General features: G+C 41.6%; 7 protein-coding genes, 6 long non-coding RNA genes and 3 pseudogenes across 84 annotated transcripts; 8 read left to right on the forward strand and 8 right to left on the reverse strand.

The window, feature by feature from the left end:
* The first annotated feature begins 20710 nt into the window (after window positions 1-20710).
* On the forward strand, window positions 20711-91272 carry PTCH1 (patched 1). 10 transcript variants are annotated; one of them, XM_072834814.1, is made up of 24 exons: window positions 20711-20841; window positions 30853-31045; window positions 50371-50560; window positions 53816-53885; window positions 53977-54068; window positions 55676-55874; window positions 56172-56293; window positions 57088-57235; window positions 58037-58168; window positions 58565-58720; window positions 59364-59462; window positions 60027-60152; window positions 66112-66230; window positions 66869-67271; window positions 67695-68004; window positions 72696-72838; window positions 74834-75017; window positions 76453-76733; window positions 78426-78563; window positions 81613-81755; window positions 84827-84926; window positions 85469-85723; window positions 87342-87897; window positions 88386-91272. In XM_072834814.1, the coding sequence occupies exons 1-23, from the start codon at window positions 20839-20841 to the stop codon at window positions 87894-87896; spliced, it is 4161 nt and encodes a 1386-aa protein (XP_072690915.1). In that variant the 5' UTR covers window positions 20711-20838; the 3' UTR covers window position 87897; window positions 88386-91272. The 10 variants fall into 10 exon arrangements, with proteins under 10 accessions (XP_072690915.1, XP_072690907.1, XP_072690901.1 ...); XM_072834806.1 differs by lacking the exon at window positions 20711-20841 and adding an exon at window positions 28991-29185 and having other exon boundaries at window positions 87342-87910; XM_072834800.1 differs by lacking the exon at window positions 20711-20841 and adding an exon at window positions 28991-29185.
* Window positions 23773-26440, reverse strand: LOC140638087 (uncharacterized). Its single transcript, XR_012035268.1, has 2 exons — window positions 26360-26440; window positions 23773-25933 (listed from the first exon to the last, which is right to left on the reverse strand). It is a non-coding gene; the product is annotated as an uncharacterized lncRNA (long non-coding RNA).
* LOC140638122 (uncharacterized) lies at window positions 47498-49650 on the reverse strand. 2 transcript variants are annotated; one of them, XR_012035303.1, is made up of 3 exons: window positions 49568-49650; window positions 48118-48196; window positions 47498-47665 (listed from the first exon to the last, which is right to left on the reverse strand). It is a non-coding gene; the product is annotated as an uncharacterized lncRNA (long non-coding RNA). The 2 variants fall into 2 exon arrangements; XR_012035301.1 differs by lacking the exon at window positions 47498-47665 and adding an exon at window positions 47745-48026.
* Window positions 91273-94256: 2984 nt separating the features above from the next.
* On the reverse strand, window positions 94257-122856 carry LOC140638128 (uncharacterized). Of its 3 annotated transcripts, none has more exons than XR_012035320.1 (4): window positions 118927-122856; window positions 104735-104877; window positions 101156-101292; window positions 94257-94569 (listed from the first exon to the last, which is right to left on the reverse strand). It is a non-coding gene; the product is annotated as an uncharacterized lncRNA (long non-coding RNA). The 3 variants fall into 3 exon arrangements; XR_012035313.1 differs by lacking the exon at window positions 94257-94569 and adding an exon at window positions 97583-99689 and having other exon boundaries at window positions 118927-122852; XR_012035312.1 differs by lacking the exons at window positions 94257-94569; window positions 101156-101292 and adding an exon at window positions 103472-104100 and having other exon boundaries at window positions 118927-122836.
* Window positions 122857-123272: 416 nt separating this feature from the next.
* On the reverse strand, window positions 123273-126275 carry LOC140605655 (metal transporter CNNM3 pseudogene; annotated as a pseudogene).
* A 44771-nt stretch (window positions 126276-171046) lies between these two features.
* FANCC (FA complementation group C) lies at window positions 171047-460628 on the forward strand. 10 transcript variants are annotated; one of them, XM_072835235.1, is made up of 18 exons: window positions 171048-171265; window positions 179077-179163; window positions 266694-266812; window positions 269377-269618; window positions 271355-271439; window positions 276240-276334; window positions 353619-353732; window positions 354657-354721; window positions 379003-379167; window positions 405041-405197; window positions 415853-415905; window positions 417205-417304; window positions 427626-427701; window positions 430147-430228; window positions 432928-433102; window positions 437109-437315; window positions 446951-447106; window positions 459589-460628. In XM_072835235.1, the coding sequence occupies exons 4-18, from the start codon at window positions 269454-269456 to the stop codon at window positions 460141-460143; spliced, it is 2250 nt and encodes a 749-aa protein (XP_072691336.1). In that variant the 5' UTR covers window positions 171048-171265; window positions 179077-179163; window positions 266694-266812; window positions 269377-269453; the 3' UTR covers window positions 460144-460628. The 10 variants fall into 10 exon arrangements, with proteins under 10 accessions (XP_072691385.1, XP_072691336.1, XP_072691327.1 ...); XM_072835226.1 differs by lacking the exon at window positions 266694-266812; XM_072835245.1 differs by lacking the exon at window positions 179077-179163.
* On the reverse strand, window positions 451356-454413 carry LOC140638274 (uncharacterized). Its single transcript, XR_012035388.1, has 2 exons — window positions 453971-454413; window positions 451356-452504 (listed from the first exon to the last, which is right to left on the reverse strand). It is a non-coding gene; the product is annotated as an uncharacterized lncRNA (long non-coding RNA).
* AOPEP (aminopeptidase O (putative)) lies at window positions 458327-791267 on the reverse strand. Of its 50 annotated transcripts, XR_012035333.1 has the most exons (21): window positions 791177-791267; window positions 747441-748376; window positions 734927-735093; window positions 715265-715418; window positions 706634-706879; window positions 603288-603477; window positions 598952-599058; window positions 598244-598351; window positions 577385-577487; window positions 576452-576559; window positions 565952-565995; window positions 556750-556810; window positions 533399-533461; window positions 533082-533156; window positions 499903-499990; window positions 479979-480095; window positions 463345-463487; window positions 461930-462068; window positions 461514-461658; window positions 459211-459372; window positions 458327-458858 (listed from the first exon to the last, which is right to left on the reverse strand). XR_012035333.1 is itself a non-coding variant. In XM_072834943.1 (19 exons), exons 2-18 carry the CDS (start codon window positions 748235-748237, stop codon window positions 461518-461520), a joined length of 2712 nt encoding a protein of 903 aa, XP_072691044.1. In that variant the 5' UTR covers window positions 748238-748376; window positions 791177-791267; the 3' UTR covers window positions 458327-458858; window positions 461514-461517. The 50 variants fall into 50 exon arrangements, 23 of the variants coding, with proteins under 23 accessions (XP_072691044.1, XP_072691092.1, XP_072691007.1 ...); XR_012035351.1 differs by lacking the exon at window positions 461930-462068 and having other exon boundaries at window positions 463345-463431; XR_012035336.1 differs by lacking the exon at window positions 461930-462068.
* Window positions 686016-692310, forward strand: LOC140638276 (uncharacterized). Its single transcript, XR_012035389.1, has 2 exons — window positions 686016-686198; window positions 686459-692310. It is a non-coding gene; the product is annotated as an uncharacterized lncRNA (long non-coding RNA).
* A 31504-nt stretch (window positions 791268-822771) lies between the features above and the next one.
* LOC140619417 (uncharacterized) lies at window positions 822772-833980 on the forward strand. The gene is made up of 3 exons (XR_012019344.1): window positions 822772-822819; window positions 831674-831940; window positions 833688-833980. It is a non-coding gene; the product is annotated as an uncharacterized lncRNA (long non-coding RNA).
* A 48154-nt stretch (window positions 833981-882134) lies between these two features.
* On the forward strand, window positions 882135-907596 carry FBP1 (fructose-bisphosphatase 1). 2 transcript variants are annotated; one of them, XM_072835344.1, is made up of 7 exons: window positions 882135-882392; window positions 892434-892596; window positions 895108-895200; window positions 900876-901016; window positions 904271-904408; window positions 905476-905595; window positions 907267-907596. In XM_072835344.1, the coding sequence occupies exons 1-7, from the start codon at window positions 882223-882225 to the stop codon at window positions 907456-907458; spliced, it is 1017 nt and encodes a 338-aa protein (XP_072691445.1). In that variant the 5' UTR covers window positions 882135-882222; the 3' UTR covers window positions 907459-907596. The 2 variants fall into 2 exon arrangements, with proteins under 2 accessions (XP_072691445.1, XP_072691435.1); XM_072835334.1 differs by lacking the exon at window positions 882135-882392 and adding an exon at window positions 882490-882515.
* Window positions 907597-918317: 10721 nt separating this feature from the next.
* On the forward strand, window positions 918318-951015 carry FBP2 (fructose-bisphosphatase 2). Its single transcript, XM_072835358.1, has 7 exons — window positions 918318-918704; window positions 923009-923171; window positions 925417-925509; window positions 937359-937499; window positions 939635-939772; window positions 946698-946817; window positions 950598-951015. Exons 1-7 carry the CDS (start codon window positions 918535-918537, stop codon window positions 950790-950792), a joined length of 1020 nt encoding a protein of 339 aa, XP_072691459.1. The 5' UTR covers window positions 918318-918534; the 3' UTR covers window positions 950793-951015.
* A 31194-nt stretch (window positions 951016-982209) lies between these two features.
* LOC140605698 (tyrosine-protein phosphatase non-receptor type 2-like) lies at window positions 982210-991461 on the forward strand (annotated as a pseudogene).
* A 6344-nt stretch (window positions 991462-997805) lies between these two features.
* LOC140619456 (procathepsin L-like) lies at window positions 997806-1001128 on the reverse strand. Its single transcript, XM_072802898.1, has 7 exons — window positions 1001003-1001128; window positions 1000556-1000678; window positions 1000311-1000457; window positions 999904-1000128; window positions 999293-999455; window positions 998561-998678; window positions 997806-998070 (listed from the first exon to the last, which is right to left on the reverse strand). The coding sequence occupies exons 1-7, from the start codon at window positions 1001126-1001128 to the stop codon at window positions 997971-997973; spliced, it is 1002 nt and encodes a 333-aa protein (XP_072658999.1). The 3' UTR covers window positions 997806-997970.
* A 9417-nt stretch (window positions 1001129-1010545) lies between these two features.
* Window positions 1010546-1011947, forward strand: LOC140619509 (methylsterol monooxygenase 1 pseudogene; annotated as a pseudogene).
* A 36329-nt stretch (window positions 1011948-1048276) lies between these two features.
* On the reverse strand, window positions 1048277-1051026 carry CTSL (cathepsin L). The gene is given in 8 exon segments (XM_072803133.1): window positions 1048277-1048391; window positions 1048890-1049007; window positions 1049659-1049824; window positions 1050158-1050161; window positions 1050290-1050410; window positions 1050413-1050509; window positions 1050681-1050827; window positions 1050928-1051026. Coding segments are annotated over 8 exon segments (837 nt in total). The 5' UTR covers window positions 1051012-1051026; the 3' UTR covers window positions 1048277-1048291.
* Window positions 1051027-1060553: the final 9527 nt, after the last annotated feature.

The following is a 1060553-nucleotide window of genomic DNA, read 5'->3' on the forward strand; positions in this document are numbered from 1 at the left end:
TTCATTGCAGCAGCTCCTGGAGAGTTGCCCTTTAGATCAATTGTACTGATTAAGAAAAAAAACATTTATGACTCAATTGGTTAAAAGGCCTAAATCCTGCTGGCAAGAATATTCCTTGTAAGAATTTCAGGACCTGGACCCGTATAAATAGGCATGACTGAGTCCAACATTAACAATGAAAATTCTTTCCTCGTGTTCAAAGTGAATGTCTTAATGTATGTTCCTCCAGAAGTGACTTCGAGGAAGGATTTGGGTGTAGGGAGTGTACTCGGGACTGGCAAGTGGGGAAGTGCAGCAGGGAAGTGCAGCAAGGGAAGACAACTAACAAAAGATCCATCGTCACGAAAGTCATCCTTGTGGGTTACTGACACTCAACCCCATGGGAAGACTCTGGAGCCTGTGGAAAGCATGGGATTCAGATTTCTTCCAATCAAAAGGTAGGAGACCTGGGGTACGTATATGCCAGTCAAACCTTACTTGAAGGCTACTTCCAGTTCATTCCTGGGCTCCTCCAGCCCGCTGTGAGGGCAGCAGAGCAGGTCTGGAGGCCAGAGGAAGCCCTGTGGCATAGAAATGCACCCACAGTTGGAAGTTGGGATGGCATGGGCTGCCCTGGTAGGGACGGGGTAGCGGGCGGGGTATGGCCAGGGCAGCAATTCCCATTGACTGAGTGCTTGCTCTGGGCAGAGCCCTTTACATTTATGATTTCATTTTCCAACTCATCACAGCCCTGGGAGGTAGATATTATTATGATGATTTTACCACTAAAGACAGACGGTAGTTAACGTCTCCAAGGTCATGTACTAATGTCCAGCTCCAGAGTCTAAGCTCTGAACCACTACCCTATACTGGAGGGATTATCCCTGCACCTCAGTGAATATATACGTACCACCCATTCCACACACGGTGGAATTCACCAAGACCAGCGTATCCTTCCTAACTGTCGGGCCATTGCACTCTTTGCCTTTACTGGTTCTTTCACATTGGCATCGAGAGCTGTGCCAATTATTCAACAGTCAGTTGACCAAATACAGGACAACTTTGTGCAGGGTAGCGGAGCTCTATGGGCCTTTCACTGAAACTTCCAAATGAACATTCCGTGTGGCCAAGTGCTCAGTGAGAAAGCAGGTCTAATGAATCTCCATGGTGTATGACTGAAAGCAACGCCTGAACCACCAGAGCTTGAATACAATTATAAGGGGGTCGTCTCAGTGCTCGAGGCACAAAGTAACTGTTATCTGAAGTTGGAAAGGAATTTCCTGAAATAGCTGGTAATTGTACAATGAATCACATCATAAAAGCTTGCTATCCCCCAGTCCCTGATCACGACACAAAATTGGACCAGTTAGGGCATTGATCTAGACCATGAAATTATTTTCAGAGACTTTCCCTGCAACAGAGAAAAATCCACCTACCTAAAATAACCTCCCTTTAATAGACTGTTACAGTAATAAAGGGATTTATTTGATGGAACTTGCTCTGTATACTCAGTGAATGAGAACCAACCAATTCCCATCCTTCTGTTAAAGTGTGGTAATAACTCCCTACGTATTTATGCATTAAAGTGATAGCACTTTTATTTTATTTTGGAAAAAAAACTGAGTTATTTTAAAGTTCTATATCTAACTTCTCAGAATCCTCACTTTTTCTTTTATAATTGTTCAAAGAATCTCCCTAAGTTCTCTGACCCTATAGAAAGCCCAATACTAAGGAAAAAAAGATAATTTGTCCCATAATTTCTTTTAGAACTACAAAACTATTAAAAGATAACTAAGGAGGTAACTAACAAATACAAGATCAAATATTTAGAAGATACAGGAGTGAGGAGCTCAGCTGACACAAATCTTCCAGGTTCTGCCTAATGCTGGTAACTTTCTCTATCATGCAAAGTTTCTACCACAGTTTGCATTCTCTGGAGACAAAAAAAAAAAAAAAAGTGTAAGCAGACTCCACTGTCCACAACAGTTAATTACAAGGAGTGTTGTTACAGAGAGGCATCTGGAACAACTTGAAAATCAAATTAGATCATGAAACATAGGGTCTCCTGTATTCCAGCTGATAAGGAATCCCCTGAGATTACCTCTTCACTTCTTCTAGAGGGAATTTGGTTTCTGGGCAGGGGTGTGGGGGGTGTGGGGCGTGGAGGGGGTTGGTTTTTGTTCTAATGAGGGAGCAGGGAGAGGGACATGCAGACCCCCTGCTGAGCACAGAGCCCATTGAGGGGCTCAATCCCACAACCCCAAGATCATGATCTGAGCAGAAACCAAAAGTCAAATGCTTAACCCACTAAGCCACCCAGGAGTCAGTCTCTTGCTCTTTTAACCTAGAGGCTGTAAAAAGGCCAATTTACAGTAGCATGAAAGAACATTTAAGCTATACCCCTGAGAGGAAATCACCAAAACACAGCCTTGGGAAGGATTATTTTGTAAACACAGCGATGGGGATGCTGAGGTTCCTGTAATGTCCCCTCCCATTTAAACAGCCACCATCTCCTTCTCCCCCAGCCACAACAGGCTTCCTTTAGAGACACATTCCTCTGAAAACCGACTCAAATGCACTATGGTTCATGCTTGTTTTCTTTTAAAAGGATTCCCTTTCTCTACTAAAATGTTTTGCTCCATAAAGCAATGGAATAGCTGTAATTGTGAGATGCACTAGGTAGGCTTCACATGTAATAATAACTCCTGACTCATAAAAACTCGATCAGATCAAATAAATGTGTATGAAGAGTTTGCACTGAGAAGAAAATCATGAGGTGTTGGTACTGCCATTGTCAGTGTTGACAAACTACATCACCTGTAGCACAGATGTGGCGATAAAAGGCTCTTTTTAGGCTGTGCTAAAAAGATGCTAAGAAATAAGAAGCTCACTGTTTTAAAAAAGGGGTGAGGGCAAAGCTACAGTTGATCTCAGACCTAAAGACATAGGAATTCCCTATCTTCAAGCTTAGCAGATAAAGGATAATGCGAAAAAATTAGAAACCAGGGCAGCCTGGGTGGCTCAGTGGTTTAGCGTCTGCCTTCAGCCCAGGGCATGATCCTGGAGACCCAGAATCGAGTCCCACGTCAGGCTCCCTGCTTGGAGCCTGCTTCTCCCTCTGCCTGTGTCTCTGCCTCTCTCTGTGTGTCTCTCATGAATAAATAAATAAAACCTTTTTTAAAAAATGAGAAACCATGTATATTGATATAGAAAGTAATATTTAAAAATTTTTAAAGTAGAAGATAGAGTGGTAGTTTGATACATATACAGGCTTAATTATATTTTTAAAAATCTTAAGAGAGAAACAAAAATCCTAAAATGATATCTGCCTTTGGAGATGATCAGGAAGATTTGAGGTCAAGAGTAGAACAAGGACACTTACTTGTCATTATATATATATATATATATATATATATACCCTTTCATGCTGTTTGGCTTTTTATTGTGTCTTTGTATTTCTTTGTTTTAAGTACTGAATATTTGGAAATGCATAGCCTGTTGAAAAAGCAGGAACAGAGAAACAGAATATCCAACTTCATAAATATTAAAGTTCCAAAAATTACACAGATTGGAAAGAATAAGTGGCATGGAACTAGAATTCATTTTAGGAAAAATTAAGATATTGATAACCTACTATTGAGGAGGGTGGGTTGTGGGAGGCAAAATACTGGCTCTCCAAGGATATCCACATCCTAATTCTGTGAACTTTGTGAATGTGTTACATCACCTGGAAAAAACATGCCAATGTAACTAAGTTAAGGCTTTGAGATGGGCAGTGGGTAGGTTAGGGAGAATGAAGCTTAATGCTGCAGGGAAACTGGGCACAAAACACAAGCCTCAGAATTATCAAACCCAAACTGAGGGAGTTGGGTACTGATGCACCAACCTCTGGGAGTCCATCTACAACAGTTAGACTCAGCTTTGAGCTGCTCCATGAGTGGGGATGATGGGGGGAGGGGGGAGGGTGGTTCCTGGATTCTGTGAGGCAGTGTGGATTTGGCTCTTGGGAGGGAGAAGAATCTTCAGGCACAGTACTATGATCTGTTTCTACTCACACTTCTGACACCAAATGTGTGGTGTTTCCCCACCAAGCAGTTCTCTAATTTTCTATGGACACCAACTGGGTGTCCCACAAGTTAATTCAATTCTGACACTAACTACCCAGAGTTAGCACAGACCCCACAGGTTAACAGTTCAGTCCTCTAGGATGGTCCCCCTCTTCAGAAGCCAACCACAAGTGGTGGGTCCCCAAGTTACCCACACCTCTGTGTGGGGTTTCTACAGCCCTCTCCTCAAGTGTGACAATTTATTATAATGGCTCTCAGGATTCAGAAAGCTGCTTTACTTACTATTTCCAGTTTATTATAAAGGATACAAATAAACAGCCAGGTGTAGAGGTACATCGGGAAAAGTCCACAAGGATCTTAAGTGCAGGAGTTTCTATTCCCATGAAGTTGACACATGGATTTGTTCACCAGCCTAGAAGCTCCCAAAACTCCAACACCTAGGGGTTTTGTGGAGGTTCCATCATATAGACATGGTTGATTAAATCACTGACCATTGGTGATTGAGCTCAATCCCCAGCCCCTCTCCCCTCCCTGGAGATGGTAAAACACTACTGATACAAGTGAAGATGGGGAAGCGGGGTGGTCTGAAACTGCCACCCATCTAATCACATGGTTGGTTCCTCTGGCCACCAGCTGCCATGCTAAAGCTCTCCACGGGCCCATGAAAAGTCACCTCATTAGCATGAACTCGGGTGTGATTGAAAGGGGCTTATTATAAGACATTCCTCTCACCACTATCGCTCAGGAAATTCCAAGTGTTCTAGAAGCTCTTGTGCAAGGAACTGGGGAGGCAAAGCCCAACAACACCCCAATGCAATATCACACACAGAGACGCAGATTCTAGCAGCTGGAAACCGAAAGAGCACACTGCTGAGTGTGAGTGGTGTGCCAGTGCCTTACGGCACCCACCTTTGAGGTCAACGTAGTGACCTGCCAACCATCACTGAGTGTCTCTGGAAGCTACCTTTGGAATGGTTCCTAACGTTTGCATCTGACCAGATAGAGCTTTGCTTGTGCTTCTCAAAGTTGTCACCGGGGGCTCTGTGGAAAGCAAAAAAGGAAATAAAAGGATTGAAAGAGAGGGTGAATGGTGAGGCCAGAACATCAGTGGCAAACACAAAGTCTATGTCCGTGTGCTGTCACCTCATCCACAGCAGACACTTCTGATCAGTCACGTCACTGTCCTGTTTGACCTGACTGGCTCAGAATCCTCAACATCAGACCATTGGCAGCCACTCTCAGGCTATCAGATTTGGCTCTTAAATTTTTCAACTACAAACTTAGTAGCTTAAAACAACACACACATATGATCTTATTGTTCTGTAGGTTAGAAGTCTCATTGGGCTGAAATCCAGGTGTCGCTAGGGCTGTGTTTCTTCCTGAAGACTCAGGGAGGGCAGCCCGGGTGGCTCAGTGGTTTAGCACTGCCTTTAGCCCAGGGCATGATCCTGGAGACCCCGGATCGAGTCCCACGTCGCGCTCCCAACATGGAGTCTGCTTCTCCCTCTGCCCCTGTCTCTGCCTCTCTCTCTCTCTGTCTCTCATGAATAAATAAATAAAATCTTAAAAAAAGAAGAAGAAGAAGAAGAAGAAGAAGAAGAAGAAGAAGAAGACGACGACGACTCAGGGAAAACCTGTTTACTTGCCTTTTCCAGCTCCTAGAGTCTGCCTGTAATTCTTGGTTTATGAATGGCCCCTTCCCTCATTGAAGCCAGCAGTAATAGGTGTGGTCCCTCTCAAATGGCATTCGACTTCTTCTCCTATCCCCCTCTTCTACTTTTAAGACTCTAGTTTAGGGATGCCTGGGTGGCTCAGCAGTTAAGCATCTGCATTCGGCTCAGGGTGTGTCGAGTCCCACATCGGGCTCCCTTCAGGGAGCCTGTTTCTCCCTCTGCCTGTGTCTCTCATGAATAAATAAATAAAATCTTAAAAAAAAAAAAAGACTCTAGTTTAGACCCACTCACTCAAAAAAAATCCAAGATAATCTCCCCATCTCAAGGCCTTAACTTAAATTACATTGGCAAAGTTTCTTTTCTCCAGGTGGTGTGACATACTCACAAGTTCACAGGATTACGACGTGGACATCTTTGAGGAAACGGTATTTTGCTTCCCACAATCCACCCACCCCAATACTGTTTTATCAACATCTTAATTTTTTCTTAAAGTGAACCCCAATTCCATGCCACCTCACTTAGTCTTTCTAATCTGTGTAATTTCTGGAATTCTCACATTCACAAAATGGCATAAAATTTTTACCCAAGTCATTACTGGGTGAGTCAGCAGAAGTGTTCTAATGGTTTGACTAGCTATCCATTGTAAAGGCTAACCCTAATCATAATGTCATCAAAGTATTTGAAGTAGACAGACTCCTTCAAATATGCAGATTGGGTCAGAATCTGTCTTCTAAAATTAGCTTTATTATAGAGGATCTGGCACCAGCAAACACTGGCCTAACGAAAATCACCCTGGTGAACACAGAGTACCTCTGAGTACCTACAGAGAGGTATCTACTCACACATCCATGCTCATCAAAGTGTGAGGAGCAGCAGCCAAAATTTAGAAGCACCCAAGTGTCCATCAAAGGATGCAAGGATAAAGAAAATGTGGGAAATCCAGAGAGGGGAATACCATTCAGCCTTGAAAAAGAATGAAATCAGCACAGGCTACAACATGGATGAACCTTGAGGCTATTATATTCAGTGAAATAGGCCAGTCACGAAAGAATACATACTGTATGATTCCACTTCCATGAGTACCTAGAATAGCCAAATTCATAGAGACAAGAAATAGAACAGTGGTTTCTGGGGAGCTGGGGGAGAGGGGAATTTTGAGGAGTTAGTGTGTCACAGGCACGGAGTTTCTGTTTTATAAGATGAAAAGACCTGTGGGGATGGATGACGTGATGGTTGCACATCAGGGGGACTACTTCATGCCACTGAACCAATACTTAAAAAATGGCTGAAGTGGCAAATTTTATATTTTTTTAAGATTTTATTTATTTATTTGAGAAAGAGAGAGAGAGAGAGAATGAGCTGAGGGGAGTGGCAGAGGGAGAGAGAGAAGCTAGCTCCCGGATGAGCAGGGAGCCTGACAAGGGCTTGATCCCAGTACCCTCGAACCACGACCTGAGCTGAAGGCGGATGCTTAGTGGACTGAGTCCCCCAGGCACACCAGCTATTTTTATCTTATGTGCATTTACCACAATTTAAAAAATGATTTTCAAAAAGAGCTTAAATATATTTGAGCCTAGTTGTTTTTAAAATTGTTTGCAAGGGACGCCTAGGTGGTTCAGTCCATTAAGCGTCTGCCTTCAGCTCAGGTCTTGATCTCAGGGTCCTGGGGTTGAGCCCCACATCAGGCTCCCTGCTCAGTGAGGAGTCTGTTTCTCCCTTTCCCTCTGTGCTCTCTCTCTCTCTCTCTTTCTCTCGCTCTCTCTCAAATAAATGAATAAAATCTTTTAAAAAATTATTTGCAGAATTGTTACAAGGTTTCTCATGATAATACAGGAAATTTCCTTCCTATGGGGAAACATTTTGTAGCAACTCAGAAACCAGAAAGTGAGATTTGCATACACTTCCAATGCTTAAAAGTCTGGAGAGAAGCTACTATTACACTGTCTACTCCAGCCCCCTTGTCCTTTACACAGAGGAAGGTGAGAAAGCCCCAGAAAGTCCTAGAGTCTTGTTTTAACTTATAGGCTGTGGCACAAGACCCAGGCAGTGAGTATTGGCCTCTGTGCATGAGCACAGGTGAGAAAGCAGGACATTGATGGGACAGTGCTGGCATTCTCCCCTCATTCAGTAAGTGCTGGGGACCTACTGAAAGTTTCTAGCCTAGGGCTTGGTTGAAAAGAACTGAGTCTTAGGAAGGGGACTTTGTCATCATGCCTGGGAACCAGCTTGAAGACTATTATAATAGTCCACGAAAGAAATCCTGATGGCCTGGACCAGAGACGCCTGGGAGGGAAAAGAGTGAGTGTGAGCAAAAGGACAGTAGGAGAGGAGGTGGGACAGTGATAGCTGCATGACTGCTCCAACAAGGGTAGGGAGTAAGCTGGCTGAGGGAAAAGAATAAAAAGATGTGTGCACACATAAAGCCAGGAGTGGACTGGTATTGATGCCTCCTGGGTGGGGGAGGGGAGGGAGAGGAAGGCTATTTTGGCAAGAGCATGATGGTTTCCCTTTTGACATTTTGAGTTTGGGGTACCAATAAACAACTCAGATAGAGATTACAAAAGTCCTAAATCATCAAGGAATTGAAGGACTAGAATATCTGGCTGCCACCTGCCCACATCCTTGGACGACCGCGATGTGTCTGCTGGAGCTAAGTAGTGCCAGCTCTGCTGGACAGGACTATGCACCTAACCACACTGTCTACCGCTTCCCAGTGTTTCCTCTACATTAAACTTGTATTTCTCTGGTTACTTAATTTATTATATTTTTTACCATTCAAAGTGGGTTTTTTTGGTTTAAATGTATCTTTCTTTTTTCTTACAGACTGAATTTCCTACTTCTGCTAAAAAGGTTTCTTAAATCCCTAAGTCATGTTTTATGTCTTAAATGCATTATTTTTATTGTTTTACTTTTTGCATGTAAACACATTGTCTAGAACCCATTTTTTTAAAGATTTTATTTATTTATTTGACAGAAAGAGAGAGAGCACAAGTAGGGGGAGCAGAAGAGGGAGATGGCGGAGATCACGTGACCCTGAGATCACAACCTAAGCCGAAGGCAGATGCTTAAGCAACTGAGCCACCCAGGTGCCCCTAGAGCCCATTTTTGCAAATGTTTGAGATAGGGATACAAGTATATTTTGGTCCAGGAGGTAGCTAATTGGGTCAGCACCATCATGTTTCATGTTAAATCTTTCCCACTGAAGTCAATTATCTCCTCTGTCAGATATTAAACTCTCATACCTCCTGGAATCTATTCTTGTGTTCTTGACTCCTTTTTACTAAATTATTTTACTTTCCTTATGATTAGAAGCAAGACAAAGCTCAAAAAGCAAGTTAGAACATAAGCACGAAGCCAGGCTCTGTCCAGACAATCTGTCTCTAGGTCCTTTACAGGAAGGGAAGTAGGATGAGGGAGGATCAGACACACATGGCTAGTCTGGAGGTGGGAAACCTGGGCAGTTTGGGTGACATGGTGTTTTACGTTCTGGGAAGTAGCCATATGGTGCTGGCCAGTTTGAATGAGAAGTCAGGAAAGCAACTGATCAAGTAGAAGGCCAGTCATTTGAAACCAGGAAAGTTCTAGCAGTGAGATGGAAAAAAGAAAAAGAGATGAAGAGTCTGGTCCATAAACACCAACTTTCTGATACTGAGACAATTTCTGTCCCATCTGGGGAGCATTTTATAGTCTTTTTCACTAGATAAGCAAACAATCTTGGAATATTGGGGTGAGTCAGTCAGATTAGTGGCTGAACCTGAGGAAGGGACAGGAGAGAAGTTTAGGCTATGGTTAAGGGAAGCCCCATTTAGCTACCTACAGAGACCAAGTTTACCAGGCCTCTTCCTTTTCCCTTCAGGCCAGATCTAGACTAATGGCCCTCAAATCTTAGCAGGCATCAGAATCACTTGGAGGATTTGCTAAAACACAAATTGCTGGGCCCCACCTCCAGAGCTTCTGACTCAGTAGGTCTGTCCAGGGGAGGCTGATGCTGCAGACCCAGATACTCTACTTTGAGGACCACTTCTCTAGACTTTAATATCAAAATGTCTGATAGTTATACTAATGACTAATAATTTAAATTACTAATAACACTTGAGACATTTAAAACATTAAATCATTTAAACATTAAAAACTTACTTGTAAACTTTTTCCTGACCCCTTATGCAGAATTGATGCCATCTCTGTGCACACGGAAGAAGGGATATTCGAGTTGTGCCTCAAAGAGTGTATGTAAAGGTAGAAGGTATAGGAAATAGATAGAGGGAAGAGCAAGAGCATAGGCCCAAGAAAGTGAAAAAAACAGAAAACCACACATAATTCCATTTGGCTCAGGAAGTGTGGTAAGGTGTGGAGCTACAGCTGGAGAGGAAGGCAACCAACCAATTCACCAGGGACCATATAAACCACACCAAGGAATGTGGACATGATGCCTGATAAACTCCTTTGGGTAATGGAAAGGGAATCATCAAAGGTAATTTCTGGCTGGATAACTTGTTAATGGAAGATCCATTAACTGAGTCAGAAAAGCAGGTTTGGTGACAAAGAATTCAGCCGGAGGAGGTAGGCAGGAACACTTTCAACTCTAGGCACCTGGGAAGCATCCATGTCCAGGAGGGAGTTAGATGTAGTCTGAAGTTCAGGGTAAATGGCTGAGAGGGAGACTGGGGTGGCAGTGGGCTCACTGCCCAATCTACAGGGGTAAAAGAGAAAGCCTGCAAAAGGAACTGAGGTCAGCACTGGCCCCTGTGGAGTGTTAACACTTAGGAAGTAGATGGAAGAGCAGGAACCAGCCAAGTAAGCTGGGGTGGTGGGGGGGAGGCAGGGAACAGTCAGAGAAGTAGAAGCAGAACACAGGCGGAGGCAGGAGAAACAACATACATGAGTGCATCATGAGGAGCTGTCAGAGGTGTTTCATGGGAACAATCTAATCTGTCAGTGCTCTGGACAGCCTGTTGGCCAAGGAGGCTGGAGCCCAGGACAGTCTCTCTATCCAGAAAGCAGCCTTAGCTGGAATTCCTGGAGTGGAGAAAAGTAGGGTTAGACCGCTGGGGTCCCCAGTCATCTCCAGCACTTGCTGCTCCATCATGACAGTGCGGCGTGCGTAGCCTTGGGGGTGGCCAGCTGTGGTGTACCCCTTGAACAAGGTTCCATGAGTTCCGTGGAGCAGCGCAGGTTTCACTTGTAGCTGGTTGGTTTTGAGGGTGTGAGACAGAAAACAGATTCCAGGAATCCCGCATCTGTCTTCAGGTATATTGCATGGGTCTCTTATTTTTGCACTGGTGCACTATTTCCATGGTGTCAGAGTTGGCTCTAACCATACACTGCCAATTAGAGCTCCACTGTCATTTTAAGATGCTTGCTTTGACAACGTTCCATGTTATGGGTTGAATTGTGTCCCTCAGGGAAGAGAGGTTGAAGTCTTAACTCCCAATACTTCAGAACGTGGTGATCTTATTTGGAAATAGGGTCATTGCAGATGTTGTTAGCTCAGAAGAGGTCATACTGGAACAGGGTGGACCCCTAGTCCAAGGACTGGTACCCTTATAGGAAGATACCAGACACAGAGACACACAGGGAGAATGCCATGTGAAGATGGTGGCAGAGGTCAGAAGCGTGCATCTATAAGCCACAGAATGGCCGGTTGTCAGCCATTGATAGAAGCTGGGAGAAGGGCCTGGAACACATTCTCTCTCAGACCTCATGGAAGGAAACAACCCTGCCAACATCTTAATTTTGGACTTCTAGTTTCCAGAAATGTGAGAGAATAAATTTCTGTTATCTTAAGCCATCTTCTGTGTGGTATTTTGTTAGGACAGCCCTAGGAAAAAAACATACATAGAAAACTAGAAATTCATTTACATTATCATATGATAGTTCAGTATGATATTCATCAAAGCAGGAAAAGGAAGTCTGTCCAACCAGGAATGTGTTAGGTTCTTTGAATATGATTTCAACAGATGTAAATTTTGTGTTTCTTTAAACTTTATTGACAAATAAAATTGTAAGAAGTTTAAGATGTACAATGCGATGATTTGATGTATGAACACGTTGTGAAGATAACCCTCATCAGGCTAATTAACATCCATCGTCTCACACATTTACCTTCTGTGTGTGAGAGAGAACATATAAACTCCACTCTTTTAGCAAATTTCAGTTACACAATCTAGTGTTATATGCTATAGTCACTATGTTCAACGTTAGATCCTCAGACTTATTCATCTTTTAATTGGAAGTTTGTATCCTTTTTACTGGCCTCTCCCTAGTATTCCTACCTACCAGCCCCTGGTAACCACCATTCTACTGTTTCTAGGAGTCCCACTTTTACTTTTTTTTTTTTTTTTTTTTTTTTAGATTCGACATATAAATGCTACTATGCAGTTTTTATCTTTCTTTTCTTTCTGGCTATTTTATTTAGTATAGTGGCCTCAAGATCCAGCCATGTTATCCCAAATGGCAAGATTTTCTTCTTTTTAAAAGCTGAAGGGACTCCTGGGTGGCTCAGCCGTTGAGTGCCTGCCTTTGGCTCAGAGTGTGATTCTAGAGTCCCAGGATCAAGTCCCGAATTGGGCTTCCTGTATGGAGCCTGCTTTTCCCTCTGCCTGTGTCTCTGCCTCTCTCTCTCTCTGTGTCTCTCATGAATAACTAAATAAAATCTTAAAAAAAAAAAGCTGAATAATACTCCATTGTTTATATATACACCACATTTTCTTGATCCATTTATCCATTAACAGACCCATTTAGGTGTTTCCATACTTTGGTTATGGTGAATGATGCTAATGAACATGAGAGTAGCACAGATATCTCTTCAAGATAGTGATTTCATTTCCTTTGGATATACCTAGAATTAGGATCCCTGGTATGGTATTTTTATCTTTAATTTCTTGAGGAAGCCCCATACTGTTTTCCACAGTGGTTGCACCAGTTTACATTCCTACCAACAGTGCATGAGGGTTCCATTTTCTCCACATCCTCCTCAGCACTTGTTATATTTTGCCCTCTTGATAATAGCCATCCTTCCATGTGTGAGGGAGATATCTTACTGTGCTTTTGAATTCCATTTTATTTTTTTTAAAGATTTTATTTATTCATGAGACACAGAGAGAGAGAGAGAGAGAGAGGCAGAGGGAGAAGCAGGCTCAATCAGGTAGCCCGACGTGGGACTCGATCCCAGGTCTCCAGGATCACACCCCAAGCGGAAGGCGGTGCTAAACCGCTGAGCTACCGGGGCTGCCCTTGAATTCCATTTTAACAAGTGTACATTTCACATGCTTAAAAAATGTTTTTACATTTCTGTCACCTGCTCATACAAAGTTTTTTTTTTTTTAAGGTTTTATTTGTTTATTCATGAGAGACACAGAGAGAGAGGCAGAGACATAGGCAGTGGGAGAAGCAGGGCCCCGCAAGAAGCCCAATGTGGGACTTGATCCCAGGACCCCAGGATCACGCCCTGAGCCAAAGGCAGATGCTCAACCGTTGAGCCACCCAGGTGTCCCCATACAAAGTTTTAAATCGTGGTACCTAGAAAGAATTTTAAGAGATCATCATTGAAACATCTTGAACAGATTATTATTCACATTTTACTCTGAGACTTTTCCTCAATCATCTTAGGCATAAAAGCTGACATTAAAAAAAAAAAAAATGGTGCTCCTGGAAGGCAGCTCAAGTTTCTCAATCAAACACTTGAAAAGGTTTCATTTGGGGACACCGGGGTGGCTCGGTGGTTGAGCGTCTGCCTTGGTGATCCTAGAGTCCCAGGATCAAGTCCCGAATTGGGCTCCCTGCATGGAGCCTGCTTCTCCCTCTGCCTGTGTCTCTGCCTCTCTCTCTGTGTGTGTCTCTCATGAATAACTAAATAAAATCTTTAAAAAAAATTTACACATTCCCCTGACTTTCAGCTTGTACAGCTTCATTCCCTTGGAAAACATTACCTGGGTTTCTAGTCTGTGCCTAGGGAAAGAATGAAGGTGGTAGCTCAGAGGTTGGCCATGCTGGGGTGGGGAAGCAGAGGCTTCTAAGGACAAGATTTGCCCTGGGGAACCTCTGGGTCTCCCCCTCTCCCTCTCTTCTTTGCTCTGATCAGCAGCCCCTCTTCCTTTCCTCAGCATCCCTCCTCACCACACTCTGCCCTTCCAGGGGCCAGGCTCAGGCTCACACTCCCTGTGCTCTTCCCGGCCCCATTCCCACCCTGCTCACACACTTGTCATTTGTTCTCATACCCTGTTCTTCATACCCTGCTAGACCATAAGTTTGTCCAGGAATATGATGGTGTCCTTTTAAAAAATGTTTTTATAATGAAGCAGATCTACATTTTCAAGAACAAGGATAAAATGAATTTTTTTCTTTACAATTTTTTTCCATAGGCTCCACACCCCACATGGGGCTTGAACTCACAACCCCGAGATCAAAAGTTGCATGCTCTACTGACAGAGCCAGCCAGGCACCCCAAAATGAATTATTTTTGAAGTTTCAAAATTAAATAATTCATTGCTTCCTGAAGCCCTAGAAATAACGGCTTCCCTGAGTGGGTTTGTCATGCTCTGGCTTTTCTAAGTATACCTGGTTTTGACCTTTGTGTAAATGGAATTTATGTGTGCACTTTTATGAGATTTGCCTCTGACCCAGCTATTTCACCCAAGATAATGTTTGTAAGATTCATCCTTGTTGCTAGAAGGTAGCTAGCTAGGGCTCACTTATTTTCACCTCTTGGTAGAATTCCACCATGTGAATTCTCCAGGTTCTCTTTGCTACTTTGATGAACATTTTCATCATGTCCATTTTATGCCATTACAAATGCTGATGTTCTCAACTGCTCCTCCCAGGCGTCATCTTTCTCTTAGAGATATATCTAGGAGTGGGATTCATCTTGCTAGACAATGCCAAATCACATTGCAAAAATAATTTTCCAGCCTGTACTCCACCCAGTGGTGTCCGAAAGTCCCCACTATTTCAGTCTTGTTCATACTTGCTAAGAATTTTGGCAATCTAAAAAAAAAAAAAAAAAAAAAAATGAATGTTGCCCATCTGAAGGGTATGAAATAGTTCATGGTGCTTTTAAGGAAGATGATTTTTTCATTCCCCGGTTCCCAGCATCTAACAGAAGGCTCTGCATGAAGAGCTCACAAACCTTTTACCAATCAATCAACAGCAATAATGCAGTGTGACAAGTACCATGAGAGAGGACAATGTTAACATATTTGTAAATTAGCTGTCTCTTAAGTCTTCCAAGCTAGTTGCATATCAGGATCACCCAAGTATCCTTTTATTTTCCTGACATTTTATTATGAAAAACATCAAACATACAACAAAGTTGGAAGGATTTGACAGTAAATACCCAACCTGGATCCTACCATTAACATTTTACTACACTTGTTCTAAGGAGATTCTTTAGAAAAATGTCAATTACCCAGCGCTGAGATTCTGATTCTAGAGCTCTGGGATGGGAGCAGACTCTATTTTTGTTTTTTCATTTTTGTTTTTAAACTCCCCAGGTGATTCTGATGAGCAGTCAGCCTTGGAAACCACTGCCTGAAGGAACTTGTTGCAATAAATAAAGAAGACAGATTTATAATTAGCCTAGCAGGGCTCATTCTTTGTGGGGGGATTAAAGTTCTGCTGGGTGCCTTAAGCCATTTTCTTAGACCACCAGCATTCCTAGGAAATGTGTCACCCGGTGTCAGATTTGTGGAGGTGTGGGCAGGTTCCTTGGAGGTGGCAGGTCAGGTCCTCCTTGCGTCAGAAGCGAAGAAGCAGCCAGGTCCTCTCCATCCCACTCCTCCCTCTGAATGTCACAGGAACTTGCCCTTTGGATCCATGCCAGGTCCTTTCAATATCCAAGGGTTTTTATGGGCTGAACTGTATATCCCCCTAAATTCCTATATTGAAGCTCTAACCCCCAGTACCCCAGAGTGAGACTGTACTTGGAGTTAAGGTCTTTAAAGAGGTAATCAAATTAAAATGAGGTCATATGATGGGCCCCAATCCAATACAACTGGTGTCTTTAGGAGAAGAGGAAATGTGTGCATACACACACTTACATAGGGAAGACATGTGATGACACAAGACAATGACCACCTACAAGCCAGAGAGAGGCCTCAGAAGAAACCAACCCTGACAAGATCTTGATCTTGGACTTCTAGCCTCCAAGACCATGAGAAAATAAATTTGTTGCTTAAGAACTCCGTCTGTGATACTTGGTTATGGCAACTCCAGCAAGCTTATACAGGTGTGAAGGGAAGGCACTAAGCCTGGGGTCAGATGGCAGGGCAGGCAGACTCGGGCTTCTACTCCCTACTCCCAGGAAACAGGCCTCCATCAACAAGTGGGCATGGTTGCAGGAGAAGGTGGCCCTGGCCCCAGGGCCCTCCCCATGCGGCTGCTGGGAAACAGGAACACACATTCTCTCCAGACCCTTGCTCCTCAGAGGGGTCTTCCTCACAAACACAAGGAGGTGAACTGTCTGTATGCCAGTGGTCTTCAGAGCTACCGACAGTCCCGCACACTTGTGGCCGAGTGGCCCCCAGAACACAGCAGAGTGACAGGGCTCAAGGACATCTGAGCCCTTCCACCTCAAACCTGCCCCTTGAAATCTCACCCACACCTGCCTTTGCTTCACACACCTCTCTCTCTCACAGCACAAAAATGGATCATAGCTCACCCTCCAGATTTTGAGTCCTGGGGCGTGGGTAGGTGCATTCCGGTCCTGTGCCTCTTCCTGCTGATCTTAATCAACACAAATGACGAATTCTGAGTGGCAATAATGCCAATTGTGTAAAACAGCACTTTTGGTCAGGCAGAGGCTGTTTTTTATATTTACTACATTTAATATATTTTTTTTTAGCCTTCCTAGGTACAATTAGAACCTTGATGGGAACTTTTCTGACCTGCTTGATTATAATAAGCTGTTTCTCCAGGCCCTGATCCACCACCATCACTATCCTCATCCCCACCATCCAGCCTGGCCACACCTGCTTTCCACAGTTTAAAAATCTCCTTTGGCATTTCATTCCTTACCACGTTCTTCATTTGGCAAGGCTTGGCCCCTACAGGTCTTCTGGAGAGTAGATTGTCATCAGAAGGAGTCCTATGCGGACATCACTTGCAAGAGTAAACAACTTGCTTAAGTTTCGTTTTTTAAGATAGGGGTTGCATCGGTATCTTTCTCTTCCTGTTTCTTCTTGTCCTGAGATTGCTGTCCTATGAATACTTCATCACCCCCATGAACCTCCCTCCTCAGTAATCAGGTCCCTTGGAGCCTTTGGTTTCTGACTTTCCAGATCTCACCCCACCCCTTTGGTTTCCAAGCTGTTTGTTCAGATTTTTCTGTTCTGCAATCCTGTTTTACCTCTTGTTGCTGTATAAAGAATTCTCCTTTTACTGTTTCAGCATATCTCAGCACTGCTATGCAATTGCTCATCCAGTCTCCTAATTCAAATCAACCACCTTTAAATATTCCTTACCCCTCCGGTCTTCATAGCCCTAATTCTCCAGGTTGGCTTGGCTGTGGGTATCTTCCTGACAGGAAGGAGGCAGAAGGTGGGGGTGGGTAATCATTTTAGAATTGGAATCCCTACACTGAACAAAATTGCTTTTTATGAGAGCTTGATCCGTCTGATCCAGGATCAAAGAATGGCTGACCTAAGATGAGTGTGTACAAGTGGTGGATAGCTTCTTAGATGTGGACAAATGTTTCTTCTGAACCCTCAATTATTCATTTGAAGTATTCCAGTTGCTGGAAGTTACTCCGAGAGAGGGACTGGGTAAAAGTGGCACCCATATTTAGCAGGAGCCAGGGAAGAGGGGAACACAGAATGAAGACTGTGTCCACGTGCATGCATGTGCCCCTGTGTGTGTGTGTGTGTGTGTGTATGTAACAAGGGTAACAACGGTATCTCAAGTAGCAACAGATATTCACAAAGACAGAGCCAGGGATGACCTTGCCCAGCCACAGACTCGATTATACCCATGTGATTTGTTTCAAAGCCATTTCATAAAGTCCTCTCCTGTCCCCTCCTTTGGTATGTTTCTAATGGCTCCGTCTAGTCCTGCCTGATGCCCTGAAATCTCCAACTTTAGAATTATTCCTCTGGGTATGGTTCCACAAGTCCAAGTTAACTTGCAAAAATACTGTCTAGTAGCCTGGTCGACCATTAACACCTTGGTGCCAATTGGCTTATCAGACCGGCAGGCTAGAGCTGAGCTCTGGGTCTGGAAGCCTCTCAGTCATTGACACCTCCATGCCAAGTCGGTTATCAGACTGGGCAGCGCCAGAGGGGGTTTTGCAGGAAAGGGCACAAGCAACTTTAGAGGGGTGGAAGCAGCTGTTTGATGAGGAAGAGCCCGCCCTGGTGGGGAGTCTCAGAGAAATGCCAGAAGGTAACATATGGGGGTCTGGGCCCTGCAGAACACATATCTCACAGTTGATGATTTAACGTTTCTAGCATCTTAGAGGGAAGAGAGGCACAGCACTGAGACGATTCACAAAGACTGATTTCAGAGGAAGGAAAAGACGGGCTGGCTGCTCTTGTCGGTAGAGAAAGGATTTCCAGTGAGTTCTCCTTGCTGACCTTTGTTCCAACCCCAAAGGCGGTCTCCCTGATTCTTTACGTCACCACTAGCCAACTCCAACTTCTTGCACTCAGATCAAGCTGTCTTCACTCCCAGTCATAAAGCATTTGACTAAAATAGGACATAATATGAACACATTCAGTCTTAACTAATGGATTAAAAAACCCACGAAATCTGGCTAGCTCTGTAATCTTCCTGTCCTGCACCATTAAGGGGGACAGGAAGCTCACACAGCTACAGGGCTCTTGCCTGAACAGACCCCTTCCACAGCCAAGTACTATTTTGCGTTTGTAATTTTGAGTTCCTAAAGAAGCCCCTACCCTTCCCAAACTGCATAAGCCTATACTAAACCTGGATCCACCCCTGATTATCAGCCTTGGCCACCTACTTGAGGAGCCTGTGCTCAAGCTTGCTTGCAGAGGGTGAGGTTGGGGGTGCCATTTTAATTAGGAAAAGCAAAGCATGCTGGAATTTCTCTGCAAAATCAGCATACTTACGACAAGCTATTGTGGGCCATTTTAATGTCCTTTGCTAAGCAGTTTCTCTTTTTTTCTTATCTTCCCCTTTCTCTTTCATATTCTAGACTACTCTATTTGGAGATGTATTTTTCCTTCCTCTTCCTTACCCCATCCAAGTTTATAGCAGGGTATGAATAGATCTTTTGATATGACACCAAAAGGTAGTGTTTCTTAGAGAAATGTTGATGGGTTTATTTTTCCAATTATTATGACTCTTAGAATCCATGTTCAGCTTGAATAAGTGGATAATATCCATTTAAGAACATTTTTTTCCTAAAGTCAATTGGTATGAAATGACTTTCTGGACCTACGTAATTCACAGGGCTGCCCAACATTCCAATGCTTAATTACTTAATGCAACTCAAACATAAGCACTCTGGAAACTGAAATAACCTTATTTAAAAATGGTATATCGCCTTTGGGGGAAGGGAGACCAACTGTGACTCCTAGGTTGGTTGTGTGTGTGTGTTTTAATATCACACACGTGCGTGCGCGTGCACACACACACACACACACACACCTAATCACACTGTCAACCTAGGAGGAGGTGAGGAAAGGCTGGCTTTATTTATAGACCAGCCGGTTAACTCTTTATATTTTCAATAAATTATCTTACTTTCCCCCCATCTGTCATTCATCTATATTCATAATGTGGACCATTTAAAATAGCACCTTTCAGCCGTGTGTGAAACACAAGTCTACCCTGCAGGTTTGAGCAGATAAAATGTTCAACACTGTAGCAGGGTCTCTCCGGAACAGGACTTTCCATTTAGGGCAAGAGGCTAACAGCCCTTGGGCACGGAGGCACTTCCGTCTAACCCCATCACCCAAGCTTGCCACATTTGGGAAGGCAGCGTGGGTGGGAGCATTTGGGTGGCATACCCCAAAAACCACAGTAATTGGAAGGGGAAAAAAGCAAATATCAATTAGTAATTCCTCAGCCAGCTACCAATGAAGCTGGGACTCCACCTTGGTCTCTTCAGAAGTAGCAGCTTCCCAGCGACCTCGGACAGAAACGACGCGAATCCACTTACTTCTCGGTGCCCTGAACATTTCCCCGGGGAGGCTCTTGTTATCTGCCCGGCTTCCCTGGCTCCCTGCCTCCCCGTCAGCCTGGGGCCTGTCAACCCGAATGCTCCCAGCTTCTCAGGGCTTCCGTGGGAATGCGAGCAGGAAAGGGCTTTGAGAATTGAGGACAGGCAAGGTGGTGGTGTTCCGCAGCGCTCGCGGCACCCCGCATTTCTCGGAGCTCTAGGGACGCTGCAGCGCGGCTTCCCCGCGCCCCAGGCGACCCCCGCCCCCGGGTTCGGGCAAGTGGCTCGGTGTTAGCAAATGATGCGTGTGCCTGTGCGTGTGCGTGTGCGTGTGCGCGCGCGTATGTGGTGGGAGCGGCGGTGGGAGCGCGCAAGGTGGGGAAGGCGAGGTGGCGCGCCGAGACCCCCCGCCCCGCGGCCCCCCGCAGACAGGGCGGAGGGGGGCCGGGGCTCGCCGGAGCTCGAGCGACCCGGCGCCTCCCAGGAAGGCGGGGAGGGGAGCGCCTGTTTACCCAGGAGGGCAGTGCTGATAGCACGTTCCTCGAGTTTACTTTGCTTTCCTTGAGTTTATTGTAAAGGGGTAAAGTTTTCGGATCCGTCACGTGACCCTGACAGGTCCTGCCTATGGCGCGGCAGACCACCCACGCCGAGGGCCATGGAACTGCTTAATAGAAACAGGCTTGTAATTGTGAGTCCGCGCTGCACTCCGCCGAGAGCCTCCGGCGGCCCAGCGCGCCGAGGTTTTTACACTTTCCGTTCCTTTTGTAAAGACGGAGGAGGAGGAGGAGAAGACGAAGACGAAGACGGAGAAAAAGACGACGACAGGGAAGACAAAGAGGCCCGCAGCGACGAGGCTAGGGGTAGACGAGGGAAGACGGGGAGAAGACGGAGGAGCGCAGGACCAGGACAGGGGGGCGAGGGGGAAAAAGGAATTGATGTGAAACTCAAGCGCAGCGTCCGCGCCATCGGCACCCGCGCTCCGGGCAGGGCTTGACGGCCGGCTATGGTGAGTGCAGCCGCCGCCGCCGCCGCCGCCGCCGCCTGCGCCCCGGGGCCGCGGGGCTGGGGGGCGGGAGGCCGGGCGCCCCGCGCGGCGGACGGAGGGCCGGGGCCGGGGCCGGGCGGGAGGGGCGGGCGGCGCGCCGGGGCCGCGGGGCTGGGGGCGGGGGGTGCGCCGCCGGGGCGCGGGAGCGCCGGCCGGGTCTCCACGCTCGCTCGCTCGTCGCGGGCCCCCGCCCCCCTCCTCCCCGAGGCCGGCCCCGCGGGGCGGGGAGGGGGCCAACTGCGGCGGGCCCGGCCGGGGAATGGCTCCGGGGGGAGTTCTCACGGAGGGGGTCGCCCGGGATCCCATTTTCACGCTTGAAAGGGTCGCCACCTTGGCTTCCGCTCCGCAGCCTGCTGGTGGCTCCCGACTCGCCAGCGGAGGCAGAGCTGGGCTGGGAGGGCGGGTGCGGAGAGTGACAGCACCGCGGGGAGCGTGCGGGCCGGAGCGCGCTCCGGAGCGAGCCCCGCGCTCTCGGGGGCGCCCGGGGAGCCCCGCTGGAGGGCAGGGGCGCGCGCTCCTGCTCCCGCACGCGCTCCCGCACCCGCACCCGCACGCCCGGAGCGCGACGCCCAGGGCTGGCCGAGAAGCACCTTAAAAACCCAGCGCTCACACATCCCCCTCCCGCCGCCGTTGGTGGGAAAAGAGGCCAGAGGTGCTTTTCTGGGTTCAGGAAGAGGCCGCTGGTGGGAGATGCACGCGTTGACTCTTGCGCCCACGCAGTGGGGCGTTCTGGTGCCTGCCACCCATTAAAGAGGTCGGCGGCCAGCCGGTGCCGAGTGTGGCCTCATGGGAATCCTGAGGCGGGGCAGGCTGATTCAAACCCCTTTAGACCCGATGCCAACACTGGGCCCACAGGACCTCAGGGACTGTACCTCTGGGATGACGTGGGTTAGGCCTCCAGATATTTAGGTTCGTGTTAAAAGTGACTTCTAGGGTGTGCTTGAGCGATCAGTCCCAAGTGTTCAGACCTCCATGCCCAACACCTAAGAAGAGCCATATGGATTGTTTTCTATGGAAGACACCCAGAGACCTCCCTTTTCCTAGACCTGGGAGAGAAGACTATCTTCTTCCATTTTTACCCTCTTTCCTCCCTGGGGAGGGGAAAATCTAAAAGAACTAGACATAAACAAAAAAGACTCACAATGGGCGGTCCTACATATTTCATAATTGTATAACTGAGGTCTTGAACTACAATAGTCCTTTTTCAGCATTCTGTGTGCAATTCTTTCTTCCTCCAGTTGTTCAACATGCAATTAATTGCCTTGACAAAGAAAGACAATGCTTTTTGGTGTCATCCTTTGTTACTGTAACTTATTATTTCTGGGTGGTACCTCAGGATAAATTGTTGCCTCAGGTGCATTGTGCACCCATGTTGTAAAACAAGGGGCTTTCAATTGCGAGTTTGTGTGTGTTCCAGCTGTCATCCAGCTTCCTTCCACAAGGCTGTGTAAAATGTCTTTGAGTCCAATATCTTTTTATATTAAAATGTTGAATCAAGGTGGACACCAATAGGCCCATTCTCAATTTGGGGTATTAGCTTCATTTCAAACTCACTGTGAGAAGTGTATCTAATTTCTGGTTATAATCTAGTCCTAATCTAACAAGCTATTTGAATAGGAGTTCACACCATTTGGAATAATTTTGTTGGTGGGAGAGAGGCTGCTTTTACAAATTGTCTTCAACTTTCTACAGATAGAAAAACTGATGAAGCAAATCAATATGGATTAAACTATCTGTCTTCCCTGTTTTTATCCTCATTCCTCTCCTCTCTCCCTCCCTCCCTCTCTCTCTCACACACACACACCTTTTATTTTCTCCCGCCTCTGCCACAGTGTATAAAGCCCTATTGAGACATGTAGGCGTGATGTGTAAACCGGATTAGCAGTATGAAAGAAAGACACACAATAAGCTGGAATTGTTTTACTTCCCTTTCATTTCTCATGCTTATATCTCTAATAAATTTGTTGCTCCAGCAGTGGGTCAAAGGGATCATGTTGCTCAGCTTCTTTTTCTTGCAAGACCCAATGGCAGAGATCACCAAAATGAATGGTGTGCCTTCTGCCAAATGCAAAGCTTGATATAGATATATTAGATGGGGAGATAGAGATGAGGCAAGAGAGAGATGAAGGGAAAAAAAAAATGTTCAGAGTCTGGGTCTTTCCAGACTACATCTCTATCCACTGGAGATAGATGTGGTTTGGGGGGGGGGGGGCACATCAGTACAAGGATCAATGCTATGTTTTCTTTCAAGTTCATTGTAGGCTCTGAACATTTTCTCTGTATTTGGTGACCAAAAGTTTTGGTACCGCATAAAGTCTAATTCTCCTTTTCAAGCTAGTATTTGAACCTGGAGTAATAAATGTGGAGATTTCTGGGACCTACTCTGGACATCTCCCCTCTACCACCCTTTGCCCCCATCCTAAGCTCACTGCTGGCTCAAAAAATGCCAGTGCTCCTGGGTTTGTGCTGTAGACATCTCATTTACTCCTTTGTGGGATTGGGAGCAGCTTCCCATTAAAGGAGATCAGGGGTAATTAGCAGCATTATTTTGACAAGTTGGCTAGAGCTGTTCCCTTTCCTCCAGTCCTGGAGAGGAAGGAATAGGGGAGGGAACAGAAGGTAGAAGGGGAAGGGGAGGAGAGTCATGCTTTGGAGTTTCTCATTCTGTGGCTGCTGAATCTTTTTTTTCCCCTCCCCCCTGAAACTTCTTAGACTCATTTTCTACCATCACCCCTTTAAGTAAATACAAAAGCTGCCAATGAGAAAATAATAAGGCATTCTTAGGGAGCCAAGAAAATGTGGTGGATGGTGGCATACTGGCTTGAGCGGAGTCAAAGTACCTGCTTTCAAGTGCTCAAGCTCTGGCCCATCACTCACATCCTGTACCTTGGGCTCCCCACCCAGAAATAGAATATTACATCAAATCCCCAGTTCCTCTCCCCATCGCAGCCTCTCAACAGGCATACTGTGGGACTTAATGTAACATTTGCAATTCTTTGCATTTATGGAAAAGAATTATTAAGCTCAGGCAAAATTATAACAAGACCCAGAGTCAACTTACTAGAATACATTTACCCCTTTATTCATTTCTACTCTGCAAAAATTAGCTAAATTACACTAGATCTTAAAGACCCATTTCATTGGATCTGAGAAACCAGTGAAAAGTTAAATCTCACCATGGTTTCTAGTTACCCAACCAAGTCCAGCTCCCACAATTGCTTATCGATGGAATGTCCGAATACAAAGGGCAGATGTTTCATTTCAGTGTTATCACTTGGATAATCAGATGTCATTTTTGAGATGTATGTAGTGTGGCCACAGATTCGAAGTACTGGAGCAGAAAAGGGGAAATATTTTTCATATTCATATTTTAAAAGTTTAAGGAAATCTGTTTGAAAACTACAGATTCCTATGAAGTCTTGGATCATAATGGGATGACCTAAATGACAATTGATGCATTGAGATGATGCATTCCCCTTTACCTGGAAAGGGGAAACAGAACACTCTACTGTTGCTCCAAAGTGAGCCAGCAACTCCTGCTGGTTGAAAAGATCCAAGCTCTCACTTATTTGGTAACTCTCAGGAGGGGAGCCACACTCCAGAGAGGCCATTAAAGGGACTGTTCCCAGCAGACACCTTCACAGGCCTGGCTCCTCCAGCCAGCCTCATCTCAGGTCTGGAGAATTCTTATGGTTAGTTGAAGTTAACAAACCCGGTGTGGCGCAGCGGTCCCCTGCACAGGGCATGCATATTAAAGCCGACAACGCTTACAAATGTAAATAAGGGCAGATTGATTAGGAACAACATTATCGCTGGGAATGTCGCACTCGCATGCATCAGCAATGAGGCAAATTGGGGGCAGCCTCAGCCCTGACCACCCAAGTCGAGCAGGCTTTTACACTAGCTCCTCTTCCCTTTCTTAAAACGTTACAGAAACAAGGCCAATTAGATCCTCAAAGTAATTCATCTCTGTGTAGGAAAAAAGCAGACCACAGGGGAAGCGGTGGGTGGGGGTGGGGAGATTAAGATAGCGCTCGTTAGAGCCCTGGCTGCGGACTGCGTCCTGGAACCGATGGGTAGAATTTACAGGCAAGGACTATTGTCTGAGATGCTGAAAAGTTAACCTATCAAACAGCGGGTGAGGAGGCTGAGGGCGCTGAAAACCCGGGAGATCAATGTTCAAAACGTTTAGGAATTAAGTCAAACTGAGGGAAATGAGCCCGAGTGGAAGAGCTTTGCCATTCAAATGGTGCAGCAGTCAGAACGAGGATAGGCAGCTGCGTGCAGAGAGTAATAAGGACCCATGATGTGTACATAGCCTATCATTTCATTTTAGAAGTCCATAATCCAAGTAGCTAAACTGAAATTGCTGTAAATAAAAGACTGGGTGGCACAAGTAATGTTTGGTAAAAAAACAAACAAACAAACAAAACGCTGTAAAGGAATTTGAAAAGACAAACATAGCAACCTATCACTACATGGTTACTTTGCTAGACAGCACGACTCAAGTATTAAAAAGACAGGTAAAACCAGGGGTACAACCCCCAACTCTCTGAAAAATGTCCAGTGGTAAGCACTTAATAGTTTGACTTGAAACTTCGTCTGCAGAACCGCTCAGTAAGAAAAGTTGGAATAAATCACCTTTCCTACTTTATGTTCTTTATCAAACATAATAAAGGTCAGGACATCGCTTCAAGATTAAACTTGCTATGTGTCGAGCCCAATCTTCCCGCGATATTATTTATTAATGTGTCACTTCAATTGCACGGTGCTTGCCTTCTCTTCTGGACTTTAACAGCCCTCCCAGAGCGGCGCACGGAATCACGTGCTCCTTCGGAGTTCCGAGTTTTGAATTTCCGCGCTGGCCGGGTCCTCCGGTCCTCCTCTTGATCTCGTAAACACCCTCAGACACCTCTACCGTCTTTGTCTCTATCCTGCGGGGCACCCGACCTCGCCCGGGGTGCTGCACACGTTCCGCCGGCTTGGAGTTCAGGAGACAGGGCCTCCCGCTGAATCCAGGAAGGAGAATAAGGCTAGAAGGAAGGTGGTGCGGCTGGATCGAGAGGAAGAGAAACGGGTGGAAGAGGAAGGAGCAAGGAAAGGGGAGACGGAAAGGAGGGAGGTGGAAGCCACCAAAGAGGAAGGAAGAGGGCGGGGAGGGCGGCCGACAAGTCCCCCCCGGGAGCCGCGTAGGCGTCCGGGTGACCTGCGCGCGGGGCTGCAGTCCCCCCGGGCCGGGGCCGCGTACACCGGCCGCTGAATGGGAAGGGACCCGTGCGCTCGGCCATTGGCCGGCCGCGAGGAGGCCGCGCGGACATTGGGCAACGTAAGGGGGCCGGGCCGCCTTCAGGAATGTACTACGGCGCGTCCGGCACGTCGGTCCGCGCCGGCGGGGCGCGAGCCGTGTCTGGGTTCCTGGGAGGCCGCGCCGGAGCCTTAGAATCCGCCGGGCGCGAGCCAGGCGCACCGACTCCCCTACCTGCTCCGCCGGGGCCGCGCGGGGAGTCCCGGAGCTCGGGTGCGCGCAGGCGGACGCAGACGCGCGCGCTCAGGCCTCCGGCCGCCCCGCGCACCGCCCCGGCCCGGCCCTGGGTCACGTGGGCGCGTGGGCTCCGCCTGCTCTCTGCTCCTCCCCCTTTCCCTCCATCTGGGTTTCTTTCTTTCCTTTCTTTCTTCTTTTTTTTCAATGAACACACACCGTGTGCATCTTAAAGCCACACTGCCCCATTTCACGGCTGCAATCGGCTTCTGGCTGACGCGGGTTCCCCTCTGCAGTTCAACCACGTTTTTAAAAAAGAAAGGCAAAAATACTAAAACGAAACAGAATCGAGAGTGTGGGGGTCTGGTCCTTGTCTCAGGGAGGGACTTAATCCGCAAACAAGAAAAACAAGTTACACTCTTAATCATTTTTATGATATTTAAATAAAAAACGGAACTGTGTAGGGAGTTTAATTCGTCTCTGGCCCCAGGATCCACTTCAGAGGGTCGCGTGTTTTCTTCCCCAACGGGAAGCGAATCCCTGGGATGTCTCGGTGACACTGGCCGCAGTGTCCTGACAAGTCCTCGCAATCAGCGCACAATTTGTTTCGAATGAATCCAACATCAAAGCCTTTATTCTCCCCAACGTCACGCTATTATTAAATATAACAGGATGCGTACCAGTTTTTGAAAAAAAAAAACAAAACGTTTTAAACGGACTTTAAATAAACAAGGACATGTGGGCGATATGAGGGGGGAGTCCAAGTGAACCCCAAATAGGAAAACTTTCTTTTTTTTCTCAATGAAACAATTCCTTTGCTCCTGGCTGTTAAAAGGACTCTGTGTTTCTCTTTTACATATGTCATATTAAAGATTCAAATAAAAACGCCTCTGCTTCAGTGTCTCGATTCCACGTTTTTAAAACTCTGACTCCTTCAAACGGGGACTGTGCTGCCATGGGTATTGGGGTGGGGGGGGGGAAGGATTTTAAGAAAGGGTGGCTTTTCTCAACGTCCTTACTTTCCTCTTTAACTTTCCATTTTGTTTATCTTAATGCGAGGCGTTGTTCCCTGCGAGAGCCTAAGTCTTCTCTTTAGTTAAAAAAGAAAAGAGGAGAAAAAAAAAATCTGGCACACACTGGCGCACTATCCACCACCCTGTCATTATTGGTGCAGGCCTGGGAATTCAAGCCGGACCTCCCAGTGTTTGCTGCAGCTGGAGGCCAAGGTGCTTCTGAAAGGGTTTTCTTTGAGGAATTTCAGAAATTGTTTAAGCGCTTAAAAAAATATTACATTTCCCCCCCTGTCTATCGCGAGGCAAATGCTCGTGTGTGTGTGTGTGTGTGTGTGTGTGTGTGAGTGTGTGCGCGCGCGCAAAAGGCGTCTTACAAAAAGAAGACACTGTAGAAAAGAAAAGGAATAAGAAAGAAAAGGGAGGGGGAGCATTCCTTAATGGAAGTATTGCATGCAAGAAGGTTGGCGCTCTCGGAGGCTCCCCCCGAAGCCGGGGATGCACACACTGGGGTTGCCTACCTGGGTGGTCTCTCTACTTTGGTGAGCTGTTGCTAAGCAGCTAATAATAGTCATGTTTGCTGAGTAATTTCTGCCCTCCGCGAGCCAATCGCGTCGCAGAAACCCAAGCCATCTGACAGCCCCGGGGGCGGGAGCTCCAGCCTTTTTCTCTTTCGCTCGGTCTCTCCCCCTCCACCCCCTCCCCTCCTCCTCCTCTTTCTCCAAATGGAGAGAGTTCTTTTTTTTCTTCTTCCATCTCATCTATTGAATCAAGGAGCTGCTGCGGCCGCTGCCCGCTGCACACACACAGAGCGGAGTCCCCAGGTCCCGGGAGCGAGAGAGGCGCGCTGCACTGGGGCAGAATGGTCCAGCGGGTCGGCGAGGAGCACGAGAAAGCAGAGTCCGGGACCGAACAGCCACCGCGAGCCCAGCAGCCAGAGCCCGAGCAGCCCGAGCAGCAGCTTCAGCAGCCGCCACCGCCAGCAGCACCCGCCGCGGCAGGAGCGGCGGCGGCGGCGGCCCCGGCCAGGCAGCGCTGAGACCCGCCAGGCACCCACGGACCGCGCGGCGGTGGCTCCGTGCTCACCCTCCGCGGCCGCTCGCGCGACCCGGGAGGCGCCGAGGGAGCCGGCGCGGCCGGCGGGAGCCGCAGGGATTTGCTGGCGCTTTCTGCAGTGAAGGGGTCGCGGCGCGGGGCGGGGGGCGGGCAGGGGGAGTCGGGGATCTCGAGGAGCGCCGCGCGAGCGCCCGAAGGACAGGCTGGCTCCGCGCGCCGGCTCCCGCCCTCCCGAGAACTGGATGTGGGCAGCGGCGGCCGCAGAGACCTCGGGACCCCCGCGCGATGTGGCAATGGAAGGCGCAGGGTCTGACTCCCCGGCAGCGGCTGCGGCCGCAGCGGCAGCAGCCCCCGCCGTGTGAGCAGCAGCAGCAGCAGCGGCAGCGACAGCGGCAGGTCTGTCACCCGGAGCCCCAGCCCGAACAGCCGGCGGCCAGCAGCGTCCTCGCCGGCCGAGCGCCCGGGCGCGCCGGGAGCCCGCAGCGGCGGCAGCAGCGCGCCGGGCCGTCCGGGAAGCCTCGGTTCCCGCGGCGGCGGCGGCGGCGGCGGCGGCGGCGGCGGCAACATGGCCTCGGCTGGTAACGCCGCGGAGCCCCAGGACCGCGGCGGTGGCGGCGGCAGCGGGGCCCCCGGCCGGCCGGCCGGCGGCGGGAGACGCAGACGGGCCGGGGGGCTGCGCCGCAGCGCCGCGCTGGACCGGGACTATCTGCACCGGCCCAGCTACTGCGACGCCGCCTTCGCTCTGGAGCAGATTTCCAAGGTGCATTTCAGACTCTCTCCTCTCCTCCCACTCTTCCCTCCTCTTCCTCTTTGGGATCGCCCCCGCCACACACACACACACGCACACGCACGCACGCACGCAAGCACTCACACACACCTCTCCAGCAAAAGCAGCAGACAAGTGGGGATTGAAAAATTCAAACCCTCCCTCTGGTCCTGGGAGGAAAGGGCTGTCTGAGGTCCGCAGGGGGTGGAGGGTGTCTGTGTGTGTGTGTGTGTGTGTGTGTGTGTGTGTGTGTGTGTGCGCGCGTGTGCACGCGCCCTCCCCGGCATGCCTTTTCCGGAGCACTGGAAAGCGGTCCACCGCGGACCACCTCGAGGGCGGCCGCCGCGCGGCAGCGCCCGGTGCCCCCGGCCCGGGAGACCCCAGCTCCCGCGCCCCTGCCCCTATTTGCAACCCAAACCCCTGTAATGCTGCCACATTTCTTAACATCTTGGAGGGGGGAGGCGGAGTGGAGAGAGGCGGAGAGAGGAAGGGGGGGAGGGAGCCGAAATAAAGGTGGTTTCCTTTTTTGGCAGCCGGTTTTGCTTTTGTTGAGCACGAAATCTCTGCCCCCTTAAAAATTATCCTTGGAAGAGGGCATCTCCCCTCTTCCTTTTCAGTTTTTGAGTCGCCTCTTCCCAGAGCCTGGGGGGAGAGGGAAAGTTGTAAACAAATTGCCACCTTAAGTCCGCGGTGCGGGTCTGCCAAGCGGCCGGGTTCATTGTGTTTACGAGGCTCGCTGCAATGTGTGGAATCCGGGGAAGGCGAGCACCCAGACGGGGGCCCGCCGGGGCAGCGGCCAGCGCCGAGATCACGCCGCCGCCGGGATCAGCCGCAGCCCAGCCGGGACCCCTGCCTGCGCCGGCCGGGGCCCTTCCCCCGTGCGCTTGGCTACTTTTTACGTTTAACCAGATGGGAAGGGAGAGGAGGGAAAGATCCATGTGGCTGCCCTCTTCCGATCACAAACACTGTCGTAAGTTGCAGATGGCTGCCCCACTTCCTAATTCAGCTCACACAGCGTCTCCCGACGCTAGGGAAGTGCGTCGCGAGTGAGCCCCGGCGGCCGCGCTCACCACGTGTGTCCCCACTTACTACCACCTCGGGCGGGGGCAGGATCGGGGAGCCCGCCGGACGGCGTCCCCAGAGTGCGCTCGGCTCCCAACCCCAGTCCCCAGCCCGCCGGGCACCCCGGGCGGTGAAGGATGGCGCCTGGCCCGCGGGGAAGCGACCGTGGCTTGGTCCTTAAATGGTGGGCTCCTCCGCAGGGGTTGCGCGGCCCCTCCCGTCCCAGCCCCGGTGTGAACGTTGCCCGTGCGGAGTGATTTCTGCCCTCCCTGCCTCGGCTCCCCCTTCCCTCTGTTCTTGCGGCCCTCATCCCCCGCGCCCCCAAGACCTCCGGGGATGCGGCGCGGGTCGCGCGTGGGGGCGCCCTGCTGTCGCCGAGGCGCAGCTCCCACGCTGCCGCCCGACTCCGCTTCCTGCGCAGGCCTCCCCACGCCGCTCGCGTTACCGGGCGGGCCTGGGCTCCAGGCCGCAGGGCACCCCCTCCGCACGGCCGTCGCGGGGTCCGCGGGCGGGGGCGCAGGCGGGCGGGGGCGCAGGCGGGCGTGGACGCGCGGGCCGCGACTCCCCGGCGCTCACTCCTCCTTCTGCTTCGTCCTCAGGGGAAAGCTACTGGCCGGAAAGCGCCGCTGTGGCTGAGAGCGAAGTTTCAGAGACTCTTATTTAAACTGGGTTGTTACATTCAAAAAAACTGCGGCAAGTTCTTGGTTGTGGGCCTCCTCATATTTGGGGCCTTCGCTGTGGGATTAAAGGCAGCTAATCTCGAGACCAACGTGGAGGAGCTGTGGGTGGAAGGTAAGAGACCAGCGCGCCGCGGCGCCCTCGCGCCCCCCCGCCCGGGCCCCTTCGCCATCCTCCTCCCAACTGATAAAGATATTCGCCGAGCGTACACCTAGGGCCTTGCTGTGGCGACGAGAACCCCCTGCCCGCACCAGGGGGAATTGTTTATTGTTTGGGCGCCTGGCCCGGAGCCAGGCCCGCCCGACAAAGGCCGCGCTGTAATCTACTCGGGGCGCTGCGTTTCGCTAGGTGTTGTGAGAGCGAGCGGCGAGGGCGGGCCGGCGGGGGCGCGGGGCCCCTCCGCGGGACAGACCACTGCCCGCGCCCGGGGGCGCCCGGGGGCCCCCGGGGCCCGCCGCCGCCGCCGCCCGCCGCCGCCGCGCCCGAGACGCGGCCGGAGGAAGGCCTCCCGACTCCTGGCTCGGGGCCTCGGCGCCCTGCCCTTCCCCGCCCCCACCCACCGCGTCCAAAGAGAAAGAGGTGGGGGGGCCGAGAGAGGCCACCCCTTCGGCTGCAGGGAGTGCGCGCGCCCCCGGCGGCCGCCGCTCGGGGAGGGCGGGGGGCGGGCGCAGCGCGGGCCTGCGGAGGCGGCGGCGTGTGTGGTCCTGTTTTTGGACAGCTTTCAACTCTGGGGGAAAAAAACATTTGTCTCAAGGTACCAAAAAAAACGGGGGGGGGGGTGGGGAGGGAAAGAGTTGAAAAAAAAAAAAAACAGGAAAGCATAGATTGGAACGCATGTTTGCAAAATAGATTAATGTTTCCTCGAGGGTGGGGGCTTTTTAAATGGAATGATTTCGGGGCAAGGCTGCGATTTGCAGCATGAGATAAGAAATGTGTTTTAAGAGCTCGGGTTGGGAGGGAGGGGCCACACAGGAGCTCTACAAGGCCTTCTACCAGTCTTTTATCCAGATTCCTCATTTTGGGGGTTCTTAAAGCCTTTTTTTTTTTTTTTTCTTTTTTCAATCAGTTGTAAATTCAAAATAGATCCCCTCCCCCCTTGAGACGGGAACGTTTTACATTCTTATGGTGATGCGGGGGTTTTTGTTTTTTGGGTTCTTTTTATGGGTGGTGGTTTTTTAAATTCTTTTTCTGGAAAGTAGCAGTCTTGCTTTTTGGAAACATTTTAACCCCTAAATACTGCCCTTGGATATCGCTCACAGTGGGTTCGGAAGGAAGAATTGAGGTAATTATGTAGATGTTTTGAACCAGAATATCTGGAGCATTCCTAGCCAAAGCTGCCTAACAAAATTTGGAAGCCTAAGAGTTGTATTTTGTAATTACGTCAGTGATCTTTCAGGATGCTGTTGGAGAACTAGAGAATATTGTAACTTTGCCTTGTTTGTGAAGATTCAGCTCTGGGTGTTTTGCAACCTTATAGTGGAGTCTTTAATTGAGAAGTGACAATTAATAGTGCAAATAATTAAGACCAGAAAATATTATTTCTTTAAATAGGTTGGTGATATATACAAAAGTATTCTTTGTATTGAATCCTTGGGGGTAGTAATTTACCTCAGTTGAGCACTTTGGTGTCGTTAGTAGGCAAAAGAAGGGTTTTATTGAGCACCTAGCATGTCTTAGCACCGAGTTTACAGAGTACCTACCCTGTAAGGGTCATTGAAGTCTGTGAGACGCTCTCTGTACACAAATCCACACACTTAGAAATATTAGTTGGGTGGGCTTGCAGTAAATTTGGGCTCACAGTTGAAGTTGGCCATGAAAGTCAAATGGGAAGAAAAAATAAGCTTCTTTGGAATTGGTGAGGCAAATTAGGATGGCCTGGAGAGAGTGGTAGGGAGGCATGTCTGAGCAGGCCTCAGAAAGGGGGTCAAGCAAAGGCCCCAGCGGAGGAGAAGGCCCCTGGTGTAGTGGGAGTAAGGTGCAGTGTGACTGGTGTGCCCTGGACGGTAGGACTGTACTTGAGAGATGTTATGATTAACCAGACTCTGGGGAACTACTGGAGGTTCTAGGACAGAACCAGGTGAGCTGAGGGGGCCTCCCAGCTCTGTTGGTCTGTTCACTTTATACCACTCGGATTGACACGTCTGTTAGGTATCAGTGGTGATGACAAAAGATAATTCTGTGCTGTTTTGAGCAAGATTTTTCAGTAGATCTTTAATAAGTTAAAGAGAAAAGATGTGATATATTTTCTCAACATTGTATATTTCTGGAAGCAACCATGTTTCTGCCTTACACCATTAGTTTCATTCAAGCCCTGGAAGGAGGAAGAACACCATCAGTCCATCAAGTCGCAATCTCACCTGAACTCTAGCTTAGGGAGAGAGTATGAAGGAGTGACTGACGCTTCAAACAGGACTCATTTTGCCAACTTTGGGCCTTTGAGCTATTTTTCTTCCCATTCTGTTTTGGTAGCTTCAGCGTGTTCCACTGGTTCTTTAACCAAATGTTACTTAATGCTATCACTTGTTGCTCAACTACCATTACTGTTCATTATCTATTATCACATGCCTTACAACTCAATAGAGTAGCTGTCTATTATTATACTTACTTTTATAATGTGATAGTGTATGTGATGTTTTTACATGTAGTAACAAGTATTGTTCCATTTTAAATGTCTACTTTGCCTCATAATGACTTAATAAGTCAACTTGGTCTCTTGATTTGTCATTCATTCACTCATTCATCATTCATTGTGTGCTAGTTTCTTCCCCTGCAGAAGAAGCATAGTTTCATAAACCCAAGTAAACACAACAAGAGATCCGATGAGGCTGCTATACCATTTCATAATTTTAACTTAAATTCAAAGAAGAGGTAACAGTGAGGAGGTCTTATTTATGATGTAGTAGGCTTGGTGTTCATATCAACAGTAAGTGGTGTAAGCACATGTTTTCAGGAGTTGGAATTTCCTGCTGTCCTAGACTGTAGCAGAGTAAAATGAGTAGCAACTCGGAATACAGGTTAATTTGTACTTTAATCTTTGATAAATTCCTCATCACAATCAGCAAAGAAGTCTGTTCGATGGTTGTTTTCTTAATAATGTTCTGAGCATAAACAAGGTTGCTACGCTAAAGAAACCCAATGAATAGAGATTGCATACTTCCCTAGTTAAAAAGCAACAGACTGAGAAAACATAAGAGATTTTAAGGGGAGAGGAATGCTCAGAGACAGTTTGGGAATATGCTTATTCCTTTGATTTTTTTTTTTTTAAAGGCATATCACACAAACTACATAGAAGTATACAAAGGCCAATGGAGATAGGTATATCTAGATACCTATACACAAGCACACATATATACTAGTTGACTCTTGAACACTGAGAAGTTTGGGGTGCCACTGACCCCAGTGCAGCTGAAAATACATGTACAACTTTTGATTCTCCAAAAACTTAATAGCTTATGTTGACTAGAAGCCTTACAGATAAAATAAATAGCGAGTTAACACATATTTTATATGTTATATGTATCATAGACTGTATTCTTAGAGTAAGCTAGGGGAAAGGAAACATAATTGCAAAAATCCAGAAGCAGAAAAAATATATTGACAGTACTATACTGTATAAAAAAAAATCTGCATTTAAGTGGATCTACAGAGTTCAAGCCTGTGTTGTTCAACAATATATATATCTTCACCTACCTTTGTGTTTGTGTGTCCACATGGACTTACTGTGTATATCCTTGTATTTGCCAAAATAATTGTTACCTTTTTAATGTAGCTAGCAAATTAAGTGGATCCACTTGATAGGCTGCATCATTGATTTGACTTTCATGCATCAACATGCTGGGGAAATGTGGCTCTTTATAAGACAGTTTGAATACATTGGCCACACTGTGCTGACCAACATAAGCTAGATAAGAAAGACTCTTCTATTTTTATCACATCGATGATAAGAATTCTTTGATTCTTATACACTGATTGTTGGAATCTTTGCAACAGCAACCAGTTTCTTTTGAGAAAGAAACTCCATGTATGTGTTAGGCGCTACCCTAGGTCTTAGGGTTATAGTATTTGCAAGTCAAAAACATCTATGTAGTTTACTTGTGACTGGAGTCATGAGGTTGGGTACAAGAGTCTGTGGAATCGTGTGGTGAACATCTGCCATTCCTGAAATACACGTCAGTGATGGCAAGGTCAGGGAGAAACTAATTGTTACTTAAAAATATTTCTGCTGGGACGCCTGGGTGGCTCAGCAGTTGAGCATCTGCCTTTGGCTCAGGGTAGGATCCCAGAGTCCTGGGATCGAGTCCCACATCGGGCTTTCTGCATGGAGCCTGCTTCTCCCTCTGCCTGTGTCTCTGCCTCTCTCATGAATAAATAAATAAAACCTTTTTAAAAAAATATTCCTGCTGCACATGCTCTCTGTGCCTGCTCTGTGCCAGGTGCTGTACAAAGCTCCCGAGAGGGCTTGGTAAAGGACCACAGTCTCTGCTCTCAGAGGACCTGCCCCCAGCAGGATTCTACAGACCAGAGACAGGATGGCAGGACAGCAGAATAGCAGGGACGCCTTCCAGGACAGCCTGGACCTAGAGGGACAAAGCCAGGCACAGAGGTGGGGGTGCTGGGGCTCCAGGACCAAGGCTCAGACCAAGGGTGGCCTCCAGGAGAACTCCCAAGTGCTTGCCTCCCTCCGGTTGCTGAGGCTCCAAGACCAAGGCTCAGAGGACAGGGGTGGCCTCCAGGAGAACTCCCAAGTGCATGCCTCCAGTTGGGATTCCAGGTCTGAGGTGGTCCTGAGGCCTGGAAAGCCAAGCTGCATGGCAGGAAGGTCTCTGAGGTGTCCAGGGCATGTGACTGAGTGTTTACCAGCTTTTCCTTTAGCCCTTCTTTGCCTGTCTCCTTCTCCATCCAGGCATATTTGGTCTTCTGTGCCCTCCCTGCTCCTGACACGCTTCACCTGAATTGTGCCCTTCTGAGCACAGAAGGGAAATCCTTTATTTGTAATCTTGCCCATTTCTCTGTTGGCTTTTCCTTTTTTGCTCAGCACCTTTTTTTTAAACTTTTTTTTTTTTTTTAAGATTATATATATTAGAGAGTGCATGTGAGAGACAGTGAGAGGAGAGAGAACGCAAGAGCCCCGAGTGCATGAGAGAGCAGGATAGGGAGAAGCAGACACTTAAAGACTGAGCCATCCAGGTGCCCCTTGCTTGGCACCTTTATCCTCCTGTCTCCCATAACATCTGCCCCCACTCTAACCCTCCCAGACACAAGTTTGTTGTGACAACTCTTTGGTGACAGAACGTTCATTTATCTTTTGGAGCTTCCCCCCCACCCCCACCCCCCAAGCTTTGCCCAGCCCCTGGCTCCTTTATGGCAAAGGGTAATTAACAGCCTTGAAATGAATCCATATTGCCTTGTGTTTGGTTATTAACATCTCTGGAGGGCTAGCAAGGGAAGGGGACACAAGTTGTGACTTTGATTTTTTTTTCCCCCTAAGGAAACTTTTTAAAAAATGTTTTTAATGCCTGCTTGATGTTTTATAAGTGCTTTCAAGTTTGTTCCTTGCTAGTATGATGCCTTCAGTGTTCTTGGCTTGAACTCGGGCAGTTGTAGGAGATAAATGAACTTCACCATCCTTTCTTTCGGTGTAGAGCAAGTCTTCTCACTATTGGCATTTTGCTGAATAATTCTGTATCACAGAGACTGCTTTGTGCATCATAGGATGTTTCACACTGTCCCTGAACTCTACCCAGTATATGCCAGTAGCAGCCTCCCAGTTGTGACAACTGAAGATGTTTCTAGTCCTTGCCAAATGTGGCCAGGGGCCGGGGGGTGGGGCAGAAGGGATGCACAAAATCACCCCAATTGAGAAACACTGGTTTTGATGATAGATTCCAATTGGAAGACCGGTGCTGTGCAGATGGAAGGCTTTTGTGATGATGGAGTATGGCTGCAAGTGCACAGCCATAAATGTAAAAGAATTTTCTTCTTTAAGATAATACTCCCTCCTCATCTCCATACTTACTGCTTTAGGTAACTAATGGTAACTATTTTTTATACTAATAACTTAAGTTTGTTGTTTTTCTTAGAATCACATTAAGTATCAAATAAAAATAACGTGACAAGTTGACAAGGGTTGGGGGTACAGTGTGGGTGGGGGCAAGCCATGGAGAAAGAAAAGGCTGTATATTAAAGTATTTTCTTCCTTCAGGTAACTTAATTTTGAAGACAGACCTTGTTGTATTTCAAGAACAGTAAGGTGAAGCTTTTAGCATGAGGATGACTTTGTAAAAAGCAGGAAAAAACACCACTAGACTATAAATTCATCTTGAAATAAGAGCTCCTTTTGGCAGCCAGTACAGTACATTCACTCTTCGGTGGTCTAGCTCTCCTCCAGATGCTCTTGCAAACCTCTTTTCCCCGGGTGCCCTTCTGCAGCAGAGCCAAAGGCACAGTGAGGGGCTGAAGTCTTGAGCCTGGATGGGCCACGTGGGCTCTGATTTCAATGCCCGTTTTCAAAGCTGTCCCCCAGGGCTGAGGTGCCTTTCACAAGGGATAGAAAGACTTTTCTTCTCCTTGGTCCCCTGTGTACTTTTAGAAGATGTTTATTAGGTAGGCATTGATTAGATTGCAAGAGCAGGTGCCCACATACAGGTGCAAGTAGTTGTGGTTTTTCTTGCATATCTGGAAAAAATGACTGAAAAATCAACACTCAGTAATCATTGCTTTACAATACCAAATAGCCTCAGGTGCCTTCTCCCCAGGGCACCTGACCCTCCAGGTCCCTCCTGTCTCTGTGCTGCCAGCCACTCCTGACCTTCCCTAGGAGTGTAGAAGCCAGTTTGGAAGCCAGTGACGGACTATATCAGATACAGGGACGGCCGCTCGGAGGCTCCAGAAGATGACAGCTTCCAGATGTACAAACCGCCGGATCCGTTTGTTTAGATTATGCACCACAGCTGATGGCGAGATTAACGCTGGCTGGACAAGCTATGGGAGATTTGTCTGGTTTCCACAATGCTGTGTTTATATTTCATTGGGATTTCTCCTTCAAAGCTGACCTCCCCATGACCCCCAGAGCTCTGTCCACTCTGGCCAAGCTGTAACTTGTCTGCCCTTTTCGTGGGGGGGGGGGGGGGCGGTGTTCACAATTGTGCAGCAGAAGGGGCTGCTTTCCTGGTTTACCAGCCTGTGCCCCCCTCCTCCCTGCCCTGCTTCATGCCAGCTGTCTGCCCAGATTTAGCCCCAGAAGAGTAATCTTATCTTATGGGGGTGGGAGGTAGAGAAGGTGGAGGGGGTTTGATTTTAAAGGTCTTTTTAACTTTTAAAAGAACTATGGAAATATTTTAAAATTATTATAAAGGAAACCATATTTAATAGAGGCCCTTTTGCAGTAGTATAGTATTTTCTTTTTTTAAAGATTTTATTTATCTATTCATGAGAGATGCACAGAGAGAGGCAGAGACACAGGCAGAAGCAGAGGGAGAAGCAGGCTCCTTGCAGGGAACCCAGTGTGGGACTCCATCCCGGGTCTCCCGGATCATGCCCTGGGCTGAAGACAGAAGCCCAACCGCTGAGCCACCCAGGCATCCCAGTAGTATAGTATTTTACCTCAGCATTAGTTTGCTACCATTTTGAAAAAAAAGTACATCCCTAAATAATCGCCAGACCTGTGTGATTCTGTTATTATGATACTATTTCCTTTGCCCCTCACTGGCTCTCAGAGTCTCTTCTCCTTGTCCCCTTCTCTCCCTCTGACCCCTCTTTCCCCCAACTTACTTCTAAACTGCCCTAATCATTCTCTCCCAGTGGATCTCTGGAGTAACTAGTGTGAAATCTGAAATGGTAGTAAATCTGGTTAATCACAAACTGACGGGATGGAATTAGAAAATGTATTATTTCAAACCAGCTGTGGGAGATACCAAATGCAAAGCTGCCATTTTCATCCTTGGGGTTCTTATCTTGATAAGGGTTGGTTCCTAGACCTTACTCTTTGATGAGGTCTTGTCAGCAGAAGATGTACTTCCCCTATTGAAAGGGTGTGGCATTTTTATGGACTTTTGAGGTGCCTCAGAATTCACTGACAAATGGAGTGCGAAATAAGTCTTGGTCCCCTGTGTTTAATGTGTTGTACGAAATATGGAAGAATTGGGCCCTTTCACGTTTCTTGAGATGGTAAGTGAAGTGTAAACCAAGACATTCCAACCCAAGGCACCATACTTCAGGTTTTCCCGGGATGGAACTCCCACCAAAACCAAAAGGAACATGGAGCTTGGATATGGATGGAAGAGGACAGAATTCCTTAGCCAAATTTTGGCCAACTCTGCCACTTGAGATGGTGCATCCACATGAGAGGTCCCAGAGAGCAGAGGAGTTTGCATATGAAGGACCTTCTAGGAGTTCATGAGGAGGAAGCTCCTTGGGATTTTCTTAGTGAGAACCTTCCTTGACTATACAGATACTGTGAGGGTTATCAAAATATAAGCACTTTTATTACTTGTTCTTTGCTTCCAAACTCTGAATTTGGGTCCTTCATGATAAAACCTAGTGTATTTGTTTCTCTTAAACTGAATTTAGGGTTGTTTTTTTCCTTTACATGGCAATACCTGTTTTTCCACATGTGTGTAATCTTTAGGTTTGACACAAATAATTTCATCTTCCAAAACCATGGAATGCTGCCATTGAGAAACCCCTCTTCTGTTGCAGAGAAAGATTTAGAAAAGATGCATCCTGTCCCCAGTCCCTTCAAGACTATGACTGTTTTGTTGTATTTGGGTTTAGAGCATAGTTGGAAAAACAGCTGTCACATGTTAGGGAAACTTGTGTCGTTTGGCGGGGGGGGGGGGGGGGGGGGGGCAATCAGGTACCTGCTAATGAATGACAGGTTTGTTGTCGGAGAGATTTATAATGTGGAGGTAGGACCTTACTTCTAGAAACCCAGGTGTGAGTTGGCTCAAATAGTCCACACTGCATGTGGGTCCCAAAATACCACTGGCTGTGAAGGTGAGGCTAGTGAGAAGCAAGTCTCTGTACCACCACACAAGCTTGATTTATTATCATTAGGATAAGTAAAAAGAAACAGTAGGTTTCCCCAGTTTTCCAAACAAGATAATTTTCAGTTATTGGTGAAACATGTACAAAAGTAAGCAAAAGGAACTGGAAGTGGGCTTTGTTAAGTCAATGCGCGTGATTTTTTTCCCCTTAAATCATTGCTTAAGGGCTTCTGGCCCCTAGCTCAGGAATCCTGCCCAAAAATGCCAGATGTATTACACAGTCAAGTACTGCAATGTAAACAGTGCTCTGTGCCATGAGGCAGGGTGGTCCATCTCCTATTAAAGAAGAGTGAGAGATCGGGAGGGAAAGAGAGGTGAGCCCTCTGCTCTACAGTGGCACAGTAATGGTCGTGTTGTTTGGATTTTTGCCTGAATGGTCCACATTTGGAACTACAAAAACCTAGATGAATTAATACTTTTTACTGGCAAACAAAAGCCACTTGAATGGGGATGCCAGAGAGCAAGATGTGGCTTGGATAATGTTGCTTCATTGGGTCAGATAAGTTTATAAAATGTTGAACAGAATGGGGAGAGGCTGATAGGAACAAAGCTGTTGTTTTCATAGCAGCATCTGTGAGCATCACCCTTTTCATCTGCTGTAAGTTAAATTGCAAGGTGGAAGCAAGGCAAGGAGTGACCAGCTTCTTATGGCCACCCTCTCCTGGGTCTGAGAACGCCTGCTGGGTCAGTGCACCTTCTGTGTGTAAACCTGATTTATCACAAAGCTGCTCTGGTGTTTTGTAGCACTGGGGGGCAGCCCCCAAGATACATGTGCAAAATAAATGGCCTTCCAGTCTGCTCCCAGTTTCTAGATTTCAGTAAAGCATCCAGTAAAGATGCTCATTTGGAGGTGAGAGAGTATCTGGATGCTTTGGGCCGCCCCTCCATGTTTTACAGTGCTGCAGGCGATTCGAGGAAATTGGAATGCCTAGACATTATCTGTACATCCAAATAATCTAATACTGAGCAGCCCTTAAGATGACAAAATTTAGGGTTTTTAAACATTAATAGGAAGGTATTCTGTGAATTAGGAGGAAATGGGGTTTCAATTTGAACTTGGGGAATTGTTTAAACAATCTGCAATAATATTCTCTCGGTTTTAGAAATCCATGCTATAGAATGATCTGAGAACATTGCTTTTAGAAACAGGGATGGTAAAAATAGGAATTTTGAGATTAAGGAAAATGCAGGCTTCTTGACTCTTGACCCCTCCCCCAGAACTTTTTTTCTCTGTTTTGAATTCTCCCATTTCCCCACCCCCATTGCCTGATTTCCTTTGCTCCTTTAAGGGAGAAACCAGAAAACTTCACAAAATAGGTGCAAATATCACACAGTGTCTTTTTAAATAGAAGTTTTCTAAGAGAGCATAACAAAAGCATTTTCCCAGCTGCCTAAGAAATTATTTCTTTCCTCTTACCTGATTTTTCCCCCCATGAGGTTGATACACTGTTGCAATAAATTTAAAAATGATAAATATGATGCCGTCACTTTAGTCCACACATGATCCAGAAAAAAAATTGCACATGTTTAATACCTTGCTTAATTGCAAACAAAGCCTGCAATTTGAGAGAATTGGGATTAGGGCTAAATATCTATTAACTGCTCTTTCTAGAGATTTGGGGAATAGGATGACCCTTTTTTTTCTTTTTTTTTCTTTTTTTTTTTTAAATAGGCTACAGTTTCACATGGCTCCCAAAAGAAATCTCTCTCCCTTTTTGTTTCCCACACCAATTGATTTATCATTTTGCTTGCAAGCAGATCCAGAATGTTAGGGCAAGAACACACTCACTTTTTTCTCGTAACTTTTTTGTTGCGGACCGAAACCAGTTGACTTGAATAAATTTTTCTGAGGCCTGAATGTAGCCAGCAACGTGGAAAAATCTTGCCATTCAGGGCTGTCTGAATGTACATTTCAGCCACACAGTAAGCTGTATTGGTAGGCACTGGAGTGCTAAATACAACCATTTTTCGCAGCAGCGAGTTAGACAGGTGATTAGCATAATTAGCACCGAGCAGCCATACATATGGTAATGCTGAGTGTGTAAATGCCAGCTGCGGTGTAAAATTTATGTCAGGGGTCGGCAGGGCTGTGCGAAAGTATTGTGTTCCAGCTGCAGGTCAGGGCCGCCAAAGCTTACCTCCTTTTCTCTTGTTGGTGAATACGCCAAACAGAAGAGAAAGACAGAAATATAACAGATACGGCTTTGATGGAACAGCCCCGTTCTGTGCAAGAGGGGCTGTTCTATAAAACACACACACACACTCGCACACACTTGCAGAAATCCCATTGCTTTCTCTATAAATTGTGTTTACTTCAGGAGCAGCAGCTAGGATGCGGTTTTGGGTAGGTACAAGGGCCAAGTGATTTCTTGGGAGGAACAGTTTCAGTCACTGAATTTTTGAAAGGGGTTAAAGACCTTCCTCTTTTCCTCTGTTTCTCACCATCCTCTTACTGCCCGCCCCCTACTCCAGCCCACATTGTTTTCCTTCAAATTAAATGGGAACACCCTCCCCCCCCCCCATGGGATAGGACCATAATATAAAGTTCCAACAGCGCAGCTCTCTCTTCCCAAATTGCTTGACTGGTTTTAGCAAAGGACCAGAAGTTTCTTTGTGTTGTTTTTCTGGGACACCTCTGCTTAACCACTCCACCTACCGCCACTATCAGCCATTTCAGTAGGGCTCTTCCTTGAAAGTCCTGAATTGTTCACATCCTTAGAAATGCATGTTGGGGGAATTTGTAGCTGTGACTAGTTCATGCATTTTGCACTCAAAGCATTTTTCCTGCTGTCCCCTCCCCTTTTTCAGTTGGTGGCTATAAGGAGTGCTGGTGGTGACAGAATACAGTTCACACCACGCTGACCTGGTGATGAAACTTCCTCACAGCACCAGGGGGTCCTTATGCATCAGGACCTAATCCAGCTAATCCTGATGGCAACAAAATCATGAAAGTAGCCCCCAGTGAGGGTGTGGGAGATAAAGCAGGCCAGCGTGATGTTCCTCAGGGCCCTGGGAGCCTGCCTGTGGAGGTGGGGATTCACTTTGTCTTCTCCCCTGTGCGTGTTCAAGTAGGAGGCCGTTGCAAAGAGGCCCAGGCTGGATAATGGCAAGAAGACTCTTTAGAGCAGAGAGGTGATGTCAGCCCCACAGAAGCTGGGAGAAGGGAGCTGGGGTTAATGTCATGCAGCAGCCCGAATGCTAGAATGCTAGAATGCTAGAATGCTAGAATGCTAGAATGCTAGAATGCTAGGGTAGCGGGCCTGCTGCTTTGCTGCCATGCAAGCACTTGGCTTTTGTTGTTGTGGTTGGGCTATGTGGTTTTTGTTTTTTTAATGAGGACTCTAGGAGGCCTTTACTAAGAATTTAGGACTTGATCACAACATTGTCTTTGGTCCCTGGGTTCTGCTTCTTGGTCCAGCATTGCCTCTGATTGCTGCTCTGCTGCTGCAAAAGGACTGGACTTGGGTTTGCATCTACTTGCTTGTAGACTTGAGCATGCATGAAATCATGGTAGGCCCTGGGACAGTTGGCAGTGGGGCAGGTACGCACTCAGTGATAGAGCAGAGCTCCATTCTTTTATCTCCCACCGGATGCCGGGAACATCCCTGAGTCCACAGGCTGTGACTTCACTCAACCTGTCTTTGGGGGGGTTGACCTCAGCCCACATTGGCCACAGCAGGAAGTGACCAAGGAAGAATGGGTCTCCCAACAGATGCAATGTCATCTTGGGAGCTGATGGTCCTGGAGAGAATACCAGGTGGGGGGAGCTGTGGCAGGCAGCAGGTCTAGTGTGGGCACAATGTTGGGCTGACCTGATTGTGTCTGACAGGGTGAGTGGGCAACTTCAGTGAGGGAAAGCCATTCAGAGAAGCAGCCTGGGCGGTAACAGATGGCACCACAAACAGCTGGTGTGGGGGCTTGTGGCAGGCGCATGCTCAGGCCTGCTACCCCTTCTACTGAGTTCCACCCTTCTTAGCACCCTCCAGCCCCCCTCCCCCCAAGCTGTCCCTGGGGAGGTGTGGGGATGTGTCCTGCTCTTGTCTTGTTTTTGTGGTTTTTCACTCACTGGGCTCACTTCATGAAGGCAAATTCTCTTTGGGCTATCTGATTCTAGCATTTTCCCATGGCAACACTCAAGGGCAGAATCCCACGAGGAGAAAAACAGCCCAGAAGCTTAAGCAGCAGTTGGCTAGTCATGAATAAAAGAGATGGCTGGAAGAGTGACTAAAACTTACAGCTCAGGAGTTTTCAGCCAATTGCCCAAATTACTGAATCTTCATTTTTTTCAATTTAGAAAATGAGCTGGTGCTAATAATTTCGCAGTTACACCCTTTTGGAGATTTGCAGTTTTTCACCCTCACAATAACTAATCGCAACATTGAAAGAAGGACCTGAAGTAACTAAAGGAGGAAAAAAAAAATCTCTCTAGAGGCTGTTAGATAATACATGGGATTAATCAAATGCAAATGCTCAGCTTGCATATACACAGACCCCATTTTCCTAATTGGACTCTGAGTGGGTACTTTTCAGGCTGAAAGGGTCATTTGTTTTGACTGATTGACTTTTTGAGGCTTTGGGAAGAATTAATATCTTATACAGATGACTGCCTGTTCCCAAGGCTCTGTATTGAGGCTGTTCATTCATTCATTCCTCTGACACGCTGAGTATACGCATGCGCCTAGTGTGCCAAGGTAAGTGGGCAGCGGGGCAATGCCTCCCTGAGAGGGCTTGGAATTTACTGGGAACAGCACTTCGTTGGATTCCTCAGATCACCTTTATGTGGATCACAATAAGCTTTTGCTAAAAGCTTTTTGCATGAATGCGGCAGGCGTTTATTAAGCTCTGCACAGAGGCCGTGCTGAGGGACGGTACACAGCGGGAGAGCATCATGCGGGGAGCATCTTGTCCACCGTGGATTGGAATAACATTGGCCCAGAGGTATGGACCCCTGGGTGGAATGGTTTCCCACCTGTGCTGGCCCTTCTTCACCTTGGAAAGCCATAGTGTTTTGATTTAGGGAGCAAAGGATCCGCAGACCTTGAGCAAGAGTTTCTTTGCTGAAGTGCTGCTTAAGTGCATCTCATTCAAAGAATTGGTTTAAGCCTCAGATCTCTGGAGAATTTGCAGGTAGAGGCATAAAGCAACATGTTTTCTGTGTGCCCTCATCTCTCTGCTCCCCCCAAGACAGGCCCCTCCGGGGACCCAAAGGAACTAGGGGCCTGTCTGTGGCCACCCATGGGGCTTTACTGAAAAAACTATCTCCTCAGTGGTGGTCAGCACTCTGGGAGACAGTGTTGTTGTCCTTTAAATAAAAATACCAATTGTTTGTGCTGTGTAATACTTTTATGCATTCTGAAAGCTCTAGCTGTGAGCTTGATAGAGTCTGGTCTGTGGAATTTGACTCTCTTAAAGTCTTATCCTCAACAAGTGCTCAGAAGCCATAGGGCTCTCTCAGGGCAGTCGGACTCGGACTCGGACTCAGCCTTGGGGTTGAGGGCAGGTGCTGCCTCCTATCAGCTGGGTGACCTTGGGCAAGTCACCCAAACTGCAGCTACTTCTCTCCTGTAAAGTAAGGGTGATGATATATCCTGTGATAAATGAATAAATGACCAGACAAATGGATGCCTGCTCAGCTCCTGATTGAGGGTTTGGGAAATTTCACACACATTGTTAATTATTCACACCACATTACGAGGTTAGTAGTAGCATTTTCATCCCATTTCACAGAGAAGGTTAGTGAGGCCCAACTGTGTCTGGGACTTGTCCCCGTCAAGCTGGGACTCAGAACCCAGCCCTTCTGGTCCTGCTTCTCATTGCCTGACTGTCCAGTCCAGCTTGCCCCAGCTTGACTGGGGAACAGCACCGAGCAAAATATTTATAAACAGGTAAAGAATACATGTGAAATGGCCTTGCAGATGAAAAATACACACAAATATAAAAGGTTATTTTGTGTCCCAGGATCCTGAGATAACATTTTTCATGAATCTTGTTCTAAGGTTTGGTTGTTGTTTTATTGTTAAAAGTTGTTGCATTTGGAAGAAGGAAAAGAATATAAGAGGACTTTCAGAGTATGATGAATATGCATGTTGTTTTTGCATTGGGCTTGTTTTTAATTCAGATCCTTATCATTACCTTTCATATTTTTCTCCTTTTGTCACATAGAAGTCTTTAATTGTACTGGTTCCTTGCAGAAAAATTAAGAAATAGCGATAAACCCCAGAAAGGAAAATAGGTAAAAACTATGCATAAACCACCACACACATAGCAGTAGTGGCTGTTCACATAGCTGTCAACATACCTGTATCTACATCACAATGTTGAATCTTGAGGAGTCAAAGATAATCATGCAGTATTTCATGAACAGTAAATTTTTTTAAAAAATAATTAAGGACTTTGACCTTGAAAATAGGACAGAAAGGGAGAGAAACCATTTTCCCCCAGACTGCACCTGTAATTTCAGCCACTGGAAAGGGGTTCCATGGAACTTACTGACCGGTGGAGCTTCACACTGATGCCTGACGAGGAAAACTGGCAAGATAAGGAACAGCTCGGCTGGCACTCAGTTGTGATTTAGATAGACATTTGCTAGGACAGCAAAAGTCAGGTGAGTCTGTAAAATTGCTCCATCCACAGAGGTTTCTGTTTCTGGTGCCTTGTTCCCGAGCACGGTGGGTGAATGATGATATAAAAGCATGTGAATGCTGTGCAGGTTATGACACAGATACACCGGAGGAAGAGCGGGGTCTACAGGGGCATCCGAGTCCATGACACAATTATGGTCTACATCAGCCTCCCTTCTCTTGCTGTAGCAAGCCACACCGTGAGGGCTTGCTTGACAGTTGCTGGTTCCTCTGCTGAGGGACTGTTCCCCTAGCTCTTCGAAGTCAGTCTAAATGTTACTTGCATTTAGATCTTCCCAGACCACTCCCTCTGAAGTGGGTTCCCCCTTTCCCTACCACCCAGAAACTCACATGGCATCACCATCTTCTATTTCTACTGTATACTTGTCAGGCCATGAAATTATCTTACTGATTTGCTTGTTGCCTGTGTGCTTCACTGGCCAGTGAGGCTTTTGGAGCAAAGAACGCACTGGTCTCGCCCACCATGGCACCACACGGTGTAGCCCACAACAAACACCCTGAGATGCTCACTTGCATGAGTAAATCATGTTACAGTTGTTTGTCCGGTAAAGTGGATGTCCGTGAAACTTTGTTATTTATTATTATTATTATTATTATTATTATTATTAAAGATTTTATTTATTTATTTGAGAATGAGCACGAGTAGGGGGAGCAACAGAGAGAGGGAGAAGCAGACTCCCATCTGAGGCTGAGCAGGGAGCCTGACAGGGCCTTCATCCCAGGACCCTGAAATCATGACCTGAGCCGAAGGCAGATGCTTAACTGACAGAGCCACCCAAGTGCCCCTCAATGAAACTTTAAACTCACTGAATAATTTTCAAAAGCGTTCATATTTGGTTAAATTTAAGATGAAATGTTAAATAAGATATGGCCATGAACTATGTAAGTAAAATTGAATTTACCAGTACTCAAAAGTAGGATACAGCATAGGTGGTTGAGGACACTGTAGAATTCAGGGTCTTTCAACTCTAGTTGCTCTACCTGCCTGCAGTGATAGTCTTGTCTTGGTTGAAACTGGTTGTCACGGTGGCAAAATACTAAATTTCTCACTAGAGCAAAGAGATGGATGAACAAAAATACTTTCAATTCCAGAGATGACAAATACACTCTTTTATTAAAATATATGGATTTATTTAAATATACATCTTCATCATCTAAAAAGTGACACTATGAAGCGCCAGAGGTACATTTTATATCTTTTAGGAAATATCATTTCTGAAAACTCCTGTAATAAAATAATTGGTCTAGGGATCCCTGGGTGGCGCAGCGTTTTGGCGCCTGCCTTTGGCCCAGGGCGCAATCCTGGAGACCCGGGATCGAATCCCACGTCGGGCTCCCAGTGCATGGAGCCTGCTTCTCCCTCTGCCTCTCTCTCTCTCTCTCTCTCTCTCTCTCTCTCTCTGTGTGTGACTATCATAAATAAATAAAAATTAAAAAAAAATTGGTCTATTTTTGAAGTTGGTCTGGAAGAGTGTAGAAAGTTCTTTTCAAGAGCACAAACCTTGTGTGTGATTTCTATTTTTGTGTGCACTCCTCTCTTGAGTCTTGACCTTTGTGGGTTATAGTCTCAAACAGCTGCTCTGGGGAAGGGAGAGAAGGGCGGGGGTGTTCGGTTTTAATTCACCTGAAGTCCTAAGCGGCAGGAAAGATAAAAGGAAGTAGGACTTTGTAAGCTGAATGAGGGATCATGTGCTATGCCAATGCAGGAGGAGCTGGTGGAAATATAAATGATTTATAGGTGTGGGACATTGATGCCATATAGTCAGAAAAAATGGGAGGAGTTGATTCTCCCCCTCCCCCTAAAAAAAAGCCTATTTGGAGCTCCTGGGCTTGGAGTTCTGTAGCTTTTCACAAGAGACTCATAATTGGCTTTTTAGCCTCAAACAGCCTTTTTAGCCCCCTGAGAATGTGGATTGAGTCTAATTCAGTTCACTAGTTAATTGGTTGAAATGATGCATTGTGATTTGAGCCAGAAGGAGCCGGACCCTGCCTGCAGGCAGCTTTAAGGGAGCATCCTGAAAAGGCCTGTGACTTCATGTAAATTTATCCTTTGTTGCAAATTTCCTGTTTCCCTCTGGTCTTTCTTTGACTTCAAATTGCAGTCAGGGTCCTCAGCAACTCCCCAGATCATTTGTCAAAGCCCCCCTCCCTCTGCCAAGGAGTCTTAATACTTTCTGTAACTAACTGATAATTCCCTGCCCTCTGCCCCTCTCCTTCACCTCCACCCCCCACCGTTTCTCCTCCTCTGTGACACACCCCGCAGTATGTTTGGCCTCATCTCACAGTATTTCGCAGTGGCCTTGGCCATCTGCATGGACCCGCACAGATGATCCTGCCAGTCTGTGAATCTGGACTAGCTTTCCTAATGAGGGCATTATTTGCTTTCTAGCCTGCCCCCTTGTTTATAAAATATGCCAAGAGAACTAAACAACCCGCTGTTCCCAGTACTTACTTACTTGCCCAAACCAAATGTTTATGTCCTTGAATACTAAATTTGAAGAAAAAGGATTCCTCCTCATGGGAAAGCTTAGCATGATTGCTGAAGGGTCTTTCTACACTGTAGCTGAAGGCCTGTTTTTCGGTAAACATGCAACTTAATCAGTTATTTCAGGAACTATTGAGACTCACCATCCACACACATCAGCTGGCCTTGGGTGGGGGGGGCGTGTAGGGAGCAGGGTGCTGTCCTAGGATTCTCTCTCTGCTCTGATCCTATTGGATCAAAGCACCTTCTCCTAGAGCACTCTTCCTAGAGCACTCTTCCTCACCTGCAAGCCCCCCCCCCACACACACACACATACCCTGTTGGGAAATGAAACTCTGCCCCTCCCCCCCAATACCTCCCAGCCTGGTGGCAGCATTTTGAGCTTGGCTTGTTGTAAAACCATGATTGGAATATAACGTAGGTCCTGAAAAAGAAGACAAAAAAGCAGTTTGCAGTAACCGTATACCTTGTTGCCCAGGCCTGTGGCCTGCCTGCTGTAAAGCTGGTTGGTACTGGGGCAAGGTTCTGGCCTCAGCAGCCGGCTCAGAGTCACATGGTAGAGATTCTGGAACACAGGCTGCCTGCTCCCCGGCAACTCAGAACCTAGTACCTTGGTTTCCAGGATGCTGACCAGGTGAGGCTGATAGAGCCAGGATCCAGAGGCAGAGCGTCCCCCCAGGCCATGGCTGATGTGTTTGGTTCCTCTCAAGTACATCTGACGTGAATCACCTTATTTATCTTCTGGCATGTTTTGTGCTGAAGACACATTTGCCACCTTTCCTTGTTTCTTTTTCAACAGGGAGAAACATTTACTTGTTACCTTTGCTAGATTATTTAGGAGAAGAGTGTAAATTGAAGCCATATATCTTGAAACATGCTGCAAGGGCCCATTGTTTACACAAGTGAAAGAAATTGTAACGGGGGTATTTGGTGTAGTCTGCAAGGAAAAGGTGTCTCAAGTTTTCCTTCCCCTCCCCCTCTATATGCGTGGTGTATTAGTTAGAAGGTGCACGAAGCACATATGCAATGGCTTTGCACATGCATCGGGCAGGTTCATGGGTTTAGTGAATAATTTTTTATGTATTTTAGTGGTGAAATGAACATTGCCAGTAATAATAAAGTGAATGTTACCGCCTCCCCCCAACATCAGCCATACATTCTCATGACCAGAGGTCATTTATCATCCGTCTTGTAACTCCTAGTGAGATAACAGAACGTGAATTTGTGGGGACGTTGCCGTTCTAACTGAAACCTGTACATGTTTGTCAGTTGGTGGACGAGTAAGTCGTGAATTAAATTATACTCGCCAGAAGATTGGAGAAGAGGCTATGTTTAATCCTCAACTCATGATTCAGACCCCGAAAGAAGAAGGTGCTAACGTCCTGACCACAGAAGCTCTCCGACAACACCTGGACTCAGCGCTCCAGGCCAGCCGGGTCCATGTGTATATGTATAACAGGTAAGTTGGGAAGAAGCTGCTGGCTTTAGAAAGTAAGGTTGCCCTGGAAATATGCCTAGAGTGTTAGTTCAGACTGTTTTCTAATGAAGTGATTTTTTTTTAATCCTGATTTTTGTTTCTAGAGTTTGGTAACACATAAAATACATGATAACATATTTTCAGTAAGTATCTTGGCACTATGGACCCAAATGAGTATGATCCTTCAAGCAGCCATTTGGGCGGCTATGTACCTATTCTGAAGATGTTTCATTGCTTAAGATATTTTTGGAGCAGTTACATTTGGAATTGCCTTTAGACAAATTAAGAATGAGAAAAGGAAAAGACCTTGCTTCTAGCTTCTTGCTTTATATTCACCATAGATTCTGACAGCTGGTATGTGTCACAAAGCCTATAGTAGGTTGAGCCACTGTGGTGAATTCTTACTGACAGGTAGGCAGATAAGGTGGAATCTGACACAGCTTCACAAAACACTACCCTTTAGCTTCATAGCTAATTTAACAATGCTATGGGTGTGGTAAAAGCATACAAAGAATTCTGGATCAAAACTGACAGTCCTTTATTCTTCTCTATTTAAACAGTGAGTTGTTCAGGGCAGGGACCATATCTTGTTCATCCTTACACCCCAGCGTTTAGATCAGGGAGGGCATTCAGAGTTTGTTGATTGACTAACCATCTAGACTAAATTTGAACTAGGTCTTCTCCCTGAACTATTGAAATGACTATCCCTAAACCTGTTTTCAGAGGACCACTGAATTGGCACTTAACCTGATCTCATCCTGTCCCTCACCAAAGGCTTTTAAGCACCTTTTTTCTTTTTAAATATTTTATTTATTTATTTATTTATTTATTTATTTATTTAGAGAGCACAAGCAGTGGGGGGGAGGGGCAGAGGGAGATGGAGAAACAGAAAATCCCAAGCAGACTCCGCACTGAGCATGGGGTCGGACACAGCTTGATCCCACCACCCACAGGATTGTGACCTGAGCCAGAACCAGGAGTCGAACGCTTAACTGACTAAGCCACCCCAGTTAAGCACTTCTTAACTGAGTGGGTGATGATACAGTTTTTCACAGGACAGGTCAGGAAGTGGCACGTGGACATACTCAGTGGCCAGGGAAGATGAGGGGGGAGAACAGAAGGAAAATCGGTACTTGTCCCAGTTATGACAACCTCTACTCTCCATAGTCTTACCTGGATTGGCTCTAAGACCCATCTAGCTGAAGACAGAGCCCTAAGGTCCAGCAGGAGTCACATGCTCTTGTTTCCTCATATGTAAACTAAATTACTGATCAAGTGTGGTCTACTATCCTTAGTAGGTTCTGAGAACAAAATGAGATATATGTAATGTATGAAAGGGAAAGAGTAAGGAGATATTCTAGCACTTTTGTCAGGCAAACTTGACTGGCGAGCACACGCTGCTCCTTATCAGCGCATCCCTCTGTAGAGGAAGTAACTGCCCAGTGGAGTTTTGCAAAATTTGTAAGTAGAGGCCTTATAAAGAACCTGCAAATGGGCATTCCAAGGCCACTGTAAGCATGCTGACCCATTTTTAACATAATGGGACCCTATCTTGAAGGGACTTGTCACTTACACACTTACAGAGATGTGAGTGTCTGTACAAAGTATACTCTTAATCTGAGATGGAACCAGAGAACATTTATGCATTGGAATGTGCTTTAGAGAACACTTCATTTAAGCCATCTCATTTTTTAGGTGAGAAAACCAGGAATTAGATTAATTAGAGCATTTGTCCGACTTCATAAAATTATTAAACACTCCAGCCAGGTTTCAAACCCTTTCTTCTGGCTCCCAGACAGGTTTTTCTCATGTACAGCCACTCCCTTCTCAAGGAAGTCTACATGAGTTCATTGACTAAGTGATATTAAGAACCTAACTGATGCTAGATAGTCTACGCTGATGCTGTGGGGAATTCAGTATAAACATATACATAGTTGCATGACTAGGCAGGTGGGTGAGTGGATGGAGGGATGGATGAATAACTTGAGCCCTGCACTCAGGAGCTGACAGTTTGGTTAGAAAGAGGGAAGAACCCGTATTGATGGGTGTGTACGAAGCCAGGTCCAGGTGCTCCAGGCACCAAGCAGATCAGACCAGACGTGCTCTGGCATTCAAGAGAAAAGGGCAGTTTTCAATAGCACTGGGCACCCTGAGGTATAGATGCAAAGGTTCCACAGGGAAGCGGGCTAAGTCCAGAACATTCCTTTGGGTGACCAATAAAAAAAAGAGAGAGAGAGAGAAAGGAAACCAATAAAATGGTGCTGTTGGGATCCCTGGGTGGCGCAGCGGTTTGGCGCCTGCCTTTGGCCCAGGGCGTGATCCTGGAGACCCGGGATCGAATCCCACGTCGGGCTCCCGGTGCATGGAGCCTGCTTCTACCTCTGCCTATGTCTCTGCCTCTCTCTATGTCTCTCTCTGTGTGACTATCATAAATAAATAAAAATTAAAAAAATAAATAAATAAAATGGTGCTGTTTAGAGATATTTAAAAATAATTTTTTCTTCCCTTGGTTTTCCCATCCCCACCCTCTTCAGATTTCTTTTTTCAAGTTAGGTTTACGATAGGGATAGAAAGGCATGGGCTTAAGAGCATTTTTCCAGATATGACAACACTCTGTAATAACAGGCGATAGATAATAGAGGTAATTGCTGATCACTGTATTTAATATCATATCTATAGAACAAGAATAAAAGACTGTAAAGTAGAAATGTGTCTACCTGGCAGTGTGGTTTACAGCACTCATGGTTAAAGAGAAGGAGAATTCATTTTGAACACTATCTGTTCATAAGGACGTTAACTGCCAGTAAAAATATATATATATGTATATATTTTCTCACCTGAATATATTTTAATACAATATAAACCTTACTAATTAGTCTCCACTTATTTTGAATTTGTGATAATTCAACGTGCCCTGAAGTTGTTCAGTGTATGTAGAAAAGTAGATTAATGGTGTAAACAAGATTATTGGGAGAACACTTAAGAAAACAAGACTTTTCAAGTACTTTGGTAGCATTCATTTACATAAACACCCACATGTTAATTACAATTGAGTATTATCTATTCATTAAAGCAAGCTTGTTGAGTCTTTACTTGGCAAAAGTTGTGCTCGTTTTGACAGATACTTAAAAGTGATCGAAATTGCAGTTCTTTCTATATGTTCTATAGTTCTGATTTTGCACTGATTTCCTTAGGTTATTACAATGAGATGTTTGTCTCTGTTTCCTATTTTACTAGGCAGTGGAAATTGGAACATTTGTGTTACAAATCTGGAGAACTTATCACAGAAACAGGTTACATGGATCAGGTATATATTCTTTTTTTGCAAAAACTTGTCAAAAATTCCTCAGTGGTATGCCTTAGCCTAACTTGTAGCCTCTTCTTTTTAACTTTGACAGATAATCGAATATCTTTACCCTTGTTTAATTATTACACCTTTGGACTGCTTCTGGGAAGGGGCAAAGTTACAATCTGGGACAGCATACCTACTGTAAGTGTGTGATCTGGTTTTCTGGTGTCTGTGATTTTTAAACTTTAGAATGTTTCTGGTGTTACTTTATCATTGTTTCTTCTGTTTCAGTTTTGAACAAGAAATAAAAACATTGAAATTCCGTGGGCATTTTTTGAGTGAAATTCCATGGGCATTTTTTGAGTGAATAGTTGCAGAAGAGAGGGGTTCAGCAGAATGTTTTTCCTCTTTTCAAAATAAAGTTCTAAAGGCATCATTAAATTTCATTCACTTTTACCCATCTTTTTATATGCAAATAAAATGCAAATTATTTCAGAGTATGTATGTTTTTTAACTCTTTAATAAAATGTTTGCAGTTTTACAGACCAAGCACTTCCACAGATTTATTTGGGCCTTGGGTGGCTCAACGGTTGAGCACCTGCCCCTCCCTAGCTCAGGGCATGATCCCCGGTCTCAGGATCGAGTCCCACATCGAACTCCTTGCCTGGAGCCTGCTTCTCCCTCTCCCTGTGTCTCTGCCTTTCTCTGTGTCTTTCATGAATGGATAAATAAAATCGTTAAAAAAAAAATTTGAGTTATTTTTTTTTTAAGGAGGGACAATTTATTAGTGTGTACACATCAGAGTTAAATATATTGAGTTAAAATTCAAGATCCTCCTGCAGAGTAAAATACTAAACCTTTCTTTGGATCACATTAATGACATTTAAGGGGGAAATCCACTGTCTTTGAAGGCCATGGTAGGGGATGCTTCACAGTTTAGCAGTTGGATATTATATATACCGCATCATTTAAGGAATAATTGTTAATCAATGTAGACATCTTCAGTTAATTATGCAAGAGTTCGTGCTTAGGTTATTGTTTCTGCCCTAGCTTGCACATATCTGCAAAAGCAATTTGCAGTGGCCATACTCTGACCTTCAGTGTACAGTTTTAGATGGGAAATAAGGGGTTTTGTGTTTTCTGGTTGGGAGATTCTGAATAATGACTTCAGCCTGGTTAAGCAGCTACAGTGTGGTTTGAACTACATAACAGGCAGCCAAAAGCCTTTCTGGTCTGTCAACAGCACAAATTCAAAAGTGAGTGTGGGGGGAAGTGGCCTTGATGGTGGTGATGGCAGAGGCAGCAGGGGGCTTTTGGGGTCGACTGCCAGGCTGTCAGAAAGAGCTCATAAGTATGAGATTATTGAATGTAATGGAGATCAAATATTTTGATTGATGACATTTACAAAGCATTTATTAGGCTGGCAAGTGCTAGTTTGGCATTGTGATTCTCTCTTCTAAAATATCCTCCCCCCTTAATTTTGGATCTCAGTCTTCTGCTTAGAAGCACTCTTTGGCTAATCTTGATCTCAGGTATGAAAGATGACATACCAGCCAATCACAAGTCTTTGATTTCTTCATTAATTTACAAGCTCTCTGCTTGCCATTTCCATTCATGAATTATTTTCTTGACTCAGGTTTGCATATAGATCCACAGGAAAGGAGCATTAGTTTTCCGTGCCGGGGTCCCAGCCTTGCAGCGCTACCAAAAAGCCTCATGCGAGCCAAACATAGTATATATGATCTGTGCAGGCTCGGAGGCTTGGAAAAGCCTCTTTTCATGGTCGTACCTTCTAATTTCTTTCACAGAGGTAAGCCTCCTTTGCAGTGGACAAACTTTGACCCTTTGGAATTCCTGGAAGAGTTAAAGAAAATAAACTATCAAGTGGACAGCTGGGAGGAAATGCTGAATAAAGCTGAAGTTGGTCATGGTTACATGGACCGGCCCTGCCTCAACCCGGCTGATCCGGACTGCCCCGCCACAGCCCCCAACAAAAATGCAACCAAAGTGAGTACAGTTGTTGATTCTTCTCGTGGGGACCAGGAGAAAAGCTCAGGGTCTTTCCCCCATCCCTAGTCCTCTTATTTTCATTTTTATGATTTGATTTTCATCAACCTTTTTTGTCTCTGGAGCTACGTTTGTTTATAGAGCTAAATTTTGCTGTAAGATTTGCCATACGCCTCTCATTAGCCTTGTTATTAATGTTCTCTCTGAAACAAACAAGCCCTTAATGCACTGGATTTTAACAAGGCATGTGACCTGCCTACTAATTCCCATAATTATGTGGCTGTCTTTTTATTTTAGCCTCTTGATGTGGCCCTTGTTTTGAATGGTGGATGTCATGGATTATCCAGAAAGTACATGCACTGGCAGGAGGAACTGATTGTGGGTGGCACAGTCAAGAACAGCACCGGGAAGCTTGTCAGGTAATCCTGCACATGGAAGAGAAATCCAAGCCATCTATTTTTTGTCCTTTCCTGGGAAACTACTTCCCTTCTGACATCTGCAAGTGTATTTGTATTACTACTTAGCTGTTATCCTAGCTAGCCATCTGCTGTAATAGAATATTAGGAAACATTAGTGGACCAGACCAGCTTGAAAAAAAACCACCTTTCGGGGGATATTTTAAGAGGAGATGTGTTGTTTTCATCGAAACCATAGTTAGTAACTGTAGGTTTTTGGAAGATCTCTTATATAGGAAGTCAAGGCAGGTGTAATGCAGGCAGGTCACAGTGGTCACAGCAAGTAGAGTGGCGTGGTATGAGCTAAGCTCTGTCACAGACTGACCAACAGCTGACGGCTAAACAAGAATTACCCTCTGTGCTCTTGCGGATTCTGCTCCGTCAAGCGCCGGGCCCTCTGTCTGACATTCCTCCCTGGGGAGAGCCGTCGTCTGGGATTTTTGCACAGGCGAGCATTCAGTGTCGAGCCCAGCATCTCTGCTCAAGCTATCTATTCCCCTATCCTTCCTGTTTCACGGAATAGGAACTGAGAAAGGAAATTGCTTATTAATTTAATTTTGGGGTGTATCTGTAAAAGGTTTGTAAGGTTACACCTTTAATATGGTACATCAATCTATTAAATAAAATAACCATCCTGGTCCTGTTTAATGGAAACATGTGCTCATGTGGAAGGCGAGTTGGGGGCGTCTGTCTGGGGTTTTCAGCAGCAAGAAAACTTTCTGGAAACACTGATGTGTGTGTTTGCCACCCTGTCACAGCGCCCACGCCCTGCAAACCATGTTTCAGTTAATGACTCCCAAGCAAATGTACGAACACTTCAAGGGGTATGAGTATGTCTCACACATTAACTGGAATGAGGACAAGGCAGCAGCCATCCTGGAGGCTTGGCAGAGGACATATGTGGAGGTAAATCTTTGGCATTCCAATGCCCCCCTTTGAATCTGGGTATAAACTGCAGACGTACTTCATTTTCGCAATGTTTTAAGACATTTTTTTTTTTCCCGTTAGAATATCTTTTCAAAACCTAATTGTCCTTTTTGGGAGCCTGGTGGGATGAAAAAAGTTTATTCCCTCCCTCAATATTAAAAACCTTAATGTCTGGGTGATGGCTAATTCTTATTGGGATGCCTGAGACATTTGGAGTAACCAGTCGTGAGGTCCAGAGCTAAAGCATAATAGTGTTTAAAAAACACTTGGTGAGCAAGAAAAGGTGTCTGGAAAACATTAGCAAAGCATAGAATCTGTTCACAGCTGCAGTCCCCTTGGTTAGGTCATGTGACAGGAGCTGGCCTTTGTTGCCCAAGCAGTGACCTCTACTGAGCTGCATGTGACCTTTTAAAAGTGGCCAGCAAATGAAGGGGGGAGGAGTGGCCATAAGAATGAGTTGTTTTGGATTAGTGGGGAGCCAATGGGACCGCAGACATATTGCAGAGCGATGAGGAGAAGAACAGGCCAAGGTGCAGGGTGCCCGAAGGCGCCATAACTCCAGCTCCCCGCAGTACCGCATTCTTACCTGAACACTGTGGCTTCCATCATCCCGGGCCCAGGGTCGCTTCACCTCGGTCCATGCCCAAACCTGAAGCACGTAGAATTCTCTTTAGTGTATTTGAAACAAGTGAGGGTTGAGTGGAGGGGACATGTCCCCCAAGCTCTGTTATTGAAGCTCATTGAAACACTAATTCCATTTGGGACCTGATGTGACCACAGGTGGTTCATCAAAGTGTCGCTCCAAACTCCACTCAGAAAGTGCTTTCCTTCACCACCACAACCCTGGATGACATCCTGAAGTCCTTCTCTGATGTCAGCGTCATCCGAGTGGCTAGTGGCTACCTCCTGATGGTAACAGTCGAGTCACTTCTCCCAGGGGTGGGGGGCGGGGGCCATGGTTGGATTGGTTTTGAGTTTTTATCTTTCCATGACCGCTCTTGCTTTTTAACTGCTCTTAACACACACGTGCGTCCAAGACACAGAGAGCTCGGCTTCATAACGATTTCAAAAGTGGTCGTGTAAAGCATTTTCTCCCATTTGCAGTTTGCCCATCTTTGACTTGTATCATTTCATGTGATGTCTGTAAGGTACATTGTTGTTGTGGTTGGATTTAGTAAGTTCTACCTTTTGATTTGGGGTGATGGGTGGGGGAAAACATTAGAATCCTTACCCATTCTAATGTTTGGCTTTTGTTTTGTGTCTCCCCTCGTTCCTTCCCCTGCCCCCACCCCATTGTTCTGCTCGCAGCTTGCCTATGCCTGTTTAACCATGCTGCGCTGGGATTGCTCCAAGTCCCAGGGTGCCGTGGGGCTGGCTGGCGTCCTGTTGGTTGCACTGTCAGTGGCTGCAGGATTGGGCCTGTGCTCATTGATCGGGATTTCCTTTAACGCTGCAACAACTCAGGTATTAAAGGAACCATCCATCCATTGTGTGTTGACAAATGCCCCTCCCCAGATGTGGCCCAGCAACCTCCTCTGTGTCTGTGTCACCTAAAGGGTCTTCTGGCCTTGGCCACCAGGATGCCACACTTCAAGGGGGGAGGTGCTGTCTCAAAAATGGAGCACTTGGCTGTGGGTGGAAGGTCTACATGGGCTTGTGGATGGTAGAGATGCTTCACTTATCAGTACATTGATTAGAGCTACGATTCTCAAACTTGAGTGGCCTGAAGGGTTTGTAACTCCTCCGACAGCTGGGCCCCATCTTCAGAGCTCCTAATGACCAGTTCTCAGCAATACCCTCCAGGGATCACACTCTGAGAACCACTGCTTTTGCAGAGTTAGCTTCCTGCTCATTTATTAGCTTTAAAAAAAATAGTGGAGCTTAAAAATAGAAATGTCCAAGACTTCATGTGAGCTTAAATGGCTAGATGCAGGGATTTTTATTTATTTTTGCGGGGGGGATTTTAATGCTCAGAAGTAGATTGTTCCCATGAGCTGGTATGAGTTGTCCTTGGGGTAGCTGCTGGGGACAATGTTCTCAGTGGCTCTGGAATGATCACAAATTGGACTTCACGTGTCTACTGTACTGCCCTCTGTGTTCGTTGCAGGTTTTGCCATTTCTCGCTCTTGGTGTTGGTGTGGATGATGTTTTCCTTCTGGCACATGCATTTAGTGAAACAGGACAGAATAAAAGAATCCCTTTTGAGGTAATAGAAAAACAAAAGAAGAAAGCTTTGGGGATAGCCCCAGTCCCCTCCGTTCTTGAGTGTTCTTTAATTTTCCTTAATCTGTCCCAATAAATATTTCAGTCTCAAGTCAGTGATGACATGTTGCTGGCTGTAAATAAGTAAAAGAAATTAGAAGAATCTCAGAACACTTATTCCAAAGCCCATATTTGCTTTTCTAGTTTTTTTTGTGGGTTTCTTTTTGTCACTTGGTCTTGATCTCCCCCCACCCCCGACACACACACACACACACACACACACACACACACACCTTTTAAATCTTAAAAATTTATTTAAATCTTTATCTTGCAGCTCTGTGTTTCGGATGTGGTAGCCAAGAACGACACCTATGTCGATAGTAGTACTAAAAACTTTTTGATGCCAGTGTTAGGGGGTTGGAGAGATAGCCCTTTACTATACCATGATGTCAGAGTGATAACCTGTCTGTTGTCTCACTTGGTCATGTATTTGAACTGTTGACATGATCGGAGATCTGAGGGGACCCTGCACCATGCAGTTCTCAGCACGGTGATTTCTCATTCTCAGGATAGGACTGGGGAGTGCCTGAAGCGCACAGGAGCCAGTGTGGCGCTCACCTCCATCAGCAATGTCACAGCCTTCTTCATGGCTGCTCTGATCCCTATTCCCGCTCTGCGAGCCTTCTCCCTTCAGGTGAGTTTGCAGGGATGAAACATGTGGTGTGCACTGCCCTGACACCAGCATCCTGTCCCATTCTCCACTAGCATGCTGATGGCACTCCTGCCGGGAAGTGAAGTACCATGTCTGCATCCGGGGCTCTTCCGGGTGGAAGCTTCTTTAAGCAATTACCCTGACCCTCCCTCTAAAATACATCCCAGGTCTCTTCCCCTCCTCCCAGTACTATAGCCCAGATGCCTGGGGTCCAGGTATCCTCAAGACCTGGTGCCTTAGGGAGTGGCCCTTTCCTTTACAGTTAGACTAGAACGACCCTAAGGCTACTCCATGTAGGATGCTGAGAAGCCTCTGTTCCAGATAGCCAGAAGTCCTCTAGTTTGATCCACGGTATGGCCAGCTCTTGGCCAGCCATGCTTCTAAATCCCCACTGTCACGCCCCTTCCCTGCTGGCCACCTCAGTCCCAATATGCCACCCTCTCTCTCTGTTTCCCTAAAGCAGCCCCAACAGGCAGTTGTACAGAGCAGACTTCACTGACCAAGAACAGGTTGCAGTATAGACCAGGCTAGATGGTAACTGAGTAATTGGTAATTGATGGTAATTGAGTACGGTGGACCCTTGAACAACATGGGGTTTCGGCGTGCTGAACCCCCCTCCCATAAGTCAGATCTTCATATAACTTCTGACTCCCCCAAAACTTAACTTCTAATAGCAGCTGTTGACTGGAAGCCTTTCTGATAACATGATCAATTAACACATATTTTCTAGGTTACATGTGTTATAAGCTGTATTCTTATAACAAAGTCATCTAGAGAATAAAATGTTATTAAGAAAATCATAAGAGAGAATACAGTTCGAGTGCTGTTCTGTATTTACTGGAAACAGCCCGCCTATAGGTGGGCCCATGCCTCCCACACACCTTGTTGTTCAGTGGTCTGAACCACAGGCTGAGCTTCCACTGTGCAGATGGGTTGGCCATCCTCCACCTGCAGGGGGCTCATTGGCGGGCCCTCGCTTCCCACCTCTTTCCTTAGTTGCTCCAGTGTCTTCCAGCCCTTCTCTCTTCTTTTGGCCTCCTCCTCCCCTCTTAGGCTACACAAGAAAACTCAACATTCCTCTGCCTTTCTTCTCCAGAGCAGTTTGCCTCCTGCACTGTTGTGCTCTTTCTTCCCAAACCAGGCCCTTCCACACCTCGAGGCCACCAAGATTTTTGTGATGTTGTTCTTGTTGCACAAAAAGCCAGCTTATATGAATGGTGAGGATGGAGAGCTCGCCAGGCTGGAGACCTGGCTGTGGTCCATTCTGTGCTCAGCCCAGAGCACTGACACTGCTTCTCAGCTGCTTGAAATGCAAAGGAATCCTGAAATCGATCAGGACAGCAGATGAGGAGAGTGAACTGACCACTCCGGGATGTGGTCTTCTAAGCCCAAAATGGTTTCAGGTTTTGATATGTCAAAGATGTTATTGAAGTTCTGTGAATTAAACTCAAATTTTAAAGCTTCAAGTATTTTCTAAGAGAGGAGTGGTGCTTCCCTTCGTTCCTTTTTTTCCTTACATTATATTATAACGAGATGGCCAGGTTTTTTAAGGAAACTACTTTTTTTTTTTGAGATGGACTGGGGCGGGGGAGAAAGAGAAAATGAATGAATCTTAAGCAGGCTCCACACCCAGCACGGAGCTTGATCTCCCCGCCCTGACATCATCACCTGAACTAAAATCAAGAGTTGGGGTCGCTTATCCAACTGAGCCACCCATGTACCCCTTGGTGTCACTTTTTAAGATGTTACTACATCAAACTTCTTCCTGCTGCTATACTCTTGGTAATCCCCAAAAGGTTCCTGATTGAGTTCAGGAAGAGAAACTGACAAATCATAAACCAGGTTTCTCTTTATACTTTCATCAACACTTTTGTAGTCTTCGTATTTGAATTCATTTCGCCAATGGGTGATGAAGACCTGAGCGACTAATGATCTGTTTGGGACACTAGACTTACTTTATATTTAGTGTAAGATAGAACATGGAAAAAGATTTTTGTACAATCACTGTGACCACCACTCCCAAAAAGAAAAATACTAAAAAAAAAAAAAAAAAAGAAAGAAAATGAGTTTATTATAAATATCTAAAAATAAAAGTAGTAAGTGAAAAGTGAATTAATAAAGTTAAATCTGAATGACTGAAGCTCAAGAAAATGAAAATATATATTTAACTGCTTCACTGATCAGTGATGTGAAAGGTGCCTGTGAAAGTATTGGTGCAGTTACAGTTCTAGAATGCCTTCGTGCACGGGCATCTGCACACCCACCTGCGGTCTCCAGGTCTCCCCGCATTGACACACAGTAGGCTCTGGTATTGAGAAATTGTCCTACCCTGTTAGCAGTTGGATGCTCTCCCACCTCTCCTTTCCTGCCTGCCTTTTCCTTGCTGCTCTTTATCTCTGCTTTGCCACACACTCCTTCATTTCTTCTTGTGTGTCTCTCTCATTTTCTCCTCTCCTCTCTCAGTACACACTGATGATTCATGAAGGCATAATCTCCTTTAATGATATCCTATGGTGTGGTGGTCTGAAAAGCTACATGAGTTTTCTTACGCCTTTTAGAAAATCCAGTAACGCTAAAGTTCTCCCAAGGTAAGTACCTTACCTAGTCGAAATGGGTACTGTGAATTTTGCGTTTCTATTCTAGGCCACTAGGGTATCATGTTAGAAAATTGAGGACTTCCAGGGGTCCTCATTTATTAAAGACTGGCTTCCCGTAACATTGGCTCATTCTCTGTCAAAAAACAAAATAACAAACCAAGGAAAAGGAAAGGAAATAAAAGAAAACGTAAAGAGAAAACAGAACATACCACGATTTTTGCAGTAACCATCAGAAATTTATGCTGCTTTCCTTTTATTTTATTTTATTTTATTTTATTTTTGGCTGCTTTCCTTTTAAATATATTGATATTCAGAGTTGACCGTGATGTAGCTCTCTTTCTTTTAGTGAAAACTGTGTCAAGCTGTCCCTCTGGGTATTCATTCATATTAGTGTTTGCAGTATACTATAGATTAAACTTTGAAAGAGAGAGACCCACAGTGGTTCTGTCCAGTGATAAATCCATAATAACTTAGGATTTTTCTTTGTGGAACTTTTCCATCGTCTAACATTACCAAAATAAATAGAAATTTTTTCCCCCAAAGAAAGTGTCTTAGCCTTCCTTGTCAATCTCCATCCAAATGCCACCTCTATCAATCAGAAAGCAGTTGCACCGTCTAATTCTTTGGGAGCCAATGCCCTGAGCTGGGGCTTTGCTGGTAACTGAATGCTATTTGTTCTTCAATGAAAACCCCCAGAACAGAACACCTTATTGTTCCAAACAGTAAGGGGATTTAGATGAGGGCTCCGCTACGCAGGGTCACTTTGTCTCTTGAGCTCTGCAAGTGTCTCAGCAGGGCCACCAGGGATGCTCCCCCAAGGGTGAGGTAGAGCACAGGGCATGGGGACTTCTCCTTTAAGCACAGTAATTGGAATTGATTGACAGTGCAAATCATCCCCATCATCTTTTCAGATTTTTGTAGAATGTCTTAAACCCCTTTTTGCTCTAGTGATGCTTGTCCCTTGCTGAGAAGTCCTCGCTTCTTGGTTTTTACTCTTTTGGTGCACTTGAGTGGGACGTGGAGGTTGGGCCATTTTCCTGTCAGAATTTGTTCTCCCTTTGCATGTAATACACCATTTGATGGTAAGCATGGATGCGATGCTGCACTTCAGGGTTTTGGGGGTTCTTCATGTCCTCCATGGATTCCTCCGGTGGATAAAGCTGATCTCAGGTGCGTTCCCCAGCCACTGTGGAAGCACCAGTGCTGTTCATGTCAGAGCACCTGGGCCACTTACGTTCCTCGTCCTCAGGAACTTTTGTCCAGAGTAAGATGCTTGGCAGTGTTCTGTCTGCATTCTACCCCTGAATTATAAACATGCTCGTAATAGAAAATGAAAGGATTCCATCTCCAGGACTGAATTTTCCTGAAAAATCTCCTTGAGTCTCAGACCCATCCTTCCCAGCACCCCTGTGGTCAGATTGGTCAGGAGCCCAAATCCAGCCATGTTCGTCCCCTCAGGAGGTGACCAGGAGACAAGAACCCCCAGGTCTCAGGCTGAGGGCTTTGATATCAAGCTCATGTTTAAATTCGGTTTACTTAGTAACCCCTGCCAGGTGACCATCCTCTGCACTACGGAGTCTCTGTTAGTGTCAAGAGCAGTAATGATGACTATCATTGGTTGCTGTGGGATCGAATGAGTCCTGTATTCATAACTACCTAGAGACCCCCTTTCTCCTTTCTCTTCCCCCAACAGAATTCTAGGTCTCCCTCTCAGACACAGCTTGTCGAGTTCCTCCAGGTGGCACATCCTTCCTCCCTGGCCCCACCAGAGTCCTGTTCTTTTCTCCCTGAGAACCTACCTTGATCACCATCTGCCCTCCCCCCCAACCTCCACCTGGGTACTCTAACCCCCTCTGAGCTGCCCTGGAACCCTCTGCAACCTTTTATTACTATATCTGTTAGCCTGAACCGTAACTTTGTTTATAGGCTGAATGCGTCAGTCCTTGAGAAAAGGATTTTGTCGTCTCTCTCTCTCTCTGTGTCTCCCATACCCAGCTCAGTGTCCTCCCTTTTTGTCTTTGTCTCTTAGTATTTGTCTCTTAGATGAATCCTCTAGTCAATATAGTGATTTTCTTATTAAAATAGGCCAATCAGGCAGGTCTTTAAAGGACCTTCCATGCATGAGAGTAGTTAAGTTCACGGGTTCCATATATTTCAAGTTGATGAGGAATTTCCAAGCAGACTAAGAAGAAAGGGGTTAGGTGATTTTTAGGAGACTCTAGATTCTTTTTTGGCTTTGTAAACTTGACCTTGAATTAATTATCGAAAGGTACCTTACCAGACCTCGGGCTTGCTCTTTAACTATAAGCATAAATTCACAATTACTATCAAAACCTCTTTGCAAAGTTCTCCTCTGATTGTCAGATATCCTTTATAAGCAGGTTTTCTCTTCTTACCTGGAGACATTTACCCAATTGGAGGACATTTTAGAACTAGGTAGTTCTTTGGAAAACTTCCTGAGAGTTTTTAATTTTCAAAAAAATTTTCTGATGATTTCTTGGTTACTTAGCATTTCAGGTGCTTTTTTTTTTTTTTTTTTTTGTGCTGCTTCCTTCCATTCCTGTCTGAATTGGAGAGCCTTTCAACTGTCCTCTGTTGACTTTCCCCCATTAACAGCCTAATTGTGTAATTTTTACTAGGTCGGCAGGAGATTTGCCAAAGCACTACAGAATCTAGCCCCGTGTTTATTCTAGGTTATGGAGTGACTTTTGAATCCGTACTTATTTATTCTGCATACTATAATCACACACAGGAATTTCTTTCTGCCTTATTCTCCTTGACCTTTTCTGTTACTGTGCTTGCACACCCCACAGGCTACTCTGGAGACTATTTGGAATGTGCCTATTAAAGACCTCAGGGGACGTGTTTGAAATTTTATTTCATGTTTTAAAGGTGACATTTTGATATACCCAATCCACTTTATGTATAAATATTCTGAGCATAAAATCAGAGTTGCGTGAAACTCTTAGAAATGTTCTGAAAGGGGAATGTTTGTTTTCAATTAAAACGTCTCAAGTATATTCTGTATTCTGCCTTTGTAGATTTGGTTTGGTTAAGTTGCTCGCAAGACGTTCATTTCGTTCCCGTGTTTGTTCATCATAGGTTTGTGAAATTCTAAGAGATGGAAAGGATCAGAGAATGATGGGGCCTGTTTTAGTCAACTGGTCCCTTAATGGTGGCAGAGAAGCAAAAATGATGAGAAACTCCAACATCTATTTCAAGTTTAAATACTTGAGAAGGGAATTAAAAGAAATATGGTGTTTAAAACATCTTTATTTTCATAGCAGTCCTCTGACTGGGAGGAGACATATTGGTGACCTCTGCTTTTTTTTTCCTGCTTCTAGGCGGCTGTAGTAGTGGTATTCAATTTTGCTATGGTTCTGCTCATTTTTCCTGCAATTCTCAGCATGGATTTGTATCGACGTGAGGACAGGAGATTGGATATTTTCTGCTGTTTTACAAGGTACAATTTCATGAGCTGCTGCGGCCTTTATATGTTGGGTACAGAGTGGTAGGGTTAAGAGAACTCTTTAGTCTGTGGACTTGGAAGAAAATGTAGTTAACAGGGCTTGTACCAGTGTGATGGAGGCATAGGAAATAGTGGACAGAGGATGCCTTGTTGGGAATATCGAATCATTGAAGCTTCCCTCCCTGATTAGAGGCTCACAGCTCTGGGGTTGTGATGCATGTGCTCATATTTCTGTTGTGGATTAATTTTGCTGATGATTGAGCGTGTCATATCTGTATGGATTCAGGCAAACAAAGGTTTGAAAACCAACCATCCAGAAAAATATAGCCCTTTGGGTGTCATGGGGTTTTTTTGGGGGGGAATCGTGTGTTTTTAGGAATTGTGCTTCGAAGGGGTTCATCAGCATGTAACTTGATTTTGCCAGCCAAATTCATGATCAACTATCCATTTGGCCTCCTTTGACTTAATACTATCTGTGTCCAGATGGTTAAATTAGGTGATGTTTGTGGAGTTCAACAGTATGATATTTTCTTCTAAATGAGAGCTATGTAAAATGGATGTCAGTCATTGGCAAAAATGAAAGCACGTTTCCCTGTTTCAATATACCATTGTGACATATTTTCCCCTCTCAGCCCCTGCGTCAGCAGAGTGATTCAGGTTGAACCTCAGGCCTACACGGAGACTCACGATAACACTCGCTACAGTCCCCCGCCCCCCTACAGCAGCCACAGCTTCACCCACGAAACCCAGATCACCATGCAGTCCACAGTACAGCTCCGCACAGAGTATGACCCCCACACGCACGTGTACTACACCACCGCCGAGCCACGCTCTGAGATCTCCGTGCAGCCCGTCACCATGACCCAGGATACCCTCAGCTGCCAGAGCCCTGAGAGCACCAGCTCCACGAGGGACCTGCTCTCCCAGTTCTCTGACTCCAGCCTCCACTGCCTTGAGCCCCCTTGCACCAAGTGGACACTTTCATCTTTTGCCGAGAAACACTATGCTCCTTTCCTCTTGAAACCAAAAGCCAAGGTAATCTACCAAAACAGAAGACTCTTCCTGTCTTCAAGAAATAACAAAACTGTCTCTTTTGGAATTCATCAGGTTGCTTCTTTGGGTGTGACTTATTTCAGGCCCTCTAAAAAGTCAGTCCATTTAGCATGTGGGGCCATTTTAATGAGCTCATCTTCTATGGGAGTGAATCTCTACCATAACAAATGTTTCTGTGAATTTAGATCAACTCCTTAAATTTTAAACATTTTATTCTTCATGAGCTTGTTTTAAAATAAGATTACTATGATTACCTGTTTTTCCCTCTGGGAGGATGACCCCTACATGCTTCATCAGGGCCATTGTGGGGGTAAAAGTGAGGTCTGGACCAGACAGCTTGCCTCTGTCAGGGGAGAGTTGGTCCTGTCCTCTGGCTCTAATCTTGTGCCTCTTACTGTGTTACAGGTCGTGGTCATCTTCCTTTTCCTGGGCTTGCTGGGGGTCAGCCTTTATGGGACCACCCGAGTGCGCGATGGGCTGGACCTCACAGACATTGTGCCCCGGGAAACCAGAGAATATGATTTTATTGCTGCACAGTTCAAATACTTCTCTTTCTACAACATGTATATAGTCACCCAGAAAGCAGACTACCCAAATATCCAGCACTTACTTTACGACCTTCACAAGAGTTTCAGCAATGTGAAGTATGTCATGTTGGAAGAAAATAAACAGCTTCCCAAAATGTGGCTGCATTACTTCCGAGACTGGTTACAAGGTGAGATGCTGCGAGGGGGCGTTCGCCCTTTGTAAACATTCCCCATTTGGTCTTTGGTACGTTCAGCTTCCACAAGTTCCTTTTGTTCACTTTATTAAAGTATTAGATTATAACATAACACTGACATGTTTCATTGACTTCTGAGTATTGCTTAAAATTCTTATATAGACTGTTTTGGGGGCAGCCTCCCAAATCTGGCTTTTGCCTATAAAATGATGCAAACAATTCCAGTGGAGGACTCATTGGAACTTCTGTAAGAATTTATGGATGCACATTAGGAAATGGAAACATATGTTATAAAATAGGGACCTGGATGCTTCTAGGGCTCTTTTTTTGGATGGTGGTTAGTTTGATGATCAAAAGTGTCAATGGAAATTTCTAGACTGACTTATTGACAAACTTTGGCATACTACACCAGTAGATTTTTGCATCATTGGTGATTATAATGTACAATTCCATATTTTGACCATCTCTTGGTTCAGCATATGAAATAAAGTTATCAGTGCTTAATCACATCTCACAGTATTTCATAAATAACCAAATTCTGCTTTTAAGATGCCTTTCTTAGCATGTTATCTTGTCCTTAGATACATGTCTGGGAAATAGTAGTCAATTGGAGAAAAAAAAAATGGCTTAAATTTGCTTCTAACTGCTGACTGATATGAATGTATTCAGTGATTCCAAGAACATCTGTTCATTTATTCCATGTTGACACATGCAAAGTGAAGTGGGGAATCAAGATAATTATCCACACAATTCAGGCAAAAATGCTATTACTGAAATACCCAAATAATTATGGCCCCCAACATTTTTTTGGCTTAAGTTATCCAAATGATTGTCTTAATTTCCCACTTAATTAGGCTTGTTTAAACACAGATTTGAGTGCCTTTTTTGGTCTTAAGTCAATACACTTGTATGTAAAGATTAAGCAGCCAATTTCCCTGTGAGTTTGCATAAAATGGTAAACTGCATGAGTTTGACTGAAAATCCTTCAGTTCAGTTTCTAGCCTTGACTTCTGTTCCTAGAATTTTGTTCATACATGTACACCAGATTTGACCTCTTTTTTTGAGGAAGGGAAAGAGAACTAACTACATGACATTAATATTATTTTTTTAACATGCTCATGAGATTAACATGAATTAGTTCTAAGTCTTACTTTTTACAGTAGTTTTGGAGGCTGTGTTTTCCAGATAATGAGTCAAAACAGGACCAGACAGTTGAGAGATTCCCTGCTTTTCATTTTTCCCCCATTGGCCAAAGATATGCAAATAGCTTGCCACAAATGACAAAGAGATCGCCAGTGCTGCCTGTATCTGAGCAAAGGAGGGTTATTGTAGAATTGATTTCAGTCTTAGGCCATTCCTTTGGACGCTCAATATAGCATGTTAGGCGGATCTTGGGAAGAGGGCAGAGGGTATTGTCTCCAGGCAGTGGCAGGGCTAACCTTTTTATAGTGCATTGTAAATTATCCCTATGCTTTCATTCCTTTAAAGACCTAAAGCAGTTGGACTTGAGAATCACACTTTTTTGAAGGTGCAATTGAATCATGTTGTTTTGATTGCTAAGTGAACAGCACCCACCTCGACCAAGTGAGACCCATTCATGCTCCCAAGTCGAGGTCCCAGCCAGCTCTAGAACTCTGCGTGTGACTCTCAGGAGGTCCAGCAGAGAGCACTGGACACAGAATGGCCAGATAATGGGACCGCCAGGCTGCCTACACGGTTTTCAGGCCTGTCAAGTGGCTAATGGGGTCTTTGAACACTTCCTGCAAGGAGTCAGCTGTCCTTGAATTGTTCAAAACATTTTGTGTGGTCATTAAGTGTTGGGACCCTCATTGGTTTTCAGTGGAATTGTCACTAAAAACCGTGTTGTGCTATTGGTCTTTATCAACATTCCACTAGTTTGCGGGGTGGGGGTAGGTGCTAACTCATAAAAATACATAATGGCAATATCATGTGTCATCTTTAAACACACATGCAAGTAAGGTGAAGTTGCAGGTAACAACCTCACTGCATCATGTACAAATGGTGTTCGTTTGTATTCAGCTCTGCGTTATGCAGATAAAATTTAAATTAATGTTCTCTTTAGGGGCTCATTATCAAAGAGAAACTTACAATTGATATTTCCCTAGAAAATAGTATTTAGTATAAAATTTAAAATGAGATAAGTTTTAGTTAACACTTTCACGTTTTGCTGTCAAATAGGTAAAATGTCATCGATCTTGTCTACAGTGTACACGTGTTAGAGTATAAAACGCAGGCCAAGGGGCAGTGGAAGCAAATCTGCATCCCTCATTTTGTGCACAGAAATCCTATGTTGTACACATACTCTCAGGCCATTTCTTTGCTATTTGAGCTTTTTGGTAATTAGAAAATAAAATAATCTAAGAATAAAAACTTAACTTTTTCATGAGGTCAACTATTTCTTGTTCATGTTTGTATTCTGAGTGCAGTGAGTGGCACGGGAAGGCTAGCAGCGTGGATGAGGGGGTGAACAGAGTTGCCTGCAGGGTGGACCCCCTCAAATCCAGTCTTTCTTCCTTTGGTTCACTCAGGGTGTCCCCAGACTCTTAGTGCATAAAAATCTTAAAACCACACTCACATTTTTGGAACACTCTATTTGCCACTAGATGTCAGGGGTGCCCTTGGTACCTCTGCTGATCTTATTTGTGCCTTCAGCAAATAACTTCCTGAGCTCCTCTGTGTGTCCAGGGCTATTTGGAGCAGCCATGTTTCCAGCTGAACCTGGAACCCAGCTGCCTGGATCCAAAGCTTAGCTCCATCCAGCCCTGGTCTCCTGGGTGGCTTTGGTTAAGTTGCTTTCCACGCCTCGGTTTTCTCATCTGTATAGTGGGAACCATGGTTCTAGCAGGGCTATCTCATGAGGTGGTTCTAAGAAGTACATGACTGGTGATCATTGTGAAATGCTGAGACAGCCCAGTGCTCCCTGAGCACCAGTGGCTCCTTAGGATTGACGGGTCAAGAGGGAAAGGGTTAAAGTACCATACAGGCCATGAAGTGATGAAAATTCTATTAAGGTGAGGAAAACAGACCAGGTCTCTTTTGGAGTGGTAGGGGGTGGGGAGGAGGGTTTGTTTTCCCTCCCCTGTTTATTTATTTATTTTTTTTTTCAAAAACAAAAAAGGCTTTTGGTAATAAAATAACATCTGTTCAGTACGGCTTGTTGTGTGCATGCCTCACTATGAAAAACAGTCTGTGAGAGTTAGGAGCCTGGCCGTCGTGGTGGTCCCTCCCACCCACCGCTCCCACCGCTCCTTCACACTCGCCCCTAAACATAGCCTTCTTTCACCACCCAGCCTAGGGCCTCATCCCCACATTGTTCGTGTAAAAACAATGCCCACAGCGATGTCGGCAGGAAGGCTTGAGAAGAGAGAGAGACAGAGACAGGGTCCTGTGCTCCCCCTCTGCCCCTACGTCAAACCCCAAGAGCTTCATTATTTTGAGCACTGAGGAGACCAGTACTGGGGCACGGTGGGGGGGGGTGTCTTTGAATTCACTCAAGGCCTGTCATGAGATGAAATGAACTCTCTTCCCTTCTAACTGGCCATGTCTAACCCCTGCATACACAGCTTGTTCAATAGATGTGGTTTCCTGAGCTCCTGGGGGCCTGGAGTTCTACTTGGGAGGGGATTTGGAGGGGAGCAGGACAGTGGAAAGGAGACAGGGGTGTCGGGGGAGAGTGTGTGTATGTGGGATCACTCAGCCCCTAAGACCGGGTCACCAGGGCCCTGTTTTCTCTTCCAGCACGCTTATCTCTTTACAGCTGTAGCCAAACCATCAGGTCTGTAATGATGGTTTTGATTACAGAGGCCAAGCACAGCTGTGTGTGGTGGGCTGGTGGGCTCGCCCATCCCCCACACCCAGAGAGCCCTTTCCTTCCCCTCCCCGTGCTTGCGGTTTGTCATCTGTTCTCACAGAGCCCCCTTGTATTGGCCTGTGGCTTCCTGTTTCAATCTGATCCAAATTTACCCCGTGAGGCATTTCCCTGCACACACGGACGCTCACGAGGTCCCTCCGCCCCCGCCCTGCCTTGTGAGGAAGGGTGGCAAAGAGGAACAGTCGAGAGTGAATAGGTGTTGGCTGTGATCTTTACACAACCTGGCAGCCGATCCCACAGCTTGTATTAGCTCCACAAGTCGAACAGATGGAACAAATTGACAGAATCGTGTTCGCTCACCCTGGGCTGGAGAAGCAGCTGAGTTACTGTTTGAAGTTGGGAGTTTGAAAGCCTTCTCCTCACTCTGAGTGGGATTTCTGGTTGGGTTGAAGAATCCCAGGCTCTAGCACCCAACAGTGGCCTGAGATGGCTAATGAGCCTATGTGTCCCCTCACCCGGCCAGACAGTGCACTGTCTTCCTCTCCTCAGAATAGTCATTGAGGGAGAAGAAAGGGTTTCTCTTTTATGTAAAAGTAAAACATGTAAATTTGCTTCCTAGAAACAAGAATTCCCCTCTTCCACCTTTGAAGCAGTGATTATCAGCAACCTGACACTCATTCATGAAAAATTGAATAGTGTCACTTGAATCTGAAATAGAAAACAAGTATAATACAGAGTGTTTGAGGTTGATGTCAAGTACTCCCTTCTGCTGGGTGTCCTCAGCCCACCACATCAGGGCCTAGATCATTCTGGTTAAGAATCATAATATCTCATATACATTTGCCTTTTCTAGGACTTCAGGACGCATTTGACAGTGACTGGGAAACTGGGAAAATCATGCCAAACAATTACAAAAATGGATCAGATGATGGGGTCCTTGCCTACAAACTCCTGGTGCAGACCGGCAGCCGCGATAAACCCATCGACATCAGTCAGGTACTGTGGCTGCCCTACATCCTGGGCGTTGCGGAGGGCATCGCTGAGCAGATCTTGGGGCAGCTGCCATCCCAGCCTGCGCCCTCTGGAGACCCGAGGCATCGGGCTGATAGAATGTCGAGTTGGCTCTACTTCACTTCATCCTGTCGGCTGGTTGTGTGACTGCAGGCAAGCCTGTGCCTCAGTCTGCCCGTTTGTCAAGTGGGGTCGTGTGTTACTGCCTGCCTCCACAGCCGTTGTTCCCACCAGGAACTCTCCAGGCAGTGCAGGCTCTTTCAGATACGAGACATGCTGTATTGTGCCATTCTCTTTTGAATTCTAGTGCTTGTTACCATGTTGATCTGGGTTATATTCACACTTAAAAGGATGGTAGCAGTCATTTGAGTGAGCAGAATTTGAGGTGGATGGATGAGTTAGGAAGTCAGAGAGGTTACTAGAAGGATGGGAGGATTGATTGCATTCGTTTCCTCGGGGTCACCCTGGCCCAGCAGGTGGAGAAGGGGGACAGACAGATGGCTCTGCCATGAGTGAAGCAAACAGAATTGCCAGTCCCCGAAACCTGAGAGCGCTCGCCGTTCTGCTCACTTCCCCGGGTAATAAGAGCGGTTTCTAGTTGGTAATCATATTCTCCAACTACATTTGCATCTTCTCTGTGATGCTCGGATTCCAGCATACTCCCTTTTGATTCTTCAGGCAAGTTGGGAGTGTGTTGGGACCCTTCAGATTTCAAATGAGTCCAGCACTACTGCCGGCTCTCCCAGATCCCATTCCCTCTGCTCCTTGTAGCTTGCTTGCTTCCCCCTCAGGCAGAAAACCGTCATGCTAATGATCTTCCCAGCAGCTCTGTTTATTGTCTCTCCTTTTTCGCTGGCATTAAAGGTGACAGATTTACAAAGTACATTGTTCAGAGTTATTATGGAGTGTGAACTTGGTGCTTTATGGCCGCATGCGGCACACTGTCAGGTTTGACAAGGATGTGGGCAGAAGAGCCTGTGGGAGAGATAGCAGGGGGATGCCGGGGGCTGTGCCAGACCTTAGGGACCAGGGACAACTGTGGAGCAAATGTGATTGGGCCAGGCCCCCAGATATCACTTCCTCTGCCTGGGAGGGAGAAAAGCATGCTGCGTGCACGGAGGCCATGAGCCGTGCTATGTAATTCCAGAGACGGCTTGAAGACATGCAGTTGTTACATATCCTGGGGATTAATTGAATCCAGACCCCTGAAATTTCGTTTTGTCACTCGACTGTTTCTTCCTTCACTCTTTCTCTATTAACTGCTGTCACTGGTGTTTTTCATTTTGTTAAGAAGGCCAAACGCATTGGAGTCAGGCCTGAATCTAAAGTAAACAGGAAAAATGTATTTGTTTGTATCAGTATGTGTGTAGTAGATAGAGGGAGTGTAGTATCCCATGGCCTATGATGGGGCTTGCCAAGCGGGACCACCTCTCTCAGAAATAGGGGTACCCAGAAAGACCGTGGCTGTGCATCAGCCCCTTCCACTTCCTGGCGATGGGCATTTTGTGAATACACAGGTCATAGGAGGCTAGTGTTAGCAAAATTTATACAGATGTTGTTTTATTTTTATAGCTCTCCTCCATTTACTGGGTGGCATTTCCTTCAGTGTTAACAGCAGAGGTTAACTGCATACAGACGTGTATGGGGGTTCTTGCCAGGTTTTTTCCTCCTTCTCCTCCTATAAATATGTTTCTCCAGATTGTTCATTCTCTGCCTTGGCTGCAGACAGTCTTTTAGCATTCAGATTTAATTGGTTCGTTCAGTCAATTCCTGGACCATCTGCAGAACTGTGTGTGTGTTAGAAACACACTGATTATTGCATCCTCTGATAAGTGCATTTGGAAAGAAACCAAAGGTGTTCTGACGGGATTTTATTATGCATTCAAAGAGGGGGCATTCTCATCTTTGTTGCAAATGCTGGTGCAGGGCTCTCCTTCCCCAACCCCATTCTGAAAGACCCCTCTTCTCCGCATCTTGCAGTTGACCAAGCAGCGCCTGGTGGATGCACATGGCATCATCAACCCCAGTGCATTCTACATCTACCTGACTGCCTGGGTGAGCAATGACCCTGTGGCTTATGCCGCCTCCCAGGCCAACATCCGGCCTCACCGTCCTGAGTGGGTGCATGACAAAGCTGACTACATGCCCGAAACCAGGCTCAGAAGTAAGTAGCCCTCCACCAGGGTGGGAGCCTCACTCCATTCTCCCAAGCTCGGCCACAGCCCTCGTCTGCTGACGCTACCCAGGGTTCTAAAGTGTAAACAGAACAATCTATTTCTTTGAGTTTAAAACTCTGGGAGACAGATGAGGGTGTGCAATGGAATACAACCCATGCTCTATCACGCTGGGAAATAAGAGTCCCTAATCTCCGTTTGTAGCTTTCACCCTTGGACATCCACCGGGCAGCTCTCTTTCATGCCAGCTGTTCCATGTGAAAGCTGGAGACGCCTCCGGGTTGAGTGTTATTTTACTATTGCAGAGTTTTATCGCTGGGGATTATATGTTTATCTTCACTTTGTCAACTCTGGTGTTGAAGGAATTTTTGGCAAGTTGGGTCATTCCTATAAGCCACCAAGCACCTGTACTCTGTCAAAGCTGTTTAAACCGGAGCAGGATAGTGTGTATACGCAGTGTCCTCTTCCTTTCCCCTCTCAGCCTTGACTTTGAAAGGTGGTCCTGTATGGATTTAATTTGCATTTGTGTTAGAGATGTGAGTAGCTTCCACCTTGGATAGGCCGAGGGAGAGGGAGGACGTGACAAAGAGGACGGGTCCCTTTGCAAACATGGCTGGAGAGGAAGCAGGTTGTGCTTCTCTGTATCTAAACCCCAGAGCCTGGTGGCAAGCAGCCAAGGCTTGTCTTAATGAAAATTTATAGTTGAGATTATAATAGGGCAAATCATGTTTAGCAAGTCAACTGAATGACCCCAAAGGGTCTGGAACACACAACGGCAGTAACTAAATGCTTGTTGTGTAAGGATTTCTTCCCCTGCTGCTGAAGACTTAGCATTGCATTAAAAAAGAAGCATGGAAGGTTTAAGTGTGTTAGATCACTAAAAGGATAAGAAAGTTAAGCGTTTTTCTCAGGAAAGCATGACTTTCGAGTTATTTTGTTCTCATAAGTGAGTGAGTAAAACAGTTTGAACTTCGTATTTTCCCTTGTGTCAGTTGAACAAAAAATGCTCCTGCCATTGAATTCTTAAGTTGTTTAGACCCATTACAAAAGTGACTGCCCCTAGAAGATTAAAATCAAAGGTTAAATGAATACACAGGCCTTAGGCTGCTCCCCTCCACCACCAAAAAAAAACCAAAAACCAAAAAACAAAATAAAACAACAACAAAAAAAACCTGTTGGTTATTGCTTAAAGCTTTTTTAAACCAAAGATTAAGATTGTAAAGACCAAAGACTGTCCTGCATACTGTTGTCTTTCACATTGAAAGGAGTGTGGGCAGGGAACTTGGTGACAGGGTCCCTTCCCTGTTGGCTGCCATCGTGGAGCCCGCGGGGTGTGGGTCTGGGCTGGGCAGTGGCTCCTCCCTCCCTGGGTCCCATGGCCCTGAGCCTTCAGCCATGGCCTCTTCCCTCTGTCCCCCTGTCCAGTCCCAGCAGCAGAGCCCATCGAATACGCTCAGTTCCCTTTCTACCTCAATGGCTTGCGGGACACATCTGACTTCGTGGAAGCTATTGAAAAGGTCCGAAGCATCTGCAACAACTACACCAGCCTGGGGCTGTCCAGCTACCCCAACGGCTACCCCTTCCTCTTCTGGGAGCAGTACATTGGCCTCCGCCACTGGCTTCTGTTGTCTGTCAGCGTGGTGCTGGCCTGCACGTTCCTCGTATGCGCCGTCTTCCTCCTGAACCCCTGGACGGCCGGGATCATTGTGAGTTCATATGAAGGGGTTTTGTGCAAGCCAGATTCCTTTCGGCCTGGCTCTTGCTACAGCCGGGAAGTTGTGTTTATGTCTGGGCCTCTGGAGGAGGGTATAGATTGCATCACCCTTGTTATATTTATTCTGTGGGAGGTGGCGAGGTTCATGGTTAGGTAGAGCCTTTAATGGCCTTCATCTTGTGTCTCTTCTCCTACAGCTTTAAACTTGCTGTGTAAAGACAGGGAAGTTTTAAAACACACTTTCTGTAACAGCTCCTAGCATTTATTAAATACAAACACTCTGCATTTATTAAATTCGAATATAACTTATTTATTTATTTTTACTTAAATGGTCCTTTTGTGACTACGTCCCAGACCTAACATAGAGAAGATTCTTCTGAAAAAGGGGCGGGGGACAATTAGAGAAGTTTAGGACAATGGTATATGGGTAAAATGGTTTTTGAGATGGTTTTGTAGTATTGTGTGTGTGCTTTAAAGCTTGGAGGACATTGGTGAACTGGTATTGCTAACCTATTTTTTGGTATCCTTCTGTCCAAGTGTAATACTCTCAGATCTGAAGTAAGTTTCATGTAATATCTAATAAAATCATGGCACTGTTTAAACATGAACTGTTTACCATGAACTGTGGTACAGCCTTCAAAATGCCAAAATTATAAAAACAGAGACCAGGTCTCATTTATGTACCATATGTCTGTGCAGCAGGTATGTTAAAGGTAAATGTTTAGTCTGTAGGGGTTTTCATGGTACTTAAGCAATTGACGTTGTCCATCTTTCATTAGCTTATTAAAGAAAGCAAACGGAACTGTTACTGGACCTGTCCTTCCCCTGCCACCACTGCCCACTGCCCCACCCCTGACAAGGAAAGAACAGCCACTCCTCTCCCATCTCTGTAAAGTTGGCTGTTCTAGTTGTATTTTCTTCCCTTTGGCTCAACAAACTCCATAGTCTACCTTCCAGATTTTCTTTCCATCTCTGTGCAAATTTTTACAAGGCAGATGAAAGGCAAATAAGAGCTTTTCCTGGGTTTAACTGCTTGCTGTGTCCACCCGCCTTGCTCCTCATTTCTTCAAAGTGAAAGCGCCTGTAACCTGACCCATGTCAGCTGACCAGAAGTCCCCTTTCTCCCTAGTCATCCTCTCTTAACAGAACAAAAGAAAAGCTTCTATTCACTCCTCCTATCTGCTTTCTTTAGGATGGAGGGTAGGGCACAACCAAAAACTCTGAAGTTTCAATTCTGTTAATTGAAGGATGGTTTTTGATGATTAAGATTAAAACAGAAGGGAATACCTTATTTTAAACTATATTAAATTTGTAGCTAGTTACAAGTCCATGTTTCTGTAATTCTTAGATGACTCAAATGGAATAGTTGTGAAATTTTTTATTTTATATATTTTTGCTTTCTAGAGCAGGCGTATTGGAAAGACAGCTTATGGTAGTAATACCAAACTTTGCCTTTTTGTACTCCTTAAACAAGCTGCTGTCCCAAAGCAGCTATCCCAAAATTGTCCCAAAGTCTCTCTTCTCGGCAGCAGTGCAGTGATTTTGAAAGTAAAGACAGGTGTTCAGAGTAAAAGCAAGTCCATGCTTCCGTTGTATGTGGGTCCTGGCTGTTTCTCTCCCCTTGATCTGGAGTGAGTCCTGTCCTGTCTGTGCCCATCTGCTCATTGCGTGCATTTTCTTAAAGGTGACGGTGCTGGCTTTGATGACAGTCGAGCTCTTTGGCATGATGGGCCTCATTGGAATCAAGCTGAGTGCTGTGCCAGTGGTCATCCTGATCGCTTCTGTCGGCATAGGAGTGGAGTTCACCGTTCACGTTGCTCTGGTATGGGAGACCCCTTCATTGAGAACTTTATGGCAAGGCCAGACATTCATTCTGGCCCTCATTAGTCTCTGGGTTGGGGACCTTTGCGTTTTTTCCAACATCAAGGAACACACGTAACACGTGTCATAATGAAGAGGCTTCAGACCACAGGCCTTCCCAGCGAGAAGTGGCTGAAATTTAGGTGGATTCCTTCCCTCTGGGACAGTCTAAGGGCAGGGCATCGGAGGTAAAAGGGTTGGCAGTGGGCCGGGAGGGATTCTGCTTATTTGGTGTCATTAGTGTCATGACAGGTCAGTAAGTTGTCAGTTTTGTTCCTGAGTTAGATGGTATGAGTGTGTGTGAGTGTACACAAATACACACATTTTTTAAAACCACAGTTATAAAGAGGAGATAAAGTGAGACCACACTCACAGGCATGGGGCAGCATGACAGAGGAACTGCTTTCTCACCTGAGCCCACCCACCTTCGACCTATTTGCTTCCAAATTCATGAGAGCAGGAAGTACGAGGACCAGGGTTGCTCTCAACAGGATTTTTCCCCTCTCTCTTTCTGTGCCCAGCCTGTGAGCAGGAGGAAGTTAAACGTCAGGGGGAGTCTTTAAACCAAGAGACAAGGGACGCCTAGGTGGCTCAGCAGTTTGGAGCCTGCCTTTGGCCCAGGCTCCCTGCATGGAGCCTGCTTCTCCCTCTGCCTGTGTCTCTGCCTCTCTCTGTGTGTCTCCCATGAATAAATAAATAAATAAATCTTAAAAAAAAAAAAAACCAAGAGACAAACCCATCATGTACATTTATCAGAAAATTACTCAAAAGCCTCTGAGTAGTGTGTGAATTATGTTCTGTCCACACTTGTGCTTATAGCCTAAGTCCTTGAGGGTGTTGGTAGGCACTCAATAAATATATATTGGCTGAAGAAATACTGATGTTGGAATGCCCTAGATAGGAAACCTAGCATTGAACCTGGGTCAAATTACTTTCAGTCTTGCTTTTGCAGTCACTAGAGTTGATTTTCCTTGGGCTCAACACATGGCATGTGCATGTCTGCACGTGTGCATATCCGCACATATGCTCTGTCTTGTACCTTCTTAGTTTCTCCACAAGGAGTCTTTCAGGGGCATTTGCAGGCAGCTTAGAAACTGTAAACTGTGTTTCAGAAAGCATGTTTTGTTGAAGTCCCATTTCAGCAAAAAACTGATAATACAGAACCAGTATTCTCTAGGTTTTGAGCCTACCCAAATTATTTTCCTCCATTGAGCTGGGAGGAGGGAGAGGGGATTTTTTATTTAAAAGAAGAGTTCACAAAAAAAAAAAAAAAAAGGAGAGCTCACAGCCTAGGACCTAGAACATAAATAATTCTTAATATCTCCAGAATTGAGAAAACTTTCCATGAGAGTTAAGAATCCACCAGTCCCTTTATTCTGATGCCAGTGAAAACCACTTTTTTTGGTAGCTAGCATTGCAAACAAGAGCATTCTAGAACAGGTTTTCATGGTGGAAGGGAAAACTGCAGCTTGTTGTGGCACTCTGGGCTTTACACATGAGGTGGTACGAACATCAGTGTGCACACCAGTGCTGGATAAACGATTAAGGAATGCTTCCACCGCTCATACAAAATTTAATTCCAAGAATTTAAGGAGTCCCAAAAGCCACCTTGGCTTTGTGAGCAGTAATCCCTGCTCAGTGCTCATAGCCTACACTTTCCTTGAGAGACTGTCCATGTGCAAAATACGGTGTCCTTACCTGAGCATGTATGTGAAGGTCTACTTAAAGTGGGTCGGTGCTGCTCTTTTGGGCTTTGTAAAATGATGGAATAAGGCTGGTGAGGAGCACTATTCTTCTATGAACATCTTGAGAGAATCAGTAGGTTCCTGTCAGTTCCCTGTTCCCCCACAACATAAGTTGTATGTGAGATGATGCAACCCAACTTGACCCTTGTTGCCTCATGGCCCACGTATGGCACAAAGTAACATGGTTCCAAACCATCTTGGTGCTTTCCTCCCAAGACAGAAAGGCAATTCTGCTGAACCTAAAGCCTTCCCCACTTCTGAAAGAGTATGTGCTTTCTAGAGCATACGCACTTTAGAGAAAAGTATGAAAACTCATAGTACATTTTTGCATACTTTTCTTTCTTCCTCTGTTCAAGAGAACAACCTGAGTGTTCTTCCACAAGTTACGCAAGGGACGGAGTGTACCCAGTGTGTGGTTGGTCTTGATTTTTAAGGAACTGTGGTCTGCAGAGTTCCCAAGCCTTCTTTTCTCAGCATATCCCAGAGCAGCCTTTTAACTTTCAGGCAGAGAAAGGGCTTGTGCCAGGCTCCTGTTAGGGTCTCACCAAACGGCCAGGCAAGGTTTAATAGTAACTGACTCACATTAACCCAGTCCTGGGTCACCCTGCAAAGCCAACAGTCTGATATGCTGGGGCTCACTCTATAAAGTTGCCATTTGGTATCAAGAGCATTCTTGACCTAGTGGAGCTTTAGGACATGAAGGAGGTGGGGATAGGACCACATAGAGGTAGAACTTTTTGAATTTTGAGTCCTAAGTTTTTCCTGTGACACTTCCATGGCACATTAGTTTGAACACAGCAAGGGAAATCCTGCCTCATCGTGAGGAAGAAGGTACTTAGCACCCAGTTGCGTGCACCCCTCAGCTGGGCCTGCTTGGAAGTAAGATCTGAACCTTCCACAAAATCGAGAAGGGTGCTCTCATCTTCACTCTGTGGGCCCAGATAAATGCCAGAGATCATGTAGGGTGGGGAGGAAAGCCCAGGGCAGCCACAGCAAGAAAGAAAAGAGGACATTTTGCTCATTTTTGTATCATTTCTGTTTGGCTTTTAATTTAAAGTAAATATGCTTTCTGTCTTTTTTTGTGGCAGTTCAAGATTTACATCAACACCAAATATGACACGGTATCACGAACAGGTCACATTAGCATAAGTCTAGGTTTGGCGTCTTGAGCCATCCAGATTAAATATTCCAGAAGCTAAAACAGAAGCTGTTCTGAGAAGGTCTGTAGGTCCGGGTGCCCACTCACCTCCCCTTGTCCTTGCGCAGGCTTTCCTGACAGCCATTGGTGATAAGAACCGCAGAGCCGTGCTGGCGCTGGAGCACATGTTCGCGCCCGTCCTGGATGGCGCCGTGTCCACTCTGCTGGGAGTGCTGATGCTGGCGGGCTCGGAGTTTGATTTCATTGTCAGGTAAGCAGGAGGGGAGACGGTTCTCACTCCTAAGAATCATTATCACTCCTGTGATCTCCATTGCATATTTCCTTCTGTATCTGTACATAGCTGCCTGTCTTCATGGTGACTATACTCTCCCCCACCAGATTTATTTGAGCTATGACCGACACATAAAAATCGTATATTTTTAAGGCATACAATGTGATGTGTGGCTGTACGAATACATTGTGAAATGATCACCACAGTCCATGACTCCACTTCCTATTGAGTTTTTTAACTCAGAGACCTGCTGAGCGGTAGAAGGACAAGCTCTCTTCTAGAGCCATCTTAGGGAACAGCTTGGGGAGGAGAGATGGAGAGTCTGTGACCAGTAGCAAAGAGCTCCACAGCGTGAAACCAGGGGGCCACCCAGTACCCCAGTTCTGACCTTGGTTCCCCTTCACTGACCTCCATTTCTCTTCAAAACGATAGAACACTTACAGATACCTAAAATTGTCAACTATATTTTAGTCTTCTAAGAAGCAGAGGTAGTGTGCCCAGACTTCACGTTCAGGTTCTTAGTAAGATGTAGAGAACATTAAATGTGTGAGTTTGGTGTCAAATCTTGGTAATCGAGACCTAGTTTGGATACTTCTTTTTGGATCCCTAGGCAAGAAGTTTCTGGTGGATTTATGAAGAATAAGAGTTTTTGGCTTAGAAAAGGAGTTTTCCCTTCTGAAAAGAATTTGAGAACTGCAGGGAAAGACTATTTTCTTCTCTGCCCCAGTGGGCAGCAGGGCAGCAGAGATTAAGCCTTCCTCGAAGGCATGCCAGAGTTGCATCAGCGTAGTTAGCACAGGGCAAGTGCAGAGGTGGCACAGCTATCACGGTGTGGACCAGAACTTCTCCGACCACATCATGCTTCTGAATCATCCAAGGCTCTGCAAATGCAGCTTGGATGTCGCTAGGGGTAGGGAGGGTGCAGAGCAGAGTTTGTAGTTCCAGCCAGCTCCCAGGTGATACCCATGCCACCGGTCTTCTCAACCCAGCGCCGTTAATCAGCTAACAATCCAATTAGTACATTCTTGTTTGCCAATACCAGGTAAATGTGTGCCTGAATTAGATCAAGCTTTTGGCCTGAGTTTTATTTTCAGCTCTTAACTTTGACCTTTCCTTTATTTCCATAGCATATGCGTATTTGGGCATTAGTAGATGTTTCTTTATGGGGTAAAACCCCTATGTCAAGGAGAGTTTCTTTTACATGATTTCTTATGAGGTGCTCGTTACACAGTGTTGAGTGAGAAACATGTAACGAGCACCTTGTAAGTGCCATCAAAGGCAGCAGCAAGTAATGTGGACCTCATCCCCCTCCATGTAGCGTACAGTCTTGGAGGGTAGAGGGAGCTGATAGGTGGTGCAGCAGCATGGGGAAATGATGGGTATGATGGGATCTCAGAGGATCTCAGCCTTGCAGGGATGCTGAGTGAGCCACAGTGGGGGTATCTTTGCCAGAATCAGCGCAACCAGCTGGGAACCAGGATGGAGGGCAGAGTCCCACCTCTCCTCTAACCCATGGCTTCCTGTTCTCTCCCAGAGATATCAGGGTTCTTGTTTCAAGCACTTAAAAGGGCTTCCCATTTTCTAGAACTGGATGGATTAACCAGATAAAGCCCTCACTGAGGTCAGCTAAATGAGCAGACATTGTATACACTAAGCCGTCAGAAATCTAATTGGTCTGTTTATTCTACAGTTAGATGGATGGGATGCAAATGTCTTAATGCTGCTGCTGATATATGCTTCAGCCTAAAGTTCCAGCAGTTTACATTAGAGCAAGACATTGGCAGCTTGCTTTTTACTAATGCAGCTCAGAAGTTTCTAGTGTTTACAATAGCTGCGAGGTATTTGTATTTTTATAGGGATTCTCACTCCTTTCATCTAATGTCGAAACATATAGTCATGGCAAAGTTTGATGCCTGTTCTGTTTTATGATCAAGAGGACCATTAACAGATAGATATCTTGCCTTCCTCCCTCACAGAACATCCTGAGCATCCCCCCCCCCCCCGCCCGCGCCAATTCTAGCAAAATTGCCCTAGATATCATTAGTTCCAGAAGACATACACTTGAGTGGAGCCCACTCCCTCCAGCTGTGTGGAGTGTCCGCCAGCAGCTCTCCTGAGCTGACAGGTTTACCTTGGTATTCATGAAGGATCCCAGACCTTAGCCCTCAGTGGTGGGAAAGCAGGGCCACTTGTGCACTCTCCTCGTCTTCATGGTGCTGTGGCCTTTATGTGTGAATTGGCTGACGCAAAACAAGAGTATTCAGAGATGCTAAATTGTTCAACAAAAGATTGGCCCACAGAGCAGCCCCCTCATTGTGGACCGCCCTCCCCCGCAAATACCCCAGCAACCACAGAATGGGCAGCGTTTTCTTTGGAGAAAGCTGGTTCTTGTGTGCTAAAAAAAGGTTGCAATTGGAGCCGTTTGGTAAAACTGGAACTCACAGAATTCTAGGCAGAAAGTTGTGATTAATGAAAGCCCAGGGAAAGCCTTACCTGATACGCTAGAGACTTAATTAGAGATTCTGCTCTAAGATGCAGAAGCATTTCACAGTGGATTAGCTGCCTGCAGAAGTGGGCTGCTTTTCCTCCTGAGCTAAATTGTTTAAATTCTACACCCTTCACTTCATTTGTTTGCTTCTGCTGGGTTTTCACGGACAGGGCCCCTCTGCATTGTGTTTGTGCTTCCAATCTGCTCAGCAATTCAGCTCACATTCCATATTTTTGTGTTTGTGTAACACATTCATAAATAACATTACATGCCAGGAGATTTCAGCAAATTAACAAACTAATTTTTCTCTTTTCCCTTCACAAACTAACACTTTGGGTTGTGGAATGTAGACCTCGACCTTGTAGTCACAAGGTAAAAAAAGGGGGGAAAAAAACCCCTAATCTCCTGCTGAATTTGAACCACAGTTTTATAACCACCTTTTCAAACATGTGGGCTGTGTTAATTTCTGGTTTTGACATACTACGTAACATTTGGGCACGTGAAGGCTAGCTTCATTTACTTTTGTCACAGTGAATGTTCCTGTTTCTCTTTTGTCTTCAAGGTATTTCTTTGCTGTTCTGGCGATCCTAACAATCCTGGGTGTTCTCAACGGGCTGGTTTTGCTGCCAGTCCTTCTGTCCTTCTTCGGACCGTATCCTGAGGTCAGTAATTCCCAGGAGTAACGTACCATCCTCAGGCCGCCTGCATGCTGCCCTTCTTAGGGTCACTGTTGATTTAGATACGTAGGTAGAGCAGCATTACTGACTGTTTACCGTTCCAGTAAAAAGTCAACAACAATAGCTTTTTTTCTCTTCAATTTAATAGTTTGGGGGATGTAGTACTCATTTTGGTTCAGTTTGGTCTGGGTATTTTAAACCACTTAAGTGATTGGCAGCCTGAGTCTTGTAGTTCTCTATCAGTGAAGCATTTTCCACTCAAGATGAGTATCCGGGCTTAAAAAAACAAAAGGGCATAGGCTGCTTCTCAGAGTGTAAAAGCAGAGGGCAGTTCCTTTGCTCCAGCCAATAGGCCTGATGGTCCTCGCGATGGCAGTGTGGGTATGGTGAACATGGGATAGTGGGAGAGGCTGGGGCCATGGGGGGCCAGGTGCAGAGACCCCCAAGTGATACTGTGCTTTGTGCTTTGAACGTGACCAGCAGGTAAATGAATGATAATACTTTTACTGTGGAATCTCCTTAAATAGGTATCTCCAGCCAATGGGCTGAACCGACTGCCCACCCCTTCCCCTGAGCCACCCCCCAGTGTGGTCCGGTTTGCCGTGCCACCCAGCCATGCAAACAATGGGTCTGATTCCTCTGACTCGGAGTACAGTTCTCAGACTACAGTGTCGGGCATCAGTGAAGAGCTTCGGCACTACGAGGCCCAGCAGGGCACCAGGGGCCCTGCCCACCAGGTGATCGTGGAAGCCACAGAAAACCCCGTCTTTGCCCGCTCCACTGTAAGTCACCCAAGGGGCAGCCCCCGCCTCCTCCGAACAGCAATTCCCAGACAGATAGGATTTTAAAATAAAGTAGAGATTAGGTGGAATCATGAAATTGCTATTGTTTGACTCCCTAAACTATAAAAACATCAGTTCCATGTGGTCAGATGTTTTATGGATTGAAAAGGGCAGTGGCCAGTAACATTAGCTATGGGAAGCATAGGTGTGCATCTCATTCAGGCTGAGTACAATTGGAGCTTAAGAGCCAGAGGTAAAGTGTGCTTTGCTGGGACTTCTGTGGTTTTTGGTTGTTTTGTTTTTAAGCTACGTGTCATTTTAGAATAACACTTTTTAAAAATGTAGTGGTATTTTTATTGCCAACAGAGTGATTTTTCTCCTCCCCCTTCTGTTACATTTAAATGCCCTTGGTACAAAATGATTTCAGTTACTGATGCCTAAGACGTTACCACAAGTAGCTGGAGAGAGCAGAGGAGCTCAGCCCTCAGTCATTCAGGAAAACCATGAGAACCCAGGAGCCCCTTCTCAGAGACTCCAAGAGCCATAGCCATGTCCTGCCCTCTCTGTGCTCCCCAGGATAGCCTCAGCTCCCCAGGCCCAGAGCACAGCACACAAAACCCAAGGAAGGTTCTAAGACTTGTATTACTCCAACTGAGGGCCTCCTGCTGTCCCTCCAGGAAATGGGTATTCCAGTCCCAGGCCACAGCAGCCCTAGCATGAAAGAGAGAGAGGCCAACCAAATAACCTAAATTTTCCTCCTCTTACCCCCCGTGACGATGCCTGCTGAGCTGCAGTGTGAATCTGGTTTTGTTCAGCGGGAGCCTAAAAATAGGTACAAGCTGAACGACTTTGAAGTTGGTCACGGTCCTTTTGATTGATGTGGCCACTGTGTTGCTCCATGCTTTGTATAGAGACCCAGAAACCAGATTCCTAACAACCGGACAGAGCAGCGCTGCCCCATAGAACTTTCCGTGATGATGGAAATGCTCCCTCTGTGCTCACCGATATAGTGAGCACTGACCACATGTGGCTGTTGGGCAGTTGAAATGTGGCTAGTGCAGCAAAGGAACTGAATTTGGAATTTTGTTCATTTGAGTGTAAAGAGCCATATGTTCCTAGTGGCTACCGCGTTCAGCAGCGTACATATAGACAGTCCTGCCAATGTACTGCGTTTGGGTGAGCCAGAGCCAGATGTTCAGCAGTTTACAAAGAGGAGGACCTTGAGATCTGACCCTGCAGCACAGGGTGGGGTGGCATGCTGGAGGAGGGAGGCAGCCCCGGTACCTCCAACCACAGCCCTGCATTTATGGGCAGTAGCCATATGTGTCCGGCCAGCTGTGCTAGAGAAGGCCTAGATGCCAGGTCCAAATGAGGCCTTCCTCTGCCACGTCAGGGAGGTTCTAAAAGAACAGGTTTTTCTTTTGTTGGTGGGAGGCCCCGTTGGTTCCCCGAGGCCTCTCCCAGCCATTTGTGGGGTTGACTGAGCACTGGGTGAAGAGCTGTGTGTGGGTGGCCAGCAGGAGCCTGCGCCAAGAAGAGAAGGCTGGGCGCTGCAAGGGGTGATACCCCGCCTGGGGTGAGCGTCCCGCCTGTTGTAACCTGCCCTTGCCCTCTGCAGGTGGTCCATCCCGAAGCGAGACATCACCCACCCTCAAACCCTCGACAGCAGCCCCCCCTGGACTCAGAGCCCCTTCCTCCTGGGCGACCAGGCCAGCAGCCCCGGAGGGAACCCCCCAGAGAAGGCTTGCGGCCGCCCCCCTACAGACCGCGCAGAGACGCTTTCGAAATTTCTACTGACGGGCATCCTGGCCCTGGCAGTAGGGACCGTGCGGGCCCCCGGGGAGCCCGTTCTAACAACCCCCGGCACCCAGTGTTCACTGCCATGGGCAGCTCCGCGCCCAGCTACTGCCAGCCCATCACCACTGTGACGGCCTCGGCGTCCGTGACTGTTGCTGTGCACCCCCCGCCTGCGCCTGGGCCTGGCTCTGCTTGGAACCCCAGAGGAGGACTCTGTCCGGGCTACGGGGACTGCCCGGAGACTGACCACAGGCTATTTGAGGACCCCCACGTGCCTTTTAACGTCCGGTGCGAGAGGAGGGATTCCAAGGTGGAAGTCATAGAGCTGCAGGATGTGGAATGTGAGGAGAGACCCCGGGGCGGTAGCTCCAACTGAGGTGCGTGTGGCAGGTGGGCGGCCCCGGGTGTGTTGGAGGGATGCTCGGGGCAGAGCTCCTTGGGGCTTCTCAGACTGCCTTCTCCAGGAGCCAGACCGAACCCCAGTGACCTCTGATGCCCAAGCTTTGTCATCCTTGGGGAAATGGTCGAGTCCCAAATTGGGTCCCTCATCTTGCAGCTAACCTGGTGAGCGTTAGTGCAAGTTCACAAGGATGCTGGCAGCTGCATCTTTCACCTGGTTTTCAGTCTCTATAAGGCACCATAACAGGTACATATGATGCATAGCTTGGGGAATGGACACATCCATGTCTCTGGCCCTCCAATCACAGAAGGGTTCGCCACCTGTCCCTGGAAGCCCCTCATGCCCTCACTCAGCACCCCCATCCTGATCCTAATACCGTTGACCAGTTTCCTTGATTTTGTGCTTTCTTAAATATATGGACTCGTAACACCTGTTGCCTCATTTGATTTCTTTTTTCTTTTAAAGGATGAGCAGAATCTGATGCAAAGAGGCCAAAGATTGGAAGCCCCCGACCCCCACCCCCAAACTGCTTGAAGAGAACTGCTTAGAGTTACACAGATGTGCACACCAGAAGAGCAGTTCAGCGTTACTGTAACCGATTGTATTATTTTGTGAAATAGTTCTATAAATATTTAAGAGGTGTACACATATGTAATATACAAAGGAACGAACGGATATAAAGTAGTGTGATGTGGGCCTTCGCCACCACTGCCCCCAGAGCAGGCGGTGGGGAGGCCGCCGCAGGGCCCCTCCCGAATTGTACATGGATCTCTGTGCCACAACCAAGCTTAACTTAGTCTTAAATTTCAGCATATGTTGCTGCTGCTTAAATATTGTATAATTTACCTGTATAATTCTATGCAAATATTGCTTATGTAATAGGATTATTTTGTAAAGATTTCTGTTTAAAATATTTTTAAATTTGCATATCACAACCCTGTGGTAGTATGAAATGTTACTGTTAACTTTCAAACACGCTATGCGTGGTAATTTTGTTGTTTAATGAGCAGATATGAAGAAAGTACATTAACCCCGGTGGCTTCTCCAGGTGTAATTGGATGTGATTCTGTTTGGCTGTGTGTGTGTGAACACGTGCGTGGTTTCCCAATGTACTGTACTGTGATTTTATTTTTTTCTTTTTCTTTTTTTTTTTTTTGTCTCTTTTCACTGTCTGTAATCCTTCATGGGCTCTGCCCTAGTTAGGCTGGAAGAGTCAGGATATCTTTATTGCTTGGTGCTGGTGGAAAGCTAGCCTTGAATGTCGCCTTACCCTTTGCCAGACCTGCTTCAGGTCCAAGGCATCTCTTTCAATCATGGCTGCTATCCAGACACTCCCAATTCATGCCTCAGAGGAGACGGGCTGTGTCACGTGGGTCACTGTGGTGGACATTGGAACCTCAGGATTTAGAGCTAATATCTGTTCATCTTCATTGGTATTAAAGAGTTAGAAGACACATTTAGTGGTGAGCTCCCACCGGGCCACAAACATATACTCTAGAGATGCAGCCTTCATGGTACCTCTTGTCACACACACACACACACACACACACCTTCAAAAGTTTAAGAGCAAATTGCAAATCTTTCAGAAGCAATGACCCTGCTACAAGTAGAAAAACCTGTTAATTCAGCGCCCACTGTCAACCTAGAGGTGATGTTCCGAGTCCCTACGGTTTAAATTCCCCCTCTTCCTAAATTGCATAGTTGGTTGGGGCTTTTTGCATCCATTTGTACCTTCTTTAAAAATAAATAGCATCTAGTGTGGTGATACAGCGTCAGAAGTTCTGATAAGAGCTTCCAAAGGATCCTTCTCAGTGTGCTACTATTAATGTGATGGGTACACACCTCCTAAATCAACGGTGTCCCTCCTCCCAACCTTAGTAGTGTTCTTTCCATGTGACACTGATCAGAGAGCAGGGAGATAGATGGTAATTGCATACACCCCACTGAAGATTGGATATGGAGGCAGATCTCTCAACCAGGCATTATACTTACAGATCTGCTTCTATATCATCATTCGTCTTGCTCTGAGGTTTGGTCTTCCTCCGCTCTCAGCTGGAGACCTGCAAGTGTCGGGGAGGCAGTCGATACCCAGACTAAGCTACTGTAGGAGCACAAATGGCAGCTCCCATTGTGCCCTCATGTTTCACACAGAAAATCTCAGTCAAAAGGCAATGGGCTCCCAGCAGTACCCAGCAGTATAGTGACCTCAGACCCTAAAACTTGCCGCAAAACTGTAAGATACTAATTGGAAGCCACCTGTGGCCACCAGGTGTGTGTGTTCATGTGCCAGGGGCCCCAGTGGGCCCGCCTCTACTGTTCAGAGCCTCTGTCAGCCACACTGTCACCTAACACCTAGCTCTGCTCAGAAAACTTATGTCCTGCATTCAAGAGAGAGATGGTGCAAAATTCTGAGGTCTGCTTCCCTCTGGCGCGTGGCATGCCCTCTTCACTCCTTTCCTGAGCCCAGCTTGTGTGGTGCATGACAGCTTGCATGCCCCCGCTTCTGCACAGTGTAGAACTCTCTCCCATGGTCACATTTGCAAAGGGAGAACTTGGGGACAGGCAGGCAGCCAGAATTTCTCTCTCTCTCTTTTTAAAATAGTTTTATTTTGTCTGTCTTGTTTGTTAATTTGGATGTTTTAATTTTTTAAAAAAATCTTTGCTGATATTTATAATTTTGTATCATAAGAATGTTTTCCTACACTATTTGTCATGCCAGTTTATAACAAAAAATGCAGGGATTTTATTTCTATTGGAAACACTATTACAGCTGTTTTACTTTTGAACAGAATTTTTATTTGTATAGAGTGCTTACTAATGTTAAATAGTTCAGAGTATATAACATTTTCATTAAGGACTCATGGTAGGTGTTAGTGTAAGGAGTTTAAAGGAAATAAATATTCAAACTGGGTCTCATTGTCTGCCAGTTTGGGCAGAAATGGGTTTGTGTCATTTCAATTACAAAGATAAAAGTATGCCATATAATTTATTTATATGAAAATTTATTTTTGTAGTGTATATAGTAGTCATCAAGTCTTTTGACAAAAGTATATTTTTAAAGAATTTATATGTGATGAATCCATAATGTCTGGAACTTTGCTGAGACATGAGTGGGGCACACTTTTCATTGTAAAGTACAGCAAGGAAAAGAAAATGTCTAACAGTGTTAAGAGAGTGAGAGATCGAGTAAATATTCATGCGATTGTGAAATATGTATTAGTTACCATTTGTGACCTAGTGTGGTTCTCATTTTAAACCTTGGAAGGCAAAAATGTACAAACTCTCTAAATATTAATGTTCAAACACTGATAGAAATTCTAACATGAATAAAAATAATATAACTTGTTGGTTATGTGTTTGTTCATAGAATTTTTTTTTTCAAAGATTCTACTTGTTTGAGAGAGAGAGCGGGAATGGGGGGAGGAACAGAGGGAGAGGAGGGACAAACAGACTCTGCGCTGAGTGGGGAACCCGACATGGGGCTCAATTCCCGGACCCTGAGATCGTGACCTGAGCAGAAATCAAGAGTTGGACACTTAACTGACTGAGCCACCTGGGCGCCCCTATTCACAGACTGTGTTTTAATTATATTTTACAAAGGCAGTTAGCATGTCAGGCCACCATAAACTTCATTGTTTTGTCTTAGTAACATTGCTAAAGAATCCCTCCTTGTCCTACCTCATGGAAGCATTGTTGATAGAAGAACTGTAGGTTTTTATTTTCCAACATCAAGAGAGTTCCTAAATTATTGTTCAAAATTATATCCTGTCATCTCGTACCAATATTTTTTACGTTATGCCTGATAATTAGAGGGAATATTTATAAAGACAAATGTGATGATTATCAAAATAAACGAAGGTACCACACTTTTAAACAAGGTAGCTGACCATATGGGGCTGATTGAGCCTGATACAGAGTGGCTCTTCCTGAATTTCCATGATCTGATTATGTCTCATCTTCATTGTAGCCAATGGAGAAAAATAAGGCCAGGAATATCATACCCAACTGAAAGCAAGGAATGGTGGGGAGGAACTTGAGACCCAAATTGTCACGAACACATGGTGAGAGGTCAGCAAACTGCAGTCCACAGGCTCCCTCCTGTTTTTGTAAAGGTTTAGCAGAAGACAGATGCACCCATTGACATCCAGATAGTCCATCCATGGCCGCTTTCCAGCTACCACGGCAAAGATGGGTAGTTGTGACCCAGTGTAGCCTACAAAGCCTCAAATAACTTACTGGCCCTTGAGAGAGTTTGCCAACCCAGTTTAAGCTAGGGTTATCCTAGGCCAATGATACTTGGGTGGGGTTCATGGATCCACAGCTTTGACGTGCCTTGGAAGCTTTCCAGAAAGGCAGAATCTTCAGTGCCCCCCCCCCCGCCCCCGAACTACTGAGTCAGAATCCCGAGAGTGAGGCCCAGGAACCCGTGCGCTAACCAGCTGTCCTGGTGGTTCTGAGCACCAGCGGAGACTGTCCCTAGACTCTTTCCAGCTGAATGTGTTCTGGGACCATAATCTGGTCAGGCTACGGCTACACAGCCAGTGCAGGCCAGATCTGAAAATGACGTAGAGATGCCAACTCCTGTGTCATCTTTCCACAAAAGCACATGTTCACCCGTGGGAAAGAGTGGAGACCTGTCAACTGTCTGTATCTGGGAGTCCAGAGAGAGGAAATCCTTTTCAGGGCTCTGCCACCGCAGGAGCAGGATGCCAGTGGAGGGTGTGGGCTTGTGACTCAGGCAGGGGAGGGAGGCCCCTCCAGGCCAGAGCCTGTCCCCCCTTCCAGCTGACGGGGGTGCAGGTGATCCGCTCTGACTTGGGCAGGTCGCTGGAAACCTTGGAGCCTCTGTATCCTCATCTGCATAGAAACTAAAGATAATGCGTGTCCTTTGCAGACTTCTGAAGGTGGAGAGCAGTGATGGTTGTGATGAGGTCTGGCCCAGAGGGGACAGTAGGAGTCAACTGAAAGAACTGGAACCCCTGTGGACCCCACACTGAATAAGATGCTCCAGTAATAAAATGTCCTTCCTTAACAGATCCATCATCTACAAACAACAGTCATAAAGTGTTAAGCAGAGTTTCCTGCCTTAGAACTTCATCATTTCACCTCTTAGTCTAATCAACAATCTCTTCCTAAAGCGCTTCGGTGGTGAACTTCATACATAATGCTCACTTGGTCATGGGGAATAGGTATCCCCTGAAACTGAGCATGGAAAATATTAATTGCATTAATTAGAATTCAAATTGAAAGACTCTTAGACATGTTTTATACCACCAAAATGAACATTCATTGCCATCCAATTTTATATTCTTTATAAATTACATATACCTAACTAAGTAAGCTAATTTAGTTTTTCATGTTGGCCTGGGGAGAAGTTTTTAATCAGATTTGTGTCCCCAAATCCACCATATTTATTCAGGACTTAGGTAAACCTAAGGCCCCATTATTTTTGGCACGATGGGTATATTTAACAGCTTTGGGAATGCTGCATGCTGCTAAATTTCGGGCAGCAGCCACATTGATGTAAAGGCAGGTGTTTCATTTTTGGTAACTGGCAACTGACCTCCCAAAAGAAGAAGTGGAGATGGCCTATTAATCATCCAAAAAGAATATTTGCCAAGTTTTAATTACTCTTAATGAAGGTTGTACCTAATGAGAACACGCCTCAAACACCAATCTGTCTAAGCATTCACATTGTCATGATGGAGAACATGTTGGACACCATTTTCTGCTTAGGTTCCCTGCCAGGAAATAACTGCCAATTAGGGATCTTGGAGGGAATTCTGATCTGTTAGGAACATGTTGGGCCTCAGGAAAACAGAGGGACCCAGGACTCTGTTACATAAAGAAGGGAGTAGTAGAGAAGACCCAAATGGAGCTTGGCCTGGCCAACGCATGTGCGTTCTACATGACAGGGTGTTTTTACTGTCATTGTTCTCACCTACTTTTTAGGAATTCCCTTTCTTGGGGCAAAGAGAATGGGCCTTTCAGCTGAGAGGGAGCCCTTGCCCTGACAGACACACCCCAGTGAGCACTGTCACTAGAAGAGGCAACCACAGCCACAGCTTTCTCAAAGTCAATTGAACCCCTTTACATTCCTTTTTTCTGGAGTGTGTTCCTTTACTCATCTGCTCCCTATCCACAGGACTTAAGAGCCAGGGTATAGGCGTATGATATAAGCTACCACTGAGGCAAAAATAAAGCCAGATAAGAGTTCACACTACAGCAAGCCCAGGAAATATCTCTGTCAATGGCAATATCTTTGTACAAAATGGACAACAGCTTGTATTTTCATGGAAAGGGGGGTGGTGGATCAGAGCCGGTTTTATTTTTGTAAAGAGAAAAATCATGTAGATGGAGGAGAAATTGATGAGCAAGTCCTGACTGGTGAGGACTGCAGCCTTAAGCCCACATTTAAGATGCCAAAAGAATAATCTTTGTAATTACAAATTTCAATCAGCAGCAGCAGTAGGTAGACTCCCGGTGAGAGCCTCTTATGCAGCAAGACGAGAAGCGAGATGAGGCAGGAGAAAAGCAGGAGGCTGTCGGCTATGGGCTGAGAGAGAACACAGCTCCCCACTGGGGGCCCGTGCTCAGGTGTCCACAGAACGGGGCCAGTACTCTGGAGAAGGCCGAAGTGCCACCAAAACTAGGAAAAAAGACCATTACAATGAGGAAGAGGCAAGCAAAAAAGAGTGGAAGAGAACACAAAGAGACAAAGATCTTCAAAACATCCATGGGGCCGCAAGAGCCATAGCCAGCCCATAAGACTCCTGTTGGTACCAAAGCCTCAATATGTGCCCTCGGCCCTTCTATCCCTAGATGCTCTTTCTTTCCTTATTCAGCTCCCACCTTACCTGGAACCGAGGAAGGCTATCACGAATCATGGGGATTTGTCACGAATCATGGGGATTTGTCACGAATCATGGAAGGCTAATGCCATCTGACACCTTGGACAGATTAGACCCCAGAAGTGTGGGGGCAGTGATAGGACATTTTTTTTTGGGGGGGGGGATAGTCACACAGAGAGAGAGAGAGGCAGAGACACAGGCAGAGGGAGAAGCAGGCTCCATGCACCGGGAACCCGACGTGGGACTCGATCCTGGGTCTCCAGGATCGCGCCCTGGGCCAAAGGCAGGCGCCAAACCGCTGCGCCACCCAGGGATCCCTGATAGGACATTCTTAACAGGAGCCAGCACCCTCGGGAGGCAAGTCAGATTTAGGACCTGGATCTACGGCGGGCTCGGGTGTTCTCATTCTCTCATGGCCTTCCTCTTCCCTGTTTGTTTCACATGGTAATTTCGAAGGTACAGGCGACCGCCGTCTACACCCATCCTGCAGGGAAGAGCTTCTGGGCCCGAGCTGCCATGTGTGCGCACCAGGTACACACCAGGTGCACACGAGTTTACGCCCGCGCTGAGGCTAACCGCCGCGATGGAGGAAGCAATTAGCAAATCTCTGACTTACCCTTCTGATGACACTTAAATTCCAAAAGCTAATTGGCTAAAATGTTTCTCCTTAATTAGAAGCAATTAATAGGTGAGGCTAGGTTTGCATTTCACAAGAGTTTGCATTTCATGCCCAAAGTCGCATAGTTCCTTCACCAACGGTCCCTAACGGCCGTGACCCGAAGGCGCACAACCGCAGCGGCGCGTCGGCCGGGCCCGTCCCAGGGAGAGCGCGGCCGGGCGTGAGCCGCCCCTTGGCCCAGCGCGCGCGCACCCACCTGGGCTGCAAAACACACGCCCTCTCGTTGCAGGTCCTGCCTGCCCTGCCCACCTTGACCCCTTCCGAATTTCCTCCTGTCTGGCCGGTTCCCTCTCCCGAGAAGGCGCGCCCGCCCTCCCCTCCTCGGTCGGGCCAGACTCTGGACACCGAGGCCCAGGGGACTCCCTCCAGAGTCCACAGGCTGAGGGCGGGGCGCACCCCGTGAGCAGTCGTGCTAGTAATCAGACCGCGGGTCAGGCCAGAGGTCACTGCGCCACACAAACCCACGGGACACGACGGGCCGGGCGCCGTGGGTGAGCAGGAGGGAGCACCGAAGTGCAAGAGGCCACAGGGAGAGATGGGAGCAGGTGGGGAGGAGACAACGAAGCCGCAGAGAAAGGAGAAAAGACCACGGTGAGTTAGGAAAGAGGAGACCGGCAAAGCCCGAGTGGGACGCAGCCCGGCTGGTGGAGGCCCGGCTGGTGGAGGCCCGGCTGGTGGAGGCCCGACTGGAGGCCCGACTGGAGGCCCGACTGGAGGCCCTCATCACACACCAGGCAACGCCGGGGATCCGAGGCCAGCGTGGAAAGCATAGAATAGAGGAGCAGTCCTTTGGGTTTATGTGTTAGTTTTGTCCTCTATCTCCCTTTTAGTCTCCAAAATCTTAGAGGGAGAACTGTATTCAGAGGAAGAGTTGTCCAACTCCAGCCTCCAGGTCAAATCCAGACTGGGCACTTGTTTCTGTAAATAAAGTTTTATTGGAACACAGACATGTTGATGCACTTTTGTATGGTCTAGGACCGCTTTCATGCCACCGGGGCACAGTTGGGCTGTTGTGACAGACATCATTTGGCCTACGAAGCCTAAAGTATTTTCTGTGTGGCCACCCCTGGCTTGGCATATAATGTCTCCACGTTAAATCCTGTCTGCACTCTAGCCACCATACAGGCAATGGTGCTGATTCTTGCTATTTCTCAACACACCAGGCAGTCTTCCTTCAGGGCATTTCCACCTAATTCTTCCCTCCACCAGGACTGGACATTTCGTCTCCCAGACAGACAGACACACGGCTCATTCCCTCATCGAATTCAGGTCTTTGTCAAAACATCGCCTTCTCAGGGGACCCCACCTGCTCACCCGCTTTAAAACTGCAAACACAATCCACACCCCCACCCCAGCACCCCCATCTCCCTCTTCTGCCTAAGTTTCTTCACAGCAGTTCGTGTTTTCTAACATCTTCTATATTTTGTCAACTTCTTTGTTTATTGTCTTTCTCACCCTAGCAGAATGTTGGCTATTTGAAGACAGGGATTTGGCTATAGTATTTACTACCGTGTCCCCAAAGCTAGATCTGTGCCTGGAACATAGCACTCAAGTACAGTATTTGTTAAGAGAACGAACCGTACAAAGTACCTACTACAATTTCTCCCACTGTACGGATGAGAACACCAAGTTCCTGTGAGGTTGCAGGATCTGCTAGAGGTTGTAATGCAAGTAATGGATTTCTGAGCCTCCAGGCTTAAGCACCACCAGCGCAAACGCTATGGCAACTGTCTGCCTCTACTGTGCATCCGTGTCACAGCTGGTTACAGAGCGTGGCACCCTCTCTAGAGCCAGGCACCTTTCCAGATTGTGAGCAGGATAAAAGGAGTACCAGGAGCACAGTCCCTGATATGAAGAACCTTAAAGTCTAATTCTTTCTATTTCCCTACAAATATACGTAAATATAATGACACATGTATGTGAATTTTTTGTTTTACTTTACTTTTTACTAGAGCAAAATTTCAAATGCACCAATATAGCATAGAATAATGAGCCTCCAGGGTATTCAGTTCCAACAATTGGTAATGCTTCTCAGATTCTATTTTGTCTGTCCTCCTCCAATTTCTCATTGCCTACTGGAGTATTTTAACACAAATCCCAGACATCATCCCATTCCACCGACAGATACTTCATTATATATCTCCAACCAAGGATTTTTTTTTTTATTGAAGTACAGTTGATACACTAGGTTACATTAGTTTCAGCTGTACAAAATGGCAGTTTGACAACTCTATACATTATGCTATGCTCACTACTGGAGTACTGTTTATTTTCTCCTATTTTTTCAAGCAATCATTTATATAATTATTCAAAATCAAGCAAAAAAATGTTGGGTGCCTGGCTGGCTCAGTAGGTAGAGCATGCTTGCTCTTGATCTCAGGGTCATGAGTTTGAGCCCCACACTGGGTGTAGAGATTGCTTAAGTAAATGAACTTCAAAAACAAACCAAAAAAAAAGGCAATTTTTAAAAATATTTTAAAAAGAGATAAATGAAGATAGATATACAACTAGAATACGATGCATAATTTTTTAAAAAGGAATAAATCAAGAAAAATGAGATTCAAAGGGATGAATAAATTAGGAAAGATGTCATGAAGGAGCTGCCACTTGAATTTGGCCTTGAAGGATAGGTAGAGACTGTGAGTAGGACATTATCAATAAATGAAAGAGGCTGGCTAAGTCCCAGAAGATAAGAAACTGAGAATGTGTCTGGAAAATGAGAGGTCCCTTTTGTTGGAGCAGATGCCACCCATGAGCTATGCTTCTCAGAGTTCGGTCCTAGGACTATAGTAGCTTCAACATAACCTGGGAAATTGCTAGAAATGTGAAACCACAGGTTCCCCTGTGTGCAACTTCACTAAATCATAATCTCTGGGTTTGAGGCCCGGGAATCTGTTTTAATAAGTTCTCTAGGTGATTCTTTTTCTTTTTTCTGTTTTTTCTTTTTCAATTTTATTTATTTAAGTAATCTCTAAACCAACGTGGGGCTTGAACTCAGGACCTAGAGATCAGTAGTCACACTCTTCCATCTGAGCCAGCCAGGTGCTCAGGTGATTCTTCTTCTTCTACTTTTTTTTTTTTAAAGATTTTATTTATTTGTGGAGCAGGGAGCCCCATGCGAGGGTTGATCCCAGGATAGTAGGATCATGACCTAATCCAAAGGCAGACTCTTAACCTACTAAGCCCCCCAGGCCTCCCCTCTGCAGGTGATTCTTAAGCTCTCAGAAGTTTAGGAAGGGCACATGTAGGGCACATGGGAAGAATGTGACCTTGAAAGCTAGCCTTATCTGTTTTCCCTCATGAATACTGTTAAACAGAGACATGACTGTGTCTGTGTTTCAGAGCTCTGAAGGATGGATGAAAAGTACAGAAGTAAAACTTTGAAACAGGAAGAGTGTGGGTAGCTGTTGCAGTGGCTGTCAAATGCAATGACAGCTATAATCTATTGCTTGTGTTTCCCAACATCCATTCACTGATTGGGTTTCCAACCCAATTTTCTGAAGAAACCACCCCCTTCCCGACCCTCAGTCTATCTGCTTCAATGTACAGTTCTCCTGGCTTCGGGGTTGATCATGTGACTCCAACTGTCCAATAAGAGCATCATTTCCTGGCCACAGTGATTGATTCAAGGAATCTGTTAGATGTTGAGAGGCTCCCTCTGAAACTTCTAAGAGAAAATGTACTTTCCTAGGATTTGCTTTCCAAAGAGAAATGTGCAACCTCCTTGTAAGTGGAAAGGTAGAAAACTTTTCTGAGAAAGGAGCCTACTTCCATGCTGCTGGTGTCGTGGGGGCTGAGATGGCCCTTCCGAGTTGGATCAATTTACATCAAGGAGGCTCTAGAGCTCTCCACTCTAACATTGACCTGTCACTGGATACAGGCTGTCACCAGGAAAAGATCATGATATCGACCCAAATGTCTTTCCTCCGCAAGCGCAACTCTCAAAGAGAGACTGAGCTAAGCCTCCAGCCGCCGACATCCCCACGGCTGGGGAAGAGCTCCTCGGAGTCTCGGGGGGAGCAGCCCAGCCTTCCCACAGCGGGGCTCCTGCTTGAGCGCGGCTGTGAGGACGGGAAGGCCTGCAGGTGAAATGCAGGAGTGAGGAGGAGCTGACGCAGTCCCAGAGATGGTGGAGTTTCACTCACGCTGTGTAAATACTCGAGGAGATGCTCCCACCCAGAGGTCCTGACCGACATCCATCTGGGAAGGGTCAGAATGGAAAGCATAGTTGAGGAGCACCTGCCAAGAGAGAGAGGAGATGGAAAGGAGGGAGGATGGAGGCTGAGGAGCTTCCCGCTCAGGGGGCAAAAAAAGGAAAAAGAAGCCACGAAGGAAGAAAAGAGGAGCAGTTAAAGAGGCAGCAGAATCAGGTGGCACTGCAAATTCCAAGGCAGTAACAATAATAGCCAACATGGTTATTAACGTTGTGCCAGGCTGTGAACATCGCTGGCTGGGAACTTAGGGTGATGGCGAATGAGTTGGGTGGGGGTTAATCAGTTGATGAGCAGTGACATTAGGGGAAGACTCTGGATTCTGCGGATAGGACAGGTGGACTTGAAGCATGTGTATTTGCTAGCTGAAACAAAAAGTCATCAAAAAAGAGAATATATTTGTGTGAATAAATTTTATCCCAACTCTCTGTTTTCATTTACTAGCTGTATTGGGATATAATTCACATACCATACAATTAAACTATTTAAAGTGTACGATTCAATAGTTTTTAGTATATTCACAGACTTGTGCAACCATCACCACAGCTGGTTTTAGCACAGTTATATCTCCTTTTAGCCCTACTCCCTGATCCTCCACATCTCCCTCAGAGCAAGCAACAATTAGCCTATTTTCTGCTCTGTTTTGGACATTTCATATAAATGGAATTACATAGAATGTGGTCTTTTTTTTTTGACTGGCTTCTTTCACTTGGTGTAATGTTTTTAAGGTTCATCCATGGTGTAGCAGGAAATAGTGCTTCCCTCCTTTTCAGGGCCAAATAATATTCCGCTGCCTGGCTACCCCACATTTTGTTTATCATTGGCCAGATGATGGACGCTTGGGTCATTTCTGCCTTCTGTGATAATGAATAGTGCTGCTATAAACTTTCATGTGCCAATTATTGTATGGACATACTTTTTTCATTTTTCTCAGATATTTGCTAGGTTATGAGGAAATCTATGTTGAATCATTAGAGGAGAGAGATATACAGGAAGATAGGGAGTGTTTCCCATCTGAAAATCAAATAATAATAAAACCAAACAAATGATCATCCTAAGGAGTGACCTAACCTCTGAGATTCCAAGTCTTCAGTACTAAAGAGATACCCCATTTGGTCTCAGAGTAGCCATGGATATAGCTGTATCCCTGCCCTTTCCCATCATTGCCTGTTCTTGGGGGGTAAGCTGAGGAAAAGAAGAATAAAATAATGTACATATTTTACTTGCAAAGAGTATTACATAGCTTATGACAGAATCTGAGTTGGAGCAATCTAACCAATCTATGCCCTAATCTTTTGGGGTACCTTGGTGGGAGTGAGGAGGGACTAAATGATGCATAATGGTATGTATCAGATGATTACAGGATGCTAAATGGCAAATGGGGTTAGTCTTTAGCAGAACCTAGAAATTCAGAAGCAGGAAGGATCATTGTGAACTGGCAGGGTCATTTTGGTATTTCTGCAGGGGGCAGGACTGGTTTTTGAGATTACTTACCTGGAGACTTATTGGCACCCTGTGAGTAAATGTCCAGGATCAGATGGAAGGAGCAGAGATAGTGTCCAAAATAGAGTTGACAACTTTGCAGGTCCTGGGCTTTCCATGCACTTTCTTACGTCACTCGAAAAGCAAGCCTGGTATGAGACATTAAGTTCCCTCATGTCATTAATCACACCAAGGCTCACAGAGTATATCAGTTAGGATCCACAAGAGAAGCAGAACCAATAAAAGGAATGAGAGATAGATGATAGATAGATAGATAGATAGATAGATAGATAGATAGATAGATTTATCACAAGAATTTTTTTTTTACGCAGTTGTGAAGGCTGGCTAAGCAGGTCCACAGTCCTCCTTAGGGCAGAAAGGAAAGGCAGATCATGAGCACATGAATCCCCAGAGGCATGACCTGAAGAGACTCAATCTTTAACCCCCAGGAAAGCCTGGATCCTCTGTTGAAGGTCTTCCAACTGATGGGTCAGACCCATCCATGATAATCTCCTTTTTAATCAACTTGAAGGTGAGTGATTAGCTCACTCATTACAGCTGATCACAGCTGTAATATTCAGAGCAGCCCCTATGTTCGTGTTTGATGAAATACTGGGAGCGTGCTGTAAAATAGCCACCGATTCCCTTCCAACCCCCCGTTCCTGAAGTAGAAAACCCTAACCAGAAACTACTGATCTTTTTTTTTTTTTAAGATTTTATTTATTCATTCATGACAGACCGAGAGAGAGAGGCAGAGACACAGGCAGAGGGAGAAGCAGGCTCCATGCAGGGAGCCCAACGCGGGACTCGATTCCGGGTCTCCAGGATCACACCCCAAGCGGAAGGCGGCACTAAATCGCTGAGCCACCAGGGCTGCCCAGAAACTACTGATCTTTGGACCATTAGGGAGCTGATCCAGGATTCAAATCCACCTCAGGCTCTTACACCCCATAGAACACTTCCCGTGATCCAGAATGATCTTTCTTACCTTTTGAGATTTGGTGCTCTTTCCTGTCTGGGACTTGTCTAGAAATATCTCTGCTCTCTACTATCTAAATTTGCATTTACATATTATATCCACAGTTTCCGTTGTTGTCAGTGGTGGCAGACTTCTAGGAAATCACCTATACAGGAGCAAATGAAAGCAACCCACTGTGTTTCCACCTGTTCACATTGCCTCAGGCACGGGTAAGGCTGCAGTGTGTGGAACCCTTCCTGCTCCCCAAGCCAGTCACTTCAAAACCTTCTGCTTATAGAGCTAGCAAAGTAGTCACTGGGCAATTACACCCTGTGGTCTGAGTGATACTTGGAATTATAGGAAGCACTTGTGAAATAAAACAAAAAACAAAACGCAGCAATAATAGGAAATATCTGCAATGAAAATCAAGTCTTCCTTGGATCTTCTATTTGTGTCCTGGTCACATCAGTCCTGCACCCCAAATTCCTAAATAAATCCCAGTGAACACACCTAGGCCAGCTCCTGGATAAGCAAAGAACCATGGCCATTTACTGTGCGCAGTTCATAAATGAAGAAAGATTTACACGTGTGTCAGTATGACTCCTTTGTAATCATCAGGAACTCTGAAATAGACATTTTAAAGTCTCGAGAGAGAACCAAACCTGCATTCCTAGCAAATGTTCTCGGTATCATAGTTCTAGATAAATGATACCTAACTCCATAAATCTAAACTAATGGATTTTTCTGGCACAATTGTACTTCTTTCTAGGGAAGAATCTGCAAAGTAAGCTCTTGTTTAAGAGAAATAAGCTTGCTTCATGACGTTTGTTCAATAAATACCACACACATATATTTGGCTGTATACGTATAAGAGGCCTGATAAGTGACACAGCAGGACCTATATACATATTTATTCATGACGATTTGATTTTCTGCAAGATCAAAAAAGTCTTTGTGGGTCTGCAGAGACTATATGTTTAGAGACTATATGTTTACTGACATTGAAAAAATTCATGATCTACTGATCAATTAAACTGCAGATTATGAAAAAAGTAAGTACATTATACTCCTCTTTCTGAGAAAAAGTATCTTTATGTAGAGCAGAGGCAAAGTCAGAGAGGGTGTACATTTTCATGATATGATTCTTACAAATAATTTTTTTAAAGATTGTATGTATGTATGTATGTATTATATTTATTTACAAGAGACACACAGAGAGAGGCAGAGACACAAGCAGAGAGAGAAGCAGGCTCCCTGAGGGGAGCCCGAGGCAGAACTCGATCCCAGGACCCCGGAATCAGGACCTGAGCCAAAGGCAGATGCTCAACCACTGAGCCACCCCGGTGCCCCACAAATAATGTTCAATATCATTTTTGATATTAATGTAATATTTTAAAATATTTATTACATTATTATTCAATCTGCTGCATTATTTATTATTTATTACATTATGTCGTTTCAGTCTATCATTGTTTCCAGGGATTTTCTATTTTATGTGTATCTATGTCTTCATTACTCCAGGAGAAATAGCTTGCATGTTATGAAGAGCTTTCATCTCGAGCCTTCTTTCCTCTTTTCCTTTTCAAACCCGCACTTTGAAAACCAGCTTTCTTCAGGGACTACACACAAGCAGCCCTGGATCATCACAGAAGCTAGGAGCCTCCTAGAATATCGCGAAGGCTCCAGAGGTGCTCTGGTAGAAACGCAGGGCTGGACCTGGGGAGCCGGCGGTGCTGGGAGATGCTGTGGGGGCAGGGCCAAGCCTCGGGGAGCCCTGGGAGATGCTGTGGGGCAGGGCCGGCCGGGTCTGCCATCAGACAAAGGGGCCGCTGCACATGGGAGGCGAGCAGATGCCAACAGACAGCTTTTGTGAGTCCCTTCATGTTAATTAACTTTTGTGAGAACCTTCATGTTAATTAACTTTGCTTGAGCTTTCCCTGGACTTGAAAGCTTTGGAATGGTTTGTTTTTGTAAAATGCTTTGACTCCAGGGAGAGCCGCTTCAAGAGGGAAAAAAGGAAAAACAGAAAGAAAGGGAAAATTTTTAAGTGGGGTTTTGCTTACCGGGAAAGTTCCTCCCTTGGCTCCGTCCCTCCCCTCCCCCCACGAGGACCGGCTCCACCATCAGAGAGAATTTTAATGGCCTTTTTTTCTTACCCTAAAAAATAAACCAGAACCAGACTTCCATGCAGTTAAGAACTAGCTTTGCCTCACCCTGGCGAAGACAGGTGTGCGTGTGTGCCTGTGTGTGTTTTAAAGGAAGCGAATTCAAAGTCTGAAGAGCCGTGGCCTAATTTATTTCAAGCTGGAGGAAGAGGAAAACCGAGCTAGATTGTGGGGCCCAGTTCTGGAGGCGAGACTCGCCCATCCACAGGGCGGCAGACCCGGGGGAGACATGCGTGCGGATGGAGCGTTCCTGGAGTTTCCAAGACTTTGTGTGACCAGTCCAGGATAGTGGAGGCTGACAGAGACCAAGGGAACAGAGAAGGTGCTGGAAAGTGGGAAATCTAGTCAGCCCTCTAGTTATTCATAAAGTCTACATGACATCAAACTACTGACATACTTTGTCTTACTGCCATTTTGTTATGAACATTTCCAAACATACAGAAAAAGTCGAAAGAATCGGGTACCCACCACCTGCATTCTGTGATGAATTTGCTTTAATCGCCTGTGGAACTGTCCATCCATCTCTTTCACATGTTCAGCAGGTCATCTCATTCTGGGAGGACTTGAAAGGTGCGGCTGGTATACTTGAGGGCAAGCACCTCAGCGTGCAGCTACCAACGGGAATTTAATCTTTGTTTATGGTTTGCAGAATTATTTGGATAAAATTTACATACCGAGGAATGCATAAATCTCAAGTGGACCTTTGGATGAGTTTTAGCCAATACATACAACTTACCTTTTTTTTAAAAAAATGACTTCTAATTTAACAAAAAGTTATAAGAATAATACAAAGAGCTCTCATTTGCCCTTTAACCAGATTCACCACTTTTTTTTAACTAGTTGTGAGTCAAATATGTCATAGACTTTTACTACTTAATAATTCTGTGTATTTCCTAAGAGCAAGGCTGTTCTCTTATTTAGGAAGTTGGACTTTAATACGACACCTTTTATCTAAACTACAGTCCATATTCCAAAATTGACAATTTAATCCCAATAATTTTCTTTATGGCATTTTTCCCCCTCCAATACAGATTGCAGTCCTTTGTGAATTATAGGTTTAACTTTACTGTGCCTTTATCCTGTTTAATGCCTTTTGGCTTAAATTCTACTTTGTTTCATATCACAATAATGATCCTTGAATTCTTATTGTTTCCTTAGCCTGGTAAATTTTTGTCTATTTCTTTAACTCTTTTTGGTTCACTGTGTTAAGGGTATCTTTCTGATCACTGCATAGAGTTTGGTTGTGTTACATAAGCCAATTTGAAGATCTTTTGACATATAGGCAAGTTAAACCTATTCACATGTAACAAGATGACCAAAGTTGGTTTCAACTCTGTCATATTTTTTATGTTATGATTACAGTGAATATTAATACTGTATTTGCTATGCTTCTTTCTGTAGGTCTATCCTCTATATTAATTTTAAAGGTTTTTTGGGTACTTTTTGTTCTAGCTATTACCTTTGTGTTTATATATTGTATCGTTTCCCTAAGTCCTTTTATTTTCTTACTTATCCTGTTATTACCTGACCCATCAGTGATATCTTCTGACTCCCACTTAACTACAAGAGGCAACGATCTTATTCTGCTTTCCCCATCTTTATCGTCTTCTCACATTTTTGGATGTTTTCTTTCTACTTTGTCAGAACATATAATATTTATATGTTTGCTCTCTTGTTTTACTCCTAGCTCCACAATTGACTATATTAAGTGTTCACCATTGGTTATTTTGTTAAAGTTTCCTCTGTTATCAGTTAGTTGGATGAAGTTCATTCTCTCCTATGTTCTTCAGGAAGGACATACACACAGTATACCATGGTTTGGATAGCTGAGGTGGGTATAAAATCTTTAATTAGCACTTTCTTTCCTTGAGCATCATAAAAATGCTGCTTCACTATTGCATTGCTTCACATGTGGCTGATGAGAAGACAATGCCCCACCTGGTTTTCTTACCTGTAAGTCACTGGATCTTTCTGCCTGGAGGCTCTGAGGATGTCTTTTGTTTTTGTTTGTTTGTTTGTCTCTTTTGTGGTCTTAAAGTCTAATGGTTTTAATAGGATATGTCTCAGAGATAATTGTCTCATGTCAATTTTCAAGTTACACTGTAGTTCTATATGTTCTTTTATTTGTTCTTTTATTTCTAGAAAATTGTCTTGGATGATAAATTTAAATACTAGTTCCATTCCAATGTTTTGTTTGCTTCTTCAGAGACCACATTATTCATGTGTTGGACCTTTGTTGTCTGCCTTCCATTTTAGCCACTTTCTCTTGGATATTTTTAACTTCTTTATCTCATTTTAATTCTCTTGGTTGTTGATCTACTCTTTTTCTATGTCCCTTGTTACATTGCCATTGAAATTTATAGTCCATTGAGACTTGCAATTTATTCTTAATTTCTCAGATAATTGCATCTTTTTCTTCAATATCTCTCAATCTGTGTTGCATTTCTTTTTGTTTAGCAATCATTTCTATTCTTAGGCTTTAAAAAAATTATGATTCGAGGATTTAAAAACATCTATTTCCATATATTTGCTTTAAGATACTTAATATAGTTTAGAGAGTTGTGTTAAGTTTTCTTCTGCTTTATGAATGGGTTTTGGAAGGAGAATTTTTATCAGCTCAAATGTGATGATCGACATGTTCATTTTCTTTTTACAGTTGTCTTAGAGGAAATCATCTTGGTCTTTTTCAATTTCTAGCTATATTGTGGGCCCGGTTCCTAGATAAAGAATGCCTTCACATGCCAGCTTACTAAAGTGCAGTTGTTTTATTTTTTTAAAAAATTTTTTTAAGTTTTTATTTATTTATGATAGTCACAGAGAGAGAGAGAGAGGCAGAGACACAGGCAGAGGGAGAAGCAGGCTCCATGCACCGGGAGCCTGATGTTATGTTATGATTACAGTGATTTAGATGGGTCTCCAGGATCGCACCCTGGGCCAAAGGCAGGCGTCAAACCGCTGCGCCACCCAGGGATCCCAAGTGCAGTTGTTTTAAAAGATGATGTTGACAGTGGTGGTGGGGAGGGAGAGAGGGAATTGATTGGTGCAGTGGTGTGCTGATAAATGTTGAACTAGATCCCCAGGGGGAAAGAAGACTGAATTGTAGAGATTGCCAGTTTCTGTGATGTATACTCTCCCTCCAGGGTGGATTTCAAGCTACTAATGGTACAACAATGAATGCAGAGTTGGGAAGAGATGCGGTCAGTCTTTGTGAGCCAGTATGTCTCCTGAACACCTTGTTTCTTTTTCTCTACCCCTACTCCCCACTCATGTGCTCTCTCTTTCAAATAAGTAAATATAATCTTTGAAAAATAATAAAAATTACTTTTATATCTGTTGAATTTTTTAAAAATTATTTTTTAATTCAAATCCAATTTAAGGGACACCTGGGTGGCTCAGCAGTTGAGCATCTGCCTTTGGCTCAGTGTGTGATCCTGCAGTCCCAGGATCGAGTCCCACATTGGGCTCCCTGCATGGAGCCTGCTTCTCTCTCTGCCTCTGTCTCTGCCTCTCTCTCTATGTCTCTCATGAGTAAATAAATAAAATCTTTAATAAAAAAAAAGAAATCAAATTTAAGTAACATATACTGTATTATTAGTTTCAGAGGTAGAATTTAGTGATTTATCAGTTACATACAACACCCCATGCTCATTACTTCAAGTGCCCTCCTTAACGCTCATCACCCAATTACCCCACCTCCCCTCCAGCAACCCTGTGTGTTTCCTAGAGTTAAGAGTCTCTTATGATTTGCCTCCCTCTCTGTCTTCCTAATGAGAAGAAGAATTTAAAGTTATTTTTAATTTTGGTGTATAATGGATTAAGACATCTTCAGTTAAAAGCTGTTCACTCTTCCCATGGCTCTCAGTATTCACAAATGCATTTAATGTTCATTTGTCATTGAATCTCTTTTTTTTTAATAAATTTTTATTTATTTATGATAGTCTCACAGAGAGAGAGATAGAGAGGCAGAGACACAGCCAGAGGGAGAAGCAGGCCCCATGCACCGGGAGCCCAACGTGGGATTCGATCCCGGGTCTCCAGGATCACGCCCTGGGCCAAAGGCAGGCGCCAAACCGCTGCGCCACCCAGGGATCCCTGTCATTGAATCTCAACGCAACATGTTCCACAATGAAGATTCAATTGCTAGCACAGATCCATGAGTAAAAATGATCTGTTGATTTTATATTTAAAAAAATTTTTTTTGAGCACCAACAGTCATAAAATCAGTGACTCAGCAAAACTCATAGGCTACAACACACAATCTGCAGCAGCACAGGCTACTCACATGTGCTCACACACAAATTCACCCCTTCATTTAGTCAGTCCATAAACAAAGATATTTTGAGCACAAGCTCCAGGAACTGTTCAAAGGATAATAGAAAGACAAAATGACTCTGACACAGACTCTGACCTGAGATAGCTGGACACTCAGTTCCTTGCTGCCTTTTGTGCCTTCAATTTTGCTTTTAATTCTGAACACTTACTGTGTCTATATAACATGCGAGGAATTGAATAAAAAGTTGAAAGTCCAATTTATTGTCTGCTTTATCTTCTATGTCTTCATATTTTTTTTCAGATACTGAAGCAACTCATTGTTTTTATGTATCTGTCACTAGAATAGCAAATGATCCAAATTTGACTTCACTTTCATTGCTCTGTTTTGATACAGACATAACTGTGATTTTATAGACCTGGAGAAAAATTCAGTTTTCTAACTGACTTTCAATGGAACATCTGCCACTAAACACATAAACACTGACAGAATTTTAACTTTATCATAAGGAACTTTTGTAAACTCTTATGTGTTATTTTAATGGAAAAAGGCAAATATGTGTGGACAAAGATGGTAATAGTTTAAAGATCTTAGTCTAAGGTTGCCTTCTAGCAATGGGGAGAAAAATAGACAAACTATCTGAACCTACAGTAGTTGTGGTTAGGTGAAATAACATTCCAGGAGGAAATTCTGAAATTGGAAGAGGGCGACACCACTAAGACGTCCATCCAAGGGATTTTTAAATGTATGTGTCCATCTAAATACATCCTTTGGATCTTCAACAATGTGATTTTCTTTGCAGAGATTGTTCTGCACATGACATAGGCCAATCCATCATGCTCAGCTCCTTAGATCTTGTAATTTTTTTTTGCTCATGATACATTTACCAAAATACCCCCTTAATTATACATGCTGCTGCAGAGCCTTATTATGTGGCTCCAGCTTCCTTCACTGGGTGAAGGAGACCCCATTAGATTTCCTAGCTTCCTTGAAGTGGAGAAATTCTTCACTACCCCTCATCTTAAATGTACAGCCTCAAAGCTGTCTTGCTTGGGTTGTATTAAAAAGTTTATAGAGAAGCAAGATGATTAAAGCTGGAAGGAGTCCACTGGCTTTTGAGATTATGGATGATTATTTTTTATACTTCTGTATAGTTTCTAATTTTTTTCAATCCATGTTTATTACTTTTTTCAAAGCCACATCATCAAATTTATTTTAAACATACACACACTAAAATTTGCAAGGAAATATACCAAAATTATACAGTTAAGGGAATTGGAGAGATTTTTATATTCTGCATGCTTTTAGTATTTTCTAAATATTATTTTTAAAAATAGAATAATTATATACAAAAGTAGCCTATGAACTACTGAAAAAACTTCTCTTTATGAAAATCAATAAGCATTATGAAGCAATATTAAAAATTCTGATCTTTGGGATGCTTGGGTGGCTCAGTGATTGAGCATCTACCTTTGGCTCAGGGCATGATCCTGGGGGCCTAGGATCTAGTCCCACACTGGGCTCCCCGCAGGGAGCCTGCTTCTCCCTCTACCTGTGTCTCTTTCTCTGTGTGTGTGTGTGTGTGTGTGTGTGTGTGTGTGTCTCATGAATAAATAAATAAAATCTTTAAATTAAAAAAAAATTCTGGTCTTTTAGCATTTATATTCCCATTGTTTACATACCCTATTTCAGATAACCCTTGTTGATGAATGTAAAGATTTAATCTAAGACCTTTCCAGCTTTCTTGACTATTTTAATATTTTCTATACAAGACTATTCCACTGCATTTCTGAGGTTTCTGAAAAGCAAGTCTCTCTCATCTTTCTTCTGAAACACACACACACACACACACACACACACGTCATAATGGTGATCTCTAGGTACTAGAAACAGGATTTTGGTTTGTTTTTACTTGTTTCTATTTTCTAATTTTCTTCAGAGTTGCTTCCATAACAATAAATAGTTTAAGAAAATAAATTGATCATGTTAGTAACTGCATCCCAGGCAAATAAATAAAACATTGCTCCATATCCTTACCAACATTTGGTATGATCAGAAGTTTCCATTTCTGGAAATCTGGTGGATATATAGTATTATACAGAGTGATGTTAATTTGTATTTCCTGATTATTAATAAAGCAGCCATTGGTGTATTTGTGTAGATCTGCACAAGATTTACATGTCTTAGTTACCACATTATAAAATATAAATAAATAAAATTAAGGAGCACCTGGGTGGCTCAGTCAGTTAAGCTTCCGACTCTTGATATCAGCTCAGGCCTTGATATCAGAGTCGTGAGTTCAAGCCTTGAGTTGGGCTCCATGCTGGGTGTGGAACCTACTTAATGAATAAATAGAATCTTGATACCTGGTACAGCAGCTTCTCTAACCTTGGTCTAAGTCTGCACTGTTCAATACAGTAGCCACTAGCCCCACATTAGCCTTTGATATGTGGTTAGTTCAAATTGAGATGTGCTTTAAGTCTAAAATACACTTTTATTTAGCAAAAGACTTAGTACCAAAGAAAAATGAAAAATATTTGTTAATAATTTTTATATTGATTACATGTTGAAGTGATAATATTTTGAATATACGGGTTTAAATAAAATGCATTATTAAAATTAATCATACTTGTTTCTTTTTTACTTCTATAAATATGGCTACTAGAAAATTTCAAATTATACACATGGCTCACATTCTTGGCTTATGTTATATTTCTCTTGGACAGCACTATTCCAGAATAATCTATTTTTTCTATATTTTTAAATCAAAATTAATGTTATATTTTTTCCTAGAAATGTTTCCATCTTGTAATTTTTTAATGGATTAACATAAAGTTGTTCATAATACTCTCTTACAATCTTTTTAATGACTACACCATCTGTAGAGATATCTCCTCATAAAATTCCTGATTTTAGTTATTTGTGCCTTCTGTCTTTTTTTTTTTTTCTTGATCAGTCATGACAGGAAATTCTCAAATATTAATCTTTTCAAAAACCAACTTTTGATCTTATTGGTCCTCATCTTATTTTTCTTTAACTTTTAAAAAAGGATTTTTATTTATTTATTCATGAGAGACACACAGAGATGCAGAGACATAGGCAGAAGGAGAGGGAGAAGCAGGCTCCATGCAAGGAGCTGGTTGTGGGACTCGATCCCAGGACTCTGGGATCAAGACCGGAGCCAAAGGCAGACGCTCAACTGCTGAGCCACCCAGGTGTCCCTATATGTTTGTTTTATATCTCACTAACTTCTGCTCCTATATTTATGACTTTCTTCTAGCAATCCTCTTCATGTTTATTTCACTGTTCCTTTTCAAATTCTGGAGATGTATACTTCAATTGTTTATTTTTAGACTTTTTTCTATTTTAATATGTTTTATGTTCCATATGTTTTAATACACATTATTTTTGTTCAACCTAAATATTTTCTCATATCCATTGCAATTTCTTATCTGATTCAATATATTTAGGTGTCTTTATCATCATTTCCAACCAAAGGAAAATGTTTTCTTTTAATTACTTATTTAACTGTTAGTGACCAATTTCTAACATAACTTCACTGCAGTCTGAGTACATTCCTCTGTAAAAGTTATTAAGACTTGCTTTTATGGCCTACGAGACTGTCAATTTTTGTATGTCCCCAGTTTGCTTGAAAAGACTAGATACTCTACAGTTGCTGGAGATAGGGTCCATATATAATTCAGGTTGAGTTTATTAATCATGCTCAAAATTTTTTTTTTTTTTTGGTAAAGATTTTATTTATTTATTCATGAGAGACACACAGAGAGAGAGGCAGAGACCTAGGCAGAGGGAAAAGCAGGCTCAATGCGGTGAGTCTGATGTGGGACTCGATCCCAGGACTCTGGGATTATACCCTGAGCCGAAGGCAGATGCTCAACCACTGAGCCACCCAGGCGCCCTCTTTTCTTTTTCTTATAAAGATTTTATTCATTTATTTGACATAGAGACAGAGAGAGAGAGAGAGAGAGAACAAGCAGGGGGAACAGCAGGCAAAGAGAGGGAGGAGCAGATTTCCAGGCCCCTGGGATCATGACCCAAGCTGAAAGCAAATGCTTAACTGACTGAGCCACCCAGGTGCCCCTCTTTTTCTTTTTTTTTTTTTTTTTTAAGATTTTATTTTTAAGCAATCTCTATGCCCAATTTGAGACTCAAACTTAGAACCCTGAGATCAAGAGTTGCATGCCAGGTGCCCCTTTGTTCAAATCTTCTATATCATTTTTTTTTTTCAGCTATGGAGAGACATGTTTTTAAATTTCCTCTCAGGACACTTGACTGGCTCAGTTGGTTCTTAAACAGCACATAGTTGAGTGTTTGTTTTAATATATGACAGACTGATGATCTTTTTCTCTTATCTAAATAATTTAGTCGATTTATATTTGTTATAATTATTGGCATATTTTTAGTTAAATATACAATCTTATCATGTGCCTTTATTTATCCCACTTTTTCTGCATATTTTATTGAACTTTTTCCCATTTTTTTTTCTCATGGATTCACTACAACACTCTCATTTCTCTTCTTTTGTTAGCTTAGAAGTTATACATGTTATTTCTATTTTATAGTTATATAAAACATTACAATGATCATATTTGATTGGTGAAAGATAAAGTTAATAAATACCATTCCAATCTCAGCTTTTCCAGTCTCAATTAAAAATACCCTCATTTTCCATTTAGCCAGGCCTAAAACCTTGGTCCGGGTTGGCTTCATGGGTTTGTGACCTATGCAGTCATACAGGGCCCCACTGTAAAAGGGTTTTGAGATTGATTTAGTGCCTGATGTAAGTATCTTGAAATTCTTCATATATTTTGAACGGGAGGCCCTGAATTTTTATTTTTTCCTGAACCCTGCAGATTATGTAACCAGTCATGACCTTAATATATACTTGACTCCTCTTTTTCCTCATGCCTTTTATCTATTCCATTAGCAAATCCTATCAGCTTCACCTTCTAAATTTATCCAGAATTTGACAATTTCTCTCCACCTTACTTTCCACTATCACCATCCTAGTCCAGGTCACAATAATCTTTTCACTGAATTATCAATTTAGCAACCAAGTAATCCTCCTCAAACTCAAGTCAGATCATGCCAAAAGCTCTGAAGGCATTCTTTCTTATGCAGGGTAAAACTCACCAAGTCTTTACCATGACATAAAAGGTCCTACAGCATCTGGCTTCCTATTCCCTTTCTCATTGCATTCCTTTCTATTCTCCTCCTCTATTCAGATCCAGTCACACTAACATTCTTCCTTATTTTGAGCCCTCTAGGCATGTTCCCATTTCAGAGCTTTTGCAGCTCTTCCTTCTTCTGCTTGGAATGCTCTATTCCTCTATCTACCCCACCACCACCACCTAACCCCCTTCCTCATTCATACCTGGTATCTATATAGCTAGCTTCTTCAATTATTTCAGATTGACTCAGCAGTCACCTCCTCTGTGCAATCTTCCCTAGCTACCCCATCTGTAATTTAAAAGCCAAGACCCAATATTTTACATTCCTCTGTCCTGCTTTAATTACTCCTGTCTTATCACTTTATGATACATTTTTTGCTTGTATTTCTTTTTCATTTTCTTTATTCTAACTAGAATGTAGGTAAGTTCTATTAAGGTAAGGGTTTTGTCTGTTCATCATTGCACTCCCAGCCTAGAACAGTGCAAGATGCATAACAGAAGCTCAAAAACTTTTGTCAAATGAATAATTATTAAATGAATAATAAAAGAATCTTTGAACACTGTCTTCATGAGTTACTCCAATATATCCTTGTTGTCTTATAGTTTAATTCTATTTATTCTTTTTTTAAAAAGTAGACATTATTGTTGTTTCCTTGTAGTCAGTGTTCATTTAAACTTGCCTACATTTTACCCCTTTCTTTGCTCTTCATTCTTTCTTGTATTTTATTTTATTTTATTTTATTTTATTTTATTATTTTATTTAAGGATTTTGTTTATTTATTCATGAGAGACACAGAGAGAGAGAGGCAGAGACATAGGCAGAGGGAGAAGCAGACTTCCAGGAGGGAGCCGGATGCAGGACTTGATCCCAGGACCCCAAGATCAAATCTGAGCCAAAGGCTGATGCTCAACCACTGAGCCACCCAGGTGCCCCTTTCTTGTATTTTAGACCTACCATCTAGGATCAATTTCCTGAATTGCCTGAAGTATAGCCCTTAGAATTAAAGTTAGTAAGTGTGAGTTGGTTATAAAATTTCTCAACTCTTTTCTCTAAGAATGTTTTTATGTCTTCCTCCTTTATCGAAGATAGTTTTCCTACATATTGAATTCTAGGCAACAGTTACCTTCTTTCAGCGCTTCCAAAGTATCATTCCTCTGAATTCTGCCTTTCTTTTTTGCTGATGAGCTTTCAGTCTAACTACTAATCCATTGAAAAGAAATCGTCTTTATTATTTAAACTGTGTGGTAGGCTGAAAATCTCCCGGAAAATATGTCCATGTCTTAATCTCTGGAATGTATCATGTTACTTTATTTGGAAAAAATAATGTTTGCATATGTAGTTAAATGAAGGATCTTGAGATGAGAATATTGCCCTGGATTATTAGATGGGCCCTAAATGCCACAGCAAATTTTCTCATGAGAGAAAGGCAAAGGGAGATTTGACATACACACAACAGAGGAGCCAATCTCTGTAGAGACAGAGATTGGAGTGATGTGTCCATAAACCAAAGAAACCAAGGAATGGTGGGAGCCATAAAAGCTTAAGAGGCAAGAAATAGATTCTCCCCCAGAGCTCCCAGACAGAGTACAGCCTCACTTGACATCTTGATTTCAAACTTCTGGTCTCCAGAATTGTGAGATAATAAATTTCTGTTGTTTTAAACTACTATGTTTGTGATAATTTGTTCAGCAGCCACAGAAAATGAATACAACATGCTTGAGGTTCAGTGTACCTCTCAAATATATGAATCCTGTCTTTAGACAGTTCTAGAAAATTCCTATCCATTATCTTTTCAAATACTGCTTTTGCTATGTTTCCTTTTTCCTCTTTTGGAAATCAAATGCATGTTAGATTTTTCTCAATACATCATAACTCTTACCTTCTTTTCTATATTTGCCATTTTCTTTTTGTTTCTCTGTTACATCCTGGAGAATTTTTTTGTTTTATATTGTAGTTCATGGATTCTGTGTTCTATTACTAAACAAATCTTTTATTTGTTGATTTTATTAAAGCATTTTTTACTTCTACAAGTTTTGTTTGAATCATTTTTATGTGTGTGATATGTTTGTCATGTTTTAGAGTCTCCTATTCCATGTAGATAAATAAGTTGGAATCTAGAAGACCCATTAAGCTGGATAACAGAACTCCTAGAAACCAAAGGGTGCAAGGTTCTATAATAGCTTCACGTGCCCTAATAGTTAATAGTAAAGTCTGGAGAGAACGGTATACCTCAAAAAGAATGTCATGTGGCTTTTACAATGGAGTGGACTGGAATGAAATACACAGAAATTGATATTAAGTTTTTATGTTTATATTGGTTAAAGTGATGCCAGTTCAGGCTAAAAGAGGAGATTGGTGCTATGATAGTCCTGTCTGAAACTGATTATAAAATTTTAACTGGGGCTGATGGATTCACTCTCATTCCACTACTCGTTCTGTGTTCCCTTTTAATTGGCGGCTTACTTTTCAGGGTTATTTATCCAGTGGACTGGTTCAAATCTTTATAAGCAGAAATATGAGCCCTTTGTCTCTCTGCACAGGGTTGCTATGGTCTTCCACTGATTTTTACGATTGAACATAGTCAAACCGGGCAGCCCGGGTGGCAGGGCAGTTTAGCACTGCCTTCAGCTCAGGGCGAGATCGTGGTGACCCAGGATCAAGTCCCATGTCAGGCTGCCTGCATGGAGCCTACTTCTCCCTCTGCCTGTGTCTCTGCCTCTGTGTGTGTGTGTGTGTATGTGTGTGTGTCTCATGAATAAATAAATAAAATCTAAAAACAACAACACATGGTCAAACCAGTAGGTGGGTCCTCTGAGTTTCACCCATACTCCTCCCTGTTCCCGATACGCGATGTGAATTCTAGTCTCCAGGATAATCAGAATAAATCATCCTAACCAATGCTTAGTCCAATTTTTTCTTGATTTACTTAGTGGTGTGAGGAGCCTCAAATGATCAAGATGAAAGTCATCTTCCAATTCAGTGGTTGTGTGCCTAATGAGAACATTTCTTTCTTGAATATGAAGATTCTAAATCAATAGACTCTAAAATAACAGCACCAATAAACAAAATTTGCAAGTGGCAATAAGGAAAAAAATTTTAAGTGGATGATAAATAGAATAATGAGAAGTGTCATGCCCTCTTCAACTCACGAATTCTGGCAATGGGAGAAACCACAGTATTGGTCATAGACTCCAAGTCTATAATATATCCCATAAGACAACATGCCAATTTCACACATTTTTGGCAACACACCTAATCTTTAATTGGTTACTTTGTTTCAAAGTCAAATGCATATGTGGGAAATGAAACCTATTTTCATTTTTCCACTGCCTTGCTTCTCTCTATGGAGTGAGCTTCTTTATTAAAAACACAAAGATACATAAGATATTCAATAAGTCCATGAATCCAGTTGCTGGAAGAAACATGAGGTCTAGGGAAGCAAATCCAAACTCAAAGTATATTTCTTTCTTTTTTTTTTTTTCAAAGTATATTTCTATGTAGGTTCATCAATTGTAACAAATGTACCACTCTGGTGGGGGATGTTGTTTATGCGGAGATTGGCTCCACAGGTAAGGCAAGGAGTACATAAGAAATCTCCATACCTTCTGCTCAATTTTGCTGTGATCCTAAAACTGATCTAAAAAATTAGAGTCTATTTTTAAAAATGAAAAAATAAAGTACCTATTTCATGCCCCCTCCACTATAATCAACTGGACAGAGATTGGTCTGGCTTGTCCTCCCAGGTTTGTGTTGATCGTTTATGGTATCAGTAAGGCTTCTGATCAACAGCAGGCTATTAGAAGTCATGTTTTTGGGGAGTCCAGTTATATATGGACTTTTGATTGCACAGAGTGGGGGTGGGGGAAGCGGAGTGGGATTAAGCAGCACAAGGGAACTTTCTGGAGGATAGAAACTTTATATATCTTACTCAGGGATATTCGTTTGTCAAGCCCTCCTGAGCTATACTATTAAGATCTGTGCTTTTTATGGACTATAAATGGTACCTCAATAAATTTAACATATGATGTTATGTATGTTACATATGTAACATATGTATGTGTATGTATGTAAATATGTGTGTGTGTTTATCTGTTCTTTGCCCCACCCCTTTCCATTCCTCCCTTGAGAAGATACAATATCTAGGAACTAGATAATAGAATCCCAGAGAAAGGCAAGGCAAGTCCAAGGATGACAAAAGAAGTCTCAGGATGATAGTTATGCCACAGACCTAGATGGAGAGAGAATGGAGGTCTGCGGGAGGGAAGTTTCTAAGTAAATAATGGAACAGATAGATTCCTTCACAAGGAAGCCTGAGGACTGTGGAAAGTTGTAGTGAGAGGTTAATCAAAGGTGTGGGAAAGAGAACTAAGGAAAAGAAAAAGAAAGGCAATCATTAACTTCAAAATGGAAAAGTAAGGAAGGTACAGTGATCAAACTATTATATAACACCCAGCTGAGAATAATAGTAACCAACTCTAAAATTTGTGACATAATTATATTGGAGGGAAGGCTGACAAGATGGATCCTCTACAGTAATATCAAGTGAGTAGATAAAACAGGTGAATGAAAAGAGATCAGGTTACATGTAATAGAATTAGAATTATGGGCATGTAAATTTCAGAAAAAAATGCTTAAAAAGTTGAAAGTAGTTGTCCCTAAGAAAGAAATGGAGCAGGCAGCCCGGGTGGCTTGGCGGCTTAGTGCCGCCTTCAGCCCAGGGCCTGATCCTGGAGAGCCGGGATCAAGTCCCATGTCGGGCTCCCTGCATGGAGCCTGCTTCTCCCTCTGCCTGGTGTGTCTGCCTCTCTCTCTCTCCTCTCTGTGTTTCTCATGAATAAATAAATAAAATCTTAAAAAAAAAGAAAGAAAGAAAGAAATGGAGCTTGAAGAAAGCAGAAAACACTATACTTTGGCATGAATTACTGAATGCTACTTATCTATAAAAATTGTTGTGGACTTTAGCCTTTTCTAACAACAAAGTTCAACCTTCTAGGGAGATTTTTAGAGTAATTTGAAAAAAATCTGAAGCCATTTACTAAGGTAGTTTATTAATTTCAAGAGGTCATGTAGCAGACACTGCAATTTAACCTTTACAGATTTATTTACTTGTTTCAGAGGTTCAAACTAAAACCACATAAACAAACAAAGAAACACACTGAAAGCAGCTCAGCAGCAAAGAAGAAATGAGAGCACTTACCAACCTGTTGTGAGCAATGCAGATTCCCTTGTCATGCCCAAGATTGCGAATCCGAGGAGCCGACACCAAAGCAAACACACGAGGGTTTATTTACAAGCTCGAGCTTGGGTCCAAGTATACCTGACACAGTGGAGCAGGGACTTGGACCCTGAAACCAAAAGGCATAGCAGCTTTATAGGGACCAGTGGCCAATGGGATACGCAGAAAGTTGCACAGTCATGTGGGTCCACAAGCAGGTGGCCGATTGAATTACATTTTACCCTAAAGTATCCATTTGAACTGGCCTATCACTGAGCGGATTTCCGATTAGGGTATGCCCTGGGCATGGTCTCTGCTTGTCCAGGGGTAGGGGATTTTTGTTAAATTTCCTGGGCCCCACATTCCCCCCTTTTTCAGAGGATCCTATGCAGGACCCAATCATGGGTCCAGGTTGCTCTCAGAGTGAGCCAGGGGGAATGATTAAACCAGGATTGTAACCAACTTTGTTGCTTTTCTCGCTCTCATTTACATTCCAGCAAAAAAGCAACATCCTACGCTTAAGGCAGCACATAACCCCTCCACCCCCACCCTTTGTTGTAAGAAGACTAAGTCTAATCCCCTTCTATTTTGAAGGACAACCTCAGACTAGGGAGTCTTGGAGGTGGGAAATAAGTGAGAACGGCGCAGTCTTAGCTTTTAGGGGATTGTCCTTGTCCAGTTGGCTTTTCCATTCTGGAACAAAGTCCTTGAGAATGGCGTGTGGGTCAGCTGGCTGGACGTGGGTGTAGTGGACCCAGGGAGTAATCCCCGTAAACCTTGAGAGCGGTGGGAGTGGTTCAGGATCACGATGTAGGGTCCCTTCCAGCGAGGTTGAAGTGTCCAGTGTTGGTATCTGTGCCCGTATACCCAGTCACCTGGCCGATATCGATGGGGGTCCGGGAGTGGCCCAGTCTCATAGAGGGCCCTCAGCTTAGGCCACACCTGCTCATGGGTTATGGAGAGTCTGTTCTTAAACCTTAGGGTTTCTTCAGTGTTGGTAACTAAAAATCCCCTGGTCCAAATTTACCATGTCTCTGAAGGCCTTAACTGAAGAAATGAAATGCACACTGAGGAAAAAATTGGGCCTTTGTTGCAACAATAGTTTCAGCTCAACAATATCAATGGAATTAGTTTTTCAAACAGAAGAAAACAAAGGACTCTGGAGCACCAAAGCCAAGGAGACCGTATGAGCTTTCCCAGTACCTTGGTTTCATCAGCCACAGCGAACCTGGGGATAAGAAGACATGTCCTGAACGTAGGTACACTCGTCTTCTTACATTATCCCTGGTGGGATGGCTGGTCAGCAGGACCCTCGCGAATCTGCAGGGGCACTAGAACGGGCCACAGATCAGGCTGGGGCCAGGAAAAAGCCTGAGTACGAAGAGGGCAGGGAGCGGGGCTCATGAGAGATTTCAACAATATCAATGGAATTAGGATTCCACACACAGGAAAGCAAAAGAGTCTGAGGCACCAAATCCAAGGACAGCACGCCAATTACTAAAATGGAATTCGGATTCCAAGAACGTGCTGCAAAAGATCGTGAACCTCGAGAGCAAGGAGAGCAGGCCCTCGCTGTGTACTTAAGGCTTCAAGCGGCCACAGTGGAGCTGGGTACGAGCCATGCCGCACACGTCGTCCACGTATCAATCTCGATAGAACGAGGTGCCGAGTGACTCCATGGGACTCCCCTGGAAGCACAGCCATGTCCACAGGTCCGGTCAGGAGCAAGGAATCCACCCTCGGGATGCTGTGACCAAAGAGCACCCTTTGGCCAGGCAAACGCGCGAGCCTCTGGAGCAGCCAAGAAGGTGCAGCAAGGACAAAGCCCCACAGCTCTGAGTTCCCGCGGCTTCCTCCGGAAGGGGGGCGGGGTGCTGGCGGTGGTAACGGAGCCTCTCTGCAGTGCCTGCCTGGCAGCAGGCGTCCGAACACAGCCATCTTGGGACACCAGGCTGGCCTTCCCAGAGAGCCTCTCCTCTTGCAGAGGTTTGAAGACCACTCACGCACTGCGTCTGCGATGAGTTTACTGCTGGGCTGGCCCTGCGGGCCGGCAGAGGCCCTGAAGCTCCTGGCAAGCGGCCCAAGGCAAAGGGAAACACTGTCCCGTCCCCTTGCCTCCTGAGCTTGGCAAAACCCCCTGGGAGGCCGGCAATGGCCGGCACAGGCTCTCTGCCCCAGCTTGCTGCACCTCAGCCCATCGACATCACCTCGTTGAGCAAAGGGCCAATGGCTGCAGCACCGCTTGTGGCCACGTCCTCTGGCAAGACCGTATGTCCCCTCACTTCACAGGAGGGGAGCGTGCAAGTCCCCAACTTCTGCTTTCAGCCGTGGCAGTCTCAGGCCAGATGCCAACGTGGAGGAGCTGCTGCTTTCAACATTCATTCAGAAGCTGGCTTCCGGGCATGCGACTGACCCACGAGACCTTCAATAACGAGGCCTCTACCTGCCCGCAACCTCCGGGTCCGTCACGTCCTTTCTGAGAGGAGACAACAAAGCAGTGCACTGCTGTGGCCTCAGAGTGACCTCGGACAAGACGCCGCTCCGCCTGGGAGGACACGGACCAGGCAGCACCTCTGCGTGCTGGGAAACCTCCACTCCATCCCGCCCAGGAGCTTGGGTTCTGGGTCCCAGCTCTCCAGGTTCCACTCAGACGTCTGACACTTCTTTATCCTGTGGCCTAAGCAAAGTCCTTTCAGACCCTCAGTTGCCAGCACCGCGGCACCGGGCCTAGTTGTACACCTGGCCCCCGAAGAGAAACGTGTCACAGGCAATCCACAGGGCCTTCGGCCATCCTGTACTTGGGGGCACCACAGTAGGCGACGTGAGTCTTCCTCATCATTCTAGGAGACCTCAGGGAGCGTGGCGTACCCCTGCCGAGCCATGCCCAGCCCTGCCGCCAACTGGCGGTGTGGCCTGAAGAAAATTAGGTGTTTGCGATCCTCGGTTCCCTTCTTGCAAGATGGTCACACGTTCATACCTTGCCCAGGCTCTGAAGCTAATCAGAAGCACGGAGGAACGGCTGGAGGCAACGTGGTTCTGTGAGAAGCTCTCCCAGGAGGCCTTGAGAGCCGAAGTTGGAGAAAACTACTCTCTGCATCGCTTCCTTTTGGGAATCTCAACATTCAAACTGCACGAGATTTGGCTTCAACGTTCCACTTTTTGAAGAAGGACATCAGAAATGCCTTGATCAGGCCAGCACAAAGGGAGCAGGCTGCTAAAGAGGCCAGGACACCAAATTCAGAAGAGGCATGTCATGTACAGGAACGGAATGGGGATACCAGATACACGAAAGAAGGGTCGTTTGCATCAGCAAAGCCAGCAAGTGCAACTGCTCTTCCTGAAGCCTGTGGGTTCCGCTGCCACAGGGAACATGGGGTCGGGGCAAACAGACTGCCAAGTGCTTACGTGCTCCCATATACCCGGCCCCAGGAGCCCTGCACTCCACAGATCAGTCTGCAGGGGGCAATCGGCCTGCGGAAAGGGGGCTAGGCCATAGCTCTCGTAGCTTCACGTCAGATAGTCCAACAATATGGATGGAAGTAGGATTCCAAGTATGGAAAACAAGGGATTACGGCATAGCAAAGCCAAGGAGAAAGGCATGGTTTCCAAACAATTTGCTTTCATCAGACACTGTTGCCTCTCAGACATTTGTATGGAATAGCAAAACAGATAAACTCCTAACCAGGCAAAATACACTTACATGTGTTTATGTTCACTTGCTTAGAGCTGTACCATTGGTAAGCACCACCCCAGAAAATGAAAGTGTTTGAAATCCAACTGTTCAAACATTTCTATAGTGTTTGCTGGACAATGGTATGGAATTTGAGAAAAGCAGCTGACAATTATCAAAGAAGCATTTTGGCAATCTTAGTAAAAGAATCATAGTTAACTGTTCTGGGTCACAGCCCCCTTTGAAAACTTGCTGGAAAAAAAAAAAAAAAAAACTTGCTGGTGATGGATCCTCATTCCCCAAAAATTCACACTCCCACTATTTCTGCATACAATTTCAAGGAGTTTAGGGGGATCTCCAACTTCAATCCAAGGTTCCCAGGTTCAAAATCCAAGAACTGGGCAATTGCTAACTTTTCATACAACTCAAAAAAAAAAAAAACCCCTTTGCAAACAATAATCATCCCTTACGTACATACCAATGCTTTATACTTCACAAACATTGATAGGCAGAGTAGGAAACTGAGGCGCAAATTACAGAGTGATTTGCCTAAGGTCACTCGGCCAGCTGGTGGCTAGGCGGGGAAGCAAACCCAGCTCTTCCGACTCCAGGGCTTATCTCCCCACCCTGGAGTTGCCACCAGAGCTCCCACCCCTCACTAAGGGGGCATAAGGAGAAAAAGGCAAAGTAGAAAGCCCACCACCAACCATCCCCCGGCACCCTCTTGCTCCCCCAACTGGGTCTGGGCTCAAGTGGCCAGGAGTGCATTGAGGTACTGCAGCAGCATGACCTTGATGAACTGCAGGTCGGAGAGGGCCCTCACGGTGTAGTCAGGACAGTATGCAGCCAAGCAACCATCAGCTGGCTCTGGCTGCAGGTCGTGGTGGAAGGACTGGAGCGAGGACACTGGGGACTGGTGAACCCAGGACGGCGTTGTCAAGGTGGACACTCCGTAGTAGGTGAAGGCTCCATTCTCGAACTTCAGGCCCTCTTTCCCGATCTCCACCTCAACCCTGCCCTGCAGAATGAGAATGAAATAATCCACCGGCTGGCTGCGCTGGTACAGGTAATGGTGTGCAGCCAGATGGTTGCTCTCGTCAAACCTCACTTCCTGGTTGACGCTGGGAGGTGCAGCAGGACCTTCTGGGAGATTCGCAGGGGGCTGAATACATCCATCTCTCGAGACAGGAAGCGCTGGGTGGCCAAGAGCAGCTGAGGTGAGATTTTCACTTTATATTCATCGTCAGACACCTTGAATAAGGAGAATTCCTCTTTTCGCCGGAGGGGGACACTCAGAGGAGCAGGCTTCTTCCTGACGGTGGCATCTCGGTAGTCCTCAGACTCATCCAGGATCTCAGACTTGATGATCTCCTCAATGACGTCCTCCAGGGTGACGAGGCCCAGCACCTCGTAGAAGGGGTCACCTTCACCCTCGTTCACCTTCTGCGCGATGGCCAGGTGAGACTTCCCTCATTTGAACTCCTCCAGGACGGCGTCCAGCTTGGGGTCGTTGAAGACGAAGTGGAGCGGATGGTTGTAAAAGCGGGTGATGGCGCTGAGCGGCGTGCAGTCCTCGGGATCCACGAAGGCCAAGTCCTTGAGGTACAGCATGTCCACGATGTTGGAGCGCTCCCCCTCGTACACCGGGATGCGCGTGTGGCCACTCTGCATGATGCTGGCCAGGACGCCGAAGTCCAGCATGAAGCAGTCCTCGAGCGGCGTGAGCACATCCTCCACGGTCTGACAGCACAGCACGCCCTTGCTGAGGTCGCTATAGGTCGCCGCCGCCGCGGGCCAGCTCCAGCACGCGCTCGGGCAGCCGCCCGGGCCGCGCCGCCAGCTCCAGCAGCTGGCCCACGGGCAGCGCCACCGGCAGGGTCAGCAGCGCGCGCGGCGCCAGCGCCCACTCACGGCGGCCGGCACCACCTCGCCCACGAGGAACACGAGCCCCGCGCTGCCCAGCACAGCGGGCACGGCGTGCTGGCCGGCCGCGCGGTACAGCAGCACCGCCTGCGCCAGGCTGGCCAGCAGCAACAGCGCGCCCAGGGCGCAGCCGGCCCAGCACCCCGCGGGCTCCAGGCGCCGCGCCTCTGCACGCTCGGCCTCCGTGCGGCTCTCGCGCAGCCCCTGCACCTCGGCGGGCACCAGCGCTAGCGTGCTCAGCAGCAGGCCCCACGCCAGCGCCGCCAGCGCCGCCAGCGCCAGCAGCCCCGCCGCCCCCAGGCCGAGCGCCCAGCGCGGCGCCGCCTCCTCCGCGGCCGCGCCGCCCGGCTCCACGCGCACGGCCAGCAGCGCCTCGGCGCGCAGGCGCAGTAGCGCGCGCCACTCGCCCGCGCCACTCGCCCACCCTCGGGGCAGCCCGCCCCCTCGGGGCCGCCCAGGACCAGGAGCTGTTGGCCAAGCCCGAGCGGAAGAGGCGCAGGCGGAAGGCGGCCTCCGGCGGCCCGCGCCTCTCCTCCACGCGCCCACCCCGCGTCCGCATTTCCATCTTTCTCCAGACAGACGCCCAGCCCTTGCGGGCCCGACGCTGCCTCGGCGGAGGCGATGCCCAGGCACAGCGCCGCGGGCAACCAGCCTAGACGAGCCGCCCCGCCGCCATCGCCTGCTGCCCCCTCTCCTTCTGGAAATAGTTATGACAGTTAACAAAGACACAGTAACACAGACCAGCGCGCAAAACAGGTAACAAGAACACGGTAACAGACAAACCTTCCAGGGCGGCCGCGGAGACAAAACAGAAAGTAACCCGAAGGGCTGGCAGCCGGCCCTCCTCATAGACGAGGACCCCGTCCTCCTACAGATGAGGACCTCCGTCCTCCAGGCAGGGGCAAGGGACGACTCCTCAAGACCCCCGGTCGACGGCCCGCCAGCGCGTCCACCTAAGCCAATGCCGACCTAATACAGATTGGAATTCCTACAGGTTAGAGCTCTCAGAGAATATGCGCGCAAAAGGTGGAAAAAGTTGAGTGCACTCACCACGCGTGAAACCCTCCGGATAGGGTCCTGGGGGTCCCTCGGATCCCGGAGGAGCCCCCAAATGTTGTGCCCAAGATCGCGAATCCGAGAAACCACCAAGGAGCCGACACCGATGCAAACACACGACGGTTTACTTACAAGCTCGAGCTTGGGTCCAAGTAAACTCGACACTGGGGAGCAGGGACTTGGACCCTGAGACCAAGAGGCATAGCAGCTTTATAGGGACCAGTGGCCAATGGGGTACGCAGAAAGTTGCACAGTCATGTCGGTCCACAAGCAGGTGGCCGATTGAATTACATTTTACCCTAAAGTATCCATTTGAACTGGCCTATCACTGAGCGGATTTCCGATTAGGGTATGCCCTGGTCTTGACTAGGGTGGGGCAGTGCCCTAAGCAGGTCAGCACAAGGCGGGTACAGCACAAAATGGAGTCAGTCCTGCTCTGCTTGTCCAGGGGTAGGGGATTTTTGTTAAATTTCCTGGGTCCCACACCCTCTCCCTAGGCACTTTACAGACTGGAAGATCCCTGTACCTCCATGAGCCAATACACTAAATACAGTATTTCCTCAGTTCTAAGATCACCTATTCTAGTACCTGTTATCAATTTACTAACAACTTTGGGGCAGGCATGGTTGCTCTGGGCTGCAATGATTGGCAAGCCTGCTTTGGCATGAATTGCAAGATGCATCCTGATTTTAGAAATATTAATATGTGAAGACCGTGTATCTCTCAACTGAGGGATACTTTAAATACCCGTTTATTGGTCTTGTTCCACATGTCTCATCTGCAGCCTGTTGGTTTCAGTATTTTTATATAGTTGTGCAGTGGATGTGTTACCTAGAGTCACCACCCTGAGGTGATGATTCATTCCCTCAGCTAAAGCCCTGCTTCCCTCAGCTATACTGAGTGTTGGCCGCCAACAGCCCTTAAGGGAATACTTTCCTATGATCTGCCTCTGGCTCAGAAGAGACACTTTTCCCAAATTCATGCCCCTTTCCTGGAATGCCTTGCATCCAATGACTGTTGGGCCCAAGGTATGAAAGCTCAGCCCTCTGAGAACCCTTTCCACTCCAGAGCTGTCTGGGGGTTGGCTAAGGCCTTTGTTGAGATTGCCTGGCTGCTCAGCTTCTCCCTCTACCCAATCTTGCTTGGAGGATCCCCTCCATGGATGTAGATCCTGAGAGGACTCCCCAGCAGAACTCCACCATGCAAATCCCTCAGAGCCTGCTCCCTGGGATGTCACCCTGGGATACAGCTGAATTTCAGACTTTGGCCTCTCCTTTCATGCTAAAGGAATCGGCACTTAAGGTTTTTAGGCCTGAGAATATCATCCCTCTCAGTGTAGAAATGAAAACATCATAGCTGAAGCTTTGGCTTACTTCCTAAGGCTCAGGGCTGGTGTTTTTCTGGGCCAAAGCCATTCTCTGGGTTCCTGAAGATGTGACTCAGAAGCAGGCTACCATCCTGTTATACCACTGATGTGACATCTGACTTCTTCAAATTATTTACTGTCTCTGAGCTTTCATATCCTACTGTGTAAAATGAGGATAAATGAGAGAATTGCTGGAAAGCATTTAGCACAGGCCTGGCATGTGGCAGGGACTCAAGAAACATTCGTTCCCATTCCGTCATCTGGCTTCACCCACTTTGCTCTGAACATCTTATGTAGGGTCAGGGAAATGGGCTCGGCCTGGCTCAGAGAGGTTGCCAGTTGGGGCCTGCAGTGAAGGATGGATGCAACCAGACAAGACTTTCAAGGTGTGGCACACCATGCCGGGTCCCAGCCACAGGGAAGAGACCACTGCATTCAATGACCCAAGAGGCGCTGAGGGGAAAGCTCAGGCTGCCTCTGGTTCCCTTGGGAACTGGAGGTTGTGTCCGGATGTGTCCCCTTTCTGCTTTCATCTGGGAATGAGCTGGTGGAGAATTTTCCCCTCCAAGCCTCTGCTCCTCCTCCGCCCCTCCCCCCTCCACCCCACCAGTTCTCTGGGCAACCCTGGTTAGAAGTTTGGGCCTTTCTTTCTGCACACAATTGACATGGAGCTCCTGAATCTGGTCCATTCAAACACCACATGGAACACTGTTTTTGTCACTCAGCTTCTAGAAACATGATCTTATCCAACACAGACAAAATGGATCTGGCTCATCTTCTCCCAGTGACAGTGTGCTTCCTCTTGTGGCATGGCGTTTTCTGTAACTTTTAGATTTAACATTTCAAATTATTTTTAATGGGGGCTCCTATAGATGCTGGGTTCTGGTTATTTTTTTCCCAAATGCTGAAAGGTTTGATTCTTCCATCTATCCATCAACAAATCGCATTGAATGACGGTGCTCAGTGACCCAGGATGCCACTGGAGACAAAACAGACCATACATATTTTCTGGTCTCCTTGGAAAATTAGTGCAAACACTTTCATCACTGCAGAGAAGGAAAATATGCACCGGGAGGTAAAGATTTGCTTTGTTTTGTTTTCCTAAGAAGAAATTTCCCTCTCCTCCAAACAGTGAAATTCATATTGTTCTTGTCTGCAAATCAACCAGCTCACTCATTTTCTGTAAGCCAAGACCCTTGTTTCTCTCCACCTCATCATCATACGTATTCTAGGATCACAATCTTTCTCCCTCCAGGAAACTGTTTGGAATTCATTCTGGTTTTGCCCTGTCTTGTTAAAAGTAGCATTTAAAATATTTTAACTCAATTTCTTACCCCATCTGTCCTCCTTTTTCTAACCCCATTTTAAAGAATCTCCTTTGCTTTATGAACAACCTGCTTTTAATTCGCTGGAAAACTGGTTGGGTCGCTCAGCCCCTTTTCTCTCCTCCTGCTAAATTTTCCCTTTTATGAGGAGATACAATCTAGCCCTCTGGAAATGAAGCAGGAAGAGAACCAGGAGCTCCGGACCTCACTGCAGCCCTCACTTTGGGCTGTCTGTGAAGTCGTCTTCTCTGTGAGGTGGGGAGGACAACTAATCTCTTCCTACACAGAAGTGGTGCCTGAGTGCTTTAAGATGAAAATGTTTGTGTACAGGGTGGTCTATTTAAAACAGTTCCCTTATGATGCAATGCAACTTGAAAAGGAAACTCAGATGACTTACCCAGTTAATAATATTTAGCATTGAGGAATCTTGCTTAGAACACCCAGCAGAATATTTTATGATTCCTTAAGAGTTCACACTCTGCCTAGAGCTTTAATCAAGGCAACATATCGAAGACTGACATTCAGTTTCACTTGTGTAAGTTTGGAGAAGAGGAGATCGAGTTTAACAACAATTCAAGAGAAAAGGACTTCGGGAACTGAGGAGACTTCGATCCAGATAAGGTATTCGTGCAACCTATTTTTTTCAAACAGCTAATAAAATGTTGGGATGTATTAATGAAAGCCTAATGTCTCAAACAAAGGAGGTCATGATCCCATAGTACTCTTTTGATGGTCAAGGCCATATTTGGAGTATTTTTTGTTATACGCGATGAATTTTTAAAATGTATATCAAAAAAGCATCCAATGAAGACAACCTGAAAAATGAAAGATCTGGAAACCATACAAAATACTCATTTTTAGATAAGCTAGGAGAACAAGGTTCAGAGTTAAGCAGAATTGAGTTTCAGGCCCAGCTCTATAATTTACCAGCTTTGACCTTGGACAAGTCACTTAACCCTGCCTCTGTGTCATCATCTATAAAAATGGGGATAAAAAAAATGGGGATAAAAACACCCATATCACAAGGTGATTCTGTGGATTAAATAAGATCATCATGTGTACCTTGTGCTCAATGCCTGGCATATAACATGAGCTCAATAAATACTAGTGTTATTGTTAACACTGACAACAAAAATAGTTATTATGATATTGCCTTGTAGTTGTGCAGCATTTTCAGTTTCTAAATTGACTTTATAGCATTATGTTTTCTAATATTCACATTTAATGCGAGTTAGGCATTATTCTCATTTTCAGAAGTAGAGAACCTCATGGTCTCCACTGGATCCTTTGCTTTATGCTCAGCTACCAAGAGTCAATCGCCTCCGCCACCGCCATACAGTCCTCACAACCAGAGCAGCATCTCAGCACCTGGCAGCTGATGGAGGATGCCACCTACACCTGAGGAGAGGGCTGTGGTGAGCCCCTGAGGGAGGGTCCCTGACAACAGATTTGGCCAGTCATTGTGACCACAGAGCCTCTGGTCAACCCAGTCTTTTTGTGAATAGCTGTGTCTGTAAGTAATAAGCTGTATCTATAGGATCACTGTGCATTAATGTCATGCTTATTTCCTTGAGAAAGGAGAGCCCCAACTTGGGCAGCTGCGGAGACTTGAGCAAGTGATCTAACTTCTATACATCAGTTTCCTCGGCAGAAAAACAGAGACTTCCTGTATCAGGCAGTTTATGAAGCAAGTGTGGAATGACATCAAAGTCTTCTGAAAAATCTAGAGAGTGCCCACAACAGCCTTGCTAAAGTAACTTCAAAGCAGATGATACTAGCTTCTAAACATCAAAAATTCTGTAAGTCAAGGCTACATTAACTATAGCAGACTTGCATAAGTCACTAGGTGGATATTCACCATCAGACATTCATAAATGGAATCACTACTGGCCCAGGAACTTTACCTGAACTGGAGGCCCCCACCTTTTCTCCTGAGCCCAGAGCCTTCTAGCACAGCAGCTTGGCTCTCTAAGCCCTGCCTTGGCCACCCACCCTAAACTTGGGTGGCCAGGGCCCCTTGCTTAGCCTACCCCTTCTATTTGGGGACCCCTGGACTTTTCTGGCATACTGGTGTTTCACCCTACCTCAGCCCTTTTGCATTTCTGGTTTAGGCACCCTTCTTACTTCTGGTCATTTTTATGGCACAAGCTCTGACCCCCCACTCAGGCCAGTTTTCTGTCCCTAGGGCAGGGAGCAAAGGGATTCAAATCCCACTGACCACCTTCACCTTAAATGGCACCTCAAGGTCACAGCATCTCTGGAATTGAGGTCTGAACCTGAAAGTGACATCTAGGGGAAAGCTCATGACATTGGCCTTGGCAATGATCTCATGGATAAAAGACAAAAGCACAGGCAACAAAATCAGAAATAAACAAGTGAGTCCACATCAAACTAAAACATGTCTGCACAAAAAAGAAATAATTAAAGGAGTAAAAAAGCAGCCTACAGAATGGGAGGAAATATTTGCATATTATGTATCCAACAAGAGGTTTAGTTCCAAAATACATAACTATAACTCAAAAACAAAAACTCTAATAACCCCATTAAAAAATGGGCAAGGGGCGCCTGGGTGGCTCAATCAGTTAAGTGTCTGCCTTTAGCTCAGGACACGATCCCAGGGTCCTGGATTTGAGTCCTGCATCGGGCTCCCTGCTCAGCAGGAAGTCTGCTTCTCCTTCTGCCCCTTTCCCCTATTCTCTCAAATAAATTTTAAAAATTTAAATAAATAAATAAATAAACAAACAAACAAATAAATAAATAAATAAAATCCTTTTAAAAATAAATAAAAAATAAATTTAAAATGGGTTAAGGACTTGAACAGACGTTTCTCCAAAGAAGACATCCAAATAGCTAACAAGTATGTGAAAAGATGCTCAACATCACTCATCGGAGAAATGCAAACCAAAGCCACAATGGGTTAAGGGGGCTATTTTGTAACCTGTGCGTGGGAATGCAAAAGAGTACACAGCTATGGAAAACAGAAGGTTCCTCAAAAGATTAAAAATAAGAACTACCACATGATCCAACAATCCCACTTCTGGATGTTTATCCAAAAGAATTGAAATCAAGATCTTGAAGAGATAGTAACATTGCCATGTTCATTACAGCACTATTCACACTAAGATATGGAAACAACATAAATGTCCACTGATGGATGAATGGACAAAACAAAGTGGCATATACCTACAGTGGAATATTATTCAGCCCTAAAAATTGAGGAAATCCTGTACATGTGACAACATTGGATGTTATCTATTATGTAATGCTAAGTGAAATAGACCAGTCACAGACAAATATGCATTATTATCTAAAAAAAATCAAACTTACAGAAGCAAAGAATAGAATTATGGTTCTATTCTTCCCTCTGTCCTTTCTCCCACTAGTGCACTCATGTGCATGCTCTCTCTCTCTCTCAAATAAATAAATAAAAAAAAAGAAAGAAGAAAAGAAAGAAAAAGAAGAAAGAAAGAAAGAAAGAAAGAAAGAAAGAAAGAAAGAAAGAAAGAAAGAAAAGAAAAGAAAAAAAGAAAGAAAGAAAGTCCACAATTTCCAAAAGATGGTGAGTTAGCAGGACCTGCTGGTGCTGGTGTCCATCTAATATCCACTCACTCCTTCCTCCTTACCATCAGCCTGAGACTTTATCTGGGCTGCTCTGGGCCCAGAAATCACTCACTTTTCTCTGCATCTAGGAATAGTCACATAACCCAGTTTTAACTGAAAAGATATGAGCAGAAGTCACTGGATGGGTTTTAACTTCATTCTTACTATGATCGTCTTCTATTATATGGTTGTAGCGACAGAAGTTTGTATGAAGCATGAATTCAAGCATTTTTCCTACCTAAGCCAACTAATACAGAACTAAAGATCATGAAGTCCAGGTGGGCAAACACCTGGAAATAGCGTATTGGACAGAATCCCTCTCCCCTTTGCCCTCATCACAAAAATGTACAACTGTGGTTAGGACTGCAAATTTGGGGGTCTTTTCAATTGATCTAGACAAAGCAGTGGGAAGGGAGACCAAGGGAGTAGACCAAGGGAAGGGAGGCAGGTGAGATGAGTCTTTTCCTCTCCTAAATTTGGTAGTTCTGAATGTCACAAAGGTCCTTTGTTTAAGAACACTGCATGTTCCAAGCTATTCCTGGAATTTTTTAAATGGCTTCCATTTTCCTGGAGGAGTAGCTTGTAATGATCTGCTTGGCTCTCTGCCTTTATGGCCCTCTACTGGAGTCACTTAACCCCCCCCCCCCCCACTTGCAGATTCAGCCCTGCTCCCAACCCTGTCTTCAGGCAGAGGGAAGGCACAACTACTGTTTCTCCTGCTTGTTTTTAGTGGTCTCTAGCCCATCCCTGCAAGGATCCCTGTTAGTCTCTGGTAAAGATGGGCATTTACTCCTGGGTAGAAACAAACAAACAAAGATGTATTATTTTTAAGTGTCTGTTTGTGAACATAAAACAAAGGTGAAATCTTAAAAAATAAGTATTCCCAAGCACTTGCCAAGCATCAGCACTCCCAGGTGGTCAAGACATTCAGTGCATGGGGATCTTCTGCTTTCAATTGGTCACCGGAGGCTTAGGGGATCCTTTAGGGTTTATCCCAATTTTCCAGGAAATATCCCATTAAAAGGGAGAAAAAATACTTAAAAAATATAATTCTGTGAAGCCTCCATTATACAACCCTTAACATATAGCCTCTTCCTTTCAGAGCTTACAGATTTCCATACTATCCTATTTTCCTATCCTATCCTATTCAGACTGGTCAAAATTGTGCTTCTTTATATTCTTATTATATATAATAAGTATATATAATAAGTGCTTATTATATATAATTGTGCTTCTTTATATTATATATATAATATATATATATAATTGAAAGAAAGTAATTTGATGAAATTTAACAGCCTAATGAATTAAGCTGAGGAAAATGCAGAAGGCTTTAATAACAGCAAACCTATTGAAATGAAAGAGCCTATACATTGTTCTACTGACAGACTTACTAGCAGAGCAAACCAGATGTAGGTTGCCAAGGGAAGTTCAGCTTGTAAATTGTAAGAAAAGAATATATTGCCAGGCTCTGCTGGGCTCTGTTATTTCGTCATTAAAATGCACTGTCAATCAGGTTGAAAAGAAATGTCTAATTAACACCATAGGGCACCAAAAAATTTGGTGTCAGAAACTCAGCTCCTAGCCCCCTTTACAACTGTATCTCTCTGAGCGACTCCATTCCTCTCTTTCAACCCTCCCCCCACCATGGGACCCCTCCCCCAAATCCTAGTTTCTTGTGATCAAAAGCATCAGAGAAATTGCAAAATGCATTGCATCACACAATTCAGTCTTTGTAGCTATGAATCAACTAGAACTAAAATTTCCAACAGCCTCTCTCCTTTGTATGCCCAGTATCCACACAAGGACTCAAATACAATGGAACATAACAAAACCCAACAGGTTCCATCTTGAGATCTCTCCTTCCAAGATGTGGAAGAATGAAAAGAGTTCTCACCCGGCAGAGTCTCGTCCTGGCTTTACCACCAAACTGCTTTTGTGACTTGGGGGATGTCCCTTCATACTGCTGAGCCTCAGCTTCATCACTCATAAAATAGAATAAGGTAATAAAAGGTCTTGTCAGTCCATTTGAGGATTGCTTCAAGGATCAGATAAGACAAGGTGTATAGATGGGCTTTGTAATATTTAGTGCGTGATTATTATTGCCCAATAATATCTGCTGATATTACTATTATCAGTAGAGTTGTGTCAAGTCCATGTGTACCTCGTTAGTAGGAGGCTTATTGTATCCTGATGCCTCCAGAAGGACTGTGATCCCTTGACTTTCATCCGTTCACACATTGCTCATGCCCAGCAATGGGCACTGAGTGGAAGACTGACTGAGTGGAAGTGGAGGGTAAATCCCACAATTTGGGTTTGGGGGAAGTTCTAGAAGGAGGAAATGTAAGATTTCAGAGATTCTAAGGCTTAGACTAGAATCTTCCCCACCCTTTGACATCCAGTACCAAATACTGTTGGTTTCTCCATCACCATGCCTCTCCCCCTTCCACACATTCTTTCCATTTTCATCTGTCTCAGGATCACATGCTGGCACTCCTGCCAGGCAATTGTTGATTGCTTTTTGTATCATCTTCTCCCTTCTAGTTTCTTTTGCACACAGGTACCAGATTAGTCCTAATTAAACCACATCAGCCTATGTCAGTCTCGCTTCTGAAGATTTCAGTGGTTCAACTGTGTCTCTATACAGAGGACTGCTCTTCATCTGGCATTTGAAGCTCCCACAGTTGGGCCCATGTGTCTTCCAAGGCTCACTGCCCATCACTATCTGCCTGATCATTTTGACCTTTTTTTGTTCTTTACTTATACACATAATAGCCCTTTTCATTTCTTCAAATACAATCCAACATAGTGTGTATTTTGTGTGTGATCATTCGAATGTGTGGTATCCTTGCTAATCTGGTTCTATTGTTCGTTTTGCTGACTGTCTTTTGTGGTACCTTGTTTTCTCACATGTTCTCTGATTTAAAAAAATGGACTCACATTCTCTGTAATTTTATCTAAAAAATTATTTGAGATCTGAATTTAAGTTTCCTCTAGAGAGAATTTTAGTTTACATCTGCCATGTATTTGGCACACAATCAACCCTGGTTTGCTTTGAACAAAAATTACTGACTTGAGGTTTAACTCTCAGCCAGGTAGGGGCATCTTGGCTGGCTCAGTCATAGAGCATGTGACTCTTGATCTTAGGGTTGTGATTTTAAGCCCCATGATGGGTATGGAGCCTACTTAAAACAAAAACAAAAACAAAAAAAATCTCAGAAAGATAGGAATACGGGGAATTTCCCTGACTTGGTAAAAAGTATCTACAAAAAAGCTGTAGCTAACACCATATCCTGTAGGGCTGTTCTCAGTCTCCCTCTGATACCACAATCAAGGCAAAGATGACAGCTCACATCTATCTTACTCAACACAGTACCATAAGTTCTAACCACTGCAATAAGACAAGAAAAATAAAATGTATACAGAATGGAAAGGAAGAAATAAACTGCTCCTATTTGCAGATGATATAATTAGCTATGTATCCCAAGGTATCTATAAGAAACTCTTAAAACCGATAAGGAAATTCAGTAAAGTTCTAAAATGTAAGAGCAATATATAAATATCAATCATATTTCTATACGTTAACAATGAACATATGGGAAATGATATTTAAAATGTGGTATCATTTATAATTGCTGTAAATAAAATGAAATATTTAGGTATATGCTTGATAAATCATGTGCAGGATTTGTATGTTGGAAATTACAAAATGTTGATGAAATAAAAGCAAACTAAATAAAAGGGGGATGCCTGGGTGGCTCAGTGGTTGAGCATCTGCCTTTGGCTCAGGTCATGATCCCAGGATCCTGGGATCAAGTCCCACATCAGGCCCCCTGCAGGGAACCTGCTTCTCCCTCTGCCTGTGTCTCTGCCTCTCTCTCTCTCTCTGTCTCTCTCATGAATAAATAAATTAAATATGTTTAAAAATATATAAATAAAATGTGGATACATACAACATTCATGAATTGCTTCCAATTGAACAATATAGTAAAGATATTATTTCTCCTTGAATGAATCTGTAGGTTTAATGAAATATTATTAAAATATCCAGAAGATTTTTTGTAGACAAAGACGAGTGTGTTGTAAAAATTAAATGGAAAGGTACAAGCCTTGAAATAACTAAAACAATCTTGACAAAGAAGAATAAAGTGGATAGACTCACTCTATTTGAGGTTTATCATAATAGCTATAGTAAGACCATGTGATATTGGCAGAGGCATAAACACATAGGTGAATGAAATAGAATAGACAATTGACCCATACAAATATACTTAATTGATTTTTGACAAAGGTACAGAAGCAATTCAATGAAGGGAGGATAGCTTTTTCAATAAATGGTGGTGAAGCAATCAGACATAGACGTAAACCTTATAACTGATGCAAAAATCAACCACAAATAGATCAGAGAATTAATTATAAAATATAAAATAATAAAAATTGTGAGGAAATCTTTAGTATCTAGAGGTAAATGCAAAATTCTTACACTTGATAGTAGAACAGTACACGAAAGGAAAATTTGATCATTTGGATGTTACAAATTCAAAACCTTTTTTTCCTGTGAAAGCCCTTATGAAGAACACAAAAAGATAAGTTACAGACTAGGTGAAAATATTTGCAAATCACATATCTGACAAAGGACAGGTACCTAGTCTACATAAAGACATCTCAAAACTGAAGAGTGAAATGAATAAGTGAATGAATAAATAAATAATAAATAAATTCAATTAGAAAATAAGCAAAAGACAAAGATATTTAAATAAAGATAAAGAATTTACAGATAGCAAACAAGCACATGAAAAAGATGCTCAACATCACTAACCATCAGGGAAAAGCAGAAATTTAAACTACAATGAAATATCATTATAAACCTATGATATTGGCTTAAATAAAAAATAGTGAAGGGCACCTGGGTGGCTCAGTTTGTTAAGCCTTGGACTCTTGGTTTCGGCTCAAGTAATGATCTCAGAGTCATGGGATCTCAGAGTCATGGGATCTCAAGTGGTGGGATCCCTGAATCCAGCTCTATTAGTAGGGGTTTACTTGAGATTCTCTCCCCCTCTCTCTGCCTTCTCCCCGCTTGCATGCTCTCTCTCTCTAAAATAAATAAATAAATCTTAAACTAAAACAAAAGAATAGTGAAAACACGGAATGCTGGTAAGGATGTGAAGAAACTGGAATCACTCATACATTTCTAGTAGGAATGTAAAATTGTAAAGCTGCTCTAGCAAACAAGTTGGTAGTTTTTTACAAAATTGAACATGCTATCACTATATGCCTCAGCACTTGTAGTTTTGGGCATTTATCTCAGAGAAATGAAAATTTATATTTACACAAAAACTTGTACATAAATGTCAACAGCAGATTTATTTGTAATAGCCAGTATGTGGGTGATTAAAAAAACTTTACTACATCTATATCATGAAAAACGTGCTCAGCAATAGGAAGGAGCTACTGATACATCAACATACAAGTTGGATGACTCTCCAGGGAATTATGCTGAGTAAAAACAAACAAACAAACAAACAAAAACAAAACAAAACAAAACAAAACAAAAAAACAATTACCAAAGATCATATACTGCATTATTCCATTTATAGAGCATTCTTGAAACGACAAAATTATACAAATGAAAACAGATCAACAGTTGCCAGGGGTTGAGGATGAAAGGATAGGGGGACATGTGTGTGTGGTGGGGGTGGAGGGCACTACAAAGGCAAACAAGAGAGATCCTTATGGTGATAGAAGTGTTCTGTATCTTGACTGTATCAACATCAATGTCTTGGTTATGATATTGTAAGTAGTTTCTAAAGATGTTACCATTGAGGGAAACTGTATAAACACTACACAAATCTCCCTGTAGTATTTCTACAACTGTATGTGAATCTACAATTATCTCAAAATTTAAAAGCTTAATTTAATTTTAAAAATATCTGTGCACACACATGGTAATAGAAGACAGAAATGTACACAGAGGAAGGAATGTAATTCTTCCAGCGTTAAGTGGGTAATTAGGGACATTTTCATGGATAATATGGCCTTTGGCCTGATTCTTGCAAGGTGAATGGATATTCTCCAGATGGACAAAGAAAGAGAAAGAGCATTGAAACAGAGGAAGTATTCCTCCCAGAGGGATAGACAAATTTGTCCACAGAGGAAAAAAGGTTTAGGATATATTATCTTTTTAAGTGGTTTCCAGGGGTGCCTAAAAGCCTCCAAAAGAAATCATCCAAGAAAAGTGGTAATCAGAAAATCAACTTAGCTTGAATGAAACTGTGTCTGTTCCAATCTATTTAATAAAGTAAATTAACTTGCTGATGTAGAATTAGAAATTTGGAGGTAACTTTTGAATTATGATCAATGTGATTATTTTGTTGGTGAATCATTTTTTTTCTCAATTATAATTAGGAGAAATAAATGGATCAATGCTTTCACTTGAGACTCTGTGATACAAGAGATTTCTACCATAGTGTATTTATTATAGGGGTATTTAGTTTTTAGCAAAGTGGCAGTGCCTTTAAGGGAGTCTCACTCCTCTGTTTTGCCTAACTCTTCCATAGGGAGGTCTGAGATTCCAGAACACATCATTGTTATGAAACACAGGTTAACACAAAGATGGGATTAAGATAAGCAAATTAGCTTAATATTCACATTGGAATGCAAGTCTTCCAAACAGTGGAATATTTCTATGCTTACTATGATCTCATCATCTCATTTTCCTATCACGAATTAATCAGCCTACAGAAGAGCCTTGCTGACCACCGCGGTAACTGGAGAAAGATTCTAAACCACAAAATCTGATGGCACTCGAAAACTGGTTCATAAGACTCCTCTCAGCATATCTGACTATCTACGAACAAAGGAATATTTGCATTGTTAGATGTAAAATCTGCAAGTTATTTCATCAGCTCTTAATACATCTATCATCAGTAGGGATGCTAGCAATCTGAAGCTGTCAAGAATGTGGACCTCAGCAGGCCAGCAACTGCAGGAACTTCACCCAGGGCAGGGGCATGTTTTTAAATGTTTTTCAGTTATCTTTTTGTTTTTAGATTATCTAGAATGCTCCATTTATTTTCAGACCCCAGACTGAAACTTACCTATTGAGTTTTATCAAGGCTGACTGGCCCTAGGAAAATGGAGAGACGAGCCTTGTGTTTGGCCTCCATCTCCTCTTCCAACAGTTTATTTTTTCCTTTCGCCTCTCTTTAAACTTCTCATATTTCTGAGCCACCCCTCGCAATCTACCTGCCTTCTCCTAGAAACCTCTTAGAAATCTGGATTTGACGTGTCACCAGCCTGACCAGGGCAGAGCATCTGCAATGCAGTTGAGTTGTAGATGAGCTTTTGTTTTATTTTATTTATTTATTTTTAAAGATTTTGTTTATTTATTCATGAGAGACACAGAGAGAGGCAGAGACACAGGCAGAGAGAAAAGCAGGCTCCATGCAAGGAGCCCAACGTGGGACTCGATCCCAGGACTTCAGGATCACACCCTGGGCCAAAGGCAGGCACTAAACCACTGAGCCACCCAGGGATCCCCCTGGGCTTTTGTTTTAAATCAACTTTGAGAAAAGGCATGAAGCAAAATGTGGGGGGGCCTGGAGAGATTTGGTGGCTAGATGATCATCCATCCAATGCAGGTTGATTCCCAATTGTCAAGTAGCATATTGGTGGGCTTCCAACACACAACAAATAGTTAATAGGCATCTTCCCTGTTCCAGAAACTCTGCTAGGTACTGGAGATAGCAAAAAGAAGATGTAATCCATGCCTTCGGTAGCTCAAGTTCTATGAAGAATACAAGGATTAAAGGAAACAATTAGAAGACACAATTAGTTGCTCCATCTTTCCATTGCATTAGGCACAAACATCTGTTGGCACTTACCTCACACCATGGTTTCTCCAGGTTCTAACCGTGTCAGGCATATAGGCTCTCAAAAATATTTTATGAAATAATGAATGAATAAACAAATGAACAAACAAAATATTATTCAAGTTACCAATATAGAGTGTGGTAGAAGTAATTAACTCTGGCTGGAGGAAAAAGGAAGTCTTATAAGAGATGGTAATTAGAACTGAGACTTAAAGCACATCTAACACAGTGCCTGACCTTGAATGAGCCCATAATCAAAGGTAATTTGATTAAGTGGAAGTTCAGGTAGAGAAGAGATATTTGGAGGCAAGGGTATTTCAGGCAGAACTACATTCAGTATCTAGAAGTGCCTGGCACATGGTAGGAACACAAGAAGTACTGAATGAATAAATGAATGAATGAATGAGTGGATGAATGTAACAAATAGCATATACAAAGTCACCAGTATTGTGAAAAAGTAGGAATATTTAGGGAATGTTATATTTGAAGAATTGTATAATCATAAAAGAGAGGTAAAGAGATTGTTAGAACAAAAAGAATGGAGGATACAAGAAAACCACAATGCAAGGAACAGAGCTGCTTAGAAACTGAGGAACAGGACAGAGAGAAAAGAAATTTTTAAATGAGAACGTGGGAATAGTTCAGGACTACAGAACTGAAAGTCTGTTTTTTTTTTGAATAATTAATTAAGAAAAGACAAAGACTCTAACAATCATGGTCCAGGAAGAGCTGACCTATAGAAAAATAAAAATAGGAAAAGTCAGAAAAAAATTGATTGTCTCTAAGCTGAGGCAAACCTGAGCGAGCTTTATTAGACTGTGTATTAGTTATCTATTGCTGGATAGCAAATTACCTCAAAAGTTAGTGGCTTTATTTTTTAAATTTATTTTTATTTATTTATGATAGAGAGAGAGAGAGAGGCAGAGACACAAGCAGAGGGAGAAGCAGGCTCCATGCCGGGAGCCCGATGCGGGACTCGATCCTGGGACTCCAGGATTGCACCCTGGGCCAAAGGCAGACGCGAAACCACTGAGCCACCCAGGAATCCCCAAGTTAGTGGCTTTAAACAGCAATAAATAATTATTACCTCATACAGTTTCTGTGAGTCAGGAATTCAGAAGCTGCTGAGTTGGTGCTTCTGGTCCAAGGTCTCTCATGAGGTCACAGTGAAGGTGTTGGCTGGGGCTGAGGTCATCTGAAGGCTTTACTAGGACTGGAGAGTAATCTGTCACACATTTGTGTGTGTGTTACCCTACATGGGAGTCTTCACAAAGCTACTCGTGTCCTTAGGGCATGCAGCTGCCTATTCCTCAAGCAAGTATCCGGAGAGAGGACAAAGTGGAAGCTAAAATATCTTTTTTGACTGAGGCTTGGAAATCTAACTCCCATTATTTCTGTAATACCCTATTGGTTACACGGATCAGCTCTATTCAAAGCACGGCCTCCGAAATGGTGAATAGCAGGTGGCAAGAATAATCAGGGGACTCTCTTAAGAGACTTTCTTGGAGGCTGGGTTGGAGGCTAGTTATTGCAAATTATGTTCTATAATTGCCTAATGTGATGTAGTCTCTTAGATTTATCAGACAGGTGGGTTCAACAGCGAGTGACAGAAGTAGTCATGTACAGTTCTGAGCATATCACATCTTTCTCATGGCTGGTAATCCTTTAAAAGGAAAACATTGCTTCCTAATAGTTCTAGCCAGGCTTTCAAAGATGAAGCTCAAACAAAAACAAAAACAAAAACAAAAACAAAACAAAACAAAAAAACAAAAACAAAGATGAAGCTCATTGGCCTGGCTTGGGTCCAATAAACAACTATGAACCAAATTGTTGTGATGGGGTGGGGGCGGAAGGGGTCTACACAGGAATAATTCCATCTGTACTGCATGGACTGAGCATGAGGGGTCCACCAGCAGTGTGGCTGGTTCTGGTTCTGGCCTGGTTCCCCCAAAAGGAAGAGATGCAGGGCAAACAATAGAAAAGATGGCAGATGCCCTCTATAACCCCAGTATTGTGGGGGTTTTTTGCTTTGTTTTGTTTTATTTTTAAAGATTTTATTTATTTACACCTGAGAGACACAGAGAGAGAGGCAGAAACATAGGCAGAGGGAGAAGTAGGCTCCCCGCAGGGAGTTCAATGTGAGACTCTATCCCTGGACCAGGTATTATGCCCTGAGCCGAAGGCAGACACTCAACAGCTGAGCTACCCAGGCATCCCTAACCCCAGTGTTAAAAAAGACTCACACTGTCCATATCTAAGGTCTTCTTTGGCTAGTATAACATCGCATATGTATTTCCTTGTCTTTTTTCATGAGCATATTTTTACCATCTAAGTATATTGCAAATATGGATATATCATCTGACAAAAGATGCACAAGACCTGTACCCCAAAAACTATGAAACATGGTTGAATTAAAGAAAACCGTAAACAATGCAGATATACTTTGTTCATAAATTGGAAATCAGAATATTATTAAGATGACAGTTATTCCCAAATTGGTCTATTAAGTTAACGCAATCCAAATCAAAATCCCAGATATATCCTTTTTTGGTTCAAATTGTTAAGGGGATTATAAAATTTATTTGGAAATTCAGAGGACCTAGAATTGCCAAAAACAACAATAAAAATGAACAAAGTAGAGAACTTACATTATCTAAATTCATAAAGCTACAGTAATCAAGACAGTGTCTTATTAACATGAAGATAGACAGATTAATGGGAGAAAACATTCCAGAAAGAGGCCTGGGTACATATATATATATGACTTTCTTTCTCTCTCTCTCTCTGTGTATATATATATATACACACACACATACATTACACATATACATATATATAGTCAGATGACTTTCAACAAAAGTACAAAGGTAATTCCATGGATAAGGACTGTCTTGTCAATAAATGGTGCTGTAACAGTTGGCCATCCACATGTTAAAAAGTGAAATTCAATCCATATCTTACACAATATACAAAAATAAACTCAAAATGGATCACAGACCTAAATGTACATCCTAAAACTATAAACCTTCCAGGAGAAAATCTTTGAAACTTTGGGTTGATCAAAGCAGCAAAAGCATAATATATTTTTTAAATGATGTTAGACTTCATCGAATTAAGATCTTTTATTCTTCAAAAGACAGTATTAGGAGACTGAGAAGACCTTCCATAAAATGGGCCAAAGCATTCATAAATTACATATCTGATAAAGGATTTGTATCCAGAATATGAAAAAAAACAACTCTCAAAACTCAATAATAAACCATTTTTCAAAAGTCACCAAAAGAGTTGAACAGACTAACGAAAATATTTAGATGGCAAATAAGCCCATGAAAAGATGCTTAACATGCAGATTAATGCAAATTAAAATCACAATGAGATACTAGTACACACCTAATTAGAATAGCTAAAATTGAAAGGAGGACCAACTATACCAAGTGTTGGTGAGGAGCAGCTGAACCGCTCCTACTCTTCTGATGGGAATATAAAATGAACAACCACTTTGGAAAACAATGTGGCAGTTTCTCAAATTGTTAAGCAGATAATCTACCATAAGGCCCAGCCATTTGATTTCTAAGGATCAAAGATCTGAATTTCTTGAGATTTATTCAGAGGACATGAAAGCATAAAAGGAACTATACATGAATATACCGAGCATCTTATCTGTGACTGTCCCAAACTAGAAACAAACCAAACATAAATCAATAGGTGAATGAATTTAAAAATTGTGAGATTATATGTATATTATATATGCCGGCTGTTGAATACTATTCAGGGGTAAAATGGCATGAATTATTGGTATAATACAACATGGATGAAGCTCAAAATAATCATGCTGAGTGTACACCCTCTTCCATTTTTTAAAAAAGTCTAGGAAATTCAAACTAATCTATAGTGTCAAAAAATACCATTGGTTACTTGGGGAAAAGGAAGAGGCACTGGAGGACCAGGAAGGAAGACCAAAGGGCAGGAAGACTTTTGGGGCAATGGATATGTTCATTGTCTTGATTGTAGTAATGGCTTCACAAGTATATATACATGAAATTTTTTAAGTCAATTGTACATCAAGTAAGCTGTAAAAAAAAAGAATACAAAATCTTAAGCTATCTTCTTTTTTTTTTAATTTTTTTTTTTTATTTATGATAGTCACAGAGAGAGAGAGAGAGAGAGAGAGAGAGAGGCAGAGACACAGGCAGAGGGAGAAGCAGGCTCCATGCACCGGGAGCCCGATGTGGGATTCGATCCCGGGTCTGCAGGATCGCGCCCTGGGCCAAAGGCAGGCGCCAAACCGCTGCGCCACCCAGGGATCCCTTAAGCTATCTTCCTTGTTCCTTTCTCAACATGCTACTGGAAGGGGGCACCTGAGTGTCTCAGTGGTTGAGCATCTGCCTTTGGCTCAGGTGGTGATCATGGGGTCCTGGGATTGAGTCCTGCATTAGGCTCCTCCTGGGGAGCCTGCTTCTCCCTCTGCCTATGTCTCTGCCTCTCTGTGTGTGTGTCTCCCATGAATAAATAAATAAAATTAAAATTAAAAGAAGCTACTGGAGGATGTACTCCCCCCAAATAAGGGGATAAACAAGAAAGGGAAAGGCATGGGATCCAAAATATAGGGAATTTAATGCAGAGAAAAGAAAAGGGAATCCCAGGATAAGGGTGAAAGATTATGCGAGAAATCTGGAGAGCAACTAGGTCAAATATGACCAGGTTAGAAAGCCTTTGGAGAGATTTCTTTAAGACGAAACTGATAGAATGGTCAATATGTCCTAATATATTGAGAGGAGAACTGTTTAGACTGAGAAGAGTCTAAGGACAACTTAGAGTTATCCCATGTACACAGAAAATTTATCATATAATGAAATAAGAAAATTATCAACTACAGAGAAAATCAAGAAAGTGTTTTCTACATGGTTCTGCTTTGGATGCTCTTCTATCCAAATCTACCATTGTGAAAATGTCAATGATGCATGTTGATCTCCGGTGAAGCTGCTTTTTCTTGTTAAGCACTATTGTAATAATAGTCTATCTCCTCTTATTCTGTGTTGATTTGACTTAAATATCCAAGAGCAACACCAGATTTTGCGGAGGGAGGGTTACCTGGGATCTTCATCACCCCAGGCACGATTACCTATATCTGACACATCAAGCCAGGAAGGTCTGCTGTATTTCCCATCTCCTCAGTGAAATCTCTGACCATCCGAACTTGGAGGGAGGGTTCATTCTGCCCCACTTGTCTCATGTATATTACAATCTAGAATGTTCTCCTGATTCTTCTAATGCACTGATTACTTTGTTTTATTTTGAATCAGTCAACTTATCCCTGGCCTTGTTTTCTTTTTCTTATTACCTTTCATCTCCATCATCCATTTTTCACACTTCTCACCCTCAGCCTTTGACAACCACTAATCTGTTCTCTGTCTCTATGAGTTTTTCTTTTTCTTTCTTTCTTTCTTTCTTTCTTTCTTTCTTTCTTTCTTTCGTACTGATACCTCTGCTCATTGTTCATTTAACTTTCGTTTTATCAGGCACCTACTATGTTGCATTAAACTAGCTGTGGGGGGAGAAGATAGCCATACAAACTATCACAGTTAAGAGTGAAAGTATTGGAGAGTCCAGAAAAAGGTTTGATTAACACTTTTTTTTTTTAAGATTTTGTTTATTCATGAGAGACAGTGAGAGAGAGAGAGAGAGAGAGAGAGGCAGAGACACAGGCAGAGGGAGAAGCAGGCTCCATGCAGGGAGCCCAACATAGGACTCCATCCCAGAACTCCAGGATCACGCCTTGGGCTGAAGGCAGGTGCTAAACCACAGAGCCACCCAGGGATCCCTGATTAACACTTTCAAGGAAGGAATTACCTGAGGAGGGTTGTGGACAGTCGAGCTAATTCTTAAAGGATAAATATGAAGTTTTTTAATGTCATAATCTTTTATCATCTATTAAATTATAAGCAATTCAAGACAAGTACAGTGCTTTATACTTCTCAGATTCCCCTATACCTGCTCACCTTGCATGGAGTGAATAATGACTATATTTCTGTGAATTAATCATTACATTCATATGGATGGACAGAGGCCCAGACTTCTCAACTTAGAATTTCCATTTTTACCAAGCAATTCCCACAGTTGTCATTAAGCTTTGCAAATTTGTGGTCTTTGACCCACATTGAGATAGTCTAATTTGTTAACCTTTTTTGAGTATGTGATGGTGATGTTGCCAAAATGAAAATGAGGGCTGGGCGCCAGGGTGGCTCAATTGGGTGTCTGCCTTTGGCCAAGCAACAGTCAGGCTCCCTGCTCAGTGGGGAGCCTGCTTCTCCCTCTACCTCTGCCACTACCCCCTGCTTGTGCTCTCTATCTCTCACTCTCAAATAAATAAATAAAATGTTTTAAAAAAATAAGTAAAATAAATTTTTAAAAATGAGGGCATCTGAGACAATATGGAGATAATAGCTGCCCCTCTGTTATATTAAAGTGCTAATCTTGCTCCCTTTAAACATTTTCAATTTGGGAGCAGAAGACATTCATTAAAATGCGAATGTAGTCATATGCCACTAAGGTGTGAAATATTTCAGGGTCACCTTTCACAATCAAAGTCCACAATGACCCTGTGGGACAGGTCATTATTGTTAAAAATAACTCATGGGTGTCCACCTGCTTATCCCTGCAGCCATGCCTCAGCTGAGAGCACCTCAAGTCTACTACTTACATGCCTGTGAGAGCATCGGGTACCAGCTCAATGAAAAAAAAAAGTGTTAGTGAACTTGTTAACAAATCTGTAAGACACAATTTGTAAATTCTGCTTCCTTCTGTGGGTGAGTGCCTCACACACCTACTTGTTATTTTTATCTCTGGATGTCTCCTGAATCGAGAGAGAGAAAGAAATATGGGTATTGAGGACACTGCATGTTTAAATGGTAAAATCCCACACCCCAACAGCCCCAGATGGTGAGGGGGAAAGGCGTTTCTGGCCTGTGGTAAAAAAAACAGACTGATACTGGTTATTTCACTCTATTTTAACATGGAGAGATGATAAATGATACATGTTATTAGCAATGGTTTGTCCCACAGTGGTTTCTGGGAAACTAACACAACAGTAAGTAACATCTGAAATATGAAACTAGCACGCAGTGCTCCATGTCATTCAACACTTTTAGAATTGATTATCAATTTTATTTATGAATTCCCTCCCTCAATGTTTAAGAAATCACCAGATTTCAATGTTAAATTATCAAATCTATCTGGCTCCTAGCTACTTGAACTTGTTCAAAGTAAGATTTTTTTCCTGCTACTGTTAGACATGTATGCAAATAAGTATGAAACTGAGTACAAAACAATCGTACTTCCCACTGCTAGTTTGAATTCTCACTCTTTATGCAAGGCAAATGCCAACAATACCTAAACAAAATAGGCATTTTGTCAAAAAGTAGTTACTCCTGAAAGATAAGTGCACCTGTTAGATGGAGACATTGTGAGTGTTGGTTGTAAAACCTGATTTTAAAAGCTGATTCCAAAGCATTTCCCAGCATTTGTGCCTGGTCATTGAGAAGAAACTCAATCTCAGGCTCTCTGAATCTGCCAGCATGAATGCTTTCTTGGTGATTTTCTAGCCTGGTCCCCAAGTGGGGTTCCCCAAGGGTGGAGTGCACAACGTCCAGAATAGATCTTCACATTGCATGTTGAGTTTCCACAATCACTTTCAAAGCATCCAAGTGCATCTTGTACACATAGGACGGGGGCATATTTATGCAGGACTCTCTTAGACCTATAGCTTGCCAGCCTGGCTAACTGCCCAGGCATTTCCTCTCTGAAAATATCCAGAGGAAGTAGGCAGGGATGGGCACAGTGGAATAGAGGTATGGACAGGTTCACGCGGCTCTAGGAGTGATGAAAGGGATGCAAGAAAAGGTTATTGAGGCTTGGAATTTTGGAAACACTGGAGTCTGCAGAGGGAAGGAAATTAGGGTTTTATTTCATTACTTGTATTAATATCAAGACATAGACTCTGAAAGCATCTTCTTACAACGGATTCAGGCAACATGTATTGAGTCTGACTGAACCAGAAGATGTGTGAGGTGCTAGGATCCAAAGGTGTTTCTCTTTGGGCAGAAGTTAAGCAGCCAGAAAATTACTGAGGAAACCCTGATGGATATACAAATACCTGAAGTAGGTATATGAATCAGCTCCGATTCTTCTGTTTGGAAATAATAGCATGACGCAAAAAAGGCTGAAATGATCAGTGAAATCTACTGGCTCACAGAACTGAAAAATCTAGAAGCAGGGCTATCTTAAGGCTTGAGCCAGAAGCTAAGTCATGTTCATAGGCCTCAACTTCTTTCCGGTTCCCAAGGCTGCTTTCTGCTTTATCCTGACATTTGGTCCTCTCATGGTTCCAAGATGGCTGCTGCCAGCTTCCAGGGCTACAGTTTTGCCCACATCCGGCAGGAAAAAGAAAGTGATGTCACATCATTCCCCTAAATGTCCTGAGGACAATGCTGACTGAAGCAGCATGGGTTATATGACTCCTACTCTCTCCCTGAAACAATTACTGTGGTCAAGAAATGATATGCATTATCTGAATAACCTCTAGGTCACATGTCAACCACAAGGGTAGGAAAATAGTTGGATTTATCAATAAATACTTTGTTGCGGATGCTGGTGCAAAAGAGTGGGGAGGAGATTTCTGATTCTCCTGGGGAGGAGATGATGTGGGTGGGAGAGAGGAGGTTGGGGTAGTGCTTCACCAAAGGAGAGATGTCAGGTGGGACCAGAATATAAGGAACTTTGAGTGCCAAGCTAAGAAATGTGGACCTTCACAGTATGAGGAAAGAAGCTGGTAAAGCAAATCCATGGCATAAGCCAGATGGACTTACCAGTGTCAAAGTATAATTTTCAAAAAGTTAAAACATGACTCATATGAATATAGGACGAGAACGTGTCAAAAATTTATTCAGTTCATTAATTAATGAGGAATCTGCTAAGCATGTAAAGAGTGTAAAGCTGGTTTGAAGAGCATATGAAGGACGGGATTATACAGCTCATCAGGAAAGGCGCTTAAGAAAATAAAAAGGATATTAGAGGAACATTACTAGGCTAGAAATAAAACTGGTTACTGTGCTTCAGAGCAATGAAATCATAGTCCTCAGGGTTATCTTTTCTACCTGAGAGAAATAACTTGCATTTCTACTGCACAGGACACAAGTTATACTTAAGTTTGCATAGTCTGAGTCTTTAAAAAGAAATAGCAAGCGAAGTGAAATAATAGTACAACCTCCTAGACCCAGATAATTAAATAATCTTTCCATGTGCCTGTTAAACAATGCTTTAGTACGATATTAAAAAGGTGGTCATCTCCTTGACTTTCTAAGTTTTCGATAATTTTCCTTAACATTTAGACAGTTTGGGGCTTTTTCAAAAAATGGACTTTAACATTATGGTACTAGCATGCCAGCGAATACTGCTAATTATAATCAGTTTTAACTAGTCATTAAAAGAGGTTTGAGGAAATCTGCTCAAGGAAAGACATTTTGGTTATTTCTGGAGTGGAAGGTGGTTGAATTCAGCCCCTGCCTCCATCAAAGAAGAGACAAGAGAAGCCAGCAGAAAGGAGGAGGCCTGGGGCCTCCAGCACCCACAGAGACAACTTTTCAAGGGGGTTATTCAGAAAGCAACTGGAGTGGAAATCAGGGCCTGCTTCAACACCGCCAGTCCAAGAGACATCAATTCTGAACCCACGCTAGGCTACAATTAGCCCACCTCCTGGCCCCTTTCTCACCCATGAAGTATTTTGATTAAAAAGGAGAGACATTCTATACACTCAATAATTAAGTATGGCCAAGCTAAGCCATGTTTAGACCCACATTTTTGGGTAGCAGATTTATTAATGATCTGGTTGAGAGAACTGAACCATTTTGTGTTTGGAAAAATTGGAAATGTTTAAAATAGATACTTGGCATCCCTTCTCTCTGACTGTTGCAATATGTTCAATTATTCTTAGAGGGACAATGTCCGTATCAAAGATTAATTTCATAGAAATTGCATAACAGATTTTTACTAAAAGCATGGCACAAAATATGAAAAGGCTAATACCCATTTTTATAAAATGGAAAGCTTGTATTTCAAAAATGTTCACCAGTCCAAAGACAATTTTTTTGTTTATTGTTTGAGTCTCAGGTGTAATATTTATCATGGCATACAAGATATACCCCATTGACAGGGTTTCTACATGTAGTGAATAAAAATACAATATTCCCAGTTAATTTGAATGCTAGAAATACACTGAATAATTTTTTAGTATAAGTATGTCCCATGATTACTTGGGACAAACTTGTGATAGAAAAATGGTCCACTAAGACTTCCACATTATATGGGCAGCCCAGGTGGGTCAGAGATTTAGCACCACCTTCAGCACAGGGCCTGATCCTGGAGACCCAGGATCGAGTCCCATGTTGAGCTCCCTACATGGAGCCTTCTTCTCCCTCTGCTTGTGTCTCTGCCTCTCTCTCTCTCTGTGTGTCTCTCATGAATAATAATAAAAAAAAGGATGTCCACATCTGATCTCTGGAACCTATGAATATGTTACCTTACACAGCAAAAGGGACTTTGCAGATGGGATCAAAATAAGGCTCTTCAAATGGGGATAATCATCCTGGATTATCTGGGAGGGCCCAATGCCATCCCAAGGATCCTTATAAGAGAGAGGTAGGAAGGCCAGAGACAGAGACAGATCAGAAGATACAAGAAGGAGCAATAGGGAAACTCGTACAAAAATTATACTAAAAAATTATTTGTTGTTCATCTGACATTCAAATTTCATTTAAGTGTCCTGTATTATACCTGGCAACCTGCTTAGACGTGGTAGCAGTGGGATGTAGCAGAAAGCACTCATGGAGGAGACAGGAGATGACTGCAGGGGATCAAATCCTTACCTTTGGGACTGATTCCTCAAGTGTAAAATGAGGGATTTTGTCTGGAGGATCTCTGTGGTCTGCTTATAGTCCGTGATTCCACTGAAAAATTATTCTTTTGTCAATACAAAATAGAACAAACAAAATTTTTAAAGGTTCATAAGTCAGGACAATTATCTTCATTTGCTGGATGCATTTGGACATTCATGTGTTTGTGTTCTGTTTTCTTGATCTTTAACCACTCGCTCCAATATGGATTACCTTTGGTACTGTGTATGTGTGTTATGTGATGAGGCATGCCCCTTCTGTAGTGCTGTGTCCTCATACTTCTTTCTTTCTCTTCACTGTAGCCCTACTCCTTCTGAGCTCTGTGGCAGACAATACTGACAGATACTGTATTAGTGTCCTACGGCTGCTAAAACAAATTACTGCAGTGACGCCTGGGTGGCTCAGCAGTTGGGCATCTGCCTTTGGCTTAGGGCATGATCCCAGGATCGGGATCAATTCCCACATCAGGCTTCTTGCAGGAGGCCTGCTTCTCCCTCTGCCTGTGTCTGCCTCTCTCTCCCTGTGTCTCGCATGAATAAATAAATAATCTTAAAAAAAAAATACTGCAAACCTAAGTGGCTTAAAACAATGCAAATTTATGTTACAGTTTTGAAGGTCAGAATTTCAAAGTAGGTTTCACTGGACTAAAATCAAAGTGTCACAGGACGCATTCCTTCCAAAGACTCTAGAAACTCCATTTCCTTGCCTTTTTCTGCTTCTAATAGCTGCCCACTAGCCTTGGCTCATGGCCACATCACCTGGACTTCTCCTTCCATCATCACATCTCTTTCTCTGACTCTGACCCTTCTGCCCCCCTCTTCTAAGGACCCCTGCAACTATATTGGGTCCACTCAGATAGTCCAGAAAAATCTCTCCATCTGAAAAGCTTCAATTTAATCCCATCTTCAGGGTCCCTTTCACCATGCAAGGTAATAATCACAGGTTCCAGTGGTTAGGACACAGACATCTTTGGGGAGCCATTATTCTGCCTATCACATATACCCAACATCTATTCTCTCCTTCTTCCTTTCTAATGGAGCATATGTTTGTTCACCCAGGGGATAAGCTTGACTTAAAAATATATTTCAATCCCTTGAAGCTACATGCACCACTGTGACATAGTCTGGCCAACAAGATGTTAGCAGTCCACTGGGAAAGGGAAAACATCATGGGAGCAGTTTTTTTGTTGTTGTTGTTTTTGTTTTTTGTTTTTTTTAGAGAGAGAGAAAGCATAAACAGGGGCAGGAGGTGGGGAGGGAGTAGAGGGAGATGGCAGGCTCCACAATCAGCGCAGAGCTGGGTACAATCTCACAACCCTGAGATCATGACCTGAACTGAAACCAAGAGTCCGGCGCTTAACTAAAGGAGCCACCCAGGCATCCCACAAGGGAGCCACTCTCCAGATTAAATTTGCCCTCTTAAAAACTGTTTTGTGTGTCTTAAAATTTAACTGATATTTTGAATAGGTAAATCCAAAAGGTACAACAGAATATACAATGAAAAATCTCCCCCTCCTTCAATCCCTCCCTCTAGTGGTCAAGTTTCTCTCCCTCAGGCAACCACTGTGACCAGTTTCCTGGGAATCTGACCACATGGGAACTTTGCAGGTTGGAAGAGGTGAAGAAATGCAGCTGAAAATCAAGAGTCAGGTGTAGATTGCTTTGAAATACACTTGCAAATATACATTAAAATTAATCTTTCTCGTCATCCAATTGCTTTCTATTAAGATCTTCTGACATTTAATTTTATCTATCATAGATAAAATATCTGTCAAGTACAGATGATTAAGGAGATAGCATTTATAAATGCTTTATAAGTCTCAGAGGAAAGCTCTGAGTAAACATGAGTGGTTGTTATGACTGTAGCCCCCTTTTACATAATTTGCATGTTATAACTGTCCCCTCACTCTCAAGCCTACCACACACTCCCTTTCCCACCAACCCAGCAGCTTCTAAAGGTGAGAGGTTAATAAGAAAGGATGATTGATGTAAGGCAAGGTTAAGTAGAAGCTTAAGGAGAATGAAGTTTTTGTTTTTTTTTTTAAAGATTTTACTTATTTATTCACGAGAGACCCGGGGGAGGGGGAGGAGCACACCGACACAGGCAGAGGGAAAAGCAGGCTCCATGCAGGGAGCCTGACATGGGACTCGATCCGGGGTCTCCAGGATCACACCCTGGGCCGAAGGCAGGGCTAAACCACTGAGCTACCCGGGCTGCCCAGGACTTTAGTTTTGTTTGCCTAAAGCTTCCCAACTCATCTGTTCTCTAAGAAACCTGGAACGTGGAATCCCTGGGTGGCGCAGCGGTTTGGCGCCTGCCTTTGGCCCAGGGCACGATCCTGGAGACCCGGGATCGAATCCCACGTTGGGCTCCCGGTGCATGGAGCCTGCTTCTCCCTCTGCCTGTGTCTCTGCCTGTCTCTCTCTCTCTCTGTGACTATCATAAATAAATAAAAAAAAAAGAAACCTGGAACTTCTTCCAAAAGAGAGATATCTAATTGTGTAACTTCATAGTTGTGTGGCCTTACTTAATAATTCAAATAATTTGAGAATATTCACCATTCTTTTTTTTAAAAATAGTTTATTTTAACACTTTTTCTTTTACTTAGTAATATGTCATGGGCATCTCTGTTCTGAACAGTTACATTGTATAGCATTTGAAAGTAAGAATGCCTCCTGTGTTTGAAGATACATACATGGAGGCTTGGTTCACATTTACACAGTTCAATCAATATGTGTTTTGGAAGGCCTACTGTGTGCTGAAAACAAAGTGGACACTGCAGAGACCCAGGATGTTTTTCTGGCTCAATACAAAGCTTTCAGTGATAAGTGTGAAATTGAAAGATTCAGGGGGAGTTCTCTGGGACCTGAGAAATGTGGGTGAATGCTTAAAGTGTAGTGGTTTGAGAAGACTTCTTGACCTTGTCCTAGACCATTTTGAATATCCAAGTGGACTTACAGACAAATGTCTAAACTTTTCTAATCATAAGCAACTGAAGTAGATAGAAATTAATAGCCTTTATGTCCTTATTAAACACAAGACCTTTAATTATAGCATCGTTGGGCAGAATGCTGAATGAGGGCTTAAACCATCTGGTAGGCCAATGTACAAAATGATCACTGCCATGTACATTCCATTAAAGGGCATGGCCCATAAAAATAGTATTAAGAGTTTATATTTCCTTCTCCTTAATCTGGTACTATAGTTAACCTCCTAGACCCAAGACATTTCTAGCAATTAATGATTGGTTGAGGTTAATAGTTCTGACAATGCTTTGTTGTCAGATGGTCATTAACCTCTAGAATCTGGTCATTAACCTCTAGAAACTGCTAAGTAGGATGCAAAAAAAGCATTTTACAAGTACTGTTTAAAAGGTTGTATAATTATTTCATACATATAGTTCAAATGTAAGAAAATGTCTGCCTTTTATTATGTATGTATGTACATGATAGATTAATGCTTTTCTACATTTTTATTTCTAGGATTTTCTTCCAATATGAAAGAAGAATTTGACATAAATACACTATATAAGTAGAGAAAATTATCACCAAGATCTGGCATCCTAAAATGCTTGCATTGGCCCAAAGGAAAAATAGTGTAAAATTCACTTTTAAAAATGGAAGTGATTGGTTTTGTCCTTAATACTTTGAATGAATTTATTAAAAGTTTCGGTCAGGGTGAAAATTGTATTGTAGGTGAACATCTCCTTGAAAATAATGCTGTAAGGCAGCCCGGGTGGCTCGGCGGTTTAGCACTGCCTTTGGGCCAGGGCGTGATCCTGGAGACCCGGGATGGAGTCCCACATCGGACTCCCTGCATGGAGCCTGCTTCTCCCTCTGCCTGTGTCTCTGCCTCTGTCTCTCTCTCTCTCTGTCTCTCATAAATAAATAAAATCTTAAAAAAAAAAAAGAAAGAAAAGAATTCTGTATGTTTCTTAAAAGAATGCAATATAAAGTATAATTGAAACATCACGAACATAAACCAGTTTATCATTGTAATCACAAATCATATTTTTACAGTAATTTGTTCTGATGCAGGAATTTTCATAAGGAAAGATACTAAGTCTCAGTGGATCATAATGTTGCTCACTCCTGATTTCACATTTAATAGGCTTTACTCTGATTTTTACATCCTGAGTCCATAATGCTTTTTAAATGATACTTCAAAATTTCTTTCGATGGTGGAAGCTCTGGTTAAGTGAAAAAGTCTGTTGGGGTTTTCCCCCTGTAGTTTCCTAATTAGGGCTTCCTTATTACATCACGAACATTAATCACCACATTATTCAGTAACAGATCAGACTTACCCTATCTTTCAGATCCTCATTAATCTACTAGTAAAGTTATGAGCTCCATTAATATGGTTACATTTAGAATGTCTCCCTGAAGCACGGTCTATTCATTACTGGGCTCAATAACTCAAAACCCACACGTCTCCTTCAGTCTGAAGATGTTCCTGAAATGTCAGCTCTGGCAGAGTAGCCTTCCCCATACCCTCCACATAAGATTCCTATAGAATGTTTACTTTATTTACTGCTTTGTTTACTATCTTACTAGGAGAAAAATCCTCCAAGCAGGATCAAGTGTGCATCTTGCATAGACTAAACCATGTGTTGCTGTCCAGTTTGGCTGTTTTCCATTTGGAAAACACTTCAAAAAGAATGTGAGATCCTCCTATAGTGGGATCACCCCATCAGGCAGAGGGAGCATTGCTAGTTCCTTATAACCCTAAACTTACCAACACTTCCCAAACACAGATTTTCCTAGGATGAGTGACAGTGAAAACAGCAGAGCATCAAGTTCACCTGGCCATGTTCACATCGCTGAATGTGGCCAGCTCAGATACAGAGCCTAATGTGATCCTGCAAGAGTGCCAGTCACGGGAATCAAAGACTTTTCAGCCATTCACAGTCTGTGGATCTCTCATAAATGCCTATCATTTTATTGGGAATGTGGGATTTTTTTTTAAGAACATGACAGGAAGAAGTCTCTGAGGCTCTCAGCTTACCTTAGAGTTCAACTCGCTGCATTCATGGCTGGATTCAGCGACTACTTTTTGCATTCTGTCTATGGATTTAAGCATGCTATTTACTACTACAGGATGTAAAAATGATTAAGTAGTTAAGATATATACTATATTCATACAGTGTTTATCCTAAGACTCATCTCAGAGAAATTGAATACAGAAATTTAGAAAATCAGATATTTTTCTGAAAAGAAAATAATGAAGTCAATAATTTTTTCCAAAATGTCACATGAATAACAGAATTCCAAGACAGAGAAGGTGAAAGAAGGGAACTATCAGCAAAGGCTGAAGACTGTTAAAACAATCTGGTGATCACTTTTTAAAAGACTACATTTCAAAGACTAGAAATTATAGATTTGTGAGTAGAGTTATGTGAATTTCAAAATTTTCAGCAAAATAAGCTAGTCTTGGAATTTAGGGGGCTCATTTCATTGTTGCGATCAAGGAAACCCCTGTATTCTTTAGCAAGCTATAATGAAAGGTAAAGAAAAAGAAATCAGTCTGGAAATAAGTGAACCATTTCTTGGCTTCAGATAGGCACTTCTCAAAGTCTTTCATGATATTCTTGTGGAGCATATGGAGAACCGAGGCCTGGATAATGGTACAGTTTGGTGGATTCACAGGTGATCACACCAAAGAGGTCAAAGGGGCAATGTATCAATGTTATGTGGAAAGAAGATTTTTAAAGGAGAGCTCTGGGACTCTGTATTTGACCTTGCACCCAAGAAAAATGCCTCTCAGATTTGTAAAGTAAGACTCGGGATTCAAAAAGATCTCTCAAGACTACACAGATGGACAGAAATCAACAAAATGAAACAAAGCAAACAGATAAAACTCAAAAATGCCACTGTAAAGTACACAAACTGGCATAAGAAGTTTATATGAAAAAATGTACATAGGCACATGCAAACATGCTCTAGGTGTTTTAGTCGATTTCAAGGAGAAAAATGAGTCAAAAGTGTGAGATGGCAAATCAACTACCTAATGAGATCTTAATTTATATTAACAGAAGGACGGCATCCAGATCAAGGGAAATAATCATCCCAATGGGCGCGTCTCTGGTCAGTCCACATCTGGAGTTGCAATTCTGTGTGCCACCCTGGGGAGGCCAGGCTGGGCCGGAGGGTAATGGAGAACAGGCAGAGGTCAGCTACGAGGGAGGTCGAGGGGATGATTAGGGGGGATGGTGAGAGAAGCGGGCTAATGACAATCTAAGTCTTTGAAAACTCAGGAGTTTCCCCTAGCAGAAGACAGACTTATTTCTTCCAGAATGAAAGTGGAATGTTAAAAGGGTAAGAAAAAAATGTAAAATAAAGGAAATTCATTATTAGATACTCCTACCACTCCAACGTAATACAACAGTAATGTGATGCACTAATTAAAGGGCTTCTTCAACAAATCAGTGACATGAGGAAGAGAAGGAAAATGGATGTGGTTTTTTTTCTTTTTAAGACTTAATATTTATTTATTCATGAGAAAGAGGCAGAGACACAGGCAGAGGGAGAAGCAGGCTGCATGCGGGGAGCCCGACACAGGACTCCTTCCCGGAAGGCCAGGATCAGGCCCTGGGCTGAAGGTGCTGCTGAACTGCTGGGCCACTCAGGCTGCCCAGAAAATGTATGTGTTTTACAAGAGCCTTTAAGAGAGGGGCACTAAGTGGCTCAGTGGTTGAGTGTCTGCCTTTGGCTCAAGTCGTGATCCCAGGGTCCGGGGTTCGAGTCCCACATTGGGCTCCCCATGGGGAGCCTGCTTCTCCCTCTGCCTGTGTCTTTGTGTCTCTCATGAATAAATAAATAAAATATTAAAAGCCTTTAGAGATTTATCAACCAACCAAATCGTGTGGATCTTGTTAGATCTTGATTCCAATGACTACCTGGTCAATCAAAGAAGTCTTGAAGTATTTAGGGAAATTACTTTTTATTTTTTGGGGGAAATTATTTTTTAATAATAGCTTTGCTGAGATATAACTCAACATGCCATAAAATTTACACTTTAAAAGTGTACAATTCAGTGATTGTACATCACAATATTGTGTACCACACACCACTACTTAATTCCAGAACTTTTTATCACTCCCCAAAAAACACCCATGGTCATTAATAGTCACTTACTTCCCTTTTCTCCATCACCCCAGCTCTTAGGAAGAGTTAATCTATTTTCTCTCTCTGTGCATCTGCTTTTTCTGGACATTTCATATAAATGGAATCATACACTAAGTGGTCTTTTATGTCTGGCTGCTTTCATTTAGCATAATGCTTTCAAGGTTCATTTATATAACATTTTATCAGTACTTCATTCCTTTTTATGGCTGAATAAAATTCCTTTGTATGGATACACCACCTCTGTTCATCTATTCAGAAGTTGACATACCTGTGGGTTATTTCCACTTTTTGACTATTATGAGTTAACACTACCATGAACATTCATGTGTAAGTTCTTACATGGACATATGTTATCAGATTTTGGGGGCTATGTACCTAAAAGTGGAATTGCTGGGTCATATGATACCTCCATACCTGTCATTTAACATTTTGAAAAACTACCAAACTGTTTTTCCAAGGTGGCTTTCCATTGTATACCCCACCGGTAATGTGGGAGGGTTCATATTTCTCCATATACTAACCAACACTTGCTATTATGCCTTTTCTATTACAGACATCTTAGTCAATATGAAGTTGTATCTTATTGTGATTTTGATTTGCATTTCCCTAATCAATGTTATTGAGAATTTTTCCATGTGTTTATTGGATATATGTATATATTCTTTAGAGAAACGTTAATCAAATAATTTGTTGATTTTTATGTTATTCTATTTACCTATTAGTTATTGAGTTGTAACTATTTTTTTAAGATTTTATTTATTTATGATAGACATAGAGAGAGAGAGAGGCAGAGACACAGGCAGAGACATAGGCAGAGACACAGTCCCGGGACTCCAGGATCATGCCCTGGGCCAAGGGCAGGCACAAAACCATTGAACCACCCAGGGATCCCCAGAGTTCTAACTATTCTTTATATATTCTAGATACAAGTCCCTCATCAACTATATCAAGTGAAAATATCTTCTCCCATTCTGTCAGGTTTGTTTTTTTCACTTTCTCAATGATATCATTTGAAGCATAAAGTCTTAAATTTTGATGAAACCTTATTCATATAATTTTTCTTTTTTCACTTCTACTTTCCCCTATATTTCTATAATTGGATTTTAGAAATAACTTTTCCACCAATTAATATAATGTAGTTAAATATGCTATTAAAAACATGAAATAACAATTGCATTGTGGTCGTGGAGACATTAAATGCAGTACATTTAGTTTTATGATGATAACTTATAATGGGACTGCTTTTTGTGATGAAGAAGTATATCTAGTTGTTCAGTTTTTAGATACACATACTGTCAGCAGTTCAATTTCACAGAACAGTTACATTCATGAATAAGGGGGAAAAAACACATTGTTTTAAAAATTATTCTCAGCATAGTATTACCAACCTGGGAAGCTCACCTGTCCTTCCTCCCACCCCCAGCAGGGGGACCTAATTAGAATATGGAAAAGTGAGAAAGTGATTTGAAGTACTATATATTCAATACTTTATATTGGAAAATAAAAATAAAATCTTAGTTTTATAATTCAAAATATAAAAGATAAACCTTAACAAAAATATCTTCTAGGCTCTTAAGAGAAACACATCAGAGGGAGGATGGGTGCAGAGGGTGAAGGGGATGAAGCGTATGCATGCACCACGATGAGCACTGACTAATGTATAGAAGTGGTGAATCAGTACATTGTACATCTGAAACTAATATAACATTGTGTATTGATTATGCTTGAATAAAAAGAGAGAAACTCATAAAAAATGGCAAGGATGGGGGAAATGGTGAATTTTGTATTTGTCCAAAGTGACGGGAGTTTTAAAATGTTGGGTAACAGTGTCCCGGTGGAATAAATAATTGTTATAAAGGGTCAAATCACAATGCTTCCACCCATCACTTAAACATGTATATAGTCTCTAAAGAGTAGATACTTAAGAAGATAATATTAAAAGATAGTATTGCACAAATAGGTATAAATGGAGTAAAACTCAGTTTCATTCGATAATCAGTGTCCTCACATAAACTCAGTTCCATAATCCCTGGGTCATTATATATAACTGCACTAAAAATTACATAATGCTTTAAGTACTGATATTAATCTTAATTAAGTCAGTGATTCATCTTCATAAAAAGAGTATTTTTTCGAGTAGTTTTTTATAATTACTATAACTAACTGCTCTACTTTAACTTTGTTCTATGGCTGAAGTGTTTTTCTTTTATTTTTACAGAAATATTATTTATATTGGACATAACACAAATCACCTGCAATTAAGTATGGTGACTAATAAATTTTAATTATTGCTCCTTCTCAATATCCCACTAAACAGGGCAAAATAAATTGAACAGGCATGAACCCAGAAGAATAAAGAAAGCAGAAGAGGCAACAAAGGTGAGATCTCAACAAAACTTTATTTTTATTTTTATTTTTTTTTTCAACAAAACTCACTGCCGATCTTCCCTGTGGGCAGAATTTTTCATGTCCTGTTTACTAAGACAGAGGCCATCCACAGATTGTGCTTGTCAGCTTTTAAAGTTTTGTTGAATGTTTTTGGATCTCAAAGCATCCAGTGGAAAGCAGGAAAAGAGAACAAAGTTAACAGATTCAGGGATATGTAACAAGCTTTGAATTTGTTGATTTTATTTTTATTTATTTCTGACTGGTCCATATTTCCTCAAAAAATCCATGTGACCTTTTAAATGTTAAAGAGTTTGCTTTTGCCCTCAGGGTCAGGTCCTGTTGTGAGTCACTTTGGAAAAGCGAACCTGAACCCCTGGAGCCACCTCACCTGCCTAGAATTTGGCATATAGAAGCAGAATTGGGGTTTAGGGGAGGGGGTGGCTAAAATGAGATGGAAGGAGGTGGAAGCCCACCTCTGTGATCTTGCTCGTTAACAGGTTCTGCAGACCTTACTCAAAGTTTCCCTCCCTGAGGTGTTCTCAGCACCGGGCTGGCTCAGTGCTTTCCACAAACAAGGCAAGACGCCTAGAACTGGGGCCACAGACTCAAATACTTTCAGGGTTAGCCAAGTAGCAGATGTGACAAGGTCAAAAATGTTCAGTCATCTCCTTACTTGGGAGCATAGATAAAATAGACACAGGCCTGGAGGGCAGCTTTTGTGTGTAAGTGGTTTATTAGAGGAGGCCCCCTAAAGAAACCAGGAAGGGGATGGAGGAAGGACAGGGGAGGGGAAGAAACCGAGCAAAGGTTCAGTGTCAGAGTGTGCACCTGCAGGTGAGGTGACTGCAGGGTCCAAGTCCAGTTTTCCAAAGCAGATCACTGCACGGTCTGAACTTTACCACAAAGGCACAGAGGCCAAAAGAGGGAGCAGCACCTGGAATGGGCAAGCACTGCCACACTAGTGCAATCTCTTTGATGCTATGTAATCTGCCCTTCTTTGTGAATCCCTACCCATTGGTTTATGGTGACAGACTAGAGGAGTTTAAAAATTAACTGTTTATGGGGCACCTGGGGGACTCAGTAGGTCAAGCATCTGCCTTCAGCTCAGGTCTTGATCCTGGGGCCCTGGAATTGAGCCCTGCATCAGGCTCCCTGCTTGGCGGGGGGTCTGCCTCTCCCTCTGCTGCTCCCCCTACTTGTGCTCTCTTGCTCTCTCGAATAAATAAATGAGATCTTAAAAAAATTAACTGTTTAAAAATTAACTGTTAGCTCTACCTGGCTTAAGGATTCTTATCTGTTCACTTTGAAGTATCAGTCTCTTCAGCTGTAGCTCGGCCTCCTCAGGTAGAAGATAGATGTTTACAGCTCAGTTACCCCTCCTCTCCTCCTTGCTTCTCTTCCAAAGATGGCATCTTGAGCTATAGAGAGTAGAGTATGTCTCATAAAACTCCTGTGATGACAGAGAAGGGCTGGCAGTCTCCATTTGAGATGTCCTTTGACTTCTCCGGCCTCTGGAATGATGCTTTTTATTGCCTCTGTTTGTAGTTCGCTCAGATGTCATTCATCTCTGGTTTGATCTGTGTCAGTTTGATCTCAGTCTGGGGTGATTTCCTCCTGACTTGGCATCACACTGGGCACCCTCAGCCATAGACCTTGGGGTCTGCACTAATTTTTCCTCCCATCCCTTGGGCTCAGCAGGCTTATTTACTACTATCCATGGACTCTGACCATCAAATCTTAACTCACCCACATTTGGCGTGGGAAGTCCCAAGGGCAAATATATTGTGCCTCCTGTCCTACGTATATATATTTATTGTGAAGAAAAATAATTTTTTATTGTGGTAAAAATACCTACAACATAAAATTGGTCATTTTAACTGTTGTAAGTATACAATTCAGTAGCATTAATTTGATTTGCTGTATTATACAACCATCATCACTCTTTCCAAAACTTTTTCAATATCCCTGACAGAAATTCTCATTACCCCCTTCCCCCAGCCCCTGGTCACCTCTAATCTAATTTCCATCTCTGTGAATCTGCCTATTCTAGATATTTCCTGTAAGTAGTGGAGTCATATAATATTTGTCCTTTCATGTGTCTGAGTTATTTCACTTGGTATAATGTCCTCAAGGTTCATCCATGTGGTAGCAAGTGACAGAACTTTATTCCTTTTTATGATCGGATTATATTCTGTTGTGTGTGTAGAACTCATGTTTATCCATGCATCTCTGGTGGACACTTGTGTTGGCTAGTCCAATATTGGGAGTAATATTGCCATGAACACTAGTGTACACGTATCTGATTGAGCCTCCAGTTTCAATTCTCCAGGGTAAGAATTCTTTGGGATAGTAGCAGATTGTTGGGTCATACAATCATTCTCTGTTTAGCTTTTGGAGGGACTGACGAACTGGTTTCCACAGCAGCTGCTGTGGAAATTATTTTACGTTCTTACCATCAATTCATGAGTTCCAACTCCACATCCTCACCAATGCATGCCATTTTCTGTTGTTGTGGTGGTGCTTGTTTTATAATAGCCATCTTAGTTGGTATGAAGAGGTTTTGATTTGCATTTCCCTGTTGAATGATGAAGTGGAACACCTTTTTAGGTGCTTATTGACAATCTGTGGATCTTCTTTGGAGAAATGTCTCTTCAAGTTATTAACCCATTTTTGAATCATGCTGCCTGGGGCACCTGGGTGGCTCAGTCGGTTAAGCATCTGCCTTCAGCTCAGATCATGATCTCAGGGTCCTGGGATCGAGCCCCTACCCCCACCCCCCCACCCCTTCCCTGCTCAGTGGGGGGTCTGCTTCTCCCTCTCCCTCTGCTGCTCCCCTTGCTTGCTTGTGCTCTTTCAAATAAACAAATAAAATCTTTAAAAATAAAAAATAAAATATATTGTGCCTTCTGTCCTTTTGTGAGAGGCAGATTTTAAGAGAAGTGTGAGGATAAAAGACCTTTGTGCCTTCAGTGTGGACCTTATAGAAGCCACACACTCACATCCTGAACTGAGTATCTCTCATGCCTCTGTATTCTTCCCTCAGTTCTCAGTGCTAAAAATGGTGGTACTTTCCTTTTCCTTTCCCTATAATGTACCATCCTTCTGCCTTCAAGAATAGCAGGGGCACCTGGGTCACACCCTGAGCTGAAGGCAGATGCCCAACCACTGAGCTACCCAGGCATCCCAATACTATTCAGTTTCTTAAAGAGAATTGGGATGTACAAAATTTTCTGGGAAATCCTTTGATTTCTTAATGTTTTCAATTAATTTTTTCCCAAGCACCCTTCAAGCTAAACTAAGTCTGTTGGCCAGATGCAAACTTTGGGGTGCTTGCTTCCTCTCTCTGATACAGTATTTTGCTAGACCCTGGAGAGCTATAAAAGAAGAGGACTTGATTTTAGCTCTTAAGATGAATGTGGCCTTGTTGGGAGCTAAGATGGATGCATATGAAGTAGCCAGGAAACAACGCAAAGATATGTGTCTGCAAGTGTGAGCCACTTAAGGAAGCTATGAAACCAAGCCCCAGTGAGACTGTAGATACTATCCTGGGGCTGAATCTTGTGATTTGTAGAAATGCCCTTTGGGTGGGAAGTAGCTCTTTATCTGGTCTCAGCGGGTTCATTAGTGCTGATGGATAGACAGTGAGGCTATTACTGCTCAGTACCAAATTGATAGTTAAGCAGGTAACAATAACTTGGGACAATTCTGGTTTAGGAAGTAGATTCATCTGCAAATATTAGTGGAATGTGCCATGAAAACCACAAGAAACATAGTCCTTGCAGAACAAAAGACATTTTCTAAAAGTTATATGGTTTGCAACTGCCTTCAGTACTATGGAAACAACAAAAAAATTGTATTATGAATCATTATTTGAAATGAAGTCATGAAAATTCATTTGAATAAACAGATATGTGTGGTAAGCTGAATAATGCCCCATCCTCCTCATTTCCCAATTCCTGGAAAGTGTGAATCTTACCTTATGTGGCAAAAAGGACTTTGATGGTGTAAGTTAAGGATGGTGGGGAGATTATCCTGCATTATTTAGGTGGTACAATGGAATCACAAGGGTCTTTATAAGAGGGAGGCAGGAGGGTCAGAGTTAGAAAGGGAGAAATTGGAGGATGGGGCCATGAGCCAAGGAATGCAGCCACCCTCCAGAAACTAGAAAAGGAAACAGATATTCCCCTGGGACCCTAAGAAAGGACTAACCCTGCTGACACCTTGGTTTTAGTCCACTGAGATTATTTGGGACTTTTGACCTCCAGAAGTACAAGGTAATAAATTTGTGTTGTTTTAAGCTACTAAGTTTGTGGTCATTTATTATTGAGGCAATAGGAAATAAACACAGATGATGAAGAGATACAGAAGACAACAAGTATGGAAGCTTCTGAAACTTTTTGAGTCCCAAACATAAACAGAGGAAAGTGATTTTCTATTAATGATACTCTATCATTATATATATATATATATATATATATATATATATCATATAAGTTTTATATATAATATATATATTTTTTGTGATATATACTTATATATATATATAATTGTATCTTTATGAAGTATTCTGAATCAAAAAAAGATCATACAGGAATCAGGCACATCCAACAGAAGACTTTTACAATTGTTTACATTTCCTTTTTATTTATTCCTTGAAACTGCCCATATTGCAGAATTCTCATGGATGAAATATGGAACTGAGCAGATTCTTTTTTTCTATACAATTATGGTATAAACTTACTCAATTTTCTATCTTATTGCTAATAAACCTTACAGGCGCACAGTTTGTAAAATAAACCCCTTAAGGACTGAATGCATAGAGCATGCTGCAAGGTACAAGAAATAAGCTAAAAATGAGCATATAAACCTACATCTGGACCAACACAGTACTGAATGCCGGCAAACATTTATCACGACACAAAGGATAAACATATATATATATATATATATATATATATATATATATATATATATATAGTGAAATGACTATTACATGCAATTAGGGTTAGTTAACACCTCCATCACCTCACATAACTACTTTTCTCTTTCTTTCTTTCTTTGGTGAGAACATTTCATATTTACTATTTTAGCAGTTTTCAAGTGTATAATACAGTATTGTCAAATATAGTCACCAAGCTGTACATTAGACCTCCAGGACTTATTCATCTTACAACTAGAAGTTTGTACCTTTTGACTAATATCTTCTCATTATCCCCACCCCAAGAAACTGTTTTATTGTAGGACATGAATGTACTGAAACCTTAATTTAGTACATGAATAAACAGAAAGATGCAGTTAACAGGTCTTCTTGGAAAACACAACAATTAAGGAGCCAATCTGAAATAGACACAAGAATGAGATGAACTTATTTTTGACTTAATAGTTGCCAGAATTAATCAAATCATAAATGTGCATAATTTCTTTTCATTTGGAATTTTAAATATTTATTTTTAGCAGTTAATATTAATTTCATGTTAAATGAACTACTATGAAATACTTATGAGGAAAAATATTTTTAAGCCATGTGCTCATTTAAAAATATAATTTATTGCTTTCTACAGGCAATAAAAATTTGCTATATTAGTTACAACACACCATGATTGGTGAGAATGCACATTCTTAATACGTGTATATTTTTTTGAAGTAGTATATTATTGCTCAATGAAAAAGGAGAGATTTTTGTTTTCTGGGAATTCTTTGTCAGAGATCGTACAACAATAAATTTGTTTCCCCATTCTACAATGTTGACAGAATTTTAGCAAGTGGTTAAGGAGAGTCCGTTGCCTTCTTCTCTCTTGGTGTGGTTTAGGTCCCCTCCCCTCCTTTTATTGGAATGAAACTTGCTATTCTCTTGGGAGTTTATCTCATTTTAACAAATCTATGTCTATTGATCTATCCTGCTGGAAGAGAAGATATTAATTAAAGACAGATTCTCTTCACTAGAATAAACTTTGCAAGAGCAGAGAATATGTTTTTTTTTTTTTCTTTCTTCACCACATTAATCTCAGACCCTACCATAATGCCTTAGCTGAGTTCAGCTGCAAGCAACAGGGCTCTAAACGCTGGTTGAAACAAAAGATTAAAAAAAAAAAAAAAAAAAAAGGATTTTTCTTTATTGTAAAAGCAGCTCTGTTAGGCAAACTAGGTGGCTCCCATGATTACTGGGGACCCAGAATCCATTTCTTTTGATCTGCCATCCTTATTCCATAGCTATCAGCCTCAAGGGTACCTTATGATTCAACACTACTGGAACTCCGGCCATTTTGTCCTAATCTTAGTTAGAAGCAGTTGGAAGGGGAAAAGGGCTAAAAAGCTCTTCCCTTGCTCTTGTCTTTTATTTTTATTATTATTGTTTTTTTGTCTTTCTTTTAGAAAGCTTTCTTGAAAGTCCCATCCAACAGTTTCCACTTTTGTCTCAGGGGCTACATTTAAGTTAGAGGGCCACTTAATAGCAGGGGAGTCTGGGAAATTTAGGGTTTTTAAACTGGGCACATTGCCATGCTAAGTAGTGTCTTCATACTAACAAGGGGAAGAAGTGGTAAAAGATCAATAAAGACAATTGTAGAGCTTTCTGTGAAGCAAATTTATTCAATTTTCAGGACTATTCCTTGTACTCATACCCCCTCCCTCATCTTTTCTTTTTTCTTTTTTTAACTATTTTATTTTTTTAAAGATTCTATTTATTTATTCATGAGAGACACAGAGAGAGAGAGAGAGAGAGAGAGACAGAGACAGAGACAGAGACACAGGCAGAGAGAGAAGTGGGCTCCATGCAGGGAGCCCGACGTGGGACTCCATCCCAGGTCTCCAGGATCAGGCCCTGGTCGGAAGACGGCGCTAAACGGCTGAGCCACCCGGGCTGCCCTCCCTCATCTTTTCTTAAATTTAAACATGTTTTTTAAAAATTGAAATGATGTTTTTTTTTTTTTTCCTTCCTGAAGTTTTTACTTGATCAGATAAAAAGTTAACTCTGCTAGTCCTCTAATATTATTGACATTTTATTGGTCCAAGAAATTCAAAATCTAGGGAATTCCTGGACTATATAGGTGATCTGTGAGATTTCTCCAGCTCCAAGATCCTCAGATAGATGTGTCTTCAATACAGCCAATATGCTTCATGCTTCCTGCTCAGAATTCTCACTAGATAATTCATGGATTAATTTATCACATATCTCAGCCAAAGTGCTAATGCCTAGAGACACAAAGAAGACCTGCCATCTCCAGATCCTTAGTCAGGGCTTGTTTTTGTGAAACTGAATAAATTTCTTTTAAAATGGAGTCAGGAGGCCAGAATGGGGAGCTCTCACCCTACCATTTGTCCTCCCTTGGAGAGCCCCAACAGGAAGAAGCCTATAGTTTCTTACCTCAGCAGGAGGAAGAAATATTTTCTCCTGGCCTAGCAACAGCCCAGCGAATGAGAGACTGTCCCAACTCAACCAGTGAAATGTGACTCCACTTGAACTCCCAATTTGGACTTTTTGTTTATAACAGCCCCTCAAAGTCCTCCTCCACCTTTTGAGTATTCCTCTAATTCCTTTGTTCTCCAGATTTGCCTATGGTTTTGCAGAAGCTTGCATGTCCCCAATTGCAATTCTTTTGCTAGTCTCAAAGAAAACCATTTTTTGCTAGTCAAATAACTGACAGTTTATTTTTAAGGTTGACACTCTGTAGCAAGAGAGAGAAACTCATGGGGGCACCTAGGTGGTTCAGCTGGTTAAATAAGTGTCCAACTCTTAATTTTGGCTTGGGTCATGATCTCAGGGTTGAGAGATCAAGCCAGGCATTCAGGCTCTGTGCTCAGATGAGAGTCAGCTTGGGATTCTCTCTCTGCCACTCCCCCTACTGTCACATGCATGTGTAAGCTTTCTCTCTAAAATAAAAAAAAGAGAGAGAAACTCATTGAAAGATTAGATAAAAGGGTAATTGTTATGAGGATGTAGGGGAATTTCACAGATAGCTAAGAAAAATAAATATAGTCCTTTTGCCTTAAAATCGGGCTTAAAAAAATTAGGAATGGAGGCTACTACTATTTCTTATGGAATACCATAGCCTTTCAACTTCTTTTTTGCTTTTCTCTGTGAACCAACTTTCTTTACTACTTATATTTTTTCTTCTCCTAGTAAGTTTGGTTGGCATGGGGGTTTAGTTCCTGTGGTACCATCTCAGTTTTGCCATTCCAAATTCCTCAGCAATAGCTTCTTGATTCGGTGAGGGTCGGGTTACCATTCCTAGTTCAAATAGCTGTGGCAAGGAGTAAGGCAATTAGTACAAATATGTCCTCCTAAGGTGCATTTTTTCAGCAGCCCCTAGAGAGTGAGCATGTGAAGGGTGGGAGAGGTACCTGCAAAAGTTACATTTCCTTTATTCCATTAATTTCCACTCTGGCTGCCCTTTGTGTCCTCCTGATCTCAGGTGCTTTTCCTCCATCAGGGTGGCAGATCAAAGACCTTTCCTATTACAGCACCATTTCTTATAGCATTCTGTGCACAAACATTCTTATTGTTTTCTTTTCTAATTCCATGCACATTTCCTCAGAATGTTTTAGGAGGAAAACAATGTGGTGATTACCATATATAAACATCTAGGGTCCCCCTTCCCAACTTCTGCTCCACCAAGAACTTAGGAAGTGGTCTAGTGTCCAGCCTAGGGCATGAGCAAGAGCATAGCAAGTGGTAAGAAGCAAAGCCCCAGAGTAAATCTATCTGGATTTGAAGGTACTTCACCTACTAGTAAAGACTACCCTATGCATCAGTTTCTATAGCTGTGAAATTAGAATATTACCTACCACATGAGATCACTAGAATAATTAAAGAAAATAATCAGTCCAAGGCATCAGCCCAGTATTAAATACTCACTAAATATTCACAGTTGAGATAGCAAAACAAGTATCACAGCCATGGGCAATACAGTGCTGAGGTGCCTAATGAAAGCTAAAAACTAAGTGGACTAATTCTGTAAATATGAATCTCACTATAATGGTTAGATTCCAAGACAGTTGATTCTATTTGCTGAATTTTCAAAGATTTGATATCAAGTACTTTGTAGCACTTACCTGTGATGTTTACCCCTCTAGAATATAAGGATTCTAACGGATATATATCATTAGAGTAAATTCTAATTATTTCTAAGAATGAGATAATTTTCACCTATGCATGCCGTTTTTCATTTTTGCCACGTTATTTAAGTATGATTAGACTCTGAACTATAACTGAAAGTGTTTCTAAGGTACACACACTCAGTGTTATGATATGATTAAAACTAGGATTTTTTCTAGGTATTTCTCAGAAAACTTTTCAGGCATTTTATAAAATGTTCATCTCCTTACTGTTTAAAGTATTAGGACAGTTCCATACATACGAATGCCAAATAAAATGAGCTTATCTACAAACCTCCATAAATTTACATCTATATATTTGTCCTAGACATGCTACCAAATTAGGTCTAAAGTAGGCCTAAACATGACATCCTTTAATCTACAGTAAAGTTGCATTAGCCTAGCAACACTTCATTAACCACTGAATCAAAAAGACGGCAATATGGCAAGACCTCAGTTATTAATACTACAAATACCAGAAATGATATTTCCGGTCCTTCAGTGAAAGGACCTGAGTACCACAATAGATATTTCCTCTAAAGAAAGATGGCTTGTCTCCTTTGCCGGCAGAAGCAAGTCTTAAATATTAACTTGCTCACATCTGTCACCACAAACACAATGACTTTCTTATGGCCAAAGTGCCACGATGAGTCATACAAAACTCAAAGCAGAGTTTGTCTCTACACAGGCTCTGCTTTGGATTTCTCCACAACGAACTACGCACCCATCAATACAGCACAGACCTCTTTATTGGGCAGGGAATATTTTCAAGAATGGATTTAACACCTGACTCCTTAATATGGCTGCAGATCCCATCAATTTTGTCGCAGGTTCTGGGTTGGGGTCCTTTTGTATCTCTCTATGAAAAAAAGATTGTTCCTCCCACCAGCCTACATGCTAAGCTTGCCATTTACAACCTGTGTAAGCTGGATGTAACCTAATCCCTGTATTCAGTTTATTCTTAGATAAAATGAGTATTCCTTCACCACAGAAGACTGTAAGTGTTTGAATATTTTCATTACATGCATACACTGCCTTGCAGTTAAATTTTTATGCAAGCACCCCTGACGTTGTAGCTTTCAAATTATTAGGCACTGCTTTTAAAAGTATCTAAAGCTTAAGGTTACGTTCCTCAGATTGTGTTTTCACAATTTAAACATCTGTGAAAACCCTCCATGCCCTGCTAAGTTGCAGGATAAAAAGGAAAAAAAAAAAATCATCAAGACAAGCTAATAATGAACAGGAATGAAGTTTACAGAAAATGCTTTAAGTGGTTTCAGTGAACTGATATGAAACCGACTCACACTGAATGGTACTGATTGGGAGGGGATGGGAAGGACTATTCACCCAGAAAAGATCCTTTTCTGTGTACGACCCTAGCTAGAAAACCATACGCTACGCCTTGTTAAGAGGTTTTACCCCTGACAAAGCCTCGATTTTTCTTTTTTAAAAACCGATTTCCATTTTACTTCCTGCGCATTTCGGATTCAATCTTGCAATACCTGGGCAACAGGCTGACTTAAAAGCCCCGGTTTCTGTTCCCCGGGTCCTGGTCGCCGCCTGGCTCGCGCCCGCGACCCCAGCACCCTCCGGGGTACACCTCAGGCCGCCGCCGCCCCCCCACCCCCCCACCCCCGGCGGAGCGCGCGGCGCCGGGAGGACTTCCGGCCGAACCGGCGCGAGGTCTCCGCCCCTCCCCCACGAGCGCGAGATTCGGCGCAGTTTTCCCGCGAGGCCGCGGGGGCACGCCGACCGTGGCCAGGCCCCAGAGTGCATTGCGGGCTAGAGCGCGCGGGCGCCGCTCCACTGTCGAGCTACCGCGGGAAAATTCCAAAAACGTCAAACAAAACAAAACACCAGTACGAGGCAAAGCCAAATTCGCAAGCCACAGAACCCGGGCGGAGGCGTCCTTTCTGCCACTAGCCAAACTGCTGAAGCCGCTCTGGCGCAGACCACCCGGTAAGAGGCCGCAGAACGACAACGAAGGTGGCTGCTCCCCTCGGGGGTCTGGGCGACACGTCAGCCCAGGAGTAGGGGTGGGGCAGGGGGAAGGGAGGGAGGGAAGACTCGCGAGAACGTCCGCAGCGCCTGGCGCATCTAGGTGGGTGAGCAATGCCCTCGCCTTGTGTTGGGGCCGAGGAGGGAGGTGGGAAGGGGCTTGAGGTGGCGCCAGCCCGCGAGGGGGCGTGGCCAAGGGCGTGGCTGGCGGGGACGGAGCCGGAGCGCGCCGGGCGTGGCCAGGGGCGTGGCGGGGTGCGAGGGGTGTGGTCAGGGAGTTGTGGGGCGCGAAGGGCGTGGCCAGGGGCTGGACAGGCTGGGGAGGGGCGGGGGAGCCCGGGAGGGTGGAGCCGGCGCCGGAGGCACGCGGAAGGGATCTCCTAGAGCGGCGAGAATTGGGTATTGGCGTTTCGATTCTTTTTGTTCATTGAGCACCCGCAGCTATGTCTACGTAAAAGGAGAGAGGCAAGGTGGGCCTTCTATGCCCCGGATCCGTGGGAGCTGTGCACAGCTCGCCTCCTCTAACCCATCACCCCGTACAGCTGGCCGGTCGCTCTCCGATCTCCTGCACCCTTGGCGCTAGGAGGGGGCGGAGGCCGTTACCCCTCCCGCCCTCCAGTCCCTTCATCGCACCGGGGAGGAAGTTCTGGTGGGCGACCGTCTCTCCGCAACTCCCAGGCCAAATCGGGTCCAAAGCCCTGAGAAGGTTTTGGGAGGTGTCGCTTCTTGGCTTGCTTGTTTGTATTTACGTGGGAGTTTTTACAGCCGTGAACGTTCTGTGGTCTTGTACAGGGCTGCAAGTCTGGAGGGGTAAAGATTAGGAGTTTTTGAAACATGAGAGATTTGGGACAGATTTGGGACCAGAATTTGAAGGAAAGAGGCCGAGCTATTTTCCGGCGAAGACTTGTATGTGCCAGTACTTTTGTCCTCATCTGAAACTCTTGGAAGGCTCCCTAGCTCCCCGTTTCATTGTAATCTGTCCGGTTTAGTGCATCTCAACTGTGATGTGATTGACTTACCATTTATCACGTGAGCAGGGCATTTCTGGGCCACCCAACTTCAGCTCTATAAAGCGCATCCATAAGGATGTTACTCACCTTCAGAGATGTGCAGCTCAGAACTTTATCTCGTTATTCCCTTAAAGAGAGGAAAGGTTGTTACAAATGATAGAATTCATACCATGTGTTGGGATCATTTATTACATAAACTTGATAGAAAACGTGTTCATCTTAAACTGATGTTTCAATATAATGGACTGTGCCAGATTCACATGGAAACAAGCATTCATCTGCATATACAAGAATAACTGCATCAAAACAGAATTTGCTTTTGTTCTATCAAAGGTCTCTTTCCCCAGGGTTAAAATTAGGTCCTGCTTATTTAGAATTGGACTAATTATACTAAGGTATATATTACCTTTTAATTCATTTTTTCATTTTTCAATCATATTCCTCTTGATTTCTTGGAAAACATTTACTAAGGCTCCAGAAAAGAAAGATAAACTATATTGGAATTTTTCGTTCTCTAATAAAAAACATTAACTTGATTGATTGGCTGGGTGTGAAGATGTGTTACTGCATGTATGTGACTCTGTGCATGTACATTTTAAAATAAATGGTATTTCAAACCAGTTCCATATTTCAGCAAGTACTTCCAGTAACAATTATACAGATTTTGTATTTATGAAAACCAGCTACAAGGAGGCCAGCCTAGCCAGTAGAAAGTTGGATTGATTACCTAGGCTACAGAGAGTGCCAGAAAAATCTCATATGGTGTGGCAGTTCCAAGTTGGTAGTGCTGGAGCCTCAAATCAGGCTCAAAATCAATACCAAATGGATTTATAAAATTTTAGGCTGGGGTATGTATATTCTCCATTGTTCTGGATCCTGAATGACTGAATTTACTATGAGAGAACACTTATTGGAGAAGTACATTGAGTTTGCAATACTTTAATAAAAATGTAGTAGAAGTAGAGAAGAAAATCCTTAAAAATCTATCAGAAAAGTTAGATAACACTAAATCTTGAACATTTTATTTTCTACTAAATATCTTTTTTTTTTCTTACTCTGTTCCGAAGAGACCTTGCAATGTTACCTGGTCCATTCTCTTAGAACTCTTTATAAGCTCTGCTAGGTATGTAGAAATCATTTCCCTGTTAAGATCTCTGATACAGAAACATCTATAATCATCCTGGTACGTTTCTCTAACTTTAGGAAGGCAGAGTTCATATGGAAATCACCTTTTTGACATTGTATACTCTGTTTTCTAAAGAATGAAGTGACTTTTAGTAAATTTAGTAGGTTTTTGGAATTGTGCAGTGATTACTATTCATTTTTAGACCATTTATGTCACCCTAACAAGTTGGCACATGCAAGTTCATAGTTGATCCCAGCTGTGGCTTTCAGCTAGGCAATCAGGCAACCATTGATTTGCTGTCTCTATAGATTAGCTTTTGGCCATTTCATATAAATGGATTCATAAAATAAGCGCTGTCTTATCTCTGGCTTCTTTCACTTAGCATGATGTTTTTGAGATTCATCCATTTTGTACCGTCTATCAATAGTTATTCTTGTTTATTGCTAAATATTATTCCATTGTATGGATATACCATATTTTGTTTTATCTGTTCATCAGTTGATGGGCACTTGAGTTACTTCTACTTTTTGGATATAATGAATAATGCTACTCTGAGCATTCATGTGCAAGTCTTTGGTCATATGTTTTCATTTTTCTTGGATAGATACTTATGAGTGGAATCGCTGGGTTGTATAGTAAACTTGTGTTTAACTTTTTAAAACTACCAGACTTTTCCATTGAGGCTGCACCATATTATAGTTCCACCAGCAGTGTATGGGAGTTTTAATTTTTCCAGAACTTAATTTGTTAATTGTGTCTTTTTAAAATAGCCGTCCAAGTGGGTGTGAAAGTAGTATCTAATTGTGGTTTTAATTTCCCTATTGGCCAATGATGTTGAATATATTTTCATGTGCTTCTTAGCAATTTTTATGTCACTTTTGAAATATCTATTGAAACCGTTTGTACATTTTTTAATTGGGTTATGTCAACTTTTTAACAGTAAAAGGTAGATGATTCAGGCAGCAAAATCAGGTTTATTTGGGAACAACAGAGGGATTACAATTCAGGACAAGCAAACTATGGTGAATCATAGGCAAGTCTTGAGAACAAAATAGGAGTGTCCTTTTATAGAGGAAAGGAGGAAGTTTGGGAGGGTGTTTTGAACAAAAGTTCATTGGAAGAAAATGAGAATTTGAAATGGTGGCAGCTTCTCATTGGCTGTAGGTGAGGGCAGCTTGTTGCTGGGCAGAGAACAAACCTTCTTACTGCTGGACTGTGCAAGCTGGAACAAGTGATATGTGTGTGAGTCATCTCTTTATGGTTTCAAAATTCCAATTTTGAGTTAGGTTTCCTTTAACACATTATCACACCTTTCTTAGCATCACTGATCAAGAGTTGAGCCATCTGTTGCTTGTTAGAATTGTTTTTATCCTTTGGTGCCTGGAAGGTCCTTTCCTGTATTTCATGTCCCACATCAGAGGGAGGTGCACAGATTGGAAACCACTGAAGCCACATTTGAGTAACAAGATACAGTGGGAGGGAGAACTCTAGGGTGTTTTCCATCCAAAGTCTGTATCTTACCAAGATTGTAAGCATTGGCGGTATCTTGAAATGTTGAGGTGGCATCACCCTGTTGGATATGTTGTTTCTACAAGGTTTTGATATACAATAGGTACAGAGCTTAAAGATGATTATACAGAATGATATAAGGACAGAATAACGATACTAGTTCATGGGCAGCCCGGGTGGCTCAGCGGTTTAGCGCCGCCTTCAGCCCAGAGCCTGATCCCAGGATCGAGTCCCACATCAGCTCCCTGCATGGAGCCTCCTTCTCCCTCTGACTGTGTCTCTGCCTCTCTCTCTCTCTCTGTGTTTCTCATGAATAAATAAATAAAAAAATCTTTAAAAAAGTGATACTAGTTCATATAATAGTCCTAGGCAAGGAGTCCAAATCTGAAAGTGACCTGCTAAAGAGATCGAAGGATCTTAGATCGTCAGGTGGAATTTATTGTAGCCAGTATACTTGTTCCCTAATTTTATGTGATTGGGTTTGTACTTTGGAGGATTTATCCATGTGCAACCGGTGGTGTTTGCTATTGCGTAAATGCTTCCTTGTTTAGTGAATAGGTAATCAAAGGCTATATACATACCTCAAAGATACTGTGGGCTCAGTTCCAGAAAACAGCAATAAATTGAATATTACTAAGGCGAGTCAGATGGATGTTTTGGTTTCCAGTGCATATAAAAGTTATGTTTACAGTATACTGTAATCTGTTAAGCATATGATAGCATTATGTCTAAAACAAGTACATATTTTATTTATTTTAAAGATTTATTTATTCATGAGACACACAGAGAGAGAGAGAGGCAGAGACACAGGCAGAGGGAGAAGCAGGCTGCATGCAGGGAGCCTGATGTGGGACTTGAACCCTGGACTCCAGGATCATGCCCTGGGCCAAAGGCAGGCGCTAAACCGCTGAGCCACCCAGGGATCCCCGTAAAACAAGTACATATTTTAGTTAAAACACTTTATTGCTAAAAAATGTTAACCATCTAGCTTTCAGCAAGCTATAATCACTGGTCACAGATCACTAAAAAATATAATGAAAAGTTTGAAATAGCACGAGAATTACTAAAATATGACAGTCACAACGTTAGCAAATGCTGTTGGAAAAATGACATTAATAGACTTGTTTGACACAGGGTTGTCACAAACCTTCAATTTGTTAAAAAAAAAAAAAAAGAAGCAATATCTGCGAAGCACAATTAAATAAGGTATGCCTGTACTTTAGCCAGTGATCAAGTGACTGTTGTTGGGCTGCTATTGCCTTAGAACTGGGTTTGGCAAGTTTTCCCAGTTCCAGGGGAGAGTTTTAATCTTTTGTTAATTGTCATGAAAGTCCACAAAAGAGGTAAGTACCCTTTTGATGGAGGCAAATCCAGAGTCATGTTTGCCTCCTGGGGGTTACCTTTTAATGTGGTAATGAAGTTTTAGCGGTGAAAACCAATGTAAGCACATGATTGTTTTCAAGGGATGTAATTAGACCTTTGTGATACTGAAATATATCTCCTTTTATCAGGTGTGGGTCAAAAAGTGTCGAAGCTAGGTCGGTAGGGCACTCAGTAATTATCTCAAAGGTGAGAATTTGTAGATTCTGAAGGGAGCAGATCTAAGATTAGGAAGGACTAAGGTAATTCTTTTGGCCAGGGTATTTGGAGGTTTTCCACAAATTTTGCCAATTGAATTTGATAGTGCTGTTGGTTTGTTCAGCTAGTCCTGAAGACTGAGGGTAAGTGAAAGGTGGTAAGTGACCATGAAGATGCTATAGAACTAGCCAGACATCACAGACTCACGGTAATATTTGACCAATAAAATGAATTCCTTGATCACTGAAGAGCTTAAGAGGTGTTCTCAGGTAGGGATGATTTTTTTTTATCCAGTAGGATTTTAGCTACTAAAGAGGCAGGGAGCTTGTCTACATGTAAAGGCTTTGACCCAGTGGGAAGACATAGGAATCATTGTCAAGATGTATTTGTACCCATGATATGGGGGTAGCTGAATAAAGTCCATTTTCCAAACCTCGAATGGTCCATTAGACTATCTATCTATCTATCTATCTATCTATCTATCTATCTATCTATCTATCTAATCTATTTATTTATGATAGTCACACACAGAGAGAGAGCGAGGCAGAGACACAGGCAGAGAGAGAAGCAGGCTCCATGCACCGGGAGCCCGACGTGGGACCCGGGTCTCCAGGATCGCGCCCAGGGCCAAAGGCAGGAGCCAAACCGCTGCGCCACCCAGGGATCCTGCATTAGGCAATTTAAAGTGCCGGGAGCAGTAAGGACAGGTTTTCCTCGATTGTATTTTGGGCAGGTGGGGCAATCAGAGGAGGCCTTTTTTGTGGTTTTGTTAATATTTCCCCACTAGTATTAATTTAAAAACCTATCATTTTATCCATAGATCAATGTTTAGTATAGGTACAGTGGTCAATAATGGGAACTTTAAAAATAAACTCGGGGACGCCGGGGTGGCTCAGCGGTTTAGCGCCACCTTCCGTCCAGGGCCTGATCTTGGAGACCCGGAATCGAGTCCCACATCGGGCTCCCTGCGTGGAGCCTGCTTCTCCCTCTGCCTGTGTCTCTGCCTCTCTCTGTGTCTCTCTCATGAATAAATAAATAAAATCTTAAAAAAAAATAAAAATAAAAATAAACTCAAAATGGATTAAAGACTTAAATGGGAGACCTGAAACCATAAAATTCCTAGAAGAAAACAGCAGTAATTTCTTTAACATTGGCCAGAGAAACTTTTTTCTAGGTATATCTCCTAAGGCAAGGAAAACAAAAGCAAAAATAAACAATTGAGACTACAACAAAATACAAAGCTTTTGCATAGCAAAGGAAACCATCAACAAAAAGACAACCTGTGAATGGGAGAAGACATTTGCAAATGGTATATCCATATTTGCAAAAGGGGTTGATATCCGAAATACAGAGTTTGTACAACTCAACACCAAAAATAATCCAAAAGAAAATGGGCAGGAAAAAAAAATGGGCAGAGGACCTGAATTCCTTCAAAGAAGACATACAGGGATCCCTGGGTGGCACAGCGGTTTGGCGCCTGCCTTTGGCACAGGGCGCGATCCTGGAGACCCGGGATCGAATCCCACATTGGGCTCCCGGTGCATGGAGCCTGCTTCTCCCTCTGCCTGTGTCTCTGCCTCTCTCTCTCTCTCTCTCTCTCTCTCGAATAAATAAATAAAATATATATAAAAAAAAGAAGACATACAGATGGCCAATAGACACGTGAAAAGATGCTCAACATCATTAACCATCAAGGAAATGCAAATCAAACCCACCATGAGATATTACCCTCACACCCGTCAGAATGGCTAAGATAAAAAAGACAGGAATTAAGAGTTGATGAGGATGTGGAGTAAAAGGAAGCCTTGTGCACTGTTGATGGGTATGCAGATTGGTGTAACCATTATGAAAAACAGTATGGAGTTCCCTCAAAGTATTAAAAATAGAATCATCACATGATTCAGTAATCCCATTACTGCTATTTACCAAAGAAAATGAAAACATATATTTTGATAAGATATATACCCCCTATGTTTATTGCAGAATTATTTACAACAGCCAAGATACGGAAGCAACCTAATTGTCCATCAATAGATGAATGAATGAAGGTGTACACACACACACACACACACACACACACACACTGAAATATTATTCAGCGATAAAAAAAGAGATCTTGCCATTTGCAGCAACATAGATGTATCTTAGAGGGTTTAATGCTAAGTGAAATAAGGCAGAAGAAGACATACCATCTGATTTTACTCTCACGTGGAACTTAAGAAACAAAACAAAAACAAATGAACAAAGAATAAAAGAGACAAAAAACCAGACTCCTAAATACAGAGAAAAAACTGGTGGTTGCCTGAGGGGTGGTGGGTGAAGGGATGGGTGAGATAAGTAAGGAGATTAAGAGGCACTTATCTTGAAGAATATTGAACAATATAGTGTTAAATAAATGTATTGTACACCTGAGACTAATACAACACTGTATGTTTATTGCATGTTAATTTATAAAGGGAATTAAAAAATAGAATTGCATAATTTCTTGTGGGACTGAGTTTTTATTTGGCCCAAAACACAAGTTTCTCTTTTTCTTTTTATCATACCAGCAACCATTTGATTGCCAATATTGTTCTTCCTTTTCTGGTGCTGATTATTGGTGTCTCTAGTCAATTTCTCCAAGCTACCATCTGGAGGTGAGTTTCTTTAGACCATTACAGAGTTTTTTGACTTTTAGACCCTTTGAAGGCAGCTTTTTTTTTTTTTTTTTTTTTTTGTGGAAATGTCAGGGAAGTGATTACATTTCGAGAGTCCAGCATAGTATGCCCCTGGACCTTAATGATAGCCAAAGCAGCAAGTAAAAATGTGGCATCCAATAATTACTGAAGGTAAGGGCTTGCTTTAATTTGATCTCTACTGGAAGTAAAAAAGCCATGTTGTTTAGATAACATTGCAAAGTTGTGAGTCACTCCAAAGGCATATCTATTCCCAGTGCAAATGTTGTAGTGTTGCCCTTCTCTTGCATGCAGGCCTAAAGAGTACATATGATTTGGCTTGTTGGGCTGAAGTAGGCAAAGGCAGAGGTGCTGCTTCAGTTATTTCAAAAGTTGGTATTGCATACCCAGCACAATATTTGCCATTTTAATCTTTTAAATAAGAGTGATCAGTGAACCAGGAAAAGTTAGCATTATCTGAAGTTTTCTGTAAATCATCATGTGGGTCAGAAGGTAATTTGTCAGTATTTAGCAGTTGTGAGGGCTTTCATCAGAGGAGGGGAGAAGAATAGCAGGGTTAAGGTTATTGCAGCAAATAAGAGTGATATAAGGGGCAGTTAATGGGACAGTGTTATAGGAAGTGAAATGGCTTAATGAAAGATGTTGAGTATGATGAAAATTAAGAGCTCTGACAGCATATGGCACAAAGACAGTTAAAGGGGATTCCATGGTTATTCCCTCAGTGGCCCTTTCAAGAAGGGCAGTAACAGGTATAGCTTTGAGGAAGGAAGATATCCCTGGGCTACAGAATCTAGTTGTCTGTGATATCCTCTGGGTTGGTGGTGAACCTTATGTTTTTGGGTGAGTACCCCAAGGGCATTCCCTTTTTCATATACAACAAGAAAGGGAGTTGATAATTGGTGTGTCCAAGGGTGGTGGTGGGGGATATTAAACTAAATCTTTTAAGATTTGAAAAACCATATCATCTCAATCTTCCTGGATTTAGAAATTTTTAACAAGATTTATTTAGGTTGGGCTATAAAGCAAGAGTTTTAGATCCAGTTGCAACAATAGCCTGCCAGCCTAAGAAAACTTCACAGCTGATGTTTGGTTTTGGGCTTTGAGAAGGTCAGGGTGCCATGAAGACTGTGTGATCTAAATGAAGTCCTTGTTCTAAGGTTAAATGTCCTAAATATCAAAATTAAGTTTGAACAAATTGTAATTTTTTAAAAGAGACTTCATATTCTGTTTGGCTTGTAGTTTTAGCAAATGGATGCTGTCTTCTTGGGAGGAGGCTTGGGAAGAGGAGCAGAGAAGGCATCCACATATTGTATTAAAGTGGAGTCTCCAGGGAACTTGATAATGTCTGGGTCAGCCTTCAAGGTTTGTGAGAAATAAGGGCTTTCCATGAAACCCTGGGGCATTACTGTCCAGGTATATTGCTGTTCTTCACAGGTAAAGGCAAAAAGATACTAACTAGTTTTATTTACTGGGATACTGAAGAAAACACTACATAAATCAATCATGAAAGAAAATTTGCTCTCAGAGGTGGAGGCTAATATTAGGTGGGATTGGGGGCAACAGAGTGACAAAGCAATAACAATATTGTTTTATATAGTTCAAGGTCCTGGTGTGCCTCCATCTGTGGCCATTTGGTTTCTTCACAGGTAAAATGGTTTTGTAGTGCTGGTGCAGGGGATAATGAGGCCCTGGGTCTTATAGCCTTCTATTATTGGCTTAATGCTTTGAAGGGCCTCTTTACAGATTTTTACAGATTTTGAGGAATCTGTTTGGATCTTTAACAGGAGGTACTCTGGATTCTGTAAATATCAGTTGATGATTTTGCCATAGGGAGGATGGTAGCTGATCCATTAGGGATAAATGATTAGTGTTCTTGGAATAGCTGTAGTGATGTCAGAGACAGAAAATAAGAGATGTTGAAGGGTCATTTGACTTATTGTCTATTTTGGTTGATGTTGTCAAATTCTAGAATTGTTTCCCCCTTTTGGGAGAAAAGTCCCAACATATTTTTCTAAGAAATGTTAGCCCAATAAATGAATAAGTTCAGAGAAACTAAGGAGAAAAGGATGGGTATCTCAAAAGACCTAAGCAAAAAGGGATAGGTTTAGAGCTAGGAACCTGTTGAGATTTATTAAAGACACCTACTATTTGAACTCTTTTAGTATTCTGAAGCAGTGGCTGTTTAATGGCAGTGGAGCTGAGCACTGAGAGTGCAGCTCTAGTATCAATAAGGACAGAGAGATTCATTCCCAATCTGGAGACTGGTTTCTCCAGGTCAATTAAGGGAAAGGACTGGAAAAGTCCCTGTAGTTCTTTGGAGTTCCATCACTGTTCCTTAGGAGGACTTTGGCTGTTTAGAGGACTGAAGGTGCCTGGGGCACTTAAGCTTGTAGCAGTCTTTTTTCCAGTGTTTTGGTTTTTTGCAATATAATGGCAGAGACCTGGAGGGTTTTGGTTTTGTTTAGGAGCCTTCATTTGTTGAAGTTCAAATTAAGGCATTTAAGTGTCTTCCTTTATTTGAATCATCTAAGACTTTGCTAAATCAGCTGAATTTGCAGTGGACATACTTTTTCATTCTGTTCTGGTCCTTTTTACTAGACTAAAAAAAATCTCAGTTCAGCCTGTTAATGAACCTAGAGTTAAAAGCTGTCCAGGTGGACTCAATATCCAAAGGAAGACCAGAATTTTCTTTAAAGATAATTTGGAGTTGACTCTAATAATCATGCATGGGCTCATTGGACTTCTGGGTACAAGCCTAAATCATACTCCAATCAGCTGGCTTTGGGAAAGCCCTGAGAATTACCAAAAGGAGTCACTTGGCAGTTCCCCAAACCTGATCATATATAAGGCAGCAAGGGTTTCTTTGTCTTCATGTAGTAATTCTAGACTTCTTGGGATCATTCCATTTGGTAGTTTGCATTCAGTGTTGATCCTGGCCTTCGCTAACAAGCATATGGACTAGCTGATCGAAACCAGAGAAACCAGGTTGGTAAGTTTGAATGACTGTACTAAATTCCTTAGCAAATCTATGGGGATCTTCAGATACTTTGGGAAAATCTTTGACTATAGCTTGTAATTCAACTTTAGTCCAGGTAACATAAGAAATTAAGGGTTTAGCATTTGGATCGACAGAGAGTCTGCTTTTAAAGGGGCAGGTTTTAATAGGTTCAGGGAGCAGGAAGTGGGGAGAGATTTGGGGAAAAAAAATTCAGTGAGGGGATCAGAATGAGAAAGCAGAGGGTATAAAGAAAATGGGGATGCAGAAGGAAAAGAAGCTGGCAGCAGAGACAGAGAGCACAAGGGAAGGGAAAAAGAGGCCCTGGAAGCTTTTTTGGGTCTTCTTTCAATTGTTCACCTCTGTTATTTTGAAAATGATATTTGGAAAAGAAAACTTTAAAATCTTGGATACGTTTGGAAGCCTCCAGGTATCAATTAAAATAGGCATCCCATTTAGTCTAATTTCAAAGCTGGTCTTTTAATTTGGTTCTGAAAAATACAAGTTTGGGTGATTGAAGGTTCCCCATAATGGCCATTGGAGTTGTAAGTTATCTTTGGCTAAGTTGTTCCACTTAAGAATGCACAAGAGGAAGGACTATTGTTTTTGAACATAAAACTGACCAGAGTCCCAGAAGGAGGACTCTCTTGAGAAAATTTAGGGGGTTGGGATTTCATACTTCAAAACCAGAGGTTTAGAAAATAAACAAGTATCACTAAAAGGACTATACCTTCAAGAAAACACATCACCAATAAAATTGGAGAGCTCAACTAAAAGGAGGGAGCTTGAATTTAAGAGACTTACCAGGGATACCTGGGTAGCTCAGTGGTTGAGCATCTGCCTTCGGCTCAGGTTGTGATCCTGGGATCAAGTCCCTCATCAGGCTCCCTATAGGGAGAAGGAAGAAGACAATTCAAGCAGAGAGCATGAGAGGCACAAGTGTGTGCCACACATGGTTCTAGGGGTCTAAATTCCTCGGGGGTTCATTGCCTTTGGATTCCACTTCTGACACCATGAAATATCAACACTTTTTAAAAGAAAAATGTCTTGATCAGCCAGCAAAATCAAGTTTATTTGAAAATAGAAGAGGAATTGCAATTCAAGAGAAGGAAACTATGGTGAACCATAGGCAGATCCTGGGAACAAAGGAGGGGGACATCCTTTTGTAGAGAAAAGAAGATATTTGGAGGGGTTGTATGAACTCATTGGAAGAAAATGAGAATTCATTATGTTGGTGGCTTCTCATTGGCTGTAAGTGAGTGAAATGGTGATAGCCTCTCATTGGCTACAGGTGAGGATGGTTGCTGTTGTTGGGTACCTGCAGCTTGTTGCTGTGTGGAGAGGAAATCTTTCTTTTTCCTGCTGAACTAAGCAAGCGTGCAATAAATGGTGTGTACGTGAGAACCCTCCTTTCATGGCTTCCCAGTTCCAATTTTGACTTAGGTTTCCTTAACACATTTTCACAGTTGTTTGTCTTATTATTGGGTTGTAAGCATTCTTTGTATATTCTGAATAGAAGCCCATTATCAGACGTGTGTTTTGCAAATAATTCCTCTCATTCTGTTACTTGTCTTTTTCTTCATGGTATCCTTTGAAGTACAAAAGTTTTAGTTTTGAGAAGTCCAGTTTATCATTTGTTTTGGATCATATCCTAGATTTATGATTAATTTCCATGAACTTTTGTGTATGGCATGAGATATGGATCTAAAATAATTTTTTAGACATATATATCTGGTTGTGCCAGCACTATTTGTTGAAAAAAAGTTTCCTCACTTTTATTAACAATCAGTTTGCCATAGGGGTGCCTGAATGGCTTAGCCACTTGTGTCCAGCTCTTGGTTTCGGTTTAGGTTAGGATCTCAGGGTCATGAGATTAAATTGTGCATTGGGCTTCATGCTCGGAGTCTGCTTGAAAGTCTCTCCCTCTGCCCCTCCTCCCCAAATACTCGTGTAAGCTCTCTCTCTTTCTCTCAAATGAAATCTTAGAACAAAATCAATTGACTGTAAATCATTCCTAGACTCTCATTTCTGTTTCAGTGATCTGTATGCCTATTTTAAGACATTACACTGTCTTAATTATGGTAGCTTTATAGTAAACTTTGAAATTCGGTAATAAAAGTCTTCCAGTGTTTTTATTCTTTTTAAAATTGTTTTGGCTATTCTGGGTTCCTTACATTTCCAAGTAAGCTTTAGTATCATCTTGTCATTCCCCCCTCCCCCCAAAAGCGTGCTCTGATTGATATTGATAGAAGTTGCATTGACTTTGTAGATCTCTTTTGGGGGAGAAATGTAATAACATGAATATGGAATGTCTTTTCATTTGTTTAGATCTTTAATTTCTTTGAGCATTGTTTTGTAATTATCATTGTACAAGTCTTGCCCCCTCCATTTTAAAGATTTATTTATTTATTTATTTATTTATTTATTTATTTATTTATTTAAAATTTTCATTTATTTATGATAGTCACAGAGAGAGAGACAGAGAGGCAGAGACACAGGCAGAGGGAGAAGCAGGCTCCATGCACCGGGAGCCCGATGTGGGACTTGATCCCGGGTCTCCAGGATCGTGCCCTGGGCCAAAGGCAGGCGCCAAACCGCTGCGCCACCCAGGGATCCCCAAGATTTGTTTTTTTTTTTTAGAGAGCATGTCCCAGGTTGGGGAGGGTGGGAAGTCTTAAGTACACTCTGCACTGAGCGTGAAGCCCAGCGTGCGGTTTGATCCCAAGACCCTGAGATCTTGACTTGAGCTGAAACCGAGAGTCAGACACTTAACCAACTATGCCACCCAGGTGCCCCAAATCTTGCCCTTCTTTTGTTAATTTTATTTCTTATTGTTTCATTTTTGATGCTATTGTGAATAGAAATAGTTCATTTTTGGATTGCTCATTGCCATTATATGAAAATACAGTTGGTTTTTTTCTTTGTTGATCTAGTGTTATGCAGCCTTGTTTATTCAAGTAGGTTTTTTGTGAATTCTTTAGAATTTTCTACATACACTATTGTGTCATCTGTCAATATAGACAATTTTGTTTCACTTTGCACTTGGATCCCTCCCTCCCTCCCTCTCTCTCTCTTTCTTCTTCTTCTTCTTCTTCTTCTTCTTCTTCTTCTTCTTCTTCTTCATCCTTTCTCCTTTCTCCTCTCTTCTTCTTTCTTCTTCTTCTTTCTCCTCTTTGCCTAAAACTTCTAGTACCTTGCTGAATGGAAGTGGAGAGAGTGGACATTCTCGACTTGTTTCTGATTTTAAGGGGAAAGCATCTAATCTTTTACCAATAGATATGATGTTAGATATAAGTTTTTCATTAATGATCTTTATCAGGTTGAACTTTCTTTCTTATATTGTTGAGAGTTCTTATCTTGAACTAATGTTGGATACACAAAATAGAAAGGTGAAAAAGAAGATATGAAAAGATAAAATGTTGGTAGGGTAGGAAAAATCAGAGTTTTTAGAATGCATTCAAACTTAAGTTGCTACCAACATTTTTATATATATATATATATATATATATATTTATAATATACATTTAATATATATAAAATATAAGATTTTATATATATATAAAAGTAGCTGTTACATGTGAACTTCATGGTAACCAGAAAGTGTAAACCTATTAATATATGTACAAAAGATAATGAGAAATAAATGTAAACCTAACTCTGTGGAAGTTATTGAACCACAAGGGAAGAGAGTAAGAGAAGAAAGGAAAAGAGAGAAACTACAAAAACAGCCAGAGAACAGTTAACAAAATGACAATGCATACTTCTCAATAATTACCTTAAATGTAGATGGGTTAAATTCTCCAATCAAAAGGCATAAAGTGGGGATCCCTGGGTGGCTCAGCGGTTTAGCACCTGCCTTTGGCCTGGTGTGTGATCCTGGAGTCCCAGGATCAAGTCCCACATCAGGCTCCCTGCATAGAGCCTGCTTTTCCCTCTGTCTGTGTCTCTGCTTCTTTCTCTCTCATGAATAAATAAATAAAATCTTAAAAAAAGAAAAGTCATAAAGTGGCTGAATGGATTAAAAAACAAAAGAAGACTTATCTCTCTCTCTATAGCTTACAGAAGACTCACTTCACATCTAAACACTTATATAGACTGAAAGTAAAGGGATAAGGAAAGATATTCCATATAAATGGAAACAGAAAGAAAGCTGTTGTAGCTATACTTACATTAGACAAAGTAGATTTAAGACAAACTGTAATAAAGGACAAAGAAGGGCATTACATAGTGACAAAGGGGTCAATTTTAAAGAAGATAGAACATTTTAAAATATTTGTACACTCAGCATAGGAGTGCCTACAAGTAAATATAAAGCAAATATTAACACACTTAATGGAAGAAATTGACAGCAATGCAATAGGGGGCTTCAATATCCTACTTACATCTGTGTGTAGATTATCCAGACCCCCCCAAAAAAATTAATAAGGAAACATTGGTCTAAAATGACACATTAGGCCAGATGAACTTAATACATACATATAGAACATTCTATCTAAAGCAACAGAATACACTTTTTTCTCAAGTGCACATGGAACATTCTCAGGATAGATCGCATCTTAGGCCACAAAACAAAACTCAAAATTTAGAAAGATTGGAATCATATGAAGCATCTTTTCTGACCACTGTCAGAAAAGCCACCAAAATGTGGAGATTAAATGTGCTACTGAAAAACCATTAGCTTGACAAAGAAATCAAAAAAGAAATGAGAAAATACCCTGAAACAAATAAAGATGGGAGTAGAACATTGCAAAATCTATGGGATACAACAAAAGCCGTTTTAAAAGGGAAGTTTATAGTGATACAGGCCACCTAAAGAAACAGGAAAAACATCAAACAATCTTAATTTTCACTTAAAACAATTTGAAAAAGAAGAGTAAATGGAAGCCCAAAGTTGAAGGCATGAAATATAGTAAAGATCGGGGGAGATAAATGCAATAGAGATTAAAAAAAAAAAAAAAAAAGAACAGAAAAGATTAGTAAGGTTAAGAGCTAGTTCACTGAAAAGATAAAATACGGGATGCCTGAGTGACTCAGAGATTGAGCGTCCTTCTTTGCCTCAGGGTGTGATCTAGGAGTCCCAGGATTGAGTCCTGCATCACATCGGGCTTCCTGCTTGGAGCCTGCTTCTGCCTCTGCCTATGTCTCTGCCTCTCCCCTCTGTGTCTCTCATGAATAAATAAATAAAAATCTTAAAAAAAAAGATAAGATAAAATATACTCAAACTCTATAGAAAAGAAAAATAGAGGGCTCAAATAAAATCAGAAATGAAAGAGAAGTTACAACTGAAACCACAGAAATACAAAGGATCTTAAAAGACTGCCATGAACAATTTTATGCCAACAGTCTGACAACCTAGAAGAAATAGATCTATTCCTAGAAATATAATCTTCTGGACTGAATCATGAAAAAATAAAAAATTTGAATAGGTTTATTATTAGTAAGGAGATTGAATTGCTAATGAAAAAACTCCCCACAAACAAAAGCCCAGGACCAAATAGGTCCACTGATGAATTCCACCAAATATTTAGAGCAAATTTACTACCTGTCCTTCTCAGATTCTTCCCCAAAATTGAAGAAAGAATACTTCCAAACTCATGAGGCCAGCATTACCTTGATATCAATACCAGAGAAAGACACAGTAAACAGAAAATTACAGGCCAGTATTTCTGATGAACTTAGTTGTAAAAATCCTCAACACCATATTAGCAAGCCAAATTCAATAATACCTTAAAAGGATCATACACCATGGTCAAAGAGCTTTATTTCGGGTATACAAAGGTAGTTCAGTAGCCACAAGTCAATCAGTGTGATACACCATATTAACAAAAAGAAGGATAAAAATTATATCATTTCAATAGGTACAGAAAAAGTATTTGACAGAATTCGACATCCATTTGCGATAAAACTCTCAACAAAGTGGGAATAGAGGGTATGTACATCAACATAATAAATGCCATATATGACAAATTCACAGCCAACAGCATACTCAATAGTGAAAAGCCGGAAGCTTTTCTTGTAAGATCAGGAACAAGACAAAGATTCCTACTCTTGCCACTTTTAATCAACATAGAATAGAAGCCCTAGCTGCAGCAATTAGGCAAGAAAAAAAAAAAGGCATCCAAATTGGAAATGAGTAAAATGTCACTATTTGCAGGTGCTGACATTATATATAGAAAACCCTAAAGATTCACAATATAAGTTAGAACTAGTAAATGAATTCAGTAAAATTGCATGATACAAAATCAATTATGCAAAAATCTGTTGTGTTTCCATACATGAATAATGAAATAGCTGAAAGGGAAGGAATCTCATTTAATTGCAAATGAATAAAATTCCCATGAATAAATTTTTTTAAAGATTTATTTATATTAGAGATAAAGAAAGAGCATGCAAGCAGGGGGGGAGGGAGAGAGAGAATCCTTAAGCAGACTCTCTGCTGAACATGGAACTGCACATGGGGCTTGATCTCAGGACCATGACCTGAGCTTAAATCAAGAGTTGGATACTTAACCAATTGATCCATGAAGATTCCCCCTAACTATTCCCCCTAACTTCTTTAGCCAGAAGGTGAAAGATCTGTACACTGTTAACTATAAGACATTGATGAAAGAAGTTGAAGATACAAATAATGGGAAAATATTCCAGCCTCATGGAATAGAAGAATTAATATTGTTAAAAATGTCCATACTACCCAAAGCAGTCTATAGATTCAGTGCAGTCCCTATCAAAATTTTGATGTTTTTCACTGAAATAGAACAAATAATTTAAAGATTTATATGGAACCATAAAAGACCCTGAATAGTCAAAACAGTTTTGAGAAAGAAGAACAAAACTGGAAGTATCTTGCTTTCTGACTTCAAACTATACTACAAAGCTATAGTAATCAAAACAGTATGTTATTGACATGAAAATGGGCACATTGATGGAACAGAATAGGCCAAATTAAGTCTACACATATATCACCAATTAATTTCTGCAAAGAAGCCAAGAATCGCAATGCAGAAAGTTTCTTTAATAAATGGTGTTAGTAAAACTGGACAGCACATGCAAAAGAGTGAAAGGTGTACAGGATAAGAGCACTATCTTAATCCACTAACTCAGTGGATTAAAGGCTTGAATGTAAGACCTGAAACCATTAAACTCCTAGAAGAAAACATAGATGATAAGCTCCTTGACATTTAATTTTTGGATTTAGTTTCAAAAACAAAAATAAACAAATGAATACATCAAACTGAAAATCTGCACAGCAAAAGAAACCATCAACCATGAAAATGCAACCTACTAAATGGGAGAAAATATTTGCAAATTACGTATCTGTTAATAGGTTAACATCCAAAATATATAAAGAACTCAAGCAAGACAATAGCAAAAAAGCCAAACATTTTGATTGAAAAATGGGCAGTGTATCTGAATAGATGTATTTCCAAAGAAATCAGATTGGTGGCCGCCAGGTACATGAAAATATGTCCTATGTCACTATCAAGGAAATGCAAATTAAAACCAAAGTGATATATTACTTCACACCTGTTAGAATAGCTATTATTAAAAAACGTTTTGGAGAGCGTGTGGAGAAAAGGTAACCCTTGTTCACTGCTGGTGGGGATGTAAATTGGTGCAGCCACTAAGGTAAACGGTATAGAGTTTCCTTACAAAATTAGAAATAGAACTACCATATGACCCAGCTGTTCTGTTTCTGGGTGTTTATCTGAAGAAAATGAAAACACTAATTCAAAAAGATATATTGAAAAGAAACAAAAACAAAAAGATATATTGAACTTCGTGTTCATTACAGTTATTATTTACAATAGCCACGATATGGAAACAGTGAAAGTTTTCATCAATAAATGAATGGCTAAAGAAGACATGGTATACTACTCAGCCATAAAATACTACATAGAATAATACCCAGCCATAAAAAAGAATAAGTCATGCCATTTGTAACAACATGAATGGATCTGAGGATACTAATGAAATAAGTCAGAGAAGGAAAAATAGATGATTTCATTTATATATGGAATCTAAAAAATGAAACAAAACAAAAATTCATGGAGAATAGTTTGGTGGTTATCAGAGGGCAAGTTGGTTGTGGGATGGATAAAAACAGGTGTGATGGGTGGTAACGACTTATTGTGGTGATGATCACTTTGTAGTGTGTACAAAGATCAAATCATTTTGTACACATGAAGCTGAAGTAAACCATTACGTACCAATTTTATTTTAAGAAAAAAAAAAGAATCCTGTTGAATATATCGGCATAAGTTGTAGCCTAATTGAAGCATTAAAAAAGTTACCAAAGTTCTTTTCTACCTTGTAATAGTATTTTAAATATATCTACATAAAAGAAACATAATAAAGCAGAGAATAGATCTATTTGCAGTTAGGTTTCGTATGGCTTGCATGATTAAAATTTTTTGTCATTCACTAACATTTAAACGCTAAGCAGTTTCACCTTTAAAAATATATATTTTTTAGGTTTTTATTAAGGTAGTCAATGAAATCTGACTTTTTCTTTGACAGTAGCTGGCAGGACCTAGGTTCTGGCTGTCTTCTTTGGATGGTGCTTTGTCTTCCAGTAGCCTCAAGCCCTTCTGATTGCTTTACTCATTTAACTTACCCATTATGGACATTTGAATTTATGACCTTTGTCTAAAGTAATTTAGTAACACTTGAATTATTTTGAAATGCATTCAGTTGTCAGAGTAATACCTAGGGGGAAAATGGGTAATTCTGAACAAATTTATCATCCTTCTCATGGAAATTACTACAGTAATGTGTGTTCTTTGGTGAGTTTGAAGTTTCATGCTAATAGAAAAATTTATTATTATTCCTGAACAATAATATGTTCTATATCTTTCAGAAATCCGAGTTTTTGTCCTATTGATTTTTTAAAAACTTACTGACTTTATAAGCATGGATTTTTTTTAAACTTATTTTGTTTTCTTGGTTTATTTGTAGCAGCACTTTGGTCATAAGCCCTGTTAAATGTGTTTTGTACTTTCCAAATTATTCTCACATAGATTGTATGTGATCTTTATAGTAACCACATGTGCCAAGGTAAGAGAGGCATGAAAAAAAAAGAGGAAAAATAGAGTGGAGGCTTTTCAAAAAATTAATTTCTACCAGGATTAGGAGTTCCTGAGAGTTCAAAAAGGATGGTGCTGAAGAACTTGTGGGGTTACTTCTGTTTTTGCAAATTTTAAATATGCCTTAATTATTGTGGCATTATAACCCAGACTCAACTTATTTTAGCAGAAAACCTTCACCTTCAGTGATAACTTCTCTTTGAAATGTTTTCAAAGAAAGAAACTGAGGTTAGTGGCAAGGCTGTTGAATGTTAGCCCTGGAAATTGACTCTGGTCTGGTGCTCTTCTCATTGCACCAAGCAGCCCCAATGGCCAAGGATTGCTGATGCTCCTTGTTGAAACATTCTTAAGCAAGTCTTTGGCAGGCTTTTTTGTTGCATCTTTCTACTGTATAAATAAAGATATTAGAAGAAATGTAGGTTTTGAATACTGCCTAACCAATTCCTGTTTGGTAACTTGCCCCCAAGACCCTCCATGAATGCCTGCAAACAAATTAGATACACAGTGTATTTGATATGCATATCTTCCCTCCCAAACAAAATTTGAATTCCACAAACAGAAATTGAGTCATTTTCCAAGTGTTTGTATGTGAATGGAAGTTTTTGTCCTATTTTTCTGTAACCAATACCATAAAACTTCTGAAGGTCTATGATGTATTTGTTGTACAATGTTAATCCAAAACAAAACTTTATTCTGACCAAATTTGTAGCTATCAAGAGATACCAAACTCATTTCCATTGATCAGTACGACATGTTTGTACCAACCAGATCTAAAAAATGTGTAAAGGAGTGCCGTGCTGTAAAGATCTTATTATAGTTGTAAACACAAATGCAGCTGTTACAAATCTAGCAAAACCTCAGATTAAACAATTTAAAATTTACTGAAGATGACATTCCAGAGCCATTTTTCATAATTTAAACACTCTGGGACATGCCTTTGAAATGAGTAGGATTGTCATTAATATTAATGCCACTAAATTCAAGGGTAGAAAGTCATTTCTTTTTGAGCTTATTTTCACTTCTAATTTTGGAACAGAATATGCTTTTAACCTGAAGTATGGCATGCTTATTCACATTCTGAAAAAATTTGATTCTGTTGCTTTTGAACTGTAGGGATACAAAAATACAGTATAAGTATTCTTTCTTTTTGGTCTTTTAACTTAAATGAGTTTGTTAGAATTCAGTTGGTCAAAACTTAGCTGTTAATGGGATCTAATTGCATTAGTCAATTAAAAAAGGAGTAAAAAATAGTTGATATTTTAGAATTGTATCAGTTTGACAATTTAAAATGCTGTATTTAAGTAAAGAGTTTTATTCTAAATGATTTTGAGCATGTTTCTTGTGAACTTGTCTTTCCCTTAGACCACAGTAGGATAAGCTTTCAAAATCTACATTATTCCAATTTGTGTTTTTCCTCATTTTCCATTTAGTGTGATTACTAGTGAGGTATCAGTTAAGCAATATAGTATTTTCTACAGCTATGTCCTGTGCTTTGATTTCATATGAAATCTTGTATGATTTTTTTTTTTTTTTTTTTTTTTTTGGTGAAATTTAAAAGTATATGGGAGGGTCTTTGAATGAACGGGGTCAGTTCTAAGAGTGTGTGCGATTGTATTAAGATTTTTTTATTTGTTTTTTTTTTTTGTTTGTTTTAAGATTTTATTTATTTATTTGAGAGAGAGAGTTAGAGCACATGCAATGGGGAGGGGGCAGGCAGAGGGAGAGGGAGAAGCAGACTCCCCATTGAGCAGGGAGCCTGGTGTGGAGCTCCATCTCAGGACCCTGAGATCATGACCTGAGCTAAAGGCAGATGCTTAACTCACTTAACAGGCACCCCTGTTTGCTTGTTTATTGGTGACTACATTTTATTTTATTTTAAAGATTTATTTATTTATTTTTAGAGAGAGCACACGTGCACGCAAGCATGAGCATGGGGAGGGACAGAGGGAGAGAATCTTTCAAGCAGGTTCTTCACTGAGCAAGGAGACTGGTGTGGGGCTTGATCCCACACCCCATGAGATCATGACCTGAGCCAAAACCAAGAGTCAGACGCTTAACCAACTGAGCCACCCAGGTACCCCTGGTGACTGCATTTTAAAATTCATTTACTGAATTTCTCTACTTGCCTGTTGAGGAAGGCTCAGAATTGGGTAATGAAACAGTTGAATGACTATTGCTAAACTATCTTTTAGTCCTTGATTAAAAAGAGGCAACATTTATCAAAAGAAGGCAGTTGGCTTTCCCTTATTTACATTTGTTCTTTAATTTCTGTTAAACTTTTTCCTGATCAGAAGAATTGAAGCTGACCGTTGTCAAGTGCCATATTGTAACCTAAAGTTGGTAACTGGAAGCACAGAGCTGATCAGAAGAACTGGCTTTTTTCTATTAATATAGATGACTGGTATACCAAAATGACTGCTGTTGCTTTTGTCTCTCCTTTCTTTATTCTCTCCTTTTTTTTTTTTTTTTAATTTAAGAATTTGTGGAGGTCTTGAACTCTTTCAGCATTTACATAAAATTCTATATTTTGAGAAGGAAATCTGGGCATATACAAAAAGGCTCTTCCTGTTTAAAACCTTTTTTCAGTCAGCCTAGGATTTTCCTCCGTTATCATGCATTTTTCTATCCTTTCTCTGATATTATATCTTCTTTTTGCTTCTCATTCTACATTTGTTTCCTGTTTTTGGTGGTGGACATCCTCTAATATCTTCTTAAAATGGTGTGTAGTACGTGAATTATTTTCTGTGTGTCGTGATTCTAGTCACACTTGATCAATAGTTTGATGGATATAAGATTCCACGTCAGAAATAATTTTCCTTCAGAATTGTGAATTCAGAATTGTTCCATTTCCTTCTACCATCCAATGTTTTTATGGTTTTAAGAATACATGCCATGGTGTGCTACAAGCTACAATACTCTTCATCCATTGTATTAGACATTTGGTTTGCCCTTTCATTCTGGAGACTCTTGTCTTTTAGTTCTAAGAAAATTTGTGTTCACTGTATCCTCCCTTCCATTTTCTTTGGAGCCACTTTATTGGAATTTGACCTCCAGGACCAATCTTCTTTCTCCTGTTTTCTATCACATTGTCTTTTTGCTCTACTTTTGAGACATTTTTTCAATTTTAAATTCTTTCTTTTCTATTGAGTTTTTTCCTACTGTTATATGTTTAATTTCCAAGATCATTCTTTCAATATTCATTTTGTTAATACTCTCTCCTTCTTTCATGCATATAGTATTAACCTTCTCTGTACTATAAAGATATTATTTTTTTTTTCCAATTTTTATTTATTTATGATAGTCACAGAGAGAGAGAGAGAGGCAGAGACATAGGCCAAGGGAGAAGCAGGCTCCATGCACCGGGAGCCTGATGTGGGATTCGATCCCGGGTCTCCAGGATTGCGCCCTGGGCCAAAGGCAGGCGCCAAACCGCTGCGCCACCCAGGGATCCCTGTACTATAAAGATATTAATGTTGCTACTTTCTTAAAAAAGATTTTATTTATTTTTTTATTTTTTTTATTTTTTTTTTCATTTATTTATGATAGTCACACAGAGAGAGAGAGAGGCAGAGACATAGGCAGAGGGAGAAGCAGGCTCCATGCACCGGGAGCCTGACGTGGGATTTGATCCCGGGTCTCCAGGATCGCGCCCTGGGCCAAAGGCAGGCGCTAAACCGCTGCGCCACCCAGGGATCCCTAAAAAAGATTTTATTGAAAAAGAGAGAGAGAGAGCATGAGCAAGAGCAAGCAAGAGGAGCGGCAGAGGGAGAAGAAGGCTCCCGGCTGAGCAGGGAGCCCAAAGTGGGGCTCGATCCCAGGACCCTGGGATCATGACCTGAGCTGAAGGCAGGCACTTAACTAAGTGAGCCACCCAGGTCCCCCATGTTGGGACTTTTTGAAAAAGTTTTTAACGTCTCTCCTCCTCCCATGTGACTTCCATCTGTATATTTTGATGTATATTTTATCTGTATGTTTTGGTTTTCATCTTTTAGGCTTGAGGTTTCTTTAGATGTCTTGTTGAACAGAAAACAGTCCTTGGTTGTATGCTTATATTTAAAACAGAGAACTAAAAGTCTTATTGGAAGTTCTGAGTGCATGGGAGATACTTAACTTAGATTCCCCTTAAGATGATCTGACTTGGCTGTGTTTTGGGGAACTCTCTCTTACCAGTATTTTTAGATCTTTACTCTTAGGCTTATCAGAGTTGCTTGTCATCTGTAAGCCAGACAATCCTTGTTCTAGAGCTTGAGTTGGGTAGAAAACTCGGGGTGGGGGTACAGATTTCAGCATTCAGTATCTCAGTTTACACATTTATTTAACTCCCAACCTCCCACATCTACCCCACTTCATCCACTGTCCCTGTTTGTGGCACTGTAACTCTACTCTCAGCCGTGTCTGTTGACTTCTGGCCCAGAGACCTTCTGTTTTATCATCTCCAGAGAATAAACTGTCTCTTTTTGGTCAGTCTGGGGGGTGGGCTACCAGGATTTGGAATGAAGATGTGTATTTCTAACTGCCTCTTAGATGGATTTTAAACAAGTTGACTTTATTTTAGGTCTCCCTTCATCCCTATTTCCAGATGTCCCAGATTTCTTCATTTTCTGATCCTATTAGGGGTCCACTGGTATTAAATGGAATGTAAAATGGGCTGGGTTTAGCTTTGTTGTTGTCCCGCTCAGATTCCAGTTTCTCTGGTCTATTAAATCAGTCCTCATTGGTCTATCACTTTCTAGCTTGTGAGATTCTATTGCTGTTTTCTCCTTTTCTATTCTCTTCATCCTTACAAGTTTATACCTTAAACAAATGAAAAGTGAATTCACTTATTGCCTGCCATCTTTGTACAGTTTTCAGGGAGGAATGAAACCTATGTTCAGTCTGCCATTCTTATCTGGAAATTCCTCCAGTGAACACTTCTCTTCTTTTTTTTCTTAAATGATTTAATTTTTAAAGTTTAAACCTTCATATATATTTTCTCCCTAAAGTGGCTAGCTGGTTATTCTAAACCGTTCTTTGAAAATTCTGATTCATATACAACTAATAAATTGAGATTACCAGTAGTGACATTTCTACATGCAGCTGAGCTACCAGCATAGTGTTTCATCTTGTTGGCTGCAGGTCTCATAGATGGATGATATTAATTTTTTGAATGAATATTTATTAAATGGCTGGTGTGTGTGTAGCTTTGCACCAGGCTTTACTGTAATAGTGAACTACTAAATAGGAATAGTATAGGCTGAAATACCGAAAAGACAGGTTAAGGAAAGAATTCAAATAGTCTGTGTAACTTTGAATTGCTGTAATATAGTAGCTATAGACATATCAATGGAATTGTAAAGCAAACAGACCTAGATGATCTTTTTGAATAAAAGTGTCAAGAAGACTATCAGTTTGAGTAATCACTTACCAATTGGTAAGAATCATAGATGTGTATATCCTGAAGGTGTATATACAGAAGAATCTTACTCCAAGATTAAGTAAGATTAATGGGGCTTAGAGTAAGATTCTGGGGCTTAGGACTGGTGACAGAGCTGAAGTCAAAGATACATGGATTGTAGATAGAAGCTCAAGTTAGGAAAGTAGGGGAATGATCTGTGGGAAGTGAGGTGAAAGAGGGTGGAACATGGAGACTGGTGGACCACTGACATTTAAGGCTATTTAGAGGAAGAAGAAGCCTACGGGCAGATGGAAGGAGTGCTTTACAGCTTTTACCCTTGCAGAAAGATCAAGTAAAATGAAGCTAAACATCAAGAAGTGCCTGGGAATGCTATTTTTACTAAAAGATTTAGGAAATAAACACACACACACACACACACACACACACACCTGCTGCTGTCTCTTGGAGAATATTCACCCTAATTACAGAAGCACTGATATACAGAGAGCTGATGGTTATCTTAGCCTGAGTGATTGTAATAATTGTAGAAAATTGGATAAGGCTGGGCCTGGGAGAATTATGGAACCTGGGAAGATTAAAATATAGGAATATGAGGTTCTTCTACTGGGTGTAGATATTTGGTGATGTGAATTAAGAAAGTGGATTGATTGAAGTGTCAGATGTCTTCCAGACTACTCCAGCTTTGATGATTCACTAGGAAGACTTCACATAATTCAGCGTGTAGTTGTCCTTACAATTACGATTTATTATAGGGAAAGGATACCAAGCAAAATCAGCAATGGGAAAAGGTGCATGGGATAACGTTGGGAGAAAACCAGGCATGAGCTTCTAAGAGTCCTTTCCCTGTAGAGTCACACAGGACACATTTCCTGTGCAAAATTATGATAACATGTGTGAAATGTCATCCATTAGGGAAGCTTATTAGAGTCAATGCCCAAGGTTTTTATTGGAAGCTGGTCACATAGTCATCCTCCACCTAGCAGGTACCAAATTCCAGACCCTCAGAAGGAAAGCAGATGTTCAGCATAAATCACATTGTCTGTACAGTTTAGGCACTGTGAGTCCCTCTTAATAGTTGGGGAGGTGGGAACTCTTCTAGTATCCAAGTTTCCAGAGCCAGTGTTACAGTCCTTTTTGAGGAAAGCAGTTTTAGGTCTGCTGTGTTGTTAACTCATTTTTGTATAATCATTTTAGGTGTTAAGCCATTTTTGAGGCTCCAAGTTAAGTTTTAATCTCTGTAAATTGCAGAAGTGTCTGATAGCAGGGTTAAAGTCTTCCACAGGTGTAAACTGGTGGTATGGTAAGAATAGGCAAAAGATTAAGCCTCTAGGAGATTATGAATTAAGGGTGAGAAATATATTCCATGGAATATTGGGACTCATGATAAGAAAGCTAGTTATGGGTGAGTGGAGGATTGTGATATGGACTGAATTTTGCTCCCCACCCCTCATTCATATGTTGAAGCCCTAACTCCCAATGTGACTGGAGATTGGGCCTTTAGAGAGGTAATTAAGGTTAAATGAAGTCATGAGGGTGGGGCCTAATCTGGATTGGTACAAGGATTGGTACCTTAAAAGAAGGAGGAGAGATCTTTTTCTCTGCATGTGTACAAGTAAGAAGTCATGTGGGCATACAGAGAGATGATGGCCATACACAAGCCAGGAAGAGGAACCTCACCAGGAACCTCACCATCTAGAACCTCGATTGTTGGCTTTCCAGCTTCTAAAACTAAGAAAATATATTTGTGTTAAGTTACCCACACTGTGTGATTTTTTTCTGTTGTGGTAGCCTGAAGAGGCTAAGGCAGCTTGGGATCAGACCAGGACCTCAGCTTTATCAAGGTGAACTCTGTGTGGATCGGGAAAATATCAACATGGCATAGGTTTCTGTTTCTGTTGGTTTTTGTTGCTCTGTGCCACCTAGTACCATAGTCAATAGCCACATTTTATCATATAAATTTAAATTAGAATTAAATAAAAAATTCATTTCTTGATTTACACCCACCAAATTTCATGTGTTCAGTAGCCACATGTGGTTAGTGGCAGTTGTAGCGGATGATGTAGACATGGATAGAACATTACCATCATTGCGTAAAGACTTGCCAGGCAGCACTTTTCTAGATTGTTGCTTCACACCTCACTTTTCTCTCCTTTATTTTCTGTCTCAGTGGTTCTGAACTTTTCCAAATTTAAGACATACTTATGAATACTAAAATTTTTGGAAGGCATCTGTAAAGGTTGTAAAACAACACTAAGAAATGAACAGTTACAGTGCAAATTCTGCTACGCATAATATGTCAAGCAGAGTCTATAACAGTATTTATGATTATGCTATTCATTTGGTCACTCTTCTGCAGTAAGTGCCTTTAGAAGAGATGTTTTCTACCTCTGCTGGGTTTGCTTATGTATTTGTAGGACAAAGAACTTGGATAAGCACATGTTTGTTCTCTGACACCTGCTTTCCTGTTTTATTCTCCTGGAGGTGGTGAGTACAGATCCTTTGAAAGGAGGCATCAGTAGCCAGGCTGCTTTGCTGAACACTGATTAGTCTAAGGAGCCATAGGCCAAGAGGAGGTCAGTGAAAGCTGCAATTAATCTGGCATTATTCGGAACATATTGTTTCATGAGATAATAAGTATAGTAGTGGTCAAAAGGGTCATAATATTTCTCACTGGCACCCATTCCACCCATCCATGTCATATGTGGGAACTTTTCTCGAGAATCCTCAAAACAGCCCTGTGAAGTATGTATTATATCATTGCTGAAGCCAAGTGAAGGCAGCACTCAGAAATTTCATATAATTTGCCCTGGGTCACCAAGCTAGTAAATAGAGATTCTGGAGTCACATCTTTCCGTTGGTCTTCATAGCTCATGTTTTTTCCACCATAATACAGCTAGGCTTGGCTCATGGCCCCATTTCCCACTGGGTGGGAGTAGGTCTCTCAAAGCTGTGGTCTATATGAAAGGGGTTCTTTGTAAGTTCCATAGACACTTAAAGTAAAGACTGAATGACCTGGAAGGGGATATTTTTCCTTTTATTTTAAGAGATTGTTGTTTATTTTAATTACATTGAAAACACAGAAAAATTTTTTTAAAGGAAAAAGGACTCAGTACCAGCCTTACCTTAGAATAATTTAAAGATTTTTCCTGTGCGGATGTATTTTTACAAAGAATGTTATCATGTATCATACATATTTGTCTGTAGCTTCCTCATCTGACTTAAGAATTTAGGATGGACATCTCTCCAAGTCAGCCAGGAATAGTCTTTGTGTAGTTAAATGCTCTGTTACTTTAAAAATGTAATTTGTTTTTTAAATGGTTATTGTTATACCCACTTTAATGATTCTTCTACATTTTAGCCTCTAGGTCTGTTTTTTCTTTGTGTGGTGTTACTAAGAAACAATTGCAAGACAGGAACAAAGTCTTAAATTTGGTGGCACTCAACACCAAATAATTCCAGATGTTTGCTTTTCCCTGCATATAGAAGGAACTCAGTCTGATGCTGTGTTTGCTCTTCTCATTCTCCCTTGTCTTTATTTCTCTCCCATTTCATTTAATTTTAACCTCAATACCAGACTTGTTTTGTGCAGTCCTTGGCCTGCTGTTGTGCCGTCTTTGCCACTGGCTCTCCCTCCAGGCACCCCCCCCCCCCCCGCCCCGGCCCCCACCCCAGTCGCTGATGTGTTTCTTGGCAGGGAACAGAAATGATGGTGGTCCTCTCCGTTGACTCAGGAGCACCCCAAGTCAGCAGTAATACTTGGCATAACAAGTACCAGGGTGGGGTAACCACACATCCCTGGCCTGGGATTTAAAAGTTATTAGTTGTCCTGTGAGCTGTGGTTTAGCGATCGACTTAAGCAAGAGATTGAATTTATTTCTTACAGGCTTTTTTTTCTTGATCATCGTCTGATATTATTGCCTCATTATTATTTATTTTATTCCCTTTTATTATCTTTGGCTCAGATTTTCCTTTTAGTTAATTTTCTTTTGATTATTTATTCTTATCTTCGCTTTCCCCTTCTGATTCTTTAGACTTCTTCCCTTTTTAAGATCATCTTGTGCTAATCAGGTTTTCCTTCTGAATCTAATCTGATTTTTCATTGGATGGGGACAAGGGAGGGTGAGGTGAAGAAGGTGGGGGTAAATATGCCTCCTGCTAATTGTTTAAAACAAGGTATTAAGGAACCTAATTCCTTTTTGAGTCCTTGTGTTTGGAAGACCACAGAATCAGCTGGACACTAATATCATGTCGCTTTTGTGTACAGTCTTACAAAAAGAAAACTAGTGGGTATTTATAATATCTAGCAATAGTTGTTAATGAAGAACTTAAAGAAATACACAGATGAATCATAATTTCTTAACATGTTTTTCGTCTTTGGGGAAATCCTAGTTAAAACTGGAAAAATTTCAAGTTTTATTATCACTCATTGTAAATTTACCAGGATTTTGATATTGTCCAGCAAAAAATTTAGTAGATTTTAGGAACTAGTTATTAATTGACCTTAGTTCTGCACACTTCTGTTGTTTTGCAAGAGTACCCTTAAGGTTCAAATCAAGTTAAAAGTAGGGTAAATCGTGTGTGCCTATAAGGTCAGACTGAATCTATATTTTTTCCTGTCAACGCTTGAGTAGAAAAAAATAGTGTAAGAACTTGACTGCATTTAGAATCTTAAAACCGCATATACTATTGTACTTTTAAAGCTTGGAACCAAAATGTAGAATCATTTGGTTTTATAGCACTTAAAACTACATTTGATATTACTCTATGTCTGTGCTGTCCTGATACCGCTTTTGGATTGCATTAGTGGTACAAGAATGATTCTTGTATTTAAGTAACATACATTGCTTGACTGCACAGATGGTATCAGTTTTGAGTCTACTAAGTAAAAGAAAACTAGAACAACAATGATTTTGCCAGTTCATTTTTACTGATTTTATTTATTTTGGATGACTATAGTCTTTGTAAAGGTGGCAGACTGAACCTGGAAACTAGAGCCAAGAACAGAGTGGGTGGGCGCCCCTCCTGTTCCCTACCATGCATCTGCTAATTTTTCCCAGGAGAACTAGTGCAAGTTCTCTCTGGGTCCAACACTTTGCTCCCTAATATAACTACTGTCATGATTAGCCCCCTTCCCCTTCTTGTTTCTTCAAGTAAATGTCAGATCAATTAAACTCTCTGTAGTTCTTACATCCCATTTATCCATGGCCCAGTCTTTTTTTTCTCATCCTCCCCAGATTATGTCATCCATTTCTGTGGCTTTAATTAACTTCTATGTGTTGATGGTTCCCATATCTATTTCTTTAGCTAACATCTGTCTCCTAGCCTTCATACTCATATTGCTTATTGGACATTTTCACATGGATGCCCCAAGTATCTTATACTCAACATGCCCTAAACTGAACTCATCTTTCTATCCAAGTAAATCCTTAGTCCTCTCTTCCCTCCTTTAATACGTGATGGTACTGTGTACCTCATTCCTTGATCAGAAACCTGAGCACCATCCTATATCCTCCCTCTTCCTTTTTTTTTGCTGTGTTTAGTCAGATGCTGAACATTATACACTCTACCTCTCTCATACCTAGGAACTTTTTTTCCATTCTTTCATGCCTCAGGTAATTAGGAGATAGTCTCCCTGTCTCCTATGGTAGTCCTTTTCCTACACTGCTTCTGTATGATCTCTCTAAAACACAAATCTGATTGTATCACTTTTATGCTAAAAATTCTTCAGTGGCTTCTTACTGCTCTTACAGGAAAGTCCAGGGTCCTGACCACATCTTATAAGGTCCTTTCAGTTCATCTTACTGCTTGCCTGAGCAAGATGACAGTCTTGGTTAGATTTACTTTTGTAGCCTGAAGTCCCCCTAACACCATTCATGATTCTTTTCTTATGAGAAGTAAATTTTTACTGTGGTCTGTTGTCCCTTAGGAAGCCCCTGTCAGATCTGTGCACCCTTCTTCTTACAGATCTATCATACTTATTGCAGTGGGTAGTTGTAATGGTTGGCAGATTCCTCTGAGAAGTCTCCATCTAGAAGTTATGCTTGATGTTGTTTTAAGGTTTTTATTGCAAACTATAGAAAGCCTGTCTACTGATCCTGACTCAGACAGTAATGGAGGTGATTAGATGCCACCACGGCCTGTCATTTTTAGTTAATAAATAAAACAGGTAATAAAAGAATTAACCATCTGCTCCTTTTTTTTTTTTTAATCATTTCCTTTTGAAGCAGTTTTCTAAAAGGCCAACAGAGATTGGCTGTAGGATATGGATATTATTTCTCCCCCAAGAGAAAAGAAATTCCTGAAAGTCTTGGGAAGAGAAGAAGGAAGGAAGGAACAAAGGAAGGAATGTCACCAGTAGAGGGATAAAAATGGTGAGGTCACAATACAAAAGCATTGGGATACCTGGGTAGCTCAGTCAATTGAGCATCTGACTCTTGGTTTAAGCTCAGGTCGTGATCGCACAGGTCATGGAATCAAGCCCCCCATGTCAGGCTTCACACTCAGCAGGGAGTCTGATTGAAGGTTCTCTTCCTCTGGCTCTCCTCAACATGTGTGTACACATATGCACTCATGTCCTCCCTTTCTCTAAAATAAACAAATCTTGGGATGCCTGGGTGGCTCAGTGTTTGAGCATCTGCCTTTGGCTCAGGGCATGATCCTGGAGGCCCCTGGATCAAGTTCCACATCGGGCTCCCTGCATGGAGCCTGCTTCTCCCTCTGCCTGTGTCTCTGCCTCTCTGTTTATGTGTTTCTCATGAATAAATAAGATAAAATATTAAAGTAAATAAATAAAATAAATTTTAAAAAAATTAGTAGAGTAATCCTTTAGTTGGTCTCTATCTCTAGATGCCCTAAAATGTTTGTTTTCACTATTGAAAAAGAAGTCAACTATTGGCCTCTTCCAGAGAGAGGAGTAATTCCTGATTTTGGGAAGATAGTAAAACAATTGCATTATGTCTTGTTAGTCTATCTGTCTAAAGACAGATCCTCTTGCCTCAGTGTTTTACAAATGCTCCTCTCTCTGCTTGGAACATTCTACCTGCTGTTTACTTAATGAACCTTTGCATATGGTTCAGGTCTCTTTCCCTGTAAACCTTCCTTGACCCTCTAAGTCTGGGTTAAGTGCTCTGCTGAGTCTCCCATATCATAGAATGCTTCTTATACTGCAACTTTTTATATTTTAAGCTCAGTGACTATAACTAATTTTATCATTTGAAATGAAGGGAGTTTCAGGAGTGTTTTCAAGAGGATTGAGTTATGAAACATTTCTCCACTCCCAAAACCACTAAAGCCATGAATTTTCTTTGAACCTAATTACAATTTTGCAATATTTGTAATGTAGCATACCGTAAGATAGTCTCTGAATGAGAGTGGTCTCCATAGTCCAGTTGTGAACGTCTTGAATGTAAATGCCAGTGTTCTTGTGTGATATTTTTTATTTTGGTATATATTCCACCTGTCAAGCCAGCCTAATCTTATCCTAACACAAGACATGTGCTTTTTTTGCTAACTTAATATATCCTGCATTTTTCTCTTTCTGTTTAAACACCCAAATTCTGCCTAAAACTTCTTAGCCTCTTTAACACTTAGGCTCCACCTCTCCTCCTGATAGAATGGATATTTACTTTCATTAACCACATATTTTTCCTAAGGCAGCATTGTCTGGAACTGCTGTTTCTGAGAGTAGTTTTATTCCTTTTTTTTTTTTTTTTTTTTTTAAGATTCTATTTATTTATTCATGACAGACAGAGAAAGAAAGAGACAGGCAGAGGGAGAAGCAGGCCCTGTGCAGGGAGCCTGACACAGGACTCAATCCCGGGTCTCCAGGATCACACCCTGGGCCAAAGGCGGCGCTAAACCACTGGGCCACTGGGGCTGCCCAGAGAGTAGTTTTATTCTATGCTCAAAAGAATTTAATATTCTTGAAATATTGTGAGCCACAAACGCTGTGTAATTTCCTAATTTATACTTTGCTTAAAACCCTCTTGTAAATTACCTTTGGATAGGGGCATCTGGGTGACTCAGTGGTTGAGTGTCTGCCTTTGGCTCAGGTTGTGATCTGGAGTCCTGGGATTGAGACCCACATCAGGCTCCCTGTGGGGAGCCTCCTTCTGTCTATGTTTCTTTCTCTCTCTCTCTGTGTCTCTTCAGAATGAATAAATAAATTAATCTTAAAAAAAGAATTACCATTGGATAAGAAAAAATGTCTTAAGAAAGGAATATGGATTTGATACATTATCTAAAGGAACAGTGGAGGAAAGTATAGTTCTTTCAAAGACAAGGTGTTTTTCACTTACTTTACCAAAGTCATTGTTGTCCAAGAGAAATCTGGCTCTTCGTTATTTTTCTGGAAATGAAGCCTCCTCATACATGAAATCAGTATACTTTTACCCTTATGTCATTTTAAATTGGAATTAATATAGATTTTAGTATTATGTATAGCAGACTTGATATTTTTCAGATTCAGCTTATGCAGTTTTTGACTGTTTGCAGTTGATCTCAAACATTGATGACATACTAAATTTTGGTTTTGCTGAGATTCATATTTGTATAATAGGTACTATGAGCCATGTTTGGGGGCATGAGACATTGCCATAGTCAGTAAGCCTATTTCACCCTCCAGAATCTGCCTCTCAAGACAGTTTTACTATCTATATCATCAGAGCTTATATGTTAGTTCTCATGAAGTAATAAAGCATTTTTTCATGATTTCGTAAAGAAAGCCAACTGCTAGTCCTATTGATGAAAGAAGAGAAAAACCTTACGATCTAAGAAAATGCTTGTTCTTGGTATGAACAGTAAAGTTTTGGATAAATTAAAGATTAAGATGTCTAATTAAATTGTAGTTGTGAACTAAAATGTCAGTGAGCCCATGAAGTCATCAAGTTGGTGAACTGTTTCAGTGAGTACCCTCACAGGTGTGAAAATCACTCAAGTGAATGAGAAAATGTAGAGGTTGGGTAGATGATTAGTTTGTGTTCTGAGGATTTTAAGAATTCATCGTTCTTTGTGGAAATCTCATTCTGTAGAAAGTCAGAGGGTGGATAACATAGGAAATATCCAATATCGAAGGCATTTGTCAGTTCCTAAAATAATCTTTAGTGTGAGTCCAGTTTGACCTCATAATTTTGACATGATTTTCTTTGTGTAACACAAAGTTAACATGAAACATCAACCAATCATAGCGTTAGGGACAAGTTTCCTCTTGTACTTTAGAAGATGAAGATGTTATAGACTGGAAATGTGCTTCACACAGATGACAGAGATGGAGACAAAGATGGTGATGAGGACTATGAATAAGCTGTATGTGATGTTCATAAATCCAGTGAGGTAGTCTAATATTATGGATTGCTAACGGACATGTTCATCACTTGTGATGGATTAATGAAGTGGAGCTTTAAGAATGTCTAAGCAGTAAATTTCTCATTAGCCTCATGTAAAGAAATTTATGAAAAGCTAGAAAGTGGAAAAATAGTTACTAAGTACTCTTTAAAAAAGCATCTACCACTTTTTTGGTTCTCCTTTAAGCTTTTCACATTTTGGTTTAAAACGGTCTATCTTTTTTCCACTGGCTATTTTGTTCCTGATATCATTGCTGATGGCCACCACGAGGTCTGAGGGACCTCACGGCAAGTTTATAATGTGCTCTTTCGGATGTTTCATCTTGGGTGCAGCTATAAGGCATGAATAGCCATATAAAGCATTGTCTTTCATCATTTAGAATCACTTTGGTACCTCTTAGTTCAGTGAATGAGTGCTTCATCCATTTGTCATTGTGATGTGATATAACATTGAGTTGATTTTAATGGCAGAATTTTATATGACTTGGCTATTTTTTTTAGGCTAAATTCACAAGGATCACTGTTTTAGCCATTTTGAAGCATATTATCTAAGTGCATTCACTTTGTTGTGCAACCAATATCACTCATTCTAGAACATTTCCACTGTCCCCCAAAAGAAACCCCTTACCCAGTAAGCAGTCACTCCCGATTCTCCTCTTAACCTCTTCCTTACCCCAGCCCCTGGCAACCAGCATTCTTCTCTATGAATTTGACTATTCTAGGTACCTCAAAGAAATGGAATAATAAAATATTTGTCCTTTTGTGTCTGGTTTATTTCACTTAGCATAATATCTTCAAAGCTCATCCATACTGGAACATGTCAGAATTTCATTACTTTTTAAGGGTAATATTCCTTTGTGTGTGTGTGCATGTGTACACTGCACATTATGTGTCCATTCATCTGTTGATGGACATTTGGACTGTTTCATGTTTGGCTGTTGTAAATATGCTGCTGTGAACCCAGGTGTACATGTTTTAGTCCCTGCTTTCAGTTCTTTTGGATATGTATGCAGAGGTGGAATTGTTGGATCAGAGGGTAATTCTGTGCTTACCCTTTTGAGGGAGAGTCATACTGTTTCCACAGTGGGAGCACCGTTTAAGGTTCACATCAGCAATGCTTAAGAGTTCTAATTACTCTACAGCTGGGCAGCCCGGGTGGCTCAGCAGTTTAGCGCTGCCTTCAGCTCAGGGCCTGATCCTGGAGACCCGGGATCGAGTCCCATGTTGGGCTCCCTGCATGGAGCCTGCTTCTCTCTCTCTCTCTCTCTCTCTCTGTGTGTGTGTGTGTCTCTCGTGAATAAATAAATAAAATCTTTTTAAAAAAAATTACAGCTTTGTCAGCACTTGTTTTCTGTTTTGTTTTGATAATAGCCATTGTAGTGGGTGTGAAATGGTATCTCCTTGTGGTTTTGATTTGCATTTCTCTAATGATTAGTGATGTTGAGCATCTTTTCATGTGCTTACTGGCCATTTGTATATCTTGTTGGGGTCTCCTCTACTCAAGACCTTTGCCCATTTTGAAATTGTTTGCTGTTGTTGCAGAGTCAAAGGAATAAAATGTATTTTGGATATTAACTCATCAGTTACATGATTTCCAAATATTTTTCCCTCATTCTGTGTGTTGTCTTTTTTTTTTATGTGTTGTCTTTTAATTATCTTGATAATGCTCTTTGATGCACAAAAGTTTTTAATTTTTATACAATCTAGTTTATTTTTTCCTTTGTAACTTGTATGTTTGATGTTTGAGTGAAAAAAAATCATTTACCAAATCCAGTGTCATGAAGCTTCCCCCTTTGTTTTCTTCTAAGAGTTTAATAGTTTTTGCCCTTATGTTAAAGTTTTGATCCATTTTAAGTTAATTTTGTGTGTAGAACAAGGTTAGAGTACATTAATTTTGTAGCCTTTAAAAAAATAAACACATTTGTAGCTATAAATGCTTTAATTACATCCCACTCATTTTGATTATGAAACTTGGAGTTTTGTTAGTTTTTGCTTTATGTAGTTTGATTCTATATTATTTGATATATACAAATTTTAAGTTATTATAGCAATTATAGCAATTCACCAGGTTGTGAATTGAATTTTATCATTATTACATGACCTTATTTCTCTAGTAATGATTTTGCTGTAAAGCTGACTTCATATAGAAATAGGTATACTACCTTTCTTTTTGTTAATGTTTGTAGCCGTATTTAGCATTTCTTTATCCTTCAGTTTTAGTTGTCACTCAGATCAACACTGTATATTTAAATTTTAAAAATTCAATCCAATCATCTTTTTTAAACTACATCTTTAGTGTATTTATATTAAATGTGACTGGTGATACAGTTGAATTTAAGTCTGCCTTTTATTTCCTTTTTTCTTCTAGCTCCAACTATTCTCTCATTTTTTCCTTTGTTGCATCCTTTTGATGATTTTTAAAAAATCATTCCATAGTTTATTTCTATTAGTTTCAAAATTACATACTCTGTTCTTTTTAATGGTTAGCCTAGAAATTACAGCAGATATATTTAATTTACAAATGCCTACATTACCTCTTCTCTGGGACATTATAAAGACAATAACAGTTTAAATCCTAGTTTATGTGCTTTTGCTGTTACTAGTTTTCTACATTTTATACGTAATTGCTTTTTTCTTTGTTATTTCTTCTGCCTCCCGACTTTCCCCTGGGATAAATTTCCTTCTACCTAAGGAACATTCCTCATGGGGCACCTGGGTGGCTCATTGGTTGAGCATCTGCCTTCTGGCTCAGGTCATGACCCCGGGGTCCTGGTATCGAGTCCTGTGTCCCTTATGGGGCTCAGGCTCCCCGCAGGGAGCCTGCTTCTCCCTCTGCCTATGTCTCTGCCACTCTCATGAATAAATAAATAAATAAATAAATAAATAAATAAATCTCTCATGAATAAATAAATAAAATCTTAAAAAAATTCCTCAGAATTTTCTTTGGTGGTTTGCTGGTGAACTCTCACACTTTTAAAAATCTACCTGATAATGTTTTTATTGCATCTTTATCCTTTAAAAATATTTTTGTTGGGTATAGAATTCTGGGTCACCAGTTTCATCTTGAACATTTGAGGCTCTACCTGCTTTTAGGATTTCCTCTTTGCCCTTAGTTTTCCGCAGTTTTACTATGTATTTTGTTTCTGAGGAGTATGTTGGGTACCATTCTCCATAGAATTCTCTTGGACTAAGCTCCAGGTACCAGTTATCCTCCTGATAATTGGCTTAATAACTCTTTCTTGTGTGTTAGGTGAGCGTGATGACCACTAAACTATGGAAACTGCTTAATAACTCTTTCTTTATTAGCTCTCTTTTCTTCCCTCTTCATCTCCACTTCCCTAACAGTGTTTACTTCCAAATAAATGATCTCTACTCAAATTCTTTTCTCAAGTTCTGCTTCTAGGGAACTCAAAGTAAGGCATTAATCTTTCTGAGAATAAATTAGGCTCCTAAGATTTGTGGATTAATATGGATATTGGTGACAAAAAGGTAAACTCGGAAGATACTTGGTTTCTTTAGTGGCAAAAAATTTGGGAACTTTCGAATCAAGGTAAAGCCTACATGAACCCAGACAGAAGTATAGGCTCCTCACTTGCCCCAGAATTTCCCAAATGGTGGATCTACCATGCATGAGAAACCCCTTTAGCAGCTCTCATGAGGTTTTACACATTTCTGATCATCCCTCCACCCCTTGCTTATTGTTCTGGAACCCAATAATATGCGTGCCCATCAGTAGGAGTAGTAACTGATGCACATCAATTCCCAATCTTCAGAGCTTACTGCAAGATTAGATATACATGAAAACTAGTTTCTTGGGAGCCATCTCTTAGCAAGCTGTCTCTTAGCAAGCCTAAACTTCAGGCATATTTCAGTTCCATTCTGAAATATGTGTGCTACATATAAGGTTAAATTTTTTTTTAAGGTTAAAATTTTTAAAAATGTTTTTTTTTAATTTGAATTAAACATGGAGAATTCATATATTGGGGTTTATGTGAATTTTGTGGAGAGGAATGATTTATGAATTTTAGCTCATTATAAACTTTAACTTATCAGTAATAATGCATGAAAGTATTATTCTCCTCTGAAAGACAACTACCTTTATGTAGAGTGCTGTCTTTATTGTATACTTGTGTATTTCTTCAGGGTTCAGTAGTATAGGTTTAGGTTCCCACTCCAACCCAGTGGATATGCAGGCACTAACTGATTATGTGAAAACCATACTTGTCAATTTATTTATACTTCACTGTCAGGAGACAGGTAGATAATACTATATATAAGAATTATATATGCATCTGAGCATTTACCTTGCCAGTTGTTTTTAAGGTTCAGAAAATTTTACAAAATTGAAGTACCTGTGAGAAGCTGTAGAAGACACACACTATATCTATCTATCTATCTATCTATCTCTGAAGATTGGGGATTGATGTGCATCAGTTACTACATATACACGCTGTATATATAAAGGAGAAACCATAGATTGAGATGAAACTCTTAGATGAAATAAAACTCTTAGACAAACAGAAAATAGTGAAGAGAAGTGTCATAGGAAATAAGAAAAAGAGTGAAATGCTTTAGGATCAATCAAGTTGAAGCACAAAATGTAACTATTTAACAAACTGTCCTCAAGGTGGAAGAGCATAGGAAATGTCTGTTATGGCAGGAGCTTGGTAATGCAGGATGTCAGGGACCATACTTAAACACATTGAATCCATGTGCTAAATGCTGTGACTGTTACCTGTTAGGAGAACATGTAAAAGGGCAATGTATGGAAAACATAAAACCATAAATACCTGTATGAAATTACAACTTGCCAATGGAGTATATTATATCAATGCATGCTAAGATTAAGTCACTGCCTTGAAATGATCCAGTAGTTTTCAAATATGTGGACAGATAAAATATATCAACATTTATAACTAAGATCTTCTGTAACAGTTACTACACTAGCCATAGTAAATTGAATTTTCTTCTATATATGGTCTTAGCAAAGACAGATGATTTTATATAAAAAAGACATCAACGTGGACATTGAAATTATAAACAAAACACTACTTTGCAAATTATACTTTCTTGCTGAAGTATTAGCCTGTGTTTTAGAGAAAGTAAGAATGTTTTGAGATAAAAAGAAAACAATTTCTTATCCCACTTATTAAATGCCAGGCATTTTACTTTTCTGATATCCTTTTTCTAATACATAGATTAATAGGAATTTAGAACAGAAATCTGCAGCTAAGAATTAGAATTTCAGAGCTCTTGAGAGAAATTGTGCATTGAACTGGGTGAACGGAGGAAACTTACCTGCTGGAAAAACTGATTTTTACTATTACACAGCAGTAGTAAAAAAAATCGACATCAAACCCTTATGTTGGAGATCTATCTTGAATTTTCAGCAATTTGAATGATATCCATTTTGGAAATTATACAACTTCATATTAAATATTGAACAGTAAGGTAGTCAGATGGAAGTCTTCACTTCATCCGGCATCATCACGTTGGTTTGACAAATGCTTTTATTTTTTATTTTTTTATGGAATTAAAATTTTTTTATTTATTTATGATAGTCACACAGAGAGAGAAAGAGAGGCAGAGACACAGGCAGAGGGAGAAGCAGGCTCCATGCACCAGGAGCCCGATGTGGGACTTGATCCCGGGTCTCCAGGATCGTGCCCTGGGCCAAAGGCAGGCGCTAAACCGCTGCGCCACCCAGGGATCCCCTGACAAATGCTTTTAAAGTATGCGGAAAACATTTTGTTCCCTTTCTCCTTTGGCAGAGGCAGACATTGTGGTTTCCCTGTTGAAGTTTGGGTGAATAAACTTGGGATGTGTAAACAGAAACAGTAGATAGAGAGAGCCTCTCACAATTGGAAGGACCCACTGAGCAGTTAGCATGAGGAGATGGGATGAGGTGGAATGGGATTGTTAGATTTAAGAGAGGAATTAAGCAATGTGGACAGAGGTGAGGAATGCGACTGCTCAGAATAACATAATAGTTCTTTCTCAAGAAAGAAGCCGAATATTTCAGGTTGAGGTTCCTGAAAAGTTTTGCTTTTGTTATGGATAAAACCAAACAAAAGTTACTCTTCATTTTCAGCCTTTATCTCCTTTTGTGATGCGTTATCAGTGATTTGTAACGTGGATGAGTTTCTGATGTGTTTCTCAGTGAATGGCTCTATCTTACATAGAGCTGTGTGACCTTGGGCAAAATCTTTAACAGCTTTTTGTCTCAGTTTCCTCATCTATAAAATGAGATTGTGGGGATTAATTGAGCTTTGTCTAAAGCACTTACAATTGTTGTCCTAGTAAGTCCTATATGTTAGGTGCTATAATAATAATAATTACCATTATCATCATTTTATTTGAGTAGAGTAAGAAACCCTATTGAGGAAGAAGCTATTTACTTCCTCTAATAACCTTAGTATAGTTGATGTATTTTTATAGAACGAATCAATGATGAATTCTTTAGTGTTTAAGGTGATTTATAATGTCTGTGTTACCTTTGAAAAATTAATTTTTTAAAGTTTTATTTATGTAAGTAATCTCTACATCCAATATGGAGCTCAAACGCACAACCCCAAGATTAAGAGTCACAGACTCCTCTGACTGAGCCAGCCAGGTGCCCCTGAAAAATCAATTTTTGAAAAATATTAGTAACTGTGGGAGATTTCTATTTTCATAGCATTTTTCCAAATTAAAACATGAGCCAGTAAATGTCACATAAAAAACATAGCCACCTGGGGCTATTTAGTGTAGGAGCAAAGATTATACATACCTCAGGGATCCCTAAGGGCATTATTATAAAATTGTACCTTAATGTTCAGTTAGTGTTCAGGGTAGGCAGCCCCTGAGTCATCCAAATTTTAGGATGCTTTTTTAAAAAGACAGGGAATTGTATAATTGCTTTCAAAAAAGATTTCCATTATGAATACATAAAAGCAAATTTTTACACTTCAAATTACACTGTGATTTTAGCAACTTCCATTATCATTAGTATATTCCTAGGTGCATTGAAATGAAAGATTCGCATGGTTTTTACAACCTTTAAGTTAGCATGAGAGAAATAGAACCCTTAATTTTCCTTCCACACTATTCCTCTTGTCTTTTCTAATACTGTCCATAATGTGTTATATGGCAGTGATGGTTTGAAACTATCTTGTCTTGTTTTGTTTTGTTTATATGTGATCAGTTGGGGTTTTTGTTGTGGTAGGTGTGTTTTGTTTTCTTGTACAGTACCACTGTTTATCCAACAAATTCTCTTTCCTGTGAAGAGGAAAATGGAATATGGTGGAAGTCAATGCAAAATACACAAACCTTTGAGAATTTCTTAAAAGAAGATAGTGTTTTTTTTTTTTTTTTTTTTTTAAAGATAGTTTTATTTGAGCCTAATTAGGACACCTGCCCACACACACAATCTTCACAAAGAAGAGAGTACTGTGGTAAAGGAACATTTGGTTTAGGGTCATATACATTTTTATATACGATGTTACAAATCATTAGACAAAAGACATTTCAGAAAGTTACAGACCTTATCTTAGGTTTCTAGCATATGCAAGGCTGTGTGACATTAATCTTAAGGGAATAGGGAAGTTTCCTTTTTTTACCTTTTGAGTTCAGAATGTTCCTTTTTGGTTATTTTCTTTAATGAAGCAGATGTACAGTGTGTGCTCAGGGCACAAATAGAGCCCATGCTTTGAGGTTTTGTGGAGTTATTTTGACCTTGATAAATGTTAAAATATAGCTTCTCTGGGAGCCCAGGAGAAGTGCCTACAAAGTTAAGTTGAAAATTTCCTTTATCAATGATAATTACGATTTTTTTATGTAGCTACTGAAGTTACTATATTAAGACTCCTGGAAATAATAGCAACCATTATCTCCATATTGAGAGATGGCTCAGGAACTGCATAGTAGGCATTCAGGTAAATGTGTATTGAATGATAGTTAAGTGAATTATATCTAGATGTAGCCTTATTTATTTATTTATTTATTTATAATATTACAACACTGAGAGTTTTTTTTTTTTTAATTTTTATTTATTTATGATAGTCACAGAGAGAGAGAGAGAGGCAGAGACACAGGCAGAGGGAGAAGCAGGCTCCATGCACCGGGAGCCCGACGTGGGATTCGATCCCGGGTCTCCGGGATCGCGCCCTGGGCCAAAGGCAGGCGCCAAACCGCTGTGCCACCCAGGGATCCCGATGTAGCCATATTTAGAAGAAAGCAACACCTCTTTTACTTTCCTTCTCAGGAGCAAGGGAGAAGGGAGCCTTTCCTGGAAGCTCCTGTTCTAGGTGTCTCCTTGTATTTCCTCCGTGGCCAGGATACAGTCATTGACAGAGGAAGTGTGATTCCTCTGACTGATTTAGGTGGAATAGGTGTTTTGGGTATAAACCACAAAGACCACTGCATTGGTTATAAAAATAATCCATGATTATCATAGGAAATTTGGAAAATAATGAAAAGCATAACATAAAAAATTTAAAAACTATCATCACATAGAGATAGCTATTGTTAAACTTGTGTTTAGCTTTTCCGTTTTTATTTTTCAGAAAATTGTAGTCATGTTGTGCATAGTGTTTTATAGTCTTTTTTTTTTTTTTTTTTTTTAATTTATGATAGTCACAGAGAGAGAGAGAGGCAGAGACATAGGCAGAGGGAGAAGCAGGCTCCATGCACCGGGAGCCCGACGTGGGATTCGATCCCGGGTCTCCAGTATCGCGCCCTGGGCCAAAGGCAGGCGCCAAACCGCTGCGCCACCCAGGGATCCCTATAGTCTTAAGTTTAGTGATCTAATACAACCATTTTTTCATGCCATTAAACCATGTTCAGAAATGAGATGAGTGGTCTGTGTTCTTTCATATGGTGATATTACAATTTATTTACAGATCTGATTTGTTTATTTGAGAGAGAAAGAGAGAGAGAGAATGAGAGAGAACAGAAGTGGGAAGGAGATGGAGAAGCAGGCTTCTGCCTATGCAGGAACCCAGTGTGGGACTCGATTCTAGGACCTTGGGATCATGACCCAAGCTGAAGGCAAGCTCTCAACCACGTGAGCCACTCAGGCGTCTCTATTACAAATTATTTAAGTAATTGCTTATTGTTAGAAATTGAGATAAAAAAAAAAAGAAATTGAGATCATCAGTAGTGTTTTACTATGTGTATGAAGACCTGTTAGTATTTGTCATTGTGTACATCTGTGGTGAGGAAAATGGGAAAGAGGACATAAATACTTTCAAAGCTTTTGGTGTACTTTCCTTACCCTCCAGAAAACGTGTGCCATTTACACTTACACAAAGCTGTATATGAGTGTTTCTTTAACTGTATTCTTGTCAGCTTTGGGAATTATTTTATAATTGCTACTTTAATAGACTAAGTGTGGTATTCTTTTGTTTTTCTCTACTTTTTTGATTACCAGTATTACTGAATATTAACAACATAGTAGATACCTATTGAATGAAAGAATAAATATGTGTTTCTTGATGTGTAGATTATTCACATCCTTTATATGGCATTATTTTTACATTTTTTATTGTGATATACATAAAGATCATAAAGTATGTTAATAGTAAAACTCTAGAATAAATTTATGATATTCTCTTTTGACTTGGTTATTCCAAGTATTAGTTTACCTAATTTATGATATTATAATCACTTTAAATTATGGTATCTCAGAGCCTATTCTGGTTCGGTGAGTTATTCTGTCATACATCCTCATGGCTAAAGCCTTTGCCTTTGGTACTGAATGAGAAAAGTTACTTCCTTCTAGATTTCTTTATGTTATTTACTAATGTCTATGACTCTTTCTCAGACTTCTTTATTTTGGCAATATAGCATTTTATTTATCTTCATATTCTCCCAAGTGTCAAAATATGTTTTCCACTGTATAGAAAGAATTTAAAATTATTTTCTTACTTCTTGGCTCAGATTCTCTTTTTAATTGTAATCATGTGTGTGTGTCTCAGAGCTTGAGTAAATGACATTTTCTTGTGTTATTTATTAATAGTTATAACTAGTGTTTATTGTTAACATTTTTCTCATTTAATCTTTTCTTTTGGTTCTATGAGATTAGTATCAATATCCCTTTCTTTTATACAGAGATGAAATATTTTGGGCCATACAGCTAATAGTGGTAAAGCTGGGATTGGAACCTTGCTTGCTAGTGATGTTTGGATATTAAATTATAAACTATACTATGTTTGGTCATATGTATAGAAAGAGGCTAAACTAGGGTTTCCAAGTTATGCTGAAATGTATAATTTAAATTTGATTCTTGTTCTCAAGTGGACTCTTCTCTCTGTTATTTGCAGCTAGAAAAATAAAAGGCCTCAAATATAATTTAATAAAACCAGCAAGAGCCATACCACTTTTGTAGTCATTTTTGTTGTAAACTAGTATTTATACAACCCATGACTTGATAGCTCACCAAACCATCTTGTATTACCATATTTTGAATGTAGCAGGAACTGGCTTAGCAAAATTTTAAAACTTTTGACTCTAATATTTGTGGTACACTAAAAGAAACAATTTGGGGGCTTTCAGGTTTGTGTGGTACACAGCCTGTCCAGGACGTTGATGCTTATTCTCCTTGTTGACTCCAGTGCTTTCATGAGTAGTTTTGCTGACATTTAGGCTTGCCAAGAGAGATTATTCCTACCTAGTGGAGAAATCTGGTAGAAAGCCATCAGCTTCTCTTTAGTAGAAATAAAACAATTAATGATAATATCTAACATTTCTTGAATGCCAAGCACAGATCCAAGTGCTTTCTGTATATTGACCCCTTTTAAGCTTCACAGTGGCCCTATTAGGTTTTCTCCCATTTTGAAAAAAAAAAAAAAGTTTTTCTCCCGTTTTATAGATACCAGAACTAAGAACTAAGGAACAGACAAGTGAGGTAACTTCCCAAGGTCACAGGGCTAGTATATGGCACAATGGAGATTCAAACCGTGGCAGTCTACCTCCAAATTCTGTCTCCTTCATCACTCTGTTACACTAACATTTATTAGATGGAAGAGGGAGATATTGATGACTCATAAATAACTGTTCACGTTTTTGGAAAGGTTTGACTTGATGCTTGGTAGCAGCTCAAAATAGTTAAGCAATTGACATTCATTAAATTCTTAACTCATATATTCTTTTGTGTTTATACAAATTTAGGTAATTTTGCATTCTCAGTAAACAAAATGGTCTCTTAGACTGTTTAAAACAAAACTTTGGAGAGTTGATTCGGAATCATAGTAATAGTCACAGAATGATTAAATAATCTGTTTAGTACTCTCTACTACTGTAGACCATGCCTTATTGGTCTTGTACTCCCTCCTTTATTAGTGAATATTTCAGAAATGGCAGGCTATTTTGAAATTGCTCAGGTTGGCTATAGGCAGAATTTGTCTTTAACACCTTCTCATTTCACCTGTCACTGGTACTTTGGTCTGTTCTGTGTTTCCTCATTACTGAATGGAATGCCCAACCATCTTTACTTTCTGTCAACAGCTTCTAAGATATTCATATTAATTTTTAAAAGTATAGTAGACTCTTTCTTAGGGTGTTTGCATTTAAGACAAGAGTCACAGGCTAGGCTGTAGGGTTACTTTTGAGATTTGCCTTACTCTTTCCTGAAGCTCAGGAGATTTCTCCTTCTCATCCTCGTCTCTCTGTCATCAGTCTTGTCTTGTTCTATTAACAAGTCTAGGTCTCAGGAAGGAGACTTGGGTATCCCAGCTTAACGCCAGTGACATGGCTGATTATGATAATGGTGAATGATGGAAGTAATTCATTGTAGAGCACCGTTTTGATCTCACCTTCCTTTTCCCATGGTTGAAAGCTAGTGAGTAAATGAAAACTTCGTTTATCATCTTTGGGCATTTAATATTACCCCGTGTCCTGTGCCATTCCTCTTCACTGTCTCTCATCAAAACTATTGAGGTGAATGAATTGGAGATTAAACTAAAAATTCTGACCCGGTTTTTGGAAATAGCTGATTGTGTAGTTTTTGTGAATTTGGAAAGCTGTCACTTAAAGTGGCTCCTGATCAGATAATAATTGATCAGTTCAGATGTGGCACGGTTGCTTCTCCATTTGTTCCTAAGACAGTAGTGTGTAGTAAAGTCAGCTACTGGCTTGAATTCAGGTGTCACTAGCAGGCCTAGAGGACCATATACAGTTACGATCATAAGTAACATGTAAAGGCTAGAGGGATCCAAAGATATAAATCTCTTCCTTTTATTCATCTTTTGCAGTAACCTTTCCTATTATCCCTTTGGTCTTAGAATTAGAATTTTTTCTTTGGTAATGGGCAAAATCAATCCCCCAGGGCAAGGATATGGTGAGAATGTTAGCCTAGGTTTTTAAAATGGTAAGGGGATAGGCTTTTGTGTTATGGTGTGTGTGTATGTGTGTGTGTGCAGGTGGGATGTTTTACACAATTGAAAATCTGCAAACACTGAGAATCAGTCCTAAGAAGCATGTATGTTGCATGATGGCCAAAGGAAGAAGAGCTCTCAGAGGGGCTGACTTAGAAGGTGCTGTTGGAGAAAGGAAGAGAAACCAAGGGAGGAGAGCATGTGTAGGGTAAGCACTGAGCTGTTTGATGCTGCAGAGAAGGCAGACAAGGTAAGATCAGAACAACGAATACTGCTGCACTTGACCCTGAAGGCTTGGTAGCAGAGTTGCTGTTGACCTTTGCTCAGAAATCTTCCAACATGATGGTGGGAACAGAAGTCATTTCTGGAAACTGAGGAACGAACAATTACTGAGAAAATGGAGACAGCAGTGAGTGAGTGTGTAGACTCTTCTTTCAAGATACCTGACTGTGAAAGAAAAGAAAGAAACAAGTGACGTGATCAAGGAAAAGCCTTTTACTTTATTCTTTTTCAGGATGCGGAAAGAAAGGTTTTTAATAGGCCAAGAGAAAGGGAGGTGATGGTTAGGGAGAACAGTCTTAATGGATGGAGAAAAGTCTTAAATGCGATGGGAAGGGGTAGAGTTAGAGCCTGGGTGGGAAAAGAGGGGTTCCAGAGCCCTCAGGGAAGGGTGCAGTTTCAACTGACAGTCTGAAAGGTGGAGAAACTGTCTCTGTGTACAGTGAATACGCGAATGCAGATAATAGAGTTTCAAAAGATTCTACAATAAAAATGCATAGAATTTAAGATTATACATTTAAGTTTTTTTCTGGATTGAGTTATCTTTTTTAAATTTAATATTTATTCTTTATTTTTTTAGAGATTTTATTTATTTATTCATGAGAGACACAGAGAGAGAGGCAGGGACATAGGCAGAGAGAGAAGCAGGTTCCATGCAGGAAGCCTGATGTGAGACTCGATCCTGGGACTCCAGGATCATGCCCTGGGCCGAAGACAGGCACTCAACCACTGAGCCACCCAGTGGTCCCTAATTTAATATTTTTAAGTTTATTAAGTAATCTGTACACCCAACATGGGGCTCGAACTCACCCCCAAGATCAAGAGCCATCTATTTTTCCAACTGATCCAGCCAGGCACCCCAGGATTGAGTTATCTTTTTAATTGTTCCTAATACACAATTGATTAAAATGATGGAACCATTTGACAAATTTTAAAAATAATCTGTTAAACATAAATAAAATTTTATGTGACTGCAGTTTCTTAAGGGGTGGATGAGGTGGTGGTGATATTTCTGTTGAGAAATCTATCAGTGCTAATTTTTTGAGTGGTCCTTGTTTTGAGGCCTGGTTTTTATATCTTAGCACTGTTATGTACCGCAAGTGAGAGTCAGATGGAATAAGTCAGGAATGGCTTTTTTGAAGAAGGGAAACCATACTTCCCTTCCTGTACCTCTCCTTGGTTTTTAATACTGTACTCACAGAGTACTTTGTTTTTCTTCTTATACTTGTGGGCACCAGTTGTATAGAGGTTTCCCCACACCAAGTGACTCTCAAACACCAGCTGGGTCCTATGATTTACCACAGTTCTGATACTGCTTGGACCTAGTATTAGATCCCACAGGTTAAGGGCTGGGTCCTACACGATTTCTCCTCCTCTTCCCCCTTCAGGTATAGTCATAGGACCAGGTTATCACTGTACATCTGACCTATGAGCTATCAGTTGAAGGTACCCATGATCCCCTTCCTTGGGTTCAGTTAATTTGCTAGAGCAGATCACTGGATTCAGGAAAATAGGTTTACTTACTAGATTACTGGTTTATTATAAAGGGTATCAAAAGAAACAGAGGAATAGCCAGATGAAGAAATACAAAAGGAAGGATCCAGAGGGTTCCTAGTACAGGAGCTTCGGTCTCTATGGAGTTTGGGATGCACCACCCTCCTGCATGTGGATGTGTTCTTTTCTTACCTACATGGAAGCTCTCCTAAGCCGCAAAGTTCAGGGATTTTTATGGAAGCTTTGTATTGTAGGCATGATTGATGAAATCGTTGACCACTGGTGACTGATTCAGTCTCCAGCCCCTCTCTCCTCCTTGGAGGTGTATGTGGAGGGGTGAGACTGAAAGATCCAACCCATGAATCATGATTGGTTCCCCTGGCAACTAGGTCTATCCTTAGTAGCTTTCCAAAGGCATTAACATAAACTCAAATGTGGTTGAAAGTGGCTTGTTATAAATAACAAGACACCCATTTCACCTTTATGACTATGAAGCTATTTCAGTAACTGAGAACTACAGACCAAATATAACAGAAGATGTTTCCATTACTCTTATCACTTAGGAAATTCCAAGAGTTTGGAAGTTGTGAGCCAGGACTATTGGATGAAAACCAAAAAACATATTTCTTACTATACAGTATAGCATCACAGCTTTCTTTTACAAAGTGGGAGAACAATGATTATGGCAGGAGAGGGAGGAAAACAGAGGCTTAGACTTTAGTTATTCTTACAGAGATTTTAGGAAAGAGAATGATGCTAAATTCATATTTTGAAACCTGATCCCCAAAGTGATGGTATCTAAAGGTAAGGTTTGGGGGTGATTAGGTGAGGAGGATGGAGCATTTATGAGTGGAATTACTCCCTTATAAAAGAGGATCCAGAGAGCCTCATAGTCCTAATGTATAAATCCACAGTGTAAAAATGGCTGTTTGTGGACGAAGAAGCAGGCCCCTACGAGATACTGAATTTGCAGCGTCTTGAATTTGGACTTCCCAGCCTTTAGGAATATATTTCTGTTGTTTATAAGCCACCCAGTTTGTGGTATTTTTTAACAGCAGCCTGAACAGACTAAGAGTATGTAAGAAAGTTGAAGATCTATAAATTGATCTTAAAACTAATTGTGCCTGTGTACTCCTTAGAAAATCTCTATATATCCCACTGGAAAGTATACCCCAAAGTTAAGGCAGTAGTATATAGACTAAAAACTGGAAGTGTGTCAATGGCAGGGCTAGGTCAAGGTCATCTCCCTCTCTTTGTATTTGTTTTCATTGCTCTGTAATACATGGCTTTTGAGTGTCCTCAAGTCATTCTTGGTTTAGTTGGATAAGTGACTAATAAAGGGTCTGAGTCTCCTAATTTGTGAACTGGGGATTTTGAGTTTAGACAATCCCTAAAGTTGCTTCCATTCAAAAACCGTGATCTAATTATTTGTACAAACCACCCTTGATATTGGTCAAAATGTATAAAAATTGAAACCAGTTTCATCTCCTTTCCTTTTTTTTTAATGAAAGGTTAAATCTGGTTAGTTTTTCTCTTCTATACTGTGATGTGTTGAAAATGATTATTTGATTGTTTGAACTCTTTGGAGTAATTTTTGGACTCTGTTCTTAAAACACATTGGCAAAAAGGTCATCTTTTAAGATATTAAAAATTAAGTTATATTCCTTATACGTGGAAATGCCAAGAGATTTGCTATTTTTCATTTGCTCAGATATATTTGGCCGTTGATTGTGGATGACACTTTGTTAGATAACTGATTTTTGTTTTAAAGATTTTATTTATTTATTCATGAGAGACACAGAGAGGGAGGCAGAGACACAGGCAGAGGGAGAAGCAGGCTCCATGCAGGGAACCCAACGTGGGACTCAATCCCAGGTCTCCAGGATCATTTCCTGGACTGAAGGCGGTGCTAAACTGCTGAGCCACCCGGGCTGCCCAAGAACTGATGTTTTTGATTAACGATAGCCCAGGCTCACAGGCCTGTGTCCAATTTGATGTCATAGTGATTGTCATTTCTTTGAATTTTAAAACTACCTCTTCTTCCCATCCACAAATACAGTGAAAGAAACTAAAGAGTCTGAGCCAAGGAGCAAGGGGGAAAGCAAAGAGGAAAAAATAAAATAAAATAAAATAAAAAAGAATAATTCTTGGGATCGCCTGGGTAGCTCAGCGGTTAGGCGTCTGCCTTTGGTTCAGGGTGTGATCCTGGAGGCCGGGGATCGAGTCCCACATTGGGCTTCTTGCATGGAATCTGCCTCTTTCTCTGCCTCTGTCTCTACCTTTCCCTCTCTCTGTATCTCTTATGAATAAATAAATAAAATCTTAAAAAAAAGGAGTAATTCTTATAGAGAGTGAAGAATATTTTGATACCTGGGAGAAAGTAAAATAAATGAAAAGACTTGTTGGCCAAAGACAAAAAAAGTGAGAATGACTGGTAGATATTTACTGAATAACATAAAACATTCTGGAGAGAAATCAGTTTTTAAAAAATTAAATAGCGGGCAGCCCGGATGGCTCAGCGGTTTAGTGCCGCCTTCGGCCCAGGGCATGATCCTGGAGACCCAAGATCGAGTCCTATGTCAGGCTCCCTGCATGGAGCCTGCATCTCCCTCTGCCTGTGTCTCTGCCTCTCTCTGTGTGTCTCTCATGAATAAATAAATAAATAAATAAATAAATAAATAAATAAATAAATAAAATCTTTAAAAAAAACTAAATAAATAAAATAAATAAATAAATAAATAAATATGTTTCAGGTATATAGCTTTATAATTCAATGTTGCTTATACTACAAAGTGATCACCAAACTCATCTAGTACCATCGATCACCATACGGTTGACTCCCTTCACTGCTTTTGCTTACCCCTTTCCTTTCTGGTAACCACTAGTCTATTCTCTGTATCTATGAGTTTATTTTTGTCTTGTTTTCTTTGTTCAGTTGTTTTAACTTTTTAGATTTTGCATATGAATGAAATCATATGGTATTTATCTTTCTCTGACTTATTTTGCTTAGTGTAATATCTTCATCATCAATTCATGTTGTTGCAAATGGCAATATTTCATTTTTTATGGCTGAGTAGTAGTCCATTGTATAAATATACCATGTCTTCTTTATCCATCCATTAGTAGACACTTATGTTGCTTTCATATCTTAGCTATTGTAAATAATGCTGCAGTGGACATATGGGAACATATATAACTTTTTGAATTAGTGTTTTTATATTCTTTGGAAAAATAGTAGAATAGCTAGGTCATATGGCAGTCCTATTCTTAATTTTTAGAGGACTATTTTACATACTGGTTGTACCAATTCATTTATCAATAGTGTATGAGGGTTCTCGTTTCTCCATATCCTTGTCAGCACTTGTTATTTCTTGCCTTTTTTTTTTTTTTGACAATAACCATTCTCACAGGTGTTAGGTGATATTTACTTTGCACTTTTCTTTTCTTTTTTTTTGATTTGCTGATTTGCACTTTTCTAATAGTGACACTGAGCATGTTTTCACGTGCCTGTTGCCCATCTGTATGTCATCTTTGGCTAAATGTCTATTCAGATCCTTTGCCTCTATTTAATCATGTTTTTTTTTTTCCTTATTGGTTATATGGTTTGCAAATATTTTCTGTCAGTAGGGTTTTGCTTTTTTTTGTTTGTTTTGTTTTTTGATAATGGTTTCCTTTGCTGTGCAGAAGCTTTTTAGTTTGATGTATTCCTATTGGTTTATTTTTGCTTTTGTTTCCCTTGCCTTTGGAATCAGATATATCACTTAGACCAATGTGAGAGAGCTTATAAACATGAACACAGATGCAAAAACCCTATTTTCTGTGTTTTTAGGCGTTTCAGGTCTTATATTCAAGTCCCTAATCAATTTTGAGTTATGTATATACTATAAGCCAGTGGTTGAGTTTTTCCTTTGCACATGCTGTCTAGTTTTCCTTGAATCATTTATTGAAGAGACTGTCTTTTCTCAATCATATACCCTTAGTTCCTTTGTCATAGATTAATTATTCGTATATGTGTGGGTTCATTTCTGATTTCTCAATTCTGTTCCATTGATCTATGTGTTTGTTTTTGTTCTAATAACATACTGTTTTGATTACTGTAGCTTTGTAGTATAGTTTGAAATCAGGGAGCATGATACCTCCAGTTTTGTTCTTTCTAAGGATTACTTGATGATTATTAATTTTTTATGGTTCTTTTTTTAAAGATTTATTTATTTATTCATGAGAGACACGAGAGAGAGAGAGAGAGAGGGGCAGAGACACAGGCAGAGGAAGAAGCAGGCTTCCTGTGGGGAGCCTGATGTGGGACTCGATCCCAGGACCCTGGGTCATGACCTGAGCCAAAGGCAGACAGACACTCAACCACTGAGCCACCCAGGTGTCCCAATTTTTTATGGTTCTATACAAATTTTAGAATTATTCAAGTTCTATGCAGTATGCCATTGGACTTTTTTTTTTTTTAAGATTTTTTATTTATTTATTCATAGAGAGAGAGAGAGAGAGGGAGGCAGATTCACAGGCAGAGGGAGAAGCAGGCTCCATGCAGAGAGCCTGACGTGGGACTCGATCCAGGGTCTCCAGGATCATGCCCTAGGTTGCAGGCGGCGCTAAACCGCTGTGCCACTGGGGCTGCCCGCCATTGGACTTTTGATAGGCATTGCACTGAATCTGTAGATTGTTTTGGGTACTGTGGACATTTTAACAATACTTTAATTCATGACCATGAAATATATATTTTTATTTTTTTTAAAGATTTTATTTATTTATTCATGAGAGACACCAGAGAGAGAGAGAGAGAGAAGCAGAGATACAGGCAGAAGGAGAAGCAGGCTCCATGCAGGGAGCCCAATGTGAGACTCAATCCCAGGACTCCAGGATCACACCCTGGGCCAAAGGCAGGCGCCCGCTGAGCCACCTAGGGATCCCCCTATATTTGTTTATTTGTATCTTCAATTTCTTTCTTCGTTGTCTTATAATTTTAGCTCTTCTGTGTGGTTTGTATAGTTGTAGGTCTTAGAGTGTACAGGTTGCTTTTTTGTTAAATTTATTCATAGATATTTTATTCTTTTTGATTCACTTGTATATGGGATTGATTTTTTTTTTTAAGATTTAATTTATTTATTCATGAGAGACACACACACACACAGAGACAGAGACACGGGCAGAGGGAGAAGCAGACTCCATGCAGGGAGCCCGACACAGGACTCAATCCTGGGTCTCCAGGATCATGGCTGAAGGCAGTGCTAAACCACTGAGCCACTCGGGCTGTCCTGTATATGGGATTGATTTCTACATATCGATTTTCCGTCTTACAACTTTGCTGAATTAATTTATTTTAACAGTTTTTTGGTGGAATCTTCAGGGTTTTCTAGATATTATGTCACATTATCTGCAAATAGTGACATTTTATTTAGTTCTTTCCAATTTGGATGCCTGTTTTTTCTTGCCTAATTGCTGTGACTTGGACTTCCAATATTATGTAAGAGTGGGGTATCCTTGTTTTTGTTCCTATTCTTAGAGGAAATACATTCGGCTTTTCATTATTGAGTATGATGTTACCTGTGGATTTATCTTATATGGCCTATTTTATGTTGAGGTAAGTTCCCTCTATCCCCACTTTGTTGAGAGTTTTTATCCCAAGTGGATGTTGAATTTTGTCAGGTGTTTACTTTTTCAAGTGTGTTTTTATTTTTGCACATATTAGATGATCATAAGATTTTTATCTTCCCTTTTTTCTTTTTTTAAGATTTTATTTATTTATTCATAAGGGACACAGGAGAGAGAGAGGCAGAGATCTAGACCTAGGGAGAAGCAGGCTCCCACAGGGAGTCTCATGTGGGACTCCATCCCTGACCCGGGATCACGACCTGAGCCAAAGGCAGACGCTCAACCACTGAGCCACCCAGGTGTCCTTATCTTTCATTTTGTTAATGTGATGTTATCATGTTGATTTGTGGACGTTGTACCATCCTTTCATCCTTGGAATAAATCCTGCATGATTGTGATGATGATTCTTTAAATGTATTGTTCATTCAGTTTGCTAATACTTTGTTAAGGTTTTTGCATCTGTGTTCATTAAGGGTATTGGTCATAATTTTCTTTTTCTGTGGTGTCCCTGCATGGTTTTGGTATTAGGGCAATACTGGCTTAAAACGTGTTCAGAAGGTTTCTCTCATCTTTAGTTTTGGGTGAGTTGAAAAAGATACGTATTACATCTGCTTTGAATGTTTGATAGAATTTGCCAATGAATCTGTTCTGGAGTTTTGTTTGTTGATAATTCTTTGATATTGTTTAAGTCTTCTTACTAGTAATCAGTGTATTCAGATTTTCTATTTCTTCATGACTGTTAGTCTTGGAAGGTTATATGTTTCTAGGAATTTGTCCATTTCTTCTAGGTTGTATAGCTTGTTGGCCTATAATTGTTCATAGCAATCTTTTATGATCCTTTGTATTTCTGTATTATCAGTTGTAATTTCTCTTTCATTTCTGATTTTACTTGAGCCCTACTCTATTTTTCTTGGTGAGTCTAGCTAGAGTTTGGCAATTTTGTTTATCATTTCAAAGAATCAACTCTTAGTTTCATTGAACTTTTTTCCTGAGTGGGCTTTTTTTTTTTTTTTTTGGTCTCTGTTTTATTTGTTTTCACTTTGATCTTTATTATTTCCTTTCTTCTACTAATTTTGGATTTTGTTCTTTTTCTACTTCCTTTAAATACAAAATTACATTGAGGTTTTTCACTGTTTCTTGAGGTAGGCCTGTGACTTCCCACTTGGAACCACTTTTGCTGCATCTCATAGATTTTGGTATGTCATATTACTGGTTTCATTTGTCTATAGATTTTTTTTTATTTTTCCTTTGATTTTGTCAGTGACCCATTGGTTGTTCAGTAGCATGCTATTAAATCTCTACTTTTTTTTCCCATTTCTTACTTGTAATTAATTTCCAGTTTCATACCATTATCATTGGGAAAGGTGCTTGATATGATTTCAGTTTTCTTGTATGTATTGAGACTTGTTTTGTGACCCAACATATGATCTGTCTTGTAGAATGTTCCACATGCATGTGAGAAGCACATGTATTCTGTTGCTTTAGTGGAATAATGTATATATATATATCTCATAAGTCAGTCTGGTGTAATATGTTGTTTAAGGCCCATGCTTCCTTCTTGATTTTTTTTTTTTTTTTTTTTTTGGCCTGGATGATCTATCCATTGATGAAAGTGAAATAAAGCCTTCTCTATTATTTTATTGCATTCATTTTCTTCTGTTAATATATGCTTCATGTTTTAGGTGCTCCCATGTTAGGCATATATATATATATATATATATATATATATATATAGTATCTTCTTGCTGAATCAACCTCTTTATTATTATGTTGTCTTCTTTCTTTCATTAAGGTATTTGCCTTGAAGTCTGTTTCATCTGATGTGATTATAGCTACTCCAGTTCACTCTCATTTTTATTTGCATAGACTATCTTTTTCTATCCCTTCACTTTCAGTCCATGTGTGTTCTTATCTCTGATGTGAATCTCTTGCAGGCAGCATACACATGGATCTTGTTTTTATATACATTCAGCCTCTCTAATATCTTTTGATTGGCAAATTTCATTTACATTTAAAATAATTTTTGATAGGCATATTCTTACTGCCATTTTGTTAATTGTTTTCTGGCTGTTTTTTAAAAAAATCCTCTGTTCTTCTCTTGTTCTTTTGTGGTTTGCTGTTATGTTTAGATTCCTTCCTCATTTTCTTTTTTATTTACTCCAAATTTTTTTCCTGGGATTATTGTGAGGTTAACTTAAAACATCCTATGAAAACAGAAGTCTATTTTAAAGTTGATAGCAACTTGATTTTAAACACATTCCAAAGATTTACCTTTTTACATCCCCCTCCATGTATTATATTTTTGATGACATATTTTACATCTTTTTATTTTATGCTTTCCTTAATTAATTTTTGTAATTTTAGTTAATCATACTACTTTTGTATTTTCACCTTTTCACTTGCTTTGTAGGAGATATATTACCTTTGTTATATATTTACCTTTTAAACTGAGGTTTTTATTTTCATGTTTTCTTGTTATTAATTAGAACCATTTCTTTTTGGCTTAAAGAAGACCCTTAACATTTCTTGTAGGGCCTGTTTAGTGGTGAGGAACTCTTTTACCTTTTGCTTGTTTGGAAAGCTCTTAATCTTTCCTTCAATTCTGAAGGATAACCTTGCTGGGTAAAGAATTCTTGGTTAGAAATTTTTTTCTTTCAGTGCTTTGAATATGTTGTGCTACTGCCTTCTGTCAGTAAAGTTTCTGCTGAAAAGTCTCCTGATAGCCTTATACAGTTCCCTTTCTATGTAACAAGTTATTTTTCTGTTGCTGATACAGGATTCTTTCTTTATTCTTAACTTTTATCATTTTCATTATTTTTCTTGGGGTGGATCTCTTGGGATTCATCTTATTTGGAGCTTTCTGGGCTTCCTTGACCTGGATATCTGGTTCTTTCCCTAGATTTGTGGGAAATTTATTATTTTTCAGATAATTTTGTTGGCTCTGTGTCTCTGTTCTTTTCCTGGTATCTCTATAATGTGAATGTTATTCTACTTTACATTGTCCCAAATGTTTCTTGAGTTATTTTAACTTTGCTAAATTCTGGTTTGATTTTTCTGCTCTAGCTGAGGGAGTTCTGTTGCTGATTTGTTCTTCTACTTCACCTAATTTGCTGTTGAATCCCTCTAGTGTTTTTCAGTTTAGTTATAATTTCTGTTTGATACTTTATTTTTTTATCTTTTTGTTCAAGTTCCCACTATGTTCATCCATTTTTCTCCTGAGTTCTGTGAACATCTTTATGATTATTACTTTGAGCTTTTTATCAGGTAAATGTCCATTTCATTTAGTTCTTTTTCTGAGGTTTTGTCTTGGTTCTTTTGTTTGGAACATATTCTGCTCTCTCCTCATTTTGCCACCTCTCTGTGTTTGTTTCTTTTAAAAAAAGAAAATTTAATATTTTAATTTATTTATTTGAGAGAGAGAGAAAGCACAACCAGAGGGAGGGGCAGATGGAGAAGTAGGCTCTCTGTTGAGCAGGGAGCTCAGTGTAGGACTTGATCCCAGGACCTTGGGATCATGACCTGAGCTGAAGGCAGATGCTTAACCAACTGAGCCACCCAGGTGCCCCTCTCTGTGTTTGTTTCTGTGTATCAGGTATGCCAGCTACCTTTCCCAGTCTTGAAGGTATGTGGTCATGTGTAGGACATATCCTATGGGACCCAGAAGTACATTCTCCCTTGGTCACCAGAGCCAGGAGCTCAACCCGTGTGTGGGCTGTGTGTACCTTCTTACTGTGGTGGGGCCATGGCTATAGCATGTTGGTAGATGGGGCACATCTGTGACTGCTGTTCTTCATTGATGGTTGACATTGTCTCCTGACCTGACTGCAAAGCATAACCACAAATGCTGTGGCTTGCTGGTGGTAAGGCTGGCTTTCCATGCAGCTGTGGGGCAAGTCAGTAACTGCTATTTGTGTGTTGTTGTGTAGGGTTCTCAGTAGAGTGCACCCATGACACCAGCAAGTTGGAGGGAGAATTCTAAAATGGCACCCACCAGTGCTGGTATTAGTGAGTTAGGCTGAGGTTGTAAAAATTACTCCTACCAGTCTTTATTTCCAGGGAGAGTCTTTGCTGTTTTCTGACTCTCCAGCAGATACTTTAAGGGTAGTAAATGGGTTTAATTTACTCACGGTCTATGCCCCTTTCAAATTGGTAGTTTTGCGCTGGTGTCCTGGTTTAGTGAGTCTGTCCAAGAGGACTTCAAGAACAGATTTTTTTCCTGTATTTTTATAGTTTTTTTGAATGTAATTCCCATTGATTTTCAAAGCCCAGTGTTTTGGGATTTTTTTCCTCTTTTGTAGAATCTAAGAGTTGGTATGCTTTGTGTGAAGCTTGCATCCTTTGCTGGTCTGTGAATAGTTATGTATTGCTGTCATGCCTCCCAACTGTGACTGGCTCTTTTTTCCTGGTGAGTTTCTGTCTCTGCTTCTCTTTCCTATCTCAGTGCTGTCCTTTTATCCTTTGTTGTGAAGGTTCTGTTCATCTGTTTTTCAAGTTCCTTTCAGAGGGAATTACCATATGCAGGTGTAGTTTTGTTGTGTCCATAGGGAGAGGTAAGTTCAGGATCTTGCTATCACTGCTATCTTCAACTCAACCCTAGAAACTGCTTATTATTAGAACTTTTTAGATTGGAAATTCTGTGTATATAGATAGTTTCCTTATTACCTGAGTTGCCAAAGACTCTTTTTATAAAAACCCTAAGAAATTTCTCCTCTTAAAGAGTGCCAGAAATAATTATGTTTCTTTTTTATATTTGATTTGTGTTAGCTTTTGGTCAAATTGATTCATGATTTGTTTGCCAGTTTGGGTTGACCATGAAAAAAATATAGAACTAGTTGGTGACATTTTGTGTACTAACCTCTATTTGTTTCCCATGCTTCTGTAATAGGTTACCACAAACTGAGTGGTATAAAAGAGCACAAATTTCCTGTGTTACTCCATTGGAGGGCACAATTCTGAAATTAGTTTCCCTGGGCCAAAATCAAGGAGCTGGTGAGGCAGATTCCTTCTGGAGATATTAGAGGAGAATCTTTTTCCTTGCCTTTTCCAACATCTAGAGGCTACCCTCATTCTTTGGCTCTTGGCTCCATATCATTCCCACCTCTACTTTCATTGTCACATCTTATTTTTTTATTCTTCTGCTTACCTTCTTCCTATATAAGGACTTTTGTTGTTACATTGGGCCACCTGGATAATACAGAATAATGTCACCATGTCTAGATCCTTAACTTCCTCATATCTGCAAAGTCTCTTTTGCCTTGTAAGATAACATATTCACAGATTCTGGGGATTAGGACATCTCTGTTATGCTTTTTTCATCCATTTTCCTTAGGTTGTATTTTCTAGTGCCTAATTGAATGATTGAAGGTTAATGACCTTAAATATTCATGGAGCATTTTGGAGGTGTTAAAAAAAAAGAGCAGTACAATAAAAGCAAGCATAATTCAGAGAATAATGAATTTGGGGGACAGCAGAATTGCAGGTTTTTCTTTCTAACTTGGGAATTTAAAGAAATAATATTGAGGACTAGTTTTCAGTTCTTTCTTTTTCAAGTACAAAATACGGTGATCTTGAGGATTCTGTGTAGATTTGGGAAAGTTATGATTCAACCTATTTTAGGTTTCAGTGACTTTATTGAGATATAAATCACTTACCATAAATTCCTCCATTTCAATTGTACAATTCAGTGTAGTTTAGTACATTCACAAAATAGGACAACCATTACCACGATCTAATTGTAGAACTTTTTCATCATTCCAGAAAGAAACCCGATATTTCTATCCCAGCTTTTCATTTATCCGTTTATCAATTAAGGGACTTTTGGATTGTTTCTACTTTTTGGCTATTATAATAGTGCCATGAACATTTGTGTACACGTTTTTATATGAATATGTGTTCTTAGTTTTTGTTGAGTATATCCTTGTAGTGGAATTTCTGGGTCATGTGACTCTAAGTTTAACCTTTTGAGGAACCGACACTTTTCCAAAGAAATTACATCATTTCACATTCCTATCAGTAGTGTATGATGGTTCTGATTTATCGACATCCTTATCAACACTCATTATCTGACTTTTTGATTCTAACCACGACTGGTTGTTGTGAAGTTGTATCGCATTATATTTTGCTTTGCATTTTCCTTATGGTTAATAACGTCTAGCATCTTTTCATGTGTTTATTGGCCATTTGTGTATCTTTTTTAGGGGAATGTATATTCAGATTCCTTGCACATTTGTAAATTTGGCTATTTTACTATTGAACTTTTCTTTATATGTTCTTGATACAAGTCCCTTATCAGACATGACTTGCAAATATTTTCTCCCATTCTGTAGGTTGTCTTTTCACTTTTTTGATGGTGTCCTTTGAAATATAAATTTTTTTTTTTTATGAAGTACAATTTACTTTTTCTTGTGTTGCTTCTGCTTTTGGTGCCATATATCAGGAACCTCGTGAAACCTAAGGTCATGAAAATTTACCTCTGTAATTTATTGTAAGCTTTTATAGTTTTAGCTTTACATTTAGGTCTTTGATCTATTTTGAGTTAGTTTTTGTATACGGTATAAGGTAGGAGTCCAATTTTATACTTTTGCATGTGTCCATTCAGTTGTCCCAGCACCATTTGTATAAAAGACTATTCTTTCTGGCATGGGATATTCTTGGCATTCTTAAAAATCAGTTCACTATCAATGTATGTGTTTATTTCTGGATGCTTAGTTATATTCCTTTGATCTGTATGTCTGACCACATGTCTACTGCACTGCATTGATAGGTGTTGCTCTGTAGTAAGTTTTGAAATAAGGGAAAAACTAGAAGAGAGTGGAGAATTCAAAATTATTTATCTACTTTAGGTTCCTTGATTTCATATGAATTTTAGAATTACTTTCTTAAATTTTATGAAGAAGTCAGCTGGGCATTCTCAAAGGGATTGCACTGAATCTGTAGATCAATTTATGGAGTATTGTCATTTTAACAATGTTAAGTCTTCTGATTCATGAACACATGATATTTTCCCAGTTATTTTGATCTTCTTTAATTTGTTTCAACAGTGTTTTATAGTTTCCATAATATAAACCTTGTACTTACTTTAAGTTTTTCCTAAATTTTTATTCTTTTTGATGCTATTATAAATGGAATAGCTTTTTTACTTCATTTTTATTTTGTTCATTGACCTTTGTATGTAAAAATTGTATCCTGAAGTCTTGTTAACTCATTTATTATTACTAATAGTTTTTCTTTTGTGGATTCCTTAAGGCTTTCTGTAAATGAGAACATATCTATAAATAGAGGTAGTTTTACTCCCTTCTTCTTTAGCTGGATACTTTTTATTTTTCTTGCCTGTTTACCTTAAATAGAACCCCCTGTACAGTGTTATATAGAAATGTCAAGGGAAAGCAAAAAGGAAGTGACAAGGGTGAAAATCCTTACCCTGTTTCTGATCTTAGGGGGCAAATGTCCGTCCAGTCTTTCACCATTAAATATGTCAGTTGTGGATTTTTTTCTGATATCCTTTAAGAAATCCTTCTATTCCCAGTTTGTTGAGTGTTTTTTATCATGAAAGAGTGTTGGACTTCATCACATAGTTTTCCTGCATCTATTGAGATAATCATGTGATTTTTATTTTTTTAATTTTTAAATTTTTTAAATATCTATTTTTTATTGGTGTTCAATCCACCAACATACAAAATAACACCCAGTGCTCATCCTGTCAAGCGCCCCCCGCCAGTGCCCGCCACCCATCCACCTCCACCCCCCACTCTCCTCCCCCTCCACCACCCCCAGTTCATTTCCCAGAGTTAGGAGTCTCCATGTTCTGTCTCCCCTTCTGACACTTCCCACACATCTCTTCTCCCCTCCCTCCCATTCCCCCTCACCACCATCTATATTCCCCAAATGAATGAGATCATACAACGCTTGTCCTTCTCCGACTGACCTACTTCACTCAGCATAATACCCTCCAGTTCCATCCACCTTGAAGCAAATGGTGGGCACTTGTCGTCTCTAATGGCTAAGCAATATTCCATTGTATACATAAACCACATCTTCTCTATCCATTCATCTTTCGATGGACACCGAGGCTCCCTCCACAGCTTGGCTACTGTGACATTGCTGCTATAAACATCGGGGCACAGGTGTCCCGGCGTTTCATTGCATCTGTATCTTTGGGGTAAATCCCCAACAGTGCAATTGCTGGGTCGTAGGGCAGGTCTATTTTTAACTCTTTGAGGAACCTCCACACAGTTTTCCAGAGTGGCTGTACCAGTTCACATTCCCACCAACAGTGTAAGAGGGTTCCCTTTTCTCCGCATCCTCTCCAACATTTATTGTTTCCTGCCTTGTTAATTTGCCCCATTCTCACTGGTATGAGGTGGTATCTCACTGCGGTTTTGATTTGTATTTCCCTGATGGCAAGTGATGCAGAGCATTTTCTCATGTGCATGTTGGCCATGTCTATGTCTTCCTCTGTGAGAGTTCTCTTCATGTCTTTTGCCCATTTCATGATTGGATTGTTTGTTTCTTTGCTGTTGAGTTTAATAAATTCTTTATAGATCTTGGAAACTAGCCCTTTATCTGATACATCATTTGCAAATATCTTCTCCCATTCTGTAGGTTGTCTTTTAGTTTTGTTGACTGTATCCTTTGCTGTGCAAAAGCTTCTTATCTTGATGAAGTCCCAATAGTTCATTTTTGCTTTTGTTTCTTTTGCCTTCGTGGATGTATCTTGCAAGAAGTTACTGTGGCCGAGTTCAAAAAGGGTGTTGCCTGTGTTCTCCTCTAGGATTTTGATGGAATCTTGTCTCACATTTAGATCTTTCATCCATTTTGAGTTTATCTTTGTGTATGGTGAAAGAGTGGTCTAGTTTCATTCTTCTGCATGTGGATGTCCAATTTTCCCAGCACCATTTATTGAAGATGCTGTCTTTCTTCCAATGGATAGTCTTTCCTCCTTTATCGAATATTAGTTGACCATAAAGTTGAGAGTCCACTTCTGGGTTCTCTATTCTGTTCCATTGATCTATGTGTCTGTTTTTGTGCCAGTACCACACTGTCTTGATGACCACAGCTTTGTAGTACAACCTGAAATCTGGCATTGTGATGCCCCCAGATATGGTTTTCTTTTTTAAAATTCCCCTGGCTATTCGGGGTCTTTTCTGATTCCACACAAATCTTAAAATAATTTGTTCTAACTCTCTGAAGAAAGTCCATGGTATTTTGATAGGGATTGCATGAAACGTGTAAATTGCCCTGGGTAACATTGACATTTTCACAATATTAATTCTGCCAATCCATGATCATGGAATATTTTTCCATCTCTTTGTGTCTTCCTCAATTTCTTTCAGAAGTGTTCTATAGTTTTTAGGGTATAGATCCTTGACCTCTTTGGTTAGGTTTATTCCTAGGTATCTTATGCTTTTGGGTGCAATTGTAAATGGGATTGACTCCTTAATTTCTTTTCCTTCAGTCTCATTGTTAGTGTATAGAAATGCCACTGATTTCTGGGCATTGATTTTGTATCCTGCCACACTACCAAATTGCTGTATGAGTTCTAGCAATCTTGGGGTGGAGGCTTTTGGGTTTTCTAGGTAGAGTATCATGTCATCGGCGAAGAGGGAGAGTTTGACTTCTTCTTTGCCAATTTGAATGCCTTTTATGTCTTTTTGTTGTCTGATTGCTGAGGCTAGGACTTCTAGTACTATGTTGAATAGCAGTGGTGAGAGTGGACATCCCTGTCTTGTTCCTGATCTTAGGGGAAAGGCTCCCAGTGCTTCCCCATTGAGAATGATATTTGCTGTGGGCTTTTCGTAGATGGCTTTTAAGATGTTGAGGAATGTTCCCTCTATCCCTACACTCTGAAGAGTTTTGATCAGGAATGGATGCTGTATTTTGTCAAATGCTTTCTCTGCATCTAATGAGAGGATCATTTGGTTCTTGGTTTTTCTCTTGCTGATATGATGAATCACATTGATTGTTTTAAGGGTGTTGAACCAGCCTTGTGTCCCAGGGATAAATCCTACTTGGTCATGGTGAATAATTTTCTTAATGTACTGTTGTATGATCCTATTGGCTAGTATCTTGTTGAGAATTTTTGCATCCATGTTCATCAGGGATATTGATCTGTAATTCTCCTTTTTGGTGGAGTCTTTGTCTGGTTTTGGAATTAAGGTGATGCTGGCCTCATAGAATGAATTTGTAAGTACTCCATCTCTTTCTATCTTTCCAGACAGCTTTAGTAGAATAGGTATGGTTTCTTCTTTAAACGTTTGATAGAATTCTCCTGCGAAGCCATCTGGCCCTGTACTTTTGTGTCTTGGGAAGTTTTTGATGACTGCTTCAATTTCCTCCCTGGTTATTGGCCTGTTCAGGTTTTCTATTTCTTTCTGATCCAGTTTTGGTAATTTGTGGCTTTCCAGAAATGCGTCCATTTCTTCTAGATTGCCTAATTTATTGGCGTATAGCTGTTCATAATATGTTTTTAAAATCGTTTGTATTTCCTTGGTGTTGGTAGTGATCTCTCGTTTCTCATTCATGATTTTCCTAATTTGAGTCTTCTCTCTTCTTTTTAATAAGGCTGGCTAATGGTTTATCTATCTTATTAATTCTTTCAAAGAACCAACTCCTGGTTTTGTTGATCTGTTCCACAGTTCTTCTGGTCTCGATTTCGTTGAGTTCTGCTTGAATCTTTATTAACTCTCTTTTTCTGCTGGGTGTAGGATCTATTTGCTGTTTTTTCTCTAGCTCCTTTAGGTGTAAGGTTAGCTTTTGTATTTGAGTTCTTTCCCGTTTTTGGATGGATGCTTGTATTGCGATGTATTTCCCCCTCAGGACTGCTTTTGCTGTATCCCAAAGATTTTGAATGGTTGTATCTTCATTCTCGTTAGTTTCCATGAATCTTTTTAATTCATCCTTAATTTCCTGGTTGACCCTTTCATCTTTTAGCAAGATGGCCCTTAACCCCCATGTGTTTGAAGTCCTTCCAAACTTCTTGTTGTGATTTAATTCTAATTTCAAGGCATTATGGTCTGAGAATACGCAGGGGACAATCCCAATCTTTTGGTATCAGTTCAGACCTGATTTGTGGTCTATTCTGGAGAAAGTTCCATGTGCACTTGAGAAGAATGTGTATTCAGTTGAGTTTGGATGTAAAGTTCTGTATATATCTGTGAAATCCATCTGGTCCAGTGTATCATTTAAAGCTCTCGTTTCTTTGGAGATGTTGTGCTTAGAAGACCTATCGAGGGTAGAAAGAGCTAGATTGAAGTCACCAAGTAGAAGTGTATTATTATCTAAGTATTTCTTCACTTTGGTTATTAATTGATTGATATATTTGGCAGCTCCCACATTCGGGGCATATATATTGAGGATTGTTAAGTCCTCTCATTGGATAGATCCTTTAAGTATGATATAGTGTCCCTCTTCATCTCTTTGCTACAGTCTTCGGGGTAAATTTTAGTTTATCTGATATAAGGATGGCTACCCCTGCTTTATTTTGAGGACCATTTGAATGGTAAATGGTTCTCCAACCTTTTATTTTCAGGCTGTAGGTGTCCTTCTGTCTAAAATGAGTCTCTTGTAGACAGCAAATATATGGTTCCTGCTTTTTATCCAGTCTGAAACCCTGCGCCTTTTGATGGGGTCATTAAGCCCGTTCACGTTCAGAGTTAATATTGAAAGATAGGAGTTTAGTGTCTCATGATATCTATTCAGTCCTTGTTTTTGTGGATTGTTCCACTGAACTTCTTCTTAAAGGGGAATTTTAAGAGTCCCCCCTAAAATTTCTTGCAGAGCTGGTTTGGAGGTCACATATTCTTTCAGTTCCTGCCTGTCTTGGAAGCTCTTTATCTCTCCTTCCATTCTGAATGAGAGCCTTGCTGGATAAAGTATTCTTGGTTGCATGTTCTTCTCATTTAGGACCCTGAATATATCCTGCCAGCCCTTTCTGGCCTGCCAGGTCTCTGTGGAGAGGACTGCTGTTACCCTAATACTCCTCCCCATAAAAGTCAGGAATTTCTTGTCTCTTGCTGCTTTAAGGATCTTCTCTTTATCTTTGGAATTTGCAAGCTTAACTATTAAATGTCGAGGTGTTGAACGGTTTTTATTGATTTTAGGGGGGGGGATCTCTCTATTTCCTGGATCTGAATGCCTGTTTCCCTTCCCAGATTAGGAAAGTTTTCAGCTAGGATTTGTTCAAATACATATTCTGGACCTCTGTCCCTTTTGGCGCCCTCAGGAACCCCAATTAAACATAGGTTTTTCTTCCTCAGGCTGTCGTTTATTTCCCTTAATCTATCTATATGGTCTTTTGTTTGTCTCTTTTTTCCTCAGTTTCCCTCTTTGCCATCAACTTGTCTTCTATGTCACTCACTCGTTCTTCCACCTCATTAACCCTCGTCGTCGTTAGGACTTCTAGTTTGGATTGCATCTCATTAAATTGATTTTTAATTTCTGCCTGATTGGATCTAAATTCTGCAGTCATGAAGTCTCTTGAGTCCTTTATGCTTTTTTCTAGAGCCACCAGTAGCTGTATAATAGTGCTTCTGAACTGGCTTTCTGACATTGAATTGTAATCCAGATTTTGTAATTCTTTGGGAGAGAGGACTGTTTCTGATTCTTTCTTTTGAGGTGAGGTTTTCCTTCTACTCATTTTGCTCAGTGCAGAGTGGCCAAAAGCAAGTTGTATTGGGAAAAGGAGAAAAAGAGAGGAGAGAAAGAAGGAAAGGAAACAGAAAAAGAAAAAAGAAAAAAGGAAGAAAAAAAGAAAAAAAGAGAAGAAAAAGAAAGGGAATAAAGGGTGGGGGAAGGAAACAAATCAAAAAGCAAAAAAAAAAAACCCCAAAAAATAATAAACAAAAAAACAAAACAAAAACAACAACAACAACAACAAAACACGGGGGAGTATCTTCTGATTCTGTACACTTCCAAGTCCCCTGACTTTCCCTGGAACCCGTCCCTCCTGCTGGTCCTCTGGGGGAGAGGCCTGCAGCGCCGACCCTCAGGTGCCAGCACCTCGGGGAGCCGCTCCTCCCCCGCCCGGTGCAGGGCTCAGTGGGGGCTGCCCACCCCGTGAGTCCCTAGGAGGACCAACCGCAGTGGCGGCGGCCAGCCCCGGAGCCCCCGGAGTCAGCTCCTGCAGCAACCACAGAGCTCCCCGTCTGCAGGGCTCGGAGTCTCCATGGTGGGGCCACGGATCCGCTCAGCTCGGAGCAGGAGCGTCCCTGCGGCCCTGGGCCCTCCCAGGGGGGAGGCTGGATCCCAGGCTGCGTCCCGGCGCCCTGCGCTCCCGGGCCTGCGCAGCCCTCCCCGCGGAGCCGCAGCCCGAGCCCCCCCCCCCCCCCCCCCCGAGCCGCTCCCGGGTCCAGCCGTGTGGGCCGCAGCCCTTCAGGGAGCTCGGCGCACTCTCCCCGGAGCGCAGTTCCTCTGCTACTGTCCCAGGGAGCCTGAGGGCATCCCTGCCCAGCCCCCCCCCCCGGGGTTCGGCTCCAACTCCCCGTGAGGCCCCCCACCCGGGAAGACCGGCGAAGCTCCCGCCTCCCCGGGATGGAGCTGCCCCGGCCCCAGCCCGGCTCCTTGTGGGCCTCCCGCCCCCGGACGCCCCCTGTCCCCTCATTTCCTTTTTCCCCATCCTCCCACCCCGACAGAAGCACGAACTCCCCCCACCGTAGCACTCCAGCTGTTCTCCCCCTAAATCTCAGGCGGAATTCGCAGACCCTCAGGATAACCCGAAGGCCATCTGGGCAATTCGGTAGGGATAGGTGACCTGGAGACCCCACTCCTCTGCCATCCCGCCCCTCCTCCCTGATTTTTATTTTTTATTCTATTGCTATAATAAGTTATATTAACTGATTTTTCAGGTATTAAACCTATCTTGAATTCCTAGGATAAATATGTTTGGTCTTAATATAATACTTTGAACTTGTTGCTGTATTCAGTGGGAAGATCAGGTTTTTTATTTGAGATCTTTCATTGTTTTTACTATAGGCATTTAAAGCTATAAATACTTCTCTGAGCTTTGCTTTAGCTGCATCACATAGGTTTTGATATATTGTGTCTTCATTGTCATTGATGTCAAATAATTTTCCACTTTCCGTTTTTAGTTTTTTGACCAATTGGTTATTTAGCACTGTGTTAATTTCCAGTATTTGTGAATTTCTAATTTTTCCTGCTACTGATTTCTTATTTCTTTTTTTTTTTTTTAAAGATTTTATTTTATTTATTTGAGAGAGAAAGAGAGAGTGAACATGAAGGGGCAGAGGGAGAGGCAGACTCCCTGCTGAGCAGGGAGCCAGACATGGGGCTTAATCCTGGAACCCTGGGATCATGACCTGAGCTAAAAGCAGATGCTTAACCAACTGAGCCATCTGGGCACCTCCTGATTTATTTCTTTGTGGTTACACAACATTCTTTATATTACCTATCGATTTATTAATATATCAAGTTTTTTTTGCATGTGTTTATTCTTTTTTTCAGAGGGGGTATATATATATCCTAGTGTGTGGTCTCTCTTGGAGAATGTTCCCTGTGACCTTCAGAAGAATATACTGTGGTTGAGTGAAGTGTTTTATAGATGTCTGTTAGGTCTAGTTTGCAAGTCTTTTGTTTCCTTGATCTTCTAATTATTTATTGTTGAATGTGAGGTTTTGAAGTCTTCAGCTATTAACATTAAAGTCTCTATTTCTCCCTTCATTTATTTTTTTTGATTTATGTACTTTGGTACTCTGTTAGCTGCACATGTTTATAATTGTTATAGTTTCCTCATGGATTGACCCTTTTTATCATTATAAAATATCCATCCTTATCTCTGGTAACATTTTTTTGTTTTATTTTTTATTTCTTTTTTTCTTTTTTTTCTTTTCTTTTTTTTTTTTCATTTTTTTGTTTTAAAGTCTATTTTCTGGAAAATGTAGCTGGCTCAGTCAATAGAATATGCAACTCTTGATTTCAGGGTTGTAAGTTCACCCCCACATTGGGTATAGTGGTTACTTAAAAAAATCTAAAAAAAAAAGGCCTATTTTCTCTATATCAGTATTATGCCACCTTTCTTGTTTTTGCATATTTTCATGATATATCTTTTTCTATCTTTTTATTTCCAATCTATTTGTATTTTTGAATCTAAAGTATGTCTTCTATAGACTGCATATAGATTTCTTTTTTTTTTTTTTTTATACAGTCTGATAATCTCAGCCTTTTGGTGGGTTGTTTATTCCACACACGTTCAATGATTTACCTGTACACCAGTGACCTTGAACTACTTGTAGGTTTTTGTTTTTGTTTTTATAAATACAGTATTGTAAATGTATTTTCTCTTCCTTTATGATTTTCTTAGTAACCTTTTTTCTAGCTTACTTTATTATAAGAATACAGTATATAATATATAAAGCATCCAAAATATGTGTTAATTGACTTTATGTTATCTATAAGGCTCTGGTTAATGATAGGTTATAGGTACTTTTAGTCTTTCAATAGTCAAAACTTCATGTGGTATCCCCTTTCCCCCCATGTTGTTGAAGGGTCAGTCATAATTAGATTATTTTTGACACATTTACTTTTTATTTTCTATATGTCTCTTGTCTTCTTTCTCTTTTTTTTGCATTTTTTTTTTGCCTGAAGTGAATATTTTTAAAATATAGCCTTTTAATTTCCTTAAGATGTTTTTATAGTACTTTTTGAGTATTTTTATTAGTGGTTCTAGTAGGGCCTACCATATAAGTCTTAACTTACCAGAATCGGTTTCAGATTTATACTAAATTAACTCTAGTAGTATATAGAAACATTAATTCTATATAGTTCTATTCCCTTCTTCTCATTTTTTGTATTACACATAGTGCATCTTTTAATGTTACAAGTCCAGAAATGAATTGTTACAGATACTGCTTTACCATACATAGTAGTTTCCTTGGCCTAGTAGAACTTTGCTAACACATACCTCATTTGCACTGGTATTGGCAAATATATCACATATATTTTATATATTTGTATGTTACAGACCTAATGATATGTTTTATGTATATAGTGTTTCATATAGTTGGTATTTTTGTCAGTTATGATAGGTAAGAAGAATATGCATTTATGATGACTTTTACTGGTATTCTTTATTAGGTAGATTGGAATTACCTTTTGTGGTTACTTGCTTTCAGTCTTAAGAACTTACCTCCTTTTTTTTTTTTTTTAAAGATTTTATTTATTTATTCATGAGAGACACAGAAAGAGGCAGAGACACAGGCAGAGGGAGGAGAAGTGAGCTCCATGCAAGGAGCCCGATGTGGGACTCGATCCTGGGAATCCAGGATTGGGCCCTGAGCCAAAGGCAGATTCTCAACTGCTGAGCCACCCAGGCATCCCTTACCTTGTATTTTTTGTAAGGTGGGTCTTCTAAGGAGCAAGTTATCACAGTTTTTGTTTATCTGGGAATGTTTTTATTTCATCTTTGGTTTTGAGAGGTAGCTTTGCTGGATATGAGATTCTTGGTTGACAGATTTTCCTTTGTGCACTTTGAATATTCCAGTCTCTTTTGGCCTCTATTGTTTCTGCTGAGAAGTCTTCTGTTAATGTTTTTGGAGTTCCCTTTAATGGGTTATTTTTCTCTGGCTCCTTTCAAGATTTTCTCCTTGTTCTTGACTTTCAGCATTTTCATTATGATGTGTCCTTTTGTGTATGTCTTTGCATTTTATCATGCTTGGAGTTGGTTAATCTTGGATTTTTTTCCAATAAATTTGAGACAATTTAACCATTATTTCTTGAATGATTTTTTTTCCTCCTTTCTGTTCTGTTCTTTTGATACTCTTCATTACAAGTATGTCAGTACACTTAATGATATCCCACATTTCTCTGAGGCCTTCTTCATTTTTCCTCATTCTTTTTTCTCTATGGTATCTCTCTCTTGATCTCCGTCTGTCTTGAGTTTGCTTATTCTTTTTTCTGTCACTTCAAATCTATTGAAGCACTCTGATAAGATTTTTTTCTTTTTTTCTGTTATTTTTCTTTTCAGCTCTAGAATTTCCACTTGGTTCTTTTTAATAATTTCTATCTGTTTATTGATATTCTCTGTTTGATGCAATATTGTCATCATACCTTTCCTTACATCTTTGATTATGGTTTTCTGTGGTTATGAGAATATGTTCATAATTGCTACTTTGAAATCATTTTCTGATAAATTCAACATCTGATTGTTCTCACAGTCATTTTCTGTTGCTTGCTTTTTCCCCTGGTATATGGATCATATTTTCTTATTTGTTTGCATTCCTCCTTGTAAATTTTTTTTTTGTTAGAAATTAGACATTTCACATAATATACTGTAGCAGCCTTGGGCACTGGTTGTCCTCTACTGCCTCCTTTCAGGTCTTGTTATATTATTTGCTTGCTTATTTCTTTATTAACTGGCTAGTTTATTTCCCTTCTGACACTGCTAACCCTCTGATGTAGCTCCTCAGAAGCTTTGGGTATGCCTATGGTCACCTTGGGATGATGACAGTGATACTGGTAGGGTTTTCCTTAACTCCTTCTCTGGCCATATCGAACTGTTGAGCTCTACTGATTGCTGGATACTTACTCTATTATTTTTAATAATGCTCTGAGATATAAATTGCTCTATAAATGAATGGCCAAATTATGTCTTCTTGAAGGAATTATTTCTGAGGTCAGTGTTTGATATTTGTTCCAACCCGAGGAGGGCTTCTGTCAACTTATTTCCAGTTCTCTTCTGCAACCTAGCGGCTTGCAGTTTAGCATGCATCTTGAATTTCCTCCCACTTGCCTTTCAACACAATCTTTACTGTTGTTAAGAGCATACTTAGGCTTGAATTTCTCCACACTTTGTTGCAAATGAAGTAAGTTTGGGTAGAGGTTAGAAACTATCTGTTATGGCCTGTTTCCTCCTTCTGGCAAAGTCTCTGAGCCAGGGCTCTAGACCTGGGGTGGTGGCAATGAAAAGCTTCCCTCTGAGTGACATTCTTGCTCTAGTTGGTGAATACTTGGTGGAGGTGCAGCAGCTTGTGGTCTACTTAGCTGCCACTCCTGGTGTGGAACTACTGGGGCAGAGTGTTCAGGGCCTCATTAATCTCCGTGTGACATACCCAAGTTAGAGTTTTCATTCCATAGTGTGGTCTGGGTGGAAGAAGGGAGCCTCCACCTGTCAGTCATATTCCTTTGAGCTTAGCCTCAGTAACAGGCTGTTGGAAGCAGTCCTGCTCCTCCTGGGAAGAAAGCCCCTTTGGCTAGTAGCTTGTGGGAGAGAGGGCTGTTTTAGCTGTTGCAGTACTGTGGAGTACTCTTGCTGAGCTGAGAGGAGATAAGGTAGGAAGTGTTCTTGGTTCAAATGCCACAGACTCTTTCTTATCAAATTTGCATAAATTTTCTTGAATAGGTTTTTTTTTTAATTTTTTTTCATTTGCTGTTTGCCTCTGGGACCATTTCTAGAAGTAGGTGTTGTCTTAATAATTTTCACCCCCCCCAAAAAAATAATAATTTTCACTAGTTTTGCTGGGGAGTAGATGAGCAGAAATCCTTACATTGTCATGCTGGAAGTCAACCCTCTCTTCTATAGGTTTTTAACAAGTGTGAGTTGATGTGTTTAGGATCAAATACATTTTGGGAATACTCTTTGATGTCCCCATAGTATCCTGTACTTACTCTTTTATATCACTCGTTCTATTATCATTTCTTCTGTAATATATTTCTTCTGCTATTGGCAGTTTTTAAAGACTTTTTGATTTATGTTCATGATAAGAGATATACATTATATCCTGTCTTGAGCACACATATATGTTATTTTTGATAAAAGCTTCAAATATACTTGCTCTTTCTATGGTTGACAAACTATAGTATTTTATTTTCTGTCTTTTACTTCATTAAAAGAAATGCCTGGTTCCTGTCAACTCATTTGATCCCACAACTTGGAATTCAGAGTCTTTGAGGCAAAGGGCTGTGCCTGGGATTGAGATTTCATCACTAATTTCTGGCACAGTGCCTAGCACACAATATATACTTAATGTTTGTTGAATGACATGTAAATGCTGGACTTCTGACTTAACAAGTTATGGTGCACTGAGATGCCTCTAGAAAGGTTATAGCATAGAATTAGAACCCTCAGTTGACTCCTGAACTTCTTGATTGTGGAGTCCCTGTAAATATCTTTCAGAACTGGTGCTTGGGAAATGTTTTAGATGAATAAAAGTGTGGTGTGGTAAATTTCTTTTTCCAATGAAAATAAAGGGTAAAACCAAGGAAATACCATGTAAACATTTTGTACTTTCATTGGATCTTCCCAAATGCTTAAAGGAGGAAATCTATACTATAGGGCAAGAAGCATAGAAATAAAGAGGAAAATATAGACAAAATTATGTGTAGGCTAGTTTATTCTCAAAACTTAACTTTAATTAACCAAATGTTACAATTGTGCTTTTTAAGCTAGTGGACATTTGTCAAGATCTTTCCTGCCAGTTAGTAGGCAAAATAAACTCATTGTATTTCTTTCACTTATTATTATTTTTTTTAAATCCCACCCAAGTTGATGTAATTAAATCTTTTGAAGGTGGCCAGACCAAATACTGTTCTTGGGACATAACGAGGAATGAGCGGTAGTACTTTATTAAGACTTAGGCTAGGTACATACACACATAATCAAGCTGTTACTTAAGATTTCCTTGCCTCTAAATGAGTCGTCTTGAAGATGATGCAGGGAGGGTAAGAGAAAGACCAGGCTCCTGATGACAGGAGGAGGAGCGTCTGTTAGAGGAAAGGTTTAAGGAAAAGTCGGCCCATGGAATTAATAATGCCAGGGTCCATATGGTACTGTTAGCATATCCTGTAGTCATGTCAAGATGAGAATTTAAGAACACACAAACTTAGTAACAAAAAAACTTCATGTTAGATGTGAGAGACCGCCCCTGTGAAATTTTTAGTTGACATTGGAAATGCATATTGTCTTGCAGGGAGATTTAGAGGGAGAACCAATAAAAGTTTTTGTGTTTAATTTTCTGGTGGTTGAGGAGTTCACATACTAGACTTGGAAACAGATAATACCTCATAGTGCAACCAACAGGAATTATCCTATTGGATAAACCAAGTATCTGGCTGTTTGAAATTGGAGCTCAGAAAACTGATTAATTTTATTGTATAAGATGTGAGGGCTGTGGTTGCTGCCAGATATATTTGAGATCCATTCTTGCCTTTCTCACTCTGCTCCTAATATTTTCTGTTCCCTTATGCCCACAGAATCTAGAGTAGTTTTGAATTTTGTAGGTCCAAAGTTGTTCCTCCCACTATAGCCTTTTTAAATAGCCTTTTATCATTTTATAGTTAGGTGTGGGTGGGTGGGCCTAGGTTTACAGCCAAAATAAGCGGGAAGCACAGAGTTTCTATATATCCCATTTCCCCTCACATGTACAGTTTTTTCCACTGTCACCATCCTGTACTAGAGTAATACATTTTTTACAATTGATGAACCTACATGGATACATCATAACCATCCAAAGTACATCATTTGGTTTACTCTTGAGGTGGTACTCTTTGGGTTTAGATAAATGTTTAATGACATGTGTCTACCATGATAGTATCATACAGATTGATTTCACTGTCCTAAAAGTCCTCTGTACTCCACCTGCTCATCTTCCACTCTTCTCAAACTCTGTGAGACTTTTGCTTTTATTTTTAAATTACTTAAGGACAAAGTTCTCTTCTAATTCCATTCTTATGCTGAACTGTTGAACTACATGTACTTTGTGATACAGTTCAGAGAACTTCTACTTATGTAAGGACTGCTGATACCTTCCTTTTATTCCTTTTTACCCTTTCTTTCTCTGAATAATGGTATGTCAGTGACCGTATTGTGTAAAAGAGATATTCTTTTATTTCCTGAGATTTCCTTGATGATCTGTTAATTGGAGATACTCCTGGACAAATGATAAACTCTGATAACATAGCCCTAATAAGTAGTAAGGTTTTATCTAGCACCATAGAGCTAGAAGAAAATTTAAAAATAGTTTCTGTTCTCTGCTTACAGGTTATGGTCACTTCTTAAACAGATCTCAAATACAGAAATGACATGTTTTTCCTGCGTAGCCTTATGTAACAGAGCTATATAATTCTTGGGTACCTCAATGCACATGCTAATCAGTTTCTTCTTGCTGCACCCCTTTTTGAAGAATCTGCTCAGAGCTTACTACCCTTTGATCACCAATATTTGCAGGTTGAGCAACTGATTTAGTTAAAACCAGTCCAGAGACTCCAATGGCTAAATTGAGCCCATTGGATTTTCTTCCCTGAGGATGGGGATCTTGAGATACTGAGTTAATTAGATGATGGGGAATCCTTGGGCTGAAAGATCATAATGAGTTGTGAACAGGACCAGAACTATCCCATAAACGTACATAACTTAAACCATGTGCCACCCAGTGGGAACGAAAAAGCCATGAGTCAGTACAGGAAGGTAATCTACAGAGAGGAGCTGACTGTGGAGACCCATGAGAAATGGTGGCAGGAGCTTCTAGTCCCAGTTTCCACTCGGTCCAGCTAACTTTGTTTTCTTTCCTTGAGTATCCATGACATCTCTTATTGTAGCCTTTTCAGAACACCCCCCTCCCTATTTGACTCAAGTTAGTTGTGTGGGTTTTTGTTCTACAACTTAGATTGATTCCTATAGAATTGAAATCTTGAAGACTCTGGGATGTAAGACATACAAAGATGGAAAACCAATGTTTGATCATGAATGCAAAATAAGTGTATGTGGGGTAGCCTTTTGTCAATGTGTCCTTTACCTACTGGCATTTATTAACTCATTCACCATCCTTTCCTTTTTGAAGCTAAAGAATACCTATATTATTTCGTTTCTCAAAACAGTTAAAATGTCTGCTGTTTTCTCCCTCTTTAGTCATCACATTTTTCTTCAATTTCTTTTTATAATCTTAGGTAAAATACTGAAGTAGCGCTAGGAGACCTGGATTCTGTTCTTGCTGGGACTCTAACCAAATGGATAGTCTAAGGAAGGTATTTCATCTCTCTGCCCCCTGTTAAACTCTTCTGTGAAGTGAGAGGGTTGGGCTGGATCATTGATTTCTACCTATAGTTCTTATATCCTTAAACGTAATAATCACAGGCTGTGGGGCTTAGGACATGGACATATTTTGGGAGCCACTGTTTAGCCTACCTCAAATGAGACGGCATTATTTTTTTAAAAGATTTTATTTATTTATTTGAGAGAGAGAGTGCGACCGTGTGCATCTGAGCAGGAGGAGGGGCAGAGGGCAGAGGGAGAAGCAAAAGCAGACACCCCACTGAACAAGGAGCCCAATGTGGGGCTCGATCCCAAGAACCTAAGATCATGATCTGGCCAAAGGCAGACATTTAACCAACTGAGCCACCCAGGTGCTCCAGTGGTAGCATAAATGAACCAATTTTTAAGCCTTTTTGTTCTATATGATATTCTTTTTTTTTTTTTTTTTTTTTTTAAGATTGTACTTATTTATTTGCCAGAGAGAGGAGGAGAAGCAGGCTCCCTGTGAAGCAGGGAGCCTGATGTGGGGCTCAATTCCAGGACCCTGGGGTCATGACCTGAGCTGAAGGCGGACACTTAACCCACTGAGCCACCCAGATGCCCCCCATAGGATATTCTTAATAAGAAATTGCCATTCTTTATCTGAAGCTGTGTTAAAATACTATCTTATAGTGATTTACTTCATGTGCTATAGCATGAAAAGGTCATATAGTGATCATGAAAAAAGCAAAAGTGGTGCATCTTTTTAAGAGCTCTTATGGCAAGAAGTCATCACTTGTTTGCCTTCTGCACTTCATCCTAAGGCTGACTTCTTTGTGGTTGTGAGTTGGTTTCCAGCAGTGACTAGAGCACTTATTTCCTTCTTCGTAGACTCCTGGTGAGCAGTGTTTTTCCAGTAACTCTTGGAGAAGATAGAGTATTCTAGCATGGGTGAGGGAGTAACATTTTGGGCCAGATAATTGATTGTTGTAGGATATGTAGTTGCATCTCTGGCCTCTCCCTACTGGATACAAGTACCACTGTCTCCTCCCAGTCATATCAACTAAAAATGTCATCAAACAATGTCAGTGGTCCCCTGTTTGTCAGAGGTCTCCCTGTGTGTCAAGATTGTCCCTGAGTAAGAATCACTGCTTTAACCCAAACAGAGCCCATTTGTGTCTCACCAAAATCTGCTGGCTAGAAAGTTTCAAGTCTTAATTAGGAAAGATGAAGGCAGAAAAATGGGTGCTGGAGAGGTAACTGCAAATGTCTAGTACACGAGAAATTCTAATAAGGACCCCAGCTGGGTCAAACCTGGCAGGCTTGGGCAGCCCGGGTGGCTCAGCAGTTTAGCGCTGCCTTGGGCCCAGGGTGTGATCCTGGGGTCCCGGGATTGAGTCCCACATCAGGCTCCCTGCATGGAGCCTGCTTCTCCCTCTGCCTGTGTCTCTGCCTCTGCCTGCCCCCCCCCCCCCCCCCCCGCCCATCGTCTCTCATGAATTTAAAAACAAACAAACAAACAAAAAAACCCTGGCAGGCTTGCTAAATTTTTGCTAGATCCATGTTAGTATATTCTAACATTATGATCTTCTGTATTAGAAAACTAAAACCCAGTATCACACTTTAAAAAAATCTATGGGGCTATGAATCCCAGGTTGTTGTTGTTGTTTTTTTTTTTTCTGCTTTATTGATGTCATATAGTCAGTTGCTCTTTATATTAGAATTTTTGTCTGTGTATAACTTCATTCTTTTTCAACAAGTCTCTTCCCTGAGGTTTTCACATTCAATGGGATATACCCTTCCTGTGACACTGCCTCTGTTGCCCCTTGCCATGAGGCCTTAGCAAACACACAGTGTAGTACAGACTGCATTTAGCTATAGCCATTTATGCGCTAGAGAACTGTGATTGGAATTTTTCCAAGTGTTTTTTTTTTTTTCCCTTGTGAGCTAATTGAAATAGAATACAGGCACATTTATTTTGTTTTGAAGTTTCTATGATTTACAAATGAACAAATCTGTACTTTTATAGGCAGCAGATAACTGGTATTTTGGAGAGTATGTGTTATTTCTTGATTGTGCTCTGCATAGAATTTGAACCCAAGTGCTACAGAACCAGTGCCATAGAACTGCTTGCTCTGTTCTGTCTGGTGACAAGATTATTTTCCATCTGATCTTAGCAAACTAAAAGATGGTAAATGAGTTTGTCATGAAGCTAAGTTTAAAGGATGGTTTATTATTCTGAAATACTTTTTTTGCTTTTGCTTTTTTTTTTTTTTTTTTTAAAGGATCTAAAAAAAATAGAGGATCTTTTCTCTATTTTCATGTGAGTGCTCTGGCTATAATGGAAACTCTGGACTAGTACTTGATGAACGGGTATGCAACATGATTGGGAATAAGCACAAGCTGCTTTTTTTTTTTTTAATCACAAGTAAAGCATAGTAGCGATTACACATGTGATAGCTCATAATAGAGTGCCCCCAGCAGACCGGTAAAATATAACAAAACTAAATGACACACAGGCTAGAATTTATATGAATTGCTCAAATGAGTCTATGTTGGGGTTTTTGGCAATACCTTGGTGCTTCACAAAAGCCATGAAGGGCTCTAGAAAGAACCCTGTTTTTGCCATGGCTTTAGTTGTATTCTGTATGTATAGAGGCTAGCAGAAACAGTCCACTCTGTCCTAATTGTTACTTATCCCATAAATTGTCTTTCCCTACATACCATTTTCCGATTTACTAATTGATCATTTATCCTCCAGCTTTGCTGGTGTAGAACCTTTATGTTCCTCTTAAATTCATTCAGATTGGGCAGGAGGACTATATTATAACCATCTTTAAGTGAGTTGAAAAAGCATAATTCCCCAGTTGGGCTTAAAATGAAAAACTTGACTGAATGACTTTATGTATATCTTTCCCAGACCTGTTAGAATGACTACAGCTTCTCCCCTGGTCTTTTCTCAGCCCCATGGAAAACAGGTAGGGGAAGAGATCTAGAAGTTACAGTGTTTAGTAAGATAACTGAATCTGCATAGGAGGGAGGAAGACATTGGACTAGGAAGATTTGGTTTGCCATGGTTATTAAAGCAAAAATGGGGGGAACAAGGAGAAGGCATGCTGTTTCTTTTTTAGAAGGTCTTGTCAAGGGCCTAGTTTTAAAAGAGAAAGAGACAGCCAGTTAGGTTGAAATGATTTGAAGTCCATGCCTCCATAGTCGTATTTTTTGAAGCCAAAGTAAACAGTTGGGTAGAGATAAATGGACTAACTTCTCCCTTGGAACTATTTCAGTAGGTGGTGCTCTTGTTCCATAGCATAGCATAGTTTTTAGAGAGGTTCTGAGACGACAGTGGGTAGTTCTAGAGCCTGTGTTCCTATTGATCCTATAGGTCATTACCAGGTGCATTGCTTGGATAGCAACATATGGGTGCTTTTGGTGAGAGGTCTTTTGTTGTTGTTGCTGTTGTTTGTCTGGAAATGAGGTGAATTCAGGTCTTTACCTTCTCTAAAGCTACTTGAACTTTGCTTCACAGGGGAACCTAACTGAGGGGCTTACTAATAACTTTTTAAAAAATTTTGTGGCTTGGGGCACCTGGGTAGTTCAGTCATTAGTTAATGTCTGACTCTTGGTTTTTTTTTTTTTAATTTATTTTTTATTGGTGTTCAATTTACTAACATACAGAATAACCCCCAGTGCCCGTCACCCATTCACTCCCACCCCCTGCCCTCCTCCCCTGCTACCACCCCTATTTCGTTTCCCAGAGTTAGCAGTCTTTATGTTCTGTCTCCCTTTCTGATATTTCCCACACATTTCTTCTCCCTTCCCTCTTGGTTTAATTTCAGGGCCTGATGTCATGGGTTGTGAGATAGAGTCCCACTTCGGGCTCTCTGCTCAGCAGGAGTCTGCTTAGATATTCTCTTCCTCTGCCCCTTCCCCCACTTGTGCTCCCTTCAGTGCTTGCACGCGCTCCCTCCCTCTGTCTCTCAAATAGTTAAAATCTTTTAAAATTTTTTTGTGGTTCTAGTTTTTATCTAAACAGTTGTGATGTGTATTGTGTTGCCAGTTTTCTGTGACTATTCTTTTTTAATATCAATCACCAGTGAACCTACAAATCAAGGTTCTTTTCAGATAAGTCAGGCTATCATTTTTGTTTCTTTATGTTTTCCTTTCCTTTAGCTTCAGGGAAGATGGAGTAGAATAAAATAAATATGTGGGAGAGAAATTTGTAAATGATGAAGGAATATAGATGAAAAACATTTGGATTTGAACAGCAGCCAGTAATAACTATAGCTGACAGTGAACCTGGTTGGCATCAGCCCTTTGCTTCCCTTCTTTTGCTTATGTTGAATTCTTTGGTTCAGAGTTGGTTGCGATATGATGGTGAAGAAGACATCCAGTAAAGTCTACATTTGGTGCTCCTGGCAGAAGTATAGTGGGCAAGGAAATTTAAATCTAGACTGAGTATCCATTCCCAGCAAGACAAATCTCTTGTTGCCAGAAGTTGTCAAAAACATTTAGGGGTCTGTTTTCTCAGTAAGTTTATTGGGGTTGTCTCTGAAGTGAGACAGTTGAGTTGGTTCACCTTGTATTTACCATCTGCTGAGGAAGAGGCAAATGCTTGTCAGACTCTATATTAGCTGGGTGTGCCTATTTGAGCTGCTGATTCCTGTTGTCTCCCCATGCTGCCAGGTATCAGTGAGCATAGCTGGTCCTGGCTGTAGTGCTAGCAGCCTGCCTCTTGACATTTGCAACCCAGCTGATCCAATGGATGTTCAGGACACTCTTACAGCTTTGAAGATTTTCTTTTTATAATTAATACTTTGTTTAGATTTGTTTATGGATTTATTTAGTTATCTGCTTGTTTTTTAACATTATCTTTCTCAGTATTCAGAATGTACTTTTTATTTTTTTTTTTAAAGTAGGCTCCATGCTGGGCATGGAGCCCATCACAGGGCTTGAATTCATGACCCTGAGATCAAGACCTGAGCTGAGTTCAAGAATCGGATACTTAACTGACTGAGCCACCCAGGTGCTCCCAGAATGTACTTTTAATCTGAGAACTACAGTATTTCTTAAACATTCTTAGCTTTTATCTCTAAATATTGCTTCTCTCCCATTCTCTTCACCTCCCAGATGTTTGTGAAGCTATCTCTCAGGTTTCTTAAATGCTTTTCTTTTTTTTCCCCCCAGAATGGGCTACATTCTGAGTGAGTCAGAATGATAGTATTATCATAGTATTATCTTAGATTTACCAGTTCTTTCTTCAGTTCTATCTAGTCCGAAGTATCTGGTGTGCTGTTTTAAACTTTAATAACTATATTCTTCATCCACATAATTTCTAATTTATTCTTTTTTTAATTGTCCATTGTTTTAATTCTGCCTTTCTATTTTACGATTTTTAATTCTTTTTCAATTAGCTTCTTAAAAGCATCTTTATGCTTATTTTGTTGGACTGTTTTATAATATTAATTTCATCTGAAGTGAATTAGTGGTCTGATGACAGATTTTGTTAGTTTCCTTTATTGGCATTAGATTTCTTCATGCATTTTATTTTAGACTTTGGTTGAATGGCATGCTTTATTTTTTTATTTATTTTTATTTTTATTTTTTTATCTTTTTTGAATGGCATGTTTTAAATGAGATCTGTTTTGTATTGTTTTCATTTCCACCCCTCTTCCTCTTTGCTCATTCCTTATAGCCATTTTGGAACTGTCTTGTGTGGCTTACACAGAGCCTCAGTCTAGAACCTTGGGGTAGTTTATACTTGGGCAATCACAGATGGTCTCATAGAGTTACTGGTCGCTAGCTGGCCTGTGTCCTCCTTCCTCCCTATGCCACAGCTCTATATGAGACAAGGAGCTGCCAACCTGCTTTCAGGAATGGGGGGCCTCCTCCAGTTATCACATGGACTGTGCTAACTCTGTCTTTTGTGGATTATGTTTAGCCTCAAAACTTTGTAGGACTCATACTTCCAGTTTTGGTTCCTGGATCCTGAGCTTAAGAGGCTCAAAGCTTTAACTTTGAGGGCTTCCCTCTTGAGTTTCTGCCCCAATCTGTTTCACAGAAATGTTTATATTATTTTTGGGCTTGCCTACATCTTTTTGATTTTTTCTTCTTATGTTTCCCCTCTCATTGCTGTATGTTTGGAGTAGAGAGGTTCCATCAAAGTGAATTTACTGTGCCATCTTAACTGGAAATCATATGGGCTGAGGGTTTAAAGGAAATAAAGTGAGATATTTGGTTTTACATAGTACTAAACGTTAACCACAAAAATGCTTTTTTTGTGTGTGAGTTCAGTGAGACCCATAGCATACAGTTATTTAAACTTCCTTCTGAGACTTACAGCCCCAAAAAGATGAGTAAGATTAAGCAGGTAGGATTTATTAGGATTCTGTAGTTCTCTACAAAGATTTCACCTTTTATTTTTCATTTTGATGGTAATTTAAAAATTCAGTTGTTTCCAAACACCTTAATGCCCACAATTTGAACTAAATAATGTTTTAAGATGTCAGTGCCTGCAGTTGTGTTTGTATTGGTGCCAGGTAGCCATACTTTTAGATATTGAAAAATGAACATGGGTGAAAATGTAAATCATATATTTGAGCTGGGTGAAAGATTCCTGTTTCACGTAATTCAAAAAGAGAAAAGCGCACATTTAGCCATCCCTGTATATGGTAGCAAATGAAAGAAACTGCTGGTAGCTTTTGGTAGTCAGTGCCAAGTTTACATGACCAGTCCAAGTGAGATTCAGTAACCTATATCAGTGATCACATTGAATTCATTTTGTTGATTGAAATTTTACTCAGTTTGTAGATTTGCTGGTATTTGTGTAAAAATTTTGTAGATGTTTAAGAGTTCTAAGTATAATGTTTTTACTGATTTTATACTTGATACTTGATAGTATTTAACAGGATAAAAATGGGTGGCTCAGCGGTTGAGCGTCTGCCTTTGGTTCAGGGCATGATCCCGGGGTCCTGGGATCGAGTCCCACACTGGGCTCCCTACAGGGAGCCTGCTTCTGCCTCTGTCTGTGTCTCTGCCTCTCTCTCTGAGTGTCTCTCATGAATAAATAACTAAAATCCTTTATTAAAAATGGTTTTAGATGGTTCTGAGAGCCCTCAGGAGTTTTTCTTCAAGTTTGAGAAACATTGATCAAAGCATAGCTTAACTCTTCCTGAGTTTGGTTTTTATGTTTTTGCCTGGCTCACTCTTCCTCATACTTAATGCTTTTGCTTAGGTTAGATATCCTTTCTCTCTGGAAGTGTCTGACACTCCTGTGCTGGGTGAGGTGCCCCTTCTTAATGCTCCCTGTGGCGCCTTGTTTTTCTTTTTCCTAGCCCTTCCCACAAGGGATTGTGTTTTTTCTGTTTATAGATCCTGATTTTCTCATTAATCACAGGTTGCTTTGAGAGTAAGCAACACACTCCCATCTTTTTACTTGCAGTGTTTTTGAGAGTTTCTGTCATAAAGTAGGCTCCCAATAAATGTGTGGGATTTTTTGTTTTTGTTTATTTAGTAATAAATTATGGGTAGAACCAAGGGTGGCAAGAGGCAGAAATAAGTTGGAGCCAAGGCACCAGTGACAAAGGTAAGATTTCTGATATTTTAATATCTAATGTGTTCCTCAGCCCATTTTTTCAAACTTTTGGTCCCACCAAAAGTCACAGTCTTACTCCAAGATAAGACAATTAAGGACAAGAATGCAAGCAGAGTAAGTAACCACTATTTCTAACAGAATGTATGTAGGAAGACTGGTATTTTTTGAGTCCCAGTGGTTGCTCTTCAGTGCTCTGTTGGAGAACAGGGTCAGGCGGCTCTGTCTTAGTGGCTCCCAAAGCAAGCGCTGTCACAGAGGGATGCTTCTCCTTGGAAGTGAGGTCCAGAGACCAGCTTTTTTCTTCACATGACTGGGGATGTGGGCTGGAGAATGGAGCTCCATAAATCTTTAGACATAGTTCTCTGCTAGATTAAATTTTCTTAATTCTTTGCAAAGTCATTTGAAGAGTGTATTCACTCTGCACCTGAATTATAGTTTCCTCCTATGGTTCTTTAGGCCTAGATTTTGTTTATGATTGAGGTTTGTATGAAATTATCTGCAAATTTCATGTCTGTGTTTTTGATTAGACTATCTCCGAGGAGAAATGCTGTTGATTCAACAGAGAAAAAGCCAGCTCCTCCTAGTGGAATTTTTCTTAAAACCTCATTATTTTTAGGGGGGAATATATCATTTCTTTCTTAAGTACTTTATGTGGAAACAGTATTTTATTGTGACTGTTTAAAAAATTCACAAACACAGGGGCAAATTGACCAGTCTTTCTTAAAATAATGAGGCAAAGAAACATTACATTTTAGTAAATTAAAAATACTATTATCAGGCTTTCAGTAAGGCAGAGGAAGTGTGTTGTCAACCTTAAGCATAGTTGGGCATAAATTTCTTAATTTTATTTTTTATTATACTCCTGGAGGTTTACAATATTCTCTTTCTCTCTCTCTTTTAAAGTAGGCTCCACACCCAGTGTGAGGCTTGAACTCACAATCCTGAGATTAAGAGTAGGTACGCTCTGTTGACTGAACTAGCTGTGTAGCTTTAAATATTTTCTGATAAGGCCATTGTGCTGCACCCTTGTTGATGATATTGATTGGAGGCTAGGTATTTAATTTGTCTTTTTCTTCTTTCATTAAGTTTGTTCTGTAGCATTCAGTCCTTAACTCTCTGGTACTTACTTGATGGGAGAAGTAACTTTAGTTGACTCGTGCTCAGGGAAAATGAAAAAAAAATTATGCTTTTTATCAGGTTGCCACTTTGGTTATGGGCCATATTTGGCATATATAGATTTACCTCTCATACCTCTGGCTTAGAGATGGGACACACACACTAAAGAAAAGCAATGTCTGATGTTCTTGGCTCTTGACAAGTATGATCCACAGCCATTTTGAGACTGAGATGTTCAATGACCTTTGCAGTGATGACAATCTGGGAGCTACAAGGGCTTCTGTCAACACAAAATCAGTTCAAATTTTATCTATCTTAGCCTCTCCTCTACAACAGCCTTAGTGGATTTGTTTACTTATGTGTATCACACATTTGTTCAACAAATATTTTTTGAGTTTCTACGTGTCAGCTACTGTGCACAACAGTGGTATCAGAACATACTCCGCAAACTAGGTCCTGAGGACGTGTGCCACTTAGGATGTCTGGCTAGAGGTAACAGAAAACCCAACGAGATGTGGCTTAAGCCACGTAATTCAAAGTAGGTTGGCTACTACATGGCCTCAGCTATGCTAAGGAAAGGACACAGGTCCAACTTTCTGCTCTGTTCTGTGTGGATTGTTGGCCAGTCCTCTCAGGCTACTTATTGCTGGATCCCAGGGCAACTACTGACAGTTTAAGGGTCAAATGAAGATCATAGTATCTAATATGAAAAAAATGTGAATTTGTTTTAGATTGAGAAAGACTACCAAAAACCTTCCAGCCGAAGCTCAATTCTCTCCATCTCAAGTAGTATAACACTGGCTATTCCTATAGTTGGTAGAAAGGCAAATGGAAATACCATGACTGGCCTCAACCAGCCATTCTCAAAATGTGGCTCAAGAACCCTTGGGTATCCCCTGATTCCCTTTCATGAGTATCATACAGGCAAAACTATTTTCATAATAATGCTAAGACCTTATTTGCATTATCCACTCTCATATCCTCCCTAATGTACAGTGGAGTCAAAGATTACATGATATGTGATGATATATCATCGCTCTGGCAGTGAATGGAATGTGTATGTCTATTTTTAGGTCTTAAATTTTTTCAGGTTTAATATCTAATGTGGTAAATATTGATAAATATAACCCACATAAACAAAGGCTCTCAGCAATGTCTCCAGTAATGTTTAAGAATATAAAGGGGCCCTAGGCTGCCTGGGTGGCTCATGGTTGAGCATCTGCCTTTGGCTCAGGTCATGATCCCATGTCAGGGGATTCGAGTCCCACATCAGGCTCCCTGCAAGGAGCCTGCTTCTCCCTATGCCTATGTCTCTGCCTCTCTCTCTGCTCATGCCATTCTGTGTCACTCATGAATAAATAAATAAAATATTTAAAAATATATATATAAAGGGGCACTGAAAATGTTTCTGATTTACTGGTCTCCATCAGAAAGATGTTCATCCATGGAATTGGGGCACCTCCGAGCTTCCCCAAGACTCATGGCTGTGAGATTCCTAGATGAACTGATTCTGTTAACAAAGCAGCAGCAGAAGGGGTAGGGCTGTCAGGTAGACAACAGCAGTGTATGCAGGACTGTCCTGAGGAGGGGGCCTTGGAGAGAAAGACATGGCAGGGAGATAGGGCATACTCCAGGCTCTGTCTCTCTTTTGACCAGTGCCACACTCAAGTCTGTCTTTTTTTTTTAAATTGTAGTGCAGTGTACATAACATGAAATTTACCATTTTAACTATTTTTTGAATGTACCATTCAGCAGCATTGATTATATTTACGGAGTTGTACAACCATTACCACCACCCATCTCCAGAACTTTTTCATCTTCCCAAACTGAAATACTATACCCATTAAATATAAGTCTCCACTCAGCCCCTCACAACTACCATTCTGTTTTGTACTTCTATGAGTTTGACTACTCTGGGTATCTCCTATAAATGAAATGATGTGTAATACTTGTCCTTTCATGTCTGGCTTATTCTCTTAGTATGTTTTGAAGGCTCATCGATGTATGTATCAGAATTTCCTTCCTTTTAAGGCTGAATACTATTCCATTGTATGTATATATCCATTTTGTGTATTTATTCATCTCTTGATAGACATTTGTGTAACTTCCACCTTTTGGCTGTTGTAAATAATGCTGTTATGAACATGGGTTTACAAATATCCATTTGCATTCCTACTTTGAATTCTTTTGTGTATATATATAGAAGTGAAATTGCTGGGTCATATGGTAATTCAGTGTTTAAATTTTTTAGGATCCATCATACTGTTTTCCACAGCAGTTATACTGTTTATTATCCCCAACCAGTAATGCTCAGGGGTTCCAATTTTTCTATATACTCACAAACACTTTGTATTTTTTGTGTTTTTAAATAAAAGTCACCCTAATGGGTGTAACGTATAGTATGTCATTGTGGTTTTGATTTGCATTTCTGTAATGATTAGTGATGATGAGCATCTTTTCATGTGTTCATTGGCCATTTGTATATATTTGAGATCTATTCAAGTCCTTTATCCATTTTTTTAAAAACTAGGGCTGGCTGGCTTTCTTTCTTTTTTTTTTTTTTTTAAATTTATTTACTTATTCATGAGAGACACACAGAGAAAAGCAGAGACACAGGCAGAGGGAGAAGCAGGATCCCTGTGGGGCGCCCAATGCGGAACTCGATTCCAGGACCCCAGGGTCACGACCTGAACTGAAGGCAGACACTCAACCACTGAGCCCCAGACGCCTGCCTGCCTGCCTGCCTTCCCTCCCTCCCTCCCTCCCTCCCTCCGTCATTGAGTTGTGGGAGTTCTTCATATATTCTGGATATTAATCCCTTATTTGATACATGATTCGCACAGGTCTGTTCATTTTGTGTGTTGAACTTTTATACAAGGTTTCATTTTACTAAATGATTTTTTAAAAATCTATATCACTGTTGTCATTGTTATCACTTTTGTGACTTTATCCTAGATGTTTACCCACTGCACTGGTTTAGATGATAAAGATGGTAGGACCTTGGTAATTACTTCAGCACTCACAATTAAATTATAATAACTACTTCTGAATTTTTCACTATTCAAAATATAGCCCTGGCTACTCTTATTTGCATACATGGTTTTATAGATTACTATTTGCCATGAAGGAAAACAATAATGATTAAAATGAAATAATTTTTAAAACATTTTTCCTAAAGGAAAATTTGTGGCAATTGTAGTCTCTGACAAGACTTTATAGGTACCAGATTCCTTGCCAAGTCAGCTGAGTAAGGATTCTTTTATATTTTTTTCAGAAATATCTAAAAACAATTAAATTCTAAGTTGTCTTTAGATGGGACAACCCTTTTGAGATAGAGGGTGCCTTTCAACAGCAATGCTAATGGAAGATCAGAAAATTACAGGTTAAATTATAGAAGGGATTTTCCATCCCAAAATTTCATAGATTAGAAGAGGATAATAATGTTACATAATACTAAATGAGAGGCTGGAGTTGCTGGCTCATGCCATTCCTGGTCACTCCTAGTACCGTGGTAGACTGAACATCCTGCATGCTCCTGCCTGGGCATGCAGGGTTTACTCTTTGAAGTCAGAGCTGCTTATATGCTCAGGTGTCAACATGGAACTTTGGGAACCCATTTTGTTTTCAGAAAGATAATTTGAGAACCACTAGTCTAGGGGCTATTCCTTGCCAGGCTCTTAACACTGGATATCTATATTAAGGGAAATGGTTTTGTTAGTTTTTAATGGATTAGGATACTTTGTCCCAGCCTGTTACCTCCTTATTTCTTTCCTTTTCATCATCTTTCTTCAGATACTGCTCAAGTGTTGTGATGCTTTTCTTTCCTTCATTACCTCTCATGAATTGTGCTTGGTAAACTCCATATTCTTTGTGAAGCACATTTTTCCATGAAGTTTTTGGATGTATCCTTTTCCCAAAGAACAAAATCACCAAAATGGGGAGCCTTTTAACACTGAAGCATTACTTCTTCTTCACCTGCTGTATTTTGAAGCCAAGCCATGTTATTTTGGCAACTCACTCTCAACCCTCACAGACAATGGTGTATTTTTGTGCCATGGTGATTTGAGTTAATTAAGTAGTACTTTGCAGGCAGCAGAGTAACTTTCAAGCAGTTTATAAATGAGAGAAGAGAGGGAGGCAGCTTAGAGGATCCTAAGTTGACATCATTTTGAACCAGCCTATTTCAATATCTGATGTTTGCTAGCTCTGATGGCTGGATTCCCTTGCTTCTTTATCCCTCTTCCTTCTGCCTCCTCTTCTGTAGGATCTCCTCTAATAGCAAGAAATGAAGACATGAACAAGCACACGGAAATCCTTTATTTGCTAGCTCTCTCTGCTCACAGGACATTTTTTCTTTTTCTTTTTTTTTTAAGATTTTATTTCTTCATGAGAGACAGAGGCAGAGGGAGAAGCAGGCTCCCTGTGGGGAGCCCAATGCAGGACTCGATCCCAGGACCCCAGATTACGACCTGAGCCAAAGGCAGATGCTTAACCACTGAGCCACCCAGGTGCCCCTCACAGGACAATTTCTTTAGTCTCTTCTGTATGGCATTTTCTGAAGGTCATTTTATTTTCTCCTGGAAATATATAGTGAGGGGACTAAGAACTTTTGTTGTTTTTAGTCTGTGTATATGGAGAAGGTGAAATCATGGTTTTGATTCCATAGGATTGGGTAGTGCCAAAAGAGAAATAACACAAGAAATGGAAAATGGGGATTTCCTTCCAACTTTCCATGCCATTTGCTTTTACTACATTAGTATATACAGTTTGTGTACAAAATACTTGTTAAAATCCTGAGTTTTAAGGAAATAATGTCATTGACATCCACCTTTCTCTTTTGCTCTAAAAGATGCTAAGCAGTATTTCTCTAATTGCTCCAATGAAATGACTATGGGCATAAACATCCATGTGAGGGCATCCATATTAAGCAGACTCATAAGAAAGTCAAAGATTTACATTCGGGGCAAGATCAAGAATTTGGTATTGATCAAAAGATATATAGTTAGATCTCAGTTGTCTAATAAGGGTGCAGATTACTGGGGAAAAAATTAATGCATTTGTGAAAAAAACTGGAATCACTATGAACCTGAAGAATCCTTTTATGAGGCATGCATTCTATTTTAGCTGCATGGACTTGGCCTCATTTTGTCTGCTTGGACCTGGACCTTTCACGGGTTATCCTCTGAGTGATGAATTGGATGTCTCTTCCTCTTTATGACACTAGCCCTCTCAGGGTAAAGCAGTAGGCACATAGCTTTGGGGGAGGGGGGAGCAGGTAGAGAAGGCTGTGGATTTTCTCCTCCTGAGAGCTAGTAGTGGGAAAATGGAGCTGTTATTTGAGGATGGGAAGGAAGAAGAGAAAACAAGTTCTAGGATCGTATCTCTGGCAAATTCTGAGAGTTATAATATCTTCAGAGAATTCAGCTAAAAAATAGAAAATTCTTATAGACTTCCAATAATTTAAAATTTTTATTGTATTCATCAAGTACTTTATGTGTTGGTTAGCATTTATAAGCTATAACATTTTTTCTTTTTTTCCTTTAGGGTCATACCTGTATGGTAAATGTATATATAGAAGTTAAATTTTTTTTTTTTGTTTTTTTAATGGAATGTAACACATACAGAAAAGCACAAACATGACTTACAGTTGTATAAATTATTAAAATGTTAATACACGTTACTGGTATCCAGATCAAGAAATAGAATATTGCCAGCATTTTGACTGCCATTTACACATACTTTTCCCATACTACTACTTCTCTTCCTCTAAAGGTAATAGGATTCCTGACTTTTCGGGGTAACCACTACAGTTTAGTTATACCGGATTTTGGACTTCATGTAAATGAATCATATCTTATGTATTTTTTTTTTTTTTAAGATTTTGTTTATTCATGAGAGAGAGAGACGGAGAGAGAGGCAGAGACACAGGCAGAGGGAGAAGCAGGCTCCATGCAGGGAGTCCGATGTGGGACTCGATCCCAGGTCTCCAGGATCACACCCTGGGCTGAAGGCAGCACTAAACTGCTGAGCCACTGGGGCTGCCCTATCTTATGTATTCTTTTTGGGTTTGTTTCTTTTTCTCAACATTATTCATTCAGAAAATTCATCTCTATGCCTGTAGTGGTAGGTTTTGCATTTTCATTGCTGTACATTATTCCTTTGTATAATGATAGCACATTTAATTTATTCATTCTACTCTTGAGTGGCATTTGGTTCTTTTCACTTTGGGTGTACTATGAACAGTGCTGGTGTGAACATTCTGCTAGTGTACATAAACAATAAGCTTGGAGTGTTCTTTGAGGGAGAGCTTATAATTTGTGGATTTTTGCATGATGATTTACTGAGAGGGATGTGCGAAAATTCCCAGTATGATTGGAATTATTTCTTTTGGTAGTTATGTCAATTTGTGTGTTATATTTTGAGATTTATAGTTTGTTTTACATTTCCAATTATTGGAGCATACAAATTTAGAATTGTTTAATCTTCCTGGTGAATTGAACACTTTGTCATTATGAAGTGACCCTCTTTACTTCTGGTAATGCTTTTTGTCCCAAAGTATATTTGAATTGGTTCAGTTTATTTGATTCCTTTGGTTAGGTTTGTAAGGTTTTTCATTTCCTAGTCTTTTAGCCTTTCTGAATCACTGTATCTTTATGTTTTAGATGTGTCTTTTGTAACAACATATAGTTTTTTTTTTAATTAAAAACGGATAGCATTATCTACAATAAAAGCAGGAGCAATGAATAAAATTAGAAAATCACTATTTTTCAATCCCTGATGGATCTAAAATGATCATAAATTCAGAAGACCATTTAGGAAAGGGTTGATGGTGAACTTTTCAAGGATGAATTAGGTTAAAAGTACCTGAAACAACTGATCAGTTTCAACTATGGTACATGAGACAACCAGTTATATGCCTTCTGGGTTGATTCAAAGCATACACAATTACAAAAGAAAGATTCTTAGAAAAATGCATTGACCCCGAATCTAAAAAAAAAAAAAAAAAAAAAAAAAAAAATCCCTCTGAGTCGTGCTGTCAGTTTATACGCAACATATGGGATAGCAAAACATGCTAACACCATAATCAGCCTAACACACAAGTGTGTAAGATTCTGTTAGTCAATACAATAGATTGTACTAGCCTATAATATTGGTTCTTTCAGGGAATAAATGATGTGAAAATATTAAAATCAAGAGGGATAATTATTATAGATTAAGGGAGACTTATTTTTACATTATTTTGTTACAGATTAGAGGAGAAATATCAATATTGACCAATATGCAATACGTGGATCTTTTTGGATCCTAATATAAACAACTCAACCTAAAGGGAAATTTTAAAGAAATTTGAACATAGACGGGCTGTTAGATATTGCTGGATTTATTGAGTATGAAAGATAGTGTAGTTAAGTTTCTTTTTTTTTTTTTTTTGAGTTCTTAGAAAAAAGAGATACAAATCAAAGTATTTTGAGTAAAGTGGTATGACATCTGTGATTTGCTTGAACTAGTTAATTGGTACATAGGAGTTCATTTGGCTATTTTGTCTTTTTGGTGTATTTAAAAATACTCATTAAATACTTATGAAAAAAAGGAAACCTCATAAACAAAAGTTCAGTTGTACCACATAGCCTCTGCCTTAAGTGAGATCATCATAAGCTGTTCTCTTGAGTAAAAGTCTGCTGTTTATGAGTGGTGTCAGGTAAAGAGACATAAACTTTATTTTTTTTGCATAGTATTCTTTCCTAGTTCTTAGCCTCATCTGTTATACGTATGTAACTGTCTCACTCTTAAGGAGGCACACCTTGATCCATAGTTTTAGTAAGACTATATGGAATGGAAGAAGGGCAGTTCTTCAGAGCAAAAGTGGGGTGCGTTCATATTAAAGGAACAGGAAAAGGGTGCTAAGTGGGCAAAAACCAGATAGCTACTCATTTGCACTTGCTCCTTACTCAGGACATTCAGACCTACTGGTTTCTATACAGGGAATTTTTAAAACATTTCCAACTAACATAATTTAGCTCTCCTTTCAAAAAGAGAGATAATCTAAAGTAATGCCTGGTTAATGCTTCTGGCTTCAGGTCCAAGATTTCTGGATAATGTCAGTTCCTCTTCCCATCTCTGTTGATAGTCTGTGAATTACAGACTGCAGAAAATTTATCTACTAATAATATACTCTATATATGCAGTAGTAAGAGAGGGAAAAATGAAAGAGAAGGGAGTTAAAAAAATTATATGACACAACAAGCAAGACATACACAGATAGCATCCAAAACCTCACTCATGCATTTTGCCCAAGCTGGCGTAATTTGCACATGATGATAGAGTACTGCTGGGCACACCCGGCTTTGTGGCTTGGACGATCTGTCTGGTCAGTGAGGCCTGCTAAAGTCTCTTCCCAGAATCCAGATCTTCCACATACACCTTAAACAGCATTGGATCTACTGGGTCATATGCACTGAGTGGCAGAGCACTTCAGCATCATCTAGCTGTATAGTGGTTCTCACTCTGGGCCCTACCCATATTTCTCATTGCCCGAAAATAGGTAGAAGCAGAAAAATGACCTAAAACCCATGTAGTTTTGGGGTGCCTGGGTAGCTCAATCATTTAAGTGTCTGTATTCGGCTCAGGTCATGATCCCAGGACCCTGGGATTGAGCTCCACATAGGGCTCATTGCTCAGTGGGGATTCTGTCCCTTTCTCTTGGCCCCTCTCCCCCACTTACACTTGCTCTCTCTCTCTCTCTTTCTCTCTCAAGTAAATAAAGTCTTTTAAAAAACCCTAAAACTCATGCAATTTATGTTCATGAATCCCAGAGATGTCATCCAAATGTTTTGAAAAGGTGCAAAAAGGTGGACAGTAAAACCCAAGTTTGTTTCCTGCACTTATTACCCAACTATCAGGGTCTCTACATTGGAGGCGACTACTGGTACTAGTTTGTTTATCCTTATTTTAAAGGGCATATCCTGGTATGGCATGGATCATTGGAGCACAAGAAACTTCCTGAAGTGGCAGGCCCTGTGAATATTCATGAGATTTACACCCCACCATCTGGAATACATAGAAGGCATATTTGTGTCTTCTTAGTCTCTAGGTTCTATCAGCCTCATAACTTCAGTATGGTAGACCAGTGTAATATGCCATACTCTGAGTAGTCTCACCTCTAAGGGTGGTGAGACTGAACTGCTTTCTCATGTCCTCAGGTTATCCCAATAGAGAAATACATTTACTATCAGCTTCATAACAGCATTCTAGGTGCCTTGAGTGGTATTAGTTTTCTCCAGTTAGGATTCACATCTGAAAGTACAGCTTGAGTTGGACTTACCATTTGATTATGTTTTAGATAGCCTAATATCATTGACTAAGACCAACTGGCCCCTTGGTTGAAGAGGTGGGGTTTTTTGCAGATCACCAGACTTGATTTTGATAATCCAGTCTTTCACCTGGCTATTCTTACTAGAAGAGTATAATGAGGTAGGTTCCTTGATCATAGGCAGTACCTTGTTGGTCAGCATTATTACTTTCTTCTTCCATGGACTTCTGGTTTCCAGTACCCTTATGCGAACAGAAATTTCCCTACTGTTTTCCATGATTTGGCCCAGTAACCAGTTAAATTCTTCTTTCTTCAAAGGTGTGTTGCCTGAAGCTCACTATCTGGTTTGTATTAGATGTTATGTCAGTATATATCAGATTATATCAGTTTGTAGTTGCTTTTTTTTTTTTTTTTGAAACCACAAAAATCAAAGTGGTTAATTTAAGAAAAAAGAAAAAAAAAAAAAAGGATTTTGTGGAAAGCCCCTGGAGAGTCAACAGGATTAAAGAGAGAACCGAAGGGTGCCAGGCTGGCTCAGTCAGTGGACCATGTGACTCTCAATCTCAGGGTTGTGAGTTCGAGCTTCAAGATGGGTATAGAGATTACTTAACAATAAAATCTTTAAAAAATAGAGCTGGAAAGTTACACCTTGTTAAGGATGTGACATTGGATGGCCTTAGGGATCTAGACTCAGAGAGTCTTTGGAAGGACTTAGTTCCATCCTTATGTCAGTCTATTCAAGATTCAGATTCCCAGTACAGAGTCTGGTTTGCCTAACTTGAAGAATCACCATCTCACCTCTTGACTGATGCCACCAGGTGCCTTGATTAACAGGCTTACCAAGATTTGTGGAATGGAGGAGAGATTCTTTCCTCAAGGGAAAGAAAGGTGTTGTAACCAAAAGAAGGGAGGAGGAATGCTCAAAGGCACAGTCAATAGATGCTCATCTGTTAAGTCATCATTTCTCAATAGGGGTGTCATCGGCCTTTGGGGGAAGACCATTTTTTTGTTGTGAGCTGCTGTTCCAGTGCATTGTAGTTTGTTCAACATCCCTAGCTCCAGAGCACTAAATGCCAGCAGCAACTCAACTGGTAAGCATCACAATCAGATCATTGCTTATTTCCCAGCCATAACCATCCTTTTACCACCCCCCGCCCCCCCACACACACACACATACAGGCTGTAGAACAGCTCATCAGGAAGGACCAAGGCTGCATGGTCTCTAAAGCTGTTTCCATTTAAAACAATCAGATGTAGTCCCATTACCAAACAAAAAGATTGTTCGTAATTTGGCTATAATAAAATGTTTCCTGTCTCGTACCAAAAAGGTCTTCAGTTTAGTGTCCCCAGATATCTAAACAGACCTCATCTAGAACCATATGAACTATATAAGCTCATTAATTTGTTTCTTCAGTTTTTTGTTTAGGGCACAGACTTCAGAGCTAGACCCTCTGAATCAAATCCTACAACCTGTAGCTTTGCTGTTTACTAGCAGTTACTTCCTTTGGGCTTTTACATAATCTTACTTTGGGCATTTACATAATCTCTCTGTGCCTCTCTAAACTGAGGATAATGATAGTACCTATTTCATAAGGTTGCTTAGAGGATTAAATTATCCAGTGTGCATAAAGCATTTAATATATTTTCAAGAGCCTAATAAGTGTATGTATAAGCTATTACTATGTTTCTAAAATGGAATATTAATAAGTTTCACATAGATATGCCTTTAAACTTTTTTTTTCTGGGGAAGTTACCTTTTAATTAAATTACTATATATGGAAAAGCATTTTGTCATTTAGTTTAGAACTATACTTTGAAAAATATCAATGAATTATTCATTTTTTATCCAGTATTTTATTGTTTGCCAGGCATGCATTAAATTCTTGGAGACAGGGAATTTATATACTAGTGGAGGAAGCAATAACTGAGTGAACAAATAATTACTGATGTGGTACAAGCTGTGGAGGAATCAGCAGAAAGCAGTGAAGTAGGGTTGGTGGAACAGATGAGGGCCTGGACAGGATGGTGGGCAGTGGAGGAGCAGCATAGGAAATGAGAGCATGTACCAGAGCTAAGTTTTTGCAGAACTTCAGAGACTCCAGGAAGGGGCTGGGACCTTTTCTACAGGGAGTCAGGACTTCTTTCTCAGGAAGCTTTTGAAGTTGGGAATAGGTTTTAAGCAGGAGTGTGCTGGGTGTGATTCATTTGGGAAAGTCATTTTTGTGAACTGTAGAAAAGAACTGGAGAGGGTCAGGAGGGACCAGGTAGAAGACTCTAGGGAAGAAATGGATGGGATGGGATGGCATCAGTGGGGTTGGAAAGAAGTGGGTGAAGTTAAATGAAATCACATTTATTTTGGAAGTAGAATTGACAGGTGTCAGTGATGGCTTGGATGACGAGGGCAATGAGAGGAAAGGGAGGAATCAGGGAGAAGGCCTAGGTTTTTGGCTACTATGTGCTATTCGGCAGGATGCATATATATCCTCTATGATTAAACCTTTTTTTCCCTCATCGTCCTTTTTAAGACTAAATTTTTTGTACTATTTAAAAACTTCCACCTGCCTGGTCTAGAGTTTTTTGTACTGCAACCAAATTGTATGATCTCCTTAAATATTTTGGTTTTCTTCTTTAGTAATGATACCCCCTTTGTTGATATTTTTGGCACTTGATTGAGACCATCTTATCTGTTGATGATTGCTGCCGAAGGTTTAAACTCACCATTTGCTGAGCTGTCATTTGAAATCAAATAGCTGAGTATCATCCCTGGCCCAAGAAAGTATGAGACCTTGTAAAAGCCTGTGAGGTTGAGAGGCAGACCTCTCTTCTCTGCCTGGTGTGCTTCTTATGGGTGAAGGTGGCGAGAAGCTGGGATGGTGATGGCCACTCAGGGTTATTTAGCCAGCTCTGCCTAAGGCACATGCTCACTGTACAACTGCACAACTCCATGGTTCTTTTTAAAATATACTGCAGGTGGGGTAAATCAAGTTTATGGGCTATTTTCTGTCACTTAGGACAAGTACACTACCTCAATAATTGCAGCTTGTCATATTACACTAAAATATGATTTCTTCTTGTGAATGAATTGAGGTCAAGCAAATATACTAGTCTTTAATTAAATCGATTGCTCAAATCAATGCATGTGAAATGAATTCTTTTACTTTTTCCTAAAAAAGAGAGATTGGGAAGAAATTTCAGTAGGCAGTAATGCATAGAGATTTTCTTTAACACCTAAATGAGAAGCCAGAAATGCGTATAAAACATGAAAACTTCAAAAACATTTTTTAGACACAACTATTACTAAACACCCATGGATGTTTTTTATTTCCCATTACATTAAAATACTCAAATGAACTTCATATCCAGAACATTTAAAAATAGTTCAATCTTAAAAAGAAGATATAAAATATTATCAGCTGTGCTTTTTGTGCATCATTAGCATGTGTCTGTGAAGGTAATGACTTCTAGTGTGATATTACTCTGATAAAAAGTTCAGATGGTGAAAACTATAGCTGTAGCTGGGTGACATGTTTTAAAATAATTCAAAGATGACTCCATAGAAGGCATGTTTAGTCCCTGTATTCCCCCTGTCACTCATCAGTGGAATATGAAGCTGCCAATAAAAATACATTTAAAAATGTTTCCCCTTTTCTTCTAGATTTGATGCGTACTCATGTTTCCTTCAGTGCTTGGTAGGCCACTGTGAGGGTCCATCACCTTTTCTCTTTTTCCAAGATGGCTCAAGATTCCGTAGACTTTTCTTCTCATTATCAGTTTTGGATGCAGAAGCTTTCTGTGTGGGAACATGCCTCTACTTTGGAAACCCAGCAAGATACCTGCCTTCACCTGCCTCGATTTCAGGAGTTCCTGAGGCAGATGTATGAAGTCTTGAAAGAACTGGTGAGTGGTGGACCAATATAATGAATTTCTACCACATTTAACAAAGCCTGAATGTTATTTAGGGTCAGGATTTGCGGTATTCACCTGATGTATTGATCGATTAGAAAGACAAATTAGTTGTAGGTAATACAGACAGGGGGCAGTTTCCTGACCTCTGATTTCTTATGATTTCAGTCTTTCTTTTTAACTTAGTTACATTGTTATATGAAACATTGTTATTATTGACACTTGCTTTGGGGTAATAATTGGGATTCTTTTAAAAGCATTTGCAACTTTTAAATATTGAAGAGTTTTCCGAAATGCTTATCCTTTCTTTTTTTCTTTTTTTTTCTGAAGAGAGGGTGGGAAGTGGAGAGGAGGGACAGAGTGTGAGAGAGTAAGAATCTTAAGCAGGCTCCATGCACAGGGGCAGAGCCTGATGCTGGGCTTGACTTCACAACCCTGAGATAATGACTTGAACTGAAATCAAGAGTTGGACAGTTAACCAACTGAGCCACCCAGGCACCCCAGTGCTTACCCTTTCTTTAACATTGTCTCAAATAAGTTCTACCAAGAGATCATAAATAATAAGATCTCTTCTTAGGAATATTTTAAGTGGTCTTTTCTGGTGAATATTAAGATTTTGAGTATCTTCACTATTGTATAAATGTATTGTGTTCAAAATTTGATATATTTTAATTTTGACATGATTTCTCATCTTTACTGTGATAGATATTTTTATGAATTAATGTGCTTTCATATTATGAAAATAATCTTTGTTTTATACTTTCTGATTTCAAAATGAAAAGCGAAATTTTCATTTAACATGGGTGTTCTTGTGTTACATTTTAATTCTTCATCAAAGAAGCAAGTCAGAAATTTGAAGAATTGTTCATGTGGATGATACGAGTTCTTATGTCTTTAGCAACTAGAAGGAAAGATAGAGCCTGTATAAGCAACCAATACTACCTTTTAAAATTGTTTTTCCATAATAGTACTTCTGCAACTTGGCTTTCAATTGGTCCCAGAAAGTCTAGGACTGGCCTTGATGCTAAGACAGATGTGAAGAATTGATTGGTACAGCAGCTTACATCTCAGCTTATGTACATATTACCCCATTTAGGTCTTATTTTTTACCTTTCTTGAATGATAAAGAAGTGGGAAGTGGGCCAGTTTACAACAGCATGTCAATTTTTAATCTTAAGCTGTTTTCTATTTAGTTGCTCTTTTTTTGTCTCAGGTTTTAGGTCCGATATGTATCTTTATGCCTTGGATGCTTTTATTTCTTTTTACAAGTTTCCAGAGTTCTTTTTTTTTTTTTTTTTTTTTTTTTTCAGAGTTCTTGTTCTCTCAAACCTTCTTTGAAGTAGCCCCAGTAAAGCTGAGTTAGGAACCTCTCTTATGTTAGAGTAAAAAACCAAGATGAAGATACAGGATTATATAATTATTAATCACCCACAGTATTTTTTCACTCTTATGCATTGTTATTTTTAAACAAATTGGCCTTTCCTAAGTATGAGTAAAATAAAGGTAATTTTATAACAAGATTGATTTTACATTCATGTGCTATACATCTTAGTTTTGGTGCTGTGGTTTAAGGATGAAGTAAGGTGGTTACTTGTTAAATTTTATTTAAATTTCCTACTTTTCTGAATTACATACTAAATATTCAAACTCCCTCAACCTGAAGTGTTAGTTCAGCATTTCTAAGTTGTGTGGTGTCCTTTTATTGACCAAAACATAATTTTCTTTTACAGAATTCAAGTACAATCATCGAAAGATTCCCCACAATTGGTCAACTGTTGGCAAAAACTTGCTGGAATCCTTTTATTTTAGCATTTGGTAAGAATCTGTCCTCTCAGGCAGCCCCCGTGGTACAGTGGTTTAGCGCCGCCTGCAGCCTAGGGCATGACCCTGGAGACCCTGGATGGAGTTCAGGCCTTCTGCATGGTGCCTGCTCTCCCTCTGCCTGTGTCTCTGCCTCTCTCTCTCTCTCTCTCTCTCTCTCTCTCTCTGTGTCTCTATGAATAAATAAATAATCTTAAAAAAAAAAAGAATCTGTCCTCTCAAAATACAAACTTCTAATGATAATTTTAATCTTGCATTGTCCAACAGAATACAGAGCTTCAAATTATAAATATTGTCCCATTGCTTTTTTTTTTAAGATTTTATTTATTTATTCATAGAGAGAGGCAGAGACACAGGCAGAGGGAGAAGCAGGCTCCATGCAGGGAACCCGATGTGGGACTTGATCCCAGGTCTCCAAGATCACACCCCAGGCTGCAGGGGGCGCCAAACCGCTGCGCCACCTGGGCTTCCCTGTCCCATTGCTTATAAAACTATTAAGATATATTTATTGTTGCATTGGAAACATAACATCCTTTTCTTGTCGATACATGTTCGTATAATCACATATATACACACACACCTACACACATGCAGATCTGTAAGAAAATAGAACTTGTATTATAGTGTAGACTCTTCCAGATGATTATCATAATCTTATTTTTAATTCAGTGTAAAATGGTTATAATAATGAATTATTCCTTGTTTCACAATTTCATATTAACGCAAATGCTACTCTTTTCCATGTGTAAAATAATTCTTCAGTGCCTGAATCCTCCCATGGCCCTGACATTATTTAGGAGTGATTGTGGTTTTACCTAAGGTGAAGAAGAACTTGGGGACACTCTGGGGGGAGATGTTCCTTTCCTGACATCCTACCTACCTGTCTAGCATCATTTCCTGTGTAATCTTCTAAACCACACCACACACATGGTAGCCAGTCAAATTACTAACAGTGTCTTGAAGGTACATGACATCAGGGCTTCTGATGTGTGATTCCTTTGCCTGGAGCTCTAGTCTCATCTGTCCTCATATAGTTTCTTTGAAGCAGTTTTGCTGGGGCTGAGTTAGGAACTTCTCTTAGTAGTCTCCATAGCTGATTGCCTCTCCCTTAATTATAACACTACACTGTTTTGTAATTGTTGGTTTACCTATCTGATGTCCTGGAGAACTGAATGCCTTTCAAGAGTAGGAACTGTGGTTTTATTTCTTTTTGTTATCCTAGGGCCTAGCATAGAGTAGCATAGAGTAGAGCAGACACATCTGAAGGTGTACAGTTGAGGTTTATTGCCTTGATTGGCTATATTTTTCACTATGTAATATTTACTTGAAGATAGTTTGCTGGATAGGTAATTATGGATGAAAGCAAGGAAATCACTTTCCCCATAATGTAAAACTGATAAAAGCCAGGATCCCACCCATCTAAATGATCTGTCTGGATCACAGTCATGGTTGAAGTGGTCCAGTTCTGGCTTTAACACCAGTCAGCCTCATATGAATGTATATATTCACTGGACAGATATTTACTAAGTTTGGTTTTTGTTTTTGTTTTTTTAATATTCAAGGCCTTGGAAAACATGGCTACAATTTCTCCACCGGAAGTATCCAGTCATAGAGAAAAGACATCTTTGCAGATTAGCCTGACTCAGAAATGGTTTGTGTTACAGAATTCTAAACAAGGAGCTGAGAGATAAAGGAGAGTTTCACAGGGGAGGTTGAGCTGGGGCCAACTCTTAGGGGACAGTAGATGAGACCAGACTTTCTTAGACAAGCTACCAGACTCTCATTAGGTTTGATTCCCTTTTAGTAAAAGCAAGCGGCTGGACTGATTTATACCCTTGGCCTTAAACTTGTGTCTATCTGTGATCTTTCCTTAGCACCTATCCCTATTACATTGGCCCCCTCTGAAAACCAGAAACCAGTCCTTCATCTCTTTTTGTTTTCAGTGCATATGTTATGTTTTGAACTGCCTGTTAAATTTCAGCTTCCTGTTTGAAGTGTGCCTTGGGTTCTGAGCTTATAGTGGAGACTGATGGGCAGTAGAACTCTTATGATGAATCAAGTCTTGCCTGTGTTGCTACTGTTGGTTTGCTAGTTGGGCACATTTATCCAGGAAAGAATCTTTTCTTAGGGTTTTATAATATCAAAATAACTTTTTAAATACAGGAAAGATGACAGTTTCCATCAAAGAAAAAGTAAGTCTCTCATAATGTTAAGTGAGAATCAGTTCAAAATAAGGATAATACAGAAAGAGGAAGGATTTGGAAATGAAAAGGCACCACTAGGAACAGAGAAAAACCAGATAATGGAAAAGGTGGGAACACCTTTTATTGAGGGGTATTCTCTGCATATACTTACTGCTTTTACCTACTTGGAATTCTGGCCAATTGTTTTGCCTTTGCCCTCTTGATTGAGCACAACAGCTATAACCTCACTATTTGCTGTTTATTGCTGTGTAAAAATTTGCCCCCAAACGTGGCAGCTTAAAATAATAAATACTTATTGTCTTAAAAAATGCTGCCTTTACACTTTTAAATTATGGATTAAAGAATTTTAAAAGGATTTTAAAGAATTAATTTAGGTTTCATTTGGAATTTTAGCTCAGGATACCCCCCAAAAAAATATTAGGTGGCAAATATGTGGTAGTATATTCTTTTCCCTTCCATTCATTTTATCTATCTATCTATCTATCTATCTATCTATCTATCTATCTATCTATTTATTTATTTAAAGGATTTTATTTATTTATTCATGAGACACAGATTGAGAGAGAGAGAGGCAGAGGCACAGGCAGAGGGAGAAGCAGGCTCCATGCAGGGAGCCCGAGCTGGGACTCCATCCTGGGTCTCCAGGATCAGGCCCTGGGCTGAAGGCTGCGCTAAACCGCTGAGCCATCCGGGCTGCCCTCCATTCATTTTTAGAATCCAAATTTGCAGGAAGATCTGCTGGCAGTGACTGCTTATATGATGAATCCCAGGCATTTTTCCATCTCTCTTAACTGCCCTGCTGGATGTCCACTCTGAATGTAGGGGCCTCTGGGGAGGATCCTGACAGATGCCTTCTCTCCTGCAGTGTTTGTTGGTGGCACTCATGAATAACAAGTGATGGCTTGCATCTGTAAATCCCTAAAGCAAAGTGAGCTCATTAGCAATACATTTCAGTGCATTTCAGTACATTGACTCTGGGCAAAGGAAGGCACCTCCTAAAGGGTGGGTGAACATTTCTTGGGCTGCTCGCTCTCTCTTGTTTTCTGTTTTTTTAATTTTTTTTTTAGAGAAAAACTTTTTAAATGATATACTTGTTGAACTAAATGTGCAGATTCACTGAACATATGGGGCAAATTTATATCTTATATCTTGTTTTAGATTTAAGTTCCATAAAATAACATTTTCTTTCTTTTTCTCTTCCTCCTCCTCTCTTTTAGAGGTGAGTGTCTGATTTTTGGAAGTGCTCCCCATTGGGTTGTATTTTTTCTAACTGGGAAGGCTGCTTGCATAGTAAGCATATCATTGGATGTGTCTGACACTCTGTGACATGAAGATAGTTATAATTTCTAATACTTAAAGCATAGGAAGTACAACAGTCAGATTTTCAATCAGTGGCATTGACTCAACCTGAAGAATCCTAGGGACCTTCAGAGGTTAAATGACAGGATTCTTGAAGTAAACCTATAATAAGCAAGCTGGTGATATATTTGAGCTTATAAAAACTAGGGAAAAATCAGTATCTCACAAAGTAACTCCTGATAAAGTTTGTTCAGAGATGTTATTTAGGGAACTTAAACTTATGATGCTTATGGGGAAAAAGTGGGTCTAATAAACAATTACTATTACCATTCTTTGGTGTGTGGTTGAAAATGCAGAGGTAGCTTACTGCAGTTTGTATTTTCCTTATTTCTTGTTACTGTAGCCCTTAGAAATGTTTGAAACTGCCTTTGGCTCAGTTTTTGAGACTGCAGAAGATGAGAGGGTAAAGGGTATCAGGTGATTCTGCAGAGGTTTGATTCCAGGTGCTGGTGTTCCTCAGCTGCCACCAATGGCCTTTGGAAGAGGGCTACATTTGCTTGGCTCTAGTGTAGGTACTGACATTTTCAGTTTTAGGCAGCATTTGTTTCTCCGTTGTGTTGTTAAATCTCCAACTGGAATGGACTCAGTTACCAAACGAGGAAAAAGAAAAGGGCTCACTGAGTAGATATTCTTGCCAAGTATAAGATTTCAAGTTCAGCATTTTCATCACATATTTGGTAAAGTTTTAATTTTAGAGGAAAGAATGAGGAACATGTAAGAGGCATCTATTTTATCCAGATCATTTTGGATAAATTTTAAAACAGAATAAATTTTAAAATGATCCTTTATTAAATTTCTTTTTAACAAATGAGGATGTTTTGGGAAATTAGAAAATTAAGAGATTAAGACAAATATATACTGTTGCCTGTAACAGTTATATTGCTTTAAAAAGGTTGAAATTACTAACAGTTTGAAATATGCTTTAAGAGAACTGATCTTGTGAAAAGTGCAGTTCTTTTAGTTATTTCTGTTACTCTCTTTGGCTTTCAAAATTGTTGCTCTATCAGAAAGGGAATTGACCACATAAGGGCTAAGCATAAGTGATCCTGAAACCACAAGAAAAAAAAAACCCACGAAGTTAAGTTTCACACATGGTTCTGTGAACTTAGTAGGTTGAGATTTTCCTAAAATATAATAACATGTATTTCCTTTAAATACAGTGTTTAAAAATTTTTTATGCTGATTATCTTTTCTATTTGACAAAACCTCATTTTAGTTTTCCTTTTTGCAGATGAAAGCCAAAAAATTCTAATATGGTGCTTATGTTGTCTAATTAATAAAGAACCACAGAATTCTGAAGAATCTAAACTTAACTCCTGGACCAGGGTAAGAATAAATCTTGCCGCGCACTGCTTTGCATTGAATTGATTGTTTAAAGGTGCTCCTTTGATAGTCCAGGTCTATGATGTTTTAGAAACTTTTTCAGAAATATAGTTTTCACTGTTCCATTATCTTGCTGGATGTTTCACGAGATTTCATTCTTGATTAATTGTTAATTCAAGAATGTAGCGGTGTTTAGGGTGAATTTCTCATGCCTGGAAGGCCTAGTTGTTAGGTTTTTTCCAAGATGAACGGCGCAGAGAAAAAAAGAAAAAAAAAAAAAAAAAAAAAAAAAACGGCAGAGCCAGGCAAGTAGGTTTGAGAGTGCATTAATGGGGAGTGCTCCCGGCGAGGTTCCGTGACTCGGAGAGATGGCCCGAGTCAGGGAAGTCGCGCCGGGGTTGGGGAGTCTGGGGGTTTTTTAAGCCTTATTGGTTCCGATCCGGATACGGGTGGGTCCCTTGCCAAAATAGGCAAGGGCACACCATGTCCCTAGGTTATTGGCTGGGGGTGGGGATAGTACAGACGATGGGAGGTGGTCCCTGGCTGGAAAGTCCTGGCTGGAAAGTTTCGGTTTTCCATCTAGGCTTCGATTTACTGGAGATGACGTGGTGGTCATGGCTCCTTTGGCGGGAAGATCAGCCATTTTGACCCAATTTGAGATGTCTGCCATTTTGGGTGCCCCTGTCTCTCAGCCAGCCCAACTAATGCTGTATGATTTTGTAAAGTTACTTTCAGGTAATTAAAAGAATGTTCTGTCTTTCCTCCTAGCAATTGCTATCCTTCAAAAAAGTATTTCTCTTTGGGCACATGGGTGGCTCAGTGGTTGAGCATCTGCCTTTGGCTCTGGTGTGATCCTGGTCCTGGGATGAAGTCCCACTTCAGGTTCCCTGGAGGGAACCTGCTTCTCCCTCTGCCTGTATCTCTGCCTCTCTCTCTCTCTCTTTCTCTCTCTCACAAATAAAATAAAACCTTAAAAAAAAAAAGTTGTTTCTCCCTATCAGCCTTGTTTAAAAACTTACATAATTCCTGTCTGAGTACTTTTCTGCCTCTCTCAAATCTAATCTGTAGTAAAATGAAAATTCAGAAGTGCCCTGGGAGCTGCTGTCTTTATTTTATATCCTGAAGTTGCTCTCCAGGCCAGGATGCTCAGACTAGCACCGGTGCTCGTTGGCTAGTGCTGCTCACACCATCAAATTTGTTACTTGCCTGTGTTAGTCCACAGAACCCATAGCCTACTGCATTCCCCATCTGTTTTTGCTTTCTCTCGAAGAGCAGGCACAAGTTGGTGAATATTATAAGGCTGGGCTGTGGCTGCCTTCACCACCAGCAAATTGCTTATTCTTTTCCCATACCCCACACTGTCCTACTGTAATAACCTCAAGGACTCGCTGATGCTTGTCAGACTCCACTTAGTATGCATATAGTTCAGATTAGCTGCTTAGTATTATGAACTCACACACTCAGAGTAATGCATACAGTGTTGTCTGTCAGTCTGACCAGTGATATCATTCCATTCACTGCTTTCTACTATGCCTTTGTTTTAAACAAAATTGCTGACAGGACTGACAAAGACGATGTTTGTATTTTTCCATTAGATTAAAATAATTGAAGGGACAGTAGAAATGAAAAGGATTGGGTGGGGGAAGGAAAGGGTGCAAACTTTAACTAGAAGGTGAATTACTGTAAAGAGCTACAGAAAGGAACTGATGAGTAGAATTAGGAAAGAAAAGATATAAAAAAACAAGCCTATAGAAATAGAATAACATACAGTTTTTAATTTTTTAAATTATTGCTTTTGTTGAGTATTTGATGTTTTAATGATTACTTAGAATATATTTTTGTATTGGCTAGTTCATTAAGTCCTGAAATAGGCCATCTAATAAAGTGTTTTGGGGGTCTTTAGGTTAACATTCTTCATTTAAACTAATGACTTTATTAGCCTATTTAAAAATTTCTAGCCTTGCATTTTATTCTGTGGACTTCCCTTATTTAATACTGTGTCCTGGGGATCCCTGGGTGTCAGCGGTTTGGCGCCTGCCTTTGGCCCAGGGCACGATCCTGGAGTCCCGGGATCGAGTCCTGCGTCAGCCTCCCGGCATGGAGTCTGCTTCTCCCTCCTCCTGTATCTCTGCCTCTCTTTCTCTCTATGTCTATCATAAATAAATTAATAAATCTTTAAAAAAAATACTGTGTCCCTTTATCAATAGGTACACATATAGCACAGGAAGGTTAACTTAAAATCTTAATTCCTGCCATTAGGGAATTCGCAGACTGGTAACCAGAGCTATGTATAGGTGTGATGGTGACACAGAGAACACTTGCTTAGACTTGGGAGTCTGTAGATGTATTCTGCAGGAGGTAATATATCAGCTGAGTTTTGAAGGGTGACTAGGAGAACAGGCATAGAGCTTTAGGAAGGATAATTCTCTCAGCAGAAAAAGCATGCGCAAAAATGGTGGTGAGAAAGCCAGTATTGTACTCAGGGAACTGCAGGTACTTAGATAATGCTTGAGCTTGGGATTTTATACAGCTAGTGATGAAGCATGAAAACGTAAGTATAATTATATGAAGTTTTTTTTTAATTTTAATTTATTTATGATAGTCACACACAGAGAGAGAGAGAGAGAGGCAGAGACACAGGCAGAGGGAGAAGCAGGCTCCATGCACCGAGAGCCCGACGTCGGATTCGATCCTGGGTCTCCAGGATTGTGCCCTGGGCCAAAGGCAGGCGCCAAACCACTGCGCCACCCAGGGATCCCTTATATGAAGTTTTTATTTTATTTTGAAGGTAGTGGGGAAACTAAAGTTTTTTTTTTTTTTTTTTAAAGATTTATTTATTTATGATAGATATATAGAGAGAGGCAGAGACACAGGAGGAGGGAGAAGCAGGCTCCATGCTGGGAGCCCGACGCGGGACTTGATCCCGGGACTCCAGGATCACGCCCTGGGCCAAAGGCAGGTGCCAAACCGCTGAGCCACCCAGGGATCCCCGGAAACTAAAGTATTTTAAACAGAGAAATTATCTGGCCAGGTGTGAATTTTAGAAACATAACGCAAAAGGAAGTTGATTTGGAAGGGAGCAGGGATAGTGCTTTGGCAGCTATTGTAGTGATGAAGGGGTGAAATCATGTAGCCCTGAATGAAATAGAGAAGAGGGGCCAGATTTATGATGCAAATAAGGTAAATATTCAAAAGATGTAATGGCAGGTTACGTACTAATGTACTTAGGTATAGGTGGAGTTGAAATGCTATTCTCAGGAGAGTGAGCTGATTTACACACGAGAGCTCACAGTGCTCAGGGCTTGGGAGCAGTGGAGCCTTGGGGGAGGGTGAGGTTGCCCAGAGAGGTTGCCCAGGGTGAGGTTGCCCAGAGGTTGCACCTGGCATGGGGAAAGGAAAGGGCCTCAGGACAACCTTGGGAGACACTGGCATTTAAAAACAAGGGAGTCAGGGCATCTGGATGGCTCGGTGGTTGAGAGTCTTCCTTTGGCTCAGGTCATGATCCTGGGGTCCTGAGATCAAGTTCTGCATCAGGCTCCTCGCAGGAAGTCTGCTTCTCCCTGTGCCTATGTCTGTCTCTCTCTGTGGCTCTCATAAATTAAAAAAATGAAAATCTTAAACAACAACAACAACAACAAAATACCAGGGAGTCAAAGGTGTAGAAGGAGAAGACCACCAGCATTTCAAGAAAGAACGAGGGTTGTGCACACCTACCACTATAGTGCAGCACACCCAACACAAAATATATTCTACATAGATAATTTAAGTTTTCCAGTAGCTGCTTTAAGAGACAAAAAGATATAAATTAAGTTTTTAAAAGATTTTATTTATTAGAGGGAGAGAGCATAAGCAGGGGGAAGGGCAGAAGGAGAAGCAGGTTCTCTGCTGAGCCGGGAGCCCCACAAGAAGCTCAGTCCTAGTACTGGGAGATCATGACCTGAGCCGAAGGCAGATGCTTAGCTGACTAAGCCATGGAGGCGCCTCAGAAATAAGTGAAATTAATTTTAGTAATTTTTATGTAATCCAGTATATCTAAAATACTATCATTTCAACATATAATCAATATAAAAATTATTAGTGAGATTATTTTATAATCTCTATTCATCTTAATTCATTGAAATCCACTGTGTGTGTTATGCTTAAATTTTGCGTCTACGTGTTACATCTTAATACAGATGCTAAATTTTCACTGGAAGTTCTTACTCTGTTTTTTCAATTTCATAAAATTTACTCTTGAAAAAGTAGGTTCACATACCCAAATTATTCTGGGTATGTGAAATTTATAACTGAACCAAGTGTCAGTTTTTAAATTTAAATTTCATTAAAATTTTAAAAATTAAAAAATTCCTTCCTTCATCATACTCAGTACATTTGACATGCTCAGTAGCCCCATGTGGCTGGTGGTCACTGTATTTTGGACAGGGCAGCTGTCGGGCATAAAGATAAGGATCAAAAAAGAGTGCTTGGATTTAAGCCACTTGGAGGAATGACCTTGGTGAGAATAGGATGAGTGGGAAGTGCAATAAGTAGCCAGATTGCTACACTGAGGAATGTGATTGAAACAGTCTGAGTCAAAAAATAAGAATTTCCTCCGTAAATTCTAAAATTCAGTAAAAATTCAGATTAGTAGATTGAGTTGTAGGAGTTGTAATTTTAGAACAGAGATGAAATAAAAATTCTGTTTGCTGGCCATATGTTAGTCCATGTTAATATGTTGGAAATACATTAATATATGTGTTTGTTTTTGTTTTTGAGGTTTTACTGGTAACCTCAAATGTCCCATCACATAACTGAGAAGTGGCTATTTTTACAGTTTGGAACTTACTGAAGCCACAGGATTCTTTCATGTCTTTTTGGAATACTTGGTTCTTGAAAAGCTTAATCGAACAGATACTTTTTGAGCACCTACTGTTTGTCAGGCACTACAACAGAGGCTGAGGCTATTGCAGTGGATTTAAAGTCTGTTCTGAGAGGTTATAATCCAGGGGAGATATCCAGGCCTACCAAATTTAGGAGACACCTGTCTTCTCTGGGCAAGACCATACCTCTGTAAATTGTATTCTGATGAGAAGAAAACAGCAGAATACCAGGGACAGAAATCATTACTTCATTTTTATTCCCTTTCAAAATGCAGTGCTAATACCCAAATGTTACCTAATTTGCTTTAATCCTCTATTTCATTCTTCTTTTTAAAAAAACACAACTTTTAAATTACAGAATCTAACAGAGAAAGAAGTACATCAAGCATAAATGACAAGCTTAACAAATTATCATAAAATAATTTACAGTTATTTTTATAACTACTTTTATGACTGCTACCTTGGTCAGGAACTAGAACAGGGCATTACCTGCCTCTGCTAACTCCCTCCCCTCAGGTACTCCTTCCTGCCTACATGCTCCTTTGTCTCCCTCTAGTAGAACCACTAGCCTAGCTTTTACTTACATTGCTTTATGGTTTTACCACTTAATTATGCAGTTTGGCTTATTATTTCAACTTGATATAAATGAAATAATACACTATGTATTGTTTTGTGTTTGATTTATTTTGTTCAGAATTATGTTTGTAGGATTCACCCATGATCTTAGATGTAGTTGGCACTTGCTCATTTTCAGTGTGGTATAGTACTGCGTTTTATTAATGTACCACAGTTAATTTATCCATTCTGTTTTTGATGGGAATTTGTTTCTGGTTAGGGCAACTAGGAGCAGAGTTGCTGTCACATTTTCTCCCATATATCCAGGGCTCAAAGCATCTATTATATAAAGAACTACAGAGGAAAAGAAGAACAATTGGAGAGTGAGATAATGTGTTTTGTACATTGTCAGGTTTGATCCGGTTGGTAGTGAAATGAAATAGAGAGGCCAGGCAAAGTTTGGGTCGAGGCAAGCTTTTAATGGAAGCGCTCTCCGGCGAGGTTCCGGGGCCGCAAGGGAGTAAGACCGAGGAAGTTGCGCGCGGGCATAATACAGGCAGGCTTTTATAGGGAAGAGTAGGGTGGTGCCGGTATAGGGTGATAGCTGCTTATGTCTGTATATGGTACGGGGTTAGGTAAGGTTCGGTTTCTGTTTCCTGCATAGGTCCTGTCTCCCTGATGACGTGTCCTTGGGCGGTCCGCTAGGGTCGGGAAAGCCCCGAGGCGAGGGTGACAAGATGGAGGGCCCGCCGCCATTTTGTTGGTGCCTCCTGAAACCCCCTTGATCCCACAGGCCCAACATACATCACTTCAGATACTTGTGAACAAGCTTGCACATGCCTTATTTTGTCAAAGTAAAAAACTTTCTAAAAAAAAAAACAGGTGGATTATAGGTTATTTGACATGCATGTCTTTGATTGTTTCAGCTCATACTAGGTTGTTTCCTATGGTGCTACCTTTGTCATAAGTCAGGTGTCTTTGTATGTGCAGATGTGATCCTAAATCTCTCCATTGGTTTCATCTATCTATGATGGTTCATTTTGTGTCGACTGAACTGGGCTATGCGGTGCCCAGATATTTGGTCATAACATTATTCTTGGTGTTTCCGTGAGGTATTTTTGAAGGTGATTACCATTTAAATAGATTGGGTAAAGCAGATCGTCCTCCCTAACATGTGTGGGTTATTTAATCCGATTAGCCAAAAAGGCTGAACCTTCCCATGACAGTTTTTTCTGTATTGAAATCTAATAAACAATGGGTTTTGAGTGAACCCCAAATTGTATGTTTTGTTATATTTGGTGTAACAGATCATTGTCAAGGCATTCTAAGAGGGAGTGTCCTGAATTTTTAGGAAACCAGTGGTTTCAGAAATGATGGTATTGTGTATACCAAGTTGCAAGACAGGCAAGGGAGTCCAAAGAGACGTAGGTTTGGTGCTGGAACAGCTGCTCTAAAGACTGGTCAGCCAGGGGGCAGACACTGATACTTTGGAAACATGATTATTCTACACTGTTGGTAATTTCCATTATTATTCATTTTTGTGTTGTTTGGGATTTGAAAATGCTAGCCTGGCTCAGCTCATATGTTGAAAGGGAGGGAAAGAATTATTGTTCAAGTTTGAATGGTGATTTAAAAGAGAAATAGCATATTTCTTGAGGGCAATTAGTGAAAGACAATAGGAGACCAGGTAAAATTCAGGCAGGAAGCCGGGGATGCTGAAGATTTCTCTTTCACAGCTCCACTCTGGCAGAACATTGGCAATCCTGTGTGACTGCTGTCTCTTTTGTTTTGGTTTTACTTTCGAAATAACAAACACAATACCAGTATCTTTTCCCACCTGTATTCTATTTGCTTGACTTTCTAAAACCTGCAGTTTATTTGTTTTCTGTGAATTTTTATATTCAGACATTTGGTGGATAGTTTTTCATTGCTTTCCCAGTATCTAGCTCCCTCCTTTCTTACCTTCTTAGTGTACCCTGCATTTCTCTGCTGTGCGTTGTGAGATTGACCACACCTGGTCCTAGAATCAGCCCTGCCTGTCCTAACCAGGACCACCCCTCCTTTCCCTGGCTACAGCAATTGGTCAAGATGGGCATGTAGCCCACACTGGAAATTCAGTCCTACACTTCCGTTTGATGGGAGAAGTAGATTTTATCTTTCCTGCTAAACATGAATTAGGTGACACATAGTCCTTGAAGTTGCTACCAATCACTGTGGGTCCATAAGGACAGAGCCTGTCTGGGAATAAAGTTAGTCCTGAGGAAACAGAATTGAGAGGAGGAGAAAAAGGGTCATGTTCAGGTTGTTTCTATTTGGGCCTCGGACCAAGCCTCTCCTGGACTTCAGTGCTCTAGTATATTCCCTTTCCTGTTCAAGCCAGTTTGGTTTAGAGGTTTTTTTTTTTTTTTACTAGCAGCCAACAGCATTCTAATGGTGAAAACAGGCTTATTTGGGGGCTTACTAAACTAGCTTTTAAAAGGGTTTCAAAACTCAGGTATACACATACACAGTTGCAAAAGAAAAAAGTCTTATTTACTCAAAGGATATTATGAATAAATAGTGAATTTGACAAAATAAATACAGTTGATATAATTCATACTTGGTTCAGAGTTATTTTTCCACCACCGCGTATGATGTGTATTAAAGAAGGCCTCCTTGGATACTGATGGCAGCCTCTTGGTGGCGACATTATCATTTTTGTCCCTGCTAAACATTTAAAATTCGACATTTACCCATGAACAGGAGTGCCTATGTGGGAGCTCTGGGATCCAGCAACATACACCGAGGGACTCAGGAGGAGCCTTACCCACCTTTGCATCAGATGATAAGGCAGGTTGACCCCAGTTCGGGCTGTGGAATTGGCTCCAACTCCTCAGCAGCCCCTGGAAAACGCTGACTTGGGCAGATACCCAGAGATGCTGGAGCCTTGTACAAGTCCAGGTTTCGAGAGGAGACATTCCAGCATTCTGTTGGAACAGTAATACAAGTTTGGACACTTTGAAATGGGTCCTGTTTCCTTTCTCAGCTTGTGTGAGAAAGAACAAGGTGAGAATGGAGCTCGAAGGCACATGCAGCAGCCCAGCCACCCTGGTGGACTCATTTCATGCTGGTATGGATTATGATTGCAGACACCAGATGTTTGCAGTACTAGAAGATGTGTCACAAGTGGTAGGACCAGGGCCTGCAGAGCTTATAGGAAGAGAATTGGACAAAAATGTCAAAGCATATGTAGTTCACATAGTTTTCCTAGAATATAAATTATATTATTTTGCCTATAAAAGTTAGGAAGCTTCTAGCATTCTTATTTATAGATAAGTTGAAATATATATTCTTTGTGTTCTGTATACCACCAAACATAATGTTTAGAGACTTGAAAGAGAATAAGACCAACTCTGACCTGATTTGCTTCCCTGTTACCAAAAGCCAAGTTCACCAGCTCACTGCCCTAAAGGCACTCAAGAGATGAGTGTTTATGGTAAAAAAAATAAAAATAAGGGCTTGGGCAACCCAGATGGCTCAGTGGTTTAGCGCCGCTTTTGGCCCAGGGATTAGGCCTGGAGACCTGGGATTGAGTCCCATGTTGGGCTCCCTGCATGGAGCCTGCCTCCCTCTCTGCCTGGGTCTCTGCCCCCGCCCCCCCCCCCCCCCCCCGTGTGTGTCTCTCATGAATAAATAAATAAAATCTTAAAAAAAAGGGGGGGGCTTTACTGAGGAGGGTGGCCACCTGGTAGAAGATGAACTTTTGTCAAAAGGCCAACTCCAAGGTTTCTGCATGGCTCAGAGATTTTTATTAACCAGTTAAGGGAGTGCAGTGGTCTGTGACATTTCTTGATTACGTGCAGACTCAGTGATGCCAGCTACAGAGTTATCTCAGTGCTCGGAGGTTGTGCAAGAAGTTCTAGTTCCTTGGTGCTCAGAGGGGGTTGTGCAGGAACATCTGAATCCTTGGTACCCAGGGATTGTGGAGAGTGTTCTGTTCTTTCTGCGGAGGAAGGGAAGGTCTACAAATGTGCATAGGGAGGTCAGTAAAGTCATTTGTGCAACCTTAAAAATGAAAATCATTTTGCTAAAAGATTGCTGGGCTAATCAGAAAGCTAAGGGGACTTCAAATAGACTTGTTGGTCACTGTGGCCTGGGAAGGTTCTGGTCTTTTATTTTATTCCCCAAGGCCAGTGATATTCAAATCTCAAAGAAAGGAAATTAATTCTGTTACAGATTAAGGGCCTTCTTAAATCAGCAAGTGAGGATTGTGGTACCTTGAAGCAAGTTAACCCTGAAGACCTGCTAGAGTGCTGTGACATCCCTACTCCATTAGCTTCACTCAAGTTATTTATTTGAGCTTTGCTTCACCTGAAATGGAGATTTTAATTCTTTCTACTTCATAAATTTTTTGAAAGGGTAACTGAAATGATCCATTTTATTCAATGGATTAAATTAAATGAAAAATAAAAATATATTTTAAATGAATCAAATAAAGAAGTCCTTCATAGCCTCAGTCTGTTTTACTTTTTTGCACAATCCTGAAATTCATAACATTCATTTCCATAGTTGCACACTAACGGCATAAGCCCAGTAGTTGAACATTACTACAAGATTTTAGCAAAAGAGAGACTGGTCTGCAAGTAACACCTTTATCCCATGTTATAGCTTACCAAATAACAAAGGACTGGTTGCATATATTTCTTTTTAAAATATCTCTTTCTTTGATTTGCATCCCCATGAAAATTCCCCTTTAAATAAATTATGAGCTGTCTACTTCTTTATTCTGCACATTTGGAACTTTCAGAAATAGTGTGACTTTCCCGAACTCTGCAACCTCCTCCCCTCCCTAGAGTGTACGCAATTATTTCCACGGCTCTTCCCCAGAGAGCCAGATGGCTCCTTCTGGAACCTCTCTCAGGCCACTATGCAAATATCATCTTAGCTAAGAGGCCTTCCTCATCATCTTGTCATCAGAACCACTGAGTTCTCCTTACTTTGACTTAGTCTTCCTACTGCTGATCACCCCCTGACACAATGATTTTTTTTTTTTTTTCTGTCTGCCTGTTCCCTCCCAGGTTATAAGTTCCATGGAGGTAGAGACTTTCTTCTAAAAGTATAGAACAGTATCTGCCACGTAGTAAGAAATTAGTGATTATTTGCTGAATGAGTAAATAAAGGAGTATGGTTTTAGATGGTAAACCCTGGTGTGTGTGTTTGGTGGGGGGTGGGGGGTGTTCCACTTGGAAAGAAGAAAGTGAACAGACAGAAGGTTGGGTGTGGTTAAAAAAAAAAAAGATTTCCCACTTAGGCTGGAGAATAAGGCATTTATGAGGAAAAGTAGAAATTAAGATTAGAAAAAACAATTCAGGAAAGCTTTTGGAGGGCCACGATTGCCAGTTTGTGAGTTTGTTCATAAATTAGTAGCATAGGGCACCAAAGGAGCTCCTGAAAGTATTTTAACTGTGGCATTGGGAGAGGGTCATTTGTCATGATTGATATCCCTTCCTGTTTTTTCCCTTGCTGTCTTCTAGTCTTTCTCAATCCTTTGTTTGTTTATTTCATAAGTATATCCCAAGTACTTACCATGCACAAGCAGATATAGGAGGATATGAATATCTTGCCTTGCAGAATCAAGTGGTTTTAATGAAAATAACAAGTGAAGGAATAGAAGGATAGCTCAGTAGAAAGGAAAAAAGGCCTCATTGGGAGCTGGGGAGGTTTGCAGGACTGGTTAGGAAGGCTTTCAGAAAATGGTAATTGAGCTTGCATCATGAGGTATGAGTTCCCTGGGAAGCAGAGGCTAGGGGCAGTCACAGAACTGGAAGAACTGAAAGGGATTTGAGGTACACGTAGGAGAGTAGGCAGAGAAGAAGCTAGAAAAGGTCTTCTTGGTAATGATAATAAGAATGAGCTATCCCATCTATTATATACTGGCTCTACAGGAGAGTTAGGCTGGATCCTGAAGGTGCAAATGGCTCCTAGTAAAGCTGAGCTGGACTACAGTGGGCATGCCTGGCAGGGAATGAGCCTGCCTGTGTAAGCAGGATGCATCGGTAAGCTAGAGCACATCCTTTCTGCAGGTAAGGCAAGTCAGAAAGACAGGCTTGGGAGAGAAATTTTGGTTTAGTTTCTTCTCCCAAACTGACCAACTAAATCAGTTCTTCTGGGGAGGAGAGTGTGGCAGGACTGAAAGATGATGTCATGGGTTGGGCTTTCTGGAAATCTGGCCTTGAAATGGAGATAATGTTCAGGCAGTGACAGCTGTTGTGGGGAAAGGAAGGATGCAGGATTGTGCAAAGGAAAAGTTCAGCTACAGTGCAGTCTCAACGGAAACCTCGGTTGTGCCTACTGGGACGGATGGGAGACTTTTCAGAGCTTTCCTGCTTTGGGACAGGAGGGCTGGGCTTTAATGCTTCTGCTTCCATTCATTGGAACGTGGCCTTTGAGGGAAGGAGGTGTGATCTTGAGCAAGGCAGAGATGGCTTATGGTGATACAGATGTGACATCACAACATCCTTTGTAGATACCAAAACTGTTCCTTTTCTGCTTTTCCCTCCTGGGAGTGGGGGTAGACATTCTGTCTTCTCTGGAGACATGAGGACAGGCAAATTTGTTTCCCTCTTATCTAAGAAGGAACTCTTAGGCTTTTGACTTGAGCATTGTGCTGGATGGTAGCACCGTTCACTGAGAACTGTAAGGAGAAGCGGTGGCAGAATCCCTAGAATAAGCCAAGTGAGAATGTGTGAGAGGGAGGAGCAGGCGACCCATCAGGTCAGCCCACCAACTGTTCCCTATCTTCTGTGCCATCTTCCAGGACAGAGGAACGCAGAAACCTTGTTTTCTTTCCTGCGTTCCTCACTACCTTTTGGTTTCCCGTGGTATTCTTGGGATGATAATGCAGGAAATATAATACAAATTGACTCCTCTTCCTTTTCTTCTCTGTTATTGAATAGAACTGGCTAGGAACTAAGCAACTGAAAAAGGGAAAGCATAGAAAATTTCTTTATAGTTTTCTTAATGTGTTTTCTCCAGGGCATTTGGAAACCATGGAAGCTGTCTGCCATACTGTGTTAGGGCAGTAGTGTCTTAGTAGTAGGCTACCCAATTCAGCAGGTACTTCAGTAACTCCATGAAATAGCACCTACCTTACTACATACTGTGTTGTTCTTATTTAGCCTGATAAAGTCTCCTCAGTATTTCATAGTTTTGCAATATAAATATGGTATGCAGCATTTTGCAGGGTTCTGGAAAATGTGCAAATACTGCTATTCGCATTCCCAATTATTTTACACCCGTTTGATGTGATCCACACATGAAGCTGAATTGCGAATATTTATGTCTTTCTATGTGCATGTTTTGGAAAATGGTAACTGTCTCCTGAGTCATTAATGTTAAGACACTGAACTTTATTATTGAACTTCCTGAAATAAACATTTGCTTCCTTTGAGAGGGCAAAATGAGATACCATTTGTGTTCTTGGCTACGTTTTTCTTTCTTATTTCATTCAGGTAGATTTCCGTTTATTCAAATTCTAAATTGTATCAGATTGTTTTTTAGTAAGTTGCCACTGCTCAAATAGGCCAGATCAAGACATTTATTGCCAATTAGGAACAGGATGTTTGAGATGCTTGGTGATGTTCTCCGGATGACCTGTTTTATGTTTTGTGTTTATTTTGTTTTATGATCATGTTGGCTTTTCCATTAAACTATAACTTTAATTGACTTGGCTTCGTTAATAGAACATTGACCAGATCCCCTCCTATAACTCCCAGCCTTCTCCTTATTACAACCCTATTCCTCCAGTTCTCCTGTTATGCTCCAACCTCAGTCTGGAATAGAAAGGGAATTTTTAGATCTCTGTGTTACAGGTGTAATATATATTTCTAAGACATAGGCTCACTGTATTTCAATCTAAATTGCCTGGGTAGTGCTCCTTGGGCTATTTTGGGATAAATCCCTGCAAAAAGTAAATTTAACAGTAATGTCTACAGTGGAGGTATTTCATAGTGAATAGCCACCATTGAGGGCCATGTGGATGTCTGCACTACATGTGGCAACATGATCTCTACATCTGTTTTGAAGTTCAGTTGTTTCCCAGACCACATGTGCATTTCTTTAGGGGGCTGACATCCATCCCTCCCAGGGATCCAGGCAGTGTAAGCTGGTAACTGTAACTGGCTTACTCTCTTTGACCTAGTGATTGTTATACTTTATCTTAGTTTGACTCTTGTTCCTATCAGATCTGGTTCTGTTTAATATTGACAACATTGGAGTTTCTATAAATGAGCAGCATGGCAAAAGAACCAGACATATTTAAATCCATAAATCTTGATTTCCAGGTCTTTTAAAGGCTTTGTGGTTTAAATAGTCCTTTACTCTATGGTAGACATAAGCAGTACTTACAAAAATACTGGCCATCAGGCAGCTTTCATAGCTCAACTGGAACTAAAAAATAACTTCAGATGAGTCACTCTTAAGAATCAGAAAATCCAGATCTCTTCTGGCTCTGCTAGTGAAATACTATAGAAGTTACATGCATCATTTCCATATCTTAAAAAAGGGAGAATACTATATGATCCTACTTACATGCAATATCTGAAGTGTTCAAATTTATGGAAACAGAACAGTAGCTAGAGGAGAAGCAGAAGAGTATTTGTTTAAGGGGTATAGAATTCAGTTTTGCAAGAAGAAAAGTTCTAGAGATCTGTTGCACAATAATTTGAATATACTTAACACTACTGAACTGTATATTTAAAAATGATTAAGATGATAAATTTCATGTTACTTTTTTATCACATTTTTAATCACAATTTAAAAAATTTAAAGAAACTTTAAATGTATAGTGTTACTGTTGAATGTTTAATATGTGTTTAGATGAATTATCTTATTAAATATTCACAACTCCAAGAAGGCAGGTATCATTACCCTCTGTTATAGATTAGAAAATTTATTTTATTTTATTTTTTTAAAGATTTTATTTATTTATTCATGAGAGAGAGGCAGAGACAGAGGCAGAGGGAGAAGCGGGCCTCATGCAGGGAGCCAGATGTGGGACTCCATCCCCAGTCTCCAGGATCACGCCCTGGGCTGAAGGTGGCGCTAAACCGCTGAGCCACCCGGACTGCCCTAGATAAGAAAATTTAGATTTAGAGAAGTAATTTACTAGCTAGTAAGTGGCAGACCATCTTGGACCTAGGCATGACTTTAAAACCATTCAAAAAATATGTTGCTGCAGCTACACTTAAGCCAGTTTATCTCTAAGGCTTTTTAACACTTGAATCTGTGATTCTGAAATGTCCTAGAGACCCTGCAGAGATCCTTCAAGTGAGAAAAAATGTTTAAATGTTTAGGTCTTCAGAGATCACCCCACCATTTATAGTGAATTAAAATTGCATGCTAGATTTAGTCTGTGGTACATTAGGAACAACAAATCCTGGTTATGGGAGGCCAAGGTGTTATTGAAATGTTAGAATAGTTAAAGGGATTAATAGCTATTACTTCTGTGGAGAGTAGAGATTGAGTTTAATTATTTTTTTTCTGCTTTTTGAGTTTTTAGTAACAAGTATAACTTCTATTTTTGTTTGAATTGTATTTCCCCTAAATTCATATGTTCAAGTCCTAAATCTCAGAACCTTAGAATGTGATCTTATTTGTAAATAGGATCTCTGCATGTGAATTGATTAGTTAAGATGAGGTCAGCTGAAGTAGGGTGGCCCCCTAATCCAGTGTGACTGGTGTCCTAATAAGAAGGGAAAATTTGGACACAAATATGCACAAAGGCAAAATGCCATTTGGATATGAAAGCAGAAATTGGAGTGCCAGCCAAGGAATGCCAAAAATTGTCAGGAAACTACCAATCCTGATGACTCCTTGATCTCAGAACTCTAGCATCCAGAACCGTAAGACAATAAATTTCTGTGTTCAAGCCACTCTCTAGTATTTTGTGACAGCAGCCCTAGCCAACTAATACAAAATTTCTAAAGTAAGAAAGAAAAAAAAGTTAGCCATGATTCCTGAGAGTTTAATCCCAAATAGTATTCAAATTAAGAAAGAATCTTTATATATGATGTTCATTATAATAATTCTTATAAATGGAAAAAATGAGAAGCAATGCAAACGTCTTAACAATTAGTGGATAACTAAATTATAGCATACCTACTTTTTTATAGCAAATCTACTTGAAGAAATATTATGTTGTCATTTTGTATAGCAATGAGATAATGTGAAAAATGTGTATAACATAAATAAAAAGTTGGATTAAAATTATTTATACAAAATAATAACAGCTGTGCAAAATATATAGGCACTGACTAAGATTATAAGCAGAAATGGAAAAACTTTGTTAGGATAGTGAGTGGGATCTGGGTAGGTTTTTTCCTTTTAATATTTTTTTTATTTTGTGTGCTTTTATTGAATTATGATAATGTATTATAGTAGTGGTAATATTATCTTTTTAGAAATCAACTTTATTGAGGCAAATTTTACATACAATAAAATGTATCCTTTTAAAGTGTACAGCTTGATGTTTTGACAAATATACACATCCTTCTGAACACCACTACAATCAAGAAATAAAACATTTCTGTCATCACAAGAAATTCTCTGTTGCCCTTTCATAGTCAGTCATTTTCTCAACCCTGGCCTTAGTCAACTACTGATCTGTTTTCTGTCACCACAGATTTGCTTTTCTCTTTTCTATTATTTCATATAAATAGAGTAACATAGTATTGGCTCTTCTGCCTGGCTTCTTTCATCCAGCATGTTTTTGAGATTTTTCCATGTTGTAGCTTATCTGAGTGGTTGATTCCTTTTAATTGTTGAGTATTCTGTTGTAGCAATACATCATTTTGTTTATCTATTTATGTGTTGATATCAACTTAGATTGTTTCTGATTTTTAGCTATTATGAATAAACTAAACTGCTGTGAACATACATATGTAAGAGTTGCATAGTCATGTTTTAATTTCTCATGATAAATGCTTAGTTTTGGAATTGCTGAATTGTGTGATACATATATACATAACATAAGACACTGCCAGATGGTTGACATTCTTACCTGCAACACACGAGAGTTCTAGTAGTTCTACATATTTACCAACACTTACTCTACTCAGTTTGTTTTTGTTTTAGTCATTCTCATGGTTGAAAAGTGGTTTTAATCTGAATATGCGTGATGACTTGATGTTAAAACATCTTTTCATGTGCTTATAGTTTCTTTTGTAAAGTGTCTATTCAGATATATTGCTCATTAAAAAATTGCCTTCTAAAAATATTGCTTTCTTATTAAGTATAAGAGTGCTTTAAAAAATATTTTAGATCTACTGTTCCCTTGCCAGATATATACATTATATATACATCTTACATACATCTTATATATATAATGCATGTATATATTGAGAGAGAATATTCACTCCATCTGTGGCCTACCTTTTCATTTTCTTAATAATATACTACAAAGTGTATAAGTTTTAAATTTTGGTGAAATCTATTATTTATCCATTTTTTTCATGATTCAAACTTTTTGTGTCCTCAGAAATTTTTGCCTATACCAAGTTTATAAAGATTTTCTATTTGTGTTTTCTTCCGAAAGTTTTATAATTTACGTTTGAGAATATATGATCTACTTTGAGTTAACTTTTTTATATGGATGTGAGGTAACAGTAGAGGTTTGTTTCCTTCTAAATTGATACCTAGTTATTCTAGAATATATTACCAGTTTTTTTCAAAAATGCTTGAGAACATTCTGATTGGAATCTATAAATTAAGTTGAGGAGAATTGACATCTTACAATATTAAGTGTTTTGACTCAGCAGCATAATATACTCGTCCATTTATTTGTATTTATTTAATTTCTCTCAGTATTTTATAGTATGTATTTCTTTTTTTTAATTTCTAAAATTTAAAATTTTTATTTTAATTCAATAATAGCATACAGTGTTATATTAGTTTAAAATGTATAATACAGTGATTCAATGACTATACATTACTCAGTGCTCCTCATGATAAGTATATTCTTAATCCACCTTACCTACTTCATGCATCCCTTGACCCACCTCCCCTCTGGTAACCATCAGTTTGTTCTCTATAGTTCAGAGTCTGTTTTTTTGGTTTGTCTCTTTTTTTCTTTGGTCATTTGTTTTGTTTCTTAAATTCCACATATGAGTGAATTCATACAGCATTTGTTTTTCTCTGTGCGACATACTTCACTTAGTTTTGATTTTTTTTAAAGATTATTTATTTATTTATTCATGAGAAACACACACACCCAGAGGCAGAGATGCAGGCAGAGGGAGAAACAGGCTTCATGCAGGGAGCCCGATGTGGACTCGATCCTGGTACTCCAGGATCATGCCCTGGGCTGAAGGCAGGTACTAAACCGCTAAGCCACCCAGGCGTCCCCGTACTTAGTATTGTATCTTTTAGAACTATCCATATTATTGCAAATGGCAAGATTTCATTCTTTTTTATGACTAATATTGCATTGTACATATATACAGTTTCTTCTATGTACAATTTCTTCCTTATCCACTCATTTATAAGTGGACACAGGTTGCTTCCATAATTTAGCTATTGTAAATAATGCTGCAATAAACATAGAAGTGCATATATCTTTTTGAATTAATGTTTTCTAATTTTTGGGGGGTAAATATCCAGTAGTAGATGGATTGGAACATATGGTAGTTCTGTATTTAATTTTTTGAAAAAGCTACAGAACAGTTTCCCATAGTGGCTGTACCAGTTTGCCTTTCCACCGACAGTACATGAGGGTTCCCTTTATATTCTAGCTAACACTTGTTTTTCTTGTATTTTGATTTTAGCCATTCTGACTGTGTGAGATGATATTTCATTATAGTTTTGATTTGCATTTCCCTGATGATCAGTGATGTTAAGCTTGTTTCATGTATCTGTTGGAGAAACAGACATTTCTGTCATTCATGTCTTCTGCCCATTTTTAATTGGATTATTTAGTTTTTGTGTGTATATTTAGTTGTATAAGTTCTTTATATATTTTGGATATTAATATTTTATAAGATATATTTGCAAATATCTTCTCCCATTCAGTAGGTTGCCTTTCAGTTTTGTTGTTTCCTTTGCTGTGCAGAAGCTTTTTATTTTGACATAGTCCCAATAGATTATTTTTGCTTTTGTTTCCCTCGCCTCAGGAAATCCAGAAGAATGCTACAACTGATATCAAAAGAAGTTACTGCCTGTCCCCTCTTTTAGGATATTTATGGTTTTAGGCCTCACAGTTAGGTCCTTAATACATTTTGAGGTTGTTTTGTTTCATTTTGTGGTTCACTTTCATTCTTTTGCATGTAGCTGCCCAATTTTCCCAGCACTATTTATTGAAGAGACTGTTTTCCCATTGCATATTCTTGCCTTCTTTGTTGAATATTAATTGACCATATAATTGTGGGTTTATTTCTGGGCTTTCTATTCTGTTCCATTGATCTGTCTCTGTTTTTGTGCCAGAACCATAGTGTTTTGATTACTGCAGCTTTGTAATATAACTTGATATCTGGGATTGTGATACCTCCAGTTGTGTTCTTTTTTAGGATTGTTTTGGCTGTTTGGAGTCTTTTGTGTTTCCATACAATTTTTAGGATTATTTGTTCAAGTTCTGTGAAAAATGCTCTTGATATTTTCATAGGGATTGCATTTATTTTTTATTTTATTTTATTTTTTTTTAGGGATTGCATTTAAATACATACATTGCTTTGGATAGAATGGACATTTTAACAATATTCTTTCAGTACATGAACATGGAAAATCTTTACATTTGTTGGTTTTATGTTCAATTTCTTTCATCAGCATTTTATAATTTTCTAAGTACATGTCCTTCACCTCCTTGGTTATGCTTACTTCTAGGTGTTTTATTATTTTTGGTGTAATAGTAAATGGGATCGTTTTCTTAATTTCTCTTTCTGATACTTCATTATTAGCATATAGAAATGCAGCTGATTTCTGTATATCGATTTTGTGTCCTATACTGTACTGAATTCATTTACCAGTTGTAGTGGTTTTTGATAGAGTTTTTAAATTTTCTACATATAGTATCATATCATCTGCAAACACTGAAAGTTTTACTTCTTTCTTACCAGTTTGGATGCCTTTTATTTCTTTTTCATGTCTGATTGCTCTAGCTAGAATTTCTGCTACTATGTTGAATAAAGTGGTGAGAGTGGACATCCTTGTCTTCTTCCTGGTCTCAAGGGAAAAGCTTTTAAGTTTTCACTATGACTATGATGTTTACTGTAGGTTTTTCATATATGGTCTAATCATTAAGTTGAGTGATGTTTCCTTAAAGCTCACTTTATTGAGGATTTTTATCATGAAGGGATCTTGTCGTACTTTGTCATATGCTTTTTCTGCATCTATTTAAATGATTATATGTTTTTTTAAATCTTTTTTCTTGTTGGTGTAACATATTGGCAAATATTGAATCATCCTTGTATCCCAGGAGTAAATTCCCGCTTGATCATGGTGAATGACTTTTTTAAATGTAGTGTTGGATTCAGGATTTTTTTGTATTTATGTTCATCAGAGATATTGGCCTGTAGTTCTGTCTGTCTGTCTCTCTTTTTGTGCTGTCTTTATCTGGTTCAGGTATCAGGGTAATCCTGGCCTCATAGAATGAATTGGAAGCTTCTCTTTCTCTTCAATTTTTTGGAATAGAGAAGAATAGATATGAATTCTTCTTCTTTTTTTTTTTAAGATTTTATTTATTTATTCATGAGAGAGACAGAGAGAGAGAGAGGTAGAGACACAGGCAGAGGGAGAGGCAGGCTCCATGCAGGAAGCCCGATGCGGGACTCGATCCCCAGACCCCAGAATCACACCTTGGGCTGAAGGCAGGTGCTCAACCGCTGAGCCACCCAGGCGTCCCTGAACTCTTCTTTAAATGCTTGGTAGTAGTTGCCTGTGAAGTCATCTGGTCCTGGACTTTGGTGCCAGGCAGGATTTGATTAACGATTCAATTTCTATTATTGGTAATCAGTCTTTCACATTTTTTGTTTCTTCTTGATTCAGTTTGAGCTGTTAAATGTTTCTAGGAATTTATCTATGTCTCCTAGGTATTGTAGTTTGTTGACATAATTTTTCAGAATGTCCTCTTATCCTTTGTATTTATGTGAGGTCAGGTGTTATTTCTCCTCTTTTGTTTGTGATTTTTTTATTTTATTTTAGCTCCCATTCTCTCTCTTTCTCTGATAAGTCGGGCTAAGTGTTTAATAATTTTGTTGATCTTTTCAAAGAATTGGCTCCTGGTTTTATTAATCTGTTCTATTGTCTTTTTAGTTTCTATTTCATTTATTTCTCTTCTAATCTTTATTATTTCCTTCTTTATGCTGGCTTGAGGTTTTTTTGTTTGTTTTTATCTAGCTCCTGTAGGTGTAAGGTTAAGTTGTGTGAGATTTTTCTTACTTCTTGAAGTAAGCCTATATTGCCATAAATTTCCTTTTTAGAACAGTTTTGCTGCATTCCAAAGATTTTGGACCATGGTGTTTTCATTTTCATTTGTCTTCTTGTATTTTTTTATTTCACCTTTGATTTCTTGGTTATTGACCCATTCATTGTTTAATAGCATGTTATTTAGCATCCATATATTTATGTTCTTTCCTGCTTTCCTGTGGTTGATTTCTAGTTTCACTGTGTGTGGTCAGAAAAGATACATGGTATGACTTCAGTTTTTTTAATATGTTGAGACTTGTTTTATGGGTTAATATATATGATTTCCTCAGGAAAATGTCGCATATACACTTGAAAATGTATATTCTGCTGTTTTAGGATAGAATGTTCTGTTAGAACTATCTAGTCCAATATGTCATTTAAAGCCATTGCTTTTTTGTTGATTTTCTGTCTGAATGATCTATGCATTGATTTAAATGGAGTGTTAAAGTGCCCTACTATTACTGTATTACTATCAATTACTTCCTTTATGTTTGTTATTCATTGCTTTATGTATTTAGGGGTCCCATACCGGGTGCATAAATATTTACTGTTGTTATATCTTGTTATGATTCTATAGTGTTGTTTTTTGTCTCTTGTTACAGTCTTTATTCTTTTTAAAGATTTATTTTAGAGAAAGAGAGTGTGCAAGCAAGGGGAGGGGCAGAGGGAGAGAATCTCAAGCAGACTCCCTGCTGTGTGGGGAGTCTGTTGCAGGGCTTGATCTTACAACCTCAAGATCCTGACCTGAGCTGGAACCAAGAGTCGGATGCTTAATCATCTGAGCCACCTAGGTGCCCCTACAGTCTTTGTTTTAAAGTCTGTTTTGTCCAAAGTAAGTATCGCTACTGGGCCTTTTTGTCACTTTCATTTGCATAATAAATGCTTTTCCATCTCCTCACTTTCAGTCTGCATGGATGTGTCTTTGGGTCTGAAATTCGTCTTTTACAGGTATTATGTAGAAAAGTCTTTTTTTTTTTTTTTAAATCCATTCTGTCACTCTGTGTGTTTAGTCTGTTTACATCCAAAGTAATTATTGATAGGTATATACTTATTGTCACTTTTTACTTGTTTATGGGTGTTTTTGTAGTTCTTCTCTATTTCTTTCTTGCTCTTTTTTTTCCCACATTTTGCTGGCTTTCCTTTCTGTTTATATTTTGCATACTATTACCAGTGTCTGATTTGTGGTTACCATTGGTTTACATATAATATCTTATGCATGTAACAGTTTATATTAAGTTGATGGTAGCTTAAGTTTGAACCCATTCTTTGCTCCTCTCGCTCCCACATTTTAGGTACATGGTGTCATATTTTATATCCTTTTATTATGTAAATCCCTTGACTTTTTTTTTTATAGCTATATTTAATTTTGCTGGTTTTATGCTTCCTACTTTTCTTCTACTTATGGCCTTTTTTTCCCCAAAGAGTCTCCTTTAACATTTCTTTTGTGGCTAGTTTAGTGGTCATGAATTACTTTAACTTTTTCTGTAGGGGGAACTCTTATCTCTTTCTCTCTCCTTCTGTTGATAATCTTGCCAGATAGAGTATTCTTGGTTCCAGGTGTTCTGTTTTTTGTTTTTTGTTTTCAGTGTCTTGACTATATTGTGTCACTTCCTTCTGTCTTGTGATGTTTCTGCTGAACAATCAGCTGATAGCCTTGGAGTTTCCCTTGTATGTAACTGTTCTCTTTTCTCTTGCTTCTTTAAAATTCTCTTTATCATTATTTTTACCATTTTAATTACTATGTAGTGGTGTGAATCCTCTTAGGTTGATTTTGTTGTGGGGGGGGGGGGGCTCTTAGTGCCTCCTGGATCTGAATTTATGTTTCCTTCCTCTTTTCTCTCTATTCTCCATCTGAGATCCCTATAATGTGAATGTTATTACACTTGATGGTGTCTCTGAATTCTCCTTGTCTCTTTTTATTTTTTATTATCTTTTTCTGTCCTGTTCAGCTTATTTTCTAGTACTCTGTCTTCCAAGTGATTCTTTCTTCTGCTTCCTTTAATCTGCTGTTAATTCCATCCATTGTATTTTTAATTTCAGTTACTGAGTTCTTTGTCTCTGATTGGTACTTTTTTATGATTTCAGTCAACTCAACAAAGAGTTGAGGGCCTCCCTTAGGTTCTCCACTTTTCTCAAATCTACTGAGTACCTTAATGACCATTACTTTAAATTCTCTATCAGGCATCTTACTTGTCTCCATTTTGTTTAGCTCCCTTGTTGTGCTTTTTATCTTTTTTTCCCCCTCAATTTGGAACACATTCCTCTGTCTCCTCTTTTGTATAACTCTCCATTTATGTGTTAGGAAAGTCAGCTATTGACTGAGCTTTCTGCTCTTGAAAATAGCAGCCTTGTGAGGAAGAGATCCTGTAGTACCTTGTAGTACAGAGTCCTCTGTTTACCACAACCTGGTACTTCAGGGGTGTTTCTTTTGTGTGTTACATACATCCCACTGCTGTGGCTGAGCTGCATTTGCCCTTAGTCCAGTTGTCTGCAATGGCTTTCTTTGCCTGCTGTGGGCAGGGTTTGGTCCCTTTGTTAGTAGGTCAGTTGGGGGTTGTCTTGAGCTTGAGTTTAATCATGCCAGATATTTGTCAGATATGCAATAGCACCAAACTGTAGGGCTCTTTCTTATGTTATCTTTTGAGAAGCTTTCATTGGTGGGTGGGACCTACAGTTACATCTGATATCTGCCCCCAGCCCACTGCTGAAACTGCAGTTGGACTGGCGTGTGTGGTTATCTTCTTTTGCTAAGGCAGGAATCACTTTGGAGTGGTGCTGACCCTTGTAGGAGGTGTTTGGTCACTACCCGGCTTGTGGCACTGCTTTGGATGGTCTGTGGTCAGGGCCATATTGGCAGGGGCAAGCCCATAGGAAAACTCTAGGGCAGAGTTTAGGTACCAGCAAGGCCATTCTGGTCTGTTCTGGGTGGGGACCTACAGCTGCCTAGGAAAAATCCTGCCAAGTCCTGGCAGGTTGGATGGAATGGGTCCATAGGAGAATCAGGGGCAGGATGTGTGCTGCCAGCAAGGTTGTGGTGATCCACTGTGGGATGGGACCTGCAGCCACCAAGAAAAACTCTTGCCATGGCCCTGACGGAGAGGGTACATCCAAAGAGAAATGCAGGAGTGGGGCTTGCTGTTAGCAAGGTAGGTAGAGAGTATTGGTGCTCTGCTAGTTTTCACAGGTTTCCATGTATCTAGCCCGGGGGCAGGGGAGGGAAGTGGTGCCCACCAGCTCTTTTAACCTTGAAGAGGTCTTTCAAAGATCCCAGCCCTTCCAGCATATACTTCAAAATTAGTGAATAAATCTTTTGTATACTCCATATACTTCAAGTGTTTTTCTTTCTTATTTTTTTTTTAAAGATTTATTTATTTATTCATGATAGACATAGAGAGAGAGAGAGGCAGAGACACAGGAGGAGGGAGAAGCAGGCTCCATGCCGGGAGCCCGATGCGGGACTCGATCCCGAGACCCCAGGATCATGCCCTGGGCCAAAGGCAGGCGCTAAACTGCTGAGCCACCCAGGGATCCCTCCGAGTGTTTTTCAAACTGCTGCTTCTGTGTTGTATCTCAGTGGGGCTATTTGTTGTGCTGTCTCTTTAAGTGGGAACTCTGTCCTCCTGGTCTCCTAGTCAAACTTGCTGAATTTTAGAGTTCCAGATGTTAAGCCCCCATTGCTTATTAGGTCCCTCTGGCTTTCAAAGCCAAATGATATGGGGATTCATCGTCCCCCTGTGGGTCTTGCATACTTGCTCTGTCTGGTGGGGATCTGCTCTTCCTACCCTCTTCAGTATGGCCTCTTTACTATATTTAGTTAAGAAGAATCTGTTCTGCCAGTTTTCAAGTTATATTCTGGGTAATTTACTAATTTGGGTGTTACCTAGTAGTGTCCATGGGAAAGGGTGGTCTTACGATCCTCCTATTCTACCATCTTTTCTGGAAGTCTGTACTGTACATTTCTTGCACATATTTTGTTAAATTTATATCTCAGTATTTTATGTATTTGGGTGCTTATCCTTTATTTTATTTTCCAGTCTTTTGTGGCCAGTACCTAGAAACATACTTTTACTTATTGACATAGCATCCTGGGGCCTTGCTAAACTTATATCAGCTTTTCATAGATTCTTTAAGATATTGTGCATAGATAATAATATTTTAATTTTTGCTTCCCTATCTATATGCCCTACATTTTTTTTCTTTTGTAATTGAACTTACAAATCCTTCACTATAATGTTGAATACATGCTTTGAGAGCAGACACCTAGCCAGTTTCCTGATCTTAGGGGGAAAGCATTTAGGCTTTCAGTGTTATCTTGACTTTAAGTGGGTTTTTCATGGATGTTCTTTATAAAATTGAGGGAATTCCCTTCTATTTATAACTTATTAAAAGTTTTTTACTATAAATGAATGTTGAATTTTTTTATTTTTCATCTTACTAAATTTTTAAAAATTGTGGTAAAATATGCATAAAGAGTTTACCGTTTTAGCCATGATTTTTTTCTGAAAGATTTTATTTTTTTAGGTAATCTCTACACCCAATGTAGGGTTCCATCTTAAAACCTCAAGATGAAGAGTCACATGCCAGGCACCCCCCCATTTTAACCATATTCAAGTGTACAGTTCAGTTGCATACATATGTTCATATTATTGTGCAACCATTAGTACCATCCCTCTTTAGAAAATTTTTCATCTTGCAAAATGAACTTTGTATCCATTAAATAATAACTCCATATTCCCTACCCACCAACCCAGCCCCAGGTAACCACCATTTTTCTTTCTGTCTGCATGAATTTTACTACTCTAGGTTTCTCTTTTAAGTGGAATCATTCAATATTTGTCTTTTTGTGACTGGCTTATTTTTTTTTTCAGCATAATGTCTTCAAGGTTGTGATACATGTTGGAATTTTCTTCCTTTTTTAAGGATGGATAATATTCCATTGTGTATATATATATTCTATATTTTGTTTATCCTTTGATCTGTTGAGACATTTTGGCTGCTTTCACCTTTTTTATATATTGTAAATAATGCTGCTGTGAACATGAGTGTAGAAATATTTGTGACTCTACTTTCAGTTCTTTTGGATATATATACCAAAAAATGGAACTGCTGGATCATGTCGTAATACTCTTAATTTTTTGAGATACTGCCATACCGTTTTCTCATATTGTTTGGAGTATTTTATATTTCCATCAGCAATGAATGAGGATTTCACTTTCTCCAGAGCCTCCCAACATTTATTTTCTATTTGCTTTTTTAAAATAATAGCCATTCTAATGGGTAAAAAGTGGTTTCTCACTGTGCTTTGGAATTTTTGATATCCTAATGATTAGTGATGTTGAACACTTTTTCATGTGCTTATTAGCCATTTATAAGTCTTCTTTAGAGAAATGTCTGTTCAAGTTTTTTTTTTTTAAAGATTTTATTTATTTATTCATGAGAGACACAGAGAGAGAGAGAGAGAGGCAGAGACAACACAGGCAGAGGGAGAAGCAGGCTCCATGCCGGGAGCCCGACATGGGACTCGATCCCGGGACTCCAGGATCACACCCCGGGCCAAAGGCAGGCGCTAAACCGCTGAGCCACCCAGGGATCCCCTCTGTTCAAGTTTTTGCCCACTTTTTAACCAGATTGTTTTGTTGTTAATGAGTTGTAAGAATTCTTTATATTTTCTGAGTGTTAACCCCTTAGCTGGGTATATGACTTACAAATATTTTCTTCTGTTACATAGTTGTGTTTTACTATGTCGATAATGTCCTTTGTTGCACAGAAGTTTTAAATTTTTATTGAGATACAGATTATCTATTTCTTGTGGTTGTCTGTGTTTTTGGTATCATATTTAAGAAATCATTGCCAAATACAGTATTATGAAGCTTTGCCTCAGTGTTTTCTTCTAATAGTTTTGTGGTTTGAGACCTTAAATTTGGAATTTTGGTCCTGTTTTGGTTAACTTTTGTCTATGGAATAAGGTAACGGTCCAACTGCGGAGATTTTTTTTTTCTTTTTTTTTTGCATGTAGATATCCAATTTTCCCAGCACCATTTGTAGAAAAGATTGCCCTTTCCCCATTGAATGCACTTCACATTTCTATTCAAAATCATTTGAATATATATGTAAGAGTTTATTTCTGGGTTTTCTAGTCTGTTCCATTTGTCTGTTCCATAGTACCATATGATTGATTACTGCATAGTTGTAGTAGATTTTGTAATCAGAAAGTGTGAGACCTCTACTTTGTTCTTTTTCTCAAGATTGTGTTGGCAATTTAGAGACCATTGAGAGTCCATTTGAATTGCGAGTAGTTTTTGTAGCTTTGTGAAAAATACCATTGGGATTTTGATAGGGATTACATTGAATTTGTAGGTTGTTTTGGTGGTATTGACAATAATATTAAGTCTTCCAACCCATGAATAAGGGATGCCTTTTCATTTATTAGTGTCTTTCATTTTTTCCAACCCTGTGTTGATGGTTTTCAGTTTATAAGTCTTTCTTCTCTTAGGCTAAATTTATTCCTATGTATTTTATTCTTCTTGATGCTATTGTAAGTGGCATTGTTTTCTTAATTCCTTTTTGGGTGATTATTGTTCCTGTAATTAGAAACACAGTTGGTCTTCTGTATTGACTTTGTATCCTGCAACTTTGCTGAATTCATTTGTTAGTTCTAACAAGATTTGTTTTTGTTTTTTGTTTTTGTGTTTTTGGTAGAATCTTTAGTTTTTTCCAATATATAACATCATGTCATCTTTGAATAGAAATAGTTTTACTGCTCAAGTTTGGGTAGCTTTTATTTCTCTTTATTACCTAATTTCTCTAGGCAGAGCTTTTCTATGTTGAATAGAAGTGACAAGAAAGGCATTCTTGCTTTTCTCCTCCTGTTATGAGGAAAGCTTTCAGTTTTTTATCTTTGTGTATGATGTTAGCTGTGGACTTTTCACATACGGTCTTTATTATGAGATAGTAATCTTGTATTTCTGGTTTGTTGAGTTTTTTTTTTTTTAAGATTTTATTTATTCGTGAGAGACAGAGAGAGAGAGGCAGAGACACAAGCAGAGGGAGGAGAAGGCTCCATGTGGGACTCGATCCCAGGTCTCTAGGACCACACCCTGGACTGAAGGCGGCGCTAAACCCGTGAGCCACCAGGGCTGCCCATTATTGAGAGTTTTTTTTATCATTAAAAGGTATTGAATTTTATCAGGTAGGTTTCCTGTATCAATTTACATCATCCTGTGGTTTTGTTTTTTTTTTTTTTTTTTGCTTTCATTCTGTTAATATGATTTATTTCATTGATTGATTTTTATATGATGAATCATCTTTGCATTTGAAGAACAAATTCTACTTAGTCTTGGTATATAATCTTTTTATGTGTTCCTGAGTTTGGTTTGCTATTATTCTGTTGAAGATCTTTGTATCATATTCATATGAGATGTTGGCCTGTAGAAATTTTAAAGTGTCTTTATCTGAATTTGATGTCAGGATAATACTGGTCCTCACAGAATGATGTAGTTCTCTCCTCTTCAATTTTTTTTTAAGTGATTGGGAAGAATTGGTGTTAATTCTTTAAATATTTGTTAGAATTGTCCAGTGAAGCCATCTGGTCCAGGGCTTTCCTTTGTTGGAAGATTTTTGATTACTTATTCAATCTTCTTACTAGTTATAGGTCTGTTTGGTTTTTTTTCATTTCTTCATTTCTTGATAAGTAATGTCGTTATAGGAATTTATTTATTTATCTAGATTATCCAATTTGTTGATGTGTAATTGTATAGAGCACTCTTAGAATTCTATTTCTATCGTGTCTTCTATTTCATCTCTTATTATGAGTCTTTGCTTTCTCTTTTTCTTATTCAAGCAGCGTAAACATTTGTCAGTTTTTGTTCTGTGTTCTTTTCATAGAGCAAACACTAGATTTTTTTTTTTAAGATTTTATTTATTTATTCATGAGAGATAGAGAGAGAGAGAGAGAGGCAGAGACACAGGCAGAGGGAGTAGCAGGCTCCGTGCAGGGAGCCTGATGTGGGACTTGATCCCGGGATTCCATGATCATGCCCTGGGCCAAAGGCAGGCGCTAAACCGCTGAGCCACCCAGGCATCCCAAACTCTAGGTTTCATTGATATTTGTGTATTGTTTTTATATTCTCTTTTGTTTATCCCTACTCTAATGTTTATTATTTCCTTCCTTCTGGCAACTCTGAGTTAGCTCCTCTTTTTCTAGGTTTTTTTTTTTTTAAGATTTATTTATTTCTTAGAGAAAGAGCATACATGTGTACAAGTGGAGGGGTGGGTAGCAGGAGACAGAAAGAAGCAGACTCCTCTCTAAGCACAGAGCCCCAAGCGATGCTCAATCCCAGGACCCTGACATTATCACCTGAGCTGAAATTAAGTTGGACACTTAACCAACTGAGCCACCCAGGTGCCCCCGTCTTTTTCTATCTTAAGATTTAATCAAGTTGTTAATATCCTTCTTTTTTAATATAAAAATTTACAGCTATAAAGTCCCTTCTTACCATTTTTTGCTATATCCTATAAGTTTTCATATGTTTTGTTTTTGTTTTGATTTGTCTCAAGATATTTTCTAATTTCCTTGTGATTTTTTCTTTGAACTCCCAGTTGTTTAAGAGTGTCTTTTTTTTTTTTTCTTTTTAAAAAGAGTATGGTGTTTAATTTCCACATTATTTGTGGATTTTCTGGTCTTTCTTTTACCATTGTCATCTAATTTTGTTGTATTGTGATTGGAAAAAAATAGTTCGTATGACTTCAGTCTTTTATAATTTATTAAGACTTTTTTTGTAGCCTAAGATATGGTCTATTCTGGAAAATATTTTATGTACATTTGAGAAAAATGTGTATCCAACAATAGTTGGATAGAGTGTTTTGTATGTCTTTTAGGTCCAGTTAGTCTATAGTGTTTTTTTAAGTCCTGTGTTTCCGTATTGCTTTTATGTTTGGTTATTCTATTATTGGAAGTGAGATATCGGAGTCTCCTATTCTTATTGTAGAGCTATTTTTCCCCTTAAATTCTTTTGATGTTTGCTTGCTTTATATATTTAGGAACTCTAATGTTTGGTGCATGTACGTTTATAATTGTTATATGTTTTTGGTGAAATGGCACAATTATCATTATATCATGTCCTTTGATTCTTATATTAATTTTTGACTTAAAGTCTTTATTGTGTAATATGGTATATCCAACTCTGCCTTCTTTTACATACTGTTTGCATGAAATATTTTTTCCATTCTTTTACTTTCAGTCTATGCATGTCCTTAGATCTAAAGTGAGTTCACTGTAGACAGCATATAGTTGGATCTGTCGTTTTATTTTTGTTTTTTAACCCATTCTGCCAATCGATGTCTTTAGATGAGAGTTTATTCTATTTATATTTATAGTAATTATAAAATTTTTTTTTTGTAAATTTTTATTTATTTATGATAGTCACACACACACAGAGAGAGAGAGAGGCAGAGACATAGGCAGAAGGAGAAGCAGGCTCCATGCACCGGGAGCCCGACGTGGGATTCGATCCCGGGTCTCCAGGATCGCACCCTGGGCCAAAGGCAGGCGTTAAACTGCTGCGCCACCCAGGGATCCCATATTTATAGTAATTATAGAAAGGACTTACTATCATCATTATGTTTTTGTTGGATGTTAGAAGTTCTGTTCCTTATTTCCTTTCTTCCTCATTTGTGTTGGTTGATTTTTTATAGTAACATGTTTTGATTCCCTTATTTCCTTTAGTTCAGAATCTATTGGTATTTTTGTTGTTGAGTATGTTTTAAACTGATACCAACTTAACTTTAATCACACACAGAAATTACTTCTATAATTTTGCCTCTTCACTTTTTGATACAGATGTCAGATTATATCTTTATATACTGTGTACTCATTAACTTAGATTTATTTTTTATGCTTTTGTCTTTTTCCTAAAAGAATTAAAGTAGATATATAATTTCAGTTACTTTAAACATGAATTTATGTTTGTCAGTATATTTATTCTAGAACTTTATATTTTCATGTGGTTTTGAGTTTCTGTCTAGCATCCTTTCATTTTAACTTGAAGAACTTCCTGTAGCATTTCTTATATAGTAGGTCTTGTGGTAATGAATTCCCCTCACTTTTCTTTACCTGGGAATGTCTTAATTTCTCCTTCATTTCTGAAGGACTTTTGTGCCAGATATAGTAATCTTTGTTGGCAGTTTTTTCTTTAGCACTTTGGTATCACCCATTCTCTTTTGGCCTGCAGTATTTCTATTGAGTAACCCATTGATAATCTTATGGAGACTTCCTTATTTTTGATGAGTTGCTTTTTTCTTGCTGCTCTCAAGTTTCTCTTTGTCTTTGACTTTCAACAGTTTGATTATATGTCTCCATGTAGACCTCTTTTGGTTCATCCTAGTTGGAGTCCTTTAAGTTTCTTGAATTTGGACGTCCAAATCCTTCCTCTGACCTGGGAAGCTTTTGACCATTATTTTTTCAGATAACTTCTATTCCTGTCTCTCTTACTCCTCCTCTTCTGAGACTCCCGTAATGCTTATAGTGATGTTCTTCAGGGATTCCATAAGTACCATAGGCTTTCTTTACCTTCTTCATTCTTTTTGTTGTTGTTGCTTTGATTCAATTATTTCAAATGACCTTCCTTAAATTTAGTATTCTGTATTCTGCCGGTATGATCCTCTATTGAATCCATTCAGTGAGTTTTTCAATTTTGTTCTGCTTTCCAGCTTTAGAGTTTCTATTTTGTTGTTTTCTTCTTTTTTTTTTTTAAGATTTATTTACTTATGATAGACTAGAGAGAGAGAGAGAGGCAGAGACACAGGAGGAGGGAGAAGCAGGCTCCATGCCGGGAGCCTGATGTGGGACTTGATCCCGGGACTCCGGGATCGCGCCCTGGGCCAAAGGCAGGCGCTAAACCGCTGAGCCACCCAGGGATCCCCTATTTTGTTGTTTTCTAAAGACATTTTTATTTCTGTATTGATATTCTCATTTTGTTTATTTGTAATTTTTCTTATTTTCTTTGGTTCTCTGTGTTTTTCTTTAGCATCTTGAGCACAGTTAAGACAGTTTTAAGTCTTCTTACAGGAAGTCCAAAGTCTGCTTTTTTTTTTTTTAGATTGAGTTTGGGAGATTTATGTTCTTCCTTTGAATAGGGCATATTTCCCTTTTTCTTTGCATGTTTAGTTATATTTGTTGAAAATTTGTTATTTAAAAAAGCCAATTTTCTTAGTCTTTACAGATTTGCCCTGTGTGAGAGAAAACTTTCCTAGTTAGCCTGGCATGAAGGCTTAAGGTTTTCTCAGGCGTTTTCTGGATGTGTTTTTTCTAGGCCTGTATGTTTTCTTTTTCCAGGTTTTCTGTATACATGACTTCTTTAAAATATCTTAATTTTTTATGAGTCTCCTTCCTGCTTCTTTATAGGGTGTTGGGTGTTCTACTGTTTTTCTTTACCTATAATCTTACTCCAGGTGTCTGCCAGTCTCCCGTCCCCTGTAGTTTTTACACACTGCAGTACTTACCACTACCTTCTGTGACTTCAGGCCTGAACTCCAAGCTGTTCCCCCATTTGAATCTGAACCTTGAGTCAGGCAATCGAGAAAACAGTCCCTTGGGCAGGCTGCAGGCAGGCCTTAATATTACAACCAAGTTTCACTCTTTTTCTATTATTACAATGGAGGAAATTCGAAATTGGGCCACTTCCTTCTGAGCTGCATGGGGGTGGGGAGTGGATAAGGGCAAGCAAACATGCTGTGAAATAGCCTACTGTTTTGACTTTTTCTTGATTGGATATTTGATTGGTTGCTTCAAATCCTTGATTGCTTTTCAGAGTTCCCACAAAGTTGTCTTAATCAGTCTGTGGTTATTTTCTTGGTATTTCCATTGGGGGGATGTTGACCTGGAACTTTCTAGTCTGCTGTTCTGGTTATTTTGAAATGTCTTGTATAATTTTCAAATATGTAAGGATTTTTCATATTTCTTTTAATGTATAATTTAATTCTGATGTGTCTGAGAAAATATTTTAGTTCCTTTCAATTCTCTGAGATGTGTTTTATGGCTCTGAATTTGGTCTATCATATTGACTTACACATAAAGTTGAAAGTTGAAAATAACACTAGATGGAGTATTTTGGAGATGTCGTGGTTGATAATTGTTGGACTGTGAAGGTCTGAAATTTCTTTCCTCCTTGCATGCTAGGAGGTTAGTTTGTCATATTTTAATGCCTGCTTGTAGAAAGAAAGGGCATTACTGCTCATAACACAATAAACAGTACAACTTTGATGTATGTGTCTATTCTCTGTGTCCTTTGTGTTCTATGGGAGAAGCAGAGAGTTCCAGGTAAATACTGTTCACATATAGGTATGAGTCATGTTTGAAGAACCTTCAGCTTAGAGTAGTCAAATCCTCTATAATAGACTACAGGGAGACATTATATTAGACAGTAAAGAAACCTGGTCTTTGCTTGTGCTTGAGACCCTGCCTCTCTCTTCCATAGCTGTTTGTTACAGAAGCATCCTTGAAAAGATAGTATGACACAAAGGCAGTCACTGCTTCAACTCACAAAATGTGCAGAAATGCAAGAGACTAATGAAGAATTATCTTCTTATAATACTGTTGTTCAAATCTTTTGTAGCCTTACTGATTTTCTTTTATCTACCAGTTACTAACTGATAAATGATGTTGAAGTCTGTAGTTAAAATTATTAAGTTCTCCATTTCTGTTTTCAATTTTTTTTGTTTGTTTGTTTCATTTATTTTGAAGCTTTGTTATTGGGCATAAGCACGTTTAAAATTGTGACACCTTGGGTGCCTGGGTGGCTCATTTAGTTAAATGTCTGCCTTTGGCTCAGGTTGTGATCCCAGGGTCCTGGGATTGAGTCTCTCACATCAGGCTCCCCGCACAACCACTGAGCCATCCAGGCACCCCAAATTGTGACTTCCTTGATAAAGCATGTCTTTTATTATTAATGAAGCGATTCTTTTTTTTCTTGATAATAATTTTTGTTGTGAAATATACTTTGTCTGATATTAGAAAAACAAAAAACACCCTAGCTTTTTTTCTGATTAGTGTTTGCATTGTATATACTTTTCATTCTTTTACTTTTAACTTAATGTGTCTTTTTAAAGTGAGTTTCTTGTAGATAGCACATAATTGATTCTTGATTTTTATCGTCTGACAGCTGCTGCCTTTTCATGGAATGTTTAAGTAGTTCTATTTAATGTAATCATTGATGTGCTGGGCTTAAATCTTTTGTCTTTGTTGCTATTGCTAAATCCAATCCATCCCAAAATTAGGGGAATAGAATTGTAAACTTTGCCTTTCTGGATTCTTTCAATCAGGAGCTCAGAAAGGACACATTGGGGATGGCTTGCTCTTTTTCTCAATGTCAGGGGCCTTAAGTAGGGAGATTTGAATGCTAGTAGTAATGGAATGACTTGGGGCTGGAATCATCTCAAGGCTTACTCCATTAATAGTGGTTGATGATAACTGTTCGCTAGTACCTCAGCTTAGGCTGTGGCTGGAACCCACCCACACATGGCCTCTACATAGGGCTCTTTGGCTTCCTCACAACATGGTGGCTATGTTTCAAGAAAATGTCTCTAAAAGAACCAGGTAGTAGCTACCTATTCTTTGTTATCTACTCTCAGAAATCACAGAATGACACTTTCACTGCACTTACTAAGTAGTAGTAGTTACAAGCCCCTACCCAGATTCAAGGGAAGAAGACAGAAACCCCACCTGTCAATGTGAAGAGTATCAAAGATGTTTAGGGCCATGTTTAAAGACTGCCACATCTAGTATCTTGCTTCTTGTTTTCTATTTTTATTATTTGTTCTTCATTACTTTTTCATGTACTCCTAACTTTAAAAAAATTATTCTTGCTATTCCATTTCATCTCTACTATTAGTTTAATAGTTATACTTTTTAATTTTATCTTGTAGTGGTTTCTGTAGCACAGCACTGTTTCTTAGAAATGTGAGCCTTAAGTAAGTATGTAAATTTAATTTTTCAGTAGCCATGTTAAAAAAAATTAAACAGGTGAAATTAATTTTTTTTATTTGGGTGCCTGGGTGGCTCAGTTGGTTAAACATTTGCCTTCAGCTCAGATTGTGATCCCAGGATCCTGGGATCAAGCCTTGTGCCAGGTTCCCTGCTCAGTGGGGAGTCTGCTTCTCCCTTCCCATCTGCCCCTCCCCCTCAATTGTGCACACGCGCGCTCTCTCTCTCTCAAATAAATAAATAAGATCTTTTAAAAAATCATATTTTATACAATATAACCAGTTATTATTATTTTAACATGTAGTCAGTATTGAAAATGAGATACTTCATTCTTTTTCTCTATACTAACTCATTGACATTCAGAATGTAACTTATTTATAACAAATCTCAATTCAGAGAAGTCATGTTGTAAATTCCAATTTGCCACAGGTGGAAATGGCTACTGTATGGGGCAATACAGCTCTCGGATTTATAATGCTCATGTTTTGTATCATATGAAAGTATCTATATTATTTGAAAGTATTGTATATGTATAGCATATATATGTATAATATTAGAACATTATAGCAATTTACATCCATTTCTTTTCTCTCAGCTTTTGCTTATTGTCATGGTAGATGTTACTTAATGAAAATTTTATAAGCCCACAATACATTGCCATTAATTTTGCTTTAAGGAATCAGTTTTGTTTTTGTTTTTTTTTTAACAAAAGTGAAAGGTAAAGAAAGAATCTTTTATTTTGACACATATATTTATGTTGTTAGGACTCTTTGTGTAGATGGTCATTTCCATTTCATAACATTTTCTTTCTTCTTGAAAAACTCCTCTTAACATTGGGTGGAGTACATATCTACTGTTGAGAATTCTCTCTACTTTTGTCTGAAAGAGGTTTCATTTTATCTTCACTCTTGAATGACATTTTCACTGAATATAGATTTCTATTTTGGTAGGTTGTCTGTCCTTTAGTATTTTAAAGATGTAATTTGATCGACTGTGTTTTATAGTTTTGAGAAAGTTTTGAAAATTGATTATGATGTATCATGGTATGGTTTTCTTTGTGTTCATCCTGCTTGGGATCTTTTGAGCTTCTTGTATTCGTGCACTTACAGTTTTATCAAATTGGGGAAAGGCTCAGCTATCATTTCTTTAAATACTTACTCTTTCCTTCCCTTCTTTTCTGGGAATCCAGATACTTGTATGTCAACTTACTTGATATTTTCCCAAAGGTCATTGAGATTCTTGTCATACGTTATCCTATCTTTTCTCTCTGCCTGCTTAATTTTGGATAGTTTCAGTTGCTATGCCTTTTACTTTAGTGATGTTTCTTTTACAGTGTTTAATCTGCTTTAATTTAAATGCTATTTAAATACTATTTTTCAATAGTATTTGCTTACTTAGTGTTCTTTTTTTTTTTTTTAAGATTTTATTTATTTATTCATGAGAGACACACAGAGAGAGGCAGAGACACAGGCAGAGGGAGAAGCAGGCTCCATGCAGGGAGCCCGATGTGGGACTCGATCCTGGGTCTTCAGGAGCATGCCCTGGGCTGAAGGCGGTGCTCAACTGCTGAGCCACCCGGGCTGCCCTGCTTACTTAGTGTTCTTTTTGTCACATTTGGTAATTGTAAGATTTCATACTTTTTTCATTGTTATTGTATTTGTTATGGTGATCTGTGATCACTAACCTTTGGTGTTACTATTATAAGTGTTTTGGGGCTCCATGAACTGTGCCCAAATAAGATATCAAACTTAATAGATAAAGTGGTGCTCCACTGGTGCTGGTGCTCCACTAACCAGACATTCCTCATCTTTCTTTTTCACCTTTGGCCTCCCTATTTGCCTGAGACACAAGAGTATTGAAATTAGGCCAGTTAGTAACCCTACAATAGCTTGTAAGTGCTCAAGTGAGAAGAAGAGTCACACTCTTTTTTAAAACAAAAACTAGAAATAATTAAGCTTAGTGAGGAAGGCATGTCAAAAGCTGAGATAAACCATAAGTTAGGCCTCTTGCACCTAGCAGTTAGCCAAGTTGTGAATGCAAAGGAAAAGTTCTTGAAGGAAATTAAAAATGCTACTCTAGTGAACACAAATGATAAGAAAGTTAAACAGCCTTATTACTGATATGGAGAAAGTTTTATTGGTTTGGACATAAGATCTTAGTAGCCACAACATTCCCTTAAGCCAAAGCCTAATACAGAGTAAGGAAGGCCCTAACTCTCTTTAATTCTATGGCTGAGAGAGGTGAGGGAGCTACAGAAGAGAAGTTTGAAACTAACAGAGGTTGGCTCGTTCATGAGGTTAGAGAAAGGTGCCATACATATAACTTAAAAGTATAAGCTGAAGCAGCAAGTGCTGATGTAGAAGCTGTAGTAACTCATCCAGGGGGTCTAGCAAAGATAATTACTAATTTTTTAAAGGTTTTATTTATTTATTAGAGAGAGAGAGAGAGAGAGAGAGAGAGAGTTTGTGTGTGTGTGCGCGCGCGCGTGCGCACACAGGCGTAGGGGGGAGGGGCAGAAGGAGAGGAGAAACAGATGCCCCACTGAGCAGGGAGGCCCAGTGTGGGGCTGGATCCCAGGATGCTGGGATCATGACCTGAGCCTAAGGCAGACACTTAACTGAGTCACCCAGGTGTCCCTGACAAAGATAATTATTGAAAGTAGGTACACTTAACAGATTTTCAGTATAACCTTCCCTCTATTGGATGAAAATGCTATCTAGGACTTACATGGGTAGAGAGAAGTCAATGCCTGGCTTCAAAGGACAAACTTGACTCTCTCTTTAGGGGCTAATGCAGCTGGTCACTTGAAGTTGGAGCCAGTGCTCATTTAGCATTTAGCAAAAGAATTAAGAATTATGCTAAATCTGTTCTGTCTGTGCTCTATAAATGGAACAACAAAGCCTGGTGACAACACATCTGTTTGCAATATGGTTTACTGAATATTTTAAGCCCACTGTTGAGACCTACTGCCCAGAAAAAAAAGAAAAGATTCTTTTCAAAATATTACTACTTAGTGATAATATACTTGTTCACCTAAGAGCCCTGATGAAGATGTACTGTAAGATTAATGTTTTAATGCCTACTAACAAAATATCCATTCTGTAGCCTATGGATCAATGAGTCATTTCAATTTTCAAGTCTTATTATTTAAGGCTATAGCTGCCAGAGACAGTGATTCTTCTGATGAATTGGGCAAAGTCAGTTGAAAACCTTCTGGAAAATATTCACCATTCTAGATGTCATTAAGTATATTCATAATTTATGAGAAGAGGTCAATATCAACATTAGAGGAGTTTGGAAGACGTTGATTTCAGTCCCCATGGATGACTTTGAGGGGTTCATGATTTCAGTGGAGGAAATCATTGTAGATGTGGTAGAAATAATAAGAGAGCTAGAATTAGAAATGAAGACTGGAATGTGACTTAATGGCACAATCCCATGATAAAACTTGAAAGAAAGGTATTGCATCGTATAGGTGAGCAAAGAAAGTAGTTTCTTGAGATCTAATCTATTCCTGGTGAAGATGCTGTGAATATTATTGAAATGACCACAGATGATTTTGAATATTCCATAAACTTAGTAGATAAAGTAGAGGATTCTGCTTCAAAAGTTCTGCTGTGGGCAAAATGCCAGTGTTACATGCTGCCAAGAAATTGTTCATGAAAATTGTTCATGTTTGTTTAAGAGTCAGTTGATGTGGCATACTTTGTTGTCTTATTTTAAGAAATTGACACAGGTACCCCAGCTTTCAGCATATACCACTGAAATCAGTCAGCAGCTGTCAATATCAAGGCAAGACAACTTTACTAGCAAAAAGATATTTTGAGAAAGCTTGCAGAAAGCTCAGATGATGGTTAGTATTTTTTAGCCATGAAGTTTTTTTTTTTTTGCCATGAAGTTTTTTTTAAATTAACGCATGTACGTTATTTTTTAGAGCTAATGCACATTTTAGAGCTAATGCACATTTAATAGACTACAGCATAAAATAAACATAATTTTTATATGCACTGGGAAACCAAAAAGTTAATTTAACTTACTTTATTATGGTATTTATGCTGTTGCAGTTGTCTGGAACCAAACCCACAATATCTTCAAGGTATGCCTGTGGTTTTGTTGTTGTTGTTTTAAAGTAAGCTGTATGCCCAGCTTGGGGCTTGAACTCACAACCCTGACATCAGTAGTTAGATGCTGTACCAACTGAGCCCCCAGGAGTCCTGGTACACCTGTGTTTTTTAGCCATCCATTTTCCTACTTATTATATTCATAATTTTCTCTAACATATATAATTGTAGTATATACAAATACCTATTAAGTTCTTTGCTTGCTAATTACATCATCTCTGTCATTTTCAGCCTCTTTAATTTACTTCTTGGTTGTGTCATAATTCGCTGCTTCTAGGTATGTCTAGTAACCTTTTGTATGATGCCAGATATTGTGAATGTTACATTGCTGAATATTTTAATTATGTTGTCGTCTTTTTAGTTTAGTTTTATCTTGGCACACATTTATTACTTGAGGATAGGTCAATCCCTTTCAGGCTTGAATTTAAACTGTGTTGGGGTAAATCTACAGTAACCTTACCCCCAGGCTAATTTTACCCTACTATTAAGATGTGACCCTTTCTGAGTATCTAATGATTGCCTGAACACAGAATTCCAATGTCTCCCAGTCTTGTGTGATATCTGGGAATTGTTCAGCTTATCACTCTCTGGCAGTTTTTTGTCCTTGTGGAATTTCGCTCTATACATACATGGATTATTATTCAACCAAAGGCACAAACCCCATGTTGATTTCTGGAGTTTTTTTCTCTGTCTAGCTCCCTTCTTTGCCCTCAAATTCTAACTGTGTTTGCCTTCCCAAACTCTAGTACCAGTATCCTTAACTCAGTGAGACTTCTGTGCTCTGCTTGCAATGGCTCCCCCTGCTCCATGCTTCAGAGGATGCATCCAGGCAGAAAGCCAGACTGATCATAGGACTCACCTCATTGATTTTTCTACTTTCAGGATCAGGCAATTTGGTGCTGCCTCTTGTCAGATATCTGAAATCATTTTGTTCAGTTTCCCTTTTCTTGTATAAGGAAGAGGATAAATGTAATAGCTTGCTAGAATTAGAAGTCCTGAAGATAACTGGAGTGCTTTAAAAACCTTTGAACAAATTAATAAAGCTTCAAGAAATTGATAAGTGAGTTTTGTAGATTAGCATATATATTACATGCTACTTGCCCTCTGCATAGTTAACATTTTCAGATTACAAAGCTCTATTGTCCCTCTGCCTGTGTCTCTGCCTCTCTCTCTCTCTGTATGACTATCATAAATAAACAAAAATAAATTAAAAAAAAAAAAAAAAAAAAAAAAGGGATCCCTGGGTGGCGCAGCGGTTTGGCGCCTGCCTTTGGCCCAGGGCGCGATCCTGGAGACCCGGGATCGAATCCCACGTCGGGCTCCCGGTGCATGGAGCCTGCTTCTCCCTCTGCCTGTGTCTCTGCCTCTCTCTCTCTCTGTATGACTATCATAAATAAACAAAAATAAATTAAAAAAAAAAAAAAAAAACAAAGCTCTATTGTAACTGACCTATTAGCATATAAATTGTAAGAGTTTACAGCATGTACATGAAAGTACAAGTATTTGTTCTGTAATAATTGTCCTTTGTTAAGATTGTAAAATTAAAAAAAAATTGTTGAACCTCTGGATCAAATCAAACAGGAATTATAGCATTTAAGACTGTGTATTTGGGAATGGTTATGCACGGATATTCCACAACAAACTGCCTAGGTTTAAATCCTGGATCTATTGCTAATAAGTAGTGTTATCAGACAAGTCACAGAACTTCTCAGAATTACAATTTCCCACCTGCAAAGGGAAAATAATTTTGCCATCTTATTATTATTGGAAGTATTAAATGATTATATATGATGTGTGTGTGTGTGTGTATAAAATTTAAAGAGCAATGAATTTGGTCAGTTAATATTAATTATTTTTGTCATTGCTATAATTCTCATGCTGAGTTTCTGATTATATTAAGATTTATTCCTTTAAACCTCAAAATTGTTTTTACCATTTTAATAGAAAATCCTTTGTTTTTTTAAGCATCTATATTATAGGGCAGCCCAGGTGGCTCAGTGGTTTAGCACCACCTTCAGCCCAGGGTGTGTGATCCTGGAGACTGGGGATTGAGTCCCATGTCAGGCTCCCTGCATGGAGCCTGCTTCTGCCTGTGTCTGTGCCTCTCTCTGTCTGTCTCTCATGAATAAATAAATAAAATCTTTAAAAAAAAAAAAGCATCTATATTATAAAATTTAAAGAATAAATGATGTATCTACCATTCAGCATTAGCAAAAGAATATTATTACATTCAAAGTCAGCCATACAACTCAACCTCCCTACATAGCCTATTATCTCTGATCTTGAATTTTCTTTTTTTTTTTTTAAGATTTTATTTATTTATTTGTGAGAGACACAGAGAGAAAGAGAGGCAGAGACACAGGCAGAGGGAGAAGCAAGCTCCATGTAGGGAGCCTACATGGGACTCGATCCCAGGTCTCCAGGATCACACACTGGGCTGAAGGTGGCGCCAAACCACTAAGCCACCGGGGCTGCCCTTGAATTTTCTTTTTATGATTGGCTTGCTTTATAAAAAATGATCTGACTACATATTGATTTAGTCATAAACAACAAACACTTTTTCATGTTTTTTGAATCTTATGTAAATATAATGACATATATTCTTCCACGTGTTTTGCTTAATGTTTCTTTGTTTTTCTTTTTGAGATTCATCTGTATTGGTACATGAAGCTATAGCTATAGTGTATTCATTTTCACTACTATATAGTATTTTCCTTATATCTAGGTTTTTGCTCTCAAAACACAGTATTTGAACACAGCTGTGAATATGTCTGTAAGTGTGTCCTGATTGTACATGTGCTAGAATTTCTCTGGATATATGTCTAGGAACAGAAATTTCAGGTTGTAATCTTTAGCCAGCTGTCTGTGGAAGCACACCAGAGTAGAAGCGAGTTTTTGCAGTATTCCAGGCAGAGAATTATGGGGGATTGAACCAGAATAGTTATCAAGTGATGGAAGGACGCAGGGGAATTTCAGATTCATTTTGGAAATGTAATCAATAGTTGTTGACATTGTATTTCACAAAAGTGGGGGTGGGGTGAGGAAAAGGTAACAGTAAGAATGACTCCCAGAATTTTAAATGGAAGTGCATTTAATGACATGCGTACTTCTCCCAGAAGATAAGACATTTTATTTTGTTTTAATTTATACATGGGCATTTCTTTTTCCTTTTTTACAGTTTCAATATCTCATTAGCTGCATTCCTAATGTCACTGTGCTTGCCTGTAGAATGCATTATTCTCTTTCTAATATGCTGATTTAGATCTGATCTAAACATAATAAGAGGGACACCTGGTTGGCTCATTGGTTGAGCATCTGCCGTTGGCTCAGGTCATGATCCTGGGGTCCTGGGATCGAGTCCCTCATTCAGGCTCCCTGCGAGAAGCCTGCTTCTGCCTATGTCTCTGCCTCTCTCTGTGTGTCTCTCATGAATAAATAAATAAAATCTTTAAAAAAATAAACATAAAAAAATAATAAAATGATTTGCAGTTATATGTAATGACACCAAATAAAGACTCAAGAGACTTTCTTAGGAATATGCTGAGATTTGGACTTAATCTCTTGATTACATCCAATACTGAGCTGTGTTGGTAGAAGTTGCTCGTTAGCTAAGTTTCAGGTAGGTAACGTATGATTCCATTAAGATCTTTTGTCCATGCTTAAGTAATTTTAAGCGCATTGGCATTTGGAGGTAAAGAAATTATAACTATCATAACTTATATGCTAAGGGACGTGGCAAATAATACCAACTCTGAAGTTCTAGATTTGAATCTTGGCCCTGGCACTGATGAGCTATGTAGTAATGTGTAGTAATTTGCTGCTTTAGCAAATGATACATTTTTATCCTGCAGTTCTGGAAGTCCAAAGACCAAATGAGTCTCTTTGGGCTAACATTAGGTGTTGGCTAGAGCTGCATTCCTTTTTTTGTTTTGTTTTGTTTTTTTTTCTTTTTAATTTTTTTTTAAGTAAGCTCCACACCTGGTGTAGAGCCCAATGCAGGGCTTGAACTCATGACCCTGAGATCAAGACCTGAGCTGAGATCAAAAGTCAGATAGTGACTGAGCTGACTGAGCCGTCCAGGTACCCTCAGATCTGCATCCTTTTGCAGACTCTGGGAAAGGATCCATTTCCTTGCCTTTTCCACATTCTAGAGGCTACCCCACTTTCTTTGGCTTCTGGCCCCCTCCTCTGCCTTCAGAGCCAGCAAGTCCTTCTCAGACTGCCATCTCTAAGGTTCTCATTCTTCTGCCTCCTATTTTTACTTTTAAGGACCCTTATGATTATATGGAACCCATCTGGGTAATTTAGGGATAATCTCCCTATCTTAAGTTCAGTTGATGAGCACCTTAAATTCCATCTGCAACATTAGTTCCCTTTTGCCGTGTAAAGTAACATCGGTTCCAGGGACTAGAACATGTGTGTACATGTACACACACATCTACCACAAACGTGGTGCTCACAGGCTGGTCACACAGGCAACTTCAGCAGCTTTCTTATCTGTGAAACAACAGCATTGATGATAATGATGCCACCAACATCACTTCCAGATTTAAATGAACAGGTTTTTTTTTTTTTTTTTTTTTGAGTACTTGTTTAAAAAGTAAACAATATGCAAATGTTGCAGATATTATTTTTGTTCTAGTTTATACTGAAGCCAGTATATAATACAGGAAAACACTTAAAGGCTCATAATCTGCTTTAATCTTTTATCTCTGTGACCCGAAATCAGGCACTTTAAAATTCCGGAGATATGTATGAATTTTAGTGTATTCTGTATGTGTATGAATGAGATATTAAAACTATGCGTAAGTGCTAATCCCCATTTTGTTTTTTAAACTAAGTAGTCTGGGAGCAGTAACTTTATGAACCCGACTGGTGCCTCTGTTGCAAACTTCTAAAATTTAAAACTGTTAGATTTATCAAAGAAAAGAAAACGGCTTCCATATAAGAAGGCAGTGATGTAGTAAAGGACATATATGGGTGATTGTTTTCTTAAAAGGCTTGTGGGTTAGAACAAGTTATTTAAAGAGTTTAATACTTTGCTCTCCTCTGCTCTTCTCTAAATTGCTTCCCTCCTCCCTGAAAAGTTTATTGGAAGATGGAGATGAAAAGCCAGACAGTCAGATGAAGAGCCTGATTGCAATCAGAGCCATTTGTGTCATACTCATAAATATAGCCTAATCTATTAGTAAAATTCTAAAATAGCATTGAAAAGGAACTCTGAATCAATCTGAAGGATTTCATTCAAGTGAATAACTTTATAAACATATATATGTATATGTATATGTATTTGTTTTCCCATTCATTGGGACAAGGTAAATTTTGTTAACTTAAGCCTCTAAATATAAACTGCATTTTGGTTATAAGATCAATTCATAGCTCACAGAACTTTGTTTCATTTTTTCCTTTGTAGTATTTTTGCCACAGGTAAAGTATTTAATGTGGTAGGTAGGAGAGGAATGTAACACCATGTGAGAGAGAGAGATTGTTCCTTCTTCTCCCTGCCCCAGCACTGAGTAGTGGAGCCAACTGCAATCCACAGGAGCATGCGTCCAAGGAGCAAGATGGAAATGTGAAGTCTCCTGGAGGCCAGCACAGGTCAAAGTTGGTTTTCTCTGTCTTGGTCTTGTGGTTTTGGGGGATTTTATGGCTTTTTGAGGTATGTTTGGAAAGAAGGATCCTCATTCCTTGTTTAACCCATGCAAATAATCTTTAAGGTCTCTTTGATCACTAGGAAGAGGGAAACGAGACTGTCATCTGTCCTCCAGATGAAAGGCTTGTCTTGGCAGGAGTGTTACAAAGATGGGTCATGATTTTTTGGTTGTTATGATTTTATGCTTCTAGAAATGATCTTTTAGAAAATTCTTATGATTGTTTTGTTTTCCTTAATTCTTCTTGGTTTCTTTCCTTCTTAGTGATAAAAGCCATGGCCAGTTGTCTGTGTGAGCTCACTCACACACCCCACCCAAGGCAGGGGCCCTAATGCGGATGGGTTTAGGTGGAATTTTGGAGGTCTTACTTACCTGCCTTTGGGGCAGGCCTGCCTGCTAATTTTTGGTAGAGCCAGACTTGTCCTTTTTAAAAAAGACTTTTAGAAAAAGCTTTGTTTTTTGATTGGTTGGTGTTTATTTATTTAGAGAATATAAGTGGGGATAGGGACAGAGGGGGAGAGAGAGAATCCCAAGCAGGCTTCAGTGCCCAGCATGGAGCCCTACATGGGGCTCGGTCCCATGATCCTGAGATCATGACCTGAGCTGAAATCAAGAGTCAGATGGATCCTTAATTGACTGAGCTACCCAGGTACCCCTAGAAAAAAGTTTGTATTGTCTTAGGTGACCGCTTCCTCAGTAAGGATGAGATGGTGGGATCAGGGAAGTTGGCAAGCCAGGATTTGGTTGTGCTCCCATTCTTTCCTGAATGTTGCTTCGTCAGTGTCCTGACTGACATTTAAGCATTGCCTGCAACAATGCTCCTTGAAAAGTATGTCTTTAAAACCGTATTACTGTTGTGAACAAAAATACAATGGAAAGCAAATTTTTGATAGAAAACAGAAGTTTGGGGTATTCTTCTATGTGTTTAATCATAGGATAGATGTAGGGATGAATTGTTCCTTGGTATATGTTTAACCTACATCTTATCTACTTATAAGAAGTTTAGCTTGGGCTATTATCTTTTTTAGGAGGACTGAAAAGGAATTTGGAGTGGCATATCTGTTTTCATGGTAATGTTAAATGTATGGTTAGTTTAGACCATTTTTATGAAAGTTGGAAGTGTAATATTAAAAGTATCCAGTTTTCTAGCCATTTGTGCACATTAAAAATAACTTGCTATTCATGTTCAGTGGTTTTCTTGTTAGACAATGTAGGGGACTTGCCACAACACATGCAACAGATTATAAAAAGACTGCAAATTTAGTAATTACAACATGGCACAGACTGTGCTGGCAGATACTGGAGTACCGCACTCTCTTTAATCACGATGCTTCCCATAGTGTGGGTGGTCACGGTCTGCAGACATCTCAGGCAGTCCAGTCCCCACACGAGGGGGATTGTGAGCAGAGCACAAGTAAACAGCAATCCATAGGCTTTTCAGGATTTTCAGTTTGAGAAAGCATAGCATTTCTTTTTAGGTTGCTTTTTTTCTTTCTTTTGTCCTTTTGTAGACCCCTCCTCTAAATGTTTATTGCTTAAATTGTTTGCTTTTGTCAGATGAAGCCTTACTGCATATGCTATTGCCTTCCTTGTCCAGTGGTTTTTAAAATTTTTCCTTTGAAATTAAGTGTTCAAAATTTTGTTTCAGACCAAAAGCTGAAATGACCCATAAGATATGGTGATTATTAGAAGGTGGCAACTTCTCATAGTAAGCCCTGGTATAATGAATTTAATCAGTTTATTTCCTTATTTCATTTTTAAAACCTTTAACTTCTCCCCTTTGTTTCCTTTGATGTTTGTTTGAGTGAAAAGTGAATCACTTGCAAAGCTTTTCTTCCTTATTCAAATACGTCTTTGCTGGCCTGTTTTGATTTTTAGTAATCCATTTTCCCCTTTTATAAGCTTTTATTATCCTAGCCCTTAATGTTCATGAATATTAACAAAAGAAGCAGTGATGGAAATGCAAAGTCAGTAGTTTTTGTCCATGAGAATTACGGAGTTTATTAAAGCTTTTGATCAGTTTTTCTGGGGAAGAGTTATTTTAAATGATGAAGTGTATAGATGATAATGCATTGTCTGAAGCTTTAACATTTTCTCCCTAAAAGAGTGATTTTTTAAAGAAAGACTTGGAAAAATACAGATATGTTAATAAAAGACCATTAATATTACAAATGTATACCTTTACTTCCTTACCCTTTTGATTTCCTTAAGTAGACAATATCTTATTGCTGAAAATTATAAACAGGCTGTTCATAGTCATCAATTTTTTAATAAAGCATGACATTTAAATATCTTATATTAGCATATAATTAAGTAATATAAAGGAGATTTTAAAAAACAAAAGTTTGCAAATTACATTTCATAAGATTCAGTCCCTAGTAAAGTCATATTATACTATACTTTTTCCCCCCATAAACTGATTATAAATAAATTGCCTACAATTATAATTTTTAATGGCATTGTCAAAACCAGCTTAAAGGGAACCTAGAGTGATTATACATTTTAGAAGGAATAACTTCCGTCTAAAGTCATACCTGTAAAAAATCCAGTGTTATACATAGATTTTTGGAGAATTTTATTGTTGTTTGTAAAAACACTTACAAAATACTTTAGTCATTATCACTTATGATAAATCTAATCTAATTCTCTTTTCTGATGCTACTTGCCAAGCTTTAGATCACAACAGGCTTAATTTAAGAAAAAAATTGCTGGCTAATCCCCTTTGGTATTTTGAAGCTATTTTGGGCACCCTTTGTTCTACAGTACTTACAGTCTGTTTATGGGGAGCTATCCTGCGTTTGATGTGGGACCCTCTGGCAGAGGGGATTGGAACTTGAGAGTCTGGGTGCAACTGGGACAAGTTAAGGATGCTGAATTTAACTTTCTTTTGGAATTGTCTTTCATCTATAAATTGAAGGATTACATTTAATTTTAAATGGAGTAGGGGTGAGGCAGGTTGGTTTTGGTTTGAGAAATTACCATTTGGAGTTTAGTAACCATATCAAAAGCAAGGATGTTGACATTTTTTATTTTAATAACACCGGTTAACATATACTTAGAACTGAGTGTTCAGTCTCCCTTTCCCTGAGCTTTTTATTTTATTTTATTTTATTTTTTGAGCTTATTGATAGATCACAGAATTTGCCTTGAGACACTAGGGTAAACATTCCTCCATAAGAAATGGAACCTTAGAGTTCTTAATGCCTCATTTGAGGCACATTTGTGGTTCCCACAGAGTAGGCTTTATGAGACCCACTGAAGGTTCAGTGGGTTTCTATTCATAGATGTGCTTTCAGAACATTTCCCCAGTTACTAATATGTAATTAAGCTGATAATGTCCTCAGGACAGAGATTCATGGATTTATATAGATGTAACCTCCTGAACTCCTTTCATAAAAAAGATACTTAGCAGTAGGAGAGACAGAAGTAATATGAAGACTAGACTGAATATACTACAAATTACTTTTTGGGTTTCTTTTAAATGAAATTAAAACATATATATTACATGAATTTGGATTACTATTCTTGAAATTAATTTCCTTGCCTTGTCTTTGGTATGTAAGGGGCACATTGATGTATTACCAATATGATATTTATATGCTTCCAGTGATATTTATAGTTCTATTTTACCCTCACCCCACCCTAAGTGTATTTATCATTGTGTTTTATGTTATTGATTATTTGCTCTCAAAGTGTGGTCCAAGGACCCTCAGGTCTCTAAGAGGTTCTTTTAGAACCTATATCTTTCCTTTTCCAACTATGTATCTTTGTGATGCTGGATTTTCTTCAAATATTGAACCAAAGCAACATATCACAACAGATTGAATGCAGCAGCAGGTATGAGAATACAGATATCATTTATTAAGCTAGACATTAAAGAGGTTTGCAAAAAATGTAAAACTCAAAATTTGTTTTGGAAAATATCATTTTTTTCATAAATAATATTGTTATATGTAAAAGGTTTATTGTTATATCTAATGAGCTGATAGATAATATTGTAAATTTTTCTGAGGTTTAATTACCAGTACAGTAAACATTATAAGTTAAAACGTATATAAACAAAATCTCTTTGGGGTCCTAAGACCAGAAAATTTAAGAACTGCTATTATAGATATTAGGACTATTAATGTGGTTCCCAAATCAATATGCTTTGGCTTTTCTGAGAGTCTGATCCAGGTGAGCCTATGAATGTATGAAATGAGCCTGCACCATGAGGTTTTAATTAACTGTCTACTTTACATTTTCAGGACATTTTCATGATGTGTCTTTTAATAAATGAAGTTCTATCAAGCAAAATTTCAGTGTCCTCTTACAAATTTAAGGAGCCATAAGTTACATAGTTATGACCCCTTTTATTTATTTAACTGATAGCTCTTTCTAGTTGGATGTAATCTGCACCCATTTGTATTTTAATACATGGCTTTTAACAAACATTGTAGGTTGCCATCTTTCATAGATGATTCTATGGCAGTCGTAATGAAAATTGTAATAAGCTTAAAATACATCAGTCTTGAATATACTTGAATATACTTCAGTTATTTCTTACCATATCTGCCTCAGTTACCTCATATTTTTTATTTTTCTATTGAATTCCAGTTTGGGGATGAAAAAGAAAAAATATAACTGGCAAAATAACCATTGTTTTTGCCTTTATTTTTACTTCTCTTTTTAATTTATTTTGCTTTGTAACTAATGCATTAGAACGTGATTACTTTTGACTTGGAAGGGGCTAACTACCCTATGAACCAAACTTCTCCATTGGAATGGGGACAGGTAAGAGAGTCGATGGCTCCTTCACTTCTATTTAGAATTACCTTAAATTTTTAGAACAAGTGATTGCTTATCTTTGAAGTATCTGAAACAGAGTATGCCTTGACAACTTATGGTGGGGGTTGATTCATTGTCTGTATAGGAAGTTGTGTAACTTCTGACCCATGCTGGATAGCTGGCTTTTCTCTGGACCAGCGTCTTTCCTGTTACACCCTGTCCTCTGTGTTCAGACATTCCCGCTTCTGCTGGGGTAGTTTCCCCAATTCTTTTCATACTCAGCAGCACCTCTGAAGCCTTCCATTTAGATTCCAGTCACATGGAATGGGGAGGAAGTTTTCCTCCTTCTCTGAGCTTAATACAGCAATTTTAGCTATTTGGTATTATAGGTGATTTGCATGATAATGAGCTTATTATGCTGTTTGTTGAGTTCTCCAAATACCTATTTGATTTTTTTCAGTTTTCTTCCAAGATTATATTACTGTCAAGAGCCATCTGTCTTCTGTATTACATGGTACAGCTGCAAATGCTTCTTTAAGCAAAATGTAGGTGTATATCTTATTATAGAAAGTAATGCAACATTGCTAATGTGAGGCTTGGAGTATATTAAGGAACTTGGTTTCTGGAAATCTTTTAAAATTTGGAAACCTTTAAACTGGCTATTACCTATCACTTGAAGAGGAATCTACAACTGATTAAGTAGGTGGCCTTCTGTGTCTTGGCTGGTATTAGAGTGTGGTATTTCTTACACAAAGGGAACAAATTTAAATCACTAGGTGCTAAACCAACAGATTTCAGTGTGGATTAGTTAAGAACTATTGTTGTTCTTATTACATGGTGTCATAAATGTGGTTTCTTTCCACATTTGGTTTATATGGAAACTGTCTTTGTTCCTTCATCCTTTTCTTTTTTTTTTTTTTTTTACTGAAAACAGAAATAGCACTTTTGTTAGTAGACTGCTTTGAAGGAAATGCGGAAGGAGGTATAGAACTGGACTGGACCTGTGATTACTTTTCATGAGTATGGATAAGCTCAGGCTTCAGTGCTCGCCAAGCCTCCAGTTCTCTGGCTTGGTTTTTTGTTTTTTGTTTTTTTTTTTCTTCTTCTTAACTTTCCAAAGATTTTGTTAGTGACTTTCAAATGGAACTTCAAGCCTTGGAACAGCTCCATTAGAGAGTTGTGTGGTCCCAGCCACAGTAGCAGCACAGTTTATTTTTCCTACTTTCACAGAGGTTCACTGAGCTGGGATTGATGAGAGACGAGCAGTGCAAGGGGCACTTGTGTGTTAGATGTAGCTTTTTCCCTCTTGACTTGTCTTAAAAAAATGCTTTAGCAGAGTTAATGTTTACTTGTTGCTTAAAAAGGAAGCAAATCAAACAATTCTAGTGGTGCCTTGGTGGCTCAGTCAGTTAAGCATCAGACTCTTTTTATCAGCTCAGGTCTTGATCTCTGGGTTGTGGGTTCAAGACCTTGTTGGGCTCCATGCTGGGTGTGGAGCCCATATATATAATAAATAAATTAAAAAAAAAACCAAATCTAAAGTGCTTAATACTACATAGTTAAAAGTTTTCAAAAATGGTCTCTTGTTAATTGTGTTTTATATTGCATAGTACTAGATTGCATTGTATGGATTTACTTTCTTGTTTGGAGATATACTACACAACTTGGCATCATCTCAGCTGACTTATTCTAGAGAATACCTTTTGATTATCTAAATCTAAAAGAACACTTGACTAGTATGTTCATGACTGAGACAGGCTTATTCTTTGGGTAAATACCTTGAAGTTAAAATAGGTGCTTTTTATTCCTTACATTGCCTTTTATTTTATGTACTTATTTTTAAAGATTTATTTATTTATTGGAGAGAGAGATTGTGTATGTGTATACCCACACGCATTGAAGGAGGGGCAGAGGAAGAGAATCTTAAGCAGACTCCCCACTGAGCATAGAGCTGGACCAGTGGCTCTATCCTATGACCCCATGAGATCACAACCTGAGCAGAAATTAAGAGTCTGATGCTCAACTGACTGAACCACCCAGATGCCCCAATATTTTTCTTTAAACAAACTGCTGTATCTATGTGATCTGTTTATTATGCATGTAGGTTATTTGAGAAATAGTGAGTTTCTTATGAAAATAATTATATTAATACTTTAGATTTTGATGTTATTTTATAGATTTCAAAGGAAATCCATATCTCATTTAATTTTCGCAATAATCCATGATGTCCCCAGGCCATGTAGAATTATCTCCATATTTTAGATGAGATATGTAGGAATTTGCCTGAGAACCCATTTAGTAAGTGAAGGTACTCCACTAAACATCTTGCTACTCTTCTATGACAGTGAAACAGCACTCTGGCTTCCAGGTGGACCTTTGTATTTTACAAGGTGTCATGTGGATGAGCAACAGTGCTAATATTTTTTATAATGCATATTTTTTGATTATTTACAAAGTGTCACACACTTTGAGATAATGTCCAAGATTCATGATTCCTGCCACACTGCATTAGCTCTTGATAATGATTCATTTGCACAAGTATTCAAACACCAAATACTCACTGATATTTCTGAGAGCATCCATTTGAATTGTCTGTAATTTTGAGGACTCGACAATGAAATTTTGAAATAAGAAATTTTATCCTTTAGATTTATACTGAAAGAGGAAAGCATTTTTTAAATGCTGAATATCTAAAATATCTATTATTATCAATGACTATACTACATGGAGTAGATAGATGCCAACTAGTATAAACTATCCTAAAAATAAGACAAGTGTTTCCTAAGAAAAGAAAGAAAGCTCACATGAGCTGTGAAAACTTTTTTTACCTAATAGATGCTCACTCCCTTATTTAGAGTGTTACTATAAAACTTTGTGGGGGAAGTAAAGTATGGAAAGGTCTCATGTAAACAAGAGAGTCATTGTACCAAGGTGAATGTGCACTTTTCATATCCTTTGGAGAAAGTCAGTGCTATAAATACTCATCTTTAGAATGGAAACCAAGGGCCTCTAATAGTGTTTTTCCTATGTTCCCCCCTCCTTCATTCTCCAAATGGCATGCCTGAGTGCACTAGGCCCTACCTGCACTATGCTGAACTTACAGTGGTACTCCTACTGACATAGGTACTGTCTTTGGAGCATATTGTCCAGGAGGCAGACTGCCATCAGTCAGTACTTACTCAGACCCAGGGACCGTGTAATTTACCATATTAAAAAGCAGGGCTGTCTCAGTCAGTGGAGCATGCGACTCTTGATCTCAGGGTTGTCAGTTCAAGCCCCACTTTGGGTGTAGAGAACTACTTAAAAAATAAAATCTTTTTAAAGATTTGCTTTAAAAAGCAAAAGAAGAAAAATCATCATATGATAAATATCATGTCAATTGATGCAGCAAAAAACATTTGATTGAATCCAACACCCATTCATTACAAAAATCTCTCAATGAGTTAAAGGAAATTAACTTGAAAAAGAGCATCTACCAGATACTACAACTAGTAGCATCATATTTAATGGTGAAAGGTTGAGTATTTTCTTCCTTTGATCAGAAGCAAGACAAGGATGTCTGTTCTTACAGCACTGAAAGTTGTAGCCACTATTATCAGGTGAGAAAAAGGAAAGGCCTGCCTGTTGGAAAGGGATTTTAAGGAATATGGGGACTTCTAAGATGTGGCCTGAGTGGAGTATGTGCTGCAGACTGTTTTAAAGATAATGGTACAGGGATGCCTGGGTAGCTCAGCGGTTGAGTGTCTGCTTTCGGCTCAGGGCATAGTCCCGGGTCTGGGGATTGAGTCCCACATTGGGCTTCCTGCAAGGAGCCTGTTTCTCCCTCTGCCCATGTCTCTGCCTCTGTGTGTGTGTGTCTCATGAATAAATAAATAAAATCTTAAAAAAAAAAAAAAAAAGAAAATGGTACATAGCAGAATTCTCCAAACTTTTACACCCAACAGCAGCTTCTGTAGAACAGACATTTTATAATGTCTTTTAGCTGTCCTGCAGTGAAATTCATAAATATTCTTACCAAAAAAAAAAAAAAGTTGCCTTTACTATAACAAAATAAAATGAAGATAAATATATAAAATAATATACATTTGAAAATGTAAGTGCTCTGACATTATGACCCTAGAAGCCATAATAAATAATCTGATGTATTCACGTACACATAGGTTCTCTGAGAATGTGACTACCACAAATGTAGATTTATATAAGAGGGTGATGTGACAGTGAGGAAAATGCCATGAGTGGCCTTGCCTTCTGAGAAGTGATTTTCCAAAATGATGGCCAACTCCTGATAAGTTTCTGAGTAAAATGCAGTACAATCTTCCCGGTAGACATTGGAAGTTACATTTTTTAAGAAGTCAGAGGATGCAAAAAATGCTTTGTGTTTATGTGTAAAGCAAATCTGGGCTATACGGACAGGTTTTACATACCTGAAAGTACAGTGGGACATTTGAAAGTTGTGTCCTACACTTCACATTATCAGATGTATTTTTGTTCTGCCTCGACTAGCAAATGCCAGTAGAACCATAAACCACTGGGCGGGGGGTAAGTGGGTTTTGATTGGCCCCATTGAGAACCACTCTTCTACTCTAAAGCCCTTTTTTGCCTAATATCTACAATATTTAATGCCAGTCAAGTGTGGTAACGTTTTAGAAATTCCATCAGCTCTAGCTCCTACTGGGTCATTAAGCATGCCTTACTTTTGTGAATGCTGGCTTTGGGTGCCTCTAGAACGTATCTAGGCCTACCAAGCTATAGCCATTACATCTGGTGGAGCGATATGCCTATTCTAGGTGTCTGAGTCTCAAACCTCTGCTTATATTCTTGCTTGTAGGCCATCTCCCTTGCTGAGGTTGGCCTATCCTCTATGAACTTCTGGAAATTGGTCATTGTTGCCTGCTTCACTACAATTTTGGGGTCCTATGGGAACCTCTGCTATTTTGTTCCATCCACCAGGAATGTCTCTTTGGATGGCTCCATCAGTTTAAAAACGCACAGACTTAGACATTGTTCTCTGGCTTCTGCCTAGAAGCTCCTCAAGGTTCAGCATCACAGCAGTGGCAGAAAGTTCTCCTATCTGTTACCACTGGTTTGCCTCAGTAGTCAGCCCTGCACGTTCAGTACCAATAAGCCATGCTTCCTGCAAAGATTAGAAGTAGTGTGTGCAAAAATAAGCATGGTTATAGAGCTTTTCTATTAGCATGAGGCTTGAGACAAAGAAAACGGTCAGTACCTGTGGACTCTGATTGGTGTACAGTTCCTTTTCTTTTTGCTATATTTGGCTTTTTAATTTGAAGACTTTGAACCCTGGAGTTCCTTAATGGGCTTCAGAGGGTCAGAAAATTTCATGAAATTGTATTAAAATGTTATTGGTATGGATAGTTTTCCTGGAAGGGAGTTCACAACTTTCATCAGATAATCCAAATAGGTCATAGGGGACTTCTGTTTCTAGCTATTGCAAACGCAAAAACCCTCCTTCTGAGGATGAGTAAGTCTGGAAAATATATTAAAAACACACTTGAAGGCATGAAAAAGTCTAAAAAATAGTAAAGGCTTGCCATGTTGGGATCCAAGTAAGGACAGAAGTCAAAAGAGGTGAGCCTATTATGTGAGGCTGAAGGTGTCTACCAATTCCAGAGGAATCAACCCTATAAGAAGCAAGGTGCTTTTAACAGCTTTGCAGGGCTAGGAGAATAAGAATTAAAGTCCATGGCCTACCAGTGATGGAGTCCTGGTAAGCCCTTTGCTTTAGGTTGGGTTCCTGAGAGAATGACCTTAAGAGTAAGCGTGAAGTGAAGTCGACAGGCCCTCACAAGGAGTGCAGCTTAGCTTCAGATCATCTTAGTCTCTGAAATTGGATTAAGATGGTCTTGGATTGCTAGTGTTTCAGGTCTAGTAGAAGCCTCTTTGGAAGAAGCTAGTCTTGATACCTCAAATTATTTCTACCAAGTGTGTAGTAAATATAACATTTGGCACAAAATAAAAATAGCTAGACACACAAAGAGCCAAAACAGCAAAATTGAATCAGTAAATACAACAGAGAGCAAAGCTGACACATAGGAGTTTTAGATACTGGCATTAAAAGTCTCAGACTTTAAAATACCTGTACTAAGGTAATCCATGTAATCTATATTAATAGGCAAAGGAAGAAAAATGATATTGTCATGTCAATTGATGCAAGAAAAAGTATTTGAGAAGATTTAGTTCCCATTTACCACAAAAAAATCTCTCAATAAGTTAGGAATAGAGGGGAATTACCTTGACTTAAAGGTAAAGAGCATCAACCAGATACCTACAACTAATAACATCATACTTGATAGTGAAAGATTGAATGCTTTCCCCTTCTGATCAGAAACAAGGCAAAGGTATCTGTTTTCATAGCATTGGAGGTTCTAGCCATTGTTATAAGGTGAGAGAAAGAAACAAAAGGCCTATATTAAAAAGGAAGAAATAAGATTGTCCTTATTTGCAAATCATATAATTGTCTATGGAGAAAATACCAAGGAAAATCCCAAAAAAGAAAAGAAAACAACTGTTAGCATTGATAAGTAAGTTCAGCAGAGTCACCAAATAAGAGATCAACACACAAAAATCAACTGTATATACATATACTAACAATGAATGTGTGGAAACTGAAATTAAAAACAGTATCACTTACAATCACACCTAAGGAAAATGAAATGCATAGGTATATACTTAAAACATATCTGTAAGATCTAAAAGTGGTAAAAATAATAAAATAATAAAAAATAATAAAATGCTGATGAAATTAATTTCAAAAAACCTAAAGCAGCAGAGAAACACATAGTATTCATGTGTTGAAAGACTCAACATGGGCAGCCCCGGTGGCCAGTGGTTTGGCGCTGCCTTCAGCCCATGGCCTGATCCTGGAGACCCGGGATTGAGTCCCACGTCGGGCTCCATGCATGGAGCCTGCTTCTCCCTCTGTCTCTGCCTCTCTTTCTCGGTGTTTCTCGTGAATAAATAAATAAATAAATCTTAAAAAAAAAAAAAAAAAAAGAAAGAAAGACTCAACATAATAAAGATGTCAGTTTTCCTCAAATTGATCTATAAGTTTAAAGCATTTCCTGTCAAAATCCCAGCAAGGTTTTTTGTACACATAGACTAAAACTTATTGGAAAGGCCCAGGCCCTAGAATAGGTATAACAGTCTTGACAAAGAAGAATGAAATAGGAGTAATCATTCTCTTCAATCTTAAGGCTTATTATAATAGCTACAGTGGGGATCCCGGGGTGGCTTAGTTTAGCTCCTGCCTTCAGCCCAGGGCGTGATCCTGGAGTCCCGGGATCAAGTCCCACGTCGGGCTCCCTGCGTGGAACCTACTTCTCCCTCTGTCTGTGTCTCTGCCTCTCTCTCTCTGTGTCTCTCATAAATAAATAAAAAAATTTAAAAAATAATAGCTACAGTAATTACATCAGGCAATATTTGCAGAGGCATAAACACGTAGGTGAATGAAACCAGATAGACTCCAGAAACAGAGCCATAAAGGCTCAACTGATTTTTTGACAAGAACAGAAGCAATTCAGTGGAAGAATTTCATTCAGCAAGTGATGCTGGTGTACTTGGGCATCAACCTAAACATTACAACTTTCATAAAAACTAACTCAGAATGCACCAGGGACTTAAATATAAAATGTAAAATTATAAAACTTTTGGGAAAAAAATAGAAAATCTTTAAAAATTGGAGCTGGACAAAGAGTTCTTAGACTTGATACCTAAGCACAATACATACAAAGACTTGGTACCTAAAAGCACAATACATACAAAGAACAAAAGTCCAGGGGTGCTTGGGTGGCTCAGTTGGTTGGGTGTCTTCTTGATCTTAGCTCAGGTCTTAATCTCGGGGTCATGTGTTTAGGCCCCACACTGGACTACATGCCAACCATGAGGCCTACTTAAAAAAAAAAAAGTAATAAAAGTCTCAAAACTCAACAGTAAAAGCACAAGCAATTCAATTAGAAAATGGAAAAAGATATGAATAGATAATTTATAAGAGATATACAGGTGGTAAATAAGCACATGAAAAGATGTTCAAATCATTAGCCATCAGAAATGCAAAAAATAAAATCACAATGAGATACCACCACAAACCTATCAGAACAGCTCAAATTAAAAATAGAACACTAGGAGTGCCTGGGTGGCCCAGTCAGTTAAGCATCTGCCTTCAGCTCAGGTCATGATCCCAGGGTCCTGGGATGGAGCCCCACTTTGGGCTCCGTGCTCAGCTGGGATCCATCTCCCTCTCCCTCTGCCCCTCCCCCCTGCTTGTACTCTCTGTCTTTCTCTCTCTTTCTCTGTCTCAAATCAATAAATACAATCTTTAAAAAAAAAAAAAGGTAAAAATAGAACACTAAATACGGGTGAGGCTGTGGAGGAATTGGACTACGTTCACATTTCTGGTAGGAATGTGGCAGTGGGTCCAGTTTCACATCAAAAGTAAGTGCCTTACTCTGTCTCTCTGGTACCTGAATTGACAGTTATACTGACTGTTGACTTCCCGTAGAAGTGATGACAACTAGAAGATAGTATGATGAGATCTTTGATTCTGGGAGGTGACTGTGGGGTGGCTGTCATTCTTTTCAGAATAAGACATTTTCAGACAAAAAATAAGATAATTTATCACCAGCTGCCCCACAGTAAAGGAAATGTTAAATTTATTCTTTAAGGAGAAAGATGACCAGAATAATCTACCGAAAAAATAGAAGAAATCAATCCTGGTTTTGTACTCAACTTGGGCCAGTGAGTTCCAGCCCTGGCTGTACATGAGAATCACCAGTGGAATTTTTAAAAAATAACTTACATGTTCTTCAGTAGGTTTGGTGTATGGCCTGTGGTCTAATGATATTGATGCCGAGCCTTGAGCGAGAAACACCTGGAACACTGGATTAGAATAATGCAGTGAGGGAACAGGGTGATAACTGTAGAATAAGCAAGTGGCATGGTGGCTAAAACTAATAACTATCTCTTCCCTTTACCTGGGCTTCTGTCTTTATACTTTGTGTGTCTTAGTTGAAAACTTCTCCACAGTTTCTCGTCTTTTGTTCAAACAAAGTTCTGTCCCTGCCACCTGCCCATGTGGTCTGTCTCCCTTTCATCCTCTTTCCAGTCCTTTGCTGTCAGGACACTTCATGCACTCGCCACATTTGTGACTTCACATTTAGTCTCAACCTCAGTGTCTTCCTCCTCTTCTGGGCTGTCTTGCATGGTGGTGCCAACCCAGGCTTCAAAAAGCAGAGCTTATGCCACTGCCCTCCTCAGAAACCTTTCCATTGCCCTTCACTGTCTATAAAATAAAGCTTAAACATAATACTTTCTAAAAACACAAATCAAATCATTTTCCTTCTATATACCCTTTACTTTCATCCTTTTGTGCTTGAAATAGCATCCCCATTTCCTATTTCCACAGCCTGTAAGATGCTGTTGTGATTGGAAGCCCATTTTAACTCCGTCCTATTGCATACCATTCTGCTCACACAGCCTAGTAACACTGGCCTTCTTGGGGTTTCTTCAGCAGCACTTTATTTCTTGCCTTTGGTCTGAACTTGCTGATCACTGGCCTGGAATCCTGTTCCTTCCTTTTCCTCCAGGTCTTAGTCTTATGCTCAGTCTTCAGAGTTGCCTCCCTTCCTTCTAGACAATAAACCCATTCTTTCTTCCCTGCTTTATTGTAGTCACAGCATCCTGATCATCCTCTCCTATCATTGTGATTGTCTTGTGTACTTCTTTATTTAATCATTCCCTCTTCCTCCTTCCCTCCCTGGAAGGTAAACTCTTAAGAGTGCAGCAACCTTTGCTGGCTTGTTGACTGTTAGATCTCCAAAGTGAGGTCCACAGTAGGGGCTCAATAAATATCCCCTAACTTATTTTGTTTTTTTTGTTTTTTAATTTTTTTAATTTATTTATGATAGTCACAGAGAGAGAAAGAGAGAGAGGCAGAGACACAGGCAGAGGGAGAAGCAGGCTCCATGCACCGGGAGCCTGACGTGGGACTCCATCCCGAGTCTCCAGGATCGCGCCCTGGGCCAAAGGCAGGCGCCAAACTGCTGCGCCACCTAGGGATCCCTCCCCTAACTTATTTTGAATATAGATACGTTATGATAAAGTTTATATAGTAAAGCAACTCTCTGACAAGAGACTTTTTTTCCATTGGTGTTAACGATATATAAATTTAGGGTTTTTTGCTGAAATCCTTCCTATTCCCATTCTCACATGTAACCTTTGGATGGAGGTCAGGGAGTGTGGTGGAAAATGAAACTGTCTAGGGAGAGACTGACATCTGCGGAATACAAGTTGGGAATAGAATTCTGTAATTATGCAAGTTCTAAGAACCTTTACCTTGTGAGCATCACTCTGTATCTCTGAAATTTTCATAATGATCTTACTTGTTCTATAATTATTAGTAATAAAAATTCGGTCAAATTAACAGTAGTTTTTTTTTGTTTGTTTAAAGGGCATTTCAGAGGGGGTTATATTTACAACTTAAATTTGTGTTGTGTTCTATAGTTTGTTCATACACAAATGCATCTAACAATCCCCTGTGAAAAGTATATCTTCATTTTGGAAATGAGAGAGTGATGCTCTATATGTTAAGAAACATTTAGAAAGCTGGCTGGCTTGCAAAAGCAGGACATGGGTCTTTGAACTTATAATACCGTTTCTGTTTCATTATGGGGGTTATCAAGTTTCAACTGAAAGTATCTATAGGAGGAACTAGAGAATGAACAGACTTGCTTGTCCTTAAATCCTGGAGTAAGTGGAGGTAACTGCCGAACCACATGATAGCTACCTGGGGATGATGCTGTTGCTCCCTGAATCTCCATTCCATGAGGAGATTAATCTCATCAAAACTGTCACCACATTCAAAACTAACAGAATTTCTCACTGTAATTGTTTTGCCCCTGACAGAGCTACATCCTGACACTCTTTCTTGCTCCCTTATGGAAAATGGATCTGGGGAGGGGGGGAGGCAAGAATAAAAAGGAGAGCAGGTAGGAGGCTGTGACAGCATTAGGTGAGAGGTCATAGTGGATGGGATCAGAATGAAAGCAATTGCACTGGAGAGGAGTACACCCTGGCGCAGGGTGTATTTGAGGTATAATTGACAGCTGATGAATCAGATATGGAGGATAGAAAGGGTATGAGGGAGGAATCAATACCTAAAATTTTGCCTTGAACAACCATGTACGTGGTGACATTTACTCAGATGACAAAGATGAAAAACTGGCTTGGGAAAGGTTGGAATAATAGTAGTCTTAGACTTATTAAATGTGAGATATCTCTTCCACATTCAAAGACATCAAGTAAGCCAGTTACGTATATGAATCTGGAGCATAGGAAAAGGAGCTGGGCAGGAGCTAGAATTTTGGAATGTGTTGCAGTTACCCAGAAAAAGTGAGATGGGCCTCCTAATGCCCTCCCCCAAATTTGGTTCTGATGTAGAGATCAGTGGTCTCAACCATAAACCGCGAGGGCATGCCCATACTAAGAGGATGTGAGAATACTTACATAATGCGGCTTTCTGGGCAGATCAGTGCTGGCTCCCTGGTTATTCCAGAAATGACTTAAGACAGCAGGAAGGAGACTGGTCTGGCTTTTGTGGTGGTTAGAGGATGGGCTGGGGCACGAGTTGCCGTGTGTAGGCTGAGCCTTTTGAGGTTTGCACTCTATTGCGTCCCCAGGAAGGAGCACCAGGATCTCCTCCTCAGCTTCCTTGCCAGCTTCCCCAACACAAGGCAGAAGGGGAAAGGGGAGCAGTGCAACATTAAAAGTGGATTTAAACTCTGTAACAGAAGACTTCAGCAATAAACACTATCTAAAATGATAGAACTAGAAAAGCTTTCCTGAAGGAGGTCTGAGGACTCCAACACTTGAAAATCAGATTGAGGAGGAAGTATCAGCAAAGTAGACTGGACAAGGAAAGAAAGGTATATAATATAGTATGCCACCAGCTAAGACAAAAACATCTTAGGGGAGCAGAAGCCAGGGGCATCATGTGCCCACAGTGGCTGTGCACCCCACAGCACCCTGGCTCTTGCTGTGTGTGCTGGAGGTGTGCAAGGTGGCAACCAGGGGAGAAGAGTCAACCTGCTACTGCTGAGGAGATGAGCAGGATGGAGGGTAGAGGTAGGTCTATTAGTTTGCATCATGGCATTTGGGTTCATGAATTGGTAGAGACAGAAGCCAGATTAGAGAAGATTAGGGAATGAATGTGAGGTGAGGAAGTAGAGAAGGCAAGTTTAGAAAGCTTTCTCAGGAAACTGCCAAATGCAGAGCAAAGAAATGGGCAGTAATTAGAAGGAGGAAGATGTTGGATCAAGGAGAACTTTTTTTTTAAGTTAGATCTTAGAGCACAGTTACAAACTGATGTGAACAAGACAATGATGATCTCAGAGAGAACAAGGATCGCTGCTGTAGAGAGTCCTGACAAAAAGGGGAGGGGGTCAGAGCCCAAGTGGACAACTCCACTTTATAGGAGCAGAGACATGCTTCTTCTATCAGAATAGGAGGGAAGGCAGAAAGCAGGCTGTTCAAGGAGGTGAGTCTCTAAGCTGATTGGTGATGACAGGTGAGAACTCCTTGCTAATTAATTGCTGTTTTCCCTACTATAGATGAGACAGGGTTCTCAGCCAAGAGCAGTGGGAAAGGGGCAGTGGTGTGATGAGAAAAGACATGAAATAATTGCTCAGAAAGCTGTGAAGCAAGTTGACCAGGAAGCATAGGAGGGCTGTGAGGCAATGCTGAGCCCATTTGAGGGTTGTGGTCATGAAATCAGAGCTCGAGCAGGCGGCTCTGGTATCTCATGTTGTCACCAGAATCAGCTGTGTGGGCACTGATGAAGAGAAGGTAGAGATGAGTTCACAGGGTTGGGGTTTCACATGGCAAGCACCACAGTACTTTGGGTGGTTGTGGCAAGTAGAGAGCTGAGGGTACTTGCAAAAAGGAGTGATCATTTAAACTTAGCGAGGTAGTCATTAAAGACATGACCTATTTATAGTAAATGTAAAGTATACATTTCTAGGTCTACCTTCGTCTCTCTATATTATGTGATTGTAGATATATTTCAGTGCTATTGTTTGATGTTTTAGTTTAGGCTTATTTTCTAAAGCCTTTTGATTTTGGTTTTTGGAAAACCAACTATAGTTTTTCCTCCTGGAACTAATGAGTGAGCAAGCAAGAGGTTCTGTAAGCAAAAGTAAAAGTTGCAGACTTTGTTATGATTGGACCTGTGTTTGGAAATTCTGTGAATTGTGTTATGTCAGCATCCTGCTCATGGAATAGGCTATGTAAACAATGGGTGTTGGGTGGTTCCATGAATGAGCAGCCTTCTCGCTTACACACTTAACCACTGCAATTCTCCAGATTTCTGAGTGTTTATTTCATAGTAAAAAGGGCTCTAAAAATACCAGGCCAGTTAGGTTTTTATTGTAGATCATTTCATTTAAACTGCAATGGGACATATAAATTTTAAAAAGAGAAAAAAAAAAACATTGAAAGCAGGATTTTGAAGGAAAGGCTATAGAAGTCTGTAATAACTTGTTTTGACTGTGGATGTGAAAGTGCAAAAGAGATGTGAATAACTTTATTTCATCTTTTCAGTGAGAGCAATTGGTACATTTAATTGATGCACAAAGGATTTGAATAATAACACATGAAAATATCCAAGTACTATGCTAGCCTGACAGTATTGTAGATACCAATTTTAAAGTAAAAGAAATTCTCCTTTTGAAGTTGATTTTTAATATATTCATAATTTCTTATTTGCAATATTATTTTTTAAAATTGTGAAGGCATGTCAGGTGATAACTTTGAGTGTTCAGAGTGAAATAAGAAAAGGATTAGGATGGATTAAGCTCTAGGACAAGAGACAATGACCACAAGTTGTACAGGGGAAGATTATTAGTTGGGGTATGCAAGCTGGGTTTAAAAACATGAGACAGGGAGCACTGCAAGGAGTAGAAGTTAGTAGGAAACAGATAATCTAGAGAAAACAGACCCATACAGTATTGTTTCAGACTGCCAGGTAACAATTTTAGGGATATAAGTTTTACTGATTATGAAGTATGGACAGGAATAATAAGTACAAAGAAAACTAACATTTTGCCTTTCAGTGGGCAGGAATTTCTGCCTTCCAAGAACCCTGATCTTCTTTACTGGGCCTGTGAATTTCCTGATAATGTCCTCTCCCCAGAAGCAAAGACAGCTGGGGTTGGGGGAGCAGGGTGTTTTGAAAATGAAGTCATGATAGGAGGGAGGCAGGGGCAAGAGCTAACAAGAGTTTTTTATGGAGAGGACTCTGTGAACAATACTAGCTTTTATGCTGTAGCCACACTTGCTATCCTAGGGAGTGCAACTTGTATCTCTAACTTAGGGACATTGCAAATATTTAAGTTTGATATAAGCAATTGTTAATGTTTGATTTGTGGATTAGGAGACAGAAAATGCATCAAAGACCCCTCTCTCTCTCTTTCTCCCTCCCTCCCTCCCTCTCTCCCTCTCCCTCTCTATCTCTCTCTCCCTCTTCCTAATAAGGGTAACATCTAGACATTTGGCCTGTCTCAAAGAAATTGAGTCAGCCCTGGCACTGAACCATGAGAATTAACATTTATTTAGCACCTACTATGAGCCAGATCTCTAGATGGGTGATGTTCATACATAGTTTCTTTCAGTCCTCCTAACCTTGAGAGGTATTCTTCATTTCAAAGATAATTTACAAACTAAAACTTAGTGATTTTTTTTTTTTTTTCCCACTGAGCAGGAGTTGCCAGTTGAACCTAAGTATGTCTGACTCCAAAGCCTAGGATGTTTCCACTCTGAAAGTATTCTCGGGCAGCCCGGATGGCTCAGTGGTTTAGCGCCGCCTTTGATCCAGGGTGTGATCCTGGAGACCCAGGATTGAGTCTCACGTAGGGCTGCCTGCATGGAGCCTGCTTCTCCCTCTGCCTGTGTCTCTGCCCTCCCCCCTACCCAGCTCATGAAAAAATAAATAAAATCTTTAAAAAAAAGAAAAGAAAGTATTCTCATTCAGCTCCTCCAGTAATGTTGCTGCACAGCATGGTTAAAGCTTGTTTGGATCATTGTTATATAGAGATTTTGGACCAGAGAAGCATTAACTATAGCAAAGGTAGGGAAGTGATGGGATGACCTGGGCTTTTCTTGTCTTGATTTATTCCCTAGTGCATGGGAGATAAATATACAGTGTTTGGGCTGTGTGGGCTAGGATGGTGCCAGGGTGGTGATCCTTAAACTTCACAGTGCAGTGAGGTGGGTAATGGTTCTATTGGAAAAGCTTCATACCCAGAGGTTTTGATTCAGTGGAATGTCTGTATGGTGATAAGAACCCAGATGATTCTGATTGAGGTGTGTGTCTCCATATCACACCAGGAGAAATGCTGAGGTAGGCAATGCCATTTTCACTGGCTCTTCATCCATTTCTTATTTGATTATGAGATGATAAACCTAGAGGTGATAGCCCCACTGTCAAATAAGTGACACAAGACCAGAGATTGTGGAGGTGGACCTTGACCATGATAATGAAGAGAGAGAAGGTTTAAAGGTACTCAAATCCAGGAACTGGGTTACTTGGCCATCTATTCTAAACTGAAATTGAGCAGAACAACTACTGATCATTAGGGATGTGCTATTAACCAACATTCCCATACATGTGCCTCACTTAATTTTGTAACATATAAAATCAATTTCATCAATCTGCATTTTATAGAAATGGGAACTGGCAAGGCCTGACATTGTTTAAAATAAATTACCCAGGATCCCTTTATTTTTTAAATTACACAAATGATGTATCAATATAGTCTCACAGACAAAAAAAAATCAAACACTCCAAACATAGGAGCCTTCTCTCAACCCCCATGCCCCTTTACAGAAGTAATCTCTGGTATCAACAGACTGTACAGATAGTTCCCCAGCTTTTGAGGGTTCACTTGACAATTTTTTGACTTTATGATGGTATGAAAGTGATACACATTCAGTAGAAACCATACTTTGAATTTTCAATTTTGATCTCTTCCCAGGCTAACCATATGTTGGACAATCCTCTCACATGATGCTGAGCAGTGGCAGCTCCCAGTCAGCCAGCAATCCTGAGGGTGAACAACCCATACACTGATAACCATTCTGTATCCACACAACCATTCTGTTTTTTGCTTTCAGGATAGTTTTCCATAAATTACATGAGATAATCAATTCTTTATTACAAAATAGACTTTGTGTATTAGGTGATTTTGCCCAAGTATAGGCTAATGTAAGTGTTCTGAACAGTTAAGGTAGCCCTAAGTTATGGTGTTGGGTAGGTTAGAGCTTTTAAGTACACTTTGAACTTAATGACACGCTTATTGGGATTTAACTCTATCATAAATCATGGAAGATCTATAGATCCTTATAGTCGTTGTATTTATATATGAAAATACATTAATTGCATTTATATACGAAAATACACAATATGCTAATGTTTCTTTTTCACATAAGTGGAATAACACTGTATGTATTATTCTGTAACTTACTTTCTTAACACAATACTAACTCCTGTAGTTATTTCTGTATCAGTTACAAGGTCTTCTTTATATTACTAGTACTCATCTTTATACCAGAAACTGCAGGAACATACATAAACTATAATCCAAACTAATTTTTAAAAGCACATGTGGTTACCCCTGGGTGGCTCAGCAGTTGAACATCTGCCTTCCGCTCAGGGTGTGGTCATGGAGTTCTGGGATCAAGTCCCACATCGGGCTCCCTGCATGGAGCCTGCTTCTCCCTCTGCCTTTCTCTCTATGTCTGTCATGAATAAATAAATAAAATCTTAAAAAAAAAAATAAAAGCAGGCATGTATTTAAGTTAGAGCTTCTACCGTTTTGCTCTTGAGGGGATATAGCAATGTCTGGAGAGATTTTTGGTGGTTTCAACTTGGAAGGGGTTGCTACTGGCATGTAATGGGAAGAGGCCAGGAATGCACAGGGCAGCCCCCCATAACAAAGAATTATCAGGCCCAAAATGTCAATAGTGCAGAGACTGAGGAAAACCTGCTCATCTTAAGAGTATTTCAGCAGCCCCCTGAAGGGCTTAATCAATATACAGTTTCTCAGCACTAACCTTATCCAGAGTGCTGGATAATAAATGGTAGGATTTCAAGTTTTCTCAGGAAAAAAGCAATTATACTCTGGCCTCTTCCCTGATTTGCAATCATATTTGAACTTTTATACTTAATAGTATTTTGCCATGAAAATGGCAAAATAATCCATTGATTACTAACTACTTATTGAATCTTGCATCCCAATTTCTTGAACTATGCTTCCCCACATAATAGGGAAAGGTGTTTCTCAACACATGTTTTACATAGCTAGTTTTCCTTCTGCAGAAAACTTCTCATTGAATTAAACTTTGTCCACTTTGGCTTGAGTAGATACTGATTGTATAAAATTAGAAATCATTTAGCAGTTTCAATATTGAATGGAAATAAAAAGAACCTTGGTAATTGCACATCTATTAGATTGAACCTACCATGCCCAAATAAGACTGATAAGCAAGACTGTTGACTCTTGGAAACAAATTGTCAGGTTCCAGATTGGGAATTGGCATTATTTAGGTTAATTTATTTAAACTGCTGTTTTGTATTGAAGGAAATAATGTATAAATTTTAAGCTTAGGCAGTTTTCATCCCTTAAAAAGTCTGTTTATTACTACTTTGCTAACGGGTATATAATCACAAATATTTTCAGTGAAAATAATGAGGGTGTTTTTTTTTCCCCCTCAAAATGACCTTAAATTAAACATGTCTGATTTTTAGGAAGAACATACTAGAAATAAAACTGTATCTTTAATTTAGGACTCATTTCTTCTTGATTTGGATTATAGATTATTCTAATACCTGGTAGTTGCCAAGTTACATTTTGAAATATTTTTTAATTCTTAATTTATAAGAAATAAAAAATACTGTTGGAACTTAGAACATTTTAATTTACAGAATTCTGAGTAACTTTTCAAGCAATTTATATTTTAGTTTTTTTATAGTTTTATGAAGAGCAGTGGGTATGCATTATATCATAACAGTCCTTAAAATTCTAGATATTAAGGATTTCAGATTTTAGAAGAGTTAGCAGTGAAACTACATCAGTATAATGATTTTTTTTCCCGAGACGTCTCAATATTAATGAGTGCTTCAGACTAACAGCACAGAATTGTGATGGTGTAAAATGTTTAATTCGCTTTTATCCTACTTTGTCTCTTAGAATCTTTATCCAGAAATAATTTGCGGAATTTGTTCTGCCTCTTATGTATGTATCCCTGACCAGCACTTTGTTTAGTGTGCCTGCTTTTGAACTTCAGAGAAGTGGGGTCATGCTGCGTGTTTATAATTTTATTCTTTTCCTTATCATGTGCTATGCTTGGGACTCTTACTTTTCTATGTAAGTTTTAGAAAAGCTTCTGAAGTTCCACCAAAAAAACCTATTTAGGATTGTTAATGGTACTTACATTGAGTCTGTATGACAAAGAATTTACATCTTTATGACACTTAACTTTTCTTGCTGGGGCCATAGTATATCTCTCCATTTAGGCAGGCCTTTAATGTATGTCTTAAAGTTTTGTGACTTTGATGTTTTGTCATGTAGTGCTATGCACAGAGTGCTACTGGTCCAGTTTATAAGGGGCAACTTTTCTTCTTTTTTAGTGAAGTAGTATATTTAGGTGGTGCTTATTAAGTTGGTCTAGATTCTACATTGTGTTTTTTGTCAAGGGAAATGATGATTTAAGATTGTATTGTTAAGGAAATTAGCCAGTTTTCACTATGGTATCTAATTTAGGAAAATATAAATCACTTGCAGGGATTTAATTAATTTGAAATTGTAATATTAAGTGTAACAAACAGGATAATAATATAAATGTTTTATTAGATGGGAATATAAAAAAAGAAGTGACTAATTCAGTATTTGGTCACAGGTATTTTATATGGTAAACGAATCTGCCAAGCATTCAAAACAGCATTAGTTCTATTGGCCAACAACTGAATTGACTGGATGCTTTTGTAAAAGTTTGTAAGGACAGACGAAAAGATTAAACATGTTGTGTTATACCTCTAGGATTAAATTTTTTGGTAAAAAATAATTGAATAAATTGGATTAAATTAGCAAAAGTTTTGTTTTGCCATTCAGGTTGCAAAGGGAAAAGTTTTAAAAATGTGTAGCTATGTTTTACAGTTTTTATTTAAGGATAATCAAGATGGATTTGTGATTTTCCAGTGCTCCTTTCAGCAGAGATGGTCCTTGCTGTTGCTTCTCCTGTCCCTTCTGGGTGCTCTGATACTGTGGTACTCTTAGATTGTAACAAGCTCATTAGCACCAAAGCAGCGTATTTTTCAATGAAATTGTATTTACATTGGTGTGCCAGGTTCCAGTCAGTGTTACCAAATTAAGTAAACCCCTTTGAAGTAAAAGCACATAAGCAATGTCATGTTTTTTCCACTATTCTGTGGATATTTTATGGGCTGAAACTTAGGAAAGCAAATTGTGAAAAGGAAAATTTATCATTTTATACTGTAACAAGGTCACAGAGGAATCCAGTAATTATAGTGTTCAGTAACTATGAATGAGCAATCCATTCTATTTATTTTTATTTGGCTAGTGTTTGAGTGCCTAGTGTATGCAATATGGAGGACTAGTTAACAGTTGCTCTAGGGAGTATAAAGATAGTGACCACCTCTTTCTTGGGGAGCCTGTGAGCTAATTAGTACACGAAGAAAAGGGTTACTATACAGTGCAAGGCAGAACTTGGTGGGCACTGTCAGAGAAATACAAACAGGATGCCATAGAGATTTCAGGAGAATCTGATCTCATCCTGTCAGGAACTAGAACAGGAGTCCTGGAGAAAGATGGATTTTGAAAGACATTTGTGATTTTGGCAGCTAGAAATGTGTGGAAGAAAGAAATGGGACAGAGATGGGAATGTGGTGACCCAGCAGGGAGTCTGATGCCACCAAATTGCAAGGATTAAAGGGAAAGACCAGGAGGAGTAAGTTTGACCTCCTTAGAGAGGAGGGGGATATGCTCAGGCACCCAGCAAAGGCTGGGAATAGGAGGGATGACAGGAACATTTCCGCTGGAGTCATTGCCCCGCCTACCATGGCCCCTCTCCCTCCACTTTTCTCTTCTCCTTCCCTATTAGTCTTCTGTCTGTCCTGCCACACAGCCTCTCTTTCTCTCTTTCCCTGCCTCCTTTCCCTCACTCTGTCTGTACCCAGCTGTCAGAATCATCTCAGAAGTCATCATCTCTGGGAGCATTCTGAAACCCTACAGTTGGAATTAATCATTTTTTCCTCTGTTCCCACAGTGATTGTCTTACTCCTCCCTCGTTGTAGCACTCACTGCATTCTGTCTTATATTATGGCTCTTTTCCATCTCGATCTCCCTTCCTTAGGCTGTGGGGGCTTCTTATCCCAACACCTTAGTAGCATGGCTTGAATAAACATCACATTAAGTGTGTTGAATAAATAAGGGATCCTTGTTTACAAACAGGTTTATTTATATTATGTATAAAGAGCTAGATGCGGTAGAGACCAAAGTGATGGAAATTCTAAAAGACTTTAATGATCAGATGAAGAAATTGTTTGGAGAAGCATGAAATATGTGCTCTCAGTTCAAGAAGATTGACCACAGTTTGGCTCTCTTAGCCCTCTGGCTGGGCAGAAACCACAGTCCTTCATCCACAAACCAACTGTGGGCCAAACCACAGCCTCATTGCTCCAGCTTTCCTCACCTACCTGTGAGTAAGCTGCCTGTTACAAAATGGAGCAGATACAGTGAGGTGAGGACAAAAAAGAACACCTGAAAACACGGGCAATGGATTTTCCTCTAATTTATTTAAAACTTCTCTCCTTATAAATCTTCACCTTCATGGTTATAAGTATTTTTAAAGTGGCTTTTCAAACACTAGCAGAATTCTTAAAACAACTCCATGAATCAAAATCAGACTTCAGATGTTTTGTACACAGCTATGTTCACTCCTGCATCTTTCATCCTCGAAGGATTTAGATCACAAATCTGGATGATGTGTTTGCATGTTTTCTTTATGTCCCTTGAGTCAGAACCTGTTCGTTTACATTCACATCCTTTTTGTGGATACTAATTCCTGTATTCAGAAGCCCAGTTCTTCATCAGTTCATTAGTAAAAAGGAAAATTGAAATAGAGGATTTCTGAGATTGCTCTGTCAGCATTTACAAAAGAATCGATGATCATGGGGATCCCTGGGTGGCTCAGCGGTTTGGTGCCTGCCTTCGGCCCGGGGTGTGATCCTGGAGACCCGAGATCGGGTCCCATATCAGGCTCCCTGCATGGAGCCTGCTTCTCCCTCTGCCTGTGTCTCTGCCTCACTCTCTCTGTGTCTCTCATGAATGAATAAATAAAATCTTTAAAAAAAATTTATATAAGAATCGGTGACTGTATGATGGTAGGACTGAATTTTTGTCCAAGGGCCAGATGCCTACAGAATCTTTAATGGTTTTCTGTTTAGACTGTTAGCCACTAGGTGGCAGTAAAGAAAATGCTCAGCAAGGAGAAATGCTTATCTATTTTTAAGTTTTACTTCAAAAAGAGAGATTTGAAGATCTAAAGTTTGAGGTGTCTGTGCTGCAGTTATATAACCATAGCCAGGCCTTGGTATGCTGTTTCTTAGGACCTATGCTTATTTTATCCAGGGATAAAACTCTTGTGACCCTCCATAGCAATTCATATCACAGAATTATGGGAAGAACAGACATAAGTTAAGCATGTAATTTTGTTTTGCCAAACATTTTCTATGATAAAAAGTAAGCCCTAAAGGGTCTTAAGCTGAGAACCAATCAGATTTGCATTATTATGATAAAAAACTATTCCAGAGCCTGTGTAGAGTGGATATAGGGAGATTCTTTATAAGTTTTGGCCATAGAGTAACCAGCTTTGGTAATTGTAGGAACTTTGGAAATACAGATAGTTGAAGGAAGAGATTTTAAATCGCTGCTAGAAAAAAAAATCTGTGTTAACTATTTGTTACATTTTTTCTCAGCATTATTTTTCCATACAAAATTAAAATCACATTGAACATATAGTTTGACACCTTGGTTTTTAAGTTACTGTTATATAGTTTTTCTTATGTCACGAAATATCTTTTTCAACATAATTCGTACAGTTGCATAAACCATGATGAATTCAGTCAATGCATTGTTATATAGGTTATTTATGTTGCTTCTGGTTTTTCACTGTTACAAATAATGCTGCTGTGAACCTAAAACTTTGATTAAGACATATTCTTGGGAATTAAATTACTGGTTAAAAGGCTATGAACTATGATGCTTGGCTCTGTATCATCAAGTGACTTCCCAGAAAGGCTTTACAAATTTGTACTCCCAACAGGGACAGAGTGCCCTTTTCATTATATCCTTACCAACACTGAGTCTTACAGTGTGTGGGTTTTTTTTGTTTTGTTTTGTTTTTTAAACAGGTAGGAGGTGGGAACTAATATTTATAGCACTTGATTTTTAAAAAAATCAGTTTCTAACCATATCATTTTAGGAATTTAGGCCAGGACAGGTCTACGAATCAAGTTGTTTTCATTTTTCGAAGACCTTAAGTGTTATAGTCAGCTTGTGTTAATGTAGGCGTTGTGAATACTATCTAGGGAACTATTCATGGCTAGTTTAAACATTACTCAGGAATTATTTACAATCCCTGGCCGTACCCTCTGAATCTATTGATTTTAACTTTCATTGGCTCAGCTACCAAAGTAACTCAAGCACTTTTGGGAAGCCAGCCTCCATGCATTAGCCCAATGCCTGGGATGTGAGTGCTTCTGAGAGGCACTGGAGTTATAGGGGAAAGCTTTGGCATGGTTTTCCTTAGGATCTATAATCTTAACTGATCGTTAACTGCTATAGCGTTGTTGAAATTGGTTTCTTTCCTTTTTTTTCTTTTTTTAAAGATTTTATTTATTCATGAGAGACACACAGAGAGAGAGGCAGAGACACAGGCAGAGGGAGAAGCATGCTCCATGCAGGGAGCCTGATGTGGGACTTGATCCCGGGTCTCCAGGATCAGGCCCTGGGCTGAAGGCGGCGCTAAACCGCTGAGCCACCTGGGCTGCCCCGAAATTGGCTTCCTTCTATTGTACATACACTGTATTACTTTTTATACCAACTAAATCTGTAGTACTTTGTATTTTAATTTTTTAAGCATCAATTATGTGAATTATAATGATAGTAGCCACCTGTTTATAGGTGGTTTAATTGAAACTTGCTTAACTGAATTTTATTAAAAACTTTTTTTATGGGATTTTTATTTTATGGGATTTTAAGTGAGATGCCATACGGTATTTCACACATGGAAAGTCCTCAGTAACTTTTAGTTGTCTTGTTAGAATTCCCTCAAGAAGTACGTTTAACCAGATCTGGAGGAACCCTCATGGCAGAGAGATTAGAACATCCTAAAGTCCTGAGGGGCCAAAGAGCCCATAGCCCCATATAGCTCCAAACAATCCAGTGAGGGAAAGTCAGCCCTAGGTGGGGTCTTTGCTTTGGGAAGAAGTTTAGGCTTCATCAGGAGAGTAATTGGGAGCCATAAAGGGTCTTAAGCTGAGAACCAATCATATATGCATTGTTTTGTTAAAAAATGATTCCAGCCACCTGTGGAAAGTGGTTACAGGGAGATTCCCGACAAGGTTTGTCTATAAAGTAAGTAACCAGCCTTGGGCACATTTCTTAAGCTAAATGTGTCTTGGTTTCCTCATCTCCAACACAGATTTAGTAATAGTACTCACCTTATAAACTGAGCTATTATTTATTTGTTATGTCCTCAAAACAGCTTCTAGTGTATAAGTGCTTTAAAGTTTGTTAAATAGAATGCTGAAAATGTGATGGCAGAAGGTTGAGCACTTCCAGTACTGCCCTCTCTCCATCTAGCTGACCTCCACCATGGAGAACGCAGACTGTCCCTGACTCTGAGTCCTTGGCTAAGCCTAGTTTCCTCCATCCCCATGTCTGGGTGCCACATGGATGTGGCATATGGCTGGCCAGGCCTGGCTAGCCTCTCTTTCACTTGAGACCTACACTGCACTTCACACAGTGGGTCAGGCCCCACTTTCCACTTACTCCATGTAGACTTCCTGCTGGGGAGAACTATGCAGAACTCACCAGTGCACACTGCCCCTCAATGGATGGTACACTGGCTGTAATTTAACTCCCCTGGCTTTGCCAGGCTGACTACAACTGCTTACTTTCACTCAGATTGTACTGGGTGTTTGAAACTAACTGGTGTGTCCTCAGCTCCTGTTTACTTTCTGTATATATAAAAGGACAGCTTTGAACTGAAAGAGAAAAGGCAAATAATATGCATATGGCTTCCATCCAGCCTTTTCTTGTCTTTAGTAGGGAGCCTCTTAAGTATTTTACATCTTACCAAAAGTTTAACTCTATAAATCTCTATTTTTCTCCCTTCTCAGTGACTTATTTTTGTAACTCATGTTATACATGTTGTTGGGTTTGCTTTGTAGTTAGTAATGTTTCAAAGCTACTTTGTTAACTTGCTATGAATTTTTCCAGTTTGAAAATAGTAGATGGAGTCTCATGCAGGAATAGCAGTTCTCAGCCTGCATGACTTAGTGTGTTGCCTGTAGTCCTTTTTTGAGGATCATGAGGCAACTCTGAGCTTACAGGGAGAAAGTACCATGATCTACAAGAAAAGGGTGGGGGGATCCCTGGGTGGCGCAGCGGTTTGGCGCCTGCCTTTGGCCCAGGGCGCGATCCTGGAGACCCGGGATCGAATCCCACGTCGGGCTCCCGGTGCATGGAGTCTGCTTCTCCCTCTGCCTGTGTCTCTGCCTCTCTCTCTCTCTATCATAAATAAATAAAAATTAAAAAAAAAAAAAAAGGAAAAGAAAAGGGTGCATACCAGATCCAGGGTAGAATTCTCCCTGGGAGGAAGGACAGCTGTAGAACTGGTGGGGGAAGGGAGAGATGGTATAGAAGGCTTCCTCTGTGTTTCTAATGCTTGTTAAATGTGATGGTGGGTGAAAATTGTCATATTATTTTATATCTTTCTGAATATGTGAAACAGTTTATGATAAAATTAAAATGATGTCATCCACCCTGGGCATTACTGGTAAGTTTATTGCCTGGTTTGGTGAGGCCTGCCCTTGACTGAGGCAATACAGCCTCTTCCCTTCATGGTCCTCCAAGTATTTGTGTATGGACTCAAACATTTAGATGTGGATATACAAGTTCATTTTATCACATAATGTGTACTTACTAAATGCAGTGCAGGACTTAAAAAAAATAATAAATTGGGTATTTCCCTGTGAATATATAAAAACCACTGGGTTGTATACTTTAAGGAATAAATTTTATAGTTTATGAATTATATCTCAATAAAGCTGCTGTTAAAAAATAAAATGTTTCCAAATATAGCACGGTTTCAAAAAGTATTTTTTCCTGATTATAAAAGTAGTACACATATACACATAGGAAACTGGAAAATGTACTAAAGTAGAAAGAATATATATACCCCTAATAGCACCATCCCAGAGACTGTTAACATTTGATGATGGTTTCTTCCATTACCTTTTCATTTCCATGTATAGATTATTTTTATATTGATGAGATTGTTTCTGTATATTAAAATTTGCATCTTCCTGGAGCACCTGGGTGGCTCAGTCAAGTAAGTGAAAATACATATTACATAGGTCAGATCAAGCTGACATCGACATCGGGCTCCTTTCTTAGCAGGGAGCCTGTTCTCCCTCTCCCTCTGCCTGCCACTCCCCCTGCTTATCTTCTCTCTCTGCCAAATAATATATAAAATCTTTAAAATAAAATTTGCATCTTCTTTTAACAGTGTAATATAACCATTGAAAATGTTCTCATAAATTCCTTATAAACATTTTAATGGCTTACAAGATGAGCCACTGTATGAGTATTATAAATTAATCAGTTCCTGCTGTTAGACGTTTTTTGCTATGAGAAATAACATTATAGCGAATGTCTTTGAGTATAATTCCCATCATCATATTTGGATTTATTTCCTTAAATGTATACCAGATACGTTAAAAGTTCTGAATGCTTTTAAAAATCTTTAATATGTATTTTCTTTTTTTTTTTTTTAAAGATTTATTTATTTATTCATTCAGAGAGAGCGAGAGAGAGGCAGAGACACAGGCAGAGGGAAAAGCAGGCTCCATGCAGGAAGCCCGATGTGGGACTCGATCCTGGGTCTCCAGGATCACACCCCGGGCTGCAGGCAGCGCTAAACCGCTGCGCCACCGGGGCTGCCCTTAATATGTATTTTCAAATTGCTCTCTATAAGGCAGACCTCTACTAAACTATAAGACACCTTTGTTCAGGTTCTAAACCCCTGGGCAGACATAGCTCTGGCAATCCAAGCTTGGGGTGGGTAATGGGCTTGTGTTACACCCACTCTTATTCTCTGAAGGTGCCTCAATGTAGTTCACAGCAGCAGGATGTATGAATATCCATTTATATTTTAATAGCTCACACAGTGTACCTGTGTCAGAGAACCCAGACTAGCATTCTGTATTTAGATCTCTAAAAATCTTTAATTCATTAAGTGAAAAATGGTATGTTGATATTTAAATTTACCCTTTGAGGTGAACATTTATTGGTGTTTGTGCATTTATTTGTATTTTCTCTTATGAATTATCTGTTCATACTCAGTTTTTATCATATGATACTTTGCACATTAATTTGATTACTTATGATCTGTTATTATTTATTAATACCTTTCCTAGTTTGTGCTTATATTATTTTATTAAAACACAAAGTTTTATTTGTATTTAGAACAACTAATGATTTGCTCTCTTAATTTTCACTTTACCTTTGTAAAGGCTCTTCCCCATTCAGACACCTGAAAAGTACTCATGTTTTCTTCTTGTTTATTGTTTCATTTTTACATTGATTGCTTTAATTTAAATTAAATCCAAGTATATTTTGACAAATAACAAAGTATAAATCTAATTTTTTTCAAATAGTGTTCCCATGGCACTTTTTTTTTTTTAAGATTTCATTTATTTATTTGAGAGAGTAAGCAAAGGCAGAGGAAGAGGAAGAAGACGACTCTCCTGCTGAGCAGGGAGCCCAATGTGGGGTTCTATCCCAGGACCCTGGGATTATGACCTGAGCCTGAAACCAGACGCTTAACCAGCTGAGCCACCCAAGTGCCACCCCTGTAGTACCATTTATTGCATTATCTTACCCTAGTAATTTGTGGTGTGTTCCTTCTCATGTGTTAAATATTATAGCTCCTTGGATAAAAATATTTTGGTGAATTTAAAAACAAAAAATCACATTCTTAATATGGTTAAAGCATTGTTCATGTGTTATATATTTTTTGCTTCATTGTTAACATTTGTTTAAATTGACCTATTTTTAATGTGATAATTTTAATGCTAACATTTCTTTTTTTAAAATTTTAATGCTAATTTATTTCTTTTTTCTTTTTCAGTTTATGTGAGTGAATGCACATGAACTGGGTATTGGGACAAAATAAGATTACCCATTTCGTAGAGATGAGCACATTTACAGATGACCTGGGCTCTAGGCATTATACATAATAGGCCCTTGCACTCCCTCTTTTTTTTTTTTTTTTTAAGATTTTATTTATTTTTTCATGAGAGACACAGAGAGAGAGAGAGAGAGAGAGAGAGAATGAGAGGCAGAGATACAGGCAGAGGGAGAAACAGGCTGCATGCAGGGAGCCCGATGTGGGACTTGATCCCTGGTCTACAGGATCACACCCTGGGCTGAAGGCGGCGCTAAACCGCTGAGCCACCCGGGCTGCCCTCCACTCACTTTAAATTTTTCTGTTTATACCCGGGCTGCCCTGCACTCACTTTTAATAAATTTTTCTGTTAATGTCTTTAAGGGGTTGTTATCTCAGATACTTTCGGCATTCAGATTTGATACAAAAGAAGTTGATCTTTTTATTCAAAGTCTTGGATATACACCTGAAGATTACTGTCCTGGTTTGCTTAAAAATGTAAGTATTTTTAATTTATTAGTATTGAAAGTTTTGTTGCTTGATGTACCATTAGCAAAAAGGGTAAATGGAAATATTTCACTTTTCCAGGAGAGATGTTTAACTTTTCTCGGTTTATCTCTTCTTACCTTGGGCAGACTTACAGTCATGTAAGGAAGAAATGTGAGGTGGGAGATTATGATAAAAAAGGAAAGAATTTAGGAGAGGTTATTCTAAATCAACCAACCCCTCTTGTCTCCTAACAGATCTCATTTATTCTCTCAAAGATTTTTGGGAGAAGAGATTGCCTTAACCAGTGTAAATACATTCTTTTACTGTTGCACAAATTTTGTATTTAAAATAACCTGATAGGAATTTTATTTTAAAGCAAAATAACAATGTTATTTCATTTAACAATAAAACAACAAGTAACAATGTTGTAAATAGTATTATGTATTTACATCTTAGTATTAAAACTATGTTTTCTTCTGCCTGGAGTTTTAGCCAAATTCAAGAAATTTTAATTTATGATCTTCAAAGTAATGTTATGAGATTTTTAATGTCTGTTAACTATTCTGGTCTTTTAGATACTTTATATGTAAATAGCATTTTTGAAAGATAAAGAACTAAATTAGGAAAGAAAATAAGCTAACTTTAATGTGGTTTTATTTTTAGCAGGTTTGATTTTCTTAGGAACTAATGATATCTGTTGTTCATTTGCTTAAATTGGAATGCAGAATAACAGACATTAAGAATAAACTCCAAGTTATTAGTAAATGTGACTTGGCACTGCTTTCTTTTCATTTTGACAAAGTAAAACAAGGAGAGGACGGGTAGGGGAAGGGTGGGAATCTCAACGGAAATATCACTCACACCAAGAAAAATAGAACTGATGTAATCCTGTTTTGCAGTGTGAGTTAACCTGCAACTGATTTTGTTTTACAGATGGTTTTATCATTAGTGTCTGAACTCCGAGAGAATCATCTTAATGGATTTAACACTCAAAGGCGGTAGGTGTTAAACTAAACATCCCCCTTCTTAAGTTTCAAAATGTATCAGTTTGGTTATGAGAGAAAAATTTTATAATTCTTAGGAAATGCCTGTTCATAGTTAGGGTTATATTCTGTGTGGAGAGATTATTTATACACAGCAAATTGGTGAGTTTTACGAAATTTTCTTTTTTTAATCACTAGTCTTTCAATTTTTATAGAGCAGTAAATCATGCACTGTCTCTTGTGACCCATTGAATAAAAAACCCTATGTATACAGTAGGGAACACAAAGGAAGGGCTCAGCCAGAGTGTATGTATGCATGCGCACATTAAAAATACACAGACAGTATTTACAAGGCAACAGATATTTGATGTGAACATACGACTTATTTTAAGAAACATAATATTCCAAAATCTAAACAAATCAAATAGATTCAGACAAATTAAAAGGCAATTAATCACATTTGCAAAATGTTCTCATTATGTGAGAGAATTCAAAATTTTCTTCAGTGGTGAGTATATAATTTCTTTAAAAAAGATTGTACTTATTCATTTGAGAGAGAGAGAGAACATGAGAAGGGGGAAGGACAGAAGGAAAAGTTGAAGCAGACGCCCCACTGAACTGAGAGCCCAATGTGGGACTCCATCCCAGGTCCTGAGACCATGACCTGAGCTGAAGGCAGACATTTAACCTACTGAGCCACCCACGTGTCCCAGTGAGCATTTCATTTTTAACAAATTATTAACTAAGAGAGTTTGGGGACAAGGGACTTTTGTCCTTGTTTTTTGCTTTTTGTTTGCTTTTGTAAAGCTATTGTCAATTAAAGTTCTATCAGAACTAGCCTTTGCCTTCAACTTATAGGATCCTTTGCATCTGAACTTTAAAATATAAAACTCTTCTAAAAAAAACACTGGAGAAAATCTTCATGACATTGGATTTGGCAGTGATTTTTTTTTATATGACACCATTAGCACAAGCAACAAAGGAAAAATAGATAAATTGGACTTCATTAAAATTATGAATTTTTATGAGTTATAGGATACCACCAAGAAAGCAAAGACAGCCTACTGACTTGGTGAAAACATTTGCAAGTCATGTATCCAATAAGAGATTAATAGTGAAAGAACTGAAACTCAACAACAAAAAACTCAATTCAAAAATGGGCAAGAGAGTTGTTTATACATGTTTCCAAAGATGATGTGCACCTGGCCAGTAAACACATGAAACAGTTGTCAACATCACCAGTTATTAGGGAAATGCAAATCAAAACCACAGTGGGGTTATCACATCACACATATGAGGATGATCTAGAATTTAAAAGACAAGCAAAAATGGAACATAATAAATGCTGGCAGGTAAGTTAAGAAAGTAGAACTCTTGTGCATTGTTGGTGGAAATGTAACAAACTATAGAAATGATTCCTAAAAGGATAGTCTTGCTGTTAAGGATAGTCTTGCCTCTCTCTGTGTTTCTCATGAATAAATAAATAAAAATTTTTTAAGAGATTTTATTTATTCATGAGAGAGAGAGAGAGAGGCAGAGGGAGGAGCAGGCTCCACGCAAGGAACCTGATGTGGAACTTGATCCCAGGACTCCAGGATCACACCCTGGGCCGAAGGCAGATGCCAAGCTGCTGAGCCACCCAGGGATCCCCAAATAAAATCTTTTTAAAAAATGGGTCCATAGTATATTAGGGCTTAGGGATAATGAAAAGCTTTGAGTATAGACTGTGGAGATGGTTCACAGCATGTGAATGTGTTTAATGCCACTACATTGTTACCAAGGACAAGTGATTAAAATAATAGCAGTTATATGTTTTACCACAATAAAAAAATTAAGAAAAAAACCCAAACATGATATTAACAGTATATTCCCTCCGATGATTAAAATTTATTTATTTTTTAAAGATGAATTTATTTATTCATGAGAGACACAGAGGCAGAGACATTGGCAGAGGGAGAAGCAGGAAATGACTAAAATTTTAAACATTTATATCAACCTGTGTTGGAGAAGATATGGAACCACTGGATCTTTCATCTGCTGTGAGAATGTAAAGTAGTATCACCACTTTGGTAAATAGTGTAGCAGTTTTATAAAGTTAGACACACACTTATCATATGACCCACCAACTCCATTCTTGAGTATTCATGACAAGTGAAAAACTTAGGTTGTCAGTAACAAGACAAGTAACCCAGTTAAAAAATAGGCAAAATATTGGAAAATATCATTAAAAAAATCTATACAAATGGCTAATAAGGACATGAATACTTGTATACAGATGTTCATAGCAGCATTATTCATTATAAACTAAAAGTGGAAGTAACTAAAAATATCCATCAACTCATGAATGGATAAACGAAATATGTTATGTCTATACAGTAGAATACTATACCTTACTAAGGAAGGAATGATCTACTGATTCATGTTGCAACATGTATGAACCTCAAAAACATTATGCTTAGTGAAAGAAGACAGTCGCAGAAGACCATATATTATATGATTCCATTCTTATAAAATGTTCAGAATAGGTAAATCTATAGAGACAGAGTAAATTAGCTGTGGCCTAGGGCTGAAGATAGGAACAAAGATTGGCTGCAAATGAGCTCAGAAGATCTTGAGTTGATGGAAATGTCCTAAAAGTAGATCATTAGTGGTAATGGTTGTCCAACTCAGTCATTTATTAAAAAAATCTTTGAATTGAACATTTCAGACAGGTGCATTTTGTGGTATATAAACTATACCTAAAAAGTAATAAGAAGAGTCCTTTAGGGGAGCATGGAAAGCATTTATAATCATTTACTTACAGGTGAGATAGAGACTTTGGTTTTTCCTTGAGGTGAATGTTGAATAATAGAATTAGAAATTTATTAAAAAGGACTTAAAACATTAGTAGGATACAATGTATATGTACACCATACACCAACATCTCAAACTATGTCAAGTTGATGATTTTATTTTAAACTTAACCGAGAATAAATAACCACCAAACACTATTAACAATTGGAAAACATCAGCCAGAGAATTGGAAGATATTTGCAACCTATAAAATAGACAAAAGATTAGAATGAGAAGTATATAAATGCCTCCTGCAAATAAATCATAAAGAGACCAACACTCCAGTACAGAAATGGTACAAGAAATATAAGCAAGTTATTACTAGAAGAAGAAAACAGAATAATAAATTTTAAAAATTCTTTAAGAATGATGTCAGCAAGACAGTAAGTAGAACAGAAAGTCTCAGTTCTTGTTTCTGTACAGAGACACTGATTTAATAGTATATGACCTGGGCAGCCCTGGTGGCGCAGTGGTTTAGCGCCGCCTGCAGCCCGAGTTGTGATCCTGGAGACCGGGGATCGAGTCCCGCATCAGGCTCCCTGCATGCAGCCTGCTTCTCCCTCTGCCTGTGTCTCTGCCTCTTCTCTCTCTCTCTCATAAATAAAATTAAAAAAAAAAAAGTATATGACCCAAAGAGCCTTTATAAGAACTCCAGAAACCAATTAAGTTATAATACCCTAGGCAAGCTCAAAGTCAAAAACAGCATATTGAAATGGATAAGAAAGCCATTTCACATCAACCACAGTAGCCCTTCCCCTAAGCTGGCTCAGCGTTGTGGGATTGGGAGGAAAATTGTAGCTTACAGCCTCTCTCTTGAGGGGGAAAGAAAAGAATGGAATATGTTCAGTGTTCCTGCTTTTTTGGGGAGGCTACATGAGGGACTGGTGTTTCACTTGCTTGACTGACTACTGATGGGGGAACCAGCAGACTTTCAATGCCTGTTCACTGCAGAACATTAGAGAGCCCTCAGCTGCTTTTTGCAGCACCAGATAACTGGCAGTGCTACAGACAGAGGTAGGCTCTGGGAGAAAACACCCAACTCACAGCTTCTCTCAAGGTGGGGTAGGGGGTGGGAAAGAAGAGTGGAATGTGTATCTTATCTTCTGAAGGAAGCTTCTAGTTTCTGAAGGAGCTACCTTAAGGATTGATTTCGATTTTCCTTGACCTGAAGCAATAGCAGAACCAGCATACTTTGGAGGTCAGAAGGTTGCTGAGAACAAGAGCCTAGTGGCTTTTGGTAGCACAAGAGAACCTGCAGTAACACCGACAAACACCAGAGGGAGGAAGAGATTGCAAACTCCTGAAAAACTGTCAATCTCTCTGAGAAATTACATAAACAATCCTGGAGAAGACACATCCCCAGAAAAGGTTCAAAGGACCCCCAGATTCTCTCACCAGGTTGATTAGTGAAAGTCTTCCCATGTACAAAGGAAGTCCATTAAAGACTGGGAGAAGTAGCTATTTCTTCATCTGCACAAAGCACAACAAAAGATAACATGACAAAGAAACAGGAAAACATGGCCCAATCAAAGGAACAAAATTAATTTGCACAAACCTACCCTAAAGAAGTGGAGAGCTACAACTAACTACCTGGCAAAGAATTAAAAATAATCATCCTAAAGGAGCTCAATGTACTACAATAGAATACAGATATAAACAACTAAATGAAATCAGAAAAATGATGCATAAACAAAATGAGAGTATCAACAGATAGCAGTTATAAAAAATAGATATTATGGAGCTGAAGAATACAATAACTGAATTGAAAAATTCAGTAAAGAAATTCAACAGTAGACTTAGTTAAGCAGTTAACTTGAAGACACGTCACTTGAAATTATCGAATCAATTAGGAAGAATGAAGAAAAGTTAATTAAGCCTAAGAGTTTATGAGACATCATCAAGTGGACCAATTATATGTATTGTGGGAGTCACAGAAGGAGTGAGAGAGAAAGGGACAGAGAACTTAGCAAATCTAAGGAAGGAATTGGACATCCAAATTCAAGAAGCTCAAAGAACTCCCAACAAGAATGAATCCAAAAGGACCTACAGCAAGACATGTTGTAATCAAACTATCAAGGGACAGAGAACATTGACAGCAACAAGAAAGAATACAGTGAATACAATCCCTACAAGAAAGCTATCCAGATTATCAGTGGATTACTCAACAGAAACATTAAGGCCAGAAGGCAATGAAGTGAGATATTCAAAAGTGCTAAAACAAAAACCTGCGAACCAAGATTATTATATTCTGCAAAATGTCCCTCAAAAATGAAGGAGAGATTAAGACTTTCCCAGATAAACAGAAGCTGAGGGAGTTCATCACCACTAGATCAGCCTTATAAGAATTGTCGAAGGGAGTTTTTCAAGTTGAAACAAAAGGACTTTAGGCAACAACCCAGGAGCATACTGAAATATAAAACTCTGGTAAAGATAAATATATAAACGAATGCAAAATTCAGTATTACTGTAATGGTGGTACATATATTACTTTTAAATCTAGTACAAAAGTTAGACAATAAAAGCATAAGAAAGAACTATAACCATAAAATTATGTCAATGGGTACAAAACAAAGAGGTATAAATTATGACATCATAACATAAAGCGTGGGCAGGAGATAGATATAAAGGAGTACAGTTTTTTTTATGTAACTGAAGTTATCATCAGTTTAAAATAGATTGTTATAGGAGCACCTGGGTGGCTCAATTGGTTAAGCATCTGACTTTGACTCAGGTCATGATCCCAGGGTCCTAAGATTGAGCCCCATGTCAGGCTCTCTGCTTACTGGGGAGCCTGCTTCTCCCTCTCCCTCTGCCTGCCACTCCCCCTGCTTGTGCATGCCTGCTCGCTCTCTCTGTCAAATGAATAAATAAAATCTTAAAAAAAAATAGTTTGTTATAACCATAAGATATTTTATATAATCTCCATGGTAGCAACATTTTAGATGTAAGGATATACAGAAACTGAAAAGGGAAAAGATGGAAGAAGATAGTACATGCAGATGTTAATCACAAAAAAACAGACATGGCTCTACTTCTGTAGAATATGTTAAATCAAAAACTGTTACAAGAGACAAAGACCTTACATAATGATAAACAGATCACTTCACCAGTAGGATACAGTAGTTTATAAATATCTGTACACCTAACAGCAGAGTCATCAAAATATATGAAGCAAGCATTGATAGGATTAAAGGGAGAAGTGGAAAGTAACACAATAATCCCATGAGATTTTAATACCTCACTCTCAATAATGTCTAGATCAACCAGACCAAAGATCAGCAAGGAAACAGAACATTTAAAAAAAGAACAACTGAACCCTATAGATACATACAGAATGCTCTATACAGTAACAGCAAAATACATTCTTCTCAAGCACACACACAACATCCTCCAGATAGATCATGTTAGGTTACAAAAAAGTCCTAACAGATGTAAGATTAAAAGTTTACCAAGGACTTTTCCAGCCACAAAGGTATGAAATTAGAAATTGTTAGTAAGAGGAAAACTGGAAAATTCACAAACACATGCAAATTATATGAAACACTCTTGAACAACCGATGGGCCAGAGAAGAAATCACACGAGAAATCAGAAAATATGTTAATATAAATAAAAATGAAAATACAGTATACCAAAAAGTATAGGATGAGGGAAAACTAATATTAAGAGGAAAGGATATAGCAGTAAACATGTTCTTTAAATATGTTTAAAGATCTGAAATCAGCAACCTAATTTTATACCTCAAGGCACTAGAAAAAGAATAAACTAAACCCAAAGATAGCAAAAGGAATTGAAATAATAAAGTTTACAACAGAAATGAACTGGAGAGAGAATAGAAAAAAAAGGAATTACATTTTTCAAAAGATCAAGAAAATTGATAGACCCTTAACTAGACTAAGAAAATGAGTGAGAAGACTCAACAAGTGTCAAAAATGAGAGAGAAGACATTACAACTTGTGGCAGAGAAATAAAAAGAATAAGAGACTGTGGAGGAGGAGTTAAGATGGCAGAGAAGTAGGAAATTGTAAACTTGTCTTTGGAATTTAGCTAGATAGTTATCAGATCACTCTGAACACCTGTAAAATCAACTGGAGATCTGAGAAAAGAAATGCTGCAATTCTACAAATAGAAAAGCGACTATTTTTTGGAAAGTAGAAGGCACAGAGATGTGACTCCAGGGTGATATATAGGAGGATATAGTGGAGGGGAGGGAGCTGGCTTAAGGAGGCAAAGTGTAATAAGCAGTGGAGCTCAAAATCAGAACTTTTAGAAGTCTGCTAGTAGGGGACATCTCTGGCTGAAAGGTGCTCAGGTAGCGAAGCAAGGTGGAATCCCAGGTGGGTCAGTGTGATCTCAGGGTCCTCAGGATCACAAGAAGAATGGGGGTGTCTGAGGGTAGCAGAGTTCTCAGGCATTGGAGCAGGGAAGCTGGCTGAAAACAGCACATCTAGGTATGGGCTTTTTACTCCGTGTTGCCATAAACCACAAACTGCTGCATGATTGGGCCGCACTCTCCTGGCAGGGCCCAGCAAGAGCAGAAGTGTGGCAAAACCCACCCCCCACCTCCCTGAGGAGGAATAGCATGGGTCCCCACGTGGCAGAAGTCCATAAAATTTGGAAACTGAAACTCAGTCGAGTGCCTGAGATAAAAATGCTCAGTCATAGGCTGGGTGAACACAGAGTTATGATAGAAACCAGGGAGACAAGAGTGATGGACTACTTCACTGTGAGGACTCATTGAAGAGTGAGCCTCAGACTTTCAGCTCTGGGACTAGAGAGTGGGGAATCGCCATATTCATCAAGCCCATGGGTGCTGAAAGTTTCCAGGGAGGAAAACAACACCACTTAGTGCAACCTAGAGCTGCTTACACTGAGCCTGGCCCCGTGGCAAGAAAGGCACATGTCCACAAGTGCAGGGGCACCTGAGAATCACCCTAATAGGCCCCTCCCCAAGAAGGCCAGCAGAAACAATTAGCTGGCACCAAGTTTACTCATCATAGAGACCTGCAAGGCTTTAGCTCTTGGGGAAAACAGTATATAGCATTTGTGGGCTTTTTAAAATTCTTATTTTGTTTTGTTTTTGTTTTCTTTTGGTTTGCTTTATTCTTTTTCTGTTGTTACTGTTGTCTTCTCTCTCTTTCTTCTGTTCCTTACTGGACAAAATGATGAGATGGAGAAATTCACCCCAAAAGAAAGAACAGGAGGTAGTATTCACTGCCAAAGATTTAATCAATATGGATATAAGTAAGATGTCTGAATTAGAATTTAAAAGAATGATTACAAAGTTACTAGCTGGGCTTGGAAAAGCCTAGAAGGCACTAGAGAATCCCTTACTATAGAAATAAATAAAATTTCAGTCAGACTGAAATAAAAAATGCTGTTACTGAAATGCAGTCCCAAATGAAGGCTCTAAAAGTGAGGATAGGGATCCCTGGGTGGCTCAGCAGTTTAGCACTGCCTTTGGCCCAGGGCGCGATCCTGGGGTCCCGGGATCGAGTCCCACGTTGGGCTCCCGGCATGAGCCTGCTTCTCCCTCCTCCTGTGTCTCTGCCTCTTTCTCTCTCTATGTCTATCATAAATAAATAAATATTTTAAAAAAATAAAAAAATGAAAGTGAGGATAAATGAGGAAGAAGAGAAAGTGACACAGAAGATAAAATGATGGAAAATAAAGAAACTGAAAAGAATAGAGAAGGACAACTTCTGGGTCACGAAGAGAGACTGAGAGCTCAGCGATTCCATAAAGTGAAGTAATATCTGGATAACAGAGGGTTCCGGAAGATAAAGAGAGGGAGGAAGGGGCAGAAGGTTTATTTGAACAAATTATAGATGAGAATTTCCCTAATCTGGGGAAGGAAACAGGCATTCAAGTCCATAAGGCACAGAGAATCCCCCTCAAAATCAGTAACAACAGACCAGCACCTTGATACATAATTTTGAAGTTTGCAAATTTCAAAGATAAAGAGAAAATCCTGAAAGCAGCTCAGGACACGAGGTCCTTAACCTATAAGGATAGACACATAAGGCTGGCAGCAGACTTGTCTGTCCACAGAGACCTGACAGGCCAGAAAGAACTGGCATGATATATTCAGGTGCTAAATGGCAAAAATAGGTAGTTAATAATACTTTATCCAGCAGGGCTGTCATTCAGAATAGAAGGAGAGACATAGAGGGTTTGCAGGATAAACAAAAACTAAAGGAATTTTTGAATACTAAACCAGAATTGCAAGAAATATTAAAGGATATCCCTTTGAGAGAAGAGAGAGCACAAAAGTAACAAAGACCAGAAAGGAACAATCTATCGAAATAGCAACATTATAGGTAATACAACGGAAGTAAATTTATATCCTTCAAAAATTACTCTGAATATAAATGAGCTAAATGCTCCAATCAAAAGACATAGGATATCACAATGGATTTAAAAAAACAAAAGAAAACAAAATAAAAACAAGATCCATCAATATGCCATTTACAAGAGACTCATTTTAGGCCCAAAGACACTTACAGATTGAAAGTGAGGGGGGTGGAGAACCATTTGTCATGCCAGTAGACATCAAAAGAAAGCTAGAGTAGCAGTCCTTCTATCAAACTAACTTTTAAACCAAAGAGTGTAATAAAAGATGAAGTAGGACATTTTATCATAATAAAAGGATCTATCCAACAAGAAGAGTAATAATTGTGAATATTTATGCCCCTAACTAGGGAGCAGCCAAACAAACCAGGTAATTAACAAAGTTAAAGGAACTCATTGATAATAATACAGTAATAGTGAGAGACTTTAATACCCCACTCATAGCAATGGACAGATCATCTAGGCAGAAGATCAACAAGGAAACTTTATCCTAAAGCAGCAGAATACAATTCTTCTGGAGTGCGTATGGAACATACTCCAGAATAGACCACGTACTGGGTCACAAATCAGGTCTTAACTGGTACAAAAAGATTGAGATTATACCATGCATATTTTCAGAAACAGCACTTTAGAATTTGAACCCAATCATAAGAAAAATTTTGGAAGGACCACAAATACCTGGAGGTTAAAGAGCATCCTACTAAAGAATGAATAGGTCAACCAGGAAACTAAATAAGAATTTAAAAATATACTTCTAAGCAAATGAAAAGGAAAACATGACAGTTCAAAACCTTTGGGATGCAGCAAAGACAGTCCTGCAAGGGAGTTTATAGCAATACAGGCCTTTCTCAAGAAATGAGAAGTCTCAAATATACAACCTAAACTTATACCTAAAGGAACTGGAAAAAGAACAGCAGGAGAAGAGAAATAATAAAGACTAGAGCAGAAATCAGTGATAGGGAAACCAGAAAAACAGTAGAACAGATGAATGAAACTATGGGCTGGTTCTTTTTTTTTTAATTTTTTTAATTTTTTTAATTTTTTTAATTTTTAATTTTTAATTTTTAATTTTTTTATGGGCTGGTTCTTTGAAAGAATTAATAAGATGGGTAACCCCTAGCCAGACTTACCAAAATGAAAAGAGAAAGGACCCCCCAAAAAATCATAAATGAAAGGGGAGATCACAACCAACATTGAAGAAATACAATTATAAGAGAATATTATGAGCAATTATATCCCAATAAATTAGGCAATCTGGAAGAAATGGATGCATTCCTAGAAACATATAAACTACCAAAATCGAAACAGGAAGAAATAGAAAACCTTGAACAGACCTATAACTAGCAAAGAAATAGAATCAGTAATCAAAAACCTCCCAAAAACTAAGAGTCTAGGGCTAGATAGCTTCCCAGGGGAATTCTACTGGCCAATTAAAGAAGAATTAATACCTTTTCTTCTGAAACTGTTTTAGAAAATAAGAAATGGAAGAAAAACTTACAAACTCTATGAGGCTAGCATTCCTTGATCACAAAACCAAAGACTCCATTAAAAAGGAGGATTACAGACCAATGTCCCTGATGAACATGGAGGTAAGCATTGTCACCAAGAAACTAGGCAATAGGATCCAACAGTATATTCAAAGAATTACTCACCACGACCAAGTGGGATTTATTCCTGGACTACAAGAGTGGCTGAACATTTGCAAATCAATGTGATATACCACATTAACAACAACAACAAAAAAAAATGGACAAGAACCATATGATCTCAGTAGATGCAGAAAAAACATTTGACAAAATACAGCATCCTTTCTTGATTGACAACTCCGCAGTGTAGGGATATTGTGAACATACCTTAATATCATAAAAATCATATATGAAAAACCCACAGTGAACATCATACTCAACAGGGATAAATGAAGAGCTTTTCCCCTAAGGTCAGGAACATGACAGGGATGTCCACCCTTACCACTGTGTTTCAACATAGTACTGAAAGTCCTAGCTTCAGTAATCACACAGTAAAAAGAAATAAAAGATAGCCACATTTTGGCAAAGAAGACCTAAAACTTTAACTCTTTGCAGACAACATGATACTCTATGTAGAAAACCCAAATGTCTCTGCCCAGAAATTGCTAGAACTGATACTGGAATTCAGCAAAGTCACAGCATATAAAATCAGTGTACATAAGTCATTTGCATTTTTATACACTAATAATGAGACAGAAGAAAGAGAAATCAAGGAACTGGTCCCATTTACAATTGCATTGAAAACCGTAAGATATCTAGGAATAAACCTAACTAAAGAGGTAAAAGATCTGTACTCTTGAAAACTATAGGACACTTATGAAAGAAATTGAGGAAGATGCAAAGACATGGAAAAAACATTCCATGCTCATGGATTGGAAGAACAAATATTGTTAAAATGTCTATGCTACCCAAAGCAATCTACACATTGAGTGCGCTTCCTATCAAAATACCGTGAACATTTTTCACAGAACTGGAACCAACAATTCTAAAATTTGTATGGAACCAGAAAAGACCCCGAGTAGCCAAAGGACTGTTGAAAAGAAAAACAAAGCTGAAGGCACCACAATTCCAGCTGTATTACAGAGCTGTAAAATCAGGGGCACCTGGGTGGCTCAGTGGTTGAGCATCTGCCTTTGGCTCAGGTTGTAATCCCCAGGGTCTTGGGATCGAGTCCCACATCAGGCTCCCTGAGTGAGCCTGCTTCTCCCTCTGCCTATGTCTCTGCCTCTCTCTCTCTGGCTCTCATGAATAAATAAATAAATCTTTTAAGAAAAAATGCAGAGCTGTGATCGTTAAGATAGTGTATGGTCCGGGCATAAAAACAGACACATAGATCAATGGAACAGAATAGAGAACCCAGAACTGGACCCTCAACTCTGTGGCCAACTAATCTTCCACAAAGCAAAAAAGAATATCCAATGGAAAAAAGTCTCTTCAACAAATGGTGTTGGGAAAACTGGACAGCCATATGCAGAAGAATGAAACTGGACCACTTCCTTACACCATATAGAAAAATAAACTCAAAATGGATGAAATACCTAAATGTGAGACCTAAGGAGAACACAGGTGGCAACCTCTTTGACCTAGGCCACAGCAACTTGCTAGACTCTCCAAAGGCAGGAGAAACAAAAGCAAAAATGAAGTATTGGGATTTCATGAAGATAAAAAGCTTTTGCACAGCAAAGGAAATAATGAATGAGACTAAAAGGCAATCTGCGGAATGGGAGAAGACATTTGTCAATATTTTATCAGATAAAGGGCTAGTGTCCAAAATTTATAGAGTTACTCAAACTCAACACTGAAAAAACTAAACTCTAGTCAAGAAATGGGCAGAAGACAAGAGCAGACATTTCTCCAAAGAAGACCTACAAATGGCCAACAGACACATGAAAAAATACTCAACATCACTCAGCGTCAGGGGAATACAAATTGAAACCACAGTGAGATACCACGTCACACCAATCAGAATGGCTAAAATGAGCAACTCAGGAAACAACAGATGTTGGTGAGGATTCAGAGAAAGGGGAACCCTTTTGTAGAAATGCAAGCTGGTGCAGCCACTCTGGAAAACAGTGTGGAGGTTCCTCAAGAAGTTAAAAATAGAGTTACCCTATGACCCAGCAATTGCACTACTAGGTATTCATCCAAAGAATACAAACAAAGTGATTGAAAGGGGTACATGCACCCTGTTGTTTATAGCAGCGATGTCCACAATAGTCAAACTATGAAAGAGCCCAGATTCCATTGGCAGATGAATGGATAAAGAAAAGGTGGTAAATGTATATACAATGGAATATTATTCAACTATCAAAAAGAATGAAATCTTGTCATTTGCAATGATGTGGATAGAACTAAAGGGTATTATGCTAAGTGAGGTAAGTCAGAGAAACACAAATACCATATGATTTCACTAGTGTGGGATTTAAGAAACAAAACAGATGAACATAAGGAATAGGAAAGAAAAAATGAGACAAAACATGGAAGAAATCATAAGAGACTTAACTATAGGAAACATACTGAGGGTTGCTAGAGGGGAAGTGGGTGGGCAGATGGGGTAATTGAGTTCTGGGCATTAGCACTTGATACATGAGCACTGGGTGTTGTATGCAACTGATGAATCACTAAATTCTACCTCTGAAACTAATAATACAGTATATGTTAAATTGAATTTAAATAAGAAAATTTAAAAAAAAAAGAATAAGAGACTACTATGAATAATTATATTGTAACAAATTGGATAACCTAAATGAAATGGTTAACTTTTTAATAAACATATAACCTACCAAAAGTGAATCATAAATTTTGAAAATCTGAACAGATTTGTAACAGGAAGGAGATTGAATAAGTAATCACAAACTTCCCAACAAAGAAAAGCCCAGGACCAGGTGGTTTCACTAGAGTATTCTACCAAATATTTAAAGAATTAACACCAATCCTTATCAAACTCTTTCAAGTAATTGAAGAGGAGGGAACATTTCAAAACTCACTGTATGAGGCTAGCATTACCCTGATACCAAAATCAGATAAAGACACCAGAAAAAAAACTATAGGTTTGTTGAATGATGTGTAAAAATCCCCATGAGTATAAAAGCAAACCAAAATAAAAAATACATGAAAAAGATCATGCAACATGGCCAAATGGGATTTATTCCTACCATACCAAGATGGTTCAACATCTAAAAACCATTTAGTGTAATACACCATATTAGCCGAATGATGAACAAAACCACATCATGATAATTTCAATTAAAGCAGAAAAAACTATTCAGTACTCTTTCATGATAATTATGATTATGTCATAATCATCTGATGATTATGATTCATGACATTCAACAAAGAATACAAGGAAACTACTTCAACAAAATAAAGACCATGTATGAAAAGCCTGCAGCTATAACATCTTACTCCATGGTAAAGGACCAAATTTTTTTCCTTCTAAAATCAGGAACAAAGCAAGGATACATCTCTCTCACCACTTCTTTTTAAGAAAGTACTGGAAGTACTGGAGCAGTTGGGCAAAACAAAGAAACAAAAGGCATCCAAGTTTTATTTTGTTTTAAGATTGTATTTATTTATTTATTTATTTAGAGACTGTGTGCATGTGCACAATAGGGTAGGGGCAGAGGGGAAGGGAAAGAGAGTGAGAATCTCCAGCAGACTTCGCACTGAGGGCAGAGCCCGATGCTCAGCCCTTGGGATGCTCCCACTACCCCAAGATCATGACTTGAGCAGAAACTAAGAGTAGGACACTTAACTAACAGAGCCATCCAGGTGCCCCAAAACATTAAAAAAAAATTATCTTTACAATTTATTTATTTATTTTAGAAAGTGTGCTGGGGGGGAGGGGGGAACAGAGGGAAGAGAGAGATAGAGTCCTAAGCTGACTACACTGAGCACAGAGCCAGAGGTAGGGCTTGATATCACAACCCTGATATCAGGAGCTGAGTTGAAATTAATAGTCAGACACTTAACTGACTGCACCACCGAGGCGCCTCTCACGGCATCCAAAATTTAAGGGACAGTTTACACTGTAAATGACCTGATCTTATATCTAGAAACCCTAAAGACTCCACGGAAAAACTGTTAAAACTACTAACTGAATTCAGTAAAGTTACAGGATGCAAAATCAATACTCAAATATCAATTGTGCTTTTATACACAATGGAGTGCTTTTTAGCACTCCAGTAGATATTCTTTAAAGCCCACTTATAATAGCATCTAAAAGGACAAAATAACTGGGAATAAATGTAAAGAGATGAAAGACTTGTATGCTGCAAACTAGATTCGCTGAAAAAAATTAAGTATGACACAAATAAATGAGAAGGCATTCTGTGTTGAGGGATTAGAAGACTTACTATTGTTAATATGTCCATACTACCCCAAGCAGTCCATAGATAAGGTGCAGTCCTATTAAAATCCAAATGGCATTTTTCTTTTGTAGAAACAGAAAAAAAAAAAAGCCCTAAAATTCATATAGAATTTTAGAGGACTCCCAAATAGCCAACAATCTTGAAAAGAAATACAAAGGTAGAGGCCTCACACTTCTGGATTTCAAAAACATATCCAAAGCTGTAGTCATTAAGGCACTTTGGTACTGGTGTAAAGCCAGACACATAGACCCATGGAACAGAATAGCAAGGAAGTTGCAAAAATGATACCCATAATGTCATAAAACAATACACACATACAAAGTAAAAGCATTAAAACTAGACAGAAAGGACTCATATCATTAGGAGAGTGCTAACTCCTGAGAAGAAGAAGAGGAGGAAATGGGACAGGAGAAGGGTATTTTAAATATAATTGAAACATTTTTATATCTTTAAAACATCAACTGGAAACATCGGTAAAATATTAGCATAGTAAAATCTTGGCAATGAGTACAGTTGATGTTCTAATAATTTCCTACTTTTTCTGTACATTGTAATTTTATAATTAAACTTTTCAAAAATGTTTTTGAAACATTTTTGAAAAGTTTCAAAACTCCTGTTTTCAAATACAGTATTAGCTAATAAAATCCTAAAAAGTAAAGCTAATATTCATAATAAAGGAATAATTTCCTGTCTCAGGTTATTTATTTCCAAAATAGTAGATATAGTTCTTGAAAAAAAAATCATCTTTAGTCAGCCTCAGATTGCTTAATATTTATTCCTCTCTGCTGTTTTTTTCCCCTTTATTTAAATCTTTTTCCATTGTACCCATTATTTGATTTTACTGGTCTTTCAGATTCTTTCTTCAGAATATGTACTTTTCATTTTCTCCCCCTTAGACAGAAAAGGATAGCAGTTTAAAAAGGCATCTAAACTTCATGGACCACAATTAGGAAAGCCTGCTGGAAGCTATTCGCTAATATGCTCTTTGCATCTGAGAAATTTCCATTTGTGCCAGATTGGGTCATTTTGTGGGGCAGGTTCATTCCCAAATTTATGATTGTTTCTTCAGTAAGGATGTGTTTTTTTTCAAAAACAATATGTACCTATTCCTCAATGCAGAGCAAAGTTTACTGAAGAATGTCCATGCTGGCACTCTGGCTGTCAGTAGTAGCAAGTATAAATGGTGATTAACTTGGTTAGTAGTTTAAAAACATTTTTAGTCAAAGCAAATCAATGATGTAATTAGTAAAATTCTTAATTGAATTTACCAAGAGTATGAAATGCTTGTGCTAGTCGAATGTCCTCTGGACACTGACATGTCTGATACATCCCTAATTTGCTCTGTTGAATAATGTTGACTATGGACTCTTAATGTTTAGAATCAATTTTAGAATTCAACAAGAAATGTCTTGCAGGTATTTTTTTGAATGTGTTGCATTTTTAGAGAAATTTGATCTCTTGAATTAAGTTCATTTACACCTATCAGAAGATTGAATTTAAAAAGCAATTTGATGCTCAGCAGCCTTTTTGAGTCTCTTATTAGCTTTTAAAGTCCTCTTTTAAGAAGGAAAGTTCTTAAATCAGGAAGTTCTGTTCTCCATCTGTAAGAGAACCTGGATCCCTTAAAGCTTATGTGAGACTCAGAACTCCACGTGTACAGTTCTCTAGTGAAATATAAGTCAAAATAAGTGTGTTCTGTGGTCTCAAGTAGAAACTGATTTCATGAAATCAGGTAGTAGAATGGCATCATGATAACATTTGTAGGAGCAGCCAAACATGCTAGAGCCAGTATAGTTGTTGCTGTTATAAGTTATAATAATAACTACAATATGCAGCATCATAATATATAAATTTCCCCTACTATATTTATCTGAAGTTATTTGTACATTTTTAAGGTTTAAAAGTCAAAAAAGTTGAATAAGAATTGAGTATAGTGGGGAAACTACTTTCTGGTATACATGAATGTAGATATTCCCGTTATTTATGAGACTTAAATTTTATCATTACTTTCCTTCCCTGAGGAAGACTTGAAATATTCAAGCCACCAAGAGCCTCTCGAACGTAAACACCATATAAGCAGTGCAATTCTATTTTTCTCTCTTTTTTTTTTATAGAGGGCATCTGTACATTTTTTTTACTTTTTGCTACTTTTAAATGTTTAAAGTTCATTTCAAAAGACTCAAAAGTCTTGTAGAAAGTGTAGAAATTAATTTCATAACTTCAGTGCATAAAATGTCAGAGGAACAAAAAATAGGAAAATATATTTGGTTTCCTTTTGCATTATTTTTAGAGGCCTTATAAATGGTCTTGTCATAGCATTTAAATACAATTTCACTTGCCACCAACTAAAATCAACAACTCAGTGACAGAGTGTTTAAATTCTCTTCTGTTCTTAGCTATAAACTGTCAGTCTAGAGGGAATGACATTTTGGACTTTGAGAGCATCATCAGTTTATTTTGTAGTTCTATCGTTTGTTGCAGATGGTTTGGAAGCTTCAGTATAGCCACATGGGAATGATGTTTCCAGCAGTATATGGTTACTGTTGAGCCTTCTGCAGTTCAATTCTTGTGCAAAAATCATTTGGAAGTGCTGCTCTGGCAATCAATCAAGACATAATGCTTAGTGTAATCCAGTTTGGAAAGTGTTGTGTAACTGGTTGAAGTTGGACCTCCACACTCTTGGCAAGCTTCAGACCAAAAAGGTACTTTGAAGCCCTTCAGAAGATCATCAGTTGACCTTGCCTGCATTTTGGTAGAACCAAGAGTTACCTAAATTGATATGAGTCTTTAGAATTTTTCAGGAAAATTCTCTTTTCAGCCTTAATTGGGAGATATACTCTGCAGCCCATAAACTTCAGTGCTTGATAAATGCCCTTGGTGCCAGGGTTGGCTTTTCCACACACCTAATAGCTAGTGATAGTCTTTGACTCCTCTCTTTTAAGGTAATAAGAGAATGGTAAGAATTTTAAGATAATGAGAAAAAAGCTTCTCTTACAGGTCTTTTAGGGAGGAGGATTGCTGAAGGGTAAGATTACCACCTCTCTGCTTCTTTATTTCAGAGTTCTGGATTTATTATGAGTATACATAACTATTTTTCCATTTCTCAAACATTTGCAGAGCCCTTTATGCCAAATATTCTGCTAGATTGTGTGCAAAATATACCAGAAAAAAAACATTTAAACACACACACAATGTTAACAACTCTCCCTTTCTCCTATCCTACCCAGTAAGTTCATAAATTCCAAAAATTGAAGATATTTACAACTCAAGCTAAATGTATCTTTTCATTAAACTTAGATGATGGACTTTTAAACACATGAATTGTTTTTAGATCTAAAACCACTTTGATGTAGGTTAGAGAAAGGTGGTAAAGCATTGTGGAAGATACTGTTGTTGAAGAGACCTCAGTCAATTTGGAAAGTGGTATAGAACAAGAAGTGAATTTTAGAAAAGGTGATTATTTGAGGAGAAAAGACAAACTGTTCACTCATAAGAAGAAATCATTTTGTAGTTTTGACAAAAATTTATCTCTGAGAATTTAACTGTTCATTATCAAGAAAATAATACAGCTCAATTGAAAATTTATAGGAATTAACAAAAATCTTAAATCATTTCTACATGTCTCCTTAAAGTGTTCAGATTATTACTAAACATTGATATTTTCTTCTGCGGACTGTTACTGAAGAAGTAGTATAGAGCAGCATTTCTCAGGCTTCAGTGTGCATAAGGATTATCTCATGTTAAGATTTAATAAGCAAATTTCTTGGCTCTACTCATTCTGGTGATTCTGAGGACCATATTTTTGAAGTAGCTCTGGTGTAGACTACTTTGCCAGATCTTGAAGATTAAAGTGCAAGACCTTGGATGCCTCACTTGGTTAGGCATCTGACTCTTGGTTTATGCTCAGGTCATGATTTCATGATCTCATGGGTTGCGGGGTCAAGCCACGCATTATTGGGCTCTACGCTCAGCAGAGAGTCTGCTTGAGGATTCTCTCCCTCTGCTCTTCCCCCCATTCACACTCGTGCTGTCTCTCTCAAATTAAAAAGAAAATCTTTAAAAAAAATGAAGTGCAAGATCTATGAAGAATAGTGGCTCTCATAATCTAATTAGGAGAGAATAAGATGAAAATATGCAAGAGACTAAATCAGGTAATGAATGAAGTTCATGCATGGCCTAGCATTCTCTTTATATTCCCAACTCCTAGAAATGATGGGGTAATTTTAACAAGTATATAATACTGTAAAACGAGCATTTGATGACCACAAATTATAGGATAGGTTTCAAATGGCAGATAGTGAGATAATTTTGAAGGAAAATATCACAGCCCAAAAAGCTTGCAAGAGAGGACTACTGCAAAGGTGCAAATAATGTTGGGGTGGAGCAGGAAGGTACCTGGCCGCCAACAAGACAGCTTGTTGGACTATTGCAATTCATAGAAGTTGGCTAAGGGCCAGGTCCGCATATATTCCTCCATATCCACTGCCTTCAAACAAGAGACAACAGGGCAGCCCAGGTGGCTCAGCGGTTTAGCGCCGCCTTCAGTCCAGAGCCTGATCCTCGAGACCTGGGATTTCTTCTCCCTCTGCCTGTGTCTCTGCCTGTGTGTGTGTGTGTGTGTGTGTGTGATGAATAAATAAATAAAATCTTAAAAACAACAACAACAACAAAAAAAAAAAAAAACAAGAGACAACAGAAATGTCCTGTTTCTTGTAGGAAGGAGGGAGGAAGATTTGAAGAAGTAAACACCAAATGGCTATTACGCAGTTCTAGGGGTACTCCAATGCACAGAATGCAATTTATTGGCAACCCCAACCAGCACTACATCCTGACCTTCCCCACAAGTACCAGAGGAGGCTATAGTAAAAAGCATTCATGGTGAAGCTAGTGGGGAATCCCAAATTCCAGAAAGAGCAAACAAAAATCACAGATATTCATGGAAAACCAACACCATGAGGAAAAATGAACTAAATGCAACAATGCAGAAGATGCAAATACACTAATTAAATGTGTTATGTAGGACAAGCAAGTGTTTTTGTTTTAAAGGGATAATTAATTGTCCTAAGAATAGCAAGAGAAACCAGGAATAAATTGGTTATATTTTTTAAAAGGGGACTTAGGGGAAAAAATGAATAAAAGGCTAAATAGGAGATACAGCTGAATAGCAACTAATGACTTTAAAGATTGAGCCAAATAGTTCTCCCAGGATAAAGTACAAAAGGACAGAGAAGTAGAAAGTAAGAAGGTGGGTTTTTTGGTTTTGGTTTTCCTTTTTAACGCAAGAGATCAGAAGGGGATATTGGGGAAGATGATAGAGTAGGAAAAGCCAGGAAACCACCTTTTTAACCTGGACAAAAATTTTACTGACAGACTGTTTGATGTAACTGTTTTGAATTGTCGAGTCTCAAGACTTGCAGCTTTTAGGGGATGGCTTGGCTAGTAAATTTTCAGTTATTACCACATATCAGTAGAGACTACCCATCACTACTCCTTTGGACCATGACGAGCAGCTGCACCTGTGTTCCTAGACAGGCTTGTAGTAGCAGGGATAGGCAATGCTTGATGAATGTTCGTCTAGTATCAAAAGATGCACAATTATATGAAGATGGTATTAAAATACTCCTGCCTTTAAAAACTGTATCTGTGTGGGACTAGACTAGGTTGTCTTCATATACTCCAGTCAAAACATAGTGCAACAGATTGAATACAGAAATGTGTACAAGAATCCAGTTATCATCTTTCAGGTCATATAGTAAGGTTTACAAACGTTTAAATGAGTACTACTCACTATTTTTTTGTCCTGTAAAATATAGTTATGCTTACCAAAAAATGTTATTCATGTTAACATCTAATGAATTTACCATTGTTACTTTTAGTGAATTAATAAATACTTTTAGATGTCTTTGCTTTAATTTCAAACATCATAAATAATGATAGCTCCATCCTCATAAACAGAAGCTCTTTAGTATTCTCAGTAATATTTAAACTTTAAACTTTCCTCAACATACTGAGAATCTCCTGATCTCTACAGTTTTGACCCCCTGAAGAAGAAGGGCCCAGGGAGCCCTATCTTGTGATGTATCTTCAATAAAGTATATTATACCTGGCTCAAAAAATATACATGTGTATATAAGCAGACCAGCAATGGTCCCCAGATATTTAAGGAAATCATATTAAGCATATAACATGACAAAAAATAAAAAGCTATACAAATTTAAAAGATTATTCAGGGGCACCTGGGTAGCTCAATGGTTGAGCATCTGCCTTTGTCTCAGGGCATGCATGATCCCAGGGTCCTGGGATTGAGTCCTGCATCAGGCTCCTTGTGGGGAGCCTGCTTCTCCCTCTGCCTGTGTCTCTGCCTCTCTCTGTGTGTCTCTCATGAATAAATACATCTTTTTAAAAAAGATTATTCAAAGAAAAGACTATCTCAAATAAATTAATAATAGTGCCTCCATAAAGATGAAAAGTAATATTATATCCATTAAAAAAGAACAGGATGCTATTTAAAAAAAAAAAAAAAAAAGAACATCCAGGGTATTCAAGTCCTTATAAATTAATCATGAGAGAGTGGTAATGAAAATCCTAATGAAAGGATTAGGAGGCACCTGGGTGGCTCATTTGGTCTTTAGCTGAGGTCATGATCTCAGGATTCTGGGATGGAGGCCCATGGCAGGCTCTCTCTGCTCAGTGGGGAATCTGCTGCTTCCTCTCACTCTGCCCTACCCCCCCCCCCCCCACAAGCATATGCGTGTGTGCGCACAGGCATGCACACACTTTCTCTCAATAAGTAAAATCTTAAAAAAAAAAAAGGGATTGGAAGATAAATTTGAACAGTTCTTTCAAAATTTAAAGTAGAAAGACCAAGAGATGAAAGATAAAGACTGAAAAGTGTCCAGGAAGTTCAGTATCCAAAAACATTGGAGTTCTTATAAAGAGAGAATGGATAAAAGAATGGATAGAAAATTATCAAAGAAACAATCCAAGAGAACTTTTCTGATTTAAGCTCCACTGAGTGCCCAGCAGAGTGAATAAAAGTGAATCCATACCAACACCAGTATGAAACTTCAAAGAAGATTTCCAAAAGTCTCCAGGGAGTAAAACCAGCACTTACATAAATGATAAGGATTCATAGTAGCATGGGCCTTCACAAGACAACATTGGAAGCTAGAAGACTATATAGAACCATACCTTCACAATTTTGTTGGAAAATTACAAAATTTCTATCCTCAGCCAAAGTATCAATTAAGAGCAAAATGGGTTTTTTTCTATGAGAGTTAGAAAAAAAATTTATGAGTAAAGATATTTCCAGACATCCTAGATCTCAAATACGTTATCTCTCATTTATCTTTTCCCACAAAAAAGTGAACCAAGAAAGAAAAAGATACGGGGTTCAGGAGAGAAGTAAAGGAAATCCCCAGGACAGAATCCCAAGACGGTAATTGTACAGAGGGAATAAAAAGTGACCTGCCTGGATTGGAACAGTTCAGGGGGTTCTAGGGGAAGCTTCTTTAAGATGATGGAAATGGTAGAATGTCAGATATATTCCAAGAAGATTATGCACTTGGGTTGGTGTTTAGGGAAAAGCAAAGTGGTTGTCTTTTAGAGTGCAATTTAATATGCAAATGCTCACACAAAGTCCTGGATAGGCATGTGCAAGGATAACACTGCAGCCATGTTTGTAATGGTAAGAAATTAGAAATAACCTAAATGCCTATAAATACAGATGTTGTTAAATTACAGAACACACTTTTTTTTTTTTCAGTAATAGGCAGCCAGTAAAAAAAGAGGGACAGCTTTATGTTCTCTGTTCCATTTTTGTTTCAGAAAACACAGGATTCAACTTCGAGATTTATGATTAGTATGGATATGACTAGAAAAAGATATAATAGCCTACATCTCAAGCTTTCATTTTATTGATCTCTGGGTGTTCATTTATTCATTTAACATATATTTCTTGAGCATGTCATATGTGTAAGGAATTGTTTCCATTCCTGGGAATGGAGCAGAGGGCAAAATAGAAAAAAGTACTTATCCTCATAAAGCTGATATCCTAGCAGGAAGAAACAGACAATGAACAATGAACTAATAAATACATTATAGGTCAGGTGATGAAAAGTACTCTGAAGAACAGTAAAATAAGGTAAGAGAGATAGGTGGAATGGGAGGGCACTTTCTGTGTTAAGTTCTGCTGTCCAGTAGAGTTTCCTGCAGTTATGGACAAGTTGTGGAAACTTGCAATGTCCAATACAGTAAGCCACTAGCCTCAAAGTACACATTGAGTATTTGTTATGTGGCTGTTGCAACTGATAAATGGAATTTTACATTTTATTTCATTTAAATTAAATTTAAATTGCCAGCATGTGGTTCACTGCTACCATATTGATCAGTGCATTTAAATGGGATGGTCAGGGATGCTGTCACATAAGGCAACATTTGAGCTAAGACTTATACAAAATGAAGGAGCTAGCCGTAGGTTCCAGGCAGAATAGAAAACAGGACCTCATCTGGAGTAGTCAGAGGAGGGCTATAAGGCTGAAGCAGGATGAGTAAGGGAAAGAGTAGGAGATGAAGCCAGAGAAATAGAAGGGGCCCCATCATGGAAGTCCACAGTGGCCATTGCTTGTTCTCTGAAGTTGGAAGCCATTGCAGTTTTGAACAGACAAGTGATCTGAATTTTTAAAGGGTTGCTAGAACTGTTCTGATGATAAAAATTGAGGATGAGGACAGAAGCAGGGAGAAAGTTAGGAGGTTCCTACAGTAACTCAGACCGGAGGCAACAGTGAATTACTGGGTAATGATGAGGGTGTAGAGAAGTCAAGTTGTCAGATGAATTGACAGTATTTAGTGCTGAATTAGGTGAGGGGCATGAGAAAGGGGGAATCAAGGATGGCCTTTGAGGGCTTTGGCCTGAGCAAATGAGGTTGGCAACAGTGGGGAAGAGAACATTTGGGGAAGGAATTCAAGAGTTCTGTTTTGGGCATGGTAAATTGGAGGTGCCTGTAAATAGTTATGCCAAAGTCCTGACAATAAGTGATGTTAAAATGGGAATTTCAACGAAAGGATTTCTTCCTGAAAAGTTGAGCAAGAGAAAGGTTCATAGTTGGTGTTAGCCCTCTTTGTACGACAAAGCAAGTAACTTGTCATCAGTCTTCAGCATGAAAATTTTGTCTTTAATTATATGTGGCTCTAAGATTTGAATGATTATTTATTTCATAGAATGGTTCCTGAAAAAATAAGGTTCCTGTCACGAATTTGTATACCACTTGTAACTCTGCCAGATATTGAACCACTGGTAGAAGCTCTGCTCACCTACCATGGACATGAAACACAGGAAGTGCTCTGGCCTGAGTTCTTTGATGCTGTGAATGAGGCCTTTCTGCTGTAAGTGATGTCCATTTACTCTCATCCAGCTTTGTTTTTCTTTTTCTTAGAATACTTCAGTATATTGGAAATGCAGTTATCAAACCTTTGGTCTCAGCACTGCTTTATGTTCTTAAAGATTATTGAGGATTCCAGTGAGCTTTTTTTTTTAATGTGGGTTGTATTTATCAATATTTTTCCATGTTTGAAATTAAAACAAGTTTTAAAAATATTTATTACTTCATTTTAAAATAACAAATTAATAACATGTTCACACAAGTAGCACATTTTTATGAAAGTGATCTTTTCCAAGAAGAAAATTGTTTAACAAGAGTGACATTGTTTTAAATTTTTGAACATCTTTTTATTGTCTGACATAAGTTGGCTGGGTTCTCATAATGTGTCTCTGTGTTCAATCTGGTGCGATGTGTTGTTTTGTTTGAAGTATATGAAGAAAATTCAGCCTCACACAGATAGACAGTTGGAAAAGACAAGAATATTGCAGTAGCCAAGGTTTTGTAGCCAATGATAAGTTAGAGTTTTTAGGTAAAAATTTGAATCTTGGAAAATTTGTTCCTGCCAATATGAGCTTGACAGCTTCCCAGTATCTAAAGACATTTCTGATAAGATTGGTGTCATGTTTTCCTTGAGGTACAAGGGTCATTTCACTAATTTTTGAGAAAATATGTGCCAAATACTCGATTCTGAGTAATCACTGTTTGCCATTGTTTGAAAGAAATCTCCATGACAAAAAGGTGGCTACTTGATCTTGGAGCTCATACAGTTGCAAGTGCTTTTCCTCCAGACAACCATCCTGATTTGTTATGCAGCAGAAGTGCATTTTGCATGCTTTCCTTTTCACCTCACAGAATAGTTTTTTTTTAAAAAAAAGTATTCTCAAGTATAAAATTTAGTAAAATTAATATTTTATGTGTTTCCTCAAACACATTTTTTGTGGAAAACTGGCAGTGTTATTACTGTCCATAGTGCCTAAGAATACAGTGACTACTTTCTCTGACTCATGCTGGGTACAGTAGTTTTACTTGCTAGTGCTTTTGTAGTATGAGTGCAAATGTCTACACAATTGGTCTAGGAAAAAACATGAGATTTGAAGTAGTTATTCAACACTTTAACTACTTCCCTACCATATGCATGTACTGCCCAGTTCACTTAAGGGAAGCCACATCTAGAAGTTCAGTTTTAAGGCAGAAGTATAATTCTCTTGATGAAATATTAACTTATTACATCTGTGTTTGAACTATTAAATTCTTTTTGTTTAGACTCTGAATGATTGATCTCAAGTTGATACCACAGTTAGCTAGCACTCTAATAGTATTTGAAAGCATTCTATTGAATAAGGCATAATAAGGTAAATTAGTAACATCTATGAAAGCAAGGGAAAATTAGCTTTCTTCATATTTGCTTTCATTTACATTTTAGCCCAGTTTCTTTGGAGTAGATGTCTCATGGTCGTGAGTCAGGGAAATATCTGGTGTATTGGTTTCATCTTTTCCCAATGGAATAGCTATAGATGAGAAAGCAAATCTTTTCATTGTCCTTCATAAATCAATGATCCATTCTTAAATGTAAGAAAATATAAATGAATTTATTTTTTAATAAAAAATCAATTATAATAAATTAAAAATATGTTATATGTTATATGCAAAAATACATTATATTTGCTTATTTGTGAAGTATATTTAAATATACTTATACTGAAAATTCAGATAAAATTTGGACTTTTCAAAAAATTTTTAAACATTGCAAAATTAGACAACCAAGTGTACTTGCATCTTGTTATGTTTCATGTAGACACAAGAGGAAATATTTATTTATTTACATATTTACTTACTTACATTTCCCTCCCCCACTTTATTGACATACAACTGAGGTATTACATTGTATGAGTTTGGGGGAATCCCTGGGTGGCTCAGCGGTTTAGCGCCTGACTTCGGCCTAGGGCGTGATCCTGGAGTCCCAGGATCGAGTCCTGAATCAGGCTCCCTACATGGAGCCTGCTTCTCCCTTTGCCTGTGTCTCTGCCTCTCTCTCTCTCTGTCTCTCATGAATAAATATATAAAAATCTTTAAAAAAAATTGTATGAGTTTAAGATGTACAAGTTAATTTGTACTTTTTATATTGCAAAATCATTACCACCAAAGCTTAGCTAACACTGTCATCATGTCACATAATCACCATTTCCTTTTAAATGTGGTAAGAATATTTAAGATCTACTCTTAGCATCTTTCAAATATATACTGTATCAGTTATAATCACCCTGCTGTACATTAGATCTCCAGAATGTATTCATCTTAAAATTAAAAGTTTGTACTCCAGATTTTGACCAGCATCTCCCCATTTTACCACAACCTAGTTCCTGGTAACCATCTTTCTAGTCTATGTTTCTGTGAGTTCAGCTCTTTTTGGATTCTACATAAAGTGATATCATACAGTATTTGGGTTTCTCTCTCTGACTTATTTCACTTAACATAATGCCCTTAGGTCCATCCATGTCACAAACTGCAGGATTTCATTCTTCCTCATGGCTGAATAATATTCCACTGTATAAATATAGCACATCTTCTTTATCCATTCATTTACTGGTACACTTAGATTATTTCCATTTCTTGACTGTTGTGAATGATGCAGTGCACATGGGGATATAGACATCCTTTTGACATCCTGTTTTCATTTCTTTTGGCTATATACCCAGAAATGGGATTGCTGGATCATAGGATAGTTTTAATGTTCCATGTGGCTGCACAAATATACGTTCCCACTAACAGTGCACAAGGATTCCCTCTGCTCCACATCATCACCAACACTTGCTATTTGTTGTCTTTCTGATTCTAGTCATTTGGACAGGTGTAACTCACTGTGGTTCTGATTTGCATTTCCCTGATGATTAGTGATGTTGAGGATCTTTTCACTTGTCTGTGGCCATCTGTCTTTTTTGGAAAAATGTCCATTCAGGTTCTCTGCCTATTTTTTAATTGGACTATATGTGGGGTTTGTGTGTGTGTGTGTGTGTGTGTGTGTTAAGTTGTAAAAGTTCTTATATATTTCAGATGTTAGATGGATCATTTGCAAATATGTTTTCCCATTCAGCAGGTTGTATTTTCATTTTGCTATACAAAAGCCTTTTATTTTTGTATAGTCCCAATAGCTTATTTTGCTTTTATTTCTCTTGGAGACATATCCATAAAAATGTGGCTAAGGCTGATGTCCAAGAGATTACTGAGTATGCTTTTTTTTTTAATAGGTTTTGTGGTTTTAGGCCTCAGATCTTTAATCCACTTTGAGTTTATTGTTGTGCATGGTATAAGAAAGTGGTCCAGTTTCATTCTTCATACAACAGTCTAGTTTTCTCCGCACCATTTGTGGAAGAGACTGTCCTTTACTTATTGTATATTCTTTTTTTTTTTTTTTTTTTTTAAGATTTTGTGTATTCATGAGACACACACATAGAGAGAGAGAGGCAGAGACACAGGCAGAGGGAGAAGCAGGCTCCATGCAGGGAGCCTGACGTGGGACTCCATCCTGGTTCTCCAGGATCAGGCCCTGGGCTGAAGGCAGAGCTAAACTGCTGAGCCATCCAGGGTGCCCTACTTATTGTATATTCTTGTCTCCTTTGTCAGATTAGTTGACCATATAAGTAAGCATGGGTTTATGTCTGGGCTCTCTATTCTGTTGCATTGATCTATGTGTCTGTTTTAGTGCTAGTACTATAGTGTTTTGATCACTCTATAGTATATAGTATATCTTGAAATCTGAGATTGTTAAAAAAAAAAAAAGAAATCTGAGATGGTGATATCTCTAGCTTTGTTGTTCTTTCTCATAATTGGTTTGGCTATTCAGGGTCTTTTGTGTTTCCATACAAATTTTAGTATTATTTTTCTAGTTCTTTCCTAGGTTCAGTTATTGAAGAGACTGTCCTCTCCCCATTTTATATTTTTGGCTCCTTTGTCATAAAATGACTATATATACATAGCTTTGTTTGGGGGCTGTCTGTTCTATTACATTGATCTGTATGACTGTTTTTATGCTAATACTATACTGTTTTAATTACTATAGCTTTGTAAAACAATTTGAAATCAGGGAGCATGATAACTCCAGGTTTGTTCTTTCTCAAAGTGACTTTAGCTCTTTGCAGACTTTTGTGGTTCCATATAAATTTTATAATTGTTGGTCCATTTCTGTGAAAACTGCCATTGGAATTTTGAGAACAATTGTATTGAATTTGTAGATTGCTTTTGTTATATTGACATTTTAACTTTTTTTAAGATTTTATTTATTTATTCACGAGAGAGGCAGAGACACAGGCAGAGGGAGAAGCAGGCTCCCTATGGGAAGCCTGATGCAGGACTTGATTCCAGGACCCCGGGATCATGGCCCAAGCCAAAGGCAGATGCTCAACCACTGAGCCACCCAGGTGTCCCAACAATATTAATTCTTGTTGGGTTTTTGTAGGTATTTTTTTTATCAATTGGAGAAAATTGTCCTCTATTCTAATTTGCTGAGTTTTTGTACTGAATTGGTTTGGATTTTATCAAACACATTTTCTGCATCTATTGATATGATCACATGACTTCTATTTTAGCCTGTTGATGTGGCTGATTATATTAACATTTTCAAAAGTTAAACCAGCTATGTATACCTGTGACAAATTCTGCTTGGTCATGATGTATAATTCTTTTTATACACCATTGGATTCAATTTGCTAATATTTAGTTGAAGATTTTTACTTCCATGCTAATCAGAGATACTGGTCACTAAGGGGTTTTCTTTGGTGGGGCGGGGGGGTTGTTTTGTTTTGTTTGTCTCTAACTTTCCATATAATGTCATTTGTCTGCTTTGGGTAGTAGTGTATTTCTGGCCTCAGAAAATGAATAAGGAAGTATTTCCTCTGTTGTTCTCTTCTGAAAGAGATTGGAGAGAATTGGTATAATTTCTCCCTTGAATGTTTAGTAGAATTCCAGCAGGACTTGATGCTTTCTTTTTTGAAAGGTTATTAATGTTCATTTAATTTCTTTATTAGGTATATACCTACTCAGTCTGTTTCTTATGTGTGTTCTATTAGAATGTATCTTTCAAGGAAGTACTCCATTTCATTTAGGTTATCAAGTTTATTGGCATGGAGTTGTTCATAGAGTTCCTTTCTTAGCCTCTAAATGCCCATAGAATCTGTAGTGATATCTCCTCTTTCATTTCTGACATTAGTAATTTCTGTTCTCTCTTTTCATGTTAACCTGGATAGAGACTTTTTTTTTTTGAATTCAGGATAACAATTTTATTTTTTGTATATTTTTTATTGGAGTTCGATTTGCCAACATACAGTATAACACCCAATGCTCATCCCATTAAGTGCCCCCCCTCCGTGCCCATCACCCAGTCACCCCATCCCCCCCCCCCACCTCTCCTTCCACTACCCCTTGTTTGTTTCCCAGTGTTAGGAGTTTCTCATGTTCTATCACCCCCTCTGAATTTTCCTACTCATTTTCTCTCCCTTTCCCCTTAATCCCTTACACTATTTTTTTTTTAAGATTTTATTTATTTATTCATGAGAGACACACACACACAGAGAGAGGCAGAGACACAGGCAGAGGGAGAAGCAGGCTCCATGCAGGGAGCCCAACGTGGGACTTTATCCCGGGTCTCCAGATCACGCCCTGGGCTGAAGGCGGCACTAAACTGCTGAGCCACCTGGGCTGCCCTCATTGTGGCTTTGATTTGTATTTCCCTGATGGCAAGTGATGCAGAGCATTTTCTCATGTGCTTGTTAGCCATGTGTAGGTCTTTTTTGGTGAAATTCCTGTTCATGTCTTTTGACCATTTTCATAATTGCATTGTTTGTTTCTTTGCTGTTGAGTTTATTTTTTTATTTTTTTTTATTTTTTATTTTTATTTTTTATTTTTTTGCTGTTGAGTTTAATAGATAGATCTTGGATACTAGATACTAGTATCTTGATCTGATACTTGCCCTTGGATACTACCCCTTAATCTGATATGTCATTTGCAAATATCTTCTCCCATTCTGTAAATTGTCTTTTAGTTTTGTTGACTGTTTCTTTTGCTGTGCAGAAGCTTTTTATCTTGATGAAGTCCCAATAGTTCATTTTTGCTTTTGTTTCCCTTGCTTTTATTGGTATATCTTGCAAGAAGTTGCTGTGGCCAAGTTCAAAAAGGGTGTTGCCTGTGTTCTCCTCTAGGATTTTGATGGATTCTTATCTCACATTTAGATCTTTCATCTATTTTGAGTTTATCTCTGTGTATGGTGTAAGAGAATGGTCTAGTTTCATTCTTCTGCATGTGGATGTCCAATTTTCCCAGCATCATTTATTGAAGAGAATGTCCTTTTTCCAGTGGATAGTTTTCCCTGCTTTGTCAAATATTAGTTGACCATAGAGTTGAGGGTCCACTTCTGGATTCTCTATTCTGTTCCATTGATCTATGTGCCTGTTTTTGTGCCAGTACCACACTCACTGTCTTGATGATCACAGCTTTGTAGTACAACTTGAAATCTGGCATTGTGATGCCCCTGGCTTAGGTTTTATTTTTCAATATTCCCTGGCTATTTGGGGTCCTTTCTGATTCCACACAAATCTTAAGATGATTTGTCCAACTCTTTGAAGAAAGTCCATGGTATTTTGATAGGGATTGCATTAAACGTGTAAATTGCCCTGGGTAGCATTGATATTTTCATAATATTAATTATTCCAATCCATGAGTATGGAATATGTGTCTTCCTCAATTTCTTTCAGAAGTGTTCTGTAGTTTTTAGGGTATAAATCCTTTACCTCTTTGGTTAGGTTTATTCCTAGGTATCTTATGCTTTTAGGTGCAATTGTAAATGGGATTGACTCCTTAATTTCTCTTTTTTCAGTTTCATTGTTAGTGTATAGAAATGCCACTGATTTCCAGGCATTGATTTTGTATCCTGCCACACTGCCGAATTGCTGTATGAGTTCTAGTAATCTTGGGGTGGAGTCTTTTGGGTTTTCTATGTAGTATCATGTCATATGCAAAGAGGGAGAGTTTGACTTCTTCTTTGCCAATTTGAATGCTTTTTATTTCTTTTTGTTGTCTGATTGCTGAGGCTAGGACTTCTAGTACTATGTTGAATAGCAGTGGTGAGAGTGGACATCCCTGTCATGTTCCTGATCTTAGGGGAAAGGCTCCCAGTGTTTCCCCATTGAGAATGATATTTGCTGTGGGCTTTTCATAGATGGCTTTTTAAGACCGTGAGGAACAGTAGAATTCCCTACACTCTAAAGAGTTTTAATCAGGAATGGATGCTGTATTTTGTCATATGCTTTCTCTCCATCTGTTGAGAGGATCATGTAATTCTTGCTTTTTTTCTTGTTGATGTGATCTATCATGTTGATTGTTTTACAAGTGTTGAACAACCTTGCATCCTGGGGATAAATCCCACTTGTTCGTGGTGAATAGTCTTCTTACTGTACTGTTGGATCCTATTGCCTAGTATCTTGTTGAGATTTTTTGCATCTATGTTCATCAGGGATATTGGTCTATAATTCTCCTTTTTGATGGGGTCTTTGTCTGGTTTTGGAATTAAGGTGATGCTGGCCTCATAAAACGAGTTTGGAAGTATTCTGTTCCTTTGTATCCTTTGGAAAGCTTTAGTAGAATAGGTATTGTTTCTTCTTTAAACGTTTGATTGAATTTCCCTGGGAAGCCATCTTGCCCTGGACTTTTATGTCTTGGGAAGTTTTTGATGGCTCCTTCAATTTCCTTGCTGGCTATTGGCCTGTTCAGGTTTTCTATTTCTTCCTGTTCCAGTTTTGGTCATTTGTGGTTCTCCAGAAATGCATCCATTTCCTCTAGATTGCCTAATTTATTGGCGTATAGCTGCTCATAATACATTTTTTTTCATAATACGTTTTTAAAATCGTTTGTATTTCCTTAGTATTGGTTGTGATCTCTCCTGTTTCATTCGTGATTTTATTAATTTGAGTCTTTTTTATTTTTAATAAGGCTGGCTAATGGTTTATCTATCTTACTAATTCTTTCAAAGAACCAACTCCTGACTTTGTTGATCTGTTCTACAGTTCTTCTGGTCTCTATTTCTTTGAGTTCTGCTCAAATCTTTATTATCTCTCTTCTTCTGCTTGGTGTAGGTTTTATTTGCTCTTCTTTTACCACGTCCTTTAGGTGCAAGGTTAGCTTGTGTATTTAAGTTTTTTTTTCAAATTTTTTGAGAGAGGCTTGTATTGCGATGTATTTCCCTCTTAGGACTGCTTTTGCTGCCCAAAGATTTTGAATTGTTGTATCTTCATTTTCATTAGTTTCCATGAATCTTTTTAATTCTTCTCTAATTTCCTGGTTGACCCATTCATCTTTTAGTAGGATGCTCTTTGACATCCACATATTTGAGTTTCTTCCAAATTTCTTGTGATTGAGTTCTAGTTTCAAAGCATTGTGGTCTGGAAATATGCAGGGGGTAATCCCAATCTTTTGGTATCAGTTGAGACCTGATTTGTGACCCAGTATGTGGTCTATTCTGGAGAAAGTTCCATGTGCACTTGAGAAGAATGTGTATTCAATTCCGTTTGGATGGAAAGTTCTGTATATATCTATGAAATCTATCTGGTGCAGTGTATCATTTAAAGCCCTTGTTTCTTTGGTGATGTGCCTAGATATCTGTCATTTGCAGAAAGTGTCATGTTGAAGTCTCCTACTATTAGTGTATTATTATCTAAGTATGTCTTTACTTTGGTTATTGATTGATAGACTTGGTAGCTCCCACATTAGGGGCACAAATATTCGTATTTATGCGAATATTGTTGGATATTGTTGGATAGACCCTGTAAGTGTGATTTAGTGTCCCTCTTCATCTCTTACTACAGTCTTTGGGATAAACTTTAATTTATCTGATATGAGGATTGCTACCCAAGCTTCCTTTTGAGGACCATTTGAATGGTAAATTGTTCTTCACCCCTTTCATTTTCAGGCTGGAGGTGTCCTTGGGTCTAAGATGAGTCTCTTATAGACAGCAAATAGATGGGTCTTGCTTTTTTATCCAGTCTGAAACCCTGTGTCTTTTGATGGGATCATTTAGCCCATTCACGTTCAGAGTAACTATTGAAAGATGTGAATTTAGTGTCATCATAATATCTATTCAGTCCCTGTTTTTGTGGATTATTTCTTTGGGCTTCCTCTTTCTTTTACAGGGTCCCCCTTAATATTTTCTTGCAGAGCTGGTTTGGTGGTCACATATTCTATCAGTTTCTGCCTATCTTGGAAGCTCTTTCTCTCTCCTTATTCTGAATGAGAGCCTTGCTGGATATAATGTTTTTGGCTGCATGTTCTTCTCATTTAGGACCCTGAATATATCCTGCCAGCCCTTCTGGCCTGCCAGGTCTCTTTAGAGAGGCCTGCCATTAATCCAATATTTCTCCCCATAGAAGTTAGGGATCTCTTGTCTCTTGCTGCTTTAAGGATTTTCTCTTTATCTTTGGAATTTGCAAGTTTCACTATTAAATGTTGAGGTATTTTTATTGATTTTGGGGGGGGAGAACCTCTCTATCTCCTGGATCTGAATGCCTGTTTCCCTCCCCAGATTAGGAAAGTTCTCAGCTATGATTTATTCAAATATGCTTTCTGGCCCTCTGGCTCTCTCAGCGCTCTCTGGTACCCCAATTATACGTAGATTCTTCCTTCTGAGGCTATCATTTATTTCCCTTAACCTTTTCTCATGGTCTTTTAATTGTTTTTCTCTTTTTTCCCTCAGATTCCTTCCTTGCCATCAGCTTGTCTTCTATGTTCCTCATTCTTTCTTCCACCTCATTAAACCCTTGTCGTTAGGACCTCCAGTTTGGATTGCATCTCATTTAATTGATTTTTAAATTTGGTCTGATTAGACCTAAATTCTACTATCATGAAGTCTCTTGAATCCTTCATGCTTTCTTCCTGAGCCACCAGTAGCTTTATAATTGTGCTTCTGAATTGGCTTTCTGCCATCGAATTATAATCCATATTCTGTAATTCTGTGGCAGAGAGTACTGTTTCTGATTCTTTCTTTTCTGGTGAGTTTTTCCTTCTAGTCATTTTGCTCAGTGCAGAGTGGCTGTATGAGTGGACTGAGTCAAGAATATCAATCATGACCTAAGTAAGTTTCACCCTAGATGATTCTCAATGGACATATCATCTTGATGTAGTTTTGGAATATAGGTGAGTTTTGATGAGGTGAGATCAGAGCCAGTGAAAGAAAGATTCTCAAGAAAGAATTCTTGAGACATCTTTGATGCAAAAAGGTGGCCCTAATACAGGACAGTTTATAGCACCTATGACCAGAAAGAGATGCTCTAATCTGGATAGAGACTTAATGGATTTTATTGATCAGTTCCAAGAACCAGCTTATGGTTTCATTGATTTCCTGTTTTCTATTTCACTGATTTCTGTTTTAATTCTTAGTATTTCTTTTCTTCTGTTTACTTTGGATTTAATTTGCTCTTTTTCTAAATACTTCAAAAATAAATGAATGAATGAATGAATGAATGAATGAATGAAAGAATATCCCTCCCTCCCTCCCTCCCTTAGGTGGAAGCTTAGGTTATTGATCTTAAATATTGCTTATTTTCTAAGTATGTATTTAGTGCTATAAATTTTACTCTAAGCACTACTTTTGTTGCATCCCACAAATATTGATAAATTGTTTTCATTTTCATTAAATTCAAAATAATTTTATTTTTTAAAAGATTTTATTTAGTTATTCATGAGAGAGAGAGGCAGAAACACAGGCAGAGGGAGAAGCAGGCTCCATGTAGGGAGCCTGACGTGGGACTCGATCCCGGCTCTCCAGGATCACGCCCTGGGCTGAAGGCAACGCTAAACCACTGAGCCACTTGGCCTACCCCAAAATAATTTTAAATTTCTCTTCAGGTTTCTTACTTCATCCATGTGTTACTTGGAAGTGTGTTGTTGAATCTCTTAATAATTTGGGATTTTCAAGTTATCTTTCTGTTATTGATTTCTAGTTTATAATTGAATTCTGATCTGGGATCAGACATCGTATAATTTCTATTTATTTAATGTTGTGAGAGTGTGTTTTATTCATTTATTTGGGTTTTTTTTTTAGAGAGAGAGGGAGGGAGGGAGGGAGGAGAGTGAGGGACAGAGGGAGAGAGACAGAGAGGATCCCAAGCAGACTTCATGCTGAGTGCAGAGCTGTGGGACTCCATCTCACAACCCAGAGATCATGATCTGAGCTGAAATCAAGATTTGGGTGCTTAACCAACTGAACCCACCCAGGCACTTCATAAACGTGTGTTTTATATTTTTGAATGTGGTCTGTCTTGGTGAATATTCCATGTGCATTTAAGAAGAATGCATATTTTGTGTTTGGATGAAGTATACTACAAATGGCAACAAATACAGATTGATGGTGTTAAAAAAAAAGATTGATGGTGTTATTTTTTTTCGTTTTATAAAATAGATTTATTTTAATACTCCACATGCACCTTAATGTTTATTGAAGTGTTTTTTTAAATTTATTTTATGATTGATGGTGTTATTGAGTTCACCTGTGTCCTTACAGATTTTTTGCCTACTGGATCAGTCTATTTCTGATAGAGTGATGTTGAAGTCTTCAGCTATGATAGTGGATTCATCTACTTTGTAATTCTGTTTCTTTTTCCTCATGTAATTTTACACTCCATTATTAGGCACATATAAGTTAAAGATTGTTGTATCTTCTTGGAGAATTTACACCTTTATCAGTATGTAATGAATTTTTTTATTCCTGGTAACTTTGCTAGTTCGGAAGCCTACTGTGTCTGAAATCAATATTGCTACTCCTTCTTTCCTTTGATTAGTGTTGGCATGGTATATTTTTCTTCATCCATTAGTTTTGATCTGTATGTTTTTTTATACTTAAAGTTGGTTTCTTGTGGAAAAAATATAGTTGGGTTTTAGTTTTGATCTACTCTGTCAGTCTCATCTTTTTAAAAATTTTGTTTTAGACAGCCTTCTTTATTTTAAATATTTTATTTATCCATTTATTTATTAGAGAGAGAGAATGAGAAAGCCTACAAGCAGGATGAGGGACAGAAGGAGAGGGAGAAGCAGGCTCCCCACTGAGCAAGGAGCCTGATGTGGGGCTTGATCCCAGGACCCTGAGATCATGACGTGAGACAAAGGCAGATGCTTTACCAACTGAGCCACTCAGGCACCCAGTCACTGTCTTTAAATTGGTGCATTTAGACCATTGAGTTTCAAAGTGATTATTGACATAGTTGGATTAATATGTTATATTCCTTACTGTTTTATATTTGTTATCCTTGCTTTTTGTTCCTTCTTTTTTGTCTTCCATTCTTTTTCTGCCTTTTGTGGTTTTAACTGAACATTTAATATGAAACCATTCTGTCCTACTTTCTTTCTTAGTATATATCCATTATACTTTCTTTTTTTTAACCTTTTTTCATAATTACCCTAGAGTTTGCAGTATACACTTGTAACTAATCCAAATCCACTTTCACATAACATTGTACATCTTCACAGATAGTGAATACCTTCTGTTTTAAAGATTTTATTTATTTGAGAGAGGGAGTGCATGCAAGCAAGAGTGGGGAGTGAGAGGGACAATCAGATCCCATGCTGAGCATGGAGCCATCGCAGGGCTTGATCCCACAACCCAGGGATCACAACCCCAGCTGAAACCAAGAGTTGGGAACCCACCCAGGCACCGTGTGAGTACCTTTTAATAACAAAATAATCCTAATTCCTCCTTTCTGTGTCTTCTATCATTGTCATTCATTTCACTTATATGTAAGTACACTTAAGCATATATACACACATAAATGTACATAATTGAGTACATTGTTTCTATTTATTATTTGAATAATCTGTTCTCTGTTATATCGGTTAAGAATAGGAAAAATTAAAGTTTTTATTTTACTTTCATTATTTTTCTTTGATGCTGTTTATACAGATCTGAGTATCTAACCTGTATTATTTTTCTTCTTTCTATGAACTTCCTTTAATTTTTTTTTACAGGGTAGGTCTACTGGCAACAAAACTCCTCAATTTTTGTTTGAGAATGCGTTTGTTTCTCCTTCACTTTTGAAGAGTAATTTCACAGAGTACAGAATTTTAGATGGTATATATTTTTTTCCCTCAACACTTTAAATATTTTATTCCACTCTTTTTTTGCTTGCATGGTTTCTGAGAAGTTGGATATAATTCTCTTTTCTCTATAGTTAAGATGTAGGGGCGCCTGAGTGGCTCAGTTGGTTAAGTGTCCTACTCTTCAGCTCAGGTCATGATTCAGGGTCATGAGATCAAGCCCTAGGTGGGGCTGTGCACTCAGTGGGGAGTTTGCTTGAAGACTTTCTCCCACTCTCCCTGCCCTTCCTCCCACTATTTCCTCTCTCTAAAAATAAATCATCTTTTTTAAAAAATATGTATTTCCCTCTGGCTTCTTTCACAATTTTTTCCCTTATCTTTGATTTCTTTGTAGCTTCAAAATGGTATGCTTAGGCACAGTCTTTTGTCATTTATCTCACTTGGTATTCTTTGGGCTTCCTGGAATTGTGATTTGGTATTTGACATTAATTTTGGAAAATTCTCAGTTACTGTTTTCAAAAGAAATTTGTTTTCGCTCTCCCTCTTTTCCTTCTAGTTCAGCCATTACACATATGTTACATGTTTTATAGTTGTCCCACATTCATTGGATATTCTGTTCTGTTTTTTCAGTCTTTGGGTTATTTGTTTTTCTTGGGGTTTTTTTTTTTGGGAGGGAGTTGCTTTTTGGTTTTTAAGATTCCCATGGATATATCCTCTAGCTCAGACATTCTTTCCTAGCCAGTCTACAGTTTAGCCTACCAAAGGCATTCTTCATTTCTGTTACAGTGGTTTTGATCTCTAATATTTCTTTTTGTTTTTTTAAGATTCCCATCTCTGCTTACATTGCTCATCTGTTCTTGCATGCTGTCTGTTAATTCTCTTAGCATTTTAATCATAGTTGTTTTTAATTATGACTGATAATTCTAGTATCTCTGCATGTCTGGTTCTAATTGTTGCTCTGTCTCTTAAAATTGTAGGGTTTTTTTTTTCCCTTTTGATATGCCTTGTCATTGTTTTTGATAACTAGATATAATGTATTGGGTAAAGGGAACTGCTTTAAATAGGCTTTTTTTAGTTTGGTGTTTTTTTTAACCTTTTTTCATAATTGCCCTAGAGTTTGCAATATACATTTGTAATTAATCCAAATCCACTTTCACATAACATTATACATCTTCACAGATAGTGAATACCTTCTGTTTTAAAGATTTTATTTATTTGAGAGAGAGAGTGTGTGCGAACAAGAGTGGGGAGAGGGACGAGCAGAGGGGAAGTGTTCTATAAGTCTCAGTCTTTAGTGAGTTTATGCCTCTGAACTCAACACAAGTTTCTTAATGTTTTTCTCCCCCTTAGGACAAATGCCCAGAACTGGATAGAATATTTGCCTTCCCCCAGGTCTGTTAGACTCTGATAATACCCCATGAGGTTAGGCTCTGGTTATTTTTCCTTGAGGGCAGACCTTGTTAAGAACATAGCGCTCTATCTATTCAAAATGTAAAGTCCAAGTAGATTGACTCCCAGTGTTTACTGTGAGAAGCTGGTTAAGCTTCTGGAGGCAAATTTCATAATATTGTGGGAGCCTTCCATGAGTGGATCCCACTGGAGTTTTTAACTCCCAGAGTTGTCCACACTGATCCTCCAGCCATTCACTAATTATGGTTAAGGTTTTTTCTACCTGGCACTGGTTCCTATGGCAGTTTCTACTTGTGGATCTCTACTCCAGTAAGTCACAATTTCCTGTATTTGCTTATCAGTCTTCTCAGTTGTGGAGGCCAAGGTTTATCCCTTGCAATATTATAATATATATTATTAATATAATATATTAAATATATACATATATTAAATATATATGTTATATATATTAAATATATACATATATTAAATATATATTATATATATTAAATATATATTATAATATATTACGAGGTTTATGTTTTACCTTCTCTAAAAGGTGCAAGAAGGATTGTTGATTTTTCAGTCTGTTCCGCTTTGTACTTTTTGTTAAGATAGGGTGATAACTTCAAACTCCTTTCATGGGAAACAGGAAACTGAAAGTATGTATGTGGTGTGTTAAAAAAATATATATAACTACAATACCCTTATTGTATTTAAAAACTGATACTAATTCCTTAGCACCATCACATATTTAGTCAGTGAATTCTCTTGATTTTCTCTGTCTCTTTCTCTCTCTCTCTCTTTTTTTTTTTTTTTTTTTTTTAACAGTTGGTTCTTTTGGAATCAGAGTCCAAAGTTCACATGTTGCTTTTGGCTGATAGGTTCAAAAGTCTCTTTTAGTCTTTAGGTTCCCAATTTCTCTGTTTTTGTTTTGCAAAGTATCTGTTGAAGTAATATGGTTGCTTTATACATCTCAAGTGTGATAAAGGGTACAAACCCCTCGCCCTCTTAATCATGCATTTTATTATTTTCTGTTGGTTTTTTGGCCTGTTGTATATTCACACACCAGTACTACTTCTTTTTAATATGGAGCCTTTCTAATATACCTATTATAAAATAAAGCTAATTGTCCCATTTCTCTTCCTTTTCAGGTTTTCTGGCAGTTCTTGTTTGTTTTATCTTTTAAATAAACTTTGAAACCATTGTGTTTAGCTTTAGGAAAGATAGCTAATGTTTGGGGGAGGCTCATGTGAAATCTATAGATTAACTGAGGGAAAACTGTCATTTTTCTGACATGAAGGCTTTCTGTCTACCTGTCCAGGAACACTTATGTCTTTCCATTTGTTCATGTTTACTTTTTTTTTTTTTTTAAGGATTTTTATTTATTTACTCATGAGAGACACAGTGAGAAGACAGAGACACAGACAGTGGGGAGAAGTAGGCTCCCCATAGGGAGCCTTATGTGGGACTAGATCCTGGAATTCTGAGATCACGCCCAGAGCTCAAGGCAGACACTCAACTGCTGAGCCATCCAGGCGTCCCTGTTTGTGTTTACTTTTTGATCTTAAAGGAGTACTTTAAATATTTTCCACATGTCTAGGTTTTAGGCATTTTTTACTTCTAAGGTTTTATTGTATTTTGGGTTTTTATTATTATCATTATTTTTTGCTGTAATAAGTATATCTTCTCCCCATCTTTAAATTGATTTTTATTATATCATCACATTTGGAAAATGAACATCTTCAAATCACCATTATTCTTTCAGTTAGCTTAGAAGTAAGTACTGTTAGAGTATTTGCTGTTTTTCATGTATAACTCTTAAAAATTAATGTGAGAATGTAAGTTTTAATTTCATTTTACATGAAATGTTGTAATTTGGGGCAGCCTGGGTGGCTCAGCGGTTTAGCACCGCCTTCAGCCGCGGGCGTGATCCTGGAGACCCGGGATCGAGTTCCACGTCAGGCTCCCTGCATGGAACCTGGTTCCCCTCTGCTGGTGTCTTTGCCTGTGTCTCTGCCTCTCTCTCTCTCTCTCTCTCTCCTCTCTCCTCTCTGTGTATTCTCATGAATAAATAAATATAATCTTTTAAAAAATGTTATAATTTGGAATTTGTTAAGGTAAGATTTAAAAAAAGAAACAGAAGGTTAAATTATTTGATGTTGAGAAAAAGTCAAAACATAATTCTCATGGTTAAAAAATATAGTCTTTTTTTCTACCTACTCTCAACCTTTGTCAAAATTTACCCAGTAAGTCTAGATTTCTTGAGAAGTCTGATCAGTTATCTTTGTCATTTATGTAAGATACTGAGTAATAATCAATTTAAAAGTTTGTATAACATGGTAAATGTGCTCCACATCATTTTCCTGAGTACATACTTCAGGTTCTAGTGGCTTACCCCACCAGCTTTCATTTCTCATACTCCAAGGCAATTTCTCAAAGTATTTAAAGTAAAATGCTCTTTGCCTTTCACCATTGCAGCTTTATTTCTGGTTTATTTAGTAATATATTTCATCAAATTATAGGGTCCTAGCCACCTGTGTTTCTAGTCTTTTTCAGCAAGACTTGAATTAAAGGGAAGTGGGAGGAGAATGCCCCTTGGCATCCCCTGTGAAACCTTTCAAAATTGTTTCAGAAATTACTGGTAAAAAAAGAGACATGCTCAGAAAATAGCTACTTTTGCCCCACCTGCAGTTCTCAGACAGAAAGCTGAGGGCAGTGTCTTCATGAGTAGGCCTGAACTCTTTTGCTGTTTATTTTACTTCTGATAGCATTTTCTCCCTCAGCAACTAATAAAATTTATTTGGTTTGGAAAATTATGTTTGCTAATCCATAGGGGACAGACAGTCCAGAAATGCTGGGTGGCCTTCAACTTGTCCAATTCCAATGGCTTCAGCTCAGCAAGTTCCCCAAATAGTGGTGTAAGGGCTGGCACCTTTCCATGGACACTTTCCCATGACAGAGCATCCCAGCCACATGTTGACATGGAGAGGCTGATTCAATCCGTCAGTGCAGATTACCACCCCCATACCCAACACTGTTCTCCCCCCAGCCCCTTGAGCAGTTCCCCAAATGTACCATGTGGTCATCTAGAAACCACATACTTTCTTTAATCAGTGTGCCCTGCCCTGTGTGTAGACTTCCAGCTATTTGCCTACCACAGTACCCCAGTGGAATTTCATCTGTTGTCCAATTGGCCGGGTTCTGTGGCCTTGATTTCCAAATACAGTCATGTATTTTCAGAAATGGCTCCCTGTCTTCTTTTAAACAGCAGATGTTTGCTCCTCTCTGCAATTGAGATAACCTAAAGGAAATCTTTAATTTCTGGGCCTAAATATTAAACTTAACTTCTCAGGTCTATTCCTGGAGTTACCCTCAAGCCACCTGCAGGCTGTAGACTTCAATACAACCTTTCTGGGAGGGCTGCTGAAATCCTTCCAGGGGTCTGTGGAGTATAAGTAATTCAGTATGACATGCCCTATAGAGTAAATCTAAATCCATTGCTTCAAAAACACTGAGATGTTGGGGATGCCTGGGTGGCTCAGCAGTTGAGTGTCTCCCTTCAGTTCAGGTCATGATTCTGGAGTCCCACATTGGGTTCCCTGCATGGAGCCTGCTTCTCCTTCTGCCTATGTCTCTGCCTCTCTCTATATATATCTCTATGTCTCTCATGAATAAATAAATACAGTCTTTAAAAAAATATTGAGGTGTTTGATGACCGAGTGGAGAGTTTTTTTCTGCATACTAGAATGAATGAGTCAATTGAACAAATGAAAGGAAGAATGGATGCAGGACTGGCCTCACGGTGTGACTGGTGGATGTTAAATACTAAATCATAATCTAGATCAAAACACTTTGCAGAGTTCAAAGGGGGCTTCCTTTTTATAACTGTGGTGGGTAATAGATGTAAGGCTGTCTCAGGCACATTGAATTGTATTTAAATGGGTCTCATGCCTGTAATATGTTTAGCATGATGCCTCACACCCAGAGTAAACACTCAGTAACTATCACATGTTGCTATTATTATTGTTGACTTTAGTAATATATTATTTTTATAATGTTTTATTAGGTTTTCTCAAGCTTATATCTTTTCCTTCTAATGGAAATATCACTGAACTAAGGCTAAATGTAAGCTAAATTCCTTTTGCTGAACTATACTAAATATATATATTTTTTCTTTTTTATTCCCTATTAAAAATTTTTTTTAAGAAAATCCTGTTGCTGAAAGAACTAATACAGCCTCCAAAGGCGCTTACCAGGAAAAGAAAAGAAATTACAAGAATAGGCTGATCTTTGACCAAGCTTTCAGTTTTGTGCTTTTTCAGTTCAGATAAGAAAAATCAGGCTTTAAGTGTTGTCAAATAATATAGGTGAATGTCTATAAATGAAGAAAGGCTAGTGTAATACTAAGGACAGAAAGGTAGCAACGAAATATAGTAGTAACTAAAACGCCATCCATTTGCTGATACTTCCTGTGATCCTCTTTTTTTTTTTAACCTTAATAAGATATGGTCACAAAATTAGTCATTGAAAAAGTTTACTTTTCAATTAAAACCTGCTGATAGGGATGTCTGGGTGGCTCAGCGGTTGAGCATCTGCCTTCAGCCCAGGGCGTGATCCTGGAGTCCCAGGATCGAATCCCACATCAGGCTTTCTGCATGGAGCCTGCTCCTCCCTCTGCTTATGTCTCTGCCTCTCTGTATCTCTCATAAATAAATAAAATCTTAAAAAAAAAAAAACCCTGCTTATAATGATTTATAATAGACATTCCTGTATGTTTGGATTTGGACATTTTCTTTGCTTGGTGTTACTGCTCTTTTCTTTGAAATTGGACTTCCCCAACTTATAAGTGGTAACAATGGCACAATATTCAAATTTGGTATACTTCTTAGATAAAATTTTCATGGAAACCTTTGGAATATAATAGAATTCTTTCCAATTCCTTGGAATTTTCTCCAGAAAAGCTGATCCCAATTTTTGTGGGCTTCTCTGGCAACCCAAACAACCCTATCTCTTTCTGGTTTGGAAGGGTGGAAGTACTGCCTATGTTTGTCTTGAGTGATGAGGAAGCTTCTTCCCTTTGTCTTTCTGATATTCCCTACTGACAGGCGCTGCCCTCATTAGGAACTGTTCTTGCAAAGAATTGAATTCCATGTTCGGTTTTATTGTAGCTATTAAAAAATAATTGGAACCAAAATTATTTAATAATTTCCTGAACCAATTTTTTTATATACTGCCTCTTTTTGCAAAAGATGGGGCAAACAACAGCCTCAGTGTTTTGGAGAAACAAAGTACAGTTTCTAAATGCCAAGGAGGCATTTATCTAGAAGACTCTAAGAGTAGGTGTCCTCTTAAGCTTCTCCTGCTTTGTGTCAGAAATTGTTACTAGGACTCAGATGTTTGGGGTGCCTAGTTGGCTCAGTGGGTTGAGCGTCTCTTGGTTTTGACTCAGGTCATGATCTCATGAGTCATGGGATCGAGCCCCATGTCAGCTCCCCCACTCCATGGGGAGTCGGCTTGAAGATTCTCTCCCTCTGCCCCTCCCCCCATTCACAAACGTGTTTTCCTTCTCTCTCTCTCTCTCTCTCTCTCTCTCTCTCTCTCTCATAAATCTTTTTTTAAAAAAGGCTCATGTTCTATGTGAAAGCAGTAACTGGGATCCTATTCCTCATATTTTAAATGAGAAAATTTTAATGTATTTCACATAAGTCCCAAACACCCAATCTCATTTTCCTAAACATAGCTATAATGCAGAAAACTTACCATGATTATTAGGTAGGAATTTGGGAGAGCCAGGTTTTTATCTTACCCTGTTTTTCTTGAATTCATCATTTTGATCTGTATCTAGGCTAGGTAGGTGGTGTAAGTATAGCTAGAGTAGAAAAAGGACAGCTTTAGTATATCTAGAATGAAATTTTTCAAGGTCGCTTAAAACATTTTTTTTATCTTGTTACTTTACTGGCTTTTTAAATTTCCACAGAAATGTATATTCATTTTATCAGGTCAAATAATACAATGTAGAAGTATATATAGAAAATGTTAATTATCTCCCATTATCACCCTCTAGTACTTCTGATAACCATATCTCACAGTCTTGTAAACATAGAAATCTGTATAAAACAATTCTTTCTCTTTCTTTAAGTAGCTTTAAAAATAAAAATAGCATCACACATACACATGACTCTGGAACCTGCTTTTTAACCAATGGGTATAGATCCAGCTAACCCTCAAGGGATATAGATCCAGCTCATTTTTATAAAATAGGAACATATTCTCTGATATGAATGGACCTTAATTTATTCACCTGCTTGCCAACAGATGCACTGAAATTGTTTTTAATTTTTTTTTTATCATTGCTACAGTAAATATCCTGCAACTGATGCTTTTATTTCTGCCAGGCAGATTCACAAAAGTATGGTTACAAAGGTCAGGATGATGTCTGTTTTACAATTCATTAGGTGATATGCATAACCAAAAGAGCAAAGCCATTCCCTTTCTCACCTCTGAGAACATACATCCCCTGTACCTATTTCAGCATTGGATGTTGTTCCTAAACATTTGCTGGTGTGTGAGGGTGAAAATGACAGCTGTGTTAGTTTACCTTTCTTTACTATTAAAAAGGCTGAAAATCTGCATATTTTTATTGGCCATTTGCATTCTTCTTTCATAATTTGCCTCCTCCCACTTCAGTTTTATTGAGCTATAATTGACATATAATGTAATTTGCCTTTTTAATTTCAAAACCAACCTAGTACACTTTTAGAACGTTTTACATAATACCAATGTGTTGGTCCAGTCAAATTCAGTTATGTAAGTATATTAAGGTCATTTTCTTGGTGATTTCTTCACTACCAGTATTGATTATAAAGAGTTAATTTTTTGATTTTTTAGAGCAAAATAGATTGTTTTGTTCAAATATCAAACATGGGTCCATAAATTTAATCACTGCAAATAATAAAGGATATCCTCTGAATAAAGGATAATAAAAACATACTTTTAACATACACTTTATTTATTTATTTATTTATTTATTTATTTATTTATTTATTTATTTATAAAGATTTTATTCATCAGAGAGAGAGAGAGAGAGAGGCAGAGACACAGGCAGAGGGAGAAGCAGGCTCCATGCCAGGAGCCCGACGTGGGACTTGATCCTGGGACTCCAGGATCGCGCCCTGGGCCAAAGGCAGGTGCCAAACTGCTGAGCCACCCAGGGATCCCCCCATACACATTTTTTAAACTGATTATGGAACAAAAATATTATATACTTACTAATTTGAGTATATAATTTTACAGATTTTGTGTAAATTTTTAACTAAGCAATATACTTTATTTCAGATATTTGATGGAACTATCATCTTACATTAGCTTCCTTTTTACATTTCTTCATATTTACTACTCATTCTCAACAGCTCATACCTTTGTGTTGTCAGGCATCATTCAACTAAAGTGACCTTATGGTAAAAATCATGCAATGCACATGGCTGCTCAGAGGCCTGGGAATGGTGCTGCATGAAAAACTCACTGAAGTGAGAAACTTGTCTAATGATGTACATAGTTATTTCATTAGATGTGATTAAAAAAATTATATGTGATAAATGCAGGTCAAAAGATGTCCCTACTGTTTGGGAAGGAAGGAGCCGTTGAGCAGCCAAGTTCCCTCTGTGCCTCAGAGTGTCCCTGCTTCTTGGGAGCATTCTGGCTCATGAAAGAGACTACAGATACCCCTCGCCCCTGTCCAGGGATATTCTACTGTAGAAAGCTGGGTGGAAACCTGTCCCAAGGGTCTGTTAATGTGGCTAAAACTGACTCACAGCCTAGACTTTGAAAAGACTTCCCTAAACACTGAAGGGAGTGAGCGCAGGGTCCAGGCATCTGACTTACCTGGAATGCCATCTGCTCCCCTGGACCTGGGCCCCTCTTCTGAGCAGCACCTTCCACTCTCTAGTCCACAGTGGAGAAGTTCATAGATACCTGAGGTGTACAACCTGCTCCAGCATCAGACCTCCTGCATTCAAATTGTAGCTGTGAGTTCTTGTCCTTCTCTGACCTCAGTTGCCCTGTCTTATGTAAAATAAGGATAAAATAAGGATAATGTAGAATGCTTAGCATGGTTTCAAGTAAGTGCTTAATAAATGGTGGCTACCAGTCCTTCAGCTTTTTTTGCTCCTCTGCATCTGGCTCACCAGTCAGCCATGCTGCCCTGCACACCGCTGCCCCTGCGCAGCCTCCTGGTGGTGTTCCTGTCACAGCTGTCCCTCTGAAGACCTGTCTACAATAATGGCTGCACTTCAACCTCATCTCCACATTGACTGCCCTTGGCTTCTGTCACTATCAAAACCATGTCCTAGGGGAGGTCACAAAGGGCCTGCCCAGTGGAATGCATATGGTTCCCTCCCCACATCCTCAGTCTCTCAACAGTGCTGGTCAGAACCAGGTCTTCCTTCTCTTCCTTGGTGGCATTGTTCCCTGCTTGTGTATCTCCTGCCTCCTCCATCTGCAGCTTCTCTTCTTTGGCTACCTTTTGGTACTGCTCAGGGCATAACGTGGGCCCTCTGCTCCCTACGTAGACCTCTCTCCCTTGGAGTTCTCCGCGCTCATGCCATTCTATGCTGGCTGAAGTTCATTAATGTATATCTTCAGCCCAGACCTCTCCCCAGAACTTTCAACTTGAATATTCACGGATCTGTTTTATTCTTTTGGAGTGTCCCTCAAACATTCTAAATTCATACATGCAAGCTGAGCTCTTAGTAAATCCTTCACAAATCTTATCTTTCCTCCTTGTTTGGAGTAAATAATATGTCCATCCAGCTCATTGCTTAAGAAACCTGGGGCAGCCTTGATTCCTACCTCCCCTCACCACCTTTCATCAGATTCATTGCCAGTTCCTCTTAATGTTACTGCTGAAATACATGCCAGCGACCCTTCACTCCTCCGCTGCTGCCTGGGTAATGCCAGCACCGGCTCCCCTGGGCTCCTGGGCTTCTGGGCTCCCCCACCCATTCTAGGCCTGCACTTGGGTCTTCCTGCTGCAGCTGAACTGATCTTTGACTGTAAACCGCATCCTGGCACTCCTGTCTGTGAAGTCCTTTGAACCAGAATTATCACTGAATAGAATTCCAAAGCCTTCCTTCTGTGGTACTGCCTCATCACAAGCCACTTTACCTTCACACTCTGGGGTTTCTCTCTCCTTCTCACCTTGCTCCTCCCTGTCTCAGGACCATCACAGCTGCTAGTCCCTCTGCTGAGATGCCTTCTGGCTTCTCTTTACCTAGCTAATCCCAAGGCTGTCCAGACCACCCAAACTAAATCGGACCCTTCTGTTATTCTCTTTTACCTTCACTGCCTTTTCCCCAATTTGAAATGTATATGTGTATCTCCCCCTGGGCCCTGAGTGCTAGGGGTACAGACTAGGTCTGTGTTCCCAGCTGCTTGGCCTGCACCTGGCACACTGAGTGCCACACAGGAAGTCCTCATCTTTCATGAATGGATGAACACCAGCTCCTTGCTATCGAGTATAATAGGGGAGGTGGCATGGGAATTGGAGTCCAAGGCACCAGTGGCACAAGTGAGGACATCCATAGCCTGGCACCTAGATGTGCCAGGTGATGCAGGTCAGGGAGCAACACTGTGGCAGTTTTTGCCAGGTGTTGGGAGAGTGGGGGAAAGGGATCCTGCAAGACTTTCCAGAAGAGTGAGAATGTGAGATCAGAAAGGGAGGAGGGGAGGCCCTCCTGCCCTTTGTCCTGCCCTCTACCTGCTTTTTTTTTTTTTTTAAGATTTTATTTATTTATTCATGAGAGACACACACAGAGAGAGGCAGAAACACAGGCAGAGGGAGAAGCAGGCTTCATGCAGGGAGCCTGATGTGGGTCTCGATCCCAGGACTCCAGGATCACACCCTGGGCTGAAGGCAGGCACTAAACCGCTGAGCCACCCAGGGATCCCCCCTCTACCTGCTTTTGTGAGAGTCCTTCCAACTCTTCAGCTTTGTCTAGCTTTGTCCCTGAGCTAATCCAGGACAAAGGTCTACAGGAGTTATGCTGAGGGAGATTGTGACTCCGCCTATTCATTTCCTGCCCCTGCACCCATTCTCTGGACTTCAAGCCAGCTCCTGCAGAGAAATGGCCCCAGAAGCAATAGTGAAGGGAAAGCCCTGAAGGGGCTTTTGGGTAGTTTGGGTAATAGGGAGCCTTTGTCCTTTCAGCTTTTGTTTTTCTTCATAAAGGCAACAAACATCTTTGACAGAACCTGGAAAGCACTGTGCTGTCTGTGATGCCACAGGTGAAGAGGCAGGAGGCCTTGGGAAAGCTGGGCTGAAAGAAGAAAGGGAAGTCTCACCAGGCCGAGACAGGCCCCATGCTCACGGGAGGGCTACAGGCCCAGAGCCTATCGGTGCTTCAGAATGAGACAGGTGTCTTCTCACGCTACCTCCCAGAAGGGGAAGTAGAACCCCTGATTCACCAACCTGACACAGGAGGAACCTCCACATTCTCCTGTGGAAACATAGCAACACAAAATATTTGGGGCCTACGGAGTATAACATGGTAGAGATCAGCTATGTATCTATACCAGGCCATAACCACCATATATGAAATTATTACTAAAGGAAAATATTTTTTAACTTTCAAGCAACAGATTCACAAATACAGTCACTGAGTATTTATTAGATATCATACATTGTGCTCATCTCTGTACATGTATTTTTATTGTATTTGTTCCTTCTGGGAACACTTTGAGGGAGATAGGCCCACTTTACAGTTTACAGATGAGCAAACTGAGGTTTGGAGGTTTAGTAATTTTCCCAAGGTAATCAAGTTAGTAGGTGGTGGCCCTGGGACTCAAACCCAGGTCTGAATCCATATTTTAAATCCTTAAATCCTTAGGATGTACTTTCAGATATAACTATTTTTTAAGTTAGGAGCTGTATAGGCCTTTTTCCATCTTGTTCCATCACTAATACTTACATCACTACTACTTGTTTTTCCTTTTTGAAAACATTTCTTTGGGGATCCCTGGGTGGCTCAGTGGTTTAGCGCCTGCCTTTGGCCCAGGGTGTGATCCTGGAGTCCTGGGATCGGGCCCCACATCAGGCTTCCTGCATGGAGCCTGCTTCTCCCTCTGCCTGTGTCTCTGCCCCCCTCTCTCTCTGTCTCTCATGAATGAATAAATAAAATATTAAAAAAAAAAAAAAAGAAAACATTTCTTTGAGTATTTCTCTAATGTCCTGAGTTGAATTGGAAGCAAATTCACATTATTTTGCAAATGGACACATGGTAAATATTGATTGATTCTGTAAATACTACGACCATGATGAAAAGAAGATTCACAAAGTGGACTCATTCTTGCATTTTGATCTCTCTCAATCTTATTATCTTAGTAACCCATTTCTGTTTAAAATTTTGTTTATTCTTGCTGAAAGGAAGAAGATTTCTCTCCCTACGTCAGCTGTTGTCTGCCTCTGGCTTCGTCACCTTCCCAGCCTTGAAAAAGCAACACTGCATCTGTTTGAAAAGCTAATCTCTAGTGAGAGAAATTTCCTGAGAAGGATCGAATACTTTTTGAAAGATTCATTGCTGGTACGTGCTGGGCTTTCATGAGGAGAAAAATCCTTAAAGAGGATGCCAGGTATCATCTCTTTTTGTCAAAGCTAGGGGGAGTATAAACAAGAGAGCAGTTGGCACCTTTTGAAATAATCGTTGTGTCTGCATTTTGTTATAGACCCAACGTAGGGGGCTTTTCTGCATACTTGGAGCATGTCTTGAAAACAGGGAGAGGTGTGAGATTTACTGGATGGATAGGTGCCCCTTATAGTGCATACTCTCAAGAATTGATATTAAGGCAAACTGTTTTAAAACAGTATTTCTTATTTCCACATGAAAAATAAGTCTTAAAAAATAAAGACCTTACAATGAGAGGAGAAATAAAACAAGACCCGGGAAGAAAAGTTAAAACAATAAAAACAACTAAGAATTCTGTAAGTTTTCTTTTGGTGTAAGCCTTCCAGCCTTGAACCTTCCCTCCATATGGTAGCTTGCCCAGCCTTCATTGTACTTGGGACTTCTCAGGCCTGGGAATCTGGGGCTCAGTGGCCAAATGGAATGGTTTCATTGTCTAAACCAGGGTCAGTGGCAGGGTTCAAAGGCAGTCCTCAGAACCTGACTGGTGGGAGTTTTTCCCTTCATGGGAGGCAACCCTGTGGAATTGATGTGCATTTTTGTAAGAGCAGGGATAAAGATCAATGCACCCTGAAAAAACAAGTTAAAAACTACTGGAGGTGCTGTGCTCCCTGGGCATCTATCTGTTTTATGAGAACCTCAGTGGTTTCTAACGTGTTTTCTCATTAGCTTTTGTAACCTGGGGAACATAGGGTGCAGAGATTTTCTTCCTATTGTCCAGGTGGAGAAAATTAGTTCAGACATGGTGATCAGTCAGATCTTCAGTTGGGGGCTAGGAAAACTGGGCAGGAGAGAGTGTCCCCCTCCCCACTTGAGGTGAGACTTGGAGAGAAGAGAGTTCTTAGGTTAGCTGAGTTCACACAACACCCCCCTCCCAGACACCTTCTGGTTTTTTAATTCATTTGGAACTTCCGGTTTTCTTTGTCTTTCAAATTGGAGGCTAAGTGAGGGAATCCAAATTGAATCAGTTGCCTTCTTTCTCTGTCCTGTTGTTCTTTGAGGTGCCCACCATCTCTTGGGCGTGACTGCCAGGCCTTCCCCCTTACTCCACAGGCTTCTGTTCTGGGGCCTTCCAGGCGGCTGTGGGTGGTGCTGCAGTCAACAGTAGCCATGTACCTGCAAGCTAAGTGGCACAAATTGAACCCAGCTGATTTGGAAGTTTACTATGTTTGACAGGAAAAAAAGGAAGGCAAGAAGATAGGTCCAAAAGATTGAGAAAACATGAGAGCCTGCTTCCTGGATCTCATACGCTGGGATATCTGTGCTCACTGGGGCGTTCTCAAGCTCAAGGGCCACAGGTAAAAAGGACATGGGGGATGTTCAGACAAAAACCACAGGACCAAATAAAGGCTCCAGAATCAAACCAACTCAGAAAAGTCAACATAACTGGAATTTCTCTGTGGAGGGAATACCTAAAGAACACTGCACTACAGGGACTTCAGTCTCCAACTTTTATAGTTTAGTCTCCCCCAGGCTGACAGCTTCGAAGTCTATTGATCTACAAAAGTATTTATCAGGCTCATGTGTGTAGGGATTCGGAGCTTCCATTATGATTAAAGGAGGATTCCAGAGGGTGTTATCTGGTTTAATTTATTGTGGCATTGGCAGGATGTGACCTTTCTATGCCTTATGGTTCAAGGAGGTAATTATAGTACAGAGCTGCAAGCCCCTGATTGGCGTGGGCCACGCTCCTCAGGCATCCTGGCTCTACAGTGCCAGAAAACCAGGCAGGCTGGAATATGCTTGTGACATGACTGAGAGTGATTACAGGGGTAACCTGAAGAACCTGCTTCCTGATTGCATCATCTGATTCATTTATCGAAGCTCGGTATCTTGGTGCAGTGACAAGGCGGTGCAGAAGTATCAGAGCGATCTTGAAGACTCAGATAGCAGTGGCCTGCTGTGTTTTCCTTCAGAAGAAACTTGATGCCTATTACATTAGAGTTGGATTCTGAGAGTGATTAAAGTGTGATGGTCTACGTAACTTATATTTTATATGGAGCATTGTTAATTATGTCTCCATCTCTTGGGACTGTTCATAAATAGCCCTGGAAATTCTATAGTTACAAAATGTTGCAAAAACAAAAGATAAAAGTGTGGTGCAGGTTTTACAAAGGGAAATGATCTCCCCAGATGTTCTTTGGCCTCTCAGGGACTTGAAATCCTGGTATTTTATTTTATTTTATTATTTTATTTTATTTCTTTCCTTCTCTTTTTTCTTTTCTTTCTTTCTTTTTTTTTAATTTAAAATTTTTATTTTAGTTTCAGGTAGTTAACATACAGTATTATATTAGTGTATAATATAGTGATTAAACACTTCCATGCATCACTCAGTGATCATCCTAAGTGTACTCTTAATACCAAATGCTGTTGGTATTTTGATAGGGATTGCATTAACTGTGTAGATTGTAAAGCCTGCTATTTTCCATTAAGATTAAGCAATAAGGCACCAATCTAATATTACCTAAATTCTAAATGCACATGAATCTTTCTGACTTCTAAAATAGAAGCGAGTTTTTAAAACCTGCTTACTTTTGAGACTCACTCTTTGGCTTCCATGGGCTGAACTGCCCCCAAGTTCATGGCTTCCTGCCCCATCACCTATTTCACCCACACCCACCTCCCCTCTGGTAACCAGCAGTTTGTTCTCTATAACTAAGAGTCTGTTTCTTAGTTTGTCTCTCTCTCTTTTTCCCTTTGCTTATTTGTTTTCTTTCTTAAATTCCACGTGTGAGTGACATTATATGGTATTTGTCTTTCTCTGACTGGCTTATTTTGCCTAGCATTATACTCTCTAGCTCCATCCATGTTGTTGCAAATGGCAATATTTTATTCTTTTTTAAGGCTAGATGATACTCCATTTTGTAGAGATACCACATCTTTATCCTTTCATCAATTGATGGACACTTGGGTTCTTTCCATATCTTGGCTATTGTAAATGCTGCTATAGACGTAGGGTGCATATATCCTTTTGAATTAGTGTTCTTTTTAAAAAAAAAAAATTATTTAAGTAATCTCTATACCCACATGGGGCATGAACTCACAACCTCAAGATCAAGAGTCTCACACTCTTCCAACTGAGCCAGGTGGCCCTTGAATTAGTGTTCTGTATTCTTTGGATAAATGCCCAGTAGTGTGATTGCTGGATCATAAGATAGTTTTGTTTTTAACTTATTGAGGAACCTCCACACTGTTTTCCACAGTGGCTGCACCAGTTTGCATTCCCACCAACAGTGCACAAGGGTTTTCTTCTCCAAATCCTTGCCAACACCTGTTGTTCTTGTGTTGTTGATTTTAGCCATTATGTCATGTGTGAGGTGATATCTCATCATGGTTTTGATTTATATTTCTCTGATAGTGACTGATGGTGAGCATATTTTCATGTGTCTGTTGGCCATCTGGATGTCTTCTTTGGAGAAATGCCTGTTCATGTCTTATGTCCATTTTTACTTAGATTATTTGTTGTTTAGGGTGATGAGTTTTACAAGTTCTTTATTTATTTTGGATGCTGATCCTTTATTGGATATGGCAGTTGCAAATATCTTTGCCTATTCCATAGGTTGCCTTTTAGCTTTGTTTACTGTTTATTTTGCTGTGCAGAAGCTTCCTATTTTGATGGAGTCCCAATAGTTTATTTTTGCTTTTATTTCCCTTGCCTCAGGAGACATATCTAGAAAGAGGTTTCATGTCTAGAAAGAAGTGCTGCAGCCAATGTCAAGTTACTGCCTGTGTTCTTGCCTAAATTTTTATGGTTTCAGGCCTCATGTTTAGATCTTTAACCCATTTTGAATTTATTTTTGTGTATGGTGTGAGAAAGTGGTCCAGTTTCATTCTTCTGCATGTTGCTGCCCAGTATTCCCAACATAACTTGTTAAAGAGACTATTTTTTTCCCATTGGATATTCTTTCCTGCCTTGCTGAAGATTAATTGGCCATATAATTATGAGTTTATTTCTGGATTTTCATTTCTGTTCCATTGTTCTTTGTGTCTGTTTTTGTGCCAATACCATAGTCTTTTGATTACTACAGCTTTGTAATATAACTTGAAGTCTCGAATTGTGACGCCTCTAGCTTTACTTTGCTTTTTCAAGATTACTTTGGCTATTCAGGGTCTTTTGTAGTTCCATACAAATTTTACAATTGTTTGTTCTAGCTTTGTGAAAAATGCTGTTGGTATTTTGATAGGGATTGCATTAACTGTGTAGATTGTAAAGCCTGCTATTTTCCATTAAGATTAAGTAATAAGGCACCAATCTAATATTACCTGAATTCTAAATGCACATGAATCTTTCTGACTTCTAAAATAGAAGCGAGTTTTTAAAACCTGCTTACTTTTGAGACTCACTCTTTGGCTTCCATGGGCTGAACTGCCCCCAAGTTCATGGCTTCCTGCCGCATCTGGTGGCTCCTAAATAAATTGCAGTATTAACCTCAGTTTGTCACTTAACTCTGCAGACTGAAACTTTTTTTTTTAAGATTTTATTTATTTATTTGAGAGAGGGGGAGAGAGAGTACAAGCTGGAGGAGCTGCAGAGAGGGAGAATCAGGCTCCCCGCTGAGTAGGGAGCTTTACTTGGGGCTTGATTCCCAGCACTCTGGGATTATGATTTGAGCCGAAGGCAGACACTTCACCAACTGAGCCAGCCAGGTGCCTGTACTCTGTAGACTGAAACTTTTCAAAGCAGATAGTCTTGTGTGTTTCTTGACAGAACACATTCTGCAAGACTGTAATTTGTAGCTTCAGACCTACCTTAAAAATTGATGTCACCAAAGCAGTGAAAGCCACTTGCTAATTATAATTATGCCTTTTTTTTTTTTTTTTTTTACACACTGTTTGGTTTCCCAAGGCCAACAAATCAGAAGGATGTTATGTTTTCCAGTTACAGTTCCGTCTGTGGAGCTCAGAAAGCTATTGTTTATACCCCACATTTGAATGAGAAGTGCTGGCTGGGTGGTACGGTGGTGCTGTGTTTGGCTGCCCTGCTGCATGCCAGGGCCAGGATGTACCCTGGTTCTCATGCCCTTTCCTTCACTCATTCACTGGCTGACCCTGCATGCCGCCTGCCCCTCCAGCCGAGTCCAGAGAAGCTGCTCCCTTGCCTTCACAGATAGATTTGCCTACGAAAGAGCAGGGAGTAAAGGGGGAGAGAGACAGGGTTCATTTTGTTTTTGTTTAGTCAGATTTTATTTTATTATTTTATTTTATTTTTTTGTTTAGTCAGATTTTAAATCAGAAAATACTTCTCATATTCCCTCCTACGTGAAAGTCTTCACAGCTCAATTACAGTCATTTCTTGGGATCCCTGGGTGGCTCAGAGGTTTGGTGCCTGCCTTCAGCCCAGGGTGTGATTCTGGAGTCCCGGGATCAAGTCCTACATCGGGCTTCCTGCTTAGAGCCTGCTTCTCCTCTGCCCAACCCCCCTTGCCCCCCCATCTCTAATGAGTAAATAAATAAAAATCTTTAAAAAAAAAAAGTCGTTTCTTTATCTTGTCAAGTATACCTTAGTAAAGTTGGGGGGGTGTTCTTAATCTAGTAGGAACTTAAGAATAAAATCATGCAGCTAAAAAAAAAAAAAAAAAAAACATGCAGCTACCTCAGTGTCCTCCCTGATGTAGTGATGAGATAGTACATGTTCTTGTCTTTATTCTCCAGAAAGCAGTTGTAGCCACTTCAAAAAGAACAACTTTCTTTACACTAAGCTCCAAGCACAGTCCCCTTTAATGAAAGATTATACTGAAAAATTAACTCCACATCCAAGATGATGTCAGTTTTCTGTGCTTGAATAACTTAACAGTGTTCTAGGGGTTTTTTTCTCCTGCTTTTTCATTAGCAGCCTTCTAAGCATTTCTTTCTTTGAGTTCTTTAATGTGGTGCATGTAATTTAGTAGTGGTCAAATAGGAAAGTGCGGTGTTAGCTTATGCTTGTAACAAAAAGGTAAAGAATCTGCTTCTGGGAGAGTAGTTGCACTTCCCAGCCTCCACCTCCGGGGGGCACCACACACACACACACACACACACACACACACACACACACACACACACATGCTCCGACTATCTCTGTATAAAGGAGGCCCAGATTGCAAGTGCTAGGGTTTCTTCCTGTTGGGGATGCAGGATTTTGCAACCAACCAGTCAAATAAAGGAAGAGAGAAAAAAAAAGCAAAGCGCAGTGTTCAACCTGGGGTTTCAGTGCCACTTAGAGACTGAGCCAAGAAGCAGCAGGAAGCTGAGGGGCTGTCTTCCTGCTAGAACTATACAAGCTCACTGGGTAGAAGCCACTGAGAGAGGCTAAAAAGAACTTAGGGTTTGGGGGATCTTGTTCAGCATCCAGAGCTGACATCCCTGTGTCTTAATGTTCTTGGAAGGCACCACTAAATTTAAAATACAGGAGTACATTTGGTGCTTAAGTTGTTTTTCTTTCAAGCCCAGAAATGATACATTTATCACTAATTAAACAATAATTGCATTATGGAGTAATGAAAAAATTGCTTATAGTATAAATAATATCTGATAAAGCTTAAAAAGAAGGAATAATTTTTCTAAGTTCAAATTTGTTGAAAGAAACTTGAGTGTTTTGAAACAAATAAGTCTTAAAATATAAAAGGGATGTTTTACAGTCTTATGTTTAGCATCCTGAAAGCAGAAAAAAAGAAAAACATAAGTGTTAATAAAGGTGTTTTACACGGCAGATAAGTCAGTATCTTCAGAATCAAATTGTTTTTGAACAATAAAACATAAAACAGTTTACTATAAAACATAAAAGAGTTTACTATTGAAATAAATCTTGTGGAGAATCCCCCTTTTAAAAGGGAAGTTAAAAAAAATAAAAAAGAAAAAAATAAAAGAAAAAAAAGGGAAGTTATTTTCTGATAAATATAGTCACCCTTTAATTATATGCATAAATCACCACAGGGGCTTCTGCCGGCCCTCCCCAAGCTTTGGAGAAGTGGGCCAGACTGCTGGCTCCTCTTACACTGGAAGGCAAGCTTCTCATCAGCTGTTTCTTCTTGAACAGAATGACCATTCCTGAGTAAAATATTTAACTATCTTAAAATAGACCATGAAAGAGAATCTGTTCTAGGCTTCCTAAACTTCATCTTGTCTCTTACCTCCAATTTTCCTCTTTATTTTTTAGATAAAAATATCTATGAAGGATGATAAATTAAAAAAGCTTGAGAACTTTTCTGTTTCCTCACTGACTTTTGTCTGCGAATTACCTTGACTTCTAGTACAATTTCCCTTTCTGGTTTATATTTTCTGTCTTCTTCCCACCTCTCCTCCCCCCATACACACAAGGAATCAGAAAACGGTAGAGGAAAGATTTCTTCCATGAGAATTTTGTTCTTCCATGTTCTCAGGCCTCTTTCAAGTGACAAGTGGCTTGTAATAATCCTTGACGAATTGGGATGAAAATAGATTAGGTGTCAAGGACAGAGAGTGGGCATGGATGTTATCTGTACAGTTGGCCTCTCTCTCACTTTTGCCCACAGCACGGGCCAAGAGCACATGGCCACTGCATGTTTCTTCTGTGTTGACTTCGACTTCCCTCGTTTTGTTGAGGGCTGAGAATGGGCTGTCCTAGGCAGAGAGAAGATAAACAATACATTTCTGGGTATCTGTGGGAGATGGGAAGGGGATGCACACCCAACAGAATAATCTGGTCCATAAGAAAAGGAAGCCAGAGTCCAGAGCTCTCCATCATCATCTTCTGTTCATCCTCCAACACTCAGTGAAAGGATTGGGGGTGGTGTGAGGGCAGGGGGAAAGGGGCAAACGCGTGTTACTGATGGCCTCTTGGTGACATTGTTTCCTTAGACTTGAAATCATCTGTACATGGAAATTGTGAAGCCAGATGGAGAAAAGCAGAGTTTGAGAAGGAACAGATTTTGGTAGGATGGAGAAAAACAAACAGATGGAACCCAAGAAAGTTTTTCTCTCCCTCATTTTTACAGGAAGATAATTGCCCCTATTATAGGGCTTTAGAGCTAGGGTTCCAGGCTCTGGATTGTAGAGTAGCCTGTGGTGAGTTACTATAGGGTCCCATTCTATAAATAAGACAGGCCACAGAGGGGTTAAATGTTTGGCTCCTCCCTCACAAGGATGCTGTAAAGATTTAGGGGGCTGAACATTTATGGCTTCCAAAGAAGCATAATTTAAGACTTTAATTCTATTTGGAGGATTCTCTTGATAAGAAAAGCAGCTTAAGTGTGCTTTTGTGATTTGATGTCACTAAGACACATGCTTGGGCTGTAAGTACTTCAGGCTTCATGAGGGGACTCACTGACCCTGAAATTATGTGCTCGGGAAGTGTAAAGAGTCTCATTTTAAAAACCATCAGTAAAGTCTGTGGGTGAGAAGAGCTGTTCACAGCTCTGGGGCAGCAAGGAAAACTGGTTTTTAAATCAAAGTCTCTGCCACTGCTGTTTCAGCAAGGTTCCCTGCCTCTTGGCACGTTATCTGTTGTAAAAGCTAAAATGGGTTGTAGAAGCAGGCCGAGAGCAAAAAAAAGTCTGAAATATTTAAACAGAAGGAAATCTAAGTAGAGTCCATTGGCATGGAGAGAGCAGGCATTTCCACATGTTCTGGAGACATTTAAATCATTGGATTGAGTGGTTTTGATAAAAAAAAACATTGCATAAAATAAAAGTATGTCCAAACTTAGTCCTCTCTTAACAAACTGAGTTAAAACATTCTTGCTTCTCCCCCTTTATTTTCATGGCAGCCTATTCTACACATTGGATTATCTTTTCATTGGCCATTTAGAAATCCCTGTAATGAGTATTGAATGATTTTCTGTTAGCATCCAATTTACATAGTGGCTCTGGATTAGTTAGATCATTTGGATCAAAAGGAATGGTTCTGTTTTACCATTTTCAATTTTGGTTTTCTATCCATGCATTTTCGGGCTCTCGTGTGTCTGTCTGCTTGTGGTCACGTGACAGTGTTGTTCGGTCTTAAACACTTAAGGGGCATATTGTCCATCTATGAAAGTTTGAAAAAATTTTGGCAAATTTGATGAATCACTGTAAAACATAACAGTGTGCTTTTCGTTTCTTGTTTGATTTTTTCATTATGAATACATAGAAACATTTATGATATTTTCTGGGCATTTATCCAGTGACCTCTTAATAACTGTTATTATTTACCATGGGTCCGAGACACAGGGAGATTAACTGACTTGCCTGAGATCAAAGCCAAGAAATAATTTGCCTCTCTTCTGTTAAACCATGTTCCTGCCAAATTATTTCTTGAGTACATAATGAATTTACCTATGAGAATTTTTAGTTGATTTCTTTTAGATAAAAATGCATGTCAGTGAATGATTAGGGAAGATATGTTACTCTACATGAAGAGTAGCAATTTATAACTTGCAAAGCACAAATCTTTCTCTTCTAGTAATTAAAAGGAAATCTTCCCTTGCTTTTGACAATTGGCAATGTTCTTGTTTGGAGCCGGCCGTGACAGCCTGTAGTGGCAGTTTGTGAGCACTAGATGGCACACGTTTAATGTTACAACTCAACACTGGCACAGACGGGAGAGTGGAAAGGAAAATCCATGGAAATAGGCTCCATTCTTTCTTCAGCATGGTCCAGAAAACTTGAAAGGCAAAACACATCCTTTATTCTTCTTTTCTTGTTGAGGGAGGGATGAAAAAATGTTTACCAAAGCTGGTCATATCAACTGCAGTAGGACTCAAAGAAATACCCTTGTAGAGCTTAATCAACTCACAATTGGATGCTAGAAAATCTCTGTTTCAGAACACAAATAGCATTTCCATATGGCTTAACCTTATGCTTTGAGCTCTGGCTGAAAAGATAGAGAACCTGAGTCAGGCCCACTGAAGCCCCACCTACGCCACAGTAGGTCAGCTTCTGCAGATTGAAATCATCAAAACCATCACAAAAATATTCACAGAATAAATTAGATTACTTTTCTTGTTCAAGATGATGGTATCTATATTTTGTTTTCATTACCTATTTTTACATCCTAAATAATTTGGTGCTAAATTTATAGTGCACTAAGATGTGATATTATTTAGTCCAAGATGGTAGTAGTCACTACTTTTCTCAATAATAATTCTAAATCACTATGTACTCATTGCCTAATAAGAATAAATGAAAAGATAGCAAGTCTAGACCTGACGTTGAGGCTCTACTGGGCCATGGGGGGTGGTCAGACACATGGGCACATGGTGTAAAACTAGTAACATAGGCAGGCTCTGCCTTCACTACAATATGCTGGTGAAAGGTATTTTGACATTTCTTGTGATCCTTGTTGACTCTTTCTTATATTGGCCTGTTGGAGAAAATGTGGAACATAAAGGAGTATAAAGGGGAAATAAAGCTTGATCATAATCTCTTTGCCCCAGGAGAACCAGCTTTTGTTCGTAATGCAAGCTTTTGCACTCATGTTGTTTTTTTTCTAACCCAAAAGAATATACCCATTTTCTAGACAACAGGAGTTCTAGACAACTTATCTCCCTGATAATAAACAGCTATATATTATCAGTGAAATGCTTCTCATATTTTACTTTCTTTTGGTTTCTTCCTTTACAGCCTGAAGCAGCCTGCCACCCTGCCATATTCAGAATTGTTGATGAAATGTTCAGGTAAATGATGTGCAATTTCTGCTAATAATCGATCTAGAAGTGCTCAGTTTCCAAACATGAATAAAAAGTTTTGTGGTAGTCTCTGTATATACCATCGGGAAGTTAGTTTCTGATTCCATCTTACTCCTTTGAGCTATTTGGTAAAACCTAAATGTCAGTTTGTATTTATAAGTCAATGCCTCGGAAATAAGATAACTTTCTTTTTTTAAGCATTTAAAATTCTAATAATATTGGTAGAAAGGCAAAATTGAATTAGATAGTAAATCATTAAATGTTCATGTAGGATTTTTCTCAGCTCAAAATAAAGCGTAGCAGTGTATTCCCTTCACCACATGAGGGCTGACCAATCTGTTTAAAGGATTTTAAAGCTAAGGGAAAACCAAGAAAAATAATGCTGTTCTCAAGAGAGCTCTTCTGAAAGGCAAAATCATCTATGTGTGTTATCCTACAACACGTTAATTTTGCAAGTGTGAATACTTCTTGTAAAGTCCATTGGATTTACAGATGATGAGAGATGAGAAACCACTGGATACCAGATTGGGTTATGGCTAGCAGTTAGTAGGAGCTTGTTACCCAGGAAGGGTCTCCAACCCCTTTCCTGAGTGCTGGTGCAGCCAGGGTACTTACCCTCCCCTATCCATCCTCCTTGCACACAGCAGTAGAGCCTCCAGGGATAGCAACACTGGGGAAAGGAATTTTTACAACAGTAAATAACCCAGCCCTTGAGTTGGTCTTGAAACATACCAACTTCAGGGTAAATAAATGAACACAAGAATAAGTTAGAATGATGTTCTTGGTTTAAAGCGAGCAAAGTTTGAGTTGATTTCTTTTGTTTCAACATAAAGTTAGTTGTATGAAAATATGCAGAAACCAATCCAGGTACCACACAGAATTCTTCCACCACTTCCCTGGGTAGATTTGACCAAGGCATTTTACCCCCTTGGGCAGCTCTTTCTCCACTTGAAAACATGAAGGGTCTGTTGATTTTGCGTGCCTGGGCATTCAATGTGCGAGTATTTCTAAAGAGCACTCAGGCCTATATGGAAGGGATATGCAATGCTTAATAATTTAAAAACCAAGAAAGGAAGCTCTGCAGATTGCTATTTTAATTAAAGTATTTAGGAAAGGAGTGACAACTTTCTCCTACTTTCACACAAGTACTGAAATCTAATGAGCTAAGATATTGCTGAACCTTATGGCACAAAAAGAATGTTTCCATTATTTCCTTTTACAATTCAGGCTCAAATGGTTGCCAGATTAATCATTAAATGTGTTGTAATCTGGCTTTGCATTGCTCAGGTATGTACTCCTGGAAACCGATGGAGCCCCAGAGGTACTAGCCGCTATTCAAGTGTTTACACAGTGCTTTGTGGAAGCTCTGGAAAAGAAAAACAAGCAGGTTTGTTATATTGCATATATTATTCATTCCCCCAAAGAAAAAAAAGGCTGTTAAGAATATCTATCTACGTAATCACAGAAAGGAGCACTTTATTTTTAGTGATTTTGGTAGACTCTTTTGCTTATGAAGAAAGCTTCCAAATGAATGCTGTAGCAAAGGTAAAACTATTTTAATTGAAAATAAATCAGGATAGTTCCTATCTGCCCTGTGCCCTGGTACCCAGAAGCATTTTTCTGCTGTTGTATAAGAGGACTGTCATGCTGGCATGTGCCCCCCCGGAGGATGCATTTTCTGGGCCCTGTATTGTATGCTGTCTGCCAGGGAGGACTCTGCCCTGCCTGGGCATCGTGGAATCTATATGGCATATGCTAAGAAGCAAATGCCACACATTAGAAAGCAATTCTGGACATTCTTAATTACTAGAGTTTCCCTGCCTAGCTAGGAGATACCCAAATATGTATTGGTTTCCAGGAAAGAAAGGATCTACTGAGAGTGACAAGAGATTTGAATCATTGTAGAGAAGCAGCTAGGAATGTCAGTGTCAGACACAATCAGTGAACAAGAAGCTAGTTATGGGGGCTATAGGAAGACTTGTACTGAGGGGCCCCATCAGCAGAGGCTAGACAATGGCTGCCAAGGGCTGAGGACCAATTAGAGGGACCTTGTGAAACAGGAAGCATTCCTACCAGAGCTTTCACTTTTGGGCATTTTAACTGACCTATTCTGTGTGTGGTGCTTTGCCTGTTCACATCCCTGGGTCCATTGCAACTTCCCAGGAGGTAGGCCATGGTCCCTTATGGTGCTTTCCACAGCCTGTCATAAGAGAGCATTGCTGTGATGCTTAGCTCTGCTACAGTCCCTTATACCCCTACACCAGAGAAATCTCTCACGTTTTAGCAGATGTTTCCACTTTTTAAGGCAATCATAAATATTTATAATGTATTTTCTCCCATCCTTTTTCCTTAGGGAGGTTAACTAGACTGTAGCAAACCATGTTTCAATGGTACCCAGCCTGGAATTCATAAGGAGAGCTCTGCTGAAAGGCATTGGTTGGCCCTCACACCTATTTTGAGGCATAACCTATAAATATCTTTTATCCTTCCTTGTGCATTATTTGTATTCCCAGTTAGGGACCAACCTCTGGAAAACCTGCCCCTTTAACTCCTAAAAACACCTAGGCTGGGGCAGAAGACACTGGTTAAAGCATTAGTATAAGTGTGTTTTTCTCATCGGTCTTGGTCCTGGCTGTTAGCCTTGGGCACTGTATATTTGGACTGGAGGTATGGTTGCTTTTAATTAATTTGTTTATTCTTAATTTCTTTATTGAGGTGTAATTAACAAATAACTAGTGTCAGGTGTACAATATAATGATTCGATATTTGTATATATTATGAAATAAGTCTAGTTAACGTGTGTTACCATAGTTATAAAATTTTTTTTTCTTGTAGTAAGAACTATTAAGATCTACTCTATTAGCAGATTTCAAACATGCAATTCAGTATTACTTACTGTAGTCACTGTGGTGTACATTACATCCCTGAAACTCATTTTATAACTGCAAGTTTTTACCTTTAGATCCCCATCACTTACTTGGCCCACACCCCAGCCTGCCTCTGGCATCCACCAATCTATTCTCTGTATCTCTGAGCTCAAGTGGTGTTTTGCTTTGTTTTATTTTTTGATTCCACATATAAGTGAGATCATATGGAATTTATCTTTCTTTGACTTATTTCACTTAGCATAATGCCCTCAAGTTCCATCCATTGTTCCATGCACCTTGCCATTCTTGCAAATAGCAAGATAGCACTTTTTTTTAACAGCTGAATAATAGTACATTGTATATACATAGACAATATTTTCTTTATCCATGCATCCATCAGTGGACACTTGGGTTGTTTTCATGTCATTGCTGCTGGTAAATAATGCTACAGTGAACATAGGGGATGCAGTTAACTATCTTTTTGAGTTAGTGTTTTCATTTTGGCAAATACCCAGTAGTGAAATTCCTAGATCACATGGTATTTCTATTTTTAATTTTTCGAGGAACCTCCATACTGTTTTCCACAGTGGCTGCACTAATTTACATTCCCACCAACACTGCACTAGAGTTCCTTTTTCTCCACATCCTGACCAACACTTGTTATTCCTTGTCTTTTTGATAATAGCTATTCCAAAAGGTGTGAAGTGATACTTCATTGTGGTTTGATCTGCATTTCCCTGATGATTAAGTGACGTTGTACACCTTTTCGTGTACCTGTTGCCATCTGTATATCTTCTTTAGAAAAATGTCTATTCATAAGTTCTGCCCATTTTTGAATCGGATTTTTTTTTTTTTTTTTTTGCTATTGAATTGTATGAATTCTTTTTTTTTTTTTTTTTCAAGACTATTTATTTGTGGACAGCCCAGGTGGCTTAGTGGTTCAGCGCTGCCCTCAGCCAAGGGCAGGATCCTAGAGACCCCGGATCGTGTCCCACGTTGGGCTCCCTGTGTGGAGCCTGCTTCTCCCTCTCCCTGTGTTTCTGTCTCTCTCTATGTGTCTCTCATGAATAAATAAATAAAATCTAAAAAAAAAAAGACTTTATTTATTTGAGAGAGAGAGTGAGCAAGAGAGAAAAGGAACAGAGGGACGGGCAGAGTGAGAGGGAGACTACGCACTCTGCAGGGACCCCAATGTGGGGCTCCATCAATCACAGGAATCCAGGATCATGACCTGAGCCAAAGGCAGATGTTTAACAACTGAGCCACCCAGGAGCCCCAGAATTGTATGAATTCTTTATATATTTTGGATATTAACCCCTGTCAGATACATGATTTACAAATATATTCTCCTATTCAGTAAGTTGCCTTCTCATTCTGTTGATGGTTTCCTTTGCTCTACAGAAGCTTATTAGTTTGATGTAGTTAACTTACTTAGTTTCACTTTGTTCTCTTTGCTTTTGGAGTCAGATACAAAAATTATCACCAAGACCATAGTTGAGGAACTTACCTGTGTTTTCTTCCAGGAGTTTAATAGTTTCAGGTCTTAATGTTCCAGTCTCTAATCTTGAGTTTATTTTTTGCATATGTTGTTAAGATAGTGGTCCAGTTTCATTCTTTTACATGTGGCCATCCAGTTTTCCCAGTACCTCTAATTGAAGAGACTGTCCTTTTCTCTTTGTATATTCTTGGCTCCTTGGTCATATATGTGTGGATTTATTTCTGGGTTCTCCATTCTGTTCTGTTGATCTGTGGGTCTGTTTTTATCCCAATGCTGTACTGTTTTGATTACTATAGGTTTGTAATGAAGTTTGAAATCAGAGAGTATGCTGACTCTAGCTTTGTTCTTCTTAAGATTGCTTTTGCGATTCAGGGTCTTTTGTGGTACCATACAAATTTTAAGATTGTTCATTCTATTTTCTTTTCTTTTCTTTTCTTTTCTTTTCTTTTCTTTTCTTTTCTTTTCTTTTCTTTTCCTTTTCCTTTTCCTTTTCCTTTTCCTTTTCCTTTTCCTTTTCCTTTTCCTTTCTTTTCCTTTCCTTTCCTTTCCTTTTCTTTTCTTTTCTTTTTTCTTTTCTTTTCTTTTTTTAAATTTCTGATGCTTTTCATTTAGAATGGTACCCTTCTCAGGCTACATGGATCTGGTGGCATGGAGGGGCACACACTGAGTCCCAGTGGGAAGCAGAGGAGGGATCCACAAAAGAATGAAGAATTCATTACCCTGACTTTGGGCTCAGAATAAGAAGGTGATAACCTCATCTTTGCACAGGCCTGCATATGCATATATTATGTCATTTTTCTTCGTAGGGCTGTTCCTGATTGCCTGCCCTTTTTTTATATATAAATTTATTTTTTATTGGTGTTCAATTTGCCAACATATAGAATAACACCCAGTGCTCATCCCATCAAGTGCCCCCCTCAGTGCCCATCACCCAGTCACCCCCACCCCCTGCCCACCTCCCCCTCCACCACCACTAGATCGTTTCCCAGAGTTAGGAATCTCTCATGTTCTGTCTCCCTTTCTGATATTTCCCACTCATTTTTTTCTCCTTTCCCCTTTATTCCCTTTCACTATTTTTTATATTCCCCAAATGAATGAGAACATATAATGTTTGTCCTTCTCCGATTGACTTATTTCACTCAGCATAATACTCTCCAGTTCCATCCACGTCGAAGCAAATGGTGGGTATTTGTCATTTCTAATGGCTGAGTAATATTCCATTGTATACATAAACCACATCTTCTTTATCCATTCATCTTTTGATGCACACCGAGGCTCCTTCCACAGTTTGGCTATTGTGGACATCGCTGCTAGAAACATCGGGGTGCAGGTATCCCAGCGTTTCATTGCATCTGTATCTTTGGGGTAAATCCCCAGCAGTGCAATTGCTGGGTCATAGGGCAGATCTATTTTTAACTCTTTGAGGAACCTCCACACAGTTTTCCAGAGTGGCTGCACCCTTTCACATTCCCACCAACAGTGCAGGAGGGTTCCCCTTTCTCCACATCCTCTCCAACATTTGTGGTTTCCTGCTTTGTTAATTTTCCCCATTCTCACTGGTGTGAGGTGGTATCTCATGGTGGTTTTGATTTGTATTTCCCTGATGGCAAGTGATGCGGAGCATTTTCTCATGTGCTTGTTGGGCATGTTTATGTCTTCCTCTGTGAGATTTCTGTTCGTGTCTTTTGCCCATTTCATGATTGGATTGTTTGTTTCTTTGCTGTTGAATTTAATAAGTTCTTTATAGATCTTGGATACTAGCCCTTTATCTGGTATGTCATTTGCAAATATCTTCTCCCATTCTGTAGGTTGTCTTTGAGTTTTGTTGATGGTATCTTTTGCTGTGCAAAAGCTTCTTTTTTTTTTTTTTTTTTTTTTTTTTGCAAAAGCTTCTTATTTTGATGAAGTCCCAATAGTTCATTTTTGCTTTTGTTTCTCTTGCCTTCATGGATGTATCTTGCAAGAAGTTACTGTGGCCAAGTTCATAAAGGGTGTTGCCTGTGTTCTCCTTTAGGATTTTGATGGAATCTTGTCTCACATTTAGATCTTTCATCCATTTTGAGTTTATCTTTGTGTATGGTGCAAGGGAGTGGTCTAGTTTCATTCTTCTGCATGTGGATGTCCAATTTTCCCAGCACCATTTATTGAAGAGACTGTCTTTTTTCCAGTGGATAGTCTTTCCTCCTTTGTCGAATATTAGTTGACCATAAAGTTGAGGGTCCATTTCTGGGTTCTCTATTCTGTTCCATTGATCTATGTGTCTGTTTTTGTGCCAGTACCACACTGTCTTGATGACCACAGCTTTGTAGTACAACCTGAAATCTGGCATTGTGATGTCCCCAGATATGGTTTTCTTTTTTAAAATTCCCCTGGCTGTTCGGGATCTTTTCTGATTCCACACAAATCTGAAAATAATTTGTTCCAACTTTCTGAAGAAAGTCCATGGTATTTTGATAGGGATTGCATGAAATGTGTAAATTGCCCTGGGTAACATTGACATTTTCACAATATTAATTCTTCCAATCCATGATCATGGAATATTTTTCCATCTCTTTGTGTCTTCCTCAATTTCTTTCAGAAGTGTTCTGTAGTTTTTAGGGTAGAGATCCTTTACCTCTTTGGTTCGGTTTATTCCTAGGTATCTTATGCTTTTGGGTGCAATTGTAAATGGGATTGACTCCTTAATTTCTCTTTCTTCAGTCTCATTGTTAGTGTATAGAAATGCCACTGATTTCTGGGCATTGATTTTGTATCCTGCCACACTGCCAAATTGCTGTATGAGTTCTAGCAATCTTGGGGTGGAGTCTTTTGGGTTTTCTATGTAGAGTATCATGTGCCTGCCTTTTTAATTGACAGCCATTTCTCATCATTGATGTCCTGCCTTCTTGAGTGCCCATTATAGATTAATCATAACCCTTAATGCATAATACCCCGTGTCCTGTGTGATTCATGCATGTGATAATTAGATCCATGATCTTTCCTTTCTGTGTTTTATTCACTAGTGCATGCATTTATTCTTAATGAAACGAGTATCTACGTATCTGATATCCAAACGAGACCTGGATGAGTAGCAGTAACTTACATGTATACATATAGCCCATCTCTGTCTTACAGCCCTGCCTTTCTTCCCTCTGTAGCCACTGTTTTGAAGTTATGTTTATCATTAATTTTTTAATTTTTAAATTAATTTTTCTGAAAATGGTGTCATCACATATATGTGATTTCCTAAAGCATGTTTCTTTACTTTTTTGGACTTCATAAGACAAACAACTAACAAGAGTAGCATACTGTATAGAGTCTTTTGAGCCTTGCTTTTTCCACTCACCAGGATTGCTCTGTGTTGTGTGTAGCCATGGTGGGGTGTTGCTGCATAGAACTGTTAGGAAAGTGGTGGTAGGCCTCTGGGTTGTTTCCACATTTTGTTTTCTTTTAGAAATAGAGTTGCTCTGAACATTCTGGGATATATACTTAGGAGTGGAAGGGCTGGTTATTAGGTATGCAAAGATTTAGCTTCTGTAGATACTGCCAAATTGTTTTCATATGTGGACGTGCCAATTTATACTCCCCTCAACAGTTTATGAGAAATCCCATTCATCCACATTCTTTCCCATTGTCAGAAATGTTTTATCTTCAGCGCTTCGCATTCTCTTTTTATCCTTTCCTCTCACCCTTGTTGTATTTGGCAAGCACAGTGCAGCTCTGTCAATGTGCCCAATTGGACTAGTGTTGCCACAGCAAGTCACTTTTTCTAAACTTGCGTAATGGCTCAGTACAAACAACAGATCATTTCAGGTTCTGTTCCAGCGATGGCAGAGCCCAATAATGTATTAGACTAAATCTCCTAATAAAAACTATAAACTCTGAGCAAAATATGTTTTCAAAGTATTTGAAGGTACTAGACAGCAATCAAAAAAGCAGATAGAAACTGGAGGAGATTTAAGCCTTGAAAAAGGAAACCACATTGGGGTTTCTGCTAACTGTCTCCTTAGGTTTCTCATGTGAGGAGTGGGAAGGGGTTGTGTGAGGGTTCTGGGGCCCAGAACTGAAGGCACAATCTGATAAACTTGAGGTGTCATAAGACAGGGTTGTGAGCTGTCAGAGAAACAAAAAACAAATAAATGGGACAAAAGAAAACTAACATCAAAAGATAGATTTAAACCCCAACGTACTAAAAATTACATTAATTACAAAAATTAAATAAAAATTAGCTAAATATGCTAGTAAAAAAGACACAAATGTCAGATTGGATAAAAAGCCAAGATCCAACTGTATGTTGTTTTCAAGAGACCCATTCTAATTATAAAGACACAGATAGATTAAAGTAAGAGAAAGGAAAGAGATGAGTTATGCAAATAAGCACAGAAAGCTGGTATGACGTAACTGGCACCAGCGGGTGTAGACTTCAAGACAAGGAGTGTGGCCAGAGATAAAGAGGGACATTTTATAATGACACAGTTGTCAGGTCATCAGGAGATATACCAATTATAGATGAATATGTGCCTAATAACAGAGTTCCAAAATATATGAAGCAAAAATTGACAGAAATAGAAAGACAAATGCATAGTCACATGTAAAATACTTAAGGAGACATCTGGGTAGCTCCGTCAGTTGATGTCCAGCTCTTGGTTTCGGCTCAAGTCATGATTTCTGGGTCCTGAGGTTGGGCCCGCATTGGGCTCTGTGTTGAGTGTAGAATCTGCTTTCCTTGTCCTCTGACCCTCACTGCCACGCTTTCTCTCAAATAAATAAATCAAAAAAATAATAAAACTTAGAAGTAAATTTAATAAAAGATGTATAAAACCTTTACACTGAAAACTATAGAACATTGCTTAAAGAAACTTAAATGACGAGGGCAGCCCCGGTGGCTCAGCAGTTTAGCGCCGCATTTGGTACAGGGCCTGCTTCTCTCTCTGCCTGTGTCTCTGCTTCTCTCTCGCTTTCTCTCTCTCTCTGTCTCTCATGAATAAATAAATAAAATCTTAAAAAAAGAAAGAAACTTAAATGGGTGAAAAGTGAACCCATATAATTTCAGAACAATGATCAGAACGCTCTTGAAAAATAAATTCAGAAAGAAAGAAAAAAAAACCAAATGAGTGAATTCATACTACCTGATTTCAAGATTTTAAGCTACAGTAATCAAGACCATAAGGTACTAGCAAAAGGATAGAGAGATCAGTATAACTGAAAAGTCTAGAAACACATATCCATATAGTTCATACAATATACATACATATATATGTGTGTGTGTATAGTCAGTTGATCTTTGAGAGAGACACCAAGGCAATTCTGTGGGGAAAGGAATGTTTTGAACAAATGGGCTGAAACAGCTGGATATCTATATGGGAAAAAATGAACATCTACTTCACAAAAGAGAAAAATTAATTTGAGATGGATCATGGACTTCAACGTAAATGCTAAAATTATAAAGTTCCTAGAAGAAACATAGGGGAATGTCTCTTTTACATTGGAACAATCTAAGATTTCTTAGAAAGGATGCAAAAAAAAAAAAAAAAAAAACAAACCTGTAGTGGATCCCTCGGTGGCTTAGTGGTTTAGCACCTGCCTTTGGCCTAGGGTGTGATCCTGGAGTCCCAGGATCGAGTCCCACATCAGGCTCCCTGCATGGAGCTTACTTCTCCCTCTGCCTGTGTCTCTGTCTCTCTCTGTGTCTCTTATGAATAAATAAATAAAATCTTTTTAAAAAATTCATAAACCGTACAAGAAAAAAAATTGAGTAAATTATAAATCTCATTGGAATGTAAATCTTCTTTTCTTTGATAGACATCATTAAGAAGGTGATAAAGCAAGCCACCAGCTGGGAGAAAATATTTTCAATAGATATATATGCCAGAGAACTTGTGTTCAGAATATATAAAGATCTCTTGGGCGGCCCAGGTGGCTCAGCGGTTTAGCACCACCTTCAGCCCAGGGCATGATCCTGGAGACCTGGGATCGAGTCCCATGTAGGGCTCCTTGCATGGAGCCTGCTTCTCCTTCTGCCTGTGTCTCTCCCTCTCTCCCTCTCTGTGTCTTTCATGAGTAAATAAATAAATAAACCCTTTTTTTTTTAAAGGATCTCTTACTTCCTAAGAAACAACTTGTTTTTTTTAATGTACAAAAAAAATACACACTTCAAAAAAATATAGAAGTTGGCAGTAAACACATGAAAATTTGCAGCCAAGAAAAATGCGTAATAAATGCATAACAAGGTGACATTTCATACCCACTGGAATGGCTATAATTAATAAGATTGACATTATCAAATGTTTGCAAGTATGTGGAGCAACCAGAATGCTCATCAGTAGCTGGTGGGAGTGTGAGATGGTACGACCACTTTGAGAAACAACGTGGCGTTTTCTTAATAAAATTAAACATGCATCTACTCTACGACTCAGTAATTCCATTCCGTGGTATTTACCCAAGAAGAATGAAAGCACATGTCCACAAAAAGACATAAATATGAATGTTAATTTGACGCTTTTTTAATAGTAGCCCCAAATACCCATCAATAGGAGAATGAATAAACATTATGGTATATTCATACAATGATTATTTCAAGCAATAAAAAAAGAATAAAAAAATGAACTACTTAAGCAGAGTAACATGGATGAATCTAAAAAAAAGAAAAAAAAAGTTGAGCCAAACCAGACACAAAAGAATGCATATTCTATGATTTTATTCATATGAAATCCAAGAATAAGCAAAACTAATCTCTCTTGCGGAAATCAAAATAGTGGTTGCTGGGGAATGGTGGAACCACAGAAGAACTTTTTGGGGTGACAGAAATGTTCTGTTTTGACTGGGGTGATGGTCAGATAGATTTACAGATTTACCAAAACTCATCAAAGCCCGTCCACTTCACTGTTTCTAGATTTTCCTTTAGTTTCTTACAAAAGTACTTCAGAACCACTTTGCCTTCTGAAGGCACAAATAGCTATAGCACTTCGGCCCTCAAAGCATTACAAGCACCATTGTTGTTTTATGCTTTTTTGTTGTTAAAAAAATCATGCTGGAATACCTAACATCTCAACCGCCTTGGAAACTCTCATTTAAATAGTAGAGTTAATTGGGTTCATGTGAGGCAAAGAACTGCTATGAAGACATCAGAAAAACATCAGTTTATTTTTCTTAAGCCTCAGAAAGTGATTTCAAAAAGGTTCATTTTTCTGGAACATATTTACAAGGTTATTGGAAACATTTTTTAAAAAATAAATGTTTAAGAAAACATTCTGACCATGTTAATACTAATAGGTCTTTTTGGGGCAGATGATGGAAGATTTTGTTCTTAATATCCCTTTCAACCCTAATGCTCATGTGGTTTTGAATTTTTTATTCTGTTGTAGCTGAAGTTTACACTCAAGACCTACTTTCCTTATGCTTCCCCATCTCTCGTCATGGTGTTGCTCCAACACCCAAAAGGTATGTGAAAGTTAGTTCTGCTAACAAATCATGACCCTTCCCTACTAGTCCCTTATCTATAAAACAAGAGAGATGAAATTGCTCATTTCTAGCATCACTTTAAGCTCTCAGGGTCTCACATTCTGAGGGATTTTGATATGAGAATTTTCTAGACTTCCCAGTTAATGATCACTTACCAAAAGAAAGGGAAAAAATAGTCTCTCATTAGGTTTTGATAGTCTGCTCTGGATAACACAGGCCTCTGCTGGTGCCAGCCAGAACTACCTGAATGCTAGGAACAGGCTAAGACTTGGCTGAGGAAGATTAGGACAGTACATTTATTTGTATTTCATTCTTTCCACTCTGTGTGCCTTGTTACAGAAGAAAAGATAAAATGATGAATAAAGCCTGGGAAATTTAGAGGAAATTTCTCCTAACTAAGCCAAGGGAAGACTTTTGAAAGAATTCAGTAAGTGTATTAGATCATGGCCTTCTCTGGTCTCATTTGCCAGCCTTCTGTTGGCCACATCCAGTTGGGAAAATGATGATTCCATCCTTAAGCCAACTGGGGTTGACCAGTTAACATGTCCAGGAACTTGTATTTTGGCAGCATTTCAAGCATAGAGAATAAAGGTATATCCTTCCCCACTGAAGCCTGGAATCTGAGGGAAAGGCAGCACTCACACAGCAGACTGCCAGAGAAGGTGGCATTTGAACTGTCTATGGAAGGGAAAAAAGGGAAAGATCCCATGATATTGCCTTTTTATTCCATTTTTGTTTCCCTTTTTCTTGAGACTTGAGAAAACTGTTCAAGGAAAGTAGATGATTCAAAGTTTTAGATCATTTTACAAAATCCAATTCTTCCTCTTTCTAATAGATGTAAGTTCTCACCTAGAATGACCCATCCGACCCTTTCCTCTCAGGTGCTAGCGGTGGAGGTGGTAATGAGGCTGGTAGGACCTCTGGTCAACGGTTTTGTGAAACTTAACTCTGTGGGAACACAACAGGAGAACTTTGATAACGTGACAGAAAAGTCAGCAATATTCTTCCCAGGGGTACACTTTATAGCTTAGGGCAGATTAGAGAAGCCTGAGTTTAGCCTATGTGAAAAGCTGGATGAGCTCCAGAAAAAAATATTGGAGTTGCTTTTTTTTAAGTTGGGAAATCTATAAACAAAAGACTAAGGTGGTACCTGGGGTATGAATGCAGCCATTTACCTTTTCCTTTTTGTCACCATCTTGAATTTATGTCCAAATATAAATAAGTAAATTTTAGTAGAAATTCCTCCTCTACTGCTTTTTAGCATATTACTTCTGGAAAAAATGAATGTTAAGTTCACAAATTGAAGTATTTTTTAATAGTAGAATCTTCTATTCATCAGAAATTGATTTTGTGCCGACTATAAAGTCCTGTGGGACATAAAGGATAAATCATTTAAGAGCCTTGACTATCCGAGAGCTACAAGTAGAGGGGGACATAAAGGAAGTATCTAAGTATTTAATATAAAGAAGAAAATGAAAAATGCCTTCAAAGGCTACAAATCAAGACATAAGGGCATTCAGAAGAGAGAAGGATAATGTGTGATCCTGTGACATTTGTGGAGTTGTTAGCAGTGCTTACCACATACTTATATTACCTTCTCATGTATATTTTTTAAAGATTTTTTTATTTATTTATGAGAGACACAGAGAGAGGCAGAAACACAGGCAGAGGGAGAAGTGGGGTCCATGCAGGGACCCGATGTGGGGCTCCCAGAACTCCAGGATCACACCCTGGGCCAAAGGCAGATGCTCAACCACTGAGCCACCCAGACGTCCCACCTTCTCATGTATTTAATTATGGAATCTATCTCTGCATGGAAATGTAACTTTTTCAGATGTTGTTTAGAACTGCAGATACATGTTCAGATGTGTCTAAAACCATGGAATAATTATTAAACCAGAAAAATTAACTCAGGAAAACACATTTGTTTGTATGATACCCATGTATTATTTTTCTGGCCTTTTCTTTCCTATAAACCTGAAATAATATTCTGAATTCATCATAATCATGGAAAAACAGTTGGGCATCTTATCCTTAGTTCCTTGTTGACTTTTATTACCATCCCCATGTACTTTGAAATCACAAATTGTCAGTGGTGGGGGGTGGGAGGTGTTGGATAGAAAAGAAGAAAACCTGTGGTATCTGTAGCATAACATTTCCAGTCCTAGGGTGAGCTGCTTATGAAGTTGGTCTACTTCTGTGGACCTGAGTTAAGGAGCCTTTGAAGTTTTTCTGTGTAACACTGAGGATCTTCCCAGTCCTAAGGGTTGGACCTCAGCTGGGAACAGCATGAGACCAGTGGTGTGCGTCCCATGGACCAGAAAAAATAAGGCCTTTTTCCAGAGCTCTTCTGCTCTTGCTACAGATGATCCTAATAGGTTTGACTTTCCTTCAGCTCTCTCTGTTCTGTCTCTCTATCCACAGAGATCCCACAGGAACTGTGGCTTCAGACACTGAAACATATTTCTGAAATGCTCAGAGAAATAGTTGAAGACCAAACGCACAGGTAGGCAAATCCTGACGACTCCTAGGTCTGCATCACAGTGGTTTCTCTTGATCTGCATCTTCACTTTACAGAGGGCTGACAGGGGATTGCATTACTGTCTGTAACCTTCTCCAAACAGGGAAGCATGTTGCTGAGTGAGAAGTGGAGGAAGCAGATAGCTAGCTGCATGTATCACTTTGAGCAGCTCAGAATCAACAGATAAGTATGTAAATACCTTGTATAGAAACCATCCTGAATAATGGCTGGCATTGGATTTTGAAATATACAAGCATAACAAAAGAAACAATAGACCCACCCTATAAAAAAAGCAGCGTCCACATCCTGCCCCTGCCCCAGCCATGCAGGAGACAGGTGGTGCCCTCTGGATCCCTTGGTCTTCTCCCTTCCTCTGTATTCTCTAGGGAAGGAAATTCTAACCTCTTGCACAGTAGGATAAAAATGCCCCCCTTTTCTCCTCTTTTTAATAAATATTTGTTCAAAGTTAGAAAATCCATTCTAATATAAATTAATTTTTAAAGATTTTATCCATTTGAGAGAGAGCAAAGAGACATGAGCTAGGGGTGGGAGGGAAGAGCAGAAGGAAAGGGAGAAGCAGACTTCCCTCTGAGCAGGAAGTCCAACGTTGGACTCCATTCCCAGGACCCCGAGATCATGACTGGAGCTGAAGGAAGATGCTTAACCAACTAAGCCACTCAGGCACCCCTAAATTACCTTCTCACATGATATTAAGTACCCTCTCACATATATTATTTTCCTAAAAGCAGTCACATTTAGGCTTTACTAAGTTCCTTTAACATAACACCCTTCAGCTTTCTCTCAACTTACTTTTTTGTAGAGTACAAATATTTTATTTGTAGTCTATACTAACCTACTAAGACTGTCTTTATTTATTCCTTTTGCCACTATTCCCTCATGAAATTCTCTGTAATCTCACTGAGCCATCCTGTATTCTGTTGGTGCTCTTTATGCTCATGATCACCGATGCAGTTTTGTGCCGGGTACTTACCTACTTCCCCTCCCCCTACAAGATTCTTACCAATAAATAAGACAAAAAGAGCTAGTAGCCAAGTGGGAATCAGAGTATTGGCCACGCTAGCAACCTGTAATACCTGTCAGCCCCATGTGCATCCTTTCGAGTTGTCTCTGTTGAAGAGCAAGCAGAACCTAGACCTAAAATCTCACGGGACTCTGCTTTAATTAAATTTGAGGGTCTGTCTGCAAGGAAGGGTGGGTGAGGAGGTTCAGACAGTTTCTCAGCCAGCCACAGGGACTGCCTTACACACTCAGTTACTAGTAGAAAAGAGAAGAGGGACCAGGCCCATTCCTGCAAGACAAGCCATGAGCTCTGATCCAGGTGTGATGCCTGCCTTGGAGCTGGGAGCGTGAGAGAGTCCTAGCTCAGCTTATAGTGAGATCTGTAGGGAAGAATCTTGTGGAGCCTGTCCCCTGCTTTTGAGACATCATAACCCAGCTGGCCACTGATGCAGCCCACAGAGCACCACCTTTCCCTCCTGTGGGACAAATAAGTTTAATACTCTCCTTTTGGGACACCTGGGTGTCTTAGCAGTTGAGCATCTGCCTTTGGTTCAGGTCATGATCCCGGGGTCCTGGGATCGAGTGCTGCATTGGGCTCCTCACAGGGACCCTGCTTCTCTCTCTTCCTGTGTCTCTGCCTCTCTCTGTGTGTCTCATGATTAAATAAATAAAATATTTTTTTTTAAATAAAATATTTTTTAAAAAATATTCCCCTTTCTTCTTTTCTCTCTACTGTTCCACAGCTAGATTTCAAAACATTTAATAGCTTATTCTTGGAACAGATGCAGCAGACCCAGATCCAGCCAAGAGGGGCCTAGAACTCTCCTGTTCCAGGAGTTTCCCGGGTTCAGAAGGAAAGTTCTGATCTAAATTGATCTCAGACCAGTCTTGCCCCATTTTCTCCAGAGGAGATGTTAAGCTGCTGACATGATCACTGCAAATTAATGGGTCTTTTCCTTGTGCAGAGTCTACCCTTTAAACAACCAGTGCACCTCTCAGTTCCCAACATGACAAACGGATAGCTTCTAACTTTTCAGCTTGGACATATATGCGATGACAAGAAAGAATATAGAATGCAGCCCATTCAAAATTCATAATTGCCAAAATACGGACCAGAACCTTGTGTTTTGTCAGAAAGGAAATAGTGCATGTTTTCTGATGCAGACAGAAAACATGCACTATCCCTCTGGTCTCTACCTGGGCCCCCAGGAACCTCCTCATTTCTTGCTCAGGAGCTACTTGGCTGGCTGCCTAGTAGTGGGGAGGGCCTGCTTTCCACAGCAGCCCAGCTGTGCAGGCTATGCAGACAGCAGAGGGGTGCCTGCAGGTTCTCATCTTATAGCATTCCTGTCCATCATGGTCCAGAATCTTTCTTTGTCAAAGGCCTGTACTCACTTATGGTCCTTGGATACAAAGTTTTAAATGTCTGAAGTCCTCAGGGCACACGGGGTTCTGAAAGACCTGCCTTTGAAGGTCTCCTGTGATGAGTTCAAAGTGGCATTGTGAGCTACATTTCCAAGTCTAACTTGTATTCCTTGCAAGTTGTACTTCAGTGGATAAGAACAATTTAAGCCAATCGTTCACAAACATTACAGTTGCTTTAAGAACCAAAAGGAGAAAGAAATCAAGTTGCCCGGCTGCCATGTGTTTTGGTTCTGTTCCAGGTCCTACGGAGGTCCCTTTGAGTGCTGGTTTTTGTTCATTCACTTTGGAGGATGGGCTGATATTGCGGCTGAGCAGTTAGTGATGTCAGAAACTGAATCCTCTGAGGCCCTGCTGTGGCTCTTGGCATTCAGCTACAGCCCACGTGACGGGAGTCTGCAGAGAGCCCAGACCATGGTGGGTGGCAGGGCCCACTGCATGTGGTGCTCCAGGTCCATTTCCAAATCCGCAAGCATGCTAAAGGAAGGGGCTCTATAGTGGGTTTGGCTTCCACTAACCCCCAGGCACCTAAACACTGAATGTTCACTGTGTTCATTGTGGAAGCATGTCAGTGTCCACCCAGATGAGTGAGTGCATATGTCCTGGGTTTGTGGTTGGAGACATCTTTTTGCCTCACAGAGTTCACTGGAGATAGAACACTGCCACTCTGCTTTCCTGGGAAGCATCAAGGAAATGAGGCATAGCCCTCTCTGTTCCCTACGTTGTTTTATCTGTTATTGCTCAGTTGCCACCTATGCCCTCATTTACAGATGCTCCTGGCCCAAGGGCCACACACACTAGCATTTGCTATGCAGTGTCTGACTGCTCTTCTGAGGAACACTGTCCTCTCTCTGATCAACAGCCTGGCCCTGTCTGCTTCCGTCTTGACTTACTGCTTTCTTGGATCGGTCAACGGATCCTCACATTACTGGCTTTGTTTAGAACTCTTACTAAAGTAGCTGATATTAACCCCTTAGCTTCTGAAAAAGGACTTGGGCATTCCCTAAATATAACAGAGTCACTAAGTACTAGACGTGGCAGAGAGTTGTTATTTTATGTGGAATATATGATTACAGGAAGCAATGCTTTGATTAAAGGCATTGGCTCCTCCCTTGCAAACATTTATCTGCTGGTTTTTAAAATGTTAACTGCCAGCACTTTTTGCTAATTTTAATAATTAGAGGGAACAGGTTTCTTTATGTAGAGAGTAGTGTTCCTATTTGCTTGATGTTTTCTGTTATTTGAAAAAAGCAGAGACTAGTACAGAATTTTCTGTATATTTTGTTAAAAGGCTTGCATGGCAGAGGAAAGAAAGTTTTGGATCTTAAAAGGTTGAAATTTGGTGATAATTTATTTCAGATCAAAAATAAAACATTTTTAAGAAATTATCAAAATCCACATATGTATTTAAGGGTTGCTGTATGATTAAAAAGAAAGCCTTCTATTTCCCTTTTAAAATCTCAATTAAACTAATTAAGGGAAATTCCAATTATGTTTTCATCATCTTATTTTTAATAATAGTTGTAGTTAAAATGTATGTAGTACTAATGATTTCCAAAGACCTGTTATATATACTTTATGTTTGATTGTTTATAAGCTACGTTGGTATATCGATCATAGAAACTAACAGATTGACTTTTGAACTGTAGAGAAATAATTTTCCCCAAAAAATGTAATTTCTGGAAAGTTCTGCATTGGCATGTCTTTCTAATACTTGTTTTTGTTTGTTTTAAATAAAACCCGTACATAGTTGTTACTCTAGGGTTGCTTTGGCATGCTGGATGAAAACAGATAAGCTCACTCAGAGTAGTTTAGCACCAGCATGTTCACTTCCTTCTTATTCTGTCAGAGGTGGGTCTTTGTCTTGTGATAGAAGCCACATCTTTTATCCCAAAGCCTCTTTCTTCCTCCTTGGTACCCAGCTGGAGGCACTGGTGTGTGTAACGTCCTGAGGAGCAAGTAGGCCCAGTTTTCCTAGCTTAACTATTAATACATACCTCTTCACTTTCCTGGGTTTGAGCTTTAATGCCTTTGATGATCTGTTGGGTGACTTGAGAAACAAACTTTGAGCTGCTTTTGAAGTGTGATTATTGGGAGATTTGAATGAGCCTGACATCTGTGCTTTTTTCTCAAAAGGTGTCATTAAATCCAGTTAATTGCTCAGCTCTGATAGCATTCTGTGGCTAGAAGCACTGCCTCTCCTGGCCATCCTTGAGCTTCATTAATGGGGAAGCAAGAGCATCCACCACACAGACCCACCCTTCTCTCTGCAGAGCATGTTCACTGCTAGCCAGTGTGCATCCTCTTTTGCTAACTTTGAATTGGATCATGATAAAAACAAAAAAATGTCTGTGTTTATATATCCCTAAGAATTAGGCCAGGGTTCATACCCTAACTTTGTCATTCCACCTCTAGGAGTTAACTTACAGAAGTAATTAGAGGCCCATACAAAGATTTATTTATAAGAATATCATTACATGAACATAATTATAATTGCAAATGCTACAAATGGCCTAAACTTTCAATAGTAAGGAACTGACTAAATGGTGACATATTCTAACCATAAACTAGCATTCTGCCATGAAAAATCATGTTCTCAAAGACTACGTGTCACAGATACATGAAATTGCTTGCAGCGCATTGTGAAAACTGTAAGAAAACATAGTGCATAGTGAGTGCTGTGTTCACAGGGCATGGGAAAAAGACGAGAAGGATGTGAACCTGGTTTCCTCCATCTCCCCTGGAGAAAATGGAGCAGGACCAGCCTGAGGTCAAGTTACATCAGAACTTTTATTTGAGTGGTGGATTAACATACTTTTTTGTTCAAACTTTCTACAGTGAGCATATGTAAATTTTCATAATGCAGGATAAAATGTACTACTAAGAAAAGAAAGCTTATGTCTTTTACCTAAAAACAAATTAAAAAGCATTTAAGTTTTTGGCATGTCAGGTGGAAGTTTATGGACACAGAAGGAATTTGAAGGAAAAGATGGTCTGGGTAAAGATCAGTCTTAGGGAGTACTGGACAAGGGTAGAAAGTCAAGAAGATTTTCTTCAGTCAAGAAGAAAATGGATATGAAGACATGGCTTCTTAAGCTCTGAGATTTTTGCACACCATTTCAATGGCAGGAGGGTCTTGGGCTCCCATAGACACCATCAGATGAGGGCAGGCTGGGTCCAGCTGACAGAAGGAGGTGGTGAGAGAGTAGCCCTCTCCTGTTGGAATGCTGCCATGCTCTGTGGAAGAGTCCTGTGGTGCAGTTTCTCACGGTCTTGGACTGTGGTCAGAATAGCTCACACAGCACTCCTAGTGTACTGGAGTTTATGACAGACTTCATTGAACAAGGCCTTAACTTCCAGGAAGGAAAAAAAAAAAAAGACTCACAAAATCCATAAAATTGGTCATGGGAATTCTCAGAATAGGCCTAAGTATTCTAACGAAAGTGACAGAACATAGCTGTTCGTGAGTACCATGTGGCATTTTGGATCTATGGCTTTCAGTTTTTTCTTTGTTTTCCAAGTCACAACTTGATATACCATTCTTAATAGCAAGCAGAAGTCTCAGCATGAAATAAGTATTTTTTATGCAAAAACAACCCACAGACCTATAACAATCACCATTATTATGTGGATTCCACAGACTTGTGACCTCCTCTTGGGCTTTAAACATGTATGAACAGACTGTCCCAGTGTCTAAAACAAAACAAATGTGGTGTGTGTTGTGTGTGTGTTTCCTCCCCTCAAAGATATCAAAAGGCAAAAGGCAAACCTCCTCATTCTTATCAGAACATTGGCTCAGTGGAGATCCAGTTGCATGCGGCTTTAATTGATTTGTGGCTGTGATAGTAAGCAAGTCTTCAAGGAGCTTTTTGTTCTTTTTCCCACAATATAAAAATCTGGCTACATTCTGCTGAGGATTTTTCTCCGTTTCCTTTCTTATTAAAAAAAAAAAAAAAAGTCCATTTTTGGCATGGTGCCTTGCTGCTTAGTGAGCAAGATGAGAGAAAGTCAGATTTCTATTACACCCATTTGGGTTTGTGTAAAGCAGTGTGTAAGCTCAGAAATGAGTTGCTTCTGTCTGCCTTCCCTTGGGCGCCAGTCCTCTTTTCTTTCTGGGGGCTTGCTTCAAAGTCCCACATAAATCCTAGAACGGGGGATCCCTGGGTGGCGCAGCGGTTTGGCGCCTGCCTTTGGCCCGGGGCGCGATCCTGGAGATCCGGGATCGAATCCCACATCGGGCTCCCGGTGCATGGAGCCTGCTTCTCCCTCTGCCTGTGTCTCTGCCTCTCTCTCTCTCTCTCTCTCTCTGTGACTATCATAAATAAATAAAAATTAAAAAAATAAATAAATAAATAAATAAATCCTAGAACGGTGCATGCCCTCACTCTTCCCTAATCTCTCACCCTGAAATTCTATTTCCCAGGTGGAGTTAAAAGCAGCGCTCATCCACCTTAAGAAGCTGTTCAGAAGTCCAACTCTCTCAGCCAAGGATCTACAGGCAGTAGCTGCAGAGAGCCCAGACAGAGACCCCAGACCAGCTTTGTGTCAACAGCTGAGCAGGCGCCTCCTCCTGAACTTCCTGCTCTGGGCTCCTGGAGGCCATGCCATTGCCTGGGAAGTCATCACCCTTGTAAGTGTTTCCTTTTCTAGCGTGCTAATTCTCATTCACATTGGGAAGAGGTGGATTGTCCACCCAAGGGCCTGGCCTTTCACAAGTGTGTATACCAGGCTGCCTATCCAGACATGGATAGGCAGGCAGTGAAGTTGATAGTTGGGATGGACCCCAGAACCAGCCCCTTGCAACATCTTCATGACTCAGAAGAGAACATGGAGGCTCAGAGAAAGGACGTGACTTCTTCCAGATCATGGCTTGCTGCCAGGGTCCATAGCAAAAGCTAGGTCTTCTATCTCCCCATGTACTTATTCTTCCAGTTACATTGCATGACTCTCTTCCTCCTCATGAAGGCTTCAGTGAGATGTGTTCACTGTAGCAATCCGAAGAGTTTTGTTAATTAAAAAAAAAAAAAAATGTTTTCTTATTACAAAGAATTCCTTCCTGAAGTCCAGCTGGCATGAGGGATAAAAAATGGTCCAAGTCAGAAGTGAGTATCATGCATGGCACTGGATGGTGATTTCCTGAATAATGTCACCAAAGGCATAGGCAACAACAACAATAAATAGATAAATTGAAACTTCCTCAAAATTAAAACCTCTTGTTCATCAAAAGATACTAGCAAGACAGTGAAAGATAAACTCATGGCATGGGAAGAAAATATTTGGAAATCATGTATCCAATAAGGGTTTAATATACACAATATATTAGGAACTTACAACTCAGCAACAGCAAAAATCCAATTCAAAAGTGGGCAACAGACTGGAATTGACATTTCTCCAAGGAAGACATACAAATGGCCATTAAGCACATGAAAAAATGCTCAGCATTATTAGCCATTAGGGAAGTGCAAATCAAAACCCACAATGAAGTCATACTCCACACCCACTAGAATGGCTATTATAAATAAAACAAAATGGAAAAGAAAAAGTGTTGGTGAGGAATAGAGAAAGTGGAAATCTCAAAAGAAAAAAAAACTGGAACTTTCATATATTTCTGGTTGGGAATATTAAAATTGTGCAGCCACTGTGGACAAGTCTGATGGTTCCTGGAAAAGTTAACCAGAATTACCATATGATCTGGCAATTCTACTTCTGTATAAAAGAATTTATAGAATTAAACACTTAGCCACCCCTGTTCATAAGAGCATAGCACAATAGCCAAAAGGTGCAAACAACCCAACTGTCTATCTGCAGATAAATGGATAAATAAAATGTCTGTACATACAGTGGGATATTTTTAAGCCTTAAAAATGAAGTTCTAATACACGTTACCACATGGATGAACTTTGAGGACATTATACTAATGAAAATAAACCATACACAAAAGGACACATACTGTATGATTCACTTATATGAGGTACCTAGAATAGCATATTTATAGAGACAAAAAGTAGAATAGAGGTTACCAAGAGCTGGTCAGGGGAGATGGATGGAGCGCTTGTTTGAGATAATGAAAAAGTTCTTAGAAATGGATAGTAGTAATGGTTAGTGATGGTTGTACAGTATTGTGAATTTACTTCATGCTAGTGAATTGTCCACTTAAAAATGGTTAAAAGCAAATTTAAAAAGCATCCACATACGGGCTCTTGGAGTTTTTATTTGCTTTTGTTTTTATTTTTTATTAACATGTGCATACAGAAAAATGTACAGCTTAATGTTCATAAACCAAAAATTACCAAGCAGCCAGCAACCAATTCAAGAAAGGAATGTTCCCAGCACCCAGAAAACCCCACCCCCTTTTGCTCCCTTCCCTGTGCAGGTTCTGTTTGAATGTGAATATGAGAAGAGTCCCAGTAATAAGTGGAACTGTCAAGAACCCCAGAAGCCAGCAGTCAGGAGGTTCTCCTCAGTCCTAGTAGAACAGTCAGCATGGAGGAGGGAGGCCACAGCAGCCAGTCCGTCTGCCCTGCCTCTCATGTTCAGATAGGCTTCTAATGAGCCTTGGCATTGCCAAGAGCAAAAGAGGACTCCCCTGTCACACATGCTGGGTTTCATCTCTTCAGGGTCTATCCCAGCACAAAATCTATTGTATACTTTTATACAGTGCATACCTCACTTAATTTCAAGTCTGTTTAGGGTGGATGAACTCCATAGATGAGAGCTAAAAAAAAAAATGTCCATGTGTCCATAGACCTCAGTACCAACTAACGTTTTATCTCTGGCCAGGTGCAAGTTTTTTATTTTTTTAATAATTTTTTAAAAAGATTTTATTTATTTATTCATGAGAGACACACAGAGAGAGGGACAGAGACGCAGGCAGAGGGAGAAGCAGGCTCCATGCAGGGAGCCCGATGTGGGACTCGATCCCGGACCTCCAGGATCACACCCTGGGCTGAAGGCAGTGCTAAACCGCTGAGCCACCCAGGCTGCCTCCAGGTGCAAGTTACAATAATCACTTTTCAGCCACTACCTCAGCCAACTGATCAAGGTCAGCATGAACAGTGATAAGTCATGTTGATATAGGTACCCTTAATATAATAATGTGATGAAAATGGCACTTGACTTCTGTGATCTCCCTACCCAAAACCTACAGCACCAGTTTCATATTGAGAAAAGCAATTGACAAGCCCCAATTGAGGGGCATTAAACAAAATACCTAGCCAGTACTCCTCAAACCTGTCCAGGCCACAAAAAAAGGAAAGTATGAGAAACTGTTATAGCCAAGAGGAGCATAAGGAGTCATGAAAATTAAATACGCTGTATCTTGGATGTGATCCTGGAACAAAAAGAGGACATCAGGGAAAAATTGGGGAGATCAGAATAAAGTTTGGCCTTTAGTTAATAAAAATGTATCCATATCGGTTTATTAATTGTGACAAATGTACTATAATAATGTAAGATGTTAACAATGGGAAAACTAGATGTGGAAGATATGGGGTCTCTGTATTATCTTTTCAGGAAACTATAAATCTTAAAACTGCTCTAAAGTTAAAAGTTATTTCAAAAAGTCAGTAGCAGGCATTTTTGAATCATGAAAGTGTTGGAGGCATTTTTGTCACATGAGACAAATGAGATACCATGAGGCAAATGGAAATGGGAATAACTTTCCAAATATTTATGACGGATAGAAAATGCAATTGAAAGAGAAGTTCATAGCCCACCTCAAGAAACAGGAAGTCCCAAGTAAATAACCTAAACTTCATACCTAAATATATCTAAAGGAACTACAAAGAGAACAGGCAAAGCCCAAAGTTAGAAGAAGTAAGAGGATACTAAAGATAGGAGCAGAAATAAAAGAGGAACCAAATACACACACACACACACAGAAAGATCAGTGAAACTAAAACCTGGTTCTTTAAAAAGGTAAAATTGAAAAACCTTCAGCCAGACACACCAAGGTAAAAAAGAGAAGGCTGAAATAATTAAAATCAGAAATGAAAGAAGTTATAGCTGACACCGCAGAAATACAAAGGATCATAAGAGATTACTACAAATAGTTACACACCAACAAATTGGAAAACTTAGAAGAAATGGAAAAATTCCTAGAAACAAGCAACCATCCAAGACTGAATCACAAAGAAATAGAAAATATGAGTAGACTTATTACAAGTAATGAAATTGAATCAGTAAATTTAAAACTCCAAAAAAGACAAAATTCCAGGACCAGACAACCTTACAGGTGAATTCTACCAAATATTTAAGGAATTAATGGGGTGCTGGGTGGCTCCGTCGGTTAAGCAACTGACTCTTGACTTCAGCTCAAGTCATAATGTCAGGGTCATAAGATCAAGCCGCGAGTTGGGTATGCTGGGCATGCTTAATATTCTCACTCTCCTTCTGCCTCTTCCCCACTTACTCTCTGTAAATAAGTAAATAGATAGATAAGAGTTAATGTGCTGTGCTTCTCAAATTACTCCAAGAAATTGAAGAGGAAGGAATGCTTTCTTTTTTTTTTTTTTTAATTTATTTATTTACGATAGTCACACACACAGAGAGAGAGAGAGAGAGAGAGGCAGAGAGAGAAGCAGGCTCCATGCACCGGGAGCCCGACGTGGGATTCGATCCCAGGTCTCCAGGATCGCGCCCTGAGCCAAAGGCAGGCGCCAAACCGCTGCGCCACCCAGGGATCCCTGCTTTCAAATGTATTCATAAGGCCACCATTACCCTTATACCAAAACCAGATAACTACCACACACACACACACACACACACAAAAAAAAAAAAAAAAAAAAAAACTACAGGCCCAAATCCCTGATGAACATAAATGCTGAAGTCCTCAACAAAATATTAGCAAACCAAATTCAACAATACAGAGCATAAAAATCTATGATCATCTCAACAGATGCAGAAAAAGCATCATCTGACAAAATTAAATATCCATTTATGATAAAAACTCTCAACAGGGTGGGTACAGGAGGAATGTACCTTATCATAATAGGGACCATATATGACAAACCCACAGCTAACTTATACTCAGTGGTGAAAAAAGGATGGAGCTTTTTCTTTAAGATCAGGAACAAGACAAGGATGCTCCTCTCACCACTTTTATTCAACATATTACTGGATGTTCTAGCCATAGCAATCAGGCAAGAAAAAGAAAAGGCATCCAGATTGGTAAGGAAGAAACAAGACTATCACTATTTGCAGAGACATGGTTCTATATTTAGAAAACTACCTAAAGACTCCACCAAAAAAACTACTAGAGCTAATAAATGAATTTAGTAAAGTCACAGTATACAAAATTACCATACAGAAACCAGTTACATTTCTATACACTAATCATGAAGCATCAGGTGAAATTAAGAAAACAGTCCCATTTACAATTGCATTAAAAAGAATAAAATATGTAGGAATAAATTTAACCAAAGGGATGAAAGACTTTGTACTCTGAAAACTGTAAGACATTGATGAAAGAAATTGAAGACAACACAAATAAATGGAAAGATATTCCATGCTTATGAATTGGAAGAATTAATATTGTTAAATTTATTGCCCAAAGCAATCTGCAGATTCACTGTAATCCCCATCAAAATACCAGTGGCATTTTTCACAGAACTAGAACAAAGAAACCTAAGTTTTGTATGGAACCACAAAAGATCTGAAATAGGCAAAGTAGTCTTGAGAAAGAACAAAGGTGGAGGTAACACATGCCCTGATTTCAAACTGTACTACAGAGCTATAATAATCAAAACAGAATGATTCTGGCACAAAACAGACATTTCGATCAATGGAATAGAGAGTCCAGAAGTAGATCCACACATATATGGTTAATTTACAAGAATGGAGGCAAGAATATACAGTGGGGAAAGACACTCAGTAAATGGTGCTCAGAAAACAGGACCACTCTCTTATACCATATATAAAAGTAAATTCAAAATGGATTATAGACTTGACTATAAGACCTAAAACTGTAAAACTCCTAGAAGAAAAAACATAGGTGGTAAGCTCTTTGACATCAATCTTAGCAATATTTTTTTTGAAACAGTATCCTCAGGCAAGGGCAACAGAAGCTAAAATAAAATAAATGGGATTACATCAAACCAAAAAGCTTTTTTTGCACAGTGAGAGAAACCATCAATAAAATGAAAAGGTAACCTACTGAATGGGAGGAGATATATGCAAATCATATATATGATAAGAGGTTAATATCCAAAATATATAAAGAACTTACACAATTTTTAAAAAATGATTAAAAAATGGGCAGAGGACTTAAAAAAGACATTTTTCCAAAGAAATACAGATAGCCAAGAGAAAAGATGCTCATCATTACTAACCATCAAGGAACCACAAATCAAAACCACAATAAAATATCACCTCACATCTGTCAGATGGGCTATTACCAAAAAAAGACACAAAGTGTTGACAAGAATGTGGAGAAAAGAGAACCTGTACACTATAGATGGAATGTAAATTGGTGCAGACATACAGAAAACAATATGAAGTCCCTCAGCAAATTAAAAATAAAACTGTACGATCCAGCAATTCCACTTCTAGTTATTTATCTGAAGAAAATGACAACACCAATTCAAAGAGATAATATGCAGCCCTATGTTCATTGTAGCATTATTTATAATAGTCAAGATAGGAAACAAACTAAGTGTCCATCAATAGATGAAAGGATAAAAAGGATGTGGTATACAAATGCAATATTACTTAGCCATTAAAAATGAAATATTGCCATTTGCAACAACATGGATAGACCTTACCTTGAAATAAGAAAGAGAAGGATTTTTTTAAAAATACAGTATTTATTTATTAACGAGAAGCACAGAGAGAGAGAGAGAGAGAGGCAGAGACACAGGGCAGAGGGAGAAGCAGGCTCATGCAGGGAGCTCGATGTGGGACTCGATCCCGGGCATCCAGGATCATGCCCTGGGCTGAAGGCGGCGCTAAGCCGCTGAGCCACCCAGGCTACCCAAGAGAAGGATTTTTTAAAATAATAATAGAGACACCTGGGTGGCTCAGCAGTTGAGCATCTGCCTTTGGCTTAGGTCGTGATCCCAGGGATCTGACACTGCATTGGGCTCCCTGTGGGGAGCCTGCTTGTGTCTCTGCCTGTGTCTCTGTCTCTGTGTGTCTCTCATGAATAAATAAATAAAATCTTTAAAAAATAATAAAGAGAAATATAAATGCCACATGATTTCACTTGTATGTGGAATCTAAAAAATAGAACAAGGACACCTGGCTAGCTCAGTTGGAAGACCGTGCAACTCTTGATCTTGGGGTCATGAGTTCAAGCCCTGCATAGAGCATACTTAAAGTACATAGGTAGATAAAATTAAAATGTCCTTAACTGTTTAAGGAAAAATAAAAATTAAAACTTAAATGAAAAAGTAAAATAAAATAGAAACAGACTCATAGATATGGAGAACAAGCTGATAGTTACCAGTGTGATGGTTGTAGTGGGGGAGGGGGAGGAGACAAAATGGGTGAAGGGAATTAAGAAGTACAAGCTTCCATTTATAAAATAAATAAGTCATGAATTTTGGTCCAAGATGGCAATATAGGAAGACACTGAACTTGCCTATTTCCACAGACACACTGAATCTATACTTACCTTTAGAGCAATTCCTCCTGAAGAACTGAGGGCTGACTGAACAGCTTCTGCACAAGAGACCACTGGGGAAACAGTCCCTATTCAGAATGGATCACCCTAAGTCTCTCCCAGAGAGAAGGTGCTGAGAGTAAGGAGCCTAGAGTATGTCACCAGTTCAGGTTTGCTGCCTTTCCTGGGCAGTCCATTCCCACAAAACCATCCAGTTCTAGCTGTACATTAATGCTTCCCACCTACACCTGAGGCTGAGGGAAGTGTGAAACCCCCAGTTTCATCTTCATAAAATATCATAAGTCAGCTCAGCTGAAAAAAATTTATTGAAGGGGAAACCCCATGTTGCTCTTTATACACTGGCTTTTAGCAGGTACTAGCTGTCTGGGCACCTTGGAGCACATCTGTCATGACTGAGACAGCCTCCTGGACAAAATGTCCTTATGGGCATTTTGAAACTATTTTTAGTAACATACCAGACTTCCCAACTGGAAGGCTTCCTGCAGTGGCCTCATGACAGGCTGAAGGCAGCCTGGCTAATATAGCTACAAATAGGACAGATGGAAGGACTCCTCTGCCCATTGCCAGTCTCCCATGGATTTGTTCTTGTCCCCTCTATCTCATCATTTCCTTTCTCTGGGAGTGCCCTGGAAGGAGCCCTGGGCTAGGTCTGCTTAGCCTGGGAGTGGGTGGTGGCCAAATGGTAGAAGCGTTGGCTTTGGTGGGATGGCCTTTTTCTTCCAGCAGCCCTCCAGGACCCAACCAGGACCAGCTGTGATGTGAACTCAGGCCCAAGCAGAGCAGCTCCTGGGCAGGCGCCCTGGCCCTGTCCTTACCCAGCATCAGCTCTGGCATGCTGTGCACACTCTGGGCTGCAGACAGCAGTGGCTGCGTGTCTGAGCCCTACCTAAATATGGTCCCACACCCCAGCATCTGCTTAGGACATGCCCTATGAACTGCTTCTCTGGCCTCTGTGCAGGCCCCTGTAATCAGCTCTGCCCACTGTGGGCTTCTGCGAATTCTCACCGACCTTGTTCCACTGAACCCCTGCCCCTTCATGCCCAGTGATCTGCTCCTGGCTGTTAGGTTTCTTACCCTGCTCACTTCCTCTTTGACTAGGAGGAGACAAGTGGCTCAGGTGGTGGTGAGATTTCTCCTGCCCAGAGTTCATGTTTCTCTCTCCTTCTCCTGCTGGCTTTATTTCTGGACCACAACAATTCCCAGGTAAAAATGAGCTAGCATCTGAAATAGAGTTCAGTTCTATAGTTGTTGAACTCAAATGAATTTAGCCTCTCTACAGATGCACCTCGGTCAACAATGCAGGTTGCCTCCCTCAGCCTCAGGGAGGCCGGCATGTGTGACTAGAGATGGTGAGTGGAACAGTGTGAGGCTGAGCTGGTTTGTCAAAATGACGGTGTCAGAGCAGGTGGCCTCCACAGTCAGCTGAATGGCTACACTGCCGGCATGCCAACAGCCCAGGAGGGACCCTAGGATCGTTGGCACTCTCCGCACATTTAGGGTCTAGGAAGTAGATGAACTCTTTTAAGGTGTCCCAGGGAGGCTTAGGCAGTTTCTCATCCACAGAGACAGACTGTATCTGACAGAGATCATCCATAGCATCTGGAATTCTGAGTAAACACCATACAGTGGTAATGTGGACACCAAGGGCTACAGCGAACCCTACCCAGGCTGGTAACCTGCTCCCAACACCCTGGCAGAGCCCCCTCTCAGCCCGGGTTGAAGAGAGCTAATGCTGTCGAGGTGTGCCCCATGGCATCCCTTGCTGCCAGAGCATCTGCCTCAACTGCCTGTCAGAGGTGGTGGCCCCCGGATCAAAGGGCTTCCGGGGCAGTGGGATAGTCCAGGTGCACCAGAAGACCCAGTGTGGACATGGAGAGGAAGCTGACCTTTGGCTGCGATGGCTGATTCAATATTTGACTGAGGATCCCTATAAAGTGCCACACACAGAATGAGTATGTCGATTACTCTCAAAATCAAGGCTTCTCAATGTTCTTGTGTCTAAAAACATCACAGTAAATTCTTCACACAATTCAGTTGTAAGGTTCTCACCCTTCCCTTTTTGCTGAGCTGAAATTCTTAGGAAAATACTTAGGGGCCCCAACAACTAAGAATGCCTTGAGGCTGTATTTAGTAGAACTTACAATTCCTGTGTTTCCTGCTTCCCTTGAGAATTAGGTGTTAAAACCTTAGATGTCCATTAAAAAACAAGTGGAGTGGGTTGCTAGCCCAAGAATGCCATTTATAAAGCTGTTTGTGTGAAAATGGGTGGCATTTTCCTTCCAGTAGTTTCCAGTTATCATATCAGTGTGAGCCTTTTGCAGATGGTCAGGCCATAGCACGCTCACTTGTCTTCACTCCCCATAGCACGGCATGTGACTGGCATTCCAGGAAACGTGGTGCTGCTTTGTAGCCTCTCTGGGTTTCCAGCCACCCTGTCCAAAGAGGGTGATAGCTAGGAAATGACTGCTTGCTGGATGGCCAACCTCAGAACAGACTTGCTCTGCTGACCACCTTGCAAACAAGAGCCCTTCAAAGCTAATAGGAATGCAACTGCTTGCAGGGTGTGTACAGTTGGTTCACTGGACCAAGAGATGGATCTGTCTAGTTAGTGTTTTAGTTTTCTTTCTCCTCTGTCCTCATTGCAGGTGGCTCCAACTGATGAGATAACCCATGAGATTATTGGCTTTCTTGACCAGACCTTGTACAGATGGGATCATCTCTGTGAGGAAGCCCCAAGGTCAAGAAAACTGGCCCGAGAGCTCCTGGCAGAGCTGCACGCGTCTAGTACGAGCCAGTTGAAGGTGGGCCGTGGTTGCAGGGACCAGGATCCCTGAGGGCTATTGAGGCAATGGTGAGCCTGCTTCTTCGTGGAACAAGTCGTGAGAATGAGCCATAGACATCTTGGCAAGATCTGCTCGTACATATTTTATGAAGTGAGAAGACAGATTCTTTAGCCCAAGCCCAGTCCAGTTTATTATTCATGACTGGATTGTGCCTTGAGCATTCCCTCCCCACTCTGCCTAGCTGTCGGAGAATCACCAGGAAAGGCTTAGATAGGAGAACAGATTTTTATTTGTTTTCCCTTATATGAAACCAAGACACACAACTATTATTTGAGTAGTTCAAAGTCTTTGGACCAAGAAATGGATCACAAACTACTGATCATTTAAAAAAGTAGCTTAGTCCTTTTCCACAGGTCTCTTTTTTCATAAGTCACGGTATTGTTACTGGTGGTCCTTTTGATCCATAGAGATTTGAGATAAAACCATACTGTTTTTAGCAAGGAGTTCCCTAAGAAATTCTTTAGCAAGGAGTTTCTCGGGCACTTGAGAGAGGAAGCAGAGCCCACTCAAGATTGCTGGCAAAGTGGTAATGACCGGGGACCACTGCTCAGCTTTGGGCACATGAGCAGCCCTGCTGTGGAGAACAACACTGCCTGGCAATGAGATAAAGTCAGTTCCCGTGATAACTCTATTTGCTAAACACTGCCACCAGAGGAGCTCATGTGACTTCAAAGATGGCTGACAGGGGACAGTATAGAATATGTTCTGGAAGCATTAGAAGAGATTATGTATCAGTTGTCTGGTTAACCAAAGTGGGAATTAGAATTTTTATTTTTAAGGTTTTACTTATTTGAGAAAGAGAGCATGGGGGGTGGGGCCAACGGACCAGGAGTAGTAGACTTCTGCCTCCAGATGCAGGGCTCAATCCCAGGACCCTGAGATCATGACCTAACACAGATGTTTAACCAACTGAATCACCCAGGTGGCCTCAGAATTAGAATTTTCTAATGAATCGGTAACCCCAATATTTACTTCATATCAATTGAAAAAAATTTCCCCCTTTCATGTTCATTCTTAATATGCATTGATGATGTGCTCTTCTGTGTGCAGTCTGGTGGTTGAGTCAGTCAGGAATTTTTTTTTTTTTAAGATTTTATTTATTTATTCATGAGAGACACAGGGAGAGAGGCAGAGACACAGTCAGAGGGAGAAACAGGCTCCAAGCAAGGAGCCTGATGTGAGACTCAATCCCAGGTCTCCTAGGATCATGCCCCGGGCCAAAGGTGGTGCTAAACCACTGAGCCACCCAGGCTGCCCAAGTCAGTCAGGATTTTATGTCCCCTTTGGTTTATGTGTGAGTAATCTGTGAATTTCCCTTAGTTTGGGCTCCTGTTTGAGGTCTGAGTAACATTTTGTTGAATCAGAAGTTGTGGTTTTAGGGACATTACTGTTTTGGTATATGGCTCTACCTAAGATCTGAAAAATTCAGGAACTTTTGACCTTGAGCTTACCTTTTGAGAAATGGTACAGTTTGAGCAATGTTCTGGTAAAGTGCCGTCAACGTAACTCCCACCATTATTACTTTAATGTAAAAAGTCTTTATCAAAATGTGTAGTCGTTGAAAACGGGGTTCAGCATCCCTTCAGCCTCTAGTGAAGTTACTATGAAGGGAGAGCTTCCAAGAACACAGGCCCAGGGGCCCTGGCACAGCAGACGTCATGTGGCCTGTGCCACCTGAGGCATGCAGGAGCACAGGATGGGCTGTGAGAGGCTGTGGGGATACTTTTAAGACCTCTAGCTTAGGTCTGGGATGAACCTGACAGAGGTTTTCAGAGGTCTGACCACAGCTCTAGAATGATCTGTTACCAATAGCAAGCTAAGAAGCTGAGAGAAATGTCTTAATAATGAAGTTTTTGATAAAGTGTGCTGGAGAAACTGAAAACTGAAATATGTGAATCACTGTCCCCATGAGGTGATCAAAGCAGACAGTGCTGCTGAAAACTGGGGAGAAAAGGCATTACTGACCACCTGTTCATGCAGAGGCTGTCACCTGCAGTTTGTGATGTATGGAATCGGTTAGCTTTTTAAAATTTGTCATTTATTGGGACGCCTGGGTGACTCAGTGGTTGGGCATCTGCCTTTGGCCCAGGGCATGATCCCAGGGTTCTGGGATCGAGTCCTGCATTGGGCTCCCTGCAGGGAGCCTGCTTCTCCCTCTGCCTATGTCTCTGCCTCTCTGTGTTTCTGATGAATAAAATCTTTTTTTTAAAGTCATTTTTTAAATTATAAATAGGTACATTATTCCTAATTTTGTATTCATTAAATACCAAAACCTTTCTCAGAAAAAGCTTCCCTTCACTACCCAATTATGGAAGCTTATAGCCACGCAGTCTATATCGATCTGCCCTTGGAAAAGACCAATGATTGTGTATCCTGTGGGCCTGGGACTCTTGCCATCAGATACCTAAAAACAGGTCCTACTACCGGGGAAGAAGGGCTAGGCCTGTGGGGGGTGGTCCGCAGGGGCTGCTGGAACCAAAGCACATGACTCATACCCATCTTTTTTTAGCTAGACTGAAATCCTCCCGCTGAGTGTGAAGGGAACGTCCTTTATCTGAACGTCCTCCCCGTCTGTGGAGCAGGTCTTGTCCACAAAGCACAGCCCACATGAGCCACGCTTTCACAGGCTCCCCTGGGGGTCATGGAACGGAACGACCTGGCTCCATTCGGTGGCACCTCTAGGCCCGGCTCACAGCCCGCCTGTGCCTCCTGGATGGCCACTGTGCTTTCGGACCCCACGCACTGCAGGCCTCCAGCCAGCAGGTGGGGGGGGGGGGGAAGGTGGCTCAGCCATGTGTCTGAAGCAGCCTCTTCTCGGGTGGGATGGAGGTGCCGGGACAGAAATGGGAATGAGTTTAGAGGACAGGAGAAAGCTGCATCTTCTGTTGAGTCACAAGCAGGGCCTGGAAAGGGGGGAGCCACAGAAGGTGCAACCACCGGGGGGCTGGGAACACTGAGGGCAAGCACCGGTGGGCCTGTCCTTACTTACCGGGGGTGATGTGAGGCGTGTGCTTCCAAGGAGGCAGAGACAACGGACTATATGCGCTGCTGTCCCTTTGCCTCTCACCCTGTCACGCTGCTGCCATGGCCACCCAAGATGCTGGGCACGGGCTCCGCCAGACCCCGGTGTTCACGTGGACCCGCAGACTCTCAAGCACAGTCCCTCAACGTCTCCTCACCCACTGTTTTACCCCGGAAGAACCAACAGTAAGGCAAAGTAGGTATGTGTTGAAGTCATCTTGGTGTGCTGGCACCGAGGGAGGGGTGCACAGGGGCCCTGTCTGGGTTGTGGGCCCCTCCTTGTGGGTCCAGCAGGCAGTTCGTGGTTCCCTCCCAGGCCTGGGAAGCCCCTCCTTCCTCCCGTCAGGCCCTCCTCCCTGACAGTTTCTCCTGGCTGGCAAAACACTCCAGGGCTACCGTCACCTGGAGAGCTGGTCCCTGCTTGACCCCTGACCTGTATTCTGGGGGTGCCCCCAGGCTCCACCCTCGGACCTCTGCCCTGTACCCATTCCTGCACTGTGCTTCCAGGGCCATCTGTGTCCCACTACCCTGGGCCTTGGACCTCTGCCCTGTACCCATTCCTGCACTGTGCTTCCAGGGCCATCTGTGTCCCACTACCCTGGGAGCATCTCCACCCGGAGGTCAGAGGACCATCTCCAACAACCTGTGCAAAACTGACTGTGCCAACTCGACCCCATCCCCCAAACCCACAATCTCACCACATCAGCTGATGGTGACTCCATCTTCCCAGTGAGTCAGACTCAATTCTGCACTCATTCTTCTCTCACCCCCACGTCCAATGCATTAGAATATTCAGACCATTTCTTGCTTTCTACTAGGACACCCTCCCACTGCCCCGCCACTGCCCCCCCACTGCAAGCAGTATGGGTGCTCCATCTTCACTGCTGTCATGGCACAGCATGATCCAAGGCACTCCAAATGCTCCTGCTTAACCTCAAATAAAACCCAACATTCTTTTTAATTTTTTTTAGATATTTTATTTAAACTCAATTTGCCAACATATAGAACACCCAGTGCTCATCCCATCAAGTGCCCTCCTCAGTGCCCGTCACCCAGTCCCCCCACCACCTCCCCTTCCACTACCCCTTGTTCATTTCCTAGAGTCAGGAGTCTCTCATGGTTTGTCTCCCTGATTTTTCCCATTCGGTTCCCCTCCTTTCCCTTATAGTCCCTTTCCCTAGTTCTATTTCTTTTTTTTTTTTTTTTTTTAAATGATAGTCACACACACAGAGAGAGAGAGGCAGAGACATAGGCAGAGGGAGAAGCAGACTCCATGCACCGGGAGCCCGACGTAGGATTCAATCCCGGGTCTCCAGGATCGTGCCCTGGGCCAAAGGCAGGCGCTAAACTGCTGTGCCACCCAGGGATCCCTCCCTATTTATTATATTCCCCATACGAGTGAGACCATATGATGATTGTCCTCCTCCAATTGACTTACTTCACTCAGCATAATACCCTCCAGTTCCATCCACATCGAAGCAAATGGTGGGTCTTCATCCTGATGGCTGAGGAATGTCCCACTGTATATATAGACCACATCTTCTTTATCCATTCCTCTGTTGATGGACACTGAGGCTCCTTCCACAGTTTGGCTATTGTGGACATTGCTGCTATGAACATTGGGGTGTAGGTGTCCTGGCGTTTCACTGCATCTGTATCTTTGTGTAAATACCCAGTAGTGTAATTGATGGGTCGTAGGATAGCTCTATTTTTAACTTCTTGAGGACCCTCCACACTAAACCCAACACTCTTAAAATGGCTTTCAAGGCTTGACACAATCTGGACCCCCTTTTACTCTCTGACTTCATCTCCTAATTTTCTCTGCAATTCTTTAACCCACCCACCCACCACCAGGTCCACCAGATGAACCCCCAGCAGTGACTCCAACCCCAGGGCCTTTGAACGGGCTATCCTGGACTCCCAGACATGCAGGCCAGTTCCCCTGCCTGCTCACAGGTCACTGCCTCCATGAGGCCTCCCTGACATTGACAGTGGCACCCCACTCTCCACCCCTCCCCCTGTACTACCTCGGCTTTTGTCCACCACATACCACTCCTTCTAGACACCAGGTAGTCTACTTAACATAGTCTGTTTACTCTTCTTTGATGTTCTCCACCACAGGTGCCTGGGAGAGTTGCAGGCATATAAAAGATGCCCAATGAGCATTTGTGGTATTGATTTGTACAGGGATTTAGTACATGGAAATCAAATGGGATCGCCACTTCTTCAGTGAAAAGAAGTATTACAAAACAAAATGTCCAGCCTTCTTCTTTATCAAATTGTCAGCATCTTGAGGTCTAGGTTGGGCTTTTCTCCAGAGAAGGCTCTAGCAATTCTGTTTAGAAAGAGAGCAAGGAAGAGAGGAAGGCTGCTGCTGCCCTGGAAAGAGAGCCTATTACTCAGATACATAAAAAGTTTTTAACAGGACTTCCCTGACGTAGAAGAAATGTTTTCCTATTTCATGTAGCATTCCCTGCTCTCACACACCCACGTTCCTACCTGAGTCTGGGAGTCCAAGCCCCAGCCCCTGCTTCAGAGAAGGCATCTCCATCCCATGTGGGGAGGCCGGGGAGGAAGGGGGGGGGAGTCTTCCCTGCACAAGGAGCTGGGGTGGTCCTGAGGCTCCACTCTCATCACCAGGAACCTCCACAGACTACATTTTAGGCACTTCAGCCAAATTGGAGAACTTTCCATGTAAGAAAACCCAGAAACTACAGAAGGAATAAAGCTGACCATACAGAAATGTCAAAATAACCCAAAATCTAAATACAAATAACAGTTGGGAAAAAATCTTTGCAACATATGACAACTGATTTCCTAGCTATTAAAAGCTCTTCTACAGATCAGTAGAAGGCCTTCAACCTGGAGAGTTACCAGCCAGCGATACAAACATTGCACACGGTTAATAGAAGGAGAAAAACCCAGGACTCTGATAAGACTTAAAAAAATATTTAACATGGTTTATGAGACACTCAAATTTTTTCCTGTATCAATATGGAGAAGGGGAAGAAAGGGGTGTGGCCATGTGGGGTGGGGCAAAGGCACTGCCCTGCTGGGGATGTATTCGTGGCCAGATGGCAACATCTAAAAGGATCACATCCCAGGAGCAGTGCGGCCACAACCATCCAGGACCCCCCAGCATCACTGCTAGATGTAACCCTGGAAGGATGATGGCAGGAGCCAGGGGAGGCATCTGGCCACCCTGTCACCATGTTTGTAGCAGCGCCGCCCAACAGCCAAAGGCAGAAACAAGCCAAAGGGCCACCGACAGGACAGTGAGTCTTCAAAATGGGGTCTCACAGTGGGTCTTCAAAATGGGGTCTCTGCCTACCGGGGAATGTTATTCCAACACTTGCTATAACAGGGACCAAATGAGGTTATTTTGCTAAGTGAACTAAGAAAACAGAAATGGTGGTGGCCAGGGGTGAGGGGACAGGGAACGGAAGGCCTGTGTTGAAGGGGACAGTTCTCGGGGTGGTGGTGAGGGTTGCACACTTGATGCCACTGCCCTGTACCCTAGAAAATGGTTAAAATGGTAAATATTATTTCAAAAAATAGAACCATTAAATAAGAAATTTAAAATTTACATATCCTGTTCTCCACGAACGATCCTGTGACCAAGAGAAGCTCTGGGAACCGTCGCACGGCTCCTGCGGCGCCTGTGTACCTACAGAATGCCGGGGTGCCTCCCTGCAGCGCTGCTGCCAACGGGCGCTCCCTGGGAACAACGTGAAGGTTCGGCGGTAAAGGGCTGGTTAATACGTGAAATAAAGCCACAAATGAACGAAGAGGAGTACACACCATGAGAGCCGAGGGCTGTCACCAGGGTCGGACATAGGTTCACTGAGCGGCTCCTCACGACCTCCTGACAGCGGCCCACCGCTCGGGATGAGGAGACCCAGCTAGGGAGGCCGCGGAGGGCAGCGGGCCGGGCTGTGGGCCGAGGAGCCGCATCTTGCGGTGCAACACGGGCCCTCACGGCCGCCGGAGGCCAGGCCACTCCGCGGCGCCCACCGCGACCGGCCGGGTGGAAGCTCCGGTGCTCTGCTCCGCCTGCTCGCCGGGTCGTGGCGCGGGGCGTGCGGACGTGCACGCTGGGGCACCTCCTCGGCGCTGGCGCTGCGGCTGCGGCTGCGGCCGCGGCTGGGCAGGCCCCGCGGGGCAACCTGTGTCTGCGCAGCGTCCTTGTCTGCGCTCTGACGTAGGCGCCAACACCCCTGCGGCTCGCAGTACACGGAGCGACGTTCGTGGCCGCCGCGTGCGAGAGCGGCCGCGGGGGGCGGGGGCGGGGGCGGGGCCAGGGCGGCGCGGCCCGGCCCGGGGCTGCGGCGGAGGCCCCGTGGCGCTTCACGGCCTCGCGCGCCCGCCTGAACGTCGTTTAGTAGAAAGAGACAATCGGCTGCGTCTGGGGAAGGGGTCCCGGGCCGGGCCGGCACCCCCAGCGCCCGCCCGGCTCCGTCACGCGGCCTGGCCGCCGCTGGGTGCACCAAGGCCAGAGCTGCGGCCCTTCTCGCTTCTTCAACGTGCCGCTTAATTTTTAAAAACAAAATCCTAGAACTACGTCATAAACTACGTCCGAAGCCTAGAGCCGCCGCGGGCCCTGCTCCGAGGAGGCGCCGCCCCAGGACGCTTCCTGCGCCCTCCGGCGGGCCGCGGCCCCCGCCTCTCTCAGGCCCGGGACTGGAGCCGGAATGCCCCGAAGGCTGGCAAAACCCCGCAAAACCCCGCAAAATCCGGCTATCCCCAGCCGCCTCCCCTCTTCCACACTGTAAAGCCCGGGGGCCGGCCAGGAAAGGCCGAGGTCACTGTCCCAGGGACCATGGCGGGGACCCGGGCGGGGGGGGGGGGGAGGAGAGGTCCGCGCCCTCCCTGCCCCAGCACCGCCCGGGAGGCCCAGGCCGCCCCCCCGCTCCCCGGGGCTTCGGGGCTCCAGCGAGGCTCTGCTCCGCCACAGCCGGGCCCGGCCCAGAGGGTCCCCGCCCCAGGCCCTGCGGCCGGGTGCTGGGTGCCCGGGGTGTCCGGGGAGAGGACCTCGGCGGACCGTCTCATCCCAAAGCGGCTGCACCTCGTCACCTGCCGGTGTGGCCTGCGGCAGCCCCTCCCCCACCCCCCCACCCCCGACCTCTCAGGAACCGGGCGTGGCGGCCGCCGCGCGGCACAGGTGCTGGGGCCCGCCCGCCCGGTGGGGGCCGCCCTGCTGCAGGGGCGGGTACAGCCCCGCCGCCCCCCGCCGCGGGCCCAGGGAGTGGTTGGGCCAGAGCACAAAGCCCCAAAGTCCTCGGCGCGCCCGGCGTCCGTGCGTCCCCGAGTGTCCACGCTGGAGCCGCGGGGCGGGGAAGAGGCCCGAATGCACAGAGAATCTGTCCAGGCCTTCCCTTCGGAGTTCTCCGTGTAAAGGGACCGACCGTGGAAGGCTAGGGACTCCGTCCACTACTTCTGGTCCCGATTTTTGGGGCAGCGAGTTCCGCCTGCGATTGTGACATGTCCGTACCTGATTTGGGACGGAGACTATTGCTGTATTTTGATTTGAAATTCCGGTAAAAATAAATGCTTCGAAACCCTGTAATCCTAAAATCCTAAATCGAGAGGGAGAACGGAAACATTCCCCCTTGCATTTCCTTCGCCCCTCGTCCCCCACCTGCACTTCCCGTCCTGCTCGGCATTGCCCCAAGCCCAGAGGCCAGGGCGTGGGAGCCCCTTCGCCCTCCAGCCGGGTGGGGGAGGGGGCCGGGCGGCGACAGGCAGGCTGCAGCCCGGCCCAGCCCAGTGCGGAGCGCCGGGCCCCGGGGCCGTGAGAGGTCAGCCACCAAACACACGGGGAGCCGAAGTGACCTGGCCCTGACCGCGCCGCTCTTCAGACACCGTGGGGCGGAGGGCGCGCCCCCACTTCCAGAACCCCGGGTCTCGGGAGGACAGCGATGGGCAGGTAGTTGGCCGATGCACTCGCTCCGAGGACAAGGCTGCAGCTTCTTGCTCTTCAAATACGCCTGTTCGAGCACCGCCAGCTCCGCGCCCGACTGCCTGGCGGGGGTGGGGGTGCGGGTGGGGGTGCGGGTGGGGGGCTTGCTCAGTGTCTCGGCGGCCGGGGGCCTCGGAGCGCCGCCCGCCCCCGCCCCCGCCCCCGCCCACCGCGCCCCTGTGCCGTGACTGGTTCCTGACGGCTGCGGCTGCGGCTGCGGCTGCGGGCGAGCGCGCTTCGGGGTCACGTTTACACCCGCGGAAGGAGGCGCAAGCGGCAGGCAGGATGGGCTGGGCTCTCTCCTTCACCAGGCCCGGGGCGCACTGGTGTCTCGTGGGACCCTCCAGTCCGGGTCCTGCGGAGGGGCGGACTCGCCCTTCTCTCGGCGCCCTGGGGACAGCTCGCCCCCCTCCCCGCGCACGCGAGGACCCGGAGGGCGCCGGCCGTCCGGGCTGATCTGACATCAGGAACCGTGCCGCCCAATTTCAGACTGCCGCGGGGACAGCCCCTTGGGACGTCTCCACGGTGATTTCAGGGCCCACGCAGGGGGTCACCTTGGCCCCCGAGGCGACAGGTGCCGTCAGCAGGAGGGAAGTCTCAGGCCCTGCGGCCGGCATGCAGACCCCGCCTGTCCCTCAGGTGGCCTCGGGGCCTGTCCAGGTGAACCTAGCGGGGGGCCCCCCCCCCCGACAGCCTCCGTCCTTCACTGCGCACCTAGACTCTCGTCCCCACGGCGCCGGGCGGCGCCCAGTTCTCCCGCGCCCGAGGCCGCTCCTGGCAGGTGCTGGGCGCTCCCGTGGAAGGCGGCGCTGACCCAGCCTCACTCGGGTGTCCCCCTGCTGCCGCCGCAAGGGTGCAGCTGCTTTTCCGCCGTTGGATGAAAGGCGCCATGCGCCCCCCCCCCCCCCCCCCCCCCCCCGGCAGCCAGGGGATCCAGCTGTCCCTCAGGAGCTGCTGCGGGTGAGCTGGGAACCTGCACCCAAGCTGAGCAAACTGGGAAGAAATGGGTAACGGGCGCAGGGGGGCGCCTGCAGGAGGTCCCCACAGAGGCCTGCCCGCTCCTCCCTCGCCTTCGCCGTGGGGTCCACACTGGGCACCGGCAAGGACCCCCGCGTCTGAGGGCCGACCCCGCACGGGATCAGCGGTGACTGGGGCTTCGGTTCAGATGAGCCCTGGGGATGGGCGACCACTCGCTGGAGCTACCAGATTCCCAAACTTGGGGAGGTCACGGGAGCACTGAGGGAGCTTTGTGCCTCAGGGGCTTCTAGAGACAAAGGGGGGCTTGATCTTTTTGGAAAAACAAGAGTAACCTGACACTGGGCTGACTGGTTGCTCACAGCCACGGGGAGGCACCGAGGGGCTTCTGCACATGGGCAGGGGGCAGAAGGGCGGGGGGCGGGGGCAGCTGGGCCCCAGAGCCCTTCCTGCCCCACCTGGCGGCCCAGCGGCTCACCCAGACCGTTATTCCAAGACTGCACGGGAAGCAGTGCTCTTGTATCTCTTCAAAGGTCAGACGGGTTCTGGAACCGCGGGGTAAACAAGCCCGTGTGATCACAGGCCACGCACGGGGAGCGCGAAGAGGACACCTGGAGGACCAGCTCCCACGGAAGAATTCCGAAGACCGGGAGTTTCCCACGCAAAAGTGTGTCGATGCCTCGCTTCCTCCCACGGGCTGGGCGCAGTGGGGCGCACGCGGCCAGACCCGGCTCGAGGCCGCCCTTGTTCAGAGCAGCCCTTGGCGTGATCGCCGGACCGCACGGACCACCGTGGTCTGGTGGTTTCACAGCATCCTCCCTCCACACAGCGCTGGACAGCTTGGTGTGTGCACGTGTCCGTGCACGTGCATGCCGGGGAAGGTCGCAGCACCTCACGGCCCCACCCTGCTCCCTGAGGGGCACCACCTGGGAAGTCATGAAGAGAGAGGCGGGAGAGAGGACAGTAGCAGCCGGCAGAGACCATACCCCTCGGGTAACTCCGTTTTCCTTTTTGAAACATAATTACATTAAGCCCACAGGAGGGGTAGCCAAGGTGGCTTGGCGGTTTAGCAACGTCTTTGGCCCAGGGCCTGATCCTAGAGTCTGACGTCTGGCTCCCTGCTTGGAGCCTGCTTCTCCCTCTGCCTATGTCTCTGTCTCATGAATAACTAAAGTCTTAAACACACACACACACACACACACACACACACACGAAGACAAAAATAGTGATCCATCGTTTTATTAATACATCTTGGATTCTTACCCTGCCCCTTTAACGAGGGCATATTAACGTTTTGGAAAAATCTAAACAGACCTATCAATCAACACAGTCCTGCAGAATCTTTCTGGAATGATCTAGAGAAGCATATCAGACGGTGTCCATGGTCCCAGGATACAAGCTCTGGGGCTCCCTGGGATTCTAGAAATACCCAGAGCAGCCATATGCGAAGTGTACAGCAGCTTTTCCGATGTATCTCAGATGGCTTTCATCACCTGTGACAGAAGTGCCCTCACCCCACGAAGGAGATCCAATTCGGACTCCGTGTCCTGAGGCAGTGAGCCCCGGGCGGCACAAAGGCACCACGCGCTCCATGAGCCCCGGGGACGGCAGCCTCGGGAAGAGAAGCACTGTGGTGTGAATGCTGCTGGCTTCAGCAGCCCCATTGCCCTTCCTCTGACGTCCAGCATCTACGCGGCCCCGGTCCCACCAGGGCTGGGTGCACATGCACGGAAAAGAATCTCGCTGTGACCTTTCCTGCAAAAGGAAACAGCAATAAAAGTTACCGCCTGGGAACGACAGAGGAATTCTTGTAAATCCGTGCCTCTGTGTGGAAGGACAGTGGAGCCGCCTGCACCTCAGGACCCCGATGCTGGGGCTCCCGGCCCCCTCTGCTCCACCTGCTCCCACAGCCTGAGCCCCGCTCTGCTGAGGGGGGTGCGGCCTGCGGCCGGGGCAGTGCGAACCGCGGCCTGCCTTCGCGCGTGAGGCTCGTCCCCTGCGAGTCAGCAAAGCGCCCGGCCTGCGGCAGCATCCACACCAGCCACACACCGAGGGGCGCCGTCTTCGCGGGGGCGCGGTCCCAGCTCTGGAGCCTCTGGGCACTTACAGACGGGGAAGGCTTTTTGCTCGAGGGCTCGACTCCTGTTCCTGCTGAACTGAGCCAGTGTGTACAATGAGAACTGATATCAGCTCAGTAGGCACCGGAGGGCGGGTCCAATCAGCCCGGGCAGCAGTGCCCCCGCTGGGAGCTCGGCGCAACTCGCTGGGGCTGCGAACACAAGAGACAGGTTACCGCGCTCCCGAAACCGCAACGGGGTTGGAAGGCACCGGCCCTACTCACATGCAACTAACTGCTCACATCGTTTTAACTTGATTTTTTGGTGATGCATTTGGCTTTAGTTTTTAGAGAAGAATAACTTTTGCAGCTTTTAATACATTTGACCTTTCAGACAGATGGCTAATTAGTGGATTTATCCTTCCGCAGACTCTGGGTACCCTCGCGCATCCACGACAGGAGACAGCGCATCCTTGGAGCCGAGTGGGTCTCGCATCCTCCAGAACCACACCCGGCACGGAGTGGACCACTCAGCGGCGGCCTGTGCCCCAGCAGCTCCAACTTAACTGTCCCCATCTCACCTTCTCTTCAGGTGCAGAACTTAGCCACTGTGAACAAAGCGGAAACCAGTCACTGTTCACCAATCAGCTAAGCTCTGCACCTCGGCAGAGAGGTCGTCGGTTGGGCATAAGGAATGGGCCGCCGAGCATCTTCCACGGCTGTTGCTTCTTCTGTTTCTGGAGAAGAGCTACAAGATGCATCTGTTCTCCGAACTGCAGAGAGAGAGAACTACGGCTTCTGGAGGAGCAGCCCAGGTCATGGATGCGTGGTAATCCCTGGCAATGTGATTTTAATCTTAAGTCACAAATCAGCATGCCAGGAACCCAAGCAGCCAGAGCACTCGGAGCAGTGCCGCACCTGCTCACAGCCCACACCGCACACGCTGCCTTCTGCACACGCCGGGTGCTGCCGTCTGCCCACTAGCTACCACGTGGCCTTGACTTCTGCGTGTTGCGTGTTTTATCTGCAGTCCTAGAGGCCTAGCCTACAGCAGGACTCAGAGGTGACCACACTCACCCGTGCAGCTTTGGGACATGAAATGAAAAGTGCAACCAACAGCTGCCTCCACCCTGAAAGGGCTGAGTTCTCAGTGTGCGGGGTCAGGGCAACCTCCACTGAAGTGCCACCGTCACAGGGAAGGGGCTATGGGGAAGGGCATGCACACGGCCCTGCGTTCATCCCCAAGGGACAGGGACAGGAAGGAAGAGTTCCAAGAAGGGAGCAGCCCCGTGACCAGGTCTACCCTGAAAACTCATGACGGAGAAGCGAGAGCCATGGAGCTCGCCGTGACCCCCCCAGTTGCAGAGTTCCTGGACTCTTCTGCAAGAACAGGATCACACTTAGAAAACCCTTTTTTCTCCTTAGTATCAAGAGTCCTTTCAAATAAATATACTTAAATATGTTAGAAACGGTTTTGTTAACTGCAAAACATCAGAAGCATGCTGAAAGTCTGACGACCGGTTAAGAACATCCACATAAAACATTAAATAACCATTAAGAATTCTGTATAAACATGAAAAATGCTTGAGATTTGATGTGAAAGTTAAAAAGATATAAAATTAGGCCCTATTATGTCATAAGCCTGGGGAACAACTGAGAAGAAGACAGAAGCCGTGGTGGCTATTGCAGGAATGCCTCACAACCCCTCCACTCTACCTAACGCTTCCTGTCACACTGGGACGTGACATCTAAAACGTAGACACCCACTTACACATGAACTGCTAGGATGTACAGCTAACCGGCCAACTCCAAGCACAGTTAATAGGAAGCAGTTTAAATACTTTAAGGCTCCCACTCCAGTGTAGACCAGGGAGAAATTCTGCTCCAACTTGAGGTGAGGAAGCAGCCGGGCACAGCACTGCATTGGAGCACGTGGCACACGTTGGCCAAGGCCCTTCCTCCAGCCTTCCAGTTGGGCCCCTCAGGTCCTCCTGCAGATGGGCGGCCAGGGGCCACTGACGTACACACACATCTGCATGGAGCTCAGGGTCTGGGGTAACCCGGCAATGTGCTCCTGCGTGAGCCCTCCGGCAGGTCCTCCAGCCTCCCCAGCCCACTGTCTAAACCTACTCCAAATTCTGACCCGTTTTTCCCAAGTAACAAAATCCTAGGTGGCCTGAACAGTGCCAAGGGGAGCTCTGCTCTGGGGTGCGCAGCCTCTGCTTGCAGGGCCCGTCTGGTCAGGCTGCACTTCTGGGCCACCAGCCACCAAGCACCTCGCTGTTGGCTCTTGTGGCTCCTATGAGAAATCTCCGGTTAGCAACGAGTGGCAGACAGGGAAGGCAGAGAATCACCTCTTCAGAACAGCATCTCGGCCACCACCTGGGCTGAGGATCTATCCATCTGCTCCTTGGTCAGCTCAAAGCACCGGCGGGCAACCTGCTGCTGCCTGGCGTCCTCGCTCACCATCAGCTCCCCATACAGGTATATGCCCATGGCCTGTGGGGCACAGAGGCAGAGCAGGGAAGAAAGGAAATGATGCATCCACGTGGACACATGTGCTGCCTACACACAATCTTGCCATCTGGAGACTACAAAGACCCTAGAAGAGACAGGTGACTAGCTGTACTTCAGAAACCCCCAGCTTAAAGTCCCTTCTCTCTCATTCACACTAAACCCCACGGAACTCTCAGCCAGCCATCCCACCCACAGAGCCCTGGTGATCCAACTGATTCTCCAGGGGTGACGGGCAGGCAGGTCCCCACGATACCTGCCACAGCAACATGCGTGGCTGAAAGCAGCTCCGGAGGCACCGTGTGCGTGTCACCAGTCGCAGAACAGCCTCCCAGGGCAGTGTGCCGGGACACCAGCATGTCCGTGGCACCCCAGCAGGAAGAGTTCTCGAGCCCCTGGGAAAAGGTGCCGCTGCTTCGGGCCCCTTAGCAGCCCCCCACCCCGGCAGCAACCACCACCGCTGCAGTTTCAAAAACAATGCTACACAGACACACCTCTGCATTTTTCCTACAGTTTTAAAATAGCCAATTATGTTCTGGGGAGACCAAAAGGCCCCTTTGGTTCTGCCTTTTCTCTTGTTTCAAGGAGAGTTATGCCAGGGATTACATGCTGCTGGAGCAAATTAAAAGGAAGATCTTGAAGAGAGCACAAGATAAAAACTTCGTAGTCTGGGGCTCAAAAACCCTCCTCTGAAAAAGCTGAGTTATGGTGATCCTTCTTAACAAAGATCTTGGTTCTAAAAAGCAGTTACTTTTGGTTTTCAGAAGAAACTTTTAAGTTGCTATTACATTTTGTTCCTGTGTTTCCAAACACCTCTGCTCCAACTGTGCAAATGTGACATTTCTTCTGCTACAAAGTCATGTAGTTTCTCTTTGTGGGAAGAACGAGCCCTCCCTCAATGGCTGCCCCCCATCCTCAGGCCCTCTCAAGAGTCCCTTTGTTTGCCCCACCCCACCCCGCAGCTCCATCCCATCAGCCCACAGCGCCTGGCACAGGGCTTGCTTGGCAGCACACAATGGTCACGCTAATGGCAACAAGCTGCAGGCCACCTTCCAGCAGCTGACAGAGTCCATGGCCCATGGCCCATGCAGCCATGAGGAGCAGGTGTAGGTGGGGCACAGGGGCAAGGAGGGCATCCCCATGCACGTTTGTGCATGTCCGTGCTTCCTGCGGGCTCCTGGGAAGGTGACTGCCTCCCCCCGTGCCCCCCCTGTGAAGAGTGAGGAAAGTTTTTGGAGGAAGGACACTTGAAGTGGGTGTGGCTGGTGCAGGTACAGACCAGTCTGTCCTGACTAGTCGGGGCTCACCCCAACCAGTTCCCCCTCCACACATTACAGTAGGGCCACTGAAGACACGGACACACACTGTGACAGCTAAGACACCACCTGACCCGAGACCTGGCAATGCTGCGCGAGGTCTGTGTGCATCATGTGGTAGTGACAGTGGTCCACAGCCTGGTCCAACCTCGGCAGCTGTTAAGGGTATGATTCATGTCATAAATGGACACAGAGGGGGAACACGAGTCCAACGTGTGTCACGTCAGCTCCTACCTCCTTCTAAATGTTTAAATACTTGTGAAGAAGTTAACCACCTGGGTCCCTGTGTTACCAAGTCCACTGAGCAGTGAGAGGGCAGCGCTGAAAGACCCCACCTCCCGAAAATGGAACTCACCTGATCCTCCTGGAGGAATCTCTCCACATCTTTGTACGCTTTCGTGTATTTGTGCTTAACAATGAGTTCACACCACCGATGGCGAACCTTCAGGAAGGAGCGAGAATCCAGTAAGCAACAAATTGTGGGTTTCTTCAGCCTGTCTTAGGGACAAAATCTGTGGTAGCAAAAAAGTCACTCTCTCAACCACATTAATGTCCCCGACATGTAAGTTTTTACTTTCATTTCTTCTACAAGGAAAGGAACCATGGTCCTCACTGGAAGGCTCTCCCGTCAACTTTGGGGAAAGAAAGGACCTGTCTCGGGTGTTTTGATGTTTTTAAACACAATTTTGCAAGGTACCAGATCAACGCAAAACCTACCTGGGCCATGAAGCACACAACCGCTGCAAGTACGCGGTCCACGCAGGTTCCCTTTAAAACCACAGCTGCCTAATTTCCAGCAATGACCAATATGGTTCAATGCTGTTGATTGGAACAACACAGTGACACAGTTGTCTATATTCCCGAGAAAACCAGGAAGGGGAGCAGCCCCCCGCCGCCGTGTGCCACAGGTCTACGCAGCCTGCTGCAAATAGCTGAGCCAACTGTGGGGGCCGTTCAGCCCAGATCCACTTGACTCAAGGTTTACCAGAAGCAATCTGCCAGGGACCCCAGCCCTTTCGACAATGTGGGTCTGGTTCCAGCACTAACTGTCTCTGCTGGTACTTCTAGCACATTCTTTAGGTGGAGAGTCAACCCGAATTTGGTGTTTGGATTTCAGTCGCAGGCCCACCTACTGCCCCAAAGCCCTGTCAACTGTACCCAGTGAGCAGTCTACACTTTCTGTTCCCCTACTGGCTCAGCACCAGCCCTACATGGAAGTGATTACAAGCACCTCAAAAGCTTCCTTCCTTCCCTGTTTTTATTGCCTTTCAAAGAGGGAGACTTTGCATCCCATTTGTGGCAACAGGATAATATAAGCAATGTCAACATTTTGGCTAAGGCTCCGTAAACTGTATCATTATTACCCACTGCTGGCTAGATCTGTCCTTTCATCTACTATAAATAGATTTACACACAAACAAGCAGAAATGAAGAAACGATTCTTCTGGGAAGCATCCCTCCCCTGGGCCACAGCACACTCCCTCAGGGGTGCTGGTGACGCTGCCCTCTGTTTCGGGCAACAAACCCTTTGAACTTCCAAGGACAGGATGCCAACACACGTTATATCCACAAAGGAATTCCAGAGGCCCATGGAAATGAGCTAATTGCCTCCGAGCATCACAACAAACAGGAAGAGGCTGGACTGGACGGGTCTTGGCAATCTTTCCCTCTTCCACAGAATGTTCTTTCCTACAAAGCCAACTGAAATGAACAGACCATAAAAGGGAAAGGGCAGCCCCTAAAATATTCTCACAGAAAGGATGAGTGAATAGAGCTCTGAGAAGCCAGCTCGTCATACTACACCAATCAGAAGCCACCAGGCCCACCAGACCTACCAGACCCCAGCTCCCGAGCCCTGGAAAGCACCCAACCAGCCCCTGAATGCCCCTTCGCTGTTGTCTCCCAGTCATGGTAACCTAAACACCTCAGACACCACCTGTGAGTTTGCCTAAGACGGGGGCCAGCTCGGCAAGGTCAAAGGGGGGGGGTCCACCCTGCGGGATGGACTATGGCTCCGCGCCCGCCTGGGGTTCTGAGAGAAGAGCACCCCTTCTGGCACCTGCACACCACAATGCTCCCCTCTTCCTGATCCTCACACACAGGAATAACAAGGCTTACATGAGGGCCTATTTCACAGCAGAGTAAGGCCTCAGGCAGGCAGGAAGCAGGTGGTCCCACCACAAATGGGTGAAGGCCCAGGAGACCCATGTAAAGGGCCCTTTGACACCAACATGCAATCAGCACTTACACTTCTCTTTCTGTTAAGAACAGTTTATTGTCACAATTAGTAAGAGATCTAGTCTTCTGACCCCTGAAGGCCAATGTGGCATCCAGGAAGCACAGCCCACGTCTCCTCCCCTGGAGGAGGAGAAAAAACAAGTCTTTTCTTTAAAGTTCACTGCATTTCAATATTTTGGTGACATGATGTTTAAAAGACTTCACCGGGGTGCTGTGTGACGCTGTGGGCTCAACAGATGCTTCTTGTTCACGCAAACAGCTTTTCTCTCTCTTCCTATTTCTCTCACAAAGAAAACTCTCATTTTTGATCTCCGAAATCCAGGACCCACTCTGCATGGCCACTTGTCACCACACATGATGAGGGTACTCCTGAAAAGCTGGCAGCAAAATGGCACTCAATTTTTCCCGGCAATATTTCCGAAGTGGGCATGGATAGAATATTCCCTCTATAGATCACAGAGAAACCTGAATCATCCTCGACAGAGACCGCCAGACTTGTATCACGTTCCTTCCTCCATGGGAGCTGGAGCCAGAGAATGTGGGGCAGGCCTCTGAGGACAGGGCTGTCTGTTCCAAAGATCTGCTCGTCCTTATTCCCTAAATAACAGAGTAGTGGTCCCACTGTCTTTTAACTTCCTCAGTGAGATGACAACCAGACACCACGTGCACATACGCTCGGCTCTCCTGTCTGCAGCCTCTGTGGCTCCAATTCTGCTCCCTGAGCTTCAGTGTTTCAGGCCCACACACAGACCAACGCTTATCAAATACCACCTTAAAGATCTACATTTTATTGTACTTTAGTTATGTCAGTAGAGCTGAAAACATTTAATGACCTTTTGACCTAGGACTCAAATTCACATCACTCCAAATTCGCGCCGAGCATCACCTGAGAGCCCCAAGTCACCCACTATCCTACTCCTGAATCCCATCAATGTGGCTGGCCAGCCAGAGAAGGGGTGGGGCAGTGGGGAGGGCGGGAGGGGAGGAGAAAAGAATGAGTGTCTCTGAGGGAAGAGAGGCAGAGCTGCCCCGAGGGTGAAGAGCAGAGGCCCAGGGACCCCGAGGGCCCGCTGTCCCTCTGGCCACTGTGGCAGAGCAAGGGGCAGGGCACCTGAGGCCTTGCTCCCGAGGATACGCCTGAGTTGCCCCTGCTGCCCTGTCAGCCTGGGACAAGCAGGCCCACCATCAACCACCCCGCCCCCCTCAAGGCTATGCTGGGTACCCAGAAGTTTCCAGGTTTCCAAAGCGTCCATGAACAAATGGGATCTCTGGGGTTGAGTGCAGATGGGCAAGTCTCAGAACTGAGGTGGGAACAATGAAGGTAGGTGTGCAGAAGAGGATTTATGTCAGACCCACTTCAGGTGACAAACAAAATCCTCCAATAATCCACATAACTGCTCCCGGCTGATGGACCCCTGACCCACAGCAGGGCCTCCTCCAGATGTGCCATGTGTATGTGCAGCAATGGGCTTGAGCCCCCAGGAGACCTGGCGGACACGCGACCTGTGTATCCAAGGGTATCCTGCATGTGATACATATACACACGCACACATGGAATCCTTCCCTTCACTCTGGCATCTTCTGTCCTTTTCTTTATGCTCGGTGGTGATCTACTTGACTGATTCTTGACCCACTGTGCCCTGAGCCCCAGAGCCTGAGGCCCCAGGCTGGAAACCCAGGTCTGCCACTCAGCAGCCCCATCACCGTGCCCAGCTCCCCACGGTGGTCACAAGAGCGTGGTTCCTGTGGGCTGCTGTGGAAACTGACTGGGGTCACCACAGTATGTGCAACTAAGAGTCCCATACACTAAGCGCTTGTCACCTTAGCAGGAGTGGCATGCTTCCGGCTTTCTTTTCTACTTCAGAAGTTCTGTTATTTACTGAATTTATAAAAACTTGGGAGTATCCTCTCAAGGAAGCATTGTTAATTGGTGAAATGACAGAGCGAGGTGATTGATGGCTGCTGGCCAAGAGGGTGGTCTGGAAGGTGTGTGAGGCAGAGCAGCCTGTGAGGGAAGGCAGACAGGGCTGGGCTCTCAGGCGGAGAGCAGCAGGGATGCCTGGTGGGGAGCAAAGAGGCCTGGGGAAGTGGCATTTCTCCTGTCATTCAGAAAGTACACCTAGGGGCCGGGCACTGGGGAATTTCCTAAACCACCTGTGCAGACAGAAGGCTCAGCTTAGCGGGGCCTCAGAACAGCCTCACAGCATTTCTGCCATCGTTATGACCCAGAGCTTCACTGAGCTGCAGTACCTCTGGCCTGCTCCCCTGATTTCAAAAAATGGGACCTGCCTCATGGGTGTCATTTGTATTCCCAATCCACGTGTCAGACTCAAGGGGACACATTCCACGACTCAATGGGGCCGCTTTGGGATATGACCGTGACCTCCTTTAGGACGTGCTGGGGCTCCCCCTCATTTAGTTGTCATCTCTGGGAAACAGGAGAGAAAGACTGCTGAAGAACAAGCCTACTTCTCACCCTAATCTCTTCTCAACCTGAGAATTTTCACGTTTCCTACCAAACTCTGGAACAAGAACTGGGAAATTCTGTCAAGGGCCAGACAGCAAGCGTTTCTGGCTTTTCAAGCAGCCCATTTGCCAGTGTACTGCCAAAGCAGCCTAGATGGTATGTGGGTGAGTGGGTTAGCACGGCTGTCCTGGCTACATTTTGCTGACTGCTGCTGAGGCCCAAAGTCCATACCCAGGTCCTGGAGGGAGGCGAGGGGAAGGGGTGCTCGTAAACATTCATCCCTCAAAGCTACCTGCATGCTGTCCCAGGACACGGAGCTGCGAGGTCCTTGTGAGCCAGCTCAGGCCTCTTTCAGCCCCGTCCTGCCAGGAAACCTAGCATGTTTCTGAATGTGGGGCCTCGGAGTCCTCTTCTTCCTGCGGGTTAAATTCCTTCTGAAGCAGAGCTGTCTCTTGAGCCGGTGGACCCAGCACAGATGTCACTCGTGGGTGGGTGACCCGACATCAAGGAAATGCAATCTTTAGGAAGAGTGACCCCCTAAACCAGCTCCCTCCTAGTCTCCCCATGTTGTCAGAGTTCCCCTGTGAATCACTACACCTCAGGTCCCATGTTTAGTAATTCTCAAGGCTCTTTAGTAGCTTTTCCTCAAGTTCTTTTTTTTTTTTTTCTTCAATTTAATGTTTTCCATGAAGCTCTTTCAAAGAAATAAAAAATTCTTCTTTGGGAATGCTCCCCATAAGACTGCTTATTAACTAATAGATTCATTTTCTAAAGCGGTTTTCAAAACTTTCTGGAACATAATTCTCCTTTTAGTAGAAGCATACTCTGGAACCTTCTAAAGACAAATCAGAGAAAAGAAAAAGTGGTTCTTCTTCAAGTAGTTTAAACCTCTATGTCAGGCAGGAACCACCTTTAAGTTAAACAGTAAACTCCTCTGTGGGGGCCCTGGGTTCCTCGAAGGTCGAGTCTGAAAACTAGTGTCTCCCAGAAGAATTCTCATGCCTGAATAAATGAAATCACAAAGGGTGAGCAGACCCTGCTGCAGACACAGAACAGGAGGTCAGCTCTAAAAACTCTGCTAACCCCCCCGGGACCTGGTCCTCCTGGCCACTGAGCCACCAGCATCGTATGGAGAGAGGAGACGGGCCACACGGCTCCTTCACCATAGTCCTGGGATCAGGGTCTGGTTTGGTGCACATCAGTGTCCAGGCCTGAAAAAGCACCTGTGGCTCCTGTAGGGAGTTGCTTCCCTTGCTTTATCGTCAAATGTCTACAAATCATAAATGTGTGACTTCACCCAAACAAACAACCCCATGAATATGAAATTCTAGCCAGTCAGCCAAATTCGCTTCTGATCTTCACAGCAGCATTCCACGGGGATATATTATTATCTTGCACTCTTTCTTTTCTCTATTCGCTGCTCTTGGGCTTCCTAGGTGTGTGGCCACATGCCTTCACTTAGCAACAGCGACACGGGGGCCCTTCTGTTAATGGACTACAACTCCATCAAAGTCTCAGTGCGTCCCAGAAAGTCCCGAAGTGTGTTAATAGCCTTTGGTTTTTAACAAGCAGGCTGTGAGGGGCCAGCAGAGGGGAGGGGACAGGGGTATCCGCTGTGACACGAGATGGCACTGCTACAGCCCCGCACACCCGAGTTTGCTCGCAGAATCTTCTCTGTGCACAGGCCTCACCTCGCCTCTTCGGCCCAAGTCCATGAGCACCCCACACCCATGGGCCACTTTTAAGAGTCATGTCCAGCACCTGCTCAGCCCACAGTGCTCATGGGGTGGGATGCATTTCCTTGTTTGCTGTGTACATCGTAGCTACACTAAAACACAAGTGTGGCAAGTACAGGGGCTAGGCATCTTCCAGGTGTCTCCAGGCCCTGCCTCAATGCCTGGCCCATGGTACATGCCTGATAGATGTTTCTGAATGAATGCATCACTTTTAAAGACTCGGAATGCTTTTCAGCTTCTTGGAAATTATAAGGCACGGTTGGAAGCCATAAAATGCTTTGAAGAATGCCACCCATCCTATTTGTGACAGGAAGTACTCTCCTTTCTTTTCAGTCTTTTTGATTTCAAAATTTACTGTTATAAGGAAAACAAAAATCTGTCTAGGGAACATGATCTGGGAAGCCCATTAAACCTCATTTAGAGTTCCATTTTATATCTGTAAGCAGAAAGACCAAGGCTCATGGCTTTTGGGAGTTAATAAATCTAACACTGCAATAAATGAACCTGCTTTTTCAATTTGTGTCTGAAATTTGATTTAACTCTGCCTGAAAGTGGCTCTATGGCTGGTGAGGGAAGCCCATCTGGCCGCCCGGCAGCACAAAGACCCTTGCAGAGGACAGACAGCATCTCCAACAAGTGCTCTGTTTAGGGGTACATGTAATGGTCTATTCAGGGTCTGGGGTACCTCATGAGAAGACGAAAGATCCCAACATCCGTACAGTGTAGCCCTTCTCCTTCTCTCTCCCATATTCACTGCTCCTTACTCCAAAGAGCTGCAACCTTAATGCTATTTTTTGAAATAAAAAGGAATTATAAGTTCCTGCATTTGCAGTCATGCAGCCGGGTGGGCAGGTCCCCTCCACCCAGGGTAGACAAGAAACAGGCATCGGAGGCTCTCTGCTCTTTCTCAGGACTCCTACTACCCACGCCTGAGTCAGTCCCTAAAGTTCTGGTTACGGACAACTGGTGATAACCAGCTGTAGCCAAAAATAATGAGAGCTGTAGCAATATGCAAAACAGGGATCGTTTGGGACTGCCTCACATTTGACATACCCACAGTGAGTGATGGGGAGGATACACGTGACGATAAACGTCAAGGGCTCTAAGAGGCAGCCGTACTCACAGAGTTCACTTGGGCAAGTTCTAACCTTTCTTCCTTCTCTTGTGGACATGCCCTTTCATCTAATGCCATTAATGCTACTAACAGAAACAGGCCTCAAAAAAGTAGCACTTGGGAGCCCATGTTGGGTCCACCTTGAACTATGGCACAATTTTCCCTCCTTTCCCATCACAACTAAGTCCTGGGTGGCAGTCCATTCCAACATGTAAGTCTGTAATTAGGAAACAACACATTCCACCTGTTCTTCCTTTCATTACCATGCGACACACAGCCTTTACTGGAAAAAAAAAAAAAAAAAAAGGCCTTTTTTTTTTTTTCTCTTGACAGAAAACAAGGCCATGAGCTACCTCCTCTGATAAGCTCAGAAGGTCTACCGGCACCTTGTCTCACTGTCCTCTGAGGCAGAGTCGAGGCTGGAGGGCCTCCCGGAGTCCAGCAAAATGCATGGGCCCTCCAGGGGGTGTTTCCCTACTCCCATCACCTTGTCAGGTCAGATGCTGGTAGCTGCTACTCCAGTCACTGGAGACTCAAGAAAAGTCATCCTCCAAAAGACTGAGGATAAAGCGCTAAATAAAACAAGCCCCTGCCCTCCTGGAACTTACAGTTCATTAGAAGGTCTCAGAAGAATCCAGGAACCAATACCTTCGTGATGAGTGGCGTGAAAGAACATAACATGGTGCAGCGGAAAACCCTGACAAGGACCATACATCCAAGCGCAGAAGGAAGGCAACATATCAGCTCCTGAGCGAGGAGGTGCCGGCGCCCCATTTCTAGCCATACGACATGTGCTGTGAAAATTTCAGCCCTCTCCCCCCTTCTCTTTAGTCCCTATTTCTTCTCAACACCCTCCCTATGAAACCACTATTCCCAGCAGCTGAAACGTGGAAATGGCCCCATGTCCGTAACGACTGTAATCCACCCAATCGAAAATATCTGGCAATGGAAAGGGAACGAAGTGCTGATCTACGCTGAAACACGGGCGACTCCTGGAAGCAGGACGTGAAATGAAATGCCAGTCACTGAAGGTTACATATCATCCAGGGCTCCGTGTACACGAACACCCAGAACAGGCAAATCTAGACAGCGGAGGGTGCCTGCCAGGACTAGGGCGGGGGTGGTCACGCTGGGAACGGCGGCTATGGGGTCTGGGGGTTTGACGGATGATGATAATGCTCTGCAATCATTTGCCTACACAGCTCTGTGAATACACTAAACCATTGAATTATACACTTTAAATGGTGAATTGTATGGTATGTGAACTATTTCTTAAAGCTGTTGCTAAAAACAACCCAAGAGTCAAGCTGGGGAAGGTTGTTTCAGCAAAGGACGCTGTTCTACAGAGTTTGTTCTTGAGGAAATTACCTGGTGTCCTGACAGCAGAGCCAGGGGACAGGCCGGGCTCTCGTTTCCAGCTGGCTGGCTCCACCAGGGCCTGTGGACTTTCGCACTCAGCATGGTCAGCCGCTTCTACCCACAGATGGGCAAGACCACTCAGTCTATGCAACATGGCTCCATGCAGTTCAAGGCTGCAGTGTGGCAACATGCAGACCAAGTAGCTCAAAAAAATCGGTCTCGGTGCCACCCCATTAAGTTGAGCCGATCTTTAAATTTCACACACTGACACACAGAATGTTACCATTTGCATATAAATGGGAGCTCTTTAATTTTTTAAACAATTGAAATCCAGTAATTTTCTCTTTGCTATCAGGTACCGGCACAACCATTCACACCTAAGAGGCATGGACACTGCCAGGAATGCTGTGGGATCCACAGAGCACTGCCCCCTGCCCTGCAGCATCTGCCCTGGGGAAGGCTCCCCGCACACCTCAGGCAGCACCTGCATTCTCTGTGTGGTACATGGGTTTCACTGCCTGAAGGCCAGATGACCCCAACTCTCAACTCCTGGTGTGCCACGGAACTAGAGAGCTGGGAAAGGATGCAGACAAGGCACCCGAGGGGAGAAAAGCAATCTGGAAAGACAGCATTTTGACAAAAGTGAGCCCTCTTCTTTAGGGTATTTATGGGACATTTTACATGTGAATATGGCTGTTTACAGCTGTGGGGAAACAATGGCAGTGTTCACAGACAATGGTGCGCTTTTTTGCTGTGGACGACTTCAGCACAGAAACAGAATAGGGAATATGTAAACTCCTGATGGAGGTATACAGAACCCAGAAGCACCAACAAAACCCCATGCTGATTTCACTTGTGAGCCCTTTAAAGCTAAAAGGGACATGTGATGTAGCGGGGCTTGGGGCTCTACCAAAAGAGCAATAAGGCAATGTTATTTGTAACCCCAGAAAATTTGTTCATCTCTATCTTTTTGAGAAAATCTGTAGACAGGGGTGCGGGGGCAGGGCATAGAAAGCTTCTGTACCACATGCTGCAGGGCGCCAAATGGCAAGAACAAAGAACAGTAAGAGAGTAGGAACTTTTCTCATCAAGTCTGGCTGAACCTGTGGCTAAAAGCCCCTCTACCGAATGTTCTTTTCCTTTTTCTTCTATTTACAGATGAGTTATAAATATTATGAATTGATTTTAAGTGTTTATTTAAATGGTTCTTCTAAGAAAAAATGAGCACATTATGCCATTAGTGGCTTATTTTTTTTTAAATCTTCATCATTTAACACACATTTGAGCAGACTTCACACACGAGAAAATTTCAAGGTAAATAAAACACAATCCCTGGCCTCAGGAACAAGAGAGGAATATTATCTGACAAATGAAAGTTTTTATGTACTGTTATTTTAGATCAGTTTTTGAAAAATTCCTTTATCATAGTGTAGCAGAGGACACTTTATTTGTTGTAAGATTTCCCCAGAAAAACTCCAGGGGCACTGAACTCAGTAAGAAAGAAAATTCCAAGAAAGACCTAGAGATACCTTCCAGACTTGGAAGGAAATGTTCTAAAACACTGTTTCATAAACCAAATACGACAAGGAAAAAATACACTAATATAACTAAAGAATTATATAAGAGCTCCGTTCTTTCCCACATAAAAGGCACAAGGTTTAAAAAGCAACTAAAAAAATTACCCCAATCTCATTTTTCGATGTGCACTCCGTCCAGCTTTCAAAACTCTAGAAAATGAATTATACAACCCTGTGTCAGAGAGACAGAGAAGTGCCTCCTGCCCAAAGCACTGTCTTGCCTTTTTAAAAATGGGTATTAATTCACACTATAGTTCACATCCTAAAGCTGGGGTTCAACAGCATTCGACCTCTTGATTTGCAGCCTGAGCTTAACCATGTCACGGGGCCACCAAGACAGACTGGTCGTCCCTGCAAAGAAATTGTGACAAACAGCTGAATGCTGGATATGACAGGTGTTTCTAGAAACTCCCTATCTCACCCTGAAAAACCACCTTGCTAATTGCCACACATCATTTTGACTCTCCACAATGCTCCCTTTTTATACTTAATCCCCAAACTGCCTTTGTGGGGCTCTGGGCCAGGATGGTGCCTCCTCCAGACAATGCTGGGTAAGGACCTGGGGAGGTTCTGGGGTGTGTGCGTTGCCCCTGAGAGGAAGGAGAAGAGGCATCCCTGCACCGTGCTGCCCTCATGACACCAGCAAGGCCCTAGCATCTGCTGCTTTGCTGTGCAGACAGTGCATGGAGCTGGACCATAGCAGAAGGAAGTACAGGGCTCCGGACGCTGCATTTTAATAAATGTTACCAACTCAGCATCCTGACGTGGCAACAGCCTGAAGAGATGACAACTAATTTCTCCTCCAAACTGTTCTGTGTGGAAAACAAAACAGAAGTGTTTTAGTTGTTTGGCAGCTGGAGCGCTGCGGATAAGCTACCAGAGGAGGGAAGAGGGGCGGGGTGCTCCGTGTGACCAGGAACAGACCTGGACTCTGCAGGCGAAGGCTCCCTTGAATGAAGGAGTGTTAGCGTTAAAAGGAATGGGCAGAATCAGCAATGGATCAGTTTGGATTCAGAGACGTGACACATGGCTATGTTTTTATTCTCTGCCCTTTTTACGTGCCAAGATCTGTGAATCATGAAATTGTGTCAATTCACAGAAACTATGCTTTGGGCCCAAATGAAATCAGAAATGAGCACCAGAGTCCTCAGACCAGGGCACTCCTGGGATCATCCCCTCTGGACCTCAAGCAAACAATGAGTTCTCTTGGTAACAGTGTATTCAAATCACGCCCCCTTCACGTATGTGAAGCCCACCATGGGAAGGGGCCACTTAGTGGGTTTTCCAGGGCTCTTCCTGGAACTCTTCAGGGCTCTTCAGCAGGAACCAGACGAAAGGCAGTGATGTGGGGAAGACCTGAAAAGCTGGATGTTTTTCCATTTGCAATCAACCTTGAACGTGTCCTTTGCGGAGCGGAACCTTACATGCTGGCGTGGCTTACTCTGGGTTCCAGTGGTCAAACAGGTTTGTACCTCTTTGCTAATCTGCTTCCTCAGATTTACTTGCTACTACTACTTTAGAAGTTCCTTCTTCTTCCCGGAGAGAGGTTTTGTTTTCACCTCTCCCAAGGTTACATCCTTTGAAGCCTGAAGAGTACAGTGGACTTGGGGTAGCCGTTAATCATTGTTAACTATCTTTCTAGCTCCTCCACACTGTGTTGTGACCAACTGTCAGGCACTTCATTAGATCAGAGGAAAAACTTGCCTTTTGTGAATCAGCGGGCGCTGCAGAGCTGGGGCTCTTAAACAAGTGTTACTCTCTCTCTCAGGAGACATTTGGTCCTATGTGGAGGCACTTCTGATTACCAAGCCGGGGGTGGGTGGGTGGCACTCCTGACAGCCTCTCATGGGTCAAGGCCAGGGATACTCACCTTCCTACAATGCACAAGCCACCCCACAACAGAGGATTCCCTGGCCCAAATGTTGGAAGTAACAAACAAGGTTGGGAAACCGTGATTTAGAGCAAGTTCTCCCCCCACCACCCCCTCAGCTCACCTTGCCCCTAGACTAAGAACTCTGTGACCAGATGCTGAGGAGCTCCTAACAGGGAACTTACGCTTTTCTCTCTCCCTGACAGGTTAAAGGAAGGAGATAATACAAAGTGTGTTTCAGCTAAATAACAAAACTAGACCATTTCACAACAAATGAGAGACTGTGGGTCTTACATGAACAGAAATTACATTAAGGTCATGGATGCTCGCAGACATTTTCTCACATCATGTTGTTAACAGTCCCATCCCACGAGGAAGGGGTTTATGGTTCCATTTTCATCCTGAGGCAGTGGCAGCTCAGGATCCTTGGCCATGGTCCGCAGGAAGGAAGCAGGGGGGTTGTGAGGAGGAGCAACGTCATCCTGCCCGGCATTTTTCAAACTATGGGCTGCGACCCATTTGGTGACTCATAAAATCAATTTACTGCAATTTATTGCAACGCACATTTTTAAAGAAAATGAAATAGGAAAAGATAGTAATGTAAAACTGGTTTCATGAAACTTTTTGCCACTTGGTTGTGGCCATAAAAGCCAGGAAGTCTACAGTCCAGCCCAGACTGCTGTGCAGACAGGAAGACAGAGCTCAGGAAGGTGATGACGTGGCTATTGGAGGTCACCAGCCATTCGGGAGCCTGGGACTCAAGTGGAGCTTGTTACCAAGGCAGTGCCTCAGCCAGGATCAGGTGCTTGGCTGGGGTGTTAAGAGATCAAGGCATGGCAGAGGCACTCCTGAGGCCAGTGGCAGGCACTATCCTTCCCTGCTGGTGGCTGACCATGAGGGGTTGTCCCCTGAAGGGAGACTAAAGGGGACAGCCCAGCTGTCCCACTGTGACCTAACTCAGGAGACCTTTCCTTTCGGCCCTCGGTAATTCCCCAAACACATGAGGGGAGCAGCTGACACTGGTAACTGTCTCCCTCAGAGAATGAAATTTCTGGCTCAATCTACCAACTGAAGCACCAGAGCAGAGCATAACACCTTGGGGACCTTTCTGACTAATGCCCTCTACTCCCATCTAAGCCAGATAAGATGCTGAGGTACTGATTCTGAATTTCTGAACTCACCTGAGGTGTGCCCCTAATTATGAAGTGCTCAATTGTAGTCTATAGAAAGAAATTAACTTCACAGTCATGTGAGGGGCCCTTGGGGAGAAAGGTCCCAGAGCCGAGCTGCGTGGATCCTCATCCCCAACCACGGCAGCGATGCTACAGTTCAAGAGACCTGCTAAGAGGGCAGGAAAGTCATCATTTAGAAAAGGATCTTAGAAAATAAAATAGCCTCTGTCCCGAGAATCAGTTAAACATCTATTTTTTTTTTTTTTTTAACTTTCATGGCTCTTTAGTTGAACCAATATGTTAAAAAAAAAAACTGTAAACAATGTATTTCTGCGAATTGAGGTTGCCCTCAGCTCATTTTCCATTCTGGTTAAAAGCAGCCCCACACATGGTTAATAGTTTCGTTAGCTCAGGATGTAAAAAAAAAAAATGGTTGATGATTACTTTTCAGACTAAGGAAGATGAAAATCCCCCCACTAGTGCCCCACGTTTCAGAGGGTGGCAAGGGGAATTGCAGGCGAGGCATGAAGTGGCCCATGATGACACGCACGACTCTGCCCGGCTTCTGCTGACCCCTGTCCTCCAGCACTCTTCCCCTAGGACCGGGAGCACATGGCATCCCTTCCCCCACAGAGGACTGTGTATTCACGCCATGTGTGACGCAGGCACATGAAAGCCAGGGGGCATGTAACCTGGACTGGGGCTCAGAAGGCCGACACCCACCAATCTGACCTGCAACATGGGCCTAGGCGCCATGCTCAGAAATCCTGATTCACAGAGCAGACGTTCTGGGAACATGGCTGAAACCCAGAAGCAGTAAGTTGCTAACAGACACCAGGCTACCTAGAGAGGATAATTAAAAATAAACCTCCCAGTGGGACCACACCAGCCTGCCCACACACAGAGAGGAAGGGATGGGCCCAGGGAGGTAACAGCAAAGGAGCTGAAGCAGCCACAGGACAGGGGGCCCCAAGTCACAGTAGGACAGGTGTCTTACATGGCTGAGAATACTCAAGAGGGTGGAGGGAGCCTGGACCGTGCACCACCCGGCCAACAAGGCTGTGCTGCAGGGCCCTGGGTAGGTGGGGGCAGGAGCAGCCGGAGCCACGGCTCCAGCAGCTGGGAGATGCCGCAGCAGTGAGGCGAGGAGCAGTAAGCTCCCTTGTCAAAAGGGACTTATGTATCCGCTCTCAGGAAAAAGGCCCAACCAAGAAGAGTAAGAGGAGCCTTTCCGTACACCTGGGAAATGTGCGGGACTGCACTCCCTGTACACCCTCCCCATGCTGGCACGAGCACCCCTCCTCTGTGCTAGAGTCCTTGCAGTCCCTGGGGCTGAAGCCTTGGTCCCAGGTCCCAGCACCCTGGACAAAGAGCAGCAGGCCATAACTCACACTGTTCTGTGCCAGGCAAGTCACTCCGGAGCCCTTTCCCACAGGCATGCTCCATACACGGCCTGCCACACTCCAGCAAATCTGGCCAACTTTCCAATGATTGCCATTTAGGACATATTTAAAAGCTCTGATGACTGAAAGGGACGATCCGGATTTGTTTAGGCCAAGGAGAACCATTGAAAATAAAGTCAGAATCCTCAAAACCTTCCCATCAAATAACAATTCTTCCTCCCATGAAATGTTCTGTCACTTAAAATAAAGGCAGATGGTTATTCAACTAAATTCCTGCTAATCAATGTCATAAAAAATCACACTTAACTAATAAAGTTTCTAGAAAACAGCCTGGTTAGCCAAAATCCTGTTGCTTTTCTGATTCTGACTGACATTTCAAGGAAACTTCACAAGGAGACGAGCTGTCAGTGTAACCACATGCCAGGACCTCAGAGAACCTGGGAAAGAGGCAGGGTGGAGGCACACTGTTAGAAAAAAAAATCCCAACTGCGCTCCACAGCCTCAAGGCCCTCCTGCATCTGGCCCCTGCCCACCCCTGACCTCAATCAACCTGCATGTCCCAGAGCAGAGGCCAACAAGCTCTGGAGAAAGGCCAAATCAGCCTGCAGCTAGGAGTGCTGTGTATTTTTTTAAATTGTAGTTTTTAAAAGTAACAACAAGGGGGAACACAGGGTCTTGCACCTTGCAGCTTTTGGGCAGAGAGTGACAGGTGCCCCATGCTTGCTCTGATCCACCTGCCCTTGCCTGTCCGCTGCCAGTCACAGGGGCTTGGCATTTCAGAAGAATTCGGCTCTGATTAAAACATAACCTCATGCCTATAAATAAAAGTATCTTTTAAGCACTAATTAAAAATAACAGGCTGACATCTGCAAACTCCCATAAACAAAAGTATAAGTTAAAATAAAGAGCAACAGTTGCACATTTGATCTATGCTCAGGTGGGTGAAAAGCCACATGTGTCTTCTCTGGAGTTTTACCATTGACTCCTGAATTTATGGGGCTTTCAAAAGTGTAACAATGTCCATCTTACCTTTTAATAATAATGAGTGGGCTTTTCCTGCTTTATTCCATTTTAGTGATTGTGTAATTAGTTTTCATATTTTAGTTAACCCAACAAATCCAAAATATCATTTCGACACTGTGATCAATAAGAAGAAATTATGAGATGATTTGTATTGTACACTGTCTTTCATATCCATGGTGCATTTCACACAATTCACAGCACCTCTCAATTCACGACAGCCACGTATCAAGCACTCGAGAACTGTGGGTGGCTACAGGCGGCCACATGGCACTGGACGGGTTTCAATGTTCAGTTATTTCAATTGAACACAAACCAAGCTCACTTGCATTTTAGGAGTTTTATATAAGAGAGTTTTTCTCTTTTTTGAGTGTGTGCTTGTTTTTTTGTTTCAGATGACTTAATACAATAAATATTTACTATTTCACATATATAAAAACTTGTGGAATTCATCTTAGGATTCACCCTGCATTCTTCCAAGTAAGCTAAAAGATATTATGAACCACATCATATTGCTTTCCCGCAAGAATCCAATTTTGCTTTTCAAACCACGGCTGTTAGATTTAGTCTTCATTTCCTTTACACATGGCTCCTTTCCTGTCCTAACTGAATGCAACCAAGAAGTTCTGGCACATCTGAGCCAAGTTTCCTTAATATGCAGCAGGATGGCGCCACCTTCGTGCACAAAATGACCCGTCTGAGTTTCTAATTCAAGAACACTCCACCCTATCTGCTCATTCCTTTAGGAGACTGATGTTGGTCTTTACGATTTAAGATGTAAAAGGAAAAACTCAGAAAACTCAGGACCTCAACATACCCTGGTGACAACGAGGATTAGAGGCCCCGTGCTGGAGCAAGCATGAACAGGGGAGCAGTCTACACTGCATAAAGTACCTGTTCTTCACTCAGAAGCACACAGCATGGATGCTTCTAATGGCAAGAGCAGTGTCAGCATCTTGGGGTGCAATAGGACCATCACTCTTCATCAACAACGAGGGCCCACTGTTCAAACTCCAAGAGCACTCCTGCTTACCTCTGCATCCTGTTGGGAGAGCTGGTATGTCCTCTTGAGGCTTTGCAGAGTTCGGGGGTTCAGAGTCTTCTGCTCTAAGAGATGCTCCAGAAGCAAGACAAGCTGGTCTGGAAGGAGCTAAGGGCAAACACCAAAAAGCCTGTGAACAGACTGGAGACCTGACCTTGGTAAACCTCAGGGCTTATGCCCCAAAGACACTGACACTGGGGCCTTTTAAGCCCTATTCTCAGGGATCCCTGGGTAGCGCAGTGGTTTGGCGCCTGCCTTTGGCCCAGGGCACGATCCTGGAGACCCGGGATCGAATCCCACGTTGGGCTCCCGGTGCATGGAGCCTGCTTCTCCCTCTGCCTATGTCTCTGCCTCTCTCTCTCTGTGTGACTATCATAAATAAATTTAAAAAATTTTTAAAAAAAGCCCTATTCTCTGTGGCTTTTCATGTCAGTTCTATATTTAGAGCAGATCAAAAGATCCAGTGTTTATCTTTTTATTTTTAGGTTGTACAATGTGATGTTTTAAAGATACGCAACACAATTTAATATATATATACACACTCTGAAATGATAAAAACTGTGCTTAAGTATTTTAATAAAACATTATCATGGTTTATTCCATTTCTTTCTTTATGGCATGTAGTATGCCAAAAAAATATCATTTAACCTAGATAAAAATTCAAGAAGACATCTGATCTTAAGTGAACACATAGAAAAGAAATAAGCAGTTTTCATGGTTTCTTTACCACTTAAACCTTGCAAATGTAACACCAAGAAATAAAGGGCACATAATGGAAATAAGAACCATGTCTCACAGTCCCATTATAAAAACTGTAAGTTTACTATTCCATTAAAAAAATTTTTAAATGATTGTACATGTAATTTCATACAAGTCTGTATATATGTATAATCTCTCACAGACACAATGCATAAGGTCACTCTTATTCTCGAATTTTCATACAGGATAGGTTAAAAAAATGGTGTTTATCACTTAAAGGCATAGAGGAAGATGTTTTCATATGGCATAAAAACAATGAAAATATCTGAGCAAATAGTATTTATGAAATCCAAGAACTTAAAATGTCTTATTCAATACTGTACTGCATGTAATGCACTGCAGCACAGGGCACTACTCAAACTACAAATGGAAGAAAAAATAAATTTAAGATACATCTTATAGGAACTGAAAAATACTTATTTTAAAGTCAAGGTTTTAAAATTATTACTCTGGGGACGCCTGGGTGGCTCAGTGGTTGAGCGTCTGCCTTTGGCTCAGGGTGTGATCCCGGGATCTGGGATCAAGTCCCACATCGGGCTCCCTGCATGGAGCCTGCTCTCTGCCTCTCTCTGTGTGTCTCTCATGAATAAATAAATGTTTTTTAAAAATAAAATAAAATAAAATTATTACTCTGAATTCCATTATTCTCTCTACATTTAGCTTTTCTCTATCCCTGCTTATGGCCCGATAATCCCTGTCAGCTAACTCGATTTTACAGGTCTACAAGTCAATGCTAGATCAACAGAATATTCATATCACCACCTGGATTTTAATCCCCACTTTGTTACTTTAAAAGAAAATTTAAAAATCATTGGTTCTCTCACTACCTACCTTTTTGCCCCCAGGTGTGTTCTCTGCCCCCCCCCCCCCATATACACTCTTCCCAAAATGTACATGGAGCAACACTGGGTAGACAGCACACACAATATTCACCAGGTAATTTCACAATGGAAGCAGTTTTTGTATTTTCTCATCTCATTCTTCTAAGGGATAATAAAACTCCCACTTTCTACAGACAAACATGGATGTGTATCACTTGATTCCTGGGCATTCTTATTTTATAACATCACTTCATCCACCTTATTAGAGTCAACACTGTGGATCCTCTCTCCAGGGCTGACAGGATTGAAACAAGGTGCCTTCAACAAAAATAGAGGGTTACAACCAGCTGACACGAGGTCCTATAGAAGGGCTCAAAGAACAGCTAACACTTCATTTTCTTTCATTATAAGTCATGTGCCTTTAAGATGTTTTAAGATATCAAATCACTATATAACAACCAGTAACCATGTCAGTTTTTCATTTTTTATAGTTTCAGACACATGAGGCTTTTATATTTTTCAAAAATTTGCTGTTTATAAAATAGCCCACATCTAGGGCCAGCAGCCTCTAGGGAGCCTCATCAGCTCATACCACAAGCAATCTCCTCAGGCCCTGCCTGGCACCCAGGCTCCCTCAGCTCTCCTTCCCACCGACAGCATCCTGCAGCTTCCCTTTCTGGATCTTTCTTTCCTGTGTTCCAAGAGGGGCCCTTCTCTCCTGGAGGCTAATCCTTCAGCCCTGGCCTTAAGTACATCCTGCAGGTCCCTTTAGGTCATTCCCCAATTGTCCTCCTGCACTTGAACTCTCCTTCCAGGGCTGGTCTTTCTCCCCCATTATGGTCTCTCTCCCTCACCTCACTACTGCCCTTTACAAAGTGTGCCCCAGCAGCCCTCACCATGTGGTGGTGGCCTGGCCTGGCTTCTGCCTCCACAGGGGCCATAGAGAGGAGAGCCCCAAGACTGCATCAGGGGCCCATCCAGCCCTGTACCCCGAAGGGCACTCTCAAAACTGGTCCACAGCACTTCCAGAGCTAGCCAACTCCAGGAGCAACAGCTCAATGTCAACACCATACTGAATGCAGGAAGACAACTTCTGAGGAAGGGCCCACCACCTAATGGAGCCCAGGACACCCATCAGCTGGGGGTGTCAGCTCTGCTGCCTAACTAAATACAGTAGGAACCAGCCCTGCCAATCTGCAGAGTTACAGGGAAGGAGAGCATTGTGTGTCCCTATTGTGTGTGCGCACTTATAGAGGCCTACTGTTAGAACTCAAGTTTGGGATTGGATTTAAACTAGAGAGACTCACAAAGGAAAGAAACCCTTGAGTAAGATGATTCATTTGGTCCTTAACTTACCCCAGTTGGGTGTTTTTTGTTTTGTTTTGTTTTTTACGATTTTTTTATTCATGAGAGACACACAGAGAAAGAGAAGCGAGAGGCAGAGACACAGGCAGGCTCCATGCAGGGAGCCCAATGTGGGACTCGATGCCGGATCTCCAGGATCAGACCCTGGGCTGAAGGCGGCACTAAACTGCTGAGCCACCTGGGCTGCCCCCCAGTTGGGTTTAACCAACAAACACAACTCCAGCTTAAAGCTGAAGAATTATGAGCACATGAACCTACCAAAATATCTGGTTCATACTTTCATATCTAAGTTTTGCTTCTAAGCAGAAAGGTCACACATCTGCAAAGAGAAACAAAACCAAAGGATCACTGAAAGCCTTTGTCCTCCTCAAATTTTCCATGATGGAAAAATATTTAAAGCCAAGCCCCCCGCCTCTTGAGATGGACTGGAGGGGGGCGTCAAAGCCTGAGGGCTGGGGGAGGCAGAGAGTAAGCCACGTGGCCGGCCACGGAGCTCCCCCCGACAGGCCCCCACCCAGGCAGAGAGTTGGTCTGTTCAGAGAGGGCAGAAGGCAACGAGGGTCCAAACGGACTCTAGGCCGTTTCTCCCAAAGCCAGGAGCTCTGCTAGCTCTATGCTTCAGGGAGGACCTGGAGAAATTTCTCGCCCTTAGTAAACAACCTGTAGCCATCTGGCTTCCAACTGTGGCTCTTCTAATTCACCAGGAAAAATGCAGTTTCTAAACAATGAGCAAAGTTGAGAAAATCAGCAATCAAGTGCTATTCTAATATACAAACAATAAAACTTTCATTCACAAAGAAATTTTTTACATGATGTTACAGACCCCCCCGAAAAGACGATATTAAAGCAAAAACGTGGTAAGTAGCTCACTTTAATATAGTACATTTCTCTTTGTAAAATAAACATTTACTCCCTGTAAAGCCACCCTACAATGAAAAAGAAGGGCTATGTCATAAACCAAAATGTTTGCACAGCAGTGGAGACAGTACACCAGCAAATGTGCTCAAATGCGGTGCCGCACCGCCCCCGCCCCAGCAGCTGGCACAACAGCAATGAGAAGTGTTGTGTGGGTCATTCCACTCCCACCCACAAAGAAATCAAATTAAATTTCACATGGCTTCTAGGCCAACTGTGTTTTAATGCAGAAGTACTGAGAGCTTCCGTCACACTATGAGGTGATTAAGAAAAATAAAGGATATGGTTCAGAGCATTATCTCCTGAGAAAGCAGCTCCTCTAAATATAAAGAACCTGCCTTTATTTCTGAGGGTCTAATGGTGCTCACGCCCACAGTTTAACAGTGACAGGAACAGAAGGTTCCTTCCTTTACACAAACAAGGAATTCATGACGGGGTGATTATTTTTCCATAGGGAGACCACCTCAGTATTTTAAAAATTCATTGGCCTCAGAAACTTAGACAAAATAAGACTGGGGTGCGCCAGAGTCATGCGCATACTTTGTGCGGGAAAGACAACACGACACTGTGAAACTTGAGTACAAAACGTAAAATGCTAAAGGAGATCAGTCAATACAAATGCTATTTGTTAAGGATTTAGAGGTCTGTATTCTTGCTGGAAGATTCCATAGTTGCTGATTACCCAGAAATATACAAAGAAAGAAGTCTACCTGGTATTTTTCCCAGTCAACTTAAGAGCTGAGGGAAGCCACATAACTCTGCATGGTTTTAAAGAGTTTCCACACAGGCTCTTAGAAAGAAAATAAGAATTTTCCAAAGCCACCCTCCTTAGTCTACAAGCAACAAAAAAGCAAACAAACCCGATTCTTCTAGAAGCCCCTTACTGCTGTCACAGGGCATCACTCACTCCTGCCTCCCAGAGGACCACCCACGCAACAGAGCCCCTCCACCATGTCTGCCATGAACAGGACACAGAAAAGGCCAGCTCATCGCTTCCATCAGAATATGTCACCAATGCATCCCACTACTGACCTTCCAAAGCAGGACTCAACATGAGAAACCAGGCACCGCCAACGTCCAAGCCCCACTGCCTGCAGCCCTCCAAAGGCAGGCACCTCCCCTCCCAGCCCAGCTGGCCTGCTGCAGCCACACAAACGCACACGGAGGAGAGGAAGTCTCCGGGAGGCTCCCCAGATGGGGAATGAGCCTGGGACTAAGACAGCCACCGACCAACAGTGGCGTGAGTTCTATTATTACCCCATTATCACTCTGGATCTGTGCCTAAATGAAGCATGCTTCCTCCCCACTGCCATTTCCTTTTATCCTGGCTGGAGACTAAAAGCGGATCAATGGGGGCAATACATATGATGTCACTGCAATTTACAGCAACAGCCTCCCTCCTTCAGTCTGTCTGAAATACACAGAAAGATCAATTCTTCCCAAAAATGGTTAAAAAATGCTTAGGGAGCATTCTTCTTCCAGAAAAGCATTCTCTGCTATATTTGTCTATGTTACTACAGCAGGAACTGTTTACACTGAACAAAAACAGAAGAAATGGGGGAGGGAGAAAAATCAAATTCTCCTGTATGCTGGAGACTTGCTGGCTGAAATTCAACAGAACTAAAGCAGCTGACCTTTCAAAGTCACAGGCTTTTGGGCATAGAGGCACAATAGAGACAGCGGTTCTTTGCCCCTTGGATTAAAAAGGTAATCCCAGAAATACAAAAAGTCTTTTTTATAATTTCCCCAAAGTCTAATAAATTCTTTTCTACTCTTCCCAGAAAACACACACTACATAGCCTCAGGTGCCCCCAGAGTCCACAGCGTGAGAACAAACAATGCCCCTTCACGTACTTTACTCATTAAAAGCAACAGGAACGGACTATAGAACACAAGATGAAGCCTTAACAAATCATCTTTCAGATGGTGCTTTGACCCCAAATAAAACAAAATAAATAAAAATCTCTAAGCTATATAAATTTTCATATGATGACTTTTGAAATGGGGTATACAATAAAAAATTTCTCAAAACTTAAGAACTCTCCTTCCTTACAACCCCAAAAGACACACAAAACCCTGATCAGAGTATCAGAACCCCAGTGAAGCTGACCTTACGGACCCCAAACACCAGCCAGAACTATGGTATTCACATCAATGTAGGTATATATGATCATCTGTCATCAGTCACTTTCTTAATGATAAACCTTTTAAAGTGACAAAAATGAATTTAATAATATGTACACAGGCAAGTGTCTGCCTAAGAGCTGTTGTCAAGATATCATGATATAATTAAAATATTCCTATTCCTAGTAGCTTGTATAGAAAAAAAACAATTGGTTTGAATCGCACTGAAAACTAAACAAAACCTATAAAAAGAACCATCCTCTACATGCTAAAATGAAAACTTAATACATTTTAAAGAACTCCCAAACATAAGAAGTCACAATTCCTATTATTCTGTGGACACAAACTTGATTTACCAACACATGAAAATCACCAAGTAAAATCATTAAAAGTGAAAATAATTTCTTTCAAAATACATTAAGCAATCAACAGACATATTTATCCAGCACAGTTCTTTTTGATTATCACACATCTTTGGGAGTATGTCTGTAATCAAATTTTAGAAAGAAAATTCAAGCAGAAGCAAATATTCATATAATTCATTTCACATGGAAAAAAATTGGGGAAACATTTTGGGAAACAAAAATACACTGGGATCCCTGAGTGGCTCAGCGGTTTAGTGCCTGCCTCTGGCCCTGGGCGCGATCCCGGAGTCCTGGGATCGAGTCCCACATCGGGCTCCCGGCATGGAGCCTGCTTCTCCCTCTGCCTGTGTCTCTGCCTCTATCATAAAAAACAAAACAAAACAAAACAAAAAAACATTAAACTCCCCTCACATATATTTCTTGCTATCTTACCATACTACAGAAAGAGTTCCACCTCATTCTATTTAATTAATTATTAAAATATTTTATTTACTTATTCATGAGAGAGAGAGAGAGGCAGAGATACAGGCAGAGGGAGAAGCAGGCTCTTCACAGGAAGCCTGATGTGGAACTCAATTCCTGGACCCGAGATCAAGACCTAAGCCAAAGGCAGATACTCAACCACTGAGCCACCCAGGTGCCCCCACCACCTCATTCTTTTCAACAGTTGCATAGTATTCCATCACCTGGTTACATATCATGTCTATAATCTGATATACAAAACCAGCTGACAGTTTTCACAATAAAGGTGTTCACTTGTTGGACTTAAAGGGGTTGTAAATTAGTATGCAACTAGAATTTTCAGTTACAAAACATTACTACTTATAAGTAGTTAGAAACTCTACCTCATAAAACATCTACTCTTACTCAAAATAAATACATCAGTTATTAAATACAATATTATTAATTTAGGTAAGAGCATTAACTTTAAGGAAATAAAGCCTCCTGTTTAAAAAATCTGCAAATACAAGAAAAGTTAGTATTCTCTGATACTTTCAAGTGTTCCAAATTCTTTAGAAAGCTTTAAATGAGCCCTACATTGAAAATGTCATTAATGTCATGGTAGAGTGAATGGACTGATCATTTAGGAATTGATAGTTTTTTCTTCATGAGTCATGATTTCTTGAGAAGCATAAAATTCAGATCAGGAATTGTCTCCTTCTGGCCCCAAATCAATAATGATCTGGCAGGTTTCTGGGCAAGGGAAGCAAACATGAAGATCCTAAGCACTCTGGCTGTGAATTTTCAACGTGAGTGTTTACAAAGATTCATTTTCCAAAATGTGTAACGACATAAACCATTAACATACACATGGTTATGAAAGTTGACAAGAGGACTGGATTTTATGTAGTTTAAATAATATGCTTTATGTCAGTATATAGTTTGGGTGGGTTATACCTTTTATAAAAGTTAGGGAAATTAAGTTTGCACAGGAAAATGTGACCCTTATCTAATGTGAGAACATGAGAATGATCCATACCTGTAAGTTATGTCAGACACTATGTGCTAATGATGGCATCTTAGTCTCTATGTCGTCACTTTTGGAAGTACCAAAACCAACCCATGGTTCAGAAGTACAGTATATGAACCGCCTGGTCTTTTCTTTGTTTTTCCTGCCTCCAGCTGAAGTGAACTATTTTTCTTAAATCATGTCAAAAACATTTCCCAATAATTTACTTTAATGGAGAGAAGATCTACTTTATGAAGAAATTCAATACTGCAAGCTAATTTAAGCACTGAAATGCATAAATGATTAAAGCACATGCTCTACCAAAGTGCTGAGCTACCTGGAAACTGGGGGTGGGGTGGGGTTATAAAGAGGTCCAGAGTTAGTACAGGCAGAGTCCCTAGCACTAGTGTCACAAGAATTCTGCTGGCATCTCTCTACGCTTAAGTCATAGCAATATTTGAAAATACATATCTCAAAATTTCAGATTTCAATGCTTCTGCATAAAGATGAATGCTAACACCATTAAATATAAGGCATTGGTTCTGTGCATGCAACACTCAAAAATTTCTGGAATCCTACATTTTCCAAATGCTTTGCATATACAAAGCATTGCCTCACACAGCTGCATGCTCAGATTTTCATGTTGTCATTTACAACCTAAATGAACTATCAAATGTTTTTTTCAAGAGAAAAAAACAGTAAATTACAATTTTCATTCAAACTCAGAATTTTTCTCTTCTTTCCTTCACTTCCTATATTACCTCCAAAATGTCAAAATCAGATAGTCTGTGTGGCATTACTATTAAAAATTAAATACTTTAGTAAATAACTGTGTCAACTTTAGACACCCCTTTGTAACATTTGATTGAATATACTTCATGTAGCCCTACAATCCTAGTTAAGAGGGCTCTGTTCCTAGTTAAGAGGGATCTATTCCATGCCTATTCCTATTCTGTGCACAAACGGTGTTCGTAAGCACAAATGTACGTAACCCTTGGGAACATTGTCTAAAAACATTTTTTTCCTCTAAACAACAAGTAGTTAACAAATGGGGAAAAATACTAAACTCTTATTGATAATAACTCTTACCTTATGGACAAAAGCAGGATCCTCTTAAATTTAAACAAAGAATAGCGAGGAGTTCATATAAAACTCTATTTTAATTTCTGTAAAAAGTTTAAGGCAACTCCTTATGGACTGGAAGCTGATACCGCTCATTTCTTGTGCCATCTACCCTAGGCCTGACATACACGCTTATCAAATTCAAACAAAAGACTTAATGTCCAATATAGTAGGTGGAGGTGGTATAGTATGAATGACTGCAAAAATAGTTGTCAGTCAATGATTTGGCGACTTAAACCTACTACAAGAAAACATAGCTACAAACGAAAACTCTAGCCAAAAGTGATTCTCAGTTCTAGACTAAAACTAAAAAAATACCCATGTTCAAATACACCAATTTAAGAAGTTTTACAAGCATTCTGTGTAATAATAGGTGTGGTAGAGGATTCTTATTTCAAAAGCTAATGGTAAAGTAATTGAAATGCCTCTGCAATTGCAATCGACTATTTTCAACAAAATGATGGCTCTATAATGTTGTTAAAGAACTAATAAATTGTATGAGGAGCTGCAACAACCCATCCTCCTCTATGTGCAAAAACTTGATAGTACGTCTAAGAGACCCGCCCTTTTGCTTTCCAATCTTATTAAAACTTGCTATTCAAGATCAAGTTTTCCCAAGTTATCAAAATTACCCCCTAAAAAGAAAGTAAGCCACAAAAGCATCTTAGAGACAATGATACTAACAAGACTGTAAGTTGAGAAAAAGACCAGAAACAGGAGGACAGATAAACCAAGTCACCACTGGCCTCAGCTTAGACATCAACTCAGGTGGGGATAGAGACACACACACTCGAAGTTGTTTTTAAGCACAGAACATAATTTATAAACAGATTTCATTCTTGGGTATTTATTCTGGTCTAGAATGCTAACATTCCATCACTCCTAGTTCCTGCCTTTTCTTCTTCACAGGCACATAGTTAAAACAATAGAAATATTTTTTGGTTAACCTTTATTTTCTAATATTCTTTCTATATTTTCCACCAAATCCAAACAAAGCATGACTTCCACCACATGTCTACAATGTGTTGTGGTTTTTGTCAAAAAGCTGACAAGGAGACATATCCCTAAATATACGTATAGCTAACCACAACTAGGGAGGCATGGTGGGGGTGGGGAAGACGAGGGTGAGGAGTCAAGCTGCATGAGTGAGTGTGGGCAATAAAACAATAAAGTTGTGTTTACTTAATAAAAATACGTTGAGAGTATGGTTCCATTGACTGTCCAACGGCTGTGGCTTATTTCACAGAATAACTTAATGTACATAAAGCTTGTGAGTCACATTTCACTCAAATTCTACACAGTTCTGGATTTGAGTCCAGACATTTTATATCTGGGATTAACTCTGGAAAGTTTTATGAGGAACAGAGCAAAGGATTAACTTGGTGAGGGTCACTTTGACACTTAGAGCAATTCGTATTATTGAAAAAGATATAGATTTAAGAACTTCAAGAGAAAGAGAACAAGTTTCAAGTACTTTCAAGAAATGTTTGCTCCATTTTCAACTTCTTGTCTCTCTCCTTCACCACAACAGCAGTGCACCTGAAGGGAATGAAAGCTCCTACTAGGCCAGTATTCTTTAATGAAGAAAATGCACATTATGTAAGAAGGCGAAACAAACAAGTGAATGGGAAACAAAACCATAAAACCCATGGATGTGAGTGATGCCAGATTTGTTTACCCCCAAATTGCATGCAATGTACAAATGGTTGAATAATTCACGCATTAATGTATTTCCCATCACGACAGAAACCATTTCCAACTAAACAAACTAAAACAGTAAGTTTTATAAAAATGCTCCTTTGGGAGCAAAATGTCCACATTACTGCTAGGAGAGTTTCTGCATAATAATCTTAGAACTACTATGAGCTCCAGCTGGGACTTATGCCTCAGAGCAGCCTCAGGCTGATACCGGAACGGGACATCTGAAATGCAGTTTTGTTTGCTGCCACAAAAATATTTTCTCATGTGAGTTCAAGTACTTGAGAGTCAATCCAACAGAAGTAAGTCTTCAAGGATGCAAACAGATAGTTACTAACCATGGATCTAAAATCCTGGTAAGTCAGAGACCTACCAACATCTTACTAATAGGTGTTGGCATGAACATGATTAAACCTACGATGTGCTTTCTAGTGCCAACCTAAAATCTCAAGAATGTACATGCTATTCCTAATAAACTCCTAAAGAAATTTCATAAAAATTGTAGTTAAGTTTCAGCAGTCTATCTCCTTTATGTATGTGCAACATGCTCATTTTTTAAGAAAACTATTATTTTATTGGAATAATACACTTTAAACTGGGCTCAGAACAACTTTCGGAAGTTACAGGAATTACAGGAAATGTTAAGACATTTCTAAGTTTTGTTTTTTCAATCTTAATGGAAAATAGTCCATTGGAAGAGCGAACTTTTCCTCCCCTTAGTATCCGAAATTATCCATATAAATTAAGTTGGAATTCATTTTTACAAAAAAAGAGATGGCAATGAAACATGGTTTTTATTATATAGATTTCTAAATATTTTCTTTATATAATTGAAACTAAAAATACTTTTAAGGATAGTATTTATTTTCCACACTTTAACAAAATTTTTGCTATTTTTCTTTTACTATATATCTAAGTTACAGCACAATTATAATCTACACAGTCTGTACTAAAAGTGAAGCTTGACTTTTTGAAAAACCAGTGATCACGGATTCCCCCCAGATGAAAAATGGATACACAGATTTTAAAACGACTGAAGGCAACCTCACAGGTTGAGAGCCACTTCTCTGCTGATTTCACAATGTAGGGTCTCTCATCTCGGAGCTTTGTAAGTAATAGCTGAGACGGAAATAAAAAAGGAACAGGCTGCTCCGTCCTGGGCAACCCAAACAAACTTCCCTTTAGAGTCAAAGTTTAAAATGTAGCGCTTTTTTTTGGGGGGGGGGGGGTCTGAATTAGCAGTGTAGCATTAAGTCTGCATTTCCATGCATGAACGTTTTGCCAGGAATTAAGAGCCAAGACCAGAACCCCTGTAGATCAGCACACACCCTTGACAGAAGAGGAAAAGGAGAACAGTTCTCTAGAGACGAAGTTAACCTGTGGAACATTTCTAAAGGCGGCTCCGCCAGAAGCAGTAATCTGTTATTCTTTTCCTGATGCATCTGCACTTTGAATAGCTTTCTCGCGCGCACTTTGTTTCAGAACGCACTTTGTTTACCGGTCTTTCTTCCTTGAAGGCTTGCTAAGTAGACCACGCCACACGACAGGGACGCCCGGCCCTCGGACACCCCGGCGGGTTAAAATCTCTACAACTTAAAAAAGAAAGTCTACAACTGCTACAAAGCGCCCGAAGCTCGCGCGAAGCTCTGAGGGCGCCGAGGGCCCACGCCCCGGATCGGGCCGCCGGCGGGGAGCGCACGCGGGCACCACGGCGAAGCCCGCTTGGTGGAAAGACTGAGGTAAGAGGAGGAAGACGCGGAGGGATGTGGCAGACAGAGAGGACGCCGCTCCGATTCTCCTCTCCTAACGAACGCACGCCGGAGGACGGCACCGGGCCCCGCAGCCCTCAGACGCGCCGGGCGGGGCGGGAAGAGTCTTACCTACGGAGGCTGCCGTCCGGGCGCGGGCCGAGCCTGGAGTCCGCTCCGACTGCCCCGGCGCCCGCCGGTGCCTTCTGCCCCGCCGCGCGCGCCCGCCCCGCCCCGCCCCCCGCGCCGCGCCCCGCCCCTCGCCCCGCCCCCCACCGCCAGTCGGGCCGGCGTTCCAAGCGCGCGGCGCCCAGGCCCGACCACACCCCTGGCCCCCGCCCCGCCCCGCCCCGCCCCGCCCCGCCAGTCCGCCCTTACCCGGTAATTACTCTAATTAGAAGTCTTAGTCTCAGCAGTTAAACAATGTACAAACCAGTCCCAACACAGCCTGCAATTCAAGTGGCTTTGAGAACAAAGGCAGTCATAGGTGTAGCATTTTTCCTCTAATTGACAAAATGTGAAGACTCTCTCCTTGCACGTTGTACTTAAAAAAGTTTAACCTGTGGTAGACATGCCCCTTCACAAGGATATCAGCATTTCTATGGAAAAACACCAACACACGCCAGCTACACATAACAAAGAAAAAAGAAAAACCACTGTTTAAAAAATATATATTAAACTTGTAAGTTTGGTCCCTCCTGCAGAATTAATGTTTCTAGATCACTTGGAGGAATACGTGAGGCGTACAGAGATGTGGGAGGACTGTTTTCTTACAGTTTATAAATTACATGACTAAAAGGCAAACAAACTACCCCGGGCATCTTTCTAGTAAGCAATCTGCACAATTCTTAACTAGTAGGGGTGGAGGTTGCTAATTGTTCACAGTAACATCAGCTCAATGGCTACCTGCCGGTCCAAGGAGAAAAACACCACACGCCAGCATTCAGTTCCCTAGGTATATGAACAGCTTTAATGCCTAACGACTTGCACCTTCACCAGAAACAACCAGAATATTTCGACAGCACACAACACGCTACTCTTGCTGCCAATCTGACAGCAATCCCAATAGATAAAGGTCACCAGAAGAGATTCCAACAAGAAAATCAAAAATTGCAACCACCATCACCCAGAATATTTCAAAGATTTGAGGAAATTTACTTATCAAGTATAAGGCATATCTTAAAGATAGATATACATCATAATAAAGCCAGAAAGATAAATATGGCCCCAAGTCCAAGGAACCCTCAGAAAGGGATGTGATCAGGCCTGCTTTCCCTAGAAAATTATGAGTTCATTCACAGCTCTTCTGGGTATTAAACTCTTTGTTCTAATTTTAAATGTACACTAGAATTTTCAGAATGAGTAAAATTATAACCATAAAATGCGTTAGAAAAATAAAACAGTCCCTTCTTACTTTACCATCCAGTACTGGCTTGATCTTTAAAGCACTCTGCATCCATTTCAGAAGAATTACTGAATACTCAGAAGTTTATGTGAAAGATTTAAAAAAAAAAAAAAAGGCAGTGAACTACTGGAGTAGAGAAATAATAAAAACAGCCACTACCAAAATGCTGCACAAAAGATGTCTTATACATCTCTTCCCCTTTCAATTATCTTTCACCAAATAGATTTTAAGTTTTTAAAAATTTCAGGTAAGTACAGCTTTTAGTTCCATTCCATGCATTTACTAGGATATGCATGAAAATTTCTCCATTTTTAAATGAAGGAAATCTTAACTGTTCACCTTATAAAAAATGAATTTAGTACCTTAGTTCATTACAAAATGGGATTTTTGTTTGGCAGCTGTTTGCCTCTCTAGATGTTAATAGGACAGATATCTGAACACAATTTAGTTTCACTGTAGTAATCATTTAAAAAGTTAATCACTTTTAATAAGAAAATCAACTAATTTCAAGTTAAAACAAGTAGAAAACAAGAAGCAACTGAAACCAAATGGGAACACTTTCAAACTCTAATGTATTTAACTTTTTTAAGAGGTGAAAGCCCTGAAAATAAGATGATATTCTTAAATGCTTAAACTAAGAAGACTAGGTGCCTGGGACATAAAAATAGAGAAAGGACTTCCAAATACTTGTTCTGCAAGTGAAATAAACATAGTGAGCAACTGAGACATAGGAAGAAAACTCCTTCAGAGAAAATGTATTTCCCCCAAACTTATCCTTCCAAAATTCCCCACTAAGTCAACATCTAAATCTTTAAATGGCCTTAAAGTCTTTCTTAGCTAGGTTAATCTCTTTGTGTACAAGACAGAACTGCTCCCTTTAAATGTTAACATTAATGAGCTTTACGCACGTTTTCAAATGCGTAAGAACATAAAAATAATTCCGTGTAACTTTTAAAAGCTTCAGTATGAAAAAAACCCATGTTATTTTCCTTCAGATAATAAAACAAATATTCTGAGACAGACAATAAAGAAACTTTACAAAATATATCAAAATGCTTTGTAAAGGTAAACATCTAACAGCCACGCACCCATGCTGTTATCAGCCTCATCGCTGACAAACTTATTTTAACATTTACTTTTAAAAGCAAAAAGCCACTGTCAAGCTGTAGGTCAAACCTGCAATTTTTTTTTTTGCAATTTTGTTTTAAATTGAAAGGTAAAAACCAAGAGTTAAGATAAAATATCACATACCATCACAAAAGTATCTCCACTGAAGATCTAGTTTTCAGCATCAGAGATTTCATTTCCCGTTGATTCCAATACTACTTGCTCAAGCTATCATTAGAGTTACCATTTCCCCTTTTGGAAGTCATATCAATAGCCCTACCCCATGAAATTATTATTATGATTTTTATTTTTTTAAAGAAGCCATATCTAGGAAACCTGCCCTCCCCCACCCCTTTCCTAAGTGGAGCCAGTCCCCTGCCGGCCAGCGCTACGGAGCCACCAGCGCAGCACACAGCACTCCCACCTCTCCTCAAAGCAGGGGCAGTGACACCTTGCCAAGGCTTTTCAAAAACAAATCCCCAAATACCACTATCAATTCCACAGGGCCCGCCCAGCGTGCTGCCCTAAATACAAGGGTCTCGCTGCGTGCTCTCAACCAGCTTCACTTAAGTTTAAAGACGGGTAGAACTACACTGACCTCTGTCCCTGGAGCACGTTTGTCTCTGAAAAGCAAAGAATGATCTAATTAGAAGCACAAGGACAACAGATTAGGAAGGGTTGGGGTGGGGGGAGTAAAGCACCTAGCCCTCTGGAGACTACGGCGGTTGCGCAGCGATCAGTGGCTGAACAAAGCTCTAGGGGCCGGGGCCGGGGCCGGGGCGAGTGCGCGCGATCTCTCCATCATAAGCGAGAAGCCCTGCGCCTGGGGAAGCAAGCACCAGGGCCCACCAGGAAGGCGCAGGCAGGCCCCAAAGGGAAGACGAACAAGAGGCATTTAGGGACTCCCAGGAGTGCTTAAGTGCCTGGATCTAAAGCCTCGAGAGCGCCTAACCCAAGAAAGTTTCCACCGAAGCAAGTCGTGATCGTCCTCCCCGCCCGAGACTTCCCCGCGCCCGCCGCCAAGCCCCAGGTCGGGTCCGCTCCCGCGCGGTGTCAGGGCGGCCTCGCAGTCCACGCGGGGCACAGGGCGCAGGGGTCACCCGGCGGAGGGCGCGGGCGGGGCGCGGGGGCGCCGGGCTCCCACGGAGGGGGCGATGCCCCGGCCCCGCCCCCAGCCCCCGGTGTCACAGGGCCGCATCCGGACCGGGGTCTCTTGACTGGTGCCGGGGTGAGACCGTCTCTCTTTAAAAACAGCGTCCTTCCCTCTGAATACAAACACCAGGCAGTAGGGGCACCTTGAGCTGTTAAGTCACCCAGAACCCGGGTCTACCCACCTAGTGACCTTGGGCAGTAACACTGCGACTTCATTGTCTCCAATCCCAAAATAACTACCCAGCTCTCAAGGGCATCAGGAAATTGTGGGCGCGCTGTCGGGATAAGGACCCACTCTGGTCCTGGGCATGAATTCACAACGGCCCACCCTCCTGCATGGTCCTCAGGGACCCACTGTGGTTACTGACGCCGGTGACCCTACCCAAGTACCCACCATGGGTAAACCAGCTGCCGCCACAGCAGCTCTCCGTTCCCCACCCTCCCTGCCGCGCGCCTCGCTCTCTTTGTGCCGGCGGGAGCTGGATTACAGACCTACATGTCCACCCCCACCGGGACAGTTTTGATTATGTACAACTCTGATCCCTGCCTTCTCTCCCCTCTGTTCTCTGATACAGTGGCCTGTAATGCCCCAATGTGTATCATTCAATACACTGTTTCAGTTCCAATCCTCTCAGCCCTTCAGACTTTTTTCTGCACTCAAACTGATAGGAATTGCTAATGCCAACCTGGACTGCCCTCTGATTCTCCTAATCACTTCTGGACTGCCCTCTGATTCTCCTAATCACTTCAGGGGCTACCTTTTTCAAGAATTCTTCCAGCAACAACTCATGCTTTCTGGGCTTTATTCTCTCACCCATCTGAGTGCTAGCTGTGCACAATGACAGTGTGTCTGATCTCCTGGAAGGCCGCTGCCTTTTCTTTCAATCTCCCCACTTCCAGCACCCAGCACAGCCAATTTGGAATTAATGTAACCTGTCTTGTAGCAAGATCAAAGTTTCAATCTTGTGCCCATTAGCACTGATTTTCATAAGTAAAATGATGAAAATCTGTTACAATAGGATCAACTTTAAGAGACAAGTGAAATAAACTTTTTTTTTTTTTAAAGCCTTACACCATTAATTTCACAGGCAAAGAAAGCCATTACAGGTAAATGTAATATCTACTTCAGGGACATTTTCTACTAGGAAGCTGTTGACAGCTTAACCACTGCAGCTCTGCTTTATGCAAATGCAGACGGTACTTTTCTCCCAGAGAACTTCAAACATTTGTGATCTCAGTTGACTTTGCCATGGCATTGCAAACATGAGCACACACCACCCAGAGCCTTACAAGAGATGGCTGGGTAAAGGGGACACACAAAAGCCACGTAAGACACAAAAAATGCTTAAAACTATGTAAAATTTTTACAGATGTGAGCACCAAAAAGGATGTTTATAGTGTTAAAAATAGACTATCATTTTTCTTGGAGGTTTTCCTATGAAGTTAGGTGTTAATAAATTAAAGCACAAAAAATTAATTCAATTATTCTTAAGTCAATAAAAATATAATTGGATCATTCTTTTGAAGAGAGAAATGCCATTTCCCCCAAAACTAAAATTATAAATATTTGTATGTCAGACTTAAAATTTCTCTTTATATTCAGTAACTGACATTAGATATAGTATATATCTATATATAGATATAGTAAATAGGAACTCATTTAAGCCAAAAATATGGATGACCTTTTCTACTGTTATACCGTGTGTACATGTACATATATATGTAATTTTTACAGATAGTAGTTATAAGAAACCTTAGTAAGAAGCTATGAAAACCCACTTTAAAAAAAAAAAAAAAAGATTCATTTATTTGAGAGAGAAAGAAAAGGAGAACATGTATGCTCAGGGGAAGGGGCAGAGGGAGAGAATCCTGAAGCGGACTCTCAGGATTAAGAGCCTCAGGACTCTGAGATCATGACCTGAGCCAAAATCAAGAGGTGGCTGCCTCTTAAGCCATCCAGGAGCTCCGAAAACGCATTTCTAATGCTACACAGCCTGTATCTGTCTACTATCTAACCTTATGAACTCCCAATTCACTAACCTTTACCTCTAGTGTGGTAAGCAGGATAATGGTCACGTCCCAATCCCTGGAACCTGTGAGTACGTTAGGTTACCTGGCAAAGGAGAATTAAGGTTGTTAATCGGCCAATTTAGAGATGGGATGATCCTGGATTATCCAAGTGAGCCCAATGTAATCACAAGGTCCTTTTATAAGTGAAGAAGGCAGGCAGGGAACAGAGAACCAGAGAGCAGTGTGAGAAGGACTGGCTCAGCCTTGCTGGTTTTGAAGGTGGAGGTAGGAGCCGTTAAGTCAAGAACTGTGGGGACCTCTGGAAGCTGGAACAGGCGAGGAAGTAGATTCTCCCACAGAGCCTCCAGAAAGGGACAAAAAGCCTGACACCTTGAGGTTAGCCCAGTGAGATTGATTTTGGACATCTTACCTCCAGATAACACAGATTTATGATCTATAGTAAGTCCCAGAATTAGTGATAATCTATTACAGCAATAGGAAACTAATACATCTGGGTTCCAAATTCATCTTACAATCAACCCCGCTGCTGCTTAACATGTGAGGAAAATAAAAACATCCTTTAAAGACTCTCAGCCACACCTGCACTCTGATTGGTTTCCTTCTAAGGGAAGACTTTCTTCCAGGTCCCTCCCCTCGTCCCCAAGTACACAGCTTCATAGGGAATTTCAGGCTTGATTCTAGGGGCTGAGAAGTTTGTTGGGGTCGTCAGGCTGAGCTGAGAAGAAATCTGGATAGGAGGTCTAAAAGCCCTTTTGGGTCTGGTTCCTAACTGCTTCACTGCTTTTACAGTGCCACGGAGGCCAGGGCAGGGCATGTCAATGAAACAAAGGACAAACATGAAACAAAACGCCATGGGCAACCACGTCTTGATCAAATATAAGAGCGATTCAAGTTAATAAGTAACATAACCCCACCACCTTCTTCATGGCTTTAATTATTACAGCCAGTAAAAAATATTCAGGCCATCCCTGTTTAGTGATGTTTTATTTACCCCTAAAGGCTAAAGTCTTCATTAAAAGCAGAAGAGTTGTGTTCAATTCAACACATATGGTGAGATCACAGCCCAGTTTATTGTAGTTTTTTGAAGTGTCCTCCCCCACCCTCCAAACATACACAGCTGAGGACTCGGGATACACAGCACTGCAATTACAATTGGGCCATGTCAGATTTTACATTACGACATTGTAACTGATTGAAAGCACAAACTTATTTCTGAATAGTTCCCTGCATTTTCTATTTTTCTAGCACAAATCACTCTTTTTCCTGGGGCTATTTCCTCCAGTATTTAAGGGGTACAATGTTGTTGGGGGGAGTCTTCTTTCACTCCCAAGATGTGCTAAACCTGGCCAAGTTCCTGAACAGCACAGGGCCCTGCGTTTGGAGGAGGAAGGGCTAAGAGGCTGGAGCAATCCACGTGTCCCCAAGATCAGTGCCACTGCTTTCTTTTGTTCACGATGCACAGACTTTATCATGGAATTGCCCAATTATGATGTTTTCCAAAGTTCACACTATTATGTTTTCCAAGGAGAAACAACCAGCTTTATTTTTCCAAGCAAACTCTTCACTGGGGGAGGAAGGGCAATTCTTTGTCATGTCCTATATTAAAAAAGCAATTTTTTCCAAGTGTACCTCACTTGGGTCAATGTTTTTAATATCTTTGGGTCTCTTTTGGCATTATGTCTGTGGAGCTGAACTGGATGAGAGGAGCGAGGATCATATCAAAATTAAGACCTTGCCACCCGTCCCCCCAATAAAAGAGGAAGGCTGAGGTGCGGGTAGTTCAGTCATGAATGGCCTCACCTCCATGAACATGTAACCGAAAGGGAACGAGAGAATGGGAAAGCATGCCTCACCAGTAGATGTCTCTTGGAGCACCTGGTCAGAAGTAAGTGAAGGAGAGCTCTGTGTTCTTCTCTCTAATCTCAGGGATGGAGACAGGTTCTGGAGAAGAAATGGAAAATGTGCAGCCTCAAGCAGTGGGAGGCAACCCAAAATGTAACAACACACCTGTGCCCGGGGCCATGATATTTTTCCTTTAGAATAAAGTACTTATCATATTCCTGTACAGTGGTCTAAGGCTGAAAATTAAACTTGGCTTTGTGTTTGATCTTTTCTTTTTTTTTTTTTTAAGATTTTTAAAATTAATTTGAGAGAGGGAGAGAGAGCACACACACAGGTGGGGAGAGGGGCAGAGAGAAAGCATCTCAGGCAGACTCTACACTGAGCATGGAGCTCAACACAGGGCTGGACCCAATCACCCTGAGATCATGACCTGAGCCAGAATCCAGAATCGGAGGCTTAACCAACTGAACCACCCAGGTGCCCCTGACCACCCATTTTTATTAGCAGAATTGCACCTGGTGAAATACAGCCCTCCTTGGTCTCTAGTTCTCAGAAAATCATTCCTGATAGCAGTGTAATTCTAAAGGGGGAAAAAAAACCCAGAGGAGGCTGGGCATTAAATTTTACAAAGCACAGGGAAGTAACGGCTGTTGATTACGTAGGGATGATTCCTATCAGAAAGGCACAAGCCTGTGGGAAGGGCTCGGGGAAGCAGAGCTCACTGGGGAAGCTGTGGCCTCAAAGTTGCCTGACCCTGGTTTCCTCTCCCCTCTTGCAGTCTTCTGGGGCTCAGGAGAAACCACCCTCCACCTGCTGCTGCTGGTGAATGAGGAGAGTTAACAAGGCCTGGATTTCCACTTCTAGCCCTTCCTACATGCCCCTGATGCTATTCTTATTATACTCCCAGAATTAAATTAAAATAGCATCCTTAACATGCTTTAGTTCTATGGGAAAAGGAAATATATCAATCATAAAACTATAAAAATTTAATATCCTGAAAACTGTTTTCACAAACTCAGAAATAAAAAATAGTATCACCAATCTTATTTAGTCCGCTGTTACAGATCACTGTTCTTGATGGTAAACCAGTGGCTACTGTAAAGATCTTTAAAAAGTAGTAACATGAAAAATGAATGAATGGCAATGACAAACACCATGTCCAGAGCAGGGGTAAACAAATTAGTAAACTCCTAAGTTGCTTCTGTTGTACAGCCTGCCCTAAAAGCCTTTTAGAAGAATTTTTAAAGTAAAATGTTGTGTTCTGATTGTAGGATAGGACTTACTTGAAATGGGACCCAGTTTTTAGTGAAGCCACAAATAATTAGCACTGAAGACACAGCCATGTAAAAATATATGAATTATTGTTTCTATTAGTAATACATTGATTATTTGCAAAAATATGATTCTTAACCCCACCAAGTGCAATTTAAGTCACTTCATTTTGTGCTGTGAAAAAAGAGTATCTTGTGAACACCTCCTCTAAATTCAGGAAAAAAACAAAGATGGCAGGATGTCTGACTTCCTCGTTACAATAGAGTGCACTCAAGTAACTTGTCTGTCTAGAGGCACAAAGGTTAGAACCCCACTGCCAGCTAATCCCCAAAGTCCTGAACGTTGCAGCTACTGGACAGAAGAAATCCAATTTTTAAAAAATTTTCTCATAAACCTTACTTTTTAACCTCTAGTATTACCTTTATTTGGACCTTTCCCAACTGATCCACAGTCCTCAAGATACAGACTCCCAAAGCGCATAAAGCAGCCTGGCAGATCCCCTCCCACTCTCCATGCCATTATACTATTAAGTATTTAAAGGCCTTGGACAAATCCCCACAGGTGTCCCATTCAACTCCTGTCTGTCCAGTGGATCCACACTAACCCTGCTTTCAAACCTAGAGCTGGTAGCTCTCCACATAAATCTAAACAGTGCCTGGTCTAACAAGATCACGTAGATTGCCAGATTTATTGGCAACTTAATTAAACCTGCCTCGGTCTATAAACTCCCCACAGTTATCTTCAAGTCCAAATCTCCAACAGCAACTGTAAGCCACCCCAGCTCTGGGACTGCTCCTATCATCTCCCTCCCGGGGGCAGTGGAGGCACCGATCCATCCAAACAGGATTCTAGGAGTCCTGAGAGTCGGTTCAGGAAAAGGGGAGACAAGCATGCAGGACCCATTCAGCGAGAAAACTTGCTGCTGTCAATAAAGGAGATCTACAACTTCTAACAATCTTAATGCAGGAACAATTAAAAATACAGGAAAAGAAATATCCCTTAACAACAGAAACCATTTCCATGAAGATATCCCTTCTCTTGCAGGGGAACTTGGAGGCAAAATACCCAGTTTGTTTGTACTGTGGAAATATTGGTCATCTTGCAACAAAATAAATCTTCATTTCCTAGATTTAAACACTAGAATTTCTACATAGCCAGGTAGTGGCCTGGATTTGTTTGCTGTAGTCACTCAGAGTTGTGGCAAACAAGGGTTATGTCTTTAGGCTATCATTTTATACAGAGCTTTTTTGATTGGGGAGGAGAGGGAGGAAGTGTGTGTATATGTTTATATTCAGATTTAAAAATTTGTGCAAGTTGCCTAGAAACCAAAGCACAGAAGAATTCACAGCCTGATGCATGCTAAATTGCAGCTGCTGGAAACAGCATGTTCTCCCAACCACGCTCTGGGCTGGGCTCATTCCTATCTATCTCTGTCATTCAAGGTTGATGGTATCTAGTCTTCTAGGGAGCTTGGTTTAGTTATTCCATCACTTTCAATGAGAGAAATCAGTGTTTTATTCACCCTGTCTGAATGCACTTAATGCCCCAGTGCATTATGTCTCTCTCCTGTGTCAGGAAAGTACACATGTGTAGCTTGCCATGTGAGAGATACAGGCCTGAATGGCAGAGAACTTGCTTGACACACAGCGAGAATGGATGGAGGGGAGGTTTCTCACATAAAAGCATTCCCCATACTGAGCAACTTTCACCTAAAGAGCTCCATGTATTTTGTACAAATCTGAGGTGCCAACACTCCCCACCATGTCACTACACTCCTGGGCCACATTCTGCAAGTGGCGGCTCAGTCAGAACCCTGGTCAGAATCACTATAAATCAACAAGTGAAGCCAGATAACTGTTAGGGATTTGTGAGCTTGTTCTGCCAGGTAATGGGCTACACTATGCAGATAAATCACTTAAAATGTTGCCATAGTTCTGGGACTAAGCACTTCCAAGTGTGTCTGAAGGCTTGCAGAGAGGGCAGATGAAAAGAACAGCACTTGTGGGCTTTCTAGTTTAGCAGACTGGACGTTTAACCATCCTAAAATGCTCTGTCCCAGTCCCTAGGCAATCTCCTAGAGGCACTGTGCCCAGAACAAAGATGATGCCTTATTTACCCCACAAACTTAGTAGAGAAGAAATGCGAATATCACAGGGGAAAAAATGCAAGTTAAATCTTGTAGAACACCTGAATTCATCAAGCTTTGGTACCCAAGATGCTGTGTTTTTTATACCATAATCTCAAACAATAAAACCCCGCATACCCTTTATATCGAATGTGGCAGTACTCCTGACGACTTTTAGGTGCCAAGGACAAAAATATCTTCCATAGTTATTTGCACAGCCTATCATTTCTGTCAATGAACTCCAATAGGACTTCTAGTAAAATAAATGAGGATGACTTCAGAAAAATTTCCTAAGATAAAATGGTTAGAGAATGATAAAGGAAAATCTCATTTTTCAAGTCACAATAAAGGCAAACAGGCAGATGAAAAAATACATTATTCCTGAAACCTCAAAAAATAGTTATTCATAGCCAAATTACCAACACCGTTCTGAAGTCATGTTATGTTGGTAAAGAACTCTGAAAGCCTCTATGGGTCCTCTACAATTTTCATGCCCACAATTAGGCTGGTGACACCTCACACATCTGTGATGTTCATACTGAACAGCAGCATGCTTCGAATGCAGAGTTTAATAGATGCTACCACTTTCTGCTAGTGGCACATTCAGAATGCATGACCTGCCAAACTGCAATGAGTATCTGATCCCCTCACAGGTGAACTGGCAAGGGATGACATTCAAGGCCCTGACTGCTAAGGTGAGTGTGAGGTCAGGCTGGAAGGAGGAGATCTAAGGGCCCTGAAATCTCCCCCTAGAGGAGAGATCTAAGTCAGCCCCCCCGCCCCGTCCCCGCCCTCTGGCTGACTTCAAGTCTGGCATCTCCAGGTCAGACATGGATTTCACAGGACAGCTTTCCTCCCCATCTCAGTCATGTCATGTCCGGTGACATGTGAAACAAACTAGCGTTTTCCCCAGGTTAAAAAACAAAAAACAAAAAATCCCCACCATTCTGATACCTGCTGAAAGGCATGCAACGCCACACTGTTGTTTTTAAGAGCAAGTAAATACATATTTTATTTTATGGCCAATAATGTATTTAAGATAATTAGGGAGCAAGGAAAGCTTTCTACAAAAATATTAAATATATTTATGAGGGATGAAAGACATTCCCCTACCTTCCATTATGATTCCTGTCATTTTATGGGTTGCTGCTCTTAGAATTTTATTTAAAACTTAGGATTTTTTTTCATTGGTGAGCACTGAAAGCAAGTAGGGCCTACCAGATAAAGATAAATTCCATCTTCATGAATTACAACTTCAAATAATAAAATCAAAAGATTATATTTCATACTTTCAAATAACTAAATTAAAATGTCCTTTAGAGAAACCAGTGGTAAAGATCTTGAAAAAGCAAGCACTGGAAGATTCCAACTGCCTTCAAGCTTAGAGAAGCTTAGACTTACAGGAAATGTGCTCGCAGAGAATCACAGGTGCATCCTTATATAGGAACCCTTGAATACAGCAAGAATTCTTACAGACCTCTCAATTACTAGACAGCAAAAATCTGGGGAGATTTAAAATGGGAATATTTGTACAATCCTTCATATAAGAGAAAACTCACTATGACCAATATCATAGCAGCTTCTCCCTCTCTGAGGTCTGCCATCTCTCATACTCACTTTCTGGATGAAACATCTAAAAGCGTGTGGTAGGAAGTGAGTCTGGGTGAATGAATGATGAAGAGGCAACTTGTCTTACTGACAGACCAGCTATGCCATTCAGCAATTTCTTAAAAAATATATTATATGAATCTGGTGTCAAAGGTATTAATTTTAAAAAACAGCAAAGTGCCAGTACAAAGGAAATTCCTTAGAGAGTTACTACTGTTTAGATCTTCAAGACATTCATACTACTGGTCCTCAACTTGAGACGAACTGTTAGCTCTGGTTACTGACTGTGCCCACAGGATGCATTATTGGGGCAGATTTTAAAAATATGTCAATAATTAATGTCCAGTTTCAGGAAAAAAATGATGTGTGATTCCTGTTAGAAATGCTTTTCTTCCAAATTATTAAATAAAATGCTAGCAGTATAGGATGTCTTCCCACTTCTCTCCTAGGTTCATAACAAAACCAGAAACATATCAATCAATCCAATCCAATCCAACCATTAGCTAGAATCAAAGCAAGGCCTGCTCATCAAGCTCCTCTTTCTAGAGATCCATATTACATCACTGCAACAGTATGTGCTTTCTCTCAGTGTGGCTCATGTCAAATCAAGGACTGTCAGTTGATCAGAATTGAAAGCATAATTGTTCCAACCTTTCTCCATTAAAAAACATGAGGATATTTACATCTTCCAAACAAGTTCCTTTAGCCACATGAAAACTGAGGAGCCAAAAAAGGCCTCACAGGCCCCAGTATATGGCTTAAGGAGGAAATTATTAATACCCAAGTAGAGTTTCAATACTAAGCCCATCTTTACTTTTAAATGGTTTCACCCTCACCCCTCATGCCATTTCTGCCCCATTTACCATCTTAAATTATAAGGAATATGGCATCAAATTCTCTCATTTCTGTGATCTGTCAGAGAACTCGGTTTGTATTGACCAGTTCTGTTCTTTCGTATCCCGATGATATTCTATCAAATTGACCTATACTGCAAGGAAGGAGAAAATGGGGGTGAAAAAGTATGATGCTGTGGGTTTCTGGACCTCTTTTCCTTTATCAAGGATCCACTTTATGAAGATACTTGTCTAAGCTGTTATTCAAAAGTATAGTAAAAATAAAATTGAAATAATCGCTACTTACATCCTGACTTTGGAGCAAGAAATAAAAATATGACTAAGTTTCAGATATAACTGAAAACCTAGGTTTTCATAAATGTATCAAGAACAAAACAACATGAATGTCAGGACTTGGAACCAAATCTCTAGAAGGAAGACAAAGCAAGACATGTCATCAACAGATCATCTAGAAAGCAATTTTCTCATTTTTGGTGGGAGAGCTGAACACAGGTGACAGCAAAACAGGGACAGAGAACATTCATTTTATAACCACTATTTGGTTAAGCAAATGAGGTGGTTGGATATTATAAATTTTTATGCAGAGTATACCAAACTTAATGGTGTACACACAGAATTTTGGGCATTTATTTTAATTTTTTTTGAATTTTGGGCATTTAACTTTTGGCTATACAATACGATTTTTACTATGTCTTATGTAGAATCATTATGTAATTCATACTCTATTCCTATTTCTGGAATGGCACAAAATAAAAACAAACAACAGCATTGTGATTTGCTGAATCACATAAAGCTCATATTTCTAAACGTCAAATATTTCCAACGTGGTCTTTTTGGTGAAGGGCATATTAAATAAGCTAACTTTAGCATTAACTAAAGCATCATATAATTAAACAAGCATTTCATTCCCAAAGATGGGGAAACTTTGAGTTACGGTATTGTACCTTTAGGAAGTCTCTGTGAACAAGAAGAATCATCGGTCGATGGAGAGATGAGCACACATACATGTAAGCCCATCAGTTCTCCCGGTTGAACGTCACCTATGGTAGAACAACTGGGCTAGAGTGAAAGGAGAGGGAAACTGAACAAGGACACAGTACAGGAGGGAAAGGTGGGGGGTAAGAGATGAGGCACTGCAAGGCCATGAGGCACTTAAACTGACAGATTGGGGAGAGACCAGCATCAGCAAGAGAACAAAGGTATCAAAAGAAGAGGTGAAATGAGGACGCATAAGGCCGACAACTTGAATGTGCCAATCTCTGGCTCCCGCAGGAGAGCATGGCCTCGGAGACCAGCAGCTTGCGCAGCGGGGCTGTCCTTAGCTTTCTCTGCTGACTGAAGTTGCAGGCACCTTCCCTCAAACCATGTAAGGTGCACCTCCAACTCCATTGTTTTTTAATTGAAATCTTAGAAGTCCACGTTGGTATTCTGAAAATGGCCATTCTGAAGATTTTGTTTTGATAGAGAAAGAGCACAGGCCAGAGTGGGGAGGGACAGGAGGGCCCAACATGGGGCTCGAACTCATGACCCTGAGATCAGGACTCGACGACTCACTGTGTGACTGAGCCACCCGGGAATCTCTCAGGGCAGCACAACCTAAAAAAATCAGCAGTAAGGCTGTTTTGTCAGAGCCCAGAAGTGGGAATAACTACAGACCACCTTGCCCTGACTTGATCTAGTCACGTACTTAACCGATGGCTTCAGGGAATGTGTATCTATTCCTCAGTAACACCGACTGCTTCCTGGTGGTCAGTGGCAGCCGCTGGCGCGTCCAGGCCTGGACCCTTGGGGAGGCCGAGCGAGAGGTGCCAGGGGGACAGCACCTCTGCTGCCTGGTCCCACTGCACAGCTCCCCTAAGGGTGAACATCGCTGTTTCTCAGAGGACAGAGAAAAACAGCTCCTCATTTCACCCTGTGGCTTCTGTGTCAATAGAAATACCTTTCAGTGGCAGAACTCACTTAACTGAAAACATACCCAAGAGGCATGTTCTAAAACCAGTGCTGTAGGGCTTGCCTGTTTCCCTGGAGGTGAAAGCCCACTTTGGCCCTGAAGGGACAGGCCTCCTGTCAGGCCGAATGGCTCCCCCGTGGCTGGGCAATGCCCAGCCAGCCTGGTGTCCCAGGAGAGACAGCGCATGCACCTCTGGCGCCAAGAGGGTGACCCAAAAAGGCAGGGCATGCTACCAGAAGCAGTTGGCTCTGGCTGGTCAGGACCAACAGGGTTTTCTCAGATAGACACGACAAAGGGTGTTTCCAGCCCCCTCACCGTCACACTGGAGGGTTTCTGGGCCTCCACACATTAGCCTGATATCCTTGGACACGTGCCTTCTGATGAGGCCCCTTTCCATATCATCGTTGACACAATGGAATGAGAGAAACCACAAAGTATGAAAAAAACTACAGGGGACTGAGCAATTTATTCATGACCCCTGTAAGCACTGGAAAAAGATGTCTTTACCACAAACACATGTTATCAAAAGAGAGGGCAGGAGGCTGTGGAACATGAGAGCCCCTTGGTGTGGCATAAGGTCCACAACAGGAGAATCCTCTGGATATCTGGGACAAGTCGAAAGATGGAGGAGCACATAGCATTCACTTGTCAGAACGGATATATATTTCCAAAAATGATCCTTAGTGACATGACCCCGTAACAGTTTGGGAAGCCCATGTTTTAATTCTCCTACCCTCTGGACACTGGGCTGGAAAGAAGATTCAAGATGCACAGGAAAGCTTCTGCAATTCTTTGGTTCCTTGTGGGATGAAGCCAATATACCCCTTCACAAGCGTGCAGCTCTGACCTCCTGCTCCACCAGCTGGCTACTGTCAGGGCCTGGGCAAAGAGCTAAAGTCCTGGCCTTTGATGGAGGATGAGGTCTCAGGCAGGTATCAGCTGTAAAAAATTTCTGAGGGACTTACTTTCTTCTCACATTAAAATGATGACCCATATGACATCATGTTCTGGCTCCCTGGTTGGCATGCCCAACCAGAATGTCCTGCTACTGGATGTTTGTGACAAAAGAGAGCCTACCTAAGATTCATGACATCCCTTTTAAACTAAAAAGAACAGATGCACGAAGAGCAGAAGTAGACAGATGCACTGACTCCATTTCATTTAAGTCAGTACTGGTAAATGCAGAGAAATCTATCAATTGCCAAAAGAGTTAATGCTATTCACCCGCACAAATTGTGTACGACATTTGCTTTGTGTGGTAAGGTTACCAGGCCCATGGTGTATGCCTGCACACCCCAGGGATAAACTGAGCACTGCAAATGCCAGACTTTCCACTAGCTTGGGACAAAGCCTCTGGAGGAGTTTTCACCAACGTAGACAGCAAGATAGCCAGAGCAGCCAGCATGGCTGCACAAAAAAAACAAAAATACCAAAGAAGGGGCAAGGCATCAGTTATGACCCCTTTCAGGACTCAATTATACTGCTCTGAAGTTAAGGTTTTTGCATTTTAATAGAAGCCAGAAAAGACAGGCAAGGCTGTGTAACTGCTATTTCTTAGAAACAAGTTGGGAGTATCAATTTCAGCATTAACTCTTGAAGTAGAATAGAAATAGCCCCATAGTTAGTTGGTGAAGAGGTTCATCTTCCATAATTCCCATATTGTGACTGCAAGCTCAACCCATAAGTCATGAGGTAAACTGGTAGCAAACCCTCAGATCCTGAAATGGATGTCCGTTTGATTCACACTGAGAGAGGAAGAAGAAACACAGCATGGCTGCTGCCACTTTTTACACCAATGGTCACATGTAGAAAGTCAAAGGTAAAAGGAAATCCCCGGGCCCTTGGCACTCACTTCTGCCATCCATTTGTGAGATCATGACATTAGATCACAGTCGGCATTTATAAAAGTTTACTCTGGTACGTGCAAGATCGTTTCCACGTGAGTTTAGTCAAGGTACACAAGTCCCTGGGAAAGCCAGGATTCCAGTACTCTCTGTCAATCAAGTACCTTTTTATGAGAGGTATAAAACAGATCTTTCCAAAAAAGGCAGAATTTCAAAATCAGTGAATTCAGTTAATCAGAAAAAAATAAAAAGTAGCCTGAATGAACCGTCTTTGAAGTCACAAATACAAAACACACTCCCTTCTTTTTCAATAAATTTTTTTTCACTAAGAGACTTAATGGACAAACATGAGAATAGTAAGAGTCAGCAGCTCTCCAGATGACTGGATTACAGGCAGGCTTCAATTCTTTTTTTTTTTTTTTTTTTAATTTTTATTTATTTATGATAGTCACAGAGAGAGAGAGAGAGGCAGAGACACAGGCAGAGGGAGAAGCAGGCTCCATGCACCGGGAGCCCGACGTGGGATTCGATCCCGGGTCTCCAGGATCGTGCCCTGGGCCAAAGGCAGGCGCCAAACCGCTGCGCCACCCAGGGATCCCAGGCTTCAATTCTCTTCTTTACACTTCCCTATATTTCCTAAATTTTCTCCAATAAACAGTATATCACTTGTATTTATTTATTTTAGAGACAGGAAGCATGTACAGAAGCAGAGGGAGGAGCAGAGGGAGAGGGAGAGAATCTCCAGCAGGCTCGGCACCAAGCACAGAGCCTGATGTGGAGCTTGATCCCAGGACCCTGAGATCATGACCTGAGCAGAAGGAAACCAAGAGTGAGTTGTGTCTGACTGAGCCTATCCAGGTGCCCCAACAGTGTATCACTTTTATAACAAGAAAAAAATCTTAATTTTCTTGGCTCAGGTTGGTTTAAAACTAGAAAGGCAGTTAAACATGCTGAACTGAAATAAAAATACAAGAAAGGTGCCACACAGGAAAACAAACTTACTTTATGTAGAAACTGGGAACATACCACCCTGTGCCAGTCGATTCCTCATTCAATCTAGATTTCAACAATTTGAGCAACACAAACCAGCATCCCCAGTGAGCCCCCCAATCAGTCCTGTGGGGGGCACATCGTAGCCCAGGCCATCCTGTGGGGTCACTCATATTTGACCAAGAAACTCTCAGAGACCTATGCAAGGCTAAGCAGAAATTCATGTAGTTCCATTAACAGTGGACTTGGTTACTACACATAAAATTGAATTAAAATTAATTCTAACTCCTTCAACTTCCATGAAAAGGCTGAATTAACCTTTTTCCTCCTGGTGGCCCTGGAGAAGATGCTTATAGCACTGAAATGTCCAAAATATCACTAACAAATGAAGGAGAATAATTACTTTAGAAAATCCGCAAACCTGAATCGTGCTAAAATCGTGAGGAGTTGGTAAAACGGCACATCTCTCAAACCCAGGGACGAAGAGTGACTGGCCTGGGGGCAGGACAGGATGGCAGGTGTCTGAGTGTCCAGGAAGGGGAATGGCCCACACATGGAGGGCACTTACATGAGAAAGCTCCTAGTCACCGCCTTGCTGAGAAAGCACAGGCTCCAAGGGGCTGCTCCAGTGTGTATCAGGGGCACAGCTCCTCGTCAGGAACACACGCAGACAAAAGGGCAAAGGCCAGGAAAACAGAGACTGCTAAGATGACTGAATGTGTGCATCTACGCAACACCCGCAAGGAATTCAGTAATATCATGAGGCCCAACAGCTCAGTTCTTCACCCCCCATCCTACCCTGTGCCTCCCTACCACATCGCTTCTCAGAAATACGGGACTAGCCTCATGATGCCCGCCATGCCCCACTGAGGGGGTACACAGTGATGGGGAGGGTTCTGTGTTGATGAGGGCAACAAGCAGTCCTAGGAAGTACTACAGAGCTCACAGCCCTTTGCAATTTACAGCAAAGGAGCACAGCTCAGTGACATGCAGCATCCCGCCCTCCACAGGTATCTGCAAGCTTTGCTCCCCCTGCACCCTCTGAGAGCTTCTACTACCTCCCATTAGCTCTGCCACTCCCTTCCACATATACCTGTAATACAGACCCAAAGCCTGTTGTAACGTAGAACCAATGGCTCTCACGGTACCAGAAATAATGCCTCATTTTTAAAACTATCTTGAAAAGAAATTCTTAGATATCCCAACACACATAATACACATAATGGGAGGGAGACCTTAATAGAATGTCCCATCTGTAACATAAAGGAGAATTAAAAGGAAAGTGGGTCCGGATGCATTAATGTGGATTTCGGTATTTACAAGCCTGCTAACCCTAGAAGACATAAGGAAGCAATAAGAGGCCTGAAGAATCCCCATAAACACACAGCTATTAATGCAAACTGAATCAAGCATGCTGTGTAGTTACTCAGACACAAAAGCACTCCCACTGAGGACAAAGTTTTCTGAAATGGCAAGCATTTGGGGGAAAATTCAACAAAATACAATCCTCTCAGATTTACCTGGCAGTCACATTCTCAGAAAATTCAGTAAATATTAAAACCATGCATATGAAAGAGTCAGGTCTAAGCTCCAATATTGGGATTTTCACCTAACTCTCTGGCAGGCCCCTAAAGAAGTGCAGGAAGCAGCACATTCCCCACCACGCTGGAAAGTGCTATGCACCCCAGGCAAACTATTCCTGTACTTAGCCGCTACAGGCCCAGAGCACCCCCCCCACAACTGCTGTGATACCCACTTCATCCCCTGGGACTGGTTCTGCCCATGAGAACTGTTTCTTTATACCAAACTACTCCCCCACATGTCAAAGTGCCAAAACAGAAATGGAAGCCAGGCTCCTCAGCTATCAGAACATATGAGAACATCTCTGTCACTTGGGACTAGGGTACCCCTCATCCTTTCCTCTTGGGAGGTCAGGGTCTCCTACCCCGAAAACACATTGTCTTTACGCAGTCACTGCTAAAACCAACTCTGGACAAGCACAAATTGTTCAAAAGACCAGCAGGCCTGTGGTACGTATCCTGGGGCACCTAAGGAGCAGCCACAGAGCCCACCTAGGAGGCTCGGTCATAACTAACCAAGACTTGGTTGGAAAAATGTTTATTTGATAAGCTCACCACCAGAATAAAACATACCTGCAAATCCTAGAATAAACAAAAATAATAAGCAACTTTTATCATTTGGTCTTGAGAGTACACAGTAATCCCTTCCATGTCAAATGATGTGATAAATTCTTCCTGTACAACTTATGTGAGGCCTTGGGAAATAGCCTTTATTAAAATGGTTCATACAAATACTCCTACTTGCATTTTTAATAAAGAACCCTTAAAAGCTGGGGTGCCTGGGTGGCTCAGTCAGTTAAGCATCTGTCTTTGGCTTGGATCATGATCCCAGAGTCCTGGGATGCAGCCCCACAGGGGGCTCCCTGGCTCAGTAGGGAGCCTGCTTCTCCCTCTCCTTGCTCTCTCTCTCAAATGAATAAACAAAAGATCTTTAAAAAGAACCTCTAAAAGCTACCTAATTCTATAAACTAGAAAACTTATCATTTGATTATTTAAAGCACCATAAAATACGGCTCAACAGACCCATGTGTCTACTGTATATTAAGACAATGTATATAATTAAAAACATAAACATGCAACCTTTGGTGTGAACAAAAGAGAAGCTAACAAAGAAAAGTACACAAAATGAAATCCCTTCTCACAGTAAACTAATTTAATGTTGAGACAATTAACATCTCTCTTGCTCTCTCTTTCACACACACACATACACACACACACACACCCCTCCATACTTCTATCAATCTACAAAAAAACCCCACATAATTAAATGGAACACTGTCAAACTACTGCACCACTAACTGGTGGTAGAGCCCAGAGATTAGAGAAGACAGAGTACCAAGGACTACAATTTCAGTTAACAAGTGTTAACAAGGCTTGAAAAAATGCAAAAAACCCTAAATACTATAATTTCTACCTTTCTTTTGTGCATAAGAGTATCAAATCAAGAGCTAAAGCTTAAGGTTATTCCTTAAACGTAGCAGATGGTAAGAGCATTGGAGAAACTAGAAACTTCATACATCACTGGGGAATGTAATAGGGTATAGTTTTTTTTGGAAAACAATCTGGTTGTTTAATAAGTTACACATAAATTTACTGTTAAAGACACTTAGGTGCCTACACAAAAAAACTGAAAACACATATCCACCCAAAATTTTGTGTGAGTCTTTATAGGAGCAGTATCTACCATAGCCTCAAATTGGAAACAACCCCAATGTCTATCAACTGGTGAACAGACAGACAGACAAAATGTCTATCCATGCAATGGAATACTACTCAGGAGTCAAAAGGAACAAACAAACAAACAAGCATGTACTGATATGATCTACAACATGGATGAATCCCAAGATCATTATGCTAAGTGAAAGGAGTCAAATGTACAAGGCCACCCCACCTACTGTAGGATTCCACTGATATGAGAAGTCCAGGAAGGCCATTCTATAGAGAGAAAAAGTAGGTTACTGGTTTCCCAAAACCAGGGGATAGGGGGGAGCAGGGAGTCACTGCTAACGGGTGCCAAGGGTCTGTTAGGGATGATGGAAACGTTCTAAAACTGGATTCTGGTGATGACTGCACAACTTGGCTAATTTATTAGAATTTTACATTATACACACGACACCTAACACAAGCCATTAAAAACATACATATACACACATTCATAGAGCCTCCAGCTGAAGCCCTGGGCAGCTACGCAATGTTCAATCTGTTTTAGTTGTCCCTCTTTCTTGACTCCAAACTGGAAAAAATGACATCAGGCCATTAACATTATGAGAATGCAGAATTTTGCTATTCAATTTCCTCTTAAAGATAATAAAAGAGTATGAGGTGGGGGGAGGGAGGCGTGCAGGGGGAGCAAATAAATCTGCTCTTTCCTCATTATGGAGTTCAAACCGGGTCATGGCCCTATTAGCTGGTGACCACGAGTAGCTTACTTATTACTGCATGCTGCCGGCAGGGGCAGTGCTGGGGCCTGCTAACACAGAGTCCACTGCCCTATGAACATAGGACCTTTGTAATGGGCAAGCCTAGGCCAGGCACTAGGCTAAGCATGCTAAAGGACACTGAACAATTAAGAAATGGGAAACTAGGGAAATGCTTATATTCAGTTAATGCGCTGAAAATCTAATACAAGCCACTTACTTACCTCCCAAACCTCAAAGTTCAGTTTTATTTGTTAAACTCGGTATCAACTTAATAATTTTACATAATGAAAAACCCTCAGTCTGGTAAACAGGCACACCGTGTATGATGCCCTAAGACGACCTATCTTGCCTTTCTCTTCCAGCTCCTACTAAGTCAACTTCTGCCAAGCACCTACTAAATAAAAACTTTCCACTTTACTCAGTTGGGCAGGGCCTTACAGCCAGTGTGCTAGCTTTGCCTTGCAGACTCACGACAGAGCCCTTCTCAGAGGGACAACGGACTGGATGGTATCTGGCACTGCTCCTGTGCATGAAGAACAGACTCTGGGGCCATGACTCAGTGCTGTGGAACTGCTCACTGATGAAAGGGGCAGGGTGACAAGCACATAGAACGACCCTTGAGGACACGGGTCATGGAAGAAATAAGAGCAAGGACAGGTTAGTCAGTATCTGGAATTTCCTGACCATCCACAGCCAAGACTGTCCCTGCCACCTACTCACAGAGGTCTCGCCGGAAGCTGCGGCACATGGGCCATGTCTAGAAGGTAAGCATCTTAGGACCACCTTAAACGTCCAAGCACAAAAGTTTCTGAATAGGGGAAAAAAAAATAATAGTAAGTACATAAGGGTAAGAAGGCCAATCTGATAGAAATGGTATGCAATTATTTTCTATTAAAGCTGGCAGGATAAAACTCCATCTTATGAAAAATGAAATGCTGTGGAAAACAGTAGAATGGACAGGAAAACGGAAATGCTATATTTATCCTCCTCTCTCCCGGTACTCTTGAGTATTTCCTCAATTTTCAGAAGCAATAGTACTGTTCTCCCTACCAGCACCGTCCCTGCGCTCAGAGACACACACTGACAGACAAACTGGCCAACACACTCTGCTAGCACGGCAGCCCCCCCCGCCTTGCCCTGGGAGTAGAAACACACCAGGTCTGGGGCAGGCAGCACTCACACAGGGCCACGCGAATGCACATCTGCACACTGCTGCAGCCGTATCCGCTGAGGGGTGCTCCGTGGGCCTACGAAATCCTTCCAGGTACATCTCACCACTCACAGAAAGGTACAGCACTGCCCAGGAGAATGGGGAAAATGTTCCAGTGGCCTCCTCCTCAGGGGGCCCCACAACGCCATACTGCAAGCAAGCCTGCAGCTGAACCACTGCTCTCTGTCAACAGAGGTAAGAACATTCCAAGAATGCCAAAGATGAATGAAAAGGACCAGCAGTGTTTTCTCATGATTCATTCCCCTCGTTCCAAACCTACTTTCTCTCTCATTCTTTTATCTCTATTTATTTATTTATTTTTATAAATTTATTTTTTATTGGTGTTCAATTTGCCAAAATATAGAATAACACCCAGTGCTCATCCCATTTAAAATAAACCTCACAGAGGAAAAGTAGGGATCAGGTGAGTAAAAGTGGCAACCTGTATAATCTGATAGAGCTAGCTGGCTAACAGAACGTTTGACATGAAAATTATCCTACATAAAAAAATAATTTCTTTCCCATAAAAAATTCAAGCCTGTTCATAATTTAGAGGGCATGTGGAGTTTCAATCCTTAGCAATTAGGAAGCAACGTCAGTCCACTGGGTTTTGTCCAATGACCCTTTTAACTACTTGAAAATGATGTCTGATTATCAAATAATGTGATGGCTTATCTATAAAAACTTCTTTCTAAAAAATATTGATTCTTGATTTACATAAACAAGGACATTCTGAGAAGCCTTTTTAAATCATGCATAATACATCACTCATAGTTGAGACAAACACTCAGCCCATTTCTTCAGTGTCTAAGTGGGTTTCTATTAGTAAGTCTGCGCCTAGGGAAACTCACTATTCAGAGCCAGCTCTACATAAGAATAATAGTTATTGTACACTCAGACCTCTATAGTTGCTGAGGGACGGGGATATCTTAACACTTGTTTTTGAAAACTTCCTGAAAATCTACAGCGCTCAGCTACCAGCAAGCATGGTATTTCTGGATGGCCAGACTTCTTGCCAACTGAGATGACTTTAATTAAGACCTCAACCCAAATCAATAAAACCGCCACTAAGGACTTCAACTAAAACTTTCTTGGAAGAGCCTAGCGGAAACTTCCAACAGAACCCAAGGCAGTAACTGCCTGGGGCAGAGCAGCTCCACAGAGCAGATTCCTGCGTCAGCTTAGGAGAGAGGTGCACCTCTAGGTATTGCTGAGACCTGCCAAAGAAGTAACGGCTGCCTCCCTGGTCTTCACGCTGGGGGACACTCCAGCTGGCCCACAGACACCAGGCTGATGTTCCAAACATGGCCATTCTTCTGTGGCTACATTTCTTGACCTACCCTATTGCTTCTCAGGCCTCCTTCTGTTCTAATACACCACAGATGGTAAATGACTTTAACCTCTGACAACAGTAATGGAAAAGCCCATCACCAATAACATTAATAACTACTGTCAGTAAGCAATGAGACAGTGGTAGCTCTTCACTAAATGCTTCATAGTAACTATTTTACAGATGAGGAAACTGAGGCTTACACAGGCTAGTCTGTCCAAGGTTAAAAAAAAAAAAAAAAAAAAAACTAGTAAAGGACAAAGATGGGATTTCCGTCCACCTGTCTACGATTTCCATGTTGTGAAGGACAACAGCAGTGGGGGAAATGTACTGAACACTTTCAGTTCCATTCTAGGAGCAGAGATGACCCAGAGGCATCAGCTGTGGCCACCTCCACAGGTGGGTGGAGAAAGAAGTTAGTGGAAACCACACGTGTTCTGGGAAAAGGGAAAAAAAGTGTCCATCCACAACAGATTAACATTTTTCTTGCTAAGAAAACTAGAGTCAGAAAACTGCTTGGGAAGTAAATGCTCTGACACATGAATTCTTTCTACTGAGCTATTGTTAAAATAGCTATTTTAATTTTCAATTCTTTTTTTTAAGATTTATTTATTTGAGAGAAAGAAAGAGAGAGAGAACACAAGCAGGAGGGGCAGAGGGGAAGAAAGAATCCCAAGCAGACTCCCTGCTGAAGGTGGAACCCAAACTCTGAGCTCGGTCTCGCAACCCTGAGATCATAACCTAAGCCATGAAACTGAGAGTCAGAGGCTTAACCGACTGAGCCACCCAGGAGCCCCAATTTTCAATTATTCTTTTTTTTTTTTTTCAATTATTCTTGATATTAAGATTTACTATAAAGAATGGTCTTTAAAAAATTAGGAAGTGTTTCCAGATAATGCTAGTAACAGTTTTTCAGGAAAAAAAGGACAGGAAAAAGTCCCACCAAGAATAGCATAGAGATAACTTCTTTATTCTTAACACTCATGTAAATGACATGCCTCGCCCTCTTGGAAAATCATTTTGAAGACAAGTAATTAGAATACCCAAGTTCACATAGGTCTATCACACATTCCCCCCCTCCTCTCTGTAATAGTGCATGATCACAAAATAGGTTTGACACAAAAAATTAAAAACTGAGAAATTATGAATATGTGTTCAAAATCTACAGCACTTAGGGTTATTTTACTCTCCTCTCCTCCTACTGCCTTAAGAATCTGAACACAAGAGGAATCCTGCAGCAACAAGTCCGATTTCCTCTCTATTATCCCAAACCCCATAGGATTACTGCAGTTTTCAAAAAAGTGACTATGAAGTTCAGCAAAACCAAACAAAAAACATATCTTTCACCTCCTGTTCCAGGCCTGGTTTGCTCCACCTTCACTTTTTCCATTGAACCTCTCCCTAGGATGGCTCATGATGACAATGACTTTGCATTATGCACAGGGCAGTTCTCTGGGAGCATGAGTCAGAGTCAGACACAAACAGCGCCAGTTCTGGAAACTGCGCCTGCAGCTTCCCTCTAAGATGGAGACAGTGGTCACAACAGCAGGTCTCAACCCTCACCTCCCCTGCTTGCAGGTCAAAGGCCAATGGAACAGGTAAATGTGTGCGTGTGCACCTGCATGCACACCATCCAAGTTATGTGTGCGTGCTGGTACAACAGTAATCCTTTGTCGGGAGACAGTTCAGCATCATTTAGATTTGTTATGATAATCCGGTCCTCCAAGATTGGGTAATGCTACTGCTGACCAAGTCAGTGGCTCAATCTCTAGTGAAGACTCAAAGTATGTGAGACGAGCACCACAGGACTGTCACCCTGTGCCTTCTCTCCAGCCTCTTTCATTTTGCTGAGGGGGGGGGGGGGGGGGCGGCGCACCTTCTGCAAGTCTGAAGCAGCTCTGTGCCCATGTTCCATTTCCTTTTTTTTTTTTTTTAAAGACTTTATTTATTCATTCATGAGAGACAGAGAAAGAGAGAGGCAGAGATACAGGTAGAGTGAGAAGCAGGCTCCATGCAGGGAGCCCCATGTGGGACTCAATCCAGGGTCTCCAGGATCACACCTCGGGCCGAAGGTGCGCTAAACTGCTGAGCCACCCGGGCTGCCTCCATGTTCCATTTCCACCTGCACATTTTGGGCACTATCATTCTTTATCTGCCAGTTGAAAAAAATACAAGCAGTTTTTTTCCCCCTAAACCAGAATATTCCTACTCACTTTGCCCTGCCAGCAGTACAGCGAGTTCTGGGAACTAAACCTTTCATAATCCAAGTTCAGCATTCGTTTTATCAATACTGCTTTTGGTGATGGAGGTGGTTTGATTTGGCCTGTAAACTATGGGCTAAGTGAGAGAGACTGAAGAAAAATGTTTGCAGTACATCAAGGTAGGAATATGTGTGAACATGGAAAGCAGCTTTGCATTTTAGAATAAATCACATCAACATAAAAGATATCTGCACAGACTAAAGAAAAGGCATTCGTGGGTGTACCCTCCCTGCACTCCAGAATAAAATGACTAGTTATTTATCCAGTCACATTACGTCTAGATTGAAAGACTATCACCACATTTCATGTTGCCGTTGCTTAGACTGTGATAAGAATCACAAAATTCATATAATCTGTGCCTTGTAAAATTGACTGCTTTAACATGAAAAGCAAACTTTCTCCACACTCGGAAATGACTGAGCCCTCAACATCTGACACATTTGTGCCTACCCAAGCCTCCGTACGCTAGGAAAAGGCCCTCATCTGCACATGTTTCTAGAGGTGACAAGGGATGGCATGTAGGGACATCCCAAGTCTACCAGATCTTCTTTCTGGGCCTCCCTCAGGTTTCCATGGCCTACAACATAACAAAGCCCCGGTGATCCATTTCTCCTCCCTGGAACCCAAGGCTGCTCTGACCCTACCTCCTGCTCTGGGGAACTGCTCAGCTGAAAAGAGCAAAACAAAGGGACAGCTTTGGGCTCTGATCCCAGCCTGGGACCCGGAGCTTCTTGGGGCCTCCATGTTCTCACGTTTTAAGACTAAGGCTGGCCTTCAAGAAGCTGGAAGGTCTTCCCTGAGTCTAACAGCTCAGTCCTGTCCAGCCTCCCAATAAAGTCCTAAGGTGAAACTGGAGTTACTCAACTTACCATGCGACATTCCCCCCAACCCAACCCCGTTTCTTCTCCTGTGGTCTGGCACATTCAAGTGTTTAGGATCTCAAGTGGCTTTCTCAATGTTACAGTCACCAGCACACTCCTCCAGGTGCTTGACTTATAACCTGAAGTTATTTTAGGCAGCTCCTTGGTGGTGGTGATAATTATAGTTCTCTAAAGTTCTCAACCTTTAGTTCCTCCCCACATTCTGTGTGGCAGCATAAGACCAAGATGAGATTTTCACAGATCTAAAAGCCATGTTCCCTTCTTTATTTATTAGAGGGAGGGAGAGAGAGACCACAAGTGCGGAGGACACCGGGGGAGAATCCCAAGCAAACTTCACACCCCGCGTGCAGCCCCATGTGGGGCTTGATCTTAGGATCCTGGGCCGAAATCAAGAGTCAGATACTTAACCAACTGAGCCACCCAGGTGTCCCCCATGTTCCCTTTAACATTTAGAAGCTCAACATGACCAAGAGTCATTTCAGAGAAAATCATTTCACAAACTACCTATACTAGAACTCACTTTTTGTCATGAAATAAATGAAACACTGCAACCCAATGTAGCAAAAGGTAACAGAGGTAATGGAACCTTCCATGCCCTGTAAAGTGACCACAGAGGGCAAGATGTGCCCCATGTTAAGTGCCTTTCATTAGCTGGGCATTTGAATAAGCTCCACTAGCCTTAAAAGAACTTTGTATCAAAATAGTTTGGCTTAAAGATACAAAAGCAAGGAGGACATATTGAGAGAAAGAAAGAATTATAGTTGATCTAAAACAGAGCTTTGCTAGACTACAGATTTTACAGCCAAAAGAGCACTTTGAGAGCTTCCAGTCTGGACAAACTGGAGAAAGAGGCTGATGAAATGCTACAGTAGCTCTGAGAAATAGCGTGAGTCTTCTAGAATAAAGCCAGGAGACTGGGACAAAACATACAAACTTGTAAAAATACTATTGCTACATTTGCTGCAGACCAAAGAACAGTAAGAAACCCTGGCTGATCTTTTTTAATTAGTAAATAACTTTAAGAATGTTTTCCTGTCTCGCTATCAGAGAAGAAAAACCCAAATGACTGGTGTTACTATCCACACCATAAGGTAATCAGACTTTCACAGGCATTTGAAGAGGTGCTGTAAGATGCATTAAATATTTAGTACCTGCCAGCTGTTTTAGATAAGTCACTTAACCTAACTCCCACAAAGCTCTGGTGAGGCCAAGAATCTACCCCTGTGGACAGGATGACAAGCGGTAGCAGTCACCAGGGGCCACCTGAGGAGCCAGGCCTGAGGCACCCAAGGCCTGTGTCCTACAGCGAAGGAGCACCTCTCCAAGAAATCAGCACATCTCTGCAGAAAACAACTGCATTTCATCAGACCAAATTCCAGAAAGGATAAGAATGGATCATTCAACAAAGATCAAAAGAAAGCCACACCCAACAAGGCTATGAAGACAAAGAGGACCCTGAGTCACAGGCAGCCAGGAGTTGGAACAGAAACAGGCTGCTCTGTCTCCAACTGATGCATGAGGACTCAAAGCTCAGTGACTCATTTGGGGATCTTGGGCAAGACATTTAGATTTTCCGGTTCCTGTTCTACTGCCTTCTGATCCATAAAAGGGAGGACAAAAGAACATTAGGGTATGCAGATACCTTCAGGTCGTCACGAGAAAAAAAAGCATTAAGTACAGAAGGCATGGTTCAACTCTCATGAAAATGGCTAAAATAAAGAAGTCTGACAATTGCAAGTGATGATGAGGAGACAGAGAAACTGGGAACCTGAAACCTACTCGCAGAAATGTGACCTGCTACAGGCCACTATAGAAAAGAGTTTGCAGTTCCTTGGAAAGTTAAACACACTCCTACCCTTTGGTCAAGAGATGCCAGGTCTGGGTATCTACCCAAGAGAAGTATGTCTACATGAAGGCAGTTAAACACTATTCATAGGAAGCCAAAACTGCAAAAACTCTACATGTCTGTCAACTAGTAAACAGATCAACAAAACACAGTACATCCACACAACAGGATAAATTGTCATAAAAAGGACCCAACACCGATACATGCAATACTGCCCAACCTCAAAACAGGATGATAAATGAAAAAAGCTAAGTCCAAAAGACTAAAGTGTGTAGATTCTATTTATAGGAAATTTCCAGAAAAGGCATAACTCTAAAGACAGCATATTAGTAGTTGCCTGGGGCTGGGAGTGGGGATGGGGACTGACCACAAATGGACATAAGGGAACTTTCTAGTGATGGAAATGTTCTAAAACTGGACTGTGGTGATGGCTGCACACTGTACGTCTTAAAACTCAACAAACTGGATATGGGCCACTTTTGTGGCATATAAAAGATATAGGACATAAAACTCAATAAACCTGCTAAAAGAGAATCAGAACCACTATCTTCTGTTGTCTGTGGAAGCACTCAGCAACCTTTACCATTACTGTGAGGAATAAACGTTAAAGCTGTGCCTTCAACACTAAAAACTAAAGCCTGTGTGGCTGATAGTTAAGGAGAAAAAAATCAGAAACCAAATTGTGCACAAACACAATCCAGAGCTGTGACTGGTTTCTCTTCTAGATTCTTTCTGCTGTTCCTCATTGACTTCTCCTGTTCCTCATGGAGATCATGAATTTTTCTGGGACACCAAATGAAAAATACCACAGAAAACTAACTCTATGGTTTTCAGTTATAAATGGGCCACAAAAAATAACTGTTGCTTCTTCTATGAAAAGATCTTTTCCCACTTTACGTAGTTTCCTTGATATTAACTACTACAGTTTGTTTTCCTGCTTCATACATATGAAATCTGAACCTTCACATGCCTATGATTTAGAATTTAACATTCTGAGGGGAGCCTGGGTGGCTCAGGTAGTTAAGCATCTGCCTAACCCTGCCCAGGGTCCCGGGACCTAGCCCCGCATCAGGCTCCCTGCTCAGTGGGGAGCCTGCTTCCCCCTCTCCCTTTGCACCCAGCCTTGTATGTGCACACATGTGCTCTCTCTCAATAAATAAATTCTTGGGCAGCCCCAGTGGCTCAGTGGTTTAGCACCGCCTTCAGCCCAGGGTGTGATCCTGGAGACCCGGGATCTAGTCTCATGTCAGGCTCCCTGTGTGGGTGGAACCTGCTTCTCCCTCTGCCTGTATCTCTGTCTCTCGTTCTCTCTCCCTCTGTGTCTGTCATGAATAAATAAGTAAAATCTTATAAATAAATAAACTTTTTTTAAAAACAGAATTTAACACTCGGAAAAATGTTTCTTGATTTATAGGGATGTAGCACGTTAAAAGTATTTGGATATGCACTTAATGCCATTTTGTGGCCCATCTGACGAGTTTATTTGTACTCATCAGACAGATAAAAGGGGCATATAATTTTTAATATTTTTTTTAAAAGCAGGTCATGCTAAATCTGTGGTGAACACAGTGGGATGCTTTTTAAATGACAGAATATAACACTCAAAAATCACAGGAGGAAACTAAAGAGCTCTAGAACTTGCAGTCACCAAATCTAATTCTGAAACATTCTCATTTCTCATTTTGCCTTAAAACCAAATGTTTAGGGAAGGGAAAACCCCTAAAACTTAATGCAAGTAAAAGGGAAAAAAAAAAAAAACGGAGTGAGATAGATTAAAAACTCCACGTCCTCAAATCCAGAGGTAGCCTGATCTCTCCTGCAGGACTCTGACTGCATATGAGCCACAGGGAAATACTAACTTCCCAGTTTCAGTATGTTCTCACAATCAGAATTTTGAGAACTCAAATGATGGTATCAATTCTACAAAATAACAAAAGTTGAATATACTGGAATATTTGTATTCTGCTATAAACCTGGAAAAGACTTACAGATCATACAAAAAGCCCACAGTGAGAGGACTCCCTTTCCTCACAGAGATCCAAACTGCTCTACATTCATACCTGTTGTTGTACCACTGACATTTGATTCAATCCTGTTTTCTATTTTATAGTTTTTTACATTCAACTGTAAACTCTTTTGCGCCTGTTTTCCATTCATCTCTGTACTTTATACTTTTATACTTATTCAGGGCTTTGTATGTTGTAAAAATGCAGTGAAGTTAGTAAGTGTTCAAATAAATATAGAATAAGGAATGTGTTATACATGGAATTATATGCAGTACTGTATTTCTAGCTTGGGTTTTCAAATCATCCCGATTCATAAGTGTCAGCAGAATTTCTATGATAGGTTCCAGCCTTACTTGCGAAACATGGATGAATTTATTTTTAAAAATCTCATATTCAAATAAAGACACTAACATTATTTATATGTATGTCAATCAAATCCCTATCTGTGCTTACAAATCAGGTAAAAGCATAAAAATGGATTCAGTTAATTCAGTTACCCAATACCCACCATAACTTCCATGCTGCACATGTAAAGGGTTGCTTTATCCAAACAAGGCCCAGGCATGGAAACTTGAGTCCAGGGTAGCCTCGGGTAAAATGCATCATATACTCCTTAGTTTATGCTACACTGGTTTCGATTTATTTATTACATGCTGCTTTGTAAATGATCTTTGATATGTGTGTGTTTTATCTCTCATGGCCACAAATGACATCTCCTGTTTCTCTGGTATTTTCCAGCAGCTTCTTACACAGGTCTTATGTATAACAAATCCAAGAAAACATGCTGGCTAATAGAACTGACTTGGATTTTCAGCTTTCATTATCTGAAAAACAGAGTTCTATTTTTTTTTTCTGTGTACAGTGCTATTTTACAAACCCTGATCATGTCAGCCCAGTTTTGTGTGGGAAACTAACCAATTTCAGGCAAGAGTGTATGAGGAATAAAACGGAGAAGGAGTTTTCTACATGAGAGACTTTCAAAAAGCACCACTGCTTTGAGGCCAGTAGTTCTCCATGCATGGGCACAGACAGCCTGTTTACCACATGGAATCCGTGAGCATTTATATACTGCTTAGATGCAGACAAAAGACTTCAGAGGGTCTGTTTAGATTTCTCACAAATATAAAGCCAACTCAAATCCAACTACCCATAAAATGAAGTACTCTAAATTCTAAAGTTCCTAACATGGGACTTTGAAGAATAAGAAGAAAGTAAAAAATTTAAAGTGTTTTATATACAGTATCCTAGCTAGTCTTCAAATTCACTCTCTTTAGCAGCAAAAAAGGTTACCACTATTCTCATTTTACAAATGAGGAAAATAAAGCCCAAAAGCCAATTGACAACTGAGAAAACTAACCCATAACGAGACATATTCAAATAACACTTTTGGAATTTAACAAAAAATATCTGGGTGTCCAGGAGAAAAGACCAAGTCACTTTGAGGGACAGAAATGAGACCAGCAGCAAGACAATGGAGTAACATGCTCAAGATACTTAAAACATGAATCAAGAATTTTCTATCTAGTTGAACTGTGTGGAAAGAGCACAAACTTACAAACATTCAAGAACTCAGGAAATGTAGTTGTCCCAAGCTCCATCCTGAGGAATCCACTCTAGAACTAGCTTCAAAAAACCAAAATCTGGGTAGCCTGGGTGGCTCAGCGGTTTACTGCCACTTTCAGCCCAGGGACTGATCCTGGAGACCCAGGATAAAGTCCCACGTCAGGCTCCCTGCATGGAGCCTGCTTCTCCCTCTGCCTGTGTCTCAGCCTCTCTGGCTTTCTCTGTGTCTCTCATGAATAAATAAATAAAAATCTAAAAAACAAAACAAAACAAAAAAACACCAAAATCTCTGAAGGTCAGTTATATGAGGGCAGCTGATTAGCATTATGGATTTACTTGCAAATTAAAATTCTGTGATTTTATAAAGCAAAGAGTATCAAGTATTTAATTTCTTCATGCTCTGACATCATAAATCTAATGCAACTATCAAAAAAGTGAGGAAGAGGGAAGAATATATAAACAATACAATCATCTTGTTGACCATGTTCAAGATACTTATCTGGAAGCAATAAGACAATATTTCAAGTCACATGACAGAAAGAGAGGAGGGGCAAAAAAGGTTAATATCTAATTTCACTACTGCTCACAGCAGGAAATCAACACACAAGAGAAAAAAAAGTGAAGAAGAGAGACCGAAATCTATTATTATGACAAAGTAACCGTTAGAACAAAAATACAAGCCTTCTAAATACTGAAAATGGACAAAAGAAAAAATATACAATAAAACTATATGAAAGAATCAAGGCCAAACATACTCATTAATTTTATAATTAATGTACACTGGCCTAACTGGCCTATTAAATGAAAGGATTTTCAGATGAAACAAAAGTCAAGTGACAAACTCAAGGAGCACAATTAGGTGGCGGTATTGGGACCAGGTCCGGCCTTCCCGGCTCTGAGACCTCTTTACAGAAGGGATGAAAAAGATGACCCATGACAACCAGGAAAGCTCTACCAAATGTGCTTTCACAAAAACCACTGTCATTAAAGAACAAAATAATTAAATAAAAACTGGGACGTTACAATTTCTTATAAATGTTAACAGCCAGGTGTGACTTCATAAGGTAAGTGCCTTGAGTGGGATTCACTCATCTAATTCATTCAACAAATATTTATCAAGGCTGCATGTGATTGGGCCCCTCTCTAAGTGCTGGAGACATGAGGCTTGAGTGTCATTTTCGCTGGGTGCAGACAGAGATCCAAAATATAAATGAAATACAGGTTAGTTATATTTCAAGGAACATGCTAGTGTCTGCCTCCTAAAAGAGAAGATGAATGGAAACCGTAACAGGTCCTAAACTACACTGACACCGGTAGGTGCTACTAAAATAACGCATCTTATTAGTGCCAGATGATACCAGGCACAAAGCAGCAGTCATTAAAATGCCTCAGATGAGAATAATTGCCAAGTAAAGCATTCTATCACAGGAACGTAACTAATGCTTCCTATAAAAGTAACTAAAAAGTCACGAAATTATTCTCTGCCCGCCTCCCCCTTTTCCAGCCAAACTCATGTTTTATATTAAAATGGCTTTCATCTTTCATGGCATAGAAGAGCTGATGGCTGCTGGCATCGAATCTGCTAAAATCAACAACACTGTAATTATCTGCACACTTTCAAGTGTTTTCAAAATACTTGCTGGTTGGGATTTTCCTCATTTAGAAATGTATGCTTAATGCTGGTGGTCTAGGGTTGTCAATGGCTCAGATTTAAAAACAATTTTAAAAAATCTTGCTCGGAGCATTCTTTTCTGCAGCAATTATTTGATTTGTTTAGACCTCACCTACTTTCACACAGCGTTTGCTCCCTGTCTACGACATCCTCACAGTATACTGCTAGTTTGTGGTACTACTTAAATGGTGCATTTACATGAGCAGATACATGCAAAGCACTTAGAACAGTGCTTGACACATGACAAGTGTCAGCTATTATTACATTAATAGTTCCATTCAGATTCTTTTTAAAATATGTGATTAAGTGCATTAGGGTAAGTAAATGACTATACTTTAATTTTCTCTGTTGTGCTAGTCGAAAATGGAAGGGATTTCAGTACACTTGAAATTCTTAGAACATTTTTTTAAACTGCAGATTCTTAAAAAAATAAATCTACGGAACAGATGAAAATTTAATGGTATAAAATCATACAGATAAGACTTCTTTCCTGAGGCTACCAAAAATACATTTTATCAGCAATTCTTCCTTGGTCCAGCTTTAAAAAAGGGGTGGGGTGGAGTGGGCAGAAAAAGCCAAGATCTTGTGAAACCGATCTAACTTGAGATCTGGGTACAGAGAATTTAATAAATTATGTATTTGCTAGAGACTTACAAGGAAAAGAGGGAGACCCCCAAATAAGACCCAGTTCTAAATATTACAGCAATAAAATAACGAATTGCATATTAATAGCGCTGTAATGACTCTTTTTGTTTGGTTTCTTTGTAATTACTTTTAATAAATTACTCTGCCTCTCCCCATCTCTCAAGTAAGTTGTCATCCAAAGGCACAATCGGTACAACACAGGACACAAAGCCACTCACAGATAGGGAGGGCGACTGGTGCCTCAAGAGCAGTGACTCATTAGAACCCATAAAGCTTTTCTATGGAGATCAAGTATCAATGAAGCTATTGTAAGAGATTACAGCTATATAAATGTAGACTAGTTATGAATTCTCACAGGGCAAGAGCGCTTTCGCTAAGAGGCAAGGGCACCAATGCCTGGGAAACCACTCAATGCCATGTTGCCTCAGTTGCATAAGAGTTGCTGCCCGCAGCCTACCATTTTGCTGAATGTGGGGTAGTTCCTACAAAGTGAAGGGATCCTTGATTCAGTCCTCTCTAGATTCCTCTTGTGCCATTTTGCCAAGCTTTGTATCCTGGTGTCTCCAGAGTCAAGCCTAACACCGTCACCGGCTGCTGTTACAGGTCTAAGTAAGAGCCAGATAATTTTTATTAGTCTTAGTTTTCCAGAAATCATAAACTTAATATAAAACAGACCTTTGTCACAAAAGACAAACAGCAGTAAAGCACTTTGTTAAATAGTTTAAAATTTGTACCTACCTTTAACATGTTGAATATTTCAATATTAGAATTGTAATAAAAGCATTTTCTTAAAACGTATAAAGTTTTAAAAGGAGCAATAAATGTAGCAAAATGCATAAATCAAATTGGGTTTTATACACAATTTTTTAAAATCTGTAAATTATTATTCATACCAAGATTATCACTGCAGTTCAAAATCAAAAGTGTGGAGAGAGCAAATGAAATAAAACTCAAGAGAAAATGTTTCAGAATCTAGGAAGCATATTATCACAAAGAAAATAGTACCTGCATTTGTTTTGTCAGACTCAGAAAACAGAATTTATCATTTGGCTCCAACAAAAATGGCTATTAAATATGCTATAAAGTCCGCATTTTCACAACCATCTTTCTAGATCTCTATGTTTCACTCAATATTTCAAGGAAACCTTCACCAAATTTTTTAACAATTTTATGCTCTAGAGTATTATTTTTCAGGTTCTGGCAGGAAAGAATAATTAAAGGGTGCTTTTGTTAGAAACCATTTGCACCTAGTATTGCTTATGACGAATGGGAATACAGGCCAGACACGTACCCTAGCCAAGACCTCTAGCTTGGAAACTAACACATGTAAAGGATAGCTTGTTAACAACAATAGCCAACCTCGGAATTACTGAATTTTCAACCTTCTGAACGTTTGCCAATGCATACTTGTGACGTCATTATATATACCTGATGACCAGAAAGGAGTACCTTAAAATCGATTCTCTGTAGATTATCACATATCCGTATAATACAATTTTAGGTACTTCTTTTGAATCTGAAAACTGGCATTTTCTTCTTCTAAAGGAATCATATGTCATTCATATATCTTCCCCAACATTCTATGTATTGTTCTATACTATAATATTATGAACCCTTAAAATTAAAAAAAAACTATTTAAAAACTCTATATTTCATGTATATTCATAGAAGAATTATATTGTTCACGTATATTTATAGAAGAATTATATTGTTCCTTAGTCTTTGAATGTGATAGATAACTTGCATTTATCTTTGAATCAGTTAAGATAAAAACGAAAAAAATATGTTCCTCTTCCAAAACCAACAGTCATTTGGCAACATCTATTAATGTTATTTTTAAAAATACACACTATAGGTCAGCCCCGGTGGCTCAGCGGTTTAGCGCTGTCTTCAGCCCAGGGCCTGATCCTGGAGACCTGGGATCAAGTCCCACTTCGGGCTCCCTGCATGGAGCCTGCTTCTCCCTCTGCCTGTGTCTCTGCCCCTCTGTGTGACTATCATAAATCAATAAAAATAAATGAATAAATAAAATAAAATAAAATAAAATAATAAAATAAAATAAAATAAAATAAAATAAAATAAAATAAAATAAAATGCAGGAAACAGAAACGAGTATGAAGAACCAGGTTGCTCCAGTGCAAAGGGCTCAGATATGAAGAGAAAATAAAATGAAAAGTAAATGTCAGAGAAGACAAAAGATGTGTCAGCCAGACCGATGCAGCTTCAGGAAGAAAACTAAAAACCTGTAAGACAGCACAGCTACCTGGTGGGTGGGTGGGTGCAAGGAAATGACTTGCACGGTAAGCAGAAGAGCCAGGAAAGGCCAGGGGAACATTTTAAATCACTTGGTCCGGTGGTACCTCTCACTCACCCCAGTTTATTTCATTATTCGTTATTTTAACCCACAGCTGAGAACAGGGTAAGTTTGTTTTGCTTCCCCTTCCGCCTTCACTGAAAAACTCAATTCATAGATCAGGCTGTGCCGCCTACTTAGCACCTTCTTAGCACCTTCCTAATTTTCTTTAAGGGAGAAAGTAAGTATCTCCTGGAAGATCACATTCGCTACTGTAATTCCTCACCCAGGGCCCACTCCCAGGCTCTGGCCTTGCACCCCTGCTCTGTTTTCCTTCCTCCGGCAGGTCAGAAGACTCTCTGCTCTCCACAAGTCAGTAAATATTGGAGGAAAAAACGTTCCGACCCTCCCACCGTTAAACACAGACTAGTTAACCAAGTTCAGTCATCTGGGCTCAATCCTGCATGAGCCTCAAAGACGTAAACAGAGACTGAGGAGGGTGGGTGGAGGGAGGGCAGCGAACCAGAGGAGTGGGGCAAAGCAAACAAAGTCTGCAAATAAAGGCAATAGGCAGACTTAAAATTATGCCTACCAGAAATGACTATTTATTTTACAGTAATATAAAATGAATAAAAGCTCAAAATACCATAGTTTTATTTCAACGTTGGAAAAAAAGCAGATGCACTAACAAGGAGAAACTGGCTCATCTGTTTCTACTTGTGGCATGGCAGACATTTAAAAACCCTTATGAAACTCAACAGCCAGTTACCTACTGAGATTCCTACTAATAACAGGTTCAAATACTAGCAAAAGGTTAACACATGACCTCAGTTTAAATATTCATTACCACACATAATTCGATCTGTATTTCAGAACGTTCAGGCAATCGGGGATGGCAGGCACCTCGGCTACCGGCTGCAGGGTGGCTTCCATCCCTTTCAGAACTTGCTCTGAAGCCCTTGGCCACTGATCACACTCCCTTTCACCTCACCCTTGGAAATACCGCATGCTTTGCGCCTCAGCGAGCTCCAAACCCTCTCCTGGGTGTAACAGAGGCAAACAGTGAGCAAAGGGCCTGGCTGCTGTGCAGAGCCAGGGAAAGACCGAACTCCCTGGTAATTAATATGCTCTGATCCAACTCTGAAATATCCCATCTTCTGGCCCTCTCCACCTCCTCCTTCAAAGCTAGTCAGCTTTAAGCTTCACTCCTTGAAAGGAAGTTTGGCTTGTTGCTTCCAACCTACTTTATTTTTGTATCCTCTTTAAAACTACTGCCCACACCTTCTAAGAAGAAAAGTCAAACATGTGCCCTGCTCATGAACTCTAACACACAGCCCCTATCGAGGAGAAAGGCTCAGCAAAGAATCCCATTTTCTTGGAAGGTGAAATCGTCAGTCCCCCTATCTCATTCTCAGAAGGCAAGGGTCAGATCATGGGCGTCACACATGTGGTTACCTCAGGTTCAGATTTTTGGGAGTCACGGTACCTAAAAATCCACAAAGGTAACGGCTTCCCTCCATTCACACATGACATACTGAATGCACTTGGGTAATCTCTTTAGCTTAAAAAAAAAAAAAATAACAGCCAGAAAATATTTTTTTGAAACACCAACCAAGCCATAAAACTTTTTCCTTCTTTGGACACTTTATGATCTGAATATTCATCACCTCACAGACATTTTTTAAACCACCTAGAGCGTGAAAGTTAAACAAACACAACCTACCATACTATGCCGAGGTATGGCCAGAAAACTCAAGTCTATTCAAAATGAAACCTTTTTCTATTACTGTTTAACTACAGTGATAGATATGATTCTGTTTAAAAAGGTAAGGACTGGGGTACTACTTTTCATGTACTGAATGTCTCCCTACAAATGACCAGGATGCCAGGCCAGTTCTTTTCCCAATTCTCTTAGCTGTCCTTGGTATCCTTACATGCCCTCTGAAACTCTGGAATCACCTTCATTATGATGTGCTTTGTGCACATTCTCGGACGCTGCAATGCCCATACTAAGGCAACACATCACAGAAGTTGGCAGCAATGCTATCAACAAGAATTTGGCTTCAGAATCAGGAGTGATTCATCATACATTCTAGCAGCAGAAAAACAACACACATCTATTTTAATCCCGTGGTGCTATCAAGAATCAAAAAACAGTACAGTAATTAAGTAAATGCAACAAAAATCGTATCTGCTGTAACATTTATAAAAAACATTATTCACTTTTATGAGTTTCCAATAAAAGTCACTTAGGAAACATCAGACTACTTACCTTATTTCATAATATTCATTACAATGACAAATCAAGTTTTAATTTAACACAACCTCAGGAGAAAACAGGTAGTCCAAACCTCTGCAAAGTAACATACAAAGTAACATTCTAAATTTAGAAACACAAATTTCTCGTTTGCTTTCCAGTAAATAAAATCCACTTATTTCGTCTTCTGCCTCCATTTTTAAGATGACTCTAAAGTCTAAAGGCTAAATGAGTGTGCTGCTGTACCTATCATAACCAGAGAAACCCGATATTGTGAACAATTTAGTCAATCCACTCCCCCATTTTTGGAGGTACCTGCACAGCTGCCATAGTAACTACTAACGGGTCCGCTTGTGTTCTATTGCTCTCTGTAATAGGCATGGAACCCATCTCCATCCGAAGCCATTCTCTCACGGTGTGTCCATGATTATCAACCAATAGTCTGGATAACCATCCACATTAATTTTCGGCTTACTGTGCATTTCATTAAAACTTAAAAAACGCTACTCTGTTGCTGTGATCAGGCCCCCGGGGGCAGATTTCTCAAGAACCCCACCCCGCGCTCTCCTTCGGGAACCCTACCTTTTCAAACACTTCTTCAGTCTCCCTTCGTTTCCGTTTGTGGGGTCTCCGGTTCACTCGAATCCATTTGTGGACCTGAAGTTCAGAAAGCACAGAGCCCTTCAACACCACGGCGGGTGGTGAGGCCGCCCTCGGCGGGAGCAGGGCCGCCGGGCCTCACCTGGGGACGGGGCCGCAGGGACCTGCGGGCGCCGGGGCCGCCCCCTCCGCCCGGCCGCCCCCGCGCCCCCCTGCCCCCGCGCCCCCGCCCCGGCCCTCGGACCCGCCGCGGCGCCCCCGGGAGGGCAGAGAGGGCAGCGAGCGCCCCCCGCACTCACCTCGGCGCCCACTCGCCGCGCGAGCCCGCACTCCGCCCTGGCCTGGCGCTCCGTCTGCAGCGGCTGCGGGGGAAGGGGAAAGAGTCAAGTTTACCCGGAGCCTCCCCGGCCTCCCCTCCGCGCCCCGCCATCTCGGCCGCGGCAGGCGAGGGTACGAGCGAGAGCCGCCCCAGCGCCCCGCGCCCCCGCCCGCCCGCCCGGCCGGCCGGAGAGCCGCGGGCCCGGACACCTCGGGCGCAGCGCGGAGCCGGGGCGGGTGCGGGGCCGGGGCGGCGGGGGCGGGGCGGGCGCCTGGGGGCGGGGCCTGCCTTAAAGGTACAGCGGCTGCCGGGCCGCCCCGCAGGTCCCCCCCGCCCCGCCCGCGCCGGCTACTTTATTGTTCCCGCCGCGGACCGTCTTGCTCCGGGTCTCCGCGTCCCGCCCGCGCCCGCACGCCTTACCTTTCCAGCCCCCACCCCGGCCCCTGGGGACCCACGAAAGGGCGTCTCGGCCGCGGTGCGAAGCCAAAGGGCTCCTTAGCTCGAGAAGCCCCCCGCCCCCGCCCCCGCGGCCAGCGGAATACGCTCCTAGGTTCAGACACCCAAACGTCCAGGTGGCCTCTGCGGAGCGGGAGGAACTTTCCTAGTGGACTCTGTCTCGGAGAATTGGTTAGACGCCATTAAGTAGACGTTTTCCAGTGGCCCCTCCGGACTCCCGGCGGCGGCAGGTGACCTCCCGGGGGAGACACGGCCCGCGCATAAAAGGCGAGCCCCGCGCGCCGCCCGCGCTTCCAGGGAGCCCGTGCGCTCCTGCTGAGCGGAGACGGCGCCGCCCGCGCCCGCGCCCGCGCCCGCGCCCGGACCGCGGACCCCCACAGCGGCCGGGGAGATTTACGGGGAGACACTCGGTCTTCATAATTAGGGAGATAGTTTCCTCTTAGTTTCTAAAAGTCTGCGATGCTCCAGATTTTTCCGCCGAAACCCAAAAGGCTTTCTTCCCATCCGTATCACAAGTTGGCTGAACCTGAATGGGGGTGAGCGCTTGGGGAGAGGAGTCGGGTCGCACTCGTGTTTGTTGATCTTGACCATCCCTTTAACTTTATCGCATTTCTTTAAAGAAAATCTGTCTTGCCCTCTCTTTATTGCTACTCCATCCTTCTTTCAAGATCAAAAGCTTTAGATCAAAGCCAAGATCAAACTCACTACTTTAAATAGAAGCAACTTTGCCACGGAGTATTTTACACAAAGAGGAGCTTCTTAATGGAGACATCAGAGTAGAAAACTTTATTTTATCCCTTCATCCCATATTAATAACTGAACTACTTAAAATCACATTGATGATGTACTTATATGTTCTAAAATAAACAACAGGTCTGCTCAAATGGGGGATTCTTAAGTGTTTTTGTTTCCAGGAATCCAAAAAGAAAAAAAAAAAAAAAGTAACCCTATAGAGTTAGATAGGCATATTAGCCATTTTGTATCATGATTAGCTAAGTGCTATGAAATGCATGCTCATTTGCTGAAGATTTTTCGAAGTGGTATGGAATCTTCTTATATAATGTACAACTATCATACAATTTTTCTACTGTAAAACAAATGCATAAAAATAGTTAAGGGCTTGCAAATCTCCAGTGCACATACACAAAGGCAGGTTACAGTTACAAATGATGAAGTGGATTATTTAATGGCAGAGTTGCTTACTTTTAAATAGAAATAAATCCTGGTGGGGCAGCCCAGATGGCTCAGCGGTTTAGCACGGCCTTCAGCCCAGGGCCTGATCTTGGAAACCTGGGATCGAGTCCCACATCAGGCTCCCTGCATGGAGTCTGCTTGTCCCTCTGCCTGTGTCTCTGCCTCTCTCTCTCTGTCTCTCATGAATAAATAAATAAAATCTTAAAAAAATAAAAAATTTAAAAAAAAAGAAAACCTGGAACTATTTGACCTTCCATGCTACTAATAACAGTTCTAGAATCAATAGAAATCTATCTCTTATAGACATTTCCCTTTACTCACTAGAATTTTTTTTTAAAGATTTTATTTATTTATTCATGAGAGACACAGAGAGAGGCAGAGAGGCAGAGACACAAGCAGAGGGAGAAGCAGGCTCCATGCAGAGAGTCCGATGTGGGACTCGATCCCGGACTCCAGGACCACACCCTGGGCCGAAGGCAGGCACTAAACCACTGAGCCATCCAGGGATCCCCCTAGAATTTTTTTCCTTAGGAGTTCACCCGTAAGAAGTCTGATAAAAAAAAAACTTTCAATATTGACAGACTAAAACAGCACCCTGCCTAAATAGACCCTCTTTAAGTATCCTTTTTGTTGACTTATCAACAATTTTTAACATGTAACCTTAAACAAAAAATAAAATCCAAAAATCCAGTAGTGTGGGAATAGAAAACTACTGAAAATTAAATCATATACAGACTTCTATGAAAATCTTCTATTACACGTGGATAGTACTACTTGAAGGCTTGTTTTCCTTTGTAATTCTCAGCTGATTGTAGTCTCAAACACCCCCCCACCCCCACCCCCCACCACACACACACATTGTTCCTCATTGTAAAAATCCCAGTGGCCCACTGGAAAGATCTTAGGAATTGAGACCTGGGAACCCTGTCTTACTGCCAATGACAGTCTCCTTTCTTCCTAGTCTACAGTTCATGGAGAACCTAATGGTTTCTGGCATAAGCTGAGCAAAGGAAAGAATCCTACTGTCACTCTGCTCTACTAATACTTTGAGTAGGTAACAAAAACTATGGTCCATTCTAAGTTACTTCTAACTCATCTCCTTTGTACTCTTGCACCCTCATGTGCACTCCCACAATTCATCCTCCACTGAGAAGCCAGAATATTTCCAAAGGTAGTTCAAGTGATTCCACTTTGATTTATCAAGAATACACTTCTTTCTCTTCTCTGCCTGGCTGGCTCCTACTTCTTCTCTAGTTGTGGCCTTACTCCATAAATGTCTTTCCTTACTCCTCACTCCAAATTATGTCACCCTCCCCCCGACTATTCCTTCTAATAGCATCCTATTTATTTCTTTTAAATTGCTTATCTTTTAGAGCTATTAAAAAACTTATTAAGAGACTTTATTTTTTAGAGCAGATAACAGAAATGTATGTAGAAAGCACAGATTTCCTGTATGCCAACATAACACACAGTTGCCTCTATTACTAACATCTTCCATTTGTGTGGTGTGTTTGTTATGATTCATGAACCAATATTTGATACATCATTATTAAATAAAGCCCATGGTTTACAATAGGGTTCATTCTGTGTTGTACAATTCTATTATAGCTATTTTTAAAATTAATTTGTTGAATGTCTGTCTCCCCAGCTGGACTTTAAGGTCCAGGAAGACAGAGATCCTATCTCTTTTGGATCCTGTCTCGTTTGTTCTTGATTTTTGTCCAGTCAGTTAAAATACTGCTGGCATATAGTAGATGCTAAATAAATCTGTTAAGTAAGTGAAGGGAGGATATAGGAATAAATGACTGAATAACGTATGAACTTTCAAGGGGGAGAATCTCAAGATGAAGATCTTTCTAATTGACTCTGGTTTGTTTCCCCATTACTTTATTTTGTAAAGAGCACAAAATTGTGCATTTTTTAAAGAAAGAGACAACTGGACATCAGTTATAATGCCAGGGTACTTCTAAAATGGCCTTTTAAAGAAAAGTAAAAATAGGGGCATCTGGGTGGCTCAGTTAAGCAACTGCCTCCTGCTCAAGTCATCATCTCAGGTCCTGGGATCAAGATACCTCTTGGGCTCCCTGCTCAGTAGAGACCCTGCTTCTCCCTCTCCTTCTGGTTGTGCTCTCTGTGTCAAATAAATAAACAAAATCCTTTAAAAAAGTAAAAATAAAAATAGAAATGAGAAATAAAGATTCTTAATTCTCTTATATTAATCATGAAAATTATATTCCAAAATGGTGCTAGGAGCTGAATTTAATGTATAATGAGGGACACCTGGGTGGCTCAGTGGCATCTGCCTTTGGCTCAGGGCATGATCCCAGGGTCCTGGGGTCGAGTTCCACATTGGGCTCCCCACAGGAAGCCTGCCTGGGCCTATGTCTCTGTCTCTCTCTCTGTGTCTCTCATGAATAAATAAAATCTTTTTAAAAAATCTATAATGAAATAGTAATGCATTTCAAAATTATTGGAAAAATACATTTTTTAAAAGATTTATTTATTTGAGAGAGAGAGAGCACAAGCAGGGGGAGTGGCAGAGGGAGAAGCAGGCTCCCTGCTTGGCAGGGAGCCTGACATAGGGCTCTATCCTAGGACACCAGGATCATGACCTGTGCCAAAGGCAGACACTTAACCAACCAAGCCACCCAGACATCCCTTTTATTGGAAAACTATTAATTCTTTTTTGTTGCATTCAATATAACTTCAATACATTTCTCCTTGTACCTACTACCTAAATCTCCCTTTCTTCATGGGCTGGCCTCAATAAACTTATGGTGTGGAGAAACTGGAGGAAGACTACTTTTTAAAAATTGGAGTTCTGGGGGCGCCCGGGGGGCAAAATCAATTAAGCATCTGACTCTTGATTTTGGCTCAGGTCAAGATCTCAGGGTCGTGAGATCCAGCCCTGCATTGGGCTCTGTGCTGGGCTTGAAGTCTACTTGAGAGTCTCAATTTCTTTCTCTCCCTTACCCCCTCACCACCCTCCCCTGTCCCCAGTACACATATGCACTCTCAATCAATCAATCAATCAATCAATGGAATTTTGTAGTCAGGGATGGATACTCTAATAACTATCTTTAAGGAAGTGGTGAAAGCACTTTAAAGCTATCTTTTAAAAACAGATGTTTTCTATTTAATTATGTTTTAAAAAATGTTTCATCTAGTAGAGATGCAAGTTTTGAAAAGGAAGTTGTTTTAAGAAACTTTCTTGTCAATGCGGTTTGTAATAGTTGAAGATAATTTCAGAGGCTGAGGAAAATGCCATTGCTTGAATAAAAGCATTACTTAATCTTGTGGCTGGAGATTACTTTTAGAGAGAAAACCTTTTCCTGTTTTCTCTTTCTCCTTCTCCTCCTCCCTCTACTTCCTTCTCCTTCTTCTTCTTTGATATCGTCAGGAAGAAATTATTCCTTTCACTGGAATATGGTAGTGATATCAATTTCATATTGTTAATATGGTGTGTGCTTCTGTTTCATGATGAGCTACAATCCAAAGGAATGAGAGGCAGAAGCACGTCTTCCTAGTCACCTAGTAGGCTGAAAGAGCAGACAAGGGGAGCCCTTTAATTAGTCCAAACAGCCTCAGATGGCAAATTACACTCCCTTGGGCACAGGAGAGGAAAAACTATTTGCTTTATAAAGTCAAAAGACCTTTTCATATCAAACAATGTAGAGAGGTCCTGAAGCTCTTGTTTGTTTCAGAAGGGCTCTATAGCCAACATATATTGAGGGTAAATGAAAAAGTAAGCACCTACACAAAACTGGAAATAAAATCAAGGTTCGTTTAAGTTGCAAATAATAACAAGGAAGTAATCCTGATTAGGGTCGAAGTTCTCAAATGTCTCAAATTTTGCTCTACCATTTTAGAATATAACATTCCTTTATCATACCTTTGATTTTAGAAAAATCATAATTTCTATTATTGCCCATTTTGTGTCTGTGTTAGAATGAATGCCTAATTCTTCTTTCTCAAGAGGATACTGGCCCCGCTAAATGGACCTCTTAGTGCAATCCTTATAAAGCATGGTTTTCAAAAAAGGAAATGCTTCCCACATTTGTTCTGCAGTGAATTGGCTAAGAGGACCTCTTCTTCTCAGTCATCATAACCCTGAACTCACTGTTATTCAGGAACTTTTACAGAGCTTGCCTGAAGGAACATGATCAGTTCTTCCATTTCTAGATCCCCTCTGAGAATCTGATGAGGCATTAGCTATCAGCTTTTGGCTCCCAAGAAAACAATACATCTACAATCATGCACAGTCCCCTACTCCCTTCTCTCATACATATCAGCTGTCAGGAGGTTCACAGATTTTTCTGATTGCCCAAACCCCTGCCCTAGATGCTCTAAGATCCCCTTGGATTAGAGCAGACCACCACACGACTATGTCTTACTGGTGCTCTGTGAAATTCCTTTTATCGCATTATGTTCTGGTAAGAAGCCATCAACCTTTATTGAGGTACATTATAAGAAACAGTCCCATAAAACCCATCCCAATGTTTACCATAAGGATAGTTTCAGAGGATTGTTTATTACATTAAATAGTAATTTTCTGAGAGGACCCGCAGGAAAAGCTTCTCCCTGATATCAACATCAGGAATAGCTGCAGTCAAGCACCTGTTTTGTTTTACCTCATGAACATTGCAAATTAATCCCTTTTCCCTCTTCTAAAAAAATTCTGTGCCCCTGTATTAAACTAAGCATAGGAACTTCAGAGGGTGCATATTGTATGCTAATTTAATTCCTGGCCCCATTTTATTTTCCTACTATTATTTTCACATTGCTTCATTTTTTTACATTTTAATTTATTTTTACCATGCTGTATTTTGCTTTGGAAGCTGTCTTAACTCCATTTTGGGCAAGGAGGAGTATGAATAAATAAAATATTCTGTGTTTATTCTTTCTTTCTTTAATTTTTCTTTTTGTGGGAGAGGAGGGTCTCTGGTAAAACATTATGGCTCTAATATTTCTCTTCATTAAAAACACTCAGAAGTGAAGCACAGAAGGTAAAGTCATATACTCTATAAAGTTCAAGGAAAAGAACTATTAAAAAAAACCCACAGAAGTAAACATAATATTATACAAACATGGCACTGAACACCTATGAAAATGTTAACTGACCAAGAATTTTACATCTTTTGATATCAAGACCAGAGGAAATAGTCTCTGACCTTGGGAAGAAGAATGTAAACTGGACATACAGACAGATAAGTCATTTAACAAACGTACTGAGAGCCCCTGCAAAACCAAGCACTAGATTTTGTGAACACAGACATGAATAAGGCACCAGCCCTGTCCCCAGGACACTCGTGGGACCAGGCAGGAACCTGGCAGAGGATAAGGCATGCAGGCAGCCTGCTGGGTTTGAATCCAGACTCTGCCAGGTAGGAGTTGCATGACCTCCCTAAGCCTCCTTTCTTAGTTGTGAAGATCAAGGAACACATGCCCTGTGCTTACAAAGGGAGGCAGTTGTTACCTATCAAATTTTAGATGATGAGCTAAGAAGCAACACAATGTCACTTGAACACAAACAGTACCGAACTGCTCCATCTATCAGAGACCATGGAACCTCCAAACTAGTGAAAGAACCAGAGTGGCCAATTTTGTAAGGACTGAATGTTTCGCCAAGTGCTTTCACATGCAGACTGCATGGTTTGTTTCTCTCATAACCCCAATTTCAGGATGAAGAAACAATGTCTCATGGAATTTTCTTTTTTTTTTTAAGATTTGATTTTTAAGCAATCTCTACACCCAACATGGGGCTCAAACTCACAGCCCCAAGATTAAAAGTTGCACACTCTACCAACTGAGTCAGCCAGGTGCCCCAAATTTTCATATCTTTAGTACCTAATACTGGGTGGCCCTTAGATCTCTTGGCTGGAAATGTAGTACTCTTTCTACTCCAGCATGAGAGCTTAGAAGATATCTAGCATGACTGTTTCACTTTAAAATAGTTGCTTATTATGTGGATCAGACCAACCTCAGATCAAAACATAGCCCATAAAATATTATCCCATACCATAAAAGTCTATTGCAACAGCCATTTCAGAAGACAGATATTATACACCCCCTCCAACACCTGTATGACTGCAATTCTTTTCAGGAGCTTAACATTCATGGGCACTCTGACCTTAGAGTTTCACAGGTGAAATACAAAGTTATGTAGGGGAGGCTTTAGATCAGAGGGTCCCCTGACTGCTTATTAGTATCGCCAGGAGGGTTTATAGATCCCAATACCCAGGTGGCACTCCAGATCACTGACATTCCTATCCTGAGAGTGGGAGCCTGACTCAGTCCTTTTTAAAGCCTTCCCCACACCCACCGAACTCCCTCCTCCCCCAGTGAGTTCACCTGCTGCCAGGCCTAAGAACCACTGGTTTAGATCATTTTAATGATGACCCATCTCTAACAAGTTACTATTAAGAAATTCCAGATATGTGGGAGACATCTAAATTTCAAGGTCAATACCACAGAGGACAGCCATCTATTAAGTTCTATTTCAACAAGTCTCTGGGTAAGCAGCAGACACAATGCAGGGCAGGATGGGCTGCTGGCCTGACCCAGGGTAGCAATGCCTAGAGCTTACACTTAAGGGCCAACTTCCAGGCAAGATGAGTTAAGTCCACATACGTGCACACACATGCACACACAAAAGAACTAAAAAGAAGTGGAAGATCTCAACACTAACCAGAAGGGAGGCAAGAATGAATTGATATTTGACTTCTTAAGAGTTTTTTCCAGGTTCATGGGTAATATAGTTCTGGATCTTGAGTAAAAAAAGCATAGATCCTTGTCTTTTGGGGAACCCGGAAAGCTGTATATATGGGATGAATTCCCATTCATCTTCTGTAAACAATGTTCTAATTATATCAATGACTGCCATCTATTCCCTAGAAACAAAGATTTTGCATTGGAAGGCTGCCAGCCACAATTAGGGGACACCGTGTACCGATGGAAAAGACCCTTTGTTATGTGCAAAAGCTACTATTCCACATAGGAAGCAACCCAGGTTGATCTTGGTGTTGGGCACCATGCTCTGATCAAACGGATTTCCTTATTTAGAAATTACATTGATGCTATAGGAAAACTACTCTGGCAAAATGCCTTACAAAAGATATTAGTTACTAGTTATTTAAAAGCACAAACATTTATGTTAACATTTCAGTAGCTTGAAAAGCAAACATGTCCCTTTGGTTATCCCCTAAGATGGAATGGGTAGGGTATCTGTAAGTATATGCACAAGGAGCGCCTCGTGCTTCCTGGTGTCTTCAAAGGAAGCTGTACCTTGTGAGTCTGGGGTCCCACCATACCTAATTCTTTTTCTGGCAGGTCTATTTTTAAAAACATTGGCACTCAGATTGGCTTGACTGTCATCTGGCCTCCCAAGAGAACCCTCTATTCAGAAGTAAGAAAACACACAGAGTAAGGAAAGTAAAATCCATCACAACTGGGAAGTGGGGTGGCTGTCCCAAATATAAACAATATATGAGAAAGAGCTAATTTCCAGAATGTTTGTTCACCAAACATTTAGCTCCATATAAGAGGTGTTCCAGGACAACAACGGGAAGGGCCGGAATTAATTGGTTGCTAATCTCTTCACTTTTTGTAGGATGTTTCCTCCAGCAGTGGATTAAATCAATGTTTAATGCTACACAGGCCCAGCTGTGTCCATATTAGGAAAGCCCAAGCTCACATCTCTTTCTCTGTGAAAAAAGGATCCGTCCTCCCTCCTTTTGCTCTGCTTCCACCCCCTGCGTGTGTAGGTGGGAGAGTAGGAGCCAGGGAATGTGAACTTGATCCAGCATTGATCAGCCAAGCAGCAAACTCTCATTGTTCTTTAGATACCAAACATAACTTCTCTCTACTAGGGATAAACCCAGCCATTCTGCATACAACACGGCTTTTGTGCTCAGTAGTATGAGAGATGAAAAAGAACCACAAAGAACATTAAAGCTTTATTAGACTCATCATAAACACCTAATATGTAGACTTTGAATCTACCCAGTGAATTTATATTCATATTAATATTAGGCATGTTAGACTCTCTTAAACTAAACAATTTCCAGCCATTTCCATTTTATAATTATGGATTTCAATTTATAACAGAAATACTGCAGTCTACTTTAGCTTTGCTTTCTATTTGAGCATTTCTTATCTCACTGCCTTGCTCTCTGAGGTTCAAGGGCATTGGAAATCATGCTAATGTACAACTAAATACATTGTTGTTGTTGTTAAGTGCTGTCCTATGAAATGTGGTTTAACAGTCTCTTTACAAAGCCATATGTAATGAGAAATACACAGTTCAGAACTTAGAACTAGGCAACCTCCATCCTTACCAGCTAGAAGTTGTGTAACTTTGAGCATGTCACAGAACCTTTCTGGGCCTATAAAAAGGGAGATTACACTATCTGTCTCACAGAGTGGTGCTGGGGGATGAAATGGGATGGCACATAAACCAAGAGAACACAAAGTTGACCAGCAGATGCTAATTCCCTTCCTCTTTCCCCCCAGAAACAAAAGCCTGTCTGGAACTTTGAACCTAAGTCAATTTTCAAAGGTCTCAAATAACTGAGTTGTGACATCATAATAAAAAGCCTCATCTGACCGTCACATAGACGTGATGCCAATGATAGAACCCACGGTGATACAGCATGGTTGAGCTACTACAGATGAGTGCCTGTCTCTTTCCAAAGGACTGGTGGACACAAGAAAGCAAGTTCTCTTTCTCATATGCCTTATTATAAAGATCATTCTGTTTCTGGTCCCATCCCATTCAAAAACAATAAGCCCACTGTTATTCTAAGAATATCAAAAATGAAATTTGATATTTCTACATCGTTCTCTAAAGTACCAACATGACAGGTGCTTGACACAAAAACATCTAAAATCCTAATAGTAGCTACAGGCAGTTAAAACCAATATAATAATTAAGAAGAAAGAAGGATTAAATTCACAAATAAAATTCTAAACAGAGCTACCCAGATATATATTCTTAGATTTACCCACTTACAGTTTAATTCACTAGAAGTATTTATACAAAACCCAGGCAGACATCCCTCAGTTACAAAACCAAGGATAGTGACAGAGAAACACAATTTGAAGAGGAGAGACTCAGTGAGATCTCCAGAGAAGCCAACCTGGCAATAAATATAACCAAGAAGAATCTTAAAGAGAATGTAGCTCTGGTTGGCCACATGGAATATGAGAAGTGGCGGCACGCAAAACTGAAGAAAAAGGAAGAGCATACAGAAAAGAGGAGATGAAGCCTCTGGAGGGTAGGCCAGAGGAGCTGCCGGATGTGGAGAGCGACCTCTCCCCATAGAAATGGGCCATGGGGGTGAAGGCATTCTCTCCAATCCAATCCTAAGATCACTTGTTGCCCTGGAGTCTTACCCCCAAGTCTGATGTATTGAGTCTGGCCTCCCTTCCATGCATTTCATGCCAATAAAGTTGCTGAAATTAAAAAGTGAATTGTAGAGCTTTGGGGCATAAATAATGTCCTATTGGAAGGTCAAGGCTAATAACAACCAGGATGCCCTTAATGCTCTTTAAGAAAAACCATCTGATCTATGTAGCCCTCGATGTGCTTTGAAATTCCCTTTGCCTACAAAGGAAAATATTTTTAGCATGTCAGTTTATAGCAGAAATACTGCAGTCTACTTTAGCTTTGCTTTCTATTTGAGCATTTCTTAATGCTCAAACACATAAATGCACTGAAAATATAATTTTAGGAAAGCATCTGGGTTTGATCATTTCTTGTTATACCTCAACGCCAGATAGGTTCTACTTTCTCAATATAAGGAACATGGCAACTCTCAGCCACAAGCTCTACAGCGATCACTGTAGCAATTTCTCATAAACATTTCATTTATTAGCTCTGCTTGGTTTTATTTTTTAAAGTGGCAAACAATCTACAGATTGAAATATAAAAGCAGAATAAAAAAATGAGGTGCTGCTTCTGGAGCATTTGGCCTCAATGTCTTCTCTTCCTAGAAGTCACCAGACATTTTTTTCCACAAGGTCATCTGGACAAGAGACATAAATGAGTGCTTATTTTTATGTCCCAAAATGTAGCCTAGAAATAATAGTTGCCACTGTCCAAAGTCAAACTCTCCTGCTGCAGCTTTTATTGATCTGCAGGCATTTTAAGATGTTGACAACCCAAGCAAAAATTTTTTCATCTCCTGCTAGTCAAACAGGTTTGCAATAGAAGCAAATGCCTATTTTTCAATGATCAACCAGCCTAATGCCCTTGTAAATTGATTATTACCTGTGATTTCTCCCAATAATCTTTTATTTTTTAATTTTTTAAAAAAATTTATTTATGATAGTCACACACACACACACAGAGAGAGAGAGAGAGAGAGAGGCAGAGACACAGGCAGAGGGAGAAGCAGGCTCCATGCACCGGGAGCCTGACGTGGGATTCGATCCCGGGTCTCCAGGATCGCGCCCTGGGCCAAAGGCAGGCGCCAAACCGCTGCACCACCCAGGGATCCCCCAATAATCTTTTAAATGGACATTTTCCAGCTGACAAGAAAAGAAATGCACAGACAAGGTTTCTTGACAGCTACCTTTGTAAAACACCTCTCGGGAGGAAAGTTTCTAGTCTCTGGGCAATTCAACAGATTCCCAGGTTGGAAAGGGAGACACTTGGAGGAAAAGTAAATCCTGACATTCCTCCTCTCAGAGAGACCAGGCTCACCTAGAGCTCACACTTCAGCAGGTACTGGGCATGGCATGTAGTGACATGAGGCAAAAAAGCGGCTCTGGCCTTCACCCAGGCCAGCCCCGACTTACTCCTCAAAGAAGCAGTGAGGGTTGAGAGAAGGCAAATGGCTCACCCGAGGCCACACAGCTTAGTGGTGCAGGGCTGCTTCCAAGGCTACACCTAATGTATCAGTTGCCTCCTTCATCCAATATGGGATTAAGTTTGCAGAACAAAATTTCACTACAGCATCCTCTGTGAAAACAGCATATTGGATACAACACAACTTACTCTCCTTTCCCACACAACCTCACTCCTGCTCTCTAACCTCAAAACAATGCAGCCTTGCATTTTATGCATCAAACTGTCTGGACCCGGGGACACCTGGATGGCTCAGTAGGTTAAGCTTCTGCCTTCAGCTCTGGTCATGATCCCAGCATCCTGGGATCCAGCCCCACAACTGGCTCCTTGCTTGGCAGGGAGTCTGCTTCTCCCTCTCCCTCTGCCTGCAGCTCCCCCCACTTATGCTCTCTCTCTCTCTCTCTCTCTCTCTCTCTCTCTCTCTCTCTCTGTGTCAAATAAATAAGTAAAGTCTTCTAAAAAAATTTGTCTGGACCTTACTTAGGTATGGCAGTGGCAGTTGTAAACAGACAGGATCAGAAAAGTAGAAACACTAAGCTTGTAAAGGCCCAAGCCAAAGGATGAGCTGAACACAGCTACTGCCAAGCACCAACAAATCACAGACAACTGCCATACAAAGATATGCATGTGACATGCACACTGTCCTATTTTAAACACACATATGTATTTGAGCAGTTTGACAATTCCTGACTGTCATCCTGATGTGCATGCTGGTGATACGCTTGCTGGTGGGCCACCTCTGGGCTGTGTCCTGGAAGCCTTGGGTCAGTGGAGAGGAGAAAATGAGGGCAAAAGCCAGTGACTCTAGCTGGAATTGGCTTTTGAATGCAAATAAGATAAAGGATACATCCCTAAAATGCTTTAGAAGGTACATAAAGACACTTCTTTGTTCGACCCATTGCTTTTTCTCATTTGTTGTTTTGGTGACCTGATATTATCTAATTTAATTTCCATCTCAAGGGAGGAATAGCTATGCCTTTCTAAAAGCAAAGACCTCAACTATCTCTGCATACACTCATATTCATTCACACCAAAAAAGATACCAACTCTGCAATGCAGTAAAGCCCAGAATTTCCTATGCAAAATATTCAGATAAGCAGGGCTACTACCATTTAGAGATAGCCACATGGAAGGATGTACACACCATGACCCATATTTATGAAAGGCCCTGGAAAATGAGGTTCATAGTACTGCATGCACAAAGCACATTTTTCCCACTAAAGAATAGACAAGAACAGATCCAGGAAAAAGAGCAGTCATTAATTACATTAAAAATCATCACTGCTCAGAGCTCCCTGCTGTATTCATTTATTATATCTTCATAGGTCTTGTAAAAATGAAGGCAAGGATGGATTCAAGCTGATTTGGATTAAAAGCAACTTTGCTAAAAACACAAAACACCTTAACTGGAGGGACAGAGGGCTGAGGTTCCTAGATCCTGAGGTTTGGCTCTGCCACTAACTGGGGCTACCAGCTTGGGGAGATCAGGCCACCAGTCCCTAGGGTGCAGCTCCCCCATGGGAGAGAAAATGAAGTCCTCACCAAGACTTGCTCCTGCCTAGGATTCTAAAGCAGACACCAGAAAAGACTAATATTTAACCATGAATCAATAGGGGCCACACCCAAGAATGATATACCATGCACATAGTAAATATATACCTATTTTGTACGACATAATGGCTCTCCACAAGAGAGAAGGAAAAAAAAGCCCCATGTTCTAAAATCAGCCCAGTGTTCCTAATAGCTTTCCCTGTCAGCAGGTGTTCTGGCGGCAGGTGCTGGCGGAAGTCCCTGGGTGCATGGTGAAGGGCCGCCGTCAGAGCTGCTTCCCAGAGGCATGGGATGCAGAGCTGAACATCCATACATGCAACAATGCTGTACAATGTCCAAGCACCCAGCGGCCCTGTGTGTGTGTGTGTGTGTGTTTGTGCACCTATGCGCACAACTCAGTGCACTGCTGGGTCTCAGGGCTTTCCCTAGGTATAGGACGTGCATAATGCATGCAAGTATAGAATAATCTGCCTTTGAGGAAAAGTCTACCAGAATATGTCTTCAGGCTAAAAAAATAGAGAATAGGGCAGTTCTTAAAAAGGAAAATCAGATGTTTGTCTATCGACGTCTAAGTCTTTGTCCTAATTCTTTGAGAAATTCAAAAATCTCTATGAAAAAGATAAAGCACCATTACAACAAGATCCTGTTAAATGGTATCACTCTTGGCAATTGCTATAATGTCCTTACTTAAGTGAATCTCTCTTGTGGGTGCACAACATGTATGAACCTGAAAAACAGGGACCTCCCAAATATCCAAATGTGGCTCCCCAGACTTTACACCTTGAGGAAAATTAAACTGGCTCCCTTACACATGAGCTCACTGACCTGTGGCCCAGTGGGTTCAGAATTTTTATTTTTATTTTTTTATTTTTTTTATTTATTTATGATAGTCACAGAGAGAGAGAGAGAGAGAGAGAGAGAGAGAGAGGCAGAGACATAGGCAGAGGGAGAAGCAGGCTCCATGCACCGGGAGCCAGATGTGGGATTCGATCCCGGGTCTCCAGGATCGCGCCCTGGGCCAAAGGCAGGCGCTAAACCGCTGCGCCACCCAGGGATCCCGAGAATTTTTATTTTTAAAGAAACAAGTTCCCATATGCTCTTTATCACCTGAGAGAGCCATTCCCATACACCTCCTCTGAGCTCACTGTAAAAATAGGTGTTCAATCTGAGATCCTAAAGGATGTAGGCCTCAGTTTGGGTCAATATCCTGGGTGTTATCCCTCATCACTTAGCAGGATTCAGGCATGGCATCTGTATTACATGAATTGTATTACAGCTTGTTTCACATGGCTGCCTACGTATTTCTCAGGGGGCTCCTGTAGATATTCCTCAGCCCATTGCATGTGCTTTCTAGGAAGACACCACCGGCCATCCAGATACTTAATGATGCTTTTTAAATGTATCCATGTAAGTGAACAGCTCCTGGACCTGAAAGTTCAAAGTTGAAAACCAAAGGGCCAAAGTCTATCTCACCATTCTTTACTCCCTGAGACTCCTTAGTACCTAAATGGAAGGGAGAGGCTTGGCTTTTCATCCCAGAGTCATCCTTCCAGCTAGGCTGCTGGTCTACCTGCCCAGGGCTCTAACTGCTACTCAAGTATTAGCAACCTTTTGGCCCCTGGTGGCCCTCTGTGGCTCTTGGATCTTGTGGGAATCCTCCAGCATCACATCCAAGTTCCTGCGTGGTCTGGCGGTGTCCTGCCTTACTAATCAATGCCCTTTGCAGATCCTGCTCTCCATGCAAAGCAGGCAACAATATGCTTGTTCCTAACAAGCCTGTTCTTCCAAGGGGAAAGATCACTATTCCAAATATTGGTCACATGCATTCACCTGATCACTTAAAAAAAAAGATACACTGGCCCTTCTATTATCAGGGGGCAGATGACTTTGGTTAGAGTGTGGCAGAGGCTGGGGCTGGGGAGGGAGCAGGGAGTGATAGTGAGGCTGGCTGGGAAGGCACTTCCCCCCAGCTCTCCCACCAGGAAGCTGCTTCCATTCCTCTGGCCCTGGGGCAACACCCACTTAATCATGCTTATGACAAAAGTGTGTGGCTCACCCACCACTACCCTCCCACCCCGCCCCAATCACTGAGATCTGATTCTACCCACTCCTGCTCAAACGTGCATACTCAGTTTTCCACCACTAGATGCTGGTTCTGGCTCTTGGCCTGCCTGACATGGCCCTGTCCCCTGTATGTCCTTCGAGATTGGTTTTAAATGGCACTTCAAGCCTTCCTGCTTCCACAGTGAGAAAAGACCTGTTTCTTCCAAATGCTAAAAGTTGAGTTCATTTTTCACAAGTTGCTGCTTTCTGCCTTAGGTCAGTTACTTGTGTATCTATTTCCCTACTTATTAAGCATCTTGAGGGCAAAGCCTGTGTTCTCTCATCTTTGAGTCATCCACAGTCCCTCATAAAGGATAGATGTACCAGTTATGTTCGTGGGAAGAAGGAAGAGACAGGGAGGGAAGGCGCTGGATGAGGAGGTATGATTTCAGATCCTGGAAGCTTCCTCTTGCAAATCTCATCCATCTGGTCTGGGATGCCTGGCAGTTCTGTGGAAGCCTTAGCTCTGACACAGTTACAAAGGAAATCTTCAATTCACGTTTAATCCTTATTATTCATTTGGAGTCTCATCTTAGACTATTGTGAATGAGATTCAAATTCTTTCTGGAAACTAGGTTTTAAAAGAGAGAGAAAAGGAAGGAAGGGCACAGACCTTTCATTGGGGCACTAAAGGAAAACATCTCCTGCTTCATCATGGTACCTTATGCTTTGAAGAGGTCAGTACGTTTAGTGTCAGATCAGATACCCCCAATAATACACAATGCCCAGCACAGACCTTCAGTCACTTCGTACTCTCCAGAATAGACCCTTCCTTTCCACATTCTGCCTCTCTCATTCCACAGGACAGAATGTCATTTGGGACCCCCCAAAAAATAGACCCCAAAAATTTTCATCCATAGGGGAATAAAATATAATGAGGTTGACCTGAGTGATTTTTATTGGCCATTTTGAATGGATTCACAAGAAATGTGGAACTAATCAGGGAAGTATTGGGAATAAACATTGTTATGGGCTGAATTTTTCCCCCAAAATTAACATGTTGAGGTCCTAACCCCTAATAACTCAGAATGTGATTGTATTGGTGATAGGGCTTTTAAAAAGGTGATTAAAGTAAAATGAGATCACATTAGTGGGCTCCAATCTAATCTAACTGGGAAGAGAAGAGAAGGACAGAGATGTCTACGCACACAGGGGAGAGACCATGTGAGGACACAGTGAGAAGGTGGCTATCTGCGAGCCCAGCAGAGAGGCCTCAGGAGAAGCCCACCTTGCCCATACCTTGATCTTGGACTTCTAGCCTTCAGAACCGAGATCATAAACGTGTGTTGCAAAATCCCACCTGGTCTGTGGGATTTTGTTGACAAAATATGAGCTAACATGAAGGTACAAATGCCAAAAATAAAAGAAATCAGGCTACAGATGAAAGGACCTTAATAAATTCTTTCCCTGTCTCCTGTGACTTCAGAGCAGTGTATCACTTTGAGGGGTTTGAGGGAAGGGCCAGGCTCTTCGATGAACTGTGGTGATTCACTGACATTATGGGCCCTGCCCCAATTGAAACCAGAGAATCTAGTCAACATATCTCTAAGGCCCCCTGAAAAGGTGTTTAGTCACTTAGAAAATGTGAGCAGAACCACTGGACAAAAATGACAGCAAAATTATTAGGAGTCTAAAAAGCAAACCACATTATAGCAACTGCTACTGCTGATAAAAAAGAACCAAGGATTTCACAGCACATATAATTTGAAAAATATAATTTCCCTGGATTTTGCAAAATAACCAGTCTCAGTTTTCTTGAATGAACACTAAATGCAGAATTCCTATAGACACCACTGAGACTGATTGTCCCCAATGGGCCTTAAAGTTATGTTGATGTGATTACATAAACTGTGCAAAAAGAAACTTACAAGTTATTCTCCTAATAAACAACTGGCTTTCTCGGTGCTAAAAGCATCCCATCTTATCAAATTTCAATTCTGTGGCCTCAGCATTTTCCCTACAAGACTTAAGTTTTCCATCATTTGTTTGCATCACCTTTAGCTGCTTGCAGGTGTTTGCTTGAAAAGGAGTGGCATTTTCCAAGATATCACAATAACCACTGTTCTAACTTCTGGGATGCAGGAGCCAGTCTGGGAGCTTGAACTGCTTCCTGCCTATTTCCGAGACCCTTGATGTGATCAGCTATTACTCATCTTCTCTATCCTCATCAATGCCACTGGTGCCCATGACTTTGCCATTTCACATCTGCTGAGCACTTCCCCCAGAGCAGATGGAGCCACAGAAGGGCCGTGAGGTTCACTGGCGTCAGCATGCTACTTGTTAGTACCTCGGGAAACAGGTTGCCTGGGAGTTGAAATTAAGAGCTGAAGTAAGGCTGATAATTAGTTCATGCCCTTCTGGATGCCCACTGTGAATAAGCACTCCCATCCATGGATTATAATCATTTGTGCTGTCACAGCAGATTGAAGGTCATCTATGGACTGGCCAAGGTCTATCTTTATCCATACATTTGACAAAAATACAGATGATTTCAATTACATTTATTTGGTGAAGGATTTTAAGGCATCATGCACTCAGATTTTAATTCGATAATAGTTTTTTGTATTTTTTTTAATATTTTCTTTATTCATGAGAAATATATAGAGAGAGGCACACAGGCAGAGGGAGAAGCAGGCTGTGGGGAACCCAAAGTAGGACTCGATCCCAGGATGCAGGGATCATGCCCTGAGCCAAAGGCAGGTGCTCAATAAGTGACCCACCCACGCAGCCCTCAACTAACAGTTTTAGAGTGGCACTGTTCACTAAGAATATAAGCAAAGCCTCATTTATCATTTAAAATTTCCTAGTTGCCACACTTAAAAAGTAAGATGCAAGTGCTAAAATTAATTTTAATAATATATTTTATTGGGTGTATATATATATTGGGTTATGATATAGCCAAAATAGTATCATTTTGATATGTAACCAATATTTTAAAACCATTGAAGAGATATTTTATGTTCTTTTTTTGTAGTAAATCTTCTAAATCTGATATATTTTCATTGTCTACCTCAAGTACTAAATTTCAACCAGAAATGCTTGGTCTGTATATAGATTTCATAAAATTTACAGTGAAAAATAGTAGATTCATTCATATATCCAAAGTTGTTCCAAACAAAAATTGAATTATTAGGTCTTAAACTTAGATTCAGTTAGATTAAAAATTCAGCTCTTCAATGCACTAGATATTTTTCAAGGGCTCAGTAATTATGTGTGTCCAGTGGCTGCCATATTGGACAGTGAGACCTGAGCACCTACTATGCGTATCACAGCAGGTTAAGACAAGGATGAGTCAGACAGAGCCCTTATTTCCCCTGGCTGGGAAAGCCTATGTAAGAGACAGATACACAAACAGCAACAACGTAAAGCAGGTTAAATAGACAGGAAAGCTTCCAAGGAGGAAAGGGAATGCACAGAGGAAGGACCATGGCAAAGACACAAACATTTAGAGATTGTTAATTATGGTTGAGCATATGCCTAGGAGGATAGAAATTAAAGTTTAAAAAGACAGCCTGGGACAGTTCTGGTGATAGCTTCAAATAGCAAGCCAAAGAGTTTGTTCTTAATCCACAGTTAATGGGGAATAGGTTTCTAGTGAAGATGAATCTTTTGGAAAGATCCACTTAGTGCTGATGCGGATGGCTTGGTGGCTAAAAAACCAATTAGCTTCTGAACCAGTCCAAGCAAAATATAATGAAAAAAATGAGGGAGGCACTAGGTAAGGAAAGAAAATTTGTAATTTAATAAATATGTACATAAGGATACCAGGACTTGGCAATGTGACCAGGAACTCAAAGAAAAAGAGGAATCAGAGAATTCTATAGCAACTAACATAAAGAAGTGAAGATGAAAGGCTGGATGGGAAAAGTTATTTTCTAATGTATCTGCATACAAATGTTTTAAAAGGAGTCGGAAAAAAAAAGGAGTCGGAATATATGTGCACAAGGGCTGTGGAGGGGGTGGGAGGAGACCTTTGGGCAGACATGAAGTCAATATCTATTTATAGAACAGTCAAATTAGCAGAATGGGCAACTTTCTTAGAAATAATGTATACCATGGTGGGGGGCTGCAAGGAGGGAATCTGAGTAAATTATATTACAGTACTATTTGTTAGAAAGCTAGGCAGCTGTTAAAAATTACTGCTCTTAAATTATATCAAAGGATATGGAAAGCTGCTTAAGATACACTTTTAAATGAGAACTTGCAGCTTGGATAATAAGATTCCAATTTTATTTAAAAAGGATTTATACCTAAGTTCTGTATAGCATGGAAAACGTGTAGAAGGACCCATGCCATGTTATCTCTGCGGAGAAAGAATGAAGGGGCCACGGCTTTTACTTTTTATATTTTGCTCTTGCTTGAAATTGCTATAGAGGGCACATTATTTGAATTTTGAAAAGGGAGACAAAGGAAAGGGTAAACTATGTATTCATATACCCAGAAAAATGACTGAAAGGATTTATATCAAAAAATTATCTGAGTCAAAAAAAATATGAGTCATTTTAATTTTCTTATTACACACTTTTTTGGATTATAAAATAAATATGTAATACCTCTACAATCAGAAAAAAGTCATAAAAGGAAATAATCTATAATACGGATGGTACAGTCAATTTTAAATCTGTTTGCAAAGCCACAGGTTACAGGGCTGGGTGTTCTTTAAAGAGGTTTGGATCCAATTTCTTTTACTTCTTTGGGGCTCATGCTTACTTTTATTGCTGCTGAAGTGATTTCCACATTTTTTTTAATGATTTCCATTCAGTGTGGCCAAAAAGGAAAATCGGGGCCAACCACACGGCGAGCCTTCCTGAGAGGAGACAAAAAGCCTCTGTAACCTGTGGAATGAAAATTTTACCAGGAGAACGTGACTCTTTTGTCATGAATGACTTCAATTGCTGGTGGACAGAAATTTTTAAAGAGAACAAAGAGCATGGAAGCGATTTCAGTGCTCTTGTTGTCAATCCCCGCCAAGCACGCTAGTAACTTTATATTATAATGATGGCAACAAAGAACAAGGTATCCCATTCACCACCAGGCTGCTGCACCCAGAGGGTCCCAGGCCTTCGCAGGGCCTTTCACTGAAGTGGAACGGAGAAGGAACTCTCAAGGAGTGCCCAAAGGACTGTGAGCAAGTAAATCATCATCAACCATGTAAATAATGGCAGAGAATGGGTACGGAGATGAAAAGGTGCCTTCTGATCATTCACCAATGGAAATATGTGTACTAAATCAGGGTGCTTTCTGTCTGACATGGTTGTTTTTACTGAACAGTTAAGCGCCCAAGGAAATACCAGTTGGGTCTTAAAGACAATTTATAGCTAGGCTGGCCTCATTGCACCTGGCTGTGTTTTGACAGCAGGTTTCGTCAGTTTATAGCAGAAATTCTTGTCTACACTATAAGCTGTCACAAATGCAACTAGACCTTGGAAAAAATGTACGGCTCAGAGGCAAATCTCTCCCTCCGCCGCACTCCTCCCCCTTTTAATGAAAAGTAAAAGCCTCCCACTGGTGGCAAAGCCGCCTTCTCTTCAGGGGAAATTAGGGAGCCTCCAGGGACTGAGATGGTCAGCCCCAGCGTTTCAGCCCAAGTGGGGTGCGCCTGCTTCTGGGCACTCGATTAAGGACTCTTTCTTTTCTCTTCCCTCGGGGCTAACTGCTGAATACAGCGGCCTTGTTGTTTGGAGCCAGGAAATTTCGGGATTCTGCTCTCTGAGCTCCCCACTCTTCCCAGCTTTCAGGCCATGGAAAGAATGTCTGGGCGCCTTGCAACCGCCTGGCCTGGGAACACAAGGCCCACAGCTTTGCGAATGCCCTCTGCCCCCATCTGAAACAAGAAGGCAATGCTTGGCTATTTGGGATCAGACAAACCTTAACTTTGTTTCTGAGATTTTTCTACTCCGTGAATGGCTGGCTTTGGAAGTCCCCAGCTTAGAAATCACAGGACCTCATTATAATACATCCAAGATGAGAGCGCTGCCTCCCAGGACCAGGTGCTGCCTTCCCCACCTCTGTTTTGTTTTGTTTTGAGACCTCAGGATTTTATTCTTTTTTGCTCCCAGAAGGATCGGGCCAAACAAATAACTTTTAACAGGTGTCACACGTCCCTGAACAGAAGGCGTCGCATCATTTTTAGGAACAAGTTCATGCGGCATTTTCCCTCTGTGATAGCACAGACAAAGATGTGAAGAGAGGGCTGAAAAGGTAATGGAGAGCGGTCCCTCCTGTTCCTTAATTTCATGGTTCACAGACATTCGTTGACATTCAGACACTCCCAAGGGGAAGCTCATATAACCAGCCGTGAAACTAGAAACTAGCTAGCTAGGGGGGCTGCTTGCCTGGGCCCCAGCAGAGTTTGTCACAGCCATGGGGGTCCACTCCCAGGCACCAGGGCTCACCACAATGGGTCTGCAGCTGCTTGGGGTGGGTGGGGGGCAGCCCAGACAGGGAGGCTCCAGGCCTGCAGCGTCCTGTGACCAGGCCCACGCAAGATGACCCCTCACCTTCCCAGGGCCAATGCTCTGGCAGGGGTCAGACTCCAGGAAGCACAGGCCCTGGTGGAGGCGGGAGGCTCCCGGCCAGGCAGTGCCCATGGAGCTGGGGCTGGTTGGGAACATGTCTCCCTCGGAGGTGCCCACAGGCTGAGAGAAAGGGAGACACTGGAACAGCCTTCAGCGGGGACACAGACATGAATCTACATGGCTCACGCAGAACGAGAGGAGGAAACCGAGGGGCGGCTGCCCTGGGGAAATAGGGAGCAGTAAGGGCGTGATGGGCAGGGGCAAGCTGCAGGCCAGCCAGCTCACTGCCACATCTGGCTGCCTCCAAAAAGCAGAGCTGGAGGCCACCTGCTCAACCACTGGCGGCTTTGAGGTGTTGCCTGGTGACACTGCTCAAAATACATACCACTCTTGGCAAGGTCTCACGTCATACATGGTTCAAGGTCAACCAGCATGCCTACCTACAGCGCCACAGCCCCTTGAGGCAGAGGCTAGAGGCACGTGCCACGATTGCAGGTAGAAAGGGTGGGAGACCATCACTCTCCCGACTTACAGATACTCCAGCTCAATCTGGTGCTTACTTTTATGTCCACACATACAAACAGGTTATTGTCAAAACCGAAACAGCAGTAAGCTTCACTACCCGTCACGGACCCTCGTGAGCTGTAATGTTGAGCGCACCTGTGGTATTCCAGAACTCTCAAGCCAGTCTCGGAAGATGTTTTCCACAGACAAGTCAAGCCTTTAAAAGTGAAAAAAAAGTCAAGGATTTAAACGTTACAGAGCACTTATGACATGTACAGCATCTTTCTCTCTAACCTTTCGGGTACCTCCCAGTATCGATCCTTCCATAGAAGTTCCTGTTCTCTGGAGGAAGCAATGCTGTCCCGGGTCAAAGGGCAGAAGGGGCCCCAGTGATGCTCAGTGCAGCTCCCGTCAACAGGAATGTACACGATTAATCCACAAATCAGAGGCACACTACAATCAGTGCTGTTTCTGCCTTAACAGGAACTGTTTGGCTGGGAGCACCAATTTGGGGAGGATGGGGCACGTCCCCAGGAAACATCCGGCACTACAGCTTCTTCCCGAGTTGGCAGCAACGTGAAATTCGAACTCTACCGCACTTAGCGCATCAAAATGACATGTGAACTTTGTCATGACTAGGGGCTGCGACAGCACAAATGCACAACTCATGGTCAGAGCACAGAGCGGCTCAGCTGCGGTAAGCCTGCCTGGTTTCCAGGCATCTGAAGCAGGCCCACAGGCTGCTTTACTTGAAATATTACACTTCCTCCTCGTCTAACCCAAAGTCAACTGAAATTCTTTTGGTTTCATGTCCTGCTGATTTGAACACTCCTTAAATTTGTGAAGTATTCAGTATGTTTAAGGTCAATAGACCTTAGGCTGTGTCTTTCTGGGCTAATGATGTTTAAAGCAATCCCTGCCCACTCCTAGACAACCCCTGCTCGGGTATCTGTATCAGAGACCTTCCCTGAACACTCCCCCAGATCGCGTGTGTGGCATCCAGCACGCTCCCTGTCCTCTGCATCACAGCACCCAGCAGTTTGTGACAGCCACTTTTTTTGATTACTTGCCCTTTAACTGTCCCCTCACTGTATCAAAGCCCTCTGGGATGGGGTTCCATGGTTGTTTTACTCACTCTAATCCAGAAGGGAGAACAGTTCCTGGGATAAAGGACAATTCCCATATTTTTTATTTGAATGAATGAAAACACATTTCAGTGTTGACTCAATAGAAAGTATTCCCCTTTAATTTAAAAATCACCTTTCCCAATAAGAGATTCCCAATGTGTTAGGCTCTGAGCCTATAAAAATTTTATATATTATATACTACATATTATATACTATTATACATATAGTATCCCTGCCCTCCTTCCCTCCCTTCAGGGATAGCAGAGAAGTCGTGGAAAGATACAATGGGGCAGCCCCGGTGGCGCAGTGGTTTAGCGCCGCCTGCAGCCCGGCCCGGGGTGTGATCCTGGAGACCCAGGATCGAGTCCCACATCAGGCTCCTTGCATGGAGCCTGCTTCTCCCTCTGCCTGTGTCTCTGCCTCTCTCTTCGCTCTCTCTGAATGAATAAATAAATAAATCTTTAAAAAAAAAAAAAAAAGATACAATGCCATTTGTCTGTGCTGTTAAGATGCTGAAGCCAGTGTTCGGTCACCTCCCAGGCAATGCCCCAGGCTGGGCAGTCTTGAGAAAGGGAGGAGGGAGAGGCGGGCCTGGGTGGGGTTGGGGAAAGAGGCTGACTGATATTTTTGTGACCTTTTCTTCCCCGGTGAGAAGCAAGTCACTGGTATGCCTCAGTCTTCCTGGGCCAGGGCAAAAGCAAAGCTTGCAGAAGGGTGCAACTTTTCAAAGAAAACAGGGGCAAGAGGGACTACACAGAGTAAGTGGCTCAGATGCATTTCAAGATGATGCCCACCTGTGGGATGACCAGCAGGGGAAGGGGGGTGGCCAGAAGTAGAGAAGGGGAGAATGATGACCTCCCAAGGATACTCGCACTGGGCTCCTCCAGGTTCCCAGACTCAGTGGAATCTCTGGGCGTCCTTGTATGCAGGTCTACCAGGTGTCACCGTTCCCGAGCCTTGCCCCACCACTTCGTGGTTCGTGTCACAGCATCAATCCAGGTGTGACTGGCCAAGCTCCTATTATAAGGAGGAACATGTGTGCGTGTGCAGCGCGTGGGGCAGGGGTGGGTGGGCAGGCAACCAGAAGAGAGAAGGTGGCTCTCAAATCACCTGAGATCCAGATCACTGTTATTTTTTGAGTTTGGTTGGCCGCACTGAGAGTGCTTGAAGTGCCCTTCACAGGCCCAAGTGATGTGCTGGCAGGGGTGAAGGCAGGGCTGAAGTGGCCTCTTAAAGAACTGTCTGAGGAAACCCAACATTGTTTTACCTTCTAATGAAATGTGCAAGGCTGCGAGGGCAGACAGTGTGTAATTTCCACTAAAGGGAAGATGCTCCGTGGAAGGCCTGCTCTTGTTCAGAACAAATGTAGACCACCCCCATCTTGTCTGGCTCCTAGTGGGGCAGTTCACTTGGTGGTGCTGGGTTCCTGGGGGTCTGGCCCTGGGGTTTCATCAGCTTTGGGGGATCCGCTGGTGCTCTAAATTGTCTGGATTGAGAGGCATGTCAGCCTTCTCTAAGTTCTTCTTTCCCTGAAGCTTCTCCTAAGCCGCCCATCCATCTGCTTCCTTTACAGCCAGAGATGGTCACTCAGTCACTCGGGTATCGAGCCCTGGGGTCAAGTGCTGCCATCGCCTTCCTTACAGCGAATGCAGGAGAGCCAAAGCAAGAGCTGACTCTGACCTGTGCTTTGTTGTGCTGTGGCATTCTAGAGAAACGGGCATCCTTAACCTTTGCACAACTTGGGAGGAAGATGGAGGTTTAGGAATGATTTAGATAAGAGTGGTAGTGAGGATGGAGGGGTGGTTGCACCGGGTCCACATGGAGTGGGGTTCAATGTCCGGAAGAAGAGAGGTCTGGGAGTGACATCATGGCCCCTTTTGAGTGATTTTACAAAAGATGGCCAACAGCTGCTGTGCATCACTATGGAGGAGTGAGGAGAGGCCAGGGACATAAATTTTCTTCAGCAAATTTTAGCTGAAACACATAGTTTTAGAGGTGGCATGGGGAGGGGCTGGGGTTGGGCTCTGGAATATCACTGAGCAAGGACCAAGTCTTCACCAGAGAAAACTGAAAAATGGGCGACACTTCTCCCTGTGGCATTGGTTTGGTGGGTGCTCACAGGGCACGAGGTTCTGTGCAGGGCTGAGATGGGAACCCCCAAAGCATGACTGTCTAATAGCAGCAGTGCCACCACGCTAGTGCAAGAGGCCCTGGCTGCCCCAAGGTCCCAGCTAGAAGCTAGGAGGTGTGTTAGGGGAGCCTTCTTAAAGGAAGCAAAGATTGAACTATGTCATGGAGGAAGACTGTGCTGTCCCCAGTGATGGGGCAGGACCAGTAAAATAGATGCAAAGTACATGCATGGCAAAGGGAGCTTTGCCCAAAGCCATGTTCAACTGGGCTGGCACACAGAACGAGGTGAGGGATCCTGTAAGAACCCTGAAGTTCTGCCGCTGAGCCCTGGTTTAACTGAGGAGGCTCTGAGCATGTCTGTAGAGCGGCATCAACAAAAGGGACTTGAGGAAGAGTAACTGAGGAAAAGAGGTTGGAGGCAGGGAGACCAAAGTGGAGGCTGTGAACAATTTGTGCCACAGTCTATGACCTTAACAGCTGCCTGGCCAACTGTGTGGTTATTCCACTGAAAAGTAGTAAGGCAAATTTTGCTTTGCAATTATTTTGTTTTTGCACACACAGGTGCTATTATAGAGTGGCACTAAAAACAAGCAAACAAAAACCCCTGTGCCCACTACCAAGCAAAGGCATAAAAGTAGTAGCTCCTGCTTGTTGAATACCTACTGTGTAGGCACCGGAGAAAAAATCTCATGTAAGCTTCATGATATTTGCACAAGACCAGTATTATTATCCCCATGTCAGAGATGAGCAAATGCAGGTTCTGGAAAGTCAGGGACTTATCCAAGGCCACAGAGATCCAAGTCTGGGTTGCCTGGCTGCAAAGCCCCCACTTTTATTTCTTCGCTGAACTTAAGCATCACGATGCATTGGTCATGATTTTTTGGTGCCGGCAGGCCTGTGGACAAGAAGGCCCATGTTGGCTCCAAATAGCACTGTCTTCTCCTTCTTGTTCACGTCTCTCCTACTAGAGGCAGCCTGGCCCCTGCTGTGGTTTCCCTATTTGTCTGCCCTTGGATTACAGTTCTAAAGAGATGGGGAGACCCTTGGGAGGGGCAAAAGTGTGAGGGCAAGAGAGTTCATGGTTCAGCTGCATCCAGGAGCAAGAGGCACTCTCCCGTGAATGAAAAGAACATGTGTTTTCAGATCACTTTCCTTAGGAAAGGTTCAAAGCATCTTATAACCATTATCACTTCATTCCTCATAATATCCTTGTGAAGTGGGTGTCAATTGTTGTGTGGCTCCTAGCAGATGGAGAAACTGCAGCACAAGAAGACTGGCCAAAGTCAGGCCAGACAAAGGGCTAAAGAAAAGACCCAGGTTTCTAGACTCCCAGTAACAGTGCAGGCTGAATCACATTGATGCCTGTTTAGGGATTGCTAACAGGGAATGAGATTTTAAACTATGAGAGGATGATGAAAGCAATAACTCCAGCTGCTAAAAAAAATTTTTAAGGTACTATAGGTGGCCTTACTTCCCAAGGAAATTATGAGAAATGTGTGATAATGCTGATTTTTTTTAAGTAGGCTCCACACCCAATATGGGGCTCGAACTCACAACCCCAAGATCAAGAGTCGCATGCTCTACCAACTGAGCCAGTGAGGTGTCCCAATAATGCTTAATTTGCAAGGAAGAAATGAACTGCATATTTGGAGGGAAAAAGTAACAATTCTGTATTTTTTGCTGTTTCAATCATAATTATTGAGATGACAATACAGGGGAATTTTTTAGGTCTGGGCTTGGATAGGTAGGCATGGTAAAGCAAAAGTTGACTTTTTCAAATCAAGACACTGAGAGTGTAAGCCAATGGTGAATGTTTCCCCTCTGAGATCATGTGGCTTAAATAATCACAACAACAAGCAGAAGCATTTCCACTTTGCTGGGACCCAGGACTTACAGGAAATTACTCTTCTGCATGTCTGATCACTATGGAAATTGATTTTATACAGATAGCTAAAAGTACACAGACCCACGACTGCATGCCCCCATATTTGTACTAGTGAGAGTTACCTCCGCCTCATTACCCAAGCCTCCTGGGTATCTGAAACAGCAGGTTGTTTTACCCTCTGGCTAGAGAGTTCCCTCTCTGCACTCCTACATCCTGTAAGGCAACTTTGAGGCTCAGACGTCTGTCTCCAGTTCCTCTGAGCTATAAATGTGGTCACACATAGTTAACACAGCAGGGGAGAGAATATGTTGGACACTGGGGCATAATGCTGATGAGAGAAATAAGCTGTGTTTAAAGCTGAGAAAGTTGAAAGGCAGTGGCTCTTTTCTTCGTGATGTTAACATGCATAGAAATAGGCTCAGGCTTGTATGAAAATGGTATTGCACTTGTTATATTGCTTGTTCAGTTGATTTCTGAGGGCAGAGGGACGAGGATGGCGGGACTAACAGCTGTATCTGCCACTTGTGCCTATCAACTTGCTGCCAGTCAGAAGAGAGGTCTTCATCACTCTCGGCTCCTACCACAGCCCTTGAGATTCTAATGATCATGTCATCTCTGCACCTCTGAAGGAAAGCACAATTTTCACAACCTTCTAAAGCCCCCCTCACAACTTTCACATGAACTAAACCACAGATGGAATGGACTTTGGAAGTGCAGGTACTGGGTGAATGCAAGCATTGGGTCCCTCAGTGCTCAGGGTCTGAAATGGAAAAGCACTCATTTTGCAATGCAACCAATATTCCTCAGATTTGTAGATTTTCATAATTTAGGTTTTTAAGTTCCCTCTCTACATGTGGATACAAATAGTGTGCACCTTAGAACTGTGCATATGGTTACTTGTTACCTAATCAAAAGGAGTCGTTTGTGCTTGGGCAGATAATGAAGATGGCTGAGGTCACATCTATAAGTGAGCATTCACCAGCTCCATGGGGGAGGGAAGGCAGTGAATGAAACCAAACACATGAACATGCACAGGCAGATATAATAACACATGAGCAAAGAAAGAGCACAGTTGGTTAAGTGTCTGACTCTAGGTTTTGGCTCAGGTCATGATCTCAAGGTCGTGAGGTTGGGCCTCACGTCAGGCTCCAAGCTCAGCGTGGAGTCTGCTTAAGATTTTCTCTCCCTCTCTCCTCTGGTCTCTCCCTCTCTCTCAAATAAATAAATGAATCTTAAAAAAAAAAAAAAAAAAAGAGCCACTGTTGATATGGTTACAGTATCAGGTGGGCAGGGCACTCACTCTTATATGAGGACTCGCTGGTGCCCAGGATCTGCTTGGATTTCCTTCTAAGCATTTTTAGCTTTTTCTTCCCTTGGTCTCAGAAAACATCAACATTTGCACAGAAACCTCACATTGAAGATGTCTAAAACACAACTCCTCCCTTCCTCCTTCAAATGCTCTCCCTTCTGCTCTCTCCACCCCCCACTAATTCCTGAGACAAACTCCCCTGCCTGCTCTGCTTCCAGTGCTACTTCAGAGTGTCACTGAGTGGCCAAGAATGAGAGATCAGGTTCCAGCTCTAGATCTCCTGAGTGAACAGCTGTCTTGAGGGGCGCCTGGGTGGCTCAGTCGGCTAAGCAACTGCCTTCACCTCAGGTCGTGATCCCAGAGCTGCAGGATCGAGTCCCGAGTCTCTGTGCCCCTGCCCCACTCATTCTCTCTCTCTCTGTGACTTCTAGTCCACCCATCTCACATATACCTTCCACAGCATCCCCTGGAGCATCTTCCCAATCTGCTGATGGCACTTTCCTATTTAGAACTTTTAATGGCACTTCTTTACCTGAAGGCTCAAAGCTAGGACACTTGGGCCTTTCCCGGTGTGCCAAGGACTCTGAAACTCCCAAAAGCACTTCCCACACTGTGTCATAATCTGTTTTCATGCTTATCTCTATGTCGATTAGGAGCATCCTGTAGGCGGGGGATGGAACCTATTCCTTTCTGTCCTCTAGTCTCCAGCCTAAAGCCTGGTACAGGAGGTGCTCAATGGGTAAGTTAAATTAATCAGAGCAGGAGAACCATGCAAAAACAGTGTGACATAGAGGATACTGGCCCCTGAACACTAACTGGCTGGTATCTGAAGAATCTTGCCCTGCTCAAAATGGCTCACATGCCTGACAGATGTGCCCAAGGATCAGCTTGCATCAGGCCACAGATTGGAGGCTCCAGGGGTAGGTGTGGGACCTTTGGAGACCCAGATAAAATTGGTACAATATGCTGCATAGATAAAAGGCCAAACGGTCTGTTTTAATACCTGAATTAGATTCTGAGATTAGTTAGCAGGAAAGAAGATGCTTGAATTTCAAAAAGTATTCTGATATACTTGCTGAAATAGGTTCATTGCAGGAAGGAAATCACCTTAACTTTTAAGGGAAATTTTAAAAGGCAGCTTAAACCTGCTGGCCTAAATATGACCCTGACTGAGTAAGGTGTCCTCTCGGGGTGGGGTGTGAAGATTGGTGGTCAGTGACCACTCTTAAACAGAGATGTTTCTGCTCTGCCACCATTGCAACAAAAATCTCTTTATGGGCTCAACAGCATGTTCCTTGATACATATTCAAAATGATAAGATCCAGGTCCCCTGGAGCGAGAGGGCTTGGGGCCACACCCATGAACTTCATAACCTTATTAGGAAGAGGATGAAAAGAAAGAAGCCATCCCAAACTAAAAATGCACTTTGTTGCTTCTGTGAAATTTGCTGTATTTGTGCCCTAAGAAATTCTTCCAAAAGAATGTATAGTAACAGACTTTGGTAATAGGAATACATCATTTCTAGTAATTGTCTTTTCTTTTTTTTCTTGCACTAGTTTCTAAGGAAACTGCTCCATTTTATCAGGAAACTCAAAAAGTTATTCCAGGGCAGGTACAGAAGAAAAGGTGAAAAAAAACGTATCTTGCAGGTAAACTGCTGTCCCGACCTTAGGAACAATGGCCACATTTGATGCGATTCTTGCAAGAAGAAAATCCATGTGTGTAAAAAGAAAGGATGGTAAATCTGAAACATTTCAGACTTTCCAAAACAAGCCACACTTCCTTCAAAGCAGCCTTTCGAAAAGCTAATTATCTTAGCCAATTACTAAGGCTCCATGCAATCTCCCTAGGTAAGACTTCCTTCGGCATCAAAAAGCATGAACAGAGAGAGGTAGAGATAAAGAAATTTATCAAATAATATGGGTATGCTCATTCTGTATGATGCACTGGCTTGCTTTATGTGTGTGTGTTCACATTGAATTTAAAAAAACAAGCAGCTGACAATAACGCTTCTCTTGAAGCAAGAATTGGGAGTAGAAGGTGGAAGATGGGGAGATTAAACAAAAGGTCAAAGATCAAATACCAGTCTAAACTCTGATGTAGGTCCCTTCTCTCCTGAACATGCCTCAATGCTTTTACTGATAAAGTAGGGACAGACATGCAATGCACCTAACAGTGCTGGCTGAAGGACCAACTGAGGGCCTGCATGTGGAAGTGCTGGCCTACAATAAGCACTATGATGACGACAGTGGTGGTGGAGTACTGTAATAAGGATTATGTGATTTACTGTATGTAGATCCTTATATACAGGGCCTGAGGCCTAGAAGATAACTATTCCTATACCTGTAACAATCATCGATTGTACACCTATCACAGAGGTTATCTCCTGTATTACCCCCAAGGGTGAAAACCTGAAATTTGGATGAAGTAACTTGCTCCAAATCTCAGAGCTAGGAAGGAGCCACACTAGGGTGAGAACTTAGGAGAGCCTGACTTCAAATCCCATGTTCTTATTACTGCACTAGACTTTTAACTTCAATTAAATAGCATTTCCTTATATTAAGGCATGTTAACTAGAGAACCCGAACTTAGAACTTCCCTCTCCCCCACTCTTTTTCACAGCAGCTGAGGCCATGAAGTGTCCTTGGCTTGTCTCTCATATTACTTTCAGGGTTTCTGACCCTAGGCCTTCCCTCCTAACACTGCGTGCTCTGGCTCCCAACATCCATGTGGGCCTAGTTCTAAGTCTGGTTGATTGTCTTGGGACTCCTACTGCCTGGGTTAGGTCCCTACTTCTGTTAAGGGATGAAGATGGAACTTTCTAGACTGTAACAAGCCAAACAATGGCAGGGTCATTTTTAACATTAAAAGTAAAACTGGGCTCTTAATTCCTAAATTGGTCCTCACCTTTTTTCTTCTGGGATGTTCTCCAACAGCATTTGAAGGAAATCCTGGAATAAGAATAAAGCAAATCATTAAAGATGTCCATCAATAAATAACTCTGTCCGGAATCATGCCAGGGCCCGAGTGCTCCCAGCTGCTGACAGATCACCTGCTAGGAAAGCTAGGCCTGTGTTGACTTATTAGACTATATACACTATTTATTAATTTACCAGGGCTTCAAGCCAATCAGTTAAAGAGATTTGTTTTGTAAAAACCGCAAATTGAAAAATGTACTGTTTGTTATTTTTACCTAACTCAAAAGTTTATTTCAAGTTTAACTATTTTCAAAAGGCTGACCATAGATAGAATAAAGCATAATCCCCTCTCTACTTAACCATGTTTCCCTCCTCCTGAGCTTTCCTTAGAGATCCTGTTACACCTCAACACTCTCAACTCTAAGAGGCTAGTAACTAACTTACAACATTCTTGCATTGTTCTATGGAAAGATAAAGACAGGGGTGCCTGGCTGACTCAGTCAGTAGAGCAAGGGACCCTTGATTTCAAGGTTGTGAGTTTGAGGCCCACACTGGGTATAGAGATTACTTAAAACAAAAAAACAAACAAAACAAAACAAAAACTGAAAAAAAAAAAAAGAGATGAAGACAAAAATCAAGACAATATCCCAGTGGAGGAATAAAGATGTCACAATTGTAATGATTCAAGGGTCCCTGCCTTAGTCTGAAGCTGCTTCTAGTGCCACCATACAATCTTCTTTCATTTCACATTTAGGATCTTTCAATAATAGATTTTTTTTTTAACCTAAATGCATAACTTAGACATACCTATTTTTCCCCCTGTACTATGGAAATTATCCAACAAAAGTGGAGAATATAATTAACCTTCATGTACCCATCAACCCACAGTCAATCTGTCCTAACCTCTCACCTGCCTCCTATATTACTAAGATGTGAATCCCAAATGTTATATGATGTCATCAGCCAATGTTTCAGTAAATATCTCTAAAAAATAAGGACTCTTTTAAAAACATAACCACAGTACCATAGGCCTAAGCAAATTCACATATGAATGTTCAAGATTACATTTATATTTAATTTGCACCTTAAGTTTTGTGACCAATCTCTTCAGCCCATTTAATTCTAGAATCTTCATTTGGTCTCAATCAGATTTGTAAGATAAAAAACAGGACGCCCAGTTAAATTGGGGGCATATACTAAAAAATTATTTGTTGTTTATCTGAAATTTGAATGTAAGTAGGAATTGTACATTTTTATTTGCTGAGTGACCCAAGGCCAGTGTTAACCCTAAGTTATCTGAAGGGTTTGATAAGATACATTTTGAATAAATACAGAACATGAAAGAGAGAAGAATATTTAACTTTTTGGACTTGATATTGAACAATAAATAAGATCTATACTTCAAGTTTTTCTTTTAATAAACTAAAAATAATCTTTTAAAGCAGGTCTTTTTTTTTAAAGATTTTATTTATTTATTCATGAGAGACAGTGAGAGAGGCAGAGACACAGGTGGAGGGAGAAGCAGGCTCCAGACAAGGAGCCCAAAGCAGGACTCGATCCCAAGACCCCGGGATCATGCCCTGAGTCAAAGGCAGGCCCTCAACCACTGAGCCACCCAGGTACCCCTAAAACAGGTCCTGTAAAGAGGGGCCTGTGTGTAAGCCCAGGTGACCAATTATGACACTACCACACCAGAATTCCTTCAGAAAGAAACCACACCCTTCTCCTCACCCCCAAGAATCAAGTCTGCAGATCCAGAGTCAGCACAGGGCTCTGATGAGTTCCATTTAAGACTCAATGAGATGGGGATCCCTGGGTGGCGCAGCGGTTTGGCACCTGCCTTTGGCCCAGGGCGCGATCCTGGAGACCCGGGATCGAGTCCCACGTCGGGCTCCCGGTGCGTGGAGCCTGCTTCTCCCTCTGCCTGTGTCTCTGCCTCTCTCTCTCCCTCTCCCTGTGTGACTATCATAAATAAATAAAAATTTAAAAAAAAAAAAAAAAAAAAAAAAAAAGACTCAATGAGATGGAAGTAGCACCGACATTCATATTATAAACAGATGGAATTAGGGGGATCCCTGGGTGGCACAGCGGTTTGGCGCCTGCCTTTGGCCCAGGGCGCGATCCTGAAGACCCGGGATCGAATCCCACGTCAGGCTCCCGGTGCATGGAGCCTGCTTCTCCCACTGCCTGTGTCTCTGCCTCTCTCTCTCTCTCTCTCTCTCTCTCTCTCTGTGTGTGACTATCACAAATAAATAAAAATTAAAAAAAAAATAAAATAAAATAAACAGATGGAATTAGATAGGAATGGAAATCTGCAAACAATTTGTATGATGTGGTGTTCTCTCCACCATGGCACTAAGCACAGACACAGTCCCTTTCTGTGTGTGTACAGGTGGCTAGGACCATTTCTGCCAGCAGCAAAGTCTTCCTATGAGCACTAATGAAAGATTTATTTCTCCTAACTTCTGTTCTCCAAGTCATTATACGTCTATTGCTGCTTCACCTACAATAAATGATACAAAGATACAATTAACAAAACTAATATTAAAAACATGGATTGTGTAGTCTAAATGGAAATGGACAATTCCAAATAGAATAATGTCTCACATCCTAGCACCTGCAGTGGCTATATGGAAAAGAAAAGGAAATAAGTACTATCTAGAATGTGAAGAATTATTTTAAAATAATTATTAATAATTTTTAAATTATTTTCATTCGAGGTTCTTAAAGCCATTATTTTTATAATTTTAACAATTATTTTACAAAAAAGTTAAATAATAAATTAATTTATCACAATCTGATATATTGATTACTTTGCAAATATTTTACTGGCTTATTGGCAGTATTCTTGCTTCTTAAAAATTTGAGTGCTATAATGATAATTTCTTACTAAATTTGCTTCATTACCTCCTTATAGTCCATATCAGCTTATCCCATGTTTGTCCAGTTATTTATGCTCAATTATATGGGGAAGGAGAAATGACACTAACTCAATGACAAGGGGGAGAAATTGAATTGCAGGTGGAGCAGGAAATTCAGAGTTAACCTTAATTCTGCCCTTTTACATTTTCCAATTACAATTGGATCTTTCTTTATAGGACTGCAAAGTACAATGTTCCAGATTTCATGTGAATATAGGAAAAGTACAGGAGGTCCCCAAAGAATTTTGCTTTATTTTTAAGAAACCTTGTTCTACCTCCTAGTAGGTGGCCACCTGTCTCTCCTGCCTTAGGGCTGAGACCTGGAGGTCACACAGCAGCTTGCTAGAGGCTCCCCACCAATACTAGGGACAACAGGTCTAGAGGATCACAATGGATCACAAAACCCCAGCACCTCGAGCACCTCTAAGTCATGGCACCTGTATTCCCACAGGCTATGTGAATGCCCATCCACAGTGCCAGATGCTCTGTCTAGACTCCATGCAATCCAAAGAGATTCTTGGCCCATTGCTGCACCAGCTATCATTGGAACCAACCCTATTGGCCCTTCTTACTCCTTTCATAGACCCAATTGTTAACCATGACATGCTAGTTTTCCTGGTTCTTTTTGTAAACTGGAATACACCCTTAGAGTGGACTTATTATAGAAGCTTTTCCCCACTTTCCACAATAGGAGGACATAAAAAGAAAAATACCTCCTATGATTATTCCTTCCCTTACCAACATCTTTTCAATTCTTTCATCTGTCTCCCCTCTTCCCTTCAGCATGTTGGCAATTTTGTAAAGGCAAATTACAAATCCTAACTGGACAAGGAGAGCTTCCTTCAAGTCTGATTCTAGAATTGTGAACAAAGTTAGCTAGCAACAAATGCCAGAATCCTAGTTTGTCACCACTACAGTACGCCAGAAAAAGATTAAAATCAAAGGCAAACAAACAAAAAACAAAAAACAAAAAAACAAAGAAGGCCTCCTGCTGTTTTGACTGTGGGCTAGGATACAATTTTATGTGGATCCTTGGAAATTGTTACAAGGCCTCACTCCAATCAAAAAATACATTCCTTGAGAATATTTTTTCATTTCTTATTCTCTTAATAATCTATATGCTAGCCAGGTCAGTCCCAGACAGCTTATTTTGATTAATATCTAACAACATTACATTATGCATGATTTAAAAAAAAAAACTATACTGATTTTTGGTACATGGGTAATTTGGTAATTATTTTTTAGTCCTGATAAAAATATTCAATAAAAAGCAGGTACACATAGATTCTACCAGATAAACTGGCAATGGCCTGATAATTGCACAGGTTTAGCAATTTCTTTCAGATGTTTTATGAATAATTACCATGGTCATGGGGAGGTGGAAGTAAGAGAGACAAAAAAAAAATAACCATATAACTTAAGCAAGGACAGGGTTGGCAGGATAAGGACTGAGACATGAAATGGCCAAGAAGAAGTCACTGCTAACTTGCAGTGGGGACTAGGGCAGGGATAATACCAAAATGTTGGACAGGCGGGGTGTTCACAAAGGAAAAAGATTATGAAGCAAATTGAAAAAAGAAGAAATTGAAAGACTTCTGAAAAAAGAAACTGGATCACAGCCTTCCTCATCACCACAAAGCAAAATAAACAAAAATACAATCCACTAAAAAAGGGGGGGGGTGCGCAGAAATGTTACCAGCAGCATCCAAACAAGTAAAGAAGGACAGCTTCATGGCATAAACTTCAAAAGAAGACAACTAAGGAAAGAAACATAAGATTCCAACACAGGTCTCAGCCCTCCCTCTCTACCACCCCCAACCTCATGCTTAGCAGTAGGGGGACTGGTGAATTGCCCAAACCCTGCAAATTCTCACAAATACCCACACATTTGGAAAGAAACAGGAATATCTTTATCTTTCCTCCTTTCTTCGTCTTCTTCTTCTTCTTCTTTTTTTTTTTTTTTTGGTGACCATGAAGAGACTAGAAATGTTTATTGTAGAGAGATGAGCAAAAGTTGGGTAATAAAACCAAAGAGGATGCTCTTTGATGAACTGGAGACCTTCTAGAGCTCCATGTTGAACTCGAGAACCAATATTAATTGAGAAAATAGCTGCAGTGGGGAAAAAGCTGCACCCAAATTAGGTGAAGGAATCTTGGCTGGGAACATTTTACAGAATTTTAAGAGTTAGTGGAGCTAAATTCTTACAACAAAAGCTGTATGCAGCTCCAGTGGAGCTCTTCCCCTCCACCCCCTCCATGCATAACATCCAAGCTTCAAATTATAGCTCAGATGAAAGAAAACATGTCTACAAAAAGTTGGGAAAGAAATCAAGAATAATGTTCCAATACTTATGAGAATAAATAAAAGGTCAGGACAGGGCTACTCATGCTGAGAATAACCAAGAAGGAAAGTATGGCAACTATTCAGATTAATGTAACAAAAACCCACATAGAGAGACAGCACTAAGAAACATGGGATAAAAGACAGACTCCAATCTCGAAGAAAACATAATCCAAGAAACAGAAGAAAATTTTCTATGAATGTTTTACACTACAAAATAAATTAACAAAAGATCATAATAAGAACATAAAGACAGTAAAATGAAAGCTCAGAGACAAGATGACAGAACAACAAAATGAGACGAAAGGAGAGATTTCAAAGCAAAGGAAATAAATTAAGGACTAAAATAATATCAGTACAGGAAAATTAATAACACAGAAATAGTAGTAAGAATACAGAGAAAAATTAACAATAAAATTAGCAGTTATAACAATAATGTTATAACAATATTAACAATAAAAATAATGTCACTTGAGATAAACACATGCCAAAAAGACAAAAGGCATGGAGAACAAAGATGATATAACATAAGGATAACTGGTAATCTTAAAATCCAGAACCCTGCAAGGGAGAAAATCCTGAATGTGTTCAAACATACAAGTAAGACAATTTTGCTGAAAGAAGGAAGAACAGTAGGTAAGACTGGAAGTGCACACTCCTTTGCAGGAAAAAACAAAAAAAAAACAAAAAAAACTGATGCAGACTCATAACACCAAGATATTTTCTGAGTCAATTACTAAATGTCAAAGATAAAGAAAGAATTCTTCTGTCATCTGAGTGGCATAAAGAGGAAAAAGTAGGCTGACTTCAAAAGTTTCTACAGCAGGGTGCCTGGGTGGCTCAGTTGGTTAAGCATCTGCCTTCACCTCAGTCATCATCCCAGAGTTCTGGGATCTAGCCCTGCATGGGGCTCCTCACTCCGCCAGGAGTCTTCTCTTCCTACTGCCCTACTCATGCTCTCTCTTTTTCCCACTCTCTCTCTCTCAAATAAATAAATCTCTTTTAAAAAAAAGTTTCTACAGCAGGATGCCCAAGTGGCTGAGTTGATTAAGTGTCTGACTCTTGATTTTGGCTTGGGTCATGATCTCAAGGTTGTGAGATTGAGCCCATGCCACTCTTGGCATGGAGTCAGCTTATCCCTCTCCCTCTGATTCTCCCCCTACTCTCTTTCTCTCTCAAATAAATAAATAAATAAAATCTTTAAAAAATTTTCTATAGCATTATTAATCAGAAGGCAGTCAAGCAATAGCTGCAAAGTTCTGAGGAAATGGAAATGAGATCAGAGACTATTATACCCAGTGTGTGATTCAAATATAAAGGCAACAGACAAAAATTCTCAAGCACATAAGAACTCAAAAATCATAGAAGCAGTGAGTCTTCAACATAAATTTGGTAATAAAATTCAGCCAACAAAAAGTGGAATCAAAATAAGGCTTTCATGAATATAGATATATATTTTGAATTGGGAGAAAGGTAGTAGAAGTATATAATTGCTAATTCCCTCAGCTTTTACAGAAGTGAATAAATTGATGTTTTCTAAAAATGAAAAAATAGCTAAAGAGGAAAAAATAATTTCAACCTCAAAGATTTTTTTGTAATCATCCTTCTTGAATATATTAGAATCTTTTATGAAATAATCTCTCGTTTGTCTGAAGTTCAAGAAAGCTCTTTGCATTCACTTTAGTTTCTTTTCCATTATTAAATTTAAGCAAAATAAAATTTAAAACACTTCATTAAAAAGCACATACAAGGGGTACCTGGAGGCTCAGTTGGTTAAGTGTCTGCCTTCAGATTGGGTCATGATCCCAGGATCCTGGGATTGATCCCCACATCGGGCTCCCTGCTTGGCAGACAGTCTGGTTCTCTCTCTGCCCCTCCCCACTGTGTGGGCTCTCCCCCACCCCTCAAATAAATACATAAAATCTTTTTTTTTAAATGCATATAATGTAATCCTACTTTTATATAAAATTACTTCTTCATATATCTTTATATCTATATATGTGTATACACATATATGTACAGGTACATGTATACATATCATATAATATACCAAAAGAGAGAGATATAGTGCAATTTCTGGAATGAAGTTCACTTAATATTAATTATGGCCATTTATAGGTGGTGAGATTTTAAATAGTATTTCATATTCTTTGTACTTTTATGTATTGCTTGAGTTTTTTTTTACAGTGGTACTTGCAGAAATAGATTGATGGAAATAGATTGATGGAATAAAATTAATAGTCCAGAAATAAACTCTTACATTTACAGTCTATTGATTTTCAACAAGGATGCCAAGACAATTCAATGGAGGGAAAGAATAATCTTTCAACAAATGGTTATGAGAGAACTGAATAGTCACATGCAAAAGAATAGAATTAGATCCCTACCTCACAACATATATAAAAATTACCTCAAATGAAAAAAAAAACCAAAAAACCCTCAAATGGACAAGAGACCTAAATGTTAAGAGCTAAAGCTATAAAATAAAACACTTAGAAGAAAACATAGAAGCAAATCTTTATAGCTTTCAATTAAGCAATGGTTTCTTACATATGATAGCTAAGGTATAAGCAACCAAAGATAAAAAAGATAAATTGGATTTTATCAAAATTAAAAGCTTTTGTGCTACAAGAGACAAGAAAGTAAAAAGACAACCCATAAAATGAGAAAAAATATTTGCAAATCACATATTTGATAGGGCACCTGAATCTGGAATATATAAAGTATAACTCAAAAACAAAAGACAATGCAAATAGAAAATTGGCAAAGGATCTAAACAAATATTTCTCCAAAGAAGATATACAAAAAGCCAATGAGCACATAAAAAGATACTCAACATCTGGGTGCCCGATTGGCTTGGTAAGTTGGTAGGTCCGTAGAACATGGATCTCTTTGATCTCAGGGTCATGAGTTCAAGTGTTCGGTGTGGAGCCTTCTTAAAAAAATGCTCAACATCATTAGCTATCAGAGAAATGCAAACTAAAACCACAATGAGATACCACTTCACACCGACTAGGATGGCTATTATCAAAAGAACAGAACAAGTGTTGGTAAGGATGTGAAGAAATAGAACACTTGTGTACTGTTGGTGAGAATGTGAAATGGTGCAGCCACTGTGAAAAACAGTATCGAACTTCCTCAAATATAATTAAAAGACAAGAAGACAGGAACTCAAACAGTTATTTGTATGCTGATGTTCATAGCAGCATTACTGACAATAGCCAAAAGGTGTAAATAACCTAAGCATCCACCAACAAAATGTGGCATAACAAACAATGAAACATTCAGTCTTAAGAAGGAGGGAAATTCTGACACGTGCTGCAACATGGATGAAACCTGAAGACATTATGCTCAGTTCCAAAAGTACAAATATTCCACTTATATGAAGTATCTCGAGCAGTCAAACAGAAAGTGGAATGATAGTTTCCAGGGCCCTGTTGGGGGAAGTGGGGGAAACAAGGTGGTTATGCTTAATGGATACAAGTGTCAATCTGGGAAGATTAAAACATTCTAGAGATGCCTGGTGCTGACTGCTGCACAACAGTGTGAAAGTACTTAATGTGCTGACCTACATGTTTTACAATGATTAAAATGGTAAATTTTGTTAGGCAGGCTTTACCAAAGTTTAAAAAGTAAATATTGAAATAAAGAAAGAGGAATGAAGTGCTGCTCCATGCTACCACATGAACCGAGAACACACTGAGCTGCAGGAGAGAATCCAGCACAAAAGGCCACATATTCTCTGATTCTGTTTATGTGGAACATCCAAAAGAGGCAAATCCACACTGATGGACAGTAGGGTAGGGCTGGCCTGGCGCCGGGGGGAGGTGGACCTGGGGCAGTGACAGCTAATGGGCAGGAGGCTTCTTGTGGGACTGATGAAGATGTTCTGAAAATGACAGAGTGGTGAGGGTGCACAACCTCTTGCATGTCTGGGAACCACTGACTTGCATACTTTAAAAGGGTGAAATTTATGGTATACGAATTATAACTCAATAAAGCTGTCATGAGAAACCAATAAAGTTGTTGTTCAGAAAAGATAAACAAAAGAAAACCTGAATGACCTGGTGGAGAAGGCACTGAGTGTTCCACAGGAGGCTGACATCAGAACCTCAGAGGTCATGGACATACAACGCGCTCATTTAACACTGAAGAAGCTCAGTGGGCAGTGGTTTTAAGCATTGGGAATTTGGGCATATCAGTCCACCAAGACTGATTAGTCTACATAAGACTTCTGAGCCTCTTTTCAAGATACCTTTCCAAGTATATGTTTAGGAAGACCCTACTTTCCCCTGAACCAAAAGAAAAAAAAGAATGTAAGGGCAAGGGACAGTCATCTCATCTTGTTTCACTCATGCTACTCCCTTCATATGTGTTCAGGTTGTACATACACATATGTCACATCTAACACTGTGGACAATGTGACTTCAAAACTGTGTATGAGCACCACTGTCACATATCAAAAATACCCGTCACACCAATCTGTGTTGAGACCACATCCTTCGAGCACTGTTTTCAGAGCCTCTCCTTTGCTAACTTTCTTGCTATGTGCAGCTCACAGACACCAGTATAAGCTGACAGTGTCTTTCTCTGATAGTTCTGTGGCCAGGCTGTCTGAATATTTCAGAGTATCTTCTTATTAAGAGATTTGTTGATCAAATATATATGCCACATGTATGGTGTGCCAATTGTATATTAGGTACTGGTAAAATAAAGAGCATGGTCTGGCCTTGTTGAGCTTATGCACAGAAGGAGGAGGAAGAAAAAAAAACAAAAGGGACCCCCCCCAATGACAATATAATTATGAATAATGGCAATGACAATGAAGGCAATGACAACAGCAAAGGGAAGAGAATAACAGTGAGTGCATATCTGTGCAGCTGGGGTGACTCTGAGATTGTGGTGTTCCAGCTAAGACAAAAGGATAAGAGGAAGCCAACTTTGCAAAGATCATTCCACGTAGAGGGAAGAGCAGGATTGTGTTGGTTTTGTTTTTAAGGTCACATAAGGTAGACTATCCACATCCCTGTGCACAGGACAGTTTTGGGTTACAGTCTGTCCTCTCTAAAACAACACCTTTCTGGGTCCACTTTGTTAACTCCCTATTTTTCCTACTGCATTAAATCGTAAATCTTTTCCCTACTTTTTGATACTCACATAACCTAGTCCCCACATGCCACACTCCCTCCAATTATGTATCATGGACTTGTGACGACACATAAATTACCTGGGAAAGAATCAACTGCCCATGAAATGTGTGCACAAATTTTCTTAAAAATGCAAAATAGGTGTCATCTCCAAGTCTTTGGGCAAGAAACCGGAGAAGGAAATAGCCCTAGAAGGAAGAAAAAAATAAAGATGCCTATCACAGGTTCATAAGAACACTGCTTACAACAGAGCCAACTCTAACGTACCCACCAGCGCTTTCTGCACATAGAGGAAGTCCTGTCTGATATGCCCCAGGCTGCCCTTCATATCTTTACCAGTAGGACTGTACCTGGAAATTAAGGAAAACTATTTTGTTCTCAACCATTCTATTAATGGTATCACCATCTCATTTTTCCTTGGTTTGTACGAAGCCTTATGTGTGTCATGGACCAAAAGTCAAGAGGGGTCCAGCTCCTGTCTCTCTCAGCTAGCAGGAAAAGTTTTAATAACACAAAATACTTCTTTATTCCTCCTGTCTTCTACTTGGAACCTAACAGCAATTTCGAGATTCTGCTCTTCAAAACTGACATGGAGCAGAGGAAGGGATGTACAGGGCAGGGAATCTGATTCATGTCTAATTTTGGGGGTATGAAATGTTTTAATTATTGGATGTCAGATACCTACCCAGTCAAATGACATTACAATGTGGATAATCTTTTTGTTTTGCCCCAGCCATGTTTATAGGTTTACACATATAACCTAAAAAGTGTTGCCCCATGGGGATCCCTGGGTGGCTCAGCAGTTTAGCACCTGCCTTCAGCCCAGGGCTTGACCCTGGAGTCCCAGGATCGATTCCCACATCGGGCTCCCTACATGGAGCCTGCTTCTCCCTCTGCCTGTGTCTCTGCCTCTGTCTTTCTCTGTGTCTCTGATGAATAAAAAATAAAATCTTAAAAAAAAAAAAAAAGTGTTGCCCCATAACAACTGGCTTCTGCCACTTAGATGTACTTACCTTTAAATAATGAACCTGCATGAAGACCTTCTCAGGATTGAGCCCATGTTTGATGACAGATGATCCTGAGTCACTCACGTGGCCAGTTTTCTCTTTATTGGGTCTAAAATGATGCAGTAAAATTTTGTTTAAGTATGCACATTCTTCAATAATTAGACTATAATATCATCTTATTTCTTATTTTCAAAGTTGCTCAACAGTATCTGAGGTCTATTCAATTGTACCAGGTATAATTTAAAACAGTTTATATTACAAATTCATTTATTAAACAAGGAGGGATTTATATTTGGGTTGGCAACCCAAGGTTGGCTATTGGCAATATTTCACATCATTTTATCCAAGATTAAAGCTTGCCAGACCCTCAAGGAATCTGAGCTCCAATATGAATTATTTAAGAACCTATGGGATTTTCTTTTAGTGGGAGTGATGGACTGGGACATGCAATGGAAAATGCAGTTTTACTCAGAAGGGCAAAGAACTAATATCTTTTTTAAAAAATTCTGAAAGCCCCAATGTTGATCCACTTCGCTTAACTTGCATTTAAGCAGTTAAGGCTTAAGAAATATTTGTACTCTGAGTCCATTTTAGAATCTCAAAACCAAAAACAAAAGTCATACCAGCCCATGTTTTTAGAACAGGTAGAGGCATTAACAGCATACATTTTAACCTCCTCATTTCACAAATAAGGGAAACTGAGGCACCCAGAAATTAAGTCTGTGTCCCAAGTCTCAGAACTTGTTTTGATTCGTGGTGACATCAGCATTAAAACCAACCAATGTTTTCTTATCATCAAGGTGCTTTCCATTTTGCTCTATAACTTTAAGTATTTTTTTAATATTTATTTATTTATTTTAGGGAAAGGGGAGGGGCCAAGGGAGAGGGAGACAGCCTTAAGCAGATTCCCCACTGAGTGCAGAGTCTGAGGCTCCATCTCACAACTCTGAGATCAGGACTTGAGCCAAAACCAAGAGTCGATCACCACCCAGGCGCCCCTACAGCTTTAAGTGTTTTTAAAAATTCCTTTAAAAAATACAACTGGGTAATAATGAAGCTTCAAAAATCAGCTAAACAAAATGAGTGGCAAGGTATTTCCAGCTTTCAGCTGTTCTAAAACCAGTTACTGGACAGACTGAAGAGTGTGTCTTGGGGTGAGGGGAGGCAAGGGCTGACCAGAGGGTTGGCACATCAGAAGGGGAGGACTTATTTTTCAAAAGCAATGTGGTGTTACAAGGTACGTGGCCTTTGGAACCCGAGAGACCTGGTGTTGAATCTCAATCCCACTTCTTACTACTCCCTACTTACTGCCAGATTAAATTCTCTGACCCTCAATTTGCTCACTTGCAAATTGGGAATAATCCCACCTAACTCCCAAGGTCCTGTGGGGGTATAATTGAGATATTATACGCAAAGCCCAGAGCAAGGGCCAGGGCTATAAAAATTACTCAATAAACTTAGTAAAATATTGTAAAGTTGTTAGCAATAAATATTGCTAAATTCAAGGTTGGTCATCTGATGTTAGAAGTGATGGATTTCAGTGGTTCATCCACTTAATCCCATATGCTCACAGACACAAAGGCATAAGGATGCTAAATGGAAGTGCCTGAGGATGGCCCAGCTTGCCAATCTGGACCTTTGCAGTGTGTGCTAGCTGCTGAGCAAGAAGCCCTGATTAAATCTCTGCAGAGTATTCCAGGATGTTATCTTGGCAGATAGAAGGCATGAAACCAGCAGATTCCTAAGGCAGAGACAACAACCGAACACTAGAGCTAACTGCACAATTTTAATATTTGTGCTTGATCCCTGACTTACATATATGACCATACTTGCAGCAATAACTAGTCTCTTTCATCTTCATTTAAGACTCCATTGAAAAGCATCAGCTTTATTCCTGCTCTCAAGTTTGTCCTAGGACTGAGTGTTTTTATAAAGAAAGCCACCCTGGCTTTGATAGGGAAAGCCCACCACCCATAGCCTTAGCAGGTGGAAGGCTTCTCAGAGTCGGCCTGAATTCAAACCAGCTTTCCCACCCCCAAGAGACAGACTTGCTTGAGCTTCTCATGCCTTCAGCTTTGTACTGAGACTATGAGAAGGGGAGGGACCCAGAAGACAGATGTAAGTCTCAGCTCCAAAGGCTGGTTTCTAGTTCAAGCTCCTAGTGATGCCTGTAGTTGGTGCTTTTTTTCCCTTTGTCTAAATATGTCCCTCCAGAAAACATCCTTCTCTTACTTTCTTCTTTCACCTTCTCCAAATGAAGAAGTGTTCAAGAAAATTCTTTTAGGCTGACAGCATCCAAGGCAAATGTACAAGTCTCCAAGAGATTCCTTTTAAAGTAGACATCGTGCCAAAGAAGGCAGTGCACCACGCAAGCTTTATGAGAAATTAAAGGGAATGGTTTTTAAGAGGAAGAGATACTCCACGAGTGGGAAAAAGGTGGCTCCCATTTCTGTGCTACTCTAGTCCTCATGATGCCACTTATCCTAGAAGATAAAGCAGAGAGAGAGCAGGAAACAAATTAACTCCCCGTTCATGCAAAAACCAGATGACTCTCACAGGTGAGTGATAGAAGGCATGTCCAAAAAGAGTACACGCCAATGTATGAATGCATTTAAATAATGAACGGGCAAAACAAACCAATGGGGATAGAGACCAGATTAACCACAATGATGGTTACCCTTGGGGGTAACCAGTATTGACCGAGCAGGGAAAAAATAAGGTTTCTGAGATGCTGGTAATATTCTATATATTGATCTAGGTGGTGCTTTCACAAGGATACATAGTAAAAATCTACTGAGTTATCTAGAAATATCTATGTACTTTACATATGTTACATTTCAATCAGAAAGTTAAAAAAATAGATGCACACAATGCAGTACAAGTTTTGAGAATAGAAGGGAATCAATCTAGAAAAGGAGCTTTGCTATTCATGGGCCATGAACACGTGACGAGCGAGGATTAACAAAGCCCTATGCATCTGAGCCACTGATGCTGTTTTTTAAATGATGCTGGGAGAGGTAGAAAGAACTGTGGCAGATACAACTGGCTCAGTCCCATTCTCATCTACCTTCCTTCTTGCCTCTTATAAAATTAAATCTGAAAAGTGAGCATTTGACTTTCACAGTGAAATGCTCACTTTCCAAGTGTCCTGGAACGCTTAGGCCTCCCCAAGATCCATGGTAGCTATGCCGAATATAAGTGTCAAAACTGAGACAAGCTGCGTACCCTCCCTCAGCACCCCCACCTATAGAGAATGTGATGAGGCGATGAGGCTCAGATAATTTGGAAGCACTTTGTAAATGCCAAAGTGTTAAGCATCTCTTTAACATTGTACACCAGTGTTTCTTTCCTTGGCTGAAATACATGGAATGTGAGAGATCAAGTTACCAAGGTCGTTTGGGCTTAAATGTGCTTGGTGTCTGTTGTACCTGGCACCAAATGTAACAACCAAGATTAGCATGACCTTTCCCTTCCTGCCTCCTGGCTTTTCTGCTGCGCTAAGAAGCAATATGGACATTTAAAGAGCTGTCAGATAGCAGTGATAGTTGATACACAGTGACTGGACTAAGAATCAAATCTCCTGAAGAAGGGGGTGATTCTGCAGGAGTATCATCAAAGGTGGGATTTGGGACAAGGCCTCTGAAAGGTGCTCAGGCGTGTCAGCGTGGGTCTGAACACCTACTGCTCTGCCACAGCCCAGACGGGCCGTCTGCCAGCATCCTGCATCTCATACCCCTCGGCGGTAGAAGTGAGAGCCACAGGATATCTTCATCTACAAATTCGCTCCTGTAGTGCCTGAGCCAGAAACGAAGCACCCCCAAAACGAGGCAGAAAGAAATGAGACAACATCCCTTCAGCATTTCAACATATTTGTCTGTCTGTCATTCACAACTGACTGCAAGGTATGAAGGGCCGGGAACAGGGCCTCATCACCCCACCATAATGCAGGAGGTTAAACACTACCCTCCTGCAGAAACTGGCCCCATGGTGTTTAGCTGAGCCCCAAACACACGTGTGAGACATGCAGGGAAGCAGCATAACATAATGGTTAAGAGTTCAGATGTGAATCTTGTCTTTGCCACTAAAGTGCCACACGAGTCACTCAACCCCATGAAGTCAGTCCAATCCTTCATCTGCAGAAAGGGGACAGTGATCGTGACGACACCCTCATTAGGGTGCCGCAGCACCCAATAGTGCTTAGCCAGTTCCTGTTGACATTTGGTAAGCAGGGCATGAATGCTGCTATTATCATAGGGCATCCCGACTGGAGTTCAGGCTGACCCTGCCTCTCACAGGCAGAGATATTCACAAGACATCTCACATATTCTCATCAGGGGAAGCTGGGCAAAGGGCACATAGGACCTCTTATTTTAGTAGCTTCTCCTCAGTCTAAAATCACTCCAAAATAAAAAGCATTTTAAATAAGACAGGAAACATAAATGAGCCCTTCCACTTTCCCTTTGTGAAACCTAACTTTGAGTATAAACCCTTCAGGGGTTGGTCTTTTAGGCTGCTCTTTGCCAAATCTTCAGAAAGCAACAGAAAGAAACAACAAATATCAGGCATTGCCTAAAGTTCTAGTGAGCTCGGTCTGGGCAGATTCCTGACACACAAGCCAATGGTCTACACCAGTCTGTGAGAAGATTACTACATTTCTGTGGAATGATTCAAGTAGAGGAATCCTATATCCTACACTGATTTTTGCAACAGTCTTCCCATCTATAAAATGTGCATCCTTGCCATCGACTTGACTTCGGATCACACTACCAGAGAGAAGCAGACACAATGTCATGCACACCTTTAACTAATGATGTTGTATTGTGTCAGAGCTACTGTTTGGCAAGTTTGATTATCTGTGTGGTTTTCACAATGGATTTAACAGTTACCCAGCCTGAAGGTTCTTCCTCGTCAGGGACCATTATCCTGTAGCCAACACAGCAGGATATTGCTCTGGTGTTGAAAAAGGCAATTGCTAAGATGATTTAAGACAGAAGGATGCTTCCCTCCGGAGGAACCAGAAAAAAGTGACCAAGGTATATTCTGTCCCCTGACGGTAAAAGGAGCCAGCGGTTGGAATCTATGGAAGGAGAAGTCAGCTGCTGAAGGATGTGACAAAGAAAGATTCTATAGTTAGCAGAACAGTAGAAAACACGAACGGAGTCCCCAAATTTTGATTAGTCCCGTAGGAAAATGAAAAATGAATTTAGAAAAGAAGTAATGAGCATCAGTACACAACCACAACAGTCCTCAGGTTCTGAGTGACCATAAATCAGAAATTCCTAAGAAACAAAATCCCAGAGGAAAAAACAAAGAACAGAGTAATACAATGGCCTAAGCCATGTATCATCACATTCAACACAGCAAAAGAAAATTTCGACATGTTTTCAAAGGAGATGAGGGGGGGATCCCTGGGTGGCTCAGCAGTTTAGCACCTGCCTTCAGCCCAGGGCGTGATCCTGGAGTCCTGGGATGGAGTCCCATGTCGGGCTCCCTGCGGGGAGCCTGCTTCTCCCTCTGCCTGTGTCTCTGCCTCTCTCTCTCTCTCTCTGTCCCTCATGAATAAATAAAGATCTTTAAAAATAAAAAAAAATTAAAAAAAAAGGAGATGAGGAAAAAACAGAGGGCACAGACCCCATTATAACTGTGGGGGATGTTTCCTTAAGATGAATTTTCAGAGGACATGTTCAAAAGATGGAAGAGATGCTGGAGAAAGAAGAAGAAAAAAAGACGGCTAAATATAAGAGCCCAGAGGCTGTAAAATCCTTGCCAGGAAGGCAAAAAGTCAGAATGAACTGATGCTAATGGAGACTGTCCAGGACAACAAAAAGGGGCTTTAGAAGTAACGTTCAGAGCACAAAGACCAGGTGTTAAGAGGTGACAGAAGCAATGAACTACTTGACTCTCACTTTGCTTTAACTTTCCTGCTAAGGAGAATGATGTACATGGCACAACAAGCATTGCTCTGTGGGAACTGCTGCCTGGGACAGGTGAAGGGGACTCCCTCTTTCAAGAGTTCTGACATGCCACAGCTCTGAAAGCTTCTACTGGTGACCACATACCTCTGGGGGTATCATCATGGAGACAATGGGGAAGGGATTGGTGGAGACAGACAAATGGTATTCTGATTTGCTAAGAAAGAAGGGATAAGAGGAGGGAAGACAAAATTCATGACTGGGTTATTGAACAGAAAGCTTGTGCACACTTAGAACAGAAAATGATGAACTACTGGAGTTAGCATGGGATCTAGAGGGCCGCTTCCAGAAATTCACTGTGGGCATCAGGCATCCTGGCTTCTTTCTACAGGGCAGCTGATAGAATGGATGCAGAAGTGTGAGTGTATGGAGGTTGTTTCACAGGCTTGTAGGTTAAAAAATAGAACCCAAGGCTATTGAATAAATACTTGCTAGAATCCAGGTACAGGAGGGAGTAGTACTTAGGGATGATGTATTGGTATAACAGATTTGCATTTCAGGCCAAGCTGGGAGTCTAGCTAGTTGATTGACAACATCCACGGTCAAGAACAAGCACAGGCTGAAATGAAGATCCAAAATTAGTCAGACAATAGTTAACAAGGACAAAAGGGTTTTAAAAATTAAGCCTTTGCCTATGAAAAAGATTTAGTATATTAAATTGTAAACTCAACATGCTGCAAGAGGTGATTGATGTGGCTGGCTTCCAACACAATAACCACACTGGGAGGTGGGCTCAACAGGAACAATGACAATGTAGCAGGAAGTACTGCTGGTGAGGAGGTCAGACAGCGTGCAGAGCAGTGGTCAAGAGCTGGGCTCTGGAGCCAGACTTTCCTCTACGTTCATCGTAGCTCACCACTTACTAGCTATGGGAACATGACCCAATGCATAACACCTCTATGCATTGGTCTCTTCATCTGTCACATGGGAAGGAAGATGGTACCAGTACCTTTCTCATTGGGCCATTTTGAGGACTAAATGAGATAATGTATGTAGAGTGCCTAGGACGGTGGCACATCAGAAGCATTTAATGAATATTACTAAGGAGAGAAAAATGCATGTGGGTTGGAACAGTAAGAACACCACGAGAAGGTGCACAATACTGGTTTAAAATGAAATATGGTGTATATGTGAATGCATCTAACTTGATCAGTGCTGGTCCATTCTTTTCTGGTTCAGCCAGACAAGGCAAGCAGTAACAGCCTCACTGCATTCTTCACAGGCATAACCTCAAACAGAGTGCTGTGTTCAGTTCAGGTGTCACATTTGGAAAGGCCAATGTTAATGAAGACAACAACATAGGACGAAGCCCAAGAAGGTAAGAATTCTCTCAACCTTGCATTATGAAGGACAAATTTCCAAAATCTGTGACCTAGTGACTAGGAAAGGAAATGACAGTGGTCTTCAAATGTGTGGATTTATTTGTGGGAGAACAAAGCAAATCCTATGCAACTCTGGAGGTAAGTAAGATGACCTGGCGGGCCTTACAGGGAGGCAGGTTCGGGCCCAGTCCGAGGAAAGCCATTGTAAGATGGGTGTACTCAACAGGGAAACTGCTGCTTGCCAGAACAGGGAGAATCGGATCCTGGAAATTTTCAGTAGAAGCTGGGTGGCTGTCTGTCAGCGATATGGAAGGTTAGGCAAAATCACTTGTAAGGTCCTTTCTGATCCTAATATTCTATGATTTTAGGAGATAAAACAGCCCAGAATAATTTCAGCTGCAGCATTTCAATGCGAAACAGTGTTCAGCCACTGCAGCGAAGTCAACAGGTTTGCTCTGTAGCCTTGGTTATTCCAAATCAGCACCAAGGGGGATCATGATTAAAACCAACAAAAAATACCTAAATGAATTAGAGGAAACTTAACTGAATTTTATTCAACCGCACATATTTGGGGATAGATTTAGCAGAGGAGTATCGGATTCAAGCAGTAAGAGGCTTTCGTTATCCTGTCTACTGTGTTGTAGTCTGGGGACAGGGGGAAGGAGAGAGAGGTACATATCTGGTAAATCAGAGCTGGAATCCTCCTAAGCCAGGTTTAAAGGAGCCCCATACCCTTTTAGGGCTAGAGTGATCATAATGAAATGCAAGCTGTCAGTCGGCCACACACATTCAGAACACAGGAATAGGGCAGCCCAGGTGGCTCAGCGGTTTAGCGCCGCCTTCAGCCCAGGCAGGGCTTGATCCTGGAGACCCGGGATTAGTCCCACGTCAGGCTCCCTGCATGAAGCCTGCTTCTCCCCTGCCTGTGTCTCTGCGCCTCTCTCTCTCTCTCTCATGAATAAATAAATAAAATCTTAAAAAAAAAACACACAGAAATACAGAGAACTTGGAAATTACAGGAGACAAAAGTAGAAAAGGTAACAAGGGAAAACTTTTTTTGTACTGCATCGAAAAAATTCCATGACTCCCTACTGGAAAGAGGCAAATGAGACAAACACTGGCTTCATTTCGTAAGGGGAGGCTAGAAGCGCTTTTTGAACACCAACAGCACGTGTAGTGCTATGTGACGAGAGAGTGGAAGGGTTCGTCTCATGACTCAAAGAGGAGCAGAGGGTCTGTGAGAGCTGGGGAAGGATTTTACCCTCCTGGGTGGAGGGTGGCACAGCACCATGGCCCAGGGGACCACAGTGCAAGGAGTCTTGCCTGGGTTTGAAGCCCACTGTATACCAGTATATAAAACAGGATGAGTAGTTGGGAGAACAGCTCTCTTCCCAGAGTTGGGGGCAACTGTGTATGATGTAGGGCTTATATTTAACATGTTGTGCATTAACAGTGAGACCATTAACCACAGCATTGTTGGTAAAAGCAAAAAGCTAGAAATCACTGAAATGTCCAATGGTTACTGGAGGGGTCCTTTCTCGGAAGTGAATCATCTGTAGGTGGGGTTGTGATACCACAGACAGTATGGAGATGTCTTCCAGGCATTTGGTGATAGAAATAGTTCCTTGGGTCCCATCCAGTGCCCCGAGGACAACAGTTGCCTCCTACATTGCTAGTCAACCTTGCTAAGACCACAATGATCATATGAGATATTATAAAATATCCAATGATTTCCATCAATCCTTCTCATTTATTTTTTAAATTGAGATATAATTTACATATCATAAAATTCACCATTTAAAAAAAAAGTACAGTTCACTGTTTTTAGTATATTCATGAGGTTGTATAACCATCAGCAGTACCTAACCACAGAACATTTTCATCACCCATGAAAAGACTCCACATCCAACTGGCAGTCATTTTCCATACTCCCTTCACCCCAGTCCCTGACAAACATTAATCTACTTGTCTCTAAGGATTTACCTATTCTAATTATTTCAGATAAATGGAATCATACAGCATGTGGCCTTTTGTGACTGGCTTCTTTCACTTAGCATGTTTTCAAGATTCATTCATCTTTTTAGCATGTAACAGTACTTCATTCCTTCATATGGCTGAATGATATCCCACTGTATGAGTATAATGCATTTTATTTATCCATTCATCTGCTGATGGACATTAGAATTGTTCCCACTTTTGGCTATGAAGAATAATGCTTCTATGAACATTTGTGTACACATTTTTGGGTGGATTTGTGTTTTCGTTTCTCTTGGGTAAATAACTAGGAATAGAGTGGCAGGGTTGTATGGTAACTCTACGGGTAATTTGAGGATCTGTCAGACTCCTTTCCAAAGGAGCTGCACCAACTCACTCCCACCAATAGTGTACGAGGGTTCAATACCCGCCCCCCAGACATTTCCAGCACCTGTTCTTATCTGTCTTTTCAGGATAGCTGTCCTGGTAGGTATGAAATGATATCTCCCTGAAGTTTTGATCTGCATTTCCCCGATGGCTAGTGTGTCACACACCTTTTTATGTGTTTATTGGCTATTTGTGTCTCTTCTCTGGAGAAATGTCTACTTATATCCTTTGTCCATATTTCAATTAAGTTATTTCTCTTATTTTTGAACTAGAGTTCTTTACACATTCTGGTTACAAGTCCCTTAAATATATGATTTTCAAATGTTTTATTCCATTTTGTGGGTTGTCTTTTCACTTTCTTGATGGAATCCTTTAAAACACAAAAGTTTTTAATCTTAATGAAGCCCAATTTATTGATTTTTTTTCCCTTTGGTCCCTTGTACTTTAGTTTAGGAAACTGTTGCCTAATCCAAGGCCATGAAGACTTACTATACTTATGCTTTTTTTCTAATAGTTTTATGGTTTCAGCTCTTACATTTAGGTCTTTGATCCATGTTAATTTTTGCATGTGGTATGATGCAGAAGGTCTAATTTCATTCTTTTGCATGTGGATATCCAGTTGTCCCATGGCCATTTGTTGAAAGGACTATTCTTTCTCTCACTGAATGGTCTTGGCACCGTTGTCAAAAACCAACTGACCATAAAAGAAAGAAGAGTCTGTTTCTAGACTCTCAGTTTTATTCCATTGGTCTTATATGTCTGTTCTTATGCCAGCATCACACTATGTTGATTACTGTAGCTTTGTAGTAAGTATTGGAATTGAAAAGTGTGAGTCCTTGAACTTTGTTACTCTTCAAGATTATTCTGGCCACTCTAGGTCCCTTGAATTTCCATATGAACTTTAGGATCAGCTAGTCCATTTCTGCAAAAGAAATAGCTGAAATTTTGACACTGGCTCCACATATCAATATAGGGAGTGTTGCCATTTTACCAATCATAAGTCTTCCAATTCATGAACACAAGATGTTCTTCCATTTGTTTGGTTCTTCTTCCATTTCTTTCAACAATGTTTTGTAGTTTACAGTATATGTATTGCACTTTTTTGCTAAATTTATTCCTTAATATTTAATTTTTTATGTTATTATCCATGAATTTGTTTTCTTAATTTCATTTTCAGATTATTTATAACTAGTGTATAGATAAACAATGGACTTTTATATATTGATCTTGTATCCTGTAACCTTACTGAACTTTTTTATTAGTTCTAACAATTTTTTGCAAGGATGATTCCTCAGGATTTCCTATATATAACATAATGACATCTGCAAAAAGAGATAGTTTTCCTTCTTCCTTTCCAACCTGGATATCTTCTATATCCCTTGCTTGCCTAACTGCCTTGGCTAGAACATCCAGCACAATCTTAAGCAGAAGCATAATCTCTCTTTTTAATTCTTTCTCTCCTCAACCATTGACTTAAAAGAGGAAGAAGCCCCTATAAAACTGCATTTTAATGTGTAGTAAAATATTCTTCTTCTGTGTCTTTGCAGCAGGCCCAGTCAAATACCTTGTTTTTTTGTCAGCCATTCTAGGTCAAAACTATTGGCCAAAACACAAACCAAATGGTGGTGTCAGAGGGAAGGGTACAGAGAGGATGAGAGTTTTTCTGAACAGGAAACTAATGTTCATTAGCCAAGTATGTTGTGTTCATCATGCTAGGACTGGCTGAGTTGCATGAAATGTCCTCAGAGGATGGGCAAAATAAGAGTGAATTATTATAGATTTGTTTATGTACATGAATGATTTTTTTAGGAAAATATCTCACAGGCAAAAAGGGTTATATATCAGTGCCACACAGGGCAGCAATACAGAAGTATCCATATATACTTAAAAATTTTATTTTCAGAAAGATTCACAAGAAAATGCTAGCAGTGATTATCTTAGGGTGACGACTACAATGGTGGGGATGGAATTTTACACCTTTCTAAACTGTTTGGGTTTTCCTATTATGTACTTTTATTACAGAAACAAAACAAAAACCCCCAAGACCCCACCCCAAATCATGGTTAACTAAGCAGTGATTATGAACTGTTTTATTTCTTCTTTATGCTTTCCTGTATTTAAAAAACCCCACCAAATGTAACTGCAAAAATGAAACACCATGTACAGTAAATATGTAATTAGGAGCCTATCAAGAAGAATTCTATCCCTCCCTTACAAATACCTGAGTGATGAGTAACCAGGGAATGGTCTAGGAAAATGAACAGGGAATGTTATTTGAGTTCAAATATGCAGGACACGTCCGTCATCTTTGCTGGGTAAAAGAAGTGAGAAGTGAGAGTGTCCCTCCAACAGGAAACAGGAACTGAGTGGCCAGCTCCGGGGGATAGAGCTGGCCTTCGAAACAGGAAAGGGCAGAGTCTGTTTCTGGCTAGCTGAGAGCCTTAAAGTTTTTCAGAAAATGCTGGCACAGGTACAGCACCATCCTGTCACGAAAGGGTAGCAACTATCTACACAGCTAGCTTGCTAGTGACTGTGGTTCCGAAAAAGAGAACTAGGCAGAAAAAATGGGGTGAAGGGGTTCCCAGGCCTGAGGGATGGAGAATAGGAATTCCCAAATACACTGGGAGAGGCCTCAGGAACTACACAGGCCAGTGCCAGTGGTTGGAACTCAGGTAAGAACTCTCACGAAGCTGTAGAGGCAAGAACTGCTTTCTTCTCAGGGCTGCGGTCTGATTCTGCACAGAATACCAGGGGATTGTACCGAGTGGAGCCAGAGGGGACATCAGCCTGGCCCTAATGACAAGATTAGATGAGAAGTAGGTTCCAGGAAGGTATGAAGATTGCATTTGTCTTAGAAGCATTGCCAAGTTAATTCTTACCTCAAGCTATTAGTTTCAGCATCTTTGTTTAACGTTCAGACTTTTTTTTTTTTTTTTTTTTGGTTAGTTTTTGCTTTTAATCTCATCGTTTCATTTGTAACCAGGCATCCTTGCCTCCTCTCTCTTCCATTTTTAAACATCCTCTTAACTTCTTAATAAAATTAACTTTTGGACATTCTAGCCAATTTCAAGTTAGTCAAGAGGAAAGGTAGGTGTTTCCAGGCCCTGGTTGGTAAAAAGACAGGAGCACGGTGCTTTTGTTGTCACCAGGGGAGGGTGGCAGCAGTGAAAGAAGAGATAGAAACCAGAAAAAGGCAAACAGAGAGCAGGGCTTGCTGTGGGGGCTGTGTCCTTGTGACAGTCCCTCTGTCACTTGTTGGGCAAACATTGACCAGGTGTCAGAGGGTCTAGATGACAGCACTTAACACGTTGAGTATTTACTATAGGATGAACCATTGGAAATTGACAATACTGAGCCTTTTTAGATCCCCCCAAAATGGCAATCCTCTGTGATTCAACCCAATACATGTATTCTAATTGATTTGCACGTATTCATCACACTATCCCTGACACTCAGCTATAAAGTAGAAACTATGGTGTTATCCTTCCCATGTTATAGTAAGGAGACCAAAGCTCACTGTGCTTGTGTGACTCTCTCAAGGTCACAGAGTAAGTTGAGGAGTCAGGATGGGATTCAAATCCAGGCACTCTGGCTTCCAAGCTTACTCCCTAAACCACAGATTATTCTCTGGAGAGAGCCCAGGCCTGCATTCTCAGATGGCGTTTCTCTAAAATGAGGCAGGACAACCAGCCTTTGGCCAAGAAGGAACTGGGGCTATTGCCTTTCACTCTGGTAAAGTCATAACAGACTTCACAAAGCCCACATATTCAACCACTTCCTTTAATGGGTCAGTCCTTATCTGCAATCAGAGAAAGCTTTACATCATATTATTAGAAGTCCTCTTTGAAGCTGTATTGACACTTCAACCAGTTTTGAATAGTTCCAAATGAGCGACTTAGAGCTTCAGGCCAATCAGGAAGAAGATTCCCAAGCTCTTCTCAACTCAGGTGCGGGTTCCTGAAATGGCCACCCAATTTCATCTGGCTTCTAGACTCTGTCTCTTTGATCATGTGTGATCTCACAGGCTGGGTAATCTTCCCAGAACTCCCATTTTCATTATGTCATTCTTGGAACTGATAATAGCTCCCCAGTGCCTGATGGTCACATGCAAACTCTTGAATCTGGCTTCTAAGGAACTCCTTTACTTGGCCTGTGCTTCCTTGGCCCCCTTCGGTCTCACAGGTTCCTGATGGCTATCCTTTCCAGGAAGCCCATTCCCACTTAATGCCCACTTCCGCCATTAATCCACTATTTATGGCTTTGCTCCTTGAGTTCCCTTCCTTCCCAGTCCCCTTCCCAGTTCCCTTCCTTTCCCAGTCTCAATGCTAGCCCTTCTTGCCATCCCAGTTCAAAGCTCTCACTTCTCAGTGGTCCTTCCTAGTTAAGCCTACCAAGAGTAACTCTTGGTCCTTACAACTCTGAGGATACAGCCTCAGGTTCTTCTATCTACTGTCTTGTAACCAATATTTCAACTCTGTAAAAAATATAGGAAGAACCTCACGGACAGAGAATGTCACCTGTGACATTCATTTCTTCTAGTTATCAAGGACCCATTCAGTGCCAAACACTGTGGTGAACAGAGGTAAAGAAGACAGTCCCTGGGTTCAAAAGGCTCAGGACCCAGAAGAAAGATGCATTAGGTTAGACCATATGAAATTTCTGTTTGTTAGGTTAAAAATGGCCAAATATTGGCAATATAACATGGCTCATTCTATATGTGCTGCCAAAGCAAGCACTTACATAGCTCATTCTAAATATATTTGTCAAATAACATAGTAAGATCAGGGATGGAGAGACAACCAGAACATTTAGCGGGTACAGAGGAGGGTCATGTGCTTGTCAGGGGAGAACCTCAGACTCTTGGAATGCAGTGATACCTGCTCTGAATCATGAGGACTTGTAGTCACATGACAACAGGGAGGATATTCTAACAGAGAAAACATTAAAACAAGGCAAGGAGGTAAGAAAAAACAGGCAGACAGCAGATGTTATCGGCTGCATTATTTCTCCAAAATTTTTATTTTGAAACCCTAACCCCCAGTCCCTCAGAAGGTGACTCAATTTATAGATAGGGCCTTTAAAGAGCTAGACAATGGTTGGTACCCTTTACAAGAAGGCAACTGGTTGGTACCCTTTACAAGAAGAGGAGACTCAGACTTACAAAGGGTCACCAGGAGTGCATACATGCAGAGGAAACACTGCGTGAGGACTCAGAGAGAAGGGGCTACCCACAGCCACAGAGAAAGGCTACAGAAGAAGCCAAACCTGCTGACACCTTGATCTTAGACTTTTATCCTCCAGAAGCATAAGAAATACATTTCCAGGGATCCCTGGGTGGTGCAGCGGTTTAGCGCCTGCCTTTGGCCCAGGGCACGATCCTGGAGACCTGGGATCGAATCCCACGTCAGGCTCCCGGTGCATGGAGCCTGCTTCTGCCTCTGCCTATGTCTCTGCCTCTCTCTCTGTGACGAAAGAAAAGAAAAGAAAAGAAAGGAAAGGAAAGGAAAGGAAAGGAAAGGAAAGGAAAGGAAAGGAAAGGAAAGGAAAGGAAAGGAAAGGAAAGGAAAGGAAAGAAAAGGAAGAAAAGAAAGGAAAGGAAGGAAGGAAGGAAGGAAGGAAGGAAGGAAGGAAGGAAGGAAGGAAGGAAGGAAGGAATACATTTCCACATACCAGTCTGTGCTGTTTTGCTACAGCAGCCCCTCCAAACTCATACCGTGGGGTTGTATATGAACTAAGTGAAGTGGCTGTCCCAAGGGCAGGAATGCTGGTGAGTGGTGCTGTGCCTGCTGTGTTAAGGAACCTGAGGTTTTTCCTGGAGATGAAGGGAAGCTTTTGGAGAGTTTTAAGCAACAAGGTGGCAGAATTAGAAGGTGTTTCAAGGCAGAGCTCTCCAGCAACAATGAAGGTGGATTTGGTGACTGGAGACCAAAAGATAAATTCGGAGGTTGTTGGATTGGTGGCAGCAAGTTATTAAGTTCTAACCAGGGAGACAGCAGTATTAGGAATGGAGAAGGACCCAATGGAGAATACCTAGAAAGAAAGTTCACAGTGATGCTGAAGCCCTCTGGGGTAAGGAGTGGAGTGGAGGGAGGAATTGGAAGACCCCCCGTTTTGACCTGGGATGAGCGTGGGAACCTGAACCACCACCGATGAGATTGCTGCCATAGAAGGCAAGCAGATGGGGCCCAGGGAGTGGGGGTACCAATGTGAGATGCCCATAACACGACCAGAAAGACAAGATGTCAAGTGGGTAGTTAAGCAGTCACATCTGACCTAGAAGAGAGAGCAAGGCTGGCCTGGAGATGTGGGAGCCTCCAGCAAAGAGGAGGGGTGTGGCCAGCAATGCCCATGCCCCACTCACAATCTGATAAAGCTACCCTTTATCGTCTCTGTGCACATCAACTCTTGGCATGCTCTCCATGACTCTTCATTAGATGTGGCTCTTGGCATGCTGAGCACGATTTGCCTACAAACACAAGAGTCAGAAGTACCTGGGAACGTGCACCTGTCAAAGCAATGGGGACAGGTGCAGGGGTATACACAGTCTGGGCTATACCCTGGTGGGGACAACTATGAGACTGATCCATGCCACCTCCAGAGCCATCCTGTGTGACGTGACTTGATATCATGGCACCCTGGCTTGGCCTCCTCCTCTTCTCCTCACTTCTACTTCCCATCCTGGGCATACTTGCTACTAAATCTCTTCCACATGAATCTTGTCTCAGGGTCTGCTCTTGAGGAATCCCGCCTACAATAGTGGGTATAGACGAGACCACTCTAGGAGGATGTGTGGCTAAGAGCAGAGCCCCCTGGGGAACACCAACTCTGAAGAGGTAGGGGAAGAGAAGGGAGGGACAGCAGAGGGGTACAGGAGAGCCAGAAGAGGTGCTGCCAGGAAAGCCAGGTAGTGGAGATTCCCAGAAGGAAGAGTTATCAATAGTACCAAACAAAGCAGAGGAGCTCCAATAATATAAAGACTGGAATATGTTTACAAAATCTGGTGATCATAAGGGCAAAATTAACTCAGGAAGAAAAATAGTTTCCCTAGACTCATGACCCTGGCCCATGGTCCAAAGTGATAGGAACTTCATTCTCCCCTCATATATGGATCCTCCCCTCCCTTCTTCTTCATGGGCAGAGGATCTAAAGCTCACTTAGACACATGTAAGTTCTAGATTTGCGTCAATGCACACACGTCGCCATTGCCACCTCTGGAATTAGAAACGTGTCTTGAGCTGTACTGAAACTGACAGTGGGCTCTTGGGCCTCCGAGAGGCAGGGGAGATGTGGATGTTGATGCGTTTATAGAACTGAAGGAAGAACATGTTAATGGACTTAGTTTTCCCTGGGGGACAGGAGGCAAGAGGAGGCAGGGAGAGTGAGGAGGAGCAAGGTCTGAAACCAACACCAAAGGCCACGGGGAAAGGAGCTACCCAGAGGAGAGGGAAGGTCTTGGTTCACAGCCTGCGGGGCTGGCGGTGCCTGAAGTGGGTGCATTGAGTCTGAGGCCCCAGGATGGAGGGGCGGCAAATGGGTGTGTGACAGTGACAAGAGACTCTCAGAGGAGGGTGGCTTGACCACGAGGCAGGTTTGGGTGGCGGTGAGTGGATGAGTCCCCACATGTGGGTGGGAAAATACTGCTGTGTTCTTCAAGGATCAGAAATTAAAATTTTGAGAAAACCGTCAGAGGTGAAAGCTTCATGTATACCGGAGGTACACACTTAAGACTAATCTCAAAAGTCTCGTCGTTTCAAATGGAACATGCAGCTTAGGCATCGTGCAGACTCACAGAGCCTGTAGGACACGCATTTCATCTTGGCTCCATCTCCAGAGGAGACTTGCATACTTGGGGCTCTCCTCGATTACTATGGGATGTCTCTGTGACCAGAGAATGAGGCATTTATGCAGAAGGAAGGACAAGATAATCCATATTTCTCCGGAATCATTGTCTGTGGGGGCAGCAGCTAGGAGAAAGAGCCACACAGATTCTAGGCCTGTCAGCGCCTCCTCAACATGATGTATTTTCACGTTTCTCTCAGCATGAGCTTGACTTTAACAATGAATCCAGAAAAGAGGGGAAGTGATAATAAATCACAAACAATAAAAACCAACAGCGATTTCTCCTGACCCCATCATAGCTCTTCCATCCCCGGACCGCCAGAGTATGGTAACAGAGTAAAGCACTTTAGAGAGAGAATGTGGGAATCCAGCAGGGCCCAGGGACCAGAAGCAAGGGAGCCTACAGAAGGCCCTTGGCATCTTCAGCAGCAAAAGTCTTGACTGCTACAAGGTCAAGGGTGGGCTGGGGCTGCGAACGACAGAAAGGGAAGTGGTGGCAGCCAAGCAGAATGAGACAGTAATAAGATCAGCTTCGCCTGGCACACGGTTGTGCCCAGAGTAGGCGGACAGGTGAGGGAGAGTCTGGGGAGGGCCACTGGGGTCTCGTCTGTGGGAAAAGCATCTTCAATAATGAACAAATGAGAAAAGGTGTGGAGTCAGTAATATGACCCCTAACCTTTTGAAACTATGAGCAAATTGGCATGCCTCGAGAGCCTGCAGCCACATTACAGGCCTCCCAGGCAGGGAAGGCAGAAAAGGAAAACACAGGAACTGCTGTAACCAAATGAATCTTACAACCAAGTCAATCCAGGACACAGCCGATGAGAGCCATGTTCAACACTAGATGTATGGGAGATAGAATCGGAAAACAGTTATTGTAAATTACTAAAATTAGCAAGCCAGAACCAAACACTAATTTAGTTTTTCTCTTCTCACTTTGTTAATACTCCAATATCTATAATCAACACAATGTTGAGTTTTCTTTTTTCATGATAGCCACCAAAATAATTCAGACACATGCACTCATGTGTATAAAGACAAAGATTATGTAGTCTGAAGATACTTCTTTCTAACCATGACCTTCATGTCCTTCTACAGTTCAAGATACCTGCCATGGTTTTTTGGTTTGGTTTTGTTGTTTTAATGCAACTAAATGCTATATTGAGTTCCTTGAAGGCAGAGAGAGTATGTGGGGAAAGGAAGGTTGTTTCCAACCCTGGATTTCCATCTGTGTTCTGCTCTTTATCAGCTGTATGATGCTGGACACTTTAATCCCTCTTTCTGAGCTGTGAGTCATCTAAGTCATGAAGATTCTGAATAGCCAGCAGGAGAGGTGGGGAAGGATTGGCAGCAGAGCAGAAGGAATCAAGGAGAGTGTGGCACACAGAAGCCAAAAGAAGAGAGTGTTTTTAGAAGGAGGGAGTGGTCAACCATATTGAAAACTGCTGCAAAGATGAGTAAGAGGAGTTTCCATTTCGTCTGTCCATACCAAGGAACTAGGAACATATCAAGACACAAACCAAGACTTCCAAATTGTTCTTGGTCCATCATTTCAAGACCATGGGCTATCTTGAAGGAGAAGGGAAAAAAAGATAGCATTTTTTATTACTGCCTTGGTTTAAGCGACTTCTTTCCCAAGGTCTTACTTGCATATAAAACAAATAAAATCTGAGAACAAATTTTTATAACTCCAATTTGTTTCCACTTTTAGTAATTTCTAGGTTCTCTATGCCCATTTAAGGGAGAATTCTAAAGGATGGGATAAAGTAAACCTAGACTATATAATTCAGGGCAGGTTCAGAGACATTTCCTCTTCATTGTAAGTGCATCTGATAACAAATTTCCATACCGATGTGCAACAAATCTTTCAAATGCAGTCATCTCATGGTTAGCCTAAATTTAGCCAAACACAATTTCTGAGTACTAAGAAAAAGAAAAACAAATGCCATAATAAGCTTTCCAGCACAAGGGTCTAAAAATAGTGTATTTCTTCTCCCGGCACTATACACATAGTCAAAGGTCTTGGCCATCAGAGGCTGGGCTGATCATAGCTCCACCAAGTCCAGCAAGAAGGTTCTCCTCACGTGCATACTGACTTCCCCATGTGCGGCTGGCCTGCTTATAAACTGGAAGCACATTTCACCAACTAATATTCATCATGATGCCCAGATGCCCAGCTCCTCCTCTGGCTCCCCACCTTCCTTCCACCTCTTCCCTCTCTTCCCTCTCTCCCTGGTGATTTCAATGTGCTCAGAATTTTAAGAATTTATGGACTGTTTCCATCTCTCCGGTGTGGTCCTGACTTGCAGACCTCACTAAGTTCTCAGTGTTGAGTGTCTATTTGGCATCCCAAACTTAATGCATATAAAACTGGGATTTTTACTTTTCTTTCCTATGTCTTGGCTGTTTCACCAAATGGCCTCACCATCTAATGAGCTGCTCAAGTCAAAAGCCTAGAGTTATTCTGGACACTCTCATTTCCCTCTTCTCCACACTCAATGACCAAAGACCCGCCAGCTCTGTCACCCAAACATGTCTCTGATGGATCTGCTCCCTGCATCTGCCACCACCACCGCCAGGACCTCTTACATGGGTGATTGCCAGGTTTTAAACCTCCACCTTCCCATCCTCCTGCAGCCTGCAGTCCATCCCTCAGTGGCCAGAGTAGCACTGAAAACACAAGACCTATCAGGATCCCTGCTGCAGGCCCTGGAGCACCTCGCATTGCACTGTGGCATAAGGCCAGCTGGGGTGACTCCTGCCTGCCTCTCTCTGCCCATCTGACCCTCCTTTCTGTTCCTCAAGCACCAGCAGGCCAAGCCCTTTCCTGCCTCAGGGCCTTTGAGTCACCTTCCGGATCGTGCCACTTCTCACCATCTAAAACTAGCCATGAATGCAACGGGGTCCTGCTAAGTGGAAGCTGTGTGAGAGCACGGACCCCATCCACATGGGTCACAGGTACAGCCATCCCACTGGTTGAGTGCAGAGGTGTGCAAACTGTGGTGCTGGGTGGGGAATGAGTGGGGAGAGTGGGGCTCCTGGCTCTGGATCTAGCTTTCCTAAATAATGGATGAGTCAGAGGACTGCAGAGGTTTGTATGCAAGCCCCTGGGGGTGTGGGAAGGGACATTTCTTCGTGGGAAGAAGAATGGCTACACCCCAAGCAGTAGGCTGTACAAAAGCACCAGCCAGCCTCCTTGGGGTCGGGCTGGGCTTGGTGCATTTCCCTCAGACTTTGGCCTCAGTAGGCAACCACTGTGGAGTGGGGATGCTTATTTAAAAACAACTGAACCACTTCTACCCCAAAGGTAAACTGGCCTTCAGGGTTGTCGTCTAAAATGGGGAGCGACTGCTGGATGGCTGTCTTCCCACCTGTCTGACTGCATATTCCACACACTTGGCTGTAGTGGAGAAGGGGCTTCTGTTGTCATAGCAATCACAGTATTCCTGGGGCCAAGGCTTGGTGTTTCAGATAAACAACTATTTAGAGAAATAAATAAAATGAGCAAAGTAGAGAGGGGCAAAAACAGAAAGATAGCAAGAAGCAATCCTACCAGGAAACACACTTTGGAAAGCAAACACAGGAGCTAGGAGTGCAATCTTCCCCAGGCACAGGAGTGGCCTCCTGCTAGGATGACCCAAAACAAAAGGCCCCATTGACACCAACATCTGTTACTACTAAACACTTAGGACTCAATATTTTCCTAAAGGTTTGTTTTTTTGTTTTTTCTTTTAGCTTTAAAGGGTTACTGTCTGTCAGGCTACTAAACCCCAACCTTGTCCAAGTCCTCAGCCACCACACAGAGTGACTATTTGAACTTCAAACAAAGAATTTGCTCCTGGAAATAAATGGCCTTGTGTTTGTTTTTTCCTGAACAAGAGATACCAGGAAAATGTCAGAAGGCAAATCTAAACCCACACCCCGAAAAATTTAAAACATAAGAACCACATCCCTGGGAGGATGAGTGACCTAACCTAATTTGATTTAAAAAGGAAACAGCTGATTTAATAGATTGCCAGGATGCATCTTGGAGGGGGAGGCAGAGGATGAGAAGGTAAAGAGATCACACAGCACTTTACCTCAACACCTGCATCTCCTCGGGGTAGTTCCGCACCTCATCCTGGAGGCAACGCCAGCGCAGATCAGCCTTCAGCTCCTGCTGCTCCCACGCCTCGTGGGGGGCCAGCTGTTTGGGCCACAGACACACAAACACATGTGCACAAAACACAGTCACTGTTGTCCTCGTGCGAGGTCACAGCCACCCGATAGAGCAGCTTGCTCAGTTGCAGGGTGATGGTACAGATGGCCTCCCTGCTGGGCCTTGCATCCCATCAGAAAAGTCAGTAGGCCAAAGGGGTCTGGGAGGTCCTCAGACGAAGCCACAGTGGCTCACTCTCCTGCTGGTGATGGAGTTGGGCCTGGCTGTTGGGAACCCACCCCGCACACGCCCCTGACCCAGACAGAGCAGAATTCCCACATTTGCACTCTGATTCCATCCAGCCCTTTCCTGCTTTGTCTTTTCTGCACAAGGTGGGGAAGGTCCCCTCCATTTACCTCCTACTTTTCCCAGCCCTCAGTTTTGTTAAGGAGCCTGCTAATGCAGCCCAGATGATTCTGTTTGCACATAACCAGAGTGTACTCATTCTGGGGGAGGGGAACGCCATCACACCCTGCCCTGCTGGTGAGAATCGTCTGCTGTCACTGGGCTCATGAGGCCCCATGGCTAAAGTCTCTGCAAGGAAGGGCGGCAGGACATCCACCTGGGAGGGAACTGTTAGTAATGACAGGCACTTCTGGAAATTAAAGATCCTTAACAGTTCATTCAACAGATATTTACTGAGTCTCTACCAGGCCCTGGGTACATTTTGGACACAACTCATACCCTGAGGAGTTCAGGAAGACTGAGAACACCAGCCATCAGAGTGCAGTGATGATACAGGTGAGGGAAGAACTGAGGTGCCCTCTGGCCAGCCAGGTGAGTACAAAGGCTTCCCTGAGGTGGTGGGACCTGCACAGGTGCCCAGGAAAGCAGGAGCCAGCCTGGGGGGAGAAATTTCAGGAAGAGGAAAAGCCTGTGCAAGGTTCAAGGTGCAAGGCCTGGGAAGAGTGTGATGTGTTTAGAGAACGGTTAGGGATGTAGTCAGGCCAGGAGCACACTATTATCTAGGGAGAGACAAAGGTGCCAGGTAGCCAGCAGAGACCAGATGATCCACAGGTCCTGTGTACTCTGTTGCTAGGGACCAAAAATTCACATGGTGAAGCCCTAACCCCCCAATGTGACTATATTTAGAGATAGGACCTTTAAGGATTAGGATTGACAGGGTTATCAGGGTAGGCCCTGGCCTAATAGGACTGGTGTCCTCACAAGAAGAGGAAGAGACACCAGAGCTTGTTCTCTACATGCGCACAGAGGAAAAGCCATGGGAGCACAGAGTGAGGAGGTGGCCATCACCAAGCCACGGAAGAAAAGTCTCACCAGAATCCAAGCCTGCCGGCACCCTGTTCTTAGGCTTCCAGCCTCCACAACTGTGAGAAAACGAGGGTTGTTCAAGCCCTCCTGTCTGTGGTATTGTGTTACGGCAGCCTGAGCTAAGACATCTGTGAAGGAAGCTAGACTTTATCCAGGTCAATGACGAGTTATATGAGGCAACCTTGCAACTAACCCAATTCCCTTCTCCCTGGTGAATGCCACGCCAAGAGGAATGCCACCTTCTATCTCCTCGTTCAGTGGTGTCCCCCACCCACCCACCCCTGACCGCCCCAGATGCCTGCTTGCTAATGTTTAGTGCTGCAGAGCCCAGTCTTCTGGGCAGCCCAGTGGCCAAGATGCCTCATCGCCTCTTCCCTGGAGGCATCCGCTGCTAACCAGGAGAGCCCCATGAGCCAGCCCACGCTTCCCTGTCCTGAAGAGCCCTCCTCTCTTGCTTGGAAAATCTGCTGCAGACACTCATCAGGGACCATGAGCAGCTCAGTCCCACCCTTCAAGGAAGGGGCTTGAATAATCCATGTACTCTGGAAGTGCTTCCAAGCTTTGAGCTGGAGCCCAGAATGGCTGCTTTGCTTCAGACCAAAATGTTTTCACATATTGAAGAGATACTGCCTATACCCTAGAGGATGATGAGGTGGGCTGTCCCCTATGCCAGGTTAGGGAAAGAAGAATAGAGAAACCTCAACTCCTACTTTCTCTTTGAGGCTCATGTCAGAAGTCACCTTCTTCAAGATTTCTGGACCAGCTCAGGCCTGACCTCTTCCACCTTTGAACTCATACAATATTTGGTGTTTTGTTTTTGTTTTTTTAGACTTTATTCATTTATTCATGAGAGACAAATACAGAGAGGGAGAGAGGAACAGACTAAGGCAGAGGGAGAAGCAGGCTCCATGCAAGGAGCCTGACGTGGGACTCGATCCTGGGTCTCCAGGATCACACCCTAGGCTGAAGGCGGCGCTAAACCGCTGAGCCACCCGGGCTGCCCAATACTTGGTGTTTACCTCTCTCTTCTAACATATTTTCTTCTTCCTTTTACTGTGTATGCTTTTCTTTTCTTTCTTTTTTTTTTTTTTTTTTGGTGTGTGTGTGTATGCTTTTCTTATCTTCACAGTTAAACTATGACCTCTTTCAGAGCAGGGCTGTGTCTTACTTGTCCTTTTATCCCTACAGGTCAAGCACAGAATGGACGCACAGAAGGCATGCAGCTGTGGCGTGAGGCCAGATTGGCTTCATGTCTATCAGTGGAGAAGGACATATTCAGGGCAGTAAGAGGCAGGACCCAAGCAATGAGACTCAGGACTGACCCTCTGGAAGTATGGGCAGGGGCCAAGGCAATGGTGGAGTGCTTTCCAGGGATCCAGGGATAAAGGCCAGAGAGATCATCGTTAGATGCCTGAAATATACTCATGATTACCAAGAACAGCACAAATCTGATTGTCTCAGGGCTGAAGCGCCCCAGAGAAGGGATGATGATATTGGCCTATTTAACCCTTGCTGAATGCCTACTGTGGGTCAGGTGGGTGGTGGGAAATATAAAGAGAAAGAACAGAAAAGGAGAACGGGCATTTCCCGTATGAGCTCCATGTGTCATTCAGAATTATCCCATTCACTGTGCCACCTTACACATTCTTAGGCACATTTTCTGAATGAGGAAACTGAGGGTCAGAGAGGCCATGTAACCTATGTACTTACAGAGCTGGTGACCAGCAGGGCTGGGATTCCCTGCCTGGTCTGACTCCAAACCCCTCCACTTTGCCCAAATCTGCCAGTGGCCTCTCTCCACCGTGTGGCAGAGGACACAGATGCACACACTGCTGGCCAAAGTGCAGGGGGAGTGGGAAGCTGAATAAGAAGCAGCTCCACTTGGAAAGAGGTCATAGTATAGTTGTGAGGATAGAAGAAGAAAAAAGTGAGGGAAAAGAGTTAAGTACCAAATACTGTGGGAATTCAAAGCTTCTAGAAGAGCAAGTGCTGTGAGTGGAATGGTCAGTCTGGGCTATCCAGAGAAGGTGACCTCAAGCTGGTTAGTGAAAAATAAACAGGATTGCAACAGGCACAAGGAATTTGAACAAAATCATACAGGTATGCACAAACCTGAGGATTTCAGAAAATGTTAACTAGTCCAGTGCATAAGGGGTGGGGATGGCAGGGAAAAGAGTGACCAAATAATAGGAACTGAAAAATAAGCAGGAGGCAGTTTAGCTGCCATATCCCCATCAGAACCGACAGTCAGTTCTTTAAAATGGAGGTTGTAAACTGGGAAAGTGTTGCCCGCACCTCTGGGTATGTTGAGTTGGCATAATATTTTTTAAATTACTAAATTTCACATAAATATACATATTTACAACTTCCTTTAAACAGGTAGAGTCCAGGCTCCATGGAGCCGTCCCATTGACACCACCACAATTGGTCTGGGCTGAGGGGAGGCTGCCACTTTGTCTAAGTTCTCAGCACTCCCTAACCTACGGCACTGGCCGCTTTATTCTTCATGACTTGCCAGCAGACATCTTGAGATTATGCCTCCTGATTTAAATTTTCATCTGATCAGTAAAAAAATAAAACTGAGCATAGTTGGTGCCACCACACACCCTTCTCTCCCAGTCTTTGTGCAAATGTCCACCACCCTCAGAGCTGCCTCCTCTCGGTGCCTCCTAAAACTGAGTCTCCCCAACACTGTCTGGCTGGTTCACCTGCCTTCATGGCGCTCACCACCTGACACGTTATGGATGTGTTTGCCTGTTCCTCTATCCTCAATCCTGTCCCTACAGTGAGATGTGCCCAGGGCTCTCCTTGAATCAGTTCTCTCCTTAGCAGACCGCACAGTCCTACCACACGATAGGCCCTCTCCATATCCGTGGAATGAACAGATGCCTACGAATTGAACCGGACTCCAGGTTGGGAAATGCTTAGGGTTACTATAAACCTACCTGCTGCGCTTTGGCCCAGAACACGTCTTCCAAGTGAGTGGCAAACCCTTCACTCAGCCACTCCTCCGTCCAGTCCCGGGCCCCAATGGCTAGGCCAAACCAGGCGTGAGCGATTTCATGGCAGAGCCGGGTCCCACAGAGATGGTTCATTCCTATCAAGACGCTCTGAGAGAGGAAGATGATGTGTGGGCTGTGGATAATGGGGGAGAAAACACACAGAGGCTTGTCAGAGCCTGCCCTTGAGGCTGCCCCATGGGGCGGCTTTCTCAGCCTGGTGAGCCTGTTATTATCATGTGCATGCTAGATCATGACCGGTAGGCTTGCAGCTTAGATGCTTTCAGAAATAAATAAAGTGGCGGTTTACATTTCTGGCAGCGGTTCAGGTGGCCATTTGTGCCAAGCAGTTGTCTCCGTCATCCAACAGCTATTACCTGTAATGAGTAACCTGCACCAAAGTTTTAAACCAAAGAAATGACAAGGCGATGGAAGCATTTACTCTGAAATCTGGACTGTAAAAGAAGAGCAGGTGTGAGAATGTGAAGCCCATGCTGTCAAGAGAGGATCAAAGAAGCCCCTTCAGCCCAAAATCCGAGGAGCTTACACACAAATTGAGAAGTCATGCAGAAAGACAGGAAAAGCCAAGAAGAATGGGACCAAAATTTTCCATTTCAGACTGGGGCTGGCTACGGAGTTAACATACTAACAGGTGCCGGGGATGGGCGAGGTTTCCCAGAGACTCAGATAAAGGCCAAGTCTCTGGAAGACAAAGCTTTTCAAAGGTATCATCTCCTCTCTGTAGGTGCTTATACATTCACATGACATAACAAAATGAGGCAGGGGGTGGGGGGTGGGGGGAGTACCCACCCAGGTGTGCAAACAGCCCAGGGCTGGCACCAGCTGGGGAGATTTATCTAATCTCATTTTCTATACCTTGTTTTAAAACCCCAAATACCATGATTAGTACTGCATGGATGAAATGGGAGGAAGGGAGGCTGAAAAAAGAAGAGGCGGATGGAAAACCTCCCGCGCTTCCACCTTCTGCATTGCTCATTTATGCAGGACTTGTCTGCAGTTTTATTAATGAAGAATTTGCTCTCAAAACAAAAACAACAACAACAGAAAAATCGAAAAACAAAAAACAAAAACACCCCCCAAAACCTCTCCTCCATCAACTGAACAAGAACAGTTGTGAAACCTCCCAAATTAAGAAACCGTACACACTGGTTCCTTCCTTTAAAAGCCATTTGTTTGCTATCCTGTCGGCTCTGCACAAGCCAGGACTGCACGCAGCAGATCTGTCCTCCGCCCCCACGGCCACCAGGAGAGAAAACCCCACCTGTACTTTCCTTGCACAACATCGCCCCTTCAGCTCTCAGAGCTCAACTCAAATCGCAGGAGCCATGTGTGCCAAAATAGACAGCTTTCATGTGAAATAATAACAGGGCAGGCACGCAAACGAAAAGTGTCTGCCAGGCCCTCAGCGGAGTCCACCAGAAAGCCCAGGAATTGAAAGTGCACTTGGGGCATCCAGGACGGAGGGGCGGGGGCGGCTCAGAGCACTGGTTCAGAAAACAAAAAGAGGCAGGAAAGAGGGGAAGACCAGAGGGAGGATTGACGGGAGAGAGGGAGGGAGGGAGGGAGGAAGGAAGGAGGAAAGGAAGGAAGGAAAGGAGGAAGGAAGGGAGGAAGGAACTGAGAGGCCCAAGAGCTAACCTTCTTACTGAGAAAGTCTTCCCATGGAGAAGACAAACTGTGAAACCTGGCATTTTCGGAGTAAATGACCCCTTGCTCTGGCATGTGCAGCCCCACAAAGGAAAGCCACAGAAATGTACCAAGTAAATAACATTCCAGACATACTGCTGGCAGCGCTTCACCTTTTTGGCTAAAACAAAACAGAAGTAACTGCAGGCCTTGTAAACAGGCTCCAAGGCGAGCCTGTGTTGGATGGGTCTGTGGCCAGAGACACGGACGGTCCTCACGTAGCAGCGAGGACAGGACAGCCGTCTGTCCAATCCACCCAGGAGGGCTCCACAAGCGGAGGACTGAAATCCCAGCCAGACTGGCCATGGAGAAAAAGCCTGCTCTGTCCACGGTGACCACTTGCTGCTCGGTCCCGAGGTAGAAGCCCAGCCAAGGCCCGTTGGTGCAAATATCAAAGTCTAGAGAGCCTGAAGGAATGCACCAAAGCAGCTGCGTGGGGGCTGGGGGGCAGCTGTGCCTTTTCCTGCCCTTTAATCTTTTCCCTCCGATGGCCTTTGTTGTCTCCACCAGACCTCCTTCCCCACCTGCCAGGACTCCCCCAGGCCCGGCCCCAGTGCATCCCTGCTGGGCTCAGGACGCACGCTGGCACTGCTGGAATCCCACACTCCCACTTGCCATCCCCAGTCCCTTCTGCCTCGCCAGGAATAAATGTACTTCCTACTGTCTTCTGAGAAAGATCAAAGTCTAAATGTCCCCCTGGGTCAGAAGGAAAGGCATTTCACTTGATATAAGTGACCCTATTATCTGTGGACAACATGACCTTCTCCCTGAAAAGCAATTTTCCAGTTGAGAAGTAGGAAATCCTCTTGTAGTGGATGGAGTCCGCCCTCTGAGGTTGGGTTTTACCTGTGGGCTACTCTGGGGTCGTATTTCCCTATGAAGGAAATGGCCTCTTTCTTAAAGCTAAATTAAAAACATGGAGTCAGGTTTTGATAACCTTTCTCAAGGGCTGTTAAGAAAATTCTGACACACACGAAGCAATAGCATTTACTTTTAAGGAGACTTTCCTCCTCTCCTTTCGACCCTAAATGTCAGAATTCCTCGTGTCAAGTAGGATTTTTTACATTGTTGTGTTTTTGTTTTTTTTTTTTCAAAAGGGAGTGGGGAAAAGTCTAATGCTCTTAAGCTCACTTCAAGGAGTAATAGTAAATACTCCTTTACCAACAGATAATCTACTTCCTGCCCACCTTTATTATAGAATGGATGTTTAGAATTTTCTACTTCTACCTTAACCTTGATTTATAAGTTTCACCCCTGGGTTCCTCACACATTCCCACGTTCTCAGAGCCTTATTCATGGTTCTAATCAGCCAGCAGGTCATCCGTCTTCACTCTGACAAGGCCCATTTGAAAACAGGTTTTCTTGTTTTCCCCTGAAAGGGTCTGTGTCAGCTGCCTCTACAAATGCCAAGTTATCAATTCATCATGGCAGAGGATGGAAGATAATCACTTCAATGATGCCTTCATCCTAAATACAATTTTGGGTTTGTTTGTTTTTTAATTCACAGAATTTATCGCTTTTCCCAAAGAAGAGATGGATGAGAAAGTAATACTTTCAACTCTCAGAAAGCACAAGCCCCCTGGTTCGGATTCTCTATCATAAATTTCTCTTTCGCCACAAGTGGTGGAGGAGGACAGTGGGCTGAGCAGGAGGGCAGCAAAGAGCAAGGGCGGGACACGTGTTCTCATTCTTTCCCAGGAGACCACCAGCGGGGCTGCTCCCTTCAGAGGAGGCCACATGGTGTTGCATGTCTGCTGCCTTGCCCCCTTGAGATTAAAAATATCATTTCTGGCCTGAAAACAGCATCTCAAGACTGTTCCTAAAAGCTACCTCCCCACCCAGATCAGAAGGCTGTGTCTGTTAATTTAAAACATGCTTCTAGCAGAGGAGGAAGGAGTGCCTTCATTACTCTCAAGAGCCGCTCCAATCCTTCAGGAGGAATTCAATTTAGAGCGGAAATGGAGAATTTCATCAGATCTTAAGCAGGGGCTGTTCTGTGATTTATTTCATCTTTGTCCAGGGAGACGTGACCAGCGTGGTCCATCTTGCTGCCCAGGGAGAGGTACTGCACTTACAGCGGCAGCTCCATGCTGCTGCCTCAGAGCAGGCTGGGGTAGCGAGGGAGGGACCAGGAGGGCAGGAAATAGCTTTTGGTTAAGGACAAGGAGAACCCCAGGCCACTCCTCCCACTATACTGGAGCTGATCCCAATCCCTGGAGGGAGCAGATTCACTTTTTATAAAGATCCTCGGGAAGTGCATCTAGGAAACGCACTTAGACTCCTCAAGCTTGAAGTTCTTAGTGATTCAAAGTTTTTCACAATCTCTTAACAGCATATGGACACCGACATCCCATTATGGAGAGGAAGGAAGAGCCAGGGAAGAGGGAGACAGAGGCTCCTCTCCTTCCAAAGTCAAACTAGATTGTTTTAAGGGCCTCATATCACATGAAAGCAACCTTTGCTTCCATGACTTAATTACTTGCTAATTTAATTTGGACAACTAAAAGTAGACTCATAGTAGCCTGAGGCAATCTTCAATGGAGGACAACTCTTAGGTACCACTCCCTAAGATTCAGAATGTGTTTGCTCTTTCATTCTTAAGATGTGATGTGATACATGCCAAACACTTCAACCAATGTGTCTGCAAAACCAAAATGCTCAACCTGGGACCCCTCTTCTCCGCAATGAAATTTTGTATTTCCCTCTCTTGCATGCAGTCTAATGCAGGGGATGCATGTGTGGTCCCAAGGGCAAAGTGGTGGTCCAGATGACCTGGATGGGTCCCTGCTCCCATCTGGCTCTGAGACTGCTCAGGAGGAACTAGTTACATTCCATTTGCCCATCTGGCATCCCAGTGGCCACACAGGGTAGTCTGTAAACTGGTGTCATAGCAGACGAGGGGATGTTCTTTTGGGGATATGGACTTTGAGGAGCTTGAGGTAGAAACCAGTTCTAAAAACTTGAAGAAAACTTACTACATCTGGTCAACACTGGGATCTAGGTTTGAGAGAAAAGGCTAGGATTAGTATAAGTTTTCCGGTAAAAATTCTGAATGGCAAATAGGCAGTAAAACATCTAGTCATTTATCTAAATGGATTTTGGCCGAAACTGTCAACAGTGACTAAGAGAATGCCCAGGGCCACATCCCAGAGACTTCTACCAAAAACACATCTTCCTTCTAGACTCCTTTGCTTGAGTGTCTGCTGTGTGCTAGGCACTGTATGTTATATACATTGTCTCATTTGACCTACCTCATGACCTCAGGAGATAGATTTTATTATTACCCCAATTTTATAGATTTTAAAAGTGAAGTAGAGAAAGGTACAGTGGCTAGCTCAGTGTCACATAGCTGAAAGGTAATGGAGTATTTCTACTCACACCATCTTGACACTGAAGACTTACTCCGACCCACTCTCCTGGGGTCATTGGGTATAGACCTATAACTTCTGGGCTCCCATCCCTGTGCCACCTCAAGCCCTGTGGCACAATGATGCCCTTGTCAGGGCTCCATCTTCAGAGTCCACTCAAGGGAAGCCACAAGCCATGCCCTGGGACCTCTATTCCCTAAATCTGTCACATCCAGAACTGGTTCAGGGTTACCAGACCTCTTAGTCAGCAGAACATCAGCCTCTTTCTTGTGGGGAGGGTAAGGATGGAAGGGATTGAGGACAAAGCATGGAAAACATCACTACTCCATTTCTGAAGTCCCCAAAGTACCTGAATTCCTGAATGTGAACCCCTTATTCTTCCTAACCCTGCCCTATGCCAGGAGTGCCTCATGGACCACTGCAAGGGGATGCTTAGACAAGCAAGTGCAAAGGTACATAGGTCAGTCCCTTGGAGTAAGAAGGTTCCAGGAAGAGCAACACACCAGACTCTCCCCAGGCTTTATCTCCCACTCATTTTTGCTAAAGCTTGACATTTCTTTTTCCTAAAAAAACAGTATTTTTTAAAGCAGTCTTAGGTTCACAGCAAAACTGAGGAGAGGGTAGAGAGTTCCTCTACACCCCCTCCACCCACACATATCTAACCTTTCCTACTATCGACATCCCCCACCAAAATGGTGCGTTTGTTATTGCAATTGATGGACCTCCATTGATGCATCATTATCACAGTCTATAGTTTACATTAGGGTTCACTGTTGGTGTGGTACATTCTAGGGGCTTGGACAAATGTATGAATTACAGTATCACACAGTATCACATAGTACTTTCACTGCCCTAAATGGTCTTCTGATTTTTGTTTTTCAAGAAGAGATGGTTTAAAGCAGATCACAAACTCAAAGGTTTATAGGAACCAAGAACATAATAAAATGAGGAATAAGGGAAGTGGATAGAAAGATGAGGGAAGTAAGCAAAGAGATAAGGAAATAGACAAGGAGAAAGGGAAATAGATAAGGAAATAGGGAGAGAGACAGGAGAGGGGGAAATAGACAAGGAAATGGGGAGAAAGACAAGAAGGGGAAGGAGACAAGGAGAGGGGGAAGGGGACATGGAGAGCTGGGAAACTGATAAAATGATAAAATGAAAATGGGTAACAAAAAGAAGGAGGAAGTAGACAACAAGATGGGAAATGTATAACAAGATGAAGGAAGTAGTTTAGAGAATGATAAGGATATAGGGCAACAGGGAACTACAACAGGGAAGTAGAAAACAATGGGGCAAAATAGGCAGCAATTCTAAAAACTCCACATCCGAACAAACCGACCTATGCACAGGGGCTACAATTCTGGTATGAAGCAGTGGTCCTAGGGGAAGAAGCCTATGCTTTCACTGCACATGGAGGTGACGTCTGCATCCTACTAGGGCTCAGGAAGGGGAAAAGCTCAAAAGCCGGGAGGAGAGAGGGGGCTCCTAGTGAGGCACAAGGAAGGAAGAAGGGGTGGTGCCAGGGACACCAAAACATTTTTGCCCGCTTAATAATTTTGTTTAGGCCTTAGGTCTGAGGCCTATTGCTACCAGGAAAAATGAAAGCATGGAAGCAACAAAACACAGACACCACCTCTGGCTCTAGCAATCACAGAGACCACTTTTGACTTGAAAAAACAGAGACTGTCTTTGGGAGAGTGCTTAGCTATCAAAAAGCAGAGCAGTGGATCCTAACCTTCTGCACCGCCAGGCAAGCTGTCCATGGGGAACACTGTCTAGACCTTGGCCCCCCGTGCTAAGTGGAGGCAACTGGCTACATCTGACCCGGGCTACCCTGCCTGAGGATGGGGACAGTGCTTGGCATCTAGTGGCCATGCTCATCTTAAAAGCTAAATAAAGCTACAGGTGGATGTCTCAGGTGTTAAAGCTAAAGAATCAGAGGCAAAACAGGTACTTGAATTATCCAACTGGATTCAGACTTCTTTCCTTCTGAATTGTAGCGTGCCTGTTCAACCTAAGAACTCTGTGGAGTCTCACAGATGAGAACAAAGAGACAACTTTTGAAAAGTTACTGGATACTCTGGTGTTCGGACACCTGGGACCCACCACACCAAAACTATATGAACAATATTTGTTATAGCTGAGCATGTGTTCTGAATCACGAAATTACTTATGAGCCGAGGGCTGTGCATTTTCTACAGGATCTGGAGAACTCTTCTGGTAAGTAATTACCAATTAAAACATGTTGGCAGCCTCCACTGGAGCACATGGATGACAAAATGTGATTCTCTCCACTCTCTTGCGCCCCCCCCCCATCCTCCCCACCAGAATGATGATGTTTGTTCCCATAAAAAGAGCTAATAAAATTAGCTTCCCCTATGATACAGGGGAAATCTTTATTTAATAAAATAATGCATTTTGCTTCATTCCCAGAACAGCAACAAAATGGTGCGACTGAGAACCATAATAGATCATCCAGTTGGTTTTCACTGTGTGTACAAGTCTGTCATTTGTGGCCATGCAGAAGCTTGGAGAGCTGCTTCATGAAGGAACAGGTTCAGGCAGCTTGCACAACCCTCAGTAAGAAGTGTGTGGTTACGGGTTTCCTTTGAAATACAGAGTGAGCTCTCTTTGGATCCCATGTTCTTTGTCTAGAAAAAGAAATTGTAGGGATTTCCTGAACAGTACTCAGAACTGTAACTGATGAGGGTGCAGGTGCAGGTGGGGAGGTCATCAGTTGCTTCTACAGCCAAGAGGCACCTGGGGACTCTGAAATCTCAAGATGTCTTTGGGAATATGGTTCAATGTGGCACTGGGGGCTAGTGAGAGCGGGTGTGGACAGCGATAGGCCTGAGCACAGTAGAGCACGCAGATGGGTACAAGGAGGCCTGGAAGCAGACTCGGTGCAGAAGGCACAGGGCCCTCCTGTCAGACAGCCACTCTGTCAGCTGGCTTTCAGAGCACTGGGTTATTTGGTGCAGAGCAAGCAGCAGGGCTGCCCTAGGGCATGGGCTAACAGAATGAAAGGGCAGGGCTGCCCTAGGGCATGGGCTAACAGAATGAAAGGAAGCTGAGTTTAAGTATTCTCTAATGGTCGGTCAGATGGTGGTAGTGGTGCAGGAGGAAAAAGAGAAGAAAAGCAAAATCATGATAATGCTAAATTCTTTTTTTTTTTTTTTTTTTTTAAGATTCCACTTATTTGACAGAGAGAGAGAGAGAGTATAAGCAGGGGGAGCAGGAGAGAGAGAAGCAGGGAGTCCGATGCTAGGGCTGGATCCCAGGACCCTAAGATAATGATCTGAGCTGAAGGCAGATACTTGACCGACTAAGCCACCCAGACGCTCAGGATTGATATAAAAAAAAAAAATTTTTTTTTAATTTCTTTCTTAGAGCAACAGAACACAAGCAGGGGAAGGGGCAGAGGGACAGGGAGAAGCAGGCTCCCCGCTGAGCAGGGAGCCTGATGTGGGGCTCGATCCCAGGACTCTGGGATCACCACCCGAGCCAAAGGCACTCACGTAACCAACTGAGCCACCCAGGCACCCTGATGACAGTCAACTCTTAAGACAGGCTTACTCTCTCCCAGCCATGGTTCTATATACTTCACCTTCGCTAACCCATTCAATTCTAATAATCCCATGAAGGAGATATTATTATCATCCCCATTTTACACACAAGTAAAGTAACCCCCAGAGAAGTTACATCACTTGTCCAAGATCCCATAGTATGTGTCAAAGCTGATTCAAACACAGGCCACCTGGCTCACATAGGTGTTTTGCTTTATCAACATCGGTGTGTTTCAGAATCACCTCGAGATAGGGTTACTAGATAAATATAAGAAACCCAGTTAAATTCAGATTTCAGATAAACAATGAATAATTTTTTAGTGCATGTCATGTCCCGGGGCTTGTTAGAACAGTTCCCTGGGCCTCCACCTCCAGAGTCTGATTCGGAGGCCTGGGCAGGCTTGAGATTCTGTATTTCCATGAGTTCCCAGGTGATGCTCATGCTGCTGGTCCAAGGACCACACTCTGAGAGCCACTGATATACATTGTGGGGGCTCTGTAGCACTAACTTAAAAAAACAAGAAAAAATCTACTGCCAAAGTTTCTAAGTGGGAATATTTCACCTTGACATTCAGATTTTCTAATTATGTTGAAAATTTGAAAGATTTGGCCACATTGGGCCCACATTCCCACGTAGCAGCTGCAGCTGAAGAGCAGTGGACCTTTTAGAGGGGGCTCTGGGCCCTCAGACCCCAGCTCCCCACACTCCTTTCTGTCTCCCACCACCAGCTGAGTCCGCTTATTTGTAATTGTGTCGTTTTTTTTCTCCCCCTTTCTTATGTCAGGATTAAGAAAAAAAGCGAAATATTTCTCCTATCCCTGTCTCCATTAAAAGTGGGCAGAGAAGTGGCACCTGGGTGTCTCAGCGGTTCAGCGTCTGCCCAGGTCATGATCCTGGGGTCCTAGGATCAAGTCCCGCATGGGGTTCCCCATAGGGAGCCTGCTTCTCCCTCTGCCTGTGTCTCTGCCTCTGTGTCTCTCATGAATAAATAAATAAAATCTTTAAAAGAAAAAAAGTGGGCAGAGAAGACCAAGTGCTCTTTCTAGGGACGCTCTGCCATGCACTCATTTATATTTGCTGCCTGACTCCTTATAAGCATGTGGATTTAATCCCTTATTTAGTTTTTCTTATGAAAAATTCTACTATCAACCTTGTTCGTGTCTAGAAAACAGTTTAGCCAACTCTTGCTTCATGGAGAGGACAAAGACACAAACTTCAGCCTCACTTAAGTCAGTCACTACAAATTCCATATTACTAAGAGTAGAATTAATTAGGTTTATTGTATTTTTGAAATCCAAACAGTTTCAATTATTACTAGTCACTAATGGCTTATAATGAAGGCAGAGCTTGTTAGCTAAGCAAACAACTGGCATGTTTGTTTAAAGTGTAAATAGAAGGGAAATTCATGAATTAAATGAATGAATTCGTTGATTGTTCTCATGAGGCTGTAAAGGAGCATTCAACTGCCACAATATATATCACCACCTTTGCTGAAAGGATTAGCCTGCTCAAGTTATCTTTATCCGGTCAGAGATCTTCTTAGTGGTCACTTACAAAGTAAATGTCTCTCTGAATTTTTGAAAGTACTCATCTGCATCAATAAATGCCATTAAGGATAAGGGATCACCTGGCTGTGAGGGGTTTATAAATAACTTTGCTTTTAAAAACAATAGCCATATCCCCTAATCTTTATTTGACTCTACAAACAGACTAACACAGCATGCTTGAGGATATAAAAGGAACAATATACCTCATATTTTCCAGGGTGGTCCCAGAAAGTATGGGGCAGATGGTCATTCTCAGGAGTACTGAACTTAACATCATTTCCCTTTAAAGGGTAATAAACCGCACCAGAAACAAAAAATAAACAAATAAAAGGTTTCACTCTCCCTCCAGGTCTCCTGGTTTTTAACTAAGCTTCTTATTTAAAATTCCAAGTCTTTGCCTTTCTTCTCTCCAAATGCAAATTTCGTGTTTACTAGATATCTATAGTTAAATCCCGTTTCTCTCAGATGTGAACACCATGCTGAAAGTGTAGGGGAGAGTCACAGGAGTTCCTCTCCTAAATAACTCAGTGCCCATGAGCCCGTTCCTGGGCAGTTGCCTTCTGGTCTTGTGGAAGGCAGCTGGATCTCTTTGCACTACGCTTCACTGCAAGTAACAGCAAAGACAACTCAGGCTGGCACACACGAGGAGAGGTTCTTATCTTTCCTGTAACAAGACCCCAGAAGATGGTGGTTGCGGGGTTGGTTCAGTGACTCAGCCATGCCATCAGAACTCTAGGCCTTTCTATCATCCCACTCTGACAGCCATTCTTACTGCATTCACTCTAGTCCTCATGCCTGTACCTCATGGTCCCAAGTTGGCTACCACAGCTCCAGGCATCACAGTCATGTTCTACATAAAACAAAAAGGTGAGAGAAAAGGGGTACTGTGCCAGCAAAATCTGTCACTTTCAGCAAGAAAGCAAAATGTACCCTAGAAAGCTCATAGCAGATATCTTCTCATTGGTTACCCCAAGCTGTAAGGCAGCACAGGGAAGAGGCTCTTTGGCTTTATCTGATTCCATGGCAGAAGCAGGCAGGAAGACGGGATTGCTTATGGGTGTAGAACCGGCTACAGCATCCTAGTGCAACCCTCCTTCTTACAGATATTAGAGAGCCATTCCTTGGGTCTCTTAGAATGCAAATACTTTCAGAAGAAAAAAATGCACTAAAAAGAATTCACACTGAAGTGTTAGTAAGGTACCTCATATTTTTGTAGACAGGAGACAGTCTGAACACAGGGACTGTAGGATGGGCAAGTAGATGTACTTCAAAGACATATTCTTTCTATTTCTCAGCTTAACCTGATGCTGGCTGACACCTGGACTTTTATTTTACCTTCTTACACCCAGGGAAGACTGAAAACCCACTGAACCCAAAGGCTTTGGGGACAGAGCTCCAGACTGGACTCATGGCTCTCCCATTTACCAGCTATATCACCGTATCAGTTTCCTATTGCTGCTATAACAAATGACCACAAACGTAGTGCCTTAAAACAACACAGGTCTGTCATTTCACAGCTCTGCAGGACAGAAGTTTGACACCAGTCTTGCTGATTTTAGAAGTCAGGACACTGGGCCTCGTGTATCAGGCAAAAGATGACTGAAGGGGGGCAAAGGGGTCTTCTGGGGCAGTGGTCACACTCTGTTTCTTTTTGTTTGTTTGGTGTTTGTTTTTTGTTTTGTTTTGTTTTTCACACTCTGTTTCTTGATCAGGGTGCTAGTTACAAAGGTATATTCAGTTTGTGAACATTCAACAAGTGGTACACTTAAGTTGCACACTCTTCTGCAGTATAGTGTACTTCAATGAAAAGTTAAAAACAGACAGACAAACAAGTAATATTAGGAGGAGTTCATTTTCTTCTTGGAAAAAAATCAAGGCAAAGAAGCCAGAGTCCCACTGGTAGGGACAGGAAGGAGACCAAAAACTGGGCAGCCTTCCTCTAATCCTTCAGCTGAGTGTACTCCAGGCCAGTTCACAACACTAATTATGTGTATATTTTAAATCTCTCGAGGAGAAGTTTTTTTTATTATTATTATTAATTTCTTTTGCCTTAGAGTCACATTTCTATTACAAGTGAAAGGTAACTTGTATCCTTCAGACACACCTGTAAAAACAGAACTGATACTGCCATATATCCATGCCTGCTTCATTTTCTTTCAGACACAGTGGAAAACATGCCACTATAATAAACCCCTTTTCCATCCTAGCCAGCTGGAAAATTACGTTATGACTGAAATGACATCATATAGCTATGACACCGAGCCAGCGGCTGCTCTGAGAAATCTGGGTGAGGCAGTGACAGCATGGATGTGAACACCACTCGGCAATGAATCCCACCTTTTATTAGCAAATGGCTTTTTTATTGCCATGACATTTCAAAAATGAAACTGTAGCAGCCACACTGTTGGGAAGCCATTGATCACCTAACATCCCTTATCGCTCAAACTAACCACATTTGTTAAATCAGATGAGAATAGGAGTAGGAGAAAGCTCGTTTTAAACTAGTTCCAAAGGTGGAAGACAGGGGGTGGGGCCAGGGGAGCAGTGGCTCCCAGGGGGTGGGTTAGCGTTCTCTCTGCTGCTATCAATTGTTTCTAAAGTGGCCTCAAGTAGAAGTAGTCATAATAATAGCATAAGCAGTAGTAGTAATAATTGCATCTATAATAATATTCTTTGACACAGAATACTAACATCTTATGTCAGTATTCTTAACACTTTAAGCAAAACCCTCAACACTCTAAGCAAAACCCAGCCTGCTGATAAGGCAAATATAACAGGACAAGGCCCTGACTCTCCTCCATCTTTTCAACTTTTGGGATGAACCATAGGAAACTGCTCATATTTGACCATTTTCAACATCCCAGAATAGACAATCTTATATGGCTCATCCTACAGACTTCCCTACAGAATCTTCCCCAACCCAAGATTCTTCTCTGCAGAAATGTCAGGAGCTGCCACAAGATCTGGGAGCATTCCCATACTTCTCAAGCAGCAGAGAAGTAGAAACGCTGTTGCATCCCACTGTGGAAAAGCACAGAAGACAGGTCCTGGGCAAATGACACTATGCTGCCCTCAGAAAGCAGTGGGCCCTACCTAGGTCAGTGCCCCAGATCAGTGCCTGCCTGGCTTTGGCCAGTTCAGTGTGAAGCCAGGCATCTCAGGTCAGGAACAGATCCTAAAGCCAAAAGCAGAAACAGGAATGGCCAGACTGGAGGCAGGCTGAATGGATCTGCAGCTGATGGGCTGCATGCCTCGTGGCCATGTCTGCATCTGCAAGCCAGAGAGAATAAGCCTGGGACAACACAGCAGAGAAGCTGGAATCCCAACCGGGTGGTGTGATTTGAGTGACCCAGCCTCGCACAGATGCCTAACCCCATTAGATTCAGGTATTATATGGTCCTAGGGCCCAGTGGGAGATAGCACACCATTTCATAGACAACTGGCCACAAGATGAACATGCATGCCATATTCATTTAGCCAGCTGCCAGCAAGGGCTCTGGGAAAAAGAACAGGTTCATTTTGATGGAGGACTGGAGGTGAGGAGGAAAGACGAGTGTAGGGAGCATTGTAATGGAGAAGAAATTAGCCAGTGGGGGTTGGGAGGGTAGGTAAGAAGAGCAGATCTTGGGCAGAATCTGGCTTATGGGTGAGAGATGGACTGGGTCAGGGAGGTGAGCTAACACTGAAGCGGGGGAATGTGAGAGACTGGTTCTGGAATCCCTGGACAGTCCATCCAAAAGAGATCTTAGACACCCACCCCTCCCCATTCTACATAGGAGAACACAAAGACTCAGAGAGCCAGCTCATTCACTCCACGTGGTGGGAGCTGCCTGTGTGCCATGGTTCATTCATGGCAGACCCAAGTGTGGTAGACATTTTATTCAAGACTCATGAAACCCCAGTCATGGCAGAACCAGTGGAAGAAACCCCCTTGCCTGAAACTGCTGGCTCACTTGAAGCTAGAAGCTCATGGCACCTGAGGGCAGAGGCCTGCCATCCTCTGTAGCCACTTCTGTATCTGCTTACGGGGGGGGGGGGGGGGGGGGGGGGGGGGGATCTCCCTCTGGTGAGATCTGGCCTTTTCTCCTGCTGACTGAGAGAACCCTGAAGGAGAGTTCCAACCACATTGGTTTTTTTTTTGTTTTGTTGTTTTTTTTTAAGATTTTATTTATTTATTCATTAGAAACAATAAGAGAGAAGCAGAGACACAGGCAGAGGGAGAAGCAGGCTCCCCACAGGGAGCCCAATACAGGGCTCGATCTCAGGACCCTGGGATCATGACCTGAGCCGAAGACAGATGCTCAACCACTGAGCCACCCAGGTGCCCCCATCTACACTGTTTATGTGTGTGTGTGTGTGTGTGTGTGTGTGTGTGTTTTGGTTTTTTTGTTTGTTTTGGGTTTTTTTTTTTGTTCACTCACCAGTTTCACCAGTTTCATATGGGACGAAAATAATAAAGCAGAAAAAGAAAACACACCATATCACTTTCTAAGTATAAAGACTGTCATATCTTCAGGGTGTAACTCTAACAGTGTACCCGATTGTTTTCACATTTTCTCTCATTTAAGGCTCTGCAAACTGACCTTTGGGTTGAACACATCTCTGGAAAGAAAGCCTGGCATAAAGAAAAACTGGGTTATGCTGGACTGTCAATGCAGGTAACCTTAACTACAGTGTTTGCTTTTGCAAACACTGTAATGTATGAAATAAAATATTAATAGCCATTACCTCAGTTCTTCTGAGAACAGACCTGACTCACAGTTTGCATGTGGCATGATCTTCACACACGCGCCTCCCTGAGAGCACAGCTCACGTTACCAGGCGATGGGAGCCTCAAAGCAGGCAAGACCAAGCCGAGGGTGTGTTTTTACTCCATAATGTCATGGGCAACGTTGCTTATTTTGGCGACCAAGTTCACTTCTTCTGAATTTACCGCCTAGCACACTAATCACCTCTAAATACATAAGAGGAGGGTTGGCAAAATTATTTTTAACTTAAAAAGGAAAATATTGGAATAAGATTAACATCTCTAGGTTATTTATCAGCAGCCAGAGATGCAATCATCCCACTGAACTCTGACATTTGGAAGCACCGAAAAGGCAAAATATTTGTGTTAATGGATATATTTCCAATGCTTCATATTTGCAAATTGCAAATGAACATAATTTGATTTTTGAATTCTACATGCACGGTGTTAAGTATGGCAAAGACCTTTAGCTTCTCGGGGTCTTCTGGTAGGTATGGTTTCTCCTTTTCTCCTTCTGTCCACTGTCTTCTTGATAAGCTTCAGGTTCTCAGTGGCCTAAAAAGTGACTGTTGGACACTTTTGCATATGATGATTATTTAGCTGAGTTAAATGAAGAATACAAGTCAAGTGCCTACCCTAGAACCTGGTACACAGTAAACACTCCACAAAGGTTAGCCCTTCCTTCTTTCTCTCTTAGACTACTAAGTGCTTTCAAGTCCGTGTTTAGAATTGATTCTTCAAATCCCCCATGAGATAGTGTAAAGTGAACAGTCCACTTTTATTGGCGGGGGGCCCGGAGGGAGAGGATGGCTAATTCACTCCTCCAGACGGGATGTTGGCACAGTCCACGGCTGGACCGAAACTAGTTCTCTCAGCCACAGCTTAGTGGCAGGGCTCCTGAGCTAAACTGCTTCTTTAGGTGGCCTGCCACACCAAGGTGTGTTTTTTAAATATGTGCAATAAAATTTGGTGTGGTTGGAGAGGTGGTGGTGAATGGGAACCCACCCACAGGCAAATGACGTCAAAAAGCTAGGAGGAAACATTGGGCTTCTCTGTTCTCAAGAAGCTTCTGCTATGTTAAGCAACCTGAGAAGGAAGCTGACTTTCCATTAAAAACCAGCCGCTTTGGCAGTCATCAGAGACGGCCTGGGGTCTTATACTTCCCCTCTCAGGAAAAGTGGGGAAAATAATTTCCATAAGTTGGAAAGGAAGAGATCTGAAGTTCAAAGAGCCTCAGAGCTGGAAAGGCACTTAATGGTCATTTGGTGTAACCACTACTTCCAAACAGCAAAGAAGGGAACTGAGGCTCAGAGCAGGCTGTGAACTGCATCTTGGCCCCTGGCTGTCCAGGGCAGCTCACTCTCTAGACTGTCACAAAGCCTGCACCTTTGTCTATGGCCCAAAGGAGAAAATACTGTGTATTCCAGTTTGCAGTGGGGTTGTGTCAACGGAGGTACATGGATGGCTGAAAGGAGAAATGTCCTGTCCCGCTGATACTCTTGGGAAGAAGCTCTGGAGAGGCTAGGATGTATATGTGTGTGTGTGTGTGTGTGTGTGTGTGTGTGTGTAGGGGGCATACAACCAGGTAGGTCCTTCCCTCCTACACCTTTGCCCATAACAAGATGATGTGTGGGGTCAAGCCCCTGAATCCTGGTATCTGGGAAACCAGACTGCATGCGGACTGGGGACAACTACTAGATCTCTCAGATCTTAAGCTTTCTCCTTTGCAGAGAGGACCCTGAAGCTACAGCTAAGGGACAACTGAGAAGCATTAGGCAGAAATCACCAAGCACAGCTGTCCACATGTTCCACACGTGACCACAGGTTCAGCTCTCCCCGTCTTTGGGAAATCAATAAGCCTGATTTTAAAATACCATGGTGTCACTCACAAATGCGTTTATATTTTCTTTAGTAAGTTAATAAGTTAACTCTCCCATCAGTGATCTCCCAAAAGAGAAATTCTTCAATTAATAAGTAGTAATACCCTTATAGTTTTAAAGGGCCCTTCACTTTCAACTGTTCTTTCTCTTTTTGATGGAACCTCAACAGTTTTGTGAGGGTTGCAGATTTTTGCCCTTTGGGTGATAAAGCGAAGACTCAGAAAGAGGAAAAAACAGACCTGGAACAGAAAGCTCATGTGTTGGAGCTGGAATGCAGGCCGGGATCCTCTTCAAACTGGACTCTGGACACGTGCTCGGCAGGACCAGCTTTGGTTCCACAGTCCACAAAGTGAATTCATTCAAGGAACATAAATTCTTGGTCCATGCCTGGGTTGGACACAGGACACAGAGGGCGGATACTGATGCTGAGCCCTCCATTCATTCAGCAGACGTTTACTGAGCCTCCTAAGTGCCAGGCTTCTGTGCTTGGTGCTTGGGATACATTCACAACAAAGGCGGCTGACACTGGGGTGGTCAGAAAGATCACAGTCTAGTCGGGGAGACATTCCGGGCATGTAACTCTACTGCGGTACGAAGTCGTTCACTTCTTTACCTCTCTTGGTTCCTGTCTTTTTTTGGTATGAAGTCAGATCTGCAGCCCCCACCTCCTTTATGTTCGGCCCGGCCCACTCAAGGGCCCCTGAGGCTCTCCCCTCACAGGACCTGATCTCCACTCCCTGCTGAAATGACAGGGGTGATGGATGGTTCTGCACACTGTCTGACTGCTTTAGTCTGAGTGTCGGCAGTTGTTAGTGATGTGTGTTATTATCTGATCATTGATAGATTTCATTATGTGTAGTTTCTATCATGGCATTTACTGGAAGTGTGTGTGTGTGTGTGTGTGTGTGTGTGTGTGTGTGTGTTTCCCAGAATATATTTTTATGATGGTTGGGACAAAAGTGTGAGATTAGCAACTTTCCAATAAGTGCTCACTGACATGTAGAGGGAAAGTACATCTGAATAACAAGGCTACCTCTGTAAATATAACGATAGGAAAGAAATGACAGAAGAACATATATTTTTACTGTTTTGATTAAACTAGACTTTTAAATCAAATTTTTATCTTTTTTCTTTTCTATATATTACTCTTAGTTTCTTGATCCACACAAGATCACCTTCACCTTACCTCTCTGTTATCTAACGGCCTGGGACTGGTATTAAATGCAATCCCTACACAGCAATAGCTTTTATAACATTTTACAACCACTTTTCTTAAACAAAATGTAAGTGGAGCATAAAGAAATCAATATTTTATATTTACTAAAAGATCACTGATTGCTCTTGAGTTTGTTACTGAGATGAATGAAATGCATTCTTTAATCGGAAAAAAAAAGGATGAGGGAGGCAATCACATAAAAGCATAAGTAGCAACCCAAAAATTATTTTCTTGGTTTATTTTATGTTGCAGCTACACAAGCCATCCCTTTTTGTGTATCCATCAATAAGATATCTGTTGTGCTTTTGTACAAAGAACAAAGATGCTTTTATCAATTCTCAAAAGTCTGTAGGACAAACCATTCATGTTGTCAAACCCCCTAAAACCCTTTCAGCAAATAATGAAATCCATCAGTGACAAATGTCAACATACTAATTTGTTAAATGCAAAACAAAAGCAACATTGAGACAAGGCGCTTCATTTCATGTTATATCAGCACTCCAATTTGTACCAAGTTTATGGCAACCCACGGATCATGCAATATTAAACAGGGCTGTATTATAATGACTATAGCTGGAACAATAAACTCTCCTTAGTAAGAACACTAACAGTGAAGCTGAAATACGTGCTCTGACTCTAGTACATTCAACTGTTTCCAAACTACCTGAATTTCTGTGAAGACACCTACTTCTAATGAAGAATGGTGGCCTAAATAATCCAAACACATGGATTTCAGGTAGATTAAAAAAAAACAGAAAATTGAAAAATAAAATTGAAGTCCTAGGGAAGACTGAGAATTCAGTTTAAAAAGGCCAGTTAGGGCACTTGGGTAGCTCAGTGGTTGAGCATCTGCCTTGGGCTCAGGGTGAGATCCCAGAGTCCTGGGATCAAGTTCCTCATCGATCTCCCAGCAGAGAGCCTGCTTCTCCTTCTGCCTATGTCTCTGCCTCTCTCTGTGTCTCTCACAAATAAATAAATAAAATATTTTTTAAAAAATAAAAAGGCCACTTAGAACAAAATGAAACTCTTCAAGGTATAAAATGTATAATGAAAGGATCTTCTTGATTTTATTGTTGAGCATGATAAAAAGGATATTTTAACTAAGGTTGTCATATTCCACATTCTGGAAGACTTTATTTTTTTAAATATTTATTTATTCATGAGAGACAGACTGAGAGAGAGAGAGAGAGAGGCAGAGACACAGGCAGAGAAGCAGGCTCCTCGCAGGAAGCCCGATGTGGGACTCAATCCCGGATCCCGGGATCACGACCTGGGCTGAAGGCAGGCACCCAACTGCTGTGCCATCCAGGCATCCCTATGGAAGCCTTTAAAAAGAAAAGCCTGAAGGAAACAGGAGGACGGGTGATGCTGAGGGGCAGGGCTCTATCTGCACTGTGAGAGGGAGAGCCTTTGACCTTTCCTGTGTGTTTTTTTTTTTTTTAAACACAGCTTCAGATGACACTCAGTGGCCCTAGCAGACTCAAAGTGCAATTGTCAGAGAGCTGGTGGGTCTGCAGGCTCCGGAGCCAGACATCGCTTGAATACAAATTCTGGCTCAAGTACATGCTAACTGTGTGACTTCAGGTCAAGTTCTTTACCTTTCTGAGCTTCCCTTTATTATCTCTAAAATGGACATCACACCCACTTTGGCAGGGAAGCTGTAAGAATTTTCAATGTCATGTATGATTTTTGATACATGAATGTCTTGGCCAGGCTTTCTTCAAATCATTTGTCACCCTCTTTACTTTCAGAGAGATTAATTCGTTGAGCTTGTGGGCACTCAGCTGAAGATGTAGCAAAGGGGCACCATTTCAGACAAGAAGAAGCCAAATTGTGTAGTTGTGCTGCACAGTCAAAAAGCATCAAATGGCAATCAAATGGCAATTGCAAGGGTTTTAGTGATATTTTTTAAAGTGTATCTAGTTTGGATTTCCATGTATCTTCAATCAATTCAATTACCATCAAGAGAGAGTGAGGACGACACTTGCGGTGCCTGACCACAGATCCATTTACTACCGTTTTCCCCAGCACGGGGGCCTGCTGCCCTGTTACAATCTTTACAATAGAAGCAAACAAGCAGAACTACTTTAAGGAATGGAAATGCAAAAAGGTATCACAGAAAGATAAAAATGAGCTGCTGATTTCTTCCTTAAATGGTGTGCATGCACACACACACACACACACACATTAAGAAAATAGTAGGAAATGGAGGGCCAGAAAATGCACTTACATTGTGATGAAAGAGGTAAATAAACACATCTTTGGAGAAGATAAGTCACACAAATCACACAACTGATATCTTGGGTAAATTCTCAATTGGGCAATTGCCACCTATATGTCTAAAATGTCATTCCTTGTCGTTCGTTTTGGATACAATACCTGCCTATGCTTCCAGTCCTAACAGGGCACCTGCTGGTGGGGAAAACATGGAACAGCTGCTGTGTTTCACCAACACAGTAACCTGTGTTTTAGCAGCTGATCTCCTGACCTTACTCTGGATTCATTCGCTGAGATGCAGCACAGTATACAAAGTAAAATCTAGCCAGCTTATTTTCCTTTCTCATCTTCTGAACATCATTCACATTAAACTCTATTCACCCTTTTTCACTCCTTTCTCTCTATATATGTGTATAAGAAACATTAAGTGACATATTCACTGAAAACATGAGTTTCTTTCCTACTTAAACAGTCGATTAACAGCACACATAAGTCAACTGTAAGTTCTTAATATTTAGAATGTGGTCTGGGACCAGAACCATGGACATCTCCTGGGATCTTCCTAGAAGCAAAGAATCTGGACCCATCTCCACACCACCAAATCAAAATTTGCATTTGAAACAAGGTCCCCAGTTAATTCATATGCACCTTAAAGTTTTAGAAGCACTTTCCTAAATGAAAAGTATATGTATTTTAAGTGAAAGTAACTGAAAAAGTCAGATTTTTTTCATCCTCTTGTGGACAGCAAAATGTGTGGGGGACACTGAGAAGCAGGAGGTAGTCCTAAGGACTCAGGGTTAATCCCACATTCAAAAGCTAAAACCCACAGTTAACAACTATCAGATGAACACTGGCCATATGTGGAACATGGGGCCAAAGTGGAGGGGACTCAAGGATGATAAGCAAAGGGCCTGTCCTCTCATTTAAAACACTCACCATTCCCTCAACATAATAAAGGTCATATATGACAAGTCCACAGCTAATATCATATTCTACAGTGAAACGCTGAAAGCTTCACCTCTAAGATTAGGAAAAAGGCAAAGATGCCCACTCTCACAACTTTTAGTCAACATAATATGAGAAGTCGTAGCCAAAGCAATCAGGTAAGAAAAGAAATAAAAAGCATCCAAATTGGACTGGAAGAAGTAAAACTGTCACTATTTGCAGATGACATGATATTATATGAAGAAAATCCAAAAGACTCCACCAAAAAACTAGTAGAGCTGTTATAAACTCAGTACAGTTGCAGGATACAAAATCAAAATATATATAAATCAATTACATTTCTATATATTAATAACAAACTATCAGAAGGAGAAAGTAAGAAAACAATCCCATTTATAATTATATCAAAAAGAAACACCTAGGAATAATGTTTTTAAATCATTTTTTAAAATTTTATTTTCATCATGAAAAGTGTACTCTTTAATCCCCATCCCCTCCACCCCCTTCTCCTCTGGTAACCATCAGTCTATTCTCTATAGTTAAGAGTCTGGTTCTTTTATCTCTCTCTCTCTCTCTCTCTCTCTCTCTCTCCCTCCCTTTCTCCTCCCCTCTTTATTTCCTTTGCTCATTTGTTTTGTTTCTTAAATTTCATGTATGAGTGAGATTATATGGTATTCATCTTTCTGACTTCTTAGGCTTAGCATTATACTCTCTAGCTCAATCTGTGTTGTAGAAAATGGCAATAATCCACCACTCATCTAGTAATGGACACTTGGGCTGCTTTCATAATTTGGTTATTGTAAATAATGCTTCAATAAACACAGTGGTGCATGTATCCATTTGAATTAGTGTATTTGTATTTTTGGGGCAAATATCCAGTAGTGTGACTACCTGATCATAGGGCCGTTCTAATTTTTTGAGGAATCTCCATACTTTTTCCACAATGGCTGCACCAATTTGCATTCCCATCAACAGCACATGATGGCTCCTTTTGCTCCACATCCTCACCAACGCTTGTGTTTTTTGTGTTTATTTTGGCCATTCTGACAAGTGTGAAGTGATATCTCATTTTAGTTTTGATTTGCACTTCCCTAATGATGAGTGATGTTGAGCATCTTTTCATGCATCTGTTGCCCATCTGGATGTCTCCTTTGGAGAAATGTCTGTTCATGTTTTCTGCTCATTTTTAAATATTTGGGTATTGGGCATTGAGTTGTATACGTTCTTTATATATTTTGGATGCTACCCCTTTACTGGATAGCATTTGCAAAGATCTTCTCCCATTCCGTAGACTGCCTTTTGGTTTTACTGATTGTTTCCTTTGTTGTGCAGAAACTTATTATTTTGATGTAGTCCCAATAGTTTTGCTTTTATTTCCCTGGTCTCAGACAAAATACCTAGAAAAATATTGCTATGGACAATATCAGAGAAGTTACTGCCTGTGTTCTCTTCAAGGATTTTTTTGATTTCAGGTCTCACATTTAGGTCTTTAATCCATTTTAAGTTTATCTTTTGTGTATGGTGAAAGAAAGTGGTCCAGTTTCATGCTTTTGCACATAGCTGTCCAGGTTTCCCAACACCATTTGTTGAAGAGATTATATTTTTCCCATTGTATATTCATTTCTTCTTTGAAGATGAATTGACCATATAATCATAGGTATATTTCAGGATTTCCCGTTCTATTCCACTGATCTATGTGACTAGTTTTATACCAGTATCATATTTTTTAATTACTACTGCTTTGTAATATAACTTGAAGTCTGGAATTGTTATACCTCCAGTTTTGTTTTTCTTTTTCAAGATTGCTTTGGCCTATGGATAAATTTAATTAAGGAGGTGAAACATCTATATACTGAAAACTATAAGACATTGATGAAAGAAACCGAAGACACAAATAAGTAGAAAGATATTCTATGATCATGGATTATAAGACCTAGTATTGTTTAAATGTCCAAAGCACCTAAAGTGATCTACCGATACAATGCAATCCCTACTAAAATTCCAATGGCATTTTTCACAGAAATAGGATAAATAATCCTAAAATGTGTATGAAACCATAAAAGACCCCCAAATAGCCAGAGCAATCTTGAGAAAGTAGAGATTTCTTCTTTCTTCTTTTAAGGCTGGAGAAATCATGTTTCCTGATTTCATACTATATTATAAAACTCTAGTAATCAAAACAGTGTGATATCAATATAAAAACAGGCATTTAAACCACTGGAACAGAACAGATACACCAGAAATAAACTCATGCATATATGGTCAATTAATTTATGATGAGGGAGGCAAGAATGTACAACAGGGAAAGGATAGTCTCTTAGATCAATGGTGCTGAGGAAATTGAACAGCCACATGCAAAAGAATGAAAGTAAACCATTATCTTATACCATACACAGAAATTATCTCAAAATGGGTTAAAGAAAAAAAAAATGGGTTAAAGACTTGAATGTAAGACCTGAAACTACAGGACGCCTGGGTGGCTCAGTGGTTGAGCGTCTGCCTTTGGCTCAGGGCGTGATCCTGGAGTCCTGGGATCGAGTCCCACATGGGGCTTCCTGCATGGAGCCTGCTTCTCCCTCTGCCTATGTCTCTGCCTCTCTCTGTATGTGTCTTTCATGAATGAATAAAGAAAATATTTTTAAAAAATACCTGAAACCATAAAACATCTAGAAGAAAACATAGGTGGCAAGCTCCTTGACATTGGTCTTAACAATTACTTTTTGAATTTGACAACAAAAGCAAAGGAAATAAAAGCAAAAACAAACAAGTAGGACTACATCAAATTAAAATGCTACTACACAGCAAAAACAAGATCAAAAAATGAAAAGGCAACCTACTGAATAAGAGAAAATATTTGCAAATCATCTATCTGATAAGGGATTAATATTCAAAATATATTTTTAAAAAAACCCTCCAACTCAATAGCAGAAAAACCTCTAAGCTGAACCAAAACAAACAATACAATTAAACAATGGGCAGAGGATCTTTTCTAAAGATTTTATTTATTTATTCATAAGAGACACACACAGAGGCAGAGACACAGGCAGAAGGAGAAGCAGGCTCCCTGCAGGGAGCCTGATTCAGAACTCGATCCCAGGACCCTAGAATCATGACCTGAGCCACAGGCAAATGCTCACTGAGCCACCCAGGTGCCCTAGGCAGAGGATTTGAATAGATACTTTTCCAAAGAAGACACACAGATAGACAATGGGTATATGAAAATGTGCTAAACATCATTAATCGTCAGGAAAATGCAAATCAAAATCATAATAAGATACCACTCCACACCTGTTTAGGATGGCTATCATCAAAAAATACATGAAATACCAAATATTGGCAAGAATATAGAGAAAGAAAGAACCCTTGTATACTCCTGAAAGAAATATTAATTCACGCAGCTACTATGGAAGTTCTTTAAAAAATTAAAAATAGAAATATCATATGATTTAAAAAAAAGAAAGAAAGAAATATCATATGATCCAGTAATACTACTTCTGGGTATTCATCCAGAGGAAATGAAAACACTAACTCAAGAAGATATCTGCACCTCCATGTTCACTGCACCATTATTTACAACAGCCAAGACATGGAAATAACCAAAGATAACCTAACATCCATTTAAGGATGAATGGATAAAGAAAATGTGGCATATATACACAATGGAATATTATTCAGCCATAAAACAATTAATCCTGCCAATAGTGACAGTGTGGATGGACCTTGAGAGCATTATGCTAAGCAAAATAAGTCAGACAAATACTTTACGATCTCACTTATATATGCAATCTAAAAGAAAAAACTGAATTCACAGACAGTACAGATTGGTGGTTGCCAGAAGCAGTGGGTAGGGGGATGAGTGAAATGGGTAAAGGTGGTCAAAAGGTACAAACTTACAGTTATAAAATAAATAAGTTCTGGGGATGTAATGTACAGCATGGAACTATAGTTAATAATATTGTATTATATATTTGAAAGCTGCTATAAGAGTAGGTCTTAAAAGTTCTCATCACAAGAAAAAAATTTCTAATTGTATGGTGATAGTCATTACCAGGCTTATCGTGGTGATCATTTCACAATATATACAAATATGAAATCATTAGATTGCACACTTAAAACTAATATGTCATATGTCAATTATATCTCAGTTAAAAATTTAAAATAATAAATACTATGCTTTAATATATACTAGGTTAGGTTATTAAAACTGCTACAATGAAAGAATGTATTGTGAGGTATGGGGGCACAGAGAAGGAAACAATCAATTCTTTTTTAATTTGAGCAAGTCCAAATATTCTATTCTTTGTCATTCTCCATTAAAAGGTGGAAGTTCCATAAATATACGTCAACTCCACACAAGTCAGGAAAGACTATGAACGTTTGATTTCCCGGTTTTTGACAGTGGGTACCATATTCTATATCATTGTTTTGATAAATCTCCCATCTAACCACTTACTGCAGTGATATTTCATACTATTTACTCAACTTTGCAAAGATTAGAAATAGAAAGCCAAATGGTAACCACCTCCTGACATCAGGGAATATGGAAAGGTCAGTTTTGCCAAGATCTGAGAGAAAATGAGCCAATCCAAGCAGGACCTATCGTAGGAAAGACCTGAGCAAGGTCTAAGAAATGGAGCACCTGGGAAACATCCCACTTAACTTGTGAGTCAGACGTATCCTCACTGCAAAGCTTCGTGATTTTGTTTAAAGTCAGTTCCCAGAATCTCAGATACATCCAGAACTGAAAGCTAAGTAGAAAACACTCTGAAGCCAAATATAGATGACATTTGGATTATCAACACTCCCCATTCTCCGCTCTCAGGGAGAAACCTGAAAGTTGACAAAGATATAGATATGCGAGAAAAAATGTTTCAAAGAGAATTATTAGTACTGAATACTATTCCAGAAGTGATAGCTTGTGGCCTAATGATATCTTCTATCCAAGTACCATCAAACACTTTCCTAGTGCAATCTGGGGCAGGAGTAGTGAGAAATGGGGAAGATCTAGAAGGCTCAGAAATGGTGAGAAAAAGCAGCTCTCCACTCACCTCCATCAGGGGTGAAGAACCACCAGCCAGCCAGCCCTCAATAAGATATCAGTAGGACCTTGGGATAATATTGTTCCTTAAAGGTATGTTTTGAAGGATAATGTTTAGATTAGCTAGCTACCGTGGTCATCACAATCGCTTTGGTGGTACTGGAAGTTTACAAAGTAGAATGTTCATAAATCACAGAATTTGATAATGAAAAGGGACTTTTGCCACCACTTTCTACCTAGTAGTTTCATTTGACAAAGTAGAAAACAGACTCGGGATAAGGGAAAGCCCCACAGCAAGCAAGTTAGTGGCAATCAGTAGTTAGTGGTGGCATTCATGCCCTGACTCCCTGTCCAGTGTTCTTTGTATTATAAGAGCAGTTTCCATCCTGGGTTCCCTGGACCACTCTGAATCCCATAAGTCCACAGGAATGAACTATGTTCAGTATTTCAGAAAGTTCCAATGAATTTATATATTTGCTGGGTGAAAAAGGCAACATAGATTCAAGTGCCAAGTCTCTGCTTTTGGTTAAATTTATTATAACTCTGTGTTAATTCTTAGATAGTAATTTGGGACTCAAGCAATGTAAGTTTTAAAATCTTGTGATGCTTATAGAAAAAGGTTGCCTGTACTTTGTTCATATCTTTTGTTTTTGTAATTTTAATAATGAAAACCACATGTGTAGTAAAAAGATCTCAGCGTAAAAAAATAGCAAATAATGAGGAAAATGCTCTTCTCATCATCAGTCCTCCACTCTGAGTCTTTCTTCTCCAAGATGAAGTGTTAAAAGCTCATTATGAATCTTTCCAGAAAGTATTTTCAGGTAATACAGGGCAAATGCATGACGCCAGATTTTGTTTCTTAAGATGATACTGTATCTCAGAGCTTCTCCCACATGTAGTTCTTCTACCTTTTTCCTTTTGAAGGCCACAAAGAAATCCATTGAATCGTGTGGTACACTGCACTCACCCTGGCCCTACTAATGGGCACTTAGATGGTTTCCAGAGTTTTGTTTTCACCATCAATACTAAATTGTACATTCTTGCCCAGTTATCCACCTATACGTTGGTGGCATTCCTACCAGTGGAAGTGCTGAGTTAAAGAGAACATGCTTTTGAAAGTTTGGTAAATATTGCCAAATTGCCTTAAAAGCAATTACAGCAAATTTTCCTCCTACAAAAAAAAGAAAAAAAGAAGTGAAAATGCCAGGTTCATTTGCCCAGTTTTCTTTTGGGTTCCATTATATTTTCATTTTGAGAAGAGGGATTTTAAAAGCTACCTGTTAGAACACTTTATAAAGTGTTGTCATGTGTTATGTCATGTGTCATGTGTTGTCATTGTGGCCTAATGATATCATGTGTTGATAAAAGCTACCTGTTAGAACACTTTATAAAGTGTTGTCATGTGTTATGTCATGTGTCATGTGTTACGAATATTCCCCTCCCCTATTTGTTTTATTGCTTCTGGTCTTGTTTATGGCATTTCGTTCAATAAAGAAGTTTAAATTTTTATTTTATTTTTTAAAAATATTTTACTTATTTATTAATGAGAGAGAGAGAGAGGCAGAGACACAGGCAGAGGGAGAAGCAGGCTCCATGCAGGGAGCCCGATTTGGGATCCGACCCCGGGACTCCAGGATCACGCCCCGCAGCCAAAGGCAGGCGCTAAACTGCTGAGCCATCCAGGGATCCCCCAAGAAGTTTAAAATTTTAGAGTAAACATATTTATCACCATTTCTCTATTGTTACTGGGTTTTATTGTCTGACTGTGAAAGAATTCCCACATCTTAAGAGTATAAATATTCATGTTTGTTTGCTGCTGTAGTTTGTTCATTTGTTTACATTTAATGTTTGATCTGGATTTTTGTGAAAGAAATACGGTATACAGCTAAATTTCCAAAATGCTTGTAAGTTGGGTTTCTGTTTTTGTTTTTGTTTTTGTTTTTTTTTAAGATTTTATTTATTTATTTTAAAGATACAAAGAGAGAACCAGGGAGGGGCAGAAGGAGAGGGAGGGAGAATCTCAAGCAGATGCTGAACTGAGCAGGAAGCCTGACACAGGGCTCAATTCCAAGACTCTGAGATCATGACCCCAACTGAACCCAAAGAGTCAGGTGCTTAAGCTACCGAGTACCCAGGCACACACACACCCCAACTGTTTGTCAGTTATTTCAATAACATTTACTGATCAATCGATCTTTTCCTTGCTGATTTGACATACTACCTTTCACATATAAAAAATTCTCAATGTACCTGAATCTTGTTCCTAGTGCTATTCCATCCCATTTCAAGGGCTTCGCTCCTTCCAAGCAACAGACTGTTCTGATTAATGTATCTTTGTAACATGTTTTCATGTATGAAAGAAATAGAACCTGTTACCTATTGTTAACTTTAAAAAATGTTTTCCCATTCATTCTCATGTTTATTTTTTCAGATGAATTTTAGTGTCTTTTTTTCTTTTACTTTTTAAAAATATGTATTTATAGGGGAAATTTATTGAGGCTGAGCTATATACCTTATTATATTTTACATTCGACTTGTATTCTTTTTTACTTAAACTTTTTACTTTAGAATTTTTGATTTATGGAAAAAGACAGTATAACCTGCATCCCCCATGTTCCTCTATTGTTAACATCATTTTCAAAAAATATTTTATTTATTTATTTGAGTGAGAGAGCGAGTGAGTGCACACACAGAGGGAGAGGGAGAAGCAGGCTCCCTGTCGAGCAGTGAGCCTAATGCGAGACTCAATCCCAGAACCCTGGGATCATGACCAGGGCTGACACTCAAGGAACTGAGCCACCCAGGTGCCTCTATTGTTAACATCTTACATTAGTATGATACATCTGTCAAGATGTCTATGTAGCTATAAATATATTTGTCTAAGTGTATACTAGTACAATGAACCAATATTAATACATTGCTATTAAAGTCCATAGTTTATTCACACTGAATAAACTTAGTTTTGACCAAATGTTCCTTTTTTGTCCCAGGATCCCATTCAGGACCACATTACATTTGGTTGTTGTGTCTCCTAGTCCTCCTTTATTGTGATAGTTTCTCAGACTTTCCTTGGTTTTGATGAACTTGACAATTTTGAGGAGTACTGGTCAGGCATCTTATAGAATGCCCTTCAATTTGGGTTCGTGTGATGTCTTCCTCATAGTTAGAGGTTATGGGGAGGAAGACCACAGCTGTAAAGTGCTATTCTCAGCTCATCATATTGAAGGATATACTATAAACATGACCTATCACTGTTGACACTGACCCTGATCATGGGGTTAAAGTGGTAGGAGTATTTGTCCGTTTCTCAACTGTAAAGCTACTTCTGCCCATTTCCATATTGTATCATTTGGAAAGAAGTCATTGTGTACAGCCCACACTTCAAAGGTGGGGTGTTACGATCCAGCTACTTAAACAGGGAGTTTCTACATACAGTATTTGGAATTCTGCACAGGAGATTTGTCTCTTCTCCCTTATTTATTTATTCATCCATTTATATCAGTGCAGACTCATAGATGTTTATTTTGTACTTTGGGTTATAACCTAATACTGCATTATTTGTTTATTACTCAAATTGTTCCAGGTATGGCCAGTAAGAATTCTTTGAATTGGCTCTTGCATCCCCCTGACATAACCACATCATTGTCAGGGGTTCTCTTGTTTTCAGTAGTTCCTTACTTTCTGGCAGTAGAGCATTCTATAGGTTTATCTTGGATATTCCCTGCCCTGGTCCTAGAATCAGTCATTTCCCCCAAGGAATCTGGTTCCTTTACTGGAAAATGTTATTACTAATGCCAAAAGTTGGATGCTGGGTATGATCTTTGCTGAAGGCTTCTAGGTCCTGTGAGCCAACAGAACAATGAAATAGAAGTGTTAATATTAACCCACATATATATGCATATTTATACATATTTTTATATGTATCCATCAGCCAGAGACAAAATGTTAATGAATGGGAAATACTGTTTACCAATAACATTTTATTTACAAAAACAAGCAGCTGGCCCACAGGCAGTACAGGTTATTGGAATCCAAATTATGTTACATAATGATGGTGATGGTGGGCACCTTGTCTTGTTTTAATCTTCATTTTATTTTTTTTTTAATTTTTGTTTTATTTATGATAGTCACAGAGAGAGAGAGAGAGAGGCAGAGACATAGGCAGAGGGAGAAGCAGGCTTCATGCACCGGGAGCCCAACGTGGGATTCGATCCCGGGTCTCCAGGATCACGCCCTGGACCAAAGGCAGGTGCCAAACCGCTGCGCCACCCAGGGATCCCTTAATCTTCAATTTTTTTTTTAATTTTTTTTTTTTAAATTTATGATAGTCACACAGAGAGAGAGAGAGGCAGAGACACAGGCAGAGAGAGAAGCAGGCTCCATGCCGGGAGCCCTACGTGGGACTCGATCCCGGGACTCCAGGATCGCGCCCTGGGCCAAAGGCAGGCGCCAAACCGTTGTGCCACCCAGGGATCCCCCCTTAATCTTCATTTTAAACAGAATGTTCTTCTGTTTCACTATTGAGTATAATGCTAGCATTTGATCACAAACACATACACACATAGTTTAAATAATGTTAAAGAAATCCACCTTGCCCTGTTTTTTTCTAAGAGTATTTATCAGGAATATTACTATTTTAAATTGTCAGATTATGGTATTAGTATTTTGTTGGCTTCATATATATAATTTGAAAGACTTCCTTTCTTTTTTTTTTTTTTTAAGATTTTATTTATTTATCCATGAGAGACACACAGAGAGAGAGAGGCAGAGACACACGCAGAGGGAGAAGCAGGCTCCATGCAGGGAGCCCGATGTGGGAATTGTTCCAGCGATCCTGGGATCATGCCCTGAGCCAAAGGCAGAGGCTCAACTGCTGAGCCACCCAGGCGTCCCAAAAGACTTCCTTTCTATGGGAATATTTTTATGGCTAGAAGTTGCCTGTTTATTGAAAATTTGAGCAAATTCATCTATGAAACCCACGTGGGTCTGGTGTTTTCCTCAGGGGAATCTCAAGTAACTTTCTCTATTTCTTCTGTGAGTGTTGTTTATTTCGTTGTTTGGTAATAGTTCTTCTGGTATCAATTCTTGTTGATTCATTTGTTCTTAGGACATCATTTATTTCACCCAGATTGTCAAAATTATTTGCTAAGGAGTTCACAAAATACAATTTATGATTTAAAAAAAAATTTCCTTGCCATCTGCTGTTGTTTGCCATTTTCCATTTCTAATCTTCTGTATTAGTTCTTCCCTTTCTCCTCTTAATTAAGCTAGCCAATGTTATCTCTGTTTTATTGGTGTTGGCAAAAAAATCAGCTTTTGGATGCATTTGTCAATTCTGGTTTTCTTTTATATGCTTTCTATAATTCATTTGTGTCTGCTTTGATCTCTACTTCTTCTGTGTTCCTTAGGTTGATTTTATCATTGTTTTCTAACCTTTTTTTTTTTTTTTAAGATTTTTATTCATTTATTCATGAGGGACACAGAGAGAGAGGCAGAGACACAGGCAGAGGGAGCATCCAGCTCCCTGCAGGAGAATCCAGCTCCCTGTTAGGAGGCATTCAGGTTGGTTCAGTTTGGAGTTATTAAGTATAAGGCGGCTACAAGTATTTTTGTATGTCTTTTTGTAAACATATTTTCATTTCTTTTAGATAAGTTCTTTGGAGCAGGACTGATAGGTTATATGGTAGGTGTATTTTTAACTTTATAAAAATGTACCAAAAAGTTTTCCAAGGTGGCTGTCCGATTTTACAATTCCATAGATAATGCACAAGAGTTCCAGATGCTCCACATACTTGCTAACATAATCCCATCCACCCATGAGCCATTCTTGTGGGTACAAATGTTATCTCAGAAGGTTTGAATTTATATTTTCTTGATGACTGATGATGTTTTTTATATCTTTTCATGTGCTTATTGACCATTTCTAATTTGTGTGTGTGCAGTGACTACTCAAGCCTTTTATCAGATTTTAAAGTGAGTTATTTGTCTTCCTTATATATTCTGAATATATAAGGCCATTATAATGTGAATAATTTTGTCCCAGCCTATGGTGAACTTGTTCATTTCCAAAAATTCATAATCAGAATTTTTAAGTTTATTAACTTTATCACTGATGGTTAGTGCTTTTTATATCCTAAAAAAATCTGTATTCCAAAGTCCTGGAAATATTTTATATTTTCTAGAAGAATTAGGACTCTAGTTTTCATATCTAGTTCTATGATTCACCTCAAATTAGTATTTGTTTATGGAGTGAGGCAGTGGTTTAGGCTCATCTGTTTCTGTAGTGATATCTAGTTCTTTCAGTCCCATTTCTCCACTGATTTCTCTTGGCATCTTTGTGAAAAACTGACCATACGTATATGGGTCAGTTTCTAGATTCAATAGTCTGCTCCACTGATCTGTCATCTTTATGACAATACAACCCTGTGTTCAGCTTACATTGTTTATAAGAAGAGGTCTGTCATCATTTTAATGTTGCTCCTATGAAAGTAAGGATTCTTTTTAATCTGGGTGCATTTTAGATTTTCTTTTCTTTTTTAAAAGATCTTATTTGTTTATTCATGGAAGGGGGGGGGGGGGCAGAGACGCAGGCAGAGGAGAAGCAGGCTCCATGCAGGGAGCCTGACCTGGGACCTGATCCTGGGTCTCCAGGATCACGCCCTGGGCCAAAGGCGGCGCTAAACTGCTGAGCCACCCGGGCTGCCCCATTTTAGATTTTCTATTTATCTTTGATATTTAGCATTTTGATATGATATGCTTGGATGTAGTTTTGTCTGTGGTTGTTACCCTGTTTGGGATTTGCTGAGCATTTTTACCTGTGGGTCAATTTCTTAGATAAGTTTTATAAACTTTAAGCCCTTATTACTTTAAAATATTTTGCTTCTACATTCTCTCTTCTCACTCTGAGACTCCAACTATGTACATGTCAGACCATTTGACAATGTTCTACAGTTCTAAGATACCCTGTTCATAAAATGAAAAGAAAAGTGCTTCATTTAATAGAAATTAACAGATTAAAAAATTCTAATAGATTTTTCTATTGATTTTTTTTCAAGTTCACTGAACCTTTTTTTCTAGGTCTATTCTATTTTTTATTCCATTATATAAATGTGTTGTTTATGTTCTTTTTCATTTGGGGAGTTTCCATTTAGTTCTTTCTTAAAATGTCCTTTGTTGTTCTTGTTGTTGTTGTTGCTATTCCCATCTATTCATATACATTGACTTCCTTTCATAGAAAATGAGATCCTTTAATATATTTATCATAGTCATTTTATTTATTTATTTTTTAAGATTTTATTTATTTATTCATGAGAGACACAGAGAGAGAGGCAAAGACACAGACAGAGGGAGAAGCAGGCTCCATGCAGGAAGCCCGATATGGGACTCGATTCTGGAATCCAGGGATCATGCCCTGAGCCAAAGGCAGATGCCCAACTGATGAGCCACCCAGGCGTCCCTATCATAGTCATTTTAATGTCCTTGTCTGCTAATCCAATATATGGTTGTTCTGTGGTCTGCTCCTAATGACTGATTTTTTTTCTTGATTTTGGGTCATATGTCCCTCTTTCTTCACCTGTCTGCCTGGTTTTCTTCTTCTCTTTTCTTTTTTCTTTTCTTTTCCTTCCTTCCTTTTTTGCTCCTTCCTTTCTTTCTCTTCCTTCCTTCCTTCCCTCCATCCATCTGTCCCTTCAATTTTGTTTCTTACTGTATACTCAACTAAGAGTATAAGAAAAGTAAAGACTTGGGCAGCCCGGGTGGTTCAGCGGTTTAGCGCCGCCGCCTTCAGCCCAGGGTGTGATCCTGGAGACCCGGGATCGAGTCCTGGAGACCCGGGATCAAGTCCCACATCAGGCTCCCTGCATGGAGCCTGCATCTCCCTCTGCCTGTGTCTCTGCCTCTCTCTCTCTGTGTGTGTCTCTCATGAATAAATAAATAAAATCTTTTAAAAATTGTAAAAAAAGAAAGAAAATTTAAAAAGAAAGAAAGAAAAGAAGTATCTACTTATTATCTTAAGTAGATAATATTATTCAAGGAAAGATATGCCCTTTCTTTTGTCAGGCCAAATCAATACAACCTGTAGTCTAACTGTGGCTTTGTTTTGTTGCTGTTTTAGTTTGATTCAGTTCATCACTGACTTTAAAATGTTTTGAGGTTGGGTCATTAATTTCCCTTCAGTAGAGCCAATCCCAAGAAAAACCAGATGCTGGAATTATCTCACGGGGATTTTAAAGCAGCTGTCATGAAACAATGCTTTGACAATTGATTAAAAATTCTCTTAAAATAAATGGGAAAAAGTAGAAAATCTGAGCAAAGAAAGAGGAGTTATAAAAAGAAACAAATAGAAATTATAGAGCTGAAAAACACAGTAATGTGTTAAATACAGTAATACATAATTCACTGGATAGACTTGACAGTAGTTGGGAGATAATGGAGGGCAGAATCAATGAACTTGAAGGCAGATCAATAAAATTTACTCAATTTGAACAACAATAAGAAAACAGATTTAAAAAATAAACAGAATGTTACGGCTCTGTGGGAAAATAACAAAAGATCTAACATTCATATCATCAAAGTCTCAGAAGGAGAGGAGGAAGAGCATGGGACTGACAAAATAGTTTTTAAAAATAAGTATTCATGGATATACTGATTGAAGTCTTCCCATATTTGGCAAAAGACACAAACCTATAGTTTCAAGAAGCTAAGTAAATTCTAAATAAGATAAAGCCAAAGAAATCCATATCCAGACACATCATAATTAAACTTCTGAAGAGCAAAAAGAAAGAAAAAATCCTGAACACAGTCAGAGAGAAATGTCACATTATCTAAAGAAAGTCCAGTGGAGCCTTATGGTAATGGTATACTTAAGTACCTTGATCATGGTGCTAGTTACACATGGTGGAAGCTACATACAGAATATTCTGCAGAGACCTATACACACACATAAATGCTGAGAGAAATAAATGTATGCACAGCTGACCCTTGAACAACACTTAGGTTTGAATTGCATGAGTCCACTTATATGTGGATTTTTTTCAAGAAGTACAGTCTGTAAATGTATTTTCTCTTCTTTATGGTTTTCTTAACACTCTCTAGCTTACTTTATTATAAAAATACAGTATATAATACATATAACAAAAATATGTATTAATTGTCTATGTTATCGGTAAGGCTTTGAGTCAACAGCAGGATTTAATAAAGTTTTGGGGGACTCAAAAGTTATATGTGGATTTTGGACTATGCTGGGTTGGTGCCCTCAACTCCCACACTGTTCAAGGGTCAACTGTGAAACTGCTGAAATCTGAATAAACTCTGCATATTGTACCAATGTTAATTTCCTGGTTTTGATATCATACTACAGTTAGGCAAGATGTTAACACTGGGGAAGACTGAGTGATAAGTACATGGGATCTCCCTGTACATTTCTTTGCAACTTTCTGGGACTCTATAATTATTCCAAAATAAAATAAATGCATGCATGCACATGCCATGGTCTCAACTTATTCTATAATGGATTAACATTATATAAGCACTATGGCTTTAAGTACTTAAAGTCTCATTTTTATGGAGAAGGGAATAGAATTCTAATTCGTTAACACTATCACCTCAGCTGTTAAGAATGGATTTTTTGCTCACTTTCACTTTTATTCCCTTCCTTGTCATTAAATTAGTTATGTGCTACTATAATTAAAATAATTCTCTTTTTAAGATGTGATATTGGAAAAAAGGTGAAAGTCTGGTGAACAGACATATTTTCAATAGTCAGTCAAGGCAAACAATGGCCTTATAATTAGAAAACTTTTAGCATGACAAATCCTTTCCCAATAAAACAAACCCACTGCTCATTGCCTAATGAGGGAAACTTCTAGTGTTTATACTAGATTTCTCTATGGGCTTATTTTACTTAAACATGAATTGCACTAGCTTTTCTTTGTACCTGCTGAAGTATAAGAAAAGAGACTAGTTTGCCTTCATTACTTCATATATGTTAACACTGCTCTGCGCATAAGTCCACCCGAGGGTGTCTGCCCCTGGGCAGAGAACACAGGACTGAACCACTTCCCTGGTTTGGTCATCCAACATAACTTCCAGCAGAGACTCATGAAAACTCACTACCAATAAGACTGACATGGTACCTGCTCTCTTGATACTCTCAATCTAGTGGGAACTTCTTGAAATGAAGAGTACATTAGAGTTCACACATCATGTCATTTGATTTTTTTTTTTTAAGATTTTATTTATTTGAGAGAGAGAGCATGAGAGAGCACAAGGAGAGGGAGCAGAGGGAGAGGGAGAAGTAAGCAGTCTCTCTGCTGATCAGGGAGCCCAACAAGGGGTTGGACCCTAGGACTAAGCCACCCAGGTGCCCCCATTTCATTTGATCTTGAATACAACTTAGGAAGTAAGTTGTAGCTTCATCTTACAGGAAACAGAGAGATCAGAGGCTTAGAAAGATCAAATGACTTGCTCAAGGTCATAAAAGTCAGGACTTCCAACTCAAGACCAATGTTTGTTCCTCTATACCAAGGAATTCCATCGTTCATGGATTTAACTTAGATGGAATAAGCCATACCCTCTCCTATGAAAAAACAGAGACTAATAATTTAAACAATGCCATGAGACAATACTTGCATGTATATTTCATCACTGATTCTACATTAATCTATATTATACATTCATAGTAAACAGGTTATATGAATAAATCCACATATAGTAAATTTTATGGATGCTTTAAGGCATTTTAAAGATAATTTCAACTATTGGGACTTATGATCTTAATTTAAAATGTTGTATTAACCCTGTATAAAACTGAACTGTACTGTCCCACATTTCAACAATACTAAGGAACAAAGAATAATCCCACTGTAGGAAATCCATCTAAAACCCCTTGTCTAAAAAATCTTTCATGATATCACCTTCTTTTTACTTTTCTCTTAAAAGTAATACATTTGAAAAGAAAAAAGCATAAAGTTAGCTCATTTCTATTCTGGATTTTAAAAATTATCACAAGTTTGCTTTCTTTTTTCTTTTTTTAAAGATTTTATTTATTTATTCGAGAGAGAGAGAGAGAGAGAGGTAGAGACACAGGCAACAGGAAAAGCAGGCTCCATGCAGGAAGCCCAATGTGGGACTCGATCCCGGGACTCCAGAATCACACCCTGGGCCAAAGACAGGCGCTAAACCGTTGAGCCACCCAGGGATCCCCACAAGTTTGCTTTCATACATATATAATGTGACCTGGTAGGATGATCAACTTCAAAATAATGAGTAACTACTTAGGCTTACAGGTCACATAAATAAAAGGGAGTTTAAGCCTTTTCTGTAGGGCTTGATTACATAGGTATCTTCTTTAAAGCATTAAAATTGGGTTCCTGGGGCAGCCCAGGTGGCTCAGTGGTTTGGTGCCTGCCTTCGGCCCACGGCGTAATCCTGGAGACCTGGGATCGAGTCCCACGTCGTGCTCCCTGCATGGAGCCTGCTTCTCCCTCTGCCTGTGTTTCTGCCTCTGTGTGTGTGTGTGTGTCATGAATAAATAAATAAAATCTTTTAAAAAAATAAAAAATAAAATTGGGTTCCTACAGATTCAGTTTATGGACATATTCTCAAGAATATTTACACATCCAGCAAAGCACATCTGATCCTTGGCTATATTTTATTTGTATACTTTTAAAAAATCCCAAGGAAGGGGCACTAGAGTGGCTCAGTTGGTTAAGCATCTACCACTGGGAAGCCTGCTTCTCCCTCTCCTCCCCACTCATACTCTCTCACTATCTCTGTCACTATCTCTGTCTCTCTCTCTCAAGTAAATAAATAAAATCTTTAAAAAGAAATTTAAAATGCCAAGGAAATTCCATTGCCCACCACCTGTCAGATGCACATTACTTTTGCTTTTCCTTTGGATTAGCTTTTTCATCAGACCAGTTTCTATTGTTCTGACCCCTGTATCCCATCCAAACCTCTCAATTTTCTACAATGCTTTGTGATTTTAATTTTCACCAATACTTTTTGGTTTCATCTGTACTAACCTCGGATTGTACTGACACTCACCCTGGCCACTGAGTCAATGGAGTGAATACAGATTTTATAATGATGGGTCAGTTGTCTGTCACTGAACAGAGACTGTTTCAGATCTTCTGGCACTGCTTTGATGTCACTCAATGATATCATTTGCAATTAAGATAACTCTTTAAATAGGCAACCAAAATAATTTTAATTTTGATGCTTTCATAAGACCTTTCAAAGAAAAGGTTTTCACAAATTAGAAAAAAAATTTAGGCCATGTATTTTATTGTTCAGTTGGCAAAATATGTATTTTATTACATGTATCACATGCGTTTTACCCACTTGATCTCTTGGAAGAGTGAAAAAGCCAGGGGATTACTGATCGGTTTTAGGGTTGTGGCAGAGGATTCTCTTCACCAAAATCCACATTTTCCTCTTGTTACCGGACTCTCAATGTTAGGCTATATTTTCTAGCTTCCTGGGCAGTTAGATGTGGCCATGTGACTGAGTTCTAGCCAAGGGAATGTGAATAGGAGTGACATTCGCCATGACCAGGCCCAGCTCTTAAAAACTTGTTATATTCCTCCGTGATTTTTCCCTTCAACCATCTTGAATGTCAGTAGATAACTAGTATAAGCTATTTTTACATTTTTTAGAACAAAACAATGACAATAATAATAGCAGCAAATGCTACTATAGCATCTACCTTGTGCTAGTCTGTGATTATATACCTATATATGCATTAATTTATTTCATCTTAACAACCCTATGAGATGCTGTAATAATATTGTCCCCACTTTTTTGATGAGGAAACTGAGGTGCAGAGAGGTTAAGCAACTTCCCCAAAATCATGCAGTTAAAGAGTGGCAGGCTGCAGTCAGCATCCTGCAGTCCCAGCTCCAGCGTGTGTTCTGCTGCCATCACACTGTGATTCTTTTGAGATTAGTGACAAGTATTTCATATTCTGTGATAATTCAAGGTTAACCTAAATATGTGTCCAGTCAGAAAGTCCTAACTGCTGAACAGAATCTCATCTTCAGTTTTCTTAGTAGTCGGGCTGGGGTACCAGAGCCAATTCCTTATGAGTTCATTCTTTAGCTGGTAGAACAGCCATCTTGGGTTTGGGTTTCAAAGCCTCACTTTAATTGTTCTTCATCAACAATTTACCTGCTAACATATGGGGGGAATCTGAAATAAAGGCAGAAGTAAATAGCAGTAGTAAAAGGTATTTCATGGTTCCTTTGGTTTCTTCCTTTCTCCATCTCTCTCCAGACCAAGAGGGGCAGGGTTTCTCGCTGGGCTTGTGGCCTGCTTGGGGCTAGTGAAGACAGAGGTCCCCAGGGAAGATCCACACAGCAATTTTCATCCCAAAGCAGATAAACATGAGCTAGGGATGCTCTTCATGAAACTCTAAATGGAGGCACTCAAGGCAGTGACCCCATCTTGGGGTGTAGTTCTGAGAAATAAAGTGGTGACCAGAGGACTGACCTAGGTCCCCACTTTTAGAAACTCCGCCTGGACTGGAGGTCTCAAATACCCATCATTCTGTGGGGTCTCCTCTCTCACCTTCTCTATAAGGTCTCTAGTATCTCTTCTCTCAACTCTCAATTCACATTTAAAAGTTTTAATATCTTCTGCCATCAACCCAAATTGTTCCACAAGAGTATAATTACACTAGATACATACAAGAGAGAGAAACATTTTTCCGATACGTAGAAGTAACTTCATTATTCCCATAACTTTATTATTCTCATATGTAACGAGTCATACTCATGAAGGGTATTTTCATAGCATTCTTGAACTGGAAGTGGAGGAGTTAAAAAGCATGTGGGTGAGAAAATATGGTCCTTGAGTTGAAAAAGAGCCCCCAGTACAGTCTTCTACTTTAACAACTCAATAGTAGCTAGAAAGCCCATTAAACTCTACCTTCCACAGGAAATCAGTAAAACAATAAAGGCTAAATCTTGAGGCTGTTGATCAGCAAAATCTTAATGGATACTTCATAGACCTTAATTATTGACAGCCTATTTTCCTAACCTTGGCCTGAGAAATTTTTATAGACGAATTCTTCAGCCAAGAATCAATCCATCCTTGATCATCTTTCCCTACACAGGTGAAAGGCATGAATTCATGTTTGGCAGGAACATTAAAAATAACATAGTTGCCCTCTTAAAAAAATAAATAAGAAAAATACTGATTAAAATGTCAACTCAGCAAACTAAGTTTGCCTTCTGTGTCTTGGAATAATTTAGGGCTCAAAATCTTCTGAATGCCTTTCCGGACCTTCAAAAATATGTAGAGATTTCCGTCTCTGGTTTTTAAGTTGTAGCATGTGTTGTTGAGAATCTGAAGAGCTTTTCTATGGCCCTTTCCCTTCATCACATTGAATTCCTAGTGGATTGGGATAAAGCCACATTTCTTTTGGCCTTTAACAAAAAGAAGAAAGAGAGAAAGAGAAGAGAAAGAGAAAGAGAGAGAAAGAGGAAGGAAGGAAGGAAGGAAGGAAGGAAGGAAGGAAGGAAGGAAGGAAGGAAGGAAGGAGAAAAGGAAGGAAGAAATGAAGGACGGAGGGAGAGGTAGGAAGGGAGGAAAAAAAAAGAGAATCCACATGTCTCAGGACACAGTGAGTTCTTTGAAATCAAATGGAAGCAGAATTACTGCTCAATCTTCTAAGTGTGTCATGGATTGATGAGTCAACATTTGAAAAATGCTTGAAAGTTCTAGATTAAAGACCACAGATCTGTATAAAGTATTATCATTATAAAAATAACTCAATTTTCCTGTGGTTATTTTTTTTTAAAGGAATGTTCCTTTGGTTGCTGTTTGTAACCAATTTAAAAAAATAATAAAAACCACCAAAAGGAAGATATTCTTGCAGAAGAACATTAAATCATCAGTAATTTTCTAGGATTAAAAAAAGGGAGTAAAAAAAAAGGGGAGTAGATGGTTGAGTAGTGCCCTTGAGAACACTCAAGGTTCTGCTTGGATAGTAACACAGGAGAACTGTGTAACATACTTAAAATTTTTTAAAGAATCATTTTAACGACCTATAATAAACAGTTTTCTAATCACAGTTTTCCACCTTTTTTCTATTTAGTTTTAAAGGGAACCCATGATCGCACAAACATAATACTCTCATATTCTTTACACACTCTGGCTCATTTCCTCTTTTTTTGAAGAAAAGCTGTGTCCCGCATCCAGGCTGCCCACAAGACAGAATGTACTCAGTCACCTACAAAGAGCTAACTCAGCCTCCACCGAGAATAGGACATATCTTTTCACTTCACCCAGCACAGTGACTATGACTCTACTGAACTATGTTGGAAATTTGTCGTTTACTATCTATAACCTTTTATAGCCACGACGATATTAATGTTTCAAAAAAGCTGTTTGAAAAAAATATATACAAGTATTTTCTCATCCTTTATTAGGTCAGTGTACTAAACATGTAAGTAAAACAAATAGAATGAAGAAAACAAAACAAAAAAAAAGTTTTATGGTCCCCAAATAATGGCTCAGATTTTGCAAGCTGATGAATTCTTATGAACAAACCAAATATGGGAGAGAAAAGTGAAATGAAGAGCACCAATTTCCCCTCCTCTTTATTCCTTTTTCCAACTTGGCCAGAGTCTTTAGCTCCTTCTCAGAGTTACCTCCTAACCACCCAGGCAACTGTAATTTATTAAGTTATACTTTGGCTGCAAAGATGTCAGGTGCTTCCCAAAGCAATGAGATAAAGACCACACCACACATATGTTAATTCCAAAGAATTCTAGAATCAGGATTTTAAAATCATAATCTGGGGCAAGTAGGATAACGCCTTCTTTCAAATAAGAGAAATAAAAGTTGAGGTTTGGGGAAGGCATTAAAGTATATTAGCAGGGAGTTTTCGCCTCGGTTTCCTTTGGCTACTGAGCCAAAGCATTTTTGACAGATAACTGGCCTGGAAACAGTGCCCCTGGAAACCATCAGCCGCATTCCCACCCATTAATTAGGTGATTCATTTTCATCTTTTTTTTCCCCTCCTCATTTTTTTCCTGTTTCCTTTTCCCACCCTTTCCTTGTTGGTTTTTCTTTGGATCATCCATACCTCTGCTATCCTTCTTGATCTATTTATTTGTATTTTAACTCACTGCCCCTGGATATATTTTCTGTTCTTGCCTCTCCAGACTTCTGGGTTCCTCTTTGAGGAATCCTCCTGTCTTGCTATTTAACTTCCCTCCGGAAAGGAAAGCTTAACTATGTTGCAAGTGAAGAAACCTCTCTGGAAGCCTCCCCTGACTGCTCCAACTTCCAGTGATTTTCATTCCCCTTAAAGTTCCACAGCACTTATGACTGGTACCACACAATTAGTAGTTTATTACTGTGAGATCATCTTTTGTGTCTTTTTTTTCCAGTTGAGCAGGCAGCTACTCAAGCACAGAGAATATTCCAGCTAAGTCTTAGAAAACATATAGTATAACCTCAACGACCAGTTACTGATTGAGTAGGGTGGTGGACATATCTCACGGAAATAAGTTACAGTCTCCTTAGGGATAACAGGATTTGAGGTTAAATGAATTTTAGATATTTAAGTTCTTTTACTCGAGAATATAGGAAACACATGGGTGTAAGAAGCTAAATAATTGAATATAGAACTTTGGCCTCAAAGAGGCATTCTATTGCTTCATCAGTTAGTGACCCAATATTATGTGGAAGTGAGGTTTCAAAATCTCTCCTAGAGGTTCTGAACTCATAAGCCCTGGGTCTGAGCCCATTTTTGCCATGAGTTCTATGAGAAACCATGAGTAGGTCAACTCTTCTTGGCTTTGGTTTCCTCCTCTGGAAAAAAGAAGGAATTGGATAGATGACCTTTAAAAACCAAACAAGCCAAACAAAAACAAGACTATAGAATCTGTACCCTCATTTAGATCTTAGGAAGCATGTGATCTATCTAAACACATGCCCCACTTAGAGGACTACTTTTTCAGATATGCAAAGAAATGTCATCCAAATAAGAGAAGTGATATAAACATTCTAGGTTCTACTTTTCCTGTCACAGAACCATTTACTTCTTATAGATGGACTATAAAAAAACTAGTAAAAAAAAAAAAAATCTTCAACCCATAATATTTCTTATTATTCTATGAGACAAAAGAAGAAGAAAGAAAGAAAGAAAGAAAGAAAGAAAGAAAGAAAGAAGAAAGAAAGAAAGAAAGAAAGAAAGAAAGAAAGAAAGAAAGAAAGAAAGAAAGAAAACCTAATTGCCCTCCATTCCAGTAAATACCAGATAGGGAAGAGACTTTTAAGTCTGGAATGATCAGGTTATAAGGGGTTGCAGAAAGTCAAGGCCAACTAGACACTTCAACGTCAGTAAAAACAGTACATGCCAGAGCTACTTTCTTAAATCAAAATCACTGTGGTAAAGGAAAAAGGATCAAAATATCAAGACAAGCATGCCATTGGCTTGAGGTATGTGTTAGATTTATTGTGGCCGAGAAGATTAAAATCAGCCAACATTAAGGAGGGTGTGTATGTGCTGCATTCAGATGTCAGGAAGTCTGAAAATTATGCCATCAACCCAGAGAAGTTCCTGGGTGGATGATAAATAAAAAACACATTTAAAACAGAAAGGCTGAAAAGCAACCAAGGTGCAGAGATAATGTGATCGCTTGAGCCGTAGCATTACCTGTGCCGATGGTTAAGAGAGAAAAGCTAAAGATAGCCAAGATGAATCAAGGTCATCTGAAAGGGCTCTGATGAGAGTAAGTAAAAAAGTTGCTGACACAGGCTCAAAACATGGTGTCAGGGTGGGGCATCAGAATGCACTCCAGGGTACAGACCTTCTTAGAGAATGGAATTGTGAGTTACCTCCATGTTTTAGAAGAGTTGGGACAGAAGGCTGAGAGAGGGATGAAGAGAAGGAGGAATGGCTAGCCACGTGCACTGAGAAAGAACATTACTTCTGCAGGAGCAGTGGCCTCTGGCCTAACCCAATCCACGCAGAGAGAGGCGGGTAATGGCCCGACCACCCCTCAGAAGCCCGCCAGCCACATAGAGACCTCAAGTAGGGCAGGGATCCTTCGAAGCCAAAGGCGGGTCTATAAAAACCCAAATCACAGTGACTTTTTAGTTTTTCTGGCTCTTCCTTAGAAACCACATAACCACTAACATTCTACTTCTTTTCCCACTGAGCAGACCCACATTCAATATATATTCAATTATATATTCCCTATCCACAAAAGACACAGCATACATGCAGTCATCATGTTGTACCAGACACCAGTGGTGATTCCTGCCTAAAGCAGGGCTGGGCTGCTTGCTCCTCAACTGTGGCATCAGCAAGCTTGGTTTACTGGAGTGTGTAAAGAGCCCTGCCTCTGTGGACACATCCGTCCAATCCTGGCCCTCCTATTACCAATTCTAGGACTTTGAGGAAACTGCCTTAAAGGCTTTGAACTTTTTTCATTTATAAAATGATAAAACAGGCATCTGTGCTGCAGGGTTGTTTTGAGGATTGAATGAGATTTGAATGTATGTAAAGCACTTAGTATGTGCTGGGCATGTAACTGATGTTCTAGAAATGGAAATGATTATTAATTCTCTCTATTCTTCTCCTGTAAAACAAAATCATGTTTTGACCATTTCTTCTCCCTTTCAAAAAAAAAATTCATGGAGGGACGCCTGGGTGGCTAGGTGGTTCAGTGTCTGCCTTTGGCTCAGGGCTTGATCCTGGATCCCAGGATTGAGTACTACATCGGGCTCCCCATAGGGAGCCTGCTTCTCCGTCTGCCTGTGTCTCTGACTCTCTGTGTCTCTCATGAATAAATAAATAAATCTTTAAAACAACAACAAATTCATGGCTTTCCCCTGCTCAAGTGCAAAGTGCCCTTATCATGCCCCATCTTTCCTATCAAGAAAGAAATCAATTGATAATGTCTCATATCAAAGGATGATACTTAGTATTACAGACTCTAAAAAAGCAATGAATATAGTGGTATTGGGCAATGATTACATAAAAGAGTAATCTGTGGAGAGATGTTCACAGCAGATAGGTTGTCCTCCAATGGCTTTCTATAGATGAGTAATCATTCTTTCTGTTTCTAGGTAAGATGAATCTTATCTAGCTTGGATTCTATATCTCTACATGCTTCCTTTTATACTAATTCGATCTACTTTAAAGGTAAATGGTGTAATAAAAAAAACATTACCCAACTCATTCTGCACGGCTGTGCCATCCCACAGCAAATGACTGCCAAGAAACACTAGTAAACTTTTCCAACACATATTTTTCCCAGACAATGGGCTGAATGGAAACTCAATGAAAAAGATAAGGGTTGATGACTCAAGTCTCCAAACAATTTTTTGGTTAAATAAAGTCTCAAAGGTTAATCACTAGATGCAATCCACCCAAGCTAGAAATGGGGCATTCACTAACAATCAACAACTCTGTACAGGATCAAAAACTTGGAACTTCGGAAACATAAAATTAAACTAGACACAAAGGCTACTGCCACAGCAACATGGACAAATTTCAAAAACATACAGTTGAGGGGAAAAAACAAACTACCGGATATGAACTAAAGTCACATTCACATTAAGCTTTAAAACATTATAAGAAATATTAAAGAAGTGTTTTGAGAGTATATGTATACAAAATAAAATTATAAAGAAATGTAGAAGAATGAAAAATAATAGCAGTTGCTGGAGGGAGGGGCAGGGAGAGAAATGAAATTAGAGATGGTAACACAGCGAACTTCCATTGTATTTGTAATGTTTTAGGTCTCATGATGGTAAATCTTTTTATATTTCTGAACTATTTCACATCCAGAAAACAGAAAAAATAAAAATAATTCCATGATGGGGCACCTGGGTGGCTCAGCTGGTTAAGCATCTGACTCTTGATTTCAGTTCAGGTCATGATCTCAGAGTTGTGAGACAGAGCCCTGTGCTGGGCTAATAAGCACTGGGTGTGGAGCCTGCTTGGGATTCTCTCTCTCCCTCTCCCTTAGCCCCTCCTCCCCACTCTCTCTCCTTAAAATAATAATAATAATAATAATAATAATAATAATAATAATTCCATGATGGAAATCTGCTGACCTATGACAGAAATGAAGTCTGATGATATCTGATGAGCTCTTAGTGATAATGAAATGGACCCCAGCAACTCTAATTTCCATTTCAGTGGGTCTGGTGGGGGAAAGACTGGACGACAGTTTGATAAGAAGGAGCTGAACTAAAGGGAAGAAGATCTACCCCTTCCCCCGTGCCCTTTGGACCACTTGTTGATAGGGGCAGGGGGAATTAACAAAGGCCACCGGGGGAGCCAGGGGGGAACATCAGTCTCTGGCTCATTCCTGCTCTCAAGACCTTCCCAGCAGGCAAACCGAGATGAGAATGGTAAAGCGTAAAGCCCTACATCTTTTAGGATCTTAGCCTACACTGGAAGTCTGCTAAAGCAAAGGAGTACTCAGGGCCAACTTCATAGGTGTGCGACCTATGCAGTCACACAAGGACCTGTGTTTCCTGTGCTTGGCTTTAACGTCTCAGTCTTTAATTCTTAATGTTATCTTTGAACTTGTGTTTTGTAAGCAAAAACGGATGGAACAATGGAGCATGCACGTTAGCAGAGAAGCTATTATGTTCATCATAGGTGTTTGCCAACGGTCCCTGCCATCTTACCCACGCATAGCAGTCACAGTGCCCATGAACAAAGAATCGTGGTAGACCCACACTGAATTGGAGTTCAGGAAGACTCAAAAGGAGTTATCTCTGAAACTGAGTTATATCTGGATTGCTGACAGCCCAAGAGGCTCTGCTTTCCTTTTGAACCAGAATTTTCTTCAAATACAGAAAGAAGACAAAAGAGTTCTAAGAAACGTGAACAATCATTTCTTACTGCTGTTACTTCTCCATATTAACCACCCACATATGCTGAAAATGATGGGATAGAAGAAGAGGAAAGGATAGGGTGATCTATAGTTCATTTTCTTTTTAGTTCTTCCTCAGTCCTCAGGAAGTCAAAACTAGAGAATGTTGGTAGAATGTGCACATATCAGAAGTGAAATAAAAATAGTGAGCTAGTTTTCTGCAGCCTTTCTACTTCCGGTAAGAAGAAAGGAGGAGGAGGAGGAGGAGGAGGAGGAGGAGGAGGAGGAGGAGGAGAAGAAGAAAATGGGTATTCTTGTGCTACAAAGAACTGTGTAATTTCAATGACTCTGGATGCGAGTTAAATGTTCTTATATCTATCTGCATTTAAAATCACCTTTGCAAAAAAATAAAATAATAAAATAAATAAAATCACCTTTGCATAATATAAAGAGGAGTTGTAAAATTCACACTAATGATTTAATTTTTAGAATTTTTCTTTACTTAAAAATGTCATTAAATGGTAAATAAAACGTATCATAACAAGGTGAGATAGACTGATGAATAAAACAAAAATTCTCTAGATCAATACCTTTGTCCTTGCCTTTGAATAAGGGGCCCTGAATTTTGATTCTGCACTGAGCCCTGCCAATTATGTAGCCAATCCAGGGAAGGATAAACTACCAAGTTCTCTCCCAAAGAAGTACAGTTTCTAATAATCTGAAATGAGTGTTCAATTAGTTGATAGTATGTGTATTTAAGTGCATCTCCTGAATAGCATCTTGGATTGTAGAAGTCTTGAATACATCCTTTGAAAGGCAGCTAGATTGAAAAGTCTGCCATTTTATTACCTTTCTTTCCCATTTTATTACTTTTTTTTTAAGATTTTATTTATTTATTTATGAGACACAGAGAGAGAGAGAGAGACAGAGAGAGGCAGAGACACAGGCAGAGGGAGAAGCAGGCTCCACGCAGGGAGCCTGATGTGGGACTTGATCCGGGTCTCCAGGATCACACCCAGGGCCGAAGGTGGCACTAAACCGCTGAGCCACCCAGGCTGCCCGATTTTATTATTTTTTTAAAGATTTTTTTTTTTTAAAGTAAACTCTATATCCAATGTGGGGCTTGAACCTATGACCCTGAGATCATGAGTCACATGGTCCACCAACTGAGCCAGCCAGGCACCCGAGTCTGCCATTTTAAGGAGAAGACGTGAATCTAATTGAAACATATACTTCCTTTCCTAATGTTATTCGGTAATTTTAATCACATTCTTTTGTAGAACCATCTGTTCCCCAAAGATCATTAGGTAGATATGGTCATACTTTTTGGTGAAGGTGCCTTGAATACCTGTGTGTGTATGTGTGTGTAACAGAGAGAGGAGACAAAGGGAGGAAGAAAGCTATGCAGTATATACTCAGAGCTTGGAGGCCTATTTCTGGGCTGCTGGTAACTCCTTCGAGCTCCTCCTGGGTTTCCCTAGTTTTATCTTTATTTATCCTACTTAAAGCATTTCACAAATGTTCCTCAAATTACTCAAAAGCCTGTAATACATGTGATGTGTAACTGAAACTCCAAGGTCAGAAAGCAGAGTCCTAGAGATCAAAAGACTGGCAGGTATTGTTACTCGCAGTAGACTGGCTTCCTCAACTGGAGAACTGTGCTACATCTGGGATATCTGTGTCTGGAAAGAAGCAGCAGCCACGTGTGGCCTCCAAACTGCTTTCCTGGGGACTGAGTGACACAAAGCCCTGCCCAACCTGGTGGCTGGGGTCATTAATACTAATGAATCTTAGGAATTGCTAATTTTGGTCAACTGGTTTACCCAGCACTGGGTTTGTTTATTTGAGCTTCGCAATCTTCCTTAATAAATAATCAACAAATCCTTAAATTGGTGGCCCCTGTCTGTAAGCAAATCTCCAGTGTTCTGTCAGAATGGAAAACAGCCAGGAGAGCAAGGGTTGAGAAAACAGGAAGGATTTACAAAAACATGTTAATTTATATTTATATTATATCATATTATAAACATGTTACTCTTATTTTCCTAGCTGCTCTGATGTTATACCTTTATTTGATACTTTGACATGGTTAAAATGAAAGGCAACCGGCTTAAATTACACAGCTCTACAGAAGTCAATGCACTAGTACATAAAAAGTCAGCTTCATCCATCAAGCAAATGTTCCTTGACGTTCTGAGTCAGAATGGATCCTATCAGAGCTGGGGAGTCTCTGGTGAGGGTCTTAAGGTGTACTGACCCAGTGTCATTCCTAACTTCAGGCCAAGGTATTTGGAAAGGGAGCAGTCGGCCGTCCTAGTTAATAGGCCAGGTGCCTCTCAGGCAGGAAGAGTTAGGATAGGAAGTCAGACAGAAAAATAAACCTATTCTTCAGAATATGAGGTGAATTTTACCACTCTTTCAATGTATATTCAAATAATTTAGGCTAAGGAAACAAAGTAGAGGGGAATCCTTGGATAGAATATTTCCTTTTCCTTGGCCAACTGCAGGGAACAGGCAGACTTATGTGTGTGCTGCTGAGGCTGACACTGAAGTGACCTCTGAAAGCAAACACCCCAGTGAAACTGTTATGTAAACCAAAATGACTAGACATTCCAGGCCACCACAGCATAGAGCAGACTGTGTTAATGACAGCCCGCCACCTGTAAATAGCAAGTATTTCTGAATAGTAAGGGGACAGATGGAAATATCCTCTCTGATTTTACATTAGTAAAACTTTACATGTGATACAATTTTGTAAGTAATGGAGATTTAAAATTGTTCAAAATTTTAGAGAAAGGCTTTATAAAGGGGATAGGTGGTAACAGGAAGACTTTGTGGTTTCAAATCTGAATGGCAGGAACTGAATTTAATCAAAACGGTAGGCTGCAAACTGAAAAGGGCATAAGATAATATGGACTAATGTGTTATTAGCTCATGTTCACTACAATGAGATTAGCTCCCAACAACATCATAATCAGATCTCAGTATTTTGCTGGGTTAACTCTATGTCCAAAGGACATACAGTCAGAAATAAGTAAAGTTGCTTTTAAAAAAAATCCTCGATTTTATAAATTGATGGTAAATCATCAAACCCTTCAAAACTCCTTAAGTAAACAATCTAAAAAAATTTATTTTTAACAGTGGTTACATTGATGCTGCTTATATTTTTAATCAATCAAGTTTTGTTTGTAAAACTAAAGATTGGGTTTTAAAAAGCCAAGTATTCAATGTGCTTCACACCAAAAATCTACATATCCAAGTGAGCCACTTAAAAAAAAATCCTCAAAATCTATACATTGATTGAACTCATCTATCCTTCTCAGGACTTTGCTTAAAGTAAACAATCTCAAATATTCCTTTTGAAAGATGGCTTCACTGATGCTTGTTATAATTTTGATCAACCAATAAGCTTTATTTGTAAAATTCAAGACTTGGTTTACAAATGCCATGAGGCCTGGGCAGAGAGGAGCCCTGCATTTCCTTTGTGCATGAGAGTTAATAGGATTAAAGCTTGAAGAATTGAATCAAATCCTGAGCTGGTTAAGATGGATGTATCACATTTCAGGCTTCCCATTTCATAACCGGCCCACCCCCCATTTTATAACATAAAACATGCTGGTGAGCTTATTTAAATGGTTCTTCAGGAATACACTGATTTCAGAACCTTGAAAAGGGAACATGTGGCCATTTCCTCTCTTGAGCCATCTGGCTTGTGGTGTACTCGGCCTGCATGGTTTTCGGCCTGATCCTGCTTCTCTGTCAGCAACCCCTGCTCTGGTCCAGTTACATGAAGAGAGTCTCTGCCTTTGTGCTCAGAGAATTTTTGTGTATGAATTAATCGTTTTTAACTTGCACAACGATGCAGTTAACCCTGGCCTTAATCATCTGTAAATACAGCAAAGCTGAGCTGAAAGACTTGTTATCTTTCTCCAGATCATGTAATGGAACTGGGGGTCTGCTGCTGTTATCAAGGTGGTTATTATCAAGTATAATTTGTGGTCGAGAATGTTTGGCATTCCTGTCTAGCAGTAGCCCAGAATGTTTAGAATAGATTTTTACATAGGAGTTCAAACATCTGTCCGTTTTAGGTCAGATTTCTGTGAGAACTTAAGCATTACAGTCTCTAAACATCTGCAGCTGTCCCAGATTAAATGGGAATGGTCTTGCATTACGATGACAACAAAGGGTCAAGTTTAAAATTAAGAGTATAAGAATAAAGCTAAGAATGGTAAGCAAAACATATGCCCATTTTCCAAATGCCAGATAATGTCACCACTTATAAGTTGGGCTATAAGGCTGTTTAAATGCCATCCTAGCAGAAGACCCGTTAATTAGTAGTCTATAACACCAATTTGCCTATGGACTAATACGCAGCATCACAATTTCATTATAGATTCCTCTCATTTGCAATTCCTGTTTTAGGAACGTGGTTGGTCTGAAGGGAAGAGTGCCTTATTAAATGAAGGCTGTATATAAAACTGCAAAGAAACACAATGTCAAATTTTGGAAAGGAAGTTAAAGAAGAATTAAAACAAGCTGCGATGATCTTAACAAAGACACACAAAACCTGTTACTAGGAAGACTGCTTTGGTCAAATTTCCTGTTTTTCCCTAAGCCCTGGTTTGTTTTAAACACGTCTTCAGTGCACAGTTTACTGCTGCTGATTAACATTCCTACGTGGCCAGTCCAGAGCTGCTCTCCAGAACTTCTGACTTAAAGATACTCTGAACAATGTGGATGCCTTCTTTCTTCTCCAGATTGTGGTCTCCACCATAATTAAGAGATGATAAGCCATGGCATGAAATAGCTGAAAATTCGTTCTAGAAAGTAGAAAGTTATTCAAGTATGGGTTAATTAAGAGTCACAAAATGAAAGGTTCATGAAAGGTCTCTTTAACCCTAAGCAATTTTACCACAAGATTCCAGAAATCAGCTACAAAGCACATCAAATCAAAGCCACACAAGTGTTGCTGATGACTCTTTGTTTTGTTTTATTCACTTAAAAAAAAAACCTCCTTTGCAAAGACATACCTGACTCTAACGGCAACCTATTATAAAATTTAAATAACTGAATCATACCATTGTGTCTGGAACATAGGGAAATAAAAATTCCTCCCTTGGGAAAAAAAGTATAAAACATTAACGTTTTTCTAAATATTTTATAAATTACACAGCTTTATTAAACACATATCATTAGAAGTCTCTTCTGTAACTGACAACACTTTTCTTAATGGTCTTTACATGTTTAAATAAATGGCTCCTGAAAATGTGCATTTACATTATATAAATAAAACCTTAATTAATATAAACATACTCAGATATAAACTTTTTAGAAATGTCAGTTTAAAACTATCCAGTCTAAATAAACCCTCTTAGGACTTTGCCTCCTAGCAAAGCAATTTTTAATGCATTTCTTCACATAAAAAGCTCATAGAGACTTAGAAGCACAATCCAAGAGAGAAACCAAAATAGCTTTATAGAAAGAAGACTGAATGTTTCATTCATGTAGTAAACAACTCAAAGCATACCCAATAGATGGATAGTTTTTTAAACCAACTAAGGCCATGTGATTTTATTTTTAATACTTACTATTATCTCATCTTTTTTTTTTAAGATTTTATTTATCTATTCATGAGAGAACAGAGAGAGAGAGAGAGAGAGAGAGAGAGAGGCAGAGACACAGGCAGAGGGAGAAGCAGACTCCATGCAGGGAGCCTGACATGGGACTCCGGCCCTGGGTCTCTAGGATCATGCCCTGAGCCGAACAGATGCTCAACCACCAAGCCACCCACATGTCCCAAAAGAAAGTCCAATCTTAATTAAGTCATTATACTTTGAATTTTTGGTCCTGTGCAGCCACATTAAATCTTAGCCATACGATTTTGAAGATAATCTGAGAAACAGACACAGGTAGACTTTATCTGTGTCTTTAAAAAATCCATTATTGGGACACCTGGGTGGCTCAGTGGTTGAGCATCTGCCTTTGGCTCAGGGCATGATCCCAGAGTCTTGCATCAGGCTCCTTGCAGGGAGCCTGCTTCTCCCTCTACCTGTGTCTCTGCCTCTCTCGGTGTCTCTCACGAATAAATATATAAAATCTTTAAAAATAATAATTAATAAATATAAATAAATAAATCCATTATTTGACAAAAACAGTGAAAACTCTTTGCAACAAGTAGGCAAGTATTTGTGAGCACATATTTTGTCCTCAGAATTAAGTCTGATACTATGAAAAAATATAAAGAAATTCAAGACTGAGCTCTTATCCTTAAGAAGGTAATGATTTAGGGATCCCTGGGTGGCGCAGCGGTTTGGCGCCTGCCTTTGGCCCAGGGCGCGATCCTGGAGACCCGGGATCGAATCCCACATCGGGCTCCCGGTGCATGGAGCCTGCTTCTCCCTCTGCCTGTGTCTCTGCCTCTCTCTCTCTCTCTCTCTGTGACTATCATAAATAAATAAAAATTAAAAAAAAAAAAGAAGGTAATGATTTAGCCAGTGAAAAATAACATGCAAAAACTGGCCATCCTCCCTCCCCAACATGCACCCCAGAGGAAACAACACAACAGCAGCAAAGAGCAAAGAGACTGTGCAGTGAGACTGCAATTGTGGAAGGAATGCAGAAACCAAAGGGCCAAGGAGGACTAGGATTCTTGGGGAAAGTTCCAGGGAGGAGCTGGCCCTTGAGGTGAGCCTCACAAGAGGGGTAAACCCGAAGAGGCAGAAACCGGCTGGGTGTCCCAAGGGTGGGGATGGATAGCAGGGAAACCTCTGTTTCAGTAATGAGCACAGCATGTTCAAGGAGATGGGAAGGTCAACCAGATGTGTGGCCTCTGGAAACCAAGCCCTCCCTTTGCTCAGACTGTGGTCTCTTTGCCTTGAAGAGAGTCTCATAAAGGATGGCTCACCTCCCCATTCACCAGCCATCCCCCCCACACACACAATATGCACGAGAGGAATCTCTGTGCCAGACTGTCCATGCCTTGTACACAGCACATGCCTGATAGAGATGACGACTCCCCTGAGCCTACTCAATAATATGCCTTAGGCCCAGGGCCTTGCTTTTCTTTAGAGATCCTGCTCCCAACTCAGCCCGATAGTGACTTCCAGAGAATTGCAACAGGCACATCCGAAGTCTGGCTCACCTCCCCTGATGAAGTGTTCCAAATTCAACTGTCAGGTAGAGGCAGGGTGCTCTGCCTCCTATGTTGTGAAACAACAGTAAAGCCACAAACTGACCAGTCATTGCTTCCAAGGAAGAGGCCAGGGAATTCAATTACTCACAAGCTAACCACAATCACAGGATGAAACAGCAACTTTCCTAATAAGTTCCCTTTCAGCTGTTCCTCATAAACATAGCCATCATTCAGTTTTTAAAAATTGACCAACCAACACCTAAGGAAAAGAATGGCGTTGTCTAAGCTAATGAAAGACCGGGCACAGGCAGGATGCATTGCGGAAGAGCAAGTACTGTTATGACCACTGTGGAGCCCAGATGAGATCAGGTGAGCAGAAGGATCCCTATGGAATCAGGGCTCAGGCAGGTTTACTTTGAGTAATAAAGCCCTGGCTGAGGAGAGGGCCCAAAGTGTAACAAATTACCTCCGGTGTTTTCACATCTGGAGGTGAGGAGGAATAATCTCTCTGGGGTCTGCTCTAAGGCAAATGAAACCAAACTTGCCTCTTCTTCCAAAACAGAGCCTAAATGGGCTCCAGGGAACCCTCCCTGGCAGTGTGGTGGGGCAAGAAAGCAGGGCCAGGAGTGAAAAGACTTGAGGGCTGGTATGGCTCTGCTGCCGTGGAACTTGTTGACCTTGGTTTCTTTATCTGTCAGTGATGAGGAGTTGGACTGGAGATAATCTACCCCTGAAGCCCACTCTGGCCCCAACAATGACTCTGCCAAACAGATGGGGGCACGGGAAAGAAGGAAATAAGATTTTCTGATTTTGTCTTCTTTTCTGCCCGTTGCCATTTCTCCATATGCCCCAAATCACATTAATTCGCCAATTAATAAACAGCCATCCTCTGCTGCAATCTCGTCTGCAGCTCAGTGAATTTCATGCTTGTCTGATGACAGCAGCAGCTGCTGCCCTCCTCAAACCACATCCTTCCCCTTCGTCATGAGGCCTCCTCACTAGCCACAGTTTGCCTTGGCCAGAGCTCCCTCTGCGTCAGCTTCCACCAGAAACTGCCACCCATATGCAGAGTTCTAGTTGATCAGCTTCTCTGAAGCAGATCCAGCTGGCCAGAGGAGCATCCCAGGTGGTCAAGACCAAAGAATTTCACAGCATCGTAGGCATATTAATGCTGACGGGACCACAAGATGCATCCAGTTCGACTGCCTCCAATTTATAGATGACACTAATACCCAGAGAGGCTGATTTATCTAAAGTGGTCTAGCCAGAGCTAGAACCTAAATGTATGGACTCAAAGGCCAGTTATAATTCTGAAATGACTAAAACCGAAACTAGTATTTATGGTGTGCTCCATGCCAGGCACTGTGCCAGCTGACTTCTTAAAAGTTATCACATACAAACTTGAACTCAGGATCTGTTCTTCAAATCTGCCCCTCCTCCCGTCCTCCTAGTTTCATCAAACGGCACCCCCCACCCCCAATCCATTGAGCTGCTTATGCCAGGAACTTGGGACTCATCCTTGACACCTCCCTCTTCCTCATGACTCCCTCACATAAAACTCTTGATTTCTGAGATCTTCCTGTCATTTCTTCAGAGCATATCTTGCATCTCTCCAATTTTCTCCATCATCAGTATCTCCAGCCCTGATCCAAACCAACTTTGCCTCTTGTCTGGACTATGCTCACACCTTGGATCTTACCATGCCCTTGCTACCGATCTCCTCCTGTCAACCCATTCTCCAACCAGACAGGCTCTAGATTCAGTCACAAGCGTCCTTAGAAGAAAGAGGCAGAGGGAGATGAAGTGCTCCCTGTGCTCGCACACAGAATAAATGGGGACACGAAAAGGGAGCAGAGAAGGATCTGAAGACACTGGCCTTGAATGCTGGAGTGATGCAACCATAAGTCAAGAAATGTTGGCAGCAAACAGAAGCTGGAAGAGGCAAGGAACAGAGTCTCCCTATAGCCTTAGGAGAGAGTATAACCCTGCCAACACCTTGATCAATATGCCCAGTCATACTGATTTCAGACTTTGGGCCTCCAAAACCATGAGAGAATCCATTTCCATTGTTCCAAGCCACCAAGTTTGGGGTAATTTGTTACAGTGGGCATAGGAAACTAATAGAGAGTCCATAACATTATTTTGCTAAAACACAGTGGTTTACATCTGGAAAAGTTTTATTCCTTCCCAACATCCTCTGTCTGTACCACTGTTCAGCCACAGGTAAACATCACATCTTCACTCTTGGCATCACCTCTACCATACGTTTCCCAAGTCAAGAATTAGCAATGAGGATTGAGAAAATTATTAGACAAGACAGAAGAAACAACTGACCACTAGGTGCAAAAATGCTTCAAGATCAAGACTTCTTTAAAAACCAAAGTAAATAATGTCTTAATCTTGCTTCCAAATGTTTTTGGATCCATGAAGATCTTCTGTTTTCATTTCCATAATAAAGTAAATAATTTATAATAGATAAACAACTATTTTAGAATAGCTATAGAATCATATTCCATGAAATTAAAGGCATTGTACTTTCAAGTTCATCTTTTAGCCCACCTCTTGGTCATTGTTCTGCCTCATATATTAAGACTGATAATGCACTCTGCTTTAAGACAATCTATAATTTTTTTTAAGATAAGATGCCTAGAAATATAAATTTCCAATGACTCATTTTAACATCGTAAGAAGTCAAATAATATTTATGAGTGAGACACACTGTGAAGAAATACATTTTAACATACTCTCAGTATTCCCACCCAGTGGACAAGGATAATAGCCCTCTTGCTGGAGCAGCCATCTTGCTATTATTCCATTCAGAGCTTCCAGATGGGAAAAGAATATTAAGTCGTTAGAAATTAATCCTGCCAAAGGAAATCGGAAATTTTCAAAGCTGTTGTCAATATGGCTCTGCAGTTTAAGATGAACATACATGAAGTGAATAAATCTAGTTGAAGCAATGATGATCATAAGAACTGCTGTAAGAGAGCATAAAGAAAGCTCCAGATGAGAGGGAACGAGAAAATATAGCTGAGACAATTAGGTGCAGTGATTCAAGTTTGCTGAGTCTTGACAAGAGAGCAAGGCAGGAAGGTGAGGACATTTCAATGTAAGAAAATCTCCAGAGCAAAGATGCTTCTCACAGATCCCAGAGCATATTTGGGAAGCAGTCTGATATATTAAAAAGCAGTAGGGGCACCTGGGTGGCTTAGCAGTTGAGCGTCTGCCTTGGGCTCAGGGCATGATCCCTGAGTTCTGGGATGGAATCCCTCATGGGGCTCCCAGCAAGGAGCCTGGTTCTCCCTCTCTCTCCGCGTTTCTCTCTGTGTCTCTCATGAATAAATAAATAAAATCTTAAAAAAAAAAAAAAAAAAAAAAAAAGCACTTCCCTTGTCATAATGGTTTGAAAGTAGAAAAGAACTTTGGAGATCATTTAGCTCTGCCACTCCATTTTACACATGAGACACTGAGACCAGCAGGGGTTAGGTCACTTTCCCAAGGACAGTCAGCTATTAAGTGGCCACGCTAGGACTCAAACTCAGGTCTGCTGCAGCCTCCTCTGGTGCTGCGTGCGCCGCCCCTCCACATTGATTTCAGATGTGATAAGTGGTCTGCGAACTTAAATAATGACAAATAAATTTTTTAAGCACTGTAACCCTATTCCATGATGAGCTATTTCACGCTGATTGTTTTTTATCAGTTCTTTTCAACATGACATTCAAAAAGATGTAGCACATCATCTTCCTGACTTCCGTTTGTTTTTTTTTTATGATTTTATTTATTTATTAGAAACAGAGAGAGAAAGGCAGAGACACAGGCAGAGGGAGAAGCAGGCTCCATGCAGGGAGCCCGATGTGGTACTGGATCCCGGGCCTCCAGGATCACGCCCTGGGCTGAAGGTGGCACTAAACCGCTAAGCCATCGGGGCTGCCCATCCTGACTCTTCCTTTACCCTTGGCCTCCCCTTAATCTCCTTGGAGGTAAAGAGCTATTTGGCCAAATAATTTGTTTTCACCGAGACCATCCAGTTTTTACACCTGACTCATTATCAACCACCCTGAAGACAGCAGCCTGTGTTGACGCTGTACCTTTGCTGAGAGCAGGTCCTGGGTGGGTGTGCTTGTGCATGCTTGTCTGTGAGCATGTGGCCTGAGTCAGATGCACTGATTGTGGTATATGCCCAGCCACGGTGCTCAGGGGCACTGACTTATCTGTTGCTGTGCCCTCATGCCAGAGCTGATACCCAGAGTGTCAGCCTCCCCAGCAAGAGCTTGCTGGCCTTTGGTAGAGAGAACACAGGATATGAGTAACCCTAAAGGTATGAACCCATGTGCATGTCCCTTTGCCAGGTGTAGATTCTAATGCTTCCCCAGTGGTGACTTGTGAACAACTGATGACAGGAGCATGCTACTCCTTGGTTATATATTCTTTGAGTCTCACCCCTGAGTCCAAGAAAAGGATACTTGTGCCTTTGTATAATGTAGTTTTTATAAGGATAATGTGCAAATACATTTTGTCTATCTCTACGCTATTATTTATCAAACATAATGGGCATTTGACCCACATGTCAACCAACAGTTCTAGGCATATTAAAAATAAGATTCCTCACATTTTCTAAAGGATAAAGTAAAATATATTATAAAAGTATTATTTTAAATAACTTCGTATCAGTGAGCTTATTTTAAATAATTTCATCCCAGTGAGAAGGATGATATAGTGTATAGTATTTAGCTACTGTATATTGAACATTTTAACTATAATGACAAACTACTTTGTCATACATATAATGACAAACTGGGAAACATAAACTGGGCTTGGTAAACATAAATTCATTAGCACTAGATCCAAGAGCTGGAAGACTGGGCTGAATGTTCCATCAGGGAAGAGAGCAACCAATACAGACAAATCTATTTTTTGGTTGCATTTGGCAAGCATGTAACAGCAGTTGGATACAGTTTTAAAACATAACTTATGGGGCACCTGGGTGGCTCAGTTGGTTAAGCACCCAACTCTTGGTTTCAGCTCAGGTCATGATCTCAGGGTCATGGGATCAAGCCCTGCCTCAGCCTCCACGCTTAGTGTGGAGTCTGCTTGAGATTTTCTTTCTCCCTCTGTCCCCCTCTCCACTCATACATGCTCTTTCTCTCCCCACTCTCTAAAATAAATAAATCAATCTTTAAAAAATAATTAAACATAATACATCATCAGTTCTTCCTCTAAGGGATAAAGATCCATTCACTCAGCAAATATTTACTGAGCAACTCCGGACAGGGCACTGGGGTACAGTAGGAAACAAGACAGGGTCTCTGTCCTCACACACTCACAAAATAACAGGATTTCTTATATTTCGCAATAAATCTCTTAATGTTCAGCCCCCCAAACAGCATATCATTTGAAAAAACCACCTAAACAATAGAAATGGCCTTGGAAGACACTGATCAGGGTCATGTAGATACAATGCATATCATGCTCCAAAGTCTTTTGTGAGGTACCTTTGTCTCTACTGTACTACGTGCTGCCCATTTTCTTCGTTTATGAAAAATCATCACACTTTTTGTTCCCTTTCAACCATAATCAGGATCAAGAGGCACAAGACAGACAACAAACTATTCTCTGAGAATGAAATAATGTTGTCACTCACATTCCAATGTAACTTCTTTTATTTATGTAGCAATGTCCTTTCTCCTTCCGTACCTGTCACTACTGGTCCCACGTTCCCTTTTTTGCATTCTCCTTCATGGCTCACAACATAATCATTAACCAAACCAAACCCTTTCTGATGACATGTGTTTTCATGAACAAAAACTCTTCATGCAACTTCTTTTCATATAAGTACTCCATATGTGGCAATCTGCACATTACTGGCTCTACTCAAATACAAAGTAAAAGATCTGCTAGCATGTACATCCATTAACTGCTTTTCTGTACTTGTACCATGGATATGATGCAATTTCTATTTCATGAGAGAATTTTGCCAAGTTTTCAAGGCTGCTTTCTCTGAGAATTAAGCTTGTCACTAACTTCGGAGACACTCTTATGAACTCTTCAACAGTAATGTGATTTTTGCCTGGTTTTCTCTACATGGAGTATAGCACTGAATATTGTCTCATTTTGACTTGTTCTCTGATTTCACTGTAGAATTCATCAATCTCATTTTGAAAAGCACAATTTTGGATTTGTTCTGGAGAAACAATAGGGTTACCTCTGTTGTGTTTAAAAGTGACACAAAAGCTTCAATGATTTCAATGCCACTATTTGATAAAAGGACAATACAAAACGAGGTGGTATTGAGTGGAGTGCTGGTTCAATAAAACCTAATTTTAGATATTAATCACCATTCTTCCTTCCTTATTTGACCGCTTACGTTAAATCATCCTACTCAAGGAATCGCCTATCCCATTAGCCACAGTTACATACTCTATATTTCCACTGGTGTCCTGTTCATGGTTTATAGTTCTAACATTACTCTGAGTACTAATATCTACTTGACTCATTGCATTCTGCTTTTTCCCTTTACCATTGAGCCTTTTTTCGAATTGGAATATAGTTATAATACATGAAAATTCATGTGAACAATAATGGCAGATGATGTAAAAACACATCAGCTCAGATGAACTTCATTCAGCTGACCAAGTATTATCCAAGACGAAGTGACTGACAAGCTTTCTAGCTCATACACTATCTTTAAGAGGATAAAGATTATTAAGAACAGGATTCCTGTGAAAATATAATTTCTCATAAGTAAAATGTGTATGAAGAAAATGACTTCATTGATTTATTCCCCAAAACTGCCAAAGCACCTGCAGACCACCTGACAAAATGGAATGGGGGTGGGAAGATCCCTATGAGCCACGCTGAGAAACTGCTCCCAGCCTTCCTTCCAGCTTGACTTAGGTCTGGGTAACACTCAGCCAAAAACTGTCATTCATTTCAGACCTCTCTGTCCACTCAAGCTGAGCCTCATGAAAAAGTTGTTTTCTTTTCTTTTCCCCCTCATCCCTGACCTCCTGTCCAACTTCTACCCAGGCCTCTCTCCATCCCTGGTCTATGTGAACTCACTCTCAACATCTCAAATCAAGAAGCTTGGGATAACCTCTGCTCAATTTCTCATACCAAAGTAGGGTCAAATTCTACTGCTATTCTTATAAGGCAATAGTTCTCAATCTTGGCAACTCATTAGAATCACCTGGAGAGTTTTGAAAAATTAAAAAGTATTATTGCTGGGGCAGCCCAGGTGGCTCAGTGGTTTAGCGCTGCCTTCGGCCCAGGGTGTGATATTGGAGACCCAGGATCGAGTCCCGCCTCAGGCTCCCTGCATGGAGACTGCTTCTCCCTCTGCCTGTGTCTTTGCCTCTCTCTCTCTCTGTCTATGTCTCTCATGAATAAATAAATCTTAAAAAAAAAAAGTACTATTGTCTCAACTCCATTCCACATCAGTACTTACCTTTTTACAAAGCTTCCTCAATGATTCTAACATGTAGAAAAGGATAGGAATCACTGTCATAAGGTAGCGTTGCTAGAAGGCATCTCCCATAGCAGTTCCTCCATTATTACATGTATGGATTCTCACCTCCCTGGGGGGGATCACCCATCTCTTAGCAATACTGTGACAAGCTCCCTGCTAGATTCTCTGGATCTAGTGGATCTACTGATGCTGGTGCCTTCTACACCCACCGCCACAGCCCTCAAAGTGATCTTTATCATCTTTCCCTTTGGCTCTGTTATCCTTTCCCTCCGGGACCGTGGTTCTCAACTGACTGCACATCAGAATCGCGGGGGCCTTTAAAATACCAGTGTCCAGGCTGCAACCAACACCCAATAATAAATCATCACCTCTGAGGATGGGAACCAGGCATGAACGTTGCTAAAAAGCAGCCAATATTGAGAATCCATACTCTTGGACCTATCTCTCTATGACCACCACATCTAGCTTCAATTAGCTACCACCATTGAGTTGGGTTCTGGCTTCCTGACAGCCATTCTCAATAGGGAACTTTCTTCACTCAAGAGCTTCCAGTCCACTGGCAGAGACAGACTTGAAAAACCAAACTTTAAACCACAGTGATGTAAGTACTACAATGGAAATATGAATAATCTTCTTTCAGACAGAGAGGAGGGAGCAATTAATGACCTGTGAAATTGGGGAAGGCTTCTCAGAGGAAATTATACTTGAACAGGGTCGTGAGGGTCATCAGACTGAAAGAGTAAAGGGAAAATGGATGTTTTCTTAGAAACATACACTTCCCTTTTAAAATAGTTTTATTATTGACACACACTGACACATAATGTTCCCATTATATATTTTTGATCACTTAGGACAGTATTTCCCAACCTTTTTTTCCAGCCAATACAGCTAACTGTCATGGCCATAGGTACATTTTCATTACTCCCAAGGCTTTTTTATGTGTATTTTGACTTTTTAAAATAGTCTTTATTTTTTAGAGCACTGTTAGGTCCACAGCAAAGTTAAACAGAAGGTACAGAGATTTCCCCTCTATGTCTTGCCCTAACACCTGCACAGCCTCCTCCACTATCAGCATCCCCCCACCAGAATGGCACACTTGTTACAAGTGAGAACTGCGAACGTCACATTATTGTGATGACAGTGATACATTACTATAACCCGGAGTCTAGAGTTTACATTAGGATTCACTCTCGGTGTTATATACTGTGGGTTTGGATAAATGTAAAATGATATATGTATCTGCCACTGTAGTGCGATATGGGGCAGTTTGACTGCTCTAAAAAAATCCTCTATGCTTTTCATCGATCCCTGGTAACCACAAATCTTTCTACTATCTCCATAATTTTTTACCTTTGTCAGAATATCATGGGGTTGGAATCATACAGTACATAGACTGGCTTCTTTCACTTAGTAATATGTATTTAAGGTTTCTCCCTGTCTTTTCAGAGCTTGATAGCCCGTTTCTTTTTAGTGACGAATGACATTCCACGGTCTGAATGGACCAGAGTTTATTTATCCATTCACCCACTGAGGGACATCTCGGTTACTTCCAATTTTTGACAATTATGAATAAAGCCTTTATAAACATCAGCATGCAGGTTTTTGTGTGGACATAAGTTTTCAACTTTGGATAAATACTAAGGAGCATGATTGCTAGATCATATGGTAAAAGTATATTTAGTTTTGCAAGAAACTGCTAACATGTCTCCCAAAATGGCTGTACCCTTTTGCATTCCCACCAGCAGTGAATGAGAGATCCTATTGCTCCACATCCTCGCCAGCATTTGGCATTAGCAGCCTGGATTCTGGCCATCCTAATAGTGATGTACAGTGATACCTCATTTTTTGTTTTAATTTGCATTTTCCTGATGACACATGATGTGGAGCATGTTTTCATCTTCCCAACCTTCTTAAAGTCCTGACACACATAGAAAATATCTGTAAATTCTCTGGATTAAACATCAAGCCTGCCTGTGGCTAAAGGTAACAGGCCTGGGACTCTGGCTGTCCCTGGTCCCTCCAGGCCACCTGAAGGCAGAAGGCATCTATACATCTCAGCATACTGTGACACATCTGCAAAACACCAGCATGCCAAGGCACACCTGTAGGGATGCTCCAAATGATGATACCATTAGCTGTCAGTAGTAGAAAGCCTAATTCAAACTAGCTTAAATAATGAGGACTCTTATTCTTTCATATAACAATACATGCAAGAGCTGTCTCCAGGCATAGAATGTCAGGTCCTATTCTGCTTCTCTGCCACTGTCTCTGCAGTGCCTTATTCTGGGTATTGGCTTCCTTTTTAGGTCAGTAGCAAAATGGCTGCCACATTGTTAGACATCATTTCCAAACGTGATCAAAGATCAAGAGAAAAAAGAGAGGTATACTTCCTAATGTGTCTTTTTCTCTCAGTCAAGAAACCCATTTCTCTTTCTCAGAAGTCTACAAAAAGTGACCCCTCATATTTCCTTTGCCAGAATCTTGTCAAATGTCCTTGCCTAATCAGGTTCTTGGCAAGAAGAAATGGACACCATAACTGGCTCAGATGAACTGGGATTTACTAAGGGAGATGTGGACAGGATTCACCTTCTCTGAGAAACACATGGAGGGGTAAACAACCAAACAAAATCAAGGCCCTTCCAGCAAGCAAGAGAATGGGACTGGATTTTAGGCAGGCAATCAATGGGGTCTGCTTCAGTTTACTTCATATTAGAAACAGACTGTAGAGCATAGTAGTTAAGGGATCCAGGCAGTAGGCTCAAAACCCATTGTACCATCGTATGCAGGCTTCAGTTTTCTTATGAGAAAGGAATGACCAGAGTCCCTGACTAAGGCGGGCTGCTGGGAGGAATAAACATATAGTGCTTAGAACAGACTCTGGCATACAGTAAGGTTTAATCACATTGGTGGTCATCTTCATCTCCATGGCATCTGTCATAGGTTATAAACAGCTAATGGGCAGGGACTAGATCTGTGGGAAAGAAGGGTTCTCTCTGATTAGCACTGAGCACAGTGCCATGCTCAATTAGGCGTTCAATAAGTTCATTTGTGGGGTTTCTGCATTTTAATAACTTAATTAAAAGGCCCATTTCTTCCTATTACTAACAAAAAGATGGTACTGACTAAAAGGTAACATTTTACCATTAGAAATACTTCAAGAAATCTATTGCCCCCTGGAAAATACATTCAGAGAAATACAATAATAATTATTACTTGAAATGAATATTTAAAGAGCCTTTACTATGTGTAGGAGACTGCTATCAATGCCTTACATGCATTGTCTCCTTTAATCCTAAAACCAGTCTATGGAGTTAGGTTTACCAGTAAAACACTCTTAAAGCTAATCTCAAACAAAAAACAGATTTGTCTTCAAAGTGTAAATGTTTCGACAACATAATGTCAAATTTGACCTACCTAATTTGTAGTTCTAAGACACGTTTTCTCCTCTGCCTATCTTCCCTACCCCTGCTGAAATCAAGATGCATAATCAGGTTCTATGGATGTCTATGTTTACTGTAACAACATGTGTGTGCACGTACCCCAGTCATGAAGTAGGAAATGCATTTGCAGAATGGAGAAAGCACAGCAGTTACAGCCATCATGGAGGCAGGCTCCATGTTTTACTCATTAACCCTCATTAACCAAATGTATGCTGATGAGATGCTCTCTTGCACAGAGGGCCTTAAATTGGGAACTAAACAACTAATTGCAATATTACATTTCCCCTGGAGCCGGTAGCCAAATAATTCCCACTTTAATTGTAGGAATTATGTGAAGCAGCAAGGGCCTGAACATTACAGACTAATGCCATGTTGTGTCCCCAATCCTGCAGGTGGTTTACAGTCAAGATTTAGCACTTTGCTTCAGTCCAGGGACCAAGTGAAGAACTAGAAATTCAAGGATAGCATTTAAATCCTGCATCTACCACTAATTTGCTGGGTGCTATGAGCAGTTATTGGAATGCTCTGTGCTCTCATTCTTCATCTGCTAAAGGATATCAACTGTCCCTACAGAATGTCTAAGGATATTAAGAGTAACTAATGAGATTGTTTCGGTTCCAACATAACTCAAATTTTCTCCCACTCATATCTTTTTTCCTCTTTTGCCACACAGAAGGGCCCAATCTCCTACCCCATTAATGATTCAACCAATTAAGGAAATCAGCTACTTGCCTGGCACCTAATAACACAATTCTGTTTCATTCCTTCTTGAATGAATTTCATTTCCTTCAATCTTCTATAAGAATCTATTCAATTTCAAAAAAATATGTGTTAACAAGGAACCAACAGCATAAAGAACCAAAAGGGAGATGTCACCTGTTCCAAGCAACAGTCCCTGAATATCCTCCTCCCCCCCAGGCTTTCTCCACCTAGTCCAGTATAGGAAACAGAAGCAAGTATCAGGGAACTCCCTAGCTCTTCCACCACCAAATATACCGCCCTAACTAAAACCACTTCCATGTGTACCCGCCCTGCTCTAACAGGGTGGGGGTGAACCTTTTCTGCTCCCATCAAAGAACCACTCTGCTCTTACTCTAGATCCCCATCCCTCTTCTCACACTTCTTATCCTTTCTCCTTCTACAATATGCCATGGCCACCTGTTCTTTCTCTCCTTTCTCATCACTTCTTCCTTTTACTCAGATCATTCTCACCAGCATACACATATGCTCTGTTACAGTCTGTCCTTAAAACATGCTCGTTTGAAGGGCGCCCAGGTGGCTCGGTCAGTTAGTGTCTGCCTTCAGCTTGAGTCATGATTCTGGAGTCCCAGGATGGAGCCTACATTGGGCTCCCTGCTCAATGGAGAGTCTGCTTCTCCCTCCCCTTTTGCCCCTCCCCTCATTCATGCTCTCTCTCTCTCTCTCAAATGGATGAATAAAATCTTAAAAACAAAGACAATAAAACATGCTCACCTGACTTCACAGCTTGTCCAGCAACTTCCCTATTCCTCTTCTCTCCTTTACAATAGAATTCCTTGAAAGAGCTTCCTGTGCTTGATGTCACAACTTCCTGTCCCCATTCTCTCCTTAATTCACTCCAAGTAAGCTGCCTTTCGACCATTCCATCAGCACCACTCTTTTCAAGATCACCAATGACCTTCACTAGACCAAATCCTACACTGCATTATCATATACTCCACTTCTCAGTGGCTCACACTCTTGCCCACCATGTCTCAGTCCTCACACCTCTTATCTTTTCTATCTCCTTCCACAATGTGTTCTTCCAGCCCCACGACATTAAATGCCATCTGTATCCTAAAGACTCTCCAAATTTATATCTCCAGCCATCGGTTTCCATGAATTCTAGCTACAGTTCCACTTACAAGTTTCAAAATAAATATAAAGCCTATCTTAATTTTCTCCTATAATTTTATCTTTCCCTACTGTTTCCATCTCAATAAAATGGCATCAACATTTTGTTCAGGCCACAAATCTTGAAGTGGTCCCCAACTCCTCTTTCTTTCATATCTTACACACAGACCACTCCCAAATATCATCAGCTCTATTTTCAAAATATCCTAAATGTGAACACTTCTTAGCTCATTCAATATTACACTTTCTCTCATATGGATCTCTCCACTTGCTTTCTGATTTGTATGCCTGTATACATGTCCCTATTTGTATGCCTGTATACATGTCCCTATGTATACCTGTCCCTATTCCCCAAACCAAAATATGAGGTATCCATCCAGAACGACCATTTCAAGATACAAATCATGTTACTAACTACACAAAACCTTCAGGCTTCAACCCCATACCACTCAAAATAAAAGATCTCTTGGAAGGCCTTACACAACTGGGTCCTCAGCAACTCTTCCACCATACACTTCCTACCACTCTTCCCCTTGTTTATTCAACCTAAGTAGCCTGGCCTTCTTGTAGTTCTTCCAACTTGCTAAATACATTCCCACTTCAGCGGCTCTGCCTCATCTGATCCACTCCCCTGATTCAATCATGTCTGTGTGCAAATATCACATTATTAGAAAGTCCCACCTTAATTAGCCATATAAAATAGCAAGTTTTCCCCATAGCTAACATCATAATCAATGGTGAAAAGCTAAAAGCTCTTCTTCGAAGATCAGAAACAAGACAAAAATAAGGATGCCCACTCACAGCACCATAATCAACACAGTACTAGAAGTCCTAGCCAGAGCAATTAGGGAAGAAAAAGAAATAAAAGGTATCCAAATCATAAAGGAAGAATTCAAACCATCACTATCTGCACAATAGCAAGCTTCTATATTCTTAGTTCCCTTCCTCTCTGCTTTATTCTACATAGCACTTTCATTATCTCACCCATAGATACGTTTATTATTTGTCTTCCAAACAGAACTTAATCTCCATAATGGAATGGACTTTATCTGTTTTGAATATCTAGGATAGTACTTGAATATCTAGGATATCTAGGATAGTACTCTTACACAGTAAGAGTTCAAGAAATATTTTTTAATTGAAAGGCTGCATGGGAGCGTCTGGGTGGCTCAGTGGATGGATAAGTGACTGCCTTTGGCTGGGGGCATGATTCAGGGGTCCTGAGATCGAGTCCCAGGTAGGGTTCCCCTGCAGGGAGCCTGTTTCTCCCTCTGCCTATGTCTCTCATGAATAACTAATAAATAAATCTTTTAAAAAAAACTGATAAACTGCATGAATGATTAAATTCTTGGGCTTCTTCACTTTTTCTTGAAATGGACACTTTTTAAAAAATATTTATTTATTTCAGAGAGAAAGGGCAGGAGGTAGGGGCAGAGGGGCAGGCAGAGTCTCAAGCAGACTCCCCAATGAGCATAGAGCCCAACATGGGGCTCAATGAAGTGCTCTCAATCTCACAACCCAGAGATGGCAATGTAAGCCCAAACCAAGAGTCAGACACTTAACTATGTCACCCAGACATTCGTGAAATGGATACTTTTTAAATTTCCACACGGTATTCACTGAGTGGCTCAGGTAACTTATGCCCTGACCTAACAGGCTTCACACCATTCCACCTGAACTCCACTCTCATTGGCAGCCCCCACCTGGCCTGCTCCGATCTCATGAGCAGCCCTCAGAGCAGGCTCGTCTACCCTCTGAGACCATGAGTTCCTCAAGGACACATTTTCCAGATTAATTTGCCTCCCCTGTGTTAAGGGCTTCTGGCACAAAGTGGCTATTGATGATGTGCTCATGGATTTAAAGAATATGCCAAGTATGACTCTGTGGAGGAGCAATAAACTCTATGGAGCAACTCTGTGGAGGAAAAATAAATAGCCTAGATATAGTTAGATAAATAATAACTATACCTAGATTTATCAAATATTATTTTCCATAGCATAGATTTTACCAACACTGAGATAGCAATAATTGAAAAAAACACTGAGATGTATGTAAAAAAAGATGGGAAGGTATATTCAAATATGAGAAACAAAAAGCCAGCAAAATCTGCAGTTTGGCTCGTGTAAATATAATCTTTCCTGTTCTGAAGAGTAATAGAGTATTCAAAAGCCAGAGTCATTACAGTAATACTAGACAAGAAGGGAGTCTCGGTTAAACTGAATAAACTTTACCTGTAATTTCCATTTAAAAACACGGTTTCAAAGAATCACAGACATTCTATGTCTGGTACTCAACTAACACAGGAGGCTGAAGGAGCAAAACTGGTAATAGTAACAAATGACCCACTGACAGTTAAACATATTCTAGATGCTAGACACAGTCAGATGCTGGGGACCTAAGTACAAGTAAGACACAGTAGACCGTGAGCGCCTTAAGAACCGGGGCCAAAAAAAAAAAAAGAACTGGGGCCAAGAGAAGGAAACATGCACAAAGACCATCACAAGAGAGAATGGAAAATACAATATAGAAACATGTGGAATGTACCATGGGAAAAGAGGAGGCTGAGATGAACTCACGCTGGGTGATCAGAGATGGACCACCAAAGATGACACTACTGATGTGAGTTTCCAGAGATGAGTACAAGGTCCCCAGGCAGCCGAGGAGGGGGATAGGGGAGCAAGGAGGACAAGGTAGGCTAACGGAACAAGAGGTGATAAGATGCAGAGGCATAAAAAAAAAACGTGGATGGTAGAATATGAACCGCAAAGAAATCTGTGTTCCTGTGGGGCACCGTCTTGACACATGGGCAGAGGCAGGCAGGAAAGGGCCTTGTATGCTGTGCTAAGGCAATTAGCAGCCAATTCTAGTCACTTCTCAGGCAGGCTGGATAATCAGGTTTGCATTTTAGGAGGAGGGTTCTGACAGTAGTACAGAAAAGCCTAAACCAAGAATCAGACACCTAACTGACTATGTCACCGAGGCACCCGTGAAATGGACACTTTTTAAATTTCCACATGGTTTTCACTGAGTGAGGGCAGAGCCAAAGGCAGGGGCACTCAGAAGGAGGCTTCCTCAAAAGCCCACTGATATGACAGGTACTGTGGTCAGGAAGCACCCTCAGAAAGGAGGAAAGAGGGCTCAGAGCTACTTTGAAGGAAGAACAGGCAGTGCCTGTGACTCATGGAGTAGATGGTAAGTCAGCAGGAGTTCAGAATGCCATGCAGCTAACCTAGAGAGAAGAGGGTAGGTGGGGAAGGAGGAGGGCGACTACCACTGCAGAACTGGCTGCCTCCATGCACTCACCTCAGCCTGAATGTGGCAGTGGGGCTTCTGTTACTCCTGGGTTGTTCCCGGGAGCTTCCAGAGCCAGCCTGAGGAGAAAGGAGGCACGAGAGCCCTGCCTCTGGCCTCTGGAGAAATCTGGTATCACAGGGTCAAGGGCACTGCTTCCTGGCACTGTGGCCCTACACTTGCTGCACCACACGAAGGCCACAGTAAGCAAAGCAGAGGTGACACAAGAGGACCTCACCCGCGAAGATTAGGTGAAAAACCATAGGCCTTGGCTCCCTATAGCCTTCAAACAGTACAATAAGTCCACTGGCACATGAATAAGTTTTGGGGAGGCAAGCATGGAATTTATGAAGACTTTAACATTTTCCTACTACCTCTGTTTATTTTTTTAAGTATTATTACTTCCATAAAAGATAAGCATTCCAATTACAACATGAAAATGTTTTTGAACTTTATCCAGTTTTGGTGAATAAAAATGAATGAATGAATTTCTAATCTTTTAAACTACCACTATAACCAGTTTCAGTAAGCTCTTATTAATGTCATTATAATGCAGGATACAGGCAAAATTAAGAATACTGTAAAGTCCTTTGAGGAAAACTCTCGTCCACGCAGGGGCCCCACATGTCGATCACAAGAATATAGGTCCAAGGGATTTCTGGCTGCAAGAGAGAATAAGCCCACCTCACCCTCACCTCTCCCAATGAAGGTAAACTTGAAATATTGGCAGATACGTGGAACAAGTATTTGAAGACTCTGAAAAATAAATAGCAAAAAAGTTGTCAATAAAGAGTAGAACTCAAAATAGTACGGAACCAGTGAAATCCCCATTTTTCCCTGCAATATTCCCCAGACTCAAAATGATGACAGGCACTAAGGCAAGGAAAGAGAGAACTCCAGAAGAAATTCTCTAATTGAAAGGGGAAATGAGATGCAGAGGGAGAATACTTAAAGCTGTGAGGAAAGGGGGGAGAATGGAGGAGAAAGAGAGAGAGAGAGAGGAAATAAAAGAGAAATCCCCCACTTCCTTTTCCTCTCACCCCAGGCAATCCTGAGCAGCCATGGAGACAGGCAGTGGAGACAGTGGGATGGAAAGCACCTAAAACAGGGGGAGGAAGACTTCCTTTACATTTGAAGCTGGCAATGTAAAGGAAGCTGAAGTAAATACCAGGAGGCTGAGGTAAATACCTCTGCTCCCCACCCCCCCTCCCCCAGTCAGTACTGCTGTTGGTTGGCCCTGGACAAGGGCAGAGATGTGGGCAGCATATGACAAAAAGGGGCAACTAACTAACGCCCAGCTTTCTGGCCAGAAGACCACAAGAAGGCCCAGGGAAAATAGTAGTTGCAGGGAGACTGCAGAGAGGGAGGGGCTCAGGACCCAATCACACTGTTTATAAGCTTCTGGGCTCACTCCCAAGCCACGCATGTGAGGATGTGCTCATCAACAGCATACTGAAGAATCTGAGAACTGCACAAAGGGAAAGACAACTAGGCTTCCCATAGGGAGGCACAGAAGAGGAACAAATCCAAACAGCAGCACAAAGACTTTTAAAACAATGCAGACACTGAAACCACAATCTACAGAAGACTGGTCAGAATTTCTAGCCTAAACCCAACTGCAGTGATTACCTGCTTTAAAATATATGTATATATTTATAGATTTAAACAAGATGCAAATCTCATAAAATTTAAAATGTCCTGAATAGGGGATCCCTGGGTGGCTCAGCGGTTTAGCGCCTGCCTTTGGCTCAGGGCGCGATCTTGGAGTCCTGGGATCGAGTCCCGCGTCGGGCTCCCGGCATGGAGCCTGCTTCTCCCTCTGCCTGTCTCTCTCTCTCTCTCTTTCTCTCTCTCTCTCTCTATGTCTATCATGAACAAATAAATAATCTTTAAAAAATAAAATAAAATAAAATGTCCTGAATATAACCCCAGATTAATAGGTACATAAAGAATCGAGAAAATGTCAGTCACATGAGAAAAGACTGTCAATGGATAACAATGCAGAGGTGATAGAGATATTGAAATTATCTGCGAAAGACTCTAAGGTAGTTATAAAAATGCTCAAGGAAGTAAGAGTGAACACTCTTGAAATATATAAAATAGTAGTAAGTTTCAGCAAAGATATAGAAGATAGAAGATACAAAGCAGAACCAAATGAAAATGTTTATAAACTGGGCACACCTAGATGGCTCAGTGGTTGAGTGTCTGCCTTCAGCTCAGGTTGTGATCCCGGGCTCCTGGGACCCAAGTCCTGCATCAGGCTTGAGGAGCCTGTTTCTCCCTCTGCCTGTGTCTCTGAATCTCTCTGTGTCTCTTGTGAATAAGTAAATAAAATCTAAACAGAAAGAAAAATTTTAAACTGAAAAATATAAGAACCAAGATTTTTTAAAAACCCCCTCACTGTACAGGTTCAATAGCAGATTAAAAGTAACGAAGATTCAATAGACTTGCAGATACAGTAATAGAATCTAGGCTGAACAACACAGAGGAAAAAATATATTTTAAAAAACGTGTAGGGGCACCTGGGTGGCTCAGTTGGTTAAGCATCTGCCTTCAGCTCAGGTCATAATCCGGGGATCATGAGATCCAGCCCCACATCAGCCTCTATGCTCAGTGAGGAGTCTGCTTCTCCCTCTCTCTTCTCTGCCTCTCTCTCTCTGCCTCCCACCCCCCTTCTTATGCTATCTCACTCTCTCTATCAAATAAATAAATGAAAATCTTAAAAAAAAATGTTTAAAGCTTCAGGTTCCTATGTAACAACACTAAAAAAGTTAACATTGTGTTGATTAAAGTCCCAGAGAAATGCAAATTGGAGCAGCCACTCTGGAAAACAGTATGGAGGATTCTCAAAAAGTTAAAAATAAAACTATCCTATGACCCAGCAATTGTACTACTAAGTATTTATCCACAGGATATACAAGAATACAGATTTGAAGTATATCCACCCCAATGTTTATAGCACCATTATCAACAACAGCCAAACTATGAAAGAGCCCAAATAACATCAATTAATTGAATGAATAAAGAATAAATAAATGGAGAAGATGTGGTATATATATGTATATGTATATATACATATACACACACACATATATACACACAGAGACATGTATGTATATATATGTGTGTGTGTATATATATGTATACATATATATATGTATAAAAAGATATATGTACCCTCCATGTTTATTGCAGCATTATCCACAATAGCCAAGATATGGATGCAACCTTACTGTCCATCAACAGAGGAATGAATGGATAAAGATGTAGTACATTGTACATAATGTTTTATATAATATTACACACACACACACACACACACACACACACACACACGGAATATTACTCAGCCATCAAAAAGAATGAGATCTTGCCATTTGCAATGATGTACATTGGAGCTAGAGAGTATTATGCTAAGTGAAATAAGTCAGTCAGAGAAAGATAAATACCATATGATTTCAGACATGTGGAATTTAAGAAACAAAACAGATGAGCATATAATAAGGGAAAAGAGAGAGTAGGAGAGAGAGGCAAACCATGGAGACTTAATGATAGAGAACAAACTGAGGGTTGATGGCGAGAGGTGGATGGGTGATGGGCTAAATGGGTGATGGGTAATGAGGGTACTTGCTATGATGAGCACTAGGTATTATATGTAAGTGATGAATCACTAAATTAAAAAATAAGTTATATATATATTTTTTTATCTATTAAAAAGGTGCAGAGAAAAAAAATTAAAACATTTATCAGATAATTCCAACCAAAAAAAAAAAAAAAAAAAAGGAAATTCTCCAGGCCCAGGTGGTTTCTACCAAATGTGTAAAAAACATCAATTCTACACAATCTCTTGAAGAAAATGAAGAGAACAAAACCAAAAAAAAAATTAAAAACACTTTCCAACTCAGTTGGATAAGGCCAAAATAACCCCAATATCAAAACCAGTCATAGGACGCCTGGGTGGCTCAGTGGTTGGGCTCCTGCCTTTGGCTCAGGGCCTGATCCCAGGATCCAGAATCCAGGATCAAGTCCCACAAATGGCTCCCTGCAGGGAGCCTGCTTCTCCCTCTGCCTGTGTCTCTGCCTCTGTGTGTGTGTGTGTCTCTCATGAATAAATAAATAAATCTTTAAAAAAAAGTCAAAGATAATACAAGAAAACTGTAAGCCAATATATCTCATGAACAGATAGAAAAACCCTCAAAAAATATGAGTGAATTGAATCTATAAATAGAGAAAAAGAATCATATACACCACAATCAAGTGTGGTTCATCCTGGAAACGCAAAGGTGGTTCAATACTTGAAAATCAATGTAATCTACCATATTGACAATCTGAAGAACAAAGCCCACATAATCATATTGGCTAATACAAAAAAAGCATCTGACAAAGTTCAACATCCATTCATGTTAAAATTTCTCAGCAAACTGGGAATAGAAGAGAGTATACTCAACTTGGGGAGGGCATTTACAAAACCTACAGGTAGCATTATATTTAACAGTGAAAGACTGAATGCATTTTCCTTAAGACTGGGAATATGGCAAGGACATTTACTCATACCAGTCCTATTCAACATCACATTGGAGGTCCTAAATGTGCAATGTAAGGCAAGAAAAGGAAAAGTCAAACAAATTACAAAAGAAGAAAGAAAATTGTCCTTTTTTTTCCTGACTCCTAGAACTAATAAATGAGAAATAAGATCACAAATAGAAGGTCAACCCACAAAAATAAATCATATGTATTTATATTAGCTATGAAACTGAAAGCCAAAATTTTAAAAGAATACCAGTTATAGTAACTCTAAAATGTGAAATACTTAGCTTTTGATCAAATAAAACAAGCATAGGATCTGTATGCTGTAAACTACAAAACACTGATAAAGGAAACCAAAGAAGATGTAAATAAATGGAGAGATATGCCATGTTCATGAATTGGAAGACTCAAAGTAAGGACTCACAGTAAAGATGTCAACTCTCCAAATTTATCTCTAGATTTAATGCAAATCTGATCTAAATTTAGTATAATTTTTTGTAGATATAGATAAGTTAATTCTAAAATTTATATGGAAAGCTGAAAGAATTAGACTAACCAAAATAATTTTTAAAAAGAAGAAAGTTGGAGGAATCATATTACCCAATTTTAAGATTATAAAGCTTCAGTGATCAAAACAGGTATGCTATTAGAGACTGGAAAATCACACAGATCAATGGAAGAGATGACAAAGTCCAGAAACAGACTCACAAAAACATGGTCACTGATTTTTTTGACAAAGGTACAAAGGTGCAAAGGCAATTCAAAGAAGAAAGGGTAGTATTTCAACAAATAACGTTAAAACATCACTGGGTATATAGAGACAAAAAAATGAAACTTGACCTAAATCTTACATATTTCCAGGACACCTGGGAAGCTCAGGGGTTAAGCATCTACCTTTGGCTCACGTGTGATCCGGTCAGTCAGGGGATTGACTCCCACATCAGGCTTCCTGCATGGAGCCTGCCTCTCCCTCTGCCTGTGTCTCTGCCTCTCTCTTTCTCACTCTGTGTCTCTCATGAATAAATAAAATCTTAAAAAAAAAAAAAAATGAATTGATCCTATGTTTGTGGATCTTCTTAAAGAATCCCTATCCTTTATCATGACTTTTCCTTTTTTAAGAATCTATAATGGCTCCTCACTGTCTACCAAAACAAGTATAAAATTCCCATTCTAACATTCAAAGTACTTCAACAACTTTCTGATTCAGCTGGACCTACCTCAACTGCCCACCCCCACCCACCTGCCCCATCCTCTGAATATAACATTTCCAGTGCTGCCCCTATCATCATCGTAGGAACTCATGCCATTTTTCCTGTCATTCTAAGATGCTCTTCCTACCATTCCTTTTTTTTTTTAATTTTTTTTTATTATTTATGATAGTCACAGAGAGAGAGAGAGAGGCAAAGACACAGGCAGAGGGAGAAGCAGGCTCCATGCACCAGGAGCCCGACGTGGGATTCGATCCCGGGTCTCTAGGATCGCGCCCTGGGCCAAAGGCAGGCACTAAACCGCTGCGCCACCCAGGGATCCCTCTTCCTACCATTCCTAAAGCATCATCTATCCTTTCTCATCCACGAAGCATTCCTTGGCAATTGTATATGTCAAAGATCTCTTCTCTCACTGCCTACAGCTCTCATTATACTTATAATGCATGCCAATACTACACCCTTTCATCCTTAAATGTGACTCAATATTCATTCAACAAAGAGCTACTGAGGCTCTACCATGGCAAGGCATGGTGGTAGGCACTGAGGATAGAGAATTGAAAATAAAGGGTCATTGTACAGAGACTTACAGACTAGTTAGGAAAGAATCAAGTAAATAGACAAAAATAGGGGCGCCTGGGTGGCTCAGTGGTTGAGCATCTGCCTTTGGCTCAGGTCGTGATCCTGAGGTTCTAGGATCAAGTCCTGCATCAGGCTCCCATTAGGGAGACTGCTTCTCCCTCTGCCTATATCTCTACCTCTCTCATGCATAAATAAATATTTTTTTAAAAAATAGACAAAAATAATTCAATAAATGTTCTCTTATGCCATTCACTATACCACATTATAGCTGCTTCATGATGTACATCTTGTATCCCTCAAAGAAATATTTCAGTATAGCTTTAACATGACTTTTTATAAAAGAATATCATAATACTATTATTATATCTTAAATATTGCAATAATTCCTCAATATCATCACCTATCTAGTGTTAAAATTTCCTTGATTATCTCATCCATGCTTATTTATAGTTGGTTTGTCCACACTGAAATTCAAATAAGGCCCATAATAAGAGTTGGTTGGTATTTCTCTAAGTTTCTTTTAGATTCCAATGTCACTCTTCCTTGCAATTTATTTGAAAAAAACATGTCTTTAAGATTGCTCAGATTTTGCTCATTATATGCCTGTAAAGTCATTTAATTGGTCTCTCTGTTCTCTGTATTTCCTGTAAATTGATAATCAGATCTAGAGGCTTGATCAGATTCAAGTTGTTTGGTTTTGCTGTGCAAGAAAATTTCAACAGAGATGAGCTGTGAGTCCCCACCCCCCTCATTGGTAAGCCCAAAGATCATTGCCTAGATCCATTAATTAACTAGGGATTGCAAAATGCTAATACTCCATTCTATCATCACTTCTTAATTTATTAGCTGGAATTCTTCTATAAAGAGAAATTCCCCTTCTTAATAATTTGATTATGCTGAGATACAATGTATTCAGGAAGGACAGGATAAATGCTTGATTCTTTCTCTTCATCTGTTTTCAAATAATGAATTCATTCTCTGGCATCATTAGAAGGTGAGCAATTATGGGAGTTTATTTCTACTATCTACTCATGGATTTAAATATGTTTGATGTATTTTAAACCACTGTACTTACTATCCTATTGATGCTCAAACTGCCCCAGTGGGAATCTCTTCAGTTTGGTTGAGTCCTTTGGTTGTATCTTTGACAGCTTCCTTATTTTCGGGTATGACCAAAAAACCTCTCCGGGCACAAGTGGTACATTTCCTGCTCCAAATTTGGAAACAATCATTTCTAAGGAGCCCTAGCTCCTTTTAGTCAGAAATGGTAGTTAGAAACCACAATCTTTGTGCTAGAGATGCTCATTGTTCAGCCTTTTAGTTGACACAAATAGGATATGTTTTTTCTCAAGATGCTACACGGTGAGCTCACAAGCACTTCATTTCAAATTCATAACTACAGAGTTTTTACTTAACTTTATCAATTTTACATCTGGATCTTCTTTCTCCCATAGCTTAAATCTCAGTCCTCAAAGACCCCAACATAATTACTCATTTACTTTATCTTACAATAGACACTAATCTCAAATTAGTAATATTATCACTACCACTCATGATATAGATCACAGTAATTCCACTAGAAGTATACAATCAAATTACTATACTTTAAAGTACTTGGAATAGTTACTCTGTATAGTTATGTTGCCAATCTGAAACACAGTTAAGTTCATTTGTTTCATTTTGCTTTTAATTTTTAGGGATTGCTTAAAAAATACCTACGTTCATAATTATGTACAATATTTTGATTCCAAAACCAAATCTACAACATAAGTGTAGTTAAAAGAAGTCTAGCTCCTATATCTGTCTCTCTCATCCTATTCCCTTCCACTATAGGTAATCATCCTAAAAAGTTTTATAATTTATATTTCTATTGTTTTTGTTAAATAGCAAAGGAACTGATATTTAGTATCAATTTAGCAATTCATACTACACACACTTTCTCCACTTTGCTCTTTTCATATAACCATACATCCTAAAGAATACACAGTCTTAGAGATGGTCGGCTTTTCTTTTTACAGCTACATAGTGCGCCATTGTGTGAATGTGCCATAGTTTCTCTCAATCAGCCCACGTTGATGGGCATTTGGGCTGTCTCCAGTCTCTTGCTGTGCCAACAAATAACCTTATGCATATTTTCCTGTTTTTGACAATATATCTTTAGGATAATATCTTAGAAGCTGGACTATTGAATAAAAGAACTACCTAATTTTGTTAGGTATGTAAATTCCCCTCCATGGAAGTTAAGTTGTTTTTTGCATTTCTACCAGCAATGTAAATTGCCTGTTTCCCTGCATTTCCATCAACAAAGTATGTCAGACACTTGGATCTTTGCCATTCTGATAGGTAAGAAATGATAGTGCTTTTATAATTTGAATTTCTCCTATGATGAGCAAAGTTGAGCATCTTCTCATAGGTTTAAGAGATATTTGCATTTCTTTTCTGTGAACTATTTATATCTGTAGTTCATTTTTCTATATGGTTATTGGGGTTTTTTCCTCTTTAATTTTTAAAAGTTCATTATTTATTGTCTATAGTATAAAGTGCAGATATTTTTTTCCCAGTGAGTCATTTGTTTTGCTTATTTTTTTTACATGCAAAAGTATTTTGTTTGCATGCTCTAAATTTATCAATATTTCATTTTATTGGTTCTGGATTTTTGAATCCAGAAGTTTTCCTCAGTTTGAGGTTAAAAAAGGAATTCAGTCATGTTTTCTTCTAGAACTTAAGACAATATTCTTAATGATCTTCACTTTTCCCTTTAAGTCCCTTTGAGTATATAGAACAAGTCTTATGTCCAGTCAATTCACATGTTGGAAGAAGTTCATTACCCATTTTAAAAGTCAAACATCAGATGTAGCTTATGTAGTCACTCTGCTAATGCTGTTCTATCACACACATGAACCCCTGGATTATACAGGCAAAGCACAGAAACGTGCATGTGAATGTATCATTGTGTTTCTCCTTTGCAGAGCTCCTCTCTGCCACCTGCAGTCATGATGTCAGGTGATATCCAACCCACCAAGTGCCTCAAATGCCAAGAGAGAGCTAGAGGCAGGGCATTTTGTTCCCTCTCTATTCAGGGAATGAACAGCAAAGGAAATCTGGCTCAAGGGAATAATGGATTGTACCTAGGGCCAGTTGGCACCTGCCAAGTGGCCAGGGTAAGTCTGGGGTACTCTCACAGTCATTTTGCGGGTTTTTATGAAAGAAGAATTTTGGCTGAAAGAGCAGCTGCAGCCAGCTGCTAAAGGAAACTCTGCCGGATGCCCTGGCATCACGGGCATGGCCTATTTTGTGAAATGCATCCAATTTAGGAATGGGGACATTTTCTAATGTCCCTTTCCAGACATATATCATGTTTCCCATCTAAAACATTTCTTCATCAATAGGCTTTTAAAAGAATGACTTCCACAACTGCAGTCTGACATGTGGTTAGACAATGTCTTACTTCTTTGGATTTCAAATTAAGGCCACAGAAAAGGTCTGATATTTTTAATGTTAAAAAATATAAATCAATGTTGTTGAGATATCTGATAATAATCTAAGAGGAAATAATAACCAGGCCTAGCTGGCTTTCAATATAAAACAGTATGTATCTTACACTTAGTTATAGAAGAATCACATACATAGAAAATCACTCCATTTGCTCTATTAACAAGCATTCTAGGTAATCCTCATGCAGGTTTCCTCATTTCCCAGTTTTCCTTGGGGAAAACAATATAAAACAAAACAAACACAAACACTGCTCAAGAATCTAAATCCTCTGAAAGTTTATCTTACCCCCAAATTTCTTAAATTGTTTTTTTTGTCCCCAGATTCTGAAACACTCTGAAACTGATGACTATTTTCTTAACAGTTTTATCCCTGGCATCTATCACAATGCCTGGCACACAATATGTATGCCATGCATGTTTGTTGAATTAAGGAATAAAAATCTGAGGCAAATAGGTATCTACACGCAAAGGATGAAGTTCTCATGCCACACACAAAACGCAGTACAAGATAGATTAAAGACTGAAATGTAAGAGCTAAAGCTATAAAACTACTAGAAAACATAGGTGCACATTTCATGACCTTGGATTAAACAATGGTTTCTTAGATATGACACCAAAGGCACAAGCAACCAAAGAAGGAACAGATAAACTGGGCTTCATCAAAACTAAATCTTTATGCTTCAAAGGACACTATCAAGGAAATTGAGAAGACGATGCACACAATAAGAAGAATACACATCTGTCATCTGCTTCCATCTTCCTATAAAAAAGATTCCCCAGCGTCAAACCCAAAACCATGGCTCTCCATCCCTTCTTTGCTTGTTTTCTGTCTCTGGTCTTTTCCATTTCTCCTCTTCTTTTTTTCCCTTTTGGTTCCCACTCTGTTTCTCCTTTTTCTTATTCTGCATCTAGGGAATGCAATTTATATTTTTATTTTTATAAATGGGATTTCAGGGTTTTTGTTTTGCTTTTCTTTTTGCCTTTTTATTTTTTAAACATCACCAGGGAATTTGTTTGAGGGTTAAAGAGCCTGGGTACCACAGAGTCTTTGCTATACTACAGGTCGCCTGCTTCTGTATACTTATCCAAGGCTTATGAAAAGACACACACAAAGTAGGCCTTTGATCCTGAAAACGTAGGGATCCCACTGGGATGAGGATAAATATTTATTTCTATTTGCTTTTTTCTGTTGGGGCCTGGTTTCTGGCTTGCTCAATGTCCTATTTGGCCAAAGACCAGCCAGGTCAGGAAAAGATCACTCCACAGTTCCAGCCTTGAAGACATGCAGGAAGAGCCTCCAAACAGTTCCCATATGAATTTTAACAGGGTCATCTGAGTACACTATGAGTGTAAGGAAATATGTAGGAAGAAAAGACATTCTCTGCACTCATGCTAAGTTAGAGCAGAAAACCAAATATAGAATATTCTCTTATGAATTTCTTCCCATACTCTTACCTAAGTAAAGACAAGAAACATTTCAGAATGTTCTAAGAGGACTGAAAAGCTATTTGGTGGCCAAAGTGGAGGAAGAAGTAAAAAGCGTTTGAGGTCACAAAGACCATGATTTTCAAACCCTAGTTTTGCTACCTATGAGCCAGACCTCACTTTCTTAAACTGCAAATCAAAGATAATAAAAACCTGCCTTACAAGGGAGCTTGGGTGGCTCAGTTGGTTAAGTGTATGCCTTTGGTTCAGGTCATGATCTCGGGGTCCTGGGATCAAGCCCCACATGGGGCTCCCTGCTCAGCAGGGAGTCTGTTTCTCCCTTTCCCTCTCCCACTGTGATCTCTCTCACTCTCACTCTCTCTCAAATAAATGAATACAATCTTAAAAAGGGGGGAGGGGAGTATGCCTGGGTGGCTCAGTGGTTGAGCATCTGCCTTTGGCTCAGGGTGTGATCCTGGAGTCCTGGGATCGAGTCCCACATCGGGCTCCCCTTGAGGAGCCTGCTTCTTCCTCTACCTATGTTTCTACCTCTCTCTGTGTGTCTCTCATGAATAAATAAATAAATCTTTTTTTAAAAAACCTTGCTTTATAGAGTTGTTGAAAGGAGTTACAGACATGTATGTAAAGCATGGGGCACAGTTCCTGGGACATATCAGCAACTCAATTTTGGTAGAAATAGTAGATATGTCCCACTGTGTCTCTACAAATGGCTCTAGGGTTCTAAAGCTTTAGGTCACCATGTTCCTTGGTCCTAAACTAACTGGAAGCCATAGAAAAGAAGATAGACTGTACTCTGGTTCTCAAATGAAGACCTGCCTCTTAAAAAGGGCACATACTCTTCTGCAAACCAAACTCATTCAGTGGAAGGCAGGCTCTATCAAAAGCCAGTTGTTAGCTGCACTGGGCATACTGTGTGTAGGGAAAGTACAACAAACAGATTCCCTAAGACACTGCTTCTGTAAAGATGAAGAACGGCTTTTGCAAAGAGCTTGGGCAGGCAGAAGTTTGTAACCTCCCAGGGCTGCCATCACCATCATCACCACCCATCACCACTGTTTCTTCTCCACTTGCACTGTTGGTACTGCCATGACTACCACTGTGGCCACCATCACCTCCACCAGTGACATCATAGACACCGTCACCAGGACCAATAACACCTTTTCTCCTTCCTCCATCACAACCATCTCCACCATCATTATCACCAGATGGCATCAATCAAAACCCCAGCTGCTAGAGAAGAATAGCTAAAGGTAAACCTGCCATACCTGAAGCCTTAAAGAAGGTTCTATTTGGAGAACTTTTGAATCACACCCATCTCTGAGCAGGTATAAAAATGGCCCCATCTAAAAGCTACTTGCTGCAGTGACTGCTGCTGAGCTGAAGAGAGGCAAACTCCCTCTTCTCCTTCCCTACCCTTGTGAGACACAGATCAAGGGCTGTGAGAAGGTTCACAAGCCCGCAAGTGGTTCTCTAACATGGCTTTGTCCCCAGGCTGCTCACCATGTCCCAACATGGCCCATGGGTGGGATAAATGAGTAGCCATGGCCTCATAACCAGAAAGGCTGGCCATATTTCCATCTGCCAGGAAGAAGCTGCTGTGTACTCCTTGGCCAGGAGCTTTGTTACGATGACTTGAAGCCCACTGATAAAACAGCTTTGCCAGTACTCCTATGGGAGGCTCATGCTTGGAAGAACAAGGTGGACATTTACTAGTGCCCTGCCTGTCGCCATGAGGACAACTGAGACAATATCCTTTTAAAATACCTTTCACAGAGATTTTGCTGTATTTTCCTTTGAAGGCATAACAAATATCTAAGAACCTTGCCCACATTAAAAAAAAAAAAAAAATGGGTCACATGTTTTTGCTAAAAAAAAAGCAGCTATTTTTATTTCCTTGTATCCTTGTAACATAACAGTTATAAACAGCTGAACTAAATTTTTAATTATCCTTTTTAAAAGATTTTTTTAAAAAGTAAAGGTTATTCCTAGGCTGACACTGAATATGCCAGGTCTGTAGCTAGAAGCAAATTTTTATAGCTGGTTATAAACCCCTGAAATATGAGTTTATACTGGAAAAGCTGAAGCAATCTTAACTCTAAGTATGCCGATGGGCGCCACTTTAATTACAGTCCCAGAATCAAATAAAACAGTCTCTCTTCTACAGTAGCATCACAAAGAACCCCATTAACTCTGCAATTACTAAATGAGGAAACAACATTCTCTAGAGCCCAAGCCAAGGAAAAAAGAACAGTGCATGTTCCAACATAAAGCCTTAAAGCCAGCTTCAAAGTTACAGTCAGCATAAGGAGGCGCTCCCCTGCACCGGTAATGTTTACTTCGCTCATTTAAAATAAGTGAGAGTCTTTGCCAAGGCTCACATAAGACTATTTGTTTAACAAATAAAAATGTGTGTTTCCTGGAGTGTTTCTAATTGGGGTTTGAGATCCCACCTCCTAAGAAATTCTGGGCTTGGATACCTCCCGCAGGCACAATGCCTCTGACGGTGTGGGTATCCCCTATTGAGAGGAGTAGAGGGTCTGGTGCTCATAAGGGAGCATGCACATGGCAAAATACACAGAACAAATGGTTTGTGTCCCACCAACGCATCCATCACCCTTTCAACAGGAAAGAAAGCTGGGGAAGGTCAAAACGATATCCAGTAGGATTTGTAAATCGAGCTATTCAGTAGGCAAGCAGACTTTAAAAATAGCAACTTGGGGGAGGAGAAGTTCCCCTCATCTCCTCCCTTCACTCCCTTACTCCAGCCTCCCCACTCTGCCCTGCTGCCCCCGCTGTCTCTGCAACAGCGGTAAAGCAGCCCTGTTTTCAAAACCATGCGAACATCTTGGGAAATGCCAGGGCAAAATCAAAGATTCTTTGGCTGGGTGTGTAATATAAAACTTGAAGTTGTTCCTGTTAAATAAAAACAGCCATGTTAATTTTGGTGCCATTGAAAACACAGGAAAATGCTGTTGCCAAATGGAAAGGGAGGAAAAAAAAAGCTTACCAAATGGGAAGCAGTTGTATTTTCAAGACTCAAGAAGGGTACATTACAAAAACTAGAGAGCAAAATCAAAAGAGGAAAAAGATGTAAAAGAATGGTTGTTTTCTCTATTTAATTCTTCTCCCCCCATCAAGGTAAAGGAACGTATCCCCAACTCCCTAGAGGAGAGAGGAAACTCAAGTCTCTGGGGTTCGCTGCCTTGGTCTATAAATATGGAAACATTTTCTCGCTGGGGCCCTGGTCCCACCCTTCTGGAAATGCTCTCAATAACACTCCCGTGGTTTACAGATTTGGTGAGCTACTCGGCAACCAGACAAAATATTCTGTACTCAAGATCCTGTTTTGAGCTGAGTTTGACAAATGGTTGAAGGAGCATAATCATAGAAGCAGAAATTGTTTATTTTCTGGTTCCACCTGAAAGTTAGCGACTACTCCCTGCAGTGTTTCCAAGTATTTCTGAGTTTTTAAACGCAGTAGATGCCAAACTCTACTTGTAATGATTGGTATAATTGCAAGTGATTCGCAGGAGACCATCCTTGGCTGGTTTTAACATCTTTGAACAAGAAACCGGAAAAGGAAAGAAGGAAAAGAAAGCTAAGACCAAAGACTCTTGAAATCCTCTTTTAGGGGTGAGATTCTGGAACATTGATTTGCTGGGCTTTTGGGTTTTTTTTAGATTTAGACAAGGAGAGCAGGAGCTCGACTCCCAATGAGCTAAAGCCCTACCCCAGGCTTGATCTCAGGATCCTGAGATCATGACCTGAGCGGAAACCAAGAGGTAGATGCTCAACAGACTGAGCCATCCAGGCGCCCCTGCTTTGTTGTTGCTGTTACTACTAAAAAATGTGTTATGAGAGAACTTTTTTATTTTAATTTGGAGGACAGTTGTAATGGTGATTCCTGAGAGGGTAACTCTCTTGCTTAAACTGGTGTCCAGACACTAAGGAAATCACACTAGCTATCTTTGCCAAAATTAAAATTACCTTCATCACCATAGCTATTCCTATGTACACTCTTTCCGTCACTTTATAAATAATAAGTAAATAAGCTGAATGTCATCTACATGCCTGGTACTGTGTAGCATGCTGGCTATGGTACAATTCAACATCAGGTGAATATTTTTCATAGATGGTATTTTTTTTTTTTCATTCCAAGGGTATGGCTTCCACAAACTGACATCTTGGCAGTGCCCCAGATTCTTGGTAATGGCCATGAGTGCATGATAACCCTGGCCCTGAAACAAAATCCAAGTTAGATTTCTCCAGTTCTGAAGTTATTGTGCAATATAAAACTTGAAGTTGTTCCTGTTAAAATAAAAACAGCCATATTTTCAAATTCCAAATTTAAATAAATAATACCTAAAAACTCAATGCCGCAGGGCAGCCAACATTGTAGCTCACTCTACCCCTCCTTCCATTCTTTCCACCATGGAAACCCAGGGAAGGACCAAGGGGAACATGGGGGATGACATCGGGGCAGGCCGTGACCACTCAAGACTCCCCGAGTGGGGGCTCACCAGGTAAGAAACTTCATCAGATCCTCCGGAGAATTGAGCCAAGAGAGGTTAACAGCTTCTTGGAAGGCTTGAATTCAAATTCAAGGAGAATTAAAGAACTTAGAAAAGTAATGAAATAAAATGAACTTCCAGGAACACATGCAACCCAGTCTGAAGTGAGGAATGACTAGCCATGTGTTAATAAGCAGTAAAAGGGAGCTGTAATAGTCCCTAAATGGAAAGCGAGTCAGCCGCCCAGCACCGTTGTTAAATAGAAGATCTTGAAATTGGTGGATGAAATCATGGCACCAGGGAGACATGGTTCAGATCGCAGGCTCTGTGGTCAGAGACCCAGGCTGAGCTTCACCTGTGTCACTTGGGAGACTAAGCAGGACACAACTATTCTTTTCTGTTTCTTCATCTACAAAATGCCAGTAACACTACCGTCCACCCCACAGCGGTTGTCAGGCTTATGTGGGACAGCCCATGAAATGTCTCTACACCAGTATTGGGTCTAGAATGAAGTGCTTCATAAATGGGTCCTCTGTTCACCAAGGAGATACACCTTTGCAGCTTCCTGCACCTGGTTTGGACTTCTCAATTTCTGGACAGTGAAGAGAACTAGAAAGTGATCCAGAAGAAAGCAAGTGAGATGATCAAAGAAAAGGCAAACAGAAACCACAAAAAGGAACTCACAACTGTTGGGATTATCTAGCCTAGAAAAGCAAAAGCTGGAAGGTTTAGCAACAAAGCAAATAAGCAGTAAAGCACCCCATTGTTCAGCATGGGGTGACCAGCTCTTCTGCTGCTGGAGTTCGGCCATGGGAGAAGGTATGTTACTACAGCAAGAGGTACAAGGGTTAGCTATAAAAAAGGACTTCCTTATAATTTTCTTTTTATGAAGAGTCATTTCCCTTGGCCTTAGAGTCAGAGAGGCACAAGTCTATTTCCCATCAAATCAGGCGTCCATTTGAAAGCACAGGAAAAATGACCTTCCAGCTGCTGCTTCAGTTTCTAACAAGATCACCACATCCTTAGGAGGGGCCCAGGGGTCCTGGCATATAGGGGAAGTGACACAAACAACCAGTAGCTCCCCCTTAAGGCAGTCTCTGAGCCTTTCTGTGATGGCTCTCTTTGTCCTCCCTAAGTGATGACTATCCTGCCGAACCAAGAGCACTATATTGTGTGTGTATATCTCTGGAAAGTAAGTATGTACCAGAGAGATCAAGAAGCTGAATGCTTGTGTGTGTGTGTGTGTGTGTGTGTGTGTTTGTACACACATAGTGCAAAGGCCTACAGCTTATATTAATTTTGTATCCACTAAAATGGTTGACCTTTAAGAGATTAAAAAAATTATTTGCTATGCTGATAAAGAACATTTTCTGAATTTGTTCTTTAGTGTCATGCCTTATTAAAGCTGAGATAAATCACATCCCTTGCTTACCTCCCATTGATGTCACCGAAAAAAATTAGATTATTGGAGCCAACATGAAACCATAATGGGGTAGCAGCTTAGGCTCTGCTTACTGTTTAAAATTGAGTTTTGGGTGATATGTTCTAGAATTATGTGGGGGGTGGTATATGGACATTTATCTGAACTTAAAAAAAAAAAAATGTTTTCAGCAACTCTGCCACAATCCAACCCATTCCTTGAGAAGCCTGGAAATTTGGTCACATTTGGTTGTTTGCATATCCCACTACTTTCCATTTCCCTTTCTGGCATTTCATTCCACTTTTTCTGTTTTCAGAGCATGCTTGGCCTTCTGCCCAAGTCTGAAGATTAAAACTATTAAAAATCTGTCTTCTCAACATCCTCCTTAAAAAAAGAGAGAGAGAGAGAGAGAGAGAGAGAGAAAGAGAGAGCGCATTAGCTCTCCCCTTCATTTTTTTCTCTACAAGGTTAAAAAATATTTTCCCTTTTTCTCTTTCAAACTTTCTAATTTGAAACCTGCACATCAGCATTATTTTATAAGATGGGTTGCTGACCTTTTAGCCTGGGCTCAGCCCAACTTCTTGCTCACTCACCTCCACATCTCTGGAGTAAACACTGGGCTTCTGGAAGCCCAGCTGCAGGTCCCTCCACCAACTATAACCACTCACTCAGCACTGGGGTGCAACCCAAATAAATAAAATCAATAGCCCAAACTGTATAAATAATACTTAGCTCTCTTAACCAGAAAAATAAATGGCATTTCTTGATATTATTTAAAAATGTCAAATATGTACATTCATTTTGGGAAAAAAGAGGTTCTCTATATTTCTGAAGTTACTGAGAACAGGAGAATACAACATCACAATTGTTGAAATTCAGAAATCTGAAGAACACCATCATCATTACCAAATGCTGAGAAGGGGGTCATCCACTGTGGCTTTGACAAGACTGGTCTAAGTGAGCCAGAGCCTAACAATGAAATGTTGGTTTTGGGGTGAAGACTTACTATTCTTATTCCCATCCCAGCTTTTTTTGCATTTAGGTTCCTCCACATTTTGGTGAGCCACACAAAATTGCTAATATTTGCCTTTGAAATTTCCCCAAACAAAAACCTCATGTGGTTCCACCTGTGGTTACAGCACTACTGGGGGCTAAATAAGATGCAGGCACATCCCTAAACCCCATGACCTGGCAGATTTATTAACGGAAACTTTGTGTATTTACGGACTCTTCAGAGTGCACCAAGTCCTCCGTGCAACATTGTTTACAATAGTAAAATAGTGGGATGGGGGTGGGGAGGGGACTCAAAGATCTATATTTTGGGGGATCCCTGGGTGGCGCAGCGGTTTGGCGCCTGCCTTTGGCCCAGGGCGCGATCCTGGAGACCTGGGATCGAGTCCCACGTCGGGCTCCCGGTGCATGGAGCCTGCTTCTCCCTCTGCCTGTGTCTCTGCCTCTCTCTCTCTCTGTGACTATCGTAAATAAATAAAAATTTAAAAAAAAAAATCTATATTTTGGAAAACATCCTCAGAATAGAACGCCATGCCACTAAATTAAAAAAGAGAATGAGACAGAAAGAGAACTCACTAAGACTTAGTAGAAAGAAGCCCAGGACATAATGTTAAGTGATAAAAAGCACAGAGTAAACAGGGTGTGTGCTCTGCCTCCTTTTGTATAAGAAAAGGGAAGAGGAGTAAAGTCTATATAGTTTTATTGGGTGTTTATTATTGCATTGCACGAAGAGATACAAGAAGTTATATAAAAAACTGCTACAAGTACATATGGAATGATGAGGAGTAAGGGAGGTGTCAACAGAGGTAAGGAACAAAACTAGAAAACAATTGCACTAAAGAAACTTATGATTCCAAGGCCCTTTTAGGCTGATTGCTTTGCAAAAGCATCTTAAACCATTCCCACTCTGGCCTTCAGGAATATCTCAACCAACACCGGTGGGTACACTTTACAAAATGCTGTGTGTACTTCTGGAGAGGGGCCTTGGGAAGGCAGCCTGAGCAGGGCTGGCATTCAAATCAGAACAGAGTAGGATGTCACCCCACCTGCCACTGCTCACCCCCTCCATCCTGGCCTTCTTCCTGACTCGGAGCCCCTCTGGCTCCATTTGGAAGTGGCAGGTGTGATGACACAGATTTTGGAAGTTTCCCTCACCTGGTCCTTTTAAGCACAGGTCAGATAATGCCTCTGACACCACCAAGAACAGACCAGACGCAGCTGCCTCAGGAGTGGACAGGGCTCCATCTTCAATCCATAAATGACAGGAAAAGAGGTCAAGGTCACAGAATTTTCTCCAACTGGTGGACCCAGAGCCCCGGGGGGCTTGGACAGTCCAGTTGAGTCCAGGTGGTATCCCAAATCCACAGACGATCAGGATTTCTTTCTTTTTTTTTTAATTTTAAAGATTTTATTTATTTATCATGAGAGACACACAGAGAGAGGCAGAGACACAGGCAGAGGGAGAAGCAGGCTCCATGCAGGGAGCCCGATGTGGGACTCGATCCTGGGTCTCCATGATCACGCCCTGGGCTGCAGGCGGCGCTAAACCGCTGCGCCACCAGGGTGCCCTGATCAGGATTTCTTTTAGATGTGAAAGAGGAACTAAGAAATGTATTTGACCTGAACCAAAGATGTCCGATGGTTTTATTCTACTGACTTCTTCAACTTTGGTGGGGGTGGGGGAGGGGGGAGAGAAAAACCACCATGTAAACTACTGAAGTTCAAGCTATATCCTTGAAGGAAAACCTAACAAGAATGCAAGTGCTACTCTAAAATGCTCCTTCATTGAATTGAGAAATTCCATTTGAACAGTCTGAGAAATCTGGACTCAATGACTTTTTGTAACAAACCGTTCGTGTTTTCATACTACCATTGTAACTTAACACACCTATTTTTATTTTCTCCCTGGAGCTATTATTTCAGAGGATCATGGAGATTCTGGGTTGGTAGGGATCTTAAAGTTTGTGATTCACCCTAAGAAAGAGCCACTCTTAGGTGTTTTTTGATCCACAAAACTACCAAATATCTCCAAGCTTTCTGAAGCAAGAGACCAGTATTTGCCAAGAGACTACTGCACCAGGTAGGTCACACGTGATCTTATCTAATGAGAAAAGTAAGAGTCCCAGAGGTGAGCAGTCATGAGATCTTACAAAGGAGTAACTGGGCTGAGTTCCACAAGTCCATGGCACATAACATCCAGTCCTTCTCAAAAGTCCTCTCTAAAACCTGAGTGTCTTTCCATCATCTCACATGGTGTCTGGAGGTTGGGGTGGAGGGAGGACTGGTACCAGCTTTGAAAAAGCACTCAGTTGGGGATCCCTGGGTGGCTCAGCGGTTTGGCGCCTGCCTTTGGCCCAGGGCGCGATCCTGGAGTCCCGGGATCGAGTCCCACATCGGGCTCCCGGCATGGAGCCTGCTTCTCCCTCCTCCTGTGTCTCTGCGCCTCTCTGTCTCTCTCTCTATGTCTATCATAAATAAATAAATAAATCTTTTTAAAAAAGAAAAAGAAAAAGCACGCAGTAACAGCACGACAGTTCAAAAGGCTAACCAAAGTGAAATAAACCAAAGGAAAAGATATTAAGTGTACTTGGTTGCCCCGGGCTTGCCCTTGCTTAGCTTACAACCCATGCACATATGGGTCTACAGGTTTCTACCCCTCAGCTCAAGCAAACCCATCGTTAGAATCCACTTGCCCTACACCTCAGAGGCCAAAAGTCACAGAAGCCTAGGCCCTGATCCTGGCTGTCAGCGCCTGCTGAGACTCATCACCCCACAAGATAAACTACAGGGTTGAATGGAGAGCAGAGCTTACCCTGCCTGGGGGATGGGAAATCACAGCAGTGGCTATCCAGAGCGGCCTCTCCAAGCAGGAGCAATGCCACGCTGGAGAGCCAGGGTGGGGCCAGTCCTGAAGGAAGCTGTGGGGAACCTGTGACAGCTAGGCCCTAGCAGGGCTGAGAGCTTGTCTGTGAAGTTCAAATGCGGGGAAAAATATATATATATGAAGACACTCTGCAAGCTGTAAAGAGTTGCCCAGGTGATATCACCCCTAGAGAATTGGAAGGGAAAGGATCCCAAGTTGCTCAAAGCCACCGACTCCTCTTTCCAATCCTAAGGTCTAATGATGCTTGTTTGTACAGGTGAAAAAGGAGCCCTTGTAAATTAGTGAGGGTCCCGGGTTGTAAATGACAAAAATGCAACTCAAGCAGCTTGGACCAAACAGAACCCTGTGTGAAGGCTCAAAGACCCAAGGGAAGTGCAGGGGCACACACAGTAATGCCATTTTCTCACCCATACTTCTGCTTCTCTTCCATTCTCTGAGACCAGGTTCCTCCTACGATGGGAGACCCAGTCCAATCACTCCCACACCACACAGGCCTCAGCCTCCTCTACCATTCATTCCAAACTGGGAAGTCCCACGAAGGGACGGGTACCAATCTTAAGTACAAGGTTCCTGTACAGAACAGTTCACAGTTCCTGTGAACACAGTGATGGTGCCGATGGTGGTTAGGTGACTATCTAGGTCTGGGCCTGTTTCTTTCAGACTTCGGAGGAAGTACTACAAGAGCAATAAGATATATGTTTGGTCTTGAGAACAAGTACCTGCTCTGCTATCTCTTCTTTTAGAAATAGAGAACAGACTTCTTTCAACAACTCGGGGCCTCAGGCATGGATGCCAAGGAAGAAGTATTCCCAGGTAAAGACCCATCATCTGTATCCTTGAATATTTTGAAACAATCCTGGCCCAGTTTGGCACGAGGCTGAATCCAATGGGCTCTCTTCATTTGTCCATTCACTATTCTCACCCCAACTTGCAGCACCACCATGTATGGCTCAGAAAGCAGAGGGAAGACTCAAAGTTAAAAAAGATAAATCTCAAACAGCTGCAACAGAGGACCCTGGACCACGGAGGTAAGGTCAAAATCATTCCCAAACGTGTCTTCCCAGACAGCACTGAAGCGGAGGAGGGGCCCCTGCCCCCTACCCTAGGGAATCTGGTCACCGGACCGGACCATAAAGAGCCAAGCTGGAGGGTCCTGGAGGCTGGCAAGCTTTCTGGGCCCGATTTCCTGCAGTGGCCTGGGGCTGGAGCCCCCTACCAGGCAGTGTGCCCCTCTCAGCTCTGGGGGCCTAATCTCCTGATTGGTTGCAGCTCTGCAAGAAGGTATCAAAGCCAGAAAGAAATGGTTTGAAGCCAAACAGAGGGGTGAGAGAGCAGGGAAGGCTGATAGGGGGTGGAGGGAGTCTGGAGGGAACTGGGGAGGCGGGGAGGGCCTGAGGGCAGGGAGGGTTAGGCCAAGAGAGAAGAGAAATCAGAATTAAATGAAAACAGTGTTTTGTAGCTGGGCCCCTTCTCAGTAAAGTCCTGCCATGCATGCATTAACCCTCCATGGATGAAAACAAAATCCAGGGACCTGGTGCCTGCCTGCTGGGGCACATAAAGCTTAGGGGATATAATATCTTCCAGGTGGGTGTGCCCAAGAGCACACAAAGGTGCTTGACAGGTCGTTTAAAACTGACTGTCAAGGTCAAAACAACACCACCTGCAGGTACAACTAAAATGTCTTCATCCATCCCCTCCTTTGGGTTCTCTGTTGTTGTTTGTTTTAAACCAAAGCACAGTTTGAGAGGCAGACAAGCCTGACAACTGTTCAAACATATGTACGTGCAACTTATTAGCTTGCAAATGGAAGTATCTGGAGGCTAAAAACAGGGGGTGGGGGAAACAAGTTAGCTGCCATCTCAGAGGGGAGGGGAAGGGGTCCCAGCTGTAAATATCTGGGCTAGAGGATGAAGGCTTCATCCATGGAGCACTCACCTGGTGTGGTATTTGGAAGTGCTGCTTTGCACTGATGGTGCACTGAGCAGAGGCAGTTATTATGAAAGGAAGGGGCCACTGCCCTTGAGATCTGTTTATTTTGCAATTAACCAGGAGTAGGCGAGGCCTCTTCTGAACCTTCTGCTTGGGGGCCTAAAAATTAAACGCCCACTGCTGTTTAGGTGGAGTACACTGCCCAAGGAGGACAAGAAAATCCCAGGCTTATGATCTAACTAGGTCTTATATCAAAAAGAAAATGTATGTGGATGTAAATTGCTGAATGAAACTGAATCACCTCCACCCCTGTTCAACATAAAAACTCAAACCTAATTAAATCAGAGAATGTTAGTGTTCTAAGAGACACACTGCAGACAATTCCAAATCAACCCCTCACTTTTTCAAAGAAAAAAACTAGGCCAGGGAGGCCCAGTGACTTGCCTGGGATCCCCACCTGTCACTGGGCCCAGTGGGTATGTTTGGAAACATACCTTCCTTAGGAGTAACAGACAAGCAGGGAGCATCACTATGGAACTTCCCCACTGTTTTCTTTCCTCAGTCTGACATTCTCACCTGCAAGAAGATGGCAGGGTATGGAGTCTGAAAGTTTCCCAAGAGATACATAACCTATTCAGAGATGCCCCTTCCCTACCAACCCCCACAAAGTCCCCACCAAACCACTGCTCTCTAGCACATGAGCTGAATCACTGGCATGAATGTGTTAACACTGCAGATGCTGAGACCCTACTGTAGACCCACTGAATCAGAGTCCCTGTGGTGGGACCCCGGTTCAAGGAATCCCATCTGCTGGGGTACAAGAAGACACAGATATTCTTAAAAAATTTTTCCCTGGGTACCTGGTGCAGCAGGTTAAGCATCCAATTCTTGGTTTCGGCTCAGGTTGTAATTTCAGGGCTGTGGGATCGAGCCCTGTGTGGGGCTCTGGGCTTCGTGCAGTCCATTTGAGATTTCCCTCTCCCTCTGTCTCTTCTGTTTGTGCTCTCTCTCTCCCCCTCTCAAAAATGAATAAATCTTTAAAAATATTTTTTCTCGTCCTTCTAAATTCCTATTTTTGTGTGTATTTTAGTGTACCTACTATATAAACACTGCACTAAATACAACTTATAAACACATATAAATAAATGAAGGGGTGATTATTCAAAAAGAGATGTATAATCAGAAAAGTGTGGGGCCTTCTGCACTGAGTTATGAGCCCAGCTTCCTCACTGAGATAAAGCAAGGCCCCTCCCAGGGCCTGACACACAGCAGGTCTTCAAGTGACACTCATACAATGAAAGGTGGATTCCATAGCCAGCTGTACAATGGACTCCAAGATACTTTGGAATGAAATCACTTCTCAAAGGTTTGTTTTGAGGATGTGGTGTCTTGGAGACTGTGATGGTCCCATGGAATGCACACTATTGTGGGGGAATCCCTGGGCACGACACACAGAGGAATATTGCACCTTCTGGCCCTCTCTTCAACAGGCACATACACACCAGGATATTAAATCAAGATAATAACGATATTAAAGGCTTTCTTAGAAGTCCTCCAGCAGAGACTCCATTTTAACTCTGTTTAATCCATTCATTTCCTAAATTAATTAAGCCATAGTTCCTTTTCCCACATTACTAACATTCCACAAAACTAGTCTTCCCTGGAACCTGCTGTAGAAAACCCTAATTCAGACTAAAGGTCTCCTGTTTCCTCACAGCCACAGAATCATCAGCATTCATCACACCTGCCCACTGATACACGTCTACCAAATGAGTTCATGGCTTTGCCCATCCTGGCCTTTCCAACTGCCAGCTTTCCATAGGATGTTCAGAAATGGCATATGTGCGCTAAGAGCCAGAAACTGCAGCTGGCTCACTCTCAGAAAGTTTTCAGGGTCTCTGCTTGGAGGAGGCCAACTCAAAAATGAGGATCTGTCAACCACAGTCCCCACAACTCAGCAAGCTGGCCGGTGAGGAGCAAGGCCTGGGGTAGGTCCCCAGGGTCACAAAAGCACCCTCCCTCCTTGCCCTTTCTAATTCCTGGCCAGGGAGCCCAAGTATCATTCACGCTCTCCTGAAATGGAATTCTAAGATTCCCATTTTCCCCATTTTGAGAAGAGGAGGTGGTTATTTTCAGCAAGCTAACTGGGAAAGTGAAGGGCAGATTTGGCATTCTGTCTTCCCGAAACAATGTCTAGACTTTCTGAGGAGTCACCTCTATAAATAGCATGGGTAGTTAACCAAGAAATATAACATGTTCTTCTCCAAGCTCCACTCGGGTTAAACCAGGGTGAACTTTTGCATTATACCCACAAATCCCACAAAGTAATCAATTTCCCAAAAAGTAATCCATTTTTTAAAGGAGCACCTCCTTACATCTTTGGCCTTTTAAAGTGAACACTACTTTTCAACAAAAGGTAGCCACTACACTCTTTCAGCTATATTTCAGGGGTGGGGTAAAGTGACAAGGCTACTCCTTACCCACTTTATGCACACAGGCCTCTGTGTCTCAGATGTCAGCGGGCTCCAGGTACCACTGGCTGTAATACAACAGAAGCAAGGTTCCCACCGAGTAGAGCTATTCATACACAGTGCCTTGATTGAGGATGGTTTCCAGAGCTGGTGTTTTCCCTCAAAGGAGTCTAGCCTTCAAAGAAATACATACACAGCTCCATGCCCATGTATATATGTAACACAGTCCAGAAGATGGTAGCATTTACTCTCTCTGTATAGTGGTCTGAGGAGCAAGAGCCCACAAGATTGGGAATATTCCAACTCTGGCAACTTTACGCATGGAATTCTATTGTTCTTTTTCACGCAGGGAATGGATGCTTCCGCAATGGGAATGGATGCTTCAGTAATGATGCTTCTGTGGAGAAATAGGTGGAAGGTGAAATAAAAAGCTTTTCTTTGCAATGGAAAAAGGGAAAGGTAGTGCCAAATGGCCATCTCAGGCTCAAGGGCTGGAAGAGATTAGGGGCCTATGGAGAGAAGAAGATTACACATGTAGGCAGAGGGATGATTGTTCCAGGAAGGCCTTTCAAAGGCCTGACAACTTCTCTTGAAGGATGGCCCCAGTAGTGTTCTGTGAAGTAGGACTGTCAGTCTATGTGTGTGGAGTACAGTTCAAAGAAAACAAAACACTTAAGCGTAATCTTTCAGAGGGTGAGGAATTGTGGCGTAATGATGATAAAATGCTACTTCTGGGTCTGACAAGCAGCACAGCTGTTTGATGGCAAGAAGATTCTGGTTAAGCCAAAAGCTGTGAGTTCACTCTGCTGTTGTTCCAACAGAAGAGAAAGAAAGAGCCAGGCCCCAACATACTCATGTGATCCAAGAATTTGCCTGGTACCCAGATTCTGTGGCTGCCTCAAAATGAGCCTATGGTAAGTGCCGGTCTTCATGTGGACTTCATGACACTATGATTTCCATGGACAGACCCTGAAGCAAATACACAAGCCTCAGAGAGAGCTACAGAAAACACTCACCTAAGTCTGAATCCCAGACTCTGAGAGCCATCCCAGGATGAGACCCTCCTACTTTTCTCTCCAACTGGCCAGCTCTACGTGACTTAGGGAGCTCAGAGATCCTCTTGCACCTGCGCCATGAAAAATGGAGCATATGTACACCTTCTCACTACCTGCCTCACTCGGGGTAAACTGGTATTGTCAGAAGTAACCAATGATCACAGCAGAGGGCTTTCAGAGACCCAGAAGAACATAACCTTAGCAATACCAGTTTCTATTTCAAGAAAGAAAAACACAAGAACTAGAACACAGTAGAACCTTCTCTATAAGACAGGAGGGAAACAAAGTCAGATAATTTTATCAAGAAGAAAAATAAAGGGCAGCCCGGGTGGCTCAGCAGTTTAGTGCCACCTTCAGCCTGGGGTATGATCCTGGAGACCCGGGATCGAGTCCCATGTCAGGCTCCCTGCATGGAGCCTGCTTCTCCCTCTGCCTCTGTCTCTGCCTCTCTCTCTCTCTGTCTCTCTCATGAATAAATAAATAAGTAATCTTAAAAAAAAAAAAAAAAAGAAAAGAAAAAGAAAGATCAAAAACTAAAAGAAGGGGAGCCTGGGCGGCTCAGTCAGTTAAGCCTCTGCTTTCAGCACAGGTCATGATCCCAAGGTCCTGGGACTGGGTCCCAGGTCAGGCTCCCTGCTCAGTGGAGAGGCTGCTTCTCCCTCTGCCTCTGTACCTATCCACCCCCCACTTGTATTCTCACATACTCCGCTCTCTCTCTCTCTCTCCCAAATAAATAAATAAATAATCTTAAAAAAATGAAATAGAGACATGAACACAGAGAAAGCAACAAAGGGGATGCTTGTGAGTTTGCCTCCTGGCATGGACCTCACTACTCACCCACTGGTTCATCACCATAGCAGTGGCAGGGATGCCAGTGAACAAAGGATGAAAGTCTTGTAGGAAAAAGAAAAGGATGGTCCGAGCTGCTTTCTATCATTCACACCCACCTACTTAAAAAACAGAGAAGAACTGCACTGGAAAACAGGGGAACGAAATGCCCCTTCAAAATATTTTTTAAAATAATTCATTCAGAAAGAAATGTGAGAATTTGAGAGTTTGGGAAACAAAGCACAATAACAAAGAAACAAAACCCACACATAGATGCCCTCCAAATCCTCAGCACATCAAAGAGAGCGGAAGGGCTGGCAGTCCTGGTGGAGAAAAAGGTGCACTCAAATCAGATGCCCAAAGGAAAGAACCACTATGGTTGTGTCCTGCCTTAAAACCATGGGGTCACATCCCCCCAGATTTAAAGGACTGTTTAAAAATATGCCAGTTTCGGTTTGGGGAGGGGAGGATCAAAAAATTCAAGTAGAAGCTAACAAAGAACAAGAAAGAAAAATTCCTAAAGCTGTGGAACCTTACTACTTAAGATAATGACAGAAATTTATGACTGCTTCCTTCCCCGGCAGAAAGGAGCACAATTAGAAGGCTGCAAAAAAAGGCCCTTTGTACCAGCATGTTATGTTTTGCTTATTCTATTACACATTGGCTGGGAGATAAGAATAAACAGGACAACACCCTGTCTAACCCCAGGAGGAGGGGGTGGAGGGAAAGCTGGTGACGCGCACTCTTGGGCATGTATGTGCGCACTGTTCATTCCCAAATTGAGGTACTTGAGAAAACTGTGCCTGCAATAGTCAGGAACTAGGATAAGTACCCAGAAGCCTTTATTGCACAATCACATCTTTTAGAACAAGCCATGTAGAATAGGGAGCTTTATATTTATAGTCTTTCCCTGCTGCAGAGCACCCTGAAGATATGTAAGTAACTGATGATTATTTCTCGCTGTTCTTTATCAGTCCTATTTTTGTTCAGTCTTTGAGAAACTTAAAAATTAGGGCAACCAAATACATAAACACTGCCTCCCTCCCTGTGACCTAACATGTCAAAAAAGCTGGGAAAGAATCAATCAGCAGCCACAGGGGAAGGGAAACATGGTGGCCTGGGACTGTTTTCTCCCTGCTCCACAAAGGAGAATGGCCAGTCCTTGCGCCAGGTGCTCTGATGCCCCTGCAGTGGAGAATTCTGCTAAAGGACAGCAGTTGCTAGGCCAAGTCGGGTTCTAACCAGCCAATCACAAGACAGTATGGCACTGCTGATCCTCATGAAACTGAGAAAAGACTTGACCTCTCTTGGGACTCTCTCCCGGTAACACCTCATGCCCAGAACCATCAATCCCCACTCAACATCTGCCATTTCTTGGTGGCTCTTCCTAGCCCTCCTCATACTGCCCAGTGACCCAAGACCTGAAGGGCCATGCAATCTCCTGGCATGTAAGGAGGGAACGAAGAAAAGCCACTCTAAAAGTTCATTGCCTTCCAGCCACACTGGCCTTCTTGTTGCTTCTCTAGCCCATTTCAGTGGTTCTCACCTTGGGGCCTTTGGACCTAATCTCCCCGCAGCCTGGGTTGTTTTTCCACCAGATTGTCACAAGCCTGGCTCCTTTCTGTTCTCCAGTCTCATAGCATTTGCCACTCTTTAAGAAGTCTTTCTTTGCCCCGACCCTAACAATCACTCTGTCAATGACTTGGTTCATAGCATACAGCTTAGTTCCTGGTTTTTAAGTAAACAATTCTCTCCTCTAACTAGAATATAAGTTCTGTGATGACAGAGATCACATCAATCTTGTTCACCCCTGCAGACTCAGCATCTTAAATCCCACCTGGTACATAGTATGTGCTTAAAAGAAATTTACTGGAAGGATGAACAGATGAATAAATAAACAGTGAACAGACGAACAAGACAATCTGGTATGAAACCAATGGAAAAACAACTCAAAGCAGAATTATCACCTAATGTCAACCACACTTTTTTTTCCCCCAATTTTCCAAGGGGAACCAGGGGTGAAGCCACATGCAAATGGTACAGCCAGGAAGTAGAGTCACAGAAAACATAGCTTTTTTATACTGTACTCTAAACATAAAACCACTCTGAAATGGTTTGCAAGAGATTCTTGAAATTCAAATAGAGGAGGGGGAAAAAAAAAGAATGTATTTGGATGTCAGCAAGATAGTTCTGCAATCTAATTATGCCCCATGACATGTAATTGTAAGTTGCTGAAAGACAAATGGTGAACCAAGGCATTTATTATAAACACGGGCAGAGGTAAGACTGAGGTGTTAATTTTTAAGCAACTGTCATAAATCTGGTTACAGGATATTATTCCATTAACATTATTATTATTATAACAAAGAGTGTAAGCATGATGATGAGCTCCTTTCATGTATTTCTCAATACTTGGGAAATGAGGCTTACTAGTCAATCTCTAGCTGAAACACCTGAGAAAATACGAGAATACAATGAAAATGGCAGAACACTAATTATATTAAACATGAAAAAAATAAAAAATAAACATGAAGAGAGTGGGTCTCCACATTGGAGATTCACTCTAAATGCATTCATATCTTTTGTTAGACACCATATTACTCAATCCAAGAAAGGTACACTCCACAGCTCCTTATATGGAAGACTCAGCCTATGGAAGGCACAAGCAAAACGAACAAAAACAGAAAGCCTACACACACTAAGTGAGAAAATTATGGGACTGGAACTAGTCAGTAGTGTCTTAAAGGCAAACTAGGGATTTTTCTCAGAATCAGAATAGAATGAAAACCTCTCTCCCCTGGAGAGATGTGACTGAGAAAAGGAGGGGGGAGAAAGGATACGTAATGTTTCCTCTCGTAACAAAAAGTGACAAAAAACTATGACATGCAGTTTTGAGAAATAGTCTAGTTACTGCTATGTTTTGAAAAGCATTCCAAATTCCAAAATGTTGTCTCTGTGCCACTTACCTTCCTATAAATTGATTTGTCGTTATCATACATTCAAATTATAAAAGAGTGTTTCTCCCCACTTTATTGAAATATTGGGATCAGGCTCCAAAAAAGAAAAGGAGAGTTTTAAGATTATCCATACCAACTATGATATGTAATATCATAAACATAGTGAAATCTTTACGGATATCATCCAAAAATTTTGAAAACTCTTCAAAACGGTTACTAACAATCTATCCATTTTAGTTCATGTGGGAATGTTTAACTCCATTCATCAAAAAAGAATACTACAATGGTATAAAATGGTATTCATTATGATTAAGACCTAATCACTAAAGAAATCCAGAGGTATGGAATTTATGATCTTGCATACATGTTTATAAAATGTGAACTCGGCGAAGAACCATTTAATCTACCAAGAAATCCTTTGATCTCTAGTGCATTACAATGAAGAAGACAATGGCAAGTTTCAGAGCAGAGATCTTTTTGGATGGCTCCTACTAGACTTCAGATTTCTCCGTTCCGGGTTAGGGTACAGAGCTGACCTACAAGACTGTCATTTTTTGTTGCAGCTTTGCTTTTACAGAGCCCCAAGCAAAGCCCCGACCATAAATCAGGCAGCAGGGCCCCGGGAGCCAGCTGAGTCATAAACCCCGCTCAGTCGCATGTGGCTCAAGGTGTTAGGATCCCGCGAGAGTCAAGCCAAGCAAGTGGAATCAATTTAGTCCAGAGTTAGGAAAAACAGAGTGCTTCCCCCCACCCCCTGCTACTTCCAACTAGGAGTGGAAGATACCACAATTCCCCCTCCATAGCTCAAATATGGGGACAGTAACTAAGCCCAGGAAAACATCTAGACCAGGGCAGACTATTTCCACAGTCTAAAAAGAAAGAAAAAAAAAAAAATGAGGGAAAAATGATACTTGACAACCAACCACAAATTTTTAAATGTACGGTTCTTCTGTTTTTAAGCATAAAGGCAGTCTTGTTGCTGCTGAGTTATTATCACCACCACATTTTCTGACATTTGTGCCCAGTACCATTTGGCCTTAGGGTTCTTAGGCTTATTACTTTCAAAATACAGAGTTAAGCATGTTTAAGTCACTTTAAATATCTCAAAAAGCAGCAAACCCACTGCCTACCTGCTTGGGCACGCAAACTTTTTCAAAGAGAGGCTTTATAGAATGGCCTGCAGGTCAACAAATTCTGGTTTTGGCTGACTGCTGTCAGGAAAGAGCTACAGAAAATGAGGTCCTCTGTATGAAAAATACTCTCCCTTTGGTTTCCTCAGGTCAGAACTTGGACCTGTTAGCAAACATGCCCTGAAAAACTGCAACTCTCATAAAGTGCTAAAAACTCCCAAATAAATACAGCCCCTCAAAACTGGGTACAAATGAGAAACATTTAATGAACAACCCTTTCTTTGCCAATAATTCTCCTTAAATTAAGTCCAGCAGACTCTTCAAAGGGACCAAAGAAGCCTCCTTGTTAAGACAAATTCTATATATAGATATCCAAAACAATATTGATGCACCTAACCAAATATATACGATTATCCTAGTTTCTACATTCCCATTATCTTCATAAATACAGGATAAAATATTAGCCTAAATGACTTTCTCAGACCTCCTTGAAGATTAAGAATAGCCGGCCAGCTTTAAAAAAGTACATGTATACAGTAAAGATCAAAAGCAAATGTTCTGGTCAGTTCTTTTCTACTCAGGGGTTTTAGTAAGAACATATGCAGTTTTCAGGGAAAACACCACAAATGACAGCTGTTCAAAAGCATGGAAATTAATTGGCAGCAGGAATTTCCTTGACTAATAGGGAAAAATTTAAAAATCCCATGTTTTGATGAGCTTATTTTTCCTATCCTTAGTCAAGTATATTCACTGTTAATGATTAAGATTTCCAAACAGAAATATAACCAAGTAAAATCCTGAGTGCATAGCAAGTAAAATGCTAAGTGAAACACAGATACCTATTACTGAATGAACCACAGCATTAAAAATGAGTTTTAGGTGAAAATAACATAGAGGGAAAGGATCAACTTGAATGTCTTGATTTTCCAAAAGAACCAAACTAAGAAAACAGTGAGAATAATGCATTTACTATATTAAAAAATAGTAGCAAGACAAGTGACTCTTCCTACCACCTCCCCTCCCCCGCCATGAACCATCTGCTTTGAGCTGTTTTTCCAGCAGTGGTGATGGATTTACACTGATCCATCCACAGTCTCTCTGACAGAGGGGCTCTCAAGTCGTTGCCCTTGTGACCAATGGTGAGAATGGATGAGACAGCTGGTCAGGATTAGGCGAGTAGCCCGTGACCCTGGAAAGAAGTTGTGTTACTCTGCCCAGAGCTATGACCTTGGGCTCATTAGCATTATGCTCTCACCACCTAAGCTAACCAGCCACTCATCAGCCACGATCCAACATACATCACTCTGGGGGCACAATGTGTTTTCAATCCAAGCAACAGTGTAATCTTTTAATTTCGAGACAGTAAAATTTGACTGAGCCCATGACACCCAAAGGCTCCTTCCCTCATGGGTACAGTCTACACACAAACTGTCCCTCAAGGCAGCAACAAGATATCCAGGCATGATCATCCTAATCAAATGGCAGCTCTGACAGAGCTCAGGGAAAGCAAGAAATAGAGAATTTCTGAAGCATGTAATCCAAGTGCCACCATGGAACAACGTACCTGGCCATCCCCAGACTTGGAAAGTTGGCAGGGACGATGAGTATGTCCAGCCTGGAGAACGGGTGTGTTCCCAGGACAGAGTGTGCTGCTGAGAGGCAAGGACGGACCAGTGGCAAAAGGGTCTCTTGACAGGCACCCTGGAGGCACACCGGGGCAAAGACCCGATGAGGAATAACTTCCTGGGTGGTAGCAGAAGGATTCTGGAAGCGGCAGGGGTATTCCATGTGACCACAAATGCCAACACACCTGGGAACAACACAAAATCAACAGATGCGCTTTATGGTAAATCAGGTTTATTCTTGTTGCCATGGAGGTGAGCAACTCTCACAGACATGCACAACTTCTAAGAGACAGTGGTTCAGATGGGCTCGCAATCAAGAGAGTTCAATTGAATTCTTGTCTGTGTCTGTGCAGCAGTGAAAAATTATAGGTCAAAATACCTATTGATGTGCCAAATTGACTGAGTAGCTTCAATCTAAGCTAAGTGAAAGTAGGTTTTACTACTTACTTTAGAATAAACGGGAAAATCCCCCCAAGACTCAAAACAACAAAACAACCCCCTCCTGAAAATAAAAAGCACAATTTCTGCCCTCTGAAATGCTTTTTGTTTTTTTGTTTTTGTTTTTAAGATGTATTATTTATTCACAAGAAGCACAGAGAGAGAGAGAGAGAGGCAGAGACACAACACAGGCAGAGGGAGAAGCAGGCTCCATGCAGGGAGCCTGACGTGGGACTCGATCCCGGGTCTCCAGGATCAGGCCCTGGGCTGAAGACGGCGCTAAACTGCTGAGCCACCGGGCTGCCCTGAAATGTGCTTTTTGAATATCACCATGGGAAAAAAAATCTCCAAATCAGAAACAATTCATAACTCAGAAAGTTAAGGATGGTGCAAAGCCAAATTAAAGATCCTATTCTGAAATTTCCTAGAATAAAAGATGTGAACTCAGGTAGAATAATGAACCAAATGATAGGACAGATTTCAACTTTTCAAAAGAATACAATGCATTGTACTAAAAAGTAATCTAGGTGCTCTTATTAAAGGCCATCGGAAGTTGTGTTCTTATGGAATACAGAGGTACTTTTGAAATGACACTTTTCCCTCTTTTGCTATAAATTGAACTGAACCAACCTTTTAAGGAAACAGATCAGAGCCCAGCTAGTACCATCTGATCGCTGCCAGTTATTCTGCCGAAGGTGAAGCTGAACAAGAATTCCTAGAACCTGACTCATAGGCCTCAAGAGAACTTATCTACCCAAAGAAACCCACATCAAAGTGAACTCTGTTTTTTGTTGTTGTTGTTGTTGTTTTTGCCTGTTAACACATCTTTTATTCAAACACAATGGAAAGCCCCTCTAATTTTAATTTACAAATTATAATTCTAACTACGGGTGCTTGTTGGATTCAGAGTGAATAGTGAAAAACCTTAAAATGCTGGCATGTTCCAGTAGGGACAGGCCACAACAATAATTCCTCTCCAGATTTCTAAAGTGTCTTTCTGTCATCCAAGGCCAGTGCTGCCCAAGGAGATGCACACAGCTACGGAGATAAGCCTCGCCCTCTCACAGCCTGGTGCAGAGAACACAGCTTTCAGCACCCATGACATTTCACCACTGTTGAGAGTAAGAAAAATGGGTGGAGATGCATAAACACTTCTACCAGGAAAAGGTAACAGCCAGAATATAATTATGGACATTGAATGCCAGCCAAAGCCCCTGGATCAATACCCTTGCTTTATGGAGAAAGCAAGTAAAGGTGCCTATTGGTAAACATTTAATGAACATGTTGCAAATGTCTACCCAATGACAAGTACTGTGCCGCTGCAGCCATTCAATCAAAGGTCTCATGATGTAAAGAAAGCTGCTTATTGAGTTAACCACCTAATATATTTATATAGATGTATAATGAATGATAATTTAAGCATACCCTCTCTACTAAAAACCTTTCAGAGCACATTAAATCCTAGAGAAAATGGAGATCATCTTCAGTACAAAATTGGGGCATAAGTTTAAATTCTATCTATCAAAGCATAATTTCGCAAGGAGGCATTCCACGGGCCTATCTAGAAATCTATCATGGGGCCAGACTATTTCTTGTAGCCAAGAAAGGTCAGAGAAGAGTTGGAGGTATTTTTAAAAAGACAATTCATAGGGATGCCTAGGTAGCTCAGTCTATTGAGCGTCTGGCTCTTGGTTTCAGCTCAGGCCATGATCTCAGGGTCATGGGATTGAGGCCCTATCAGGTTCGCACTGGGCTTGCACTGGGCATGGAGCCTCTTTGGGATTTTCCCCCTCCCTTTCCCACTGCCCTTCCTCACTCCTCAGCTCCACATGCTAGCTGTCTCAAAAAAAAAAAAAAAAAAAAAAAAGCCAATATTGTTGAAGAGAAAAGGTGAGTTAAATTCTCTCTGGACATGAACAGCTCTAGCCAGGGGGATAAAGGTTATTCCATAACCTTTATTAGCACCATTTTTCATACTCAAAGCCTGAGAGAAAATGCAGGACTTTAAGGCAATCAAGCTATGGATAAGTGAGACCATTAAGGTTCCCAATAAAAATTGAAGTGGCTCCAGCAACTGAGTGGCTCAGTAAGTCAGTTGCGTCAGACTCTTGATTTTGGCTCAGGTCTTGGTATCAGGGTCTGAGATCAAGCCTTGCATCAGGCTCTGCACTCAGCAGGGAGTCTGCTTGGGATTCTCTCTCCTTCTCCCTCTGCCCCTCCCCCTCCTTATATGTATACATGCGCTCTCGGTCTCTCTCTATCAAATATATAAACAAACATAAATTAAATTAAAAATAAATTAAATTTATTAATTAAAATCTTGGAAAAAATGGAAGTAGCACCAGGAAAGATGACACAAAGGTTCTGACGTCAGGATCAGGAAAGCTGGGCTTCAGTGGCTGTTCTCAGAGGGGCCAACATGATGTGAGGCAAGGAACTCAGTAGCTGGGGCCTCTTTCTCCTTGTCTCTAACATGATCTCACAAAAATGACTGCAAGGAGGAGGGGAGGAATTGATCACAGGGAACTTACTGGGAACTTACTGGGCGTTGGAACTTCTCTATCAGTTTCGGGTGTAAACAGTCATCAAAAACCCCTCAAGCCAAACACTTAAGATCTGTGCATTTTGTTGTATGTTAATTATACTTTAATTAAAAACAAACAAAAGAATGGTTTCTAAGGTTTCTTCTGGCACTGTGGTTCTGTGACAACTCTCCACATGAGGCCCTCGTCCCTCTTCATGCAACAGCCTTGTTCCCGAAGTGGTGAGAGAATACTGTACATTTAAAATGTTATCAGTAGTCCTCCATGAAAGCAGAATTAACTCAAAGATGCTTCCTTTCCCACCAGCCTTCAGCTGTTCATTTCTGTATCTGTGCCTGTTCCAACCTACTCTCACTATCATCGGCAAATCAAGCATTTGTAAATCTCTCTTCTCTATGCCCACACTCGTAATCAGGGTAAATATTTTAACAGTTAAGATTAATAATAATGCTTGGTTGTTCTTTATAAATAATCTACGCTGGTGATAGTAAGAATAATAAACAATAACTCCTACCACAACTGCTATTGAACATTTATTATGTGCCAAGAACTGTTCTGAACACTTCGTGTGCATTATCCTGATTAATCCATGCAACATTCCTAAGGCATGAGAATTATTTTCTTCACCACATCGTGAGTCATTATAGGCTCCTCCCTCCCAACCTTCCCTCTCCAGGTACTCCATTAATCTTGAGTAAATCTGGATCCTGGATTTTTCTAGAAGCTGAGCTCAGCTGCTCTGTGGTTCTCTGGTTTCCTGCTCCTCCTTGTTGATATTGCCCATTAATATTGCCAAGAGTGGGAAGAACTGGTGAAATAAATATTAGGCTGGTAAATGATGGGAACCAGACCACTGGTTACCTCTTCTACAGCTGATGGGCTGAAATTATTTTACAAGAGCCCTCTCCACAAGAGTGACCATGTTTTACTCATAATCACAAGATTGGAAATTGCCTAAAGAGGTTCTCTCCTTCAGCCCTCCTTTTGTTTCAAGAATGAGATGTATTGAAAGTAGCTGACACAGACGTTTCCCTGTCATAGGCTCAAAAGGAATCACTGGAAGTTTCCCTGGGGAATGCATGTCCTTTTCTCACAATTCAACCCAACTATTTAGTAATTACTTCCTGCATTCTTGCTCTACTCAAGGCACTCCAAAGGTATGCCACGTACACAAATGTGAATAAATTTCCAACTCTATCTTTGAGGAGTTTACAGTTTTGTTGGAAGAAAAAAATTTAAATTTTGATAAGTACAGTGACACAGAAAGATGTTCAGACAATTTATTAACATATTTTATTTAGCAAGCAGAATAGATGCTCAACTGTTCAAAATGCCACCACCAGCCACTAATGAGTTGCTGACACTGATGTCAATATACACCATGGTGCGGTCGTGTCTGAAAGCCGGACACATTTCCTTAGGGCATTCTAGGATATTACAAAGCAAAATGCAGTATGTGCTATAAAAGCCAGAAAGCTGAAATACACCAGGGCACGAGGACTGAAGAAATCATACCAAGCCAGGAAGGTTTGGAAAGGCTTTTCTCATGGCAAAATGTGTACTGGAAACTGGCATTTTCCCCCCATGATTTAAGTATGACTCCTACTTCTCTAGCTTTTCAAAGACACAGACATAGAGCCTCATCCTGCAAGGTCTACAAGCAACTGTCCATAGACTTCACAACTCACAAGAAGACTGTTTCTCCCACCAAGTCAATCCCTTCTTTACAATGAGCAACCTCAATGCCTTTTCTTCTTCATGGTGTGCATTTTCCATGCTTTAAATCATTTTTGCTGGGTTCCTCTGGACTTTATCCAAGTTTCCATGTCATGCTTAAACTGTATGGGCCCAAAGTGAAGATGGTGCTTTAACAAAGGCCTCCAGAGGTGAAACATAATACAAAGATTCCTCTGCGGTTGGAGAAGGTTATACTACTGCCGAAGAAAATTAATAAACTTTCAACAGTTTTACCTAAGTGCTTTTTAATTAATATATTTACCAAAATGCTCACCCAAAGAGGGCCAGAGCATGTGTGGAATTGGAGCTGGAAGAGGGAATGTTCTTCCTATAATTTAGCCCACATGAACAGTGATCAAAAGTTCAGTGACCAATACTTTGTCCAAATTTCTGGGACCCAGATGAATACTTCAGGCAAATGAAAGCCTGTGGTATATAAGGCCCCTATAAAAGTTACATTTACGTGAATTGAGCTGGTGGTCTTAGGAAGGTTTGAAGTAGAAGCGGGGGGGCGGGGAAGGCAAGGGGACCAGATGTGAACATAACCAAAAACACTACTGCAGTTGGCACTTCAGAGTACCTTTGTTGGCAAACTTAGCATGGACCCAGAGATTTAATGGATGAAAACACAAAGCTACCCTCTGATGACTAAAGACAGCACACATGAAGCACACAGCCAGGGGAGGATTAAGCAAATGCAAGCTATTATTTTATCAGCAGTATAGTTGTGATGGACAAGCACAGTGATAAATGAAGGGAAAACTTAGTCATAGCGTGTCAGACACAGAAGGGAGTGTGGGAAGGACTCCATTCCCAGGCCTCATGTTTCAACACAAGGACATGCGTCCCTGAAGTGGCACCCCTGACCTGGCTCGGGCTGCTCTGCTGGGCATGGCCACACTGGCTTTCCTCTTTTCCAGTCTGCTTGCCTACAGACAGGGTACTTTTTGGCCATGGGTTAGGCTGTGGGTATCTGTGTTGTGGAGGTCACAGCAGTCCAACTGGGCAGGTAGCTGGATGGGTAAGTCTGTCTAGCTTGGAAATGGAATTTTAGCCCGCTGAGGCTGTGCACCCGAGTATTCCCCAGTCCAGCTTCTGGCAATTGCAGAACATTTTCTCTGCTCTCTTTCTGCCTGTTTCACAGCTGGCTGTATACTCTAAGGGATAAGAAAGGAATCATACTGACCCCCTTCCCTTAAATCCCAACAGGAATTTCAGATGCCGTCTCTCCCCAGAATCCCCACTTGAAGTGGCCATGGCCTCCTCCTTCACAATTATGGATGCAAACAAAGTGAAAAGCCATCTCAGTGGCCTCCAGGCAGCAGAGAGAGCACATAAGAAATGGTTGTTGCCCACGCCCCAACCTCGTATCCCTGGGAACATGACTACAAGGACAAAATAACAAATTTTTTTCTTTGCCTTCCCTGAAGGCACATGGATTTTAACTGCACACCTCCTCTGATAGTCAAGCAGCCCTCAGGCTGCTTCTTTACCATGAAGAATTAGAGAACCTCAAGTAAAGTCTTTATGCTACAGAGCAAGAAAGTATGGCTTTGCCCCAAGAAACCTATCCAAGCAGTACGGTCAGCATCTTCACACTCAAAGGCAGAACTCTCATGTTCTGTCTTCTGTTCTAATGCAACACATTCCAATCAGTAACAGTGACTCAGTCATGGCACTGAATCTTCGGGCAGGAAGGTGGATCAGACTCCAGGTGAGGCGTGGACAAATTATACAGTTTGTAAAAGTCCCCAGGTGGGGCGATTGGGTGGCATAGTCAGTTAAGCGTTTGACTCTTTTGGCTTAGGTCATAAGCTAGGAGTCCTGGGATCAAGCACCACATCGGGCTCCATGCAATATCTGCTTGAGATTTTCTCTCCCCCTACCTCTGCCCCTCTCAGTCAAGCTCTGCCTCTCAAACAAATAAATAAATCTTAAAAAAAAAAAAAAGTTCCCAGGTAAGATTCTGAATCACATGTGTAAGGGGTCAAGCCCAGATAGGAATCCAGGTGTTGTAACTCAGTAGAGATATGAACATGGACACACTGCTGTCTAAAGCCTCAGTATCTTTATCTATAAAATGGAGATTTTAAAAAGCCAATCTACCTTTTAGGCTTATCCACAGGACTAACTAAGATAACATTTAGATCAAGATTTTCCCTGACTTCAAACATCCAGTGACTTCTGTGTCAATTCAGGAAAGGCTAAGATATGTTGCAATAACAAATAACACCAATGTTTCAGTGGCTTAACAAAAAAAAAAAAAAAGTTTATTTCTTGCTTAAAACAAGTCCACTGAAGATCCAAGTAACTCTCCAGGGCACCTGTCCTCCCTACACAGAAATCCTGAAATTGCCAAATGAGGCCTATTCTGAGCTCAGTGGCAGAGGAAGGGATCACTTGAAGGTCTCAAATGCAACTAAATATTCCCACATGGAAGTAACATGTGTCACTTCTGTCCACAATTCTCCTCTTCCCTGAAGCGTGCATAAATAAAATCCAATAAACAACCAGGACACTCTATATAGCTGAGAGAAGATAGTCTAAAATGGGCAAGTTCCTAAGCAGGAAGTGGAAATTACCTCCCCTCCTCCAAAAAGCAAAACCCAAGCAATAAGACATGCCTATCATAGGAGAGCACTTGATGGCTCTATGTCCTAACAGTACCAACCACCACTGCAGCCACTGCAGTAAGACTGAAAGCAGCATGGCAAAATACAATTGATACTAAAGGAATCTGCACTAAAAGCATATCTTAGTTGGTTTTCAAGGATGAACTACTATTACTCTGGGCTTTCTCTACCAGAAGGTACTGGACCTACTGACTCTGTGTAAACAGGAAAAGTGATTAAACTGAGCTGAGTGTAAAGGTCCTAAGAATGAACATGATACAGCGATGCACATTTTGGACACTCTGTACCTCCTATGTACGTTCCCCTCCTCCCTTTTGGTTCTGAAGCTAGAAATAGCTGGACGTCTGGGGAGGCTGCAAGTGAACATCCAATGGCCTACACTGATTTTTAAAAACTTGAAACTCGGGGATCCCTGGATGGCTCAGCGATTTAGTGCCTGCTTTTGGCCCAGGGCGCAGTCCTGGAGTCCTGGGATCAAGTCCCACATCAGGCTCCCAGAATGGAGCCTGCTTCTCCCTCTGCCTGTGTCTCTGCCCCTCTCTCTCTCTCTCTCTCTCTCTCTCTCTCTCTCCATCATGAATAAATAAAAATCTTAAAAAAAAAACCAAAAAACCTTGAAACTGATTTTTCTCTGATCCACCCTGAAAAAAAGAAGAAATCGCTACCAAAATAAACAGACTCCTGACCCAGTAGGTTCCCTGTAACCCCACAACCCTGTGACAGCTACCTGTGTCCTGTGCTCCAAAGCAGGCTGACTAGCCCCACTGAGGGAGGTTGTCCCTATAGATGTACTGCTAACAGCAGTCCCCGGAACCCTTACAGTGGAGTGGCCTACAGAGTAATCCAACAGATAAGCAACTCCTTTTTATTAAGTTGTGTTTTAACCAAATAAACACTGAAAACCAAAGTTAAAAAGTATAGAAGGAAGGAAAGTGTTGAATCTGAGGGCCCTGTTGACTTAACCAAAACATAAAACTATTGTACCTGACTTCCCAGAGGACTTCATATGTACTTCTTTTCTCTTTCTTTCTGCATAAATAATATGCCCACATTTCTGCCTCTCAAGACTCTTTCTCTCTCAGTAGGGTTTTTCCTGCTTTGATTAATCATATTTTGGTTTAGTTTCTCAGCAGGGATGACTCACATTCCCAATGCTTGGAATAGACACATCATACCACTCCCTTCCGTGTTTGTTTTTCAGAAGTTCCCGAATACCGACCTGAAGTCAGCCTCAGAAGGTGTGAGTGATCTCTCTGCTGCCAGATCCTCGGACGAGCAGATTTCTGGCTTCATTTCTGCCCAGGAACCCACTGCGATCGTGAAGGTAGAGGCTGGCATCGGCATAGTTACATAGTAATGCCAACTTGCACGCCCTATAAACAGAAGGAGAGAAACAGCCACAATGAAATCAAGGAAGGGTTTCTGGACCTTACTCTTTGGTTTTTCTCTCTAGGCACTTGAAGAACTTGTGTAATAAAATGGTATGAGCTATTCTTGGGTTGAGGGGGGGGTCATATCTACCACAGGGGCATCACTGTAGGTCTCAGGGAGAGCACAGAGGGCTGCTGGTTTTAGGGTGGTCTTCTGTATCTCCTTGAAGACCAGGAATCAGTTTAAAGTGCTTCAAGTAGGCTATTAACAAAGGGTGGTAACTGAGGTGGTCACATATGGGCTGCAAATATGCAAGGGGGCAGGCTGCATGCTGCTACAGAGACAAGAACGTGTTTTCTTCATACTTAATGCCTAGCACAGTGTTTGGCACAAAAAAAAAAGACGCTCTGCTGAATGAACGAATGACCAAATGAATGATTGCTTCTTTGGTGCTAAACTGTTTTGTCTACATTCAATTTAAGTCACTCTGAAATGGCTATGGTAGAGAACAATGAGACTAGGGAAGGAAGATACCTGGGTTTCAGTCTCAACTCTGAAACTAATTAGCTGTGGAAGCTTAGATTTATCCCTCATCCTTTTTATCTGTTTATGTACTGGGCTAGTCCCCCATTCCTTACTGAGCAGATGAAAAGCAAGCCTGGAGAGGTTCAGGGATGCTGAGGACTCTCCATGAGTTTGTAATTGGCCAGGAATTTCAGCAGGGGCTCCCCGCCCCAGCTGAGGGTGTGCAAACCACTGAGGCCAAACCATAGTGACGGTGTTTACCAAAAGAACAAATGATTGATGGCTTATAACACTATCCTTCCTGAATTCTAAGATGGGAAAATGCTTTTAATGTTTCTGAAATCTGAATGTGTCATACGACCTGATCTAATACAGTATTTTTTTTTTTTTGAGCATCTGCTATAAATTGATGGGAGTGCCTGAGGGAAACTGATATGACCTCATATAATAGAACACACTTCCATGGAAGGAACTTCCATTCCATGAATACCCCCTCGTCTCTCTTTCAGCCCCTTACTAACTCCTTTGCAAGAGCTATTCCTCTCATTCTTGTTAAAAGTTTTAGATGGCCAGACACTCATGGAGTGGCCTGCGATTGTCCAATTTGGTCAATGAGTGGATAAGATGTCAAATTCAGGATCGAAATAGTAACCATGCCCATACTGGCCAGCAGATCTAACATGACATTTTTCAAAATGTTTTACCACTAAAAATGAAAAATAAAGGTTAGATTTTGATCTCCCTATGCTTTGTCTCTCAACTAATTCTGGACTCAGGAAGGTAGAGGGGTCATTATTTATTATCCTCTGAATCTCTACCAACTTAGATCCAAAGAAATACATTACAGGACTCCTCCAATGAAAAACAAAACTTTATTTTTTTTTTTAAAGATTTATTTATTTATTCATTCAGAGAGAGCGAGAGAGAGGCAGAGACACAGGCAGAGGGAGAAGCAGGCCCCATGCAGGAAGCCCGATGTGGGACTCGATCCCGGGTCTCCAGGATCACACCCTGGGCTGCAGGCGGCACTAAACCTCTGCGCCACCAGGGCTGCCCGAAAAACAAAACTTTAAATCAAAATGTAAGCATAGGGGAAAATATGATACCACATTTAAATAAATATAATATGACATCAAGTTTTGAAGTCCCTAGAGGGGATCCCTGAAGAAGGAATGTAGAAGGGCATGCTCACAACTAGTGGAAGCCCATCACAGAAGCAGCCATGCTCTCAGACTTGCTCTAAGTTCATCATGCTTGTGCAGTCAGAATGGCCACTCTTGACATCAGTCTCGCCACAGCTAAGAAGTGAAAGCGCACTCCTTTTTAAATGTTGGAGCCAGGCCAGTGATATGTGTAGCTTCTACAGAGCTTGAAAGAAAGCCACAGCTTTAAAGAGAACTGCCGATCTGATCCCCAGCCAGTAAGAAGCAACAGACAGTCAGAGCAGTCTTGATAAAGGCATGATATGGATCCCACACTATGTGCTGCACTGAGCCCACCTCCCTTGTTTTTCCACCTTCCCTTCACTACCTCATCCTCTGCAACCTGACACCTCCCCAGGGTTTCTCCACAAGAACTTCACCTTGGACTGGACAACATGATGAGAGGATGAGAGGTTGGGGGGCAGCGGTGCAGACGGAAGAAGAAAGGAGTTGTGGGAGAGGAATTAACTCTTTGGAAAGGTTTGTTTTATTTATTTATTTTTTTTAAGATTTTATTTATTTATTCATGATAGTCACACAGAGAGAGAGAGAGAGGCAGAGACATAGGCAGAGGGAGAAGCAGGCTCCATGCAGGGAGCCCGATGTGGGATTCGATCCCGGGTCTCCAGGATCGCGCCCTGGGCCAAAGGCAGGCGCCAAACCGCTGTGCCACCCAGGGATCCCGAAAGGTTTGTTTTAAAAGAAAAAGCTTGACTAACCAAATTCACTTAATCAAAGGGCTGTGGCCTGGTCATTCTTCCTCTGAAGGATATTCTGGAGTGTTTACCATGGGCCACTGAATTTCCCTTTTAAGAACTTCAGTCACTTGGGCATCAATAAACAAACAGTGATGGTGAGGCATTCAGGTACAAATGGAAGAGTGGACACATGAGGCTACTTTTGTTTCCTCCCCAAACCCAATTAAAGGATAGTGAAAGGATTCTTTTTTTTTTTTTTAATTTTAAAGTAATCTCTACCCCCAATGTGGGGTTTGAACTCACAACCCAGAGATCAGAGTCACACACTCCCCCAACTGAGCCAGCCAGGCACCCTGTAAAATGATTTTTTTCAAAATCCATAAACCAAGAACAGGGAGAATAAAATAGGAGACAACAGCTGTACAATACTGGAAACTAATGCAGATGGAGGCAGGGAAATGGCACAGCCGACCTGAATCTGAAATTAGCAGTGGAGAGACAGGAGCCACCTCATCTTAACCCGTAGAAACTCTAAAAGGATGGGGGTGGAAGAAGCTCAAAACTCAGCAGGCCTGGTGGAAAGACTACCTAAAAAGGACTTAGATCCCCAGACAGATTCCCCTATTCCACATACCTGGGCTATTTCTCCATCCCCCCAAACTCCAGCAAATACCTGGAGATTCATTTTCTATAGAGAGTAAAAGAGAGGGCCTCTAGACTGGGGGCTGCGTGAGGGGGAGGAGGGGGAAACAGCACAGTTGAAGGCAAATGAATGAAATTAGATGAACATATGCATATCAGATGCTGAGACCACCAGCCATCTTCTCTTATTTGGTTCCCAGAATGTGGGCAATCAGACTTTTACCCTCCAGGCAGAGGAATGAAAAAATGCTCAAGAGAAGACAACTAAGGAGACTCATGTCAGAGTGTCCAATGATCAGGAGGTGTTCTAATATAGCCCATGATGAAACTTACAATAGAGAAGCCCTATGCAGGCACTCAGAGCTTCCAATCAGCATTTTAGTGTCCCTCCCTCCCCACACCATTCCTTAATGCTGGCAGACAAATCAAGCTCCTCCAGCACCTCTAGAAAGCCCCTTTTGTGACCCTGAGAGACCAAAATAAACAGAAACAAGCAACTTGAAGGTCAGTCGTCTTGCAAGGGGAAGAAAACTTCAAAGAACACCAAACACATACCACTAAGAGCTAAGTACTGCTGTGCTGAAATAAGAATAGCATAATATAAAAAAGGAGCATTCCAAAGTAAAGAGAATGAAAAATATAATGGAAGAAAAGAAAAACTCAATAAAAGTGTGAGATGGAATATAAAGCTGGAGAAGTCTCCTAGAAAGTAGAGCAAAAAGAAAAAAAAAAGAAAAAGAAAAAGAGGGAAAAATAGAAACCAGCTCAGCAGGTCCAATAACCAACTAATAGAAGCTCCAGAAAAAGATTACAGAGAAAACAGAAGGGAGAAAAGCATAAGCTGAAAAAATTGTGAACATTTCCCCAAATTTAAGGGCCCATGATCTTCCAGCTTGAAATGGCACATAATAGCCAGGACACTGGATACAAATCAATCCACATCGAGATACATCGTTATGAAATTCAGAACCCTAGGGACAAAGACAAGATTCCACAAGCTTCCAGAAAGAGGAGAAAAAAAAATCACATATAATAAGGACATTTTCAGACATGCAGTTTCACAAAAAATTCACCTCCCACGTATCCTATTCTCTGGAAGCTACTTAAGTATGTAAAATATGCTTCAAAAAGATATAGTAAACCAAGAGGAAGGCAGGCAAGCCAATACAAGAGAGAAGCAAAGGGAACCTGTAGAATAATGGAGGCGGGAGATCCCAGGAGCCAGCTGTGTGCCCAGGAGAGAGGGCAACCCTGCTCTTCAGAGCAGCTCCCAGAGCCTGCGGAGACACCGTGTCGGAGGAGAGAAATTACAGGAAACCTGATGTATTTGAGCATCTTAGAAGATTTAAACAACTTTCCAAGCCTCTGGGGTTGGTAAATACTTAGAAAACTGAGCAAAGGGCAGCCCGGGTGGCTCAGGAGTTAAGTGCTGCCTTCAGCCCAGGGCCTGATCCTGGAGACCCCAGTCCCATGTCAGGCTCCCTGCATGGAGCCTGCTTCTCCCTGTGCCTGTGTCTCTGCCTCTCTCTCTCTCTGTCTCTCATGAATAAATAAATAAAATCAAGAAAGAAAAGGAAGGAAGGAAGGAAGGAAGGAAGGAAGGAAGGAAGGAAGGAAGGAAGGAAGAAAGAAAGAAAGAAAGAAAGAAAGAAAGAAAGAAAGAAAGAAAGAAAGAAAGAAAGAAAGAAAGAAAGAAAAGAAAGAGAAAGCCAAACAAAGAGGAAAAACAAACAATAACACAAGAACTCCATGAAAAACATTGTACAGAAATAATCATGTAATCACAGTTGTACAAGAGTCTGCTTTTAATACCACAGATATAATATAAAGAATATTGATCTAATCAAGGTCATGATATTAATTACATCAGGAAGATGGGATTTGTGGAAGGGGGTATGTGTATAATGGCGGGTGGAGAGAGCTAAGTCCCTACCTGTCAGAGTGGGAAGATCAACCTTGAACAACCATGCATCTTACTGAACAACGTGGACATACATGTCAGGTAATTAGCTAAAGCAGGTAAAAGTAGTTACATCTGAAACAGAAGAAATACAGTACATGTAATGAGGACTGCTATTTTGGGGAGGAGTCTATTAAGCCCAGTAGAACCATTTGACTCTTTGAATATGTGCCTTTCTAGTTTAAAAAAAAAAAAAATCAGTCAATTAATTAAAAGGTGATGTTAAGAAAAAAAAAAAAAAAGAATAGTATTTCTGGTCCTGAGGTAATATTAAAATGATAAGACATACCTCAGAAGGAAGAGGAAATTTAGAGACAAGGAAGAGGCACTAACGCATTAGAAAATTCTTTTATTTTTTTTTATTTTTTTTTTATTTTATTTTTTTTAGAAAATTCTTTTAAGAATAAAACATTGAGGGGATCCCTGGGTGGCGCAGCGGTTTAGCGCCTGCCTTTGGCCCAGGGCATGATCCTGGAGACCCAGGACTGAATCCCACGTCGGGCTCCCTGCATGGAGCCTGCTTCTCCCTCTGCCTATGTCTCTGCCTCTCTCTCTCTGTCTCTTTCTGTGACTATCATAAATAAATAAAATTTAAAAATAAAAAGAATAAAACATTGACAATGCTTTTGGATATGACATGTAAAGCACACGCAACAAAAGCAAAAATACACAAGTGGGACTACATCAAACGAAACTAAAAAGCTTCTGCACAGCAAAACAGAAACAAAAACCATCAACAAAATGAAAGGGCAACTCACAGAATAGGAGAAAATATTTGCAAACCACATATCTGATAATTAGTATCCAACATATATAAAGAACTTATACAACTCAACAGCAAAAAAGTATGATTAAAAATGAGTAAAGAACCTGAATAGACATTTTTCCAAAGGAGATACTCAAATTGCCAACAGATACATGGAAGGTGCTCAACATCATTTATCATCAGGGGAATGTCAATCAAAAAACCACAGTGAGATATCATCTTCCACCTGTCAGAATGGCTAGTATCAAAAAGACAAGAAACAAGTGCTGGTAAGAACGTGGAGCAAAAGGGAGCCCTTGTGCATAATTGCTGGGAATGTAAATTGGTGCAACCACTATGAAAAACAGTATAGAAGTTCCTCAAAAAGTTAAAATAAAACCACCATATGATTCAGCAATGTCTCTTCTGGGTATATACCTAAAGGAAATGAAATCATTATCTCAAAGAAATTTCAACATTCCTATGTTCATTGAAACATTATTCACAATGGCCAAGACATGAAAACAACTTAAATGTCCATCAACAGAAGAATGGATAAAGAAATGCAGTCTGTATGCACAATGGACTACTACTCAGCCAAAAAAAAGGGAAATCCTGCCATTTGGATGACATGAATGGACACTGAAGGCATTATGCTAAGTGAAATATGTCAGACAAAGACAAATACTGAATGGTCTCACATATTTGTGGAATCTAAAAAGCCATCAATCTCATTGAAACAGATTTTTGGTGTCTGCCAGCAATAGGAGCAGGAGAGGTGGCAGAGAAATGGGTAAAGGGGGTCAAAGGGTACAACCCAGTTGTATCAAGTTCTGGGATGTAAATGTATAGCAAAGTGACTATAGTTAACAATACTGTACTGTATTGTATATTTGTAAGTTGCTAAGACAGTAGATCTTAAAAGTTCTCAAAATAAAAAAAAATTATAACTACATGAGGTGGTGAATGTGTTAACTAACTTAATTGTAGTAATCATTCCACAATACACACACATATCAAATCATGATGTTGTATACCCTAAACAATGTTATATGTCAATTATAGATCAATAAAGCTGGGAGGGACAAGAATGAAAGAGTGTACACAATAGGCTTTCTCCCTACACTTTGCATTGAAGTATTGACCTGATTTTTTCTGTCTCTCCGATTCTTGTACCATACATACATCTGACACGTGGGCAAGAGACTTGTGGAAACAGCAAGAACTAGAGTTGCTTTCCAGAGAGAACAGTCCTAATGGAATAAGGGGTATCTGTTTGATGCCTGCCCAAGGTCACAGAGAGTGCCCAAATCACGTCCTGTCCCAGGGCCTTTACCAAAATGTCTATATCCTAGAGGAGGTGTGGAGAGGGCACTGGAAGCCATAAAGAGATGTTATGGGAGAGGAATGACATCATGTTTTTGTTTTCCAGTTTTGGGGTCTTTTTTAAAGGCAGAAACCTTAAATGACCTAAAATTTGGGATTGAGATAGCAAAAGTGATAGGAAAATCTCAATTAAGTCCAGCAAAAATTTTGCAGAACTGTCATTCTCCCCTGTAGTCTTCGCCAAAGTTAAACAATGGAAAGAAAAGGATGGGGGGGGGGGGGGCGGTTGTATTGAAAATATCACCCAAATCCGTATTTTAAATTCTCAAGATGATTTTCTTCTATACCACCCTCAAGATTTTTCATTTTTTAAGATTCTTAAAGTTCCTCTATTTGTAGGGCTCATTTGGAATAAACAGTTTCGTACTTAAGTTTTCACAGCAAAAAAGTTTTCTAGGCTACCAAGTGACAGTTAAACAGGGGTGGATCAAGGGGCTGGGCCAAATAAGAACTGGCTAGGAACACATTTCCCAGAGACCCTGGTTGGACCCTTCACAGAAGCTCCCCAAAGCTGTCCAGCCCTGGGCTTCTTGCCCAACCCTGGTGAATGTTGGAGCCACTGCTGTGACAACTGAATGCTTCCAGTTCTCTGGGGGAGGTTTTTACTAGTTTCTTACTATGAGGGCATGTCTGGTAGGAAAGCCTCATTTGGGCTGTCTGTTAATGGATTATTCCACTGAGCCCAATCTTGTATGAAGACTACCCACTGCCACAGGGAGCTAGGTGCTCAAGAAATACCTGATCTCATCCTCAAACCCGACTGCAAAAAAATACAAATAACAAGGTGAAATTACTGCCCCCAGAAAGCAGAGCATGCATTCCAAAGACAAAGAGAAATAATTTCTGGATTATCTATTGTTTGGGATAAGCCTACCTTGCAAAGAGAATTGATGAGAGCTTATTTCTTCTGAATATGTCCATTGATTGAGCTCCAGCTCTGGAATCTGACTGCTGGGGTTCAATACCTGGAGCCACATTGTGCCCAGTGTGGGCATATTGCTTAATCTATGTATCAATCTCCTCATCTGTAACAAGGGAATAATCATAGTATCTGCCTCCTAGGATTATGTGAGGATTAAATTAGATAATATATAGAGAAATCACTAGACATAGTAATTGGCACATAATAAGTGTTAAAGAAATGTTAACTGCTGTTGTCTTTACAACTCCCTCCCCCTGTTGCTTGGGCTGACTGTCTGGAGGCAGAGACAAAGAATGTTGAAGGTATGGCTGCCACATGTGCACCAAAGCCTGTGGCCTGATGAGGCCCACATATGGGGTTTAAGGTTGAATGGCATTAAAACGCAGTGCACACAAAGCCATCCATTTAAAGGAGAATGACAGCCCAAAGGGGGCATCCTGTATGACTTCATATAGAATGGGCCATTTGGAGACTATTTAAATGGTGTTTACTTTAAATGAGCCATCCTCGATGAAATAGACAGTGAATGCCTTCATTTTCCTTTTTGATTCAATCCACTTGCCCTAGACTCCCTTGCTACACCAGCTGCAAAACAAAGAGAGCATGCTGTACTTGAATTAACCCAGAGTTTTTCCTCTGCAAAGGCCAGGAGTCCATCACACCACTGGATGATTTCACGGCCAGGCCGGATTCATTAGCAAGACTTACAGGGAGGGGGGAGGTAGGAAGGGACCCAGAGGAAGTGGCACTCCCTAACCGAACAGGCTTGAGCAGCCACCCATCTAGCCTCCCTTCTGGGCCTCCTCAGAAAGTTCCCGAATACCCCTATACCACCTTCTCAAATTATTTAGTTAGGGTGGAAAATTCTTATACTCTGATAGTCTCTCTAGTAAGACAGATACATCTTATCAAGTATTGTTCTTATCATAATAGAAGCTGCCACAAGATCCAAATAGACATGTTCATGTCCAAAACAGGACTGAAATTTTCTTTAAAGATAACTGTATTTTTTTCTAGGTATGAAAAGGACTTGGAATGGGTCACTTTTCAAATCATAAGAGGCAGTTTAAAATTTAGTTTTGAAAATTCTTCTAACTAAAGAGGGTTAAAACAATTGCCTTTGATTTTCTCATTTATCACATTTTTAAAATAAAACTGTCCTATGAATAGTTTTGAAGATTCTATCTTCCAAAGGAGGAAGACTGAAGAGGAAAAAGGAAGAACATGATACAATCAGTCCATGGAGGGGGGGCACTGTTTACACCAAACCTGTGATTAACTTTGCTAATTATTTTGGAAAATCATTCTTATAAAAAAAAAAATTAAGAGAAGAAAATTAAGATACTATAGTCATTTTTACACATCAATCATGCTCAAGAATAGTCAATTAAATACAAAATGTATGGAACATCACAGTTTTATCCTTAGGGGAGTCTTGGAAATACTCATAAAACACATTATAAGAATACACCATTCATAACCCTTCTGCTTCTACAGAGGCAAAAGCAGATTATTTATCTTTGCAAAGTTTTTTTTTTAGATTTTATTTATTTATTCATGAGAGACACAGAGAGAGAGAGAGGCAGAGACATAGGCAGAGGGAGAAGCAGGCTCCATGCAGGGAGCCTGACGTGGGACTCGAACCCGGGACTCCAGGATCACGCCCTGGGCTGAAGGCGTTGCTAAACCACTGAGCCACCCGGGCTGCCCATATCTTTGTAAAGTTAAACATCTCACAGAATCTTCTGTATTTAAAAAGTTATTGCTTTCCCTGGAAATTAAAACAGGCACTTAAATTCTTCCTATTAAGCATTTACTTTATCTTTTAAACTCTTGCACTGTACATTAGACAAGTAACATTCAGTTGGAAACATTGGATTGATACATGCTTTTATTTAACATATCAGATTTCTTTCCCCAATTCTTCTGTCATCCCTGCTCATTTTCTACTTCACCATGGACTCTTTCTCTAGCCAGTCTTCTTAATTTCAGAGCTTCTTGCTCAAAGTGTCCCCTACATCAAGCTATTTCATTATTTTGGAATGTCTGTATCACAAATTAAAGATGTTTAAGATGAATAAGAACATGCATATATATGTGTGTGTTTATATATGTACATAGATGTGTATATTTATACACATGTATCGATAGTCGCACCATACACAAGGTGTATGTTTTATACATTTTGTGTATTTTTAAAATAATAATAGATACATTAAAAAAAGAAAGGAAAGGTCCCAGTTTGGGTTGCTCTTCCTCTCTTGGCTTCCTTGCCCAGTGCTTGGGTCTCTTCAGCAAACCCCAGCCCTTTCTCTTTCACTACTTTGTGTGGCTGAGTCTACACTTCTAGTCTTATGAGTTAGTGCCACCCTCTTGAGTACCCACAGCGTGACAGTCTTTCGTTAGTTCTTCTCTGCTGTTGCTCAAGGGCGGGAACGGGCACCAGAACAAATATGCACCGGCAGTGCCTAACCAGGGACATGTGTCAGGTCATGCTGCCGCTTCTCAAGTACCGATGCCACCCCGCAGGGCTTGGGCTTTGCTTCCCAGTAACATGGTCCTGCCTGCAGCACAGGAAACCCAGAAGAGAATGACCTTCCAAGATCATTCTTGTGAACCAGGTGAGAGAGCGCCACCTACCGAAGGGAGAACACAAGCACCTCCGTAGGTTTTGAGGTTTTTCCCTAATGGCTGATGTCACTGAAGGCTAATAATACACTGCACCAGGCTTGTTATTCCAAGTCTCAGCCACCACTCTGACTTGTGACACAGATTACCTAGTCCCAGGTAGAGAGTGGGCCTGCAAGCCAGACACCAAATCATACTGCTCCCGATGGTCACAGGTATGCTCGAGTACTATGAACGTCAAGCCTGAGACAAAATCCAAGGCAAAAAGATTTGGAACACACCTGCTATAATCATCATTACCCAAGATGATCCACCATAAGGAAGGTAAGCAAGAAGGAGTCAAAAAGCGAATCACAAACCGACAAAGATTTGGAAAGTGCTAAGGCATGACCTTATGGGGGATGTAACTGAGCAGAACAGTGTCTCAGTCACCATTGGCTTTCTTTAAAAAAAAAAAAAAAAAGATTTTATTTATTTATTCAGGAAAGACAGAGAGAGAGAGAGAGAGAGAGAGGAAGAGACACAGGCAGAGAGAGAGGCAGGCTCCATGCAGGGAGCCCGATGTGGGACTCGATCCCAGGACTCCAGGATCATGCCCTGAGCCCAAGGCAGATGCTCAACCGCTGAGCCACCCAGGGATCCCCCACAATTAGCTTTCTTTTCTTTTTTTTTAAGATTTTATTTATTTATTCTTGAGAGACAGAGAGAGAGAGAGACAGAGAGGCAGAGTCACAGGCAGAGGGAGAAGCAAGCTCCACGCAGGGAGCCCAGTGTGGGACTCGATCCCGGATCTCCAGGATCAGTCCCTGGGCTGAAGGCAGCACTAAACCACTGAGCCACCCGGGCTGCCCACGATTACCTTTCTAAAGAGAAAAGATAAATGCATTCACTCCAAACTCCTACCCCTTGAAACATGTGTACTAGCTCAGAATAAAGTTTCCCCAGTTCTGGAAACAAGGAGCTTTCTCTATTTTGCATTCTATCTTTGTGATGAAACTCTTAATCATAATCATTCCTAAATGTCTTTCACGTTACCATTTCCTTATACGTAATTCTTGCTTGCACACTGTGGGAGCAGCCTAAATAGTATTGCTCATTTTGAGCCACCAAGAGGGAAGAAAGTTGGCTTTCAACTGCACATAGAAGGGTCTGGACCCTGAAATCTTGGCTTCTTCCTGGAATTTCCCACACAACGTCAAGAGAGAGAATGTCAGAGAGTTGGTCTACTGGGCAAGCCAGAGTAGCATTTTGCCCAGAATGAAGTAATGTCTACAGTCTTTTACTTTTGCACAGAAAAATGAAATCAGATACGATGTGAGGGCACATATAGTTTTTAACACTTTTCACTTGTTCATATGCTGCTTCTCTTACATTTTTAAGGACCTCAAGTTAGTTTTGTTCATTTACTTGAGCCTTTCCATGAAAAAGAAGTGGTATGTTTTATTTTTCTAGGAAGTAAAAATACACTAAATTAGACCCTGCAAAAATAAAATAAAACTAAACAAAAGAATTGCCAAACAGGGAAAAATAAGAATGTAGTATGCCAGTTTTTTCTTTTAAAATCTATTGAGCCTGGAGAAAAGGCATAAACTCTATAAACAGAAGCATAACTAAAGAAATGACCCCAAAATCATTTTTGTTACTATTCAGTAGTGCTTTTAAGTGCTCCTACCATGAACATATTATGTCTATCTATCAAAAGACATTTATTCAACCAAGTATCAAGTACCTCTTATATACAAAGCACTTTTTTGGGTGTGGGGTCTCTGTGAGGTACATTTTGGCAGGGAATTTAGGCCGATGATAACACACAGGATAACATTTCTGCTTGCCTGAATGAAATTCTGTTAAGGAAGTTAAATAATAAAGGAGTCAAACAACTCAGTCTAAATCTATAGCTTTGATGTAGCCTTCTTGAAAAAAGATTGGTAACTTCTAAGCTAATAAAATTCTTATGATGGTCACCAAGCGACAGTCTAAACCATTAGCCTTATTTTAAAAACAGCTAGGAGGAATGATTTCTCTCATGTAGCAGGGACTCAGAGGTCTGTCTTCTGATTTCTATCCCCTGCCCAAGAGCTGCACTCATTTCTGTCGCTGGTATCTGATTATGCTGCTCCCAGGTGCTTTGCTTCTTTCGGGAAATCAGCTGGTGCCTGGCAAATGTGCTAATCACTAGATGTGTCATTGTGATGTAAACTGTGACTTGTGGGTCAGTTTTGTGAAGAGCTCATCCTTTTAAAGGGCATTGTGCACAGTAGAGTGGAGGTCCTAGGAGACCAATCTACAATCGAGAAAACATAACTTGGAAAGGAAATAGTATCATCTTGTAGCCACATACCCTTTTACTCTAAGGAGCACAGAGACATTTGGAGACATTATTCCATCTTTAGGACAGCCATTTTGGGTCTGGCAAAGAGCTCTGTTTGCCCTCTTTCCTGGTTATCCTTTGAAAAATACTCAGCTGTGACTACAGGGGAACTGCAGTATTAGGCATAGAGTTTTTTCCTTGTCTAGCTCAATCCTCCTTCCATTCGAATTGGTAAAGTCTGCTCAATGACATCGCGTAAGTATAAGCAGCATGAATGTAAGCCCACGATATCACATAAATGTAAGTGGTATGAACATAAGCAAATCCCAATTAGCATCTGCTTCATTATAACTCTGCCCTGAATTGGTAATTCTGAAAAAAGATCCACAGATATATTCCTGCAAGTATGAGCATTTTTCATGAAAATTTTAAAGTCCATTCTTGTCTTAATTTTTTATAATCTTCAAATAGACAGACAATGACAGATACCAAAGTGGTCAGAAGGCTTTCTTTTCTGTAAAGGGCTGGTTTGTAAACATTTTACAAACTAGCTATATACTTTTTAATGCAAATATTCAGCTCTGCCACTGTAGCACAAAAGCAGCCACATGCAATGGCCATGTTTCAATAAAACTTTATTTACAAAAATGGGCAGTGGGATAGATTTCTTAAGCACACTGGATCATCCAGATATAACTGAGTACTACCAAACAATTTCAGAGTCCACATCTGCATTAGTATATATGAATGCACAGGGACATGCAGCGTTGCTTTGATGATTGAGAGATAATGAGAAAAGAACATGCGGAGGATGTTTTTGGCAAGTAAAGGCTATATGACATCACAGTATGCTGTGTAAACAAAAGCTTTACAACACATGGAATAAAGTGATGGGGAACAAGATCGTCACGTGGCTCAGGGTAGAAGAGGCACGATAATCTCAACAGAACCTTCAGAAGCTGGCAGCACTACATTCATATTGTGAAGGGCAATTTCATTTCAGCAAAATCTTAATCTTTACATTAAAATTAAGTTACTTATTTGAATTTTACTGATTTCATATTTTGGTCTATGTTTAATTTATATTTTATTTTGGCTTTATAGATGTGTAAGAGTTATCATATAATAATATATTACAATATACCTTATTAGACACATAATATAATTTATATAAGAGTTTGTACCTATTCTTATATTTATGCTTTCTAAAATATCATTCTAATACAAATAATTTAAGTCCATTCCAGTGACACAAGTGGACAGTGAATGGAACGAAAGGAAATCCATAGACCCAATCCTGTCTGTTGGTACATGCCAGAAAGGAAGGTCATGAACACTTTAAGAAAAAATACTCAAAATAAAAGTCAAAGAAAACATTGTTCTAAGGACTTAGGAAGAACAAGCCTCAGAAATCAATTGACTAAAAAAAAAAAAAATCAATTGACTATAGAAACAAAAATAAGCTTAGTAAACTGGCATTCCCATCACGATACAAGAAGACATAATTTCTATAAAAAAGTAGTAGAAAGTCATGAGAAGACAAAAAAGCTGAGACAGTAAAACAGAGTGAGATTAAAAAAAACAAAGTAACAAGATAAAAGATGAGGGAGGATTGTAAGAAACTGTTACAGTAACAACTTAAATCTGTAATAGAATTACTAAAGAACAAAATGTCTCTATGGAAAATCAGCCTTAGATAGTATAAGTAAAAAAAATAAAAAGGCAAGCCACACAGACTGGGAGAACATATTTGCAATACATACGTATGACAGAGGGCTTGTATCTAGAATATACAAAGTATTCCTGGGATCCCTGGGTGGCGCAGCGGTTTAGCGCCTGTCTTTGGCCCAGGGCGCGATCCTGGAGACCCGGAATCGAATCCCACATGGGGCTCCCAGTGCATGGAGCCTGCTTCTCCCTCTGCCCGTGTCTCTGCCTCTCTCTCTCTCTCTGTGTGTGTGACTATCATAAATAAATAAAAAATTTAAAAAATTAAAAAAAAAAAAGTATTCCTACAATAATAAAACAACCAAAACACCTACATTAAATAAAGAGATGCTTGAAGAGATGCTTTTTAAAGGACGATATAAGAATGTACAATAAGTACATGAAAAGTTGCTCACCATCATGAGCCATCAAAGAAATGCAAATCAAAACCACAAGGAAATATTTTTTTAAGATGTATTTATTTATTTATGATAGACACAGAGAGAGAGAGAGAGAGAGGCAGAGACACAGGCAGAGGGAGAAGGAGGCTCCATGCCAGGAGCCCGACGCGGAACTCGACCCCGGGACTCCAGGATTGCGCCCTGGGCCAAAGGCAGGCGCCAAACCTCTGAGCCACCCAGGGATACCCAGGAAATATTTCAATCCCAGCAGGACAACAAAAATTAAAAGGACCAACAACACCAAGTGTTTGCAAGGATGCACAGCAACTGGACTCTCAGACATTGCTAGTGGAATATAAAATGATTCAATCACTTTGCAACTAGTTTGGCAGACACTTACTGAGTTAAAATATACATATATGATCCAGCAATTCCACTCTTGTGTATTTACTCAAGAGAAATGAAAATCTCTATCCACAAAAAGACTTCTACATGGATATCCACAGCACATTTTTTGTGATGGCCAAAAACAATTCAAATGTCCCTCAACAGGTGAGCAGATTTAAAAAAAAAAAAAAAAGTTTATTCATATTATGGATGACTATTCACCAATTTCTTTATTTAAAAAAAAAATTTTTTTTTACATAAACTCTATCCCCCAACATGGGGCTCAAATTTACAACCCCGAGATCAGAGTTACATGCTGAGCCAGTCAGGCACCCCCATCAATTTCTTTAAAGACAGTAAACTACTGCCACCTACAACAATACAGACGCATTTCACAAACATGTAAAGCAAAAGAAGTCTGACACAGAAAAGTACACACAGAATAACTCCATTTATCTGAATCCATAGGAAAGGGAAAAGTAATCTACAGATACAGAAATCAGATCTGTGGTTGACTGGTATGGGGTTGGGGACAGATGGCAAAGGCACAGAGAATTTCTACGGTAACAGACATAGCTACAGCTTCATAGGGGTGTTGATTAATTATATAGGCGGGTATATTTGTCAGACCTCATGAACAAGACTTAAACTGTCTGCATTTTATTATATGTACATTATACTTCAATAAAGTTGATTTTTTTTAAATGGCACCCATAACTAGCTACGTTCTAGAAAGTTTTGAATTACATAAACAAAAAAAAATTCTGTGAGCTTCTAGGTAGGAAAATCAGACTACTTTCAAAGAATAAAAAAAAGAAATTAATATCAGATTTTTCCTCAGAAATACTAAGGGATAATAATGAAAACATGTACAGTCAATTTCAAAGGGAAAAAAAGTCCTAAGAATTTCATACCTAGTCAAGGATTGTTTATAAGTGAATACAACAAAAAGCCAACCTAAATATGGGAAGGCTCAGAAAATATACCACATATCCACCTTTCTAGAAAAAAATATTGGGGCACCTTGGTGGCTCAGTCAGTTGAGCATCTGACTCTTGATTTTGCCTCAGGTCATGATCAGGTTTTGAGATCCAATCCCATGCTGGGCTCAACACTGATTGTGGAGCTTGCTTGGGATTCCTCTCTCCCTCTCCTTATGCCCCTTCTGTGCCTTGGGAAAATAAATAAATAAAAAATTTATATATATATATATATGTATATATATATATATATTTTCCCACTTCCCAGCGGAGAGATGATTCAAACTTAAGAGCTCAAGAATAAAGAAAGTCTAACTACTTAATGCAAATGATTTGAAACTGAATGGAAACATAAAACAGTAATTATAATTCCTGGAAGAGAAGAAAGAACACAAAAACAAAGTATAAAGATACTATCAGTCCCAAACCACAAACTGTATTAATTAAAACTGGGGAACGGAATGTTGGTAAGGGAAGATGAGAGAAGTAAATGCTCATTAAGTTTATTATTTGATATAAAGTGTAGAGCTATCAGTTAACTAAATTGTGAAACAGCCATTTATGGAATACTCTGCAGTCATAAAAACAATGAAGAAGTTGAAGGAGGAAGCACAATACAAAAATAATGTGTATAGCATGTTATGATCTGTGCAATAAAAAGGAAAAACTATACTATACACAAATTAGTGTATAGTAAATAGAAATTGGTCACCCTAATTGCCTTGGGGGACAGTTCCTGGGTAGCTGGAAAATAGGAGGAAAAAGGAGACTATTGCAATTTTCTTGTCCTTGTAATCTACTTTTAGAAAATAAAATTTTTAAATATATTACTTGTTTTATTTTGTCTTGGCTTTGAGAATCAAGTAAACACTCAGTGAAGACTCCAGTACATGTGTAAATCTAGTTTGATAAAGGAAATACCACAAATCAAAAGTACACTTGTCATGATGAGCGCTGAATAATGTATAGAATTGCTGAATCACTAGATTGTACACCTGAAACCCACGTAACAATGTATGTTACCTATACTGGAATTAAAATAAAAAAATTTTAAAAGGGAGATATTACAAGTCAGCAAAGATCCAATAAATGATCTTGTAGCAACTAGTTTCCTGATTGGAAAAATTGGGGAAAAAAAAAAATTAGTTCTCATTTCACAACCCTGACCAGAATAACCTGTGACAGATTAAATTACAAAAATTAAACTAAAACTTAAATAAAAATATTAGAATAAAACAGGTAAATCTAAGAGCAGCAAAAGACTTTCCAAGAGAAACCTGACAGATTTGACTACATTAAAATTAAAATCTCCTATCAAAAACATTATATGAAAAAAAAACAAAAAACAAAACATTATATGAAATTAAAACACATACTATAAACTGGACAAAATGCTTTTCACAAATATTAAGAGATTAATATATTTATTCTTTTATATAGGAGACTAGCTTATAGATTTACTTAATGTAAGTTTATGTGATTAGGGGAGACTCCATAAGGAAATGAAGACCCAAATAAACAATTCACCAGTGTACTTTTCTGCAGCATTTGATGAAGAGGCAGTCAACTCAGGAACAGCCAGAGGGAAGAGATGCACAGGAGAAGGTGTGCAGGGGCGGGGCAGCAGAGCGTAGAGCTTCCATGCCTTCTCCCAGGATCTTCATATGTTTACCAACCCAGAATCTCCAATATCTTTATTTTTTAAAGAGCCAATTAAATTAAAAGATGAAACAACTTTGAAAGCCTCACTAAGGCCTCAGAATAAAAACAGGCAAAGGAAGTGAACAACTAATAACAATGGTTAAGAAACTTTCGAGGACAAGTGGAACCTCGTCGATTATCGAAATAATCCAATTAAAGAGAAACCTTCTCTTGCCCATCAGAAGGGTGACACTCCTAGTAACCAGGACCCTCATAGCTACTCATGAGAGTATAAATTGTACAACCTTTCTGGAAAATAACCTATCTGAGAAATGAACCAACAAACTTAAACATGTTCAAAACTTTTGACTCAATAATCTCATTTTATACAAACTATCTCCTCTGGAATTTAATGCATCTTTATTTATAACAGGGGGAAAAACCTGGAAACAATAAAAATGTCTAGTAATATGGAAACATTACAAAATCTGATATATTCACACAACAAAATTATTATGCAGACTAACATATTTTTTAAAAACGACTTGGAAAACATTCAAGATATACAAAGAGTAAAATAAATGGAATATAAAAATGTTACATGCTAGGACAACAATTTTGAAATGATAACATATATGATACATATAGGTTTTAAATACTGTAGGGAAATGCAGCAAAATGTTAGCAACCATTTTCTCTATAAATTTTTTTATTATTTTTGCTTTTCTACAAATGTTAGTTTCTATAATAAGTATGTGGATGGAGATACAACATTCTAAATTAAGAAATAACAAATTAGAAAAAATTCACCTAGCGTCAACATGCTCTGGATCTCAACTGAAAAAGCTGATTATTGCAACAAGCAAGTGATTCACAGACACAACCTTGATGTGTTAGCACATCTTTCTTACACACCTTTGGTTCAGAGACAAGTGGGCATATAGTATGCAGGACAGATGCCTTAGCAGGACAACTCCAGTGGGCCAGCCAACAGGAGCTCTATCGCCCAGCCTAATGAACAAACTGAACTACAGACAAGGCAACTGTAATGGTGTTTCCACGATGCACTCTGCCTGTCCCAAAGTCTTCAAACCAAGACTACCCACTTACAGCCCACAAACCACCAGGTGAAAGCAACTCCAAAATTAATCCAGGAATTGATAACTCTAGCGTGAAGAGCCCTGCATGCCATGTCCAGGCTCCCAACTGCCCCTCCCCATCCCCTGCTGTTTTCTCTAGCAAAATGTTTTTAGTATGTTCACTCCAACCCAACTCATAAAGGAGCTCTTTAAAGTTGAGAAAAACATTGCGTATTGGATCCCTGGGTCCAGCATGTGTGCACTACAGAAAGAAGCACAGAACACATGTACAGTACCTTCCCGAAGCTGTGTTGGCTTGGCAGAATTTTCCCCACTCATTAAAACAACAAAAGATGCAGCTGCTCCAACTGTAGCCTGCCATGTTGACATGGCAACGGGTGGCTCCTGGCATGGAAAAAGAGCCCTGTTGTTTACGGGAGATCCCATAGTATAAACACATGGCCTGCATAAGAAAGACAAAGAAACAAAAGAGGGGAATCTTTAAATGAGTTGTCACTTTTCTCACCACCAGGGTAGTGAAGGTTAAGTTGAGCTTTCAAAGAGAAAAAACATTTGAGGCTTTGTAGTTGACTGGTTTCAAAGCATTTTGAACTGAAACTGCCACGGGCTGGCTATATGAATAGCCGAGTAGTAATTTCTCCCAAATAAGTTACTTAAATATGTAAAGAGAGGTTTTTGGTTTTTTGTTTTTTTAAGGGAAAAATAGCTTTTTGGATAAAGTTTTAAATACTAGTCTGCCAATTTAAAATCTGTATTACCCTTGCCCCTCCCCTTAGGCCCTTCCGCCTTCAAAAGAAAAAAGTTTTAGAGACATTCTTACAAACCTTTTGGAAAGCATTCTGGAAAAGAAAATATGTTTGGAGATCACCGAGATATTAATGTTTGGAAAAACAAGCTGGTGGTCTCAAATCCAGTTGCTGGTGGGCAGATATTCCCAATCTTGGAAACCACCATCTCAAATGGAACCCTTGTGGGAATCCCTGTGTGGAGGCCAAGAACAGAGGTTGGCATATAAACAGAAGCGTAGGTCACAACAACGGGGCTTGTGATGGGAAGGCCAAGTGTAGAGTCATTACAAAGCGAGTGCAGGAAACCAAATGGTATGACATTACGGCTCGTTCTGCCACAATTAAAAATTATAAACCCAGCCATACTAAGAATGATCCTTTCCATGATTAAGTCAGACGAAAGACAGCGATTGAAAAGATCTATGAGATCAAAGGAATCCATTCTTTTGATACCACAGAGTTGAAAGCACAAAAGTGACCCTCAGGAAAATGTTTTAGGAAAATGTCTCCATTTTTTGCTTTTCAGGAATTACGACAAATATGATGTAGTTTTAATCAGTTTGACTTATAGAGTAAATGAATAGAACAGAGCACTCTTGGTAAACTGGTTTTCCTTTTTCATTAACATCAATATGACTGAACATTTACTGAGTTCCTACAATGTGCAGGAACACACAGAATGATGGTCCTACTCCATCAGTCAGGTCTCAGTAGTAAAAGACACACCAGTCTGGATCTTAAGAAAGAGAGGTGACTTAACATAGGGCACTGGCTATCCAAGTGACAGAAGAACTGAGAAGCCAAGCGGGGGAAGGTGAGGCAATCCAAGGATTAGCCATAGTGGTAAGTAGCTGCTGTGAGTCCTCTGGGTGAAGGAGCTGGTATTACCAGGAGCTAATGGGCTGCAATGGCAGGGTTCACCTGGCAAAAGCCAGAGTCACGGTGGGGACCGTCCAATGGGTGCTGGGACCAGATGAGACTCAGTCACTGCTGGAGATGCCAAAGAAACCCAAGAAGGAAGAAGAAATGCCTTGTTTCTCACCAACGGTTTCTGCTCTCAAATTTTCCTCCATTGCCCTACATAGGCCAAACTTAGCAGGAAGCAGAAGACAAGGGAGCCTGGGAAATGAGGTTCCTTGTCATCCAGAGATCACAACAAGAACAGAAACTGGACCTAAATTAAATGTCCTTATAACCTGCAGCCCATTGACAAATACTTGAGGCAGGCAGAGTATGACATTCCTCCAGAAAATCCCAACTGTCTTAATGTTTTGCTAGAGGAAAAAACCTAAGTTTGACAATAGATAGGCCTCCAGGTTCCTGGGAGTCTTCTTTAGCATATGAAAGTCCTTTTGGAAACTTTGTCTTTAACTCCCCCAACTCCAAAGTATATAATCAGCCATTCCTTGTAACCCAAGTGCAGCCCTTTCTATTTACTGGTCCTGTCTCGAGCTTTATTTTTATTTTTTATCTTTTAAAATTTCTTTATTTATTTTAGAAGGGGGGCAGGGAGGATCCCTGGGTGGCTCAGCAGTTTAGCGCCTGCCTTTGGCCCGGGGCGAGATCCTGGAGACCCGGGATCAAGAGGTTGTCTCTCTCTCTCTCTCTCTCTCTCTACTTGATCTGGAAGGAATCCAGCTGCCATGTCAAGACAGTCCTCACACAGCCTATGGAGGGGCCCATGTGCTAGAAACAGAGACCTCTGGCCCAGTCAGTGAGGACCTGAGGCCTGCTGAAAACCATGCAAATAAATCTGGAAGAAAATCTTCCAGCTGCAGTCAACCCTTGAGATGCACGTGGCCCCAACAGATAGCTGACTGCAACCTTGTAAGAGATACTGAGCCAGAACCACTCAATTACGCTGCTCCTGGATTCTTAACCCTCAGAAACTGTCTGAGATAATAAATATTTGTTCTTTTAAACTATTAAGTTTGGGGTGATTTGTATGCAGCAATAATAGATAACAGAATTTTCTCAGGTTTCTGGCTCAGGTGATAAGATGTGTTGTGAAGCAATTACACAAGAAAGAAGTCAAGATGACAAGCAAGGTCACAGGAAGGGACAAGAGAGAAGGAGAGTCCCTATTTATTTTGCGCATACAGGACTTAATACACCCAATGGCAGAGGGTACTTGTATGGACATAGAGACCATGATTTTCCAAGCACAAACCACTGTTCAGCAATGGGACTGAGTGTCTGAAATCGGCTAGATCATAGAAAATTGAGGAATGATGGGCTTACGAACTAAGTATTGATGTTGCCAGCAGATTTGAGTCTGGGTGCCATCCACAAATCAGGGAGTGTGTGGGAGGAAATCCTCCCATTGGCTGGATTTTTAAAAAGCATGTTACCACTATCCTTTCCTCTCTCATTCTTGATCATTTCCCCTCTAAATGGTCTAGTCCTAGATATTTTTTCTAGTTCTGTCTTGACCCCCACCCCCACCCCCCCAGCATCCTCTTGAGGGCTCTTTCTACCATATTGTCCCAGGACACCTGACTCCTCCCACCATAGGGATTAGTTACCTGGCTAGCCGCCCCCTCCCCCCCCCCAAGCTCTCACCTCCCACTCTCCTGTCCTCACAATTCTCTTCTGTTACCTCTTTTCATCGCTGGGGCATCCTTGCTGCTAAAATCTATGTTTCCTTTTCTCACTTTCTGTAGAGGCTGCTTTTAGGCTTGAGCAATGGAATGTAGAGCAAGGCAAAAGGGTGCGCAGTGACCCTGAATACAAACAGGCCCATCAGGCCACCCACTTCAAAATATCCACAGGCCTTAACTAACCACTGGGCTAAGTACAACTAGGCACAAGTACCAACAAAACAGGATCCATACATCTCCAAATCTCTTCACCTTCGGCCTTTAAATACAGCCCCCACTTCCTTGCAGATGGTCTCTCCTGTGCTGTCCTCCCTGCCTTTCCCTTGGGGTGCATTCAGTAAACTTCTATCTCCTTTTTTCTGCCTTGGGTGAATTCTGTCACCACCAGCCCCCACCCAATAGAGACGCCCCACATTTTGGGACCCCCATCTGAATGGGAGAAACACCACACTTCCCCGTTGGTCTCCAGAGCTATAACTCCGAAAGTGTAAAAAGCTCCATCTATGGATATAGATCCATAGATATAGCCATGTCTGAAAGGGGACTCAATTGTTTTCTCATTGGAATGTTTTCACAAATAGAAAAATACTCATCAAAGAGGGAGATCCTAAGCTAAATTTCTTGAAAACAGAGATTATCTTTGTGCTCCCAACCTACTCCTTTCTTGGCCTTTACCCTTTCTCAGTTCCAGCCTCCCTTCTTCCTTTCCCAACATGCCCACACCAAGCACTGCTTAATTCATAAGCAATGGCCTTTGGAGATTTTACGATGTGATATCCTTATGCATGTTGCACATCCTAGTGCAAACATCTAAAATAATGTAAAGTTAAGTGACTATATTTTTAACCTTAACCTCTGGATAAACCTCTAGAGGCGGAATTTGGGGCATCACAAAAAGTGAAGAATGGGTGAACGTAGGGACTTCACTGAATTGTGAAAATCATACTCCCCACGTGGTGATTCAAGAGTCAAGATGGCTCCCATCACGCACACCTACAAATAACTACCTAGAGCTGATTTCCTGTCCCCCATGCCCTGTGCCCCAAGAGGGGAGGAAAATCTATGTGCATTTACAAATATGTTCTGCAGCTATCTGGATGTGTAATCACTGAAATATCTGCAGCTGTGTTTACTCAAAATGCACAGTCTTGCACCTCAGCCATGTTGCTAAAACGCTCATGGGACAGATGTGCAGGCGCCAGCCTCCAGTGCTCATAACTTCATTATTTCCAGACTCAATAATTCCTTCCAGCACACAGAGGAAAACTCTCTCACACCAGGGCTCATCCCACATGCCCTGGGATAGCCACCCAATGAAAGGCTCCCTGAGGAGTCCAGTTAAGCTGCACAGGAATTGTGGGGGTGGAGAGGAAGACACTGAAAATCAGAAAGAAAATGGTGAGATAGTGTGAAAGCTGCCCCATGACTGGCTGCCATTAAAGAACTTCTAAACTCAGGAAGAACTTGCCAGAATGGCTACAACTTCAGCTTGATACATATTTGTTCATGGAGTGGTTAAACAAGGATGAGACACACTAACTATGCTGCTATGGTCTGAACGTGTCCCCCTCAAATTCCTAAGCCCAAGAGAGCTCCTTAGCCCCTTCCCCTATGTGAGGACACAGCCAAAGGTCAGCTGTCTGCAACCAGAAGAGAGCTTTCATCAAAACCTGAATGTGCTGGTACCCTGATCTTGGACTTCCAGCCTCCAGAACAGTAAGAAATAAATTTGTGGTATTTTGTTATAGTAGCCAAATGGACTAAGACATATGCCTTCCAAGGTAAGATGCTGGTGAACACTCACATGCTCATTTTCTTAAGGAGCCAGCTATAAAGAGAAACTTGTAGGGATTCATTCAAATTAGATATTTTAGGGCAGCCCTGGTGGCTCAGCGGTTTAACACCACCTTCAGTCCAGGATGTGATCCTGGAGACCCGGTATCGAGTCCCGCGTCGGGCTCCTTGCATGGAGCCTGCTTCTCCCTCTGCCCCTCTCTCTCTGTGTCTTTCATGAATAAATAAAATCTTTAAAAAAAAAAAAACAAATTACATATTTTATTTCTCTTCAGTTGACAACTCTATGCGTTCATCTTTTTGCAGTCAGTGTGAAAAAGGGGTTACTTTTAGTTTTAAAAAGTTTCAATTCTGGGATTCCTGAGTGGCTCAGCAGTTTGGCACCTGCCTTCAGCCCAGGGCGTGTTCTTGGAGTCCCAGGATCAAGTTCCACATCAAGCTTCCTGCATGGAGCCTGCTTCTCCTCTGTCTGTGTCTCTGCCTCTGTGTGTGTGTGTGTGTGTGTGTGTGTGTGTGTGTGTGCCTCATGAATAAATAAATAAAATCTTAAAAAAAAAGTTTCAATTCTACCACTTTCCATAAAATCACCTGTTTTCAGAGACTTGATACCACCACGTCTCTTATCTGAAGTCCACTCAGGAACTGGGGAGAGGGCTGCCTTAGGAGAAGCGGGCAGGAGGTGATGAGCCTAGAATTGCCATGGGTGTGGCTTGTTGGGTATTTTCCCACAATGAAGTACTGATCTGGTCCCTGGAGTCCAGAGGGCCACAGATGTGACAGTTCTGTGAGTCGGATTCTTTTAGAAAACTTGCCAGGGTTACAAAGTCTTCAGGCCTCCTCCAGTTCCTTATCTCTTCTCCTTCCTGCACCTGATCTTTTTGTAAGACTCCATGTTATCACTAAACTCAAGCTAGAAGCAAGCAGCCCTCTTGCTCTCTTGTGCCACAAAAATCAAGAGGTGGAATACTAAAATAGGAAATGTCAACTATAACTCACTCTTTCCTCCCAACCCTGCACACACACCTTCTTTATTATATTCTCCTTCATGGCACTTTACCAAAACCAGGATCCCTCAGTCTGAACATATGGCAGGTACAAGGAGAATGCTGCTTTGACTCTGATTTTGTGTACAGAATGAACTGGACTGAATGGAAGTGGCTTTGAATCAGAAATTCACCACTTTTCAGCACAAGCATTTTGGGTGCAAAATAGGCAAGCTGTTAAAATGGCAAAGACAGTATTTCTCATTTGGAAGTCTCATGTGGAGATTCTAAAATGAAAGATCTTTATAAAACACAGGAAAATTAAGCTCGAGAGATGTAAAAGGCCTTATCTGAAGTCACAAAGCTAATGGGCAGCACAGCTCAGACAAGTATTCTGCTCTCCTGGCTCCCACTTTCCAGGTCCTTTCCAAAATAGTATGCTCTTTGGTTGTAAGTCAGTGTGATTTGTTGTTTTCTGTTGATGTTTGATTATTCAAGGTTTTTCTCTCTGGTTGGTTAGTCATTTGGGTTACATGTGTAAATTAAGACAGTCCATCATTACCTTTTCTCCTCTGACTCACCTGGGCTGATAAACAGAGGCAGATCTAGAATGTCAGCAAGGGGAGAAAGAGGCTAATGTAGAACCCTTCCAAACATTTTCAAGTCGAGATTATCAATTCCTTCTTAATATATGTATTTCCACTTCAGTTCTCAAGAATTTTGTATTAGTTTCTTGAAGCAGGAAAGAAAAAGAAAAGGATTCACTGTAGAAATATTCCTTTTTGACCTGAAATCTCTTCCCAGAGATCTTCTGCTCATTCTTTTAAAATTTTATAGCAAGATATTAAACAATGAAACTATTTTAGTGGGGGAAGAAAAAAACATGTTTTAACATCTGGTTTTGATGTTAAACTAAAAATACTCCCAAAGTCTACCTCTTTCCTTGGTCCAACAGCTAAGTAATAAACATAATAGAGAAAAATTATTCTCTTTAGTATTTTGCCAACTTCAACCTGGTCTTGTCTAAAATAACAACATTTTGATTTATGGAATTTAAAATTTTTAATATTACTTTAAATTATAATGTATTTTCCTAAGCAGTTTCCTTATCTTTAACCATGATCCAAGTAAGTGGAGTTTTAAAAATAAATTTCCTATATTTAACTAAATTTCCACTCCATTCAACTCATGTTCAGTGACGTCATGAGCTTAAACCCAGGTTCCCTAACCACTTGGCTGGTTTCACAACCATTATAATGATCCTATGGGAAAAAGGAATGGGTTACCAGAGAGAATGCTTTGGTTTTAAGTAACATGTATTTAGTGGAATAGAAAAGTATATAAACTTTGAATTAAAGATTTCCATTTCTAAAAGTTTTTTTCTTAGGTATACTGAAGATCTAGAACCAAAAAGATATTAGGTCCCCTTCCTTCCTAGCTTGGCAACAACCCCTTAACACATTCTTAAACTCTCTCCCTACTCTCAAATAGTTCTTCAAAATATTTTTTAGAAGGCACACAAACTCATACTACATGAAGTAAACAGGCTTTCCAAGAAGCATGTTGTATCATACTATCATATACGAGTCTGTTACTGTTTCGGTGATCCTTTTTAAATGTCACCTGTAATCCAGTATCTATATGACAGAGGCAAAAAAGAACATTTCATTTCAAGGACTTCCATAATCCCACAATGGCTAAACCCAGGTAGGAAAATGTAGCTTTTATACAACCAGACACTTCATTTTAGAACTACAATAATAATGGGGGAAAAGAAATTACTGACAATTATTGAAGAAATACTCTTTTATAGCTTTAAATACATTTTCAGTTCTCCAAAAAACATTATCACTTGATAAAAATGGGAAAGCAGCCCTTACAAAAAGGAGATTTTAAGGCAGAAAGATGGTGACTACTTTCCAGATTTGAAGTTTATTTTTTTAATAAACATTATTTTAGTTCAGGTTTAGATTTACTTTTAAAAGTGCAAAGATAATACACAGATTTCCCATTTACTCCATATTTACCTTTATCAACATCTTACATTAATATATTTGTCACAACCGACAAACCAATATTGATACATGCTTAAAGTCTATATTTTATTCAGATTTTCTTTTCTTTTCTTTTCTTTTTTTTTCAGATTTTCTTTGTTAGCCCTAATGTCCCTTTTCTGTTCCAGGATACATTAATCATGTCTTCTTAGGCTTCTCTTGTCTATGACAGTTTATTAAGACTTTCTTTATGTCAACCTTGAGAATTACTCTTTTTAAATATTTTATTTATTTGAGAGAGAGAACACGAGGGAGGGAAAGAGCAGATGGAAAGGGAGAAGCAGACTCCCTACTGAGCAGGGAGTCCAATGAGATGCAGGGCATACGATGCAGGGCATGATCCCAGGACTTCGGGATCATGACCTGAGCCAAAGGCAGATGCTTATCCAACTGAGCCATCCAGGTGCCCTGACCTTGAGAGTTTTGAGGAGTACTATTTTGTTGAATGTCCCTCAATTGGGATTTATCTGATATTTTTCTGTTGGTTAGATTGGGATCATGGGTTTGGGGGAGGACAATCACAAAGATGTCATTTCAACACATCATACCAAGGGTACACACTAGCAACATGACTCATCACCATTGATGTTAACATTGATATCGTCACTGAGGTCATGTCTGTCATGTTTCTACAATGTAAAAGTTACTCTTATTTCTTAGCCCATATTTAGTAAGAAGCAGAGTTATGTTCCACCTCCTTGAGGATGGAGTATCTATATAACTTGGGCAACTTCTGTACATTAGATTTGTCTATTTTCCTCCATTTGTTTATTTATTCAAATATTTATTTATATCACTGTGAACTCATGAATAATTACTGTATACTTTAGGTCATCTATCAAAACTATTTTATATTGTTGCTCAGCTTTGGTCGTTAGAAATTCTTCCCGATGGCTCCTTGGACCTTGAGGATATACCCTCAATTGCAGGCTACTATTGCTGCTGTTTGAGCACTTATTTTCTGTCACTACAAGATGCTCCAGGCTCATCTTGTATATTTCCTCCAGTCCTAGCCAGTCCTGCAAGAAGCCCTTGTTTCATTATTGGAGAATGATATTAGAAACCAAGACCCAGGCACTGTGCTTCTACACCCTTCCAGGTGACAAGTAAGGAAATTTATGTGTTCATGCTAACCCTTGGAAAACACCTACTTATAATTATTTCTATAAATGCAGCAATCTGTATCATCTTAAACATTAAACATGAGTTTATAGTGATGTCTCCAATTCTAATCTAATACCACAGAGATCATTCTAGCCTCTTCCTCTTGCTCACCTGTAACCTTCCACTTCAACAGTGAGAAACTTGGCTCCCAGACTTATTTAATTTACTTAATTGCTCAATTCCAGTATACATGTAGAGTGGTACTGGAATTGTTAACCTGTACTCCCACAGGAAATAACTTCAGCAACTACAGCACAGTATTTAGGTACAGTTCCTTTTTGCATTTTTAGTCTTAACAAACTTCACTCATTTCCAAAGTGACTACAGTCAGCACCTTCTCCCCCAACCCCCTTCAGGGAGGAGGAGGCTGTTTCATACATTTTTAATACAATTAGATTGTTTTGTCACAATTTGCATTCCATATTGAGATCCTTTGATGTCTTAAATGATCATTTGTTTATAATAGTATCAAACTAAATAATTTAAGTTTTATTTTCAACATAGGGTAGAGTAAGGGTGACAAGGAGAGAAGCCACTGACAGAACTCAAAAGGGAAGGTACCAATTTAGAGATTTTCTTAAGTTTGTGTCTGATAAGCGCTTAAAAACAGAAATTACTGAAAGCTAATATCTTCTTTTAAAGTACTGAAATCTTTGCATACAATAAGGGACATGGTAAAGATAAAAAATAAGAAACGTAACTCCCTTTTCCAACTGAAACATGGATTTTTTTCTAGGAGCTTTCAGTAACTTTATTCAATTTCCTAGTTGTAACACGAGAATAAAACGTTTCTCATCCAGGACTAAGAATTTATAGTAGGTATGCTGATAGTGTTCTGCCACTCAAAGACAAAATGTTAGTTTTAATAAATGCAGGCTCTATGCCTTGGGAGAAAATAAGCCCTACCCATTATATATTTTTTTTAACTTTATTTATTTATGATAGTCACACACAGAGAAAGAGAGAGAGAGAGGCAGAGACACAGGCAGAGGGAGAAGCAGGCCCCATGTAGGGAGCCCGACGTGGGATTCGATCCCGGGTCTCCAGGATCGCGCCCTGGGCCAAAGGCAGGCGCTAAACCGCTGCGCCACCCAGGGATCCCCCATTATATTTTTCACACAATTGTAAAATGTTGTATTTTCACACAGTTATTTTCATGAAGTCTTCTAACCCTGATGATCATTAACTGCTCTCATCACTAAGGGATTTTTTTTGGTCTCACAACTTGGGATCCGTGGGCATTTTAAAGTCCTTAAAGTATCCAAAGAGTTACCAATATACACCTAGATTTATTCATAAGCATGTGGGAGAGTTTAGAAAGATTTGGTGGCTATTCATGGAAGACGATCCTGACTATAATAAAATTACCCCCAAAAAGACAAAAGGGAGAGAAAATATCTTCTGAGGATTTCTTTTTTTAAACAAAATTTATTATCCTTGTAAGGCTGCATAAATGCCATTTATTTACTAACATATCATCATAAACTCCCAAGGATACAGTTTAAACTCCTGCTATGATCATGCATTTTATTGAATTACCAGAAAAGGAGACATTTGCCAAGTCAACCTTTGCAGGAACAAGATGTTCCCAAGTACCTCTTTGGTTTCTTTATGGAAATCAGTATTTATCCATAACTCATTCCTACTCAACACCTGACATATAACGTAATTTACAAGTCTAATCTCTTTCTGTAAAGTGAGCACTGAGAAGAAAGCTATGTTTGAGGCCATTAATAAGCATTTCTTCCAACTACTGTCAATAGATTCTTCTTCCCCATTATTCTAATTCGAAAATGAAGTATCTGGGAGTATTAAAAACTATGATTTCCTAAATTAAGTATTCAGAGACCATATTTTGTTAAATCTTATTAAAAACTCTATCCTTAAAAAAATAATAACACTACCCTTGGGGATCCTTGGGTGGCTTAGCGGTTTGGTGCCTGCCTTCAGCCCAGGGCGTGATTCTAGAGTCCCGGGATCGAGTCCCACATCAGGCTCCCTGCATGGAACCTGCTTCTCCCTCTGCCTGTGTCTCTACCTCTCTATCTGTGTCTCTCATGAATAAATAAAGTCTTTAAAAATTAAAAAAAATTAAAACTCAACCCTTAATAATTTCAAAAAATTTTAAAGATACAATAGGAAGACCTATTTCTTTTCCTCATGGTCTCCCAAGAATATCCAATTAAGTTATTCTATATATAAATCAGTATGCTTTTGTGCTGTTGTAAGTTTGCACCAACCCTGAAATTTCCCAAAGGCTGCCTCAGACTCCAACAGAAATAAGACAAGAAGTGAACTCATTCTGAGTAGGGTGGGAGACCAGAACAGAGATGTAAGATTGGAGGTAAGGAACAGGATAATCAGAGCTCAAAGTTGAAGTGATGCTTAAAAAAAAAATCTAAAAGGTTTTTTTGGGGGGATGGGTTGGGGAAGAGATCTAAGCAATTTCCCAAGCCCACCACTTCAGTCAAAGGAGTCGGAGGCTATAAAAGAAGGTACTCAACACAAGTTCACTAAGATCAGCATTCCTCCAGCTGAGCTGTAGGAATTACTATATTGACTTGCAGTACATTAGCACAAAGAAACAGGTAAAATAATGAGGGATCAATGAAGTTTGATTTTAAAACTCTCAAATTTGAAAAACGCTGAACAATTGTTGGAGGAAGGGCAAGAAGAAAAGAACAAATGGCTGCCTACACACCTCCCAAAATCAATGCCTCATCAATTCTTTCTCTCCACACTAAAAACCAGGAATCTCCTGGTGTTGAGTAGAAGAACCGCAGCCAGAGGAGCAAGTGTGCAGTGTTGGCAGGACTGTCACACTCCTCAGGAACAGGCCCTCCCAGTGTGTGGGGGTCTGTACTCCATGACAAGTGACAAAGCCCAGAGAGGCACGGCTGCCAAGAGACAGGTATAGGAAGAGAAGCACAAAGCAGAGCAGACTTTAATTGGAAGCACTTGGTCAGGCTTCATACTGACCCAGCTTGGCAGCAGTTTATTCCCTCAGGGGGAGTATGAAGGAACTCTGAGAAAGTATTTGCTCAGAGACATGCATCACTCCCATCTACAGCACTAAAGTCGCAGGCAGAGATCCCAACAGAGAGCTAGGCTTGGGATTTAGTCATTAAGCTTACCTTTCAATCTCCTAACTCAGAAATACAGGGGCTTAATAAAGTAATCTTTTCATCCTGACTTAAGGGAAATAATCCTATTAAGAGTTGAACAGACCTGGGAATTTACCTGCTTCACTGTGGGCCTAGGGATTTGAGGCTAGATTGGTTAATACCACAGAATGAAAAGGAGCATCTCTGCCGAGACTCTCCTGTCTAGAGTATCCCTGCAAAGGCTCATCTCCCAGTGAGTGAGATTAATGGGCAGGGGATCGCTGGGTGCCGGGACAACCTACCTGCCACTCTGGTCTGAGGTCCACGTAACTGATCGCCCCTGGGGTTTGGTGCTGTACCATATCCGTATGGCGTGAGGAAAGTCAGTAGCTGTCTGAGCCCCTGTCTTCCTGATCTGTAAGCTCCAAGTGTCAGTGTCAAACAGGAGTTCCCCACAGCCAGGAGCCTGGCTGCAGTGAGCATAATAGTCAAACTGCTCCCTCCAACGATCTGCAGGCAGAGTCACAAGTTCATGTACAATCTGATTCCTGAGCTCCTCAGAAACAAATGTGATCTGGGGAGACCCTGTAAATGTTTCAATACCTGGCACAGCAGCAACATCTACCTCCTCGACCTTGAACACAGATAAATCACAGCAGTCCAACACTAGCAAAAAATCCTCACTCCCATGATTCCCTGTGTCACAGCAGTACTTTGAGCTAGAAATCCCAGAAGCCTGTTCCGGGTTGTCATGGTTACCATCTTTACCAGAAGTATCTTTTTCACCTTTACCACAGATTGCAAAATCATTATATCCTGTTTTGGATGAGGAGGTCCTTGTATCTGTCACAGGACTATGGCAGGGTTCAGGTGTACTGAATCTGCAGGCTTCATTTGACTCTGATCGGCAGGTTTCCTTGGTGGAACCACTCTGTTTCTCAAGTCTATTTCTAGACTCAAAGAAAAGCACTATGGTGCCCTCAAAGATTTGACTTTCGAAATCCACATCTAAATCCAGTACATAGTGCTTCACAAGTATGTGGCTGGTGTTGGCCATGAGAGGCAGGTCATCCCAGGAAGGCTCCAGTTTTACATCCATGGTGTCGGTTGTTGTTCGAGAGCTTTATCACAGTCTCAGGAGGGGCTTCCTATCTGCCTTAATCTTCCAGAATCAGAAATGGCTGCTTATCAAAAAAACACCTGATGTCACAAATTATGATTCCACAACTCTCAGTCCCCTGGCAAAAAAGAAAAACACAATTAGACAAAATTCCAAACAAGACCCTAAGGGTTCCTACAACCACTGTTTCAGCAAACTGACTACCTCCTTAAATAATCCCTCAGTGTGGAAGCAGCTCAGGGCTAGAAGGCAGACTAATCTTTCTGACATCAAAGAAAGCTGCATTATGGGTTTCTAAAAATATTTCAATTACCAATGGAATGAAAGGGGCCTCTACAAAGCCCGAAGAATCTTGCTCTAACTAAAACAGTCCTTGTTTTGGGAAAGAGCAATTGTTATGCAAAAGCGTAACTGAGCATCACTGTGCCTCTTGTTTTAAAGGATATTAAATGCATTACTTCTAATTTTGTGCATCAAAGATAAGTGACTGTTTCTCTACTGTGATTCTAAGTAACAAATATGAATGAAGGCTAAATGGCCTCATACGTTTTATTCTGAGAGTAATAATTTAATATATAAAATGTAACTCCAGGGATTAATGTACTTTTCACATTACGACTGCTCTCATATCAGCACTTCCAGTAAATTACAGGAAAATGAGCCAATTTACCAGGAGTGCATTCTAAGTATTCCTTTGAGATTGTTCATGGAGATTTTTCAAATTTATAGTTAAATACTCGAGGTATATCATTACATCTTAATAGCTGAAAACCCATTAACATTCTGGATAATAGCCTTCTTGTGGCAAACAAAAAGGTCTTCTCATTTGAGAAAAAAAAAAGTATGCAAATATCTATAAAAGGAAAAAGAGAAATTAAAATGTAGGAACAGATGTTGTAATAAAATGCCCAAGTTCTTCATAAAAGTTCTGAATCAAAATGTATTCTTATTTTATAATAGCAATCCAGCTAAAAGAAAACTTATTTGAAATTATTTCAGTCCCTGTTGTTTACCTGATTTCTTTTAGCATATGCTGTTCTTTATTTTTCATTCTTTTACCAAAAATGAAAAGGGGGGGCATAACAACTCTGACAGAGTAGATATATTTAAAATAATTTTTGTATTTCTGAATATCAGGAGGTATTCTTATACCAACTACAAAACAATATCACCTGCTTTCAAGTAAACCTGAGCCCGCTCTTTTTATTGTTTAACTCCTCCTCCCCTCCCCTCAGATTTTATCTGCCTGTCTACTAGACTCTTATTTCCCTTCCTTCTAGAATCTCATTCCATGAATCAAATCTATTGAATTTTCACTTTCTACATCTCCACAGCCTGTTTCCTCAGGAAAATCTTACCTACCCTAAGGGGGAAAAAATCTGGCTTCCTGCAGCCTTCTCTAATCTGTATTCACACTACTTTCCCAGTCATGGAGACCAGACTCCCTTTGCATCTCTGTCCTCCAGCCAAAAGGCCTGCTCAACACTCTGCTCCCTAAAAATGCTCTGACATGAGGTCTCCGTGTTCTTTGGACCAAGACTGGAGTGCACCCATAGCCACGTGCCAAATTCTATTCTCTCTCCACACCGAGTTCAAGTGCAATCACCTCCTGAAATCCGTCTTACTCCCTATCCTTCACCAAACTGCATGTAAGGATATACAGTTTAAATTTAAAAGTAACAGGAATTGAGAGAAATCTAGGATGCAAAGAATATTTTGAGATTACTTTATAAAGAAGCTGGCATTCCCCTTGGTTCTAGAAGACTCAATGGGCAAGGAGGTAAGAAGGCAGAGTATTTTCTTTTCCACATGAAAGCAACTGAACTTGTCATGCAAGAAATAATAACCTTCAATAAAGCTACTGGGTATATCTACATAATAAAACAAAATGGATATTCAAACATCATTCTGCTGGTGTTTGGGGCTGCTAACATGTAGTCTTTTGTTGACTGGGCTCTTTTAAAAAACCTTACTAAAAATAATAATAAAAAAATAAAAATAAATTTAAAAGCCTTACTTAATATTTTTGTAAAAACCTGAATATACACATACACATACACACACACAGACAAGAGGAAAAGCTGAATCCACCAAGACAAAGGTGTGTAAACCATGTCTGAAGAACCATTTAGCTTGTGTAACAATATATATGCAACCATTCATTGTCTAACCCTAATAGATTCTTTCATTTACTTGTGAAAATTAATATGATTTAGGATGAAAATATATTCTACAGAGCAGTTTTCACCACTTTTGTGACTGGTGGCAGACAACATGGCAGCCTTAGAGCTCCATCCACATCCAAGCCTGTTAACATCACCTTGTCACCCTAACTGGCAATAGTTTGCTTCTCTTCAGCGGATTCTTGAGAGGATACTCCCCATAGCTGCAGATCTAAATCTTTTCTTCTTTTAACTTTCCAGTTCCATGCCTGCTGACTCATTCTCAGTTGATTATTTGGCCTCCTACTTTACTGAGATGAAACTCCATCATGGTTCAAGTATCTGCAGTTCTTCACAACTACAGCCTTCTCCCTTCTGATTCAAAGGAAACAATAACCCTTCTCACAAAAGCTAATTCCCTTCCCCTTGAATTCTACCTTCTGGGGTCTGAAAGAGCCAAATGAATAGCACTCTTCTTGCCCATCCACACTGTGAACATACCAAAAAAATAAGGTGAAGATATGGCAGAGGGATATCAAAATATCACCATTATTACTGATGAAGGCTAAACTGGACAATATGATTTAGTGTGGGAGCCAAAGGTACTTGAAAATGGAATCCCAAAATTCAACAGATTTATTCACAGGGTCACAGTAAACACTGGATCAGATCAAGCTCCCAAAGCAGAAGGTACCTTTCCCAGGCAAAAATTAGGGCCTGAAGAAGTAAGGAGAAAAGCCCTCCAAGGTCAAGATGGCTGCCCAAAAGCAAAAAGGAAAAGCTTAAAGGAGCAGAACCTGCTCAATTTCTTCCTTCCACTCCAGCTCCCTTAAGGTAGAAGAAATAAAGTGATCAGCAATGTTAAAGTAATTAAGCTCCTTTCACAACACAGGAAATACCAGAAAGAAGAAAGAGCATTCCCCCAAACACTATCTCCTCCCACTAATTTGCAATCTTGTTGCATTTGACCAAAGAATAAAATAAAATAAAAACCACCAAAAAAAAGTTTCTCTCACCAACATTTTCTTCCTCTCAATGTTTCCATCTTATTCCTAATGTGTCAAACACCCGGAGGGCTGCCATCTTCAAAAAAAAAAACCAAACAAACAAAAAAAACCTCTGCAATATATTCATCAAAGGGTTATGCTGTTAAAGTAACACAATATGTCATTTTTATCTTAAGTAAACCAGGAAAAAAATAAAAACAAAAACATTTAACCATGTTGCCCATGTTAACTAAGTCTTTTTTCTTTGCATTTTGGAGCTGACAAATTCTTTAGGGCTTATTTAGTCCAACTCTCTAGTTTTACAAATGATGACAATGAGGCCCAGAGAGGTAAGGCAATTTGCCAAGGTCACTCATTTCTGATGCTTTTCTCCTTGCTGATTCTTTCCCTTGGAATACTCCTCCTCCAGCTCTTGTGGACATTTCCTTCATATTCTCCAAGTCATAAATCAAATGTCACCTCCTAAGACTGTCTTCTATATTCTCATTCTACCTTCAAGTTGTGTGGACTAGACTCAATTCATATTCTAAAAGCTTTCGGGGAGAAAGCAGAATTTCTAGTCCAGCCCCAGAAGATTCAGATCATGGTTTACCTCCGCATGGTTTCCAACCTAAATATATGTGTAAGTCTGTTATAACTCATTGTTTATTACACCTATTTTCTCCTTGCCTTGGATTCTTAGATGACTTGAATCTCCTTTCTCTGCAAGTATACAACTCTCACTGACGTCAATCAGGGTCATAGTCCCACATTTAGGGAACAACTGAACTAACTGTGGTTGCAAATACGTGGACGTGGCCACCTTGTAAGGCCTCTCTCAGCAAATAATAAACATACTTCTAAGCAGTCTGTTGACTTCAGCACTTTTTGCTATTATTGTGCTCCAATTTAAAATGCCAGCCTGTCTCACTGAAGCATTTTTCCATTCTCTGTCATAAGCCATAACATATAAAATTCCCCCCTTTATCAAGCCCAATGGTTAGTTTCCAGTGGCTAACCACTGCTGCCTCTAAAATAACTGTACTACGTGGTGTGTATTTGAAATGCTAAAATGATTGTCTCAGCAACACCATCAAAGGCTTCAAAAGAATTAGTGTACAGCAATATTGTTCTTAAGAAAGGCAGGAGCAAAAAAAAAAAAAAAAAAAGAAAGGCAGGAGCAGGGGATGGCAGGGGGGATCAAATACTAACCAGAGTTATGGCACAGTGAATAAACTGCCCTGCCACTTTCAATCACCCCAACAGAAATGCAAACATCTACAAATATGTAAAATAGCCTCCGTAGGGCCATTCCAGGTCCCTTCTAAAGAAAATGATCTCATTCTCCTTTCAAGCTACAAAGCCAGGTGTATCTTTTTTTTTTTTTTTCTTAAAGATTTTATTTATTCATTCATGAGAGACAGAGAGAGAGGGGCAGAGACACAGGCAGAAGGAGAAGCAGGCTCCATGCAGGGAGCCCGACATGGGACTCGATCTCGGGACTCCAGAATCACGCCCGGGCCGAAGGCAGGCGCTAAACCGCTGAGCCACCCAGGGATCTCCCAATGGTCATTTTTATAAAGTAGAGATTCCTGAATCATTTTTGTTGTACATGACCACACTGAGCAGAATGCCCTCTACATAGTAGGTGCTCAGTAAATATCTGTGGAATTGACATCTAACATCTGACATCTGACTGACATTAATCATACTGACCAGAAGTCATACTGACTCCATACTGGGAGTTTCTAGTTAGCTACAGAACAGGGATTCTGGTGTGCATAGGTTCTAGTAGAAAGTTATCCTTAGCCAACATCTTCCTTCAATTGGCTCTCATTTTTTTTTTCATCTCATGATCCACCTGTCCCTCTCTATGCCACATCTTTTTTCCTAGTAAGCAACTCAAGGGAAAAGGAGAAATTTTGCATATATGATTACTATATAGTACTAAGCACACTATGAGTAGTCATAAAATATTTAATTCTATAGACTACTTGTTCAGAGGAAGATAGCTTCCTGCTATTCCAAGTGTGTTCATTCTGTAGGATACAGTGATTGCTCTTAATGACAGCTAGCTTACTTGCTGAAAAGTATACTGTTTCTGGGCATTTGAGTGTCTGGGCATACTTCCTTAGACACTCAAATGCATATAATCATAGGAACATAGCTTATTACTATGAAATTCAATAAAACAATTTCAGAATTAGAAGGAATCTTAGAAGTACAAATGTATTATTTTGTATTTAGAAGTGTCACACTGACATATTATTCTGTAACTTATTTAATTTTATTTCTTTAATTCAATGGTTTTAAAAAACAGCCATGTAGACACATAAATCTAGCTCTTTTAACTGCTGATTGTCCCTATGTGAATATTCTACAATTTATCTATACATTTCCCTATTAATATTTAAATTCTTTTCAATTTTCCATTATTACAAACCATGCTGCAATGAACATCCTTATATATGTCTCCTGGTACACTCTGTACAAGTGTTTCCTGGATAAAACACCTAGAAATTTCATTTGGCCTGAGATTGGTATTATCACACCTACTTTTTTTGGTTTGTTTTCTCCTCCTGTATCTTTTCTATCCCTTTATTTTTATTGTTAACTGCTCTGGGTTATTTTGCCTTGGGTATCTTTTTAAAGCAATATTTGGCTGCCTTTAAAAAATATAATTATCATTTTTAATAACTGAAGTTAATTTATGTTTATCATGATTACTGTTCTAGGACCCCTGATCTCTTCTCAGCCAATTTATTTTGTGTTTTCTAGCTACCATGATTTTCTTTGCTACTGATCTTTTTTACTGCTTTTTTTTTTTGCATTTTTCTAGTTGTCTTTTCCCTGTTTCATAAATTATACAATCCATTTCTTTTCTTTAACATGCCTACTTAAAGTCAATCTCTAGTACTCTTCTGAATAATACAAAAATCCTAAATAGTTCTGTCATCGGTTTCCCCTTTTCCACACTCTCTATCAGCTTCCAGATTATTGTTGCCAGTGTCTTAGTACCACATTGTTTTTACAATCCTCATCCAACTTAGAAAAAACAAAGTCAATACTTATTTGTATTTGTTTACCAGCTTCATTTCTCATGACTGATTCATACAATCCATTCCTTCTGTCAGGGTCCAATTTTGTCCCAGTTAACTACTGCTACCTGAAAAATTAACTCAAAACTTTGTGGCTTCAAACAGCAACCATTTGACTATATTCCATGGGTCAGGAATTTGGGTAATACTCAGCTGGGCCATTTTTCTGCCTCTTATGCAGGACTATGGCATTCAGTGGTACTCAGCTAGAAGATGGGCTTATCTGGGGGTTCTGATGACCAGAGTAGCTCACAAAGCCTCAGAATAGTTGGACAGCTTAATGGCAACAAGTGGCCCCCCACAGCAAGTGTCTCAAAGGACCAGCTGAAAGCTAAATGACCTTTTCTGACCTAGCCTCAAAAGTCAACCACAGGGCAGCCCCGGTGGCGCAGTGGTTTGGCGCCGTCTGCAGCCCAGGGTTTGATTCTGGGAACACTGGATCAAGTCCCACGTCAGGTTCCCTGTGTGGAGCCTGCTTCTCCCTCTGCCTGTGCCTCTGCCCCTCTCTCTCTCTGTGTCTCTATGAATGGTTAAATAAAATCTTAAAAAAAAAAAAAAAAGTCAACCACATTCTATTGGTTTCAAAAGAATTGTGTATAGCTAGCTAATCCAGATTCAAAGAGAGGGAATTCAACTTTATGTCTGGATGGAGGAATGACTAGGTCGTACTGGAGAGTAGCTGGTGAGATGGTAGATACCAATTATGGACATTTGGGGAAAATATGATTTCCTTTTTACTTAAGTAGATTTTCTGGCTGATAGTTATTTTCACTTAACACCTTGATTACACTACTGTACTATATTCTGACATCTTTTTTTGCTGATAAGAAGTTTGGTATTAATCTGCATTTCTTTTTTTTTTTTTAAGATTTTATTTATTTATTCATGAGAGACACAGAGAGAGAGAGAGAGAAAGAGGCAGAGACACGGCAGAGGGAGAAGCAGGCTCCATGCAGGGAGCCTGATGTGGGACTCGATCCCAGGTCTCCAGGATCAGGCCCTGGGCTGAAGATGGCACTAAACCACTGAGCCACCCGGGCTGTCCCTAATCTGCATTTCTTGATATGTATCTGTTTTTTTTCCTCTGGTAGCTTTTACAATTTTTCATGATCTTTAATGTTCTATTGTTTCACTCAATGTATGTAAATGTGGACTTATTTTTATTTAGCTTGCTCAAGATTCAGTGTGCTCCTTCAGCCTGAGGAATTTGTTCTATGTATAACTCTGAGGAGACAGCAAATGTCTGTGCCTCTCTACTGCAACAGTGTGATGGAACTGTCTTTCTCCAGTCACGCCTTCATGGCTTCTAGCTCCACACAGATAACTCCGTTTCAGTTCTCCACATGTACCAGGTCTATGATCAGGTACCAATTCCTTGGTAGGTATCAGGGCCCCAAAGCCCACCCAGGGCTCAAACCACCACCACCACCACCACCACCACCACCACACCACCACCACCACCACCCCACCCCAACTCCCCTCTTCCCAGCTAATGAGCCTATTTTCATCCCTCTGTCAGAACCTCTCAGGTCAGGCTCCTATTCATCATCCTGACTTTACATTCCTCCTCCATTTTAGTCAACTAGGATAACTCCTTGGTTGTGAATCTGCGTGTGTATATATGTGTGCGTTTGTGTGTGTTTATAGGTATATGTGTGTGTTGTACTTTATCCAGCATTTCTAAATACTTGAAGTAGGAAGGGGGATTTCCTTGTAATCCAGTTAATCATACTGACCAGAAGCCCACAAATTCTGCTTTACCAATTAAATGGTCCACACACACAAGTCCCCTGGCCTAAGAAGTTTTCATGCAGGACATGCTTTGCTGTATAACTTTATAGGCACTATAGCTACAGATTCCCTTTCATCATCACAGACACCTAGAGAGAGGTTTATAAAGACTGAGGATAAGAATATATGCAAAGAAAGCAGCCAAAATGCAGAGAAAGCTGTACCATATTACTTACTCATTCAAAATATATGTGGAATTCTCTTCTATCCTCTTTATTAACTCTCTCTCTCTCCCTGACCATGACCTCAAGGAAACCTTTACTGACCTCAGTGATTTCTATTATTAGATCTCATAGCACTGTGTACTTCTTGATAGTACAATAGTTTTACATTTTTGTTTGATCATTTAATTAATATTACTCGTCTTAAATGAATGAGAATACCATTTCTAGTTAGAGCAGAGTAGCTTATATCAGACCAATCCTCCTACTGGCAGCACTTATAAATTCTAGGCAACAACAAAAATCTAAAGGCACATGAGAGTGAACAAAAAGCTGACACTTTGGAGAAAGGAATGGCACGGAGTTTCCTGTGTCATGGCTCTTCATCAGAGGGCATGCCCTGGTGGACAAAACGCAGCTACAATTCAGACAAAAACCAGCCACCTTACTGGCTAAAACATCAGTAACTGGAGTTTAGAACTGACTAAGCACCAGGAGGGTAAAGAAAGGAAACCTTAGAAAAGGTATGAGCCCCATATTCTGCATATACTGCCCAATTTCCTAACAAACCCCTGAATGCTGCATGTTAGAGGCAGACCAGATAGTCCCAGTATGACTAAATGTACTGAACTCAGGTATCTGTTGCTGCCCAGTGCAGGGAAGGCAAAGATGGAAGATGGAATTCACCCAAGTTAACTGCCTGCTAATACAAGATTTTCATACTCTCTAGAGGAATATAAATCCAGTTTCTATTAAAGTAGCAATTACAATGCCCAAGATAAAATCCAAAATTATTAGATATAAAGAGAAACAAAAAAATATGATCCATACTTTAAAAAAGGCAATCAGTGGAATCTGACTTCAAAGAACCCAAATATAGAATTAGTAAACAAGGACTTTAAAGCAGCTATTAGTATTATAATTAAGGACATAAATGCTGTAATGAATGAACTAATAATGAAAACTCAGCAGAGAAACAGAAATTGGTAAAAAGAAATAATAATAAAGGAAATTCTAAGAACTGAAAAATACTATATCTGAAATTAAAAATTCACTTAAGTTTAATAGCAAACTAGAAATTATAGAAGAAAAAGTGATCTTGAAAATATTTATATAGCAGTTATACAATCTGAAGAACACAGAGGAAAAAATCTGCATCAATGAACAGAGCCACAGGACCTCTGGGACAAAGGCTTAACTTATGTAGAATTTAAGTCTAAGGACAGATGAATAAGAATGCTGCAGAAAAAAAAAATTGTTAAAAACTAATAACAGTGAGAGCAATCAGCACCCAGATTATGGTTCCTAAATATCATTTTCCAATGAAACGAACCAGGCCTCCTTGGAGAAAGGGCTGATTCTAGGAGTGTGGCAGGAAAAAATGCAAGACAAACCTAGAGCATCATATAGGCCCAAAGAGGAAGAAAGTTTAAAAAAAAAAGGGGGGGGGGGTTTGGGGGTTGGGCATGTAAAAAGGGCACAAGAACTAACTGCAAGAGCTTCCAATGGTCAAAGTGGGAACAATCTGAGCAGGAAGATAATGATGCCACTGAATCAGAACCCAAAGAATAAAATAAATATCTATACCTATTCTGATAAAAACAAATGATTGATAAATGGGGAGGGAGGGTACACCATCCTTAAAGAAGATTCCAAATAATAGAAGTAGATAGCACCTCTTCCAAAAGGTATCGGTAGAGCTTAATTTCCTTCCCTTTGAGTATGAGCTGTACTTAGTGCCTTGCTTCCAAAGAATAGAGAATGGAAGAGAAAAAATACTAAGTTTAGATTAGTGGAATTTGGCAGACATAAACTTAACCACATTATCAAGGCTAGTATCACCAGTGATAAGTCATATTGGTATCATTATCCCTTGATATGATTCGATCAATAAGAAGGGCATTTTACCTCTGTAGTATTCTTCCCCAAATCCACACCCTCAGTCTAGCTTTAGAAAACGTCTGACAGGGGATCCCTGAGTGGCTCAGCAGTTTAGCGCCTGCCTCCAGCTGAGGGCATGATCCTGGAGTCCCAGGATCGAGCCCCACATCAGGCTCCCTGCATGGAGCCTGCTTCTCCCTCTGCCTGTGTCTCTGCCTCTCTCTTTCTCTCTCTCTCTCTCTCTCTCTGTCTCTCATGAATAAATAAATAAAATCTTTTAAAAAAAAGAAAAAGAAAAGAAAACGTCTGACAAACCCACATTGAAGGACATTGTAAAAAATATTTGGCCAGTACTCTTCAAAATTGTCAAGGCAATGAAAAGCAAGTAAAATCTGAAAAACTGTTACGGATTGAAGGAGACTTCGGGGTATGATAAAACATAATGTGGTATTGTGGATCGGATCCTAAAAGAGGGAAAAAAGGAACTAGTGGAAAAATTGTTATTAGTAGCATTGTGCCAATTTATTTCTATAATGTAACAAATGTACCATGATTATGTGACATGGTAACATAAGGAAACCTGAGTCATACGTATATGAGAACTCTATACTAACTGCAAATGTTTTGGTAAATCTAAAAGTACTGCAAAAGAAACCATTTATTTTTAGGATAGTTTCAAATTTTCCAAATTTGGTGAGAGATATAAATCTAAAGATTTAAGAATCTGAGAACAAACCCAAGCAAGATAAGTGCAAAGGAAACCACACCTAGATGCGACATAGTCAAACTGCTAAAAACCAAAAATAAGAAAAAAGTCTTGAGAGTAGCCAGTACAAAATGACATTACAAGCAGGAGGGAAAAGACACAGATGACAGCTGGCCTCTCATCAGAACAACACTTAATTTCTCATCAGAAATAATGGAGGCCCAGAAAATAATGAAATGATATCTTTTAAGTGCTAAATGAATTTGGGGGAGCACATCTGCCTCAAATACATTAGTCCTAAAATATTATTTATTTTAAAATAATTTGCTACAAAGTCCCTATCTTTGTACTTAACAGAACAGCAGCCCATTTCTGCTTAAATTATCCAAATTTCTGAAAGAGAAGGGCATGAACTAATTTCTACTTTATTAAAAATTGGTTATTTTTAGTAAAGCTTATTTACTTTAAATTTTTAATTCTATTTCAAAACAAATACATATTCTAAAAGGTTAACACCCCCTCCAAAATATCTTTCCCTACTCAGTAGAAATTCTCATGAATTGTGGACAAATTGACGTATCAGTAGGTTTTCCACCCAAAGGTTTGATTAATTATTAAACTGGCCCCTCAGAACTTTTCTTTCAGCTCATTTTCATATCTCACCAATTTGATAGAAATGGTTCACCGGTGCTTGAAACAGTAATAAACTGGTAAAGTTGGAGTTATTTTTTAACAGTAGAAATAAATGAATCAGATAATCACCTTTATCTCTGTTACAGTTTTGATCTTTGAGTTTAGGATACGCCAATTTGCCTTCAGTCACTTTATTTGGGTTCTAGCATTTTAACTTTTGCTCATTTCTTTTTATTTTTGTTCTCCTATGAGTAAAAATGCAGTGTTAAAACAACATTAAGCTATGTTTTAACCGAACAAGTACTAGGATATTCAGAGTTTAAATTCCCTCTGGAACCCTAATTCTAACAGTCTGCACCACCTCCCATAAAAATATATGCTACAATAGGGTCTTTCATTGTAAAACTCATACCTGCGAGGCAATATCATTCATCACTGAGTAAATAATGCAAGATAACATACTGAAAAGGGGATTTTGCTTTAGTCCCTTAACTATAAATAAAAATATGTAGCACTTTGCAGGATTACCACATGTGGTATGATCTTAACTTAATACCAATCTTTAAGCCAAACTGTAAATAAGACAAACTGTGGCCTCTGTTCTCAAGTTTTAAATAGTATCTTTTCTTTAAATTTACTGCTTTCATGAAGCATATAAGAGTGACTGCATATAATTTGTGATCATGTAATGAAAGAGCTATTGTGATATGTACTTGTAGGGGAAGAAACACAACAACTGGAGTTAATGTTGTTGCAGGAATTATAGAAAGTACTTGTGATGAAGATCAGCGCAGTGAAGCCAAGTCAGACCCAGAGTCAAAGGCCTTTTCCCAGATAAAGAAAGCAAATCACTGTCAGCTGTGGCTTGATTTATATATTATAACCAGTCAAGGGCAGAGGTGGTGGTGGTGGGGGGGTGCCTAAAATGTGAAAACTGAAAACAAAAACTGATTTTACTCACATCAGTATATGACTACCCTGAATTATGCTTGAACATGATGTGATATGATGGAATTCAGCTTCCTGATGGCAGCTTGTGTTTATTCTGGCTATTCTGATCCCCTCTTAGCATCCAGATGCCATTCCTCTTTGGTGCTTAATGTGTTTATGCTCACATTATCAGCAGGCATTGGGTTGCAAAGATCAGATTGGAAGTGATTTCACTCTATTTTCAAAGAGAAAAGAATTTATTCCTATGATTGCTACTTGCTTGCAAAGTAGAGCTTGTTTCAGTTTTCTAAAGAGTGCCACTTACACTAAATTATAGCAGAGTGATCGCAAAAGGATTCCTAGGAGAATGCATTACAGTTATAGAAAATAGGAAATTTCACTTTTCTACCCCTTTTTCAAGAAGTCATACTTGCCCCAGCAAAGGTATTGGAAAGGTTAATTACATGCCGAACTACAGGTCTGATTCCTCCTTAGAAGATTTGTCTTCATCAACACTGTTTTGTTTCCTGGCACTATCAACAATTAAAGGTTTCATATAAATATCTAAACTTTAAAACTAGAAAACTTATCTGTGTCAAAACCATTAGATGTGTCAACAGAACACAAAGAACTCATCAATCCTAGCAGAGCCTGTTGGGGGTACACTTCTCCAGAACTGACTTTGTCTTCACAGAATCCCTTTATCCTTCCATCTTCCCTCTTATCTCTTTGCCATTTTGTTTAAGGCACAAGACCCACTAACAACTCTCCATTATCCAGAGGCAAATAACTTGATTTGTCAGTTTTATGAAAAACTAAAAACTAGCGAAAACATGTTAGAAATATTTTATCTCGGGATCCCTGGGTGGCGCAGCGGTTTGGCGCCTGCCTTTGGCCTAGGGCACGATCCTGGAGACCCAGGATCGATTCCCACGTCGGGCTCCCGGTACATGGAGCCTGCTTCTCTCTGCCTGTGTCTCTGCCTCTCTTTCTCTCTCTGTGACTATCATAAATAAATAAAAATTAAAAAAAATATATTAAAAAAAAGAAATATTTTATCTCAAAGAAGAAATAATTGATGTTTATTGAGGGCTTACTTATGTATCTGAAACTCTCCAAATCCCTGGCAATGGTTTTTATTCTTACTATCCCCTTTTACAGATTACAGATGAGGAAATGATGCTCAGAGAAGCTAAGTGTACAAGATTACCAAAATTATTTTTTTTAAGATTTTATTTATTTGAGCAAGAGCAAGACCTAGCAGGGAGAGGAAGAGGGAGGGGGAGAAGCAGACTCCCCACTGAGCAGGAAGCCCGCTAGATGCAGGGCTCCATCCCAGGACCCTGAGATATCGAGATCGTGACCTGAGCCAAAGGCAGATGCTTAATTGACTGAGCCACCCAGGCACCCCCCAAGATTACCAAGATTTGAACTCAAGTAGTTGGGACTCCAGAGTGTTCTTAAATGCCCTACTGCATGGCAGTCCTACAGAGTAACCAGAGATGCCACCTCGTAGCAATGTCACATGAAAAACCAACAGGCCCCATCACAGTCAAAAGCAAAGGTGAGGGGGAAACTGAGGGCTGCGTGAAGGACTATGGAGGGAGGATAATCCGGTCAGGATAATTTCTGCCCAGCTTATATTTCATCCTAATACTTAAAAGAGAGAACTCAATGAAAATGAGAAGTTAGTTTGACAGGTAGGAATTTTTTTTTAAGATTTTATTTATTTATTTATTCATGAAAGACAGAGAGAGAGGCAGAGACACTGGCAGAGGGAGAAGGAGACTCCAAGCAGGGAGCCTGATGTGGGACTCGATCCCAGGACCCTGGGATCACACCCTGAGCCAAAGGCAGATGATCAACCACTGAGCCACCCAGGCATCCCAACAGGTAGGAATTTTGAGGCACATTTCAAACTTTACAATTTTTAGAGTAACTAAAACATCATACTTGTATTCTTTTCATGCTTTTAATGAATAATGGTTGTGTTTCTAAATATTAGATATGTTTAATTTTATCTTAAGTCCATTTTTTTATAACAGATTTTTCTTTAAAAAAAAAAAAAAAGATCTGATTTATTTATTCATGAGAGACACAGGCTGAGGAAGAAGCAGGCTCCCTGCAGAGAGCCTGATGGACTCAATCCCAGGACCCCAGGATCATGACCTGAGCCAAAGGCAGATGCTTAACCACTGAGCCACCAGGTGCTCCAAGATTTTTATTCTTCTTTTAACAATGATTAGGGATTATGTGACCCCTCCTCTACTCCCTCCATTACCATATCACTTGGTGCTCATATTTACTGAGTGTTGAGTAAAAAGCTGAATTTCTTAGGCAGAATACATGGTGACAGTTCCAAGCCATTTCATCAATGCACTCACTAGGGCTTCCAAGTCCCTGCTCACTAAACTCAGACCACATCAGTGTTCTACCCCAGTAATGCCCCAAAGTCCATTTTTCTGTTTTGAACCCACAGAGATTTACAGATTCCCACCCATTTCCCTTTCTAACCACCTTCACTCTGCTACCTACCAGTAGTTATCTGGGTCCAGTAACAGCAAAATGTACTTTTCCTTCCTTGGCCCAACAGCTGCTGTTTTAGCTTTTGCCTTTGTTTTGCTATCAAACTTTTCCAACCAAGAGTTCATACCCTCTTGTATTTTATGATCACACATTTCTTTTTTTTTTTTTCAATGATCACACATTTCTTACAACTGTTGAAATCTGGTATCTGACCACACCACTTCACTAAAAGTTTATTTTTAAACATTCATAGTAACTTCCTTCTTGCCATATCTAGCTTGACCTCAGTTCTTTTCCTTGATTCTCTGTAGCATCTGTCACTAATTTCCCATCACCTCTGATGATTCCGGGGAGACTATACTGTGTACACCCACTCTTACATCTCTACCCCAGGCCCTGGACATCCCCCAAAGCTCAGTCCTAGGCCCTCTTCTCACTCTGGAATCTGTCTTTTGTTCACATCTCCCGTATTTGACTAATCTTATGGGAAGGACTCGGTTCCTGATCTCCAGCTCTGACTTTAAGTCCCTGCCACCTGTCTCCAAAGCGATACATCTCAAACTATCTGTGGTGAAGGGCTAGTTATTTTTTCCCCTGTTACAGATCAACACTTTTACAAAACATAATCAAAACAAATCACAAAAAGAAGAAGAAAACATACAAGCCTGATCATTTTATTATTGGATTTAACATAAGCGCAGTAAGAATAAATCATAACAAGGGAAAAAAATCATTAGTTTGTAAAGGATTACTCTCTATTTTCTGTACTTATCTCCTTGGGTACCAACTACAGTGTACGGGCAACACTGGCTGGCAGACTCCTTAGGGATCATGGCTCCGGAGGCTTGCAGGGCATCCGACTGACCCCCTACCATTCCCTAACACATACCAGCTCCCAGACTTCTGTCTGTTAGGGCAGCAACACCTTCCACTGAGTCTAAAAGTTCTGTCCCATCTTGACTCCTCCTACCTTTGTAACTCCACCCAATCAATTATGAGCCTTTAAATTCTATTCCTTCAAATTCTTTCTTTTATCCAGCTCTTCTCTACATTGCCTACAACGACCCCAGTCCAGAAACCAAGACCACATACTTGAACTACGATACAACCACCTTCTAAATGAGTCTCTGTGTGGTGAGCAACTGTCATTACTGCTATTTACAAACATCTCCAGTTCTTCCCTAGTCTCTAACCCTCAAACGTGGAAGGACAGCAATTTCCAGAAGCCTGTGACTGCCTAATATTTAATTGCTAGTACATGACCTTCCAGGGTGCTCTCGAGATAGTGGCTAGGTAGCTATTCTATCAGCCTGGGCGCCTCTGAATGATTGTAAGTAGTCTCCAGTTGAGCTGTGATAGATGTGCAACATAAGCAGGAAACATACCTTTATTTACCTTTTTAAGGCCACAAAGGTTTTAGAGTTGTTACTATGCTAACTTAACCTATCCTGACTGAAACCCTCTGTACAAAGCATCTCCTCTCTCCAAAACCATACTTAGCAAGACTGATTCCTGGAAGCACGAATTTAATGTTCCGTCTCTGCTTAAAACAAAAAACAAAACAAACAAAAGCACTTAGGATGAATCTATTGTTTAAAGAAAAGTGCAAAAGTCAGTAGCATTTAAAACTCTTATGAACGTATTTTTTCAGTCTCCCATTTCCTGACTTTGTCAGGTTCACTTCCAGCCACCCACCAACCCATACACCAAAAAAGGAACACTTCCCCTCTCTCTTTGCTTTAAGGTAAAAATCAATTCCATCCAAACTTTTTCCCACAGTTCTAACAATAGCTAACACTGAATACTTACTAAGTGCTAGGCTTCTAAGCACTTCCTGTGTATTAACTCATTTACTCTTCAAATAATTGTATGAGAGGAATAATACTATTATTAAACTTATTTTACAGATAAAGAAACTAAAACATAGGGATTAAAAAACTTGTTCAAAACGACACAGCAAATAAATAATGAAACCAGATGAAATCAGCAGCCTGTCCTCTTAACCACTGTCCTCTATTGCTTCTAGAACATTCCTATCTCCCCTTTCATTGAATTTCCATTACACTCTAGATCTTTCTGGCACATAATCTTGTGTCCTGAATGACTAGTCAGTATTTAGTATGTTCAGGCTAAACTAAGCTAGACTATAAATTCCTGGAGTGCAGGGAACCACTTTAACATTCTTTGTATCATTCAATAAGAAAATACTGCTTAAAGAACCCTTCTATAGGGCAGCCCGGGTGGCTCAGCAGTTTAGTGCTGCCTTCTGGAGACCTGGGATTGAGTCCCACGTTGGGTTCCCTGCATGGAGCCTGCTTCTCCCTCTGCCTGTGTCTCAGCCTCTCTCTCCCTGTGTTTCTCATGAATAAATAAATAAATAAAATCTTAAAAAAAAAAAAAAAAAACCTTCTATAATAAGCACAGGTCCACTGGACAGGATATCTATGTTTTCTTCTTTATCTGATGATGCTTTGACACCCTGGGGCCTTGATGATCCCAGACAGACAACCTCTACTAATATACAATATAAATTAACCAATCCAGAGCTCATACTCCCAACTACCTCCTTTAATTCTCTAACAGCAAGCCAATATTCTCCCACCCCAATTCCTCCCAGGGCAAGATACCAAGGACTAGGAACCACCCCTTTAGCCCAGGGCCCTCCAAAATCACTCAAAACAAGCCAGGCCTAAGTCTTGCTTACTTTGCCCTGCCTTGTCATCCCCCAGAAATCACAATAAAGGCTCATGCCCACACTTGCTCCTTCTGCCTCCTGACCAACCCTAGTGCTTCCATGAGTCGCCCTGCTGGTGTGCCGCCTCCCTTGGGAACTATAAATAATAAGCTCTACTTTTAAAGGCAGTCTGTCTCCATATCTGTCATCTGATTAAATCGAATCCCAGGTACATATTAAAACAGACTATCATCCCAGCAGGAGGTCCTTGGAAATGCAAACTACCTACTCTGTATCAGGGAGGATCATTATAGATCTTTCTTGATTTTGTCAATCTCTAGTGGTGTTGGAAAGAAGGATTTTCAGGGGGGGATAGGGTAGATAGAATATGGTGAGCTTTGTGTTCAATATAAGGAAGACAGAAGCCCCAGTTGTTTGTTAATGGTCTTTCAATTACAATTTTAGCAGTTACTACCTTAGCACTGAACTGGTTAACTATAATTATAAAAACTCCAAAACTGGGGCACCTGGGTAGCTCAGTGGTTGAGCATCTGCCTTCGGCTCAGGGTGTGATCTTGGGGTCCTGGGATCAAGTCCCACATCAGGCTCCCTGGAGGGATCCTGCTTCTCCCTCTGCCTGTGTCTCTGCCTCTCTCTCTGTCTCTCATGAATAAATGAATAAAATGTTTATAAATAAATAAATATTACAAATCTTTAAATGACCCTGCATTTGTTAGCCTTTTCTATTCTTTTCATAAGGATTAGCAGTAAAATCCTGAATCCCAAAAGGGTCTGAAGATAACCACAGGGGCAACAAGGAAAGTGGAAAGTTAAGGCAAGCAGAGCCAATCTGCAGCCAGTCTCGGGAAAAATAAAATCCCAGGAAAGGAGTGGGTAGAGGCAGTTTCGAGAGAAGAGAAAACCAGGATGAGCCCCTGAAATCTGCCACCAAGAAAAGAGCATGAAGATCCTATCTGGATTTGAGAAGCAGTCTTAGGAACAAAACTCAAGGGGTTTCCTAATAATCTTTCTCCTGGACAAAACTAACCAACATGAATAAATGCTTAATAGACACTTGTTGAATGGATACCTCAATCATATAAAATTGAACATACTTTTATGACACTCATGAAAATTTAGGTATAGTCCATTTTGTCATCCTATTAAACCTTTTGTGTCCTTTACTATATCTCTCTTGAGACAAATATACTGCTTTTCTCCTATAGCGTAAGACGGTATAATTTTTCAGTCTCTGATGTTCCAGTGTTTCTATGGAGTATCAGCACATTCAGCCATGAACTCCTGAAAAATGCCAGAGAAACTCCCATTCCACAAACACTCCACATTTCAGAAGTTCCAGGAACAAAGTGTGGAAGAGATCCAGACTACAGCCGGCCAGGAAAATGCCATTCACCCCAAACTTCCCTGGAAAGTGCTGGTCCCAAGCAAGCATTATGAATCTAGAATGCCTTGGAGAAAGCAGGGAGACCAGTCTTGAAAGCTCTTTGGAGATTCAGTCAATTCAGAACTCCTCTGGACAATTCAGAAATCTTTGAGAAAGCACTTGACCTTTATATACCAGTAAGAACAACAATTAACCACTGCTTCTAACATTTATTGGGTGTTTGCTAAAACAGGCAAAGCAGATTAAGTACGTTTCATTTACTCCACCCTATCCAGTGAAGTAGGTCTACCATCTCTATTTTACAGATGAGTAAATTAAAGCCCAGCGAGGTTAAGAAACTTCCCTAAGTTCATAGTTATTAGATGGCAGAACTGAAATTTAGATTCCTATGGTCTGGCTCCAGACCTTAGACTCAGCACTACAATTTACTGCCTCAAGTACAGTCCAAGCCTAGATCAAAAATGCCCATTTAAAGCACAGCAAAGGGGATCCCTGGATGGCTCAGCAGTTGGGTGCCTGCCGATCCACCCAGGGCGTGATCCTGGAGTCCTGGGGTCAAGTCCCACATTGGGCTTCCTGCATGGAGCCTGCTTCTCCCTTTGCCTGTGTCTCTGCCTCTCTCTGTGTCTCTCATAAATAAATAAAATATTTTTAAAAATAAGTAAATAAAGCACAACAAAGTGCTTTAGATCCTAAACCCGTAAGCTGAATGAGACCAGCAACAGCTCAAGAACTATCCTGTATCCCCATACAAACATAGACACTCCCTATCACCAGTCTTCCCCACCACTCTTAAACAACACCATATTCTGCTGCTTATTGACAAAGTGATTTATATTATTTTACAGGTCCTTTCATTTTATTTTTTTTAAGATTTTATTTATTATTCATGAGAGAGAGAGAGAGAGAGGCAGAGAGACACAGGCAGAGGGAGAAGCAGGCTCCACGCAGGGAGCCTGACACAGGACTTGATCCCGGGTCTCCAGGATCACGCCCAGGGCAGAAGGCAGATGCCCAACCACTGAGCCACCCAGGGATCCCAGGTCCTTTCATTGTAAAGAGTGACAAAATTTTCCACATACACCAAATGGAAGGTAAATTTAAATCCTGACTTAAAACCTAACTACATAAAATTGCATTATACTAAACTACATTACTTGTTTGCATTCTATTTGTTTTTTTTTTTTTTTTAAAGATTTTATTTATTTACTCATGAGAGACACAGAGAGGCAGAGACACAGGCAGAGGGAGAAGCAGGCTCCACCCAGGGAGCCTGATGCGGGACTCAATCCCAGGACCCCTGGATCAAGCTCTGAGCCAAAGGCAGACGCTCAACCATTGGGAGCCACCCAGGCATCCTGTATTCTATTTGTTAAAGAGAAAATCATCTATTCATATCATAATGTAACATTCCATATATCCTTGAATAGGCAAAATACTATCCAGAAATCATTCTTACCATTAGACACTGAACAAAATATTCCTGGAACTGGAAGATGGTGGAAAGGTACATAAGGATAGAAAATAAGAACACAAACTCATGTTTTAAGCCTCCTCAGCTGGCAGGAGTACCAGCCTTGTTGACACACACTGCTTTCACACAAATTTCCCCAGTGACCACTCTCTAGAATAAGACAAGTTCTAAATGCCTGGAGGGCCATTGTGATACACTGCCTGAGTCTTCTCTTCCAACGTCAGTTCACCTGATTCTCACATGACAAAGTTTCTAGAACCTTCATAATTCCAGTTCACAATCAAATTCATTCACTATCCTCACTGAAGAATTTGAGTATAATGGTTGAAATCAGGTAAGACTTCAGTAGATGCAAAAGGTAGGACTCTTACTCTATAAAGTGCTTTGCATACCACAGGCCCAAGATAAATAACTATTCAACACTTCTGTGGATATAATTCAGTTAATACAGCCTTCAAAAATAAAAAGAACTGGCTTAATATTTAATTAGGATTTTATTAGACCACCCAGGAATTTTTGTGCTGGGATAAAAGTTAACAAAACTTCAAACTCCACTAAGAGAATATAATTTATTATTGTCTATAAATATTCATATACTGGAAACAGGATCTCAATTAATAGACCTGGGTTACAGAGGTCAGTTGGGTAAAAATAAAGAAATCGGAAAAGAAAATATAGACAAAAATATCAGCTTTTTCAGTAAGATTTCCTCTTCTAGGATTGTTGAAAAACACTATTTTTAAATAGAAGCTATTTTGGAAACTCAGTCCTTAAAGAGGTATTGTGAAAATCGTTTATTAATGAATGTTCTGCTATGGAAAAACTCACTGGTCCAACTCATAGGAAAATATATTTTACTAGCAAAAAGAGATGACAAAGACTCCTTGAATCCATGATAAATGAAGGACTTAAAATCTAGTTCCCATTAACTGCTTGAGTCTCCTCTACCACACCTATGGAGTCATTCAGTGACTACTTCAAAGACCTCAGGTGTTTTAAAGTATTGTTTAAGAAAAAAAAACAAACAGCAAAACAACCCAAATGTCCATTGAATGTTGAATGGATAAATAAAATGGGGTACATCCAGACAGTGAACTATTACACAGTCATAAAAAAGAATGGAGTACTGATATATACTATCATGTGGATGAAACTTACAGACATTATGCTAAGTAAAAGGAAGACACAAAAGGCCACATATTACCCTTCTATTTATATAAAATGTCCACAACAGGCAAATCCATAGAGCTGAGAAAAGGTTAGAATGGGGAGTGACTGTCAATGGCTCCTCTTGGAGTGATGATAATACCTGAAAATTAAACAGTTGTGCAGAGTTGCTGCACAACTCTAGGAACATACTAAAAACCACTGAATTGGGATCCCTGGGTGGCGCAGCGGTTTGGCGCCTGCCTTTGGCCCAGGGCGCGATCCTGGAGACCCGGGATCGAATCCCACGTCAGGCTCCCGGTGCATGGAGCCTGCCTCTCCCTCTGCCTGTGTCTCTGCCTCTCTCCCTTTCTCTCTCTGTGACTGTCACAAATAAATAAAAAATAAAAAATAAAAAATTTAAAAAAAATAAATAAATAAATAAATAAAAAATAAAAACCACTGAATTATACAGTTTTAAAGGGTGAATTTTATGGCATGTAAATTACATCTCCATAAAGCTATACTTTTTAAGTAGGCTCTATACCCAACATGGAGCTTGAACTCACAACCCTGAGATTAAAAGTCATGTGCTTTACTGACTGAGCCAGTCAGATGTCCCAAAGCTATTATTTTTTAAAGTGGCAAAAAAACCCAGAAAACCATTTAAACAAAGTTTTACGGTGATTTTCTTACTTGTGGACTACAGAAAATAGAAAATCTTACAAAATTGATAACAAAAGACTCAGTAAAAACCTATCAATGATGTTAGCAAGATTATTTTAAGCTTAGTGTTTTAATTTTTTTTTTAATTTTTATTTATGATAGTCACAGAGAGAGAGAGAGAGAGAGGCAGAGACACAGGCAGAGGGAGAAGCAGGCTCCATGCACCGGGAGCCCGACATGGGATTCGATCCCGGGTCTCCAGGATCGCGCCCTGGGCCCAAGGCAGGCGCCAAACCACTGCACCACCCAGGGATCCCCAAGCTTAGTGTTTTAAAAGGGCTATTTAAAAAAGATGCACATTGTTTGAATAGGAATTTGTAGTTATACAACTATGCCATGCCAAGTACACATCTTCCAATGTGGCATGGCATTTCAACCTTAGAATTTATTTTGTATATTACTTTAAAGACTATTTCAAAAAGTGTAGGCCCTGAATATCTCCTAAACTTCAGTCATATATGTACCACCTCCAGTATTTTTGCCATCTTCATACCATCATCTTATTATTTATTAAATCCTTTTTCTTCAATCCACTTTATCACTGACTCATCTTTTATAAAATACATGACATCATGGGTTTGAACAAATTTGCATTTTCCACCATACATTAAAAGAGATACGTAACTATTCAAATTCAAAAGATGTTTATCCATTAACCACTTTAAATCATCTTGCATACAAATCAAGAAATTACTGGTTAGGGCACTGGGTGGCTCAGTGGTAGAGCTTCTGCCTTTGGCTCAGGGCGAGATCCTGGAGTCCTGGGATCAAGTCCTGCATTGGGCTCCCCACAGGGGGCCTGCTTCTCCCTCTGCCTGGGTCTCTGCCTCTCTTTCTGTGTCTCTCATGAATAAATTTTAAAAATATTTTTTAAAAAACTAGTTAAAAAAAATCAGCTGAACTAGGTAACATGTATCTACACTTTAGAAAGTGATAAGGAAATCAGAATGTTCAGAGAGCCACTTTACAGCAAAATTTAGGACTGTCCTACTCTATAAAGGCACATTATCAATAGGAACCACAGTGCTGACATTCAGCCAAGAAAAAGTATTTGAGAATAACACTGGATTGAATGGTAAAGAAAAATGACAAGCAATAGGTCTCCATAAGGAAGACAGCTGAAAGAACAAGGATGCTAAGTCTTCTCTACAAGTTCTTGGGTATGGGATGGTACGGTCCAGATGCTACTTTCATGCTCTGCTTGTCAAACAGAGCTGAACTTGGCAGAAGGCCAACTGCCTAATGGACAGGTGGGCAGGACTTTTTTATTGAGCCTGCTTCCTTCCTGCTAACACCAGTACTGAAAGCTTGCAGAAAGGCCCACTTCTAAAGTACTACTCTAGGGCAGAGAGGGTCTGGGCTCTACCACACCTGTTCCTCCCATCTAAAAGAAATGTGGGTTAGATTTCATTTTGAAATACTAGTACCATGAGTGCTTTGAAATAGCTTAGAGGAGCTTACCCCACTCCTGATGGGGGATGTCATGATACAACACTCCCATACCCTTCAAAAAAAACCACACTGAAGACACTGGAATATTTAATCACTTTTTTTTTTTTTTTACTTCCTTTCCCACTGCAAATAAGACTACCTCTTTTTGTAGTTATCTATCCTAAATAGGTGAAACAATTACATGCCACTGCCTTTATACTTACCTATTTCAAGAAGCCCTAACTGAATCCTAGGTAGTGAGGCACAGAGAAAGATAGTAACTGCAGGCTCTCTACAAAGAGAACTGGGGTGGGGGTGGGGGGAAGGAATGCTTCTTGCCCTAATTCTTTCTTGAACCATTCTCCTGGAAGCTGAATAAAACCATTTTTTATATAATTCTATGTAGGAAAAAATTCATATATCATTTTAGATAAATTTCCTCCTGCCCCTCACAGTGAACTGAGGATACTAGCCTGCAGGCTCACTGACACAGTATTTTCTTAACACTCTTAATGCCTTTTAGGCTTCTAGCACATGGCTTGGAGACTGTGAAAAGATATGCTTTTCCAATATTTTCTCAATTTAGTTCATCCCTTTTCTATGTGAAGTTTTAATATGTAGCCCCATAAATGTAAATGTAGGCTTCATAAAGATTATTCAGAAAACATGAATTATAGAACAAATTTTTAAATCTGGCTGGTTTTAAATCTGTCAAACTGGTCTTTTGGGGGCATTTTTAACCTAAGAATATTCATGATCTCTAGAATTTTATCTGAGGCATCTCTGTACAATTTCCCAGTGAATATTAAACATTCAGGTAGCTACATTACTAGCAATTAAGATTCATATTTGTGAATATCTTCAAAAACTCAGGAAAACATCTATATCTCAGAACTCCCCAAGGGTAAAATTGTAATCCGATAAATCACCACTCTTCTCAGAGATCTAGCACAGTGTTTCACAAAGTGTGGTCTGAGGATCATGTGCCTAAGAATGAACTGGTGAAGGGCAGGCTAGTGAGAGTGGTACTTGTTAAAAACACAGATCCTTATGGGCACCTGGGTGACTCAGCCCGTTAAGTGTCTGACTCTTGATTTCAGCTCAGGTCATGATCTCAGGGTTGTGGGATTAAACCCTGCATTGTGCTCACACACTAAGTATGGAGCCTGATTAAGATTCTCTCTCTCCCTCTACCTCTACGCCCTTCAAAAAAAAAAAAAAAAGTCTACTAAGAAAACAATACAGATTCTTGGATACTGTGTCAGATGTTTTAAATCTAAATTTCCAGGGACAGGGGCTAATAATCCACACTACATAAGACGTCTAAGTAATTCTATTCTAATACTTCTGAACCTTATAGCTACTTGAACTCTTGCTATCAAAAAAGCCATGAAAACAAGATTCTCACAGATCATTGCCTACACAAAGTACAAAAAAGAAAATCAAGAGATAAATATTTAAAATGAAAAAGGAGGGCAGCCCCAGTGGCGCAGCGGTTTGGCGCCGCCTGCAGCCTGGGGTGTGATCCTGGAGACCCGGGGTCGAGTCCCACGTCGGGCTCCCTGCATGGAGCCTGCTTCTCCCTCTCCCTCTGCCTGTGTCTCTGCCTCTCTCTGTGTTTATGAATAAATAAATAAAATATTAAAAAAAAATAAATAAATAAAATAAAATAAAATAAAATAAAATGAAAAAGGAGGCAAAGTGAAAAGTTGTCTTCTATTACGGTTCAGCAGAATTTAGATTCCAGTGTGAACTGCAGCCATGAACAGGGAGTATTCTCCACCAATAAGCACAAAGTTACCTGTTACATCTATAGTGTAGATATCAGTATCTCTTCTGCCCTTCAACTTGAAACACAGCATACTGTGTAAAAACAATGTCATCCCTAAATAAATATTGAAGGATGTTCCAGCACACAATACACTTTTCATTCATTCTTTCTCAACAGTGACTTTGATACCACACTTAGGCAAAGTGGTTCTTTTTTTTTTTTTTAAGATTTTATTTATTTATTCATGAAAGTCACAGAGAGAGAGGCAGAGACACAAGCAAGCTCCCTGCGGGAAGCCTGATGTAGCACTCGATCCCAGGACCCTGGGATCAAGACCTGAGCCAAAGGCGGACACTGAGCCACCTGGGTACCCCCCTCAACCACTTGAAATTGCCTGAGCCGGTGGTTTTCAAACACGACATATACTTAGAATCACCTGAAGATCCTGTTAAATATCAACTAATGGGCTCTAAGAATTTGCATTTCTAACAAGTTCCAGGTGATACTAAAGTTGTTGGTCTAGCAACCAGACTTTGAGAAGCACTGATTTAGCTAACTCTGTTCTCCTCCCAACCAGCACTATTTAAGATTCACTGTGGAGTTCAATGATGCTTTAAAAGGAGGGGGTATGGGGAGGTGGCGGCTCCATCTGGCAAATGCTCTAACTGCTGGCTTCTTTGTAGGACTGTACTCAGAATCTTCAAGAAGTCCCCATCATTCAAAACTTGCAGTTTGGGTGAAAAGCTTGTCCTTCCTTGGCAACTCCCTCTCCTAATTCCTGACCTCTGCCTGACTCTACAGTCCCCACTTCTTACCCTGTGTGGACGACCTTTCTGTCCTCTATAGGAAATCATACTTCCTACAGCAGGAAAGCTGTAGGAAGGGCAAGAGGTCCCTCTGTTCCTGTCTTAGGAAGCTACATTTCCTTTAGCCAGAAATCAAGACAGGCTCTCTCCATTTCGTGATTTATTTGGTGACTGTCACAGAGCTACAGCTACAGACCACCTTGGTGATTCCCTAGACATATCAGCAATGTCTCATTACTTACATTCTGGTCCTCCATGGGAATAAATATATAAAAGATTTCTCCACTAAGAGATAGGTCCGGAATCTACACAGTACATATGGGTGCACCATTCTCTGTAGATGGCTTTCAAATCCATCTCATTAAGGTTTAAAATATACTCCTAGCATCAAGTTCTAAGTGGTGAACTGAACGTGTATGCCAGCCTCCCGAAGAAAAGATTTCAACTAATTCCTAGAAATTGAAAAGTATGTGAGAGCAAAATAAGAAAATGCACTTGATACAGCATCAATATCTTTGGAAGATATTCCATTACCTTTTCAGAATCTCCATTACCTTTTCAACTTGAACACACAACTGAACATATGTAATTGAGGCCCATGTTAAAATTAATTAGGAAGATTTAAAAGTAAGGTTAAGCAGTTTATCTTTCTTTGACACTTTGATATATACTTAAGGAAAAAGCATAAACCTGGAGAACAATAGAGACTAGCACCAGCAGGGAAATATGTTTTTAAAGTGTTAGCCATAAACTGACCTTTTGGAGGAGGGGCAAGATGGTGGAAGAGTAGGGTCTCCAAGTCACCTGTCCCCACCAAATTACCTCGAAAACCTTCAAATTATCCTGAAAATCTATGAATTCGGCCTGAGATTTAAAGAGAACAGCTGGAATGCTACAGTGAGAAGAGTTCGCGCTTCTATCAAGGTGGGAAGACGGGAAAAAGAAATAAAGGAACAAAAGGCCTCCAAGGGGGAGGGGCCCCGCGAGGAGCCGGGCTAAGGCTGGGGCGAGTGTCCCCAGGACAGGAGAGGCCCGTCCCGGAGAAGCAGGAGCTGCACCAATCTTCCCGGGCGGAAAGGGGCTTGCAGGGAGTTGGAGCAGGACCCCAGGAGGGCGGGGGTGCCCTCAGGCTCCCAGGGACAGTTACAAAGGAGTGCGCCCCGGGAGAGTGCGCCGAGCTCCCTGACGGCTGCAGCGCGCACGGCGGGATCCGGAGCAGCTCAGGGGGGCTCGGGCAGAGGAAGAGGCTCCGTGCGGAGAGGGCTGCGCGGCTCCCGGAGCAGCTCGGAGGGGCTTGGGCAGCGGCTCCGCGGAGGGGGCTGTGCTGCCGGGAGCGCGAATCCAACAGCACAGGCCCCGGGAGCACAGGGCGCTGGGACATAGCCCAGGATCCAGCCTCCCCCCGGGATAGGCAGAGGCCGGGAGGGCACAGGACAGCAAGGACGCTCCTGCCCCGAGCTGAGCAGATCAGCGGCCCCGCCCCGGAGCCTCCAGGCCCTGCAGACCGAGAGCTCTGTAGTTCCTGCGGGGGCTGAATCCAGGGCTCCAGAGCTGGCCGCTGCCACTACGGTTGTTCCTCCTGCGGCCTCACAGGGTAAACAACCCCCACTGAGCCCTGCACCAGGCAGGGGGCAGAGCAGCTCCCCCAAGTGCTAACACCTGAAAACCAGCACAACAGGCCCCTCCCCCAGAAGACCAACTAGACGGACAAGTTCCAGGGGAAGTCAAGGGACTTAAAGTATACAGAATCAGAAGATACTCCCCCGTGGTTTGTTGTTGTTGTTGTTGTTTGTTTTTTTTTTTGTTGTTGTTGTTGTTGTTGCTTTTTGATTTGTTTCCTTCCCCCACCCTTTCTTTCCTTTCTTTTTCTTTCTCTTTCTTTTCTTTTTCTTCCTCTTTTCTTTTTTCTTTTTTTCTTTTCTTTCCTTCTTTCTCTCCTCTCTTTTTCTCATTTTCCCAATACAACTTGTTTTTGGCCACTCTGCACTGAGCAAAATGACTAGAAGGAAAACCTCACCTCAAAAGAAAGAATCAGAAACAGTCCTCTCTCCCACAGAGTTACAAAATCTGGATTACAATTCAATGTCAGAAAGCCAATTCAGAAGCACTATTATACAGCTACTGGTGGCTCTAGAAAAAAGCATAAAGGACTCAAGAGACTTCATGACTGCAGAATTTAGAGCTAATCAGGCAGAAATTAAAAATCAATTGAATGAGATGCAATCCAAACTAGAGGTCCTAACGATGAGGGTTAACGAGGTGGAAGAACGAGTGACTGACATAGAAGACAAGTTGGTGGCAAAGAGGGAAACTGAGGAAAAAAGAGACAAACAATTAAAAGACCATGAAGATAGATTAAGGGAAATAAACGACAGCCTGAGGAAGAAAAACCTACGTTTAATTGGGGTTCCCGAGGGCGCCGAAAGGGACAGGGGGCCAGAATATGTATTTGAACAAATCCTAGCTGAAAACTTCCCTAATCTGGGAAGGGAAACAGACATTCAGATCCAGGAAATAGAGAGATCCCCCCCTAAAATCAATAAAAACCGTTCAACACCTCGACATTTAATAGTTAAGCTTGCAAATTCCAAAGATAAAGGGAAGATCCTTAAAGCAGCAAGAGACAAGAAATCCCTGACTTTTATGTGGAGGAGTATTAGGGTAACAGCAGACCTCTCCACAGAGACCTGGCAGACCAGAAAGGGCTGGCAGGATATATTCAGGGTCCTAAATGAGAAGAACATGCAACCAAGAATACATTATCCAGCAAGGCTCTCATTCAAAATGGAAGGAGAGATAAAGAGCTTCCAAGACAGGCAGCAACTAAAAGAATATGTGACCTCCAAACCAGCTCTGCAAGAAATTTTAAGGGGGACTCTTAAAATTCCCCTTTAAGAAGAAGTCCAGTGGAACAATCCACAAAAACAAGGACTGAATAGATATCATGATGACACTAAACTCATATCTCTCAATAGTAACTCTGAACGTGAACGGGCTTAATGACCCCATCAAAAGGCGCAGTGTGTCAGACTGGATAAAAAAGCAGGACCCATCTATTTGCTGTCTACAAGAGACTCATTTTAGACAGAAGGACACCTACAGCCTGAAAATAAAAGGTTGGAGAACCATTTAACATTTGAGTGGTCCTCAAAAGAAAGCAGGGGTAGCCATCCTTATATCAGATAAACTAAAATTTATGGCCCAAAGACCATAGTGAGAGATGAAGAGGAACACTATATCATACTTAAAGGATCTATCTAACAAGAGGACTTAACAATCCTCAATATATATGCCCCGAATGTGGGAGCTGCCAAATAAATCAATTAATAACCAAAATTAAGATATACTTAGATAATAATACACTTATACTTGGTGACTTCAATCTAGCTCTTTCTATACTCGATAGATCTTCTAAGCACAACATCTCCAAAGAAACGAGAGCTTTAAATGATACACTGGACCAGATGGATTTCACAGATATATACAGAACTTTACATCCAAACTCAACTGAATACCCATTCTTCTCAAGTGCACATGGAACTTTCTCCAGAATAGACCACATACTGGGTCACAAATCAGGTCTGAACCGATACCAAAAGATTGGGATCGTCCCCTGCGTATTCTCAGACCATAATGCCTTGAAATTAGAACTAAATCACAAAAAGAAGTTTGGAAGGACTTCAAACACATGGGGGTTAAGGGCCATCTTGCTAAAAGATGAAAGGGTCAACCAGGAAATTAAGGATGAATTAAAAAGATTCATGGAAACTAACGAGAATGAAGATACAACCATTCAGAATCTTTGGGATACAGCAAAAGCAGTCCTGAGGGGGAAATACATCGCAATACAAGCATCCATAAAAAACGGGAAAGAACTCAAATCAAAAGCTAACCTTACACCTAAAGGAGCTAGAGAAAAAACAGCAAATAGATCCTACACCCAGCAGAAAAAGAGAGTTAATAAAGATTCAAGCAGAACTCAATGAAATCGAGACCAGAAGAACTGTGGAACAGATCAACAAAACCAGGAGTTGGTTCTTTGAAAGAATTAATAAGATAGATAAAACACTAGCCAGCCTCATTAAAAAGAAGAGAAAGAAGACTCAAATTAAGAAAATCATGAATGAGAAAGGAGAGATCACTACCAACACCAAGGAAATACAAACGATTTTAAAAACATATTATGAACAGCTATACGCCAATAAATTAGGCAATCTAGAAGAAATGGACGCACTTCTGGAAAGCCACAAATTACCAAAACTGGATCAGGAAGAAATAGAAAACCTGAACAGGCCAATAACCAGGGAGGAAATTGAAGCAGTCATCCAAAACCTCCCAAGACACAAAAGTCCAGGGCCAGATGGCTTCCCTGGGGAATTCTATCAAACGTTTAAAGAAGAAACCATACCTATTCTACTAAAGCTGTTTGGAAAGATAGAAAGAGATGGAGTACTTCCAAATTCATTCTATGAGGCCAGCATCACCTTAATTCCAAAACCAGACAAAGACCCCACCAAAAAGGAGAATTATAGACCAGTATCCCTGATGAACATGGATGCAAAAATTCTCAACAAGATACTAGCCAAGAGGATACAACAGTACATTAAGAAAATTATTCACCATGACCAAGTAGGATTTATCCCCGGGACACAAGGCTGGTTTAACACTCCTAAAACAATCAATGTGATTCATCAGCAAGAGAAAAAACAAGAACCATACGATCCTCTCATTAGATGCAGAGAAAGCATTTGACAAAATACAGCATCCATTCCTGATCAAAACTCTTCAGAGTGTAGAGATAGAGGGAACATTCCTCAACATCTTAAAAGCCATCTACGAAAAACCCACAGCAAATATAATTCTCAATGGGGAAGCACTGGGAGCCTTTCCCCTAAGATCAGGAACAAGACAGGGATGTCCACTCTCACCACTGCTATTCAACATAACACTAGAAGTCCTAGCCTCAGCAATCAGACAACAAAAAGACATTAAAGGCATTCAAATTGGCAAAGAGGAAGTCAAACTCTCCCTCTTTGCTGATGACATGATACTCTACATAGAAAACCCAAAAGACTCCACCCCAAGATTGCCAGAACTCATACAGCAATTGGGCAGTGTGGCAGGATACAAAATCAATGCCCAGAAGTCAGTGGCATTTCTATACACTAACAATGAGACTGAAGAAAGAGAAATGAAGGAGTCAATCCCATTTACAAGTGCACCCATAAGCATAAGATACCTAGGAATAAACCTAACCAAAGAGGTAAAGGATCTCTACCCTAAAAACTATAGAACACTTCTGAAAGAAATTGAGGAAGACACAAAGAGATGGAAAAATATCCCATGCTCATGGATTGGCAGAATTAATATTGTGAAAATGTCAATGTTACCCAGGGCAATTTACACGTTTCATGCAATCCCTATCAAAATACCATGGACTTTAGAACAGAGAGTTAGAACAAATTATTTTAAGATTTGTGTGGAATCAGAAAAGACCCCGAATAGCCAGGGGAATTTTAAAAAAGAAAACCACACCTGGGGGCATCACACAATGCCAGATTTCAGGTTGTCCTACAAAGCTGTGGTCATCAAGACAGTGTGGTACTGGCACAAAAACAGACACATAGATCAATGGAACAGAATAGAGAATACAGAAGTGGATCCTCAACTTTATGGTCAACTAATATTCGATAAAGGAGGAAAGACTATCCACTGGAAGAAAGACAGTCTCTTCAATAAATGGTGCTGGGAAAATTGGACAGCCACGTGCAGAAGAATGAAACTAGGCCACTCTCTTGCACCAGACACAAAGATAAACTCAAAATGGATGAAAGATCTAAATGTGAGACAAGATTGCATCAAAATCCTAGAGGAGAACACAGGCAACACCCTTTTTGAACTCGGCCACAGTAACTTCTTGCAAGATACATCCACGAAGGCAAAAGAAACAAAAGCAAAAATGAACTATTGGGACTTCATCAAGATAAGAAGCTTTTGCACAGCAAAGGATACAGTCAGCAAAACTCAAACACAACCTACAGAATGGGAGAAGATATTTGCAAATGACGTATCAGATAAAGGACTAGTTTCCAAGATCTATAAAGAACTTCTTAAACTCAACACCAAAGAAACAAACAATCGAATCATGAAATGGGCAAAAGACATGAACAGAAATCTCACAGAGGAAGACATAGACATGGCCAACACGCATATGAGAAAATGTTCCGCATCACTTGCCATCAGGGAAATACAAATCAAAACCACAATGAGATACCACCTCACACCAGTGAGAATGGAGAAAATTAACAAGGCAGGAAACCACAAATGTTGAAGAGGATGCGGAGAAAAGGGAACCCTCTTACACTGTTGGTGGGAATGTGAACTGGTGCAGCCACTCTGGAAAACTGTGTGGAGGTTCCTCAAAGAGTTAAAAATAGACCTGCCCTACGACCCAGCAATTGCACTGTTGGGGATTTACCCCAAAGATACAGATGCAATGAAACGCCGGGACACCTGCACCCCGATGTTTCTAGCAGCAATGTCCACAATAGCCAAACTGTGGAACGAGCCTCGGTGTCCATCGAAAAATGAGTGGATAAAGAAGATGTGATTTATGTATACAATGGAATATTACTCAGCCATTAGAAATGACAAATACCCACCATTTGCTTCAACGTGGATGGAACTGGAGGGTATTATGCTGAGTGAAGTAAGTCAATCGGAGAAGGACAAACATTATATGTTCTCATTCATTTGGGGAATATAAATAATAGTGAAAGGGAATATAAGGGAAGGGAGAAGAAATGTGTGGGAAATATCAGAAAGGGAGACAGAACATAAAAACTCCTAACTCTGGGAAACGAACTAGGGGTGGTAGAAGGGGAGGAGGGCGGGGGGTGGGAGTGAATGGGTGACGGGCACTGGGGGTTATTCTGTATGTTGGTAAATTGAACACCAATAAAAATAAATTTTAAAAAAATAATAAAACCACCTTTTTGCACCAAAAAAAAAAGTGTTAGCCATAAACTGATTAAATGTTGCAAATATTGCATACCATTAACAATTTACCCGGGAGTGTGAAAAATATTACTTTCTTAAATCATTGTAAGAAAATGACTAAACACAACATACACTATAACCATGGTATTTCCAGAACCTAAAGTACTCTCTTTATTAGAAATGTTTTTAAAGCGATGTTCAGAATCAAAATGTTGGTTATGAACAATAGTCAAAGTCCTTGGGCACACATGTGCTCCCCTGAAGAATCTTCTGTCTGTCCAAGTGCTCAGTGTGGTTACAGACTGAGCACATTGTTTAGTGTCATCTGCCACTAGAGAGCAATGGACAGAATGTAATGCTGCTGCTTCTTAAAGCGCAACTTCTATGTGGCATGCTTTTCTATTTAGGATGAATGTCCATCTTTGCAGTTTGGAGAGAACAACTCATTTCTCTTTTGAGGTGCTCCACACGCCAAAAAAAATCAAATCTGTATGAAAAGTTGGTTACCATTTTTTAATGAGGAAATGGATTAATCTTTTTCTTGGAAATCCTCATATTTAAGTATGGAAATAAGGTCATTAAAATACCCCTGTTAATCACTGTTAGGGGATTTAGCCATCATAAGATATTCCTTGATAGAGCTACTTATTATTCTATATCAAATATAGTATAACACATTGATCAAATAGATTGGTATCCACAAAAAATAATTCATATAAGAATCAAGTAAAAATGCCAAGCTTCTGATGCCACCTACTTACTTCCTACTTTGCAATGACGACACTTGTGATATAACAAAATCTACATCAACTTATATCTATAGATAAGATATTTTTCAATGCCTTGTGAAAAGAGGTGGGAGTTAGTGCCCACTCTTTCTTGATGAATAATGCAAGTTAAACTCATTAAATAAAGTAAAAAAAAAAAAAAGTTCCACTGAAGTATGGACTTATTAAATATAGGAAAAAGCATTTTTTTTTAAAGATTTTATTTTTTTATGAGAGACACGTAGAGAGAGGCAGAGACACAGGCAGAGGGAGAAGCAGGCTCCATGCAGGGAGCCCGATGTGGGACTCGATCCTGGTACTCCAGGATCACACCCTGGGCCGAAGGCAGACGCTCAATCATTGAGCCACCCAGGCATCCCGGAAAAAGCATTTAAAGGCATATTCCATATTCTACAAGTAGTTTATGGTCTGGCTTACCGAATCCACTGTAATTACTTCTCAATCAACACTGTACATACATATAAACTACAGTTTAAAAATAAATATTAAACAATGGAGATCCCTGGGTGGCTCAGCAGTTTAGCGCCTGCCTTTGGCCCAGGGCGTGATCCTGGAGTCCCGGAACCAAGTCCCACATCAGGCTCCCTGCATGGAGCCTGCTTCTCCCTCTGCCTGTGTCTCTGCCTCTCTCTCTCTCTGTCTCTCATGAATAAATAAATAAAATATTTAAAATAAATAAATAAAAAACAATAAGGAGCAAAAGAGAAGACAATGGGGGCAGGGGAAGGCAACGGAAAGAACATCTCTAAGGTTTTAAGATTTAAGGATATGTTGACACTTCTGCCAAAGAGAGCAGACTTCATGAGATGCCCAAATGCAAAAGAAATACCATCAAATTAGGTCACACAGCACAGAACCAGGGCCTTTTGAAAAGTAATATATTTAGAGGTAAAGGATCTCAAAATCATATAAAGAAAATATAGAAAAAGAAACAAAAAAAGAACTCACTTAAAAAATATTACAAAAACCAAGCTGGATAGATTCCATAACTTTAAAACACTACTGGAGGAAGGTACAAAGTCAGGGAATTGATAATGTCAGAAAAAGAGCTGAGAAACACTTAATGGATAGAGTAAGGAAACAAATACCCAGAAAGTCCAGTTCTGTTCTCATTTCAGAAACTCAGGCTGTTCCTCGGCTGCTTTCCCAGTCTGCTCCAGGCTATTTTCCCTCACCCAAAATTACCTACTCAGTGCCAACAACCTTTGCCTTCACTCCACTCAGCAAACCAATGGTCCATTCTTAACATTTTCATTACTTGGAACAGCTTCATCACTGAAATACTTCATTTCCATAATCTAACATCACAGTGTGCCCTCCCGTTCTTCCTACTCTTTCTCTTGCTTACTCACCAACTCTTACTACATTGAAACTCCAGGTCCTCAACTCTTCCATTATCTTCAATGGGTCTGCTCCCTCTGGCTCTCAGGCAGAGGTTCCAGTTGGGGGATGATTTTGCCTCATAGAGGACATCTGGCAATGTCTGGAGACATTTTTAATTGTCACAACTGGAGGGATCAGCTACCAGCATCTAGTAGGTAGGGGCCAAGAATGCTAAACACCGTACATGCACACAGGACAGCCCCTATGAGGGAGAATTATAAATGTTTCTTAAGTTGGGAATCACTGGTCTGTGGCCTTCTTTGGATAACGTAATTCATTTCTTCAATCACTGGTCTGTGGCCTTCTTTGGATAACGTAATTCATTTCTTCAATCACTGGTCTGTGGCCTTCTTTGGATAACGTAATTCATTTCTTCAATCACTCTTAGAACATTTAACCATTTTCCCCCTGCTCTTTCATCCTTCTGATACCAGTTCTATAAAACCTAACTTTCAACCAATTGAATCACCCAAGTTTTCTACTTCTAAATTCAGCGTACTGAACTTAACCAAAGCTAAAAAAATATTTTTTAAAAATTTTTTTAAAGATTTATTTATTTATTTATTCATGATAGACAGAGAGAGAGAGAGGCAGAGACACAGGAGGAGGGAGAAGCAGGCTCCATGCCGGGAGCCCGACGTGGGACTCATCCCGGGACTCCAGGATAGCGCCCTGGGCCAAAGGCAGGCGCCAAACCGCTGAGCCACCCAGGGATCCCCTAAAAAAATAAATTATTAAATAAATATCACATGACCAGGCAAAAGGCAGACACTACATATTCACAGATTCCAACCTCAATAGGCAAACCCCCCCCCCCCCCCCGCCCCGCCAGCATTACCAGGCTGGCAACCTTTCATGTCTCTCTCTAGTTGTCCCCTCACAACTCCTCTTCTTCCCCTTCATGACTATTCTAAGCTTCTACCTCTCCCCTCAATCTTTACCTCACCAAATCAGCACTCAGTATCAGCAAATTTACCTGCTTCCCTTAAGAAATTTTGCTGCCATCAGACAAGAACTTCCACATATCCCTTCCCCATACTATAAATGTATTCTTATCTATCCCCACCTTTCCCCAAGCCATCCCTCCCAGGAAGGTGAATAAGTGCCCTTCCTGTCCCAGCACTCCCTGTGCTCTGGCTATTGTCTCTCACTGACCCTTGGGACCCTGCTTCATCAATCATCCATGCCCTAAATGCCTTCCCTCAACTTCTTCCTCTTTCTCAGCCCTTTTCACCTCAGCAGTAAGTGATTGTTCCAATCTCTTCTTAGGGGAAAAAACACGAATGAACAAAAACCCTTCCCTATTTCCAACATCTTTCTCCAACTCTTCTCTCTCCCCTGCACAGCCAAATTCCTTAAAAGAACTGTCTTTACTCCCTAACCCCATCCCTCCATCTCCCTTCCAGTCCACTGCGTACACCCCTCCCATGCCACCAACACTCCACAGTGGAGGCAAATGACTCCCTATATATATCAACTTCAGGAGGTTCTTCCAGTTCTGAATTTTGGACCATTAACACACATGACCATACCCTCCTTAAACTTCTATCTTCTTTTGGTATTTGGATACTACTCTCTTCTATCTCTTCCTACCAAGTTGGTGCTTCCTTCTCCCCTTTCCTAGACAGTGCATCCTCCAGTTCTAGCTTCAATTATTCTTATATGTCTATGCAATCCATGCTCTACTCACTTTGAACCCATATGCCCAGTCCCAACCTCTTCTAAGTTTTCCTAGTGAATGACATCACCATCCACTCAGTTACCCAAATACCCTAGATTTCTTACTCTCATCCACACATAAACAATTGCAAAATCCTACTGATTTAACCTAAGCATCTCTTGGATCCATCATATCAGTTCATTCTCTCAGCAACCTATCTAATCCAGGGCATTGTCTCTCACCTAGAACATATTATTATAAGAATAATTACCTATGAATAAAAAATGAGAGTCTCCTCTTACAAGTAAAGATGCTATACAAACACAATGAGATATGATTCAAAAGAACATAGAACATTGGATCTTTTTTAAAAATGGATTGTTCGAATGTGGAAACCATTTAATCAATACAGGTGTCAGATTCCTGACTGCTGAGTGAAGAGTATAAGAAAAATACCTAAGGGCCCTTTGTACCCTTAACATTCATTCTATAGTTCAATTTCTACTAGACATTACTCAGACAGTTCACACCTCCAAATATACACCATACTTGTTACGCACAGAAAATATGATCAGTGAAAAAGAAATAGGCTGAGATATCTCTCCTTTCCTGCCAAAATCTATCAAGCATATCCCAATCTCCACCAGTTTCAAAAACTAAACCTTCAATTGCAAGTGTCAAAGAAATAAAATGTGAGCAAAGAAAAAAAGCCAAGAAAAAATTATAGCGAAATTGATTATGTATCTAAAAATGCTATCTCAAGATAATTTCTTCAGGAATCAAGCAATACAGAGTAATGAGCAGCAAAATGAATGTGCCATAAACCATTCTGACAGTAACAACATTATAAACAAAAAGCTCATTTTTACCGACAGAAAAACAGTGTGGGAATTGTGCAATATCTAAAATCAAACACCAACACGATATACATGCAATATGAGATCTTAAAACGTTTCAGGATCTGCTTTTCACAGACAGGCTCTCAGAAAAAGACAATATGAACTAAGCTGTGAAAATGCAGTTTTTTTTTTTTAATTTTATTTATTTATGATAGTCACAGACAGAGAGAGAGAGGCGCAGAGACAGGCAGAGGGAGAAGCAGGCTCCATGCACCGGGAGCCCGATGTGGGATTCGATCCCGGGTCTCCAGGATCGCGCCCTGGGCCAAAGGCAGGCGCCAAACCGCTGCGCCACCCAGGGATCCCTGAAAATGCAGTTTGAATGCCATTCAAATACTATCACTCCAACCAAATGAGAAGCACCTGTCACCCTTTTGACAATTTGGGTTCAAGATGCTCTTCCACTGCCTACTAAGCTCGGAAGTAATGTTCTATTTTAAAAATGGTATAAAAAGAGAGGGTAGAGGAAGAATGTAGCAGGCAAAACAATTTACATTGCAAAATTGATACGAAGCCAAGTGTCAACACAAAAAAAAAATAGACTCTGGAGCCACCCAGCCTGGGTTCAAATTCCAATTTCACCACCTACCAGTCATGCAATTTTAATAATTTAACTTAAGTCCTCTGTACCTAATTTCTTCATCTGTAAAAGAGTACAGTGATAGTACCTATTTCACAGGTAAAGTGCTTGGAATAATGCCTGGCATACTGTAAACACTATAGAAGTACTAGGTAACGTTATCCTAATTATTATTTACCTTACTACATTGAGACTAAATATTAGCTAAGAAGAACAATTACACTGCAATGCAGGCTCAAGCTCCAGTTTAGCACTGTTACCAGGTATTTGTTCACTGTTAAATAACATTATTTTCCATCCTTATCCTCTAGTTCACACATCAAATCACCAAGCTCATACCATATGAGATGAGTATATAGAAGCATAAATCAAAATGCATCAAAAGTATAGCAATGCTATATACATACAATGGAATATTATTCAGCCATAAAAAGGGATGAAATTCTGATGCTATTACACGGATGAACTCTCCCACAACAAGGATGAACCCTGAAAACATGCTAAGTGAATTAAATCAGATTCAAAAGGATAGTGCACGATTCCATCTAGAATAGGCAAATTCAGAGAAACAGAAGTAAAGTATAACAGAAGTTACCAGGAGTTGGGGTGGGGGAGGAGAGGAATTACTTTTTTTTAAAGAAGGTCCATCTCATCCTCTTTTAAAAAAAAAAAAAAAAAAAGAGATTTTATTTATTTATTAGAGAGAGAGAGAGCAGCGGCAGGAAAGAGGGAGAAGCAGACTCCATGGTGAGCAGAGAGCCCAATGTGGAATCACGGCCTGAGCAGAAGGCAGATGCTTAACCAACTAACCCATCCAGGCATGCTGGGGAATTACTTTTTAATGGGTGCAGAGTTTCTGTTTGGAATGATTAAAAAATTCTGGAAATGAATAACGGTGATAATTAAACCAATACTGGAAATGTGCTAATGCAATCAATCATATGCTTAAAAATGGTTAAAATAGTAAATTTTATATTATGAATATTTTACCACAATCAAAAAGTATCTTTTAAAAATACAACCTATATTTTCAACAGGAATTTTTTTTAATTTTATTTATTTATTCATGAAAGACACAGAGAGAGAGAGAGGCAGAGACACAGAGGAGAAGCAAGCTCCATTCAGGAAGCCTGATGTGGGACTTGATCCCGGGACCCCAGGATTACACCCTAGGCCGAAGGCAGGCGCCAAACCGCTGAGCCACCCAGGGATCCCCTCAACAGGAATTTTCAACATGAACATCGGTCTCAATGGTACTAAAATTTTTAAAAATAGATCACTCATTTTCAAGTTCCTGACTATGGACACCAAAGCAGTCAATATCAACTCTTAGTTGGACTCGGTTTAAAACATATGCTTGGAGATGAGTACATACTTCACAAATTCAATAAGGAACATTATTTCATTTTGCTGATAGTCACCTTTTTTTTTTAGCACGTTGAAGAGGAAAAAAAAGAAGATTACACTGAGGAAATACCTTTCTATGTGGCCAGTGCATAATGGTAGTTTTATAAGGAGGAATTTATCTACATGGAATCATTAACATGAGTGCAACAGAATACCTGTGCAGGGCACCATAAATGGATATGTAAATCAACTGGTGTTCAATTCAAATGTAGAGGGGGTTCCCATATATTGGTGAACAATAATTTAAACCACTGAAATATCCCCAATTCAAAACAGAAATTAAAAGTCTATTATTTTGATACAATCCTAACATGAAATATTTGAAGTCTCCACTCCAAACACAACCAAAAGGCATATTGCATTTCAAAGACACAACAAAAGTAAATTTAATAAATTAGCATTTTCCCAGAATGGCTAAGGTTAAAGCACTCTAGGTAGGATAATTTAATTCTCCAGTAAACTCATAAATACCATCTGTCAAATATCATTCAACGAATGATACATAAGGCCAAAACCAGACTAACAATATTAGCAAACACTTGTAAGGCTCTTCCAATATGTCTGATTTGTTCTAAGCTCTTTACAGACACTAACCCACTTTATCCTCACAACAATCTTCTGAGAAAAGTATTCTTATTATTTACATTTTACAAATGAAGTAGTAGAGGGGTCAACTACCTTGTTTGAGCTCAATGAGTTGCTAGTAAGTGGTAGAGCTAGGACCTGAATAATGGAAATGTGGTTCCCCAATACCTGCTTTTAATCACTCTGGTTTACTATCTTTTGGTGATAACACTGAGCAATGGAACATATAAAAGCACAGGCAAACTCAAAAAGCAAACCAGTTTGGGCGGTCAAATATAATAAAAGCTCTGAGGAAATCACTCTATCACAACACAGGGCAGTAAGGGATATTAAAAAGGACTGCTTCGACTCATAAGAAACGGTTAAAATACTTAGTATTTAAGAAGGCAAGGAATTGCTTAGGGCACTTAAAATTTTTCTATCCAAAACAGTCAATATGAGTTTCATGTCAAAAGGGATAAAACTTTCAACAATCCAGAATTACACATTCCCTGAGGGGTCTTAAAGAGGTTGTACTGAGCAATCTTGCTGGTCTCTTATTTCATTCTTAAAGATAAGGATGGTGTGTGTGTGTGTGTGTGTGTGTGTGTGTGTGTAGGAGGATCATAAATTAAGCTTTCTAGGTATTTTAATCCCAGCTATGTAAGAACTTAATACTAAAGATATTACAGGGGAGCCCCAGTGGCTTAGCGGTTTGGCAGTGCCTTCAGCCCAGGGCATGATCCTGGAGACCCAGGATCAAGTCCCACGTTGGGCTCCCTGCATGGAGCCTGCTTCTCCCTCTGCCTGTGTCTCTGCCTCTCTCTCTCTCTCTGTGTCTCTCATGAATAAATAAATAAAATCTTTTAAAAATAATAATATAAAATAAAGATATTACAAAGTGTCAAGTCATTTAGATTGATGACTGAATAAACTCATAGAATTATGTGTTACTATTGTGAAAAGCCTAGAACTTGATCATTTATAGTAGAGTTATAAAAAAAGAAAGAAAGAACAAAAAGGCATAGGTTTTGAAGTCATCCACAGACCTGAACTTAAAGCCTGGCTCCACCATTTAGTTACTATGAGTTTTTGGCAAGTTAACTTCACATACCTAAGCCTCAGTTTCCTCCTCTGTAAATTGAGGACAATATTTCCAAACTCACAAGGTTGTTGTGTAAGCTAAGAAGAAAGCACATGCAAAAAAAAAAAAAAAAAAAAAAAAAGAAGAAGAAAAGAAAAGAAAAAAGAAAGCAAGCAAGCAAGCACATGCAAAATGTCGAACACGGTCCCTGAGATAAAGCTGGCTAACAATGAGTGATTAGTATTCCCTAATCTTATTCTACTTTGTCCCCCTATATTAGAAGAATCTAATGTTACCAATAAGCAAGTCATTGTCAGGCTTCTCAAAATTACATGAAGATATGCTGTATTCAAAAATGGAACATAAAGTACAAAGAAATACAAAACCAAACCATCAACAGATCAAAGAGTTCATATCTTTGTTGGTTTTGTAAGAACCCATATTCTCTATCAACAAGTTGAATTTTTATTATTTTTTGCTGTCTAAACATTCCTATTGGGGTTCTGTTGCTTATTTATTTCGACGTCTAACTTTGTAAAGGTATTTGTTACCACTGCTTGAAAACCAAAAAGAGAGCCAGGAACAAGGAACATTTTAATGAAATGCTGTAAGAGTTCCCATCCATCTAAACAGCTGATTGGATCCCATGTGGATCATTTATTATCACAACAGATTTTCACATTACTAAACCACTTCCTTACTCAACAAATATATGCGTTAAGGAGCAAAACTCTGACTACCAGAGCGAATGCTCTTGAGGGACCCCAAAACTCAAAGTCTGGTGCTTTCAGTAAGGATCCTAAGGGTGGGCAGTGGGAAGGGGGAGGGGAGAAGACGGGTTTCACTGCAAGTGGAAATTAAGAGAATCACAAACTCTATCTCCTTAAACAGGACTGGAGACCCGTCTTGTGGGGCTAGGAGCGGAGAGGGGCGGGCGCAGTGGGCCTGGAGACAAGAGATCAAGAAGGAGGCGAATGCAGGCTTCAGAATGGTCTGTGACACGGGGAGGGGGAAGGCAGCGCCCGACGGCACCCCGAGAGCGAGGCGGAGAGAAGTGGCCGCTCAGCCCGAGTCCCCAGGACAGGTTCAGCCTCAGGAGTCTGGGAGGACTGACAGGGAATGGGGACCCCACCGACGGAAGATGAGGGTTGAGGAGGGTTCCCCGTCGCCTTCAAACGGACTCCAGCTGGCCATCGCGGCGCGGGAGACGAGGGAGGCACGGACCCACCAGGGAGCGCACAGGTTACCTGTCTTAGCCGCCTGCCCACGAGTCTCCACTTCCGCAGACTTTGGGTTACCACGGGCTACCCGGCCGCGCCTCGTGACGTCATCCAAGCGCGCCCCAGCTGCAGGCGATCCGGCCCGCCCCCTCCGGCAGAGCGGGGCGGGGTCGCGGTGTGGGGGCGGGGCCTGCGCAAGCGCGGAGCTGCGACGGGCGAGCGAGGGCTTGTAGGGATAGCTGGGCTTCAGGGATGTGGGCTTTACCCTCTTACCCGGTTAATTCTAACTGCAAACCCTTATAGGCACTTGAGGAAAAAAGTGAGTTACAACAATGCACTTTTTATCCCTTATTTTACGCTGTCCCTGATCTATGACTGTAGTGTACATATTCATCGCACCACAATTCATTAAAGTCCCATTATGTGCCTGACAAGCAGTGTTAAGAGAATCTAGGGGGTACAGCAGTGAACAAAACAGTAATCCTCTGGAGATTACTAGCTAGTTCAGAAAGTAAACATTGAATAACTCAACAAATCTATACGCATTGGTAAAGATCAGAAGTGTATGGAAGGAAAAACGTTGCTCAGAAACTAAAGGAAGGAGGGCGCCCCATTAGTTTGAGATGTTAAGGAAGTAACTATGAAGAGGCCTGTTGAACTGAGAAGTCAGCTCTGTCAAGATCTGGAGGAAGAACAACCAAGAGAAGGATGGATATGTTCAAAAGCTGTGGGGAAGGGATAAAATGTGGTGTCCCTGATAAAAGAAAGGAGGCTGGGGAAAGAGCAGAAAATGAGATCAGCAAGGCAGGTGGAGTCCTGACCTTGTAGAGCCTTTCTGGGTCATCATCAATGGCATGGGTTTTGTTTGAACACAGGGTAGCCAGTGAAGAGTTTTAGACATGCAAGTGACAGGATCCGGTTTTATAAAACCACCCTAGATGCTGTGTGTACAATGAACAGGAAAGAATTGGGAAGCAGGAAAGAATGCAGAGAGTTGCTTTTGCACTGATGGTGTAATGATGGAGAAGGAGGCACCTGCGTGGTTCAGTGGTTGAGTGTCTGCCTTTAGCTCAGGTTGTCATCCCAGTGTCCTAGGATCAAGTCCGACATCAGGCTCCTTGAGGGGAGCCTGTTTCTCCCTTTTCCTATGTTTCCACCTCTCTCTGTGTGTCTCTCATGAATAAATAGAATCTAAAAAACAAAAAACAAAAAAACAAAAAAAAAAGAAATTATAGAAATGAGCAAATTTAAGGAATAATTTGGAGCTAGAGTTGACAGACTTGGAGATGGATTACATAAGGCGATAAAGGAAAAGAGAAGTCTCAAAAATTACTCCTAAATTTTGGGCCTCAGCAAAAAGCCAGATAATACAGATGAAACAATTTCTTTTTTTTTTTTAAGATTTATTTATTTATTTATTTACTTATAATAGACATAGAGAGAGAGAGGCAGAGACACAGGAGGAGGGAGAAGCAGGCTCCATGCCGGGAGCCAACGCAGGACTCGATCCCGGGACCCCATGATTGGGTCCCGGGCCAAAGGCAGGCGCCAAACCGCTGAGCCACCCAGGGATTCCCGATGAAACAATTTCTAATGCTTTGCCAGATTTGCTTCTCCTTCTTTCAACCCTGATTCCTTTGCTTCTTTGTTTTCAAGATTTATTTATTTACTTATTTATTTATGATAGACAGAGAGAGAGGGAGAGAGAGAGGCAGAGACACAGGATGAGGGAGAAGCAGGCTCCATGCCGGGAGCCCGACGTGGGACTCATCCCGGGACTCCAGGATCGCTCCCTGGGCCAAAGGCAGGCGCCAAACCGCTGAGCCACTCAGGGATCCCCCTTTGCTTCTTTGTTACCAAGCCCTCTTGCTTCCTTTCTTACTTCTTTGACCATTTCCTCCCAATTTCTATCCAAGAGTTCCTCTTCTTTTCCCTTTCCTTACCTCTTTCCCCCTTGATCTTCATATGCTACATCCAGCTAGAAACCCAAAAGCCTACAGCATGCAGGCAGCGAACACAAAGGAGTGAAGTTCATGATCAGATACTATGGAGAACTGGAGTTGATGGTCCCTACTCAGCTCTAGATGGTTCTTTCCAACCAAGAGTGCTGCCTTGGTGATATCAGATCCTCTCATTTTAAAAGATATATCAATATACGGATACATAAAATTTCTTAAATTTTAAATAATGGTCACTAATTTGAACTTTATTAAACTTTTATTTTGCACCAAACAAAACATATCTGTAGGCCACAAGTTTGCCTCCTTCGTGGATATTTTCCCAGTGTGCTGACTTTGTCTACTCTTGTGGGACTACCACCAATAAGTTGATAACTCTCAAGTCTGTCTCTCCACTCAAACCTTTTTAAAATTTCCTAATTAAAATATTCAAACTTCACCTAGATGTCCAGTTGGCATCTCAAACTTGGCATTTAAAACTGAGCTCATCATCCCTTAACTATAGGGAACAAACTGAGGGCTGCTGGAGGGAAGGGGAGTGGGGGAATGGGGTAATTGAGTGATGGACATTAAGAAGGGACCGTGATGTAATGAGCACCAGGTGTTATATGCAACTAACAAATCACTGAATTCTATGTCTGAAGCTAGTAATACAGTATTTGTTAATTAAATTGAATTTAAATAAATAAACTGAATTCATCATCTGCCCCTACCCTCAAACCTAACAACTCAGTTATTCTCTGTCTCAGTTATCAAGATCCACCTGGTCACCCAAGTCCGAAATACAGAATGATCCCAGGCTCATCTCTTTCTCCCTTATTCCACAGTCGAACTAAACATGTCCTTGCTCTCCTCAATATTTATCACATTTGCCATCACCTCCATTCATAACTAACCACTGCCTTTGATGAAGCTTTTGTATCTCTCTTGGGGAAAGTCACATGACCTTCCTGCACCTCAGTTTTTTCACTTGTAAAATGAGAGGATTGAACTCATTGATTTGATTTCTAAGATCTGTTCCATTTGTAAAATTCTATTTTCTAAAGCCACCAAACATGGGATGCCTGGGTGGCTCAGCGGTTGAGCGTCTGCCTTCAGCCCAGGGCATGATCCTGGAGTCCCAGGATTGAGTCCTGCATTGGGCTCCCTGCATGGAGCCTGCTTTTCCCTCTGCCTATGTTTCTGCCTTTCTCTCTCTCTGTCTCTTGTGAATAAATAAATAAAATATTTAAAAGTAAATAAATAAAGCCATCAAACGTATCACAATCACTATCTAGAATTTTTGGAGGTTTTTTTGCCTGGCTGTTTTAATATCGAGGATATTATAACTAAGATTAACAGGAAAAACTGAACTTGATAAAAATAATCAGTACAAAATGAAATTAGCAATGGCTAAAACTAGACACAGTTTTGCTATAGAATAAAAAATGAAAAAGAACTACCGATTGGTAACATTGAAAACTGGAAAAATTGAGAAAAACAGACATGGTAAAATTTGTCATTTATGAAAAGTTGATGGGAAAGTCAAATTTACTTACAAAATAAAACATAAAACGTTCATGCAGAAAAAAAAAACTGGTCTTGGTTAATTAACCACAAAAGAAAGCTCATAATATCAGAATCTCTAATGGCTATACTTTTTCATGAAAAAAAATAATACTGAAGTATAACTTCCGTGTAAAGTTTACATGTAGAAAAACTGGAACTGACTCTAGTGAAAATAATTTTAGTAAACTGGAAAAACAAGAACCAGTTTATAATATAAAATCAAATGTGGCATTTCATTGGCATAATGAAATTTGCCTTTTTCTTATTTTAAAGAATTTAATATTGTATTTTAAAGATTTCAAGTAGAACTTTAAAACCTGGATTTGAAGTTAAGGGTATATGGCGACTTCTGATATTAACCGTTATTAAATGTTAGTTTACATGCAAGGATTTTCTCATTTTGATGATAAATGGGTAAAAAGAACTTGGAAAACTAGAAAAGTATGCACTTGAAACTCTGTAAATGGCAGTTAGCCAACAACTAGAGAAAAAACAACAAACGCTTGGTAAGAGCTATCTTGTTTTTCTGAGTTATTCATACATTACCAATCATGATCATACTTTAGCTGATACTTTATATTGTTATGTTTGTTATTCATAAGGATAAAGATCCTCTTCCTTTGTCTTTTTTTCTTTCCACCTACTTCTCATGGTTATGTAAGATAAGTTACATTTTACAAAGCAAATTATTATGAAAAAAGTTATCTTTTTTTAAGGGAATAGATTTCTAGGATTTGACTCTGGCTTAAATCAAATATGGTGTGTTTTCTGTGAAGACTTTTTGCACAACAATTAAAAATATAATTATTTAAGTGCCATCTTTCCTACAGAAGAGATGCTTTATTTTAAATCTGAAAAATTAAAAAGTCTTGATACTTTTATGTCAGTTTCTCATACCTTAAAATACATAGAAAAAGACAAATTTTAAGTCATTTTCTATTCCTCGTTCACAAACACAGCAATGTTTTCTTTCAATGCAATTTTGCAAATATCAACAAACTTTCACTCTTCATAGAAATATAGATTAAAAATGAAAATTTAAAGACTCAAATTCACTGCTTTTTTAAAAAAGATTTTATTTATTTATTTATTTATTTATTTATTTATTTATTTATTAGAGAAAGAGCATGCAGAAAGTTCATGCAGAAAAAAAAAAAAATTCTCACAAAAGGAAAGTATTTTGATTGGGTCCAAGAGCATTTGGGAAGTTTATTTCTAATGCTGCCATCATATATTTAAAAAATAGTTTTTTAAGAAGAGCCTGAGTGACTTTGTTGGTTGAACATCTGACTCTTGATTTCATCTCAGGTCATGATCTTGGAGTCATGGGAGCAAGCCCCCTCTTGGGCTCCACACTCAGTGTGGAATCTGCTGGAGATTCTCTCTCTCCCTCTTTCTCTGGCCATCCCCACCCCCACATGAGGCACATGCTCTCTCTCTCTCTCTTTAAAGAAAACAAGTTTTCTAGAAAATACTGCTTTTTGATGAAAACTGTTGACATAGGTATAATTTTGATTTAAATGTTTATGCTCATATACACAAAATCACTACCCCACAGAGTCAAAATAACAGAGTCAACATCTTATATTTATTCAGTAACTCCTGAAAATCTTTAGCTGATTTTTCACTTCTGAAATTCATGTTTGTGATTATGGCATAATTGGAGTTCATATAGCAGATATGCTTTTCATTAATGATTGCTTTTCCCCTTGATGCTATCTGATGATAGCAGATGAAATATGTTCATATTCTCACTGAGATTCAGTGCATTGGAACATTTTCAAGAGAATTTCTGACTTGGCTCAGGTGAACTATGTACAATAGAAGAGGCAGAGACAGAGACTGCTGGCTGTCCCTCATTAGCCAGTCTTCTTTTTTCATAGTAATAGAATCCTCACATTTTATTTTTAAAAGATTTTATTTATTTATTTGAGAGAGAGCACGAGTGTGTGAGTGACTAGGGGGAGGGGCAGAGGATTTTTTTAAAAGATAGATTTATTTATTTATTTATTTATTTATTTATTTATTTATTCATAAGAGACATGGAGAGAGAGGCAGAGACACAGGCAGAGGGAGAAACAGGCTCCCTACAGGAAGCCTGTTGGAGGACTTGATCCCAGGACCCCAGGATCACGCCCTGATCCGAAGGCAGACACTCAACCACTAAGCCATTCAGACATCCCAAAAGAGAGAATATTAAGCAGGCTCCATACCCAGTGCAAGGCCCAATGTGGGGTTCAATCCTACAACCCTGAGATCATGACCTGAACCAAAATCAAGTCAGATGCTTAACCTACTGAGCCACCCAGGCCTCCCAGCAGTCATCCTTTTAAAACAAATGGAACATATATTTGTCTTCTTCCCATTCTCCTTCCCATTGATTGGAACACAGATGTGTTGGTTATTTCTACAGTAGTCATCTTGGGTTATATAATTCAACCTTCAGAGTTTTAAGAAAAAGCAACAAGAAGGAAGGAGTCTAGATCCCTGAGGACCTTGTGAACACACTGCCATACCAACTCTAAACTATCCACCTCTGCACTTGTATCAAGAAAGTTTATTTCTTCTTCTACCAAACTTAACTGATATGGGGACTAAGAACCAAAAGAAAAATACACAGTAAAGGCATTTGCAGATTTAATGCAGACCTGAGTAGCACAAAGAAAAATCCTCTCAGAGGAAGTGGAGGCTCATTTCTGTAACCACAGGCCACTGAGAGAAGATAACAGAGGCCTGTAAGGCAGTAACTCCTAAATTCAGTGTCTTGATAAAGTAAATACTTTCCACTTGTAGTCTCACTCGACTTATCCTACCTATTATCCCTCCTTTCCCCTGATTTTGTGGAAGGAAATCCATTGACTGCAAAAAAGGTAGGCCCCTCTCCAGCCTCCATGGATGAACAGTTACAATCTAAGCCACTTATGAAATTCCATTCCTCTCTGCCCTCCTTCATGATCCCAGCCTTCTTCAAGGCTACATGTGGCCATGTAGGACCATCTGGCCAATGAGATGGAGGGGAAGACTGCTGAGTGCTCCTGGGGCAGACTTTACCTTTCTAATAAAAAGATAGTCAAAGAGGTGCGTGGGTAGCTCAGTCAGTTAAGCATCTGACTTTGGCTCAGGTCATGATCTAAGGGTCCTGGAATTGAGCCCCGCATCAGGCTCTGTGCTCAATGGGACATCTCCTTGTTTTTCTTCTCCCTCTGCCTCTCCTCCTGCATATGCTCTCTCTTTCTTAAGTAAATGAATAAAATATTTTAAAAGAGAATAAAAAAGGTCATAAAAGAAGAACAAGCCAGCAGGAGGGAAAAGATGCTTGGAGTGCTACAGCCACCTTGACCATGGATGGTAAGCATTAGAATGAAAAGTCAATGTGCTGACAAAGCAACGTTATTGCTGACATTGTTGAGATGCTGACTCTGCTGTCTCTCTCTGGACTTCCTCCTAAACAGTACTGCTTCTGGTTTGTGCCCGTTAGTAAAGTTTGTTGTTGTGTTGCTGCTGCTTGCAATTAATTTTTGTTGAAAAAAGATATCCAGCATTTTGGGAGATGTTGATTTACCTCTTCTCTCTTTTCGATACCAAGCCTTGTTCTCCATGTTTAAATAGTACTCATTGCTGATGCTTCTGCTCTTACTCCTATTCTTGATTTTTGTTGCTGCTGCCATCTTACTGGTTTGCATGTGCTAAATAAACCTTTCTCCATTACTTACTCTACTATACACTAGATTTAAATGATCTTTACCATACCCCTTTTGCATACCTCTAATACCAGTGCAATTTTGGTGTGACATTAGCACTGTTTTAGGCTGAGCTGTAAAGAGTTCATAGAAAGGAAATGAATCTTTGTGTTCCCTAAAAAATAAAGTTGTGCCTGCCTTGTTAAAAGAGGCCCCAAGATTTCTGGGTACAAATCTCCATCCGCTAAAGGAAAACTCATATTTGTTTCTGAATCTATCACTATTTTCGTGGCCCTAGCAATTCACTCAATTTCTATGAGCTTGCATTTTTTTCTCATTTGTGTAATGAGAGAATGCCACTAAATGATTTTATGGTGGTTGGTTTTTTTTTTTATTTCAAATTTCTACTTTTTTAAGTTCCCCCAAGTACCAAACATAGTTACATAAACCCCTAAGCTCTTAATAGAATTTCCTTAAGAATAAGAAAATTAGTGTAAAGCCTGTCTGCCATGTCTCTGGCCTATTTAATGCTACCATAGTCCACCCACATGTCATACCAAAGGGAGTGAGTGTGTTAGAACCCAGCATGGGTTGCATGCCATCATTTCCTAGGGTAGGAGTTGTGGAAAAAAAAAATTCTCTAAAACTCTTTATGGATTGTGAGAGACAGTTGGGATAAATGTGTCAAAATATAAATGCAGGATTTGAAATACTCACAAATTTCTAAAAGAAAAATCATACCAGAGTAGGGTGAATGGTAAATGAAAATTGAATATAATGACCAGCTTGACAGTCACAGCATCACTGTGACTTGGTCAACTTGGGTTGAAGAGATTACTATAGATTTTATGTACATTCCAACATTGAACAACATGGATTTGAACTGTGTGAATCCACTTACAAGTGAATTTTTTAATAAATACAGTACAGTACTATAAATGTATTTTCTCTTTCTTATGATTTTCTTGATAACATTTTCTTTTCTCCAGCTTATTTTATTTTAAGAATATAGTATATAATACATATAATATATAAAACATATGTTAATTGACTGTTTATGTTATTGGTAAGGCTTCTGGTCAAGAGTCGGCTATTAGTAGCTAAGTTTTGGGGTAGTCAAAAGTTATATGTGTACTTTTTAAAGATTTATTTAATTAATTTATTTTTTAAAAAGATTTTATTTATTTATTTGAGACAGAGAAAGAGAGACAACAAGGGGAGGGGCAGAGGAAGAGAATCTCAAGCAGTTTCCATACTAAGTGCAAAACCCAACTCAGGGCTCGATCTCATGACCCTGAGATCATGACCTGAGCCAAAATCAAGAGTCAGATGCTTAACAGACTAAGCCATCCAGATATCCCAGTTATATGTGTATTTTTTATTGCACGGGGTAGGGAGGGGGTCAGTTCCCCTAATCCCATGTTGTTTAAGGGTTAACTGTATAGTCATATAACAGTTTGGGCCACAGATCTTTTTTTTAATTATTACTAAAGATTTTTATTTATTTATTCATGAAAGACACGCACAGAGAGAGAGAAAGAGAGGCAGAGACACAGGCAGAGAGAGAAGCAGGCTCCATAGAGGGAGCCCGATGTGGGACTCGATCCTGGCACTCCAGAATCACGCCCTGGGCCAAAGGAAGGTGTTCAACTGCTGAGCCACCCAGGTGTCCCTGGGCCACAGATCTTATCACTACACTGGTGGCTGATGCCAGAAGTAAATGGAGAGGATGGTTTGTAGCTTCAAGCAACGGTAATTTCCAAGGGCACTGAAACTAAAAATGATGCTCCTTTTACTAAGAATAAGAAGTAAGAGGCACAGGGAGTAATCAAAGTATTGTTGCCAAAGAGGATAGAATATGGGGATTCCTGGAAAGAAAGAGTGGTATTCGTGATCACATTCATTTTTGCCAGAGAAGGAAACAACACGTTTCAAAGGATTCTAATGAAAGTGAACACTAAAATGGTTCAGCCATGGGTGGCACAGAGCCTCTTGCTTCTAGAAAAAAAGTCCCTCTACACTCATGTCTGGTCCTTCTTTTCTTTCCTAACACGGGAGCACATTCAGTGGAAAGGAGGGTATGTGAGACTTAGCATTAATACATTCCTGCTAACTGAGTATGTGTCATATAGCCACATTCATGTTTTTCTTTTCAGCAAAATTTCCTGAGTGCTGCCATGTATAGGTACATTTTCTGGGCTCTGAGGATACAAAGATGAAAAAATATGTCCCTGACATCAAACAACTTCCAGGCTATTGTAGATACTAAGGTGGCTTATTACATTAGCGGTCAGAGCTCTAGAACTGTGCCCTAGGTGGGTCCCAAAGCAAAGCCAAGATGATGAAAAAAGGCAAATAAGGATAAAATTGGAGAGGGGAGATGGATGTTGAGAAACCAAGAAAGCTAAAGACAAGATTGAGTGCAAGAGGTCAAAGGAAGATAGCCTGGAGTGTCCTAGAATGGTCATTGTGGTTGACAGAATGGGGGACACCTAAGTGGTTTGCCAGCCTTAGGCTACTGTGGGCAGCTGGTCTCAACACCCAGCTCTGACTGGTCCAGAAGGTGCTCAGTATGTTTATTTACTAAAGGAATAGGTTAATGCATGCCAAGACTCTTATTTGACTTTTGTGCAATGTTTTTGGGAGACAGGAGAGCAGATACAAGAAAAGATAAACATTCTCTATGGAGAGACTGAGAAAAAGCAGATTCTATCTATACCCAGACATTGAGACAACATAGCACAATGTAGTACTTTATCCAGGAACAAACCCTGTGATAGAGCTTTCTGAAGACGCCAACAAATCTCTCCCTGGTGGGGTCTACTCACAAGGGACTGGGTGCTGGCAACTCAGGCAATCACCCTTTAGGAGATTCTCTCCTACCAGTCATGTTTATGCAGTTGGGAGCAAGTTGCACTGACCACCAATGCTAGTGTTGGAAATAAGTAGAATTGGGGGCCACCCAAAAAAATTCCACAATGATTTCACAAGCAGTAACAAAAACTTGCTATTTGTCTCAACCTAGAGAGATATTTCTAAGATTCTGTGGGATTCAACTTGATCGAAAGCCCTTCAAAAGTCATTGAATTTTTCTAGTTCCATTATGGTCAGTAATAACAATGTTTTAAGGAATCTGGTTTTTAAACCCACTTAAAATACAAACACTTCCATAAAAGGGTTGATAATAAACACTAATCTCTTGTCTTGTAACAAAAGGTTACCACTGGCTGAATGCTTGTATTAATTGTGACTCTGGTTTCAAGTATCATGTAAGGGAATTTATTATAAAAACACAGTAGTGACTCACAGAAAGGCAGGAATGCAGCTGGGTCAAAGGAACCATGGGAAGCCTGCAGAACGGTCTCTTCTCTCCTCTCTTGTTTTTTTTTTTTTTCTTGTTTTCGAGTATTTCTGTCCTACTCTTTTTTTCTCTTCCTAGATCTACTTTTTCTAAGTCTGTAGACATGCAATAAGCAGAGATGGTCATCTCAGAATACTCAAGTTTATATCTCTTCCTTCTATGAGATAGCAGATCTCTTAATTCCAATTCCAAATTACCGAAAAAAGGAACATGATTAAGACCATTTTAGGTCAAGTGTTCACCCCTAATCCAGTCATCTCTGGCCAGGGAGCAAGTCATGCAACACAAACATAGCTGCTGGGTAGCCTTCTCTGGAAGAGGATGAGAGGAAGGTGATCCCCAAGTCTCATGTTTAATTGTCAGGAGTGTAAAAATACCCATCCAGCAGATGAAACAAATTCTTGTGCTAATCATGCAAAATTTTATTTTTTTAAATTTTTTTTATTTATTTATGATAGTCACAGAGAGAGAGAGAGAGAGGCAGAGACACAGGCAGAGGGAGAAGCAGGCTCCATGCACCGGGAGCCTGATGTGGGATTCGATCCCGGGTCTCCAGGATCGCGCCCTGGGCCAAAGGCAGGCGCCAAACCGCTGCGCCACCCAGGGATCCCCATGCGAAAATTTAGATCAAATTTAGACACCTGGCTCCGGGTAATTGTTGGCCTATCATAGAGCAATATGAGAATATTGGCTTACAGAGACGACAGAGATAAATCTTGGCAGCTGGACAGTATTGCTCCCTCCTACCCCTCCACTGCATCTCCAGAAAATCTTGATTAAAATCTGCAGATCACCAGTTAAGATCCCAAATGGGAAGTACAGCCATGGTGTTCATTGTACATAAGAATGACGAGGGATCCCTGGGTGGCGCAGCGGTTTAGCGCCTGCCTTTGGCCCAGGGCACGATCCTGGAGACCCGAGATCAAATCCCACGTCGGGCTCCCGGTGCATGGAGCCTGCTTCTCCCTCTGCCTATGTCTCTGCCTCTCTCTCTCTCTCTCTGTGACTATCATAAATAAATAAAAATTTAAAAAAAAAAAAAAAAAAAAAAAAAAAAAAAAGAATGACGATAGCACCACAGTCTCAGTGAGGTTTCTTGCTCTGAACACTATTTTACTTCTGCCAGGAAACTAATGTGATAAATCACATCATGGAGATCCATCAAGATTATACACTCTGGCCTATTTTTGTGTTCTTTCTCATGAACTTCAGTCTCTGTTAAGTTATTAAAACCTAAATTCAGAGAAAACTTTTTTTATTCTCAAGAACAGAAAAGATAGAGTCAGTTGAGGGGAATCACAACCACTCTCTCTTTCTATATCTACTTTTGCTTTTCAGAAGAAGGTACCCTATGGTGAAGTGGCATGTGGGACAACATGAATATTCCTCACTGCAGTATTTACGGGTTTCTTTTTTTTTTTTTAAAGATAGTTCCCTATTGCCAACTAAGTTTTAGAGAACAGGAGTCAGGGGGAGAAGTTAGACTGCAGAAGCCCTGGGGAGAGTCTTTTGAACACAGGAAAAAACATTAATATGTTCTATCATGATGTCTCCCATCCTCCATCAATGTTTTTGTTTTCATCCAGAGAAACTGATAATTCAATATTTTCTTCTGAATAAATTAAAAGAAGAGCAGACATTAATAAATAGTTTCATTGATTGAAATGTACTCAGAAAAGGCCAATGGTCAAAACAGTTCTTAATTGTGAGGTTCTTCATTAAGGAAAATGTAGTAATATCTTGAAAAGATAATACATGCGTATGAGGAATTTCAAGCATTAAGCAATTTTTTTCCTACATTAATAATGAATGGGTATGGGTGAGATATGAAACCAGCTTTTGATAAGATAATTATGGTAGGATATTAATTTGCAGTTTGTTCTTAGTGCTGTAGGAGTAAATGGGGAGTAGCTGACTTTCCCTGTCCCAAGAAGGCTTTGGGTTCTACATTTTAATCCCCTGGCCTCAGAATGGCTTTTCTCTTAGGAAGCTGAAGTTTTAGGCATCTGGAAATCACCTCCTTTCCATCCAATGAGGATAATGGGTGATGGGAGAGTGGGAGTAGTGTGGGGTGGAGGCAGAGCTGGCCACAGCAGGAAGAAGAATGGGAGCCTTACCCAAAAGAGTTAAGTGGTGGGAGGTCAGGTTAACCTATGGATGTAAGGACTGAGTAGCATTCCAGGAGGGACAGTATATGCGAAGATCCTGTGGCAGACAGGTACATAGTACATCCAAGAAACTTACAGAAGAGAGGGGGAGAAAAGTTGGAAAAAAGATTTGAGTAATAGGGAGGGATGGGAGTTTACAGGGTCTTGTCTTTGTGTTAAAAGATGTTGGCCTTTTTCCCGAAGGTAGTGCAAAGCCATTGAAGAGTTTTAAGTAGGGTAGTGATGAAATCACACTTGCCTAATAGGCATTTTATCATTATAGTAGTTCTCTAAGGTAAGTATAATGGCAACCTCATAGGACTAGCTTTAGGGAAATTTAGCAACCTTGTAATCTTTATCAGGCACCCCAAATAAACATGTATTCTTCTAATACAATAGTGTGCTTACTATGGAAACACAGCTTCTAGAGAAGTCCTTAAGTACTCCTTCCTAACATGCCTCAATCTGGAACTGTCACTAGGTGTGCACTATTATTATTACTCTCCCAGATGAAGAAATTAAGGTTTAGCGAGATTAACCAATTTGTCCAAGACCAAACAGCTAGTAAATTTCAGAATGAAGATTTGAATCAAGGTCTGCCTGACCAGAGTTTTTGTAGCAAATGTGATTAGTGTTCCACCGATATCCCCTTGGCCCACCCAGGAGGGCACCTGCAGGTAATCCCCCTCATGTCCACTTCCAAGGTCACCTGCAGGCAGCCCCCAATATGCCCACCTGGGAGGTCACTTAGAAATATGTCCATAAGCTTATTGGATATCTCTGTGTGAGGGTCTTCCCTGGCAGCCATTTGACCTGTGCACAGAGATTTAACTTATAGAAGTGACACTCAGCCAATAAGGACAGAGTTGGTAAATGAAGAGGCCAGCTTCCTTACTCCTCACTCAGATGATGTGAGGTATGCTGTACAAAGTCTCTCAGAGAGTCCCCATCAGAAATTAACCTTACTTGCCCACAGTGATAACTCAATCACTAATTTATCCTTTATTGGCCTTCCTCCCTCCCTAATTCTCCCTCAGTGCTTCTTGGAATCAACTTTGGTATAAATTACTTGCACCTAAATCTTTATCTCAGACTCTGTGGTTGAGAGAACCCAAGCTAGGACAACTCTTAACCAGTACAGTCTATTGCCTTTCTTAATAGCAGTTGGAGAATTTCCAAAAACTTATCTTATTTTGAAATCAATTTAATGAGCATTTAATGAGTACCTGGCCCTGTGCCAATGGGTACAAAGGAGCCATTTATGACTCTTATTTGGTCCATTACTTTGGGTGGAGGTGACAACTTCAAAGAGAGAAACAGAAACAAATGATGGAAAAGAAAGATGAGAATTTTGGATGTCGATGGCCCTATGTTGGGGTGTGATAGAACAACAGCACTTATTTCCTAATATATTACACTTCACTCTGATTCCAGGACATTAAATGTCTCCATCAGGGAAAATAATGTCATGCCATTAAGAATTAATAATATACATTTTGGATGACATTACCCTATTAATTCTAGTTCTATCTCAGTTGAACACAAATGCTGTTCAGTGTTTGGATGATTTATCAAGATGAAATAAAGCTTGCCAAATCTCTAGCTACAGTCATAAATAATTTCACCATCTTTTATTTTACATTTTCTGTCTAAAAGACCATATATTGGCAAACTTGTCATGAGTAGGCTTTATGCCGCAGATTATATTGAGCATGAACTCCAATCTTTAAAGGTGGCATACATATCATTGCTTTTCTAAAAGTACCTAGCCAATGACACAATATAGTATCCTATTTGAATCATTCATAAGGTTTGCAAATCTACTCTAACTCTTGCAGACACAGTGAGGGTGGCTTCAGCCGTTCTTAGAAGGAACACCAGATGGCTTGGCTTGAGCCCTGTCAGCCTCCAGAAAGCAATAGAGTTTACTTCACAGTTGATCGAAGACGTGTTGACTAATCCAGTCCTAGATTTCTACTGATTTCTGAACTTTGTTGAAATAAGCCCCATGGCTTTAATTAAAGCAGCATCTGTGTAACTCTATTTGTGAACACACAGAAATCTAGAATGTCCCAGCATATTGTCACCATTTCTAGGGCGCTGAGGTGCTAGGGAATTCTTTTATGTAGAGCAGGGTTTTTGAGGTGCCCAGAAGCAGAGGAAAATTGTTGTCACCTCAAACTACTCCAAAACTGTTGTCACCTCAAAATAGCCCAAAATACCAATTATAAGAGAGTCTTCAGAATGCTTAATGTCCCATAAGGATCCAGATCACTTGTGATCACCCTGAGGAGACTTTTTCTGAAATTGGTTTATATTGCAGCAAACCAACAGTGAAACTAGGTATTCTGGAGTCACAAGCATGAAAGGTGGAGTAGGACAAGGGCACAAAGTCACAGGCTCAGTGGTCCTAATCCAGCCAATGCAAACTTTCTAGATATCCTAGATCATTTGAGGGCAGAGATAATGGTAGAAAAGAGGAGAGTCAGAGATAATTCATGGAGATACTTGAGAGGTAGAGGCATTGAGAGATTGCAAGAAATAATTCTTTGTTGCTATCCTACTCAACTGATTGACATTTCCAAGAAAGGCACTACAACTAATCATGGCTCACATTTTGAAATAACCAAAGAAGGATGAAAAACCATGCACTGGGGGACGAAAAACTATGCAAGTGACAACATGTGCCAACCAGTCAATATGAAAGGAGGAGTGGATCAGGCTGCATAGACAGCTAGACTGTCACCACCAACTGAACAGGCGAACATCTCACAGCATTTTTTTTCTATCTGGATGAAAAATTCACAATTTTTGCATTATTTCAGAGCAACTAAATCAGCAACTAACATTTCCATGAACTTATTTTGATATTTTAGTTTCTTGACAGTACCATCATGCTTCTAATAGTTATAAAACAATCTCCCTTGCTGTGAAGCTGCCTAAGAGAAGCACTCCCTAACTTTCCCCTCAACCCACATAACACCATGATCATATCAGTGTATTTTAATAGCTTTATCAAGGAATAATTGACATATGTAAACTGCACGTAATTTAAAGTGTAAGACCGGATAGTTTTTTGATAATTTGTACACCTGTGACATCCTAACATCATCCCAGGAAGTTCTTGTCCCTTTGTAATCTTTTCTTCTCTCATACTCCTCTCCCTCCCTAGGCAACCACTGATCTTTTTTGTCACTATAAATTGTGTGCATATTCTAGAATTTCACATAAATGGAATCCTATAATATGTATTATTTCTTGGTCTGGTTTCTTTGACAGCATAAATATTTTGAGATTCAGCCATATTACAGTGTCAGTAGAGTTGACCCTTGAACAGTTCAAGGGTTATGGGTACTAACTCCCGCCAAACTTAACTACTAATGGCCTATTGTTGACTGGAAGCATTACTGATAACATAAACAGTTGATTCACACATATTTTGTATATTTTATGTGTTATATACTATGTTCTTCCAATAAAGTAAGGTAGAGAAAAAAACAATGCTATTAAAAGAATCGTAAGGAGGAGAAACTACAATTATGGTATGGTACTATATTAAAAAAAAATCCACATATGAGTGGACCAGCCTAATTCCATGTCATTCAAGGGTCAACTGTAATTCATTTCTTTTTGTTGCCATTTAGAATTCCATTGTATGGGTATACCACAATCTGCTTCTTCATTCACCTATTAATGGACATTGGGGTGTTTCCAGTCTTTAGTTACTATAAATAAGAATGTTACAAGCATTTATGTACAAATTTTTTTAAAGATTTTATTTATTAGAGACACACACACACACACAGAGGCAGAGACACAGGCAGTGGGAGAAGTAGGCTCCATGCAAGGAACCCAACGTGGGACTTGATCCGAGGTCTCCAGAATCACACCCTGGGCTGCAGGCAGCGCTAAACCACTGCGCCACAGGGGCTGCCCTATGTACAAATCTATATGTGATATATGCTTTCATTTCTCTTAGGTAAATACTAGGGATGGAATGCCTGGATCATATGTTAATTTTTAAGAAACTGAGCTCAAAAACATGATCCATAAAAGAATATAAAATGGACAAATTGGATTTTATCAAAATTAAGAACTTACGCTGTTTAATAAACACTTTACAGTAATGAAAAGAAAAGCCACACACTAGCCACACACTTTGTAATATTTTCAAAGAATATATGCAATAAAGACTTATGCAAGAATATATAAAGAATTCTCAGTAAAAAGGAAACAACCCAATAGAAAATGGACCAAAGATTTTAACAAAAATTTTACCAAAGAAGATATATGGATGGCAAATACACACATGAAAATATGTTTGATATCCTTAGTCATTAGGGACATGCAAATTAAAATCACAGCATTATTCCACTTTGTTGGTAAGGATGTAGAAAAACTTGTTCTTATACAGTATTGGTGGAGTTTAAAATGGTACAATTACTTTGAAAAAAGTTTGGCAATTTCTTTTTTTTTTTTTCTTTAAGATTTTATTTATTTGGGGATCCCTGGGTGGCGCAGCAGTTTGGCGCCTACCTTTGGCCCAGGGCGCGATCCTGGAGACCCGGGATCGAGTCCTACGTCGGGCTCCCGGTGCATGGAGCCTGCTTCTCCCTCTGCCTGTGTCTCTGCCTCTCTCTCTCTCTCTCTCTCTCTCTCTCTCTCTGTGACTATCATAAAAAAAAAAAGATTTTATTTATTTATTCATGAGAGACACACACAGAGAGAGGCAGAGACACAGGCAGAGGGAGAAGTAGGCTCCATGCAGGGAGCCCGACGCGGGACTGGGTCCCGCGTTTCCAGGATCATGCCCTGGGCTGAAGGCAGGCGCCAAACCGCTAAGCCACCCAGGGATCCCTGGAAATTTCTTTAAAAATTTTTTTGTATGTGGATATCCAGTGTTCTTGGCATTTTAGGTATGTTCCCACACGATGTTGATATCAATAAAGTTGATACTTTGAAATGCACTATAGTTGCACATATGCAAATAATTAAGGATATACAATTAGAAAAACAAAGAAATTCTTAATTCTAAAAAAAAATGAACAATAGAAAGAATATGTAATCATAATACATTAGTTGGCTGTGCAGTGACTATATGATATGTATGGTTGTATCAGTCTACTTAGGCTGCTGTAACAAAATACCACAGAATAGGTAGTTTAGCAACAGATTTTTATTTCTCAAAGTTCTGGAGGCCGGGAAGTCTAAGATCAAGACCAAATTCTATTCCTGGTAAGAGCTCTATTCTTGGCTTACCGGCAGCTACTTTCTCACTGTATCCTCACATGATAAGAAAGAAGAGGAAAAGAAGGAGATAGTAAGAGAGAGGGAGGGAGGAGAGAGAGAAAAAAGAGACAGAGGCTGAGAAAAGGAGAGTGAGCAGTCTGGACTCTCTTCCTCTTCCTATAAGGGCACTAATCCCATACGGGGCCCTACCTTCATGGCCTAATTACTTCCCAAGGGCCCCGTTTCCAAACACCTTCACATTGGACTTTAGGGCTTCAACATATAAATTCTGGAAGGACACAATTTATTCCATAAAAATGGTCATGATGATACAAACACATGATTATTGATTTCCCTAAAAATAGTAATAAAACTAGAAGGGGAGAATGAGAATAGTGGAAAGGAAATTAAATCTCTGTCTCTTAAAAGAAACTTAATATATAATGCCAAAAATTGAAATAACAGAATAAGGCTACTTTTTTTTTAGTGATATGAAGGTAGCTATAGGGCTGACGGCCTCTCCTTGTGAGTGGATCTATGGTTCAGGAGAGGGCATGGCAGAAACTTGCTTTTTAAAAATTATTAGCCTTTTAGTATTATTGATTTTAATAATGTACATGTTCTTTGCTTAAAATAAAAATAATTAGAATTGAAAATACAGGTATTCTATACAATTTGTGTTTTGAGTAAAGTTGGGCCTTTTTGGTTCATTGTTTTACAAAAGGGCAGGGCTGAATGAAGCTTTTCACAATTATTAAGCTAACTAAATATGGAAAATAGTCCTTTGATTAATCAATCAACTAACCTAATTATTAGAGTTATAAACACCACCATATAAACCCCAAGAATTAGGTCAGATTTAGGAAATAAAAGTTAGTATTCCTATGCAATATTAAATACATATTATGCCAAAGTACTATTTATTATTGTTTATTTTAAATTCAAATTTAACTTGGCACCATGTATTTTATCTAACAATTCTACCCAAGAAATACATTATTCATGAAAATTGCCAGATGAAACACAGTGGGTGTAAGAGATGGAAGATTTTTCATTTGCTCATCCTCAGTGGAAGTGATTCAGAATTGAGCTCAAAGTATTTCTAGGGTGAGATCCTGGCATTACCATACTTTTTTTTTTTTTTTTTTTGTCTACTGCAGTCCTCAGTCTGCCATAAGCAATTATAGCAAATGCACTTAGAAGAGGAAATGGTGAAGTTACAATCCTTGAAAAATGAATCTTGGCCCTCAGAAAAATGGCAAACAAGTTCTGAGGACTAAGAAATAACATGGTCATAAATGGAGCAAGTGTGCATTCCGTGATTTTCTATTTTGTCCAAAAAGCACAGCATTGTGGGCATTCTGAGCAGAAGCAATTTCAGTCTTTGGTTTTACAGTTTATTGTCCAGTTGTGACAATTATATCAGATTATTCTCTTCTGGAAATGTGAAAAAAAAATTTTTATTGTGGAAAATTTTAAACATATACAAAAGTAAAGAAAATAGTTTAATGAACCTCCACATTTCCATCATCCCAACAAGAATGGCTGGTCTTTCTTCATCTTAATTCCTACTCTTATCCCTCCCCAGTTATTGTGAAGCACATTCCAGACATCACCTAATTTCATCTCTAAATATTTCAGTATGTATTTCTGACATACGACTCTCTCCTTTAAACATAACCACAATACCCTCAACACACACGCTCTAAAATCAACAATAATTCCCAAAAAGGCACTTTAAATAAAAATTGCTAGATGAAACAGAAATGCTCTGCCAGGATGTTAGCCAACAGAAATCTTTCTGGTATTAATTAAACAATGTGGACAAACTCAAATACCATTCTGTTACCACTTCAGAGGAGGTAAATTCAAGCACTCCAATCAAGTATTCAAAGAGTTTGTCATTGTTCAAAGAAATATTACTATCATTCACTCACTCATGGATTCAACAGGTATTTATTAAATGCCTGTCTTGCTAGGCACAGGATACCAAGACCAACAAGACAAGGCCTTGTGGAGGGTGCAGGTTTGTGTCTAAGTACATGGGATTCAAAGCCGGAGGAATTGGGCATGAATAAAGGAGCAGGTAGTATGATTAATCAAAAAGTTCTGAAGGATATGTACCTCTTCTGAAGTTTCAGTAAAGGACTTTTTACTGGAGGAATGAGCATGAACAAAGGCATAAAGAAGACAAAATCTCCCATATTTGTTATTCTTCAAGAGTAAAGACAAGGCCTTCCATCTTTGCCAACCTGCTGCCCTGGCCGTGACACCTAGCACAGTACCTGGCACACAGTAGCTACTCAACTAGCATTTACTGAAGAAATGAATGTCAAATTCACTTCTTACCCAAGTGACTATTAACCCTCAGCCAGTCCTAAAACTCCTACATTACACTGTATTGTTTTCATACACAAAGGCTATGCTACAGAATCCTGGCAATCACTGTAGGAAGACATAAGCATTCAGCTGTTTTACAATAAGGGATTGATTGTGCTGGGCATTTTCAGTAAAATACTGCTTTCCTCATGCTCTAGTTTCTTTCATAAGCTTAAGCAGTTAGTGGATGAATCTTTGCTGGTTCTCCTTCATTAGTTTAAAAGATGATCAAACCATCTGTGCTGCCCTAGCTGTCGTGACCTGCCCATTGGCCTTCTAATGGTCAGATATGAAATTTACTTCACTGACCATTTTCTCCAAAAATAAAAATCAGAGTGAAGCTTTGCTAATCCTGTGACTGAAATTTATTGCCACTGAAAGGAGTGTGTGTGTGTGTGTGTGTGTGTGTGTGTGTGTGTGTGTGTAGGGTTTGGAATTCTGAATTAAAACTTAAATAGCTCTCTGTAATCATTATAAGGACTGTATTGTCCTGAGTAAGATTTAATCCTTTCTGTTCCCTAGAAGAAAAAGTCTTCATATTTACCAGCTGGCCAGTCATGTAGTAAATTTGCGCGGAGTTATTTTACATATCATTTTGTTTATTTACATAGGCCCGATTAGACCCTTTTAAAGGCTTAACATAGTGTGGTTGCTGCAGACAGCTAGTTTACACCAAGTCCTTCTTGGCAGGACTTGAAAGCAAACAGTAAATGTTGTAAACAATTGTATGTGATTATACACTGCCAAATAATGTGCATCTGGGAAGACAAACAAAACTTATTAAACAGACAACAAATAGCTGAGGTAAATATCAAATATGTTAACTCTACAAAATACAGGACTGGATTTTGTCAAAGTCTTATTAACTCAGCACAGCTGGATTAAAATAAAAAACATTTAGACTTAAAAGCAGGGGATCCCCAAGTTAGAAAGTCTGGATTCTGTTCCTGTCTCCATCACTAATTCACTAAGTGACAGTGATTATTACTTTGATTTTTGTTTGAGTTTTCCCATCAATGGCAAGGAAATTTCAGGGCTGCTCCTGAGAGCACAGGAGAATGTTCACCATATGACTTCTCTGGAAATGAACAAAAGAGAACTGCTCTCTGGTCACCTCCCAATTTATCTTGCAATCTCCTAGACCTTGAAGTCCCCTGGAAATTGAGTTGGCCTAGGCAAAAACTGATGGAGATGACACTTGCAAGTTAGGTTACCACCATGGCCATGGCAAACATTGAGGGCTAGGCAACAATAGTGACTGATGACCAGCTCTGCTCCTGAGTGCATGTAGGAAAGAGAAGCAGGAATCCCGTGAGGCCATGGCAGCCCCAAAGCGTGTAGTCATGTGGAATGTGCTATCTCTCCAGAACCAGAGGCATTTGGAACCTACGTGTTTATGGCCAACTCTGAGTGGTTTTTTTTTGTTTTTTTGTTTTTTTTTTAATTTTTATTTATTTGTGATAGTCACAGAGAGAGAGAGAGAGAGAGGCAGAGACACAGGCAGGGGGAGAAGCAGGCTCCATGCACCGGGAGCCCGACGTGGGATTCGATCCTGGGTCTCCAGGATCGCGCCCTGGGCCAAAGGCAGGCACGAAACCACTGCACCACCCAGGGATCCCCTACTCTGAGTGTTTTTAATAGAACTTGCTTTAAAAGGAAAGCATTATTGATGAATCCTTGTCCCTCATTTTATCTACCCTTGTTCCTTTCCTGCCCATGCCCAGAAACCTCATCTTCCTAACACCCCAGTATTCCTACCCTTTTTAGATCAGAAATGTTCAACTTGGCTGCATGTAAGATTTATCCAAGGAGACTTTTTTTTTAAGATTTTATTTATTTATTCATGACAGACACACAGAGAGAGAGAGGCAAAGGGAGAAGCAGGCTCCATGCAGGAAGCCCGACGTGGGACTTGATCCCAAGTCTCCAGGATCAGGCCCTGGGCTGAAGGCGGCACTGAACTGCTGAGCCACCCGGGCTGCCCCCAAGGAGACTTTAAAAACCCCAATGTCCAGGCTTGTATGTCTAGAATCTCTAGGGCGGGACCAAAGCATTAGTATTTTTTAAGTCCCCTGGGTGGTTACAAAGTGCAGCCTCATTGTGCAGCCTCATTGAAAAGCACTGAACAAATGGTCCACATGGCTGATCATAATGTAAAGTAGCTGTGCTCCTTAATCTTGGAGATTCGCTTGAGACAACACTGGTAGTGATTTTAAATGTCGCATTTGCCTGGGCCACACTGTCTGAATATATCCCAATGCAACACGTCCCTTCCCTCCTCCTCCTCTTCATTCAAGCCACTAGCCTCTCTCTCCTCTACTTCTGCAATAGTATCTCCATTTGCACAGCACCCACAGTGAGCCTTTGAAGTATAAACCTGATCATTTATCATCCTGCTCATAATCCTTCACACTTAGAATAAAATCCAAGGTTATGACCACAGCCAATTGGCCCTGAGTGACTAACCCCTACCTCTCTCTAGCTTCATTGCCCCCTACTCTGCATTACTTGTCTGTAGCCTCTGTGCTATGCCTTTGACATGCCCAGCACATTCTCACTTCTGGGCCTTAGCCCTTGTTATTTCCTTCCTCCCACATATACATATGGCTGTACTCCCTTCTAGGATTTTATGCCTCACTGGATAACTTCTCTTGACTGTGTCCATCGCAACACTCCCTTCATCTTGGCCCCTTACCCTGCTATATTCTTTTTCATGGCTTATAGCCCTCCCAGAAACCATGTTACTTGCTAATGTATCTATTTCATGCCCATTTCCCCCCGACTGGAAAACATAAGCTCTAGGACTAGAAGTTTGCTTTGTTTGGCTGTAACCTAGTATCTGGAATAGTACCTGGAACATAGTAGGCACTCAATACATAATACATGAATGAATGAGTAAATACCCCTTACTTTCATTCTATTCTCATAGTTAAATATATCAGAATTACTACTCTATCTCAGAAAGAGGCTATTTAGATCAACCGGGTTTTTCAAATAAAACAACACATGGGTATGTTTTTGCTCTAATTCATTTGGCTTCCTTTATTTATTTTTTTAAAAGATTTTATTTATTTATTCATGAGAGAGAGAGAGAGAGAGAGAGAGAGGCAGACACAGGCAGAGAGAGAAGCAGGCTCCATGCAGGGAGCCCGATGTGGGACTCGATCCCAGGACCCCAGGATCACACCCTGGGCCAAAGGCAGGCACGCAACCACTGAGCCACCCTGGCTTCCTTTAATTTGGAACCCGTTTCCCTAGATCTCACCAGCTCGTAAATATATTGAGCCACATAAAACACCAATTTAAAAAAATATTTTGTTTATCTATTTGAGAGAGAGAGAGCAAACAGGGGGCAGAGGCAGGAGAGGGAGAGACAAACAGACTCTGCACTGAGCACAGAGCCCACATGGGGCTCAAACTCACAACCCTGAGATCACGACCTAAGCAGAAACCATGAGTTGGACATGTAATGGACTGGGCCACCCGAGCACCCGCAATAAAAATTTATTTTTATTTTATTTTTAAAAGATTTTATTTATTCATTTGAGAGAGACAGAGCACAAGCAGGGGAGGGGCAGAGGGAGACAAAGAAACAGACTCCTCACTGAGTGGGGAGCTTGACATGGGGCTCAACCCCAGGACCCTGAGATCATGCCCTGAGCTGAAACAGTTGCTTAAGTGATTGAGCCAGCCAGGTGCCCCTAAAAATTTGTTTTTATTGGAAAAGGTGATTGCCCCAAATTAGGGCTGTCAGATTTATCAAATAAATTATAAACTGTCTGGTTAAATTTGAATTGCTGATAAATGATGAATAATTTTTTAGTATCAGTACATCCCATGCACTTGGGAGCACACTAAAAAATTATTTGTTGCTTTTCTGAAATTTGAATTTGATTTGGTGCCCTGTATTCTATCTGACAATTCTAATCCAGAATGCAATGGAACTTGTTTTAATATGGGAACAAATATGGAGTCAGATAACCCCCATTTTAAAAAATATTTTATTTATTTATTCATGAGAAACACGGATTGAGAGAGGCAGACACAGGCAGAGGGGGAAACAGGCTCCATGCAGGCAGCCCAACGTGGGATTGGATCCCCAGTCTCCAGGGTCACGCCCTGTGCTGAAGGTGGCGCTAAACCTCTGAGCCACCTGGGCTGCCAGATAACCCCCATTTGAATCTTAGTTCAGTCATTTGCTGGTTATGTGAACTTGGGGAAGTATAATTTGACTTTGCCAAGCTGTAGTTTTCCCATCTCTAAAATGGGACACTAATAATATCTACTTTGTATGGTTATTGTGAGGTTTAAAATTTAAAACCATCTAAACCACTTAGTATATAGCATCTGGCTCATCACGAACAAAAATAATATTACTATCATCATTGTTACCACATGTAGGATCATCAACCATCTCAGATTTTTCCAGAACTGAGAGGTTTCCTGGGATGTGGGACTTTCAGTGCTAAAAATGAGGCCATTCTAGGTAAACTAGGACAGTTGGACATCTTAGTAGCTGCTCAGAAAAAGTTAAGCAGGATTATACTACTGCACTTACTTTAAGCTTTAAGTAATGCATGGGGATTGTTTTCTATCAGTTATCAAGAAATGTCTGGTTGTGATGGAAATTTTTGCAGCTTATATTTCAAAAATCAAATTTATTCCTATTTACCCTAGTCACATTTAGATCTTCATTACTGGAAAGAGGTGTGTTTGAATTCTATGTATTTGGAAGATCCTTCAAGGGGCACCATTAAGCGCTGATGAATACACTTTGAAATCATTAACAATTGAAATGGGACATTTGGCTGCCAAAAGTTCTGTGCATTTGTAGTTGAGTCCTTTGTTCTCTGCAACAAAAAAGACTGTTAAGAAACTACTTATTTCTTCCTCCACCCCTTTTTTTCCTTTCTTTCTTGTTCTTTCTCTTTTTCTTCCCTTTTTTTCTTTTTTCTTCCTTTTTTCTTTTTCTCTTTTCTTTCCTTCTTTCTCTCCTCTCTTTTTCTCATTTTCCCAATACAACTTGTTTTTGGCCACTCTGCACTGAGCAAAATGACTAGAAGGAAAACCTCACCTCAAAAGAAAGAATCAGAAACAGTCCTCTCTCCCACAGAGTTACACTAAACTCATATCTTTCAATAGTAACTCTGAACGTGAATGGGCTTAATGACCCCATCAAAAGGCGCAGGGTGTCAGACTGGATAAAAAAGCAGGACCCATCTATTTGCTGTCTACAAGACACTCATTTTAGACAGAAGGACACCTACAGCCTGAAAATAAAAGGTTGGAGAACCATTTACCATTCAAATGGTCCTCAAAAAAAAAAAAATGGTCCTCAAAAGAAAGCAGGGGTAGCCATCCTTATATCAGATAAACTAAAATTTACCCCGAAGACTGTAGTGACAGGTGAAGAGGGACACTATATCATACTTAAAGGATCTATCCAACTAGATGACATAACAATCATCAATATATATGCCCCGAATGTGGGAGCTGCCAAATATATCAATCAATTAATAACCAAAATTAAGATATACTTAGATAATAATACACTTATACTTGGTGACTTCAATCTAGCACTTTCTACACATTGATAGGTCTTCTAAACACAACATCTCCAAAGAAACGAGAGCTTTAAATGATAAACTGGACCAGATGGATTTCACAGATATATACAGAACTTTACATCCAAATTCAACTGAATACCCATTCTTCTCAAGTGCACATGGAACTTTCTCCAGAATAGACCACATACTGGGTCACAAATCAGGTCTGAACCGATACCAAAAGATTGGGATCGTCCCCTGCGTATTCTCAGACCATAATGCCTTGAAATTAGAACTAAATCACAAAAAGAAGTTTGGAAGGACTTCAAACACATGGGGGTTAAGGGCCATCTTGCTAAAAGATGAAAGGGTCAACCAGGAAATTAAGGATGAATTAAAAAGATTCATGGAAACTAACAAGAATGAAGATACAACCATTCAAAATCTTTGGGATACAACAAAAGCAGTCCTGAGGGGGAAATACATCACAATACAAGCATCCATCAAAAACGGGAAAGAACTCAAATACAAAAGCTAACCTTACACCTAAAGGAGCTAGAGAAAAAACAGCAAATAGATCCTACACCCAGCAGAAAAAGAGAGTTAATAAAGATTCAAGCAGAACTCAACGAAATCGAGACCAGAAGAACTGTGGAACAGATCAACAAAACCAGGAGTTGGTTCTTTGAAAGAATTAATAAGATAGATAAAACACTAGCCAGCCTTACTAAAAAGAAGAGAAAGAAGACTCAAATTAAGAAAATCATGAATGAGAAAGGAGAGATCACTACCAACACCAAGGAAATACAAACGATTTTAAAAACATATTATGAACAGCTATACGCCAATAAATTAGGCAATCTAGAAGAAATGGACGCACTTCTGGAAAGCCACAAATTACCAAAACTGGATCAGGAAGAAATAGAAAACCTGAACAGGCCAATAACCAGGGAGGAAATTGAAGCAGTCATCCAAAACCTCCCAAGACACAAAAGTCCAGAGCCAGATGGCTTCCCTGGGGAATTCTATCAAACGTTTAAAGAAGAAACCATACCTATTCTACTAAAGCTGTTTGGAAAGATAGAAAGAGATGGAGTTCTTCCAAATTCATTCTATGAGGCCAGCATCACCTTAATTCCAAAACCAGACAAAGACCCCACCAAAAAGTAGAATTATAGACCAATATCCCTGATGAACATGGATGCAAAAATTCTCAACAAGATACTAGCCAAGAGGATACAACAATACATTAAGAAAATTATTCACCATGACCAAGTAGGATTTATTCCTGGGACACAAAACTGGTTCAACACTTGTAAAACAATCAATGTGATTCATCATATCAGCAAGAGGAAAAACAAGAACCATACGATCCTCTCATTAGATGCAGAGAAAGCATTTGACAAAATACAGCATTCATTCCTGATCAAAACTCTTCAGAGTGTAGGGATAGAGGGAACATTCCTCAACATCTTAAAAGCCATCTACGAAAAACCCACAGCAAATATAATTCTCAATGGGGAAGCACTGGGAGCCTTTCCCCTAAGATCAGGAACAAGACAGGGATGTCCACTCTCACCACTGCTATTCAACATAACACTAGAAGTCCTAGCCTCAGCAATCAGACAACAAAAAGACATTAAAGGCATTCGAATTGGCAAAGAAGAAGTCAAACTCTCCCTCTTCGCCGATGACATGATACTCTACATAGAAAACCCAAAAGACTCCACCCCAAGATTGCCAGAACTCATACAGCAATTGGGCAGTGTGGCAGGATACAAAATCAATGCCCAGAAGTCAGTGGCATTTCTATACACTAACAATGAGACTGAAGAAAGAGAAATGAAGGAGTCAATCCCATTTACAAGTGCACCCAAAAGCATAAGATACCTAGGAATAAACCTAACTAAAGAGGTAAAGGATCTATACCCTAAAAACTATAGAACACTTCTGAAAGAAATTGAGGAAGACACAAAGAGATGGAAAAATATCCCATGCTCATGGATTGGCAGAATTAATATTGTGAAAATGTCAATGTTACCCAGGGCAATTTACACGTTTCATGCAATCCCTATCAAAATACCATGGACTTTAGAACAGAGAGTTAGAACAAATTATTTTAAGATTTGTGTGGAATCAGAAAAGACCCCGAACAGCCAGGGGAATTTTAAGAAAGAAAACCAGAGCTGGGGGCATCACAATGCCAGATTTCAGGTTGTCCTACAAAGCTGTGGTCATCAAGACAGTGTGGTACTGGCACAAAAACAGACACATAGATCAATGGAACAGAATAGAGAATACAGAAGTGGATCCTCAACTTTATGGTCAACTAATATTCGATAAAGGAGGAAAGACTATCCACTGGAAGAAAGACAGTCTCTTCAATAAATGGTGCTGGGAAAATTGGACATCCACATGCAGAAGAATGAAACTAGACCACTCTCTTTCACCATACACAAAGATAAACTCAAAATGGATGAAAGATCTAAATGTGAGACAAGATTCCATCAAAATCCTAGAGGAGAGCACAGGCAACACCCTTTTTGAACTTGGCCACAGTAACTTCTTGCAAGATACATCCACGAAGGCAAAAGAAACAAAAGCAAAAATGAACTATTGGGACTTCATCAAAATAAGAAGCTTTTGCACAGCAAAGGATACAGTCAACAAAACTCAAAGACAACCTACAGAATGGGAGAAGATATTTGCAAATGACGTATCAGATAAAGGGCTAGTTTCCAAGATCTATAAAGAACTTCTTAAACTCAACACCAAAGAAACAAACAATCCAATCATGAAATGGGCAAAAGACATGAACAGAAATCTCACAGAGGAAGACATAGACATAGCCAACATGCACATGAGAAAATGCTCTGCATCACTTGCCATCAGGGAAATACAAATCAAAACCACAATGAGATACCACCTCACACCATTGAGAATGGGGAAAATTAACAAGGCAGGAAACAACAAATGTTGGAGAGGATGCGGAGAAAAGGGAACCCTCTTACACTGTTGGTGGGAATGTGAACTGGTGCAGCCACTCTGGAAAACTGTGTGGAGGTTCCTCAAAGAGTTAAAAATAGACCTGCCCTACAACCCAGCAATTGCACTGCTGGGGATTTACCCCAAAGATGCAAATGTAATGAAACGCCGGGACACCTGCACCCCGATGTTTCTAGCAGCAATGTCCACAATAGCCAAACTGTGGAAGGAGCCTCCGTGTCCATCGAAAGATGAATGGATGAAGATGTGGTTTATGTATACAATGGAATATTACTCAGCCATTAGAAATGACAAATACCCACCATTTGCTTCGACGTGGATAGAACTGGAGGGTATTATGCTGAGTGAAATAAGTCAATTGGAGAGGGACAAATATTATATGGTCTTATTCATTGGAATATTTATATTCCCCATATAAATATTAGTGAAAGGGAATAGATGGGAAGGGAGAAGAAATGGGTAGGAAATATCAGAAAGGGAGACAGAACATGAAGACTCCTAACTCTGGGGAATGAACTATGGGTGGTGGAAGGGGAGGAGGGCATGGGGTGGGGGTGACTGGGTGACGGGCACTGAGGGGGGCACTTGACGGGATGAGCACTGGGTGTTATTCTGTATGTTGGCAAATTGAACACCAATAAAAAATAAATTTATTATTAAAAAAATACTTTTGATCCTGTTAAAAAGATACTATTTTGACTAAGTTAGGCTAAATAAAAATTATCAAAATTAAAAAAAAAAAGAAAAAAAGAGAAACTATTGTTTCACCGGTGAAGTGTTAATTTACACAGATACAGGATTGAAGCAGCAAATTTCGAGGATGTTATATCTTAAAGCTCTTAGGCCAGGAAAATGAGTAGGATGCTAAAACACTGTGTTATAATTGTGTCCCCTGATCATATAGGTTTTTTGAGCTGGTACTTGGTAATGTAGTTGACTTTGGAAAGGAATACATCCCTTTGGCAGGGACCTAGAGTAACAGACTGGTTATTTCTGTGCATTGAATTTCCACTTCTAGAGCTAGTCTCAGTCAAAGCATGGAAGACTTGGTCGAGGTTTAGGCCACATCTTGGTGATATAATGAAAGGGTATGGCCAACAGAAAGTAGGGAGAAAAGGAGACAAGCCCCACTTAGGCAACATCTTCATCTTATAAAAGGGGGAGTTGCTGGAAGAAAAGCTAGAGATTCAAGTGTACTATTTATTATGTTACAATATTTAAGTACAGTATATTATTTATTGTTAAACAATAACCCATAGAAAATTTAATAATGATCATCTAACTCTCAAGCACTAAGGAAGTAGAAAGAAGAAATGGGAGAAGCAAAAGTCAACTAAAACACCGTCTTTCTTACCAGAGTTAGTAAATAATCTTGTGTCAAGTCAAGAAATTATAAAATAAGCATAAAATACAAAGTCGTGATGGAAACCACCAGAAGAACTCAACACAGAAATCTCATTTTATTTTTTCAATGACTGGAACAGAGTGAGGGAGGTTTTGGGGGAGACTGCGGATTTCATCAGAAGCTGTTCTGTGTCACTCACTGTCATGAGCACAGACTGATAAAAAGTCGAGAAAAAGATGGTGCTATTGTGGCATAAAGATGTCGTCTTCCCATTCTTTTTAGGCAAAAAGTGAGCAATAGCCTCAGAATTATTTGTTTGGTGAGCTTTCGGAAAATTGAATTGTTGTTTACATTTGTTTTGTGTTTCAAGGGCCTTAGAAACTACTTGGCAAAGTTCAACTACTTAGCAAAGAGATATTTTAGAACAGGGAATGAGGAGGAGAGAGAGAAGAAAAGAAGCAAGTCCAGGGTCACTTCCTTGGTGCCATCAGTAGTGGAAATAGCTCCCACCAGGTTTAAATGTCAAGAACCTTAGTACTGACCCAAATGCTTGGTACACATGGAGAAAAACATCCTACCAGGTCTCCCCAGCCCCGCTCTGTAGCTTCCTGTCCTTCTTATTCTCTGCCTCTCTATACTGAGGCCCTGTTTATTTGGCACAAAGCAATTTGCAATTTTTCATTTCTCTTCACTTTTCGTCTGTATCAAATTTTTCCAGACATGAGTATTATCTTCAATGGGTCATTTGTCAGCTGCTGCATTTAAGGAGGGTATGCCATCTGCATGGGGGAAATGATTTTTTTTTTTAAAACCTAGAGCCTTTGGTCTCAACATCAAATCAAGGTTCCTTATTCTCAGTAAGTTCACTGCCAGAGAGAATAAGAATAAATCCCTCTCTGTCCAGCTGTTCGGTGAGTGCAAATAAGCAAGGGCTGTGAGTGGAAGACTTCTGCTTTGCTCTTCATTTTTCTTTCTTACTTGAATTGCATTTTCCTTCCCAATCAACAACTGTGATGGTTCAGCTTGCTCATATGAATTAAAAGCCTTCCACGCATAAAAGAGACCCTCTTAGGGTTAGAGAATCATGCCAAGCTCAGATACACTTGATAAGGGATATGTCTCCAGTCACTGTCAAATTGCCTTCTTTTGAATGCACTGTCTTTCCTTCTCATTCAAGGATTTCCTCCCAGCACTGCCTAGTCTCATATCATCCTGGGATTGCATTCATTTGCAAAGGGCCGAGAAGTAAGGGCTGGGCGGGCGGGGCGGGGGTGGGGGTGGGGAGTGGGCAGTAGTGTGAGCCTCTGATATAGGAAGCCAGGTGGGTTACACCTGTCTCTCTCTCCCCAACTCGCAGAAACTTTGAGCAATACAGACACTAAGCCCTCACAATTGTTGCTATGGCATTGAACTGTGATGACAATGACAGTTGTGACTTCATTGAAGAAGGCAGAACAGCTGGCAAGTCCTGGTGGGTGTGCTCCTAATTTGTGCGCAGATAGCTTTGTAGTTCACAATAGGTTCCGGCTGCAGTGACTCAAGCCAGACAAAAAAATGCCCTTCTATTGAAAATGTGGCTTCCTTCTCCCCATTGAAGTCAGTGTCAAAATTTGCTTTTGTGAGGGCCAAAGGGCTGAGTCCAATGGTTAAAAAAAAAAAAAAAAGGAACACACACACACACACACACACACACACACACACACACAAAAGGCAGCGTTCAAGGCCTACCACACTTTTCTCATGAATTCTGAATGCCCACGGCCTTTTCTTGGCTGATCAGTATACAGAACAAACTTGACAATCACAGATGTGATTTCTGAAAAATGCTGGCATCTCTAAAAAAGAGAATTCCTTAATTGCCAAATTAAAATTTAAGAATTCTTTCTATTTGAGAAATCACCTTTGGGTCTATCTGGAACAAGATGATGCCTTTCTAAGACTTCCTGAAATGAAAGAGCAGAGGTGTGTGTACATGGGCCTAGGTGGAAGTGGGGGAGATGGCTAACTAGGTAGTTAGCTTGTACCTGTTCAATTTTATAACCTGATGAACTGATCTTGCCTATCATACAATCCTTCTTTTATCATGTTAGTCCCTCTAGTGGACATCTGTCATTTTCTGGCCACCCAGTGGCCATTCTGTGTTGCTAACAGTACTTATATATTCCTTCAAGAAATCTCTTCCTCTTTCTGAGCCCTATGGCTTAAAAGGGATTGACTCCACCTTCTTCTCCTGGTGTGGACTCTGGCTTAAACACATCAGCTTTTTTCATTTACTTACACACTTCCCCCACTGGTTCCTAGATAAGCCAGTAACCCAGTCAGATCCATTGAGACACAAGGAGACATTGAGACTTCTGAGAAAGAAAAGCTTCCTTTTTCTTCCACAGGTGCTACCAGAAAAGATGTTCACTCTTCTGCTGGAAGGTGTAGGAGGAGATCTGGGGTCTGGGATTACTATAGTCATTTTGCTACCATAAGTGGAGAGCCTGGAGTTGCCAATGAGGAGGGTGGGCTGGGAAAGAGGGACAATATGGCATCTAAGGATGGAGCTGACATAGAGAAGATAGATTGAACCTCACTGGAGGCCAATATCACCTATAGATATTTTCATTATATAGGCCAAGAAACTCAGTATATTGTTTGGGCCAGGTCAAGTTGGCTTCTCTGTTGCTTATGATAAAAGAGTCCCAAGGACGTAAGTCCCCAGTTAAGAAACTTCTGTATCTTATCCATTGTCTACAAAAACAAGTTTAAGTTCCTTAGCTTTGCATTTGAGATAGTCCATAACTGGAACATGGCCAATCTTTTATTCTAGTAACATGACTTGTAACAGTTCCTGCTTATTTATCCCTCTTCTCTGCTTACCCATCCTTAAAGGTCACTGCCCTTAAATTTTACATCTTCCTTGATCCTTCTAACATATACTTATCTCTTTTGACCTCGTTTCCCCCTCATATTCTTTCCGTTCTTAATTTAAACTGCTGTATTTTTCTGCTCTTCTCATAGGTTGTCTTATGTTGTTAATCATTTTAATATGTGTTTAGCTTATCTTTTTGAGGGCAAGTATAATACCTTTCTATTAATGGCTATCTCCTAGCACCTAGGACCATGCCTTACCCATAGTAGGCATTAGTAATATGTTCTGGGTAGTTGGTAATAGTCACATGTTTTGACCAACATCAGCACAAATGGTTATGTCTGGGTAAGGCTAAGGACTCATATACTACTTAGATATATGAAAAGAATAAAACCAGAGGAGTCTGACTAAATAATTTTCACTTCAGAATTAAATAGGGCTACTCCAATTTAATAAAACCATTTATATGAAACATACTTGGTTAGTGGACTATAACCTAACTCTTAACTCTTCAAATCACAGGGTTCATGCAAACAAATGAGGTAAGCTGATTTGACTAATATATCTCTATTATGAAAGCCCACTGGAGCTTGCTCAGTTACAAATAGGTATCAAGTGGCCATGTAATACAGCCCTATAACTCAAGAGCCGCCTGTGGTCAAGAATATCTGCCAAGAAGGTGTGTGATTTGGCAGTCCCAATCCTCCGTTCTTTGTAAAGCCTTTGAGTGATGACTGGTCATTCAAGAGGCCTCCAGACCAAAAAGCCTGGAGAATGGCTATGTGATGCTGTTCACTTCATCATTTCCTGCATTGTTTCCCACCTATGTTCCTTCTGGCTTCATGGTGTCTGCTTACAAAGAGGAGTAAATGCTTGTATTCTGCTTGGCTTCCATGTAGATTTTATTGTGGCTCTGTAAAGCTTTATGACATTCTGTGGCATATTTCCCTGGCATTCCAGCATAACCCACAGTACAGTGGAAAGAAGCTGTCCGTAGCATTTCATAGTCTGAACATTTAATGACATCATTCTGTAAGATGAAGGGAAAGCTATAAGAAAAATCTAATTTGGCTTGCTCTAGCCACAGTTGCCTTAATTAGCCTCCATTTCTAATGTAATTAAAGGAATAAACCTAAAGATGGTTGGCCAGGAAAATTATGAGCTTTCAGGTATGCTTGGTTATGTAATTTTTCTGCTGGTAGAAAATGTTGTTAAGCCACAGATTTGCTCTCTATCTTGAGAACACAGACTAGAAGGAGAAAGAAAGGTACACACATAAATTTTTTAAAAGGCATTAATGTATGCTATGTGATACCATCTCTATCTTGGCATCTCCTTTTTTCCAGAAAGCATGAGCACTTTCTCTCTGCATTGGTTTCTCCTTCTCCTTGCTGTGAGCCTTATAACTTTGTGAAACATAAATAGGTAATACTGAGCTGGATTGTATCCATCTTTCACACTAAGCTGCATTGTCTGTGTTGGCATCCCTGTGGAGTAATCCTTAGGCAAAGAAGCATTTGGAACATCAAATAGAATAAGGCACATTTTCTCCTACGTGTGGGTTTTATTCTTCTAAGTAAATAGATGCTTCTAAAGCAGCCAAGTCTCCATTTGGTGTATCTGAGTAGGAGTCTGATATTTGCACTGAGAAATACTGAATTCCTAGAACACCAGGAGGTGATTCAAGAATTTTCTTATGAATCAGTTAGACTTTAAATCAATTATTTGCATATTCATGAGCAGATATATTTCTCTAGTATACCCTAAGCATGAAGAAAAAGAGCATCAGCTATCAACTCTCCCTTTTCGATGGGCATGTCTTGTGATACTCAAGGATCTTGGGTGATTCTAAGATCACTTAAGCAGATTGGACAGAAGGCCCTTGGGGCAGCTAACTACCCAGACCTTTAATATCTGTGGAATTAGAATAGTCACAGCCTTGCTAAGGTCTCTGGTATGCTGTGATCTGTGGAGTTGAATCATATGCTGTAAGTCAGCAAGTTACTGGCTAGTTGGTGGGCCTACCCAGTCACCAGCATCCCCTTCCAAAGTATCTTTGTCGCTCTTTAACTCATGTAGGATATGCAGTGACTCTGATGACCTGCTATAAGAGTTTGTCTAGAAAAATGGCAACTTCTCCCCCCTCAAGAAGTTGCCTTGGCCCCCATAAAGACCATGAATACTGCCAATAGATATGAAGAAAAAGTGAAAAGATATAACAAAGGAGCGATATTTATGATCAATCTCTTGAATATCCAGGCGACAGGGCAAGCCACTTCACCTCTCTATCTGAGTTTTTTTTTTTTTTCTATCTGAGTTTTATTTTTCCTTCCTTTCTTCGTTCCTTTCTACATCCCTTCATTTATTCAACAAGTATTTGTAGACTACCTACTATGTTTCAGGTGCTGGTCTAGGCACCAGGGATATAATGGTGAACTAAACAAAGTCAGTGTCCTCATGGAGTTTATACTGGTGGAAAGAGAGCAGAAGACAGACAGACAGACAAGAAGTTATAATACCTGAATACTTTTAAGTCAGTTCAGTGAGACAAATGAAGCAACTTTATTCCGATTCTACAGATAAGATTTATATTTAATTGCATGAAAATAGGGAGTCTACCTTTTAATTAGCTTTTATGAAATATTCTGAAGGGCTTATTCTGATGCTTTTCCTAGTGCAAATTCAAAATGACCCAGAGGCAGAAGAGGAAAAGAGGGAGAGCCTCCACTTACTAACTACATTACCTACAGAACTCATTTAGCTTCATAAACTCAGTGTGGCAATAACACTTTCCTAATTACTTCTTGGGTTAATCTAAGAACCAAACTAGGGTGAGCTCTGGGACAGAGCACTGAAAATACAAAGGCATGTCGATTGGTGTAGTGATGTCAGTGACAAGAAGCAGAGGTGGGGAGTAATGAATATATGGTCATTTCTCCCTGAGTTTCTTTTCAGATTCTAAGGGAGTCCAGATTTGACTTAATATGGCACCATTGACAATTTCAGAAAATGTGTTGGACACCATATACCTAAACCCGATTATTGACAGACACTGTTCCCTATGGACTCACTTAATTCCTTGAGGGGAACATCACTTCCAGCAATGGGCATTACCAGACCAAACTGACGAATTTGATAAAACCCTACCTCACCAGCATCTCTGCGGGAATTCTTACTCAATTTGCATTTGCCTTGTGTTCTTTAGCACCAATATTAATATTTAAAGATATATAAATGATTGTCATTAATGGAAATTAAACAGAGTATTGGTGAAATAAAACTGTTGATAGAATATATCTTCCTTGATTCTCAATCTGTTTTGGATTGAAGACAAGAAAAGACATATTAGCAAAAGAAAAATTGGCCTAAATGTGAGAATACTTGGCTTTAAATATATATATATATATATATATATATATATATATATATATATATAATCTCATTAAGTATTCAGAGAATGGCAAGAAGCCAGGAAAGCACTCAGTGGAGATTTCCATTCCACTCCCCACGTCTTGTTTGCAGAATGTGTACTTTTTGTCTTAAAGCACCATGTTCCCAAGTTGAGAGAGTAGTCTTTCTTACTTCTATGTAAATAAAATAGTTAACTATGAAACAACCAAATTTTGATAGGAAAGACAGATAAGTAGATTAATGAAAGTTAAGCTAACAGATCCTTTTCCTCTCTAAGATCTTGTCCTTGTTAGGGACGACAGTCAAGCTGAACCAATGCAGCTGAAAGCTAATTGACTTTGTTATTCCCAAAGCATGGGAATGAGGCTGGTAAAGAGACCAGGATCAGAAGTCATACAGGAATGGAATGATTTTTATTGCTTCTGTTATATGTGTGAGGGTAAAAAATTGCTTTCAACCCAAAAAAACATGTATGTCATGACACAGCAATAAAAAGGGATAAATTGCTGATAGGAGAAATAACACGACTGAATCTCACAAGAAGGCACAAAAGAGTGTATACGGTATAATTCCATTTATATGAAGTTCAAGAATATGCAAAACCAATCTGTGAAGAGGTCAGAACAGCGATTGCCTCTGGGAGGGGGGTATTGACTAGAAAGGGGCACAAGGGAACTTTCTGGGGTGATGGGAACATCTTATATCTTGATCTGGTAGAGAAGTTTATACACACATGTGAAGTTATTGAGTTGTACCTTAAGATTTGTCCACTTTACTGCATGCAAGTTATATCTCATTTACTTTTTCTTTTTCTTTTTTTTTTTTTTTTCATTTACTTTTTCAAAAAGGTCATCACATTTAGGAGCCACCTGAGGATGCTGTTATTTGTAATAGTAACAATGATTGATAGATTTTTAACATTTGCCAATCTACAAAAGACTTTCATATGCATTATCTCTTGATTCTTAATAATCTTTTTATTTTTAAAAATATTTATTTATTTATTTATTTGAGAGAGAAAAAAAAAACACAAGAGGGGGAAGGGGCAAAGGGAGAGGGAAAAGCAGACTTCCCTGTTGAGCAGGAAGCCATGTGGGGCTCAATGCCAGGACCCAGGGATCATGACCTGAGCTGCAGGCAGAAGCTTAACCAACTGAGGCACTCAGGTGCCCCTATTTTTAAAAAATTTTATTTATCCATTTGAGAGAGAGAGAGAGAGAGAGGTGAGGGGCAGAGGAAAAGGGACAAGTAGACTCCCCACTGAGCAGGGAGCCCAATATGGGGCCTAATCTCAGGACCCCAAGACCACAACCTGAGCCAAAGAAAGATGCTCAATGGACTGAGCCACCCAGATACCCCATTATCTGTTGATTCTTATAGGCATCTTTGATGTTAGATGAGGAAAGTGAGGAGGAGAATGTCCTTCTTGTCCCCATTCCAACAGCCCAGGGATACCAGAGTGCTTCAGTAACAATGTTTCTTAATGGAGCCACAGATGGCATTTGATCAAGACATGTCTTCATTGTGTGGCTCAGTTCCATGAATTGGAAAACATGTGCTGTTTCTGGCAAATGCTCTTCCATGAAGGCCATTGGGCTGACCAGAAACACCTTTGCACATATTCAGACACCCCAGGAGCACACTACAGCCCTTGGCTTAGACCCTTGGGTTTACTACATTCCTGGATAATGGGACCCGAGTGTGAGTTAACTCCTAACTCACAGGGGACCTAGAGCTCCCCTATGACATGTTTTTTTGGGCACTCATGCAAATGAATGGGATATTGGGCAGGGGGCTCTGGTTGGAGCCACTGTCCTTGCGTTGGCTTGAGATCTACCACATATATCCTTTCACCTTATTCATGGCCCAGAATCACTAGGCTATCAATGTGGTTTTGGGGTGGAGCTTTAGCCCACAGTTTAATCCCTGGGGGTTCAATGGTCTAAGCATATTCCTTTTGTATTGCTCCACTAGGATCAATATCTGGAGCTCCCTTTAGCTCTGGAACACAGAGGGTTAGCCAGGATTCCTAAGTCTGCTCCATTCTCTCAGAAGCAGAGCCTCCACTTTGTAGAATTTTTGTGGGGCCTTCTGCACTAGAGGGGGCTGCCGAAGGTCACATGAGATTGGTTAAGGGCTTGAGACCATCTCTCCTTGCCTAATTAACTCTTGCTCTCCATCTGCCACACCCTGGGTTGGCAAACCATGGCCCATGGTCAAAATCTGGCCCACTGCCTCTCAGCTCAAAGATGTTTTTAAAAATATTTCAAAAGGTTACATTTAAATTGGTTATATAAGCATCTGTACAAAATATCCTTGATTTGTCTCATGGCTCACAAAGTCTAAAATATTTACTGATGGTCTTTATAGAAAGATCTTACTGACCTCTGCACTGCCTTTATGCTTTATTCCAGTTAGTATTCAGTAGAGCTCTGACAGAGTCTGTGAACAAAAGCTCCCCAGTTGGGAGCACTTGTGAACTTTTTTTAAAAGCTGCAAGAATGGGACAATAAAGAGATCAATTCTATTAAGATATCAACCAAACCTATTAGGGAACAAGGAGAGTTAAATGCTGATGTAGAGACAATCAAGCGCATATATGGTGCCATCATTTAATTTATTAAAACAAATTTTTAATTCTAGTGTAGTTAACATACTGTGTGATATTAGTTTCAGGTGGTACAGTACAATGATTCAACACTTTCATCCATCACCCGGTGCTCATCATGACGAGTGCCCTCCTTAATCCCCAGCACCACTTTAACCTGTTCCCCCACCACCTCCCATCTAATAACTTGCCATATCATTTTCAATCAAATAGCTGCATTTGATTGTCTTCTTACCTATGTCCCTTTTCCCCGACAGCTTGAGGACCAGCTCCTATACTGAGCTGGTTGACATTAAGAAGATCACTCAAGAAATGGCAGAACATTGATATAAAACTTCAACAATCTGCTTAATTGATTGGATTTTCACCTTGGGGTTCTTATTGCCACAGACCATTCATCCATCAACAGGCATGAGTGAACAGAGATAGAGGACAGAATAGTCCACTCTCCTGAGGAACTCAGTGACAGGCAAACAGACATTCACTCAGCAGTTGAGACAGAAGTGAGGGGAGAGATATGTGACCTTGCTGGGACAGAGAAGGTGAAGCCTTCCAGTAGTCTAGGTCTTGAAAGATGAGTCCACCCTCCCAGTGATCAAAGATGAGGGAGAAGGGCATTCTAGGCAGAGAAGAGCATGAACATCTATTGTGTGTGTGTGTATATATATATATATATATATATACACAAAGTAAAAAATATATATATATTTTATATATTTTTTTACTTTGTGTCTAAAAAGATATATATATCTAAAGATATATATATCTAAAATATATCTAAATATATATTTATATCTATCTATCTATATATTTTATATATATTTTTTACTTTGTGTCTAAAAAGATAAAGTTTATGAAGGCATGGAAGCAAGACAGAACTTGGAGTGTTAGAAAACAGTAGGGAATCTAGCCTATAAGGTATCAAATGTCAGGGCAAGTGAGGAGCCTGGAGATAGGGGCCAGCCCTTATAGGCTGTTGTCTTAGGTTGGGTTCCCCTGGCAGCCAACCCTGAGACAACATGAGGTAGGTTAGAGATAGTGTGACTCTTGCTACTTGTCCCCCTGAGACAGGTGGAGTCTTATTCCCAATGCTTTAAATCTGGGCTGAATGAATTTAGTGACCCATTTGAGAATGCGGTAGAAGTGCCATTAACAATTTTTTTTTATTGGAGTATAAGTGACACATAATGTTATATTAGTTTCAGGGGTGCAACATAGTGATTCAACAAGTTTATACATCGTGCTATGCTCAGGACGAGTGTAGCTCCCATCTGTCACCATACAATGCTGTTGCAATACCATTGACTATATTCCATATGCTGCACCTTTTACCCTGTGACTTACTCATTCTACAACTGGAAGCCTGTATCTTCTCCCCTTCACCCATTTTGCCCATCTCCCCAACTCTCTCCCCTCTGGCAACCATCAGTTTGTTCTCTATATTTATAGGTCTGATTCTGCTTTTTGTTTATTCATTTGTGACTGGGACTGCTGAGACTAAGTCACAGCTTCTGCCTGAGTCTCATGGGACATCCTCTCTCTGGGATCCCTGAGCGGCCAACCCTAAAACTGCCATGTCAGAAAGACCACATGGAGGACAACAGTCCCAACTGAGTCCAGCCTTCGAGCCATCCCTGAAACCCCTTCAAAGCCGCAGACACAGGAACGAAGCTGACTCAGATAATCTGGGCTTGCCCAGTTGTTCGTTGAATACCAGTGAGTAACTTTAATCATGGCACATGGGACAGAAGACTTTGCTGAGCCCTTCCCAAAGCCCCGACCAGAACGTTGTGAGATAAAAGAAAATAGCTGTTGTTTTGTCACTAAGTTTTGAGGCAATTGTCATGCCTAGCAATAGATAGCTGCATTAATTGCCTAGGGCTGCTTAACAAAGTACCACAGACCCAGGGGCTTAAAACATAGAAATTTATTATCTCACAGTTCTGGATGCCAGAAATCTGAAATCAACGTGTCGGTATGCTCTCTTTGACGGCTCTATGGAAGAATCTGTTCCATGCTTTTCCCTTAGCTTGTGGCGTTGCTGGCAATCCTTAGAGCTCCTTGCCTTGTCGGAGCTCACTCCGATTTCTTCCCTTGTCATCACATGGCGTTCTTCCTGTGTGTCTCTGTCATCACATGATCTTCTCTTCCCCTTGTGTGTCTCCTCTCTTCTAATACACGTCATCATACTGGATGGATTAGGGCCCACTCTGACCAAGTGGGACCTCATCTTAATTACATCTGTCAAGAAATAAGGTCACATACACAGGGACCTAGAAGTTAGGAATTCAATATATCATTTTGGGAAACACAATTCAACCTACAACAATAACAAAAGCACAAAGATTTGAATACAAATAGTTTAATTTGGGCAGGAGTGATTCTAGGAAGGAGGAGTGAGGAAGCAAGACAGGGAAGGGAAGGAAGCAAAAATAATGTGCATTATGGAGCAGATTGCTACTGTGGGCAATTCAGGTCGATTCCATTGGGAAAAGTTGGGAGATATTATGGAAAATACCTCAAAGTTATTCTCTCCCTCTTCCCCTGTTTCCCTGCCCCAGGGACCAGGAAGATGGAGAATTTATCCTTTAATTCCCATTTATCACTGAGTGAGGGCTGCTCCCTAGGAGCATTAATTTCCTGGCACTTATGGCCCATTGCTCACAACTAAGAAATCCCTCAAGTGAAGAGCAGCAGGTGCTTACAGTTGCATGCTTTGGGCATATCCTGGAACAGCCAGCACTGGGGATATGAGTGTGGCACTGATCATCTTTGTGGTAGCCAAGCTGAAGAGGTGAAATTTTGTTCTAAGTGTGTGGGGGCTGGAGGGAGTTGATTGAGCTATTTAATGCAGCACAGCATTGTGCTTTTTTTTTTTTTTTTTTTTTTTTTTTTTTTTTTTTGAGCATTGTGCTTTTATTTGAATTATAAATCACTCTGATGGGACTGAAGGGGGCTACACTCTCCAGTTAAGAAGCTGTGTCTATAATCCAGGGGAGAACTCATTAAGGCACAAGCAAGTGCAATGATAGGTCAGATATAGAGGAAGGGATGGACTCAAGATATATTTAGGAGGTAGACAACAGGAAATACAAAAGGAAAGGAAGGATAAATTTGAGGAACTCCTAGGACCCTAAAGAAACTCTTTAACATTGAGCTAAGCTAAAAGTGAAATCTTATCTTTCATGCAGAGAGAATATAGATGTGATTGTAAACTGCCTCGGGCCTTTGCACAGGCTCTTTCTCTCCCTGCAACATCTTCCCCCCAACAGTCTCATGACTTACTCCCCAGCATGTTGTAGGTCTTTGCTAAAGAGGCCTTTCCTGATTGCTTAATGGAAAATTGCACTGTCCTTCCTCCCTTTGCCCCATTCTGCTTTACCTTTCTCTACTTCTTAAACTTGGATATACATTCATTTTAATTGTGCATTTGTTTACTGTCTCCCCCACTCTCTGTCTCTAGAATACAATGACAGGATTTTTATCTGTGGTAGCTTCATCTCAGCATCTAGAACAGGACCTGGCACATCGAAGGAAGTCAATATTTGTTGAATGAATGAACAATGGAAAAAATTGTTGAACACAAATGGACTATAGCTTCTTCTGTTTTCTAAGAAGGAGGGGTGATGGCAACACAGTTTATCCTTCCAAGGGAAGGTAAAATTTCTTTATCACTCCATTTCCCCTGCAGAGTGATGGATGAAGAAGAAAAGAGACATCTGCTTGGCCCAAGTGCAGGTAGCACTGTTATATATGCAGGAGGAGGCCTCTTAGGGAGTGTAGCCAGAGACAAGGGTGAGTGCAGGCAATGTTGGTTTTCAGAGGGAAATAGATCAAAGAGCAGAGAGGAAAACTTCACTCAGTGACTCCGTTTTATGGTGTTTGGAGTTTCTGTAAACCCACTCTGTTTCCTTACAAATTTGAACAAAGTCTGCTACAAGCACAGGCCTTGTGTGAAGTTTTGGGGAGAAATTGAGGAAAGGACCCAAATTCCACACCTGGGTTGCTACATTATGGTGCAGGGGGAGCAAGTAGGGAACCTGAGATGACCCAGAAATGGGACTCAGAGAAAGCAGAATGATGAAGTTGGGGATGGCCCTGAGAATACAGAGCCCCAAGAATTTGTGGGAAATTCAGGAAATGCTTTGGAATGGATATTGTCACCCCTGTCACATGGATTGCCATGATACACCACATGCATATGGCATTCTATAATTCCCCAAATATTTTCAGACACTACGTCATTTTGATTTTCACCTTATACGACAGGATGGTTGGGTAATTTAGCCAAGATCACATGTGTGTCAGAGCTGGAGCTCAACGTTGGATCTTAAGACTGCAAGTCAAATGCGTTACCACATTATTCTTGGCTGTTGCAGATACCATATTTGAGCTTTGAGCTGTTTTAAGTGGCACAATAACTTGATACTTATGTCTGGGCACAGCTTTGAATCCTTGTTCTGGGAGGCTGGTCTGCAGGAGGGAGCCTCCAAGCTAGTGAGTGAACCTGGCCACTTGTCTGGCAACCACAGCTCAGCTCATTTCCATTGTTCCATCGTGTGGCACATACTGGAGGGTTTGCAGAGTTGGAAGACCTTAGGATCTATCTAATGCAAAGGGCAAAGGGCCAGACTTCCCTTTTCCACAATGTTTTCAGGAAGGAAAATTAAGAGATGCTTAAAAAAATGAAATGATTTCAATTTCTCATAATGTATTTGGGTCTTTCATGGTTAAAAGCATGAATGGAGCATAAGTCTGGGTTTGGAAAGTGTGGGAATATATATTTCCACAATCTTTTCTCCATTTAAGCTGTTGCTATGACATCTTACCCAAAGTATCCTGACTCTTTTCCCAAGAGATTGCTCTTCTGGGAAAAAATGCAATGATACTCAAGTTAGAAATGGAGTGTGCCACAAATTATACTCAACTCTGCTTCCTTGGGTTGAGGAAGGAAGGTGTTTGTAGTTATAGTTACAATTGGAGCAAAGATATTTTATATGGACTTAAATTAAAATGTGGGAGAAATGCCACTTAAAATTTTCTTTAACATATATGCTTATGAATCCGGCTGTGGAATGGGAAATAAACATCTATTTTTTAATTCAAGTAATAACCCACAAAAAGAACTCAGAGTGGCAATGGCATGAAACTTAGTTATTTACCCAGATCCATTATAACTATTTTTTCTATCTTTCTCTGGATGGATAGAGCCCCAAAGGTAAATTCATGGAAAATTAACACCGAATCTGTTTCTGGTTAGTGAAACTAAGTAAATGGGATTTGGGGTTATTTCTTTGCTTTCTTCCTTGTACTTTTCTTTTTTTTTTTTCCTTGTACTTTTCTGTATTGCTTGATTTTTAAAATTATGAGTATATGGGATCCCTGGGTGGCGCAGCGGTTTGGTGCCTGCCTTTGGCCCAGGGCGCGATCCTGGAGATCCGGGATCAAATCCCACGTCAGGCTCCCGGTGCATGGAGCCTGCTTCTCCCTCTGCCTGTGTCTCTGCCTCTCTCTCTCTCACTGTGTGCCTATCATGAATAAATAAAAATTAAAAAAAAAATTATGAGTATATAGTCAGTTTCAAATAGCAAATCTATTACACATTAAATTGTTACCCTTTCTTTCAGGGTCCAATTGGGAAAACAGAACCACCTTGAGTTATGAAAGGCAGGATCAGTTCTAGGAAGTAGCCCTTACAAAATGGCAGGTGTTGAGAAGTGAAGGCTTAAAAGGAGGATTAGGGGATCACAGGAGTCAGTATCATCAGTCCCAGAAGCAAAGCACATTCAGTACCCTAGGTGGGATGACCCAGAAGTAGCTGGGGGAGAAACTGTTGTCTTTGGGGCTCCACAGCTGGGATCTGGTGCTGGGCCTTGGGGCTGCCATTGGTCAGTAGGGCCAGAAGTCAGGAAGAAGAGTAAGATATGGAGCATAGGAGATGGAACAACTTGGAGCCTTCCAGCACCTCTAAGATTGTTTGTCACTGAGTCTAACTGCCACGACCTTCCAAAAGGTATGGTTGTTGCTTCACTTCCTCATGCAAATTCCTCTTTTGGACTACTCTAACCAGGAACCACACAGGGAGGAAATTCTAGGAAACATGTTTTCGTCTTAACCAAGTTGACACCGGACATCACAGATGCCATGGAGCATCGTATGTATTTGACTCTGATCAAGAGCCTTAATTAAGTGAAGTTGGTCATAAGATTCCCCGTATAGGGATGCCTGGGTGGCTCAGTGGTTGAGCATCTGCCTTTGGCTCAGGGCATGATCCCGGGGTCATGAGATTGAGTCCCTCATCAGGCTCCCTGCGGGGAGCCTGCTTCTCCCTCTGCCTGTGTCTCTGTTTCTCTCTGTGTGTTTCTCATGAATTAAAAAAAAAAAAAAAAGAATCCCCATATAATCGGTTTACCCCATTCTTCTCCTTCTTCTTCCTCTTTTTTTTTATTTTTTTAGAGAGAGAGAAAGAGAGAGCACACATGTGCAAGAAGGGGGAAGGGAAGAGGGAGAGGCTGAGAGAGAGAATCTTAAGTAGCTCCAGCTTGGAGCTCAACTCATGGCACCATCTCATGACCCTGAAATCATGACCTGAGCGGAAATCAGGAGTGGGACACTTAACTGAGCCACCCAGGCTCCCCTAGTTTGCCCCATTCTTTATAAATTTAGATCTCTGGCAAAGCCACCTGTGTGTCTATCTTGTGTCTTGCTACAAATTGTCACAATTGAAAAAAGCCAGTTATTGGAGAGTGGCTGTTTCTACTGTGGCAATAGCAGTATTTTCTACCCATTGTGTATAAATGAGGAAATCTAAACTGACATACTCATGTTTTTACCCCTCCTAATGCTGTGGTGTAAAAATCTCATGAACTCCCAAACTGTTTCTGTTCTGTTTTTACATCATCTACCAATCCGTGTCAGATCACAGAGTTTTCATCTTGAGACACACAATGTGGGCAGCCAGAAATGTCTCTAATATTGCTTTATTTTCATCCCAGTATTTAGCACAGTGGTTCCCCAACTGTCTGATAAAATGGTACAAAGACGTTCATCTTTCAATATCATTTATTTGTTCTATATTTATTAAGCTTCTACTTGGTGCAATGTAAGTGTGTGCATTTAGGATTAAACAACCCACAATAAGGGAAGATTTTCAACAATGATACCATAACACTAAAGACAAGAAAACCCCAAAGATTCAACTTGGTTATGTGTGGAAGTCATTCCCAACACAGTAACTTGAGAAATCACCAACCTCTAGACTATTACCATTTGGAGATATGATCAAAAGTGTCATTATTATGTACTAGATTAATTTTGATCACGTTTTGTTTAGTTCCCCCCTTATACTTACTTTGTGCTTTATCTACTCTTGCTTGAGGATTACGTGCTTAGGATTTTAAAAAATTTCAGGGCATTCTGAGAGTTGTCACAAGGAGGGACTGGCTTTTGTTGATCACCCTGTGAAAAGAGTCTTATTATTTTATAATAACATAATGAGTTCTTGGAACATTCTCTTTAAAAGGCTAGATGCAGCATTACAACAAAATAATGTTATTAAAATTTGATAACCTGAAAACAGCCATTTGTGGTTCGTTCAGTACTCAGGGCTCCTTCAACATAATACTCACAGTTCTCCTAAAGTGCATTATTTATGACTATGAAGGAAGGGTAAAGAACTGTAAGTTGTTAAAAAGAAATGTTGATTACTACAACACAAGCTGGCTTCTTAGGGCTTTTCCTAAGCTTACCTTCTTTCAAGAGCCTCCTAATATAGTGGAAAGAGAATGATCTTTGGGGCCTGCCAGATTTGGATGCAAAATCTTTTTTTTTTAATATTTTATTTATTTATTCATGAGAGACACAGAGACAGAGGCCTCAGAGACACAGGCAGAGGGAGAAGCAGGCTCCATGCAGGGAGCCCAATATGGGACTTGATCCTGGGACTCCAAGATCATGCCCTGGGCCAAAGACAGGCGCTAAACCGCTGAGCCAAGGATCCCCTCAAAATCTTTTGTTCTGTCATCTAGGTACTGACCACACATATGCACAGAATAAAGACTAGGACAGCATTTCCTACTGTTTTGAAAAGAATTTCTTTAATTTTGCATTAAGCAGTAGCCTAAGAAGTTCTAAGAGATGTACAAGGCTTATGGAATACCAAATGCTCTACCCTTGCCCTAGCCATGGCTCTCAAGATGTCCCCCTCGTGAGCAGCATCAGTACCATCCCAGGATTTGTCTGGGCTGCAAGTTCTCTGGCTCACCCCAGACTTACAGAATCAGAAATTCTGGGGCAGGGCCCAGCATTCCATGGTTTAATAAGCTCTTCAGGTGATTCTGATCCAAGATAATGCTTGAGAATTACTGCTAGACTATACTTGTGAAAATAATTGATAATAAAAATATTTTATAGCTATAATAGTTGTTTCTCATTTGAGCTGTGCTACGACAGTGCAGGATCAGCAGGGCAGATATTATGCCCATGAAAAACAAAACAAAAGAAAGAAAAAAAAAAAGAACAAGAGGATACTTAGGCTCAGAGAAGTTAATTGAGTACCCCAGGATCACATAGCTAGTAAGCATTAGTGTCCTGGTATTCTGTCTCCTTGCTCCTTCCAAGCTCTCTCTACTTCATTCTTTCTCAGCCCTCCCTACTTTTATGCACAAGCTGTATATAAGGGAACTGAGATGCCTGCCTCAAACCCTCAGATCAGCCAGGGACAGAAATTAGAGATTATAGCTGATAGGTCAAAATATTGGTGACAACAATTTCCAATGTCTGAACTTTTAAGTTTCTTCAGGTGAAGGGCTTAGAGTGGCAGTTCAGTTTCCCTCTTTAACAAGAAGAAAGAAACCTGCAAAGTTGGAAAATATTCACTCTAAGTGGACTCTCAGGCTAGTTAGTGGTGTGCCTGCTGTCTCCAGAATCCTTCACAAAGGTGCTTCCCAGAGCCAAATGCCTCTTGCCTGCCACCTAACCAGGATTCACAGGCTGGTGGCTAAGTGGCCTTGTGGCTAATGTGGTTTTAGGATGTATACTGCCATCTCCTGGGGATCTCACACATAGCCATCTGCTCCAATTTTAGTGCTAGTGTCCAAATCAAAGATGGGTCAGACAGTCGTCTCAACCGGACCTATGCCAATGGGCTGAAATGATGATAAGGATGAGGTTGTTGTTGATGATGACAAAACACAGAGGATGCTGGGGTTTACGGCTGTTCTCACTATTTTAAAAGCACATCCCACACAAGAGAAGAAAATACACAAGAGTGCTGTTGCTGTTTTTTAAAAGGTAGAAATGGATGGAACAGCCTTGGGGAGGAAGCAAAGGGAACCTGGAAATGTAATAATCCATAGTGGTTGGCTCTGGAACTTGAGATCATGAGGACTTTTTAATTTTTCTTCTTTGTTTTCCAAAATTTCACAGTAAACAGCTTGTAAGGTATATCATGAGCTATATTCATTTCCTAGGGCCTCTGGAACAAGGCACCACACCATGGGTGGCTTGAAACAACAAATCTTTATTGTCACACAGTTTTGGCGGCCAGGAGTTGTCATACTTTCTCTGAAAGGCCCTAGGAGAGAATCTGATCCGAGTCTTTCTCTGAGCTTCAGGCATTAAGAGTCATCCTCATTGCCCCAGTCTCTGCCTTTCTGTCATCATGTGGCTTTCTCCCTGAGCTCTATGTTTCTTCTCTTATAGACACCAGTCATGTTGGAGTAGGGGCCTTCCCTACTCCACTATGCCCTTAATTAATTATGTTTGCAATGACCTCATTTCCCAATAAGTTAGTATTCTGAGTTTCTGGGAATTATATGAATTTGGGGAGACACTATCCAACCCAGCACATGGGCTTTAGCTTCACATCTTGGCTCAGCTACTGATTAGCTGTTTAATCTTGAGCAAGCAATCAGGTCTTTCTGAGCATCCATTTTTTTCACCCATAAAATGAAGACAAGAATACCAAGCCCATAGACCTTTTGTAAGGATGAATGTAAAAGGCTTAGCATGTTCCTGGTACAACGTAAGTCCTCAGCAGGAGATAGCTATTATTTTTGCTTTCACTATTAGAAGAAAACCAACAATTAACTAATTTAAAGAGGGGCAGGGGGAAGGATCACACTGTCTCCAGACCAAAACACACTATTTAAATCAAGAGAGTATTGAAGAGCACGATTTCTACTTAACATTCTTTTCTTCTCACCTTATATTTAGCACCTAGTAAAGTATCAAATTTAGCTCAAGAGACATTGGGTTGTAGTTAACTGATTACTTCAAATGCAAGAGATAACATTTGGGTCTATTTCAGCTTCATGTGAGAGGCTTGGTAGAGATAAACTTTTTTTTAAAGTTTTAATTTATTTATTCATTTTAAGTAATCTCTAAATCTGTCATGGGGCTCGAACTTACAACCTTAAGATCAAGAGTCACATGTTGTTCCAAGTGAGCCATCCAGGTTCCCCAAAAGAAAATCTTTTAAAATCTAAGAGTAAGTTTGCTACCTTTGTCATTCTAGGGGCTCCACGACCCAGCTCTGTACAGGCCTGAGTCTCCAGGACTAGGTTCACTTTAACTCGACTCTAAGCACATCTAAGACCTTTGGTGTTACAGAAGGGACCCATAAGATCTACTTGGCATAAAGTAGGCACCCTGTCAATCTGATTAATTTGATTAATTTTGTCTTTTTTAGGGTTGGGTACATTTAGAGATGTTATGTGAGAACTCCATGATATCGACTTACTAGAAATTGTTACCATTTTAGGATGCATCAGTTTCCCAGTAAATTAGAAGCTCTAGAGGTCAGGACATCCTGAGGGGAGGAAGGAGGTTGAGAAAAACCCATAGGCTGGCCCACCGCAGGGTACATTCTTACTTGGGAAAAGGTAGTAACTGAGAGTCTCTGAGCAGTAACTGATTTGCCACCTGAGGAAAAAAACCCCTGAGGCATCAACTGTGGTATTTACATTTGCAAAATGTTCCATGTGCTTCTCTAAAACTGTCCATGTGGCTCTGTGTATACATGTGTTTACAGAATGTGTAAATAAATATGAGAAGAATATGAAACACATGGGCCTGTGTTTATAAAATATGCATCCACTTATGCTAATGAAATGACTTCCATCTGAGAACAAACGGTCATTATCTATGGAAGTGCTATGAATTAGGGAGATTACTGGAATTTTTGTCCTCACATTTAGAGAAACTGAGTCACTAAAGTAATATTTTTGTCATAAAAGGCAGGAAACATGGCTTATGTCAACATTGGAAACTTTATTGCTCAAGGATCATATAAGTTGGAAAGAAAGCTACTCTCAGAAATCCTGTCTTCACAACAGAGGAACTTTTTAACTCAAATTCACTTCCAGTGTTATAATTAACATCTCACATATACATGGATCTGGTTTTGGCAAACTTCTCAAGCCCCTCAATAATTTGGTGCACATAGAAACCTCCAGTGAGCTTGTTTAATATGTATGTTTCTGAACCCCACATCTGGAGAGTCTAATTGAGTTTCAGTGAATACTAGGAATCTGCATTTGTGACCTTAAGTGAAGCAGGGACTGAGGACCACACTTCAAAAAACACTGCTCTCATGTCTGAGTGGTGGAATGAGGAGCAAGTGTCTTTTTAAAAGAAAAAATGATGGAGGGTGCCTGGGATTGTGACTTCATGATAACATTTTAATGGGTCTTGAGCCTAGCGGTCTCAGTTGGTTAAATGTCCAACTCTTGGTTTTGGCTCAGGTCATAACCTCAGGGTTGTGAGATCTGGCCCTAAGTCGAGCTGAGCTTGGATTCTGCTTGAGATTCTTTCCTCTTCCGTCTCCCTCTCCCTCTGCTCCTCCCCCTGCCTACGATCTCTCTCTAAAATAAATATATACAATCTTAAATAAATAAAATATTTTTGCTTTGAAATAATTAGACACACACGAAAAGTTGCAAAAATAAGTTCAGAGAGGTTCCATGTAGCCATCATCCAGCTTCACCCAATGAAAGCAACTTCCCTGACTATAGCCCCTTATCAAAACCAGGAAACAGACATTGGCATAATACATTTAACTCTAACAGACTAGTGACCTTACTCGGATTTCAAATTATTATGTGCATGTCTTTAAGTGTGTGTGTGTAATTCAGTCATATGCATATATTTGTATGACCACTACCACCATAATCCAGATACAGAACTCTCCCTCACCATTGAAGTCAGCATTACCTTTTTATCTGTCCTTCTCCCAGCCATCCTGTTCATAAGCCCTGAAAACCAGACATGGTTTTTAAAAATGAAATAGAATAGAGCAGAATGAAAAATGAGAGAAGAGAAAAATATCTAAATGCATTTCTTTTTTAATTTTTGTTTATTTTTTAGATTTTATTTATTTATTCATGAGAAACACAGAGAGCAAAAGGGGCAGAGACACAGGCAGAGGGAGAAGCAGGCTCCATGCAGGGAGCCCCACCTGATCACGCCCTGGGCTGAAGGTGGCGCTAAACCGCTGAGCCACCTGGGCTGCCCTATTTCTTTAAAAAAAAAAAATACTTTATTTATTTGAGAGAGAGAGCATGGGCAGAGGAGAGGGAGAAAAGTGGGCTCCCCACTGAACCAGGAACCCCACATGGGGCTCAATCCCGGGGCACTGCCTAAGGCAAATGCTTAAGCGACTGAGCCACCCAGGCACCCATTCAGGGTGTATTTCAAAGGGCAAAGGGGAAATATTGATCTGGGAAACTTCTGTTTCCATTATATATATGTATCATATGTTTATATATATAAATATGTATTAGTGTTTATTTATTTTTTTTTGTATTAGTGTTTATTACGTACATGCCTTTATAAATATAAATATGTATTTCTTACTCAGAAATCTAGGCAAAAAAATTGAGAAACGCCATGATATTAGGCAGCCTGCAAATCAGCAAAACCTTCCTGCCTTCCTGGCTCTGGAAGTCAATGTGTAGAGACCTTTTCCATCCGCCAACGGTTGCTATTGTTCTCCAGGCCTTTAATTAATGACTGTCTCTTCGTATTTGGATGGAAATTCACCATCTGGACCCTTAGTGTTTGGATACCTCTGCTCAGACCTGAGGACTAGGAGACAAAGGAACAGAAGTAGGTAAGGGCTCCCAAGGAGCTCCGGGACTATGGCTTCACATCCACCCTGCCCAGCACCCCTGGTGCCTAGAAACTTACAGAAGCCAGGAGACAAGTCCTCAATTCCACTGACTCCCCAGAGGCTGTTCACAGGAGCAGCTAAGGATGTTCCTGGAACATTTGTTCATTTATGAGCCATTTAATGATGTGCAGCATGCACTCAGGCAATTTCAGGAAAACTTAAAAGACTCATCATGATTTCAAACAAAAATATATATTTTTAAAGATTTTTGTTTTGAGGAGAGAGTGTGCATTCAAGCGGGGGAAGGGCCAAGGGAGAGGGAGAGGTAGACTCCGGGCTGAGTGGGAAGCCCCATGTAGGGCTCCATCCAGGGACTCTGGCATCATGCCCCAAGCCCAAGGCAGATGTTTAACTGACTAAGCCACCCAGGTGCCCTTAAATAAAAATATTTGTTTAATATTTTAAATAATGTATTTCATGTTAGTGACAAGGATAATATTTTTATAATATTCCACCAAATTTATGTGTCCAGCTAGAAAGTAAATGGATTGATGCATAGATGAGGCTCCTCATTCGTGATTTTCTTATTCCTTATTTTGAGAGCAATCTACCTCAAAGGCATAGGGTCATTATGTATGATGTGTGGTGACCCTGCCAAATAGTTTCCCCATAGGGAGATTTCTCCTTAGGACACCTCTCAGTACCCTGCAGTTGTGATATTGATGGGCTTGTCCTGCTCAAAAGCTGAAAGATGGAATTTTCTTCTTGGAGGTAGTCTGAATGCATGAGCATCTAATCCATTCTTGGGTTGCGTATATTCCTGGCAATAATTTCTTCATGTGCTGTTGCAACTTTTGGGCTTGAGTTTTTAAGTATGCCTAACAGTATGCCATCAGTCTATTCTGATAAGTGAAGGAAATCACCTACAGTTGAGAAGAGTTCAGCTCTCAGGGACTAAGGTTTGCAAGGATGGCTTGGTTGTCTTAACCAAATTTGGATAGCCTATTCTTAACGCTAAGAATTTTTATAGTTTGGGATTGACGTGATTGATTCAGATCTTTCAAGAGACTGAAAATTTTGCTGCCATATGTCCCTGAACAATCTTCCTGAAATCACAGACATGATATTTACTGAAATTATCATTCTTCACATTAAAATCTCATGTGAGGGGTGCCTGGGTGGCTTAGCGGTAGAGTGTCTGCCTTCAGCTTAGGACGTGATCCCGGAGTTCTGGGATGGAGTCCCACATCTGGCGGCCGCCTGAAGGGGGCCTGCTTCTCCCTCTGCCAATGTATTGCCTCTCTCTGTGTCTCTCATGAATAAATTAATAAAATCTTTAAAACAAAACAAAACAAAACCTCATGTGAGTGTTCTTTACTCCTACAGGTGTCATAATTCATTTTGGAAAAGCAATGTCTTGTATTTGTTGCTCATTTCTTGCCACCATGAAAATTGTACCTATAACCCACAGGTACAATTCAAATCAGGAATATGCTATTGTGGGCGGGGGGTGGGGGTGAATGGGTGACGAGCACTGAGGGGGGCACTTGACGGGATGAGCACTGGGTGTTATTCTGTATGTTGATAAATTGAACACCAATAAAAAATAAATTTATTATTAAAAAAAAAGGAATATGTTATTGACCACCAGCTATTCTCTGAGGATAACCCTGAGTGTGGATTGACATTCAGATGTGGCTTTATTTTTTTCATCATGAGAAGTGTGCTCTTTAATCCCCATCACCTATTTCACCCATCCTCCCACCCACCTCTCCTCTGATAACCAGCAGCTTGTTCTCTATAATTAAGAGTCTGTTTCTCAGTTTGTCTCTCTCTCTTTTTTCCTTTGCTCATTTGTTTTGTTTCCTAAATTCTACACGTGAGTGAGATTATATGGTATTTGTCTTTCTCTAACTGACTTATTTCCCATAGTGTTATACTCTCTAGCTCCATTCATGTCATTGCAAATGGCAAGATTTCATTCTTTTTCATGGCTGAGTAATATTCCATTATGCATACATACCACATCTTCTTTATCCATATATCTATCAGTGGACACTTGGTCTGCTTCCATATGGCTATTGTGAATAATGCTGCAATAAACAAATAGGTACATGTATCCCTTTGAGTTGGTGTTTTTATATTTTGGGGTTAAATACCCAGTGGTACAATTCTTGGATTATAGGGTAGTTCTATTTTTAATTTTTTGAGGAACCTCCACATTGTGTTCCACAGTGGCTGCACCAGTTTGCATTCCCACCAACAGTGCATGAGAGTTCCTTTTCCTTCACATCCTTGCCAACACTTGTTGTTTCTTGTGTTTTTTATTTTACCCATTTTGACAGGTGTGGGCTGGTGTTGATTTGCATTTCCCTGATGGTTAATGACACTGAGCATCTCTTCATGTGTCTCTTGGCCATCTGGATGCTTTCTCTGGAATATTCATGTCTTCTGCTCATTTTTCAATTTGATTATTGGTGTTGAGTTTCAGTTCTTTAGGACTTTTGGATACTAACCCTTTATTGGATATGTAATTTGCAAATATCTTCTCCCATTCCCAAAGTTGCCTTTTAGTTTTGTTGATTTTGTTTCATTCTTTGGCATGTAGCTGTCCAGGTTTCCCAGAGCCATTTGTTGAAGAGACTATCTTTGCCCATTTTATAGTCATTCCTCCTTTGTTGAAGATTAATTGGCTATATAATTGTGGGTTTGTGTCTGAGTTTTCTATTCTGTTCCATTGACCTATTTTTCTGCCAGAACTATACTGTTTTAATTACGAGTCCTTTGCAATTTAACTTGAGTGTGGAATTGTTATATCTTCAGTTTTGTTTTTCTTTTTCAAGATTGATTTGGCTATTCAGATTTTTTTGTGGCTCCATACAAATTTTAGACTTGTTTGTTCTACATCTGTGAAAAATGCTGTTGGTTTTTTTTAATTGAATGAATATTGTACTCTGTCAAATGCTTTTTTTGCATCTACTGAAATGATCATTTGGTTTTTATCCTGTCTCTTATCAAAGTGATATGTCACATTCATTGTTTTGTGAATATTGAACCACCCTTGCATCCTAGGAATAAATCCCACTTGATTGTGATATGCGATTTTTAAAATGTATTTGGTTTGGTTTGCTAATATGTTGCTGAAATTTTTACATCTATGGTTTTCAGGGCTATTGGCGTGCAGTTCTCTTTTTTAGTGGTATCTTTATCTGCTTTTGGTATCAGGGTGATACTGACCTCATAGAATTAGTTTGGAAATTTTCCTTCCTTTTCTGTGTTTTTAGAATAGTTTGAGAAGAATAAGTGTTAAGTCTTCTTTAAATAGTTGGTAGAATTCACCTGTGAAGCCATCTAATCCTGGATTTGTTTTTTGGGAGTTTTTTGATTAATGATTCAATTTCATTGCTTATAATCAGTCTGTTCAAATATTCTATTTCTTCCTGCTTCAGTTTTTTAAAAATATTATTTATTTATTTATTCATGAGAGACACACAGAGCAAGAGAGAGGCAGAGACACAGGCAGAGGGAGAAGCAGGCTCCATGCAGGGAGCCTGATGTGGGACTCGATCCCAGGTCTCCAGGATCAGGCCCTGGGCTGAAGGTGGTGCTAAACTGCTGAGCCACCGGGGCTGCTCCCGGCTTCAGTTTTGAGAAGTTATATGTTTCTAGGAATTTACCCATTTCTTTTTTCTTTACCTACCAACAATGCCCCCTCTTGTGAACACAGAGCTTATACTCCATCAGTATTGATCATATGACTAGTCTTCCAGGTCACATGATGTTGCTCAGGTTATTTAATCAAACCCCCACACACATTTTCCCATAGCATGGGTTCTCATTGATAATTATCAGTGACAAAGTTATTAATTCTTCTCCCTCATACATGTACAATGGCAGGGACAGTCCCAGCATTTCCCATGGTGTCATTTCCAGGCCAATGTATTTAAGAGCTGGCGTGACTTTGCCAACTCTTTCCATGCTGCAATGATCTTGGAAGACCCTTGTTCTACATGGCCCGGTTACAATACAGGAGAGGATCACCCAGCTGCATCAGACTTTATAAAGGCAAGATTACAGTGTTTATTTGTTGCTTCATGTAGTCCAGCCTAACTTGCCTTGTGCATAGGCCAAAAGTTGACTCATGCTTTGGACTTGAGCATTTTTATCCATCTATAAAGCAAAGTATATGCTCATATACATATGATAGTAATGGCTTTTCCACGTTTTATGCCACTGAATTTTATGTGATGTCCATAGAGATGTTTTATACAGGACTTTTGTGAATAAATTTTTTATTTTTTCTCCTGGCATAATATTTGTGAATTTGGGACTGGTTTTATAAGAATCTTGGCAGCAAAGTAAACTACTTGTTTTTACTAAAAGGAGTGGGAATTTGAATGATGTCTCTATGTATTTTTTCTCTTCTTAGACCTTAGCAACAAAATTGCATACTGGAAAGCATTGTCTTATAGTCATCCCAGAAAACCTCAGTTGTTCTACTAGAGAGCTCAGAGTGTTTTATGTGAAAATAAAGCAAAAGTTTGACAAGGCTTCAAAGAAGACAATACGTGTTCAACTTGACTTTCATTTTTCTCTTATGTGAAGTAGTCACTTGTTTGATCCACACAGACTCATATCTCATATTCACAAGAGAGTCCTACCCATTACTTATATTTGGAATACTTTTCTGAATTGTAGTTTATGTTACTATGTTCACTTTTCTTCCCATGCCTTGGTGAATCATTTTAAAACAATAACCTAATTTTGTAAATTGGGAATAGAATATAATTGTTTTAACCCAGGTCTTCAAGAAGGTGGAGGCTGAGGCAAGGATTAAGGTGCTGATATCTTATTTGCAAGGTGCAAACCTAGGGCAGTGGGGGGTAAGGAAAAGGGGACGCAAGGCAAAAGAAGACATGATGGCATCACAGTGACCCATGAAGAAAACCAGCAGACTTGTACAATGAGCACAATCACCCTCTAAGGGGGACTTCTCTGCCGGGATTATAACTCCATGGCAGAGGTGGAATCTATCCACTGCCCAACTCCTTCCTGTCTCCCATATCTCAGTGGTCAGCATACACCCCTAGATGGCCAAATGCCTGTTACTTCTGGATTGTAGCTTCTAGCTCTTTGGTGGTTTCTGAGGCTCATTTCTGTCCTCTGATCAGATGAAGACAATTATACAATCTCCTTATAAGGTATTGTGAGGATTAAACAGGATAAGGGGGGGATCCCTGGGTGGCTCAGCAGTTTAGTGCCTGCCTTTAGCCCAGGGCATGAGTCCCACATCGGGCTCCTTGAATGGAGTCTTCTTCTCCCTCTGCCTGTGTCCCTGCCTCTCTCTCTCTCTCTCTCTCTCTCTCACACATGAAAAAATGAATAAAATCTTTAAAAAAATAAACAGGATAAAGACTTTAAAACCTTAGCTATTGCAGGTATTCAAATAAATGATTATTAAAGGAAAAGGTGATGGGAACTCCTAAGTGCTCAGCCATTGACCAAAGACTCCCATTCATCTATAAAATGATGAGGAACTTGTGATTAGCTGGCCACAAGGAGACAGTGGAGCCAGCTGGGTGTAGTGACAGACTTGGAACCTGGTTCAATAGTGATGTGCAAACTATTTTGACTATATCATGAGAGTGGAGGGAAAGGATGGGATCCAAAAATATTTCTTCAGAAAATAATAAGCAAAAATTAAATAATTTTGGATGGAAAAGACCCATGCTGTAGTGGCCAAACACGATAGCTTATAATGGCCCCCGAGGAAAAGGTCTACTTCAACGTTATTTCAGGAATTCAGAGAATGCTGAAAATCTTTATTCCACCTAGTTTCTACCTTTTCTTAAATTTTATTTTATTTTTTTAAGATTATTTATTTATTTATTTATTTATTCATGAGAGACACAGAGACAGAGACAGAGACACAGGCAGAGGGAGAAGCAGGCTCCACGTAGGGAGCTGGACGTAGGACTCGATTCCGGGTCTCCAGGACCATGCCTTGGGCCAAAGGTGGTGCTAAACCACTGAGTCACTCGGGGCTGCCCTTAAATTTTATTTTAAAATATCATGTAAGCCAAGAGCAAAAGTTTTCATCTCCCTCTGTTGTCTGACTGGGCAGAGTTGTTAATTTAAATCTGGGGAGTAAGAAAATCTAAGTTCCCAGCACTGGCTCTTGACTTTTCCCCCACATAGTATTTGCTTATTTTGAATGGTTATAAGTTTCACTACAGAATGGCAATCCACTGCATCTTAGCTAAGAAACTCTCTTTAGGAAAAAATATTCCACACCCTGATGGAAACAGATCCAGTGCTAATACAGCCAAATTAAACCCTGAAGCCAAGACATTTCAAAATCAATATTCTCATGTTCCTTGTTACTTCTTTACATGGCATACAACTCACTACCTTAATTCTCTTGTTAAGTCCGTTAAGAACAGAACTTTTCTTTTTTTAAAAAATATTTTATTTATTTATTCATGAGAGACACAGAGAGAGAGAGAGGCAGAGACATAGGCAGAGAAGCAGACTCCATGCAGAAAGCCTGATGCGGGACTTGATCCCAGGACTCCAGGATCATGCCCTGAGCCAAAGGCAGATGCTCAACCACTAAGCCAACCAGTCTTCACAGAACAGAACTTTACATTCAGCAAATACCCCTTAAGATTTGTGTTGGGGCTATGGACATTAATATGCAAGCATTGCATGAGCTTCTTACAATTTAGTTGCAGATATGTGACAACTAATACAATTGTGAAAAGGATGTTATAAGGCTTTCTGAAAGTCAAGACTAATGAGTGATAAAGATAGCTAAGCATTCAACTTTAAGAGAGAGAGCACCCCACAGGCTGGACAAATCAATGGAGGGATAGAGTAGTAACAGATTGGAAAGGATGGGAGGGGCTTAGGTGGAGAGAATGGGCTAAAGGGACTAATATTCTAGGATGGGGAAATTATGAGTAAAGGCAAAGGGGGGTAATGCACATGCCATGGTCAAGAAGCAGACTGGGAAATAATAGTAAGTATTTAATGAGCACCTATGGTCCACCTGGTTGAGCTAAGCCCTTCAACATTATTCTCACTTAATGCTCTCAATAATCCCACATATAAGCATTCTCATCATACCATTTTGGAGAGGTAGAAACTGCCTTGAAAAGGCTGAGAGACTGTCCAAGGTCAAGATATTAGACACAGGCAGGGATTTGAATTCACGATGAGGGCTCAGGTGAGACTGGAAGGAGCATGCTGGGCCTGTGTGGGGTGATGGGAGAGGCAGAAAGAACACAAGGAAGAATAAGCCTCATTTCTCAGACTCACAATTTATTTGGGAAGAAAGATAAGATGGCCAAACAATAGAATGGTGGTGTGCAGGATGGACTGGAGTAGGCAATGCAAGGCCAGCTGTGGCATTAGAAATGCCAATTCTCAGGCTATACCCCAGACCTACTGAAGCAGAAACTCCAGTGATTGGGCCCAGCAATCTGTGTTTTAACAGGCCCTCTAGATGTTGATGGAGACTGAGAACCATCTAGCAGTGGAAGTGGGCATGGAGCGGGCCACCTGGTGAAATGTTATGAAGGAAGAATCAGTGTAAGAGCCTTATCAGTGCCAAACTTTCCAGCAGCTCAGTCCTTAGCTCATACAGTCTGTGCCTTGGTGACTAACTGGCTGTGGAGGAAGAGATGACATAGAGGACACAATGTTTCCACAGAGGTTTGGACCTTTTAGACCTGGGTTTGAGTCCTGGCTCTTCCACATCCTTCACCTCTTTTAGTCTTAAATTCTCAAATGTGTGTGTAAAATGGAAAATAGCAGTAAGAGAATCTCACAAAGGTCCTGTGGGAATGAAATGAGGTTGTGTAAGAGTACCTACTAACCTTTCATCAAAGGGTGCCTGGGTGGCTCCATGAGTTAAGTGTCTGTCTTCAGCTCAGGTCATGATCCCAGGGTCCAGGGATCAGGCCCCTGTGTCATGCTCCCTGCTCTGTGAGGAGTCTGCTTCTCCCTCACTCTTTGCCTCTCTCCCTGCTTGTGCTCTCTCTCTCAAACTCTTTATGTCTCAAATAAATAAATAAATAAATAAATAAATAAATAAATAAATAATCTAAAAAACAACAACAACAACAAACCTTCCAGAAAAGTGGAAATATAAACTGTTAAGAGTGACAGAGAGAGGGAAGAGAGGCTCTTTTCACCACGGGGCTTTATGAAGTACGAAATATCTATGTGGATAGAGAAAGTGACACAAGAATAGCTAACTGTGAATGCTCCTGTGGGCAGATGAAGACCCCACGGTCAGGGATGGAAATACATATTTAGGAATCTTGGCAGAGAGATGCGCAGGTACAGGGTTGTTTTTTGTCAGAAAGAGAGTTACAAATAGAGTTTATATTTATATAAAATACCATAATCCACAAACCTCATGGTGCACAACATCAACAAAAATGCTTTTGGCACAGTCTAGAGGACCCCAGAGACAGAGGTGAGTGGGGAGACTGTGGTTAACATAGAAAACTTGAGGATGCACAGTGCTGCTAAGACCATTGAGAGACTTTTTAAGACTTAAAAATTAAAATAGGGGATATTGCAAATAGTTGTAGCAAGCATGGTATTCGGGCTACAAACTCAGGTCTGCAAAAAAATAGAGCATATTTAATTAATCAATTTTTTTTTTTGCTTTTGTGGTATATTTTCTATTAGTGCTTAATCTGAGAAACATTTTTGGAAGAAAATTGAAATATGATTTACACACAGTAAGATTCACTCTCTTAAAGTGTATAATTCAGAGGTTCTTAGTATATTTACAAGGTTGTACAACTATGACCACTATTTAATTCCTGAACATTTTCATCAACCCAAAGAGAAATCTCATACTCCTTAGGAGTGACTCCCCTTTGTCTAGCACCTGACAACTATTAATCCCTTTCTATCTTTATGGATTTGCCTATTCTGGACATTTCATTTAAATGGAATCACACCATATATGACCTTTAGTGACTGGCTTCTTTCACTTAGCACAGTGTTTTCAAGCATTCTCCATATTGTTGCATAAATCAGTACTTCATTTCTCTTTATTGCTAAATAGTACTTCATTACACAGATATATCCATTCATCAATCCATGGATGTTTGGATTGTTTGTATACTTTGGCTAGTTAAAATAATGCTGCAAAGAGCATTTGTGTACAAGTTTTTTTTTGTGTGTGTACAAGTTTTAAGTGGGTATATATTTTAATTTCTTTGGAGTATATACCTAGGAGTGGAATTATTGGGTAATATGGTAACTCTGTTTAGCTTTTTGAATAACTGTTGCTTTCCAATGTGGCTGTACCATTTTACATACCTTCCAGTAGTGAAAGAGGGTTCCAGTTTCTCTACACCTTGCCAATACTTGTTAGTCTTTAAAAAAAAATTATTATAATTATCCTGATTTGTGTAAAGTGGCGTTTCATCATGGTTTTAAGTTGCCATTTCCCTTGTAACTAATAATGTTGAGCATCTTTTCTTGTGCTTATTGGCTATTTATATGTCTTTTTTGGTGAAATGTCTTTCAAATTCTTTGGCTATTGGGGGTGGGTCAGTAACTGCCTTGTTACTGTTGAGTTGCAAGAATTCTTTATATACTCTTTTCAAATATATGATTTGTAAATATTTTCTCCAGTTCTGTGCATTGTCCTTTTATTTTTAAATAGTGTCCTTTATAGCAAAAAGCATTAAAATTTTAATGAAATAAAATTTGTCATTTTAAAGAAATTGCTTGTGTTTTGATGTAATAGCTAAGAAACTGTTGTCTAATTTAAAATCGTGAAGATTAAAAAAAAAAATAAAAAAAATAAAATCGTGAAGATTTACACTTATGTTTTCTAAGTGTTTTATAGTTTTAGATCTTATATTTAGGTCTCCCATCCATTTTGAATTAGTTTTCATATGTGGTGTGAGGTAGGGTCCAACTTCATTCTTTTGCAAGTGGATATATATGATTGTCCCAGCATCATTTGTTGAAAAGATTTCCTTATTGAAATGAACTGTCACTTGTTGGAAACTAGTTGGGCATAAATGCATGGTTTATTTCTGGACTCTCAGAAATATCTGTTATATTGATCGATGTAGCTATCTTTATGCCAGTGATGTAGTTTTTGAATGCAGGTGAGGTTTGGTGGGGTGAGATCTGGAGCAGATAGCCAAGAAATAATTCTTGAGACATCTCTGGTGCAAAATGGTGGTTTTTATTAATGCACCAGGACAGGACCCATGGGAAGGAAGAGCCGCATCACCATTGTTGTGAAGGGTGACTGATTATTTACTTGGGAGTTGAAGGTAAAGCAAAAGGGAGGTTTTCAAAAGGGCTTTTATTTTATTTTATTTTATTTTTAATTTTTTCAAAAGGGCTTTTATATGCTAAAGAGGATCTAACTTGGCACCTGCCTTCGGCCCAGGGCGTGATCCTGGAGACCTGGGATCGAGTCCCAAATCAGGCTCCCTGCATGGAGCCTGCTTCTCCCTCTGCCTGTGTCTCTGCCTCTCTCTCCTGCTGTGCCTCTCATGAATAAATAAAATAAAATCTTTAAAAAAATTATTAATAGGGGAGACCAGTGGCTAGTCCTTGGTACCATCTTCATTCTTGTTTTCATTGAATGTTCAGCCCCCTTGATGCATGCAGATCACTGTTACGTTCTTCCTGGCCCAAGCTGCTGGCCTTCTCAGATCTCCAGCTCTCTGTGCTGCCATGTTATATAGCCCTTGGGTACTCACAAAGCATTTGCTAGCTTCCAAATTTCTCTGGGTTGCAAGAAACTTTGTCGAGGCTGTCTTAGATCTGTCTAAAAATAACATTGTTCTCCTGACTTAATGGGCAACAGGAGAACATGTACCTGGGCTCTTCCTTGGCACAGGGAGTGTGAATTTCTTCTGTTCGGAATCCATAATCAACATGGAGCTTTGGTCATTTGACCCTGCACCCTAGGATTTGGTCATGGATTGGGATCATCTATGGAATGCACTTCACGCCTATGTGTTCCTTTCTCATTCTCTCAATTTCCCATTACAGAAGTTTCATGTGATTCAAGCATTTTGCAGGCGCTCTCACCTTTGTTTTCTAAATTTTTGGTTCTCAGTTGGGTCACCTTTGTATCTCAGGAATGTTTGGCAATGTCTGAAGACATATTTTTGTTGTCACAACTGGAAATGAAGTGGGTGCACCTGCACCTAGTAGATAAAGACCAGGGATGTTGCTAAACATTTTACAATTTCATAGGACAGCTCCCACAACAAAGAGTTACTTGGACTAAAATGTCTATAAGGTGGAAGCAAAGAAACCTTATAGTAAATCTACTGTTTAAGCTTTAAATCCTTGAAGATCTGGGCTTTTGAAATAATAATTTTTAAAAAACCATTTTAGTCTGATTTCCTGCTGTTCTATTGTCATCCTTAGGGCATGGAAGCAAAAGGTCTATTTTATCAAGAAAGGATAGGAAGCAGACGGAAATAACAAAAAACACAGTTGAATACCACGCAGCAATGAAACTGAAAGAGCCATAGGCACACACAAAGCAAAATAACAAAATAATATTGAATAAAAGAATATATACAATATGATTTCATATATATGAAGTTCAAAAAGAAATAAAACTACTCTATTGGGCTATTCAAAGTTGGGTGGTAACACTAAAAAGGAAAGCAAAGTTATGATTGCCATAAAAGCCAGAGTGATAATTATCTCTGGGGTAGAAAGGTACTCGGGAAATATGATGGAAAAAGGATACCAAGTGAGATTCTAAGGTACTAGTGATGCTCTATTTCTTTTTTCTTTTAAACAGTGCATTTTTGTTTTATAAACTTTTATGTATGCTTCACAATTAAGAATAACCCAACCACATTAGTTAGCATTCAAAAATTTTATCCTCTTGGAAGAGAAGTACATAAATGGAAAAATAGGCGAATTTCAAATAAAAGCCAGAGTTTAGTTAATAGTAACATACCAATGATAATCTCACTGTTTTGGTGCCTATACTAGAGTGATGTAAAAACGATAACAATTGAAGAAATTGGGTGAGAAATATACGGAGTCTCTCTGAACTCTGCAACTTTTCTATAAATCTAAAATTAGTTCAATATAAGAAGTTTATTTAAAACATCTCATGGGAAAAAAAAAAGTCTCATGGGGTACCTGGGTGGCTCAATCAGTTAGGCATCTGTCTTTGGCTCAGATCATGATCCTGGGGTCCTGGGATCAAGCCCCACATTGGGCTCCCTGCTCAGTGGGGAGTCTGTTTCCCCCTCTCTCTGCTCATGCTCTCTCACTCACAAGCTCTCTCTGTCTCAAATAAATAGCTAAAGTCTTTTTTAAAAATTAAAAAATAAAACATCCCATGCTAACATTTACAAATGCTTTTCTCTAATTCTTGATCTTTTTCTCAGTTTTCATTAATTTTCTTTTGATGATACAAACAACAATGAAAATATCAAGAGCTAATACTTGCAAAGCACTTATCTTGTATAAAGCACTGCTCTAAGCACTTCATAAATATTCACTCATTTCATCCTAACCAAATTTCAAGAATTAAATGTTATTACTATCCTCATTTTACCAATGAGGAAATAGAGACACAGAGAACTGTGTGCAATGACTAACCCAACTGGTAGGTGGCAAAGAGTGCAAAACACCAGCACAGCAGCAATCTGGCATCACAGTTCGTGCTCACAATACAGTCATTACTAAGGGTTTGAGAAGTATGAACAGTACAAAGAAGCAAACAAACAAAACCACAGTCACTGGGATGCAACCATGACTTACACTGTATCATGCTTCCTTCTTGCCTTTTTTCTCTGTATGTTTTAGTTTGGTATATACCAATTTGTAGCCTTATTTTCTATTTACTCCAAACGTCATAGCATAAACCTTTTTTATGCCACTAAAAATCTAAACAAAACATTAAAGGCTACACAATGTTTTAACTATAGATCTGTCATATTTTATACACCTGTATCTAGAATGCTGGGCATTTAGGTTGTTTCTAATTTCTTTGTCATTAAATACAAAACTACGAAGAATATTCTTAATTTATACCTCCTTTTTGATTATTTGCTCAATTTCTCCTTTTTGTCACTTACTTTTGTCTGTTTTTCTTACCACAACTTACTATGTCAAGCAATTATGTAAATTCACGGGGTATCGCTTTAGTACAAAAATTGTCAAGACAATTCTTTGTCTCATACTATTCAATATCCCTCTTTATCCTTCCAGAGTTAATGGCAGACTTTCCATGCTATGAAAACAAGGGAAGTGGTAGTGAGTAGTGTCTTTCTTTTTTTATTTTAATTAACTAATTAAAAAAAGATTTTATTTGTTTATTCATGAGAGACACAGAGAGAGGCAAAGACACAGGCAGAGGGAGAAGCAAGGCTCCCTGCGGGGAGCCCAATGTGGGACTCGATCCCAGGACCCTGGGATCATGCCCTGAGTCAAAGGTAGATGCTCAACCACTGAGCCACTCAGGTGTCCCTTTTTCTTTTTTTTAAAAAAGATTTTATTTATTTATTTGAGAAAGAGAGCATGAGCAGGTAAGGAGCAGAAGGAGAGGGAAAGAACCTTAAGCTGAGAGCGGAGCTCTGCATGGCGCTTGGTCTTACAACCCCGAGATCATGACCTGAGCTGAAATCGAGAGTTGGAAGCTCAACCAACTGAGTCACCCAGGCACTCCTTGTATCTTTCTTTATACCTGAGAGAAGAGAGGGGACTAGGTGAAGCAGGATTGAGGCAATGATGCCAATAATGATGAGGAAACAACATTCAAAGCTTCTAGTAATATACCAAGTGCTCTTGGTATGCAGTATCTTTCTTATTCCTCTGACTAGTACTATAGATAGATATTTCTATCCCATTTTATAGGTGAGGAAACTGAGGCCCATGCCCAGAGAGCTAGCTTCAGAAGAAAGGGTGATCAAGGAAATAGGGATGATATAGGAAGAGAAGAAACTGTGTAGACGAGACACCTTGGGATATGTGTGTCTGAGCAACACGTGGTATGGTGCTTATGTTAGGATCAGAACTCATATTTAGTGAAAAAAAAAGAACAACCCTCAATTACTTATCTTCAGGATCCTTCACAGAATCTTCAATTTATGACATTCTGTCACAGATGCTTGCATTTAACTCAACCCATTTGGGGTGAGGCAGGGTGGGCATATGGTTCATGCAAATCTAGACCTTGCTATACAAAGCGTGGTCTACTAAGCAGTGAGAGGGGCACTGAGTTTGTCCGATATGCAGAATTGCAGACCCCTTCGCCCACTGACTCACAATCTGCATTTTCACAAGGATCCTAGGGCTCTGCATACACATCGAAGTCTGAGAAGACTGTACTGAGAGTTTCTTAAGAAGGATTTTTCTAAGGCTGTGTATAAGCCGAATGCAGCACTGATAGGTCATGAAACAGGTCTTCCAGTTCAGTTCTGTTTACAAAAGTGACTCAAGGAATATTGGCTGATGGTAGAGGCTCTCTAGGGACTCTTGGAAATTCAGATGTGGGATCAGAACTATAGCTCTGCCAACTTTTTTTCCTGCTCTATTCCTACTTCTAACTACACCCAACTCCATTATATTGTAAAGTTCCAAGATGGAATGTATTGGAGGGCTTCTAGAGGAATCCTCTAAACAGTAAACAGCTCAGCTCCAGCTGCCACTAGACACTTCCAAGAAAGTACAAGAACCACAAAGACAAAATGATGTTACATTTGGGAATTAAAGGTGAGAGGAGGGTGACAGGAGATGATTTCTCCTCATGCTTTTTAGACAGATGCATTTTATTTCAAGAACTGACATGTTTCTTAGAAAGGGTGTAATCCAATCTCCTTGGTTTGCACATGAGGGAACCAAGAGCTTTCACCACGATCATGCAGCGACCGGCAGGGGCAGAGTCATTCTTCAGCTTCCAGGCCCAGTCCTGCTCCACACTACATGTAACGCAAGGGTGTTGGTATCACCATCATTTCCATCATTTCCAGCTCCTCCTGGTGCCTTCCTGCACCTTATTCAGAAGTAAGAAAGCTCCTTTCCAGACTCTCCTACATTTGGGTTCCAGAAATGATTTGGGTTACTTTGATTCAGATGTGCTCCAAGATGTTGGAAAGTGGAAGTTAGCACAAAGCATGTTTCTGCTCTTTCTGCTGGCAAACAGGGATGGAGGTGAGACTCCGCAGCATGGCCACCTGGGGGGTCAAGACACGTACAAGGACAATTGTTTTTGCCAGTGCAGATGTAGGACAAGACGTGTGGTTCTGCAGGAACAGTTGAGACCATGAGGCTTTCTGATCCCTGACCTTGATGAAAGGTACCCCAGAAGGCATCTGTTCCTGGGCAGCTTCTCGATTCCCCACCTTTCTGATGGCAAGGCAACAAACAGCTCCCGGAGGGCGATCCCTCCAACCTTTCTGATGATTTTGTGAGCGCATAACTCACATAATATTAAATCCTTTGTGCTTAATGTGCCTAGGGCATTTCTATTTTCTGCCGCTGACTGACATATTTCACCCTCCAAGGCGTGAGGCATAAATTGACAATTAATCATGTTCAGGAAGAGCTCTGCGAAGAGCCGTTTTTTTCCTTTTCTCTCTGACTACTAATGCACATTATTTCAAACACAAATATCTTTCACATCTTCTTATTTTGGAATTTATATTATGTCATCACCTGAACTTCCTGGAACTGTATGAGACTGGAATATAAGCGCTGTCATACCTCAAAACTCTAGGCATCAGGACAAATACCAGAGGCTTCAGTCAATTTGAAATTGGGGTGCTTGCTGAATAAACAAACTCACTTGACTCGACAAGAGTTATTGGAGAAAGGAACATTTTATTTTTTCTTCTTAACATTTGTACAAGACATTTCTGATGCTGAGTACTTTCTTGCTTTGTCACAGGATAGCATGCATTTATTCATCTGGCACATTTGGCCCAGAAGGTGGCAGGTATTAAATAAAGCCCATATAACGATTTGAAGTTAATCATTTAGAGAAAAAGTTGATTTCAAAATTCTAGCTTATTTTTTAAAAGATTTTATTTATTTATTTATTTATTTATTTATTTATTTATTTATTTATTTACTTCACATGTGAATGGGAGAGGGGAGAGGCAGAAGGAAACAGAGAATATCAAGCAGTCTCTGTACTGAGTGCAGAGCCCAATGAGGAGCTCGATCTCACAACCCTAAGAGCATGATCTTGGGCCAAATCCAAGAGTTGGACACTCAACTGACTGAGCCACCCTGACACCTCAATTCTGGCTTATATTAATAATAATAAGACCAACAATGATTGCTACTTATTGACATCTTAATACACTCCAGTCACTGTGCCAAATGCCTTTTATTTTATGCATTGAATGTTGCCATAGGCTGATACTGTTCCCATTTTACAGATGATGACACTGAGATTCATTGAGATTATGAAACTTCATGGTCACACAACCAGTAATTGACAAATCTGGCATCTGAAAACCTAGACGTTCTTGACTCTAAAGTTGATAACCATTCCAACTTCATCTCCCAAAATAGCACCCACAGGAAAGAATGAGACATTTAGGGTTTCATGGAACTTTAAGTTCAGGCTGTTGGCTGCAGATTCTAATGTAACTAAAGGGTGCTAAGGGGATAGATTTTTTTCTTTTTTAAGATTTTATTTATTCATTCATGAGAGATTCAGGGAGGCAAAGAGACAGGCAGAGGGAGAAGCAGGCTCCATGCAGGGAGCCTGATGTGGGACTCCATCCAGGGACTCCAGGATCATGCCCTGGGCAAAGGCAGTCACTCAACCTCTGAGCCACCCAGGCATCCCAGGTTTTTCTTTTTCTTTTTAATCTTATTTCCTTTCCTGGTGAAAATTTTGGTCATGTAAAATTTTTATATATGTTTTGATTCATGGAGTTCCAAGGAAGGGATCCAGTAATGTGTACTCACAAGAAGATAAAGTAGACCAAAGTAGGGAGGACAGGAAATTTTCCTTTTGTTTTTCTCTCGACTACCTGAGGATTCTGTGCCATTCATATCTTCATTAAGGTTCATGAGGATCTGACACTAGCTGGATCTCACTTTTGGTACAAACCCATTAGTCATCAAGAAAAACCCTCTTCCTCACAATCCCAAAGTGACTCTGTGTGCATTCCTGCAACATCCCTCATTTCCAGTTCTGGGCTAAGAAACAGCAGACTCTCCCTTGTCTATCCTAATGATCTTTCCTATTTGTTTGACAGTACTGACAAAAAAGATGGGAGGCAAAACTCTGCCACCCACAACAAAGTGCTTCATTCACCTGGGCATTGGAGTCTACACCTTGGTAACTGGGTGCTAAGAAGGGTTGGTTTGGTTTTGAATGTTGTCCAATATTCAAGCCAAGCAGTTTACCTGGACACAAACAAATGCTGGCTTCCCTTCCCTGGGTACGAACGTCATAGAGGGGTCAGGGGTCAGGGGTCAGGAGTCCTTGTTGTTCAATGATTGCATCATTTGTTTTTTTGCAGGAACAGCTGACACCACCAGCTATTTCCCAACGTGCAGACTTGAGGCCCCCAAAGAGGATGGGGCCTCCAGAAGCTTCACTTACGTCTGGACCTTGTGCTCCAAAGCAAACACAACCTATCCGATGGGTGGTGCAGAAATAAGCTGATGCAGCTTTCGTTGACCTTTCAGACTTGACCTTTCTCCTATAATCGCTAATCTTGTTTTTAATAAATATTTAACTTCTTGATTAATTTCCATGATTTCTGAGGGTAATTTTTCACAACTCTGATAATGCGCTCTAAGTGCTTGCTGAGCTATTGGCATACAACACGGGGTAAACACTTTAGACTGCTATTGTCTCTGTAATACTCTCCCTTATTGTGTGGGCTTGCATCGTCAATGAAATTTCATCTTTATTCTTTCTGCCATCTGCATAATTGCTAGCGTTTAAAGATGCTTGCTTCTCCCTTTCTTTGCCACTGGGAAAAGAATTGTTTGTTCAACCTTCACTAAATTAGTGTTTTTCTGGCTTCTTATCTCTCATTTCTTGAGTAGTGGTATATAATTAACTCTGAAATTTTGATGTTTTTCACTTTCCTGCCTTTTCTTTGGCAATTCACCTGCTTTCTACTTTCTTTCTCCCCATCTGTTTTTCCCAGGGAGGGGTACTTCTCACTCACATCTTTATTCCATTTTTTTTTTTTTTTAAGGCTCTGTGGTTCACTGGAAGAAGAAATTGTTATTTGCTGTCATAAGCCTGAACGGCTTCCTTTGTCATTTTGCCCCAGTTCCCTGGGTCACGTCTCCTATCCTCTGTACATGGCTATTGGACTTGGCGGCGCCATGTAATCCCATAATGGAACCACATTTAAAAGCCGGATGGATTCCTCAGAGTACTATTGCTCTAATATGCTCCCATTACCGGCATGTGTCAATATGTGCCCAGACAGCAAAACTACTGGGAGGATATTTGAAAATGGCTAAGGAGACCAGGATGATGTGAATCTTGGCAGATTTTTTCCAGTGTTTCTTTTCTCCTCCCAAAACAGGCTTCTTTATTTTATTTTATTTATTTTGTTTTGTTTTGTTCTCTCCTTATGTTGCCTTTTCTTATAATAGCTGGTGATTTAAACTAGAAGTCTTGTGATATGACTTTCCAATCACTTATATATACTGTTATTTAAACATAAATTGAAGAATGCCATGCATACTGCTGTATGTTTTATAATTTGTTTTTCATTTAAAGTCACAACTTGAGGGGCACCAGGTGGCTCAGTCAGTTAAGCATCTGCCTCGGGCTCAGGTCATGATCCCAGGATTTTGGGATCAAGCCCTGCTTTGGGTTCCCTGCTCAACGGGGAGTCTGTTTCCCCCTCTCCCTTGGCTGCTTCCCCTCTGCTCCTGCTCTTTCTCTTTCTCAAGTAAATAAATAAAATGTTTTTTTAAAAAATCCCAAAACTTGTAACTTGAAAATTATTCCAGTCCTTCTCTCTCTTTTTTTTGTTTTGTTTTACAAAAATAGGATCAGATAGCATATTACTATTTTTACTTTGCAATATACTGTGATCATGCTTCCAAGCTTATCAATATCTCCTTTCATATAATTTTCAAGAGGTCTAATTTTCTTTTTTAGGACTTCATCTCAGGTGTCAGTGACTGCCCTGCAGAGTGCCATGCAGGGCCTAGGTGCTCTAGCAACATTTGAGGACCGGTCGTGAATTGAATGGATGGCACTCAATGGAAAAAGTCAAATGGTAGATTAGAATAGTAGGAGGGGGGATATAAGGAAACTAGATTCGGAGCACCTAAAGGTACCCCCACTTTTTCAATTTCCTGTTTTTCTTATTGTTTAATTTCTTAGGACATCCAGAATATTTGTAAACCTCTCATCTGTGATGGTGAATGTTTTTGTTTCAGCAGAGAAGATGGGAAACTTGTTCTCCAGGTTTGCATTGGCATGTGATTTGGATTTTTATCTCTCTGAGATGATTTATGTGTGGACCAGACTAGAAGTCTGCATGTTGGATTGGACATTCTTTTTTCTTTTTTTTTTTTTAATGTTTTATTTATTTAACTGAGAGAGAGAGGGAACATGAGTGGGGTGGGAAGAGGCAGAGGGAGAAGCAGACTCCCCACTGATCAGGGAGCCCAATGTGGGGCTGGATCCCAAGACCCTGACATCATGACCTGAGTTGAAGGCAGACACTTAGCCACCTGAGCCACTCAGGTGCCCCTGGACTGGATATTCTTATAAGGGCTTGTTAGGTCAATGGTTTTCTAATTCCATGGCAAAATGTTAAGGGTGACTAACTCACATTTGCTTTAAAGATAAAACTCAAAAGATGGTAGAGATATGAACCTAAAAGCTTGCAATTTGATTTTCTTTTACAATGGTATAAGAATATCCTTTTAGTATTATGGCATTTTCATTGCTCTGAGATCAACATTTTTAAAGTGTGAGTCAGATTCTATCACTTCCCAAATAAAATGCTCCAACACCTTCTTTTGCAAATAGGATAAAATCCAAACACTTTATTGTGGCTCTCCCTTGGGGGCTCCTCACCACCCAGGGCTGCTCACACTGGTCTATATTTTATTCACCTTCAGGGCACCAGAGGATTTCCTATTTCAGTTGCTCCCATCTGGTTAGTGTGCCTTAAAATCCCCTGGATTGATGTTTGAAAATATGATTCCCACCTGTTCTTCCTCTCCTCTACCTTCTGAAATAGAACTTTCTTGGGGGCAAAGCCCTTGGGCAGTACAATATTTTAAAGCTTCTAGGAGATTTGGACATACATCTACATTTGGGACCCACTGCATCTCAGAGAAGCCTCTGGGCCTAGCTGCTGGCTTGCAGGACATGACTGGGACTATTTCTGTTGTCATCCAGGGATGTCATTAACTAGGCTAACTCTTCAAAATCCAGGCCAAGGAAAAGAAGACACAGACAATTTCCCTCTTTCATCTACCTGGGGCCTGCCATTTGACTTCTTGCTTGTAGTCTGAAGGGCAATCTCCACTGCTCTCAGACAGCCAAGCTCTGTGATTTCCTCTTTCACTATTGGCCCTGCCTGCAGAGGTGACCATGTAGAACTTCTGAGTGATGTCCTTGTCCCCTCACCAGCCCATTCCTGACACAAAAGGAGTGTCCCCTAGGATCTCCTGAGGAACATGATCTTCTAAGGGCTCTGAGGACCTCACATCACCACAGTACCCACTTCTCAGACTTTTGTTCTTTAATGGAAATTCACTATTTGAAAGTAAACAATTCAGTGGCATTTAGGACAATCAAAATGTTGTGCAACCACTATCTCTATCTAGTTCCAAAACATTTTCATCACCCAAAAGAAACCCTATAATCCTAAGCAGCCACACTTCATTCCGTCTCCCCACAGCCTCTGGCAACCACCACCTGATTTCCGATTTCTGTCTCTATGGATTTGTCTGTTCTTGACATCTGGGCAGAGAACGCAGGAATTGCATTGGCCCAGAGTATACACTGCTCTTCAGCTCAAGCCACTGCTCCAGTTTACTTTACCCTGAACCAGTAAGCTGGGCTGGTGGGGGATGGGGGTGAGGCAGGCAGGATCACAGGGCCTCGTAGGCAGGAGGGGCTGTTGACTGTGCAATTTCTCTTGAAAGGAAGTGTAAGAAAGCATGCCAATATGATATCCCTACAGCAATACTTGAAAATAATTTGCTGAAGTCTGCTTTGCTAGGGAGAGATCTGCAAAACCTAAGAGCCTGAGTAGAGAAAAAAATAAAAAAATAAGAACACAGAGGAGACATGTTTTATAGCTTAGTGATTTTCCAAGTGGCTGAAGTGGGTGGTTCACAAGGCTTGGCTATAACAGAGGTGCTTATGTATATAACAGAATCTCCTGTGTAGTAGCTTAAAAATACACTACAGATTTCCTGGATTCAGCTCCCTTGAGCTGAATAGGGGGTGTGCTGGGAATCTGTGTTTTAAAAATATGCTCCTCAAAAAAAAAAAAAATATATATATGCTCCTCAGATGATTTTGATGCTCACCAGAATTTGAGAAAAACTACCCTATAGAAATTTTCAATAAGAGGAGAATTAAAACATTAGAAAATCAAGCCTCTTTTCTGGTCAGAAAATTCCTTCTCAGGTGCCTGTCATCTGCCTTGACTCTGGGATGTGATTATGGCAGGTGAGAAATTTCAATGCAGTTTGAAGCTTAATAATGATAATAATAATAATGATATAATAAAAAGGTAGGCAGGTGTTAGGAATGGAAAGGGATAAGAGAAAAAAGAAATCCAAATTTTAATTAAGGATTTTCAAAGAGAGCCTCAAGATTTCTAAACCAACAGAGAGTAACAAGGACTAGGTTTACCTTCCCATCTGAAATACCTGGAAAAAGCTGGACAAAAAAACAAGGTGTCAGATACAATATTGTACCATATAACAGTTTTTCTCTCTACATATACTAGCAATGAACTATCAGAGGTTGAAATTTTTAAAAAATGCTATTTATTATAGCATCATCATAAAACACTGAGGACTAAATCTGACAAAATATGAGCAAGACAGGTACACCTGAAAAATACAAAACTTTGCTGACAGAAATTAAGGAATATCTAAAAAAATTGAGAAATATGCTGTATTTGTGGGTCAAAATGCCAAGTAAAATTCTTGTGGGATTTTGGAGAAATTGATAAAATTCATATGGAAATGCGAGAAACTAGAATAGCCCAGACTTTTAAAAAGAAGAACAAAGTTAGAAGACTAATGCTACCTGATTTTAAGACTTGTTTTAAAGCTACAATATTCAAGGATGCCTGGGTGGCTCACTCAGTTAAGTATCTGCCTTCGGCCTGGGTCATGACTGTGGAGTCCTGGGACAGAACCTGGCTTTCTGCTCAATGGAGAGTCTGCTTCTGCTTCTCTCCCCCCTCACCTGCCTTCCCCCTTCTCTCCTCCCCCTTCCCTGTTCTTCATCTCCCCTCCCTCCCCCTCCTTCCCCCTGCTTGTTCTCTCTCTCTTAAATAAAAAAATAATAAAATCTTTAGAGCTACAATATTCAAAACACATGGTATTGGTGTAAGAGAAATAGATCAATGGAACAGAATATAGAGTCCAGAATGAAATGCACACATATATGGATAATTGATTTTTGATAAAGTTGCAAAGGCAATTCAGTGGAAAAAGGAGGGTGCTGTACTGGTGCCAAAAATTCAACTTGTATCTATACCTTGCACCATATAGGAAAGTTCACTCAAGATATAATAATAGACCTAAAGGAGAGCCTAAAAATGTAAAACATGTAGAAGAAAATAGGAGAAAATGTTGTGAGCTTAGACTAGGTAAAAATTTTCTTAGATATGACACCAAAACACAATCCATAAACAAAAACTGGTTTATGTTTTTAGAGAAAGGACAAACCAACAGTCTGGGAGAAAATATTTGCAAATCATGTATTTGATTAAAAAAACTTGTATACATAATATATAAAGAACTTATAAATTCAGTAAGAATACAACCAACTAAATTTTTAAAGTGGGCAATAGAAAAAAAATGTGCCCAAGATTTGAACAGACACGTCACAGGGGAAAAGATATGTTGACAAATAAGCATATAATAAGAAGCTCAACATCATTGTCATAATGGAAATGCCTGCTAAAATTAAACTGAGATACCACTACCTTCCTATCAGAATGACTAAAATTAAAATGATTAACCATATCAAGTGCTGGTAAGAATGTAGTTCAGCTAGAACTTTCATATACTGCTGATGGGAATGTAAAATGGTACAATGGCTTTGGAAAACAGTTTGGTGGTTTCTGAAAAAGCATACCATACAGCTACCATACGAGGTAGTCATTCAATTCCTAGATATTTTCCCAAGAGAAATGAAAACATGCACTTAAATTTTGTAGCAGTTTTATCTGTAACAACCCCAAACTGGGAAAGGTCCACAGTTTTCAATATTTGAATAGATAGACAGATTGTGGTATCCATTCAATGGAATGCTACTGAACAATAAAAAAGGGTTAATTATTGGTACTAGAAACAACATAGATAAATGTCAAAATAATTATGCCATGTCAAAAAATCATACAATATTCAAACAGAATATTGTATGATTCTGTTTATATGGAATCCTAGAAAATACAAATTATAGTGACAAAAAGCAGACAAATGATTGCCTGAGTTTGTACGGGGTCTAACTGGGAGACATTATAAAAGGACACAGGGAAATTTAGGAGGGCAATGGATACATCGATTTTTTTTTTTTACATCGATTATTTTGATTGTGAGAGTGGTTAAACAGGTATATACATATGTTAAAACTTATCAAATTATTTATTTTAAGTGTGGGCATTTTGTTAATTATATTCTTAATAAAGCTACTTTTTAAAAAGGAAGACCTTGCACTACTACATCACTTCCTATGACTCTTCAATAGTCAGCTGGGAGAATAAGTCTAGAGCAGAATCTGGTGATGAAGCACCCTTGGGTCACTGGGCTGTCCACATACCACCTGGAGCATCTCTTCCAGGGATCCAGTCACCTCCAGCATCAGAAGAGGCAAGAAAATGTTCCAAAATGTGGCTTTGTTGTATGTGGATAATAATTAAAGCTGCAAATAACCCAAAATTAATTGAGTCTCCCCAGCTAATGTGTCACCCCTATTTTGATCTAGTTAGCCTCTGAATGACAGCCTCAGTCTGCCTCAGAGGCAAAATTTTCTAAATGACGTGAATTTAAACTGCTAAGTAATTGCAAACTGGGGGGCTTTATGGTAATAACAATTGTTATTGTTCTTTGATTACTTGCTCAGCTGGATTATTCACTCATTACTATTGGAACCACTGGGACTTTGGAGTGGTATCCTTGCAGCATGTGAATAAAGCATTTTACAAGACAGACCAGAAGGGAGGGTCCCCCAAACCAACCTGGCCTTGGGGAGCTGTTGTTTATGTTGATTTTCTGATTGTTTGGAGAATCCTAAAGCATATTTCATGAACAAGTGAACAGCCTGTACCACCCATTCAAATAGCCTGAAACTTATCATCTCTGTTTGGAGACATCAATGTTTATTTAGCCCCAGGATCTAGGTGATGAGCTTTGAAGTCATCCTGTTTAGTTAATTTAACTTACTGTTCAACAGTTTTGACCTTATGATACAGCTTGTCATACCTGGGTAGAATCTTATAGCAGATATGGGGAGGAAAAAAAACCCAATCTGTGTTCTAGACTGTTTCTCATCCCGTGTGATGTAGACATGTTCCTGGACCTCTCTGGGCCACAGACAGGGAGATTCTCTGGGAAAAGACCAGCTTTGCAAGAAGAATCCACCTGCTGCTTCCCATTGCTCAGCTACTTCCTCTTGCACGAATCATTGAACTTCCCTGGGCTTAAGTTTCCTTCTCTTAAGCAGTAACAGCTACCTCACTGAGCTACTATAAAGATTAAACATGATCAGCTATGAAACATTTCATGCTAGTGAATGTAATTATTTTTCTCATCTGTAATAAGGAATTCAATCAGAGGATTTGAATAGTGTTAGTTTCCTGTGGCTGCCATCACAAGGTATCATGACTTGAATGACTTAAACCAACAGAAATGCATTCTCTCGCATTTCTGGAGACCAAACTTGAAATCAAGGTGTCAGCAGGGCAATGCTTGTTTTAATGGCTCTAGGGAAGAATGCTTCCTTGAAGGATTCAACTCCTGGTGGCCCTGGGCGGTCCTCGGTTTGGTGGCGGAATCATTCCAGTTTTTGCCTCTTTCTTCACAACACTTTCCCTTCTGTGTGTCTCAAGTCTCTCTCTGCCTTTCTCTTGTAAGGGCACTTGTCCTTGTATTTAGGGCCCCTCTGGGTAATCTTGAGTGATCTCATCTCAACATCCTTAATTACATCTGCATAATACCTTTTTCCAAATAAGGCCACATTCAAGGTTCTGAGTGGACATATGTTTTGGAGGGGGCCATCATTCAACCCACTACAGTCCTCTTTAGTGCTAATTGTCCTTCTATTTTGTTCTAGATGTCAACATTTGGTCAAACTTAAACAAGTTTGAGGGGTGCCTGGGTGGCTCAGTTGGTTAAATGTCCAACTCCTGATTTTGGCTCAGGGTTATGAGATTGAGCTCTGTGTTGGATTCCACACTGGGCATGGAACCTACTTAAGATTCTCCCTCTCCTTTGCCCCTCCCCCCCTTCTCCGTCTCTAAAAAAACAAAAAAAAGGTTTGAGTTGTCTATTGAGTAGTATAAAAGCGATGACTAATTTTGACATTATTCATATTGTCCTAAAATATGTTTTTCAATATTTCCTTGTAAAAAATGCATCCAATAACTTGCTATGATGGGAATAGGGGCTTAATAGAGAACAAAAATTTATTGATGACAAATTTATGCAAACTGGACAGAGAAAAAAAAATCCAAGCAGCCTATGGCACTATAACAAAAAAAAAAAAAAATGTTTGGCCAGCAGGAGTTGGGTTTAGTTATTAAGGAAGTAGGAGGAGCAATTGATCCAAGTTTGCTAGAATTAGTGCTTCTTGGTTAATGACTTTTGGATTCTCCTACCAGTAGACTGGTAGTTGGCTACTAGTCTAAATAGTTTCAGTTGAAGATAAAAAGAGGAAGATGTTGGAAAGAATGTTCATAATAGATAATAGCAGGTCACTGCACTTTCTTTCCAGATGGTCATTAAAATTATGCAAGTGTGGGTTGTCTCCACTTTCTCTGATCCTCATTTTAGAGAATGAGCCACTGAGGAAGTCTAAGGACGTGGGATGTGTCATTAGCACCACAACCACCAGATTTAAACGAGGGTGAAATGGAAATTAGTTGAATTAGCCTATTCTCAGATAATCTGTTTTAAAGTACAGGATTGGATCCATAGCATGAGCCATAAGTGTGGCTGGATTTTGTATTTTTTCCACCCTGTGGATGAATAAGATAAGGGCAGACTCTCCCTTTCTCCCTTCCTCTTGATCTTCCTGGGCACGGATAATGGAAAGTTGCTGAGTTGGTGACCACCCTGATATGTCCTCTCTGTACTTCCTTTATCTCTTGGGCCACCACCCATGCTGTCCCAGCCAATGACTCAGTCTCGGAATATCTACTCATCAGTACTTGGCTGGGAGAAGCCCTCTAACTTCTCTGATCTCCATTCTAGGAAGGTGGTTACGTGTGAAGGGAGTCTGTGTTTTCTGAGGGCAGCCTGGACTTGGGGAAGAGTGCTCTGTCTCTGAGGGTTGGGCTCTTGGACTCATGCAGAATGTTTCTAGGTTGGATCGCTAGCTCTATTCTCCATGCTTCTGCAGCTGCTGTAGGCCTTGGACAGCTGAACTCTAGGATGGCATCAAGGATACCCTTGCTCTCTGGCTTTCAGCTGGGTTCAGCCAGTGTATGCTGCAGAGAGAAGAAGGAAAGTGAGGTCAGGGCATTTTATTCATGTTCCTTCAAGGCCACTATTGGTTGGCCCTATCCTTCCACTCATGGTCTCAGCTCCTGACTGGCAGTCCCCTCCACCCTGCCCTCTATGTGTATGCATTCTGTAACCTTTAGGCCTAGGAACAGTAATGAAGTCCTCCCAGCCCTTACTTGCCCTGGAGTATTGCCTCCTCTCCTGTGCACAAAGCCTTGCCAAGAATCCCTTTATGCAATTCTTCTGAAATCATCCTGTGTTAAGTGTACCATTTGTTTCCCGTAGAGATCTTAACCAATGCAGCTCCTTCATTTATAACAATTAAAAAAATAATGTCCATCTCATGCCGTTTTTAGGATTAAATAGGATAACACATGAAAAGCACTCAGCATAATAATGAGCACGTAGTTTTCTGCTCAGTAAATGATAGCTCAAGACATATTTCAGGGACACCTGGGTGGCTTGGCAGTTGAGTCTGCCTTTGGCTCAGGGCGTGATCCTGGGGTCCCAGAGAGAGTCCCAGATTGGACTCCTTGCAGGGAGCCTCCTTTTTCCTCTTCCTGTGTCTCTGCCTCTCTCTGTGTGTCTCTCATGAATAAATAAATAAAATCTTAAAAAAAAAGAGGCATATTTCAGAGTGGAGCTGGTATGGCATTCTGATTGATGGGGCAAAAATTCAATTCAATTCCATTCCATCCTTCAATATTTATTAAGCTCCCACTGGGTGCAAGGCACAGAGTCAGCCATTTACCAGGTTACAAGATGCCTGGTAAATTCATCACAGTCCATTCCTTCAGAGAACTCCCAACAAGCAGCTTTCTGTCCCCACATTCAATCATAATTAGACAAATATTTATAAAGGGTCTACAATCTTTCTGCCCCTATGTTAATAATACTTGGAGATCAAACAGGGAGTAAAATAGACACACCCCTATTCCCAGCAAGCAGACGGGCTACTGGGAGGAGAAAGCCATCAATCATATAATTACATCAGTGGGTATGTTTTACAAACTGATATGCGGATTCTGAAAGTGGAACACTTGTTTCCATAATGTCTAAAACCTGGTCTGAACCAGGTCAGGGAACACTTTGCTGAGGATCTGATAGTGACTGATGGGTAAGGAGGACTGAACCAGGCAAAAAGCAGGTGAAGAAGAGCATCCTACTCAGAAACCCCATGTGTGAAGGTCCTGTGAAGGGGGCAGGGGAGTGTGCACAATTTGTATGAACTGGAAAGAGGGAGGGAGGGGCTAATGATGGAATATGGGAAAGGATACTGGAGACGTGGGGGCCCAGATGGCCCAGGCTCTGTAGGCCAGGTCTTTACTTAAAGCAGACAAAGAAGCAAAGCCACTGGGATATTTTAAACATAATCATTTCAAGGTTTTGGAAACATTACTTTGGCTGCAATACAGGGGAAAAGGTGGGTAGGAGAAAACCAGTTAGGAGGCTTTTGCCATAGTCTGGGTGAAAGATGATACCTTGAGCTGGACTGGCACCAGATAAGCTAAAGAGAACTGGACTAATCCAAAAGGCATTACAGAGATAAAATGAACAAGAAAATTGAGTGTGAGTTTAATATAGAGAATGAGGGGAGAGGTTATCAAAGAAGAATTTTAGGCTTCTCTCTGATTGGTCATGTCATCACCCAAGAGATAAAATATTGGCTGAAGATTTGGTTTCTTGTGGAGGGGGTGGAAAGACCATGAATACAATCTTAAGTTTGATATGCCTTTTGAGGCATCAAGGTAGGGAAGTCAAGAAGCAATTGGAGCTGACAACATCAAATGTTGGCAAGATGTGAAACCATCTTGCCAGTGGGAATGCAAAATGGCATAGCCACTCTGGAGGGCAGTTCAGTGATTTCTCACAAAACTATACATATTCTCACCACATAATTTAGCAGTTAGGCTTCTTGGTATTTACCCAGAGGAGTTAAAAACTTACATTTCACCCAAAAATCTGCACAAGGACATTTATAGCAGCTTTGTTCATAATTGTCAAAACGTGGAAATAATCAAGATGTCCTTTAGTAGGTGAATGTATAAACAAACTGTGCTATTTCCTGACAATGCAATATTATTCAGCACTAAAAACAAAAGAGCCATCAGGCCATGAAAAGACATGGAGGAAACTTAGATGCATATTACTAAGTAAAAAAGTCAATCTTAAATGGCTACATACTGGGCAGCCCCAGTGGTGTAGCGGTTTAGCGCCGCCTGCAGCCTGGGGTGTGATCCTGGAGACCCGGGATCGAGTCCCACGTCAGGCTTCCTGTATGGAGCCTGCTTCTCCCTCTGTCTGTGTCTCTGCCCCTCTGTCTGTGTGTCTCTATGAATAAATAAACAAAATCTTTAATAAATAAATAAATGGCTACATACTGTATGACTCCAACTATGACATTTTGGAAAAGGCAAAACCATGGAGACAATAAAAAATATCAGTTGTCAGGCATGGGGTTGGTGGGATAGACTGGATAGGCAGAGTGCAGAGGATTTTTAGGGAAGTGAGAATACTCTATGCAATATTATAATGATAGATATATGTCATTAAACATTTGTCCAAACCCATGAAATGTCCAACTCCAAAAGTGAACCCTAATGTAAACTGAGGACTTTGAGTGATTATGTAGCTTCATCCTTGATAACAAATAGTGAGTGATGTCAATAATGGGGTAGGCTATACATGTGGGGGGCATGGAGTATATGGGAAATTTCTATATCTTCTTGTCAATTTTGTTGTGATCCTAAAACTGCTCTAAGTGTTGTTCTAACTGTTCTAAGTTGAAGAGCTCCTACCTGAGGCTTCTACGAAACAGTCTTAACAAAAAAGAAAGCAATTGGATATATGGATCTGGAACTCTAAGGGAGGATCTAAGATGGAGATTGGATTTAGAAGCCATTAGAAAACAGATGGTAATTGAAATCATGAACTGGTCTTGGGAGACTACCCACAGAGAGGGTCCATGAAGAACTCAAGACGTGACAGGCATAGCAGAAGAGAGTGTGACAAAGAAACTCAGAGTGCTGCAAGAAAAAGGGAACAGTCAAATATGTGTTCCTAAGAACTCAAAAGGAGAACTGAAATTATCTGCTAAGTTTAGCAAATGTAAGTCATCAATGACCCTGGCAAGAGTTCTTTCAAGGGGCAAATGGAAGTGACAGCTAACCTCCAGTAGGGGGAGGAAATAGAGGGAGGTTTTTAGTCCATGACCCCTTTTCCATCTTCTCAAGAGATTTAACTGTGGAGCTGTAGCTGGAGAGGAGTAAGAAGTTTAAGAGAAGAATTTTGTGGGATTTCTGTACAGCTCAGTCAGTAGAGCATGCAACTCTTGATCTCAGGGTTGTGAGTTTGAGCTCCACATTGAGCGTAGAGATAACTAAAGAGAGAGAGAGAGAAGTGAGAGAGAGAGAGAAAGAGAGAGTAAGAGATCAAGAGAACAAGAAAGAGAGAGGGATTTGGGTTTCCTTTTAAGATGTGAAAGATTTGAACACATTTAATAATGAGACAGATCCATTTGAGAGGAGGGAGCTGAATAAGCCAGAATAAGCCCATGGGGAGGCAGGATAGAGCTTACTGAGAAGGCGGGTGGATGGGTTCCAAAGCTCGATGCAGGATTGCCTTTGGAAGAGAGAAGAATTGGTTGGGGCAGATGGACTTAGATTTCTTGCTGAGGCAGGAGAAGTTAAGAGCTCTTACCTGAGGCTTCTAGTTAATCAGTGAAAGAGGAGGTGAGCAGTGGAAAGTTTTAAAAAAGGTGAGTGGACTAAGTGGAGAAATGTCTGACAGTGTTGAGAACAAAGCATGGCTTTATGAATTTGTGGTGAGCCCCGCATATCCAGTTGGTGTGACTTTCCCAGCAGTGCCCAGAGGAGAGAGCAGGTGGTTGGGTGTATCTAGGGAGAGGTGATGAAGACAGGAAGGCAAAGTGTTGAGAATATTGCCAAAAATGACATTGAATTGATGCCTTGTGGGATCCAGGCCAGAAAAGGAAGGCTGGAACGAAGGCACTGGATTAGGAAAAAGTAAAAAAAAAAATGTGACTACCAAAACTGAGTTGACTTGCCCTGTGAATGTCCCCCTTGTTATCTTAGGAAGAAGTGATTCCTCCATTCTCCTGGTTCCTCAGGCAGCTGTGGACATATCATCCCTCACCTGACACAACATCTGTGTGTATTTATGACTTCAATAAGAATAAGACTTCATTGAACCTGCTATGTGCTGTCAAAGAAGAAAGCAGAGTATGACAGCCATTCATAAATATAATGATCATAATAATAACGCTGAGTTTTTTACTTGCCAGGCTAAGGAACACATCAGCGAAGAAATTCACTGACCTGTTCTCAGGGAGAAGGAAACTCAGGGTTTGTGTTTTAAGAATTAGGAAAAACAGGTTGCATGGTGGCTGTCCTAATTAAGGACTGACAACATGCACCCTGGAGAGGATGGTTTAGAAAAAGTCCCATTGTTCTTTGGTCACAAGAGTCTTCAGTGACTTCCAGTATTGGCCTAGTGCTTCAACTGGATAGAACCAGTTGAGGTTAAGCAGAATTTGCATTTGATGTCTCCTCATTGAGTGCTATTCTAAGAGAGCACATTTTCTTTTCACAGTGCAATGAATTCTTCTATGCCCTGGGGAAGTAAGGGAGGTTCTTGCCCTCCCTTGGAGCTTATAGCCCAGTGTGGAGGCAGAAAAGTGGTCTGGAAGGTAAAGAGCACGGTAATAAAGAGATGATGGAGGAGGTCCAGGTAGCAGGAAGGCCCATGGGAGACTAGCTGACCTGGCACAGGGCGCCAAGCCTCCAGAGACCTGTCTGGTGGCCAGAAATTACCAAGGACAAGTGAATTTGGGGAAGTATGTGGACAGTTTCAGGGAAGAAGCAGCAAGTGGCCCAGCCTTGAGGCTGGAAAGAGCCAGGCCTCACATGAGACCTGGATTTAGAGATTCTGGAAGCCAGATAGGCTGAGCGTGGACTCTGGAGTCAGCTCTTCCAAGTTAGAACCTTGTCCTGTGATTATTAATGTGTGACCCTACTAAACTTCTCCAAACCACATTCTCCTCCTTTGTCAAAGGGCAATCACAGCTGCACATATTTATAAGGGCATGTGGGAACAAATGAGATAAATTGGTTTAGAAGTACACTTAGCATGATGCTAGGGCATGTAATAAGCACTCAACAAATATCAGCCGTTATTGTCACTCAGGGCCAAAGAATGTAAGAGAAGGAAGGAATCTTGCAAGAACATCTAGATCTAGTTCTACCTCATTTTTCAAAGAGATTAAGCGACATTCCCAAGGTGAGCTGGTTTCTAGAAAAGCCGGTCCTGGATCTGGGTGTTCACTTTCTTGGTCTTATCTGATGATAAAGAAACAATATGTTTAATAGTCTAATACCTGGGTTCAAATCCCCACTCTGCTAAAAGAGATTAAATGACACTCCTAAGGTGAGCTGGGTTCCAGCAGGGCTGGTCCTGGCTTCCAGGTGTTTTCTTTCTTGGTTTCATCTGATGATAAAGACACAACATGTAAAGAGCTTCGGTTCAAAATATCTGCTCTGCTACTTACTACTCCCTGGCATTAGACACCAGAGTAAACCTGACTAAACATCTGCTATAAATGGGATTAAACATCTCGGTAGGTTGTGGGAGGCGACTGAATGGATCGGTATCTATGTACCCGATTCATTCCAATTCCCCTTAAATGTCAGAGCTCTTATGTATCAAAATCCTGGTGAAAAAGAAGCCCTGCCCCATCCCTTCCTTTTCAATAAGGGATTAAACTAGATGACAGGCAGCTAGGACACCAGCAAGAGACCCAGCCAAGGTAGCTTCCTTACACCTGCCTTCTGATCTTTCATTTGCTAAAATGAGAAAGCATCACATGTAAGCCAGGTCTCAGGTGAGCACTCAGGACTAGGAAATGGTCAGACTTCCCTATGCATCCTTTGGTTTGGGGAGTGGCCTTGGAGAGTTTGTTCAACGTTGCCACAGAGTGAGATGTGGGAGGAAAAGCAAAAGTGCAGGAGGCTGTTTCGGAGCAACTGGAACATTGGGAGAGGGAGAAGAGGGAGTTTTGGTGGAAATGTGGGTTTTGGTGACATGCAGTGGTGGTCTTAAATACCCCACTCAAGAGTTGGGTTTGTTTTTCCCAGACAGTGGGGAGCCATGAGAAGTTCTGGAGTGAAGGAATGACAAGAATCTGAGTATCTTCAGGGGAGATAAAGCATTTAGGGGAGAGAAGGAAGATGAGAGAAAAGGGACTGGCAAGAAGCAGGGGGATGGGAAAGCTGTTTCAGAAGCAGAACAAATGTGACCTGATCAGGTGCAGGGCCCAGGAATGCAGCAGGGCCAAGACTACACTGAGATTGCAGGTCTGTATGATTAGACAGGTGGCAATGTTGTCTTGCCCCAATATTGTGCTTGGAGTCCCAGGTTTATTCTATATGGTGTCTGAAGTGTGGGGGCCTCTAGGTAGTTCAGGACCTATGTACATTATATTCTCCTTGCACATGGAGGCCCTATATAGTCAAGACCCTGATTCCTTCCTTCCCAAGGTCTCTGCTGCCACTGATCTGTAGAGACTCTTACCCAGACCGTCAGGGACCCTTACTTGGTGTTTCTTGCTCCATTTTCTCTACCCTTCAATCTAGGAAAAGTAATATCCTGAACACATCATTCATCATAAAATTTTGATGGCCCTCTATGGGCCTCAGTGGTGCTTCTCAAACTATCTGGTGTGAAGGACTAGTTTTAAAAAATATTTCCAATCCATCACGGATGATTGTTTTTATAAAATACCTTAAAAATTAATTTCTAGAAAAATTAAATAAAAAGATATAAAATACAACTCCCAAATATCTATTATTAGATTCAACAGACATATCTTTGTTCTGTCCAATAGCTATAGCTTTTTATTCGTAGTTTCTGTATTTATTGTGGACAGGTGGCTTTGTGGAGCAAAGTCACTGCTCCCAAAGTGGCAGTGGCCTACAGGATAATCTGCAAACTCCTTATTCTCCTGTTCAAACCCTCTATAGTCTCTGCCAGTCTGCTTCTCAGGTTTGTTGGCTGTTGGTCTGTCATTGAAACTCTCTAGGTTGTCAATCTCAATCTGGTTTGCTCATCTTTGACTTTCTCATGCTGTGTCATGTTCCCCTGGCCCCAGAATGGTCCATCCTGGCTACCAACCCTCGATACCTATCTAAATCCTTGGAGCAGCAGCAGCAACAGGTATAGATTGAGCATTTACTAATTTCTATGCACTGTGTTTTTTACTCATGATTTCATTGGATCTGAGTAATAGGTAAGTATAAACATTAACATCTTCTATAAATCAGAGATGATCCAGTGTTATGGCTATAACAACAATCAACGGCTGAGGAATCTACCTGGGCTAGTACGAGTTCCACACTGGGTTTTTGCTGGAACCAGGGGGAAGAGCCAGGCCAGTAGAACATAGGTCTGGAAAAGCCTGTGGTCCTACATGCTTACTCTAAGGGGAGGGATGCCTGAGAGTGATGACGCAGAGAGGCGAGGAAAACCAAGAGATGGAGGGACAGACCCTGCCTCTCTCCCCAGTTCTAGTCCTCTCTGTGTATTATAGTGGATGCTGGATATGCCACTTAATTCTTCACTGAGGACAAAGGACTTGTTCTCCAGCTCCTGGGATTATTGCCCTGGTAGAAGAGAAGCCACCTGTCCTGTGTCATGCCCCTTTCCAGAGTGGCTAATGACAGGTTGACATGGGGATATAATTGCTGGTCCTCTTGTCCCAACTCAGAACAACCCTGACAGGTCATTGCAGCTTAGAGCTCCCGGCAGGGCTGGCTCCGCGTCCCCCTGCTGCCGCATCCTGCTGCTGCAATCCCAGCCTGTTGCTAATATTATCAGCAGGGATAAGAAAATAAGGCTAACTTCTTATACGAGAACAGGAGAACAGACCGTTGGGGTGTGGGGTGGAGCAAGCGGAGAAGAGGAGGAACCATAGGAATAGAACATGGTGTGGGAAGGAGCTTCAAGAAGTCAGTGGGTCCAAAGCAGGATGGGGAGAACTTCAAACCTTTGCTATGCGAAGAACAGTTGAAGGAAGGGAAGTATATAGTGGAGAAGGAAAGGATTACGGGATTAGGACAGCATTCTCCATCGACAGGCAGTCAAGTAGAGGGTGGATCAAACTCCTGCTGAGTCCCTCCCTTGATCCTCTGAAGTTCATTCCTCACATTTAGATCAGGTCATATCACTCCAGCTTAAAACCCTCCAGGGGCTTCTCGCCATACTATTTATGAAACACAGTGTCTTGTTAACTACCTGGAGGTCTTTTGTTATCTGCTTCTTGCTTCACTTTCCCACCTTCTCTCTTATGTATCTTCCTATCACATACCCTTCTAGCTTCAGTGGCCTTCTTCTTGCTATTCCTTGAATACCCCAGCCCATTGCTACCTCACGGCCTTTGCACCTGCTGCTCTCGTTGCCTTTTCTATGGGTTTTCACCTGCCCTGTTCCTCTTTTTTGTTCAGTCCTGAACCAAAGGTTATTTCCTAAGAGATGTTCCCTTGACTAGTTCCTACCTCATTGCCCTATTCTTTTTTTTTTTTTTAAGATTTTATTTATTTATTCATGAGAGACAGAGAGAGAGAGAGAGAAAGGCAGAGACACAGGCAGAGGGAGAAGCAGGCTCCATGCAGGGACCCCGATGTGGGACTCGATCCCAGGACCCTGAGATCACACCCTGAGCCCAAGGCAGATACTCAATCACGGAGCCACCCAGGTGGCCCCTCATTGCCCTGTTTTATGCCCTTCATGACACTCTTTGGTGTTCAAAATAGTTTTGGATCTTTGCTTATTATGTGATTCTGTCTCCTATCTCTCACAAGGATTGGAAGCCCCCCATGGGAAGAGATGTGTCCGTCCTGTTGACCACTGTAACCCCAGCCTGTGGCATATGGTTTTGGCACATAGCAGGTGCTCAATAATTCCTTCATTCATTCAAAAGAATGAATGAGCACAGGCCCAAGAAGTAGCTCTAGAGCTAATTGGTGGACAATCTGTAGAGCAGATTGTTGAAGCTGTAGTTGTCAGGCTCAAAGCCTTACTGCAGAAGTGAATGTCACTTAGCAGGGAATGAGCAGGCCATTGGGAATGTGGCATTTACAGTCAGATAGATCACAGTGTGAGTCTTGGCCCTGCCACCTCCCAGTGGGCCACAGGTTTTTGACAGATCCCTTGACCTTGAAAAGTCTCACCTACAAGGATAGGAGTATGAGTGGAAGCCACCCCACAGGGTCGCTGGGTTAATTAAACTGGGAAAGCCCTCAATGAGTGCTGGGTACCTTGCAAGTGCTAAATAGACGTGAGCTCAGCAGTTTGGCTGTTCAGTTTCTGTTGCTCCAGAGATGACAGGTCCTACCTCCAGTACTGGCACTGGCCACAAGAGCTGGGGATTCACCCAGGGAAGGACCATGCTGCTAAAATCCCTTTCTCAGCAACCAGCTGGCATTGTGTTCCCTGTCACACTAACTGTCCCAGGGGGCAGAGGAAGCAAGTAGAAGGGCCCTGGGTTCAGGCGTGGGTGATGGAGGTGGTGAGTTACCAGCTGGACTGTTACTTCTCCACCTCTTGCCGCTGACACAGAGTTGACCTCTGGAGCCAGATGAGACAATGGTGGTCACTGTTTCTTCACAGGACTTCTAGCTGTTACAAAAAATCCTAATATCGCACACACTAATCTACACTACTGTATGAATCAGCGTGTTTTGTAATGAGGGAAGAGAAAGCTTACATCGGCTGGTAGCAGCTCCACAATGGGTGTGGGCAGAGGTGCCCATCTTCCCTTGGCCCTGTACCTCCCTCAGTCTCTGGCTACCATGCAGGTGAAGGGTTTATGTGTCTTGACCCAGAGAAGAGCTAGTCACAGTCACCAACATGATGCTGGGAGACATTATTGCACAACAGATAAATATAGGCTGAGGCTGTCATCCCCATATCCTTTTTTGATGGCAAGAGAAATGTCTTTCTTCTGTTCAGATGACAAGGGCAGCTGATACTCTCCATATAACAGAGGGCACAGTGACATGGCATGTACCTACTTCAGGCTGGGTGCAGTTCTGAAGCACTCCACCTGTGTCACCTGTATTATCTTGTGAGGTGACTGCAGTCATTAGCCCCAGTTTACAGATGAGTGAAATGTTCTTCAGTGAAGATTAGTAACTTGCACAGGCTTCTACCACTGTGAGGGGCAAGGCCAGGGCTGAGACCCCGGCCCTCTGGCTCTAGAGTACGCACTCAACCACCATGCTAAGTGGCCCACGTCTAAGGGCTTGCCTTGTAGGTGGTGGGCGGAAGGCATCAATAACAGAGCCAGACAGGTCTGTGACATGTCTGCAGTGTTTCCTCTGTGTCAGTCCCCTTGGAACTGAGTGCTCTGCCAACATCATTTCATGGCATGCTCATGACTCCCATCTAGAACAGTCATCCCACTTTACAGACAAACTGGAAGTAGACAGATTGGGTAAAGGGCCAGTGAGGCCAGAGCTGGGAATGCAGCAGGCCTGTCTAACCCCAGTCCTGAGCTCTTCAGTGCTTACAGGGCTGCTTTCCAAAGGTTTACACTTCAGGGGGACTGGATTGAACTAGCTGACTTTCAGGGTCCTAGCTAATCTGGGATCCCCAGGGGCTAAATGTCTGACACAGAAAGGGACAAACTCAGCTGCTGCTGCTGTCATTACATTTCAGATATCATGTTTAAGGAAACATTACGCTTACCAGCCTTTTTTTTCAGTGAGGGTTTCCTTCACTACTCTAGTTTTTAACACTGCACCCCAACATTCCCTGTCCCCATTTCCTATTTCATTTTTCTCTACTGCTCACATGCCTCATCTAACATACCAATCTATTGTTGGTTTATTATTTATTTTTCTCTGTTAAAATGTAAGGTCAAAGAAGGAGTTTTGTCTGTATTGCTCAGGCTCTGTCCCCAGGGCAGCAAAAGACAGTGCCTGGTGCATAGTAGGTGTTCAATAAATGTTGTTCCATGAATCAGTGTTGTCTTAAGACAACAGTGTTCTGGCTACATAGAGATCAGAATGTGGTCTGCAGAGTGTCTGGTCTCAGTGTGGCCTTCAGGGGACATTTCCCTGTGTCTGTGACTGTTTTTTTCTGCCAAACGCAGATACTTGAAAACTATGGTTTCCAATAGTTCTGGAAAGAGAGGAATCCTGAAAAGAAGAGGCCTGAAGTGAAGGATCCAGCCACGGGCCTTCAGACCCGTGAGGGACAGGGAATCCGCTTCTCCCAGGTTGGTGAGAAGAGCCCTGCGGCAGGCCGAGCAGGTTTGGGGAGGGCGGGGAGCAGGGGGCAGGTGGAGGCTTGAGGGGGGTGCGGGGGCGGCGGCGGTAGAAGCCCACGCGGAGACCCCGGCGCCCGCCAGCCCCCCCCTCCCCCCACCCCGCGCCCGGCCGGCGCTGCCCTCACCCGCAGGGCTTCCGTCTTGCAGCCTGGAGGGAGGGAGGGGTCAGGGCTGCCCCTGGGCGCCGGCTGGGGTGGGGACTGAAGGAGGTCCTGCAGGTGGCCCTGGGTGCCACTCCGCAAGGCCGAGGCCGGAGGCAGCCGCCGCCCAGACGCGGGGGCGGAGGGGGCGGAGGACGGGCCCCTGTGGGGCGCGGCGGCCCGAGGACCACACCGGGGCACCGGCGGGTCACCGCGGGGTCGGCGTGGGCGGAGCCGCGCTCGGAGCGGGAGGAGGCCCGGGGGCGGTGGTTTCCGGGGGCGGGGGCGGCGACCCGCGCCTATAGGCTCCCCGGGCCCCGACCGCGGGATCCTGGCCCGGCCGGGGTAGGCTCCGAACCGCGCCGACACTCCGGGCCGAGCCGAGCCGAGCCGAGCCGCGTCCTCCGCCGCGTCCCGCCGCGCGCACCTGCCGCCCGCACCTGCCGCCCGCACCTGCCGCGCTCACCTGCCGCCCAGCGCGCCTCAGGCCGGCCTCAGCATGACCGACCAGGCGGCCTTCGACACGGATATCGTCACCCTGACCCGCTTCGTCATGGAGGAGGGCAGGAAGGCCCGCGGCACCGGAGAGATGACCCAGCTGCTCAACTCGCTCTGCACCGCCGTCAAAGCCATTTCCACGGCCGTGCGCAAGGCGGGCATTGCGCACCTGTGAGTCGGGCCTCCCAGCTATCGGGCCGCGCCCTGTCTGTCTGTCCTGTTGGGGGTCTGCTCGGCAGTCCCATGTGCGGGGCCCTGGGCCTCCTGCTGTCAGCCTGCCTGCATGTCTGGCAGGTGGGAGTCCGTCTCTCTCGCTCTCTTTCTCTTTCTCGGGCAGCCCCTCTCGCAAAGCTTGTTGGACTGCAACCAAGCCCTGGTCACCCCTCCCTTCGGCGGGACCTGGCTCACAGTTCACACCTGCCTCTATCCTGCAGCAGTCTCCCCTGGACTGAGCAGTCTGCCTGTGCACCCGCTCTCAGGCTCCTCCTGCTGAAACTGGCTGGCCAGGCTGAGCACCTGCCCAGCCCACCATACCCAACCCAGCTTCATACAGGAAAGTGCCTGCACGATGCTTCCTTTCCCTTTCTCTCCTTTGATCTTCTTCCCTCCCTTTGGAATTGGGGACCCAAGTCAGGTTTTTAATTTGGTATCTCCTTTTTTTTTTTTTTTAAGATTTTATTTATTTATTAATGAGAGACAGAGAGAGAGAGAGAGGCAGAGACACAGGCAGAGGGAGAAGCAGGCTCCATGCAGGGAGCCTGATGTGGGACGCTATCCTGGGTCTCCAGGATCACGCCCTGTGCTGAAGGTGGTGCTAAACCGCTGAGCCACCTGGGCTGCCTAATTTGGTGTCTCCTTTACCCTCAGTAAGTCACATTAGGAGTGAAGGAAGCCCCAGGCAGGCTGGGAGGAAGCATACATGTCCAGACCTCTCAGGAGCAGCTGTGCTTGTGTGCAAAGGGCTGTAGTAGGTCTGGGGCCGGGCCTGAGATTCAGATTCTGCATTTCGAAGAAGTTCTGTGGCAGGTGGTGCAGATGCTGAGAGTCTGCAGATCACATTGTGTGTAACAAAGAAATCACGGGACTTGGGGATTCGTTGGGCACCTACTTATGAGGCCTTTTGTAAGTAACACAAATACCCTTTGGTTTATTCTGGTGTGCACATTTTTTTTTAAGATTTTATTATTTATTCATGAGAGACAGAGAGAGAGGCAGAGACACAGGCAGAGGGATAAGCAGTCTCCATGCAGGGAGCCCGATGTGGGACTTGATCCTGGGTCTCTAGGATCATGTCCTAGACTGAAGGACATGGCCCATAGGTAAATAGCAAACAAATGGCATCATCATTCAACAATATAGAATGAATATCCTTCACTGTCAGTACGTATAAATCCACCTCTTTCTTTGTAAATGTTGTGTAGTGTTCCAGGAGTAATTTAACTCTTTCTCTAGGTTTGGCCATTTCACAGGTCTTTGTTTCAAATAGTGTCATACCTATGGAACAGGAGTTGGTGCCTGGTTGACAGGGCATGGCCAGGAATCTGGACACTCCTGTACTCGTATGGGAAAATAAGAATTTGGCTATGTCATTATGACATATAGTCAGTCGGGCAGGCAGCAATAAGACAGGGTCTCAAGCCAGGCCTCCAAATCACACTCATTATTTGCTTTGATATCTTGGATAAAAAGGCCAGTGTGCCTGCAAATAACTTTTTCAGCTGAAGGCTTGCCCTAGAAGGGCACGTACCCAGAGGTACGTCAACAAGATGATGACAGATTTGCAAGAACCTCACAGGTCTGAGTTTATGGAGCTCAGACATGGTGTTTCATCAGGGACACATCAGGAGTTTAAGAGTTGAGCCTGGAGTATCCTCTCTCTCTCTCTCTCTCTCTCTCTCTCTCTCGACCAACAGTTGCTCTTGTCGCCAGTTTCATTGTGGTTAATAAGACATTTATAGAATGGTAGAACTTTGTCTGTCCAACCCTTCTTTGTACAGCTGAGGGCCTTGAGGGCAGGGGAGAGGAGGTGAGTGGGCTTGTTGCCTGGGCTGGGACTCTTTATGCCATGTGTCTCTGATTTTATTTTTCAAGCCAGTTAAAGCTCAACCAACTCTAAATCTCACCTATTTATTTTATTATTTTTTAAACATTTTATTTATTTATTCATGAGAGACACACAAAGAGAGAGGCAGAGACACAGGCAGAGGGAGAAGCAGGCTCCATGCAGGGAGCCCGACATGCCCGACCATGTGGGACTGGATCCCAGGACTCCAGGATCATGCCCTGGGCCGAAGGGAGGTACTCAACTACTGAGCCACCCAGGCATCCCTCACCTATTTATTTTTGATGCAAATTAAGAATTGTACCTCAAGAAGCCATTGCCTTCTAGAAAACTTGTTCTTGAAGCCTTATTTCTGTGCTCTGGCTCTCCCCTACTCATTCCCCAGAGAGAAAGGATGCTAATCTATACAAGGGGCAACCAGCATTTTGTTCTCCCAGGAGAAGAGTCAGCAGACCATAAGTGGATCTCCAGTGGCTTAGGCTTTTGCTTTAGGCATGTAGAATTGACTTGCCTTTGTACATGCTTCCAAATCACTGCTTGAAGAATTCACTGGTTCTATTTAATTCAACAAAATGTACTGAACACCCACAATGTACAAAATTCTAGAAGAGATTGGGAGATGAGAACAACACAGAGCTTATGCTGTTAGACAAATGTGGAATTAGTTATAAAACACAATAGAGGGGATCCCTGGGTGGCTCAGCGGTTTAGTGCCTGCCTTTGGCCCAGGGCGTGATCCTGGAGTCCCGGGATCGAGTCCCGCATTGGGCTCCTGGCATGGAGCCTGCTTCTCTCTCCTCCTGTGTCTCTGCCTCTCTCTCTCTCCCTCTCTCTCTCTCATGAATAAATAAATAAATAAATCTTTAAAAAAAAACTTAAAAAAAAAACACAATAGAGATCCTGCAAGGTGCTTTCACAGAAGTTCCAAGAACATGTTTGTGGATGCAAAGAATTGTGGGACATCAAGATGAGCATTGGCAATGGGCAATGTCCTAAGGCCTGATGGCTGGAGAACATATTAAGCTGGGCAGTTGTGCAAGGAAAAGTAAGAGGTGGGAAAATATTTCTGGAAAATGTGCTCATTTGGTTTGATTAAAGCACGGAGTACATGTGGTGGGGTGTTTGTGGATGTGAAATTGTGAGTGCATTGGGAAGCATCCAATGGCAGAGGTGAATACTTTATATTTCGGGGGGCGGGGGCTGGTATGCAAAGGGAAGAGAATACAAGTTTTTGAGTAGGTTAGTGGTATGATTAGGAACTAATCTAGAGAGGATATGGCTGGAAGCACAGAGCCAGAAGACAGTTGAAACATGGGGAGAACCCACTGAAGTTGGAGGTGAGGAAAGAACAAACTGGAGCTAGAGCATTGGAAGGGAGAGCCTGGGGGAAAGAGAGAGCCTAAAGGAAGTCTTGAGTATGGGTTGAGCGAGAAAGGCAGGGAAGGTTCTCAAAGAGCAAGTTCTTGCAATTGAGAGCAGGGCTACCCCTTTAAAAAGTAGAATTCCAAAGCAGAAGCTGGTTTTAGAGGCTGGGGATGGATGACAAGATGATCTCGACATTTTGGAAATGCTGAACTTGAGGTATTGGAGTGCTATCCAGTTGGAGGTGTTGTCCAGCCTGCAGCTGCTTGGGCCTTGTGGAATTAGGGTGAAGCCTAGCCTGAAAGACTTGGCCACTGGATTTTAGTACCTTTGCCCTGAGGCAGAGAGGAAGAGGAGAAGAAAATCAGGACTGGATTTCGTAGAACAGGAACACGCAGGCCTTCAGAGCACAGTTTGGGGAGCAGTGAGCTGGGCTCAGAGTCCTGGCTCTGCCACTCACCTGTGCTGATTTTGGCAATTGACGTAATAGCTCTGAGCCTCATATTCCCCACGTGTAAGATGGATATCACTTTTTTTCAACCTCAGAGAGTTGTGTGAGGATGAACTGATAAGTTTATTAAACAGATGCCAATATTATCATTATTTTCCTAGGCTGAAGATTATTATATATATTTCTGTAAACTGATATATCTTTGTCTTTTGCTTTTTAATCCTTAGTAGCTGCCCTGTACATCCCTGTACTTCCGCAGGCATGTATTCCAGGATAGAAATTATATATATATATATTTTTTTCAAGATTTTATTTATTTATTCATGAGAGACACAGAGAGAGGCAGAGACACAGGCAGAGGGAGAAGCAGGCTCCCTGCGGGGAGCCCAATGCAGGACTTGATCCCAGGACCCCTGGGTTGCGACCTGAGCCGAAGGCAGGCGCTCAACCACTGAACCTCCCAGGCGTCCCTAGAACATTATATATTAAAGCAATGTTGCACCATCAGGTTGATTACAGGAAATCTCCTATGCAGTTGACATGGTGTCCAGAAAAGTTGCTTTGATATATGGGGTTCTCTTAGTTGTTTGATAGGAGAAAATAATAGATCACTTTAGTTTTAATGTTGAAATTACAGATCAGTTTATGTGTTTATTTTCAAATGTCCAGAATTTATGACATTAAGCCTTTGGAACTTAATCAGATTTACTCTATTTTTCTTGCATTATCTTCTCCATATTACCAAAGAGTGAATTGTAATTTCCTTTCTGTACCAGAAGCACAGCCAGCCACCAGGCTGTTTGCCCACCTTTGGCTGGCATGAACACAAGTGAAGGTTGAGGTTTGTGCCCTTTGAAAGCTGCTCTGGCTGGCATCTCTTCTTCAACGAATTTCTGCTCTGACCCTTGGATATTTCTGAACAGTTGGCCATTTACCCCAGAATCAATCAATAACAGGTCATGTTACCTTCGACTCTGGTGATAAGAATTAAATAGTAATCTGCCTCCTTTCTCTTCAGTTGGGTGTTCTGAAAAGGAGCTCGTTCACTTGGTTCTTTTGCATGTTGTCGAGTGTGCTGCCTGCTTCACACTGTCCTATCGACTCCAGGAGGAAATACTAAGGGAAGGCTGAGTGTAGTCAAGCCTCCAACCCTAGTGTTTGGGGCTGTGCTCAGAAATGTTGCTAAAGGCAGCTTTCCCCTGATCATCATAAATCACAAATTTTATGGCTCATCCATTCTAGAAATCATGTGCAAATTTGAAATGCAATGCATTTAATATTTAAATATTAAATATTTAATCCAAATTTCTAAGGCTTTTAAAATACAGGGCTAAATTTAACCTATCATTTTAAGGAGCTCCCTATTATATGAATTAAAGAGACATAGCTTTTTCAGAATTTTGATGAGGTTTATGGTACAAGGGAAAGAAGAGATATTGTAGGTAGCAGCTTTTCAAACTGATTTTTCCTCCCAACCTCCAGAAAGAGAACTCTTGTGTCTCTAGGGCTTTAAAAAGGAACCATCAAAAAGGCTCAAACCCTCACAGGGTTCTTCCCACCCATGAACTGCTAAGACTACCTGGCCAACTAATTTGAATAAAAATGAAGTGAAAAGTCACAGGCATTTCAAATGAAATACTATCCCCAGTAAGACTCTAGTTAAATGCAAACTTTGAGCACTTTCTTTTGGTGCCAGTTACCTGTAACACTGTTCTGCACTGGGTGGCTTCCAGAAGTTGCCTGCCAAACTGGTCTAGGGGTTGTGGTTTCCTCCTCCGCCTTCTTCAACCGAAGTTTACTTAGTGGATGCCATAGGGCTCCATTGAGAACAACATGGCTACGTTTGGCTCCTGGGAGGCAGGTGTGTCAGTCGATTAAACCTTATCCTTACAAAATCTGGAAGTAGAAATAATCCATCAAGGAGTTGAGACAATTTTGTATATAATCAGTATGAAGGAAAGGCAGACTTTGGAACCAGGTGTTTCTGGTGCAGTGTTCTTGCCAGGACCCATCTCACTTCTTGACATGCTTATATTATTGCCAAAGAAAATTTGGGATGGAAATGGAATGATGACACTTCTTGCTCACCTGCCTATGTATGCCAGGCTCTGTGCTAAGCCTATAGGTCAGTTCATTTGCCCCTACCTCCCCCATATACTAGGAAGTAGATATACTTAATTCCCATTTTTACAGATGAACCAAAGTCAGAGATGCTAAGTGGCTTTCCTGGGCTTGCTTGGATTTGAACTCTAGTGAGCTAGAGTCCCAGCTCATGGAGGAAAGTCCATGATGTTCCCTTTCCCTGTGTAATAACTTGAATGTAAGAGGAAAAAGCTTTCTTGGCAGAGCAAGTCACCAGCTCAGTCAACACATTTGTTCTCTCCCTGCATAATCAGTGCCCAACTGCTACTGAGTCCTCTGGGTGGGTGGAGGAGGGAGCTTAACTTAGAGGTTTACAATGTGCTTGGGTCAACCCATTTTCTTCACCCTTTGGTTTGTTTCTCTCCACTGATTGTAAGGCATAGTTGGCCTCTGGAAGGCTTTAAAAATTTTTTAAAATTTATTTAATATTTTCTTTAACTGAGAAAGAGAATGAGCAGGGTGGGGGGAACAGAGGGAGAGGCAGAAGCAGATTCCCCACTGAGCAGGGAACCCAATGTGGGGCTCAATCCCAGGACCTTGAGATCATGACCCGAGCCAAAAGCAGATGCTCAACCTACTGAGTCACCCAGGTGCCCCTGGAAGGCTTTTTTGACAGTTGTGTGATGGTTTCCCTACATCCCTGCAGCCTCAGTTTCTGCCTGATTCTGGCCCTAGGGAACAACAAATTGGGAACCGATCTAAGGAAGAGCCCAGTGATGTGTGAAAGGGTGGTTGGTGCCATGCCCTTCTGTGCACAGCAGCTGGCACAAAAGTGGCTTCTAAACCAGGCCAGGCTTCTGGCCTCTGCTGGCCAATCCTGGAATCTGCCTATAATTCCAGTTTAGGGAACACAGTTGATTTGCTTTGCAAGCCCTAATGCAAGTGTCCAGGTAGGCAAAGGCACAGGCCACCTCCCTGGACACCAACGCCATATCTGCTGCTCATTCTGTAGGCATGTGTCACTGCTGTCTCCTCGTGGCCATCGGAATCCACGGTGAAGGCTCTTTGTTATCTCTCTTTTGGGGCTTTTTTAAAAAAATTTTTTTTAAATTTTTTAAATTTATGATAGTCACAGAAAGAGAGAGAGAGAGAGAGGCAGAGACATAGGCAGAGGGAGAAGCAGGCTCCATGCACCGGGAGCCCGACGTGGGATTCGATCCTGCGTCTCCAGGATCGCGCCCTGGGCCAAAGGCAGGCGCTAAACCGCTGCGCCACCCAGGGATCCTTCTTTTGGGGCTTTTGAGTAACAGTGACTGATCAGAATGCAGAAATTTCTAGTTTCAAGGGGGTTTCTGAAAACTTGCGGAGAAAATAAGCTCCATGCGTTCTTCAGCTAATTAGTTCCTGGAGGCTATTTCTCCTCTGTCGGAGTTGCCAGGAGCCTTGCCTGCTTTCAGCTTTTCATTGAGCTGTGGAGATGTGTTTCCTCGGGGACACCTTGCAGCCCCTTGGAGGCCCATCCTGCGGCGGGTTGGAGAAGCCTGACTGAGCGTTTGCCCAGCCTGGCCCACCCCTGAGTGGAATAAGGCAGGGCAGCGTGACAAACACGAGTCACATCTAGCTTCGTGTGCTAAGACAAAGCGCAAGGAATACTCAATGATGTGATGTGATTGTGGTTGTAATTACTATGGACATGGCAGTCTGGGAGCTGATTCTCCTGAACCCTGATTCTATCTTAGGATCTTTTCCCTATGTCTTTAAGACTTTCTTACCACTGGGGGTCACCAGGGGAAACCCACAAGATGTGCTAGGAGAGTTCAAAAGTATCCGAATTTTGAACTTGCGGGACCCAGAATATTCTATCTCTATATGTATTTTTTTTATGCTTCATGGGCAACTGGAGGATAGTTGGAAAAGGGTCCTTCTGGTTAAAACAGAGGAGGGACCTTCAGTGGGGTCAGGAGGAGGAAGTGAAGGTGACCACTCAGCCCTGCAGGGACCTGGACACAGAGAGGTGGCCAGCTATCTGCAAGATTGGCAGGGAAGACAGCTCTTGCAGCGCCAGGTGTAGGGAGTATGCCCAGAGTGTTCATCTGCAGTGTTCTGTGGTGCACTGGACTATCATAACAGACAGGTGGTGTGCCACCCTCAGCAACCCAGATCAGGAGCTTAGAACCCCGGAGCAGCAATGAGGAACCTGGCGGTGGTCTTGATCATTCAAAAGCACTTACTTGTTTCTTGTTTGTCTCACTCACCAGAATCTAAGCTCTGTGAGGGCAAGGATGTCATCTGTCTTGCTCCACACTGTGACCCCAGCCCTAGGAACAGTTCTGGGGGCATGATAGATGTTGGGGAATTGAGGGGCACTCACACAGGTCTCTAGGAAGCCTTTGAGGAAAAGGGGCCATGGCCTAACCCCTCCTTGCCCGTCTTGCCAAATGAGACACCCGAGCAGATACATGGTGTGGGCCAAAGTATGAAATAGGCCTTTCCCATGCCTGTGTCTGCTGCCTGGTCCCTTGGCCCCAGCCTCCCAGGCCTCTGCGGAACTGTCTCCATGGGCCTGCCCCTGTGGAGACTGTGCTAGTGGGCCTCCCACCCCCACATGTGAAGTGACTTTGAAAGTCAGTTGCTCCTCTACTCATTCCTTCAGGCCTGGGTTTCTGCTCTCCTTCATGAATGCCATTCATTCTTGCAGCAAGTATTTATTGAGGGCCTACTATGTGCTGGGAGCAGGACACAGTGGAGGTAAACACACCCCTTGTCCTCCTCCCCATGGGAGTGAAGGATACAGCAACCATGCTAACATAAGGGGGGGATGAAGCTGGATGGGGGAGGGGGTCTCTGAGACCCCCCCTCCCCTCCCATAGCAGGTGCAGATCCCTAATGAGGGCTCCCTTGAGAGAGCAAACAGGGTAATTCACATTTTTTCTCACCTCATGGAACTCCCCAGCACCCCACAAAGTATCACTGCCTCAGTGGACATGAGCACCAAAGGAGACCCAGAGGGGACATGTGACTTGCAGAGGTGAGGCCTGAGCCAAGTCCCTGTCAGAAAGCTCTGGTTCCTTTGCATCAGCCTGTTCTTGTCTGCCTGAATTAGTAGTGACTTTAGGTGAGGACATCTCAGGCTAAGGAGGGGCGACACTTAAGGGCTGGTGGGGCCAGCGAGGGAGATGTCTTTGGGTTGGTGGCCCTGCCCAGCCCCTCTTGTTCCACCCAGAATTTGGCTACATTTTTTCTCCACCAGCATTGACCTCATGACTGAGGTGAGAAAGATTATGTGGAAAGTGGACAAGAGCCCAGATGCACGGGCTGCAGCTGTAAGTGTGGCAGATCCTTGGTCTCTGGCTCATGAACGAGGAGGAGCCGTGCTGGAGAGGGGCGCAGGGGGCAGAGGGCCGCAGGGACGGAATGCTGGCTCTAAGACAGCAGAGGACTGTGCCCCGGCCACGCCTGCGGGGTTACCTTCTGGAGCCAATCAGGCCCGACCAGGCTTTCGGGTTGGGACAGTCCCTGGTGTGGGCTCAGTTTTGTTGAGCCAGAGACACGCAAGTTCTGTCTAGAGAAAATGCATGTGCGGGAGTCGGGGCAGGTGTCGCCGGGACCACCGGTTGTGCTCCGGAAAGCTCGGCCAAGGCTGCACCCTGCACCCTTCGCGGCCGCCACCATCAGCTGTTGAGGGGGTCTCCCCCATCTGACGCTCCCTTTCACACCCAGTCTCTCCTTGGCCTGAGCTTCCTCTCTCTAAAAACGTTCCTCCCCATTCAGTGTTTCTGCTGCAGCCCAGCCGGGACACCGCCTTTCTGTTCTATCAAACTGGGCTGCAGAAACCGTCCTTGCTCGCTGCACCTCTCAGCTGATCCGCACCTGCTGACCCTCACATTCGGGGAGTAAAGATGGGTTTTGGGGGGAGCTGGAAAAAAATCAATCTTTTTAATATATAAAGTCCAGCTATTACACTTATTAAAGTGTTTAAAAACTCTGATATTAAAATTACAATTTCATGGAGCATTGTGACTAGGGAGAAAAAGCTAAAATGTCTTCTTAGGGGCCGTGATAAAAAGGTTGAGAAACATGGATTTAACACAAAGGTGTGCTGGGAACCCTTCTTCTTGTTTTGTCTCTCCCAAACCATGTGTCTTTTCTCCTGTCTTCTAAATCCTACTAAATACCAGCTTTCCGCGGGTTTACAGGTACATTGGCATATTCTGGTGGTCATGGCTTATATTCTTGCGGCTTTTGTTCCCTCTAGCTATGGGATTGCTGGCTCTACCAATGTGACTGGTGATCAAGTGAAGAAGCTGGATGTCCTCTCCAATGACCTGGTTGTTAACGTGTTAAAGTCATCCTTTGCCACCTGTGTTCTTGTGTCAGAAGAAGATAAGCACGCAATCATAGTAGAGCCCGAGAAAAGGGTGGGTCTGCATTTCTACTGTGGAGGGGTTCAATGTAACCACCTTCCTAGCTTTAGAAATGACTCCACTTGTTCAGCCAAACTAGAATCCTAGGAAACATCCTACATCCTTCCTAAACTATCAGTTATCATTTCCCAGATTCTAACTACCAAACATCAAGCCTATCCTCCACTGTTCACACTACCACCATAGTTCATGCCATCATCACCTGCCCCCACCCATGTACTAGTATATTGGAGAGACACACATGTACTCATACTCATCCTCACCCCTAAATTTTTGTTGTCATGTTTAAGGTCCTTCAAAGTCTAGCTTCTCTTTTGCTTCATCTCCACCCACCAAATAGCCAAGCTTCATTCACAGTCACCTTTCCTGTCAATCTAAACTGCTTTCAATTCCTATCACTGATTTATAAAATTTTTATAAATTTTTTTTTCTTTTTTATTTATGATAGTCACACAGAGAGAGGGGGAGAGGCAGAGACACAGGCAGAGGGAGAAGCAGGCTCCATGCACCGGGAGCCCGACGTGGGATTCAATCCCGGGTCTCCAGGATCGTGCCCTGGGCCAAAGGCAGGCGCTAAACCGCTGCGCCACCCAGGGATCCCTGATTCATAAAATTTTTAAATGTGATTTTATTTATTTATTGGACAGAGAGAGAGAAAAAGAGAGAGAGCAGGGGGAGCGAGAGAGGGAGAAGCAGGGAGCCTGAAGGAGGGGGCTTGATCCCAGGTCCCTGGGATCACAACCTGAGCCTAAGGCAGAGGCTTAACCTACTGAGCCACCCAGGCACGCCCCTGATTTATACATTTTAACACATTGGGATCCCATTAATTTGATTGCTTCTTGAGGGCAGAGGTGGATTATATTCTTTTCTGTATCCCAATATCTAGCACAGTACCTGGCAGCTTGTAGGTACTTCGCAGTAAGTTGTTGAAAAAACGAATGAAAGGCTATAGCCAGCTTTTGAGGAACAACAACAATCATAGGATTTAAAAAAAAACAAAAACATTTGAGATGTGATGTGCACATATATGGGCTTACGATCTTTCCCCATTTGAGATGGAGACAGGAAAGAGTAGCATTAGAAAAGAGTAATTGGAAGATGAATTTAAAGAGGTTGCCTGATGTCCAATTTTTGACCTTTATAAGAGTGGTGGGGAGCCACATCTGATTAAGTTAACTTGTTTTACATCATTCCTAAAATACCACTTTATGTCAGATTCAAAGTTCATGTTTTTCTCTGCTAGGCTTCTCAAGATAGTTGGTAGTTTTAGGCATGTGGATTGAATTTTGTGTTGAATATCCTCTATCAGCTACTCCTAATTTCCCTGCCTATAATGTGCCTTGATAATAGGCATGTTTCTGTTTTCCACATGACAGTTTCCTGCATGGACCAGGGTGATTTGTTAAGAGCAATAGGTCAGGGAATCAGAGAAACCTCTTAATTTGATGCAGAACATTTAAAAACCACATCTTAAAGAGGCTAATCTGAGATGGAAAATCCCCAGTGGTATACTGGTAAACTCTCTTAAAAAAAAAAAAAAATCTCTGAGGCCCCTGGGGGTGCTCAGTCAGTTAAGTGTCCAACTCCTGATTTCAGCTCAGGTCACAATCTCAGGGTTGTGAGATCATGCCCTGAATTGGGCTCTGTGCTGAGCATGGAGCCTGCTTAAGATTCTCTCCCTCTCCCTTTGCCCCTCTTCCTGACCGCCCCCCACCCCCGCCATAAGCACTCTCTCTAAAAAAAAAAAAAAAAAAAAGGAAAATCTCTGATTTGTAGCACATGCCAATTTCAACTGGGTGAATATGCCCCATAATTTATTTCAAGCTACCAACATGACATCACTGAAAGCAGAGGTTGAGAAGGGATGTGCACAATTAGCTCTTGGGTACCTATAGCAACCAGCTCCAGTACACCATGGAAAATCCAGTTCAAAGAATGAAATTCTGATAGTCCCACTATGCCAGAGAGTTATACCCTTTGGGAATCATGGTAGGACTGTTGTTGGGAACTCTGTGCATTGCAATCTCCTGTCATCTCTAAGACCTGCACGAGAAGGTGTTTTTGTTTTTGTTTTTTAACAGATCTTAATGTTATCTTTGCTTCAGCTATGGGATTATTATGTTTTTTTTTTTCTTTCCCTTGTGAATAAAGAGAAATTAGTGACTAGGCTTGTTTCTTTTTTTCCTTTGGCTGCCAGGAAACTCAAACCAAACTTATGATTCATCTATATCAACAGTGTAGGAAATTATGACTTATTTTTCTGTATTTCATCATCTTTATCTAGATCTGCTCTTCTAAGTTGTGTCTTGTCTGCCTAATAATCCTTTGGGATAGATATTTTGTTGTTGTTGTTTTCATTCTGCTTGCCACCTCATACCTTCCATGACAGAGTATAAGTAAGGCTAACATTTCTTGAACTAGATTCCCTTGTTTTACCCTCTTAGTATACTCTTTGTTTTGTCATAATTTTAAAAGTAAAGTTGAATTTCCTTTTTCTTTGCTCAGGGTAAATATGTGGTCTGTTTTGATCCCCTTGATGGATCTTCCAATATTGACTGCCTTGCATCCATTGGAACAATTTTTGGCATCTACAAAAAGGTAAAATGTCACGTACTGAGGCCTGGTTTAAGATAAAAGGTTAAGGTTGAGCTTCCAGTACTATTTCACTTATTCATGGAGTGGCCAGGATGTACATCATGAAACTCTCTGGGCTTTGAGATAGGTTTATGTCTCAGGTTCTGACTTTTCCAGCATTAACTGCTTGCTCATGATCTGTTAAAGTAGTTTAAAAGAAAATATAGTAAAACATGGGCAGGAAGAGAAAGATATTTCACTTTTTTTTTTTTTTGGTATTTCACTTTTTTTAACTGTATCTTGCTTTTTCTATGGAAAAGGAGAGTAAAAGTTAGAGACAGTATAGATCAGTTAGAGTGATCATACTATGGCAACTGAGAATTATGATTCTAATAAGAGATTATTTATGTCAAAATTGTCCTTTAAATCCTTTGAATCAGTGGTCTGCAAACCATGACTCCTTGGGGCTAAATCTAGTTCCTTGTCTGATTTGTATGGTCTGTGAGCAGAAAATACCCCTTTTTCATTTTTCAATAGCTGAAAAAAAAAAATCTAAAGACTACTATTTTATGACCTGTGACATTTATGTAAAATTTAATTTTTATCCATAAATAAAGTTTTAATGGCACATGGTCAACTCATTTGTTTACATATTGCCCTTTGCTGATTTTGAGCTGCTCTGGCAAGGGAAAGTAGTTGTGATTGAGATGGTGATGGTAAAGCCTAGAATGTTTACTCTCTGTCCCTTTGTGGAGAGTTTGCTGCACACGGTGTAGTGTGGGCACCTGGACTCCTGCCCGGGGTCTTTCACCTGTGTGAGCCTCTTTCCTACTTTATCTTTGTGCATGTGTGTGCTTGTGCATGTCCACGTGTGTGTGTGAGAGCCTGCATGCATGCCCGTGTGTGTGTGTGTGTGTGTACGTGTGTTGGAACAACTCAAGTACACAGACAAGTGAAAAACTGAATATCAATGGGCCCATTGTAAACTAATATGAAATGTAAAATATGTCACCTTGGCTTCAGTGCTCCTTGTGTGTTTTAGAATTGAAACCTCACAGACGTGGTTGAACCTGATCCCATTTTCTTCATCTCTGGGGATGAAGCAGCTTAGTTCGGCGGGTCTCTGAGCATCCTCCCAGCGCACTTGGGCCAGGATACAAAGGCCACAGCTTGAGAAGTGAGACCACAATTCGTACCTTATTTCTCACAGTGACTTGTTGTCTAGTACTGCATGGAATCTCATTCTGAACACATAGACCACTACGGGGTGGTTTTCTTTCATCACTGGATTGGATTTTGCTTTTTTTGGTCTTGGCTGAGAGGCAGATCCACATCTAAATCAGTTTGAGTGATAGAAGATTCTAAGGCTCATAACAAAAAGGCAAAGGCAGTGACTCAGCTATTTTCCAGGTCAAACCATGAAACATACCATTCCTGTTATGTGGAGGGAGGAATTTTACCTATAGAGTGTCAGATCTCCAGTAGTGGAAGAGAGGTTCCTAGCAAAATTCCTTCTATGACTTAACCAAAACTGCAGCTGATGGTTGCTGTCCCCAGTCTCCATCTCAGCTCCCTCAATGCAGACTCTTTTAAGGAAAGAAAAATCCTTAGAAAACCGAGAGCCAGAAAACAAGCTATCAGCTTAAAAAATCAACACAGCTTGCAATAGGAGCTTTAGTTATGAATGCTATAGCTCAACAATGAGTCTCCATGCTTTTCTTAAGAAACCTGAAGTGGCTCTCTTTAAAGACTAAAAAAAGTGAGTGTCACACCTACCTTTATGTCATTTCAGTTTGTTTTTTTATAAAGATTTTATTTATTTATTCATGAGAGACACAGAGGCAGAGACATAGGGAGAGGGAGAAGCAGGCTCCCTGCGGGGACCCCGATGCAGAAATCGGTCCCAGGACCCTGGGATCACACCCTGAGCCAAAGGCAGACGCTCAACCGTTGAGCCACCAGGTGTCCTCAGTTTTTAAACATCTTATTTATTGTTTGGAACCATTTGAAGGCTTATGGGGCATAAACATTGATGTGACTGATACTTCAAATGAAGCACATTTCCTGCTTTCTGCAGGGATGGTTCTGGGCTAGAGGCCATCTCCTTGGGGCACAGCATTAGTGACTGGAACCTGGCAGCAGGGTTCAGGCCTTGCCTGCGTGATGCCTGGGAACAGGTTCCAAAGGTATCTCAAAGGGTACATGGTCCAGTGTCCCAGATAGTTCCTGCCGTGGACACCCAGAAGGGGGAGAATTCCCTTGAGGTGTTGAGTGACCATCATGGTTAGAATGTTTTTCCACATATTGAATCAACATGTCTCCCTATTGCTCATTTGGCCTTTTAGAGCATCAGAAAATAAGGGTTTTTGTTTTGTTTTGTGTGTGTGTGTGTATGTTATGTGTTTGGAAATGGCTTCCCTGCCCTGCCCTGCCCTCCTTTCTTTAAAAAATAAATATATATATAAATATATATATATTTTTAAATTAAACATGTTTTATATGAGTTGATTTTAGACCTCTCTCTAGTGTGATCACCCTGTACTGGACATATTCTAACTTGCAACGTCCTTTCAAAATATCCAGTCCCCACATCTAAACACAGAGTTTCAAAAGTGCTCTAGCAGTTTCAGAATCCAATTTAAGTCCTTTAACTGAGTCCAGGGAGACTTATTAATCAATAACCATATGGAATGTAGCTTCTTGACACTGAGAGTTTCAATTCTATGGGACCTTGGGCAAGGTAACTCTCTGTGCTTCTTGTTTCCTTATCTGTAAAGGGGAGGTCCTGAAAATTAGGACTAATGCCCTGAAAATAGCACCTGGCACATAAGAAGTGCTTGATAAATGTTAGCTATCCATGTTACATGTTTTGTGTATTAATATTCAATGGGCAGTATCAGAAGTCAAACTAACTTAAGAAAGGCATGAATAAATGGAGGGAGGGAAGGAAGGGAGAAGAAAATTATTGGTTTTCCTAACTAGAAAGCCCAATGGATAGATTTGCTTTAGGTGCTGCTGCATTCAGGGACTCAGACCATGCAGCAGGAGACACTTCCTGTCTATCTCTACTACGTTCCTCCTCTCTGGTGGGAGAACAGTGCCCAGCATGTCTGGTTTCACACCCAGCCCTCTCAGTAAGTCCAGCAGAAGATGCAAGCCTCTCTTCCAACAATTCTAACGAGAATGTCTTCTCACTGAGCCTGATTGGCTTGGCTTACGTCACGGGGCCATCCCACACCAACACTATGGCCTGAGCCTGCAATGATTTGGTTGGCCAGGCTGAGGTCACCTGCCCACCCCAGAGCTGTGGGCGGTATCTACAGGAGATTAACGTGCAGTTATCAGTGGAAGGGTGGTGGATGCTGGCCAGGCAAAACCAACCCATGTTCACTGCCGATTATAAACTCCTTGAGGGCAGGGACCTTGTCTTACATATTTTTTTGTAGGCTAGTTGCCTAGTGTGACAGTAAGTGAACGATACTGGCTGAGTTATGGGGGACTCTCTGAATGCTCCATGAGCCCTTCCAAGCAGACCATCTGGTGGGGACAGCTTGTTCCCACGTCTGTCTGATTTTCTCATCTACCACTCCAAGTCTCCAGAATCCATGGTGTCTTCCTCTATACCCCTTAGAGGTGGTAGGGAATAGAGCAAACCAATACCTACAGTAGGTTGTGGCCTGGAATAGGTAGAGACAGGCAGGGTCTAGGGGCTTTCTGGTTTTGCCAAGGGCTTTATGTGCATTGGTCAGTACATGAGCACCTGTATGAGAATGTGACGGATCCCCTTGAGCAAAGGCCTTTCCTGCTGGGGTTTGAAGGAAGGAATTCATGCATTGGAAAGATCAGGCTAGGAAAGAATTCCTCCTAGTCCACGATTCCACAGCATTATTTTCTCTTTGAATGTGTGGGTCATAGACAATGTTCCCATTTCTTATTCTATGAAGTCAGAGAATACAATTATTAGGTGACAACATTTTGGGAAAGGTCATTTACTCTTGCACCTTTGGCACAGGCAGGCATGGATGATTCTTGGTGAGGTAGATCTCTGAGGGATTTTTCTTAGTGGAGAAGTTATTATTCCAATCTTTTATTGGCTCCCAGTTAACTCATCTGTCTTCATACAGCTGATCTGATTTCTCATTGCACTGGCAGGGTTAAGTAGTTATGATAGAGGATAGTTGGAAACCTCACTGGCTTTGAAGGAAGTTGGTTCTTTTTTTAAGGTTGGGTATTGGCAAAATTTGGAATTTGGGAAAACAACTCAAATTTTTGATAGTATGTTTATTCTGTGTTTAGATGCAATGCACTATTCTATGAACACAAACCAGACTAAATCAAATAACTTGACCTAACCCAACCAACCAACCAACTAACCACCTATGTGAAAACCATTTATTAAACACAAGGCATGGGGATGAGGGGGAGAAGGGGAGAAATGCCTTTATGATTCTTCCTTTTACATAAAGTTTGGTGCAAGAGTCACATGTGGTGCACAATAAAATGCAGATTCTCAGGAACACCCTCCCCTTAGAAAGTCTGGCTTAGTAAGCCTAGGCTGCAGCCCCAGAATATGCTTGTCTAATAAGCCTCCCAGGTGATTCTGATGCAGAATCATCATCACTTTGAACCACACTTTCAAAAGTTACAGGGAAAAATTACCAGGAATGTTTTTGCTGGGATGGCCTCCATCTCCAGCATTGTGATACAGATGCCCATACTTATTTTTAGCTATTGGAATCTCTGGTTGGGGAAGGAATAAATGAAATTGGCAGAAATTGCCCATTTTCATTTCTGTTTAAATTCAAGTAGAGACTATTCTAGCTGAAAGATTTGAGGTTGTTTTGAGGACCAAATAAGCCAATCAAGTGTTAATAAAGAAGATCATCATCTTCTTATCAGTTATCAACCATTGATTAGAAGCCATCTCCTTAAGGCATCCCCTTCCTTAATATCAGACTATGGTCAGAAGACCTACTGGGCCATGTTTTTAATGAAACAAAATAGGAAAAATTAGAGTGCATATTATATTCTAAGTGTTAAGTATTACTTTGTTGAATTTGTGTAGTTATGTGTGCATGTGCATGTGTGTGGGTACTGGTGTGTGGTGTAAACGTATTTTTTTTTGCTGTGAGTGTGGTCAAAAAAATGGAAAGCAACTGCCCCACCCTGTATTGACTCTGGAGAGATATTCGAAGTTTCATTTCTGAGAATTGCTTGGATGCCTGAGTGACCACTGAGGCGGGTGCCTCAACTGGCAGGAACTCATAAAATTGATTTCCTTACCAGACTAGCAGTCCTGCAGCCCAGTCTTAATATGTCTAAATAAGGATGGAGTAGGGCAGGTGGAAGACATTGATGCCTGTAATAAGATTAAATTAGTGGGAGCTGGCAAGAAGGCACACTCTTTTTTGAAAGTGATAATGGAGAAATGAGGGAATATCAAATTAGTAAAATTGGAGGAGGGCTCTGATTGGAAAGAAGGATCCAGATGCAGGAAATCTGTGGTATGAAGGGAAGGCTTCATGGTAATGTAATCAGGGTATTACTGATATGTGGAGAAAGGCCCCTCTGGGAAGATGCCCTGTTGCATTAGGAGAGTACCTTGACAATGCATCTTGCTGATGACTGAACTGGAAAAAAAGAAACCCCAGAGAAACCCAAACAAAAGCATGTTGTTTTGTTTTCTTTCTTTGTCCCAGAATTCAACTGATGAGCCTTCTGAGAAGGATGCTTTGCAGCCAGGCAGGAACCTGGTAGCTGCTGGCTATGCCCTGTACGGCAGTGCCACCATGTTGGTCCTGGCTATGGTGAATGGCGTCAACTGCTTCATGCTGGACCCGGTGAGAGACCTTGTGGGAGGTTATGTGCTTGGCTGGTGACTGTTTGCAGGGGTCTGTTGTTTGTGCGAGAAGAGGTATGCAGAGGTGGGAAATGAGGCCCACAGAGGGCCAGAGATGATGGGATGGGCAAGGGTGTGAGGAAGATGGAAGAACCACGTGTATGTCATGAGAAGATTACTGAGGTGAGAAATAATATGTGTCTGGACCATAAAAGGGAGTCATTGTTCCAAGATTAATTCTTTAGAACAGACATTATTCAACTGACTCACTGCCCACTGAGTTTAGGTGGGCCGAATAAATGAGGGAGGTGTGCTGGGGAAAGAAAGCCAGGGGCAATGGTGGGATGGGGGTAAGTTGGAGAGGTCTAGCAGTTGTTACTATTTGGGAATAGGGGCCCAGTTTTGCCAAAGCTTCTAATGTCTCAAGAAACTGGATTAAAAAAAATGCAATATTTCTAGATTTGTAAAACATAGGTGCTAGCCAACTAAAACACATTGATGGACCAGATGGGGCCCTGTGGATGGTCTCTTCGCCACCCACTACATCCATGACAAGCTTGTTTTGCAGACGTGAACAGCTGTCCCAACTGATGCTGTGGATTGTATTGTTTCTTCAGACATAGCTACCAGATCCATTTGATGTATGTGCAGGTGAATGCTCCGTGAACACTTGCAGTTTTGAGAAGGCCTTGATAAACTCAAGGAAAAGAAAATAAAGAATGAAATGTGGATAAGTCCTCATTCTGTTATAAGGAAAAGCTACTTAGTGGAGAGGAGCCCAAGATGCTGTGAAATATATTCATTAACAGCTTGAATTTGTGGATAATTTCTTCCCCATGTCCATTAATTGGAGTTACTTATTCAGGTAGATGACAGTTTCAATAGAGCAGATGAACCGGGGAAAGAAATCTCTTTCACTATTTGGCCCAACCTACAGTAGAATATAGAATTCAGTAGGTGGGCACATGCGTCAGGCATCTGACCCAGTGCCCCAAAGGGAAAAGAATTGGGTTTATAAATACCTTCTAGTTTTAGACATGTCCTCCTATGCCAGTAATGAAACTTTATTTATCTGGTGCTTTTTGTTGATGCACCAAACCCAGGGTAAAAAAAAAAAAAAAAGAGCTGGCTGGAATCTGCTGGGAGACAGGTGGCTCCTGGTGAGGTCCTGGGCTTTGTGTGCGTGGCAGTTCATATAAACGAGAAGGTAGGCTGCCTTGGCCCTCTGCACTCTTGTACTATTGGACTTTGCCTCCTTGGAGGAACTGGTGCTTAATAAATAAACAAGGGCAGAAGAAACGGCACTAGATGCAGCCTCCCAATGAGGCGACCTCAGGGGAAAATAGTGGCAGAACCAGAGCAAAGTTCACCCTGAGCTTAGTGTGCAGTTTCTGGAACCACTGAGGTTTGCAAATGTACTGCTCTGCCAGAGATTTACTGCTTCCCCAGACAGTCTTCCAGTGACTTCTTTGTTACCTTTGAGTTGGTGGACGTGTAGAAAAAATAAAATCTCTTCTTGTTTCCAGGTCTTAGACCCATGTCCCCAGGAGTTAGTTTCTGTGTATTTGATAGGCTTTCACCTCCCTGAGCTAATGGCCCGCCAGTGTTCAGAAGAACAGTGCAGGCCTGCTGTGATACTCTCCTGCTGGGGACACCATCTCATTAACCTACAGCTCACCCCTGCCTGCGGGCTGAACCTTGGACCCCCTCAGCGCTTTCTTTTCATTTTGGCTGATGATTTCTGCTAAAAAGACTGAGACAGCTCTATGTGCATCTCCAGCTGGCTTTACCTTTCAGAAGGCTTTCAGTTTCTTGTCTATACTTGGAGGAGACTCCTCCTTCATGTCTGGGATGTTCTGGCCAGGTACCAGGGCAGGGCGTCGGGGAAGCGTGGCTTTGTGAGCTCTGCAGCACCCATTGTGTGGTGGCTTGGTTTTCAAGACCTCGTTTGTAAAAGTATTTGTTTATTTAGTTAGTTTTCTGATTTTTAAAGGATGTTTCTACAGAATTGTGGTCCAAATTTTTGGAAATAAAAAAAAAACATAAAAGATAAAAAGAAGAACCACTCACATGAAACCTTCCAATAAGCATGGTTAATTCTAGTGTCTTTTTCTCCTTTCCCATCTGCATCCTCCTTCCTGCTCTCCTAGTCCTCCTTCCATCCCTCCCTGTCTTCTTTCCTTTCTAGGGCAAACACATTCCTTACCTGCAGGAGCCACTCTCTGCGATGGGGGTATATGGCTGTACTGCCTCTTTTCTTCTTATGTCTTGCCTCCAGGGAGCAGCCCCCTCCCCGCAAGGGCAGAGCTTCAATCACCCTCTTCTCAGGACACTAGGACCCCCAAACTATCCTCTGTTCACAGCAATAGGAGTGAGGTGACGCTTCCTCTCCGAATTCCAGTCTCCCCTAAAGCACATTGGCCCTAAGGGCATTGACTCAACACTGGGACTTGCTGGACTTAGTGGCAGCAGTTCTGAGAAATGTTGTCCAGATCAGCAAGCAAAGGCACTTGATGTCGTAAATGCTGTCAGTCAGGACTCAGGATTCTCTTCTTTTCTGTGGCAGCGCACAAAAAGGGAGCGCCAGGGCAGAAGTGGAAGCTGAGAGCGCACTGAGCACGCCCTGGGACTTGGTGCCCACCTCTCCTGTACCCCACCTCCTGGCTGCGCCAACAGATTTTCTTGGAGAGGCAAAGTTGTATATTGCTTTGAACACACATTTCCCTTCCCCCAACCCCTGGGGACACTGCTATTTATTTTTTGTTATTTTGTGTTATTATTATTATTACTTTTTCATCATGATAAATGTGCTCTTTAATCCCCATTACACCCCACCCCCCCAAACCAGCAGCTCATCCTCTATACCTGAGACTCTGGTCCTTGGTCACTCTGTCTCTTTTTCCTTTGCGTGTTTGTTTCTTAAACTCCACATATGCATGGACTCACAATTCTTATTCTCCGTCAAGTTTTGCTGCTGTTTTGTGCATTTCTGCCCTCGCTACTTTTGTATGGTTTCCTCCTTGTTTCGCTGAAACCATTTGAAAGCCAAGCGCCTTGCCTGGCTCCCCTGACAACCGGGGCGGCAGCTCTTCTCTCCTGTTTCCTTTCCTCCCGCTGACTCTCCGACTCTCCGGTGCTCTCGTGGTCCCGTTCACCAGTCCTGGAGGGGCAGGCGGGGGACACAGTGTCCCAGGGACCTCACACAGGCCTGGGGGACGCGGCTCACGCTCTCTCCCTCTCCTTCCTGTCTCCCAGGCCATTGGAGAGTTCATTTTGGTGGACAGGGATGTGAAAATCAAGAAGAAAGGGAACATCTACAGCCTCAACGAGGGCTATGCCAGGGAGTTCGAGCCCGCCGTCACCGAGTACATCCAGAGGAAGAAGTTCCCCCCGGTGAGTGAGGGCCTGGCCAGGGCCCCCGGTGACGCACCCATATGTTGGTTCATGCCTCACCCTGGAGGCTCCAGGCGGCGGGGGTGGCTGGGGCTGGGATTCCACAGAGTACTGACCCCATGCGGAAGGTCCCATCTGTACTGGCGACCGGGACTCCTGCGCTTGGATGTCAAAGTCCCAGGGCCGTGTCAGCCTCTGCTACTGTCTCTTGGCAGAAGAAAATCCGGATGATCAAGTCAGCCAGATGAATGAGTTCATGGGCAGTAAAACGTTTCCCTCTGTGGTCCCTGATGTCAGGGGCACGGAGCGTGGTCCTCTTACCTGGGTGCCTGCCCGGGGCGGCCACTGGGTTGCTGGCAGCCATCTCAAGGCTAAGAGTGTCCTTCCTGGTACCCTTCTGAAGAGGTTAAAATCATCAAATACGAGAAGAAATGGTTCTATGTAGGAATATCCAATATTGTCATCTCTTACCTCAACGCCATTGAAAGCTGTTGTGTTATAAGGAGGAAGCCCAGATATTGTTAGTATGACATTCAGGGCCACAGAGCTGGCCCCAGGGTCTCTTTCCAGGTTTATTATCTCTCCTTCCACCCTACCCTACATTCCCTTCCCACCCCCTGAACCCTGCACACATGCTGTGTACCAGGTTCCTCCCTGGGCCTCAGGGAACCAGCATCTGCTTCTCTGGGATGCTGGGCTTTGCTTGGACAGTCCCCACCCTATACTGCCCACCCCCCCCCCCGCCCAGCCCCATCTCCCTTGCCCAGCTCCTTGGCTTGGCAAAATCCTTCTCAGCCTGCAAGGTCCTGCTAAAAGGTATGATTCTGTGATTCCTGTCCCAGTCCCATAGCCAAAATCAACCACACCCTCCTCGGGGCTTCTGCAGGTCATTTGATCCTATTATAAGATGTGTAAGAGGCTGACTTTTCTGCTCCTGGGAGACAGGATATTCATCAGGTTTCCTAGCCACATCCCCAAACACGCCCCTTGTAGGTGCTCATTAAATGATTGTTGAACTGGATGAGTATAGAGGACAACCCTGATTACTGTTGGTCTTTCCCTTGCAGGATAACACAGCCCCTTATGGGGCCAGGTACGTGGGCTCCATGGTGGCTGATGTCCACCGCACCCTGGTCTATGGAGGGATCTTCCTGTACCCAGCAAACAAGAAGAGCCCCAAGGGAAAGGTAAACGAATCTCCTGAACAGTAGTTGAAAATCAGTGGATTCCATTTGGAGCCCAAAGGATTTGATTTAGGAAGAAAGAGAGATTATAGCAGCCTTATATTATATAATATAATTAATATGACATATTAATTATATTGCTGCTACACTCTGTGGTAGGAGGCTGGGGATGTCTGTGGCATATTCTTTCCTAGATTGAAGGATGTCCTACTTAAAGCCAGGTGATATCGGCTTAAAATGGTTTCTTGAGAGCCCTCCCATTGCTAAAGATAAGTAAATAGTGTTATGGTCAGGACGGGTGCTTCCAGTGGGTGTCTGGTTTGGCCTGGGCAAAATGAAGGCCATTCATAATGTGAAATGAAACAGTTCAGCTTCATTACCAAGGTAGAAAATCAAATATGTATCCTATAGAGGTTTCCTTTGATTGCTTTCAAAAGGCATAACATAGAAATAATTAATGAACTGATGTTGGCTGCTTGGAAAATGGTACCTTCCCAGAGAAGGAAAGAGTCTCTGGGGAAACCTAGAACTTTCAGGTAACTATTACCATCGACTGTACTGCTCTAATCCCCGCACTGCCCTGAAGCCATGGGGTGGGGGTGGGCTGTGCTGCTTACACTGGCTAAGGGACAGCCTACCTTTCTTCTACATGGTGACAGTGTGTTTCCTTCCCAAATATTGTCCCTTTACTTTCCCCAATAGACAGATTGTTTTAAAAATTTTTTTTTTCAAATATGAGAGAAGGAATGGGAGCAATAATCTCCTTAAGATAGTTAGAAATGTGTATGTTCCAGATATGTTCAGATTTCTGTTTACAGCCGTTGGTGTCAGTTCACTGAAGACATTCTTATTTGCTTAAAACACCACTCTTGTCATCGCCACCTCTGGCATCCCAACCTGTGCGATTCACCTATTCTATAGCACTTTTCTTTAATGTCTCCAAAAAATTGTTTCTTAATGCGAATATTGAGGTTCCTCCTTTTTTTTTTTTTTCTCCAATTTTGCAAATCTGGCCATGATACCTGTATGGAAATAGAGTCAGGAAACACCTGCAACAAGCTGTCTGCTCAATAGGCAGACTGCATGAAAATGCATACAATAAAAAAGTTAATATTTAAAAGTAAATGCCAAGATGTATAACATACTAAATCCCAACCCTGAAGCCTTCAGAGAATTGTAAAAGGAATGTGTACAGGGTTGCAAACAATATTATACTGTTTGGAGGAGCCAGTCTGCTTTCCAGATGTCTGCAGCCAGACACTACTATGGACGTTTAATGCTTTTAGAATAGGCAAAGCTCCATCCAAAATACACAGAGTCACTCATTAGGTCCAGTTTCTGTGCTATAAAGAGAAAGGGACCATCAATTCTGCCAAAATATCATTCAGTCCTGAGTCCAGGTGGTCTGTCTCACATTTGCATCAGGCAATCTATTGCTGGCTCTGGCTTGATGAATGGCTTAATTTAACCAAATGGTTAAATGGTTAAATTAACCAATAGGTCTGAGAGGCAGCCTTGGGGGTGAGGACTACTACAACCTCACGGAAGGAAAGATGGAGCATCGGTGACCTTGGAAACTCCCACCAGCTCTGTATTAGTTTGCTAGAGAACGCATCCCTTCTCTGTGTAATATTTTCTGGTGTGGGTGAGCTGCTCTTGGCTCTTTTTTTCCAGTTGAGACTCCTATATGAATGTAACCCAATGGCCTACATCATGGAGAAGGCAGGAGGATTGGCTACCACTGGAAAGGAAGCCATCCTAGACATCGTTCCCACTGACATCCACCAGAGGGCACCAGTGATCTTGGGGTCACCTGAAGATGTGAAGGAGTTCCTGGACATCTATAAGAAGCATGCTGCCAAATGAGGAACTGGCCTTGCCCGCACCAAAAAGAATTACCATTTATCTGGACCTTTTATCTCATAGGGTGCTACCTCTTTCTGACTGTGCATCACACATTCCCAGACAGCAGAAATAAAAAACATGGATAATTTCACCATCAAATATCTGTGTAGTGTCTGGTGCTGTCTTGCTATCTCAGTAATGCCACTGAGGGCATATTTTGAGTGGACAGGGGAGAAATAAACATATTCTTCCTTTTTCTAAAAAAAAAAAGTCTTCCTTGCTTTGTGTGAAATAATAGTAGTAGTAATAATAACAGTGAATGCCTATTCCATTAGAGAATTCATTTAGTTTTCACAACCACCTTATGAATTACATACTCTACATAAATAATCCCTTTCACAGATGACAGAATAGTGAACAGAGAGGTGAAGTCATCAAGGTCTCCAGCCAATGAGCAGTGCTGGGATACGAACCCAGGTAGTCTGGCCAGTAAACAGAGTTAACATGCTTGTCTTGCATGTTGTCCGTTCGGGTATGAGTGCACAGAACTAACTTGAGCAGAGCTGTTTACGCTTCCTGGGCTCTGGACAGGTAAAAAGTTAGGGGCTATTCATCTATGACCTGTTGGCCTTGCATATGTAGATGTGACCCTCTGAGTCACAAATGAAGGCTTATGTTACTACTTGCTGGTGACTTTTCTTTTTTTTTTTTTTTTTAAGATTTTATTTATTTATTCATGAGAGACATAGAGAGAGGCAGGGACACAGACAGATGGAGAAGCAGGCTCCCCATGTGGAGACTTGATCCTGGGACTCCAGGGTCATGCCCTGAGTTGAAGGCAGAGGCTCAACCACTGAGCCACCCAGGCATCCTCACTGGTGACTTTTCTATAAAAACAAAATATCCTGTTGAACAACAAGGCCTAATAATCCCTAATTTCTGATTACCATAAGGAAAAAGATTCATCATAAAAACAAGGCTTAAGGAAATACAATTTGTTGCAAGCAGTATGTGTCTCACTAGGCTCTCTATATAAGCAATTTCTTCCTTAGCTGACCCTGGGCTAGAATTCCAACATAGCAAGTTACATGTTAAGAAACATCTGTGTGGGACACCTGGGTGGCTCAGCAGTTTGGCGCCTGCCTTCAGCCCAGGGCGTGATCCTGGAGACCCGGGATCGAGTCCCACGTCAGGCCCCATATTTTATTAATATAATAAATACATTATGATAAATATTAATAATCCAGGTATGTTTGATGTATTAATATGTTAAAATATAGATATATAATAAATATATCTATATTTACTTGTGAGCTTAAAATTCCTTTCCCTCCGAACAATCCCTGCTACTTTTGTGTTTTCCAACAGGGAACTTAGTTTGATCTTAAGCATTGGATCTGCTTTTGTCACTAACCAGACGCAGAGCCAGTATTTTTCCCACTCCAGCTGTGACTGTGCCTCTCAGGAAAAGTCTCCTGAACTCACAAAACACCTTTTGATTTTTAACCTCTTGTAGCTTAGTCCTTGTAGCTCCTGGCTCTCAAAGCCCTGAGGGAGATGTGGCGATCTGGGAGCCATTTTATTAAGACAGCTGGATGGGAAATAATATTTCTCTACCAGGTGCCATGATGAAACAAGCAAAATCACAGAAAGATACCTTTACTTTACTTTTGTTTGTATGTTCTGTGTGGTGTCTCTTAATAAGGCCACTGGTTATTTAACTAAGAGTTCTCTACTAATACTTGTTTGTGTTCTGCTGTGGATATATCCAGTCTTTCTCTTTTTCTTTGAGAAAGGAAGACAGTCACAGACTTAGAGAATCAGCAGCATGAACAGTGATTCTCCTCTGATGATTCGTGGAATTTCGAAGTTGGTTTTGACCTTGGAAATCCTGAGATGTCCATGAGGAAGAGGACGAGGATGAAAGGATGGTGTTCACTGAGCATGGTGTAGAGACTTGGCAAAAACTCAGGTGTGTTGCTTCTCAGGCTCCACTTGTCATGCTGTCCCTAAAACAGGAGCTCCCTCCTACTCCTAATCAAAACACATAATGTTCTCTTTGCAAAGGAAAATACCCCCTTTAACCAGTCAAATATTTGGCTGCTGGGATTTTCTATTAGATTCCTTAGTAACAGCATTAGCAGGATTTTTTTTTAATTTTTATTTATTTATGATAGCCACAGAGATAGAGAGGCAGAGACATAGGCAGAGGGAGAAGCAGGCTCCATGCACCAGGAGCCCAACATGGGATTCGATCCCGGGTCTCCAGGATCGCGCCCTGGGCCAAAGGCAGGCGCCAAAGCGCTGCGCCACCCAGGGATCCCATTAGCAGGATTTGTAAAGAGGTCCCCATGCCTCCGTGCCACCTACAGCTCTGACTGTAGTTCCTACAGATTCCATAGCTATACTCCTTATGTTCCAAGTTAAAAATCATGCCTGTACTTAAGCTAACTTCTAAATATTTTGAAGTATATCAGTAGAGGAATTTCTCTACAATGGCATACTTGCTGTTTTGTGTCTTTTACCAAAAGCTTAATCCAGTTTGACTTGAAGCACCCATCTGCCCTGGCTTTGCCACCATGCTATGCCACTGGGCATTTGATGGGAGACCCTGTAACCAGGAAGAGGGTAGAAACTCCAGATGAACATCATTGGTTCTTAAAGTTCTCAGAGTGACTGTGGTCCCTGGTCCCCAGCTTCAGAATTGGAAATAATTCCAGGATGACTATAGTGGCCCCCCCCACCCCCAATGACATATCTACATCCAAATCCCTGGAGCCTGTGAACCTGACCTTATTTAGAAAGAGAATCTTTGCAGATTTAATTAAATTAAGAAATAAAAAATTTATTTATTTGTCAGAGAGAGAGAGAGAGAGAGAGAGAGAGAATGAGTAGAGGGGTAGAGGGGTAGAGGTAGAGGGAGAAACAGGCTCCCTGCTCAGCCTGTTTCAATGCAGGGCTTGATCTTGATCTCAGGAACCTGAGATCACAACCTGAGCCAAAGGCAGATGTGCATTGAAAAGATGGAAGCAGAGACTAGATTGATGTATCCACAAGGCAAAGAAACCAAGGAATGCCAACAGCTACCAGAAGCAAGGAAGGATTCATCCCTATAGTCTCAGAGGGAGCACCCAACAAAATGAAATACTTGCATATGAATCTAACAAATTATGTATAAGGTTTACAAAACTGATGCATGCAATCAAAGAAGAACTAAATTAATGGAGAGTTATTCTATGCTCATGGATAGGAAGACTCAATATTGTCAAGATGTCAGTTCTTCCCAACTTGATTTATAGATTCAGTGCCATCCCAACCAAAATTCCAGCAAGTTATTTTATGGATATTGACCAACTAATTCTAAAGTTTATGTGGATAGGCAAAAGACCCAGAATAGCCAACACAATACTGAAGGAGAAGAACAAAATTGGAGGACTGATGCTACCCAACTTCAGGACTTACTATAAATCTACAGTAATTAAGGGGTACCTGAGTGGCTTAGTCAGTTGGGCTCATTGATTACAGCTTGGGTCATGGTCTTGGGGTTGTGGGATCAAGCCTCACATCAGGCTCCATGCTCAGTGCAGAGTCTGCTTCTCTTTCTCCCTCTGCTCCTCTTCCCACTCCTGCTTACTCTCTCTCTCTTAAATAAATAAATAAATAAATAAATCTTTTTAAAAATCTAGAGTAACTAAGATAGTGTGTTATTGATGAAAGAACAGGCAAATAGATCAGTGGAACAGGATAGAGAGCCCAGAAACAGACCCTCATAAATATAGTCAACTGAGTTTTGACAAAGGAGCAAGGGAAATACAATGCAGCAAAGATAGTCTCTTGACAACCAGACATGCACATGCACAAAAATGAATCTAGACACAGACCTTACACCCCTTATAAAAATTAGCTCAAAATGAATCAGGTGGCACGGTGGCTGAGTGTCTGCCTTTGGCTCAGGTCATGGTCCTGGGATTGAGTCCCACATCGGGCTCCCTACAGGGAGCCTGCTTCTCTCTCTGCCCATGTCTCTGCCTCTCTCTCTGTGATGTTCATAAATAAATAAATAAATAAAATCTTTTAAAAAATGAATCATAGGCTTAAATATAAAAATGTCAAAATCCTAGAAGATAATATAGGTGAAAAACCTAGATGAGCTTGGGTATGACAAGGACTTTTAGTTATGACACCAAAGACATGATCCATGAAAGAAATAATTGATAAGCTGGACTTCATTAAGATGAAAAACTTCTGTTCTGGGAAAGGCACTGTCAAGAGGATGAGAAGCCATAGTCTGGAAGAAAATATTTGTAAAAGACACATCTGATAAAGGACTGTTACCCAAAATATACAAATAATTCTTAAAAACTCAACAATAAGAAAACAACTGATTAAAAAAGAAAACAACTCCTTAACAGATACCTCACCAAGGAAGATACACAGATGGCAAATAAGCATATGAAAAGATGCTCCACATCATATGCCATCAGGGAAATGCAAATTAAAGCAACACCCCTACACACTTTTTAGAATAGCCAAAATCCGGAACACTGACTACACCAAATGCTGATGAGGATGTGAAGCAACAGGGCCTCTCATTCAATGCTGGTGGGAGTGCCAAGTGATCCAGCTACTCTGAAAGACAGCTTGGCAGTTTTCTTATAAAACTAAACACACTCACCATGTGATCCAGCAATCACAGGACTTGATACTTACCCAAAGTTGCTGAAAACTTCCATCATACAAAAATCTGCATAAAGTCATTTATAGCAGCTTTATTCATAACTGCGAAAACTTGGAAGCAACCAAGATGCCCTTTAGTGGGTGAATGGATATATAAACTGTGGTCCATGTAGACAATGGAATATTATTCAGTGCTTAAAAGAAATGAACTATCAAGCCATGAGAAGACATGGGAGAAACTTAGATGCATATTTCTAAGAGAAAGAAGCCAAAATAAAAAGGCTACATGATGTATAATTCTAACTCTATGACATTCTAGAAAAAGCAAAACAATGGAGACGGTAAATAGATCAGTCGTTGGCAGGGGTGTGGGGGCGGAAAGAGAGATGGACAGGAAGAGTACAGAGGATTTCTGGGGGCAGTAAGAAAACTTTGTATGCTATCATGATGATAGTTATTATACGTTTGTCTAAACCTATAGAATAAGCAACCCCCAAAGTGAACCCAAGGCAAACTATAGACTTTGGGTGATTATGATGTGTCAGTGTAAGGTCATTCTTTTTAAAAAGTATATCACTTTGGTGAGTGATGTTGGCAGCAGGGGAGGCTGTGTATGTGTGGGTGCAGGGGGGAATAGGGAATCTCCACACTTCCTCTCAATTGTATGTAAGCCTATACTGCTCTAAAAAAAGTATTATTAAAAAAGTACTATTACTCTTATTTTTTAATGCACAGCAAGATGAGAATAAAAGTAAAAAGCACAGTGGTTTCAACCAAATTAAAACATAGGTTGATACAAATCAAAACCACAGTGAGATACCACCTCACACCAGTGAGAATGGGGAAAATCAACAAGGCAGGAAACCACAAATGTTGGAGAGGATGTGGAGAAAGGGGAACCCTCCTGCACTGTTGGTGGGAATGTGAACTGGTGCAGCCACTCTGGAAAACTGTGTGGAGGTTCCTCAAACAGTTAAAAATAGACCTGCCCTACGACCCAGCAATTGCACTGCTGGGGATTTACCCCAAAGATTCAGATGCAATGAAACGCCGGGACACCTGCACCCCGATGTTTCTAGCAGCAATGTCCACAATAGCCAAACTGTGGAAGGAGCCTCGGTGTCCATCGAAAGATGAATGGATAAAGAAGATGTGGTTTATGTATACAATGGAATATTACTCAGTCATTAGAAACGACAAATACCCACCATTTGCTTTGACGTGGATGGAACTGGAGGGTATTATGCTGAGTGAAGTAAGTCAATCGGAGAAGGACAAACATTATATGTTCTCATTCATTTGGGGAATATAAATAATAGTGAAAGGGAATAGAAGGGAAGGGAGAAGAAATGGGTAGGAAATATCAGAAAGGGAGACAGAACATGAAGACTCCTAACTCTGGGAAACGAACTAGGGGTGGTGGAAGGGGAGGAGGGCGGGGGTGGGGGTGAATGGGTGACAGGCACTGAGGGGGGCACTTGACGGGATGAACACTGGGTATTATTCTGTATGTTGGCAAATTGAACACCAATAAAAAATAAATTTATAAAAACAAAACAAAACAACAAAAAAGCATAGGTTGAGGGGCACCTGGGTGGCTCAGTGGTTGAGGATCTGCCTTTGGTTCAGGTCCTGATCCCAGGGTCCTGGGATCAAGTCTCGCATTGAGCTCCCCACGGAGAGCCTACTTCTTCTGCCTATGTCTTTGCCTCTCTCTGTATCTCTCATGAATAAGTAAAATCTTAATAAAAAGGGGCAGGCCAGGTGGCTCAGCAGTTTAGCGCCACCTTCCGCCCAGGGCGGGGATTGAGTCCTGCGTCGGGCTCCCTGCATCCTACAGGGAGCCTGCTTTTCCCTCTGCCTGTCTCTGCCTGTCTCTCTCTCTCTCTCTCTCTGTCTCTCATGAATAAATAGATAAAATCTTAAAAAAAAAACAAAAAACAAACATAGGTCGAACATGGGCCAGTTCCACTGTTAAGTCCCAGCTTAACAAAGTTAAACTTTGTTTTTCCACTTGAAGAATGTATACAGCACTTTTCTATATATTTTTCATGCATTGAAACTGGACTTGGTATAACTATATTACAGGAAAGCAGAAATTGGATTGGAGTTTCCTGTCTTTGTTTTCTGTAATTCTACAAAGTTGAAGCTTAAGCTTCATTAAGCTTGGTACAGAGGAAAAGTGGGTTGATCCACAAGGAGTCAGATTCCCCATGTGGAGCAGCTTCCAGTGGCCTTCCGTGTTGTGTGCTCAGGTACATAGTAAACACTGCAGTACTACGGGGGCTAATGTGTAGATATTTGTAAAAATTTTGCCACAATTGCATATTTTTTGCATTTTTGCCTGATGGCATTGTTTTTTATAATAAAACCTTTTCTGATTAAAAACTTAAAAAAAAACCCCATATGCTGGAATCACATGAGAGAGTGTATATAAACCATCTTAGTACAGTTGTGCTAACAAAGAATCATCCTTTCATTGATACTCTAGAGTCACATTCTAGATCCTTGTCTTTGTCTTCAGATCCTGATGCAAGAGCAGGGTTGCCTCAACTATCAAGAGGGTCTGCTTGTCCTTATTCACGTAGACTCAGGTCTGTCAGCATCTTCCTCCAAGCAGAGCAAGGCCATGGGCAGCTTTTGGGATCACCAGTGTATCAGTAGCACTGAAATACATGTAGACTAGATACTGCTCTTTCTTTCCCCGGGTTTCCACCATGGCGGCTCTGTTTCCACTCTGTTGTATGCCCTAAAAGAACTTTGGCATTTGCTGAAAGGTCATCGGTTGCAATTTTAGATCATTGGGTAACTCGAACTTCTAACATTTAAGTGTAGCTGCGAAGGGGTATGATTGCTGTCAGCATGGGCCAGATGGTGGCAGAAATAGCAGACCCTCCCCTGTTCCCTTTATGGATGAGTCATTGACCACTTATAAATAACACTAGCCAACACCTCTTCCTCCCTGTCTTCAAATTCTCCAGCCTTCTGCTTATTCTTAACATCTGCAGTGCACCAAGCACAGAGCTTCTCCAAGTAGTTGCACTGAAGCACTGGTGGGTTGGTTTCACTTCCAATCTCTTGTTAACAGATACTTTTATAAAACATAATATAAGAATTACAGGAAAGGCCAATGAAGAGAGTTATTGTTTAAGCAGAATTTCAATTGGGGGAGATGAAACAGCTCTGGAGATGGATGGTGATGAGGGATGCACAACACTGTGAGTGTATTTGATGCCACTGCACTGCATGCTTAAAATGGTAAAATAAACAAAAAAACAAACCTGGAAAAATGAAAATAAATAACAATTTACAAATAAAAACAATAACAAATAAAAAACAATTACATGCAAAATGTGAGCCCTGATTGTTTAGTGTTAGGTTATAATTTCATTTAAATTTAAATCATATTTGACTGCTAGATTTAAATCACATTTTAATATAGTCAGAGCAAACATAACATAGGAAAATTGCTATAGAAATTTCTAAATACCTTCAATTTTACTCCTAACTCTGTCATGGACTGGTACTGTGTGCAGACTGTCCATGGTCCATTTTATATTTTGTTCTACAGTAAAATGAATTTTTAAAAAATGTACAGTTATTTGAGTTTAACACACATATAGATTCGAATTGCCATCACTAAAATTAGGATATGGAACAGTTCTATTGGGTATAAAATCCCTCCCTTGTCCTAACCCTGCTCATACCCTCAGGCCCTGGTAACCTTGGAATTGTTTTTATATTATATTTATTAATTTTATCTTTTCAAAATATAAACAGAATAATACCTATATAGTCTTTGAGACTGGGATCTTTCACTTAGTTTAATGCCTTTGAGATTTGTCCCAGGGCTGTATATAACACGTTTGTTCCTTTTTATTGCTGTATACTATTCCATTTTATGGATCTACTTCAGTTGGTTTATCCATTCACTGAAGAGCAGATGGATTTGCAGTCTCTGACATTATCAATAGAGCTACTATAAATATTCACAAATGGGTATTTGTGTGAATGGCCACAATCATTTCTCTAGGGAAGATGTGAAGGCCCTCATTCCACACCACCATGTAGGAAATCCTTTGATGTCAATGTTGTATTTCAAAGGAAACCTAGGAACTAATAACCAAGACACTCTCTTGGCCCAGGACATCCAGCCACTGCTCTTCCTGTAATTATGTCAGAAAAATCATTGTTGATCTCTCGCTTGAAAAACAAAACAGGGCTGTCCCGGTGGCTCAGCGGTTTAGCGCTGCCTTCAGCCCAGGGCATGATCCTGGAGACCTGGGATCGAGTCCCACGTCGGGCTCCCTGCCTGCTTCTCCCTCTGCCTGTGTTTCTGACTCTCTCTCTCTGTGTCTCTCATGAATAAATAAATAAAATCTTAAAAAAGTATATTATAAAAAAAGAAAAACAAAACAGATTAACTTTGTTAATGGCAGTAGGACATGGCAAGATCAAAGATATCCCCTTCTATAGTTCTTACAATTCCCTGAAGCTCTCAGTAAAGAAAGAGAGCTTTCTGGTTTAGATCCTGAAGATGTCAAAATTAGAATAATCTGACAGGGCAGTTCCCCTAGTACAGCTACAGAAACTTGTTGAAGCATTGTTTCAAGAGTGAGCATTTCCAAAATAATCTAACAGTCCACACACTGCAATGCAGTATATCTCTGTACCGACATGGATGTATATTTCTAAGATATTTTGCTATGGTAGCCATGTTAGGTTGGTTGGTCCATGGAATACCAGTGCCCAACCCTTGTAGCAAGGGGTCACCACAGCTCAGAAATCTGGCCAAAGCTATGTAGGTAGAAGTCCACTGGTGTGTGTGTGTGTGTGTGGGGGGGGGGCTGTGTTTTGGGGAAACATTTCTTTTCTAAAAAAGGGAACTGATGTGATTGGTAGATTGGAACACCTTTCTCCACTCTTTGGGTCTTCAGTGTGGGTTAGATGTTCAGAATGGTAGTTGCCATTTTGTGCTCTTGAGACGTCTTACCTTGGAGGCAGAAGCCAGATGACCAAGGATAACAGAAGAAGCAGAAGCGCCCCTAGTGGAACCCTTGAATAGCTAAGTAAATGCCAGCAGCTACCTCCTAGTGAACTGAAGAGAAAATATGAGAAAAATACCCCCCCACACACATATCTAAATCATCTGAGTTTTCTCTTACTTGCAGCTAAACGCATTCTGATCGAAACAATTGTCAAAAGAAAAAAAACATTGCAGAGCAATGTGTATATTCTTCTATTTTGCAAAATGTACACGTAATTGTTATATATACATCTAAAATAGTTATATATCTGTCTAAAAATGATAACAATAGTTATATATACATCTAAACTCCATGTACACGTAATACACATACATCTAAAATAGTTATGTATTTATCTATAATAGCTAACAGACACCAAGTACATACTATGTGCCAGGTTCATCTTACTGCTTTTAATCCTGACAACCATTCTATCAGGTGGATGTTTTACTGCTGTTCCCATTTACAAGAGAAGAAATTGAGGCTTCAGGAACTTTCCCAGGACAACTAGCAGATAACTAGCTTGGGACTCAGTGCCAGGTCTGTGTAGCCCTAGAGAAAGTTCTTGATCTACCCTATGCAGGTCCCCAGCAGTGCCTATTGCCAACACAGACTCTCACCAGCTCAGCTAGTTCTAGAGAGTAGGTTGGGGGCTGGGCTGGTGGTAAGGACTCTCATGTTTCTTTATGTTCTCTAGTGTTTCCGTTCAGTAAGCAGGTGGTATTTTTGAATTCAAAGCACAAGTCTAGAGGAATTGATAAAACAACCCTGATGTGAAGCACCATGCTAGGAATGTAATTTTCTTCTTCTAGTTTTGATATCTATTATAGATACCCAGTCAGTCGTACGTGCTTTTTGGAAATAAAAAGCACCCTTTCCAAATGCTTATAAAAGACCGCAGGCTAAGAGGTCCCAGGATTGCCATTATTTTATTAGGTGACCTATACCCCAGATAAGATATCTGCCAGTGTGCCACTGGGGAATTAGGTTCTGCAGGAGATACATGTAAAGCCTTCCAAGTCCTTGCATGAGACGGTTTTGTGGATCATTGTTTTTAGTGGCTGGATTTCTTTTCTCCCACCACTTACTTAATAATTGCCTCCTAGGATCTTTAAAGAAAAAAGGTTCATCAAGAGAAAGCAGGTGCGTGTTTCTGGGCTGCCTGATTCTATTTACGGCTTGCTTGGTGCTTTGGCAGCCTTCAAAATCAGGCTCACCAGAGAGGTTTCCTTGAAGGCTTGCCCAGTTATCTGAATCACGTGGGTTGGGGCACCTTTTCCTTAAAGGTCCTGGCAGGGCTCGCAGACACCAGCTCAGACACCGAGGAGCCCCAGGCTTCAGAGATAAACAAGCCTCCCCGGGAGAAAAGAAGGATTTGAAGTTACCCGCCGCGATGTCGGACAGAAGCCCCTTCGAAACGGACATGCTCACCCTGACCCGCTACGTTATGGAGAAAGGGCGTCAGGCCAAAGGGACGGGGGAGCTCACACAACTGCTGAACTCCATGCTGACGGCCATCAAAGCCATCTCCTCGGCTGTGCGCAAGGCCGGCCTGGCCCACCTGTGAGTCTGGGGGAGCAGGGGCGGTGCCGGAGCCGCCCTGGCACGCAGGGGCTCGGGCCCAGGGAGGGTGGGCAGGCCGCGGGGGCCTGGGCCAGCTCGGTGGCAAAAGCCGTTTGCCTCTGTGCCCTGGAGGGAAGGTGCTTTCCAAGTTTCTGACTTTGATAAAGGGGCTTTTGACTTGTTCAAGAAAGGAACAAAAATCCTTGGGAGACGTGATATGGAGAAAAAAATACATGTTTTCTTTTTCCTTTTTTTTTTTAATTTTTTTTAATTTTTATTTATTTATGATAGTTACAGAGAGAAAGAGAGGCAGAGACACAGCAGAGGGAGAAGCAGGCTCCATGCACCGGGAGCCCGATGTGGGATTTGATCCTGGGTCTCCAGGATCATGCCCTGGGCCAAAGGCAGGCGCCAAACCGCTGCGCCACCCAGGGATCCCTCCTTTTTTTTTTTTTTTATATGTAACTTTTCCAGTTGCAATGTATTATAATGATGATAAGCTTAGGGGCTCGTTGCATTAAAGACATAGATTGAATTATTGTGACTTGTCTCTTGTGGCACAAAGAAACAGCGAGGAAGACTTACTTCGCTTTATGCTCTCAGCAGATATGAGCCGTTTTATTGCCGTGAACTCTGTCGATGTGCTCAGGCTAGGAATCATTTACCAAATAACTTCCTGTCCTGGAGGTCCAGGCTTACTATGGAAGGAGTTTTTGCTTTTAAAACAAATTTTAAACTTTTTCTCGGTGACTCTTTATCTTCTTCCCTAGTTGGTGTGCAGCAAGCTGGAAGTGTTCTGTGTCTCTAGGAGGAGGGAATGCAGAGCGTTCTTCTGCTTTGTTCTCTTCCATACTCTGTCTAGGCACAGAACGAGGCCACATTCATGCTACAGCTGCTGACTGTCACAGCTGCTGACCTTAAAAAATAAGTCTGTTATTTTACCAGTAAAGATTAGTTTATTGGAGAATAATAGAGAATTGCAATATGGGACAAGCAAGCCATGCCAAAAACCATAGGCTGGTCTAACAAAGGAAAAGAAGACTATTTATGGAGAAGGAAATTGGCAGGGGTTGTTTTGAACAAAAGTGAAAAGAAAGGGTTCAGGGCCATCATGGTTTCTTATTGGCTGAGTCGCTGGGGTAGTTAGTTACTTGTAGGAGATGCAATGTAGGTCTTCCCCTGTAGACGCCTGAAATTGATGATTTCCTGAAGGATTCTTCTTTTGGGGTCTGGACTTGACAACACTTCCTGCAATGACCTCCAGTGGCACAGTGTGAGGGCTCCCCCTCCTGGCTCAATTTTAGTAAGGTTTCCCTTTTTAAATTTTCACACAGCCCAGTGTCGGGTTTAGATCTGCAATAAAAAGAAGCTTTCTCTGGGGTTCCATTTTCTTTGTAGCAATTCCAATGAAAGTCCTCTCAAAAGTTGAAGGAACTTGTTATTATCATTCCTCCAAAATGAGGAAATAACAGAATCTAATGATTTAAAATATTAATTCTTAACAATTATGTTCTTTTAACAACAACACATAAATTTGATAGCATTATGGGGTGCCTGGGTGGCTCAGTCGGTTAAGTGTCTGACTCTGATCTCAGCTCAGGTCTTGATCTCAGGGTCATGAGTTCAAGCCTGGTGTTGGGCTCCACACCCAACACCAGGCTTACTTAAAATGGAGCTTACTTAAAATGGAGCATTATGATTGGCTTTCCTCACTCTCTGCTTATTGCTGTAACTGTATTATCACCCCATTCAGTGTTAATGGCCAAGCTCTATGCTTAAGGACTTCCATGATGCGAGGTGCAGCCATCTGTCTCTGCCTGCTCCTACCAGGTCATGGGCCGTGCTGAATGACACTAAAAAGTGACTTTTCCTGTCCCCGGATATGGGCCCTGCTATGCTTAGAGCCATTTTCTGGGCATCTCCAATGCTTGCTGACACTTCAGTATTATTCACCCACCTTCATGTGCTCTTCCTCTGTTCAGGATGCAGTGGCTGCAGTGATAGGGTTGTACTAATCAGCCTCAGAACTCTAACTTTGTGACTATTGAGTGTCCAGATGAAGTGGACTCAGGAATTGGATAATAGGTTGTTCATCGAAGTTGGGGCTCTTCCTCCCATGTGATTGTCTACTCTTGCCAGGACTCAGTTTCCCACTTGTAAAATGGTGGGGAAGTTAACAGCCCCCAACCTCTAGGGGTGTTGTAAGGCTTAGTGAATCCCTGAGATGTAGATTTCAACAGTGCCAGATCCATAATAATACATGTTCAGTAGATGCTCATTTTTACACTGGTTCCAAGCCCAGATCTGGGGAAATTTGCCAGCTGTCTGGTTCATGCTGCCGATTGTCCACTAGGTGACAGGTGCAGCCTGTGAATCTAGACGTCAGACTCCACCTTTCAGCTCCACCTTCAGCTCCCCCCGGGCTGAGGGAGCCCCACGGCCTCCTAATTCAGATGACACCCTTCTCCTGGTCCCTCGGTAAGAAACACCAAAATGGCACTGTGAGAAGCCTATTGTCTGGAAAGTCCTTCTTCCTAACAAAATGCTGAGATTATTTTAACAGGACCCTGGAATTGCTTCACACCAGAAGCTGGGCTCTCTGTCCTGGAGCAACTCTGCTCATGAAAATGGGACTTTCACAGACTCCCGCCCCTTTCCCATTCTGGGGGCCCTCAAGCCCCTCATTCTTTTGCTTCCTTTTTTTCTGGGAAAAAGCACAAACTCCATGGATGCAAAAGGGATCAGAAATTTTCAAGTTTTTTCTTCTTTTTTTGTCCGCTCATTGCTGTAGGAAGAAGGGACTGCTAGAATGCTTCTCCTGGAAACATCTTCATGGTTTTCTACTGTCAAAGTGGTAGGATATGCACTTAAAAATTGTCACTGAAGCTTTAATATTAGTTAAAATGGTACAAGATATTGTCCTGCGGGATATAAAGCCCTCTTACCCCCATGACCTAACTCAGGGCAGTTGTCAGACAATTAGACCTCATTATGAATGAGCTCCCATTCTTTCTGGAAGGAAGGGTTTGATGGAGGTTAAGGTTAGACAGCACCTGGAGGAAGGCCGTCAGTCAAGGAAGAGGGTGGGAATAGAGTTGTCCCCTGCTTAGGGTAGATCATTAGTCTCAATCCTGGCTGCCTGTTAGAACCACTTGAGGATTCCTTCAACAAATAAATGGCATTAAGAAAAGGAGAAGTAGGAAAATTACTTTCCTGCCATGCCTTCTTCACAATTCAGTGAACATGTATTGAGCATCTACTACGTCCTTGGGCACTGTGGAAACCAGGACAGAAGGCCGCCGTTCTAGGATTCAGTGGGCAGATAATCTAGCAGGAAAGGTATTCCCATGAACAGATTGGGAACTGCTGTGGAGGAGATGACTGGGGCGTGCCTGGTGTGTGGTGAGACCAGGGAAGCTTTCAGAAGGAATCAGGAGGAAGAGTTGGAAGAAGCTGATGGTTGGCAGACAGCATTCCTGTGGGAGGAACACCACGAGTGAGGGTGAGAAGGAGAGGAGCAGTTTTCTGGGTGCTGGTGGCAACAGGACCTTTGTGGCAGTTGAAATGAAAAAGGCTTGCGTGGGGTAAGAGCCACGCCACCCTTGGAGAGAAGAGTGTGGGGGTAGGGCAGCAAGCCCAGGGGTGCCAGTAAGGCAAGTGTGGTGGGGCCTTAAGCCCATGTAGGAATGCTGGGTGAGACCAGAGTGATCTGGCTGGCATGTGAGAAGGATCCTGCCCATGATCGTGGAAGGTGGGAGATCTTTGCAGACCGGTGTTCTAAAACATAAAGCTAGCTAGAGTTTTTCTTACCTTGCTCAAATGGTGGTGAAGAATGAAATCAGTTAAATCTGTCCCCAAGTTTCCTTCCTAAGTAATGCAAACATACCACAAGGCAATTTTTCATCCTGCCCACCAGGCCTAACCACTGGAGGGTCATCAACAAATACTTGCAATTTCAGCCCCAGAAAGCCACAGGCCTTGACTCTTTGGGGTCAGGAATGCAGGCAATGTGTCTGACTTTATGAGCTAGCTCTTCCCCTCACTCCCCACTGCCAAATGCAGGTTTGTATTTTATTACGATTGAATCCTGGTTAGCATCATTGTGAGAAGAAGGGGACCTGACAATATCCCTGGGGTGTGAGGCAGCAAGGTTGAGAGTCACCGCTGGGGGACATGTTATACTTGGTCTGTACAATGTGGAGACTCCATGGCCGTGAAGGGGGTGGTGGGATGCAATGGTGGTGTCTTAGCATCTGGACTTTGCTGGAATAGGGATTCCTTCATTCAGACCTTCCTCTTCTTAGGTATGGAATTGCGGGAACTGTGAACGTGACCGGGGATGAGGTGAAGAAACTGGACGTGTTATCCAATGCCCTGGTCATCAACATGCTGCAATCCTCCTACAGCACCTGTGTCCTGGTTTCGGAGGAGAATAAAGACGCCATCATCACACCCAAGGAGAAGAGGGTGAGTGTGAGGCCCACACGCAGATCCCCCTTCACCAGTAGGTGGTACGACTGAGTTGGGAAGACGTTTTGGTTTTCTTGCTTTTCTGTAGTTTCTGAGATTTTCTTCTATTCCTTAACTTTTGTTTTCTTTTGGAAAAAAAAAATGGGTTGCATACTTCTTTAGTTAGAAGTCTTAGGCTGTCTAGTGAAAAAAAAGTTTCATAATGAGGTGATTCATTTAGGAAATAAATCAAAGTAATTTACTGAAAATGCCTCAGCAGGTGGAGTTCATGGGTTTTCGCTTCATGTGCTTGGAACAAGTGCTGCTTTTTTTTTTTTTTTTTTTTTTTTTTTTTTTTTTTTTTTTGTGGCTTCAAAATCATCAAGTCCAATAAAAAGTGGAGTTCCTGGGGAGAGCAGGAACTGCTCCACTCCACTTCTATTCCCCATCTCACACTTCTCAAGGGGGCTCCGGTTTCAGCAGAGATTTCTTCATGCCTGACAAGCTGTTAAATTCATGTAGGAAAGAAATCATAAAGATTGTGTCCTCTTGCCTTCATACATTGGCAAACTTGCTCAGTGCAGGGCATGACCAGGGAGGGTCTGTAGTCATTCTGGTTTCATAAACAATTCATTAAAGACAGATTTTCTGGTGGCCAAAAATTCAATCCATGTTCAGCTGTGATACAAAAGAAATACTGAGACTGGTCCTTGTTTTATACATTGGGTATTGAAGACCATTTCTTCATAATTAGCTGAGTGTATGGAAGAGGTAAAGCCAAATTTATTAAACACCTGTTGTAAACCACTGACTGTGCAAAGTACTTTACTCTCATCTCATACAATTTAAACTAGAGTACACTGATTATTTTCAACATTTAGTTCCCACCGACATGCCCCTGATCGTCTCTCCGATCTAATCTATCACTTTCTTCCCCAGTTGGCCTATCTACATAGGTCTTAGTGCTAGTTCTTCTTTTTTTTTTAATTTTTATTTATTTATGATAGCCACAGAAAGAGAGAGAGAGAGAGAGAGAGAGAGAGAGAGGCAGAGACATAGGCAGAGGGAGAAGTAGGCTCCATGCACCGGGAGCCCGATGTGGGATTTGATCCCGGGTCTCCAAGATCCCGCCCTGGGCCAAAGGTAGGCGCCAAACCGCTGCGCCACCCAGGGATCCCCTTAGTGCTAGTTCTTGAACATTTTCCAGCATATGCTAGATATTCAACAGATATCCATTGAGTGAATGCATGCATGAATGAATGGGCTCAGTTGAATTATCTACAGGGAGAATGGGGAATTTCCAAATTTATGGATTATCCCACTTTTTAGCCTACCTTCACCCCCATTGAGGAAGGAATAAAAAAGAAAGAAAGGTCAGCTTAAGCTAGGGCATTACTCACCAAAAGTCAGGGAAAAGTAATTTCAGTGGTTAGGAGAAATGATTCCCATCTAACCTGATATTATATTACCTGTGTTTAATTAGCCAGGAGACTCTGACCCCATCACTAAAGTGCTCCTGGAACCCCACATAGGAAGCCTGTAAAAAGTATCTGGTGTTTTCCATGGAATGTCAGCTGGAACAGTCTGGTGCAGCAGTGTGTGTGGGCTAGAATGATCCCACTCACTCTGTCTTCTGGTCTTTGCATAGGGCAGGTGGGTTGGATGCAGCAAAGCCTAGGACTTTTTTATTCCCCTGACTACTTATGCTTACTAGCTCTCTTAATAAGACAGATCCAGAGGCCCTGGGGCATTGTTCTGAGATTTTCCAGTCTTTTGGCAAAAACATTCCAAAATGAGGAAAGGCTATCTTCAGAGTGGTTCAGAAAGAATCATGAATAAATCCGTAAGTGACCTTCCTGTGGGTATGGGTAGAGCTAGCCCAGGTTTATCTTCAGCTTCTCCACCTCTTCTGGGCCAGGTGCCACTTTCAGACCTGGTTTCTTCTCACACCTCCAGCAGCTCTGAGCTCCCAGTGGACCCACACAAGAGGGGAGGGTGGTGCCAGAGGAGGCCTGGAGGTGGATGGGACCTCAATCGCCCCATGTGGGCATCAACTCATCAGTCTATGGGCAGGTTGGCCTGAGCTCATGATTCATAGATGCTGATACACTTTGCCATCCTCAGGTAATTATATTTTTTGATAAGGATATCCTTTTGCTCTAAATCACTTTTTGATATAGTGTTACCTGCTGTGTACAGACATTTACAGAGTGTGTTGTTTGGAAGGGAACCAATCAGGTGGCTCTTCCCTCTGTGCATTTAGGGGAAGTATGTGGTCTGCTTTGACCCATTGGATGGATCTTCAAACATTGACTGCTTGGCCTCCATTGGAACCATCTTTGCCATCTATAGAAAGGTGAGTAGATAGTCTGATCTTTAATGCCCCTTCCCTCTGGTAGTTTCTGGAAGGTTCCTGGGCTGGGAGTCACAAGGTTGGAGTTTTAGCCTTTGTCCTCCCACTAAACAGACACACCACTGTAGGCAAACCATAACTCGCTCTGCCTTGGGATCCTTACTGGAAGAACTGATCTGGTACTTTTCCAACTGCCTTCTTTACCACACTGGTGGGAAGATAAGGTAAGATGACAGATGGGGCCTGGGTTTGGAGATGGGGATGTGACACAGATATCAGACATAGTATTAGGTTCCTGGTGGTATTTGAAGACTTACTCTGTTTCTCATTATGTTTCTCAAATCTTACTTAGCCATGCACTTAGAGGCTTAAAGCAATGACCATTTATTATCTACCATTTTGTAGGTCAGAAGTCTGACAAGCATGGCTGGGTTCCCTGCTCAGGGTCTCATAAGGCCAAAATCTGGGTTTCGGCCAGCCTGGCCTCCTCCTAAGAGGCTGGGGGTGGGGGAATTAGCTCCGATGCTCATTTAGGTTATTGGCAGAGTTCAGTTCCATTCCTGTTATAGGTTGGAAGTCCTTGGCTTTTTGGGCTGATTGATGCTGTGGCCGTTCTCAGCTTCTAGAGGCTTCCTACATTCTGTGGCTTATGAGTCCTATGTCCTCCAAGGGGGCAAAGGCAGGCCAAGTCTTTGTCAGACTTCTAATCTCTCTGATATCCCCACATTGCCTCATCTCCCCTGCTCTCAACCACAGAAAGTTCTCTGCTTTTGAGGACTCATTTGATTCGATTGGGCCCATCTGCACAATCCATGATGATCTCTCTATTTTAAATTGGTTACCCTAATTACATTTGCAAAGTCCCTTGTGCCACATAATGCAACACAGTCACCTGTTCTAGAGATTAGGATCTCTTTGAGGAGTTTCACCTACCGCACATACCTAACAACAGCAAATATCTTATGGGTTGGTTTGTGACCATCCAGTATCACCAGAGGCTTAATGTCAAACCACATTATACACACTAGATCTCAATTTGAGGATCAGTCCTCACTCCAATCAAAATGGCTGGGCCTCTGGCCTGGGGCTTTCAGGCGGAAGGAAGACCTAGGGTGCTGGATGGTCTTAAGGCTTGTTCAGTTGGGTAATCTGCCCTCCAGTCTGGTGTTAGAGGCCCATACTCATGTCTCTGGCTTGATAGTACACATTCTTTCCACTAAACTGCTTGTGATCAAACAAATTGTAAGCATCACTGATTTTCTACACTACGATTTGGCACTAATTCTATAATGTGCATGTAATTAATTTTCTCTGAGTGTTTTTCAAAGTACTCTTAGATGATAAACAAGGAGGAGAATTGGGTCTGTCCCATGTCACCTAATGGGTTGTCTGTAGATGTTGCTATTGCAAGATATTTTTGCCTGGCTGATGGTTGTCCAAAGAAACAGGCCAGAATTTGATTTTTGGAGGCAAAAGCTTAGCAGAAAAGTAACTGTAGCAGGATATGTGAGTTAGTCTAAGCTTTTTTTCTGAGGAGAAAATCAAGAAGCAGGCCTGGGCTCTGCTACTTCTGTTTTGGAGAACCAGATGGAGGCCAAGCCAGCCTAGACTGGGAGGAATCTCTGAGAATTTTGCTTTCCCAGTTGATGCTTCTCTCTCTCTCTTTTTTTTTCTCTTGCAAAGAGAGAAAAGGAAACTTCTGCTGAAGGAGCGGGAGAGAATGACCCAAGACACTTTCTCTGCTATTTGAGAAAGTGAAAGACTAAGATGAAGTTTTGAAATTAGGCAAAAATGAGCTAGGTGAATAAAGGAGCTTTGCTTCTCCCTTTGAGGTACAGCTTAGAGATTAAAAATAAAGAGATGGATGGTGTGATCTTTTGGAGTTTCTGGAAAAAGACCCAGTTGTACCTTTCAGGTGGTTTTAAACATTGGCTTTTTCATTATGGCTAATACTATGGACTGCTGAGCATGAGCCTGGCACTGTTGTGCCCATCTGTAAGCATAGTGCTCCTGGGTCAGTCCTTGCCTCAGCCTGTGAGGCAGGTGTTCATACTGCTATCACTTTTTTACTGGTGAACAAATGGAAGCACAGAGAAGTTAAGTAACTTGACTAAAATCACCAGTTAGTACATGGCAGGTCAGGGGTTCAAACGGGCTCTCCAACTCCACCATCCACAGCTCTTAATAGCTTCTCACTCCCCTCCAGTTCTGTTGAGATATAGTTGATATATAGCATTGTATTAAAATAGGTGAACAATATAATTATTAGATTTGATAGTATACACACACATACACACATATGGTATATATACATCTATACCATAGTATACATATGGTATACATACATATATATTTATACATTTATACATACATATATATGTGTGTGTGTGTATATATATTTGGTAAGATGATCACCACAGTAAGTTTGGTTAACATATTACCTCACATACTTAAAAAAATAAATATTTTTTTTTCTGGTCATGAGAACTTTTATGATCTGCTCTCTAGCAACTTTCAAATGGATAATCAGTATTGTTAACTGTAGTCACCATGCTGAGTCACATTACATCCTTAGGATTTATTCATCTAATAACTGGAAGTTTGTACCTTTTGGCCACCTTCACCCATTTGCCTCTCACCCTTCCACCCTTGCCTGTGGCAACTACCAATATGTTCCTAGAAAAAAAAACATAGGATACCTACCTTCATGCCTATGGGGAAGGTAAGTGCTTCTTCAACAAGAGATAGAAAGCAATAACCATGAAAGAAAAGGCTAATGAACTGTAGTTCATTAAAATTAAGAGCTTTTGTTCATCAGAAGACAAAATTAACAGAGTAAAAAGGTTACTACAGATTGGCAGGAAAAGATTTTCAGTATTTCCAACAAGGAACTCCTATGCAGGATAAATAAAGAACTTCTACAATTGAAAAAAACCCCACTGACCTAATCAAAGGGATGAGCAGACTTGAACAGACTAAAGAGATTTTTTCCCCACAATTGGCTAATAAGCACAAGAGAGATGCTCAACATCATTGGTCATTAGGGAAATGGACATTAAAACAATGAGACATCATTCATCCCCACAAGAATGGCTAAAATGAAGAGTGCATACCAAGTGTTGATGAAAACACTGGAATTGTTGTACATTGTTGTACATTGTAGGAATAAAAAATAACACAAACACTTTGGAAAGTTGGGATGGCACCTACTGATGGTAAACATTAGGGTCCAGCAAGTCCACTCCTGGTACACACCGAAGGTAATTGAGTGCTCATGTCTGCCCAAAGACATGTGACAAATGATTCATAATAATGAATAATGATTCATAATATCTCCCCTGACGGGAAAACAAAGCCCAAGTGTGTATCAATATTAGAATGGATAATTGTGGCATATTCATACAACAGAAAGCTACATAGAATGGAAAAGAACAAAAGACTGTGGTGTGCAAAAACACAGATAAAATTGCAAAGACATATTGTTGTGAAACATAAGCCAGATACGAAAGGACACATGCTTTGTGATTTCATTTATATGAAGTTCCAAAATGGGCAAAGGTGATTATCTTTTTGTTGTCAACATGAGAAAGGGCAGTGTAGAAGTTACATTTGGGGGAGGTGATAATGATTGAGGAGGGCACAAGAGTCTGCTAGCTTGTTGGAAATGTTCTATAAATTTATCTTGGTAGTTACATGAGTATATACTACACATATGTGAAAACTCACTGAGCTGTACAGTTCAGATTTGTGTTCTTTGCTATGTGTAAGATACCTCAATTAAAAAAAAAGAAAAGATCTACTTTTCCACACAGTGAGCCTTTGCAATTGCCATTAACTTTACTGGTAAGCGACCATGGGATGCATTCCTTCCTTACATGTGACAGATTTAGATATTTTATTGGGGTATGAAGAAATAAAAAGGCCAGAGAAAGAGAACATCAGATCATTTGCAAACTACTCTGAGATTTTCTGAGAAGAGTGTCATAGCAATAGACGTGACTAATATGAAGTAGATTTTTGAGATCTCAAAACCAGAAAAAATGAGCCTTTCTTTTTTCCATGCACTGAAAAAAATTACAGATGGGCTAATGAATTTTGTGGAGAGATGGAGGATGAAACTAGAAACAAAACATAGGAGACTATTAGTCTGGCCTTGTCTTGATGTAGGAGAAATTATATCTAACTGTAAAGACAAGAGAAGAAAATAATATGGGCTGTAATGAATAATTTTAATTACCAAAAAATTGCACTGTGAAAGAAAAGGACACTGTAAATACAATTAAAAAGCAGATGGCACTTGGGGAAAATAAGTTAACACATATAAGGTGTTACTGTCTCTCAATGTAAAAGGGTATTAATATAAACAACAAGTGGGACGCTTGGGTGGCTCAGTGGTTGAGTGTCTGCCTTTGGCTTAGGGTGTGATCCTTGGGTCCTGGGATGGAGTCCCACATCGGGCTCCCTGCATGGAGCCTGCTTCTCCCTCTGCCTGTGTCTCTGCCTCTCTCTCTGTGTCTCTCATGAATAAATAAATAAAATCTTTTAAAAAATAAAATAAACAACAAGAAGACAAATATCCTAAGAGAAAAATACACAAAGACTTGAAATGGGCAACTTACAAAATAAGAAATAAAAATGGACAAGAAGCTTATGAAGTTTACATTTTTAACTATAAAAAATGGAAATTAAAACAAAAGAAATATAATTTTTTTCAGCCATCAAATAGGCTAAGATGAAAATAATAGTGCTCTCTTATGTTCATCAGATTGAATTAAAGCAAATGCTTTGGGGTGCCTGGGTGGCCAGTTGGTTAAGTGTCTGATTCTTGATTTTGACTCAGGCCATGACTACTGAGCATGGAGCCTGCTAAAAGGTCTTTCTCTTCTTCTCCCTCTGCCCCTCCCCACACCCCACCCCACTCTAACTCATGTACATACTCTCTCTCTCAGAAAAAAAAAAAAGCAAATGCTTTTTATCACTGATGGTAATGTTATAAGTTAATACAATTTTTCTGAGGGACAACTTTTCAATGTGTATCAATAGTCTTCTACCCAATAATTTCATTATTTGGATTTTTTCTTTGGAGAGTAATCAGAGAAACACATATTTGTACATTAGACTGTTCATCTCAAAGTTATTTTGGTATTTTTAAAAAATTAGGAGGCATCAGAAGAAAAATAAGGGAGTTCTATAAATACCTCTACACACATAAGTCTGACAACTTAGATGAGATGGAGCAATTCTCCAAAAAGTGCACTCTGTTAAGAGGATGAACACACAAGCTACAGAATGAGAGAATATTTTTGCAAACCAATCTGACAAAGGACTCCTATCTAAAACATATAAGAGCTCTCAAAACTCAATAGTAAAAAAACTCTGAATGATCCAAGCAGAACGTGGGACATGAAGAGACATGTCACCACACAGGTGAAATTGTTTGTTGGCAAATAAGCACATAAAAAGATGTTCAACATCACTAGCCATTAGGGAAATGGAAAGCGAGACCATGATGAGACATCACTGTACACATACTAGAACCCCTCAAATACAAAATAGTGACAACATCAAATGCTGGCAAGGATGCAGAGAAATGACGTCCCTTATGTGTGGCTAGTGGAAATGTAAAGTGACACAGCCACTTGGGAAGAATTTGGCAATTTCTTCATTTACCCCAGAAGAATGAAGACTTGTGTCCACACAAAAACCTGCCCATGATTTTTGTGACAGCTTTATTTGTAATAACCCACAACTGGAAATAACCCAAATGTCCTACAACAGGTGAATGGTTGAACAGTGATATATGCATACCATGGAGAATCACTCAGCAATAAAATGTAATAAACTATCGATACAATAACAATGTCAATAGATCTCAATGGTGTCAGGCTGAGTGAAAAAAGACAATTTCAAATGTTCACAAACAGTATGATCCCATTTATGCAACAGTCTCTAAAAACATACCTTTACAGGGGTGACTGGGTGGCTCAGTTGGTTGAGCATCTAGCTCTTGGTTTGGGCTCAGCTAGCAAGTGATTTCATGGGTTGTGGGATTGAGCCCCATATCTGGCTTTGTGCTCAGTGGGAAGTCTGCTTAAAAGGTTCTCTCCTTCTGCTCCTATCCCAACCCCTGCACCCATGCATACTCTTTCTCTCAAATAAATAAGCAAACCTCAAAAAAAAAAAAAAAAAAAAAGACAGACTTGTACAGCTGGAGAAAGATCAGTGGTTACCAGAGGTTGGGGATGGTGGAGTGGGAAGGAAGATGGGTATGACATAAAGAAGTAGCATGAGAGAGATTTCTCTGCTTGATGGGGTAGTTAGGTATCTTTATGTGGTGTCTACATATGTGATAAAATTACACAAAATGACACATAGACTTTTTTTTTTAAATTTTTATTTATTTATTTATTTATGATAGTCACAGAGAGAGAGAGAGGCAGAGACATAGGCAAAGGGAGAAGCAGGCTCCATTCACCGGGAGCCCGATGTGGGATTTGATCCCGGGTCTCCAGGATCGCGCCCTGGGCCAAAGGCAGGCGCCAAACCGCTGCGCCACCCAGGGATCCCGACACATAGACTTAATACCAATGTCAGTTTCCTGGTTTTGATATTGTACTACAGTAAAATATATGCAATGTAACCTTGAGGGAAATTGGGTGAAAGGTACATGGTATCTCTGTACTATTTATGCAACTTCCTGTGAATCTATCATTTTAAAACAAAAAGTTAAATTTCAGGAAAAATCTAAATTTTATTTATTTATTTTTTTAAAGATTTTATTTATTCATGAGAGACACACACAGACACACACAGGCAGAGGGAGAGGCAAGCTCCATGCAGGGAGCCCAATGTGGGACTCGACCCCGAGACTCCAGGATCACGCCCTGAGCTGGAAGGCAGATGCTTAACTGCTGAGCCACCCAGGTGTCCCAAATCTAAATTTTAAACAAGAGGTTGATTAAATTTGGGAATGCCTATGCAATAGCCTGCCCAGGCTGCTCCTGAAAAAGTATGTGTGCATGTACATATATGCATGTGTATAAATTTGCATGTGTATTTGCATGTCTATCAATTGAATGAAATAAACATGGGCCAGATTGCACCCAATGGTAGGAAAATAGGCATGAACAAGACAGTTGGCACCTGCCACCATGCAGCTTACAATGTATTTAGGAAGGCAGATGTTAAACACAATGATGACGGTGTGTTGGCAGCTTCCGAGGAGAAGTACCGAGTATCTGGAAGACCAACTGTGAGGTTAGGGAAGGCCTCCATGGGGAAGCTGATGTTTCACCTGGGACTTGAAGGTTAACTATGAGTTCCTTAGGCAGAGTGTGTGAGGAGAAAGGAGCTGGCCATTCTGGCTAGAAAGAAGGTCATAGACAGAGTCTTGGAGCTCAGATGTAGGGAGGAATGCTCAAGAAGAGAAAAGAAGCTCAGTGTTGCTGGGTTGCGGGTAGAGGATGGTATTAGATGAGGGTGGTCAGCCAGAAGAGGACAGATCATGGAAGGCCTGTACAATGAATTAAGAATATCAGATGTTGAGGCAGTGGGAAGTCAATAAAGTGTTTTAAACAGAGAAGTGACATGAATCTGAATGGGGTAAGGGTGGAGTTGAGGGAATAGGCAGGAAGTGAAGGTCACCTGAGGCCGAGTGGTGGTGGTGGTGAGGATGGAGAGGGGGCCACAGAGCTGTGAAGAGTGGATGCCAGGAGTGACTGGGCTTAGTGACTGAGAGGAGGAGGGCATGGATGAGGGCAAGGAGGGTGGTCAGGGAAAGGGAGGGGTAGGTGACCCTCAGGTTTCTACTGACAAGTGACAGTGCCATTTGCTGAAACAGGAAGCAATGGGAGCAGAGCAGGGATTTTGGGGAGTGAGATGGGGCAGACAAATTCTGTCTTGAGTTTGGTGTATCTGTGGGATACCTGACTAGGGATATCTGGTGGGCAGGTGACTTTGAGGCTGGGCTCCCCGGGGAGATGAACATGGAGTTCTGGGAGTCATTGGCAGGTCTTAGGGCTTTGAACTCTGGTTGTGGGTGAGATTGCTGAGAAGTGTATAGACTACAAAGAGAGCTTTATTAGGGCTCTAGTATAAATCCCAAGAATGGATTAGGAAACTAAGGCAGGAATATGACCAGCCTCAGGGAAGGCTGGGACCAGAAAAGAGTCTCTTCTCTTGCCTTCCTGCCACGTGGACACTTCCTCTCTCTGTGGACCAAGTTTTCTCTGGCTCTCTGGCCTATGGCAGAAGAAAGGTGCCATCCCACAGCTCTCAAGTTGTCATAGACCAGAGTGTTCTAGCCCCAAATCTGGATTTCTGGAGTAGACTCTGATTGGGCCAGTTTGGGTCAGGCATCTATCCAAGCCCTCATTAAATTTATTTGTCTCACAGCAACTGAAGTATACACTTTGGATAGGTGGCAGTTAAGAGAGTCCATTTTGTACTGGTTAGATATTCCAAGGGTGGAGAGGACCCAGGAGGGGCACCTACATTTAAGGGGTCAGAAGAATAAGGTGGCAAAAGCAAGTAAGAAAGAACGGCTAGAGAGTTAGAAAGAAGGCTATGAAAGGTTCCTGGACCCAATTCCAATGTGGGGGCGGGGTCTCCACACAGCACCAGCAATTCTTAGATACTGGCAGGTGTCCAAGAATTCAAGTTATTTCTAACACTATCTACCTGGAGATAGCAACCATTTTCCCTGAATCTCTGGGTGTTTACCAATCCAGAAGCTCCTCAGACTCTAAAGGTTTTATGGAGGCTTCATTACATAGGCTTGATTGATTAAATCATTGGCCATTGGCAGTAGATTCAATCTCCATCCCTTCCATTGCTCCAGGAGGTCAGGGGGCGGGGCTGAAAGTTTCAATCTTCTAATCACAGAGGTTTGTTCTCCAGACAACAAGGCACCCTCCTTAGATGTGTCCAAAAGTCATTCATCAGCATGACAAAGACACTTTATCACTCTCAACACTAAAGGAAGTCTGAGGGTTTTTGGAAGCGTGAGCCAGGAACTGTGGGTGAAAAGTAAATATATATGAGAAATGCATTTTGGTCATCTGAATGCACAAATAAATATTTCTAATAAATCATAATATTGCAGGCTAGAAAAGAAGGAGGTAGACAGATGCTCAGGAGAGATCCATATCAAGATGAGACAGTAGCCAAGGGACCCAGCATTGCCCAGAGGTAGGGTAAGGAGGACTGGACAATGTGCTCTTGAGATAGTAGATGGGATCATATTTAGCAGCCTGCAGTGGGGACAGGAGAAGAAAGATAGCTAGTGTAAATACGTATTCTAGACTCCAGGATATATAAAGATGAGAATTGGCAATGGCTAGAGGGAGGTCTTGTGATCCAGAAAGTATTTTTTCTTATGTCTTTAAGCCAGAGAGTTCAACCTGTTATTAATAGCTAGTGAAGCCAGTGGGGAAGGAGTTGGTCTTTTCAAGCCACAGCAGAGCCCAAAGGGCCATGAAGAGGGTGCTAGGCTGCATGGGGGCTGGAGGATCACAGCTCACAGGAAAGATAGCCTCTGGTCAGGGAGAAATCAGCAGGACAGAGCTCTGGTTTTATACATAGAAAATGTGGTCCTTCTGGGGCCAAATGAAGGTGTTTCCAAAGCTTCAATGGTGAAGACTAAAGATTTTAATAAAGAGCCTTTTCCTGAAGATTCTTAAGAACAGATACTTTAGAGCAATGGTTCCCAAACCAGCATGCCTCAGAATCACCTAGAGGCCTGATTCTGAGGCCCAGAGTTTCTGATTTTGTAGGTCTGGCCAGATTGGGGTGGAAGGCAAGTATTTGTACTCCTAACAAGATCCCAGGGGGTGCTTATGATGCTGGTCCACTTTGAGAATCTGTTCTGGGGCCTGGTTCCCAGAATCTGTATGTGGTCTGAAAATCTGAAAATAAGGCCAATTTACTGAACATATGAGCAAGTCAGATGGAAATGTAATTAGATGCAAGAAAAAAAGTTATTTGAAAGACTGTAAGGTGAGAAGATAAAAGGAAAAATCATTAAAATAAATTTACCATTTTTTTTTTTTTTGAGAGAGAGAGACCCTGCATGTGAGCAGGGGAGAGGCAGAGGGAGAGAGGGGGAGAATCTTAAGCAGACTCTGTGCTCAGTGCAGAGCCTGACCTGGGGCTTGATCTTACAACCCTGAGATCATGACCTGAGCAGAAATCAAGAATTGGACGCTTAATTGACTGAGCCACCCAGGTGCTCCAGGAATTTACCATCTTTAAAGAACGGTAAAATTTGATTTACAGTGAAGTCGTTAGGATATTACTAGCAAAGGGCCACTTGGCCCCATATTCTGTGACAGTATTGAGAATGATGCTGGTTTAGGATTGGGAGATGTGGGTCCATCCTAGCTTTATCACTCACTGGTTTCAAAATGTGTGAGTACCTCTCCTGACCTCCATCCCTTCACTTTTAATGCGGGTTAGGGAGACTCTCCATTGTTTTACAAAAAGCATGATGATGTGAAAGTACTTTGAAACATATAAAGCCCCATATAAATAAAAATTACTATTTTACCCTGAAGAAGTTATTCTTCAGGGGAGTTAATTAGCATAATTGACATTTTTAATGTGTGTCTGATAATACAGCTCAATATTGTTGTTCTGATTCCTATTTACATAAGCACCAATATGTCTTCATAATTTTTTAAAAAGATTTTATTTATTTATTCATGAGAGAGAGAGAGAGAGGCAGAGACACAGGCAGAGGGAGAAGCAGGCTCCATGCAGGGAGCCTGATCTGGGACTTGATCCTGGGACTCCAGGATCACACCCTGGGCCGAAGGCAGGCACTAAACTACTGAGCCACCCAGGGATCCCCCTGTCTTCATAATTTTAAAGGTATTTTGTTCACCTCCACCACTTTGCAATTCTCTGGAATTTTCTGCTCAACAGGAAATCACTATGTAGTATTTCTGGACTGACCTTTTAGACAAAATCCACTGGTATCTAGAGAGAACAGGGCATTTAATTAAACAGCTGAGGTAGCTGTACTAGAAAACAGAGAGTGGGAAATCGAATAGCTCAGAAGCAGTGAGGCCAACAGTTTGTATTTAACCCTTGAGGACCAAGCACCACGTTCCTTGGGTATAACAGACTATGGGAAAGTGAGTTTGGAGCCTCACCTTGTCACATTTGTCATAGCTATTCGCCATGGTCTGTGGAACTGAATCCATCTAGGTCTTCTGATTTGAAGAGTTGATTGAAGAGTGCCCATTTGCCTCTCCTTCAAAACTCCTTTCACATCTGCCATCCACAGTGATGTTAGGGTGGAGGTGGGGGGCAGGCAAGGGCAAGGCCTTCCAGGTACAGCATATGGAACAGGGAAGAGCCCTGAGCCAGGCTGCCTGGGCTTGACTCCAGCTCTGAGGCTTTCTAGTATCAGGTGAGTTATCCAAACATTCAGGCTCTGAGAGTTGCATCTACACAATGGAGATGATAAAGGTATTTCCTTCAGAATGTTGTTGAGTATGTATAACGAGATAGGGCACACGATCAGAGTTTCATGGCCTTGGTTGTTGTAACAGTCAAGGAGCATGGCTTATAATTATTAAGGGGGGCTGTGGTTTAGCATCTTGGGGTGCTTTGTGCAGGATGCAGATGAATATGTTCAGAAACTAGGGAGAAGTGCTAGAATGGCCTTTGTTAATGGCTCAGCAGGAACCATTTGTTACCATGGTAATGCATCTCCTCCAGATGCATTTGCCTCAGCTTAAAATTCTGAGAACTGCACTTCCTTCAGTGGAGATCTGAAGCCCAGGCCTCTGGCAAATGGTTCTTTCCAGAGACAGTAACACCCTATGTTTCTCTTTTCTCTTCTACAGACCTCAGAGGACGAACCTTCTGAAAAGGATGCTTTGCAGCCAGGCCGAAATATTGTGGCTGCAGGCTATGCCCTCTATGGTAGTGCAACCCTGGTGGCTCTTTCCACTGGGCAAGGAGTGGACCTCTTCATGCTTGACCCAGTAAGTACCCAATATGGCAGTATCAGTACTTAGGACTCCATCTGCCTCTGTGCTTAATTCCAATCCACTGGGGTAATTTTTTGTCATTCTTAATACTTACTTTAGGGACAAGAGTATCTAGTTAGGGAATCAACACCAACATTAGAAATCATTAATGATCCCTGTCCAGTGGAGGGCATTTGAAGTGTTCTATAGGTTTGTCATAGCAACCCAGGCTCTGTCCTTAAGGAGTTTCTAATCCAAAAATGCATTCCACCTTTTTGACTTATGGGAATACAATAATTTAAAAAATCCTAATGTTGCCAATGTGTAGACAGAAACATGGATTTTTTAGAGTAGCACCATCCAATAAAACTTTCTGTGACCATGGATGTGTTCTAAATCTGGGCTGTCCAATATGGTAGCCACTAGCCTCCTATGGCTATTGAACATTTGCAATGTGGTTAGAGTGACTAAGAAACTCAGATTAACTTAAATTGCCACATGTGGCTAGTAGCTACTCTATTGGACAGCACAGGTTTGTGGGATTCCTGATCATGTACGTGTTCTTCCCAATTAAGTAAAGGATATTATCATATTAATGGTAAAGCTCAGAACATAGGCTAGAAATGGGCAGGTCTTGGGGACCAGGATACAGGAGTTCCAGGAATGGATGGGCTTGCAGCATGGCCAGTCTGGTCTGGACACTGTCCCTGATTTTGTGTTTCTCACTCAGGTTTTAGTTGCCAGGGAGGAGTATCTAATTTGCCAAGCTAAGTCAAATGCCTGATTTTGGACCAGAGGAAGATCAGCTTAGTCTTCCTGGACTGGCATCCAATGAGAAGAGTTAACTCTTCAAAGGGAGTTAGGCTGCTTTTAGGAAGTGTTACTCCACACTGGGCTGCTCCAAAGCAACAAATGTCCACAGCAAGTTATTAAAGCTCATGAGCCAGAGACTGTCAGGAACTTGTCTATAATAGAAAGAAGTTGGGTTTACTGAATAAGGATGGATGTGCTGTTCTCTAGAAGAATGGTAGACTGTCATGCTAGGAGGGAGCTGGGATGGACTTTATAGCAAGTCGGCTTTTGCTTGATGGTCTCAAGAGGATTTAAGAAAGAGAGGGTCAGTTCTGGCTTGGGAGGAGGTACAATTAATGATTGTGTATCAGTAATTTTTATCTAGGAGGTGGGAAGATTAAAGCGAAGGTAGCGATTCATTGGTAAAGAAGTCCCCACTCACATACAGCAGAGGAGAGATGTTTAGTTACTTTAGTGGTTGCTGAGTGTTCTCATCATTGTCTTGATTCAGACATGGTCAGCATGGTCCTGCCTCTTTATACTTTGGGAATGTAAATTCCTATGCTTATTAGGAACCTTCCAGTCTAGCTGATAGCTGTGAGCTGTCACCCTGGGGATTTCACTTTCTTAGTCTTTGAAGTTCATTAAAACTGATTATATTTCCAAGCCTAGATTTCCTCCTAGTGACTTAGAGAGACATCCAGCCTTTCAAGGTGTTACCTGCAGTCAGCTAATCACATCCATAAGCACTCAGATAAATAGGTACCTGAGGGATGTCCTGCAGAGTTACCATAGCTGGCACACTGAGCACCATTTTATTAGTAATTCTGTAGATTTCTTTCATGTCTATCCTTTTTATTCCTTATGCCAAGTGAATACAGTTTCTGATTGAAGGGATTTCCTCATTACCCTGTATAAGAATCACAGGCAACTTTTCCTGGCTCCTAAGGCTGAGTCATTACAATAAATGGACCACACATTAGTAGGGGAACTGCATCCCCCACCTTTATGACACATCCCATTCATGAAACTTCTTCCTCTTATTGTTGATGGCATAAATCTTCTGGCCAAAATTAGGAATTAACTAGGGATGAGAATTTGAGGCATTAAGACTTCAAGTTTCTCCATAAATGAGTAACCTGGCAGGCAGTAAAATTTACCAACGGAGCTTTCCCTCTTTCCTTTGAATTATATCCTCTCTTGCTAGAGTACTACTGGCACTGCAGAAGGATGTGGCACAGCTGGGCTCCTCAAGCAGGCCCACATCTTCTGATGCTCTCTGATTATTGGGGAATGTGCTGTTAGCTTTTGTTTCCTGGTATCTATCTCCTTCCAGGTGTTTCTTTTCATCTTTCTAGGCACTTGGTGAATTTGTCCTAGTGGAAAAAGATGTCAAGATAAAACAGAAAGGAAAGATTTACAGTCTCAATGAGGGTTATGCCAAGTATTTTGATGCTGCCACCTCAGAATACGTGCAGAAAAAGAAATTTCCTGAGGTGAGTGAAGGAAACCTAAGGCAGTAGCCGGGAGAATGCTGCCTCAGTGGGTCTCTGTTGGGGTGGCAGCTTTGGGGGCCTGGTTGAAAGAGGTGGATGCTGCTGTTTATGGCTCTGGTCAGTATGAGAATGGTGGAATCTACCTTTCTTCATAAATCAGCCACATTTTTCACAGCTAAAGACCTACTCAAGATAATACTCCCGAGTTGAGTTTTTCCAGGAGATGTTATTTATAAAGAAAACAAATTTCCAAATTTCAGGGTTTATTTAGGCCAGAACCTCTCAGGTCATTTGCTTGCTGAACCACCACCTATTAGATTCTGATCCCTCACTTATATTTGCTTTTAGGTGAAGTACTTATATTTGAAAGTCCCATTCATATACCCTAATATCAGGGCCTTGTGTTTACCCCAAGCTTTAGGATATTCTTTGTCTCTCAACAGGATTACCAAGTCCTGGACTGCATGTGGCTACTAATGCAGCCCAAACAATCCATTCAGTATGTTCACCATACTAAGAGAGATTTTAAGACAGATATGGGAGCAGAGTCAAAGAATTTCCAGATCAAGTGTGTCAAGTCTAATCTAAATTAGAAGACGAATGCAAGCTTGTTTATAAGTGGGACCTTCTCTCACCAAATTCTGGGGAATGTCAAAAGAGGGGCCCTTTATCCTGTGATGGAAATGCAGTGGTATGGTTGCCAGCTTGGCTGTCCCTAGAAGTCCTCATGAACTCCAAGGGAAAAGAGTTGGTGATTCCATGGTCCCAGGTGGCAGTCAGTTAACAGGATGCTGGGACCTGCCCTTTTTTACCTCACACTAAAGCTATAGAGAGTTTTCTACTTTCTTTCATTTCTTTTTCTTTTTCTTTTATTTTTTTAAAGATTTTTATTTATTTATTCATGAGACACACAGAGAGAGAGAGAGAGAGAGAGAGAGCGAGGCAGAGACACAGGCGAGGAAGAAGCAGGCTCCATGCAGGGAGCCCGACATGGGACTCGATCCCGGGTCTCCAGGATCACACCCTGGACTGAAGGCGGCACTAAACCACTGAGCCACCTGGGCTGCCCTTTTCATTTATTTTTAAATTGAAGTTCTCAAAAGTCAGTTTCCTGTACCTCTCTTTTATAGGGTCATATTTTGCCATCATGCACAAACCCATCCAATGTCTTGAGGGCAAAGTAACAGGATGTGGATGATAAAGTCAAAATTGTTTACAGGTTCCTGATCTTGGAGATGTTTTATAGTGGTTCCCATTCTAAGCTAAAGTGCCTCCTCTAGAGCCCATAAAAAGGATATTTATGTTACCACTAAAAAAATAACAGCTCTATACAAAGAATACCATAAATGTCTTTGAAGGAGAGGTTTCTTTTTTTTTAATAAATTAATTTTTTATTGGTGTTCAATTTACCAACGTACAGAATAACACCCAGTGCTCATCCCGTCAAGTGTCCCCCTCAGTGCCCGTCACCCACTCACCCCCACCCCCTGCCCTCCTCCCCTTCCACCACCCCTAGTTCATTTCCCAGAGTTAGGAGTCTTTATGTTCTGTCTCCCTTTCTGATATTTCCCACACATTTCTTCTCCCTTCCCTTATATTCCCTTTCACTATTATTTATATTCCCCAAATGAATGAGAACATATAATGTTTGTCCTTCTCCGATTGACTTACTTCACTCAGCATAATACCCTCCAGTTCCATCCACGTTGAAGCAAATGGTGGGTATTTGTCGTTTCTAATGGCTGAGGAATATTCCATTGTATACATAGACCACATCTTCTTTATCCATTCATCTTTCGATGGACACCGAGGCTCCTTCCACAGTTTGGCTATTATGGACATTGCTGCTATAAACATCGGGGTGCAGGTGTCCCAGCGTTTCATTGCATCTGAATCTTTGGGGTAAATCCCCAGCAGTGCAATTGCTGGGTTGTAGGGCAGGTCTATTTTTAACTCTTTGAGGAACCTCCACACAGTTTTCCAGAGTGGCTGCACCAGTTCACATTCCCACCAACAGTGTAAGAGGGTTCCCTTTTCTCCGCATCCTCTCCAACATTTGTTGTTTCCTGGAAGGAGAGGTTTCAAATGGGAAATAAGGCATCAGCTCATGAATGACCAACAGCAGGTTGGTGTGCCTTTAAATCTTACCACAGGATGAGCTCCCAAATGGAAAACCACATAAAAAGGTAATTATAAAGTCAGGGAAGATAAAGTTTCAGTAAAACTGAAACTCTTAGAAGATATTAAGATCTTTCCCAATTCCATTTTAACTTTTTCTCCTCTCAAATAATACTCTGTGCTCTTAAAAAAAATGTTTTTCTCTTGTATCCTTTCTCACAGTCCAGCTTAGATAGTGTTACTACTCCTAGAAGAAAGATACTCAGGTTCTAAGGTAAACTACTCCTTGTAATTTTACAAAATGGAATAAATGCCTTAAGAAGATCTATACAGTTTCCCCAGAGACAGCTCAGGAGTAAGAAAGGTCAATTAGACCAGTGGCTCTGAAGAATTTTTGACTGTGAACATTAATAACAAATGCATTTTACATCTAATTCAGAGCATATGTGTGCCAGTGTGCATGTACACACTCACACAGGCCCCACTGAAATAAATTGCCTTAATCTCGATGTGTTTTAAGATACTTTTACCTTTTCACTTTTCTATTCAATTCAATTCTGTTCTGTTCTTTTTTTTTTTTTAAGATTTTATTGATTTATTTGAGAGAGAGACAGAAATAGAGAGAGGAGAGAGCACAAGCAGAGGGAGTGGTAGACGGAGAGGGACAAGCGGGCTTCCCCTTGAGCAGGAAGCCTGATGGGGGGCTGCATCCCAGGGCCCTGGGATCATGATCTGAACTGAAGGCAGACGCTTAACTGATTGGGCCACCCAGGCTCCCCTATTCTGATCTGTTCCATTCTGTTGTGTTCCATTCCATTTGTTTAGATTGCATCTCATTTCAAAAAAAAAAAAAAAAGCATGTTAGTAATCTCTCATTAAATGGGCTTATCACCCATTAATGGATTTCCATGCACACTTGAAAAAGTACTGTGCTGGGCAGTTTCTTAGACATTTCTTTATATCAGGAAATTAATCTACAGATATAGAATGGAGATAATGGGACAAAAATAATGTAAAGGGGAGTGTATGCGTTATTTACAGGACAGGTTAACATTGCTAGAATAGCCTGTGAAAGGCCACCCATTACTGCACCCTGTTTGCTGACAAACAGGTGGGACTCATGCAGTAGGATCTAAACAGCAAATTATTCTCATCTCCTCCTCATTCTGCAATAGTTGTTCAGTGGAGCAGTCCCCTTAGAAAATAAAAAAGTCAGTGTTCACTTATCATGGAAATGGTAGACTATTGAGCCCAATGTATTAATCAATATTTCAATACTGATTCAACGATGAGACCCTTCTCAACAGCAAAGGAAGGGACATATTCCCCAACATATAGCAAGTCTCCAGAATCCTCCAGTTGTTTATTAATGTGAAATTCTAGACTTAATATGCATCTGCCCCTAGCATAAAAGGAGTTGTTTTGTCTCTAGGAGGTTTTGGCTTTTCTTGCTTGCTTTTCACATAAAATCCCTTACAAGTTCCATACATTGGAGACTAGAGATTAGTTGATTCTGGCCCCAGGAAGTTTAGTCTACATGTAACAGCAGGAAAGCAGTGTGAATGCCAGGTAGTTTCCTCAGGCAACACTTGAGAGTCCAGGGAAGGACTTTCTTCTTGATGTAGAAACAATAATCATTTTGACTGAAGTGCTGGATATTCTTGGGAGTGTCCAGTTCTGACTAATAAGACAGAAAGACAATGAAACCCAAGTTGGATTCTAGAATATCCGCCTATAAATACAAAAAGGAATTTTGACTTTGGTCAAATGGGAATGGGCGTCCTCCTGGCTGTGGTGGAGGTTTGCAGTGATCCCCTAGAAAGATTAAAGGGAAATTAGGGAAAGTAATCTGTGCCCCCTTCCCTCAGCAATTCTCTGTGAAGAGAGAGGGGCAGAGGTGAAGACAGGAGAGGCTGGCCTGTGGGTGTTGGCATGAAGCTGTCGCTTTCTTTATTTCTTTAATTAAGTACTTTTAACTCTTTCTAAAGAAAGAAAGGCTCAAAGAAGAAGACAATAAATAGTTTGTAATGTTTCCACTTGATTGAAACTGGTTTCTATTCTTGTTAACAAAATTTAAAAAGTAACGTATCTCAAAAGTTAAACATAGAATGACCATATGACCCAGCAATTCTGGTCCTATGTATATACTTCAAATAACTGAAAACAGATATTCATAAAAAAATTGCACACACATGTTCATAGCAGCATTATTTACAATAACCCAAAGTGGAAAAACTCAAATGTCCATCAAGTGATGAGTGGATGGATAAAAGCTGGTACATTCAGAAAAGGGAGTATTATTCACCCATAAGAAGGAATGAAGAACTGATCTATACCACTGCATGGATAATTTCTAAAACATTTATGTTAAGTGGAAAGAGCCAGTTGCAAGGATAAGGTCAGTGTGTAGAGACATAAGGCAGATCAGTGGTTGCTAGGGGCTGATGTGAATTTTACTTCAATTTTATTTGATTTTATTTATTTATTTTTGAATTCTACTTCAATTTTAAAATGTAATCTAAGATTAGGGCATGTAAAGCATACAGAATTATGCAAAATTAAAAATGAAAGCCTCCCCCATTCCCTAACCCCAGTCAAGTTGCTCTTTCCAGGGATGACCACTGCCAAGTGTTGCTTTTATTCTTTGAGCTGGGGTGGCAGGAAGGATTACGCTTACCCACCTCCATACCTGCCCCTTTTAGAACACCAGGCAGAGCATGTTAGTCTCACTGATTTTCTTTGTCATGATTTGGAGATTGACACAAAGCTGCAGCGGAGATTCCAAATGTGTGTGCTTGTGACCTTTGCAGGTGTATCTGTAGGACACATGTCTTGCTGAAGTTGCTGGGTCAAAGGGTATGTGCATCTCACATGCTGATGTCACCAAGTATTCTTCAGAAAAGTTGCATCAGTTTATATGTTACGGCATCATATGAAAGAGTGCCCATTTCCCTGTGTCCCTGCCTTTGCGAGATATGGTGAATCTTTTAAAATTTGTGTTCATCTGATGGTAAAAAGGTGAACCTTGTGGCTTGATTTGCACATATTTAATGATGGCTTATGTCTTACAAGTTTCCTTGTACTTACCGAGCATCAACTTTTGTCTTAGTAAATTGCCTATTTCTGTCCTTAGCAAATATTTAATTAGTATTATCTGTTTCTTGTTGCTTTATACGCACTTAGTAAATGAAGGAAACTTATCTTTTGTCTGTTACTCATGTTAGAAATATGGGTAGACTTTCAGCTTTTGATTCTACAGAGGTATTTGCAATTTTATATTTATTTTTCTTTGTAACTAATGGTTGTGTTCTAGATTATGAATTAATGTACTCATGTTTCCTGTACTGTACTGCCCAGTAGAGTAGCTACTAGCCACATGTAATTACCAGTAAATAACATGTAAAATTCTGTTTTCATCTACACTTCGTCTCGTTACCAGACCTCACACATGGTTACTTTGGGCCAGTGGTTATAAAAAGTGTTTTCATCACTACAGAGAACTTCATTGGACAGCCTTATTCTAAATTATTTGTGATTTTCTCCTTTCAAGTCTCTCTCCATGTTGAAATAATCTGGGTGTAAAGAATGAGGTAGGGATCCTTCCCCCCTCTTCTCTAAGCAGCTTGCACAGTGCTGTTCTTTGGCTAATAATCCTGTCTCATGCTGATTGAAAGGTCCTGTTCAGCATAAATGAAATTCTCATCTTTCTTAATGCCCAAGACTAGACTCTATTCTGATCTACTGGTGGGTGTTTGCATTTCTTCTTTGCATATGTAAATATTGTTAATTCACTGCGTGCTCTTAGATTTGGTAGAGATACTCTTTCCTTGTTCTTCATTTTCCCAAATGTTCCGGTTTTCTTTGCCAGATAATTTTAATACCATTTCTCTCAAGTTTCTTCTCCCAAAAGTCTGTTGATATTTTCTTAGAATTTTATAGTCTTAGCTCTTATGTGTAGGTTCCACTTTGAGTGTATTTGTCATGTGGTATAAGGTAAGTTTTTGGTCTATTTTAAAAATTGGGTTATTCATCTTTTTATCATAAAATTTTAAATTCATTTATTTTTTAATTGTAAGAGTCACAGACAATTCTGCATAAGAGATACTGGCACAGGGTATTAAATAAGATCTAGAAAATGAGGAAGTGCTGTCTACTAAGTTCCAACACAGAAAAGGTTAGGCTATTTGTTACTAATTGTTAAAATGATTTAAAATGAGTCAGAAAATATGCACGCATATTTAGTTTCATAGACATTTCCATAGGCACATATAATTCCATGTAGATCTATATTCATAGCACCATCCCCACCATCCCTGTTGAAAGTACCATTGGTTCCTGAACCCTGAACTCTGTGTTTTGAAATCTTACTCATTTATATATGCTAGTCTTCCCCTTCAGTTGGTGAGTTCCTTGGGGCAGAGACTGTCTTTCTGATTTTGGCATCCTCAGGGCCTGGCCTGATGCCAGGCAGAAATAAGATACTGAAAAATTATTTATTGAGCTGAGTTTACACAAGATTTCTGTTCAGTGCTACTCATATTATTACCTAGGAGAGTAATTGGCAGGTTTTGTATTCCATCTAATATTCAGGGTTCGGAATCACCTATAGTGCCTGCTTTTATTGCAATTCAATTCTTTTTTGTTGGGTGACTATCTCTTGCTTGTTTAATCCCATCCTAAATGCTGCCAATGTCTCCTTTCCTTAGAAGACTGTTAATTTCTTTTGCTTTGCCAATCTCTTAAGATACGTGGTTAACAAGTATCTAATCTAGGTGAGCATCTTGCCTCTTCTCTTTCTGCCTTCTAGGATGGCAGTGCTCCCTATGGGGCCCGGTATGTGGGCTCTATGGTGGCTGATGTACACCGTACCCTGGTCTATGGAGGAGTCTTCCTGTATCCAGCGAACCAGAAAAGTCCGAAGGGCAAGGTAATTCTTTTTTGTCCATAGGCTGTATCCGTCAGTAAGCCAGTTGGAGTACCCTTTCTCTTCATGCCTGCTTTTTGGCTACTGCTCTGACCTCTTCACAGCAGTTTGTGAGTGGGTAGGTGGAAGAAAAATGAGCTATATTTCCTATTAATAAATTTTGAGGCTGTAGTAGAGGCTGAAGTTGTTATTGGCAATTTTCACTACCCTTCACATTCCTTGGCCTCATGCCCATCATTCACCATGTGTCAGCTGTGGTCATTTACCACCTTCTACATGCTGTGCCTGTAGCTTCAGCACCACCTGATTCTGGGTTATAGACCATTTGAGAATCTAACAGAAGGTATGGATCCACTTCCCAGGGGAAAGAAATGCACATAAACAGATATATTACATATGTTTTTAGGGGGTTCACAGATGACTTGAAGTTTACCCATGAATCCTCTGGAGAGTTCCCAAACTCCAGAATAAGAACTTTTGGTCAGAACTTATTCAATACTTCTGGGAAGGTAGTTCCTGGAAAGTCTTATTGCAACTTTATGACCCAAACCCCAAAATACTTATATTATCAGATGGGAATCTTATGACCCAAATGCATTTATCTTGAATAGACCCTCCCATGGAAACATGTCTGATTTTTTCACCAATCACAGAGATCATTAAGTAAAAAAATCAAAACAAAGATCTAATACACTCTCACATATACCAACAACTGGCCACATGTATATTTGTCTCCCAGGATGTGCAATTTGAATTACTGGAATGACAGTTTCAAAGCCATGATAAGAAATCTAAGAGCACATGAGACCAGAGGGAAGATTTTTAATATGCAGATTGGTGTATCAGGAGTTTCTCTTCATGTGAATATTTAGCTCAGGTATATCATAACCTTTATTTTTTTTTAAATTTTTAAAAAATTTTTATTTATTTATGATAGTCACAGAGAGAGAGAGAGAGAGAGAGAGAGGCAGAGACACAAGCAGAGGGAGAAGCAGGCTCCATGCACCGGGAGCCCGACGTGAGATTCGATCCCGGGTCTCCAGGATCACGCCCTGGGCCAAAGGCAGGCACTAAACCGCTGCGCCACCCAGGGTTCCCTATCATAACCTTTAGAAGTAAGAGTTACAGACAATTCTGCATAAAAGATACTGGCACAGGGTATTAAATAAGATTTAGAAAATGAGGGAGTGCTGTCTACTAAGTTCCAACACAGAAAAGGTTAGGCTATTTGTTACTAATTGTTAAAATGATTTAAGATGAGTCAGAAAATATGCACATATAGTTACATGGACATTTCCATAAGCACATATAATTCCATGTAGATCTATATTCATAGCACCATCCCCGCCATCCCTGTTGAAAGTACATTGGTTCCTGAACTCTGTGTTTTAGCTTTCCTGGTATCTGTGTGGGCATTGCTGTGTTTTTTTGTTTTAATATTTTATTTATTTATTCATGAGAGACAGAGAGAGAGAGAGACAGAGAGAGAGACAGAGAGGCAGAGACACAGGCAAAGGGAGAAGGAGGCTCCCTACAGGAGCTCGATGTGGGACTCAGTCCTGGGACTCCAGGATCATGCCCTGAGCCAAAGGCAGATGCTCAACCGCTGAGCCACCCAGGCATCCTTGCTGTGTGTTTTTGGGGTGGGGTGATTGTGTATGCCTTTTCTCCTGTGTGTGCTTGTCTCTGTTTATCTGTTTAGATTTAGTTGCAGAAAAAAGTAGATCACGTGGGCTGCAGGCCAAAGTAACATGAAGACCTGCATGTTGTGTTTTAAGATGAATTTACTACAAGAACAACTTTAGGTGAAGGGTAACCTTGGCTCAAAGACAAATTTTATGTGAAGATGCTGTACTTTTTTTTCTTAAGTATCTGAATCAAAATGGTACAAACAAAGGCTACTTGGTGACAATCGGAGGCTTTATTGTCAAACATCCCAAATCCCCTATCCTCAAGTGCCCAGAGCAAGGAAAAGGAGAGGAAAGAGTGGAGTGCTACAAGCTGTTAGGTAGCTGTGCAGGACCAATTGGCCTCCAGTGTCCCTCCTGTGGATGATCAGGGACAAAACTCGCAGATCCAATTGTGTCCACAGCCAGTGGGGCTTCTTTGCACTTGCCAGGATACCCATTACTCCAAGAGCTGGAGGTCTAGAGTAAGGGTAGTGTACACTGTTTTACCAAAATGGCAGTAAATGGCCCCCTGGAGTCTTGACTTACTTTCTCCTGAATACCTGGCTCTCCAACCTAGACCAGAGACATTTTGCTTCCCACCATGAAATAACAATAATTCAAAAATCAGCAAGATTTGACTGCTTCTCAAAGTAGTTTCCAATGATCTTCAGAATGGATTTGAAGCAAAGAAAAAAAGGCTGCAGAGAGCTGGCTTCACCATTTTGTAAGCCGATTACAGAAAGGAGCTTGTTTTCTTTTCAATACAGGTTTTGGGGGATCCCTGGGTAGCGCAGCGGTTTGGCGCCTGCCTTTGGCCCAGGGCGCGATCCTGGAGATCTGGGATCGAATCCCACGTTGGGCTCCCGGTGCATGGAGCCTGCTTCTCCCTCTGCCTATGTCTCTGCCTCTCTCTGCCTCTGTGTGTGTGTGTGTGACTATCATAAATAAATAAAAAAAAAAAAAAAAAACAGGTTTTGCACAGCTTTTGCAGCTTTTGGGGCAGGAAGGAGAAGATAATATGATATTGAGTTAGAACGTGCAGCTAGACTGTCACTCTGAATCTGATGTGATGTATGTGGGTGTCTGGTGGTGGGGTGGGGGTGGTGAGGAGGGAATGACAACACAGAGAAAGAGACCTAAAAAAGCCTTTGGGTCCAGCCCATTTCAATTCAATTCCCCAAGGACTCACTGGGTACAGGGCAGGCACCTGCTAGTTCCTATGGTACCTCTTAGAAAAGGTAGTCTTTCCTCAGGATAGGCTTGGCCCTGTGTCCACGGGCCCAATGTAGCAAGCAGGGCACAGGCTGACTTGACCCTCCACACCCCGCCCATTTCTGCCTTCCACTGGGAGGCCATGGGCGAGGGACACAGGAGCCTTGTCTCCTGCATCAGACAGTACTGGGAGGGGAGGTGCCATAGTGATCCGCCAAGACAGACTCTGTCCCTGCCCTCAAGGGTGAGCATGTAAGGAGGAAGGCAGATATGAAACCAACCTCAGTGTGACAAACGCATGCAGAAGGACGTGCAGGATGCCGTGGGAGTGCAAGCAGTGGTCGTTAACTCAGTCTCAGTGGCCACGAGAAAAGGCCATTTTAACCCCAACAAACTACCTAGTCATGCTGACACTTGAGGTATGGGATTCCTCCACACGATCTTGGATGGGAAGTTATCCTAAGAGGCTACCCCGTACTCTCCAGGTGACCTTCCATCCCATCCAAGCTGGACTTCCTCCTAGCCCTAAGGCCTCACATACAGAGGCTCCTGACCAGGCCTCAGAGTCAGTTTGCCTCACTGCTGAGCCAACAGCAAACAAGTATCTGGATCCCATATTCTCAGGGGGAGGAGGCAGGTCTCTTGTAAACACAGAGGTCACAAGACAGTAGATACTAACCAGTGGTGCCCGAAAGACATGGCGATGAACATCATCTGATGCGCCTGGGCTTCTGGGGGGTCCTGACTTCTGGAAGCTCACTCTGCTGGGGTGTCCGTTGCATTTGGGCTAACAAACCAGAAGTTCAGTAGCTGCAATTCCCTGTTGAGCTTTAAAAGGGGCATGGCTTGGGATATCTGGCAACTTGCAGAGCTTGTCCACCTGACTCTGTTTCTCCCACAGCTCCGGCTTCTGTATGAGTGCAATCCCGTGGCCTATATCATAGAGCAGGCTGGAGGCCTGGCGACCACAGGCACTCAGCCCGTGCTGGATGTGAAGCCAGAGACCATTCACCAACGAGTCCCCCTCATTCTGGGGTCCCCGGATGATGTGCAGGAGTACCTCACCTGTGTACAGAAAAGCCAGGCAGGCAGGTAGTGGGTTTGACCCTGAAAACTGCCTTGTCTTTGTCTTGTCCTTTTTATTAAGGGCCTTGAGTGAATAATAATTATAAACAGTGGTGATGGGTAACAAAAGGCAAAGCTCTTAAATCACACCGAGAAGATCACAGCAAAGTGCTCCTCGCAGCTCTTGAAGCCAGAGGCAATTCTGTGCTGGGTGTGAAGGGCTCAAAATAAAAACCCACATGTGGAAAGAACAACTTTGACCTGTCTTCTCTCGTGAACAGCAGCTAATAGGGTTATAGTACCAAGTGTGTCGGCCAGGGAATCGGCCACCACAGACTTGTGGGCAAAAGTTTAGAGATCGCTTAAGAATTTGTTTCGGTTCTTTTAAAATTTGAACCTCGTGGTTCCAAGACAGTGGAGTAGTAGGGGCACCTTGAACTTGCTTTGTTCTTCCAGTACAACCAGACCAACCTTCACCTGTTTGAAAAATCAGGAGCAAGATGGGAAGAGTACAGAAACAATCTGCATATTTGGAGCAAGTGATTCTGGCAGAAGCAAAGTTCGCAGCCCTGAACCGGGGGATTGGGAAGCCGCGAGGCCCGAAAGGGAGGAAGTCTGGTTCTCGGAGCCAAGTCAGGAAGAGGGAGAAAGTCGGCATCGGTGGCGAGTGGATCCCTGGGTTTTGCTCAGGGAAAGGCTGCTCCCTTTTCTGGAGGGCCTTGGAGCAGCGTGCTTGTCCTCTGCAGACGAAGGGCCGGCCGGGAGCCGCGGAGGCGAGGCGCGCAGCCGGGTCGGAGGGGGGCGCCAGGCGCTTGGCTGGGCCTGGCTGGGCCTGGCTGGGCCTGGCTGGGCGCGGGCCGGGGCTGCGCGGCCCCCGGAGCGGCCAGCCTGCTTCCAACACAGAGGCGGTAGGGGACCGAGTCAAATGCACACGGTGGCCGCCGGCTCCAGCTCTTCGCGGAGCGTTACTGTCAGCCTCGGCGCAGGTGCCCGTGAAGGCTTTTCAGGCGCGGCGGCTGCGGGCGGCCCGAGCCTTCCCGCCAGGGCCTCGGTGGGCGCACTCGGAGCTCTGAATCCCAGCTTCCGGCCGGAATTGGAATTCAGGAGACCTGTGGCTCTGGGGACCTGATGACCCCGACACAGACAGGCTAGGGCAGGGAAGTGACGAGGTCCTGGGCCGCCCGAGCTTGTGCACTTTTCTGGGAGGACCGCAGGGCAGCAGCTGCCGGGACTTCTGCCTCCCCGGGGGACGAAGGGACAAAGTGACGCCAAATTCCATCTCCTCCACCACCACCGGCCACCAGCACAGTCGGACCTCAGGGAGACACACGGTGCCTCCAGTGGAGGCTGGAATCCTCTGCCCGCAGTCCCGCCCCCTGGCCTGCAGGTGTGTCCTTCCGAGGGCAAGTCAGCTTGTGAACCCCCCCAGGAGACAAACACAACCCCAACATATACCAAGTCTGCTGATTAAAGAAAGCTCCAGAACATGAGCTTCCGGGTTAACTTCACAAGCTACTAAAAGCATATCTACTTAAAGGACCAAACACTTCCCACTACAAACAAGGAGGAAGGACCAGCCCGAAAGAGCAGCCAAAACACAACCGCAGAGTATATAAAGCATGCACCAGAGTCACTTCCTAAAGTTATTGTTGTTGTTGATTTTATTATTGCTGTTTTTGCTGTTTTTTTCTTTCTCTTTCTTTCTTTCCTTTTTTTTTTTTTTTTAATTTAAAGATTTTATTTACTTACTCATGAGAGACACACAGAGAGAGGGAGAGACACAGGCAGAGGGAGAAACAGGCTCCCTGTGGGGAGCCTGATGCAGGACTCCATCCTCAGACCTAGGGATCACGATGTGAGCCAAAGGCAGACACTCAACCACTGAGCCACCCATGCGCCCCTCTTTCTCTTTCTTTCCTTTTTGGACAAAATGACGAGAAGGAGAAATTCACAACCGAAGAAAGAACCAGAGGTAATACTCTCTGCCATAGATTTAATTGATATAGATATAAGTAAGATGCCAGAGCTAGAATTTAAAATAACGATTACAAAGATAATCACCCGGGTTGAAAAAAGCATAAAAGACACTAGAGAATCTTAGAAATAAAAGAACTAGAACCTAAACAGGCTGAAGTTAAAAATGTCATTACTGAGATGCAGTAAAAAAAAGAAATGGAGGCTCTAACTGCTAGGGTAAGCGAGGCAGAAGAGAGAGTCAGTGATACAGAAGATAAAATGATGGAAAGTAAGGAAGCTGAGAAAAAGAGAAAAACAACTATTGGATGCTGAGGGGGGACTTTGAAAGATGAGTGATAGCATAAAGTGCAATAATATTTGAATATCCTGGAAGATCAGAAAAGACAGAGAGGCAGAAGGCCTATTAGAACAAATTATAGCTGAGAACTTCCCTAATCTGGGAAAGGAAATAAACACCCAAGTTCAGGAGGCATAGAGAGCCACCCCACCCTCCCCTAAAATCAATAAAAATAGATCAACAGCCAGACTATAATAATGAAGCTTGCAAATTTCAGAGATAAAGAGAAAATCTTGCAAGCAGTTTCAGACAAGAGCTCTTAAACCCACAAGGGTGGAAACATTAGACTGGCAGAAGACCTCTCCACAGAGACCTGGCAGGCCAGAGAGGACTGGCATGATATATTCAGGGTGCTAAGTGAGATATATGATGCAGCCAAGAATATTTAAACCAGTAAGGTTGTCATTCAAAATAGAAGGAGAGATAAAAAAGCTCCCAGGACAAACAGAAACTAAAATAATTTGTAATCATTAAACCAGCCCTGCAAGAAATATTAAAGGGGATCCTGTGAGTGAAGAGAGAGCCCCAAAGCAGCATAGACCAGAAGGGAACAGAGATTATATACAGAAACAGGGACTTTACAGGTAATACAATGGCACATAATTCATGTCTTTCAGTAGTTACTCTAAATATAAATGTGTTAAATGCTCCAATCAAAAGATACAGGGTATCAGATTGGATAAAAAAAGCAAGACCTACCTATATGCTATTTACAGGAGACTCATTTTAGACCCAAAGATTCTCCCAAAGAGGGGATGGAGAACCATTTATCATGCTAATGGTCATCAGAAGAAAACTGGGGAAGCAATCCTTAGAGCAGACAAATTAGATTTTAAACCAAAAACTGTATAAGAGATGAGGAAGGACACTATATCACACTTAAAGGGTTCTATCCAACAAGAAGATCTAAGAATTGTAAATATTTATGCCCCTAACTTGGGAGCAGCCAATTATATAAACCAATGAATAACAAAATTAAAGAAACACATTGATAATGCTACAATTATACTAGGGGACTATAACACCCCCCTCACAGCAATGGGCAGATCACCTAAGCTGAAAATCAAGAAGGAAACAAAAACTTTGAATGACACATTGGACCAGATGGACTTCACAGATATATTCAGAGCATTCCATCCTAAAGCAACAGAATACCCATTCTTCTTGGTAGAGAAGATATATAATATTCTCTAGAATAGATCACATACTGGGTCACAAATCAGATCTCAACCAGTACCAAAAGACTAGGATTATTCCCTGCATATTTTGAGGGAATGCTTTGCTTTTTTCATTTCTGATGCTTTGAAACTGGAACTCAGTCACAGGATGAAATTTGAAAGGAACTCAAATACTTGGAGGTTAAAGAGCAACCTACTAAAAAATGAATGGGTCAACTAGGAAATTAAAGAAGAACTTAAAAAAAATCATGGAAGCAAATGAAATGAAAACACAATAGTTAAGAACCTTTGAGATACAGCAAAAGTGGTCCTAAGAGGGAAGTATATAGTAATATAGTTCTTTCTCAAGAAACAAGAGAAGTCTCAACTACACAGACTAACCTTACTCCTAAACGAGCTGGAAAAAGAACAGCCAATAAAACTTAAACCCAACAGGAAGAGAAATAATAAAGATTAGAGCAGAAATCAGTGAAATAGAAACAAAAAGAAGAGTAGAACAGATCAATGAAACTAGGAGCTGGTGCATTGAAAGAATTAATAAGATGAATAAACCCCTAGTCAGACTTATAAGAAACAAAAGAGAAAATACCTAAATAAATAAAATCATGAATGAAAGAAGAGAGATCACAATCAGCACCAAAGAAATACAAATAATTTTAAGAACATAGTATGAGTGACCATATGCCACCAAATTAGGCAATCTGGAAGAAATGGATGCATTCCTAGAAACATGTAAACTACCAAACCTGAAATTGGAAGAAATAGAAAACCTGACTAGACCCATAACTAGCAAGGAAATTGAAGCAATAATAAAAAAATCTCCCAAAAAATCAAGATTCCAGGTCCTGATGGCTTCCCAGGGGAATTCACCAAACCTCTAAAAAAGAATTAATACCTATTCTTCTGAAGCTGTTTCAAAAAATAGAAATTGAAGGAAAACTTCCAAACTCTTTCTGTGAGGTCAGCATTATCTTGATCCCCAAACAAGATAAAGACCCCACCAAAAAGAATTACAGACCAATATCCCTGATGAACATGGATGCCAAAATTCTCACCAAGATACTAGCGAATAGGATCCAACAGTATATTAAGAGGATTATTCACCATGATCAAGTGGGATTTATTCCTGGGCTGCAAGGGTGGTTCAACATCTGCAAATCACTCAGTGTGATATGCCACATTAATAAAAGAAAGGACAAGAACCAAATGATCCTCTCAACTGATGCAGAAAAAAAGCATTTGACACAGTACAGCATCCTTTCTTGATTAAAACTCTCCAAAGTGTAGGGGTAGAGAGAACATATCTCAGTATCTTAAAAGTAATCTATGAAAAGCCCACAGAGAATATCATTCTCAATGGGGAATAACTGAGAGTTTTTCCCCTAAGGTCAGGAACACGACAGGGATGCCCACTCTCACCACTGCTATTCAACATAGTACTAGAAGTCCTGGCCTCAGCAATCAGACAGGAAAAAGAAATAAAAGGCATCTGAATTGGCAAAGAAGTCAAACTCCTGCTTTTTGCAGATGACATACTTTATGTGGAAAACCCAAAAGACTCTATCCAAAAATTCCTAGATCTCATACAGGAATTCAGCAAAGTGGCAGGATATAAAGTCAATGTACAGAAATCAGTTGCATTTCTATACACTAATGATGAGATTGGAGAAAAAGAAATTAAGGAATCCATCCCATTATTGCTGCACCAAAAACCATACGTTACCTAGGAATAAACCTAACCAAAGAGGTAAAGGATTTGTATTCTGAAAATAATAGAGCACTTACAAAGGAAATTGAGGAAGATATGAATAAATGGAAAAACTTTCTATGCTCATGAATTGGAAAAACAAATATTGTTAAAATGTCTATGCTACCCAGGGCAATCTATACATTCAATGCAATTCCTGTCAAAATACCATCAACTTTTTTTCACAGAGCTGGAACAAATAATCCTAAAATTTACACAGAAGCAGAAAACACCCTGAATAGCCAAAGAACTGTTGAAAAAGAAAACCAAGGCAGGTGGCATCACAATCTGGATTTCAAGCTATATTACAAAGCTGTAATCATCAGACAGTGTGGTACTGGCACAAAAACAGACACATAGGTCAGTGGAACCCAGAAATGGACCCTCAGCTCTATGGTCAACTCATCTCAGACAAAGCAGGAAAGAATATCCACTGGAGAAAGGACAGTCTCTTCAACAAATGGTGCTGGGAAAATTGGACAGCCACGTGCAGAAGAATGAAACTGGACCACTTTCTTACATAATACACAAACATAAACTCAAAGTGGGTGAAAGATGTAAATGTGAGACAGGGATCCATCAAAATCCTAGAGGAAAACACAGGCAGCAGCCTTTTCAACCTCAGCCACAGCAACTTCTTGCTAGACACATCTCCAAAGGCAAGGGAAACAAAGGCAAAAATGAAGTATTGGGACTTCATCAATATAAAAAGCTATTTCACAGCAAAGGAAACATTTGACAAAAACAAAAGGCAACCTGCAGAGTGGGAGAAGATATTTGCGAATGACATATCAGATAAGGGGCTAGTATCTAAAATCTATAAAGAACTTATGGAACTCGATACATAAAGAAAAAAATAAGCCAATCAAGAAATGGCCAGAAGACATGAACAGATATTTCTCCAAAGAAGACATCTAGATGGCGATCAGACACATGAAAAAAAGCTCAATATCACTTGCCATCGGGGAAATACAGATCAAAACCACAACGAGATACCACTTCACACTGGTCAAAATTGCTAAAATTGACAAGATAAGAAACAACAAATGTTGGCAAGAATTTAGAAAAAGGGGAACCCTCTCACACTGTTGGTGGGAATGCAAGCTGGTGCAGCCTCTCTGGGAAACAGTGTGGAGGTTCCTCAGCAGTTGCACTACTAAGTATATATCCCAGATACAAATGCATTGATCCAAAGTAGCACCTGTACCCCAATATTTATAGCTGCAATGTCCACAGTAGCTAAACTATGGAAAGAGCACAGATGTGCATTGATGGATGGATAAAGAAGATATGGTATAAATACACAATGGATCCTACTCAGCCATCAAAAAATTGAAATCTTGCCATTTGCAATGATGTGGATGGAACTAGAGGGTATTATGCTAAGCCAAATATGTAAATCAGAATAAGACCGTTATCATAGGGTTTCACTCATATGTGGAATTTAAGGAACAAAACAGGAGCCTAGAGGTAGAGAGGGAAAATTAAAATAATACATAAGCAGAGAGGGAGACAAACCATACAATTCTCTGAAACAAACTGAGTGTGAAACAAACTGAGTGTGGCCGGAGGGGAGGGGTGGGGGATGGGGTACCTAGGTGACGAACATTAAGGAGGGCACCTGGGGGATGCCTGGGTGGCTCAGCAGTTGAGCATCTATCTGCCTTTGGCTCAGGGGGTGATCCTGGTCTCAGGTTCCAGATTTGCGGGGAGCCTCCTTCTCCCTCTGTCTCTCTGCCATGAAAAAATAAATAAATAAAATCTTAAAAAAAAAAAGGATACCTGGATGAACACTGGGTGTTCTATGCATCTGATGAATCACAGACTCTACCTCTGAAACTAATAATACACTATATGTTAACTAATTGTTTTTATATAAAAAATTGTTCATTTTAGCCATATTTACCTTTACAGTGCAGGGGCAGCAAGCTCGCCCACAAGGCTGTGCACTGCCACCACCATGCGGTGACAGAACGTCTTCATCTACAAAACTGGAGATATTTAACCCTTCACTACAGATGTTCACTGTAAGCTCAGAGGTGGTCACCTCTCAACCTTACCTCCTGACAGGCACGTAGCCGCTAGGTCAGCCCTTCACTTTGGAGAGGTTTTTCTAGGGTCACACCATCAAGGTTTATTATTTTTTTTAAAGATTTTTTAAAATTTATTTATGAGAAACACACAGAGAAAGAGAGAGAGAGAGAGAGAGGCAGAGACACAGACAGAAGGAGAAGCAGGCTCCATGCAGGGAGCCCGACATGGGACTCGATCCCCGGTCTCCAGGATCACACCCTGGGCTGCAGGCGGCACTAAACCGCTGCACCACCGGGGCTGCCCCCATCAAGGTTTAGTAAGATACACGTGGACTCTGGACATCGATGGAGCCGAATGTGGTTTTGTCATTTCAGGGAATCCTATAGTTGTGATTAAGCCCCTTTCTGCTAACCGTGCACCCGAACCTCCGCCTTCAATTTTGATTCTTTTTCAAAAAGTGCCATCCAGAGTTGGAGCCAGTCAGACTCCCCCAGTGGCCTCCAGCCCAGGCCATAGAGGCTTCGGTCCCTGGGACGCTCTTCTCTGTGTGGAGACCCCAGGCACCAAAGGGAGCCCAGCAGTGGGCTTTGTACCAAGGGGCAGCACCACCCAGAGGGGTGAGGGGCATGTTCCCAAGTGCACGTCACTGTGACACTAAGAAAAAGGGTCCCATGAGAGGCTTGTCTTTCTGGCTCCTAGGACCTTGCACCATCTGAGTCTCTGTGGCCGCAGGAGGTGAGCGGTGTTCTGCTGTCTTCCCTCCTGCAGCAGATGGAGGCCGTGACCATGGTGGGACTTTGCCAGGCAGTTCCAGCCTCACCTGGGTGCATGCTCTCAAGACCCCAAAGGCTCCCTAGCATGCCCCCCACGGGCTTTCCCAGGTGGGGGCAGTGAGCTCCGTGGTCCTCGAGCCCTTCACATTTGGGTTGGGCTGATTCCTACCATGGCTTCAACATTTCAGGAGCCCAGGTGGGCCCACATCTTGTGAACCTGTGCCAATCCCAGCACCTGCATGTGCCAATCCCAGCACCAGAGCATAAAGACTCTGGCAGTGCTTTGCTTTTCTTTGCCCAGCATCCTCCCTCTGCCCCTTTCCCCTGTTACCAGAACATCTTTCTTAGAGAGAAAGGCTCCTGCCTCAATCTCGTCCCTGGGTCTCCGGGTCCAGGCCATCACAGACTCCATCTCCCCTCCCTCCTGTCCCACCCCGGGACCCACGTGGGACCAGATCCTTCTCTGGGATTTTACACGCAGATGCTGCCAGACCAACCTCTGGGTTCCAGTGCCTGGGGCCACGTCCCTCCCTTGTGTCGCTCTCTTTGAAGCAGGGGAGAGTGAGGTGACCATCAGGACCATTTAGTGAAGTGAAGTGACGCAAGACAACAGTGGCAACCACTGCCTCAGTCTCAGTGCCGCCCTTTCCAGGCATGACTATGTGTAGCTTTTAGCTTTGTTTCACTTCTATTTCTTTTTCTCATCATAATATCATAGATTACTGTGGGTGATTTGGGCAAAACAGAAATGAACTGCATTCCCAGCTCCACAGAGAAAATCACCATTACCATTTCACTCTTTTTCCTTCTCATCTTTTTTCTTCTTTTTCCAAAACTGTCTTGAGATTTTACTAAATGCAGGTTTTGTCACTCAGCGCTACCATGCAGGTCAGAGCTGGCATTTCTGGCGATGGCCTGCAGCCGGGGGCTCTGTCTCGAGGGAAGGGCAGGGGCTCTGCATCTTCTGAGGTAGGTTTTCTCTCCCTCCTGTGGGTTGCTCCCCGCACCCCTGTGCAAGACAGAGAAAGCTCCCCGTGTGCCTGGGCGGGACCCAAGGATTCCATGTATGTGTGGGACACGCAAGGACAATGGAAGGGACACCTTTCCTCAAGTGAGAACAAATGTGAAAACCATTTGGGCTCTTCCCACTTCCCTATACCATCCACAATTTTAGTAATAACACCCCCCACCCCAGGAAGCTGGGTGTTTCCACGTGGGAGTTTAGGTTCCCTGACTTTCTAGGCCTCTGTTTGGTTTGCCCTGCTCTGTGGGTACTGATGGATGAAAATGAAACAGAGGAAAAGGATTCCTTTTGAATTTAATTAGTCCAACAAACTAATGAAACAAGGAATGTTTTTAAAAAATAAAAAGAAAAAAACAAAAAAGAAAAGGAAAGCCTTATTGACTATATCTTACAGATTAAGGAAAAATAACTCTATTAATATACATGTATGCACTTACTGCATGTGGATCGACAAGTGATAGATGATCGAACATTAAAATTCCATGCTTCGCAGGACAGAAGAATGAGGACACGTTCCCTCATATCAGCTTATAGATCTATCACAATTTAAAATCACTGCAGGAAATCTTGCTTCTTATCCTCTTTGTTAGACTTGACAGATAGGAGTTACTGAACCAGGATTTACAGGTGAAAATCCTCTGCTAAGCACAAATGACAACAGACTGCCACAGACCATGAGTCGGAGGTCTTCTGAGTCCCCCCACAGGCCTCCCTTCCCTACAGCTGTGTCACCTTCTACCTGAGATGGTGGGGATATGATGCAGGGGGACAGTCTGCAGGTGCCACGTGGACAAGCACACAGACGTCGACACAAGAGCAACAGGAGGTGTCTTTCCATGAAAACAGCACTGGCCATGAAATCCACAGAGAGGAATTCCTTCTTCTTTTTTCTATATATATGAATATATGTTAACAATATATATTTATAAATAATAAAAATATAAAAAATAATATAAATACATAAATGTGTGCTAAGGACCCCAGGACCCCCACTCAGCTCCAGCCTGTGCTCTGCTGCCCCCTGCACGTCAACAAGAGGACTGTCATGATATTTCTGGAACAGGAAGCCCATGGCTCCCCAGCAAACTTTCTTTAAAAACATGTCCCTAGGCTCATCAAAAAATTAGACATGCAAACAAGGGAGCATTTCTGTTGCTAATCTGGCCCACTGGCAATCCTAGGGCATGACAAGGCAATCTAAGGCCACCCCCCTGCTGTGCAGATACAGGCTTCTCCCCAGGGATGTGTTTAGGATCCACATGAGGGGGTCTCAGGGCAGGTGGCTCCCCCCAGGGCTGTCAGGAAATGTGTAAAGACAGTTTTTGATTTCACAGTGGATGTGGGAGGGGAGGCTAGGACCTGAGCTGCTTAGGGTCCTCATGTCCAGCAAGGACAGGAAGTCCCACACACCCCAAAATATAAATTTTATTCTGGTGTTTTCCTCCAGTGACAGAGTTAGAATTACCAATAAATCCATTGTCGTGGCCTTCTCTGCAGGTGCTGCTGGCTCCTCGTGACAAGCTACCAGGGAGTCGGCACCTGGCTCCAGGGCACAGGGGAGGGCAAGGCCAGAATGCAAACATCCAGCTCCGACCCTGTTCCCTCTTGGACAGAAGACCAGGGAGTTTGGGAAATTCTCAGCACACTATTCATAATTCCTGCTGCTTGCTTTTCCACGCCTGGTGCTTTGCTGGTTCTTATGTTTGGTTTTCTCTAATCTGCTCAAGACCCTGTGTGGTGAGGGCACCCGTTTTCGCCTTGCAGTTGGAGGAGCCAGATGCCAGGAGGCCGTGACTGACTCAAAGCTGGGGAGGGGTAGACTCAGGCCTTACACCTCGTCCTTCTGACTCCAAAGGTCAAACTCTCCACTCTCCCAGCTGGCCTTTCTTTCTTTCTTTCTTTCTTTCTTTCTTTCTTTCTTTCTTTCTTTCTTTCTTTTTTCTTTCTTTCTTTCTTTCTTTTCTTTCTTTCTTTCTTTCTTTCTTTCTTTCTTTCTTTCTTTCTTTCTTTCTTTCTTTCTTTCTTTCTTTCTTTCTTTCTTTCTTTCTTTCTTTCTTTCTTTCTTTCTTTCTTTCTTTCTTTCTTTCTTTCTTTCTTTCTTTCTTTCTTTCTTTCTTCTTTCTTTCTTTCTTTTTCTTCTTTCTTTCTTTCTTTCTTTCTTTCTTTCTTTCTTTCTTTCTTTCTTTCTTTCTTCTTTCTTTCTTCTTTCTTCTTTCTTCTTTCTTTTTCTTCCTTCTTTTCTTCTTCTTTTTTTTTTTTTTAGTTTCCAACATCATCATTTTTTTATTGGAGTTCAATTTCCCAACATATAGCATAACACCCATGCTCATCCTACCAAGTGCCCTCCCAGTGCCCGTCACCCAGTCACCCCACCCCCCGCCCACCTCCCCTTCCACTACCCCTTTTTCGTTTCCCAGACTTAGGTGTCTCTCATGTTTTGTCACCCTTCTGATATTTTCACTCATTTTCTCTCCTTCCCCTTTATTCCCTTTTACTATTTTTTATATTCCCCAAATGAATGAGACCATATAATGTTCGTCCTTCTCTAACTGACTTACTTCACTCAGCATAATACCCTCCAGTTCCATCGCGTGGAAGCAAATGGTGGGTATTTGTTGTTCCTAATGGCTGAGTAATATTCCATTGTATACATAGACCACAGCTTCTTTATCCACTCATCTTTTGATGTACACCGAGGCTCCTTCCACAGTTTGGCCATTGTAGACATTGCTGCTATAAACATCGGGGTGCAGGTGTCCTGGCGTTTCACTGCATCTGTATCTTTGGGGTAGATCCCCAGCAGTGCAATTGCTGGGTTTTAGGGCAGGTCTATTTTTAACTCTTTGAGGAACCTCTACACAGTTTTCCAGAGTAGCTGCACCAGGTCACATTCCACCAACAGTGCAAGAGGGTTCCCCTTTCTCCACATCCTCTCCAACATTTGTTGTTTCCTGTCTTGTTAATTGTCCCCATTCTCACTGGTGTGAGGTGGTATCTCATTGTGGTTTTGATGTGTATTTCCCTGATGGCAGTGATGTGGAGCATTTTCTCATGTGCTTGTTGGCCATGTGTATGTCTTCCTCTGTGACATTTCTGTTCATGTCTTTTGCCCATTTCATGATTGGATTGTTTTTGAGTTTAATAAGTTATTTACAGATCTTGGATACTAGCCCTTTATCTGATATGTCATTTGCAAATATCTTCTCCCATTCTGCAGGTTGTCTTTTAGTTTCGTTGACTGTTTCTTTTGCTGTGCAGAAGCTTTTTATCTTGATTAAGCCCCAATACTTCATTTTTGCTTTTGTTTCCCTTGCCTTCGAGCAGAACTCAATGAAATAGAGACCCAAAGAACTGTGGAACAGATCAACAAAACCAGGAGTTGGTTCTTTGAAAGAATTAATAAGATAGATATACCATTAGCCAGCCTTATTAAAAACAAAAGAGAAAAGACTCAAATTAATAAAATCACGAATGAAAAAGGAGAGATCACCACTAATACCAAGGAACTACAAACGATTTTAAAAACTTACAATGAACAGCTATATGCCAATAAATCAGGCAATCTAGAAGAAATGGGCGCATTTCTGGAAAAGCACAAACTACCAAAACTGGAACAGGAAGAAATAGAAAACAGGCCAATAAGCAGAGAGGAAATTGAAGCAGTCATCAAAAACCTCCCAAGACACAAAAGTCCAGGGCTATCTGGCTTCCCAGGGGAATTCTATCAAACATTTAAAGAAGAAACAATACCTATTCTACTAAAGCTGTTGGGAAAGATGGAAAGAGATGGAGTACTTCCAATAATAATAAATAATACTTCGTTCTATGAGGCCAGCATCACCTTAATTCCAAAACCAGACAAAGACCCCACCAAAAAGGAGAATTATAGACCAATATCCCTGATTAACACAGATGCAAAAAATTCTCAACAAGATACTAGCCAATAGGATCCAACAGTACATTATGAAGATTATTCACCATGACCAAGTGGGATTTATCCCCAGGATGCAAGGCTGGTTCAACACTAGTAAAGCAATCAATGTGATAGATCATATCAACAAGAGAAAACCAAGAACCATATGATCCTCTCAATACATGCAGAGAAAGCATTTGACAAAATACAGCATCCATTCCTGATCAAAACTCTTCGGAGTGTAGGGATAGAGGGAACATTCCTCAGCATCTTAAAAGTCATCTACAAAAAGTCCACAGCAAATATCATCCTCAGTGGGGAAACACTGGGAGCCTTTCCCCTAAGATCAGGAACACGACAGGGATGTCCACTCTCACCACTGCTATTCAACATAGTACTGGAAGTCCTAGCCTCAGCAATCAGGCAACAAAAAGAAATAAAAGACATTCAAATTGGCAAAGAAGAAGTCAAACTCTCCCTTTTTGCAGATGACATGTTACTGTACATAGAAAACCCAAAAGACTCCACCCCAAGATTGCCAAAACTCATACAGCAATTCGGCAATGTGGCAGGATACAAAATCAATGCCCAGAAGTCAGTGGCATTTCTATACACTAACAATGAGACTGAAGAAGGAGAAAATAAGGAGTCAATCCCATTTACAATTGCACCCAAAAGCATAAGATACCTAGGAATAAACCTAACCAAAGAGGTAAAGGATCTATACCCTAAAAACTACAGAACACTTCTGAAAGAAATTGAGGAAGACACAAAGAGATGGAAAAATATTCCCTGCTCATGGATTGGAAGAATTAATATCATGAAAATGTCAATGTTACCCAGGGCAATTTACACGTTTAATGCAATCCCTATCAAAATACCATGGACTCTCTTCAGAGAGTTGGAACAAATCATCTTAAGATTTGTGTGGAATCAGAAAAAAACCCTGAAAAAAAAAAAGAAAAAAACCCTGAATAGCCAGGGGAATATTAAAAAAGAAAACCAGAGCTGGGGGCATCACAATGCCATATTTCAGGTTGTACTACAAAGCTGTGGTCATCAAGACAGTGTGGTACTGGCACAAAAACAGACACATAGATCAGTGGAACAGAATAGAGAATCCAGAAGTGGACCCTCAACTCTATGGTCAACTAATATTCGACAAAGGAGGAAAGACTATCCACTGGAAAAAAGACAATCTCTTCAATAAATGGTGCTGGGAAAACTGGACATCCACATGCAGAAGAATGAAACTAGACCATTCTCTTACACCATTACACAAAGATAAACCCATAATGGATGAAAGATCTAAATGTGAGACAAGATTCCATCAAAATCCTAGGGGAGAACACAGGCAACACCCTTTTTGAACTTGGCCAAAGCAAATTCTTGCAAGATACATCCATCAGGCGTTTCTACTGGGAGCCTGAGTAGTGTCTCTTTGGACAAAGTGTTTTTTGCAAACTGTAAAGTGCTGGGCAAACAGAGGGCATTTGGTTGATGGTGGTTTTCTCATCCTTGCAGAGGCTTGATGGGAGGTAACCTTTGTCACTGATGTCCTCTGCCTGTGTCACGTGCAGATCTGGGGTCTCCGAGAGAAATGCTGTGGCCAGGAGATCCCCAAAGGCAGACAGTATTAGTCAAGGCTCAGATTTCTTCCAACTAGGACAGTGGTTCCCGAACCTTGCTGCCTGCTGGATCACCTGAGCACGCTGACCACCACAATGTCTGGGAGGCCAGCAGCCTGAGGGAGGCAGAGTGTCCAGGAGGGGGTGGGCACGTGCAGGCAGCAGGGGTTCTTAAAGACCCCAGGGGTTCCAGTGTGCAGTGAGGTTGGGGAACCGCTGACCTGAGGCCTTGTCTTGTCGTGTCAGTAAGAATCCAGGCAGTTTGGCATGAATCCCTGGGTGGGGTGTGATGTCTGACAAGTTCACTAATTCACCCCAAAGCAAACCAGAAGCCCTGTCCACCCATTGGTGAAACCTAAGGGAGAGTGAGAAATGGGCAGGTTAGGAGGGCCACCTGGGTGAGACTGGGCAGGAGGAGGGGTCAGGCTCCCTGATGGACTGGGGACTCCGGGGAAGGAGGTGGACTCTGCAAATTGTGGTGCTTCTACCTGCAGGAGCTCCCCTTTGCAGTAGGAATGCACACCTGTCAGGTGGAGGAGAGAGGGGGTGGAGAAGGAGATCCAGCCAGGACTGAGGATTTAATAGGTGACTGCACCTGCCTGATGCAGCCAAAACGTCCTAACCTATAAGAGAGACTCTGGCATTTTCTCTTTTTTTCTTTAAGATTATATTTACTAATTCATGAGAGACACATAGAGAGATTGGCAGAGACACAGGGGGAGAAGCAGGCCCCAAGCAGGGAGCCCGATGTGGGACTCGATCCAGGACTCCAGGATCAGTGACTGTAACCCAGACTTAGGGCATAATTACTCTCCACGCCGTGGAGAATTATCATGGTCCTTTATTCTTCTTAAAATAAATGTGGCTGAGAGCCACCTGTGCAAAATCTAGTCTCTTTCATTCCTGGAGGCTCTCCTTCTCCCCATGGCTGTGCAAGGGTCCTGGGGTTTTATAAACAACCTCTGTTTGCAGCCCTTACAATCCCAGGAGGTGGAACCTGCCCACATCCTTGCCAATGGCTGTGCCTGGGGATCTCCCAGAGGCCACCCTCTGTAGACCAGGCTCCCACAGCATGAGTGCAGAAGGGTTACAGCCCTCAGGCTTTCAGAAACCCCTGCTCCTTCTCCCAGTGATGGTGAGTCTCTTCTCCCTTCTCTTGCTCCACTAGGCAAGGTACCCTTCACTCCTCGATCACAGTGACTTTATAGGAGGAATTCTCCCTCCCTGGGATTAAGAAATTTTTTTTTTTCCTTTAAAAGTTTGGCTCTCAGCGTCCTTGCAACTCAGGAATTCTAATTCCTGGAATGCCAAGTGCTGAACAGTGACTCTTTCTCCTCTTTGCATTCCTGTCGTTGAATCCTGATTGTCCATGGGACAAGGATGTCCTTGGTGGAGAAGGGGACATGTCCCTAGAAGTGGGACACAAACAGGAAATGAACACTGACATTTCAAAAAGTACCACTCCCCTTGCCTCACACATGACCCAGGTCTGCAGGTGGGTAGAGGCCCCCTCAGCATCTAAACACGGTTTCCCTTCACCTCTGACAACTGTAGCCCAGGATCTGCTCTAGAAAATTATCTCAAGATTAAGGGGTCTTCTTCTAGGAAGGAGGGTAGTGGTTCCTACAGGGAGAAGAGAGGATCTCCCCAGAAGTCACTGACAGTCACAACCCCAGGAGACACTTCCCAGAAACGTTCAAGTAGGCACAGTAGCAGAGGGTTAGGGACAGTACCTAGGGTAAGGACCTTGTGTGTGGGGGGGGGGGGCAGGGAGGAGTGTGGTCCCTTGATTGCTGTTCCCAGGACTGTAGCATGAAGCGCTGACTGTAGTTGTTGGCAATGTTCTTTAATGATCCTTACTGGTGGCCAGCCTTCCATCCCTGGTCTGGCCCAGCCGTGCGTGCTGCCTTGTCTGGAGTAACAGCTCCTGAGATCCAATCCTGGCTGCCTGCTTCCCAGCCCAGAGGAGCTGCAGACTTCTCCCAACGTCGGTTCATTCATCCGGAACACGGGGTAAGGGTGTTATGGTGCACAAAGGCCACCACCCAAAGCACAGTGTTTGTGACTATATCCCAGTTGTCTACGGGCTTCAAGAGGCCACAAGGAAGTTGACTGGGATTTCGGCTGCATGTTTTTTCCATTCTTGCTTATCTGTACTTTCTAAGGTTTTCATAATGATTACTTGTTTTTTTTTTTTTTTTTTTAACTAACAAGAGTAACAGAAGAAACTGCTGGAATGGCAATGTTCAACGTACCTCTGAGACTCCTAGAAAACAGCCACTGCTAAGTTGTTCATGAAAGCTCGAAAAGGAGGAGACAAGTCAGGGCAATGATGCATTATTGTGCCATCCCCAGGAGCAATGACATAGGAATGTATGACATTGTTGCTCATGAGCCAGGTAACTGGTTTGATTAATTGTTCCACTTGCTAGTGAGAGATTCACACTCTTCACTTTTACAACAAATCACTGCATTTCCGTTAGATTCCGTATTTGTCCAGGACACAGAGATTGAAATTTCAAAGTAATCCTTCAGTCATGTCTTCTGGCAAGTCCAATTTGCCAGGATCATTTGGAGAGTGAACCCACTGGATGTCTACAAAGTCTACAACTGAGCTTTTGGCTCAGTTTTCTGAGAATGTGCAAGCGAAGAGGGGGAAGGACACCAGATTCCCCAATATATCACAGATCAGCAAATTTCACCAAGGTGAGGCCTGGACACAGCGTTGCGTTTTGCCAACATTCTGTCCACAGATGACCTATTTCAGTGCATCGTGCACATTTGAGGGCTTGAGAAGCAGAAAGACGCAGGGCAGAAAACCATGATGCTGGAAGCTGGTTTGGTGGAGTCACTCCATGGTCACCTTAGTCCTTGACTCTCCATCCAGCCTTGAGCACACAGCACCCCTGAGGCAGCGTGTTGGGATGGTTCCAGCTGAGTATTGTGGTCTCAGGTTCCTAATCATCTGTCCATCTCTGCCGGGTCCTGTGACCTCAGGTGCTCAGCCCTCCCCAGACCTCAAGGCCTTATTACATGTTCTATGCTTTTTCTGTTTTCTGATAATTCTATAATCTTCAGTGATAAATCAAAAAGTATGATCACCACAAGGATGTTTTGATGTTTTAAGGGCCCTCATAAATTCCAGAGCATCATTAAGAATAATAGTAGTAGCTACGTGGTAGGGATGTTTGCTCAGTGAACTATCTTAGGAGGTGGATCAAGGGGTCTCATTGTGGTTTCAGAATGTATATCTTTAATGACTAATGATGTTGGGTACCTTTCATGTATTTAGTGGTACTTTTGAGAAGTATCTGTTCAAAAGAGAAAATTTTTTAACCTTTGATTTAGAATCCATGAAATAAACTTGTTTATTTTTGAACAAGTTTCCATTTACATGAGATCAGTGTAAAAACAATGCCCTAGAGCATGATTCTATTAGAAAAAGTGGTTGCAAATTCTAATAATTCTAGCAAAGATTGGTAATATTACCCTCATTTTCAAGGCTTCAATAATCCTGTACATAATTGCAGAATTCTTGGCCATGGTTGTGCTGTACTGGCCATCATGCATAGTGCCCTACAAATTTGTATTTAGAAGCCTTGTTCGCTAAAATCCTTTTTTTCTCAAGGGACTTCCTACTCTAAATGTCAGCTGAGCTTCCACACCTCACTTCTGAGCCAATTCTCGGTGATTCTGAACAACTAATAACCAGTGGAGTACAGCCCAAAGCCCCAAAACCTGAGTTTGCCTGTAACAGGTGACATTCAGCCCTGGCACCTCTGGCAATCTGATGATGCCCACAGATCCTGTATCATGATAATGCTTTTAAATGCTTGCAATAAAGTACATGAAATTACAAGGTGATTAGATATTGAAGTACATTTATGAAAATACAAATATATTCATAACATGATAATATGTGTCCCTCCAGTGGTGGATGTTCTAAGTGCTGTAATTTTGAAATAGTGACAAGTGTAAACAGTTTTCTAGGATGTATGAACCAATTGTAATGTGATATGAAGCATCTGATTTCTCATGATGACTAGTCATGAGTACTGCTAATATTATCCTGGTCAGTTAGTGACATACAGACTTGAAGGGAATGCAAATTTTGGCCAACATGTAGAAAAAAATAAAGATATTCTTTTCCATTTATAAATTCATAGCCTCTGTCATGAATTGTGTACCACCCACAATTCAGTGTTAAAGGTCCAACACTCAGAGTGACTGTGTTTGGATACAGAGCTTTTAAGAGGTAATTAATGTTGAATGAGATCATAAGTGTGGGTTTGTTATCTAATAAGATTAGTAGCATTATAAGAGATACAGAGAAACTGATCTATGTCCCCCCCCATGCACATACAGTCTATTTTTAAGACACAACAGGAAGGTGACCATGTATGTACAAGACAGGAAGAAGGGACACCTGAGTGGCTCAGCAGTTGAGCATCTGCCTTTGGCTCAGGGCCTAACCCCAGGATCTGGAATCGAGTCCTGCATCGGACTCCCTGCGAGGAGCCTGCTTCTCTCTCTGCCTGTGTCTCCCCACCTCTCTCTCTGTGTCTCTCATGAATAAATAAATCTTAAAAAAAAGAAAAAAGAAAACTAATTATCTTAAAATAAATGGCTATTTGATATGGTATGCACTTGAATATATGATGCAACAATATAAATGTGAGAAATTGTTTTTAAAGATTTTATTTATTTATTCATGATAGACATAGAAAGAGAGAGAGGCAGAGACACAGACAGAGGGAAAGGCCGGCTCCATGCAGGGAGCCCGACGTGGGACTCGATCCCGGGTCTCCAGGAACGTGCCCTGGGCCAAAGGCCGGCGCCAAACTGCTGAGCCACCCGGGGCCCCCTTGGGAAATTAAAAAAAAAAAAAAAAAAAAGGAAGGAATCTCTCACCAGAAACCTAATCAACTGTCCCCTTGATCTTAAACTTCCAGCCCCTAGAATTGTGAGAATAAATTTCTTTTGTTTAAGCCACTCAATCTATGGTATTTGCTATGGAAGCCTAAGCAGACAAAGACAGGACCTACCCCTCCCTCCCTCCCTTCATTGCTATAGTGAAACTCAGTTCTCAGCAAGTCCCTAAAGGTCAGGTACAGAGTGAGACCCATGAGGGGGTGCACTACACTTTAAAGGGTCTACTTGAGTTTTCTAACTTCTACAAACAGCTCTGGGAACATGTATGAGAATAGATATTAAGGGTGTGAGACAGTAGGGAGAAGAACATAAACTTGAATTAGGATAAATTTGTTGATATGGGCTCCCTGAGAAGTGGTTTTGCATTTAATGTTGCAGCTTGGGAAGTAAGAACAGATCTAATAGTTTGTTTAGTTGGTTGGTTGTGAAACATGGACCAAAAGTTGGCCCATCGTGAATGAGTTGGAAATGCCAGTCTTGCCCTGGGTTAATGTAGAGGAGGGGATTCACAGCTGAGCAGGATTGAAATGTTAGAATGGACTTGTCCCTTAAGACATTCTCACCCACACTGGGAGGATGCAAAAGACATGTTTTGTACCAATCTTGTGAGAAATGAATTTGTGAGGGGCCAAGGGGCAGCACTCAACCGCCCAAGGCAGGCAGGGAGGGCATGGGCACTGTAATGGACAGCAGAGTCAAAGCGGCCATCAGAACTGACTCACGCAGACCTGTCACTTTGGCTAGCTGATCACAGTGTTCCCAGATGTGAAATAAATAGGAAGCCTGCTAAATTCTTACTAAGCAGAAAATTCCAGGTCAAGAGAACAAAAGTCCAATCTGAAACATAAAAGAGAACAGCACCGCTTAATCAATTCCCAGACTTGAGCCAGTTTACAGACCCAGGATCCTTGTATAAAGGGAATTCCAGAGCAGCCCGGGTGGCTCAGTGGTTTAGTGCCACTTTCAGCCCAGGGCCTGATCCTGGAGACCGGGGATTGAGTCCCGTGTCGGGCTCCCTGCATGGAGGCTGCTTCTACCTCTGCCTGTGTCTCTGCCTCTCTCTCTCTCTCTGTGTGTGTGTGTGTGTGTGTGTGTCTCTCATGAATAAATAAACAAAATCTTTTTTTAAAAAAGGGAATTCCAGTTCCCCTTGAGGAAGGACCCTGGCTCACTAGCAAAAACTTTTCCTATTAGTCTATCCAGCCTCTCCCGAAGATACTTTTGGCTTTGACCAGGGTAACTGCATTGGAAATGATCACACATTTCAGGGACTACTGCACCCTCACTCTTCAGCAACACCAATTCCAGGAGACCCAAAACATCACTGTGGGCCACCAGTCCAGGTGTAGGTTTAGGGAACTCAGGTGACCAATGGGACTTTAGCACTAAGCCATCTCCCAGTGGGTCTGTGGATCCTCTAACCCATCCTGTGGTCATTTCCTCACTTCTGGAAAGCATAATTGGGATGTATATATTGAGCCCTGTGTTTGGCAGACTCCTCATTTTGCTTCCTTGATCTGCGAAGTGGTGTGGTGATAAAGTCAAGTAGAAACCACTAGAACTACTTCTATAGGAAGTAGTAAACCAGAAGCAATGCCACATTCCTGGAGAGGTTGCAGAGGTTGGTGCCACCATCAAAGACTTGAAAGACACAGGAGTGGTGGTTATCACTTAATCCCCATTCACCTGTCCTATTTGGCCTGTGCAGAAGACAGATCGATCCTGGAGTGACAGTGGATCATCATAAGCCAAAGCAGGTGGTCACTTGAGTCGCAGTGTTGGACCAGATATCGTTGCATTGCTTCCGCAAATTAACGTATCCCCTGGTACTGATATATAGCTTGGATCTGGCCAAATGCTTTTTTCTCCATCTCTGCTAGAAGACCAACCAGAAGCAGCTTGCTTTCAGCTGGTAAGGCCAGCAGCACACCTTCCCTGGTCTATGTCAGGGATGTATCAACTCTCCAGCCCCGGGTCATAACTTACTTCACAGGGATCATGATTGCCCCTCCCTTCCCGAAGATATCACAGTGATTTATTACATTGATGACATTATGCTGATTGGATCTGGGGAGCAAGAAATAGCAATGACTCTAGACTTGGTAAGACATTTTTGTGTTAGAGGGTGAGAAATAAATCAGACAAAAATTCAAGGACCTTCTATTTCTGTGAAATTTAGGGATGGTGTGGGGCTGGTCCAGAGACCTCTTCTAAGAAGGATATGGTATTGCATCTGGCACCCTCACAAACCAAAACAGAGGTACAAGGTTTCGTTTGGGTTTTGTCATCTTCAGATTTGGGAAACAACATATTTCTCCTGTGGATGTCATGTGTTGCCTATTTACTGAGAAACCAAAAACACTGGTGGTTTTGAGTGAGGTTTGGAAACAATAGAAATCTCTGCAACAATTGCAATAGTGGTGTGGCTGCTCTACCACTTGGGTCACATTCAGTGGTGCTGGAAGTGGCAGTGGCAGATTGGGGTGTTTGACAGGTCCCTATAGTTAAGTCACAGCACAGACATGGAGGATTTGGAGGAAAGCTGTACTCTCCTTTTGAGAAAGAGGTCTTGGCCTGCTCCTAGCCTTAGTTCAGACTGAACATTTATCCCAAGGTAATCAGGTTGCAGTGGGACCAGAGCTGCCCATCAAGTGTGGATGTTATCTGGTGCACCAAGCCATAAAGTCGGACATGCACAGCGACACTCCTTCATCAGATGGCAGTGGTATGTGCACAATTAGGCCCAAGCAGGCCCTGAAGGCAGGAGTGGTTCACCCTAGGGGGCCGCCCAAATGCCCATGGCCCCCACCCCTGACCTCTCTCACGCAGCCTCCTCCTATGGCCTCACTGGGAGTTCTCTACAGTCTACTGACAGAGAAAGATGAGACTCAGGCCTGGTGTCAGGTGGTTCTGCACAATGGGCAGGGTTCAGGTGAAAGTGGCCAGCTGCAGCCCTACGGTCCTATCTGGGACATCTCTAAAAGACAGCGGAGAAGAGAGATTCTCCCCAGGGGCAGAACTTCTAGTTATACACCTGGTGATTCCCTTTGCTGGGAAGGAGGTAGCGCCAAACATGTTATTATATTCTAATTCACCATCTGTGTCCCATGGTTTGGCAGGATGACTAAAGACTTGGAAGGACCATGACTGGAAAGTAGTTCCAAGGAAATTGTTGAGGAAAGGAGGTGAAAGAAACCTTTCTGAATGGGCAGAAAGTGTGAGATACTTGTGTCCTGTGTGAATGCTCACCAAAGAGCGAGCTCAGCAGAGGAGGATTTGAAGAATCAAGTGGGTAGAATCACCTATTCTGTGCATAGCAATCAGCCTCTTTCCACAGCCACCTCTCCCACGGCTTGATGGGCTCATGGAAAAAGTGGCCGGGGGGCAGGGATGGAGGTTGTGCATGGGCTCACCAACAGAGACTTTCATTCGCAAAGGTAACGCGGCAGTGGCCACTGTTGCGTGCCCCGTCTGCCCGCAGCAAAGACCAACACTGCATCCCTGCTGTGACACCACTCTCCAGGGCCATCAGCCAGCTCCTAGTGGCAGGTGGATTACCTTGGACCATTTCCATCATGGAGGGGGAAGCCTTTTGTTCTTCCTGAAATGGACAGTCTGGATACAGATTTGCCTTCCCTACATATAACGCTCTTGCCAGAATTACCATCCATTTGCTACAAAATGTTTTGTCCAGGATTATGGCATCCTATACAGCATTGCTATGTTCAGGGACCTCACTTCACAGCCAGGGAAGTACAACCATTGTCCCATGCTCATGGAATGCACTGGTTTTATCATGTTCCCTCACATCCCTAACAGCTGACTTGATAGAATGGTGGAATGGCCTTTTGAAGACTCGGTTACAATGCCAGCTTGGTGGCAAGATCTCGCAGGACTGAGGCAAGGTTCCCTAGGAGGCTGATGTGGACTGAATCAGCACGCGATATGGTGCTATTTCTCTGATAGCCAGAATTCAAAGGTTTAAGCATTAAGGGGTGGAAGTGGGAGTGTCCCCACCCCCATTACACCCAGTAATCCACTAGTGATATTTATGCTTCTTGTTCTTACCACCTTCATCATAGCAACACCTGGCACTCAGGTCTTCCCAGCGGGAGTGAACTACCCCTTGGGTTTCTTTTGTGTCTCCAGCTTGTTGACTTGTTGACTGCAGATCTTGGGACTTCTCAGCCTTCACAAGCATGTGAACCAATTCCTTATCATAAATCTCATTCTCTCTATATACATCCTGTTGGTTATATTTCTTTGGAGAACCCCAAAAAAAGGCTGCCTGAAGTCTATCCATGAACCCAAGAAATAAATGGGCATCAGATTAAGAAGTCCTGCTCTAAAGACTGTTAACGTTCAGGATTCATCTATCAGGCATATGATACACAGGACAAATCTTGTCTCAAATCTTCAGGACCCAATGCTATTTGGCTCTAACCTTGTTCATCTGCACTGCCTTCAGCAGCTTTCCATTTTTACTCTCTTGCCTCATTTTGTAGACTGCACTCCTGCACCAGGGCAAACATTCGGAATCAGAGGCACATGACCTCACAAATGCTTTCAACAGGAACAGACAGATGCTTCTGATGTTATAAACCTGCAGGAGAAATGGATCTAGGGACTATGCCATCATTCTAGCCCCTTGGTCTCTTATTGACCCAGCTGACTGTCCCCAGGCCCCCTCATTCACTGTAGGCTCCATTAACAGTATTAGGGAAGGAGACTGAGCCTGTGTGACAGGCACCTGGTGGTGACACAGTCTTCACGTGACTCTTGTTGCTGCCTGTAGAGGTAGAGTTATTGTTAACAATCTGATTCCTGGATATATCACTAGGGGTTTAATACAAGATAGCCAATTATATATTTGTGTTCAGAAAAAAATCAAGGTTGGGATATTGGGAGGAATGATGTCAGTTAATATTTTCTTGAGAGTGTTTAAGAACTGGTCCTCATTAAAGCTGTATATATAATAAAAGAGAGGTAGAGCAGAAAAAGGGGAAAGCTTGCTTTCTATTTACCTAGACTGGTGTGTACACAGCTACTCTTGGAAAAAACTGATTCCATTTTTATTACCCACCAGAGATTAGTACAGACAATACTAAACTATTTCTTAATATTAAAGACAAAAGCAAATATTGTTGTAATAAATTGACTTCTAACATAGAGAACTCCCCATAACAATTTGAATCTGTAAGTTTTCAACTAATGCATCCAGTGGGGCTAAAATGGGTGTGTGGGTGGAGGGAACTCTCATACAATGAGCGAGTATAAGTTGACTTAGTTTTTTTGTAGGGTATTTGAAAATATCTATAGAGGTGCCTGGATGGCTCAGTTGATTAAGCATGTAACTCTTGGGCGGCCCAGTTGGCTCAGTGGTTTAGTGCTGCCTTCACCCCAGGGCCAGATCCTGGAGACCCAGGATCAAGTCCCGCATGGGACTCCCTGCATGGAGCCTGCTTCTCCCTCTGCCTGTGTCTCTGCCTCTCTCTCTCTGTCTCTCATGAATAAATAAAATCTTTAAAAAAAAAAAAAAGAAGCATGTAACTCTTGATTTTGGCTTATGTCGTGATCTCATGGATCATGGGATAGAGCCCCAGGTAGGGTTCCACACTCAGCGGGGAGTCTGCTTGAAATTCTCTCTCTCCTTCTCTCTCTGCCCTACACTGCTCTCTCTCTCTCTCTCTCTCTCTCTCAAAACAAATTTTTAAAAAAATTTTAAAGGAAATCTCTATAAAAGTTTTAATGGCCATACTAATGGATGTAGTAAGTTTCCAGAGAATCTAAAGAAATATCCACACAAATGTACAGAAATGTTTGTACAATACTTTTAATAGGAAAAAAAAAAAAAACCACAATCTGAAGACAGGCCAAATATCCTCCAGTAGATATGCCCCTGTGGTAGAATTTCAGATACTGGGCAGCCCGGGTAGCTCAGCGGTTTAGCACCGCCTTCAGCCTGGGGCGTGATCCTGGAGTCCTGGGATCGAGTCCCATGTCGGGCTCCCTGCATGGAGCCTGCTTCTCCCTCTGAAAAAAAAGGAAAAAAGTGGCATATAAAATTTCATCTGATATACATAAAAAAGAAATCATGCAATTAAATTTCTTCTTTATGCAATGAATTACATAGGAAGAAGGTTGAGACATTGTAGATGGTATTTTTATTTTCCAGTAATTTCTCCGTTACTCTAAATAAAGTCTTCTTATCCAGAGTCACTTCAATTACCTTTTACTTCTACCCTGTCAAGTAGAGAATAGTCATCTCCAGTTCTCAGGCTAACCAATCCTTTTTCTTGGGCTTTTTTTTTTTTTTTAAGATTTTATTTATTTATTCATGAAAGACACAGAGAGAGACAGAGAGAGAGGCAGAGACACAGGCAGAGGGAGAAACAGGCTCCATGCAGGGAGCCCGACGTGGGACTCCATCCTGGGTCTCCAGGATCACGCCCTAGGCCAAAGGCAGACACCAAACTGCTGAGCCACCCAGGGATTCCCCTTTCTTGGGCTTTTAAAATTTTTTTTAAAGATTTTATTTATTTATTCATGAGAGATACAGAGACAGAGGCAGAGACATAGGCAGAGGGAGAAGCAGACTCCCAGTGGGATCATGACCTGAGCCAAAGGCAGACCCTCAACCACTGAGCCGCCCAGGTGCCCCTTTCATTGGACTTTGAAAGAAAACCCAGAAGAGAAACATCTGTCCACCCAACCCTACAGAGACTTCCATGTGTGAATTTAGAACTCAGGTCTCAGCCATGCATAAATGCTGATTTAGTCTGTTCCAGCTGCTACAACAGCATAACGTTGATGGGGTCTTGTACATAACAAAATTTATTTCTCGGAGTTCTGGAGGCTGGAAGCCCAAGATCAAGGCACCAGCAAATTTCAGTGTCTGATGAGGGTCCATTTCCTGCTTCATAGATGGCCATCTCTTTGCTGTGTCCTCACGTGGCAGAGATGGTAAAGGAGCTCCCTGGGGTCTCATTTTAAGGGCACTAGTCTCACCCTGTGGGCTCCAATTGCCCACAAACACCCCAGCTCCTAATACCATCACCTTGGGAGTTAGGATTTTAACACATGAATCGATGGGGGACATGAACCTTTAGTCTACAGCAAACAGCCCATGGTTCTCTGCTCTGTGTTCATCACAAAACTCATCAGCCACCACCATGTTTAGATTAATTTGCATTTGTGGGGAACTTTCCCAGAGCCAATGCCAATGCTTTGTGTGCATTAGCAATGCTTACCCCTCAGAACAAGTTTCTCCTTCCTCTTTCACAGAATAAGAAAACTGGAACCAGGAAAAGCAAGTGGAGTCCAAGGTCCTTACCCGGGAAGGGGCAATCTGCCCGAATCTGCACTCTCCTCTCGCCGGGCCTCTCTCACCTGCCTGGAGAAACTGCTGTGGGCTTCAGCGGATCTCGCGGTGACCTCTAGGCCCTGTGTCCTGTCAGCCCTGCCCACTGCACGTGCCAGCCAGCGAGCCCGGGTCTCCCAGAGAGCAAGGTCACCACTCACAGCCAGTACAGATCCCAGGCGCGCCCCATGTAGTCCTTTTACCAAATGATCTTGTCATACTTTGTAGTGTAGCAATTTCTCATAAAAGGAAACATTCAATTACCCTATGATCCAGCAATGACACTTTTTGTTCCTTTTCAACAACCCACCACCACCCCTGCTGAGAGTGTTTCAGGTGTCCCCGACCAAATCTGTCTCCAGGACTGAGCCTGCAAGATTACCAAGGAAACCTGCTCCTCCATCTACATTCCCAGAGATGATTTAAAACCAGCCCCTGCCACAGGCCCATTAGAGCCAATGGAACGATCCCAATACTGTCTGTGCTATTCAAAAGCGTCCTCGGTCTTTTCTGAGGATAGCATCTTTAGAAATAGATTGGTCTGTAATTGCCAAGAGTGAATATGAGAAGTCTGAGGGCGAAGCCATCAGCCAGGAACTAGAGGGCACGGGGGAAGGAATGCACACGGGGTTGGCGACACTGCTCACGGCCATGTGCCCCACATCTACATCCAATGGAAGCTTCTGATGGAATCCAGCTGTGCTTCAAGCAAAACTACCCTGTTTCACATGCAGGACAGTAAACTATTTAAAGCACATTGAGTTAGATTTCTGTCACTTGAGCCTGCAAGACTTCTATCTAATAGAGAAACCAGTACTTGGAAATAGGATATTATAAATAAAAGTCTATAAATTGTGGCATTGGCAGGGCTGTGGGAGGGTAGATGCAGTGAGGGCATCTCTCTCCCTACTGAGTAAGCTCAGAAGTTGGAAACGTCTGCTACCAGGAGGTTGACCCGGCGCCTGTTGTAGCTAGCCATATAGACCATGCCTAACCAGGCTGGAATAGTAGGAAACTTGGCAACAAAACTTCAGAGCGTAGGATGTGGTGGCTCCTCCTTGCCTCCTGCACTAAGCTCCAGCAAGAAACGCGCTTCTCTTACAGAGAAATTACTCTTCATGCCAGCCCGTCTGCAAACAGAGGGAAGAAAATCAAACCTTGTTAAGAAATACCCTTTCTGTGCACCCTTTCTGATAATTGAAGATGTTGCGGATTCTGTCCATCCTTTTACCTGTAGGGTGAGAAGCACTAAATTCTGTGCCACAGGCTACTGTTGGCATTGGAGCTGAAGGTGGAACAGAAGGTAAGCTAGTGGGAGGAATCAACAGCTTTTCCTTTCAAGCTTCCTGTTTTCTTTGGAAGATTCTTTACCTTTGGACCCCTTACCCATTTCCCAACCACACAGTTCCTATGTCTGGCAACTACCGATCTTCTACCTGTATCTATAAGCTTAGTTTGTTTTTTGTGTTTGTTTGCTCGATTTTTGTTTTTGTTTTCTGTTTTGATTCCACGTATAGGAGAGATCATATGGTACTTACCTTTCTCTGTCTAGTTTTACTTGGGATAATGACCTCAAGGTCCATCCATAGTCAGAAATGGCAAAATTCCATTCTTTTTTATGGCTGAGTAATATTCCATTGCATATATAGATGCCACATCTTTATGGATTCATTCATTGAGCAACACTTAGGTTATTTCTATATCTCGGCTTGTTGAAGTAATACTGCAATGAATATATGGTGCATGTATCTTTTCGAGTTAGTGTTTCTAATTTATTTGAATAAACAACCAGAAATGGGATTTCTGAATGTTATGGTAGTTCTATTTTTAACTTTGGGGGAACCTCAGTACTATTTTTCATAGTGGCTGCACCAGTGTGCATTCCCACCAACAGTGCACAAGGGCATTCTTCCCTCCACATCCTTGCCATGCTTTTTATTTCTTGTCTTTTTGATAATAGCCATTCTAACAAGTATGAAGTCACATCTTACTGTGATTTTTATTGCTTTTCCTGGTGATTAATGATGATGAGCATCTTTTCTCGAGCTTGTCGGCCATCTGTCTTTTTTTGGAAAAATGTCTACTCAGGTATTCTGACCTTTTTAAAATCTTTTTAAAATATTTGGTATTGAATTCTGTGAGTTCTTTAGTGTTTTAGATTTTAAACCCTTATCAGATGCATGATTAGCAAATATTTTCTTCCATTCAGGTTTCCTTTTCATTTTGTTAATGGTTTTTTTTTTTTTTTTTTTTTGGTGTGCAGAAGCTTTTCAGTTTGGTGAACTCCACTTATTTGTTTTTGCTTTTCTTGCTTTTCCTTTTGGTGTCAGATTCCTCAACCCTTTGTTCATTTCCCAGAGTTAGGAGTCTCTCATGGTTTGTCACCCTCTCTGATTTTCCCACTCAGTTCCCCTCCTTTCCTTTATAATCCCTTTCACCATTTCTCATATTCCACATATGAGTGAAACCATATGATGATGGTCCTTCTCCGATTGACTTATTTCACTCAGCAGAATACCCTCCGGTTCCATCCACATCAAAGCATCATGGGTATTCATCCCTTCTGAAGGCCGAGTAATATTCCATTGTATATATAGACCATATCTTCTTTATCCATTCATCTGTTGAAGGACATCGAGGCTCCTTCCACAGTTTGGCTATTGTGGACATTGCAAGAAGCATTTTCTGTACTAAATAATTTAAAACATTCTCTGCACTTGCTTGAACATTAATTTATTCATAAAATTCTATTTTTAAAAAACATTATTTATTTATTTATTTATTTATTCATGAGAGACACCGAGAGGGAGGCAGAGATATAGGCAGAGGGAGAAACAGGCTCCATGCCAGGAGCCCAATGTGGGACTCGATCCCAGGACTCTAGGATCACTCCCTGGGCCAAAGGCAGATGCTCAAGCACTGAGCCACCCAGGCATCCCATAAAATTCTTTCTTCATATATAGCATAGAAGGAAAATCCACCTTTCTTGGATGAATTATCACAGCTTATTAGTTAGAAAAACTAATGTTTTTCTAATGTTTACAGAAAAACATGTAAACGTAAATGTGTATATTCCAGCTCCATTTACTCATTTATAATGTGACCAAAATGAAAGCAACTTTATGCATGGATGTACTCTGCAAATTTGAAGAAATGTCAAAATCTAAAGCAATTAGAAGTCATCATTTGGCTCTGCTGCCCATATTTTTAGTGCAGCACGTGACCTTACTCATTAATCAAGCACCTGCTGACCCAGTCATTGAGATAATGGGTTCAATGGTGTAGTAGACATGAACATAACTTTGAGGAGCTAAGCCTGGCAAGATTACCAAAACATTATAAAACACTGTAACAGACACTCTGAGAACTTGAAGGTCCAGATGCTATGGAAACAGAGGAAATCCATTTACTGGCTTTTAATAGGGAACTAGAGGGAAGAGCAAGATTTCACCAGATATTTAAAGGAGTGAAATGGGAAAGAAGGTGGCAAGCATTGCTTGGTAGAGGCACTGAGCACAGGAGAGCTCCTCGGAGCAACAGCAGGTCATCAGAATGGCACGCCTAGAGTGTACTGTTCATTGCAGGGAGTAAGACATGAACCTGGAAATGCCATTCAGCACCAGCAGTGAGAATACCGAGACACAAAGATTCTGATGATGGTGATGGTCCTCCTTCAGAATGGGATAAAAGGGCAAGGAGCCCAATGCTAACACTGTGAAAGACTAAGCAGCTCAATAGTCATGGACAATTAATTAGAAAGCAGTTGCTATGGCTTTACACCATGCAAAATAAAACATTTCCTGCCTATACTGCATAGAGGTTAGAGGGACATTGCCTGCTAGAGTGATGTCACAGGTGGTCACTATGAACATCTCTTCTACTTTCTGTTAAATGGCCTGGAAATGATTATTTTTTCTTCTATTGATGGATCATTCTGGTGCTACCCAGAAGATGTGAAATATTTGGAAACTAAAGAATGTAACATAAAATTTAAAAGTGTGAATTTTTAAAGGACTCCTAGTCTCCATAATTTGGAGTACTGAACCAGATGACTATCCTAATAAATGGTTGACTACAGTAGTAAATTTTTAAAAGAAAGATTTCCCCGAGATGCATAAACATATTGTAAATCCTTGAAAGCAAGCACTATTGCAGAGGTTTTATTTTCTATGGAATGACCTGGAGCATATAGCTTAGGAGAGATGAGGTCCCTCACAGGAGAGCAGAGAAACTGGTTTTCCAAACAGAAAAGTCAAATACAAAAGAAAAAGCAGCTTTTCTTTCCCCTGAAGGAAAGTGGGTTCCTGCATCTCACCCTCTTCTCCTTCCCAGCAGGTGCAGACAGCTTAGCCTCCTGAGACATACCCTAATGCTCTGCTTTAGAAATGCAGACTAAGGATCTGGGGGAAATTTTTATTGGGTTACAAATAAAATGTGACATCAGTAACTAATGGTTCTCCGTGGCTTTAATGACAGAATGGTATTTAAATCCCGCGTCAGCTGAGTGCTTTAGAGTAATTTACAGAAGAAGAAAGTAAGGCTCCGATGGGCGATGGGCGATGGGCGACTGGGTTTCCTCGCAGCTCATCCCGCGTTCGGGCTGCTCCGTTGGCTCCTTGGGATGAAGCCAGGCTGCAGGCGCTGCTGACCCAGAGGTGAGGCTTTCCCTTCGCAGCTGCCCTTCAGAGGGAGCCCCGCTGTCACCTCTTCTTTCCACCACATCAACAAACACAGGTAGTAGTCTTACATGGGGCACGGCTCTAGGGCCAATAGAAAGATTCTTGACTACTTTCCACAGAAGCTTTGACTGTTTGTTTTTCAGAAAAAAAGTCAGGAATCTGCTCAATGTCCTGACACAGATAACCACTTTTTAACAATGTAACTTTTTTTTCAGCTTCATCTTCACAATTTTATGCTAACAGTTTTTATTGAGTTGGTATTATTTGCGTAGAGTAAAACTAACAGAGTTAAGTGTATAGGTTAAGTTTTGATAGATGTATACATCCATGGACCTATCTTCCACATCAAGATATAAAAAAAATCCCCATCCTTCTAGAAAGTTCTCTTGTGCCCCCTTTCCAGTCAATACTTCCCCTACAAATAACCACTGTTCTGACACTTATCACTATAGTTTAATTTTGCCTGGTTTTTTAAAAGATTTTATTTATTTATCCATGATAGACACAGAGAGAGAGAGAGAGAGAGAGAGCCAGAGACACAGGCAGAGGGAGAAGCAGGCTCCATGCAGGGACCCTGACCCGGGACTTGATCTCGGGTCTCCAGGACCACACCCCAGGCCAAAGGCCACCAGGGCTGCCCTAATTTTGCCTGTTTGAACTCCATCTAAGAGACTTATGGTTTTTTTCATGTTCTTTCTTTTGTTTGATACAGTATTTTTAAGATTCTTCCTTGGTTTCGTATGTAGAGATAGATCGTTCTATTCAATTTTTAAATATAAACATACTACAGTGTGTTTATCCATTCTCCTGTGGACACACACCTCTCCATCTGTTTCTAGTTGGGAGTTACTATGAGTAAAGCCGCTATGAGGCTGATACAGGAGACCCCACTTACCTGGCAGTGCACCCGAAGTGGTGCCATATGATGTCACCCAAAGGAACCTAATGCCTGGGGGCTACAAGATCTCCCTGGAAAGCCAGGGACACATCTGTCCCAATGCAGTTGATCAAGGCTTGCTCTTCTAGCTGCCCAGTGTGGGGCAGCAGATATGCACTCTTCCCAACACCCTAACGGGATAGTGCAGCCTCAGGAAGAGAAGACATGGGCATCCAGGCAGCCCCTAACGCTGGAGTGACCTTGTCTGTCCCTGTGACTTCCCATAATCCTTTGGTCCCTCAGTCCCATAGACCTATACAGGGACCTATAGACCTATACAGAGTTCCCTTTTCACCAAGGATTTGGAAGTGGTCATTGTGGAGAACATCCCACCCTGTGGAGGGTTCCTGAATGTTTATGGAAGGTAATGAGGCAGAATAAGATGAAGGTGACAGTCCCTTCTCCACCCCTTGGTACATCCTAGTGCATAGGATTATAAGGGGCCTTGGTTGCAGGTCCAAGCAAATCCAAGCTTTGTTCATGGAGGGTCTCTGGTCCTGGGGCTGGGGTACAGGCTCAGGGACCAGAAACAGGGCAGGGGCTGTACCTCTGCTGCCAGGAATCCCCCAGCACCCCATCCTCAGATGGACACCAAGGAGCAGGGGTAGAAGCAGATGCTCAGTCTTCTCCTCCCCCCACCCCAAGATCCCACCTTCCCACTGCGCACTGTGAGAAACAGGCCAGCATGTGTGGAAAGCTGGCAGGTGGAAAGGAGGAAGCACCTGCAGGGAGCAGAGGAAGAAAGAATGGCAGCACTAATGACCATTGCTTGCTCCAAGTGGGCCCTTTCGTGGAAAAGACACTCAAGCACCTTTAGAAAAAATACAGTCAACCTCTGTATATTATTCCCTGACTTAAAAAAAAGTGTTTCTATAAATGTATAATGAAAATATCAGGGGCACCTGGATGGCTCAGTCAGTTAAGCATCTCACTCTTGATTTCAGCTCAAGTCATGATCTCAGGGTCATGGGATCAAGCCCCACATCAGGCTATGCTCTGGGCATGGAGCCTGCCAAAGATTCTCTTTCTCTTTCCCTCTGCCCACTATCCCCTCCCCTGCCCCTCACTCTTGAAGTCTCTTTTTCTCTCAAAAAAAAAAAATCAGTGACTGATAGAAAATGGGCAAAGGACATAAACAGTATAGCTTAAAAGAAATACCAATAGCCAATATCAAATTATAATAAAAAGCACTAATAGTCAAAAATATGAATCTCAAAAACATTGTGCTAAATGAAAGAAGGCAGGTTCAAAAGAATGCAGACGGTATGAGTCCACTTACATGAAGTTCTTCTGACAGAAGGCAGATCTGCAGTTGCCAGGAGCCAGACTTCTAGTTTGTGGCCTGGCAACAAGGGGCAGGAGGGAACTTTGTGGAGTGATGTGATGGTTATACCACTAGATGCATTTGTCAAAACTCATCACTTTACATTAAAATTGGTAAATTTGGGCAGCCCGGGTGGCACAGTGGTTTAGCGCCGCCTTCGGCCTGGGGTATGTTCCTGGGGGTCCTGGGATCGAGTCCCACGTTGGGCTCCCTGCTGGAGCCTGCTTCTCCCTCTGCTTGTGTCTCTGCCACTCTCTCTCTCTGTGTCTCTCATGAATAAATAAATAAAAAATCTTTAAAAAATTAAAAAAAATAAAATTGGTAAATTTTATTACTTATAATACCTCAATAAAGCTGACATTGAAAAAGAAAAAATATTTAATTTAAGGAAACTCATCATTTTAGACATTTTAGCCCTGAAAAGATTGGATTCCGCCTAGTCCAAGTCCTTCCTGTTATTATACTCTGTGGTTTATAAATGCTGATATGGAGGCCCAGAGAAAGAAAACAGGACTTATGATCACACAGCCTGATGGTGGTCTAGCCGCATTTCAGTCCCCAGACCTTGTGTCCTATTAGGCTTTCTCTTCTGCCATCCTTCCTCCACATGTAAACTTGTGAACATGTCATGTCTCACGTTGTCACCAGAACAAATCACAGATGCCATAAAGTATCTGGCAGATATATAGTCCTTAATGTGTGTAACACAGCCCCATGTAGTAGATGAGGAAGATAGTATTATTTCCATTTTTCTATTGGAAGAGTAGAAACACAGAGAACTCAACTTACATGTCTGAGGGCACACAAGTTACTCACACTTGGGTTTTCAATTGTACAATGGATGAGTAATTCTTACGTCATATGGCTGTTGTGAGGAGTGAATTGAATTAAGTCAACCCAAATTCTCAATACACCGTAAACGCTGTTTACATCAGCTATTTATGCTAATGAATATGATAATGGTGAACATGATGGGGAACATAACAATACTTGGATTTTATAATAATAAAGTTGAAATTAGAACATTTTCCAAAGATATGCAAATAAGCTGGCTTACAAGTTGTGAGGAAATGGACATTCTCAGATACTACAGCTGGGAGTGCACATTGGAATATGCTTTCAGCAAATAGTTCCACTGTAGAATACATTTTCAATGATATTTGCATACATCCACAAAGATACACACGCAAAGATGTTCACTGCAGTGTTGCAGAGGATAAATAAACAAAGGTGATCTAAATGTCCATCAGGAGGTGAAAAGGAGCCTGGCGTAACCATGCTATTGCACTGGACCTAAAATAGGAGAGTTTGTATAATTGATGTCATTTATGATCCTAGACATTTTGCTGTCTCATTTATAGGTGGATGGGAGATGGATTCTGTTCACATGAATATTTTACCCCCTGAGAAAAAAAAAACTTGAAGGTGATGATGATGTTTGATTAAAACTTCAAAGTCTGTACCAAATGCCACTGCCTATCCTCTCAGGTTGAATATCAGCCCTTGCTTTCTCTGTGAACACAGAAGGACCTGCAAAGGTTAATAGTGAGATCACTACAGGGACTCACTGGGCATGCAGCAGCAGGGTCAAGGAGTCACCTTACTTGAACATTGAGAGCAGACAATAGGTCACAATCAAGTGAGCTAGGCTGAGCCAGGTGACAGAGAGTGGATCCGTAATAGAGGCACTAGTAGCTTTGGTCAGAATGCCTTTTATTTCGTGTTGTTCAGGACTTCTCTTTCCTGATGAAATCTGGAGGAGGGGAGGCTGCTGTAGTTTCTCAGTCTCCCTCTATCCCAGAGATGGAGTGGCTACATGGAAACCTCACTACCCGGGGAACCACAAAATGAGAAACTGCCAAAGGTTTTAGGTTAATGCTGAAGAAAGAGAGCACAGAGCTACGTATTTTCTTTTTTTTCTTTTTTTTTTAATTTATTTTTTATTGGTGTTCAATTTACTAACATACAGAATAACCCCCAGTGCCTGTCACCCATTCACTCCCACCCCCCGCCCTCCTCCCCTTCTACCACCCCTAGTTTGTTTCCCAGAGTTAGCAGTCTTTACGTTCTGTCTCCCTTTCTCATATTTCCCACACATTTCTTCTCCCTTCCCTTATATTCCCTTTCACTATTATTTATATTCCCCAAATGAATGAGAACATATAATGTTTGTCCTTCTCCGACTGACTTACTTCACTCAGCATAATACCCTCCAGTTCCATCCACGTTGAAGCAAATGGTGGGTATTTGTCATTTCTAATAGCTGAGTAATATTCCATCGTATTTTCTAAAAGGAATATTTGCCTATGGCTCCATTGAATGTAAGCTCCCCCAGTGCAGGGAGTGTGTCAGTGTTCATCCATCTTTGATTCCTCAGCACAGGACCTGACATAAGAGGGACTCAGTGAGGGCTCATAGAATGAATGAATAGCAAAACATTATTTCCTAGTGGTCACAAGTGCACAAAATATGAGCATACTTCATGCCACTGAACTGTATACTTAAAGCGGATAAATGATAAATTACATATTATATGTACTGTAACCATAATTTAAAAAAAGAACGCCAGCAAGAGAACCAAAATTCAATGGACAGAGTGGGAGAAATATTTGCAAATCATATATCTCCTAAATATATAATATCCAGAATATATAAAGTACTCTTACAAGTCAAAATAAAACAACAAAAACACGTCCCAATTTAAAAATGGGTAAATAAGAGGCACCTGGGTGGCTCAATGGTCGAGCATCTGCCTTTGGCTCAGGTCGTGATCCAGGGTCCTGGGATCAAGTCCCACATCAGGCTCCCTGCAGGGAGCCTGCTCCTCCCTCTGCCTAAATCTCTGCCTTTCTCTCTGTGTCTCTTATAAATAAATTTTAAAAAAATCTTTAACAAAAAAAATGGGTAAATGAGGGGCTCCTCGATGGCTTAGTTAGTTAAATGTCCAACTCTTGATTTTGGCTCAGGTCATGATCTCAGGGTCATGAGATAGAGCCCTGCATCAGGCTCTGTGCTAGGTATGGTGCCTGCCTAAGGTTCTCTCTCTCCCTCTGTTCCTACTTTTAAAAAGTGAGTAAACAATTTGAATAGACACTTTTCCAAAGAGTATATACACATAGACAATAAGCACATGAAAATATATTCAACATCATAATTCATTAGGGACATGCAAAACCATAATGAGATATCATTCTACTTACTAGCATGAATATCATTAAGAAATGGACAATAAGATATATTAGTGAAGATGTGGAGAAATTGGAACCCTCATATATTGCTGGTGGGAATGTTAAATGATGTAGCCACTGTGAAGAACAATCTGGTACTTCCTCAAAAATTATGCAAACCAATTCCTATGGATATATCTAAGAGGAATGAAAATGTACATTCATGCAAAAACTTGTACACAAATGTTCATAGCAGCATTGCTCATAATGCCAAAAAAGTGAAAGAAACACAAGTGTCCATCAACTGATGAATGAATTAAAAAATAAGGTGTATTTATTTATACATTGAAATATTACTCAGCCATGAAGAGGTATCAAGTAATAATACATGTCATATTATGAATGAACCTTGAAGACATAATGCTAAAGGAAAGACGCCAGGTACAAAAGGTCACATATTTCATGATTCATATTAAATGTCCATATTAGACACAGAGACAGAAAGTAGATTGTGGGAATGGGGGTAGAAGGGAATTGGGACAAACTAGAAGAAATAAGCATGAGGATTTAGGGAGGGTGACGGAAATGTTCTTCACTTAGTGATCACAAATGCATAACATAGTGAATGTACTAAAAACCACTGAAACCGTCTCTTACAATGGTAGATTTTAGATCTTGTGAAGTATATTTCAATAAAAACACTGCCATGTGTAAAAAGAAACGAGGCATAGGTAAATATCAGTCCATCTGCATCATGATGGTACATAGTTGAGACAGAGACCTTTGTGCTGTGAAGAGGGTCAGCTTGCACATACATTTGCCAGGGCATTGTTCCACAGGAAAGGTCATTCCATCTGAGAATACCTAGCACTCCTAGAACCTAGAGCATTATAGGAAGGATTCTTGTGATGATGATGATGATGATGATGATGATGATGATGATGATGATTGATGACGGTGCTGATGGTGACTATGATGAGGATACCAACAGCTGGATACTTCTTAGGAGGCAGGCTGAGCATATTTTAGCTGATTTGTCATTCACTCTTCACAACAACCCTATGACAGCGATTCTCAAACTCAAACTCAAATGAGCATCCTGAATCACCTGGGTGCTTGTGAAAGCTGATCGTTGACCTCCATCATCAGAGTTTCTGATGCAGTAGGTCTGGCGAGGGGTTTAAGAATTTGCTTTTTTAACAAGTTACCAAGTGACTGGCCAATGAGATGAGTGCTATTGTGCACCTCATTTTACAGGTCACAGCAGGGGGTGTACAAAATCAAGGGTGGTGCAGGATCGCTCTAGAGTGAAGAAAGAACTTAAATGTGCTTTAGGCCAGCAGAGTTCAGAAAAGCTGAGGACATTGCCCTCTTCCCTCAGCCCCAGCCCCCATCACTCACTTGGCAAACTGGACTCTGGGTGCCAGAGGGCAGCAGGAGTGGAAAATGAGCACAGAGGCTACAGTGAGATAAAACACCAAACTCCCCAAAGCCAGGCTCTCCACTTGGAGTTCAATGCTGGCTTACCTGGCATCAGGCTGAACAGAGAAGACAGAGGAGCCATGCCGCCACCCTCAGCTGGGCCTCCATATTTTCCTGCCCCACGAACTTCCAGAAGGGTGATTCGATATTTCTTGGTCTAATTTTAGATTTGAGGCACATTTGGTATAAAAAGAGGTCATACAGTCTCTAGTGCATTTGTATCACATTCCAAGAAACAAGGAAGGCCATTCTTTAGGGCAGCATCTGCCACCCAGTCCCCTGCCTGACTATTGGCTGGGGCGCAGGTGTCCTTACATAGCAGGTCTCTCCTCCCACATGATCTTATGGAGTGTGCTACAAGGACAGCTATAAAACCCATGTATCGGCATATGTGCTTAGAGATCTTGAATGATTGTGTTGAATTCTACAGTACATTAGAAAAATTTTTTGCTCCCCAGATATTGTGGGGCCTGAGCTTCTCCGATGGCGCATCCTCTGCTCAGGCTAGCTGGCTCCCACTGCCCTGTCTGCCACTGTCAAGTGTAGTTTGAGGAGCTGAATGTTCAGAATCACTGGCAGAAGCTGTATTTGGAAATTTGCAATCCTCATAGAGTAGCCAAGTTTCCAGAAAATAGAAATTGAAACAGATGCAGAGATGTAAGCCTATATGATCATAGTGGTGTTAAATTGCAAGATGCTAAACATGGTTGCATTCATGACAGGTTATCTGACATAGAAGAGGCGCAGAGGGGATCCCTGGGTGGCACAGCGGTTTAGCGCCTGCCTTTGGCCCAGGGCGCGATCCTGGAGACCCGGGATCGAATCCCACGTCGGGCTCCGTGCATGGAGCCTACTTCTCCCTCTGCCTATGTCTCTGCCTCTCTCTCTCTCTGTGTGACTATCATAAATAAAAAAAAATAAAAAAAAAGAAGAGGCGCAGAAGAGTTACATCTGAACACAGTGTCCACTTCCTAATACAAGTTGCCACTTCTGGTTCATGTTTTGGCAGCAAAAGACCAAAGCAGTTGTCACACTAAACAGTTGTGGAAAAGGAATTGGTGCAAGGGACACAGTGCTGGCTAACAAAAAAACACAGAGATGCTTGTAAGGAAACAGGAGTCAGTGTGAATTTCTTGTCAGAAGGTGTGAAGTCTATTACATGGTACATCTACTGCAATTGGGAAACATCAATAGCAGGAAACCAGAACAACATCTCGCTGTCACTATACTACTGGCCAGATTCTGGAGTCTCTCTGCTACCAGCTTCATCTCTCACTTTCTTATTTAAAGTGAGAGAATCTGGCTCCTTGAATTCAAACATGGGCCTGCAGTGATCCATTACCATGCAGGCACTGGGTGCTCAAGCAGGTTTTCTCAAGCAGACATGTGTTGTGTTCTTTTTAAAATTTTAATATTTTACTTATTAATTGATCTTTATTTTAGAAACAGAGAATGAGCAAGCAGGGGGAGAAGCAGAATGAGAGGGACAAGCAGACTCCCTGCTGAGTGCAGAGTCTGACAAGGGGCTCAATCTCATGACCCTGAGATCATGACCTGAGCCAAAATCCAGAGTTGGCCACTTTAACCAACAAAGCCACCCAGGTGCCCCTACACCTATCATGTTCTGATTGAAAAAAGAGATGATGTTAACATGAAACAGCTGTTATTGAATTTGAGACAATACCAAATGGGATTTCTTCAGACACCACATTAACTCAAAGTTGCATATGTGACTATCATAGAAGGAGCAAAATTTATAAAGGGAGATTCAAATATACAGAAATGGTGGAAAGAACTTTCTAAGGAAGATGTATGTCCTGTGTTTCATCATTCACCAACCAAAATAATGGCTGAAAAATACAATGGGAATAGAACAGGCCTAGAAGAAGAAAAACTGACAGTTGGCAGTTATGCAGGACTATCCTCTAAAATGCAGGATACTGTGGCAGAGAACAGCCAGTGGGAGTGTTTCTACCCAAACGTTTTTGAGAGAACAGAAAAGCTAACACGGCTCAGAAGGTGCAACAAATGAAACAGAGGCTAAATGAGACTGAATGAGAAAGAAAACGTTTTCCCAATTTTAAAAAGAAAAATAAAGACACAAAAATGTTCCCTGAAAATGTCTTTGAAGGGAAATTTTCCCTTGGACATAATCAGGCCAGACTGACACCTAACTGTTCAAGACTGCAGAATATTCTGCAGCTATAAATTTTGAACCATTGATGTGCAAAGCAAGACCGGAATGCAGCCTACTCCAGAAATTAAAGTGAGGTCTGATAAACCTGTAGATGACCTCAGTTTTGTCTGTTTTCAAAGCCAACTTTCCATCCAGGGAAGGAAGAACACCACCAGTGTAAGACTTTGCAGAACTTCTGAGTTGATGTATTGTCAAGTTGTTAAATGCACGTGTGAGATGTAAAAGAAAAGATGAAAAGATGAAGATGTATGTATGAAGAAAGATGTAAAAGAATTAAGTTAGGAGAGACTACTTTGTACTGTCCATTATTCCTACTGTATTTTTATACTTTTTGGCAGCATTAAATATTTTTATTAAATAGAAAAAAATTTTAAGCCTCCAGCCTATGAGTCTCTTGTAGACAGCATATGGTTGGGTCTCACTTTTCTTTTCCAGGCCAATACCCTGTGTCTTTTGTGGAGCATTTAGTCATTCACCTTCAGAGTAACTATTAAAAGATGTGAATTTAGTGCCCTTGTATTACCCGTAAAGCCCCTGTTTCTGCAGATTCTCTGTTTCTTTGGGCTCTGTCTTCGATTACAGGGTCCCCCTTAATATTTCCTGCAGGTCTGGCTTGGTGGTTACATATTCTTTCAGTCTCTGTCTTGGAAGCTCTTTATCTCTCCTTCCATTTTGAATGAGAGCCTTGCTGGATAAAGTATTCTTGGCTGCCTGCTCTTCTCATTTAGGACCCTGGATATATCCTGCCAGCCCTTTCTGGCCTGCCAGGTCTCTGTGGAGAGGTCTGCTGTTCATCTCATATTTCTCCCACTGGATGTTAGGAATCCCTTGTCTCAAGCTGCTTTCAGGATTTTCTCTTCATCTCTGAAATGTGCAAGCTTTGCTAGTCTAGGTTGGGGTGCCAATCTGTTTTTCTTGACTGGGGGAGGGGTCCTCTCTATCTCTTGAATAGGAATACCTGTTTCTTTCCCCAGATTATGGAAGTTCTTGGCTATGATTTTCTCAAAGATAGTGTCTGGTCCTCTCTCTCTTTTTCACTATGCCCTAAGGAAGGAATTCCAATAATTCAGATGTTATTTGTTTTCAAACTATCACTTATTTCTCAGAGCCTCTTCTCGTGGGCTCTGAGTTGTTTTTCTCTCTTTTCCTCAGCTTCCTTCCTTTCCATCAACTTGTCTTCTATGTCTCTTATTCTCTCTTCTGCCTCATTTACCCTAGCTGATAGAGTATCCAGTTTAGACTGCATCTCAGTTAAAGTACTTTTCATTTCGGCCTGATGAAGTCTCATTTCCACACTAAGAGATTCTCTAGAGTCTTTGATGCTTTTTTCAAGCCCAACTAGTCACTTTATCATTGTCATCCTGAACTCCATCTCTGACCTTTTACTTTAATCCATATCCATTTGATCTGTGGCGGAGCATTACCTCCAGTTCCTACTTTTGTGGAGAATTCCTCCTTTGAGTCATTTTGTCCAGTGTAATACGAATGAGCAGAGTCAAAAATACCAACCATGACCTAAGCAAAATATGTACAGTACTTCCAGCTCGTCTTCTGGGGGTGGGGGTGCTGGTCTCTTGATGTCTGGTGTCTGTGCCTGGGTGGTGTTGTACCACCCCTGCCAGGTGTCTGTGCCTGGGTGGAGTTGCACCACCCCTGCCAGGTGGCCAGGCTCACCGTAAGCTGTTGCTGTATGAGGTTTTTGTTTTTCCCTAAAGGCTTTCTGCACCTCTTGCAAAAAGTGGTCCCTTTTCTATTTGGAGACTTCCAGCCATTCTTTTGTAACCATGTAAGACCATCAGCCTCAAGTGTGTTTGAGGAAGAAGAGCTTCTGTTTCCTCAAAGACCTTAAAATGAAATTTTTAATGAATTGACTTTTAAACAATCATATGAGGTTTCCAGGACCTTTCAATAGGGAAAGAGTGGTCTTTTCAACAAATAATGCTGAGGATATTGAATATCAACATACAAAACAGTAAAGCTGGGCCCCGACTTTACGCCATCTGCAGAAATTGACACAAAATGGACCAATGACCCAAATGTAAGAAGAAAAACTATAAAACTTAAGATTAAAACATGAAAGATGAGCCTCATGATATTGGATTTAATATTAATTTTTTGGATATCACTCAAACACAGGCAATCAAAGAAAAAGTAGGGATCCCTTGGTGGCGCAGCGGTTTGGCGCCTGCCTTTGGCCCAGGGCGCGATCCTGGAGACCCGGGATCGAATCCCACATCGGGCTCCCGGTGCATGGAGCCTGCTTCTCCCTCTGCCTATGTCTCTGCCTCTCTCTCTCTCTCTCTATCTCTGTGACTATCATAAATAAATAAAAATTAAAAAAAAAAGAAAAAATAAAGAAACTGGACTTCATCAAAATTAAAAACGTATATGCATCAAAAGATACCACCAATTTGATGAAAAGGGAATTTGCAGAATTTGAGAATACCTTTGAAAATCATAGCAGATTGGAGTCCTGCACAATGCTGGTAGAAGAGTAAAATCGTGTAGCCAATGTGGAAAACAGCAAAAATTTAGACATAGAGTTATCATATCCAGGAAACCTACTTCTGGGTTTATATCCCCAAAGAATTCAAAACAGGAACTCAAATGTTTGTGCAATAACATTGACAGCATGTTATTTAAAATAGTCAGATGTGGAAATAACCACTGTGTCCCTCCAGTGATGAGTGAAGAAACTACACAGGGCACATTCCTAGACTGGGATATTTACTCGTCTTAAAATCAAAGAATTTCTGACACATGCTAGGACATGGATGAACCCTGAGGATACTGTGTAAAGTGAAATATCCAGGCACAAAAGGACAAATGATTCCACTTATGTGTGAGATACCTACAAATTCAGAGAGATGGAAAATGGAATGGGGTAGACACCAGAGCTGGCGAATGGGGAGTTACTGTTTGGTTGGCATGGTTTCGGTTTGGGAATACAAAAAAAGTTCTAAAGATGGACAGTAGGGATGGTTGCACGGCAACGTGTATGTGATGCCACTGACTGTACACTTGAAAATGATTGAAATGGATATTTTAATGTTATGAATATATTACCCCAGTAAAAAATATATATTTCATTATGCTTCTAGGTTTATTAATTTAATTTTAAGTACAAGTTTTAAAAATCTACATAAACTATGGTTCCATTTTATCAGGAGAATTCAAAATAAGCATAGAGAAAAATATGATATGGGAAGGGACATGAGGTCATGATGATTCTGTTTCTTAGGGGTATTTTCTTAGGGGTATTTTTTTTCTCTTTTCTCTTTCTTTCTTCTTTCTTTCTTTCTTTCTTTCTTTCTTCCTTTCTTTCTTCTTTCTCCTTCCTTCCTTCCTTCCTTCCTTCCTTCCTTCCTTCCTTCCTTCCTTCTCTTTTTTTATTTTCAGGAGAAGAGCAGAGGGAGAGGGAAAGGGAGAGAATCCCAAGCAGGTTCCACGCCCAGTGAGGGAGCCTCAGGAGGGCCTCCATCTCACAACCTAGAGATCATGACCTGAGCAAAAATCAAGAGTCAGTCGCTTAACCAACTGAGCTACCCAGGTGCCCTTTAAGGGTATTTTCTACAATATGTCTTCTAAGTAATAAAAAAGGACAAACGAATATTTTGATTTTGTTCCTTAAACTCTCAATTATATAAATTAATTTTAATGTATATAGTTTCTCTTCATTTAAAACATTTTCATACACTGTCATTAAATCCTGACATTAATTGTAAAGTAAAGTAAAAATCATTGATGTCAAAGTCATTAAAGCAAATTTCTTAAATTAAATCTTTAAAAAAAGTACTTTGGATACTGAGGAACATAATGTGGAGTGGGGAGGAAAAAGCACTTTCTACATTGTGCCTCTCCTTCTTTTATTAAGCCAGGATTTTCTGTAAGGAACTCGTTTCTGTCGGCTTTGAGAAAAGCCCGAGAGGGAAGAATCTGTGATGGTGGGGAGACGGAGAGGAGCATTACAAAAGGCCCTGCCTTCCTTGGACACCCATTCTGTGCAACCACTTTCTTTCCAAGGATTTAGGTCTTGCCCATCAAGTCCCTGATTTTGGAGTTTGCCAGTCCTCTCCAGATTCTTCCATAACCCAGAGGCACCCCATCCTGAAACCGTGATGACACATCTGCCTGTGGACTCTGTGTCCTCCATCCGCCCCACCTTTGCCTAGAAACAACAGGAACCACTAGACTAGATTATCTTGTCCTCGATCCTCCAGGAGATGTTCACCCCAAACTCTAGGAATAAAGGACACGTGAGGTGACACTAAAAACCCACGTGGACCTTCCCTTCAAGCTTCTTCTCAGGAGATTCCATGAATTTGGGGTATCTAGTAGGTGCAGGTCCCCAGGGAGATGCCAGGCCCTGCACCCCACCCCCTCAGTGCTGTTCCTGGTCCCCCAGTCCGACTTCCCCAGCCCTGCTGAGATAGGCCCTACCAAGCTACCCTTGGTAGGATCAGAGTCTTGGGCTGAACTCCCAAGATACTGTGCACAGCAGTCTGAGTGAGCCTGTCATGGGGAGGGACAAGGAGTCCTCTCTGGAGGATGTTCAGAGACTGTGGCAGATCCACGTTCCAAAGATGGCCACAGCCATGTCTTCCATCCCACATGCTCCTCTGCTCAGTGACCTTGCCTCTCCCCATCACCAGCTGGAGTCTCAGCTACTCCCTGAATCCCACACCAGCATCTAGGACGGCTCTGCCAGGGAACCCAGGAGCACATCAGCCCAATGGAACCTGCAGATGATTCCAGCTCCCAGGAGGGACTCCCAGGGAGAGCCATCCCCTCCGAGCCCAGGCAGGAAATGGAAGAGATGCTTTTGTCAAGCTGCTAGGACTCCATGAGTGGGTTTTACAGTGAGAGATAACCAGAACAGTCTGTCCACTGCTTCCCCAGGGGCACGACTGTGTCCTAAAATCCCATGCAGGCACTAGTCTCCTTGCCCCCACGTGACCTCACTCACTTCCCACCTTCTCTAGACTCACTTTCCCTTTTCTCCGGGGTTCCGACCCTGAGTCTCTGCTCAGACACTCCTCTTTCCTCCTGTCTCCCCGAGCAGCTCCTCTGGGTTCATATCAGACTTGTCTTCCTCCAGCTGTTCTCAGCACCCTCCTCCCTACCCAGCACCAGCTCCTTCTGGGGGTTGGAGATGTGTCTTCCAGGGGTCATGGCTGGACCACAGTGGGTGTCACATCAACTCCTGTTGTTCCAATACAGTTTCCAGCTGGCGGAAGGGATCATGCTCAGGAGCCTCCCCGCCTCCCCGCCTCCCCGCCTCCCCATCTCCTATGACCTGGTAGTATGGTCTGGAAACCCACAGAACTTTACTCCAAACACCATTATTTGCCACAGTAGGTCAAACAGTTGGAGATGTAAGCACCTAGGAGCGGAGGTCACATTGAAGGGACATGTGACCCAGGACAGGGGGACATGGCCGGAGGTGCAGGGGGCTTGTGGGCTGACACCTCCTCTCCTGCTCCTCTGCTATTAACTACTTACTGCTGCCTTCTCCTTATGCTTCTTGGGTGGAACCATGAGATGCTTAAACACTCAGAGAGCAAATGGAACCATGTGCTTCTTTAGCCTGCAGATGTTGACGGTCTGTCTTCTTTTAATGAATTCTGAGGTTAGGTAGCAGGTTGTGAATTAGGCCTCAGAGGATTCCTTTGGCTGCCCTCACCTGCCTCCCACCTCTGAGGTCCCAGCTCTAGTTCTGAGGCCTGGGCCCATGTCTGGGGGCTTACCCTCATCCGTGGTGAACCCAACACACATATTCTTGGTAATCCCCCATGTCTGGTCCTTCCTCACCTGCAAAGTAGTCACGTGGTCCTCACTAGCAGGTGGGGAAGATACACTCGAAACTGGCTCTGTGACATCCATCCTGTAACTCAGCTGGGCTGTAGCCATCTGAGGTCAAATGACCATGACCTCCAATACACTTATCTACTTTGAAAACCCTATGTGTATGTTTACTTTTCTAAAATGTGAAGGTTTTTTTCCTTATTAAAATAGTATACCTTTGTCCTTAGAGATTTTTGGTCACATTTTGCTGCATTCAAGGGTTGGATCAGACATGGCTAAACCCCAGCTGACATGAGATGTGCATATTCACAACTGCAAGAGCCACAGGCCACCCAGGATTCGCCTAGTGGACCATTGGCACATTCAGTTATGTCTCTACAGCCCAATCACATTTTATAGAGTCCTATAAAAAGTTAACATATCAACATTTATCTCACTTGTACTTTGAGGTTGGTTTATTTTTAAAAAGAAAACTTTTTACTTCTTTTAAAAAAAATAAAATTCAAAAGTTACTAGACAAGTCAGTCCTACAAAGGTATTTACAGCAGTAATGAGCAAAGTGGTAACATTCCCAGTATAAAATGTCACACAATCAGATCACTTGGATCTTCAATGATTCAAGTTTTTTATCCCACACAATAAGATTTGGTCAGCTTTAAAATAAAAGTCATTTCCTGGATATTCTGGAAGTCAAGGTCTTCTTCGTGCCATCATCTCACACCACAGGATAGCTAGCCCTGGTGGCGATTCCACAGTGGTTGTCCCGATCCTTGGCCAACAGCATGTAGCCCTGCATGCCCCAGTTTGTGCCCCAGCTGAAAGAAGACAGGGTTTTCCATTTATTACAGAGGAACACACACATTTATCTTTATGAACAATCATACCTGATACTTAGCAGTGTAGCAGAGGCCAGGACAGATTCAGGAAGAGTCAGGAGAGGCCATTCCTGTTCATGGTTGAGTTCTAACCCAGCACGGAATTCTATCCCCAAGCCTTTCGCAAAAGTGCAAAATGAGAGCTAGGAAAAGGAAACTCTTGGGGTTGGATGATTTTCCAGAAATAAGAAAATTTTCAAGTTGAGAAATGCAGTGGTAGCAAAAGTATAACAGGGTCCCAGCAAGCTTGAGACAGTATCTTACTGTTCTCATTAAATGTGTATGTATGTCTCTGCTCCCCTTAAGTAGGGTAAACACTTCTGAGATCTCAGAAGTGTATTCAAGGGTTTGAGGATCTGCCTCCAAACACTAATTCTAAAAAGGATTCCCTTTTTCAATTTCAAAGATAAATATTTTTTGCTCTTTATACCTGTTCTTGACAATCCAATATTTTTTGTTATCCGATTCTGCTCCTTCAAAACCATAACCAACTACCAGAACACCATGATTCAGGAGTTTATTGCTGCACTTTGGATCATAATAAATGCCTGGAAAAGTAAAATTCAATGCTTAGGGGGAACATCCAAGTGACATGATAACATGTGACAGTAACCTAGTAACCACAGTAATAGGAGGCATCTCAAAATTCAGTCATGATATAAGACTTAGATATCAGATCTTTTGTTTAGCTAGGCTAGAGTTTTAGGATGTCATCTAATATTCACAGAAATACACATTGTCACAATCTCTTTTGTAAAGAACAGAGAAGAAGCATAAAAGACTAGTTGTTGAACCTTTGTCCTTTTACCATACAATGTTAGTCTAAGGAAGTGGCAGCAAACACAAAATTACTTGATCCAAGGGGTTCTTTCTAGGGTCAATTTCAGTAGTAAAATTCATTGGAAGTTTTCAAGGTCTAACCGTTGGAAAAAAGTAAAGTAAGTTATATCAGTCAAATTATGTAGATATTTAAATATATTTGCGATGTGCTTAAAGGCATGAAGTATGGATCAAGTCATGTCAATAGTAACAACGGCCCCAAGGATCATACATACCTTCCTGAGTATGCCAAGTACCAGGAATACCAAAGAATCAATCTTGCTATATGTCATGCTGGCTCCTCATTTTTTCTGCCTGATTTTCTATGTAGACAAATGCTTACCTTTTTTATAGAACTGGAAGGATTGTGGGCTTGAATCCACAGCAGCTGAGACAGGCCCCACAGTTGCCACTGTGGTCATAAGGCCATCCTCCTCATTTAAGATGGGCCAGAAGGCAGTCACATTGGCAGCAGATTTCTCAGGCCTGTATTTGCAGGGTTCATTCTTTCAAAGATAAAGGGGAAGTACTTGAATACTATCATCCACCTCCGGGGGAACACGAGCTCAAGACAACTTGCGGCTGATAGATTTCCAAGTAGTTTGTTATAAAACATCTCAGGACGCAAAATGTGATTGATTGTTTCGAAGTTGAAAAATTAGCAGATATCTATTCAATGAGACACTCTTTGGGTCTAATTGTTCATAGATTTTTCACTCTGGAGATCTGTGCTGTATATGAGATGGTATTCGTGTTGCCGTGCAACAAAAAATTGGGAAGAGCTATATGGTAACCATCAAAGCAGAGAACTGTTGTGCCAAGCTAGTAAATTTTAATGACAGCCCTGAATGTTTGCAGATATAGAATCTACAATCTAAAATGAAAATTCTAAATACAGTCTCTGTTGTTACTGAATATGCTTGACTTTGATAAAAGATAAGGAACTCCATTTACCCTTGCAAGATATGGATAGGATTCCTCTGAGTCCAGGCCTCCATTGTCCTTAACATACTGGAAGGCATATTCCATCAGGCCACCATTGCAGCCCCTATTGCCTTGAGACCAAGAACAGTCCACCAGGTTCTGCTCACTCAGTGACACAAGTTTGCCAGTTTTTCGGAACACCTGTCCTTCAAGGGCACCAGTTGCACTAAAAGCCCAACAACCAAGACACTGACCCTGTAAACAAAATTAAAAAGCTCCTAGTCTACAAAATAAACAGCAAGATTTTGACAATAGCTGTTAGATCTGAAAACTCTTTTAAGACATAGTAAACTCCGTATGATTCCTCAACTTCCATAGCAAGGACACTAGTTCCTTTTGCCTTTACTCTTGGAGAGTGACCTGCTATACAGCCCCACCTGATCCTTCACAGGAGTGACGTAGCCTTGTTCTCTCCAGTCCACAGATGAGGGGACCTCAGCAAAGAGAGGTGCTGGGAACACTTTTCCTTTCTTGTGCTTCTGGATTTTAAAGTCATTCAGCACCTGTTTGAATTCTTCATTGGTCTTCAAGGAAAAGGAAACAGAATGTTGACAAACATGAGATTTTTTTAAAAAATACTTAGAGGAAGCACAAAATGTTCAGCAATCCATGCCACACTCACCATGTCACCAAAGGCATTCATTGCCAGAGTGAAGCTGTGTTCCCCTTGGCTGTATTCCTGATTGTGCTGTTCAATCATTTCCATGTTCCTCTCCCACACTGTTCTCCTCCATCCTTCTTCATCCTGCAGAAAAACATATAACCCATCATCCTTATTTCTCTCTCTTTTTGTTTTCATCATCCTTATTTCTATTTAAAAGCACTCAACTGCACCAAGTGGATGTGCTGACAGAGAGGAGGAGAAACCATGTCCAGCGCTGGCCTGGTGCTTCTGGAAGCTGTGCTCCAGCAGCCACACAGCAGGACATGTGCCCACCTCGTGCACAGACCCAGGGCCCTGCTTACTGCCTTGGTAAGAGCGGCCTCAGGAAGCTACTCTCTGCTGCGAACTCTCCGCAGCATAGACCGTTCTCTGGGGGTCTCTCTGGACAGCTCGGATGTTACCAACCTTGTCATACAGTTTCCCGTGTGCCTCCTTCCACTGGGACCAGTGTGCATCTAAACTGTGATCCTGTTGTGGAGCAGCTGAGGCTATTCCCAGGCAAAGGGCAGCCAGGAAGAGAGAAGGATGCATGTTCCAAAATCTAGGGATGGAAAAGAAATGAGTTTCTGATTATATCAAACCATCTAAAAAGCCATCCTTCCTTCTGATGTTAGAACCACTATAATAGAGCAAAAAGATTGCATCTATCCTCCCAAGTGTTTCCATGGGGTGTGGAGGAAGGCTGAGGGTGTGGGAGGTGCAGGGGGCCTGCTGCCCTGAGACCTGCCCCACGACTGTCTGTGGCTTCCAGGGCATGTAGATGGCAGTGCAGGGAGTGACAGGCCCTGACTCCTGGTGTGTGGGGGTCAAGTTGCCATGTCTAGAGGGGTCAAGCTTTGGAAGAGTGCCTCCTGGGTGCTCCAAACCCCTGGTCCTTAAGACTGGTTTCCTCCATGGTTTCAGGGGTGCCCTCTCTCACTTCAGGCCTGGTCTGGGAATCTCACCTGTTGTTCAGAGCAGTTGTTTAGGCTGTCACAGATGCAGGTCAGGGGGTGTGCAGGAGGCCTGGTGGTGGGTGGGAGGCTGCCCATTTAAGCCTAGGATTTGGCCCTGCCAGCCCTGCCCCTGACACTTGCCTGTTCAACAATTGGCTGAGCTAGCCTATGGGCGGCGCCTCCATGCCCTGGAGCTCTGGAACCCCGGGGCATGAGAAGGCTGGGTCCCTAATTGTCCCAGATGGAGCTCGTGCCTGCCTTGGTGGACCCAGGAAAGACAAGCAAGAGGACTGGGGAAAGCCCTGTGGGGTGGGGGTGGAGTCAGCCCCTATCTCCCTGGGGACCCGGGTCAACTGATTACCAGGAATTTATGAGTTGGCAGGTGGCTCACGAAAGGAAGCTCACAGGGAGCCCCAAGTGGGTTTCCAGCATCACCCTGCATGTCCTTTAGTCCCAGAGTCTTTGGTTAAAATCTCCCAGAGAGCTGAGAACAGGATAGTCTAGTCTAGTGGTTCCTGTTTATTCCAAGCAGAGGTGGGGCGGGTGGAGGCCCACAGGCAGGTGTGTTATCACTGTTTCAGGATGGGGTGCCTCCGGGTTATGAAGAATCTGCAGAGGACCGGCAATTCCCCAAATAGGGGATGCTCTGGGCCAGGCTCAAGTCCTTCCAAGGAACGGGACTGATGGGAGCGGTGCCCAGGGAAGGTGTGGTGTTTCATAATGCTCCTGTCCTACCCCCACCAGGCAGGGATTCTTCTTGTCTCTCACACCTTTCTCAAAACTGACAGAAACGTGTTATTTACAGAAAATCTGGCTTAATAAAAGGAGAAAAGGCAAAAGGTAGAAACTGCTTTTTCCTCCCCACTCTGCTCTGCATTATGGATTATTATGGTCCTCAGTGTCCAACATATATTTTTCTTGAGATTTAATTTTAAGTTTCAGAAAGATGGCTATTTTAACAAACAACAACAGCTACTAAAGTGTTTGTGAGGAGACCATGAATTTCCCCCCTGATGACCAGTTTTGCTCTCCTTAGGAATACAACTCCACATGTCTAGACAGTGGTTCATGGCCTCCCTCTCCAGACCTACACCCCGGAGACACCCCAGGGTCCTCCTCGCACCTCATCTGCAGCACTTCTCCGTTCGGGGAGGGAAGTGGTCAAAGGGATGTCGTACAGGGCTGGGAGTCCAGGCTGGGCCAGCACAGCCATTCTGCAGCTCCCTGGCCTTGGGACCCCAACAGGCTCCCCCAGCACCCCAGCCTCAGTTTCCTCATGAAGGCCACGGGCCCTGTGATTCGCTTTTTCTCAGAGGATTCTTGTGAGACTAAATGAGCTGCACAGGTTGGGTATTAGCATAGAGTAGGGCTCATCTCATCCTGCTTTCTCATGAGATCAAAGAGAATATCTTTCCAAAAGCCTTGCTTAATTCAGAAAATATTTATTCAAGAGGGATCCCTGGGTGGCTCAGCAGTTTAGCGCCAGGGCGTGATCCTGGAGACCAGGGATCTAGTCCCGCTTCAGGCTCCCTGCGAGGAGCCTGCTTCTCCCTCTGCCTGTGTCTCTGCCTCTCTCTCTCTTCTCTCTCTCTCTCTCTCATAAATAAATAAAATCTTAAAATAAAAAAAACAGAAAATATTTATTCAAGAATTTGCTACATAGGCCATCCCTACTCATTTCTTTCCTTCTCGTGAACCGAGTTACCAGATAGTGAAATGAACCATAAGGTCCAGTGGTAAGTAACCCTATCTGTTAAAAAGCCAAGCTACATCTAGTTCTCATTCTTAAATTATGCTCCCAAACTGATAAATTCAGCACATATCCTAGGAATGTGGCCACAGAACCTAAAATACAATCTGTTGTCTCACATTTGTCACCTTATGCTAGAGATATATTAATCAGAAAGGGAGACAGAACGTAAAGACTGCTAACTCTGGGAAACGAACTAGGGGTGGTAGAAGGGGAGGAGGGCGGGGGGTGGGAGTGAATGGGTGACGGGCAGTGGGTGTTATTCTGTATGTTAGTAAATTGAACACCAATAAAAAAAATAAATAAATAAATAAATTACAGCTAGCTTATTTTGCCTGTGGGAATTTAGGTGGTCATTTGAGGGTGCTAAGGTAGTTGATATTTCTCTAAAAGCCACTGAGATTACAGTGAGATGACATTTCATACCCAGCAGCGGATCAAATCAACAAGGTGCACACGTGAGGATGTAGGGTCACAGGAACTCTCATACAGTACTAGTGGCAGTGCAGACAGTAAACCCCTCTGGGCAGGGAGGGGCTCACCAGTTTCTTAAGGCAGTAACTATACACCTGACACTAACTCAGCAATTCTAGATATCTACTCAAGTGAGAATGTTCACAGCAGCTTTACCAATAATAACTTCCAACTAGAAAACCACAGGAGAATGAATAAACACACTGTAGTACATTCATACTCGACAATGAAAAAAGAACAAACTTTCTCTATATGCACAAACAGAGATGATGCTTAAAAATACTATGTCAGGGTTGCCTGGGTGGCTCAGTTGGTTAAGCACTCAACTCTTGATTTTTGGCTCAGGTCAGGATCGCGGGGTTGTGCGATCAAGCCCCACGTTGGGCTCCACACTGGGCATGGAGCCTGCTCTCTTCCTCTCCCTCTAACCCCCTGACCAAAAATTAAAAACACTATGTCAAGCAAAAGAAGGTACATATTAAAAAGTACATATAGTTGTATTATATGTAAGTCAAAAGGCAAAACTAATCTGTGGTGATAGATATCAGAACAGCGGTCTTGCAAGGGAATGACTGACTGGAAAGGGGCACTTATTAGAATGTTGGGAAATTCTATATCTTGTTCTGGGAGGTAGTTTCATGGATGCCTATATTTGTCAAAACTTACCCACCTACATACTTAAGACCTATTAATTTTATTCTATGTAAAATTCTACCTTAATAGAAACTTTGGTAGGATAGAATTGGAGATACAGGCAAAAAAAAAAGTTGCATTGTAAAAAAATTGGAAATCTATATCAGAATATTGAGTACACTCCTGTCTTTTCTCTGAAAAAACAAATCTGTGGAAAGTAGTCAAGAATCTTTCTATTGGCCCTAGAGCCGTGCCCCATGTAAGACTACTACCTGTGTTTGTTGATGTGGTGGAAAGAAGAGGTGACAGCGGGGCTCCCTCTGAAGGGCAGCTGCGAAGGGAAAGCCTCACCTCTGGGTCAGCAGCGCCTGCAGCCTGGCTTCATCCCAAGGAGCCAACGGAGCAGCCCGAACGCGGGATGAGCTGCGAGGAAACCCAGTCGCCCATCGCCCATCGCCCATCGGAGCCTTACTTTCTTCTTCTGTAAATTACTCTAAAGCACTCAGCTGACGCGGGATTTAAATACCATTCTGTCATTAAAGCCACGGAGAACCATTAGTTACTGATGTCACATTTTATTTGTAACCCAATAAAAATTTCCCCCAGATCCTTAGTCTGCGTTTCTAAAGCAGAGCATTAGGGTATGTCTCAGGAGGCTAAGCTGTCTGCACCTGCTGGGAAGGAGAAGAGGGTGAGATGCAGGAACCCACTTTCCTTCAGGGGAAAGAAAAGCTGCTTTTTCTTTTGTATTTGACTTTTCTGTTTGGAAAACCAGTTTCTCTGCTCTCCTGTGAGGGACCTCATCTCTCCTAAGCTATATGCTCCAGGTCATTCCATAGAAAATAAAACCTCTGCAATAGTGCTTGCTTTCAAGGATTTACAATATGTTTATGCATCTTGGGAAGATTTTTAAATTTAAAAAATTTTTCTTTAAAAATTTTATTACTTCAGTCAATCATTTATGAGGGCGGTTATCTGGTTCACTACTCCAAATTATTAGAGATTATGATTCCTTTAAATATTTACAGTATTATTTTATACCACATCCATTATAAATTCCAAATTTTTCACATCTTTCTAATAGCATCAGAATGATCTATTAATAGAAAAAAATCACTTCCAGACAATTTAACAGGAAGTGAAAAAGATATTCACTATGAGCACTGGTGATTTTACTCTAGAAGGCAACTTCCCCCAACCTCCATAAGATATAGGCAGGAAATGTAGTATTTTGATTGGCGTAAAGTGATAGCAACTGTTTTTTTATTAATTATTATTATCCTCATTCAAATGACCAGAAAATTATAAGTATACCATTTACTTATTAAAATAATCATATCAGGCATATAAGAAATAGTGAAAGGGATTATAAGGGAAAGGAAATCCTTATAAGGATTATAAGGGAAACTGAGTGGGGAAAAATTAGAGAGGGAGACAAACCATGAGAGACTCCTAACTGGGAAATGAACAAAGGGTGTGGAAGGGGAGGAGGGTAGGGGGATGGGGTGATTGGGTGACGGCACTGAGGAGGGCACTTGAATGGATGAACACTGGGTTACATGTTGGCAAATTGAACTTAAATAAAAAATGTTTTAAAATTTAAAAAAAAGCCCACATCACTTGGTTTCACTTTAGTAGCAACAAGAAAAAGTTACTTGCAATTTTTTATTTAGATATTCTATAATTTGAAAAATCATCATCATCACCACTTTGATAACATTTGTCAAGACTTACTATATACTAGGTATTATTAAATAGTTTTAAATATGTCACTGCATTTGTGTTCACAGTAACTTCTATGTGAGAAAGTCTCTGAACACTTTCTGCCTTTCCCAATGATCTAAATTTGGAGTTGGGATATGCTAATTAAGTGTATGCCAAGAATAAAAAAGCTGACTCAATGTGAAACCTGAGTAATTAACAGCTCAAGTGGTTATGTGATCTTTTTGAAGAGCAAATGACAGGTAAACTGGACCAGTTGAATTAGTTTCTTTAAAAGGGATTTGGGAAAAGACATTGGGATGTTCACAGAGTTGACATCAAGCCAGAGAAACAGGTGTCAGGATTGACACCACCAGAATTCAGCGAAAGATTGGATTCTAACCAGCAGAAAATATTCAGCAATGTTGTCAGGGCTCAGCTATTAGAATGAATAGATGATTCACACTATTTCTTCCATTCTTGAATCACTCCGCTCAAGATTCAAAATCTGGAAAATGACACCTGTAAATATCCCACTCCATGTCTAGAGAAAGGTATGCCACCTTGATTATACCCCAACCAAGACTGCATACAATGAGGAAAAAAGAAGTTCTCAAAAATAAATCAGAAATAAAGAAAAGAAAAAATAAATCACATTTCTTCTACCAAGACAAGAGGCAATGGATGCTGGTAGCAAAGAAATAGCCTTTGTTCAACACAGCAGCACTCATTAGCTTCCCCACATAAAGATAAGCTTTTTCTTTTATTAAACTTTTTAATTTGAGGTAATTATAGTCACATGGAGTTGTAAGAAGTAATACAGAGAAATTCCATGTCCCTTTTGTTGGCATAAAAATAGACATACAGACTGATGGAACAGAATAGAAAGCCCAGAAGTAACCTCACACATATATGGTTAATTAATTTAAAACAAAGAAGGTAGGAATATGCAATGGGGAAAGAACAATCTCTTCATAAGCAGTGTTGGGGAAACTGAACTGCCATATGCAAAAGAATGAAACAGAACCACTTTTTTATTAAAAAAATTGACTCAACTGGATTAAAGACGCAAATGTGAGACCCGAAAGCATAAACTTTTAGAAGAAAAGAAAGTAGTAAGCTCCTTAACATAGGGGTCAGTGATGATTTTTTGATTCTGACACCAAAAGTAAAAGCAGCAAAAATAAAAAACAAGTGAGACTACACCAAATGAAAAAACTCTGCACAGCAAAGAAACTCATTAACAAAATGAAAAGGGAGCCTACCTAATGGAAGAAAATATTTGCAAACCATACATCTGATAAGGGTTTAATATCCAAAACATATAAAGAATTCATACAATTCAATAGCAAAAAAATATTTTTAAATGGTCGGAAGATGTAAATAGAGTTTTCCTAAAGAAGACACACATATGGCCAATAGGTACATGAAAAGATGCTCATCATCATTAATTACTGGGAAATGCAAATAAAAACCACACGAGCTATTACCTATACCTGTTAGAAAAAGAAACTGCTGAACGATATTCCAGAAGAGCTGTACTACTTTCCATTCCCATCAGCAGAGGCTGAGTGGTCCAGTGTCTCCACATCCTTACTAGGTGTTTCCACTATTTTATTTTACCCAAATAATAGGTGTGTGAAGATGTACCATCCTGGCTGAAATTAGCATTCCTGTAATGACTAATAGCGATGAACATTTTTTTCATTGTGCTCATTTGCCATCTGCATATCTTCTTTGATGAAGATAAGTTTCCAGCACACTTTCTTCATGCCCAAAATGCGCAGATGTCAGGAGCTATTCAGTGTCAAACAAAAGGGTTGTGGGCCTTGCCTGTGTTCTGTCCAGAGCTCATCCACATACTTTGTGCTGAAAATGGCTCATTTATACCATCTGCTGTGAATACTGGATGGTCAGCAGTGTCATCTCATAGAGAAGTGTAGCCAAGTGTCTTTTTCTTTTTCTCTTTCTTTCTTTCTTTCTTTCTTTGTTTCTTTCTTTCTTTCTTTGTTTCTTTCTTTCTTTGTTTCTTTCTTTTCTTTCTTCTTTCTCTCTCTCTCTCTTTTAAAGATTTCATTTATTTATTCATGAGAGAGAGAGAGAGAGGCACAGGCACAGGCAGAGAGAGAAGCAGGCTCCATGCAGGGAGCCTGATGTGGGACTCAATCCAGAGTCTCCAGGATCAGGCCCTGGGCTGAAGACGGCGCTAAACCGTCTGGCCCTCGGGGGTTGCCCCCCTTTCCCCTTTTAACAGAACTTCTTTCTTAAGAGAACAGCTACTTTCCAAACCTTGCCCCAGAGTCCCCAGGGCCAGGCCATTGAGGACTCCATCTCCCCTCCCTCTGTGTTTGACATAGGGCTGCTCCATGATCTTCTTGGATGTTCCTACAAATTTTGCCCATGACACTGCCCTTTCAATAATGTCCTCACCTGGACCCTGACTAATGCAGAGGAAACAGGTACCTCTCTGGTACATGAGATTGTTTTAACTTGAGTGCAAAATTGTTGTAATGGTAGCAGGCCATGAATCCCACAGTGAGAAAGTTATTCCTGTTGGGGGCTGGAATGCTGTCCCCTTCAAGGTCCTTGTAGCTAGATTAAGAATCAAATGAGGTTAAGACCAATTAATAGGAAAACATCAAAATTAGGTAGCAGATGTATGAGGAATCCACTGACATAGAAATCCAAAAACAGGCAAAATGAGGCACATATGTCATCTTGAACTAAGGAGAAGGCAGTAGGGGTCTGGGACCTCAGAGGAAAGGAATGCGATTTACAGGAAGATGCAAAAGAGTCAATGTTTGGTAAATAAATGTTGGCTGGGCCACTCAGAAACAAGGGAACAAAGATAGGACTTTGATGGAAGTGGCTGAACCGCTGAGCCACCCAGACTGCCCTCTTCTCTCTCTCTTAACAAAATCTTTGTCATGACCCTTGTGGCTACTTTGAGGAGCTTCTCAGAACCAGTGTGCACAAAAATAGACTCAAAATTGATGAAAGACCTAAATGTGAAACAAGAATCCATCAAAATCCTAGATGACAGCACAGGCTGCAACCTCTGTGACCTTGGTCGCAGCAACTTCTTGCTAGAAACATCTCCAAAGGTAAGGGAAATAAAGGCAAAAATGAACTATTGGGATTTCATCAAAATAAAAAGCTTCTGCACAGCAAAGGAAACAGTCAACAAAACTAAAAGACAACCTGCAGAATGGGAGAAGACATTTGCAAATGATATATCAGATAAAGGGCTAGTATTCAAAATCTATAAAGAACATATCAAACTCAACACCCAAAGAACAAATAATCCAGTCAAGAAATGAGCAGAAGACATGAACAGACATTCCCCAAAGAAGACGTACAACTGGCTAACAAACACATGAAAAAATGCTCCACATCAGTTGCCATCAGGGAAATACAGATCAAAAGCACGAGATACCACCTCACACTGGTCAGAATGGCTAAAATTGAACAAGTCAGGAAATGACAGATGTTGATGAGGATGCGGAGAAAGGGGAACCCTCTTACACTGTTGGTGAGAATGCAAGCTGGTGCAGCCACTCCAAAAAACAGTATGGAGGTTTCCCTAAAAGTTGAAAATAGAGCTACCTTATGCCCCAGCAATTGCACTACTGAGTATTTACCCTAAATACACAACATACTGATGCAAAGGGGCACCTGCACCCCAATGTTCATAGCAGCAATGTCCACAATAGGCAAGCTATGGAAAGAGACCAGATGTCCATTGACAGATGAATGGATAAAGAAGAAGTGGTCTATATATACAATGGAATACTACACAGCCACCAAAAATTGAAATCTTGCCATTTGCAACAACATGGGTGGAACAAGAGGGTTTTATGCTAAGTGAAATAAATCAATCAGAGAAAGACAATTATCATATGATCTCACTCATATGTGGAATTTAAGGAAAAAAAAAACAGAGGATCATAGGGGAAGGGGGAAAAAATAAAACAATGAAATCAGAGAGGGAGACAAACCACAAGAGATTTTTAATCATAAGAAGCAAACTGAGGGTACTGGAAAGGGGTAGTGAAGGGTTGGGGTAAACTGGGTGATGGCAATAAAGAGGCCATGTGATATAATGAGCACTAGGTAGTATGTAAGACTGATTAATCACTGACCTCTACCTCTGAAACTAATAAACATAATTTGTTAATTAATTGTATTTAAATTTTAAAAAGAGGGCGTTCCCGCCCCTCGGCCAGAATTCTAAGGCTTTCTGCAGAGATTTGAAAAATGGCAACAAATGAAAGTATCAGCATCTTTAGTTCAGCATCCTTGGCTGTGGAGTATGTAGATTCACTTTTACCTGAGAACCCTCTACAAGAACCATTTTAAAATGCTTGGAACTATATGTTGAATAATTATACAAAGTTCCAGATTGCAACATGGGGATCTTGATAGTTCACTAAGTTCTTTATTTCTTGTTTTGTTTACCTGGACTTTTGTTTCAATAAACCAGAAACCTGGGAAAACCAATGGAAATGTTTTAAAGTACTTCTCTTTAATCACTTTTGTATCCAGCTTCCTTTGATCTGTGGAACTTATTATTTTACAGAGTATTTTAATATACCTTATGATTGGGAAAGAATGCCAAGATGGTATATGCTTTTGGCAAGATGCTTTGGCTGTGCAGTGATTGAGGATACCTGGCACTATTTCCTGCATAGACTCTTGCATCACAAAAGAATATATAAATATATTCATAAAGTTCATCATGAGTTTCAGGCTCCATTTGGAATGGAAGCTGAATATGCACATTCTTTGGAAACTCTGATTCTTGGAACTGGATTTTTCATTGGAATCATGCTTTTATGTGATGATGTCATTCTCCTTTATACATGGGTGGCCATTCGTTTGATAGAAACTATTGATGTCCATAGTGGCTATGACATTCCCCTGAACCCTTTAAATCTGATCCTTTTCTGTGCTGGTTCTCGGCATCATGATTCCCACCACATGAACTTCATTGGAAACTATGCTTCCACATTTACATGGTAGGATAGAATTTTCAGAACAGACTCTCAATTTACTGCCTATAATGAAAAGATGAAGAAGATTGAGAAAAAGATGGAATAAATATCTGAAAGCACACACCTCCCTGAATTGAAGTGAATAGCTAACCTTGCTTCTGTGGAGCAGAAATAAACCTGTGTCTTGGCTGCTAAGTGATACAAAGAACATTAGCAACCTTTAATTATCTTCCTAGCGGGAACTTTTTCTACTTTACATAAAAGTTCTGTATGTGTAGAAATAAGTAATCTATAATGAAGTATGATTTTCGTGAGGAGGTTGTAAAGGCCGTGTTGCTAACCTTACAGAAAGGTTCTAAGTAATGGAGGAAGTATCAGTCTGTCTTTCCCCCGTAACACCAGAGGCCTGAAACTAAGATGGGTCTTTAAAATCTTGTAAATATTTAGTGTCCATTTCAGTATCTCTTAGTAGGGTGTTGGTCTCATAATGAACTTAAAACATTTTCTAGAATTTGCCTAAACATCCAAGTATCATGGGTCGAACCGTATGGATCGACAGTGAGAGTGAGGCGGCCAAATCCAGAATAGCCTGCCCCAAGAACTTCCATTCTGGTCCTGAGCTGACTGGTTTGGGGTGATTATCCTTCTTTGAGAAGCCCTTTCGGATGGCAATGTGCTATTGGTATCTATAAATTAAGGCATTTCCAAATTGTCATAAATGGGATATTTTAGTCTAAAGGTTTTTGGGTTACTTGAAATTTTTTTTAAAAAATTGAGCTTTATTTCTGCTATTTACCCTTTCATTTTTGTATATCAAGTTTTCATTATACTTAAAACTGTATCTTGAAACATTGTGAACTGACTTGCTGTATTTGCACTTTGAACAATTGAAATAAATGTGATTTTTTTTTGGTCTGATAAAAAATAAATAAATAAATAAATAAATAAATAAATAAATTTTAAAAAGAGAACCAATGTGCATTGTGATTATTTCTGCTAAAGAGAGACCATATCTGTATCTTTGCAGTTATAGGCTCTTCTTTGAACTTAGTGAGAGGAAGTACTGAGTTGGGGAATACATTAGGAGTTGTTATAAAACATCGAGCCTTCTGCTTAACTAACAAGCCACTTTGCTTACCTTGAAGTGACAAGATAGCTTTAAGGGCGTCATGTCAACGTTTTACAAAACATCCTAATGCACCACAGCTGTGAGCCAGTGGATTGTTATTGCAATAAAATCCAGTTTTCAGATTCCACTGTCAGGTGCTTCATTTTCTTTCTTTCTTTCTTTCTTTCTTTCTTTCTTTCTTTCTTTCTTTCTTTCTTTCTTTCTTTCTTCCTTCCTTCCTTCCTTCCTTCCTTCCTTCCTTCCTTCCTTCCTTCCTTCCTTCTTTCTTTCTTTCTTTCTTTCCTTCCTTCCTTCCTTCTTTCTTTCTTCTTTATTGTTGCTCATATAAAACCATCAACCTCACAGCTTTACTGAGTAATAGCAGCACAAGTAAGATCACTTTCTTTAGTAACAGGAGTCTCTTTCACGCCCACCTGTACTCTTAACTTGAAGTGCTGGATGCTGAGTGAGATCTTTCTGTTTTCCCCCAGTCCAAGGTGAGCCCACAGCCAGAGCTCAGATAACCTCTGCTTATGCAGCCAGAGCCTTTTCCAGGGCTGGTTCTGTCAGCAGAAACAGAGAGAGGGGAAAAGATAAAGATGTTGTATGTACACACATACACATACATATTCATGACACAATAGGAAGGAAATACTCATGATAATCCTCAATTCTGGAACCGGTTACGTGGTCCTACATATCTGGTATTTATAACTACTTTCTTCCCCAGGCTCCATCCCTTTCTCTGATCCTGAAGATGGACCATTCCGTATTCCCTTGGCCCTTAGCAAACACCTCAACAGGTCCTGATTCTTTACCTGGTATGGTGACCCAATCTTCATCCCTGAAGGGTCAAAGGCGATAACCAGACTGCTGGATTGAGTTGCTGTAATTTTCTGTTGACCTTAATCACAGGGCACCCTAAGGTATCTCTTGTATTCCAGATATACTCTCTCTTACCTTCACTGTAGAGTACCAGTCCCTTTCTCCTTGGTAGTGAGGATCATCCACCTCAGCCAGCATCATAACTCCCTTCTTGGCCTGTTGACACAAGGTGTGAAGAACACAGGTGCATGAGCAGCAGACTTAACTTCTAATTCAATGGAATTGTTGTGTATACTCTGGTGGAGGCATTTCTCCTTCTGAACTAGGATATCTAGAGCAGAAGAGAATAAGGAGGTAAGAACAGGAAGCATAAATATCACTAGTGGAGTACTGGGTGTAATGGGGGTGGGGACACTCCCACTTCCACCCCTTAAGGCTTAAACCTTTGAATTCTGGCTATCAGAGAAATAGCACCATATCGTGTGCTGATTCAGTCCACATCAGCCTCCTAGGGAACCTTGCCTCAGTCCTGTGAGATCTTGCCACCAAGCTGGCATTGTAACCGAGTCTTCAAAAGGCCATTCCACCATTCTATCAAGTCAGCTGTTAGGGATGTGAGGGAACATGATAAAACCAGTGCATTCCATGAGCATGGGACAATGGTTGTACTTCCCTGGCTGTGAAGTGAGGTCCCTGAACATAGCAATGCTGTATAGGATGCCATAATCCTGGACAAAACATTTTGTAGCAAATGGATGGTAATTCTGGCAAGAGCGTTATATGTAGGGAAGGCAAATCTGTATCCAGACTGTCCATTTCAGGAAGAACAAAAGGCTTCCCCCTCCATGATGGAAATGGTCCAAGGTAATCCACCTGCCACTAGGAGCTGGCTGATGGCCCTGGAGAGTGGTGTCACAGCAGGGATGCAGTGTTGGTCTTTGCTGCGGGCAGACGGGGCACACTACAGTGGCCACTGCCGCGTTACCTTTGCTAATGAAAGTCTCTGTTGGTGAGCCCATGCACAACCTCCATCCCTCCCCCCGGCCACTTTTTCCATGAGCCCATCAAGCCGTGGGAGAGGTGGCTGTGGAAAGAGGCTGATTGCTATGCACAGAATAGGTGATTCTACCCACTTGATTCTTCAAATCCTCCTCTGCTGAGCTCGCTCTTTGGTGAGCATTCACACAGGACACAAGTATCTTCACACTTTCTGCCCATTCAGAAAGGTTTTTTTCACCTCCTTTCCTCAACAATTTCCTTGGAACTACTTTCCAGTCATGGTCCTTCCAAGTCTTTAGTCATCCTGCCAAACCACGGGACACAGATGGTGAATTAGAATATAATAACATGTTTGGCTCTACCTCCTTCCCAGCAAAGGGAATCACCAGGTGTATAACTAGAAGTTCTGCCCCTGGGGAGAATCTCTCTTCTCCGCTGTCTTTTAGAGATGTCCCAGATAGGACCGTAGGGCTGCAGCTGGCCACTTTCACCTGAACCCTGCCCATTGTGCAGAACCACCTGACACCAGGCCTGAGTCTCATCTTTCTCTGTCAGTAGACTGTAGAGAACTCCCAGTGAGGCCATAGGAGGAGGCTGCGTGAGAGAGGTCAGGGGTGGGGGCCATGGGCATTTGGGCGGCCCCCTAGGGTGAACCACTCCTGCCTTCAGGGCCTGCTTGGGCCTAATTGTGCACATACCACTGCCATCTGATGAAGGAGTGTCGCTGTGCATGTCCGACTTTATGGCTTGGTGCACCAGATAACATCCACACTTGATGGGCAGCCCTGGTCCCACTGCAACCTGATTACCTGGGGATAAATGTTCAGTCTGAACTAAGGCTAGGAGCAGGCCAAGACCTCTTTCTCAAAAGGAGAGTACAGCTTTCCTCCAAATCCTCCATGTCTGTGCTGTGACTTAACTATAGGGACCTGTCAAACACCCCAATCTGCCACTGCCACTTCCAGCACCACTGAATGTGACCCAAGTGGTAGAGCAGCCACACCACTATTGCAATTGTTGCAGAGATTTCTTTTTTTTTCTTTTTTTTTTTATAAATTTTTATTTATTTATGATAGTCACACACAGATAGAGAGAGAGAGGCAGAGACAGAGGCAGAGGGAGAAGCAGGCTCCATGCACCGGGAGCCCGACGTGGGATTTGATCCCAGGTCTCCAGGATCACGCCCTGGGCCAAAGGCAGGCGCCAAACCGCTGCGCCACCCAGGGATCCCTGTTGCAGAGATTTCTATTGTTTCCAAACCTCACTCAAAACCACCAGTGTTTTCAGTTTCTCAGTAAATAGGCAACACATGACATCCACAGGAGAAATATGTTGTTTCCCAAATCTGAAGATGACAAAACCCAAACAAAGCCTTGTACCTCTGTTTTGGTTTGTGAGGGTGCCAGATGCAATGCCATATCCTTCTTAGAAGAGGTCTCTGGACCAGCCCCACACCATCCCTAGAAATTTCACAGAAATAGAAGGTCCTTGAATTTTTGTCTGATTTATTTCTCACCCTCTAACACAAAAATGTCTTACCAAGTCTAGAGTCATTGCTATTTCTTGCTCCCCAGATCCAATCAGCATAATGTCATCAATGTAATAAATCACTGTGATATCTTCGGGAAGGGAGGGGCAATCATGATCCCTGTGAAGTAAGTTATGACCCGGGGCTGGAGAGTTGATACATCCCTGACATAGACCAGGGAAGGTGTGCTGCTGGCCTTACCAGCTGAAAGCAAGCTGCTTCTGGTTGGTCTTCTAGCAGAGATGGAGAAAAAAGCATTTGGCCAGATCCAAGCTATATATCAGTACCAGGGGATACATTAATTTGCGGAAGCAATGCAACGATATCGGGTCCAACACTGCAACTCAAGTGACCACCTGCTTTGGCTTATGATGATCCACTGTCACTCCAGGATCGATCTGTCTTCTGCACAGGCCAAATAGGACAGGTGAATGGGGATTAAGTGATAACCACCACTCCTGTGTCTTTCAAGTCTTTGATGGTGGCACCAACCTCTGCAACCTCTCCAGGAATGTGGCATTGCTTCTGGTTTACTACTTCCTATAGAAGTAGTTCTAGTGGTTTCTACTTGACTTTATCACCACACCACTTCGCAGATCAAGGAAGCAAAATGAGGAGTCTGCCAAACACAGGGCTCAATATATACATCCCAATTATGCTTTCCAGAAGTGAGGAAATGACCACAGGATGGGTTAGAGGATCCACAGACCCACTGGGAGATGGCTTAGTGCTAAAGTCCCATTGGTCACCTGAGTTCCCTAAACCTACACCTGGACTGGTGGCCCACAGTGATGTTTTGGGTCTCCTGGAATTGGTGTTGCTGAAGAGTGAGGGTGCAGTAGTCCCTGAAATGTGTGATCATTTCCAATGCAGTTACCCTGGTCAAAGCCAAAAGTATCTTCGGGAGAGGCTGGATAGACTAATAGGAAAAGTTTTTGCTAGTGAGCCAGGGTCCTTCCTCAAGGGGAACTGGAATTCCCTTTTTGAAAAAAGATTTTGTTTATTTATTCATGAGACACACACACACACACACACACACACACACACACACAGAGAGAGGCAGAGACACAGGCAGAGGTAGAAGCAGCCTCCATGCAGGGAGCCCGACGTGGGACTCAATCCCGGGTCTCCAGGATCAGGCCCTGGGCTGAAAGTGGCACTAAACCACTGAGCCACCCGGGCTGCTCTGGAATTCCCTTTATACAAGGATCCTGGGTCTGTAAACTGGCTCAAGTCTGGGAATTGATTAAGCGGTGCTGTTCTCTTTTATGTTTCAGATTGGACTTTTGTTCTCTTGACCTGGAATTTTCTGCTTAGTAAGAATTTAGCAGGCTTCCTATTTATTTCACATCTGGGAACACTGTGATAAGCTAGCCAAAGTGACAGGTCTGCGTGAGTCAGTTCTGATGGCCGCTTTGACTCTGCTGTCCATTACAGTGCCCATGCCCTCCCTGCCTGCCTTGGGCGGTTGAGTGCTGCCCCTTGGCCCCTCACAAATTCATTTCTCACAAGATTGGTACAAAACATGTCTTTTGCATCCTCCCAGTGTGGGTGAGAATGTCTTAAGGGACAAGTCCATTCTAACATTTCAATCCTGCTCAGCTGTGAATCCCCTCCTCTACATTAACCCAGGGCAAGACTGGCATTTCCAACTCATTCACGATGGGCCAACTTTTGGTCCATGTTTCACAACCAACCAACTAAACAAACTATTAGATCTGTTCTTACTTCCCAAGCTGCAACATTAAATGCAAAACCACTTCTCAGGGAGCCCATATCAACAAATTTATCCTAATTCAAGTTTATGTTCTTCTCCCTACTGTCTCACACCCTTAATATCTATTCTCATACATGTTCCCAGAGCTGTTTGTAGAAGTTAGAAAACTCAAGTAGACCCTTTAAAGTGTAGTGCACCCCCTCATGGGTCTCACTCTGTACCTGACCTTTAGGGACTTGCTGAGAACTGAGTTTCACTATAGCAATGAAGGGAGGGAGGGAGGGGTAGGTCCTGTCTTTGTCTGCTTAGGCTTCCATAGCAAATACCATAGATTGAGTGGCTTAAACAAAAGAAATTTATTCTCACAATTCTAGGGGCTGGAAGTTTAAGATCAAGGGGACAATTGATTAGGTTTCTGGTGAGAGATTCCTTCCTTTTTTTTTTTTTTTTTTTTTTTAATTTCCCATGGGGATCCCTGGGTGGCTCAGCAGTTTGGCGCCGGCCTTTGGCCCAGGGTGCATTCCTGGAGACCCGGGATCGAGTCCCACATCAGGCTCCCTGCGTGGAGCCTGCCTCTTCCTCTGTCTGTGTCTCTGCCTCTCTCTCTTTCTATGTCTATCATGAATAAATAAATAAAATCTTTAAAAACAATTTCTCACATTTATATTGTTGCATCATATATTCAAGTGCATACCATATCAAATAGCCATTTATTTTAAGATAATTAGTTTTTAATTTTTTTTAAGATTTATTTATTCATGAGAGACACAGAGAGAGAGGCGGGGAGACACAGGCAGAGAGAGAAGCAGGCTCCTCGCAGGGAGTCCGATGCAGGACTCGATTCCAGATCCTGGGGTTAGGCCCTGAGCCAAAGGCAGATGCTCAACTGCTGAGCCACTCAGGTGTCCCTGCTTCCTGTCTTGTACATACATGGCCACCTTCCTGTTGTGTCTTAAAAATAGACTGTATGTGCATGGGGGGGGGGCATAGATCAGTTTCTCTGTATCTCTTATAATGCTACTAATCTTATTAGATAACAAACCCACACTTATGATTCATTCAACATTAATTACCTCTTAAAAGCTCTGTATCCAAACACAGTCACTCTGAGTGTTGGACCTTTAACACTGAATTGTGGGTGGTACACAATTCATGACAGAGGCTATGAATTTATAAATGGAAAAGAATATCTTTATTTTTTTCTACATGTTGGCCAAAATTTGCATTCCCTTCAAGTCTGTATGTCACTAACTGACCAGGATAATATTAGCAGTACTCATGACTAGTCATCATGAGAAATCAGATGCTTCATATCACATTACAATTGGTTCATACATCCTAGAAAACTGTTTACACTTGTCACTATTTCAAAATTACAGCACTTAGAACATCCACCACTGGAGGGACACATATTATCATGTTACGAATATATTTGTATTTTCATAAATGTACTTCAATATCTAATCACCTTGTAATTTCATGTACTTTATTGCAAGCATTTAAAAGCATTATCATGATACAGGATCTGTGGGCATCATCAGATTGCCAGAGGTGCCAGGGCTGAATGTCACCTGTTACAGGCAAACTCAGGTTTGGGGGCTTTGGGCTGTACTCCACCGGTTATTAGTTGTTCAGAATCACCGAGAATTGGCTCACAAGTGAGGTGTGGAAGCTCAGCTGACATTTAGAGCAGGAAGTCCCTTGAGAAAAAAGGATTTTAGCGAACAAGGCTTCTAAATACAAATTTGTAGGGCACTATGCATGATGGCCAGTACAGCACAACCGTGGCCAAGAATTCTGCAATTATGTACAGGATTTTTGAAGCCTTGAAAATGAGGGTAATATTACCAATCTTTGCTAGAATTATTAGAATTTGCAACCACTTTTTCTAATAGAATCATGCTCTAGGGCATTGTTTTTACACTGATCTCATGTAAATGGAAACTTGTTCAAAAATAAACAAGTTTATTTCATGGATTCTAAATCAAAGGTTAACAATTTTTCTCTTTTGAACAGATACTTCTCAAAAGTACCACTAAATACATGAAAGGTACCCAACATCATTAGTCATTAAAGATATACATTCTGAAACCACAATGAGACCCCTTGATCCACCTCCTAAGATAGTTCACTGAGCAAACATCCCTACCACGTAGCTACTACTATTATTCTTAATGATGCTCTGGAATTTATGAGGGCCCTTAAAACATCAAAACATCCTTGTGGTGATCATACTTTTTGATTTATCACTGAAGATTATAGAATTATCAGAAAACAGAAAAAGCATAGAACATGTAATAAGGCCTTGAGGTCTGGGGAGGGCTGAGCACCTGAGGTCACAGGACCCGGCAGAGATGGACAGATGATTAGGAACCTGAGACCACAATACTCAGCTGGAACCATCCCAACACGCTGCCTCAGGGGTGCTGTGTGCTCAAGGCTGGATGGAGAGTCAAGGACTAAGGTGACCATGGAGTGACTCCACCAAACCAGCTTCCAGCATCATGGTTTTCTGCCCTGCGTCTTTCTGCTTCTCAAGCCCTCAAATGTGCACGATGCACTGAAATAGGTCATCTGTGGACAGAATGTTGGCAAAATGCAACGCTGTGTCCAGCACCAATGCTCACCTTGGTGAAATTTGCTGATCTGTGATATATTGGGGAATCTGGTGTCCTTCCCCCTCTTCGCTTGCACATTCTCAGAAAACTGAGCCAAAAGCTCAGCTGTAGACTTTGTAGACATCCAGTGGGTTCACTCTCCAAATGGTCCTGGCAAATTGGACTTGCCAGAAGACATGACTGAAGGATTACTTTGAAATTTCAATCTCTGTGTCCTGGAGAAATACGGAATCTAACGGAAATGCAGTGATTTGTTGTAAAAGTGAAGAGTGTGAATCTCTCACTAGCAAGTGGAACAATTAATCAAACCAGTTACCTGGCTCATGAGCAACAATGTCATACATTCCTATGTCATTGCTCCTGGGGATGGCACAATAATGCATCATTGCCCTGACTTGTCTCCTCCTTTTCGAGCTTTCATGAACAACTTAGCAGTGGCTGTTTTCTAGGAGTCTCAGAGGTATGTTGAACATTGTCATTCCAGCAGTTTCTTCTGTTACTCTTGTTAGTTAAAAAACAAACAACAACAACAACAACAACAACAACAACAACAAAAAACAAGTAATCATTATGAAAACCTTAGAAAGTACAGATAAGCAAGAATGGAAAAAACATGCAGCCGAAATCCCAGTCAACTTCCTTGTGGCCTCCTGAAGCCCATAGACAACTGGGATATAGTCACAAACACTGTGCTTTGGGTGGTGGCCTTTGTGCACCATAACACCCTTACCCCATGTTCCGGATGAATGAACCGACGTTGGGAGAGGTCTGCAGCTCCTCTGGGCTGGGAAGCAGGCAGCCAGGATTGGATCTCAGGAGCTGTTACTCCAGACAAGGCAGCACGCACGGCTGGGCCAGACCAGGGATGGAAGGCTGGCCACCAGTAAGGATCATTAAAGAACATTGCCAACAACTACAGTCAGCGCTTCATGCTACAGTCCTGGGAACAGCAATCAAGGGACCACACTCCTCCCTGCCCCCCCCCCCCCACACACACACAAGGTCCTTACCCTAGGTACTGTCCCTAACCCTCTGCTACTGTACCTACTTGAACATTTCTGGGAAGTGTCTCCTGGGGTTGTGACTGTCAGTGACTTCTGGGAAGATCCTCTCTTCTCCCTGTAGGAACCACTACCCTCCTTCCTAGAAGAAGACCCCTTAATCTTGAGATAATTTTCTAGAGCAGATCCTGGGCTACAGTTGTCAGAGGTGAAGGGAAACCGTGTTTAGATGCTGAGGGGGCCTCTACCCACCTGCAGACCTGGGTCATGTGTGAGGCAAGGGGAGTGGTACTTTTTGAAATGTCAGTGTTCATTTCCTGTTTGTGTCCCACTTCTAGGGACATGTCCCCTTCTCCACCAAGGACATCCTTGTCCCATGGACAATCAGGATTCAACGACAGGAATGCAAAGAGGAGAAAGAGTCACTGTTCAGCACTTGACATTCCAGGAATTAGAATTCCTGAGTCGCCAAGGACGCTGAGAGGCAAACTTTTAAAGGAAAAAAAAAATTTCTTAATCCCAGGGAGGGAGAATTCCTCCTATAAAGTCACTGTGATCGAGGAGTGAAGGGTCCCTTGCCTAGTGGAGCAAGAGAAGGGAGAAGAGACTCACCATCACTGGGAGAAGGAGCAGGGGTTTCTGAAAGCCTGAGGGCTGTAACCCTTTTGCACTCATGCTGTGGGAGCCTGGTCTACAGAGGGTGGCCTCTGGGAGATCCCCAGGCACTGCCATTGGCAAGGATGTGGGCAGGTTCCACCTCCTGGGATTGTAAGGGCTGCAAACACAGGTTGTTTATAAAACCCCAGGACCCTTGCACAGCCATGGGGAGAAGGAGAGCCTCCAGCAATGAAAGAGACTAGATTTTGCACAGGTGGCTCTCAGCCACATTTATTTTAAGAAGAATAAAGGACCATGATAGTTCTCCATGGCGTGGAGAGTAATTATGCCCTAAGTCTGGGTTACAGTCACTGTGCAGTATAAAGAAGGCTGATCAGTTCACAGAAAACGAGAGGAAGTGGCAGAGGGTGGGTGTATGCTGGGGACCTGAGGTTTGTCTGTTCCCCTGATTCCCAGGTATGTCCTATGATTCCAGTGGAATCACCGTAGCTCCCAGTTCTACTCAGATACTAACAAGGATTAAGGTGAACAAACATTAAAAGAAAATGCCAGAGTCTCTCTTATAGGTTAGGAGGTTTTGGCTGCTCAGGCAGGTGCAGTCACCTGTTAGTTCCTCAGTCCTGGCCGGGTCTCCTTCCCCACCCCCTGTCTCCTCCACCTGACAGGTGTGCATTCCTGCTGCAAAGGGGAGCTCCTGCAGGTAGAAGCACCACAATTTGCAGAGTACCGTGTCCATTGAACTCAAAATCCAAGCAGTCTGGGCACAAATCCCACCCAGGTTGTGCCAGATGGTGTGACTGGAATGGCAGGCTTGGAGCCAGTGATCACCTGTGCAGGAGGAGAGGACGGCTCAGGAGCGCGGGGCCGGAGTTGAGCGCAGGTGACCTCCTCCAGGCGCCCGGGCGGTGCACGGTGCACGCAGCCCACCAGGTGCGCGAGGCCCGCCCGCCGCGGGGGCTCAGGGCCAGAGGGCGGGGGCTGCCCAGGCTCACAGAGGGGGGCCGGCCGACAGCGACACCCAGGGGAGGCACGTGGGCCGCCGACCCTCCAGGACACCTGTTCCTCTGGTTATGAAAGTGGCACTTGGCAAACAGACACGTGAGGAGGAAAACTAAATGACTCCACCCCAATGCCAGCTGGTCCACGCGTCGGCGGATTCCTTTGCGGACCGCCAGCCCGAGCCCGACGGAGGCTGCGGGGCCCCGGGGCGCCGGCTCGCTCTTGCCCGGCGCGGTGAGCTGGGTCGGCAGGGCCGGGCGGGAGAGCCGGGCCTGGGGCGCCGGGGCTCGGGCCTGCGGGCCGGCGGGGCTGCTGGCGGCGGGGGCTGCGCGGCGGAGCGTCTACACGGTGCGCGGCGGAGCGTCTACACGGTGTTCTAAGGACGATCGTCTCTCAAGGAGACACTGCGAGCCTAGACACCCCTGATTCTGGCTAACCGCTGCCCCCTGGTGGTGAGGGCGGTGGCCTGCGGGGAGCCCCCTCCGACCCGCCACCCCGCTCCCCTGTGGTGTGGGGACAGCGGCGGCCCTGCAGCGCTCCCCGGGGACACCCGACCCTGCTCGCCACCCCCTTCCCGCCGCAGCCCCACGAGGCCTCCGCTCCCACACTCAGCGGGCCCGAGACCCGACGGCCCAGCGGCTGCCTCGGGGCCAGCCAGACCCCCGCGTGCCACCGCCCTGCGTCCTGCTGGTGGCCCAGCCCTTCTCCGCAGCCTTTTCAGGAGGCGAGAGCGCAAAGGATCAGGCGTCTAAGGCAAACCAACGGCCTGTTGTCTGAGTGATATATGTGCCCACCTGGGGGCCTGTCCCAGGGAAAGGAAACAGGCCTGGCCACTCCGGCGGGGCACAGGGGTGTCCAGAGCCGGGATCTGGGAGCCAGCAGGCCAAGGCCCCCTGCACAGCGGACTCACTGTGCTGTGAGAGTGCTGCTGTGGCCATAACCACACCTCCTTCCCCGGAGTCTAGTCCCTCCAAGGAGCCTGTCCCTGCCGCCAGCCTGGTGTCCTCCAGGGCCCTTCTAGCCTGCCCGTCTCACTCTCGAGAGTCCCCAGATGTTTCCAATGGGCATGTAGGGCCTCTAGTTGCCTTTGCGGGGCTTAGGGATCTTGCCAGACACCACACCTCACCCAGGGATTCACGCCAAACTGCCTGGATTCTTACTGACACGACACGACAAGACAAGGCCTCAGGTCAGCAGTTCCCCAACCTCACCGCACACTGGAACCCCTGGGGTCTTAAGAACCCCCCCGCTGCCTGCACGTGCCCACCCCCTCCTGGACACTCTGCCTCCCTCAGGCTGCTGGCATCCCAGACATCGTGGTGGTCAGCGTGCCCAGGTGATCCAGCAGGCAGCAAGGTTTGGGAACCACTGTCCTAGTTGGAAGAAATCTGAGCCTTGACTAACACTGTCTGCCTTTGGGGGTCTCCTGGTCACAGCATTTCTCTTGGAGACCCTAGATCTGCACGTGACACAGGCAGAGGACATCAGTGACAAAGACCACTGTGGATCACAGAGCCTCTGCAGGGACGAGAAAACCACCATCAACCAAATGCCCTCTGTTTGCCCAGCACTTTACAGTTTGCAAAACACTTTGCCCAAAGAGACACTATTCAGGCTCCCAATAAAAGGCCAGCCGGGAGAGTGGAGAGTTTGACCTTTGGAGTCAGAAGGACGAGGTGTAAGGCCTGAGTCTACCCCTCCCCAGCTGTGAGTCAGTCACGGCCTCCTGGCATCTGGCTCCTCCATCTGCAAGGCGGAAACGGGTGCCCTCACCACACAGGGTCTTGAGCAGATTAGAGAAAACCAAACATAAAGAACCAGCAAAGCACCAGGCGTGGAAAAGCAAGCAGCAGGAATTATGAATAGTGTGCTGGGAATTTCCAACTCCCTGGTTTTCTGTCCAAGAGGGAACAGGATCGGAGCTGGATGTTTGCATTCTGGCCTTGCCCTCCCCTGTGCCCTGGAGCCAGGTGCCGACTCCCTGGTAGCTTGTCACGAGGAGCCAGCAGCACCTGCAGAGAAGGCCACGACAATGGATTTATTAGTAATTCTAACTCTGTCACTGGAGGAAAACACCAGAATAAAATTTATATTTTGGGGTGTGTGGGACTTCCTGTCCTTGCTGGACATGAGGACCCTAAGCAGCTCAGGTCCTAGCCTCCCCTCCCACATCCACTGTGAAATCAAAAACTGTCTTTACACATTTCCTGACAGCCCTGGGGGGAGCCACCTGCCCTGAGACCCCCTCATGTGGATCCTAAACACATCCCTGGAGAGAGGCCTGTATCTGCACAGCAGGGGGGTGGCCTTAGATTGCCTTGTCATGCCCTAGGATTGCCAGTGGGCCAGATTAGCAACAGAAATGCCCCCTTGTTTGCATGTCTAATTTTTTGATGAGCCTAGGGACATGTTTTTAAAGAAAGTTTGCTGGGGAGCCATGGGCTTCCTGTTCCAGAAATATCATGACAGTCCTCTTGTTGACGTGCAGGGGGCAGCAGAGCACAGGCTGGAGCTGAGTGGGGGTCCTGGGGTCCTCATCACAGGGGGCTGACCCTGAGGAGATGACACCTTGCAGCACCTGGGCAGGTGGGGCTGAGGGTGGCCGAGGCCAGAGCTTGTGGGGGCAGGAAGAACAGGGCAGCCTGACCTCTGATCCAGTGTCACAGGAGGTGCCTGGGGGCCACGGTGTGCAGAAGCCTCTTCCTGTCCTGCAGAGCCCACCTCATGTGTCTCTTCCCAACTGTGAGCTCAATGCCTTCTCACTGGGGACTTGAAATCAGCCCTGGTGGCAATATTTACAGCACAGGAATCAGCAAGCACTGCAAATCAGGGTGCTTTTTTTGTCCCCCAATGAGTAACCAGCACATGCTGCTTTGAGGTGTTGGGAAACCTAACATGCACAGCTTGGGGCGTAGGAGCCACCTTCTTACAACAAGGAGCAGCTGCTCTGACTCTGCCTGGCCCACCCCCCCCACGGAGCCAGCCCAGTGCAGCTGTCCACACTCACCCAAGAACCATGCTGTTTCTTAGCCAGCCTAATTCTGCTACCCCAGGAAAAGGAGGCATGCTTGTTAGAACAGCAGGGAGAGGGGGTGCAGGGAGATTTCACCTCTATATCTATTTTTACTATAACTGTAGGTCCCCTCTGACCTGATTGCTCATCCTAGCTTGGGGGCAGGGGGCGGGGAAGGAGGAAGGGTATTAGCTTATTTTTATTTTGTTTGATTGTCCTTCTGATTTCATAAGCTAATATTAAAGTAGTTATTTTTCTAAGCCTAAGATGACACAGAGAAGAAAGATGCCTAGAAACATTGAAAAATAGGACAAAGTTGGGAGTTTACCCAGAATTTAAAATTCACCACAAATAAACTGCATTTGCATGATTAAGAGCTGCTCCTTTCCTGCTGGATCTAGCTGCTTCCAACCTGGTACAGAAAGCCTTGCCCTCTCCCCATGCACTAACCTAACCTTCTCAGATCCTGATGGTCTTTCTGGTCAACCTGCTGAAGTTCGGGCATTTTTGCAACAAGACAATGAAGCTAAATTGCCAGGGGAACATGTACTAGATAAAGGGAAAGTAGAAAGTGGATTCACCAGGGCATCAAAGAGTGATGCAGTTGCCAATAGTATTCACTTAAGAGAGATTCACCATGTCTAGAAATGCTGAGAATGTTCTTGGCATGTGAGAGACCACAACGAGCAAGAGGCAAGACTTAGGCTGTAAACAAGAAAAATCCAGATGGGGTAAGTCAGGGGTTGGTGGACAATGGCCTGGGAGCAAAGTCAGCCCACCACCTGTTTTTGTAAATAAACTTTTACTTTAACACAATCACCCCTTTCATTTCCTGTTGTCTATGGCTGGCTTACGGATACAAGGCAGTCACAAGAGAGACCACCTGCCCCTGGTGTGAGCGCAGGGATTCACACAGGGTCATATGAGAGAAAGGGGGGTGTGGGTGTGGCGGTTTTCCACTGAGTGGCCAGGGAACACCTCTCCAATGGTGACATTTAAACCAACACATGAAAGATTACAGAGGGAAGGCAACCAGATGAGGGGTTGAGGGAAAGCAGAGAGAATAATGAGTGCAAAGGGCCTGGGGCAGTAGAGAGCTGGGTGTGTCCCAGGAACCAGACCACCATAAGGCAGGGGAATGGATTTGGCACTGGGGCTTGAGCAAGGTGGTCTGGGGGAGAACAGTGCCTGATGGGAGAGGTAGGCAGCTTTACATGCCTAGGGCAGGTTGGTTAGGTCCAGGTGTGCGCAGCAGGTGGGAGCAAGACCTGACACCCTTTTGGAAATTTCCCTCCAACTGCTCAGAGACATTAGGTAGAAGGTGATCTTGGCAGTCAGGCAAGATTTGAGGGCACGTGAATGGGGTTGTCCAGGCTCAGTTACTTTGGGCAGGATGCAAACTGAGGCCCCATCCCTGGATAAATATTTATTTATTTATTTATTTATTTATTTATTTATTTATTTATTTATTCATTCATTCATTCATTCTAAAGATTTCATTTATTTATTTGACCGAGAGAGACAGAGAGAGAGAGGGAAGGAGGGAGAGAGCACAAGCAGTGGGAGCAACAGAGGGAGAGGAAGAAGCAGGTTTCCCACTGAGCAGGGAGCCAGATGCAGGACTCAGTCCCAGACCCTGAGATCATGACCTGAGCATACGCTTAACTGACTGAGACACCCAGACACCCCCCTGGGTAAATATTTAAAGTATACGGTTAAAGCCAACAAGCAGGAATAGTGCGTGTTCTGTCTCTCACTTACACAAATGACCCTTTCTGACCACCTGGAGGGAAGGGCTGGTTTCGAATTCTGATTCCTTGGGGTCTCCACTGCTTTCCTGTCCTCTCCCCAAGCCTGCAGCCTCTCCTGCAAGAGGCCCATAGCTGTGGACACCCCAGGCCTCCCCTGTGCAGCCAGCCCCACCTGCCTGCCTGGGGAGCAGGGGACACACAGGAGACTATTCAAGGCAGGAGCCAGAATGTAAGAAACACAGTGGTCCCAGGTCCTCCAGGTGTTACTGCAGGGAGGGCAGAAATGAAACTAATTGACTTTCTTGGTATGTTAAAAATGATATAAATTAAAGCACTGTCAAGTAAGTGATCCTAAATCCTATTAGATTATATTTGTGTAGCGATATTATTAAAATAAGTGCTCCAAAAATTGCATAAAGCCCCTAGAGATCTGATGTCCTAGTATATTATTATATTGAAGTGTCATGTGTCACAGAAATAACCAAATTTTCTCATCAATTGCATTGTTATGAGCTCTCACCAGATCTTTAACCTTGCCCCCCCCCTCTTTTTTAAAGATTTTATTTATTTATTCACGAGAGACACAGGGGGTGGGGGAGGGAGGGCAGAAACATAGGCAGAGGGAGACGCAGGCTCCATGCAGGGAGCCCGATATGGGACTCAATCCCAGGAATCCAGGGTCATGCCCTGGGCCAAAGGCAGGCACCAAACTGCTGAGCCACCCAGGGAGCCCACCTTGGCCCTTTTTAAGCCTTTTATTGTTAACAGACACTTATACTTTTACTCAGATGCTTTTTTTAAATAACAGATTTTATTTATTATTTGAGAGAGAGAGTACACACAAGCAGAGAGAGCAAGAGGGCAAGGGAGAAGCAGGCTCCCCGCTGAGCAGAGAGCTCAACGCAGGGGCTCCATCCCAGGACCCCAAGATCACCACGAGCCAAAGGCAGCTGCTTAACCGACTGAGCCCCCAGGAGTCCCTCTCAGATACTTTTATGAAAGCTTTCCACCAATGGGCTTCATCTTCAGTGAGGCTCATGAAAAAAATAAAAACAAAAGCAGAAACAAAACCTTTGAGTACAGGTTTCTGATAACCTTAAAATCCTAAAACCAAGCTATATAAAAATACCCAGAATTAGTAGAAAAAGTGGACTTGAGCAGAACAAGACTTAATAACAACAACAAAACAAAACAAAACAAAACAAAACAAAAAAAACCAACAACAACAAAAGACTTAATAACAAGGGAATGAATGAACCAAGGAGGACTGGTATCATTTTTATGACTTCATGTTCACTTAAAAAAATGTTTCATTTTTCCAGATTTAAGGAAAACATTTTCTTTTAAGCTAAGTGACTTACAGCAATTTGATGCATGATACTGTTGAAAGCAGGATTGAAGCATTTACTTTTCTCTCCACTGAACCCTCCAAAGTTCAGAAACTCGAGGACTGTTCGTATTTTTTATGGCAATATATCTATTTGCAAAAATTCAAAAAGAATCTGTTTTCCTCCCAACAGGAAACATTGGTTACATGGCTGGGCTGTCATATCTGAGAGAGACGTGCACAGACTCAGACACGACCAGACGGCAGCTTTAAGGAACTGAAGTTGGCTTCACGGAGCCAATAAAGCCCCTTGAGATACCAGCCTGCTGCCTTGCTTACAGAGTTCCCAGCATCCTTACTGGGTACGTATAGAAGGTCACTTCTTGGGAGGTGCAGGTGCCTCAGGATATTTGGGGATTGGAGAAGACAGGAATTCACCCAAATCTGTAGGTATCGCAGGCAAATCTGATAGCAGGTAGTTAGCTGGGCTCCTGGTCTTGAGAGGCCATTAAAAGTTCAATCTAGAAATTCCACATGAAAAGTTCCATCAGAGCAGGTTTTAAAGAGTCTATATGATCAATCACTCTTCTTGCCACACTTAGGTAAATAATCAGGCCAAGTATTTTTTAAAACGAAACTTTTTTTGCATATAAATTCATGTTAACTTGAAAATCTTTGGTAAAAACGAAGGTGATGTTAGAGAGAAAATGTGTTTCAGTAACACACCTTTGTAGCTAGTAGATTCTAATACCGTTCTTCATAAATTGAACTAGACTCTGATTTCTACAAGTGTCTTCTTATGTCTGGTAACAGTTCTCCAAACTAACATTTTTTATTTTTTTTTTCACCTTTCAGACTTGGAATCATTAGAGAACAAAATCTGTCCTTTTGCCTGAAGCCCTGCAAACTGAATATAAATGACTTGATAGACACTTCAGAGAAATCGCCACAACAGCTCACATATGGACCATCTTCATGTCTGTTGCTCTGTGGGCCACTAAAAAGGATCACCTGAGACATTTGACCTACAAACCAGGAAAATCTATCAGACTGTCACTGCCTGCTCTCTATCTGAAGATCCTTTCAGACTGACGTCCAGAAAGCTCAACTAACTGCCCTCAGCCCTCAAAACTGGCTTATAACTTGATCCAGTCATTATTTTCCTTTTGGTTCCATAGAAATGCCTCTTATTTAATACCTGCTTATTTGAACCACAGGCCTAACTTTGAGACCACGCCTGCCTTATCACCTTCTGAAATGAGTTTCAGAGAACGAGCCTCTTGTCAAGACTAAGAGACTGGTCCGACACGATGGAATAATTGACCAGCTCAACTTTTAATTTGTGGAACTTCAGCTAAGTTCCAGAGGAGGGAACTGGAGGGGCCGATGGCGGGCTACCCCCAAATGGGCCACTCTGACATGAAGACTGTTTGGAGTATAGAAGCAATCAAAACCCTGCTAATTCAGGAAAACTTCTTTACTTCTCCTTCAACCACCTAAAAAGAATGTAAGCAGAGGACTTGCTCCAGGAAGATAACTGTTACCATAGGTAACTACATGGTGATGTAAGCTAGGTATGTTAGGGAGGAACCTAGCCAGGCCACTTCCATCAAAGTCCTATCTTTGTTCCCTTGTTTCTGAGTGGCCCAGCCAACATTTATTTACCAAACATTGACTCTTTTGCATCTTCCTGTAAATCGCATTCCTTTCCTCTGAGGTCCCAGACCCCTACTGCCTTCTCCTTAGTTCAAGATGACATATGTGCCTCATTTTGCCTGTTTTTGGATTTCTATGTCAGTGGATTCCTCATACATCTGCTACCTAATTTTGATGTTTTCCTATTAATTGGTCTTAACCTCATTTGATTCTTAATCTAGCTACAAGGACCTTGAAGGGGACAGCATTCCAGCCCCCAACAGGAATAACTTTCTCACTGTGGGATTCATGGCCTGCTACCATTACAACAATTTTGCACTCAAGTTAAAACAATCTCATGTACCAGAGGGGTACCTGTTTCCTCTGCATTAGTCAGGGTCCAGGTGAGGACATTATTGAAAGGGCAGTGTCATGGGCAAAATTTGTAGGAACATCCAAGAAGATCATGGAGCAGCCCTATGTCAAACACAGAGGGAGGGGAGATGGAGTCCTCAATGGCCTGGCCCTGGGGACTCTGGGGCAAGATTCGGAAAGTTGCTGTTCTCTTAAGAAGGAAGTTCTGTTAAAAGGGGAAAGGGGGCAACCCCCGAGGCCCAGTGGTTTAGTGCTGCCTTCAGCCTGGAGTGGGATTCTGGAGACCAGGGATCAAGTCCCGCGTTGGGCTCCCTGCATGGAGCCTGCTTCTCCCCCCTGCCTGTGTCTCTGCCTCTCTCTCTCTCTCTCTCTCTCTGTCATGAATAAATAAATAAAATCTTAAAAAAAAAGAAAAAGGGAAAGGGTCAGAGGGAGGATGCTGGGCATAGAAGCAAAGTGCTGCCAGAGTCTTTATACTTCTTTATGGAGATACCAGGGTGGGCAACTTTCCAATCGGATGTGGGCCCACTTGGGATCCTGAAGCCATGGTAGGAATCAGCCCAACCCAAATGTGAAGGGCTCAAGGACCACGGAGCTCACTGCCCCCACCTGGGAAAGGCCGTGGGGGGCATGCTAGGGAGCCTTTGGGGTCTTGAGAGCATGCACCCAGGTGAGGCTGGAACTGCCTGGCAAAGTCCCACCATGGTCACGGCCTCCACCTGCTGCAGGAGGGAAGACAGCAGAACACCGCTCACCTCCTGCGGCCACAGAGATTCAGATGGTGCAAGGTCCTAGGAGCCAGAAAGACAAGCCTCTCATGGGACCCTTTTTCTTAGTGTCGCAGTGACGTGCACTTGGGAACATGCCCCTCACCCCTCTGGGTGGTGCTGCCCCTTGGTACAAAGCCCACTCATGGGCTCCCTTTGGTGCCTGAGGTCTCCATACCGACAAGAGCTTCCCAGGGACCCAAAGCTTTTATGGAGTGCTGAAGGACTTTTGTGAGTTCTGATTGGTTCTGAAATCTGGATTCCCCACCTTGGAAAAGGACTCAGGACTGTGGGTGGGAACCCTGGTAGACAGTGTGCAGAGGGGTCTACTTACAACCACAGGATTCCCTGAAATGATGAAATGGATGATCCCCACAATGTCCTGAGTCCCCAGTGGGTCTTACTGAACCCTCGAAAGGAAGGAAAAATTCCTCTCTACCAGGGTCTTCCAGTCGGACTAAGAATTAACTTGACATGAGACAGATTAACAGGAGAGGAAACCAAAGTTCTCTTCTGTGCACACTGAGGCCCAGTAATGAGACCGAGCCCCATGGAAGGGACTGAGGCTGTAGTTTTTACACTTTTTAGACAAAGAGATGCTGGATCTGGGAGGAATTGACGGGACCAGGAAAACCTAACTCCAGGAACTTCACTTAAGGAAGGAATTCTGCACAGAATGTGGGCTGCGTGGGAAAGTAGGTAAAAAGTCCCATGAGTGGGACCCAGCCTTCTGGGCCCATGAATCTCCCATCTCTGGTGACGAGAATGTCTCTGTCTCCTGGTTCAGGGAGGGCACAATCCACAGGGAGGGATCTTGCCTGCTCTCAGGGGGCAGGGGCCTGAGTGCCTCAGCATCTCTTGGGTAACTTTTATTCATCATGATCGATATGCCAAAGAGGTGCATTTGGGGGCAGCTGCCCTTGGCCCTACACTCTCATGCTGTGACCCTGGAAAGCCAGTCCAACATGAAAGGCCGCCCCGGCTGCTCCCCCATCACCAGCCACTGTGGCAGCCAGGCTGTACACCCGGAGGGAGGTCGGGAGATCTGAGCCTAAAAGTGGAAAGCCTTCGTGAAACATAAAATTGTAATTCTAGTTTTGCAGGATGAAGAACATTCTGGAGACCAATGGTGGTGATGGTGCACAGCACTGTGGGTGTGCTCACTGCCCCTGCACCGTGGAGGTAAATACAGCTAAAATGAACAATTTTGTGCTATGTCTCTCTTACCACAATTTCTTAAAAACAAAGCAAAATATCCATAGACCTGAAACCTAAAAATAACCAGGTAACAAAAAAGCTTGCAGAGAAATGTACATGATTATCCACTGTGTGTAGAGGATTCAGAAAAGTAGGGTTCCCAAGACTGAGAGAGAGAAAAAAATGATCGATTGCCATCTGGAAGAATTTGATACTTGTTTAAAAAAAAAAAAATCTAAAAAAAAAAAAAAATCTGAAGAGGGCTTATCATAGAGAAAGAGGTAAGAATTTTGTTTGACCCTTTTCTCTTTTGTATACTATTCCTTTTTTTTCTTTTTTCCAGTTCGAATCCATACTTGTGATGGCGTCATTGTCTTGTCAGGGCTTTGGATTCTTGAGGACACTATCAGGCCCAACTGTGTATTAGGAGTGAGGTCATCTGATCATCATCTCCCAGACCTTTGCTGAGCTCCCATGGTGGGCACCAGCCTGGGGCTTAGCACAGGGACACAGAGACAGGTGACCACGGGCCTGCTCACCCAGGCTGGGCATGGGGCTCAACTCCACAGCTGCTCAAAAATGGCTGTTGGGGGTTATTTCCAGAGATTTCGCTGGGCTTGTCCTCTCAGTCTCCTTCATCTCTTTTATCCAGCCTCCAGCCCCTTACTCAGTGGCAACAACTGGTTTGTTTCCTTTTTTTTATGAATCTGTTCCATTTTTTGTTTGTTTGTTGTTGTGTTTTGTTTTATAGATTCCACATATACACAAAATCACGTGATACTTGTCTTTCTCTATCTGACTTATTTCATTTAGCATGATGTCCTATAGGTCCATTGATATAACAAATGGCAAAATCTCATTCCTTTTTACAGCTAGGTTATATTCCATTATATATATACATATATAATGGCATACATATATATTTACCAAATCTTAATCCATTAATATATCATTGGACATTCGGGCTGTTTCCATATCTTGACTATTGTAAATAATGCTGCAATAAACATAGGAGTTCATATATCTTTTCATATTAGTGTTTTCATTCTTGTTGGATTGTCATAGTAGGATTACTGGATTGTATGGTATTTCTATTTTTAATATTTTGAGGAGCATCCATACTGTTTTCTACAGTGGTTGCACCAATTTCAATTCCACCCACATACAATTCATGATGGTTCCTTTCCTCCACAGCCTTGCCAAAATTTATTCTTTCTTGTATTTTTGATACCAGCCATTCTGACAGGTATGAGGTGATATCTTATTGTGGTTTTACTTTGTTTTGTTTAAATATTTTATTTATTTATTCATGAGAGACAGAGAGAGAGAGAGAGAGAGAGGCAGAGACACAGGCAGAGGGAGAAGCAGGCTCCCTGCGGGGAGCCCCATGCAGGACTCGATCCCAGGACCCTGAGATCATGACCTGAGCCAAAGGCAGACAGACGCTCAACTACTGAGCCACCCAGGCACCCCCTTATTGTGATTTTGATTTGCATTTCCCTGATGATGAGAGATGTTGAGCATCTTTTCATGTGTCTGTTGGCCATCTGTATATCTTCTTTGCAAAAATGTCTATTCAGGTCCTGAATATTCTGATTTTTTTTTGGTTGTTGAGTTCTATAAGTTCATCATGTATTTTGAGCATTAACTCCTTCCCAGATATATAATTTGCAAAGGTCTTCTCCCAGTCAATAGGTTGTCTTTTCATTTTATGGTTTCCTTTACTGTGCAAAAGTACTTTACTTTTTATTTTGGTGTGGTCCCAACAGTTTATTTTTGCTTTTGTTTTCCTTGCCTAAGGAGACATTATCTGGAAAAGTCTGCTAAGGCTGATGTTCAAGAGATTACTGTCTTTTAGGAGCTTTATGGATTCACACCTCAAATTTAGGTCTTGAATTCTTTTGGAATGTATTTTTGTATACAGTATAAGAAAGTGGGGATCCCTGGGTGGCACAGCGGTTTGGCGCCTGCCTTTGGCCCAGGACGCGATCCTGGAGACCCGGGATCGAATCCCACATCAGGCTCCCGGTGCATGGAGCCTGCTTCTCCCTCTGCCTGTGTCTCTGCCTCTCTCTCTGTGACTATCATAAATAAATAAAAATTAAAAAAAAAAAGAAAGTGGTGCAGTTTCATTGTTTTGCATGTAGTTGTTCAGTTTTCCTGACAGCAGGTATTGAAGAAGCCATCTTTTCTTCATTGTATGTTCTTGCCTTCTTTGTCCAAGATTAGTTGACTGTATAAGTGTGGATTTATTTATTGTCTTTCTATCTGGTTTCACTGACTTAAGTGACTATTTTTGTACTAATGCCATATTGTTGTCATTACTATACATTAGTAGCATATCTTGAAATCTGTGATTGTGGTACCTCCAACTTTGTTCCTTCTCAAGATTGCTTTGGCCATTCAGGGTCCTTTATGGTTCCATATAAATTTTAGGATTATTTGTTCTAGTTCTGTAAAAAATACTATTGATATTTTGATAGGGGTTGCATTAAATCTATCCTTTGGGAATTATGAACATTCTAACAATATTAAGTCTTCAGTGCGTGAGCATGGTATATCTTTCCACTTGTTTGTATTGTCTTCAATTTCTTTCATCAGTATCTTATTTTAGTTTTCAAAGTACAGGTCTTTCACGTCCTGGGTTAAATGTATTCCTAGGCATTTCATTTTCTTTATTGGTATGATTGTAAATGGGATTATTTTCTTAATTTCTTTTCTACTATTTGGTTATTAGTGTATAGAAATATCACAGATTTGTGTATATTAATTTTGTATCCTGCAAGGTTACTGAATTTGTTTATTAGTTCTAATAGTTTTTTGGTGGAGTCTTTAGGATTTTCTATATATAGTATCATGTCATACGCAAATAGTGACAATTTTATTTATTCCTTACCAATTTGAATGCCTTCTATTTATTTTTCTTGTCTGATTGCTATGGCCAGGACTTCCAGTACAATGTTAAACAAAAGTGGCAAGATTGGACATTTTTGTCTAGTTCCTCATCTTAGAGAAAAATCATTCAGTTTTTAACCATTGAGTGTGATGCTAACTATGGGTATGTCATATATGGCCTTTATTATGTTGAGGTATTTTCCCTCCAAACCTACTTTATTGAAATTTTTTTCCATGTATGAGCTGTAGAATTTTGTGACATGTCAAGTTTTCTCATCTACTGGCTTATTTTAAATGCTCATTGAATTAACAACACTCATTAATCATTTCTCGTGGTTGATTTCCTTCTTTGCCTGATTTGAGGGGCTGAGTTTCTGTGCATACTCCCCTCACTGGGGACACGGCTTCACTAGAGTTCTGGTCTCTTCCCTGTGTGAGATTCCCCTATCATCTGGCCCAGGTTCCCACTTCTCTAGCCTCCTCACATCACTGGGCCTGGGAGCCAGCCATCCAGCCAGGACCCTGCCCACCTTGGCACTAAGAAACCACTGAGGGACTTCATCAGTCAACACAGACCATAAATAGTGAGGACCCCTCCAGAAACTTTCATGTAGAGAACACCCAGCCCCAGGGCCAACATGCAAAACAAGTTATCTTGTAGAATGTTCTGATTTGTGGCTCTATCTAATTGCTTTCTTCTGGTGGCATTTAATTTATCTCTCCATAAAGCAGAGAAAAGTGGAATAAAAGCTTGATTAGATTTTCATTCATCATTTTGGCAAGAACATAATCCTGAAATTTAGAAATAAAAATAAATTTTACTGTCACTGCCCCAAGGCTGTAGCAGAAAGCTGTTACCCAAAGAAAAGTAGTTTTTCATTTTACTGATGCCTGATCCTTGAGAAGCTCTACTGTGTGCCAGTGGTTCCCACAATTTGAGATGATCATGGATTAGTAAAATTTCTTGGAGAACATGGGGGACTGACAGTTTGTTTTGCAAAGTAAGGCCACTTAGAAACAGCAACATCTGCTCAACACTATCACCAGTCATTTCAAAAGAACAAATTAAATATATTGTAATGCCAAATAAATCCCAAAAAAGAAAAGAGAGAAAAAAAGGAAGGAAGGAAGGAAGGAAGGAAGGAAGGAAGGAAGGAAGGAAGGAAGGAAGAAAGAAAAAGAAAGAAAGAAAGAAAGAAAGAAAGAAAGAAAGAAAGAAAGAAAGAAGAAGTTTTAAAAAAAGAAAATTAAGAAACTTGGGGTTTTAGAATAATGGACATTATTTCAATTGAATAATTTAATCTGGAGATTCCTGGGTGGCTCAGCAGTTTAGCACCTGCCTTTGGCCCAGGGCGTGATCCTGGGGTCCTGGAATCGAGTCTCATATCACGCTCCTTGCATGGAGCCTGCTTCTCCCTCTGCCTGTGTCTCTGCCTTTCTCTCTCTCACTCTGTTTCTCGTGAATAAATAAATAAAATCTTAAAAGAAAATAAAATAATTTAATCTTAGAAAAAAATCACAAGTGATCCTTATTTCTACATTTCACTAGAGTAATAACTAGTTAATTGTGGGTAGTGTGGATTTAAAGTTTATTGCTATTTTGTTTGTCCAAAAGTCTTTGTGCTGTGCTGTGTATAGAAGTGCAAAGCCCCACAGCCTTTATCCCATGAAATATTTCATGGCCATGTGGACTCTATCCCCTGATACTATAAAACTCACCTCCTGTTCCACAGGTAGAGCCTTGCTTTGGGAAGCACAGGGGCTCTTGAAACATGGTCACAGCTCTCAGCCTTAGGGGGAAGCAGGTCACACACGAGGTCAGACCACGGCCCTGTCATGAAACACAGGGGGCAGCGGGTCTCTGCTGCAACGGACCCAGGGAGAGAGAATGGGAAGAGCTGGTTTTAATTCATGAGTGCACTGGCATTGCACCTGACCTTCCTGTCCTGTCCTACCTCCAGGTTACATGGAAACCTGGATTCCTCGTCCACTGTAACCAGGTAGACATTTGTTAAAACAATTATGATGCTAGGGCACCTGGGTGGCTCAGTCGGTTAAGCATCCGACTCCTGATTTCGGCTCAGGTCATGATCTCGGGGTTACAAGGTCAAGCCTAGCATCAGGCTGGCTCTGTACAGGGTCTGGTACCTGCTTAAGATGCTCTCTCTCTCCCTCTCCCACTGCCCTTCCCTGACTCCCTCTCTCTATAAAACAAACAAACAAACAAAACCCAAAAAAAAACAAAGACCCCCACCCCGGAAGAAAAAAAGAAAACAAAAACAAAAAAACTAAAACCAGTGATGTTGCTGCTTGTGGATTCCTTCATCTCCTGAAGATGCGCACAGCAGAAGACAAGATGGTCGTGAGTCAGGACATCTGAGGGGCCCACCCAGCTTCTCAGAGCTTCTGGCATTTAGAACAGTGTATCTTTCTCTATACAGCCTGACTTTTTATGAAATCCAGGAGTTCAAAAATTCAGTTTGGGAAGTTAAATCTTGAATCTTTGACTCTTGTATTTTCATTTCTCCTTTTCAACTCCTGACACTTCCCAAGGCAATGGATGCTTCTGGCTTCATCAAGGGTGGGTTGAATACAAGAAAGGCAATAAAAGATGAACATGAACCTTCTAAAAATCATCACAGTTGAAATTGAGGAGCTGGGAGGATAAGGGAGTGGGGAGTTAGTGGTTCATGGGGACAGAGTTCAGTTTGAGACGAGGAATGTTCTGGAGATGGTTGGCGGTGACAGCTGTACAACATAGGTGAATGCCCTAAATGAAAGGAGTCACTCTGTTATGTGTATTTTGCCACAAGAAAAAGAAATTCAACTTGCTTCCCAGTGAGCAGGTGAGTGTGGGAAGCTGTCTTGCCCCCTCCTGGAAAAAGAACAGGGAACAAGTTGGGCACAATGGCTGTGGGTGGTCTCAGGGGGGCAGTGCTGACCACCTGGAAGACTGAGGAGAGCAAGACCTGTCCAGCTCCCTGGTACTGTCCTGTGGGTGTGACCAGCCAACTGGGACCTCCCGCTGCCCCCCCACCCCCCACTCGCCCCCATGTCTAGATCATGAGCTCTGAGTGAGCAGGGCTGGAGCGGGCTGTGAACCTCAGCTGCAGCAGCATATTTCCCGTTGGCCCTGCAAATGCTTGTGCACTGTGTACACTGCCCCAAGGTGCCTGGAGGGTGGAGACTGTTATTTTATCTGCATTCAACCTGGTAAAATTTTAAGGCAACTATTCACTTGTGTTTGCTGGCAAGTCCATTTTGCCAGGACCAATGAAGAGTGAATCCTCTAGAAGTCAAGAAAGTCGTTTTTCACTTTCTTGTTATTTTTCTGAGAACATGAATGAGAAGAGGAGGAAGAACACCAGCTTCCAAGATGGACCAACCATGAGCAAGTTTCACTGAGGCAAGGGTGGACTAACCGGTGCATTTTGCCAACATTCTGCCCACTGGGGACCTATTTTAATGCATCATGCACATTTGGGGGCTGAACAAGCAAAGAAAAGCAAGGCAGAAAGCCATGCTGGTGGAAGCTGGTTTGATTGAGAGTCTTCAAAGGCACCTTAGTCCTTAAGTCTCCTTCCAAGGACTTGAACAGAGAACATACCTGTGGCTCTCTGTTGGAATGCTCCAGGTGAGAGTTGTGTCCTTGGGTCCCTGAGCCTCTGTCCTCTCTACTGGTCCTATGATCTCAGGTGCTTGGATCTCAAAGGCTTGTTGTCATGTGTTCTATTATTTCTGGATTGTCTGATTTTCTAAAATTTTCAGTGATGTGTCTTAAGATATGACCCAACAAGGGTGTCTCGATGATAAGGGCCCCGTTAAATTACAGAACATCCTTAAGAATAATAGTACTAGCTACAGTCTAGGGACTGTATGCTAACCACTAAATAACATAGCTTCTATAAATCCTCAAAGTACCCTCAAAAGTAGGTATTTTTAATCCCCTTTGACAGATGAGAAAATGGAGTCTTTGGGAGATGAATGTTCTTGCTCAAGATTATATAGCTGTTAAGAAGCAGAATCAAGTTTTGAACCATGAAACTGTTTAATTCCAAAATTAGTGGCCTAAATTACTACACATTTGTTCATTTGATTATCATCTGCCTTTGCCTGGCAATCTTCATGTCCACCACTCATGACATATGATGGGTCCTAAATAAATATTTGTTGAATGAATGAGTGCTATCTCCTGTCCACACCTAAGGAACAGGGCATAATGGTGGAATGGCAGATCATTATTTTGTAGTTCCTTGAAATATCAGGGCCAGTTTCTTGTGGCCTCGAGGAGTCCAGCCAACCCCATGGCCCCTGCTACAGACATAGAAAGCCTCCTTGCATTACAGAAACACTCCATATCAAAACTTTAGTACAATTTCTTATTTCCTTTTTTAATAACAGTACAAGCTGTTATAACAAGCTCAAGTTGTTATAAAGATGGAAAACCTGAATTCAGAAGTAAACACGAACATTTTTCAGAAGAGGAAAACCTACTTTAGCCTCAAATGGGAAATTTCTTGCCTCAAATAGCAAAGTCTTTAAAAAATATGGCCAGCATTGCTTCTCCTACAGAAAAGTAAAATCACTTCCCTTTTTCAGAGACATAGGAGACATTATTTGTGACAGGCCTCAACAACCAGTGGTACCTGATCTTATTTCTTTGATTTTGTCTTTCTTTTGAGTTGAGAAAGGTTTTCTGGACCCTTTCCAACAGCTCCCTCCTGTCCTCAGCCCACCACTTGCCTTTGTCCTCTGTCCTTCCCGCACATTTTCTCAGGGACACTGCGGCGCACTGAGCAGATGTCCTCACCTCTGCCCATCTCTTTCTCCTGGAAAGAAGAAATGCTTCCCTGCATTTCTTGGAACTAGCAAATTATTTTGAATGCTAAGTACTGAGTTCTTCCTAAAATAAGACCTAGTATTATAGATAGTACCTATAGCCAGGATTCCAGAGAATTCGAACTGCTTCTCCTCTCCCAGAAGCACTTTGCTGTGAAAGACATGGTCTGCAGAAGAGCAAGTCCACTTGGTATCCTTTAAAGATACTCATGAAAAGGAGCTACTACGTCTTTCTTCTTCTTCCTTTTTTTTTTTAGAGAGAGAGAGAGAGAGAGAGCAGCCTGGGGAATGGGGGGGAAGAATCATAATCAGGTACCACCTCCAGCATGGAGCCCTATACCAACCTTGAGATCATGACCTGAACTGAAATCAAGAGTCAGACGCTTAACTCCCTGAGCCACCCAGGCTCCCCTCTGAAGGTGTCTTTAATAGTGAAAAATTCATTGTCATCCATGGATCAGTGAACAGTTTCTGGAAATGTTTTTGAATGTTTCTGTTAACCACGCAGGACAGAACTGCTGAGGCAGTAGGGAGCATAAACAAGATGGTCAGATGGAGGAGGCTGAAGGAAGTGGGAAGGTTCAGCAGTGGCCCTTCAAGGCTGTGTGGGTGTGAGGAGAAGGCCCCAGCCACGTGCCCCAGGCAGAAGGGAGCTGCAGGGCCTGTCCCTCAGACTCCATGTCACCAGAGAGAGGACTTGACCTTCCTCCCATAGGTCCAAGTTGTTATTAATCAGATCAGAAGGACAGGATGCATTCCTGCCCCTTACTCCACCCGCCCCCAACAAGGAGAACCCCAGAGTAGTGTTGGATGGTCCTGATGCTAGGAGGCATTTCTGGCAAATGTTTTACCCATTTCAACATTTGCTGAATATTCTCCAAAAAATTCTCCAACAAATGAGGTTAGGGATCCTGTGAAAATGAGGCTACATCTGAAGGTACCTAGAGGGATACGATGAGACATGATGGTGGGAGTGTCACAGAGACTGTTCTCGGCAAATTTAGGCTGACTGTGTGATTTGGGGTCCTGTATCTAAATAAGGAAAGCCTTCTCATCGCTGACTGTAGTGGGAACAGAGACTAACCAGCAGCCTCCTGAGGGGCTGTCCAGTCAGTGGGATGATCCTAGTAGAAGAAGAAGTTGTCAGCATTACTGTTCACATGAGCTCAATGCTCCAGGGCTGCGTTATTGCTAGTAGCATTCAGCAGCAACTCCAAGGCTTTGGGAACTTATCCAAAGCAGGAAAAACCAAGGTGGTAAAAAGTAAAGTAGGTCAACACCAGTGCCTTTGGGGGAGGAAGTCAGAGAAGCAAGAAGAACCCCCTGTGGGCCAGAGCCCCAGAGCGTGGAAGAGTCTGTCTGGTCAGACAGAGGGGGCTCCACTTCTTCAAGCTCTGGGCTTGGATAATGTCCTCAATTCTTGCCCTTAGGTTCGGCTTGGACCCCATTATGCCCACCGAGTCATTGAGCTCTTCTGGTGTTAGTGAATGCACTAGTTGGTGAATACACACAGCAGGATGCTGATGAGCATCTACAGGGTTGACTTTGGCAGGTGGCAGGAGAGCTCACAGCTCAAAGCAGGTGTTTGCATCCAGGGCCTAGTAACATGTCCCTGCTGCCTCATCTGATGCCAGAGGCTGTAACAGCCACTCTCACCAAGGCCCAGACTGGAGCCAGCGTCCCCACGGCTCCCTTTCTGATCCCTCCATGAGTAATGGAGTCACGTGCCACCGCGATGGCTAAGGACTGTGCTCCAGGCAGCTGGAGGGCCAGGGTCCAGCTTCTCAGCCTCCGCAGCCAGGCAGGTGCTACAGGCATGCCACCTCCCCCTCTTGCTCACCTCTCTGCATCTCTGTGCTGCAAAGGAGGAACTACCTTAGTATTTTTCTCACTCTCCCCATTAGGGAAATTCTGAGGGAGCAGACAGAGTTAAAGCCCCTAGGGGAAAATCTGAGCTGCTCAAAGGAGAACCTCCAAGTCCCTCACCCTTCAAAGCTAGGTCTCAGGCCAGTGTTGGTACCAAGAGCCAGGAAATTAGTACTAAACACAACAATCTTCCAAGGGAGAGAAGCAATTAATGAGGCATAGAGGAAAGTGGAAATGAGAAACCAAAGATTAGAGACCAGAAAGTTCCACAGCATTAACTTCCTGCCCTTTACTCCAGTCAGAGAGTGTGACAGGATTTCTCCAGTTATAAAAAACTTGCTGGGGCGCCTGGGTGGCTCAGTCGGCTAAGCATCTGCCTTCGGCTCAGGTCATGGTCTCAGGGTCCTGGGATCCAGCCTTGACTCAGACTCCCTGCTCAGTGGGGAGTCTGCTAATCCCTCTCCTTCTGCCCCTCCACCCACTTGTGCCCTCTCTCTTTCTCTCTCTCTCTCTGTCAAATAAATAAATAAATAAAGTCTTTAAGAAAATAAAATAATCAATATGCCAAAGCGGCTTATTTGGGAGCAGCCATGTTGACCTCAACAGTTTCTTCCTCTGAAACTTCCCTGGATGTTTCACACATTCAAAGTGGCCGGACTGTTCCTTCTTCTCAAACCAGTCTCTTTGTTCTGACAATAGGTCAGTTCGGTTAAACTCACTTCAGGAGGTAGTGATGCAGGTGAGTTCTCAAAGTTAGGTATATGGTTTAAATAACCAGGTTACAAATAAAAGGCATTTCTATGAAAAGAAAAATAGTGGTTTAGATCAAATTATAAACCAGTTTCTGAGTTCTGAGGGTGGCCAGTTGAGAACACTTTCAGATATCATGCTCAAAACATCTTCATAGTATGACACGGATAGTGGCCTTTGGGCAGGTTTCCTGGTTTATGGTTCGTTCCGGTGTCTGGAAATCTCTTCAAGTGGCCCCCAGAGCAACAGGTATGAAGATGGTCTGTGAATGAGTTGTCAGTGATTTCTCTGAAGTTTACATCAAGTGGTTTATATTCAGTTTCTGGGGCTTGAAGGGGGGGAAAAAAGCAGTTTAAAGTATCAAATGATTTCAATTCAAAAACATGGGGAAAAAATAGGGGGAATCTGGGTGGTACAGTCATTTAAACATCTGAATCTTGGTTTTGGCTCAGGTCATGCTCTCGGGGTCCTGGGATAGAGCCCCACATTCACTCCATGCTCATCATGCAGTCTGCTTGGGATTCTCTCTTCCTTTTCCTCTGCCCCTCCCACTTTTACAGTCTCTCTCTTTCTCAAATAAATTAATTAAATCTTTAAAAATATATACATGGGAAAAAAATTGAAAAAATTTGTTTGGAGAGGTGTAGCTGGGCTTTGGCAGAAACTAAAAGAAACCAGGATCTAGTTCAGTTTATAATGAACTATATTAGAATCTAATATCTATAAAGCCATGTTATTAAAACATATTTTTTTCCTCTCTGCAATCACCCTCATTTTACCAAAAATAGCCAAATGAAGACTAATTTGTTTGCAAATTAAGTTTTGTTTTTAAAAAGTTGATCTGAATATTTACATAGGAGCAACAAGAATAGTAAATGTGCTTTGCTGGAACTTTTTATAAGGAATCTCTAGATTGAACTTTTAACAGCCTCTCAAAGATAGAATTCACGCTACATACTTGTCATCAAAGATCACAAACCCACACACAAAGAGGAATTGGGTTCCTCTTTGGGATTGGGTTTCACATCCTCAATGCGAGGAATGGATGCAGTTTGAAAAAGATCAGACTTAATGTTTGGGACTTTATGGACTTCTGGTTCTGATGTCAGATCCTTGTTCACCAAACAACTAGCATTCTAGCTTGCATGGGTGTTGCACTGACTTTAACTTATTCAAAAATATGATTTTTTGTAAATATCAAATCAGTGATACTGGTGTTAGTGTTGTAATCAGGTTAATCACATTTCCATTAAACTTGGCAGGACTATAGAAGGACAATATTTTTTAGTTCATGAATTCTACTTTTCAAATATATAAAAGCTGCAGGTGGGATAAAATCTCATACATGGATATTTTGTGTCCACTCTCTTGTGTACTTTTGTACTTAACCTTGTACAGTTATTTTCATCTCTTGAAACATGAAAGAAATGTTATGTAGTTGTTCTTTAGAAGATCTGGCCATTTGGTACATAATCCAGCACATACACACTGGGAGGTGATGACAATAAAAATGGTTTTCTCAATAATAAATAAATAAATACTTGCCATCAGATTTTGCTTGCAATGTCTATAGATTTGGGTAAATTCTAACAGATGCAGTGAAACGCCGGGACACCTGCACCCCGATGTTTATAGCAGCAATGGCCACGATAGCCAAACTGTGGAAGGAGCCTCAGTGTCCAACGAAAGATGAATGGATAAAGAAGATGTGGTTTATGTATACAATGGAATATTACTCAGCTATTAGAAATGACAAATACCCACCATTTGCTTCAACGTGGATGGAACTGGAGGGTATTATGCTGAGTGAAGTAAGTCAATCGGAGAAGGACAAACATTATATGTTCTCATTCATTTGGGGAATATAAATAATAGTGAAAGGGAATATAAGGGAAGGGAGAAGAAATGTGTGGGAAATATCAGAAAGGAAGACAGAACGTAAAGACTGCGACCTCTGGGAAACGAACTAGGGGTGGTAGAAGGGGAGGAGGGCGGGGGGTTGGAGTGAATGGGTGACGGGCACTGGGGGTTATTCTGTATGTTAGTAAATTGAACACCAATAAAAAATTAAAAAAAAAAAAAGAAAATGACTATCAGAATCTTCTAAGGAAAGAAGGAGAAACCAATAACAATTAGGCTTGGATGGGACCAGAAAGAGAAATTCATCCAATAAAAGAGATCAAAATGCAATAAAAGCAGGCACTGTAGGTGATTCCAAGACCCAAATATTAGATGGAATGCAAAATCTCCCATATGCTCTCTTAGGTAACAACATGAGTAGTACTGTTCAAAAATCTTGTGTAAACTCAGCTCAATAATTTTTCAGCATCTTATCCATGCCTAGCACCATGCTGGGCCCTGAGGATGGCAAAATCGGGAAGACAATCTCTGCCCCCACGAAAAATCCCCAACTGAAGCAGGAGACTAGCATATATAAATGTATAAAAATACATGAATTTACAATTCTATAATAAAAATAAAATAACCCAATTAAAAACAATAGACAAAGGGCTTAACCTTACCACACAACTGATTCACTCCAAATGGATGGAGGACCTACACAAAACAGCTAAAACTCTAAAACTCTTAGAAAACATAAGACAAAGCCTTGATTGATTTGGGATTTGGTGATGATTTTGTTTGATATGACACCAAAATCGCAGCCAACAAAAGAAAATGTTGATCAATTGATTCCATCAACCATTGAACCTTTTGTGCATCAGAGAACACTATTGCCAGAGTACAAAAGCAACCCACAGAATGGGGGAAATATCCACAAATCATTATAGGACAAGGATCAACACCCAGAATATGCAAATAACTCCTATGACTCATCAACAACAAAAGCAACCCAACTGTGAAATGAAGAAAAGATTTGAACAGACACTTCCCCAAAAAAGTTATAGAGATGGCCAATAGCACATGAAAAGATGTTCACCATCACTACCTATCAAGGAAATGCAAATTTATGTTTCCAGAAATTAACAATTCATGATAGTGCTTATTTTCCCATGTCTTTTAAATCTCTGCCAATCTCACCTTGCATTTTAATTTGCATTTCTTTCTTATTAACATTCTCCCACTTGCTGGCTGGACATTTGTGTTTCTTCCCTGACTTGTGTAATCATCATGCCCTTTCATGGCTTTCTATTTGGGGTCTCATCCTGTGGTAGGATTACGAGGCAAGAGGTCCTTGTGTGGTCAACCTGTTCACCTACTGTTGGTCATTCATGGGCTGATGACTTTTTTTTTTCTCATTTGAAATCTCTCCTTCAAAGAGATTGGTATTTTTTGTATAGGAGTTTAAAGATAAATATCATCTTTCATGGGTTCTAGAAGAGGCATTTTTTAAGCTTAGAATGGGAGCCACTATGAAACATCTCCAAGACTGGGAGCACGTAGACAATTTTGACTTTATCAACCTTACAATTTACATCCTGTGACTTTTGCCCTCAAGACATTAGCTGGGTTTGTGCCTCATGGCAAAATAGGACCTATGAAGGAGAGATACAGGAAACTGTACTTTTGAGAACTTCACTTAAAAAACAAATGAAAGAAGAAACTACTCCAAGATTTCAGCAAAGACAGGTCCTAGCATCTTGGTTTTTCTTTTTTTCCCCCCAGCATCCTGTTGACTGAATGCCACTTGGCACCATGGAATCCCGAGCTCTTTCTCCTTGGACTTCATGAGGACTTCTAGGGACAGCCAAGCTGGCAACCACACAACTGCCTTTCCACTACAAGATAAATGGTGTCTCTAAAAACGTTTCCAGAATTTGGTCAGAAAGGGTCTCATTTGTAAACAAGCTTGTGTTCCTCTTCCAATTTAGAACAGACTTGACACACTTGATCTGGAAATTCTTTAACTCTGCTCCCATACCTCTCTTTAAAGCTCTCTTAGTATGGTGAACATACTGAATGGATTGTTTGGACTGCATTAGTAACCACATGAAGTCCAGGATTTGGTAATCCCATTAGGAGGCAAAGAGAATCCTAAAGCTTGGGGTAAAAACAAGGTCCTCCTATTAGGACACATAAATGAGACTTTCAAATACAATTAGTCCACCTAAAAGAAAATGTGAGTGACCAGACTCTATATAGATGGTAGCTCAGCAAACAAATGACTTGGGACATTCTGGCCTGAACTTCTGAATATTGAAAATGTGATCTGTCTTCTTTATAAGCAATTTTTCTGGGAAAAACTAACTGGAGAATATTATCTTAAGTAGGTAACTTTTAACTGTAAAAGATATTGATTGCCTATGAAGAAAAGCAGAGTCTGCCATTCTTATACTGACCAGAGCCATAAACAGTGGCATCCACCTCATTCAGCCAGGCCCCCAAAGCTGCCACCCAAACAGAGACCCACTGAGGCAGCATTCTCCCTTCTACTGCCTTAGACTTCCTTCACTCACTTCAGGAAATTTCTTTCTCTGTACATGCTTTGAGGTGCCAGCATTAAAATACTTGGGACCACAGGACAGAGCAAGGTCAGCCTCTTTGACACAATTCTAGAAACAAGTCAAACCCTACCTTCTTGACCAATCCCCAAATCTCTCTTACACATCTCAAAATGCTTCTGGATACTGTAAAATTCCAGGATATTGGAACATAATTGTCCTGTACTTAAGGGGAAAAAAAGTAGATTTTAAATTGCAATTACCCCGAAACTTGTAGAAAAGAAAAATAAAAAATGCACATTCTTTCTTTTAAAGTTCTCTACACTGTTCCCTTAAAGTTATAAATCCTATCAAATTTTTAAAATGTAAACATAGCCCACAGTCATGTGACAATGAAGGGAAAAAGAAGGTGGAAGAGGCCTTTTAAAGTACAAACTTCAGGGGTACCTTGGTGGCTCAGCTGTTTAAGCTTATGTCTTTGTCTCAAGTTATGATCCCAGGATCCTGGGATTGAGCCCTGTGTTGAGCTCCCTCTCCCTCTCACTGAGCTCAGTGAGGAGTCTGTTTTACCGTCTCCCTCTGCCCGCCCCCCAACCACCACTTGTGCATTCTCTCTCTCTCTCTTAAATAAGTAAAATCTTAAAAAAAAACCAAAACAAAACAAAAAACAGAATCACACCTCAGCATATGCAAGTAAATTTTATTTTAAAAGGTAAAACTTTATGCAATCTTTTTTTTAATGCAACCTTTTAAAACCTGAAAATTCAGTTATTAAGCAAGTGAATCACACAACATTGATTAGAGTGATTAAAGAAGTAGTGATGTTCACCACTGTGAACGATCACAGAAGGGAATCACAAGTTGGATATTCAATGATTTAAGAGTTTTATCTTGCACAATTAGATATGGTCAGCTTTAAAACAAAATTCATTTTCTAGTCATTCTGCTCCTAATCTTGGCCCTCTTCATCACCATCATCTCAGACGACAGGAATACTCACCCTAGTGGTGCTTCCCCAATGGTTGTCCTGGTTTTTGGCTATCAGTATGCAGCCCTGCATGCCCCAGTCTGTGCCCTAGCTGTGAGACAGGGTTTGCTATTTGCTATTTATTACAGAAGAACAAACACATTTATCTTTATGAACAATCACACCTGATACTGAGCAGTGCAGCAGAGGCCAGGACAGATTCAGGAAAAATCAGGAGAGGCCATTCCTGTTCATCGTTGAGCTCTAACCCTATACAAAAATCTATCCCCAAACCTTTCACAGACTGCAAAATAAGAGACAGGTAAAGGGAACACTTGGGGGTCAGATGTATTTCTGAAATAAGAAAATTTCCAAATTTAGAAATGCAATGGTACCAAAACTGCACCAGGACCCTAGCAAACTTGAGATAGTATGTTAATATTACCATCAAATGAGTATATCTGTGTTCCCTCTAAGTGGAGTAAACGCTTCTGGGATTTCAGAAGTGTGTTCAAATGTTGGAACATGGAAACCTGCATCCAAACACTGATTCCAAGAAGGATTCCCTTTTCAATTTCAAAGATAAGTGTTTTTGGTTTTTTTTTTTTACCTGTTCTTGATAATCCAAATTTTTTTGTGTTCTGATTCTGCTCCTTTAAATCCATAGCCAACCACCAGAACACCATGATTCAGGTGTTTGCTGCTGCAGTTTGGATCATAACAAATGCCTGGAAAAGAAAAATTCAGTCTCCAGGTAGGATCTCCAAGTGACAGGTTAACATGTGACAATAATCTAGACTATCAACCATGATAAGGGGAGCATCTCAAAATTCAGTGAAATGACATAACTCCAGATAAGATTTAAAAGCAGTTCTTTTCTGAGCTACACTAGGGATTCAGGCCCTAATCTAATACTAGCAGAAAGAAAAAGTGGCACAATATTTTTGTAAACAACTTAACAATGGGCATAAAAGATCCCTCATTGAAACCTTGTCATTCTGCTTTTAGGATACCAGTTAAGGAAACAGCACAGAACCCAAAATTACTTGAGCTAAGCAGTTCTTTTCATTTCAATTATAGTAGTAAACTCTTTGTAAATTTTAAAAGCCTAATAAGTGGGGGGAAATTAAAATGAATTAAGCTATACCAATTGGCTTATATAGCCATTTAGATATATTGTGAAGTGCTTAAAATCATGAAAATATGGTTCAAGTCATGTCAAATGGAAACAAAATATTACATGTACAGAATGAACAATTGCGTTAAGTCCACACCCCCAAAATTCTACAATAGCTTCCACATACCAAAGTCAATAGTGCTGTATGTTAGGGTGGTTTTTTAAATTTTCTGCCTGTATTTCTACATAGACAAATGGTTACCTTCTTTATAGACCAGAAGGTATCCAGGCTTGCATTGATACTAATAGAGACAGACCAGCCCCACAGTTGCCACTGACACCATAAGGGACTCCTCCTGCTGAAGGATGTTCACGAAGTCAGTGATGTTGGCAGCAGGATACTCAGGCCTGTATTTGCAGGATCCATCCTTTCAAAAGGAAAGGGAAAGAGACTTGTTGACTACCATCCACCTCTTGGGGAGCATGAGTTCAAGACTGTTTGCAGTTGAATGATTTCCAAGTCAATCTCATTATAAAGCATCTCAGGAGCTGAAGTAACATCAGTTGTTTTGAAGTTGGAGAATTAGCTGGTGTCTATTCAATGACACACTCTTGGTCTACCAGTCCAGAGGAAATATTCCATTCTAGAAAATCTGAACCGTATGTAGAATGGTATAGATATTTCCATATAACAAAGAAATAGGAATAGCCAAATGGTAACCGGCTAGCAGAACTGTGTTGGGCTAATACATTTTAATGACAGTTCTGACAGTTTGTAGATGCAGAGTCTACAATAGAAAATGTGAATACTAAATATGGTATCTTTTTTCTCCAACTCTTTTTCCTCAACTCTCAAGCAGAGCTGGAATGACAAGATAAGGAGTTCTATTTACATTTCAGTGTTTGGATAGGATTCCTCTGAGTCTAGGCCCCCATTGTCCTTAACATACTGGAAGCTGTTACCCACCAGGCCACTACTGCAGCCCTCATTGCCTTCAGCCCAAGAGAAGTCAGGTTCTGCTCACTCAAGGACACAAGTTTGCCAGTTTTGCGGAATGTCTGTCTTTCCCAGGCATCAGTGGTATTAAATGCCCACCTAGATTCACAAGGACCCTGAAACCAAATTAAAAAGCACTCAGTTTCTAAAACAAATACAAAGATTTGACAATAGCTCATTTATCTGAAAATTCTCTTAAACATATTGTTCCTCACTCTGTCACAGCAATGACACTTGTTCCTTTTTTACTTCACTATTGGAGGGTGACCTGCTGAATATGGTCACACCTGATCCTTCCCAGGAATGATGTAGCCTTGCTCTCTCCAGTCCACAGATGAGGGGATTTCAGCAAAGACAGGTGCTCAGAACACTTTTCCTTTCTTGTGCTTCTGGATTTTAAAGTCATTCAGCACCTGTTTGAATTCTTCATTGGTCTTCAAGGAAAAGGAAACAGAATGTTGACAAACATGAGATTTTTTTTGAAAGAATACTTAAAGGAAGCACAAAATGTTCAGCAATCCATGCCACACTCACCATGTCACCAAAGGCATTCATTGCCAGAGTGAAGCTGTGTTCCCCTTGGCTGTATTCCTGATTGTGCTGTTCAATCATTTCCATGTTCCTCTCCCACACTGTTCTCCTCCATCCTTCTTCATCCTGCAGAAAAACATATAACCCATCATCCTTATTTCTAGTTAAAAGCACTCAGCAGCACCAAGTGGATGTGCTGACAGAGAGGAGGAGAAACCATGTCCAGCGCTGGCCTGGTGCTTCTGGAAGCTGTGCTCCAGCAGCCACACAGCAGGACATGTGCCCACCTCGTGCACAGACCCAGGGCCCTGCTTACTGCCTTGGTAAGAGCGGCCTCAGGAAGCTACTCTCTGCTGCGAACTCTCCGCAGGATAGACCGTTCTCTGGGGGTCTCCCTGGACAGCTCGGGTGTTACCAACCTTGTCATATAGTTTCCCGTGTGCCTCCTTCCACTGGGACCAGTGTGCATCTAAGCTGTGATCCAGTTGTGGAACAGCTGAGGCTATTCCCAGGCAGAAGGCAGCCAGAAAGAGAGAAGGATGTATGTTTCAAAACCTAGGGATGGAAAAGAAATGAGTTTCTGATTAGACCAATTGATATACAAAACCATCCTCCTTTCTTCTAGATGCTAGAGCCAATACAGTGGGGAGAACATTGAATATATCCTCCCAAGTACATACATGGGGACTGCACTGGCCCCACCAGGGGCACTCATCTGGTAATGCAGCTGTGCAGTGTCATCAGCAGGTGTAGCTCCAGGCCCATGGCTCTGAGGCCACCCACTTAAGACCCTGGGGCTTCGCCTGATTGGCCCTATCAGTACCAGCAGGGTTCACTGTAATCCTCCTGGGTTTGCTTGTGTTTTTCAAGCTGATGACTTCTATTCTGATGTTTTCTTGATAATAATTGCTTGTTCTTTACAGAACAAAAAATTTTGACAATGGTCTGGGCTCAATCCCTATGTCAAATGGTCTCTAATTGGATTGACTAAAACAACAGAGCAGTCACAGTGGTCCAGCTAAGACACCAAAAGAAAAAGTTTATGCTTATTCAACAAGGAAAACTATGTATAATTTCTATTTAGTTGATGCCATTAGAGATGTGAAAAAAGTACATATTGAAAAAAGCACATTGAAATATATGTAATATGATGATTTAGTGCTCTGTGTCTCCTCAAGTGAAATCCAAGAACAGGGAGCTAGGGAAAACCTTGAGACCCCTTCCATTCTCACAGGCCATGTATCAAAGATTCGAGGGCATTGGTGGAATGGTGCCCGGTGGCTGTCCTTCCACAGGCAGGGGACAGAGGAACTACTGGTGGGGCTCTGGCCTAAGTGATCTGAGAACCCTTTCCTTCTCGGTTTCCCATTCCCTCCTGACTGCCTTCCCAGGTTCAATGCTTTGGCCTGTCTCAGGGGGCATCTGCGTGTTCCTTCCATTGTCTCACATCCCTCATAGGACACGGGACAGGTCTGGCCGCACTGGGGACAGGTGGGACCATTCACTGGTTTCCTTGTGCTTTGAGGGATAAGGGCTTCAGTAACTGGAAGGCAGGGCCACTAAACATCAAAGCAAGAAAAGCCATAAGAACATTTTATTTTTTTATTTTTTATTTTTTTTTAAAAGATTTTATCTATTTATTCATTAGAGACAGAGAGAGAGAGAGGCAGAGACACAGGCAGAGGGAGAAGCAGGCTCCATGCGGGGAGCCCGACGCGGGACTTGATCTCGGGTCTCCAGGATCATGCCCTGAGCTGAAGGCAGCGCTAAACCGCCAAGCCACCGGGGCTGCCCCATAAGAACATTTTAATAGGTGCCATCAGCCCAGAGTGTAGTCCTGGAGACCCAAGATCGAGTCCCACATCAGGCTCCCTGCACGGAGTCTGCTTCTTCCTCTGCCTGTGTCTCTGCCTCTCTCTCTCTCTCTCTATGAATAAATAAGTAAAATCTTAAAAAATATTTAATACAATGTGTATGCTTTCTCCAGTGAATTTGTCTTAATCATTTTAATTCTCAGGCTAGATGAGATCTTAATAGATTAGAAAGGCAATTTTCAGCTCTCAGGTTCGGGTTCTGTGTCCTGGCTGGGGATCTCCATCCCCATACTCCATACTCCTCCACCCGAGTTGTGTGTATTCCTGCTCTAAGGAACCGTTCTAGATTGAGGTCCGAGTTTGCAAAGTGCTCAGTGAGCTCAGAGGAATGAAGATAGTCTGGGCACAAATCCCACCCTGGCTGTGCCAATGGTGTTACTAGGATGGTCAGGGCTTGCTGACAACAATCACCTGTACAGGTAGAGAGCCGGCCCCAGGAGCACTGGGCTTGGATTGAAGGCAGGTGAAATGTGACCCCTCTGTCGTCTCCTCCAGACACCCCAGACACCTCCAGCTTTAGAGCAGCGTACACAGTGCACAAGCATTTGCAGGGCCAACAGGAAATATGCTGCTGCAGCTGAGGTTCACAGCCCGCTCCAGCCCTGCTCACTCAGAGCTCATGATCCACATGGGGGCGAGCGGGGGGGAGGGGGGGCAGCGGGAGGTCCCAGCTGGCTGGTCACACCCACAGGACAGTACCAGGGAGCTGGACAGGTCTTGCTCTCCTCAGTCTTCCAGGTGGTCAGCACTGCCCCCCTGAGACCACCCACAGCCATTGTGCCCAACTTGTTCCCTGTTCTTTTTCCAGGAGGGGGCAAGACAGCTTCCCACACTCACCTGCTCACTGGGAAGCAAGTTGAATTTCTTTTTCTTGTGGCAAAATACACATAACAGAGTGACTCCTTTCATTTAGGGCATTCACCTATGTTGTACAGCTGTCACCGCCAACCATCTCCAGAACATTCCTCGTCTCAAACTGAACTCTGTCCCCATGAACCACTAACTCCCCACTCCCTTATCCTCCCAGCTCCTCAGTTTCAACTGTGATGATTTTTAGAAGGTTCATGTTCATCTTTTATTGCCTTTCTTGTATTCAACCCACCCTTGATGAAGCCAGAAGCATCCATTGCCTTGGGAAGTGTCAGGAGTTGAAAAGGAGAAATGAAAATACAAGAGTCAAAGATTCAAGATTTAACTTCCCAAACTGAATTTTTGAACTCCTGGATTTCATAAAAAGTCAGGCTGTATAGAGAAAGATACACTGTTCTAAATGCCAGAAGCTCTGAGAAGCTGGGTGGGCCCCTCAGATGTCCTGACTCACGACCATCTTGTCTTCTGCTGTGCGCATCTTCAGGAGATGAAGGAATCCACAAGCAGCAACATCACTGGTTTTAGTTTTTTTGTTTTTGTTTTCTTTTTTTCTTCCGGGCGGGTGGGGGGGGTCTTTTTTTTTTTTTTTTTTTTTTTTTTTTATAGAGGGAGGGAGTCAGGGAAGGGCAATGGGAGAGGGAGAGAGAGAGCATCTTTTTTTTTTTTAATTTTTATTTATTTATGATAGTCACATCACAGAGACAGAGAGAGAGGCAGAGACACAGGCAGAGGGAGAAGCAGGCTCCATGCACCGGGAACCCGATGTGGGATTCGATCCCGGGTCTCTGGGATCGCGCCCTGGGCCAAAGGCAGGCGCCAAACCGCTGCGCCACCCAGGGATCCCGAGAGAGAGCATCTTAAGCAGGTGCCAGACCCTGTACAGAGCCGCCTGATGCTAGGCTTGACCTTGTAACCCTGAGATCATGACCTGAGCCGAAATCAGGAGTCGGATGCTTAACCGACTGAGCCACCCAGGTGCCCTAGCATCATAATTGTTTTAACAAATGTCTACCTGGTTACAGTGGACGAGGAATCCAGGTTTCCATGTAACCTGGAGGTAGGACAGGACAGGAAGGTCAGGTGCAATGCCAGCGCACTCATGAATTAAAACCAGCTCTTCCCATTCTCTCTCCCTGGGTCCGTTGCAGCAGAGACCCGCTGCCCCCCGTGTTTCATGACAGGGCCGTGGTCTGACCTCGTGTGTGACCTGCTTCCCCCTAAGGCTGAGAGCTGTGACCATGTTTCCACAGCAGCCAGAATCCCGGTGCTTCCCAAAGCGAGGCCCTGCCTGTGGAACACGGGGTGGATTTACAGCGTCAGGGATGGAATCCATGTGGCCATGGGCTATCACATGGGCAGGGGCCTGTGGGGCTTGCCCTGCATGTCTCTACACAGCACGGAGCAAAGATTCTGGACAGACATTGCAATAATAACCTTGACAGTCAACGGCCACAACCATCCATTCACTGGTCTAGTGAATTGGAGAAAATGAGGACCATTGGATGATTGTTTTAGATTATTGAATAGAAAGAAATATGCATTATTCTAAAACTCTATCATACCTCATTTAAAAAACATTTTTTTCTTTCTCTTTCTCATTGCATTATAATGTTGTGATGTTGTGCTTTGATGGTGACAACAGTGGACAGCTGTTGTGTCTAAGTGGTCTCACTTTGAAAACAGTGTCAGTCCCCAATGTTCTTCAGGAAATTCTACTATTACATGAAATTCATAGTGTGGGAACCACTGAGCTAAAGCAGGACTTCTAGCATTCTAGAGGCAGTAAATGAGGTGCTCACAGCTTTGGGCTCCAGATTTTGGGTGCAAAGTGTAGTACATTTTATTTTTATTTCTTATTTTTAGGACAGAATTTATACCAAAATGATGAATGACACCTAATCAAGCCTGAAGTCCACCTTTGTCCAGGTCATGTCACCAGAAGAAACAATCAGATGAATCCACACATCAGAACATTCAACAAGATAACCAGGTTTGCATGTTGGCCCTGGGACTGGCTTTCTCTCCATGGAAGGGTCTGCAGCGGGGTCCTCGCTATTTACACCCTGTGTTGGCTGATGAGGCCCCAAGTGGTTCCCCAGGGCCAAGGTGGACAGGGTCCAGCTGGATGGCTGCTCCCAGGCCCAGGGATGTGAGGAGGCTGGAGAAGTGGGAACCTGAGGCGGGTGCCAGGAGACCCTTGCACAGAGAAGAGCCCAGAGCCCTAGTGAGGCTGGGTCCCCCATGAGGGGAGCCTAGACAGAAACTCAGCCCCTCAAACCAGACAGACAGACCTCAAACCAGACACAGACCACCACAGACTGGTTAATAGTGTCGTCAACTCAAAAAGCATTTAGATGAGTCACTAATTTCCACATGTCAGGAAATATATACAGCTTACTTATGAGAAGCCCCTGACATGATGCGGATTCCTGAGATCTGAAACCAGTCCTCAAGGTGTGTATGGCATTACCAAGAATGAGTTTAAAGGTAAAAGTTCTAAGCTAACAATGACTACATTACTAACCAATGTATTTTGTCTCTTACAATGATGGAATGATTGAGCTTTCTTTCCATTCTGTTCAGAGAGTGATTATTTTATATATTTTTAAAGGATTTTATTTATTTATGAGAGGCAGAGAGAGAGAGAGAGAGGAGAGAGAGAGAGAGGCGGAGACATAGGCAGAGGGAGAAGCAGGCTCCCCACAAGGAGCCCAATGTGGGACTCGATCCCGGATCCCGGGATCACGCCCTGAGCCGAAGGTAGATGCTCAACTACTGAGCCACCCAGGCATCCCAAAGAGGGATATTTTAAAAGCTCTTCTAGGTACCAAAAAATGAGGTAAGAAAGAATTAGAAGTTGTATCAAAATTAATGTTTTCTTGGGAAAAAGTAAAACCAGCAGAGAGAATGCGAATACAATTTTCTACTCAGCAATGAGTCTTCTGTCTAGGATTTTAATCATTAAGTCACAAAAGACAACCCCTCCTTACAAAAGGAAAAATGTCTTCTCCAATCCAAAACACAGGAGAAAAAATGTGCATAAAGATGTTCATCCCACCTTTATATGTAACAGAGAAAAATGCCGGACGTTTTCATGATGAGGGAGGGAAGTCCGCTGGGGTATGACACTGTCCGGATCACGCAGAGGTTAAACTCTACTTTCGGAAGAGCTTCCATTCATTCGCTGCTCGCAGGAATCCGCACCAGCCTCGCTCCAGGCTGACTGGCCTTCCCTTCCTGAAGACAGCAAGGTGATCCTGAGCACTGGCTGCCCTGCACGCCCAGGCTCCGAGAACCCCATGGGGCTCCCCCGGCGGGGGCGGCGGGGCGGTGGGGAAGAAGACAGCCCCCCCCACACCGCTCTGTCAGTCTCCCTGCCTGGGGGGACCGGCGCCCGTGGGTGATGGGGCAGGGGCAGGGCGCTTGGCCAGGAGGGCGGCTCCTTAGGGCCAGAGAGTCCCTCAAACACAAATATATACGTGCCTCTATGCAACACACACAATAGAGGCACACACAGACACAGACACACACATACGCATGCACAGTTACCCAGTAGACACATATATGTGTACACCGACAACACAGGCACAAACACTACCATATAAACACTTAGCACAGGAGAATAATCGGAACTCAGGTGTGGTCACATGCCCGGACACTTAGTCTAAACCGTTAACAATTGATGGTATAGTTCTGTCTAAATCTCCGTTTTTTTAATTTTTACTTTTTTAAATTTAAATTCAATTTGCCAACATATAGTACGCTAACACCCAGTGCTCATCCCATCAAGTGGCCTCCTCAGTGTTCATCACCCAGTTACCCTAACGCCCCACCCACCTCCCCTTTCCCAACCCTTTGTTCGTTTCCCAGAGTTAGGAGTCTCTCATGGTTTGTCTCCTTCTCTAATTTTTCCCACTCAGTTCCCCTCCTTTCCCTTATAATCCCTTTCACTATTTCTCATATTCCCCATATGAGTGAAACCATATGATTGTCTAAATCTCCTTAAACACTTTGTTTCCGATCTCAAATGTGAGGTTGAAGCAAACCAACTGCAAGACTCTTTGAGTCATAAAATTCTGTGATCTCAGGGGACAAGCACATCATCCACCAGGGGCTGACCTCAGATCCTGCTCCGGGCCCCTGACAAGAATCCCATAGGCTGGACTCACAGCCTAAGGCCCCTGGCCCCCCTCACCTAACATCAGCCCCAAGAGTGAGGCCGCAGCCAGGCCACATCCCGGGGACCTCTGCTAGAGATCCCTGTGGAACTTCTTTCCTGCCCCTCCTCCCCACGCCCACACTCTTCTTCATCCTTTCAGAGCAAACACTTGGCCCTGTGAACAGCAGTCACAGCAGCAAACCTCTGGGGCTGAAGATTCTGGAAGATTAGCATTTCCAGGGGTGCCCATGGAAGGGGCTGCCTACCCTTCGAATCCCCTCTCAGGGGTTCCTCCCTGGCCCTCCCTCCCTCCCCCAGGGTGTCCAGCTGGCACCAGTGCTCCCGCCTCTGTTCTGCCCCATGTCTGGAAGCTGCTGGGTCCCTGGACTGAGGGGTTTGAGGGACCTTCGCTTGCAAAGATAAAGTCTTTATCTTTATCACCCCTCAGGTGTCCACCCAAAGCCCAGCACAGTCTCTGGAAATAGCCCCTAAGAGCCAATTTTTGAGCAGCTGTGGAGTTGAGCCCGATGCCCAGCCTGGGTGAGCAGGCCCGTGGTCACCTGCCTCTGTGTCCCTGTGCTGAGCCCCAGGCTGGCACCCACCATGGGAGTTCATCAAAGGTCTGGAGATAATCATAAGATGACATTACTCCTCATAAAGTTTGGCCTGATTAAGTCCTCAAGAATTCAAAGTCCTGAAAAGTCAATGATGCCTTCCAATGTGGGAATGGAACTGAGGGGGTAAAAACTGTACTGGAAAGAAAAAGAGAAACGCCTAACAAAATTCTTACCTGTTCTTCCTATGATACCATTTTAAAGATTTTTTTTTTATTAGAAACATGAAATTCTTCCAAGACAAAAACTTTTTCTCTATCCCCTCTTTTGGAAGCCTGCTTTGCTGGATGCTATAAACGCAATATATGACCTTGTACATTGCTCTCGAAGCTTTATTGTTACCTGGATATTTTTATGTTCCAAATTTTATATTTTCTCTATGTAAATTGTGGCAAATTGTACATTTTAGCCACATTTACCTTTACAGTGCAAGGGCAGCGAGCTCGCCCACAAGGCTGTGCACTGCCACCATCATGCGGCTACAGAAAGTCTTCATCTTTAAAACTGGAAATATTTAACCCTTCACTACAGATGTCCACTGTAAGCTCAGATCTCCTGACGACCTATCAACCTTACCTCCTGACAGGCACGTAGCCACTGTTTATGTAGGAAGAGCTAGGTCAGCCCTTCACTTTGGAGAGGCTTTTCTAGGGTCACACCATCAAGGTTTAGTAAGACACACGTGGACTCTGGACATCGATGGGGCCGAATGTGGTTTTGTCATTTCAGGAAATCCTATAGTCTGCTAACCGTGCACCCGAATCTCCGCCTTCAATTTTGATTCTTTTTCAAAAAGTGCCATCCAGAGTTGGAGCCAGTCAGACTCCCCCAGTGGCCTCCAGCCCAGGCCATAGAGGCTTCCGTCCCTGGGACGCTCTTCTCTGTGTGGAGACCCCAGGCACCAAGGGAGCCCAGCAGTGGGCTTTGTACCAAGGGGCAGCACCACCCAGAGGGGTGAGGGGCATGTTCCCAAGTGCACGTCACTGTGACACTAAGAAAAAGGGTCCCATGAGAGGCTTGTCTTTCTGGCTCCTAGGACCTTGCACCATCTGAGTCTCTGTGGCCGCAGGAGGTGAGCGGTGTTCTGCTGTCTTCCCTCCTGCAGCAGGTGGAGGCCGTGGCCATGGTGGGACTTTGCCAGGCAGTTCCAGCCTCACCTGGGTGCATGCTCTCAAGACCCCAAAGGCTCCCTAGCATGCCCCCCACGGGCTTTCCCAGGTGGGGGCAGTGAGCTCCGTGGTCCTCGAGCCCTTCACATTTGGGTTGGGCTGATTCCTACCATGGCTTCAACATTTCAGGAGCCCAGGTGGGCCCACATCTTGTGAACCTGTGCCAATCCCAGCACCTGCATGAAACAAGAGCATAAAGACTCTGGCAGTGCTTTGCTTTTCTTTGCCCAGCATCCTCCCTCTGCCCCTTTCCCCTGTTACCAGAACATCTTTCTTAGAGAGAAAGGCTCCTGCCTCAATCTCGTCCCTGGGTCCCCGGGTCCAGGCCATCACAGACTCCATCTCCCCTCCCTCCTGTCCCACCCCGGGACCCACGTGGGACCAGATCCTTCTCTGGGATTTTACACGCAGATGCTGCCAGACCAACCTCTGGGTTCCAGTGCCTGGGGCCACGTCCCTCCCTTGTGTCGCTCTCTTTGAAGCAGGGGAGAGTGAAGTGACCATCAGGACCATTTAGTGAAGTGAAGTGACGCAAGACAACAGTGGCAACCACTGCCTCAGTCTCAGTGCCGCCCTTTCTAGGCATGACTATGTGTAGCTTTTAGCTTTGTTTCACTTCTATTTCTTTTTCTCATCATAATATCATAGATTACTGTGGGTGATTTGGGCAAAACAGAAATGAACTGCATTCCCAGCTCCACAGAGAAAATCACCATTACCATTTCACTCTTTTTCCTTCTCATCTTTTTTCTTCTTTTTCCAAAACTGTCTTGAGATTTTACTAAATGCAGGTTTTGTCACTCAGCGCTACCATGCAGGTCAGAGCTGGCATTTCTGGCGATGGCCTGCAGCCGGGGGCTCTGTCTCGAGGGAAGGGCAGGGGCTCTGCATCTTCTGAGGTAGGTTTTCTCTCCCTCCTGTGGGTTGCTCCCCGCACCCCTGT

This window comes from Canis lupus, chromosome 1 (assembly GCF_048164855.1).
Source record: "Canis lupus baileyi chromosome 1, mCanLup2.hap1, whole genome shotgun sequence".
NCBI lineage: Eukaryota > Metazoa > Chordata > Mammalia > Carnivora > Canidae > Canis > Canis lupus.

Coding starts and splice junctions, on each gene's coding strand:
- PTCH1 (XM_072834806.1), top strand. CDS start 28,991: ATGGCCTCGGCTGGTAACGCCGCGGAGCCCCAGGACCGCGGCGGTGGC. Junction 50,561..53,815: donor CATGTGTATATGTATAACAG/GTAAGTTGGGAA, acceptor CTATTTTACTAG/GCAGTGGAAATTGGAACATT. Junction 81,756..84,826: donor GAGTTTGATTTCATTGTCAG/GTAAGCAGGAGG, acceptor TTTGTCTTCAAG/GTATTTCTTTGCTGTTCTGG.
- FANCC (XM_072835235.1), top strand. CDS start 269,454: ATGGCTCAAGATTCCGTAGACTTTTCTTCTCATTATCAGTTTTGGATG. Junction 271,440..276,239: donor TCCTTTTATTTTAGCATTTG/GTAAGAATCTGT, acceptor TCCTTTTTGCAG/ATGAAAGCCAAAAAATTCTA. Junction 427,702..430,146: donor GTTGCTCCAACACCCAAAAG/GTATGTGAAAGT, acceptor CTCTATCCACAG/AGATCCCACAGGAACTGTGG.
- AOPEP (XM_072834906.1), bottom strand. CDS start 748,237: ATGGATGTAAAACTGGAGCCTTCCTGGGATGACCTGCCTCTCATGGCC. Junction 715,419..734,926: donor GCCAACACAGCTTCGGGAAG/GTACTGTACATG, acceptor TTCTGTTTATAG/GGCGTGCAAGTTGGCATTAC. Junction 480,096..499,902: donor GCTCCAAGAGACATCTACTG/GTGAGGCATGCT, acceptor GTTTGCCCTTAG/CTCCTTCCAGACCAGCTTGT.
- FBP1 (XM_072835344.1), top strand. CDS start 882,223: ATGACCGACCAGGCGGCCTTCGACACGGATATCGTCACCCTGACCCGC. Junction 895,201..900,875: donor TTTTTGGCATCTACAAAAAG/GTAAAATGTCAC, acceptor TCTTTGTCCCAG/AATTCAACTGATGAGCCTTC. Junction 904,409..905,475: donor AGAGGAAGAAGTTCCCCCCG/GTGAGTGAGGGC, acceptor TTTCCCTTGCAG/GATAACACAGCCCCTTATGG.
- FBP2 (XM_072835358.1), top strand. CDS start 918,535: ATGTCGGACAGAAGCCCCTTCGAAACGGACATGCTCACCCTGACCCGC. Junction 918,705..923,008: donor AAGGCCGGCCTGGCCCACCT/GTGAGTCTGGGG, acceptor TCCTCTTCTTAG/GTATGGAATTGCGGGAACTG. Junction 946,818..950,597: donor AGAAAAGTCCGAAGGGCAAG/GTAATTCTTTTT, acceptor TTTCTCCCACAG/CTCCGGCTTCTGTATGAGTG.
- LOC140619456 (XM_072802898.1), bottom strand. CDS start 1,001,128: ATGCATCCTTCTCTCTTCCTGGCTGCCCTTTGCCTGGGAATAGCCTCA. Junction 1,000,458..1,000,555: donor TGAATGCCTTTGGTGACATG/GTGAGTGTGGCA, acceptor TTTTCCTTGAAG/ACCAATGAAGAATTCAAACA. Junction 999,456..999,903: donor CCTATCCATATCTTGCAAGG/GTAAATGGAGTT, acceptor TATCTTTGAAAG/AATGAACCCTGCAAATACAG.